Genomic DNA, 1,072,616 nt, shown 5'->3' with positions numbered 1-1,072,616 from the left:
TCCGACGACAGCATACTGCAGAATGCGTGGTCTCTTAGCACAGTGCAGAATATACGGCTTCTCAGTGTCAGCAGCGCACAAAACTTACAGCTTCTCAGTGTGCCTCTGACACGGTTGAAGAGGCAGACACGCACCAATGCACTGTTGCTCAACGACAAGCTGAACGCCGTCAAATGTTTGCAAGGACTACCTACGCAGTTTTTAAATAATGCACTTTCGACTGTGATCCAATTATTTTACATTGTATTAACGACAGGCTCATCAAAACTGACTGTGTGAATAAGGCATGCTGATTTTATGGGGCACTGAAAGGAGGAAATGGAGGGAATGTATTGCTCTAGGGCAACCATTCCCACATTGGAGGAGCTGGTCAGACGTTTAAGGATTTACTTTCTGGCGATGAGTCACAGAGCTTCCTAAACCATAGCAAACATATAGTTCATGTTTTCACATAACCTCCTTCGGAGTGGATAGAATTCTCACAGTGCCTTGGTTTTCACTGACCATCATGGTGCAGGGGCAAGTGACCTAGAAAATAAATAGCGGCTCTTTTATCTCTGTCCAGTGGTCAAGTACAATTTTTGGAAGTTAATTTTATGGGAGCTGATGAGATGGAGACTGATAGATGGTGTCAAATCTTTCACGGAATCGAACGGTTGTCTACTGAAAATCACAGTGTGTTGGAACATGAGTCTGAAACAGCTCCCGAGAACATGCCAAACGACAGCTTCCAGATGATGATCCACACAGACCACGTGCCATGCAGGCAGCACGCGCACCAGTACAATGTGCCGGCTGTCGCCAAGGTGATGGCTGTGGTCACAGACATCAGTCCCACCACCCCAGAGGCATCATCCTGCATAAGCAGACTGACTCCCTCGCCTGCATCGCCGACATTCACCGTTCCTACGTTGCTCTACCGTATCCCGTTATGTTCTGGAAAGGGCAAGAGGGATATCACTTCAGTATCCCTCAGACGAATCCGGCGACTGGGCGATTGAACCAAAAAACAAAAAGTGTTGTGTATGGATTTCTACAGGTTTCACTTGATGATCTGGGGACACTTTTTAAACGTGGAGTTGCAGTGTAGGATACTTCCGTGCCAATTTTTGGGGGACTTGTACGTGAAGATGGAGAGTGGTCATTTGAGGATAAAAGCGCTAAACCAAAGTAAGTTGCATTCAGAGAATTATGGCCGCCTGCAACTTGCCATTGTGAACGATGGCAACCCAAACATGAAAGACTTAGGACCGATGCTGATCTTCCAATAGTCGTTCATGAGCAGTTTGCAGTACCTCCACGAATACAGCCAGGGTGTGTTCTCCAACTATCGTTCATGAGCGATCTGTGGTACCTTCACGATTACACCCGGTATGAATTCTCCAATGTCTGGAAATATAAGCGACTGGACTTTTTCATCACCTTCACGTGCAACCCATCTTCGATCCAGATCAAGGAAGAACTGATGGACGGCCAGAAACCGACGAGCTGTCATAATATCACAGCATTGGGTTCTAAGGTTAAAGTTCAAAAGCTGGTGCCACTCCTCACCAAAGGACATGTTTTGGCGAGGCACAGTGCTTCTTGTATTCGACTGAGTGGCAAAAGTTGACTTACCCCACATGCACTTGCTACCAATGTTAAAAGATAAATTGTGGACAGAAGAAATCGACGAAGTGGTATCAGCAGATCTGACGAGATAATATGACTTTAAAACTTTAATTTCTCCTTTCCCAATTCATATTTTTCTAAACTGCCAGTTATTCCAGAGCGCAAATTTCTGTTCAGCACCTTCTCTATTATTTCCAGGTGTTCTTCCCACGTAGACATATCACTGAGCACGTCATCCACATAAACCGTTACTTCACTTGAGTTCCAGATCCAACATAGTACCCAATCCTGAGATAAAAACTCCTGCACTCAAGTTAAGTCCAAAAGGAAGAACATAGATATGATAACTTTAGCCTCTGGATAAAAATTCAGTCCGTTACCTAGAACTTTCTTTTAGTAAAATCTGTCAATAAGGGACACGGAGATCGATGCTTGTCAAGTATATTACTCCATGAAAGTTCTGGATCTGTTCTTTTAGTATTTAAGATCTTGTTCTTAAGGGCACGATTATTTTATAAGACTCGCATGTTTCCAGCACAAGGTGTGCTTGTCCATTAGGTTTCCCTACAGCTAATAATCGAGGACTGCTGTGTGGCGACAGCGACGGTTCTGTTACTGCCCAGTTAAGCATTTTCATTATTTGTGTCTTTACAGCCTCATGCTTTGTCCACGGAATGGGGTATTTTTAGGAACAGTAGACGCTGTGCGTATCACTTCCATATTGTATTGGTATCCCTTGATTGTCCCAGATTGTCCTGAAAATACCTCCATATGTTACTAAGTAATTTGATTAGATATGCTTCCTGTGTGATGGAATGGAGAATTGCGATTGCCATACTTTATTCTGTATGCTGGTCTTGTTTGGTTCCACATCGGTAATGTTGTCTTTACATGATTCCGGTTCATTTTTGCAGTGAGACCATACTTCGTTAATATACACTAGTTTCTTCTGTATTAACTTTATCCTGGTTCCATGGTAGTATTTCCCATGCCAGACTTCTCTCCTTAAAAGTTCCACAACGATTTCTTCGCCATTAACATTTAAAATCCACACACTACGAGAAAGATCAACTATACTTTTCCCTTCGCTAATGAATTCTACTGCAGTTATGTAGCTCGCACTTAGGCCCCTTAGTATTAGGAATGTCCAACTTGTGGCTTCATTACCTATCATTAACATAACCTGCGCCTACTATTTCACAATCTGTGATTTAACGCCAATAGAGCTTGAAATCCTGGAGTTTTGCGCGGATGAAGTTGATATACACTTTTTCTCACTGATCTTGTTATTAAATTTGCTATCTGTAACGTTGGTAATAGCTCCGGTATCAATTATTACGATAGTGGAAAATTCTTCGTTGTACGTACTCACAGCTGCTTGTACTAGATCTTCCGTTTGTTCACTGTATGTGCGTCTGTCACTGCACAATTCATCTCGAATACATAGGTCATCATTATATCGCAGCTTTTTTACACTGCCCTCACGCCGTTCTTCGATACATGCTCAAGAGCTGAACCATACCGCCTTTAGTTTGACGACTCGCCTTAGTTAAGGCTGCTCGTTTTTCACCTCCATTATTCTGACAAAATGGTTTTGTTGTGATACCCAATCCAGATAATTGTGTTGTGATCACGGTGGGTTATTAGCTGGTGACCAGTTTGGGTTGTTTCTCGGTGAACAGTTCGGATTGTTGTTTTACCTACTTCTGTTGATATTTGCTTGATTCGTCTTGGGAGGAACATTACCCATTTGTCTGTTCTGTCCCCATGCACTTCATCGCTGGTCTTGCCAGTTATGATTAGTGTTTTCCCGTGGATTTCCATTAACATTGTAGCCTTGGTTCCATCTGTTATTATTCCTCCTTATTATAATAGGAAGTGTTTTCACACTGAAGCGCCTTCGATCGGTGTTACGCCGTCGGGTCTTTGGGATGTGGGCAGACGAATGGGGCACTCTGTCTGCACCCAACAAGCTGCGGCGTGTAAAGGAGACCACGACCGTGTGGGGTTCCTCCATGCGGGCCTCTCGCAGGGATTCTGTTGTTCTCTGTAGGCTCCGCATTGGTCACTCTTATCTGACGCATGGTCATCTGCTGCGTCGAGAGGACCCCCCTCATTGTCGCTGTGGTACAACCATGACGGTGGCCCATCTGTTGTTGGAATGTCCTCTTTTAACCGCTCTCATGCGTGCATTTAATCTCCAGGATGATTTATCATCTCTTTTAGGTGACAATGTCTCTCTGGCAGATCGGGTTTTAAGTTTTATTCGCGCAAGCGGCTTTTATAGGTCCATTTAATTTTACTACATCACCCTCTTTTGTGCTGTATCTTTTACTTTGTTTTGTGTTGTAATTCGACTCCACCCTAATCTTTTAGGCTGGACGTCTTAACGTGTTGCAGAGTGGCTGGCTCATCCTATTATTTTCGTGATCAGCCAGCCACAGTCCTCTGCTGTGCAGTTTTAATTCCTTCTCCCTTTGTTTTCTTCCGTGTTGTCTTACCATTGACCATGGGGCTTTTCTTCCCCCGGAATTTTTATTTTAATGCTTCGCCTGACTGGTGTATGGTTTGACTGTGCTCTGTGTTTCTATGAAGCAAGGGACCGATGACCTTTGCAGTTTGGTCCCTTTAATCTTTAAACCAACCAACCACACTTAAGCACCAAAGAAACTGGTATACGTATGACTATTCAAATACAAATATGTAAACAGGCAGAATACGGTGCTGCGGTCGGCAATACCTCTATAAGACACCAAGTGTCTGACGCGATTGCTAGATCGGTAACTGCTGCTACAATGGCAGGTTATGAAAGTTTCAGTGAGTTTGAACGTGTCTGATAGCCGGCGCACGAGCGATGGGACACAGGATCACAGAGGTGAGATTTTCCTCTACGACCATTTCACGAATGTACCGTGAATATCACGAATCCGGTAAAATGTCAAAACTCCGACATCGCTGCCGGTGGAAAAAGATCCTGCCAGAACGGGACCAGCAACTGAAGAGAATCGTTCAACATAGGTGCAACCCTTCCGCAAATTGCTGCAAATTTCAGTGCTGGACCACCAACATATGTCATCGTGCGAATCATTCCACGAAACATCACTGATATGGACTTTCGGAGCCGAAGGCCCACTCGTGTACCCTTGATGAGTGCACAACACAAATATTTACGCCTCGTCTGGGCCCGTCAACACCGACATTGGACGGCTGATGACTGGAAACATGTTGTCTGGTCGGACGAGTCTCGTTTCAAAGTGTATCTAGCGGATGGATGTGTACGGGAATGGGGACAACGTCATGAATCATGGACCCTGCATGTCAGGAGGGGAGTGTTCAAATTGGTGGAGACTCTGTAATGGTGTGGGGCGTGTTCATTTGGAATGATACGGGTCCCCTTATACGTCTAAATACGACTCTGACAGTCGCGACACGTATGTGAGCATTTTGTCTGATCACCTGCATCCATTCTGGTCCATCGTGCATTCCGCCAGACTTGCGCAATTCCAACAGAACAATGCGACGCCCCACACGTCCAGAATTGCTACAGAATGGCTCTTCTGAGTTTAAACACTTTCGCTGGCCACCAAACTCCCCAGACACGAACATTATTGAGCATATCTGGGACACTTTGAACGGCCTATTTGGAAGAGATCTCCAACCCGTCGTCCTCTTACGGATTTACAGACAGCCCTGCAAGAGTCATGGTGTCAGTTCCCTCCAGCACCACTTCAGACATTAGTCGAGCCCATGTCACGTCATGCTGCGGCACTTCTGCGTGCTCGCGGGCCCCTGGACGATATTAGGCAGGTGTACCTGTTTCTTTGGCTCTTCAGTGTATTGTATGGGGATTTGTTGTTGTTTACAGGTCTAACGTGCGATTACCGCACCAGGACCGTTATGGACGTGGTTGCTGCTGCCATTTCTAGATGTCGCTGGTGCACCACCACTGCTGTCAGAGCTGCTCTTGGTGGCGTCATTTCAATCAAATGTAACGGGTCCAGTACTGACATGAACTGTGCACGTCATCTTCCTGCACATATATGAGTTCGTCCTTAATGTACACTGGCAACTTGGACTTAACAACTTAATCATATCTTTCGTTAGCACTGGCTCGTCCAAGTACCCAGTCTTGTTTAAATAGTGCTTAAAATATAAGGCCGGCCGGTGTAGCCGAGCGGTTCTAGGCGCTTCAGTCTGGAACCGCGTGACCGCTATGGTCGCAGCTTCGAATCGTATCTCGGGCATGGATGTGTGTGTTGTCCTTAGGTTAGTTAGGTTTAAGTAGTTCTAAGTTCTAGGGGACTGATGACCTCAGATGTTAAGTCCCATAGTGCTCAGAGCCATTTGAACCATTTAAAATATAAACGCAGGCTTCCGCGGCCGTTCTTCTTGGGTTTGAGGCGGCGTTGACAACTATGAAATTCTGACCTTTAGGCGACTGTTGCAAGGCGCCTTCCTCAGGGTGTATTGCTAACTAGTTGACAATGCGGCCTCAAACCCAGAAGAATTTTATTGAGTGCTTAAAATATTTTCTGAACTTGCCGTGTTTTGCATTGTAAGGCTCCGTATCATCTACTTCCTTTTGTAATCTTTCCTGAACTGTTCCGGACGGGTATTGATTTAGGAAAGCTTTTTCAAACTCCGCATATGCTGCGCATTTGGCGGCTGCATCCATTGTCAGTGTGCTCCCTCACCCTGTACATATGCCATGACAAACTTTATTTTATGTTTGTCATGCCACGTTTGTGGGAGGACATCTTTGAAACTTGCTTTGAAGATAATTGGGTAGGGTGACTTTTCTTCAGGTAACAATACCTGGAATTGCCTGTGTTTTAACAGGCTTTTTTAAAGAACATCATTTGTCCAAATAAATTATCAAAGGGGGGGGGGGGACTAACTGATCCGGCTTCCTCTCAACGTCGTCTTTCGTTTCAGGGTGAGTTATCATACACATTACCTTACACATGCTGTTAATAGTTCATGTACCATAATTTTTACGGCGGCTGTTTCTTGCCATAAGTCGCTGACATGTGTTTTGATTTCTAGTTCGTGTTTCACATGATTATCAGGGGTACTACACTACATTCGCATGCTATCGCCGGATTTACTTTCTGTGATTCTGTTAAAGAGACTCATTTCAATGCTTTCCTCGTATCCTCAAACATACAGAAACATCATTTGTCAGTTCCAGACGCTGTGCTTCAACACTTTTCTTGATTTTGCTTTCGTGTTCATAGCTGAAGTTTGGAAATGGTTCGTAAGTTGCTGTATTGAAGCTTTCCTAGGGGTCAGTGGAATGCACACTAAAAGGCGTCTGGCTTGGAGTTGTCCTTGAAGAAACCGATTCGTTACAGTTCGTTGTGTCACGGTGATGCCAAATGCTGCTCAAAATGCTACTGCAGATGCATTACATCCTTGTGACACTGCTCCCAGCAATCATGTACATTGGCTACATTCCTGCCAAATCTTTCTGCAGTATCGCAGAAGGAACATCCAGCTTCTTGCAGCCCTATTAACGACCTCTTTGAAACTAAGTGAGGTGTTGATAATGGGAAATTTGTCGCCTTTAATGTAGTCTTGACTAACATCAGATCACTATGTCTAGACTCAAAGATGCAGAACTCACGGTCTTCGAACGTGGTCAGGTGATTGGTGGTCATTTGTGTCTGTACGCGAGATCTCCACACTCATAAACCTCCCTAGGTCCACTGTTTCCCATGTGACAGCGAAGAGGAAATGTGAAGGGACGCGTAGAGCACAAAGTCGTACAAGCCGACCTTGTCTATTGACTGACAGAGACCGCCGACAGTTGAAGAGGGTCGTAATGCGTAATAGGCAGACACCTATCCAGACCACCGCACAGGTATTGGCCGATCAGATGGCAGGGTGTGGGTATGGCGAATGCCCGGTTAACGCCATCTGCTAGCGTGTGCAGTGCCAACAGTAAAATTCTGAGGCGGTGGTGTTACGGTGCGGTCGTGTTTTTCATGGAGGGGGCTTGCACGACTTGTTGTTTTGCGTGGCACTATCACAGCACAGGCCTACATTGATGTTTTAAGCACCTTCTTGCTTCCCACTGTTCAATTCGGGGATGGCGACTGCATCTTTCAACACGATCGAGCTCCTGTTTATAATGCACGGCCTGTGGCGGAGTGGTTACACGACAATAACATCCCCATAATGGACTGACTGCACAATCCTATTGAACACTTAGAATGTTTTGGAACGCCGACTTCTTGCCAGGCCTCACCGACCAACACCGATACCTCTCCTCAGTGCAGCACTGCGTGAAGAACGGGCTGTCATTTCCCAAGAAACCTTCCAGCGCCTGATTGAACGTATGCCTGCGAGAGTGGAAGCTGTCATCAAGGTGTATTACAGAGAGAGAGAGAGAGAGAGAGAGAGAGAGAGAGAGAGAGAGAAACAACTACAGATAATCGAAGCTTGGCGCTGGGAGTAACAACTGGCCCTCAACGTAAACAAACGTAACGTACTGCTCATAGACAGGCACAAAGATCCATTGTCGTATGGTTACATGACTGCAGAACAGCCACTGTAAATCCATAAAACATCTAGGCATATGGACACAGAGCGATTTAAAATGAAACGTCCACATAAAACTAATGGCAGACAAGGGAAATGTCAGACAGAAATTCATTCGAAGAATTCTCAGGAAATGCAGTTCTCCCTCGAAGGACTCATCTTACAAAATCCTCGTTCACCCAAAGCTTGAATACTGCTCGTCAGTTCTGGGATCCGCACCAGATTGGGTTGATAGAGGAAATAGAGATGAACTAAAGAAGAGCTGTACATTTCCTTGCGGTTTCGTTTAGTAAGCGTGAAAGCTCAAGGGATGATCAACCAACTCCAGCAACAGAGAGAGCCGTTCTGCACCACGGTACAGAGTTTGGTTAAAGTTCCGAAAGCGTACCGTCCTGAAAGAGTCAACCAGTATATTGCTTCATTCTGCGTATATCTCTCGAAAAGACAATGCACGTAAAATGAGAAATATTCAATATCACAAAAAATTTAGCACCAATCATTCTTTCCAAGAACCATTCGTGGCTGTAGCAGGAAGAGTGGGAAGTGACAGTGGGATAGAAAGTACTCTCCACCAAACACCGTATGGTGACTCGAGAAATATTCAGGGTGACCGAGAACTGCACCGACAAATTTTCAGAGGCGGTAGTGTGGACCTAAAGAAGAAAGAAATGCGTAGTGAACAGGGGCTTAAAAATGCAAAGAAATGTGTACCGTAGTGAACAGGGGCTTTAAAATGCATACCTTAAGAACTAAGAGGAGTTGTCCATCTTCGGTGCTGTGAAGCACATCCTCCTACTGAGTGCTTGTCGGTCGAGTTATGGTTCTGTAGACGTAGATGAACATGTATCCTCCTTTAGACAGGGTGATTCGGTGATGATGATAAAAACTTTCAGGGATAATAGAGAAGGCTAAATAAATTAGGTTCAGTTAAGGGACACTGGTAAGGAAACAACTGAGTCGAAAGTTATAAGTCTCGGACAGGTGAGCTGGTTTGCTTCCATTTCGTGCTTTGTCTTTAGGGCACTGAAAAATGATGAATCCAAGTTTCATCACACGTTAAATTCTTTCAAGCTTGTACACACCTTCACCCTATTTCCTACTGTCCTTGAGTTAACTTTTCCGGGACCCACCTCGATGAATTATACTGACAACGTTATGAACCGTGCCAACTGTTTTTGCCATTCGTCCGACTGGGACACGTCGCTCTTCATGAATAGTTTCATTAACGCGGGTTTTAAGCGAGGGACCTGACACTCCAAGTGGCCGGCCAGGACAATGCTCTACAGTCACTGAGGATCGAGCGTTTTTGAACCGTGCTTCCCACTTATAATAGTTTCCGCGGCAAAAAAGCGATCAATAGACGTTGTTCACCAAATGTGTGAATTTCAAGCCGACACCCCGTCGTTAAATGCAATGCTGAGGTTACCAACAGAATCCTTCAGCTGCTCTCAGCTCACCCATTGATACCAACATAAAGACATGAGAGCAGAAAACTCGTCCTACAAACTGTTTCATTTCTATATCAATTTATCTCTTTAATTATTGAATGTTCCCCGTATCTGGATGGACGGTGCTGTTTAGTGGGCGAGACGGACATGACGAGGTTTTCATTTAAGCCAATAAATTGCATTCGACTGTATGAAAATTTGAGTGCAGTATTTTTGAGTGGTTTTTTATATTCTGGCTTCGAACTGCATTGTTGTTGTAGTTGTGTAAATTATCGGTCGAAGCTGCTAGTGACCAACAGAGGTCAGTGTGTGAACTACCAGCTCTGAACATATTCCAGTACAGTGGTCGGATCTCGCAATCTATGTCAAACCAAACTTAATTCATCGTCAGAATAAACCTGATATAAACGAACAGAAACGCGACGGTAGGGCAGCAGCTGTATCACACGTACACTGGTGTCGTTACGCTCTTCGGCGAAGGTCGCACTTATGCGTTAGATATCTTATTACTATGTTACTGTAAATGGAACTTCAAGATTAATATGTTAACAGCTATCAACGTTTTTCGCTACCTATGTAGCTTTTATTGCAAAAATCGTGTACAGTCGCAGTCTCTGTAAACGCTATTATGGTTGTGGTCTGATTGTCGCTCCGTTAATAAGTTGTGTGAAAATGGCTGATACTACTGCCTGCTGCGCAATGAAACACGCGTGCGGAACGCGGTTAACAATGGTGAGAAACAGGTCACTCTTAATGTTTTTCGCAAGTTTACCGAGACAATCAGCTTTCACGTTTTCTGAGCAACCACCTGTACAATGCTAAAGCGTTTTTGTAAATTAGATGCGTGCTTTAAACTGTACTTGCACAAAAAAAGAGACAAAATTTGTAAGCAGCAACTGGAAAAAGGAAACAGCCCATTCATCACTTTCTGCAAAAACAAAGAAAACACCAAGCACTTACTTTTCAAAGGAAGTGTCGAGATAATGTAAAAGTATAGCTTAGTTCCCTTATATCAAATACAATCAGCGCATAATTTCAATTCTTCTAAAATGGTTCAAAAAATCAAATGGCTCTCAGCACTATGGGACTTAACATCTGAGGCCATCAGTCCCCTAGAAGTACTTAAACCTAACTAACCTAAGGACATCACACACATCCATGCCCGAGGCAGGATTCGAACCTGGGACCGTAGCAGTCGCACGGTCCCGGACTGAAGCGCCTAGAAGCGCTCGGTCACCACGGCCGGCAATTCTTCTAAAAAGCCACGAATTAAGTCCTGACATACCCTGAAAAAGAAGAAGAAAAAAAAACAATAAGTCGGTAGCGTAGGAGAATGGCAATCGTGTATTCTGTCCATCGCACGTTTCAATTTCAGTGTAGTCTCTTCTTTCTTTTTCATTCAGTTCGAGTACTTATGTCATTTACAAATAAAAATTCATTAAATATATACTAATTAACATATATCTAATCATCGTTTCTTGTGAAAAATGAACGGTTTCTTGTTTCCAAGAAAAATTCCAGTTTTTGTTGCAGATATAAATCCTCACTTATCGCTATTTTAAAAACGATTGTTCATAAAGATTGGTTGAATTAAGAAAACATAACAAATTAAATTTTTGAGACAAAAATGAAAATTCTTCAGTTGGACTAAGTGCATTGTTTCATACAACTCATATGGTATCATATGAGCCAAAGCGATAAGTGTCGTAGAAAGATGGAAAACAATAATTTTCACGGTATCGAGCACACCGTACATTATGCTGCATTTTTGCAGTTGCAACCATACCGCTGAAATCTGAACTCAACAGAACTGATCTGGACTAAATTTAACGGATTTGTCGCTAGAAATAAATCATTTAAGCTGCCAGACGTCCTGGAACTAATGCACGGAGCCTTGTCACACATCTTTTTCGAAGGCTGGTGGGATGAGAAGCAGCACGTCTCAAAGGAAGAGGAGAAAATGTGGCGCTCGGATGGCTTCGTGGATTCTGCTGTTGATCGCCTCGCGGTTCTCGTATGAGATGACAGTTCCAGTGCCGAAACGTATTCCTAGGATTGGGGTATGGAGGGAGTTTAGAGATTACAGGACGACTGAATGTATTTAGTGGGTTCAGTGTCCAACTACACGGTGAAACCCCTGCAACAGGCTTTTACGTCACACACAGCTCACGCAGAAAAGGAAACTTAAATTAGGAATTTTCATTACTCTTCGCTTTTAATTACAATTATATGTTAGCTAAGAACGATAGCATTTTACGTTTTCTGTCTTGTCCACTAAGAAGCGCATTGCTCGAGTTTTGCCGCATATTATTTCCTTACGGTTACGAATTAAATGATATTCGATGCTACATTGTTCTCTGCTCGTCTCTTTTTACGTCTTAACTGCAGCTGTTCACATCACAGCAGTTTAGCTGGAGCAGGTAGCTGGCCTGCGATGTCCAAGCTTAATGTGCCGGTAAAGCTGTTGTCCCGTACTATAGCTGCGGCGATGTGCGCGTAACGCACAGCATAAAACGTGTCCTCATCGTACTTGACCGTACTCGAGACAGCTACGGTTGCGCTCTACGTGAAACGAAGTCCAATGAGATTTCAGCAGACGCGAAACAATACGTATTGTTTCCTTTCTTTCAGGAGTGCTAGTTCTGCAAGGTTCGCAGGAGAGCTTCTGTTAAGTTTGGAAGGTAGGATACGAGGTACTGGCAGAAGTAAAGCTGTGAGGACTGGGCGTGAGTCGTGCTTGGGTAGCTCAGTTGGTAAGTACCTTTTAGTTGGAATTGCATCAGTGATTTACATTTTTATTACTCTTTTATGCCACCTTTGTTGTTGTAACACTGGGTTCCTAGAATTCTCATTTGTACACGTTTCCTAAATGTAATCATGCAAAAAAAAAAAGAAGTAAGCAGAAGATCCTGGGTTCGAAGCCCGGTCCGGTACACATTTTCACTCGTCGCCGCTGATCCCGCGTAGCGATGCAGCTGACAGCAGTGATCGCCTCCCCTTCCCTTTCTTCCACTCTCCACCTTCAATTTACATACAAAGAGACAAAAATGACATAAATACACAAACAACACACGCATATGATAACATGCACAACAAGCATCATGAACATTAATCAAAGGTGGAAATTTGTATATCATAATGAAAAAAAAAGTATCGATCGGTGCACGCATTTTTAACTGTCCCCGTTGACTTATATCGACGCCTGTATAAATGTATTCGTTTCATTGTCAAGAAATAGGCGTGTCAAGTTCGGATTTCTGTGATGTATTAAGGTTTATGGTCCCCCTGCGGTGTAGACATTTTAAGGTTTTAAGTCGATTCAGTCAAAAGATGCGACCAACAATGACAATAGTTTGATCCTCGAAAACACACTTTGACCTAGAATGATGAAATTTAGCAAGAAGCAAGGTCCAACACTAAAGACAGAGGGAAAAAGCTGATAATTGCTAATTTGTAATTATATAACACGTTCTTATTACCTCTCCGTCTGTCTGTTAATCTTAAAAAAAAAAAAAAAAAAAGTTCGTAGAGCACTTGCCCACGAAAGGCAAAGGTCCCGAGTTCGAGTCTCGGTCGGGCACGCAGTTTTAATCTGCCAAGAAGTTTCAGTACGTATTGTGGTGTTTACATCAGGTTTAGTCTTACGATGAACACAGTATAGCTTCATTACTGTAGGGCTTTAATTTTCAACTTCGGAGCAGTGTCAAGTTTAACGCAGACCCGCAACCTCAGGTGACGCTGGCAACCCGTATACAGATTAATTTTGCATGTGTGACAGCGCACAAAATTCATCTGCGGGCGGCAGTAAACGTTTCCGATTAAACCGGTGTAGCAGGGTGTGTCGACTATGGCAGCATTTGATGCGTCGCCACTCACGTTCCGATGCACGGACGAAGGGAATGACAAAGTTAGGAGGGGGGCGGTATGCTGTCGCCCATCACTCGACCTAGAGCTGCTATATAACAAGCTGCATCGTCCACCATGTTTCCCGCATCGTCATTTGGCGGTGTTTACCTTGTGGGTGGGTGACCCATTCACGCAACTTTTTACAGTATTTCTTATAAACTATTTAAAATATTGCATGTATGAAGTAAACGAAGCAGCAACTAATATTTATAGATATATTTGTAGTCCCCTTTTCATATATAATAGAAAAACTGAAATGTAATATCATAGATAGCTATAGAAATGTAGGCTCGGAACATGGGTGATAATTTGTAAATATTAAATATAATGAATTAAGAACTCGGTACCAATGTCTTCAAAAATGGTTGTTACGCAGCAACAACCTGTGGCGATGTATTATTTTTGCCTGTATACAGCCACTTGTAAAAGAGGTGACTATTTTTTATTTAGAGGGAGGTACTTTAAGAAATGCCGCATTTTTATTGTACAGAGGTGGAGGAAAGTGTAGTTTCACCTTACATTGAAATGAATTTTTATTAATAGTTTCAACTATCATTTGACCAATATTCTTTCAACGTACTTCATGATAGGTTTGTTGCTTGTTGAGGTGTGTTAAAAGCTTCCTACGTTGAAGGTTATGTTACTTGTATAGGTTCCCTCACAATGACCAATCCCTATAAAATTAACTGAATTATCACTCGTTCTACCGTGCCTATATAAGAAAGGGGATACACTTTTATTCAGAAGCACGACTCATGACCCGTCCTCAGAGCTTTACTTCTGCCAGTACCTCGTCTCCTACCTTCCAAACTTCACAGAAGCTCTCCTGCGAACCTTGCAGAACTAGCACTCCTGGAAGAAAGGATATTGCGGAGACATGGCTTAGCCACAGCCTAGGGAATGTTTCCAGAATGAGATTTTCACTCTGCAGCGGAGTGTGCGCTGGTATGAAACTTCCTTGCAGATTAAAACTGTCTGCCGGACTGAGACTCGAACTCGGGACCTTTGCCTTTCGCGGGCGAGTCTCGGTCCGGCACACAGTTTTAATCTGCTAGGAAGTATCGTATCAGCGCACATTCCGCTGCAGAGTGAAATCTCATTCCGGTGCTTAAGTACAGTTTTCGACTGGGAAGAAACGCAGTTGCATACAACTGGTTTCGCGTTTATAACTACTTCTATTAACGTCTATTTACAACACACAACTGACTCCCGGGTGGTTCCCAGTTGTTTCTCCGACAGTCTGTGGCTCATCTTTTTCTTCGTTCGGGGTCACTAGTGAATCTAAACATGCGAAAACCATTTTAACAATAGTTAGTGCAGTTCAGCGCTGAGCAACCACCCATATTTACGACTAATTCTTCAGTATAATTAGAAATCTCCAGTCGCATTGTGACTCGCATGTAAACAAGTACGTGGCGGACAGGTCAGCTGAGATTATAGGCGTCTTAACCCGACCGCTAACGTCAGCGGCCAGCCCCGCGTTTACTTAAGCACGGGTTCAGTGCAAAGTCCGCCACTGCCGAAGCTGTCTTCAGATAAGCTTCTGTCGCAACGGAGAGCGTCAGAGGAAGTTAAGAAACGGCGGTCTCTGACGCTTCCAGTGGCTCCCTCTCAGGTCAAGACGTCACAGTGGTAGATGTTGATACCGTACAAGGTACGTTTTCAGGTCCCATAGGTCATTCGCATCCACTGCACTACAGCGCTGACGAGGTGCGCGGTGCAACGCCATGAGTGAAGGTTTGCAGGTGTGATCCTCCAGCCGCTGAATGGTGTGTGGCAGAGCGTATGTAGCTTACATGACTCAGACTACCTAGTTCCTGATTGGAGTCTTAGTTCTTATAAGCATGAATAACTCCAATTTAACCGCCACGTTCTTTATACGAGACACACGCCATGTGATCAAAAGTCTCCGGACATCTGGCTGAAAATGACTTACAAGTTCGTGGCGCCCTCCATCGGTAATTCTGGATTTAATATAGTGTTGGCCCACACTTAGCCTTGATGACAGCTTCCGCTCTCGCAGGCATACGTTCAATCAGGTGCTGAAAGGTTTCTTGGGGAATGGCAGCCCATTCTTCACGCAGTGCTGCTATGAGGAGAGGTATCGATGTCGGTCGGTGAGGCCTGGCACGAAGTCGGCGTTCCAAAACATCCCAAGTGTTCTGTAAGGATTCAGGTCAGGACTCTGTGCAGGCCAGTCGATTACAGGGATGTTATTGTCATGTAACCACTCCGACACAGGCCGTGCGTTATGAACAGGTGCTCGATTGTGTTGAAAGATGCAGTCGCCATCCCCGAATTGATCTTCAACAGTGGGAAGCAAGAAGGTGCTTAAAACATCAATGTAGGCCTGTGCTGTGATAGTGCCACGCAAAGCGACGAGGGTTGCAAGCCCCTACAATGAAAAACACGACCACACCATAACACCACCGCCTCAGAATTTTACTGTTTGCACTACACACGCTGCCAGATGACGTTCACTGGGCATTTGCCATACCCTCACGCTGCCATCGGATCGCCACATTGTGTACCTTGATTCGTCACTGCACACAACGTTTTTCCACTGTTCAATCGTCCAGTGTTTAGGCTCCTTACATCAAGCGAAGCGTCGTTTGACATTTACCGGCGAGATGTGTGGCTTACGAGCAGCCGCTCGATCATTAAATCCAAGTTTTCTCACCTCCCACCTAACTGTCATAGTACTTGCAGTGTGGCTCAAATGGTTCAAATGGCTCTGAGCACTATGCGACTTAACTTCTAAGGTCATCAGTCGCCTATAACTTAGAACTAATTAAACCTAACTAACCTAAGGACATCACACACATCCATACCCGAGGCAGGATTCGAACCTGCGACCGTAGCGGTCACGCGGTTCCAGACTGAAGCGCCTTTAACCGCACGGCCACACCGGCCGGCCACTTGCAGTGTGTCCTGATGCAGTTTGAGATTCCTGTGTGAGGGTCTGGGTAGATGTCTGCCTATAATAACTGTCCGCGGTCTGTGTCAGTCAACAGACGAGATCGGCCTGTACGCTTTTGTGCTTTACGTGTCCCTTCACGTTTCCACTTCACCATCACATCGAAAACAGTGAACCTAGGGATGTTGAGGAGCGTTGAAATCTCGCGTACAGGCGTATGACACAAATGACAGCCAGTCACCTGACCACGTTCGAAGTCCGTGAGCGCCCCATTCTGCTCTCTCACGATGTCTAGTGACTACTGAGGTCGCTGACATGGAGTACCTGGCAGTAGGTGGCAGCACAATGCACCTAATACGGGAAACGTATGTTTTTGGGGGTGTCCGGATACTTTTGATCACATAGTGTACGTGTGGCCAAGTAATACATTTCTTGACTTGACATGGGACGCGGACTCTTGGAATTTTAGGACTACGGCTGAGTCGGAGAGTGAAGATCCTGACAAGGTGCGTCGTTGTTGCGGGTTTTCAATGCGAAGCACAAACGGCTGCAAACGGAAACAACAGTCGTTTATAGAGCTGCGACAACACTGAGGTGATGCCATAGAGACGTATACAAAGTCGCGTTACGCTACACACTAAAGAACAACTCAAGTGCATACGCTAGTTATGTGGACTCCGACCAGTAACGAGACAACTGGCCATGGCAGGCTGTGTCCTGAGCGACCACCGGCAGCGGAAATGCATGCTTCGAGTGTGGTATGGAACGACTGCTGCACATATGCTTGCATTTCAGCGGAGATGTCCGAGCAGGCTGAAGTAGTATGTTGTTGTTGTGGTCTTCAGTCCTGAGACTGGTTTGATGCAGCTCTCCATGCTACTCTATCCTGTGCAAGCTTCTTCATCTCTACCTACTGCAACCTACATCCTTCTGAATCTGCTTAGTGTATTCATCTCTTGGTCTCCCCCTACGGTTTTTACCCTCCACTCTGCCCTCCAACACTAAATTGGTGATCCCTTGATGCCTCAGAACATGTCCTTCCAACCGATCCCTTCTTCTGGTCAAGTTGTGCCACAAACTTCTCTTCTCCCCAATCCTATTCAATACTTCTTCATTAGTTATGTGATCTACCCATCTAATCTTCAGCATTCTTCTGAAGTAGTAGGTCGTTGCGTATTATCGGGTGCGTCTTGTATGTCCTTGTAGACAGCGTCTTCCGGCTTCCCTTCGCCACAGAAAAAAGTGCCAGGTGGGGTCAGTGTTAGGCTAAGGCTGCCATTCACTTGGGTTTCTATGTGGCTTGTGGTAGTAATAGAAGGCACCGTGACAAGTGTGGGCTACACCTGCAATCCTTGTTTCAGCAGGGTAACTGTTCGTGCCACAAAGCCATACTTGTGCTTCAGTGGTCTCGACCTGAGCCCGATGGGCTTGTCACAGCGTAGTTATCCGCGACTTTATTTATACAGAACAGACTAATTTTTCTGTCCGTCGACACCTTTTTTTATTTCAAAATTACCGGTTATGGGGAGTGTCACCCATCTCAAGATTGTATATCATAGTTACAGAGTAACGTGTAATAACGGAACTGTCAATTCACTAAATGACACTGAACTGATAGTGACATTACAACAAAGTAACTACGACGTGTGATCTGAAGCTAGGCAACATTGTTCGAAACCGGTAATCAAAAGCGAATTTTACAACAAAGTAACTACGACGTGTGATCTGAAGCTAGGCAACATTGTTCGAAACCGGTAATCAAAAGCGAATTTTGCAGCCCCCGTCAATAAAGCGTTTGATTTGGAACTGCAGGGGTTAGTTCATCATCATCATCATCATCATCATTTAAGACTGATTATGCCTTTCAGCGTTCAGTCTGGAGCATAGCCCCCCTTATACAGTTCCTCCATGGTCCCCTATTCAGTGCTAACTTTGGTGCCTCTTCTGATGTTAAAACTATTACTTCAAAATCATTCTTAACCGAATCCAGGTACCTTCTCCTCGGTCTGCCCCGACTCCTCCTACCCTCTACTGCTGAATCCATGAGTCTCTTGGGTAACCTTGCTTCTCCCATGCGTATAACATGACCCCACCATCTAAGCCTGTTCGCCCTGACTGCTACATTATAGAGTTCATTCCCAGTTTTTCTTTGATTTCCTCATTGTGGACACCCTCCTGCCATTGTTCCCATCTACTAGTACCTGCAATCATCCTAGCTACTTTCATATCCGTAACCTCAACCTTGTTGATAAGGCAGCCTGAATCCACCCAGCTTTCGCTCCCATACAACAAAGTTGGTCGAAAGATTGAACGGTGCACAGATAACTTAGTCTTGGTACTGACTTCCTTCTTGCAGAAGAGAGTAGATCGTAGCTGAGCGCTCACTGCATTAGCTTTGCTACACCTTGCTTCCAGTTCTTTCACTATGTTGCCATCCTGTGAGAATATGCATCCTAAGTACTTGAAACCGTCCACCTGTTCTAACTTTGTTCCTCCTATTTGGCACTCAATCCGTTTATATTTCTTTCCCACTGAAATTACTTTCGTTTTGGAGATGCTAATCTTCATACCATAGTCCTTAAATTTCTGATCTAGCTCTGAAATATTACTTTGCAAGCTTTCAATCGAATCTGCCATCACAACTAAGTCATCCGCATATGCAACACTGCTTATTTTGTGTTCACATATCTTAATCTCACCCCGCCAGTCTATTGTTTCCAACATATGATCCATAAATAATATGAACAACAGTGGAGACAGGTTGCAGCCTTGTCTTACCCCTGAAACTACTCTGAACCACGAACTCAATTTACCGTCAACTCTAACTGCTGCCTGACTATCCATGTAAAGACCTTTAATTGCTTGCAAAAGTTGGCCTCCTATTCCATAATTTTGTAGAACAGACAATAACTTCCTCCTAGGAACCCGGTCATATGCCTTTTCTGGATCTATAAAGCATAGATACAATTCCCTGTTCCACTCATAACACTTCTCCATTATTTGCCGTAAGCTAAAGATCTGGTCCTGAAAACCTCTAAGAGGCCTAAACCCACACTGATTTTCATCCAATTGGTCCTCAACTAATACTCGCTCTTTCCTTTCAACAATACCTGAGAAGATTTTACCCACAACGCTGATTAAAGATACCTCTGTAGTTGTTACAATCTTTTCTGTTTCCATGTTTAAAGATTGGTGTGATTACTGCTTTTGTCCATTCTGATGGAACCTGTCCCGACTCCCAGGCCATTTCAATTATCCTGTGTAGCCATTTAAGACCTGACATTCCACTGTATTTGATGAGTTCCGACTTAATTTCATCCACCCCAGCCGCTTTATTGCACTGCAATCTATTGACCATTTTTTCCACTTCCTCAAATGTGATCCTATTTCCATCATCATTCCTATCCCATTCTACCTAGTTATGTAGATTATATTGTCTAAGGAGGGCATTTGTTCTCGACGAGGGAGACAGTAACAAACTGTAAAACGCCTTCTCCCCCGCCCCAGAGAACCGAACACTGGAGGCGCACCTTCTTCGAATACTTTAAGACAAGGGCTACTGACGTGGTAGTGCTAAAACGGGGACAACTGGCGCTTTGTGAAACGGCTGGACTCTGCTATGAGAGGATGGCGCGCGTCAAACCACGACGGACTCGCGTCTTCCGGTGTGACGTGTCGAGCTCCGCCAGGGTCGTCACTCGCTAGCGTCAGCTGTTTGCATGGCGATAGTGGGAGCGGAGGGCCAAGGGCAGCCGTGGTGTCTGTCTGAACAAAGATCGGCTCTTCCGCTCCGTGCCGCTGCAGGAGTGTGGTGGACAGAAATGCTGCTGTTGGACTCGCATTTTATGCTCTCCAATGATGACTTATCAGTCCGCTTAAGAAGGTGTCGATAAGATAAGAAATATAAATGTTCTCCGCAGAAACGGCGAGGAAAGGAATATAGGGAAAATATTGCCGAGAGAAAGAACTCACTGTATCAGAAAATATCTATTTTGTACACCTATAAATCCTTTCTATATCTGCCACTACCATTACAATTATTATTGTCATTAGTATTCTTGTTTCATTATTGTTATCATTACTGGCAGCAGCAGCACCGAAGAAGTGCCTCTAGTATTACTATTCATTCATATTGTCTCTGTAGACAATCAACTCATTTTATTTCTATTTATCATTTAAAAACTATTGTTATTTCTTAGGAAACTATGATGTAAAAAAGGTACTGAATGTGTCAAACGACAGCACGATGTAAGGGAGGATCTGAAGGCCATAATCTGATCAGGTCGAATAAATAAATAGTTGTCCACGTTACTAGAGCACATCTCAGATGGCCGTAAATTTTAGGGGAAAAGAGTTTGGTACAATTAGGAGCCAAAACATTATGGCCACCGTACTTAGAGTGTGTTGGTCTACCTCCGGAATGCAATACAGAAGAGCTTGTCCGTGCAAGGCACATTCCTGAAAGTACGCGGCACGAGATGTCACGCAAAGGTCACGCAGTTCTCGTAAATTTAGGGACCAGCCATTTGTAGAGCGGAAGTTGGTCCCCAAAAGCGTCCTAGATAGTGAATAGGTCATTGCTTTAGCACAGCACACAAGAAACTGCAATTTAGAAAAAAAAAAATAGCCTTTGAAAAGCACACGAATGAAATTTTCAGATGTATATGTGCTACGGAATTAATCGAAGAACCTTAATAACGACGACCTCTCACAGCTCTGATAACTTCGCAGGCCGTTGTGGCCGAGCGTTTCTAGGCGCTACAGTCTGGAACCGCGCGACTGCTACGATCGCAGGTTCTGATCCTGCCTCGGGCATGGATGTGTGTGATGTCCTTAGGTTAGTTAGGTTTAATTAGTTCTAAGTCTAGGGGACTGAAGACCTCAGAAGTTAAGTCCCGTAGTGCTCAGAGCCATTTGAACCATTTCTTTAAGTTCATAATTTACATGGTGTAAAATAGAACGGTGCGCTGACGGTTATCGATCTTCTAAACCAGTAATTTCCAAAATAGTCTGTAATGACCCCTTAGGTCTACTTCAGGCTGCAAGAGGCCCATGTTAGAGGAGAAAAGATCTGTAACTATGTTTAAAGTTTGCTGGAAGTGGCTAAGTGCTCCAGCTGTAAAACACTGGATGAGTATAATCTGAGTAATTATTGCCACTCCGTTTTAAGTAAAATCCAGGTTTTCACGCATCTCAATGTTAACAACGTCATTTCTTCAGAACTATGTCCCGTACGAGGACATAATTTTGCAGGTACATTCATTGCTACATGCAGAAATTGTCTGTTAAACGTGTTGCGAATAGAGTTGGAAATAAAGAAGTACTAATAAAAGAAAGCGCCGTGCTTAATGCTGAATTTTACTGCATAAATGCAAAAGTGTAATAAGTGATATTTTTTTTCCTTTCTTCTTTTTGGGACGGTTGGGGGTGTCATTCAGGAAAACTTCAATGAAGGTTTGAAATTATGAGGTTGGTTTGAAAAGTCCTCGGAATCACCATGAGAAGTGAGCGCTAGCGCAACGAGGTGCTCACCTGATATTCATTGGACTGTCGCCTGTAAACACGTGCCACGTCAGTGCTCTTGGAAGAGAGCTGTGGCGGTCACGTGGCTCCGTTGTTGTTCCCGCGTAGTGATTTGCGAAGATGGAAAAAATTCGAGATTCGAGCAGTTATTAAGTACTTCGTAAAGAAAGATATGACAGCAAAGGACATTCATGCTGATTTCCAGAATACACTGGGGGACTCTGATCCGTCATATTCAACTGTTGCCAAGTGGACAACTTAACTTAAATTTGGTCGAGAGAGCTTAAATGATGATCCGCGCAGTGGTCACCCAAAATGTTTCACTACTACAGAAATCATTGCAAAAGTGCACAAAATGATCACGGAGGATCGCCGATTGAATGTGCGTGAAATTGCTAACGCTTGTCAGATGTCATCTCAAAGGGTATATCACATTTTAACTCAAGAATTAGAAATGAAAAAAATTATCTGCTACATGGGTGCCGCGACTCTTGACGCTGGGTCAAAAACGCACGAGAATGGACATATCGCAACAACGTTTGGCCCGTTTTAGGAGAAACGAACAAGATTTTTTTACTCCTGTTTCTGACCACAGATGAACTTGGGTGCACTACTATACCCCAGAGACAAAACAACAGTCAAAGCAGTGGAAACATGCTGATTCTCCGCCACCAAAGGAAGCAAAGACAATTCCTTCGGCTGGAAAGGTCATGGAATCAGTGTTCTGGGATGCGAAGGGGATTGTGTTTGTAGATTATATCCCCACTGGACAAACAATTAATATGCTAACCTACTGGACAAATTGAAACAAAAGATGCGCGAAAAAAGGCCAGGTTTAGCAAGGAAGAAAGTCATCTTCTATTAAGACAATGCGCGCTCGCACACACGTGACGTCGCTGTGGCAGAATTACACGAACTAAGGTACGAATTGTTGCCACACCCGCCTTATTCACCTGATATGCCTCTGTCAGACTTCCATCTCTTCCCAAAACTGAAAATTTTTCTTGGTGGACGAAGATTCACTTCAAACGAAGAATTGATAGCCGGTAGTTGACAACTACTTTGCAGGCCTTGAAGAAATTTGTTTTCGAGATGGGATCAGGGCACTGGAACATAAATGAACCAAGTGCACTAATCTACTAGGAGACGACATTGAAAAATAAAAAACGTTTCAGTGATGTAAGCACTTTATTCCTATTCCGTTCCGAGAACGTTTCAAATCATCCTTGCATGTGTAGTTTGTTGGGGTTTATATAGTCTGCGCGACGTCATCCGCACTGCCGCCAGACGTATACACAGCTTCTAAGGACGATGAGTGTCTTACTCTATTAAACCTTTAACATAAGATTATATTGCTTAAAGAATAGATTATGCGAGCCTTCTAAATTTTTAAATTCGGTGAACTAACCATATTAGACAATGAAAATAAAATTTCTGTTGAACCTGGAAGCCGCTAAACAGGCAGCCTGCATATGGGACTGTCAACCATCGACCATCGACAACGAAGAGTGAGGTCGATGATTAGGCGTTACGTGTACATGGGGGTCCACAAGAGTCGATCCTATTTAGGAAGGTCGCAGTCAAAATTCTGAATTCTTACGGAGCTGCAAGTGGAGCAACGCTATTTTCGTTCTCCTGCTCGCAACATTCAGCGACATTATTATTTTTCTGGATCCACTCCGTAAAGTAGTCCCTAGAAGCCGACCGACTTCTAGAGAGCCCTCGTTCATCTATTTGTAAACAGACTGTAGTAAGGTACCATACAAGTTAAAGTGATTCATTGTCATGTTGTTCGGGAGTACCGTAGAAACGTAAGTAAATATCTTTTTATCAAGTTTTCTTTTTGTAGGTTCTTCGGTTGCGTAGAGAGGCGCCAGTTATGACCTGAGATTGAGAGGCTGATTTCGATTGCTACGTCGCATCATATTTACCTAAACAGGTTAATTTTTATCTACAGATAACTGATACTAAACATGGCCGAATCTAAAGATAAATATCGACTATACAGTGCTGATTATTTGAAGACTGGCTACATTCCATCATTGTCAGATAATAAAGTGTTCAGTAAATACACCAACAAACCACCCTCGCTGGAGGGTCACTTAAGAAGTTGTCATCCTGACAAAACAGGCAAAAATTTGAAGTACTTTGAGGTAATTAAAAAAAATTTAAAAAGAGACCCGTGATGGCCATTATGTTCGCTTCGTTGCCCCACAGAGATAATGCTGGTTTGCGGGCGATTACCAATATCTTGCTGCTTATAGCAAATTTGCGGCTCTCTCTTTCCAGGAGATCTACCTTTTGCTGACAAACTACACTCCTGGAAATGGAAAAAAGAACACATTGACACCGGTGTGTCAGACCCACCATACTTGCTCCGGACACTGCGAGAGGGCTGTACAAGCAACGATCACACGCACGGCATAGCGGACACACCAGGAACCGCGGTGTTGGCCGTCGAATGGCGCTAGCTGCGCAGCATTTGTGCACCGCCGCCGTCAGTGTCAGCCAGTTTGCCGTGGCATACGGAGCTCCATCGCAGTCTTTAACACTGGTAGCATGCCGCGACAGCGTGGACGTGAACCGTATGTGCAGTTGACGGACTTTGAGCGAGGGCGTATAGTGGGCATGCGGGAGGCCGGGTGGACGTACCGCCGAATTGCTCAACACGTGGGGCGTGAGGTCTCCACAGTACATCGATGTTGTCGCCAGTGGTCGGCGGAAGGTGCACGTGCCCGTCGACCTGGGACCGGACCGCAGCGACGCACGGATGCACGCCAAGACCGTAGGATCCTACGCAGTGCCGTAGGGGACCGCACCGCCACTTCCCAGCAAATTAGGGACACTGTTGCTCCTGGGGTATCGGCGAGGACCATTCGCAACCGTCTCCATGAAGCTGGGCTACGGTCCCGCACACCGTTAGGCCGTCTTCCGCTCACGCCCCAACATCGTGCAGCCCGCCTCAAGTGGTGTCGCGACAGGCGTGAATGGAGGGACGAATGGAGACGTGTCGTCTTCAGCGATGAGAGTCGCTTCTGCCTTGGTGCCAATGATGGTCGTCGTGTTTGGCGCCGTGCAGGTGAGCGCCACAATCAGGACTGCATACGACCGAGGCACACAGGGCCAACACCCGGCATCATGGTGTGGGGAGCGATCTCCTACACTGGCCGTACACCACTGGTGACCGTCGAGGGGACACTGAATAGTGCACGGTACATCCAAACCGTCATCGAACCCATCGTTCTACCATTCCTAGACCGGCAAGGGAACTTGCTGTTCCAACAGGACAATGCACGTCCGCATGTATCCCGTGCCACCCAACGTGCTCTAGAAGGTGTAAGTCAACTACCCTGGCCAGCAAGATCTCCGGATCTGTCCCCCATTGAGCATGTTTGGGACTGGATGAAGCGTCGTCTCACGCGGTCTGCACGTCCAGCACGAACGCTGGTCCAACTGAGGCGCCAGGTGGAAATGGCATGGCAAGCCGTTCCACAGGACTACATCCAGCATCTCTACGATCGTCTCCATGGGAGAATAGCAGCCTGCATTGCTGCGAAAGGTGGATATACACTGTACTAGTGCCGACATTGTGCATGCTCTGTTGCCTGTGTCTATGTGCCTGTGGTTCTGTCAGTGTGATCATGTGATGTATCTGACCCCAGGAATGTGTCAATAAAGTTTCCCCTTCCTGGGACAATGAATTCACGGTGTTCTTATTTCAATTTCCAGGAGTGTATTATTCCCAACGCTACCATGTGGTCGCCTCTCGGCTGGAGTTCTACCAGTACCATAAACAGCCTGGTCAATCGTATCGTTCCTGGGTCACGGACTTGTAGGGTCTCAGCCGTCGATGCGATTTTACGTGCACCAATCAGCAGTGTAAGTATGCGGACTCCCTGACCCGGGATGTGGTGGTTCAGCTGGCTCCCGATCTTGAGGTCCGTACTGCTGCTTTGAAACTCGACAACCCCTCCTCGGAAGAGATTCTCCGCATTGCCCATTCCTTTGCTCAAGCAGCTAACGAGCGTCTTATGGCGCGACCGCAGGTGGCGGCGATTGCGGCGTCACGGCGGGTTCCGCCCTCGCGACGTCTACGTGGCCCGGCCGACAGGGGCCAGCACCGTGGGGGCTCCATGTTGTCCGACGTCTCTGTGGCATCGACGCCTTCGGTCGCCCCTCGTCGCCGGTCGCGCGGCCCACTTCCGTGTTGCCCACAGTGCTTTACTGCCCATTCGCGGGCTGATTGTCCCCACCGCTGGAAAACGTGCACGCTGTGTCGCAAGGAGGGCCACATCCGATCGGTTTGTCGTAGTCGCTCGACTCGCTCCAGTCCTGCCCCTCCTGGGCCTCAAGATACAGTCCATGCTCTGCAATCGGTCGTCCCACAGGACGACACCTCAGCGTGGAAGCTTTTCCTCACGCTTCGCATTTTCACTGAATATGTAAGTTTTCAGGTCGACACTGGGGCCACCGTCTCCCTGATTAATATGGCGACGTATACCCGGCTGGGCTCTCCTGAGTTGTCATCTCCCTCTCGCCGTTTGGTCGCCTACGGAGATGGTTCTATTCCCCTTCGTGGGCTGTTCGTCGTCCAGGCGATGTACATGCCTGTTCCCGAGCTTTTTACCCTCTTCGTCGTCGACCATCCGTCGGCATCGAATATTTTTGGCCTGAATGCGTTTCAACTGTTTGGCTTTTCAATTTCCGATGAAGTTAAGGTCGTTTCCACGGCTGTTCCCTTTCAGGGTTTGGTCGATCTGTGCTTCGCTTTTGCGTCGTTGTTTGCACCGGATCTCGGATGTGCTTCCAGCTTTCAGGTGCACATCACCCTATGGCCGGATGCACAGCCTCACTTTTTCCGGGCCCGGCTCCTTCCAGTGGCCATACGCCCAGCGGTCAAGCAGGAACTTCATCGTCTCCAGGCCAATGGCGTGCTGGAGCCTGTAACTTACAGTGCATGGGCGACACCACTCCTGGTTATACGGAAACCCAATGGGTCCCTTCGGCTCTGTGGGGACTTCGGCACTACAATCAATGCTCAGTCCCTTGTTGACACTTATCCCATTCCCCGACAGGAAGACCTTCTTGCCAAGCATGCTGGGGGAGAGTATTTTTCCAAGATCGACCTGGCGGAGGCATACCACCAGTTGCCCTTGGATGCTGAATCACAGAACATCATGGTTATCAACACGCCTTTCGGATTGTATAAGTACAAGCGCCTTCCCTTTGGTGTCTCTTCGGCGCCGGCTATTTTCCAGTGATTCCTGGAGCAGCTTACACAGCCTATCCCTGCCTGTGTGAATTATCTGGATGACATCTTGGTCACCGGACGTTCCCGCCAGGAACATTTGCAAAACCTCAGTGCCTTATTTCACGCTCTGCAGTCTGCTGGTTTACGCTGTCGGCTGGACAAATGTTGTTTTTTTCAACCGGAAGTGGAATACTTAGGCCACTAGCTTAGCAAAGATGGCATTCGCCCTTCGGGTCATAATGTTGTGGCCATTGAGGCCCTTCCTCGTCCCAAGGATTTATCTGAACTCCAGGTGTTTTCGTGCAAAGTTACTTATTACTTAAAGTTTTTGCCATAGGTTGCCTCAACCCCTCGATCACTTGCGTCGCAAAGGGGTACCTTTTGATTGGACTCCTGCCTCTGACCAGGCTTTTCTCCCTATAAAGGCGATGCTGAAGTCCACCCCTTGCCCTACTCCCTTTTCTCCGGACCGCCCCTTCGTTGTGGCGGCTGATGCGTCGGCATACGGCATTGGGGCCGTCCTTGCGCACCGGGATGCCGATGGCTCCGAACAGCCCATCGCTTATGCCTCTAAGACGTTGACCCAAGCCCAACGAAACTACTACCAGATTGAAAAGGAGGCTCTGGCGATCGTGCTCGCTGTCCAAAAATTTCATGCCTATCTCTTTGGGGAAAAGTTCACCCTGCTGACGGACCATAAACCCTTGGTTACACTTTTCGGACCCCACTCTCACCTTCCATAGCTGACGGCTCAACGTCTCCAGCACTGGGCATTGTTTTTACATAATTACTCTTACACCATCCGGTATAAGCCCACCGCCCACCATGCTAATGCGGACGCTTTGTCACGTCTCCCAGCGGACCCCGATCCTGCCTTTGACCAACAGGAGGGCCTCTGCTTTCACATTGATTCCACCCACCGGGATGCGCTGGACGGTCTGTCTCTAATGGCTGCTCACATTGCTGCGGCTACCCGCCGCGACCCTGTCTTGCAGCAGGTTCTCAACTACGTGGTCCATCTGTGGCTGTCCTACATTACTCGTCAGATGCAGTCCGATTTCAGCCCCTGGCGCCACCTGTCCCACAGGCTCTCCATGGTCGATGATGTCGTTCTGTCGGCCACAGAGATGGATGCCCATCGGGTGGTCATCCCTCTGGAATTGCGGCTTCGAGCGCCCGGTTTGTTACACTGCGGGCACTGGGGTATGTCCTGTATGAAAGTTTTGCCTTGCCGGCATGTGTATTGGCCCAGCATCGATGGCGATATTGAGCACCTGGTCTGTGATTGCACTGTCTGCGTGCGTCAGCAGGCGAGTCCCCCTCAGTCATTTGCACCCTGGCCTGTGCCTCGCCGGCCCTGGGATCGCATCCATATCAATTTTGCGGGCCCATTTTGGGGGTCCATGTGGTTACTCATCATTGATGCCTACTCCAAATACCCATATGTTGCCCGAATGGCATCCACCAACACAGAGGCTACACTCACGGCCCTGGCCCATGTTCCTCCATCGAGGGTCTGCCACACACATTGGTCTCCAATAACGGGCCCCAATTCACGGCGTCCTCCTTCCACGACTTCTGTCAAGCGAACGGTATCAAACATATCCGTAGCCCCCCTCTCCACCCTTTACCCATGGCATGGTGGAGAGGCTTGTCCGCACTTTTAAACAACAGTTGACTAAGGCGGTCGACACGTCTCCAACCACGTTGGCCCTGTTTTTGACCACCCATCGCACTACGCCAACTGACGGACACAGTCCGGCAGAGCTCCTTCGTGGGCGACAGCCATGGACCCTATTCCATTTGCTGATGCCATCCTCTCCCACCCCCACTCCTGGCCCTTGCAGCTGTATGCCCCTGGCACGGCCGTGTGAGCCCGCGAGTACGGGCACAAGGCGGGTTGGACACCCGCCACGATCGTAGCGGCCCATGAGCGGCGTGTGACATCGGTGCAGACGTCGAAAGGGTTGTAGCACTGCCATCATAACGAGCTCTGCCCACGTACCACCATGGGACTCGCGCCGCCGCCTCTTTCCGTACCCTTTCAGGTACGAACGAGTCACCATCCCTGCCCCCAGTTGCCATCTCCCCGAGGGCCTGCTGCCGGCCCTCTCCACCTCCGGGTGGATCGGCGGCTGCCTCCCCCACCCTGGACTCTGTATCGGCTGTCATGGATACCTCGGGCACCCCTTCCTCCCCACAAATAGCGATTGATGAGCCCAGCTCCTCTTCCCACTGCCGCCCACCTGGACACCGTCCGGGGCGTTTCCGCCCCTATGTGCAAGTTTCAGGGGGGAGGGATCTGGTACCGCGTGCCGTGGAGTTTGAATCCCCGCCAGACGTCATGGACGCCGAAGACCCCTAGAGGTCTCTGCACGATGGCGCCGTAAGCTGTGGCGGCGGTCGCCTCCTGGCCCGCATTTAGGGTGAGGAGGGCGCCACAGCGGAAAGCCAGTCTAACCTTGCGTACGTCTCTAGACATATCGCCTCGCCTTAGACAGTTATTTACTTTCGTGTTTTGTTTACGAGTGGACGCAGTTGTCTAGTTCGGTTTTCTTGGCTCTGTTGTTTCGTTCTTGTTGTTGTCGTAAGGTCCTTTGCTGGTCGTGTCCGTCCTCTCCCGTTGTGTTGTCGTTCCCGGGCCGCTCCGCAGGTCCCGCCGCGTTTTCCGTCACTTCCACCCCGCGACTATTCCGGTCGCCATTACAAAAGTCAAAGAAAGAAGCCTGAATTCGAGGATGTACTATGTCTCAATTGTATTTATGAATGAGAAATCAGGGTATGCCAACTCTGATATATTCATGATATGGAAGGTAGACAATAAGGTAAATTGACTCCGATACTAGATGGCTGTTCAAATGGCTCAAATGGCTCTGAGCACTATGGGAACATCTATGGTCATCAGTCCCCTAGAACTCAGAACTACTTAAATCTAACTAACCTAAGGACATCACACAACACCCTAGATAGCTGTTCCTCACACTCTGCTGATCCTGTTAATGCAACAGCTTGCTGCAGATGATGATGTAAACTTGATTTGTTTACCTCCTCATTCAACACACCATCTTCAGCCCCTTGAAAGGTGTGTTTTCAAACAACTGAAACAAGCGTTTTACAGGATAATGCCAACTGGGCAATGTCTCAGTCTGGATGTAAAGTCTCAAGAGCGCAGTTTCCGCTCTTCCTGAGTGACGTACGGAAGAAAGCGGCACTCCATCCAATACTCAATCTGGGTGTGAAGCTAGTGGGTTGTACTTTTTCAACCCAGAGAGAATTCCACAGAAGGTATTTCAAATTTCTGGCGTGGCTGCTACTGTTGAAGCAGACATGAATGATGGAGGTAAGATCGACAACAGAGATCATGCTCCGGCTCTTCTCCCACAGACAGACAACAGCAGCTTGAAGCAGATATCGAGAATGGCCCAATGCCATGGACTTCCTTTGAAGACATTACTCTGTACCTGTCTTAGATCCGTTATCATCTACGTGCAGAAAGAAAGCAGCTGATGTTCTCACAGCACACGATCGGAATGAAGAGGCAACAGCTAGATCACAGCGAATTAGGTCTAAAAGCAAGAAATCCACTGCAAGAGAATCTAGGCTTAGCGAACCAGGCAGGTCACAAAATGACAGTGGACCATAGACAGATTGCATTCAGTGTGTCATGCGCAAAAAGTGGTTGCATGAAACATGTAGAGAAGAAGAAAATGTGGGTAACAACTGTGCTAAAAAGCTCTGATTTACTGTGGAAGCAGTCATGTTATTTGCTAGTTTATTCAACCCATTTACATATTTATTTTATATTTACGCCTCTGTAATGTATTAAATTGGCTTTCCGAATTACGTATTTAGCTACAAGCCACAAAACTAGCGCTGGAGTATGCTCCCGATACAACTGCCATCTCACCACGATGCACAGGGTGAGATGCTTAAACTGCACTATTCACAAAAAAGATCAAAATACATGTAATTAGTAACGATGGCATAATACCAACTGTCCTGTACTCGGACAAGCCTCTTCAGTGAACACCAAATTAGTGTCGAATCTAAACACCCAATTTTAACTAACGTTTCGATCCTCCAAACCTGACGTGGGAAATCTCCCCCCTATCTTCTCTATAGTGGTATTCAAAGTCTATGGTCACGTATAAGAAACCTCTGGGGCAGACAGCTTTAGTAGAAGAATGAGATTTTCACTCTGCATTGGAGTGTGCGCTGATATGAAACTTCCTGGCAGATTAAAACTGTGTGCCCGACCGAGACTCGAACTCGGGACCTTTGCCTTTCGCGGGCAAGTGCTCTACCATCTGAGCTACCGAAGCACGACTCACGCCGGTACTCACAGCTTTACTGGCAGAAGTAAAGTCTTGAGTCTCAGATGGTAGAGCACTTGCCCGCGAAAGGCAAAGGCCCCGAGTTCGAGTCTCGGTCGGGCACACAGTTTTAATCTGCCAGGAAGTTTCATATCAGCTTTAGTAGAAGTTGATGCAATAGCGAAAATGGAGTAGAGTCATGCAAACAGTCTCGCGAACATAGATCGTAATTCCTGTAGCACAGCCAGTCTGAAATGAGGGGATCAATCACACGACTGAGTGGGAGCAGATTCAAAGTGATGCTGATACCTCTGACGGTTATGACAGCGTAGAAGAGGATCACGACGAGCTCACATCGAGACAAGAGAATGATCTATTTTAAGGCAGACTAGATAGTGGAGCCCAGACAAAGCAAGTTCTGGAATGCCTAGCCGACCAATTTCACGAGCAAATTCAAACGCATCCCACATAACAATAGGACTGGAAACTAACAGAACGGGGATTACCTGTTAACATTCCTGAACAAAATGGAAGAAAGGTAAGTGTAGAGGGAACTAGAGTTATTAAACATGAGGTAAAAGAAACAGAAGGAGGGGCAACACAGAGGGAGAACGAAGCAGAAGGAAGGGCAGCACACAGAGCACAAGCAGTAATCGACAAAATTAGAGAAGAAGTCGAAAAGACCCAAACACTAGCTGCGACTGCCTCAAAGAAAGCACAGGAGGCTAAACTGTTAGCAATGATAACGAACAGAGAGGCGAAGAAGGCTCACATGGAGATCGAGAAGCTAAGAGAGTAGGGCCCGTGGTGTTAAAGCAAGAAATAGGCAAAGCATCCTGTGTTCTACATCTACATCTAGACCCATACTCCGCAAGCCACCTGACGGTGTGTGGCGGAGGGTACCCTGAGTACCTCTATCGGTTCTCCCTTCTATTCCAGTCTCGTACTGTTCGTGGAAAGAAGGATTGTCGGTGTGCTTCTGTATGGGCTCTAATCTCTCTGATTTTATCCTCATGGTCTCTTCGCGAGATATACGTAGGAGGGAGCAATATACTGCTTGACTCTTCGGTGAAGGTACGTTCTCGAAACTTTAGCAAAAGCCCGTACCGAGCTACTGAGCGTCTCTCCTGCAGAGTCTCCCACTGGAGTTTATCTATCATCTCCGTAACGCTTTCGCGATTACTAAATGATCCTGTAACGAAGCGCGCTGCTCTCCGCTGGATCTTCTCTATCTCTTCTATCAACCCTATCTGGTACGTATCCCACACTGCTGAGGAGTATTCAAGCAGTGGGCGAACAAGCGTACTGTAACCTACTTCCTTTGTTTTCGGATTGCATTTCCTTAGGATTCTTCCAATGAATCTCAGTCTGTTGTTGAGAAATTGGGAATGTTTTACAAAACTACAGGACTGCATGGAACTGATGTCGCGAGACGAACGAACGACATGTGGTGCAGATAATTGCACACCACTACAGAGAACTGACGAGCACGTGAACAATGTGGCGAGTCCCGTAGTAACTGCTACGGCGTGAAGTCAAGCACCGGAACGCCAGTGGGGAACGAGAGAGCAGAGAGGACTGTGAAGAAGATGTCAGCCAATAGCACGCTGACCGACCCCTCTCCAGGACGACAACGCGACAGCAGAGGGCTCTATGTGAAGAGAACATAAGCGCCGCGTGACCCAGTTCAGAAGCTTCACGACTAGCGACCTGAATAGAAGAGTCAACTGTATTTCTACACTAGTATTAGGAAATCTATATACTGAAGAGATTTCTTATTTGCTTATCGTCCTTTGCTTGTGACACTTCTGTGTTGTTGTCAGTGTTAAGTACTGTAATTTTTTTTGTAATAAACTCATATTTGTTTGAATTGTTCGTCCAGCGATCCGAGAAGGTAGGTTTCCTACACACCCCACATTTGACTAGGCAGGGTTCAACAATAAGTGACGCCGGTATTGTGAGAACAGTATCAGCACTGGACAGCCTTTCAGGAGAGACTGTAAGTAGGCTGTTTAGGTTTTCTTATTGGTAACGCCACGTAGCGCTCTGTATGAAAATCACTGGCTGTGCTGTGTGCAGTATGTGGCTAGTTTGCATTGTTGTCTGCCATTGTAGTGTTGGGCAGCGGCAGCTGGATGTGAACAGCGCGTAGCGTTGCGCAGTTGGAGGTGAGCCGCCAGCAGTGGTGGATGTGGGGAGAGAGATGGCGGAGTTTTGTAATTTGTCATGAACTGCTATATATATATTATGACTATTAAGGTAAATACATTGTTTGTTCTCTATTAATATCTTTCATTTGCTAACTATCCCTATCAGTAGCTAGTGCCTTCCGTAGTTTGAATCTTTTATGTAGATGGCAGTAGTGGCGCTCGCTGTATTGCAGTAGTTCGAGTAACGAAGATTTTTGTGAGGTAAGTGATTTCTGAAAGGTATAGTTTAATGTTACTCAGGGCCATTCTTTTGCAGGGATCTTTGATAGTCAGATTGCGTTGCGCTAAAAAATATTGTGTGTCAGTTTAAGCACAGTCTTGTATAAATTGTTCTAAGGGGACGTTTCAAGACATCTCGTGGACGAACGGACGACACATTCTACTTCAAACACTTTGTGTCTATCAAAAAATTTCAGACTTAACAAACATTATAGGAACACCTCGCACTCAAAAGACCTCGATCTCACAATTCGACCTCTCGCAACCTTCACACTGGCCAATTGAGCGTAAATAACATTTTGTCTCTGGGCACCTCGAGAGCAGTGTCGCAGGAAGAACGTATAGGATCTCTGCAACATGCACGTAATACAAAGAATTCAGGAATGTATTTTTGATGGTCTACTGGTCGACCGAGATGAAGGACTGCAACAAACATGAAGTCATGTTTTGCACGTATCTGGCCAACTCACGATTTAAGAGTCCTGTCACATTCCTTGAGGCTCTAGTCAGATAGAACCTGTGCCATGATGATTCATGTGGGGATGGCGAAATAATCCACTTCTACCATATGTCTCGCTTCCCGAGCACGGGGTCCCGGGTTCGATTCCCGGCGGGGTCAGGGATTTTCACCTGCCTCGAGATGACTGGGTGTTTGTGTTGTCCTCATCATTTCATCATCATCCAGGACAGTGGCGAAATTGGACTGAGCAAAGGTTGGGAAATTGTACGGGCGCTGATAACCACGCAGTTGAGCGCCCCACAAACCAAACCTCATCATCATCATCTACCATATGAAGCTCCCACCACGACCCCAACAAATATTGCCGGCCGGAGTGGCCGAGCGGTTCTAGGCGCTTCAGTCTGGAAGGGCACGGGTGTGTGTGTGTTGTTCTTAGCATAAGTTAGTTGAAGTAGTGTGTAAGTCTAGAGACTGATGACCTAAGCAGTTTAGTCCCTTAGGAATACACACACATTTGAACATTTTGAACGCCCTACAAGAACGAAAGAGGACCTTTACGATCACCATCGACAGCTAGTACAGGAAGACGAGATTACACACCAGGTTGCGAGCAAAATTGAGGAAAGGATGGAGCAAATCAATCACATCAACTACCACGATAAGAAACAGCTGCGTGACATACTACATTGCAACATGACGGTATTCGCCCCGAAAGATGGGGACATTTAGAATTTACACTATTCGTTTAAAACCACAGAAAATAAATTTTTCGTTCCACCTGATTCGATGACACTGGCGTATAAGAAAAGAGTAGCACTCGAAATACAACCGATGCTCAATGACGGAGTGACTGAACAGGCTGTATCTACACTCCTCGAAATGGAAAAAAGAACACATTGACACCGGTGTGTCAGACCCACCATACTTGCTCCGGACACTGCGAGAGGGCTGTACAAGCAATGATCACACGCACGGCACAGCGGACACACCAGGAACCGCGGTGTTGGCCGTCGAATGGCGCTAGCTGCGCAGCATTTGTGCACCGCCGCCGTCAGTGTCAGCCAGTTTGCCGTGGCATACGGAGCTCCATCGCAGTCTTTAACACTGGTAGCATGCCGCGACAGCGTGGACGTGAACCGTATGTGCAGTTGACGGACTTTGAGCGAGGGCGTATAGTGGGCATGCGGGAGGCCGGGTGGACGTACCGCCGAATTGCTCAACACGTGGGGCGTGAGGTCTCCACAGTACATCGATGTTGTCGCCAGTGGTCGGCGGAAGGTGCACGTGCCCGTCGACCTGGGACCGGACCGCAGCGACGCACGGATGCACGCCAAGACCGTAGGATCCTACGCAGTGCCGTAGGGGACCGCACCGCCACTTCCCAGGAAATTAGGGACACTGTTGCTCCTGGGGTATCGGCGAGGACCATTCGCAACCGTCTCCATGAAGCTGGGCTACGGTCCCGCACACCGTTACGCCGTCTTCCGCTCACGCCCCAACATCGTGCAGCCCACCTCCAGTGGTGTCGCGACAGGCGTGAATGAAGGGACGAATGAAGACGTGTCGTCTTCAGCGATGAGAGTCGCTTCTGCCTCGGTGCCAATGATGGTCGTATGCGTGTTTGGCGCCGTGCAGGTGAGCGCCACAATCAGGACTGCATACGACCGAGGCACACAGGGCCAACACCCGGCATCATGGTGTGGGGAGCGATCTCCTACACTGGCCGTACACCACTGGTGATCGTCGAGGGGACACTGAATAGTGCACGGTACATCCAAACCGTCATCGAACCCATCGTTCTACCATTCCTAGACCGGCAAGGGAACTTGCTGTTCCAACAGGACAATGCACGTCCGCATGTATCCCGTGCCACCCAACGTGCTCTAGAAGGTGTAAGTCAACTACCCTGGCCAGCAAGATCTCCGGATCTGTCCCCCATTGAGCATGTTTGGGACTGGATGAAGCGTCGTCTCACGCGGTCTGCACGTCCAGCACGAATGCTGGTCCAACTGAGGCGCCAGGTGGAAATGGCATGGCAAGCCGTTCCACAGGACTACATCCAGCATCTCTACGATCGTCTCCATGGGAGAATAGCAGCCTGCATTGCTGCGAAAGGTGGATATACACTGTACTAGTGCCGACATTGTGCATGCTCTGTTGCCTGTGTCTATGTGCCTGTGGTTCTGTCAGTGTGATCATGTGATGTATCTGACCCCAGGAATGTGTCAATAAAGTTTCCCCTTCCTGGGACAATGAATTCACGGTGTTCTTATTTCAATTTCCAGGAGTGTACATATAACAGACCACTCTGCGTTGTCGAAAAGAAAGACGGGTCGAAACGACTTTTACTCGATCCGCGACAGATCATTACGATCGTCGCGTTAGACAGATCCCCCAGAGTTGTACAGAAATTCCTTGGGGTGTAAGTATTCTCCTCCAATGACTTCCGTTGGAATTTCTGTCAGATTCAATTGCATCCTGCATGTAGCCAGTACATGGCATTTCTCGGCCATATATATACAAGGATTTGATGCGATCCTTACTCACACACTGAAAGAGAGGATTACGTGTTACGTGGACGACATTTCAACTGATGATAGCATGTGGGGGGAATATAAGAAACTGCTCTATAAATTGCTGTCCATATTACGGGTCCATGGAGTCGCTGTCAATGAGGACAAGTTACGATTCGCCACATCGGAAGTAGAATTCTTCGGCCACGTCATCTCTGGTGAAGGCAGTCTTCCGTGTCCAGATGAAGTAGAAACTACAGCCACATTTGTGAACAGTGTTGCTGCAATGATCACATCCTTATCACTCACAAGAGTTCTGTACGGCAACTAACAGCTCCAGATCGGACATGGGGGTTTTGATCCTGGTTCACAATACCATAGCTCTCAGTAGTCGAGTTTTGACCAAAAAACTACTCAGTCACTGAATTGGAGGTTCTGGCCGTCGTCTAGGACGTTAAGATGTATAGATACTTCCTGCACAGTCAGGGGACAAGGATCTTCACTGATTATAAAGTCCTGGAATTTCTCTTGAATGCCATTTGAACAACGAATGGTTTATTAGATGGGTGTTATCTTTGCAGGAGTTCGACTTCATGATACATATGTGCCAGGAGGTACCAACATCATTCAGATGCACGGCCACGTTCACCAATAGGTCTCATAGGTAACGTTCACGATGAAAGAAAACCACTTCAGTCTCTGCTACATGCATAACGGCATTACACTATGAGTGACATTACAAGAGAACAGGATAAAGATCCAACTCTCATAAGTTTAAAAACTATGGGGAAAGACATGCAAAACGGCATTACACTATGAGTGACATTACAAGAGAACAGGATAAAGATCCAACTCTCATAAGTTTAAAAACTATGGGGAAAGACAGGAGCAATGCTGACATAATGCCCTTCTGAGAAGCGGTGTTTTGTTTTACTGCAGGATGGCAGTGGACTCATTGTGGGTGGTGTGTATCCCGAATGCTCTAAGGAGGAGGATAGTGTGGTATACACACATAGCTATGCGCATTTTGTTCCACGTAAATGCTTACCTCAAGCTGAAGACGTTGCTCTATTTTAAAAAGACGGAGAGGCGCATCATGAAGGTATTGTCCATGTGCAAGGATTGTCAAGAGGCCGAACCTTCTAACAGGATACTCAGGCTCCTCCCTATCCAATCGAAACCATCAAACTGCGACAAATCGGGGCCACAGACCTCATTGGACGCCTTCCCAGAACTAGCCGTAGATTCTACTTCATAATGGTAGTGATGGAGCTGACGTCAGTTTTACGACACTGACGCCATTACGAGAGGCAACAGAACACACAGTCTCCAAATCATTATGCAAAGATTTCCTCCCATAGGTCGGTCACGACGACAAGCCAATATCTGACAATGGCCTGCAATTCAGATCCAGGAAGTGGAAGGAAAGTTGAGGCTCCAAAAACTCAAAACAGTCTTTATATCAGCCTGTCACCCATCATCAGACTGCGCGAAACGGATCGTGCAGAAACCAGGTAGCTTATGCCAGCTCTACTGTGAGAAACAGCACACGACTTGGGATGTTTCTCTAAATGACTTCCAAGATGTGATGAAAGAGTCGCCACATTGCACGACATTGTTGCCGCCCACCATGGTGCTCAAGACCCACCATCCACTGGATAAACTGAGTGGCTTTTTCACCCAGAGTTCAATGACGCTATCCCGAGCATTGCACAGAATCTGGGACAAAATGCCAAGGATTCGGCAGCATCGGGTGGGGCGGAAAGAACTCCTGAGATCCTTACATCTTTCCAGTAAACAGACGCGGGTATGTCACAATTTTTTTCCGTCATACAGTGGTACATTACGTGTCAGAACAGTTGCTGAATGCATACGATTTGGATACGTTGCAGATTCAGAAATCTGTGGGCATTCACCACATCAGCCACCTGAAATCCTTCATTTGAGTAGCATAGTATTAAATCGTAGGAATCCATAGTATATAGAGTACAATTGTATTAACTATGTAGTTTTATGATATTTTCCTTTCAACCTCTGTTATGTATCTTATGTTAGTTTAATACTGATATACGTTTATAACTCGTATACATAGAACTTATGTGGTAGTGAGCAGTAAAATGTGGGGGCCCAGGTAATGTGTCTGCTCGTTAGAACACGCCGGGAAGGAACGTCAGTCTTGGCTATAAAGAATGGTGGAGATGAGAACACATGCTGTCCGACGTCTTCATTATGTTTACTGATGTAGTGAAGCAATTGTAAATCATCTATCATATGGAGGCGTGAACAATCTGTTCCTGTAGATAAAACTGTGTCTACTGCGAATAGAAAGTCGTAGGTTTTCATTTTGTTGTCATTTGTTGCGGACGTTATAATGAATCGTTCTCCTCTAACATTTCTTTTTTATGGAGATAACCGATACCATGTATATATGGACACTTGCATAGGTTAAAATTATCTCAGCTGTTTCACTAAAAGAATTCATATGATTTTGTATATCATGTATTATATTTCAGGCTCAAATGTATAAAAAAGAAATTAATGTGTTACAATCGATATGTACTAACAGTTAAAATTACTCTTCTTTTACAAATAATTGAAATTAAAAAATTTCTGGCATACTTAAAATTCATATTATTAATTGCGAAATCTAACGCTAATTATTAAATTTGTTTCTGGATTTATTTACGAGATAATGATATAATTTGGTAAAGATTCTTCTACTGTCAAGGAAGTTTGCAAACCCTTTTGCTTTGCAAACTCTTTGGAAATTGTGAGTACCGCAGAATGTAAGGAGTGATGGGCATTTCTCTGATGGAAGTAGACGTTTTCTAAGTTTGTCACCAAATACGTACTCATTGTTTTTTTTTAATGTGGAAAATTTAAAAAACTGTGTGATGTTGAAAGATGTGACAAAGAATAAAATTCAAGAATAATACAGACAAATCTTCATCAGTTATTTAGTCATCAAGAACCTAAGGAATCGAAATTTCAGCTGCAAGCATGTACCGCTAGAGCGAGACAATCAAGATAAGTAAAAAAGTTCTTCTTTTGTAATGTTATTCCTCTCTAAGTTTTCAAAATTTGTGCAAAGAATGACCACCTTAATGGTGATGTGTGGGACGGTAAGATTACAATGTCCACACCTGCAGTGCATTCTCTGGATGATGAATTCTGATTTGGGACAAATCAACACCGATGCCTGGTCCACATTTGGAGAGTGGAGATTTTGTTTTGTTTTGCACAGTGTGATGCCAGGAAGCACTGGCTCTTAGCACGTACAATAGGAAAGAGTTTCATTCCTATGATACATGGAAAGAGTACGCAGTATTGTCAGTGAGGAGATGCGGTCTACGAGAAGAAATTTAGACAACAATGTTTACATCTGCTTTATTTCCAGGAACAGTCCACCGTTTTGCACATCTTAAGATATTCACTAATGATATTTTTAAAATATGTTCTATACAGGTCCCCACACAGTAATATCAAACTGGAAGACAAGGTGACTACAAGGGTGAAGTCAGTTACAGGACACATTCGTTGTGTCGTCTTTACTCACATGTCGTTCTATTAGCAAGGTCATCTTTGTGTTATGTCTAATGTGTAAGTAGTAGGTAGCTGAATAATAACTGTAGTAACAATCCAAGTGGTACGAATGACATGTGAGTGAACACGTACATTTCTAATGTAGACATAGCTTAGATTAGTTATGTGGGTTAAGAGTAAGTTCTATCACTTTGTTAATTCTATTATTGCTCAGCTACCCTGTCACATAATGCGTTGTACAGCGATGCCACATCTTAACGCGTAGCTTCAGAATTTTGCAAATTCGGCGATACGAGTACCGTGCAGATTCGGCCAGACAACAGCGCGCCCAACGGCTGTGCTGGCAAAAGTGACTCACAATAATGCGGCCCGAACACAGAACAGCGGGCAGACAAAGGGATGGAGTGGCATGGCCGGCTGCTACGGGAGGATGCTAAGTTCACCGGACTTGGATACGATGTGACGTCATTATGACGTATACACGCTACATCGAAAACGATAGAAACCGTATATCGACTATTCGACTTTTGTGAACTTTCGAGAGGTTGTGACAGGGTAGCGCTGTGCTCTGCGCCATCGTTTAAATGTGTTTTGCGTTCCTTGCGTTTAAATAGTCTATTGTACTGTGTTTGTGTCCTGTGCGTTGTTTTTCGTTTGCTCGTCTCTAATTATGTGTTCAGCATTCGAGAGACTAATGAGAGAAAATCTGAAAGAGTTCAGCATCGATGACGACGGGCAGTTGCGTGGTTATTGTGAATCTCAAGCAGAAATTGATGTACTTCTGACCCAGCTGAAGTGTGTCGGTTATTCGTACTCGGTGAGAAGAAGCGCTCAGCAACCAAAATCTTTAGAAGCGTCAAGACACTAACCTTTGGTTAAGATTACATTGAGAAATCCATTTCCCCTCGTATTTCATCTCCGGTCGACGATTTTTCTTCAACAATGCCTCATATTTTTCTTTTTAAGTTGGAAATTCAATCATTCTACACACCAGTCATTACTGGACACTAAGGTACCTGTCTCTGCGGTCCGAGTGTCAAATTACTTGCAATTATGGTTGATAAAACTATCTTGGGATGGACATATAAACTACTTAGCTAACAAACTTGCACGAGTTCTCTTTCAGCTATATAAATTAAGAAAAAAAAGTCAGCAAGAGTATGCTGCTACAATCTAATATGTACTGACAAGACCAATTGTATGAAACCAAACTAAAATATTGATAATAAATAAATATTATTTTCGGCATAAGCGTTCAATACAACAATCACACAATCTAATCTGGTCGGGACATAAGAAGACTTCACTTTTTTACGAAACGTGTTGTCCGTGGTGTTTTCAAGGCCACGGTCAGGAATATTTCTATTAATATCCAGCTCTTTTACTTTTATTTTGGCGAAATACATATATGCTGCCACACTGAGCTGTTATCAGAATCGCACGTGTCAAAACAAACCACTAGCTGACGACAGTTTAGAATCTTGAACGTTCGTAAAAGTCGATAGGTGTGTTAATCGACTAAAGCGTATATACGTCATAATGACGTCACATCATATCCAGGTTGGGTGAACTTAGCATCCTCCGCTGCTACGGGGTCAGGCTGGTGGCTGCCGCCATAGGCACTCTGTAGTGGCCGTCAAACCGCGCTGGTTTCGCTCACCTTCAAAGAACGGGCGTTGCTGATCAGTGGGCAGCGACAATGGCAGCCGACTACTTCAGGCCTCAAGGCCACGTCACGTGCTGGCAAGGACTGCGTGACTCGATCACAGGCATTGGTAAATGATGCTGGGATGACGGCATTTTCTTTCTCCATTAGGAAGCATCAAACTAGCCAGGCTGTGGTCCTGCACCTCTGTGCTTTGAAAGATGTCCACACATTTTGTCTCTTTGCCCTTGGAAAGAATACTTTCAATGACAGTCGCCTAGGTAGGGTACACATGTTATGGACCCCAGTCTAATTCATAATATACACTACTGGCCATTAAAATTGCTACACCACTAAGATAACGTGCTACAGACGCGAAATTTAACCGACAGGAAGAAGATGCTGTGATATGCAAATGATCAGCTTTTCAGAGCATTCACACAAGGTTGGAGCCGGTATCGACACCTGCTGGGTGCTGACATGTGGAAAGTTTCCAACCGATTTCTCATACACAAACAGCAGATGACCGGAGTTGCCTGGTGAAACGTTGTTGTGATGCCTCGTGTAAGGAGGAGAAATGCATTCCATCTCGTTTTCGACTTTGATAAAGGCCGGATTGTAGCCCATCGCGATTGCGGTTTATCGTATCGTGACATTGCTGCTCGCGTTGGTCAAGATCCAATGACTGTTAGCAGAACATGGAATCGGTGGGTTCAGGAGGGTAATACGGAACGCCGTGCACGATACCAACGGCATCGTATCACTAGCAGTCGAGATGACAGGCATCTTATCCGCATGGCTGTAACGAATCGTGCAGACACGTCTCGATCCCTGAGTCAACAGATGGGGACGTTTGCAAGACAACAACCATCTGTACGAACAGTTCGACGACGTTTGCAGCAGCATGGACTATCAGCTTGGAGACAATGGCTGGGGTTACCCTTGATGCTGCATCAAAGGCAGGAGCGCCTGCGATGGTGTACTCAATGACGAACCTGGGTGCACGAATGGCAAAACGTCATTTTTTCGGATGAATCCAGGTTCTGTTTACAGCATCATGATGGTCGCATCCGTGTTTGGCGACATCGCGGTGAACGCACATTGGAAGCGCGTATTCATCATCGCCATACTGGCGTATCACCCGGCGTGATGGTATAGAGTGCCATTGTTTACTCGTCTCGGTCACCTCTTGTTCGTATTGACGGCACTTTGAACAGTGGACGTTACATTTCAGATATGTTACGACCCGTGGCTCTACCCTTCATTCGATCCCTGCGAAACCCTACATTTCCGCAGGATAATGCACGACCGCATGTTGCAGGTCCTGTACGGGCCTTTCTGGATACAGAAAATGTTCAACTGCTGCCCTGGCCAGCACATTCTGCAGATCTCTCACCAATTGAAAACGTCTGGTCACTGGTAGCCGAGCAAATGGCTCGTCACAATATGCCAGTTGCTACTCTTGATGAACTGTGGTATCGTGTTGAAGCTGCATGGGCAGCTGTACCTGTACACGCCATCCAAGCTCTGTTTGACTCAACGTACAGACGTATCAAGGCCATTATTACGGCCAGAGGTGGTTGTTCTGGGTGCTGATTTCTCAGGATCTATGCACCCAAATTGCGTGAAAATGTAATCACATGTCAGTTCTAGTGTAATATATTTGTCCAATGAATACCCGTTTATCATCTGCATTTCTCCTTGGTGTAGCAATTTTAATGGCCAGTAGTGTATTTGAGTTGCATGTGTGCTCTCAGCAATTCTCTGCCAGTACACACAAGTTAACTCCATATGTGCTGCTAACCTGGGCTACACTCCACACTGAGAGGACGGCGACCAGATGATAATCCTGATGTCTATGCTGAGTGCCACAGCTGAGGGACACATTTGTGCTGCTGCTACTGCTACCCATGATAGTGGTGGTCTATGATGTACCCACAGCTGGCCAGTCCTTTGCACATACTGCAACAATTAACGGAGATTATGAGCCTCACTGTGACGCCGCCCACACAAATGCATAGCCCTCTGTCTCACCACACACCCTACACTATACACCGTACACCGACCTAAGTATAGTGAGCCACACCTCGCTGTGTGATCGTGTGACAGTGACATGCACCTCTAATCTCCTTGATACACTTGACGAAAGTGACAATGTACATTAGTACTTTCGTTGTATTATTTACTGCAGACTGTACAAATCCCCTTTTATCAAGAGTACTAAAATCGATTTCAGCATACTGTGGATAACTGTAGCACAACAGGACTTGCCCATGTCTACAACAAAACTCTTGCCACAGTAATCTCTAACCAATGGTCACGATCAATACAACATGACCACTTCACATATACATTGTAAACCAGTAATTTGCTTTAGTCTGGTGCTTTTTCTCTGTATGTTTTTGATGTAACCTTCAATATCTCTACAATATTAGTTTAATAACGTCTGATTGACCTAAGTCATATGACATGTGCGACATTAGTCGGCATTACAATCACTTATGGTATTTCACTGTCACGTGCTCTATAATTGCATAAAGTCATTTGTATGTCTACAAATTAATCCTCCATGATGTGTACTATGTCATATTTTTCTCAACAAGTCGCTTAACAATAATGCATTTTGTTTACCTGCTACTTCAGTTTCCAAGATTTACTGTTCATCATGTTTGCAGTAACAAGTTCAGCTGGCAACTCATTCTTTATGCCTACCATTCCAGTGGCATGAGATAATATGTATTACATCTTTCAGTAAGCAACAGATCTTAAAGCTTATCAGAACATTTTTCGGTCGTACTTTTACTTGAAAAAGGCAGAAATTATAACTTAATTAAGCAAGAACAATTTGGATTGTATACTCATTTATGAGTAGATGTTCTGGCACCATCCTATAATACACACATATTTGCAAAATAGTAAACATACAGTTACGCCAGAATCCTAGCTGCTAACTTTCTATTAAACTGACAAAGTTTATTTTTATATTTCTAAACTTGTGTTTGTGAGTCTCAAGTCGGTATCTGAAAAACTGGTACAACTTATTTTGATGTCGAAATATGTAAATCTTGGTGCAGGACAACACATCCACATGAAAATTTAATTTTAAACGGAAATACGTGGAGCATATACTACACGATGCATAATCCAGGCTAGCCGGTACTCCAAACCATTCGTCTGTGAGAAACCAGTCTGTTTTCAATGAAATTTACGTATGCCATCAGGCAGCCAAAACAAATGACTCAGATTAAAATGTTAGCCCTGAATATAGCTTATTTTTATCTTAGTCTCGTAAATAATCACTGTACCAGAACTGTTATTGTAATTACCTGGCAAATGGACATAAAAATTAATGCATCTGATTTCCTGGTAAAGTCACAAGGTAGCACTTTGCTGAAATCTGTCACTCAGGACAGATTTCGATACTTTCACAAATACACACTGACGTTCACTGTGCCTTACAATGGATAGGAATTTTGATAGTAATTAAATTTATGACCATACCTATGTGCATGGAACGCTCTGCAACCTGCCACCGTTAAGAATAATAAAGTAACTATCAAAAATCAAATTTCCTTTGCCATAGCTGTAATGTCCAGTGCAAGACGGTATCTTACTAATTTTCACAAAAATGCTTCTCAGTAAACATCTCGCGATGTGCAATGGGAGTATGCAAATACAGTCATGAAAGTAAAAGAAAATGTGAAGCAAACCTTAACGACTGATAAACGATAATAATACTCCAAGTCTGACTGTGCTTCATTAAGCTATGACAAAAATACACCTTTTTCATGAAGTTTTCTCACCTAGACAAATTATTGCTGATGACTTTCTTGCTCACGGTTACTTTCCTTCACACTTGTTTCACCCATAAGACAAAACCATATGTTGCATTATAAAATTTCCACTGCAGTATTCTAACAATAAGAAACGACACATTTACAAATATATAGAAAAACTGGATTAGATTAATAGTTGGTTTTATACTCTCTTCAGAGGAAGTAACCTCTCGGACTAACATCTGTGATCTCAAAAACAGACTTGCAAAGAATATGGTTATATCGATACTTCAGAAGTTCAGTACATTTATCAACTTCATTGACATTTATGAACAAAACTTCTTGAAAATTCTCATGGAAAATAGGACAGCTACTTCGCAACTGTAACTGTAAGCAGTTAGTAACTATACTAGCAGGACAACCCTACGTTGGTCATTGTTGTACTAGTTAATCTACTGGTGCAAATACTGTCTATAATCAGTATTAGACCGGTTTATATTTATTCAGATTGTGTGCTTGAAAGGGCTGTCCTGTGGTTGAATGTGGAGTGTGTTCTCTGTTTCCAATCCCTGTTATACCATTCAACACGGCGCATTTCAGTGTTTTCTATTGGTCCCAAGAGGAGTCTTGATAAGAGGCGGTTTCTAGAAATTTTACTTGGAGTTGTCCCACTATTATACACTCCTGGAAATTGAAATAAGAACACCGTGAATTCATTGTCCCAGGAAGGGGAAACTTTATTGACACATTCCTGGGGTCAGATACATCACATGATCACACTGACAGAACCACAGGCACATAGACACAGGCAACAGAGCATGCACAATGTCGGCACTAGTACAGTGTATATCCACCTTTCGCAGCAATGCAGGCTGCTATTCTCCCATGGAGACGATCGTAGAGATGCTGGATGTAGTCCTGTGGAACGACTTGCCATGCCATTTCCACCTGGCGCCTCAGTTGGACCAGCATTCGTGCTGGACGTGCAGACCGCGTGAGACGACGCTTCATCCAGTCCCAAACATGCTCAATGGGGGACAGATCCGGAGATCTTGCTGGCCAGGGTAGTTGACTTACACCTTCTAGAGCACGTTGGGTGGCACGGGATACATGCGGACGTGCATTGTCCTGTTGGAACAGCAAGTTCCCTTGCCGGTCTAGGAATGGTAGAACGATGGGTTCGATGACGGTTTGGATGTACCGTGCACTATTCAGTGTCCCCTCGACGATCACCAGTGGTGTACGGCCAGTGTAGGAGATCGCTCCCCACACCATGATGCCGGGTGTTGGCCCTGTGTGCCTCGGTCGTATGCAGTCCTGATTGTGGCGCTCACCTGCACGGCGCCAAACACGCATACGACCATCATTGGCACCAAGGCAGAAGCGACTCTCATCGCTGAAGACGACACGTCTCCATTCGTCCCTCCATTCACGCCTGTCGCGACACCACTGGAGGCGGGCTGCACGTTGTTGGGGCGTGAGCGGAAGACGGCCTAACGGTGTGCGGGACCGTAGCCCAGCTTCATGGAGACGGTTGCGAATGGTCCTCGCCGATACCCCAGGAGCAACAGTGTCCCTAATTTGCTGGGAAGTGGCGGTGCGGTCCCCTACGGCACTGCGTAGGATCCTACGGTCTTGGCGTGCATCCGTGCATCGCTGCGGTCCGGTCCCAGGTCGACGGGCACGTGCACCTTCCGCCGACCACTGGCGACAACATCGATGTACTGTGGAGACCTCACGCCCCACGTGTTGAGCAATTCGGCGGTACGTCCACCCGGCCTCCCGCATGCCCACTATACGCCCTCGCTCAAAGTCCGTCAACTGCACATACGGTTCACGTCCACGCTGTCGCGGCATGCTACCAGTGTTAAAGACTGCGATGGAGCTCCGTATGCCACGGCAAACTGGCTGACACTGACGGCGGCGGTGCACAAATGCTGCGCAGCTAGCGCCATTCGACGGCCAACACCGCGGTTCCTGGTGTGTCCACTGTGCCGTGCGTGTGATCATTGCTTGTACAGCCCTCTCGCAGTGTCCGGAGCAAGTATGGTGGGTCTGACACACCGGTGTCAATGTGTTCTTTTTTCCATTTCCAGGAGTGTACTTCAGTAGGACACCTCCTGCTCAAAATTGTACAGTGAGGGGAAGGTTATGAATAGTTACAAGCCATTTATATGCTAAATTCGTCTGCCACTGGTCAGGGCTGGCAGTAGGCAGCACACTTTATTTTCATCATGCTGAAGTATCATGATGTTATTCAGTGCTGGGGAGTGTGTTTTACAAAACTACGGTGGTTGTTAGTCCAGGCTTGTTGATCGATTCTAAGAATGCGTAAGAACCGCTCAGTTGCATACAGCTCTGAGAGCGACTGTGGAAGCCACATTCAGAGGCTTTGTTCAGCTTGTACGTGTCGAGGAGCCACCCGTAAAGGCTCACTGAACTCACTTGTCAATCAAGCTAAGATCACAGTATTTAGAAGGCTGAGGGCACAAGTCTCAAGTGCTGGCTGCCACCCTACAACTTATGGTGGGAAACCATAAGTCTGGGAATGTCTGGGCTTATTGCAGTGGGGCCAGTTCCCGTCATGTCGGTTGGGTTTGTGGAAAGTCAGAAGCTTATAAACAACGCTTTGATTTGGCCATCGCCTACTGACATCAGACGGGAATTTCTAGAGCAAGCTAGCGAGGAAGGTGTGCTCTGATTGGCCCGTGGCTGTAGATATTCTGTGGCGGGTATTTATTAAACGTGGCAAGTTTTCAAGCTATTGGCGAAAAACAGTGAGATTTCCTGATTGGTGTTTGTGGCTGGAATGGCACAAACAGAAGTACTGGGAGCAGGGACAGGTGAAAATAGTGCAAAGCGGATATACCGTTGTCACAGTACCATTAATCCTGGTTCGAGTGATAGTATCACTTTCATTTATTATTCAATCAACCATTAGAGTAACTAAAACATTCGGTGGGTTGCATTGGTATTAGTGACTGAATGTGCTGTTATTTGTTAGTTCTCCACCAATTGCTTCAAACATTTTCTGCAGTCACATTTTCTAATACACATGTCACTGAGTCTTATGCTATGTCATTGCTTTCATTATAACAAATATCAATTTATTTTTACTTGTATTTTATTTGAAGTAATTTGTAGTTTCCAAAAATTCATTACTGTTATTATATGTCGATTAAGTAAAAATAGTCATCCAGTAGGATATGATAGCAGTTCCCCGACTTAGAACTCCGTGTTATGGTGAGTCTTGAGATAGCGATTCCGTTCGGCAATTAAAATTTAACATTGGTTCTTAGGGGGTATGTGACGGAGTCTGAGCAGTTCCATCATTGTGGAACGATGTCTCAGCTGCACATCACAGGATTTTGCAATGTTTCTGTAAAGTCATTGATCGTCTTGTACCACAGTGGAATAGATGTATTAACTGTTCTGGCGATTACTTTTGGAACAATAGACAGTTTACTCATATTTTTTCCATCTGTATCGCTTACATTTTGACGGTCTTGTCCCACAGTGGAAAAAAATGTATTAACAGTTATGGGATTACTTTTGGATTAATAGATAGTTTACTCACATTTTTCCCATCTGCCTCGCTTACATTTTCTGTATTTGTCTCGTTTTCATTTTACTGCTCCTTGCATAATATGAGCAGCAGACGATGGAGCAGCTGCCATGTTTGAGCATATTGCGCATGTATAAGCATTTTAAAACAAATGTATCTAGGGTTTTTCGATTATACTGCGTCATCCATCGACAACATTTAGTTGATGAATAACTGTGTGGTAGATTGCATCAGTCACTTCCATTTGTCATTAACGCTGTTCATAAAATTCGAAGCAATGGACAGAATTCTTGATTATTTCAGAAGTTATCTGAAGAAAATAACTTTTGAACGATTACTACTTCTTACTGAAGTAAGCTGGCTGTCAAACGCTTATGCTCAACAAGATCTTTCTCACTTTTTGAAATTATTTTAGAGTTTTTTGATGCTGAAGATACAGTTTCAAAAGAAACTTTAATCAAGTAGAAACCAGATGTTTCTTATTTAACAGATTTGTTTGCCAAATTTAATGAACATGACTTGCAGCTACAAGGTGATAGTCTAAATATGATAAAAAAAGAAGTCCATCATTTCTGTTTTTTGCCAGAGTTAAATTAATCGAAGCCAGACTAAAGAGAAATGAAGACATGTTCATAGGATTTGTCGATCTGGAAAAAGCGTTCGGTAATGTAAACTGGTGCAAGATGTTCGAAATTATGAGAAAAATACGGGGAAAGCTGTAGAGAGAGATAGGTAATATACACTACTGGCCATTAAAATTGCTACACCTAGAAGAAATAAAGATAATAAACGGTTATTCATTGGACAAATATATTATACTAGAACTGACATGTGATTACATTTTCACGTAATTTGGGTGCATAGATTCTGGGAAATCAGTACGCAAAACAACCACCTCTGGCCGAAATAACGGCCTTGATGCGCCTAGTCAAACAGAGCTTGGATGGCGTGTACAGGTACAGATGCCCATGCAGCTTCAACACGATACCACAGTTCATCAAGAGTAGTGACTGGCGTATTGTGATGAGCCAGTTGCTCGGCCACCGTTGACCAGACGTTTTGAATTGGTGAGGGATCTGGAGAATGCGCTGGCCAGGGCAGTAGTCGAACATTTTCTGTATCCAGAAAGGCCCGTACAGGACCTGCAACATGCGGTCGTGCATTATCCTGCGGAAATGTAGGGTTTTGCAGGGATCGAATGAAGGGTAGAGCCACGGGTCGTAACACATCTGAAATGTAACGTCCACTGTTCACAGTGCCGTCAATGCGAACAAGAGGTGACCGAGACGTGTAACCAATGACACCCCATACCATCACGCCGGGTGATATGCCAGTATGGCGAGGACGAATACGCGCTTGCAATGTGCGTTCACCGCGATGTCACCAAACACGGATGCGACGATCATGATGCTGTAAACAGAACCTGTATTCACCCGAAAAAATGACGTTTTGCCATTCGTGCACCCAGGTTCGTCGTTGAGTACACCATCGCAGGCGCTCCTGTCTGTGATGCAGCGTCAAGGGTAACCGCAGCCACAGTCTCCGAGCTGATAGTCCATGCTGCTGCAAACGTCGTCGAACTGTTCGTGCAGATGGTTGTTGTCTTGCAAACGTCCCCATCTGTTGACTCAGGGATCGAGACGTGTCTGCACGATCCGTTACAGCCATGCGGATAAGATGCCTGTCATCTCGACTGCTAGTGATACGAGGCCGTTGGGATCCAGCACGGCGTTCCGTATTACCCTCCTGAAACCACCTATTCCATATTCTGCCAACAGTCATTGGATCTCGAGCAACGCGAGCAGCAATGTCGCGATACGGTAAACGGCAATCGCAATATAACTTTATCAACGTCGGAAACGTAATGGGTTGCATTTCTCCTCCTTACACGAGGCATCACAACAACTTTTCACCAGACGACGCCGGTCAACTGCTGTTTGTGTATGAGAAATCGGTTGGAAACTTTCCTCATGTCAGCACGTTGTAGGTGTCGCCACCTGCGCCAATCTTGTGTGAATGCTCTGAAAAGCTAATCATCTGCATATCACAGAATCTTCTTCCTATCGATTAAATTTCGCGTCTGTAGCACGTCATCTTCGTGGTGTAGCAATTTTAATGGCCAGTAGTGTACAATATGTACCAGAGACAAGAAGTAATAATAAGAGTGGACGGCCAAGAACGAAATGCTCAGATTAAAACGGGTGTAAGTCAGGGATGTAGTCTTTCGCCCAAACTGTTCACTCTGTGAATCGAAGAAGCAATGACGGAAATAAAACAAAGGTACAGGAGTGGGATTAAAATTGTAGGTGAAAGGATATCAATGATAGCATTCGCTGATGACATTGCTATCCGGAGTGAAAGTGAAGAAGAACTACATGATCTGCAGAATGAACAATCTAATGAGTACAGAATATGGACTGAGAGTAAATCGAAGAAAGACGAAGGTAATGAGAAGTAGCAGAAATGAGAACAGCGAGAAACCCAACATCAGGCTTGATGGTCACGTATTAGATGAAGTTAAGGAACGGACGGAGCAAATAGGACATCAAAAGCAGACTCGCTGTGGCAAAAAAGTCATTTCTGGCCAAGAGAAGTCTACTAATATCAAATACCGGCCTTAATTTGAGGAAGAAATTTCTGAGGATGTACGTCTGGAGTACAGCATTGTATGGTAGTGAAACATGGAGTGTGGGAAAATTGGAACAGAAGAGAATCGAAGCATTTGAGATGTGGTGCTAAAGACGAATGTTGAAAATTAGGCGGACTGATAAGGTAAGGAATGAGGAGGTTCTACGCAGAATCGGAGAGGAAAGGAATATGTGGAAAACACTGATAAGGAGACGGGACAGGATGATAGGACATCTGCTAAGACATGAAGGAATGACTTCCATGGTACTAGAGGGAGCGGTAGAGGGCAAAAACTGTAGAGGAAGACAGAGATTGGAATACGTCAAGCAAATAATTGAGGACGTAGGTTGCAAGTGCTACTCTGAGATGAAGATGTTAGCACAGGAAAGGAATTCGTGGCGGGCCGCATCAAACCAGTCAGAAGACTGATGACCAACAACAAAAAATTAATGATGCCCCCTATGTGGACGGCGCGAATTTTCCCTGTTTCCCAATTTATCACAGACAATCTGTCAGGGTGGTGAGTTTAAACCTACGTCAACATGTAAATGTCTTTTACAAAGAGTTTGAAACTGTGTTTGAAGAAGTGCTGACTATCGAAATACCACAGTAGACCATCGATCCATACAGTGGTATTGAAGAAACAGACCTTATATTACAAGAAGATTTGGTAGGACTAAGTGCTGACGAAGAACTTAAGGTACAGTTCACAAAGGGATATCAGCATTCTGGCTACAGAGAGACGTACCTGTTACTTCTTGTATTACGGATTAACGCGAGAAAGTTATTGACAGCTTTTCCTTCTTAATGCCTCCTCGGATAGCGGTTTCAACGCTGTTGCCAATTTTGTTACAAAACGAGAAACATATTTGAAATCACTGACCGAGGAGGTTTATGGTGAAACCTAACTGAATTGAAGCCAAATTCTGAAAATAAAGTATCAGGCTCATCCTCCTATTTAAAATACTTACGCATTAATGTTACTAGCTTTGCATTTTGTACCGCTTAATATAATAAATACATAAAGCTTAACTTTTTTAACTTTTTCATTCTTCTCTTGCACAGTTAAATCTATCCACTGGATCAAAAACACATTTGAAGTTGATGAATTCGTAAAAACGTATATGGAAAGCATGTGGTCTAGACAATACAGAAAGAATTGGCGCAGTGTCTACGAGAGAAAAAAGTTTGGTAAACTGTTTTAAACGAAGAGAACGCTGTTTCTTTCAGTCGTTTGCGCCTACATTCAGGACAACGCAATAATGGAAAGTTGATAACTGTAACTCTATACCGTTGCGTAGTCAACTGGCAGCCTTCAGTTTCAACAATCAAAGCCCTGATATGTTTGTCACGTGATAGCCGAAGGGTCTCCTCAGTTGACGAGTCGCTGCGTACCGTATCCAGGCGTAAGGCTGTGTATAGAACTTACTTTGATTTGTAATTTAGCGACCCAGTACTTTACTGTTGCCATTTTCTTTGTTTTTGAGCAGATCATCTGAATATGACTCGAAACTGGTTATGAAACAACCTGAGGTTGAAGTTAAAGTTTCCGTAGTGCTTGAAATATTGTATACTGAAGAGCCAAAGAAACTAGCACACCTGCCTAATATCGTGTAGGGCCCCCATGAGCACGCAGAAGTTCCGCAACACGACGGGGCATCGACTCGACTAATGTCTGAAGTAGTGCTGGAGGGAAATGACACCATGAATCCTGCAGGGCTGTCCATAAATCCGTAAGAGTACATCGGGGTGATTAGCTCTTCTGAACAGCACGTTGCAAGGCATACCAGATACGCTCAAAAATGTTCATGTATGGAGAGTTTGGTGGCCAGCGGAAGTGTTTAAGCTCAGATGAGCACTCTGTAGCTGAGTGGTCAGCGTGACGGATTGCCGTCCTCTGGGCCCGGGTTCGATTCCCGGCTGGGTCGGAGATTTTCTCCGCTCAGGGACTGGGTGTTGTGTTGTGTTCATCATCATTTCATCCCCATCCGGCGTGCAGGTCGCCCAATGTGGCGCCGAATGTAATAAGACCTGCGCCAAGGCGGCCGGACCTGCCCCGCGAGGGACCTCCCGGCCAATGACGCCAAACGCTCATTTCCATTTTTCATTTCCATGGACGTATGGAATTGCTCAAGTCCGTCTGAATGTAAAATGGATACGAATGGATGCACGTGATCAGACAGTATGCTTACGTACGAGTCACCTGTCAGAATCGTATCTAGACGTATCAGCAGTCCCATATCACTCAAACAGTACACGCTGCACACCAGTACAGAGCCTCCACCAGCTTGAACAGTCCCCTGCTGACGTACAGGTATCGTGGGTTCATGAGTTTGTGTTCATACCCCTAAACGTCCATCCGCTCGATACAATTTGAAACGTGACTCGTCCGACCACGCACCATGTTTCCAGTCATCTGCAGTCCAATATCGGTGTTGGTCCAGGCGAGGTGTAAAACTTTGTGTCATGCAGTCATCAAGGGTACACGAGTGGGCCTTCGGCTCAGAAAGCCCATACCGACTTAGTTTCGTTGAATGGTTTGCACGCTGACACTTGTTGATGGCCCAGCACTGAAATCTGCAGAAATTTGCGGAAGGGTCGCACTTCTGTCACGCTGAACGATTCTCTTCAGTCGTCGTTGGTCCCGTTCTTGCAGCATCTTCTTCCAGCTGCCGCGATGTCGGAGAATTGATGTTTTACCGGATTCCTGACACTCGCGGTACACTCGTGAAATGGTCGTACGGGAAAAGTCTCCACTTAATCGCTACCTCGGGGATGGTGTCACACATCACTCGTGCACGGATTATGACACCACGTTCAAACGTTAAATCTTGATAACCTGGTATTGTAGCAGCAGTAACCGACCTAACAACAGCTCCAGACACTTGTTGTCTTACATAGGCGTTGGTGACTGCAGCGCCGTAATTTTGCCTGTTTGGATACCTCTGTATTTGAGTACGCGTGCCTATACCAGTTTCTTCGTCGCCACAGTGTACAATAGGCCATTGTAAGAACGAGAAGTAAATTATTTTAAGCAATGTGGCCGAAGATTTCTGCAGTTGTTCACAAACTTAACAACTATAAAAACTGCTAGTAGCCACAGCACGGTTGAAACGTATTTTCCAACAGCCCCTTCTTTCGAATTTTACACAGATACACACCATTTATAAATCGTTTCGTATCGTTTCGAAGCAACCACGCTCACTTTCCAAGAAAAATATTACACGTATACTTTCCGGAAGAAATATTTGTAGCTGACATCAGGACCAAATCCGACACAGACAAACTGAACCATTCACTTGAGGACATGGTTAGTGGTGCGATGGCCCCTAGAAGGACTTCAGTTGCTCTGAACGGTAAGTGTTCTTCAGGGACAGTCTTCACACTTCCTGCTGTCGATCTGTATCGGGTGGGTGGGCAGCCATTGTTCGCTCCGTCTGTGACCTGTGGACAGGGGGCGGCCGGCAGTCCTTTGTTCCCGCCGTCGTGTCTCTCAGAGATAACACACTCTACTAACATTATTGGTGATGACTCAATGCTGCACTGTGTGACACAGTGGGCGAAAAAGTGCGGCACGGGAGCCACATGCGGCCCGCGGTTCTCTGCCGTTTTTTACACTACGTATCTATTGCCAGACGACTTGTCTGATAGTTTTGTTTACGGAGCACTGCGTAGAGTTATGAATAAAAATCTGAGAAGTGCGTTAGTTAAATGAGTATTAGCGCATTCGTATAAATTAAACGATTTAAGCAGAAGACTCTACTAGCCGACATACGACAGCACCTAAAGACCTCACCCCGACATAGGGCTGCCATATCTAGCTGGAACATCTTTGGCACACTTTTTTTTTAGATAGGAGTGTACAAATGAGGTAAAAAATTCATTTCATATAATTACTTTTTATTTAGAACACAATTACATGGAACTTGTTGCGGCAGAAGCACTTGGTACACAATATTTTTCGGAAGATTTCACCATTATCAAATGGTTCAAATGGCTCTGAGCACTATGGGACACAACTTCTGAGGTCTTTAGTCCCCTAGGACTTAGAACTAGTTAAAGCTAAGGACATCACACACATCCATGCCCGAGGCAGGATTCGAACCTGCGACCGTAGCGATCTCGCGGTTCCAGACTGCAGCGCCTAGAACCGCACGGCCACTTCGGCCGGCTCACCATCATCCTTCCTTTTACGTACTTATAAAACTGCATATAGGTCAGCTTGTAGTTAAACTGACACTGTAAGAGTAATTCCACACTCCCCGGCAGCAGTCGACTTCTTTCATCAGTCCACTGGGCCGACATCATCGAAAATACTCTTTCCACAGTGGCGTTGTGTGCGGGGCTAGAAAACTCGCATAATTTTAGTATTTGGCATTTTCGGGTTCTTTAAGAAAGTAAATTAACTTTCTTCCACAAAGTGTTTAGACGTCAACTCTTAGTTTCTAAAAGGATTTTCAGATACAAATATTCCTGGAAAAAATTGTCGCTTGAAATCTTCACACCATTTATAGTTCTATTTGTAATATTGTTTTCAATCATCGCCCAATGTGGGGTTTCAGATAGCGTCATCCAATCAAATACATGACATTTATTAAAAGAAATAGCCCATTTCTCGAAGTAATCAAATGCTATGTTATAGAAAGCCATTGTCTCTTCCTCAATTTTCGAAATCAAATTAATTATTTCTTGGATAGGGTTCTCAATCTTTAATTTGCTCAAATTCATCTTGGTTTGCACGCCAATAAAACTGGCAAACATCTTTTCATTCAGACATATTTGAGGACGATTAATATATTTCTTATTTCAGTTATCAAGACTTCATTCTTCTCCACACATTTTATATATTTTCTCAAACAGAGCCAGCTTCTCTGACTTACTGTGCATACTGACAAATAATTAAACATATTTCAAATCTGGCAGCGCTTGATATGCAGGGTGCTGCACGTAAAACCGGCCCGTCGTATCCAGCGAAGATGTTCCATTGCGTGCGCACCCGTCGGTAATAATGGAATTCGAGAAACGCTGTCCATACAGTCGCGCACGAACTAGTCATCTCCTCTGATGTAACGACACTGCGCGGAACTTTGTTTTGTGTAAGGCAGGCAGCTGCAGCCACAGCCAGTGAAAGTTGTCGAAACCAGTTGAGGAAGGGCCTCGTTGTGTGAAACCGGGTTAGTGCGAGTGTGTTGTACCGTGGCACTACTCAGTTCATTGGAAAATCAAAATACAGTCTCACCACAGGTATTTAAACGGTATAGGAAGCCCGGAATCACTGGTGATGGACAAGATTGTGATTGTTTTACAATTTCAATTTGACTCAAAACAGACTTTATTATAAACTTCAATTCAGACATTTGCCTTTTTACTGGTGCAATATACAAGTCTTCACTTTGATTGGATTACATAAACGCGAATAAGAATCATATTATTTTGCGATCTAAACCAAAATCATTGATAGTAGTCACGGTGAATAATCAACCATGAACAATCGTTCTTGTTTAAACATATCTGAAGAGACTAGTAACACTAAACACTTCCAACCAAAGTTACACAGCCACATAATACCACAGCTTCATAAAAAAACAAAGAGATCTTAGAGCTTATTAAAACTGAACTACCCACATAAAGGTCCACAGTGAAATATGTTTATACTAAAAATACAAATTGGGCCAACCAAGGTGGCAAAACTTGCACACAGGAATAATAACAAGTTGCACGTTCATTAAAGATACACAAATGATTAACATAAGTGTTAAAATAAGAATGGCTAGTAATAACTCAACCAGTAAAATGACTTACAGAAACGCTAATGTTAACAAAGTGGCCACACTTAACTAACGGACATAATGACTCAGAATGATTCCCAAATTCCACTTAACTTCAGGGAACTGCGTTAAGGCCCATAGCAGTGTTTGGAAGCAATAACGCTACGGCCGGCAGGCAATACGAGAATTCACTCCCCACGGCTTGTGCACAGGGTCACATAGCAGGCGGTATACATTTATATATAATCCGACCGGCCCCACAATGAGCGACCCCGACAAGAATCCATAACCGCGCCCACGCCAGGGAACGAGCAGTCTTAACAAATGGCCTGCAGCACAGATAGATTGTAATGGAAAGAAGGTCAAATCACAGCCACACTGGATTATGTAATAAGCTCGCCCCCAAATTCTTATGGAGCAATACTCTAACATTACCCGTCTCCCAGTAAATTAGCAGGAAACTTAAGAGACCACTTCCAGTTGCCTTAAGGCACTTTCAACATTAAATAAACGTACCAAATGGTGCCGTGACAAATGATTAAAGCATTAACTCTACGGCTGCCGGGCGCGTACACAACTGCAACCAGTCCCAAAGCGGTTAATATGTCCTATAACAAGTTAAAATTTGCATGAAAACCACTTAAAACACACACTCCACGGATGATGAGAAACGAAATCAAGAACATCAGCCTCCTTAAAATAGCCAGTGTGGAACGAAGTTCAGAACCATCTCCGGCAGCTACCCGTGCCACAATAAGTTTCAACAATCTTCTTAGTTAAACACAGAATAAAAGTCATATGTAGCTTTTACGATTTACATAAACCATCTGGTTGATGGTATTGACAGCAGCCTGAGACTGTTTACCGATGATGCTGTAGTTTACAGGAAAGTAGTATCACACGAAAATTGTCAGATGTGTGTGAAATCTTATGGGACTTAAGCTTATGGGACTTAACCTTACACACTACTTAACCTAAATTATCCTAAGGACAAACACACCCACACCCATGCCCGAGGGAGGAATCGAACCTCCGCCGGGACCAGCCGCACAGAATAAATAAATGAGGATTTGCAGAAAATAAATGCGTGGTGTAATGACTGGCAGTTATCTCTCAATATTAGTCTACAGGAAAGTAGTATCACACGAAAGTTGTGAATAAATTATGAAACGTCCCCTTTGAAAAATTATACAAGACTGTGTTTAAACTGACACACAATATTTTTTTAGTGCAACGCAATCTGACTTTCAAAAATCCCTACAAAAGAATGGCCCTGACTAACATTAACCTATACGTTTCACAAATCACTTACCTCACAAAAATCTTGATTAGTCGAACTACTGCGATACAGCGAGCGCCACTACTACCAGCTGAATAAAAGATTCAAACTACGGAAGGCACTAACTAATGATAGGCATAGTTAGCAAATGAAAGATTTTAATTGAGAACGAACAATGGATTTACCTTAATAGTGTTGAAAAATCAGAATATACATAGCAGTTCATGACATCCAGTCTTACAAATTTCAAAACTCCGCCATTTCTCTCCCCACATCCACCAGTGCTGGCAGCTCACCTCCAACTGCGGCAACACTACGCGCTGTTAACATCCAGCTGCCCAACACTACAATGGCAGACAACAATGCAAACTAGCCACAGACTGCACACAGCACAGCCAGTGATTATCATACAGAGCGCTACGTGGCATTACCAATAAGAAAACCTAAACAGCCTACTTACAATCAATGAGGATTTCCAGAAAATAAATGAGTGGGGTAATGACTGGCAGTTATCTCTCAATATTAGTAAGTGTAACCCACTGCGTCAACCAAGGCGAAAAATCCCCATTAATGTACGAGTACAAAATAAATGCCCAGTCTTTGGAAGCGGTAACGTCCGTCAAGTATCTGGGTGTGACTATTCGAAATGATCTCAAATGGAATGATCAGATTACACAAGTAACGGGTAAGGCGAACTCTAGATTGCGGTTTATTGGTAGAATTCTGAAGCGATGCAGTCTTTCAACAAAGGAAATAGCTTACAATACGTTAGTTCGTCCAGTCTTGGAGTATTGTTCGTCTGTATTGGACCCTTACCACTTGGGTCTGATCCAAGAGATTAGAAGGTCCAAAGAAGAGCGGCAAGATTCGTGACTGGTTCATTGAGCCATCGCGAGAGCGTTACAAATCTCGTAAAAAGTTTGGGACCCTTACCACTTGGGTCTGATCCAAGAGATTTAGAAGGTCCAAAGAAGAGCGGCAAGATTCGTGACTGTTACATTTAGCCATCGCGAGAGCGTTACAAATCTCGTAAAAAGTTTGGGACCCTTACCACTTGGGTCTGATCCAAGAGATTGAGAAGGTCCAAAGAAGAGCGGCAAGATTCGTGACTGGTACATTTAGCCATCGCGAGAACGTTACAAATCTCGTAAAAAGTTTGAAGTGGGACACACTTGCAGATAGACGCCGCGCCAAATAGAAGGGGCTGCTCACTAAATTCCGAAATTCGATCTCCACCGAGTATGTAGAGCGTATATTATTACCACCAACTTTCAAATCACGCAATGATCACCATTCAAAGATAAGGGAAATAAGAGCTCGTGCTGAGGCGTTCAGACAGTCGTTTGTCCCTCGCGCGATCTTCGAGTGGAACAGAGGGAGGGAGGGGGGGGGGGGGCTTATGACTTTGGCGCGAGTTGTGCCCTCCGCCACACACCGCTTGGTGGCTAGCGGAGTATGTATGTAGATGTAGATGTAGAACTTGGAGCTTGCAAATTACGAGCTGGAAAGCTGTTCAGCGAGAGACGACGAACCCACCACAATTTTGCACGTCAAGGCAGCCAGTGATCGGCACCGTACATCCGACGCGACAAAAGACAAGGGCGGCGAGCACGGCGAGGCCCGTGCACCACGGTTAGGGACGCGGGCTTGTTTTCAACTCAAGTTGGCTCGTTGAACGCCGACCGGAGACTCCCTCGTCACACGTTCACCCGGAAAACCTCCGGGGGAGCAGTCAAAGATAACAGGACAGCCGAATATCGATATCATCGATGCAAGTGGAACACCCTAGCGCCACGGCTCATGTGTGATAATGCCCGATTCGTTACCCGAGCGTGATGCCACTGTTGACGCGTCAATTCGCACTGGATCTTTTGTGAAAGCAAAGAATTTGTTTCAGGAGAAATTTCCAGGACGTTCTGTGGCAGCAAAAAGCACCGTACGCGAATTGATCGACAAATGGTGCCGTACAGCATCCGTTCAAAATGCTCCCAGGAACAGACCACCACTTGATCTGCTTGCTCATCTAAATTAAAGAGGCAGGTGCAGGAGATAATACAAGAATTCCTCGTAAGTCAACCAGAAGATTGAGTCAGTAGGTTCGTCCGAGCGAGAGGAGTTGCAAATGTATTTTAACGGGACTGAAGTTAAAACCGTACCAGATCAGTGTTGTGCAAGAACTGAGGGAGCCTGACCTGCAGAAACCTGTTTGTTCGTGGCTGTTGGGAAATGTTGGCAGTGGTGTCTTGGACCCACTAAGGCTCATCATGAGTGATGAGGCGTGGTTCCACCTGTCTGGGTACATAAATTCCCAAAACAACTAGTACTGACCGATAGAAAATTCACACGCGTTCCGCCGGGTGCCATTGCATGACGAGAAGATCGGTTTTTGGCGTACCATTTCCGCCACTCGCCTTAAGGGGTCCATATCCTTTGAGACGACAGCGAACACTGACGTTGTAAGTAGGCTGTTTATGTTTTCTTATTGGTAACGCCACGTAGCGCTCTGTATGAAAAATCACTGGCTGTGCTGTGTGCAGTCTGTGGCTAGTTTGCATTGTTGTCTGCCATTGTAGTGTTGGAGAGCTGGACGTGGAGGTGAGCCGCCAGCAGTGGTGGATGTGGGGAGAGAGATGACGGAGTTTTGAAATTTGTAAGACTGGATGTCATGAACTGCTATATATATTATGACTATTAAGGTAAATACATTGTTTGTTCTCTATTAAAATCTTTCATTTGCTAACTATGCCTATCAGTAGTTAGTGCCTTCCGTAGTTTGAATCTTTTATTTAGCTGGCAGTAGTGGCGGGTACCATTATTTTTACAAGGACTGCAGTGGGTCTGCACCTCTGGTGGCCCACCAATACCGTAATCTCTACCAGGACTACAGTGGGTCTACTCTGTGATGACCTACCTACCAATATTCTTCAAAACTTCGACTGACTCTGCTGTGGGTTTGCTCTGTTGTGGCCCATTACCTGTCTGCATGTCAAGAGTCAGCACTGTCTTTCCGTTGGAAGGACAACACTACTTCTTCAAGACTGCATGGACTACTTCTGTATGCAATTTCTTTTACTAATGAGACTTTGTGAAAAAAAAACTAATTCCTATTATGATGAATGATCAGGACTATCTTTATGGACTGTGAGAAAATTTTAGCTTTTGACCAACATTGTATCAATAAGTGTGTGCATTTGATATCTTTGTTATTGTAATTATGAAAAATTTTATCAAATCATTATTGGCCACTGCCCAAAACAATTTGTAAAATTTTTTGTGGGGAGCATGGGGGCTATGTAAGTAGGCTGTTTATGTTTTCTTATTGGTAACGCCACGTAGCGCTCTGTATGAAAAATCACTGGCTGTGCTGTGTGCAGTCTGTGGCTAGTTTGCATTGTTGTCTGCCATTGTAGTGTTGGGCAGCTGGACGTGAACAGCGCGTAGCGTTGCGCAGTTGGAGGTGAGCCGCCAGCAGTGGTGGATGTGGGAAGAAAGATGACAGAGTTTTGAAATTTGTAAGACTGGATGTCATGAACTGCTATATATATTATGACATAATAAATACATTGTTTGTTCTCTATTAAAATCTTTCATTTGCTAACTATGCCTATCAGTAGTTAGTGCCTTCCGTAGTTTGAATCTTTTATTTAGCTGGCAGTAGTGGCGCTCGCTGTATTGCAGTAGCTTGAGTAACGAAGATTTTTGTGAGGTAAGTGATTTGTGAAAGGTACAGGTTAATGTTAGTCAGGGCCATTCCTTTGTAGGGATTTCTGAAAGATTGCGTTGCGCTAAAAAATATTGTGTGTCAGTTTAAGCACAGTCTTGTATAAATGTTCAAAAGGGGACGTTTCAACGTGTAATTTGGAATCCCGGAGGAGTCTTACTCAAACTTGACAGAAGAGGAGGTCGAGTTACTTCCAGCAGGATGGTGCGACATACCCACACATCAGCTGCATCACTGTCCCGTGTGCATGAGATGTTTACACCAGAGAGGACAGTCAGTAAAGCCTTGTGGCTATCTCAGTCACCAGACACGTCCTCTTATGACTTTTACTTGTGTGACTGTTAAAGGGAAGAGTATACGAAACAAATCCACACACAACTGAAGAAGACCAGGATGCACGATGTCATTAATAGCATCACAGCACAAGAACTGAAAAGGGTGTACATGCATTTCCTCAAGCATGCTCACATGTGTGCAGAAGTCGGTGGAGGATACTTTCAGCACCTAATGTGAAGGTGAGTAATCGTATTCAAGACATTACATTACAGTTCATTTTAAGTTCATTTGTTGACTTTACAGGCCATTTTTACGTGCCGTTTCATGGCTTGTACTACTCCACGGACTAAGACTGGTTGACTGCCCCGTTCGACTTATATTACCCCTGCTGTCTTGATCACATGACCAGATGTAGTAGTCATGCATTCCCACTGGCCCACTCCGATTGTCATGTGAGGAGGGGGGTTCGCTGCATTCCTATTGGCTCCCTGAGAAGCAGCAAGTATCACTTCTACTACCCTCTGTGGCAGTTTTGCGAATTAGCTTTGTCTGTCCCCGAATGTTGAGGTGAACACACACACATCTCCTAGACGTATTGACAGGGCGTTTCACAAAGGTGGTGGCTCTCGATCTTCCACCATAATCGAGTCCATCAACATGAGGTGGCAAATATGAGGTAGCCAACGAGGTGGCAAACGCGGGTTCTACTATGCCAAGACTGCTTGGTAGCTACAACAGGAAAGCACAATTAATTAGCAGGAGTACAAAATAAGAAAGTATTTATTACTTAACTGGCTGACAATTATAGAAGACGCGACTAGACTAAGCGTCTGTAGAATGACGCAAATCTTGCAGTGACGAATTAATCCCTCGTAATCTCGAATGTCGCATCCGGTGAATTTGAAGACTAACTTGGAACGGAGCTACAAAGACTTGATGGCAGCAGTGACTGAGCTGCAGGCGATGGCTGACATCGGCGCTGGCTGACAACTGAGCGCGGCTACGAACTGCAGACTGGCACAACTGCACCACACTCCTGGTGCACATGAAGTGGCCTAGCGGCGCCTCGCTGCGAGCATAAGTACTGCGACTGGCTGTGTACCCTTCGGCGCGAGGCTCAAACAGCTCTACCCAATGCTCAACAGGGAAAGCACACTGAATAGGAGGGTGTCGCGGTCCTTATACATGACACTGATTAGACCTCTGATGACGTACGCAGCTCCCGTCTGGGGATATGCAGCTCCCACACGACTGCGCCGCCTACAGATCATACAGAACAAAGTGCTACGAATCATTAGCAATGATCCACGCTACACACGCACCGTGGATCTTCACCATGAATACCGCCTTGATACCCTCAGGGAAGTATTCAAGAAACACGCCACACGACTATACAGGAACTCGAGACACTCGAACAATCCTTTCATCCTCACTCTGGGAAACTACGATCACAACCACAGGTGGAAACACAAGCGACCAAAGACACTACTAGCTAGGGCATAACCACCTATGGTAAACTAACATACGCAAACAGCGACAAACGTCGGTAAGCCCCTGCATATCAGCAACACTGACTGGCAACTACCAGCTGCTATTAGAGCCGACCAACAGGCCACAGCAGGGACACCGACGAGCTCGCCCACAGACGCACGAACAGTCTGCCAACACTCCCTCACACTGTGCCTCCGGTATATGACCTATCGGACACAAGACCGATAACAAACCTAACTGTTGCAGGTTGCAGGACGCTGAACGAGGACTCTGTACCAGCACCCAGCGCCAGCCGCCGAGCAGCACAAACGCACAACGTCAAGGTATCGACATGCATGATACCCACTACTAACAAAGCCTATCCTTGCACAACCTATCGCAGGCAGCAAGACAACCGCTACTGCTCTTGCCGCCCGACCTAACTTTCGCAGAGGTTTTTTTCCCTTGGCTCTTGCCTTGGCACTTTTTTTCCTCTGCCCTTCAAACCGCTACCCTTCGTCAGATTTCGACCAATCTATCTACAGATGAGCGCGTATTAACGGTTAATCCTAACCAGACGTACGCAAACATCGCAGTACCCACATCCTGCGACACCTCACTTTAGTGAATACTAACCCTTATGCAGAGATGGCAGTAGACCTTTTGTGTTGGCCATCATGCCGGTGTGGGCGTGGAGGGGCTCCACCTCTAATTAAAAAAAAAATGTACTCTTTGGCTAACACAGCCGTTCTTCTGTTCCGCTTATCGAGAGAATCGCATCCGGCGGATCGATCTCTCAGGCGGCGGTGTGGTCGTATGACTGACGACATCACAAAAAGGTAGACAGTTCCAGCACAGACAGCCATCTGCATGAGTTGCAAAATGCATCTGTGATAGTTTGCTGTCCCATTCTTTCATACTAAGTGTAAGACGCCCTGCTGAACCCGCAGGACAGAACAGGAAGTTTAAGTTGTGGAAAGGGGCCAAAATAAACGGCTGTCAGTTACACTCGAACATACAACCTTTTATTTGATCAAGCATTACAAGAGCCAAGAATTTATTTTTAAGGAAAACACAGCTTTTGTTTTGGAACTTAATTAGTGGCTGAATGCACTGTACAATCTCATGCCTTAAGGGCAAGACCACTTTAATTTAAAAACGGCTGAAAGCCAATAACTTAAAGCTCAACCAAAATCAGAAATTTAAAAGCTAAAGCCTTATCTTAAAACAGTTTCTTAATTAGGCTGAAGGCCCAAAGAGTCTGACACTTTAAGAGCAAACAACTTAAATTCAAAATCGGCTGAAGGCCCAACACTTAAGATCAATAACATTAATTTTTTTTAAATGCCAAAGACTTTATGTAAAATAGTTCTTAAATGAGGCTGAAGACCCGAACCATCTGACGCCTTAAGGACAAAACAACCTTAATCTAAAAATCGGCAAGAAACCATACAAATACAAACAAGAAGAACAAACAAGAAAAGGCAGTACACCCAAGGGCACTCACAAGTTCCGAGGGTCGGCCTGGAATTCAAACACTAACGCTCACTTAGGTGAGACAGGCAGTCGGCCCAACCATTGTCGTTCTGACGACAACCCAAACGACAGACAGTCAACAGACCCACTGACAAGATAACCTCCGCTTCGCCCTACCAGCGTGCAACAGGGAGTTCAATGGAACAACGTACAAGGTATTAGCGCCCACAACCAATCATACGTTGAGCTGTCAAACTACACACCGTGCTGGAAACCGACAACATGATGAGGAAAATATACTGCCTGAATTTACGTCAATGGCCAGGATAGGTAACCGGAATCTTAACTGCCACAAGGCAGAAAATTCCGCTGGTGCACTTCAGTTCAAATAACCAAGTACAGTTAAACTCCACTGTGGGGGGGGGGGGGGGGGGCTAAAATCTGACGACTTGAAAACACACGTTGTTGCTCGCGGGAATATCCCAACAGCCGACAAAGAACTCCAAACGACACCACAATGTGAACAGTCGTGACTTGCTGGTAGAGTAAGTCGAAACTCAACTGTCATGGCCAGGATCAGTGAGCCACGGTCCTTGTAGCACCACACACTCCAACACTGCATAGAGGCCCAGCCAAATTACGCGCTGCGGAGATTTCCTCACTGCTCCACGCCAATCGCCCTCCATCGGATAGTAAATGGGTGCCGCCAGCAGTTGGCGAGGGCGGGCTGTCGGTGCCTCACCGGCGCTCGGTCCCCGACTTCACTGCTGCTGCATCCCGACTTCACTGCTGGTCCGTCTCCAACTGACTGCCAGACACACGACGACCCGGAAATACAGGGTGATTCAAAAAGAATACCACAACTTTAAAAATGTGTATTTAATGAAAGAAACATAACATAACCTTCTGTTATACATCATTACAAAGAGTATTTAAAAAGGTTTTTTTTCACTCAAAAACAAGTTCAGAGATGATCAATATGGCCCCCTCCAGACACTCGAGCAATATCAACCCGATTCTCCAACTCGTTCCACACTCTCTGTAGCATATCAGGCGTAACAGTTTGGATAGCTGCTGTTATTTCTCGTTTCAAATCGTCAATGATGGCTGGGAGAGGTGGCTGAAACACCATATCCTTAACATACCCCCATAAGAAAAAATCGCAGGGGGTAAGATCAGGGCTTCTTGGAGGCCAGTGATGAAGTGCTCTGTCACGGGCTGCCTGGCAGCCGATCCATCGCCTCGGGTAGTTGACGTTCAGGTAGTTACGGACAGATAAGTGCCAATGTGGTGGCGCTCCTTCCTGCTGAAATATGAATTGTTGTGCTTCTTGTCTGAGCTGAGGGAACAGCCAATTCTCTAACATCTCCAGATACTGTAGTCCAGTTACAGTAGCACCTTCGAAGAAAAAGGGACCAAAAGCTTCATTGGCTGAAATGGCACAGAAAACGTTCACTTTAGGCGAGTCACGTTCATACTGAGTTGTTTCCCGCGGATTCTCAATGCACGCTGAACAACTGTCGTCGATTCACTTCTGCCGTACTCAATAACACAAAAAGCTTTCTGTTGAGCGGTCGCCATCTTAGCATCAACTGACGCTGACGCCTAGTCAACAGCGCCTCAAGCGAACAAATGTACAACTAAATGAAACTTTATAGCTCCCTTAATTCGCCGACAGATAGTGCTTAGCTCTGCCTTTTGTCGTTGCAGAGTTTTAAATTGCTAAAGTTGTGGTATTCTTTTTGAATCACCCTGTACTATCGGCCGCTCCAGAGATGGTACGACAGTGCACTTACCGATACGTGCTCCTGCTGCCACTTACTGGCAAGTAAGGCAGGAAGTTAGTTGTGGTGTCACCGCCAGACACCACACTTGCTAGGTGGTAGCCTTTAAATCGGCCGCGGTCCGTTAGTATACGTCGGGCCCGCGTGTCGCCACTATCAGTGATTGCAGACCGAGCGCTGCCACACGCCAGGTCTAGAGAGACTTCCTAGTACTCGCCCCAGTTGTACAGCCGACTTTGCTAGCGACGGTTCACTGACAAAATACGCTCTCATTTGCCGAGACGATAGTTAGCATAGCCTTCAGCTACGTCATTTGCTACGACCTAGCAAGGCGCCATTACCAGTTACTATTGATACTGTGAATCATGTACCGTCAAGAGCGACGTTCACCATTAATGGAGTAAAGTTAAGTATTCCACCAGCTACGTCCATTTTTTTCTAAATTCTAATTTCCTTGTCCTGTTCCAGACCTCACGCCAGCCTGCGTGAGCTAAAACGCGTGCTTTTCGGCTTCCTCTAGTAACACAGTGTTGGCTCTCCTGCCAACCACAGCATTAGTGATGCCACTAAATGGAATAAGAAAACGAGGTGGCACTACAGTTATAGAAGATGAAAAAAAATAATAATAAATGGCACGAACACGAGGCGTGCACAGCTCAAAGTGTCTTGAACGATGTATGAATGCAGGGAGTGTTGATCCAGTACTGTAAAGGAATGGAGTGAGTGCCAAAATTTTGGAGGTGATCTCAGGCGAACACACACAGAGCGTTTCCTACAAATGTAGCAATACCTGCACCAGCAGCTGAGCTTTTTTTGTCAGTGGAGCCGCTGTAGTACAATTCCAAATGATATTGCTACCTGAGTCGCACATGGGATTGATAAAATGTGAGGGTGGGGGTTGTAGAAAGGAGGGGCAGGGGGTGGTGGACTGTGGGGGTGGTTGTAGAACTGTTTGAACTCACTCTGGTGGCTGTATTGCGAACTAGGGTAGTCGGACTTCAAACTCCAAGCGAACATATACATACATGATTGGAAAAAGAGGGGCTGGGGTGGTAGAAAGTGGGGGTGTGGGCAGTTGAGTGTGGAGGATAGTCCAGCAGTCAGGTTTGCGCCAAAAATAATAATGAATAAAGCACACTAACCTAATCTTCCTCTCCAGGTGCTGGTCAGAGACTGACTATTTCCCTACCATTTCCAGGGGCAGGTGGTGTCATAGGATTGGGGGAAGGGGCAGAGGGGTGAGGGGAGTTAGGTTAGTGGAGTTAGCCAAACTGCCCTATTTTCCCACCAAAATTTCCTGCCATTTCCAGTGGTGGAGGGGGAGTGGCATCATAGGGGGTGTGGCAGGGATCAGCCGCCATTTTGAATAAATTACCTGTCCTGGAAGCCTCCTAGCCCCACTACTTTCAACTGTCTCCCATGTTTCGCTATTCAGCGAATCAAACTTCAACAGGTTTTGTTGGATTCTGTCATTTACAGTAAAGTATTGAACAACTAAAGGAAACCTTTTCAGCCTTGTGGTTCAATGCATCGATGCCTATGCCGTAAAATGAAACTTCTTCCAACTGTGTTACGCATTCGGACACAGGGTGTCATCGGTGCCTATGCCATAAAATGAAACTTCTTCCAATTCTTTTATGCATTCGGACAAAGAGTATGGTGTGAGTATATTTTAAAAAATCACTGTAGCTTTGATCCTGACTGCAGACCGCTTTGCGGCGACTTTGGATACATTGCGGTAGTCAGTTTTACGGTACAGTCAATGGAACTGAAGGACTGATGATGCTTTTGTTTGTTCTGCAGCAGCAACGGACAGTTCTTACCGGGTATCTTCTTTAGTCAGCAGTGTAGAAATACGCTTTGATGTCCATTCTACCACGAATCTGTTTGTATGATTCTGCGTAGAAATGTGATGCCTCACATCTGCCTTACCTCCATGACTTACTAAAATAAACAGCAACAAATCTCACACAATGCTTCCTGATCCGTATGTCCTTTGTTGACAAAAGAGCACTGTTTTGTGTAGCCATCCGAAAAGTAACACTATCTGTTTCCATCCTGAGGCATTTTCGTAAGCTATGATGATGTTGTTGTTGTCTTCAGTCCTGAGACTGGTTTGATGCAGCTCTCCATGCTATCCTATCCTGTGTGCCGGCGAAATCTAATGTACTGCCAATAAGTTTGAGAGAAATACATGCTCAATTCTGTGCTCACAAGAAGTGAGCCAGTACCTGAAATGGTCGGTATCAGGGAAAGGGCATAGTGTTCATTATTTTCTATAAAAACCCATTCCACCAGTAGTAGGTATCATGGCAGGCTGGGTGAAGCAGCAAGACTTTGTTGAAAGCGACTGGAGTTGTGACGGTGGGTAAGAAGGCCGGAAAAATAAGAATGGCGTAATCCTTCCCGACAACATCCAACTGCGGCAAGATAAATGTTCTCGCTGCTAACACATCCGGATGGTGTCCGCTTTGAGCATGTATGTGTACTTTTAGAAACACTGTTTCAGCCCAAGTGCCAACTATTACAGGAGATTCAGCAGGGTGTAGATGGTGTGACACACACGGCATTCAGTGAGAGCAGTGATATCCCTCCACAAGAAAAAGTAACGATGTTGCTGTGGAAAACGAAGATCAAATTAGGTGATATTTCTGTTTCGGTCGCCATATGGCTGTTGAAATATTTTAGCTGAGTCAGACGTATTCCAGAATCCCAAAACAGCTGGTAAGGGATAATGCAAACCAATTATAGCATTCAAACAGGAGAATCTGAATCTAAAAAACATTTACCAGGCTCATGAGGAACCGATATGTCGTTCAAAGATTCTGTAAAGATATGTGCAGATTTCTGGCATGTGCTGAGTGTCTGCACGCAGGTTGTTAGAACCAGACTATAGGCAGGTTTCCAGAATGAGATTTTCACTCTGCAGCGGAGTGTGCGCTGATATGAAACTTCCTGGCAGATTAAAACTGTGTGCCGGACCGAGACTTGAACTCGGGACCTTTGCCTTTCGCGGGTAAAAGTGCTCTACCAACTGAGCTACCGAAGCACGACTCATGCCCGGTACTCACAGCTTTACTTCTGCCAGTACCTCATCTCCTACCTTGCAAACTTTACAGAAGCTCTCCTGCGAACCTTGCAGAACATCATATCAGCATACACTCCGCCGTAGAGTGAAAATCTCATTCTGGAAACATCCCCCAGGCTGTGGCTAAGCCATGTCTCCGCAATATCCTTTCTTTCAGGAGTGCTAGTTCTGCAAGGTTCGCAGGAGAGCTTCTGTAAAGTTTGGAAGGTAGCAGACGAGGTACTGGCAGAAGTAAGGCTGTGAGGACGGGGCGTGCTTGGGTAGCTCAGCTGGTAGAGTACTTGCCCGCGAAAGGCGAAGATCCCGAGTTCGAGTCTCGGTCCGGCACACAGATTTAATCTGTCAGGAAGTTTTATGGGCAGGTTGTTTCAAAAGTCCTATTACAGTCTTCTATGGGTTGTAGCGGGGACTTACTAGATAAAGTTTTGAGCAGGGACTCATGTGCGGAAATAAACCGGTTGGACACAATAAAACTTTGAAGATTGGGTCTGTAATGTATCTCATTAAAAAGGGTGCGGAATGATTGTGTGGTAAAATGATTGAACTTGAATTTTCCGAAAAACAATGTTCGGAAGTGGGATACATCATAATGGCCACAGCAGAAGCACATTAAAGAACCGAAAAAATTAGAATTTCGCTTTTAAATATTGTTATAACTCCGACTCAGCCAAATACAGCTCCTTTACCAGGGTTTTTTGATATTTCTGTTCGTGTCAGGTCATCAGGGATCAGAAAATGTTCGTGATGACGGACCGGGATACGCAATGCATCCAAATGATTTGCATAACACAAAAACACTATAACCTTACAATACATTGTAAGGTTCGGGTTGTAGAAAACGCAAAGATGCTTATAAGGCTCGCTGAGGGCGTGGAAACGACGAGAGACGAAACCATTCGCTTCCCAACGTAGTAAGATAGCTGAAAGGTGAACAAATTCCGAGTATATCATTAGTGAACGGATTATAAACAAATATCACTAAATAAAATCGTAGTCGAAATTACATATCACAATTATTATTACTAAAGTTACAAGTAACAAGGAACTGTAATCTTACGTGATGCCGGTAGGAAGATGAAAAGCAAAAGTGAGTAGTGTTTTAGTGCCTCAATTACACTATAAGAAAAAGAAAAAGAAAGAAAAACGACGCATCAGAAAAGAATTATTCGAACGGCACAGAAACACGTAGATGTGATGTCCGGCGACCTTGGCGGTCAAGGTAGGGTTTGGCAAACACGAGGTATTGTCGTGCTGAAATGTTGGCCTAGGATGGCTCGCCGTGAAGGGAAACAAAACGGGGCGGTTTTTTTTTTGTTATGGTTTTAGGGCGCAAAACTGCTACGGTCATTAGCGCCCGGTCTGTGACTTAGGAAAAGCTAAAAAACCAAACTGGAAACCAGCAGCAATGGGAGCAAAACTCAAAAAAGTGGGAAAACCAAAAAACGAAGGAAAGCTTAAAAAAACACTATAGAAGGGGGGTTCTTTGTCCCCAAAAAGAGCTTCAAATGACTGACGTCATCTCACTGGCACTAATGAACTCGAGAACTCGATCGGCTGATCGCGTGTCATCTGCTAAAATGGAAGATATATCAGGCGACAGCTGTAGACGGGCGCGTATCGGAGTAAAATAGGGGCACTCGAGTAAAAGGTGTCTTACCGTCCACAGCTGAGAGCAGTGGGGACAGAGTGGGGGAGTATCGCCGCATAAAAGATGTCGATGGCTAAAAAGACAGTGCCCTATCCGGAGTGTAGTTAAACACCTCCTCCCGACGATGAGTTCGGGAGGAAGAGGTCCAAGCACAAGGAAGAGCTTTCAGATCCCGCAATTTATTATTGGGAAGTGTCGACCAATGTGCGTGCCATAAAAGAGCAAGACGACGACATAAAACACTCCGTAGATCAGCGAAGGGCACCACGCAAACAGCAGGCTGAAGAAGAGAGACTGCAGCCTTGGCCGCTATATCAGCCACCTCATTTCCACAGATACCAACGTGTCCTGGGATCCAGAGGAACGCGTCAGAGACGCCCCCCAAGTGGAGCAAGTGGAGGAAGACCTGAATCCGGTGGACCAGAGGGTGGACAGGATAGAGAGCTTGGAGACTGAGGAGAGAGCTGAGAGAGTCTGAGCAGATAACATACTCTATCCGCTGATGGCGACGGATGTATTGGACAGCCTGGAGAACAGCGTAAAGCTCCGCAGTAAAAACCGAACACTGGTCGGGAAGCAGAAATCGATTTGGGGTGTCGCCAACAATATAGGCACTCCCTACACCAAACGGGGCGCGACGTACCGCTCTGCTGTAAGGGTGTCGAGGATGACAACCACTGGGGTCCTGCTACGTAAAGAAATGGCAGAATATCAACCCTGGTTGTCAGGCCGTGTGGTGGGGACAGTCAGGCTGGCATTTCATCGCTGTCCAGGGCGTCTCTAGACACATCTTACGCCTGGAGTTCCACTGATTGGAGTAGGACTGTCTTTAGTGACGAGACGCGCTACGAAATGAGCGCCGATTACTTGCGATGACGTGACTGAGGACAGAGCGCCAGGGGTGGATCAACGCTTTATTGACTTGCTCAGTTTGTGAAACTCTTTCTCTAAAATCAATCATACATTTCTTTCTGAAATTGTAATCATTTGTTTGTCTGTATTCGTTCATCACATCTACAGATTTCTATCCCTTTCGGATAATTCCTTCGTGACGCGTAATTTTTTAGCCTGTGACAGGTCACTTTGAAATCCCAGCTTGACGGTACGCACACAGATTGGGAAGAGGCCACCGCCGTCAGTCACTATTGTAATGATGACAACGCAAACCATTCAGTCCCTGTTGTAACGATGACAACGTACACCATTCAGTACCTGTAGTAATGACGACCCGACCGACTACAACAACGGCTGCGGAAAACTGATACGTTTGCAGTGGGAAGGGGTGAGTATGGTGCTCCACGATCGCGCCACAGACTCTACTTCGGATGTCATCCATCAGGTGGAAGAGAGCCCGGCGACGAACACACGAAACATTGCCCACACTGTGGCCTTCTTAGACCACACGGGTCAGAGCTCATCGGCTCTGCCGAGTTCGTAGTGTGGAGCACGACGCTTGTATGCGACCGCCGGCCGGAGTGGCCGAGCGGTTAAAGGCACTACAGTCTGGAACCGCACGACCGCTACGGTCGCAGGTTCGAATCCTGCCTCGGGCATGGATGTGTGTGATGTCCTTAGGTTAGTTAGGTTTAAGTAGTTCTAAGTTCTAGGGGACTTATGACCACAGCAGTTGAGTCCCATAGTGCTCAGAGCCATTTGAACCATTTTTTTTGTATGTGACCCGGCCTTCAAACTCGCTGTACATCCAAACAGCAGATTCTTATCAAAACTTCATCTACTAAGTCCGCTGTACAACCGTTTAGAATCCTGTAACAGGAATGGTGAAACAGCGTGCGTATCGAAATAAGATCGACATTGACTGGTACGTTTTATTATTGACAGTGCAGTACATTTGAGTACAGGGTTATTACAAATGATTGAAGCGATTTCACAGCTCTACAATAACTTTATTATTTGAGATATTTTCACAATGCTTTGCACACACATACAAAAACTCAAAAAGTTTTTTTTTTTTTAGGCATCATTCGTTCCTTTTAATGTGTGTCAGGGCGCTGATGACCTCGATGTTGAGCGCCCATAAACCCCAACACACACACACACTTTTTTAGGCATTCACAAATGTTCGATATGTGCCCACACTCGGCGCAGCATGTCCCCATCAATGAGTTCGAAAGCATCGTTGATGCGAGCTCGCAGTTCTGGCACGTTTCTTGGTAGAGGAGGTTTAAACACTGAATCTTTCACATAACCCCACAGAAAAAAATCGCATGGGGTTAAGTCGGGAGAGCGTGGAGCCCATGACATGAATTGCTGATCATGATCTCCACCACGACCGATCCATCGGTTTTCCAATCTCCTGCTTAAGAAATGCCGAACATGATGATGGAAGTGCGGTGGAGCACCATCCTGTTGAAAGATGAAGTCGGCGCTGTCAGTCTCCAGTTGTGGCATGAGTAAATTTTCCGCGGGCTACGCGTGAAACTTGCCCGCACGCGTTCAACAGTTTCTTCGCTCACTGCAGGCCGACCCGTTGATTTCCCCTTACAGAGGCATCGAGAAGCTTTAAACTGCGCATACCATCGCCGAATGGAGTTAGCAGTTGGTGGATCTTTGTTGAACTTCGTCCTGAAGTGTCGTTGCACTGTTATGACTCACTGATGTGAGTGCATTTCAAGCACGACATAACGCTTTCTCGGCTCCTGTTGCCACTTTGTCTCACTGCGCTCTCGAGCGTTCTGACGGCAGAAACCTGAAGTGCGGCTTCAGCCGAACAAAACTTTATGAGTTTTTCTACGTATCTGTAGTGTGTCGTGACCATATGTCAATGAATGGAGCTTCAGTGAATTTATGAAATCGCTTCAATCATTTGTAATAGCCCTGTACATGACAACAGTGTCTTATGACGGATTTAACGCTAATTGGCGCCATAAGATTTATGTCGCGACGTGAGCTGTTTTAAATATCTTATTGAGGACTGTTCGTAACAAAGATATGTTTATCAGTTCTTCGCGGTATACTATGACGTTTTATACACTCCTGGAAATGGAAAAAAGAACACATTGACACCGGTGTGTCAGACCCACCATACTTGCTCCGGACACTGCGAGAGGGCTGTACAAGCAATGATCACACGCACGGCACAGCGGACACACCAGGAACCGCGGTGTTGGCCGTCGAATGGCGCTAGCTGCGCAGCATTTGTGCACCGCCGCCGTCAGTGTCAGCCAGTTTGCCGTGGCATACGGAGCTCCATCGCAGTCTTTAACACTGGTAGCATGCCGCGACAGCGTGGACGTGAACCGTATGTGCAGTTGACGGACTTTGAGCGAGCGCGTATAGTGGGCATGCGGGAGGCCGGGTGGACGTACCGCCGAATTGCTCAACACGTGGGGCGTGAGGTCTCCACAGTACATCGATGTTGTCGCCAGTGGTCGGCGGAAGGTGCACGTGCCCGTCGACCTGGGACCGGACCGCAGCGACGCACGGATGCACGCCAAGACCGTAGGATCCTACGCAGTGCCGTAGGGGACCGCACCGCCACTTCCCAGCAAATTAGGGACACTGTTGCTCCTGGGGTATCGGCAAGGACCATTCGCAACCGTCTCCATGAAGCTGGGCTACGGTCCCGCACACCGTTAGGCCGTCTTCCGCTCACGCCCCAACATCGTGCAGCCCGCCTCCAGTGGTGTCGCGACAGGCGTGAATGGAGGGACGAATGGAGACGTGTCGTCTTCAGCGATGAGAGTCGCTTCTGCCTTGGTGCCAATGATGGTCGTATGCGTGTTTGGCGCCGTGCAGGTGAGCGCCACAATCAGGACTGCATACGACCGAGGCACACAGGGCCAACACCCGGCATCATGGTGTGGGGAGCGATCTCCTACACTGGCCGTACACCACTGGAGATCGTCGAGGGGACACTGAATAGTGCACGGTACATCCAAACCGTCATCGAACCCATCGTTCTACCATTCCTAGACCGGCAAGGGAACTTGCTGTTCCAACAGGACAATGCACGTCCGCATGTATCCCGTGCCACCCAACGTGCTCTAGAAGGTGTAAGTCAACTACCCTGGCCAGCAAGATCTCCGGATCTGTCCCCCATTGAGCATGTTTGGGACTGGATGAAGCGTCGTCTCACGCGGTCTGCACGTCCAGCACGAACGCTGGTCCAACTGAGGCGCCAGGTGGAAATGGCATGGCAAGCCGTTCCACAGGACTACATCCAGCATCTCTACGATCGTCTCCATGGGAGAATAGCAGCCTGCATTGCTGCGAAAGGTGGATATACACTGTACTAGTGCCGACATTGTGCATGCTCTGTTGCCTGTGTCTATGTGCCTGTGGTTCTGTCAGTGTGATCATGTGATGTATCTGACCCCAGGAATGTGTCAATAAAGTTTCCCCTTCCTGGGACAATGAATTCACGGTGTTCTTATTTCAATTTCCAGGAGTGTATACGTCCTTTTAAAAAAAAAAAATTGCTGTGCAAGTAGTTTATTTATTCCTTCAACTCTGTTTCAGAATATCCTGTAGTCTCCGTGCACACTTTCTGCGCCACCTCTTCAGCGAGTCGTCTACGCTCGTACTTTCACGTTATCTTATCGAACGGACTAGTGTTTCTTGACCATCGTGCTCGATATCTGCTAAGAAGCGATACCGAACTCATCCGCACGTTTTCATAAATGCAGAAGAATTGCAAGCAGGCGGGACAAGGTTCAGCGAGTTCAGAGCCCCGAAACCGATCCGAGCGAGTACCGGCCTTGTCCCCTGTCTACCACAACGGCACAGGCAATTCCGTCCCCTACCCAGGCAACTCGTCAAAGGCTGTCATCTCCGACATGTGTCTGCGTAAATAAAACCTGCTTTCTTGAGCGTTTGACTCGACTATCGCAGACTCAGCATGCGACGGCCAGTAGCCTATTAGACTGCTTTTTATTATTATTATTGTTGTGAATTGGCAGGAGCCAATTCACGGAGTTTGGAGGAAGCCGAAAGGCACGCGATTAAGCTCACGCAGGCTGGCGTGAGGTCTGGAACAGGTCAGAGAAATAAGACTAGCAAAACAAGACTAACTGGTAGAATACTTAACTTTAATCCTCAATTGTAGAACATCTCTCGTTACTGTACAGGCTTCACAATATTAATTATCAAATGCTATGGCGCCTTGCTAGGTCGTAGCAAATGACGTAGCTGAAGGCTATGCTAACTATCGTCTCGGCAAATGAGAGCGTATTTGTCAGTGTAGTTTCGCTAGCAAGTCGGCTGTACAACTGGGGCGAGTGCTAGGGAGTCTCTCTAGACTAGACCTGCCGTTTGGCGGCGCTCGGTCTGCAATCACTGATAGTGGCGACACGCGGGTCCGACGTATGCTAATGGACCGCGGCCGATTTAAAGGCTACCACCTAGCAAGTGTGGTGTCTGGCGGTGACACCACATTCCTCCCCCGCAAATCGGCGGACGGTTCTGTTATAAGGCTTCCGCCCGCCGTAGGGAGGACCCCATGTTGACGTATGCGACGAGGTGGGGAGCCTAACAACAGGCGAGGCTGTGCCACCCGCAACCGGCCATTCGGTCCGAGGGGAGCTAGGAAACGCCTGAAAACCTAGTCCAGGGTGCACGCCAACATGCAGAGTATGCGCCCTAAGATAGTCAGGAGGGGCCGACGGGTCGACCTCCATCGTGTCGGGGCACCCGACTGGCGAAGACGACATCTGGTCCGGAGCGGGCAAGAGTTCCACGTCGGAGGACAACTGGTCACGGGAAGCGATCGGCGGCGCGTGACCCAGGGAGGCGCCCGGCGGTTGCAGCGACGCGTCCACTGCGGGCTGCGCCGGCGGCGGCTGCGGCGGCGGCGCGACGCCGTGGGGCAACATGGAAGGCAGCGTCGGTAACACCTGGGGATGAGGCGAGCCAGTAGATGGGTCCCCAGGGCGCTGACCGGACGGCACCGTCGCTGAAAGCAGACGGGGAGCGGCAGAACCCAGGCGACGACAGAGGCGCAGCTGATTGAGATGTCGACGTACCTCACCAGAGCCCCCAAAACCAGATACATAGCGCGGCCAAGGCAGCGAAGAATGCGCCCTGCGAGCCAACGCCGTGAACCTCGATAGTTGCGATAGTATACAACGTCGCCAGGGGCAAAAGCAGGTGTCTGCCGCTGCACAGGAACCTGATGCGGCGGATGCAGCAAAGACATCAAGGGTCGATGAGGACGACCATGAAGCAACTCAGCCGGCGAGCGACCATCTCGGGGCTGAGAGCGATACGAGGACAAAAAGAGCAATAACGCGTCCTCCCGAGAATGCGACTCTTTCAACTCCAACATCTGTGACTTGAAAGTCCGGACCAAACGTTCAGCGGCACCGTTTGACTGTGGCGAAAACGGCGCGGACGTCAGATGTTGAAGACCATTGGCCTTGCAGAAGGACTGAAATTCGGCGGACATGAATTGTGGGCCATTGTCGGAAACAATAGTCTGCGGAAGACCTTCGATGCCAAAGATAGCGGACAACGCTTGGATGGTGGCAGAACACGTCGTGGAAGACATCCGGACAACAAAAGGAAAATTACTGAAGGAATCGACAACAACCAACCATCGAGCATTCCAGAATGGACCAGGAAAATCGATGTGTAAGCGTTGCCAAGTGGAAGGGGCTTTCGGCCATGCAAAGAATTTCCGCGGTGGTGCGGATTGTTGTTCGGCAAACGCCATGCAAGAAGAGAACATATTCGTAATCGCAGCCTCGATTCCGAACCAAGTGCAGTGCTGACGAGCAAGTTGTTTCGTTGTCACTATACCCCAATGTGCTTGGTGGAGAAGCTGTAAGACAGAGGACTGTAACGAACGCGGGACCACGACCCTGGACTGATCATTATCAGAACGCAACAGCAAAACACCACGTCGTACAAAAAGTCTCTCCTTGTGAGCGAAAAATCGGCGAACCAACGGATCCTCGATCCGTGACTTTGACAAGGGCCATTGCGTAGCAACAAAACGCAAAACGGTAGCAAGGACAGGGTCAGCAGCTGTGGCTGTAGCTACACGACGAAAATCAATCGGAAACGATTCGACCACGTCATCGGTTTCCGCATCAATGAACATGCAAGCAAGTTCGGAGGAATCGAATGCTCTATCCTCAGCAACAGGTAAACGGGACAACGCATCGGCGTTTCCGTGCTTAGCAGTGCACCAATACAAGATATCGTAGCGGTACTGCGAGAGGAAAATATACCAGCGAATGAATTTCTGCGCTGTACGTGGAGGTACAGGCTTGTTCGGATGAAAAGCGATGTCAAAGGTTTGTGGTCTGTGATGATGGTAAAGTGACGACCATACAAGAAATCATGAAACTTTGTAACACCAAATACGAGAGCCAAAGCTTCTTTCTCGATCTGTGAATAATTTCTTTGCGCTGACGAGAGCAATTTGGACGCAAAGGCAATAGGGCGATCATGCGAACCATCTTTGTGCGCAAGCACAGCAGCGACCCCGAAATCCGATGCATCTACCATCAACAAAAGGGGCTTCCGGGGATCGAATGGCGTAAGGCAAGTATTGGAAAGCAACGCCGATTTCAACTGGCGAAAGGCGCGTTCGCATTCCGTCGTCCAGACGAACGGAACACCCTTACGGCGTAAGCGATGAAGCGGAGCTGAAATGGAAGAGGCATGGGGGATATATTTATGATAATAGTTGATTTTTCCCAGCACACTCTGTAGCTGCTTCAAATTCTGCGGCGAAGGCAAGTCTTGTATGGCACGGAGGTGCTCTGGACTGGGATGTATGCCTTGGGCATTGAGTACATGTCCCAGATATGACAATTCACGAGCAAAAAACACACATTTGTCCTTCCGCAAGCGAAGACCATTTTGTCGCAAGACCTGAAATAATGTTCGGAGGTTGGCTAAATGTTCTTCTTCCGTCGTTCCGGAGATCACAATATCGTCCAGTTAGTTGGCTGCAGTAGGGACCGACGCACAAACAGTTTGCAGATATTGTTGAAACAATGCAGGGGCGGATGCACACCCGAATGGCAGTCTTTTGAATCGATACAAACCAAGATGCGTGTTAACCACCAATACTCGCTGGGATTCTTCATCCACCGGTATTTGCAAGTATGCATCTGCTAGGTCCAACTTCGAAAAATATTTACCCGGGCACAGTTTGTCAAAAAGATCTTCCGGGCGGGGTAAAGGAAAAGTTGCAGTCACTAGTTGTGGATTCACTGTTGCCTTGAAGTCCACGCAAAGTCTCAATTTTCCGGAAGGTTTTTGCAAAATTACTAAGGGTGATGCCCAGAGAGAAGCCTGCACACGCTCAATTACACCTTGTGATTCTAAATCGTTTAATGTTCTTGCGAACTCATCACGCAATGCGTGGGGAGCATTGCGCGCTCTGAAAAATTTCGGTTGCGCGTTGGCTTTCAGTTCCAAATGTGCTTTATAGTTCTTAGCGCAACCAAGACTCAGTGCAAAAATGTCTGCAAATTCTTCACAGAGACAAGAAACACTGTCTGAAGGCACAGTCTGGTTCACTGATAGGACCTGATTTACGATAGACAAGTTAAACAACTGAAATAAATCCAAACCAAACAAGTTCACTGCAGAAGAAGAACGAAGGACGTAAAATGACACAAGTTTTGTTTGTCCCTTGTATGTTGCAAGAAGGATGCACTGTCCTAACACAGGGATATGCTGTCCTGAATAACTAGTGAGCTTAACATTTGCGGCACGCAACGGAGGTTTGCCCAGCTGGTTGTACGTGTCGTGATTGATTAGTGAAACTGCAGCTCCGGTATCGAGCTGGAATGGTATCACGTTTCCGTCAAAGTCCAAATCTACAAAAAGTTTATTGTCCTGCTGACGACAAGAGCGACTGTCTCGTGCAACGTGAACTGTTTCTGGGACAGAAGCACTTGCGACTTGACGGGATTTCCGTCGATGTCGACGCACACTTTGTGTGGGACGAACACAGTCACTGTTAGAGAGAGTATCACTGGGCGGAGTGGCATTTACTACATGAATTTCCATGGGCGAAGGTTCACGAGCCTGAGTATTCTTGGTTCGATTCCGGCGCGAAGCAAAGGGCCTGGAACGGTGGTGAGTGTTCGATCTAAGCTTTTTCTGGCAAACACTTTGAACATGGCCTTTTTTATTACAGAAAAAGCAAATAGCTTGGCGTGATGGGCAATTCTCACGCGAATGTCTAGTAGCACACCGCGGGCATGATTTTAGCACTGCATTTGCTTGCTTACGTGGCACCTGTGGCTGCGCGGAAGGGCGCGAGTGCTGTTTACTGTTCCGTGCAGCTCGCCCGGCGGGCCGGTTAATGTGACACACGGCTGGCGAAGCTGCAAATGATTCCTGAGCAAAGTCAAGTGTGTCCTGCCTATCCAATATGTCCATCACTTGTTGAAGGGAGGGATTGACTAGTTTCAAAATCTGTTCCTTGATACGAACATCAGAAACGTTCTGTGCAATTGCATCACGCACCATAGTATCTGAATAAGGGAGTCCACATTCACACTCAAAAGCACAATCCCTAGTAAGGCCTTGCAAAGTTGCAACCCACTCCCTATTAGTTTGACCGGCTGTACGTTTTGTACGAAGGAAACTATACCTTTTTGCAACTACATTGACTGTTTCTTTGAAATATGCATCTAAAGTAGACAAAATTTCGTCGTAGGACAGAGTTGCTACGTCGCGTCGGGGAAACAATTTCACTATCACTCGGTACGTCTGGACGCCTACGCACGCCAATAAGTGAGGCTGCTGCTCGTTACCTTGAATTCTGTAGGCGGCGAGATGAAATCCAAATTGGCGTGACCACTCCGTCCAGCTTTCCAGTTCCGCATCAAAGGGACGAAAAGGTGGTGCAACTGCGTGTTGTGGCTGCGGTAGCGGTGGAGCGGCGGCTGCCGCATGGTATTGCATTGCACGTTGACCCTGGACGAGCTGTCCAAGGGCATCCAATAAGACCTGCGTCTGCTGATTCTGCAAGCGATAAAATTCGGACAGTAAATCTGGAGATTGTGGCGAAGCCATGACACAAGTAAATTAGTGCAGCAATTGGTACAAACGCGATTTAGCTCGTCGCCAATGTTGTGAATTGGCAGGAGCCAATTCACGGAGTTTGGAGGAAGCCGAAAGGCACGCGATTAAGCTCACGCAGGCTGGCGTGAGGTCTGGAACAGGTCAGAGAAATAAGACTAGCAAAACAAGACTAACTGGTAGAATACTTAACTTTAATCCTCAATTGTAGAACATCTCTCGTTACTGTACAGGCTTCACAATATTAATTATCAAATGCTATGGCGCCTTGCTAGGTCGTAGCAAATGACGTAGCTGAAGGCTATGCTAACTATCGTCTCGGCAAATGAGAGCGTATTTGTAAGTCGGCTGTACAGCTGGGGCGAGTCCTAGGAAGTCTCTCTAGCCCTGCCGTGTGGCGGCGCTCGGTCTGCAATCACTGATCGTGGCGACACGCGGGTCCGGCGTATACTAATGGACCGCGGCCGATTTAAAAGCTACCACCTAGCAAGTGTGGTGTCTGGCGGTGACACCACAATTATTACGTGTCCTGGTGCCTTTTTGTCGCCGTGAATGTCAGAGGCAGCCCGGACACGGAGCGACTAAAGAAGGAACGGAACGGCTGGACGATCTGAATTGGCGACTGGTTGCGGACTGGCTGGCAACGCAGTACCTCGCAGCACGGTACAGCACACTACGCGGTGCAACCGCAGTTACTGCCCGCTAGCGTGCAAGAGAGGCGCCGTTGTTCGTCTTTCCGTTTCACTCACCACGCCGAGTACGCGTTCAAGCTCACAAATGAGAAACCGAAGAAAATTTTCGGTTTATCCGTACGTACAGAGAAACAACAACGGAATGCAGTTTGTAGCAGCCAAGCAGCCTCAACCTTCGACCATAAATATAATAGACTGGCCCTGACGTCATTTTCGTGGCTGCAACATCTCTGGGCTAAAGTCACGTGAATGTTGGCAAAACATGGTTGTTTCGTGTTGCGCTTATGGCTGTACTCAGCGTTTTGTCGTTGGAAATGGCATTACATTTCACGTGTAAGTGTTTCTATGATAGTGCACATGCTTTTATTGAAATCTGCTGACGTGACTTTTATATGTCTTTTACACTTGAAATAGAGTACCACGTAAATTAAAGTGTTGAAAGTGATGCCTGTAAAGTCAGACTCATATTACATTTTGGAAAGTATCTGTGATAATTCGGTTACAGAAGTAAGTATAACTGTTTCTCGTTCCTACTCATAGGTTTCCTAAGGATGAAAACCGAAGGCAGATTTCAATACAGGCCCTGAAACTGAAAAACTTTAAGCCATCTGCACATACGCGCCTTTTTGTATATACAAGTGAGATTATAATAAGGTAAGAGCACCTATAGTCGACACATGAAGAACATTTTTTTCTAACTTCTAAAACTATTAAATAAATGTAGGCTCCAAAATTATTTTCTGAAACTTCAAAGTCTCACCTTTCATCTAAAATATCATTTTTTTTAAACAGATAGTTTAAACTTTTGTAAAAATAGTACGAACTGAACCTTTGAAGTGCACCTAAAATTGATACTCTTAAATGGACCTGCTCCTAGAGTCGACAATTTTGGCACCTATAGTTGACATAATTCCCATACCCCATTTTCTTTTATAAGTGAGTAGAGCTCAAAACGCGGCGAATTCAATGTTTAAAGTTTTGACACGAGCCCACTCTTACTATTTAAAAGAATTTTAACGACATTTTACTTTAATTGATAGTTTATAGTAATTTCACCCCGCTGCCCACCAGAGGGGCGTTCGATGTATTTGTTAGATTTAATAAATGGTACTGTGAACAAACCCAGGTCAAATGTAGTTCTGACATAATTTTTCGCAAATAAAAACGTAATTTTTGTTGGAAGCGTTTGACAGTCAATTGAGAAATGTGGGTAAAATACAATACAAACATAGGATGGCAGACCGCTGATTTGAAATCCCGCCACGTTTTGCCAACAGTCACGTGGTTTACGCTGGAGCGACACCAGCCCTATAGCTTCTGCACAGCAAGGCCAGTCTACTAGTTCGTATGGTCGAAGGCCTCAACATACATTTATAGCATCACTAGCTTAGCAGCCACTACTTCGCTCGCGTAGACTGTAAGGCCTCAAGAGATGTTTTAGTTTTTATTCAATCGAATTTTTATGTTCTTCACAAATCGCAACACCTAAACTTTTCACACTAATCAAGGCCATATAAGTAAGGACTTTTCCGAAGGTACTTCTGGCCAAAACGCGATTCTGGTAGCTGTAGTCCAGTTTTTGTTAATTATGCCTCTTGCGGTCTTGTGGAGATATTTCCATAGCAGCTTTCATCTCCTAACAAATATTTCTTTATGCCTAACCGTGAAGTAAAATACCAATTTTCATAAATTTATCTGTAAATTTTTTTCAGTGTAACGAAATATTTTCTTAAAAATGTTCATCCCCTATTGCACCCCCTTAGGGTTTTAAGTTTCAGAAACACACTTTTTTTATTACTGTCCCATAAATCGAATACCAATAATCATAGATGTAGCCTGAAAAATTCATTGGTAGTTCTTTACTAATTATTTATTAAAAAAAACTTTCATCCATTATTTTCCCCATTGATGGTTGAATTTCCAAAATTGCTCGTAGTTCTAGCTTCAGAAAATCCCTTAAAAGCGACATACTTTCATAAAGCGAATGGAGTTTCGGACAGTCCCTTCTTAAACTATGCCTACAGTATCAGATCCACACCCTCTCCAAACTTAGTTTCTATCCTTAGAGGTTTGGTCTGGGCTACGATGAAACAGTGAATCAGTCTCACCCTATTTCACCCCCTTAGAGGTTCAATTACCAAAAACAACAAAACACACATTTTTCATCTCTAACCGAGAAGCCAAATACCAATTTTCAAAGATTTAACTTTAAAAATGCTTTGGCAATGAAATATTTTCATAAAACTTTTCCCTCCCTAATTCGTCGCCTTGGGGTTGAATTTCCAAAAACAGTGACATGCGCATGTTTTATTTCTAACAGAGAAGCCAAATACAAATTTCTATAGCTTTAGGTTCAAATTTTTTCTTGAAAACTTTCTTCGCCCGATTCACCCCTATAAGGGTTGAATGTCCAAAAACAGTGAAACTTCTAACTCAGATTTTCGTAGATCTGGCTTTAAAAATACTTTCATAATAAAATATTTTCATAAAATATCTCATCTCCTATTTCACCCCTTAATGATTCAATTTCCAAAAACACAGAACAGAGTTTTTTATTTGTAACTGAGAAGGAAAATACCAATGTTCATAGCTGTATCTTTAACATTACTTTAGTAGTTCTTTAATAACGATATATTTTGAAGAGAAAAAAAACTTTCACACACTACTTCACCCCCTCACGGTTAAATTTCCAAATAATGCTGAAACACTTATTTCTTTATTTCTCACCAAGAAACCAATACCTATTTTCGTGGTTCTAGCTTCAAAAGTGCCTTAATTGCGACACTTTTCAAAATAAATCTTCATCCTCTACTTCATTCCTTTAGCGTTGGAATTTCGTAAAATCCCTTCTTAAACGACGCTTACAAGTATAAGATCCACACCTTCTCCAAATTTCACGTTTCTACCCTTAGCGTTTATGGCAGGGCGATGATGAGACAGTCAGTCAGTTTGGACTTTGCCTTTTACCTATTGACATTTGTATGTATATGAACACCATTGTCTTAAAAACTCATCGGATATTTGAGTATTTTCTGTCGTTTTTCAGCCGTCTTCACTCTTCGTTAGCACCCGATAACGTAATTGTACAGAACGCGAGGGCACGTTGCCAGTCACACACAAGAACACTCCTGGTAAAATATAATTTTATGAAAATAACACCAGTAAACAAAGTAGTAGACAACACAATTCATTTAAGGTTCAAACGGTTCAAATGGCACTGAGCACTATGGGAGTTAACATCTGAGGTCATCAGTCCCCTAGAACTTAGAACTACTTAAACCTAACTAACCTAAGGACCTCACACACATCCATGCCCGAGGCAGGATTCGAACCTGCGACCGTAGCGGTAGCGCGGTTCCAGACTGAAGCGCCTAGAACCGCTCGGCCACACCGGCCGGCTTCATTAAGGAATGGAAAAAAAAGCGTTAGGTAGATCTTCTTACTGGCACACAAAAGAGGGAGAAAGTGAAACGGAACAAACAACTAGAAATTACGATAAGAGGACATTTGAATAAAATTTATATAGCCAAGATCGCACTCAGAACTTTTTTATTTTTTTTTACTGGGCGTTTTCGATACACAGACTCTCATCTTCAGCTCTTCAAAAAAAGTTTTTTTTAATTGTATGTCATGTTTCACTGTGCATTCATTTCTTATGCCATGTTAAGATTTTTGTGGAGAGTATATTGTACATTCGACACAGATTTGTCAAAAATAATATTACAACCAGGGTTTTCACAAGTAAAAATATACACAACTAAATTTACCGCATGGAATTTGGCACGTCTACAAATTTATCACTCCTTCGATGATTGTCAGTTGTTAAAAGTCGGTTTTACTGTATATTGCGGATTTTAACAACTAACAAGCATCAAAGGAGTGCTATACGCTAAGTTCTACAACATGCATTTTAGATGTGTATTTTTCTTACTTCTGGAAAACCTGGCTGTAATTTTATTTTTGACAAACCAGTGTGGAATGTGCAATATACTCCCCACAAAAATGTTGACATTGCATGAGTAATGAATGCACAATGGAACATGACGTACAACCAAAAAAGTTTTTGAAGATCTGAAGATGACAGTCTCTATGCCGAAAACGGTCAGTAAAATCTAATTTGAAGATGATCTTTCTTTAAAGTACGTACAGACCGCTCCTTCTTATTTCTTATTATGAGACACTTCGACAGATGTAGTGAACAGGGCACTAGCTATAATGAAGAATGGCTCATGGAAACATTCCTGTGGAATTATTAAAAGCTGCAGGATACAATTTGAATTAAAGAATAATGCATCTTATGAACAGTTGTTGTTATTGAAATGCCATCAGAGTGGAAAATATCATTTATATGGTTTCCATTTTGGAGATGGGGAATAGAAGAGGCCCTAAATACTACAGAGGCATTAGTGTGAACTGCACAATGAACCTCTTATGCGACAAAATTTCGTCTGAGAAAGACAGAATGTTGGCCATCATACTGTGGAAGATCAGAGTGCGTACAGAAAGAAAAGATCTTGTACAGTCAATTTTTTTTATATTACAACAGCTAATAGAAAAAAATTATAGCAGTAGGGAAGGCGTTACGCATTGCCTGTGCAGATTTAGCGAAAGCTTCTGGCACGGCACATAGAACGAAACTATAGGAAGCTATGAAACATACACTCCTGGAAATGGAAAAAAGAACACATTGACACCGGTCTGTCAGACCCACCATACTTGCTCCGGACACTGCGAGAGGGCTGTACAAGCAATGATCACACGCACGGCACAGCGGACACACCAGGAACCGCGGTGTTGGCCGTCGAATGGCGCTAGCTGCGCAGCATTTGTGCAACGCCGCCGTCAGTGTCAGCCAGTTTGCCGTGGCATACGGAGCTCCATCGCAGTCTTTAACACTGGTAGCATGCCGCGACAGCGTGGACGTGAACCGTATGTGCAGTTGACGCACTTTGAGCGAGCGCGTATAGTGGGCATGCGGGAGGCCGGGTGGACGTACCGCCGAATTGCTCAACACGTGGGGCGTGAGGTCTCCACAGTACATCGATGTCGTCGCCAGTGGTCGGCGGAAGGTGCACGTGCCCGTCGACCTGGGACCGGACCGCAGCGACGCACGGATGCACGCCAAGACCGTAGGATCCTACGCAGTGCCGTAGGGCACCGCACCGCCACTTCCCAGCAAATTAGGGACACTGTTGCTCCTGGGGTATCGGCGAGGACCATTCGCAACCGTCTCCATGAAGCTGGGCTACGGTCCCGCACACCGTTAGGCCGTCTTCCGCTCACGCCCCAACATCGTGCAGTCCGCCTCCAGTGGTGTCGCGACAGGCGTGAATGGAGGGACGAATGGAGACGTGTCGTCTTCAGCGATGAGAGTCGCTTCTGCCTTGGTGCCAATGATGGTCGTATGCGTGTTTGGCGCCGTGCAGGTGAGCGCCACAATCAGGACTGCATACGACCGAGGCACACAGGGCCAACACCCGGCATCATGGTGTGGGGAGCGATCTCCTACACTGGCCGTACACCACTGGTGATCGTCGAGGGGACACTGAATAGTGCACGGTACATCCAAACCGTCATCGAACCCATCGTTCTACCATTCCTAGACCGGCAAGGGAACTTGCTGTTCCAACAGGACAATGCACGTCCGCATGTATCCCGTGCCACCCAACGTGCTCTAGAAGGTGTAAGTCAACTACCCTGGCCAGCAAGATCTCCGGATCTGTCCCCCATTGAGCATGTTTGGGACTGGATGAAGCGTCGTCTCACGCGGTCTGCACGTCCAGCACGAACGCTGGTCCAACTGAGGCGCCAGGTGGAAATGGCATGGCAAGCAGTTCCACAGGACTACATCCAGCATCTCTACGATCGTCTCCATGGGAGAATAGCAGCCTGCATTGCTGCGAAAGGTGGATATACACTGTACTAGTGCCGACATTGTGCATGCTCTGTTGCCTGTGTCTATGTGCCTGTGGTTCTGTCAGTGTGATCATGTGATGTATCTGACCCCAGGAATGTGTCAATAAAGTTTCCCCTTCCTGGGACAATGAATTCACGGTGTTCTTATTTCAATTTCCAGGAGTGTATATTGGGTTGGTGCATAAGTTCATAGCGTTTTTCCGTGAGTTTAATAAGCACAACAAACACTCATAACAGAGACTTTAGTCATCAATAATATATTATTCTTCACTGTTTACAACAGTCTGCCAATACTGTGCGATTTTTCGATTCTGCGACTGTAGAAATCACATGGTTTTTAGGCGAAGAACTCGTCGAACCATATTCAGAGCGCATTTTCATCCGGAAAGGAAGTTCTCTGAAGGCTGTTAGATAAGAGAGTGGAAAAGGTGGAAACCTGGGGGTGTGAGACCAGGTGATTACGGTGGGTGCGGAATGAATTCCCAATCCGACTCGTGTACGTTTTTTGTCAGTGTAGCAGAAGTGGGCGGGCATGATCCTGGAGTAGCATCACTCCATACAGTCTTTCTGGTCGTTGTTTTTGGATTGAGTCCGCAAGACGTCTCAGTTGTTGACAATAAATGTCATCAGTGATGGCTGTATCATGGGGAAGCAATTCGTAGTACACCACACTGTCGTTTTCCATCAGATGCACAATATTATCTTTCGTGGATGCGAGTGGGCTCTTATACGGGGAGTTGCTACTTTGTTTGGGCTCAGCCATTCATTTCTTTTCTTTATGTTAAAACAAAGACACCATTTCTTGTCACCATTAACCGTACGAGGTAGAAATGGTCGAGTATTGTTCACGAACCGATTGACGACGAGCAAGGATAGATGTACGTACGGCCAACCGCTGATTTATGTCATTTTGGCTTAGAGGATACTGTACGCATACATACGATTTTTTAACCTCCACGATTGCATGCAAATGTCGCACGGTTGTGGAATGATCACACTCATCACATTTGCCAGTTCTCGAATATACTGAGGCTGCTCTTTGTGGATTAATGCGTTTAAACGATCTTGATCCGAAGGTCTTCCTGAACGTGGAAAGTCACTAATGTCAAAACGATCCTCCTTAAAACAACAATAATTTTCTTGCCGTGTTCTGTCCAATATCACTATTCCCATACTCGGCGCAAACTTTTCTGGCTGCCTCCGCTGCTGTCACCCCGGTGCTGAACTCAAACACAAGAATGTCGGAAATGTTCCGATTTCTCCACTTGGCATTCAATTTTCCATCGTCCACTGCTCCACTCACTGTCTCCATATAACAAAATGACTATATTAAACTCAAGTAGCAACAGTGAACTACCAATAAAAAATGACAGTCAATAAACAAACCCTTAGCAACCGTAATATCAGTATGCAAAAGAAAGACCCTACGAACTTATGCACCAACCTAATAGATGTGGATGACTATCTTTTACAGATTGTTATCGAAATGGACAGAGATTACGAGGTACAGATTAAAAGAGGGTCAAAGTTATCAGAATGTGTCAATGTCAAAAAAGGGCTGAGAGAAGGTTGCAGTATACACCAAACTTGTTCGATTTATAGGTAGAAGGTGGAAGAACAGCTGTAGAGGAATGGGAGTCATTGTTAGTGCTGTACAGGTGACTGTTCAGCATTACTGATGATCGAGTTAGTGACACCAGATTTGAAGTATGCATCAATGACAGTTAAAAGAAAAGCAAAAAATTAAATATCTAGGGTCATAATTATATGGACAAAAGTGGATTGAGTAATGCAGAAGTAAAACGCAAAATGCAACAAAGCAGAAAAGTAATAGTATATATGAATACTGTTAGCTGGGAATATTCAAATGTGTGTGAATTCCTAAGACAGCAAATTGCTTATGTCACCGGTCCCTAGACTGACACACTACTTTAACCAACTTATACTAAGAACAACACACACACCCATGCCCGAGGGAGGACTCGAACCTCCGGCGGGAGGGGCCGCTTAGTCCGTGACATGACGCCTCAAACCGCGCGGCCACTCCACGCTGCTTTTGCTGGGACAATAACATTTTTAACAACAATAAGAAAAGAGTGAGTAAGCTAGTTGGGTTGGGTTGGTTCAAATGGCTCTGAGCACTATGGGACTCAACTGCTGTGGTCATCAGTCCCCTAGAACTTAGAACTACTTAAACCTAACTAACCTAAGGACATCACACACACCCATGCCCGAGGCAGGATTTGAAACTGCGACCGCAGCAGCAGCACGGCTCCGGACTGGAGCGCCTAGAACCGCACGGCCACCGCGGCCGGCTGGGTTGGGTTGTTTGGGGGAGGAGACCAGACAGCGAGGTCATCGGTATCATCGGATTTCGGAAGGACGGGGATGGAAGTCGGCTGTGCCCTTTCAAAGGAACCATCCCGGAATTTGCCTGGAGCGATTTAGGGAAATCACGGAAAACCTAAATCAGGATGGCCGGACGCGGGATTGAACCGTCGCCCTCTCGAGTGCGAGTCCAGTGTGATAGCCACTGCTCCACCTCGATCGGTGAGTAGGCTAGTGGTTGAACCTGTTCTGTGCTATGGATCAGAACTATGGACTTTTAATGCACATCTCAAAAGAAACCTGATAGCTGTGTAAATGGATTCTTTACAGAGGAGCGTCAGAATGTCAAGAATCGAGATAAAAATAATGATGAAGTAAGAGCTAGAATGAGGAAACACGGACCAGTGATAGGCAGGAGTGAAAGAAAGTCGTTTGAGAATGTCAGATAATCGGTGACTCAAGAAAATTTTTGAATGGAAACCACCTGGCAGAAGTGAACGACGTTCTTGGAAGGACCATACAAAGACATGACGGACAACATTTGGGCAGCTTCACAGGGAAAGAATCATCGGGCAACTGAAAGGGCGAAGTGTGACGAGTGTAGTACGAGAGTTTGGCATTACTTACAATACTGTTTCACGTACATTTGAAGCGTTTTGAACTACGTCACTGCTGCCCGAAGGAGAGGAAGTGGTCGACCGCGGTCGACTACAGTAGTGGACGACAGCTACGCTTAACAGCAGCCAAGAAGGGATCCAGGTCAGACAGCGCGTGTTTAATTGCAAGAAGACAGTCTCACGCTCCAGAGTGGCGTGCCGACTACATGGGGTGGGTCATCCCCTTGTCCGACGACCAGTAGGTTGTTTTCCGATGACAGCGGCACATCGGTGGCACAGTTCATCTTCATCTACATCTACATCCATACTCCGCAAGCCACCTGACGGTGTGTGGCGGAGGGTACCTTGAGTACCTCTATCGGTTCTCCCTTCTATTCCAGTCTCGTATTGTTCGTGGAAAGAAGGATTGTCGGTATGCCTCTGCGTGGGCTCTAATCTCTCTGATTTTATCCTCATGGTCTCTTCGCGAGATATACGTAGGAGGGAGCAATATACTGCTTGACTCTTCGGTGAAGGTATGTTCTCGAAACTTTGACAAAAGCCCGTACCGAGCTACTGAGCGTCTCTCCTGCACAGTCTTCCACTGGAGTTTATTTATCATCTCCGTAACGCTTTCGCGATTACTAAATGATCCTGTAACGAAGCGCGCTGCTCTCCGTTGGATCTTCTCTATATCTTCTATCAACCCTATCTGGTACGGATCCCACACTGCTGAGCAGTATTCAAGCAGTGGGCGAACAAGCGTACTGTATCCTACTTCCTTTGATTTCGGACTGTATTTCCTCAGGATTCTTCCAATGAATCTCAGTCTGGCATCTGCTTTACCGACGATCAACATTATATGATCATTCCATTTTAAATCACTCCTAATGCGTACTCCCAGATAATTTATGGTATTAACTGCTTCCAGTTGCTGACCTGCTATTTTGTAGCTAAATGATAAAGGATCTATCTTCCTGTGTATTCGCAGCACATTACACTTGTCTACATTGAGATTCAATTGCCATTCCCTGCACCATGCGTCAATTCGCTGCAGATCCTCCTGCATTTCAGTACAATTTTCCACTGTTACAACCTCTCGATACACCACAGCATCATCTGCAAAAAGCCTCAGTGAACTTCCGATGTCATCCACCAGGTCATTTATGTATATTGTGAATAGCAACGGTCCTATGACACTCCCCTGCGGCACACCTGAAATCATTCTTACTTCGGAAGACTTCTCTCCATTGAGAATGACATGCTGCGTCCTGTTATCTAGGAACTCCTCAATCCAATCACACAATTGGTCTGATAGTCCATATGCTCTTACTTTGTTCATTAAACGACTGTGGGGAACTGTATCGAACGCCTTGCGGAAGTCAAGAAACACGGCATCTACCTGGGAACCCGTGTCTATGGCCGTCTGAGTCTCGTGGACGAATAGCGCGAGCTGGGTTTCACATGACCGTCTTTTTCGAAACCCATGCTAATTCCTACAGAGTAGATTTCTAGTCTCGAGAAAAGTCATTATACTCGAACACAATACGTGTTCCAAAATTCTACAACTGATCGACGTTAGAGATATAGGTCTATAGTTCTGCACATCTGTTCGACGTCCCTTCTTGAAAATGGGGATGACCTGTGCCTTTTTCCAATCCTTTGGAACGCTACGCTCTTCTAGAGACCTACGGTACACCGCTGCAAGAAGGGGGGCAAGTTCATTCGCGTACTCTGTGTAAAATTGAAGTGGTATCCCATCAGGTCCAGAGGCCTTTCCTCTTTTGAGCGATTTTAATTGTTTCTCTATCCCTCTGTCGTCTATTTCGATATCTACCATTTTGTCATCTGTGCGACAATCTAGAGAAGGAACTACAGTGCAATCTTCCTCTGTGAAACAACTTTGGAAAAAGACATTTAGTATTTCGGCCTTTAGTCTGTCATCCTCTGTTTCAGTACCATTTTGGTCACAGAGTGTCTGGATATTTTGTTTTGATCCACCTACCGCTTTGACATAAGACCAAAATTTCTTAGGATTTTCTGCCAAGTCAGTACATAGAACTTTACTTTCGAATTCATTGAACGCCTCTCGCATAGCCCTCCTCGCACTACATTTCGCTTCGCGTAATTTTTGTTTGTCTGCAAGGCTTTGGCTATGTTTATGTTTGCTGTGAAGTTCCCTTTGCTTCCGCAGCAGTTTTCTAACTCGGTTGTTGTACCACGGTGGCTCTTTTCCATCTCTTACGATCTTGCTTGGCACATACTCATCTAACGCATAATGTACGACGATTTTGAACTTTGTCCACTGATCCTCAACACTATCTGTACTTGAGACAAAACTTTTGTGTTGAGCCAACAGGTACTCTGAAATCTGCTTTTTGTCACTTTTTCTAAACAGAAAAATCTTCCTACCCTTTTTAATATTCCTATTTACGGCTGAAATCATCGATGCCGTAACCGCTTTATGATCGCTGATTCCCTGTTCTGCGTTAACTTTTTCAAATAGTTCGGGTCTGTTTGTCACCAGAAGGTCTAATACGTTATCGCCACGAGTCGGTTCTCTGTTTAACTGCTCAAGGTAGTTTTCAGATAAAGCACTTAAAAAAATTTCACTGGATTCTTTGTCCCTGCCACCCGTTATGAACGTTTGAGTCTCCCAGTCTATATCCGGCAAATTAAAATCTCCACCCAGAACTACAACATGGTTGGGAAATCTACTCGAAATATTTTCCAAATTATCCTTCAGGTGCTCAGCCACAACAGCTGCTGAGCCAGGGGGCCTATAGAGACATCCAATTACCACGTCTGAGCCTGCTTTAACCGTGACCTTCACCCAAATCATTTCACATTTCGGATCTCCGTCAATTTCCTTCGATACTATTGCACTTCTTATCGCTATAAACACGCCTGACGGTCACAACACCATCAGGACTGGACCAACGACGAGTGAGTCACGTGCTCTTCTCAGATGAGAGCAGATTCAGTCTGAGTAGTGACGCTGGACGTAGCCTCATATGGCGACCGGTGGGAACGCGTAATGTACCCAGGAACATTGTCGAGCACGATCATTTTGGTGGTCCAAGTGTTATGATGCGGGATGGCATAATGTTGCACGGGTGTACTGACTCACCGACCAGCGTTATTGTGGCACTCTGCTCCTCCCCCTTGTGTGCCTTTCCAGAGGTGCATTCGGTCCTGACTTCATTTTTAGAGCTCCGTGTCTAATTTGGTAAAAACGGAAGCCTTATAGGATCAATTTGTTCTCCGTCTGTCTGTCTGCCCGACTGTTAAGGCCTTGAAACTTCCTGGCAGATTAAAATTGTGTGCCGGACCGAGACTCGAACTCGGGACCTTTGCCTTTCGCGGGCAAGTGCTCTACCAACTGAGCTACCCAAGCACGACTCACGCCCCGTCCTCACAGCTTTACTTCTGCCAGTACCTCGTCTCCTACCTTGTAGAGCACTTGCCCGCGAAAGGCAAAGGTCCCGAGTTCGAGTCTCGCTCCGGCACACAGTTTTAATCTGCCAGGAAGTTTCGTATCAGCGCACACTCCACTGTAGAGTGAAAATTTCATTCTGTTAACGCCTTTTTTCTCAGGAACGGGTACCGTACAGATATTAAATTGAAACTTACGTCACATACTCAGATGTAAGGTCCTTGGCGGTATGAAAAATTTAAGATTCTAGGTGAGTGCAGTTAAAAAAACGCAGTCATTTACACTGAAGAGCCGAAGAAGCTAGTACACCTGCCTAATATCGTGTAGGGCCCCAGTGAGCACGCAAAAGTACTGCAACACGACGTGGCATCGACTCGACTAATGTCTGGAGTAGTGCTGGAGGGAAATGACACCAAGAATCCTGCAGGACTGTCCATAAATCCGTAAGAGCACGACGGGGTGATTAGCTCTTCTGAGCAGCACGTTGCAAGGCATACCAGATATACTAAAAAATGTTCATGTATGGGCAGTTTGGTGGCCAGCGGAAGTGTTTAAACTCAGAAGAGTGTTCCTGGAGCAACTCTGTAACAATTCTGGACGTGTGGAATGTCGCATTGCCCTGCTGCAATTGCCATGTCCGTCAGAATGCACAGTGGACATAAATGGGTGCACTTGATCAGACAGGATGGTTACGTACTTGTTACCTGTCAGTCGTATCTAGACCGATGAGGGGTGCCACATCACTCCAACTGCACACGCCCCATACCGTTACGGAACCTCCACCAGCTTGAACAGCCCCCTGCTGACATGAAGGGTCCGTGGATTCATGAGGTTGTCTCGAGGAACCCGTACGCGTCCATACGCTCGATACAATTTGAAACGAGACTCGTCCGACCAGCCAACAAGTTTCCAGTCATCAGCAGTCCAATGTCGGTGTTGACGGGCCCAGGCGAGGAGTAAAGCTTTGTGTCGTGCAGTCATCAAGGGTACAGGAGTGGGCCTTCGGCTCTGAAACCCCATATCGAAGATGTTTTGTTGAATGTTCCGCACGCTGATACTTGTTGATGGCCCAGCATTGAAATCTGCAGCAGTTTGCGGAAGCGTTCCAGTTCTGTGACGTTTCACGATTCTCTTCAGTCGTCCTTGCTCCCGTTCTTGCAGGCTCTTTCTCCGGCCGTAGCGGTGTCGGACATTTGATATTTTACCGGATGCCTGATAATCACGGTACACCCATGAAATGGTCATACGGGAAAATCCTGACTTCATCGCTACCTCGGAGATGCTGCGTCCCATAGCTCGTGCGCCGACTGTAACACGACGTTCAAACTCACTTAAACTTTGATAACCTGCCACTGTAGCAGCAGCAACCTATGTAACAACTGCGCCAGACACTTGTCATATACAGGCGTTCCCGACCGCAGCTCCGGATTCTGCCTGTTCGCATATCCTCTGTATTTGAATACCCATGCCTATACCAGTTTCTCTGGCGCTTCAGTATACATCGCATATTTGATACTCGCCGTCTCACTCATCAAAACGTGTAGGCACTGCCCCTTGGCCTAGATTCATGAAATCTGACAAGAAGAAAGGTTTTGCAGTACAAGTAAAAGGAAAAATTCGAAAAATTTTAATTTGCAAATTATACCACAAAAATATTGTTTTTGGCATTTGTTGTTAATCTGTCTGTCTGTCCGTGTGTTAAGACCTTTTCGCACAAAAGCGTAGAGGTATCGAGCTGAAATGTAAGTCTAGCACTAATGTCTAAGGTCCCTTGGCGTTAAAACAATTTCAGCATCTAAATGAATACAGTCAAAGGCTACGGCTATTTCTGTCACATGTTTCGAAATTCGCAAACTCGCACATCGAAACGTAGTTATAAATCTGGTAAGAAGTAATGGAAAAAAATTGAAAATTGTTAATTTTTATTATATCACATAAAAGAATTATTCTGGCGTTTGATGTCCATCTTTCTGCCTGCCCCTGTGTAGAGACAACTTTTGTTCAGAAGCGGGTAGAGGTTGTTGTTGTTGTGGTCTTCAGTCCTGAGACTGGTTTGATGCAGCTCTCCATGCTACTCTATCCTGTGCAAGCTTCTTCATCTCCCAGTACCTACTGCAACCTACATCCTTCTGAATCTGCTTAGTGTATTCATCTCTTGGTCTCCCCCTACGATTTTTACCCTCCACGCTGCCCTCCAATACTAAATTGGTGATCCCTTGATGCCTCAGAACATGCCCTACCAACCGATCCCTTCTTCTGGTCAAGTTGTGCCACAAACTTCTCTTCTCCCCAATCCTATTCAATACTTCCTCATTAGTTATGTGATCTACCCATCTAATCTTCAGCATTCTTCTGTAGCACCACATTTCGAAAGCTTCTATTCTCTTCTTGTCCAAACTATTTACCTTCCATGTTTCACTTCCATACATGGCTACACTCCATACAAATACTTTCAGAAATGACTTCCTGACACTTAAATCTATACTCGATGTTAACAAATTTCTCTTCTTCAGAAATGCTTTCCTTCCCATTGCCAGTCTACATTTTATATCCTCTCTACTTCGACCATCATCAGTTATTTTGCTCCCCAAATAGCAAAACTCCTTTACTACTTTAAGTGTCTCATTTCCTAATCTAATTCCCTCAGCATCACCCGACTTAATTTGACTACATTCCATTATCCTCGTTTTGCTTTTGTTGATGTTCATCTTATATCCTCCTTTCAAGACACTGTCCATTCCGTTCAACTGCTCTTCCAGGTCCTTTGCTGTCTCTGACAGAATTACAATGTCATCGGCAAACCTCAAGGTTTTTATTTCTTCTCCATGGATTTTAATACCTACTCCGAATTTTTCTTTTGTAGAGGTATGGAGTTGAAATTTACGTCAAATACTGTGATCTACTCTGTCTTGTCGTTGTAAATAATTGAAGCTTCTACGTCAGCATAATAAAAAAATACGCTCATATGCATCACATATTTTGACACTCGTAGACTCACTCATCAAAATCTGTAGATGAACTATCAGTATGGGCTGACTCCATTTTCATGGATGACAATGCGCGACCACGTTGAATTTCACAGGCGGAAGAGCTCTTGGAACTAGAGGATATTCGGCGAATGGACTGCCTGCTCCCCAGACGTAGGTCCCGTTGAGCAGATGTGAGATAAAGTGGGTAGGCATACAGCAGTACGGCCAAATGCAGCAGCGACCGCCCAGCAGTCGTCTCCCACGACGGTCGAGGGGTGGGACACCCTGCCGCAACGACTCCTTACCAGCATCGAGGCATCATAAATCGTGGTGACTTCAGACCAAGTATTGCCGTTGAACAAAAGTGTCGTTTATGTTCGTCTCATTGAGCATTTCCATCTGTACTATATTGTAGGAGTTCTTTCTACATATGGCAGAACTTCTCATCGAGCTATGTTACTTGACAGCGACACGTCATGTGAGAGAGGCTTTCGTCCTTAAGTTTTGCACAGCTATCTGTTGTGGGAGCAGCATATCTCTAGGGTGCACAAAACCTAATTGTGGTGCCAACAGAATGAGGAACTGCCGCAAATGATCATGCAAAACAGCTCAAAACAAGTATACTGTCGCACAATAGAAAACGTCTTATTTAAATCACGATAAAATGTGGCCCCAATAAATGTGAAACAGATGGGCACCACATCACTCACATAGATACATTTATGGGAGGAGGGATCTTTTAGCTATGAATGGAAATAAACAGACATTATAACAAATACATAGAGAACATGTACACCTCAACACCCACTGCAGACACAATAAAACCAATTGAAGAAAACTTACTGACATACACCAAACTACCTGCAGACAATATTAATGAAATAACTAGAACCCTCAAAGCAATCACATCCAAAAATTACTTCCACTTTGAAAAGAAATTTTACTTACAAGAAGAGGGGCTTCCAATGGGATACCCAGTATCAGGAACACTGGCAAAACATATTCATCAGCCACATAGACAACACAATCTTTGATACTGTCATCACAAAGAAAGGATACAAAAGTGTTTACTCGTACAGATATGTGAATGACATAATCTGTATGGTAGATGAACCAACAGAGAAAATTGATAAACTTCATACAGATATAAACAACACACGTAAAAATATTCATTTCACCATAGAAAAACAAACACAAAAGCAATTACATTACTTGGACATGCCAATAAAGAGAGACAACAATAAACATACATGTGACATCTTCAGAAAGCCAACAGCCAGAGACATAATTATACATGCTTCATCTAACCACCTACAAAATAAAAAATTAGTGGTCTTACGACACATGTTACACAGACTAAATAACATCCCGGTTAGCAAAGAGAACCATGAAAAAGAATTACAAACAATACAACTCATAGTCACTAACAAGGGTTACAACGCCCATATAGAACAAAAACCAATCAAAACATTAAAACACAGCTAAATAAAAATGAAAACAATTAGAGAACACAAACACCAAAGAACTCCACAGACACGACAGCACACAACATACAAGATAGCAAACATACAAAAGAAACAGGGATTCCACATAACTTACAGAACAAGAAACACACTCCAATCACATTTACAAACAACAGACAAACCAGGTAGATACCAAGGAACAGGTATATACCAGCTGGAGTGCCAAGAATGTAAATCAGTACATCTGGGGCTGACAAGCAAAACTAGATATGAAGAACATATAAGAAGTTCGAATTATGAAAATTGGCATTCTACCTTCGCCGAACGCCTGATGAAACATGGACACGAACCATCCAACATGAAACGTGACGTGACAATTATAAGAGTGAATAATCACAGCAAAAAAGCTCCTGACATTGCAAGAAATATATCACATACAAAGAGCTATTGCAGTGGAAACGACGGTATTCAATCACCAAACATATGTAAGCAATAACTTTCTGATCATGCCAGCCACCAAAACAATAACAAACGGAAATCCGAAATGAATAAATAATTAATAAACCTCCCTCTCCCCTTCCAACGTGAGGGCTATAAGATCTGTCTGAAACTCGACAGTGCTGCTGCCAGAACTGCAAGTCGCCACAGTGAACACGGGGTTTCGAGTTGGGACGAATGGAAAGTATGTAAGAGCGTTAAACAATCTCGTACTTTTTTCTGTCTCATTATACTTCAGCGAATGGCTCCGGGCGGGCAGCTAGAGTCGGGAAACTTCTCCCACTCAACGAAATGATTCTGAAATTGAGGAATGGACAGCCCTGCACGCACGCACAATGTGAAAGAGCGATTGCTCCCGAAAATGACAGAATGATCTAGTCAGAAGGCTGCATTCTAAGAGTTAAAACCGAGCGTTACTCCGAGGCATCGTAACGATCCTTCACACGGCTTGAGGGGAGCCGCAGCTGCCTAGGGGTCTCTTACCTGACTAAAAGGCTCCTCCAAAGAATTCCATGTTTCTTTCGACAGAAGAATGTGTGTTCTGCCAACCTGCCGGAGAGCGGGCTGGAATAACGAGATGGCCGGACTCCCTACCTGCGGACAGGGGCCTGTCTGGAGTACAAGGGTTTTACACCAGCAAGTTCCTCTTAAAAGGACTCCCATCTCACGCATTCAACATGTAAACCGCTCAGGTTTTCTAAACCTCCACCGGACTGATGACCACAGATGTTAAGTCCCATAGTGCTCAGAGCCATTTGAACCATCTAAACCTCCACCAACTACACAGGGAAGGCAGAAGGACAACAGTGAAACAGTAAACGGTGACTGGCAACGTTAAGCCAGGTCTGCAGTTAAAGAGCAGTGTAACTGAACGACTGCTCACCAGGAGAATTTCCATATCATCTTCTAAAATATGTTAGAGAGAAATTTCAGAGAAATGTAGCCACACTACATCACACCCCTACTGTGAACCGAATTGGGTGCGCATGAAGTTGTGCTAACACTCGTCAGTAGTAGAATTACAGCACAAATATTTTCAACTGGATTGGGAGCTATTTTTATTTTTATTTTGCACGCTTATTAGCTGGTGAGAGACGTGCCATAGTTGACAATTCAACCATGTGCCAAGGGGTACTTCCTAATATCCCCCTAGCACACCTATTTCGAATCCATCTCAAACTCAAATTTACAGCAATTACAGTATCACTGATTTACACTTTGTTATTCTTTACAGTGTTTTCGTTTGATGGTAGCGCCTTTAGGTACTTACATACACGTCCACACTGATGGTCTGTTATTAATTTTCACACGTACACCAAGCAATTTACAATAAATGACCTAATTCACACCTCTTACTTACGGATTCAACTCAATCATTTATAGAGATATCCCGCTATTAATATTCAGACATTATCAATGCCAGTTAACAGTGAATGACCTCATTTGCAGTTCTTACTTAACAGGTTCATCTCTATAATTTAGCATAAACCTTATCCTATTACATAATAATGTCATATAAAATACTATTTTTAACGGGAAAACATGAATAGAATGATGCAAAATAAAAATCGCGAAGTAATGTACACTGAATAGAAAGGTAATCGAATGAAAATTACAGAAATACATTTAAAAAATATAACATACCTTAACATTATTCTTCTGACACTTGTGGTACTATATATTCGTGTGTAAGTGCATGTCGATAAATACACAAAGCAAACACAGAACAAAATAAAATTCCAGTGTTGTTCTTGTTGTTGTTGTGGTCTTCAGTTCGAACACTGGTTTGATGCGGCTCTCCACGCTGCTCCATCCTGTGTAATCTTTTTCGTCTCCAAATAACCGCTGCAGCTTACATCCTTCTGAATCACTTGCTTCATTCACCTCTTGGTCTCCCTCTGCCTCTGCAATTTTCACCCCCCACACGTCCGTCCAATACCTAATTGGGGATCCCTTGATGCCTCAGAATGTGTCCTATCAAACGATCCCGTCTTCTAGTCAGGCTGTGCCGCGATTTTTTTTCTCCTCAAGTCTATTCAGTACCTCTTCATTTGTTATTCGAGCTATCCGTCTAGTCTTCGGCAGTCTTCTGTAGTACCACATTTCAAAAGACTATTCTCTTCTTGTATCAACTGTTTATCATACACGTTTCACTTCCGTACCTTGCTACACTCCAGGCAAATACTTCCAGAAAAGAATTCCTAACACTTAAAATCTATGTTCGATGTCAAAAAGTTTCTCTTCTTCAGAAAGACTTTTCTTGCCATTGCCAATTTACATTTTATACCCCCTCTGCTTCGACCATTATAAGTTATTTCGGCGCCCAGATAGCAAAACTGTTCTACTTCTTTCATTGTTTCGGTTCCTGATTCAATTCGAATATCCTTGTTTTACTTTTGTTGATGTTCTTCTTGTATCCTCCTTTCAAGGCACTGTCCATTCCGTTCAGCTTTGCCGTCGCTGACAGAATTACAATCTCATCGGCAAACCTCAAAGTTTTTGTTTCTTCTCTGTGAACTTTAATCCCTACTGCAAATTTTTCTTTTGTTTCTGTAACTGCTTGCGCAATGTGCAGATTGATAACATCGGCGATTAGCTGCAACCCAGTCTCACTCCCTTCTCAACCACTGCTTCCCTTTCACACCCTTCGCCTCTTATAATTCTCATCTAGTTTCAATACAAGTTGTAAATAGCCTTTCGCTCCCTGTATTTTACCTCAGCTGCGTTCAGAATTTCAAAGAGAGTATGCCAGTCAACGATGTCGAAAGCTTTCTATAAATCTACAAATGCAAGTAATGTAGGTTTCCCTTTCCTTAATCGATCTTCTAAGTCATAAGGTCAGTATTGCCTTGGGTGTTCCTACATTTCTCCAGAATCAAAACTGATCTTCCCTAAGGTTCGTTTCTACCAGTTTTTCCATTCTTCTGTAATGATCTTGTGTTAGTATTTTGCAAAACCATGAGTTACTAAACTGATAGTTCGCTAATATTCGTACCTGTCGACACTTCCTTTATTTGAAGTTGGAATTATTACATTCCTCTTGAAATCTGAAAATATTTCGCCTGGTTCATACATCTTGCTCACCAGATGCAAGAATTTTGTGATGGTTGGTTCTCCCAAGGCTGTTAGTACTTCTGACAGAATGTCGTCTATTCCTGGGATGTTGTTTCGACTTAGGTCTTTCAGTGCCCTGTCGAATTCTTCTCGCAGTATCGTGTCTCCCTTCTCATCTTCATCTACGTTCTTCCATTTCTACAATATTGTCTTCAAGTTCATCTTCCTTGTACAGACCCTCTTTGCATTTCTTCCTCCTTGCAGGTTTCCCTTCTTTTCTTGGGATTGGTTTTCCCTCTGAGCTCTTCATATTCATGCAGCCGCTTCTCTTTTCTCCAAAGGTCTCTTTAATTTTCTCGAAGGCAGTATCTATTTTTCCCCTAGTGAAACATGCTTCTAAGTCGTTACATTTGCCCTCTAGCGATTCCTGCTTATCCGTTTTGCACTTCCTGTCAATCTCATTTTTAGACGGTTGTATTTCCTTTTGCCTGCTTCTTTTGCTGTATTTTTATATTTTCTCCTTTTTATCAGTTAAATTCAATGCGTCGTATGTTATCGAGGGATTTTTCTTAAGCTTCGTCTTTTGGCCTATTTAGTCCTCTGCTGCCTTAGCCGTTTCATCTCTCAAAGCTACTCACTCCTCTTCTGCCGTATTCCTTTCCCCTGTTCCAGTCAAACATTACCTGAAACTGTCAAAAATCTCTTGTTCTTTCAACCCATCCGTATCCCGTCTCCTTACCTTCTTACCTTTCTGCAGATTCTTTACTTGTAATCTACAGTTCATAACCAACCAACTCTGATCAGAGTCCACAGCGTAATGCCCCTTTACTACAGGGTCCGGCATAAAAAACTCCCCGATTACAAAGTAACGTGCAGCGGACAGTAGAAGGAGCAGAGTGGTGGGGGGCGCGTCGTTAAGTAGCTGCCTACGTGCCGTTTTCAGTGTACGCCATGGCGTGGTCTGGTGAACATCGTGCCTTCGTAGTGGAAGATTTTATTCAAAATGGCGAATCGCCTATTAATACTCAACGTGCTTTTCGCGTTCGCTTTGCGCTCGGACGACGGGACCCTGTTCCTGATAAGAAAACAATTTATTCTTGGGTTGCTAACTTTCGTGAGACAGGTTCCGCATTAAAAAGGAAACCACCTGGACGACCACGGACTGCAACAGGCCCCGGAAATGTTGATGCAGTTAGAGCTTCAGTTCAACAATCTCCTCGACGATCCGCTAAAAAGCATGCGGCAGCATTACGGATATCTGATCGAAGTGTGAGAAGAATCTTGCATCGAGATCTTAAAATGCATCCTTACAAACTTGTAACTACGCAGGAACTGAGTGAACGAGACTGTGGTGTCCGTGTAAGTTTGTGCCAAGACCTTCTTCGGAACATTCGTCCCAACGATATTGTGATTTTTTCTGATGAAGCACACTTTCACCTTGCCGGAACAGTGAACAGCCAAAATTGCAGGTACTGGTGTGAACACAATCCCCAAGAACTTCATCAACGACCACTTCATAGCCCTAAAGTAACAGTATGGTGTGCTGTTTACAATTCCGGAGTGATCGGTCCTTACTTTTTCGAAGAAAATGACAGGAATTTAACCGTCAACAGTGAACGCTATTGTGCCATGCTCCGCGACTTTCTCCAACCGCAACTAAGGGAGCTTTTTGGTGAAATAGAGAACGTGTGGTTCCAGCAAGATGGTGCTACAGCCCACACAGCGCGGCAGTCACTGGCATTGGTGAAGGAAATGTTTCCTGGACATGTGATCTTGTTGCGTGGAGACATTGGCTGGCCCCCACGATCGCCGGACTTAACGCCCTGTGATTTCTTTCTTTGGGGCTATTTAAAAGCAAAAGTTTATGAAGAACGTCCACAATCTTTACGAGCCCTGAAAGAAGCAATTACACAAGAGGTTGAAGCTATTCCAGCTGAAATGACTCAAAGAGTAATGAATAACTTCAGGGAAAGACTCAATCAGTGTGTCGACAGTGCAGGAAGCCATTTAAGGGACGTTTTATTTAAAAAGTAAGACCATGAGAGTATTTTCTAAAATGGCATAATATGTACTTTTATTTAGTATAAATAAAATTGTTCTACCTTATTTGGTTTTGTTTTTATTAGCTTTCCTTAAAGGGGAGGTTTTTCTGCCGGACCTTGTATAAACAATTTTTTGTGTGCTTGTGAAAAAGGTAGATATAACTGATATACTGATTGAGGACCAAAGAGTCCACATGACTTGTTTATACTGCACAGACATCTACACAAGCAAACGACAGTGCAGGTTTCAATTTTTTTTCGAGGGCAGCTAGAAGATGCCTGGCTGTTCGATTTTCTCTTTTAGCATCGTAATCGTGTCATGAAAGCATCGTTGTCTCTACCTGTGAATAATTTCGCATACACTTAGTTTTCATTCAAAATATGTTCGAATACTTTATTACAATACCAGTCTGCATATTCATGTGTATAATCATTCTGCATTTTCTGTGGGGGAGATACAACACTTCGACGTCACACCGATCCACCATTTACCCTCCGCCACACACCGTCAGGTGGCTTGCGGAGTATGGATGTAGATGTAGATGTAGATTGGTGTGACGCTGTTACTAATTTTCAGTATCTCTTTCTCTTACCGTACAACGTGAATCAGAAGTCACTCGAAGAAAAAGTCTGAGAATTTTCCCTAATCACACCGCATAGAGAGGTTATCAGATCGCGATATGCAAATTGTCCTTACAAAAAGTCCATCGGTCCACTTCTGTAGTTGCACTGCAGACACAATTGCAACGTGCATTCTGAAACTGCTTCGGCATTCATTTAGTGAGCGGAGGTGGAAGACAACTTACTCTGTCAACTGTGACAAGACGATTGTTAAATAGAGTTGGCAGCAACGCTTTTTTAAAAAAAAAGAAAGAGAGAGCATCATCTTCCCTCCCTAGGGACTCCCTTCTGAGTTTACGAAGCATATCCGTAATATCTGTGTGCTGATAGAACCTAACTGCCCCACATGGAACTGTTTCGGTGTCTTCCTTTAATCTGATCCGGTGGGCATCCCGGACACTCGAAGAATGGAAAACGCAAGTGGTCTGCACGCAGTCTCCTCTATAGATGAGCTACACCTGCAAGTAGGCTGTTTAGGTTTTAATGTTGGTAACGCCGTGTATTAAAGTCACTGACTGCGCTGTGTGCAGTCTGTGGCTGGTTGGACTCGTTGTCGGAAGTTTTTCGCCAGTGTAGTGTTGAGTAGTTGGATGTGAACAGCGCATAGCGTTGGGCAGTTGGAGGTGAGCCGCCAGCAATGGTGGACGTGGGGAGAGAAATCCCAGAGTTTTGAGATGTCAATATGAGCGGACGATCTGGACGTGTGTCCATCAGAAAAAGGAAATCTGTTAAACTGGATGCCGCGAATTTATATACATATATTATGACTTTTGAACACTATTACGGTAAATACATTGTTTGTTCTCTGTCAAAATCTTTCATTTACTAACTATATACCTATCAGTACTTAGCGTCTTCAGTAGTTAGAATCTTTTATTTATCTGGCAGTTTTGGGGCTCGCTGTATTGCAGTAGTCCGAGTAACGAAGATTTTTGTGAGGTAAGTGATTCATGAAAAAATGGCTCTGAGCACTATGGGACTTAACTACTGTGGTCATCAGTCCCCTAGAACTTAGAACTACTTAAACCTAATTAACCTAAGGACATCACACACATCCATGCCCGAGGCAGGATTCGAACCTGGGACCGTAGCGATCACGCGGTTCCAGACTGTAGCGCCTAGAACCGCTCGGCCAAACGGCCGGCTAATTCATGAAGGGCATAGCTTATTGTTAGTCAGGGCTATTCTTTTGTAGGGATTATTAAACGTCAGATTGCGTTGCGCTAAAATATTGTGTGTCAGTTTAGAAATGATCAGAATAAATAAAGAGAAAACAGTCTCAGAACGTTCAGTTTCACTCTGGAGTTTGAAAATCAAGTAACGTAGAAGTTTTACCGGCACAGTCATTTTTTACATTCAAAGGGGAAGTTTCACACCTTCCGGAAACAGACCCAAAAATATCTAAGGTTGCCTTTCGCCTGCCCCCCTACCCGTCTTGATCTGTTCATTCCACGTCATATCGCTTTCCCGTGTTACGCCCGGATATTTAATCGCCGCAACAGTTTCAAACAGCTGTGTTAGAACTTTACGGTATTGTTTTTCCTACTCATCTGCATCAACTTATGTTTTTTCTACATTCAGGGGAATAGCAGTTCGGCCCGAGTCATCCTGTGTCCCCCTACAGACACTCAACGACGACAGTTTCCCGTACACCGCAGCGTCCTCACCAAACAGTCACACAGCGCAGCACACTATGTCCGCCACGTCATTTGTGTAAACGGAGAACAAAAGCGGTTCTATCACAATACCCTTGGGCGCTCCCGACAGTACTCTTGTCTTTGGCCGGCCGTATTGCCGAGCGGTTCTAGGCACTTCAGTTTGGAACCGCGCGACCGCTACGGTCCCAGGTTCGAATCCTGCCACGGGCATGGATGTGTGTAATGTCCTTAGGTTAGTTAGGTTTAAGTAGTTCTAAGTTCTAGAGGACTGATGAACTCAGATGTCAAGTCCCATATTGCTCAGAGCCATTTGAACCATTTGAACATTTTGCCTTTGACGAACACTCGCCGTCCAGAACGACGTACTGGGTTCAGTGACTTAAGAAATCTCCGAGCCACTCACGTATCTGGGGACCTATTCTGCATGCTCGTATCTACATTAACAGTCTGCAATGAAGCACTGTGTCACACGCCTTCTGGAAATCTAAGACTGCGGAATCTGCGTGTTGCTATTCATCCGTGGGTCGCAAGGCAAGTCGAGTTTCGCACAAACGATGCTTTATAAATCCGTGCTGAAGTTTTTCTGTATCAAGGCAATTTATTATAGTCGGATTTATAACATGCTCAAGAATGCTGCAGCAAACCAATGTTAAGGATATTGTTCTGTAATTTTGAGGGTCCATTCTTTTAGCCTTCTTATCTACGGAAGAGACCTGTGCTCTATTCTTCAATCGGCTGGAACTTTGCGCTTAGCTGAGGTCTGATGGAATCCCTGTAAAATTTTATACATAATTTGCAGATGAGCTTCCATTTTAATCACAATGTATCGTAGACCCTCGATCAAAAAAACTGAATCGGAAGAAAGATCACACCCATTTACAGGAAGGTTGTTCCACAAAACTACCGTCCTATCTCACTCGCGTCCATCTACTGTAGAACGCCAGGTGGAGTCGGAGTTTGGAACATCCAGACGGCGACTTCCGCAGTTTAGCAATCAGTTTGTAGTCTAACAAAGATAAAAGCTTACAGCGTTCTACATCTACGCTTCATGGTTACTCTGCAATTCACACTTAAGCGACTGGCAGAGGGTTCATCGAACCATTTTCATACTACTTATCTACCATTCCACTCTCGAATGGCACGTGGGAAAAAGGAACACTTAAATCTTTCCGTTCGAGCTCTGATTTCTCTTATTTTATTATGACGATCATTTCTCCCTACGTATGTGGGTGTCAACAAAATATTTTCGCATTCGGAAGAGAAAGTTGGTGGTTGAAATTTCGTAAATAGATCTCGTCGCAAAGAAAACCACCTTTGTTTCAGTGTCTGCCACCCCAACTCGAGTATCATCTCAGTGACACTCTCAACACTATTACACGATAACACGAAACGGGTTACCCTTTTTTTGCACTTTTTCGATGTCCTCCGTCAATCCTACCTGGTAAGGATCCCACACCGCGCAGCAGTATTCCAGCAGAGGACGGACAAGTGCAATGTAGGCTGTCTCTTTAGTGGCTTTGTCGCATCTTGTAAGTGTTCTGCCAACAAAGCGCAGCCTTCGTTTCGCCTTCTCCACAATATTATCTATGTGGTCTTTCCAATTTAAGTTGCTCGTAATTGTGATTCCTAGGTACTTAGTAGAATTCACAGCCCTTAGATTTGTGCGATTTATCGTATACCCAAAATTTATCGGATTTCTTTTAGTATCCATGTGGATGACCACGCACTTTACTATGTTTAGTGCCAATAGCCACTTTTCGCACCATACAAAAATTCTCTCAAGATCATTTTGTAATTGGAATTTATCGTCTGATGATTTTACTAAACGGTTAATTACAGCATCATCTACAAACAATTTAAGGGTGCTGCTGAGATTATCACCTAGACCATTAATGTAAATCAGGAACAGCAGAGGGCCCATGACACAACCTTGCGGAACGCCAGATATCACTTCTGTTCTACTCGATGATTTACCGTCTATCACTACGAACTGTGACCTCTCTGAGAGGAAATCACGAATCAAGTCACACAACTGATACGATACTCCATATGCACGCAATTTGATTAATAGTCGCTTGTGAGGAACGGTATCAAAAGCCTTCTGGAAACCTAGGAATATGGAATCGATCTGTGATCCCTTGTCGACAGCACTCATTACTTCATGGGAATAAAGAGCTAGCTGCGTTGCACAAGAACGATATTTTCTGAATCCGTTTTGTTTATGTATCAATAAGTCATTTTCTTCAAGGTGATTCATAAAGTTCGAGTACAGTATATGCTCCAAAATCCTACTGCAAATTGAGGTCAGTGATATGGGTCTGTAATTCAATGGGTTACTCCTATTTCCTTTCTTGAATATTGGTGTGACCTGTGCTACTTTCCAGTCTTTAGGAACAGACCTTTCGTCAAGTGAGCGGTTGTATATGATTGCTAAGAAAGGCGCCATTGTGTCTGCATACTCTGAAAGAAACCTGGTTGGTATACCACCTGGACCGGAAGACTTGCCTTTCTTAAGTGATTTGAGTTTTTCGCAACACCTAAGATATCTACTTTAATGTCACTCATGCTAACAGTTGTTCTGGTTTCGAATTCTGGAATATTTACTTCATCTTCTTTCTTGAAGGAATTAACTGTATTTAGTAACTCCGCTGTAGTGGCACCATCATCGGTATCATTTCCATCGCTATCGCGCAGTGACGGTATTGACTGCTTTTTGCCACTGGTATACTTTGCATACGACCAGAATCTCTTTGGGTTTTCTACCATATTTTGAGACAATGTTTCATTGTGGAAACTATTAAAAGCATCTCGCATTGACGTACGCACTAAATTTCGAGCTTCCGTGAAACTTAGCCAGTCTTGGGGATTTTGCGTTCTTCTGAATTTGGCATGCTTTTTTCGTTGCTTCTGCAACAGTGTTCTGACGTGTTATGTGTACCATGGTGGATCAGTCCAGACTCTTATTAACTTTTACGGTATTAATATACACTCCCGGAAATTGAAATAAGAACACCGTGAATTCATTGTCCCAGGAAGGGGAAACTTTATTGACACATTCCTGGGGTCAGATACATCACATGATCACACTGACAGAACCACAGGCACATAGACACAGGCAACAGAGCATGCACAATGTCGGCACTAGTACAGTGTATATCCACCTTTCGCAGCAATGCAGGCTGCTATTCTCCCATGGAGACGATCGTAGAGATGGTGGATGTAGTCCTGTGGAACGGCTTGCCATGCCATTTCCACCTGGCGCGTGAGACGACGCTTCATCCAGTCCCAAACATGCTCAATGGGGGACAGATCCGGAGATCTTGCTGGCCAGGGTAGTTGACTTACACCTTCTAGAGCACGTTGGGTGGCACGGGATACATGCGGACGTGCATTGTCCTGTTGAAACAGCAAGTTCCCTTGCCGGTCTAGGAATGGTAGAACGATGGGTTCGATGACGGTTTGGATGTACCGTGCACTACTCAGTGTCCCCTCGACGATCACCAGTGGTGTACGGCCAGTGTAGGAGATCGCTCCCCACACCATGATGCCGGGTGTTGGCCCTGTGTGCCTCGTTCGTATGCAGTCCTGATTGTGGCGCTCACCTGCACGGCGCCAAACACGCATACGACCATCATTGGCACCAAGGCAGAAGCGACTCTCATCGCTGAAGACGACACGTCTCCATTCGTCCCTCCATTCACGCCTGTCGCGACACCACTGGAGGCGGGCTGCACGATGTTGGGGCGTGAGCGGAAGACGGCCTAACGGTGTGCGGGACCGTAGCCCAGCTTCATGGAGACGGTTGCGAATGGTCCTCGCCGATACCCCAGGAGCAACAGTGTCCCTAATTTGCTGGGAAGTGGCGGTGCGGTCCCCTACGGCACTGCGTAGGATCCTACGGTCTCGGCGTGCATCCGTGCGTCGCTGCGGTCCGGTCCCAGGTCGACGGGCACGTGCACCTTCAGCCGACCACTGGCGACAACATCGATGTACTGTGGAGACCTCACGCCCCACGTGTTGAGCAATTCGGCGGTACGTCCACCCGGCCTCCCGCATGCCCACTATACGCCCTCGCTCAAAGTCCGGCAACTGCACATACGGTTCAGGTCCACGCTGTCGCGGCATGCTACCAGTGTTAAAGACTGCGATGGAGCTCCGTATGCCACGGCAAACTGGCTGACACTGACGGCGGCGGTGCACAAATGCTGCGCAGCTAGCGCCATTCGACGGCCAACACCGCGGTTCCTGGTGTGTCCGCTGTGCCGTGCGTGTGATCATTGCTTGTACAGCCCTCTCGCAGTGTCCGGAGCAAGTATGGTGGGTCTGACACACCGGTGTGTTCTTTTTTCCATTTCCAGGAGTGTATGTGCTGCTTTCGATGCTGTGTCTTTGAATTTGAGCCATATCTGGTCTACAATTACATAATTAGCATGGAAGGAATGGAGAATCTCTCTTAGGAAGACATAAAGCGAATTTTTACCTGCTGTTTTAAGTAGGTAGATATATTTTGCGTTTATTTTTAGTGGTTTTGGTTGATATGGTTTTGAGCCTCGCTACAATGACCTTGTGTTCACTAATCCCTATCTCCGTCATGACGCTTTTTCTTAGATCAGGATTATTTGTGGCTGTTCCATAAACTGCGCCAGTCCCGCCCTACGGTAAAATAAAATGTTCAAATTTGTGTGAAATCTTAACTGCTAAGGTCATCAGTCCCTAAGCTTACACACTGCTTAACCTAAATTATCCTAAGGACAAATACACACCCATGCCCGAGGGAGGACTCGAACCTCCGCCGGGACCAGCCGCACAGTCCATCACTGCAGCGCCATAGACCGCTCGGCTAATCCCGCGAGGCCCTACGGTAAAGCCTCTTGCGTGGCAGTCTCCTCGTGTTTACGAAACAACACAGTCTGTATCGCTGAGAAATATACAGGGTCATTATAAAGCCCATGAAACGTTTTAAAAAAATCGATGTAGGTAAATGGCTAAACGTAACGTAACAAATGACACACTACGTGAAAGATAAATTTTTTCAAAGTTGTTTTGAACGTGATATCGGTAAGTTAGTTTTAAACCCGCCGACATGTGGGACACTGACCATAGTTGCTGAAAAAGACGGTGACCAGGCAGAGAAAGGTTTTTGTCTGCTACAGTTTACCCTTCCCAAACAGTAGTGAATGTCCAAAGAGCTTTCAGCGTCAGGTTTCACAGGACACCAACAGTTTACATCGTTGTGAAGTGATACAATAATTCGAGAAGGATGGCTGTTTGTGCGATGCAAACGTTCCGGCCGACAGGGATGTGTCATAACAGACAGTGATCCTTGTGAGGGTCGTGATGTTGCCACGTCCCATAAAGTCTACCTGTCGAGCAGTTGGAAAATCCTTTGTAACCTGTTAAGAGAAATGTCACACAAATCGCAGCTCCCGCAAGCCGCAAGCCGCAAGCCATTACGAAAAACTACACGACGTGCAGTTTTGCACTGATATACAGAACCATCTTGAAAATGAAAAACTTCGCAAGCAATTTAATGTTCAGTGACGAAGCCAGTTTTCATGTTTTTGGAAAGGCCAAACGACAAACATGCGTACAGGGGACAGTGGATCCACATGCAACCGTCGAACACGTCCGGGAGTCCGAACAAGAAAAGGTGCTAAACAAGTCAGTCTATGTACACTACTGGCCATTAAAATTGCTACACCTAAAGGAAATGCAGATGATAAATGGGTATTCATTGGACAAATATATCATACTAGAACTGACATGTGATTACATTTTCACGTAATTTGGGTGCATAGAACCTGAGAAATCAGTACCCGAAACAACCATCTCTGGCCGTAATAACGGCCTTGATACGCCTGGGCACTAAGACAAACAGTGCTTGGATGGCGTGTACAGGTACAGCTGCCCATGCAGCTTCAACACTATACCACGGTTCATCAAGAGTAGTGACTGGCGTACTGTGACGAGCCAGTTGCTCGGCCACCAATGACCAGACGTTTTAAATTGGTGAGATATCTGGAGAATGTGCTGGCCGGGGTAGCAGTCGAACATTTTCTGTATCCAGAAAGGCCCGTACAGGACCTGCAACATGCGGTCGTGCATTATCCTGCTGAAATGTAGGGTTTCGCAGGAATCGAATGAAGGGTAGAAACACGGGTCGTAACGCTTCTGAAATGTAACGTCCACTGTTCAAAATGCTGTCAATGCGAACAAGAGGTGACCAATGGCACCCCATATCATCACGCCGGGTGACACGCCAGTATGGCGATGACGAATACACGCTTCCAATGTGCGTTCACCGCGATTGTGGCCAAACACGGATGCGACCATCATGATGCTGTAAACAGAACCTGGATTCATCCAAAAAAATGACGTTTTGCCATTCGTGCACCCAGGTTCGTCGTTCAGCACACCATCGCAGGCGCTGCTGTCTGTGATGCAGCATCAAGGGTAACCGCAGCCATGGTCTCCGAGCTGACAGTCCATGCTGCGGCAAACGTCGTCGAACTGTTCGTGCAGATGGTTGTTGTTTTGCAAACGTCCCCATCTGTTGACTCAGGGATCGAGACGTGGCTGCACGATCCGTTACAGCCATGCGGATAAGTTGCCTGTCATCTCGACTGTTAGTGATACGAGGCCGTTGGGATCCAGCACGGCGTTCCGTATTACCATCCTGAACCCACCGATTCCATATTCTGCTAACAGTCATTGGATCTCGACCAACGCGAGCAGCAATGTCGTGATACGATAAACCGCAATCGCTATAGGCTACAATCCTGCCTTTATCAAAGTCGTAAATGTGATGGTACGCATTTCTCCTCCTTACACGAGGCATCACAACAACGTTTCACCAGGCAACGCCGGTCAACTGCTGTTTGTGTATGAGAAATAGGTTGGAAACTTTCCTCATGTCAGCACGTTGTAGGTGTCACCACCGGCGCCAACCTTGTGTGAATGCTCTGAAGAGCAAATCATTTGCATATCACAGCATCTTCTTCCTGTCGGTTAAATTTCGGGTCTGTAGCACGTCATCTTCGTGGTGTAGCAATTTTAATGTCCAGTAGTGTACCTTTCTTGATCGCTGAGAGAAATGTCAAGTGTGTCACGTATCTCGACATGCTGCAGTTGTAGCTCGTGCCACAACTTAAAACGTATAGAAGGGGGTTCATCCGTCAAGAAGATGGCCGGACTCGATGCATTGAGAATTTTTCACTTGGGCTTGCATCAACGATAGTGTTTACGTTGAACGTCTACTGTAGATCCTCGAAGAGTTGCGATACCGCATCGCACAGCTTATCGTCACTCCTGCTAACTTGGGCAGAACTGGAGTACCGATTACATACGTGCAGATGTGACGAGCGGCGGACACACGGAATGTTTATAAACATCGTAAAAAAATATAGAATTGTAAAATTTGTCTTTCACATACTGTGTTATCTGTTACGTTGTTCTTAGCCATTTATCTGTGAAGATTTTTCAAAATCTTTGATCATTTTCTCATGATCCTGCATAATTCACATTTAGGAATTTGAAAATCATCAGAGGCTAGAGCAGACTGCCAACGCCGAAGTAATGTGAGATATCAAGTAACAATGATCAACTAATGCAAAAGTAGCCGCACTGTTTGGGACCACGACAAAACAGAGGCAATCAATAAGCATTAGCATTTAACACAGTGGTTTCCAGCCTTTCTTAGAGCAATACCCCGGAGTGCAACCTCGACTTTCCAACCCCCCCCCTCCCCCACCCATCTGCCATCTCTCGCCTTCCCCTCCTCCCCCTCCGCCGGCCTCCTCCACATTATGACCAACTTTAGCACCTAATTAAACTCTAGAATGAAAGACTTTTCTTGGAACACTTCTATCTTTAAAATGATGAGAGATGTGAAAGACATATAACATTAATAAGAGTATGTGTGTGTGTGTGTGTGTGTGTGTGTGTTAGATGAATGATCAAGCAATTTGCAGTGCATAGCAGGTCTACCCACAACTCCTCCTCTAACTATCCACTGTGAGGGCAGCAACTTGCTACAAAACAAACTTCCCCTGCATTACTCCTTCACATTGCGGCATGCGCTTCACCTGCACACTGCAACTCCATTTAAAATCAAACAAATTCTTATGTGAAACTTCCTGGCAGATTAAAACTGTGTGCCTGACTGAGACTCGAACTCTGTAAAGTTTGGAAGGTAGGAGACGAGGTACTGGCAGAAGTAAAGCTGTGAGGAGATGGCGTGAGTCCTGTTTGGGTAGCTCAGGTGGTAGAGCATTTGCCTGCCAAAGACAAAGACCCCGAGTTCGAATCTCGGTCCGCAAGTTTCGCAGGAGAGCTTCTGTAAAGTTTGGAAGGTAGGAGGCGAGGTACTGGCAGAAGTACAGCTGTGAGGACGAGGTGTGAGTCGTGCTTGGGTAGCTCAGTTGGTAGAACACTTGCCCGTGAAAGGCAAAGGTCCCGAGTTCGAGTCTCGGTCCGGCACGCCAGGAAGTTTCATATCTGCGTACACTCCGCTGCAGAGTGAAAAACTCATTATGTAAATTCATATGTGTGCGCTATACTTACTGTTTGTGAATCACTTGTTAGCTTGACGTCTCGCTTTTGAAGTACCACACATTGAACGACTTCAGGTTGATGATGCTTCGTGTCTAGCCAGTCTAATAATAATACGTGCAGCGTTTTGTAGTTCTGCTGCTTTGTGCTGTCACTTAATTCATTTGTCTGTCTCAAAGCGAGTAATGAAGCAAGTTACGGACGACTGTAGGTACTATCTACAACTTGAAGAAGGCATTTTCTTGAGATATTCAGCATTTGTTACGTATGCGTCTCACATTTATCATTAGCAACGCGCAGGACAAAGCACAACATATGTGTGCAGTGGGTGGACTATATGAGGAACCTGTAATCTCCACTGCATTAATGCTACTAATTGAGCAAAAGTAATTATTGATAACTTATATAGACAATACTATACTCTTACAAAACTGTGATAATAATAATAATATTTTGAAAACAATTTAATTTCTTGACTGAAACAAAATCGAATCGCTTAGTTTTTACCTCTCAGAAAAAGTTTATTTTACCCCTCAGGGGGTATTTAACCCCAGGCTTGGAACCACTGATTCATCATGATTACTTCCTTACCTGTAGAGTCATCAATAGTGAAATACCTGTACTTCACTTTAGTGTAAATATTCACTATGACGCACTGGAATGCAAGGTCGCTTAATACCAACAACTATCTACATCTACATCTACTTACATACTCCGCAATCCACCATACGGTACGTGGCGGAGGGTACCTCGTACCACAACTAGAATCTTCTCTCCCTGTTCCACTCCCAAACAGAACGAGGGAAGAATCTCTCTTATCTTATCTTTGTGGTCTTTCCGCGAAATATAAGTTGGCGGCAGTAAAATTGTACTGCAGTCAGCCTCAAATGCTGGTTCTCTAAATTTCCTCAGTAGCGATTCACGAAAAGAACGCCTCCTTTCCTCTAGAGACTCCCACCCGAGTTCCTGAAGCATTTCCGTAACACTCGCGTGATGATCAAACCTACCAGTAACAAATCGAGCAGCCCGCCTCTGAATTGCTTCTACGTCCTCCCTCAGTCCGACCTGACAGGGATCCCAAACGCTCGAGCAGTACTCAAGAATAGGTCGTATTAGTGTTTTATAAGCGGTCTCCTTCACAAATGAACCACATCTTCCCAAAATTCTACCAATGCACCTAAGACGACTATCCGCCTTCCCCTCAACTGCCATTACATGCTTGTCCCACTTCATATCGCTCTGCAATGTTACGGCCAAATATTTAATCGACGTGACTGTGTCAAGCCCTACACTACTAATGGAGTATTGAAACATTACAGGATTCTTTTTCCTATTCATCTGCATTAATTTACATTTATCTATATTTAGAGTTAGCTGCCATTCTTTACACCAATCACAAATCCTGTCCAAGTCATCTTGTCTCCTCCTAATGTCACTCAACGACACCTTCCCGTACACCACAGCACCATCAGCAAACAGCAGCACATTACTATCCACACTATCCAAAATATCATTTATGTAGATAGAAAAAAACAGCGGACCTACCACACTTCCCTGGGGCGCACCAGATGATACCCTCACCTCCGATGAACACTCACCGTCGAGGACAACGTACTGGGTTCTATTACTTAAGAAGTCTTCGAGCCACTCATATACTTGGGAACCAATGCCATATGCTTGTACCTTAGTTAGGAGTCTGCAGTGGGGCACCGAGTCAAACGCTTTCCGGAAGTCAAGGAATATGGCATCCGTCTGATACCCTTCATCCATGGTTCGCAAGATATCGTGTGAAAAAGGTCGAGTACCGTTTCGCAGGAGCGATGCTTTCTAAAGCCGTGCTGATGCATGGACAGCAACTTCTCTGTCTCAATGAAATTCATTATATTCGAACTGAGAATATGTTCGAGAATTCTGCAACAAACCGATGTTAAGGATATTGGTCTGTAATTTTGAGGATCCGTCCTTCTACCTTTCTTATATACAGGCCTCACCTGCAGTAGGGGCTAGACAAATTGCACAAAATGAGATGAAGCAGTCGAGACGTAACGACGTAAGATGAGATATAAAAGAAGGAAAGGGAAATGTAGTGATAAGAACATAGACTATACTTCTAGTTAACCGACAGAAAATAAAATCTGATTGCATTCAAAGTTTGCAAAAAGTTGTAGGTCCGGTTAACGAAGCAGAAAAATCACTAAAGTTCCTACGTACTGTCTTCCCAGGACAGCGGCAATGCTTGAATAATGATGCCCACTTTGGAATCATGTGGAACAGATTGTGCTTGATGCGAGAATCTTAATGCGGACAGAACCTCCTGAGGATGTGAAATAAGCGATAGGACGATAGAAGTAATACTGGAGTGAGACAGTTTAACCTAAGCATCATTAGTGGCCGGCCGATGTAGTCGAGCGGTTCTAGGCGCTTCATTACGGAACCGCTCTGCTGCTACGGTCGCAGGTTCGAATCCTGCCTCGGGCATGGATGCATGTGATGTCCTTAGGTTAGTTAGGTTTAAGTAGTTCTAAGTCTATGGGACTGATGACGTCAGGTGTTAAGTTTCATAGTGCTCAGAACCATCATTACTGATGGATGGTTCACCAACACTGCTACCAATATGTCGATCTGGTCATGAGGTCTTGCATTAGACTTGCAGTAGAAAGCGAAGCTTCTTCGGTAGACATAACAATACCCGAAAGAAACAAAGTAACGACATACCGGCCGGCAATGCAGAACTACACAAAATTATGTTTCGTAATAAATTTACCCCGCTACTGTGCAAGAGAACTACAATCGCATAATAGGTTTAATTAGTAAAGCGATTTCATTGAATACCACGCATGTTAAGAAAGCGAAAAAACCTGAAAACCGCTTCTGTCCCTGGGTGGGAACCGAAATGTTAGAGATAAATAGTGATAAGATTGCCTGCATTCCAAACATACGGACAGATATTGGCCCACGTGGGAGAACTTTATCACCTGCAAGGGAACAGATGAAGAAACAAAAGTTTTGCTGAAACAGACGAAAATAATACTCGGAAAATCTTGTGGCGTAAAGTGTCAAAAAACGCCTTGTTATGTGAAATCTGAAGGACTGTCAAGAAGCTTGACAGAAAAACTCCATCAGCGCTTGCTATTCAAGCCTGGATGGGGGGCTTCGACAATTGACCTATAACTCGGGGCAAACAGTTCAGTGTCACTATCCACATTTAAGAAATTCCGGTTAGTTTTCAAAGTTTTGAGAAACACACCCTCAGGGACTGATTACGTGCACTATGCTATGACATATAACTTACCAGACCAGTCACAGCTTATCTTAATACATTTATTCAATGAAACATAGCAATCACTTATCTTTCCCTACGAATGGTGAACTCAATTCATAGTCGTAATATCGAAGCCGGGGGAAGACGCTAACAACGCAAAGTCACACAGACCGACATCCTCGTCTCCACGTGCGGCTAAGATATTTGAAAGGCTTCTCGAGATACGCCTCGAATGAATCATGGTGCGCTACGATATCCTCTCAGAACAGAATTTACGTTCAGAAAGGGCAGAAGCAAGACCGATTATATCACCATTCTAACAATGGACGTAGATCCAACTTGTGCAGCAAAATAATATCTAACATATCTATTTTGTGATGTTCGAAGAGCGTAAGATATTGTGAATTTTTCACTACTTACAAAGAAACTACAAAGGGAAGAAATACATCACTGTACGGATAATACTCCTAGGGGCAGTGAAGTAACAAGGGCGCGCAGCACGTGATGCGGTAATACAAGGCGCAAACCAGAATGACGTAGTTAAGCGGCGCGCCGTGTGGTTAGCAAGCTCAGCACGACGAGAAGCAGCGGGGGCCAAAATCCCCGGGGCCCAAACCTCATGGGAGGGACCCAAGTCCCCCATGAGTTCGGATCCCCCAAGGCGCTCAGTTGGCAAATATTAAATATCTATTGTAAAAAAAAATTGTATTACGTAATAAATAAAAGAACATTACCCCAGCACCAGCCAGCATGTCTAGTTCTTGTTTCGCACTTTATTTCTTCTTACAGACCAATTGCATACAATTCTATTTCGTGCTTAATCTTGAATGCACAATATTTTCTCTAGATATCGTGCGTAAAAGCCACCTTGTAATAATACACATTCTTTAAATACAGGGTTATCACAAATGATTGAAGCGATTTCACAGCTCTACAATAACTTTATTATTTGAGATATTTTCAAAATGGTTTGCACACACGTACAAAAACTCAAAAAGTTTTTTAGGCATTCACAAATGTTCGATATGTGCCCCTTTAGTGATTCGGCAGACATCAAGCCGATAATCAAGTTCCTCCCACACTCGGCGCAGCATGTCCCCATCAATGAGTTCGAAAGCATCGTTGATGCGAGCTCGCAGTTCTGGCATGTTTCTTGGTAGAGGAGGTTTAAACACTGAATCTTTCACATAACCCCACAGAAAGAAATCGCATGGGGTTAAGTCGGGAGAGCGTGGAGGCCATGACATGAATTGCTGATCATTATCTCCACCACGACCGATCCATCGGTTTTCCAATCTCCTGTTTAAGAAATGCCGAAGATCATTATGGAAGTGCGGTGGAGCACCATCCTGTTGAAAGATGAAGTCGGCGCCGTCGGTCTCCAGTTGTGGCATGAGCCAATTTTCCGTGGGCTACGCGTGAAACTTGCCCGCACGCGTTCAACCGTTTCTGCGCTCACTGCAGGCCGACCCGATGATTTCTCCTTACAGAGGCATCCAGAAGCTTTAAACTGCGCATACCATCGCCGAATTGAGTTAGCAGTTGGTGGATCTTTGTTGAACTTCGTCCTGAAGTGTCGTTCACTGTTATGACTGACTGATGTGAGTGCATTTCAAGCACGACATACGCTTTCTCGGCCCCTGTCGCCATTTTGTCTCACTGCGCTCTCGAGCGCTCTCACGGCAGAAACCTGAAGTGCGGCTTCAGCCGAACAAAACTTTATGAGTTTTTCTACGTATCTGTAGTGTGTCGTGACCATATGTCAATGAATGGAGCTACAGTGAATTTATGAAATCGCTTCAATCATTTGTAATAGCCCTGTATTGTTGGAAATCCTACTAAAACATTTCCTCAACCAATGTATAAGGCAACAGCTGAGAAACGACGTTCTATTTTTGTAGGATTGCCAGCAACACTCAAAGATAAGGCACTTGTCATTATATCGCAAGCTGATTTTGCACGAAATGTACAGAAGATATTCTGCATTCAATACAAAATAAAATAAAATATAAATATTTGTATATAATCGTCCTGAAAGAATTGTAAAAGTGAAGAAATGAAATGATATGAAAGAAGTACATTGGTTCACTGGAAGCTCTCAAGTTACTTGATGTGACATTGTTTCTTGGTCAAAAAAGCTCAGTCTTCAGAGGTTCGTCTCATACAAATGGAGATCGAAATAACGCAAATTTTGTCGCAATTTTAGAGCTCTTGAGTCACTGCGATCCCGTTCTTGTAAAACATGTCAGCAACATCAGCGACGGACAGAAAGCTGGAAAGCGTTTACAAGTGCATTAGCCGTCAACTGGTACTGACAGTTAATTTATTTCTAGTTGCACCCATCATGTCAGGAGTGCCACCTTAGAACAGAGGGAAAATGAGACATATCAACAATTATAGTTGATGTCGCTCCCGACTGATCTCAGTGGTGAACAGACAACATTCATCCTGCGTTATATTATTTCAATAATGAAATTGATAAATATGAGATAAATGAACTGTTTTTAGAATTAGTAGATTGTAATCAGGAAATATAATTTCCTGCTGCACATTTAATTCGTTCAGCACTTGTGAAACAATCAGTTCCCGTCAGTTTATGCTTCGACAAGGTCACGACAACGGAAGTAACATGACAGGGACTTGAAAAGGAGCTCAGGCAGATTTTCTTCTGTGGAATCCTCTTGCAAAATTCTCTCTGTGTGTTTGTCATGCATAGCCTAATGTCGTAGAGTTGTCATGAAACATTTCAAAAAAACTTTTTTATATATGTATACAGGGATTTAGATTCTCTACAACCTGTTCAGCTGCAGCCCACAACGATGTAAAATTCTGAAACAGTGAGCTGGGAGTTCTTTAGCAGATCCCACGTCTGGTATTTGTTGGAGTGCTCGGGGTGACGCTTCAGGACCTACTGCAGCACTCTTGGATAAGACCGCCATTGCTTTTGAAACTCTCAAGAGTTAAATTTCCCAGCTGAAGCACGTTCTGCGGTATGGAGTGTTTTGGAACATGTGCGATCTTTCAAGTGTTTAACCATGGCATCTATGTCGATAAAGTTGTTGGTACCAATTGACTACAGAGCCAATGTCTAGAAACTCAAACTACTATCATTGATATTCGGCTAAGACACTTTCAGAGCTTATTAAATGAATTAAAATATCTTCACGAAAATTGACTCACCATTCTCACTAACTCTAAAGTTGTTGCCAGTGCAATTAATGTTGTTGTTGTTGTCTTCAGTCCTGAGACTGGTTTGATGCAGCTCTCCATGCTACTCTATCCTGTGCAAGCTTCTTCATCTCCCAGTACCTACTGCAACCTACATCCTTCTGAATCTGCTTAGTGTATTCATCTCTTGGTCTCCCCCTACGATTTTTACCCTCCATACTGCCTTCCAATAGTAAATTGGTGATCCCTTGATGCCTCAGAACATGTCCTACCAACCGATCCCTTCTTCTGCTCAAGTTGTGCCACAAACTTCTCTTCTCCCCAATCCTATTCAATACTTCCTCATTAGTTATGTGATCTACCCATCTAATCTTCAGCATTCTTCTGTAGCACCACGTTTCAAAAGCTTCTATTCTCTTCTTGTCCAAACAATTTACCTTCCATGTTTCACTTCCATACATGGCTACACTCCATACAAATACTTTCAGAAATGACTCCCTGACACTTAAATCTATACTCGATGTTAACAAATTTCTCTTCTTCAGAAACGCTTTCCTTGCCATTGCCAGTCTACATTTTATATCCTCTCTACTTCGACCATCATCAGTTATTTTGCTCCCTAAATAGCAAAACTCCTTTACTACTTTAAGTGCCTCATTTCCTAATCTAATACCCTCAGCATCACCCGACTTAATTCGACTACATTCCATTATCCTCGTTTTGCTTTTGTTGATGTTCATCTTATATCCTCCCTTCAAGACACCATCCATTCCGTTCAACTGCTCTTCCAAGTCCTTTGCTGTCTCTGACAGAATTACAATGTCATCGGCGAACCTCAAAGTTTTTATTTCTTCTCCATGGATTTTAATACCTACTCCAAATTTTTCTTTTGTTTCCTTTACTGCTTGCTCAATATACAGATTGAATAACATTGGGGAGAGGTTGCAACCCTGTCTCACTCCCTTCCCAACCGCTGCTTCCCTCTCATGCCCCTCGACTCTTATAACTGCCATCTGGTTTCTGTACAAATTGTAAATAGCCTTTCGCTCCCTGTATTTTACCCCTGCCAGCTTTAGAATTTGAAAGAGAGCATTCCAGTCAACATTGTCAAAAGCTTTCTCTACGTCTACAAATGCTAGAAACGTAGGTTTGCCTTTCCTTAATCTTTCTTCTAAGATAAGTCGTAAGGTCAGTATTGCCTCACGTGTTCCAACATTTCTACGGAATCCAAACTGATCTTCCCCGAGGTCGGCTTCTACCATTTTTTCCATTCGTCTGTAAAGAATTCGCGTTAGTATTTTGCAGCTGTGACTTATTAAACTGATTGTTCGGTAATTTTCACATCTGTCAACACCTGCTTTCTTTGGGATTGGAATGATTATATTCTTCTTGAAGTCTGAGGGTATTTCGCCTGTTTCATACATCTTGCTCACCAGATGGTAGAGTTTTGTCAGGACTGGCTCTCCCAAGGCCGTCAGTAGTTCTACTGGAATGTTGTCTACTCCGGGGGCCTTGTTTCGACTCAGGTCTTTCAGTGCTCTGTCAAACTCTTCACGCAGTATCGTATCTCCCATTTCATCTTCATCTACATCCTCTTCCATTTCCATAATATTGTCCTCAAGTACATCGCACTTGTATAGACCCTCTATATCCTCCTTCCACCTTTCTGCTTTCCCTTCTTTGCTTAGAACTGGGTTTCCATCTGAACTCTTGATGTTCATACAAGTGGTTCTCTTATCTCCAAAGGTCTCTTTAATTTTCCTGTAGGCAGTATGTATCTTACCCCTAGTGAGATAAGCCTCTACATCCTTACATTTGTCCTCTAGCCATCCCTGCTTAGCCATTCTGCACTTCCTGTCGATCTCATTTTTGAGACGTTTGTATTCCTTTTTGCCTGCTTCATTTACTGCATTTTTATATTTTCTCCTTTCATCAATTAAATTCAATATTTCTTCTGTTACCCAAGGATTTCTACTAGCCCTCGTCTTTTTACCTACTTGATCCTCTGCTTCCTTCACTACTTCATCCCTCAAAGCTACCCATTCTTCTTCTACTGTATTTCTTTCCCCCATTCCTGTCAATTGTTCCCTTATGTTCTCCCTGAAACTCTGTACAACCTCTGGTTCTTTCAGTTTATCCAGGTCCCGTCTCCTTAAATTCCCACCTTTTTGCAGTTTCTTCAGTTTTAATCCACAGGTCATAACCAATAGATTGTGGTCAGAGTCCACATCTGCCCCTGGAAATGTCTTACAATTTAAAACCTGGTTCCTAAATCTCTGTCTTACCATTATATAATCTATTTGATACCTTTTAGTATCTCCAGGGTTCTTCCATGTATACAACCTTCTATCATGATTCTTAAACCAAGTGTTAGCTATGATTAAGTTGTGCTCTGTGCAAAATTCTACCAGGCGGCTTCCTCTTTCATTTCTTAGCCCCAATCCATATTCACCTACTACGTTTCCTTCTCTCCCTTTTCCTACACTCGAATTCCAGTCACCCATGACTATTAAATTTTCATCTCCATTCACTATCTGAATAATTTCTTTTATTTCATCATACATTTCTTCAATTTCTTCGTCATCTGCAGAGCTAGTTGGCATATAAACTTATACTACTGTAGTAGGTGTGGGCTTCGTATCTATCTTGGCCACAATAATGCGTTCACTATGCTGTTTGTAGTAGCTTACCCGCATTCCTACTTTCCTATTCATTATTAAACCTACTCCTGCATTGCCCCTATTTGACTTTGTGTTTATAACCCTGCAGTCACCTGACCAGAAGTCTTGTTCCTCCTGCCACCGAACTTCACTAATTCCCACTATATCTAACTTTAACCTATCCATTTCCCTTTTTAAATTTTCTAACCTACCTGCCCGATTAAGGGATCTGACATTCCACGCTCCGATCCGTAGAACGCCAGTTTTCTTTCTCCTGATAACGACATCCTCTTGAGTAGTCCCCGCCCGGAGATCCGAATGGGGGACTATTTTACCTCCGGAATATTTTACCCAAGAAGACGCCATCATCATTTAATCATACAGTAAAGCTGCATGCCCTCGGGAAAAATTACGGCCGTAGTTTCCCCTTGCTTTCAGCCGTTCACAGTACCAGCACAGCAAGGCCGTTTTGGTTATTGTTACAAGGCCAGATCAGTCAATCATCCAGACTGTTGCCGCTGCAACTACTGAAAAGGCTGCTGCCCCTCTTCAGGAACCACACGTTTGTCTGGCCTCTCAACAGATACCCCTCCGTTGTGGTTGTACCTACGGTACAGCTATCTGTGTCGCTGAGGCACGCAAGCCTCCCCACCAACGGCAAGGACCATGGTTCATGGGGGGGATTAATATCGATCCTGAATTTCCGGAGGTGCGCTCTAAGAAGAGGACATCATTTCATTATGAAACCAGGAATGAAGTAGACAGATGTAAATTCCGAAGATTTATTCGAGATAAATGTTTTTACGTCACTACGGACAATCTAGTGTTAACTTGAAAGCCGCATAAAAGACAGTGAACATTTTAGATAAGGCACTTGGAATTTGACGGAAATACTCGAAGAATTATTTATCAGTGAATACCATAATAAAATCATAACAGATTTAGAAGCATCAATTAAATATTTGAAAACAATTTGAGAGGTGGCATGAGCCCCCTCTCATATTTCTATCTTACGATTCTCCTCTATAATTGCATGCGGTGGAAAGTTGCTATTCCTTCACGCGCGGACTTCCCACGCAGCGTCTCTCGTCACCCGGGTGGTCCGGTGACAGGCGGGCTCTGCTGATCTGGAAAGCTTTAAGCCGACGAGTGTGAGGAAGTCGAGTGAATGCTTTGCAGACACCGACATTGTCAAGAGGCACGCCCGCAGAGCTTGAAGTAGTGGATGGGCTAGAGGTTCCGTTACTTCGCAGAAACTTAGCGAAAACACTTTCTGGCGGGCTACCAGCGAGGCGTGGGAATGACTTGTGTACCCAGGCAGCTGTGGCGGGAAAATTCCCGCACTTTCTGCAAAATAGTAACTGTGATTGGCTTGCTCAGGGTATAGCTCCGTGACGTAGCAAGATCGGCGCAGAAATTGGCGCCAAGAATCTCCATTGGTGGAATGGTAGCGTTCTGGCAATGGAGTGGAATTTCCGCCGGTTTTCGAGTTGCTGATTGAAACGTTTAACCACGGCCACTGTCGTGGGGGCGGGAATGTTAAGTGTTCGGTTTTTGTACGGGTGCTCTTGTGAGTAGTCGTCTCTCCCCTTTCGGTCGAGGACGTCGAAGCAACCAGCCAACGGCTCCGGTACGGCAGATCGTGTTCTGGGAGTCAAGAAGTCGGTTTGGTAATGTATGTCCGCAGCACCGGCAGATAGGGATTTTCCTAGGTGACAATCAGAGCTCAGCAGAGTGCGCCTGTTCGTCTTTTTTTTCCTAACTTTGTTCTGTCTTGGGTAGCAGCAATTAATGGTGGGTTGGCTATGTGTTTTCTCTAAGAATTGAGTTGCTAGGAATTGGCTGCACATACCACTTCGTCATAATCCTCACAATCTAGTTTAGGGACAACTTCAATTTCACAGCGTTTGTTTAAGTATCCAATTAGAGCCAATTTGATATATTGTTAATGTTTCATGTGTTGTTGTTTATTATTTTGTGTTTAGTCTTAATAAATCATATTGTTATTTTGGACAGAACTTTCATTCTGTTAATAGATAGAGCAACCCCATCATTCCTCACTATGTTAATGAAACCTTCGTTTAATTAACTTATTTAACAAATTAAATTATTGCAGGTGCCAAACTCTCTTCTACTCCACTGGCAGGGTTGATTAGAGTCAGTTCGCGTATTTTTTTTATCCTTGTGCAACAGGAAAAGTTGGAGTTAGAAAAGGGGGGGCTTAGAGCATCATGTACATATGTAAATTCTCTAAGAATTGAGTGTTAAAAAACACTGATAGCCCCGGCACCTCGCATAAAATGGCGACCCTGCCAGGATCTTCCCTGTGAATCTCTGATAAGCAAACAGGATTCTTAGTAGGAACATTCAATTTTTTTTCTCTTTTTTTATTGATTAACACACAAGTTTTTTTTCTGGTAGTTCCGCGTTTAGTTTTTAGTAGCGGCGCATGATTACAGTTTTTGTTTTCAGTGTATATATTTTTTTGTTGTTTTGTTTTTTTTGTTCATTGTTTTTTTGTGTTTCGTTGGTGTGGTGTCCGTACCACATCGCACTTTGTCGGATTTGTGTGCGGTTTCTGTACCACTTCAAATTGTGCTTGTAATTACAGCGTTGGAACAGCGTTGTTGAAATTTTGTGTCTATGCGTAAAAATATATGAAGTAGATTAATTTTATTGTGCATCTTAGATAAATTTGTTTTTCATGAATGATAACGAGAAGTAAGGCACGACTATTATCGAGCGACGCTAAAACAAAAGAGGATAGCATAATGGATAAGGGGCAGTTTACCGACGGGAATAGGTTCGGAGATGAGATGGGCACATTTTTAGCAGGACAGGACGCCAGGGTCATTGATGAGGAAGGTGATTTGGACGCGATCTTAGAGCAGCGTTGCGGCCGTGATTATGATAGTGAGGTAGAGGATGAAACAGAGACAGTCACACAGGTCGAGACGGTAGCAGAAATTTATAATCAAACGAACGAGAGCAGACAGGGGCCAGCTCGGCCACGTCAGAGCTCTAGCGCCCAGGTGTCCAGAGTTACATCACCCATGGGTGACGAGGATCAAAATGATGACATTAACCCAATACTGAGCTTCCTACGATCAATGAAAGAAGAAGCTGACGAACAGCGTAAGAGGGAGAAGGAAGAAGCTGACGAACAGCGTAAGAAGGAGAAGGAAGAAGAGGAGAAACAACGGAAGAAGGAGAAGGAAGAAGCTGACGAACAGCGTAAGAAGGACACTGAGGCAATAATTTCGCATATAGGGGAAATTCGTGGGGAATTACTAACAATAAAGAAAGAATGTGAAGAAGCAAAACAAATGTCAATGGTAGCACAAAAAGTAGCAGGCCTAGCCAAAATGGCAGCAACAGGGGCAATGAAAATCGCAAAAGTAACTTCTAAACTCGCAGGGCGCTTGCGACGTGCGACACAAGTGCACTCAAAATCCCTAGCGGCCTTAAAGACTCAAGGTAATATTGCGGTTACGAACATCACGAAACGAATGAAAGAAGTAGAGAGTCGGATAGCAAAACTAGAGCGAAACGGGCACACGAGCACTGCGCGTTCGGATACCAATGAGGGAGTACACAGAACTGTGTCTCCGAGGAAAAGTCCGCCGTGCTCTAGCCCAGTGACAGAGTGCGGAACTAACAATGCACACGCAGAAACAGAGAGTAATAGCTCCAATAATTGCAGCCCACTTAGAAGAGTGAATGCTGAATGCCACTTCCACTGTGATACAGACGTAGCACATCACAGTTATCAGCAAAATAGATCAGGACACTCAGCAGACGTGCAAGTATCGGAAACGAGTGACAACACCAGTGCGAGGATCAGAACGGATTTTGATCACAATCACTTCCTGTCAATACTAAAATTCCAGAAATTCAAAGATAATGGAGGGTCGATGCATCCGAAGAGCTGGGTGATGCAATTTACAAATTCATTACCGTCGTCATGGCCAACCCAGGCCAAATTAGAATTCATGTGTGGACACATCGAAGGCCAGGCTGCGGAAAAGATGCGGGGCGTGGCAGCGACGTGTCGGACTTATCAGGAATTTGTTGGTGCATTCCTGCGGACCTACTGGTCAAAGGAAACGCAAGACAGGATTAAAGAGGAAATAATATTTTGTCCTGAACTGGAAGTGTCCGGGCATAGAAGCGCAACCAAATTTTTTGATGATTTACTCAAGAAGAATCAGTTTCTAGATAATCCATATAGCAACGGAGAAATCATTAAATTTTGCTTTTCCAAATTGCCTGTTAGGTATCAACAGACACTTGTCGGGAAGTGTGGATCTGACATAGAAGCATTCAAGAGTCTATTGCGCGAACTCGAAGTAGTCTTCGATAAACAAGACGCAAAGGACAGGAAGAAGGCGCAAGACAACAAATACCACGGGCCAGCAAGGGAAGACGACAACAGATCGCATAATAGCACTCGTCAGTTAGGAAACCAGGGTTACGGAAATCAAGGTTACGCTTTTCAAGGTTATGGAAACCAGAGACACGGAAACCAGAACGTCAGGGAACAGGGTCAATCTAGACAAGGAATCTGGGACAGGAGGAATAACGAACGGCAAAGCGACCGTAATTGGAGAGAACGAAATCAAGGACAACAGGAGAACCAGGAGATTGAAATTAGACCTGCTAATCCTAATGCACGTCAGAGGAGGGGGAGTCAAACAAGGGATTGGCGCTAGTCCATAGGATTCCACCACATCTCTCACACAAAGAAGTTCGTGGAAAATAGTAGCTTAAGTGGTGTACATAGTAGAATAGGCAAAGATATGAACTTTTCTTCGGGGAACAATACTCGTTGCATTAATAGATTAAGATTGTTAAAGTAATAACACGCTGCGTTTTCTCGCATAAGAATGTACTGCTGTTAATTTTTTTGTCTATGTTCGGGATCTCCTCTGTCGTTGCGATAAAAGGCACTACCTTTCCATGAGAAATGTTTTTGTCCTTTCCTATCTGGTGTCCATGTTGAGGGATAAGGATGAGTGACGAGATGTCGCACAAACGGGCGCATACAAGAACGTGCTCTTAGAAGCGTTCTGAGAAGTCGTGATACGCTCCATAGCGGCCACAGCCAGTTCGTGAGACGTTCATACCAATGCTTGCAGGCACGCGTCAGTGCACTGCAAGATTGTGGTATATTGCGAGATTTCGAGGATGAATATTGGCAGTATAGTTTTTGCAGAGCTGCGCCAGCATCGTTGTCTTGCAAGTCGGGGTGAACCTGTGAGCGTTTGACTCCAATGGTGCCCTAGGGCCTAGACGGTAGAAATGCGGGCATAAAGCCTACCATGCCAATGTGCTGGTTGGGGATTTAGCATGCTGCTTGCGACTGTCACAGATGAATAACCAGTGACTCATACTAGGATATTCGTGACATACTGTGTAGCTGGCGTGTGATGGGCGACTGAATCCTCAACAGGAACCAGACTTGGCTGGGTCAAATTACATTGCCTCTGGAAAGGTGCGCTTTCATTGCTAAGACTGCATCACATACAAAATTAAGTTCAACTATAAATTTATTGTCTTGTATAGCCATGGCTAACCCAGTCTCTGGAGTTTCAGTGAGGCGTAGTGAGAACTCGGAGGCCGTGTCGTACGGCGCGCACATCACTGTCGTCAATAGCGGCGAGCAGCGAGATATCTCAGCGTAACAGGAATTATGTAAGAGTAGTGTATTAAAAAAAAAAAATAAATAAATAAATAAATAAATAAATAAATAAATAAAATAAATAAATAAATAAATAAATAAATAAAAGGGAAAGTAAGTTATACTAGGATAAGTTAAACTGTAGGATTTAACAATAACTAGATTAATATTGTGGGGGTTTTCTACCACAAGTGTGGCGCGCGCCTGTTGGGATGCTATTTTTCAGGTCATCAAATCACAGACCCGAGATGGAGGGACGACCGGCGAGCGAAAGTAGCATAGTTGCATGTTCTTTATAGCACAGTAAAATTTAGACCTGAATAACAACATAATTTAATTAAAAGACATAGAATGTAGATCGTTGGCAAATGGTAGTTAATTCTTGAGCATGTCTACTGTCGATCTATATAATTAATAGTAATATTAGTGTGGGCCCGCACATTTAGTTGTTCATCCATTACATAGCATCAGTTATCACACACCATGTACAATACTGAGATCGGTCTCTACACAAATATCAAGATAAATTATTTCCATTTTTTGTTATGATAGCTACAGATAAATAACTATAAAATTAAAATTACAGTGTCTGAAATGACAGACCATCAATGTATCGGTATGGAAATTTATTATAACATAGAAGGTCATGGGGAAAAGTTAGGCATATGATTTTTGTAAGAATTGTGCAGAGGACTGGGATAGTGGCAACGCAGAGGCCAGCCGGAGGTCATCGGCTACCTGCAGGAGGAGAGCGTCGACGCGCTACCTGACGTGAGGGGCGCGAGGGCGTCCGGTCCTACAAGCTGACAGTCACCGGGCCGTGTACCTGAGGGATTAGGGAGGATCCTCGCCGGGCCACAAGCGAAAGTGAGGCTGGCCGTTGACACTGACACGCGACCCACACGAGGCAGCCGTTTGGAGGGATTCCCTGCGGCAGACCACGTAGTCGTGAGTACACGAAGAAGATCACATATGGTGTCATAACTGGCGTCTCATGTGCCTCAGGACAGAAAGGGACGCTATATACTCACCTGTTTGGGTTTTTACAACTCACTAGCATTGGCCGATCTGCTTACACAAAGCAGTATCGTGCCACACTAACAAATGTATGGTCTCATTTCTAACTTCTCCTCTCTATTAGAGAGCAGTTTTTAGCAATCGTCGCTCCTAGTTCGATCCTGTATGGATGACCTCACACACTTGTGGAGTCACTCCACGTGCCATCATCCCTCGTCGAACTGCAATATTGGGAAACGTAAAGTACTGCCCAGCGAGAGAAGAGACCTAGACTAGTGATGTATCCCAACAAGTAGACATCAGAGACAATTAATCGACGTGAGGAGGGCCTATCACTGTGTCTTCCTACCGTACTGCCGTGATCATATGCGTGGGTCTGACTACAATCTCAACAGCGTACTGCAGACGCTCAAGCACTCCCTATTGCTGTTGCAACAACGTAGCAACAACACCCGACGTTTAGCCATATATGATGTCAGTACTGTGTCCCCATCCCAAAAGCCGCCCTCCAATGCTCAAGACATGGAACCACGTGCATCAATGCATGTGACTCAACATACCAACCCCCTCAGAGAAACTAATGAATTTGTGAAGTGCTTCGAACATTTCTAACAATGTGATTTAGTGCCTCATTCTCAGCACGGTCGTGAACAGTGCGCAATGTGCACGCACAACTTAATGTCCCATGAACCTTGTTTTTTTTTAATTTCTTTCTCTAGTGTTGTTTTTGTAATGTATGTGATACCTTGTATGTGTTTGTTTTACACTGTAATTCTTATTACAAATTACTGTATTGTTCTCCACACCATTTTTTTTATCTTGTATTTATTGTTGAGTGTATGGAAACAGTGTGCCTGAAGTCCCCATAAACTGAAGCAGATACCACCTCTGTCATTGTGAATGGACCATCAGTTCAGGGAACATTTTGTAAAGGTTATTCTTGCTGCAGGGAGACAGAATGAATCGGAGGTCGTAATTAGATTCTGAAAGCTCACAAAGAGATTGTTAACTTAAATAGTATCATGTGTGAGTGAGTTCAGGTTAGTTTAATGATTAAAATTGTTGTAACATCTTGGGCATTTAATTGCGGAGCACTCCAACTCTGATTGTAAAGAATAAATTGCTCCATATTTGGCTCACATGCCCGGGCCATATTTAGAGAGTGAATGTCTGTGTGAATCGGTGTTTGGAAGGGGCTCCCTGGGTATGGATGTGTGATGTGTTAGTGTTCCATATTAAGAAGGTGAAGTTGGCTACATCATAAATAATCCTCCCTCTATGAGCTGCATTTTTCAGTTGCAGTTATTTTCTTTATAGAGTGCGGCATGTGCAGCCAGTTTGCGAGATTGTTCTTGGGCGATTGACTCACTACCTTGCTCCTAAGTGAGCCAACCGCTCACCAATTACAATCTAAAATGGCGTAGGGGCTATGAGAGGTGGCATGAGCCCCCTCTCATATTTCTATCTTACGATTCTCCTCTATAATTGCATGCGGTGGAAAGTTGCTATTCCTTCACGCGCGGACTTCCCACGCAGCGTCTCTCGTCACCCGGGTGGTCCGGTGACAGGCGGGCTCTGCTGATCTGGAAAGCTTTAAGCCGACGGGTGTGAGGAAGTCGAGTGAATGCTTTGCAGACACCGACATTGTCAAGAGGCACGCCCGCAGAGCTTGAAGTAGTGGATGGGCTAGAGGTTCCGTTACTTCGCAGAAACTTAGCGAAAACACTTTCTGGCGGGCTACCAGCGAGGCGTGGGAATGACTTGTGTACCCAGGCAGCTGTGGCGGGAAAATTCCCGCACTTTCTGCAAAATAGTAACTGTGATTGGCTTGCTCAGGGTATAGCTCCGTGACGTAGCAAGATCGGCGCAGAAATTGGCGCCAAGAATCTCCATTGGTGGAATGGTAGCGTTCTGGCAATGGAGTGGAATTTCCGCCGGTTTTCGAGTTGCTGATTGGAACGTTTAACCACGGCCACTGTCGTGGGGGCGGGAATGTTCAGTGTTCGGTTTTTGTACGGGTGCTCTTGTGAGTAGTCGTCTCTCGCCTTTCGGTCGAGGACGTCGAAGCAACCAGCCAACGGCTCCGGTACGGCAGATCGTGTTCTGGGAGTCAAGAAGTCGGTTTGGTAATGTATGTCCGCAGCACCGGCAGATAGGGATTTCCCTAGGTGACAATCAGAGCTCAGCAGAGTGCGCCTGTTCGTCTTTTTTTTTCCTAACTTTGTTCTGTCTTGGGTAGCAGCAATTAATGGTGGGTTGGCTATGTGTTTTCTCTAAGAATTGAGTTGCTAGGAAATGGCTGCACATACCACTTCGTCATAATCCTCACAATCTAGTTTAGGGACAACTTCAATTTCACAGCGTTTGTTTAAGTATCCAATTAGAGCCAATTTGATATATTGTTAATGTTTCATGTGTTGTTGTTGTTTATTATTTTGTGTTTAGTCTTAATAAATCATATTGTTATTTTGGACAGAACTTTCATTCTGTTAATAGATAGAGCAACCCCATCATTCCTCACTATGTTAATGAAACCTTCGTTTAATTAACTTATTTAACAAATTAAATTATTGCAGGTGCCCAACTCTCTTCTACTCCACTGGCAGGGTTGATTAGAGTCAGTTCGCGTATTTTTTTTATCCTTGTGCAACAGGAAAAGTTGGAGTTAGAAAAGGGGGGGCTTAGAGCATCATGTACATATGTAAATTCTCTAAGAATTGAGTGTTAAAAAACACTGCTAGCCCCGGCACCTCGCAAATTTATACTTCAGACTCTGACTACATTTGTTTGGACCCACTAGTCCTCTTGAATAAGATTAAACATTTCAAGTTTTTTTCCAAACGTATTTACAGCTATGTGCCTCTTTCACACTCTCCCAGTGCCCATAGCTGAATCGTAAAAGTCATTCAGGACTCTCGTTTGTGTTGAAAATTGTCTCAGACCGGCCGCGCGTCAACAATGTCTCGATGATTTGGGGACCTTGGGAACTGAATATAATATGGCAAGGCAACGAGACTTTGAAGCTGCGACGCAAACATTTCCTGAACGAAAGTCTCGCAAAGCGCCATTGACAGCGTTATAAGCAAGTGGGTTACAGTATGCTTCCTCCTGCACGACTAATTCCGTTTTACGCGCCCGTGCAGCGGTGTCTGTTTACTCAGATGTTTGGGCGCGCCGTGGAAGGAGCGGCAACAGCACTCCACAGTTCAGAGTTAATGGCGCCAGGCATTTTTTCTGTGTACGAAGAGCTAAGTGTTATTCTGATCTGTATAATACTTAACCTTTTGTTTCAAAGTGAAGTGAAAGTAAATTGAACGATTTAAAAAATAAAATAAAATGCAGCGTACATACATTTTCCCCCCATGAACCATGGACCTTGCCGTTGGTGGGGAGGCTTGCGTGCCTCAACGATACAGATACCCGTACCGTAGGTGCAACGACAACGAAGGGGTATCTGCTGAGAGGCCAGACAAACGTATGTTTCCTGAAGAGGGGCAGCAGCCTTTTCAGTAGTTGCAGGGGCAACAGTGTGGATGAGTGACTGATCTGGCCTTGTAACACTAACCAAAATGGCCTTGCTGTTCTGGTACTGCGAACGGCTGAAAGCAAGGGGAAACTACAGCCGTAATTTTTCCCTAGGGCATGCAGCTTTACTGTATGATTAAATGATGATGGCGTCCTCTTGGGTAAAATATTCCGGAGGTAAAATAGTCCACCATTCGGATCTCCGGGCGGGGACTTCTCAAGAGGACGTCGTTATCAGAAGAAAGAATACTGGCGGTCTACGGATCGGAGCGTGAAATGTCAGATCCCTTAATCGGGCAGGTAGGTTGGAAAATTTAAAAAGGGAAATGGAAAGGTTAAAGTTAGATATAGTGGGAATTAGTGAAGTTCGGTGGCAGGAGGAACAAGACTTTTGGTCAGGTGAATACAGGGTTATAAATACAAAATCAAAAAGGGGTAATGCAGGAGTAGGTTTAATAATGAATAAAAAAATAGGAGTACGGGTAAGCTACTACAAACAGCATAGTGAACGCATTATTGTGGCCAAGATAGACACGAAGCCCACGTCTACTACAGTAGTACAAGTTTATATGCCAACTAGCTCTGCAGATGACGAAGAAATTGATGAAATGAATGAGGAGATAGAAGAAATTATTCATATAGTGAAGGGAGACGAAAATTTAATAGTCATGGGTGACTGGAATTCGAGAGTAGGAAAAGGGAGAGATGGAAACATAGTAGGTGAGTATGGATTGGGGCTAAGAAATGAAAGAGGAAGCCGCCTGGTAGAATTTTGCACAGAGCATAACTTAATCATGGCTAACACTCGGTTCAAGAATCATAAAAGAAGGTTGTACACATGGAAGAACCCTGGAGATACTAATAGTATCAGATAGATTATATAATGGTAAGACAGAGATTTAGGAACCAAGTTTTAAATTGTGAGACATTTCCAGGGGCAGATGTGGACTCTGACCACAATCTATTGGTTATGAACCGTAGACTAAAACTGAAGAAACGGCAAAAAGGTGGGAATTTAAGGAGATGGGACCTGGACAAACTGACAGAACCAGAGGTGGTAGAGAGTCTCAGCGAGAGCTTTAGGGAACGATTGACAAGAATTAGGGAAAGAAATACAGTAGAAGAAGAACGGGTAGCTTTGAAGGATGAAATAGTGAAGCCAGCAGAGGAACAAGTAGGTAAAAAGACGACGGCTAATAGAAATCCTTGGGTAACAGAAGAGATACTACATTTAATTGATGAAAGAAGAAAATACATAAATACAGTGAATGAAGCAGGCAAATAGGAATACGAACGTCTCAAAAATGAGATCGACAGGAAGTGCAAAATGGCTAAGCAGGGATGGCTACAGGACAAATGTAAGGATGTAGAGGTTTATCTCACTAGGGGTAAGATAGACACTGCCTACAGCAAAATTAAGAAGACCTTTGGAGAAAGGAGAACCACTTGCATGAATATCAAGAGCTTTGATGGAAACCCAGTTCTAAGCGAAGAAGGGAAAGCAGAAAGGTGGATGGAGTATATAGAGGGTCTATACAAGGGCGATGTACTTGAGGACAATATTATGGAAATGGAAGAGGATGTAGATGAAGTTAAAATGGGAGATATGATACTGCGTAAAGAGTTTGACAGAGCACTGAAAGACCTGAGTCGAAACAAGGCCCCCGGAGTAGACAACATTCCATTAGAATGGGAGAGCCAGTCCTGACAAAACTCTACCATCTGGTGAGCAAGATGTATGAGACAGGCGAAATACTCTCAGACTTCAGGAAGAATATAATAATTCCAATCCCAGAGAAGGCGGGTGTTGACAGATGTGAAAATTACCGAACTATCAGTTTAATAAGTCACAGCTGCAAAATACTAACGCGAATTCTTTACAGACGAATGGAAAAACTGATAGAAGCCGACCTCGGGGAAGATCAGTTTGGATTCCGTAGAAATGTTGGAACACGTGAGGCAACACTGATCCTACGACTTCTCTTAGAAGAAAGATTAAGGAAAGGCAAACCTACGTTCCTAGCATTTGTAGACTTAGAGAAAGCTTTTGACAATGTTGAGTGGAATACTCTCTTTCAAATTCTGAAGGTGGCAGGGGTAAAATACAGGGAGCGAAAGGCTATTTACAATTTGTGCAGAAACCAGATGGCAGTTATAAGAGTCGAGGGACATGAAAGGGAAGCAGTGGTTGGGAAGGGAGTAAGACAGGGTTGTAGCCTCTCCCCGATGTTATTCAATCTGTATATTGAGCAAGCCGTGAAGGAAACAAAAGAAACATTCAGAGTAGGTATTAAAATCCATGGAGAAGAAATAAAAACTTTGAGGTTTGCCAATGACATTGTAATTCTGTCAGAGACAGCAAAGGACTTGGAAGAGCAGTTGAACGGAATGGACAGTGTCTTGAAAGGAGGATATAAGATGAACATCAACAAAAGAAAATGAGGATAATGGAATGGTGTCGAATTAAGTCGGTTGATGCTGAGGGAATTAGATTAGGAAATGAGACACTTAAAGTAGTAAAGGAGTTTTGCTATTTGGGGAGCAAAATAACTGATGATGATCGAAGTAGAGAGGATATAAAATGTAGAATGGCAATGGCAAGGAAAGCGTTTCTGAAGAAGAAAAATTTGTTAAGATCGAGTATACATTTAAATGTCAGGAATTCGTTTCTGGAAGTATTTGTATGAAGTGTAGCCATGTATGGAAGTGAAACTGGACGATAAATAGTTTAGACAAGAAGAGAATAGAATCTTTCGAAATGTGGTGCTACAGAAGAATGCTGAAGATTATGTGGGTAGATCACATAACTAATGAGGAGGTATTGAATTGGGGAGAAAAGGAGCTTGTGGCACAACTTGACTAGAAGAAGGGATCGGTTGGTAGGACATGTTCTGAGACATCGAGGGATCACCAATTTAGTATTGGAGGGCAGCGTGGAGGGTAAAAATCGTAGAGGGAGACCAAGAGATGAATACACTAAGCAGATTCAGAAGGATGTAGGCTGCGGTAGGTACTGGGAGATGAAGAAGCTTGCACAGGATAGAGTAGCATGGAGAGCTGCATCAAACCAGTCTCAGGACTGAAGACCACAACAACAAGACATACATTTTAAAATAATTCATTATTGAGTAACATCTGGATCCGAACTTGTCAGTTCTTCTGCCGTATTAGGTCTCCCTCTTGGCGTGTACGTCTCGGTCTTGTTATCACACCATTTTCTAGTTTAGGTGGTCTTGGGTACTTGATTACTGTCTTCATCACTACTTTTCAAACCAATATTTATTACTATTCCTTTAGCCTCCTACTCCATGAGATCGTGGTGGCACTGGTATCCTTACTCAATACGCGTACGACAGCATGGCCTACCAGTGTGTTACAAAACAGAATGCATTAAAACGGGATTTTTTACCGGGCTCATGCCTCGGGTTCTATTCGCGATAGAAAGGTAGGAACAAGTGTTGTGGGGAGCCCGTGGGCTAATGACAGTTTGTGTACCTAACAGAAGGATTTTCTGTAATTATCCTACAATACAGTGTCAAATTTTGAATAGTACACACTTCCTCCAGCTTAAGAAAAACGGAGCTAATCGTTTGGTCCTTCTTCTTCAGAAGTGCCGAAAAAGGCGTTTTTCACCATTTTTTCGCTGTCAGCAGCGGATTTCTAAATAACTAACAGCAACAAATCGCAGATATTTTAACGATATATTCTCTAGACATTATCTAGAAGCTTTCAAAAATCTTTATCCGTTATCGGATAAAATCCCAAAAACATGGTCTCTGGATACGAAAACCAAGACGGCGAAGCACAGGACATAGCTGTAATTCTTACGATATGTCCCTAAGACCTCGATCTCAAACAACCGTGGTAGTTTCCGTGATATCACTATCCATTTCCGGGATACACAAGTTCAATGTTACGCTACTTACATACGTAAAATACGGAAGTAAAATGCGGCGTGCGGCGAAAACCTAGTTTATAAAGTGACGTAGCATGGAGATATACGCTGTAAAGTGTGTCTGTTACCATCAGAAGGGTTCTGTGAATCCCTCTTTGTAGTACTGAGGCACAAGTAAAATTTTATATACTTATATGGATATGGTGTCTGTTCTTTCGGACATGTCCGAAAGAACAGACACCATATCCACATAAGTATATAGTTCTGGCAATACCAGCCATGACCTTCTTCTTCTGTGCGGATGCACACATATTACCCGAATTCTTACCAGACCTGGTAATGGTCTCTGTAATTAAAAAACTGAGTGAAGGGATCAACAAGGAGCTTCTACGGATTTCATGTGACGTCCGCACGACCAACTACAAAAAAAAGGATGGATAAAGCGTCTGCCATGTAAGCAGCAGATCCTGGGTTGGAATCCCAGTCGGAGCACACATTTTCACCTGTCCCCGTTGATATACACTCCTGGAAATGGAAAAAAGAACACATTGACACCGGTGTGTCAGACCCACCATACTTGCTCCGGACACTGCGAGAGGGCTGTACAAGCAATGATCACACGCACGGCACAGCGGACACACCAGGAACCGCGGTGTTGGCCGTCGAATGGCGCTAGCTGCGCAGCATTTGTGCACCGCCGCCGTCAGTGTCAGCCAGTTTGCCGTGGCATACGGAGCTCCATCGCAGTCTTTAACACTGGTAGCATGCCGCGACAGCGTGGACGTGAACCGTATGTGCAGCTGACGGACTTTGAGCGAGGGCGTATAGTGGGCATGCGGGAGGCCGGGTGGACGTACCGCCGAATTGCTCAAGACGTGGGGCGTGAGGTCTCCACAGTACATCGATGTTGTCGCCAGTGGTCGGCGGACGGTGCACGTGCCCGTCGACCTGCGACCGGACCGCAGCGACGCACGGATGCACGCCAAGACCGTAGGATCCTACGCAGTGCCGTAGGGGACCGCACCGCCACTTCCCAGCAAATTAGGGACACTGTTGCTCCTGGGGTATCGGCGAGGACCATTCGCAACTGTCTCCATGAAGCTGGGCTATGGTCCCGCACACCGTTCGGCCGTCTACCGCTTACGCCCCAACATCGTGCAGCCCGCCTCCAGTGGTGTCGCGACAGGCGTGAATGGAGGGGCGAATGGAGACGTGTCGTCTTCAGCGATGAGAGTCGCTTCTGCCTTGGTGCCAATGATGGTCGTATGCGTGTTTGGCGCCGTGCAGGTGAGCGCCACAATCAGGACTGCATACGACCGAGGCACACAGGGCCAACACCCGGCATCATGGTGTGGGGAGCGATCTCCTACACTGGCCGTACACCACTGGTGATCGTCGAGGGGACACTGAATAGTGCACGGTACATCCAAATCGTCATCGAACCCATCGTTCTACCATTCCTAGACCGGCAAGGGAACTTGCTGTTCCAACAGGACAATGCACGTCCGCATGTGTCCCGTGCCACCCAACGTGCTCTAGAAGGTGTAAGTCAACTACCCTGGCCAGCAAGATCTCCGGATCTGTCCCCCATTGAGCATGTTTGGGACTGGATGAAGCGTCGTCTCACGCGGTCTGCACGTCCAGCACGAACGCTGGTCCAACTGAGGCGCCAGGTGGAAATGGCATGGCAAGCCGTTCCACAGGACTACATCCAGCATCTCTACGATCGTCTCCATGGGAGAATAGCAGCCTGCATTGCTGCGAAAGGTGGATATACACTGTACTAGTGCCGACATTGTCCATGCTCTGTTGCCTGTGTCTATGTGCCTGTGGTTCTGTCAGTGTGATCATGTGATGTATCTGACCCCAGGAATGTGTCAATAAAGCTTCCCCTTCCTGGGACAATGAATTCACGGTGTTCTTATTTCAATTTCCAGGAGTGTATATCAACCCCCGTGAGCAGCTTAAAGTATTAATATATAATTCTAATTTTGTAAAAAAATTTTCTACTTAAAATTAATTTTGCGTTATTTCAAATTCCACATTAGTAAATCATCAAAAGTTTTCCGACCCATAAAGTTCCTTTCATATGAGTGACACGTTCTGCTGCAGCAAGGAAAAGCAAGGAACCAGTGTAAAACTGCTCCTGCCTGAGCACAAGAAAGACGAATATGCTCCTGTTTAAAAGACTGCCTCAAAAGTGGGCTAACAGTGCCTCATTCTGACTCCTTCAGCACCTTTAAATTTTTCCCAATAATTTTGGCATGCGAGAATATTCGTGCTATTTATGCTGAGAGAGAAGGAGACAGTAGCAGAGGGAAACGGGAGGAAAAGTAATAAATACTGGAAGACAGCAGCCAGTGATTGTGGTATAGAAAGAGCAAAGGAGACAATTGCAGTGTGAGAGAAAGTGGTGGTAGCAGTGGAATATAGTTGATAGTGACAGAGCAGTGCTAGGGAAAGAGTGAAGGAAGCAGTGCCAACGGGAGAGGAATGAAGAGACACTGAAAGTGGAAGGGGGTGAGAGCCACGGATGGTGAGAGAGTCTGCGACAACAACAACAAGAGAGAGAGGGGGGGAGTGACAGCGAGAAGAGGAAGGAATGAACGAAACAGTAGCAGTAAGAGAGCACAAGAAGACACTGACAGTGAGAAGAGACATAGTAGTAGGACAGAACGAAGAGGACAGTGTCTGTGAGACAGGAGACACGCTTAGAGAGACACAAAGGGGTAATATCAATGAGTTAGGCTAAATGAGTGAGTGTGGGAGGATGGCTGTGAGCGATTTCCAGCGATGGTCTAGAGCGCGTGAGTTGCACGCATGGGAGCTTGTGCGAATGAGAAGTGAGTTTCATGTTAAAAAGAGTGCGAATACACTCCTGGAAATTCAAATAAGAACACCGTGAATTCATTGTCCCAGGAAGGGGAAACTTTATTGACACATTCCTGGGGTCAGATACATCACATGATCACACTGACAGAGCCACAGGCACATAGACACAGGCAACAGAGCATGACAATGTCGGCACTAGTACAGTGTATATCCACCTTTCGCAGCAATGCAGGCTGCTATTCTCCCATGGAGACGATCGTAGAGATGCTGGATATAGTCCTGTGGAACGGCTTGCCATGCCATTTCCACCTGACGCCTCAGTTGGACCAGCGTTCGTGCTGGACGTGCAGACCGCGTGAGACGACGCTTCATCCAGTCCCAAACATGCTCAATGGGGGACAGATCCGGAGATCTTGCTGGCCAGGGTAGTTGACTTACACCTTCTAGAGCACGTTGGGTGGCACGGGATACATGCGGACGTGCATCGTCCTGTTCGAACGGCAAGTTCCCTTGCCGGTCTAGGAATGGTAGAACGATGGGTTCGATGACGGTTTGGATGTACCGTGCACTATTCAGTGTCCCCTCGACGATCACCAGTGGTGTACGGCCAGTGTAGGAGATCGCTCCCCACACCATGATGCCGGGTGTTGGCCCTGTGTGCCTCGGTCGTATGCAGTCCTGATTGTGGCGCTCACCTGCACGGCGCCAAACACGCATACGACCATCATTGGCACCAAGGCAGAAGCGACTCTCATCGCTTAAGACGACACGTCTCCATTCGTCCCTCCATTCACGCCTGTCGCGACACCACTGGAGGCGGGCTGCACGATGTTGGGGCGTGAGCGGAAGACGGCCTAACGGTGTGCGGGACCGTAGCCCAGCTTCATGGAGACGGTTGCGAATGGTCCTCGCCGATACCCCAGGAGCAACAGTGTCCCTAATTTGCTGGGAAGTGGCGGTGCGGTCCCCTACGGCACTGCGTAGGATCCTACGGTCTTGGCGTGCATCCGTGCGTCGCTGCGGTCCGGTCCCAGGTCGACGGGCACGTGCACCTTCCGCCGACCACTGGCGACAACATCGATGTACTGTGGAGACCTCACGCCCCACGTGTTGAGCAATTCGGCGGTACGTCCACCCGGCCTCCCGCATGCCCACTATACGCCCTCGCTCAAAGTCCGTCAACAGCACATACGGTTCACGTCCACGCTGTCGCGGCTTGCTACCAGTGTTAAAGACTGCGATGGAGCTCCGTATGCCACGGCAAACTGGCTGACACTGACGGCGGCGGTGCACAAATGCTGCGCAGCTAGCGCCATTCGACGGCCAACACCGCGGTTCCTGGTGTGTCCGCTGTGCCGTGCGTATGATCATTGCTTGTACAGCCCTCTCGCAGTGTCCGGAGCAAGTATGGTGGGTCTGACACACCGGTGTCAATGTGTTCTTTTTTCCATTTCCAGGAGTGTATGTTGGCATTCCAAAATTTTTGGGATAATATTGAAAAGTGCTGAGGAACGTAGAATGAGGCAGCTGGTACCCCATTTTTCAGTCAGAGTCTTTTAAGCAGGGGCGTATTCGCCTTTTTTGTGCTGTGACACCAACATTTTTCGCTTATATTTAACCTTTGCGCACTCATTCATAATTTATCCAGTTAGTGTGTTAGTTCTTTCAAAGCCGCAGTTGAAAATTAGAGACATAGTTTACCACTACTTTTTTCTTTGTTTTACTACATTCCAAATGATTTCGATTGAAATAGAACGTTATTCAAGGTGAACCATAAAAACTATTTCTAGTTTTCTGAAATAGTAGACGGTATGAAATAAAACATCTTTCTTAATACATCAATGTCCAGTAGTGTGCCGTTTTGAACTGGTATTGGCATGAAGGAAACTGCATATTGTAACAAGTGCTGGAAGGACGTCATTACAAAACGTGTGTGAAATTTAGAGCACGATCTTAGCAAGAGTGCTACAAGCCGTTTCCTTTCTACGAAATTATTGTAATTAAATATAACCAACATTGCAAAATATATTTGAAAATGTTATTTAAATATGTAGAAATAGCAATCTCTCTAATTATAATTGAAAATGTGTGTGGAAATCAGTAGTGTGAGTACAGAGAATGTGCTCAGAAAAAAATACGCATTCGAGGCAGGAAATTTCACTTTCAGTATCAGTTCCGTGGTTAGGAAGGCTGTCTTTCTGCACTTTCATAGAAAAACAATGTCATATATTTTAATCTTCGAAAGTAAATGAACAAAATTACAGAATATATTATGTACTTATAACAATAAATTAAATTCATTAGCTCAATGTATCCATGGTAAACTAACAGCTGATCGAAAGAATGTAAAATCAGAGTGATTGAACACTGACCTTTATATAGAAAGAGAAGCATTTGCAGGCACTGTATTATTGACAAGTAATGTTTCTGTTCATGTCCTCTACGACATAACAAAATTAGGAACAGTTACTCTGATACACTTGTATATAAACGTTCTGCTATGCGTCTGAACACTTCACAGCTTTGTTCGGGAAATCTGCTTTCTAAATACAATACAATGACACCTCACAGTCTGTATAATTTACTCGAAAGTTCACAGGCTCTGAAATACGGGATAACACTGTGTCCAGCACGCAAACAAATTAGCGCTGTTGATGATGGCTCGATGATACACATGTGTACACTATTGTGTGCTCTGATTCAGCGCATTACTCCATGAACAACTGTTAGGTCGTTCTAACACCGCCAGCATAGTATAAATTGCATTTGTGAACACATGGGACGCAGTCACACATCCTACAATTTCCCCAGTCCTGGCTCTCAGTGGCCCTCTCGAAGCTACCAGTTTTACATAGATTCTATGGTTCCCAATAACGATCAGCCATTTTCTTCCAGAATTAATGAGTTGGCATTTGTAAATATTCAGGCTGCAGATGCTTGTCCTATGGCCTTTGACGTTTCAGTCACTTTGTTAGAATGGCAGTGTGCCCTCAGAATCCCAGCAATTTCTACACGTCCCTCCAGATCCTTAAACGTCATACACTACGCCTCAATTTCCGCATATTCCTTCCCCACCGGGAACCTTTACCATGTCATCAAAGTCCCATCTCTCCTCAATCACACATAACACCATCCACAAAATTACCACAATGCTTTCCCTCTAATTTTCAGTCCCAGTACACTGCCACGCCTCTATCGACGCATCCCACCAACCTCGCACCCACACACCCTCCATATCCTCTCCCAAAGAAATTCCAAGCATGTCTTCCTCCCACTCCATGAACTCTGTGCCAATGTTTACCCATCCTACCAACTCTAAATCCACCCCATCCATTCTACGTCTTCCGGGCTCCTTTTCTCTTCCCTATCCATACTTCCCATACCCCTTCCTCCATTCCCTCCCTTTATTCCTTACTCCCTTCTCTCCTTCAAATTATAACCCGATCTACTCCTCCCTTCTTGCCTCCTAACAGACACTGCTACCACATCAACACTCTACACCAGTCCTCATTCTCCCCTGGCAGCCTACAACAACAAACTGCCTATGACCTTCCTTCCAGTTTTAGTGACAGAGGAGTGCGTCTTTTTAACATCAGTGTTTTGAATCACGTTTTAAATGTTTTTAAATTTTATTATTACTAGCGTTCTCGTTTCCTGCGCACGAGGTCCCGGGTTCGATTCCCGGCGGGGTCAGAGATTTTCCCTGCCACGAGATGACTGGGTGTTGTTGTGTTGTCTTCACCATCATCATTCATTCCCATTACGGTCAGAGGAAGGCAATGGCAAAACCACCTCCGCTAGGACCTTGCCTAGTCGGCGATGCGGGTCTCCCGCATCGTTCCCTGCGCTCCTCTGAGTATGGGACCTCATCATCATCATCATCATTACTAAAAACGAAGGAAACCATGTATCTTACACAGGGTGGCCAGAAACAGTGTGAAAAAGCTTGTAAGGGTGTTGCTGGGTACGCTGCGCTAAGAAAGAACTGTTAAGAAAAGGAACATGATTCGTTGCGCTGCTTCCAGAGTTTATTAGCATCGAAGTTAGCCAATCGGCAGCTGCGCTCGCAAATTCAGAGAAGGTGTCACCAAATGTGTCCTTCGTTTGGTTTCCTAAAGCCGAAGAAGAGAGCGATGCAAGTACTGGACATGGGGCGGTACTAAGAATTAAACACGTGCCAAAGGTTGAGCAGTCCCATGCGCTGTCATCTGCTCTATGAGATCAACTGACATTAATTGTATTTGGCGGGCCACTCGAATTTGCGCGCGCAACGGCCTGGTTGACTAACTTCAATGCTAAATAGCACGGAAACTGTGCAGCGTATTGAACCTATTCCTCAGAACAACCTACCCTGCAACAACCTTACAGCTTCTCAGACAGTTCCTGACCACCGACGGTATAAAAACTTCCATAAATATCTCCTTCAAACTTTATTTCATTCACTTGTAAATAACTCAATTAACAGGGTTGCCACAAGTTCTGGAAAGCAGGGAATTTCAAACGTATCAGAGAAATCAGGGAAATAACAGGGAAATTTGAAAAAAAAAAAACACTGGAAAAATCTCGTTTTTGTCTCAGTAGCATGAAATTGGTCGGTTCCTGAGACGTCACGATTTGTCGCTGGCTGGGGGCAGCTGAGTACGTGCGTCGCTTCCCTACTCTCAGCCTTACTGCTTCTCCCCTTCCCAACCACTACTTGCTGCTAGTCTAGCAGCTGCCGATGACAGGCAGGGAGGAATGAGGAATGGTTTATTTGGATCTGATTCTCAGAGCTCGTTGACGCAGCAGCCACGAGAGGCTGGGAGGAATGAGGAGTGGTTTGTTTGGATCTGATTCTCAGGGCTCTTTGACGCAGCAGCCAGAGACAACGGTCATGTGTGCACGGGTTGTGTCTGAGTGATTGTGTTAATGCGTGTGCGCTCTCGTTTTCTGACAAAGGCTATGGCCAAAAGTTTAGTTGTGAGAATGTGCCTGTCTGTGGCTCAGCGATCATCTTTACGGTGAGTTGCTACCTATCGACATTGATTCTCAGAGTATTTGCGAAAGTAATGTGTTGCGTGGCTGATCACCGCGGTCTCATTTCATCAACGTGGTGTCTGAGACACGTGAATAGCTGGTCACACGAGTGGACATCCATGACGGGCCCAAACCGCAGGCCATTTCTGTGGGTATCTCTAACGGATCGGGCCTGCCGTTCTGAAGCCCATACTTTACCACTAACTTGTGGGCACTGCCCGTGGGATCTAGTCTCACCGATCTGTCCGCAGGCCGGGTCTGTTTGTGTGTGGCGTAATTCGGCACATTTTCATGGTTTATCCGTGGGTCCAGCACTGTGGTGCTCCTCGGCAGGCCAGGGACCACGGGCGATGCATTTCAACAATTGCGACTGTCTCACCGCTAATACGTTGTACTGTGCAGCGTTTTATAGACATCTTATTTATTCTAGTACATTTTGGCGCTTCGAAAGTTGTTTATACAGGGTGGTCCATTGATAGTGACCGGACCAAATATCTCACGAAATAAGCATCAAACGAAAAAACTACAAAGAACGAAACTCGTCTAGCTTCAAGGGGGAAACCAGATGGTGCTATGGTTGGCCCGATAGATGGCGCTGTCATAGCTCGAACGGATATCAACTGCGTTTTTTAAAATGGGAACCCCCATTTTTATTACATATTCATGTAGTACGTAAAGAAATACGAATGTTTTAGTTGGACCCCTTTTTTCGCTTTGTGATAGATGGCGCTGTAATAGTCACAAACGTATAAGTACGTGGTAGCACGTAACATTCCTCCAATGCGGACGGTATTTGCTTCGTGATACATCACCCGTGTTAAAATGGACCGTTTACAAATTGCGGAAAACGTCGATATCGTGTTGATGTATGGCTATTGTGATCAAAATGCCCAATGGGCGTGTGCTACGTATGCTGCTAGGTATCCTGGACGACATCATCCAAGTGTCCGGACCGTTCGCCGGATAGTTACGTTATTTAAGGAAACAGAAAGTGTTCAGCCACATGTGAAACGTCAGCCACGACCTGCAACAATGATGATGCCAATGTAGGTGTTTTAGCTGCTGTAGCGTCTAACCCGCACATCAGTAGCAGACAAATTGCGCAAGAATCGGGAATCTCAAAAACGTCGGTGTTGAGAATGCTACATCAACATCGATTGCACCCATAACATATTTCTATGCACCAGGAATTGCATGGTGACGACTTTGAACGTCGTGTACAATTCTGCCACTGGGCACAAGAGAAATTACGGGACGTTGACAGATTTTTTGCACGCGTTCTATTTAGGGACGAAGCGTCATTCACCAATAGCGGTAACGTAAACCGGCATAATGTGCGCTATTGGGCAACGGAAAATCCACGATGGCTGCGACAAGTGGAACATCAGCGACCTTGGCGGGTTAATGTATGGTGCGGCATTATTGGAGGAAGGATAATTGGCCCCCATTTTATCGATGGCAATCTAAATGGTACAATGTTTGCTGATTTCCTACGTAATGTTCTACCGATGTTACTACAAGATGTTTCTTTGCATGACAGAATGGCGATGTACTTCCAACATGATGGATGTCCGGCACATAGCTCGCGTGCGTTTGAAGCGGTATTGAATAGCATATTTCATGACAGGTGGATTGGTCGTCGAAGCACCATACCATGGTCTGCACCTTCACCGGCTGTGACGTCCCCGGATTTCTTTCTGTGGGGAAAGTTGAAGGACATTAGCTATCGTGATCCACCGACAACGCCTGACAACATGCGTCAGCGCATTGTCAACGCATGTGCGAACATTACGGAAGGCGAACTACTCGCTGTTCAGAGGAATGTCGTTACACGTATTGCCAAATGCATTGAGGTTGAGGGACATCATTTTGACATTTATTGCATTAATGTGGTATTTACAGGTAATCACGCTGTAACAGTATGCATTCTCAGAAATGATAAGTTCACAAAGGTACACAACAAATGAAATAAAGACCGATAAAAATGGAGCGTTGGTGGCAGGACAAATTACAATTTCATACATGGTGTGACAAAAGATCACGTTCATTTCGTGAACAAGCGCCAATAACGGCATTGATTCCACTAAATCATATTAATTAAGGCCTTACGTTATTAGAAACAGCGATTGTTATCTCCCGTAAGATACATCATCAAACAAACAACGTTACGTAACCACTGTTCTGATTCGCATTTCTGGATTGCGTGAGAAAGAGTCAACATTAGCGAATTAGTTTCTTCCATTATGTTTCGGACGAATTCACAGTTATAACTATTACAAATAACAGTCAAGATAGACGAGACATTGTAATAAAATTGAACTTGTAAAGAGAAATGCGCAAGCGTTATTAAACATCTCAGATTTTGCTGTCCTCTGAACGCACTTTACCACTCTTATTTCCAAAGTAATTAGCCATAGCACCTTTGTTTGCTATATCTAACATATTTCTTCAGCTCTCATCCAAGTTTTTGGCCGACTCATATCATTCCGCTGTAGATTATCTTCTTGCTGATCATCATATCTATCGTGTACACAATTACGCAGAACACAGCACGATTTGGTTATTGCAGTGGCAAACTCGATTTCTTTTTACATTCATTGCTCGCTGAAAAACACATGATTTGTTCGACAATGTGTGCACAAAACCAGTTACTGAATGTTTTGTGAATGAAACTCTCACTGCAGACAAGAAAAAATGACGCATACAACGAGCGTTGGATCTGTGTGTCTCTCTCTAGCTCTAAAATGAAAAGAAATCTTAGTGTAACACTAACTTAGAGCATAGCCGCTTGAATATCGGCTTCAGCCAAGAAATGGTTCACAACAACTTTTCGATTCCATTGAACAGTATAATATATGATTTGATTTTCCGTACACACAAAAAAATGAGCGCGTATAGCTCGATCGTCACACGTCCACATAGTTATTCCCATTAATCTAAATTTACTTATATCATTCAAGCCTAAACGACATTCACAGACTTTAAAATGGCGTAATATCTAAGGTTCTTTGTGCAACTAGTATTTCTGATATCATCAATTCTGTGCCGGTCTCAATAGCTCTACTGAGTGTTTTTGGCATGGATGGCGGACTTCAATTAATCATAACAACTATATGGATATCTGGCAACAAAAATTTTTCGTGTATGTCATAAATAAAAGACAGCTGTGTGGAAATTTACATATTTAACGATTAACGAAATTCAGCTGGGATCCCCACCAGTTCGTTTAGCGAAGATGGAGCTTGTAAGTCCTTTTCTGGCGGATAACGCCTGGAATGCTGTAGCGACCAGCTTGGCGAATTCTGCCGGGACGTCATAAGACTGCTCTGTTGTCGTCGCAAGGCGTTGCGAGGGAGGACCTCACATGCACGAAAAAACAAAAGTAGTGCCGAATCGTCGAGTGAAAAACTTGTGACTAACATATCTACACTCCTGGAAATGGAAAAAAGAACACATTGACACCGGTGTGTCAGACCCACCATACTTGCTTCGGACACTGCGAGAGGGCTGTACAAGCAATGATCACACGCACGGCACAGCGGACACACCAGGAACCGCGGTGTTGGCCGTCGAATGGCGCTAGCTGCGCAGCATTTGTGCACCGCCGCCGTCAGTGTCAGCCAGTTTGCCGTGGCATACGGAGCTCCATCGCAGTCTTTAACACTGCTAGCATGCCGCGACAGCGTGGACGTGAACCGTATGTGCAGTTGACGGACTTTGAGCGAGGGCGTATAGTGGGCATGCGAGAGGGCCGGGTGGACGTACCGCCGAATTGCTCAACACGTGGGGCGTGAGGTCTCCACAGTACATCGATGTTGTCGCCAGTGGTCGGCGGAAGGTGCACGTGCCCGTCGACCTGGGACCGGACCGCAGCGACGCACGGATGCACGCCAAGACCGTAGGATCCTACGCAGTGCCGTAGGGGACCGCACCGCCGGTTCCCAGCAAATTAGGGACACTGTTGCTCCTGGGGTATCGGCGAGGACCATTCGCAACCGTCTCCATGAAGCTGAGCTACGGTCCCGCACACCGTTAGGCCGTCTTCCGCTCACGCCCCAACATCGTGCAGCCCGCCTCCAGTGGTGTCGCGACAGGCGTGAATGGAGGGACGAATGGAGACGTGTCGTCTTCAGCGATGAGAGTCGCTTCTGCCTTGGTGCCAATGATGGTCGTATGCGTGTTTGGCGCCGTGCAGGTGAGCGCCACAATCAGGACTGCATACGACCGAGGCACACAGGGCCAACACCCGGCATCATGGTGTGGGGAGCGATCTCCTACACTGGCCGTACACCACTGGTGATCGTCGAGGGGACACTGAATAGTGCACGGTACATCCAAACCGTCATCGAACCCATCGTTCTACCATTCCTAGACCGGCAAGGGAACTTGCTGTTCCAACAGGACAATGCACGTCCGCATGTATCCCGTGCCACCCAACGTGCTCTAGAAGGTGTAAGTCAACTACCCTGGCCAGCAAGATCTCCGGATCTGTCCCCCATTGAGCATGTTTGGGACTGGATGAAGCGTCGTCTCACGCGGTCTGCACGTCCAGCACGAACGCTGGTCCAACTGAGGCGCCAGGTGGAAATGGCATGGCAAGCCGTTCCACAGGACTACATCCAGCATCTCTACGATCGTCTCCATGGGAGAATAGCAGCCTGCATTGCTGCGAAATGTGGATATACACTGTACTAGTGCCGACATTGTGCATGCTCTGTTGCCTGTGTCTATGTGCCTGTGATTCTGTCAGTGTGATCATGTGATGTATCTGACCCCAGGAATGTGTCAATAAAGTTTCCCCTTCCTGGGACAATGAATTCATGGTGTTCTTATTTCAATTTCCAGGAGTGTATTATCTTCACTTAAAACTTCCGGGCTGATAGGCAATGGTCGACGTATAAAACTCTCCCCTGACGTTTCGTTTCCGACTGCGGGAGACATCTTCCGAGGTAGAGCGGCGAACTCCTAAGAGAACTCGAGGAAGCGCTGATTATACGAGGGCTAACCACAAAGTACATTACGTTTTCGTTTGTGTGCGTTAGGGGCGGGGCTAGCGCGGCCATCTTGGTGTCATGGCATTCCGCCGCTCAGTCGGCATCCTGCCATGCTAGTGAGAGGTTCGTGCTGTACTCCACTGAGTTACTGTGACAGTTTGAAATGTCAGCGTTAATTGAAAATGCCGCGAAGTGTGAAGTGCGCGCTGTAATAAGGTTTCTGACTGCAAAAAACTGTACACCGATAGAAATCTATCGGCAGCTTCGTGAAGTGTATGGGTACAACATAATCACTGAAGGTGGAGTGCGTCAATGGGTTATAAAATTTAAAAATGGCCGAACTAACGTTCTCGACGAAGAGCGAAGTGGAAGACGCAGCATAGTGACTGCCGAACTTGTCGAAAAAGTCGATGCTGCGGTCCGTGAAAACCGTAATTTCACAATAACGGAACTCTCTATGAGTTTTCCACAAATTTCACGAAGTTTGTTGCACGAAATCATTACCAAAAAGCTTGGTTACCACAAGTTTTGTGCAAGATGGATACCAAAAATCTTGACAGAGATTCACAAAAATCAGCGAATGGCTGCAGCGTTAACGTTTTTGAACGCTTACGAGAAAGATGGCGACTCATTACTCGATCGCATCGTTACTGGTGACGAAACATGGGTTAAGCATGTGAACTGCGAGACAAAATTGCAGTCAATGCAGCGGGGGCACACAAATTCCCCCCAGAAACCCAAGAAATGCATGCAGACAATGTCGGCAAGGAAGGTGATGGCGACTGTCTTTTGGGACAGAAAAGGTGTGATTTTTATGGATTTCCTGGAATGAGGCACTACAATAAACTCTGAAAGGTATTGCCAAACTCTGCACAACCTCAGAAGAGCAATACAAAACAAGCGCAGGGGAAAGTTGGGCTCAAAGATCTTGCTGATTCACGACAACGCCCGGGCCCACACGGCAAATGCCACTCGTGAAGTTCTCGAATCTTTTAAGTGGGAGTTGTTTCCTCATCCGCCGTACAGTCCCGACCTGGCACCGAGCGACTTTCACTTATTTCCAGCAATGAAGAAGTGGTTGGCTATGCAGCATTTTGATGACGACGCACAGTTTCAAGAAGAGGTAACCACGTGGTTGAAGGCGCAGGCGGCCGAATTTTACGACGAAGGAATTTCCGAGCTCGTCCATCGCTACGATAAGTGCCTTAATTTAAATGGCAACTATGTAGAAAAGTAGTATTTAAGTGTGGCTTTCATCTGTATATAATAAAAAAAATTTCCTATACTTTATTTATTTTTAATTCCAAAACGTAATGTACTTTGGGGATAGCCCTTGTATAAGCAGTGCAGAGGTCGCCACTGTCCATCACGTGGTGTCGGCTATGACAAAAATGGCTCTGAGCACTATGGGACTTAACATCTGAGGTCATCAGTCCCCTACAACTTAGATCTACTTAAACCTAACTAACCTAAGGACATCACACACATCCATGCCCGAGGCAGATTCGAACCTGCGACCGTAGCGGTCGCGCGGTTCCAGACTGTAGCGCCTAGAATCGCTCGGCCACTCCAGTCGGCGTGAAGTGCTCGATCTATCTCCTTAGTAGAATAGCAATTCTTCACGAAAGTTGGCCGCAGATATTCAGTCTCGTCTTTTAAATAAACAGATTCACACATTTTGTACGCCCTGTCTACCAAGGTTGTTGTTACACCTCTTTTATGTCTAGGGTGGTTATGCAGATAACGATCAGTATGTGTTGCCTTTCTATACACCTTATGGCCCAACGTTCCATACCGTCGTTTAATCACAGACACATCCAGAAAATTCAGTTGCCCATTACTCTCCGTCTCCATAATAAATTGTAATTTCGGATTAATGCTGTTTAGATGTGTCAGGAAGGTATCCAACTCCCCTGTTCTGTGTGTCTATACTACAAACGTGTCATCGACATAGCGATACCATCTGGCTGGTCTCTTACTGGCAATCTGCAACGCCCGTTGTTCAAAAGTCTCCGTAAACAATTTAGCCACAGCAAGACTAAGAGGACTGACCGTAGCCACCTCGTCAATCTGTTCATAAAATTCAGTATTGTATTGAAAACAGGTTGTGGTGAAACTTCCTGGCAGGTTAAAACTGTGTGCCGGACTGAGACTCGAACTCGGGACTCCCGAGTTTGAGTCTCGCTCCGGCACACAGTTTTAATCCGACAGGAAGTTTCATATCAGCGCACACTCTGCTGCAGAGTGAAAATCTCATTCTAGGTTGTGGTGAGTCAGTGTCGGAATAATGCCACAATATCGGTAGGAAAAACATCCGCTGTGCATGCGATAGTGTCGTTTACCGGAATGATTGCAAATAATGACACAATATCAAAACTGACGAGGATATCATCCGGGTCCAGGGTCATTTCCTTTAACTTGTCAATGAAATGAGCTGAATTTTTAGTATGACTATCAGTCCTATCAACTTTCCAGCAATATATATTGCAATATGATATTGACGGAGAGCGCGGAGAAAACTCTCGAAATGCCGTACACGATGAAAGGCTGATGCAGCTATACTATCGAGACTTCTGCGCGAGGGATTCAAGTCCACGTGACACACGGCAGACGCACGTGTCTTCTGAGCACCGCAGGCACAAATCGACAGACCTGCCCCTGGAGACGCCTAAGTGCAGTGCTGGAGTTCTTTGTTCACTTTGTCTGCGCCATCCACATTTCCAACACATGCACTGACAAATTTTACTTCCCAAGAGAATAAGTAGAGGACAACCACTAGAGGAAGCTCCTGTGTTGGTTAAGTTCAAGGAATGTTTACCTGGCCCATAAAAATTAAATTCTCCCGAGAAGTCAGGCCAACAAAACTGCCCGGAAGCACTGCGGGCCACGCAAATTGCAGCCACATGCTCAGCAACAGCATCCCGCTGTTCAGCAACATAGCCCGTCACTGATCTCCAGTAATGTTTGCGGGCCACAAGTGTTTATAAGGGCCACAGGACTATGCCGCTGTGAAACGACGAAAGTGAGCTGCAGCATTCCGCAAGGAACAACGTTAGCAAGATAAAGATAAACCGGCAGGTGCGTTATTTTTTAAATGAGCCAACAACTTCCGAAACTTTCACTCGTCAACTGATGCTTGATTACTGGAACGTTACGCCGTTTCAAGATCTGCTGAAGTCTAAAAGAATTTGTTGCTATTCGTGACAACAGCTAATACTGCGAATAGTTCACCAGACGGGGGTGTAAATTCAGTGAAATACAAATACTTACCTTCTTCTTTTCTTCTTTGCTGCAACAGCTGATTCTCATAGTTAATACGGAATTCTTCCTATATGCATACTTTACGCGTGATATGTACAATAATCAAGTTTACAGACGCGCCCTTTTAAATAATACTGTTTATTATCACATTACAGTGACCGACGACAAACTTGCATCCTACTTGAAAATCTGTCGGAAGACTGAGACCGCTGGCTGCAAAAATCTGCCAGTATTTACAGTAAACATTACAATGGGTTAATTGTTATAAACAGAGTTCAAGTGAGTCACAATTGAAAGATTTACATTGAGTTGGCAGTTCAGATTGCAAAATACTTCTAATTTGCAGGTACATGTTTTTAATACAAAGATCACAGTAATTTCTACGTTTTCGTAGTGAAATTCGTGATTTTCAGTTTAAGAACAACTTAATTACATCTTTCTTTACTTACAGCCACATTTAATAGAAATACGGTTAGGTTAATATTATATTGAAACATGGCGGTTGTAATGTTTGATCAATTACATTGCACCACTCATAGTTTGTGATTACATTTTTGCTAATTAAAAAAGAGCCAGATAATTTTCTTCATTCCTAAAAATGTCAGTAGTACATTTCAATATATACACCATTATAACATAGTTATTATTTCCACAATATTTCCTCAAGGTATTGTTTACCCAATTTTGGTTGTTCTGTATTATTGTCTTTTGGCATTGTTTAAATCTACAGTTGCATATATTTGTTACTAAATTCCACATATGACATCAGTGTTTAGTAAATGAATATTCTATTGTGATTTATATGTCAAACCACAATGGTGGGTTGTCAGAATTAAATGGATAACTTCCCGAAAGCTGCAACTCTGTAATTGCCCACCTACATTATTGAAAGATAATCATTGTGACTACTCGTCATTGTTTCTTGGTGCATGTCAACATTATGGTTCCGTATTTCTACCGTTTAAAAAATGTCACACAGTGATTTGTATTTTTGACAGATAATCCTGAAGATACACCAATACCTACGTGAAACCGGTAGTTACGAGAAAAAACCTCCAGACAACAATGCGGCTTTTGGAAACACCTCATCATTCTTGACTTTTTAATTCTTGTAATTTTTATGATAATTTGAACGGTTACTGAGTGTTGTCACTGTCATTCATAATGTCTCTGGGCTGTGGTTGCCCTCTACACAACGTTGTTTGTAAATATTTTACCTTTCATCATTCTGTGGAGGGTATAACAAAGAAAAAGTTTAGGGAAGGTTTGAAATTATCTGTAAGGTTTGTTGGAAGTCGTCAAGTGTTCTCACTCTGACGTGCTGGATGAATATAGTCTGGGTAATTTTCGCGCCATGAGTTATGCTCCCTCAAGATATGCACACAGTTTCGAACTTTAATACTTGCTTATTATATTAAACCTTTAACGTAAGGTTATACCTCTTAATGTTTTGATTATGACAGCATTTAAATTTTTTAAACTCTTATCATTAATTACAAGATATCACTTTTTCAAACCAACAGCTCAATTCATAGAATCAATACTAAAGAATAATCTTCACAAGGATTTAAAGTCACTTACTCTGGTACAAAAAGGTGTGCATTATTCAGGAACACACATTTTCAACGACTTGCCAGCAGCCATAAAGAGCTTAACAACCAATGAAATTCAGTTTAAGAGAAGCCTAAAGGATTTATTGGTGGCCAATTCCTTCTACTTCATTGATGAACTTCTCAGTAGAACGAACTGATTGTCTCTGTTTGATGCTATGTACTGTACAGCAAAATCATTTAGACCAGCTGTGCTGCAGACAATGCTATAAGTCCGAAATCTGGGGTTGTTTGACATGGATTTAACACCTCTTTAACTGAAATTCGACACAAACTTAACTTAGTATGTATTTGACATTAGCTCAGTAAATTACATAACATTATAGTACAGACCTGCATGAGCTGTATAAGTAATGACCCTTCAGAAGACAACTACACAGAGAGAGAAACTTCACGTATAAAAATCGGTTGAAAACCAGAGATGATCACTTATCAGTACAATGATATCGTTTGTTATTCAGATATATCATTATTGCCTTTTTTTAACAATTAATTTTTGTAATTGTTCGCATAAAACACTGTCTTTACACATTTCATAGTAACACGACAATTTCTTTATAGTTTTTGCACGCCGCACTTCACTTACCAAAAATTACATATTGGTATGGGGACGCTGTATGGCCCCTGAAATGCTAATGGCACACATTTTCAATGTTGGCATTCCACGATCGCTCCTATGCTACAGTACACTCGTCATTGTTCCACCAGTATCACAGTTATGGTACAGTCCACACTTTATCAGTTTATCAGTTTACATTCGTTTAAGTTCGTTTGTTACATTCACGTAAGGTCTTTGCTTTACAAAGGTTTACTTTATGATTATTGCTGCTCGACGACACATTTATTGCAGCTTCATCTTACTTGTTACATTTACGGCTTCAGATTTTTATTCACTTGTTTGGGACAGTATGTTGCAGTATGGATGACCTAAGAAAACCGCGACGGAGCTCATCTGTACTCGTACTACTTTCTGTTCTAGATTTTACTATGAATTATGTTAAAAATTTAAGAAATACATAGTTTACATGAAGTATGCATTCAAAACATATTGGTACAGTCTTTTCATAAATATCGTACGAAGAAACTGTCTTGCTGTACAGTTTTACAAATTTTGTGGCTTATGTTTGGCTTGAGCAGTCTTTGTTGTTTTCTTAGTATACAAATGACTTCTTTTAACAATAAAGTTTGACGTTCGTGAGAAGTCTTCTCCGTCGTGTTCAGCTGGTTCCCGACGTGGCCGCTGTTTGTAACGCCGGAAATGCATATCCTCCTATTTCCATCTATAGTACTATAAATTTGTTTTCCTTAATTTTGTTACCTGAATATATGACATTTCTGTGTCTTTACATATTGTAATTGTTTTACTATTTGTATATATATATTTATGCATTTATGTCGATGTATAACTGGTTTGTTTCGTAAATATTATTTGTATTTTTACGCTGGGTCTTGCCTAGGGAAAACTGCTATCGAACGATTACATCGATAGGTCGTGTGAAGAATCAAAGTGTGTAGGATCTTTGGTAGTGTTAACTCTGCCGCGTGGAGCGCGGGCAGGGAGAGTCTGGCTGGAGTAGTGAGTGGAGCAGGTGTGTTGGGTGACGTTCCCGCGAGTTGCCGCGCTTTCGGGGTTTGGCAGCATGTAATTGCGCTCGACTCGCGATGATAGTTTCTGACATGGTGTCGCGGACGGGAAGCATTAGCTGGCGCATATCAAGAGCCCGTTTCGTCTGGTGACCGTGTCGAGAAGAAGGCGCGCCAACATCCAGCTTCTCCAACAGCGACGGCCGACAATGAGTGACTGTCGCCACCTCCTCGATCGACGGCATCGAACCTTCAATCAACCAACAAGGAAGACTGGAAGCACGTAAAGTTTTAGAACTGTATGGCAGACCTCAGCTTTTCAAACTGTACCATTTTCATAACTATAATTACAGCAACTTATCATGAACCTTTGTTGTTCATTGTCCCAATTTCTTTGCCAAGCAGGGTCCCTTCCTTTTCCGAAATGAGCCCGAGTGTCGTCGAAATTCAAACGCCAGCATCATTTTATTTCACTGCTTTAATTTCAAAGTTCAGTTAAGGTATTCACAATATTTAGATTGCACAAGCACAAATTATGAGTGCGAGTTTTGTTACCGTATTTTAGTTACCTGTGACTGCAGCTCAGCTTGGTACGTACTAAATTTTACTATTGTTAATTGTTCAGAATCGTTTAATTCAAGTTCAAAGTTAAATCTCTTCTTTCTAAATTGCGTAGATTCAAGTAGCTTTAGAAATGATTGTTGAGGTAGTCAAAGACTAACTGTATTTTACTGAATTTCGATGTGCTTCAGAAAGAAAGCACTATTAACTTCAGTCACTAAATTAACTTTCGATTTTCCTGTTTTATTAATTCTTTTGCTAAATTAAGTCAGAGTGTAGCGAAATTTATTACTTCTGACAGACTTTCAGTTTTCACACTGCACGTGTCAACCTTCAGTTGCCATGCTTCTTGTGCTAATTATATGTGTAATAACCTTTTTTTTCAGTTACTATAGTAATTGTCCTTAGGACTGGCGACCGTAATTTCCCCCAAATCTCAAGTATCTAATTACCGCTAGTTGATTGTTAACGTAATGGCCGCACATTTACTTTCTTTATTAACTGTACCCCTTTTCCAAAATTAATTTCCACCAGTTTCATTTGCATTTTTCCTTTCATTTAGATGTAACCCTTTCCTCCCTCTTTACCGACAGGTTAACTTCGGTGACGATTGCTTTTCCAAAATTCCCATTAGGTACACGCGGTTTCATTTTTCACTGTCATTAAGGTCGATAAGTGAGGGGGAGGTTACATGTTGCGTGTTACCTTACAGCTGGCGTGGAGCACGCCCGGCTGGAACACGGCATCGAATCCAGGACCCTCAGCTGTTGTCTGCTTGGTTGCTGACGTAGTCGTCTCGTATTTCAGCGTCTCATTTACACCTTGCGGTACTCTGCTTACGCTGGATAACTCTGTCAGATGCGTGCATAAAATAGACCCAGAATACAGCTTTACATTCTGTACTAGCTCCGACGTTGAAGCTGTTGGAAAAGACGTCATGGTTATTTAGTATTGTCCAACACAGGACCAGTTCTGCAGCTTTTATTTGGCTTGGGTGTGACGGGTTCATACGTCTTGTTTGTTGACATTCTTTAATAGGTTTATCTCACAGTTCTTGCCGCGCGGGACAACCCCCCGTAGCAGGTTCGAGTCCTCCCTTGGGCATGGGTGTGTTTGTTGTCCTTAGCGTAAGTCAGTTTAAGTTAGATTAAGTAGTGTGTAAGCCTAGGGACCGATGACCTCAGCAGTTTGGTCCCATAGGAACTTACCACAAATAATAATAGAAAAGCCGGCCGCGGTGGTCTAGCGGTCCTGGCGCTGCAGTCCGGAACAGCGGGACTGCTACGGTCGCAGGTTCGAATCCTGCCCCGGGCATGGGTGTTTGTTATGTCCTTAGGTTAGTTAGGCTTAAGTAGTTCTAAGTTCTAGGGGACTTATGACCTAAGATGTTGAGTCCCATAGTGCTCAGAGCCAATAATAAAAAAAAAAAAACACCACAGTTGTTGATAGTGTTTTTGCACTTCGTGTATAAGTAAACAAACAAACGAACTGTTTATACACAATTAAGCTCTCATTTAGCGTCCGCCTACAAGTGAGCGTTCGTTTGTATTCCCTATTTGGAAAACGTTCAGCGCCGCGGCCTTGAACTGTCAACTCCGCCGCGTCTGTTATTCGCGTGGAATGTTGATTGTTGACTGCGCCAAACTCGCAACAGTTCCAAAAGCATCCACTGCGGACTTTATGCATAAACCACTGTGCACTTCACGTAATTTTACTTCACAGTAGTTTCGCACACCCTTAAGTTCGAAACGCTGGTTGTCACTGTCGTGTATTATGCTCATAGTGATGTTGCGACATCGTCTTAACTGTGTCCTAGAAAACGTTCGATATTGCACAATGTTCACTAATCACTGTTTGTGTAGTCTCAATTAGCATCCATGTAACACGGTTCTGAGCCACTAACACACTGCCTCATAAAGTTCATGTTAGTACACGCTATATGTCCCTGTATTTACAAAAAAGTTTACTTCGCAAGATTGTCACATAAGACAGTGATTAACACGTTTATGTATACAGGTCCATATATAAAACAATAACCATACAGTGTTTAGTTATTTTATGCACACCATGTCAAATAATCTGTCAGTGGATCACTGCGACCTCGTTCACAGACTCTGGCCTGGCGTTACAGTAATGTTTTACTCTCATTTGTAGATTATTTTAAGAAAATGGTACTACTTCTCGTTTGAGATTACATTTCCGCAGTCGGCAATGTATGTTGCTACACGGAAATCGAAACACGTGCCCCGATCCGTAGTTACATAAGAAGTTTATGTAAATAGAACTTCAAGAAGGAAACTGTGTATGTAGAAGACGTACACCAAACCTATTTCAGTACTTCAAGTGAGGTACAGAAGACAGTAATAGTGCATTCGTTTACTAATTTTTCATATTAAGATTATTCTGATATGTTATTACTTTAGTCATCTGTCTCTCTATTATTATTACATAAAATGCAAAATAACCCACATATATTTATTACAGAAACATAAAAGAAATCATACTAGAAACACATCTAATTACCAAAGTTGTTTGATTTTTAAGAAAATTACTCCATTTAAAGCTTATTTAGGGATGTATCTCTAAATTGTATACTATCTTCAGTTAAATATTGAGTGGTATACTACAGAAGGAGGTGCAGACTTGTCTGGATAATCAGTACATGTTATTAAAACATATCGACAACAACACATATTCTTACACAAAATAGTGTTATGTTTCAACTTACAACTACTGTTTATATGTTATCAGCATAAACACTTCGAGCACACCTCGTTAAATTCGCAAAAATCTCTTCCATTGTCTTTTGTTTGGATTTTGGCGGTCTTAGCGATTGAGGTAAAGGTGTGTAACCAGTCGAAATATAAGGTAGATTACTGTGTATTCTTTCAAATACTGTAACATAATCTGCTCATTTAGTGTCCTGGTTAGGGATGCAGGTGTTGTGTCTAGACAAGACAGCCTAGACAATGAGAGGAAGCCGAAAGGCACGCGCTTAAACTCACGCAGGCTGGCGTGAGGTCTGAAACAGGATACGTAATGAATGCTATAAAGAAAAGTACGTAGCTTCTGGAATACTTAACTTTAATCCACATTTGGAGAACATCGCTCTTGATGATACATTAATAGAATCTCAATATCACTTGAATACGGCGCCTTGCTAGGTCGTAGCAAATGTAGCTGAAGGCTATGCTAACTATCGTCTCGGCAAATGAGAGCGTAATTCTCAGTGAACCATGGCTAGCAACGTCGGCTGTACAACTGGGCTGAATGCTAGGATCTGTCTCTAGACCTGCCGTGTGGCGGCGCTCGGTCTGCCATCACTGACAGTGGCGACACGCGGGTCCGTCGTATACTAGCGGACCGCGGCCGATTTAAAAGCTACCACCTAGCAAGTGTGGTGTCTGGCGGTGACACCACAGCAGGATCTAATGTATCCATTGACCTCTGTAAATATTCGTTCGACCGAGCTGGATTCCGGATGGAAGCGTGATATTAAGATGTGTTTTATTTCTTGTTCCTTAAGGAAAGGCCTCCAACGATACCCAGTAAAGTGTGCTGCATTATCTGTGATAATGGCCTTTGGCTTACCTGCCTGAAGTATGTAGTCTTTCGAGACAGTAGAAACCGCTGTAGATGTTCTCATGGGTTACAGTTTTGCGTACTCAGAAGCTATGCCCTAGACACTAACTATAGTGAACGTGGGGACTACGGGACGTGGTTCAGTTCGACGGGACCTGTTTACATGCTTTGTCTTTTGACGAATATCGCAGATTCTCATTATCTGTTGTACTCAGCCTTTTAAATTAGGGACATCGCAATATCTTTTTATGATTGCAACACATTTTCCAATTCCTACATGCCCTAGGGTGAGGTGTGTATACCAGGTAAAGTTTCCTATACACGACTGCGGACTATACACACAACACACCTCAGAGTCCACTCTCTTTCTCTAAAATAAGACATTATTCTCTACTTTATACTTCTCCCTCAAACCACTGGTTTGATCTTGTGATATAAATTTCCTTACATCACTCGAAATAGGATCTAGGTTTCACAACTCTGCTATGTTGCGCATCCGCAAAAACTTTTATTTGTGTACTTTATCATTTACGAACAATATTTTATATTCGGAGACCTGCTCAGTGAGCTCTACGAGTTCAGATAAGCCTTTTGGAAGACGTGATAAAGTGTCGGCAATCTCGTTCTCCTTTCCTTTGATACACTTTATCTGTAATCGTTATTGCTGTAAGGCCAACGCCCATCAGGCTAACCTGTCACGCAGCAGTTTACAAATGAGCATGAAACTGATGGTCGCAGAAGATTTTAACTTGTTTATCATAAATATAAAAAGAGGAACTTTTTCAGAGCCCACACGACTGCGAAAGCTTCCAATTCAGTCACAGAATAAGATCTTTCACAACTCAAAAGTACACGACTTGCAAAACCCATTACTCTTATCTCTTTATGATCATCTTTTTCCTCGATTTGGAATCAGTATGACCCCAAACCGTACGAGGAGGCATCCATTGCTAAACAAATCGTTTGACATATTCGGATGGTACAGAATGTTTGATTTCAACAATGCCTCTTTAATAATTGTTTCAGCGTTCCGCCTACCGAACCCCAGGCACATTCTTGCGTAATAGACTCAGTATCATCACAGTTGAGAATTTGGTCTGGCACGAAACGCCAGAAGAAGAATACTAACACTTAAAAAGGACTTTAACTGTTATTTTAGTCCGTGGTTGTAGGAATCCTCAATTGCCTGCGTCTTTTATGAACCAGCCACTAATCCCAAGGGCGAAATTACATAGCCCAGGTATTTTATTTGTTCTTTGGCAAACTTCGATTTTTCTTAGTTGGCAGTCACACATGCTTCTGCTAATTTTCCGAGGACTCTCTAGTATGTCGATGTGCTCTGCCGATATTTGCGTTGCTATTAGTAAGTTGTCCACATTGTGAGTTAACGAGCATTTCTCTCTCATTTAAATATATACCCGAAAGAGTCAGCCTTCGGGAATTGTGAAACGAACCCTGTCGTCCAGGACCGTGTGCCACAGAGAGAACAGATTCGTCACGAGATGAGGAAATTCACAGGCGTCTATTGTGCTGACTGAGGCCTAGGCGCTGTAGTGTGCGAGTGAGACGACGAATGCCGGACATTTGCCACGCCGGACATTTGCCACACTTGCCCCTTCGCCAGGTAGCTTGAGTAGCGATCCCTCAGGTAAGGGACGCCCTTCCTCGTACTTCTTCTGTCCGCTTTCAAACCGCCGTCTCCACATCTTACTCGATACAACCAGTACGTAAGGGACCTTCTTCGACATCTTGGCGAAATACAGAGCTGCTTTTCCGAAATCGAAATACTTATAACTTTTGGAAAACGAAAGCAATAACGACGATTATGTCAGTATGTAATTAGTTCTGCCAAGTATAACTATAGACCCCTCTGTTTAACGGTAGCTTCCCTTCACGCTTACTGATTGCGCTAGAAACAGTCCATCGCCATGGGAGCAACAAGAAAGGAACGGTCTAAAGAGAATGCGAATGTACGCTAATCATTTCTTTTTGATTACTGCATTTGTGCCTGCTTTAATTACTACAACTACATGCCCAAAAGACAATAAGGAAAGAAGAAATGGGTACGTGATTGTTTGAAAAGAAGAACGACATACTCCATATTAATTTACGCTCTAAAATCCGATATCCCTTGCGGCGAAACAAAAAATGGCTCTGAGCACTATGGGATTTAACATCTGAGGTCTTCAGTCTCCTAGAACTTAGAACTACTTAAACCTAACTAACCTAAGGACATCACACATATCCATGCCCGAGGCAGGATTCGAATCTGCGACCGTAGCAGTCGTGCAGGTCCGGACTGAAGCGCCTAGAACAGCTCGGCCACCGCGACAGGCTGCGGCGAAACATTAGTTAGTAAAATGTAGCGGGACAATGTTCAAAACATGACTGAAAATACGTTCATTAAATAGAGATAAGAACATCTATGATTGATATGTCATGTGAAGTCAATGTACAGTTTTAAAATGTTAGAAATAAGGAAATGTAATACAGAATGCAATGCTTGTAACGTACGTTGTTGTTCTACATTGTTTAGCTCTGGTATTTACAGGGTCACAGAGAAAGCATCCTAGGTTTTGGAGGGGAAAGCCGTAAGTGTAATGACCTGCACTACAACAGAAGCAAGAAGCACAAAATAATGTAATGTGTGTTGCAGCTCACAAGCGACTTTGAAGCAGATAGTTCCTGTGACTTAGTATGGGCAGTGGTTATATTAGACAACCGGAATAAATTAATAACTGGCTCCTTTTACCTGCCCCCGGCCCCAGATGAAACAGTTGCTGAACAGTTCAAAGAAAACTTGAGTCTCATCAGAAATAGGTGCCCTACTCACACAATTATAGTTGGCAGTGACTTCAGTCTACCTTCCGTATGTTGACGAAAATACATTTTCAGACCCTATTGTAGATAGAAAACGACTTCCATAATTGTTCTAAATGCTTTTTTAAAATTATTTTGAACAATTAGTTCACAAGGTCATTCAAATTGTAAATGGTCACGAAAACACACTTGGCCTTTTAGCGACAAATAATCCTGAGCATCACGACGGAAACAGGGATTAGTGAACACACATTCGTAGCGAGGCTCAATTCCGTAACAAAGAAATTCACCAAAACTAAACGCGAAATATATCTATTTATAAAAGCAGCTAAAAATTCGGCTGACGTCTTTCTAAGAGACAGTGTCCCATCCTTCCAAACTACATAAGTGAAGACCATATGTGGCTGAAGTTCAAAGAAATAGTATCAACAGCACTCGAGATATTCATACCGCGGCGGGTGAGGACGATGAAGACGGGGGGGGGGGGGGGGGGGGAGACAAGGGACCCAACCCTTCGGAACAGGTAAAATCGTGGCAAACGTCCGGCGTGACAAATGTGCGCACACCGACACAGACGAACGTATCTCATAGGGAAACCCCGTAGAAGCCGTTTGTGGCCAGGGAGACGCAGCAGTGTTAAATATGGCGGACCTAAGATCGGCCATAAAGGGAAACATTTATGAAAAATATTTAATTCTGTAATAATTCAGGGAATGAAGCCACAGTAATTTTAATCTACCATCCTTCATAAATTTTCATGGTGATCCCAATAAAACTTCAATATTGATCATATCTATAATAGGTTAGGATTTACTGTTAAAGTAAAATTAACACATTTTGTAACAAAGACCTGAATGCTAAAATCTGAATGCACTGGTCGATCTTAACGTTAGACATTTCATATGGAAGCGCATCATTTTGTTTAAAAGATATAGCAAATTTAAACTATCAGTATTTTCAGTTAAGCATCAAATCGTCATTTCCTCCACACAAAACACACTGAATGATGACAGCGTGACACCTTACTGAATCATTAGGTAATAGAATATTTGTTGTAAGGTTTAGTGCATAATAGTTACTTTTGTTCTTTATTTATTTATCAGAAAGCTCATCGGAGAAAGGCTACTGGCCGTGACATTCCAAGCTAAGAAGGAAATTGTATTGGTTTTATGTAAAAGAATTTAACGTTTATTATGTAATGGATATTATTGTTACTTTATTTAGAACGTGAAAGTGATCAAGCTTTGATTATTTAAATGTGTTAAAATGTATAGTAATGTAGAATAAGCTGTAGCCAATCAGATGGACGGCTTCATGAAAGGGAGCAGCCCTAGTCAGTTGACCGACGATGTTTGACACACGGGAGACACGGCCGGAGACGGGCAGAGTGGCAGTCCTGGTCTAGACACCAAAGGGTACAGTGCTGGTCCAGACGCCGAGGCGAACAGTTTGGCCGGAGACACCAAAGTAGACAGTGTTGGTGGAGACGTGAAAGCGGACAGTCGGTCTTTAGGTAGCTACGAAGTGAAACGACTTAGAAAATTTCGCGTTGTGCGGTATCGTGGGACTTGGCCGCTGAGCAGTGAGCAGCCGCGCACCTGGTGTGAACTTAACTTTTCGCATAGTTAACGAGGTGGAGTATTGGACTGGTAATTCGCGATGAGATTGTGAATGATCGAACTGTGTCAAATGGATGTGTGCTCGAGTGTAGCTGTAAATAAGACCACTTTCGCTATTAGTTTTCTTTCTGAATCAACATTATTCTATCGAAATCGCAACTGTGTGGCCTACATCATTTACGGGTCGTTAATTTAGTGCCCGATATTATTATTACTGTTATTATATGTTATATTAACTGTGTATTTTGCAAACTTGCCATCAGCCACACAATTTAACCAAAAGGTTGTAAGGTCGCACTATTTTGCACCTTACTGTAATATAATAATTGTTGCAAAGACGAGTTAGATATAGGTTATTATGTTATTTATCAGGCAATCAGCCTGTTGAAATTAATATAGGTAGTATCAGACGGCATAAGGCGCGTATTAACTTTAAGATAGTCGCATGTTGCATGAAGTCGGGGTTCAGGCGATATTTTCACGGAGTTTGGCTGGAGCGGACGAGCGGCACTGCTAAAAGGCAGGGCAGAGGGTTGCGGAAGTTAATAACCGACCATTACGAGTCGGCATGCGAAAGCGTCGCACTGGGGGAGACGCGCCGCCGGAGCAGGTAGGCACCCACTGCGCGAGGCCTTTGAGGGACTGCGCCTCGTTGGCGCTGGACGTTACGCCGACGCCACTATGTCGAGATGAGCCTTCCCACGAATCTTAACGTTTTCTGGGGCTTTCGAATAAACGCGGTTCAGCTAGTGCAATGACCTTTTCCCGCGCGAGGGCGAACAGAGAGACACGATTGGTGGGTTCAATTTCGAATAGAGTTTGTAAGGGATCCGTGATCCCACGAACATAGATGCTAGTATCCGACGCCCAGGTCGATAGTAGGCAGGAGTCGATTGTCGAGCGCTGCAGTAGGCAGTGAGACTAGTGTTGAGTGCAGAGTAGAAATGGGCAAACTGAAACACGTAACTGTTTCGAAACAAATGAAACAGTACAATGTAATGTTTCGATACACTGTTTCGAAACAGTTTGTGTTTTGCAATCTAATAAACCTAGACATTTTATCATCTTGAATGTCTACTGTATAGGTATGTCCATATAAACACAAATGAGGTGCGAGAGCGCTAATCATATCGCAGAAAGTATGAAACTATCACTTAGGCGTCTTGGCAGTTTCGTATTTCATGCAGCAAATGCGCTGCTTTAGTGTCGTGTGACTTTCATACTTTTCAATTGGCTGAGGACAGCCATAGCTGAAGACAGAAGAACCACCACAAACGGAACTGGAGGTGCGAGCGAACTGCAGAAACAACGGATATGGTACTGGGATTCTCACATTCCGCTAGTATGGGAATATACCCATCCTGCTAATTCCCATGCACACAAAGGGAATCATTGTGGATAATAGGCACAGTGACTATAGACTCACAAATAATGACAAATAATTCGAATAAATAATGAAATATAACAGAAAAATTTTGTCTTTCAAGGTGTTTCGAACCGTTACTATAAATTCACCATGCTTCCTAGCCCTTCCCGTTCACCATTACACTATCAGTGATATGTCAAACAGATTGCTTGCAATTATACCTACATTAAATTTATGTATATGTATAATAACTGTCACTCTACGCCTTTTTTTTTAATTCAAAATGTTCTAGGCTTACTTGCGTTTCTTAAAATGACTACTGTACTTGAACAGAGAAACGTATGTTATATAAAATAAGTGTAATTTAACTGAATGATTTTCACATATTTATTATTTTGAATGTGAATAGTATGCGTTGTTTTATTGTTTGGTTAATGTTTATAAAGCAAATGTTACGCCATTTCGGAATAGGACAGTCATCTAGAATCGAAGCTTTATTTTCGGATATCTTAAGCTTCATGCTATTGCTTGTCAAAACGATTTCAACACTCTTGAAAGTGTTTCACGAAGTGGTATGTTGTGTTTCAGTATCTGTGCCGAGCCCGAATCTCGTCCGACACAGAGCGGAATGAAACATCACTGTTTCGATACAATCAGTCCGTTCCAAGCACAGGTGGACAGTACAGCCTTATTTTGAAACAACGATACAGTTTCTGTGTCTGGTCCGGTTATCCGAGACAGGGGCGGAATGAAACACCACTGTTTCGAAACAGTGAACCACAGCCGTTCCGAAACACTGAAACAGTTCCACGTATCGATACACTGTATCGAAACATAGAAACAGTGGCCAAGTCTAGTGCGGAGTAGTACTGGAGAGTGACGAGCGAGCAGGAGTGCTGGAGAGACGGGCAAGAATGGTGGTCGAGTCAGTTGTGAACGGTAAAATTCACCGGAATATGACGAGTGAGCACGTCCCCCTGATCGTCGCGGGGTTGACCCTCACTAATACCGATTCGCGAGTGACGTGAAACAGAAAGTGACAAGTGCCGAATTACGTGTTTCGCGTCGGCCAGCAACAACCATGGATTGCAGTGAGGATTGTTGTGAATGTTAACCATCAGCATTGCGTGTGACGAAGTACTGGAAATCAGCAATCAATAAAAAGAGATAACCGCAATTAGACGTGTAAGGCGAAGGTAGCAACTGCCTCAGAATTTGTGTATTAGTAGGAAATATATATCAGTTTGTACATCGCAACCTTTGTGGTCCTTAATAATAGACAAACTTTCAATCATTAGCTATTCCATCTCAGAACAGCAGCATTCGATTGAAATACTCCCCCAAACCACAGCAGAAAAACCGATAGCCTTTCATCCATTAAGCACACGGTCATATATCATAATAATTAACTGTTTGGCGGCTTCGATAAATTACACGAAACACAATAAGGAATTTTAATCCGGGGTGTTTCAAGTTTCAGTTTGTTCCACAACATTCTAGGTGCAGTAAGGCGCAGAATGTTTTAATTGGCTGGAAGAAGCCAGGAAATAATAGTGGGAGTGAACTGTGCTGGTCTACATTCAAATGGTTCAAATGGCTCTGAGCACTATGGGACTTAACATCTGTGGTCATCAGTCCCCTAGAACTTAGAACTACTTAAACCTAACTAACCTAAGGACATCACACACATCCATGCCCGAAGCAGGATTCGAACCTGTGACCGTAGCGGCCGCGCGGTTCCAGACTGTAGCGCCTTTAACCGCTTGGCCACCACGGCCGGCGTGCTGTTCTAGAGCCACTGAATAGACCAACTCGAAAAATAGCGTGGGGGTACTGATTTTTGCAGAGGAAAGCTTTTGGAGCTGTTATCGAAGAGAAGCGTCTTAGCTCCTGTAGCGAGCGGATGTCGTGCTTTCGACTCTGCTGTAGGAGAGTAAATTCATTTCAGTGTGCTGTGCAGAACTTTGAATAAGTCTGCCAGCTCCAACTGAAATTAGTATTCAGTTAGGGGTACTGTCATGTTTTACTGTTAGAGACAGGCTGATTCCGCTAATTACGGTTGGGAATACTGTCTCACAGGAAGCAGACAGTAGCAGAGCAATTTCCTTGAGCCACACTTTATTAAAGACGTTACTGGATTCCGCCTTTGGGCTGGTGAGTCCCGCCTTAACGAGTGCGAGACGACTGGAAAGAAAGCAGAATTAGCTTTTGAATAGGAGTTTACGAACAGGAGGCCTGTTCGTGAAAATAAATTCGTTTTGTTGCAATTGAGGCTCGCCGACGACGCAGACGCCATCGGCAGCTTGCTGACCTGTCTACGATGCTGCATTTGGTAACGTGATGCTCAGCTTCGGCATTTAATCCGATATGACGCACGCCTGTGATTACCAGAGCCCAGTTTTCCAGCCACGCTCTTATTGAGAATTTGTTAATTGCAGTAAGTTTGACTGACGTATTTTATGCCGTCTGACAAGGGGAAAGAGTTAGTTTTGGAATTTAAAGGCCATTGCCATTACTAGCTTGATTTTATCACTTATGTCATTGTTCAGTTTGATGTTAGGAAGGTTATTGTTCAATAAATGTGTTCAATGCTATCCTTGCTTGTTTAGTAGTGACAAGTTCCCCGAACAGTATTTAGTTATTAAATATTAATCAAAATTAGTGAAGGGGCAGTTTTAATTAACAGGTTGGGTCTCATAACAGGCCTTCAGCCAGAGCCAATGACCCGATCCAGTAGGCAAAGTGAACAAGTAAAAGCATTCTTGTTAAAAAAAAAAACCGACATTTGGCTGACCCGCCTAGGGTCCCTAATAATCATCATTTTGTTGAAAGAAACAACTTCCAGGGTCTAATTTAGGGCGCGTAATGCGACACGTGCGGTTCAACCCATAGGGGAATTTGAGCCAAGACATTTCGATGAACGGGAACCACATGTGAGCCCAAACATCTTCAGGATGTTAGGTCGCAACATACAGAGTGACACTGTCCAAGACTTCTGGCCTAACACTGCATATAATGCAATAATGAATACACTTGCTCTCACGTTGAACCCAAAGGGAAGCACTTCAAACTGGTAGCTTCATCCGCAAAAAATGAAATCCGCCTATTTCTTTGCTGATCCAGATAATTGGATCTCCCAGTGTGATTAATCTAAATCTATTGATGTTAATAACTGTACATTCAAGAATTTTTGGATTTCTTTCTCTTGATTCTCTGGTCTGGTATGTGCCGGTACTGTGATTGTGTTAATATTCCTGGCGTGCAGAACTAATCTGATTTTCCTCTAGCTTTTGCTACCACAGCTAGCGGACTGCTGTAAGGTGAAAGAGACGGCTCGATAATTCCTCATTCTATCGTTTCTCTTATCTCTTTAGTGCCTGACTGCTTTTTGGTCCATGGAACAGAGTATGCAGCTTGGCAAAATGTATCATATGATATCACCTCAATATGGTACATTTACCCCTTGATAACACCAGGTTTCTCCGTAAATTTATCTAAATAATTAGTCAACAACGGACTTAGCTAAGATTGCTGGCCAGTGGTCAGATAAACTGATTATTTCATCTTGGAGGAAATGGATTCAGTTCTACCAGGAATATTTTCTTCCTTCGTATTAGTATAATAGAATTCTCCATTGTATAAGTTACTGCTAATTTGCAAAACTTGTGGCCTTCCACACGCTACCCTGATACTCTGACAGTATTTGCCATCTGCCTCTTTTCATCTTTACCATTGCCAGTGAAACTCTCCTATATTTATTCCAAAATCTGTGTTCCCCATTGGAGAGGTCAATATTTGCTTTCCTCTCGCGGAAATACTCGCAACTCACTATACAGACCACCACCAATCCTTTAAGTACGAGAAAGGTGCATAATATCGCTTCCTTTCCGATTAAAACCTCCTCCTGTACCTGATGCTTAATGGTTTGTGACTGAGCGCCGATAGCACCGGTCAGCTTGCAATTTTTTACTGGCATTGTTGGTAACTTAACAGGCCTGATGTGTCCTCTTAAAGAGCTCTAGACTCATTACGTTAACCGAAGCGCCGAATCTATTATCAAGTTCACAGATGTTCCACAAATGCTTGCTTCGACCACGGCTTGTACTAATTCAGTATCTTTCTGTGGGCAAATAAAAAATAGGAGTGCGGGTAAGCTACTACAAACAGCATAGTGAACGCATTATTGTGCCCAAGATAGATACGAAGCCCACACCTATCACAGTAGTACAAGTTTATATGCCAACTAGCTCCGCAGATGACGAAGAGATTGATCAAATGTATGATGAGATAAAAGAAATTATTCAGGTAGTGAAGGGAGACGAAAATTTAATAGTCATGGGTGACTGGAATTCGAGAGTAGGGAAAGGGAGAGAAGGAAACATAGTGGGTGAATATGGATTGGGGGAGAGAAATGAAAGAGGAAGCCGCCTGGTACAATTTTGCACAGAGCATAACTTAATCATAGCCAACACTTGGTTCAAGAATCATAAAAGAAGGTTGTATACCTGGAAGACTCCTGGAGATACTGACAGGTTTCAAGTAGATTATATAATCGTAAGACAGAGATTCAGGAACCAGGTTCTAAATTGTTTCCAGGGATAGATGTGGACTCTGACCACAATCTATTGGTTATGAACTGTAGATTAAAACTGAAGAAACTGCAAAAAGGTGGGAATTTCAGGAGATGGGACCTGGATAAACGACAAAACCAGAGGTTGTAGAGAGCTTCAGGGAGAGCACAATGGAACAATTGACAGGAATGGGAGAAAGAAATACAGTAGAAGAAGAATGGGTAGCTCTGAGGGATGAAGTAGTGAAGGCAGCAGAGGATCAAGTAGGTAAAAAGACGAGGGCAAGTAGAAATCCTTGCGTAACAGAAGAAATATTGAATTTAATTGATGAAAGGAGAAAATATAAAAATGAAGCGGGCAAAAGGGAATACAAACGTCTCAAAATTGAGATCGACAGGAAGTGCAAAATGGTTAAGCAGGGATGGCTAGAGGACAAATGTAAGGATGTAGAGGCTTATCTCACTAGGGGTAAGATAGATACTGCCTACAGGAAAATTAAAGAGACCTTTGGAGAAAAGAGAACCACTTGTATAAATATCAAGAGCTCAGATGGAAATCCACTTCCAAGCAAAGAAGGGAAAGCAGAAAGGTAAAAGGAGTATATAGAGGTTCTATACAAGGGCGATGTACTTGAGGACAATATTATGGAAATGGAAGAGGATGTAGGTGAAGATGAAATGGGAGATACGATACTGCGTGAAGTGTTTGACAGAGCACTGAAAGATCTGAGCCGAAACAAGGCCCCGGGAGTAGACAACATTCCAATAGAACTACTGATGGCCTTGGGAGAGCCAGTCCTGACAAAACTCTACCATCTGGCGAGCAAGATGTATGAGACAGGCGAAATACCCTCAGACTTCAAGAAGAATGTAATAATTCCAATCCCAAAGAAAGCAGGTGTTGACAGATGTGAAAATTACCGAACTATCAGTTTAATAAGTCACAGCTGCAAAATACTAACGCGAATTCTTTACAGACGAATGGAAAAACTGGTAGAAGCCGACCTCGGTGAAGATCAGTTTGGATTCCGTAGAAATGTTGGAACACATGAGGCAATACTGACCTTACGACTTATCTTAGAAGAAAGATTAAGGAAAGGCAAACCTACGTTTCTAGCATTTGTAGACTTAGAGAAAGCTTTTAACAATGTTGACTGGAATACTCTCTTTCAAATTCTAAAGGTGGCAGACGTAAAATCAGGGAGCGAAAGGCTATTTACAATTTGTACACAAACCAGATGGCAGGTATAAGAGTCGACGGGCATGGAAGGGAAGCAGTGGTTGGGAAGGGAGTGAGACAGGGTTGTATCCTCTCCCAGGTGTTATTCAATCTGTATATTGTGCAAACAGTAAAGGAAACAAAAGAAAAATTCGGAGTAGGTATTAAAATCCATGGAGAAGAAATAAAAACTTTGAGGTTCGCCGATGACATTGTAATTCTGTCAGACAGCAAAGTACTTGGAAGAGCAGTTGAACGGAAGGGACAGTGTCTTGAAAGGAGGGTATAAGATGAACATCAACAAAAGCAAAAGGAGGGTAATGGAATGTAGTCGAATTAAGTCGGGTGATGCTGAGGGAATTAGATTAGGAAATGAGGCACTTACAGTAGTAAAGTTTTCCTATTTGGGGAGCAAAATAACTGATGATGGTCGAAGTAGAGAAGATATAAAAAGTAGACTGGCAATGGCAAGGAAAGCGTTTCTGAAGAAGAGAAATTTGTTAACATCGAGTATAGATTTAAGTGTCAGGAAGTCGTTTCTGAAAGTATTTGTATGGAGTGTAGCCATGTATGGAAGTGAATCATGGACGATAAATAGTTTGGACAAGAAGAGAATAGAAGCTTTCGAAATGTGGTGCTACAGAAGAATGCTGAAGATTAGATGGGTAGATCACACAACTAATGAGGAGGTATTGAATAGGGTTGGGGAGAAGAGAAGTTTGTGGCACAACTTGACCAGAAGAAGGGATCGGTTGGTAGGTCATGTTCTGAGGCATCAAGGGATCACCAATTTAGTATTGGAGGGCAGCGTGGAGGGTAAAAATCGTAGGGGGAGACCAAGAGATGAATACACTAAGCAGATTCAGAAGGATGTAGGTTGCAGTAGGTACTGGGAGATGAAGAAGCTTGCACAGGATAGAGTAGCATGGAGAGCTGCATCAAACCAGTCTGAGGACTGAAGACCACAACAACAACAACTGTGGGCAAAAACGAGGTTCGTTTAATAACTCTCGCTGCAATTCGATACCTTAGTTGGATCTTAACATTCGAATACTATTGCCTACGACATCGATGTTGCTGTCATTCCGTCTCACGGCCGACAACGGAGAGCTCATTGCGGCCGAATCTCGTTTGGCGATTGAGACGTTCCGGGACGGATATCGTCTGTTAGGTCTACGAGTCCCACATTCAGGTTAGTATTTTGCCATTGTGGTGCTCTAGGGCTTAGTCCTCGTGCAGGATAATGGCCAACATTATTATGTATTGGTGCTGTTCGCAGATGATACCTGATTCTGATGGCAGTGTCCGGGATAGCCACCTTGTCCAGAATTTCGAGTATTTCTCCATTTCGCCGTATTATCTTGACCTGAGTTGAATCTATACTTATGCTCACGTTTCCTATTGAAAGGTGCATAACCGTTTCCGTTCTGTGCCCTTCCGTTATTATAATTGTACTCATTGTTTTCTTCCTTTGTCATTGTTATTGTGGTTTGGCAAATGGTTGTGCTTATCACACTGACACGGAGATGGGTTACCATTCCCGTGCTCGCCGTTCTGCTTTATGTCTTCTTGTATTAGATCAGTAGACTGTAACACTGACATGGAATGTGTACACGTTATGTTCCGATAAGTTGATAAGTTTCTCTTTGATGTTTTTCATTAATCGATCCTTGAATAACCGAATCACATCGCGATTTGAGGTAGGTACATCCCGGTAGCATCTCTTATTATTTTATGTGTCTCTCGGAATATTATTGTAATGTTCCCCGTTTGCGATTATACATCTCTGAGCTATAAACTTGTTTCCTCAATCGTTCTTGAATACAAGGAGACCAAAAGTTCGATAAAATTGCTTTTTCGAATTCTTTCTATGTATTGCAAGTTTCCACAATTTGCCTTGCCCATAACGCTGCTTCGCCTTGCATACGAGAAAAGATAAATTGTATTTTCTGTCTCCTCTGTCCACACATATGGCAATATGTTCTTAAATACTCTTATGAATACTAGAGGATGAATCGATTTCTTTTCACCTGTATAAGGTTGAGACTGCCTGTGTTGCCTCTAATAATACGTTCGATAACTGTAGGCACCGCCCCCGCAACTGGCATTTGTTTTCTGCTAATCGGGCTATCTACGTTAAAAACGCAGGACCTTAAGTGCTCGCATTGCGAAACATGTTTCCTCGGAGCACATTACTGTTTGTACCTTGCCTGTTGCGACCTGTTTCTTCTCTTTCTCATACACGCAGTTAGTATTGTTATTATTCCGAGGTGGTATACTAGATTTTACTTTAATGACTGAGCAGCTTGACTCAGATGTATGACACTCCGCGTTAACAACATTGTTATTGGGAGATCACTAGTTATTCGTTGCATAGCACTTCTCGACTCAGTTCCGACATGTTCTGCAATTTATGTATTTTTAACTTCTAACCGCTTGCTAATCTCTCCTTCGGCTTTCTTTGTCTGCTCAGCCAAATGCTCTTTTACGCCTTCCTTCGTTTCGAGTTCTACTTTCTCTAAACGCTCCGTTATTTTCTGTACATCTTCTTTCACTATATTATGCACTGTTAGCAGAGTCTGCAAGCGGCTTGATAATGTATTGACTAATACAGTTAAATCTTTACATCCTTTTTTAAGCTCAGTAAATTCATCTTTTATTTTTTTTATACTCTGCACTAGTTTTTCTCACATTCATTAACTTTATCTCTCTTTGTGCTAGCACTTTAGTGACCAAAGCTTTGTCTAGTTCAGCTTGTTTCAAACCACGTATCCTATAGCGCTCTTCTAAATTTCTTAACACTTCTGCAAATGGGTCTGCAATCGGAGAACAAATTGGTGCCCTTTCAGCCTTGTCTGTTCCCAGAGTAACATTCGGTTTCGTAGGTGCTACTACGTTTGATTCCTTCATCACATTACTATCGGTAAACAACATTGCTCCTACTTAACTAGCGCCTTCCACTTCTAGTGTTGTATTAGATGCAGTGCAGGCTAACTGATTGTCTTCCTCTAAATTCCTTTGTTCAAACATGTCTTGGCTAGTTTGTGATTCTAGTTGTTTGCCTAACTTGACCATATGTAACAATATACAATTATATGTCTGATGAGTAATTGCACGCAATTTTCTTTACTCGGTAAGGTACGCTAACGCAATACGCGCATACATAAATAACTTTGCCTTCGTGTAAACTAAAAACTTATAAAAGTACGAGAACAAGTGGTACCGCCTTACCTTACATGTGAAATTCTGATTTGTATCTATCTTTTTATAGTTATCATTTCAACATTTAAGATCTTTTCTTTCTCAGGTACGGACGTATCTTACACCATTGTTTTCTTTACATACTTATTCTCGCGTGGTTTGCATGTAAGAAAAATTTACAATATAGATAATATACAATACTTATAAATACAAATACAATAATGAAATTTAGCTTTGTAATTTATTCGAGCCTTGCGTTATTGGGCGCCAATTTTAACGTGCCCATACTCTGGCTGTATTACATTTAGAGATTGTTTGAAAATGTTATTAATATGTTAGTTAAATATTGCTATTATTATTTCAGTGAAATTGTTTATACATGGCGTAATATTGCTACAGTTGGTAAAACAGTAACAACAATCTAGCAACGCCACGCAAATTCTAAGCCGTATACGATCGATACCTTACGAACACATTAAAACACGACTAAATGCACCTTGATGATTATTCGTGGAAATAAATACCCCTCTAGTTGGGCCGGCCGTTGTGGCCGAGCGGTTCTGGGCCCCTCAGTCTGGAACCGAGTGACCGCTACGGTCGCAGGTTCGAATCCTGCCTCGGGCATTGATGTTTGTGATGCACTTAGGTTAGTTAGGTTTAAGTAGTTCTAAGTTCTAGGGGACTGATGACCTCAGATGTTAAGTCCCATAGTACTCAGAGCCATTTTTTGTAGTCACCAAGATGTAGATGAAGCCTGATGTTTGAACAATGTATGTATGGGAACAGAAATGAAGATAGCAAATCGGTCTCACTCTTTGTAGATCGTTCAAAGAGAAACGAGGGAGACGTGTTCCCTTACGTTGCCGCTGACAGTTATCCTGGAGTGTCATCGGCTATTCTGCGGCGTCCGAGGACTCAACGTCGATCGTAAAAACACTTCAGTGACGTATCAGGGATTGGCCTCCACGCCGAATTAGCTTGAAAAATAGTCGAGGCCGCCACCTCCACAAAGGGCGGCAAAGTTAGTGTAACAAATTCCTGCGCAGCACGCACTGAAAGCAGAGGCTGCGCACCTCATTCCACGTCGACATATGCTCCTACCAAACCTTTAGAAGGTGAGCGAAAGATGATGTGTTTTCTTCGTGCCCACTGATGGAAAGAACGTAAGTAAAAACGACTGGTTACAGTCTGATTTTTGTTATTCAGATTCTGTAAACATAGCTGCGGCCATGCTGATGCTCTTCAGACTTTGATTAGTACAACAAAATACATAGAAATATAATTACAAATATAAGTAAAATTATGTTATAGTTGATAAGGTGGTGATGTGATTGACTATAAGACGTGAGAGGATTATGGTGTTGTGGGCTGCTGCAGACATTTCCTGCGGGATTTGGCGGCAGATGGTAGTGGAGAATATGTGGGATGAATAATAGCAAGGGTTAAGAGAGGAGATTCAGGAGGCAGGAAGCGGGTGTGATGCTACTCGCACAGAAGAAAGAGTGCCTCGGAGAGGGAGAGTTAGGGTGACGTACAGCTGAGAGGATTTCTACGATGGTTTCGAGGTCTGGGTGGAGAAAGTGGTTAAAATTACTCCAGGGAAGGATGTGAGAACAAGAAAACAGAAAGAGCCATTAGTGTACGACTATGTGATTGCACAGCAATCACTGGAAGCACTCGCGTCCATAAAATGTACAGAGCGATGTAAAGCCGAGCGCCGGTAAGGGGTTCAAAAATGGCTCTGAGCACTATGGGACTTAACTACTGAGGTCATCAGTCCCCTAGAACTTAGGACTACTTAAACCTAACTAACCTAAGGACATAACAAAAATCCATGCCCGAGGCAGGATTCGAACCTGCGACCGTAGCGGTCACGCGGTTCCAAACTGACGCGCTTAGAACCGCACGGCCACACCGGCCGGCCCGGTAAGGGGGATGGCAGACTGACAACCAGACAAGTCGCCAATCGGATTTTCGTAATTTTTTCATGTTCATAGCACGTGAGGTTCAGAACTCAAATATCAGTCACCAGAAGCCTTTCGATGCAACTTTAAAAAGCTGTCGAGCTTATCGACAAGGAATATTTCGGAGGAACTTTAATTCTCTAAAATAAGGCAATTTTTCTCAACAGGCTTCGTGTGTCAGTCGGTAACGTCGGAGAATTGTAATTGGGTAAGCCCGTAGCCCCCACCACTACCGCTCACCCTTCGTGTTCTGCCGTCTGCGCATCTACAGACCACGGTATTCAGGGCGGACTATAACTCCACTGACAGACGCTGCTAGAGAGGCGTTCTGCATCACGGTATGTTTTATTGTCAAAACTCCGAGAGTATACACTCCTCTAACAGTCAGTCAATATATTATTTCCTCCTATGCGTATCTAGCGAAAGATTCAAAAAGATAAACTTAGAGATATATGAGTGCACACGGATGTGAGCCTTGGCGCCATTAAGTTAGTAAGACTGTTCTGTATGGCGCCACTAGCTCAAGGGTAGTATCGACTATCCCTTTGCGGCCCCATGGCCAATCCAATATCTGTGAGGAAGAGTTGGTATCTGTGGGTTGTGTCCTTAGAAGATTTTTGCTTGCCGATATACATACGGGTTCGCTAGCCCGAGAGGACCCCCTGCCACGTCTTCACCGTTGTGTCCCCCCTACTCTCCATCTCTACACCCTACAACTCCTTTCCCAAGGTGGCTTCCATCAACTCCCCCTCCCGGATGATGCCCTCTCTCCCTCCATTTATCCTTCCTATCAACTCTGATCCTCACCCCCCTCCTTTCCTCCGTCCTTTCCCTGGGCTCCCTCTTCCTCCCCCCCTTCCATCCTGTGTTTTCTCCCCGCCTACCCTCTCCCTATCTCATTTCTCCCCCCCCCCCCCCGAGTCCTTTTGTCCTGCCCTCCTCTGCCTTCCCCACTCCCTGGCACGTCTGCTCAGCACCCCCGCCCCCCCTATCCTCATCTTCCATTGGCTCCTTTTCCCCCTCCCCCTTCACTTTTCCTCTCCTTCCCCCCCCCCTTTTTCCCGTCATCTGACCAGTTTCCCCCCACCTGCTCTCGGGTGTGGTATGTCCTATTTGTGCCAATTTTTTCGTGCAGTGTTTAAGTGACTGTTCAGTGTTGTGCGTCTTTCCACAGTGTTGCGAACAGAAATCATGCTGTCGCTGGGTGTGCTTTTTATATCTCTTGCGAACAGAACCCAGACTGTCGCCGTGTTTTTTAATTGTCTGTCTATTATTTTTCTGCTTCCCGTGTATTTTATTAGCATCATCCACCCTGTGTTTTATGTTTTAAGCTCCGGAATTTTCTGCCATTTTACCTTTAAGTCACCGATTTTATCCCCAACTGTTATTATTTTTTTTATTATCTTTCATCTTTTTACAACAAATTCTGTAGGCTGAAGAGCGGCGTCATAAGTTGCTACCAGCCCGCCCCCTTTAGGGGGAATCGAAACTCAATAAAGGAAAAAAAAAAACGAGAGGAAGGGGTACCAAGCACGGGGATTGGCGGTGGCTTCACGACAAGTGGCGGCCACGAGGGCCGAGCGGCAGAGGCCACGAGCTACGCAAGGAGGGCCCGCGCAGAGTAAAGATACCGGAGTACTTCACCGGGGTCAGCGTCGACTACAAGCAGCAGGCCGACATCGCGTCGGTTGGTTGGCAACACTCGTGTCGGACGACCGCTCGTGTCCTGGCTGCCCCCTTCTGCTCTGGCTTTCATCGGCGCCACTCAGTAACCGCCGTGACGCACCGTGGATCCACGGAACTGCTTGCTGATAAAGGGGAGTAACATTCTGTAATCCTCGTGGTGATTTCTTTTATTGTCTTCCTACCCTCTTTATTATTTTCTGGTTTGTACCCGACCCTCAGAGTTTTACTCGGTCGGCTCTTTGGTCGTAAATATAGCCCATGGTATTGTACTACGAGGTGCATTCAAGTTCTAAGGCCCCCGATTTTTTTTCTAATTAACTACTCACCCGAAATCGATGAAACTGGCGTTACTTCTCGACGTAATCGCCCTGCAGACGTACACATTTTTCACAACGCTGACGCCATGATTCCATGGCAGCGGCGAAGGCTTCTTTAGGAGTCTGTTTCGACCACTAGAAAATCGCTGAGGCAATAGCAGCACGGCTGGTGAATGTGTGGCCACGGAGAGTGTCTTTCATTGTTGGAAAAAGCCAAAAGTCACTAGGAGCCAGGTCAGGTGAGTAGGGAGCACGAGGAATCACTTCAAAGTTGTTATCACGAAGAAACTGTTGCGTAACGTTAGCTCGATGTGTGGGTGCGTTGTCTTGGTGAAACAGCACACGCGCAGCCCTTCCCGGACGTTTTTGTTGCAGTGCAGGAAGGAATTTGTTCTTCACAACATTTTCGTAGGATGCACCTGTTACCGTAGTGCCCTTTGGAACGCAATGGGTAAGGATTACACCCTCGCTGTCCCAGAACATGGACACCATCATTTTTTCAGCACTGGCGGTTACCCGAAATTTTTTTGGTGGCGGTGAATCTGTGTGCTGACTGGCGCTTTGTTTCTGGATTGAAAAATGGCATCCACGTCTCATCCATTGTCACAACCGACGAAAAGAAAGTCCCATTTGTGCTGTTGTTGTACGTCAACATTGCTTGGCAACATGCCAAACAGGCAGCTGTGTGGTCGTCCGTCAGCATTCGTGGCACCCACCTGGATGACACTTTTCGCATTTTCACGTCGTCATGCAGGATTGTGTGCACAGAACCCACAGAAATGCCAACTCTGGAGGCGATCTGTTCAACAGTCATTTGGCGATCCCCCAAAACAATTCTCTCCACTTTCTCAATCATGTCATCAGACCGGCTTGTGCGAGCCCGAGGTTGTTTCAGTTTGTTGTCACATGATGTTCTGCCTTCATTAAACTGTCACATCCATGAACGCACTTTCGACACATCCATAACTCCATCACCACATGTCTCCTTCAGCTGTCGATGAATTTCAATTGGTTTCACGCCACGCAAATTCAGAAAACGAATGATTGCACGCTGTTCAAGTAAGGAAAACGTCGCCATTTTAAGTATTTAAAACAGTTCTCATTCTCGCCGCTGGCGGTAAAATTCCATCTGCCGTACGGTGCTGCCATCTCTGGGACGTATTGACAATGAATGCGGCATCATTTTAAAACAATGCGCATGTTTCTATCTCTTTCCAGTCCGGAGAAAAAAAATCGGAGGCCTTAGAACTTGATGCACCTCATAGACACTAATTGTCGTTTGAAAATCTGTTCTGATATTATATTGGCTTTCCTTACTGGTTTCTACTCGATCATTAATGTTTTAATGAATCAGCTCCTGGTCGTAAATAGCAGGCCATTGTGACCGAGCGGTTCTAGGCGCTTCAGTACGGAACCGCACTGCTGCTACGGTCGCAGGTTCGAATCCTGCCTCGGGCATGGATGTGTGTGATGTCCTTAGGTTAGTTAGGTTTATGTAGTCCTAAGTCTAGGGGACTGATGACCTGAGATGTTAAGTCCAATAGTGCTTAGATCCATTTGAATTTGAACCTGGCCGTAAATACAGTCGGAACAATTGTACCAAGGCAAAGATTGCCGTTAGACAAACAGGGGTCTTGTGGTTAGGTGTTAACCGGTTCAGTTTCTTGATTGTAATTGCATTAGTTGTAATCTGAACTACCTGTTGTACTAAGCTGTGCATTGCTGTCTTTAAAAGACCAGGTCATTATTGGTGTCTTTTTGACTGGATCTTGTGTTTCTGCCGGGTAAGTTCTCTTGTAATAAGTGTTCATACATAATGTTTTAAAACGTTCCTTCAGAGCGGTCTTCATAACTGACCATCAGTTTAACTTTGAAAAATGAACAGCCAACTGTCACCGGGGCTTTAGTCAGAATAACACTGTGAGAAGGGACGGGTTGGGATCCAGCCATACCTTGGTTGCTTGGTTGCTGTTGAAATTAAGCGGTTGCTTGCTTTGAAGTAAGCCTTATCGTTGTCATAATAGATTCCTAATCTGGGTATGCATCTTAACCTCGAACCTTCTAACATACAGCTTCCGAATTAAAGGTTACGTCATCTGTTTGAGTAATTGAAACACTCTTGACATCAATGTTCGTTATAGAGTTTTCATGTTTTGCAGAAGGCCATTTAACAAGAGAAGCTGTGTCCAGCATGGTAATAACCACCGCTGTTTCAGCCGATAACGGGCGGGCTGCAGGTCCGGTCGTCTTGTAATTATTGTCATGTTGTTCTTGTTTTGATTTCTCTTGAAAAAGCTTATTCATTTCACAAATTTGTTAATTTTGTAAAAAAAATTGATTATATATTGTTAAATAAACAGGTTGTGTGAAAAGAAAGTGATATTGGTGGGTTCCTGCCTTCCACGTTTCCTTAATTCCAGTAAATACCACGTCTCAGGATTATGAGCAATTGTTCTTGCCTCAAACTGTAGGACACTGTTACTGGAAAAGGAGGAAAATGACATTGGTACACAACGTACCCTCCGCCACACACAATTAGGTGGCATGCGGAGCATAGAAGTAGATGTAGGTGAAGAAGATATAAACGACGACCATACAGTCCAGTGGTATGCCAATAAGGCTAAATCACCTCGAGCATCCAGGCAATCACCCCATCGATGTATCAGCTAGAAGACAGAGGGTACTGTTTCACCCTTCATCTATTTAGTAGCCTAGTTGTTCTTGTCACTACACGATCTTGTTAATACTTGGTTACCTGTGGTCGAAGTAGAAAAGAATGACAATGTGAATTGTATGATTTGAATATGCGCATGCTGACCCAATTGATCCGTATCTCCTCATATGTACTGTTTTATGATTTATTCATGATTTGGTAGTGTGTGTGTGTGTGTGTGTGTGTGTGTGTCTGTGTGTGTGTGTGTGTGTGTGTGTGTGTGTGTCGTCTGTATGGAGACAGATTCAAGAGACCATAGACAGTGTGTACACAATGTGATCAAAAGTACCCGGACGCCTGGCAGAAAATGACTTACAAGTTCGTGGCGCCCTTCATCGGTAATGCTGGAATTCAATATGGTGTTGGCCCACCCTTGGCCTTGATGACACCTTCCACTCTCGCAGGCATACGTTCAGTCAGGTGCTGTAAGGTTTCTTGGCGAATGGCAGCCCATTCTTCACGGAGTGGTGCACTGAGGAGAGGTATCGATGTCGATCGGTGAGGCCTGGCATGAAGTCGGCGCTCCAAAACATCCCAAAGGTGTTCTGTAGGATTCAGGTCAGGACTCTGTGCAGGCCAGTCCATTACAGGGATGTTATTATCATGTAACCACTCCACCACAGGCCGTGCATTACGAACAGATGCAATTTCCATCCCCGAATTGTTCTTCAACAGTGGCAAGCAATAAGGTGCTTAAAACATCAATGTAGGCCTGTGCTGTGATAGTGCCACGCAAAACAACAAGGGGTGCAAGCCTCCTCCATGAAAAACACGCCCACGCCATAACACAACCGCCTCCGAATCTTACTGTTGGCACTAAACACGCTGGCAGATGACGTACACCGGGCATTCGCCATACTCACACCCTGCCATCGGATCGCCACATTGTATACCGTGATTCTTCATAGAACGTTCTTCCACTGTTCAGTAGTCCAGTGTTTAGGCTCGTTTCACCATGCGAGGCGTCGTTTGGCATTCACCGGCGTGACGTGTGCCTTACGAGCAGCCGCTCGACCATGAAATCCAAGTTTTCTCACCTCCCACCCAACTGTTATAGTACTTGCAGTGGATCCTGATCCAGTTTGGAATTCCTGTGTAATGATCCGGATAGATGCCTGCCTATTACACACTATGACCCTCTTCAACTGTCAGCTGTCTCTGTCACGCAACAGACGAGATCGGCTTATACGCTTTTGTGCTGTACGTGTCCCTTCACGTTTCCACTTCACTATCACATTGGAGAAAGTGGACCTAGGGATGTTTAGGAGTGTGGAAATCTCACATACAGGCGTATGATACAAGTGACACCCAATCACCTGACCAGATTTAAAGTCCGTGAGTTGTGTGGAGCACTCCATTCTGCTCTCTCATTCTGTTCTCTAATGACTACTGAGGTCGCTGATATGGAATACCTCCCGATAGGTGGCAGCACAATGCACCTAATATGAAAAACGTATGGTTTTGGGGTGTCCGGATACTTTTGATCACATAGTGCGTAAGTAGGCTGTTTAGGTTTTTATGTTGGTAACACCACGTAGCGCTCTATATGAAAATCACTGGCTGTGCTGTGTGCAGTCTGTGGCTGGTTTGCATTGTTGTATGCTATTGTAGTGTTGGGCAGTTGGCTGTTACCAGCGCGTAGCGTTGCGCAGTTGGAGGTGAGCCGCCAGCAGTGGTGGATGTGGGGAGAGAGATGGCGGTGTTTTGAGAGCGGATGATCTGGACGTGTGTCCATCAGAGACAGTAATTTCTAAGACTGGATGCCATGAACTGCTATATATATTATGACTTTTGAACACTATTAAGCTGGCAGTAGTGGCGCTCGCTGTATTGTAGTAGTTCGAGTAACGAAGATTTTTGTGAGGTAAGTGATTTGTGGAAGGTATAGGTTAATGTTAGTCAGGGCCATTCTTTTGTAGGGATTATTGAAAGTCAGATTGCATTGCGCTAAAAATATTGTGTGTCAGTTTAGTGTTGATCAGAATAGGCAAAGTGCGAAATGTCTGAGTAGGTTTAGTTCTGCTCAGCTGTTTGAAAATCAAATAATGTTAGAGGTTTATTAGCACAGTAATTCATTAATTTTTCTCACCGAGCGAGGTGGCGCTGTGGTTAAACACTGGACTCGCATTCGGGAGGACGACGGTTCAATCCCGCGTCCGGCCATCTTGATTTAGGTTTTCCGTGATTTCCCTAAATCGCTCCAGGCAAATGGCGGGATGGTTCCTCTGAAAGGGCACGGCCGACTTCCTTCCCTAATCCGATGAGACCGATGACCATGCTGTCTGGTCTCCTTCCCCAAACAACCAACCAACCAACCATTAATTTTTCTAAGGGGATGTTTCATGTGTATGTAAGCATTGGTGTCCTTTCACCAGTCTCTTACTGCCCTAACATAAACCAAAGAAGGCGGCTATTCCAGAGTAGTGGAGAGTATGGACTATGTAGCAAGAGGATGGACCCAACACTGGGTGGGTGCCATGATGCAGGACAGTCTTCGTTGAACAGCAGTTATGGACTTGGCTTGCTATGCTCCTTCACGAGACGTGGAATGTAGCGATCTACGTCTGGTCAGCTGCAAACTAAATCAGTAACAGTGTTGCTGGGAGGGTTGGTCAAAGACAATGCGACGATATATTTCAGTCTCTAACTTTATCCTAAGAATTCGAAAATGCTCTGTGACTCCCATCTGCATAGGGAAAGATGAGCAGTCATAATCGTAAATTACATCCTATGATCGAAGCGCTAGAAATATGTAGATCCCTGTCTGGTATACTTCGTTGTATATACAGGGTGTTACAAAAAGGTATGGCCAAACTTTCAGGAAACATTCCTCACACACAAAGAAAGAAAATATGTTATGCGGGCATGTGTCTGGAAACGCTTACTTTCCATGATAGAGCTCATTTTATTACTTCTCTTCAAATCACATGGAAACGCACAGCAACAGAACGTACCACCGTGACTTCAAACACTTTGTTACAGGAAATGTTCAAAATGTCCTCCCTTAGCGAGGATACATGCATCCACCCTCCATCGCATGGAATCCCTGATGCGCTGATGCAGCCCTGGAGAATGGTGTATTGTATCACAGCCGTCCACAATACGAGCACGAAGAAGAGTCTCTACATTTGGTACCGGGGTTGCGTAGACAAAAGCTTTCAAATGCCCCCATAAATGAAAGTCAAGAGGGTTGAGGTCAGGAGAGCGTGGAGGCCATGGAATTGGTCCGCCTCTACCAATCCATCGTTCACCGAATCTGTTGTTGAGAAGCGTACGAACACTTCGACTGAAATGTGCAGGAGCTCCATCGTGCATGGACCACATGTTGTGTCGTACTTGCAAAGGCACTTGTTCTAGCAGTACAGGTAGAGTATCCCGCATGAAATCATGATAACGTGCTCCATTGAGTGTAGGAGCCCAATCGAGACATCACCAACAATGCCTGCCCAAACGTTCACAGAAAACCTGTGTTGATGACGTGATTGCACAATTGCGTGCGGATTCTCGTCAGCCCACACATGTTGATTGAGAAAATTTACAATTTGATCACGTTGGAATGAAGCCTCATCCGTAAAGAGAACATTTGCACTGAAATGAGGATTGACACATTGTTGGATGAACCATTCGCAGAAGTGTACCCTTGGAGGCCAATCAGCTGCTGATAGTGCCTGCACACGCTGTACATGGTACGGAAACAACTGGTTCTCCCGTAGCACTCTCCATACAGTGACGTGGTCGACGTTACCTTGTACAGCAGTAACTTCTCTGACGCTGACATTAGAGTTATCGTCAACTGCACGAAGAATTGCCTCGTCCATTGCAGGTGTCCTCGTCGTTCTAGGTCTTCCCCAGTCGCGAGTCATAGGCTGGAATGTTCCGTGCCCTCTAAGATGCCGATCAATTGCTTCGAAAGTATTCCTGTCGGGACACCTTCGTTCTGTAAATCTGTCTCGATACAAACGTACTGCGCCACGGCTATTGCCCCGTGCTAATCCATACATCAATTGGGCATCTGCCAACTCCGCATTTGTAAACATAGCACTGACTGCAAAACCACGTTCGTGATGAACACTAACCTGTTGATGCTATGTACTGATGTGCTTGATTCTAGTACTGTAGAGCAATGAGTCGCATGTCAACACGAGCACCGAAGTCAACATTAAAATGGTTCAAATGGCTCTGAGCACTGTGGTCATCAGTCCCCTATAACTTAGAACTACTTAAACCTAACTAACCTAAGGACATCACACAACACCCAGTCATCACGAGGCAGAGAAAATCCCTGATCCCGCCGGGAATCGAACCCGGGAAGAAGTCAACATTACCTTCCTTCATTTGGGCCAACTGGCGGTGAATCGAGGAAGTTCAGTACATACTGACGAAACTAAAATGAGCTCTAACATGGAAATTTAGCGTTTACGGACACATGTCCATATAGCACCTTTTCTTTAGTTGTGTGTGAGGAATCTTTTCTGAAAGTTTGGCCGTACCTTTTTGTAACACCCTGTATATATGGTGGTCCATTGATCGTGACTGGGCCAAATATTGCACGAAATAAGCGTCAAACGAAAAAACTAAAAAGAACGAAACTTGTCTAGCTTGAAGGGGGAAACCAGATGGCGCTGTGGTTGGCCCGCTAGATGGCGCTGCCATAGGCCAAACGGATATCAACTGCGTCTTTTAAAATAGGAACCCCCATTTTATATTACATATTCGTGTAGAACGTAAAGAAATATGAATGTTTTAGTTGGACCACTTTTTTCGCTTTTTCACTTTGATGGCGCTGTAATAGTCATAAACATTTGGCTCTCAATTTTAGACGAACATTGGTAGATTTTTTAAATTAAAATACAGAATGTAGGTGCGTTTGAACATTTTATTTCGGTTGTTCCAATGTGATACATGTACCTTTGTGAACTTATCATTTCTGAGAACGCATGCTCTTACAGCGTGATTTCCATGTAAATACCACATTAATGCAATGAATGTCAAAATGATGTCCGTCAACCTCAATGCATTTGGCAATACGTGTAACGACATTCCTCTCAACAGCGAGTATTTCGCCTTCAGTAATGTTCGCACATGCATTGACAAGGCGCTGACGCATATTGTCAGGCGTTGTCGGTGGATCACGATAGCAAATGTCCTTCAACTTTTCCCACAGAAAGAAATCCGGGGACGTCAGGTCCGGTGAACGTGCTGGCCATGGTATGGTGCTTCGACGACCAATCCACCTGTCAAGAAATATGCTATTCGATACCACTTAAACCGCACGCGAGCTATGTGCCGAACATCCATCATGTTGGAAGTACATCGCCATTCTGTCATGCAGTGAAACATCTTGAGCCGGCCGGAGTGGCCGAGCGGTTCTAGGCGCTACGGTCGCAGGTTCGAATCCTGCCTCGGGCATGGATGTGTGTGATGTCCTTAGGTTAGTTAGGTTTAAGTAGTTCTCAGTCTAGGGGACTGATGACCACAGATGTTAACTGCCATAGTGCTCAGAGCCATTAGAACCATTTGATACATTTTGTAGTAACATCGGCAGACCATTACGTAGGAAATCAGCATACATTCCACCATTTAGATTGCCATCGTTAAAAGGAGAGCCAATTATCCTTACTCCCATAATGCCGCACCATACATGAATCTGCCAAGGTCGCTGATTAAAAAAAAAAAAAAAAAAAAAAAAAAAGTGGTTCAAATGGCTCTAAGCACTATGGGACTTAACATTTGAGGTCATCAGTCCCCTAGACTTAGAACTACTTAAACCTAACTAAGGACATCACACACATCCATGCCCGAGGCAGGATTCGAACCTGCGACCGTAGCAGCAGCGCGGTTCCGGACTGAAGCGCCTAGAACCGCTCGGCCACCGCGGCCAGCTAGGTGGCTGATGTTCCACTTGTCGCAGCCATCGTGGATCTTCCGTTGTCCAATAGTGCATATTATGCCGGTTTACGTTACCGCTGTTGGTGAATGACGCTTTGTCGCTAAATAGAACACGTGCAAAAAATCTGTCATCTTCCCGTAATTTCTCTTGTGCCCAGTGGCAGAACTGTACACAACGTTCAAAGTCGTTGCCATGCAATTCCTGGTGCATAGAAATATGGTACGGGTGGAATCGATGTTTATGTAGCATTCTCAACACCGACGTTTTTGAGATTCCCGATTCTCTCGCAATTTGTCTGCTACTGATGTGCGGATTAGCCGCGACAGCAGCTAAAACACCTACTTGGGCGTCATCATTTGTTGCAGGTCGTGGTTGACGTTTCACATGTGGCTGAACACTTTCTGTTTCCTTAAATATCGTAACTATCCGACGAACGGTCTGGACACTTGGATGATGTCGTCCAGGATACCGAGCAGCATACATAGCACACGCCCGTTGGGCATTTTGATCACAAAATCCATACATCAACACGATGTCGACCGTCTCCGCAATTTGTAAACGGTCCATTTTAACACGGGTCATGTATCACGAAGCAAATATCGTCCGCACTGGCAGAATATTACGTGATACCACGTACTTATACGTTTGTGACTATTACAGCGCCATCTCTCACAAAGCGTAGAAAGTGATCCGACTAAAACATTCATATTTCTTTACGTACTACACGAATATGTAATAAAAAATGGGGGCTCCTATTTAAAAAAACGCAGTTGATATCCGTTTGACCTGTGGCAGCGCCATGTAACGGGCCAACCATAGCGCCATCTGGTTTCCCCCTTGAAGCTAGACGAGTTCCGTTCTTTGTAGTTTTTTCGTTTAACGCTTATTTTGTGAGATATTTTTCCCGGTCACTATCAATGGACCACCCCGTATATATAATCAAGAATTAACAATGAACGAATATACTGCACTGTCATCTATCTCCATTTTCAATCTAGTATATCCTATATCCTACTTGGAACGTAGTGGAGGAGTGGTTTGGTGATAATGCAGAAACTGGGAAGGATGCTGCCGTGTCATAGGTCAGTGTTGAGATTGCGGAAAAACTGTTAAAATTGCAAACATTGATCTCACTATCAACTGTGACGCTTATTACAGTACATCGACGGTGTCTTTCCCATCCCATCTGTCCACTGGTACACTCTTGATTACCACATAATGATTGACTGACATTGGTTGTTTGAGATGGAAAAAGAGTCTTGGTGCAGGACAGCACCTTCCAGCGATGGCTAGTACTGAAACAGTGATAGCGTACATGACTACAGCATGAGGAATCAATAGAGATGGAACATCGAGACATCACCGTGAAAGATGAGTATAAATGTAGAGATCGTCAGTCACCGTTGGACTGCTACATCTACATCTACATACATACTCCGCAATCCATCATACGGTGCGTGGCGGAGGGTACCTCGTACCACAACTAGCATCTTCTCTCACTGTTCCACTCCCAAACAGAATGAGGGAAAAATGACTGCCTATATGCCTCTGTACGAGCCCTAATCTCTCTTATCTTATCTTTGTGGTCTTTCCTCGAAATATAAGTTGGCGGCAGTAAAATTGTATTGCAGTCAGCCTCAAATGCTGGTTCTCTAAATTTCCTCAGTAGCGATTCACGAAAAGAACGCCTCCTTTCCTCCAGATACTCCCACCCGAGTTTATGAAGCATTTCCTTAACACTCGCGTGATGATCAAACTTACCAGTAACAAATCTAGCAGCCCGCCTCTGAATTGCTTCTATGTCCTCCCTCAATCCGACCTGATAGGGATCCCAAACGCTCGAACAGTACTCAAGAATAGGTCGTATTAGTGTTTTATAAGCGGTCTCCAGATGAACCACATCTTCCCAAAATTCTACCAATGAACCGAAGACGACTATCCGCCTTCCCCACAACTGCTCTTTGGAAACGCTCCACAATGCCAGAAAACTGTTCCAGTTCCATATGTTGTGACCGTCTTTTATTTCAGTCATCCTGTGTGTGTTGTTGGAGCAGCAGTATAATCTACACTGTGCAATGTCCAGCTTTCAGTCACAGCCATTGGATCGAAATGTGTTAATGTCCGTTTAGAATCTCACACAGTGTCAAAGTAGTGGTGGAAAAAGAAAAAGGATGGCAGTTTACAAGGCTGTAGTCATGCACTGTTTAGATGTGTTCCAGCAGCAGAGAAAACAATCTAACAACAACACAGGGGCACTCTCTTGCGACTGATAGTACGTGGAATAGGGCCTCCCTATCGTACGGGCGATGGAATTTTACGCTGGTCTGTGCAGGCGACTTCAATCATTAAGTGGATTGACACCTGTATATTTAATGGGGTCACCGCATATGCTCGATGCCAGCACGCATATGGTATTTGTTTTTGATATATATATCGGAAGAGAGTGATGCGGTAATATCTTATCGAGGTCACTGATGTTAGTGGAGTTTTTATAGTTCGTACTTTTTCTGTGGCGGATGGTACAAAATGACGATGACAGAGAGAATGATTGGGTGATTGACGTGAATGTACATTAAGGGACACAGGTATCCTTTGGACTTCAGTACCTGTACGTAATTTAGACACACCTCGCAATGCAGCAGCAAAATCCTCGTCCTTCGCCCAATTCGTGTAACTGCTTGCACTGTCTTTTTCTACTACCTTGTGTTGCAGGAGAGAGCTTTGTTTTAGCATCATACGCAGTTGGCAGAGCTACGACAACATGTTCCCATTTCCACCGAGTGGTCAAAAAAACATGGTCCTGTCGCATTAACTCAGCTCAGTCTGTTTCTCCGCGAGTTGCAGGAGGTGGTAGATACACCACTCTCCAGTTTCTGTTTCAGTTCCGACTTTTGGGACGATCACATTGACAAAGCTGCAGGGATGGCGCGGGGGTACTGAGAAACAGTACTAGATGCAGAGGGGTTGTCTAAAACCATGCTGGAGTTTTTGTAGCAGATATTTTCGAAAAAGGTGACTCGTTCGAGAAGTGAGAGAGTGCCATGAATATGTTTCACTAGTGGTTGTAATCATTAACAGACACCTCTATAGGATCCAACGTAGATATGTAATAGAATGGAAAGACTTGCCTCCAAATCGCAGACTGCATTTCAGGACTTTGTACAATTCTTACGACCTCAGTCTAGCGTTACAATTTTTTTTAAATGATTCATCGCATAGCACACCATCTACTGTATGCGATCATTCTCAATCAGCCATCATCCTCCTTCATCTACAACCCGGTGGATGTATCACAGAACCTCTGACATGGCATCAGGATAGAATGCGTCACAAATACTGTTTGTTAGTGTCAGAAATATCTAGCGGCGGCATGAGGAAGTTGCAAATATTTGCTTCATACCACGTTCAGTAGCCAAATCACATTCTAAAATAGGTGATTTTATTACGAGCTTACATCGCCGCGGACGTGCACCCAAGATTTCGGTCTGTTAATACACACCCTCTCAATCACCATCTGTATTCAATGTTGCAGTATTTGTATGAAAGACCACTTCATTTGGAACCAATACCATAACTTGATTTATAAAGCTTGTATAGTTTTTAACATGGATGTCGTTAGCGATACTTGTGCACGCCTGTAGAAACGAGACGACTTTTTATGCAGGGTGACAGTAACAAAATCGTTGCGATCGTGGTCGCTTATAATACTATTGCATCTCACTTCCTGAGACACACTGCAAGAAAAACAAATGAGGCATGTCCATCCACAGCCGATTTTCGCTCAATATTGTTTGGTACCACTAGCATTCAGTTGTTGGCGAAGTATTATACTTAGTGTGGGACGTGTGATAGATTCACAGTGATCAGCGGTTTATAAAGTAAGTGTACTGTGGTCAGTGTTCCCACATGTGCAAAGAAAATGACTATGTCCTGTCGTAAGGAAGCTATGAATTTGACTTGTAAAATGGTGATTTCAGCACATCGATAGCTGTAAGAGATATGAAAGATTTTTTTACATGGAAAATTATGTCCAGACATAAGAAGGATAGAGATATTTATATTACCACAGCCACCGCCGTCAGGAGGGGGTATTTCCGATACTTCACTGGTTGTCAAATGCCATCACATTGAGGCTGCAATCGTAATATTTAATTGTAAGTACAGTGATAAATATGTGGCTAATTTCCTAGGATTGTTTTGCCTGGAGTGCAGGGACCATGTGGCCAAGGTAGCTTGCGGCCAGGATGGTTGACATTTCTGGCTTACGGCGGGAACTGCCCGAACTGGAGAGGCTGGACCACAAGAATGCGCCTGATCTAACCGTGTCGCACTCTAGGAGGATGACTAGCGAACTAACACACGGCTGGTGATCACGTGCATTCTCTGAGGAAATTTGGGGTGATTCAATATGGACGTGTGTTTGCGCTGGACAATTATTCCCTCCCATGTAGATCGACCGGTTGACTGCTTCTACTCACTTCCTGTCTTTATTTGGTTGAGAGAACATCGGTTGTGGCGTGTGTTGTGTGCGTCTAGATGGTGAAAAGCAGGTGGGAGAGACATTTTCTGGTTCTCTAGACATCAGAAACCCTTAGTTGATTTTTCAACGTACAAGGATGATTTGGAATCTGTTCTGTCATTAACACAGGTATTCGTTAAAAATATGAGTGGAAGCACTACCAGTTTCCTCTATGTTTTTCGAGTTTTCACGTAAAGATCTCAGACGAGATAAGATTCTAATTATTTGGGGGTTTGCAGCATGTCCCACCTCGCTGCACATCGCTAAAGTTTCAGTTTCTAGAAATATAATTTCCATTCTTTATCTTCGTAATTACATTGTGCAAGCGATTGGTAGCATACTGCTATGTGATTGATACCGAAAACTATCGTGTAAATGGTATGACATTCTGGCAGACCATGAGAAAATACACATAAAATCAGTGGAAAAACAGTCTAGATCGCGATGGTACTTGCAGCAGTTTCAGTGACTGAGGTCAACTGGCGGTTCTACCCATCGTCAACTTCATATGATGGTTCTGTCTGAAGATGGCCTAAGTATAGGCCGAAACCGGTGATTTTAATAAAGTACCACCGCGATCTAGACTGCTTTTTCACTGTTTTTATAGATTCCCGAAAATGTTACCAAAATTTTTGAAAATACTTGTGTTCTTGCAATCCAAGAGTGTGGAGATGGCTGTAGAAAGCGTGGCAGCAAGCAAGCAAGCTGGTCAGGGCCGGAAACAATAACGTCTTTGTGCCAGAAGAGCCAGTCCAGCCTTTGTATACCAGTTCGGAGAGTAACCGCTGTTCATGGAGAGCAATCTGATCTCGCATGAGGCCACTGTGTGCGGTAGGCAGTCGACTCATGATCGTTGGCCACGGTGGATGACTGACCGTCCTCGCGGGAAATATATAGTCCTGTGACTGTATATACAGTGCATATGCTTATGGTTTTGTGATCTGTCTGTCTTTCCAGTATATGCAATAGTTTCTGGTGGTCGATAGCTATAAGCAGGATGCAGAAGTGATGATTTTGTACGTGCAAGATACGAATTGTGTTTACTACATCGGTATGGTGATCGTTTGTGGTGACATAGCCTGGTTGGAGATCTGTTTCACGCTAGAAAAATTCAGGCTTTTCTCGACAGTAGCAGAGTAATGTCATTGAGGAAGTGTCTTTGGCGATAGTTTCTGTATTTCATGATCTGCATACCACTTTTACAGGGTTTAACTGTCAGTGCAATATGGCTGCTGTATGTTTCTTCTTTATCTGTACAAAATAGTTTTGCTGCTGAAAGTCTGGCAATTTGTCAATCTGGAGAAAATGGCTGACAGTGCTCCCACGCCGGCAGCAGCAGCACTTGCACGGGTAAATTCAGTAAGAACAAATCAGAAAGTTCCATTCACAGGAAGTTCCATGACATCAGAGAGTCACAAGACATCCTTTTTGCGGGGCATGGGAGCCTCTATAGATGGGTTCGAACAAGATAATGTGTCTATGGAAAGTTCTGTGATGTCTGAGACTCATATGATGTCTTCTTTGTTCGAGTGTTCAGAGACAAGTCGAAGCAGACCATCCTCCTCTCGGTCGGACGGGCACGATACTGTTCCCCCACGGCCACTGTGGCTTAAGAGCATCTCCAGACCAGCAGCTGTAGGACATTGAAAATTCACCCAAAATTCCAGCCATTTGTCTCGCCTGTATGAAAGTGCTTCGAATCCTGTTTGTGTTTTTTTCACGATCTGTTGTGGCATTCGAAATGTGCCAAGAACTTTTAAATATATAATTGTTCTGATTTTCTGTCTATGCTTAGACACCAGTGTGTGTTTCGAGGAGTGAAGATAATAACGCCCCTGACTCCAGCAGCAAATATAAACTAAGCTCAGCCGAGCGAGGTGGCGCAGTGGTTAGCACACTGGACTCGCATTTGGGAGGACGACGGTTCAATCTCGCGTCCGGCCATCCTCATTTAGGTTTTCCGTGATTTCCCTAAATCGCTCCAGGCAAATGCCAGGATGGTTCCTTTGAAGGGGCACGACCGACTTCCTTCCCCATTCTTCCCTAATCCGATGAGACCGATGACCTCGCTGTTTGGTCTCTTCCCCTCAACAACCCAACCCAAACCAAAGTAAGCCCACGAAGCATTTCAGAAAAGTGATGAACACCACAGCAGCTGTAGGACTCAGAAATTTTTCTCTCTCCCTCTGGCGATGCCTTCAAATAAGCAGTTAAAACCCGAAAAGTTGTGAGTGTCTTGTTTAGAGTTACAGAGATATTTATTTAGACTTCCAAATATCGTCGTTTTGGCGCGTAAAATCAGATAGTGCAGCTGATATCGATTTCAGGACCTATTACCCACAAAAGTGCACGAAGTGTCCCTGGGGGGTTTCATAACTGTATCGCAATCTTTTTAGAGTCTGTGCTTAAGTGTTGCAGTATACACTGCAAAACTGAGGCAAGCTGTAGTGCAGAGGTCTTTTTGAAAGTGCATTTAGACACATAATCAATTGGATTTAGTAATTCCTAAAGCAGCTCGTGCTCAAAGACAAGGAAAGGATGTGGTATTTCCCACAAAAGCACGAAGTGCCTCAGGGGCAGTTTCACAACTGTGTCGCGATCTTAAAAGAGTCTGTGTTCAAGTGCAGTGGTGGTACTCTTTGGAATAAAATGTATAATTAAACCGAAAACTGTTTAAATATTCTTGCATCATCTGCAAAGCTCTCTCACTCTCGTTGTGCGGAGGTACATTTAGTTCCTCTGACATCTTCAAATTACACTCCTGGAAATGGAAAAAAGAACACATTGACACCGGTGTGTCAGACCCACCATACTTGCTCCGGACACTGCGAGAGGGCTGTACAAGCAATGATCACACGCACGGCACAGCGGACACACCAGGAACCGCGGTGTTGGCCGTCGAATGGCGCTAGCTGCGCAGCATTTGTGCACCGCCGCCGTCAGTGTCAGCCAGTTTGCCGTGGCATACGGAGCTCCATCGCAGTCTTTAACACTGGTAGCATGCCGCGACAGCGTGGACGTGAACCGTATGTGCATGCGGGAGGCCGGGTGGACGTACCGCCGAATTGCTCAACACGTGGGGCGTGAGGTCTCCACAGTACATCAATGTTGTCGCCAGTGGTCGGCGGAAGGTGCACGTGCCCGTCGACCTGGGACCGGACCGCAGCGACGCACGGATGCACGCCAAGACCGTAGGATCCTACGCAGTACCGTAGGGGACCGCACCGCCACTTCCCAGCAAATTAGGGACACTGTTGCTCCTGGGGTATCGGCGAGGACCATTCGCAACCGTCTCCATGAAGCTGGGCTACGGTCCCGCACACCGTTAGGCCGTCTTCCGCTCACGCCCCAACATCGTGCAGCCCGCCTCCAGTGGTGTCGCGACAGGCGTGAATGGAGGGACGAATGGAGACGTGTCGTCTTCAGCGATGAGAGTCGCTTCTGCCTCGGTGCCAATTATGGTCGTATGAGTGTTTGGCGCCGTGCAGGTGAGCGCCACAATCAGGACTGCATACGACCGAGGCACACAGGGCCAACACCCGGCATCATGGTGTGGGGAGCGATCTCCTACACTGGCCGTACACCACTGGTGATCGTCGAGGGGACACTGAATAGTGCACGGTACATCCAAACCGTCATCGAACCCATCGTTCTACCATTCCTAGACTGGCAAGGGAACTTGCTGTTCCAACAGGACAATGCACGTCCGCATGTATCCCGTGCCACCCAACGTGCTCTAGAAGGTGTAAGTCAACTACCCTGGCCAGCAAGATCTCCGGATCTGTCCCCCATTGAGCATGTTTGGAACTGGATGAAACGTCGTCTCACGCGGTCTGCACGTCCAGCACGAACGCTGGTCCAACTGAGGCGCCAGGTGGAAATGGCATGGCAAGCCGTTCCACAGGACTACATCCAGCATCTCTACGATCGTCTCCATGGGAGAATAGCAGCCTGCATTGCTGCGAAAGGTGGATATACACTGTACTAGTGCCGACATTGTGCATGCTCTGTTGCCTGTGTCTATGTGCCTGTGGTTCTGTCAGTGTGATCATGTGATGTATCTGACCCCAGGAATGTGTCAATAAAGTTTCCCCTTCCTGGGACAATGAATTCACGGTGTTCTTATTTCAATTTCCAGGAGTGTATATGTGTAACAATATTGCGCACATTCTTTAAATACCAGATGAACTAATTTTCGAAGCAGTTGGTGTCCAACAACAAAAGATGTCTGTGCACCAGGGATGGGAAAGAGGAAGGCTGCAGCTATTTCCAACGTGCCATCTCAGCGCGCTACAGCTCCTGCGGCTTCTGCATTGCACTGCCATGAGAACGGCATGTGGCCGCCTCCAGCAGGGTGTGGAGACTCTGGCGTGAACGTCTTGGCTACCGCACTTCAGAAGGCCGACTGGAGTTTTACTGAAGGATCTACAGTTAAGCACACACATTTATCAGTCGTCTTCTCCATACACTGCTGGCCATTAAAATTGCTACACCAAGGAGAAATGCAGATGATAAACGGGTATTCATTGGACAAATATACAGGGTGATTCAAAAAGAATACCACAACTTTAAAAATGTGTATTTAATGAAAGAAACATAATATAACCTTCTGTTATACATCATTACAACGAGTATTTAAAAAGGTTTTGTTTCACTCAAAAACAAGTTCAGAGATGTTCAATATGGCCCCCTCCCAGACACTCGAGCAATATCAACCTGATACTCCAACTCGTTCCACACTCTCTGTAGCATATCAGGCGTAACAGTTTGGATAGCTGCTGTTATTTCTCGTTTCAAATCATCGATGGTGGCTGGGAGAGGTGGCCGAAACACCATATCCTTAACATACTCCCATAAGAAAAAATTGCAGGGGGTAAGAGCAGGGCTTCTTGGAGGCCAGTGATGAAGTGCCCTGTCACGGGCTGCCTGGCGGCCGATCCATCGCCTCGGGTAGTTGATTTTCAGGTTTCATAACTAACCTTTTTCGTAGGTCTCTCCATACTGTTGATTGTGGAATTTGCAGCTCTCTGCTAGCTCTGCGAGTCGATTTTCCTGGGCTGCGAACAAATGCTTGCTGGATGCGTGCTACATTTTCGTCACTCGTTCTCGGCCGTCCAGAACTTTTCCCTTTGCACAAACACCCATTCTCTGTAAACTGTTTATACCAACGTTTAATACACACCTATCAGGAGGTTTAACACCATACTTCGTTCGAAATGCACGCTGAACAACTGTCGTCGATTCACTTCTGCCCTACTCAATAACACAAAAAGCTTCCTGTTGAGCGGTCGCCATCTTAGCATCATCTGACGCTGACGCCTAGTCAACAGCGCCTCAAGCGAACAAATGTACAACTAAATGAAACTTTATAGCTCCCTTAATTCGCCGACAGATAGTGCTTAGCTCTGCCTTTTGTCGTTGCAGAGTTTTAAATTCCTAAAGTTGTGGTATTCTTTTTGAATCAACCTGTTTTATACTAGAACTGACATGAGATTACATTTTCACGCAATTTGGGTGCATAGATTCAGGGAAATCAGTACCCAGAACAACCACCTCTGGCCGTAATAACGGCCTTGATACGCCTGGGCATTGAGTCAAACAGAGCTTGGATGGCATGTACAGGTACAGCTGCCCATGCAGCTTCAACAGGATACCACAGTTCATCAAGAGTAGTGACTGGCGTATTGTGATGAGCCAATTGCTCGGCCGCCATTGAGCAGACTTTTCAATTGGTAAGAGATCTGGAGAATGTGCTGGCCAGGGCAGCAGTCGAACATTTTCTGTATCCAGAAAGGCCCGTACAAGAACTGCAACATGCGGTCGTGCATTATCCTGCTGAAATGTAGGGTTTTTCAGGGACCGAATGAAGGGTAGAGCCACGGGTCGTAACACATCTGAAATGTAACGTCCACTGTTCAAACTGCCGTCAGTGCGAACAAGAGGTGACCGAGACGTGTAACCAATGGCACACCATACCATCACACTGGGTGACACGCCAGTATGGCGATGACGAATACACGCTTCCAATATGCGTTCACCCCGATGTCGCCAAACACGGATGCGACCATCATGATGCTGTAAATAGAACCTTGATTCATCCGAAATATTGACGTTTTGCCATTCGTGCACCCAGGTTCGTCGTTGAGTGCACCATCGCAGGCGCTCCTGTCTCTGATACAGCGTCAAGGGTAACCGCAGCCACGGTCTCCGAGCTGATAGTCCATGCTGCTGCAAACGTCGTTGAACTGTTCGTGCAGATGGTTGTTGTTTTGCAAACGTCCCCATCTGTTGACTCAGGGATCGAGACGTGGCTGCACGATCCGTTACAGCCATGCCGATAAGATGCCTGTCATCTCGGCTACTAGTGATACGAGGCTGTTGGGGCCCAGCACGGCGTTCCGTATTACCCTCCTGAACCCACCGATTCCATATTCTGCTAACAGTCATTGGATCTCGACCAACGCGAGCAGCAATACGTAGCGATACGATAAACCGCAATCGCGATAGGCTACAATCCGACCTTTATCGAAGTTGGAAACGTGATGGTACGCATTTCTCCCCCTTAGATGAGGCATCACAACAACGTTTCACCAGGCAACACTGGTGAACTGCTGTTTGTGTATAAGAAATCGGTTGGAAACTTTCCTCAGTCAGCTCGTTCTAGGTGTCGCCACCGGCGCCAACCTTATGTGAATGCTCTGAAAAGCTAATCATTTGCATATCACAGCATCTTCTTCATGTCGGTTAAATTTCGCGTCTGTAGCACGTCATCTTTGTGGTGTAGCAATTTTAATGGCCAGTAGCGTACATTCATCAATATCATTGCATTCCAAAAATTGTGCAGGTGGCTATGGACACAGTCCTCAGCTGCATGATTACTGCTAATATACACATTAAACTCCTCCTTCTTCAGCACAGAGATCGCATCCTTTGAACACATAGTAAACAATTATGTCAGTCCTCTTAGGAAGCTCAGCAGAGACTGAGAGAATTTCACAACATTTTTTCCCTGGGCCACCATCTCATATTATGTCAGGGGAGGGGAGAGGCAGGAGAGGGGGGAGGGCCAACAGCATCCTCTGGTGGTGGTGTCGCAAACTAGGTCGTTGGACTCAAATTGTTTAAATAAACCATAAAAAATGAAGACTTACGACCATCCTGTCTAGCAGCTCACATATAGTCCTTTTCCCGCTAATTTCCAGATGGGGGAGGGGAGGGGAGGTGGGAGGAGAGGGGGAGTGGGATCAGGTTAACAGAGGGTAATATATTGATCTAGTTTCCCACTAAAATTTGAACTTCCCGCCATGACGTCAGTGTGATGTTGCCACATCTATGGCCGCCATCTTGAATAAATTTGGGAACAACGCCGAGTGCGGTCGTGCTGTCTTTGTCCCACCAGTAACTTTCTGGGGAAATCAAGGTCTACAAGGCCGTTATGTATCCCATTGTTCTTGATGATTCAGAAGGCTGAAAAACACGTAAAAGGGAGACGCCGAAGCTTCTAACTTTTCAAACAAATCTACATCTACATCTACATCCATACTCCGCAAGCCACCTGACGGTGTGTGGCGGAGGGTACCTTGAGTACCTCTATCGGTTCTCCCATCTATTCCAGTCTCTTATTGTTCGACCGAGCGGGGTGGCGCAGTGGTTAGACACTGGACTCGCATTCGGGAGGACGACGGTTCAATCCCGCGTCCGGCCATCCTGATTTAGGTTTTCCGTGATTTCCCTAAATCGCTCCAGGCAAATGCCGGGATGGTTCCTCTGCAAGGGCACGGCCGACTTCCTTCCCAATCCTTCCCTAATCCGATGAGACCGATGACCACGCTGTCTGGTCTCCTTCCCCAAACCAACCAAACTTATTGTTCGTGGAAAGAAGGATTGTCGGTATGCCTCTGTGTGGGCTCTAATCTCTCTGATTTTATTCTCATGGTCTCTTCGCGAGATATACGTAGGAGGGAGCAATATACTGCTTGACTCTTCGGTGAAGGTATGTTCTCGAAACTTTGACAAAAGCCCGTACCGAGCTACAGAGCGTCTCTCCTGCAGAGTCTCCCACTGGAGTTTATCTATCATCTCCGTAACGCTTTCGCGGTTACTAAATGATCCTGTAACGAAGCGCGCTGCTCTCTGTTGGATCTTCTCTATATCCTCTATCAACCCTATCTGGTACGGATCCCACACTGCTGAGCAGTATTCAAGCAGTGGGCGAACAAGCGTACTGTAACCTACTTCCTTTGTATTCGGATTGCATTTCCTTAGGATTCTTCCAATGAATCTCAGTCTGGCATCTGCTTTACCGACGATCAACATTATATGATCATTCCATTTTAAATCACTCCTAATGCGTACTCCCAGATAATTTATGGTATTAACTGCTTCCAGTTGCTGACCTGCTATTTTGTAGCTAAATGATAAAGGATCTATCTTTCTGTGTATTCGCAGCACATTACACTTGTCTACATTGAGATTCAATTGCCATTCCCTGCACCATGCGTCAATTCGCTGCAGATCCTCCTGCATTTCAGTACAATTTTCCATTGTTACAACCTCTCGATACACCACAGCATCATCTGCAAAAAGCCTCAGTGAACTTCCGATGTCATCCACCAGGTCATTTATGTATATTGTGAATAGCAACGGTCCTATGACACTCCCCTGCGGCACACCTGAAATCACTCTTACTTCGGAAGACTTCTCTCCATTGAGAATGACATGCTGCGTCCTGTTATCTAGGAACTCCTCAATCCAATCACACAATTGGTCTGATAGTCCATATGCTCTTACTTTGTTCATTAAACGACTGTGGGGAACTGTATCGAACGCCTTGCGGAAGTCAAGAAACACGGCATCTACCTGTGAACCCGTGTCTATGGCCCTCTGAGTCTCGTGGACGAATAGCGCGAGCTGGGTTTCACATGACCGTCTTTTTCGAAACCCATGCTGATTCCTACAAGTAGATTTCTAGTCTCCAAAAAAGTCATTATACTCGAACACAATACGTGTTCCAAAATTCTACAACTGATCGACGTTAGAGATATAGTTAGTCTATAGTTCCGTACATCTGTTCGACGTCCCTTCTTGAAAACGGGGATGACCTGTGCCCTTTTCTAATCCTTTGGAACGCTACGCTCTTCTAGAGACCTACGGTACACCGCTGCAAGAAGGGGGGCAAGTTCCTTCGCGTACTCTGTGTAAAATTGAACTGGTATCCCATCAGGTCCAGAGGCCTTTCCTCTTTTGAGCGATTTTAATTGTTTCTCTATCCCTCTGTCGTCTATTTCGATATCTACCATTTTGTCATCTGTGCGACAATCTAAAGAAGGAACTACAGTGCAATCTTCCTCCGTGAAACAACTTTGGAAAAAGACATTTAGTATTTCGGCCTTTAGTCTGTCATCCTCTGTTTCAGTACCATTTTGGTCACAGAGTGTCTGGACATTTTGTTTTGATCCATCTACCGCTTTGACATAAGACCAAAATTTCTTAGGATTTTCTGCCAAGTCAGTACATAGAACTTTACTTTCGAATTCACTGAACGCCTCTCGCATAGCCCTCCTCACACTACATTTCGCTTCGCGTAATTTTTGTTTGTCTGCAAGGCTTTGGCTATGTTTATGTTTGCTGTGATGTTCCCTTTGCTTCCGCAGCAGTTTTCTAACTCGGTTGTTGTACCACGGTGGCTCTTTTCCATCTCTTACGATCTTGCTTGGCACATACTCATCTAACGCATTATGTACGACGGTTTTGAACTTTGTCCACTGATCCTCAACACTATCTGTACTTGAGACAAAACTTTTGTGTTGAGCCAACAGGTACTCTGAAATCTACTTTTTGTCACCTTTTCTAAACAGAAAAATCTTCCTACCCTTTTTAATATTTCTATTTACGGCTGAAATCATCGATGCCGTAACCGCTTTATGATCGCTGATTCCCTGTTCTGCGTTAACTTTTTCAAGAAGAATCTGGCATTCCTTGAGACACGGAGATAGTTGCAGAACAAGAAAAAATAGTGTAATTCATTGGGTCACGAACTATTCGACCGCTTCACGACATCAAAAAAACAGACGAATCCGATGGGCCAGTCTCGTAATTCGTATTTCCGAGGGCCAACTTCTTAAAGAAGCCACATAGGTTAGTTACTGTCCTTAGCAACTGTGATAAAAGTCTTATTAAGGCCAGGCGCGATTCGCTTTATTTAAAAGGACCTTAAGCGGTCGCTGTAACAATATGATTTTTTCTTAAAATTTTGTTTGTTATGATCGTTAACAGTTCGCATGCTTTACTTAGGATTGCACACAGTTTGTATTGTTTTCGTCACTCAGTTTTTCTGTTGTTAATTGCATTCTTCGTCGTCTTCCAAGTGTATGTATTGCACATAGCACTTCCGCAGCCCTTGACACATTTACAGTTGTGTATTGGGTAGTATTACCGTCCTCTTGCCATTTTGCGTGTTTTGTTCTGCGGGAGGCGCGCACATGCTCTCTCTCTCTCTCTCTCTCTCTCTCTCTCTCTCTCACACACACACACACACACACACACACACACACAGAGAGAGAGAGAGAGTGACAACAGATACGTCCACTACTATCAAAACAAATAAAACACGAACGCATCATACAACAGTAAAACAAAACACCCAGAATGGCGAGAGGACAGTAACACTTCCCAACACTGAAGTGGACATGTACTGTATGCAAATAGTTAACACATGCACATGGAAGACGAAGAAGAATGCAATAAACAAAAAAACTGTGAAAACTGTTTACAGTAATAAGTGAAGCATGCGAACTGTTAGCCATCATAAGAAACAAAATTGTAAGAGAAAGAAACCATATTGTTACAGTGGCTAATGAAAAGGCTTTAAAATAAAGCGAAACGCGCCTGGTCATAATATGGCTTATATTACAATTGTTAAAGAGAGCGGGCGACCTATACAACTTGTATATGTGCAACTGCGGAAAAAAGAGGCCAAAAAACATAGAAGACGGCATGTATTCTTAAACAAACTTTCATTGCCCACATCACAAAAAATAGACATCTGGATGGGACAAGAAGCAGACAGAAAGACGACATAAAGAATGATTCGGAAGCTTCGAATGCAGGTAACTGGGAGGAAATACGACAGGACAGAACAGTAATGGAGACTGATGAGGCAGCTCGGTTTACGGGGCCCGCGATGACGAGATGAGTAAGTACCCACTCTACAGGCTTTTACTTCAAAAATTGCGCTAAAACGTTATTTTTGCGATTTAGCCGTCGCTGGTGAGGCCCGCACCGCGGGTTGTGCTCACTGACAGTTCGGTTGGCCCGCTGGCGCGCTGGGAGGAGGGGGGCCGGCCTCGTCTGGCAGCTGGCAGCTGCGGCTCCGCTATTTCGGCTCGCGCCCTGACCTTTCCACGCCAAACTCGCAGCCAAGGCGAGTGTTTACACTGATACAATGTCTTCAGCGTAAACACTGCTCTGGCGCAATCGTTGTCTACACCCGACACAGCCGAGTTCCTTCATTCCAGGAAAGGCTTCGGTACAGTTCCGCTCTGGCGTATAGCGAACAAAATACGCGCTTAGCGAGTGTCGTACCACATTTCTTGTGGGATTCAGGAACTCCTTGCAAACGAAAGTCAACATGTCGTTCCAAACGGTGGGCTTCTCTAGTAAGTTTCAGGACTGTTTGTAACACCGAGCTAAAAATTTGATGAGTTAAGTTTTTATATCCGTAGAAATGTTGGAACAAGTGAGCCAATACTGGCCCTACGACTTATCTTAGAAGAAAGATTAAGGAAAGGCAAACCTACGTTTCTAGCATTTGTAGACTTAGAGAAAGCTTTTGACAATGTTGACTGGAATACTCTCTTTCGAATTCTGAAGGTGGCAGGGGTAAAATACAGGGAGCGAAAGGCTATTTACAATTTGTACAGAAACCAGATGGCAGTTATAAGAGTCGAGGGACACGAAAGGGAAGCAGTGGTTGGGAAGCGAGTGAGACAGGTTTGTAGCCTCTCCCCGATGTCATTCAATCTGTATATTGAGCACGCACTAAAGGAAACAAAAGAAAAATTCGCAGTAGGTATTAAAGTCCATGGAGAAGACATAAAAACTTTGAGGTTCGCCGATGACATTGTAATTCTGTCAGAAGCAGCAAAGGACTTGGAAGAGCAGTTGAACGGAAGGGACAGTGTCTTGAAAGGAGGGTATAAGATGAACATCAACAAAAACAAAACGAGGATAATGGAATGTAGCCGAATTAAGTCGGGTGATGCTGAGGGAATTAGATTAGGAAATGTGACACTTAAAGTAGTAAAGGAGTTTTGCTATTTGGAGAGCAAAATAACTGATGATGGTCGAAGTAGAGAAGATATAAAATGTAGACTGGCAATGGCAAGGAAAGCGTTTCTGAAGAAGAGAAATTTGTTAACATCGAGTAGTGATTTAAGTGTCAGGAAGTCGTTTCTCAAAGTATTTGTTTGGAGTGTAGCCATGTATGGAAGTGAAACGTGGACGATAAATAGTTTAGACAAGAAGAGAATAGAAGCTTTTGAAATGTGGTGCTACAGAAGAATGCTGAAGATTAGATGGGTAGATCACATAACTAATGAGGAGGTATTGAATAGAATTGGGGAGAAGAGGAGTTTGTGGCACAACTCGACTAGAAGAAAGGATCGGTTGGTAGGACATGTTCTGAGGCATCAAGGGATCACCAATTTAGTACTGGAGGGCAGCGTGGAGGGTAAAAATCGTAGAGGGAGACCAAGAGATGAATACACTAAGCATATTCAGAAGGATGTAGTCTGCTGTAGGTACTGGGAGATGAAGAAGCTTGTACAGGATAGAGTAACATGGAGAGCTGCATCAAACCAGTCTTAGGACTGAAGACCACAACAACAACAACAAGTTTTTATAAAGTTTGAATAGGGTGAACCGCCGTTATTAGGGGACTAAAATGAAAATCCGTGAAAATGTTAACTATGCAACACAGAGCGTATGACTGGGACCCTTGGTTACAAGAAAATATCTTGATGGTGGTCTCTGTGAATTCCAGGCGGAAGTTGGAAGAAAGTGCAAACCGCGTGTTTTCAAAGATGCAGCCATCTTGCAGGAGCATCGAATTAATACTACCTGCAAATAAAACTTCACACATAGTCTACCTTGCCCATCCCAAAAAAAATTTTCTCCAGAGGCAAAACATTCATCAAGCAAATCTCGTTTTGCTACCGCGTTTCGCTTTATTTTAAAGCCACTTCATTGGCCACTGTAACAATAAGGTTTCTTTCTCTTACAATTTTGTTTGTTATGATGGCTAACAGTTCGCCAGTCTGCGTTTTCTGTTTACCTATACAGTGTGATTGATAGCCTCCCGTGTAACTTGGTTCCTAATGAAGATGTGAACAGGACTACGCCTTTCTTTAAAAAAACACGGTAATTTTTTTATTCAGTAATCCACTTTCTCTCCTTAAGGTCTGTTCAAAAACGCATCACAGTCTGCTATCCAGGTGAATAAACATAGCATCGTTAGAAACGCTACACAAAACAGACTCTGCTGCACTAGCACACACCGAGTGTGCGCGGGGTGACGTAATTCAACTAGCTGGAATTCACGGTAAACAAACGGAAACAATTACTGTTCTGATAACTTAACATTTTCCGGAGATGAGCAGCATTTTGAGCTTCTCTTCGACAGTGTACATTGTACTCAAGCACATCTTCAACTGGAGACGTCCACTAAATGACCGTTGTGTGTTTTCCTTGTGATTACTGTCAACTACAGCAAGTGGATGACTTCTGTTACCCCGTGCACATTCGCTGTTTTCTAGTACAGGAGTGCCAAAGTCATTTCTGTGTTACATTTCTAATAAAGACATTTTTAAGAGGATCGCACACTGCGATACGTTTCTGAACGGGGCTTGAGGGGAGCAATGACCAAGACAACAAACACAATCATCAAACTAGTGAATTGTTGCAAGCGTGATCTGTGAGACGTGTTCCGAATTGTCCAAGGTTAACGAAAGAAGAAAGGATTTTCGCGTTAAAAACATTTAATAAGAGTGGTGCTACTGCAGTTGTTAATGAACGGGGAAGACACTTTGGAGCAAAACTACTGTGTGGACAAACGGTGTCGACATACGAGATAGATTTGAAGAACATGGATTTGTTATGGATGCACCAAGATCTGGCCACCCAACAACAGTCACAACAGAGGAAAATGTATTGCGGATATGTTTACCCGTGACCCAAAGTACACGAAAATCAACCAGAAGATCAGCAACTGAGATGGATTTATTACGAAGGTCAATGCAAAGAATATTACACAAAGACAGGTTTAAAATTTACATTCCACGTTTATGACATGGGTTACCTGAATATGAACCAGATCGACATCTTCAGCTTTCTGAATTGGTGCTTTACCAACAGAAACACGAACACAACCTTTTCAATAGAATTGTGTGGTATAACGAGGCCAATTTGAAGTTAAGCGGACACATTAACAGACATAACTGCACTTCCTTATATACTGACAGTCAGAACAACCACTATTTCAAACTGGTGTGAATTGTTTGGTGGCAATATCACAATTTGGCGTACTTGGACCATATTTTTTTGAAGGAACAGTAGCAGGAGATAACTATTTGAACATGCCTCAGTACTACGTGGCACAAGGACTTATGACGTGTGCTGAAAAGTTTCAAGAAATTTACTTTCAACACGACGGTGCTCCACCATATTATGCCACTGCCGTCCCCGATTATTTAAACGAAACGTTCCAAAGAATAGCGATTGGTCGAAGTTCAGATATCGACATGCCTCTACGTTCACCAGATATCGCGTCCATGGATTCTATCCTATCTACATCTACATCTACATTTATACTCCGCAAGCCACCCAACGGTGTGTGGCGGAGGGCACTTTACGTGCCACTGTCTTTACCTCCCTTTCCTGTTCCAGTCGCGTATGGTTCGCAGGAAGAACGACTGTCTGAAAGCCTCCGTGCGCGCTCTAATCTCTCTAATTTTACATTCGTGATCTCCTCGGGAGGTATAAGTAGGGGGAAGCAATATATTCGATACCTCATACAGAAACGCACCCTCTCGAAACCTGGCGAGCAAGCTACACCGCGATGTAGAGCGCCTCTCTTGCAGAGTCTGCCACTTGAGTTTGTTAAACATCTCTGTAACGCTATCACGGTTACCAAATAACCCTGTGACGAAACGCGCCGCTCTTCTTTGGATCTTCTCTATCTCCTCCGTCAATCCGATCTGGTACGGATCCCACACTGATGCGCAATACTCAAGTATAGGTCGAACGAGTGTTTTGTAAGCCACCTCCTTTGTTGATGGACTACATTTTCTAAGGACTCTCCCAATGAATCTCAACCTAGTACAATTAATTTTATATGATCATTCCACTTCAAATCGTTCCGCACGCATACTCCCAGATATTTTACAGAAGTAACTGCTACCAGTGTTTGTTCTGCTATCATATAATCATACAACAAAGGATCCTTCATTCTATGTATTCGCAATACATTACATTTGTCTATGTTAAGGGTCAGTTGCCACTCCCTGCACCAAGTGCCTATCCGCTGCAGATCTTCCTGCATTTCGCTACAATTTTCTAATGTTGCAACTTCTCTGTATATTACAGCATCATCCGCGAAAAGCCGCATGGAACTTCCGACACTATCTACTAGGTCATTTATATATATATTGTGAAAAGCAACTTTAACGTCTGTAGACGTCTCTCCATTGATAACAACATGCTGTGTTCTGTTTGCTAAGAACTCTTCAATCCAGCCACACAGCTGGTCTGATATTCCGTAGGCTCTTACTTTATCAGGCGACATTGCGGAACTGTATCGAACGCCTTCCGGAAGTCAAGGAAAATAGCATCTACCTGGGAGCCTGTATCTAATATTTTCTGGGTCTCATGAACAAATAAAGCGAGTTGGGTCTCACACGATCGCTGTTTCCGGAATCCATGTTGATTCCTACATAGTAGATTCTGGGTTTCCAAAAACGACATGATACTCGAGCAAAAAACATGTTCTAAAATTCTACAACAGATCGACGTCAGAGATATAGGTCTATAGTTTTGCGCATCTGCTCGACGACCCCTCTTGAAGACTGGGACTACCTGTGCTCTTTTCCAATCATTTGGAACCTTCCGTTCCTCTAGAGACTTGCGGTACACGGCTGTCAGAAGGGGGGCAAGTTCTTTCGCGTACTCTGTGTCGCCAGGTAGTGTTTATTCTCAAAAGCCTCAGACCATAGCAAGAGTAAAACACTACATACACGTTGCACTTTATGATTTGGACAGTGATACCACACTATGCCGTAGAGTATGTAAGAGTGCTCCAGAAAGACTTCAAAGACATAATAATGAAGACGGAAAATAGTTTAAACATAAAAAATAATTGAATATCCCAGACGTGAAAGCCTCTAAAAACCATTTTTTGTCGATTTTGAGTTTAGCACACTGCCTTATAGATTTTTTCAGCGCCGACATTATGGAATAGCTTTCAGGGTGCAAAAGCCGCTAACTGCACGTTGTCTTCGAGTGCAAAGCCCTCTTAATGTCCAACGTTTCCAAAATCCGCCAAGTTCAACAGGCATAGCGGTCACTGTGCCATGTCCGGATACAAGGAACGCCAATTGACATCAGACTTGCCAATCTAGACATCCAAAGCTAGCTTCCAGTTTGACATCAGACTTGCCAATCTAGACATCCAAAGCTAGCTTCCAGTTTGACATCATACTTGCCAATCTAGACATCCAAAGCTAGCTTCCAGTTTGACATCAGACTTGCCAATCTAGACATCCAAAGCTAGCTTCCAGTTTGACATCAGACTTGCCAATCTAGACATCCAAAGCTAGCTTCCAGTTTGTTACGATTCGAAGGGATATTTTTCCTATTCATAGTTATGTTGGCTGCGCTGTAGCGAACTCGTATGTAACAATGAAGCTTTCGCTGCCGATGCGTTGTCGAAATATACGCCGGTAGGCATAGTTCAGCTGATCAGTTGGATATTTATTGACGTACTTGCGAGTGTTTTGAAGAAAATAAGTGATTTTGTGGCTGGTTTAAATGCGGAAGATGGTACAAACGAGGTGGGAGTAATTGAAACAGTCGTAATTCTGCAAGAAGTCGAATCGATCATTGTAGTTGCTAGTGACCAGAACGAGACAGAGGCCGATGGTCCCCCCGGAAAAGCAAGAGGCGTCCTGATCAGTGAAAAGAAATGTTTCCAAAACAGAAAGGTAAGAACATGAAAAGTATTATTAAAGCAATGTTATACAATGAATACTTTGTTAACACTAATTGTTATAACATACGTGGAAGGGTTAGTGAAAGTTACTGGTAACTGGCATTTCCGGATTCAGAAAGCCAAAAAAAATCGTGTTCACGAAATGCAGGAATAAGGAAATATGTCTAACTTGTGGAGTGCCCTTCTATTACTTTGGCGCTGCAGACAGGGAGAGCATCCTGAACATAGGAAACAATTTCGGCAAAGGAAATGGCCCAACACCAGTCACAGCGGGTGAAAAACTTTCAGAAGCCGAACTCGGAGATGTCAAACAGCTTTTGGAGCTTCAGTTTCGTGAAAACCGTGCGACCAACGACGAACTTAAATTCTATACCGAGGTATTAGACAAGCAGGAAAGAACTCCTTGAGTCGTTCCTGCCGCTGCCACCATCTGTAGATGCCGGAAGAGATTTTGAGTTGATTGGTAGTATTGAGGTCGATGTCAGATAAAAGAAATTTTCAGCCAATTTCATTTTCTAGAATGTTTTGTTGCTGTTTTAGCCAAGATGCAACTTTCCATTAATTTTAGTATTTTCTAAAATTTTGTCACTGCTTTACTATCATGGAATTTGGAGGTTATTTTATTTTCTACAATATCTTGTGATGTCAAAAACGCGATGGTGGTTTTTTTTGTATTTTTTTTAAAGAAACCTAATGCTGAGCATTCATACGTATTCTCTTCTTGACGTTAAAGTAAGTCAGTTTTTCCTTGTCTGAACGACTATCACCTTTTCATTTTTATGTGCCAATTTTGTAGAATTCTAAAACTTCTCTTCGAAATATACCATTTTCGGTTCATATTCGCAACAATTAAATTCCACCTTTTTGTCATTCCTAACATATTACCGATTTTACAACCCAGTGTTTATTTCTGAATTGGGTCGATACATTTCCGAAACCCGCCAACTGCAGAAACCGGGCGCAGAAACCACTAAGTAAATATTTCATTTAAGATTTTAACAAAATGGTTCAAATGGCTCTGAGCACTATGGGACTTAACATCGGAGGTCATCAGTCACCTAGAACTTAGAACTATTTAAACCTAACTAACGTAAGGACATCACACACATCCATGCCCGAGGCAGGATTCGAACCTGAGACCGTCGCGGTCGCGCGGTTCCAGACTGAAGCGCTTAGAACCGCTCGGCTACCAGAGGCCGGCAAGATTTTAACATATGAAACTTAATCGCAGATTTCAGCCATTAATACCGTGTAATTAATTGCTTATCACAAGAATCTTTTTCTCTTGGTCACTGCTTATAACAGCGTTTACGCCACACAAACACATAATTAGATGCAAGGATCAATTCATGATTATTGAAGTAAATGTAACTAAGAATTGTCCTGTAATTTAGGTCGCAAACGGAAGTGCTAGGCTCAGAACCCATGCAATATTTTACGAGCTGATTTCCAAACAATATTTGGATTTATTCAAAGAAAACCATAAAAGTATTTAATTAAAAAAAACCAAAACTAATTTTCAAATTCGAGCACCTCGAAATTGGCGACCAACGAGGGACCATAATTTTATGTATGTTCTTTGTTTCGTGAAATGCGTACGAGATCGACCACCAAAAAGTATTGTAATCCTGAGAGAAAAGACTAGCCGGAAAATAAATATAATACTATACAAGGAATACAAGATTAATCTTCAATAGGTAATGGCGGCAGTGTAGAATTTTGTGTTGCCGAGTAATTACTGAAGTGAATGCACAGAAAATATTTTCTGGTGTTTGTAGTACTGCTTGCAGTGTTTCAGCACTGAATCATCTACTTGTGTGTCGTAGCTTCTTGTACAGAGATTTAGTGTGTTTTGTACCAAATGTGTGCTGTATTTCGACACATGGATTGGCGTAGGAAACAGAACAGCAAGCTAGCCAAGGCTCGTCTGCACCTGAAAGAGTCCAAAACACTGAAATAGATAACTTAACAGGACATACTAAAGCCTATACTCTGTAAGGAACCGGAATAATTAGTGAACTTCTGAGTTACAAAAACGTGACAAAGAACGTGATTGCTTGCAAGCAGGGCGTGAAAAAGACAACGATTGCTTACAAGCAGAATGCGAGAGAGAACATATAAGGTACGGGAAGAAAAATTATCCGAACGCGAAAAAGAACACGATTGCTTGCAAGCAGAACGTGAGATGAGCGTGACAGGAAATAAGTCGCTGAAATGGAAGAAATAAAGGCTGGATTTACAGAATTAAAAAGGGCGTGCAAAGGCTTACCAGAATTGGTACAGTTCTAGTACACGCAACTAGAAACCTTAAAAGCCGGAAACTTGCCTGTAGAGGAAAAAGTAGCATCACTAACTAAACGGTTTGATAATCTTGCAGCTGATGCAAACAAAAACATCGAACAAAAATTTGCTGTGGAAGCAAAGAACAAAGAATATGAATTCAATAAATGGTTAGACAGCAAAGATAACGAGATTACCGATCGGGTAGAAACTCAACTAAAGTGTGCGATAAGCGCATAAGAAGCGAAATACCGAGCAACAATGTGGCAACACGTGATCCGCTGATTCAGACGAGGCAGCGCACAAAAACAGCAACACGGTCCGGCAGCGAAGCGCTGCACAGTGTTTTGATACGAATCGCAGGCCATTATGCAGCAATAGGCGTATTGTTATCTGTGGTGTGACATGTGAAAATATTTATGGTAATGAGCGCAATTTTCCGTGCGCATTCGAGCAGCAATGTGCATACACATCGAATATTCCCAGTCCAATCAATAGACAACATCCATTAGTTGCTGAGGCAGCGCCTCTGTTTCCTGACTTATTGCTCGAAAAAAGCTCAATTAAACATAGACAGTTCCAAATTCCAACCTTATACCGATGAAAAAGAAATTTATTCACCTGGTTGTGTTCATTCGAGGTTTTAAAATTATGTTACCTAGTGCTTGAAGTGAGAGGCAGAAAATCAAATTTATTTTGTCTCACATTCAAGGTGAACCAGCATTACGGGCCACACACGTGGCAGAGACTTGTGATACACAAGAGACATTCGTAAAAGCAGTTCTAGCGAAATAATGGTCAATGGGTATTCAAGGGCGTTTACGTAAACAATTCTACCGCCCAGAATTATACAACTCAAAATAGGTTTCTTTATGGAAGTATTTCGAAAGGTACATAAATAAAACGCGTCACTGGGATAAATCGATCTCTAATAGACACGTCATTTGCTTATTGAAGACTGGGTTACCTCACAGTGTCAAAGAAAAGTTGATCAATGAATCAGAAAATGACCTTGAGCAATTTATGTCCGTGCTTGACGCTACTGATTTGAATCAGGAAGACATCAGGCATAGTAGTGAACATGGGAACGGTAATATATGTCTGTCAATGTATGCGAGACAAACGCAACCATTCGCCACATAGCAAAGGTAGTGGAGATGGAGGGAAGACAACAAAACGGTCATGGCGTTGAGTTATTTAACCGAAAAGAGGACCACGACGAGAGAAACCACTCAATGCTAATAATAATGCAAAATGGACGAATACTTACTAGGCCGCGAGGATATTCTGGAACCTGGAATACAAATCAGGGACCACTGTCTACTAAATCAAACACTCAAAGTAATAACGTCCATCCAATCGCACAAAGGCTACACCCGCATGCACAATAATGGCAGAGTTGTAATGAAAACGTGCGTATGGTGGAGGTAAAGGACGGAAACCTCCCCAGTCCGTCTGTTCCATCAAACTAGATTCGCCAGCTATATCCTCTCCATAAAGGGGACTTCAAACTCACAGCCAGCTCACTTGTGGACGATTGTGCGTTGTGTACATGTGCAGTAGGTGAGCCGGCCATGGTGGCCGTGCGGTTCTAGGCGCTCCAGTCCGGAGCTGCGCTGCTGCTACGGTCGCGGGTTCGAATCCTGCCTCGGGCATGGGTGTGGGTGATGTCCTTAGGTTAGTTAGGTTTAAGTAGTTCTAAGTTCTAGGGGACTGATGACCACAGCAGTTGAGTCCCATAGTGCTCAGAGCCATTTTTGCAGTAGGTGACACATCTGGTCTGGGACAAGGAGGTAGGAAGGTGCGCTGTCAGTAGGAGACAGAATGGGGAGGGATGTGCTTATTCCCTTGTGTCATCGTGATGCTACAGGAAATTTGTGGTACACGCGGGCGGGCTTAATCTGTTCAGTGGAGACTTTGGTGCCCTTGCTTTTGGACTATATCTGTCTCGTGTTCTTCTCGCCATTGAACTGGGAAGAGTTCAGAATAGGGAGGTTGTAGCAGAGTGCAGACGAGATCCACGTGAAGCACGAGAGCATAGTGCTTGTGCACGAAAACCGTGTGAGATCCACGGTGCGACACATGAGTTTGACATATCTGTTCCACATTTTCTCACAGTAGTTGTGAGAGGTGGGAAAGCTGCGACTCATCTGGCAGTTGAGAGGGGGCAAGGAAATCTGTTGGGATGCACAGAGGTTCACCGTAGACCATCTCTGCTGACGAACAACCGAGATCCATTTTGACGGCCATACGTAAGCCTAGCACAACTGGGGCAATGCTTGTGTGCAAGTATGTTTATAGCTCATTGGGGCAGCTTTTAAAGTGTGGGGCTATCTCTGAACCAAGCCATTGCTTGCCAGATGGTAACTTGTATTACGATAGTGCTACAAACTGCACAGTTCTGACAGTGCATTGCAAAGGCTGGACTCATTGACCAGAAAAGCCTCTGCCCACCATGTGTATATGTCCACCACTGTGAATATGTATCTGTAGCCTTATATGGGGGAACTAGGCCAACTAGCTCAGTGGGAACATGGCCGAACCTTCCCATTGAAGCCAGAAAATAACCAACATTTGCATGCACATGAGGTCCAATCTTGCTGCATTGGCACTGTATGAATGTGTGAGTCGAGGCACACGTATATTTCTGGGCTGAGGCCACACAAATTGATCAATAATCTGTTCGACTGTGACGTTGGCCCAGGTAGTGGGCACCATAAAAAACTACCTGTTGAAATAGAGGTGTGATGTAAGGCATTGGTTCATCCACCTGGTTAGCCGTATGGTCTAACACACTGCTTTCTGGGTGGGAAGGCATGCCAGTCCCCGACACAAATCAGCCCTGTGAATTAGTGTCGATGTCCAGTATGCCGGCCTGTCTGTGGATGGTTTTTAAGGTAGTTTTCCGTCTGCCTCGGCGAATGCGGGCTGGTTCCCCTAATCCTGCCTCAGTTACACTACGTTGGCAATTGCTGTGCAAACACTTTTTCCACATATGCTTACACTATAATTACTCTACCATTCAAACATTGGAGTTACACTCATCTGGTGTGAGACGTTCCCGTGGGGTCTACTGGCAGCCAAACCACACTATAACCTTGGGTTTGGTGTGTGGCGGTGTTGGGGTGAGTGGACTGCTGTAGCCTGTTGTGGGGTTGTGAACCACAGAGGGCTACAGCAGGGACGAAGCCTCTCCATTGTTTCTAGGTCCTCAGTTCCGTGCAATACAATACAGTACAAGGCATTGGTTTGTTCCTAATTACATTGCACTATATACTTGCTGTGCTACCAGGTACATCAAACAGTTGGAGGCATAAGCCGGTGGAGGAGTCAGAAGATCAGAAGATTGAGCACTGGCAAGGCCACTGTAGTTTAAAACTGGTGTTGGGCTGCTGATGTGACAGAAGTAGAATGTAGCAGATGTCTGTTGCAAATTGTCAGAAATATTCAAAGTGTCTGAACTGATGTGGAGAGAACTTGTCACTCATTGTTCAGACTGCTGACTTGATGGGTTCGAGGTCAGTGTAAATGGTGACAGGTTGGGGATTAACAAGGGGGCAGAAGTGTTGGACGCTCTCGTAGATTGCTAAAATCTCCCTGTCATAATTAATCCGACATGTTTGGTGAGTTTTAAGGTTTTTGAGAGAAGAAACTCAGACTTTGTCGGTGATCATTCACGTTTTTTGTGTACTGCTCTGTCAGTAGCTTATTGCTTGCCATCAATAACCAAAGCTAAGTGTGCCCCAAGAGTGGTGTGAGCAAGCACCACAGCACTGGCAAGGGTATCTTGCAAGTCGTTGAAAGTGGTTTCCATTTCCAATGTCCGCCGAGAGGGGGAGGGCACTTACCTTTTGTGTTGTGGCCTGTCAGTGCATTTGTGAAACATGTTTGTGTTTCTGTGATTTCTGGGAGATGGTGGCAACAAAAATTAACTGTGCCAATAAAATGCCGCAGTTGTTGATAATTCTGCAGGTATGGAAGAGCATGTAAAGTATCCAACTTCACACTATGACACTTTATAACTGAGGAAGATAATCATACGTTCACTGATGATGCACTTGTCATTGTCAAGTGTAATTCCCTAGTCGATTAATCTCTGTTGCACTGTCTTTAACTGCCACACATGTAACTGTGCATTTTCAGAAACTACTAGTATGTCATCAAGGTAAGCAAAACAAAACAGAAGGACCCACAGAAGCGCTCACAATTGGACTGTATTTTTAAGCCCAAAAAGCTTAACCAAAAACTCAAAACAGTCCAAACCATGTTATCAATGCAGTTTTAAGTACATCATTATTTGCCATTGGAATCTGATTATATTCTTTTAGGCAATCTAACACACCTGCTAGAAAACTTGTGAAATCCTGGACATTTGGTGTGGAGTATCTATCAAGGATTGTTCAAGTCTTCAGTGCATGCTAATTGCTGCAAGGACACCATGAGCCCTCCTTCTTGTGTACTTGGTGGAGTTGTGAGGACCAAGAGCTGTCTGAACGCCATGTAACTCCGGCCTGGAGCGTTTCTTCAGCTATGGCTTTGGTCTCGTTTAGTCATTCAGGCATAATCCGATGGACATGTGACAAAATTAGCAGACCAGGAGTGACATAAATATGGTCCACCATTGTGTGTATGGGCACACCCCAGGATTCACAGTCCACTGTGTTTTCAGTACAACTGCGTGAGAGGTGAAGTTGCAGTGTGGAGGTGACTTAAGAATCTCTACTGTTTTGCGGGCTGTTTGTAGATCGTTTTCAGCTCCTCAGCCCTTCTAACACACTGTTTTCCATACACAACATGGCAGTTCCATGCTTAGCTGTTGTATAATCCTTTTCAATGTTATGGAGTTTGGATACCAAACTGCGATGGTAGGATACCACTGGTTCCTATTGTTGTCTGACATAGAAGTACGTAAGTTGTCCATCCTGTGATTTGTGTTTGGTGTTGGATGACCGTTTACACTGGGAACAGTGTGGCCGCAAATGGAATGTATCAGGCTAGCATTCTATGAACCCACAGTCAAAATAGCATGCACAAGGAAATCTGCACCCAAAATAGGTTGAGTAATGTCTGTTTACACAACTGTTCACTTGCAGTGATCGGCACAGCCAATGTCGAACACTAAAGTCTTGTGACCCTACGTGTGTATAGCAGAATCGTTGGCTGCCATTAAGGCAGCTGTGCTGATTTGTTTGGCAACAGGGTAGCATGTGGCCAGCAGTGTGCTCACATCCAATCCCTTGTTGACTAAAAGCCCTAAGCCTGAAAAGTCTTCAGCAACAAACGCATCTCAGTGATGTAGTATAGTATATTCATGCTGAAGATGACAGTGTCAGAGTTTTATCGCAGCTGGCAGTATGGTGAGTAGTCCTATACAGCATGCGTATTGTAGGACAATGACAGGTCTTTTGCGGTAGGTGCTGTAGATGGTTGTCACGATTTGTTGTGCCTGAACCACATCATGTTTGGCATTTAGATGCAGACGTGGTTTCATGCACTTCATAGCCTTATGACTGAAATGCCTTTGAAACAAGGAAATATCTGCTCGAGGTAGCTCATAGCTGAGACTGGGGCAGAAGGCCACAGTACACATGCCTGATCTCTGCAGCTGCGGTCCATAGTTCAGTGTCTCTTAACTGTTTAGCCAGATACTTGACAGTGGCGCAGAGAGTTCAGAGGTCCTAGATTATGCTCGAATGTCATCAAGTGCAGGTAACATTACAGTGAAGCATCAATTTGTTGGACCAGTCCTGAACAGATGAGCTGTCATCAGTAGGAATGAAGGTTGTTGTGGCGGCCATCATGGCATATGAGACAAGCACAGTGTGTGCACTATCAGTGACTTGGAGTAACCTGCATAATGGCAGTTAAGGTTAACTGAACTGGTGTTAGCAACTGTTTTTGCTAGGTGTGTAGTAGGAAAGTGTCCAAAATGACACTGGCACCAATCATTCTGCACAAATGTCTCTAGATTTCAGATGGTGTCTTGTCGCCATGCCTTTCACGATGAAGGATTTGCCATGCCTCTCGTGCTGTAGTATTTGTGTGAGCATTTGATCTGTCGGTTTTGTGCAATATGAGATTAGTGCCATCTTGAGAGCATTGTAGGAGTGTAGAAGGAGGTGGGAAGGTGGAAGATAATGTCCAACACCAAAGAAGTAGCCCACTCATCAAGGTTACTGATCACTACAGGGAACTGGTTGAGGTTGTCACAGACTTGTTGCTGGAAGAAAATGTTTCCATTATTGGAAACTATACTTATGGTTTATTGGGGACAAACAGTGGGGCCCATATTTGCAAACATGATGTGAGAGGACTGCGAGAGCCAATAGGCGGAAAGTCTGAAAGTCTCAAATGTGGTATCAGTGTGGGTGGAGAGACTGGAAGCATGCCCACATCAGGTTAAATGTCACGTGACGCTACTATGTGGCTCTGTGAAACATTGTACTGTGGTTGCATTACTGTAACTGATGGCACAATTGGCACAGATGTTAATGAGGTGTTCCAAATCAAATTGGCACATGGTGTGGAATCCAGTGGTTTAAACACAGGAGATAGGCATTGCAGAACCTATCTCTTGTTTAATGTCCTGGATGGCACCATTGATGGTTTGCAGCAGGTTATTCACTGCAGTCATGGCTGTATCATATCTGTGCAAATCACAGCAGATAATCTAACCACAAAAACACATTTTATTGTTCTGGGTCACCAATTATGTAGGAATACTACCACCAACATATAAGACACATACATGAACTATTGGTATGGTAATTTTCACTTTATTATACACAGCCAACAAATCACCATCCAACCACATTAGTAAACTAACCTGAACAGGAGGCTCTAAGAACATCTTAAGAACATGAGAAGTTAAAGAAACACTGCACCTGTTACATGTCAACTGGACGATTATGTCTCTCCCACATATGCATGATACAGATATCAGTGTAGTTAGTAAGGCCTCAAAATTGGATGTTGTGTCATAATTATTACAAATACTCAGATATTACAAAACAAAATATCAAGGATGTTCATTTTAATTGAAGATGTTGAAATGTCTTGAAAATTACACATCAGATCAAAAAAAGTTATAATTCCAATTTGTTTGCCTTTGAGGGGGACATCCAACAATACCACACTCAAACCAGCACCCCATCTCACGTATGGGTGAGCAGGGAAGGGGGAACATTGAAATCTTCAATGGGAACCCCATTTTTTTAATTGCTGATTACAACTGTACAGCAAAATCTACATACATTTTTTAAGCATTTTTTTTGTTTAGAAGTGGGTACACAATCATAATTATGACATGCTACTCAATGGCTCTCGAATATCCAGTGGCAATGTGGGATCCCTCCTCCAGGCTGCAAGGGTAGGACAACAACAGTATTTCATGACTTCTAATTGGGAAACCCCCTTCACAATGTTGTATTCTCCTGACATATCAAATGGGGGCTATTCAACATGCCACCTTGGCCATGGCTCAAGGCAAAAGCTACTCTACTTTTCCAGTTAGAGTAAGTGTTCAAACTTAGTATCACCAACTTCAATACACTGGACAGAAGCGTAGCTGTGGGAATGTCATCACGGGCATTTCTGATGCAGTCGACCACGTCTTTATGGCCTGTTGGCACTTGCTGGTACATCGTATCTCTTAAATATCAAATCTGGCAACCTAGCAGGCCACCTCTGCCGATCCACTGACTGATGTAAACATGGTCTAATACCTCCCATACTTCCAGTAGCATGATGCACTGGGCAACGGTCATGCTGAAAGCACATACATTGTTGAATGTTCCGGACAACATCCTGCAGTAGTATCAGCAGTTTCTGTTCCAAAAATGTTCAATATTTGCATCCATTCAATGTGCCATTGATAAAACGTGGACCAATGAGTTTGTTCTCCATGACTCTACATCATACGCTAACTGACCAAAGATGTTGATGGTCAACTTACTGTAACCAGCGGGGATTGTCTATACTCCAGTAATGTATACCAGTTAATACTACCGTGCTTTGTGAAAGTGAACTCATCGTAAAATAGTACCTCAGCAAAGAGTGTGGGGGGTGTTTGTATTTGTTGACATGCTCATTCACAAAACACTATCCGGTTATGGAAATTGGCACCATGAAGTTCTTGATGCCGTGTTATGGATGATACTTATGATGATGTGGTATTGTGACAATACTACCTATGGACATACCGGAATCATGGTGTAATTGCTACGTGCTTTTCTGTGGGTGTATTGTAATGTTTCCAGCCATTATCTGCTATATGTCTGCACAATACGTGAACTCCGGACACAGGTACTGCCTATTATAAAACATCATAGTTTACTACACAGCCAAGGTGGCACGTTGAGTAGTTCCCTGTCAGATATGTTGGAGGAATGTAATACTGAAAATGGGGTTCCCAATTAGAAGTTATAAAAAACACTGGCCTATCCTACCGTAATGGCACAGAGGTGTGGTCCCACTTGCCATTGAATACTCAAGGGCATTGAGCAGCATGGCATAAATTATGATTATGTGCCCATTTCTGCTCCTCAGATTACAGAGCAATCTGTGGCAAAATGAAGAAAATCTTCAGACAGAATGTATGGCAATTTTGCAATAAGATAGGGGGATTCCTATTGAAGACTTCAAAGTTGCACACCACCACCCACACATGGGTCGAGTATCATTTGATGTCCCCCTCAGAGGCAAACAGTTTGGAATTATAACTGTTTTTGATCCAGTGTGTAGTTTTCGAGGTATTTCAAAGTCTTCAGTTAAAATGAATACACTGTATTAAGATTTCAATGTAAGTTAAGATTAACAATGTAGGAAAACCAGATTGCTACCTACCGTAGACACATCAGGTTGCAGACAGGCACATTTAAAAGACATACATAAAGCTTTCAGCCACAGCCTTCATTAGTAAAAGAGAGACACACCATTCATACACACCTCATCCCCACATGACCGACAATTCCATCATCTCAGGCTGGAATCCAACTATCATGTGCAACACAAGCACCAATCTGGAGGGGGCAGGGAGGGGGGAGAGATGAAAGCTGTCTGGTGGAGTGACCAGAGACTAGAGTGCCAACAGGTGCAGTGTCAGGAGGTTGTGGGGCAGGGAGGCAGGGGAGAAAAAAGGACGGGAGTGCGTAAAGAGAGACGGATGTGTTGGCAGATGGCAGCAAATAAACAGGGAGGGAGATAGGAACGGGGAGAAGATGACAGGACAGAGGTGGTGGAAACTGTTGGATGGACGGTGTGGGGACAATATCTTACTTGTAAGTTGATGTCAGGATACTTGAGGTAGTGGAGATTGTGTTGTAAGGATAACACCAGTCTGTGCAGTTCAGAGAAGCTGGTGCTGAAGGGAAGGATCCACATGGCTTGGGTAGTGAAGCAGCCATTGAAATCAAGTGTGTTATGTTCAGCCGCATGTTGTGCCACAGGGTGGTCTACTTCTCTCTTTCCCACAGTTTGACATTGGCCGTTCATCCTGGAGGGCAGCTGGTTGGTAGTCATACCAATATAAAAAGCTGTCCAATGATTGCATCAGAGCTGGTAAATGACGCCGCTGCTTTCACAGGTGGCCCAGCCCTGGATGGGATATTATAAACCTGTGACAGGGCTGGAATAGGAAGTGCTGGGTGGGTAGATTGCTCAGGTTTTGTACCTTGGTCTTCCACAGAGATATGATCATTGTGGAAAGGTTGGGAATGGACTAGGATGTTGTGGAGGTTGAGTGGGTGACAGAACACACTATACGAGGGGTGGAGAGTATCTCGGGTAGTATGTCCCTCATTTCAGGGCATTATGACAGGTAATCAGAGTCTTGGTAAAGGATGTGTTTGAGTTTCTCCAGTTCAGGGTGATACTGGATGATGAAGGGGACACTCCTTTGTGGCTGGTTCTTGGAAGTGGTGGGAAGATTGGAGGTGTGAGTGGAATTGGCATGGGAGGTCTGTTTGTGGACTAGGTCTAGGGGATAGTGCCTGTCTTTGTAGGCCTTGGGCAGACTCTCAGCATACTGAGCAAGGAAGTTTTTTGTCACTGCAGATATGTTGTCCCTGGATAACCAGGCTATAAAGGAGGGACTTTTTGGAGTGAAAGGGATGACAGCTGTTAAAATGCAGGTGGAGATGGAGCTATCTGAAAGGAGGAGATCAACATTTAGGAAGTTGGCAAGCTGGGTTGAGGAGAACAATGTGAAGTGGATGGGAGAGGTGTGGAGGCTGTGAAGTAACGAAGACAGGGTTTCTTAACCCTGAGTCCATATCATGAAGATATCATCACTGAACTGTAACTGGTGTTTGGGGAGACTAGGAAGGTCTCCTCTAGATAGCCCATAAAAAGAGTGACATAGGAAGGTGCCATGCGGGTGCCCATGAATGTGCCATGGATTTCTATATATATGCTTTCCCTTCATAGGAGAAGTAGTTCTGGGTTAGGATAAAGTTATTAAGGTGTATGAGGAATAAGGTAGTGTGTTTGGAGTCTGAAGGACGTTGGGAAAGGTGGTGTTCAATAGCAGCAAGATCAGGGGTATGAGGGATCTGGGGTATGAGGGATGTTGGTGTATAGTGAGATGGTATCAATAGTGACAAGAGAGTTCCAGGAGGTGATGGTGGAGGGTCAGTGAAGGAAGTGGTTGGTGTCTTTGGCATGGAAAGCTAGATTATAGGTTATTGACTGGAGGTGTGGTCAATAAGAGCCAAAATTCTTTCAGTGGGGGCACAATAATTAGCCTAAATGGGGCGTCCAGGATTGTTGGATTTGTGGGTTTTGGGAGCATGTAGAAGCTGGATGGATGGAAGGAAAGACCTTCTCATCCCATATGGTAAGTCTCCCCTGACCTGCAGTTCTGATGACTTTTTCAAAATCAGCCACTTTTTCTAGACCTCTCCAGTCCATTTCCTTCACCCTTCTTCCTTCCCCTTCAACCCTTCTGCATGAAGAAGGAGCCACTGGCTCTGAAAGCATGCCAAACATAACAATCTTCTGCTGCTGCTTGGTGAGTACATTTTTTTATCTATCCAATTAAATAATTTTATCAATAATTGATTGTATTCATTGTTATAAGTTGGAGGTAACCCTTTCCTGATCCCTGCAAGCACTTCTTTTCCACAATCCCTTCAACTAAAACCACCCTAATTCCTACATTGAACCCTGCCTCTTTCAGTTCATACCACCATCCAACCATGATGCCCATCCCCCCCCCCTCCCCTCCTGCCCCTCCCAGCTAATGATCCACTGGTCACCTTCCAGAATTTCTTACCTCCACTGACTCTGCACCATCACCTCCTGGATCTCTATTTGTCACTGTTGATGCCACCTCCCTATACACCAACATCTGTCACTATGCCTCCGAACATCCTTCAGACTCCCAACCCAATGCCTCATTCCTCATACAACTTACTAACTGAGCTGCTTCTCCTTTGAAGGGAAGATATATAAACAGATCCACAGCACAGCCATGGGCACCCACATGGCACCCTCCTATTCCAATCATTTTATGTGTTATCTAGAGGAGACCTTCGTAGCCTCCCAAAACACCAGACCCCTAGTCTGGTTCAGGTTCGTTGATAATACCTTTCTGGACTCAGGGCCAGGACACCTTATCTTCATTTCTTCACTACCTCAACACTTTCTCTCTCAGCTGTCATCTCTTTCACACTAAAAAATTCCTCCCATATACCCTGGCCACCAAAGGATGACATATGTGCAATGACAAAAACTCCCTTGCTCAGAATGCTAAGGGTCTCACCAAGGCCTTTACAGACAGGCATTATCCATCAGACCTAGTTTGCAATCCAATTTCCCAAGCCAATTCCCCTCACACCCACAATCTTCATGTGACTCCCAAGAACCAGCCACAAAGGTTTGTCCCTTTCATCACCCAGTACTACCTTGGACTGGAGCAACTGAACCACATCCTTTTCCAGGGCTTTGATTACCTATCATAATGTCCTGAAATGAGGGACAACCTACCCGAGATACTTCGCAGCCCTCCTAAAGTGATGTTCCAGTGCCCATCCAACCTCCACAACATCCTAGTCCATCCTTACACCACTTTCAGTCCCAATCCCTTGCTGATAGTCATACCCCTGTGGAAAATCCAGGTGCAAACCTTCCCAATCCACCCACCCAGCACTTTCTGTTCCAGTCCTGTCACAAGTTTATCCTATCCCATCAGGAGCCAAGCCACTTATGAAAGCAACCATGTCATTTACCAGCTCTGCTGCAATCATTGCATAGCATTTTATATTGGTATGACTAACAACCAGCTGTTCACCAGGATGAATGGCTACTGCCAATCTGTGGCCAAGAGCAAAGTAGACCACCCTGTTGGCACAACATGCAGCCAAACATAACAAACTTGATTTTAATGGCTGCTTCACTCTCGAAGCCATTTGGATCCTTTCCTGCACCATCAGTTTTTCTGAACTGCACATGTGGGAGTTATCCTTAAAACAATCTCAACCTATGGTAACTACTTTCCACACACCTTCCACCCAACAGTTTCTATCCCCTCTGTCCTATCATCTCCTTCCCGTTCCCATCTCCCTCCCTGTTTACTTTCTGCCCTCTGCTAATGCATCCGCCTCTCTTAACCCCCCCCCCCCCCCCCCTCGGCCTACAACCTCCTGACACTGCACTTGCTGGTATTCCAGTCCCTGCACAGTCCACCAAACGTTGTTTATCTCTCTTCCCACCTGTACACTACTATCCCTAACCCTATCCCTTCCCTGCCCCCTCCAGATTGCTGCTTGCATACTAAGTGATAGTTGCATTCTGTCCTGAGATGCTAGAATTGTCATTCATGTGTGCATGAGACGTGTTTGCTTGTATGTGTGAATGGTGTGTGTGTCTCTCTCTTTTGCTGATGAAGGCTGTGGCTGAAAGCTTAATGTAAGTGTCTTTTCTTAGATGTGCCTGTCTGCAACTTAAATGTGTCTTCTTTATGGTAAGTAGCAATCTGCATTTTTCTACATGTTGATATTCCTACCTGGAGTTTCCATTGTTTAAGTTAAAATTAATATTCATTCAAAGAGTGTGCACTTATCAATCAAGAATGATTTCAGTTCCCCTTGAATAAATTCCCTATGTTACACCTTATTGAGCTTGAAAGTTATTATACGATGTTTGGCCTTTAATGCATGGACTATGGTATGTTGTTTCTGGTTCAGTTCCTTGTCTATAGTACCAGTCTTGCTTTCTTGTATTGTAGACAAGTGTATCAGAATACCTGCTTGCTTTGTTTCACGTGTCACATCAAATGTAAGTAATTTGTAAAGATACTGAGTAAGAGCCTCTGTACCTCAATCCATTGATAATCCTGATTGCTCTTTTCTGCAGGACTGATATTCTGTTATATGTATGTCACAAGCACAGTCGCATATCTGTATCCCATAATTAATCATTGCACAAGTTGTCCCATATTAAATTGTTTTTGATGTCTGATCAAGTGATTAGGTGTAGTGAACTAGCGATTTGCAGACACATAAAACTGAGGTGGTTTATCCATTTCTGTGTCTGTTGCCTCAGTTCTGCATATATTATTGACAGAGGTTTGTTGTAAATTTGCAGGTTTAAATGGCAATAACTGAGATTTACTAATACTAATCTTCAAACCTTGATCCTGGAAATAAGTAGTTATCTGACCTAGTTCCTCAGTTAGAGTCAACATTAACTCATCATTTTCTTGTCAAAAAATAGCAGTGAGGTATCATCCACATAGCTTACCAATTGGGAGTTGAGAGGTGGTTCTTCATCACTTACGTACACTAGGAAAAGGAAAGAGACCAGAATTGATCCCTAGGATACATCTTGCATGAACTGTTTTGTATCTGTCTTGAAACTTACGACCTGATCATTGAGTTTGTATGAAATCTTTGTACACTGCTGATGATTGATTAGATATGTAGTCAGCAGTTGCACAGATACACCGCAAGTTTACTCAAGAGTAAGTCTACAGAGTCAAAGGCTTTAGTGAGGTCCAGAAAAGTGCCAGCAACACAACTTCAAATACTTTACTGAAGATGATACAGGCCTAAAGTTTGAAACATCTTCTTTGTATCCTTCTTTATGCACTAGTTTAACTGTGCTCCTCTTCAATGCATTTGGAAAAGTGGGTTCTCTGATACTACACTTAATGAGATGAGGAATTTTAAGTAATTCTGTATTCATTTTCGTAATCATGACATTACGCAAACTATCCCAACCTGCTAACCACTTACTCTTTAGGTTATTTATTATCCTGTTCACCCACTTCTTTGAATTAAAATGGCATCTCTTGAATGGGGCAGAGGTTTGCCTTACCACTCACATTTGTGGTATTAACTGTATTGACAGCTGCAGGTGTAAGATATTTACAAAAAAATTGCAGTCTTTATTAGGACCTTTAATTATGTTTTCTTCATGTCTGACATTTAAAATTTTGGTTTCTGGCATTGGGGTGACTTTGTGAAACTTATTTATTATGTTCCATGAAGTCTTGGCTATGTTTTTGGAAGTTCATTTTGTAAGGTTTTTTTTTCCATTATACTTATCCCTTATTAATCTGCAGCTTTGTTGACTTGCGCGGCACATCTAGGTACTGGACATTTCACCTCAGTTTGACCACATTTGATGGAAGTGTCAGTGTGGTGTGTTTTGCACCTTGGTTATGGGTTAGTGCGCATTGTATTTCCTTAACAAGGCAGCAAAAGTTGAAATGACTTAACATAATATCATAGAATTTGGCCCATTCGTTTTCTGACTGTTTAGTCTGGTACCAGTAGATAATTTATTTTTTAGGTCAATGATGTTATGCTCTTTCAGTTTTTTCCACAGTTTTCATGATTTTTGGGATGCTCGTGTTTACATAGTCTATTGGCTGGGATTTGTGATCAGAGTAGTGGTAAAGTATACATTCTTGCACTTAACACTGTCTTTAATATGTTTACTAAGTATATTGCAATCTACTCTGTTAGAGGTGTACTTTGTTTCTCTGGTATGTGGCATGTCAAGCAGTGACTGCTACCTGACCACAGGAGCCCACGGGTGCCAGCATCCGCCACTGCCTCTAGGGTCCAGGTCGAGACACGAGTTCAGACAGCCCAGCAATGGCTGCCTCCCATCACTGCTCTCCAGCCTGTAGTTTCTTGATCATTGCCTGGGTAGTCCTGCTAGGCTCAACTGCCATGCTCCGGCTAGCACTCGATTCGTCACTGCCTGCTACCTACCGTTTGCCTGCTGCAGATGCACTGTTCTACATTCATGTACAGTTGTTAATAGATATTTTGCAACAGATAGACTGCGTAAATCATCTGCACCTTCAGCTGAGAAATAGTTGTCCACACCTACCCACAGTAGTACTACATTACAGAGTAGAGTCTGTCGAGGAGCTTAGAGAAGGGTGGCAGCAGGCATATAGGCCAGTAGTTCTGTGTTTTCATGCAGAAGTCAGCCGCCAGTCCACAGGAAGGAATTACAAATCACTGTCAGGATGTGCACTGCAACAGTTTCCTCAGCAATGGATCATCAAGCACCTTATGTGCCCCTACATTCCTGGGCTGCAGGTGTGCAGTCTGTTGATGCACCTCAATTTCTGCAATAGTGTCTATTACAACAGCTTCGTCTCAGTCAGCCAGAAAGACTGGCAGTTGGTCCACCACTGAGCAAGTGTGGTCTTGATTGGTGTCATCTTCCAGCAGTATGAAGTTGGCTGCAAAGGTGTCAGCTTCGGTGTCCAGCTCTGAGATGAAGTCCACTCACAGTGACGTGATGTGCTGCCCCTGCCTCAGGAACCACTCTGCCATCACCTAGCTGCTGCTGTCATTGATCCTGAGCATGGTGATCTAATCATCTCATTTCAGTGTGCTGTGTCCTCAGTTTCGATTGGCATCCTGTCAGAAAGCCAGTAGTTTGTCCTAGAGGAAATCATAGTGTGTGAAACAGCCTAATGTGTTCTTTCAATACCACTTGTGTATGGTGTGCAGGAATATTGACCATCTAAATTCCTCTGTGCACACTAATTTGTTTAATCCTGTCTTCACGATCACTACAGGTGCAATACATAGGGGGCTGTAGTATATTCCCAAATTCGTCACTTACTACTAGTTCTCAAAACTTTTGCAGTTAGTTGACACCCATTTCTGAGGGTCTGCCAGGCTCTAGAATTTCTGTGATGCCTTGCCATTGATCAGAAAAACCTGTGACTATATGTGCTGGACTTCTCTGTATACAGTCAATATCCACTGTTTGTCCTATGTGGTATGGGTCCCACACATTCGAGCAATATTCTAGGATGGGGTGCACGTTGCTTTGTAGACTCACTGATGTATCTTACCAGTGAGTCAAAGACTGCCATTTACAGGGTGGAGCGTGGTAAATTGCTGATTTGCGAATGAAATACAAAACTAATGAACACTTAGTGTGGTGTCACCGCCAGACACCACACTTGCTAGGTGGTAGCTTTTTAAATTGGCCGCGGTCTGTTAGTATATGTCGGACCCGCGTGTCACCACTATCAGTGATTGCAGACCGAGCGCCGTCACACGGCAAGTCTAGAGAGACTCCCTAACACTCACCCCAGTTGTACAGCCGACTTTGCTAGAGATGGTTCACTGTCTACATACACTCTCATTTGCAGAGACGACAGTATAACATAGCTACGTCATTTGCTACGACCTAGCAAGGCGCCATATTCAGTTACTGTAAGTACTATCTTCAAGAATGTATTCTGAACAGATAATATTGTGAATCATGTACCGTCAAGAGCGACGTTCATCATTAATGGATTCAAGTTAAGTATCAAACTAATTACATCCGCTTTCTGAATTCTAATTCCTTGACATGTTCCAGACCTCACGTCAGTATAGTCCTTCCCACCTCATGCCAGCCTGCATGAGCTAAAACGCGTGCATGTCGGCCTCCACTAGTAACACCGTGTTGGCTCGTCTGCTAACACAAAACTTAGAAACTTACATTTTTATTTTTCTCATATTTGGCAATAATGGAAATTTCTAATTACATGGTTTAAACAATATATCTGGTAAACACCTGCCTTCACACTTCACACACTGCCACAGTCATTTTCTGAAATTCTCGTGCACTCTTTCAAGCATGTCTTCTGGTATTCTTGCAATATTGTTCTGAAGGTCTTCCAGGATGTTGGGACAGTTGCAATACGCCTTTGACTTCAGGTAACCCCAAGTAAAAGAATCACATGGGGCTAAGACTGGTGATCATGCAGGCCAGTTGAGATCCCCCATCCAAGAGATAAGCCTTCCAGGAAACGTTTGCCTCAAAAAGTTCATGATAATGCCTGTTATGTGTGCAGTGCCACCATCTTCTTGAAACTAGTTATCCTGTAATTGCATTGCCTCGAAAGCCGGCTGGAATGACTCTTGCAGCATAGTTAAGTAATGATCAGAATTCACAGTTACAGCACGACAGTTTTCCTGGAAAAAGTAAGGACCAATGATGCATACTTGTGATATGGTGCACCACACACTGATGCGGTCTGAGTGCAGGGGTCTCTGGTGAATTTTCCCAGGGTTCGTGTCAATCCAGTGCCACATATTCTGTTTGTTTGCGCACCCACTGAGGTGAAAATGTACCTCATTAGAACAGAACACATTTGCGTCACAAGTATGGTTGCAAGTATGTCTTCACAAGATGTTCTTCATGCTACATAATCCAATACTGACAATCACTGGAACATGCACATTTTATATGGGTGAAAATTTAGTTCATTATGAAGAATCCAGGGGAGAGAATGTCTTGAAACGCCAAGAGCAAGTGCGTGTTTCCGTGCTGAGCATTTCAGAGATTGCAGTACTGCTGCTCTAACTCATTCGACATTTGGTGGTGGTGTAACACTTCTCTCAGGTCCTCTTCATACATGTGACACATCCCCTGTTGTTCTGCATTTAGCCAATTTAAAATAGATTGCCATCCAGGAACATGTCCACATGGGGGCACTGCAAATCGCAAACCAAAAGCATGCTGCACTGCAATGACTGAGTGGAAATTCAAGAAATACACTTCAACACAAAATGAGTGCTCCTCACGTGTCCACTGCATTATCGCAATTGAACAACAATTGAATACAAACCTCCCATCACTCACTATAAACTGTGCCCTCTCTCCCCTCTATTCGACCAACAGCGCCGCCACAACATGAATTCTAAAAAAACAATTTACAGCGCTCCATCCTGTGCTTTGCCTATGATTGAGCCTATGTGATGACTCCACTCCATATCCCTACAAATTGTGGAACCTATTTATTTATATGAGCTGATTGATTCCAATTGTGACTCACAGATTGTTTGTATCCTATGACTAATTTTATTTCTTGTTTTCTGAGATGCACAGTTTTAAATTTATGAACATTTAAAACAAACTGACAACCTTTGCACCACTCTGAAATCTTATCAAGATTTGCCCAAATGTTTGTACAGCTAGATATGGTAAGAGTGTACTTCTGCTTACGAACGTGTTTCAAGTTATGTGGGCGACAGTCATCTCTGGGAATGGAACTACAGAGTTTACGTATATAAAATTTAGGCATTCAGCACAATTATACAATTTGTTTAGGACATATATATGCCTAGTAAGACTGTGCCCAATGGCAGAGTTAGAAAGCTGCTGCAAAAGAAAATAAGTACTTCATCACAGATTTAAACTGTTTTGACAAGTAAAAAATAAAAGAAGTTAAATTGTGCTATGGCTGAACACTGTTATCAGTGCTCATTAAATTTGAAAGTAAGGTTCCGTCTGTTTATTTCATGAAAAATATTGCCTGTCTCATGAACAGTCAGTCAGTAGGTCAAAGTCAGCTATGCAACCAGTGAACACTGCTGTACGAAAACTGAGGATAACAAATTAAAAGCACAATCCTGAATTTCATCTTCCAAAATTCTTTCACTGAGGAAGAATTACATCTCCTTTTCTATCACCAGAGGAATGCCTAAATGTCAGATGTTCAAATAAACTAATACCACACAACAGGGAAAAGGCTACAGCATCCAACAGGGCACCTGCGCATTCCTCTTCGGATTATTATACTAGTTACTGAGACCAGTGCAAGCAGTTATATTGTGGACAATGAGCTACAGCCTCTATATGTCATGGTCCTCTCGCTGTCAAATTCTGATACGTGCTGGGAGGTCTTTCTCCTCCTTACATGTGTGCTTGTGTTGAAATGCTAACTGTTTCTATATTCAAGCACGTAGTATGCTTCATGCCAATTTAATATTTGTGTCACACCACCGATTTTTCATTGTCCAGCAGTATAACAAAAAGTTGCCTTTTCTGGTACAGTTGTTTTGTACCTAATAATGCAGAGTTGTGCATTTTTCCCCAATTAGTACATGCTTATTGCGTCGATGATGATGTGACGAGGAACTTTGTAATACCATTTGTAGGGTACTTTAAGTCTCAATTAGAGCTAATCCTCTGCAATAAACCAAGATATCTGTCTTTGGCTCAAGATACTTTGATCCCAGGGATTAGGACCCTTTCTCTTGGCTTCCACTGTAATTGTCCCTGGTAAGTTGAAAAGGAAAACTATGTTCATAGTGTTCCAAGAACAATTTTAGAAAAGAAATTCTTCATCTACTATGTGTCCTTGGTGAAGTTCTTCCCATTGTTCATTTTGTAAGTTCTCTCCAAATAGTGTAAATGAGTCAGCATTTATAGTTCTGCTAAACTATTCATTCATTCATCACATTCCACAAATAAGGAGAACACTCATGGAAGTGAAATGAGTCGAGGTATACATTAGTGAAAGATTGAGAAGATCGTAGAAAGTAAATCTGTCTAATGTATTAACAATAAATGATGACTATATTGCTTAGTGCTATTCACACTTATGCTGTGTAAATTTAATTGAGTAAATCAATAAGAAAACTGATACTTCAACAAAAACTACTGCCTCCTCAATTCCACCATCTTTCTCTTTTTAGTTAGACCTGATCAGTGAGGATTATTTACTGCTACTTTATTTGCCATCATGATCAGCTACACCATTTATTATATTGCTCACATATATTTTGCAAAATAAGGTCACATTTAAAAATAGATTATCAGTTTCTGTCAAACTGCATCATTTTCTCACTGGATATGTTACTCTGGAGATTAAAGCAAAAGGTGCACATGAAATCAATATTTCAATCTCCACACACTATCAGTTCCCAGTTTTTCTACCTCTCTAGCGGTTTAATAATGGATCACAGTGTGACTGCTATCTTGCATGTTTACTGAAGTACAGCACTCAAAGAGCAGTTCAATGGAGTACTCATTTACTGATATGTTTGTCGCTTGTGGCTTCATTCCACTTTTTATTGTATAAGCCACCCTCCCCCCCCCTCCCCCCGCCCTCCCCCGTTTTCCTCACATACCAACTACATTAGAACATAACTAAACTTTATAATAAAAAAGAATTTTCTTTGAACACTTTCATTTCTAAAATGATGAAGGCCAAATGATATACCAGAAAATAATAAGGCAGTGAGACAATTGGTCCTGCTTATTTCTAACACTACATTGTAGAATGATGAAGCAATTCTCAGTGCATTGCGAGTGTTACATAAAACTATTTCTCTTTCCTCAGATGATGCTTGCTTTACCCACACCCTGCACCATAAATTTAAAATCAACCACATTAAAATGTATGCACTATACTTAGGCATACTGTCTAAATCACTTGATTGCTGGATTCCTTACTCCTGAACTGGCAGAAACTGGAAGACATCAGGCTGCCAAAGCTTTATGTTTGACCACTTCCAATAATAACAATGTATAAGCCCTACAGCAATCTAATACCCTTTATTTGGTTACTGTTGTGTTGCACTGTCAATTAGTTCATTTATCTATAGTGAAATGAATACTGCAGTAATTTCTGGTCTATTGAGGGAAATACCTATAACTCAGAGCAGGCATTTTCATGAGATATTTAAAGATTTGTGGTGTCTATGTCTCAATTTTACTGTCACAGATGTGTGTACCACATAAGTGTGTAGTTGGTGGACTACATGAGTAAGATGTTCATACATTCATTTCACAAACTGTAACCCCCACATAATGTGTTAATGCTATGTGGAAAAAACTGTAATAACTAATATCTAATGTAAGCAGTAGGCCTATTTCAGTCTTGTGAAATAGTGATAATACTAATGACCTTTTAAAGATAATTTGGTTTTATGATTGAAATACAGCTGAATTTTTTTTTTTTTTTTTTTTTTTTTTTTTTTGGAAAATTACAGTTTACTCCTCTGCAGTAATAACACACCAGTTGGGACCTCTTGTATAGGTGCATCTGTTCAAAGTTTGTGACTTTCAAACAATGCTCTGTTATGCATAGCACATCTATAGAAATATCTTTAGAATTTTTAGTTACCTGTAGATATATAAGAAGCTTATCTTTCTTATTTAATATTTTGATGGTAAAGTTCAAAGGTATTACAATTATTGAGCTTTGTGCTGTCCAAGCTGTAATTTTTTGTTTCTCCGCTGACTGCTGCAATAGTGTGTATAATTAATATAAATGAATTAAAGGAAGATTCACCTGAGAAAAGTAATAAATTATGAGCCAGAGTTGCTAGCCACTCCTTCAGTGGTGAAAGGTGCAGCCTCCAGACGTTGCCCCTAGCAGCCTCACCCTGCCACCTCCACTCCCTGTATGCTCCACCACACAGCGCTCTTCTCTGCCCCCCACCCATATTCCGGTACCCCTCCCCCTTCCCTGTCCCACTCCCAACAGCCACTCAGTCTTTTCGTTATACCCGCTGCAACTTGGCTTGTCATCTTTACGGTGAATAGCAATCTATCCTTTACATAACCTGGACTTCCCATTATTAGATATTTAAGCATGTAACAGTAGTTTACAGAGTAATAGAAGAATTGCTCTGCAAAAAACAGTGTATATTATATTATTAATAATTTATTTAAAAACTTGAATACACACTATTATTACTGTGGAACATTAATACCATGTATGCAAGTTATTAATATGTCTATGTTCCTCCAAGAACTGACAGAATATTCCATAAATAATTTATTTATTTGAAGACACTGCCAATACTGAGATGTACTCCTGTTCCTTGCTATGCATCATTGAAATGTCCTTTATTGTATACATACAGAGGACACAGAGTATGGAAGTAAAACAAAATCATTACACCAGCTTTTACAATTTTGTATTTTCATATTTGAAATTATTTTTTATTGACTTCAGTGGTAATATGGGCAATATATTTTGTGCTCCCTTGCAACAGATTATAATGCTAGCATGAGCTATTAAATCTTATATAGTTTTGAATGAGCTCACTTGAAAATAAATAAATGCCAGTAGACTGAAAGATTTACGTATGTTAGCAGATGTGTATGCATTCTCTCAAGTACCAAGAGGTAGAAATGAAAATTGACTTGTACATTAGAATCATGATGTAGAAGTTAAAGGACTAGTTTTGGCAGTGTAGCTAACCTGAAGACATTTTCAGCTCACTGTTATAGTTAGTGCTGACACTAAGGATTATCTTCAGGTAATATTGGAAGTAGATTAAGACACAATACCACAATATCTATTCTCATCCAGTAACCACGGACAAGAAGAAATTTATTTCAGTCACAACAGCCTTCATAGATACACAGGTTGGTGTGTACATATTACTCCACATACAAGGTTTTTGGAGTAAAGGAGACCACTCACCGAATAGCAGGAGCATACAGTTGTTGACAGGTGCTATTTTTCAGAATCAATACTTTCTCAAGCAAGAGTGTGCACTCACCCCCTGCCCCTCCCCCCCCCCCCCCCCCCACACACACACACACAAACTGCCTATGCCCCTATGTACCCCTATGTAGTGCTTGTTAGATGCACACTGTGTGCCTAGGTGGTGGTACTGTGTGTGTATGTGTGTGTGTGTGTGTGTGTACTCTGGCTTATGATTGATTCTGAAAAATAGCAGTTTGTTTCTCTTTTATGTTTGCCTGTCAAGGACCCCATGCTTCTGCTATTCAGTAAGTGATCTCCTTTACACCTAAAATTATTTGCATTCTACCAGCTCTTACTTCCGTATTCTTTCCAGGGTGCTAATGAATAGTTAAACACTTTCTTCAGTTCTCCTGTATTTTGTAGTACATCTGTCATCTTCCTCTCGTCCCTCAGTATCATGACATTGTTCTACTATATTTTATAGTGAAACAATTTCCAGAACTTTAACTGCTTCAGTTTTGTTTTCCATTCTGCTGTTCTTTTCTTTATCAGAAAATGTATTTCTTCCTCTTTTTCCTAAACTTCTTTTTTTTATTTTACCTTGCTTATCTATCATTATTCGTTGCCTCTTCTTTGCAACAAACATCTTGTTATTGATATAGTGTTATTCATAACAACCTTCAGGGTTTCAGAAGATGAATGTGCAAAAGCTACAAGACATGGAAAAATGGCTCACACCATTGGACAGAGCATCTCTCCAAGCTTCACACATAATAGATGCTGTGGTACAGTTGCACCTCTAGGGGCAAGCATGTCAGAACATGCAGGCAAATATTGTCATACTGAACTAGTTGGCACCTGCTCAGAGGCAGCACAATGGACAGTTTTCCTAAAGTGAGCCACTGTCATTGTGTCTTCCCAGGCAGTGGCAGACAGTTCAATTAATTGTACGCACATATTGATGTTTGCTGCATCACAATTGGTGCGTATGTTGAATGTCTGTAATATGGATTAAAACTTGGGGACATGCTTGATCCATTGGAATGTTTCTGTTTTGTGTATGTCTTGTAGTTCTCCTGTAATTGTTTTCTAAAACTGCAGAGGTACTCATGAATAACACTGTATTGTAGTGCTTCTTTTTAAATAATCTCTTCAAAAAGTTCTCAAGTCCTTGAACATTTGTAACAATCAAAGAAAGGTGTGCCACACGAGGCTCACACCCAGAGCCCTGAGCACATCTCATGAACCAATTCACTCACTGCCTCACTGTTAGTTCTCTCCATACCTTAGCTTGTTATAACTTTTCATTACTCTGCTAACCAGTAAAACTATATCTTAGGAATGTCACTGAGGATGTTATAAAATCAGTCTCTTAAATTCTGAGACAGAATTGCAGGTCATTAGTTACCTTCATGAGGTGACATGTGCAGAACTGCTGGTAGACACACACAGAAGTACAAGTGAGACACCCCCTAACTTTTGGAACTAATATTGTCTGTCAGTTCTGAAAGCTATACTTTTATGTGTGTGTTTATCAGCAATACTATGCATCTTGCTGCATGAAGCTAAGAACTAAGCAACAGTTCTATCTCATAATTTATTAGCTTTCTCACTTAAAATTTCCTTTGTTACAATTAAGTCAAACACTCTCCTGTATCCTTCATCATAAGGGTGTTAGTCTTTTATGTTTGTGGAGAACTTATATGGAGTTTAAAAGGAATCTGTAGAAGCCTGTGGTTGTAGAAGCTTGGAGCCAGCCTGTGAAGTGTGCTCAAATGGTATCATATTCCCCACAAAAGCTTGATCTTGGGTATCAGTCTAACACTGACACATGCACTTAACTTGACAAAATGTTCATTGCAGCATCTACTGAGGAAAAAAGTAACAATATGATACATTTTTAAAATAAATAGTTTTCTTTCTTTACTGGTGTATATATGTAAGTCTTTATTTGTTGCAGTTCAAAAATCAAAAGTGGAATATCACTCCACCTTCAGTAAAGTTTTTCTTTGGTTTAGCCATTATATTATTAGCTGGTACTGAGAAGTGTACACACCAATAAACAACAGATGCATTAATACAGGGTTATTTATAAGTACCTTTCGGGTTTCAGAAGATGACGATGGAAAAAGTACTTGACATTCAGAATAAAATGACACACATAACTCGATACAGCATCTCTCCGAGTTTCAATTCATAATACTCAGTGTAGCATACCAAATGAGGTGATACAGTGATTAGCACACCTGACTCTCATTTGGATAACAATGGTTCAAACCTGCATCCAACCATCCTCATTTAGGTGATCCATGATTTCCCTGGATTGCTTCAGGCAAATGTTGGGATGGTTCCTTTGAAAGATTGTGGCCGTTTCCTTCTCCACCCTCCCTAATCCAATCTTGTTCTCTGGCTCTAAGGACCTCATTGTCAATGGGACGTTAAACACTAATCTCCTCTTCCCAATGTTGCCTAGTGGAAGAAGGCAGCACTAGGCAGATCAAATACAGTATATAATGGAGTGTCGGCAGAGAAGGCAGAGCGTGTGCAGAAGTCACTCATTGGGAGCTGGCAGAAGTCAACAACACGCACAAGTAGGGAACTGCAGGTACCACAGTCAACTGTCTGTTGCATTACACACAAGTGTGATAACCTTAATGCCAAAATGCTTCAGCACCTGATCGAGTATGTTTCCCATTGTGACTCCTCTTCTTCAGTAGCAATGATGTTTACCTGACTTCACTCCATGTGATTTTTTTTTTTTTTATGGGGTTATTTCAAATATTGTGTGACCTTGCTGCCACTGCCATTTAATTTGGAAGAGTTTCTAAGAAGAATAATTAATGGAGAGACAGATATTGACTGTGTCATTTTGGATTGTGTATGCCAATATTTGGATTATCATATAGATATTTGCTGTGTCAGAAATGATGCTGATACTGAGCACCTTGTAATGTGTGTTAAAACTTGGAGAGATCCTCTATCCACTCACTTGTGTCTATTTTCTGTACTTCTTGCAGTTTTCACACAGTTCTTTTCTGAAACTTGGGAGGTATTTGTGAATAACCTTGTACAATTAAAGGGAGTCTAAATTTTGTGGCAGAATGTTTTATTTTTGTTGCTGCTGGTTGCGCATTCCTGCCTGTTAGGATATGACCAAAAAACAAACATTTTGCAATATAACTGGAAGTCAGCAACATCAAATATTGGGGAGAGCATTTCTTTCTTGTAAACAGTTATTGTGACCTAGCATAGCTGACATACTTTTCTGGAGAGTAATCAAACAGTTCAAAATCGAGCCAGTATTTCTCGTACAGTCTTTCAACTTGTGCCTTTGTCAGCTGCGAGAAGTACCTCCTCTCAGCCTCCACCCCACCCCCTACGGCTGCTCTGTGCCTCCACTGTGGCTTCACAAGGCCCCACAGTCCTGCTCTGCGAAGGGCGAACTCCTGGTCACGCACCAGTGTCTCCACTTTAGCCACCACGTCGTATTTCAGGAGGCACGGAGTGCAGTACAAGTAGTAGGGGATCCAGTGGTCGTCGGCCCGCTGTGAAAGGTCAGTGTCCAGGAGGTACCTGTACAGCAATAATGATGCAGCTCTAAGCAAATATTTCCTAGCAAACAAGTCATTGCAATTGTTTACGTAAACAATTTGTGCAAGATTAATTTATTCATAAGAGCTGTTTACTACAGTACCAGTGATTAGGTCATTAAATAAATAATGCTAAAATTTCTTTTTTTAAATAGAGTCATTAATGCATGTGTGAAGTGTCAAACAATTCTGACAGCTGGTAGAGCCATACTGAACTATCAAAATGGAGTCTGTGCAAGACATTCACTACAAGCAACATACTTTAACTGAATTCTTGGTTGTGTAAATAGGAACCATGGTCAACATCCACAAACATTTGCGTGCATTATGTGATAATGAGCAGTTGATAGGAGTGTTATTGGGCAATGGATGAAGAGAGTTAAAGTGTTAGGAAGTGCAGAAACTTGCACTGCTCTTAACATGGTGAATCTTGCAGATGCACCGTGTACAATCACAAAAAAAGGAGAAATTCAAGGATGCTCCCACTGCCGGCAAAGTCAGGATGACAGACTTTTGGGATGAGATGGCGTGATTCTTTTGAATGTGTTGCCAAAAGGGTCAACCATTAATTCAGAGGCACATGTGAAGACTCTGAACAAACTCGAGAACAGTTTTTGATGTGATGTGTTTGGTCTGAAAAGAATCGAAGAGAAATGCGCAAACCACTGCCAGGAAGTATTGGAATATTTTGTTGTTAATTCAGAAATGTTTCCTCGGATTTAAATTCACATCCAGTGCACATCTCGAGGCCTGCATGCCAGACTTCAGCATACAAGTGTTTTTTTCTGAAAAGAGATGTTACAGACAAAAGTATCCCCATACAGCTTTTAAATGACCAACAGGGGGTGTGGGAGGAAAGTCACATGCTGTTTGCAGGAATAAGACCAGAGTGTTTGTAGAAAGGCATTCGCTCTCTCCAATGACAGCTCTCTCCTACTGGCTTCTGGAGTCTGCCCCATCACTCATCAACTGCCGTAACCCTTCTGAATGACTGGTGGTTTGCTGAAGACTACAAGGCATGCCAAACTTTACCCCAAATTGGACAATATAGACAACTTTAACCTCTTAAATAATCCATTTCTCTTGCTGTTTCATCTGTTTGCACCCAAATTTTGACAACTCCATGGGTGCCAGACCAGAAATCTTGCTCCAGAGAGACAGTCTCACCTGTGCAAAAGTCTCAGAACCCAGGAATATGTCACCAAATTGGTTGTTGCTTCAACCACATTTCCTAGACCTGGCACTCAAATTTCCATTTGTTTGGGTGACTTAAGGATTCTCTGCATAGGACATACTTTGTAAATTATGAGAGTGTAATTCGTGCAGTAGAAACATCACTACGAGAACAGATGAGAACTTTTGTCAACATGGAATATACACTCATACTTAACACTGGTGTATGACCATAGAACACAATGGAGACTACGTAGAAAAATAGCACACATCAAACAAATGTTGAATGATACAAATTCTAAGAATATGTTCTGAGAAAAAAATTGTGGGACATAATTAATTGAGTGATCCTTGTGCTCATATTCACTGCCAAATTATCTCTTTGAGAAATCACTTACAGTTGTATCTGTATTCTGCAAGCCACATTATGGTGTGTAGCAAAGGGTATGTCTGTCATATCATTATTTCCCTCCTTACCTATTCCATTTGCAAATGGTGCATGGGAATAAGAACTGGCAGTAAACATCCGTATGAGCTTTAACTGCTCTGAAGTTCTCATCATAGGCATTTTATGTGATGTATGTCCCTGTCCAAGACTATCTGGAATGATGGCTCTCAATTTTGACGGTAAATCACTTCACGATGCACAACCCTTGTGTAGTGATCATCACTAGAGTTTGTTGAGCATCTCCATAATGCTCTTGTGCTTACTAAATGATCATGTGATCACATATACCACTCTTTGTTGGATCTTCTCTATGTATTCTGTTAAATTAACCAAGTAATGGCCCCAAGCAGACATTTATGTTAACTGATTTGAAGAAACTATATAAAAACCATAATCTGGATGACTGGATGGGGATTTGAACATGGCCCATCCAAAACATGAGTCCAGTGTTTTCTAGTTCTCAAGCTCTTAAATAGGATTATGACCTAGATTATTTACTTCATCTTTGTGCAGTAACACAGTTATTAAATGGAATCTGGTTGATGAAATAAAAACAGTACTGTCATTGACTTGATCTCACTACACTACAAGACCCAAAAGATGGTAGATACCAACTGCCAGCACAGTGCTGTATTCCTCGACTTCCTGAGGTTGTTCAATACAGTTCCGTACTGTCATCTAATGAACTAACTGTGAGTGTGTAGAATATCAGACCAGCTGTGTGATCAAAGTAGCTTTGGGCATAGCCCAAGTGAGTGTTATAGGAACATAACTTTTTACAAAATATAAGGTGTTTATTTTAACTTGAGACTACTAAATATGTCAAAAACAAAGCATCATACAAATAAAATGTTCTAGATGAAAAGTTGATATTACTAAAGAGAACACCAGTCAGTGTTACAATTGGCCACCTCCTACCCACCGCTCCTGCGTGGGCAAGGTCAATTTTGTTTTTCCAGTTTTCAAATGGGAACCCTCATTTTTATCACATATTTGAATTCTACACTAAAAAAACTTATGGCTTACTCAGACCATTGTTTCCCATCCATAGTAGATGGCACTGTAATCATAAATATCAAGTGTGCCTGTTCTTGCAATTAAGAACCAATGCATTTGACTCTACATTTCATTTACAATGTAAATGTAAACCTTTGTGAACTAACCATTGATATTTATGTTCAAAATTTACTTTAAGGTTGGAAATTTGACTGTGCAGTACAATACTGTTAGCCGTTTCAACATCTAGTTAGGAACTACATTTAGCAAGATCCAGGAATGACAACATGGATGTAATATTTTCCTGTTCCCATGGATCGGAGCGTGGAATGTCAGATCCCTTAATCGGGCAGGTAGGTTAGAAAATTTAAAAAGGGAAATGGATAGGTCAAAGGTAGATATAGTGGGAATTAGTGAAGTTCAGTGGCAGGAGGAGCAAGACTTTTGGTCAGGTGAGACAGGGTTATAAATACAAAATCAAACAGGGGTAATGCAGGAGTAGGTTTAATAATGAATAAAAAAATAGGAGTGCGGGTAAGCCACTACAAACAGCATAGTGAATGCATTATTGTGGCCAAGATAGACACAAAGCCCACGCCTGCTACAGTAGTACAATTTTATATGCCAACTAGCTCTGCAGATGATGAAGAAATTGATGAAATGTATGATGAGATAAAATAAATTATTCAGGTAGTGAAGGGAGACGAAAATTTAATAGCCATGGGTGACTGGAATTTGAGAGTAGGAAAAGGGAGAGAAGGAAACATAGTAGGTGAATATGGATTGGGGGTAAGAAATGAAAGAGGAAGCCGTCTGGTAGAATTTTGCACAGAGCATAACTTAATCATACTAACACTTGGTTCAAGAATCATAAAAGAAGGTTGTATACATGGAAGAAAGCTGGAGATACTAAAAGGTATCAGATTATATAATGGTAAGACAGAGATTTAGGAACCAGGTTTTAAATTGTAAGACATTTCCAGGGGCAGATGTGGACTCTGACCACAATCTATTGGTTATGAACTGTAGATTAAAACTGAAGAAACTGCAAAAAGGTGGGAATTTAAGAAGATGGGACATGGATAAACTGACTAAACCAGAGGTTGTACAGAGATTCAGGGAGAGCATAAGGGAACAATTGAAAGGAATGGGAGAAAGAAATACAGTAGAAGAAGAATGGGTAGCTCTGAGGGATGAAGTAGTGAAGGCAACAGAGGATCAAGTAGGTAAAAAGACGAGGGCTAGTAGAAATCCTTGGGTAACAGAAGAAATATTGAATTTAATTGATGAAAGGAGAAAATATAAAAATGCAGTAAATGAAGCAGGCAAAAAGGAATACAAACGTCTCAAAAATGAGATCGACAGGCAGTGCAAAATGGCTAAGCAGGGATGGCTAGAGGACAAATGTAAGAATGTAGAGGCTTATCTTACTAGGGGTAAGATAGATACTGCCTACAGGAAAATTAAAGAGACCTTTGGAGAAAAGATAACTACTTGTATGAATACCAAGAGCTCAGATGCAAACCCAGTTCTAAGCAAAGAAGGGAAAGCAGAAAGGTGGAAGGAGTATATAGAGGGTTTATACAAGGGCGATGTACTTGAGGACAATATTATGGAAATGGAAGAGAATGTAGATGAAGACGAAATGGGAGATACGATACTGCGTGAACAGTTTGACAGAGCACTGAAAGACCTGAGCCGAAACAAGGCCCCGGGAGTAGACAACATTCCATTAGAACTACTGACGGCCTTGGGAGAGCCAGTCCTGACAACTCTACCATTTGGTGAGCAAGATGTATGAGACAGGCAAAATACCCTCAGACTTCAAGAAGAATATAATAATTCCAATCCCAAAGAAAGCGGGTGTTGACAGATGTGAAAATTACCAAACTATCAATTTAATAAGTCACAGCTGCAAAATACTAACACGAATTCTTTACAGACAAATGGAAAAACTGGTAGAAGCCGACCTTGGGGAAGATCAGTTTGGATTCCGTAGAACTATTGGAACACGTGAGGCAATACTGACCTTACGACTTATCTTAGAAGAAAGATTAAGGAAAGGCAAACCTACGTTTCTAGCATTTGTAGACTTAGAGAAAGCTTTTGACAATGTTGACTGGAATACTCTCTTTCAAATTCTAAAGGTGGCAGGGGTAAAATACAGGGAGCGAAAGGCTATTTACAATTTGTACAGAAAGCAGATGTCAGTTATAAGAGTCGAGGGGCATGAAAGGGAAGCAGTGGTTGGGAAGGGAGTGAGACAGGGTTGTAGCCTCTCCCCAATGTTATTAAATCTGTATATTGAGCAAGCAGTGAAGAAAACAAAAGAAAAATTTGGAGTAGGTATTAAAATCCATGGAGAAGAAATAAAAACTTTTAGGTTCACCGATGACATTGTAATTCTGTCAGAGACAGCAAAGGACTTGGAAGAGCAGTTGAATAGAATGGATAGTGTCTTGAAGGAGGATACAAGATGAACATCAACAAAAGCAAAATGAGGATAATGGAATGTAGTCGAATTAAGTCGGGTGATGCTGAGGGTATTAGATTAGGAAATGAGATGCTTAAAGTAGTAAATGAGTTTTGCTATTTGGGGAGCAAAATAACTGATGATGGTCGAAGTAGAGAGGATATAAAATGTAGACTGGCAATGGCAAGGAAAGCGTTTGTGAAGAAGAGAAATTTGTTAACATCGAGTATAGGTTTAAGTACCAGGAAGTCGTTTCTGAAAGTCTTTCTATGGAGTGTAGCTATGTATGGAAGTGAAACATGGATGATAAATAGTTTGGACAAGAAGAGAATAGAAGCTTTTGAAATGTGGTGCTACAGAAGAATGCTGAAGATTAGATGCGTAGATCACATAACTAATGAGAAGATACTGAATAGAATTGGGGAGAGGAGGAGTTTGTGGCCCAGTTTGACCAGAAGAAGGGATCAGTTGGTAGGACATGTTCTGAGGCATCAAGGGATCACAAATTTAGCATTGGAGGGCAGCGTGAAGGGTAAAAATCGTAGAGGGAGACCAAGAGATGAATACACTAAGCAGATTCAGAAGGATGTAGGTTGCAGTAGGTACTGGGAGGTGAAGAAACATGCATAGGATAGGGTAGCATGGAGTGCTGCATCAAACCAGTCTCAGGACTGAAAAATGGCTCAAATGGCTCTGAGCACTATGGGACTTAACTTCTGAGGTCATCAGTCCCCTAGAACTTAGAACTACTTAAACCTAACTAACCTAAGGACAGCACACAACACCCAGTCATCACGAGGCAGAGAAAATCCCTGATCCCGCCGGGAATCGAACCTTGGAACCCAGGCGTGGGAAGTGAGAACGCTACCGCACGACCACGAGCTGCGGACTCTCAGGACTGAAGACCACCACAACAACAACAACACATGGTGATGCTTAATTTTGGTGAGTTCCCTTCTCTCTCAACATTGGCGTGCTTGATTTCAGTGAGTATCAGTGGCAGGTGTGTCTGTCATTATCACTTCATAGACATTTTACCTTATGGTTGTGGTTTGTATTCTCTCAGTTGCCACATTGCAGCCAACATGAGAGTTACAGCAGTTGTATAAGAACACACACTGAAATGAATCACTCTGATGGCAAGGTTTGAGGGTGGCCACCAACAAAGAACATTCTGATGGTTTGGAGGCTCACCAAACAGCCCTGCAGGGAACAGAAAACTATATTACAAACAGCTAGTGTATTTTCCAGAAATTTCAACGTATAACCATATTATTTGTACTGCAAAATCACATTTGCAGCTACCCAAGTAATTTCTGAACATCAGTAGCAACCATTAAAACACAAAGCTTTACATTTACATCATAAATGAAATACAGAGTTAGTATTGGTTCTTAATTGCAAAAGAAGACACACCTGATATTTGTCAATTACAGCACCGTCTGCCATGAATGAGAAACAATGGTTTGAGTAAAGTGTACATATTTTTTGACATAGAATTGAACTATGGAATAAAAATGGGGGGAGCGGGTGCTATTTGAAAACACAATGTTGACTCCATCCACACAGGAGGGGTCATTTAGCATTGGAGGGCAGCGTGAAGGGTAAAAATCGTAGAGGGAGACCAAGAGATGAATACACTAAGCAGATTCAGAAGGATGTAGGTTGCAGTAGGTACTGGGCAACTGCAGCACAGACAGCCATTCTCTTTTTTAACAGTAACTTCTCCCCTAGAACACTTTTTCTCATGCGGTGCATCATTTTCCAGGTATTTAGCTGCCTCGGGTTGAAACAAACACCCTGTATATGTAAATGGTATAGTGGATTGTCAGTTGATCCTCAACATAAAAAATGTGCATTGTGCATAAATAGGCAGAGTGACCATGATTGTATGACTACACAATTGCATAACAATTACTGGGAGCAATCACTTCCATTAAATGTTTGGGAGAATGTGTATGGAGCAGTTTAAATTTGAACAATCACATAAAACTGATCACAGGATGCCAGACTGAGAGTCATCTATAAACATGTTAGCTTACAAAACCTGGGTCCTACATGCAGCTGAAGAAAAGTAACCCAACATAGGAATTACATGCATCTAGTTTTTATACCGTTGCAAGTTTGTATGGTTGATTTGAAAACAAAAACTTTGTAGTCATATGCACGAACTGAAATTCATGCGTGGTTCCTGTCTTCATCTTATAGACTTGTGAAAATGGTTAAATATTTTTGAAACACCCTGTATAATGGACCTCTATGTATTGCTGCCATTTGAACTGAAAATTAAGATTAGATTAATTAGAGTGCACAGGGAAGTATTTAAATAACTATTCTTCTCATGATCTGTATGTGAATGGAACACGTAGAAATCATAATATTTGGTGCAATGGAAATATCTTCTGCCATAAACTCCAAAGAGATTTGCAGAGTATGGATATACGTGTAGAGTACACATGTGTGTCCTCGGAGTCTTTCGCAATGGCATACATGAATAAAATGTTCTCAGTTTTCGAGGTGCATCAGTTCGAATAAAATCTTTCAGCTTTTGAAGATTTTATTCGAATTGATGTTGCTTGGAAACTGAGAACGTTTTATTTTAGAGTACACATAGCTTTTTCTGTATGTGATTATAGCCCTAGTGCCACTTAACAACTAGTATCTCAAGAGTCTGTATTATAAAACATTTTGTACCATAATGTTATTAGAATTAAGAATCAAATAACCTTACAAATTCCTCAAATGTTGGTTCAATGCCAACAGGCTCTGGTAGTGCAGCATCTCTCATATACTGCCCTGGTTTCAGTAGTCTCATAGTTTTAGTCGAGTTTCCTCCGTGTCGGTAACGGGCTACTATTTGTCTTCCATAGCGCAGGTAGTAATGTTTTGTTCCATGCTCAGCACCAATTTGCATATTCTCAAGTTTATCACGATAAGCAGACAGAATTCTTGAGAATGGATGACGAACAACTAACAACTTTAGTGTTGTCAAGAATGCCTGTGGATAAATATTCAATTAGTTTATTTATAGTATAGTTGATGTTTATGTGAACAGAAAAAAGAAAATCAATCAAAGAATTCATATGAATAAAACAAAAAAAAAAAAAAAAACAAAAAAAAAACAAAAAACAAAAAAACAAGGTAATATTCTAGGACCATCAAGGAAGAACAGAAATATTCCAGTCAGCTAGATTATGAATATTGAGAAATTTTATGCATAATTGTATTTAACATAATCTGTAGTTTGATATGACATGCATACTGTAAACCAGTTACATCTACTCATCACTAGTGTCCATAATAATTACAGTATTGCCTTTGAGATTTTCATTGTGATGTACACTGCAAAAAGTAGTAACAAGATTCATTGAAAATAATCAGTGTTTGAAATTATAATATGGACAGATGAAGAGTCTACTCATCAAGAGAAAGTACATACACTGATGGAAAAAATAATCACAATACCATAATCTAAGTAAGGCAGACTAATGAAATTTCAGGCACACATTTGTCTAGGTAACATATGTAGTGATTAACACTGCAAGATCAAAGGTTGGCGTAAGGAAGAGATACGCAGTTGCAAATGTGAAATGCTAGTATATTAACAACAGGTGTAACCACCAGAATATTGAATGCAATCATTCCAAAATGCATGTGTTGTGTTGCACAAGTGGCAAAAATCTCAGTTTGTGGGATGGAGTTCCATTCCTGTTGCACTTGACTGGTCAATACAGGGATGGTTAATGCTGTTTGTGGATGACACAGGAGTTGTCATCCAATGATATCCCATATTTGCTCAATCAGAGACAGATCTGGTGATCAAGCAGGCCAAGGTGACATGTCAACACTCTGTAGAGAATATTGGGTTACAATAGTGGTATATGTGTGAGTGTTATCCTGTTGGAAAACACTCTCTGGAATAAAATTCATGAATGGCAGCACAACAGGTTGAATCACCAGATTGACATATAAATTTGCACTCAGAGTGTGTGGGATAACCACGAGAGAGCTCCTGCTGACATACACAATTGCACCCCTGACGATAGCTCCAGCTATAGGTCCAGTCTGTCGAACAAGCAGACAGATTGGTTGCACACCCTCAACTGGCCTCCTAATCTACATACAATCAGGACTGGCATCAAAGCAGAACCAGTTTTCATCAGAAAACATACCAGAGTTCCACCCCGCCCTCCAATGAGCTCTTGCTTGACACTGTTGAAGTCATAATAAGCAGTGGTTTGAGGTCTGTGGAATGCGTGCTACAGGGTGTCTGGGTCAGAGATGTTCTTGAAGTAACTGATTTGCCACCATTGTGCCAACTGCTGCTCGAATTGCTGACACAAATGAAGTACAATGCACCAGAGCCATATGCTGAACATGATGGTCTTCCCTCTCGATAGTGCGATGTGGGCATCCAGATCTCCATCTTCTTGTGACTGTACATTCTCGTGACCACCACTACAAGCAATCATTTACATTAGGTACACTCCTGCCAAGTCTTTCTGCTATATTGCAGACAGAAGATCTATTGTAGCTTCTTGTAGACCTATTACACAACCTCTTTCAAACTCAGTGAGGTGCTGATAATGGCGTCCTTCTCACCTTAAAGGTATTCTTGACTAACATCAACTCATCACGTCTAATCTTGAAGGTAACTACCTAATGCTCATGACTATCACAGTGCACATTTAAAGCAAGGCTCATATGTGTTCTCATAATAGTGCTTTCAGCACCACTCTTATGTGACCGGCATGAAATCTGAATAGACATCATCTGTCAGATGCATAAACACACTTACCAACATTTGTTTATGTCACACAACTCCTCCGTTGTGTTGCAACTTTTTTCCATGGCCGTATATAAGATTTGGAAGTGCATAAGCTTTCGGAGCCAGTGGGTATTCTAGGTGTGGTGGGCAAAATTCCAGACAGAATGGACCTCATTTCAGAGTATGATGTTAGGAAGTCATAATCTTGTTGAAGAAGCTGATTAATGCATTCTAGGCTTGGACAGTATTGAGTAACAAGAGATATTTTTTGCCACAATCAGTAGCACTAGGGTTGGATGTGATGGCCTGGGAAATCTGCTGCCATTTACCTCTCTCACTGTTCATTGTTTATCTGTAATGCCCACTAAAGAACTGTTTTCAGGGAAAAGAGAAAGGTTCAGCAGATGGAAGGAAGATTAGGTGCATACAATAGCAGCTGGATAATGATGTGGCACAATTGGCTGAAAATGGTGATCTGTAGCTATCTAAAGGAACTGAAGATGAATCTTACACATATAAATACAATAGTGATTCACAAAAAAGATTTTTGTACTGGCAGTGGTTTAAGTACTTGAGATGTAAGACACACAATGATATGACTTCTGAAGAAACAGTGAAAACAGGAACAACATGGCAAAAAATATATGTCTGTCAGCAATCAACACTGCTGCTTGTAGTGCACATAAAAGGAATCACTAGTAAGAAATACTTTTAATTGTATTTTTAATTTCTTATTTTGTCTCGTGGGAAGTTATTGAAGATTTTTGCTACTTTATTTCAAGATAGTGTATATTGCAGTTTATCTGGAAAATATTGCTATTACAAGTGATAAAAACTGCTGATGAACACTGTGAAGTGAGTGTAAGGATTCTGAGACCTTTTAAGAGGCTTTTGTTAGAGGTAGTGCTCTTTGAAATCAGTGTGGCAACATATTGCAGGTGAGTGTAACAGTGAAGCTGTTGTGTGTTTCATTCTGCTTGTCTTTATGCTGATTTCTTTTACACATGGATTAACTTTTGAGGAGTCTCAGGCAACCCAAACTGAAGATGTTTTCTCATTTATTAACTGTTTTATGTGGTCAGGGAATTTGGAAATGGCTGTCCAATAGAATCGCCTAATCATTGTTAAGTCAAGAAAAAGTCACAAACCAGTTAGAATTTTAATTAGAGGATACAGACATTTAACTGTTTCATTTATTATGGGCTGTATTAATAAGAATGACTGTGACTGACAATCTAAATGAAAATGTTACAATTTATGTGCCAATCTTAAGACGGCATGTTATTGACTACCTATGTCAATGGCTACTCCAGCACCATCAGGTGGAAGGCATCTTTTATGTGACTACTGTTAGTCAGAAGCACTGGTGATACCTCGCAGCAACATGAGAGGTGGCCAGGAGATGAGGTGCAGCTAGCACTGATTCCTTTGATTCCCACCTTGCCACATGGGGCAACTTCATCAGTGGGTTATCTGTATAGAGGCCATACTAACACAAGGGGTTGGACAAAAATATGGAAACACCATGGCTTGAACATAGATGCAGATTCTAGCCAAACCTGCAGGTTGTGCTGTTGTATTTGACCATTAACTGCACCTGTGTAATGCCCTCTATATGTTTCAAGTGGCAGTTGTGGTCAGAACTGTGTTCTGTGTAGCTGTGAGTGCATTATGCAAAGCTGAGACAATTTGAATGTAGTCAAATTGTTGGTGTTTGTGTAGTGGGTGCTGCCGTAACCAAGATAGTCAAAGTGTTTGGTATTTCAAGAGGCACAGCATTGAAGACTGATACCACATACAGGGAAAGCGGTGAAACATCATCCACTAAGTCAGAATGCAGATGAAAGTGTGTGTTGAGTAGTCATCACAGATGGTCTTTGAAGAGAATTGTGACAAAAATAGGAGGACAACAGCAAATGTCACTGTAGAACTGAATGTTGCACACATGAAGTCAGCACAAAAACAACACAAGGGTACTCCACAAGCAAGGAATTGCAGAGCAAGCTGGAATTCCAAAACCACTCATCAGTGATACAAATGCACATAATAGGGAAATGTGATGCTGGAGTCATAAAACCTGGACTGTGGAGCAATGGAAGAAAGTTTCCAGCTTCTGGTCAAGTTCACACCTGACAAACACCATCCCAAGTTCATGATGCAGACTGCTTACTATCAAGAGCAAGTCATGGTGGCATTGCTGTGATGATGTGGAAGCCATATTGTGGTATTCCTATGGTTACTCTGGAAGCTCATATTACTGCCAAGGATTGTGTGACCATTTGTGCTGATCAGTTCCATCCCACTGTACAATGTTTGTTCCCCAATGATGACACTGTGTTCCAAGATGAAAGGGCTCCTGTTCACACAGCTTGAATCAGCCAGGACTGGTTTTGTGAGCACAAGGATGAACTGTCACATCTCCCACCAAGTGAGGTGGCACAGTGGTTAGCACACTGGACTTGCATTCGGACAGTTCAGACCCACATCCACCCATCCCAATTCAGGTTATTTCCCTAAATCACTTCAGGCAAATGCCAGATGGTTTCTGTGAAAGGGCACAGCCAAACTCCTTCCCCACCCTTCCCTAATCCAATGGGACCGATCACCTTGCTGTTTAGTCTCCTTTCCAAAATCAACCAATAAAATCTCCCCTGGCCACTGCAGTCACTATATCTCAATGTTATAGAGCCTGCATGTTCTTCTTTAGAGAGAAGTGTGCATTATTGTTACCACCTTTATCATCATCATCAAATGAATTTACCACCATTCCTTGAAAACCATACAGGACCTGTATTTATTCAGTCCAAGACAACTGGAAGCTGTTTTTAATACCAACTGTTTTCTTACACAATTTTAGGGGTGATTATGAGTTGTGTTTTTGGAATTTCCATTGTTTTTGTCCACCCCTTGATGGTTCCTGAAAACAGACTGACCTGGTCTTGCAACATTACCTTGCTGTTTTGATACTTTGAATGGATAAAAGTAAGAGAAAACCACTGTCATTATATTTTCCAAGGGCATGCAGCTGAACTGCATGGGTTAATGATGCAGGCATCCTCTTGGTTAAAATATTATAGAGGTAGTTCCCCATTTGGATCTCCAGATTACTCAGAAGGATATCATAAGGGGAAACAATATCTTCTGTTCTACATATACGACTATGGAATGTTGGATCCTTTAATCAGGCAGGTAGGCAAGAGAATTAAAAATGAGAAATCCATAAGGTGAAGTCTGAATTGGTGGGAATTAGTGAAGTATAGTGAGTGGAAGTACAGGTCCTCTGGTCAGGTGAGTACAGGTTTAACACCTCGAAATCTAATGCTTGTAATGCAAGAGTAGATCTAATAATGAATAAGAAAATTGGAACACAAAATCCTATTAACAGCACAGTGGACACTACATTGCAGTGAAGATAAAGACAAAGCCAAGAGTCACAACAGTTGTACATGTTTACATGCCTACTAGCTCTGCAGATGATGGGGTGATTGAAAGAATAATGAAAAGAAAATTTTTCAGATAGCTGAGGGATATACAATTTTAATTCTTGTGAGGAACTGGAATTTGATAGCAAAATGAAGAAACGTAAAAATAGTAGACCATTTAAATCTCATTGTTAACACTTTGTATAACAATCATGAAAGTAGGATCAACATGTGGAAGAGAAGATACCTAGAGACATCTGAACATGTCAGATAGATTGTACGAGGGTTGGAACATTAATAGTGGCAGCTCTTTATTTACAAATTATAAAAAATAGATAAATTTTTTCAGAATTGTACTGTCCTTTGAAGTAGTCACCAGCATTGTGTATAACTTGCTTCCAGCAATGTGGAAGTTGTGCAAGCTGTGTTGAGAGTTTGAGTGGAGCGGTCTATTGCCATGTGACTCTCTGTAACAGTTTCGGAAACAAGTTGAAGTCACAAGTGCCTAAGTCCAGGCAGTGAGTTGGTTTTGCAACACTTCCCAGACAGTCGCATCGATTGAACAAATCGGTCACAATTTGGGCCCTTTGCACCTGAGCACTGTCAGCAAAATGACAGGCAGCTCCTGCAGAAAGCATGTCAGATTCTTTTTCTATGCTGGACGCAGGCTATGTTCTACAAATGGACAGCTTAGAGAAAGAAGTTACAACACTTACTGTAGGACTCACCCATCATTTTGAAGGACAATGCTTGGGCACATATGGCTCATGATGAGCAATTTGTTCAATCAGTGGAACTGGGTAGAAAGTATTGCACCACCATTACACTTGCTAGACTTAAGCCTTTGTGACTGCAACTTGTTTCCTGAATTGAAGGAATCACCTTCATGGCACTCACTTTGAAACTGTTACATAGATTCATATGGCAACAGATTACTCCATTTGAAATATTTACACATCTGGCAATGCTAAGAGTATCCTACAGTTCCCACATCAGTGGCAATGGGTTGTACACAAAGCTGTTGACTACTTTCAAGAGCAGTAAAACTCTGAAATGTGTATCTATTTGGTATAAGTTGGAAAAATAAATAGTTGCCACCAGTGAAGCTTCATCCCTTGTATAATCATATGACAGATATTTAGAAAGAAGATTTTAAACTGCAAAACATTTCCATTATCTGATTTGACTGAGACCATTATTTGTTGATTATGAACTGCAGAGTAAAACTGAAGGCAACAGCCTTGCCGCAGTGGATATATCAGTTCCTGTGAGATCACCAAAGTTAAGCACTGTTGGGCATGGTCGGCGCTTGGATGGATGACCATCCAGGCCGCCATGTGCTGTTACCATTTTGCAGGGTGCACACAGCTTCGTGATGCCAATTGAGGAGCTACTCAACTGAATAGTAGCGGCTTCGGTCAAGAATACCATCATAACGACCGGGAGAGCAGTGTGCTGACCCCACGCCCCTCCTATCCGCATCCTCCACCGAGCATGACAGCGGTCGGATGGTCCCAGTAGCCTTGCCTGATGACAGAGTGCTTTAGAGTAAAACTGAAGAAATTGCAGAAAGATAGAGCAGCAAAAAATTCAACATGGCATTTTCTATCAGGGAATAAAATTCTAGAATAAACTGCCCAAGGAGATGAAAAAAGAGTGCTAAAATATATCTGTTTGAAAAAATAGTTAAAATATTCCTCATAAGCAATGCATATTACACAATGTAGCATTACTAGGTGGGCTCAAGTGTAGTGGTTAATAATGAAAGGAGACAACTACAACACCTTGTCACGTTACAATAAATGATTACAATGTAACGATTTTACAAAAACATCATGTATGAAGATGATATTTCATGATATTAATTCTTCTCATTCTGGTGTTTTTGCATGTTGCATGTTCGTGGGTCTGAAATCAGTTTACCAAACAAACTGGAGTTAGTGCAAGGGGCACAGCACCATGTTCATGGTCCAGGAGTCAACTGTGGGTGTCTTCAGTGTGTACAGTCTTTTCATATTAATAGTTACCTTGAACAAATTGTGTGTAAATCAAAGAACACTGTGGAATAGGACCAACCAAATCAACCAGTGCAGTTGGGAGATGGAGTATGCTTTGTCAGACCACCAAGATTTAGGTTTTATGTGGTTTACTATATCATTACAGCCAGATGCCACAATGGTTCCTTCACCAAAACCATTGTCAACTACCTGCCCTATCCTCATAAAAGCATACTTTACATTAATAGCAGGAAAGTTGTTGTAGAATATAAATACTTTAGAGTTAAAGGAGACTGCTCACTAAAAAGTGCAAGTGTTGAACCATTGATACGCACTCACAAAGGAGGGAAAACTTTCAGCTTTTGGAGTTCTCCTTTGACAAGCTACACACACCTTATGCCCCTACATGGTGCTGGCTAGACTGAAAGTATACAGGGTGTTACAAAAAGGTAAGGCCAAACTTTCAGGAAACATTCCTCACACACAAAGAAAGAAAATATGTTATGTGGGCATGTGTCCGGAAACACTTACTTTCCATGTTAGAGCTCATTTTATTACTTCTCTTCAAATCACATTGATCATGGAATGGAAACACACAGCAACAGAATGTACTGGCATGACTTCAAACACTTTGTTACAGGAAATGTTCAAAATGTCCTCCATTAGCGAGGATACATGCATCCACCCTCCGTCGCATGGAATCCCTGATGCGCTGATGCAGCCCTGGAGAATCGAGTATTGTATCACAGCCGTCCACGAGCATGAAGAGTCTCTATATTTGGTACTGAGGTTGCGTAGACAAGAGCTTTCAAATGCCCCCATAAATGAAAGTCAAGAGGTTGAGGTCAGGAGAGAATGGAGGCCATGGAATTGGTCCACCTCTACCTATCCATCGGTCACCGAATCTGTTGTTGAGAAGCGTACGAACACTTCGACTGAAATGTGCAGGACCTCCATCATGCATGAATCACATGTAGTATCGTACTTGTAAAGGCACATGTTCTAGCAGCACAGGTAGAGTATCCCGTATGAAATCATGATAACGTGCTCCATTGAGCGCAGGTGGAAGAACATGGGGCCCAATCGAGACATCGGCAACAATGCCTGCCCAAATGTTCACAGAAAATCTGTGTTGACGACGTGATTGCACAATTGCTTGCGGATTTTCATCAGCCCACACATGTTGACTGTGAAAATTTACAATTTGATCATGTTGGAATGAAGCCTCATCCGTAAAGAGAACATTTACACTGAAATGAGGATTGACACTTTGTCGGATGAACCATTCGCAGAAGTGTACCCGTGGAGGCCAAGAAGCTGCTGATAGTGCCTGCACACGCTGTGCATGGTACAGAAACAACTTGTTCTCCCGTAGCACTCTCCATACAGTGACATGGTCAACGTTACCTTGTACAGCATCAACTTCTCTGACGCTGACATTAGGGTTATCGTCAACTGCACGAAGAATTGCCTCGTCCATTGCAGGTGTCCTCATCATTCTAGGTCTTCCCCAGTCACGAGTCATAGGCTGGAATGTTCCGTGCTCCCTAAGATGCCGATCAATTGCTTCGAACGTCTTCCTGTCGGGACACCTTCGTTCTGGAAATCTGTCTCAATACAAACATACCGCTCCACAGCTATTGCCCCGTGCTAATCTATACATCAAATGGGCACCTGCCAACTCCGCATTTGTAAACATTGCACTGACTGCAAAACCACGTTCATGATGAACACTAACCTGTTGATGCTACGTACTGATGTGCTTGATGCTAGTACTGTAAAGCAATGAGTCGCATGTCAACACAAGCACCGAAGTCAACATTACCTTCCTTCAATTGGGCCAACTGGTGGTGAATCGAAGAAGTACAGTACATACTGATGAAACTAAAATGAGCTCTGACATGGAAATTAAGCGTTTCCGGACACATGTCCATATAACATATTTTCATTCTTTGTATGTGAGGAATGTTTCTTGAAAGTTTGGCTGTACCTTTTTGTAACACCCTGTATGCACATGTGTGTGTGTGTGTGGTGTGTGTGTGTGTGTGTGTGTGTGTGTGTGTGTGTGTGTGTGTACTCCAGCTCATCAACAGATAACTCTGAAAGCTAGGAAGTTTTCCTTCTTTTGTGTGTGAGCATCCAATAAGCAAGTAAACATAAGTGAGGCCAAGGCCCCTGTGCACTGGGCTTATACTGGGCTGTTGTGCACATCTTAGTGCTCTCTGCATCATCTGCCCACGTTGCAAGTCAACCTCTCTAGGCCAACCACGGAGGCACTCTCATCACACGCCGTTCGATTACGTATGCTCACACAATAGGGTTATGACACCCCTTCCCCCTCGGGGAAAGCTGTTCGCTCTCAAGATGTCCACTTGTTCATCAGTAGGTGACAACTGATGGAGCAGGTGTCGCATTGTCACAGGAGAATACGATCTGAAATGGCATGGGCGTGGGCAGGCACAGTGCCAACTCCCCCATGAGAGGCTGTAAGGGGATACTGGTGTTGATCATGCTGTATCCGTGTCCCCATCCAGGCAGGCACTCGGTGATGGAGGCAGCAGAGAAGACTGCAGCAGCAACAGGGGCTGTGGAGATGGAGGCAGCTTGGCAGTGACTGCTCTGCCCGTTTAACAAGGCATGAAGGTTCTGAAAATGTTCATTTGTTGAGTAACTTGAGAACATAATATCATCCAGCTAGTCAATACACACTGGCTCAGAGGCCGTGAGTTGCTCCAAAAATCACTGGAAAATGGCAGGGGCACTAGCTATGCTGAATGGTAGATGCTGGCGTTGATGTAACTAGGAGGAGATATTCACTACAAGAAGATGTTTGGAATCATCATCCATAGGCAATTGTAAACAGATTTCTGACAAGTCTATTTAGGAAAAATATTGGCTCTTGGAAAGCCATGCTTAAGATCTCATCCAGGTGGGGTAAGGTATGGGTATCAATAATAGACTGTCAATTTATAGACACTTTAAAATCACCACAGAGCGGAAGGTTACCATTTGGTTTTCGCCAATCACCAATGGAGTAGACTATTCACTAGAAGAGATGGGCATGATAATATTCAAAGACATAAGTTGATCTAGTTCCAGTGTGACTTGCTATCGTAAAGCTACTGGAACAGGGTGGCACAAAAACAATGGGGATGTGCCATCAGTTTCATTGTGAGCCTTTCCAAAAAGAGGGAGGAATATTCCAAGCAGAGCACATCCAGTAGTTGGTGTGGAACTTGATCCGAAACCAGATGCACTTCATAAGAAGTAGTGAACGCAAAAATTTTGGAGGTGTCTAACCCAAATAAGTTTTCAGCGCTGGCACCATTCACTACTGGAAAGGAAGGACAAACAACTACTTTGTGCACTACATAAGTAGAAAACTTTCCAAATATTTGTTGTTTTTTGTTACTCACCAACCGACAAGATAAATGGGACAACACCAGTGATCCAATATCCACATAGGTATGAGAATTTAACAAAATCAGTGCTGCACCTGCATTCATTTGCACATTCAACATCTTGTCCACCACACATACTTCAATGTAGAGTTTGTTTGGAGGCTACCATCTCTTGGGAAACACTGTTCACACCCATATTCATTTCTGATGAAGGAGGCTGAGAGTTGCATACAGAAGTGATATATCTTTTTTTGTACAGTGGTTACACATTGCCTAATGCTTTGGGCATGTGGACTGCTCATGTTGAGCAAAACAATAAGGGCACATTGGGAGAGGAGCACATCGGTCACTTGTGACATTGACTGTTGCTGCCGAGCACAGTGCAGCCGCATGCAGCATGGAGACTGAGGTAGATGACTGTTTACAAAATACATATGAGTATATAAATGTAAAATGTATTCCAATCAAATTAGGAGATGCTGAGAAGATGATGAGACAGTAAGATTTGTAACTGAATTTTGTTATTTGCACAGCAAAACTACTGACAATGACAAAGCACAGTAGAGACTTGCAGTAGCAAGGAATGTTTCTGAAAAAGAGAAATTTGTTAATATCAAACAATGGAAAATTCAGGAAGGAATAATGACAGTGCCATGAAATGGATAGTTGCTACTCACCAGATAGCGGAGCTGCTGAGTCGCAGATAGGCACAACAAAAAGACTGTCAAACAAATAAGCTTTTGGCCAAAAAGGCCTGATGTATAGTGAGCAGCACCTATCCTTTTCATTAACTTGTTCACGTCAAATATTAATTTAAGTCTGAATGTATAGGGGTGTAAAAATATGTAAACAGCACAAACAACACATTATCAGACCTAACACATTGTAGGACAACCACTTTCATTCAAAGCGGCTTCCAGTTGTCCCAGAATGGAAAAATACAGGTCTTGTATGGTTTTCCAGAGAATCTTATACCATTCTTCCTGCAAAATAGAGTTAAGTTCAGGTAACAATGATGGAGATGGATAACAATCAGAAACCCATCTCTCCAAAGTAGACAACTAAGGCTGAATAATATTGAAATTGGGTGATTTTGGCAGCCATAGGAGGGAGATCCAACTATTCATCCTTGTGTTCATAAAACCATGCCTGGATGATGTAAGTTGTGCCACAGGGTCCCTGTCATCCTATAATACATCATCACCATTTGGGAACAGACAATGTACCATGGGATGGACCAGATCAGCCAAAATGGCCACATAATTCTTGGCAGTAATCCAAGCTTAAAGAGTAACCATGGAGGCTGGGGGAATACCAGGAAATGGATACCCAAATCATCATTTGACCTGTGCTGTGTTTCACCCTTGGGATGTAAACATTTGTGAAAGAAGAGTCATCTGATCAAATGTCATTTTTCCACTGCTCCATATTCCAGGTTTTGTGGCTTGGAACCACATTTTTCTGTTACGAGCATTTGCATCACTGATGAGTGGTTTTGGAATTACAGCTTGCACTGTAATTCCTTAATTGTGGAGCTCCCTTCAAGTTGCTTTTGTGCTGAAAGGTGTGCGAGTGTGGCATTCAGTTCTTTTGTGACATTTATAGCTGTAATCTATAGTTGTAATTCTGTTGTACTCCTTTTCAATAACTGTCTGCCATGACCACTCAGCACACACATTCATCCATGTTGTGACTTAGCAAATGATGTTTTTCACTTTCCCTGTATTTGATATAAGTCTTAAACACAGTGCCTATTGATGCACCAGAAACTTTGACTACCTAGGATACAGAAGCATATGGTCACCAACAATTTGACCACATTCAGATTAACTTAGCTACAATATAATGCACTCATAAAGACTCAGAACACTGTTCTGACCATGACTGACACTTTGGGTGTATTGAGGATGCTGTGAGGTGCTGTCCATAGTTGCAGTAGCTATGCCAAGGTGAAGAGACTTGCACAGGATAGACCAACATTGAGAGCTGCATCAAACCAGTCTTCAGTCTGAAGACGACAATACACTGACAACAATGATGATGACAACAGTGACATAATATACCTATCAATTCTGTGGTTAACCTTGAATGCTTTTTGCCATCTTGCATGGCGCTACAAGAAATTGGCAACGTTTTACACGAAGAAATTAATGTAAAATATTCTTTTCACAGTGGTGTCACTGTTAAGAATTCATTTGAAAAATATAATAATAATATGAGGTTAAACCATTTTCTAATGATAAGAAAATAAAGTAAACATTTAAATGTAGATATAATTCACAAAGACCTTTTCGGCATCTTCATAGTCCAACTCTGGGTAAGCTTCCCTGGCAATTTCACTTAGTTGCCTGTGACTTTTCACTATCTGCTCCTCCGAATATCCAGCCAATAAGCACAAGTGATATAACCATGTCGTGGATGCTGCTTTGTATAAGGGACACCATGATATATTGTGTTTCCTGAAAAAAAAAAAATGGCCCTACTAGAATCAGTATCTTTAAGTATCTAAGATTACATTTATGCAAATTTGGAAGTATGAACATGGTTAAACAGTTGCTACATCACAACACTTTGTATTCTATCAAAATTTTATAGTTTAGAAAATATTATTACTCAAATATGTTGTTCTTGTAAGAAATGCAAGAATGTACAAGTTGTAGAATGTAAACCTTTCAAATACTCATTATTAACATTTTGTAACCCTGTTTTTTTGTATCCAAAAATATATACTGTTACTAGGAAAACATACTAGTTAATTAAAGATTTTCAATATAAGAGTTTGTTTCTAGGATAACCTTGCAGGCTTTACTAGAAAACTAGAGAGTCATTTATGAGCATAAAAATTTGTTTCTATGACAGAACCTAATATTAATATGATTTAAACATAACCAGCTGATAGTTAAAAATTGTCATCATGCATTAATATTGTCTTTAGAAGTCCTATCTTTCACATAATTAATGATATGTAATTAGTCTGTACTGTAACATTTCATAAATTATTTGTACAAAATTTCCAATGTGCAACCTTAAAGAGGCGTTGTGAACAAGGGCAGAACCAGTCATTATTAGCTATTGATTCACAGCTAGTCTGCACTGGTCAGTCTTCGTATGTTGTGTATTCATTGTCAAAATAGTGCTGGAACATACTTAACTGCAAACTAATATAAATAACTTACACTCCACTGCGTCTTTGTAATTAGTTTTGTTCTTCAAAGAAGTTTTCTTACATTGCTTTGTGAAGAATCTGCAGCTTTCTGGCAATACTATTTTCCATCATCATCAGAAACTGTCAGACTATCACTTTCAGGTTCAGCACTGGTGTATGTGATATCCAATATACAAGGTGTACAACTTTGCTTCCGCCGTTTGCCTATAGGTGGCGACGACGGAAAGATGCGGTCGAAAGAAACAGATCGCAGACTTCAGGCAGTTAGCTTGGACCTCAGTCAACATAACCTCATTCAAACATTAGTTGATATGTGTCTGCATCATAAAGTTGTTCTTGATTGAAAAGTCAGTTTACGAGCCTAATTCTCATCATTTTCAGGAGGTGTTACTGTTTTGTTTCAGTATGAAGAAAACAGCGGCTGAGTCTCATTGAATGCTCTCAAGTACATATGGCAAGGACGCTATTAGTGAACATGTCATGAGTGGTTACAACACTTCAAGAACAGTGATTTTAACATCGTAGACTGGCATAGTGGTGGAAGAGAGAATGTTTTCGAAGATGCAGAATTGGAGACATTGCTGAGTGAAGACTCGCGTTAAACTCTATAACAATTGGCACGATTAGTGGGAGTGACACAGAAAGTCATTTCAGAATGCCTCAAGGCTATGGGCATGATTCAGAAAGAAGGAACTTGGGTCCCGTGTGAGCTGAAACCAAGAGACGTTGAACGGCATTTGTGTGTTTGTGAACAGTTGCTTCAGAGGCAAAAACAGAAGGGATTTCTGCATTACATTGTGACCAGGGACGAAAATTGGGTTCATTACAATAACCATAAATGCAAAAAAATCATGGGGATATAACAGGCATGCTTCCACGTTGATGGTCAAACCGAATATTCACGGCTCCAAGATCATACTCTGCATTTGGCGAGACCAGCTCGGTGTTGTGTACTATGAAGTGTTAAAAAATCAAGTGAAACAATCACAGGTGCTCATTATCGAATGCAATTAATGTGTTTGAACAGAGCATTAAAAGATGAACAGTCGCAATACAGCTAGAGGCACAATAGTGATTTTGCAGCATGACAGCACTCAACCCCACATTGCAAAAGAGGTCAAAATGTACTTGGAAACGTTAAAATGGGAAGTCCTACCCCACCCACTGTATTTGCCAGACATTGCTCCCTCTGTCTATCACCTGTTTAGATCAATGGCGCGTGGCTTTGCTGACCAACACTTCTGATCTCATAAAGAAGTCAAAAATGGATCATTTCAAACAATGAACAATTTTTTCGATGCAGGATTTGTACACTGCCCAAAAGATGGAAGAAAGTAGTGGCCAGCGATGGAAAATACTTTCAATGATACATGTGTAACCAGTTTGTTTCATTAAAGCCTCAAACATTGGGGAAAAAATGGCGCAAGCTAAGTTTTCCATCTTGTAGTTGTAGTAGTAGTAGTAGTAGTAGTAGTAATAGTAGCTTTATTAATCCATAGATCTCTTTTTACAAGGATATAGGACATGTCAAAAGTATGTTCAAGTTTAGACCAATTTAAAATAAGGAAATTCATATACACATATATTTAGAGACTTCTAGTTAGAGACAATTGTTAGATTTACCCCTAGTATACAACACTTTTTTTACAAATAACTTATTAAATAATGTAATATCACACTGTTCACTCATATCTCACTATCAGTCAGTGCACACACTATACACACGTTTCAGAATGAGATTTTCACTCTGCGGCAAAGTGTGCACTGATATGAAACTTCCTGGCAGAGGTCCCGACCTTTGCCTTTCGCGGGGAAGTACTCTACCATCTGAGCTACCCAACCATGACTCATGCCCCATCCCCACAGTTTTACTTCTGCCAGTACCCCGTCTCCTACTGTCCAAACTTCACAGAAGCCCTTCTGCGAACCTTGCAGAACTAGCACTCCTGGAAGAAAGGATATTGCAGAGACATGGCTTAGCCACAGTCTGGGGGATGTTTCCAGAATGAGATTTTCACTCTGCAGCAGTGTGTGCACTGATATGAAACTTCCTGGCAGATTAAAAATGTGTGTCGGGCCGAGACTCGAACTTGGTAGAGCTCTTGCCCGCGAAAGGCACACGTCCAGAGTTTTATACATGCATTGTTGAATAACACTTCACTCACCACCCACCCACCCACACACACACACACAAACACACAAACACACACACACACACACACACACACACACACACTGGCAGGAAAAAAAATTTAGTGTGAAGGTGTTATGTGGAATGACGGATGTTTTATAATCAATATTATTATTTATTTGTATAACTTTTGTTTTACCAAACTCCTACTCTGTTTTATCTAAGTAATCCTTCAATGTATAAAATGAATTGCATAACAGGTACTTTTTAGCTGCCTTTTTAAATAAGTGTATTTTTGCAATTTCTTTTATCTCTTTCGGTATTGTACAGTTTTATTCCTCGGTAGAAAATGCTGTTTTGAGTCTAGCTCTTGTTCCATGGTCATGGACAGAACTGTTTGTGCAGCAATTACCAATGTTATTTTTGATGTGTACATATGAGTGGTAAATGTATTCACACGGAGCAGTCAAAATCCCCAGTGGTTTGAATAGATCTTTACAATGAGCTCGACTACCATTTTTGGTTATGATTCTTATGGCTCTTTTCTGGAGTTTGAAAATTGTGTTCATATCTTGTGCATTTGTTCCCCCAAAAAGAATGCCATAGCTAAGAATTGAGTGTACATATGAATAGTATGTAACTAAAAGACACTGCACGTTACACACTGATGATAGGATTCTAAGGGCATAACATGCTGATGACATTCTGTTTACAAGTAACTTTGTGTGTTCACACCACTTCAACTGAGAATCAGTATTCATTCCTAGAAATTTTGCATTTGTTACATAGTCTACAGAGGCGCCATCTACATTTAATGGAACATTGAACATTGTCATTTTCCCTCTTCAAAGTGAAATTCATGGCATTAGTTTTCTTTATGTTCTTTGTCACTTTATTGTTTATTGACCAATCATATACTTCTTTGAGAGGTTTGTTTGCTTTCTCTGCAAGGAGTTCTCTTGTTTTCTCAGTGACTATAATATTGTTGTCATCAGTGCTGAGAATTTTTTCACCATGAGTAACACTACTGGATAAGTCATTGATGTATGTCAGGAATAGTATTGGTCCTAATGTTACCTTGTGGAACCCCTAATTAATGTATTTTGGTTCTGATAAGTGTTTTACTAAATGTTTTTATCTATTTGAAGTATGTGTTGTCTCTACTCTTTGTACCCTATCTGCTAGGTATGATTGAAACCGGTCATTAACTACCCGTCTTATTCCTAATGCTTCTAATTTATTTAATAGAATGTTGTGCTCAACTGTATCAAAGGCCTTAGAAAGATCCAAAAATATGCCTGTGACACACTCATCTTTGTTAAGAGCATCAAGTACAACCTTTGTGAATTCTACTATGGCTGACTCCATATTTTTCCCACTTCAGAAACGAAACTGTGATTCACTTAAAGGATTGTATTTATTCAGGTAATTCATTAATCTGTCTTTCATAATCGCTTCTATTATTTTTGAGAATGGTGACAGCAGGAAAATGGGCCAGTAATTTTCTATGTCTTCTGCATTACCTCTCTTAAGCAAAGGTACAACTCTTGCCTGTTTTAACTGTTCTGGAAATGTCCCTGGTGTGAAGGATTCATTTATTATATTTGTTAAGGGGCCTTGTATAATCTCTGTGCACTGTTTTAGCACACACACTGGTACTTCATCTAAGCCTACTGACTTTTTATTTTTTATATTTTGAACAGTTTTATTGACTTCATTCTCATATAGCAAGCCATTAATTTTATTTTATTTCAGAAAATTGAGAAGACTCATGGAAACAATCTGAAATGAGTTCATTGTGTTAGAAGTGACAATTACCCTGCATCGTTTTTGTGAAAATAAATACTCAAATGCCTGCAGTGGAAATTAGGATATATTTGTAGCTATTCTCATATTTCAGGATCTCCCTTTTTGTTTCTTCACAGCCTATGTGTTTCATTTTGAACCATCTGACTTTTCTTAAAATCTCTCAGCTAAGTATTCTTTATATACATTTAGCATTTAAAGATAGAACTGTTATGAAACTTTCCATCAGTAGTTGACCCCTAACTAATGGTTTCAGCAACTTCCCAATTATAGAAGTAGTTGTGACTAGGCAAAACCACTTTCATCTCGCCACAACTGTTAGTTCGTTGATTGCTTTGTCAGAAGACTCATCAAACTATAACACATGAAATTTTAGTTCACTTTATTACATAAATGAATAAATGATTTACTTAACTTACTTGCTACAGGATTAGTGGATAATTTACAACCACAAGGAACTAGCAGAGCATCATTTGATCACTATTTAATGAATTGTTCTCTTGAGTTAAAATGTCCTACATCAACAACACTACATGCTCATTTGAAACTTTAACTACTCTTTGGTACTAGATGATGATGTTGACTGCTGTAGCTAATGTCTTTAACTGGGCTGAGTTCTTGCATGCTGAAAACCACGTCAACCTCAGTGTGAGGGTGCTGCTATGCTGAGTGGGGAGTCTTGATCTTCAGGAGGATCTCGTGTACGTCATTGTGGGCTGCAGTGAGCCCTCACTAATGTCTGTCATATCAATTCATCTTGCCGACTTTGATGTGGCAGCACAATCTCTGTACAGTGTCACAGAAGAGTGGATCACAATGACACAGGTCTTGAAGCACCTGTTGAAGTCACTGGTGTTATGATGCACAGCACCTTTGATGCTCAGATGGTCAAGTTTGTGGTAAATCATATTTTCACGGCAGCCAGTCGTACTGCCAGGCATCAGGTTCATCATAGTCATTGCATAGTAGTCATAATATTGCTGGTGTATGTAGTGTGTTCCTAGCTCTGGACAGATATGCGATGTCTGTGACAGGACAGTAGAAGGAGGAAGGAAAGCTTATTCTATTCACACCAACTGAAAAAACCCACCAGCCGGTTGAGAGCCTCAAATACTTTACTTGCCCAAAATTCAAAATTTTACCACAAAAATTCTCATCTCTGGTTCTCAACCAATATATCATCACTCCTGACACCCTGTCCCTGCATAATCATTCTGTGCCAAAATCTTTCAAAGCCACTTCTCCTATTTTTGCAAAATTCTTGTACCATCTCTGAACAATTTCTTGAATCCTTTTACACCCTCAGCACTGGGAAAGCTATCCTAGTTAATTATACCCCAGTCTACATCTTCATCTATACACTGTAACCTACAGGGAAGTAAATGGCAGACTGGTCTAGTTATTAAGGCTTTTTCCCATTCCATTTATGTGTGGAATGTGGGAAGAATTATTGAGTGAATGTTTCTGTGCTTGCTGTAATTAATCTAACCATATCCCCACAGTCCCTATGGGAGCAATATGTAGGACACTGGTATATTCCTAGAGTCAGCATTTACAGCCAGTTCTTGAACTTTGTTCATAGACTTTCTTTGAATAGTTTCTGTCTATATTCAATAGACTGGTAGTTCAGTTCATTCAACATTTCTGTGACACTCCCTCTTGGGCTAAAAAACATGTGACTGTTTGTGCTGCCCTTCTCCATTCAATAGCCCCTGTTAGTCCCTTTTGATGTGAGTCCCACGTACATGAGCAATATTCTAGGATGAGTCCCACAAGTGATTTGTAAGCAAGCTCCTTCGTAGACTGGTTACAGTTCACTAATATTCTATCATAAACCAAAGTCTGCTTCATGCTTCACCCACAATTGAGCCTATGTGATTGCTCCATTTCAAGTCCCGACTAAGTGTTATTCCCTGGTATGAGTTTGCCAATTCCATTTGCGACTCACTGATTATTGTAGGATACTATGTTTTTTTCATTCTGTGAAGTCGACAATTTTACATTTTTTAACATTTAAAGCAAGTTGCTAATCTCTGTACCACTTTGAAATCTTTTTAAGGTCTGACTATATATTTATGCAGCTTCATTCAGACTGTGCTTCATTCTACATAACTGTAGTCATCTACAAAAAGTCTGATGTATATATTAATGTTGCATGTGAGGTCATTAATATACATCATGAACAGTAAGGGGGCAAACACACTTCCCTGGGGTACACCCGATCTGTTGATGAGTCCCCATCCGAGATAACATGCTGCACCCACCCCACCAAGAAATCCTCAATCCAGTCACAAATTTTGCCTAGTAACCCATTTTATCATGCTTTTGATAATACACATAGATGTATTACTGACTCAAATTCTTTTCAGAAATTGAGAAATACTGCATCCACCAGACTGCCTTGATTTATGGCTTTCAGGATGTCATGTGAGAAAAGTGTGAGTTGCCTTTCATGTGATCTAGGTTTTTGAAACCCATGTCAGTTGGCATGGAGGAGGTCTTTCTAGTTTGAGATGCCTTATTATGTTTGAGCACAGAATTTGTTCCAAGATTCTACAAGAAATCGATGTCAAAGATATACTTCAGTGTTGCCAATTTTTTTTATTGATTATTAACTTCAGGTCATTGATAAGCTACCTTCAGATCAATTTAAAATGTTGTTCAGTGTATGACAGTCATTACACATCATCATGTTCTTAGAGTTAACTCACCATAAAATGAAACTGCAGTTAGCTGACAGCAGTCACACAGGCACTTCCTTGTTCCTGTTATGAATATTAGAAATGGTATCTTGTTTACATCCAGTCATGGGCAATGCAACTATCATGCAGATTGACTGTACACATGTAGCAATACAGGCACTGTAATAATATTTGCTTAGTGATGTATATTGTCAATTTACATAAACAACTACGATTTTTCATTTTAGGGCAATTTAGCTCTAAGAATGTGACAATGGGTAATGACTGTCACACAATGAACAATATTTTATATTGATCTGCAGATGGCTGTCAGGAGCCAAGACCAGTAAGCAATAAAGAAAATTTGTGATCGTAACATGGGATTTTTATCCATACGTTTTAAATCAACAGACTGCATATCTCCCACTTGAACAATGTCAAAGAATAACAGTAGTTTTGTGGGTCACTTCTACTACCCTTTTGTAAATGGGAGTGACCTGTGCCTTCTTCCAACTATGGGGCATGGTTTTTTGTTCAGGGGATCTACAGTAGATTAGAGTAAACAGAGGGGTTAAGTCAGCTGCAAATTCAATATAGAATCTGACTGGTATTCCATCAGGCCCTGGTGTTCAGTTTTAATGATTTCAGTTGTTTCTCAACATCAGTAAGACTAATATCTATTTCACACATCTTTTCAGTGGTAAGAGGATTAAACTGGGGTACGCCTGTGCCAAGGTATATGAAAACATCACGTACAGCAGAATCCGAACAAAATCCAGAACAAATGAAGAGAGGAGATTAGTTATTGTCCTCATATTTGCAGTGAGGCAGCTTCTGGAGGACCACTATGAATTTGGGGAAGATCTTGTTATGCCCTTACTCAATATACACTGACGGGAAAAAAAATTGCTGCACCGAGAAGGAATTTGTTGTGACTTGGCAAGACAGCCAAGCCACTATGACCGGTAGCCGAAAGGCACGCGTTTAAGCTCACGCAGGCTGGCGTGAGGTCTGGAATAGTTAAAGGAGTTGAGTCTAGTAAAAATAATACGTAGCTGCTGGAATACTTAACTTTAATCCATAGTTGGTGTACATCGGTCTGACGGTACAGGCATCACAAGATAAATAGCACATGATAATGGTGCCTTGCTAGGTTGTAGTAAATGACGTAGCTGAAGGCTATGCTAACTATCGTCTCAGCAAATGAGAGCGTAATTTGTCAGTGAACGCTCTCTAGCAAAGTCAGCTGTACAACTGGGGTGAGTGCTAGGAAGTCTCTCTAGACCTGCCGTGTGGCGGCGCTTGGTCTGCAATCACTGATAGTGGCGACACGCGGGTCCGACGTATACTAGCGGACCGCGGCCGATTTAAAGGCTACCACCCAGCAAGTGTGGTGTCTGGCGGTGACACCACAGAATTGTACCACAAAAATGAAAGTTGGCAGTCATGTTTCTATATCTGAAAGATGCCTATCAAAATTTCACTTGATACATAAGGGTGGGGCTTTAGTACCACTGTGAGAATGAAAATCAGGTTTGTTTTAAATATATGCTGTAACAGTTGTGAGCATTAGTTACTTTTGAGTTTTGATGTGGTGAGTTGAGGTTACCTTAAAGGTGACAAAGACACCATTATCAACACTGGGTTTGAATGAGGTTGTGTAATAGGGCTACAAGCCAACGGATGTTCCTTCTGTGATACTGCAGAAAGACCTCACAGGAATGTAGCCACTGTACATGACTGCTGGCAGCAGTGTCCATGAGAATGTAGAGATGCGAGAAGACTGGGCTCTGGACAGCCATGTGGCACTACCGAGAGGTGTATAGGTCTGGTGCATTGTACTGCATCTGCAGCAGCACCTTGAGCAGCAGTTGGTACCACATTGACACAATGAATTGTTACAATTACTTCAATGACAGTTCTGAGCCAAACATCCTGTGGCATGCGTTCCACTCATCCCAAACCACTGCTACTTGCAACTTCAGCGGTGTCAAGCAAGATCTCATTGGAGGGCAGGGTGGAGATTAGTTGTGTTTTCTGATGAAAGCTGTTTCTGTTCTGGTGCCAGTGTTGGTTAGGAGGAGGCCAGGATCACACCTGTGGATATCCCATGCATCCTAACTGCCATTTTTTTCATTATTCTTGCCATTTGACCTGTTAAGGTGGCATTCATAAACAGCATTCCAGAGGGTGTTTTCCAACAGGATAACACTCACCCACATACCGCAATTGTAACCCAATATGCTCTACTGAGTATCGACATGTTGCCTCAGTCTGCTTGATCACCAGATCTGTCTCCTATCCAGCACATATGGGACATCATTGGACAACAACTCCAGCGTCATCCACGACCAACATTAACTGCCCCTGTACTGACTGACCAAGTGCAACAGGCCTGGAACCCCATCCTACAAAGCATGCATGTTTGAATGCTTGCATTCAACACTCTGGTGGTTACACCTGTTATTAATGTATCAGCATTTCATATTTATGATGGCTTATCTCACACTTACAGTAACCAGTTATCTGGCAATGGTTATCACTTACAGATGTTACCTAGACAAATGTATTCCCAGAATTTCATTACTCTACATTAATTACTTTTTGGTGCTGTGATTTTTTCTGTCAGTGTAAAGAGGCATCTGTAGAAGAAAGGTCTGGGAAGTACTAGAAAAGAAGGGAGTGGAAAAATAGACAACAATCAGAGTGGAGACAATATAATGTGGATGTCTGAGTTGTGTGAAACTGGGAAATGAAAGGACATGGTGGATCCAGCAAACAAGTGGTGTGAAACGGGGCAGTGTATGTCACCTCTCCTCTTCACTGTGGTCTTGGATGAGATAATAACTGAGGCGGCTGAAAAAAATTGAGAAGACAAGATGAAAGCAATTGTGTCTGCAGATGACTTGATGAAACAGACAGAGATTTAGGAACAGCTGGATGCTTGGAAAGAAACTGTAAGACAGACTGGAATGAAAGTGAATGTAAACAAATGTGATATCCTGGTTACAACGAGAAAGAAAGATAGACCAACTAGCTGAATAAGGATTGGAGGTGAACAAATGAAGAGAGTGAAGAGTGTCATGTACTTGGAAAGTGGGATAGAAGAAATTGGAAGAAATGAGAAACAGACCAGTGAACACAACAGACAGGTGCAAGCATTCTTGTGAAGTGTTACGAGCTGGGTTTGGAGCAAAGATGTCCCAAAGGAAGCAAAAAAGTAATGTACTGAAGTCACCATGCCCAAATACTGACCAGTGAATCTGAAACAAGGGAAATTAAGAAAAGATACATGAGCAGATTACAGGCATGTGAAATGAAGTTCCTCAGAATTAGATAGAAGTAACAAGGAGAGACAGTATGAGTAATAAAACGGTAAGAGAAACAGTGGAAGAGGAACCCTTCCAGAGCTCAATAGAAACATGAAGACGAAGATTGGCTGGGCTGTTGAAGAGAATGGAAAACGAGATGATTCCCAAGAAGATACATGGAATGGCAATGAAAAGGAAACAACCAAGGAAAAGAATGACGGATGGATGGCCAAAAAAATGGAGGATTGTGTTGAAAAAAGAGGCAAAGAATGGAATAGAGTGAACACAGGAAGAGGGTGGGGAAACAGGACTATGTGGCAACACTTATGTTCCAAGTAGACCCAGCCTGGGGCTGAAAACTGTTCAAGATGATGATGATGGACTCCTGTATTTTCCTCTGCAAAGGAACATTTGAAAACAGAGTTAAGCATTTCTACTTTCGCTTTGTTACTCTCCGTTAAGTTCCTGTCTTGGCCATGAGAGACAATACTAACTTTGGTGACACTAAGATACAACCAGAATTTCTTTAGATTTTGTGAAAGATCATTTGACAATATTCTTGTACAGTAGTCATTGATGGCTTCACACATTGCTCTCTTGATTGCCAAATGTGTTTCATTCATAATCTCTCTGTCTATAGACCTATGGTTTGTTTTATACCTATTATGCTCCAACCTGTTGATACTATTGGCCATCAGGGCACCCACTGTTTCCATCCACTCTACTCACTAATCCCTCCCTACACATCCCAGACCTTGCCTTGATTTGCATCACCTCCCACATCCCCTGAAACTCCCTCCAAGTTTTAATAAAGCAGACTAATCACAAATAAACCCCCACACCACCAATGTTGCCTTCATCTTGTCCTCTGAAAAGCTAGACTCTATAAAAGTCTGAGTCCCCTCAAACGTTTCAATGCCACCCCTGACCCTGGGTTAACAGTGTTGGGTTTGTCAAGGAATTGCTTACCCTTTCCTAGAATCATTTCTTCACCACCTACCCAACTATTCACCATAAAACTAAAGCAAGCAGATACACATGAATTAAAAAGTCAATTCTGAACCAAACATTTTCTCCAGTAACATGGTTTTAATGCCCTGGTATGAACCACAATGACAGCATGACTGTGAGTTTCCAACAGTTTTAGACACCTCCACTAAAAAGCCTTGTCACTATAATCCCAGAGCTCCATCATGGACTTCAAACTGTCATGAAAACATTGGCTGTTTCTCTAAACCTGTCATCTGAACCCATCTTTCCCTAACACTGACCATTTATGTGCTCATAAATCCAACGCCACTGGATTAGTTCTGGTTACTGCATTGTGGCTGCTTATAATGTCCCATGAAGATTCTCTGCCTTTGTTGACCAGCAAGCTCAATCAGTTTTTCATGGTTTCACATCCTATACACTAATTACTTCATGCACAGCCTTTTTTTACTAGGCAAACAATTACTACTACTGTTACCAATAGGCTCTTTACTTGTCACTGTTGATGCAATGTCCCTGTACATTATAGATGAGAGTGCTGCTTCCTTATTAATTTACATGGTAAACCACATTCTGATTCATAGTAATTTCTCTTTTAAAGACCAGATCTAAAACTAAATTTGCCTAACATCTACAGGGACAAATCAATCTCTCTACGGGCTGCTTAGAAAGAGCTATCCTACATATGCTTGTGGGCCATCTAGAGGAAATGTTTCTTTTCTTTCAACACATTACCCTTGTTGGTTCATGTTCTTTGATGACATCTTTATGAAGTGGACAAGGAACTGTGGAAAGAATAGACCGCTATTTCCTCCAGAACCACTGCACATTGTAATTAACTCTGCCTTTCTCAACATGGTGATGCTGGTCATTATTAGAAATAGTGGGAAATAGTGAAGTGTGGTGACAAGGAGAACAAGACTTCTTGTCAGGTGAGTAAAGGATTATTGATGCAGAATCAAATAGTAGTAATGCATGAGTAGGTCTAATAATCAAAAACAAATTAAGAATGCAGATAAGCTATTATGAACAGCATAGTGAACATCATCATAACCAAGAAAGAGACAAAACCATTAGTCTGTGTGTTAGTACTGGTACTAGTACTAGCAGATGAAAAGACTGAAAAAATCTGAGATAGCATTAAAAAATTGCACTGAAGAGCTAAATAAACTGGTTCAGCTGCCTAATATCATGTAGGGCCCCTGCGACCACGCAGAAGTGCCGCAACATGACGTGGTAGGGACTCGAATAATGTCTGAAGTAGTGCTGGAGGGAATTGACATCATGAATCCTGCAGAGCTGTCCATAAATCCGTTAGAGTATGAGGGGGTGGAGATCTCTTCTGAACAGCATGTTGCAAGGCATCCCAGATATGCACAATAATGTTTTTGTCTGGGGAGTCTGCTGGCCAGCGGAAGTGTTTAAACTCATAAGTAGCAATTCTGAATGTGTTGGGTGTTGCATTGTTGTGCTGGAACTGCCCAAGTCCATCAGAATGCACAATGGACATGAATGGATGCAGGATGCTTATGTGTGTGTCACCTGCCAGAGTTGTATCTAGATATATCTATGACCCCATATCACTCCAATTGCACACTCCCCACATCATTGCAGAGCCTCCACCAGCATAAACAGACGTCTTCTGACATGCAGGGCCCAAGGATTCATGAGGTTGTCTTCAAACCCGTACACGTCCACCCACTCTATACAATTTGAAATGAGACTTGTCTAACCAGGTAACATGTTTCCAGTCATCAACAATCCAATGTCAGTGTTAACAGGCCCAGGCAAGGAGTAAAGCCTTGTGTCATGCAGTCATCAAGGGTACACGAGTAGGCCTTCAGCTCCGAAAGCCCATATTGATGATGTTTTGTTGAATGGTTTGCATGCTGACACTTGTTGATGGCCCAGCATTCAAATATGCAGCAATTTGTGGAAGGGTTGCACTTCTGTCATGTTGAACAATTCTCTCCAGTCGTCATTGGTCCAGTTCTTGCAGGACTTCTTTGTGGCCGCAGCAATGTTGGAGATTTGATGTTTTACTGGATTCCTGATATTCACAGTACACTCATGAAATGGTCATATGGGAAAATCCCCATGTCACCGCTACCTCGAATATGCTGTGTCCCATCCCTCATGTACTGACTATAACACCACAATCAAACTCACTTAAAATCTTGATAACCTGGCATTGTAGCAGCTACAACCAATCTAACAACTGTGCCAGATGCTTGTTGACTTATAAAGGAGTTGCCAACTGCAGCGCTGTATACTCCCTGTTTACATGTCTCTGTATTTGAATACACATGTTTGTACCAGTTTCTTTGGTGTTTTCAGTGTATTTACTGTGTTACAAAAATTTAATTGTAATGAAAGACTGGAATTTGACAGTGAGAAAAGAAAAAAGAAAATTAGTAGAACACAGGTTGGGAGAAAGGACTGAAGGGGAAGCTACGTGGTAGTATTTAACCATAGCTAACACTCACATATACATTTACATCTTCATGATTACTCTGCAATTCACAATTGAGTGCCTGGCAGAGTGTTCATCAAACCAACTTCAACCTATTTCTCTGCTGCTTCACTGTTGGAAAGTGCAGGAAAAAACATTAATTTATGTTCAAGCTCTGATTTCTCTTATTTTATTATACTGATCATTAATGCCTATGTAGGTGAACCCTAACAAAATATTTCCACACACTGATGAGAAAGGTGGCAATTGAAATTTCCTATGAAGGTACTGCCACAATTAAAAATGCCTTTGTTTTCATGGTTGTCACCCCAATTTGCATATCATATTCACAGCACTCCTTTCCCTTATTTCTTGATAGTACAAAAGAGCTGCCTTTCTTTGAACTTTTTCAATGTTCTCTGTTGATCTATCTGATGTGGATCACACACTGCAGAGCACTATTCCAGAACAGAGTGAACAAGCAGAGTGTAAGCAGTCTCTTCAGCAGTCTTGTTGCATCTTCTACGTGTTCTGCCAATAAATCACAGTCTCTTTTTTGCTTTACCCACAACATTATCTGTGTGATCATTCCAATTGAAGTTATTCATAATTGTAATCCCTAGTATGTAGTTGAATTTACAGATTTTAGATTTGTGTTATTTATTCAGATAACTAAAATTTAGTGGATTTATTTTAATACTCATGTGGATAACTTATTATTTAGAGTCACTTCTTGCCCCATACACATATCTTGTCCAAATCATTTTGAAATTTGTTTTGATCTCTGATGACTTTAAAAGATGGTAGATGACAGTATCCTGTGCAAGTAATGTAAGAGGGCTACTCAGATTGTCTTCTAAATCATTAATGTAAATCAGGAACAGCAAAGAGCCTATAACACTTCCTTGGAAAATGCCAGCTATTACTTCTGATTTACTACATGACTTCTCATCAGTTACTATGAATGGTGACCTTTCTGATGGGAAATAATGAATCCAGTCATACAACTGAGATGATACGCTATAGCCATGAAATTTGATTCAAATAATGTATGGGAAGTTATGGTTGAAAATTACGAATTATTTAAGAACAAAGAAGACTGCTCATCAAAAGACAGAAGTGCTGCTTCGTCGATAGGATAGGCACACCAACAAAAGGTATGGAGCTTGGATACCGCTATTGATTTCAGTCCTGATCATGGACAATATCCATGGGAGAGGACAGGGTGATCACACTGCACTCTGCCCGGGACACATTTTTGGTTATTCCTGCCAACGCTCAGCTAGGCTCTGCACAGGTTTGCAGCTCATGATACAGACCAGTGAAAGTCTTGCTTAAAGACTTGGCCAGACAGAACACGGCCTGATGACATGTCTCAGGTCAAGGTGGATGGCCGGTGTTTTCAAGGCAAGGGACTCCACACAGGCAAGAGCTGGCCTCAGCAAGTGGCTGTTGCTGCATTAGCTGTTGCTGTGGAAGTGGCCAATACCTCATTAGCACCTTGCATGTGTGGCACGGTACAGAGCTGCCTCCCACCGCTGCTGCAGCACACCAGTTACATGTGCACATTATTTATGGCCTATGTCTGTGGTACACATTGATAGAATGCAAGCACTTGTAGCAGGCAACAGTGCCACTAAAATTACCAACTGCCCACAAAATGTGCCAACTTCAACAACGCGAGCGGGAGTCACTGAACAAACTAGTTCTCTGTCATCAGTTTACATGTGAAGTTCTGTGCTAGTTGTTTCTTAATTTTGTGCAAGTGTCTCTGGCATCACTGCCAATTCAAACAGAATTAGGACAACCTGTGCTCCAAACATGAAGATTTAGCTTACCATTGAAAAGTGAGATGGCTGAGCAAGGGCAAATACTAAAACTTTTTATGATCTTCAACAAGAAATAGCAGATTTTATGGCTATCAGAGGGAAACTGTTGGCTGAAATAAATGACCCCCAATTGATTTGTGATTTAGTATTTCTGGTTGACATCACAGCTCATTAAAATAACTTAAATTACAAACTCAAGAAACAAGGGCAGTTAATCCACAAATTATGCATCCATCTGAAAGCTTTTTAGAAAAAGATGAGCTTGTGGGAAATGCAGATGAGAGCTGGAAACTGTTACCACATTCCTACAGAGCCAACTCACGAAAATGTTGATTACGTTACTTATGCTGATGAGCTGAAATCATTGTTAGTGCAATTTAGCACAAGGTTTTCTGATTTCAGGAATTCAGATAGTATGTTTGCTATATTTGCTAACCCATAACATGTGATGTAGAGAAAGCCTCATAAAACTTTGAGTGGAACTTATTGAACTTCAGGAAGATTTATCTTTAAAATCTAAATTTGAAGAAGTAAACCTGGTTGAATTTTATAAAACTTATTTGACTGAAGAGAAATATCCATAGCTGAGATCATTTGCAAGAAGGAAAATTTGTCTTTTTGGAAGCACATATAGCTGTGAACCCTTGTATACCAACCTCTTCATGGGCTACCTAGAGGAGATCTATCCTAGCTTCCCAAACCCCTGGTTTGTTTCAGGTTTAATGATGACATCTTTATAATCTGGACTCAAGACCATGATATCTTATTCCCATTCCTCCACAACTTCAACACATTCTCTCCCATCCACTTCACCTGATCCTCCTCCACCCATTGTGCCACCTTCCTGGATGTCAATCTCCCTCAGTCCACATGTAGCTGACCAATCACCAACAGTACATGCACTATGACAACTGCCACCCTTTCCACACCAAAATATGCTTTCTATAGAACTTGGCCACCTGTGGTAGACACATACGCTGTGATGATAACTCCATCGCCCAGTGTGCTGACTGCCTCACAAAGGCCTTTGGAGACAGTCAACACCCTCCAGCCTTAATTCACAGACAGGTTTCCTATGTCATATCCTCACACACACCTGATCCTCACATCCTTCCCAAGAACCAACCATAAAGAAGTGCTCTCCTTGTCATTCAATACCTCTACAGACTGGAATGACTGAAGCAGGTCCTATGCCAGAGCTTTGATTATCTACCATCACGCCCTGAAATGAGGGACATCCTACCCAAGATACTTCCAATCCCTCTCAAAGTGGTGTTCCACTGCCAATCCAACCTCCACAACATCCTAATCCATTCCCCACCCCCATTCCCCTACCACAGGGATCTTACTCCCATGGAAGACACAGATGCAAGGTCTGGCCAATCCATCCATGCAGTACCACCTATTCCAGTCCCAGCACTGACTTATCATACCCCATAACAGGCTGGGACACCTGTGAAAGCAGCCATGTTATATAACAGCTCTGCTGCAACAGCTGCATAGTGTTTTACATTGGTATGACAATCAACAAGCTGTCCACAATGCAAGATCTCAAAGGCTGCTTCACAACCCATGACATCTGTATCCTCCCCACCATCACCATCTTTTCTGAGCTACACAGATGGGAGCTATCCTTCCAACACATCCTTCACTCCCATAACCTTCCTAGCCTACACCTAAGGAGGTAATTCACCCCCCACCCCCCACCCAACAGTGTGTGTGTGTGTGTGTGTGTGTGTGTGTGTGTGTGTGGGTGGGTGGGTGGGTGGGTGGGTGGGTGTGTTCCTACAACTAGAAAAAGGAAGTGTATTCCGTACTTTTTGTTTTTGTATGTACCGACAATGCAGTACTTCTGCCTTTTGGTGAGTCATCTCCTTTATTCCTAAACAATTTGATTAAAAGTTGCTTCTGAGCAACAGTATCAAATGTCTACTTGGAATCTAAAAATATTGAATCAATTTGACATCCCTTGTCAATAACACTCATTACTTCATGAGAGTAAAGAGCCAGTTGTGTTTCACAAGGATGATATTTTCTGAATCTGTGTTGGCTGTTTGACAACTAATCCTTTTCTTCAAGATAATCCATAATGTTCAAACACAATATATGTTCCAGAACCCTGTACTGAAAATTGACAGTTGTGATATGAGTCTGTAATTCAGTGGATTATGCCTATTTCCTTTCTGGGTATTGGTGTTACTTGTGCAACTTTCCAGTCTTCATGTGCACACCTTTTGATGGGCAATCAAAAATGGAGCTGTTGTATGACCATATTCTGGAAGGATCCTGTTTACAAACTACACGGGAGGCCTTGGTTTTATTAAGTTATTTAAGCTGCTTTGCTACACTGAGAATATCTACTCCTAAGTTACTCATGTTGGCAGTTGTTTTTGATTCGAATTCTGGAATATTTACTTCATTGTCTTTGGTGAAGGAATTTTGGTAAACTGTATTTATTATCTTGCTTTCGTGGCACTGTCATCAGTACCATCACTATTGTTATTGTGCAGTGAAGGTACTGAGTGTGACTTTCCATTGGTGTACTTTACATATGACCAGAATCTCTTTAGATTCTCTGCCAGATTTGGAGACAAGAGTTTCATTGTGGAAACTATTGAAAGCATCTCACATTGAAGTTTGCACTGATTTCAAGCTTCTGTAAAACTTCACCAGTGATGGGGGCTTTTGTATTCTTTTAAGTTTGGCAAGATTTTTTTGTTGCTTCTGCAACAGTGTTCTGACCTGTTTTGTGTATGGAGGGGGGGATCTCTACCATCACCATATTTGATATATGTCTCTCAATTCTGTCAATATTATTTCTTTGAATTTAAACCACATCTGGTCAATGCTTACATAGTCAGATCAGAAGGAGTGAATACTGTCTCTCAGGAAAGCATCAAGTGCATTTTTATGTGCTTATCTAAATAAATGTATATTGCATTTATTTTTGGTGGGTTTGGATGTTATGGTATTCAATCTCGCTACAGCAATTTTGTGCTCACTAATCCCTGTATCTGTCATGATGCTTCCGATTTCCTCAGGATCATTTGTTGCTAAGAGGTCAAGTATGTCTTCACAACCATTTACACTTCATGTGGAGTCATGGAACTAAATATTCCAAATAATTTTCTGAGAATGCATTCAGAACAATTTTGGACATTTTATGCCTACCAATGACTTTAAACATTTATTTTCACGAATGCATCTAGAGTAGATTGAAGTCACCACCAACTATAATTGTATGAGTGGAGTACCTATCTGAAATGAGATTCAAGTTGTCTTTGAACTGTTCAGCAACTGTATCATCTGAGGTGGAGGGGGAAGGTGTGAGGTGGGAGAGGGGTTGGGTCGATGAAAAAAAAAAATTAATTTATTCCAGTTTTCTACCCATACTATCTCACAGGAACTATCTATTTCAATTTCTACTACTGGTAGCAATAAACACTCCACCACCTACTGTATTTAACCTATCCTTTCTGAAAATGGTTAGGTTCTTTGTAAAAATTTTGGCTGAATTCATTTCCTGCTTTAGCCTGCTTTCCATACCTATAACAATTTGATGTTCAGTGTTGTGTATTAGCACTTCAAGCTCTGGTTCTTTTCCAACACAGCTATGACAGTTTACAACTACAGTGCTGATTGTTGCTAGGTTTAGTTTCCTGTGTTTGTCCTGCAACCTTTTAAATAACTGATGCCCTTCCTGTGGTTCCCTGAGACTCCCTAACCTAAAAAAAAAAAATCACCCCATCCCCTCCACACAGCCCTTGATACCTGTGTAGCTACTTCCTATATATAGTATTAGTTTAAGAATCATGGAAAGAAGGTTGTAAATGTACAAGAAATCAAGAGAAACCAGAAGTGTACAGACTGATTATATAATAGTAATGCAGATATTTTGAAACCAGATTTTAAACTGCAAAACATTTCCAAGGGCAGATAAGGATTTTCCATAATCCATCTAAAGGCTTAAACATATACAGATGACATGACAACCTCAGAGACTTCACTGTCCTCATACATATATGATTTTATGTATGTAGACTGAAGTGGTGAGTAAAAATTTGTACCAAGGCGAGGGATTGAACCTGAGTCTCCTGCATGCTAGGCCAGTGTTTTCACACAACTGTACGGATTACTCCGGCATGCCTCCCTCCTCGGTCCAAAGTAGGCTGGGACAGCAGTGAGAATTAATCAATTGAGAGGGGAGGAGCACCAGGGCAATCTGTACAGTTGTGTGAACCACTGTGCCAAGGTGTCCTAGTGCCGAAACACAACTGCCCTTTCTAGTAAGCAGGAGATTTGGGTACGATTCCCAGCCTTGGTATAAATTTTCTCTTGCCACTTCAGTCTGTATGCTTTTATATATATATATATATATATATATATATATATATATATATATATATATATATATATATATATATATATATATATATATATTAAACATCTCAATGTCTTCAGAATTGTCAGCAACACAGTATAATTTATTACATATTACTCAGAGCAACAAATTTAATTTTAACTATTTCTGTAGTTTTCAAATATCAATTTTCAAAACAAGAAAAGGCTGTTTGAACATTCTACCAGTTCTAATTAGATGATCATTGCAACAGTCCATGCTCTAGAGACATAAAATAAAGAAAGTGAACATACCACAAAAGTTATTGGCTCTGCATTGATTTCATAATTACCTGTCAATGTAGAATACACCATACTGTGGAGCAGGTGGATGTATTAATTTTGGTGGATCATCTGTGTGTTTATACAAGCCAAGATCGTGTTTATAACATACTTCCTCTATTCTTCTTATTCGCTGAATGTTCTCTATTTCTGCCTCTATCTGTAAACAGATACTGCTTGTCTTTACTATTGATGTTAAATACATTTCTTTAATGCCTAATGAGCTATTCTGTTAAGATCACTGAAGTACTCTTTGATGGTACCAGTAACTAAAAATATTTACACTAGCAAGAACAATCTACAGCAGGAACAAACTTTAAATATTTTTCTTAATGTTGCCACTTGTTCCTGTCTGTCCTTAATCTCATGCCATTTATCTCTTTCTGTTGCCTCACAGCCTTTGCTCTTCCCTTTCCTTCTTCCTTGTTGTTCTCACATTATTCACACGACACAACCCATAAATGCCACAGCAACTGGACAGTATAGTATTCATGCTTCCTAGCTATGATAAGAAATGAGAACATTCAGGGATGTGGACCAAGTTTAAATCTACATTAACAATGCAAAGCAGCTCTTAGAATCTGCATTAACAATTAATGTTACTAAAGTAAGACTTCAGCTGCGAACAGTGGTAAGGGACGGTCAATGAAAAAACAGTGTTACTGCTGGTAAAATGTGGTAAGGGATGTGATTAATTCACATTAGTTGATGGTTCCACATTACACTGAGAAATGGTAACTTTATCTCTTAATTTCAGATTCCAGCTAATGGCAGCTTTGTCTAGATGTGTGCATGTTTGCAGTGGTAAATACCCAAATCGTGGCTGCCCATAGTAGTAATGTGTATGGTGTCCATTCCAGAAAATTTCTTTTCAGGAACAATTGTTGTGAATCTGAGAGTGATATGGATAAATAAAACTCACCTGCAGATCCTGAATATGTTGCTGGATGCAAATATCTTCAAAAGTTGTTAATCAAGTAAATGTGAATATTTATATATGCACATAAACCATTTTCAGTACTGTCCTTTACCATAGTTTATGTGAATTTGCATGACAGTGTGGTGGTAGAAATGTTAAGGGCCATTCATTCTTAACACTGTTTACATGCTGTAGCAAGGTGCTAGCTAAAATTTATTTTACATCTTTAGGTTAATTTTTGAGGTTATTGTACTCTATTTTTACAAAAGTTGTTGATGCAAGTGTTAGTATTAAAAAACAGAAATGATTTGCAATGTTTAAATTTGAATTTTGAGAGGTTTCAAAATAATATTTTGTTGATTTGTCAAGCAAGTAAACAATGATAAATCAATGCTAACACATGTTTAGTGATTTTAAGAACAAAATTTTGGGTAGAGTTTACTATTTTAAAAATATGTGTGTACAGAAGGGTGTCCGTTCCCGGGGGGCAAGGGGGGTGGCATCCCCCCACCCCTCCCCAGCTCTCCAGGAAAGGAAGAAATATAGTATAAAGAAAATGATATAAAAGTGGGTATTACGGAGGTTTTTAACAGAGTCTGAACTGGAACCTTTTTATCAATACTTAGAAGTCACCATTCATCTTCCAAAATATGAAAAATAATCCGTAACACAAGGTTTAGCAGCTCCACCTCGTACAAACTATTGTGTGAGTGCTCTTGTCTTTATAGCAGATATATTTGAAAACAATGACTTATTTTAATAAAAATAACCACATTGCATGTAATTGAAATACCAGTACCTTATTTATGAGATTTTTTTGAAACTTTACTGCACAACTTTTCAAAACAACCAACTTTGTCCCTCGCCATTGTTTGTGGCTGTGGGCTTTAAATACAATAAAACATGAGGCAGGGTTGTTTGCTTATGTTTAAATTGTGATAACTCAGAACAAAGTTCTGCAAATGAAGCACTATCTCCTGAGTGGTTACAAGGCACAGAAGCCATTGTTTTCATTCAGAAGTTGTTTTGATTCTGGTTGAAAACAAACAATAATGGCTTATCATCTAAGGAGATTACAGAATTCATAAGTTCACCAAGTAGTATTAACTCTGTTAGCTATGATGATGTTTCCACTAGAATATTAAAATCTTGTGCTGGCCTGTAGGATTACCCTTAACAGTGACCTTTGGCACATTTCCTGGCTGACTTTTGCCCACTACAAAACTGGGTATAAGCAAATATCACTCCTTCCAGTCTATCCAAAAGTGAGAATGTGGCCTGTGATAGAATACTGACTGATTTAGCTGAGCAGAACTTGCTGTTTTTCAGTTTTGATTCATAAAGGATTCTCCACAGAGAAAGCACCACAATACATTACAAATTAAGTGCTGTCAGAGATATACAAGGAAAATCATAGTGTTGGTATATTTTCTGACCTTGCCAAAACTTTGAGTGGATTGCAAAATTCAACTGTACAAAACCTGATTCAGCCTGTTGTTCTATATGGCTGTGAGACATGGAGTATCCAGAAACAGGACTTCCATAAGCTCCTCATTTTTGAGAGAAAAGTGCTTCAGAAGATCTTCCATTCAGTTCTGGATGCAGACACAGGGGAATGGAGGATCAGATACAACCAAGAGCTTGGGGAACTATACCAGCAGCCCAACATAGCAGGAACTGTCAAAGCCAAATGAATGCAGTGGGCCACCCATATGGCGCAGATGGAAGATCACAGATGGCCTCGGAAGCTCCTGGATTTCACACCTACAGGAAAGAGACCCCTGGGGAGACCCAAGAAGCATCGGAGGGATGGCCTCCAGGGGGAAACTTGTAGAAGCATGCGGTCCACTGGGCCTGATCACATAGAAGAAGAAGAACCTTAATCATTATGGCACTAATGGTATCCCGTGAAGGAACAACTGTGGCTAAACAAAGACCAGGCAGACATGTACTGACAGACAAGATCATTGCAGAGGGTGGATTTGATAATTGCATTAAATTAGTAGAAGGAATCACTCTCAAGTTCCAAAGTCCTCCCAGCAGCCCAGCTGTGACAATGATTGTGTGAAAGGGGTTGAAAAGGATTGGGTACAATGGTCGAGCAGCTTTTCATAGGCCACACAGTTTTGTAGTCAATGCTAAGCAAGTGGTGTAAAGAGCAACACCACTGGACAGTGGATGACAAGAAACAAGTGATCTGGAGTGATCAATCATGCTATACTCTGGGTTTGGCAGCCACGTGGAGAAAATTACCCACCACTGTGTTTAGAGTCACCAGTGAAGTATGGAGAAGGTGGTGTCACAATATGGAAGTGTTTCTCGTGGTTATTGTGTGGTTCCTTTATTTCACTTAGAAAAACTCTAAATGATAAATAATATGACTATCCACCCATGTTCAGAACAATTGCTGCAACTGTTTATGACACTGGTAAAATTCAACACAAGCAACAACCACATGCATATGCTTGTGCTGATGGGAGGATAGCAAAATACAAATATCATCAAAACAAAGTGATACTGGTCCTTTCAGAGGAGCTAATACCCTTGATAAGAAAAGACCCTTAAATACCTCCATGTCAACCTCCTGGAACACCAAAAAATGTTGGTAAAGCAGCTTTTTGTAAGGACGCCAGTCCTCTGCATTTCTAAATTAGTCTTCAGAGCTAACAAAATAAGGTATACAAGAGATCATGCCACTTGTGGAGCAAGTAGAAGCTCTTCAACAATTTCTGCAATCCTGTATGACACAGCTACTAGTTGACATTGGTTAGATACAAAAGGCCAAAAATTTTCAAGTATCTAGTATAGATAACGTAAGAACATGAGTTACAAAATCTGTCATAGCTGAAATGGTAAACAAAATGGAAAGAGCATGTAAAATACAATAAAAATTGAATGTTGAGAAGTGCCAAAGTAATACATTAAACCCAGTTGTGAAGCCAGAACGTATCTTTGCCAGTGAATACAGAGACAAAGTAGAAGTCCAATAGGGAACAGAGAAGACTGAGCACCTAGAAGTAGTAATGAAATTTAAGGGGTGATTCTGCTAACCTGTTCACTTGAAATATCTCTGGAACTGTTTAAGATATTGCATGAAAGTGCTCACTAAATGAAGTATTGTCTTGTCTAGCTATATTGATTATAGAGACATCAACATAAATGAAACTTCCTGGCAGATTAAAACTGTGCGCCCGACCGAGACTCGAACTCAGGACCTTTGGCTTGCGGGCAAGTGCTCTACCATCTGAGCTACCAAAACACTACTCACGCCCGGTACTCACAGCTTTACTTCTGCCAGTATCTCGTCTCCTACCTTCCAAACTTTACAGAAGCTCTCCTGCGAACCTTGCAGAACTAGCACTCCTGAAAGAAAGGATATAGCGGAGACATGGCTTAGCCACAGCCTGGGGGATGTTTCCAGAATGAGATTTCCACTCTGCAGTGGAGTGTGCGCTGATATGAAACTTCCTGGCAGATTAAAACTGTGTGCCTGACCGAGACTCGAACTCGGGACGTTTGCCTAACCGAGCAAGTGCTCTGCCATCTGAGCTACCAAAACACGACTCATGCCCGGTACTCACAGCTTTACTTCTGCCAGTATCTCGTCTCCTGTTGTGTCGTAGCAAGACAGCCACGCCACTAGGAAGTAGCCGAAAGGCACGCGTACACACACGCCGGCTGGCGTGAGTTCTGGAACAGGATACTTGGTGAATGCTATAGAGAAAAATATGCAGTTCCTCGGATACTTAACTTTATTGCATCCTTGTGGTACATCGCTCTTGACTATACAAATTAGACTATCTTCAGATACGGTTAATGGCGCCTTGCTAGGTCGTAGTCATGGACTTAGCTGAAGGCTATTCTAACTGTCTCTCGGCAAATGAGAGTAAGGCTTCATCAGTGTAGTCGCTAGCAAAGTCGTCGTACAACTGGGGCGAGTGCTATTCCGCCTTTCTAGACCTTCCATGTGGTGGCGCTAGGTCTGCAAGTACTGACAGTGGCGACACGCGGGTCCGACATGTACTAATGGACCGTGGCCGATTTAAAGCTACCACCTAGCAAGTGTGGTGTCTGGCGGTGACACCACATCTCCTACCTTCCAAACTTTACAGAAGCTCTCCTGCGAACCTTGCAGAACTAGCACTCCTGAAAGAAAGGATATAGTGGAGACATGGCTTAGCCACAGCCTGGGGGATGTTTCCAGAATGAAAGTAAGGGAAAGGTCCCGAGTTCGAGTCTCGGTCGGGCACACAGTTTTAATCTGCCAGGAAGTTTCATATCAGCGCACACTCCGCTGCAGAGTGAAAATCTCATTCTATCAACATAAATGTCAGTTATTCAGATGGAACTACAGTAATTTCTGATGTTATTACAATAATCCCAAAACTGACAAATTTGACTGTACTTCATTCTCCAAAATCCAGTAAATAGTTTCATTAGATTAAGATTCATCTGTTTCTAATGTCATTCGCTGGGTGAAAATGGAACTGTGATATCTTAAACAGTTTGGGAAATGTTTGAGATGCAGAAGTCACCTGAGATGTCCTTTATAAAACATAGGGAAAAAATAACAAAACAATATGGGGAAAATGACTGACACTTTTTTGAATGTAGAATGAATGATAATATGTTAACAAAGTGTATCACCATGTATCTCTGGAAAAAGAAATTAGGAACAGCCCTGATGGGAAAAGTTAAGAGATGATTTTCAAATACACAACATCAAAGGACCAATAGCAGAAAGAAGTGTCTGCAAAAGGAAAGTGCTACAATCAGACAGATTTCAAGGATGAAGTGATCTGAGGAAATAAATACAGTGAAATGGTGCAAGAAAGTGGAAGACAAGAAAACAGTACATTAGAAGGGATTGAAACTGACCCACAGTGCCTAGCGAGGCACAGTGTAAAAAGAAAGAACAAATGTTATGTAGACACGGATGGTGTGTACCCACCAGGTGCCGGTGTGTGTCCTGCACGGGCTTCCCTCTACTGAACCACAGCAGCAGCAGGCCGCAGGTGGCAGCACTGACAGCCACACCCGTCACCAGACGCCTCACAGTCAGCCTCATCGCAGTTCCTCACCACTGTGTGAAATTCAATTAACTTGATACAGTATAACTGGATAGGGATGACAAAATAACACTGACAGTTAATGTGTATGTGGACATGAGCCAGCAATTAAGGAAAAATGTTCCAAATCTTATGGTGTACACATTAAAGAAAACTAATTGCAAGGCATGCATTTGCTGAGCTGCTCAAAAGACTATGTTCAGCACTTTGCTTACATTTGCTAGTTTCAGAAGCAAATGAATTGATACCTTAACATAAGTTACACATTTACTCTCACTTATAGCACAATTTTCTGATGCACTTCATTTCTTAGAAAGAAAATGAGTGTAACACAACACTGTACAGTGAGAATAATATGCAATGTTCACCTACAATCACCTCTTAGGCACCTCCTCAAGGAGTTAGATGTTTTCATAATGTTTATAGTACATATATTTGCTGATAAAATTTGGCATAAATAACAGTAATGACATTCACAGTTACAATCCAGAGGAGAAAATTACCATAATTACTTTGGCTGTTAGTGTCTCATGAAGGACTTCAATATGCAGACACAAAAATCTTTTTCATTTGTCCAATAATTTGCAATATCTGATAAGCAGTGAGGCAAATTTTGAATGCCTCAAATCATTAATTATACACAACTACTTAAATTCTACAGATGTATTTTAATTAAAAACTGATAAGTTGCATAGCTAAAAAGACTCTTAACAATAATGGAAATTCTTGAATGGAGCAATAAGTAAGATAAGAGAAATGCAATCACTCATCTATAGTGGATCAATGCATGGAGCACAGTAGCACAACACAGAAAACAGAATGCACATGAACAAGGAATACAGAATATAAATAACAGGCAAAATAACAAATGTGAATCTTTTAACATATATTTTATGGTACTAGACAGTTAATTCATAACTTTTAACATGTGGAGGTATTGGACAGTTTACTTAAAATTTTCAAGTCAGAAGGAACCACATATTTTACTTATGATTGTGGTTCTGCTGATCCAAATCAATTTTGTATAATACGGATTTCAATACAAATGTTGGGTCTTGTGTGCATTTTGTAATGCTTTGCACAACATTTCTGTCAAACTGCAATTTTCATATTTTTCTTGTGTAAAATTTCTAAATTGTATCAACATATCCACCCATGATGAAAATAGAAGCTAAGTTAATGTCCCACACAAAAATCATAATAAGAACATCATTAAGTAAATTTTATAATTTACCAAAGAGTATTTGTACGATACAACATATGTCAAAAAACAAAACACGAGTAAATTATAAAATTACGCCAGTCACTGAATTACTCAATTGTATTTCTTCTAATTTGCAGATGCACCATTGTATAAGCTGGTTCTATGGTAGTGTTGAATGTAAGTAGTTTATAAAAGAGCCAATTGACGTGTATGTAACGAAAATGGACATCAGTGTACTGTATAATGCAAACAATTTTTCGACATTGATAAACAAAATAAATGAATGTTAAACACTCCCTGGGTTTAGGAAACCATCTACAAAACTGGAGATAAGCAAACTAGCTTTAATTACGTACTAAATCTGTCTTTTCAGTTTTTGCACAAGTATTCCGAAAAGTGGCCTAGCCAGAACTAGTTAACTGCCTTTCAGTTTGGCTTTCATTGAGGATTTTCCACAGAGAAAGCAATGCAAGACCTCACAAATCAAGTAATAGCAGAGCTAAAATAGTATTAAGAATCAAGTTTCTGTTGTATGTGCTGTTACCTTGCCAAAGTCTTCAGTTGTGTGAATCATAAGATTCTACTGTGTGAATCATAAAATTATACTTGACAAACTAATGTGGTATGGCATAATGACATTCCTTTTGCAATGATGGTATTGTTCCTTTGTAACAGCAGTCAAGCGGGTCTCATTACCATACTGTCTGTCTGGCACTGAAATAATGTCAAAATGTAGGTGTGTAACATATGGGGTGCCAAAAGGATTGGTATTGGGCCCACTCTTATTTCTGACCTACTTAAGTGATCTACTGGTAACTTTAAAGAGCAGTTCAAAAACTGTAAGTTTTGCTGATAACAAACACACTAATCAAGGGTCCAGTCTCAGCTCTAACAGACACATGTCTGACGTCAGCTGAACAGACCTACAAATAGTTTACACTTAATAGTTCAAGTCTTACTCTCACAAAGACTTAATGCGCAGTTTCAAACAAACAATAATGACCTTTTAGCAGCAGAAGTAGACATTAATGGTGTGATGGTTGCCCGCACATTTCAAATTTGCTGCATGGCCAACTGGGTGTCAGAAACTTGGTTGTGTGGCATATGGCAGGAATGACCAGCTTCTGGGCACTGTCACACCAGCTCTGTGTGGGCAGTAGAGAGAGAGAAATTGAGCGCTAGGTAGTCAACAGGTGTGGGAGTGTGTGGGACATGAATGAATGCTGTCAACAAAGAGAGGAGGCTAAAAACTAACAGTAAAGGCAACGGTACAACTGGCGGAGTCTCATTACTGCACTGAGTGTATGCTGGAGCAAAGCAGAATGTGCAGAATGTGGGTAGCTACTGTTGTTTAAAGTGACATGGCTGACAGTGTTTGATGCAGGGAGAAACAAGGTACTGCACTGGGTCAGTGCTCTTAATTTGGGGAGGCCTATAAATGCCACTACACTTTGGATGCAGAAGCTGGTTCCAACTGTATTTGTGTCTGGGGTGTCATATATTGAAATCAGTTACCAGGCATCCACTGCCTGAAAGCACCATGAGTAGATGCTGGTAGTATTTATTTGATAGAAGCCTCTATTTTGTGATGTATGATGAATTTGTTTTCTGAATCGTGTTTGACATTATTCCATGACATTTATTCAGTGACTTTATTCTTCAATAACGCCTTTATCAGAAGTGTTCTGCTGTTTTGAGGAACATTAATATGCCATTAAGCATCCCTCATTGTGCTGACGACAGAAAAGTACTGGCTTGTTTTGCTCATTTCCACTCCCTGTCATCTGATGGAATTATTTTCTGGGATAGAGCATCTAATAAAGTAAATAAAGTGTTGAACCAATATTATGAACAGGATAGATAGCTATTCACCATATACAGAGGTGACAAGTCAAAGACAGAGCACCTGTAGTTTGTAAGGTGACAGTAAAAAAAGGAGAGGAGGGAAAGGAAAGAACAGACTCTTATTAAAGTAATGCATTAGAGATAGTAACAGAGGCAGCAGCACTAAATTGTGGGATGGAAGAAAAGCCATTAGGCAAAAATTGAACAATCAAAGTCCAGTCGTCTATGTGGTGAGTAGCAATCTATCCTTTTTATAATATTTTTGTTATTTCATCCAGCAAAGTGAGTACATAGAACAGTCTATTGTGTGTATCAGGGAAAACATTACTAAGTATTTCAATAATAGTTCTGTACATAATCATGGAACAAGAGCCGTTTTGGACTAACATTTATCAAGAAAAAACAAGCAAAAACCTCAAAACAGATTTTTAGGTTTTATTTTATTAATTTGTTCCCTGATAAAAAACAAAGCAGATCAAAAATATTACTAATTTGCATGACTAGTACCAAAAAAGTAGCCGAAACATTCTTTTTAAGTAATTCATGTTACACAGCCAAAGATTACTTAGAGAATACAGAGGAGTGGTTAATAATGGAAGGGCATAACCATCACCATGTCATATTTCGCAAAAAAATCATGTGCCAAGATCTGCAGTGCACAATAGTAATGTCTTATGGTTCTCCCAATTTCAACATGCCCCTCATTGTAGGGAGTGCCAACTCAGTATATCAGGTGGACTGAATAGAGGAAATGAAGATGGGCATGGGAAATTGTTACATTTTAATGGCCTATAAATTTAAGAACATAGACATTCATAAATTTTGCCTAGAACAGCATATGGAAGCATGTGCAACAGAATTAGATTTTCACAAAAAATCTTTCATAATATTAAGTGTATATCGAGCACCTGCAGGTAACTTTAATCTGTTTGTAAACCACCTTGAAGCTGTACTGGCCCATTTAACAACCAAAAACAAAGAAATAGTGGTTGCTGGTGATTTCAATGTAGATTTCCTTAAATACTCTCCCAATAAGAACTTATTCGAGTTAGTAACACTATCATTCAACTTAATTCCCACAGTAAAGTTCCCCACTAGGATAGCCACTTGATCACAAACAGCCATTGATAATATCTTTATAGAAAAGTCCAATGAACAAAATTATATTACAAAACCAATAGTCAATGGTCTCTCAGACCATGACATGCAGTTCCTTCTGTTAAATGTTAATACTGAACAGGATATAAAATCTGTTAAATCTGAGCTCAAGAGGGTAATCAGTAAGCCAAAAATTGATTATTTTAGGACACTCCTCAGAGACATTCACTGGACTGATGTTTACCGTGCTCATGGCATGAATGAAAAATATAACATTTTTGCTAATAAAGTGCTTACCTTATTCAAACACTGCTTTCCCCCAAAACTTACCAAGGTTAGAGCACAGTCTACAAAGAAGCCATGGATTACTCGAGGAATAGGGGTATCTTGTAAAACAAAAAGAAAACTGTATCTGTCAATCCTAAACATTTCCAATGTTGATGCTATAGCACATTATAAGAAATACTGCAAAATATTAAAGACTGTAATACGGATGTCAAAGCAAATATATTACAAGGAAAAGATAGTCATATCAGATAACAAAATAAAGACAATATGGGATATAGTGAAGGTGGAGACCGGTAGAACCAGACATGAAGAGGAACAAATAGCATTAAGAGTAAATGATACATTGGTGACAGATGTGTATAGTGTTGCAGAACTTTTTAACAAACATTTTATAACTGTTACTGAAAAGATGGGGTTGTCAGGTTCGGTAGATGCTGCTATGGATTACCTTAGACCAGACATTTCAAGTAACTTCCATAATATGAATTTGACCCTCACTACCCCAACAGAAATAATGTCCATCATAAAATCTTTAAAATCAAAAACATCTAGTGGGTATGATGAAATATCAACAAAGTTAATTAAAGAATGTAATTCTGAGCTAAGTAACATATTAAGCTATCTGTGTAACCAGTCGTTTATCAGTGGAATATTTCCTGAATGGCTGAAATATGCTGAAGTTAAGCCACTGTTTAAGAAGGGAGATAAAGAAATAGCATCAAATTTCCGTCCAATTTCACTGTTGCCAGCATTCTCAAAAATTTTCGAAAAAGTAATGTACAGTCGTCTTTATAACCATCTTATCTCAAATAACATACTGTCAAAGTCACAGTTTGGATTTCTAAAAGGTTCTGATATTGAGAAGGCTATCTACACTTACAGTGAAAATGTGCTTAATTCATTAGACAGAAAATTGCAGGCAACTGGTATATTTTGTGATCTGTCAAAGGCATTTGACTGTGTAAATCACAATATCCTTTTAAGTAAACTAGAATATTATAGCGTAACAGGAAATGCTGCAAAATGGTCCAAATCTTATATCTCTGGCAGGAAACAAAGGGTGTTATTAGGAAAGAGACATGTATCAAGCTATCAGGCATCATCCAACTGGGAACTAATTACATGTGGGGTCCCACAAGGTTCCATTTTGGGGCCCTTACTTTTTCTTGTGTATATCAATGACCTTTCATCAGTAACATTACCAGATGCCAAGTTTGTTTTGTTTGCCAATGATACAAACATTGCAATAAATAGCAAATCAAGTGTAGTCTTAGAAAGAGCAGCCAATAAAATATTTGTGGACATTAATCACTGGTTCCTAGCCAATTCTTTGTCACTAAACTTTGAAAAAACACACTACATGCAGTTCAGAACTTGTAAGAGGTGTCCCAAGAGTATATGTCTAACATACGATGACAAGAAGATAGAAGAAATGGACAGTGTTAAATTCTTGGGATTACAGCTTGATAATAAATTCAACTGGGAGGAGCACACCACAGAACTGCTGAAGCGTCTTAACAAATCTCTGTTTGCAATGCGAATTTTGTCAGACATAGGGGATATAAAAATGAAAAAGCTGGCATACTATGCTTACTTTCATTCCATAATGTCATATGGGATTATTTTTTGGGGTAATTCATCAAGCCAAGCTAAAGTTTTCTGGGCACAAAAACGTGCAGTAAGAATTATATGTGGTGTGAACTCAAGAACATCCTGCAGAAGCCTGTTTAGGGAACTAGGGATACTAACTACAGCTTCCCAATATATTTATTCCTTAATGAAATTTGTCATTAAAAATATATCACTTTTTCAAACCAACAGCTCAATTCATGGAATCAATACTAGAAATAAGAATAATCTTCACAAGGATTTAAAGTCACTTAGTCTTGTACAAAAAGGTGTGCATTATTCAGGAACACACATTTTCAATAACTTGCCAGCAGCCATAAAAAGCTTAACAACCAATGAAATTCAGTTTAAGAGAAGCCTAAAGGATTTATTGATGGCCAACTCCTTCTACTCCATTGATGAATTTCTTAGTAAAACCAACTTATTTGTATATAAGTACAACATAACTTCTGCACAATTTCAGTGCAGTAATGTGTTCACTGAAAATTTGTGAGTGTGTGTGTGTGTGTGTGTGTGTGTAAGTATAATCTAACTTCTGCACCATTTCAGTGCAGTAATGTGTTCATTGTAAATAAGTATTACAGTAGTTGTATTACATGTTTATTACCTTATAAATAAATAAAAAACTTTTTTATTTTCAATTCAGTCCATTAGTATTTGTAAAATGACTCTTAGTGTTCATTAAAAAATGACGATCATTCCACTTGGGACCTGTGGAATGGTACATTAGCTTATTTGTTTTAGTTGTAAATATTTGTCATGTATTGTCGGTTTTCTGACATGTTCCACATCCTGGAGGACCTCCTCACTACGGATCAATTGGAATGAAAGTAAATCTAATCTAATCTAATCTAATCAGTTTTCCAAATTTAAAGGAGACAGTTTTCTGAACAGACTGGAGTTAGTGCAAGGGGTATATGACAGTAGGTTCAAGGTTCCAGATTCATTAGCAGCATTGTGTGATGTGTACAGCAATTAAAAGTAAAACTGTGTTTATATCAAAGAACATTGTACAAAAAGGACCAACTGAATGAGGCAGTGCAGCTGTTAAAATAAAGACATTGGCCTCACATTCGGGAGGAAGGAGCTTGCTCTGTATGGCCATCCTGATGCAGCTTTTCCATAGTTTTCCTAAGTTATTTCAGGCAAATGCTAGGATGGTTCCTTCATTAAGACCATGGCTGACCACCTGTGCTATACTCATATAATATATATTCTGTGTTTATATATATTTTTTAATAGGGTAGATTGCTACTCACCATAAAGTTGACATGTTGAATTGCAGACAGGCACAATGGAAAGACTCTTGCATACTAACGTTTTGGCCAAAGCCTTCTTCAGAAGAGAAAGAACACACACACACACACACACACACACACACACACACACACACTAGACAGCACACTTCACACACATGACAGGTACCTCTACCACTTTCTATTCAGAAGAAAACTTTGGCTGAAAGCTTAGTATGTAATAGGCTTTCCAGTGCACCTGTCTGCAACTCAACAGCTCCACATTATGATGAATAAAAATCTATTCTTTTCATAACTGTTGATATTCTGACCTGGACTTTCCATTGTTTGTAAATTTTTCGGGCTATTTATTTTCATTGTATTATGATGTCATATCCTCATAATTGTGAGATGAACCCTGGATGAATGGATAATGAAATAAAATAAATAAATTCTATGTCAACCTCATCTTTCAAGCTTCAAAAGACTGCTAATGATCCACATTCTGTCGTAATAACTATAAATCTGCAGCTCACTCTCATCAATCCCACCTTCCCCCACAACTTTTCCTTCCCCTTCCCCCACTCCTCCCCCTGTGGTCAGAATTCTCTATTTAAATTCTGTTCTTTCCTAACAGCCACTGTCACTGTCATTTCAATCTTCACCTCTTATGACACATTGGGTTATGAACCCTCCCAGGAATGCCGTGTGCTGTCATGAGCATGTGGACAGCTGTGGAAGACCAGAAAGAAAGGATGAACCAAGAAGTAATTAATGAATATGAACATGAAATCAGATAACAGTTTCATGACCTTTTTATGAGGAACAAGCTGCTGCTGCATCCACAATTTGTGTAACAATTTTATTTAAACTTATACAAAAAAAAGTTCAGCCATAAATTAGAGCATCAAAATAATTACAGAAAGGAAAGAAATCTCATAATAATGACTCTCTAGATAAAGAGGAACTGATGAAATCTGAACACGGATTTCAGCTGCAGCCAATCTGAGAGGAATTAATAATTTGATCAATATGGTGATGGCCATTAAAAAGTTTCAAGTTTAAAATGGAGTGTCTTCTTGGTCTTGAGGTATGCATAAATACAGAAAAACCCACTGCTCCAACGGCTGAGGCTGCTCCAGGTTATAAAACACCTCAGGAAAATATGAAGCAGCCATTCTCTGGCCCAATACATAACAGGTACTGCTTGACCACCCAGCAAGTTGGCAGCAGAACTACTTTTTTCAGCTGTAGGCACAGTAGTATGAGGTGCAAGCCAGGTAACAAAGCCACTGGGCACCACCACTCCAGGGGCATTCTGTAATCTCATCTTGGGAGGACCAACATCTACCATCTTGCCCATGACTATGTCTTGTCTATAGGTATGTTTCGTCATGCTGCAGTAAAGTTTAATGGTTCGTTACTTCGGGCACAGTCTAGTAACAATGTTCAGATTCAATTGCCATTTCAGTCATTTGATGAACGTAAGTATTTCACAATACTATGGGAAAGCAACTGTGCCAGCCATGCAGTAAGGTTCACTGAAGTTTGCCCCCCCCCCCCCCCTTCTTGCCCCTTTTGGTTGCCTAAACACGGTTCTCATACTTCAGTGTTCTCTCTCTGAACTACCCTGAAGTTAAACTTGTGTAGTTATAGGTCAATGATCTTTCTACATTATGTTCTGGGAATGTTTTCATGTCAGTGGAGGCCATCCTCAGTTAAGAGTACCTTGTTCTGTACTGATTTCAGAATACATCTCTGTGTTTGTTTTCTCAATCTTTTGTTTATCAGTGTTGTGGTCTCTAGCACTTGTCTCCAATGCCCTTGTAAATAAGTGGATCCCTGCAGGTAGGGTCTTAATCCATGTCTTTTGCATGGCTTGATATAGGCTAGAATATTAATATGAGATCCTGACAGCCAATCAATATTTATCTCACTCACTAACAGGGCCAAGTTCTTTTAATTTATGCCACTCTAGATATGAGAACTGTGACAGTCAGTTTAGATGTGGTATCACACTCTTTCTTTACCATTTCTGCTTCTGATTATACTAAACATGGCTTCAAACATGCTAAACCAAACTACACCATTTTAATGACCTTTATTATTATTATTGTGAATGTTTTGTAATTTCTATGGCCTATGTTGCTCCTGGCCAGATGTGAGAGAGAACCTTAAGTCCCTAATCTGGTCAGGCTAAATAAGCAATAAATAAAAATAATATTACTGACTTTTTCACACAAAAAATCGCTTACTAAAAACAATTTACAACATACATGATTTTGAAAGAATATTCCTGCACAGCACAGTAAATGTCTGAGATCATATACTGATGTCAGTTGCCTATGTAGAATCTTTATCTGACATTGACAATACAACAATGTAAATGAATAGGCTCCATCTCATATACATAATTACAAACATTCATAATTTCTTACATATAATCATGCATTTTGAATTGTTTTAATGTATGTTAACACTGCAGAAATGTAAATAATTTTGTATGTGTGCGAGTGGAGGGGGGGGGGGGGGGGGGGGGGGGGTTAATCACCCAATTACCTGCCTATACAAATTATTTTAAAACAATTTCCAAGACATCAGCTGTACTGAGGACAGTAATCTATTAAAGGTTTTTGGGGATTTGCCTCTGGGTGAATGGCTACTTTTATCTGTCTATCTTGAAATATCAGTTTAATCAAACTGACCCAAAAATTCTTCCAATACACTGTCTTATACTCTTCATGAATTACCCATAGTTTTTTGTGTCACACTGACAATACTGGTTGACGCATACACTTCAGAAAATAAAATGGCACAGTAAATCTGTAGGCTTATAGGTTGTATGTGTGAACATAGTATGTATATGTTTGTATAGTCTAGCTTGAAAGAGGACTCATACATATGTTAGCAATGCCTGTGTGTGACTCATTGATTCTACTATTCAGTGGTCTTTTACCTTTATCCCTAACTTATTTATATTCTACCAGGACTTTCATGTACCACCACGTTTAAATAAGCACAAAATAAACATAGTGTCGTGCTGTTTACCAGATGACCAATAACCAATCACAGCAAACATTATGACTGGTCCACAAAACAGCCAAAGCTCGTAGACAATAACTTTCAAAACTGCCTAGAAATGTTATTTATAAAGAGGCACATTGCTAGAAAATTAAAGAAAGAGATGGCAGTAGCAGAAATACAAAAAGTATCATAAATGCCCATATCTATGATTTAAATGATTAATGGAAAATGTCATATAAAGATGTGAAACAAATACTAACAAAGAGATAGAGGGGCTGGCCAGTACTTACCTCAGCTCAGTACAGCCGATAGATACACATAAAACTATGTGTATCTATCGGGTGTACTGAGCTGAGGTAAGTACATATCTATGATTTAGCCTACAACATGGCAATGCACATTGCATGGCAATCAGATAATGTTAGACATGCATTTCTGCTCCTAGGAAATACTGTAGATTTGTTTGATAAGTTATTTTTTGAATATTGTTTGACAGCAGAAAAATACCTGTAATGCATTGGTTATGAGCTATTGTACTTCACTTGCAGCATTCTTATTTACTAATCTTAGGCACATAAATAATTATTTGAAACTTCAGCAAAATCTTGAAAACTTCACTTTATGTAATTACTAATGCAAACATACCATTCAGAGTCATTCTTAAGAATTAGGAATAGGGAATGGGAAAGTAATTCAGAATGAGCAACAAACAAAGTATCATAGTACATTACTGAAAGAACAGTGTTCACAATTTTGTGATCAGTATTTACAGAATAAATGTGCATGTGACTCTGCCTCTTTCCATAACAGCCAGTCTTGTGTGGCCCTGGTGAGATGGCTGTATTTTACCTCAGTGCACTTGCTACATGGCATGACAGTACAACCTGAAGTCTCATAACACACTAGTAATCATTCTACGTCATTGCCGGATCCCTTTCTGACAAATTACCACATGAATCTCCATTTCTTTAAGTGTAAATAGCTTCAGCCAGTGGCATGTAGGAGATAAGATATCCAGCGATTATACAGAGCTTTTTTCAGTCACTGAATGTTATGAAGACAACCAATTGAATCATCTCACTGTAATAATCATACATTTGAGCCAAATCATTGCATCATTGAAATATTGGTTAAACATCTTGTTGGAAAGTATGTGTATCATTTAGTATTTTGCAAAAATGCAGAGATTTTTTTCTCCAGTGACATCAAAAGGGAAAATACTTCACTTGCCTAGAAATATGAGTACATCAAAGCACTCGCTTCTGACAGACAGGGAGGTGTACTGGCCCTGGATCAGATCTGACCAGTGAATCAACAATGGGGGCCAGTGTGCTAGTCATCTTGAATGTAGTTTTTAGGCAGTTTCTCACATGTGACTAGGAGAATACCCCCATCCCACCTCAGTTACATGATTCGCAAACATTTAGGAGCATTTTCACACTTACACATGAAATGACACTGGACACAGACAAATGGTGTCAAAACTGCCAAAAGATTGTCAAATGAGAAGTTCTTTTTAGGACATAAGAGTCAGTCTAAGGCAGTATGGTCTGTAACTAAATCCAAATTAGGCACAGCAGTTAACCACCATGAAATTTAAAAAATAAAACAAAATTTTGAACCCTGTTCAAATATCTCAATGCTTTAATAAATTTCTCATAAATGCAGCAAAATCAAGTGCTTCTGGACCAAAATAGCTGATACCCTTGTGGTATATAGTAAAATCTCAACCAAAAATGTAAAATATGCTATTTTGTCCTTAAAAAACAAAAACACTGCAGGGTGGGATCAAATATTCACCAAATTAATTAAGTTTGTATGTGATAAAGTAGCACACCCTCTCTTTAATAATCAATCAATATTTGAGCAATGTTATATACATATAAATGCACCCTCTAAGGAAGGAGTTTCTTTGTTCTGTCTGATTGGAAGTTGAAGGTTGAAGTAAATAGGCCCATTAGGCTGTTTATTACAGAATATCTGGGCTGATTTCCAAGTGTATGGTTGAGCAGGAACCTAAGAGGACAGCTGAAATTGCTGCAGCTGAAATTAGCAGCAATAAAATCCACATTCTTCCTTCTCACTAATATTTGCTTGTTTACTTCTGAATGCAAAGTTCATGAAGAGACAGATAGTTCACATGTTAAACCAATTACAGGCACTTATGGCTGTTATAATTGTGCCTATCATGACATGTTTTAATTCCCCAGCTAATTTCTAGTACTGTTGCTTCTTTGTTTTCACCTTTTCTCTTCCTGTTTGTAGATTTTGATTTTATATTATAGATGTTGCTTTATAAGCAAAACAGTTAGTTTAATGAAAGAACAATGACATGTTGCACATATTGCAGTCAGCTGTAACACCTATACTGTTAATTGACAGGAATCTGTTCATATGTTATCTGCCCAAGGAGAGCACCTAAATAAATAAGCAATAGGAGCAGCCTCTCCGTCCAGACAATGTGCCGCGTACTCCGCAGGAGCTGTCAACATGTCATTTGCATAATCACTTCCTTGTGCTTCATACATAAATGCTTGGATGTTTGCATCAGCAGACCCCCCTGTACAACAATAACATTCTATGTTCATGTTAAAGATTTACTGTCTACAAAGAGCTACATTAATAAGACATAAGGTACTTTGTGTGCATGTATTCCAAATAAGAACTTTTCACTACACACTTCAAGTTTTAACACTGGTGGTCATCTCACCACTTCTGAATAAGTGACCATATAGTCAAGCATCCAGTATATACTTTCAGAAGTGTCAAAAACTATTTTAATATATGTTGTATGCGTAAAAGTCTCCAGGCAGTAACCACAGGAGTGATACCTCTGCTTCATAGACTTGTTTTCTACCAGTTTGAGTTCCAATGGGGCATGACTGTAATGGGGAAGAAGGAAGAGCATGTGGTGTGCTTACATCACGACCTGATGAAGAGGAACAGAAGAAATTGTATGTTAAATTGAAGGTACTGATAATGGGAGATGAAAGTTTGATAGTTCTAGGAGACTGGAATGCTATTACGGGGGAAGGAATGGAAAGAAGGACTATTGGATAAAATGGGAATGAAAGAGGCTTCTACAGTTTTTCCTTGAGTTTTTTCCAAAATCACAAGAGATTAAAATATAATTGGACAATACAAGGAGAGATGTCGATTCTACTGCCATGGTTAGTCAAATATTTAGAAATCAGATGCTGGACCACAAAATATACCCAGCTGTGTATATAGACTTACACCAAACTTTTACTGTGATTAACACCATGCTGAAATTCAAGAAGATGAAAGCTGATGGCTTTGTAAACTGAAAACTGGGTAACTAAATAAATTAATTAATACTGTAGAAAACACACATATTTGTGCTTTTCATATACAGATAAAAATAAAGTGTTGCTTACACGAAATGAAATACAGAAAATTTAAGACAGAATGAGACAAAGTGAAAATTCTCTGATCCAGTGACCAACAGCATAAGTAAAAATGTCAAGATTGGTTCAGTAGGAGAGTAATGGAAAGTAATAAAAAATGAAATACTTAAGGCATGGCAGGAAATCACAGGTACAGTGAAAGTGGATGAGAAGAATCAATGGATGACTCAAGAGATATGCAAGCTTACAGATGGTACAGATGAAAGGAGAAAACTAACTGCCAAGTATTTGATTGTCATGTGGAGAATATGTGTCTTGTAAAACACTTAAGGTCAAAGCATTTCATACTGTCTTCCTAACCTCCAGGTGAGTTTCACCAGATTTCCAAGTGCACTTGAGATGTGTCACTGAAGTTGCACATAGAAAAGTGTTCCAGTGATGACACTACTGATGCTATTTCCTACCATGTTGTGAAAAGTTTCATTAGTTTTAACTTAATGATGCCAATAGCATTATTCTCCAGTAGAGATAATGTCATCTGAGAGCTGGTTCAGTGCTGCACTAAAGAATTCTTATACCCTGTGAATAATCATCAATTCTGTGATATATAGTGAGTGTTCTGTGTAAACTATAAAATTTAGTTCTTGCGGCATGACACATCTCTAAACTGACCAGCTCATTTACTTCAAAAATGACAATTCTTCTGCAAACATCCATGGTTATTTGCTCAAACATTCTATAACAATATTTGTGGTTGATAATAAGAGAAGACTTAGGATGAACTGTGAAATTTGCATTCACAATCCTATAAGTAAAAATGATTCCCACACAGATTTTTCTCTTCTGTGTGGAGGTCAGAAAGGAGTTAAAGCTATAGGGATAATTACAAGAATAGTGGATGGTAATTTAGTTTGGATCACAGTGGAACATGAAGCATACCAATAGACAAAAGTGCCCAAAAAAAGATTCCTCTAGCAGAGTGAACGTGACCTGACACAAGTACAGGTGTTTCATTTCTTTCATTTATTGTTTTCCAGCTTAATATCTATTCAGTTAACTTGAATAATAGCCCATTCTGATCACCTTTTACATTTTTATTTTTTAAAAACCACGCACCTAAAGCATTTCAGCCACTGCCATCATCTGAATCTGTCAGATAAGCAGAACAAAGGAGGTAATATTTCTGTAAGTATTACAATAATATATTAAGGAATAAATGAAAACATACCACACTTAAAACCTTGATATACTGTATCTTGTCTTTCACATGTACACTTGTACCATAAACTATTGTTTGGTACAGTTGTAAATGTAAATAAAATGTCGTGGGACTAGGGCCTCCCATAGGGTAGACCGTTTGCCAGTGCAAGTCTTTCAACTTGCCAGTACTTTGGTGACTTGTGAGTTGATGGGGATGAAATGATGATGATTAAGACAACACAACACCCAGTTCCTGAGCAGAGAAAATCTCCAAACCAGCCAGAAATCAAACCCGAGCCCTTAGGATTGACATTCTGTTGCGTTGACCACTCAGCTACCAGGGGCAGATATTGTAAATGTGAACTGACAAGAAAAGGCATATCAAGATTTTAAGTGTGGTATGTTTTCATTTTATTCAATAAATGTACTATTGTAATACTTGTATCAATATTACATCTCATTTGTTCTGTTAATCTGACAAATTCTGATTACGGCTGTGGCTGAAATTCAGTAAAATGTATAACTAAAACAAAAAATAAAAATATAAAAGAGATCAAGACACCCTATTATATTTACCAGTGACAGTGATCACAGACTTGTACAATGACTTTATATAATGCACAGACTAAGAAACAGATACCAGTTCTCCGAAAGGTGACAGAAATGAGTGCACATTCTGAATGATTCCTAGGCGTCCCCATGTGCCATGACCACATATACGGCAAACTGTGAATACTAGACTAGTGACCTTGACCTTGACCCTGTGACAGCAGCCCTACTCCTGTTCTTGGTCCCTCCTCCACCCTAGGCCCTCATCCCTTATCCCTTCCATATTCTTATACCTACCCTTCATGTGAAGAAATTCAAAATGGTGTATGTATCTCAAGTGTGCTCACATTTGTCATTGTGCCCTGAAGAAACTGGATTTGAAACTCAGAAATTGCCATTTTTGTTATTCTGGATCAATCATGTTTCTCTTTCCCAAGACAGTGGAGAGGGCAACTCAAATGTCCCAATCCTCTCCGTACCATTCCCCTAACCTGCCATTCCCCCATCATAGTACCTATATGTTCATGACACATGACACCTCTCTGCACTCTACTGTGGCTGCTGCTGCCACTCTGTTGCTCACCATGTGTTGTAGGGTGAGGTTCGTCATGGTGAAGTGCACACTAAGCCCTGCGACTAGCCTCAGGAAAGAGCAGCACAAATCTATGCCCTTTAAATGTAAGTATCTTGCCATGTGTGTATTTTTTACAAACAATTTCTATGTATGTAATCAGTTTTTTTGTATTATAAGTATTATCTGACATTTTCATTGACAGATATTGATTTAACAGCATTTTCTCTTGCATTCCCATTCATAATCAGTTGGCAGTTGAATCAGTGAGTCACACAAGTATGTACCAGATGCCTACCATCACTGGAACATCTGTAAATGTAGAGCAGATGTCATCGCTCATTGTAATATCTGAAGTCACCATTGACGGTCCATTTCATCAGTCATATCCACCTTTCACTGAACCACAGTCTTCATGCAACATGATGATGCAGATGCTGCTATTCGCCACAATGTACATTCTGAATTCCAGCAGGAGAAAGTATGTTCTGTTAGCAAGGCATCAAAAAGCGAGTTCAAACCAGTGATTGTTTCTGAAAACCCACAATATTTAGGTAAGGAAGTTGCATTGTTGGTATGAGTGGGATTGTTTTGTGACAATTTAATACTAACTGCTTCAGTGTTTAATAGTGGTATTCAATTATTTGCAGTGTTATTGGATGAACATACAATATGTAGGGGTGAATCTTCCTAGAACGGTGAAAACGTTCAACACCACAGATAACTTCCAGTGTACACACTTCCAAGAACATACATTTAGGAGCCTAGTATATGGGAATTATGCTAGTCAGCATGTAGCTGATGAACACTCTGGTTCACACCCACATTTATATGGGTTCTATGAGAATGTTTTGTGGGTCTTGAGGAGATTGCATGTCAGGAGGTGCTAACAGAAGAATTCAATGGCTAATGTTTTGAGGCATGTTGTGCTTAGGTAAGCATCATGTGTGAAGCAAAATGTCACATTTGAGCACATAACTAAGAAAAATTCATACAGACAGATAGATAGATTCATAAATGTTCAGAGACAGACAAAAAGAATGATGTTGTAATTTAATTGGCATAATTTACACTGTATTGTATTGTGGGGAAAATTTTTGGTAGATAGATTTGCAAGCAGCAGAATGGTAGCAGCAACTGTCTGGAATGCAACTGTATTCACATATCTCTACATACTGATATATATTAAATAACACACTTAGACTTAAGCTTTCCACAACAGCCTTTGTCAGAAAAAGAAAGAGAAACACTTGCCATTCATACACACAAGAAAAGGCATCTCACACACATGACTGACAATTCCAGCATCTCAGGGCAAAATGCAACTATTACGTGGGATGCAAGCAGCATTCTAAAGGAGGCGGGGAAGATGAGGGGATAGTAATGTACACATGGAGAGAGAGATGAACGCTGTCTGGCAGAGCGTGCCGGGACTAGAATGCCCACAAGTGGAGCATCAGGAGGTTGTGGTGCAAGGAGGTGGGAAAAAAGGGGGTGGAAAAGGAGAGGAGCAGGGAAGGACTAGTGAGTGTGTTGGCAGAGGGCGGCAAACAAAGAGGGTAGGAGATGAGAGCAAGAAGGAGATGATAGGACAGAGAGAATGGGAAGGGTTTGGTGACAGTATATTACCATAGGTTGAGGCTGGGATAATTACAGGAGCAGAGAGAATGTGCCTTTGTCCACAGTTTGGCTGTGGCCATTCATCCAAGTTGACAGCTAGTTGGTAGTCATACCAATATACCAATATAAAATGCTGTGCAATCATTGCAGCAGAGCTGGTAGATAACATGGCTGTTTTCACAGGCAGCCCAGCTCCTGATGGGGTGGGATAAACCAATGACAGGACTGAAATAGGAAGTGCTGGGTGGGTGGATTGGGCATAGGATAAACCTGTGACAGGACTGGAATAGGAAGTGCTGAGAGGGTGGATTGGGCAGGTCTTGCATCTGGGTCTTCTATGATCCTTGTGGCAAGGGGTTGGGGTTGGCAGTGGCATATGGATGTAATAGGATAATGTGGAAGTTGGGTGGCAATGGAACACCACGTAAGGAAGGGGTGGGAAGTATCTCGGGTAGGATTCCCTTCCTTTCAGGGCACGATGATAGGTAATCAGAGGCCTGGTGAAGAATGTGCTTAAGTTGTTTCATTCTGGGGTCGGTACTGGGTGACGAAGGGGCATTCCTTTTTGGGTGGTGGGAGGATTCGGGGTGTGAGGGGGAACAGCACTGGAGATCTGTTTGTGGATTAGATCTGGGGGATAGTGCCTGCCTGTGAAGGCCATGGTGAGACCCTCAGCATACTGAGCAAGGAAGTTCTTGCTATTCCCAGGTGGCCAGGCTGCATGAGAGGTATTTTTTGGTGTGAAACAGATGACAGCTGTTGAAATGCAGGTACTGTTGGTGGCTGGTGGGTTTAACGTGGACAGAGGTACAGGTGGAGCCATCAGAGAGGAGGAGGAGGCCAACATCTAGCAAAGTGGCACTCTGGGTTGAGAAGGACCACATGAAGTAGATGGCAGAGAAGGTGTTGAGGTTGTTATGAATTGCAGTGACTACCTGGCAGAAGGCCTCTGCCAATTATCTGGCTCCTCCACCTGTAAACTCTGCCATAGTGTTCCCATCCCAGAAGTCCTACACTACTTCCCTGCTTAAAGCCTTAGGCCCTTCCCAGAACCTCTCCACTGAATCCATTTCCCTCCTCACATCTATGACACCATGCACATCCACCTTCTACATGCTCTCCAAAGGCCACAAACTCAACAATCATGGATGTCCCCTTGTGGCTACTTATTGTGGCATGACTGAAAGAATTTTGGCCCTCATTTACCAACACCTCCAACCATTTGCTTGTAATCTAGCCTCACATGTCAAAGACACCAACCACTTCCTTCGCTGACTCTCCATCATCCCCACCCTTTTACCTTCTGGATCCCTACTCATCTCTGTTGACATCACCTCCCGATACACCAACATCCCTCATGTCCACTGTTTTACTGCTGTTGAACACTACCTTTCCCAACATCCTTCAGACTCAAAACCCACTACCTCATTCTGCACACACCTTATTAACTTTATCCCGTCCCACAACAACTTCTCCTTTGAGGGGAAGGTACACAAACAAAACCGTGGCACAGCCATGGGCACCCACATAGCACCCTCATATGCCACAACTACTTCTCCTTTGAGGGGAAGGTACACAATCAAAACAGTGGCACAGCCATGGGCACCCACATAGCACCCTCATATGCCAACCTCTTTATGGGCCATCTAGAGGGGACATTCCTCGCCTCCCAAAATGCCAAACTCCTAGTCTGGTTCAGTTTTATTAATGTTCCTCCTGTATAATACATTGATGGAAAAAAATTCTCAATAGCAAGAAAGAGTTATGAAACGAAAGTTTGTAGGCATGTTTCTACAGCTGAGAGATGATGTCTATTGAAATTTTGCATCAGTTGCATTAGAGTGGAGCTAGTAATGACACTATGAGGATGAAAATCAGGGTTTCTTTAAAAACACATTGTAATGGCCATGAATGTTAGTTACCTTTGAGATTTGATGTGGTGAGTTTATGTTAGTTAAGAACGCCATTAAGGCCACAAAGACACCATTATCAATAACTCACTCAGTTTGAACGAGGTTGTGTAATAGTGTTACAAGAAGCTGGATGTTCCTTGGCAGGAATGTAGCCACCGTAAATGATTGCTTGCAGTGGTGGTCACAAGAACACTGGCTCTTGACGGCCATGTGGCACTGTCAAGAGGAAAGACCATCATCTTCAGTGTTTGGCTCTTGTGCATCGTACTACATCTGCAGCAACAGTTGGCACAACAGCGGCAAATCTGTTACTTCAAGAAAAGGTCTGTCCCGGATGACCTATAGCATCCATTTCACTGACCCCAAACTACCACCATTTGCGACTTCAGTGGTGTCAAATGAGAGCTCAATGGAGTTCCTTCTCTAAATCCTCGCACAAACGAAAAAATGGCTGACATGAAATAAGTGTCCAAGGAATAGAAAAGCAACTGAAATCACTCAACAGAGGAAAGTCCACTGGACCTGACGGGATACCAGTTCAAATCTACACAGAGTACGTGAAAGAACTTGCCCCCCTTCTAACAGCCATGTACCGCAAGTCTGTAGAGGAACGGAAGGTTCCAAATGATTGGAAAAGAGCACAGGTAGTCCCAGTCTTCAAGAAGGGTCGTCGAGCAGATGCGCAAAACTATAGACCTATATCTCTGACGTCGATCTGTTGTAGAATTTTAGAACATATTTTTTGCTCGAGTGTCATGTCGTTTTTGGAAACCCAGAATCTACTCTGTAGGAATCAACATGGATTCAGGAAACAGCGATCATGTGAGACCCAACTCGCTTTATTTGTTCATGAGACCCAGAATATATTATATACAGGCTCCCAGGTAGATGCTATTTTCCTTGACTTCTGGAAGGCGTTTGATACAGTTCAGCACTGTCGCCTGATAAACAAAGTAAGAGCCTATGGAATATCAGACCAGCTGTGTGGCTGGATTGAAGAGTTTTTAGCAAACAAAAATGGCTCTGAGCACTATGGGACTCAACATCTTAGGTCATAAGTCCCCTAGAACTTAGAACTACTTAAACCTAACTAACCTAAGGACATCACACACACCCATGCCCGGGGCAGGATTCGAACCTGCGACCGTAGCAGTCCCGCGGTTCCGGACTGCAGCGCCAGAACCGCTAGACCACCGCGGCCGGCTTTTAGCAGACAGACCACAGCATGTTGTTATCAACGGAGAGATGTCTACAGACGTTAAAGTAACCTCTGGCGTGCCACAGGAGAGTGTTATGGGACCATTGCTTTTCACAATATATATGAATGACCTAGTAGATAGTGTCGGAAGTTCATGCGGCTTTTCGCGGATGATGCTGTAGTATACAGAGAAGTTGCAGCATTAGAAAATTGTAGCAAAATGCAGGAAGATCTGCAGCGCATAGGCACTTGGTGCAGGGAGTGGCAACTGACCCTTAACATTGACAAATGTAATGTATTGCGAATACATAGAAAAAAGGATCCTTTATTGTATGATTATATGATAGCAGAACAAACACTGGTAGCAGTCACTTCTGCAAAATATCTGGGAGTATGCGTGCTGAACGATTTGAAGTGGAATGATCATATAAAATTAATTGTTGGTAAGGCAGGTAACAGGTTGAGATTCATTGGGAGAGTCCTTAGAAAACGTCCATCAACAAAGGAGGTGACTTACAAAACACTCGTTCGACCTATACTTGAGTATTGCTCATCAGTGTGGTATCCGTACCAGATCGGGTTGACGGAGGAGATAGAGAAGATCCAAAGAAGAGCGGCGCGTTTCGTCACAGGGTTATTTGGTAACCGTGATAGCGTTACGGAGATATTTAGCAAACTCAAGTGGCAGACTGCAAGAGAGGCGCTCTGCATCACGGTGTAGGTTGCTCGCCAGGTTTCGAGAGCGTGCGTTCCTGGATGAGGTATCAAATATATTGCTTCCCCCTACTTATACCTCCCGAGGAGATCACGAATGTAAAATTAGAGAGATTTGAGCACGCACGGAGGCTTTCAGACAGTCGTTCTTCTCACGAACCATACGTGACTGGAACAGAAAAGGGAGGTAATGACAGTGGCACGTAAAGTGCCCTCCGCCACACACCGTTGGGTGGCTTGCAGAGTATAAATGTAGATGTAGATGTAGAGGGCAGGGTGGAGGTCTGTGGTGTTTTCTGATGAAATCTGGTTCTGCTTTGGTGCCAGTCATGGCCGTGTGTTGATTAAGAGGGGGGGGCAGTTGAAGGTCTGCAACCAACCTGTCTGCTTGCTAGACACACTGAACCTACACCTGAAGTTATGGTCTCGGGTGCAATTTTGTATGACAGCAGGAGCACACTCGTGGTTATCCCGTGTACCCTGACTGCAAATTTGTGCATCGGTCTGGTGATTTGATCAGTTGTGCTGCCATACATGAACAGCATTCGAGGGGGTGTTTTCCAACAGGATATCGCTTGCCTACATACCACTGTTGTGACCCAACATGATCTACCAAATGTTGACATGTTGCCTTGGCCTGCTCTATCACCAGATCTGTCTCCAATCTAGCACATATCGGGCAACATTGGATGACATCTCCAGCATCATCCACAACCAGCATTAACTGTCCCTGCATTGACTGACCAAATGCGAAAGGCATGGAACACCATCCCATAAACTGACATCTGGCACCTGTACATGTACGTTTGAACGCGTGCATTCAACCAGTCATTAATGTAGCAGCATTTCACATTTGCTATGACCTTTCTTGTGCTTGCATTAACGTGGATTTTTCGACGTTGACCACTTAAATATGCTACCTAGACAAATGCATTCCTGAAATTTCATTACTGCACATTAGTTGTCTTTTCTTTCTATCACTATAGTTAATTACATTGTGTAATTCTAAACTGTGAAGAACATCTACATCAGTCATTTGTCAGAAGTTCAGACACGACAGGAATGATCAAAGAATCTACACTACGTATAAAATGTAACAGACAATTTACTGTTCACATCACTCCTCCTTCCTCCCACTAGTGCCAACAATATTTGGATCTGAAGCATACATGGCACCGGAAACGAGTTTTAACTGGAGGATTACTCAATGGTACAGGCTGTGGTAGTGGAAGACAGGATGCATTCGGTGTTCTTGTGGGACAGTATATGGTTAGCATGTCATAAAGGCTGATACCCCTCCATGAATCTCATCTGGTGTAAAGGCTGGCTTTAAAATGTCGATGAATATTGTAATGGAAGAGACACTGATTTCAGCATCGAATGTTCTGTCATGGCATGCCAAGACTGTGTTTAGGCCACTGCACAGTGGTTGGAGAGGTGTTCAAACGATGTCACGTTGATGTTTGGAAGAATGTAAGTAACAGAAAACGAATGGTTGCTGGATAGTTTTTTTTTTTTTTTTTTTTTTTTTTTTTTTTTTTTTTTTTTTTTTTTTTAAACAGCCGGATTGAACTTACAAATCTGTGAGCAAAGATGCTGCAAGAAGTGTGAGCCTTCAGTATTATTTGACCTGTTAATGAAGAATTGTCCAGTCAGTTGGTGTGTTCGTTCATACACTAATTCAGCCATTATCACACTGACATCATCTTTGAAAGATGTTTGGAGGCCTAGTAGGACAATAGGGAGGCTGTCAGTTCCAAGCTCTGTGGCATGACAACTGAACTACACCTTTAACTGTTGATGGAACCATTGGCAGTGGGGTGGTAGGCACAGGCTCAAATCTGGCTCATGCCAAGCAATGTTGAAAGTACTTTTTTGAGCTATGTCTCGAACTGCTTGCCCTATTTGCTGATGCGTGGAGAAATACTGAAGTGGGCAGTCAACTCATGGAAAATGCTCGTGGCTGCAGTTGCTGCTGTTCCATTTTTAATTAGGTAGGCTTAAGAGTAACGAGATAAACGATCAGTCACTGTCAGGCACTATTGATATCTTTCTAATGACGAGAACTGTCTGATAATGTCGATGATGACACGCTCGAATTGTTGATTTGGTGGTGTGAAAGTACCGAGTAGAGCCGTAACAAGCCAAGTTATTTTGTTGTGCCATCAAGCACTGCACTGGTGGGCAAATACGTTCAATCCTTCTCGATATTTAGCCAAACAAATATTTTTTTTCACTAATTATACAAGAGTCCTTACTCTTGAATGAGAGAAGAGAAAACTGCATACTGGCAGAAAACCGTTGTAACGAATGAGGTCGATACGTTGCAGTACGGTATAGCATTATGTTCGTTTGTGGCATTGAATTCACCTTAGCTGTAAGTCTGAGGATGTTTTGAAGAATGCCTTATGTCTGTTGTCTCCTTCCTGAGCATTGGCAACTGCTATGAAGTCAAGTTCCATCACAACGGCGTCAGTGAGAGATAGTGCATCTGCTCGTTACTTCTGCTCAACACGTCGAATATATGTAGTAAAAGGTGCAATGAGTTCAAATGCCACAAGTAAAGAGGGAATGCCTTGTCTGATTTCTGTTGGAATGCTAACACTTGTGACTTGCAGTCTGTGATAATAGTGAAATGTGTACCTCCAAGCACATGTCTAAACCTTCTGACCGATGCATAGAGCTAGCAGGCGCACGTTGACCTATTTGCTTGTGATAGTAATAACTTTTACTGAACAAAGCTAGATGGTGACAGTCATACACATTGTTATAATACACTTCCAATGGCAGTTGATGATGAATCCACTTCAACAGTGGAAAGTGCATAAGGAAGAGGATGAGCATTCACTCTGCTGGAGTATGATTTCTCTACATCAGTCCTTTGTAGTGTGTCTCCGGGTTTAGGCAAACCCTTTGGCAGCTCGTTGAGAGGTACTGCCAACAATGGATGATTGTACACAATACGACAACAGTAATTTATCAAGCCCAAGGAACGGTGAATATCAAGTATTTTAGTGGGCTGCGGAAATTGAGAAATAGCTTCCACTCAGTCTTCAGCTAGCAGGATTCCTCGTGCATTGGTAAGGTACTCAAAGAACTTTACTTCCATCGCTCCAAAGACACATTTTGAAACATTAACCAATGAGCCATGTTCTCATGGCCTAGTAAACAGTTGCTGCACGTGTGCTAAATGCTCTGCCTTGATAGACAACATTACAAGCAGGTCATCAACACAGGGGTAACAGAACTCTTAAGGCTCTAGTTCTTTCATAAGCAGGTTTTGTAAGCCCTTCTGACAGCCTCTGAGCATTACGAATTAAACTTGTACCAAAGAAAGATGGTACAACAAGACTTTGTGGCGACTGCAGGGTTATTAACTCCGAACCCTATCCCGAATCTCCAATACTTACAGCATGTGTTTGCAGGTGCAACAATCTTCAGCGTCATCAGCTGCAAGTGAGTGTACCTACAGATTCCGATACACCCTGACTATTTCCAAAAGGCTGCCATCATAACACGATTCAGAGTTCACAAATACCTCTTTGTGTCTTAGGTCTTAAAGAAAGCCGCTCAAACGTGGCAGCAGTTCGTTGATGGCCTCTTGCACTGCTCCCAATTTTGTTATATGTATCTTGACAATATTCTGGTTTCTCCCGTTCCTCAGAGGAGCATACACTTCACCTAGAACCAGTTCTAGGGTACTGCTATCGTCAGTGATGCTAAGTCACAGTTATGTCAGTCGAAAGTAATATTTCCTGGTCACATACTTAATGCAGCCAACATTAAGCCAACCACTGAATAATGGACATGGCCAAAATCTTGTCGCTTCCTGAAACGTACCATGACTTACCATGTCATTTCCTCAGGATTCTCAATTTTTATTGGAGACATCTCTCACATGCTGCCAAGCTTCAGTCTCCCCTGGCCTTATCAGCCAAGGACAAGCAGGGCAAGAGAAAAATCGACTGGTCAGCAGTAATAGCTGAGGCTTTCCACAGAGCACAGAACAGCCTGGTACAAGCCATCACACTTTTTCTCTCCCCAGCCCGGAAACTCACCTCACACTCACCACTGATGCTATCTACTCCACGGTGGGTGTGGTACATAAGCAAGTTGTTGGTGGGGAATGTCATCTATCATGATTCTTATTGAGGAAACATTCGCAGTGTCATTCTAAATTGTTGGCCTTTGACTGCGAACTTTTCGCGGTGTACACTGCTGTCAAACATTTTCGAGAAGACACCTAAGAACATCAAGTGACTATATGCACTGATGAGAAGCTGCTGGTCGACGCCATTAGAAATCCCTCCCAACATGCCAGCCCACGGCATACAGACACTTAGACCTCATAATATTAATGAAATGTGACACATTCACAGCGCAGGTAACATCATCGCTGATTATCTGTCCCAAATCTATGCAATATCCCTGCAGTACTTTATGAACTTATGGCAGCCAAGTGAGCAAATGATTCCATCATCACGGATCTTCTCAAGATGTCACTAAAAACCTGCAGATCAAAAATTACACTCTGCCCTCCACTAATATGACACTGCTCTGCAATGTTTCTCAAGGCAGGCCACCGCCCATAGTTCTGCTCACCTTGCTCTAGAAAATATGTGCCAGACAACACAATATCAAAGTGTTGGCACAGTTACTGACAGACATGTTTGTGTGGCCCAGCATCAAGTAAGACTGCCATCACTGGGCACAGAGTTGCTTGCATGCCAGTGTTTAAAAACTGCCCTACCCAACCACAACTCAGATCGTTCTTGATTCCCAAGATGAGATTTTGTCATGTCCACTCGGTCGTCATTGGATCACTCACAGATTCCAAGGGATTCTGTTACCTACTTTTAATGAGCGATATAATGTCTTGTTGGGTTGAAGTAACTTCGCTATGTGACATCACCAAATCGTTTGCACGTCCCTTTGTGGGAACCTGGATCACTCACTTTTGCAAGCCCAAGCTGGTCTCCACTGATCAGAGCTGCTGGTTCGATTCGGGTCTATTCGACACTCCGTGCCACCTCTGCGGGATTACCAATGCACGGACAACTGTGTATCACCTGCAGAACAATGGCCTCGTAGATGTGTGGCACAGGATGATGAAGGTGGCCCTGATGTGCCATCTAGCTCGTGGATCAAAATGCTGCTCTGGATTCTCCTCAGCACCTGCTGCTCAAAGAAAGCAGACTTACATGCCTCCACAGCAGAGGTGGAGTATAGGGAACAACCTGATTTTGCTGAACCTATTACTCTTGGCCATCAACAGGACCTACTGGCACTCATACACTGCTTCTGCCAGCACATTCAGAAGATGCACCTGCCACCTCTGCCTCGTCATATCACTCCCACAGGTATTCATACACAGAACTCTCTATGTGTGAATTCGTCACAGTGGGGGATGACACGATTCGGGGAGCCATACAGCTGCCATATACTGACCCGTATTGGGTACTCCTGTGCGGGCTGCAGACATTTATTTTCCTTCACGGCAAGCCCAAGACACGGTCCTAGAAGACGTTCGGGATACATCACATCCCGAGGATGACAGCTCGGTCGACACTACTGTTAAGCAAAGCGCGTGGCAGCTTCCTTCCATACCAGCAGAATGATCAATCCCCTGCTGATCTACCATCACCACCATCAAACCCAGTTTTGCCGTCCAGGTAACAACGGCTGCCCACGACGTCCACCGCAGCACCTGGCGCCTAGCCGAGTGTACAGTCTATCAATTATGACAGTCACTTGAGAAACGATCTGGCTGTGTTCGCTCATGCACCAGCTACGACACGGACAGTCAAGCGCATGTTTGTCTTCACCTCCGCACCTACTGCTGCACCCAGCGCCACACCGGAACAACTTACACAAGACGCAGCCCCCACGAGTAATGGTCTGGTCATGTCTGCTCACAAGCGAGCCACGATGTGGCCGGTGAAGCACACCTCCTGTGTCAGCCGCACATGTCAACCCACGACCCAACAACGCAAAGTTCTCCGGATCCCGGTGGATTGGGGGGGGGGGGGGGGCGGCTCTGTGGGAGTATCGATCTTGATGCAGTCTCCAGAGATCCTCTGCTACCAGAAGAGAACAGACTTTGGACTATGCGGAATAAAGCGTGCCACATCATTGCAGAGAGTTTGCAGAATCGCTGTTAAGGCGAGACAACAATGACTGCGTGAGGCACATTGCTACAACTTCAGGTGAATTCGGCATTGTTGGGATTCCTACATTCAAAGCGGTTAGTTTCTTTTCGGAGGTGCTCGTGAAGCGACATTTGATTGTACGTGTTTCACTATGGCTATTTATTAGAAACTGAAAAAGTGGAAGTGTGTGTATTTGTCTAGTTTTGTATTCTCGTTTAACACTAGAGTGCTATAACTATACCTTTGTCGATTCGACCACGACACCTAGGATTGGCCAGGAAAACGATTAAAAGCGACATAACGATATAATTACAAACCCTCTATAGTAGGAAAGTTTAAGAAAAGGTTTATAGGGTCCTTCTATTGCAATAAATCACAAAAACTCACACTGCATGACTTCATAAACAATAGGGCGTTGATACATATTTTTCATGCACTGGGAACACTATGGAATAAATACCCTAAAGAAAACTGCGTCAACTCTTACACGATCATTTGAGTGATCACGTGGCAGGAGTACTGAATCCGAACAATGGCCACACAAATAAAAGAAGAACAATACTAGATCAGTTTATATAATGAATCAAAAGTAATTTGACAATAAATGTGAAAACACAGAAAGTACGTATACATAGCGAAATAATCAAGATAGCAGACATGAAAACGAATACAACAACCGAGAAAATTGCAAAAAAATAAATCGAAATCGCCCTTGACTAAAGAATATGGCTGCATATCGCAAATGGCCTCTTGACTGCGTTAAGCAACTGTACGAAATCAGACTTCGAAGAAAAAACACACTGGGAGATAGGTGTCTCACCCGGTCAACACGAATTCCTTCGAGCTGCACGAGCGTTGCTGATGGTACGTATTGCACACAGCCCTGTGATGTTCCCCATACGTTACGCAGTTGCTCTTCGTCATTCTTCTCGGCATATAGCTGCAGTCTCTGCAAATGCGGCGTTTTTTAGGATAAGAGGGCTGGGTATCGGATGCAGTTCCTCGACCTGTGCTGTGAATTGCTGAAGGAGTAGTGGAATTCCTCTTCATTTTCTTTTAGCACCTTTCAAAGATGTTTGTAACTGCAATACGTTTCCTATTCGTTGCTTCAAGATATTGCCCTATAACATATTTCCTTTCAATGAGCCGTTCCTTCAGCAAAGCATTTGCAAACGAGAACATGAAATCCATTCTTACCCGTAGAAATTGTGCCTATAAATAACGTAGGCGTTTACTGTGGCGATATTTATCATACTGCAAAAATAACAGAGTGGCCACCGCTTGGGTTTTCTGATGACTTTCGAGCGTGGCACATGTCATCAAACGTATGAACCCAGATTTCGTCTCACAGTACTAGAGAATATGGCGTTGTTTATGGTTGTCCAGATGTATGCGCCCATGAAAGGACGCAAACGAGCTTATTCTGTTTTGGGTCGAAGGAAACTGCCGTCAGATCGCGATTGTAAATGAAGAAGGATGTATCTGTTTGCCGGTTTTCAGAATTTATATCGACTGATTCAGCCGGAAGTTTCCTGTTGTTCGACCGAATTCCAAACTAATGCATGCCAGGATAATTAAGCATCTCAGTGAACACAATAGCTTCAGCAAAAGTCAGTTTGGATTTCAGAAAGGTTTGTCAACAGAAGATGCAATATTTGCATTTACTGGCAAACTCTTGGAATCTATCAACAAAAAACTGAAAGTGATTGGCATATTTTGTGACCTAACAAAAGCATTTGACTGTGTAAATCACCAAATTCTTTTACAAAAAGCTGCACATCTCGGTATAAGTGGTGCAGCAGGGAAATGGCTCGACTCATATCTGTCAAACAGAAAACAAAAAGTTGTAGTAGATAGTCAAGATGGTGTCCCAGTATCTTCAGAATGGGGTACCATCACATGTGGAGTGCCGCAGGGCTCAGTTCTGGGCCCCCTACTTTTTATTATATTTATAAATGATCTTCCTCTCTCTACAGAATATTGTAGATTCACCATTTTCGCGGATGACACTACACTACTTATTGATAATTCGGAAGATAAGCTTGAGGTAACGGCAAATAAGGTTTTAAAGGAAACGGTGAACTGGTTCAACATTAATGGTCTTATTTTAAATTACTGTAAAACAAACTACATTCAGTTCCACAAAACATCCAAAGATGAGGAAATATTTGTAAAGGTAGGTGAACAGACAATAAACAGGGTAATTTCCTCAAAATACCTAGGCTTGCATATTGATAGCAAACTGAATTGGTACAACCACATCGTGGATCTGTGCAAAAGACTAAGTTCAGCAACATATGCATTGCGCATTGTTTCTTCTTATAGAAATATGGAAACCATGAAGTCAGCGTATTATGGTTACTTTCATACAATTATGGCATTTGGAATTATATTTTGGGGAAATCAGCAACTGGCTAAAAAAGTACTGTGTGTACAAAAAAGAGCCATAAGGATCATGTGTGGAGTCCATCCTAGAGCCACATGCAGGAATCTTTTTAAGAATCTTGAAATACTTACATCCATTGCGCAATATATATTCTCATTGATGTGCTTCATAAGGAAAGAAAAATCCATCTTTAAGCTGAATAGTGCATATCACAGTTACAATATTAGAAGGAAACATGATATCCACTATGAACAGCCAAATCTAAGTATGTTGCAGAAAGGAGTCCATTTCAGTGGCTGTAAGATTTTTAATGCCCTCCCTTCAAGAATTAAGTGTTTGATAGATGATGATCTCCTGTTTAAAAAAACCTTAAGGCAGGTCCTATTGCAAGGATCATTTTATACATTAGAAGAGTTCCTGAACTACAGTGTTTAACATCTCTTGTATTGTAAATTGCAAATGTATGCCCAAATTTGTATTTGTAATACCGAATATTTTTATTGTAAACATATATTTTGCAATATTTATTTCTTTGTAACACTTATTATTTTGTAATCTTTATCTCTCTCTAAAACGTATTTTTGTAGTGGGACCTAAGTTACTGTTCACTGTTTTTTGTTTTGTAATCTCTATCTATATCTAAAATGTATTTTTTTTGTAGTGGGACCTAAGTTACTGTTTACTGTTTTTGTTTTGTTTTATGTATTACCATAAATTCTGGCCAAAAGCTTGTAAAATTGACACGTTCCATATCCTGTGATACTGTCACAACATGGATCACCGGAACAAGAGAAAAATAAATAAATAAATAAAAAAGGAACGGACGTGAACCAGCTGTCCAACGTTCTATTTCGATTCGAGCCTCTGATAGATTGCCACAGGTGTTCCAGCCTGAGTCGTACCCTACCTCAAAAATGGCACTGCGTGAATCATGCATTTTGTTCCGCCGTCACACATCATTACGACTTTCATTCCATATGTACCAGGTTTGTTGGGAATGTACAGCTTGAATGCGACCCGACCGTGGAATCCAACTAGTTACTCGTCAGTAGTTACATAGGTACCATGTTTACAGTGCTGCTGATAGTTCTCTAGCAACATCTCACAAACCTTTCTCACTGGAGCTAGCTTATCACTGCGAGCCCGTAAGGTTCTGATGTCAAATCGAAGACAGTTTATGATACAATTGAATCTCTGAGCCCGGCCCTACTGACCGAGCGGTTCTAGGCTCTTCAGTCTGGAACTGTGCGACCGCTACGGTCGCAGATTCGAATCCTGCCTCAGGCATGGATGTGTGTGATGTCCTTAGGTTAGTTAGGTTTAAGTAGTTCTACGGGACTGATGACCTCAGATGTCAAGTCCCATAGTGCTCAGAGCCATTTGAACCATTTTGAATCCCCGAGCCCGGCGAGTTATAGCCAAAATCTGGACGCCACGTCTGCTCTCGTTGAAAAGAATGCAAGTTGGAAGACGATTCGTCTTCATGGCAGCACTGAGTATAAGCAGCCCCAAAATAGCTGTCAGCTCACTTTTGGTGGTTCCCGATGTCCAATTGATGGGTTTATACTTTGTATGCTGCTCAGCGATTTCAGCAATCGTGCAAAGCAACATTTCGTTGAGACTATCAGAAAAATAAGTGGAAACATTTTAAAATTTCACGTGTACCCGGTGGAAGCAATCGGTCCTTGGCGAATATGGACTACGTCCTTGCTGGTGTTTTATCAGGGGTTTCACGCTGACTGTTGATATACTTTCCGGGATGTGAGGTCGTGGTCCAAGAACTTTTCTGCTCCTTACGTTTCGTCCAGGACAGCGCTGGACTTCCTCAGAGGCGCTGCTCCGCTGAGTCTTGCCGGAGCAGCGCCTCTGAGGAAGTCCAGCGCAGTCCTGGACGAAACGTAAGGAGCAGAAAAGTTCTTGGACCACGACCTCACATCCCGGAAAGTATATCAACAGCCATGTCAACCGGTCGTGAAAGCATTCATTCTACAATCAGAAGTTTCACGCTGACTTTTCGTTGTCCATGCTATTCCTGTCTTAGACATTAGCTCGCACTTTAGATGGCACCAAGATGTATCGGAAGTTTCCTCCAGAGGACGACGTTGTGACTGACGACTAGGAAGCTGCTGAGAAACTGTTCTAATTTGAGCCACTCTCGTTACTTGTGTTCTGTACATGTTTCGAGCCAGTTTTTTGGGGCGAATAGTGATTGTTTTGCCTTCTTTTTGTTTTTCCCAACAGACACTTCCTTCTCTGTTTAGGCCACCATTGCGTTGAGTGTTTCTTTATCTCAGTCTGGTGCAGAGTCGATTGTGTCATCGGATACGATGACTTCTTCATCGACATTGTAGTCTTCGTTAGTATCATAAGATGATGATGTGTCGAGATCCGTAGCCATTGCATCCATAAGTCACAGTTTTGGGTAATTCGTCAGAACGTAAAAATATACACTCCTGGAAATTGAAATAAGAACACCGTGAATTCATTGTCACAGGAAGGGGAAACTTTATTGACACATTCCTGGGGTCAGATACATCACATCACCACACTGACGGAACCACAGGCACATAGACACAGGCAACAGAGCATGCACAATGTCGTCACTAGTACAGTGTATATCCACCTTTCGCAGCAATGCAGGCTGCTATTCTCCCATGGAGACGATCGTAGAGATGCTGGATGTAGTCCTGTGGAACGGCTTGCCATGCCATTTCCACCTGGCGCCTCAGTTGGACCAGCGTTCGTGCTGGACGTGCAGACCGCGTGAGACGACGCTTCATCCAGTCCCAAACATGCTCAATGGGGGACAGATCCGGAGATCTTGCTGGCCAGGGTAGTTGACTTACACCTTCTAGAGCACGTTGGGTGGCACGGGATACATGCGGACGTGCATTGTCCTGTTGGAACAGCAAGTTCCCTTGCCGGTCTAGGAATGGTAGAACGATGGGTTCGATGACGGTTTGGATGTACCGTGCACTATTCAGTGTCCCCTCGACGATCACCAGTGGTGTACGGCCAGTGTAGGAGATCGCTCCCCACACCTTGATGCCGGGTCTTGGCCCTCTGTGCCTCGGTCGTATGCAGTCCTGATTGTGGCGCTCACCTGCACGGCGCCAAACACGCATACGACCATCATTGGCACCAAGGCAGAAGCGACTCTCATCGCTGAAGACGACACGTTTCCATTCGTCCCTCCATTCACGCCTGTCGCGACACCACTGGAGGCGGGCTGCACGATGTTGGGGCGTGAGCGGAAGACGGCCTAACGGTGTGCGGGACCGTAGCCCAGCTTCATGGAGACGGTTGCGAATGGTCCTCGCCGATACCCCAGGAGCAACAGTGTCCCTAATTTGCTGGGAAGTGGCGGTGCGGTCCCCTACGGCACTGCGTAGGATCCTACGGTCTTGGCGTGCATCCGTGCGTCGCTGCGGTCCGGTCCCAGGTCGACGGGCACGTGCACCTTCCGCCGACCACTGGCGACAACATCGATGTACTGTGGAGACCTCACGCCCCACGTGTTGAGCAATTCGGCGGTACGTCCAGCCGGTCTCCCGCATGCCCACTATACGCCCTCGCTCAAAGTCCGTCAACTGCACATACGGTTCACGTCCACGCTGTCGCGGCATGCTACCAGTGTTAAAGACTGCGATGGAGCTCCGTATGCCACGGCAAACTGGCTGACACTGACGGCGGCGGTGCACAAATGCTGCGCAGCTAGCGCCATTCGACGGCCAACACCGCGGTTCCTGGTGTGTCCGCTGTGCCGTGCGTGTGATCATTGCTTGTACAGCCCTGTCGCAGTGTCCGGAGCAAGTATGGTGGGTCTGACACACCGGTGTCAATGCGTTCTTTTTTCCATTTCCAGGAGTGTATTACTATAATGTGTAAATGGTGATTGGTAGGAATTTCTGACTTACATCTGTCTGTCTTTAATTAGCGCTTGTCGAGTAGATTATGCCAGAATTTTAAAGTTTGAAGTTCGGTCAATAATTGTACGAAATATTGCGAAATATTGAAAATAAACTTTTATTGCCCATGGAAGCCATTAGACAGGTTATCTACAAGTGAGAGCAGACACCAGGTTAACTAGTAATATACATTATGTGATCAAAAGTATCCGGACACCCGGCTGAAAATGACTTACAAGCCCGTGGCGCCCTCCATTGGTAATGGTGGATTTCCGTATGGTGTTGGCTCACCCTTAGCCTCGATGACGTCTTCCACTCTCGCAGGCATACGTTCCATCGGGTGTTGGAAGGTTTCTTGAGGAATGGCAGCCCATTCTTCACGGAGTGCTGCACTGAGGAGAGGTATCAATGTCAGTCGGTGAGGCCTGGGACGAAGCGGCGCTTCAAAACATCACAAAGGTGCTCTACAGGATTCAGGTCAGGACTCGGTGCAGGGCAGTCCATTACAGGGATGTTATTTTCGTGTAACCACTGCGCTACAGGCCGTGCATTATGAACAGGTTCTCGATCGTGTCGAAAAATGCAATCGCCATCCCAGAATTGCTCGTCAACAGTGAGAAGCAAGAAGGTGCTTAAATCACCACTGTAGGCTGTGCTGTGATAGTGCCACGCAAAGCAACAAGGGGTGCAAGCCCCTCCATTAAAAACACGACCACACCATAACACCACCGCCTCAGAATTTTACTGTTGGCACTACACACGCTGGCAGATGACTTTAACCAGGCATTTACCATACCCACACCCAGCCATCGGATCGACCATATTGTGCGCCGTGATTCGTCACTCCACACAGCGTTTTTCCACTGTTCGATCGTCCAGTGTTTACGCTCCTTACACCAAGCGAGGCGTCGTTTGGCATTTACCGGCGTGATGTGAGGCTTATGAGCAGCCGCTCGACCATGAAATCCACGTCTTCTCATCTCCCACCTAACTGTCATAGTACTTGCAGTGGATCTTGATGCAGTTTGGAATTCCTATGTGATGGTCTGGATAGATGTCTGCCTATTACACATTACGGCGTCTTCAACTGTCGGCGGTCTCTGTCAGTCAACAGACGAGGTCGGCCTGTATGCTTTTGTGCTGTAAGTGACTCTTTCTGTTTCCACTTCACTATCACTTCAGAAACAGTGGTCCTAGGGATATTTAAGAGTGTGGAAATCTCGCGTACAGGCGGATGACACAAGTGGCACCCAATACCCTGACCATGTTCGAAGTTCGTGAGCTCTGTGGAGCACCCCATTCTGTCCTACCACGATGTCTAATGGCTACTGAGGTCGCTGATATGGAGTACTTGGCAGCACAATGCACCTAATATGAAAAACGTATTTTTTGGGGGGATCTCCGGATACTTTTGACTACATAGTAGCGAGTCCCAACTGCTTTCTGAAGGGCGACACAATCCTTGTGCTACCACGAAAGAAAACTCTTGCTTTGCCGTCTCGAGATTGTGTGGACGCAGATGAAGCCGTGCACACCACAATGTCGTTTACCGTTGAGTGTTTTGTCGGTGCTGAAGAAGGCAATGGACAACTGATTTCAGGAGAGCAACAGCTCGGCTGGCATGGTACAGGTGTCCATGACTATACAATTGTGTTCTAAAGTGAATCAGCCGAAGACCTCGGAAGGGGCTGTCAAACTATAACAAATCTCCAGAATGAGATTTTCACTCTGCAGCGGAGTGTGCGCTGATATGAAACTTCCTGGCAGATTAAAACTGTGTGCCCGACCGAGACTCGAACTCGGGACCTTTGCCTTTCGCGGGCAAGTGCTCTACCATCTGAGCTACCGAAGCACGACTCACGCCCGGTCCTCACAGCCTTACTTCTGCCAGTATCCCGTCTCCTACCTTCCAAACTTTACAGAAGCTCTCTTGCGAACCTTGCAGAACTAGCACTCCTGCAAGAAAGGATATTGCGGAGACATGGCTTAGCTACAGCCTGGGGGATGTTTCCAGAATGAGATTTTCACTCTGCAGCGGAGTGTGCGCTGATATGAGACTTCCTGGCAGATTAAAACTGTGTGCCCGACCGAGACTCGAACTCGGGACCTTTGCCTTTCGCGGGCAAGTGCTCTACCGAGTCTCGGTTTTATAACAAATCTGCTTCAACACTCAAGTATAGCACATCGGCAACAATGAATATCTATACGAATTCACGTCGAAGTATTACGTTAAGACGAAAGGTAATGTGGCTGTAGCCTGATAAAAGATCCATTCGTAGCATACAGGTGACTGCTAGACGTATTTCACTGTGGAAAACGAGAAGAAAGGTAAACAGAGGAATTGTAGCTTGTTAGAGTGGTCTGTTATGAGTAATCGACGGTAGTCCAATTTGAAATCAGGCGTCGTCGCGTGTTCGTCTACGTCTACATCTGCATCAACATCTACATCTACAAGGATACTCTGCTAATCACATTTAAGTGCCTGGCAGAGGGTTCATGGAACCTCCTTTTCAGCAATTCTCTATTATTCTAGTCTCACACAGCGCACGAAACAAAACGAACACCTATATTTCTCGGTGTGAGCTCTGATTTCTCTTACTTTATTGTGATGATCATTTCTCACTATGTAGGTCGGCGTCAACAAAATATTTTCGCATTCGGAGGAGAAAGTTGGTGATTGAAATTTCGTGAGAAGACTCCGCCACAACGAAAAATGCCTTCGTTTTAATGATGTCCACCCCAAATTCTGTATCATTTCAGTGACACTCTCCCCCCTATTCCGCGATAATACAAAACGTGCTGCCCTTCTTTGAGGTTTCTCGACGTACCCCATCAATCCTATCTGGTAGGGATCCCACACCGCGCAGCAGTATTCTAAAACAGGACGAGCGAGTGTAGTGTAGGCAGTAGGTCTGTTACATTTTCCAAGTGTCCTGCCAATGAAACGCAGTTTTTGCTTAGCCTTCCCCTGAACGTTTTCTAAGTGTTCCTTCCAATTTAAGTTGTTCGTAATTGTAATTTCTAGGTATTTAGTTGAATTTACGGCCTTTGATTTGACTGATTTATCGTGTAACCGAAGTTTAACGGATTCCTTTTAGACTCATGTGGATGACCACAGTTTTCGTTACTTAGGATCAATTGCCAATTTTCGCACCATACAGATATCTTTTCTAAATCGTTTCGCAATTTGTTTTGATTCTCTGGTGACTTTACTAGTCGATAAACGACAGCGTCATCTGCAAACAACCTAAGACGGCTGCCCAGTTTGTCTCGTAAATCGTTTATACAGATGAGAAACTGCAAAGGGCGTATAATGCTATCTTGGGGAACGCCAGGAATCACTTCTGACTTCCCGTCAGTTACTACGAACTGTGGCCTCTCTGACAGGAAATCACCAAAAAATGGTTCAAATGGCTCTGAGCACTATGGGACTTAACTTCTGAGGTCATCAGTCCCCTAGAACTTAGAACTACTTAAACTTAACTAACCTAAGGACATCACACACATCCATGCCCGAGGCAGGATTCGAACCTGCGACCGTAGCGGTCGCACGGCTCCAGACTGTAGCGCCTAGACGCGCTCGGCAACAGGAAATCACAAATCCAGTCGCTTAACTGAGACGATATTCCATAAGCGCGCAATTTCACAACAAGCCACTTGTGTGCTATAGTGTCAAAAGCCTTCTGTAAATCTAGAGATACGGAATCAATTTGAAACCCCTTATCAATAGCACTCAATACTTCGTGTGAGTAAAGAGCTAGTTGGTTTCACAAGAACAATGTTTTCTAAATCCATGTTGACTGGGTCAATAGAGCGTTTTCTTCGGAGTAATTCATAACGTTGAAACACAATATATGTTCCAAAATTCTGCTGCATGGCGACCTTAACGACATGGGCCTGTCATTTAGTGGGTTACTCCTACTACCTTTCTTTAATATTAGGGTGACCTGTGCAATTTTCCAGTCTTTGGGTATGGATCTTTCGTCGAGCGAACGGTTATATATGATTATTAAGTATCCAGCTATTGTATCAGCATACCCTGAAAGGAACCTAACTGGTATACAGTCTGGTCCGGAACTTGTTTCTTAAGTGACGGAGTACTGAAGTATTTTTGTAGATATCCTCGGAGTAGGTAAGCATCTACTTTTAAGTTACTCATGTTGGCAGCTGTTCTTGATTCAAAAATTCTGGAAATTATACATGCCTTATAAATCGAGGAATGGTGTTGCTTCTGAATGAAGTGGTCCTCCACACAAATAGTGCAGTATTAAAATAGACGGTGATCACTGGTGTATGTACTGACGTACCGAAAGTTGTGCCACATTGCCACCGATGTAAGCTCGTAATAATTCACTCTTCTCACCGGATTTGCAAAGTGATTCAGCTAAGGAACGTGCTACTAAGCAGATATTTACAACTCACACGTGCCGCTAACAAATAGCATTTGTAATGCATTTTATCTCGATCTCATGCACAGACAGTATAACAGAGGATCTGCGATATATCCACAGGGTTATAGGCGAGGGAGGATGTTGGGTGAGAATGATCACATACAGTACATGGTGTGCTATGTAAGGAAACACCTAAAATTGCAGCTTTATATTGAAGTCGTAAGAAATGTAAAAAAATCCTATGACCAACACGCTGGATTTTAAGATCTACAGTGTTACACTCTCTGGTAGAAATGCTGTCTGCGATTTGGAATCAAGTCTCTCCATTCAACCATACACTTGCATTGGATCCTACGGAGGTGTCTTTTAATGATTACAGCCACTGGTGAATCATATTCATGTCGCTCTCATATCTCGAAACGAGTCGCCTTTCACAAACCTATCTGCTACAGCAAAATTCGGCGTGGCTTTGGACAGTCCCCCTGCATCTTGTAACTGTTCCTCAGTCTTTGCCTCCCTCCCTGCAGCTTCGTCCATGTGATCATCCCAATTTAAGTCAGAACTAGACGCAAGTCGGAGAGCGCTACCATCTTCTGCATCCTGTGGAGAAACGGGATGAGCTGAGCCAATGTGAAAGGAGTATATTTTTACCGCTTGGTAGAAATGGGAACATGTTGTTGTAGCTCCACCAACAATGTACAATGTGTAAGGCCAGCACCAAACGAAGCTTTCTCCTGCAACATGAGGCAGTAGAAAAGACATTATGGGCAGTTATGGCGGTGTTTCTTAGTGGGAAAAATAAGAAGACTTCACATCATACTGGAACTGGAAGAAGACTGTGGATTTTATGGTGTGTTTCCAAACTACGTACAAGCACTGCCATCCAAAGGATATCTGCATCTCAGGATGCATTCATGTCTGTCACCCAACACCCAAACGTCCCTCCCCCCTTGTTATTTTTTACCATCCAGCGAAGATAAACTTCGAAGTATATGCAACCCAACTTTTAAGCTCCATACCATGCACTGTAATAGCACTTCACTACCGTCACCTGGTAGAGAACTCTTCCGGTATATCGAAAACAAGTACAATGTGTGTGTCGGCATCGATCATATGTTGTGATCCAATTAAATATACACGTGTTGATTCGTTGGAGCAGGTGGCCAGTGATCAAAGTCGTTCCCACAGACCTGTGTAAAGTTTCATTCCCTGTATTGGAAGAAGACTATATCCCACATACTTTCGCAATAGAGCTTTCTTGTTTTATAGCTCTGCAAGCAGTTTCATTCAACATTTTTTCGCTGTAACACAGCTAAGCAGAGATGACAATAGTTGTGTACAACGCCATACATTTTGTTTTCTTTTCTGCCATGACTTCAAGGTCTGTGTCAGGTGCTAAACCGACTTTAATACATTTCGATCCGTTGCCTATTACAGAATGCTGGACATGACATAGTGTATCGTAAGCTGCTCCCACAACACACATAGAATGGCAGAGAAAAGTGCTTCATTATCAATAATATTCTTAATATTAAAAAGAAAACTTCCTTATGTTCAGAAAAATTGTATTCATTTGGTCACGAACTGGCTATGGGCTTTTTATGCCATCTTCAGGTGATAACGGAATGTCGCAAACACGAAAACATGATGTGTGACTTACAGAAATTATTTGTACAGCAGATACAAAAATGTCAGAGTGTTTACATAGGAAAATATTAAATTTTAGTCACACAGAAGAAATTATATTATTTCTTATTTACACAAATTATGTTTTCCGTAGGAACAGGCTATGATTATCGATGATCCGCAGTTGTGGACTGGTGGTCATCTACATCTATCTATATACTCTGCAAGTCATCGTATGGTGCATGGCGATGCGTATATTGTACCACGACTAGTCATTTCCTTTCCTGTCCCACTCGCAAACACAGAGAGGGGAAAACGACTATCTATATGCCTGCATAAGAGCTCTATTTACTCTTATCTTCGTGGTCTTTAGGCGAAGTGTGTGAAGGCGGCAGCATAATCGCTCTGCAGTGAGCCTGAAATGCCGATTGTCTAAGTTTTCTCAATAGTGTTTCGCGAGAAGAACATCGTCTGCCCACTAAGGATTCCCGTTTGAATTCACAAAGCGTCTCCGTAATATATGTTCATCGAATCTACCGGCAACAAATCTAGCAGCACGCCTGCGAATTGCTTCGATGGCTTCCTTTAATTCGATCTGCTGGGGGCCCCAAACATTCAGAGAAGTATTCAAGAATGGCTTTCACCAATGTTTTAAATGCGGTCTCCTTTGCAGATGAGCTACACCTTCCTAAAATCCGCCCGATAAACCGAGCGGGGTGGCGCAGTGGTTCGACACTGGACTCGCATTCGGAAGGACGACGGTTCAATCCCGCGTCCGGCCATCCTGATTTAGGTTTTCCGTGATTTCCCTAAATCGCTCTAGGCAAATGCCGGGATGGTTCCTCTGAAAGGGCACGGCCGACCTCCTTCCCCATCCTTCCCTAATCCGATCAGACCGATCACCACGCTGTCTGGTCTCCTTCCCCAAACCAACCAACCGCCCGATAAACCGGAACCTACCATTCGCCTTCCCTACTACCATGCTTATATGCTCGTTGCATTTCATAACGCTTTGCAACGTTACGCCTAGATATCTAATCGACGTGCTGTATTCGAAAATTCCACGATTGCTTTTCCTTCTCATCTGCATTACCTTACTTTTTAGTACATTAGAACAAGCTGCTATTTATCACACCAACCTAGAAATTTTGTCTAAGTAATCTTGTATCCTCCTGAAGTCATTCAACGAAGACATCGTCTCGTACACTACAGCATCATCGGCGATCAGCCACAGATACCTGCTCCCGTTGTCTGTCGGATCATTTGTGGATGCGGAGAATAAGAGTGGCCATATCGCGCTATCTTGGCGCACTCCTGTCGATACACTTGCCTCTGATGAGCATTCGCCGTCGAGGAGGCACACCCTAAAAGCTACCTCGCATTTATTTTGTTTTATTGAGTTAATATACAAAAGTAGTGAAGGCAGCAGAGGATCTAGTAGGTAAAAAGACGAGGGCTAGAAGAAATTCTTGGGTAACAGAAGAAAAATTGAATTTAATTGATGAAAGGAGAAAATATAAAAATGCAGTAAATGAAGCAGGCAAAAAGGAATACAAACGTCTCAAAAATGAGATCGACAGGAAGTGCAAAATGGCTAAGCAGGGATGGCTAGAGGACAAATGTAAGGATGTAGAGGCTTCTCTCACTAGGGGTAAGATAGATACTGCCTACAGGAAAATTAGAGAGACCTTTGGAGAAAGGAGAACCACTTGTATGAATATCAAGAGCTCAGATGGAAACCCAGTTCTAAGCAAAGAACGGAAAGCAGAAAGGTGGAAGGAGTATATAGAGGGTCTATACAAGGGCGATGTACTTGAGGACAATATTATGGAAATGGAAGAGGATGTGGATGAAGATGAAATGGGAGATACGATACTGCGTGAAGAGTTTGACAGAGCACTGAAAGACCTGACTCGAAACAAGGCCCCGGGAGTAGACAACATTCCATTAGAACTACTGGCGGTCTTGGGAGAGCCAGTCCTGACAAAACTCTACCATCTGGTGAGCAAGATGTATGAGACAGGCGATATACCCTCAGACTTCAAGAAGAATATAATAATTCCAATCCCAAAGAAAGCAGGTGTCGACAGATGTGAAAATTACCGAACTATCAGTTTAATAAGTCACGAATGCAAAATACTAACGCGAATTCTTTACAGACCAATGGAAAAACCGGTAGAAACCGACCTCGGGGTTCAAATGGTTCAAATGGCTCTGAGCACTATGGGACTTAACATCTATGGTCATCAGTCCCCTAGAACTTAGAACTACTTAAACCTAGCTAACCTAAGGACAGCACACAACACCCAGCCATCACGAGGCAGAGAAAATCCCTGACCCCGCCGGGAATCGAACCCTGGAACCCGGGCGTGGGAAGCGAGAACGCTACCGCACGACCACGAGATGCGGGCCCGACCTCGGGGAAGATCAGTTTGGATTCCGTAGAAATATCGGAACACATGAGGCAATACTGACCCTACGACTTATCTTAGAAGCTAGATTAAGGAAAGGCAAACCTACGTTTCTAGCATTTGTAGACTTAGAGACAGCTTTTGACAATGTTGACTGGAATACTCTCTTTCGAATTCTAAAGGTGGCAGGGGTAAAATACAGGGAGTGAAAGGCTATTTACAATTTGTACAGAAACCAGATGGCAGTTATAAGAGTCGAGGGACATGAAAGGGGAGCAGTGGTTGGGAAGGGAGTGAGACAGGGTTGTAGCCTCTCACCGATGTTATTCAATCTGTATATTGAGCAAGCAGTAAAGGAAACAAAAGAAAAATTTGGATTAGGTATTAAAATCCATGGAGAAGAAATAAAAACATTGAGGTTCGCCGATGACATCGTAATTCTGTCAGAGACAGCAAAGGACTTGGAAGTGATGCTGAGGGAATTAGATTAGGAAATGAGACACTTAAAGTAGTAAAAGAGTTTTGCTATTTGGGGAGCAAAATAACTGATGATGGTCGAAGTAGAGAGGATATCAAATGTAGACTGGCAATGGCAAGGATAGCGTTTCTGAAGAAGAGAAATTTGTTAACATTGAGTATAGATTTAAGTGTCAGGAAGTCGTTTCTGAAAGTATTCGTATGGAGTGTAGCCATGTATGGAAGTGAAACATGGACGATAAGTAGTTTGGACAAGAAGAGAATAGAAGCTTTCGAAATGTGGTGCTACAGAAGAATGCTGAAGATTAGATTGGTAGATCATATAACTAATGAGGAGGTATTGAATAGGATTGGGGAGAAGAGGAGTTTGTGGCACAACTTGACAAAAAGGAGGGACCGGTTGGTAGGACATGTTCTGAGAGATCAAGGGATCACCAATTTAGTATTGGTGGGCAGCGTGGAGGGTAAACATCGTAGTGGGATACCAAAAGATGAATACACTAAACAGATTCAGAAGGATGTAGGTTGCAGTATGTACTGGGAGATGAAGAAGCTTGCACAGGATAGAGTAACATGGAGAGCTGCATCAAACCTGTTTCAGGACTGAAGACCACAACAACAACCGAAATATGTTGAATTTCTGCCTATCTGTTACTTGTCTGTAACCTTAGCCGCTGTCTCTAATAAGTTCTTCAAGCACTTCCCGGCTGGAATATTTGCTGTAGGTTCTGATATCCGATGCTGACAGTCTCTGCAGGTAAGCAAAAATTTGTCTCGACGTGAAGGGAGAGAGTAACACAGCAGCAGGTATACTATACCACCGAGGGGGTACCAGCATTTATGTTAATGATTTTTACTCGATTCTATTGAGCAAACCGTATCTCCCCTCCATTCACTAACTGGCATTCGAGTTACAGACTTGATGACAAAAACTTGTATATATATATATATAACTAGAGTTACAAACGGGTTGTGGACGTGAAACTAAACTGCTAGGGATAAATTAATGAGAGCCATTCAGATGGCACCGGATTTATAAAGCGTCAATAAATACAGACTAGTTCGAACTCCAATGTATTCATTTTCGTAATATGACGAGGCTAACATTATTGTGTTTCAAAGAGTGCTGGAAATCGTAAGATCGTAGATGTTTCTCTCTCTCTCTTTCTCCCCCCCCCCCCCCCCCCGCCCCTCCCTTTCCAGTGACCGGTGCTTGACATGTTCGTATCATCATAATGTAAAGATAAAGATGTAAAGTACATATTTTCTTTTAAGAACCCAATAACGGTTCTTTATAATCGTTATTTGTTTTCTTCTAGCGTTGTTGGCATTTACTGTCCCTAAAAATTACATTACGTATGTGTAATAATTACGCCTGCCAGTAGGTTGTGTGTTGTAATGCTTCAACTGCATCCACATATATACACACACACACACACACACACACACACACACACACACACACACACGCACACACACACACCATACGAGAGGGCACTTGCCGCTGTGTCAGTTATTAGGACTTCTTGCCCTTCCATTCATATGGAGGGAAGGTGATGCTTAGACGCCTCTGTCTGCCCTGTAATTAGTCTCATTTTGTCTTTGAGATCCCTGTGATAGCAATATCTAGGACACTGTAGTACATTCTCGGATTCATCTATTACTCCTTCTTCTTGAGGCTTTGTCTTCTATTTTGAAGCGACAGCCCGCTCAGTTATTTGTATAAGTTGACTGATCCTAATTGTCAGTCACTGATATTGTAATCGCATGACAGTACGTATATTTCGTTTTCTTGGAGGCCACAAATTTACGTTTCTGAACATTTAAACATAGTTGTCATACACTCCTGGAAATTGAAATAAGAACACCGTGAACTCATTGTCCCAGGAAGGGGAAACTTATTTGACACATTCCTGGGGTCAGATACATCACATGATCACACTGACAGAACCACAGGCACATAGACACAGGCAACAGAGCATGCACAATGTCGGCACTAGTACAGTGTATATCCACCTTTCGCAGCAATGCAGGCTGCTATTCTCCCATGGAGACGATCGTAGAGATGCTGGATGTAGTCCTGTGGAACGGCTTGCCATGCCATTTCCACCTGGCGCCTCAGTTGGACCAGCGTTCGTGCTGGACGTGCAGACCGCGTGAGACGACGCTTCATCCAGTCCCAAACATGCTCAATGGGGGACAGATCCGGAGATCTTGCTGGCCAGGGTAGTTGACTTACACCTTCTAGAGCACGTTGGGTGGCACGGGATACATGCGGACGTGCATTGTCCTGTTGGAACAGCAAGTTCCCTTGCCGGTCTAGGAATGGTAGAACGATGGGTTCGATGACGGTTTGGATGTACCGTGCACTATTCAGTGTCCCCTCGACGATCACCAGTGGTGTACGGCCAGTGTAGGAGATCGCTCCCCACACCATGATGCCGGGTGTTGGCCCTGTGTGCCTCGCTCGTATGCAGTCCTGATTGTGGCGCTCACCTGCACGGCGCCAAACACGCATACGACCATCATTGGCACCGAGGCAGAAGCGACTCTCATCGCTGAAGACGACACGTCTCCATTCGTCCCTCCATTCACGCCTGTCGCGACACCACTGGAGGCGGGCTGCACGATGTTGGGGCGTGAGCGGAAGACGGCCTAACGGTGTGCGGGACCGTAGCCCAGCTTCATGGAGACGGTTGCGAATGGTCCTCGCCGATACCCCAGGAGCAACAGTGTCCCTAATTTGCTGGGAAGTGGCGGTGCGGTCCCCTACGGCACTGCGTAGGATCCTACGGTCTTGGCGTGCATCCGTGCGTCGCTGCGGTCCGGTCCCAGGTCGACGGGCACGTGCACCTTCCGCCGACCACTGGCGACAACATCGATGTACTGTGGAGACCTCACGCCCCACGTGTTGAGCAATTCGGCGGTACGTCCACCCGACCTCCCGCATGCCCACTATACGCCCTCGCTCAAAGTCCGTCAACTGCACATACGGTTCACGTCCACGCTGTCGCGGCATGCTACCAGTGTTAAAGACTGCGATGGAGCTCCGTATGCCACGGCAAACTGGCTGACACTGACGGCGGCAGTGCACAAATGCTGCGCAGCTAGCGCCATTCGACGGCCAACACCGCGGTTCCTGGTGTGTCCGCTGTGCCGTGCGTGTGATCATTGCTTGTACAGCCCTGTCGCAGTGTCCGGAGCAAGTATGGTGGATCTGACACACCGGTGTCAATGTGTTCTTTTTTCCATTTCCAGGACTGTATCTGTACTATTTTGAGATCTTATCAAAATCTGACTAAATAATTATGCACCTTCTGTCAGACATTACTTGAGTATACTTTATTACTCTGCATCACCTGCAACAAGTCTGAGGCTACAACATGAAAAACAAGGGCACATCTGAGTCATATATAGGTTCTGTACTCTCCATCCAATATGCTGCGTCCTCCCTAACAAGAGACCCTCAGTCAAGTCACAGACCTCGTTTGATACTTCACAGGACCGTACTTTCATTAATAAGCTTTCCGGAAGACAAGAAACACTGCATCTTCTTGGCCACCTCGACCCACGGTTTTCAGAATGTCACGTGAAAAAATTGCGCGTTGGGTTTCATGTGGCCAATGTTTTCAAAATCCATGCTGGTTGGCGTGGAGGCTATCCTCCCGTTCTAGATACTTTGCTACGTTCGAGCTCAGAACATGTTCTAAGATTCTACAAAAGGTGGTCAAATGGTTCTGAGCACTATGGGACTTAACATCTATGGTCATCAGTCTCCTAGAAATTAGAACTAGTTAAACCTAACTAACCTAAGGACATCACACAACACCCAGTCATCACGAGGCAGAGAAAATTCCTGGCCCCGCCGGGAATCGAACCCGGGAACCCGGGCGCGGGAAGCAAGAGCGCTACGGCACGACCACTAGCTGCGGACAAAAGGTAGTCAGGTTATTAGAGATTCTCTGCAAGAGATACACTCTGTAAGAGATACGCTCTGATGGGGGACAGATCGTTATATCAAACATAATTTCCGTAACATTAAAGCCGGCCGAGGTGGCCGAGCGTTTCTAGGCGCTACAGTCTGGAGCCCCGCGACCGCTACGGTCGCAGGTTCGAATCCTGCCTCGGGCATGGATGTGTGTGATGTCCTTAGGTTAGTTAGATTTAAGTTCTATGGGACTGATGACCTCAGAAGTCAAGTCCCATAGTGCTCAGAGCCATTTGAACCATTTTTTTTCGTAACATTAAAACTTGCGTCAAGTGTTACGCTGAAGGAAAACGTTACAATGGGACCCCGAATATTGACCTGCTCTCCTGGCGCGCCCTGTGTAAAATAATGACCTGGCAGACGACGTTTCGTAGCTGCCTGGCGATGCGCTATTGTTCGACTGCGCGACTGACCACGAGCCTCTGCTGCCAGGCAGCACTGCCAAAACTCACTGCAGAGCCGTTAAAGGTAGAAGGAGCGTGTGACGTCACACAGATGAAGCTGAAGAATGCTGCAATGAAACACCCTGTCTGATTGACACTGCCGTAGAGGTCGGCGGCTGTGGTGTTGCTTCCCAATATTGGTAACAACTTGAGTGATGAGCTACGAGAACTGTATGGGGCGAATCCTGAGTCGGTTGGAAGTAGCCAATCAGAATGCGCGGATGTAATTTTCTCGGTTCGTAAATATACACTACTGGCCATTAAAACTGCTACACCAAGAAGAAATGCAGATGATAAACGGGTATTGATTGGACAAATATATTATACTAGAACTGACATGTGATTACATTTTCACGCAATTTGGGTGCATAGGTCCTGAGAAATCAGTACCCAGAACAACCACATCTGGCCGTAATAACGGCCTTGATATGCCTGGGCATTGAATCAAATAGAGCTTGAATAGCATGTAGAGGTACAGCTGCCCATGCAGTTTCAACACGATACCGCAGTTCATCAAGAGTAGTGACTGGCGTATTGTGACGAGCCACCAGTGTCACCAGTGACCAGACGTTTTCAATTGGTGAGAGATCTGGAGAATGTACTGGCCTGGGCAGTAGTCGAACATTTTCTGTATCCAGAAAGGCCAGTACAGGACCTGCAACATGCGGTCGTGCATTATCCTGCTGAAATGTAGGGTTTTGCAGGGATCGAATGAAGGGTAGAGACACGGGTCGTAACACATTTGAAATGTAACGTTCGTTGTTCAAAGTGCCGTCAATGCGAACAAGAGGTGACCGAGACGTATAACCAATGGCACACCATACCATCACGCCGGGTGATACGCCAGTATGGCACGCTTCCAATGTGCGTTCACCGCCATGTCGCCAGGATGCGACCACCATGATGCTGTAAACAGAACCTGAATTCATCCGAAAAAATGACGTTTTGCCATTCGTGCACCCAGGTTCGTCGCTGAGTACACCGTCGCAGGCACTCCTGTCTGTGATGCAGCATGAAGGGTAACCGCAGCCACGGTCTCCGAGCTGATAGTCCATGCTGCTGCAAACGTCGTCGAACTGTTCGTGCAGATGGTTGTTGTGTTGCAAACGTCACCATCTGTTGACTCAAGGATCGAGACGTGGCTGCACGATCCGTTACAGCCATGCGGATAAGATGGCTGTCATCTCGACTACTAGTGATACGAGGCCGTTGGGATCCAGCACGGCGTTCCATATTACCCTCCTGAACCCATCGATTCCATATTCCGCTAACAATCATTGGATCTCGACCAACGCGAGCAGCAATGTCGCGGTACGGTAAACCGCAATCGCGATAGGCTACAATCCCACTTTTATCAAAGTCGGAAACGTGATGGTACGCATTTCTCCTCCTTACACGAGGCATCACAACAACGTTTCACCAGGCAACGCCGGGCAACTGCCGTTCGTGTATGAGAAATCGGTTGGAAACTTTCCTCATGTCAGCACATTGTAGGTGTCGCCACTGGCGCCAACCTTGTGTGAATGTTCTGAAAAACTAACCATTTGCATATCACAGCATTTTCTTTCTGTCGGTTAAATTTCACGTCTGTAGCACGTCATCTTCGTGGTGTAGAAATTTTAATGGCCAGTAGTGTAGTTATTTAATCACATCGTCGCAATTTTCGGCAAATTCGAAAATAAGACATACAAGTTGGTTATTGCGATAACACACTTCTGTCTCGGGATATACTACACATCAATCCATTATGGCAAACGTATTTTCGTGCTGAGTATCGTTGGCTTCGTACACTCTCACAGTCCACCTAAACCTAGGCCTCGGGCGCGATAGACCAGACTGTCAGTACATCTAGATATTTGTATTCACCAAATAAATACGAAAGTCAGCAACCAACTCTAAGACTGCTAACGACCATACCAGTAAAAGTTATCGTGGCGGTCTTGGTATCGAAAACAAATATAACCAATTCATATCTGCTGCCAAAAGACATCACTAGATTCTGCGATTCTCGTTGTCTACAGTGTACTACAGCCCACTGCGTTACGAGCGACATCAAGGAACTGTCAACTCTAGCAAGCAGACATCTTAAGTGGACGTTGACAAAAGTGTGAACTGGACCGGGACTCTAACCTCGCCCTTTTCCTTTCGCTGCCAAGTGCTGGCACACTACTGGTGGTCGAATATCATTCTGAACTGCGGTTCGTCAGTGCAGAAGTTCCCTTATAAAACCCTCATTCTGTCGATTGTTGGACTTCTTTGTTGGAAAAAGGACGCCAACGATGTGGAAACAACAGGAAAGATAGCCAAGATTCAAAAGAATGCTACACGAAAAAGGCTCAATAGTCAAGAAACTCTAGTGACAGACATTTCAAGAACGACGCTACTAAACAATGTTACATCACTAAATATTCAGAGACTTGTTACCCAAAAACCATAGAAAATCTGCCTCACACAGGCTGCCATTCTAAGAGCGTACAGTCCCCAACATAAGAAATCACCAAATGAAGCAAATAAACGGGAATACAGATGCTTGCGATATGAGATAGGTAGAGAGGCCAAAATGGCTAAGGAGGATTAGGTAGAGGACAATGCAACGCTGCAGAAGCAGGGAAAAAGATAGGACACTTAGAGAGAGAGAGCCAAATGTATGAATATCAAGAACTCAGATATCAATCCTAATCAAATACAGAAAGCTGAAAGGGAGAGATTCAATGACTGCTAGCAGAATATGGAATCGTTGGGTTCAGGAGGGTAATACGGAACGCCGTGCTGGATCCCAACGGCCTCGTATCACTAGCAGTCGAGATGACAGGCATCTTATCCGCATGGCTGTCATGGATCGTACAGCCACGTCTCGATCCATGAGTCAACAGATGGGGACGTTTGCAACACAACAACCATCTGCACGAACAGTTCGACGACGTTTGCAGCAGCATGGACTATCAGCTTGGAGACCGTGGCTGCGTTTACGCTTGACGCTGCATCACAGACAGGAGCGCCTGCGATGGTGTACTCAACGACGAACCTGGGTGCACGAATGGCAAAACGTCATTTTTTCGGATGAATCCAGGTTCTGTTTACAGCATCATGATGGTCGCATCCGTGTTTGGCGACATCGCGGTGAACGCACATTGGAAGCATCTATTCGTCATCGCCATACTGGCGTATCACCCGGCGTGATGGTATGGGATGCCATTGGTTACACGTTTCGGTCACCTCTCAGCATTGACGGCACTTTGGACAGTGGACGTTACTTTTTTATGTGTTACGACCCGTGGTTCTACCCTTCATTCGATCCCTGCAAAACCCTACATTTCAGCAGGATAATGCACGACCGCATGTTGCAGGTCCTGTACGAGCCTTTCTGGATACAGAAAATGTTCGACTGCTGCCCTGGCCAGCACATTCTCCAGATCTCTCACCAGCTGAAAACGTCTGGTCAATGGTGGCCGAGCAACTGGCTCGTCACAATACGCCAGTCACTACTCTTGATGAACTGTGGTATCGTGTTGAAGCTGCATGGGCAGCTACAGCTGTACACGCCATCCAAGCTCTGTTTGACTCAATGACCAGGCGTATCAAGGCCGTTATTACGGCCAGATGTGGTTATTCTGGGTACTGATTTCTCAGGATCTATGCACCCAAATTGCGTGAAAATGTGATCAAATGTCAGTTCTAATAATATATATTTGTCCAATGAATACCCGTTTATGATCTGCATTTCTTCTTGGTGTAGCAATTTTAATGGCCAGTAGTGTAAATCAAATTGAGAACATTGTTATAGAAAGGAAAAAGGAAGTAGATGATTGTTCTCGAATCTCGAAATAAGTCATGGTTACAAATTACTGACACAAATTATTTAAAACGTAATGGAAAAACTGGTAGTTACCAACATCGGAGAAGATCAGTTTGGGTTACAGAACAATGCAGGAGTACGCGAGGCTAGACTAACCCTTCGACTTATTTTAGAAGATAAGCTGAAGAAATGAAAACGTACATACGTATTATTTGCAGATTTACAGAAGGCTTTTGACACCTTTGACTGAATGCGCTATTTGAAATTCAGATGATAGCAGGGATGAAATACAAGTAGCAAAATGTCATACAAACAGCTTGTTCTAAACCCAGACTGCTGTTATAAGAGTCTAACGACATGTAAGGGAAACAGTGATCGAGAAGGGAATGATACGGATTTGTAGTCTATCCTCATTGCTATTAAATGTATACACTGAGCAAGAAGTAACGGAAACCAAAGAAAAATTTCAGGAAGGAATTTGTCGCTGCGTAACACATCTGATGGGAGAGAAGGAACATCGTTGCCCCAGCAGGAAAGGAGGGTTTAGTATGCTCTGTACGCTTGTAACGGCAACACAAGTTATGTATATTGCGCTCAGCAATAACTAGTGTGGAAATCTTATCCTCACGGTGTATCACTGTCCTGCTACCAAGCCTCCGGTACCTCATTTCCCACAAATTAAAGGAATTAAAATTTAGGGACAAGAAAAAAGCTTGGACGTTTGCCGATGTAATCCTGTCAGACAGCAAAGAACTTGCAAGAGCAGTTGAACGGAACCGATGATGTTATGAAAACACATGAACATCAACAATGCTAAAACAATGGTAATGAAATGTAGTAGAATTACTTCGCGTAATGCTGTAAGAAATAATGATGAAATGAAAAATTGAGAGTGCCAGATGAGTTTTGCTATATGGGCAGCAAAATAATTGATACTGGCAGAAAAGAGAGGATTTAAAACGCGGACTGGCTACAGCACGAAAAGACTCTCTCAAAAAGGTGAATTAGCTAACGTCTAATGTAAATATAAATTGTAGGAACTCCTTCCCGAAGCTCTGTGTCTGGAGCGTAGTCCTCTACGCAAGTGAAATGTGAACGACAAGCACATCAGTAAATAAATTTTCGAAACGTGGTGCTATAGAAAAATTCTGAAGGTTAGGCGGGTAGATCCAGTAATTAATGAGGAGAGGACTGAACTGAAATGAGGAAAAAAGAAATTTGTGACACAGACCGACTAAAAGATGAGATCGGTTGATACAACATATCCTGAGACATCAGGAAATCGTAAGTCTGAGAAAGGGGGAAGGGTGAGGGGGGCTGGCGGGTGTATGTAGAGGGAGACGAAGGCTAGAATACAGGAAGCATGCTCAGACGGCTGTAGTTATGCACAGCTGAAGTGGCTTGCACAGATAGACCAGCATGCAGAGCTACACGACACCACTTTCGTGCGGAAGGCAACAACAACAGTACTAAAACACTAGCGCCTCGGAGACTGAAAGAGTAGTTGGTTTAAAGTGAGCGTTTAAAGAAACAGTGCTCTCGGAAAGGAAATTACAACTGCACGTTTTCGTTGAATAATTTTTACGATTTTCGTAAAGGCTGAACGACAATGCTTGGAATCGATTCATTCAACTTTTCGTGATCAGTCGTCTCCAGGAATCTGATCTGCAGAATTTCAGCTCAGTCGTGCTTCTGTAGCGATGAATTTCGCCAAGGGCAAATAAAATCGGTTGTTCTTGGAAAAAAAAAAACAGAACGCTGGGCACTACACGAGTGAAGAGGACGGTCATATTAATTATAGGAAGATAGACGCCTCCTCACACCACCTGAAATGTTCGGGGGAATGCAAAGTCCGTATGCAACATTGCAACACGAGACGAAACTTGGTTACATTCGCACGAACCAGAGATTAAGTAGCAATCAGTTGTTTTGAGCCTTCGAAGATGAACCGCAACCTACAGAAGTTGTTCGTTCGTGAAATACTTCCAAGAGAATGATCGCGTGTTTCTTTGTTTACACTGAACATGTCATCCATTGCTTTACACGATCGAAGAGTAGAGTTACAGCTGTATTGTATAGAACATTTTGTTTGCTGCAAGTCACCGATGGATTCCGGAGATGGCTCTGAGCACTATGGCACTCAACATCGGAGGTCATCAGTCCCCTAGAACTTAGAACTACTTAAACCTAACTAACCTAAAGACATCACACACATCCATGCCCGAGGCAGAATTCGAACCTGCGACCGTAGCGGTTCCAGACTGAAGCGCCTAGAACCGCTCGGCCACACCGGCCGGTGGATTCCGGAGAAACAGCCGGAAACGCTGCATCTCTTCACCGTCTCGCGGCATGTCAAATAATTGTTTCGGGGAAAGAAGCATCGAATTAACATCTCGTTGTCCGTATGTCCCTAAGCTATCACGCAACGACTTCTTTTTGTTTCCTACCGCAAACAAAAAATGCGGAGACGGTGGTTGTTATCACCTAAAGAAGCTATGGCCTTCTTTCAAAGCCACGCTTTTAGCTATCAACATTGGAGTGGAAGAAATGATTCAAAATTTGGTTGGAACGCATTTAAATGTTTTAATGGCGAATCTATTTATTTTTTCATTCATTTATTTACGTTTAATCATTTGCGTGCAGGCGATGTCGCCATGAGTAATGTACACGAGGTTTTATAAAGTATGATTCACACGTTATGAAACACACATACACTATGGTACTGCACATAGAAAAAAAGATACACTCCACAGGGAAACAAAGTACTAACAAACAGGATTATGAGTTCAAAATATCCACGGGTGTGCTGCCGGTCTATAGTGTCCAACGGGCACAATATTTCGGCGATCATACATGTCGCCATCATCAGGTGAACTGACGGACTGAGCTCCTGTGAACGTGCCGGCACGGAGATCCGTACGCTACGGCTGCTCAGGGGGAACTGGGTTCGGTCGCGGCGGCGGCCGATTTAAATACCCTCCGCCCGCGGCGCACTCCCTCCGCCGTCCGCGCCCCGCGCCACGGTCGCGCGGTAGAACAGATTGCGACGGCGTCTGAGATGACGTCGGTGTGATGGCTCTGTCCGCCGTGGTCGTCACAACTATACGTTTGCTCGATTTACTCTTGATTAACCCAATCGCTGGTTCCCAAGCCTTGCTAAGATTATAGCCACAGTCACGGTTTATGAGGTCGTCATTGGTGCGAATTTCGATGGCCTCTCTAACAACGCTGTCCCAGTATCTCGACGTCTGTACCAGAATCCTCGTGCGGTCATACTCCATGGCGTGATTTTCCGACAAACAATGTTCAGCGACCGCCGACTTGCTGGGATACATCAGTCGAGTGTGACTCTGGTGTTCACGGCATCGATCCTCGACGGTACGCATCGTCTGACCAATATACGACTTGCCACGTTGACACGGAATCTGGTACACGCCGGCCTTCCTCAAACCGAGGTCATCTTTGGCGCTCCCCACCAGTGCACGAGTTTTATTTGGAGGACAAAACACAGTTCCGACCTGATGTTTCTTCAGGCACTGCATTTATTCCATACACAGGCGCACTCTCGGGGAAAATCGCCCGCATTCTGAAGAAACACCAGGTCAGACGATGCGTACCGTCGAGGATCGATGCCGTGAACACCAGAGGCACACTCGACTGATGTATCCGAGCAAGTCGGCGGTCGCTGAACATTGTTTGTCGGAAAATCACGCCATGGAGTATGACCGCACGAGGATTCTGGTACAGACGTCGAGATACTGGGACAGCGTTGTTAGAGAGGCCATCGAAATTCGCACCAATGACGACCTCATAAACCGTGACTGCGGCTATAATCTTAGCAAGGCTTGGGAACCAGCGATTGGGTTAATCAAGAGTAAATCTAGCAAACGTATAGTTGTGATGACCACGGCGGACAGAGCCATCACACCGACGTCATCTCAGACGCCGTCGCAATCTGTTCCACCGCGCGACCGTGGCGCGGGGCGCGGACGGCGGAGGGAGCGCGCCGCGGGCGGAGGGTATTTAAATCGGCCGCGCCGAGACCGAACCCAGTTCCCCCTGAGCAGCCATAGCGTACGGATCTCCGTGCCGGCACGTTCACAGGAGCTCAGTCCGTCAGTTCACCTGATGATGGCGACATGTATGATCGCCGAAATATTGTGCCCGTTGGACACTATAGACCGGCAGCACACCCGTGGATATTTTGATTATCAAATACGCCGGGAGAAAAACAAGAATCACAGGATTATGAGTTATTTAGTAAATCAGATCAACTTTTACACAATTGTAAAATTCTGTTATAGTGCAAAACGCTTTAATTTCAGCTATTTTTGGCTCTTATTTCTGAAGATAGTAAGACATGCAGAATGTGCCCGCACAAGTAATGTGTTGAAAAGCTTTATACCTACACTTTCGTAACTGCCCTGTGGTTTTCTTTTCTTTTTTTTTAATTTTAAGTCGAGTTGTAAGTGTGACATACTGTGATAACAAACAGTTGTAATTTTTTTCTATCACGTACGAAAGGCAATTGTATATGAAAATAAACGGGTCGATCAACACCTATAATATTATGAAAAAGGTGTACACCCTACATGATATGTCACATTTGGTAACCCCAAAGATGCTCCTAGTGGCTTCCATCTGTTGATAAAAAAAAAAAAAAAATTCCAGGCTCTTAGAGAATGCAAAATCTTAGATAGCAACGAAAGAGGCATAAGAGGAATTAATCACCAGTTTTTCAGACGCGCGTAATTTTTCGGTAGAAACGTAACTTGTGAAAGCTTTCGAGCTGTATGTGTTTGTGTGGATCTCCCACATTACCTTTTAAGATACAATGAACTATTTCTATGAGAATGATGTTTTTCTTTAATTTTATCTGCAATAAGTTAGGAGGCCGGCCCGGGTGCCAGCAGGGAGTCGGACTTACCGGAGTTCGAGGCGCACGCACTCAGCTGCTTCGCCGCGGTCGCGTCACGACGCGCCGCACAACTAACTGACCACCGGTTCAGCCGGGCAGCTACCGGACGCCGCCGCGGCGCGGCAGCACCTGCTCTTTGACCTTGCCAGCGCCTCGTTTCGTTACGACTACTAATGGTCAAACGAGAAACGACGCTGGCGCACATCCCAGGAGAGGACATAATAGTCTAAACTTTTTTTTTTTACATTTACCAATACCCAAGTTCCTTTGAAGCTTTCTGGAAATAAAGGACGTGTGAAACGTTTAAAATGTAAACGAATTCCAGAAAAAAACAAGCTACACAAACACCAGCCAACTGACCGACCTACGCTGTCATCAAAGTATCCGGACACCCCCAAAAACATACGTTTCTCAGGTGCATTGAGCTGCCACCTACTGCCACGTACCCCATATCAGCGACCTTAGTAGTAAATAAACATCGTTGGAGAACAGAATGGGGCGCTCTGCGGATCTCACGGACTTCGAACGTGGTCAGTTCCTTGGGTGTCACTTGTGTCATACGTCTGTACGCGAGATTTCCACACTCCTAAACATCCCTAGGTCCACTGTTTCCGATGTGATAGTGAAGTGGAAACGTGAAGGGACACGTACAGCACAAAAGCGTACAGGCCGACCTCGTCTCTTGACTGACAGAGACCGCCAACAGTTGAAGAGGGTCGTAATGTGTGATGGGCAGACATCTATCCAGACCATCACACAGGAATTCCAAACTGCATCAGGATCCACTGCAAGTACTATGACTGTCAGTTGGGAGGTCAGAAAACTTGGATTCCATGGTAGAGCGGCTGGTCATAAGCCACACATCGCGCCTGTAAATGCCAAACGACGCCTCGCTTGGTGTAAGGCACGTAAACACTGGACGATTGAACAGTGGAGAAACGTTTGTGGAGTGACGAATCATTGTACACAATGTGGCGATTCGATGGCAGGGTGTGGGTATGGAGAATGCATGGTGAACGTCAATTGCCAGCATGTGTAGTGCCAACAGTAAAATTCGGAGGCGGTGGTGTTATGGTGTGGTCTTATTATGAGGGCTAGAGACACACATAAACAAATGTTTATACGAAAAAATTCGACATTTCGAGTTGTTGGGTAAATACGCGATCGATAGAGTTACTCTCGAAGATGTGATCCTCACCATTTCATGAACAGCACTGAGTCGTAAGGTGCGAGTGCACAGATGCTTATTGCATAGGAGGTAGACGTACTCCTGACAGTCTAGATGTGAACGCCACAATGAAATATGCTTTGTGTACCGTGATTAGCAGAGTTCAAATCTGCATCACGTCTTCAGTGGAGAGAATGGAACGTCGATCCTCGCAGATATCAATCCGTTCATCAGTGGGACAGAACTCTTCGGGAAACGGGAAGATGCTGGAAAACATCATAAAAAGCATGTGAATTAAGAAACTGTGGAACATGTGTGTGAAGCATTCGCTAGAAGCCTATGACAGTCCATTAGACGAGCTAGCTCCCCATTTGGTAGTCCACGACACTATGCACTAATGTCTCCGGTTGTATGCTCCGAACTCCAGCTTTTGCATCACATTAAGACTGTGGATCACCGTAGACAATGTGATGTTTGTTTGAAAATATACATTACATAGACAATGTATATGTTGGCGAGCTTCTCAGCGACGCGACAGTAGCACCTGAAGATGGCGGGCAGTTGTCTCGCTGAAATATTGTGCGGTTTTTACAATATTATCCGGCGTAATTCCCAGGAACCTATCAAGCACATGTTGTGATTGTTCCATTTTTGTTGTGCAATATACAGTGACAGGGCACTCTTATCATGTCATGCTGGCGAATTATTCAGTTTCACAGATGCCTCCTGGTGTCTTTTTCCAGCATGGGGGTGTCCCAAGCCACTATTGTGGGATTTACTGAGCGATGTATCAGAAGTGGGGTTCCCACTGCCTGGCCCCCTCGAATACTCGATCTGACACTGCTGGCCTCTGCTGGATTTCAGTGGAGGGGGGTTTATCGAGGACATAGTTTACAGAACAAAGGTTAGCGATCTGGTGGATTTGAGGCAACGGATCTTCGCCACAGTAGATGCCATGACACCTGTTATGCTTATGAACATGTGGCGAGAGGTGGAGTACCGTTTCGATATCTGTTCTGGCGCTAGGAACTTGCTTATTCTGTATAAGAAATATTAGTAAATAATAATAGTGATGCTGTCACTGTTTGTTGGTAATATTTACTGACAAAATGCAACCTAACGCTAGGTTGAGTACATACGGCTATCCTGTATGGCCGTTTTTTAGTACGACTTAAAAAAAGTGAGAGATTATTAATTGATCACCGATGAGTCGGTTTTCGATTGTATTCAGGAGACGTACGGATTGATTGCGCGAAGGGGTTTTCTTAACTGATCTTTTGACCCGGATTGCCTTCACGCAATCAGAATCTTCAATGAAAATACCTAAAGGACCTATTTGAATATGAAAATGGAAATTAAAGCAAATTAGTGGAATTTCGCAAGAAAAAGATTATCAGACCGGAAGTTGAACACATTAGTGGTCTCCCAAATACAATCGAGACACCGCAATAAAGAGCGAACCTGTAACAAAGCTCACATACAATTTGAACATCATTTTTGGTTAGTGAAAGAAAAGAATAAGAAGAAAATTACTGCATCGTAAAATATTAATATATTTTGAACAAATTGGCTTTAAACTTCTAGACATTGACAAATACACAATAAATACATGAGTTACATCTGATATTTCTTTTGTACATGGCGCAGTCAAATAATGGCTGCTCTGTCAGTCCGTTCCTTCTTAAAATTAAATGTCTTTGCGTACGCGTAAATACATTATATCTTTTCCCGAGTAACCGAAACGTTTGTTCGTCGTTTCACATAATTTTCACACAAAATAAAAATACAACTTGTAGCAATGCTATGTAGTACGTCTTAACATGTCGGCGACTGAAAGTACAAAGGATAATGAAGTCTCTAGAATATTTCTTAACAAAAGATAGATTGTTCTTTCTTCTGTTTCGCAGCTTCTTGCTATCAAGCGCTGCGGCAATAATTTTAAACATCTGCGCCCAGCGGGTCATAGTGTTTATTTGGAGTATTTAAACGCTGGACGCGCGTCGTGGTATAGGCGCACATTAAAAAAAAACATTTCGTCTCTTTACTCTCGCGCTGTGATGCTTAGCATCTTTACGAACTACAGCTCGTTGGCTGTCCTTTTCTTTTATGACAAATATCTCATATGCAAAGTATCTGAAATCCAATAATATTACACTGTCGAGCAACAAACGGTGCCCACACTGAACTCTACCAACATGCATAGGAATGTTTCAGCTTCTGTTTATAATTTTGGACACACAAAGTTATCGACCTTACCAGATACGAAATATAAACAAATGTTTTTGTATATCTCTAGCCTGCACATCCTGTGTTTCAATAGTGGGACAAACTTCATTTCAGTGCATTTTCTTAGTGTGGGCGACCTAAATTCAGTAACAAAGAATGCGAGGTGCCGGTGTGGAGAAGAGTTTGTACCTCTTTCATTCAGATGACTCTTGCATGAGAACGAGACATGCACTCGCCCCCCCTCCTGATCTATGAGGTTCGAATGGCTCTGAGCACTATGCGACTTAACTTCTGAAGTCATCAGTCGCCTAGAACTTAGAACTAATTAAACCTAAGTAACCTAAGGACATCACACACATTCATGCCCGAGGCAGGATTCGAACCTGCGACCGTGGCGGTAGCTCGGTTCCAGACTGTAGCGCCTAGAACCGCACGGCCACTCCGGCCGACCGTTATCTATCAGCTAATTAATTATGAGCACAACTGTAACGGAAGGAAATGATGGTGGACCCTGATAGTTAGTAAAATAAGAAGTGCACACTCACAATAATTTAACAAAAATCGTAATCTACTCAAAAAAGAGATCTTTATCGTAATAAACAACAGGAAATGGGATTCTGCCTATATCTACGAAATGATATCTAAGTTGACCAATCGTGCCTCTGCTATTGAGCTGAGGGCGCTGAACTTGCCGTTTGACAGGCTACGAAAACAACCTGCTTAGACCACCGGCCATCATGTGCCAGACAGTCACACCCAGCAGGGCACGGTCCACAAGTTTTCTCCAAATCAAGAGGACAATGCAGTCAGTCGGTGCCAGGAATCTACGTTCCGGACGCGCCGGAGCGGTAAACACATAAACTGCGGCGACACTCAGACGCCTAGCAGGTCGTTTCGCCCTGCATACAACAGGCGAAACTCGACCGACGTCAGTCATTCCGCCAGGCGCTTAAGCTTATTGTATGAACCCCTCACAATTCAGGGAATTGCAGCCTCCAACCGGAAACGCAGAGTGCCGCGTCCTCTCATGCCCACCTCGTACAGGCCACCCAGGGAAGTAAAACAACATGCTTAGGAATCGAGTGAAAAGTATTTTTTGAGCTGTCAGTACAAATACTCTCATTACAATAACCTTATTCGGCCTGTTACTACTGTGCAATGACATAGAACATTAATAAAATTGATGAAAATGAGAGGCGACATGCGAAAGAGGGCACGGAACCTCTCAACCTATTATTCTCCTTTGATTGACTGGTCCTTAACCTGTTGTTCTGTGAGGTGGATTATGACCCCCAGGGCATAATCCTTCATTTTGATTGACAGGTGCTTAACCTATTATTCCCCCACCCATTGCCTTCCCCCTCCTTCTCCCCTGTGCATCGCTGGTACACTTTCAGGCCTGAGTTACTCGAATAGCCCCCTCTCGCGCTATCAATTTCATTGACAACTTAATTAAGTTCAGCACTTAATCAACCCTCACAAGCCTCCCCTCCCCCATCCCCCTCCCCTACCTGGAAATTGTCGGCTCTATGCTGGAGAGAAAGGACTTCATGACAGGAAATTCAATTACATGGCGGAAGGTACATTGTTTATTTGTAAAAAAATTCGGTTTGCAGGGGTTGTATCTCTCTTGCTCATCATTATCTGCTGTTTGGGAAGCTGCAGGTCTTGTAAAATACATCGAAAAGAAGTAGTAAATCGATTGCTTTTTTTTTTATTCCGATCGCACAAGGAATACCATCATGAAACACCGGTCACACGTAATTACACTGTTAAAAATCGTTCGATCGCGGAGCAGACACTGTCCGTCATCCCATCTCGCCAACTGCACCGCTGCCCACCCACGCACCCCAGGGCCCGCGTCAGCTGCCGGGCCACGCCACACCGTCGACAGCCTGAGAAGTGGTGGCACGCTAGGGTCCCGCAGCTGACAGGCAGGGTCTCAACTAATCCCCGGACAGAAGCACCCGAGAAATTCCTGTCGAAACATGTGCCTCCTGCGGAATATTGATGCACGCAAGATCTCCAAAAAAATCTTCAAATGTGTGTCAAATCCTATGGGACTGAACTGCTAAGGTCATCAGTCCCTGAGCTTACGCACTACTTAACCTAAATTATCCTAAGGACAAACACAGACACCCATGCCCGAGGGAGGACTCGATCCTCCACCGGGACCAGCCGCACAGTCCACGACTGCAGCGCCCTCAGACCGCTCGGCTAATCCCGCGCGGCGCAAGATCTCTTTTCAAGGCAAATGGCTTATTGACAATTGATCCAGAAATACTTCTGAAGTTAATAAATAATTAATCTCCGGTCACGTGATCGTGATGTAGGGGACATAAGGAAGATGCAGAAGCTATGTGAAGCACACAAATTGACGATGTCACAAAAGTAGTAGCTGACAGACTCGAAAACACATTTTAAAAAAAGGATGTTGCATACAAAGAGAGAGAGAGAACTGTAGTTTGCTTCGTAGATGACATAGGAACTAGCACGACATATTTCATTCTAAACTGCCCCAGCCTTCCCGTGCACTTTTCTTGAGGTACACTTCACGTACTAATGCAGGAGTTTTTAAATCTGGTGTGCAATATCACCCATCTTGAAGATGTCACAAACGGTGCTTCAGAAGACGCACCATGGGAAATATTAATTAAATCGTTGATATAGCGTTTGATCAATTTGATTCGCACAGTTTAAAACTACTTTAAATAAAAAAAACGACACTACTCAATGGTTTGCATGAATGGACAACAGTGTCATGACTTTTTAATTATTTTGCGTAGTTTTAAACTGTGTAAATCAAATCGATCAAACGTTATATTAATATTTCCCATGACCCATCTTCAAGATGTGATATTCTGCAACAGATTTAATAACTCTTGAAGCAGTTCATGTAGTGTCCCTCATGAAAAGTGCACTGGAAGGCTGGAGCAGTTTCAGGTCCACGGTGGAATGAAATATCTCATGAAAGGTCCTAAGTCATCTACGAAGCAAACTATAGCTCTCTCTCTCTCTCTCTCTTTGTATGCAAAAATCTTTTTTTTTTTTAAAGTGTTTTCGAGTCAGTCAGCTACTACTTTTGCGACATCGTCAATTTGTGTGCATGAGATACCTACCGTGTCCGCCTTATATCCCCTACGTCACGATCACATGACCGGAAATTAATTATTTATTAACTTCAGGAGTATTTCTGGATCAGTTCTCAATCAGCCATTTGACTTGAAAGGAGATCTTGTGTGCATCAGTATTCTACAGGAGTCACTTGTTTCGACAGGGATTTCTCGGGTGCTTTGGTTCGGGGATTAGTGTGACATCCGGTCCGTCAGCCACGGGACCCTAGTGCGCCACTACTTCTCAGGCTCTCGCCTCGCTATCGCCGGTGTGGTGCGGCCCGGCAGCTGATTCGAGCCCTGCGGTGCGTGGGTGGGGAAGCCTGTACAAATGACGAGACGCACGGTGCACGCTTCGTGATCGAATGATTTCTAACAGTGTGACTGGTGTTTCGTGGTGGTATTCCTTGTATGATCGCAATTAAAAATCGCGATCGATCTAATACTTTTTTTCGATGCATTTTACAAGATCTGCATCTTCCCAAAAGGCAGAGAATGACGAGCAAGAGAGATCCAACCCCTTCAAACTGCGTTTTTTTTTAATAAATAATCAGTATACCTGCTGCTATGTAATTGAATTTTCTGTCGTGGCGGCCTTCCTCTCCAACATAGAGCCGATAGGGGAGGGGAAGAGGGGAGGGATGGGGAGGATTGGGATGTTTACCAGAGGGGGAGGGGTTAATTAATTGATCAATTTAATTAAGTAGTCAATCAAATTGATAGAGTCATATGAGCTACTCAAATAACTCGGGCCTGAATGTCTACCAGTACCAGCGAGGGGCAGGGGGAGGAGGAGAGGGACGGGTGCAGTAACAATAGGTTAAGGACCTGTCAATCAAAAGGAAGTGTTATGTCCAGGGGGTCGTAATCCACTTCATAGAACAATAGACTGACTGATGATGATGAAGTCCCATACACCGTAACAGAGCGTAGGGGACGATGTGGGAGACCCGCACCGCCGCACTAGACAAGGTCCTAGTGGAGCTGGTTTGCTGTTGCCTTCTGACGACCGTAATGGAGATGAATGATGATGATGAAGACGACACAACAACACCCAGTCATCTCGAGGCATGTGAAAATCCCTGACCCCACCGGGAGTTGAACCCGGGACCCCGTGCTCAGGAAGCGAGAACGCTACCGCGAGACCACGAGCTGTGGACGGACAATAGATTAAGGACATTTAAATCGAAGGAGAATAATAGGTTTGCCCCTGGATGTAGGCAACCCACATTAACAAATGCACTGAAACGAAGTTTGTCTCACTACTCATTTCTCCAGAAACCCTGTCATTAAAGTTTTGTCCACCAAGCACTGTCTCATGTATATTTTAACAGCTTTTAATCCCACACACAGTGAAATAAGACCAACTACTGTGAGGTGGTTGGTACGAAAGTGCTCCTACACATGGTACAGTTTGTTGGGTGAACTGGTGGTGGCGGTCAGGGAGTCGTGGTGGAGTCAGCACTGGGTACACATACCCAATTGACTGCCTGACAAGAAAAGTTGGTCAGTTGGTTGGCCAAAGCACCTACACACATCCAGTTTGTCAGTCAGCTGGTATGTGAGTAAGACCACTAAAACGGGAAGTCATTTATACTCATATGTAACCACAACAGGAGTGCTCCCAGAACTGAATCCAGTGGAATGCCCCACTCAGAAGCAGACTCATCATGTGGACTGTCTGGCATCACCCTATGCTGCTTATCTACGTCCATCCTCTGAAAGTCAACTGTGAGGTACATAGCAGATGGTACTCAGCATCGAACAACACATTATTTTTTCTAACTGTTTCAGTAGCTTAAGGAGCATGGGAAGATTGATTGATTAACTGTCTCTGTGTCTGCTGAATTTCTATAACCCTGTTCCATGGTCCTTGTGGGAGTGATGAATGCTATGCTGAAGAATATCTTTAGGTGGTCGACTCAATACTGTTCCTTCAGTAAGTAAGATTTTTCGGGATAATTTACGTGTATCTCCAACAGTCTGCCTATTCAGGTTTCTCACCATTTCCTTGATCCTCTCCCACAAGTGAAACAAACACCTCACCAATCTTGCTGACATCTGCGTACGTTCAATAACGCTTGTCATTCCTACTGGTACAGGACCACACACCTGAACAGTATACTGAGATGGGATGCTCAACTGATTTGTGAGCGCTCTCTCTTGTGGACTGACTGCATTTCGCCAGTATCTTGCCAATTAGCCGAAGTCTGCCACCTGCCTTACTTATGTCTGAGAATATGTGGTCATTTCATTTAATATGCCTACAAGTTGTTATACTCAGATATTTGTAAGAGCTGGCTGGTTCTAATTGTGAATCATTGATACTGTAGTCGTACGACACTATATTTTTTCGTTTCTTGAAGTGGATAATTTTATGTTTCTCTTCATTTAAAGCAAGCTACTGATGTTTGCACAACTTTAAAATCTGAAAATTTGATCAAATATTTCTTCATCTCATTTTTTTTGCAATACTTTATTATAAATAACTGCACCATTTACACATGGGTGGGCTTTTGCGGCCTGGATGGCTGCAGAGAATATCCTAGCCAGGTGAAGACATGCATTCACATGCATATTACTCAGCAGAGGCAAGTGCTAACCTCACCAAAGTGGCAGTGCCATCGTGTCTATGCCAGAGAAACAGGGAGGGCGAATTCGAGTGTAGCAGTGCTCACTTGTGTCCACTCCACTACGATTATCATTAGAGCACAGTGACACACCACCAGTACATCACTAAGTCTGCTCAAGCCCTAATTTACAGAACGTGACAGTCTAATTTCGAAATCTGAATGTGACGTCCACTGTCACGTTTATGTGTTACACCGGAATTCATTGTGTTAATCGCATCAAATATCGGTTTCTGAGTGTCACTTGTCTAACATCAATGGATTCTGTAAGTAGGGGGACAAACTTCGTTTTAGCACATTTTGTTAATACAGGTGGCATACATTCAAGGGCAAACCTATTGTTCTATTCCATGTCAGCTAAATCTATCGTTCTGCTAAGTGGTTTATGACCCCCTGGGGGTTGATTCATAATCGATCCTTCTGAGAAGCCCCATCCCTCCCCTTCCACCTCCCCTCACCCCTCTGGGAAATCCCGAACCCTCCCCCCCTCCCCCTCGCTGAGCAAGCACACTTTTGATGCAAAATTAATTGACTAATTAATTAAACTGATCAACTAACTACCCCTGTCCCCATTTTGGGAAATTTCTCAGGCCTTCCCTCCCCAGTCCCATCTGGCAGGAGAAAGACTCAATCAGTGCTGAAGAGGAACGATCTCATGATAAGAAATTGAAATCAATCTCAATTACATAGCAGAGGCAATATTGTTTATTTATAAAATTCAATTTGCAAGGGGTTGGATCTTTCTTTTATTTGGTGGGAAAAGCTCACATCCAACAACTACATGTTCTTATTACGTAATTACACTGTGGTGGAGACGCCTATGACCTCTATTCTTATCCTATCCCAAACCTACCCCGTACCATACCAAACAGTTCTTGGTAGACAAGGAAATATGTAGAATATTATTTAAACAATTTATAGGATACAAGGCAGTGTATGGAATATTGTTTATTTAAACAATTTGTGGGTTACAAGGTAGTGCTGGAATACTTAAACAATTTGTGTCTTTTTTTCTGATCACACAAGGAATATTGTCAACATGAAATGCTCACCCCACCTAATTACATTTACGTCACTTTCTTCTGTGAAAAAAACACTTGGGCTGCAGCTGCAGCGTAAGACCTGAAGTGCCAGGCGTTCCTTCTAGCACCTGTGTCGCCAGCAGGTCCACGAGGCACGTGCACATCGAAGCCGCTGTTGGGGCCTCGCCGCTGGATCCATGTGCTGGGCCCCCAGCACTGCAGCAGCCCTTGGACCATGCTAATCCCCCTGAATGAAACATCAGATGGCGGCATCTCTTTCATATTGATACCTGAGAAATTCCTGTCAAAACAGAAGCTCTCCCTCTTTCCTTCTCCCCCTCCCCCCCCCCCCCCCTCTCAAGTGGATGCAACCTGTTTGTGTGAAGCGACATAAGCAGACACACATAGACCAAGGTTTCGGCCCATCAACCCCTCCAACTTTCCATCCCCCTCCCCGGCCCCTCGCCACTCGTGCAGGCCTGGTGTTGGCAGTCGGTACATCACTTTGTCCTCACACTTCCACTTCTATGAGATTGTGGAGCAGATGAAGCAAAGGGATTCCAGAAGAACTAGGTAGCCCTTCCGAAAATGGTGGGCTCTGGATGTCTTGGAAATACGCTGAAACACGCTGAAGTCATTTCTTCAATTTCTGAAGAGTAGCATAATACACTTCAGAGTTGATCGTTTGACCATGGGGAAGGACATCGAACAGAATAACCCCTTCAGCGTCCCAGAAGACTGTAACCATGACTTTACCGGCTGAGGGTATGGCTTTAAACTTTCTCTTGGTAGGGGAGTGGGTGTGGCGCCACTCCATTGATTGCCGTTTTGTTTCAGGTTCGAAGTGATGAACCCATGTTTCATCGCCTGTAACAATCTTTGACAAGAAATTGTCACCCTCAGCCACATGACGAGCAAGCAATTCCGCACACATGGTTCTCCTTTGCTCTTTATGGTGTTCGGTTAGACAACGAGGGACCCACTGGGAACAAACCTTTGAATATCCCAACTGGTGAACAACTGTGACAGCACTACCAACAGAGATGTCAAGTTGAGCACTGAGATGTTTGATGGTGATCCGTCGATCATCTCGAACGAGTGTGTTCGCACGCACCGCCATTGCAGGAGTCACAGCTGTGCACGGCCGGCCCGCACGCGGGAGATCAGACAGTCTTGCTTGACCTTGCGGCGATGATGACACACGCTTTGCCCAACGACTCACCGCGCTTTTGTCCACTGCCAGATCACCGTAGACATTCTGCAAGCGCCTATGAATATCTGAGATGCCCTGGTTTTCCGCCAAAAGAAACTCGATCACTGCCCGTTGTTTGCAACGCACATTCGTTACAGACGCCATTTTAACAGCTCCGTACAGCGCTGCCACCTGTCGGAAGTCAATGAAACTATACGAGACGAAGCGGGAATGTTTGAAAATATTCCACAAGAAATTTCCGGTTTTTTCAACCAAAATTGGCCGAGAAAAAAAATGTGTTGCATTACTTATTGAACTGCCCTCGTAAGTCCACCACTCCATCTGATTTATTGAGTAATTAATTAATCCACTGCAATGCATTGAGAAGCACTAAACACGACGCATCTAAACTGTAATCCAAACCGTAGTAATAGTTGTCCTGGCCGAATACTGGAGATTGCTGAAACACACGCACATCCTGCACGCTCATGCCCCATTGTCCACACACCATGCCGCAGGCCAGACATCTCACTCCGCATCTCAGTGACGAATGGAGCGGTAGGAATTCGCATGTTATCAACACGTCCAGTGCCAACACTTGGCACAGGTCGGTATTGAATTTCTCATATTTTTACATAAAAATCGAAGAATACTAGCAACACCCTCGATCGCGAAGACTGCCCAACACATATTGAATATTAGTTCGCTATTTACCTAGCTAGAGGGCGACACAGTTGTACCCCACCTGACCGGTTCGTGAGAGTTAGCGGTGACTCACAATTTAAACCAGAAACATCAATTCAGTCTGGTCACCGACTACCTCTGCCACGGGCCCGCACGCCTAGGAACCCAGCCACGTCTTAATCAGTGTATCATCATCATCATCATCATCATCATCATCATCATCATTTAAGACTGATTATGCCTTTCAGCGTTCAGTCTACATCTACATCTACATCCATACTCCGCAAGCCACCTGACGGTGTGTCGCGGAGCATAGCCCCCCTTGTACAGTTCCTCCATGATCCCCTATTCAGTGCTAACATTGGTGCCTCTTCTGATGTTAAACCTATTACTTCAAAATCATTCTTAACCGAATCCAGGTGCCTTCTCCCCGGTCTGCCCCGACTCCTCCTACCCTCTACTGCTGAATCCATGAGTCTCTTGGGTAACCTTGCTTCTCTCATGCGTGTAACATGACCCCACCATCTAAGCCTGTTCGCCCTGACTGCTACATCTATAGAGTTCACTCCAAGTTTTTCTTTGATTTCCTCATTGTGGACACCCTCCTGCCATTGTTCCCATCTACTAGTACCTGCAATCATCCTAGCTACTTTCATATTATCAGTGTAATTATACACTCCTGGAAATTGAAATAAGAACACCGTGAACTCATTGTCCCAGGAAGGAGAAACTTTATTGACACATTCCTGGGGTCAGATACATCACATGATCACACTGACAGAACCACAGGCACATAGACACAGGCAACAGAGCATGCACAATGTCGGCACTAGTACAGTGTATATCCACCTTTCGCAGCAATGCAGGCTGCTATTCTCCCATGGTGACGATCGTAGAGATGCTGGATGTAGTCCTGTGGAACGGCTTGCCATGCCATTTCCACCTGGCGCCTCAGTTGGACCAGCGTTCGTGCTGGACGTGCAGACCGCGTGAGACGACGCTTCATCCAGTCCCAAACATGCTCAATGGGGGACAGATCCGGAGATCTTGCTGGCCAGGGTAGTTGACTTACACCTTCTAGAGCACGTTGGGTGGCACGGGATACATGCGGACGTGCATTGTCCTGTTGGAACAGCAAGTTCCCTTGCCGGTCTAGGAATGGTAGAACGATGGGTTCGATGACGGTTTGGATGTACCGTGCACTATTCAGTGTCCCCTCGACGATCACCAGTGGTGTACGGCCAGTGTAGGAGATCGCTCCCCACACCATGATGCCGGGTGTTGGCCCTGTGTGCCTCGGTCGTATGCAGTCCTGATTGTGGCGCTCACCTGCACGGCGCCAAACACGCATACGACCATCATTGGCACCAAGGCAGAAGCGACTCTGATCGCTGAAGACGACACGTCTCCATTCGTCCCTCCATTGACCCCTGTCGCGACACCACTGGAGGCGGGCTGCACGATGTTGGGGCGTGAGCGGAAGACGGCCTAACGGTGTGCGGGACCGTAGCCCAGCTTCATGGAGACGGTTGCGAATGGTCCTCGCCGATACCCCAGGAGCAACAGTGTTCCTAATTTGCTGTGAAGTGGCGGTGCGGTCCCCTACGGCACTGCGTAGGATCCTACGGTCTTGGCGTGCATCCGTGCGTCGCTGCGGTCCGGTCCCAGGTCGACGGGCACGTGCACCTTCCGCCGACCACTGGCGACAACATCGATGTACTGTGGAGACCTCACGCCCCACGTGTTGAGCAATTCGGCGGTACGTCCACCCGGCCTCCCGCATGCCCACTATACGCCCTCGCTCAAAGTCCGTCAACTGCACATACGGTTCACGTCCACGCTGTCGCGGCATGCTACCAGTGTTAAAGACTGCGATGGAGCTCCGTATGCCACGGCAAACTGGCTGACACTGACGGCGGCGGTGCACAAATGCTGCGCAGCTAGCGCCATTCGACGGCCAACACCGCGGTTCCTGGTGTGTCCGCTGTGCCGTGCGTGTGATCATTGCTTGTACAGCCCTCTCGCAGTGTCCGGAGCAAGTATGGTGGGTCTGAGACACCGGTGTCAATGTGTTCTTTTTTCCGTTTCCAGGAGTGTATTACGACAGTAGCACCAATTAGCACCAATCTGGTGACGTTTGACAACGAGCGAAGTATCGGAAATACCTCCATCTGACAGCTGTGGATCTGGAAATATCAGTTTACAACGTTGAAATAACAGTTCTGTGACCTTATGACTGTCCATAAGTTTTCCATGTGAAATCTGTCATACCCTTACGACTATTGATATACCGAAATTTGCAAATGTCCCACATCACATCCATATCACCCTTATGATCGGATACATTTATTTTCTTTGCACGTGTCGGACCATAGCCATAGTTACTTCTCCATACCATTTCCTATTCTCAATTATAGGTGTATAGCGCCCAAAAAAATTATTGTATGTCCACACTCACAAGCATTGCATCGCAGAAGTCTTTCAAGTCCCTCAGCCCCAGCTGTCTCATGCGACATGCAGACAGGATGTCGCACTAATCCCTGAACAAAGCGTAAGGTGGCGGCAGTCTTCTGATATTTGATGCCCTAGAAATTCCTCTTCAAACAAATGCTCTCCCTCTCCCTCTGTGTGTCGAGTGGTTGTTTCCTGTCACATGCTGCTGGTTGGGGGAATTCCGATCAACCCGCCCAACCCTGTCGACCAAGGCTTACCTGAATACAGAGCTGCTATTGACTAATGCTGAGGATGTGTTCCAGAAAACTGTGTTCCTGTTGGCTGATGCTGAATCAGTGAAGGTATATAAAGACAACCCTTCCACTCCCAGCCTCACATGCTGATTACCCGAAGGCTCGGAAGGCGCGAACCTCCTCAACGTCCCCCCCTCCACCTCCACCTAAATGGAACCCAACTCCCCTGGCGCAGAACCGCCAAGTACCTTGGCGTAACCTTGGTCTCTCGTCTTACGTGGAAACCCCACATAGACGAGGTCCACAGGAAGGTCTGCGCCAGAATGTCCATCATATACCCTATCCTGAACACAACCAGCTCCCTTCCCTGCCCAGTAGAAGTAAATGTATACCAGGCCCTGATCCGGCCAGTAATGGAGTATGCGTGCCCTGTCTGGGGATACGCGGCAAAGCAGCACCTGGACAAACTCCAGAGGCTGCAGAACCGCGCCCTCAGAAGGGCACTACATCTACCACTTGGATTCCCCACAGACGACCTGCACGCCGCAGCCGAAATCCCACTCCTGAGAGAGCGTTTCCAGGATCTGGCAAGGGCCTTCTATGAAGGTTCCTCCAGATCCGGAAATGCACTCATCCACTCCCTAGGTCGGTATGACATGTCCCGCGATAAGCACAAGCGCCCTATGACGATCTTCGACGATTAAGTCGAAGAGAAAATCCCAACACCCAATCCCTAATCCAGTTCCTTCCCATATAACACCAATCATCTCGCCTACCCCAGGCAAGTACCAGACACATTCACAACAATTCATCGCATATCACAGACACCAAAAATATATAGAAAAAACACACATACACGTACACAGGGGAGTAAAAGCCAAAAGGCTACAGACTCCCCCTCACACTTCCCCAAAGAGGGGAATGTATTAGATGAGAGCAGCAGCCCCCAGCCTCATTCTGCATTCATCCGCCGTTGTCTGAGGTTGACTGTCTTGTTCTCACTTGTGTTTGTCAATCGTTAGTTTGATTCACCTAACATCAAGCGATCAGGAGCATCAAGCAGCAGCGGGATATCCAGTGGTGGCACACGGCACAGACAGTTAGGGCAGCTTGGAGAATTACCTCGTAAGTACAAATTCAAATCGGTAACTGTAACCTTTTCTTCCACTGAGAATTTCTTAGTAGTGGTACGAAATACAGGGTGAGCACAAAGTGTTGCCCTGATTATAAAAATTTATAACAGAATAACCGTTTGACATAATAAGTTACATTTTATGCCCTTACATAGGTTAGTGTTACTGGTTGTGACCAATAGATGGCGCTAGTGCCCCACAACACAGTCGCGGTCTGTTAGGTCACGCTAGTTGCTGGCGAAATGGCGTCCAAGCAGGAGAAAGCGAATGTGTACTGTGGTTTCACGAAACTAAATCGCCCATCAGTGTTTAGTGTAAATTTCGGGCTTCTTAAGGATGCAGCCCTCCTGACGTTAGATCAATAAAGCGATGGTATGCAACGTTTAAAAGAAACAGGTAGCGCTGAAGATCGTCCTCGAAGTGGCAGGCCTCATGTGAGTGATGCAAATGTTGATCGTGTTCGGCAATCGTTCACCCTCGACCGTCGCCTCTCCTGGACTCCCCATCTCCGGACAATCCAAGCCAAGGCACGTTCCCGCCTCTGTCTCCTCAAGCTCCTTTCCGGCCGTACGTGGGGTCTGGACCCCTCCACAATCCTCCACACCTATAAATCCCTCATCCACCCTATCCTTTGTTACGCCCATACAGCCTAGATCTCTGCCCCCCCCCTTCCTTTTATAAATCCCTCCAAATCTTTGAACGCCATGGTCTCCGCCTTGCCTATCGCATCCGTCTCCCCTCCCCCACGCGGATCCTGTATGATCTCATCACCTTCCCCCACCTCCTCCTTTTCCTTGAAAGGATACGGATCCTGTACACCTCCCGTAAACTTGATCCTCCTCACCCGCTCGTCTCCCCGATCCTCTCCCACCCCCGCCCGCTGCCGCACCTGTATTCACACGTCCCACCCGGTCTCCATCTCTCCACCCTCCTTACCCTCTCCCAAGGTGGCTTCCGCCAGCTCCCCCTCCCTGATGATGCCCTCCTCCCCTCCATCTACCCCTCCTACCAACTTTGATCCTCCCGCCCTCTTCCTCTGCTTGCTCCTCTGGGCCCCCTCCCTCCCTTCTCTCCCTTTTCCCTCCCTCCTCCTTTTCTCCCCCCTCCTCCCCCGGGCTTCCCCTCCCCTGTCCCTCTCCTTCTGCCCCCGTCTCCTCGGCCATTGGCATCCTTTCTCTCCCCTCTCCCCTACCTCACCCCTGTTCCCCTCTTGGCAGGTCCCCGGACTCACACACGCTAAGTGGACATTCGCGCGCCGGAGATCACCGCCATCAGTGTTTCGTGTGTGCCGTCGTGTTTAGTGCTCAGTGTTCACCGTCACACTCCATCGTTCACCAGTGCCATCGTCATCTTCAGTGTTTGTGTGTCGTCTCATCAGTTAGCAGTGTGGATTATCGACGAGTGTGAACGGCTCCGTGTTTGTCTCCATGTGTGTCTCCTGTTTTATTGCCCATCGTTCTGTCACTTATGTGTCTTCTCACTGTTTTTTGCTCCTTGTATATTCTATGGCTGAAGAGCAGCATAGTGTGCTGCTGACAGCCTGCCTGTTGTACAGGAAAAAAATAACAATAAAGTAAAAAAAAAATCGGCAATCGCTTCAACGGAGTCCGCCTAAATCAACTCGTCAAGCATCACGTGAATTTCAAATACCGCAAGCAAGTGTGGTGAAGACTCTTCATGAAAGGCTTAGGTTGCATGCTGACAAAGTGCAAATCGTGCAGGCCTTGCAGCCGAACGATTTTCTGACACGTGCTGAATTTGCAACTGAGATTCTCAACAGGACTGATGGCGCTAACGATTACTTAAATCGCATATGCTTTACCGATGAATCCACCTTTCGTGTCAGTGGAATGGTAAATAGGCATAATGTCCGTATATGGGGCTCAGAGTCTCCACATGCTACTGCACAGTTACAGCGAAAAAGTGAATGTTTGGTGTGGTCTCATGCATAACAAAGTTTTTGGACCGTTTTTCTTCGCGCAAAAGTCCATTACCGCTAACATTTACTTAGACGTTTTGCAACAGTTAATTGCCCCACAGTTAGAAGGATATCAACCATGGATAATTTTCGAGCAAGATGGAGCTCTCCCCCACTGAGCTTTGATAGTGTGTGGTTTCCTGGATGAAACATTTCCGAATCGATGGATTGGAAGGAACGGTCCAACACCCTGGCCACCCCGCTCTCCAGACATTACGCCCCTTGACTTTTTTTTCTGGAGCTATATCAAGGACAGAGTCTTCGTCACACCAGTTGCTAACGTCGACGAACTGAAGGCTAGGACACAAGCTGCTGTAGGTATTGTGCCAGAACACATGTTGCGAAACACCTGGCGGGAACTGAAATATCGCCTCGACATTCTCCGAGCTACCAAGGGAGCACTCGTTGAGGTTTACTAACGTAAATGGTATTTAAAAAAATTGGTAACACTATGTAACGGCATCAAATGTAAATTATTATGTCGAACGGTTATTCTGTAATAAATTGCTATAATCAGGGCAAGACTTTGTGCTCACCCTGTACATTTCTTCTTATTGTTTCCGCGAATATCCACCAAATCTGAATGAAATGAATGCTGAAGTGCAGCAGCGGCAACAACAGCAGAGGCAGAAGCAGGAGCTACAGCAGCAGCGTTGGCAACACTGTAAGTATATATTCCATCTTTGTAACACTTGTGTGACCAGCGAGTCTGTAGATGATTTCGTGGGATCACATTTTTTTTAACTAAGAATTTTGTATTGGATACATGTCCTACTATTTCATCATATATCCAGGCTGAGAGGCAACAACAGCAGCAGCAATATCGTCATAAGTACACATTTTTTCCTTTGTATTACTGCTGTAGATGCTTTCGAGGATCAAAAATCGATAAATGTTACTTTTTCAGTAAGAATCTCGTATTAAGAACCTTTCGTCTTATCGTTCCAGCATATATCCACCGAATTATGGATGAAATGAATGCTGGGGTGCAACAGGGGCAGCAACAGTAACAGCATTGGCAGCAGCTGCAATATCATTGTAAGTAGTATACATATTTTTCATTGTATACGAAATATGTTGTGAGAAACGAGGGACCAAAAACTTTAAATGTGACTTTTTTTCACTAAAGAATTTCGCATTGTTTCAGTATATGTCATGTAGACATAGTCTCTTTCTAAAAAAATTCAACTTGTATGTAGTATGTTATTGTCGTTATAGATGATTTTGGGGATCAAAATCAATAAACGTTACTTCTTTTCTTTTCATTAAAAACTTCGTATTGTTTCAATATATATCCATTAATTTTTTTCCCAAAAATGTCATCATATACTTAAAAATGTTATGTATTCTTTGTTGTAGTTGTTTTCCTGGTAGAAGAAGATGTACAGGGAGGAGTATGTGTTGAGTATAAAGAGAAACCATCGCAGTTCTTATGAAAGCGCATATTTCTCCTCGTTAGCTTTTTTGTGGGTCTATGTTTTTATTATTAGATCGTCATGTTGAGGGGGATGTAGTGGTGCTGGGCAGCCGGCTCTTCCCCATCTCAGGCGAGGACAAAATGACACAGTCGGTCTAGGAAAAGGAGCGAGGCATTCATCAGCGTGAGGAGGTGGCAGATGACACGAGGGAGATGCCAAGAAGCCAGAGTGAAACAGGTAATACATACTCACTCTGCTTACAAATAACCCCAGTATTCTTTCCTTCCTTGCGGCAACAACAGCTGGCAATGCCTGGAACGTTCTACTTAATTGTGTTCATTATTCTTTCTCTACAGCACACCGTCCATGCAATATGTTGTGGTGTGGGTACTTGGGCAGGGAAGCCCACTTTGCCAAATCCGGGCCTGGTGAGGCGTGAATTTCTGGCAAGGACGCCGCGTGAGATGCCGCCGCCGCCACCCCCTCCACCGCCCCCACACCAGCTCCGCTCTGGCGTCCATGGGCCACCCTCCCTGTGACAGGTGGATCAGGGCTGCAGCCCCAGCAGCAAAAAGGCTGCTAGCGCTGGCCCGATACCACAGCATCTATTCCTCCTCTTCCACCACCATACCAGCCTCGCTGATCTTGCAAAGTACGGAACATACCCCTCAATGTATCACTGCAAAAAGTTTCATCACCTAGTTGTAGTTATAGCATTAGTAATAGCAACGATCCTGTGGCTAGTGGCAGTTCCCTCTTCCATCCTTTTAGTAAAAGACATCAGGTCAGTGACACCATTACTGAAGTTAGAATACTCAGTGATTGCAGACGCCTTTGAGGAGCGAACCTCGTTCACAAGGATCGAGAATACGGCAGGATGGTATCGCGACCCTGTTGAATTTTTTGGAGCCTGCTTTCCTGTCGTAAAAACGGAGCTCCTCGAGGTAGTCAATGATCTGTGATGTCCCACCATTAAGTGCAGTGCAGTGCTGTGCATCGAACTGTCACACCCTCCTCCCCCCCCCCCCCTCCCTCCCTCCAAAGATGCCTTAGGTGTTGAAGAGACAAACCTTCGTTATTTTTGGAAGGATAATGGTGTGATAACTCGGAGCACATCAATCATCAAGTGGTTTCGTGAATCGATATTCAGAGCTATACTAGCCTGGTTTTCCGAGATGGAAGTTGGGGATCAGCTACGGTACTCAGCCAAATACTACAACCGGACGTCGATCAATATATTGATGATCCGTAAATCGAGGGGTCAGCTATATCAAGCTCCCTAAGGTTATAACTGGTAAGAGGGCATGTATTAATGTCGAAAATAAATCTGATCAGGCTAATTTTACATGGTCAGCCCTGGCTTGCCAAAGAAATTACGAGACAAATCTGCAGTGTACATCTCAATATGGTAGATACCTTGACTTTCATGAGTCTTATAACTTTGATGGTGTCGAGATCCAGGCGCAGAATAGCAGAATATCAGGTCGTGTTTATGGCCTGCAGAAGAAACACAAGACAGGCGAGCAGAAGAAGCATACAGTCGTTGGCCCTCTCCATTACTCAGAATTTGCCAGTGACGCATGTAAGTATGCTCTTATTGTCCTCTTATTCTCCAATGAGAAAAATGAAGAGAAAGGAATTGTCACCAAGTGCCTGCATGTCCATCATTTTAGAAATGGTTGCAGGACTCGACTGTTCAGTAGAGAATGCCAAATTAAACACCTTTCAGCCGTCAGTTTTCAACCTTATTTTATTTGGCAACCAGTTTCAGCGTTTTACTACGCCATCTTCAGGCCCCTGACCGACATGTAGGAAGAATCTGCCTCGGTTGTGTTCAACACAGGGGCCAGCAATACTGGTATTAGTAGATATTTGCTACAGTGATCTCTTTAACTGTCACCTGCCGACCAATCATTATGTTTGACATGTCCCACCTCCTTTCCTCCAAACTGGCGACTAGTCATCGTGTTAAGCATATTTGCTTAAGGTATCTGAATTATTTTTCCTCAGACAAGTTGTTAGCAAAGCATGTAGCACACTGCACTTCCAAGGACCCAGTACATGTTATTACACCTACTGAGAAAAACAAATTCGTAAAGTTTAAAAATGCTCACTTTCAGGAGCAATGCCTGTATGTAGTGTACACTGACTCTGAATGCCTCATCGCTCTTGTGACCTTCTGTGAAGGCGACCTTACAGACTCACTTTCCTATCTTTACAGAAATACATGTATTATATGCAGCAGCGAACCACATTGTATCATCCTACAATTCAAGTCTTAACCGCTACATATCTTATGTCAGGGATAATCCTGCGATTTGGCTGCTTACTGAGCTTGAAAACCTTTCATACGAGGTTAATTAGCTTTACAGCGGCACCGTTACTGTGACCAAATCGAAGGAGAATGAAGATTTATGTATTAACATGGTTGATTGTCATATTTGTGGGCTGCCGCTAGATATAAAAGCAAAAACTCCTCATAGGGACCACTGCTATCTTACGGGGAAGTTGCGTTGTGCAGCTCACAATACATGCAATTTGAAGTACCAGCTACGAAGACACGCATCTATTTTCTTCCATAATTTAAGCGAGTATGACACTCACTTTCTTGTTGAGCAATTGGCTGATTTCACATGGGACAGATCAGGTCAGTGTCCTACCAGAGAGCGTTGAGAAATATATTCCATTGTCCATATGAATGACGCCAAGAACTACACTCCGCTACCTTGACGTGCTACGATTTATGCAGCACCACTCCAGAAACTCGGCGAAACTCTGCCTCGGGAGGATATGCGTATCACTCGAGCTGCATTTCCCGACGAGGAAAATTTTCAACTTTTTGCTAAGAAGGGAGGTTTTCTCATACGAGGATGTGGGTAGTGTGGCGAAACCAGTCTACCCGACATAACTGCATTGTCTAGCAACATTGCAGACGAAGCCATAACAGATGTAGAGTATGAGCATGCCACGAATGTCTGGTGGCGTGGAAATTCAACATATCTACCTTAGAAGAGTATGAATGGCTTTACATGGTCAAATGCTCAAGAAGACGAAGAGTAGCACTGAATTGTTGACCAATACTGACATGCTTCTTTTCTTTGAGCAAGGGATCCATGGCAGAGTTTGTGTCCATAGGCATGCCAAGGCAAATAACCCACGGATGGGTGACAAGTTCAATGCATCCCTTGATTCGAGTTGCATGATGTACGAGGGCAGTTCAATAAGTAATGCAACACATTTTTTTTCTCGGCCAATTTTGGTTGAAAAAACCGGAAATTTCTTGTGGAATATTTTCAAACATTCCCGCTTCGTCTCGTGTAGTTTCATTGACTTCCGACAGGTGGCAGCGCTGTACGGAGCTGCTAAAATGGCGTCTGTAACGGATGTGCGTTGCAAACAACGGGCAGTGATCGAGTTTCTTTGGCGGAAAACCAGGGCATCTCAGATATTCATAGGCGCTTGCAGAATGTCTACGGTGATCTGGCAGTGGACAAAAGCACGGTGAGTCGTTGGGCAAAGCGTGTGTCATCATCGCCGCAAGGTCAAGCAAGACTGTCTGATCTCCCGCGTGCGGGCCGGCCGTGCACAGCTGTGACTCCTCCAATGGTGGAGCGTGCGAACACAATCCTTCGAGATGATCGACGGATCACCATCAAACAACTCAGTGCTCAACTTGACTGTTGGTAGTGCTGTCACAATTGTTCACCAGTTGGGATATTCAAAGGTTTGTTCTCGCTGGGTCCCTCGTTGTCTAACCGAACACCATAAAAAGCAAAAGGAGAACCATCTGTGCGGAATTGCTTGCTCGTCATGTGGCTGAGGGTGACAATTTCTTGTCAAAGATTGTTACAGGCGATAAAACATGGGTTCATCACTTCGAACCTGAAACAAAACGGCAATCAATGGAGTGGCGCCACACCCACTCCCCTACCAAGAAAAAGTTTAAAGCCATACCCTCAGCCGGTAAAGTCATGGTTACAGTCTTCTGGGACGCTGAAGGGGTTATTCTGTTCGATGTCCTTCCCCATGGTCAAACGATCAACTCTGAAGTGTATTGTGCTACTCTTCAGAAATTGAAGAAACGACTTCAGCGTGTTCGCAGGCACAAAAATCTGAACGAACTTCTCCTTCTTCATGACAACGCAAGTCCTCACACAAGTCTTCGCACCCGAGAGGAGCTCACAAAACTTCAGTGGACTGTTCTTCCTCATGCACCCTACAGCCCCGATCTCGCACCGTCGGATTTCCATATGTTTGGCCCAATCCGTGGGAGGCACTACGCAGATGATGAAGAAGTTATTGATGCAGTACGTCGTTGGCTCCGACATCGACCAGTGGAATGGTACCGTGCAGGCATACAGGCCCTCATTTCAAGGTGGCGTAAGGCCGTAGCATTGAATGGAGACTACGTTGAAAAATAGTGTTGTGTAGCTAAAAGATTGGGAATAACCTGGTGTATTTCAATGCTGAATAAAACAACCCCTGTTTCAGAAAAAAAAAGTGTTGCATTACTTATTGAACTGCCCTCGTACTTGAATGTAAATAACTTATACGGGCATGCCATGCAACAGTTACTGCCGATTGGTGAGCTTCGATGGGTGCCAGAAGACCGAGAGGTGGCGTGCCACTCTCTCACTTTAAAAACACTGTCAGTCAGATTAATATTGATATTTTAGGTCATGATCTCTGTGTTCCCCAGTACTACATTTGGTATGTGTAGTTGGTGACTCTTTTACATGAGCAAATTGTGGGCAGAATGTTCTTATAGCTGCGTGTGTAACCTGTAGAGAATCTTGTAACTGAGGGGCCATAGTGGAGACGATGGAGAACAGATAGAGACATGGATTGCAGGCATAAATTCTCAGTGCAGCGACCTGACTATGCGAGTGAATCTGGGACGCAGCGCTCTGTGGATTGTGCCTGCAGAGGGACTTCTGGCTGAAGCACTCACCTCTTTCCACTTTGGGTCAGAGCAGGAGGGTGCTGGCTCCCAAAACATCTTACCTGGGCCAGGTGGCCGTCTGCCGTGAAGGCAGTGAGTTGACAGAAAGTGGGTGGAGGGAGCCATTTAAGAGAGACTGCCGTAAATTGAGTCTTTATGCAAATGGTGGGAAGGTCATAGAACTCTGTGCATTCTCATGTTAGAAGCTGGAATGATACAGACAGAGTGGCTAGTGCATGTGTTTAGTGGATGCAAGACTGTAGTTCCCTTGACATCAGGAAGTCACCTGGTTCTTTTAGCGAGTGGCAAAAAACACATATATTCCATGGGAACGCCTGTCTGGGAAGCTTAACAGAATTCTTTCGGAAATTGGAAACAGTTCACCTGGAAAGATTAGATCTTTCCGTAAATGACGGACTGCGGTTCTGTCTAGGTAGATTTTTTTTTAATAACATGGCCATGCTTGACACCTCCCTAGCCTAGACAAGAGAGATTTTGATTCTCTGACTAGCTGCTCTCAGGATATGCGAAGTGGAGGCTTGCTCCCCAGCGTGGGAACACCGGTGCTGTGTCTGGATTGGCTAACAGGCGTTTATTTCATTTTCTTCCCAAAGTGCGACTGTGGTACACTGAGAACATTAAGACTCGGTTCTGTCGCTACGCTTGGTATCTCAGTATTTTGTAGTACGTCGTAGTCATTTTATTTCAGCGTGTGTATTGTTTGTGTCATTGATTTATTTTGTTTCCTTCTCATTCTCTCATTGTGTCTTTTGTCAGTGACTTCTGGGTCACTTGTCTGATGTTACGTCGTTGCTAATAGCGTTGTGAAAGCTTTGGTGGAACATATTTGTTTATGGTGATGTCTACGACAGTTTGGGATGGGTTCTGTTTCATGGGCTTAGGCATAAATGTGCGCATTATTCGAAACAAGACCAGAGTAGATTTGTGGCGCGTGATGCGTTAGAGTAAGTGTTGTGTACATAGTTCCGCGTAGTCAGCGCGTACACAACTTTCCCACTAGAGCGCGCCCCGCTAAGCACCACAGCGCAGGCGCAGCGCTCGTCCGTCTCCGCACTACGGGATGGCGCTGCCATAAAGACGGACCAAATTCTGCTTCCGCCGATACGCGTATTAACATGTATCGCGGCCAATCAGATTGCTGCTAACGTAGAACCTTTGCTCCTCGCGGATCACACTCGCGCAGTGATACCTGAACGCTCGAGGTATTATAACGAGTGTACAGACCTCCGATTAGTCACTCTGCATCAGTCTGCATTAGTCTGTACTAGTCTATAGTCAAGTTTCAGTCTGCACCTAATAAGATTATCATATTCCTGTACATAGCCATGAAGAGAAATGTATAGACACTTTGTGAAGTATCAGAGATATGTGAGAATAAGATTAACGTGCCAAGACCAAAGGAACTTCAGGTTGTCAATTGTAAACAGCATGCAGAATCAAGTTACGTAATATCTATGATTTTTATTATTTTAATAAATGTGTGTGAAAATTAATCAAGTTCTGTTTAAAGTTGGTCACCGTCAATCTGCTACTCTAAGCGTGCAAGTGGCATTTCTATCGTCTGACCTAACGGCAGAAGATAAAACACGCCACGATAAGACCACGAGACATATTGCTGACACTCGCCTACTTCGTTAGATCGACAAGTCAAATAATCTGATGGTGTGTGTACCGAAGGTCTTACAGTACGCACACCACACTAAGAAACTTACGGAAGTAGCAAATGATCTGAATGCTTACAAGAAACAAAGCTCGTGTGTGTAGTGAGCAAGGCTACGCACTAACGTTGTGGAACACGAGCCAGCCACTGATGCAAAACAAGATAGAACGGCGGAAGAAGTTCATTTAAATCACTCTGCAAACAGGAAACAAATGTAAAATGCAAAATACTCCGATGATGAGGGTTCAGTCCACCCAGGAAGCGAAAGTGAAAATGTCGGCGACGTAGCAGGTCATGTAGGTTCTGTAAATCTGTATATACGGCAAGAGGTACAGTCAGGAAAAGCAACAGCCCGATTTCGCGGACAAAGCGTCACGGAGAAGTTGAATCGCGTGCGTGTAGTCTTGGGTACGTTACTGGAAGTGCGTAATTAGAATGGATCACTCAGTTTATGCAAGAGGCAGAGAAGAGACGACAGGAAAGGGAAGAAAAGAGACAGCAGGAAGAAAACGAGATCCTCATTAATGAAATTAGGGAAACTCAGAAGCGACAAGATAAGAAGGAAAAGAGACAGGACGATGTCATGAAAGGAATTAAGGAAATTTAAAGGATGGCCGATGAATTTATCGAAAGGGTAGGTCGGATCAGGAATGAAGTCAAGGGTGTAAAAGCAGAGGCTGAAGATATTAGGCGAAAGTCAGATGAGACGCGAGAAGTAGCGGTATAGAGTCCATACCAGAGGCTAGGACAGCCAGATTAGTAGCACGAGATGCGCGGAAAATGCCCAGATTGCGCGAGATCAGACAGCGCTGGCAAAGGTCGAAGTGAGCGCAACCAAGAAGGCTATTTCTGCTCTCAAAAAACAGGGACATAGAATAACTGAAAAGACACAGGAGGAAATGTTAGAAATCAAAGACGAGCAAACACGCCCGACTATACAGCAGAATGAGCTGGCGGATGAGACAAATATACGAACGGGTTGCTCCTGTAGAAATTCAGCCAGAAACAACAGCACGTTGCCAATAATTCGTTGGTCGCCAGGTATGCCAAAGACAAACTTTTGCAACTCAACCTTAGCCACATACTCCGCATAGACCGAAATACGGCAGGAGCGCCCGCTAAACGGGGTATGACGCTCGGCCGAGCGGCCGCAGTAGCGCACCAAGTACCGAGCCGGACCACAACTGCACGCGACTCGGACCTACGGAAACATTGTTGTATCAGTCTGATAGCACGAGATGACAGCATTCAGCGATCGGTCGGCCAACAAATCTTGGGCGCACGCACACCAGAATTTAGAGAAAGTCCAGGGGCGCAAAATTATAAACATTTCGACTTAAGACATTTTCTTTCAATTCAAAACTTTCAGGTTTACAAAAAGAATAACAATTCGTTTCACCCCAAGTCATGGATTGCTCACTGTGATACGGTACTACCCGAGTCATCGCCACTAGTACACAAACTGGAATTTGTCTGTTGGATGCTGTACTGTCTGCCATCGGGTTCCCCTAAATGGCAGGCAGCACCGCATAACAGCCACGCTATGAGGGAAACAAACCAACAGTCAAACAGGCGAAGACATCAGGTAAACACGCCGAAGATTCCAGTCGATTAATAGGAACCTTTCCTTGCAGATGTCGCCGCGACATATCCGGCCACGGATTCCTACGCCGAGTTTCTATTGGCTCCAGTTCACTATATAGGCCCGGCTGATCGAAGGCAGACCAGTCTTTGTTCGCTGCTAATGGCAACCGCTATAGCAGAGTCTCCGAGAAGATATCACCGAAGCTGCCGTACTGCACCGCCGATCGAAGTACCAGTCGACCGAGAGGAACCACATCTCCGGCTAGATCGACGGACGTCTACATCTATTGCACAGCCAGCTAATGTATTGTAGAAGACGTTACGTTCAATAAACTGTTGGAGAATATAACAGATGCCTGGAGGGTTCAATAGCAGAGCACATGCGTTACATTGCAGCAAACTGCCTCAGTCAGAGAGGCTTTCCTAACTATCTACTGGTCACAGGACACCCAAGAAAGGATTAAACAGGAGATAATGTTAGGGAAGATTACGAAGCATCGGGGTGCCGCATTCCGGCAGAGTTTTCCGAGACGCTTTCAACAGGAACCGTTACCTGGACCAACCGTATAGTGATAAGGAGATAATGCGACACTGAAATACAAATAGAAACAGGGCAACAAGAAATCAGTATCAAGGCCACAGATTTAATAATGAAAGTCAGGGAAATAATAGAAGCAGACTGAAGAAGTATGGCGGTCACTTTCACAGAAACAGAAGTAGCAACAGGAGGGAAACGCAAAGTTCTAAACGCTTCACACAGCTGGGCTGGAACTCAGGAAAAAAAGGAGGGACTGGTAGGCGAAGTCCTCAACGTGATCACCAGTAGTAGTGGAAATGAGACCATCCAACCTCTCAAACAGAAACCGCAGCAGAAGTGTGGACTTGACAGTCGGCCACTGTGGCCTCGTTGTATCATTAAATTAGTTTTAAAAATCATTTGTTTCCTGTTCATTTATGTAATCGCTTAGTGAATTGTTCTTTATCTGATCGCACTTACACTTTTTGGTCGATTTATCATTATAATTAACGGGTAACGTCTTCTCCTGTGACATCTGTCCAGCATTTGCACTTTGATAATGCACCGCAAATTTGTGACATATCCTCTCGTGTTTGACGGATATAAATTATTTAGTGCATAAGAATTTCTTGGTGGAAACCACTTGGGTTTATAATAAAACTGGTTGGTTCGACACTTGAACATTGCCATATTAGTAGCTCGTGACGCCACAACAAAGGTATGTGTTGGAACAATGTCAAAATTACATGAAACTTCCTGGCAGATTAAAACTGTGTGCCGGACCGAGACTCGAACTCGGGACATTTCCCTTTCGGAGGCAAGTGCTCAACCACCTGAGCTACCCAAGCACGACTCACGCCCCGTCCTCACAGCTGTACTTCTGCCAGTACATCGTCTCCTACCTTCCAAACTTTACAGAAGCTCTCCTGCGAACCTTGTACAACTAGCACTCCGGAAAGAAAGGATATTTCGGAGACATGGCTTTGCCACAGCCTGGGGGATGTTTCCAGAATGAGATTTTCACCCTGCAGCGGAGTGTGCGCTGATATGAATCTTCCTGGTAGATTAAAAGTGTATGCCGGACCGAGATCGAAATCGGGACCTTTGCCTTTCGCGGGCAAGTGCTCTACCAAAGCCATGTCTCCGCAATATCCGTTCTTTCAGAAGTGCTAGTTCTTCAGGGTTGGCAGGAGAGCTTCTGTAAAATTTTGAAGGTAGGAGACAAGATACTGGCAGAATTAAAGCTGTGAGGAGGGGGCGTGAGTCGTGCTTGGAAAGCTCAGTTGGTTGAGCACTTGCCCGTGAAAGGCAAAGGTCCCGAGTTCGAGTCTCAGTCCGGCACACAGCTTTAATCTGGTAGGAAGTTTCATATCAGCGCACAAATTACGTTTTTGGATCAGAAATAAGTGCACAAGTATTGGAGACAATTGTTCTCAGAATTCTTCTTGGAATGTAGTAATGGTTTGGTTTCTTCCGTTGATATTTTGTGCATATCCGGTGGGGCGTATGCACGGTCTGCCCCACCATTCGGGGACAGGAGGCGATAGTGGTGTCACAGAAGTAGATTTGTGATCCGACAGTGGAGCTGGGCGTGATAAAATCAAGCCACCTATGCCGATGGGAGTATTTTGCGAGATGAACACGGATTTTCCACGCCAGAGGCACGTTGACGATCGAGTATGTTTATTTTTCTCGCTGCGGTTCGATTAGGATTATCGCCAGTGGAGCGATGTGTTCTCGTTTGTGGTTTTCAAATGTTGTTACACTATGGACAATTGCCTATGGTGTTCACCTGCTTAACTGATCGGTAACGTACTTGCCTACCATGGGCAAGCCCGGGTTCGATTCCCGAGCGGGTTGGAGGTTTTCTCTGCCCATGCACTGGGCGTTGTGTTGTCCTTATCATCATCTCATCATTAACCGCGCGCAAGTCGCACAGCGTGGCGTCGCCTGAAGTAAGACCTGGCGGCCGAACTTCTCCAGACGGGAACTCTCGGCCAACAATGACACACGATCATTACATTTCATTTTCGCCTATGGTGCGATATTTTTCGCTGGTGGTACTTCTTTGTCTGTGGTTATCGCTTATGGATTGTCGCCAGCAGTGCGATAATGTTTGCCTTGTGGTATTTCGATTGTGGTTCGCCAGCACCAGAGGTGCGTCACCAGCAAAGCTTTGTATTACGTGGCGTGAGCATGTGGAGTGCGGGTCGCGGTAGAACGTTTGTAGATGAATAGAAATGAAAACGGAAGATACAAATCCTTCTGCACCAAAAAATGATAAAAAACTTGGTGTTTTATGTCATTCCAGCAGCAGGTGATTAATGATTTGTGTACGTCGATTTTTGAGAGTTATTGGTCAGTTACAGAGGGAAATTCGTGCCGATGTCTGATCTGTCCAGACAGCACAGACAGGGCAGTACAGATGGCGGTAATCACTATTCGACCCGCATTCTGCACCAGATATCCACATCAATGTCACCATTCAATAAGTAGCATCAGGAGAAGTATCAAAGTCTAGAGTAGTGTAAAGTAGAAAGGGTTAGAGGTAGCTAAATTTGGTAAGGGGTAGAATAAGTAGAATTAAATGTTACGTGGGGTGAGAGTGCTTGAAGTATGAATTTGCAGCCTCTACTGGCTTAGCCCGTATGGGGTGCTTGAGTGGGAAATTAACAAAACACTGACGTCCACAAAAGCAACACGGGCTTCACAACTAGAAAATGATTAGTTTATGTCTTTTAGAGGTACAATTAACTATCGACGATTGGAATTTTCTTCAAAAGAACATTAGTAGTAACATTATTTAAAAGAAAGGAAGCAGCGAGACACGGTTTTCCGTTAATAATACTGTAAAGTATAACTGTCATCAGTTCATATTTTTGTTATGAATTTCTACGAATGTGTTATTGTAAACATTCGTTGTAAAAACATGGCACTAAAATATTCGCTAAGGATTGTGCAACGTATGAGTGGCCAAGTAAGTGGTCCTGACCGTCGGGATACCAGTTACTTTGGAATAAGGCTGGACATCTCGGACATATTCTGAGTCGTGGTGGTCACCTTTGTGCTCAGACGGCAAAGACTACCAAATACACCGGTTAGTCCCTCAGCCGTTAGGGGTAAAACTCAATGGGACCCGGGGCAAGTAAGGCTAGCAACCTGCTTCCCCGGTACTTTAAATATGATGTCGGCAACAATCAGAGCACAATGCCTCGGACCTTTGGAAGTGACGGAGTCCCACCTCTAATTGACAAACCAGGGACTCCTAGAATACGACTCAGCAAACGAATGGTAACGACATGGGGAACTATTAATACCAATGGGGGCTACTCTGGGAAGAAGGTAGAGCTGGCAGAAGCTGCAAGTAAGATGGGGTTGGACGTTTTAGCTGTTAGTGACACACGGGTAAGAGGTGAGAAAGAAGAGGAAGTGGGAGAATACCACGTCTACCTGTCAGGAGTCAAAGCAGGAATAGCACAATGGGGTGTAGGGCTTTACATCAGGAAAGAAATGGAGCCCAGCGTAGTTGCAATAAGTTATGTAAACGAACGACTGATGTGGATACATTTGACAGTGTCTAGCAGGAAAATTAGGATTGTGTCAGTATATTCGCATTGTGAAGGGACAAATCAAGATAAGATGGATAGTTTTTATGAGGCACTCAGTGATTTAGTTGTTAGAGTAACGGACAAGGACAGTGTTCTGCTCATGGGTGATTTTAACGCCAGGATTGGAAATCGAACAGACGGGTATGAAAAGGTTAAGGGTAAATTTGGAGAGGATATGGAGGCCAACAGGAACGGGAAAAAACTCTTGGATTTCTGTGCCAGTATGGGCTTAGTAACCACAAACTCCTTTTTTAAACACAAGAACATTAACCGGTATACTTGGGAAGGCAGGGGAACCAGATCTGTCATTGACTATATAATAACAGATCAGGAATTCAGGAAGGCTCTGAGGGACACACGTGTATTCAGGGGATTCTTTGATGACACTTATCATTATTTAATCTGCAGTGAAATTGGGATTGTGAGGCCGAAAGTGCAGGAGGCCAGGTCCATATGTAGGAGGATAAGAGTGGAGAAACTTCAGGATAAGGAAATCAGGCACAAGTACGTAACAGTGATCTCAGAAAGGTACCGGTTAGTTGAATGTAGTCAATTACAGTTATTGGAAAAGGAATGGACAAGGTACAGGGACACAGTACTAGAAGTGGCTAAAGAATGTCTTGGAACAGTAGAATGTAAAGGTATGATGAAGCAAACAGCTTGGTGGAATGACACAGTCAAGGCAGCCTGTAAAAGGAAAAAGAAGGCGTATCAAAAATGACTACATACTAGAACTCAGGTAGACAGAGAAAGTTATGTTGAAGAAAGAAACAAAGCCAAACAGATAATTGCAGCATACAAGAAGAAATCTTGGGAAGACTTTGGAAACAGGTTGGAGACTTTGTGTCAAGCTGCTGGAAAACCATTCTGGAGTGTAATTAGCAGTCTTCGAAAGGGAGATAAGAAGGAAATTACAAGTATTTTGGACTGGTCAGGAAAACTGCTGGTGAATCCTGTTGATGCCTTGGGCAGATGGAGGGAATATTTTGAAGAGTTGCTCAATGTAGGTGAAAATACGATCAGTAATGTTTCAGATATCGATGTACAGTGGGATAGGAATGATGATGGAAATAGGATCACATTTGAGGAGGTAGAGAAAATGGTCAATAGATTGCAGTGCAATAAAGCGGCTGGAGTGGATGAAATTAAGTCGGAACTCATCAAATACAGTGGAATGTCAGGTCTTAAATGGCTACACAGGATAATTGAAATGGCGTGGGAGTCAGGACAGGTTCCATCAGACTGGACGAAAGCAGTAATCACACCAATCTTTAAACATGGAAACAGAAAAGATTGTAACAACTACAGAAGTATCTCTTTAATCAGTGTTGTGGGTAAAATCTGCTCAGGTATTGTTGAAAGGAAAGTGCGAGTATTAGTTGAGGACCAATTGGATGAAAATCAGTGTGGGTTTAGGCCTCTTAGAGGTTGTCAGGACCAGATCTTTAGCTTAACGCAAATAATGGAGAACTGTTACGAGTGGAACAGGGAATTGTACCTATGCTTTATAGATCTAGAAAGGCATATGACCGGGTTTCTAGGAGGGAGTTATTGTCTGTTCTACGAGATTATGGAATAGGAGGCAAACTTTTGCAAGCAATTAAAGGTCTTTGCATAGATAGTCAGGCAGCAGTTAGAGTTGACGGTAAATTGAGTTCATGGTTCAGAGTAGTTTCAGGGGTAAGACAAGGCTGCAACCTGTCTCCACTGCTGTTCATATTATTTATGGATCATATGTTGAGAACAATAGACTGGCTGGGTGAGATTAAGATATGTGAACACAACATAAGCAGTCTCGCATATGCAGATGACTTAGTTGTGATGGCAGATTCGATAGAAAGTTTGCAAAGTAATATTTCAGAGCTAGATCAGAAATGTAAGGACTATGGTATGAAGATTAGCATCTCCAAAACGAAAGTAATGTCAGTGGGAAAGAGATATAAACGGACTGAGTGCCAAATAGGAGGAACAAAGTTAGAACAGGTGGACGGTTTCAAGTACTTAGGATGCATATTCTCACAGGATGGCAACATAGTGAAAGAACTAGAAGCAAGGTGTAGCAAAGCTAATGCAGTGAGCGCTCAGCTACGATCTACTCTTTTCTGCAAGAAGGAAGTCAGTACCAAGTCTAAGTTATCTGTGCACCGTTCCATCTTTCGACCAACTTTGTTGTATGGGAGCGAAAGCTGGGTGAATTCAGGTTACCTTATCAAAAAGGTTGAGGTTACAGATATGAAAGTAGCTGGGATGCTTGCTGGCACTAGTAGATGGGAACAATGGCAGGAGGGTGTCCACAATGAGGAAATCAAAGAAAAACTGTGAATGAACTCTATAGATGTAGCAGACAGGGCGAACAGGCTTAGATGGTTAGGGTCATGTTACACGCATGGGAGAAGCAAGGTTACCCAAGAGAATCATGGGTTCAGCAGTAGAGGGTTAGGAGGAATCGGGGTAGACCAAGGAGGAGGTACCTGGATTCGGTTAAGAATGATTTCGAAGTAATAGGCTTAACATCAGAAGAGGCACCAATGTTAGCACTGAATAGGGGATCAAGGAGGAATTTTATAAGGGGGGCTATGCTATAGACTGAACGCTGAAAGGCATAATCAGTCTTAAATGATGATGAGGAGGAGGAGAAGGAGGATTGTGCAGAGAATTGCGGTGTCCCAAGCAGCGAGCGAGGAGCAGACGTGGCTGAGTGGAGGGAAGGCAGCCAGCAGGCAACGGAGGCTCGCCAACGACAGAATGAGACCACCCAGGGCACGGCTGTCGCCTTGATGTCACAGTAAGGCGACCACCCCACCTGACCAGAGCAGCTGATACGATGTCTCTGAGTGACCACGCCGGCAGCTGTCACCTACAGGCGACCCCCCCCCTACCCCCTGAAATGACAGGGCAGGCAGCCAGCTGATGTGAGGACACTGGGGCAGCTCAAGGGCAACAGAGGCACGTACAGAGTCCCGCTCTTCCCTTTCACTCGTGTCAATGGAGAGGGAAACCACCCGCAGGGGTGCCTCGCCTGCAACCAGAGGTAACGGAGGATCGTCCCTCACATTACACGACCACCTGGGACCACCGCTGTCTCGGGAGATCGGACCTCGATGTGACACCACTGCTGACCAGAAATAAGGGATTAGGGAGTGCCAGCCCGAGTGATTGACGTCTCCAGACACTTGCCACAACACTGACAACTGCTGTTGCAGGACTGTCTTCGACAAGAGCGACAGTTTGTCAACTGATGCCCCCAACTGTGGTCTGTCAATAGTCTAGATGCCTACTGGTTGCTGCCATAGACTGGTGACAGGTCCTGCCTCCATCACCGCTCCCACCACTGATGGTGTTAAGTAAAGGGGTAACCTTTCTCTTAGCACCAATTCCCCCACTACACCTGCCACATCCAACTGTTACACATCTATTGAGTGTAGTGCTGCGTTTATTTGTCCATCTAATGTTAAAGTTAAGTTTTGGACTCCCTAAGGATCCTTGAAAAAGGAGCAGTAGAGGACTTACAATACGTTTGTTTTTAATTTTTATTTTTATGCAGCTTTCTGTATTTATTTTATTACGTTAAATGTAATCTTATTACTCTCCTTTCTTACTGGGTTACAATGTAACTCTCATCTGAAATTAAGCCTGAAAAAAGATCGCACACAACAAATACATTAATATTCGAACCATTTTTTTAAAAATGTTTAGTTTGTCTTTGTCATTTGTGTAAAGTTTCACTATGTCACACATGTCATTTATTTTGTGTTAACACAATTTACTGTGTTGTGCTAAAAGAACCAGATTTGCTGAATGGGTGGATAGAATTTGTCACGTTATTGTCTCTGTGGAGGATTGAATCACTGTGAATGATGAATGCTTGGGCAGGGGTAGTAAAATCTCTGAGGAAGAGAATGCTGAATGCTTAATGATATTGTATTGTGATCAGGGAAACCAATCATCTCTGACCTCAGCTTTGGTGTGAGTGGATCAGTTAAATGTCTGCATGACCTTTTAACTGTTCAATCACTGTATTTATGGTCAGTGGTGCATGTCATAGACATGAGAGCCACAAGAACAATTCTGACACCTAGAAAATAACAAAATTTTTGCACACCTGCAGCATTGAGTGTGTGTGACCCCTGGTTGAATGAGGTCAAGACAGCATATAGGATTTTTTAATTTTTGTTTGGCAAAGCTGTCAGGGTCCAGTACGTTCTTTTCAGAGACCCAGTTAGACTGTCATAATTTCTTATGCTCTGTGTCACACTAACCTCTTTATTGAAGTGTGACACTTCCCATGAAGTAGTTATTGGAAAACGGGGAGGTAGTGAGAGGTGGCACACCACTCTCTCACTTTAACAACACTGTCAGTCAGGTTAATATTCATATTTTAGATCATGATCTCAGTGTTCCCCAGTACTACATTTGGTATGTGTGGTTTATGACCTTTTCACATGAGCAAATTGTGGGCAGAATGCTCTTATAATTGCATGTGTTGCCTGTAGGCAACTTGTACCTGAGAGCTGTAGTCGAGGCGACAGAGATGGATTGCAGGCCATAAATGCTGAGTGCAACAACCTCGCTGTGTGAGTGATTTTGGGAAGCAGCGCTCTGTGGATTTTACCTGCAGAGGGACCTCTAGCTGTAGCACTCCCCTCTTTCCATTTAGTGTCAGAGCAGGAGGGTGCTGACTCGCAAAACATTTTACCTTAGCCAGGTTAACACAAAATTAAAGCCAAAGGAAGAACATCAATAAAATCTACTACTGACTGTTTGTTGAGATGAAATTTTCTCTGTGAAGCAAGCTTCTCTTTCGTGTATTTTGTAACAGCTTGGCAGAATCGTTAGAAATAGTAATAATACCATTTCACGTAACTTTTTGTCAGCTGTGTTACTGAAAGATCCTGACAAAGTAATCGCCGATTCAGGCGACTAACATTATTTCTTGGTCGTACTGACACAGTTCACTTCTTACTTGCGACTTATGACAGTATAACATCGCGTAAATCGCGGAAGTAGCAAAAATCGCAGAGCATTGGTGTCGTGCGGATAGATACAAGCTGTAAATTCGTTAACTGCGATTCTCAAGTGCGACAATCACAGTGAAAAACACTGATATCGCAAAATCGTAGATTAGCCCATTCCTAGGCGGGAGGTATGAAATATAAAGGAAAAAAGAAAGAAATACGCATTCGTCTCAACTCCATGCACTCATTTAGGTTTCTCGAACTGTCTATCTGTGTCGACGATTTGTTGCCACAGGTCAGTAAGTGACTGTGGACACCAGAATGTGTAAAATTTCTAATTCTTTGTATTATTATAATCGTACTTTGAACCTATGTGGCTGTTTGGCTGCAATAATTGTACTATTATTAAAGATTCACGCCATAGGTTTTCCTCCTCTATGGCTGGAGGATGAAGATCACTGGCTGGGAGGGACTACGCAAGATCTTTGAAACCAGGCTACAACTTTCGTTCGAATAACGTCTTCGAGCATTGCAAGAAGTGAGAAATTTTGTCGTCTGCTTATATGTTATATGTAATGTGTTAAGATCTTGAGCAAGTGATAAGTCGAAAAATGGCTTCAGGACCACTGAAAAAGGTGCGGTAATCGCATTAAAAAGTTATATTGCGTGTTTAAAATGCTAATAAAATAGGAATGCATCAGGAAATCTTCATATCAATCGTATAATTATAGTTTAAGCTTAGGGGCGCACATGCGAATCACTACGTTCGAATTAGTGTTTTATTTCTTGCAGAATACAATTATAATTTCTTACAGGCAACAGGGTTGACTGGGTTGGCAGTTGCCGTAAATCCGCATCATGCCCTTAGCGTCCTTTACGGTAAGATACTTAGGGCTCTGCAGAAAATGCCTGAAGACGCCGCGTATAGAAAGTACACGCAAGAATTAGTCATGGAACGAGCACGCATCGTAAAGACAGTAAGATATTTTTTTTAATATTGTGATACACTAATGCAATTATGTCCTTTATTCTGTATTCTTCAAACTGTTTCCCTGTGTTAAATGGTATTACACGTTATCAACTTTTATTTCTTATTCATTCATCCATAGAAAAATTTCTTGTCATTTAAGTTGTTTATTCTCAAAATCTAACTTGTATCCAGATATTAATTATGAGCCGTGGCAAAATTCTATGCTTGACGTCGCCCACAAAACAAATATCACTTACATGCGAAACAGAATCTGTATGAACAAACGGCACCCTAATAAATATAAAACACAAACTTTTTCAATTTCTTATTAATTTATAATCAATTTTTACAATGATGGAAGAGACCAGCATGATGTGAAGAGAGAACATAAGTCCTCAAGCAGGAATGCTGCGTATTTGATTGGTGTTCGCTGATTAATATAATGGCATCATTATTGATACCATCACAGTCATCCAGTCTTTTTATTTCAGCTAATCTAATGCAGTTGAGATATATTAGATTCTTTCTGATGAATTTCACCATCTTCAAAGTGTAAAACAGTTTCTTCTATATAGGCAGTTTCATTCTTGAGTAAATTAGTCTATTGCTTGTTGTGATCAGCTAGTTCTGACCTTGTAGCCATGGTTAGGTGATACCTATGAAACATCCAACATACAGTATAGTTACATATACATATATTCCAAAGGGTACCTAGATGGAATGATATAGATATGTTTATTCTTCTTCTACCAATAGCATGTGGAGTAAGACTTCGTAAATGCCTGTGTGTGTGTGTGTGTGTGTGTGTGTGTGTGTGTGGATGGGGGGGGGGGGCAGGGTGTTTGTTTGTTTTTTGTGTGTGTGGACTGTCAGAAGAAAAGCTCTAGATTCTTTGCATAGTACTGTTTCTAGAAGTTTTTGTAAGTAGGCTTTTTGGGATAGTATACATTATCTTAAGGAGTCAACTGATTAACTTTTTCAACATTTTGCTCCTTGTGAGTCATATTTGTGACAATTCATTTTGCCCTCCTATGCAAACATTCAATATCCCCTGTTAGTCCTATGTGCTATGGGATCTCTCATACCATCATTAATATTTTTAGGTGGGTTCCTTAAGTGGGTTGTAGACTTTTCCCATTATCTTATGTATAAACTGAAGTCTGTCACATTGTTACCTATAATTGAGCGTATTTGATCACTCCATTTCCCATCCCAACAAATTATTACACCCAGTTATTTGTATTGGTTGACTGATTCCAGTTGTAACCTGTTGATGTTGTTGTCATATTATACTACTATTCTGTGCCGTGAAGAGCACAATTTTACATTTCTGAACATTTAGAATAAGTTGCCAAGATCTGACTGAATATTTGTGTAGTTTATCCAAACAGTACTTCATTATACGTAACTGTATTACATGCAAGAAAATCTAAGGTTACTGGTAGTAGTATTTGAAATTTGGAAGGTCATCAATGTTCAGTATTAACAGCATGGGTCCCAACACACTTCGTAATAAGTTATGTAGTGGACAACCCCCCTCCCCTTTCCTTGCATTTTTTGTATTTTATATATATGTACGTAATAAACATCAGAATTGTCATCAGAGACTTGTTCATTACTAAGCGGGCACGATATCGTGGCAGTTTTAGGTGGGGAGTGCTTAGAAATATTGTTGCATAAGATACCAGTAGAGGTCATGCCTGAACTATTACTGCCAACGACAGCAAACAATTGCGCTGTGGTCACTATCAAATGCTCTATGTATTCGAGTTTGTTTGTATTGTAGATTGCTTGGTTTCTTCTTTCTCTATTTCTATTTATTATTATTATTTTTTTCTAAATGAGTGGAGAGAGGGACTTAAATGCAACTTTGACCACAATAAAAGGAATCAGCGATCCATATGACTGTTATGACAGTTCTGCTCCCAAGGAACCACAGATTGTGGATGTAGGATAGCAGCTCTTAAAGAGGGAGGCGGAGCTTATTCTCCCGCGCCATTCTTCCCCCTTCAGACAGTGTAAGTTCTCATTTGTGTACAGTCACAGCTGACTGCCACAATATACTGCCCACATAATATCTAATATAGGTTTTCTGAATTTACCTCTCAGTTCTTTCTGATGACAAACAGTGCATAAACTGTAGCACGTCAGGCAGTACTATAGATGAATCTGTTAACCACCACCTTCATTCAGCGCTCAAGTTTGTTGAATTCACCAGCTGGTAAAGGAGTTGTCATCTTCCAACCTCATAGTCAATTGGTGAAGGAAAATTGGGGGAAAAAATCTTGCAGTCACAGATTTTATCAGAGTGGTCCTGAACAACATACTAAAAATACTGGCTGGTGGGGGCATGTGAAGGTCACTTTTTATATTTTTGTTGAATAAATCAAAATTCATGACTTGTTGCACAAATATTTCGCTGTACAAAATTAATCTACATTAAATTTCGTATTCTTTTGTGTAGTACTGATTGTATGTTGCAGGGAACAGGAAAATGAAAGATCATTAAAAATGTTTTCTGAAAAATATAATCATCATTTAACTTTACATCAGATTTTATTTCACAATCCAGATTTTAGACTTGGGCCATTATCAAGTGATAAAAGTATTATAAATCAGTAGACTTGAGTAGAACACAACTCATTGTCAAAACATGTATCTTCTGTTATACAAACCACTTTTGTCAAAGTAAATGTGACAACATTTGTGTAATTTGCTGATTTACAGGTGATTAGCATGACTCAGTTGAAATGGTTGCAGAGAACCAAATGACAGGTTTTAAACTTTGCTACACTGTGTCTAAGCAGCCACTGACAAAAACACAATGTAGCAAAGTTTAAAACTTGCGATTTGGTTAACTATTTTTCCACAACCGTATCAACTGAGTCATGCTAATTGTTTGTAAATTAGCATATTACACAAATGTTGTCAAATTTATTGTGACAAAATTGGTTTATCTAACTGAAGATACATGTTTTGATGACTTGGGTTCTACTGAAGTCTAATGATATACTTGGTAATGGCCTAAGGCTGAAATCTAGATTGTGAAATAAAATCTGTTGTACAGCCACGTGGCAGTTGTATCTTTCAGAAAGTTTCACATGACTGTGGCTCTGTACAAAAGTAAAATTATTAATTAAAAACATTGTTTTAACAGTATAAAATTAATGTTCATCCTTAAATAAAGTGGGTTAAAAGGGAATATTATATGTAACACCTCTAAGTGCAGAAGATCTGTATGAAGGTGTAAATTGTATTCCAGGGTGTGACAGGGTGAAAGGTGAGGGGGGGGGGGGGGATGCATGTAGTAGAAGTGTGAGAGAAGGTAGGTTACTGGTTTGTGTTCATGTACTTTCCTCCTTGACACGTCTGCAATCGAGCAGGTAATCCCCCACTTTATCTAGCCCACCACATCACAAGAAGCAACTACAGGGCATCTCACAAAGTTATGCTGATCTTCCACAGCATGCTTTTTGAATCACTTGTGATGCAGTTTGCAGAGATGTCCAAGGATGTTAATTTTCCACAAAATACATTAACACTACAGGAACTGCTAATAACACTAACACAAGCGCATATGGACAGAATCTATGTAAATCTGCACACTGTTCTACACTGCTAAAGGGCGAATTGGTTCTTAGTCATCTTGTATGGCAGCTTTAGTGGTCTTCCAGGAAAGGCAATTTCCCCTGTTAAGAGACTTCTAGATTTTCAAATTGGAGACAGACTGTACCTCCTCAGCATTGCCTGGCCAGTTCTTGTATGTCAGTAGATGAAATAACTTGCCTGAACTTTTACATTACTTTACTTTTTTTACTTTACATGTGGCAAGGGCCTGCTCTATGAGCCTCTTCCACTTCTGCCTGTCCAATGCGCTGTTTGTCCAGTTGCTGCTGCTGTTCATCCTCATTGTGTCCTTCCAAATGTTATCCTGCCATCTGATTCTGGGTCTCCCTCTTCTTCTCATTCCTTCTATTGTTCTGCTGAATGCCATTCTAGGTAGTCTATTCTGTCATTCTTGCTATATGGCCTGCCCAATTCAACCTTCTCTTGAGCACTTCGACGATGTTACGGTGTTTGTACAGCCCTCGTAATTCTTCATTTCTTCTTATTCTCCATTTCATGTTATTTTCGTTGTATACAGGTCCAAAAATTTTCCTTGGTACTTTTCTTTCGAATATTAAGTTTTTCTTCATCTTTCTTTCTAAATATTGTTTCACATCCGTAAAACATCACAAGTATAATGGTTGATTGATATAAGTGGATTCTGAAGTTACTGCTAAGTGATCTTTTTCTTAGAATTTTGATGAAACTAAAGTGTCTTGTTTGCTGTTGATAAACGGGCATCTATTTCTATATCTGTTCTGTTGTTATTACTAAAAATACTTCCTATGTACTTGAAGTGGTCAACAGTCTTGAAATTGAATCCATCTACAGTCAGAGGCGCATCTTTTCTGGTTTTCTTACTTATGGGCAGGTATTCTGTTTTCTTCATTAACCTGTAATCCTGTTTTCTCAGCAATTTTGTAGTAATTTTGCATCATTCTGATTAATTCTCTTTTGGAACTACTTATTAGTGCTACATCATCTGCATAGGGAAGTCTTGTAATGTTCACATCCTGTAGCTGAATCCCTTGTGGACTGATTTTGGAAACTTCTCTATCAATCTTCTCTAGGACAAGGTTAAATAAAATAGGTGAAATGGCATCCCCTTGTCTCAGTCCAGTGTACACCTTAAAATCTTCAGTTTCTCCAACTGGTGTCTATGCGACATAAAGTTTCATCGATACACATTTTAACTGATATGATTAATTTTGATGGTATTTTAAATTCCTTCATTATATGTAGGAGTGTCTGTCGGTGTAGGCTATCATAGGCCTTTTTAAAATCTACAAATAATATGTGGACATCTACATTGAATTCTCATGCCTTCTCAGTTACTTGTCTTAGGGTGAATAAGTGATCTAATGTGGATCTGTTTCTGCAGAAACCACATCGGTAGTCCCCAATCAGTTCTTCTGTTGTTGGTATCAGCCTGTTTAATAGGCAGCTTGATAAGATTTTGTAGGTGACATCCAGTAAGGCAATTCCTCTGTAGTTATCACAAACTAGTGGATCATTCTTCTTAAATATGGGGCACACAATTGCAGTTTTCCAATCTGCAGGAATGGTTTCCGTCTCCCAAATTGTTTCTATTAACGCCTGTATTTCTAATTCCAGTTGTGGACCTCAATTCTTTAATAACTCAGTGTATATCTTGTCCTTGCCACAAGCCTTGTTATTCTTTAATTTCTTTATTGCTTGCTGTATTTCATTTACTGATGGGGTAGTAAACCGTATCAGCTGTATCAATTGTATCGGATTCTTCCAATTTAAAGTAAGAGTGTGGATCATTGCAGTTGAGAAGTTGTGAAAAGTATGTCTTCCATCTGTTTTGTATGTCACTTTTGTTGGTCAATATTTTCCCATACTGATCCTTTATAAACTGTTCCCTTTTATTGAATGTACCAAAGGATATTTTTACATTTTGATACATGTGCCTTGTCCTGTGATGTTGGGAATCATCCTCTGCTTCTCTGATCATGTTGTTATAGTATTCCCTTTTCTCTTGTCTTAGGGTTATTTGCGTTTCTTGGAGTTTATAGTATCTTTCCTTCAATGTCATATTGTCCCTTTCTTTAATCCATGCATTCCTCGCATTTCTTCTTTCCAGCACTTTTTCTTGACACTTTGTGTTAAACCAAATTTTATTAGGTCGTTTTCTTTCACCTATGATTTTGGAAGCTGCTTCTTGATTACAGCCCTTCAGGTGTTTCCATCTGCTTTCGACATCCTGTGTTTCTGCATTGGTCAGTCTGTTTTGTAGGTTGCTTTTAATTTCTTTTATATCTACTTTTGCCATGTTTCTTATGTTATATCTTGTAATTTCTTCTCTATTTCTATTAACTTTCCTTTTGAGTTTCACTTTAATTTTTGATATTATTAATGTGGTCTGTGTCACAATTCGCTCCCCTAAAGGTTCTGACACCTTTAATGCTGTTTTGGAATCGTTTCTGGATAGCTACATGATCTATTTGATTGACTACCTTTCCATCTGGTGATATCCATGTTCCTAAATGAATGTGCTTATGTTGAAATTTTGTGCTGCTTATCATGAGGCCATTTGTCGTTGCAAAGTTTATAAGTCGAACCCCATTCTCTGAACTTTCCTCGTGTAAGCTAAAATTTGTGATGGTTGACTTGTAGATTTCTTCCTTTCCTACTTTGGCGTTAAAATATCCTAATGCTATTTTCACATTGTGCCTACTTAATAAGTTGTACGTTTGTTCCAGTTGGCTGTAGAATTCTTCTTTCGTGTTGTCATCCTTATCTTCTGTGGGTGTGTGTTCATTTAGAAATGTAATGTCTAACCACTGCATCTGAATTGTTATGTATGATATACGTTTATTAACATGTTTGAAATCCCTTACTGAGTCATCTGTTGATTTATGAATGTAGAAACCGGTTCCAAATTCATGGCGCTGACCGCAGTCTCCATACATTGTCCCATCTGCTATTTTCAGTGAACGTTCCCTGCCATCTTACGTCTTGGAGAGCTACCAGTTGCACTCTGTATTTTCTTAATTCGTTTGATAGTATTTGGGCAGTTCCAGGACGATACAGGCTTCTAATATTCCATGATCCAAAAGAGAAATCCTTGTAGCTTTGCCAGTTTTTGTTCCAGTAAATCCTGTCCTGTTTCCGAGGCTGGCATTGAGTATCCTGACCGTTTCATGTTTTTTTTTACACGAGTGGGTTGGTAGCCTTCTGCACAACCCCCAACCTGGAGGACCAGGAGTCTTGATTTTGGGGTACTCTAACCCTAGGAGGGTTGCCTTCACCGCGGCTGAGCGAGCCTCTCCTGCCCGTGCTAGTTTTGGTCCACCCCGGGTATTTTATTTGCCCAGTACCATCTATATCTAGACAGCATTCCCCTATCCACCACCTGGGGAGGTGCCCGATGGGGGACTAGCGAACCCCACACGGGGTTTTACATAGTGGAGCTATTTTCAGAGTATTAAATGAGTACTTTATGCAGGTGTTAAGTGATCTTTTATGTAAAATACTTTCCTGTAAACAACGGCTGAGCAGTATACTTGAAAGTTTGACATTGTCAGGGACCTATATAGTGTTGATGGGAAACGATTTGGAGCGGTAAGTGTGACACCTTGCTGCTGCCTATCAGTGGCGGCATATTGTTAGGCCATGTAACTGTGTTGCGGTCAGTTGATGGTGAATTAATGAATGCTCAAAAAGTCACTGCACTTTCTCATCATTAACTGCTTACGGGTAGCTTGCATACATCTTTTCTATTCGGGAATTTCCGGTATTGTAGAGTGGGCTGTACTGAGTGGAGCCACTTACCACACTTGCAGTATATCTTCAAAGATAGCTGTGAGTATGTCTGATGGAATGGGACCAATCACAGTCAAGTTTAGAACAGTAATCTCTTTAATGCATTGCTGACTTATGTTGAAATATGATAATCTAGAACACCTAGGCAACCTACTTCTGTTGTAGAGGGATGCAATTTAAGCCTCAGGATCTCTTCAGATGATGGAAGAGTTGAGGCTGGAGTGATGTATTGTATATCCCTCATGCTATGAAAAGTATTTCAGCCACAGATAGTGGAGACAGTGAAATACACATTATCAAATACATATTGACAGCATGTTACACTTGTGACAGGCTCTTCAGTGTTGTAAACAGTTTTCAGCTCCAGCTGTTCAGTTTTTTTATATAATCGCTCACTTAACATAAAGCAAATAACAACTCACATAATAAACAAAAAAATAACTGCTAGGTATAAACACAAGCTCGGTAAAGTTATTTTGTCTGGTCACGTTAAAGGACTGGACAGGAAGTGCGAGGAAGATATAGTCTGTCTATAAAATAAAAAGCAAGGAGCACTTGTGGTGGCAGAAGTTACCTTCTGTGGAAGAACACTACAGCAGCTTTACAAAATGTCTAGGAATTCATTCCCTCTCTAGCAGTGTAGGACAGTGCACAGAGACTTGCGAAGATTCTGTCCATATGCCTGCCTGCATTAGTATTATCAGTAACTCATATCAGCATCCCACATAATGTTACTGCATTTTGTAGAAAATAAACGTCTCGGGGCGTGTCTGCGCACTGCGACATCAGTAGTACGTAAGTCGTACAGCGGAAGGTTGGCATAACTTTGAGACATACCCTGTAGCTTCTTTTTGTGATGGGGTGCACTAGATAGTGGGGAATCGTGTGCTTGATCTTAAATTTACAAACCTCTGAATGAGGGATGTGCATGGATACTATCCCGTGACCTAACTTCCTTCTCACTTCTGCCCTACACATCTCTCCTTCATCCTGTTACACCTGTGGAATACAATCCCTTAACATAGCTCCAATGCAGTTAGGTGTGGAACACACATTTAATATTTGTTTGTAGGCCACTTAATTTAAAGATAAACATTAATTTTATACCATTCAAATAATTTGCGATTTTTCCATCAATGAGGAAATTTAATCCTAGAGAAAAAATGTATTGGACTTTTTTTATTATTATTATTTAGTTTAATTTTATATCAGGAAAGAATTCCATTAGGAGACACAGTTTGAGTTATTCGAGAAAATCATAAAAAGGGACCTTTAAATGTACGCCGCCCCCCCCTCCTTACCCCCAACACTACCAGTCAATATTTTTAATTTGTTTTTCAGGACACTCTCCTGTAGCACTGTGCAAAAAATTTGCGACTGTGCAGTTTTTTGCCTAATCAACCTTTTTGGTCTTCGCTGACTGGGCTATAACCTACATCTACATCGATACACTGCAAATCACATTTAAGTGCCTGGCAGAGGGTTCATTGAATGACGTTCAGAATTCTCTTTTATTCCAATCTTGTATAGCATGCAGAAAGAACAGACACCTATATCTTTCTGTACGGGCTCTGATTTCCCGTATTTTATCATGGCGGTTGTTTCTCCCTATGTAGGTTGGTGTCAACAAAATATTTTCGCATTCAGAGGAGAAGGTTGATTGGAATTTCGTGAGAAGATTCCTCTGCAACAAAAATGCCTTTGTTTTAATGATGTCCACTCCAAATCCTGTATCATTTCAGTGACTCTCTCTCCTCTATTTCGCAATAATAGAAAATGTGCTGCCCTTCTTTGAACTTTTTCTATGTACTCCTTCAATCCTATCTGGCAAGGACGCCGCACTGCACGCAGCAGTATTCTAAAAGAGGATGGACAAGCCTAGTGTAGGCAGTCTCCTTAGTAGGTCTGTTACATTTTCTAAGTGTCCTGCCAATAAAACGCAGTCTTTGGTTAGCCTTCCCCACAACATTTTCTGTGTGTTCCTTCCAATTTAAGTTGTTCGTAATTGTAATTCCTAGGTATTTAATTGAATTTATGGCCTTCAGATTTGACTGATTTATCGTGTAACCAAAGTTTAATGGATTCCTTTTAGCAGTCATGTGGGTGACCTCACACTTTTCGCTATGTAGGATCAAGTGCCAATTTTCACACAATAAAGATATCTTTTCTAAGTCGTTTTGCAATTTGTTTTGATCTTCTGATGACATTTAGTTGATAAACGACAGCATCATCTGCAAACAACCTAAGACAGCTGTTCAGATTGTCTCCCAAATCATTTATGTAGATAAGAAACAGCAAAGGGCCTATGACACTACCTTGGGAAATGCCAGAAATCACTTCTGTTTAGACGTCCAGCTACTCTACAGATCAGTCTGTCATCACAGCCATTGTTTTCGGGGGTGGCAGGGACAACTGTCACTTCAGTGGGGCACACCTGAAGTTACTTGTACTTCTGTTGTCACTTTCCATGAACACTCTGCACACTCACCCTATCTGGCAAACCTTAATCTGGTCGCATTTTTTGTAGCCCATATAATTATACTTTTGTTAATAATTATTGGTGTGGTACCAAGTCAAATGCTTTTTGGAAGTTGAGAAATCCTGCAGCCATCGAACTGTCTTAATCCATAGGTTTTGTATCATGAGGCAAGTGCATTATCAGTGTTTTTGGAATAAATATTGGTTGGCTTGGAGGAGGTCATTCTGTTAGGAGTACTACATTGTGTTTTATCTCTGAATGGCTTCTATGGTTTTATACCAAGTTGATGCCAATAAGGTAGGACAGAAGTTTTGTGGGTCACTTCTGCTACCCTTCTTACGGATGGGTGTGATGGTATGAAAGAACATCACTGGGCACTGTTTTTTGTTCAAGGGACCTAAGGTATGTTCTGGTTATAATGGGGACTAACTTGGGTACAAATTCTGTATAGAAGTTGACGGGGATTCCATTGGGCTGAGGAACCTTGTTTAATTTTAGCAATTCCAGCTGTTTCTCAACATCACTGACATTAATATCTAAGTCACTCCTCTTAGCAGTGGTGTAAGAAGTAAATGAGAAGTAAATTGGAGCTGTACATTTGTAGATTCCTTAGTGAAGGAGTATTTGAAAACTGAATTCAGCATTTCTGTTTTAAAAACTACTATCAGTTATGGATGTGGATCACTGATTGTGATTAATAGAGACTTCAGAAATAACTGCAAGCAGTTGGCTTTTGTGATGGTTCAGTTTTATTTTACTGTGACTAGTTGCAGGATGTCTAACAACTCATCAGATAGAACGCACTTTTAATGATTGAACTGTTGTGGGAGTCATTTATTTCCACATGACAACCCCCACAATGCTTCAATCAATCATTAAAAGGGTGTTCCATCTGAAGAGTTGTTGAGTGGCTTGAAAACACTCGTGGGACAATAAAAATTGAACCATCACAAAAGACAACAGCTTCAGTTATTTCAGAAAATCTTTTTCTACTTTTGCTTTGCTGTCCTCAGTTTCTGTGTCATCTGTGTATGTCTGGACATGAATTTTGATGCCATTGACAGCCTTTACATATGACCAGAATGTCTTTGTAAAGATCTTTTGATAAGCTTTTTCTGCTGTACTCATTGTAGGCTTCACACAGTAATTCATTACGCCCAAATGTGTTGCATGCAGTGTCTAGCCATAGCCCTAAGTTTTGTTTTACACATATTGTGAAGAAGTTACTGCTTCTTTGCTTTTATTACAGTGACTTTGTACCATGGAAGGTCCCTCCCATCCCACCATTAATTGTTCTACAAAGTTCCTACATATGCAGTGTGTGGTGAACTATTATTTTAAACTTCAAACATAGTTCTTCTACATGCTCTTTAGAGGTAATACGTAATCACAATAATCCATATAATGTTCTACTACAATAAGGAAACATGTTACATGCATGTGTCCTTTTTGTAAAGGACCAAAATATCTTGTGCATATTTTGTTTGATAAAGATTTGTAACACTACAGTACCCATTCACAGATACATACCTGTCAGCAAGTTAGCTGATGTCATAAGTAATGCACTGTTCAGTAATATCTCAATGCTAGTCTCACCTTTGGTAGGGGCAGGGTTCAAATTCCTGTCATGGCAGCCACATTTAAATTTTCTGCTGTTTACCTAAATTGCTTAAAGTGAATGACATAGTGGCCTTGGAGTCCGGCCCCGGTAGCTGAGTGGTCAGCGTGACAGAATGTCAGTCCTAAGGTCCCGGGTTCGATTCCCGGCTGGGTCGGAGATTTTCTCTGCTCAGGGACTGGGTGTTGTGTTGTCCTAAACATCATCGTTTCATCCCCATCGACACGCAGGTCGCCGAAGTAGCGTCAACTCGAAAGACCTGCACCAGGCGAACGGTCTACCCGCCGGGAGGCCCTAGCCACACGACATTTCATTTCATAGTGGCCTTGGAAAGGAACTGCAGATTTCCTTGCTCAGAGAAGTCCTAATCTTTGTTCTTTCTTCAATTGGCACATTGCCGCACTAAGTGCTAAGTGATTAACATCTTATGTATTTTACAGATTAAGGTCTCTCAACTGATATATCAGACAGGCTAGGTTGTCTATAGTTTGAGGAGTGCTTGTCTTAACTTATTACTGATTTGTCAAGATGTTTAGTAGCAACTTGATCTGTATACAGTAACCATAGAGTGCACTATTTGTGCTTTCTTATGCTAGACGGAGAATAACATTAAAATTTGCTGCATCATGAGTGACTCCCTTGTAGCGGGTGTAATCCTTTAGTAGAAAGCTGTGGAAAGTCTATTCTTCTCTTGTGCCTTCATGATCTTCTGTGGTGAATTGTAGATTGCACACAAACATTTTATGCAAAGTCATGGCGAAGCTCAAATGGTTTAGATGCACTCTCTTGGTGCCTGTGTATCATTCTGCAGTAGAGACTAGTGCCTGTGTGTGCCTTTTGTTTAAATAAACTAAGGTGTATTAAACTACTTGTTAATGTTCCACACTCCAAATCTCTTTCCCTTCTACTTGAAGTCTCCTGTTAATTGTTCATTCCCCTCTTTATCCTCACCAACTACTGTTCTTACCTCTGTGTGCCATTTTTAAAATGGTTTTCACACTCCATTTTGTCGCTTTTTCTCTCTCCTTACTGTTTCATCATGATAATCTTTTCATCAGATGCAAGGAGTTGTTAATCAACTTTTAATATTTGTAACTATGGACAAATCTGTGACTGAACGTGCATTTGTTTCCAGACACCAAATGTTCAGGACATTGAGAAGAAAATAAACTGTGGGCAGGTGGAGGAACTTATAATCCAGGCTGAGAACGAACTGACTCTAGCACGTAAGATGCTGGGGTGGAAACCGTGGGAGCCCCTGATGACAGAACCACCACCAGACCAGTGGAAATGGCCACCAACCAAGTAGTGTGGTATTCATCTTGTGTAGCAAGCACTTTAATGTTAATAAAAGGCCATAATATTTTCAACAAAATTGTGTGTGATGATTTTTGTCAACCCAAACCTGTTATTCCTTTGAGATTTCATATTTCAGGCAGTTACATAGTTTAATTCAAAATAGGCTTCTGTTTGCCTTGATGAACGTGGTACTCACAGATTTAAGTTAGAACAACAATGGATATTCCTGGTTGGAATAATACATAAAGGCCACCAGACACCTATAGCTGAGCCATGTGTGGCGTACACACACACACACGCAACAGAGTACAGTATTTGCACTAGCTTTTGAACTCTTTCTGTAGTAAGATATGCACATTCATATACACAGACACCCAAATGCACACAGCTGCAGCCACAGAGGATTGACAGTTGATTATTGATAGCAGCTGCCTGGGGAGATAGAGGTGAAGAGTGGATATGGAAGGACACATAAGGTGAGAAGAGAGTGGCAGGATAGTGTGGAGCAGGTCTTGGCTGCATATGTACATGGGGGAGGGGAATATTGGTGGCAGAAGGCAGGACACAATCTGAGAGGGATTGCAGGATATGTTGGACAGAGAATTCCCACCTGCGTAGTTTTGAAAAACTGCTGCTAGAATGGAGTGTCCAAATGACTCTCACAGTGAACCAGCTGTTTGTCATTTGTGTTGCGGTGTGCAGTGTATGTGGCAATTGGATAGTCACGTTTGCAGCCTTTCACAATTTAGCAGCGGTCATTCATGCAGTTACACAGTTGGTTACTTACCATCCCCACATAGAATGCTGGAACATAACTGCAGCATAGCTGATGCATAACATGGCAGCTCTCACCTGTAGCTCTGCCTTTTATAGGGAAGGAAATTCCTGTGACTGGACTGCTGTAAGAAGTGATGGCATGTGTGAGATAGGTCTTGCACCTGCATTGACTACAGTGGAATAACCCATGGGATACAGGATTGGAGTAGGGATGGACAAGGATTTTTCTGGAGGTTGGGTGGGGGGTGAAATAATATTGTCTTTCCAGCATTTCTTGTACTCTCACAACCCCCCCCCCCCCAAATCCCCTCCCCAGCTAATTAGTTTATTAGTTTTCCACTGCCTTACTTCCCCTTTTCCAATTTCTCTCCTGTCCACACCAATTCTTCCCCATTCAGATCATGTACTATGTCCCTCCCTCCGTAACAAGTAGAATGTGGCAGTTTGTGTTCTGATGGCTATTACAGTTCTCCACAAGGACTAATTAGACAGTAAAGGTAACTTGACAGAAGAAAAGTAGTGAGGCAAAGCAAATTCTTCACACAGGTGACCTGCCAGTTGCCTGTGCAGTACTTGTTTTTACCTGACATAGTTCTAAGAAAGTAACTAATTTTAATGCTTAAATCATTTACTCACTTACTTACTTGCTTGCTTGTATTGTTAATTTTGCCCATGAACTTTAAGAGCTGACCTTGTCATCTGAAAATTGGAATGGTAAAACAGTCCGTAACAGTCTTAAAAGTATCAATGTTAGGTGCCAGTGCGGGAACTTAATATTAGTAAATGTTACCAACGTCAACAGGTCAGTGTATCTTGTTCAGTGTCTAGCATAAAATAGGCCAAAACTTAACTAAAATGTGTAACTGGATTTCTCTGTACAAAAAGATTTATTTTACCTTCAGGGTCTACAAGAGTCTCTGTGGTCTTTTGCAGCAAAGTATTGCCCATGTAGGTCAACCGTTGTGTGTATGGAAGTAGCTTTAGTTAACCAGCATGCGAGCTGCCGTACTGATTTGCCACTTTTTGAACAAGGCTGTGAACTGACAGACTAGTGAGGTTACAAATAGGAACAATCATCTTAATATTAACCGATACCTCTGTATTTGGCTGTCAGGCTACTGCACAAATGCTGTGGAAACTCCAGTATGAACTGTTCACATAGACTGCATGTTCTTTCAACAGAAACAGTTTTAGAAGTCTGTCCAGTATATACATAAAATTTCCACATTCCTGGTTGTGAATATAGGCTCCCATGTACCCAGTGACAGCTACAAGACAGTCAATTCCAATTCTGCTTCTCTCAGTGTCACTTATCTGTAAATGTAGCCAGGAGAGAATTTTTGTGCTAATAACCATGCAGAGACAACTACGTAAAGGTTGCCTCGGAGATTATGTAAGGAAACAAACAAAAACAAAATGCATCATATATCATCTTCCCACATAGTCATATATTAAGAAAACAGGACATTAAGTAGTTAAGTAGGAAAATATTCACTGTCAACTTTTGAAAACTGTCCAGAAATAACTGCTCAGGCATCTCCAGATCTGAGATGAAGGGTGGGAAAATGCTTTTGTACAGGTTAAACCAACCTAGAATGATCCCTTATGCAGTTTAGAGGAAACAGAGAAAATCTAAATCTCTGTGTTCTGATGGATTTGTACTGCCAGCCACTCGACTGCGAAATCGTGGCAGGCAGCTCAGATACTAAAGAGTTAATGTGGGAAGTGTCATGATCTTTTGGAAAGAATGACCCTTGCATTAACTTGAAATGATTTAGGGAAACATGAGAAAACTTCAATCTGGTTGATGACCAGATTTTAAGCCTGTTCCTTCCAAGTGAGAGTCCCGTGTACATCAATATCTCCTGTGGTTTAATGTGTTGACAATCACAAGGCCACAGCACAGCCTTATGCTGCATTACTACCAGTGGCACAGCAGAGGCTCACATGTGAATCTATCACTATGCATGTTGTGGTCAGTGTGTTAACCACACCTTCCAGGCAAGAGTCTACCGCCTTTGCCATAGAATCAATTTGTTTGGTAAGGTGGGAGTATATTTAGCGGTCTATGGGACACAGGTATGGCACGATACACCCAAAAGAGATTCTCTAGACAATTGTCTGCTTGTCAGGACTTCCTCTTAAGAGCAATCTACATATCTTTGTCAGCTTGTCAACTATCTGAGGTAAATTTAAAGCTATCAGCAAGCCAAATACCACAGTAAGTTACTAAGTATCACGATGATTACTGCTAAAATATTTAACACATTGTCTGCCAGCCCCTTGGCAATCAACACGTTAAGCTTTCGCACAAAGTCCTCCCCCTGAAGGAGGAGAAAAAAACACACACGCCCGAGGGAGGACTCGAACCTCCAGCGGGAGCGGTCGCGCAATCCATGACGACAGACTGCGCGGTCATTCCGCGCAGCTGTGAAGAAAAGAGGCAGACCCATGATTCGGGATACAAACACATCACGAAAGAAAAGAGGCCAAGGAATTGCCTTTAAAGGACTATTCTGACATCTGTTGTGCAATGTGTGGGAATACATTCACCCAGTTTACATGCGTTTCCAAAACTGGATTTCGTAAGCCGATGCCCCAATTCCGCTTTTGGTTGGTCAGGTAAACACTTCAAAATCGATTCTGGAAATCTGCTTTTATAAAGCCGTTTTCCAGTTCCACGATCAATTTTCGTGCCCATGTAAACAGTTCGGAAAGTCTAGTTATTTTTATGTCTTTGCGTATCTACTGAACGGCAGCTGTCAGTCCGTAGCCAGCAGCTAGCAGGCGGTGTTGCAACAGGGGTCAGTTGGTAGCTGGCAACTGGCAGGCGGCGTGGCAACATTTAGCCACAGCTGACAACTTCAACTACTACTTGGACACTATATCGTGGCAGTCAGCCTTGACTGTAAACAAATTACGAAAACAAACAAACAAACAAACCGACTCTTATTTCTATGTAAGAAGACAAAGCATTTCACAGAACGTAAGACTTTTTTCTCAAAGGAAACAATTCTGGCAGAGGAGTTTTACCTTTTACAAGGTGGCATGTGAAAAGGTTTACGCTTGCAGCCAGTTGCCACGATACAGTGTCAGACTAATAGCAAGTAATTGCAATTGAAGTATAGGCAGGCCATATTTTTAACTGAGACGACGGAATATATTATAAAGAAAAGAAATTAGCTTTAGAGTTCATTTTAATTTTCGTAACAAAAATATCAATGCCAACAGAATTCAATCAATAATTATTTTGTAAATGATAGAAGACAGAAACAAAATTCCTACGAGTTATAGTTCAGGTACGTTACTGAGCACCTACGAAGAAAAATGCTTTCTTCTTTACTATAGGTGAGTCTGTAGGAATAATAATGGAATCCTAATGTAATGGTTGAGGGTGCTTCTGCCGACACAATTTTGAAAAGTTGGGTTCAATTCTTGACAGCTGGGGATGGATGTCTGGTTCCGCATCTAGACAGCTTCGGTACTTAGTTTTGTGGGCAGCATAGATCGAGAATCCAGATTCACACATGTATGTTGTGGCAAACGGAAGTAGTACACGTTTTGCCTTTTCAACAAGGGGGTAGTACTTCTTGTTATCCAAACGGATCCAAAAGTGCGAGTGCCGGCCGGTGTGGCCGAGCGGTTCTAGGCGCTTCAGTGTGGAACCGCGTGACCGCTACGGTCGCAGGTTCGAATCCTGCCTTGGGCATGGATGTGTGTGATGTCCTTAGGTTAGTTAGGTTTAAGTAGTTCTAAGTTCTAGGGGACTGATGACCTTAGATGTTAAGTCCCATTGTGCTCTGAGCCATTTGAACCAAAAGTGTGAGTGACCGTCAGTGTCGAAACATGATTTTGATTTCAAGGTAGTGTCTGTGGCAATTTCTATCAACAACTCATATTCATTTGATGATAGAATGTTCGGCTTTTTGGATACAATGAATGGATTGACTACCCATTCGATTTCTGCAGCTTCTTATCTTCAGCTGTTGGGAAATAATGCTCCAACATTGACATCAAGCTTCGGAGATGTTCCAGGATTTGATGAAACAAATTCTTTCCAAGCGCCAGTGTTTTGTTTTTAAAAAAACTCCTTGACAAGAGGAAAACACTCAACCAACCCCTCCTCTACACACTCTGCCCAAAAATTGATTTTCCTCTTGAATGCTCGTTTCATTTTGGCGTTGGAGTGAAATATTCATTTCGTTCATTTTGGAGAAAATATCTGACCAATAGGCAGGTATACACTGCCAATTTTCGTCAGTAATAAGGTCTGCTAATTTGTTGTTATGCTTCGAAAGGAAAGCTAAGACTTCCAATTTTAATTTGTACAACCGAGAGAGTCCATTCCCACGTGAGAGCCACCTCACTTCTGTGTGGAGAAGCAGGGAACGATGAAGGCTTCCCTTACCTTCACAGAGTATTGTGAAAAGTCTTGATTTCAATGGCCTTGATTTTATGTAGTTAATGATTTGAATGGATTCGTTGAAAACTTTCTTGAACGAAACAGACATTTGTTTCGTAGCTAAAGCATATCTGTGGAGAGCACAATGACTACTGCTGCAGTTCTTGGCGTTTTCTTTTATTTTCATTATTGCTCCAACTGTAGGATCTGTCATAGCTTTTGCTTCATCTGTGCACACATCTATGCAGTTAGACCATGAAACTTCATTAGTCCTTAAAAAATCATCCAATAGATGGAATATTTCAGCATCTCTTGTGTTGGCAGGTAGTGATCTGCACAATAAGAGATCCTCCTCAAAATGTCCAGAATATTCTTAACGGACAAAAGCCAGTAAAATTGCTAATCCTGCAACATCAGTGGATTAATCTTTCTGCAGAGAAAATGATTTGTGTTGGATGCAAGAAACAAGCGTGTCTTTCACATTATTTGACATGTCAACAATGCGTCTCTTGACAGTATAGATACAAGCTTTACTGCCTTTTCGTCTAGCATGCAAGAAACAATATCACTAACACACGGCTTTATGAGATTTTATGCAATGGTATGAGCTTTGCCTGTTTTTGCCATTCGATAACTGACCAAGAAGAAGACTTTAATGAATTAACATTAATTATTTTTGCTTGAGTTTTCATGCAATGCTGAGAAGCAGCTAGTTCAGCACTCTTCCTTTTGAAAAAATCGATGTCTTTAGCCTGGAAATCCAGGTGAGTACCTTCAAAATGACAGCGCAGTTTAACTGGAACCATTGAACTGTTCAGAAGGACTCGCACACAAATTACACACTTAGCTTTACCCTCCTTTGTCTCCATAAAGCCCATTTCTAAATAGCTTTCGTTGTACTTACGCTTCTTGGTTATTCCACTTCCACACGATATTGCAACCAATGGAGTACTTGCAGCGTTTTCATATAATAAATCCGGCTGTGGAGCTTTTTGTGATTGTTCTTCCTTTGGTCGTCCTCCCTCTTCATTCATTTCAACTGGGAACTTCCCTTGTTGTGAAGGCAATGGAGAAACTGCACCCTTCTTCTTCAATGATACTGACTTCAGCCACCGATACATGTTAGACATAATAAACTGGTCAAAGATCGACTTATGAAATAGGTAGTGCACTGAAAAAGCAAGTTTAACATGTAATGATGCCTGGGGCCGCATACGTGCCAACGAGCGCTGTGATTGGTCGACAAAGCTTGCTCCGCATATGTGTAAAAGGTTTCAGCGCATCTAGGGCCGTGAGCCGGCGCACAAATGACTCCCGTATTGTTGCGAAACAGTCGATCAGAGAAGCCGCATTCTCTGGCACTAAACTGTGTATGCGTTCTCACTCAGGAACCGCAAAGGCTGCTTGGGAATACGATCTGAACTAAGAGTACACATGTTTTTCACACGAAAAAAATAGTGATGAATTTGATTTTCACATTTTTATTCAATAATTTTACTCATTATTTTTACACGATTTGGTGAAAGGTGGCCGCTGACCCCTAGAAAGAGCCGGCGGACCCCTAAGGGGTCCCCGGACCACACGTTTGGAAGCCCTGCTGTAAACCGTGCATACACAATATTTGTAAATATGACATGTCGACTGCCGCGCACATAGCAATCGATGTTTCATGACCAGGCCTCAGTGTTACGCATGAGGCTCTGCTGTGCTACCGACTTGCACATGGCGTCACACATAGGGCTCTTCTGTGACATCATGGAAGTCAATGTGTTAACACACAAACTGGAATTAAACAGTATATACTTCAAGTCCTTGATCAATATGCACATTATTATAATGAACCAGGTACACTTGGTTGTTGCTCCAAAGTCCTTCCATCACCTTGTTTTCAGCATTTGGAGCATCTGTATCCTTCATCTAGCTATATGTTTTAGACATGGAATTGCAAGAAGGTAATGAGAATGTGGAGAGACAGGTGGTTTCCTCATATACAGGTGACTGAGTGAGTTGTCTTTCCTCTTCAGCCTTCCGCAATCTATATCCCCTCTCTCCTCCTCGGGGAAAGAACTATTAATTTTAAAGCTAGGATATGGTACGTACATTCATATATGTATTCTGACAGTACTAATACTCTTCACATGCACATGAACTCACCAGAAATCCTGCCTCATAATTTTATATTTTTCTTGGGAGAATTTTCCTTTGATACAATTGTGCTTTATTCTGTTTAGTATCTGCCCCTGTGCACTAGGGGGAGAAAAACTGTGCTTCAAATTTGTTTTCCTGCTCCAATTGTTTCTAGTGAAACATCTGGTTAGTATTTACTATATTGTACATCAAATGTAGGTACGTAATGCCAACAGGACCAGTCAGCAACAAGTAACTGTCAGTACCTTTTCAGTAGGTATTACACAAATTGTAAAATATATATACAACTGTAATTTTTCCTTCACTATTGTGGCTAGGACTTGGATCGAACAGTGGAAACTCCGATGCTGCCGGTATGTGTGCAAGTGGTGTGTTTGCTTGTGTGGATGAATGTGTGTGTTTTCCTTTTCTGACAGTCTGTGGCTGACAGCTAATGTGTAAGTGTCTTTTAGTTGTGCTTTTCTGCAAGTTCAACATGTCATATTTACAGTAAGTAAGAATATTATCTTTTCCTTACATTGTAGGAACAACATTAGTAATTTTTCAATATTAACAAGTTGACTGCCACGAGGCTGCAAGTGGTAAAGCAGAGCCATCTGGTGTGGCTGCCAGTGGCCGCACAGCAGGCAGAGAGTTAAAAAGAATATTGCTGAGTAGTTTCAGTATAAAATTACATGCAGCACAGATGATTATAGTTCATCTGAGCCCATTCTTTGTCTTCCTCTTTCTAAAAACAAGATGAACATGAGTTCAGTTTTAGTATGCCACTGAAGTAGATCAGACACATTTGTTTTCTTGTTTGCCATTAGTCGTACACTGATGTACTGATGCTTCAATCCACCATTATATGGAAGTTTACAGATACAGTGGCATGCGTAATAATAATAATATAAATACTATAGTGAAATCATTCTTCTAGATAGCATATCAGTGAATTAGTGCGAGAAAAATGATATAATATAAATAATAGGTAAAAATCAAACTTCTTCAGTGTTTCGTGAATTTTATTAAGTAATCATACCTGCAAAATAGATAGTGAGCAGTAGCAATACAATGAAAAGGATTTGTAGAAAGGCACAATGAAAAGACTGTCTGAAAGTTAGCTTTCAGCCAACAAGGCCTCTGTCAAAAACAGACAATGTAAACACTCTCTCTCTCTGGCAGCTAGAGCCAGAGCCTGGCTCCAGCTGCCAGAGACTGTGTCTGTGTGTGTCTAATTTTGACGAAGGACTTTTATTCCATCCTGGATTTTCCATTGTTAGGCAATGAATAGTGGAACTTTACTATCAAGAAGGAACCAGTATGCATACGTACCCATTAGAGGAACAGACTGTTAAAGATGGTGTGCCCAAGGTTATATTCTGGTCCAGTCTTGTTCCTGCTGTTTGTCAATGAGCTACCCCATCCCAAACATGCATAAAATTTGCATACAAATCAACACTGTGATAAAGAGGTAAGAGTGTAGGTGAATTGGAGAACAAAATCAAACCATTCGTGTCACAGCACTGATTGGTTCCCCCGAAACAGTCTTATAAATACAGAAAAGGTAGTAACTACACATTTACATAGTGCACAAAGCATACACAGTTCAGACCCGCTGTTCTGACGCTGCACTGTAGGGCACAAACATCCCCAGCTCACTTGGTGGCAGGTGCAGTCATTGTAGGCTACCCACCAGGAGAGAGAATTGCACACATTCTGTGGATGTGCAATGTATATGGTCAATCCTGGCTGTGTGCACTCAGCCGGTGCAAAACGGTTCTGTAGGCTGACCGACTGCTAGCACATCGGCTTTTTGCCCACAGGCACTTGGCTGCCCACCAGTGAGCATGCAAACTGGAACAACCTGCTTTAAGCCTTACTGTAATACTATCTGGTAAATAATTAGACAGTGTAAACAGCACTATATTTCCTGGAATACTGATCCAAGAAAATTTAAAGTGGGTCAAGCATGTAATCTTCAAAAATGAAAAAAAAAGTACCATTTGCTACTGTGTGAAAATTCTTACTGGCTGCATGACAACAAATGGTAAACCATATACACTACACATAGATGCAATCATTGTTTATGAGCTCACTTGCCAGCAGAAGTTGCTTTATTTACAATAAAAAGAATTGCAAGGACTATAGAAAACGTAACTTTTAGCGTTCATGCAAGCCACTATGTACGAATCTGCAAATCCTACCACTATATTGTTTATACCTTCTCACACTTAAATCTTTCATTACAAAATAATAGACACTGAAGACCAACTAGTGTGTCGATACGAAACAGTTCATAATTCTAACACGTGACAGAAAATGGAACTGCGTAGTGAATAAGCAAATCAAAACTGAGGCAAAATGGACCTCTACTAGCAGGGAAGAAACTTTACCAGGTACCACATTACATTACAACACAAAAAATGTAAAGTTTTTTAAATCGGCCGTAAAAATGTCTTTTAAGTTAATTGTATTACAAAGATACATTTTTACAGCCAATTTAAAATAATTTACATTTTTTGTGTTTTAATGTAATGTGATACCTGGTAAAGTTTCTTCTCTGCTAGTAGAGGTCCATTTTGCCTCAGTTTTGATTTGCTTATCCACTAAGCAGTACTATTTTCTGTCACGTGTTAGAATTATGAACTGTTTGTTTTTGATACACTAGTTGCTCTTCAGTGTCCATTATTATTGTAATACAATGTTGTTGAATATACATTAAAGTGACAAAAGTCACAGGCTACCTTATAATATCCTGTTGTACCTCATTTTGCTTGGCGCAGTGCAGCAACTCGACACGGCTAGGACTCAATAAGTTGTTGGAAGTCCACTAGAGATATATTGAGCCATTCTGCCTCTATAGCCACCCATAATTGCAAAATTGTTGCCAGTGCACAGACTGGCCTCTCGATTATGTCCCATAAATGTCTGATAGGATTCATGTCAAGTGATCTGGGTGGCCAAATCATTCACTCAAATTGTACAGAATGTTTTTCAAGAGAGTTGCCCCTTGACATGATGCATTGTCATCATTCAAAAGCCCGCCGTTGTTTGGGAACACGATGTCCATAAATTGCTGCAAATGATCTCCACGTATCCGAACATTCGAAGCACCCAGTCCATTCCGAGTACACACTGCCCACACCATTATCGAGCCTTCACCACCTTGCACAGTATCTTGTTGACTGCTCGGGTCCACGGCTTCCTAGGGTCTGCACAACACTCAAACCCTACCATCAGCTCTAACCAACTGAAAACAGGAATCCTCTGACTAGCCCATTGTTTTCCAGTCATCTAGGGTCCAACTGATACGGTCACAAGCTCAGGAGAGGTGCTGTGGTGATGTCGTGCTGTCACCAGAGGCACTCGTGTTAGTCATCTGTTACCATAGCTCATTAACAGCTAATTTTGCTGCACTGTCCTAACGGATACATTCCTCGTACATCACACATTGAGTTCTGTGATTATTTCGTGTGGTGTTGCTCGTCTGTTAGCATTCACAACTTCACGTAAATGTCGCTGCCCTCGGTCGTTAAGCGTACGCCGACAGCCACTGGGCTGTTCGTGGTAGGAGGTAATGCTTGAAATTTGGTATTCTTGGCACACTTTTGACTCCACGGATTTTGGAATATTGACTTCAGAAATGGAATGTCTCATGTGTCTAGCTCCAGCTTCCATTCTGCATTTGAAGCCTGTTTATTCCCATCATGCGGCCATAATCACTTTGAAAACCTTTCCACATACATCACACCCGAGGACAATTGACAGCTGTCAATGCACAGCCCTCTTACACTGCTACAAAAATATCATGTATATGTAACAGATATTCAATTGTAATTAAGATATCTAACCTTAGCAACGTAAGGAACAGACAGATTGCTACTCACCGTAAAGGTGACACCGAGTTGCAGACAGGCACAACGAAAAGACAAGTTATCTTTATGGCGAGTAGCAATCTATATTTTCCTTATATCATCGATATATGAACCGGGAGTTTTCACTATCTAAACTTAGTATAGTCATAAATAATGACTTGTCCAATATCTGAGAGAGTATGTGAGAGATTTACTGGAACAAATAAAATAGATACATATAAAATAAGAGCTTTTTGTTCCCAGATGCACATCCTTGATAAAATTAACTGTTTATAACATTCTAAGCCCTGAAGCAAAGAGAGATGCCATATGGTCATAAAAATGAAATGATCATATGGCATTGTCGGCCGGAAGGCCCCATTTGGGGGAGTTCGGCCTCCGTATTACAAGTCCTTTTTAGGTGACGCCACATCGGTGACTTGCAAGTCAATGATGGTGGACACACAACACCCAGTCCCCTGCCGGAATTGAACCCGGGCCCCCTGTGTAGTAGGTGGTAAAGCTACCGCTACACTATGGATGTGGACACAGAAATTATTTAACAGGACTTCATCATACATAATTTACTATGAAATACAAGTAAGAATGCTATAACGTATGACGAGTATCTATGTTTGCTAAACATAGAGTGTGCTTTATATTATATGAATACATACCACATATATAGTTTATAACTGAGTATTGCTGTTATTTCTGATTTGTTTTAAATGTTAAGTAAAACCCCTTTGCATGTGCTTTGAGAATGCACAGAGCAATCGTTCGAAATTACTCTCTCCTGGATCATTTCTTTCTTTCTTTTTTTTTTTTTTTTTTTTTATTTTCAATGAGCGCATCAATCTGCATGGCAGCTTTCACAATTTTTATTGCCATGCCCTGGAATCAGACAATCCTCCCCACCTCTCCTAAATTAGTACTCCACTGTTCACCAAAGCTATGCAACATCCTAGTCCACTCCTATGCCAGCACTCCCAATCCGCATGGATATGATACCTGTGGAAGAGACAGGTGTGAGTCCTGTCCAATTCACCCACACAGCAAATCCTACTGTAGTCCTGTTACACGTTTACCCTATCCCGTCACTGGCAGGGCCACCTGTGAAAGCAACTATGTGATATACCAGCTCTGCTGCAATTTCTGCACAGCATTTTAAGTGGGCACTAACCAACTGTCCACCAGAATGACTATCTGCCACCAAACTGTGGCCGATAGCAGAGTTGCCCATTCAGTTGCACAACGTGCTGCTCGAGCACAACATGCCCACAATACTGCTTCACAATCTGTGCCCTCTGGATCATTGCCCCAACACCAGATTCCTGAACTACATGGATGGAAGTTATCCTTACAATATATCCTTTGTTCCCATAATCCTTTTGGTCTCAGTCTCAGTTAAACCACTGCACCCACACCTTGCACCCAATAGTGTACATTTCCTCTGCCCTGCCACCCCTCTCCAACCCACTCCTCCTGATCATGCATCACGCAAACTCACCGGCTCCAATGCCCATGTGTCACATTTCTCTCCTGAACACCTGCTGCCTCCTTCCAAGCCATCACCCACCTTTCCCTCATCCTCACACGTCATGTCTTCCTCCACCCATTCCATCTGATGCACCCCTCACCCCAATCTGTCAAACTGCAGTCTTGGCAATACTTGTTCAGCTGGCACAATCCACCTGATGCACCCTTCACCCCAATCCATCTGTCGAACTGCAGTCTTGGCAATGTATGTTCAGCCGGTAGAGTGTGTGTGTGTGTGTGTGTGTGTGTGTGTGTGTGTGTGCGCGCGCGCGCGCGCGCGCGCGCGCACACTTGTCAACCACTAAACAGTTCATTTACAAAAAGGTAGTATATACCCAATAATATGACACCACTAATATCTTGCTCCGGTTTTCATCTAACCATTTTTCTCACGACATTAGAAGTCCCAAAACAAGTTAAGAAAATTTTAGCTCTTGCCATCCAACAAAATCAAAATCAGCACAGTGCCGTCATCCACAATGCTGTTTGTAGTGTGTGTGAGTGTGAATGCCACCTGTCCAATGCTTCCTATGTAAATACTAAGCTAGAAAGAACATTCTTCTTCTGCCTGCTATGGTTCCACTTGTAGTCTACCACAAACATTGCAATGTGCACAATAAAAAATATTGCACTCCCTTTCCAGATATAGAATGCAATTTTCAATTAGCAGTGCAAAAGATGAAATACTGAACAACCAGTTCATTACAGATTCACCACCTCACTTCACCTTCTTCTTCTTCTTCTTCTTCTTCTTCTTCTTCTTACACAGATTTTTATGATACAATCACCACAAGAATGCAGTAAATCTCACAATACTTCCAAATTTATTCACCAACTGCAAATTCCTTGACATGAGCTGTATTAGGTACCCAAAAGTGACACGCGAAAATTTGTGCTGATCAGGACTCAGGTCCAGATTTCCCACATACTGAGAGCAGTCACTTTAACCACTTCAGCTAACCATGCACGCTCCTCGGACCGATCGTGTTTGTTCTTTCTGACAAGCATGTAAATATGACAGTATGTTAAGTTGCAGGCAGGCATAATTAAAAGACACTTATATAAGGCTTTCAGCCACAGCCTTCATCAGCAAAAGAGAAACACACATCATTCATACACGCAAGCAAGCACACCTCATCTCCAGAGACACTGGAGTTGGCAGTCTTGTGTATGAGGTATGCTTGCTTGTGTATATGAATGGTACGCGTTTCTCTTATCCTGATAAAGGCTGTGACCAAAAGCTTTACATAAGTGTTTTAATTATGTCTGTCTGCAACTTAACATGTTATTTACGGTATGTATCAATCTGTCTTTTCCTATATTGTTGATCTTCCTACCTGGAGTTTCCATTGTTGCAATATCACAATAGTCAAGATTAGACATCGTCATCTGTATATGGCACTGTTAATATTGCAACCTCATGCCAGTGTCACTTACAGCACTACTAAACAACTATGGAATGTATATGAGACATTCTGACAATTATGTCACATTTCTGCCAACCATCAAAGTGGTTGCAATACTGATCTCATACAGTTCATGTTTTAATAACTTACCGTATTTACTTGAATCTAAGCCGCACCTGAAAAATGAGACTCGAAATTCAAGGGGGGAGAAAAGTTTTAGGCCGCACCTCCAAATTGAAACAAAGTTGGTCCATTGTAAGATGAGACACAGTTTAGGTCAAATGAATGACGATACAGCTACAGTAGTTGTTTGGTTCAAGTCGTAAGCTTAGCAATTAAGCCTTACCAGGCAGCCATTGCTATGCGTCAGGCGCTCCGTCAGTATTTATACGGGTACCCTTCCTTTTTCACGTGCTTCGTCTGGTTGTTTGAATTGATTGCTTATTTTTCTTTGATCTGATAAGTGCCGTTCTCTTTTTATAGGGGTTTATGTCACTCTAAGCTGAAAGTGCATTACTGTACTGTGTCATGCACTGTTTGTTGCATTCTGATAGTGAGTGTTTACGGCCTGTCGCCGCTCGCGGCATGGCTTGCTTTTGCGCATGCTACTGCCACTTACAATTAAAAAAGAGAGAGAAGAATCGTCTCATTAGCGTAACAATGGCAAGAGACTGCTATTTGTTGTTACTTACACTGCTGCTTTCTTTGATAATGATCAACAAGAACCAAATAATATACTGCGTATGATAGAAGTTCTGAAGGAGAGTTAAGCGGAAATTTTTCTCCGTTTGAAAATCTTTGCAGACGCCTCTTTAGTACATATCATTCTGCACAGAAATTAGAGTCATCTTAGATTTAAAAATCTAGTCAATTGCTGTGCTTCATTTCTGACTGTATCACTATTAGGCATAAAAATAATACAAATATAAACATGACATGAAATGTATATTCTTCCGCGTTTGCTGTTGTCTCACTCTAGTTTTGTAGTTTATTAGGCAGACAGGATTTAAATGAGATAGCAGCAAACACGAAACAATACATGGCAAAATGTTTATATTCGTATTATTCTTGTGGTGAAGAAAAAACTGCATGTGATTCACAGTTCATAAAGGTTCCTATTAGCAACCTTCTCTTCTCACAGGAAGGAAAAAATTCAGAACATAGAGTTGGCGGCAGAAATTAGTTGTGGCAGCACCTACCAACATTTTTCAGAACTTCCACTTACTCTGCACTCGATTCTAAGCCACAGGCGGTTTTTTGGATTACAAAAAATCGGAAAAAAGTGCGGCTTAGATTCGAGTAAATACGGTAAATGTAAGAAACTTCTGTAAGTACAAAAATTCTAGAGATCAAAACTAACAAACTCCATTTTATTTTACAATAGCATAATATTACTGTACAGTGAAGTTTTCTACATTGAAGATACTGATTATATAGGTGAGTTTTTGAAGCCCCTGGAAGCGTAGTCTGCAGGCACTTGTCTATCAGACAACTTAGGATATTCTGGGTCTCCGGGAACGACGCGCTTGCGGCTGACAAGTACTCTCCAGCCTCCTTTCCTTGTCCAATCCTGAAGCAGACCAGGAATCACACTGTATCCAGATTTATGAATGATGACAATTAAGTAATACTATGCGATGCTGACTGCCAATCAAAAGGAAATTATTAGTGACTAAAGTAGAGCACCTTGCAAATTGTACCAAACATTCTTCACATAACAGAAGTGTTCACAGGTGAACAGTTGGGTATCCAACAGGCACAATATTTTGGCAAGTGACCACATTGCCAACATCAGGCGCCATCATCTCGTTCGCACCAGATGATGCAATGTGGTCACTTGCCGAAATATTGTGCCTGTTGGACACTAACAACCGTCTGTTCACTCGTGAACTCTTTTGTCATGAAGTACACTGGGAGAAAGTGAACCACATTCTTCACATAAATTATGAGAACCAAAATATAATAAAATCCAACAGGTACTTTCACCTGCACTTCATCTGAACGTCTACTGATGAGCAAGCTACAATTAATGAAACTGTTGAAGGAAAACACATCATAGATGTCTGTTGCCCAAGAATTTTAATCTTTAAGGAAGATTAGGGTGTAATGTCTAACTGGCAATGAGTTTATTATTAACGGAGCCAACGCTCAGACTGAGGAAGGAAATTCTGCTCTACAATTCCATCACTCAGCTTTGACCAATGACGTTATACTGGATCCAAAGATGCAACACACACAAGATTTCACAATGGCGACAAACACTCATAAAAGTTCTCATGAGAAAAAGTAATCAAAAATTATAGAATTGCAGAAATTCTTAATAATAAATATAAACTAATGGGACAACCACCGGAAAATGGGCTTCTGGCTGGTAAGTTACCATAAGAACCTCAGAATCACAGTATCAGTAAAATATATGAAACAACAAACAGGAAACAAACATAGCTAAAAATTACAAAAATAATGAAATACGGAAACAACAACTAGAATTAAGCTATATAGCTTAAGTACACAGAGCAACATGAAAGAAATTAAATCCCAGAAGAAATTGCACTACACACTGTAAAAAAAGTAAAAAAATAAAAATGACACATGGAACTGAAAATTTGAATTGAGCTGTACATCTGAAGTAAGGAGAGCAGTGAGGGTCTAGGAATGAAATAAAATTCTATAAGTGCCACATAAAGAGAGTCAAATATTTGTAAAAACAAAAATTTTAAATAAGACTGCTGATCATTTCACTCGTAGCAACATAAGCTGTGCTCTTAGATTTCTGCCTGACCCCACTCTCGGAAATTGCAACAAATTCAAAATAAACAGAATAGTTTATACCAGTTTCTAAGATAACCACAGACTACATTTAGAAACAGGTCCCAGAGTCTGAAGCACTCAAGAAAATCAGTGAAGCTCAAATAATACTAGGTACCGAAAGCTATTTGAAACCTGAAACTGCTAGCAGTGACATTTTTGGGGAAAATTTAAGTGTACATCAAAAGGATAGGCAAATTGGAAATGTACGTGGTTGTCACAGTACATAAAAAACTCAAATCCACTGAGAGAGAAATTGAAGCTGCATATGAGATTTATTGGGAAAGAGTCAGTATCAGGGGTGGGCAATAAAATTGTAATTGGATCCTTTACCTCCCACCAGACTCGTTTCCTGATGTAACCCATAACAGAGAAAACCTCAGTTCACTTGTACACAAGTTTCCCAATCATACTGTAATCATTGATGGAGACTTTCATCACCCAAAAATTAATAGGGGAAATTAAAATTTTGCTAGTGATACGTGTGATAAGACACCATGTGAAACTTTACTAAATACCTTTTCTGAAAACTACCTAGAATAGGTGGTTAAGCACCCCAATCATGATGAAAATATACTGGATCCAATGGAAACAAATAGACCTGTACTCTTTGAGAATGTCCACATCAAAACTGCTATCAGTGACCATGACACAGTTGTGGCAACAATGATTACCAAAGTACAAGTAAAACAAGCAGAAAGATATATATGTTCAGTAAACTAGATAAAAAATCAGAATGAGTTATCTCAATGACCTCGAAACTTCTAGCACAGGTCAGCAGCGTGTACAGGAACTCTGGCTCAAGTTTACTAAAGTTTAAAAGAACGGTTGCCCACGCACTGGATAGTTATGTAACCAGTAAAATAGTTCATAATGGGAGGGAACATTCATGGTATACAGTCACTGTAAAGAAATGTCTAAAGAAATAACTTCCTGGCAGATTAAAACTGTGTGCCGGACCAAGACTCGAACTCGGGACCTTTGCCTTTCACGGGCAAGTGCTCTACCGACTGAGCTATCCAAGCAAGTGCTCTACCGACTGAGCTATCCAAGCAAGTGCTCTACCGACTGAGCTATCCAAGCAAGTGCTCTACCGACTGAGCTATCCAAGCAAGTGCTCTACCGACTGAGCTATCCAAGCAAGTGCTCTACCGACTGAGCTATCCAAGCAAGTGCTCTACCGACTGAGCTATCCAAGCAAGTGCTCTACCGACTGAGCTATCCAAGCAAGTGCTCTACCGACTGAGCTATCCAAGCACGACTCACGCCCCATCCTCACAGCTTTAATTCCGCCAGTACCTCGTCTCCTACCTTCCAAGCTTCTGTGAAGTCGGTAGAGAACTTGCCCGTGAAAGGCAAAGGCCCCGAGTTTGAGTCTCGGTCCGGCACACAGTTTTAATCTGCCAGGAAGTTTCGTATCAGCGCACACTCCGCTGCAGAGTGAGAATCTCATTCTGGTCTAAAGAAATAGATTACTGCATAATAGGTGTAAAACAAGGCGGAGGGTTGCAGACAGAGAGGTGGTGAATGAAACGCGCTTGGCTGTCAACAGAGCAATGTGTGATGCCTTCAATGACTACTGCAATAAGAATATTGTCAAATGACATTTCACAAAATCCAAAGAAATTCTGTTTGTATGTAAAGGCTGTTAGTGGCAGCAAAGTTAATGTCCATTTCCTAGTAAATGAGATAGGAACCAAAATTAAGAGTAGTAAAGCAAACGCTGTACCCAGTTTTCAAATGTTCCTTTACAAAGGAAACCACAGGAGAATTGCCCCAATTTAATCCTTGTACCGGGATATTGAATGTATAAAGAGAATGGCAGCAAAAATGGTCACAGGTTTGTTTAATCCATAGGAGGGTGTCAGAGATACTGAAGGAACTGAAATGGCTGACTCCGAAAAGATGAATGAAAGAAGTATTAGTGTCAGTGGGGTTGAGAAACAGCTAAAATTGCAAAAATTGAACAAATCTCCAAGCCCCAATAGAATCCTTGTCAGATTCTATACCAAATCTGCTGCTGATCTCGAACAAACAACCATGTCCAGTTCTTGGAAAAAGGCACAAGTCACACCCGTCTACAAGAAGTGTAGTAGAAGTGATCCACAAAGCTACCATCTAATATCTTGTAGCATCTAATTGTAGAATTTTAGAACATGTTCTGAGCTCAAACGTAATGAGGTATCGTGAAGCGACTCACCTCCTCAATGCCAAACAGCATGGGTTTCAAAAACATCAATCATCTGGAAGTAACTTAGGGTGTGCCCCAGGGAAGCTTTTGCAAGCCTTGCAGTTTATGTTGTATCTTAATGACATTGCAGACTATATTAATAGTAACCTCAGACTTTTTGCAGATGATGCAGTTATCTATAATGAAGTACTGCCTGAAACAAGCTGCATAAATATTTGGTCAAGTCTTGATAAGATTTCAAAGTAGTGCAAAGATTCGTAACTTGCTTTAAATGTTCAGAAATGTAAAACTGTGCGCTTCATAAAATGAAAAAACGTAGTATCCTATCACTATAATATCAGTGAGTCACTGTTTGAATTGGCCAACTCATACAAATAACTGGGTACAACACTTTTTTTTAGGGATGTGAAACGGAATGATCACATAGGTTCAGTTGTGGATAAAGCAGGTGGTAGACTTCGGATCATGGGTAGAACACTGGGAAAGTGCAATAAGCAACTAAAGAGATTGCTTACAAATCACTCATGCAATCCAGCGCAGAATATTGCTCAAGCGTGTGAATCCTATAACAGATAATACTAACAGGGGATATTGAATGTATAAAGAGAAGGGCAGCACAAATAATCACAGGTTTGTTTAATCCATGGTAGGATGTCACAGAGATACTGAAGGAACTGAAATGGCACACTCTTGAAGACACATGGAAACTATCCCAAGAAATTCTATTAACAAAGTTCCAAGAACCGTCTTTAAATGATTACTCTAGGGGTATACTACAACCTGCTACATGTCGCTCACACAGGGATTGTGAGGATAGGATTAGAGTAATTACTGCACGCACAGAGGCATTCAAACGATCATTCTCTCCAAGCACCACATGTTAATAGAACAGGAAGAAATCGCAACAACTGGCAGAATGGCATGTACCTTCTTCCGTGCACCTCACAGTGGTTTGCAGAGTATAGATGTAGACCACTTATATTCTTTGCAGTGTAAACTCATGATATTACACATGATGATGTGGCTCAAAGCTGAGAACTGGAATCCCACACTAGACCTTACCCAGGAAATTAGACTTGCACTTTCCAAAGGCAAAAATCTGTCTTTAAAGAATTTAGGGAAACCACAGAAAACCTAAATGACCTGATGGAGATTTGAACAGTCATCCCCTCAAATGTGGGTCCAGTGTCTCAGCACCAATATAATATTATGTGGCATGATTAGAACCTTCAGGGCATCTCTTACATCGAATCACATGTCCTTAGTGAATCAACATTAAAATTTGTATACTACAAGAGCCATAAATAATAATAATAATAATATGCTAATGAATATTATAAATTTAAGAAACGTCTATCCTAATAACATTGTTTTCAGCAATTTCCTCGTTACATACTTGTCAGACATAATGGTATGTAACAGAAATGTGTAGCAGCAATTCAAAAGGAATCAATGTAGAGACGAGGTAGGCCTGTCTGACATGGAACAAGATATAACAGCACAAGATTAACAGGTGATATAGAAGAAAGAAAACAGAAAGGGATGAGAATAGTGCAGATAGACTGTAGTGGAAATGAGTTATAAAAGCATAACACTGTGAGGATGAAATCCTTTTGTTCTTGGTATATTAAATGCTTAAAATTATGGAGGCAAGTACCAACTTTTGAGCCTCACCTCTGAGGACAAAGATAAACTCCAAAAGTTCACCACAAGAGCTGACCCCTCCACCCCAACGCTTTTACTACAAAAGGCAGCTATCTATATTTGCTCCAGTCTGATACAAAATAATTTATTACATGTTTTACATCTGTTTTATCTCTCCCTTTCTCTATGGCTTACGCAATGTATATGCCCTGATTGACAAATCGGCACCTGAATAATTGAGCGAGTTGTTACCTTTAAACAGTCAATGAATCATGACACAAGAAGTCAGGGTACAGTGATCCACTATGATAAACTGCATCCAGAACAAACATTATTTAAAGCAATATAATTAGTTCTTGCAATGTTGATATGTTTTCATTTCATTGATGTTTCACAAATTGGAACAAGTTCCTGGTGTAAAGCACTCTTGATCCAATTATATTAAGCTGCCAGCATTCACAATACCCTTTCCTTCTTAAATATATTCTCATATGAAACAAGCTCTGAGCAATAATCTGTTCTAGTATGTGTGTATCCCATTGAAACTTTTCACAGTTTGGATACCAGATTATCCATTGTGATGTGGTGATTCATCGGACAGCACAAGCTGGGTTGACACTGTAAACAAATCTCTGCTGCCTCTTATCAAATCCCAATTCAACAATGCATTGGCAAGGATTTCCACATTATACTTTGTGTCCTTTCTTCAGGTAATATTCTGTCACAATAATATGACCTGTTGTCTGTAATTCACATGGCGTGTTCAATACAGCTTCTTCACACTGTTGGATTAGCCTCCACACACCCACAACCCGCCTCTGGAGAGGTCTGAGCTCTGACACTTCGCCTGTAGAAAGGAGACACACTGCACCAGTACCAGTTGTCATCACTTTGATTCTAGGCAATACAAACCGAGAAGCTCTTACTTGCACATGCTACTGTGAAAGACTGGGGGTTACCTCATGTGTGTATTTCAGTAAAAATAATACAGACAGACATATACTTAGGTTACAACATGAGGAAAAATTGCAAAAATTGTGCTGAAAATGTGTGCAACATACTGGTCATGACTGTGCAAACCTTCTTAACAAAGAAATATAGAATCTCTAGAATTTTAACCAAATTGAACCAATCTTCAAATATGAACACTCTTTGAAAAAAATTAAGTTTATTCACATTTACTGTGAAGAAAGGAAATACTTTTGCAGGGGACACACCAAGACCATGATTCCTCCACAGAACTGAAGAGCACAGTAAAGTAGGGGGGGGGGGGGGGGGGGGGAGATTACCGAGACAAATTTTTTGTTATGATTCAGCTGTAGGTTTGATCAGTGTCTGATATGGATGAGTCTGGGACTTTCATAAGACATCTGGGCCAAATAGACACATTTTAAATTTTTAAGTCCTTTAATGACTTTGGAAGATGATGGAAGCCACGAACTGAAGTTCATCCAACATTGCATCTCAAGGGCACTTTTTCCATGTACACTTGCACATTTTATTTATTGAGCATGAAATCAATCTCTGAATTCTATTGTGGAGGTAATAATCCGTGCAAAAGGGATGTAATGAATGCCATAACTTTTTGTTTTCTTAAGTACGTGGCCCAAGGTCCCATTACTGCCAAGTATTACAATTTCACCTCTGGAAATGCTTGTTAATATGATAAATCTCAAACTGAATTGTGATTCAGAATCCACATGGAAGTGTAGATCCCCTTATAACTGACTTAAGTAAGTCTGTTCAAAAGTCTGAGGAAGACGACAACATGTCACCTCCGATAGGGCTATGGTTAAAAAAGCATTGCAGCTATCAAACAAACCTTTGAGTCAATGGCAGTTTTATCTTTTAACTTCAGTATAAATTAATTTTCTGTACATTTAAGGTTACATAACATAAAAAGAAGATAACTTTTCCTTGTTTAGTGGAGCAGAACATTCACATATCAATACATGGCTGCTGAGTACATAATACTCCAGAGCTTAAACTGAGAAGCAATTTACAAGTCCTGTTCAGAATAGCATATCAGTGTTATACTGTGCACTCCCCTCTTTCATTCTCTCTCCTCTTCTAAAATCCGATGGCATGCAAATGTAACTATATTGAGCAAACAAAAATTACAAACGCTGAGCAACACCATGTCAATTGATTAACATCGGTTACCAAACATTTTAACGAGCAAAGTGTAATAGGTATAGCAGCTAGAAAACTTACGTTTGCATTGTATTTGAAGTAGTACGTCGTTGCATATATGGCGAACAACGATATAAAGACTTTTCCGGTGACGTACCGTGCAATCTGCGCTCGGCGCTCTCCCTACAAATAAACAAACAATACAATGTTTTGGGAACATTCTAAATGAGGTTATCACAACTACACCATTAACACTCACAATAGTAGGCTTAAGAGCATTAAATATAACGTCCAATGGCTTTCTGTACGCCCTTCGAATAGGGTTCATTAACTCTCGTTCCAATTCGGGTACACGCCTGGGTTCGTTAGGAGACAGTATTTGATCTTGCAACCATTGTTTTCTCCATGCTCTTTCCTCATTTGTCATACCCGCTAGTCTCTCTCTTTCGCGGACCATACGGCCCGCAATGGGCATTGGCTTTACACCACCCGTGTCCGATGCCATTTTTCTTAATAACCTTTTCAAGTTAAAAAGCTACCCCAGGCAGCCGACTCCCGACTTCTTGAGTTCTTCGTGTAGGACAGGTTACCTATTACGTCGATAGTTACACCATATACACATAATGTATCGATAGCAAAATTTTATCCTAGCTGGCTAGTCGATAGTTCGACCGTGTATCGACAGTACGTCGTATCTCGAGGGATTTGGTATCCAATTTTTACCGTTTTTCGTCTTGACCCGACCAAGGTCTTGACGGTCTGGATGCATTTATAAAACACCAAAAACTGTAGCACGATTACATTTAGATCAACATAGCGAAATTCATGGCAGAGTGTACGTACGAACTGTTAGGGTATTTATCCTTTCAATTCGCTTACGGAGCGCGAGAAGATGGTTGGTTGGATTGTTGATTTGGGAGAGGGAACCAAACAGCGAGGGCATTGGTCCCATCGGATTAGGTAAGGTACAGATGTAAGTCAGCCGTGCCCTTTTCAAAGGAACCATCCCGGCATGTGCCTGAAGCGCTTTAGGGAAATCACGGAAAACCTAAATCAGGATGGCCGGACGCGTGTTTGAACTGTCGTCCTCCCGAATGCGACTCCAGTGTGCTAACCACTGCGCCACTTCGCTCGATGCTCGAGAAGCATGAATGTATAAATGTCCCCGTGTGAGCTGTAATTAGGTTCCTCGTACTCCACCCTACACTGCAGAAATCTCTATGATCCGCCCAAACTCATCTCAGTCAGTTTCCCTCCCGGTGGAACCATGACTTGTCAAGGTCAACCCCTCCAAAACCTAGGCAATAATTGCAAGACGAACCACTGCCGAACTTTCCATCTATATGACAGCCACCTTACTATTTACGACCATCCTGTCCACATAACTAATACACTTTAATCTTTTGGACTAACTCTTGAGCGGCAGCTGACATGGAAACCTCACCTATGAACCACGCAACAGAAATCTCAGAATAGAATAAAACTACTAACTGTTCAAACACCCCTCTACTATTCTCCACACCTCCAAAATCCCAATAGGACCCATCCTCTGTTATACAAATGTTGCGCAGGTATCTGCCCCACCAAAGATCTCTACATTTCTCCAAACCCTCGAATGCCATGCACTCTGTCTTGCTTACTCCATCCATTTGCCTTACCCCACCTGGATCCTCTATCTCGCCCCTCCTTGCTCACACTGAACACCTCCAAGTCGCCTGTGCTATCCACAATCTTGATTCCAATACCCTCACTGTTTCCCCTCTGATCACCATCCCTTGTATGCTGCCATGCTTTTACAAATCCATCCCACCACCCCTAAACCTACATGTACTCAATAGCCTGTCTCTACGCAACTTCAACCAACTCTCTGTCTCCCATACAATGACATTCACCCTGATATTTATCCCTCCCACCAACTTTAATTCTTCCCCATCTGTCCCACACCACATCAAGGCTCCTCTTCCCTCTCCATCCTCACGTTCTGTCTTTCCCACCTACTGTCTTCCTGCTATCCACCCTGTTGTGTATGAGTTCATAAACAATGTTAAGGAGAGGTGGGCTACAGAGTGGTGTGGTAACTGCTGTCATAGGAAAACTGGATAGGATCAGAAACAATTATCACACAAAATATCACAGTAAACAGAAGATTCACTTAGCTTGTATTTCTTAAAGCATACTAAGACTCATTACAAATAATGCAGCAAAAATCAGAGTCCAGTTATCAATGTCAACAAGAATGAGGGTCTCTGCAGTAAGCCCAAATGACAGAGCCATGACTAGGGGCATTTTTGTAGTAACGTGTAGCAAAATGGCTCTGAGAGCAAGTGAGCTGAATCGCTGCTGCCGGCATTCTTATGTTGCAGTGGCAGAGGGTGCCTCGTAGTCCAGAGATGCTGGAGGTGTGACTCAGCGGGTGCTCACTATTGGGTACACCAGATTCCATGTGTCGCTGTCAGTATCACACGAAAACTTGAATTCCGTTGCTATGACACCCACGGAGAGGTATCAATACTTGATACTGTGCACCCCAACACCTGCTTTCATCTCTATAGTTTTCTACCTATCAACCCCTATCTTTTTTACACACACCCTTAAACCCTATGGGACATAATCTCTTGTCTCAAATCCTTCTTTCCCAGTGCAGGGCCCAGAGATTTTAAGTGAAAGTGCAGTGCTTTATCTCTGAAGAATTTCACCATTCTGCAATGTACAGGGTTATTACAAATGATTGAAGCGATTTCACAGCTCTACAATAACTTTATTATTTGAGATATTTTCATAATGCTTTGCACACACATACAAAAACTCAAAAAGTTTTTTTAGGCACTCACAAATGTTCAATATGTGCCCCTTTAGTGATTCGGCAGACATCAAGCCGATAATCAAGTTCCTCCCACACTCGGCGCAGCATGTCCCCATCAATGAGTTCGAAAGCATCGTTGATGCGAGCTCGCAGTTCTGCACTTTTTTGGTAGAGGAGGTTTAAACACTGAATCTTTCACATAACCCCACAGAAAGAAATCGCATGGGGTTAGGCCGGGAGAGCGTGGAGGCCATGACATGAATTGCTGATCATGATCTCCACCACAACTGATCCATCGGTTTTCCAATCTCCTGTTTAAGAACTGCGGAACATCATGATGGAAGTGCAGTGGAGCACCATCCTGTTGAAAGATGAAGTCGGTGCTGTTGGTCTCCAGTTGTGGCATGAGCCAATTTTCCAGCATGTCCAGATACACGTGTTCAACCGTTTCTTCGCTCACTGCAGGCCGACCCTTTGATTTCCCCTTACAGAGGCATCCAGAAGCTTTAAACTGCGCATACAATCGCCGAATGGAGTTAGCAGTTGGTGGATCTTTATTGAACTTCGTCCTGAAGTGTCATTGCGCTGTTATGACTGACTGATGTGAGTGCATTTCAAGCACGAAATACGCTTTCTCGGCTCCTGTCGCCATTTTATTTCACTGCGCTCTTGAGTGCTCTGGCGGCAGAAACCTGAAGTGCGGCTTCAGCTGAACAAAACTTTATGAGTTTTTCTACGTATCTGTAGTGTGTCGTGACCATATGTCAATGAATGGAGCTACAGTGAATTTATGAAATCGCTTCAATCATTTGTAATAGCCCTGTATTTTTGAATTGTGTATATTTTAGTTTTTTAGCTATCTCACTTTTGATTTTTAATTTAAAAAGAAAATAGTCGTAATGTGTTTTTACATGGACACCAACAAAATTCATCCTATTGATTGTTTTGAAAACTGTGTAATGTTTCTTTATAACATGTCATCCCATCTTGTTGTACTTTTAAAAATGCTCTTGGTGAAGTGAGTAATATTGTATAACTAACAACCTATCACCCACTCATATGGGATGAGGAGGATGAACTGACAATAAAGGGAAAAAAATAAAGCTGTTATCGGTATAATATTGTCTTCTCAGTCTCTACACAAGCAATACATAGAGCGCAGTAGTTTATTCCTAAATTCTTTACTTACAACTGGTCTCCCAATTTTATAAGTAGGATTTTTTGGGATAATTGGCATTTATCTCGAGGCGTTTGTCAGTACAGGATTTTAACTATTTCTGTGACATTTTCTTGTGAGTCAAACAAACCTATGATCACCTGCACTACTCTTCTCTGTATGCATCAAATATTATATGTTATTAGTCATGTCATCTGTTTTACTTTTTATTGAGCCTATGTGATCATATCCCTACAAGCACATAGGTATTTACCTGAGTTGTCTGATTTCAATTGGGACTCACTGATACTGTAGTCATAGGATACTACCAATCTGAGTTTAGTGAAGTGCCAGTCTTTGCACCACTTTCAGATTTTAAGATCTGAGTGGTTATTACTATTAATATTATTGGTCAGGTTATTGATATATAACATTATCACCTAGGGTTTCAACTACCTTCTCAGGTGTGTGCCTGAAGTCACCTCTATGTCTGTGGATAACTCTGCAACAAGATAACATATTGTTTCATCCCTACCAAGAAATACTCAGTTCACTCACTACATATGTAAGTTTAGAAATATTGTACCTACTGTCCTGCCTTGATTCGTGGCTTTCAGGATGCCATGTGATAGAAGTATGGGTTAGGGTTCATGTTACTGATGTTTTGAGAATCCGTGTTTGTTAGCATGGAGGAGGTGATTCTCTTTGAGATACCCCATTTCATTTGAGCTCAAAATATGTACCAATATTCTACAACAGATGTATATGAAAGATATTGGACAGTAGTTTTGTGATTCACTTCTGCTACCTTTCATTTAGTAAGGTTTGGCATGCACTTTTTTCCAGTAACTGTGCATGGTATATAGTTCAAGTGGTCTTCAGTATATTAAAGTTAAAAGAGGGGCTAAGTCAGCTGCACTTTCTGTGTAGAATGTAATAGAGATTCCATCAGGCCCTGGAGATTTGTTCAGTTTAAGCAATTTCAGCACCTCTCAAAGCCACTGACACTAACATCTGTAAGGTGATGTTGAGCGTGTAAAGAGAAGGGCAGCACAAATGGTCACAGATTTGTTTAACCCATGGGAGAGTGTCACAGAGATACTGAAGGAACTGAACTGGAAGACTCTTGAATACAGACATAAACTATCCCGAGAAAGCCTACTAATAGAGCTTGAAGAATTGGCTTTAAATGATTACTATAGGAATATACTGCAACACCCTACATATTGCTCACATAGGGATTGTGAGGATAAGGTTAGAATAATTACAGCACACACAGAGGCATTCAAACAATCATTCTTTCTGTGAAACTTCCTGGCAGATTAAAACTGTGTGCCCGACCGAGACTCAAACTCGTGACCTTTGCCTTTCGCGGGCATGTGCTCTACCAACTAAGCTACCGAAGCACGATTCACGCCCGGTACTCACAGCTTTACTTCTGCCAGTACCTCATCTCCTACCTTCCAAACTTTACAGAAGCTCTCCTGCGAACCTTGCAGAACTAGCACTCCTGAAAGAAAGGATATTGCGGAGACATAGCCACAGCCTGGGGGATGTTTCCAGAATGAGATTTTCACTCTGCAGCGGAGTGTGCGCTGATATGAAACTTCCTGGCAGATTAAAACTGTGTGCCCGACCGAGACTCAAACTCGGGACCTTTGCCTTTTGTGGGCAAGTGTTCTAACAACTGAGCTACCAAAGCACAACTCACGCCCGGTACTCACAGCTTTACTTCTGCCAGTACCTTGTCTCCTACCTTCCAAACTTTACAGAAGCTCTCCTGCGATCTTGCAGAACTAGCACTCCTGAAACAAAGGATATTGCAGAGACATGGCTTAGCCACAGCCTGGGGGATGTTCTTTCTGTGCTTCATACATTAATGGAACAGGAAGAAAACCTAATAACTGGTACAATTGGACATACCTTCTGCCATGCACCACATAGTGGTTTGCAGAGTATAGATATAGATGCAGAAGTTTTCTCTTAAGTTTTTGCTTACATCTAGGGGTAATTTTCATGGTCAGCAGAAAGATCTAATTAGAAGTTTATGTGTACTCTTGATATTGAGTCTTGCCCTGGAAACAATCTTACATGCAGCTTCAATTTTTGCCTCAGTGCATTTGAGTTTCCTGTCTGCTGTGAGAAGAATGGTCCTTCATCTTCCATTAGTCTGTGCTTCAGATGTGAACTTAGATTTACTCTAAAAATTTCATTGCTATCCATTTTAGGTTTTAACCAACTTTCTCCTCTGGAACATCCTCCTTTAGAAGAACAACATCATCCAGCTGAAGTCTTTCTGAACCTTTCATTGGGTGATATGCTTCACAGAAGTTTCTGAGGAGGATTAGGTACTCTTTCTACCACTTGTTGCAGAAGCATTCTACCACCTTCTGTTATCACTGAAATTCCTTGGAAAAGTACTTTCTAGTTTATAGTTCTTGAGCTGTGGGTAGTGGTGTAAGCTACTCAGCTGCAAGGAAATGTGCAGGCATCAGTAGCTCAGATTCCTCTCCCCCTTGTGTAGGTGGTCTTGAATTTAGTGCTGCTTCTGTGCTGACCAGGACTGTGTCAGATCTCCTTTATCAGTGGCAATGCTTACTGCACCCGTGGCATTTGATAAGCCAAATGTGCCTCCTGGTGTAACTGATTCACTTTACCTGCTTAGTTGGTCCTGCTAATTGGTGCCTCTTCTCTCAGTTGCTGAAGCTAGCTGAAAAGCAGTTGAAATAATTCCAATAATGCAGTTCACATAGTATATAGAGCTGAATTTGAGACACTTTTAGTACCACTTTTGGTATGGTTGAAAGTTACTGTTTGTGGCCAGTACCAGTCTCACAAATTTTTGTTAAAAGCTAAAGGAAAATTACTTACTTCCCATAGTTACTGATCTTTCTATCCAGTTTTAGTGCAGTAGATCTACCCTCAATGAAATAATTAGCAATTGTTTAATGTGGCAGAAAGAACAATCAGTATAAGTCACAATATTATTCACTATGTCTGGTGGCAGAGTAACACACTGTTTTTCAGGTTGACGAGAAAACACTACAGTTAAATAAGATTGCACAGTAATCATATGTTCTGTTTAGTTAAAACTGTATATGGTGGCAATTAATCATCACAGTCCTGACAGCTTATCACAGCCAACTACATCACGCACAGATTCACAATAAGAAACATGTAGAATGTAATGGCACTGAGTTTTTAAGCTACAAATGGCAGGACATGTAATCTGAATCAAGTGCAGTACGTTTTATGAGCTGGTATCTACTGGACTGTCTGTGGCAAACTTCCCTGAACAGATCTAGATAGATTTTGCTTCTATGAGTTCTGGCTGTGGGCTGCAGGCTGGCGCTCACATGGTCTTATAAAAATTAGCATAAGAATGAACTGTTATTTCATAAACTACATAATACTCTGAAAACTGGTGAGGAACTGGTGAGGTCGAGTTTGGCTGTTTGAATGACCTGCAAGCTTTTATTAAAATCTTGCTTATAAAGATGTTACTGGTCAGAAATGTATAAAAAGATGTGAGTCAACAATCACACAAACACTTATATAAGTGCAACTCACATAGGCATGACCTGAGTCTCTGGCTGCTGAGACCACACTGTTCGCATCAGGACATGATGGCATGATGGGAGTCGCAACCAGATGATGGGGGTAAGGAGGAAGCTGGGGTGAGGAAGAGGTGGGATAGCAGGGTTGGGCCTATTTGCAACTCCTATCTCCACTATATGGTGAGCAGCAACTATCTTTTTCATAGTATTGTTACATTCCCTCCTGGATTTTCCATTGTAGAATGATTAATCACAGGAACAGAACAATTCTGATGCTTCATAATGTATTCATTGTTGTTGAGAGGGAGAAGGGAACATTTTGGAGAATATCTCCTCTCTATACACAAAAGGATGTGGAGGGAATTGATGGAGCTTCTAAGTCTATTACAAAGTTACGGAGTGGTACCCTGCAAAAAGAGACAACAATGTTTAATTGAGTGCCTAAGTTGCTGCATAGCATATAACTTGGGGGATATCCTATACTTGTTGAAATGCACAACAACCTCAATCATATCAAGTAGTGACCTTATGTAACAGGACCCAATGAACTTTTGGCAGAATGGCTAATCAAAGGTTTAACTGAGGTGAGAAATATGTTGAAGCAGGTGGGTAGTGTATTAGAAAAAACTTACCTCAATACTCATTTGTAATCCACCCACATTACCTGAATATGTAAAGGCTGGTTTTTTGTGTCTTTGAGTCCATCTTTATGTCCCCAAACTGAAGTGCTGCTTTCAGTGCCAGAGATTTTGGCACCCCATCAAGGTGTGCAAAGGAAAGCCAACCTGCAGAAGATGTGGTTTAGATGCTCATGATCCAGGCTTGTCATACACCAGACCCCCTTGTGTCAATTGCTCAGGTGCACATCCAGTCTATTCTAAGGAATGCATTATCTTTGTACAGGAATGGAAGATTCCAGAGCTTTGGGTCACCAGGTGGTTACCGCACATGGAGGCAAAATTGATTTTAGGAGCTTTTCAGGCTCAGTGTTTGCAACTTTATTCTTTAATGTAGCAAAGCTACCAGTTGCCAAAGCTGATGCCCTGACACAAATCCCCAGTCCAGATTCTAGCACATCTACCATCATACAGCAGCCAGTAGCCGCGTCTGATGCCTCGATATAAACTAACAGTGCAGATGCTAGCACATTAACCTGTGCCTGTAACTGTATCAGTCGAGGCACTGCTGCTGTCATTCACTCGGCTGATGCACCAGCTATGCATAAAAAGGAAAAGTTGGCGACTTCCGCTCCAAAAACAGAGTCTTGTCACAACATATCTATATATCCACTTCTTCACCACCCTCCCCACAGAAAGGGTGGCCACTGAGCAGCAAGAACAGACCTGAAAAGCACATAGAGTTTCAGTAGTATTTGATGGGAAAGAATTTCTGATGGACCAGGAAATACGTTTGAACAAAGCACCAAGCTCATCTGCTCATCCTCCCAACATTTTGAGCTACCATCCTTGGCTATAGGACTTAGGAAGGGTGAAACTCAATGGTTAAAATGCTTCCCATCATTCAACAGAATGAGAATGGTGCAAGACACATTTAGGGGAATTAAAACTTCTAGTAAAAGAAAAGACTATGTGCATATGCCCTCAGGAAACACACTTAAAGGCCAAAAATAGTCCTGTTACCAGGATTTAAACTTTACAGGAAGAATGACTTAAGCAGTTAATGAGCAAAGGGTGATGTAGCTGCATTCATCATCAAAACTCATCACTACTTACTCATCAACATCACCAATGACTTACAAGCTGTTGCAGTAGCATGAATACTCCATTTTCATCTTAGGGCATGCTCAGTGTACATTCCACTGAAGGAACCCCTTGATGTCACAGCACTTACTGATCCCATGCAACAATGTCTCCACCAATTCCTGTTAGTCAATTATATTAAAGCACTCGGCCCCTAGGGTTAGGTATTTGAGAGACTGCTAGAAACAGAGGACATCTGCTTCCTTAACACTGCACTCACGGATACCATTATGCAGGAAATGTCCTAGCTGTGATTACACTGCCTGAATGGAGACCACCTAAGAGGATGTTCTGCAGAGTGAATTGGCCACTATACAGCTGACTGCCCATATTCCAAAACTGTGACAGCACCAAGAGCGGGTAACTCATATCATGAATGTGACACAGCAATCTGCTGATTCCTACATTCCTACATCTTCTAGCCTTCCTAGAAGAAAAACTATCCCCTGGTGGAACAAGAAATGTCAGTTAAGTAATAACAAATAAAAATAAAATGTTTATGAACTCAAAAAAAGTCAATCCATAAGTTTAAGTAAATGCAATCCACAATACAAGAATCAGCTAAATTTTCCAAGGAACTCTTCTGCAGAATAGAAGGAGTGACCCATGAGGAAACTCTTCAGTTTTGATTTGAAAGCAAGTGGATTGCTGCTAAGATTTTTGAATCAAGTGGTAGCTTATTGAAAATGGATGCAGCAGTATGCTGCACACCTTTCTGCACAAGAGTTAAGGAAGTTCAATCCAAACGCAGATTTGATTTCTGCCAAGTATTAACTGAATGAAAGCTGCTTATTCTTGGCAAATTGGCTTATATTGTTAACAAGAAATGACAGTAAGGAATATATATATTGAGAGGCCAATGTCAAAATACCCAGACTCATGAACAGGGGTTGACAAGAGGCACATGAACTTACTCCACTTACTGCCCGAACCACCCGTTCCTGAGCCAAAAATATCCTTTTAGAATGGGAAGAGTTACCCCAAAATATAATACCATATGACATAAGCGAATGAAAATAAGCAAAGTAGACTAATTTTCATGTTGAACAACCACTCACTTCAGATACCGTTCGAATAACAGAAATGGCAGCATTAAATCTTTCAACAAGATCCTGAATGTGAGCTTTCCATGACAGTTTACTATCTATCTGAACACCTAGAAATTTGAACTGTTTGGTTTCACTAATCTCATGCCCATTCTGTGAAATTAAAACATCATGTTTTGTTGAATTGTATAATAGAAACTGTAAAAAATGAGTCTTACTGTGATTTAGCATTGGTTTATTTTCTATAAGCCATGAACTTAGGTCATGAACTGTACTATTTGAAACTAAGCCAATGTTGCACACAACAACATACTTTACTACTAAATTAGTGTCATCAGAAAACAGTAATATTTTAGAGTTACTCATAATACTAGAGGGCGTATCATTTATATAAACAAGGAACAGGAGTGGCCCCAACACTGATCCTGGGGCACCCCCCCCCCCCCACTTGACCATACCCCACTCAGACCCCACATCACAGCCATTCTCAACACTGTGAATAATGACCTTTTGCTGTCTGTTGCTAAAGTAAGAGGTGAACTAATTGTGAGCTACTCCCCATATTCCGTAATGGCCCAGCTTCTGGAGCAATATTTTGTGATCAATGCAATCAAACGTCTTAGTTAAATAAAAAAATATGCCTAGTGTTTGAAACCTTTTGTTTAACCCATCCAGTTCCTCACAGATAAAAGAAAATATAGAATTTTCATTTGTTAAATGACTTCTAATGTCAAACTGTACATTTCATAGCAAATCGTATGATATAAAATGATCAATTATTCTTATATACACAGCCTTTTCAATAACTAGCAAACACTGATGGCATAGGTCTAAAATTATATACATTATCCCTTTCTCCCTTTTTATAAAGCAGCTTTAGTATTGAGTACTTTAATCATTCAGGAAACTGATCATACCTAAAGGAAAAATTACAAATATGTCTAAATACAGGGCTATCATGTGTAGCATAGTACTTTAATATTCTGTAAGGCACTCCATCATAATCATGTGAGTCCATAGTCTTCAGTGATTTACTTATTGATGCAGTCTCACCCTTGTTTGTTCCACAGAGGAATATTTCAAACATCAATCTTGGAAAGGCATTTGCCAAGAAGGTTATATGATTCCCTGTAGAAACTAAATTTTTATTTAATCCACCAGCAATGCTCAAAAAATGATCGTTAAATACTGTACATATATCTGATTTATCAGTAACAGAAATATTTTTACCACGAACTGACTTTATATTGTCAACCTTGTGCTGTTTGCCAGACACTTCCTTCACAACTGACCATATGATTTTAATTTTATCCTGTGAATTAGCTATTCTATTTGCATACCACATACTCTTTGCCTTCCTAATAACATTTTTAAGCACCTTACAATACTGTTTGTAATGGGCTCCTGTAGCTCGATTGTGACTACTTCTTACATTTTGATATTCCTGCTTTGTCCTACATGATATCCTTGTCCCACTAGTCAGCCACCTGGGCTGCTGATTACTGCTGGTATCCCATTTAGAATGTTCTAATGGAAAGCAACTCTCAAAGAGTATGAAAATGTGTTAAGGAAAGCATTATATTTATCATCTATGTTATCAGCACTATAAACATCCTGCCACTCTTCTTCCCTGACAAGCTTTAAAAAACTCTCTATTGCCATTGGATTAACTTTCCTACATAGTTTGTAATTATATGTGACATTTGTTTGAGTACAAAAGCCTTTTAGTATTAAAATTTGTGCATCATGGTCTGAAAGGCCATTCGCCCTTTTACTTACAGAATGCCCATCTAATAATGAAGAATGAATAAAAATATTGTCTATGGTTTCCCCTGCACCCCAGATGGGAAAAAAAACAGTGTGCATCAGATCATATTAATTTAGGAGATTTACGAACATCCTTTTTTTTTGCATCATCATATACAAAATTTATACTGGAGTCACCACATATAACTAATTTCTGGTACTTCCTACTTGAGCAGAAATGCTCTGAAGTCAGAGTTAGGGGACCTATAAACAACAACAATTAGAAGTTTAGTTTAACTAAATTCATCTGCCCCTGCACAACATTCAAATATCTGTACAATGCAGTGCCATGATACATCTATGGACTCAAGTGGAGTACTGTTTTTTATGTACATAGCCACTCCCCCACCCTGCAAGGAACTCCTTCCTCCAGTTTCACAAATACTACACGTCAACTACAGATTACCTTAAGAGGCTGTGGAATACAGCTGGTTTTAAATTCTCTACAGAAAACTGTTTGTGTATTTCCATTGTTCATGTCAATCCTTTGTGTACCCAGAATTGTGAATTATTCATCTTATAACATACATAAGCTAATCATTTGATTAAAGTACACGAGACAGGTCAAAATATGGTGATGCAATTTCATTGCTATAAAACTATGGTTAATAAGATTATTTAAACATTAATGTAATTTTTTGTGAAAAGATACCTTCACATAATAAGACAATTGATAAACTACATCCAGCTCAAATATTCAGTTCACATTCATGAATTCTTCAACTGAGTAGAAACAATCCTGAAGTAGAGTATCATGCAGGTTTCTTTCCAGTGAATGTATGTTCATACTCAGAATGTTCTTGGCTTTTAGTTTGTTGTAAATTTTCATTCCCATATACTGGGGAGTTAGAGCAAATAATTTTAAACAATGAGCAGACAACATCAAATTTTCTTTATTTCTTTTATTGTATGTGTGGTCAAAGCAGTTCTCCTGGTATAATTCTAAACTGTTACATAAAAATATTTATAATATCATAGGTACATAGGGAAGGCACTGTTAATAATTTCAGATTTTTAAATAATGGGTGACATTTTCTTGGATGTACAGTGCACGTGTTTCTAATAGTTCTTTTCTGTAATTTCAGTACACACTTTAAGTTGCTCGAATTTACCCAAAAGACAATACCATACCTTATAACTGACTAGAAGTAGCTATGGTATGCAGTTTCCTTGTGTCCATATCAGTGGCATTAGCTGATATTTGCGTTGCAAATGCAAAGCTCTGGCTGAGGGGAATCACCTTGGATTTTAACCTCTGAGCAGGCATGCTTATTTTTATTACATGAGTGGGAATGTGGTGCACTTCATATACATGTAGAGAATGGCTGTCTTTATGTTACCAAGGAAAATACGTATGAGCAAAATCAAAAAGTTTAATATTGTTTTACTTAAACAATAATAAAATAAACTTATGTAATATGAGCTAAAGCATGACACAACTGTACTCCTCAAAGGGAAGAATACAGAGGCGGTGTAAAAAGCTGTGAACGTGGCTACTGATCAACTCAGCAACTGGGCAAAAATCAACAGATTAAATATCAACACCAAAAAGACAGCTTCCATGAACTTCCACACAACACAAAATGCAAATTCCTCTCAGCCATCTGTCACTATAAATAACCAGTCAATAGATACCGACACTGTTTTCAAATTCCTAGGTCTGTGGGTTCAAGATAACCTGAAATGGAATACGCATACAGGAAAGGTAAATGCCAGGATTTTCTCGCGTAACTTCGGCCGTCGTAATTTAATATATATATTATTATTGTGATTATTATTATTTGATTGTTGCCGACTTACGTGGTGGGCCTTAATAAAAATGATATTTCGTTTAAATTTTGATTTTACGATTAAATGCGTTCCTGAAGTTCTCCTTTTTAACAATATTAATTTCAAATTATTCGTTACGTTAATGAATGTTAGACTCGTTGAATCTTAAAACATGAGCATATAAGTTGTACAATGTATTAAACTTTTCATATTAATTTCCTTGGCTAGTCAGTTCACCTTAAAGCATAAGATCTTTAGTTATTAGTTACAATTGCGGCCCACACACGCGCGAGAGTTTTCTTACCTCCGTTAACCATTGTATTGTAGTCAGAGTCCTGGCTCTGGGTCTCGGCTATGGTACTGAAAATAAGAATCTTAAAGCTAAGTATTTTCTGCAACGTCGGGCGGCTGTGGAGAAAAATTATTATGCTAATAGCGGGCGAGTTTTCAGCTTCCGCTAATTTTTTTTCATAAGTTAATATCGCCACGTAATGGCGTCGTTGGCTGCATCGGCCGCTGCAATTGTTGAGCTGTAAATTACTTGAATGCAGGTTAATTCAAGGAAGGCGGACATGAAATCGGGATCACCTCTTACAAATTAAAAGTGCACAATAATATTAAATCAGTATATTATATGCTTAACTCATACAAATATGCTTACATTTGTCAGCACACGCAAGATGTCCGTCGACACACAAGAAAAACAAGAGAAGAAGTAATGAAGACGACTAAAAAATTAACAAAAGAGTGTATCTTGTCATAAATTATTTCTTTGCATTTGAAACTTGGACAGAGAAATTCTTATGTTACGGCTACATGAAAAAAAAAATCTCTTACAAATTATGAATGTCTTCTTTATAAATATTGTCTTTTCGTAATATGGCACTGGGGACGCTATATTGCCCCCCGAAATGTTTATGTCATAAAAAATGTTCATGTTTTTTGACATAAATATTTCCTCTTTCATGTCCACAGTGTCCACACGCAGATTTTTCTTTCACAGTTTACATATGTCACATCGTATATTTACACAGTAGTAATTACTGAGGTGTGTTGCACACAAGGTGTAATACAGATGAAGTTCAAGGTGTACAACCACGAGTTAGTCCGGAATATTTGAAGTCCCAGGGGTGTCAACTGTTCGCTCCCCATTTGGCGCGGCCGTAGGGAAACCTGGGGAAAACCTCGGCGGAGCGACAGACTAACTGTTTCGGTCACCTTCACTTAATTGTTTCTGGAATGTCATTGGGGTACAGGATGTGCATACAAATATTTTTGTTGCACTATGCAAAAAATGAGGTCATTAAAACATTTGACTGCGGTGTCGTTGATGGTCTACGCCGCGACGTTTGGCTCGCGACGGCGTCGGTTGGTGTGTTCGGTGCTCGGCGTTCGCGGCGGCTGCGGAGAGGTCAACGCCCGCCCGACGCCAGAGTGTGTCTTGCCGTCGCGGAACGTCAGAATCAGCTGATCGGCTGCACGGTTGGCGATGCGCTTCTGTCTCGGCCGGACGTGGCAGAGTGGGATGATATTCGCCCCCCGCTCTTGTTGGCAGGAGTCAGCTCTGCTACGCATCTCCGACGTAGTACATGAAACATACACACAACCAACGTAATATTTGTTTCCCGCTGCAGATGGCTACGCTAGTGGGAAAGAAGAATTTATTAGTGCGGCAGTTGTTGTTAAGTTTTCGCCAGTTTCCGAGTGTCAAGCTAGCACTGTCTTGCAGAATACATGACATGGATCTTCTCCTGCGAATGAAGTTTTGATGCGCCACTGTTTCCATTACACGTCAGTTTTTGTCTTGATACAATTATTTATGTTTTCGCCGCACTCGCAGGCACTGGTGAGTGTCCCAGTACGAGCTTAGCACAAACATTCGCCGTTTCTGCGGTCGCTGTCTTGCAACAGTCCACGCATCGCATTCCAGTCTCGCATTGTTGTACTCACTGAAATTACAGCCTGTCCCAAAAATATTTACTGTGGGTTCACTACACGTTAACAGTTCACATTTATAAGCAAATTCACAGTTTTTCGTGCGTAATATTGGCGTTTGGCGTCTTTACCGCTGTTGAACGTTCAATACTAGCACTTCACTGTCCGTATCACAGTTTCACCTTCACAGTTTTTCACACTGCTTAAAGTAACTGTTTCGATTAGTTCACAAACGCTAATGTATTTCATTCAGTCTGAACTGGATTTTGGCTCGTGCTGGATTTTACCAGTCTCTCGCACTAATTATCTCTTTTCATTTTCCACTTAGAGTCGTACTTGTCTTCAGATTTTTTGACTATACAATTGTATTTTCGTCTCATCTGAGGTAAGTCCCCATGTCATGTCTGCCCACTCATTGCGTACTTGCCCTCCAGAGCCAGGCTCGACTTTACAAAACTTTGCCTCTCGCATTATTGTACACATTTTATAATCTAGGCCTAGCGTGCAAGTTCCTAGATTAACGTTAGATTTGTGACTTTTGTTTACACTACAAATTCGTGCAAATCTCTGCCTTAGCAGATGGCAATATATTTTAACAGTGCTTAGCGGTAGTCGCGTTTACTGATTTGCTTTGTACCTTGTCCACAACACATGAGGTACCTTGGGTGATGTACACTCTGCACTGATATTGTTAAGTAAATTATGCTTGAGCATATTTCAAGATCGGTATAGACATAAATACATGGAACAACATATACACTATAATATTGAATTTCATAAGTTGCGTTACTACTACAGTTCAAAAATATCCATGACACACTAATGAAAAATTCTTTCATCATTACATGCTGTTGAATTTTTTTTAATATTTTTTAAAGCGTTTTTAAACATGAAATTTGTAAAATATTCTTAAATCTACGTTCATTTTTTTTCAAAATGCAATTGTTTAAAAATACTATTATTCCTTAACATCTACAAAATTGAATCGCACTAATCTTGTGTGCCTCATTGTCTTTAAATGTTACACTAAAATCTGAACATTAACTCACAAAAAAATACACTATAAACTTAACCTATCATACACAAATGTAAACGTTGCTCTACTGAGCAAACTTCTTTAAGTCTTTGTATGGATAGAGTCCTTTAACCTCTCCCGATTCTACGTCACCCAACAAATAGCTACATCCATGTGGTATGTCTATGATTTTGTAGGGCCCGGCATACACCGGTTGCCATTTTTTATTCTTTTTCGCTAACAGAGATGACTTGGGATGAGTCCTTATTAGCACCAAGTCATCTGGTTGATACACTGTTACCTTCTTTACTTTCTTGTCATGCTTCTTCTTTCGGTACTCCGCGCACCTTGTTAAGTTATTTAGTGTCTCAGCTATAATTTGTTCGTGAGGTACAACTTGTCGTGGTACAGTTGGTAATGGTGACAGCCAGCTGTCGGTTTCATTCTTCCCAAACATGACTTCTAATGGAGTATAACCGGTGGCTGAATGTGGCAATCTATTGTGGAGTTCCTCAAAAGTCGAAACGTATTCTGCCCACTTGGTGTGGCGATTCGGAATGTAAGTTCTCATGAACCTGTTCAACTCTTTAAAGGTACGCTCTACAAGACTGCTCTCCGGGTGAAATCGAGCTACAAAAATGTGTTTAACACCTTGCTCTTGTAGAAACGTTTTCCATTTGAGACCAGTAAAATAGGTGGCATTATCGGATAATATGATCTGTGGTTTGCCAACATTAACAAAATAATCTGTTCGTAATTTCTGAATGAGGGGTGTGGCCGTTGAAGTTTTTACAGGATACAATTTTAGAAATTTGGAAAAGGCATCATATACAGCAAATACATATTTCACACCACCTCTGCCAGTGGGTAGTGGCCCTAGAATGTCAACAGAAACTAGTCGTAATGGTTGGTTAGGAACAATAGGGTGCAATTCACTTACAGTGGGCAGATTTGTAGGTTTCGTCCTTTGACAAACTACACATGTCCTTACAACATTCTGAATTATTCTTTTCATATTCTTAAAATGACATTGTCTTGCAAGAAGTGCTCTACATTTTTCAATACCCACGTGTCCCCACGAAAGGTGCACGTGCCAGATTAAATCACTGATACATACTTCCGGTACACAGATACACCACCAGTCCTTGTTAACATCCTTCCGGTAATATAATACCCCATTTTGCACAGAATAATGGCTACCTATCTGATTTCCACCCGAAGCTAGGAGTTCTTGTTTGACTTTTCCCAAGGCGGGATCTTCGTCCTGTAAACTAGGCAGTCGCTTGCACGTCTGCAGGAATTTTTTTCGACAAGTAGGGTCTTTCATAACTAAAATTTTGTACTCTGTTGCCTGTTCTAGTATTGTTGTTAACTCAGGCAGACCTTGCGGCAACCGTGACAAAGCATCAGGCACTACGTTGTCACAACCTTTTATATACATTATTTGAAATTGATATTCCTGCAGAGCAAGCACCCACCTAGTCAACCTGTCGTGCATTAACTTGCATGTCAGCAAAAAACTTAAGGCCTGATGATCACAGAAAATTTTTACATTTTTTCCGTACACATAGTATCTGAACTTCTTCATGGCCCATACTACTGCTAGTGTTTCGAGTTCGGTGACTGTATATGATCGTTCACAACTTGACAACACTCGGCTTGCAAAACCGATTATTCTTACGTTCTTGTTTCCACCATCCCCATCGATTTGAAATAAACACGCGCCTAGTCCGACAGTGGAGGCGTCTGTAGCAAGGCAAAATTCCTTTGACATGTCAGGATGTGACAGTAGATTAGCATTTAGAAGGGCTTGTCGTATCTGCTCAAATGACTGCTGGCACAGTTCATTCCATATCCAGGGTGTATTCTTTCTCAACAAGTTTAACAGGGTATTATCATTTAAAAGCTGGTCAGGTATGAATCGTCTGAAAAATGACACTAGACCCAGAAATGCCTTTAACTGTTTCTTGGTTCTAGGAGGAGGGAAGTTCTCAATTGCTGCCATTTTCTTCGGATCGGGCACAATACCTGTAGGTGATATTACATGACCAAGAAATTTTATTCTCTCCCTGCCAAATTTGGATTTTGCGAGGTTTGCTGTTACGCCTACCTCAGAAAATCTTTTTAGTACGCATCTCAGCGTGTCCATATGGCTTTCCCAATAGGGAGTAGCTATTAATAAGTCATCGACATACAACGTTACTCGGTCCAACAAATCCGGTCCTAATACTTTATCGAGCGCTGCAATGAAGACACCTGCACTAACATTTAATCCAAATGGTAAAACTTTAAATTGGTAACTTCTGCCGGCAAACACAAAGGCAGTGTACTTTCTTGATGATTCAGTTAGTGGGATTTGCCAATACGACGAACGCATATCGACAGAGGTCAGGTATTTAACTCCATAAAACTTCTGTATCTGTTCATCCAGGTTTTCTGGTCGCGTTCTGACAGGTACAATTATTTTGTTAATATTGCGCGCATCAAGCACGAGACGTATACTGCCGTCCGCTTTCGCTACGGCCACGAGCGGACTGCTGTACGGGGATAGAGATGGTTCAATTATCCCCCAATCAAGCATTTTTCTTATTTCCTTCGTAACTGCCTCCTTCTTTGACCACGGGATGGTGTAGTTTGCGTGACAGAAAGTATCGTGAGGTACCACTTCGATGTCATAGATGTAGCCCTCGATAACACCGGGTTTTTCCGAAAACACATTCTCATAATCTGTAAGTAGCTGAGTCAATTCGTTTTGTTGTGCTTCAGTCAAATGTTCTGACTCCCTAACTTTCATGGCTATCAGTTTCCTTTTTTCCTCTTTATCTTCAGTAATAAATTCTTTATAATATGCTTGTCTTGTACTTAAGTCAGAATATAAATTCATTACCTGCATTCCTTCGAATCTCGACTGAAAGTTCCGGCAATATTTACCATGCACTTCCCGTGTCCTCAACAATGGCAAAATTACACGTCTGTCCTCATTCATAAGGCTTACTTCCCCGCACAAGAGGTCGATTTTTGCGTCCCTCTGGCGTAAAAATTCCATCCCCAGGATGCAAGCAACACCTAATCCCTTAACTACTAGGAACGAGCTTTTCATTGCTTCATTTCCTACCGTAAACTCGACTTGCACCTGGTGCTTTATGATATGAGATTGGGCACCTATTGCACCTGTTACACGACAATTCTTCACTGGCAATACTGGTATTCTATTATTTTGACTCAAGTACTTGTAAAAATTTGCACTCATGACATTGGTTGACGCACCGGTATCGACTATTATGTGTATTGGTGCTCCATACATATCTGCTTGCAATATAGCCTGCACAACACTTTTGTCGGTTCGGTTGCATTTCTGCGGTATGTCTACAAGTTCCTTTTCTATTTTTGTTCCTTCATTGTATCTCAGCATACAAAGTTTATGGCTGTCATCCGTGAATGTGCCCTCACTACACCATCCTGCAGCCAACAACGGAGAGCGTATTGTGGCTGTCTTTAGTTTAACGGATGAGCATTAGTGGGTTGACAGTTGTCTGTCACTTCCACTAACCTCACATTGTGGTTCTGCTTGTTGTTGTTGCTACTGTTGGGTTGGCCACCCTGCCTCCCCGATGGTGTATTTTGATATTGTGTATGGCTCTGGTTTTGCGGTGGTCGGTTGTAACTTCCTGACATGCTCTGTGATGGACCTGGGTTGGCGTTCCATTGTGGCGCTGTGTTTTGTTGCCACTGTGGTGTCGGTTCATTACAACCACGCCACTGGTTTCGGTTATTCCGCCATTGCGGATTGCCGTTACCATTATATCCATTGCTCATGCGTCCATCATGATGTCTCTTTCGATTTTGACGATTATAACCGTTGCCGTTATAACCATTGCCACTGTTTGTGCCTCGATTCTGTTGCCGGTGCTCTTCCCTATTCCCGTTACCATTTGGTACTAAGTTACTACCGTTACTGTGGCTGCTATTGTAATCGGCTTTTTGTTGATTACAGCCTGCATGGTTCCACTTGTTTTCGGTTTTCATATCTTCGATCAATAAGTCAACCGAATCCACTATTTCCATGAATTGTTCTATATCGTATTCCGGCACATTGATGAAATATCTTTTAATTTCACTGGGCAACTTCATTTTTATCAATCTGATTATGTCACGATCGGACATTGGCTCGTCCCAGTACCTGGTTTTGTTTATATACTTTTCGAAATATTTTCGTAACGTTCCCATCTTAGGATTGTACATTTCTGGACTGTACAACTCCTTTCGTAGTCTTTCTTGGACGCTATCGGACCAGAATTTTTGCAAGAATGCACCTTCAAACTGTTGCATCGTTAGACATTTTTCGGACACGTCGGTGGCCCACAGTGCCGCGTCACCTTGAATAAAGGAGACCACGAACTGTATTCTTTGTCTTTCCGTCCATGTCCTGGGAAAAACATTCCTGAAGCTCTTAATAAATACAACAGGGTGGACATTTCGCTTTTCGCTATTGAAGGGTTGGAATGTCCTGTGTTTTATTACATTGTCCTCTTTTTTGCACGTCTGATTTCTACATTCTGGGACATTCATCACTTCGTGATGTGCGCTGCACGGTATCGCATGTTGTTCGTGCTCATAATTCGCATTAGGTTGCGGTTGCGCACTCGTACCCTGCCTACCGTCAGCGTTATTATAGTAATCAGTGCGCGGAGTCGGATTCATGATCTGTCCGCCACTGTTTACATTGCTTTCCAACGCAGACAGTCTTCGCGCGACCTCCTGTTGCCAATTTGGTAACTCCACTGTCATACGGGACTTGATCTGTGTTAATTCGGCATTTAGTGCGGCAGCGCTAGTGTCAATATTTACACTCGCGGCCGCAGTCGCTTGTTCTACAGCTGTTTTTACGTAGCTTTCAATCTTTGCAGATATCTCGCGATCCTTTACTTCTAGCCATTCATTTAATTCTTTTTCTACTTTTTGAGCTTGCACTTCCAAATATGCGTCAATACTTTTCCGTGCATCTATCTCCACATTATCCACGCGGTTGGTTAAAGTCTGGACATTATCTTCAAGCCTAGCCTGCGATATCTGTAATTTTTGCATCTCGCCGGCCAAGCTTTGCACAAGATCGGGTATTTCTTTGCACGCGTCCCGCATCTCGGCAAGTTCGCTTTGTATACGGTCTAGTTTCGCTTCACTGCGCTGCTCTTGCTCACTGAGCTTTTGCGTAAATTCTTTCCCTTGGTCATGTAGCATTTGCGTTAATTTTTTCTCCTGCTCATGTAGCATCTGAGCCAGTTTTTCGTCTCTTTGTTTTTCCCTCTGTTCTAACATTCTTTCTTTTTCCCTATCTCTTTCTTCTAACCTGCGCAGAAATTCTGCAAATGGGTCTGCAATCGGTGAGCATACTGGTGTCCCGCTTAATCTAGCACTCGATTGGCCCCCGTGCCCAGGCAGTGGAGTTGTTACTCTATTCCCATTCTCCTCGCCCCCCGCTCCAGAAATTATGTTATCCGAGGCGGTGGCTTGGGATTCGTTTACGTATTGCAAATGATCCTCACTTTCCATATTAACAGAATTTTGTTCTTCTGGTACGGATGCTTTAGGTTGTCCTATCTTACCCATACTAAATTCACTTTAAGCCACTGGCAAATCTTTAACACTGATATACACACAAATAATTATCCCCTCCAAAAATAAACATATAAATACACAAAACACCGAAGGTATCTCATGTGCACATGGGTTCGATATTCCGCACAGAGCTACACAGGATGCTTGCACAATAGGCCTTACCTTACTTATTTTTCTTTCTCGCAATCCTTTTTCTTTTCTACTCTTTTTCCTCTCCAGATCTCCTCAGGGTGTGGTTTTGTTGTTGTACATGTAAAAGAATTCATACAAGCATTAATATTTTACAACAATTAGACACATACATAATTACATTCAGTACAATAGAATCATATTAATCGGGCCCCAAAGTTGCGGCGCCAATCTCGCGTAACTTCGGCCGTCGTAATTTAATATATATATTATTATTGTGATTATTATTATTTGATTGTTGCCGACTTACGTGGTGGGCCTTAATAAAAATGATATTTCGTTTAAATTTTGATTTTACGATTAAATGCGTTCCTGAAGTTCTCCTTTTTAACAATATTAATTTCAAATTATTCGTTACGTTAATGAATGTTAGACTCGTTGAATCTTAAAACATGAGCATATAAGTTGTACAATGTATTAAACTTTTCATATTAATTTCCTCGGCTAGTCAGTTCACCTTAAAGCATAAGATCTTTAGTTATTAGTTACAATTGCGGCCCACACACGCGCGAGAGTTTTCTTACCTCCGTTAACCATTGTATTGTAGTCAGAGTCCTGGCTCTGGGTCTTGGCTATGGTACTGAAAATAAGAATCTTAAAGCTAAGTATTTTCTGCAACGTCGGGCGGCTGTGGAGAAAAATTAATATTATGCTAATAGCGGGCGAGTTTTCAGCTTCCGCTAATTTTTTTTTCATAAGTTAATATCGCCACGTAATGGCGTCGTTGGCTGCATCGGCCGCTGCAATTGTTGAGCTGTAAATTACTTGAATGCAGGTTAATTCAAGGAAGGCGGACATGAAATCGGGATCACCTCTTACAAATTAAAAGTGCACAATAATATTAAATCAGTATATTATATGCTTAACTCATACAAATATGCTTACATTTGTCAGCACACGCAAGATGTCCGTCGACACACAAGAAAAACAAGAGAAGAAGTAATGAAGACGACTAAAAAATTAACAAAAGAGTGTATCTTGTCATAAATTATTTCTTTGCATTTGAAACTTGGACAGAGAAATTCTTATGTTACGGCTACATGAAAAAAAAAATCTCTTACAAATTATGAATGTCTTCTTTATAAATATTGTCTTTTCGTAATATGGCACTGGGGACGCTATAATTTGTACTGGCTGTTATGCATTGAGTGTACTGAAAACGTGTACTAGCCTGAGAACATTAACCAGTGCATACTACGCTTATATACAAGCCCACCTAAAATATGGTGTAATATTCTGGGGAAATACGCCAACTGCTCTGAGCACATTCAGAATCCAGAAGAGAGCATTGGGGATTATTAATGGGAGCAAACCCAGAGACTCCTGCAAACCCATCTTCAGAAAGTTAGAAATCCTTACACTGCCTTGCCTCTACATTCTTGAGACTCTAAAACTCTTCAGAAAACATATAGTGCCAACTGACCCCAGAGTCGTAAAAAATAATGAAATACATGAACACAACACCAGGAAAAACGCAAACCTGCATGTTATACGTACTAACACTCAACTGTGTAAAAAGGGAGTTTTCCATATGGGCCTCCAACTGTTCAACAATGTTCCCACTAGTATTAAGTCCATCGAAGACAACATAAAATTTAGCAAAGCCGTGAAGTCATATTTGTTGTGTCACTGTTTTTACTCTGTAAATGAATACTTAGATCAGTAATCTTGCTGTTTGTGCTAAATTGAAAACATTGAGCAATATAATACATTAGAATACTATAGGCTTACATTAATACATGTTAACAATGTTAAATGACATTTTCCGACATCTGCAACACTCTGTGTACCATCAGATCACATGGAATAAATAAATAAATAAAAAATTAAACAATAATGAAATAAACTTTCATTATATCACTCCATTGCCACAGACAGGGGTTACTCCACAGTAATGACCTGCTTGAAGCAACACAGTTGCATCAGGTCCTAGCCAGCCAGTTATTCAATTACTAATTACCTTGTAGACAACTGGCTGTTAATTTTGTTTTGATGCTGCTCAGTTGGACATCTGACAACACAATTTATAACTTTGTGAGCTGAAGCACTAATGAAAGAATAGGTATGGGCTTGCAATTGCAAAACAACAGTGGAATGCTGCAAAACAATTTTTTTTGCCATTGGTGCACTTATTACATAGGCATACCTGTTCGAGGGTTAAGACCTTGGTGCAGTTCCTCAACCTCATCTTAGATAAGGGGTTAACAGTACTTCTATACCACCATGATATGAAATCTTGATGTCTGAAGGCACTTCTTTTTCAAACATATTAAAATGGCTTAGTGGTAAGAAGTGGAGAGCAACTGGTCCAGATTGCTCAAATTCTATCGAACCTTCATCCGTAGATAATTTGACCGTGTTGGCATGGTGTATGGCTCAGCTGGACCTTCTTATTTAAAGATATTGGATGCTGCCCACCATGCAGGCATTAGACTGACTACAGGAGCCTGCTGAACTAGTCCCACTCCTAGCCTCTGTGCAGAGGCTGCTGAGCCATCTCTTTCCATCGAATGAGAACTCCTCATGGTGCGACATGTATACAAAGTGAGGTCCGTCTCCTTACATCCTGTTGTCACAGTTTGGGCTTTACAGTCCATATGAGAAATGCTTCCCAGTAGCCAGGCAATTAAACGTTGTTCTGTCCATGTGAAGGACTATCTTGAGAAACTTGGTGTTGAAAACATACCAATTCTTATACAGGAATGGGACAAATACCCTCCCTGAATGATTGACAGGCCCACTCTTAACTTGGACATGACAAAGTACAACAAGACCACCAGTCAACCTATTAAAATGCCTTTCAAATTTTAATAGCTTTTTATAAGAGTACGGACACACAGAGGTTTTTACCGGTGGATTAAAACTGTGGGACATAGTCAGGTATTCTGTTGTCTTCTCACATTTTATCATTCAACTCTGCCTATCAAGCCATTTCTTGGTGTACTATGCAGAGTTGCTGGTCATCAAGAAGGAACAAGAATGTGAGGCTTCTTGCTGGAGGGAAGCTTCTTATCTGCACAGACACTGTTAGTGCTCTGAAGGCTTTTCAGCAGATGTTCCCAGCTGACACAATAGTTCAGGTGGCTCATATGCTGTACTCATTCTTTCAGATACAGTGTCCATTTCATTCCTACTTGCAACAAATCTGACTAATGGATAAGAATTTGTAATGATTCCTTGATTTGATAAGGTTAAGACCATGTTGTCACCAGCCACAAGTTGTCATACTTAATAATCTGCTCACTAGCACACATACAGCAGTATTGACATTTTTACATTATATCTTATTTAAATTTTAATCAGAGGTACAGCATGACAACTTCATAGGAGCTTACTGGCCACCAGTTGGACTGCAATATCTTGCAGCTATCTCTGTCGCAGCGACACCCATAGCCGGCTGGAACACCTTGTCATCCCTCATGATGGATACAAAACAGATAAAGAATATACATAAAATCTACATCTACATATATACTCCGCTAGCCACCAAGTGGTGTGTGGTGGAGGGCACAATTCACACCAAAGTCATATTCCCCCCCTCCCCCCCTCCACCCCCCCCCCCCCCCCCCACCCCACCCTCTGTTCCACCCGCGAGTTTGCATGAGGGAAAAACGACTGTCTGAACAGCTCAGTACAAGCTCTAATTTCCCTTATCTTTGAATGTTGATCATTGTGCGATTTGAGAGTTGGTGGTAATAATATATGCTCTGCATCCTCAGAAAAGATCAGATTTCAAAATTTAGTGAGCAGCCCCGTTTAGCGCACCGTCTATCTGCAACTGTGTCCCACTTCAAACTTTCTATGACATTTGTAATGCTCTCATGATGGCTAAATGTACCAGTCATGAATCTTGCTGCTCTTCTTTGGACCTTCTAAATCTCTTGAATTAGACCCAACTGGTAAGGGGCCCAGACAGACGAACAATACTCTAAGACTGGACGAACTAACGTATTGTAGGCTATTTCCTTGTTGAAGGACTACATCGCTTCAGGATTCTACCAATAAACCAAAATCTAGAGTTTGCCTTGCCCATTACTTGTGTAATCTGATCATTCCATTTGCGATCATTTCGAATAGTCACACCCAGATACTTGACAAAGACTGGGCATTTATTTTGTGCTCGTACATTAATGGGGATTTTTGCCTTGTTGTATGCAGTAGGTTTTAAATTGTAAGACATTTCCAGGGGCAGATGTGGACTCTGATCACAATCTATTGGTTATGAACTGTAGATTAAAACTGAAGAAACTGCAAAAAGGAATTTAAGGAGATGGGACCTGGATAAACTGACTAAACTAGAGGTTGTAGAGAGTTTCAGGGAGAGCATAAGGGAACAATTGACAGGAATGGGGGAAAGAAATACAGTAGAAGAAGAATGGATAGCTTTGAGAGATGAAATAGTGAAGGCAGCAGATGATCAAGTAGGTAAAAAGACGAGGGCTAGTAGAAATCGTTGGCTAACAGAAGATATATTGAATTTAATTGATGCAAGGAGAAAATATAAAAATGCAGTAAATGATGTAGGCAAAAAGGAATACAAATGTCTCAAAAATGTGATTGACAGGAAGTGCAAAACTGCTAAGCAGGGATGGCTATAGGACAAATGTAAGGATATAGAGGCTTCTCTCACTAGGGTAAGATAGATACTGCCTACAGGAAAATTAAAGAGACCTTTGGAGAGAAGAGAACAACTTGTATGAATATCAAGAGCTCAGATGGAAACCCAGTTCCAAGCAAAGAAGGGAAAGCAGAAAGGTGGGAGTATATAGTGGGTCTATACAAGGGCGATGTACTTGAGGACAATATTATGGAAATGGAGGAGGATGTAGATGAAGATGAAATGGGAGATACGATACTGCGTGAAGAGTTTGACAGAGCACTGAAAGACCTGAGTCAAAACAAGGCCCCGGGAGTAGACAACATTCCATTAGAACTACTGATGGCGTTGGGAGAGCCAGTCATGACGAAACTCCACCATGTGGTGAGCAAGATGTTTGAGACAGGCGAAATACCCTCAGACTTCAAGAAGGATATGATAATTCCAATCCCAAAGAAAACAGGCGTTGACAGATGTGAAAATGACCGAACTATCAGTTTAATAAGTCACAGCTGCAAAATACTAACTTGAATTCTTACAGACAAATGGAAAAACTGGTAGAAGTTGACCACGGGGAAGATCAGTTTGGATTCCGTAGAAATGTTGGAGCACGTGAGGCAATACTGACCTTAACCCTTATCTTAGAAGAAAGATTAAGGAAAGGCAAACCTACATTTCTAGCATTTGTAGACTTAGAGAAAGCTTTTGACAATGTCGACTCGAATACTCTCTTTCAAATTCGAGAGGTGGCAGGGGTAAAATACAGGGACCGAAAGGCTATTTACAATTTGTACAGAAACCAGATGGCAGTTATAAGAGTTGATGGGCATGAAAGGGAAGCAGTGGTTGGGAAGGGAGTGAGACAGAGTTGTAGCCTCTCCCAGATGTTATTCAATCTGTATATTGAGCAAGCGGTAAAGGAAACAAAAGAAAAATTCAGAGTAGGTATTAAAATCCATGGAGAAGAAATAAAAACTTTGAGGTTTGCCGATGACATTGTAATTCTGTCAGAGACAGCAAAGGACTTGGAAGAGCAGTTGAACAGAATGGACAGTGTCTTGAAAGGAGGCTATAAGATGAACATCAACAAAAGCAAAATGAGGATAATAGAATGTAGTCGAATTAAGTCGGGTGATGCTGAGGGAATTAGATTAGGAAATGAGACACTTATAGTAGTAAAGGAGTATTGCTATTTGGGGAGCAAAATAACTGATGATGGTCAAAGTAGTGAGGATATAAAATGTAGACTGGCAATGGCAAGGAAAGCGTTTCTCAAGAAGAGAAATTTGTTAACATCGAGTATAGATTTAAGTGTCAGGAAGTCATTTCTGAAAGTATTTGTATGGAGTGTAGCCATGTATGGAAGTGAAACATGGACGATAAATGGTTTAGACAAGAAGAGAATAGAAGCTTTCGAAATGTGGTGCTACAGAAGAATGCTGAAGATTAGATGGGTAGATCACGTAACTAATGAGGAGGTATTGAATAGAATAGAGGAGAAGAGGAGTTTGTGGCACAACTTGACAAGAAGAAGGGACTGGTTGGTAGGGCATGTTCTGAGGCATCAAGGGATCACAAATTTAGCATTGGAGGGCAGTGTGGAGGGTAAAAATCGTAGAGGGAGACCAAGAGATGAATACACTAAGCAGATTGAGAAGGATGTAGGTTGCAGTAAGTACTGGGAGATGAAGAAGCTTGCACAGGATAGAGTAGCATGGAGAGCTGCATCAAACCAGTCTCAGGACTGAAGGCCACAACAACAACAACATATGCAGTAGGTTACGCTTACTAATATTGAGAGATAACTGCCAGTCATTACACCACACATTTATTTTCTGCAAATTCTCACTGATTTGTTCACAACTTTCGTGTGATACTACTTTCCTGTAGACTACTGCATCATCGGCAAATGGTCTAATGCCACTGTCAATACCACCAACCAGATAGTTTATAAAAAGCAGTGGACCTATTACGCTACCCTGGGGCACACCTTGAAGTTACGCTTGTTTCTGTTGATGTCACCCCGTTCAGGATGACATACTGCTCCCTGTCTGTTAGAATGCTTTCTACCCAACCACATTGGATAGACCATAAGCATGCACTTTTTGGAGCAAGCAACAGTGCAGAACTGAGTCAAACAGGTTTTGAAAGTGGAGAAATATGGCATCAACCTGGGAGCCGGTATCTAGAGTCTGTAGTATATCACGCACATAGAGGGCCAGCTGTGTCTCGCATGACTGCTGTTTCCTAAAACCATGCTGGTTTCTGCAGATGAGCTTCTCAGAGTGTAGAAAGGTCATTATGTCTGAACACAAAATATGTTCTACAACAAATTGACGTCAGTGAAATTGGCCAGTAATTATTTGAATCCGATTTTCTACCCTTTTTATAGATTTCTATGACCTGGGCCTTCTTCCAGTCCTGTGGAACTTCCCACTGTTCCAATGATGTCTGATAAATGATGGATAAGAATGGTGCTATATTTGTAGCATAGTCAAAATATTATCTTACGGGGATACCGTCTGGGCCAGATGCCTTCCTGGCATCTAAGGATCTCAACTGTTTCACAATTCCAGATACACTAAACACTATGTCAGCCATCCTTGCATTTGTTCAATAACTGAAAGGGGGAATGATGCTGCAGTCCTCTATCATAAATGAGTTTTTGAAAGCTAGGTTTAGAATTTCGGCCTTCTGTTTATCATCATCAGTTTCATTACCTATACTGTCAGTAAGAGAAGGTATTGAATTATTTGTAGTATTCATAGATTTTATGTATGACAAAAATGTTTTGGGGTTATTTTTAGAATCTTCAGATAAAATATTGCTTTCAAATTCATTAAAAGAATCTCTCATTTACCTTTTGACAGCTGCTTTCATTTTGCATAATTTCTGTTTGTCAGCGGGGCAGTGACTATGTTTAAAATGACTGTGCAAAATTCTCTGCTTTCTCAACAACTTCATAATATGTTTGTTGTACCAAAGTGGATCCTTTCCCTCCACTATATTTTTGCTAGTCACATACTTATCTAGCACATTGTGGACAATACCTTTAAATTCTGACCAAAGATGCTCAATATCTTTGTGTCCCGCAGTGAATGCTTGAAGTGAACTATGAAGATATTCATTAATGACACTTTTATTTGCTTTCCCAAACAAGAAAACTCTATGGTGTTTCTTTGGTCTTTTTGTAACGTCCACTGATATAGAAGCCACAATGACATTATGGTTGCTAATACCTTCTCCTAGATTAACTTCCTCAAAAAGATCAGGTATGTTTGTTGCCAAGATATCTAATATGTTCCCATCTTGAGATGGTTTTCTAACCAATTGCTCAAGGTTTTATGTTGAGAGCACTCCTAGAATAACTTCACATGAATCTTTGTTCTGTCCCCTGTGATAAACGTGTAATTTTCCCAGTCAATGGATGCCAGATTAAAATCAATGAAATTGCAGTAAAATTAACTATGTAATTACACAAATGTTTATGAATACTTAGCTGGTGTTACTCTGTGGAAATTTTATACTGAATGTCCCATGAATGTTTCATTTGCAAACATTACACATGATGCTATCCATCTCCTGCACAGATGAAAGAAAGAAATAGCCTTCTGCTAGGTCCTTGGGCACAAGGGAACCGAAGGGAATGAGGAATTTGACAGAGCAGTGAGAGCAGCCTGCCAGGAGAACACCACAGTTCACCTTAACATCCTCTTACAGGCTGTCATGTCATGGGTGACAAAGAGAGTGTTGATTGAGTGGGAAAGAAAGTGGCTGGAAGTGGCTGGAAACAAGCTTTGGTCAGTGAAACCAACTGTTTGACCATGGTGCATGCTCCAACAAGTGATGAACTGGTCCTCACTTGCTGTTGTATTGGACACTGTCCAATGATGTGTGTGTATCATTCATGGCATGAAAGTACACTGAAATGCAGTGTTTGCAGCATGACACTTATGGTGTATGTTCTAACATTTTATGTGTTGTATGCTGATAGAAGGGAAGCCTTTGGTCTACCTATGGGACATACCCTTGGTTTTAAGCAATGATGAAAGAACAGCAAGAAAATTTTTGACTTTTTGTGGCATCATGACTCCTGTTGAGTTTAATTGCATGATGGTTTTAATGGATTTTTTTTGGTGGCTTGATCAACCAGTCACCTTAAAGTCACCCATTGTTCTATTAATACTATTAACAATAGAATAATAGATATAATGGTGACTGCATGTAAATCTTCTTAATTACTGTGGCTGCAGTTATGCTTGTGCTTTTCATTTTAACACGAATAACTACTTATACACCAGTACTACAGTCTTTAGGAAGGTTGCTGATGATTGTGCTGTTTAGCACCCATCAATTTTAAATCCATCCACTTCCTTTGTCCAACCGCAACCATCCTAAAACCTTCCTCAGATAATGTTTGGCAGATCTTACCATCTGCTCCCAGAATCCTCCCCACCAAGGCACACATGGGACAATGAATTTCCATGTGATTGCTTCCTGGGTGATTTACTTGCTTGCCATGAAAAAGTGCCAGAGCTCCTTCAGCTCTGTGTGTGTGGGATGGGAGGTAGTAGCATTTATGCTGGGAAATCCTATTCTTCACACAAACATTTTGTAGGGCTTGAAGAAATCTGTAAGTAGTTGCACACACAAATAGAGCAATACATGTGTTCTTGCAGTAGCCACCAGAAAGATCGCGGGAGGCGTACATCAGCACGGCGTGTCATGGACGGTAGTTGCCGCAAATAGAGTCCCGTCCACCAGAGGGCACGCGAGAATTCGGCCGTGACCTCTGCCAGCGGAACAACAACAACAACTCAGGCAGCACGGGCTGTGCCCAGTCAGTTCACATCGGGCATGCCTATGAGACAGTTCCCGGTCTATGCTAAGTGAAGTGCGATGTAACGTGAACAGTGTTACTACACAATTGGCGACGAGTAGGGTCGTTCTTTCGCGTGTTGCGTCGTTGTTCCGGTTTTGCAGCTTATCCGCGGCATGGAGGATTTAGTGCGGCTTTTGGTTGAGCAGCAGACGGAGCTCATGACCACCATGAAACAAGTGCTTCCGGCGTTGTTCTCCATGCTGTCTGCTCCAGCTCCATTCCCTCCTCCCTTTCCCCCGTATGACGAGACGGCGGAGGATTGGGACGCGTATGAACATCACCTTCGGCAGCATTTCCAGGCGTTTCATGTTGCTGATGCGGAGGTATGTCGTGCTCTTCTCTTGTCTTAGATATCTCCCTCGCTGTATCAAGGTTTCCGGCAGCTAGCGCCGTTGCAGGAACCCTCGTCCTTGTCTTTTGATGCATTGTGTTCATTACGGTCTTCATATTATTGCCGCCGCACGCATGTTGTGGCAGCTATGGTCGAGTTCTATCAATGCAAGAAGCAGCCCCATCAGTCTTACCGGGCGTGGGCCGCTACCCTGCACAGTCTTAGTCGCAAGTGTCATTTTGTCACGGAGCAGTCGCGGGAGTCGTATGCCCACGTTATGGTGCACGACGTCATTGTTAGTTTGGCCCCTGATAGGGAGGTCTGGCAACGGGCACTGCAGTTAGAAGAGCCTTCCCTCGAGGAAGTCCTGTCCATTGCTCAATCGTATGAAGTCTCTCATGCCGCCGGTCAACAGTTGGAAGCGTGGTGTGACGTTGCGGCGGTTCGGGGCGGCGCGGCCGCGTCCACTGCATCCGGGGTGGACGACGTGCGAGCGGTACAATCCGGCCGTTACGGCCACTCACGCACGGTGTGTAAACAAAGTTATGGCCGCCAGCCCCTGTTACCATCCTGTGCGTCATGCTATAGACATCACGATCGGTCGGAGTGCCCCCAGCGTTGGGCTCTTTCTCGCAAATGTAATAAAAAAGGACACATTGCTAAAGTTTGCTGCTCAGCCTCGAAAGAATCAAAGGAAGTAGTTACAGAGGACATGGACGTTGACATTCAGGAAGTTTCATCGGGCCGGGCTCCCGACGCATCGGCCCACAAACTCTTTATCGAGGTGTCGGTTTGGTCGCGCCGATTACAACTGCAAGTAGATACGGGCGTGGCAGTTTCTTTATTGAATGCACACACTTACTCCGACCTTGGGTCGCCCCCATTGGCGCCAGTTTACCGGTGTCTACGCAGTTATGGTAAACAGTTCATTCCCCTACTGGGTCAATTCACTAACGACGTGACTTACAAATCAGTCACTCTGCCTATTACTTTTATTGTTGTCAGTGATGCGAGCTTCGCTAACCTTTTTGGCTTGGATGCCTTTCAAGCTTTTGGGCTTTCTATCGCTGACGCCATACAGTTGGTCTCTGAAGACGTTCCCTATCAATCATTAGAATCTTTGATCTCTGACTTTCCGGATATCTTTGAGGAGGGCCTGGGGCGTGTTTCAGACTTTGAAGCTCACTTAACGTTGAAGGCGTCAGCTAGCCCGCGTTTTCTACGCGCGAGGCAGATCCCCTTGGCTCTCCACCCTCAGGTAAAAGAAGAGCTCGACCGGCTGACAGCCCTAGGGGCCATTCTTCCCATTTCTTCTAGTGAGTGGGCTTCACCCCTCGTTATTGTCAGGAAACCATCGGGAAAATTACGTCTTTGTGGCGATTTCAAGGCCACCATCAATTCCCAATTGGTGGTGGACACCTATCCTATGCCTCGTGCTGATGACTTGTTTTCCGCCGTAGTGGGAGGCCAATATTTTTCGAAAATCGATCTTTAGAAGGCTTATCATCAGATACCTCTTGATGACGACTCCAAATGGCTGGCGGCTGTCAACACCCCATTTGGCCTTTACCAATACCAGCGGTTGGCCTTCGGAATATCCAGTGCCCCAACGATATTCCAGCGTTATCTTGAGCACATCACGTCAACAATCCCTCATTGTATTAATTACCTGGATGACATAATTGTCACGGGCCGCAGCACAAAGGAACACTTGCACAACCTTCGCACCCTCTTTCCCAAATTCAGGTCCGTGGGCTTGCGTTGCAACCTGCGTAAGTCAGCCTTCTTCGAACTGTCCATCCAGTATGTGGGCTACACAATCTCTCGGCATGGCATCCAGCCACTAGGAAATTTGGTCCAAGGTATCGTCGATCTTCCGCAGCCCGCTTCGCTGAAGGAGTTACAACCTTTTTTAGGCAAGATTGCCTATTACCACCGGTTCATTCCCGGGGCTTCCACAATCACCCGCCCCCCGTACTGTCTTCTGTGCAAGGGTGTTCCTTTTGATTGGTCACCTGCAAGCGAGCGAGCGTTCACCTCGTTGAAAGGCCTCCTCACATCAGCACCGTGATTGGCTACTTTTGACCCCCATAAGCCATTGGTTCTGGCTGCAGATGCTTCGCAGTATGGGGTGGGGGTGGTCCTGGCCCATCGCAATGCTGATGGTTCCGAGCAGCCACTGGCATTTGCATCTAAAACTCTTAGTCCCGCACAGGCCCATTACTCCCAGGTGGAAAAAGAGGCTTTGGCCATTGTCTATGCTGTTACCAAGTTTCACCCTTTCTTGTATGGCACAAAGTTTCAGTTAAGCACTGTCCATAAGCCGTTAATATCATTATTTGGCCCCGCCTCTCAGATTCCGGATAGGGCGGCCCACAGACTACAGCGCTGGGCCTTGTTCCTCTCTAAGTACCATTATGACATTCATTTTCGCCCTAGCAGACAGCATGCCAACGCAGACGCTGTTTCCCATCTTCCGGTGGGCCCGGATCCTAAGTTCGATCGAGAGGAGATTATGTGTTTTCATTTGGATGTGGCGTCCCACCAAGCGGTTGATGGCTTCCCGATCACTAGTTCTCGAGTCACCAGGAAAACGGCAGCTGACCCAGTTCTTCGGCAAGTAGTTCGCCTCATTCAGCAGGGGTGGTCATCCCGACCTCCGGGCCGGGCCTCGGACCCTCTTCGTAATTATTTTATTCTAAGAGACCGCCTCTCCATCTTGGAAGGAGTTCTCCTTCTGGCTACTGATGATACAGCTCCTCGCGTGGTTGTTCCTGCAAGTTTGCGAAGGGAAGTCCTCACGTTATTACATGAGGGGCACTGGGGTGTTTCCCATACTAAAACCTTGGCTCGCAGACATGTGTACTGGCCCGGTATTGACAGAGAAATTGAGCACTTGGTGGCCGTCTGTTCCCAGTGCACGAGCCAACAGGCATCTCCCAGGTCAGCGTTCCCTTCATGGCTGTCTGCAACCCCGGCATGGGAATGTGTTCACATCGATTTTGCAGGCCCATTTCTCAATGGCTTTTGGCTCATTGTCATTGATGCTTATTCCCGATTTCCATATGTGGTTCGCTGCTCCTCAACCACTTCAGAGGTTGTAATCCAGGCACTAGCAAAAATCTTTTCTGTGGAAGGTCTACCAGTCACCCTGGTCTCGGACAGTGGACCTCAGTTTATGTTGCAGACCTTCCAGGATTTTTGTAGGCACTTCGGTATTCGGCACGTTTGCTCTCCCCCCTTTCATCCACAATCGAATGGGGAAGCCGAGCGCATGGTGCGCACATTTAAGACACAGATGAAAAAGTATGTGCACGAATTTCCTGCGGAGGAGGCATTGACGTTTTTCCTGACGGCATACCGGACCACACCTATGGGAGAACGCAGCCCTGCAGAGCTCCTCCACAGGCGCCAACCTAGGACTCTGCTGCAGCTCCTTCAGCCCGGTCCTCGCCAGTCTTCGCAAAATGGAGTACCCGGCTTTCCACCGGGTATGTCGGTCTGGGCACGTGGGTTTGGTCACAATCCACATTGGATACCGGTGGTGGTCCTGCGCCAAAATGGCCACCGGCTCTATACCTTGCAGACGGGGGACCTGGAGGTACGTCGCCACCAAAATCAGCTACGTCCATGTTTGGGCACCCACCCTCCGACCCCTCGGGCACCGGCTTCCCCATTGCCGGCATCTGTGTTGGTTTCTCAGGGGACGCTACCACCCCTCTCTCCTGTGATTCTGCCGCACTGCGATGGCTCTCAGCCTCGGCAGCCTCCAGTAGCTCCAGCACCGGCATCGCCATCATTCGTGATGCCCCAGTGAGAGCCAGCCCCCCTCGCAGGCCCGGTTTCTCAGCAGGCTGGTTTACCTGTGGTCGTCCCTTCCCCATCATCCCCACCACTGGGTCTTGCCCCTCCCGGTGTGGACCAGGATCCAGAGTTCGACAGCCTGTCTCCCGTTCTGTCCCAGTTTCTGATGGTGGGACGACGGGGGCCTCTTCGTGTGGGTCACTTCCAGCCGTATTCGAAGGTTCCAGCTCGAGGGTTGGCAGATCCCCTCGACTCCAGCCTTCCAATGGATGTGGAGGTCATCTTTCCTGCACGATGCTCCACCTTCCGACGCAGTGGATCACCGTGGCTTCACCCCCCCCCCCCTCCCCCGAAGGAGGAGGAGTGCAGTAGCCACCAGAACGATCGCGGGAGGCGTACATCAGCACGGCGTGTCACGGATGGTAGTTGCCGCAAATAGAGTCCCGTCCACCAGAGAGCACGCGAGAATTTGGCCGAGACCTCTGCCAGCGGGACAACAACAACTCAGGCAGCACAGGCTGTGCCCAGTCAGTTCACATCGGGCATGCCTATGAGACAGTTCCTGGTCTACTCTGAAGTGCGATGGAAAACGTGAACATTCTTCATAATATGTCTTCGCCTGATGTATTGTGGGCAAGCAAAGTTGACACTTGTGATGCGAAGGATTTCATTAGTGAGGCTTATTTTACTAGTAACAGAGTGTCTGTTTGTTGAGCTATGAAAGTATAAGAAGAAGAGTACTTTTGATTCATTTTTAAAATAAGATTTTTATCCCATGGTATGCAAGCACTGGCGCTATATCCACATCTAAACTGATGGGAATAAACATGGGGACAACTTTTATTGTTCTGCTGTTGACCCCATTTGTGTCCTTGTGATCTGCTTACTGAATGAATTCGATATTCATTAAATGGAGGTTGTAATACAACAGAATAGGACAGTATGAAACAGTATGACGCAGTTTAATTTGGAGGTTGCAATGCTATCATGCAATCTTTATGTGAAGTTATATTTGTACAGAAGCTTTGATTGTATCATTTTTTGCTTACTGTATGTGAGAAAACTAGTTGACTTATGATGAAACTAAGCCAATAGCACTCAATTCTCATCAGTTTATAGAAGGACTGTACTAAAAACACAAATTAGATTAAACCAAATGTAAACACACATTGAGAACATTCTTTGTAGGAATAACATACAAAACAGCAATAATAATGGCAATAAAACTCATCGTAAAGACACCAAAATTATCGTAGAACCAAACATCATGATGTAATTGTGAAGTAATTAATAAAAATAATCAAAGTACTATTATCAATGTATATGTCCCATAATTTCATTATGGAAACTGAGATATTTCAGCATACTAATTAAATCAGAGATCTTGTCGTAGTCTGATAAGTCAAAATTTGTAACAAGTTTTATTAAGGCATACAAATTTCAATTGTAAATTAAATAAAGTACTCTTGTTTTCAGTTAGTACTGGATTAAATCAATGGAAATGTAATTCAGATGTGTTGAGCACATCATTTTAATAATTAACATACACAAAAAACTCTCTTGACGGGCCGACTGAATTCCCAAGTATGCATCACAGTGGTTGGATTATTTATTTAATGCATGGTTACATCACCCATTTGATGATAAATGACTACAAAAGTTAAGTATTCAAGATTTGTCCGGGAACCTGTGAAACATTATAAGGTATACACAATTCTAATGACCCAGGACAAACAAGAGCTATGGAAGTTAATAAATTTCTTACATATGTGAGGCAAGTAATTTGGTGTAGTGTTTAAGATACTGGGTGGTATTCAGGAGACACAGGCATCACATCTTCATCTGGCTGGCAAGGTTTAAGTTTTCTGTGGTTTCTTTAAAGTGCTGGAGGCAAATGCCGGTATGGTTCATTTTAGAAGGAAATGGTAGACTTCAGTTTTGTTTCAGTCTCTAACAGTCACATTGCCAAAAGGATGTAAAATTCCAGCCTTCCTTACTTCCCACATCACTTGCTCCCATTTCCAATTGCACTGTAAGCCACCCAGCAAACCATATTGTCCAGCCTGTCCAAGACTCACCCCTTCACCTGAAAGGTCTATGGAAGACTGGCATATTCTGCCAGGTAGTGGGGTCTTTGGATATGCAGGGTGATGCTCTGACAGAGGGAGAAGGCAAGGAGGCACCCACAAAGTGTGCAAAGACTAAATGTAAGACACTATATGTGTTGCAATTTGAGTGCTAAGAAGGGAGATTGTATATCACAATACAGTGAAGTTGGTACAGCCATCTACCCAATTGGCAGGCAGCTCCTTCCACCTACTGATAAGGAACAATCTCTTGTTAACACATTGGCCTCCAACAAATGGATCTTTGAATTCTTATCCTCACTTCCAAATACATGGATTTTGTTGCTGGTAAGAAAAATTAGTTTCAGCTGAACTCTGATTTACACAGTGACTATACAAGACACAAAAATAATTTCCGGCTAGGCTCTGGTCCCTTGCTAGGGCTCAGAGTGGAGTTATATTTTCTGTTGCAGAGATATTCAACAAGCTCCCATTTAACAGATAGTGAGAAATTGTGATTTTAGACTAGTTCAAATGAAAATAACATCATGTCTTGCTAACCATATTTTCAACGAGTTATCTGAACATTAGTTTCAGGGACTGAAAAGGTCTGTTGGCTACATGGCAAGTGGTAGTGCTTGTTGTACAGCTACATGACAAGTACTAATATACTGTAAACATGACTCATTATCTAAACATAGGCAAGTATGTAGTTTTAATTAACGGTGAAATCAAATTAATATTAAACTAGCAACAGGAAATGAACAGGAACTATTTAGTATAACTGAGAGGCACCATCTTTTTCAAAGTAGCAGATTTCTTTCTAATATGCTTGTGTAAATTTAGCTGACAATCATTCATCCATTCACTCACACACTGTGTTCCATAAATCTTGTTGCAGAGGGATGTAGAAAAAGTCAAGTTATACACTAACAGGCAAGAGCAACCACTGTTCGCGGCTTCTCTAAAGTATACTAACTACAAATCATTGATGGCACTAATCAACACAAATAATAATTATACTCATTCCCTTATGTATGCAAGGAGAAAAATGGCTACTATGAAAAAATGATTGACACTATGGTTTTCTCTGTGGCTGGAGTGAAATAGTGCACCCTTCTTATGATCTGAAGATGGCACCGAGTGTGGTGGTGCAGAGATTAGCACACTGAGCTTGCATTCGGGAGAATGACAATTCAGAACTGTTTCTGTCCATCCCAATTTAGTTTTTCTGTGGTTTCCATAATCTGCTTCAGGCAAATACAGGAAAAATCACTTTCTAGGGGCATGGCCGATTTCCTGCCCATCCTGCAAACATTCCAAGCATGTGCTCTGTCTAGCATATGGCTTCCCCTTTCTCACAGAAAACATTACCTTGTACAAAAAAGAATAATAAAAATAATGAAGAGAGTACCAACATGACCTGACAAAAAAACAATTTTCAAAGGGCTTAATATATTGCCAGCCCCCTGTATTTATATTCTAGTGACAGTTTCTTTTGTCAAAAAACCTTGATATCTTTAAAATAAATGCAGAAATCCACAGCCATGAAACAAAAACAAAGACAAGCATTCATCTGGCGAGACAAGGATTAAGCAGAAGTCACAATGGGGTGAGAAAAATGGGCAGCCTACTTTCAAAAAACTGTCCCTACGAATTATAAAGAAAACAATATCTTCAGGAAGAAAGTTAAGGATTTGCTAATGAAATACTTTTTATTCCTTCAATGAGTATCAGAAGACCAACTTGCATTAACTATTTGACCTTATCCTCTCCCATGCACAGTGCTCAACAGTGCTTGTTGTTGTTCTTGTTGTGGTCTTCAGTCCAAAGACTGGTTTGATGCAGCTCTCCATGCTACTTTATTTTGTGAAAGCCTCTTCATCTCTGGGTAACTACTGCAACCTACATCCTTCTGAATCTACTTACTGTATTCACTTCTTGGTCTCTCTGTGTGACTTTAACCCCCCACATTTCTTTTCAGTACTAAATTGGTGATCCCTTGATGCCTTAGGATGTGTCCTACTAACTGATCCCTTCTTCTAACCATTTTGTACCACAAATTTCTCTTTTCCCCAATTCTATTCAGTACCTCCTCATTAGTTACATGATCTACTCATATAATCTTTAGCATTCTTCTGTAGCACCACATATCAAACTCTTCTGTTCTCTTATTGCCCAAACTGTTTGTCATCCATGTTTCACTTCCATACATGGCTACACTCCATACAAATACTATAAGAAAGGATTTCCTGACACTTAAATCTATACTCGATGCTAACACATTTCTCTCTTTTCTTGCCATTGCCAATCTCCATTTCATATCCTCCCAAGTTCAACCATCATCAGTTATTTTACTTCCCAGACAGCAAAACTCATCTACTACTTTAAGTGTCTCATTTCCTAATCTAATCCTCCTTTCAAGCCACTGTCCATTCCATTCAACTGCTCCTCCAAGTACTTTGCCGTCTGTGACAGAATTATAACACCATCAGAGCAAACCTCAACTTTTTTATTTCTTCTTCCTGGACTTTATTTCTTAATCCAAATTTTTCTTTTGTTTCTTTTATTGCTTGCTCAATATACAGACTGAATAACATTGGTGTAGGCTACAACACTGTCTCATGCCAATCTCAACCACTGCTTCCCATTCGTGCCCCTCAACTCTTATAACTGCCATCTGGTTTCTGTACAAATTGTAAATAGCCTTTTGCTCCCTGTATTTTAGCCCTGCCACATTTAGAATTTGAAAGAGAGTATTCCAGTCAACATTGTCAAAAGTTTTCTCTAAGTCTACAAATGCTATAAACATAGGTTTATCTCTCCTTAACCTATCTTCTATGAGAAGTCATAGGGTCAGCATTGCCAAGCGTGTTCCCACATTTCTCCAGAATCCAAACGGATCTTCCCCGAGGTTGGCTTCTACCAGCTTTTCCATTCTTCTGTAAAGAATTCGAGTTAGTGTTTTGCAGCCATGACTCATTAAACTAATAGTTCAGTAATTTTCACATCTGTCAGCACCTGCTTTTTTGGAATTGGAATTACTATATTCTTCTTGAAGTTTGTGGGTATTTCACCTGTCTCATACATCTTGCTGACCAGGTGGAAGAGTTTTGTCATGGCTGGCTCTCCCAAGGCTATCAGTAGCTCTAACAGTATGTTGTCTATTCCCGGGGCCTTGTTATGACTTAAGTCTTTCTGTGCTTTGTCAAGTTCTTCATGCAGTATTGTATCTTCATTCTTAACTTCATCCACGTTCTCTTCCATTTCCATAATATTGCCCTCAAGCACATCTCCCTTGTATAGATTCTCTATACACTACTTCCACCTTTCTACTTTCCCTTCTTTTCTTAGGTCTGGTTTACTGTCTGAGCTCTTGATATTCATACAGCTGCTTCTCTTTTTCCCAAAGGCCTCTTTAATTTTCTTCTAGGCAGTATCTATCTTACATGTAGTGATATAAGCTTCTTACATCTTTACATTTTTCCTCTAGCCATTCCTGCTTAGCCATTTTGCACTTCCTGTCAATCTCATTTTTTAGACTTTTCAATTCCCTTTCACCTGCCTCATTTATTGCGTTTTTATATTTTCTCCTTTCTTCAATTAAATTCAATATCTCTTCTGTTATCCAATGATTTCTACTAGCCCTTGTCCTTTTACCTACTTTGTCCTTTGCTGTCTTCACTATTTTGTCTCTCAGAGCTACTTTTTCTTCTTCTACTGTATTCCTTTCACCTCTTTTTGTCAGTTGTTCCCTAATGCTCCCTCTGAAACTCTCTACAACCTCTGGTTCTTCAAGTTTATCCAGGCATCTCCTTAAATTCCTGCCTTTTTGCAGTTTCTTCAGTTTTAATCTGTAGTTCGTATCCAATAAACTGTGGTCAGAGTTCACATCTGCCCCTGTAAATATCTTAAAATTTAAAACCTGATTCTGAAATCTCTGTCTTACCATTATATAATCTATGTGAAACCTTACAGTGCCTGCAGGTCTCTTCCACATATGCAACCTTCTTTCATGATTCTTAAACCAAGTGTTAGCTATAATTAAATTATGCTCTGTGCAAAATTCTACTAGACGGCTTCCTCTTTTGTTCCTTTGCCCAATTCCATATTCACCTACTACTTTTCTTTTCTTCCTTTTCCTACTATTGAATTCCAGTCCCCCATGAATATTAAATTTTCATCTCCCTTAACTATCCGAATAATTTATTTTATCTCATCATACATATCCTCAATCTCCTCCTCATCTGCATAGCTAGTTGGCATATAAACTTGCACTAGTGTGGTGGGTGTGAGCTTCGTGTCTATCTTGGCTGCAGTAATGCAATCATTGCGCTGTTCATTGTAGCTTACCTGTGTTCCTATTTTGTAATTTCATTATTAAACCTACCCCTGCATTACTTCTTTTCGATTTTCTATTTATAATCTTTTATTCACCTGACCAGAAGTCCTGTCCCTCCTGCCACCGAACTTCACTAACCTACCTGCTGGATTAAGGAATCTGACATTCTACACTCGAATCCGCAGAATGCCAGTTTTGTTTCTCCTGATAACGACATCCTCCTGAGTTCTCTCCACCCAGAGATCTGATTGGGGGACTATTTAATCTGCAGAATATTTTACCCAAGATGACTCCATCATCATTTAACCATACAGTAGAGCTGTATGCCCTCAGGAAAAATTATGGCTGTTGTTGCATCTTGTTTTCATCCATTTACAGTACCAGTACAATGAGACCATTTAGTTTGTGATACAAAGCCAGATCAGTCATCCAAATTGTTGCCTCTTTAACTACTGAAAAGGCTGCTAATCACTTCAGGAACCACATGTTTGTCTGGCCCTCAACAGATACCCCTCTATTGTGGTTGCACCTACGGTACAGCTATCTGTATTACTGGGGCACGCAAGCCTCCCCACCAACAGCAAGGTCCATGGTTCCTAGTGGGGCAACAGTGCTTATATTACTTATTATACTTACTTCCTGCTTAAGGCAGAATTTCTGTTTGTCACTGTTTCATAGAGCTATCAAGAAATAATACACTTGCACACATATGCAACTTGATCTATAAATATAATACTATGTAACTATATCTTAATGTATTAAAACAGATGCTGAGGCTTCTGTCATTTCTGTTACAGTAGTCACTATTGTATTTTGCATAATGTGTGTGCTGAATTTACATGTATATTTTAATAGTCTTTTCTTCTCATCCCATCGGGTAAGACTCCCCTGACCCAAGGTCCTGGGCTACTTTTCCATAGTTCTTCCCTTTTCCTAAACCTCACCAGTCTTTTTCTTTCACACATATTCCTGACCCTTCAACCCTTGTGCCAGAAGAAAGAGCCACTGGCTCCAAAAGCTTGCAAATTTCCCTAACTTTTGTGTTTCCTCCCACTGCAATCTCATTTATGATATAGGACTGCAGCATCATTTCCCCTTTCAGTTATTGAACAAATGCAAGGATGGCTGACATAGTGCTTAGTGTATCTGGAATTGTGAAACAGTTGCGATCCTTAGACGCCAGGAAGGCATCTGGCCCAGACGGTATCCCCGTAAGATTATATGTTGACTATGCTACAAATATAGCACCATTCTTATCCATCATTTATCAGAGATCATTGGAACAGTGGAAAGTTCCACAGGACTGGAAGAAGGCCCAGGTCATAGAAATCTATAAAAAGGGTAGAAAATCGGATTCAAATAATTACTGGCCAATTTCACTGACATGGTTTTAGGAAACAGCAGTCATGCAAGACACAGCTGGCCCTCTATGTGCGTGATATACTACAGACTCTAGATACCGGCTCCCAGGTTTATGCCATATTTCTCCACTTTCAAAACCTGTTTGACTCAGTTCTGCACTGTTGCTTGCATGCTTATGGTCTATCCAATGCGGTTGGGTAGAAAGTTTTCTAACAGACAGGGAGCAGTATGTCATCCTGAACGAGGTGACATCAACAGAAACAAGCGTAACTTCAAGGTGTGCCACAGGGTAGCGTAATAGGTCCACTGCTTTTTATAAACTATCTAGTTGTTGGTATTGACAGTGGCATTAGACTGTTTGCCAATGATGCCGTAGTCTACAGGAAAGTAGTATCACACGAAAGTTGTGAACAAATCAGTGAGAATTTGCAGAAAATAATCTACTTAGATGCTTAAGATAAATGTTAGGTTATTGCTGTTATTACTAACATCTGTTTGAAGATATATTTGTATTTGTATTCTTAATTCATCATGTAAATCATGATTAAGTACATACGAGGTGCATTCAAGTTCTAAGGCCTCCGATTTTTTTTCTAATTAACTACTCACCCGAAATCGATGACACTGGCGGTACTTCTCGATGTAATCGCCCTGCAGACGTACACATTTTTCACAACGCTGATGCCATGATTCCATGGCAGCGGCGAAGGCTTCTTTAGGAGCCTGTTTTGACCACTGGAAAATCGCTGAGGCAATAGCAGCACGGCTGGTGAATGTGAGGCCACGGAGAGTGTCTTTCATTGTTGGAAAAAGCCAAAAGCCACTAGGAGCCAGGTCAGGTGAGTAGGGAGTATGAGGAATCACTTCAAAGTTGTTATCACGAAGAAACTGTTGCGTAACATTAGCTCGATGTGTGGGTGCGTTGTCTTGGTGAAACAGCACACGCGCAGCCCTTCCCGGACGTTTTTGTTGCAGTGCAGGAAGGAATTTGTTCTTCAAAACATTTTCGTAGGATGCACCTGTTACCATAGTTCCCTTTGGAACGTAATGGGTAAGGATTACGCCCTCGCTGTCCCAGAACATGGACACCATCATTTTTTCAGCGCTGGCGGTTACCCGAAATTTTTTTGGTGGCGGTGAATCTGTGTGCTTCCATTGAGCTGACTGGCGCTTTGTTTCTGGATTGAAAAATGGCATCCACGTCTCATCCATTGCCACAACCGACGAAAAGAAAGTCCCATTCGTGCTGTCATCGTGCGTCAACATTGCTTGGCAACATGCCACAAGGGCAGCCATGTGGTCATCCGTCAGCATTCGTGGCACCCACCTGGATGACACTTTTCGCATTTTCAGGTCATCATGCAGGATTGTGTGCACAGAACCCACAGAAATGCCAGCTCTGGAGGCGATCTGTTCAACAGTCATTCGGCGATCCCCCAAAACAATTCTCTCCTCTTTCTCAATCATGTCGTCAGACCGGCTTGTGCGAGTCCGAGGTTGTTTCGGTTTGTTGTCACACGATATTCTGCCTTCATTAAACTGTCGCACCCAAGAACGCACTTTTGACACATCCATAACTCCATCACCACATGTCTCCTTCAACTGTCGATGAATTTCAATTGGTTTCACACCACGCAAATTCAGAAGACGAATGATTGCACGCTGTTCAAGTAAGGAAAACATCGCCATTTGAAGTATTTAAAACAGTTCTCATTCTCGCCGCTGGCAGTAAAATTCCATCTGCTGTACGGTGCTGCCATCTCTAGGACGTATTGACAATGAATGCAGCCTCATTTTAAAACAATGCACATGTTTCTATCTCTTTCCAGTCCGGAGAAAAAAAATCGGAGGCCTTAGAACTTGAATGCACCTCGTAGTTTGTACAAACAGTATAGGATAAGACACAGACTGAGTCCTTTACCCACCAATTTCAAGATGTGGGAGGGTAGGAAAGCAGAGCAATGCATGCAAAATAAAGACACCCATCCTATACAGCAGCTCAGCATAGACTTAGTCATTTTCCTGCAAAGTTCCCTTTGTGAGAGGTGATGGGATGGGTGGTGGGAGGAGAGGGGAGGGGGTTAGGTTAGTGGAGGTAGCCCAATTGACCTATTTTCCCATCAAAATTTGAACTTCCTGCCATGACGTTCCTGTGATGATGTTACACCTATGGCCAACATCTTGGATCCACCATTTTGAACAAATTCAGCAACAATGCAGAGTGGGGTTATGTAAAAATATGTCTAACATCTGCCCCACATGTATGTAATTACACAGTGTAATATTTGTGGGTGTCAAATAAAAAACAACTACACTAATGACCTTGATGTTGACAGGACATTAAACCTTAATCTTCTTTCTTTCCTTCATGAAGATGCCCAGTGATGGTTTAATCTACTAATTCCTTATAGGATTTGGGTGTGATTGTGCTAGAGAAGAAACTATTTTTTAAATAAGACATCGGAAAAAGCCATCGCTCAGCTGCTGTTTTTATCTAATACTTGTAACAAAGCATTTGTGTAACTGTACACAGACAATTATCAGTTGCCTTTATACTGTCAAAGTAAGGCTCTATCTAACACTAACGTTAGACGTTTGCAGGATTACATTCTTGGGTCTAAATATTCTAATAAATTGTGAAAGTGATTTCTTTTACTTTTCTTTAATTATTTGGGGATTTTCAGTTCCTGCCTGCTGTCCATTGGTAATGAATTACTGAGTTCATCCTAAATTTGCACTTTTTATTAGCCACAAATACTATTAGGAAGTATATGTATCAGCTTGAAAGTTTAATAATTGATAGGTCCCTGAACATGTTTCTTAAAGATGTTTTGTTATAAACATTAGTTTGAAGCTATCTGAAAAAAAGTTTTTATTTATGTTTTAAGTCATGTGTGAAGATCTCCAGACCAAAAATTCTCCCCTTGTCTGAGTTAAGTTAACTACACATTATTTGTATTGCATTTATAATGTGCTGCTCTGCAAACAATTTTAATGGACTAGATTAGCAGTTGCATGAATTTTCCCAAAAAGTGATTGAGCTTGAAACTTATTTAAAATGATTCCCTGTTGGTGCCCTCAGCTGCTCATCCAGCATCCCCTGGTCATGTCAGATTCTGGTTACAATAATTGGTGATGATGAAAAGGGTTAACAGTGTCTTGTGGATCCAAAACTTGTGCAGCTCATAGAACAGCAACAGCAACAGCTGCTCCAGCAGCAGCAATTACAACAGCAGTTGGAACAGCAAAATAACTTGTTACCTACGAAAAATCAGCTTTTGTCAGAACACATGCAGGTGCAGGGCTGGCAACTTCTTCAGGGTGTGATCGCTTACCAGGCGGAGTCCCGCCGAACTGTGTTTTCGCTGTTTAATGACATCAAAGAAGATTGGGATACATATTTGCAGCAGCTGTAGCAGCACTTCACTTCTCAGGTTCCTAATGATGGTTTCCAGTGGTTGCTCTTCCTTGCTTAGGCTTCCCCTGAGACTGTTTCTTACTAACGAAGTTGGTTCCCCTCTCAAATCTGGTTGCACTCACATTCGAGGAGAAGTGTTCGTTGCTGTCAAACTATTATTCACAACGATTTCATGTGGCCATGTCCCATCGTGAGTCCCATCAATACCAGAAGCAACTGGGCCAGGCATATTGCTCCTGAGTGATTGATTTGCAAGGACTGAGTCAACATTGTGATTTAACTTGTGCAAATCTGTCTTGCAAAACCTCATATGCAGATTCCTTGAGTCGAGATGTACTGGTCGAACTGGCCCCTGATCCAGATGTATGCAGAGCAACCCTCAAGCTGGACAGTCGTTTGTTGAATGATATTTTGAATATCACTCACTCTTCTGAAGTCACGCAGGTAGCAAATGAACACCTTATGGCTCATCATGAGATAGCAGCATTCAACTGCTGCCAAGGGATTGGAATTCTCCTAAGCCCTTTTCCTGGCAGTAGTTTTGTGATTTGTCACTTTCAGACATGATAGTGACTTCTAACCAGCCAGTCACATCACATTGGCACAAGCAGCAATGTCTCTCTTTTTGACCTGATTGTTTCATGACGCACCAACACACAGACTGTCCAGATCGCTGGGCACACTGCACCCATTGTGAAAAGGATGGACGCTTCTGAACAGTCTGCAGCCAAGCACTGGCACAGTTGAAAGAGGTACAGTGCTTGAACTCTGGGCCATTGTTGCCCATGTCAATCCTCCAGCTACCAAATTGTTTATTGTATCCCATGACTGCAAGTCAGAACATTCATTTCCAAGTAGACAAGGGAGTGGAGGTTTACTTAGTGAACTTCCCAGCATAAGCTCATCTGTATTATCCAGCACCGACAAGTTGGTTGTACATGGTGACAACTCAGTTCTCCTCAGAGGTCAATTTGCAATTACAGCAGCATAAAGGAAGGTTACACAGCTGATAACACTGTTTGTTGTCAATAGTCACTCAGCTCGCAACATTTTCGATGCCAGTGCCTTCTTGCTGTTTGGGTTTCCTGTCACAGATGAAGTTCAGGTCATCTTTCCTTTTAGAAATTTGACAACCTTTGTGCCTCTTTTGTATCTCTGTTCAAACATGCCCGGTGGTGCACATCCAGTGTTGCGGCACATATTTCTTTATGTGCAGACTCCGTCAGGCATGTCCACTTCGGTCTCTCTATGGATGGTGGTTTAGTTCCAACTCGATTGCCTTCATAAAGGTGAGATAACTGAACCTGTCAAAACTAGCGCTTGAGCCATGCCCCTGGTGGTGGTTAAGAAACCAAATGGCTCCCTGCAGCTCGGTAGAGATTTATGGTCAACAACAAATGCCCAGGCACGCATGGAAGCCATCGCTATACCATTTCTGGAGGACTTCCTTACGAAGCTTGTCAGCAGTGGATATTTTTCTAAGATAGACCTTGCCAATGCTTATTTACAGATCCCACTGGATCACAATGCATTATGGTGATCAACACATCCTTTGGCTTATAAAAATACATACATTTGCCCTTTGAGATCTCTTCTGCTCTGCCAATCTTTCAGGGGTACCTGGAACAGTTAGCCATGCCAATTCCAGCCTGTACCAATTAACTAGGTAACTTAATAGTTACGGGAGCTATGCACTAAGCCCACATGCACAACCTCTGCCCCCCCCCCCCCCCCTTTTCCCTTTACTATGCTGTGTGATGCAAGGCTCAAATACTGACTACACAAATGTGAGTTTTTTCAGGAACTAGTAAAGTACCTCGGTCACTTGCTCAACAAAGACGGGATTCAGCCCACTGACCACAATATTGTGCCTGTTGACTCTCTCCCATGTCCCAAAAACCAACAGGAACTGCAAGCTTTCTGGGGTAAAGTGAATTATTATTTTCAGTTCCTCCCACAAACAGCACACACTATGTACCAACTCAACCAGTTACAGAAGTAGGATATTAAGTTCTGATGGTTGAGTGCCTGTGAGCGTGGTTCATCCAGCTGAAGCACATGTTATGCTCAGTGTCTTGCTTCACACCCTTTTCTCCATCATGTACCCTTTTTTTGGCTGCTGATGCTTCCACCTACACCACTGGTGCAGTGCTGGAACACCATTAATGACGGTGGTACTGAGCAGCCCATCAGCTACGCATCCAAGGCACTGACACCTGCTAAAAGGAACTACTCACAGATCAAGAAAGGGGTGATCATCTTTGCTGTTAAGAAATTCCAAATTGGTTCAAATGGCTGTAAGCACTATGGAACTTAATATCTGAGGTCAACAGTCCCCTAAGAAATTCCATGTGTACCTCCTTGGGACTATGTTTACCCTCATAACTAACCAAAAACCATTGGTAGCATACACTCAGCTTCCGCAGTGGATGGCTCAAAGGATCCAGTGTAGGGCTCTTTGCCTTAATTCTTACAATTACATAATTAAGTACCAGCCTATGGTACAACACATAAACATGGATGTGCTCTCTTGCCTATCCTCAGGATCAGACCTGGCATATGACCTATATAAGGTCTCCTGTTTTCACACTGAGATAGAATGACAACACACCTTGGATGGGTCTCCCATTACTGCTGCTGACATCACCTCGGATACATGCCACGACCCTAAATTATGCCATTTCACACACTATGTGGCTGGCCCAGTTCTATTTCAAAATCAACTTATCAAGAACTCATTGCCTGGACTTGCCTTTTTCGTCATTTTTCTATTGTCTCCAATGTTCTCTTGCTGGATGTGGAGGTGGATACACACCATGTTGTCATCCCAACTACCTCACATCCCCACATCTTGCAATTCCTCCATTGTGGGTATGTCATGGATGAAAGCCCTTATCAGGTGACATGCCTGCTGGCCAGAACTGAACAAAGATGTGGAGGCCATGGTGTGCACCTGTTACGCGTGTGCCCAACATCAAACTGCTCCACCTCAATCTTTCGCCTGTGGTCCACTCCCTGTAATCCCTGGGACTGAATTCATCCAGGCTGTGCTGGTCCCTTTCTGGGCTCTATGTGGCTCACTGTCATGGATGCTTATTCCAACTTCCCGCATATGGTTAGTGTGTAGTATCCACCACTACAATCGCCACACTCAGTGTGCTTACCCAGGTTCTCACAATTGAAGGGCTTCCCTATACCCTTATGTCTGACAATGGCCTCAGTTCACAGTGATGCAGTAATGGCCTTTGACAGTTACACAATGCCATTGGCATTAACCACCTGTTTAGCCCAACTTTTCACCCGTCCTCCAATGGAAAAGCAGAACGGATGGTGTGTATGTTAACAACAACTCACAACATTCCTGAGGACCTATGAGCCCCATCAGTCCCCATTAGAGTTTTGCATGACCGAGTAAGCGAGCACAAAATATGAGATGGGGAGAGCACACCCTAACTGGATAGGCACTAATCCTTGTGATCGAGCATAGATGCCGTGACCGAATACGTAGCACGTAACTTCAGACACATTACACGTGTCATTATCTGTGTGAGACTGCAGCCAGTATGGGCTTTGTATTTGTGGTGTGTCTCTGACTGTAATCACACAGCGCGAGGAAGCCAGTGCAGTAAGACGTAGGATTGAAACCGATGTTTACACATTGAAGAAACAGGAAGATCTAAAAATCCAAGTATGGAGTAAATTTCTGTTGGGTGTAGACGAAAACAGTACATCTATTGGGTACGTATCGTGCATAAACTGCTCCACATTATTGTGTTTCCAGTCAGGAACCACTCATTTACAAGGTGCATTCAAGTTCTAAGGCCTATGATTTTTTTTCTCCGGACTGGAAAGAGATAGAAACATGTGCATTGTTTTAAAATGAGGCCGCGTTCATTGTCAATACATCTCAGAGATGGCAGCACCGTACGGCAGATGGAATTTTACCGCCAGCAGCGAGAATGAGAACTGTTTTAAATACTTAAAATGGCGATGTTTTCCTTACTTGAACAGTGTGCAATCATTCGTCTTCTGAATTTGCATGGTGTGAAACCAATTGAAATTCATTGACAGTTGAAGGAGACATGTGGTGATGGAGTTATGGATGTGTCAAAAGTGCGTTCTTGGGTGCGACAGTTTAATGAAGGCCGAATATCATGTGACAACAAACCGAAACAACCTCGGGCTCGCACAAGCCGGTCTGACGACATGATTGAGAAAGTGGAGAGAATTGTTTTGGGGGATGGCCCAATGACTGTTGAACAGATCGCCTCCAGAGTTGGCATTTCTGTGGGTTCTGTGCACACAATCCTGCATGACGACCTGAAAATGCGAAAAGTGTCATCCAGGTGGGTGCCACGAATGCTGACGGATGACCACATGGCTACCCGTGTGGCATGTTGCCGAGGAATGTTGACGCGCAACGACAGCATGAATGGGACTTTCTTTTTGTCGGTTGTGACAATGGATGAGACGTGGATGCTATTTTTCAATCCAGAAACAAAGCGCCAGTCAGCTCAATGGAAGCACACAGATTCACCGCCACCAAAAAAATTTCGGGTAACCGCCAGTGCTGAAAAAATGATGGTGTCCATGTTCTGGGATAGCGAGGGTGTAATCCTCACCCATTACATTCCAAAGGGCACTATGGTAACAGGTGCATCCTACGAAAATGTTTTGAAGAACAAATTCCTTCCTGCACTGCAACAAAAATGTCCGGGAAGGGCTGCGCGTGTTCTGTTTCACCAAGACAACGCACCCGCACATCGAGCTAACGTTACGCAACAGTTTCTTCGTGATAACAACTTTGAAGTGATTCCTCATGCTCCCTACTCACCTGACCTGGCTCCTAGTGACTTTTGGCTTTTTCCATCAATGAAAGACACTCTCCGTGGCCTCACATTCACCAGCTGTGCTGCTATTGCCTCAGTGATTTTCCAGTGGTCAAAACAGGCTCCTAAAGAAGCCTTCGCCGCTGCCATGGAATCATGGCATCAGCATTGTGAAAAATGTGTACGTCTGCAGGGCGATTACGTCGAGAAGTAATGCCAGTTTCATCGAATTCGGGTGAGTAGTTAATTAGAAAAAAAATCGGAGGCCTTAGAACTTGAATGCACCTCATAAAGAAACACAGTTGCAGGAAACCTCACAAAGATACAGCTCCTTCAGGGATACCAGCAGTAATAAATAATAGTATTACAGCAAAGTGTGTTGCAATGTGTGCTAATGATATGAGACCTTTTAATGCTGTTTCCGGTGAAGGTTTCAGAGAACTAGGCCAAGAATTAATACATCTAGGTGCACATTATGGAGAAGTTAACGTGGCAGATGTCATACCACATCCCTCTACTATAAGTAGACATGTCAAAGAACAAGCATAATGTCTTCTGTTATCATTGTGTGTGTGTGTGTGTGTGTGTGTGTGTGTGTGTGTGTGTGTGTGTGTGTGTGTGTGTGTGTGAGTGAGTGAGTGAGTGAGAGAGAGAGAGAGAGAGAGAGAGAGAGAGAGGGAGAGAGAGAGAGGCGTTGGATTTGTACGGCACAGTGCAGTGAGCCGGGGTGAGGTGAGGTAAGACATCAGCGGTGACCAGTCATGCTCGTTTATCCGCGTGTCCGGAATCCGGACAACAGACATGGGGCGAGTACGTGACCGAGCCGAGTCGTGTGGGGCCGGACACGAGTGGCTCGGTCCCCCCCGTCAACAGGTGAGCCGTGACCGGTCAAACATTGTGCGTTGCAGCACTCTAGTCCCCATGTCCATCACAACTGCAGCCCGGTGGAGCTCCTCCATGCCTGATAGCCACATACCATACTCCACCTCCTAGCACCACAGCTCTCAGAACACCAGATTTGATGTGCTGTATTATACCCTCAGGTTCAGTTGTTTGGGTGTGTTCTTATGGAGCAATGCCTTTGAGGATTCCATCTACGGTGATGGCCACCAATGGGCAGTGCCTTATGAGAATTAATACTCTGAGGGGTTTGCAGCATCGGCACACCAATCAACTTACTCTGAGGGGCTTGCAGCATCAGCACACCAATCAACTCAGTCCTGCCCAGCCACTGGTTCACTTTCTGAAATATTGTCCAAGGTATTTCAGGTGCTACATGCCCATTTTGGGAGAGGGAAAGGGGAAGCGATCTGTTATCCTGGCCTGACTAGTTTGAAAGCCTACTAGGTCACAAGGACCTAGACGACAGCCACTAGGCAGTGTTCCTATTACCTGCAAGTGCTGCTGGCATGGGTCACACCCCACGTGACAGCTGATTGGCACCTGAGGCCAGCAGCAGGGGCCCAGACCTCCGCACTCTCGTATCATTCCTCGGATGCAGCTTTGCTTGGTTTCACATTTTGCAGCATCTAGGCTCTCAATTTGGTTTACACTGCAGACCTGTCTTTCTGTCATGTTATCTTGTTGCTTGTCCATCATGCTTGTCATCTTTGGTCGGCAACTCACTATTGACACCATTGGTTTGTCAACCAGCATCACCTGGTCACATCCGATTCTAATTACAATAGTTAGTGTCCACCTTTCTGAACCAAAGAGGGCAATGGGGTGTATAACAGCATTGTAAAAATCTTCATTTGTTACATAATCTGATATGGCTTTAGACTTGAACATTTATTTGAGGCCTTACAGGCGTCTTGAACCAGCAGAAATTGTTTCATTTTCAACTATGGGTATTTGATTACGATATTTGTGCCAACTTTCCAGGTGCTTGAACTTGTCTCTGTGAACTATGAAATGCTCTTGTACATATTTAGTTCTGCCTAACTGCATATGTTCCATTTTTTGTTTATTGATGGGTAGTCCTGTTTTACTTGCTGCTATGGTGATACTTTTATACATCTCCCTAAGATCTTATTCACTCTCACTCACTGACACTACGTCATCTGTGTAAGCAAATATCTGAACATGCAGCCTTCCATTTGTAACCCTTTACACTCTTCAACTTTGCTCTCTCTTATGATTTTCTCCAGAGTGAGATTATATAGTACACATGACAGTGCATATGCCTGTCTTAATCCAGTTCTTGTAGGGAAAGATCGTCAGTATGTTCCTGCAGTTCTTACTATCACTTTCAGTTCGCTAGTACGTACTCTAACCATTTTAATGAGCTTATTTGGGATTCAGAACTCCTTCAGGGTTTTAGAGAGGCTATCTTGATGAATACTGTCAGAAGCCCTTTGAAAATCTATGAACAATAAATGGTCTTTTCTATCTCTTTCTCAATATTTCACAAGAACTTGCCTAAAAGAAAACATTGTCAGTAGCTGAACGGTTTGGATAGAATCCAATCTGCTATTCTCGAATGATACTTTCTGCAAATGGTTTTAACTTCTCTAAAATAATTGCAGAAAGGACCTTGTATGCCACATTAAGTAGGGTGAACATTAATAAAACTGACAAGCTGCAGGGATAGATTTCTGACTGGAAATGGAGGAGGAAAGTTTCTATGAACATAGGTACAGAAATGCATCGTGCTACAATAGATGGCACTGACAAATGATAGTTCCTTTTGTGTTGCAGGCTGATTGATGGAACATACTGTAAGCAGCAGAATGGTCTAGTATTCATATCAGGAAGAAGCCTAGGTGGCGTTTGTGTATGATCAAGCAGATGGCAACAGTCGAGAGGCAGCATGGCTATACCAAAACAAGTACCCTCACAGACACCAATGACACCACATGACATTTCAAAGCCTTTTTGGATGTTTGTGTGATCATGGGTCTTTTCAGACAGATGAACATGCAGAGAGGTGGTGGTCTGTGTGTGCATCAGATTTGGAGTACCAAGTTTTTCAGGATATTGAGACAAACCCTAGCACAAGCCCCTAGCAAGGGGCCTGCCAACATGAGGTAAGCCAAAGTACAATTTTGTGTGTCCTGTGTGACATACACTGCAATCCCTGTCACTTGTAGTCTCATGGAGGCCATTTTGAATACATTTATTTTATGAGAGAGAGAGAGAGAGAGAGAGAGAGAGAGAGAGAGAGAGAGAGAGACACACACTGTGACCGTCAGAGCATTGTTACAGTATTGTGTAAAAATTTGAATTTTTGGTAATAACATTAATCAATGATTTGTCTTTATATAGTAGTATAGACCTATATACTGTATATATTAAAAATGTTTGTCTGAATGTTTATTTGAGTTCCATTTAAAATAATTAAAGTAAATCGTTTAAGAACTTTCTGAGATCTTTATTAGAAACCTTTCCTTTCTCTCTATCTCTCTCTCTCTCTCTCTCTCTCTCTCTCTCTCTCTGTCTGTATGTGTGTGTGTGTGTGTGTGTGTGTGTGTGTGTGTGTGTGTGCATGCGCACGCTCTGAATGTTTATTAGGAATTGCATAATTATTTGAAATAAATCAGTCAAGAACTATTCGAAATTTTTAGTAACTAATTTCTACTACAACTTATTTTTATATAATATTACGGATAATATGCATTATTATACTAGTTAAATTTGTTGTTCCCAGCCATGTATCTTAGTATAAACACAACATAAGATCTGTGGAAAATTTTTTGAGAAAGCACCAAATTGGTACTTGTTCACAAAATTGATTAAAATAGTTTTATACACAATCAAGCAATCCGTGTTAAGAGTGTGTTCACTGCGAAGCACAGCACACAAATCAGAAACAGAATAAACATGTATATTTATGCAAAGAAACAATGAATCATTTGGTCAACTGAAAAGCCACTAGTTTTGATTTTCACAGATGAAGTAGATTCCTGGAACTGTGTAAAAAACTGCAAAGAAAAGTAGTGCAGTGGCATTGTTCACTTTTCATACATCATTTTTCCATAACCATCTTCTGATGGCAGAACAAATAAATAATAAACAAGAAAAGATAGGAAGACTACAGTTTTACACCTTGTCAATGTTACAACCAATTACGAAAGGATTCCAAGAAAATCATTGAACGTACATCTGGATATTGAAAGCAAAGTCTATAATGGAGATTATATCTTGAGAACATATTTTCCTTGCATAATATTATGCATTAACGAGCATGTTCCATGGGGGGGTCACCCTCTCTCTCTTCTGCCAGTATTCTCCTAAGTGTTTGAAAAGATTGCAGCAAAACAAATTAAATACTTGTTACTATAAATGACATAATTTTTAAAAACCAGTTCGAGTTCCAATAGAGAAAAAGCATTGTGAATGCCATCATTGAGTTAACTCAAAAAATATGCTCCACTTTAGATAAGGGTAAGAAAGTCACGTGAATACTCTCTGATCTGAAAAAGCATTCAATTCGGTGAACCACTCCTTACTTCATGACAAATTACAGATATATGGAATCAAGGACACTGCTTTCCAATGGTTCAACAGTTACTTAACAGACAGGAAACCATAAGTAATTGAAACTTCAAGTTCAAGAAATTACTCCTCAAACTTGAAACAATTTCACAAGGGGACCCAAAAGGTTCAATATTGGGTCCCTCTCTGTTCTTTTTCTTCATAAACGTGCTACCACTTGCTACTAATGTTCATTCACTTTTACTCACTGACGATCAGTGAGTTCTAATTGAAAATGAGGTGCCTGAAAGAATTCCAGAAAGTGTGAAAAATATTTTGGAGGAACTTGAAACAAGTTCCGTCAAAATGGACTAAAACTAAATGTAACTAAAAGCAACATGATGCAGTATGAAACTGGATCATCAGAATGGAGTGAAATAAAGTAACTTGCAAAGACAGGATATTACAGAGCAAACCACATGAAGTTCTTAGGCCTAAAGCTTGATAAAAATTTTAATTGGAAGGTCCACACTGACTACTTAGCAAGTAAACTTAACTGTTTAGCATTTGCAGTGTGTATTGTCACAGCAGCCAGAACCACAGACACCAGAAAGATAATCTACCACTACTACTCTGAGTCAGTTATCAGTTATTCATTATGGTGCACTCTTCTGGGGAAATTCAGCAAATTTCATGAGACTCCCAGTATTACAAAAGAAAATTATTTGGCACGTGTGTGTGGCCAAACAATGATATCCCATCAACGACTGTTAAAACATTTAAAACTAATATCCATCCCCCCCCCTCCCCCTCCTTTACACATATGAGTTGGTGTTATGCTTGTACAAATATCAGTGTACACTATAGTCTTTCCACTTCAACCACAGACAGTATTATGAAATATAGAGTTTGGTTCACTGAAAAGATTACTCTTGATTCTTCTGGTGGAAAAGTGTTGTTATTCTAATGATGAATTAATTGAGGACACTTTCAACAAGCATATCCTGCTCATTCATACTGGAAACTGTAGTATGTATTTGTGTAGTAGTACCTCAGAAATGTATATAAGCTTTTATATCTCTCTCAAACAAATGTTTCTTCTTGTAAATCTTGACATGTCTCCAATATATCAAATCAAATGACTTGAAAATTGCATGTCCTGAGATAAATAAATCAAATTTCACTTTCTGTGAAACAGAGCAATTTTTAAACAATACTTTACAGGCACCATACGGATCATTTAAGAATTAATACATAAATTCTCAACAATCTGAAGGGACTGATATAGTGGTATTACACTTCATGGCAGTTGTAATTGACTCTCAAGGAAGAAACACAGTTCCTTTGGCTCTGCAGCGAACATAATGAACAACAGAAAGTTGTGTTGAAAGGGATGGACCCTGCTGTTTCCTTCCAAGTGATGACACAGAGAGAAAAGTAGTCATATGAAACAAATCTTTAAGTGACTGTTAGAAATTCTCAGCACTTTCCAAGACTTTTGTGGATGAGTCAACTGTGCATCACTGTATAGTTTCCCACTCAGCACACATTTCAACACTGTGACAAAATTGCCAATGCTTGTCCATTAACAGATGATGAACCGATGAACCCACCACAATTTTTAACTATGTCAGTCTTCCATATCTTTCCGCTTAATTTCCTCAAAAAGAAAATTGTGTATGCAAAGCATCCCTTATTGCTGACATTTTTTCTCCTCTGACCACAAATATTTTAAAAAGTGAAACAAATAATATTTGCTTTCAATCCCCATGGAACTGCAGTAGTGAGGAGCAAGTGTGTTATGGCTTCCACCACAACTTCCATAGCCAAAAGGAAAAAGAATATCTGGGCTTATTACAAAGGAGCAAAGATTATCTGTAAGATGGAAGAAAAAGCAGAAAATGAGAACAGAACAAATAAGAGAAACAGTGTGGATGATTAAGGTGAAAAACTCTTAAAAAGAGGAGGATTAAACGTAAGACGTTAAGGGAGATATAAGTAACAATAGGCGATGTCCGTGTTTATCTCAACTTCTCTGTGCCAGCTATCTAAATCTGAACAAAATTAAAAGACTTTGGCAATGACTGGATGTGCTCCTCATCTCCACTGTGCCCAGCCATCTGACAGTCACTTATCAGGAAGTTGTAATGAATCCAGCATTTTCAGAGGTTGCCTCAAATTATTTTCACTTTGATATTGAACAGTGCTTCATTGCCAACTTGAGCCTCCACTTTTTATTTTTGTTTGTTGTGCTACTCAGTGACATCCTTACCAGTCAACATTCTTGGTAAATGTGAGTACATCTGTCTACACAAATACTTCACAAGCCATTGCACAGTGCATAGCAGAGAATACTATCACTATAAATTTCTCCCTATCCTATTCCATTCATAAATTGAGTGATTCCCCTTTAAGTGCACTTTTTTATACTTCCACAAGTGTTACAATCCTAGGAGCACATCTTGAAATTCCTTTGGTGTCTGCTTTCACAATTACTTCTTAATAATAAAGCATTACTCACACTGGTATCTTGTATGCAGTTTCTGTTACAAATACATGGCATTTTATGATAGTAAAAATTACCATTTTTCAGAAATATAATGTAATTGGATAGATAAAAAATCTACTCACCAAATGGAAACAGGAAAATACACAAAGCAACTATCCTTTTCATAGTACAATTACATTATATGGCATTTTATGAGACTTTTCTCCACAAATTGGCCATTTGCCATTCCAGCAACATAATTCAAATATTTTTACTTTCTCTATCACTGCATATGACTACCCACAAGTATTAAGACAGTGTGATTGGCTCTGCAAAAGTTAACCAATAACATTTTAATCAGATATGGAGTCATGCACTGGTTCATATCAATAAATTCCAGTGTACAAGAGACACCGTTACCCCATTACTTGCTGGCAGACACTGCCAGCAGGAGAAGGAACTTAATGTCAAGTGTGCCTGTGCAAGTCAGTCTTCCTTGGCTTGGCAGTGTTGGCTGGCTCTGTTCTGGAGCCATAGCTTGTGCTCGGATGAATGCAGCCAGCCTGCACACCCCATCTCAGATAGTGCGATAGTTACGGTGTGGCATTTAGTTGTGACTATGCTCGGTGTGTGGCACACAGCTAATTGACAGAAGTCTACAGTTGAGCAGACCTCAAACCCTCAGGCATGAATTCCAGAGGTAAGCGAGTGGGTGCTCAGTGTGCTGTGTGGAGACTGATGAAGAGAATTTATTTTTAAGGAGCAATTACAGGAATGTTGCCAGCATAGTTGTTTCCCGTTGAAACTGGTGAGCTTCAACATGTTGAACTTGAGCTAAAGATCTAGTAATGTTGGTGGCCACACTTTGGGGAAGTGAAATTACCGAGCATTATTTGGACATGAATTCTTTTATCAAGAGTTGACTTTTAATATGCATAATGATTTACATTATTAATTTGTGGTAGCTAGTGTTAAGGCTGCAATTATTTTTGGCATTTTTTGAAATTTTTATTAGTTATCAATTGGTTGTACTTCTTTTCATGCAAACATAAATATTACTCGTGTAACTCTGCTCTATTATGTTGTAGTAAACTGGACTGTCAGTATGGCTTTTTCTAACAGAACTAGTAGAAACTGGCTGTGAATGAACAATCATTGCACAGTGTGTTTACTACAGAGACTGTTTTGAATTGTTTTCTTTCAATTTGTTGATTAGAAGGTTGTAAAAGTTTAATTGTTTTAAATTCAAATGAATGATCATCTCTTTAATTGTGCCAAATTTGCTTCACTCATACCTCTGTGATAAAATTTTATACAGCGCCGGAAAAAAATTTAGTACACCAGAAAGATGAGGTCGATTTTGATTCGGTGATGGCATATGCCATCTGGGCGATAGTAGATGTATGATAATGGTTTCAGCATCTTCCACAAACAGGTATCGTAGGGGCTTAGCTGCTAGAGTGCCATCTGTGTCTAACTTTTAATAGAGAATGTGCAGCCAGAAGGCTCAGAGAGGTGCAAATGTGTGAAGCAAGCAATGAACTGTGCCATGAACACACATTCGTGTCTCCTACTGCCAACTGAGTGACTTTGAAAGGGGTCAAACTGCGGCCTTACGAGTAGTGAGATGGTCCTTTTGGAGAATTGCCACACAAGTCGGACATGTTGCTACAACTCTCATTCACCTTTGCTGTTTCTGGAGAGGTTGCTATCCAGCGCTTGGTATGTGGAGAATGTTATTAGACCTGTTCTTTTGCTGTTCTTGCAACAGGAAGGTTATGTGTTATTCCAACAGGATAATGCTCATCCACACGCCACCTGTGAAACCTGATGTTCTCTGCAAGACATGCAGCAACTTCCCTGGGAAACATGATCTTCAGACAAGCATGCATGAGATACAGTGAGACAAGAAATGGCTTGTGCAACTCGTCAATCAATAACACTTACAGAACTATGTGAACAGGTTGAGCAGGGATGGTATACTAGTATACCACATCCCAGAACAGTATTTGCCATCTGTACAATTGACTGAATGTCAGAGGCAGTGCCTGCATTGCCGCCTGAGGAGGCTACAACACGTACCAATATGGGTGTTTCAGCATGGGTTGATAACTGGTACCTCAGCACTGCTTGTGCTTATGATCTGCAAAATAATGTAATTAGTTCATTTACTCCATAGGCACTGTTGCAACAATAAATCTGGAGTGAGCTGGAAACCTCTAAAAGGGCATACCAACTTTTTTTCAGTGAATTTTAAAGCATTCCCCCCCCCCCCCCCCCTCCTGCTCTGTGCATTGCCAACATTTCAGTGGTAGCAAGATCATGGTTGTGTGGTAGGGAGAGGTCTAGTACCAGAAAATGTAAACAAAATTTGATAATTTGAGGAAATTAAGCTAGTAGAATTCCATTGCTCAGTACTATTCCTTGTAGTTTATTACAGGTTATTTTACTGGTAAATATGGGCACCCTAGAAATGATTGCCACCTCGTATCTAAGAGAGAGAGATAGAGAGAGAGAGAGAGAGAGAGAGAGAGAGAGAGAGAAAGAAAGAAAAGAAAAAGGCAAGAGATTTATTACAATATGAACTTTGTGTTAGTGATCAGCTGATGAGGGAAGTGTGATGGAATAAACACAGAGTCTTGTGGCACGGAGACTGTCTGCTACAGCTGACTGGACAAGGTACAGGCGAAGTAGGTGTGGCTCCTAACCTGTGCACTGAATACCTCTCCACTGTGCAAGCCAAAGTTGAATTTTTACAGCCCAACAGCCTTTTCCAGAAGCAAATAATGCATATTGAATCCCAACTAAGCCACTTGGCCAGTCAGGTCCAGGATTTGTCCCAGGTTAATACTGAACCGTAGTTCTTGAAAAATTATGAGGTAAAGTGTTGCAACTTACTTCTAAGTAATTGCTTCCCTTAGCAGGAGTTGTTGGAAGATGGTCTAATTTAAGTGTAGAATGTGATAGATGGTGGATATGCAAGAATGTGGTGCTGTTTTAATAACTTCCCATCCCAATAGCTGGGATAGTTGAGGGAATAGAGATGTTGCCTGTTGAGACCAGTGGGAAAATGGTGCAGTAATTGTGATTAGCAGTTAACTTGCAGCATCCAACTGATGCCCTTCAAATTGTGCCCCTTTTTATATTCCACATGATTGCACAAGTAAATTGATTCTGAAAAACTATGTAATAGGCATAGAAATGAGCTAACTAATACATATTATTTTAGAGTTCAGGGTTACCGTGAAAGTTTTGGGCCACAATGTGGAGGGTATCGTTAAGGCTAGACTCGCACTATGTTTAGAGACTGTTAAAAATAATGCAGTTAGGAACACTTTGGATGGTATGTGCCCTGAGGATTGTTTGCAATTGGTTTTCATGGGGAAGCCTGAGAAGTTCATGGAACTTGATCAATTAGCAGAAACTGTGGAAAGACTTAAATTTAATGATGGTAAGAGGAGTACAACTGAGACTAACCATGAATTAACAGCAGCCAGTCCAGTGAATTGGGAGGTTGAAAGGCAAGAGGCAAGGTTCTTTTTATTAGGGGGATTGTTTACAATTTAATCTGCCTGTGCACATAGCTAGAGATTGTTAACGTTCAGCACTTGAACCTTAAGAGCAGTTGATGGTATTGGTAAGGCAGGTGGCCACCAAAGGGTTGAAATACGATTATGGCAGGGGGGGGGGGGGTAAGTCACAGTCTTTCCTTCATTTGTGCTATCATTATTTGGAAGTGGGTTTGTAGCCTGTTAGATTCAGGAAATAGTTGCTCCTTAATGGATTAGTACTGGTACCAAAGTCATGGAACATTCCGAAATTCCCACCCTTTCAGTCTAATAAGCCTAATAACCAACAATACTATATTGTGAATGGGAAAAATTTGCCATTGCTTGTTAAAGTGTGGGCCTATGTGAAATTTCAGAACTTGTCTTGGCCATTGGATTTTCTGGTAGATAAGGGTCTTTCCTTGTGCATTATTTTGGGCTGTGACTTTACTACAAAGTCACAATGAGTTTGGATTTTGCTAGGAAGAGCTTCCTGTTGAAATTTCATCCTGAGAAGAGTTATATATAGGCTGTTTAAGAATAATCAGGTCCACAGAATTTTTGCAGTGGAATGGGTGGGAAATAAATTTCAATTTGATAATCTGAAGTCAGGAGATGGTCAGGAGATTTTGGATTTATTGGATCAATTCCTCGATGTTTTGGCAGACCAACTGGGCATTACAAACAATATTGAGTATGATGTTCAATTAACTGATGATGTGCCAGTATGGCAGTTGTGTAACCACTTATCCCCAAGCTAGATGTAGGAGCTGAAACACATTACTAATCAGTTGTTACAGGATGGAGCCATTATGCTCTCCATGTTGCCTTATGTGACCTCTATGTTTTTGGTTTCTAAGGGAAAGGGAAGGCATACCAACCGGTTGTGGATCACTGGGTCCTAAACAAAAAGTTTGTGTTAGAACCACTTTCATCACCGTACCTCCACAACTGCTTTATGAGGTTCTCTGGAGCCCATTATTTCACAGTACCAAATTCTAATAAGGTCTCAAGTACAGTCAACCGAAAGACCTAAGCCCTTTACAGCTTTCAGAACTGATTGTAATTCCTCTGATTTCATCAGAGCCCCATTTGGTTTGGTGACATGAGCTGCAGCACTATCTGACCTATTGGCTTCCACCTTGGTAGATTTAAAATTTCAATTTATGTATAGTTAAATGGATGACACAGTCATTTATACTAGAACTTTTAGAGAACATCTTGATTATTGAAGGCAAGTATTGGAGCACCTAAGGCAGCCTGGTCTTAGTATGAAGCCTACCAAAGTTAATTTCACATCTTCTGAAATTTCCTTCCTGGGACACCGGTTTTTGTCTCAAAGTATTAAAAATGATAAGGATAGGACCAACACCATTCAAAATTATCCATCCCAAAAGACAAATGGGAAATAGCATGATTCACTGGGACAACCAGATTTTTTTTTTCTTTTCAAAAATTCATCCTTCATTTTGCATAGTTGGTGCACCATTAAATCAACTTCATAAAAAGATAAGGTTTGTTGTTTTTTTCTGATCTCGTAGTCAACAAGCATTGTTTGGCACATTAAAGGTGGCATTAAATAATATGCAAGTTCCAGCGATCCCAGATTTTAGGAAAAAATTTGTCCTTCAAACGGATGCATCCGACTTTAGTGTGGCAACGATTCTGTTTCAGGAGCCAAGCGGGGAATGTCAGCATATTGTTTGTGCATCCAGGTTCTTGTCTGTCACTGAAATGAAACATTCAGTTTACAAACTGGAGGCAGTGGCCACGTTATTTGGTTTAGAGAAATTTCACATCTATCTTGAGAAAAAGGGCTTTAAATTGGTGACTGATAATTGAGCCTTGAGCTTGCTTTTGGTGAGACCCTGAAAAACCATGAGAACAGCCCATTGGGTAGTCCACATGTTGGCATTTAAGTTTTTGGTGAGGCATGTAAAGAATGGTGACAACTGAATGGTGAACATGCTACATCAGATGTTTTAAATCGAGCAAGCAGCTGCTCAGCCTCAGGAGGCGGGCCCACATTTTTTTTTCGAGTGCTACAATTCTAATAGAAATTTCTTGCTTCCTTGAAAATTTATAAGACTTTCATGATGAGGACAAGCAGCCAGGGAGTATTAAAAGGCAAGTGAGGGAAGGAAAGTCAATTAGGAGGTACCAAACGAATAAAGGACACCTGTGCTACCACACCCATCTTCATGGAATCCCAAATATTTGTTTACCAAAGGAGCTTGTGCAGCCAGTCTTCCAACATTTCCACTGATGACTGTGTGGGGGGCATCTGATGTTGCCTACATTGAATTCTGACTTGACGAAGCTTGTAGCTCAGTGTTCAGTGTGTGTGAAGCCTAATTCAAATACCCACAGAGGTTTCTTATTTTTTAATCACAAATAGAAACCTACAGAAAAGTTATTCGTCAACTACTTGGGCCTGCTTCCCTGGACAGAAGGTGGGAACACATATAATTTTGCTGAGGTAGAAGCTTTTTAGTCACTTTGTGTGGTTATTCCATAGCAAGGAGATGACCCCTGGTATCACTTTTTTGACATCTGGAAGGCATTTTTTCTTGTTTTAGTCCATCAAAGGTGATCAGTGATAACATCCCCAAGTTTACATCTAGGGAGTAATGCAAATTTTATTTTGTCATTGGAATATCCCACATCACCACCATCCCTGTGACAAAGCAAGCTGGGATATTTTTACTTCCCCTCTTGTTTTGCCATCTTCCTCCTTAAAATTCACTTTTTCACTTTTAACTAATTAGCATTAACATTTGTGAGTATAATCAGCATTTCCATAAAAGAGAATGGTTGGCCCACAGTTTGAAAGAATATAACACCAGATCTCATTTTGTGCTTAGTTTTATGTATGTAACTGATTTTCTAATTTATTTCAACTGTTCCTAGTTAGTATCTTTTGTTATAGGGTGAAATCAGTAATTGTTTCATAACTTAAATTCTATTGTTGATGCATAAACAAATATAAATTCTGTAATAGTTATAAACGTTTGAAAGATGAAAGACTAGCATTCTTTAAGTATTTATTTGGCTCTATTCGAAAACATGCTTGCCAAGCCAGCCCTTAATTAATTCCAAAGTAATTAACAGTTTTGTCAAAAGTATTGTTTGAGTAGTGATATTTGTTAATTTCATCATTTAAACAAATAATTCGGCCTAACCCTTGTAGTAGAAGAAACTGTTAAAAGGAACGAATTTTTTTATGTATTCAGTTAATTTAATGATTTAAGTTTTAATTGTAATTTCTGTAAATGAAACTTCGAACAATGTGTAGTTTTAGCACCTATTATTGTGAGAATATATATGGGCCCAGTTTTAGGTCCTGAGACAGTCAGTCCATGGCCGAGTTTCCAATGAGTAACCTGTGTTGGTTAGAACAACAACAATGCATCAACTTAACTGTGAAATAAGTGTAACACAATTAGGCTGTGTTGGAAGAATGACAATGTCTGTTCCATACATACCTGATTATTCTGAAAGAACTGTGAATTATGTGGTTATGTTTTTACTACTCATAGATATTCAACAGTGAACTATTGTAGCTGTATGAGGCTTATCGAAAGTTAAGCAATAGTGGACTGGCCATATTAAATGTGTATATGGGGCACTGTGAAAGGTGAAAGTAAACAACTGTGAAATGCAAATGTGCACTTGTCAGCTCCCTCATTTACAGTAGACAGTACTGCACTTCCACGTCTATTTTTCCAGCCGGTACATTGACAGCAAGGACAACAAATGAAGAAAGAAATAAAGCAGGGAACGTTGTCACAATCCGTATTACCCACAACCTTCCTTTGCAAAAAGAGTGAATCACAATATAAAAATATAAAATCTACATGAATTATTTTTTGTGGGCATTCACAAACAAATTGGGACAAATCCCTGGGGTGGCTTAACTTTGCCTGCAACTATGCAGTTGATGAGGCAAATGTCTTTTTCCAAAGCTGTTTCACAGAGGAAGACTGCACTGTAGTTCCTTCTCTAAATTGTCGCTCAGATGGCAAAATGGTAGATATCGAAATAGATGACAGAGGGATAGAGAACAATTAAAATCACTCAAAAGAGGAAAGGCTGCTGGACCTGATGCGATACCAATTCAATTTTACACAGAGTATGCAAAGGAACTTGCCCCCCTTCTTGCAGCGGTGTACCGTAGGTCTCTAGAAGAGCATAGCGTTCCAAAGGATTGGAAGAGGGCACAGGTCATCCCCGTTTTCAAGAAGGGACGTCGAACAGATGTGCAGAACTATAGACCTATATCTCTAATGTCGATCAGTTGTAGAATTTTGGAACACATATTATGTTCGAGTATAATGACTTTTCTGGAAACTAGAAATCTACTCTGTAGGAATCAGCATGGGCTTCGAAAAAGACGATTGTGTGAAACACAGCTCGCACTATTTGTCCACGAGACTCAGAGGGCCATAGACTCGGGTTCCCAGGTATATGCCGTGTTTCTTGACTTCTGCAAGGCGTTCGATACTGTTCCCCACAGTCGCTTAATGAACATAGTAAGAGCATATGGACTATCAGACCAGTTGTGTGATTGGATTGAAGAGTTCCTAGATAACAGAACACAGCATGTCATTCTCAATGGAGAGAAGTCTTCTGAAGTAAGAGTGATTTCAGGTGTGCTGCAGGGGAGTGTCGTAGGACCGTTGCTATTCACAATATACACAAATAACCTTGTGGATGATATCGGAATGTCACTGAGGCTTTTTGCGGATGATGCTGTGGTATATCGAGAGGTTGTAACAATGGAAAATTGTACTGAAATGCAGGAGGATCTGCAGCAAATTGACGCATGGTGCAGGGAATGGCAATTGAATCTCAACGTAGACAAGTGTAATGTGCTGCAAATACATAGAAAAAAAGATCCCATATCATTTAGCTACAATATAGCAGGTCAGCAACTGGAAGCAGTAAATTCCATAAATTATCTGGGAGTACACATTAGGAGTGATTTAAAATGGAATGATCATATAAAGTTGATTGTCGGCAAAGCACATGCCAGACTGAGATTCATTGGAAGAATTCTAAGGAAATGCAATCCGATAACAAAGAAAGTAGGTTACAGTACGCTTGTTCGCCCACTGCTTGAATACTGCTCAGCAGTGTGGGATCTGTACCAGATAGGTTTGATAGAAGAGATAGAGAAGATCCAATGGAGAGCACCGCGCTTCATTACAGGATCATTTAGTAATCGCAAAAGCGTTACAGAGATGATAGATAAACTCCAGTGGAAGAGTATGCAGGAGAGATGCTCAGTAACTCGATACGGGCTTTTGTTGAAGTTTCGAGAACATGCCCTCACCGAGAAGTCAAGCAGTATATTGCTCCCTCCTACGTATATCTCATGAAGAGACCATGAGGACAAAATCAGAGAGATTAGAGCCCACACAGCGGCATACCGACAATCCTTCTTTCCACAAACAATACAAGACTGGAATAGAAGGGAGAACCGATAGAGGTACTCAAGGTACCCTCCGCCACACACCGTCAGGTGGCTTGCAGAGTATGGATGTAGATGTAGAAAGTAATGGTGCCATATCTGCTAAAATCAACTACAGCAAATTTATGGAAGACTGATGATTTGTTGCCTGAGAAAACGGATCCTGAGGTGATTAAGAACATCTGGTCTGAGGATCGAAAAATATTCAGCTTGCACACTGGAGAGGGACTAGGCGGTACAACTTCGGAGGACACCCAGCCTCACTGAATGATGGGGATTACCAAAAACTTCCGTACCCATGATAGGTCAGTAGAAAAGATTTCTGGGAAATAACTGCTCTGTTTTGAGGGTTTTTATAAGATTTGGGTGGCCCTTACACCAGTCAGCTTTCTGTTAAAACATATGGACATGGGATAGGAAACATCAAAAGATCTCTGGCTTTGCTCCAGTTCATATTGATAAATGCTAGTAAGCCAGAGACATTGTTGCTCCTTTACTCGCTGATGGAAATTGCAGCGTCCCAACAGGGGGTATGCAAATAGCTGGAGAAGGAACTCAATGCTAAATGTGCTTGCATAAGTTTGTCTGACTCGGTCCGTATGCTTGCTGGGTTGGTTAGCTTTCAGTTTCGGAACAATATCTTGTGCCTGGATGAATGCAACCAGTGTGTACACCCCATGCAAGATGGTCAATGGTTATGGTTAAGCAGCGTGTCATTTATTCGAGATTATTTCCAGGGTGTGGTGCAGAGCTAATCAATGCAAGTCTACAGTTGGGCAGGCCTCAAACACTCAGTTGCTAGTTTTGGAGATATGCTGACAGGTGCTCTGCATGTTGAGTGGTGACTGATGAAGAGAATTTACTTTTAACAGAGCAATTATAGGAATTTTCCCATCATAGTTGGATCCAAATGAATGTAGTGCGCTTCAGCTTGTTAAACTTGAGCTAAAGACCGATTAATGCTGGTGGCTTTACTTTGGGGAAGTGAAATAAAAGTAATGGCATCTTTTGTATAGTGTTCCTTACATTGTATTAATTATATTGTAGTAATCTTGTTTGAAATAAGCTGTAGCTGATTCAGGATACATTTCTGCAGAACCTGGTTTTTATTTTTAATTTGTTTTATTTATTTATTTATTTATTTATTGTTTTAGCATGAACTCTTCTTGTAAATATTTAGGATTTAACATGGATAATGATGTACATGGTGTGCATTGGATAGTGTTCAGGCTATAATTATTTCCAGCATGAATTTTTTTCATTTTCATTGATTAACAACTTGTTTATTTTCTTCCATGTAATTGTATCTCTGCTCTCTAATGTTGTTGTAAATTGGGTTGCCAAGTGGCTTTTCATAAGTGAACTAGAAGAAATCGGCTATGACTGAGCTATCAAGTATTGCTTGGCGTGTTTAGTTCCGAGATTGTTTTGAATTTTTTCTTTCTATTTGTGTATTTTAAAGGTTGTAAACAAATAATCATTTTAAATTTGTATGAATTATTGTTTTTTAAATTGTGACAAATTTGCCTTTTAATACCATTAGGAATAAAAGAAAATATGCGATAAAATTTTATTGGCTCGGCTCTCCTGCTTCCTGTGTTCGTAACATTACAGACACCACTGGGTTCTTTCGTTTATGTATGGTCATTTTCTTGCATACGGTCACATATAAGCTACCAGTTAGTCAATGTGCCAACAGGAAATACTGACACTTTGCAATTCTTTGTAATCAGATAGTGATGATACTTACTTTATGACAGCATCACCAGTGTTGCTGACCCTATCTGACAATCTTTTATGTGTACTAAAAATATTAGAGGTTCTATTAAGCTTCTTTGAGGATACATTCAATGATACCTTTATTTCTGTTAAACAATTCCAGTTCCATATAACATACTGTGTTTCAACAGCAAAAATTCTTTGAGCCAATTGCATATCTGAGAAGACACCATATACGACCGCACCTTATGCATCAGCCAACAATGTGGTACCATAGCAGGATAGGGGTGAGGGATGGTAAACTGTTGCAGGGAGCATGCAGGGACAACATGGAAAGGAGGGCAGCTAGGTGCAGTTCGGAAGTTAGATGAAGGGCAGTGCAGGGAGAGGGGGGAGGGGGGGGGGGTAAAGGAATAGGAGAGAAGTAAAAAGACTGGGTGCATTGGTGGAATAGAGGGCTGTTTGTGCTGGATTGGGAACAGGCATAGGGCTAGATTGGGGGAGGACAATGACTAACGAAGGCTGAGGTCAGGAGGGTTACGGGAATGTAGGATACATTGCAGTAAGAGTTCCCACCTGCACAGTTCAGAAGGGAAACATTCCACGTAGGAAAAATATACCTAAAAACAAATATGATGAATGACTTACCAAATGAAAGTGCTGGCAGGTCGACAGACACACAAACGAACACAAACATACACACAAAATTCAAGCTTTCGCAACAAACTGTTGCCTCATCAGGAAAGAGGGAAGGCGAGGGAAAGACGAAAGGATGTGGGTTTTAAGGGAGAGGGTAAGGAGTCATTCCAGTCCCGGGAGCGGAAAGACTTACCTTAGGGGGAAAAAGGGATGGGTATACACACGCACACACACACATATCCATCCACCTTTTTTTGTGGGGGTGTGAGGGTGTCATGGTATTAGAAGGTGGAAAGTTTAACATGAGGTTGAAGTGAAAATGAAAGATAGAAATATATGGGGAGAGATAAAGGTGAACTAGAAAGCAACTGGAGATCTGGTATGAAAAAAGGCGAAAAAGTGTTGGTTAAGTTGATCCTGTGGTGAACTTGGGTTGGTAGACAGCGATGTGCATAAAGGTTAGGTGGTTGTGTTGCCGCTAAATCACGTTAAAGGACGGAGAAATTCGGGAAAGTTCGAAAAAACGTATTAAAAGGAGTGGTGTTGTGGTGAAAGATTACGAAAATGGGGCTAACAATAGTCTGACAAAGAAAAAATGACGTTAAAACCTGTGGGGAGCGGCTAAAATGATCAGTGATGTGCGAAAAACGGAAGTGGAAATAAAGTGAAAGTTATTAGAACTAGCTGAAATGGTTGATTAATACGTGAAAGCAGCTGTTATTGCAGTAGAAATGGTGGATTTTATGCAGCGGTAGTGTTGAAAGCGGAAAATAAAATGTTTTCGGTTATGGTTTGGAAGTGGGTTACGTATTATTGAGCATATATAGGCGGGATATAATTGTATAGTAGATTACGGTAAAAGGGGAAGGTGAATACAAAGTGAGACTACTGGTAAAAACAGAAAGAGAAAATAAGATGACAGGAAAGATTTCGAAATGTAACAGCAACAATAACAAACGTAATTGTTGGGTTCAAATTAGTGATATGGTTATAATAGAAGGAAACATTCCACGTGGGAAAAATATACCTAAAAACAAAGATGATGAATGACTTACCAAATGGAAGTGCTGGCAGGTCGACAGACACACAAACGAACACAAACATACACACAAAATTCAAGCTTTCGCAACAAACTGTTGCCTCATCAGGAAAGAGGGAAGGCGAGGGAAAGACGAAAGAATGTGGGTTTTAAGGGAGAGGGTAAGGAGTCATTCCAGTCCCGGGAGCGGAAAGACTTACCTTAGGGGGAAAAAGGGACGGGTATACACACGCACACACACACATATCCATCCATTTGTAAAGCACAAATGTCTGCTTGTGTCTGTGTATATGCGGATGGATATGTGTGTGTGTGTGTGTGTGTGTGTGTGTGTGTGTGTGTGTGTGTGTGCGTGTGTGTGCGAGTGTATACCTGTCCTTTTTTCCCCCTAAGGTAAGTCTTTCCGCTCCCGGGATTGGAATGACTCCTTACCCTCTCCCTTAAAACCCATATCCTTTTGTCTTTCCCTCTCCTTCCCTCTTTCCTGACGAGGCAGCCATTGGTTGCGAAAGCTAGAATTTTGTGTGTATGTTTGTGTGCCTATCGACCTGCCAGATATATATATATATATATATATATATATATATATATATATATATATATATATATATATATACCTAAAAACAAAGATGATGTGACTTACCAAATGAAAGTGCTGGCAGGTCGACAGACACACAAACGAACACAAACACACACACAAAATTCTAGCTTTCGCAACCAACGGTTGCCTCATCAGGAAAGAGGGAAGGAGAGGGAAAGACGAAAGGATTTGGGTTTTAAGGGAGAGGGTAAGGAGTCATTCCAATCCCGGGAGCGGAAAGACTTACCTTAGGGGGAAAAAAGGACAGGTATATACTCGCACACACACACATATCCATCCGCATATACACAGACACAAGCAAACATTTGTAAAGGCTTGTGTTCGTTTGTGTGTCTGTCGACCTGCCAGCACTTTCATTTGGTAAGTCACATCATCTTTGTTTTTAGGTATATTTTTCCTTCGTGGAATGTTTCCTTCTATTATAACCATATATATATATATACCTGAAAACAAAGATGATGTGACTTACCAAATGAAAGTGCTGGCAGGTCGACAGACACGCAAACGAACACAAACATACACACAAAATTCAAGCTTTCGCAACAAACTGTTGCCTCATCAGGAAAGAGGGAAGGAGAGGGAAAGACGAAAGGATGTGGGTTTTAAGGGAGAGGGTAAGGAGTCATTCCAGTCCCGGGAAATATATATATGTAATAGGGAAACATTATATATATATATATATATATATATATATATATATATATATATGGTTATAATAGAAGGAAACATTCCACGAAGGAAAAATATACCTAAAAACAAAGATGATGTGACTTACCAAATGAAAGTGCTGGCAGGTCGACAGACACACAAACTAACACAAGGCAACAGTTTGTTGCGAAAGCTTGTGTGTATGTGTGTGTTAGTTTGTGTGTCTGTCGACCTGCCAGCACTTTCATTTGGTAAGTCACATCATCTTTGTTTTTAGGTATATATATATATATATATATATATATATATATATATATATATATATATATTAAATATGTCTGCTTGTGTCTGTATATGTGTTGATGGATATGTGTGTGTGTGCGAGTGTATACCCGTCCTTTTTTCCCCCTAAGGTAAGTCTTTCCGCTCCCGGGACTGGAATGACTCCTTACCCTCTCCCTTAAAACCCACATCCTTTCGTCTTTCCCTCTCCTTCCCTCTTTCCTGATGAGGCAACAGTTTGTTGCGAAAGCTTGAATTTTGTGTGTATGTTTGTGTTCTTTTGTGTGTCTGTCGACCTGCCAGCACTTTCATTTGGTAAGTCACATCATCTTTGTTTTTAGATATATTTTTCCTTCGTGGAATGTTTCCTTCTATTATAACCATATATATATATATATATATATATATATATATATATATATATATCTGCTTGTGTCTGTATATGTGTGTGTGTGTGTGTGTGTGTGTGTGTGTGTGGGCGTATACCTGTCCCTTTTTCCCCCTAAGGTAAGTCTTTCCGCTCCCGGGATTGGAATGACTCCTTACCCTCTCCCTTAAAACCCACATCCTTTCGTCTTTCCCTCGCCTTCCCTCTTTCCTGACGTAGCAACCGGGGAAAGCTCAAAATTTTGTGTGTGTGTTTGTGTGTTTTTTATTGTGCCTAGCTACCCGCGCTTTCCCGTTTGGTAAGTCTTGGAATCTTTGTTTTTAATATATATATATATATATATATATATATATATATAAAGAAAGATGATGAGACTTACCCAACAAAAGCGCTGGCAGGTCGATATATATATATATATGCTTACAGCAGGAGAAGCTGCAGTCCTCCACTAAATTCATTGCCACTATAGTGCTATTCTCACATACTCTGGTTGTTGTGTTCGGAAGTAATAAAAGAGAACATCAGTAACAATAAAAATTTGAGTTAGGGCTGGAGGCACGTTCACGCTGCCTGAAGATTATGATGAATGATTGCAATAAGTGGGAAATCCAGGTTCTGAACCCCGTCTGGCAAAAATGTTTGACACAGCAGAAGCATTACATTACTGATGTGGCAGGTTTTCACTGACTATTTCTCTTTGTCACAGAGTATTTTGACTTATTCAGTATCACATCTGGTTTTCCCTCATGATGAGATTTGCAAAATGTGATGGATGGAGAATTAATGAAAAGGTTTGTGTCAAACTATGCAATCAGACTGCCCATATTGATTGCATGATGTACTTTCTTCATAATAAATGTGAAACCTTACGCACAATAATAAGTCAGCATCTGAAGCACCGGAAGTGTTCTTGGTATTTATTTGAGAATGGTAAAAATCACAGTCTTACCTTAGATTTACAGCACAAGCTTTAGTTATGTACAACTATACATAATTTTTATACATTATACTTCTATGAAAAACAATGTAGTTTGCTTTACACATCATCCTGTGTGGAGTAGCACACATATAATACATGTCAATCTAAGAAGACTATAACAAATATTAAGTCAATATGAATAAAATATAAGTGTCGCAAGTTTGTAATTAAAAGAGATCAATTGTCAGGAAACATTACCTATAATCTTACAAAAAGATTAACTTTTATTTACAAATCTATGATTCATTCAAAGTTGCTTGGAAAAAAAAATGAATGACCTGCTTGCTGAAGATCTATTAAGATTGTCCTTGTAATACATTCAACCACCTCAAACACACACAAAATTTACACAGATACTTACGTGTATGTATAACTAATTATAAATTATGCCTCGAATAAACACATGTGATGCTGCTAAATGTAAATACTGGCAATTTTGACTGTGTAGTTCAGTATCATAAACTTAGCTTTTATTTGTTCCTCACGGATAACATTATAGTGTACGTTTGATGTACTCTGTGCAAAAAGCTAAAAGAACTTCTAAATGAAAAGGCATAGATCTTGTGCTTCTTAAATCACAATTAGTTACTTAATACTTTGTTGTCAATATCTATCCAATACATCTACATTTAAAAGATAACATTCTATTCTTTTTTTTAATAAATGAAGGCCAATTTATGTAGATGTGATGCTTGCATAAGAGAAGGGCAGTAGCGTTCTCACATTAAATCAGTTCACACTTCAACATAATGAAAGCCAATTATTGTCTCATCATAACAGCAGCTACATGTACAGACAATAATTTCAAAAAGTGTGCACAACAGCAAGTGTGCACAGACTTACTATAGTATTAAGACATTACAAATACTATATTCGTAGGGAATATCAGTAACTTTCCACTGAGAAAATAATTTTGTTCTTATCCGTGAGTGTACTTGTCTGTTTAACATTACTTCATTAACCATGCATTGGCATAATACAAAAACATACCTGCAGTAGGAACTTAACAATTTACCCAAGACTGCTTTTCTAATTATAGTAGGTCAGTACTCATAGAAAGTAATGTATGTGCCCTTAAAAATTGTGAGAAACATTTACAAAATAGCTACCCACTAGAGTAGGTGTGTGTGTGTGTGTGTGTGTGTGTGTGTGTGTGTGTGTGTGTGTGGGTGGGTGGGTGGGTGGGTGGGTGGGTGGGGTGTGCAAGTGCAAGTGCGTGAACTGACTGCAGTAACCTGGTCTTTTCTACAGTGTCTGCTAAACTTGATGGCAGAACATGATAGTTGCTGTACTCTTTTGTTTTGTTGTACTAGGTCATATGATGGGTGAGGTGGGGATCTAAAAAATACATGTGTTGGTTCCCACATGTCATGTTAGTTATTTATCAGTACCCAATATTTTTTATTTAAGAGAAGTATTTTTAAGAGGCAGAGGATGGATGGATAAGTTACTGATACCTCCACAGTTTGCTGATAGATTTAATACTGAAACACTTTAAAGGTCCTTCTTAATGCTGCAACTAAGCTACTAACAATGCTAGTCAATTTAACATATGAAGCTCAAACTATTTTTGAATGCATTGTCATCTTCAGGTAATGAGGCACAGAGTGTAATAACAAATATCTAAATTTTAGAAAATTAAATATACAATTTTAATGCACACAAAAAGAAATAATTAATTCTGTACACTTACATACATTACATACATACATACATACATATACACAAAACTAAAGTACAACATTTCCTTTTATGTTTTTAAAATAACATTGTAAACACAAAAAACAGTTTTGACTAACAATTTTTAAAATGGCTATTAGAATTAAGAAATCCTATTTAGAGGGTAAAAGTACCAAACCACATTGTTTAATGCCAATATCTAAAAAATGATAATCAACATCTTGCGACTTTAGAGTTTTGCTTGTGTTATTGATACAAAATAATCCTGTACACTGTTACAAAATAATTAGGAAATAGAAAAAGGAAAACAGGAGGAAAAATTTTAGTTATCTAGGAACATATTCAACAAGATGTCAGCTATCACAATTTAGGGATATCACCAGTGTGTAATGCAAACACAATTGTAACTGAAGGAAAAACCTATCTTCATTCACTTAACAGATGAAGTGGCAAGTAAACACAGGACATTGACTCAATGATAGTGTTTGTACAGCAAGTGCATTAATGCTAATATCACCTACAACACAAGGGGCAGCTGGCCCCTTGAACTGCAGGTGCTATTCCACTCTGGGTATTCTATTGTCACTTACAGACAAAATTTCCATTAAAATAGTATTTTAACATATTTATTCACTTAACAATCAGTCACATTCAGAGCTGAAGAAACAAACTACAGCTATTTACCAATACACAATAAAAATAAAATAAAAATGATATGCTCACCAACATTTTAACATTACATTTTTACTTGTGCGTTTTGCAAAAACTGTACTTACAAGTACTAAAATTTATTTGCCCAAACTGTCACTTCAGACCATGAATTGAACCATGAATTTGCAACACAAGAACTAAACAAATTCCAGAACAAAGTAACTGTGTCAAAATTTAAAAATAAAACATGAACTACAATGTAAAATAAAATTCAGTTAATTTACGTAAGAACAGCCACTATATAGCTAACCAACAGTATGTCTTAAATTAACAGGTGCATGTACAGGTACTGTTACATTAAATGTTGGCGTTTTCTGTGTGAAAATGTAGGAAGGAGGTAGAAATGCTTTTACTCTTACTTCAATGGAATAAATGTTTATCCACAGCAATTAAAAAAAAAGTTTGGATTTTGAAAGTGTTTTCTCTAACATGTCTAGTAACAATAAAAGAAACAACAAGATACTTCCAAGATTGCTACAGACACACATTTCAGCACACCAAAGTGATGTTTCAGGAACTGTAATAAAACCTCAGTCTTACAAGCCAAAGACATGATGAACATGTTTGAAAACAAAATGGAAGGGAGACGGGGAGACCTACAGCATTCTTATCTTGAAATAAGTTATCAGTGCTTTAACACAAATTCTCCAGTCATATAGCTCTTCAACTTTATGAGCCTTCAAACTAGTACAGAGCTTTGCCAGTCACACACTGTATGGCATTGCAGCTACTGAAATGCTGTAGCCTGCAAATTCAAAATAATCTTGAAAGTTATCTGAATGTGAATCAATACTAGTTAACGCTAGCTGTCTGCTGAAAAAAATTATTACAATCGACAATGTAATTTACTACATCTGTTTGATTTGGATTAATTATCCAGTAACATTTTAATGACATCATGCTAATTACAACATGAGTTGTTACATGCTTCATCACATGCAATTACGATATAAAATCAAAATAAAATAAAGTAGAGCTTTCTATGCATCATCAAATTTTACCAGCACTAGATGAATATCTCAAAAACTATTTATTTTAATTAATGACTGAAAGTTACATGAAACCTCAAGTACCAAAGTCAGACCCAACGAGACAATACAAAAATGTGGAACTGGAAGCGAATCAGAATTCTTTCCATGTATTATACTTTTAAAACACATGGAAATACATCATCATTTGCTAATGTTATGTTTCCTATCATGCAGCTATGAAACATAACACTAAAAACTGTGTCATTCATAATCACAACTGCTAGAAGTATATTATACTGATTAAAATTTCTGAGAGTGGTCAAAGGTACAAATATCTTGATTTTTTTTGAAGACAGTTATTATTGTGTACTAAAACAAGAGTTCGGTGGAATTAAAATTATTTTTTGCTGTGGATAATGATAAGCACAAAGTAAATAATTGCCAAACTTCTTATTAAGGCACTGTTTCAAGAATAAGAACATACTCATCTGCCTGCTATATTGACATAAATTTAAAATCTCATTCTGCTGTAACCACAGATTTTATACTTCTTATTAGATAAGAGTAGAAAATATGCTCAACTGACTGGCATTGTAGAAATACACCTCTAAAACTGTGTTAATGCGCTGTCTGTTACTTCTGTATTATGATTCGTACCACTATATTACATGTGAAAAACTGAACAGAAGAATGATGAAGATATACACAGTCACAGTATAGATTTGATTAAAACAGTGGGCATAAAGACATACAAAAATATTTTTCAGAAACATAAACAACTCAAAACACAGACTACTTACAATATTTGACATTAAATATATCCACATAAACTCAAATGTAGAAGACTAATTTTGTAAGTTACAAAATTCATCCAGTACACACATTTATATTTTAATCTCCTAAAGCAGCATACAAAGGCACTCAAGTTCTCACACTGCGAAAATTGTTCCACAGTTAAAATAAAGTATTCTCAGGTTTGCTCAAACCCACCAATTCACAAAAAGTAGTAGTATTGTAGTCTTATTAAGCTAAAGCTGAAACTACAGGTGAGTATACCAAGTAACTGAATTTGACTCCCTCATTAAAATATTTCATTTTTAAGACATTACAGAGGTTGCACAGGGAACATTATTAAGGAGGTCAAATAAACCAGAAATCCATCTCGATTTTGTAAATGGAAGCAGACAAGATGAAGGAGTTAATACAAGTACAGTCGATCCATAAAAAGAACATTGGCTGTTTGGCATGGTTTTTAAGGTCAGCTTCTAATGAAAATAGTTCAAATGTGCATGTTTTAGTTTTACGACATTTCCATGTTTTAAGTTTTTGAGTTGGCATAAGATACTTTTATTTTACAAACAGTCAATAGCAGTATGATTGTACTGAAAACACATAATGTACAATTAAACAATTTGTCAACATTCCACATTATTCGACAGTAAAACGTCAAAACTTTTTCACCCTATTTCTTATAGCATGCACATTTCCATGCTGTATAGCAGGTGAGTGCTCACCTTGGTGTGGATCCAAAAGCTTTGCTCTATGTTGCAACACTAGTGCAGTGAAGCACAAGAAAATCAGCTGATCTTGATATATAATCATCATTATTTTGTGTTGTCTCGGTGAACATACTGCACGCTTGTGTGTGTTGTTCAGACGTGTTTGTATCAGATAAGTTTACAAGTGAAGTTTACATTTCATAAGTTATAGTATTTGACAAGTATTTTCCAGTTTGATGTCCTCCCACATTGATGGACCATTTTTTTACTTATAAAGAAAGATTTAAATTTTGATTTTTCTTATGTTTTACGCATACATTACGTACCCTAGTATCAACTTTTAAATTAATGTAACAACTAAACTGAGCCGTGGGAAGTCGTAAACTAACAAGAGTACTACATCCAAAAAACAGCTTTCCATGAGTTTAGCTGACTTGACAGCAAGGGAACTACAGCTGCAATGAAAAAATTTGCTCCAGATGGACCCAAAACGCCCAAAATAAAAATAAGTATAGCAATAATGGAAATCCTACAGATACTTGTTGTTGGCAATAAGTTATACTCATATTTACTGTCAGAAATGTAGATATTATTGCCCCTAAATACACAAGGCAAATAATACTGGTGGGAACACGTAAACAGTGTAAAAAGCAAAGGAAGACAAAGAGAAAGAATAACTATTTAGCAGCACAAAAATGATATAACACTACATTTGTGATTCTCTCCAACACAAAACTAATGTCAGGTTACCTAAATTACCATAACAGAATTGATTACTGCAGGACATCTGTTGTCACAGTTCAGATGTAGGTTTTACTTGTGCCACGATGTGATTTTCATAGTGCAAGGCTCGCCAGTATTTAGGATTGGCAGGCAACACTTCAGTACTGTCGAGAAACGCAGTAAGAAGAAACAAATCTATACCTAGTTTTCTGAGCTGTTCATCCTCACATCAGGTGGGTCTCTCACATCCTGCCTCTTCTTTCTAACCTTCCAAAACACCACCCTCTGTTTTCCCTCCTAGTTTGATTTTGTCTGTCAGCAGCATCAGAAATTCACCTTCTCAGGGCAAGTACTAGTCAGTTGTACTGTTTCCTCATAACTCTACAGTTTCCTCAAACAAATTCTCCGTACAATACAATTTTAGCATGTATTGCCTAGTCTAATGCTCAAAATGACAACAAATGAGCTGTCATCCAAGTCCAGTTTCAGACCTACAACTAAGTCGTGTTGGCTGTGACAGACAGCTATTATCAACAATATTATGAAAATGATAGATTGTTACTCACCATATAGCAGAGATGCTGAGTTGCAAATAGGCACAACAAAAAGACTGTTAAGGAAAGTAAGCTTTCAGCCAAAAGGCCTTCTAAATTTGGAAAAATTGGCTGAAAGCTTATTTGTCTAACAGTCTTTTTGTTGTGCTCATCTGCGACTCAACATCTCTGCCATATGATGCATAGCAGTCTATCCTTCTCAAAATATTGTCATCATTCCATCCTGAATTTTCCACTGTTTGACAACTGTTATTAAGATGTGCACAGGATTCAGTCAATTATCAAATATTCCAGTTCTGACAAGACCTATGTAGAAGTTATCAAGAAGAATGAATATGAAATTTTGGGCTGCTCTATGAGCTTTCCACAACTGAAACATCAGAGAACATTCATTGTAACTCGGCAGCACTTTAACAACTGTAATAATAAAATGAATTCATTGTAAACAAAAAAGCTCATTCAGCACATACAGGTTTGATCATACTTTGCCCATACCATTACCCTCTCTGTTTTATGGATGTACGTATGAACTAATGTGAGCAGTTTCCACACACACACACCTGATAATAACTATCTTTCTTACACCACAAATGCTAATCAGCAGGCAGTATGTGATGGCACTGTAGTGGTTATTCCACATTCACAAGCAGGTTACGCGGAGTGGACAGATTTGGTAAAAATGGACTCTCACATAACCGTTAGGACTTATGACAAGTTAAGGGAAGTCAAAATGTGTGTACTGAATGTATAGAACACAATAATGTTGTTTTCAAGGTAAAAGAAGATACATAAATGAAATATCTATCGTACAATACAATAAAACTTCATTAACAACAAGAAATATAATTTACCATAAACTCCTTTATAATATGATGTAGATAAAAGTATTTTGAAGGTTCATGCAGAAGAAATTAATGGAATGCCATAAAATCACCTGTCAGGGATAACGTCATTGAATAAACTCCTTGAGGAGTGGTTTTTCTTCCTGATGTGAACAATGCCTTTTAACAAAAATGACACTGACACACACACACACACACACACACACACACACACACACACACACACACACAATACTACTGAAAGTAACACTTACAACAAGGTGATGCTACTAAAAAAGGCTTTCTCACTTTTCCAAAAAAGGAAAAAAGTCCTTACCCATCATTCTCTAAATCACATTCCATAACTCATACAAGAGTAAAATTCAGGACCATAGTGATGTAGAAATCATTCATTTCCCATGAATAATATAGTGGCATTTTCACAGAAAAAAGTAATTCATTGACGTCCCAGACAATGAAACTTCAAGAATGTCCAACACAATAACATTGCACAGAGTTCTGACAGTGCTTGTGAGCAAACTGGTGTTATTTCTGCAGATAAGACATCCATAAGCAGAGGCTCACTGCAATACATACCTTTATGACACTCGCTAACAGAACCTTGTTTCAAATGTGCATAAAATGCTACATTATCAACAGCATCTGCCTGTGACAGTGGTACTGATTCCTGGGAACAGTTTTACTGCTGTGTGTTAGGATATGAGTAACCTCATTTTTGTCAGAAAGATGTGGATCATCATTCTTTAATAACAGACACTGTCGTTTTTAAGGACAAGTAAATTTGCCATTGTCAAAGATAAGCAATTGCTTAGTGGACAAGTCATAGACTTAACAAGAGTAAGTAGTTTTTTATGCAAATGTTTCTTTAAACTGAACATGAATAACACTCATCTTCTGTCAGAACTTCTGCCATTCATAGCTTATGAAGTACGTAAGTCTTTAATAATCCTTTATTCTATCACAATGACTGACAGTACAATACTTCCACTTAGGGCATTAGGGAATATCACTGTCAAAGTATCACTCAATTACGTCTTTTTGGCTGAACGGGCACTCCAGACAATAAATCTATGTCTTTAGTGTCTACTCTGACATCCCAGCTACTAAGCAAGTAGAAAGGCACATTAAATGAAATATTTTTACGATATAGAATTAAAAGTGGTAGAAAATACATTCCCGTGTAGGGCACGTCAATAAATATGTGCACATGCTCTCGCAAATTTTGACACTGGTCAAGAAATTACTTGCAGTTCACATGTATTACATATCAGAATAACTATTCAAAAGAGAAGACACATTAATTCTGTACCAAAAATAAGAATCACTTTTTGACAATACTGGCTCCATTACATGAAACTGCCATTAAATGTACATCTGGCACCCACGAAAGCACCTTTCTAGTGCTCGTGGAATTTCTCTTTAGTGACAGCAGAGGTATTAGCATCTGAATCGTACCTCGAGAGACTCGTCACAGAACTGAAACGCAACCTTCAGACAGACATGCAAGACACCAGTTCCTGGCACAGCTGGCTGTACTGTAAGTGGTCACCGGATATTCTACGCATTTTCAGACCCTTAGACTCACAACCAAACACCCTCAGCTCAATCTGCACACCGCCCGGGTACTCCAGGGCGAGTCCACCACCACCGCCGTCATCATCACATCCGTCCGTCGAGCCCCACTCGCCTCCGTATGCAAAGCTCGACGGAGGTGCGCGCGTGTCTATAATACTCTTGACCAGACCGAGAATATCTGCTGCATCGAGCCGTGAACAAAAATCCGACAGTGCCACCTCGAATGATCCGCTAGATGTCTTTTGCAGCTCAGAAGCAACGACACCGTCCTGAGGTGACGGAGGCGAAGAAGGTGGCGACGTCACTTCGAGGTCCGCCCCCGAAGGTGGCGGGAATGTGTGATGCAGCGAAGGGTGATTCCTGGCATACTGCTCCCGCCGAATCTCGCCAGTCGTGACTGTCGGAAGGCGCTGGCGTCCGATTCCTCGGACTATGGACGGGCGGCCGGGATCACACGGGCCGGGTATCTGTAAAATAATTCCAGATTACTACAAATCACGCAGGTATAAAGTAAAGATGTCATTGACCTGAAGGTTGATATGAGCACTCCATCAGTTTACTAGGCACGATCCTATCAGAAGGAGTAGGCAGAAGGCTCCGTCTGACACTCAAACTGAATTACCCAGCTAATTACTCCAATGTTGACCAGAGATTGAACCCGAGACCTTCAGATCTATTAAAAAACTAGAAACCCGCCTCGATTGCGAAAAAAAGCACCTAATGTTAACCTAGGTTTCGGCGTAGATAACTACACCTTCTACGCCGTAACCTAGGTTAACACTAGGTGCTTTTTTCGCAATCAAGGTGGGTTTCTAGTTTTTTAATATATTAACCAACGATTGCTGACGTGCTGCGATGTTGAAGGTTCTTAACTTCAGATCTGTAGTCAGATGCTTTACCACTGAGCCATTGAGGGCTCAATATAACGTAAAAGCAGCAATGCTTAAAAAGTTCCTGTGCCATGCATTAATTAATATTTAATAACAATTACTATGGTGCATTAAATGCCTTATACTGTTCAATGGTACACCACACCATGAACCTCAAAATTAATTGTATTCATGACCAACTGCATCACATTTCCTCTTCCCTGCCATTGCACCATGGCATTTATCCACTACATATGCCCACTGTGTGTGTGTTTGCTCCATTCTTCGACCTTTGTACTCTATACTTTATATATAAGGTTCCTTGAAAAAATAATGCAATTTTTATTTTTGCATCATTATAGTATTGTTTTGGACCACAAATTCAAGAACAAGAAGAAAGTTGAGCAAGTGCGCTATCATAGTGCAAATGCCATGAATTGTTTCATGAAAACTCTGGGTGTCTTTTCAGTTTGCTTTACGCAACTGGCATTCAACTTTTAAGCAGTAATTTTTATTGATTGTTCAATCTTTTGGCAAGAACTCGTGATGCACTATGGTGTTAAATTTACAGAACACAGTGAGAGAAGCCACCCCATGTGACCACACTTGTCAAGCATTTCTCAGTCTCTGTGGCCCCAAATGCTTCCACCAGAATGATTGACCCTTAAATTTGACATCATATCTTTAAATCCACTTTTCATCACATCTTATGACTCATTTCAGTACTTTTGCTTCACTGTTGGCTTCATTTAGCAATTCCTGAGCAACTTGCATTTCCCACTTTTTTACTAGTTCACAATTTTGGGAAAAAGTTTGCTATCTCACATTTAATACCTAAAATGTCCTAAAAGTTAGAAGGCCCGATGCACTGACAACACCAATAGCTTCTTTGATAGTGATTCAGTGATTCTTCATAATAATTTCTTTTATATTTTCCACAATTTCATCAGCTGATTATGTGCAAGGCCATTCAGGGCACTACTAACTTTCAATATCTTTACAGCCTTCTTAAAAATATTTAAACAATTCATAAATCCTTGTTTTCTCATAGATATATTTAGAATTCTAAAACCTTGCTGCACATTATTCCATTTCATTTTTGTAAAATTTGTATGAATTCTCTTATGAATGTATATACAAAATAAATAATCACCTACACTACCCATTCCCTTATTTTACATACGGGAAAGGGAAGTGAGTTTTTGCGATTTCGTGCATTTTATTAGTATGATTTACATGTTTATTTCATTGTTCTGTTGGTAAACATGTCTGAACATGACTTTACACTTCCAGCCATATCACATATTTAGTCTGTTGTGTGGTGTACAGACAAAAGTGATAGAAAATTCAACGAATGTAATTGGATGGGTAAGAAATCTACTCACCAAGTGGCAGCAGTACACACACACATGAAAGATGGTTATAACAGTTGAAGTGGAAGGAAGAGGGGTAAAGGAAAAGGCCTGGAGAGGTCTAGGAAAAGGGGTAGATTTCGGAAAAGTCACCCAGAACCACGGGTCACAGGAGACTTACTGGATGAGATGAGAAGAAAAGATGGATTGTTGGGGACTGTATCAGAGGAGATATGAAAACCTGAGAGCTTAAAGGTGGAAGACAGGGTAATATGCAAGACAGAGACTACTGATAAAGCATTGTTTAAGAGTTAATATGAGTGAAAAGGTAAGTTCACTGTACCTATCAGAGGTGGGAGGAGAGTGGCAAAAAATAGACAGATAAGAAAATGAAAGATGTAGGAAACTAAAACACAGAGTAGAAAGAAGTAGTTATTGTGAAGGAATGCTGAGACGGAAAAAATTAACATAAATTAAGGCCAGGTGCTCGGCAAGAAGCAAGGACATGTTGAAACGCCGGTTCCCACCTGTGGAGTTCTGAGAAACTGGTGTCTGGGGGAAGAATCCAGATGACGCCTGTGGTGAAACAGGCACCGAGGTCATGATTGTCATGTTGTAGAGCATGCTCTGCAACAGGATATTGTGTGTTGCCAGTATACACCCTCTGCTTATGCCCATTCATCCTAACTGATAATTTGGTTGTAGTCATGCCGATGTGAAAGGCCAAACAGCTCGTATGTGATGCGTTGTTTCACAGGTGGCTCTCCCTTTGATCATATACTTTTTGTCAGTCATAGGGTTGTTATAGGTGGGGGTAGGAGGGTGCAAAGCGCAAGTCTTGCAGTGGGGAATGGTCACAGGGGTAGGAGCCATAGGTTAGGGAGACGGGTGCAGCAGGAGGATAGGGTCTGACATGAATATTGCTGGGATTGCGAGGACTACACAAATCTATTCTAGGTGCGGTACACAAAATCTCAGACCGAGTGGATCTCATTTCAGGGCACGATTTTAGGAAGTCACAGGCCTTGTCGAATTAGCTGATTAATACATTCCAGACCAGGATAATACTGAATGACCAGCGGTGTGCTCCGAAGTTATTTTTTGCAGAGATCAGCAGTACCAGGATTGGATGAGATGGTCCAGGAAATCTGCTTTTGAACCAAGCTGATGGGGTAATTACATCCAGTGAAAGCTGATGTGAGAATGGTGGTGTGTTGCTGTTAAGAATCTGCATCCGAACAAATACGTTTGCCTCAAATGCGAAGGCTGTATAAAATTCAATTACATAATTCTATGTGCCACCCATCAGTCTACTACAGGTGAGTGGTTATCTTTCACTTATTTCATAAAATGAAGGTAATTTCTTTGATAGTTGATAACAAATGAAGTATCTGATACAGCTAATAATGTGAACTTGCTTTTCAGGCATGTTTACCAACAGAAAAATAAAAAAAACATGCAAATTATACTAATAAACCACACAAAATCACAAAAACCCTGATACTTTTTGAATACACCTCAAAGATCGCAGCCTCACCATTGGCACACACAAAAAATGTAGTGACACAGATGAGTATTATGGCAATTAGAATAAATTAAAAACCATGCAGTGTTCCTCTTATCTCGCACAATGGGAGAGAGAGCTTTTCAGAAAAAACATTAAATTCACATAAATATTCATAACATGCTGCTGTATGACTGCATATCATATTACAACAGGTTTTGGTATTAGAGCATCAGTGTGCTCACTTTATGAACAGGGAAAATGTTGAAATTACAACAATGCATCACATCATGTTATGTAAAATCATTGTTACTAATAGGACAAATAGTTATGTTTCATAAGATCAATAAAGGGCTGGATTGAGATTTATTCCAGCCAGATACTGTTTTCAATTACCTAAAAGATCTCAAAAACTAGAGCCTTCTAAATATTTTTTCTTAGGTTATAAGAAGTCTGTAATTGTTTTACTTCACTTGCTATAGTCTTTGGTTATTAGGGCAAGTGTGAACTATTCTTACACGTGTCATAACTTTCCTTTAGACAGACTTTATTAGTTTGTCTTCCTTTGCATCAGGATGTTATGAACTTATTATGTACTTTAACATGAGGTCACATCAAATAAATTTCTCAGTGTATTGATTTTAAATCATACAGATAGGATGTGTGTATTTTTCATAAAATCTATTTGTATTTAGTTGTCCATCCATCTATTTGTCAACTTCAGAATACAAATAATATCCCTAATACATTCTCAGTTGCCTTTGATGATATGGCCAAAATATGTTAGCTCCAACCAGCTATAAACACGTTAAATATTTATTGGTTGTATTATATATTAAAATCCACACATCTGATGCTATGTTCTGCATATCTGTAAGAAAGTATATCTGTATTTTTTTGTGTCTCATCTTATTCCCTTACATTATATTGTTGTTTTTGGTATGCTATGTGGTTCATTCAAATCTTTCTTGTCTACTGTGAATGTACACTGATCAGCCACAACATTATGACCACCAACTTACTATTGATACAAAACCACCCAGGTGATAGCAACATCACATGATGAAAAATGACCTGATGAGGCACAGGCATGGTGCGTGTAACATAAGTGACATGTAGTATCAGTGAGCAGGTTGTGCACGTGTAACATGGGAAAGGTGCACCATTTCTCCGAGTTTGACCTGAGGGCAGACTGTGAAGGCCCAGAGGCTTGGCACGAGCATTTCAGAAACTGCACGACTTGTTAGGTGTTCGAGAAGGGCTGTGGTGAGTGTCTTCAACATGTGGCAAAACTGAGGTGAAACAACGTCCAGATGTCTTGGGGTTGGCAGCCACCCCTCATTGGTGATGTCGGACCTCGTAGGCTGGGCCGACTGGTAAAACAAGACAAGGAGAAAACCGAGGTGAGAGTACAAGTTTGTCTGAACTCACAGTGCACCGAACACTCCTAGCGACGGGCCTCAGCAGCTGACAATCCAGGCACGTGACAATGTTAACACCACGACTGAATCGGACATGCGACCTTTGGCACGGATGTTAGCACAGTCACAAAGCATTGCACGGTCTTATGAATTCTGGTACCTTCTTCATCGCGCTGATGGGAGGACTCGATCTGTCATCTTCCAGGGGAACAACTCCTTGACACCTTTACTGCAGGAGGGAGACAAGCTGGCGGCAGATCCATTATGCTCTGGGAAATATTCACTTGGGCATCCGTGGGTCCAGAGAGCTTGTGTAAGGCGAAGCTTGGCCAAGGAGTATCCTGCACTGGTTGCACACCCCTTCATGACAATCATGCTTCCTGATGGCATGGCATTTTTCAGTAAGATAATACACCATGTCAAAAGGCCAAGATTGTGATGGAGTGGTTCAAGGAACACAGTGACAAGTTCCAATTGATGTGAATTAGGTGACGTGTGTATGTGTGTGGGTGTGGTGCCAACTCCCTCCAGTGACCTACCAAGGCCTCATTGCTTCCATACAATGATCCATGTCAAAAGTTTAGGTGGGCAGTCACAATGTTTTGGCTGATCAGTCTTATATTGGTGAGCATAACATGGGGTTCTTATTATGTCCACATTGTTATTTTCCCATATACAACGAAGAAAACTGAGGTTACACACACCCATTAATATTTGATGATTTACTGTACAACTCTAATAGTGAAGCAGTAAGTTGTCCTGTTTTTCATCCTTAGGATGACAAAAGGAACTCTGCAGTTGTATGTTTTAACTACTTTCATGATTATGCTAGAGCTACATTTGTATTTGTTATTATTAGTTTGCTGCATAAGTTTGTAGCTTTTTTAAATAATGGAACTTCACGTAGGAACATCACTAATCTAGGAAAAGATAGAGTGCTACTTATCATAAAGATAATACAATATGTCGCAGACAGGCACAGTTAAAACACACTTACATACAAGCTTTTGGCCATAGCCTTCACTGGAAAAAGAGAAACAGGCACCATTCATTCTCATGCAAGCAAGTGCCCCTCACACACACGTGACCGCCAACTCTGGCAGCTCAGGCCAGAATGCAATAGTAACAGTACAATAGAATAATAATGTTAATAAGATGAAGGAGAAGAATTCTGGCCCAAGATGCCAGAGCTGGCAGACATGTGTGTATGAGGTGTGCTTGCTTGCGTGAATGAATGATGTGCGTTTCTCTTTTTTGACAAAGGCTGTCGCTGAAAGCTTATGTGTAAATGTCTTAATTGTGCCTAACTGTAACTTAGCATGTTATCTTTAGGTTCATAGCTTTTTTGCTTTGCGTGCTGGTATTCCAGTTGCTATCGGTTTATTTATCGATTGTCATTTGTTATTTGTAGTTCACTGTTGCTATCTGAGTTTACGTATTGTCACTTTGTCATTTGGAGACACTGGATGCTAGAAAATAAAGTACCAAATGGAGAAATCTGAAAATTTCCCACATACTCTTCTGTTTGAGTTCAGTAGAAGGGTGAAATCAGCAGAGGCAGCCAGAAACATTTGCGCCATGTACAAGAATAATGCAACTGGAAAGAGCTTGGCAAGAAAATGGTTTTCTCATTTTAAGGATGATCGTTTTGACATTAGTGACTCTCCACACTCAAGAAGAACTTTGTGGTTTGATGATCGTTTAAACACTTTAATCCACAATGGTCCACTTAAGTGTACTCAAGAACTGACAAAGATAATGAACTACGATCGTACCACCATCATGCATTACATACTTAAAGGACAGCTGTTGTGTAATGTAAACACATACTTAAGCAGTGTTGTGTATATAAGGACTTGCCGTTTAGGGAGGACAAAACTAAAGCCTTATGAAAAACAGACTATGCATTTAAAATAACAAGCGGGGATGTATATAGGCTATATTAATTTCATTGTATTATTATTAACTTCATTGTATTATTTTGTTTTGTACTTTTTTATGTATATATTGTCTGTGTCCCATTTCTTTGAAAAGTCTTACATGTACCCTTGACAACATCCATACAATATTTATTGTCAATGGATGGATAAATAAAATAAATGATAAATTAGGTAATGAATGATTAGGTACAGATAGAGTATTTTCCATTTTGCCTTTATAAATATCATCAGAAAAAATTTATGGACCTACACAGTCATTTACAGAATAAAAACATTGATCTATTAGAAATTTTTTAAATTCTATTTTAAATTTGTTATCATCTTCTAACTGCCTGATGTTGACTGGCAGTGCATTGTACAGTTTTGCACTGATATGGCTCACAGGCCTTTGTCTATTCATTCTTTTTGTTCACTGAGTATGGAGTGTTGCGCTATTACGGGTATTGTTAGTTATGACAGTCGGCATTTGTCTGAAAATCTGCAATGTGGGTCCTGAGATACAATACATATTTGTATATGTATAATGATGGTATAGTAAGTATTCTAAGCTTTTTGAATATGGGTTTGCAGTGTGTCTGTGGATGACTGTGAGTTATTATTCGGATGGCCCTCTTCTGCAACAAAAAAATTTGTTTTAGTTGTGGAACCCCAAAATATTATTCCGTATGTGGCAAGAGATTGAAAACAGCCAAAATATGCCATTCTGGCATCCTCTGAGGTACAAACATTTGCAATAATTCTGAGGGCAAAACAGGCTGAATTAAGTTTCTGTGCAAGTTTTATTGTGTGGTCATTAAAATTTAAGTTTTCATCCACATGAATCCCCAGAAATTTTGTGGATGTCACTCTGTCTAAGGCTTTGTCACCCCACACCAGATCGAGATTTACATTTTGACATCTTTTCCCAAACTGCATATAATTTGTTTTATTTACATTCAATGTCAACCTGTTTGCATTGAACCAAGAGTGGATGTAATTTAGTACTTTATCAGCAGTTGTTGGTAGCAATTGCTTTGGTGCACTTATTATCACACTAGTATCAGTTAGGATAATTGCTAATATAGGCAAACGCCAGTCCTGTAGAGACTATTTCAAAATTTTTAAATTACTGACTATGTACTCACTGTATGTACTTAAAACCATTATGTTTGTAAAAGAGAACAAGGAAAATAGTGTAAAGAACACTGACGCCCATAATTACAATACTCGAGCCAAAAGTGACTATTATAGGATACGGACTAACAAGAAAGCTGCAGACCACAGTCCATATGTAACTGGAGACAATTCTATAATAAGTTGCCAAAAAATATAAAGCAACTCCAAGGCAATCTTTCCAAGTGCAAGTAGAAAAATTTGTTAATAGAAAGATGTTTATACTCATTAAAAGAATTCTGAGCTGCAGTACTGTTAGTTTATTCTTTTACATACTGCCGTATATTAGTGGAGGTATTGTTATAATTGGCTAATTGATGTATATAATCATTATATGTATGGAGTGATATATGTGTTTATAACATTATTGCATGGAATGTACAATGTGCTACTTGATGTATATATTCATTCTTGGAATGACATGATATTGATATAATTGTACAAAAAATGACGATGTCCAAGACTGTAAAGTTAACATGGACAAATAAACATTATTATTATTATAAAGCTTACCATTCATCAGAAAGACCAGAGATTTCCCATTTACAATGAACTCCGAAATTGTTTCAATAGCAATGGTGATGCATTTTTGGACAAGATTTTAACCTGTGATGACCTATGGATGACCGATTTTGATCAAGTTTTGCAAGGATGTGCTATACATACTGAGGGGATGCACACCCGCATTTGGGAGTGTGTGCACTATCAGATAAATAACCTTCAGAAAGTATGCCAGTGGAATGTGAAGTTCAAAATGTTGATGTCACATGTATCAGTGGAAATATGAGCGACAAAAGCAACCAAGAGCTCAGTGACACCATACAATGGACACAACAGGATATCAGCAGTCTCAACCGAGCAAGTTAGCTATGTGAATTGTCTTTTAAGACAGTGAGTTTGCAACGTGACCATGGCAGATAAATAATGCTGTAGCTTGTCTGTGGTGGGACAGTGACTGCACTGATACATGACACTAAGTCTAATACGAATTAGGTGCTCATTGGTGGATAACAGTTTATGGATCACTTGATACCACTGTCATTGGTAGAACAGGAAGACTAAGATGAAATCACACTGTTTTCTTAGAAGTTTGTGGTGACGCTTGTTCAACATGTGCCAAACAATCAAGCCCACCAACAGGCATTAACAAAAATTTGGTCCTGAGATGCAGCCTCTGTAGAATATCAGCCCCCGAATAACTGACAACAATAAAAAATTCATGGTCATGTTTTAACTAAAAATTCAATCAACTGTCATTGACATGTGGGTCAAGACTGCTCAACTGCAGACACTAAAACAACTGAGACGTGAATAAGTGGATTGCATTAGAGATAGTCAACACAGTGGACTGAACAAACAACACAGACATTTTCTTTTAAATATTGGAAATTTTCAAACCCCAGAGGGGATGCACACATGTAACCACCTCCTTTTCTAATTAAAAAATGTAATGCTTCCATAAAAAATGACTCAGACAGCTGTTTCAGTTTCCTAGCAAACATTGAGGGAAGTGAAAGACCCGAGTGATGTAGTATGCTTTGCACAAGACACAGATATGAAGGGTCTGAATTTTCTGAAGCAGGGTAAGGAAACACCGCTCATGTTTCAAGATTGCACCTTGTATCTTCCCCATAACTGACTCCCAATTAAGTGTAGCCATTTTAATTGGTGGATGATAAATTATGACTCCCAAAAGCTTGTGCTGATTGACCACCAATGCCCACGAAATAACTTGCATTGACCAACATTTGCCTTTGTTGATGTGGGTACCACTTACAAGGCAAAAGGCATTCACACTAGCCGTGAGGAATGGAATCTCAGCACGAGAATGTTGTAACATCATCGTATCATCTGTGTATGTGCCCACCAAGATCGTCTCACCTAAAAGGGTCCACCTCATAAATGAGCGGTGATCCTTCAAACAAAGGTGTCAAGTGATACAACAAATGATGAAACTGAGAGTGAACTTCCTGAGGAAAACTTCTATGGATGTTAATCGGGGTTGTATCACTTGGTCACTGACAACCATGAAAGCTCTGATACTTTATTTATTTATTTATTTTATTTATTTATTTATTTAACCTGATCAGATTAGGGCCATCAGGCCCTCTCTTACATCGGACCAGTGTTCCACACATGCAGCATTTCACACATCAGAGTTACATCATGACCATAGTTTAAATGAGAAAATTAGCTTACTCTAGTGACAATATGAATAAAGAGTAGTTACTAAGATCTAATAAAGTAAATGCGGCAGTATTTTTACAACAGGTACTATACATACAGATTATGATAAAAGCAATAATAATAACAGTAAAAAAAAAATCAAATAATAATGATAAACATGAGAAAGATTGGCAATAGTAATGAAGGTTTGTGCCGATGTACATTAATATCTTGGTGTGTAAAGTAGATGTTTACTAGTATAGCGAGTTTTGGGGAAGGGAGATTTAAGGAGGGGGAAAGAGGGAAGTAATGAGGTGGAATGCATTCATGTACAGAGGAAGGCATTACTGTTGCTTAAGTAGATACGTCATTAACTGTTTTTTGAAGCCGGACATGTTTTTAAGTTCTCTAACATAACGAGGGAGGTTATTCCCGAGTCGGGTTCCTGCTACTGTCAAGGACTTGGAGAAGGTGACTCAGCGATGCAGTGGAACGGAGAGGTTTTTATTATAATGGGAACGTGTGTTTCTGTCATGTTGTTCCGACATGAGCGTTAGGGATGAGGAGAGATATGAGGGACATTGTACATTTATAAGGCAGTAGATGAGATTGAGTGTATGGAAATCTCTGCGTTTGTCTGCACGCAGCAAGGACAATTTTGCATATGCTGGTGAAATGTGATCAAAAAGTCGAACGTCACAGATATATCGGACGCAGGCATTCATGACCAGTTCTAGACGTCGGGAATTTTCCTGAGAGAGGCCTTGTACGATAATATCGCTGTAATCAATGATTGGGAGTATAAGCGTTTGTACTAATTCCTTTTTCAGATCGAAAGGGAAGAGTTTTTTTATATTTTTGTAGGACATGAAGGGATGCTGATGCTTTTTTGCGCACTGCAGTTACGTGCTCTGTCCAATTTAGATTTTCATCTATTATTGCTCCCAAACTCTTTGCTGAGGGAGAGAAGTTAATATTTGTTCCATTTAGGATAAGAGGTGGTACGGATTCCCGATGTTTTGGGATAATGAGCTTAGAGTGACCAACAAGTACCGCTTGGGTTTTAGATAGGTTTAGTTTTAGACCTATGTCCTGTGCCCATTTTGACAGTGCATCGAGGTCAGTACTGAAATTTTCAACAGCTTTCTTGAGATTGCTTGGTTTCATACTTAGATACAACTGAAGGTCATCAGCATACATATGGTATTTGCTATAGGTCAGAACCGATGACACATCATTGACATACAGAGAGAAGAGTATAGGACCTAATACTGAGCCTTGGGGAATGCCTGACACTACCTAACGCCATTGTGATTTTATATTCCCAGACAGGACACATTGCTGACGAGATGTCATGTATGAGCAAAACCATTGCACTGCACTTGGTGAGAAATTTAGACCGCTAAGTTTGGCCAGTAAGATGTCGAAATCGACAGTATCAAATTCTTTGCTGAAATCTAAGAAGCAAATGATAGTCGCTTCTTGTCTGTCCATGGAAAGTTTCAGGTCATCTGTCACCTTTATCAGAGCGGATGTTGTGCTTTGATGTTTACGGAAACCCGATTGGTATTCGTCTAGTAGGTTGTTAGTAGTTAGGTAGTTGGTGAGCTGGTCATGAACTATATATTCTAAGGCCTTTGATAGTGCAGGAAGAAGGCAGATGGGGCGGTAGTCAGAGGGTGCTGTGGCGATGTCCTTTTTAGGCAGTGGCTTAATTTGTCCCAGTTTCCAGGCCTCAGGGAAAACACTTGTGATTAATGAATCATTGAAAATGTCTGTTATAGAGGGCAGTAGTTGGTCAATAATAAGTTTTACCATCTGGATAGTGATACCATCATGTCCAGTAGATGCTGATCTAATCTGCATTATGGCTTTCTTGACAGTACTGCAACTGACGTGCTGTAGATAGAATTTTTCTTTGCTACAGTCGTTCATCCCCATGAAGTAATCAATGATTCTATGTTTTTTTTTTTTTTTTTTTTTTTTTTTTTTTTTTTTTTGCGGTTCAATTTTGGTTGTAGGTAATGTGAAGAATCGGTTTAGTTCTTCAGCTGGGACCATGGGATTTTCTGCTACTTTTATTTTGCCTAAACCGAGACTACGGAGATTTTTCCACAGGATAGCTGGTCTACATCTATTGTCAGCTAATGTACGGGCACGTCTGAGCTTAGCGTTTCTCACCACTTGACTGACTTTGTTTCGCTTCTGCTTGTATACAGCATGCTTTTCAGGTGTAGGGTGTATCTTGTATGTTCGATGTGCAGCATCTCTGAGATTCGTGAGCTGTTTTAGTTCATCAGTCAGCCAAGGTGTAGGTTGCCTTTTTACTTTTCTGGTCTTTATTGGAGCATATTTGTCATATAGTTGAGTAATTTTGTTAGTGAAATCCTGGAGTTTGTCATTTATGTCCACGAGGGGAGTAGAGGTCATCCCCCAAACTATTTCTTGTGACTCAGTTTCGAGTTCAGGCAAATTTATGCATTTGAGGTCTCGGTATGTAGACAGTTTTTGTTTCTTTTTAGGGCATTCTAGTGAATACGTCATGGAAATGATGTCCTGGGCAGACATGCCATACTCGTAAACAAATTAGAAAAGAGTCTTTGCATGTCAATAGTGAACCTGCAACAGGAAGTCATGGCTGACAGGATTGAACACCTCGTCAAAATCCATAAAAGCCAGAGCACACGGAACGGAAGTAACAGCGGTCACCAATACAACATCAAGACATTCAGCTACCAGGGTCGGAATAGAATAACCGGGAACACAAGTTTGATGGTCAGGAACAACTTTCTCCAGCAAAGCAGACAGCCAGCTATTCACTGCCCTTGCCACAGTCTTATAATCAAACTTTAATATGGTAATCAGGTAAAATTTATCAATTGCTGCCTAATAAGAACTTTTAAGAACTAACCAAATTTTATCAACCTTTAAAGAGTCAGGCACCAACATCCCTTTCAACACTTCATTCAAAGGCAATGTAAAAGTGGTACCCAACAAAGGCCAAAAAGGCACATAAGAGTCTTTTGGCAGACCATTCAGCTTCAGCAATTTGCTAGAAGGCAATCCGACAATAAGGTTCCTAACATCATCACACTGAAAAACATCTAAAATGCGGCATTATGAGTGGGAGCAAGTCTACAATCCAGAGCAAGAACAAAGGAATCTGATGTCATATCGACAGGAATGGGTACTTCATGCAGCCCAACATAGAATTGATGGAGGGCATGCAATATGGGGCCTTTTGTGCTGTCATAAAATTGCTGTCCACCAACCTGAGAAACATAATACACGCATGTCTACAGCACGTCTGATGTTAAATCAGATAGAGAAGTCAGTTCATCCATGACCAAAGCACATAGTTCGGATCGCACCCTTGACCCTTCTGTTTCAACTGCTCCTTTACACATTTGCTATCTGCAATCCATAGGGGAGCCTGATGAGTGCTATTTTAAAGGTCATATAAGAAAGGGTAGTAAAATTCTTGCATCCTCCGAGATTCCCACACTCTATTGGCACAGAATTGAATTGACATTTGTCGAAGCCTTGGCTTTGCCGTTGAATCCACCATTTCAAATTGGAGGCGTATCACACGGCTGAATGGAGAGTACGATTCTGCACTTCCAGAATCACTCCAAGCGCACCACACGCAGCACCCGTGCTGATCAAAACAATTTCAGTGACTGCAGCACAGGATTTAAAGTAATAGTCGCTGCGTAGTGGTCTGTGAAGCTTGGCAGAGATGACATTGACAGCCAAAATCCTGCCATGCATCCAAACAGATAAATAAAATCTGTAGGTCTACTGCTAGAAGTAACAGTAAAATAAGTAAATTTGACAAGAGTCAGATATTTACAGATCCAAATGTCTTGCAGTTTCAAGGAACAAAGTAAATTTTGCAATTACTGACAGAAATTAAAATTGAGAGACTGATTCTAAGGACACAACATACAGTTAAAATCGCCGGCTATCAAATTACTCTGTGGGATTTTTCATAACAAATGAATCAACTATTCCTTATAAAATGGAGAATGGTCCAAAGTGTGTCTGTAACTGGACAGTGCAGAAAGGAGAATCAAGATCAGGTGAAGAAAAGTACTTCCTATTCTTCTACCATTATCGAGACTTCAATCCCCTCGATGGGAAGACCCCCTGTAGAAAACGAGGCAGCTTTGTGGAACATTTGGGAGCCACATTAAACACAATCAAAAACCAAGGAGAGAAAAATGAGTGAACTGAACTTTTTGTAAGACTACAACATATGCGTGGGGATCATAGATAAACTACAAAGTGAGCCACAGTTCTGATTCCAGATTGAAAATGGAAATGAGCGTTTGGCGTCATTGGCCGGGAGGCCCCTCGCGGGGCAGGTCCGGCCGCCTTGGCGCAGGTCTTATTACATTCGGCGCCACATTGGGCGACCTGCACGCCGGATGGGGATGAAATGATGATGAACACAACACAACACCCAGTCCCTGAGCGGAGAAAATCTCCGACCCAGCCGGGAATCGAACCCGGGCCCGGAGGACGGCAATCCGTCACGCTGACCACTCAGCTACTGGGGCGGACGATTCCAGATTACAATTCAAAGAAAGAAATGTATAAGCTTGCATACTTTAACAACAAGAAACCTACTTAATTACGTCATCAATGTGTGTCGAGGTCCAAAGAGTCTGAAGGTACACACCTGCATCCCTGCTTCCAGGACCTTTATGCCCACTCCACCTGGACGCATCTTTTACAGTGACTATGAGGCAATACAGCATCTGTAGTAGGGGACATAGGCAGTTCTTGAATGTTGTCAAAATTATGTGACAAACAAGGAGCCTCAGGGGCACAATACATAAAATGGTATCCTTGCAATTCAGATTGACAAACAAGAGAAGGTGACTCATTAGATGTTTTCTTCAAATTCAGCCTTTGATAGAGGTTTCTTCAAATTCAGCCTTTGACCAACTTTTTCACTTCCTTTTTGTGTTTTTCCCAGCATATAAAATTATGCTGAAGACATCAAAACATGTCTTCTACAATGCTTGCTGTCTGTGTTGTGTCATTCCCAGCAAACTCTTCTACAAAATACAATTCACTTTCAAATAATACATCGAAATCCTTTAAAAATGTCTTTATATTGTCCACTGTTGTCAGCGTCGTCATGTTTGTGCTACTTCTGGAGAAAAAAAAAATCACCTTCAGCCAATAGCTATGATTTTTATTTCAATGCATTCTGAACCTTGGGAGCCCATCTTCAGGTAATTGATCTGTTTACCTCATGTTTTGAAATCAGGTTTCTACTGGTCCTGTTTACACAGACACATTTTTATATTGCAAGGTGATATATTGCATTGTAATGCGGCTAAAATCTTTATGAAATTTAGACAAAAGAGAGTGACTAACTGTTTCCAGCAGTGGTTACATGGCTTCTAGGTGCAGCATTATAAACATATTTGCATGCATGCAGACATTTTAGTTCCACAGCAAACTTGCACAAAATTTGACTTAAACTTGTCCATTGTCAACAAGCTTTTCAGAAATGTCTACACTGCATCAAAAGGAAAATTTGCTTGAAAGAAGTACAATTACAAGGCTGATCACATTTACATACGGAAGTGGAATTTTCTGTACTGGTGACAGGGTGAATAAAAGTAGAAAAAGTCTATTCCCAGCTTTTGGAACTTCCTCCAGGAGAAAATATGGGCAGCAGGTGGTAATATTAATATCATTTTGAAAAAACTGAAACCTTACTAAAATGAATAGAACAGATAAACTATTGTGTGTTGAGACTTTATTACTAATGTTAGAAAAGACTCAAAGAACAACACAAGCATTTGAAGCATAACATGCAGGCAACAATATCTACAATTCCAAGTGTAACTTCTCCAAGTGAGACAGTGGTCAACTACAATTGTTATCAATATTAGCAGGATACACTACTGCAGAGGTAATGACTGAAGATCATAACTGGAGCAAACAACCCAAGAGATCAGGGTCATGAATGAGTACAATATGAACACCTTTAAACTGACATGGATTAGGAAACCTCAGACAGAGATCCTACAGCACAGAAGTACAATACATTTTTGTAGAACATCAGGAAGTGTTTTCTAGTTAATATTATAATACATTTATTAATACAGTAACACATTTATTTAATCTAGCATTCCCCAAAGTAGTTCTGATGTCAAATTATACAGACGTGTACTTTGAGATGAAAAATTAATGATTAAAAATTAAAATTTCGTTTTTCACCAATACAAACAAGTTATACACTTTTTAGCAATAACATACGAGCATCGCAACTATTCAAATGGCAGCCACTGATCTCAACACACGTTTTACGATGGTGTGTAAGTTTTTTCCACATGCCCTACGTGCCTGTCGTACAATGAAAAAAGAAGCTAGGAGTGTACCATCCAACTCCTCCTCCAACTTTTGATGCAGTTTTGCAACCATCAACTGCACATAACCCCATATGGAAGACATCTGTAGTTATAAGGGTTGGCCATTGTACTGTATGACCACCTCTTCCTATCCCACAAGTGTGTGTGTGCTTCGGGTGCTCGTGGACACTTATATCAGAGTTAAGGAGTGCACAGAGAAAGTGAAACTACAGCATCTCACAGACAACAATGAGGAATGCAGTAACCAAAAACTGTGGCATCTCCCTTACAGAAGGTCCTGGAGGAAATAAGGTTACACTAGTCAATCTTGTACAATACCAGCTGACAAGCCGATAGAGAACTGTTGCCAGTAATCTGAGACAAGTGTATACCATTTTCTGAAGTTGCACCGATACGATGGGCACTTGGATTACATCTAGTAACAAACAATTGCCCATCATATCAGTGAACTTTTACGAGTGTGTGCCTTATTTATTTCTGACCATTAGTTCCTCATCTCTACAATTTTCACTGTATATGTATGGAACCCACTTTATATATGGGCTTTGGTTAAAGAAAAAGTAGTAAAACAGCATTAGCAAATGTAAATGGTGATCAAAAAATTTCTGTTTGGGGATGTTGCTGCAGTGTATATTCAGCATACTGCAGCTCCAAGCACCGATGTGCAGGCAAGTGATTAGTGACGCATTTTTAACTTTCTGATGTGTGTTCAGTAAGTGCACAAATGTGACGTATGACAATGTTTTTACCAAATGTCAACATCCACACAGGACTGAAGTGCTGTTATTCTTTCAACAGCTGTGAAGGACGAACACTGGTACACATCTGTCAGGGAATGAAGAAAGGGTATGAGGTAGCACATCTGTCGGAAATTACAGTTGTGGAATGATGTGTCAAGTTCTGTGCTAATCCAGATTCAACAAAGGACACCAGTTGATCTGGTAGAGATCAGAAATTATGCCAACTCAAGTGATAGCACTTTAACACCCATCCTACAGTCACGATCTCTTCCCCTGTGATTATCACACCTTTGGTCCCATAAAAAAACGTCTCGAAGGGATGACAATTCCTGTCAGACGAGAATGTATGACAGGCAGTTATGGTTTTCTTCACATAGCAGACACAGTGTTTTCCTAAATGGGTATCATAATCCTGGTCCATCGGTGAGACATTTGCCTCAACCCTCACAGTGATTCTGCCTGACTGGCATACTGATTATGGATTGTACAGCTTTTGAACACAAACTCTGTGATTGCCCCTTATAATTACTGTCTTCCGTGTACAGGTAATTTAAGTAGTAAAGGTAATAATGCCTCAAATAGTTGCTGTGGTGGGGTATTGTCATACCTGTATAAGATGCTGACAGCATTTCTGACATTCAGCCAAATTTCTATGAATTATTCTTGTCCAGCCTGATGCCACATCCGTTCCTGACCTCTTGCTAGGGGGATGACTTGTCCACTACATCCACCCAAAACATCAATATGTACTCACAATAACAGTACAACCAAAATAACTCTGTGGTTGAAATTTTGGTGAGCGTGTGCTAGAGGCCGATCGCCTAACAATTGTAGTTCACTCTCGAGTCCCGTGTGCTCCCCTTGTTGCTCATTCTGGAGGTACAGCCTCTAATAGCAAAGCCAGCTGCACGCCAGTGACATTGTCCCCAGCCACGGTAATCTGCCTACCACTAAGCTATTTTAATCAGCGTATAACTTCTCTCATCCTGCATTCACACCCTCTTCTATGCAGCTTCCCCAACCTCCAACTCTGTCTCTAGCTCCCATTCCTTCCTCGCACACTGTCATGCACTCTGCATGACTCCTGTCCGCTGCTTGTGGTCTCGCGGTAGCGTTCTCGCTTCCCGAGCACGGGGTCCCGGGTTCGATTCCCGGCGGGGTCAGGGATTTTACCTGCCTCGAGATGACTGGGTGTTTGTGTTGTCCTCATCATTTCATCATCATCCAGGAAAGTGGCGAAATTGGACTGAGCAAAGGTTGGGAAATTGTACAGGCGCTGATAACCGCGCTGTTGAGCGCCCCACAAACCAAACATCATCTGCATGACTCCATCTGCTGTCAGCCAGACCGTGCTCACCTGTGCTGCAGTCCAGTTCTGTGCAGCTGCTGCCTCTCCCTCAGAGCTGTTGGTGCTGCTTCCCTGACCCACCCTCCAACTTCCTTCTTCTCCCACTCCATCCAATACGACCCCTTCCCCACACGATTCCAACTGCCAGCACTGTGTACTCGGGCAGGACAATGTAGCAATACAATTGTACATCTGCCTGTGTGTACACATACTCGATGGCTATGAAGACTGTTTTGTTTCAATGGTAGAACTGTCCTCAGATTCATTTGAGCGCCTGCCATCTGTCGACAATCGGTGCCTCAACTACTAGACCGTTATTTCCTAAATTATTTACATTCCTCTGATGACTTGAGCACAGTGCTCTGATGAGCACAGTTCATGCATTTAATATGCAAATACAATGGTCACCAAATGCGAGAGTTGTATCACCAGAAACTTTGTGTGAAACAGTGTTATTCATTTTAAAGGTATGTCAGAAGTTAGGGCTATCACGATTTATACACAGCCGTCCCATAACCACTGTTTCACAGTCACATCTCCCAGTACAGTACTCTTTAAAACTATAACAAATCTGACACAAATCACATCAGCAAGTTGCTGCTGTGTGGACCACATCTCAAAAATGTGATACAGGCACCTGCTACGCCCATTCGGACCCGTTTCTCCTCCCATCCTCCTCCCTTCACAGCTTGCCACACTTGTAATGAGCTGTATGATGGCTCACCACTTTGGCAAGAGTCCGAGCAGCTCACCTGATTACAGCCCCAAAAACAGTAAGTTTCAGTCACTGGAAATTCTACAGCACAAGATACGGCAAATCGCTAATAATATCAAACTGCAACTACTTCAGAACATCTGACACAATTGCTACACCTAAAGTACACTGACGACCAACCGCAACTCGAATACGGCACACATCCCGTGCAGACTTACCGCAAATGGCGGAGGCAGCGAGGGCGGGCAGTAGTAGTGCGGAGGCGCGACAAGGGTGACCTCGTCACCCATCTCGTCTGTGAGGCTAATCTGCGGGTGCATCTGCCGGTGCTGCTGTCGGCTCTGCCGGTTGAGCTCCTCACGGATCGTGCCCAGCGGTGGCGCCTGCGACATCAACGGGGGCGACGGCGTCACCCGCAGGTCGAGTGCGAGTGGCACCCCGCCCGTGGACAGCCCACTCAGCCCCGCTGCCAGGCAGCTCACACTGGAGGTCGGCGACTGTGGGTACTCTGCACCACCGCAGCACTGCTGGTGTATGGGCGAACCTGCAGCACAAACGAGATAGTTTGGTTGCAGCTAGATGTGGGAGGACGTGAGTACTGTCAACTCTGTCAGTATTAACCATAACGAATGTACCGACTGCTGACGGTGCCTCTGTTTTGATAGGAGCTATCTGTTCCACACTGAGAAGTCAAAACCAAAGTGGAGAAAACGATTCGGTTGGCCCAGACATGGGTAGCACCGAGTCACAATGGGGTCACACTTTTGTGGGTGATCAGTGCCCATTGCAATAAAACTGGTCAAAGACACATGTTCATTCTGCATTGAAGAACACAATACACTGCTGTCATAAGCAACATGATCCAATGAAATTTTTCATAGAATAAAATTACATTTTACATCTGTATTAACAAACAGGATATTATCTATCTGACATTCAGATATCTGTCAATATAAAATGCAGATATAAAAATTACTTACACTTAAATATTTTTCAAAATAGCCCTGTACATTGTGTGTATATTTGTGGAACAGGGTACACAGGCTATTATTATTACTTCTTTCTTTCCTTTATCAGACGTTACGTCTGGTTAAAAATGGAAAGTGACGCAGACCTTGATCAAGCGTGACTTCCTTTTAACTGTACGGTATATGTTACATCGCAATTAGGAACTTTCGGGTAATTGAACATGTATCAATAATTACAGATTTCTGTAGTTGTATATATATATTTGGATGTAGCTGTATTGCGTTGATGTACTGGTGGATATTGTGTGGTATGACTCCTGTAGTTGATAGTATAATTGGTATAATTTCAACTTTATCCTGATGCCACATGTCCTTGACTTCCTCAGCCAGTTGGATGTATTTTTCAATTTTTTCTCCTGTTTTCTTCTGTATATTTGTTGTATTGGGTATGGATATTTCGATTAGTTGTGTCAATTTCTTCTTTTTATTGGCGAGTATGATGTCAGGTTTGTTATGTGGTGTTGTATTATCTGTTATAATGGTTCTGTTCCAGTATAATTTGTATTCATCATTCTCCAGTACATTTTGTGGTGCATATTTGTATGTGGGAAAGTGCTGTTTTATTAGTTTATGTTGTATATCAAGCTGTTGATGTATTATTTTTGCTACATTGTCATGTCTTCTGGTGTATTCTGTATTTGCTAGTATTGTACATCTGCTTGTGATGTGATCTACTGTTTCTATTTGTTGTTTGCAAAGTCTGCATTTATCTGTTGTGGTATTGGGATCTTTAATAATATGCTTGCTGTAATATCTGGTGTTTATTGTTTGATCCTGTATTGCAATCATGAATCCTTCTGTCTCACTGTATATATTGTCTTTTCTTAACCATGTGTTGGATGCGTCTTGATCGATGTGTGGGATGTATTAGATGATACGGGTGCTTGCCATGTAGTGTTTTCTTTTTTCAATTTACTTTCTTTGTATCTGTTGATGTTATGTGATCTAAAATGTTGTAGAAGTGGTTATGAAATTGCAATGGTGTAGCCGATGTATTTATATGAGTGATTGCTTTGTGTATTTTGCTAGTTTCTGCTCGTTCTATAGGGAATTTTCTTAAATTGTCTACCTGTCCATAATGTAGAAAAATATATCTAAAAACAAAGTTGATGAGACTTACCAAACAAAAGGGCTGGCAGGTCGATAGACACACAAAATTCAAGCTTCCGCAACAAACGGTTGCTTCGTCAGGAAAGAGGGAAGCAGAGGGAAAGATGAAAAGATGTGGGTTTTAAGGGAGAGGGTAAGGAGTCATTCCAATCCAGGGAGTGCAAAGACTTACCTTAGGGGGAAAAAAGGACAGGTATACACTCGCACACACACACATATCCATCCGCTCATACACAGACACAAGCAGACATTTGTAAAGGCAAAGAGTTTGGGCAGAGATGTCAGTCGAGGCGGAAGTACAGAGGCAAAGATGTTGTTGAAAGACAGGTGAAGTATGAGCGGCGGCATATTGAAATTAGAAATTAGCTGAGATTGAGGCCTGGCGGATAGCGAGAAGAGAGGATATGCTGAAGGGCAAGTTCCCATCTCCGGAGTTCTGACAGCTTGGTGTTAGTGGGAAGTATCCAGATAACCCGGACGGTGTAACACTGTGCCAAGATATACTGGCCGTGCACCAAGGCATGTTTAGCCACAGGGTGATCCTCATTACCAACAAACACTGTCTGCCTGTGTCCATTCATGCGAATGGACAGTTTGTTGCTGGTCATTCCCACATAGAAGGCTTCACAGTGTAGGCAGGTCAGTTGGTAAATCACGTGGGTGCTTTCACACGTGGCTCTGCCTTTGATCGTGTACGCCTTCCGGGTTACAGGACTGGAGTAGGTGGTGGTGGGAGGGTGCATGGGACAGGTTTTACACTGGGGGTGGTTACAAGGGTAGGAGCCAGAGGGTAGGGAAGGTGGTTTGGGGATTTCATAGGGATGAACTAAGAGGTTACGAAGGTTAGGTGGACGGCGGAGAGACACTCTTGGTGGAGTGGGGAGGATTTCATGAAGGATGGATCTCATTTCAGGGCAGGATTTGAGGAAGTCGTATCCCTGCTGGAGAGCCACATTCAGAGTCTGATCCAGTCCCGGAAAGTATCCTGTCACAAGTGGGGCACTTTTGGGGTTCTTCTGTGGGAGGTTCCGGGTTTGAGGAGATGAGGAAGTGGCTCTGGTTATTTGCTTCTGTACCAGGTCGGGAGGGTAGTTGCGGGATGCGAAAGCTGTTTTCAGGTTGTTGGTGTAATGGTTCAAGGATTCCGGACTGGAGCAGATTCGTATGCCACGAAGACCTAGGCTGTAGGGAAGGGACCGTTTGATGTGGAATGGGTGGCAGCTGTCGTAATGGAGGTACTTGTGTTGCTTGTTGGTGGGTTTGATGTGGACGGACGTGTGAAGCTGGCCATTGGACAGGTGGAGGTCAACGTCAAGGAAAGTGGCATGGGATTTAGAGTAGGACCAGGTGAATCTGATGGAACCAAAGGAGTTGAGGTTGGAGAGGAAATTCTGGAGTTCTTCTTCACTGTGAGTCCAGATCATGAAAATGTCATCAATAAATCTGTACCAAACTTTGGGTTGGCAGGCCTGGGTAACCAAGAAGGCTTCCTCTAAGCGACCCATGAATAGGTTGGCGTACGAGGGGGCCATCCTGGTGCCCATGGCTGTTCCCTTTAATTGTTGGTATGTCTGGCCTTCGAAAGTGAAGAAGTTGTGGGTCAGGATGAAGCTGGCTAAGGTAATGAGGAAAGAGGTTTTAGGTAGGGTGGCAGGTGATCGGCGTGAAAGGAAGTGCTCCATCGTAGTGAAGCCCTGGACATGCGGAATATTTGTGTATAAGGAAGTGGCATCAATGGTTACAAAGATGGTTTCCGGGGGTAACAGACTGGGTAGGGATTCCAGGCATTCGAGAAAGTGGTTGGTGTCTTTGATGAAGGATGGGAGACTGCATGTAATGGGTTGAAGGTGTTGATCTACGTAGGCAGAGATGCGTTCTGTGGGGGCTTGGTAACCAGCTACAATGGGACGGCCAGGATGATTGGGTTTGTGAACTTTAGGAAGAAGGTAGAAGGTAGGGGTGCGGGGTGTTGGTGTGGTCAGGAGGTTGATGGAGTCAGGTGAAAGGTTTTGTAGGGGGGCCTAAGGTTCTGAGGATTCCTTGAAGCTCCGCCTGGACATCAGGAATGGGATTACCTTGGCAAACATTGTAAGTAGTGTTGTCTGAAAGCTGACGCAGTCCCTCAGCCACATACTCCTGACGATCAAGTACCACAGTCGTGGAACCCTTGTCCGCCGGAAGAATGACGATGGATCGGTCAGCCTTCAGATCACGGATAGCCTGGGCTTCAGCAGTGGTGATGTTGGGAGTAGGATTAAGGTTTTTTAAGAAGGATTGAGAGGCAAGGCTGGAAGTCAGAAATTCATGGAAGGTTTGGAGATGGTGATTTTGAGGAAGAGGAGGTGGGTCCCGCTGTGACGGAGGACGGAACTGTTCCAGGCAGGGTTCAATTTGGATAGTGTCTTGAGGAGTTGGATCATTAGGAGTAGGATTAGGATCATTTTTCTTCATGGCAAAGTGATATTTCCAGCAGAGAGTACGGGTGTAGCATAGTATCTTTGCCGAGGGCTGTTTGGTTGAATCTGGGAGTGGGGCTGAAGGTGAGGTCTTTGGATAGGACAGAGGTTTCGGAATGTCCTACATGACAGCTGCCACCCATTCCACATCAAACGGTCCCTTTCCTACAGCCTAGGTCTTCGTGGCAAACGAATCTGCTCCAGTCCGGAATCCTTGAACCATTACACCAACAACCTGAAAACAGCTTTCGCATCCCGCAACTACCCTACCGACCTGGTACAGAAGCAAATAACCAGAGCCACTTCCTCATCTCCTCAAACCCGGAACCTTCCACAGAAGAACCCCAAAAGTGCCCCACTTGTGACAGGATACTTTCCGGGACTGGATCAGACTCTGAATGTGGCTCTCCAGCAGGGATACGACTTCCTCAAATCCTGCCCTGAAATGAGATCCATCCTTCATGAAATCCTCCCCACTCCACCAAGAGTGTCTCTCCGCCGTCCACCTAACCTTTGTAACCTCTTAGTTCATCCCTATGAAATCCCCAAACCACCTTCCCTACCCTCTGGCTCCTACCCTTGTAACCGCCCCCGGTGTAAAACCTGTCCCATGCACCCTCCCACCACCACCTACTCCAGTCCTGTAACCCGGAAGGCGTACACGATCAAAGGCAGAGCCACGTGTGAAAGCACCCACGTGATTTACCAACTGACCTGCCTACACTGTGAAGCCTTCTATGTGGGAATGACCAGCAACAAAATGTCCATTCACATGAATGGACACAGGCAGACAGTGTTTGTTGGTAATGAGGATCACCCTGTGGCTAAACATGCCTTGGTGCACGGCCAGTATATCTTGGCACAGTGTTACACCGTCCGGGTTATCTGGATACTTCCCACTAACACCAAGCTGTCAGAACTCCGGAGATGGGAACTTGCCCTTCAGCATATCCTCTCTTCTCGCTATCTGCCAGGCCTCAATCTCAGCTAATTTCTAATTTCAATTTGCCGCCACTCATACCTCACCTGTCTTTCAACAACATCTTTGCCTCTGTACTTCCGCCTCGACTGACATCTCTGCCCAAACTCTTTGCCTTTACAAATGTCTGCTTGTGTCTGTGTATGAGCGGATGGATATGTGTGTGTGTGCGCGAGTGTATACCTGTCCTTTTTTCCCCCTAAGGTAAGTCTTTGTGCTCCCGGGATTGGAATGACTCCTTACCCTCTCCCTTAAAACCCACATCCTTTCGTCTTTCCCTCTCCTTCCCTCTTTCCTGACGATGCAACAGTCTGTTGCGAAAGCTTGAATTTTGTGTGTATGTTTGTGTGTCTATCGACCTGCCAGCCCTTTTGTTTGGTAAGTCTCATCAACTTTGTTTTTAGATATATTTTTCCCACATGGAACGTTTCCCTCTATTATGTCCATAATGTAGGTTTTTTATGTCGATAAAACCCCTTCCTCCTTCCTTTCTGCTTAATGTGAATCTTTCTGTTGCTGAATGTATCTGATGTATTCTACATTTGTGGCATTGTGATCGTGTAAGTGTATTGAGTGCTTCTAGGTCTGTGTTACTCCATTTCACTACTCCAAATGAGTAGGTCAATATTGGTATAGCGTAAGTATTTATAGCTTTTGCCTTGTTTCTTACTGTCAATTCTGTTTTCAGTATTTTTGTCAGTCTTTGTCTATATTTTTCTTTTAGTTCTTCTTTAATATTTGTATTATCTATTCCTATTTTTTGCCTGTATCCTAGATATTTATAGGCATCTGTTTTCCATTGCTTCTATGCAGTCGCTGTGGTTATCCAATAAGTAATCTTCTTGTTTAGTGTATTTTCTCTTGACTATGTTATTTTTCTTACATTTGTCTGTTCCGAAAGCCATATTTATATCATTGCTGAATACTTCTGTTATCTTTAGTAATTGGTTGAGTTGTTGATTTGTTGCTGCCAGTAGTTTTAGATAATCCATGTATAGCAAATGTGTGATTTTGTGTGGGTATCTTCCAGTAATATTATATCCATAATTTGTATTATTTAGCATGTTGGATAGTGGGTTCAGAGCAAGGCAGAACCAGAAAGGACTTAATGAGTCTCCTTGGTATATTCCACGCTTAATCTGTATTGGCTGTGATGTGATATTTGAATTTGTTTGGATATTAAGTGTGGTTTTCCAATTTTTCGTTACTATGTTTAGGAACTGTATCAATTTAGGATCTACTTTGTATATTTCCTATATCTGTAGTAACCATGAGTGGGGTACACTATCAAAAGCTTTTTGATAATCAATGTATGTGTAGTGCAGTGACCTTTGTTTAGTTTTAGCTTGGTACGTCACCTCTGTATCTATTACCAGTTACTCTTTACATCCTCGTGCTGCTTTGCAACAGCCTTTTTGTTCTTCATTTATAATTTTGTTCTGTGTTGTATATGTCATTAATTTCTGTGTAATGACTGAAGTTAATATTTTGTATATTGTTGGTAGGCATGTTACGGGGCGAAATTTTGCCGTGTCTGCTTGATCTTTAGGTTTCAGATAAGTTATACCTTGTGTAAGTGTATCAGGGACTGTGTATGGGTCTGCAATGTAACTGTTATATAATTTAGTTAGATGTGAATGTGTTGAGGTGAACTTCTTTAGCCAGTAATTTGCTATTTTATCATTTCCAGGGGCTTTCCAATTGTGCGTAGCATTAATTGCTTGGGTGACTTCATGTTGCAAAATTATCACTTCAGGCATTTGTGGTATCATCTTGTATGTGCCTGTTTCTGCTTGTATCCACCATGCATGTCTATTATGTTGTACTGGGTTTGACCATATGTTGCTCCAGAAGTGTTCCATGTATGTCATATTTGGCAGATTGTCTATTTTAATGTGTGTGTTATCTATTGTCTGATAAAATTTCTTTTGGTTTGTGTTGAATGTTCGGTTTTGTTTCCTTCTATTTTCACTTTTTTTATATCTTCTAAGTTGTTTGGCCAACGCTTGTAATTTCTGCTTCTTTTCACCTAATTTCTCTATCACTTCTTGTTGTGAGATTTTACCTAACCTTTTTCGTTTTTTGTCTGATATTTCATTTCTTATAAATTGTGTTAGCTGTCCAATGTCTTTTCTCAGTTTTTCTATTCTGATCTGTAGCCTATGTTGCCATGCTGGTTTTGTGGGTTTCTTCTGTGTGTTGGTTGGTTCTGATCTCTGCCTAGTGTGTATATTTAGTGTAGTGAGTGCTCCTATATAAACCAGTAGTTGTAACTCTCCCATAGCTGTATTTTCATTTATTTTGTTGTGTATGATTGTGTTGATAGTTGTTATTGTTGTTTCGACTTGTGGGTCATTTGGTGGTCTATGCAAGAATGCTCTAATGTCTGTATACGTGTGTTTGTATTCTATGAATGTCAGCTGAAATTTCTCTTCTATATCTAACAAGTGTGTCACTTCGTGTTCTATTTGTGCTTGTTCTGGTGGCTGTCTTAAGATTTTGTTTTCCTCTGATTGTTTAATTGATGCGTGTTGTTCTTTGTTTGTTTGCTCTGGGATGTTTGAGTCCATTACTGTATTTTCTTCTTCTTCTGATTGCACATTATTTTGTTCCAGTATTTGTTGTACTTGTTGTTTGATGTTTTCTAATTCTGACTAGGCTATCCTGTTATTTTTTATTATTACACGGATCTGATCAGCTAGTCGTTGTTCTGTTAAAAATTTTAACTCTGGGTATCTGGTAATAAATGTTGTGTATACTTGTGATCTGTATCCAGTTTTGTTGGTTCCTAAGTTTGTTGCTTGGTAATAACAGAACATGAGGTGTCGGTTAACTTCATCTGACCATCTCATCCTCTGTCTTTGTTTTCCTTCTAGAGTGGTTGCAGGAAGCATATCCTGCAAAACACCTCTATTTGGATTTAAATCATTTTCCGTGTGGCTAGCAGTGTCTTTACCATTGTGGACGGGCATAGGGTTCAAGTGTCGTCCCCGTCCATGACAGCACTTGTCCGAGGCTTCATTAGTTCTGTCCTGAACCAACTGTTGTGACTCGCCGATCATTCAAAGTGCCGCCGCCCAATTATGCACGTCCTCTACGTGCGGCGCTGTCTGCCAGCCACGCAGCAGCTGCGCCACCTAAGCGGCCAGCCGAGCAGCGGCCCCTAGACTGAGACTCAGTGTTTAATCGAATGCCGACTTGTACACAGGTCAACTTACTCAGTGACTTATATGTGTTGTTGTCCGAAATATAAGTTAAATTTGAAGATATAAAAATTGGTGACGAGGTAGTGGATTTTTCCTTTTCATCGTTGACTCACGGGGTTCCATGGCTACTGTCGAGCAGCTCTTGCAAAATCTCCTTGAACAGCAGACGCTTCTAACGACGGCGATTTGCGATCAGCAAACGCTTCTAACAGCGGCGATTCGCAATTTCGTCGCGGCATCAAATGCGGGGCGTTTCTCGTCGTTGGCTGTACCTCCTTTTCCACCTTACGACGAGACGGCGGAAGACTGGTCTGATTATGAAAAACGTCTTCGACAGCACTTCTTGGCATTTCATGTCACGGACGAACAACCATGTAAGTCTCTGTTCTTTTCCTGGATTTCACCTCAAATGTATCGGTTGTTGTCGCAATTGGCTCCTTTGAAGGATCCTGCGTCTTTGTCCTTTGCTGAAATGTGCTCCCTTCTGACTGTCTATTTTCAAAAGCAAACGCATGTGGTAGCCTCTCGTGTTGCCTTTTATCGTTGTCACAAACAACCAAATCAGTCCTATCGCGCTTGGGCTGCTGAACTTCACGGCCTCAGTCGAAAGTGTCAATTTGTTACTAACATTCACAAAGGATCCTATGCTATTATCCGGTCGGCGCCCGACAAAGAAGTTCGGCAACGTGCCCTTCAGTTAGCGAATCCGACTCTCGATGAAGTTCTCTCCATTGCGCAGTCTTTTGAAATTTCTCGCGCCACTGGGGCGCAAATAGAGGCGTGGGGTGACGTCGGGGAAATACAACCTCTGTGCGCTGTTGACGACGCGTGCGGCGCGTCCCCGCCGGCCGACGTGGCCGCAGTACGCTCCCACGCGCAGCCGCGGCCTAGCCGTAAACAACCCACTAAGAAACTGCAGCAAAATCCCCGGCAACTTCATTCATGTCCGCGGTGTTTTACGAAACATTCCCGCGAGGATTGTCCCCAATGTTGGGCTGTGTGTCACAATTGCAAAAAGAAAGGTCATGTGTCTTCCGTTTGTAAATCCGACCGCATCCATGATGTTCATGAACATCACGCTGATTCTGATTCTGTGTTGTCTGTCAATTGCACTTCTTCCCTTTCAGGGAAGTTATTCCTCACTGTCCAAATCCTTGGTCGAGATGTTCGCATGCAAGTGGATACCGGTTCTGCTGCCACTATAATTAATTCTCAGACGTATCTTCAGCTGGGTTCTCCACTCCTGTCCCCTGTCACTCGGCAATTACGGACGTACAATAAACAGAAGATTTCTCTCTTGGGACAGTTTAATACTGAGGTATCTTACAAATCCGTCATTCACACTGTTCCCATATTTGTGGTCGACCAGAGCACCGCAGAAAATCTTTTTGGTTTCGATGCCTTTCGCGTTTTTGGGTTCTCCATAGATGACTCTGTCAATATTGTCTCTGATGCTATTCCTTATGCTCAGCTGGATTCCTTGTCGACGACATTTTCGTCCCTTTTTTCTCCTGGGTTAGGCCGTGCAAATGACTTTGAAGCTCATATCACGCTCAAACCCACTGCTCGGCCTAAGTTTTTTCGGGCTCGGCCCATTCCTGTGGCCCTTCATGATCGGGTAAAACGGGAGTTGGATCGTCTCACTGCTTCAGGGGTCTTGCTTCCTGTCACTTCCAGTGAGTGGTCCTCTCCTGTCGTTGTAGTTGCTAAGCCCAATGGTGATATTCGTCTCTGTGGCGATTTCAAAGCCACTGTAAATGCTCAATGCCTCATCGACACTTACCCTATGCCCCGTCCTGAAGAACTGTTCACAAAACTCGCTGGAGGACAGTATTTTTCTAAAATTGACCTCTCGGAAGCTTATCATCAACTTCCTCTCGACGCTGCTTCCCGGCAGTTTCTGGTCCTTAACACGCCTTTCGGCCTCTATCAATACCAACGCTTGCCATTCGGGGTTGCTAGCGCCCCTGCTCTTTTTCAGCGATTCTTGGAACAATTATTGCTCCCTGTCCCGGGGTGTATCAATTACATGGACGACATTGTTGTCACTGGCTCCACCACTGAAGAACATCTTCAAAATCTCCGCACACTTTTTAATGTCTTACAGACTGCCGGTCTTAAGTGTAATCTTTAGAAATCACAATTCTTTCAGGCATCTATCACGTACTTGGGGTTTCAACTCTCTCAGGATGGTATTCGTCCACTTCAACACACTGTTGCTGCGATCGATGCCCTTCCTCGCCCTACATCTGTTAAGGAACTGCAGGCTTTCTTGGGGAAAATAGCATACTATCACAAGTTTTTACCGTCTGCGGTGTCGGTGGCTCAGCCGTTGCATCGCCTGTTGCATAAATATGTGCCTTTTCACTGGTCCGCGTCATGTGACGCGGCTTTCCGGAAATTAAAGACTATGCTGAAACAGGCCCCGTGCCTGGCTACTTATCGACCTGGCCAACATCTTGTTCTTGCCACAGATGCCTCTCAATACGGGGTCGGGGCAGTCCTTGCGCACCGTTTTTCTGACGGTTCGGAACAACCCATCGCTTATGCCTCCAAAACGCTCACGGATGCCCAACAAAAGTATTCTCAAATTGAGAAAGAAGCTTTGGCCATCATTTATGCTCTTCATAAGTTTGGTGTTTTTCTCTATGGCTCAAAATTTCATCTTGTTACAGATCACAAACCGCTTGTTTCCTTGTTTCATCCATCAACATCACTTCCCGACAAGGCTGCACACCGCCTCCAGCGTTGGGCTCTTTACTTGTTATGTTTCAATTATGAGATTCATTTCCGGCCAACGGCTCAACATGCGAATGCTGATGCTTTGTCTCGCCTTCCCATGGGTCCTGATCAGGCATTCGATAGGGACGAACTTTTGTGTTTCCACCTGGATGTTGCCGAGCAGTGGGTTGTGGATGGGTTCCCCATCACTGGGGACAGGCTGGCGGCTGCTACGGGTTCTGACCCTACCCTCTCCCGGGTTTTACGCTGTATTCAGAAGGGTTGGCAGATCACCCGTCCGCTAAGACTTCTGATCCATTGCGGAACTACTACACTTTGCGCTACCGCCTCACGGCTAGGGATGGTGTTATCCTCCTCTCCACTGACAATGCTTCGCCGCGAGTTGTGGTACCTGCGTCTTTGTGTGCTTCGGTCTTGCGCCTCCTTCACCAGGGGCACTGGGGTGTGTCTCGCACAAAATCTCTGGCACGCCGTCATGTGTATTGGCCTGGCATCGACTCTGACATCGCGCACATGGTCGCTGCCTGCGGCCCTTGTGCGTCACAGGCCGCTGCCCCGAAGTCATCTTTGTCACCGTGGCCTTCGCCTGAGAAGCCCTGGGAGCGCATTCATGCTGACTTTGCGGGACCCTTTATAGGTACTTATTGGCTCCTCGTAATTGACGCCTATTCTAATTTTCCTTTCATTGTCCGTTGACGTCACCTACCACCGCGGCAACCACCAGTGCTCTCGCCCACATTTTTTCTTTGGAAGGCCTCCCCTCTACTCTTGTTACTGATAATGGTCCGCAATTTGCCTCTTCCGACTTTGCGGATTTTTGTGCTCGTCACGGCGTTACGCATGTCACGGCCCCGCCGTTCCATCCACAATCCAACGGTGAGGCTGAACGACTGGTCCGCACATTTAAGGCTCAGATGCGGAAACTTCTGACTTCTTCTGCTGCTGATGACGCGCTTCTCCAGTTCCTGTCGTCTTACCGTTTCACCCCCATGGGCGATCACAGCCCGGCTGAGCTCTTACATGGCCGACAGCCCCGCACGCTACTTCATCTTCTGCGGCCTCCCACCTCACGGCCGCGGGTGCCTTCACTTCGCCGGTTCACTGACGACGACCTCGTCTGGGTACAGGGATATGGCAGGCGGCCAAAATGGAGCCCGGACCGCATCTTACGACACCGTGGCAGACGCCTGTATGAAATCCAGATGGACGCAGGTGTTGCAGTGCGTCATTCGGACCAGCTTCGGCCTCGGGTGCCAGCAACGCCTGTTCCGAATGCCGCCACACCACCTTTGGCTCTACCTGATGCTCGGGATCTTGGCATCTCTCAATACTCACAACGCAGCCCTCTCACCGTCATCGCGATGCCAGCACCAGAACGGACGCCACCAGGAGATGTGCCCATGCAGGAACCGGAGGACCGTCCTCTGTCAGAGTACATCTACTCGCCTCCTCCTCCAACAGACGCCGACACATCGCCCATGTCTCCTGTCATATCAACTGGACTTGCCGCAACGGGCAGATTGGTGCAGGGGACCCCAGCAGATTCAACCCCTATGTCTCCTGTCATCTCAACCCGTTATCATCGGGGACACTTCCGTCCGTACGGGAAGCCTCCTCCTCGAGACTTTACGGCGAGTCAAACAACGCCTATGGACGTTAGCTATCTCCAGGACACCTCCATCAAGACCAGTGCAACAATTTCAAAGGGGGGAAAAGTGTTGTGACTCGCCGATTATTCAAAGTGCCGCTGCGCAATTACGCACGTCCTCTACGTGCGGCGCTGTCTGCCAGCCACGCAGTAGCTGCGCCACCTAAGCGGCCAGCCGAGCAGCGGCCGCTAGACTGAGACTCAGTGTTTAATCGAATGCCGACTTGTATACAGGTCAACTTACTCAGTGACTTATATGTGTTGTTGTCCGAAATATGTGTTAAATTTGAAGATATAAAACCAACTAATCACACTAAAAGGGGGGGTTAGCCCTATTAGTGGTTTGTTCTTTTTGTCGCAGGCCTATTCTTTTCCCGGGCCTCAACGGGGTTTATTATTACTATTACTATTATTTCATGATTTTAAACATGGCTGCAGCAGCAACTGTTAAAATTCTTCACAATAAAGGATGACAGCCAAAAACAGTTGCAGGATAAAATTTTTTATTAAAATTCTTGACCAAGGTTTCGGTACATATAAATATACCTTCATCAGAAGTAAAACTTCTAAAATTACATCATGGAATGGAGAATAATAAAAACAATTATGCCAAAGGCGTCGTCAGTAATTAAAACATCATCTCCATTTGTACAACATGTGTAATGGGCACAGGGTCAAAGCGAACAGTTTAGTACCATTACTTCGCCTATGAGCTATTGAAACACGAGTGTCTGTTCGCTTTGACCCTGTGCCCATTACACATGTTGTACAAATGGAGATGATGTTTTAATTACTGACGACGCCTTTGGCATAACTGTTTTTATTATTCTCCATTCCATGATGTAATTTTAGAAGTTTTACTTCTGATGAAGGTATATTTATATGTACTGAAACCTTGGTCAAGAATTTTAATAAAAAATTTTATCCTGCAACTGTTTTTGGCTGTCATCCTTTATTGTGAAGTATTACTATTATTATTACTATTATTATTATTGATTAATAAAACAATCTGAAGTGGTAGATTAAAAATGAGATATAAGTGAATATCTTTCCTGTTAAATGTCAATCACTGGAATAAGTTTGTAATACAATAACTCTGACATCTGGTTCTTTGCAGGGAAAAATTTCTACTACATCAGAGTATACAAGTCGTAAGTTTGACCTCATAGTGATTGGTGAGAAGAACTCTATTGAAAGCATTTATAAAACGTGGAAAGCTCAAGAAAAACATTGTAACATTTCATTTAAACACACACACACACACACACACACACACACACACACACACACAGAGAGAGAGAGAGAGAGAGAGAGAGAGAGAGAGAGAGAGAGAGACAACTTTGTAATATCCTCCCATTTAAACCAAAACTATGCCAACAAAAACATCAAAACAGAATGGATGATGTGCAGAAGTTATGTAAAGGAAGACTTTATTGGTAACAACAATTTAAAATTCATTAACATTTTAAAATATTTTCTACTTCATAAAATAGGAAGTTGGTTAGAGTATGTGGGTAACAGTGGGTTACTGGGAGACAATACACAGGAGATGTTTCTGGACAAGGAATGGAAGGTCATTTCAGTTTTTGAAGGCCTCAGGAAACCCCTGTCGTATTGGGAGACGGACTGCTTGTAACCATAGATGGATAACCATGGGTGGCTAGGGTGTCTGGAAGGAATGGGTACCAGCTGTCCAGCTGTTTGGGTTGGACAGAAGGAGTGTGGCAGCTGTTAAAAGTAGAGGTATGGATCATGGTTTGCATGTGTGATAGTGTTGGAGGCACTGATGGTGTGTACAAAGATGACAATGTCAACACCTGTGCACATAGACATGTGTGTGTGTGTGTGTGTGTGTGTGTGTGTGTGTGTGTGTGTGTGAGAGAGAGAGAGAGAGAGAGAGAGAGAGAGAGAGAGAGAGAGAGACTTGTCCAGTAGCTTATCCAACAGCCCACTTTCTTCAGTGAGAGTTGCACTAATAAATCTAACTTCACCCAGGTGTGAGAAAATGAGAAAGAGAGCAGATATTCCAATGAAACCATTTCAATGTTATCAGTGACTACGGGTGTTACAAGAAATGTTAAGAAAGGTAGGGAAAATGTTTTTGCTTAGCAAGATTGACAAGATATAAGCTGCAGAGTACTTGAGTACTCAGTTTTGAGGACAAAGATGTGGTCCACAAGTGGATCAAATTCAAAAGGATTGTTCGATACACCATACACAACTAAATGCCAAGCAAGGTTTTAAGGGCATGAAAAAATCCAGTGTTCTTTAGTAGCCATGTCGGAAAGTTGCTACAAAAGTGAAGAGAGCTTCATCATAGATTTAAGTGAAATCAAAGGCTAGCTAACAAACAAAAGCTGAACAAAGTGAAAATGAGCTTAAGGAGAGCAACATAAAATGTTCTATTAATTTGAAGGTAAAATTTTTCCAACCAACCGGATTAAAAACCCTTAGAAGTTGTGGTCTTACAACATATCAAGATGTTCATTTAAATCACCTATTTGGCTGTTCAGTGATCATAAGGACACTGAAATGGAAAATGACAAGACAGAAGGCCAAAATACCGAATATTTTTTTAAAGGGGGGGGGGGGGGGGGCACAGGTCATTCCAGTTTTTGAGATCGATGTTAGGACACATGTACATACTTATATGCCCCTATCACTGACAAAACCAACACAAACTCCAAAAACAGATGTCTCATGAAACTCAACTCGTTCTTCACATCCCAGAGATCCATAGCACTGTTGACATCAGCACCCAAGTGGGTGCAACATTACTCGATTTTTGGAAGGTGTCCGGTATAGATCCACATTGTCGTTTAGAGAGCAAACCACGAGATTAGAGAGTACCGGACAGGATTTGTGACTTTTTTGCAGAGTGAACACAAGACATTGCTCCCAATGGAGTAAAACTGACAGATATAAATGTCATTTCAGGAGTACCACAGGGACACACAGTAGATCAGTTACTGTTTGCAATATATACAAGTTATCTGTTGAATAATTTCAGAAGCTCCTTGGGCCTATTCACAGATGATGCAGTTGTCTGTAGGATGGTAACACCATCAGAAAATGGTAGCAAAGGGCAGGAAAACCTGAAGGATTGATGATCTGGACAGGGACTGGCAGTTTAGCCAAACACAGGTACATGAAACATAGTGCACAGAAAGCCACTACTGTAGGACTACACTAATGGTAACAAATCACTGGAAACAGCACCGACCATAAAATACCTAGGAGTAAGCACCTAAAGTGACCTGACGTGAAATGACCACATGAAACAAATAGTAGGAACAGCAGATGCCACACAGATTCACAGGGCAAAGCTTAAGGAAAAGTAATACATCCACAAAAGAAGTGGCTTACAAAACACTAAGACCACTTACTGTGTGCTGCATATTAGTCTGGGACCGTTCTGAGGTCGGATTAGTAAAAGACCCAGAGAAGATCGAATGAAAAGGAAGAATAGCACATTTTGTCACAGTATTTCTCAGTTGGCGATAGAAATTTCTACAAAGCATATTCTGAAAAAGAATCAGGCATACATTACTTTCTCCCGCATATATCTTGTAAAATGATCATCCATAAAATGATCTCCACAAGTGAATCCGAGATGTCAGAGCTAATACAGAGGTTTACCAACATTTTTCCTGTGTGCCATTCATGTATGGAATGGGGAAGGAGGAAACAGAGGGGATACAGATGCTTATCTAAATAAAGAAATGATAAACTGACATTACGCACAGCAGTAAGTCAACAGGTCCTAAAGGTATTTTAAAATGTCATCCATCATTTAAATGGCAGTAAACATTTGGTATAAGAATATTTTTATGATCTATTATTGTAGATCAGGTTCAGAGAATTTGTGTAAAAACTGAAAAATGTGAACTAACACTTTGATAGCCTACTAATGTTTGTATCTTTTGAAATGTGATCATCTTTTCGTAATCCTAAAGTAAATCTCTGAAAAAATTTGCAGGAAAAGACCAAGTGTGTGATGTAATGAAATTTTCTTTTGGTATTGCACTGCTCAGTACTTGTAAGGTTGTGGGAGAGCTGTTGCCTTTACTGATGACTAGGGCAACTGCAGAAATATTCTACTTCCAACCAACAGTTACTGCTCTCGTCCCAATAGATTGGTTCGGCAAGTGAAAGGTGAAACTGAACTGTTCCTTGCCATTAACAAAATGAAGTACATTAATTAGATAAAAACTGCAGTTTGCACATTTAAAGATGTTGATGAGGGAAGAGGAGAGGTCGAGAGGAAGGGGGAGGGGGGACAATGAGGGGAGACGGGTTGAAAATAGATTAATGGCAAAGTTAAGGGAAGGTGAGGATAGTAAACCAGCCTAGTGCCTGAAAAATTGGGAAAGAAGATAAGACAGTACAAGGAACACACAAACAAATTTCTTCATTGGAATACTGACTCAGAAAAGCTCAGTTGAGGTGGACGAAGGTGTGGAGGCTTACCAGGTATAGAGGCGGGGCTCTGCGTGGTCGGCGGAGATGGTGTCGCTGACCGCAGGGGGGAGCCGCCCAACATCTGCTGCATGTGGAGCGAGTGGCGCAACTGCAGCTCGTGGGCATCGCCCGCACTGCCACTGTGTCGCTGCACAGACCGAGTGATCGTCACTCCCAGAAATTCAATTTGTTCTCAACTTTCACTCTCACATTCCATTAAATAATGCCACTGCTATGAAAGTGAACTGAAAAGTATTTGGCCCAGCAAGAGGTAGCACTAACAGTGGTGAAATTTTTTGTTATGTATGTACATGTTGCACAATAACTTAGGTTAATATTTAATATTTAATATTTTACATTTGGGTTAGAAGAAACTATCAGAAAGATGGGATGTTCGTAGCTCACCAAAAGCAGAATTTTCGATCATTGCCATCACTGATAAGTATGTTTGAGAAGAACCTAATACATTTGTTTTTTCAAATGCCCGTATGATTCCTCACTGAAACTCTACATTAGATTATGTATGACCTGATAAGTATTCAAATAATGTCTGTCATTCAGATTACACTAGACTGACATAGATCGCATGCAGCCTCATGCCGTCACTCTGACTGCTGCGACTCAGTTAGGTGTTGGTTTTGCATTAGTGAATGGCTGGTGCAGAGAAGCTTATAATCTGTGGAAGTCCATCATTCATCTACATTAATATTTGGTGAAATAAATCACTGACTAAGATTTTTACTTATCGCATCACAGTGTTTTATCTATACATTACTGAACTTTCATGTGAACTCACAGCTAGACACTGTGGCACAGATATACCTGAAATTTTTTGTCACAGTTGCTGTTAGCCAAATCTGCAACTTCATTGTACAATATTCCATTATGCTGAACAACCACTTTTGTTTTCAAGCGGGAAAATACACAACTGATGCAGTAAACACTTTTTCTGAGAAAATAAGCATATCATTAGACAAGAGCCAACAAAGTTGTAGGAATCTTCTGTGACCTCACAAACGCTTTTGATTCTGTAATCCACTTAACAAGTATGGCATTGGAGACAGTGCCCTAATACAGATTCATACCTACTTATGGAATACAAAGCAAAGATTTAGCATTACTTAAAATGGTGGACATTATTATTCTGACGGCAAACAAATGTCTCGGTGTGTCCTAGAAGTCTCCGTAACAAGTGCAGTTCTAATCTTGATCTATGTGAATTGTTTATCATTAAATATCAGCTCTCCCATCAGTTCCTTTTGTAGAGGATATTTGTTTGTTAATTGAGAATCATGATACAGAACAAATTGCTGAATTAGTGATCAGGATCATCAGTGCCTTAGAAACTTGGTTTCAGCTAAATGGGTTAAATCTAAACATATCTAACACTCACATGTTGCACTCCACAACCAGTCAAAATGTGAGAAGATTAGGATTATGCACAAAACCAAAAAAATTGATTCAGTTAAAAATCTTACAATTCGGATAATTATCAGAATATGTAACTAATAAAGTGAGCAGTTTTGCAGTTGCAATCCAAAAATTATCAACTGAAACTGACGTGCACACATGAAAAGCAGTATATTCAAGTAACATTGAAGCTATTATTAGCCATGGTATTGTTTTTTGGGGAATTTTGACTAACATAGTGCTTACTTAAAGATAACAGAAAAGAATCATTTGGATTAAGTGCACTGTACACCACAAAGAACAATGTTGCCCATTATTTACAATCCTACAAATATTACCTCTCCTACCCCTATATAATAATTATATTTTTATGTGCCAACACAAATTATTTGAGGGAAATCATTTTTTTCACACTCGACACAAGAAACAAAGAAGACTTTATGCTTCCCATCCACCATCTCAAACCATACCCCCAGGCTCCTCAGTACATGGGCATGAAAATCTATTACATATTAAAAGGGAACTAGTTGAAATACATGGAGTTAGGTCTACCAAAAAGAATGCTACTCAAGGCATCTATACTGAAATGCCATTATTCAGTGGACTAATTCACACGAGACAAACTAGTATTTCGTCCTGCATATAACTTGTTACCCATCCTACAAATGGTATACAGCCGTTGACAGAAATATTATTTTAGAGTTTTTTTTTTATTATTCATTAGTGTAAATATTATTCCAATGGTAATGTAAAATTCTGATATATGTCCTGTACGCAAATCAAATGTACGTCACGAGACAAATAAACCTCAAATTTGCAACACCTGTATAATACTTTGCCAAGTGTATGCACACTCCGCAAGCCTCCCCCCCCCCCCCCCCCTCCAACTTTACACAACTGTACTGTACCCCCTCACTCAGAAAAAGAAGTCTCGGATGTAAAACATCACTAGTCACACAATGGCTGGCAGCCGTCTTACCCCATGCACCCTGAAGATGTTCAATTGTACTTTTACAATCAGGGAAACAAACAGGTGTCCTACAACAGTGTAAAATTGCAGACATAAGCGAATTTTGAACATTCTTGACAGAGCTACCTAGAACAGTACACTCGCCATGCCCGTGAGATACCGACCTGCAGCTGCTGGTACTCCTGCTGCAGGGCCTTGACATTGCCCTCCCGGCCGAAGACGTCCTGCTGTGCCTGCAGCTGGTGCTGGTGCTGGTGCTGGTGCTGGGGACTGCGGTACGGGGAGGGGCAGCCCTCACTGGCCCTCCGCACGGGGCTGTACCTCTCCTGGGGCAGGTGCAGGCTGTTCACCTCCTTGAAGCTATCCCTCACTGCAACAGTGCACCAATACCTGTCAGTGTGACAGCAGGACTCGACACACTACGAAAAGTACCCGAGAGATGACTCGCAGAATTTGAATACGGTAGTGCGATCTAAGTTGATGACAGTGTCACCTCGGCAATCTATGGAAAAATATAAATAATGACAAATCCTGTATGTCTACTCTCAAGAACTTAAAAGGGGAGAAGGGGAAAAGAGCAATGTGGCCACACTGAAATTAGTGAGACCAAATCAGCCCATAGCCCTGCTAACCCTGTGTATATGTGGGTCAGAAGTGACAGAAGAAGCATACTCCCTCCCATCCCACTATCCTCGTCAGCGTCAGTCTCCGCTCGCCCCTGTCCCACATCCAGCTCCACCCGTAACTACCTCCAACCTTCTCTCCTGGCTACCACCTTCCCCTTCCCCTCCCCCTCCCCCTTTCTCTACTCTATCTGCCCCTCGTAACCCATTGCAGCCACCCTCTGACCCTCCCTCTCACTCATCACATCCTACCTCTTGTCACCCGATGCACATGATATGACTCCCCTGTCCCAATCGAGCTGAAGTACTGGTACTGTGTGTGTGTGTGTGTGTGTGTGAATGTGTGTGTGTGTGTGTGTGTGTGTGTGTGCGCGCGCGCGTGGGTGTGCGCGCGTGTGTGTGTGCGCGTGTGTGTGTGTTTGTGTGGGCATGCGTGCAGAGGGGGATGGTGGGGCAGGGGACGGGCGAACGCGCACATGCCTCAATTAATCTTTTATGCAGTGTGGTGCATTCCTCTTTGTGCTTCAAAAAGCTGGCTTTCATGAAATTTTCTGTCTGTGTTTATGTTTGCCTTTGGATAGTAAGTAGAATTTTTTCTCGATACAATTTGGGACACACTGCTGACAATAACACAGATGCACAGAAAATGGCACAGTTCCAAATAATTGTATAATTCTGCTAACATTACGTATGTTGTAGCATTTGCGTACATTCCAAAATTAGAAACTTGAATCTGCACTTGTCAGAGCTCCATGAAAGACTGGAGTGAAGTACATTTTCCAACAGTTACACCCCTAAAGCCCACTTCTGAGACAGTTGAGCTGAGCAGTTTATACAAGCTCTAAGTTAGCTATAGTGAGGGAACAAATAAAAATAAATCTTTTGCAAGATGTTGTGCCACATGTAATTCTACATTATTCCATGAATATGTTAGAATGTACATCTATGAAGAAGAGACTGGCAATGCGAGATATATTTTGTGTCACTCCTATTCATTTCCTATAATTTCCCACTGAATGACATTTTATTTCCATACAATCTGCTATCAAGGTCATGTGAACATTAATTCTAGTAAGTCTAATACAGCTTGCTTCTCTAAAATTTCAAGTTACTATCTCCCATTTTAGTACATAGGTCATAATGATATTCATCATGTCATTTTTCTGATATATTTAATTTGGTATGAGAGCCATTCAAATTTAAGCTGGACAACCATCTTTTTGATGAAAGAAGGGGTCCTCACAGGAAACTGGTAGCAGCATGTAGTGCACGCGTGAGAGAGAGAGAGAGAGAGAGAGAGAGAGAGAGAGAGAGAGAATCACTGATATAAGTGACAACTGAAAAATGTGTGAAAGTCATACTATATACCGCAAATGAAAATGTCCAAGCGGGCTGAATACAGAAGGATTTGCAAATTTGTAGGGATTGTTGCACATCAGAACCAGCCAAAGGGTATATACTGCAAGCAGTGGTGATTACCGTAAAAGTTAATTTGGTCAGATACCTACTACGAATCAGCCATGTGGCACATGCTGCAAACAGTAGAGAGGACTGTAAAAATTAGTTTTGTCAGATACCTATGATATTTGTAGTGATACAGAAGGCCAATACACTGTCTGTGTTGCTACATGTTAGGAGTTTCACTTGTAGTGCGTGTTCATTCACCACAGATGGAGAAAAGTATTTAATGGTATTTCTAAACTGAAAACATTTTACAAGATTTTTGTGAAGTGATTTCTTCGAGACTGACAGTAATAATCTTGTGCTTTGTAACCTGATTGCACAATTACATCTAATAAGGACTTCTTGCAGCAAAGTTTTCATACTTATCTTTTTGGTGCACAGGATGCGTCACTGCTCAGTTTTGTTTAACACACAAGAACAGCAAATGTAGCATACCCCAGTAGACTGTTGATTGAGGAGTAATACACTTGTGACATGGAATGACACTGATGTATATGATGTTCTTTCTGACTGACCATACTCAACAGCATATTACAGAGTTTATCTCTGATAAACTCTATGAAACTCCCCGTGCTACTCTCAAATACCCCTCCTTGTATTTGCAGTTTATTCTTGTGTGATCGAAGTATGTCTTGGCTTTTGAAGAAGGGTGAACTGCTGAAATAAATTATGAATAAAATAATACAATGATTTTTGTAGTTTCAGTTCACACAATACTTTTTTGGCACAAATATAAACCAGAAATGGTGAGATGTAATGCGAACCTTGCGTGCTCAAATGTGGATCCAGTGTTAGGTCACTAAGACATCTTGGTTTGTTTGGCAGTACACTTGAGTTGTTGCAAAGTCACAACAAAATTTCATTGTAATTCTCCAACAAAAAAACATGGAATTTCCTTTCCATAAATTAAGTATTTACACCAATACACAAATTTCCTCCAATTATTACGATTATTATTATTATTATTATTATTATTATTATTATTATTATTTTCGATTATTCCCATTTAAAGAGAGTGTTTGAACTTGAATTCCTTTATGATGATTGTTTATGTTTTTTCTGAGCCCAAATTTTCTTCATGTGTTCACTGTGTTGTTTCTTTCGCTCCGCTGTCCATTTGCATCTTGGTCTCTTCTGTGTTGTGATGTCCAATTTATGTTTCTTGATGGTGTTCCCGAATTCAGTTCTATTTTCTGCATCGTTTACTGTTATGTGTGCTTGTCTGAGGTTCTCTTCAACTTCTTTTATCCATTTTGTTTTTCCCCTGCCTGAGTTGATGACTTTAAGAATTCGCTTTGAATTTCTGTTTTCATTCATCCTGAGGATATGTCTGTAGAACTGCATTCTTCTTTTCCTTATTGTATCCGTAATCATGTCTATGTATTTATATAATTCTTATGTTGGTCTCTTCTTCCAGATTCCTTGCTCTTGTATCGGGCCAAAAATTTTCCTGAGAATTTTTCTTTCTCGTTTCTCTATTTCTTTGATTTTAGTTTGCCCACTTACTTGTGTTGTTTCAGATGCATACAGTGCCTCCAGAAGTACGACAGTGTTGAAGTGCCTCAATTTTGCGTTAATGGATATGCACTTTTTGTTATAATAGTTACACATGAGTTTATATGCTTTCTGTAGTTTTTTTATTCTTTCCTCATTGATCTTTAGGTTGATCCCTGATGGCTGGATGATTTCTCCCAGGTACTTAAAATGTGGTACTTGTACGATTTTCCCATGGGTTGTCACAATAGGCAATTTGTCTTGTGGCACTCTTTCTATGTACTGGGTTTTCTCATATGAAATTTGCAGGCCAGTTCTTTGTGCAATTTCGTGTACTTCTCTATGGTGTTAGTGGCTTCTTTTCTATTATTTGTGAAGATTGCAAGGTCATCTGCAAAAGCTTAACACTTCACATTGAATCTATTATCTTTTCTAATGCCAATTTGGATTCCTTTGACTTCTTTTTCCCATATCCTGATAATTTTTTCAAGAATAATATTAAAGAGTAATGGTGAAAGTCCATCACCCTGTCACACCCCAGTTTGGATTTCAAATGGTTCACAGATATCCCCCATAAATTTGACCTTGGAGACTGTGTCAGTTAATGTTTGACGAATGATTGCTCTTGTCTTTCTGTCAATGCTGAATTCTTCCAGCGTGTTGCAGAGCGCTACTCTGTCTATTGAGTCGTAGACCTTTTTAAAAACTACAAAAGTGACCACTGTGTTTCGGGTGTTTCTCATCTGGAGAATCATTTTCAGATTCCAGATCTGTTCTATGCAGGATCGTCCCTTGCGAAAACCAGCCTGGTATTCTCCTATTTATGGGTCAGCTTGTTCTTCTAATCTATTCATGAGAACTTTCGACAGGCTTTTATATATGACTGGCACGAGTGAGATACCCCTGTAATTATTTGGTTCACATTTGTCCCCTTTTTTGTGGAGTGGATGGATGAGTGCGCATTTCCATTCAGAAGGGATCTGTTCTCTTTCCCAAATGTTTAATATTATTTTGTGGATTTTTCCTGTTAATCTTTCATCATTTAACTTCCATAGTTCTGCAATAATTCCATCTTCTCCTGGGGCTCTATTGTTTTTCAGTGCCTTGATAATTTCTGCTATTTCGTTAATGGTTGGTGGTTTAGCATCGGGATTTGGTGTAGATGCCTGGTAGTGAATATCCTCTGTAGGTCTTTCGCAGTTGAGAAGTTTGTTGAAATAGTCTGCGAGGATTTGGCAGTTATTCTTCATGTTAGTTTCTAGTGAACCATCCGGTTTCTTGAAGCAAAGATTGGGTGGCTGGTATCCTGCAATATGTTCTTTAAACGTCTTATAAAAATTCCTGGTGTTGTTCTTCTTAAAGTCTTGTTCTATCTCATCTAGTTACCATTTGTCATAATTTCTTTTTTCCCTCCGAATTGTTTTCGATGTTTGTTTTCGGATTACTAGAAATTGTTGCCATTTTTCTGATGTTTTGTGACTATTGAAGTTTTTCCAGGCATTGGTCCTTTCTTCTATTGCTTGGTCACATATTATATTCCACCACCTGTGTTTTCTCCTTCTCTGGGGTTGACCCAATTTCATCGCGGATTTGAGGACGTCCACAAGTTCTGTCCCGTTTGTGGTGTTTGTCCGACTGATTTCCTGTAAGATGTTTTCCTTGTTGAGTTTTATGCATTCGAGGTCTGGTCTCAGCACTTTGTTTAGTTTTGGCTTTTTTCTATTAGGTTGTAATCTGGTCTTTATCTGTAGAAAATGGTGGTCTGATTCAAAAAAATCCTCTTCTTGTTTTCACATTCAGAATTTCTGTTGTGTTACTCTTGGAGATGGCCACATGGTGTATCTGGAATTCACCCAACATTGTGTTGGGCAACTTCCAAGTATATAGTTTCTTGTTGGGTTTTTTAAATTGTGTTGACATAATTACAAGGCCTAAATTTTCACAAAGGTTTATCAATCTTTCCCCATTCTTGTTAGTTCTCTTGTGAGCTGTATGGATTCCGGTGATTTTTCTGTATTTTTTCTCTTTGCCTAATTGTGCGTTTAAGTCGCCTAACAAGATTATTACATGGTGTTTGGCAATTTTGTTTGTCGTCTCTTCAATGTCATTCCAGAAGTCATCCACTTTCTGGGGGTTCTTCTTGTTACAGTTATTTGTGGGTGCGTGTGCGTTGATCAACGTATATGCTTTGTTGGCCGATTTGACGGAGAGCGTTGATATACGTTCTGAGGCAAACTGGAAGTCAATGACAGAGTCGCTGATAGATTTGTGCACTACAAATGCTGTACCAAACTGTTTGAATCCTTTCTCATTAGTTTTAACTGCTGGTTTTCCTTTGTAGATCCTGTAGTTGTCTGTGTCAAAATGGTTTTCGTCCGTAAATCGTGTTTCCTGGACTTCAAGGATTTTGATCTTGAATTTTTGCAGCACGTCTGTAAGTTATTTGATCTTGCCCAGTTTGAAGAGAGTATTAGTATTAAGTGCACCGATGAAGTGTCTTTGTTTTGTGTGTAATAATCTGGATGTCGTCTGGTTCTAAACCTTAGGCGCAACATGATGCTCCTGGTCCCCCGGAATCTGATGACCAGGTAAACCCAGTCTTGCGACTGTTGCCCGGGGTAGTGGATTCATTCCTTGTGTTATCATCATGTTTGGTTTTCAAGTTGAAAACTAACTTGGTGGTGGTCCTTCCGAGGAAAGATCACGAGGAATATGACTTGATTGTTGAGATCAAGAAGGTTGGTGCAGCCGCACCATCTAGGCGAACAGACGCTGACCCCTAACCACTGGATACCAGGCAGACGTTAGTGGATTTCGGTTGATAGTTTTGGTCCACCCCGGGTATTTTATTTCCCCGGTACCCTCCATATCTGGAGAGCATTCCCCTATCCGCCACCTGGGGAGGCGCCCAATGGGAGACTATTATTATTATTATTATTATTATTATTATTATTATTATTATTATTATTATTATTATTTCTTTCTTTTCTCAGACGTTACGTCTGGTCAAAAATAGAAAGTGAGTGGACCTTGATCAAGCGTGACTTCCTTTTAACTGTACAGTATATGTTATATTGCATTTAGGAACTTTGGGGTAATTGAACATGTATCAATAATTACAGATTCCTGTAGTTGTATATATAAGTTTGGATGTAGCTGTATTGCGTTGATGTACTGGTGGATGTTGTCTGGTATGACAATAGTATAGTTGATAGTATAATTGGTATAATTTCAACTTTATCCTGATGCCACATGTCCTTGACTTTCTCAGCCAGTTGGAAGTATTATTCAATTTTTTCTCCTGTTTTCTTCTGTATATTTGTTGTATTGGGTATGGGTATTTCGATTAGTTGTGTTAATTTCTTCTTTTTATTGGCAATTATGATGTCAGGTTTGTTATGTGGTGTTGTTTCATCTGTTATAATGGTTCTGTTCCAGTATAATTTGTATTCATCATTCTCCAGTACATTTTGTGGTGCATACTTGTATGTGGGAACGTGCTGTTTTATTAGTTTATGTTGTATGGCAAGCTGTTGATGTATTATTTTTGCTACATTGTCATGTCTTCTGGTGTATTCTGTATTTGCTAGTATTGTACATCTGCTTGTGATGTGATCTACTGTTTCTATTTGTTGTTTGCAAAGTCTGCATTTATCTGTTGTGGTATTGGGATCTTTAATAATATGCTTGCTGTAATATCCGGTGTTTATTGTTTGATCCTGTATTGCAATCATGAATCCTTCCATCTCACTGTATATATTGCCTTTTCTTAGCCATGTGTTGGATGCGTCTTGATCGATGTGTGGCTGTATTAGATGATACGGGTGCTTGCCATGTAGTGTTTTCTTTTTCCAATTCACTTTCTTCGTATCTGTTGATGTTATGTGATCTAAAGGGTTGTAGAAGTGGTTATGAAATTGCAATGGTGTAGCCGATGTATTTATATGAGTGATTGCTTTGAGTATTTTGCTAGTTTCTGCTCGTTCTATAAAGAATTTTCTTAAATTGTCTACCTGTCCATAATGTAGGGTTCATATTAATGATATGAATATAATAGAGGAAAACATTCCACATGAGAAAAATATATCTAAAAACAAAAATGATGTGACTTACCAAATGAAAGCGCTGGCAGGTTGATAGACACACAAACAAACACAAACATACACACAAAATTCAAGCTTTCACAACCAACAGTCACTTCATCAGGAAAGATGGAAGGAGAGGGAAAGACGAAAGGATGTGGGTTTTAAGGGAGAGGGTAAGGAGTCATTCCAATCCCAGGAGCGGAAAGACTTACCTTAGGGGGAAAAAGGACAGGTATACACTCGCACGCACGCACGCGCGCGCACACACACACACAGACACACACACACACACACACACACACACACACACACACACACACACACACACACACACACACACACACACCTATCAAAACATGTCTGCTTGTGTCTGTGTATGTGCGGATAGAAATGTGTGTGTGCGAGTGTATACCTGTCCTTGTTTCCCCCTAAGGTAAGTCTTTCCGCTCCCGGGATTGGAATGACTCCTTACCCTCTCCCTTAAAACCCACATCCTTTCGTCTTTCCCTCTCCTTCCCTCTTTCCTGACGAAGCAACCGTTTGTTGCGAAAGCTTGAATTTTGTATCTATGTTTGTGTTTGTTTGTGTGTCTATCGACCTGCCAGCCCTTTTGTTTGGTAAGTCTCATCAACTTTGTTTTTTGATATATTTTTCCCACATGGAACGTTTCCCTCTATTATGTCCATAATGTCGGTTTTTTATGTCGATAAAATCCATTCCTCCTTCCTTTCTGCTTAATGTGAATCTTTCTGTTGCTGAATGTATGTGATGTATTCTACATTTGTGGCACTGTGCTCGTGTAAGTGTATTGAGTGCTTCTAGGTCTGTGTTACTCCATTTCACTACTCCAAATGAGTAGTTCAATATTGGTATAGCGTAAGTATTTATAGCTTTTGCCTTGTTTCTTGCTGTCAATTCTGTTTTCAGTATTTTTGTCAGTCTTTGTCTATATTTTTCTTTTAGTTCTTCTTTAATATTTGTATTATCTATTCCTATTTTTTGCCTGTATCCTAGATATTTATAGGCATCTGTTTTCCATTGCTTCTATGCAGTCGCTGAGGTTATCCAATAAGTAATCTTCTTGTTTAGTGTATTTTCCCTTGACTATGTTATTTTTCTTACATTTGTCTGTTCCGAAAGCCATATTTATATCATTGCTGAATACTTCTGTTATCTTTAGTAATAGGTTGAGTTGTTGATTTGTTGCTGCCAGTAGTTTTAGATAATCCATGTATAGCAAATGTGTGATTTTGTGTGGGAATGTTCCAGTGATATTATATCCATAATTTGTATTATTTAGCATGTTGGATAGTGGGTTCAGAGCAAGACAGAACCAGAAAGGACTTAATGTGTCTCCTTGGTATATTCCACGCTTAATCTGTATTGGCTGTGATGTGATATAATGTGTCTCCTTGGTATATTCCATGCTTAATCTGTATTGGCTGTGATGTGATATTATCTGAATTTGTTTGGATATTAAGTGTGGTTTTCCAGTTTTTCATTAGTATGTTTAGGAACTGTATCAATTTAGGATCTACTTTGTATATTTCCAATATCTGTAGTAACCATGAGTGGGGTACACTATCAAAAGCTTTTTGGTAATCAATGTATGTGTAGTGCAGTGACCTTTGTTTAGTTTTAGCTTGATACGTCACCTCTGAATCTATTACCAGTTGCTCTTTACATCCTCGTGCTCCTTTGCAACAGCCTTTTTGTTCTTCATTTATAATTTTGTTCTGTGTTGTATGTGTCATTAATTTCTGTGTAATGACTGAAGTTAATATTTTGTATATTGTTGGTAGGCATGTTACGGGGCGAAATTTTGCTGGCTTTGCTGTGTCTGCTTGGTCTTTAGGTTTCAGATAAGTTATTCCTTGTGTAAGTGTATCAGGGACTGTGTATGGGTCTGCAATGTAACTGTTAAATAATTTATATACCTAAAAACAAAGATGATGTGACTTACCAACTGAAAGTGCTGGCAGGTCGACAGACACACAAACGAACACAAACATACACACAAAATTCAAGCTTTCGCAACAAACTGTTGCCTCATCAGGAAAGAGGGAAGGAGAGGGAAAGATGAAAGGATGTGGGTTTTAAGGGAGAGGGTAAGGAGTCATTCCAGTCCCGGGAGCGGAAAGTCTTACCTTAGGGGGAAAAAAGGATGGGTATACACTCGCGCACACACACACACACACACATATCCATCCACACATATACAGACACATATTTTTCCTTCGTGGAATGTTTCCTTCTATTATAACCATATTGTTAAATAATTTAGTTAGATGTGAATGTGTTGAGGTGAACTTCTTTAGCCAGAAATTTGCTATTTTATCTTTTACACGGGCTTTCCAATTGTGCGTAGAATTAATTGCTTGGGTGACTTCATGTTGCAAAATTATCACTTCAGGCATTTGTGGTATCATCTTGTATGTGTCTGTTTCCGCTTGTATCCAACCGTGCATGTCCATAATGTTGTACCGGGTTTGACCATATGTTGCTCCAGAAGTGTTCCATGTATGTTATGTTTGGCAGATTGTCTATTTTAATGTGTGTGTTATCTATTGTCTGGTAAAACTTCTTTTGGTTTGTGTTGAATGTTTGGTTTTGTTTCCTTCCATTTTCACTTTTTTTGTATCTTCTAAGTCATTTGGCCAATGCTTGTAATTTCTGCTTCTTTTCATCTAATTGCTCTATCGCTTCTTGCTGTGAGATTTTACCTAACCTTTTTCGTTTTTTGTCTGATATTTCATTTCTTATAAATTGTGTTAGCTGTCCGATGTCCTTTCTCAGTTTTTCTATTCTGACTGTAGCCTGTGTTGCCATGCTGGTTTTGTGGGTTTCTTCTGTGTGTTGGTTGGTTCTGATCTCTGCCTAGTGTGCATATTTAGTGTAGTGAGTGCTCCTATATAAACCAGTAGTTGTAACTCTTCCATAGTTGTATTTTCATTTATTTTGTTGTGTATGATTGTGTTGATAGTTGTTGTTGTTGTTTCAATTTGTGGGTTATTTGGTGGTCTATGCAAGAATGGTCTAATGTCCGTATTTGTGTCTTTGTATTCTATATATGTCAACTGAAATTTTTCTTCTATATCTAACATGTGTGTCACTTCATGTTCTATTTGTGCTTGTTCTGGTGGCTGTCTTAAGATTTTGTTTTCCTCTGATTGTTTAATTGATGCGTGTTGTTCTTTGTTTGTTTGCTCTGGGATGTTTGAGTCCATTACTGTATTTTCTTCTTCTTCTGATTGCACATTATTTTGTTCCAGTATTTGTTGTACTTGTTGTTTGATGTTTTCTAATTCTGACTGGGGTATCCTGTTATTTTTTATTATTACATGGATTTGATCAGCTAGTCGTTATTCTGTTAAAAATTTTAACTCTGGGTATCTAGTAATAAATGTTGTGTATACTTGTGATCTGTATCCAGTTGTGTTGGTTCCTAAGTTTGTTGCATGAGGTGTCGGTTAACTTCATCTGACCGTCTCATCCTCTGTCTTTGTTTTCCTTCTAGAGTGGTTGCAGGAAGCATATCCTGCAAAACACCTCTATTTGGATTTAAATCATTTTCCATGTGGCTAGCAGTGGCGTTACCATTGTGGATGGGCATAGGGTTCAAGCGTTATTATTATTATTATTATTATTATTATTATATAGCCTGCCCTTCCTTATGTATAATATAAACATATCTCTGGTTTAGAGGTTCAGTGTTTCAGAAACAATATGTCACTTGCTGTGTTCCAGCAAGAACCAGGGTAGATTTGTCTTCAATCTGAATACTGTTTTGATAAAAGCTCTCCACACTAGTGTATCCCAAGCAAGCTTCTTCGTCTCCATCTTTCTATTGCAGCCTAGATCCATTCCAACTTACTTACTATATTCAAGTCTTTGGCTCCATCTACAATTTTTACCATCCACACTTCCCTCCATTACCAAATTGATGATTCCTCAATGCCTCAGGATGTGTCCTAGCAACCAATCCCTTCTTTCAGTCAGCCTGTGACGTAAATTTCTTTTCTTTCCAATACCAGTCTGTACCTCTTCATTGTTTATAACATTCTACCATCTGATCTTAAGCATTCTTCTGTAGCAACACACTGGAGAAGCTGCTATTTTTTTCTTCTCTGAACTGTTCATTGTTCAAATTTCACTTATGAACAAGGTTACACTTGATATAAATACCTTTAGAAAATACTTCCTCAAACTTATATTTGATGTCAATAAATTCCTCTTTCTCTAAAATGACTATATTATGGCAATAACAGACTGTTACTCACCATATGGAAGAGATGCCAAATCACAGACAGGCCTGGTGAGGGGTATGGGATGCTGGGTGGTTAGAAAGGATTCCACTAAATGGCCCATGAATAGGCTGTCATAGGATGAGGTCATGTGGATGCCCATTGTCATACCATGGACTTCTTTGTGTATGATGTCTTCAAAGGTGAACAGACTGCTGAACATGTGTGCTTTCCCACATTCACAGTCTCTCCCCACTGACACTGGACTGTGATGTGAGGGTAAGGAGGAGGCAGGGGCAGGGAGGGGAGTGACAGCAGGAAATGGGGGGGGGGGGGGGGGCAGTAAAGTGCTGCTTGTGATAGCATGAAGGAATGTGGTGGGGACAGGGTGGGGCAGTTAGGTGCAGCTGGGGGACTAGATGGGGGGAGGGGGGTTGGGGCAGAAAAGGAGACAAGTAGAGAAGGGGAATAAGACCATGGGTGCATTGATGGAATAGACGACTGTGTATGCTGGAGTGGGAGAATGGAAGGGGTTGGTCGGTGAAGGACGGGGACTAATGAGGTCTGAGGCCAGTGGGTTACAAAAATGTAGGGTGTATTGCAGGGAGTGTTCCCACCTGCAAAAATCAGAAAAGGTGGTGTTGATAGAAAGAATACAGATGGCACAAGCCATCACTGAAGTGAAAAATGTTGTATTGGACAACTGGGTGGTCCAGGCTTCTCAGTCACAGTTCATCAACGGCCATTTGTGTGGACAGACAGCTTGTTGGTTGTCATCCCCACATATAATGCAGCACAGTGGTTGCAGTTTAGCTTGTAGGTCACATGACTGGTTTCCTAGGTAGCCCTGCCTTTAATGGGATAGGTGATGATAGTATTTGACCTGGAGTAAAGGATGTATGGGACAGGTCTTGCATCCACATCTATTACAGGGATATGAGCCATGAGGTAAGGTGTGGGAGCAGGTGTGGAGTAGGGATGGACGAGAATATTGTGTAGGTTCGAGGGGGGGGGGGGGGGGGGAGCGGCGGTACATTACTATTGGAGGGGTGGGAAGGACAGCAGGTAGGATATTTCTCATTTCAGGGCATGACCAGAGGTAGTGAAAACCTTGGCGGAAAATATTATTCAGTGGCTCCAGTCCTGAGTGGTACTGTGTCATGAGGGGAATGCACCTTTGCCGCCAAACAGTGGGACTTTGGGAGATAGTAGGTGACTGGAGAGATAAGGCATGGGAGATCTGTTTCTGTACAAGGTCGGAAGGGTAATTTTGGTCTGTGAAGGCCTCAGTGAGACCCTCGGTAAATTTTGAGAGGGACTTCTGCAACGGCCACAGGTGGCTAGGTTGTACAGAATGGACTTATCGGTACGCAATGGGTTGCAGTCGTCGAGGTGGAAGTATTGCTGGTGGCTGGAATGTTTGATATGGATGGAAGGACTGATGTAGTCATCTCTGAGGTGGAGGTCAACATTGAAGAAAGTGGTTTGTTGGATTGAGGAAGACTAGGTGTTGAGATTGTGGATTCAGATCAGTCCAGATCATTAAGATGTTATCAGTGTGTCTGAACCTGGTGAGGGGTATGGGATGCTGGGTGGTTAGGAAGGATTCCACTAAATGGCCCATGAATAGGCTGGCATAGGATGAGATCATGTGGATGCCCATTGTCATACCATGGACTTCTTTGTATATGATGTCTTCAAAGGTGAACCAATTGTGTCTGATGATACAGTTGGTCATGATGATCAGGAAGGAGGTTTTAGGTTTGTAATCTGTCAGGTATTGGAAAGGTAGTGTTCAATACCAGCAAAGGCCATGGGCATTACAGCTGTTTAATGTAAGAGGAGGCAGTATCAACAGTGACAAGCAGTACATCTTCAGCATATCAATAATCACTTTAAAGTCACCTCATGTCTCAAAATAATGTCTTACTTCATACTAAAACTGTTCAATGGAAACAGTGTTGGGCTTCCCTAGAATTTCAACTCAAGACTGTGCCCATCACAGTCAGTAATAAGAACTAATCCATGTGTGTATCCCACATACTTGGGACACACCAAGTCATTTTACAACACAATCAATGTGTGTCATTTTTGACTATAATGTTCTTTAGACAATGTCTATCAGTCACCTTTCCCTTTATCACCATAATGAGGCCCTCTTGTGGCATCTGAATGGCTCCTTAGGAGCTGTACTCCACTTCTCACATTATGCCAGCAGTCATGCTGAATTGTACAGCAGCCTCCTAGAGTACTAGAGTTCACTTCTCTGTGTTTTTCATGTCCTGTCCGATACCTTTCTTTCAGCATTTTCAAAATTGGTCAGTTTTAGGATCACCAGTTAGTATTCACTTAAATTATGTGACCTGTTGACATGAGAATTTTGCTTTTCCTCTTGTTTATAATGTCTGAGCTCTGGTATATTTAATCCACTCACAACTGTACCATATGTACCATTCTGCAGTGCCTGAAAATTATCTAAATCTGTAAAATATCACTGGTTTGATGCCTTCCACTCACCCAGCCATATTAGCAGTAATACAAAAGCTGTTAGTTATAACTGCTACACCACATATTAAATGAGAGCTGAAGACTTATTATGTATTCCACTAAAATAATTGATGAAGCAACAGGTAGCTCTTGTCTCACAACAAACAGCTGATTTAAAACACAAATAGTAATGAGGTAGTGAGAGAGAGTTTCACTTGGGAAGTATCTATCATATATTGTGCACCACACACATACACCAAACAATGGAAAATCCAGGATGGAATAATGTCAATAATCCTGGTCTCAGCAGCCAGAGATAATGTGTGTGAGTTGATTTGCATCTGTGCATCAGTGTGTGTGTGTGTGTGTGTGTGTGTGTGTGTGTGTGTGTGTGTGTGTGTTTGTGTGTGTGTGTTTTGCCTAATTCAGAAGAAGGTCTTTTGGCCAAAAGTTTACTTGTTTAGCAGTCTCTCTGTGATGCCTGTCTGCAACTCAACATCTCTGCTACATGGCGATTGACATGCATTTACTGCATCTTAAAAAATATCACCACACCTTGATTTCAAGTAATTTTACCATAAAGCACTTCAATCCCAAATACATTTGCTAATACACAGGAGTCTCACCTCTAAGAATTATTTTGTATTGCTGGTATCAAGCTCAAAACTAATTACATATTAAGAAAATATTAAAACACTCTTCTGTTAAGTAAAACTTATGTGTAACTTGAATATATGAGAGAGAGAGACACTGGAAATAAAGTGTTACAGTACCTGGTCGATTATTTGCCTCCTGAACTGTGGCGAGGCCAGAAAGTTTCTTGTGGCGAGGGAACCTGCTGGCGGGTGGTGGTGGTGGTAAGACTGGGTACTTGCGGCGCATGCGCGCCTCTACTTCAGACACTACTTCTGGGCTAATTTCTGCGCGCATGCATAACACCAAACAAGCAGCCCACACAATAAGGAAAAAAGAACAAAATGAAAACCAAAATTAATAATGTGAGGAACAGAATATAAGGTACTGAAATTAGTACAGGAACAAATTAAAGAAGCAGTCTAAAACAAAAATATGTAATGACAGAAAACTGATTGAATAACTAAACACAAATCTATCTCCATGCAACAAAATGCATTTGTGTGAAAATATAACAGGTAAATAGGAAAAATAAATAAGTAAACAGTGATTACAATTAGAATTACTATTCAACATAAACACAAAGTTAAGTTTTATGCAGCATTCCAAGTGCAGTAACATTCATTGTGAAACTTTGTGCCAATACTGTTTAAAATGTGAACTTTATCTTACAATACTATAGCACTTTGTTTTTGTATAAAATGCACTCTGTAATATCTAAGGATAGTTGGAATGTAACTCTAATAATGGCATAAACTATTCGCTGATTTCTACTTACAATTAGGATAGGCAGGGACCAAAAAAAATTAAGCTACTGGACATTTCCCAGAGGTTTGTATAATTCTTTCCAGCCCCCATCCCTCTTCTTGTATTTTTTATTCTTTTTCCTAAACATTTTTCCTCATTATTTTCTTGCCACAATTCTGCTAGATGATTATGATATCTTTTACCATTCTTTTATGAGTTTTAGTGTCCTTCCCTTTTTTTTCTTTCTATGTTGACTACCCCCCCCCCTCACCTCCCCCCCCCCCCCTCTCTCTCTCTCTCTCTCTCTCTCTCTCTCTCTCTCTCTCTCTCTCTCTGTGTGTGTGTGTGTGTGTGTGTGTGTGTGTGTGAGAGAGAGAGAGAGAGAGAGAGAGAGAGAAAGAGAGAGGGGGGAGGGGGGGGGGGGCATGCGCACATGCTTCATAACGAGTCTCTTCCCTCATCTAAAATTGGATGACTGTCAGTCCCTGCCTTAGCTGTTTTATAACATCTCAGTTTATCAACTCAAATTCAATAATGTAACAAAGCTGACTGACTTAGTAAACTCAGTTGCTAGTAATGCATTGCACAAGCACAGTACTAGTATTTATGAACTTAAAAACAACAACAATCCATTTAAAGAAGGATGGGACTGTCACTTTCACCTCCTTCCATCTCTCCTTCACCAGTGTTTTGAGTATCTTTTCCCCTGTTCTGTTACCTACAAAGACTGCTGAAAATTGTGACCAGCACACACCGATCTAGTACTGACCTGAACCATGCAAAATGTAACGACAACTAGTAATGGGACGATATGGCTGATCGTGACACACAGTTCCCACTTTTAAAGAAAAGGGTATCTGCAGTCGATTGTACCCTTCGAGCCAGAAGCCCATGTGTGTTCCCTTATACACCATATACCTGTATTGACAATACGCCAAATACTACTCGCTCTGCTGTCTTTCCAGCAAAAGTGGACATACGTATCATCAGTCAGTGATATGTCCAGTCAGATGAAAGCAGAAGTATCAGTGCTCATAGATTGTCCATCTCTCCATCATAAAGACACAGGACCTCAGATTAACACAGAAAATGACCTCACATCAAACTTATCTCAGGAATCTGGCTTGTATAAATGTTAATCCAAGATCAACAATGCAATGAAAAGGATAGTTGCTATTCACCATATAGCGGAGATGCTGAGTTGCAGAAAGACACAACAAAAAGACCATCAGAAAGTCAGCTTTTGGCCGACAAGGCCTTTGTCAAACAACATATACACGCAAACATTCACGAAAAATGCAACTCACACACATGGCCAGACTGGCTCCAGCTGCCAGAGACTGTGGTCACGTATGTATGATTGTATTTGCATGAGTGTATGTATGTTGTCTATTTTTGACAAAGGCCTTGTCAGTCGAAAGTTAACTTTCGGACTTTTCTTTGTTGTGCCTTTCTGTGACTCTGCATCTTCGCTATATAGTGAGTAGCAACTATCCTTTTCATTGTACTGTTATATTGCATAATGGATTTTCCACTGTTTAATACCAGATTACACTGCCATGAAGTGGGTTCACCTGCGACTGGTGAAAATTCCTGGATCAAAGTCAGGTTCACATGTAATTTACAATTTAGTGACATTACAAAATTACACTTTTTCTTTGTATCAATAGAAACTGAAATAATAAAGGAGTTAGTACTAACACGTAAATATGACTAAGCCACTCCCACACTGCTATAGCTCAAAATATTTTTTTTCAATCTATAGGGTTAGGTTAAAAGGAAATTATCAGCTATGTTATGCGTACTGAGTACAGATAATAACTGATCACATAACAATTCACGGACTCAACTTGTAATTTATCTGATTAGTTTACAGGCATTTTATAAAAAAATTTGAAACATTTGCAAAGAACAACTAAATAGCTTGATTTTGATCATAGCCAATAATGACTGAACATCTCTTGGCTCAAGTAGCAGTAACTACACCATTCGTATTAAATTTTTAAGTTACGAACATGTGCTTCAAAGGCTACAGCAACTGCAGGCACATTTGTGAACAAAACATAAGCAAGCAGGAGTACACCACACACGCGCGCGCGTACACACACACACACACACACACACACACACACACACACACAAAAGTGCGCGCGCGCGCACATGGTACTGGCAGGATGCACAATGCAGTTCAACAGGTGGGGTAGGTCGGGATGGGGCTCGAGTCAGGTGGGGTTGGTAAAATGAAAGAGAGGCAGGAGGTAGGAAGAGGGGTTGGGGTGGGTGGTTAGCAGCTTGGAAGGAGACAGACAGTTTGTCAACTAGGAATGCCGGAGGGAGGGGAGGCAGATGCATGGGCTAGACATTTGGTGCACAGGTGTCAGAGCTGGTGAGAAGTGGCACAACTGGAAAGGGGGTGGAGGATAGAGGAAGGGGAAGCTGCTAGGTAGAGGGTGCAGGGACAATGGGTTACTGTAAACGGGGAACAGGGAGGATGTGTTGCAAAGATAATTCCCATCTGTGTGTGAATGGAAGGATCCAGATAGTCCTGGCTGAGAAGCAGCCACTGAACTTGAGCACGTTGGGCTCAGCTGAATGTTGTGCACAGTCATATGTTGTGTTACTGGGTGGTCAACTTTGTTCTCGACAATAGTTTGATGGTGGCCATTCATCCTGCTGGCCAGCTCGTTGGTTATGACACTGACATGAAAAGCTGTGCAGTGTTTGCAGCAGAGATGGTACACAACATGGCTGCTTTCACAGATGGTTCAACCTCTGACAAGGTAGGAAAAATCTGTGCCAACACTGGATAGGAAGTGCAGCGTGGGTGGACCGAGCAGGCCTTGCACCTGAGCCTTCCGCAGGGGTGGGAAGGATCTCGGGAAAATACTCTCCCAATCTCAACCAGAAAGAGGCCTGTTGTGCTTTGTGTCTCCAGTCAACTACAACCTTCCACACACCCACTGACCGGAGCGTTCTTCTTGTGACTCAGTACCACCAAGGCCTGGAGTAACAGTCACATTCTGTGCCAGTGTTTCAGTTACCTCTCATCGTGCCTTGAAATGAGGAATATCCTACATCCCCATCCTCCCTACTCCTCCTACAGTGGTATTCCTCTGTCCTCTGAAACAACACAATATCCTCGTCCATCCCTATTCCGACACTTTTCCCAGTCCCTCATCTCACGGCTCCTTTTTCTTTTGAATCGTCCTTCTGACACATTTGATGTGGCCCACCATGAATTCTCCTGTGCCAACTTCTTCATTTCAGAGTACCACTTGCATCCTATGTCCTCAATCATTTGCTGAATATATTCCAATCTCTGTCTTCCCTACTGTTTTTACCCTCCATAGTTCCTTCTAGTACCTACAAAGTTACTCCATGATGCCTTAACACATGTCCTACCATCTGGTACAGTCTTCTAGTCAGTGTATCTTCCTTTCTTCACCAATTCTGCAGAGTACCTCCTTATTCCTTATCTTATCTGTCCACCTGATTTTCAACATTCTTCTGTAGCATCATACCTCAAACACATTGATTCTCTTCTGCTTCATTTTTCCCACTGTCAACAATTCACTGCTAAAGAATGTTCTCCAATCACACATTCTTAAAAATTTCTTCCTTAAATTTCATAACAGATGTCTTCTCTTGGACAGGAATGCTCTCTTGGCCTGTGCTAGCCTGCTTTTTATGTCCTCCTTGCTTTGTCCATCATGGGTTACTTTGCTTCCAAGGTGACAGAATTACTTAACTTTGTCTAATTTGTGACCACCAACCCGGATGTTAAGTTCCTCGCTATCCTTATTACTTTTGTCTTCTTCCGGTTTACTCTCACTCCATTTTCTGTACTCATTAGACTATTCGTTCCATTCAGTAGATCATGTAATTCTTTTTCACTTTCACTGAGGATAACAATGTCATCAGCAAATCTTCTCATTCATATCTTTTCTTCTTGAATTTCAATCTCACTCTTGAACCTTTCTTTTATTTCCATCATTTCTTCTTTGAGGTATAGACTGAACATCAGAAGTGAAAGACTACATCCCTTCTTACACCCTTTTTAATCCAGGAACTTCTTTCTTGGTTTTAAATCTTGTTTTTTTCCCTCTTGGTTCTTGTACATATTGTATTCACCCATCTTTTACTGTAGTTTATTCTTATTTTTCTCAGAATTTTGAAATCTTGCACTATTTCACATATTCGAATGCTTTTTCTAGATCAACAAATCCTATTAACATATCTTCATTTTTCTTCAGTCTTGCTTCTATTATCAAGTGCAATGTCAGAACTGCCCCTAGTATCTTTACCTTCCCTAAAGCCAAACTCGTCATCATCTAACAAATCCTCAGTTTTATTTTCTATATTATTCTTGTCATCAGCTTGGTTGTCTGAGATGTTATGCTGACTGTGGGATAGCTTTTGGGTCTATCTGCCGTTGCTATCTTCTGAATTGGACAGATATTTTTCTGAAAGTCAGATGGTATGTCACTAGCCTCACAGATTCTACACACCATCTTGAAAAGTTGTTTGGTTGTTTTCCTCAATGATTTTAGAAATTCTGATGGAATATTATCTACCCCTCCTGCTATATTCGATGTCAAATCGTCTGGAGTTCTTTCAAATTCTGACTGTAGAATGGATCCCCGAGTCTTCCTTATCAATTCCTGTTTCTTCTTCCATCATGTCCTCCCCTCATATAGGCCTTCAACGTACTCTTTCCACCTATCTGCTCATTCTTCTGTATTTAACAGTGGAAACCCCATTGCAGTCTTAATGTTACCACACTGGCGTTTAATTTCACCAAAAATTATTTTGATTTTTCTATATGCTAAGTTGATCCTTCTGACAATCACTTCTTTTTTGATTTCTTCACATTTTTCCTGCAGCCATTTCTCCTTGGCTGCCCTGTACTGCCCATTTATTTCATTCCTAAGTGATTTATACTGCTGAATTCCTGCCATTCTCAAAATATTTTTGTACTTCCTCCTTTTGTCAATCAACTGAAATATTTCTTCTGTTACCCACAGTTTCTTTGGAGTTATGTTCATTGTACATAGGTCTGATTGTGGAATATATGTGTGTGCAATTTTAAGGGATGTCTAGTCCTCTTCAACTGAACTGCCAACCATGGTATTCCTCATTGAACATCTACACCGTAGTGAAATTCACGCATGTCTCCTTCCTCAGTTCTTCAGTATCCCATTTTCTTCCACACTGATTCTGCATGAGTCTCCTTAACTTCCGTCTACTCTTCATCATTACTAAATTATGATCTCTGTCTGTATCTGCTCCAGGCTATGCCTTACAATCCAATATCTGATTTCAGAATCTCTGTCTAAACATGGTCTAATCCAGCTGGAATCTTCTCATGTTTCTGGGCTTCTTCCCAGTATAACTCCATTGTGGTTCTTGAAAAGAGTTTTTCATGTTACAATCTGAAATTTTTTGCAGAATTCCATAAGACTTTGTCCTCCGTCACTCCTAATGACTAACCCATATTCTCCCCTAACCCTTTCTACTATTCCTTCCCCCACATCTGCATTCCAACCCATCATGATTATAAGATTTTCATCTATATTTATAAACTGTATTACCCACTCAGTATCCTCATACACTTTATTTACCTCTTCTTATTTTGCTTGAAACATCAGCTTGCATACCAGAACTATTGTTGTCAACACTGGTTTGTTGTTGAATCTGATGAGAACAAACCTATCACTGAACGGTCCACAGTAGCTCACTCTCTACTCTACTTTCCTACTCATAACAAATCCTATTACCATCATACCATTTTCTGATGCTGTTGTTATCATCCTATATCTGTCTGACAAGAAATGCTCATGTTCTTCCCAGTTCACTTCACTAACCACCACTGACTTTACATTTCCTTTTTCAGAGTTCCTAACTTTCCTACCACATCCAGAATTCTGACATTCCATGCTCCAACTTGTACAATGTTATCCTAAAGTTGGTTATTGCAACTTTTTCTCATGGACACCTCCTCCTTGGGTGTCCCCTCCTGGAGATTTGAATGAGAGATTAATCCAGAATCTTTTGCCAGTGGGAAACTCATCAAGACATTTTTTCAATTATAGGCCACATGTCCTGTGGATACACATTATGTGCCTTTAATGCAATGGTTTCCACTGCCTTCTGAATCCTCATTCCATTTATCATTGCTGATTCTTCAGCCTTTTCAGGATAGTTTCCCGCCCCAAGGACAAGAGTGTGTCTTGAACTTCTGTTCGCTCCTCTGATCTCTTTCACGAGATTGTCAGCAGAGTAGCAGAGTGAGGGTGTCTTCCAGTGTTGGAAGTCTTTGGCCACCATTCTGAGTCAAAATTTAAGCAGTGGTTGGGTTCTAACACAGGTCTGAGGACGTTCTGATTACTAGTCAAAGACACTACCTCTAGGCCACAGGTTCTATTCCTGCAATAGAATTAGATGGAAGAAGAGTCCCACACAACCTCTCACAGCCAGCTGCTACAGCCCTGTTACAGACATCTCCCATCCCATCAGAGACACAGATATCTGCGAAAGCATCAACATGATTTATTCACTAAATCTGCAACACTGTGTTCCGCTCTATGAGGACACGAGAACAAACAAGCTGTCTTTCTGCAAGAAGGGCCATCATCAAAATGTGGCTGAGAGGCAGCTGGACCAACCAGTTGCTGAACGTGCTGCCCAACATAATGTACTTCACTTCAAAGCCTCCTTCACAGCCTGTGCCATATGGATCCTTCCTACCAACATAGGCATTTCTGAACTGGGCAAGTGGGAACTCTCCCTAAAACATATGCTTCAGTTTTGTGATCCATCTGGCTCAGACCTCAGCTAGTCCTTGTTGTGCACCCCCTTCCCTGCTCCAATTTTGATGCTACATATGCCTTCTATTCCACCAGCACACCTATTAACCTTGTCTCCCCTCTCCCCTCCCCATCCACCCGCACAGCCTCCATCTCTGCACCTAGCAGCCCTATCTTGTGCCCAACATGTCCCTGCTTGCTCTCACAGCAACAATATATCTTCCCCCACCCCTACCCTCCCATCACTCCCCTCCCCCTTATCAATTCACCCTCACGTCAGACACAGACGTAGGTGCAGACTGCAGTCGGGCCCATGCAGCCTCACACAAAACCTGTGTGTGTGTGTGTGTGATTGTGTGTGTGTGTGTGTTTTTCTGCTTCTGAAAAAGGACTACTTCATCCAAAAGCTAAAGTTTTAACAGTGTTTTCATTGTGTGTGTCTGCAACTCAATGTCTGCTCCATGTTGTTCGTAGCTATCTATCCTTTTCATTTGTTGTTACTCCACCATGGATATCGAAATAAACTGGATTTCTCATGCAGTTGGAGATTTCTTCAGACTATCAAAAGTGTTAATTTCAGATACATATTTTCTGATTTTTGCTGCCTCAGGAAACAATTCTGATAGAAACTTTTGGTATAACCCTCGTATACATTTTTTCCTTTAGTTCCTGCTGTGTAGTCTGAACAAGACAGCCTGGGCAAAAGCACCACAGGCACAAAGATGCGAGCTGGTGCCAGTGCCATAAAGACTTGTCACTTGCACAGCTTCCACCAGTGAAACAGGTGGCACTGAGGATGAAGATATCAACAGTGGCTCAGCCAATTGCTGGCCGAGTACTATCAGCCAATGACGAGACGACAACAGACAGAAGCCTACTCGAAAGATAGAAGAGCACTCTCTCACCCACTTGGTTACAGATCATTGTCCACAGCTGACTTAGACAGGGAATGTCACTTAGTGAACTCGTAGAAGTGAACAGACAGTAGTTGTAAATTGCATTTACTATGCACTGTGAAGTCTACCTACAATTATTTGCACTTAGCCAGTGAGGTCCTTTTTTTGTGTTATATTACGTATAGTGTTGCAGACTTCAATATTCAACTAGCCACAAAGATAAGTAAACCTTTTTAACTCATTTATGTGACTTTGTTACTAATTTGATGGAGTGTTGCAGAGCCTTCACTCTCCTACTTGTTACCTGACCCTTTGGTCATAACTGTGTAATAGAGGCAGGGAGAAATTTTAGTGGTGTACAGCACCAGAAGCCATTTCACAAACTCACAAAGTCTGTCTACTCTAACAACTGTGGCAACTCAGCCTCCACAGCAGTAACAATGAGGTCTTTACAAAACTGGCGATGAGGGTTTACAAAAGTTCCTCTTTATCTGTGAGAATTTTCATATGATAAAAGTAATTATTTTCACATTTATAAATCTCAAGATTTGATGTTTGTTTTCTCTGTTCACAGGCCTATTGAGAACTCTGCCCTCCATCAAGATTACTGCTTGGCAAGACTGTGTTCTCTCTTCAGTATCTAGGTGACATCCTGCAGAGCTGACATATGTGTTACTAACAAATAAACAAATGGGAGACCATAGCCTAACAGAAAGTACTTAACATCAGAAGTAATAAAGGATTCTGGCTAACCCCCCCCCCCCCCCCCCCCACTCCCACCCCCAATTCCCTCAATGGTGCAGGTACAAGACTGTTACAAAAACGCTAATATAGAAAGTGTTTATTGTTCTGACTAAAAATAAGTTGATTTTTCAGTTTTTGGAAGATGAGAAATAGCAACCATGCTAATAAAATGTGTTTTTCATCTTTTATTACGTTAATTCTGTTTAAACAAAAGACAATATCCACAAGTAGACTGTATTTCTAAGCATACAAGGTCTTACAAAAATCGTGGTATAACAGTAGGAATTGTATATATATTGCTACTCACCACACAGAGAAAATGTTCAGTGACAGACAGGAATACTTAAAAGTAGACAGCTAGAAAATATCAGCTTTTGGACGAAGTCTTTCTTTTCCCAAGTGATACTTTAAATGTGTCTGTCCACTCAGTGCCCCCTCTACATGGTGAATGCCAATCTACACAATTCATATTGTTATTCTATTCAAAATTGTCAGTTATTTTGAAAACATGGTGTGATTGCTAAGCATCTGACAAAAACAACACTAGCATGTTAACATACACACATAACTGGAGTGAAATAAATATTATGAATTACATATCACTGCTATCAACTAAAAGCAGGATTTGGAACAATAAAAGCATGTCTTGCTATTGAAATACAGTACAGCCGTGTAGCCAAGTCTGAAAACAAGCTAACAGCAATCAGTACCACAAGACTCGTAATCTGCGTGATTAGTGTTAGTTATCAAAGAACTAATTCTTCTGTATGATTCTGGCATAGGACAATCACAGAAAGTAATACACATTCAGTGACAGTTGGTGACTCATTAACATAACAAAAATCTCTTAAGCAAGCTTTTCCTGTGTAATCGTGATATAAAAAGCACCAACTGTGGAAGAAGGAAAACATCCCTCATAAAATTTATTACAGTCACAAAAAGGTAATGGTGCCACAGAAATGAAATAGCCAGTTCACCTAAAATAGCACCAATGCAAATTTCGGCTTGATTAAAATCAGTTGGTGAACCATAGTCTACAATAAAAATTTTAACAGCTGTACTCAACTATTACAAATGGCTGATTGGACACCCAATGGAATGGTATGGTAAGCTTGTACTCTGAAATGCGGCTTGGAGTCAATCACCATCATGTGTGTAAGTGCCCATCTACCCGCTTTTGTGCGCACACACACACACACACACACACACACACACACACACACCACACGCATCTCACTCACTGGTATTGTGTATTGGGGTATTGACTCATAAGGAATCTCATAACTCCATCTATCTTACATATGATAATGGCGGTACCTTACTTTCTTTTCTCTCTCTGTAAACACAACAGTAAATTTCTGCCACACAACTACTCTACAACTAGTCATGCTTCGAAGTGCTTGTCTTTAAGAATACAAATACACAACACACACATACTCAGGCAGAATTAACTTCTGTTTGCACACAGTTGCTGCCTGCCCCAGTAGTTGTAGAATGTGCTACCTCAATTCAATTTGTACCACAGGAGTGTATCTCTGACACTAGTGGACAAATATGCACTCTGGTTCCCAAAATTTTAGACAGTTTCATATCACACATTTTTCAGCAAAATTACAGCAAAACAAAAATGATAAATGTCGGTGCATGCTACTAAAGTGCAGAGCACAGTGTCAATTTACAATAGTAAATCAAATGGGCAACACAGTCCAAACAAAGAACAGCCACCAACTCTCAGCTGCTGGTACACGATACTGACCTGGAGGGCGCTCCGTGACTGTAGGGAGGCCAGTACGGCGCGTGCGCATCTTGCGCTGCGCCTCCTGCACCTCCTCGGAGCTCGCCATGGCCAGCGTGTGCCGCTTCGCCTTGCCGCGCCACTCCATGTACCTGTGGGCATCGCTGCACCTCAGCACACTAGCAGCTGCCTCCAGCTCGTGCTGCTGCCCGGCCGACCAGCTTCACGGGGACAGACAAGGTTTACACAGTTGGCAGGTGGTACAAGTGCAGTGCAGTGCAGTGCATAACTGAGCTTTGCTTTGCTGTCCTCAGTAAACTGTGTGCAGTGCATAAACAACTTAGACAACTAAACAGAGCAATAATGCAAGCCACATTACACGAGACGGACAGTGCTCGACATCAGATATACGTACGCATCTACGTGCAGCTATGTTAATGTGTGTGTAAAACGTGTATCGGTAATTAACTACACTGCTGAGAATCAAAATATACATGTAAGGATTGTCAAATTCCACTTAATATCACTCACTGTATCAAAATATCTCGTACAAAATTAATTCTTTGAGCATGTATAATAAACAGAAAAATTTTGCAATATATGTGATGTACAAACAAGCACTAATCCCTTCAAACAATTAGAAAATAAGAAGGAAGCCAACAGAAAAATTGCACAATAAGCAATGCAAACAACCTGTGGCAAGCGGAAGTGCTCGGTATTTGGCAGTACACGTTCACGACACTCGTGCAGAACCGCAGTAATGTCTGCTGCACCTGGCACTCCTTGAATGAAACTGGTGTCAAAATCCGACAATGCCTGCATATAAAGCTAGTGCTCAGGCCTTGCAATGGTTTGAAATCTTGTCAAGGTCTGACTGGATATTTCTGAGGTCCCCTCTGTCCCAAATTATGTTCTGGCAGTGGAAAAATGTGTCATTATCTCAGTTAGTGTATTGTGTTCTGCCTGTCGAGAAATTCTCAGTCAGATCAGAAATAAAGCTATGTATCTCATGAAAACAAATCATCAGAAATAAAGCTATGTATCCCATGAGAACAAATCATTTTTATTTTCTATTATAATAGTCCTAAGTCACCGTATATTATAACAAAAATTGATTGACATAATATTAATGTGCCTACACAGCACATTACAGGAATCACTTTTCTGAGAGCTATGAATAAGTTGCAGGCATAACCTCCTAAATGTTTCTTAACTCTTGGATTATTTAGAATCATTAATAACTGACACACACTACCAACTTTGCAGTTACAGATAAAGATATCAAAACAAAGCATTAATTACAAAAAATAGGATAGATGGAACATAACATAAAAATAAATACATCAGTACATTTTGTAATGAGTGGTGGTTTTAAAGGGAATGACAGTCAACGTTTATGACATGAAAATAAACAAAATTCTTCATCGGCAGCAAAGGCAAATATTTTCAAAAATATGTAAACATTTTTAATCTGGTGTGTTTAAGATTTGTGGAATTAATAAATGCTTCACTAGAATTAAACTAAAGTTACAGCATATTCAAACCACTCATATTAACATGAGATACATTAACTGTAACATAATGAAGCTTGTAGAGGAAATGAACTTTTTAAACCAATCATTTGTTTAACAAATTATTTCTTATTACATAAAAAATGAACTAAACATTTATCAGTTTCCCATTACAGCAAAATAAAGGGAGCTCCTTTTCAAAATTCTTTGTTTTTGTGATTCAATCTTTTTTGAAAATTACTTAGTACTGCTCATACAGTGTCCTTTTTATCAAGAGACACAACAACCAGTCACATCCATTATTGCAAACTTAAACAATGATCAAAATTTGAGTTGATGACAGGGCCTTCATTGCCATATTCTCCATGTGACTCAACTGCTGTTAATAAGGAGTTAAAATGAAAGCATTTACGTCACACTTGTTTAAAATTTCAAAGTAAGTTTGACTACAGAGAAGTGTCTGCATTTGACACTGGGAACTTTCTTCTCCTTCCATAGCCACTGTCTGTAGATGCTTTCACAGATTCAGATCCAAACCCGATTATCTGGGTGGTGGCAGTTGGTATGGGAAACTAGCACAGTGCCTATTACAGAGAAGACAACTTATGAATGAAAAATTAGGAATAAAGAGGATGCTCTGGAGTCACGTATCTCAAAATACACTGGTTATGCTCATCCAACAGAAGTTAGCAAAGCAATGCTTAAGGACAAAAATATGTACCGAAATTCTTCAGTGCACAGAACAGACATCCCCCTACGATCAGCCCACATTTACACTTCTCATCTTTCACTAGATTGTCTAAGGTGAATATTAGGAATGCTTCTTTGGAAAGGATGCAGCTGGTATCTCGCTCCACCCGTGCAGTTCCCTCTCATAACACTGACCTCAATAGGACATTCGACCTTAATATTCCTCTACCCTCTATCCTGATGAGGGGGCAGCTGAAAATTTGAGAAGCTTTGTAGCTCATCCACACTCCAACCTAAATTAATGGAGATTTGTGTTTCATGGAGTAATGACTCCGATGCAAGAGAATAAACGTGCACCAACGGGGTAGAGGGTTTGGGAGTTGTACTCCAAAGTGTCAGGGTGTTCTGAACACAGGCAGCGACCACAGGTCAGAATGCTGCTCAGAGCACCAGAAGGAGGCACCAGACCCACTACCGAAACATGTGGTGTCAGCCTGACTAGAAACCAAAAAAATATATTGCTGAGAAAACATCAGATGTCAGATGCCTTCATTTTCTTATTTGTTAACTTCAATGGCAAGTGAGTAAAGCAGATAACTCAGCCACATAAAACTGTATTAGGGAACACTTTGGCAAAAATTAAGTTCAAATAATTCTGAGTTTTCCATGTTTTCATCTTTCAATTATGTTTTTAATGTAAGGAAACCAACAAAATTTCGCAAGAGACTTCACAAAGCTAATGTGTCAGATCTTTGTCATGCTTGTTTCACATTTAGTATGGGATACTTGCATCACAAATACGGTATTTAATCACATGCCATATTTTCTACTAATGTGTCAGAGCCGTGTCCTGCTTGTTTCACATTTAGTAGGGGATACTTGGAAATATGGAATATTCGCAAATATTCGCATTATATGGGCCATTCACAAATATTTGCATCACAAACATGGCATTTAATCACATGCCAATTTTCTAACCGATATACCTGATAATGGAATGTAGTCGAATTAAGTCTGGTGATGCTGAGGGAATTAGATTAGGAAATGAGACACTTAAAGTAGTAAATTAGTTTTGCTGTTTGGGGAGCAAAATAACTGATGATGGTCAAAGTAGAGAGGATATCAAATGTAGACTGGTAATGGCAAGGAAAGCGTTTCTAAAGAAGAGAAATTTGTTAACATCGAGTATTGATTTAAGTGTCAAGAAGTCATTTCTGAAAGTATTTGTATGGAGCGTAGCCATGTATGGAAGTGAAACATGGACGATAACTAGTTTGGACAAGAAGAGAATAGAAGCTTTCAAAATGTGGTGCTACAGAAGAATGCTGAAGATTAGATGGGTAGATCATATAACTAATGAGGAGGTATTGAACAGGATTGGGGAGAAGAGAAGTTTGTGGCACAACTTAACTAGAAGAAGGGATCGGTTGGTAGGACATGTTCTGCGGCATCAAGGGATCACCAATTTAGTATTGGAGGGCAGCGTGGAGGGTGAAAATCGTAGAGGGAGACCAAGAGATGAATACACTAAGCAGATTCAGAAGGATGTAGGTTGCAGTAGGTACTGGGAGATGAAGCAGCTTGCACAAGATAGAGTAGCATGGAGAGCTGCATCAAACCAGTCTCAGGACTGAAGACCACAACAACAACAACAACAACATACTTGATTCTTTGGTGAGAGCCTAATATTCATTTCTATCAACTCTTCAGGCAGTTGCAAGCACTGTAATGAATACCTCACACTCAGTGCATTCAGAACAGTCCAGTGATCCAGGAATAATTTCAGAAGTACGTTACTTGACTTGCAAGTGATCAAAATTTTGAGCATTTACTGTTACATCCACACATTTTTAGTTGTTCCATACTAAACTTTGTATGCACTGTCAATGTATAAACCTTTCAGGTTTCCACAAATGCTTGTATTCTTAGCACTGAAAATATGAGCAAAGCTCGGGAGATGAAAAACAAGCACGCACACACACACACACACACACACACACACACACACACACACACACACGGAGGGAGGGACATAGTAATTCACAGTGTACCCGACAACAACAATAACAACAACTGACCTCGCCACATCATGTGCGTCAGGCAGGTCCTCAGTGGGAAGACTGTCCGACATATGGATGCCCTCCGGGCTGCCATTAGCAGCAGCAATGGGCTGTGAACGCTGGGAGAGAGTAGGACTTCCTGGCTGCAGCTGAAACAGAAATGTATTATGGAGTTGCAAAATTTAAAAGGCAGATGGCATAACTTGAACGTTACTTCCTATTACACATTAATTATCAAGCAGCACAGTTTTTATGTAAAGCATCAGCAAATATTAACACCATTCTGGAATGAACAAAATGTGTCAGATCCACTGTCCCAGCTCCTTCCCTCAAAGTCAGTGCCCATGGAAGGCATTGAAATAAACCATTATGGGTTAACTGAAGGGCTAACCTCAAGTTGCATTGAGTCTGCTGGAAACTGAAACAAAAGATGTCATCTTCATAAATTCTGATGACAGAAATATATAAAATTAGTACAATTTGACAAGAGCACTCAAAATTGCATATTTACTGCCAGAAAATTTCTTGGCATGTGTGATATTATAATGACTTTAAAACAATATTCTTAGCACTGAAAAGTTGAACAAAGCTCAGGTGAGTAAGCAGATTTATGAACATGGCAGCTAGGGCAAAAATTTAAGCACGTGTGGGAAAAAAAAAAAAGAGAGGGGAACTGAATGTGCTAAAATGTCTGCACAATAGTTCAACACTAATGTGAAAGTGCACAAAAGTGAAGCGCTATAGCAGCAAGGAAAAAGTTCAAAATCGAAAACACTGTGAAAGTAACTTAAGTTTTCAGCACAAAAACTTCTTTCGAGTACTTTCTACCACAGGGTCTGGGTCTGTAGTATGCAGTTCTCACAAACCGTATAAAAAGAAAAGGGACTGTGTGAACAAGGGAGGACAAGAACATTTATTGGTGCAATAAACAAGAAATCAAGCACAAATGTGGTCAATGCAAATTCGCTGACCGAAAGTTGTGCTGAAGTGTTTAGTACAACAATATAAAATGATTCCCAAACTATGAACTGAAACAGTGGTAAACTTTTTGTGCTTTCAGACAGCCATAGTCGTGAACTTGCAAATAAACTAAAACGAAAAAAGACTAATATGAATTCATGTGGAATAGTGAAACCAGAAGATGACTGCATCTGCAGAGTTGAAAAATCTACACAAAAAAAGACTTTGTTGTGCTTCTGGAAGGCTCAAATGACATCTACAAAAATGAAATGGTAAGTGTTACATGTGATCTTGAACAGTGTCTGAAAAAACTCACATGTACAAATGTCGTAATCGTGAATATTCCACAACACCATGATCTTCCGAGACAGTTGTGTGTTCAAACAACATAATATTTATTTTCTAGGTCATTTTTAGTTTGACTTTCAAGCAGAATAGTGGTACCATAAGCAAAAAGAGTAAATTTACACTCTGTGTCTGTACAAAGCGGGAGATCGTTGATGAAGATAAGAAAAAACCAAGGTACCAAAATGGACCCTTGAGGCACTCCACACTTTAATGTGCCCCAATCAGATGAGAAAGCACTGTCATCAGCACCATTAATTATCGCCTTCTGTTTTCTGTTTTGTACATATGATTCAATCCACCTACCAATGCTACCTCTCAAGCCATAAGAATTAGCCTTCTGCAAGTGAATGTTGTGGTCTACACAGTCAAAGGCCTCTGACAAGTCACAGAAGATTCCAATAGATGACATTTTATTATTTACTGACTCTAAAATTTCATTTGTGAGAGAAAAATAGCCTGCTCAGTTGATCTACCTTTCTGGAAACCAAACTGGTTTTTGTTGAGTATGCTGTGGATGTTAAACGTTAGTTTCTCCAACACTTTTGAGAAATTACTTAGTAGTGATTCTAGATGATAGTTAGATAAATTGGTTTTGCCACCCTTCTTGAAAAGTGGTTTCACAATTGCAAGCTTTAATCTCTCTGGGACAGCACCTTGCTGCATAGACTCCTTACAAATGTGACACAGGACTTGACATATGTGGTCACTACAATGCTTTAGAATTTTAAATGAAATGTTGTCAAAACCTGTGGAATTTTTATTTTTTTAAGGCCTTGATGGTGTTTTTAACTTCAGTAATAGTGACAGGGGCCATACAAATTGAGTCATATGTGTAGGGATTAGCTCTTTGTAATAAACGCATAGCAGCATTTAAGCAGTTAAGAAGTGATTGTTTAATATGTTGGATACTGTTACAGGATTCTGAATAATCTCATCATTCCATCTTAACTCTACAGTATTAACATTCTTGTTACTCTTGCCACACTCTCTCTTTACAACATTCCAAACTGTTTTTATTTTGTTCTTGTATTTATAAATTTCAGACTTAATATACAAGCTCCTGGATTTGTTTATCACCCTTTTTAAAATTTTACAATATAGTCATGGCAATTTGTTTGTGGATGGGTGGGGCAGGGCAGGGGGGAAGGGGAGGAGAGGGGGGAGGGAGGGAAGGAGAAGATGGGAGAGGGAGGGAAGGAGAAGATGGGAGAGGGAGGGAGGAGATGGGAGAGGGAGTGTGTGTGTGTGTGTGTGTGTGTGTGTGTGTGTGTGTGTGTTTTGCTGAGAAATGGGTTGTGTAGCTCTCTACAGACAGGAAACAGGCAGAATATACTAGTGCCCGCATTTTAAAATGTATCAGTAAACATGACCTACTGCTAAAATGTAGCTGAAGACAGGTGCTTCATTAAGTTGGAGATATGGGTTTTCCAATTCAGGTTGTGTTCAACCTGTAGTCTCAAGAAATGGAACAGCTTCTACTTTTTGGATTGCATGGTTTGAACAGGTTACATTTACAGTAATATTATATAACTGTGTCCTTGCATACTTGAAGAAATAACATATGGAATTAATGACATATGAAAACTATGACAATATTTTATGATTACTAAATGTTCTACAAAGAAAGAACTGTATAACAAATGCAAAGCCTATATTTCATAACCAGGGTGCTGACTGTTTCACCCAAAGATTTCCCTCAGATGTTCAGGGTTTTCCAGGTTGAAATTCCATATTTCCTTGAATTAGATTTGTTATGTATGACAACAAGTATTCTTCCTTTTCCTTTTCATGACTGCAAATAATTTTCTTTGTGTTGCCACGTCACTTAGTAATAATTATTCCAAGTTCAGCTACGAATGAAAATGAGATGAACACAAAACAGTTGGGTTTTTTGTTGCTGTAAAACACATTGCTAAATTTCATACCAGTAGGCTTGATCAAAAGCAGGTACTGCAGAAATGCTCCATGAGCTCAAATGGCCATCCCTAGAGGAAAGATGATGTTCTTTTTGTGAAACACTATTAAGGAGGTTCAGAGAACCAGCATTTGCAACAGACTGCAGAACAATCCTACCGCCACCAACATATATTCCATGTAAAGACAGCAAAGACAGGTTAAGAGAAATATGGGCTAATATGAAAGCATACAGACAAACATCTTTCCCTCACACCATATGTGAATGGAGTAGGAAAGGGAATAACTACGAGTAGTACAAAGTAGGCCCATAGCCTTACTCTCTGCCATGCACTGCATGGCGGCTTATGGACTCTGCATGTATATGTAATGTTCAATCACTGTTGCTGCTGATAAATTTAAAATGTGTCATTAGAAACTTGTTTCAGTTGAGAAAACTCATATTTCAAATGCAGTCCACATTATTTTAACAATGAGGTTCTTTAAATTCAGTCTGGAGTCAATACAAAAGAATTCGCATAATGCCATGTTATTCATAATTCTGTAATCACAAATAGGGACTTGTATTCTGAGGTATTCATAATACCTTTATGTACTGCTAAATGAATTGATAAAACTCATCTTTAATGTTCTCTAACCAGACCATAAAAATAATAGCTCCTGTATTTCAGCAAACTTTTAACAAAATAAATAAAATTTCGCACTCTGAAAACTCTGAGCAGACACAAACCACACCACATTTCTTCCTTGGTGACCGGTCTATCACTATAACTGTTACAGAAAACAGTAAATGTATCATACATTGCCTGATCATAAGAATTATTATAGTAATGTAATTTCACATGTAGAGTTCTCTAATGTTTTATACTCTTTTCTGTGAAATTATATGCAGAAATTAATCACCAAATTTCTAATTTTCTATCAATTCAAAACTTTGATTTTTTCCTTTGATTTCTTCAGCTCCTTTCTGGTCATTTTGATATGTTTTTCCTCTTTTACTTTGAGTAGTATCCTACTCTTCTTTCCCCTTGCCTCCTGCACCACAATAGACTGTGTTTGATGATGACACACTTTGTCTCTAATGTGTATTTCTAACACTGAGAAGAAGGGATTTCTTAGGGCTACATTCATTATCCAACACTGTTGCATGACACTATCACAGACTTAACAATGTGAGACAGTTGACTCATCTTTCATATTCTCAGACAGATAGTCGGGGTTCACAGAGAAACCTCACTGACTATTATCATTTTCATAGGGGAGAGAGCCCACCCCTACAAACATGAAGTATAACATTTTTTCTCCCAGAAAATCAAGCTAGAAAGTCCAACTCATGTTGAGACCATTCAACAATACCTGCAATATGTTGCCCTCTACAAATTAGATTTTGCACTGTTAGGACCATTGAAGGGATTACCTGCTTCCAAATCCAGCAACTCTGGGGGAGGGGGATTACGGCTCACCATAAAGATGATACATTCAGTTGCAAACAGGTACAACAAAAAGACAGTTACACATCAAGCTTTCGGCCAAATCCTTCACGAAAAAACCACGCACTCATTCACACAAATGCACACACCTCGCCCACCCCTGGCCACTATCTCTGACCGCTCAGGTGAGACTGAAATTCAGAAGTGTCTAATGGGAACAACAATCCATAGTGGGCCAGTAAGGGGATGGGAATAGCAGAGTACAGGTGGGGAAAGAGAAAACAGTGCTACCTGGCAGAGCATGCAGGGCTTGAGGTGGCAGACAAGGCTACCTGGTGGAGCTCAGGGAGGTTGCGGGAAAGGAAAAGAGGGAAAAGATTGGTGGGTGCATTGACAGAGAGCAGTGCACAATGAGTGAGTGGACTTGTGTTGGGAGGAGGTGATAGGAGAGAAGGGGTAGAAACTGTTGGGTAAAGTGTTTGACGACAGTAAGTTACTGTAGGTTAAGGCCAGGATGATTTTGGGAGAAGAATAGCTTCCATCTGTGCAGTTCAGAAAAGCTTGTGGTGGAGGGAAGGATCCAGTTGGCCTGGGGTGTGAAGCAGCAATTCAAATCAAGCATTTTATGTTCCGCTGCATGTTGTGCAACAGGGTGGTCCACTTTGCTATTGGCCACAGTTTGAGGGTGGCCACTGATCAGTTGGAAAGGTGATTGGTAGTCATACCAACATGAAAAGCTGAGCAATGGTTGCAACACGGATTGTGCCTGCTTTCACAGATGCCTGGTCTCTGATGGGGTACGATATACCTGAGACAGGACTGGAATAGAAAGTACTGGGTGGGTGGATTGGGCAGGTCTCACAACTGGATCTTCTACGGGGATATGATCCCTGTGGCAAGCAGTTGGGATTGGGAGTGACTTAGGGATGGACTATGGTGATGTGGAGGTTGGATGGGCAATGGAGCACCACTTTAGGAGGGGTGGGAAAGATCTTGCACAGGAAGTTCCTCACATTAAGACATGATGATAGATAATCAAAGCTCTGATGAAGATTTGTGGTTCAGTTGTTCCAGTCTGGGATGGTGAGCAGGGTTCTTCTTTGTAGCTGGTTCTTGGGGATAGCGGGACTATTTGGTGTGTGTGTGGAGATATGGTAGAGGAAATATGTTGTGGACTAGGTCTGGGTGATAGTGTGTGTCTGTGAGGGCCTTTGTTAAAATCACAGCATGCCGGGTAAGGGAGCTGTTGTCACTGCAGATACAGTGTCCCTGGGTGGCCAGGCTATATGGGAGAGAGTACTTTGGTGTGGAAGAGACGAGAAGTGTTGAAATGCGCCAGCCGGGGTGGCCGAGCGGTTCTAGGCGCTACAGTCTGGAACCGCACGACCGCTACGGTCACAGGTTCGAATCCTGCCTCAGGGATGGATGTGTGTGATGTCCTTAGGTTAGTTATGTTTAAGTAGTTCTAAGTTCTAGGGGACTGGTGACCTCATAAGTTCAGTCCCATAGTGCTCAGAGCCATTTGAACCTTTTTTTTTTTTGTTGTTGAAATGCAGGTTGTTGTATTTGATGTGCACAAAGGCATGGATGGAGCCCTCACAGAGGAGGAGGTCAACATCTAGGAAGAGGCATGATGGGCTGATAAGAAACAAGTGAAGTGGATGGGAGAGAAAATGTTGAGGTTGTCAAAGAATGAGGATAGAGCACCTGGCCCTGAATCCAGATCATGAAGATATCATCAATGAATGTGAACCACATCAGGTATTTGGGGTTTTGGGAGACTAGGAAGGTTTCTTACAGATGGCCCATAAAGAAGCTGGTATAGAAGAGTGCCGTGCATATGTCCATGGATGTGCCACAAATTTGTTTATATACCCTCCCTTCAAAGGAGTAGTAGTTGTGTGTTAGAAATATAGTTAGCAAGGTGTTATGATGAATGTGGTAGTAGGTTTAGAGTCGGAAAGATGGTACGAGAAGTAGTGTTCAATAGTGACAAGACCATGGTGCAAGAGGGATGCTGGTGCCCAGGGAAGATGCAACATCAGGGACAAGTAGGGATTCAGGAAGTAAAGGGGTGGGAACAGTGAACACTCGGTGAAGGAAGTGGTTGGTATCTTTGATGCAGGAGGCTAGATTCTGGGCAATAGTTTGGAAATGTTGGTCAATGAAGGCCAAAATTCTTCCTGCAGGAGCATAATAAATAGCTACAATGGGGTGTCCAGGACCGTTGAGTTTGTGGATTTTGGGGAGAATGCAGAAGGTGGGTGTGTTGGGTGTGATAAGGATGAGAATGGAAAAAGATTCAAACAAGAGACTCTGACAAGGGCCTAACGCTTTAAGCAGGGATTGGAGGTTATAATGGACTTCTGGAATGGACCACTGTCACTGAGTTTATAGGTGGAGGAGTTAGACAATTGGCAAAGGCCTTCTGCCAGGTAGTCACTGAGATTCATGACAAAAGTAGTGGAACCTTTGCCAGCAGGTTGGATCATTAGGTCAGGATCTGTTCTGAGGCTATGTATTGCTGCCGTGTCTTCTGCTGAAAGGTTGGTGTATTTAGGAAGAGACCTAGGGAAGAATGGTGATGCCAAGTTGGAGGAAGGAAATTCCTCGAAGGTAAATGGGGGCTGATTAGGTGGAAGGGTGGGAGGATCATGGTTGGATGTTAGTTTCAACTGGGAGAGGCAGGGTTCAATGTTAGGATTTGGTTGCAGGTGTTGGTGGCAAAGAAGTGTTCCCACTACAGTGATCAGAAGGAGTGTAGGTTTTTGACAATTTCAACATGGTTAAATTTTTTTGGCTGTATGTCTGAAGGTGAGGCTGTGAGGCCTTTGAGTAGAACTGAAACTTCTGTGGAGCTGAAGGATTTTGTGGAAAGGGTAATAACAGTGTTGGGGGATTGTTTTGGCTCTGGATTTAGTGGTGTTTTGGAAGAGAGCTTTGGCAGATGTGGCAAGCTGAAAAGATGTGCTAGGTAGGATCTGAGTGCTGTTGAGCGTTGGTGAGGAGGAACACTGTGGGTAGGTCAGAAGCTGGATAGTCATGCACCAAGATGGCAGCAGGATGTCAGTAGATTGGATAACGTATGTAGGTGGTGTGTTGAGTGCTCTTCCAGATGCTGGAATGCAAGGGATCCAATTTCAGAGACATGATGTATGTAGTAGTAATTGCACACTTAAAGTATCTTGTGGAGGGAGCAGAGGTGGTCCTGGGATGTATGAGCCATGGAGATGTGTTTTTGCAGTGCCAGATTTGTAAGCGTGTCAGGGACTGACAGAAACTGAAAAGGTGAAGGTAATTGTGAAAGGAGGGTTGGGATCCACAGAAAGGAGCATTTATGTTGGGCTGCTTGGGAGGATTCCATAGTATAGGCAACATATAAGGAACAGAGATATAGGACTCCGTTTTAGCAATTCCTAAAATCATCCGGTCCTCAACTTATGGTAACCTACTGTCTCTGTAACATCCACCCAAACATTTTTGCCCCTTCTGTCCTATCATCTACTCCCAACTCATGTCCCCTAACCTCACTGTGCACTGCTCCCTGCCAATGTGCCAATGCCACCACTCATCTCCCCCCCACCCCCCACCCCTTTTTATTTTCCCCACAGCCTCACGATTTTGCCACTTTTAGTCCCTGCACACATCACCAGGCAGCACTGTTTCCTCTTTCCCCACCCGCACCCTACTACACTTCCCTCTTCCCCACTCCACTACAGATTGTTGCTTCAGTTTGACATGTTTCATGTTCAGTCTAACCTGAGCAGCCAGAGATAGCGGCCACATGTTGCGAGGTCTGCTCGCTTGTGTGAATGATTTCCTTTGGCTGAAAGCTTAATGTGTATCAGTCTTTTTGTTGTGCCTGTCTGCAACTCAATGTGTCATTATTATGGTGAATACCAACCTGTCCTTTCCATAGTTATTGTTAGTAGCAGAATTTTCTAACTACCCACTGGTAATGGTCATGTGTATATTTCCTTTACAAAATTTATAAAGTATTACCTACCATATACATTATGTCACATGTATATGAAAACCTAATGACAGTGTTTTTAAAACCCCCACTGCCTACCGCCCAACACGACAGCTGGAACACCCACCGAGGCCAAGCTGACTACCACTGTGTTATAATAACATAATCTCCACATTCTTTCTCCTGGTGCTATCCCAGATCTTCACAGGTTTGGCATTGTGGCAAGTTAATGCAGGTATGGGAATGTTTGTGGAACACCCACCGAGGCCAAGCTGACTACCACTGTGTTATAATAACATAATCTCCACATTCTTTCTCCTGGTGCTATCCCAGATCTTCACTGGTTTGGCATTTTGGCAAGTTAATGCAGGTATGGGAATGTTTGTGGCAGAGGGTGTCCACGTGCCCCTCTTATTGCTACCACTGACCCCCCCACCCCTGTGGTAATTTGTGCATCTTCCAATATGAAACATGTGACTTTTTGAAACGTCTGCAATTCACGTAACTGAGGCAGGATGTGCATACCAGCTGGTACTCATCTAGTCAGATGTGGCAAACTGCCTAAAAATCACATACTGGTTCATCGGCACAATGCCCGTCACTGTTAATCCGCTGGGTATTTTTGATACAGGGCAGGCCTCTCTGAATCCTGACAGCCACCTCTGGACATTCTGGCCCGAGATGCTGGAGGTGGCAGTCGTGTGTGCATTGTGTATGCTTGCTTGTGTGTATGAATGGTGTGTGCGGCTATCTGGGTGGGCATTAAAATAATACATGGCTGCTATTAATTCTACTGTAGGATTTTTCAGTCTGGATGACAAAACTATTGACATTAAAGAGAGATAGATAGATAAAACAATGGAAACTCCAGATAGGAATAGCAACAATGTAGGAAGAGATAGTTTGCTACTTACCATAAACAAGACACCTTAAGCTGCAGACAGGCACAATTAAAAGACACTTACATAGAGCCTTTGGCAACAGCCTTCATCAGCAAAAGAGAAAAATACACAGCATTCATACACACAAGTAAACATACCTCATGCACACATGACCACCGCCTCCAGCATCTTAGGCCAGAACATGGTGTGTGACTGCTTGTATATATGAATAATGTGTATTTTTCTCTTTTCCTGATGAAGGCTGTGGCCAAAAGCTCTATGTGAGTATCTTTCAATTGTCTGCATGTTAGTATGTATTCTTTAAGGTAAGTAGCAATCCATTTTTTCCTACATTGTAGATAGATACACAGATAGGTAGGTAGAGATAGAGAGATGGGGGGAGAGAGAGAGAGGGAGAGAGAGAGAGAGAGAGAGAGAGACTAAGTCACAAGAATGAAGCAGAAACAACTCTGGGAGAGCTGACCACACTTACAAGCTGGAGGTGCTCCTGACTGCCTGGTTGGCTCCACACGCCTTCCATCTGACGACTGAAAAACATCTGCAGGTTCGCTCCCCCATCCGATGCTCGTCGACCGAAACCGCCAACTGCCAAAATCACAAATTTACCTGAGTAAAAGAATTGCTGCTGACAAAGTTGGTGACTCATCTATAATTAACTGTCACTAATTGACTGTCACTAGTAAACTGTTTCAACTGGGATAGCTGCAAGTAACTGTTTTCTGCACATCCCATAACATATGAACTACAGAGATATATCTCACATATTAATTTATCAGAAATGTATGCATTAAACTAGGACTGCCATCCTGAACTGTTCCAAATTACCTACACCTTCCACCTCTGAACAAAAGAAATTCTTAAAAAAAGAGCTGAAGCAAAATGTGTACAAATTTTTTATGCAGGTATAACAACACTTTGATGAGTAATTTAACTCAGAATCAGCTACACCTGGCAATTGGGCATGGACGGTGACAGTTGAGGTGGACGTAGCAACCACACACGTGTGTTGCTTCAGACTTCAATTCGATCGCATAACATGCACCTGACATGCCCTTTTTTGACTAGAAAGTGAGTGGCTGCAGTTTAACTGAAACCAGGTGGTGTCTGGGGCTAGAGATAAATCTTTACTCTACTAAACTGCTTCGACTCACCTATTTTGCATTTCCACAATAAATTTCAGGAAGAAACATGTGGCTGCTACTTGCAAATATATAGAGAGGCTTCACTGACACTACTGGACCTATTTCCTTTTGAGCACATAATTATGATGAAAGTTTGTGACAAATTACAATTATAAAAGTGTTGCAAATTGGAACGCTGAGCTTCACATTTTGGTGGCATTAAACTTACCATCAGTACTGGCATTTCCTAATCTCCTTATAAAGGGAGCCCATTTTTAATGCCCACTTTTACTGTGGAACTCCAGATTTGATCTACAGTATATTTTACATGGAAAATTCTGCAAATGGATTATTTTCAACAAAAATGACAATTACTTCAAATATTTTAACCAAAAAGTAATTTCAAAATTAACTCAAATTTAAAATAACATGATAAAATGGCACTATTAAATTTAAACTGTAATGACTTGAAGAATTACTGGTTCTTATTAGGAAAACTTAATATTAGGCTTTACAGATGAAAGTTGGATTCTCATGACTGGTTTGGCATTTAGTCTGTGGCAATATTTATTTTTTGTCAACAGACAAGCTGAGAACCCTGTTAAGAACATATATGCAGTTGCAAACAGTAAAAGTACAAACATGGTCTTTTGCAACAATTTAAGATATTTATTTTTAAACTGCCCCAGAATTCAGCTAACAGTATTACTTACAATCTTTTCGAGTCCTTTATCACATGCCAATCCAATAAAAGTTTAATATCCTTGCTGACATGGTCAAACACTGACAAAAAGGGGCTTTTAATCCACAACTCATTTTGATATTTAATCTGCTTTTCATTTGTAAAATATGGTTTAGAAACTTCATTCAAACTTTTCAGGTACTGAATAACTTCTTCAGCAAAGGTATCCTTTATTCCAACCCCCTCTTCTTCCAACCTGCCACTTATTATTGGGAAGCAATCAGAGCAGTAGGAGGCATATAAACTTTCCAAAATTCTATTTTCTTCTGGAAAGCAGGAATTTTTCCATCAGTAGCAAATACATTTCCTCATTTTCTTCATTTCATTGTCAAATTAAGTTCATCCATCTGCATAAAAACAAAATTCAAAAGGGAATTGGAAGCATTTAATTTTTATCAAACACCCAGTCATTCAATTTGAAACTGTGATCTGAAAAGAAAGAATCCACATTGTCCCTCAGCTCTAAAATATGGGTTCTTATCTTTCTTCAAGAGAATCACCTGACCTCAGTATGTAAAAGAGGAATTTTATATGTACTTGCCATGCCCCATACAATATTTCTTTCATGTCGAGTTTGCCGTTTGCAGAATTGTCATCTGTTCTCTGATAAATACAGCCTTCTCCACTGGAAGTGTTGTCTTTGTAATGACTATCCAAATTAGTAATTGGAAGCAGGAATTAATTGTTAATTTCATATGGATTTTAATTTTTATTTATTTATTTTTTACCTGCATTCTTCCATGTTGTCAGTAACTACATGCAAGTTTCATGGAATCCTTGTGTGATGTCCCAGGAATTGGTAAAAACATTGGTCCCAGTAGCCCTCTCACAACTTACACCTCCAGCCAGAGTACAAAAGCTTGTGCTGGTGCTTCCAGTGTCAGTTCTGCCATACAGCATAATGTTAAAAAACAATGACATTCTGTAAGTATCCTTTTTTTCCTTCTTCTCACAATAAGCAATAAAGCTCCAGTTGGTGGCATGCCATGAGCTTGCCAGTAACCCTGCTTCTACATCCCACTCACTCAACTCAGAAACGCATTTAGTACAAAGCCCGTAGAATCTGTGGGCTGCGTATCTGAAAGTGGCCAAGCACAATAAACACTGTAGGCTGCTGTGTGCCACAAGAGAGACACAGTTTGATGAACTTAATTTGATATTTTGATCCAAATGAGTAAATGTATTTGGTACTGATGAAAAAAATTCCTGCTTTCCAGGTAAAAATAGAATTTTGGACAAATTTTATGTGCTCCTACTAGTCTGATTGTTTCCCAACAATAAATTGCCTTTCAACTCTTCCCCCTCCTACTTCTGAGTTTTTTAATTGTCTTCGATAAATTAGATTTCTCCTGCAGTGTTACTTACATTTTAAATTCACTGTCTGCATGAGTACACACTTTTTACCACCGACATTATGATGTTGTGATACTTTAATTTCAGTGTTTCGCACTGCAAGCTGCAGCTTTCATTTTAAATGATGCACGCATGTTTCAGGAAATGGCTCATTTAGATTTGTTGTCAGAGAGTTTAGTTGACTTTCGTAACTATCAAGATTATTTCACACAAAATGGAGTGTAATGAAGATACAGGAATGACTGTTTATCAATAATATGCCATTGTTACTACTTATGCAACAAAATCTTTTGATTGATTATTTCCGTTGGACTTTCTAAGGTATCACGAACTAAGTTACGTTCCATAGCAGTCACTATGACTGTTCTTATCAAAATTGAGATTGTAATAAATGAAAAACTTAAATCTGTCTACTCGCATTTTGATAGTATTTTTTGTTGTGCCAAAATAGATTTCAAATTCACATCTTCTTCAAAAATGTTTCAGTTCTTAGGTAAGGACCTTCAAAGATTAATCAACATGCCTGGAAGATGTATCTTTGCGAGATGGAATGTATTCTTGCTGGTGTCAGTTAAAGCAGTTTTCACATATAAAAAATGTTAAGGTGTTAAAATAATTGGAAACATACACTTCAATCAGATGTTCCCAAATAAGAAGTAAATTTGGAGCTATGCTAAAGCCTGTTTACACAACCAAATCCAACTACTCAAGGAACAAAACAGTTGGCTCAAAATCAATGGCTAAATTACACAATCAGTTTCTTGTATTCCAAAACGGCAGTTTTAAATCTATAATTATATAAGGTACGACTTAAGTAAAGTCCAATACTCCACAGAATGAAATATTTGTTCTTGGACAAAGTAGTACATAAAGTCCATTCTGTGCAGTTCACATTTTTTTTTTTTTTTTTTTTTTTTGGGGGGGGGGGGGGGGGGTGTTTGTGAAAGCACATACTTTCATTCCAGAAATTAAGAGTTACAATTGATTGTGAAAGGTCTCAAATACAATAACTTTAAGAGTGGTGGGAGGGATCTTGGGTAGGATGTCCCTCATTTCAAAGCATCTGAACCACATCCTTGTCAGGACTTTGATTAGACCCCTGACAAAGGTTATGGTTCAAATATTTCAGTCCGAGCTGGTATTGGGTGACAAAGAGGACACTCCTTTGTACCCAACTGTTGGGGACAGTGGGAGGACTGGGGGTCTGTTGGGATGTGGCACAGGAAATGTTTGTGGACTAGATCTGGGAGATAGTGGCTGCCTGTGAAAGTTTTGATTGCTTGGTTGGTTGGGGAGAGGGGACTAAACAGCGAGTTCATCAGTCCAATCGGATGAGGCAATGATGGGTAAGGAAGTCAGCCGTGCCCTTTCAAAGGAACCATCCCGGCATTTGCCTGAAGTGACTTAAGGAAATCAGAATGGCTGGGCACGTGTATGACCCGTCGTTCTCCCAAATGTGAGTCCAATGTACTAATCACTGCGCCACCTCACTCTGTGTGAAGGTCTTTGTAAAAACTTCAGCATACTGGTTGAGGGAGCAGACTCCAAACTCACTACCTCATTCCTCGTTCCCCTTACTACCTTTATCCTAACACATAGCTACTTCTCCTTCGATGAGCAGTTATACAAACAAATCCGTGGCACCATCACGGACTCTCTGCATGACACCCTCCTATGCCAACCTCTTTATGGGCCATCTAGAGAAAACCTTCCAAGCCTCCAAAACCCTGGGTCTGATTCCGGTTCACTGAAGATATCTTCAAGATCTGGGCTCAGGGCCAGGACACCATATCCCCATTTCTTCATGTCCTCAACACCTTCTCTCTTACCATTTCTCTCAGTTCTTCTCAAGCCAGCATGCCACCTTTTTGGATGATGACTTCCTCCCTCTGAGGGTTCCATCCACACCTCTGTCCACATTGAAACCACCAACCACCAATACTACTTGCATTTCAACAGTTTCCATCCCTTTCATACTAAAATATTCCTCTCCTACATTTTAGTCACTCCCGGTTGGTGTATATGTAATGACAAGAATTCCCCTGCCCAGTATGCTGAAGGTCTCACAAAGGTCTTCACAGGCAGACACTATCCCCAGTCCTAGCCGGCAAAGAGATTTCCCGTGCCACATCCACACACTCACCAAATTGTCCCACTATCACAACAGACATCTAGGAAGGCGTCCCCACTTCATTATCAGTTACCATCCCTGAGTGGAGCAACTGAACCATAACCTTCGTCAAGGCTTTGGTTATCTATCATGATGCCCCGAAGTGAGGAATATCCTACACAAAATCCTTCCACTCCTCCTAAAGAGAGGTTCCATCACCTACCCAACCTCAACAACATCCTACTCCATTCCAATGCCACTCCCAATCACAACCCCTGCCACAGGCGTCATATCCCTGTGGAAGACCCAGCTGAAAGACCTGGCCAACCCACCCATACAGTACTCCTTATTCCAGTTCTGTCACAATCTCATACTACCCCATCAGAGCCAGGTCACCAGTGAAAGCAGCCATATCACATATCATCTCTGCTACAATAATTGCACAACTTTTTATATTGGTATGACTACCAACCAGCCATCTACCAGAATCAATGGTCACCACCACCACATTTTGGCCAAGAACAAAGTGGCAAATCCTGTGGAACGACATGCAGCTTAATGTAACATGCTTAATTTCAATAGCTGCTTCATAACCCGGGCCATCTGGATCCTCCCCTCTACCATCCTATTTTTCTGAACTACGCAGACTGGCATTTTTGTTACAACATGTTCCCTGCTCCCAAAATTATCCTGGTCTCATCGTACAGTAACCTACTGTCCCCTGACCTCCACCCAACAGATTCTGCCCCCTCTATTGTATCACCTCCTCCCAATTCATGTCCTTCCACCCTCATTGAAAGCCACTCTCCGCCAATGCGCCCACTGATCTTTTTCCCCTTCTCTGCTCCTCTCCTTTTCTGCTCCCAATTCCCTACCCTCCCACGTTTCTCCCTCCCTCACACCTTCCTGACACTGCATCTGGCAGCCTCATTCTGCTGCCACTAATCACTGTACGCACTCCCAGTCAGTGTTCTCATCTTCTGTCATCTGTGTCTTGCTAACCCTGCCCCTTCTTTGCCCCCTCCAGACTGCTGCTTTAATTTGACACATAAGCTGCAGTCTGCTCTTAGCAACCAAAGATACTGGCCATGTGTGCAAGATTGCAAGATGGGTGCTTACTTGTGTGAAAATGTATGTGTGTTCTCTTTTCTGAAGAAGGCTTTGGCCAAAGGCTCATGTTTAACAGTCTTTTTGTGTGCCTCTCTGCAACTCAATGTTTCATCTTTATTGTGAGTTCCAGTCTGTCCTTTTCATAATATTGGGAGTAACACTGATATAGAGATATAAATGAAAGTCTTTCCAAAAACTAAAAATTGCCATTATTTTCAGAATATACCTTGTATGTAGAAAACTTTATCAATGACTGATTACCTGTTTAAACCATCTCTCATATGTCAAGTAAAATATTTATTGCATTTGATCACAGAGGGAATTTGAACAATTGCAATCAGCTCCACAGCACACTTTAACAACTACCAATAGTCTCACATATCAAATATACAAAATTAGTGCAGTATAAAAATAAATGTAAGTTTTTATAAAATTAACAAACTGGCCGTACAATTAACTCACAAATTAAATCCATCTGGTAAAGTCAGGAAGTCTGGAATCCTAAAATCACTTGCCAGATGGTAAAAATATGTTACTATTAGGTTTTCAAATGACATTACACTTTCTACACCCACATCTACATACAAACTCCACAAGCCATCATATGGTGCATGGTGGAAGGTGCTTTGTACCACTGTTAGTCATTCACTTTCATGTTCCACTCGCAAATGGAGTGACGGAGAAACAACTGTCTATGTCTCTTTATAAACCCTGATGCCCATTCACTCTGTAATTAGGATTTATTAACTTTAGTAACCAATATCACTGTGATGACTTCACAATCACTGATCCTTTCCTCTACATTGACACTGTTGATAGGGTTAGGCCTGTTTGTAGCTACAAGGTCTAAAATATTATTTTCCACCATAGGAAATGAATAAAAGCAGTCCACCAAAATAACTAGTACCTGATGAGATGCTGATTACTGAAATACACCAGCTGACATGAAAGATGGAATTGGGAGTAGCTGATGTACAGCCGTCTGTTCTTAGCAATGAAATTTTCAGAAAAATGTCATGTATATCGATTACATGAGTTTATTGCTGGACTGTACAAAGGTTCTTTTAACCAAAGAAAGATGTTGGAATACTGATACCTGGAAGAAACACCCCCACACTGTAAGAACTACAAATACACAAAGTAAAAATTAATAGAAACATCACTGAGTGTTGAATTTTTTAATGCCACCACCAGCTGAAATCATGCATTCCTCTGCTACCTTTTTTTTGGTGTGTATTTTGTGAAATTTGAGAACTATTCATCACAGGAATGCTAATTCCCTGCCGAGTTGTAATATTTGTCCTCGATTAATTAGTAATTTATAGTTTATTCATAACTACCAAGGATTTTGTCAAGAATTATCATCTCTATGTATGGAACTTTGTTTCGAGCTTTACTATGCAGAGAAAGAATACAAGCTAGTTGAACAGTTAGTATGAAACATTAACAGTGTATTTCTATTTTTCTGCATGATATTTTGATAAGCAACTCAGTCATCTTCTTCAGATGTTGCGAGTAGTGTCGTAATGCGTACTCACTGCTTGTACTATAGCCAGACTGCTCGGATTCCTTGTAGCAAGAATATAAAATAACACAACTCACAGAACCTCAAGAAGATAAATGGGTCAGATGTCAAAATAATGTCCATAAAAACAGAAATGACAACTCGACTGTTCAGTCAATAACACACCATTATCAACTTCCTGAGTGTGCAAAAACGTTGCACATATATTTACAAACATACTGTCTGTTTCTTCTTCCAGTAGATGGATCTTTAATAGTTTCAGAAACAGAGTTGTGAGTTATGGTGTTATACTTTAAGCCTATTTATTGAAGCATGTGAAATCTGTCAAAATGAAACATTAGAATTTATCTGGTTATTGAAAAATCTGTCCATTTTCTATAGCCTGTTATGTAGGATAGGTACAGTGCTGTGGGTGCTAATTGTGCTGTACATATGATGAGGTTTCCAGCTTGATCTAAATCAAAGTACTTTCTAATAATTTAGAACCAACAGTAGAAATAAAAGAAAAGTTGAGGAGAGGCATTAAAAGCCACAGGGAAAGTGAAGAATGAATTAAATGAACCGTCTAATGGGCATAAAATGTGGGTTGGAGGTACACTAAAGAAAGGAAAGTAATGAGGAGTAACTGAAATGTATGTTTGGAACACAGCATTGTGTGGAAGGGAATCACGGACTATGGGAAATCTGGAAAAGAAGATAATCAAAGTGTTTGAGATGTGCTGCCCCAGCAGGTTATTGAAAATTAGGTAGACTGGTGAAGATAAGGAATAAGGAGCATCACCTCAGACTTGGCAAGGGAAGGAATGTACAGATAACACTGACAAAAAGAAGGGATTGGACAATAGGGCATGTTTTAAGACACCGGGGAATAACTTACGTGGTTCTATTCAGACCTGTAGAGGGTAAAAACTGTAGTGGAAGACAGAGCTTGGAATATACACAACAAATAATTCAGGATGTCAGGTGCAGTTGCTACCACGAGAAAAAGAGGATTACACAGGAGGTGAAGTTGTGGCAAGCCAGAAGGGTGATGACCACAAAACAAATCAAAGTCTCAGGCAGTAATTTATCTCCATAATAATGTATGTCCAACAAGCATTAACATGAGCAACCTTAATAAAGACTTGAAACACCCACAACAAGTAGTTGCAAGCACAGCTAAGAATAAAGAAGTTTAACAAGATGTGAGAAGCGACAGTACACTCACTGGCCCCCATGACAGTGGGAGGCTTCAGCAGGTGCTGGTCCTTGATGCTGAAGTTCTGCGGCGGCTGGTGCTGCACGAGCGGAATGTTCAGTGGCAGGTTCGTGTTGGGCAGGATGTTGAGCTGCTGCACGGCACCACCTGCACCTGCGTCCAGTCCGATGTAGTGCGCCTCCAGCACCTGCAAAGATGTGTACCGCACACTGTCACACAAATCTCTGGCCGAGAATCACGTCTCCGAAACTTCTTTTGAGGCATTCTCGGATACAGAAATATGTCACGTGCGACGTAATACATCACATGTGATATTACAGCAATAATATTCAGAACTCTACAATATAGCAGTTGTTGTGGCTATAGCCTCATGTGATACTGGTACAATAAATAACGACTAACTTTACACATCTTTATCACAGAAATAGTCACACATAAATCAGTGAATCCTGTTACATATTGGCCACCAAAAATTTTCTTCCACTTTGTACAGTTATGAATACACAAAAATAAGTGAAACTTTTAAATTACAGTGCCTTAAAGCAGAAACAGCAACAGTCATTAGTCTTTCAACTGGTTTCACGCTGCCCTCCATTTCATTATGGGTAACTGAATCTTCTTATTTCTCAATACCTACCACACCGAATAAGTTTGATAATCTGTATTACGTATTCTACTGACTGACCCTACTGTTTCTCTGTTCCTTCTATTTTCAGCACCAAGTTAACTCTTTCTGCATGCCTGAGAGTACGTCATCTTACTAATCTTCCTTTTCATGTGGAAAATGTTTGATTTCTTTCTTAAAGTACCTTTTTTGCCTATCACATTTTTAATTAATTTCTTTCTGTATCTTATGATTTCAAGTATCTCTGGATCATTCTTCTTCTGTTTTGTTCCAGCTCATCTTTCATTTACTTACAATGCTGTACTCCAGAAAATCCATTTTAGAAATATCTACTACTATGGCACTGGTCACTTTTGGCAGATCCCTTTCGTTGCCTTCATCTCTGCTAGGCTTCTCATAAAGCCTTTCCCACTTTGCTAATCTCTTTATATTGTGATATCTGTTGGCAAAATTCTTCCACACGTTACACAATTCCTACTCTAGTGACACCACCAGATGCATTGATGCAAGCAAACTGTCAGTGAGTGTCATTATGTCTATGTCTGGCAAGTGCACTTACAATGAAGGGATGCAGTATCTCCAGCTGACTTCTCACCTGAGGCTAATTTAAACCTAAGCAACCACAAGCTCGCTCTCATTCTACATTTATGGACTCTGCCAGAAAATGAATTCTTCTGCATGTTATTCTACACAGCAAATTACAAGCAATAAATATTACAAAATAAGTGTAAGTTAGTAAACTGATTAATTCTAGAAAATTATTATTTTCATTGTAGAAGTTTCATTTTCTAACCTGCTCGTGAGCTGTATCTCCTGGCCCAACTGTATGTCTCCTTGCAGTTAGGTACCGATCCACTCCAGAACCACTTCTTGGTTGCCGTGAGGTTTCCTCCGATTCAGATTCCATAGGCATGTCAACATCTCCAAACTGTAAACAAAAAAAATTAATCTCTTCCCTCTGTATAATGGTTGACAACATTTTCCTTGTCTGAGAGGTCCAGTTTGCAACCAAGTACTGACTAGAATTACAAATGAACATGTAAGAAAACATTTTCAATAAACTGATATACTGAAGTATACAATTGGGTGGGGTGGGGGGGTGGGGGAAGAAGAAGAAGAAGAAGAAGAAAAAGAGGCAGTAGCTGCTAATCTTAAGATGCTGTAAGTGTGTAGTGCTAACCAGGAAATAGTAGAAAAGTGCTTACTATGCATACAACAATGACAATAATCAATTATTGACAATATAATGTAATTGAATAGATAAAAAAAAAGCTAGAGTTTTGTGTGTATGTTTGTGTTTATTTGTGTGTCTATCGACCTGCCAGCGCTTTTGTTGGGTAAGTCTCATCATCTTTCTTTTTAAATATATTTTTCCCACGTGGAATGTTTCCCTCTATTATATTCATATCATTAATTACATTACTATGCATACATATAGTCTCAACAAAGATTTGGTGTGATGTTCTTGGGTAATTCTCCAGCTGCCCTTAGCACTTTTAGAATCCAGAACAGAGCCATGAGGATCACTGAAAGAAGCAAAATTATACACTCTTACAAATCTATTTTTAGAAAGCTGTCTCACTTATATATTCTTGAGACTTTTAAAAAAATCATAGTGCTATCTGAATGCAGACTACATGAAAACTGGAATTCTCAAACATTAAACATTACACCACAATAAATTCAAACCAGCATATGTTACATGCCAATACAGAACTTTGTAAAAAAGAAGTAGTCCACAAGGGCCTTTAGCTGTTCAATAATTTCCCCACAAGTACAAAAACTATTGAAAACAATACACAGTTTGTAAATCCATGAAGTCTTATTTCGCGTGTCAATGTTTTTATTCTATAGAAGAATATCTAGAACAGTAAATGTGTCATTTATTACTAAGTGATGTATTCCTCTACTATAGCGAGTTGGGAACATCTGTCATGCACTGGAACACATCACGTGGTTTGTCACCTCCAAATTCTGAGCCAACTGGTGTTATACCCCAACAACTCTCGAAAACTTGTCCTCTATGTATCATCAAAACTTTCAGAGACGTGGAGGGATAGGGGTGGGAGTGGGAAGGAATTAGTAGAGGGAAAGGAGGGATTTGAGGAAGGTGAGACGGAAAATTTAAAAAAATAACAAATCTGACAAAGTAATTAAAGTTCCTTCATAATTTTGGCCCTGTAATGCACTGCCCCTAATAAAAATATGGATTGACCTACCCCTAGCACATTTCAGAAGAAGAAGAATACAAGACAAAATTAGCCCACATCTCGTGGTTGTGCGGTAGCGTTCTCGCTTCCCACGCCCGGGTTCCCGGGTTCGATTCCCGGCGGGGTCAGGGATTTTCTCTGCCTCGTGATGGCTGGGTGTTGTGTGATGTCCTTAGGTTAGTTAGGTTTAAGTAGTTCTAAGTTCTAGGGGACTGATGACCATAGATGTTAAGTCCCATAGTGCTCAGAGCCATTTGAACCATTTGAACAAGACAAAATTACTCGGAAAGTATTGCTGCTGCTCACATAAATCACATAACTTTTTCTTAAGAGTTTAACTGGTATGGTAAAATAAGAACTCCTGACATTCACCTGCTTGTGGCAGGGAGGGGGGTTGGGGTGGGAAGAGCAATATATGGATATAAACACCATTATATTCAAGTGGCTAAAGGGAGACTCTCGGAATAAGGAGTAAACACTCTATTACAGATCCCTATGGATATTCTTAGTATTTTCACCACGCTTGTGAATGATCTTTAAACAAAATGTTTTGGACACAGTCCTCCATTCAGATCTCCAGGGAGGATTATCTTGAGCAATGTACCAAGGAACCAAAACTAATTGATCTAGACACTAGGATATGCATCGGACACCACAATGACACAAAATGGAAAAATACACAATGTCAACAAAGAAATGGAAAGAAAGAAGATCAAGACTGTGGGCATGGGTGAGATGAGACAGCCTGGCTCTAAGTGACACTGATGAGCACAGAGTTTACTACATGGGGACATCTGGCAGAGAATTTCATTGCAGAGTGTGTGTGATATTAGATAAATTAGTGGAACAATGTGTTACTAATTTTGTACCAGTGTCAGACATAGTAGTGTATTCAAGTAAATCCTACATCAGCGCAGGTAAGTACTGTGCAAATATATGGCTGTTCAAAAAGCAGGAACAGATTTCAAACATTTATTGCTTTCAAACTACAAAAGATAGAAACACAATTCCAACATTCCTGGAAAGAGAAAAGTTCAAATATTTGTGCATTCAATGTGAGCACCACGTGTTGCACGACAAATATAAAAATGCTGGCTCATTTCCTGTCACACATGAAGCAGCTAGTCTCTCATTGAAGTCACAACTTCAACAATGTGATGTAGCAGACTTTCAAGTGTGTCAGGCATAGAGGAGATAAAAATGTGGTCTTTTATGTAAACCCACAGATAAAAGTCACAAGGCGTGAGGTCTTGAGACCCAGGAGCCCGGCCACCAGTGATGAATTCTGCTTCTCCTCTTCGAATCCAATCCTGGAATGGTGTCATTCATGTACTGTCATATGTGCTTTGAGAATCTGTGTCATGTAACACATGGTGCTCAAATTAAATGCATAAAAATTTGAACTTTTCTCTTTCCTGTAACATTGCAATTGTCTTCCTAACTTTTGTAGTTTGGAAGCAATAAATGTTTGAAATATGTTCCTTAATTTTGAATAGCCCTGTATGTGCCCCTCTTTCAGCATAGTGACAGAGACATAGAAGGATTCTATTCTCAGACTTCAGATGTCATAAACATTACCAGAAGAAGACATGTTGATAATAGGAGGAGATTTTAATTCCAAAGTAAGGAAATGCTGTCTAGGCAACAAATTAGGTCCTCATGGGCTTGGTGAAAGAAATGAGCCTTTGCTGTGGAATATGGACCTGTAACACCTAATATATTTTTTAACTCCCACCAAGGAAACTGTGCACCTAGAAATCACCAAAAGGTAGTCCTGCTAACAATCTGAAATTAGCTTGACTGCATCATAGTAAATGAAAGATAAAGGAACAATGTATCCTCCACCTGAGATACACTTGGAATCATAATCTTTTGCTCAGAGTTTTCAGAATAAAATTAGAAAGAATCACAAATGAAATGATATTAAAATATAATAAAAGTGAAAGAACCTCTATTAAAAACTGAGGTGAAAGTCAAACTGAACGAAAATCGTATAGGACTATCTCATGATATAAGAGTAGAAGAAACGATTACAGATTTTTGTGAACGAGTCCAAATCATAAAAAAAGAAATGTTAAAGCCTTAAACATGGGAACAAAAGTCAGTGATGATTGACAAAATATTGCAACTAATAGATTAAAGAAGACGCTGTAAAGCAAACCCAGGAGAATATAAAATGCCGGACAAAATTGTTAAGGCAAAAATCAAAGCAGCAAAAGAAGAACAATTGAAACAAAAATATTCAGAGACTGAAACTTTTCAAAGTGAATATAACAACTTCAACATTTATAAGAAAATAAAAGAACTGACTGGGAACTTCCAAGCAAGGTCTTCATCTATATTAATAGATAATGATGGCAATCTGAACATAAAAAATGAAAGAACACGTGCTTGGAAGAATTACATGGGCTAGGCCAGATCCATCATTAGAAAAACAGGACCAGATATCATAGTAGAAGAAGTAAGATCAGCAATAACGACAATGATAGATAAGAAAACAGGAGGACCAAATGGGATGCATTCTGAATTCTATGAATTCCTTGATGAAGAACAACAGAATGATTGAAAAAGTATTCAATAAAATTAAACATTGGGAAGTGCGGACTGGAATATCAACAATTATGACAAGAATAGATTGCTTCTCATCATGAAGATGAAATGTTTGAGTTGCAGACAGGCACAACAGAAAGACTGTTATACACTATGCTTTCAGGCAAAGGCTTCTTCATAAAATAAAGGAAAACACATACACACATTCACACAAGCAGGCACATCTCCCATCCCGCATCCAGCCATCCTGATTTAGGTTTTCTGTGATTTCCCTAAATCGTTCTAGGCAAATGCCGTGATGGTTCCTTTGAAAGTGCATGGCCACCTTCCTTCCCCATCCTTCCCTCACTGTTTGTTCTCTTCCCGCAAACAACCCAACCCCACATCTCCCAGACAAATAAAATTTATAGTTCTGGTATCATTTCTAAAAAATGGCTTCAATCAAAGTTTGTAAGCTTGCCAAAAATGACAAGGCCCTAGAGAAATGTAGCGATTTCCAAACAATAAGTTTGATGAGCCATCTCATGAAAATATTTCTAAAAATCTACCAAGTCTGTGAAGAACAATTGGCATCTACACTGTTTAGCTTCAGAAATGCTATCAGTACTCGAGAGGCTCTGTTCTGCATTCAAATCTTCTTTCAGATGTTTAGAGACATGAGCTGAGATGTCTAAACCTGTTTCATTGATTGTGAAAAGGCCTTAGACAGAGTACAACATCACAAGATGGCCAAAGTGTTAAAAATAATAGGAAGAATTATAAGAACTCTGGAGCATAACATTAAAGATATGCCCAGGAGTGCGACAGGATTGTATTTTGTCACCACTAATAATTGAGCTTTGTTCAGAAAATATCTTCAAGGAAGCCTTGAATATGTTGAGGAAGGAATTGCCTTGATTGGAGAGAAGCTGAACAATATCCACTATGATGATATTGTAATATCTGTGCACAGCTTAAATGTTTTTCAACATCTCACATCCAGAGTCAATGAAAAAAGCGAGCCTTATAGCCTATAAATTAATGTTAAGTAAAACAATGGTCATCATCAAGAAAGACATACCAAACTGTCTTCTGAACATTAACGGTAAATGTATTGAACAAGTATGCAAGTAGCCGTATCTGGGAACTGACAATAACAACCAATGGAATCAGTCGCAAGAAATTAAAATCGGTAATGAGAAAGCTAGAGCTGTATCTTGTAAAATGACTAATGAGTTAAACAACCATCACCTCTAAACTGAAACAGAATTAAGATCTCTACTTTGCAACATATTTCCCATCCTTTTCTATGGAGCTGAGACCTGCCCTTTCATCAAGACAACAGATAATTGTCTTGAGATATTTGAGATGTGGCTCTACAGGACAATGCTAAGAGTGTCATTGACAGACAAAATTATTAATGACAACATTCTCTGCATAAGGAAAAAGAAGAAGAAGTTGACACATATCATGAACAAGTAATGGAAACAGGCAGAAATTGCTCCAGATCTTTCTTCAAGGAAAGATACCTGGCAAACGAGGACGCGAAAAAAGTGGAACATCTCGGCTCATGAACTGAAGGACCAAGACTTCACACAGGAGTTACAAACTTTTTAGAATAAGTAAAAGTGACAGCTATAATGGTTACCAACAAATGAGAACTGGATAGACATTAGAAGCAGAAGATGTAAATTGGAAATGTACAGCTATGACTTAACAAACTCATGCAAAGAAGTATGAAACACAATACACCCACAACTTACAGAAGGAAACCCAAGTTAATGACACCCGAAATGGCACAAGCATAAATTTCTATAATGCATTTGCTATTATAGTACGGAAGCATAGGTGAAAAAGGACTACACACATATTTAGCTCAGAGAAATTACTTTTTTTAAGTGACATACTTACACGCAGCAGATAAGCACTGGTTTTAGGAAACAAAGTTAAGGAAGCAATTTCTTTGACAAATAAAAACAAACAGCAGATGACAGTCTGAAGATCTGCAAAATATGCAAGCTACAGATTCCAATGAAGTATGGTGAAGATGGAAAACGAGTACTCTACGACTGTGGAAGGAATGAGTGAGCCTTCAAGAGTAGTAGGAAGGGGGAACATAAAGATAAAAACAGAAAAATATGTCAAGGCCATTATCAAAATGGTGTTTCGAATAAGGCTCATCTTCGTGTTCATTTTGCACCTTCTCCTCTTGTAATCCATCTGTGGACTGTTACAATTCACTAAGACTTACTAGTTGCCATGACAAAGATTTTTCTCTTAGTTTCTTGTAACTGTCAGATGTTCCAGTCACTTTTCAATGGGCAACAGACAAATTGCATGTATTCTGTATTGCTTATTTCACTGACTTGCCAAATTAATATTTTTTCTTCATGAAAATGCCATATAAGCATTCAGTGACTTGGAAACAGCAAGGCATTTGTCCACAACAAAAGTAAGCATTAACAGATCATTAAGATCTTAAAGATAAATAAGAGCACAGATTGTTTCCATTCCTTCCTAAGAGTCACATTTCAGCAACTAACAATTGTCCACATTTCGAAATTACAACAAACAATACATATGCACATGTACTTTGACATTCCCTTTATGGCTCATTTGTTTATTCGCTAACATTTTATGGCTTATTTAAGACGCAAACCTTCTCCAGCGACTCAGGGTCTTCCAGCAAGAAGACGGCAGGGATGGTTGGCATGGATACGAGGGGAGACCCAGCACCCTGCTCCGTCTCTCCGTCACCCACAGGGCTACGGTCTACCACACCTGCAATATCGAGCATGCAATATGGAGTCAGAAGAAGCTTTAATATAACATGTTGAGCATGGAAGGAAGCACAGTAAAGAGAGCAGATTGAGGACAAATATGAGCACAAGGTGTTTCTTAAGTTCTTTTAAAATCCTCTGCTGCCACTCACCTGTTGTTATGCTCGCTTTCCTCTGAATTACTGGTAGACTTCCCGTACTGGAACTTATCAGTCTACGCTTCTCCAGTTTGTCAACCAGCAAATTGTAGATGGCACTGATGTGGTCAAAGCCATGATTTCGCACAGACTGCACAAAAACAGCATAGTTCCATTTCGGTGGAAGATTTGTGCTACAAGTTTAAATTTAATGTACAAAAAATATATAATGTGATTCTTAAACAACAACAGTCCACTATTTGACTTCTCCAACCACAATTTGATTTGAACTTGAAAATGTTCAACTGTAAAAATGCACGAGACATTCACTACTAATGGAACACAAAATTATACAGCAGTTTCTAAAGGAACACAAAATTATATGATAATTTTCCTACTTTTACAGTAACTATTTTCAAAATAATAATGTGAGATTTAATAAAATTCATCCTGTGTTCACAACTAGGTGAAATATTCTTAGCCTCGCACCAAAATGGTATTGATACCAATGATTGCTGTTGTTGCTATTGATGATGATGATGATGATGATGATGATACATACTTTTCAATAATACAATTTGAACACAACGTTGATGTGTGGAATAGTTTTGTTTCGACTTGTTTCTTTTGTTCAAATGGCTAAGCTGAAATATAGTGTCTTTTTAATATTATTTGGTTTTAACTATTTACTGTCAATAGTAACTCGTCCAAAGTTGATTAAGATTTACAAGGAAAGTACCCAAGAAAAGGGATCCAGTATTTACACATGACATTATGAAACTAGGAGAGCAGTGTGGGAGATTTGTAGGAGGGCAAGTGAAATTGGATACTTATAATAATCATGTGGTGTGTTCAAGCTTAAAGCAAGCAAAACGAAAATAGTGGAAATGGCAATCAAAAGGGAAGGAACAACCTCCAACACCCTTTTAGATGAAATTATATTGAAATTGATTTCCAGCTTTAAATACGTGGGAAGAATCATATTCAACAATAATACTGTAAAACAGAAATACCCAACAGAGTATAAAATGCTTCACATATCCACACCAAAGTCAGATACCTACTATGGGATAATAAAATACTCAACAAAGGTAAATTATCAAATTTCAGACTTACTTTTCACCAGATATGACCTGTGCAGTGGAAACATATATCCTCTGAGGTAAGGACAACTGAAAACTCCAAGCTATGAAATGAAATTCCTTACAACTATGAAACAAGAGACTAAAAAGTTCAAAAAATGAAATCAATGAGGATGAAACTACCATAAAAATACCCATCATTAATACAAGAAAGTGCAGAGGTGTGGTCACTTGATGAGAATGGAGAAATGTAAAATAGGTACAAAAAACTTTGATGCAGAAGTACCAGGGGAAAAAATCAGTGGCAGGGCCCTCCTCCTACAAATCTCCCACACTCCTCTCCTAGTTTCATAATGTCATGTGCAAAAAGGTCTACTATCCTGGGTGTGGTGCCAAATGCTCACCATTTCTTCCTGTAACTGTACAATTGGCAAATGATGATGATGATGATGATGATGATGATGGTGGTGGTGGTGGTGGTGGTGGTGGTGGTGGTGATGACGATGACTATGATGAAAAAGAAGATGATGGATATGGTCCACTAAACTAAAACATGGCTGTACTTCCTTTGAAGCTGCTCCACATGTAGAATATCCTCATCCTGCAACCACGTGAAAAAATATCAAGAAGGTGCACAGTACAGTAAACAAGTGGCATACAAGAGTATGATACAGCTGATGCTATAGGACATGATATCAAAAGAAACAACACAGTACAATACATGGATCATGTAATTATGATAAACACCTGTCCAAGAGAGATGCCATATTGGTTGTATGTGGACCAAAAGGAAATATAAAAGCAATGTCTGCACCATTTTAAAAACAATCAATCCACTACTATGAACAAATGTGGGTTTGTCACTTCAAGTCACATCATAAATCTAATGCTAATTAAAGCAATTAGTGAAAACTGGTTTTTTCTGATAAAAGAAAAACCTGGCAAAATGTTTATGGACACCATTTTATAGGAAGAAAAGGCTCAGTTTCCTCATATGCACGAATAGCACACCTGCACAATCATATCCTTGTCGAGGCCTGGCAGTTTCAACATGTGCTCCATGACCAGATTATTCAGAGGCTCGGGGCTCTCAAGTAGATCCTCTGGCTGATCCAGGTCTGAAATTATTTTCTGCAAGCTGGGCTGAATTTCCCCCTGGAACAAATAAATAAATAGAGAGAAATTCAGATGCAGCAAGAACACGTATCTTATTTAACTAAATACAACATACATAAAGTAACATACCTGAGTCATCCACTTGTGATTCAGAATTTGTTTTATGCTGAGCCTCTTCTCTGGGTCGACAACCAGCATATGGCGGATGAGGTGTTCACATTCTACACAAAATGAAATATCACTTTAACACAACAGATTTTCTAGTGGTTATCAATAACACAATCAAATTTATTCATTAATCTCAGCCTTCAAGTTTGGTATAAATCACCTATTTATCAGTCCTCCAAATGTGCATTAAAATGTTGTCAGCTACAAGAAATAAGTTAGTTTGCATCCATAAAAAGCAACAAGATAAATGTGACAAACTATCATCTATCGCCATGGTGATGGAAGTGGAAATGAAAGTAGAGAAAAACCACTGCAGTAATTGTTGGACTAGAACAACTATAATCAGTCCAATACCACATAGAAAGGAACCAATGATGGATTTCTAGAGTTCAGACAATTGAGCAATGTCTCGGGAAGGAGATAAGGCACACAGAAAAATAACAAAGGCTAAGGAAAAAGGTGAACAGATGCTAGGGAAAAGAAATACTCTACATAAAATGAGAGAGAAGCAAAATGAAAAGCGCCATCAGCAGTAACAACTGACATTCATATTCATGTATGACACAGTCTAGCTTTAAGCACTCAATAGAATAAAGATGGAACCAAAACCATGGAAGAGATTAGAAAATTTAGATGACATTCGATATGAGCAAATAAATAAAAAATAAATATATATGGAATTTCAATTGGAGATACACAATCTGATAGAAACATAGGAAGCAAATTCATATAGAGAACAAGAGAATACTGTAGAAGAGAAATTACAATACAAAAGAAATAAGAGAACAGCAATAGATAGCAGTGTACATGTAGCTGATTCAGTTTTCATCCCTAGTGCTCAGAAATCATGGATGTATGCAAAGTGGTCACAGCGCACATACTAAAAGATTGGAGACAAGCTGCAGCAGTGCAGTGGAGGGTCAGCAAGTGAAGGGCAAATAACAGATAACTGAAAGATCAACAAATAATGAATTGCAAGAGCAAGCAGGAGTGCCTATATTCTGTTTTTTTTTTTTTTTTTTTTTTACTGAAATATCAGTTTTCATTCAATTTAAAACACCATCTTATCCAATAATCTGTAAGTGGCCACTGTGCAATTAAACCACCACACACACACACACACACAAATTGTATGTACATAGCACATACACCAACCCATTCCATGTAATGTTGATAGAAATTGTGCAAATGAGTTATAGGACTTATAATTAACCAACTATCTAAATTATGACAATTATGCAATAGCCTACTAGCGACACAAATAACTGAATCTGGAGATAATGTTCCTTACTTTTTCTGAGAGAGAGAGAGAGAGAGAGAGAGAGAGAGAGAGAGAGAGAGAGAGAGAGAAGCTACATCTATGACTAATTATTTTTCCACACGACTTTGCTTCTATAATATACAATAAAAAGTAAAACAAAACCATGAAGGATGTTGCAACAGCACCAATATACTGGGTGTCCCTCCTATGAGTCAGCAGGCCCATTTTCTCTGATGTTTTGGTAGATATTTACACTTTCATTTTTGCAATGTGTAGGTGCATTCAGACCAAACTGCTCATCATATTTTTTGAACACCACCCAGTGTTGACTGAATGTGTTGGTTTGGGTTCCTTTACACACAAAATTATTCTTAAAATAGAATTTTATGTGCCTATTGAATAAAGAGGCTCCATATTAGTCCAGTGTGATACCCGGTTAATCAATATGTATTAGCTGTGACAGTAAAACACAAAGAATAACAAGTGCTCCTCCGGTGACAGAGCAGCACTGCCGCACGGTGGCATCAGTCAGTGTGGGCCGGGGTGATGCTACCACTGTTGGTGTACCGGTTATTCTTCACGTTTTATTGTTCCTGTTAACACATATCGATTAACAGAATATCACACTGGACTAATTTGTAATTTGGGGCTGCTCTATCAAACAGGCACATAAGATTCTTTTTTAAAAGTAATTTTGTATGCAATGGGAAATAAATGAATTCTTTCTGTTGACTCTGAGAATAGTATGAATGATGCTGAAAGCACTATTTGTCTGGGTATTATTGGTTTCTTTTTTAAAAAAAGTACTTATTTCTTAAAAGCTTATTAAAGAGACATTCATGTTCAAATGCAGTGGGCATTTCTAGTAATGAACATGAAATAAAATTAAAACTCTCATAACACAATTGTTAGGTCACATAGGTTGGCACAGTCAACACTGTCTTCCGATTTGTGCTGCCAAGTACGGACCAGAACAATGGGTCAGTGGGTCAAGAAAATGTAAGCAAATTATAGATAGCATTTATTCTTACATTTTTATATTTAGAAAAAAATTATAATTATTTGTTTTCTACCATTTTTCCTGGTTAATGGTAGCCCAGGAATATTTTTTTTGTAGAGTATATCTTTTGTAACGGTCGTTTGTCATTCATCATATAGCTGTGGAATTCTTTGCAACTAACGTTTTTATAATTATGTTGTAGTTGCAAAAGAGTCCACAGACAAACTGTACCTGTCTCTTGTCGACTGACTCTGCATTAGGGAGAAAAATGTTTCCACATTTGCTTCATGGGATGGAATGCCGAACAAAAACTGTGCAATTTTTCATAGTTCCAAATGATGAGAAGAATGTATGCATTTTTCAAATACATGGTCCACTTTTTGTGAGACTGAAGATTAATGAAATCATTGTTATGTTCATGTTCTTGAGTCACCAACTTCTTCAGAAAGCAGAATTCACTGAAGCATTTCACATCATCTACATCTACACCTCTATCTGAAAGATATTTAATGGTTGGTTCCATGTCCTTCCATTCAGCAATTTTTAAGAGGTAACCACACTAAACAGGTCAACTCTTGCTTGGAGGGCAATCACTTTTGGAGATAATCTGTACATCTTCCGTAGAGCCCAACTACAACTACTACTGTGAATTTGTCACATTTAGCATCCCGTCAATTTTTACATTTCTCTGCCAACAGAGCTTTCACTTTTATGCTCAAGAATGGATTGCCCCCACAATTGGTGAGCACATTATTAATAGACAATACAGCTCCAAGGAATTCAATGTGTGAATTAGTTTCTTTCTCAAGATCAGCTCTGCACAAGCAAAACATGCCAAGAAGTGTTTGTAGATGGAATAGACAGATCTTGCTAAAATCTTTTTCAAGTAACTTTGTAATGATTATAGATGTGTTATGATGAGAGAGAAAGTATGACTTCAGAGCAGGGAACACACGAATAAGTCTGTTTACCCCCAGATGCTTTGCTATGAGATAACAATTTCTTGCGGATATTTAACATCAACAAATTCGGAAAATGCTTGAAGTTCAGTATTCTGGAGCACATAGTTTCAGAAGTATTGAAACAGTTTATATTTTGAATACCAATCTTCCATGTGTCTGCAGCATAATGAATGTATAATTATTTAGGATGTGATCTTGACACTTGACCTCAATCAAAAGTCCCCAGTTTAAGTTTTTAAAAAGGAATATTTTCCCCTTCTGGAACCCAACACAGTCCTCCAGACATTGTGTTACATTTATCTTCTATGAAAGTTGCGCATTTATCAAGGTGATCCTTATTCTGAGGAACACTCTTTAAAAATAAAGGAAGTATCTGCAGAGTCTTTAAATTGTTAATCTAGCTCAATTAATTCTGATTGCAAACCACCAATTTTTCCAAGCTAGATATTAAAAACTGATTGAGACTTTAAAAATAACCTACAGTTACGGTATTGCTATCAATAGAAATACCATAGTCATTATCTCCCAAACTCGTGATAACACTTTCAAAAGAATGAGGACTGAGCACTGAGTATATTATTGCTTCTGGTTTTGTTCTTGCAATCAAAATTTTTACCATGCTCGAAGGATTGTATCAAACTGGTTGTCCAGTCTGTCACTTTATAGCTGTTATGATGATTCATAATGAATCACAAGAGTACATTCAGTGAGACACACTTTGTCTCCTTTTTTACTGCTCATTTTCATGAAAAATTGAGTTCATTTTGATGATGATGCTTCTTCTTGGTAACTCTTTTTGTGGTTTTCAGATTCTAAATGTGTTTGTAAATCTCACCCTCATTTATTTCCCACAGATACATACTTAGTGGACTTATTAACTATACACTCGCACTCGAACTCATCCCTGCAACGTCTACAACAAGGAGCCTTTTATTACATAAGTATAATAAACCTTCACTTCCATTTAGGCATATTTGTTATTAATTTAAAAACTATTCAAACCACAATCAAACAACAATTCAGAACATCTGCATGCAACTTTACAAAACCTTACATCAGGGGATGCAGGTAGAGCACGGAAAAACAGACTGCAGATCATTGCTGGGAGAGGAGTGTTGCAGGGGAAAGCATTTGCACCATTTTGCTCAGCAATGACATTACAGGCTCATTCCCCACTTCTTAACGATCACCTACTGTGGCACCAATTACACACACTAGTTACAAGGTTTCAAAAAAGTGCATTGTAGAAACATTCACATTCAAATACAGTACTTATTTGTAGTAATAAATACAAAATTAAATTAAGCATATCACTAATGTCAGCAGTGTCCAGCTACAGCAAAAACCTGACGGCACTTAATAATTGTAACACTAGAGCCAGGGGCCATAATGCTGCACACAGACTTTAACAATTGCTTATTGCACGATTCAGTTTTGCCAATGTTGGATGCTATGCTGAAAATTTGTTGCACAATTTATCTTTGAATTAATATGAATCAAAATTCCGGACATTTTATCAAATTTTAAAATTGGCTCTGGGCACAAATTACAGGGTAAAGGACACATACGGAAAAATTCAGCCATACAGCAGCCTAACCTTTCTGTATGAAAGATAATATTCTGTGAAGACATCCAGAGGTTTCTTGCAAGCAAGAGTAAACACGTTACTGGGAAACGTCAAAATCTTGTAAGAAAAGATACATACCTGCACTCATAAAAAATGGAATCCGAAATTTGCCAGAGATAACCCTTGTACGGAGAGACTGCAGTGTGCGGCCATCAAATGGGAGGGCTCCACAGACCAGCACGTACAGGACAACCCCGAGGCTCTGCAGCAGAACGCACAGTAAGTCAACAGGACAAAATCTTCAACAGTTAACATGATAATGGAAAAAAGCAAAGCATGGCCTAAGTAGACATATCACTATCTTACTGCAATCACGTTAACCTGCAAGGAATAAGTACTTTAAGTATACCTATAGAACTCTTGGGAACATCATACATACAGCCAACCCCCAGATATGGGGACATTGTGATGTCAGTGCAGAAAATATACAAAGTAATTAAGTAGTCTGAATGAATGAATGTGTGAATAATGTTATTGGAACAAGTAATTCTCCTCTCTGCAGTCATCACAAAAACAACACTTTCTGAAATTCACTAACTGTAGTAAGTTAGTACAATGTCTGCAGTTTAGTGGATACAGACAGTTAGTTCTCCAGAGATCCAACATAGCTTAAGTTTGGAGACAAGCTGGTTTTCTCTCCAACAGCAATGATCATTATACTGCATGTCACAGTAATAAATATAACATACAATTGACACATCACTTAAATTAAACTTCTAGAGCTCTGCTAATAGTCTGGATGCAGAACACTTGTGTCAAAGTAGTTCTCTTATTATTTTGCGGTGATCATTTCGTGTGGTGTATTTGGGAGGAAGTAGTATGTTCCCCAACTCTTGCTGCAATCAATGTGGGCTTCCAGAATTCCAACATAAAACTTCTATATGATGCACAGCACTTCTCTTGCAGTGTCTGCCAATGGACTTTGTTGAACATTGCTATCACACCAACTAAACAAGCTCTCTCTCTCTCTCTCTCTCTCTCTCTCTCTCTCTCTCTCTCTCTCTCTCTCCCCCCCCCCTCCCCCCCCGCCTTCGGAGAGCTATGGCAAAAAAATGCCACCCTTCTGTGTGCCACAACAACAGGCATTACAGCAAATGCATGTAGATGTAAGTCTTCTCTCCACAGAAGCATGTCAGCACTTGATATGCCCATCAGATGTCCCACTTGTAGAACTTTTCAGTACCCTTTACGCATGTTAGCAAGTTATGAATCATATTTGCTTGCCATCAGAGCCCAAAAACAAGTTACTTTGATGAAATCTTCTAGGGCTGTGTTGTGGTGTCGTGCTGTCAAAATGTTTAGTCAAATTTACTACTCACCATCTTAAGGCGAAGTGTTGGGTTTGCATCCAGTTTGTACGTTTATAGCTGCTGGACCACAGACTGCTCCGTTGGGTGTGCAATGAGTGGCCAATTCCGTGCTTCTGGAAGAGGTGTCACAGGCAGTGAGGGTTGAAGGTTAGGGTGGGGTAGGGGGTGGGGAGACAACAGTGGCACGGAAAGGGGGGGAGGTCTGGATGCTCAGTCTCAATGCCGCATATCTGTTTTATGCCATAATGCTCCTGACCTTATTTTTGCTAACACCAATTCTCTTGCAGGGCTCCACTGGAAACTGCTGTCCCAATTGGTAAGATTGTCATGTACTCTTACTTCAGTGCCTCTTTGATTTTTTATTTAATCGTACGGCTAGAGCCCCCAGCCGGGCAGGCCATTCGCCGGGTGCCGGTCTTCAATTTGACACCACTTCAGTGACCTGCAGTTGGTGAGGATGATAGGATGATGATGAGGACAGCACAACACCCAGTCCCTGGTCGGAGAAAATTCCCAGACCCAGCCGGGAACGGAGCCCGGACCCAGAGGATTGAGAATCCGTCACACTGACCGTTCAGCTACTGGGGGCGGGCACCTCTTTGAAGACAGAACCCCAGACATCATTGGCGCAGTACAATACGTCACTTTAGTCTGTTAAGAAACAAACACAGGCCTTCATTTTCTCAACAGACTTCCTCGAAAAGAATGTCGCCTTCCCTCCACGGATTCCCATTTGAGTTACTGAATCATCTGTGTAATACTTGTGTGTTAATCAAGCCTACTGGAAACAAATCTAGAAACTTCCTCTGAATTTGGTTTATTATCTTCCTTTAAGTCGACCTAGTACGGATCACAAACAATCGAACAGTACTCAAGAATGAGTTGCACTAGTGTCCTATGTGCAGTCACTTTTACAGATGAACCACATTTCCCGACTCTTGCCAGAAAGTACAGTCTCAGAGTTTTAACAGTCAACCTGTCCATGACGCAGTCTGCCTCTCTTGCAGAGTGTGCAAATGAAATTTCTTGAAGATCCTCGTAGCCCTACTGCACTGACTTACAGTAATTATCCAGTAACAGAATATCTCACTCTTTGTTATATCTCCTCTGTTAATACTACCAGTATGGTCTCAGACCCACAAGCAATAAACACGAATCAGTGGAAGGAGTACACCACTCCTTTAGTGGATGAATTATGTTTCCTTAAGATTCTTCCAATGAATCTCAGCCTGGAATCTGCTCTTCCTATACTTAGTTCCGTGTGGATGAGGGAAAAGGTGTGGGAGAGGGGAAGACCGAAAGGGAAAAAATCATAATTTGTCAGATAGTTAGGCAAAGGGAAAACTGGAGGATTTCAAGCATCATTTGTTGTGCACAGATCTGCACCCTCTACCCTCGCTCATTCATACATTTGCAGAAATTTGTGTATGGACAATGTTTTCAGTCTGATGAAGAGGTATCCACCGACAGGTATTTTTACATGTTTCAGAATATATTTTGCGAATGGAATCTGCTCGTTGGAGAAACATGTATAAAGAGGAATTACCTAAAAGGGGGCTGTAATGGACAGTAGCTGTATTTTTTACCAAAGACGAAAGTTTTTCTCTAGCAGCGAGTGATCGTTTCATATTGCCCCAGTAAATACAAAATATGTCATGTTCAATCAAATAAAAAGATAATAAATCTGTCAGGTAATAGCAGCGGTAAGCACAAATGAAAGGTAGTACACTGCAAAGCGAAAGAAACTGGCACACCTGCCTGATATAGTATACGGGCCCCGCGAGCGCACAGAAGTGCCAGAACGTGACGTGGCATCGACTCGACTAATGTCTGAAATAGTGCTGGAGTAAACTAACACCACGGATACTGCAGGGCTGCCCACAAATCCGTAAGAGTACGAGGGGATGGACATCTCTTTCGAACAGCACGTTGCAGGGCATCCCAGATATGATCAATAATGTTCATGTCTGGGGAGTTTGGTGGCCAGCAAAAGTGTTTAAACTCAGAGGAGTGTTCCTGGAGCCACTCTGTAGCAATTCTGGAGGTGTGGGGTGTCGCATTATCCTGCTGGAATTGTCCGTCTGAATGGATGCAGGTGATCAGACAGGATGCTTCCAAACGTGTCATCTGACAGAGTCGTAAGTAGACATATAAGGGATCCCATATCACTCGAACTGCACGCGTCCCACTCCATTACAGAGCCTCCACCAGCTTGAACAGTCCCCTGCTGACATCCAGGGTCCATGGATTCATGAGGTTGCCTCCATACCCGTACAAGTCCGTCTGCTCGATACAATTTGAAACGAGACTCGTCCGGCCATGTTGATGGCCAACACTGAAATGTGAAGCAATTAGCGGAAGGATCGCACTTGAGTCACGTTGAACGATTCTCTTCAGTCGTCGTTGATCCCATTCTTGCAGGATCTTTTTCCAGCTTCAGTGATGTCGTAGATTTGATGTTTTCAAAATGGCTCTGAGCACTATGGGACTTAACATCTGTGGTCATCAGTCCCCTAGAACTTAGAACTACTTAAACCTAACTAACCTAAGGACATCACACACATCATTGCCCGAGGCAGGATTCGAACCTGCGACCGTAGCGGTCACGCGGTTCCAGACTGAAGCGCGAGAAGAAATAAGTCTCTTCTAGACAGGAGTGATAGTCAGCAGGGACCTCAGTACTGTGGCGTGAGGGACCAGGTTGTGAGCACAAGCAATCTGTCGACATCTGCTACCAACAACAAGAACGTACTTACCCATATGTCAGTCTTGGGTCCGTCATATTTGCGGCCCTCGAAGAGCTCGGGGGCAGCGTAAGGGGGGCTGCCGCACCACGTGGACAACAGCTGGCCGGGCTGGTAGTGGTTGCTGAAGCCGAAGTCTGAAAGCAGACCACGAGTCAGTGTCACAGGCGAGAGCTGCGCGCGCTCACACCTCGGCCAGAGCAAAGCGGAGCGCGGGCTCATAATGCCGCCACCAATCAGTCCCACCGGACACCGAGAATAAGCACTGCAACTCTAGCACAAAGTCCACTCGCTGTATCGTACTGTCGACTGGAGGTCACCGAGACAAGCGCAATAGCTGTTGACTACGAGGCGCTCTAGGGTACTTCTTACTTGGTATTAGATGAGCACAATGAAAGAAGAATTAGAACAAGTGAAAAATGAGTGGCCTAGCCATATTCTAGTCAGCTTAACAATGAAGAGAAATTGACAGCAGTATATAATATTCTGAGCCGCACCTTGTCCCAAATGGACAGGTGCCGATGTCCTGCAAGTTTCTGACTTATATTCTGGGAGCTTTCCTAATTTTTAAGGTTCCGGACCTCAATCGGTAAAAATGGATCACTTTGTTGTATGTGTGTGTGTGTGTGTGTGTGTGTGTGTGTGTGTGTGTTCAACTGAAGGTCTATGGGCCCTTGGCGGTATAATAAACGTTAGCTTCCAAGTCGGTGCAATCAAAAGATACGGCCATTTACTTGATACTCACTAACTCACTCATCAAAACTTACAGGGTACTCCCCGTTGACGTAGAATCATGAAATTTGGCTAGATGCAAGATTTCACTGTACAATGTACAAGTACAGGGAAAAAAATCAGAAAATTTCGAATTTATAATTATATCACACGAAAAAATAATTGCCATTTGTTAAATCACTGTGTCTGTCCATCCGGTTGTTAAGTACCCTTTTTTCTCTGAAACGGGTACACGAACAAAGCTAAAATTTAAGTCAGATACTGATGTCCATAGCCCTTCGGTAATGAAAAAATGTTAAGCTTCTAACTGAGTGCAATCAAAAGAAACTGTCATTTATGTCACGTATTTTGATGTTCACAAATTCAGTCATTAAAACCTATAGGGTACTTCCCCTTGATGTGGAATCATGAAATTTGGTAAGAAGAAACGTTCCACGGTACAATTTTTGAATGAAAAAAAAAAAATCAGAAAATTTTTGCTTTCTAATCATATGAAACGAAAAAAATATTTATTTTGTGATTTGTTATACGACTTCAAACTTGAAATTTAAACTTTCTCGAAATTCTTTGGATTCCTGGGACCGATATCATGCCAGTGTAAATGGCAATAATCAAAACAGTCAAAATCCTCGACTTCCGGAATGGATGAACTGTCTGTACACATAATTAAGTTTGTACGGAACCCTGAGTGCACGAATGCTGCTCGCACCATACCACTTTTTTTCTTTTAAATATTGAGTTTATGCAATGGGGCACGTGGAGCGCTCGGGTTAGGGCAAGGGGCACTTTTCATGAAGGCCAGCCATTATTCTTTGTGGTGATTGTGTTGTTGGTGCGTGTGAAGGTAAACGAGACGGTGAGTCAGCATTAAGTTTGTTACATGGTTATAAATGAAATACTGGGCAACTGAACAGTAAGATTTTATTCAAGGGTTTTACATTACAACAATCGAAACGAGGCAATGAAAACAATATACAAAAGTCATGAAAGAGAATCGTTCCCCAGCAGCTAATTGATGCAAAGTGCGAAGACACAACGGCGACTCTACTAGGTCTCGAGGCACTGCCCTCTCCTAGTTGTTGTCACAGCCACACGCGGTGTCAGAGACAGAGCACTTAAACTACAGCGAGGCGACGCAAATCACGGGACACCTGCTATTGTGGCGTCGGAGCTCCTTTCGCCCGGCGCAGTGCCGCAGCTCCCCGTGACATGGGCCCAGCGAGTCCCTGGAAGCCCCCTGCAGAAATACTGACCTACGCTGCCTGTACAGCCGCCCGTAATTGCGAATGTGTTACCGGCGCAGGCCGTTGTTTACGAACTGACGTCTCCATTATGTCCTATAAATGGTAGGTGGGATTCATATCGGGCGATGTGGGTGGCCAAACCGTTCGCTCGAATTGTCCAGAATGTTCTTCAAACCAATCGCGAACGACTGTGTCCCGGTTACATGGCATCGTTGCGTGAGAACATAAATTCCACGAATGGCTACAAATGGCCTCCAAGTAGCCGAACGTAACCATTTCCACTCAGTGATCGGTGCAGCTGGACCAGAGGGCCCAGTCCATTCCACATAAACACAGCCCACACCATTATGGAGCCACCACCAGCTTCCACTGTGCCCTGTTGACAACCTGGTCCCACGGTTTTGTGCGGGTCTGCGAAACACCGTGCTACCATCAGCTCTTACCAATTGAATCTGACCAGGACACAGTTTTCGAGTCGTCAAGGAACCAACCGGCATGGTTACCATCTCAGGAGTGGCACTGCAGCCGTCGTCGTGCTGTTAGCAAAAGCATTCGCGCCGGTCGTCTGCTGCCTTATTCCGTTAGCACCAAATTTCGCCGCACTATTCGAAAGCATACGTTCGTCGTACGCCCCACACTGGTGTTAGCACAGACAAGTCAACTCAAACGCCGCTACTCTCATTCGTTAACTGAAGGCCGTCGGCCACTGCGTTGTCCGCGGTGTGAGAAAATGCCTGAAATTTGGTATTCTCGGCACACTCTTGACACTATCGATCTCGGAATATTGAATTGCTGACGATTTCCGAAATGCGATGTCCCGTGCGTCTAGCTCCAACAACGATTCCGTGTTCAAAGTCTGTTAATTGCGTCGTGCGGCCGCAGTCACATCGGAACCTTTTCACATGAATCACTCGATTACAAATGACAGTTTCGCCAACCCATACAATGTCTAGGCGACACTACCGCCTTCTGTATATCTGCATATAACTATCCCATGACTTTTGTCACCTCAGTGTAGATAAAGTATGGTAACTCAAAAATCTAATAACGCCTCAACACTGTTATATGTGCGGATGCACCACACATCTACCAGCAACGCGTGAATGGCTACCTTATTCGTTTTTCTTTACTATCGCTTCATTTCTTATGTACTGCATCTTATGAATTGTTCCCCTATTGATTTTTGTTTTGCTAGCAACTCTTTGAAGGTAATACTGATGAGAACTGCAGAACACGTAAATATCTATTACCTGCACTTATTAATATCTACGAAATGTACTGATATAATAAACCAAGCTATGAGAAAAGCGCGTAATACGCATTTAATCTGGGAAGATATGTTAAACGCGACTAGTGTGTGGTGGAGAAAGCAAATGAGGTATCGTATTACAAAAGGCTCAAATGGCTCTGAGCACTATGGGACTCAACTGCTGAGGTCATTAGTCCCCTAGAACTTAGAACTAGTTAAACCTAACTAACCTAAGGACGTCACAAACATCCATGCCCGACGCAGGATTCGAACCTGCGACTGTAGCGGTCTTGCGGTTCCAGACTGCAGCGCCTTTAACCGCACGGCCACTGCGGCCGGCATTACAAAAGGGTTTACCTGTTAGAGAGGAGTAGTAGTGTACAAAGAAGAACAATGGATGGTTAACACGACATAAAGAACAGATGAGAATGTTTAGAGGTGGCAGCAGCGCGAAGCTGCTGACTGCCAAGAAAATATACCCGATACGGCCATAATAAGACATAACGCATTCATATAATTTTACGTTATATTTGTGACTTGGTGCCCTTCCACTTCCCTGAATAATCCGTTAGCCACAGGAAGGTAAGTCACACGCTCAGTTGATCTCTGATTTGTAGAAACTTCATTCTATATGTATTTGTAACTGGAGTGTTTTTAGTTTTTATTCTGACACGGAAAGAAGCAGCCAACTGATAATAATTTCAGTTGTAAGGAGGATACCACAGAACTGCTGAAGCAGCCAAACCAATCTATTTGCAGTACAGATTTTGTCTGACGTAAGTACTTTAATATAAAAATAAAAAGGTAGCATATTTTGATTACTTTCATTCCAGAATATCATATAGGACTATTTTTTTGGGGGTAATTCATCAAGCGAAACTGAAATTTTCCACGTGCTAAAACTTGTAATGCAATTTAACTGGTATTTCAGAGACCTGTTCAAGGAATTGCGGTACTAACTACCGTTTCCTAATACAATTATTCTTTCCTGGAATTTGTCATAGCGTAAACACCTCTTTTTCAAACCAACAGCTCCGTTCACAGAATCAATACTAGAAACAAGAATAATCTTCATAAATATTTGATGTCGCTTATTTTGGTTTTAAAAGACGTCTATTGTTCAGAAGCACCATTTTCAATAGCTTACCACAAGCCACAAATGTTTAGTTGCTATAAAGTTCAGTTTCAGAGGAGCCTTAATGTTTTACTGGTGGGCAACTACTGCTACTCCATTGACAAATTTCTTAGTAGAATCAGTTGATGTACACATTATTAATAATACCAAATAACACAAGTGTTGTGTAAAACCTGATTTCTGCACATCTGCAGTACAGTGTTGTTTGCAACATAAATAAGTGTTACAAACTAATATTTTTCTTTCATGGTCCATGGCTATAACAGCCTAAAAATTATCATATTCACCTTAATGTGTTGCACAATTACACGTTCGAGACGAATTTGTTATTTGCTGTGAAATAAAATTATATTTCAGATTTTTTGTGGTTTTCTGTAACATGTATTATGATCATTTTAACTTAGGATCTGTAGAAGGAACCTGAGTAGACATATTTTTCTTGAAAATATGTTTTATATACGAAGTGTGTTCAAAAAGTAAGGTGACTTTATATTTTTATGAAAAATATTTACTCATTCATCAATTTTGATGTTGTCCCCTTCAAAGAAATACTCCACAGATACAATATACTTGTTCCAACGCTTCTTCCAATCCTCGAAGCACTTCTCATAAGAACTTTTTGGTACAGCCTTGAGTACTTACAGTGAGGCAGTTTTTATTTCCCCACTCGTTGAAAACCTTCGTCCTTTGATAGGGCTCTTCAGTTTTGGAAACAGGAAAAGTCGCAGGGGGGCCAAATCCGGTGAATTTGGTGGCTAAGGCGTGATTTTCGTGTTTTGTTTTTGAGCAAAAAAAATCTCTCACAAGCAACGATGAATGAGCAAGTGCGTTGTCGTGATGCAAAAGCCATGAATTGTTTTTCCACAATTCCGGACGTTTTTGCGTATTGCTTCTAGCAAACGGCGCATAATGTCGAGGTAATACTCCTTATTGACCGTACGACCTCGAGGCAAAAATTCATGATGCACAAGGCCACGGTAATTGACTTTTCTCAGTCTTTGCTCTCTGGGATGCTTCCATTGGGACGGTTAGGCTTTGGTTTCGACGTCATAACCGTAAGCCCATGTTTGGTCACTAGTTATGACCCTTTTGAGCAAATCAGGATCATTACCGACGGCATTCAAGAGCTCCTGAGCGATGCTCATGCGAAGGTTCTTCTGATCATAATTGAGAAGTTTGTTCCAAAACTTCGCGGACACATGTCTCATCTGAAAAACATCCGAAAAAATTGTATGACACGATCCCCCTGATACGTAACATCCTCAGCAACTTCTCTTACGTTAATTCGACGATTTTCCAAAACAATTTTCTTCACAGCTTCGACGTTATCATCTGTTGTTGATGTGCTCGGGCGTCCAGAGCGAGGTTCGTCATTGGCATCTTGACGGCCATCTTGAAAGAGCTTGTACCACTTGCAACTTTTTTTTTATTACTTAGAGCGGACTCACAGTATGCCACTGTCAACATTTCAAGTGTTTTGGAGCACGTGATTCCTTTTTTCACACAAAAATTGATGCAAATTCTTTGCTCCATTTTTTATAATAATAATACAAAATCGCCGAGCACACTAAAACACGTCTAACCTTTCTATCTGTGAAAAACAAATGAAGTACGGTATATACTTGAAACTGTAAACATACATGTGTACCACCATAACAAAAAATGATCGATAATCGAATGTACGTTGCAATTTTAAAAGTCACCTTACTTTTTGAACAGCTCTCGTAGTCTCGTTTTATGGCACTTTGTACATCGTTGAGGACCTCCTCTCTATGTATCCACATACGTAATCTAATGTTGACAGAGTTGAACATCTTTAAACACTCCGGTAGGTTAGTATACTTACGGTCATTAATTCGACACGCAGCTTTAACCCCAGTCCACCCCAGCTTCGTGACTCGTAAGCTCATACACAGTTCATTCAGCTGTTTGAGCAGATTAGTGCAGAGTTGAGGTTTTCACTCTGCAGCGGAGTGTGCGCTGATACGAAACTTCGTGGCAGATTTAAACTGTGTGCCCGACCGAGACTCGAACTCGGGACCTTTGCCTTTCGCGGACAAGTGCTCTGGAAAGTAGGAGACGAGGTACGGGCAGAAGTAAAGCTGTGAGGACGGGTCGTGAGTCGTGCTCGGGTAGCTCAGTTGGCAGAGCACTTGCCCGCGAAAGGCAAAGGTCCCGAGTTCGAGTCTCGGTCCGGCACGCAGTTTTAATCTGCCAGGAAGTTTCATAATCCAGAGTTGTCATCACGACGATTACACACAGGAGGTGACATTACACGAGTTGATCCTATCTTCAGTCAACTGTACAATGGCTCGCGTTACACAAGCAAACTCACGAGCAGCCGACACAGAGGACCACGTACTAATCTATGGCGAGGCACAGGAGGGTGGACCAGAGCCGGATGTAACGCGAGCACCCCGCAGCGGGTGGAGCTGTTCCTCGCCGACTGACCTGCCAGCTTGATGTCGCAGTTGTGGTCGAGCAGCAGGTTCTCGGCCTTGAGGTCGCGGTGCACGACCCGCCGCCGGTGGCAGTAGCTGACGGCGGCCACGATCTGCGCGAAGACGCGCCGCGCCTCCTTCTCCGTCATCCTGCCGTTCGCCACCAGGTGATCTGCAACGCGGCACACTGTCACAGCACACCGGCAACAATATGCCAAGCATTATGCGGGAACATTTATTGTTTCCAAACTACAAAAGATAGAAACGAGTTCAAATTTTCATGCAGGTAATGTGAGCACCATGTGTTACACGACAAATATCAAAACCGCGGCTCATTTCCTGCCACAACGAAGCAGCTATTCTATGATTATTGAATTCACAGGCTCAAAAATGCGATGTCGCAGACTTACAAGTGTGTCAGGCGCAGAGGGGATACAACGCGGCTTTTTTGCGTAGCCCCACAGTTAAAAGTCACAAGGTGTGAGGTCTGGAGACCTGGGAGGAGCAGAAGACGAACTTCAACGCCTATAGGTCAACAGACCTCACACTTTGTGACTTTTGTCTGTGAGGTTACGTAAAACAGCCTCTGTGCCTGACACTGTTGAAAGTCTGCGTGTCGCGCGGGATTAGCCGTGCGGTCTTAGGCGCTGCAGTCAAGGACTGGGCGGCTGGTCCCGGCGGAGGTTCGAGTCCTCCCTCGTGTGTGTGTGTGTGTTTGTCCTTAGGATAATTTAGGTTAAGTAGTATGTAAGCTTAGGGACTGATGACCTTAGCAGTTAAGTCGCATAAGATTTCACACATATTTGAACATTTTTGGAAGTCTGCGACATCGCATTTTTGAACTTGTGAATTCGGTAACGACAGACCAGCTACTTCGTATGTGGCAGGAAATGACCCACCGTTTTGATATTTTATCGTGTAAGACATGGTGCTGACAGTGAATGCATAAAAATTTGAACTCTTCTCGTTCTGGGAACGTTGGAATTGTGTTTCTATCTTTCGTAGTTTGGAAGCAAATCAATGTTGGAAATGTGTTCCTTCTTTTTCAATAGCACTGTTTTTACTTTTGGAGCTCCAACGGAGAAATGGAAAGAAGAAACGGACCGAGGGCGAGAGGGCGCGCGAGGGTTGCAGAGGGCGAAAAAGGGAAAGGGAAAGGGGGGAGCGAGGGAGGGAGGGAGGGAGGGAGAAAATGGTTCAAATGGCTCTGAGCACTATGGGACTTAACATCTGAATCATCAGTTCCCTAGAATTTAGAACTACTTAAACCTAACTAACCTAAAGACAGCACACACATCCATGCCCGAGGCAGGATTCGAACCTGCGACCGTAGCGGTCGCGCGGTTCCAGACTGTAGAGCCTAGAACCGCTCGGCCACTCCGGCCGGCAGAGAGAGAGAGAGAGAGAGAGAGAGAGAGAGAGAGAGAGAGAGAGAGAGAGAGACGGCGAAAGGGAGTGAAAATGAGTTATGTAGTCCCAAATGCGATCATTCGGAGCCAAAAACAAAGGAAAAATTGAAATGAATCATGCAACAGCCAGAGCCTTCACATCCAATGGTAAAAATTCAAAGGCTGTTGAGTAGCCTGAAAAAGTTACGAAATCAAATCCGCAGGAAAGTCTGGTAAAGCCTGTCAATGATTGTGAAACAGGGTACGAGAGTGTTGGGTTCTTTGTAGTAATGATAATTTCAATACATTAGCTAGTAACAGGTAGTATCAAAGATGATATTGGTAATACGAAAAGATGTGCTTTGCACGTACTATTGAAATGGTGATTCTCTTTAAGTTATCAAAGAAATCGACTGTCAAACAATTTGACGAGATGTTTATCAGTCCTTTGAGATACAATGGTTTGAGCTCTAGAGCATGGCTTGGAACTCATAACATCTGATACACCAAGAATTACAATTTTAATATGTTGCACACAAAAGAAAAACTAACCGACGAAGAGAGTTGAACACTGTGTGCTGGAAATTCTCCGTTGTGGAGCCACGGGCACAAAGAATTTGGGGAACAGCCCAGTATTCGCTTAAGCGAGCGTGGAGAACGACCCGAAAGTCATACTAGGACTGGCCGTCGTTAACCGGCGGCATGGGTTCCGCCCTATACCGGCGCATCTTGTTATTTTCAAAGCGAATCGCTTAGTGTTGCATTCATGGTAATAAACGAAAAATCTGTAAAATGTGTTTTTCGTACATCACGAAACAAAATTAATACACCAACAAAATGTCGAATACTAGACTGGGTTAGCAGATCAACGCACCGCCAATACGAGCTGGCTGGATCGGAGCCAGTGTGAGAGAACTGCCCAAAGCCAGTATTGGGCAAATCACCTGAAAAAACAGAACAGGAAGAAGGGACACCATGCGCTGCTGTGTAGCCTGTAGTCTTCAATCCAAAGGCTGATTTGACTCTACTCCAGTGCATCCTGTGCAAGTCTCTTTACCTCTGCAAAACTACTGAGGCCCACATCCAGCTGCAGCGGCTTACCGTAGTCATCTCTTGCTCACCTTTCCCCCCCCCCCCCCACACACACACACATACACTTATCTCTGTTATCACAATGGCGATTTATTCGTGCGCCAGGATGCATCACGTCAACCCGTATCTCCTTTTAGCCAAGTTCTGTCACAAATTTAACTTAGCCATGATCCGATTCCGTACCACCTCGAAAAGCTATCCGGTGTAACCATAGAATCTTCCGTATTCTTCTGTAGCAGCATATCTCCATAGCTTCTACTCACTTCTTGTTCAAAATGTTTATCGTCGACGTTTGATTTCAGTACAAAGCTACACTCCAGACAAACACCTCCAGGAAATATTCCATATTACTTAAATGTTGTATACGTGGAAGAAGCCTCGACATACTGACAGGTTTCAGATAGATTATATAATGGTAAGACAGAGATTTAGGAACCAGGTTTTAAATTGTAAGACATTTCCAGGGGCAGATGTGGACTCTGACTACAATCTATTGGTTATGAACTGTAGATTAAAACTAAAGAAACTGCAAAAAGGTGGGAATTTAAGGAGATGGGACCTGGATAAAGTGACAGAACCAGAGGTGGTAGAGAGTCTCAGCGAGAGCTTTAGGGAACGATTGACAAGAATGAGGAAAAGAAATACAGTACAAGAAGAATGGGTAGCTTTGAGGGATGAAATAGTGAAGGCAGCAGAGGACCAAGTAGGTAAAAAGACGACGGCTAATAGAAATCCTTGAGTAACAGAAGAGATACTACATTTAATTGATGAAAGAAGAAAATATAAAAATGCAGTGAATGAAACAGGCAAATAGGAATACAAACGTCTCAAAAATGAGATCGACAGGAAGTGCAAAATGGCTAAGCAGGGATGGCTAGAGGACAAATGTAAGGATGTAGAGGCTTATCTCACTAGGGGTAAGATAGATACTGCCTACACGAAAATTAAAGAGACCTTTGGAGAAAAGAGAACCACTTGTATGAATATCAAGAGCTCTGATGGAAACCCAGTTCTAAGCAAAGAAGGGAAAGCAGAATGGTGGAAGGAGTATATAAGCGGTCTACATAAGGGCAATGTTCTTGAGGACAAAATTATGGAAATGGAAGAAAATGTAGATGAAGATGAAATGGGAGATTTGATACTGCGTGAAGAGTTTGACAGAGCACTGAAAGACCTGAGTCGAAACAAGGCCCCCGGAGTAGACAACATTCCATTAGAACTACTGACGGCCTTGGGAGAGCCAGTCCTGACAAAACTCTACCATCTGTCGAGCAAGATGTATGAGATAGGCGAAATACCCTCAGACTTCAAGAAGGATATAATAATTCAAATCCCAACAAAAGCAGTTGTTGACAGATGTGAAAGTTACCGAACAATTAGTTTAATAACTCACGGATGCAAAATACTAACGCGAATTCTTTACAGACGAATGGAAAAACTGGTAGAAGCCGATCTCGGGGAAGATCAGTTTGGATTCCGTAGAAATGTTGGAACACTCGAGGCAATACTGACCCTACGACTTATCTTAGAAGAAAGATTAAGGAAAGGAAAACCTACGTTTCTAGCATTTGTAGACTTAGAGAAAGCTTTTGACAATGTTGACTGGAATACTCTCTTTCAAATTCTGAAGATGGCAGGGGTAAAATACAGGGAGCGAAAGGCTATTTACAATTTGTACAGAAACCAGATGGCAGTTATAAGGCTCGAGGGGCATGAAAGGGAAGCAGTGGTTGGGAAGGGAGTGAGACAGGGTTGTAGCCTATTCCCGATGTTATTCAATCTGTATATTGAGCAAGCAATAAAGGAAACAAAAGAAAAATTTGGATCAGGAATTAAAATCCATGGAGAAGAAATTAAAACTTTGAGGTTCGCCGATGACATAGTAATTCTGTCACAGACAGCAAAGGACCTGGAAGAGCAGCTGAACGGAATGGACAGTGTCTTCAAAGGAGGATATAAGATGAACATCAACAAAAGCAAAACGAAGATAATGGTATGTAGTCGAATTAAGTCGAGTGATGCTGAGGGTATTAGATTAGAAAATGAGACGCTTAAAGTAGTAAATGAGTTTTGCTATTTGGGGAGCAAAATAACTGATGTTGGTCGAAGCAGAGAGGATATAAAATGTAGACTGGCAATGGCAAGGAAGGCGTTTCTGAAGAAGAAAAATTTGTTAACATCGAGTATAGATTTAGATGTCAGGAAGTCTTTTCTGAAGATATTTCTGTGGAGTGTAGACATGTATGGAAGTGAAACGTGGACAATAAATCGTTTAGACAAAAGGAGAATAGAAGCTTTTGAAGTGTGGTGCTACAGAAGGATGCTGAAGATTAGATGGGTAGATCATATAAATAATGAGGAGGTATTGAATATAACTGGGGAGAAGAGAAATTTATGGCACAACTTGACTAGAAGAAGGGATCGGTTTGTAGGACATATCCTGACGCATCAAGGGATCACCAATTTAGTTGGCTCTGAGCACTATGGGACTTAACATCTGAGGTCATCAGTCCCCTAGAACTTAGAACTACTTAAACCTAACTAACCTAAGGACATCACACACATCCATGCCCGAGGCGCGATTCGAACCTGCGACCGTAGCGGTCGCGCACCAATTTAGTATTGGAGGGCAGCGTGAAGGGTAAAAATCGTAGAGGGAGACCAAGAGATGAATACACTAAACAGATTCAGAAGGATGTAGGCTGCAGTAAGTACTGGGAGATGAAGAAGCTTGCACAGGATAGAGTAGCATGGAGAGCTGCATCAAACCAGTCCCTGGACTGAAGACCACAACAACACTTAAATGTATAGTCGATGTTAACAAATTTATCTTTTGATGACTGGGTGTTGTGTGATGCCCTTAGGTTAGTTAGGTTTAAGTAGTTGTAAGTTCTAGGGGACTGATGACCATAGATGTTAAGTCCCATAGTGCTCAGAGTCATTTGAACCATTTTTTTTTAATTTCTCTTTTACAGAAGCGCATTTCTTGTTATTGCCTAATCTGCATTTTATATCCTCTCTACTTCTGTCATCGACAGTAATATTTCTGCTCAAATTGTAAAAGATGTCAACTAGTTTTACTGTCGCATTGCTTAATCTAATTCTCCTATCGAATTCACATTGTTTTGCTTTCGTTGTTATTCATCTTACAACCTCTTTTCAAGACACTATCTATTCTGTTTAATTGATCTTCCAAGTGCTCGGGAGATTATAACAGATTAGGAAATATTTCGAAAAAGGTTTTGTTTCGATAATCGCTTTACAGTATTAATCTTACAGCTGATACTGTTATTTATTCCAAACAGTGAAAATTTCACGCTCTTCGAGTATATTCAGTGGCAACCTTCGGGAGTATAATGACTGATATGTAACTGTTGATCTGAGTTCTACTTTATTCAGTATTTATTTATTTCTTTCTTCTCAAATGAGGACAAAAACTTCTTTTATTATAAACTATGTCAGAATATTGGCTACATAAAAAAATCTGCTCGTTTGGACTGTTTAAAATTTAGGACAGGCGATACATTTTACATTATGGACACTTGACTTACAAACTAGTCTTTCTTTAAGCAGTATTTGATGTCGAAACCGACTTTCAACGCGGCAGAGTATTCGCGTTCTCTTCTTAGTGAAAGAGTAAGCAATCATTGTGTCCGGACGCTATTCCTCTCAAACTCAATATGACGAATTTCTTTTTCTCTGTCCAGCGTCACCTTCTACATTACTCGTCCACTTACCAGTTCATTTCTTATGGGAGTTAAAGGTACCCTTCCCTTTATATTAGGTTGGTGCCTAGGTTCGTAGCGCTTTTGATTCGCATGTTGGTATTCCGTTTGCTATGGGTTTATTTCTCTATTGTCATTTTTTATTTCTAGTTCACTGTTGCTACTTCAATTTAGATATTGCCATTTTATTATTTGGAGATAGTTAGTCGAGCTATGGACACTAGAAAATGGGGTGTCAAGTGGAGAAATCGCAACTTTTCCGACATATTCTGTTTGCGTTCAGGAGAGGGGTTACAGCAGCGCAGGCAGCCAGAAACATCTGCACCGTGTATGACGATAAAGCCACTGAACAGAGCACGGCAAGAAAGGGGTTTTCTCGTTCAAGGACGATCGTTTTGACATTAGTGACTCCCCACGTTGACGAAGACCTTAAGGGTTTGACGTACACTACTGGCCATTAAAATTGCTACACCAAGAAGAAATGCAGATGATAAACGGGTATTCATTGGACAAATACATTATACTAGAACTGACATGTGATTACATTTTCACGCAATTTGGATGCATAGATCCTGAGAAATCAATACCCAGAACAACCACCTCGTAATAATGGCCTTGATACGCCTGGGCATTGAGTCAAACGGAGCCTGAATGGCGTGTACAGATACAGCTGCCCATGCAGCTTCAACAAGATACCACAGCTCATCAAGGGTAGTGACTGGTGTACTGTGACGAGCCAGTTGCTCGGCCACCATTGACCAGACATTTTCAATTGGTGAGAGATCTGGAGAATGTGCTGGCCAGGGCAGCAGTCGAACATTTTCTGTATCCAGAAAGGCCCGTACAGGACCTGCAACATGCGGTCGTGCATTATCCTGCTGAAATGTAGGGTTTCGCAGGGATCGAATGAAGGGTAGAGCCACGGGTCGTAACACATCTGAAATGTAACGTCCACTGTTCAAAGTACCGTCAATGCGAACTAGAGGTGACTGAGACGTGTAACCAATGGCACCCCATACTATCGCGCCGGGTGTTACGCCAGTATGGCGATGACGAATACACGCTTCCAATGTGCGTTCACCGCGATGTCGCCAAACATGGATGCGACCATCATGATGCTGTAAACAGAACCTGGATTCAACCGAAAAAATAACGTTTTGCCATTCGTGCACCCAGGTTCGTCGTTGAGTACGCCATCGCAGGCACTCCTGTCTGTGATGCAGCGTCAAGGGCAACCGCAGCCATGGTCTCCGAGCTGATAGTCCATGCTGCTGCAAACGTCGTCGAACTGTTCGTGCAGATGGCTGTTGTCTTGCAAACGTCCCCGTTGACTCAGGGATCGAGACGTGGCCGCACGATCTGTTACAGCCATGCGGATAAGATGCCTGTCATCTCGACTGCTAGTGATACGAGGCCGTTGGGATCCAGCACGGCGTTCCGTATTACCCTCCTAAACCCACCGATTCCATATTCTGCCAACAGTCATTGGATCTCGACCAACGTGAGCAGCAATGTCGCGATACGATAAACCGCATTCGCGATAGGCTACAATCCGACCTTTATCAAAGTCGGAAACGTGATGGTACACATTTCTCCTCCTTACACGAGGCATCACAACAACGTTTCACCAGGTAACGCTGGTCAACTGCTGTTTGTATATGAGAAACCGGTTGGAAACTTTCCTTATGTCAGCACGTTGTTGGTGTCGCCACCGGTGCCAAACTTGTGAGAATGCTCTGAAAAGCTAATCATTTGCATATCACAGCATCTTCTTCGTGTCGGTTAATTTTCGCGTCTGTAGCACGTCATCTTCGTGGTGTAGCAATTTTAATGGCCAGTAGTGTAGATCTTTTACACGCAATAATCCACAATGATCCACTTACATGTTCTCCAGAACATGCAAATGTGATGAACTGTTTTCATATCACCACCGAGCGACATTTGCATGCAATGGAGAAGGTTAAAAATCGGGTCTATGAGTACCGTATGCTACGAGATAAAATCACAAACATGAGCGGGTGACCGTATGTGCACCTCAGCTTGCTCGTCATTAATTGGCTAGTGAACAACACCGACCATTCCCATCCTGATTCGTTACTGGTGCTGAGAAATGGCATCTTTCTCCTTACACAAGGAAAAGAAAGAAATAGCCGAGCCCAAACAAATCAGCAACTTCCGTGCCGCGCAGCTCCCCGAGTCGGAGGTTCGAGTCCTCCCTCGGGCATGGGTGTGTATTGTCCTTATCGTAAGTTAGTTTAAGTGGTGTGTAAGCTTATGGACCGATGACCTCAGCAGTTTGGCCCCATAGGATCTCAAAAGAAAAACAAAACAAACAAACAAAAATCCACTTTCCCCACAGAGAGCTGCGGGGGTTCACACAAGATACCGTGGAACAGTGACGGTGTGGTGTATTACGAACTGCTCCCCCGAAGTGTAACCCTCACTGCCGATAGTTATTGTCAACAAGTGAGGCGTCTTGCAGACACAATCCAAGAACAACGACCAGGAAGAGTGCGTGAAATGATACACAACGTGATCAAATGTATCCGGACGCCCCCCAAAACATACGTTTTTCATATTACGCGCAGTATGCTGCCACCTACTGACAAGTACTCCATATCAGCGACCTCACCAGTCATTAGACATCGCGAGAGAGCAGAATGGAGGGCTCCGCGGAACTCACCGACTTCCGACGTGGTCAGGTGATTGGGTGTCACTTGTGTCATACGTCTGTGCGCGAGATTTTCTCACTCCTAAACATCCCTGGGTCCGCTGTTTCCGATGTGATAGTGGAGTGGAAACGTGAAGGGACACGTACAGCACAAAAGCGTACAGGCGGACCTCGTCTGTTGACTTAGAGAGACCGCCGGCAGTTGAAGAGGGTCGTAATGTGTGATGGGCAGACATCTATCCAGACCATCACACAGGAATTCCAAACTACATCAGGATCCACTGCAAGTACTATGATTGTCAGTTGGGAGGTCAGAAAACTTGGATTCCATGGTAGAGCGGCTGCTCATAAGCCACACATCACGCTGGTAAATGCCAAACGACGCCTCGCTTGGCGTAAGGAGCGTAAACATTGAACGATTGAACAGTGGAAAAACGTTGTGTGGAGTGACGAATCACGGTACACAATGTGGCAATTCGGTGGCAGGGTGTGGGTATGGCGAATGCCCGGTGAACGCCATCTGCCAGCGCGAGTATTGTCAATAGTAAAATTCGGAGGTGTTAGTATGATTCTGTCGTCGTGTTTTTCATGGAGGGGGTTTGCAACCCATGTTGTTTTGCGTGGCACTATCACAGCACAGGCCTACATTGACGTTTTAAGCAACTTCTTGCTTACCACTCTTGAAGAACAATTCGGGGATGGCAGTTGCAACTTTCAACACGAGTGAGCACCTGTTCATAATGCACGGCCTGTAGCGGAGTGGTTACACGACAATAACATCACTGTAATGGACTGGGCTGCACATAGTCCTGATCTGAATTCTATAGAACGCCTTTGTGATGTTTTGGAACTCCGATTTCGTGCCAGGCCTCACTGACCGACATCGATACCTCCGCTCAGTGCAGCAGTCCGTGAAGGATGGGCTGCCATTCCCCGAGAAACCTTCCAGCACCTGACTGAACGTATGCCTGCGAGAGTGAAAACAGTCATCAAGGCTAAGAGTGGGCTAACACCGTACTGAATTGCAGCATTATCGATGGAGGGCGCCACGAACTTTTTCAGCTAGGTGTCCGGATACTTTTGATGAGGTAGTGTACTACTCGATGATAAAGCTCTTCTGCATTCTGCTAGCGTGACAAAAAACACTGTTCATGGTTGAGAAGTCATTCCGCACCCATCTTATTCACCTGATCTTGCGCCCTCAGATTTTCACCTTCCTCTCTCTGTTGAACAACCTTTAAGGAACTTCACTTTCGGATGAAAATGTGCTCCTGACGTGGCTCGACAAATTCTTCGCCTCCAACCACATGATTCATACAGTAGTGGAATCGAAGAGTTACTCCGGCGTAAGCAGATAGTTGCAAACAGCGAAGGAGAATATACACTCCTGGAAATTGAAATAAGAACACCGTGAATTCATTGTCCCAGGAAGGGGAAACTTTATTGACACATTCCTGGGGTCAGATACATCACATGATCACACTGACAGAACCACAGGCACATAGACACAGGCAACAGAGCATGCACAATGTCGGCACTAGTACAGTGTATATCCACCTTTCGCAGCAATGCAGGCTGCTATTCTCCCATGGAGACGATCGTAGAGATGCTGGATGTAGTCCTGTGGAACGGCTTGCCATGCCATTTCCACCTGGCGCCTCAGTTGGACCAGCGTTCGTGCTGGACGTGCAGACCGCGTGAGACGACGCTTCATCCAGTCCCAAACATGCTCAATGGGGGACAGATCCGGAGATCTTGCTGGCCAGGGTAGTTGACTTACACCTTCTAGAGCACGTTGGGTGGCACGGGATACATGCGAACGTGCATTGTCCTGTTGGAACAGCAAGTTCCCTTGCCGGTCTAGGAATGGTAGAACGATGGGTTCGATGACGGTTTGGATGTACCGTGCACTATTCAGTGTCCCCTCGACGATCACCAGTGGTGTACGGCCAGTGTAGGAGATCGCTCCCCACACCATGATGCCGGGTGTTGGCCCTGTGTGCCTCGGTCGTATGCAGTCCTGATTGTGGCGCTCACCTGCACGGCGCCAAACACGCATACGACCATCATTGGCACCAAGGCAGAAGCGACTCTCATCGCTGAAGACGACACGTCTCCATTCGTCCCTCCATTCACGCCTGTCGCGACACCACTGGAGGCGGGCTGCACGATGTTGGGGCGTGAGCGGAAGACGGCCTAACGGTGTGCGGGACCGTAGCCCAGCTTCATGGAGACGGTTGCGAATGGTCCTCGCCGATACCCCAGGAGCAACAGTGTCCCTAATTTGCTGGGAAGTGGCGGTGCGGTCCCCTACGGCACTGCGTAGGATCCTACGGTCTTGGCGTGCATCCGTGCGTCGCTGCGGCCCGGTCCCAGGTCGACGGGCACGTGCACCTTCCGCCGACCACTGGCGACAACATCGATGTACTGTGGAGACCTCACGCCCCACGTGTTGAGCAATTCGGCGGTACGTCCACCCGGCCTCCCGCATGCCTACTATACGCCCTCGCTCAAAGTCCGTCAACTGCACATACGGTTCACGTCCACGCTGTCGCGGCATGCTACCAGTGTTAAAGACTGCGATGGAGCTCCGTATGCCACGGCAAACTGGCTGACACTGACGGCGGCGGTGCACAAATGCTGCGCAGCTAGCGCCATTCGACGGCCAACACTGCGGTTCCTGGTGTGTCCGCTGTGCCGTGCGTGTGATCATTGCTTGTACAGCCCTCTCGCAGTGTCCGGAGCAAGTATGGTGGGTCTGACACACCGGTGTCAATGTGTTTTTTTTCCATTTCCAGGAGTGTATTACTGATGACTGTGTGTGTGTGTGTGTGTGTGTGTGTGTGTGTGTGTGTGTTGTGTGTATTAGACACATCACAGCGGAGACATGTCTAGAGTTCGAGCGCCTATGCGGGCATTTTCGGTTGACGGCTTACTGTTGTCAGGCCCGACAGGTTTTAGGCGCAAGCGACACAGGTTGGCGCAAGCGACCGAAGTTGCCGCTTGTCCTACTTCAGCACCCGAGCACGTTAGGCTTTGCAACTTAGTGTACGCTGCCAGCCCGCGTTCCACGCGTCGCCCTCACATTTGGTGGCAATACAGCGCTCATCTCTGCACAGAGTAGCGAATTCTTTCAGACGCCTCCGGATCGCCTCTTAAATTTTGACAAGACTGCAAAATTCACTGCTACAGTTCTCACACCGTATCGACGAGAGTAAATGCTCAGAGCACTATGGGACTTAACATCTGTGGTCCTCAGTCCCCTAGAACTTAGAACTACGTAAACCTAACTAACATAAGGACATCACACACATCCATGCCCGAGGGAGGATTCGAACCTGCGACCGTAGCGGTCGGGCGGTCCCAGACTGTAGCGCCTAGAACCGCTCGGCCACCGCGGCCGGCTCGACGAGACTGCTGAACATTTGACTCTCGACACGACCCCAGACAGAAATATCCAGAGGACTGAGAATATTCCATCTCTGAGGACGTGCCGGACCTTCTCGTCAGGGACCACACCCGCTCCTCAGATATATCATCTCACATGGCAGCAAGAAGTGGCTCTGGTCCACAGTGCGCATACTATGTTGCTCGAGGTAAGGCACGGTGACATTTGAGCTCAATTACACGGCTTGCTAAAGGAGTTTTTCTGTAGCGCTTACTTTAAACGAAATGAGCCGAAGGAAAGGCAACCAACGTCTGAGGAGAAAGGGAGGGGAAGGGGTGCGAATGCAGAATGCTCTGTCGCACGTGTGGGAACAAGCGCTCAAGGAACATGTGACCGTGTCTCGGTAGTGGTGCGACTCGTCTGACCGCACGCCGTGGTCACTGCGCCTCCCTCCGGTCGGTGTTCGGCTGCCCTCCGGAGCTGGTGAGGGGGCGGCAGAGGTCGCCGTGCAGCCGCCGCCCTCGGGTCCCCCAGCCCGCCCTGCTTCTCCGCCACTTGCACATTCCACTCCCTCGGCGGGCAGTCGCGCCACCGTTGAGCTCTCCTACTTTTAGTAAAACATGTGGCTTGGTGCTCAGTCACACGAGTGAAGCGATTGCTCCACACCTCGTTCACTGTCCGGCGAAGGTCTGCTGTGGCCGCTCCAACCACAAATCCGCCGACAATGTAGTCGATTCAGTGTCTATTTTCCACTGGCGATAAAAGAAAAGCCGGCAGGTATACTCGTACTTCGAGGGACGGAAAGAGAGGGACAGGGACAGGGAGAAAGAGATGGAGAAGGAGAAGCAGAGGGGGGAGAGAAGGGGGGGGGGAGGTTACGAGTGATCGTGTAATGTGTCATTTCAGAAATGGTTCAAATGGCTCTGAGCACTATGGGACTTAACACCTGAGGTCATCAGTCCCCTAGACCTAACTAACCTAAGGACATCACACCCACCCATGCCCGGGGCAAGATTCGAACCTGCGACCGTAGCAGTCGCGCGGTTCCGGACTGTAGCGCCTAGAACCGCTCGGCCGCCGCGGCCGGCTGTGTCATTTCGCACTATCGCAAGTGTTTCTGATGACGATGTGTCAAACAGGGAAATGTCATCAACTTTGTTCAGTTTAACGCCGCACGGAGGACACTGAGGTGCCAAAAGGCACGGGATACGACCTAATATCGTGTCGGACCTCCTCCTGCCCAGCTCACTGCAGCAACTCGACCCGGCATGGACTCAACAAGTGGTTGGAAGTCCTCTGCAGAAATACTGAGCCCCATGCTTCCTACACAGTCGTCCACAATTGCAAAAGTGTTGGCAGTGCAGGTTGTTGTGCACGATCTGACCTCTCGATTACCTCCCATAAATGTTCGATGGGCTTTATGTCGGGCCACCTGGGTGGCCAAATCGTTCGCTCGAACTGTCCACAATATTCTTCAAATCAACCGCGAACAACTGTGGCTCGGTGACACGGCCCACTGTCATCCATAAATATTCCGTCGTTGCTTTCGAACATGGCTTCAAATGCCCAGAATGAGATTTCAACTCTGCAGCGGAGTGTGCGCTGATACGAAACTTTCTGGCAGATTAACCAGGACCGGTCGTGAGTCGTGCTTCGGTAGCTCAGATGGCAGAGCACTTGCCCGCCAAAGGCAAAGCTCCCGAGTTGGAGTCTTAAAGGGAACTTGCTGTTCCAACAGGACAATGCACGTCCGCATGTATCCCGTGCCACCCAACGTGCTCTAGAAGGTGTAAGTCAACTACCCTGGCCAGCAAGATCTCCGGATCTGTCCCCCATTGAGCATGTTTGGGACTGGATGAAGCGTCGTCTCACGCGGTCTGCACGTCCAGCACGAACGCTGGTCCAACTGAGGCGCCAGGTGGAAATGGCATGGCAAGCCGTTCCACAGGACTACATCCAGCATCTCTACGATCGTCTCCATGGGAGAATAGCAGCCTGCATTACTGCGAAAGGTGGATATACACTGTACTAGTGCCGAAATTGTGCATGCTCTGTTGCCGGTGTCTATGTGCCTGTGGTTCTGTCAGTGTGATCATGTGTTGTATCTGACCCCAGGAATGTGTCAATAAAGTTTCCCCTTCCTGGGACAATGAATTCACGGTGTTCTTATTTCAATTTCCAGGAGTGTATATATATATACACGCGCGCGCGGAGGCGCGAGCGAACGGTCGGACGGACGCATGCACGCACGAGGTAATGAAAATTTGACAACAGTATTGCAATTAAAAGCGTCCTTTTCTTATTTTTGTTTTATCTTCCGACAGTGCTTGCAGTAGTAGGTTTGGCAGTGTTTTCTTTAAAATCTTGTATTTCTCATGTTGTCGAAATTCTGCTACTGGATACAGACAGTGATGTAATAAGAATGCCTCAGTGTTTTTCTAAATGCTGAGAACGATGAAATAACTTTTATCTTATGCAGACGACTTTTGTAAATTTTTATCACACTGTTCGCCATGGAAGTACAAGGCAATGTGCTCACTGATTTGACATGGGACTTCTCTTTTTGGCTTCTAACATGTTCGTCGAAGGCGATGTTTTAATTCGTGTGTACTTCAGAGAGAAGAACATGGCTATCACATGGAGAACGGAGTATTTACAGGGTTATTATAAATTATGGACGCATTTTCAAAACTGCGTAGTGATTCAAGTACAAATCCAAAATGAAGAAGCCTTATAGCAATGAAAAGATGAAGTTTCAAAGTTTTTTTCGTATTCAATTTAATAATTTGTCATTACATAACGGTGTCAATGGGCGGAGTTCCATCCTGTTGGAAAATGAAGTCCTGGGAATCTTCCATAACTTGAGGTAAGAGCCATTGTTGCAGTATGTCCAGGTACATGATTCCCGTCACAATTCTTTCCACAAAGAAAAATGGTCCATAAACCTTTGTACGGGATACGGCACAGAACACGTTGACCTTCGGTGAGTCTCCTTCGTGTGGCAATGGGGAATGTTGATTTCCCCACATGCGGATATTGTGTCTGTTGACTTTGCGACTAGGGTGGAACGTCGCTTCATCGCTAAAAATAAGATGCTGTAGAAATGCGGCATCCTCCATCTCTGCTAACACATAACCACAAAATGCGAGACGCTCTCTGGGGTTGAGAGCCTGCACAAGTTGTAATCGGTACGCCTTGTACAGCAAACGCCGTCTCGGAACTTTCCATACAGTTGGTTGGGGTATTCCAAATTCTCGACTGGTTCTATTGGTAGACTTACTGGGACTGTGAGCAAAACTTTCTTGAATCCGCCGGACATCATCCTCTGACATACGTGGTCGGCCTGTGCTGTTTCCTTTGCAGTTTAAACCAACAGTTAATTCCAGAATGAGATTTCCACTCTGCAGCGGAGTATGCGCTGATATGAAAGTTCCTGGCAGATTAAAACTGTGTGCCGGACCGATACTCGAGAGCTTCTGTAAAGTTTGGAAGGTAGGAGACGATGTACTTGCAGAAGTAGAGCTGTGAGGACGGGGCGTGAGTCGTGCTTGGGTAGCTCAGTGGTAGAGCGCTTGCCCGCGAAAGGCAAAGGTCCCGAGTTCGGCACACAGTTTTAATCTGCCAGGAAGTTTTAACAGTTAATTCTTTTGCGAGTTGGTGGTTGATTTCCGAATTTGGTACGAAATACCCGCTTCACTGCAATTTGCGACACACTTTTCGCGAACTGAAGAACGCAGAAAACCTTGTAGTCCACAGTCGCCATCTCACAACTGACAGGGAAACAGAATGAAGGATCTGTTGCCGCGCGAACTCTACTGGTCGCTTCTGAAACCATCACCGCCCGCCAAAAGCTTTAAAACTTCCTATTTTCGTTGGTGTGAAGCTTGTTCATTTTGGATCTGTGATTGTATACAGACGAATTTTTGAGAATTGGTCCATCATTTAGAATAACGCTGTATTTCAACGGAGCTGACGTAGCGTCTTTTCTCACGTTAATGTTTTTAAATGAACTGTACGGTTTACACGCCAGATGGAGCCGGCAACTGCCGCTTGAGAGCGCTGAGGTCGGCAGCCGCGGTGAGGACGGCATTTACGTCCAGTGCGAGGACGGCTTCAGCCACTGCCGTGCCGCCACAGGAGTGGAGCTGCGGTCACTGCCTCTGGGGACAGCGAAGCTGTGCCGCTGGTTCGGTCAACATCTGTCGACTGCCAAATGTTCAGTCGGAACGAACGGCGCACTGCGATTTTGCTGCATGGCAACGCTCGTGCCCACAGTGCAAGGAAATTCCAGGTTCTATTGAGAGCTTTCAAATGGGAGTAGTTTGAGAATCCTACTTCTACGTACGATTTGATTGCCACGTCTCCCCAAACGTGAAAGAACGCAGATTAAAACTGTGCCGGATAGCTCCCGAGGTATACAGGGTGATTCAAAAAGAATACCACAACTTTAAAAATGTGTATTTAATGAAAGAAACATAATATAACTTTCTGTTATACATCATTACAAAGAGTATTTAAAAAGGTTTTTTTTTTCACTCAAAAACAAGTTCAGAGATGTTCAATATGGCCCCCTCCAGACACTCGAGCAATATCAACCCGATACTCCAACTCGTTCCACACTCTCTGTAGCATATCAGGCGTAACAGTTTGGATAGCTGCTGTTATTTCTCGTTTCAAATCATCAATGGTGGCTGGGAGAGGTGGCCGAACACCATATCCTTAACATACCCCCATAAGAAAAAATCGCAGGGGGTAAGATCAGGGCTTCTTGGAGGCCAGTGATGAAGTGCTCTGTCACGGGCTGCCTGGCGGCCGATCCAACGCGTCGGGTAGTTGACGTTCAGGTTTCATAACTAACCTTTTTCGTAGGACTCTCCATACAGTTGATTGTGGAATTTGCAGCTCTCTGCTAGCTCTGCGAGTCGATTTTCCTGGGCTGCAAACAAATGCTTGCTGGATGCGTGCTACATTTTCATCACTCGTTCTCGGCCGTCCAGAACTTTTCCCTTTGCACAAACACCCATTCTCTGTAAACTGTTTATACCAACGTTTAATACACCTCCTATCAGGAGGTTTAACACCGTACTTCGTTCGAAATGCACGCTGAACAACTGTCGTCGATTCACTTCTGCCGTACTCAATAACACAAAAAGCTTTCTGTTGAGCGGTCGCCATCTTAGCATCAACTGACGCTGACGCCTAGTCAACAGCGCCTCAAGCGAACAAATGTACAACTAAATGAAACTTTATAGCTCCCTTAATTCGCCGACAGATAGTGCTTAGCTCTGCCTTTTGTCGTTGCAGAGTTTTAAATTCCTAAAGTTGTGGTATTCTTTTTGAATCACCCTGTATACTACCGGCACCCACGACCAGTCCTCACAGCCCAGAGTACAGTCCTCCAGGCTGCGTCTAAACCATTTCTTCGGGACATCCTTTCTTCCGAGATTGCCAGTCCCGCAAGACAGGGAAAGCTGAGAGGGCGCATCGCGACTGGCGCTCGGGCAGCCCAGTAGCTAGAACACTTGCCGCAGAAAGGCAAAGCTCGCAGGTTCGAGTGCCGGCCCACCCTACAGTTTTAATCTGCCTGGGAGTTTCAGACCGTCGCATATTCCGCTGCAGAGTAGAATTTCACCTTAGCACGAGAAGAAATGTCTGTCGTCAGAGATTCGAGAAGCCGTCCAATTGCGGTTCAAGACTACTCACGCCAGAGTCCTGCGACCGCTGTGATGAGAGTGTGACGGTCGCGGAAGTAGTGGCGAACGCTTGCCACCTCGACATGTACAGGGTTATTACAAATGATTGAAGCGATTTCACAGCTCTACAATAACTTTATTATTTGAGATATTTTCACAATGCTTTGCACACACATACAAAAACTCAAAAAGTTTTTTTAGGCATTCACAAATGTTCGATATGTGCCCCTTTAGTGATTCGGCAGACGTCAAGCCGATTATCAACTTCCTCCCACACTCGGCGCAGCATGTCCCCATCAATGAGTTCGAAAGCATCGTTGATGTGAACTCGCAGTTCTGGCACGTTTCTTGGTAGAGGAGGTTTAAACACTGAATCTTTCACATAACCCCACAGAAAGAAATCGCATGGGGTTAAGCCGGGAGAGCGTGGAGACCATGACATGAATTGCTGATCATGATCACCACGACCAATCCTTCGGTTTTCCAATCTCCTGTTTAAGAAATGCCGAACATCATGATGGAAGTGCGGTGGAGCACCATCCTGTTGAAAGATGAAGTCGGCGCTGTCGGTCTCCAGTTCTGGCATGAGCCAATTTTCGGCGGGCTACGCGTGAAACTTGCCCGCACGCTCACTGCAGACCGATCCGTTGATTTCCCCTTACAGAGGCATCCAGAAGCTTTAAACTGCGCATACTATCGCCGAATGGAGTTAGCAGTTGGTGGATCTTTGTTGAACTTCGTCCTGAAGTGTCGTTGCACTGTTATGACTGACTGATGTGAGTGCATTTCAAGCACGACATACGCTTTCTCGGCTCCTGTCGCCATTTTGTCTCGCTGCGCTCTCGAGCTCTCCGACGGCAGAAACCTGTAGTGCGGCTTCAGCCGAACGAAACTTTATGAGTTTTTCTGCGTATCTGTAGTGTGTCTTGACCATATGTCAATGAATGGAGCTACAGTGAATTTATGAGTTCGCTTCAATCATTTGTAATAGCCCTGTACAAACAAAAAATCACTACTACTGTCACCGCTACACGAATAGCAACAGCCGTCGCAGAAAATTCTGAGCTCGGCTTCATAAGTGTGCAATACAGACAATTCATTAAGAGAAGTCATTCCTCAAACATTATGTATCACCTCGAAGGGAACGATCTATTGATACGTAATCAGCATGGTTTCAGAAAACATCGTTCTTGTGCAACGCAGCTAGCTCTTTATTCGCACGAAGTAATGGCCGCTATCGACAGGGGATCTCAAGTTGATTCCGTATTTCTAGATTTCCGGAAACCTTTTGACACCGTTCCCGTTCCTCACAAGCGACTTCTAATCAAGCTGCGGGCCTATGGGGTATCGTCTCAGTTGTGCGACTGGATTCGTGATTTCCTGCCAGGAAGGTCGCAGTTCGTAGTAATAGACGGCAAATCATCGATAAAACTGAAGTGATATCAGGTGTTCCCCCAGGGAAGCGTCCTGGGACCACTGCTGTTCCTGATCTATATAAATGACCTGGGTGACTATCTGAGCAGTTCTCTTAGGTTGTTCGCAGATGATGCTGTAATTTACCGTCAAGTAAGGTCATCCGACGACATCTACATCTACATTTATACTCCGCAAGCCACCCAACGGTGTGTGGCGGAGGGTACTTTACGTGCCACTGTCATTACCTCCCTTTCCTGTTCCAGTCGCGTATGGTTCGCGGGAAGAACGACTGTCTGAAGGCCTCTGTGAGCGCTCTAATCTCTCTAATTTTACTTTCGTGATCTCCTCGGGAGGTGTAAGTAGGGGGAAGCAATATATTCGATACCTCATCCAGAAAAGCACCCTCTCGAAACCTGGACAGCAAGCTACACCGCGATGCAGAGCGCCTCTCTTGCAGAGTCTGCCACTTGAGTTTGTTAAACATCTCCGTAACGCTATCACGGTTACCAAATAACCCTGTGACGAAACGCGCCGCTCTTCTTTGGATCTTCTCTATCTCCTCCGTCAACCCGATCTGGTACGGATCCCACACTGACGAGCAATACTCAAGTATAGGTCGAACGAGTGTTTTGTAAGCCACCTCCTTCGTTGATGGACTACATTTTCTAAGGACTCTCCCAATGAATCTCAACATGGTACCCGCCTTACCAACAATTAATTTTATATGATCATTCCACTTCAAATCGTTCCGCACGCATACTCCCAGATATTTTACAGAAGTAACTGCTCCAGTGTTTGTTCCGCTATCATATAATCATACAATAAAGGATCCTTCTTTCTATGTATTCGCAATACATTACATTTGTCTATGTTAAGGGTCAGTTGCCACTCCCTGCACCAAGTGCCTATCCGCTGCAGATCTTCCTGCATTTCGCTACAATTTTCTAATGCTGCAACTTCTCTGTATACTACAGCATCATCCGCGAAAAGCCGCATGGAACTTCCGACACTATCTACTAGGTCATTTACATATATTGTGAAAAGCAATGGTCCCATAACACTCCCCTGTGGCACACCAGAGGTTACTTTAACGTCTGTAGACGTCTCTCCGTTGATAATAACATGCTGTGTTCTGTTTGCTAAAAACTCTTCAATCCAGCCACACAACTGGTCTGATATTCCGTAGGCTCTTACTTTGTTTATCAGGCGACAGTGCGGAGCTGTATCGAACGCCTTCCGGAAGTCAAGAAAAATACCATCTACCTGGGAGCCTGTATCTAATATTTTCTGGGTCTCATGAACAAATAATGCGAGTTGGGTCTCACACGATCGCTGTTTCCGGAATCCATGTTGATTCCTACATAGTAGATTCTGAGTTTCCAAAAACGACATGATATTCGAGCAAAAAACATGTTCTAAAATTCTACAACAGATCGACGTCAGGGATATAGGTCTATAGTTTTGTGCATCTGCTCGACGACCCTTCTTGAAGACTGGGACTACCTGTGCTCTTTTCCAATCATTTGGAACCTTCCGTTCCTCTAGAGACTTGCGGTACACGGCTGTTAGAAGGGGGGCAAGTTCTTTCGCGTACTCTGTGTAGAATCGAATTGGTATCCCGTCAGGTCCAGTGGACTTTCCTCTGTTGAGTGATTCCAGTTGGTTTTCTATTCCTTGGACACTTATTTCGATGTCAGCCATTTTTTCGTTTGTGCGAGGATTTAGAGAAGGAACTGCAGTGCGGTCTTCCTCTGTGAAACAGCTTTGGAAAAAGGTGTTTAGTATTTCAGCTTTACGCTTGTCATCCTCTGTTTCAATGCCATCATCATCCCGGAGTGTCTGGATATGCTGTTTCGAGCCACTTACTGATTTAACGTAAGACCAGAACTTCCTAGGATTTTCTGTCAAGTCGGTACATAGAATTTTACTTTCGAATTCACTGAACGCTTCACGCATAGCCCTCCTTACGCTAACTTTGACATCGTTTAGCTTCTGTTTGTCTGAGAGGTTTTGGCTGCGTTTAAACTTGCAGTGAAGCTCTCTTTGCTTTCGCAGTAGTTTCCTAACTTTGTTGTTGTACCACGGTGGGTTTTTCCCGTCCCTCACAGTTTTACTCGGCACGTACCTGTCTAAAACGCATTTTTCGATTGCCTTGAACTTTTTCCATAAACATTCAACATTGTCAGTGTCAGTGTCAGTGTCAGAACAGAAGTTTTCGTTCTGATCTGTTAGGTAGTCTGAAATCTGCCTTCTATTACTCTTGCTAAACAGATAAACCTTCCGCCCTTTTTTTTTATATTCCTATTAACTTCCATATTCAGGGATGCTGCAACGGCCTTATGATCACTGATTCCCTGTTCTGCATTTACAGAGTCGAAAAGTTCGGGTCTGTTTGTTACCAGTAGGTCCAAGATGTTATCTCCACGAGTCGGTTCTCTGTTTAATTGCTCGAGGTAATTTTCGGATAGTGCACTCAGTATAATGTCACTCGATGCTCTGTCCCTACCACCCGTCCTAAACATCTGAGTGTCCCAGTCTATATCTGGTAAATTGAAATCTCCACCTAAGACTATAACATGCTGAGAAAATTTATGTGAAATGTATTCCAAATTTTCTCTCAGTTGTTCTGCCACTAATGCTGCTGAGTCGGGGGGTCGGTAAAAGGAGCCAATTATTAACCTAGCTCGGTTGTTGAGTGTAACCTCCACCCATAATAATTCACAGGAACTATCCACTTCTACTTCACTACAGGATAAACTACTACTAACAGCGACGAACACTCCACCACTGGTTGCATGCAATCTATCCTTTCTAAACACCGTCTGTACCTTTGTAAAAATTTCGGCAGAATTTATCTCTGGCTTCAGCCAGCTTTCTGTACCTATAACGATCTCAGCTTCAGTGCTTTCTATCAGCGCTTGAAGTTCCGGTACTTTACCAACGCAGCTTCGACAGTTTACAATTACAATACCGATTGCTGCTTGGTCCCCGCATGTTCTGACTTTGCCCCGCACCCGTTGAGGCTGTTGCCCTTTCTGTACTTGCCCGAGGCCATCTAACCTAAAAAACCGCCCAGCCCACGCCACACAACTTCTGCTACCCGTGTAGCCGATTGTTGCGTGTAGTGGACTCCTGACCTGACCAGTATCAGTCGCAAAGCGATTTAGAAAAGATTGCTGTATGGTGTGGCAGGTGGTAGTTGACGCTAAATAAAGAAAAGTGTGAGGTGATCCACATGAGTTCCAATAGAAATTCGTTGGAATTCGATTACTCGATAAATAGTACACTTCTCAAGGCTGTCAAGTCAACTAAGTACCTGGGTGTAAAAATTACGAACAACTTCAGTTGGAAAGACCACATAGATAATATTGTGGGGAAGGCGAGCCAAAGGTTGCGTTTCATTGGCAGGACACTTAGAAGATGCAACAAGCCCACTAAAGAGACAGCTTACACTACACTCGTTCGTCCTCTGTTAGAATATTGCTGCGCGGTGTGGGATCCTTACCAGATGGGATTGACGGAGGACATCGAATGGGTGCAAAAAAGGGCAGCTCGTTTTGTATTATCACGTAATAGGGGAGAGAGTGTGGCAAATATGATACGCGAGTTGGGATGGAAGTCATTAAAGCAAAGACGTTTTTCGTGCGGCGAGATCTATTTACGAAATTTCAGTCACCAACTTTCTCTTCCGAATGCGAAAATATTTTGTTGAGCCCAACCTACATAGGTAGGAATGATCATCAAAATAAAATAAGAGAAATCAGATCTCGAACAGAAAGGTTTAGGTGTTCGTTTTTCCCGCGCGCTGTTCGGGAGTGGAATGGTAGAGAGATAGTATGATTGTGGTTCGATGAACCCCTGCCGAGCACTTAAATGTGAATTGCAGAGTAATCATGTAGATGTAGATGGTATACATCAAGAGGTCTTTCAAGACAGAACGAAATTCAGAAGGATAACTGAGTAACAACAATCAATTTCCTAATCAGTCCGTCCGAAAAGCTATGGGGTGGACAGGAGAACAGAAGAATAGACAAATGGAACAGATGAAGAGATACTGGGAGGAAAATGAGTTCAATGAATCAAAGAATGGAAGTAAAGATTCCGAAATACAGACATACTCTTTATGCGGGTATTGAGAGTAAGCGGTGACGAAACGTCATTGCGACGGAATGCCAAGGACGCTCTGTGACGTTCGCGGGCGGCTGCGCCACGTAGCCGCCTGACAGCCGGAGAAATACGTGGGCAGACTCTAGCAGCGCGGCGAGCAGGGGGGGGGGGGGGCTCCGGCTGTGGCGGGATGCGAACGGGAACCCCCGCGAGGAGCCACCACACGGTTGTCCGGCCGGCATTTATTTTGACATGAAAGTCTGTACCTTAACCTACTTTTCTACATAATTTCCGTCAATATTGAAGCACTTGTCATAACGTTGTACCAGTTTTTGAATACCCTCCTCATAGAAGTCTGCCGCCTGACTTGTTAACCACTGCATCACCACTGTTTTGACTTCGTCATCGTCTTGAAGACGCTGACCGCCCAGGTGTTTCTTCAAGTCCAGCAACAGATGGTAGTCACTGGGCGCAAGGTCGGGGCTGTACGGAGGATGATCTAGAGCTTCCCATCCAAAAGATGTAGATGTGACGAGATCTTTGGTCTGATTCACCACATGCGGACGGTCATTGTCTTGCAGCAAAACGATGCCCTTGCTCAACTTCCAAGGACTGTTGCTTTGATTCTGGTGTGACGTAGGCCACCCATGTTTCATCGCCTGTAACAATTTGGCTTAAGAAATCATCACCGTTGTTGTGGTACCGCTCAAGGAAAGTCAATGCACTGTCTAAGCGTTTCGTTTTGTGCACATCCGTCAACATTTTCGGTACCCAACGGTGCGCACAATTTTCGGTAATTCAAATGCTCGGTTACAATGCCGTACAAAACACTACGAGAAACATTAGCAAAGTCAGCCCGCAAGGAGGAAATCGTAAAGCGTCTGTTTTCTCTCACCTTATTGTCCACTTCCTGCACCAAACGTTCATTAACGACCGAAGGACGCCCAATCCGTTGTTCATCGTGCACATTTGTGCGGCCATCTTTAAATGCTCTCACCCACTTTCTTACCATTCCACCGCTCATAATGTTTTCTCCGTAAACGGCACAAATCTCACGATGAATATCGATCGCTTTTAGCACTAAGAAATCTTATAACAGCCTGTACTTCAGATTCGGCGGGACTCACGATTATCGAGACAACTTAAACACTCAGTACACAACATAAACAACGACAGTACACAACATAAACAACGACGAATCAGACTGTAATGGCGTCAGTGCGTAGATTAAGGTACAGGCTTTCACGTAAAAATAAAATTATTGAGATATCTTAGAACGTTTTTTTTTAATTTCAAAACGGTACTTACTTAAAAAAACACGCCTCGTATAATGGTGGAAAGTAGACATGGAATTACAAATTACATTAGTACGTGATCGATCCATTTTATAGGACAACACTCAAAATTTTTTATAAGGAGTGAATCCTTACAAAAAGTGCTACCATAGAGGTATTCGAGGAATTAGGCGATGGCTTTGAAGAGACTCGCAAAAAATCAAAGAAAAAAATTATAAGTCTGTAACTGTAGTGAATATCTGTGTATGTACAGTTTCTGGCCACATCGCGCTAAGTAACGTTCTAAATCAATACGAAATTTTTCTTTCTCTGGTACAAACGCAACATATAATGGTTGTGTAACAGTATCATTGTATTTTTGTATTCAAACAAAACAAACTATCGTAACAGCTGTCAATCACCGCTTACAAATGATTCTGAAAACCACAGCAAAGAAATACAGCATCCCACTACAATAGAAATACTCAAAGAAGATGAAACATTTAAGAAATGAACATTACTTAAAACGAAAAAAAGGGGAATCAGACCCAGTTGAACTTGGACTAATTAGTGCCTTGATCCAAAGGCGAGATCGGCATACATTGTTTTTCAATGGGATAATTCCATCCTTAGACGGTTTTGATGACAACGAGTTAGTGGAATTCCAGCTAACAGTGTTACAAATCTCTTCTGAAATAAAAAAAACGCAAAAAAGCATCAGTAAATTCAAGTGTAGAACCTTTTGTTAGACGTCCCATGGAAACCACTCAGCACATGACAGCCGGCACCCTACAGTTCAGTTACCAGGACTTCACAGGGAAATTTTGCACATCCCGCGCTGTCTCAGATCACTCCGCAACCTTATTACGTGACTCACTCAATTTCTAAATTAAATATTACAATTTTTCTTACACGTTGTGACCGTACAAGCTGTGTGGGCGAGGGCAGTTTCCCGACGCAGAGCACGTGGCTGGTGGTTACTACGGGGCTGTCGCGAGCGGCTAGCGTCTACGCGGCCTTGGAAAAACCCGAGCGCTTGCCAGGGGCGCGTATGGCCGTGTCTGCGCGGTTGGAGAAATTTATACTCCAGAGAAAAGTTGATAAAAACAAAACTAAGAGTGACACGGAGGTGCGAGTTGGCACTCACGAACAGAAAAATATGTAGAGCTAAATTATCTAGACGTGCCACAAAAATATACAACAGTTTAAACGTTATTGTTGTCTTCAAACTTGTAAATTTATGGAAGTTCAAAAGCTAATATCTCGGCAATGCTTTGGCTGATTAATATGAACAAAGTGTCTACGGATGCCGCTAGTAGAGCTGCATCGAGTGATCATATCCGATTTACCATAGTGTTTACCATTTTTGAATGAGAGGTCGGAATATGGGATTCGACAGAGAGAAACTGTTTTTGGTAATACATAAATTTAAAGAGACGAAACAGGCGCAGCATTCTAAAGTTTAAAGAGGTAGATGAGTAATTAAGTATGTATTTTTATTTGTTTATTTGTGTTTAGTTTCAAAAATCCGGGAAAAACGAAATCACGCCACAAGAACATTTCTGAAAAAACGGTGGAAGATACAAAAAATTGGACTTTAAATTGTTCTTGCCCGGAAAATTTCCATTTTCCAATGTATCATATATGTTCTTGTGTTTAGTTTTAGAATATTCGTAATTTCTGTCAAACATTGTTTCGAGTTATGCAGTCGTTTCGTGGGTGGATAGGGCGGCCACGTTTGACGACAGGGGAGTGGGTTCTGAGCGACGCCAAGAGCCGCACGTGCCGCGCGTCTGGTGGTGGTAGTAGTGGGTTGGTAGTCACGTTCCAAAGCGGTCAAGTCGAGCGCAACACAGTGGATTAGGACAGCGGACAAGAGTGTATTCTGTGAATTGTGAACAGAATGTCGAGTGCCGTGATCGCGACATATGAATTTTATAGTGAAGTGTTATAGCATCAGTTGTTAAAGGCTGCCCTTACGTAAAAGCACCTCCGACTGCATTTTAATTGTTTAGTGAATATACTGAAAAAAAAATAAACTGCTTGTTCAAACTATAAATCAACGTGAGTCACTCAATACTTTAAATTTCACCGCAATGCCTCCCTGCATTGTTTTTTTATATCTTATTTCAGCTTAAAAATTGAGTTTACGACAGGTGTGAGCTGGCACCCTATGACGAAAACACTGAGGCCAGCCAAATCTCTGGGCCGGCCAATTAAGCTGAGTGTAACGAATATATATATTTTCGTACCAGAGCACGTGGGGGCTCGGTCCAAACTATTCAAACTTCAATGTGAAGTGCCCAGTACCGTCTAACGCCGTTTTACTTTTGAGATTGTCTACTGCAGTATTATACCTTAAAATATACGTATTTGTTTCTCAGAAATATTTCAAATACGTAACTTCATTAAAGCTGTTTGAATCACGAATAAAAATTACAATAAAATTTACAATGTTTCATTTTTTTCCCACTCGTCTGAATCTGAGAGCCATATGTCTAAAGGTTGGATACAATCTCTAAAAAATGTGTTATGGTTTTGGATTGGATCCTTTATTATTACACGTAGATCGTCAAAAGCTTGAATGCTCATAGTAAACAGTAGATAACCATAGTAAACCATAATTTCTCAGGCCCTGAAAAAGTATAAAAAATGTGCCAACACAGAGTATTCTCATGTTGATTGCATCGTATTTCTTCTTCTTTTCTTCAGGTATCTACAAAAGACCAGCCGCGCTAGTGATATATCACGATCCATTTGTTTAGTTCTAGGTGGCCCCTTAGGGACGCCGGGCTTGCTGCTGTCGCTTCAGGCTGTCGGGTAGTCGGCATAAGCTAGCGCCAGTTTACACGGCGCCGGACAAGTGTGAAACCATACTTTACAGTTACACTTCCAGCTTGTTACGTCCCCTTCACACCGTAGAAGGGAACGAGCATTCCCAAAGAATTCGCAAGTGTCCACTACCATACCTGAATCAGCGTTCACACAGGAAGGGACAATAGAGAACACCGGATACAGAGCACAGCGGAATGCTGTGATGTTGTTCCCGTGGCGCTAATAATCGCCACAATGGCTTCACCCGATACAACACTAATTACATCCACGATCCAAAACTGCAATATTCCTGCAGGATTAATTCTGACGAAGCAAGGAAAATGGTACAGGAGTAGACGATTGTATCCCTAGGTGTTTTGATTTTCACGCAAGTATGAAGTACTTGGATGCAGTGTGCTGAACACTGAACTGCAGTTCCGTCCAGCCTTCCTTAGTATTATATTACTATATTGCAACGCCTGTGTTATTCTGATTACGATGCAAAGTTCCTTTGCTGATAACATATGGAAGTTTGGATTTGGGCGTGAGTCTTGCACGGGTGCCGGCCGCGGTGGCCGTGCGGTTCTAGGCGCTCTGTCCGGAACCGCGTGATTGCTACGGTCGCAGGTTCGAATCCTGCCTCGGGCATGGATGTGTGTGATGTCCTTAGGTTAGTTAGGTTTAAGTAGTTCTAAGTTCTAGGGGACTGATGACCACAGATGTTAAGTCCCATAGTGCTCAGAGCCATGTGAACCATTTGAATCTTGCACGGGTAGCCAAACGGTAAGGCGACCGCTCGCGATAAGCGGGAGATCCGGGTTCGAGTCTCGGTCGCGCACAAACTGTCATGTCATCATTGCACTCTACAGCTGCTCGTTGTCATTACTCGCAATTGCGAAAACGTTTAATGTATTCCTTAGTATTATCTCAAAACTTTACGAACATCTAGGATGGCGCTTTTCGCTGGTTTATAATTACAGCAGAGGGACAAATTTAAAAGCAGAACACTAATACCAGACGAGCAACGTTACCTGCTCACTATCGTTTTTAGCAACTACAGGTATCTACGTTAACAAGGTTTCGCATTTGAACAGCTGAGGTATCTCTGAGAGTTCCTTATGTCCGCAGTGACCGACGTGAAGCACTTCTTGAACTTTTATTAAAATAGATTTAAAGAAGGTAATATCGATAAGGAATGATTAACGAAATGGGAGCGTATTTACGACTTATCACATAGGTTACTTCACAAAATCTTCTTTAGAGTTTGTTAGGATGGTGTGATCCCGGGTAAACTATTTTTATTTATGATCAAAAGTCCCTAACTTAGCAGTGATACATCACCCATGTAATCAGAGATACCAAGAACGAAAGGTACGAAAATGATCAGGTCTCTGGTGTTGTTTTCTTTTGTTTTAACCAGAACAGTATATTCATATTCGCGCTTGTCTAATTTCAAGGAAATTTATTGCGCTGTTCCTTTCTAATAAAAAGAAACAAAGATCCTATAGTTATTTACTACGTTCCCGACTGATCGAAGCATCTAAGGCAGTGGTTCCCAATCTTTCTGAGACCATTACACCTGAGTGCACTCTGATATTAGCTGTCAGCCCCCACCCCCGTCCCATCCGGCCACCATCATCCAGACTTCAGAATGAAAAAGTATTTTCTTTTAACACTTTCATTTTTAAAACGCATCAAGATAAATAATATTCAGTTTCTGTGCGTGTTTTGTTAAATTACGAACTAACGAGTCAATGACAAAAAATGGTTCAAATGGCTCTGAGCACTATGCGACTTAACTTCTGAGGTCATCAGTCCCCTAGAACTTAGAACTACTTAAACCTAACTAACCTAAGGACATCACACACATCCATGCCCGAGGCAGGATTCGAACCTGCGACCGTAGCGGTCACGCGGTTCCAGACTGAAGCGCCTTTAACCGCACGGCCACACCGGCCGGCAGTCAATGACAATTCGTGCTGCTTATTCCTAACAACTTTCTTCTATAGAATGCTCAGGCAAGTGTCAGTGCATCGCGATTACCGCCTAAAACTACTTCACGAAAAATGAAAGTTTATTGCCCACAGTGAGGGTACACAATTATGGTAGACAGTTGTTACAAAACATGCTTCATCTGCTCCATTCTTGTTCCTAGCCACATTTCCTCCATCCACACCCTGCACACACGTTTAAAATCAACCGTATTAAAATGCCTGCGCTATAGCTAGACCTACAGTTTGTAAGTCACTTGACTGTTGGCACCTTACTGCGTAACTGGCAGAAATTGGAAGTGTGGTCTTGCCAATGCTTTCTGCCTAATCAGTGCCACTATTAATAATAAATAATAATAACAATAATAACGGTGATACAGCGTAGGACCAACAGCAGTGTAGTATCCATTACATAGTTACTGTTCAGCTGGTACTTTACTACGACGAATTGTATAATGAAGGGGGGAGAGAGAGAGAGAGAGAGAGAGAGTGAGAGAGAGAGAGAGAGAGAGAGAGAGAGAGAAATGATCGTGTACCATCAATAGCCGAGAGCACCCATCCGTGGAAGTTCCGCCGCCGTGTTGCAAGTATTATTTCAGATAATGACGCCACATTGGGCGACTTGCGTGTCGTTGATGAAGAGGACAACAGAACACCCAGTCCGAGAGCGGAGAAAATCTCCAACCCGGCCGGGAATCTAACCCGTGCATAACCACTCAGCTAAGCATGCGGACAACAATCAAACAAAACCAGAATAACAGAACAATTTCTGGTATTCATAATTTTAAACAATATTGTCGGAGAACAGCGATCTTATTCCGATAAAATTATTTAAAATCAGTCTTCATCACAGCCGAGGTTAAGAAGTTAGACTACCTTTAAATAATTTCTGGTATATTTGCGAGAACAACCTACAACTTGAAGACGGCATTTTCACGCTATATTTCAGCATATGTGATACATACGGTTCAATTTTACTGTCATATATACCTGTACGTGTTACAAAGTACGAAGGAATTATGTGGTGGCTTGGCTATGTGAGAAACTCGTTCGTACATGTGTTTCACAAGCTCAATCTCCACAACATTGTATCACGCGTTAATGTTAATATTATAAAGAAATATAATTATTGGTAACTTATGCAGTCAGTACGAAACAGTGATGACAGTAATGAAATTTGAAAAGAACTTAGTTTCGTGAGCGGAGCACAAGTGAGTACTTTGTCAGAAAATTACGTTCTCATGCATCAGGGGAGAAATACCGTCAGGCTGGGAACGACTGACCTAATGAACTTATCGTCCTTCGCACGTCCCCTGTCGGACCCCTGAGTTCTTCGTCCGGCAATTTTCTGTCATCTGAGTTTCTTTTCCTTCGCCATCTGCGCTGGACACCTCACGAGCAGTTACGACGTGCGTACTCTACTACGACCGATACTATAGGGTGTTTCAAAAAGGACTTTACAAATTTAAAAATTCATATAAATTTATTGAAAGAAGATTTAGACTTGGGGTTTAGTATTATTTTGTAGGGAAAGAAATCAAGTTTTTCAAACCTTTAACTAAAGATGTTGTATGTGGTTATCCGTTGGTTATCCTGCACACATCCCACCTGAAGTCAATTTCTACCCAAACTCGCTGTAGCATTGCAGGTGTGACTTGCTCAGTGGCGGCGTAAATTCTTGCTCGAAGTTCTTGTAGAGAAGCCGGCACAGGAGGTACAAACACGATGTCCTTTATGAAGCCCCATTAAAAAAAAAATAGAGTAGTGTCAGGTCTGGGGAATGTGGGGCCCATGCAACTGGCATCACGGCCAACCCATTGACCTAGAAAGCGGTCACTGAGAAAATCCCGGACCTCGGCCAGGTAGTGGGGTGGTGCTCCATCTTACATGAAGTAAACATTTCGTTCTTGGTCATCCTCATCGATCTGTCGTATCAAAAACTGTTGTAACGTATCCAGGTATACTATCCCGTAGATGGTTCTCTAACGGGAAAAAAGGGACCGTACAGTTTGTTCTGGCTAAATGCACAATAAAAAAGTTCAGTTTATGGCTATCAGAAACATGTTGTACTGTTTGATGTGGACTGTCACTGCCCCAAATCCTACAGTTGTGTGTATTAACGTTGCCACTTAAGTTTAAAGTCGATTCAAGAAATGTTCATCCTCATGTAATCGATTTAACATATCCGCACAGAAGTTCTTGCGAGCAATTTTATCAATGTCTTTTATTGCTTGCACTATCTTCAATCTGTACGGTTTCAAATGCAAACGGTTTCTTAACACACGCCAAACAATCGTATGTGGGATTTGCAGATCGCGACTTGCACGCCGGGTCGATTTCGTAAGGCTGTTGACAAAACGTTGTCTCAGTCGCTCAACGACGTCACCAGATGTGCTTTGACGACTTGATGATTTCTCATGTCTTACCGAGCACCCTGTTTTAGGCCTACTAAGAGGATCTTCAGCGCACCTGGTGCGGAAATTACGCTGAACTGCTGTCACCGATTTCGATTCTTCAAGCCAGAACAACACACAGCTAGGACGTTCTGGTCCAGTGAAGGCAGACATCTTTAACGCAACTGCTGCTAGCGCTCCTTACGGTGCGATTCGGCACTAGCAAACTACGCGAGGCACAACTTGATGTATTTCTCTACAAAATGACACTATAATCACCTCTGTAGGTACTATGAATAAATTTGATTTGATCCATTGTAAATGGTTTTTGAAAGCCTGCGACTGTAGATATAATAGGTTTGTTTATAAATAAATAAATCTTCTGCTACCAGTCACGATTTTTTCTTTATTTTACTATTCGCACGACGCGTTTCAAGAAATAATTCCCATTTTCAAGTGCGTTTTTTATGTGTGTTAAGCCATTTCTTTTGATGTTGTCAGTGTGTGTGAGTCTGCTTCATTTTGTTGACTTTTACTGTAATACATAAGAAACGCGATTTTTAGTTGGGTATCAATTCTTTCTGTGAGGTTAGTTCTCAAACTTTAGCCACTAACCTCACAGAAAGAATTGATACCCAACTAAAAATCGCGTTTCTTATGTATTACAGTAAAAGTCAACAAAATGAAGCAGACAACACATACTGACAACATCAAAAGAAATGGCTTAACACACATAAAAAACGCACTTGAAAATGGGAATTATTTCTCGAAACGCGTCGTGCGAATAGTAAAATAAAGAAAAAATCGTGACTGGTAGCAGAAGATTTATTTATTTATAAACAAACTTATTATTTATTTATAAACAAACCTATTATTTATTTATAAACAAACCTATGGATAAATTTATATGAATTTTCAAAGTTACAGAGACCTTTTGGAAACACTCTGTATGTTATTTCCAGACCATTCCGTCGCTCACGCGATTCGAGTCAACGGCGAATGTCCACTGGCGAAACAGCAAACAGGCGCTCTCTTCTGTGCTGCTAGCGGCGAATCGGGAACGTGTTGTAACGTTCGCTGAAAGTGCGACAAGCAGTTGGTTCGCTCGGAGTAAGCCAGGCTACGGACGCGTACAAAATGCGGTCGTGTGCGACACGGCGGCTGAGGGGAGGCGGGCGCGCCCTGCGGCAGCTGCGGCCCCGCCCCGCCTTGGCCCAAATCGCCGGCGGCCGGGGTGCGACCTACTTGCCGCTGCGCGCCGAGGCCGCGGCCAGCCGCCTGCTCGATACTCTACCACACACACAGGCGTGTGCCGCCTTCAAACGTCGCTGCACCAAATGTCGTGTCAGGAGCGCGGTGTTGTGCTGTGGACCAGTAGACAGCACGTAGCGTTCGCATAAAATGTTCGTGGTGTTGACACTCCGTCAGACAGGAGTTAAAACTTGAGCTTTCGAACATCACCTCCATCTTCTTCGTCAGGAGATCACGGTCAACCGGGAGACAAGTCTGCTTCCTTTACAGTTCAAACTTGTCATCGGCCCGAGCGAGGTGGCACACTGGACTCGCATTCGGGAGGACGACGCTTCAAACCCGCGTCCGGCCATCCTGATTTAGGGTGGTTGGTTTAAAAGAGGGGGGGGAGGGGGAAGGGACCAAACTACGAGGTCATCGGTCCCTTATTCCTATTCTAACAATGCCGCAAGTGTGAGAATAAAACGGACGAGACATATAACACAAAACGGAAAGAAAGGAAAAACCACAAGAACGAAGGAAAGCCAACGAACACTAAAAGGAACAAAGGAGGACAGGAAAACAACAGAGAGACGCTAGAAACAGAAGAGAATAAAACAAGAAAGCAGATTGCAACGGCTGTCCGAACACGAGAATAATAAGGGGAAGCCAGCCAATCTGCAACACATTAAAACCTCCACCCTGAAAGCACTACGGTGGAGGACACAGAGGGCAAAGGACATACACTACAACTTGGATCAAATGATAAAACCCACTCTCACGAATAAAACGTAAAAATAAATTAGTCAATGGCGTTGTCAGATAAAATGAGAGGGAACGAGTCCAGTAACCCAAGTGGGACGGTGCACCAGAATATGGGCCACTGTCAACCGGGTCAGATTCAGAGACGACCATCTCCAGAAGCGGTTTCCGCGCAGCCTGTTTGGCCGGCCTGTCGGCAAGTTTGTTGCCTGGGATGCCGATGTGACCTGGGATCCACACAAACACCACTGAACGAAGGGACCGGTCCAGGGCATAGATGGACTCCTGGATGGACGCCACAAAAGAAAGGCGAGGGTAGCACTGGTCGATAGCTTATAGGCTGCTCAAGGAGTCAGTACACAGAAGAAACGATTCCTCGGGGCATGATCGGATACACTGAAGTGCACGTGATATGACCATGAGCTCTGCAGTGAGTACACTGCAGCCATCGGGCAAGGAATGTTGTTCAATATGGCCTCTGTGGACAAAGGCAAAGCCAACATTACCACCAGCCATCGAGTCGTCGGTGTAAACCGCTTCAGAGCCCTGGAACACTTCAAGACTCGAGAGGAAGTGACAGCGGAGAGCTGCAGGGTTAACGGAGTCCTTACGGCCACGCGAAAGGTCTAGCCGAAGCTTCGGCCCACAGCTACACCACGAAGATGCACTTGAATGGACCTCGAGGAGAGGTTGTGAAGGGAAGGACTCCAGACAGGAGCGATCGCACGCGAACCGCAATCGTTAGACCTGACCTGGGCGGCCTATGCGGGAGGCGAATCGCCGTGATTGGAAAAAGAATACGGTAATTAAGATGTTCAGGAGAACTATGAATGTGTGTAACGTAACTGGCGAGCAGTTGTGCAAGTCTTATCTTCAGTGGAGGGACTCCAGCCTCCACCAGTGCGCTTGTCACCGGACTCGTCCTAAAAGCTCCTGTCGCTAGTCGAACTCCGCAATCGTGCAATCGAGCCAAACGCAATGCTGAGGGCGCCGCCGACCCATAAATCACGCGATTGAACAAGGGCTCTGTAGAGATGCAGCACCCTGGAGCGATCTGCACTCCAGTTAGTGTTGCTCAGGCAGCGGAGGGGAGGGCATTGATGTGCTGCCAACACTTCCATTTAAGCTGATGAAGATGAGGAATCCAAGTCACATGAGCGTCGAAAACCAGAGCTAAGAATCGATATTTCTCCACTACAGAGAGTGGATCGTCGTTAAGGTAAAGTTCTGGTTCCGTATGAACGGTACGACGCCGACGGAAATGCATCAAACACTTCTTCATGGCGGAAAAGTGGAAGCCATGGGCTAGAGCCCATGACAGCGCCTTGTGGATGGCTCCCTGTAGGAGACGTTCAGCTACACCAGTACTGGAGCAGCAGTACGAAATGCAGAAGTCGTCTGCATACAGAGAAGGTGAGATGGAGGGCCCAACAGCTGCTGCTAGACGTTAACGGCCACTACAGATAGAGAGACACTCAATACAGAGCCCTGCAGGACTCCATTCTCCTGGATATGGATGGAACTATGGGAGGCACCAACTGGGACACGGAATGTATGGAGCTACAGGAAGTTTTGGATAAAAATCGAGAGCGGGCCCTGGAAACCCCACTAATACAATTTGGCAAGTGTATGACGTCGCTAGGTCGTCTCGTATCCTTTATGTAAGTGAAAAAGACGGCAACAAGGTGCTGGCGTCTGGAAAAGGCTGTTTGGATGGCAGTCTCGAGGTACACGAGATTATCAGTGGTAGAACGACCCTGGCAGAAGCCACCCTGACATGGAGCCAGTAGGCCACGTGACTCCAGGACCCAACCCAATCCAAGCTCTCCCGAAATTCCAATGGAAAGACGCCATCCCACCAGATCCGGCTGAAGATGACGAGGATAGTCGCTTGTAGTCATATGTTTATTCATCTGGCTGTGGATCCAATCAGCCCCACGAGCTGTGTCGGGGCAATGTGCAAGGGCGCTGAGGAGCTCCCACTCTGTAAATGGGGCGTTATACGATTCGCTGTGGCGTGTAGTGAATGAGAGGACTTTCCCTTCCAGCCACCCTTTGATAGTGCGAAAGGCTGGGGGTAATTCTCTGACGCAGCAAAGTGATCGGCAATCGCCATTAATGGTAACACCTGTTGGGGTCTGGTAACCGAAAAGACGTTTGATCTTTGACCAGACTTGGGAAGGTGACATATGGCACCCAATGGTCGAGACGCATCTCTCCCAACACTCCTGCTTTCGTTGTTTGATAACTTGGCGAACGCGGGCACGGAGCCGTTTAGAGTCAATGAGGTGCTCCAGGGAAGCGTGCCACTTATGCCGCTGTAGAGCTTCGCCGACGATCCTTAATTGCTTCAGCGACTTCCGGCGACCACCACGGGACTGCCTTACGCCAAGGGCACCCTAAAGAGCGAGGGATCACGTTTTCTGCCGCAGAAACAACTGTAGTCACCTGCTCAACCAACACATCGATGTTACCGTGTGGGGGAGATTCAATGCTGACAGCAGAGGTGAAAGTTTCTCAATCCGCCTTGTTTAAAACCCATCTGGCAGACTTCTGTGGGCCTGACGCCGGGACAGTGACAGGAAGATGGGGAAGTGGTCACTACCACGCACGTCGTCATGTGCTCTCCAGTGGATAGATGGGAGAAGCCCTGGGCTGCAAATTGATAAATCAATGGCCCAGTAACTACCATGAGCCACAGTGAAATGAGTGGCAGCTTCAGTATTTAAGAGGCAGAGGTCGAACTGGGACAGTAAAGTTTCTACATCAGTACCTCAGCCAATAAGCACAGTGCCACCTAACAAGGGATTATGGTCGTTAAAATCTCCCAAAAGGAGGAAAGGTTTAGAGAGTTGATAAATCAGTGCAGCTAATACATTCAGGGGCACTGCACCATCTGGAGGAAGATATACACTGCAGATAGTTATTTCCTGTGTCGTCCTTATTCTGACAGCCACAGCTTCAAACGCTATCTCCACCTGACACTCTATTATAGTCGCTACGGTTCCTGTAATATCCCTTATAGCCGCAGAGGGCAGGGGTCCGCATTGCCGGGAACCAGGTTTCCTGGAGGGCAATGCAGATAGCAGGTGTAAAGCTTAATAGTTAACGTAGCTCGGTCAGGCGGTGGAAAAAACCTCCGCAATTCCACTGGAGGATGACATCATCGGGCATGGAACATTCAATGAGGCAGTTTACACCTCAGAGTCACCTGCTGCCACTGACTTATTGCCTGAGCAGTCTATATCCATTGTATCTGAGGGTCTGGCGAGATCTAGGTCCTCAGTGGACGCCAGAATCTCCACCCCATCCTCATACGCAGAGCTCGTAGGTAGCTGTGCTGTGGGTGCCACTGCAATTTCCATGGTCTTAGGGGACTGCTTTTTGGATTTCTCTTGCTGCTCCTTGGTTTTCCCTGGCTAGGAGGACTTAACTGGCTCAGTCTCTGGGACTGAGGTAGAGCGAGAAGCCCTATGACCAGTTGCTTTTGAGATCTTCAGCTACTGGAGGGTGTCATCTTTCCCACTAGCAGAAATCTGGGAAGGGAGTGACTCAGAAAAGGGACCCCTTCCTAGCGAGAGAAGCCGAAGAAGACTTACGCTCCTCCTGCTTATAAGTGGGGACGGATGTCCCCGATGGTTAGCGATGTGTTGCTCCCAAAGTAGGTGGTGCAGGAGCAAAAGGGAAATGCTCCCGCCATCAAGGGGCCAGGTGTAGTCTTCCGGCTCTGAGAGGTGACTGGGGTTGGCGGAGCTGATGGTGCCAGAACTGTTCTAGCAGCGGCATGAGACGATGTCACACATACAGTATCCAGGTGTTCAAATTTTCTCTGAGCCTCAGTGTAGGTCAGTCGTCCCACGGTCTTGTACTCCATGATTTTCCTTTCTTTCTAGAGAATCCTACAGTCTGGCGAGCAAGGCGAATGGTGCTCTTCGCAGTTGACACAGATGGGAGGCGGGGCACATGGAATAATAGGATATGATGGGCGTCCGCAATCCCGACATGTGACGCTGGAAGTACAGCAGAAAGACATATGGCCGAACGTCCAGCACTTAAAGCACAGCATTGAGTGAGGGATATAGGGCTTTACATCACAGCGGTAGACCATCACCTTGACCTTCTCGGGCAATGTATCACTCCCGAAGGCCAAGATGAAGGCACTGGTGGCAACCCGATTATCCCTCGGTCCATTGTGGACACGCTGGACGAAATGTACACCTCGCTACAGTAAATCAGCGTGCAGCTCATCATCAGACTGCAAAGGAAGGTACCTGTGAAATATGATACCCTGGACCATATTTAAACTCTCATAGGGCGTGATGGTTACAGAAATATCTCCCAGCTTGTCACAAGCGAGTACCGTCCGTGACTGGGCAGAGGATGCTATTTCGATCAAGACTGACCTAGATTTCATTTTGGACAACCCCTCCACCTCCCCAAACTTGTCCTCTAAATGCTCAAGAAAAAACTGACGCTTCATCTTCATGAAAGATCCCCCATCAGCTCTCCAACATACAAGGTACCGGGGCGAATAGGATCTGCTGCCACCCTTCGCCTGACGTTTCTCCCATGGTGTGGCCAGGGAGGCGAACTATTTGGGGTCGTACTTCTGTGCGTTAAATTGAGCTCATGAACGCTTAGTGAGTGGTGGTGTTTCACCACCAGCAAGAGATGATGGACTATGCTTCATCACGTATCTGCCCTGATGTCACCTACTCTGACCAGGGGCCCTCCCGACGGGCGCCACCCAGCCGCAGCAAAGGCCACCAAGCAGGATGGCCATTGCCAGGAGTCCCGATGCCCCAAGGGGATAGGCATTTACCCCTTGGCATATGTGGGGAGTTAACGGCGCAAGCATCAGCAGAGCGATACCTGCGTGGTCAGGGGGCTACAACCAACATGGTACCACAAGGGCCTGGCTACCATGCTAGGTACGAGGTGCAAACAAGTCCATGGTCATCGTCGACACAGAAAACGACACTGCAGAGTGCAAGGTGGAAAACATACCCAAGAAGGTGTCCCCGCCCAAGTGATGGAGAATGAGTGGGACTGAAATGCGACAAGGAGACAGTGGGCTAAAGACCTCAATGCACGATGGACAAAATGCACCATGTAAGGCGCCCTTCTCCAGTTGGTCGCTCTTCAGGAAAATTTTGAAGAATGGAGGTCAAACACTACAGGGGACCATTACATAAAGGCCGAAACGTGTCAAACTCCTTTTAGTCGCCTCTTGCTACAGGCAGGAATACCTCAGCCCTATTCTTACCCCCGGACCCGCAGGGGAGCCTTATTTATGTTTTCCGTGATTTCCCCAAATCGCTCGAGGCAAATGCCAGGATGGTTCCTTTCAAAGGGCACGGCCGACTTTCTTACCAATCCTTCCCTAATCCGATGGGACCGATGACCTCACTGTTTGTTCCCCTCCCCCAATTAAACCAACCATGTCATTGACTATTGGCCAGGTGACGTCCCTTACAAATCTAAATTATATGGAGGGTGACGTCACCTGCGGGAAGAGGGGGGTGTATTTGCAGGAAAATGGTAATGACACAGTATTACCCCCTCCCCCAGCGGGGCGGAAGGAAAACGGAGGCCATCCACAACGTCACCCTTCCACTTAAGAGATACAATTTTTGATTGTCTTTGAAGACACTACGTCTCAAATGGTCTTCTTCAGGCACCACTCAGATTATAATGCCGCCTCCGTTAAAAGTGTTACTAACCATGAGAATCTCTACCGCTTGTTTCACTTCGCAATCCCATTAAGTCCAAGTGCGGCGGAGGACCTTCGTTTTCCCGAAGCTGATCTTGTGCCCGTCTGTAAGGCTGTGTTGCGCTATTGCTAATTTCTCGAGATTTCTGTACTCGATTTGGCATCTATGTTCTGTGCAGCTCTCTGATACAGTGTGCATAGCGCGCCCTAAGTTATTTTTACCACATTCACATTGCACACTATGGACACCGTGCACTCTCAAATCCAAGTGGTTTTTCAATGGACGCAACAATCCGCAGTTTTGTTTCACGGTGTGACTACGGTCTAATTACATACTTACGGGGTACGCGGCAGCTACCGGTCGTGGACATTCTCGGCAGAGTGGTACCCCTAGCAAGAGGCTTTAAAACGTGGTAAGGCGGCCAGCAAGCTAAACCATCAGAGTCCGATCTCACCTAGGTCTTCGTTTCTTACTTTACAGTACCAGGAGACATGGGGTACGCGTCTGTAGCCCTTAATTCTGCAGTTATTCTCTGATAGCATGTATCGATTATTCACGAGGCAACCGATGTCCACTATCGGTAGACAATGACGCACCACCACTTCGCCAATTTCCTGCATTTGTGAATGCTAATCCCGCCCTGCAATGACGTCCTACCGAAAATAGAAATTAAAATTATATTGCTGTTTGTGTATAGCAATCTGTCACTAATCAGATTTAGGTTTCTTTATTCAAAAATTACCGCTGCCAGTACCGAATTTATACAGTTCCGGAGCAGACGGCTTTCACTCTTCCGTCAGAACACACAAGCGTCGATTTACTGGTGAGTTGCCCTAGGTAATCACTAATACACAACGACAAACGTAAAGATCGTTGCGGTACACACCTGTCTTGGAATGAAACATAAGTCAAATGTCTCAAGCCTTTGTTTTCACAGTTTTCCTCCAACAGATCATGTTGGTAATGTTGGTCGTGTTTTCACTCATTCGTTTGCTTTACTAAACACTTTAGTTTGGTCACAAAATAAATTTCCAGTGCGCACACATGTTTTGACTCATAACATACCAAAACACAATGTTTACAAAGAACACAGGTGCCAAGGAAGCTGTGAAACGATGCATTTCTGTTGGAGCTACCGTATCGAAATAAGTAATTCTAAATGCGCAAAATGCGGTAATAAGGAAGCTCATATTTTAAAATCCACAATTACATACAACACTGCATTACAGGAAGTCATTAAGTAATGCCACCGAGTATGCGGCGCACAGTCATAGAGGTATATTAACTCCGTGCAGTAGACTTTGCCGCACAAAGAAAAATGGCTCTGAGCACTATGGGACTTATCTTCTGAGGTCATCAGTCCCCTAGACTAAGTACTTCTTAAACCTAACAAACCTAAGGACATCACACACATCCATGCCTGACGCAAGATTCGAACCTGCGACCGTAGCGGTCACGCGGTTCCAGACTGAAGAGCCTAGAACCGCACCGCCACCACGGCAGGCTGCACAAAGAAAATATAACGTTATTATATTCCCAACAATTTCAGTGCAGCCCTCTGAAGTAAATTTGTCGCGAATCACGCAAATTGCAGGAACGAACATCAACTCCCCAAAAGTGTTGCAAAAACGGTTGTATACAAAGTGCAGACGGTCGAAGCATTGCAGCCAAATGATCACCCACTGCCGTATGTAGCCACGTGTTCCATGCTGGTCACCATCGATGCTGACAATGACTACCCGAAAAAGTGACCGTTTTCAGCTGAAGCAAAATCCCATATTTCTGGACACGTGAATCGCTCTAATATCAGGATTTTTAGGCTCTGAAAACCCATACGAGACATAAGAACATACCCGTGATAGGCCGAACAATAATGTTTGGTATGGGCTAATGCACGACACTGTCATAGGCCCATTTTTCTTTGCAGAGAAAACCGTATCGGGAGTGTTTATGTGGACACGATGCAACAGTTCCTGCTAGTACTGATCGCCATCACTTTCCAGCACGATGCTGCACCCGCACACCGGAGACTGAACGTGCAGAATGTTTCCTGAGAGGTGGGCGGGTCGTGACGGTCCCACCGCACGGTGCCCGTGGTCTCGCGATGTCACGCCGGTACATTTTCTTCTGTGAGGTTATTTCGAAGGTCACGAGTAGCTACCCTTCGTACACGTATCGATGAAGAAGCAATAGACTCACTTTACACGATTACTGGCAGCGGTGACAGGACAATGTACGGTCGCAAGAAGACTGGGTTCCAGACGGTCACGGGGCACTGCCGGGAGGGAACACCATCGTGATCTGTGTATGGCTCTCGCGCATCGTCTTGAATATGCAGCAGCAACTGCAGCAGGAGTTGGCACCACAGTGAACAAGAAACTGTTACATATCGGTTACTTCAAGGACAGCTCCGAGAAAAATGCCCTGCAGCGTGCGTTCTACTCACCCCTGGCCATCGCCACTTGAGACTTCAGTGGCATCCAGCAAGAGCTCACTGGAGGGTGGGTGGATATCTTCTGTCTTTTCTGGTAAAAGCTGGTTGTGCCTCTTTGCCAGTGACGGCCGTCTGTTGATCTGGAGGGAGCCAGATGGGGGTCTGCAACCAACCTGTGTGCGTGCTACACACACTGGACCTATAGCTGGACAATTTGTTCGTCAATCTGGTGATTCGATCTGATCCGCTGCCATTCACGAACAGCATTGCACGGGGTCTTTCCCAACAGGGTAACGTTCGCCCACATACCGCTGTTGTAACCCAAACCGCTCAACAGAGGATCGACACGTTGCCTTGGGCTGCTGGATCACCAGATCTGCCTCCAGTCGAGCACATATTAGACATCATCGGACGACAACTCAAGCGCCATTCACAAACAGCATTAACCGTCCCTGTATTGCCCGACGAAATGGAAACTCACTGAAGTACGACTGAACCGACCAGCAGCGGCATGCACTCTGACTGTAGGAAATGAAGCCTAAGTTGACTGCCAGGTAGTATTAAGATGTCACTGTTAAAGTATATGATTAATATGAACAATACAGAAACCTGGCTCGGACATACACCTTTCTTCTCAAAGTAAAAAAAACTAGTAAAACTGGCGAAGGTAAACTAGAAGTACACTAGAAACGGGATAAACACTACCAATCCATGGACGCGATCTGAGAGTAACGAACTAGCCACAAGTGTGAGTCTGCACTTACTTCTTTTGCCAGTATGGTCCTACCCGGCGTGGAAGGGATCAGTGGCTCATTCATCAATCACAACCAGCTAATTATTTATTTGCAACAACAGCAATGTAGACTAGAATAACCCTCTTTAAATTCTCACGTTAACAGAGATGAAGTACAAAGAACTAATGGTCGTAAGGTCATCTACAAGTGGTTTGAGAAGAGGGTTAGACAGGGTTGTAGCTTATGCCCAATCATATTCGACCTCTAAACTGACCAAGCACTAAAGGAAACCAAAGAAAAATGTGGATAATGAATTCAAGATCACATAGAAGAAATGAAAGGTTTCGATGGCATCGTAATTATGCAAGTGACAGCAAAGTATTTGTAAGAGCATTTGAACAGAATGAATAGTACCTTGAAAGGAGTTTGCAAGATGTACCTCTTGAAAAGTTGAACATATTTACCCCACACACACACACACAAATTGTCTCCAAATTTGCAATAGAATGCCCCAAGTTTCGATAAAATTTAGTAACAATGTTACATGAATATTATAAAAAGTGCAACTAGGTATACATACACTGATCAGCAAGAACATTACGACCACCGACTTACTATCGATATAAAGCCGTAAAGGCGATAGCAGCGTCACCTGTCGAGGAATGGCTGCTGGTCAGACACACGCACGGTGCATGTACACTACTGGACATTAAAACTGCTACAAAGAGGAGAAATGCAGATGATAAACGGGTATTCATTTGACAAATATATTATACTAGAACTGACATGTGATTACATTTTCACGCAATTTGGGTGCATGGATCCTGAGAAATCAGTACCCAGAACAACCACCTCTGGCCGTAATAACGGCCTTGATACGCCTGGGCATTGAGTCAAACGGAGCTTGGATGGTGTGTACAGGTACGGCTGCCCATGCAGCTTCAACACGATACCACAGTTCATCAAGAGTAGTGACTGGCGTATTGTGACGAGCGAGTTACTCGTCCACCAGTGGCGAAACGTTTTCAGTTGGTCAGGGATCTGGACAATGTGCTGGCCATGGCAGCAGTCGAACATTTTCTGTATCCAGAAAGGCCCGTACAGGACCTGCAACATGCGGTCGTGCATTATCCTGCTGAAATGTAGGGTTTCGCAGGGATCGAATGTAGGGTAGAGCCACGGGTCGGAACACATCTGAAATGTAACGTCCACTGTTCAAAGTGCAGTCAATGCGAACGAGAGGTGACCGAGGTGTGTAACCAATGACACACCAAACCATCACGCCGGGTTATACGCCAGTATGGCGATGACGAATACACGCTTCCAATGTGCGTTCACCGCGATGTCGCCAAACACGGATGGGACGGATGCGAGCATCATGATGCTGTAAACAGAACCCGGATTGATCCGAAAAAATGACGTTTTGCAATTCGTGCACTCTGGTTCGTCGTTGAGTACACCATCGAAGGTCTCCTGTCTGTGATGCAGCGTCAAGGGTAACCGCAGCCATGGTCTCCGAGCTGATAGTCAATGCTGCTGCAAACTTCGTCGAACTCATCGTGCAGATGGTTGTTGTCTTGCAAACGTCCCCATCTGTTGACTCAGGGATCGAGACGTGGCTACACGATCCGTTACAGCCATGCGGATAAGATGTCTGTCATCTCGAATGCTAGTGATACGAGGCCGTTGGGATCCAGCACGGCGTTCCGTATTACCCTCCTGAACCCACCGATTCCATATTCTGCTAACAGTCATTGGATCTCGACCAACGCGAGCAGCAACGTCGCGATACGATAAACCACATTCGCGATAGGCTAGAATCCGACCTTTATCAAAGTAGGAAACGTGATGGTACGCATTTCTCCTCCTTACACGAGGCATGACAACAACGTTTCACCAGGCAACGCCGGTCAACTGCTGTTTGTGTATGAGAAATCGGTTGGAAACTTTCCTCATGTCAGCACGTTGTAGGAGTGCCACCGGCGCCAACCTTTCGTGAATGCTCTGAAAAGCTAATAATTTGCATATCACAGCATCTTCTTTCTGTCTGGTAAATTTCGCGTCTGTAGCACGTCATCTTCGTGGTGTAGCAATTTTAATGGCCAGTAGTGTAGTATCCGTGAGCATTCTACAGAATGGGAAAAACGCACGACGTATCTGAGTTTGACCGAGGGTAGATTGTGATGGCCCAGGAGCTCGGCGCGAGCATTTGAGAAACTGAACGACTTGTCGGGTTTTGGAGGAGTGCAGTGGTGAGTGTCTTCAACACGTGGCTAAAGCAAGGTGGAACCGCGCCTAAACATCGTGGGGTTGGTTGGTTGGTTGGTTGGTTTGGGGAAGGAGACCAGACAGCATGGTCATCGGTCTCATCGGATTAGGGAAGGATTGGGAAGGAAGTCGGCCGTGCCCTTTCAGAGGAACCATCCCGGCATTTGCCTAGAGTGATTTAGGGAAATCACGGAAAACCTAAATCAGGACGGCCGGACGCGGGATTGAACCGTCGTCCTCCCGAATGCGAGTCCAGTGTCTAACCACTGCGCCACCCCGCTCGGGCGTGGGGTTGGGCGGCCAACCCTCATTGCAGATGTTGGACGTCGTACCGTGGCGAAACTAAAATCAGACTTTAATGCCAGGCAGAGTACAAGTGTGTCTGAATGCACAGTGCACCGAACACTCCTAACGATGGGTCGCCGCAACCGACGACCCATGCGTGTGCCAATGTTAACACCGCGGCATCGGCGACTACGACTGAAATGGGCAAGTGACCATAGGCACTAGACGTTGGCACAGTGGCATAGCGTCACATGGTCTGATGAATTCTAATACTTCCTTCGTCATGCCGATGGGAGGGGGCGCATTCGTCGTCTTCCAGGACAACAGCTCCCCGACACCTGTACTGCGGGACGGAGACAAGCTGCCGGCGGCTCCATTATTCTCTGGTGATCATCCACCTGGACATCCACGGGTTCAGTGGAACTCAGGCAAGGCACTGTGACGGCCAGGATGTGTCGTACAGTGCTGTAGACCACGTACGCCCCTTCATGACGACCACGTTTCCCCAGGGCATTGGCGTTTTTCAACAAGATAATGCGCCATGTCACAAGGCCAGGAGTGTGATGGAGTCGTTTGAGGAACACAGTGACGAGTTCCAGTTGATGTGCTGGCCACCCAACTCGCCAGATCTGAACCTGATCGAACACAAGTAGGATGTGATTCAACTTGGCGTCAGAGCTGACCGCCCCTCTCCCCGATATGTACGCGAATTAGGTGACTTGTGTGCGCAGATGTGGTGCCAACTCCCTCCAGCGACCTACCGAGGCCTCATTCCTTCCACGCTACGACGCATCGCCGCTGTTATTTGTGCCAATGGTGGGCATACCGGCTGTTAGGTAGGCGGTCGTAATGTTCTGGCTGATCAGAGTAAATGCTGTCTATCTTTATGTGGAGAGTCTCTAAACTGACAATAAATCAGTATGTATAACTGCAAAGTGTTACTCTCAAATGCTGAAATATTGCTGGATTACAATACAATGTATGTGGAGGGTTACCCAAGACTATCGGAAATATACAACAATTAGAATACGACAAAGACTATTCACTTTCAGGGCGTTATCAGTAATCGTATATACAGTAAAAGAATGATGTATCGACAACTTGCTACATTCTGATAAACTATAACGGCGTAGCAGCATGAAACTGCCACGTGCAGTTTCTCATTTTATATTTCACTATGAAGTCACCATGAAAAATTACAGACCAAGATGAGGAAGATGAAGAACACGATGATGTTGAAGCCAATGGAACAGTGTATAATTTTGTTTCTGGAGAGGGTCTGCCTTAAGCAAACCACAATTTTTATGTCCCAGACATGCTTAACTGAACTTTCTTCATCATCAGTGGGTTTTTCATAATCTCTCTATAAAACAGGAAAAATGGTTTTTACTGCCTGTACGCATACAAATTTCAGTTTTTAAAACAGTATTTACGTATTTGAAAAACAAAGTTGTGTCATCTGCAATTTAGCTTAATGTAAAACATTTATTTCAAAATTTTACGACTGGGAATATTATGATTATGGCTACCATTAACTAATTCTACGTGGAAAACTGTGTGTGTGCGTGTGTGTGTGTGTGTGTGTGTGTGTGTGTGTGTGTGTGTGGTAAGTTCTATGTGACCAAACTGCTGAGGTCATTGGTCCCTAGCCTTACACACTAACTTAAACTAACTTACGCTAAGGACAACACCCCCCCCCCAACAAATACACACACACACACACACACACACACACACACACACACAAGAGAGGAAAAGGGGGTGGGTTTTTCATGTTAATGGGTTGGTGTTGTCAGATAGCTTTTTGAGGGCAGAGAACAGAATTCCACTGGAGAGAACTCTGTGTCTTCATTTCTTGTTTCCTTTCAATTATGGTTTATTTGTGTTTGATAGTTTTTTCAGTTATTAGTTTTTGTGAGGGGATGCTGCTGTTGCATTCCATAATTTTCAAGTCAGTGTTGATGTTGGTTGGGCTGTGTTTCATGTCCATAAGGTGTTCAGCAAATGTAGAACGACAGCTGTTACTATGTAATGCTCTTCTGTGTTCTGTGTACCTGGTCTTAAAGTTTCTCGTTGTCTGTCCTATATAAACTGATTTGCAACTCTTGCACGGCAGTTGCTAAACACCAGATGTGTTGTTTCTTTCTGAGCCTGTATTGGTTACCCTTGGTTCTCTCTGTACTGAGTTGGCCATCCTATAGGCTATTTTTTAGCCCTCCGCCGCGCACACACGCACACACACAGTTTTCCACATAGAATTAGTTAATGGTAGCCAGAATCATATTATTCCTCCTCGTAAAATTTCGAAATAAGTACGTGTTTTACATTAAGTGAAGTTCCACATGACAAACTTCAGAAACAAAACAACTGCGTTAAATAACGTGAAAGTCCAGGAAATCCACAGCGTGTGGTAACAAGGTATATATACGGAACTCTTTCGGTTTTTTTCAAATATACAAATACTGTCTTAAAAGCTCAGTTTTTATTTGTGTACAAGTAGTAGAAAGCATTTTTCCTGTTTTATAGAAAGATAGTAAAAAACCCACTGATGACACTGAAACGGCAGGGAAACATGCCTGAGAAATAAATATAAAAATTCTGTTTTTCTCGAGGCGGACCCTCTTCAAAAAACAAATTTACCTGTAAGAAAATAAGGAGAGAAGAGCGTGAACCTCACGACGATTAAAACAAACAATGAATGTATGAGCATAGAAAACGGAGATATTAAGAGACGAAGGAGCAGAGTATGATTATGATGATAATGACGTCACTCAAACAGACAAAGATATCCGGGGAAAACTTTGTACGTTCGTTATACAGGCTGTAAGTCTAACCAAGGATGCAATAATGGCGGGGATAGAGAATTTGAAAGATTAGCTTGTTCACTGAGACCACTATCCTTAAAAAAAAAAACTACATAATCTGATTAGTATTCATCAAACGATATAGACAAGTGTGAAAAATATTACGTATCATGATGTACATAAGGAAGCCAATGCAGTAGTAGCAAAATGCCCAAACAGTGCGAAATTAAACAAAAAAATTATTAAACGAATGTTACCAAAAAAATGTTCAAATGTGTGTGAAATAATCTGGGACTTAACTGCTAAGGTCATCAGTCCCTAAGCTTACACACTACTTACCCTAAATTATCCTAAGGACAACCACACACACCCATGCCCGAGGGAGGAATCGAACCTCCGCCGGGATCAGCCGCATAGTCCATGACTGTAGCGAATGTTACAGGGCGACTTGGCAGAAACATTTTAGACATTCAGAATAATTAAAATAGCAATCGAACTTCACAATTCGTCTACTACGACGACGATCGCAACGAATTAGTCGAACGATTGCAACTGCTCACATCAACCACTGCGAAGAGTACAATGCTTTGGAGTGAACTGATTTCAATAATTTCAGAACTATGGGATATATGTACTACAGGATCAGTATAGAGAAGTTAATTCCATTTGCAGCTGCTCCTAGAACGGTTTTTATTGAGCAACGTCTCGCCGCACTGCCAGTAAACACAGCGAACAGCGCACGCTCAGGACAGCCGCCCTGCGATTTTCGGCAGAAGGCACCATCTCGTGTTTGCAAATGATTGATCATGCGTGATTTCCGCGACTGCGCATTCTTCGTGCGCGTGTTCTAGAAGCGGGGCGTCGATGTACGAATACCGTCAGTCGTACCTCGCCACCAGCAAGGTTGAACCACCTGAGGATGTCGCACAGTTGCTCCGAGGAAATATTGTGGAATTTGTACAACGTTATCCGGCGGCAAACCCGTAAAGACTATTTACAACATATCCGCCGGGAAAGCTTGAAGAGTCACAAGATAGAAAATGTCACATGCCTAATCCATGAAGAGGAGGAGGAGGAGAAACTACACTACTGGCCATTAAAATTGCTACACCACGAGGATGACGTGCTACCCACGCGAAATTTAACCGACAGGAAGAAGATGCTGTGATATGCAAATGATTAGCTTTTCAGAGCATTCACGAAGGGTTGGCGCCGGTTGCTGACGTGCTGACATGAGCAAAGTTTCCAATCGATTGCTCATACACAAACACCAGTTGACCGGCGTTGCCTGGTGAAACGTTGTTGTCATGCCTCGTGTAAGGAGGAGAAATGCGTACCATCACGTTTCCGACTTTGATAAAGGTCGGATTGTAGCCTATCGCGATTGCGGTTTATCGTATCGCGACATTATTGCTCGCGTTGGTCGAGATCCAATGATTGTTAGCAGAATATGGAATCGGTGGGTTCAGGAGGGTAATACGGAACGCCGAGCTGGATCCCAACGGCATCGTATCACTAGCAGTCGAGATGAGAAGCATGTCATCCGCATGGCTGTAACGGATCGTGCAGCCACGTCTCGATCCCTGAGTCAACGGATGGGGACGTCTGCAAGACAACAACCATCTGCACGAATAGTTCGACGACGTTTGCAGCAGCAGGGACTATCAGCTCGGAGACCATGGCTGCGGTTACCCTTGACGCTGCATCACAGACAGGAGCGCCTGCGATGGTGTACTCAACGACGAACCAGGGTACACGAATGGCAAAAAGTCATTTTTTCGGATGAATCCAGTTTCTGTTTACAGCATCATGATGGTCGCATCCGTGTTTGGCGACATCGCGGTAAACGCACATCGGAAGCGTGTATTCGTCATCGCCATACTGGCGTATCACCCGGCATGATGGTATGGGGTGCCATTGGTTAAACGTCTCGGTCACCTCTTGTTCGCACTGACGGCACTTTGAACAGTGGACGTTACATTTCAGATGTGTTACGACCCGCGGCTCTACCCTTCATTCGTGCTGCCCTGCGCACCACAATCTCCAGATCTCTCACCAATTGGAAACGTCTGGTCAATGGTGGCCGAGCAACTGACTCGTCACAATACGCCAGTCATTACTCTTGATGAGCTGTGGTATCGCGTTGAAGCTGCACGGGCAGCTGCACCTGTACACCCCATCCAAGCTCTGTTTGACTCAAGGCCCAGGCGTATCAAGGCCGTTATTACGACCAGAGGTGGTTGTTCTGGGTACTGATTTCTCAGGATCTATGCACCCAAATTGCGTGAAAATGTAATCACTTGCCAGTTCTGGTATAATACATTCGTCCAATGAATACCCGTTTATCATCTGCATTTCTTCTTGGTGTAGCAATTTTAATGGCCAGAAGTGTATAAAGCTGGCGGCGCCCCGCTGTGCAGAAAAGCTGTCGCCGATTCGCGCTGAGCACGTCGCCGCTGAAATCTCGTCGGTATCACACTGATTCAACATGTGAACTACTCTGTTTCTCCACACGAGGTAAGCCGCTGCTATCTTTGTTGCATATTCCACTTTCATAATTGTCGCAACGCCCTTGCTACGTTACTATCTAGGTGATTAGCTCCTGAAACGCAACAGATATTGTGCGTGCGTGTGTGTGGTGATGCCCCCCCCCCTCCCCTTTATACTTTTGCGAAACGTTTTTGTGCCAATATTGCGTTATAACACTGCACTCGTGTTTTCAAGTACTGTCGAGTGCCATTACAAAACTACAGGGTTCCATTTTAAAAATCACACTTGTCTGAATATTTGTATTGTTCAAAGAGTTAATAGGATTAAACATACAATAAAGTTATGTTCCACTCCGAGTACAGTCATTTGGTGAACACCCTTATTGAACATCTTGAATCTTTCAACATGAGAGAGAGAGAGACTCACCGAAGATCTCGCCGCCGCTAGCGTACTCGGTCACGAGGTAGATCATCTTCTCCGTCTCCATCACCTGGTACAGTCTTATGATGTGCGGGTGCCGCAGCTTCCTCATTATCTGGATCTCGCGGAAAATCTTCTTCAGATTCTCCTCGTCCAGTTTCGTCTTGTCGATTATTTTAATCGCAACCTGTAACAAGAAGGCAGAGCTGTAACAGGCTGCGACGCTGGGGACTGCTGGCTGGGCAAAACTGCTCTCGGCCAGTCCCGACTACACGGGCTGGACACTGAATCCTGTCCGACACACCGCCAGGGTTGGTGTTACATAGTGACTGACAGCCGTGGAGAGGAAAAAAGAGGGAGAAGAAGTCTGTTCGCCGCTACGCACTTTTAAGGGGCTCCGGAAAGGCTCAAAATCATGAAAAGTTCAATTTTTACTTTTTTGCGTTTTCTGAATCTGCAGACTATTACCTTTTAATAGATATATAATTTATTCAATTCTGAAGACTACAACTATTTTTAAATATTTTTTGAAATGTGTTCTACATGGGCGTGACCCACTGTGGCGCTGTTAAACTGCTGTCAAATAGTGTTATTATTAACGTCCGTGTTCATCAGGTACATTTTAGTGATGTGAGATAAAGTATGTGTTGTGGCTAACCTGTGATGGTTCAATATATATCGCTGGTGTGATTGTCGATTGTTTCGTGTTTATTTACTCTGTCGTTATCTCGAGAACATTCGTAATTAATTCTGTTTCTTGAGTCTCTGTTTTGTTAAAGTATAATAATGAGTAAATGTAAAGTTATTAGAAATCCTCTGAAGGCTTTTAAGATGGCAACATTATAAGGTGCAAGGTATTTAGAAATATGGGAATGAAGAAAGGTTCTAACATGGTACGAGCCATGCTTGCTTTACACAAGGAACGCCTTCGGGCTGCAGACAGGGCTGTAAAGAGTCTAGAAATACAAGCAAGAGTAAACAGGAGGAGGAACAAGAGGAAGCTGGAGGAGGAGTTTGCAGAGGATGAAGATAATCCATCCTATGGACCTGGAATGCACTAAAAAGTTAATCCAATCTTTGTCGCTCGATTCCCAAAACTTTTATTTTCTCATACTAATTACATGTTTTCTAAGGATCTTCCAAACATATTTGTTTCAAACTTTCAGTAAATGTTACACAGTACCTTCTGCATAATTTAACACAGCCTTTTTCCAAAAAACTGTATATTTTTGAATATATAAATAAAAAATTGCAAAAAAATGTTGTGAATTTTCATTACAATTGAAAAAAATCATCTTTAATAACTGAACTAAAATTTTGTAAAATCCCTGTGTTAAGTTGTAGCCCATATTCCAATAAATAATCTGTAAAAAGTTCAACTTCCTACCTCAAATACTTTGTGAGGAAAGATGTAATTTATAAGCGTTATTTTAACATTTCAAGTATAGGGCGTTCTGGAGCCCCTTAAGCACAGTACGCGACCGGTGGCGACAGATGTGCAGTTGCGTTCTCCGTTACGGCCCAATACTGAGCTCGATTTTGCAGCATCGTAACAGCCTTAGCAATGTGGTTTCAAAATGGCTCTGAGCACTATGGGACTTAACTGTTGAGGTGATCAGTCCCCTAGAACTTAGAACTACTTAAACCTAACTAACCTAAGGACATCACACACATCCATGCCCGAGGCAGGATTCGAACCTGCGACCGTAGCGGTCGCGCGGTTCCAGACTGTACCGCCTAGAAGCGCTCGGCCACTCCGGCCGGCTCTTAGCAATGTCCTAAGCAAGATTACAGTTACACTAGCTTCACATATTCCATAAAAAACGTACCTAACTGAGGATCAAGGCATATAAGAACAAATCTCAACTATTCTTATTATTACGTCTCTCCTCCTCGTCCTCCTCCTTCTTCTTCTTCTTCTTCTTCTTTCTTCAACTAGAAGGCATTTGCCTGTTACGCCCTCTTGTTCAGTGACTCTGTTGTCTGTGGTTAGGTTTCTGTTTTATCCCCCCGCCTTTTCCTTGGCCTAGCTACTGATCTTTTCCCCATTATTCTATCATTCATTACGATTTTGGACATTCTATTTTAATCCATTCTTATGCTATCTCTCCATTCATTTCTACATTCCCTGATTTATTTATTTGATTTTTAGGTCTCATACTCTTGCAACATTGTTGTGGTCCTTACTACATCAGATACTCGATAGCCAACTACTCTTCTTAAAGACCTCATTTCACAGCTTACATTCTTCGTTCAATTTCAGCTGCTATTGTCCAAGTCTCACTGTCATAATGTACGGGTGGTACTTCTGTTCGTTTGTAGAACTTTATTTGGATTAGTTTCCTTAACTTTTTATTCAGTGGTCAGCATACGTTCCCACCGATAAAAAGAATATTTAGATTTTTTTCATTACGTCTTTTCGTTTCTGAAGGTGATGGTATTTCTCACGAAGTTTAATTCATTCGCGCTCTCTATTTACTGGTCATTTATTAAAATACTAGTTCGGACCGGACTCTGGACTTTAAAATCCAAGGCTTTTGTTTTCTTTCGGCTCTAAATCGTTAATGTATGGCTCTTGTCAAGCTAATTTAAAAATGGCTTTTTGAAGAGTGCCCTCTGTCAGGTGTAAAAACTTGCTCATTAGGAAAGAGTGTTATTAGATAATTTCGTTGGTTAAATCTGTGGGTATGAGATTTATTTCTTTTAGCCTTTGCTGAACGTGTTGACATAGATATTAAAAAGCATCGGAGACAAATTGCATCCTTGTCATAAGCTTAAATTTGTTGGTGCTGCAACACTCTCTTTTCCAGAATTAGCATTACTACATCTGTTGGATTACTTTAATTAAGTAATGTGTTATGCCTCTCATATCTAGCAATTCCCACGGCATTCTCTCATCTACACTGTCAAAGGCTTTCACATTGTCAATAAATAGCAGATGTGCTTATCTGTTAACTTCTGAATGCTATTCGATTATCTCTCTGATGACAAATCTGTTGTCACAACAGGACATGCCCAACCTGAACCCAGTTTGTTCAACCAACGCGATATTTTCTCAAATTACTCGTAGTATTTGTGTTATTACCTTGAAAAATATTTTATATTAAGTGTTGAGTAAATAAATGTTCAACAATTGTTACAGACCCCACCTGTCATCTATAGCTGACTGCTAGCCTCCGGCTGCGATTCTAAGGTTACTATCTACTCAATGGGTATCACATACTACTGCAGTTCATTTCTTCGTGTCTGTCTGTTTTTCTACCATTTCTCAGTGACACTATTAGTGTGCTGCTCCATTTTCAAAAACAAGCAAATCAAAGATTTTTTTCAGTACTAGGCTAAGAACTTCAAAAGTATGCATAAGATTATAAGGGCAAATACTGCCAAAGTCGTATCTTCTTCACGGAATGAGGACGTATGCAAACAGGCGACAGCGCATCGTTGTAGCGCTGCCAAAAACCTACCAGTAGACTGTTTAGACGCCAGATGTCAGACATGTAACATTAACAGGTGACAGTCGCGAAGTTTAAAAAGGGACTATATCACTGAAGGTTTCATCGATATCTGTGATTGACAACTAATTAATCTTTATACAAAAGCTTCCATAAAAGCTTAATATAGTATCACACTTTCGTATCTCCCTCTCTCTTGTCTGTAAGCTGTCTTTGGAGTATTGTACCTGCTAAGAGATCAATTATAATTACTGATTGACTCCCCTTAATCCATATAACGTTGCGTAAAATAACATTTGTAAGGGAAAAAAATCAGGGATTATTAAATACTAACTGATTTCGTAATGAGTAGTACGTGTAATGGAGGAATTTCAGTATAATTGCCCTGTTCACAATATTTAAAAAAATTCCTTCCTACTTGGAGCAGAAATTAATTTATTTTTAAAATTATTAACTCTCTTACAGTTAGTCATTGGTGAAGTATCTCATCTAGAAGTGACAGCTATACACACATACAGTTTCAACGGACGTACATAGAAGCGAAATAAACTAATATTTTTTCATCAAAATTTACTTTGACCAACGGACGAAAGCGTGATCAGCCGGACTATTCTACGGAATCCTTATAGCTAACTCTACAAACAAGCTGGCGGAACATCAGCTCAGCATAAGAGGTGACCAAAGACCTTTTTCTTCACGCTCTCTTTCCTTTGAGACCCAATAACGTCCGATCAAGAAGTTGTGAAATGTGTTGAAATATGCTACACACATTAGATGCTTTGCTTGCTTGGTTAACTGGAGATATTTTCCTGTTAACTTCAACACAATAAGTTGGCAGGTGTTGTCACAGCAATTACTGTCAAAACATATTTATCTTAATCACTTTACACAATTTGTGGCACGGCCTTGGGACCACAAGCTATTATTTTAATATTCATTATTCTAACTTCTGCTTAAGGATTCGCAAATAACTTACACTGGATAGGTCGTGAGACCCCATTCGTGCTCTATCCGGTATGTGCCCGATAAACAACTAGCTGTCCGTCACGTTGTTGTGAGTCGCACAGCTGTGTAAAGTACTTGGAAACCAAACAGCGGCGGCGTTGTCGTAATTTGCTCTATCTTCCGCAGCCGATAATGAGTAATACTCTCTTTTGTGAAACACAATGTAACAAAATAATCCCCCCACGCCCAAATGTTTGCTCTTAGAGCGCTGCACAACGACCGCCTTTTAAATTTTTACAAAAAAAAAAATGGGGAAGATTTTTTTCTACTCTGATGATGCGACCTCAATACATGAGTTTGCACTCTCCGACAGCTACCTAAGATGGCGACAAATCGCTGTCCAAGCACTTTTTTTGTTTGGCAACTGTGAACAAAGAGAAGTAATTAGTCGATAAGTCACGTGAATACCGGGTGTGACAGACTAATCCCATGTTTCTCCCAGTCAGGTAAACAATGATTTGAGGTTTTTTTTTCAAATTTAATCGATTTCTTGGAGGAAAACAAACCGCTGTAAGCCGTTCAGCATTGTCTGTTCATGGGTCCTCTATGCAATTGGATCTTCTAAAGAAACTGGCACAACATGTACGTTATATCGCAGCCATTGCTTTCTTCGAAGTCCTTCGCGAATGATGCACCAGTTCTGCAACTTTCGGTTCGCCTTGGAACGTTACTTGCTGCTTGTTTCCTGATCGTGCGGATACATCGAGTATGTGCAGCTGCAGAACCAATGTGATATGGCCGCTGTCTCTGGTCGCATATTACACGCGTTTTCACCGTTGTAGAGAGTATTATCACGGAAACAAAGACGACTAGGGCAATGAACTGAACAGATATTGACCGTGATACTCTGTAATGAATCACCAGAGATCACGGATTATGCTCTGAAACAAAACGTTCTGAGCAACTAGATGGTAACGGGATGGTCCACCTTTGGAACGCAATACAACGGCTATTCCACGTGGCATGGCATGGATCCGACAAGCCCCTTAAATTACAGGTCGGTGGTTTGTGCTGACAGATCTGGTGATAAGTACCGGCCCAGGTGTGTGCGATTGGGATCCGATTGCGCGAATTCCGCGGCCAAGACTTCGATCCAAATCCACTGTCATGCTCCTCAAACCAGTGAAGCACTATCCTGGCTGTGACACGAACTGTTATCCCGCTGGAACATGCAATCGCCGTCGCGGAAATCATCAATGCATGAAACGATGCAGGTGATCCGCAGTAATATTCACGTACTTCGCAGAGATCACGGTGCCTTCGATTACTACCACAGGTCCCGTGCAAGCGCAGGAGAATGTCCTCCCACAGCATAGTACAGGGTGTTTCAAAAAGGACTTTACAACTTTGAAAAATCATATACATTAATTTATAGTATCTACAGAGGTAATTGTAGAGTCGATTTGTTGGTAAATACATCAAGTTCCGTCTCGCGTAGTTCGCTAGTGCCAAATCTCACCGTAAGGAGCGCTAGCGGCATTTGCGTTAGAGATGGCTGCATTCACTGGACCCGAGCGTGATAGCTGTGTGTTTTGGTTTGAAGAATAGAAATCGGCGACAACAGTTCAGCGTAATTTCCGTACCAAGTACGCTAAAGATCCTTCTAGTAGGCTTGGTTCGAATGGCTCTGAGCACTATGGGACTTAACTTCTGAGGTCATCAGTCCCCTAGAACTTAGAACTACTTAAACCTAACTAACCTAAGGACATCACACACATCCATGCCCGAGGCAGGATTCGAACCTGCGACCGTAGCGGTGTCGCGGTTGCAGACTGTTGCGCCTAGAACCGCACGGCCACTCCGGCCGGCTTCTAGTAGGCCAACAATTTTTGTGCACTGAGCAAGAACAAAGTGTACAGCCCCTTTTTTCCGTGAGAGAACCATCAAAGGGATGCACCTGGATACGTTACAACAATTTTTGATACCACAGATCGATGAGGATGACCAAGGACGAAATGTTTACTTCATGCAAGATGGAGCACCACTGCAATACCTGGCTGACGGTCGGGACTTTCTCAGTGACCGCTTTCCAGGTCAATGGATTGGCCGTGATGCGCCAGTCGCATGGCCCCACATTCCCCAGACCTGACATTGCTCGATATTTTTTTATGGGGATTCATAAAGGATATCGTGTTTGTACCTCCTGTGCCGGCTTCTCTAGCTGAACTTCGAGCAGGAATTTACGCCGCCGCTGAGCAAGTTACACCTGCAATGCTACAGCGAGTTTGGGTAGAAATTGACTTCAGATGGGATGTGTGCAGGATGACCAACGGAAGCCGCATACAACATCTTTTAGTTTCAGGTAAAAAAAACCTGATTTGTTTCCCTACAAAATAATACTAAGCCTCGAGCTCTATATCTTCTTTCAATATATGAATTTTCGAAGTTGTAAAGTCCTGTTTGAAACACCCTGTAACTGCTGCCACCAGCCTGGGTACGTAGCGCGCTGCACTTTCCGAGCACCCATTCGCGTGGATGACGACGTACCTCCGGAAAGGACCATCGACCTGGTTGGCACCTGTAACAAGTGTTTCGTTCGACGAGGCGACACTTATCCACAGCCCAATCTCGAGGAGCCCCTGTCCACCGTAGTGTAATTGTAAATGTCGTAGAGTCAATTTGGGAACACGTACCTAGTTGTTCGACAACGGGCGCTGAACAGTGTGTTCCGAAACACTGGTGTCTGCACCAGCACTTTACTCTGTCGCCAGATGTGTCACAGATCACCGACTACTCCGCTTTACAGAGCGAACAAGCTCCCTCGTTCTGTGACGAGGTGTGGACGTCCGCCATCTGGTCGCCTACTCTCGGTATCGCAGTCCTCCAGTGGCTCGCCAACAGCCGACCAGCTTCGCCCTTTTCCGGGACGTTCGCTCCCAGTGAACGGGGCGTAGCAACCTGCTCCTCAGCAGTGTCGCTTAGGTCAGTGGATTTCCCCATATGCGGACTGCTTTTTCGCTAGAACGGTTCCCCATTCGTCTCTGCTCCGCTCAGTAATTCTCTCCTTACTGCGGCACGCGCTCGCAACGCCACCACGCGACGCTCAGTCTCGTCAACAGTAACAGTCCCGTCACATGAGCTCGTGATGTGCCGGACGCTACACCTCCTCTTCCGCTTACGTCTTCTCAATAAAATCGACATCTTAACTTCTGCTCGGAAGGAAATCTTGAATCCAAATCCACAGCTGCTCTAGTACTAGCTGAGCTCGGATTTTCTTTACTGGGTGACGGTTTCAGAGGTGTCTAACAAGGGAACCTCCCCATCGCACCCCCTTCAGATTTAGTTATAAGTCGGCACAGTGGATATGCCTTGAAAAACTGGACACAGATCAATCGAGACAACAGGAAGAAGTTGTGTGGAACTACGAAAAAAATAAGCAAAATATACAAACTGAGTAGTCCATGCGCAAGATAGGCAACATCAAGGGTAGTGTGAGCTCAGGAGCGCCGTGGTCCCGTGGTTAGCGTGAGCAGCTGCGGAACTAGAGGTCCTTGGTTCAAGTCTTCCTTCGAGTGGAAAGTTTACTTTCTTTACTTTTGCAAAGTTATGATCTGTCCGTTCCTTCATTGACGTCTCTGTTCACTGTAATAAGTTTAGTGTCTGTGTTTTGCGACCGGACCGCAAAACCATGCGATTAGTAGACGAAGGGACGTGCCTCTGCAATGGGAACCGAAAACATTTGATCGCAAGGTTATAGGTCAACCGATTCCTCCACAGGAAAACACGTCTGATATATTCTATACGACACTGGTGACGGCATGTGCGTCACATGACAGGAATATGTTGTCGACCCACCTAACTTGTACACTTGGCAAATGGGTAAAAAGATTCTTCTACCTTGCCCGATTTAGGTTCTCTTGTGGATGTGATAATCACACCCAAAAAAGTGATGAAAACATAAGAGTTTGTCACATAAACTGCAATATATGAATGCAACAGTTTCACAGTCGCACAGTTTTCCCTGTACTCCGTCAAAACATATGTTTTTAACGTTTTCAAATTTTTCCGCGTGTAGACCGTCAAATCCTGCGTATGCAAACATGAACATGTCTTGGAATTTTGGAGAGCGAAATTGATTATGTGTGAGTGCCTGAGCTTTGATAATTGTTTGAAAATACAAAATTAAACTTTTCACTCGAGGAAAGACTTGAACCAAGGACCTCTCGTTACGCAGCTGCTCACGCTAACCACGGGACCACGGCGCTCCTGAGCTCACACTATCCTTGACATTGAATATCTTGCGCATGGACTACTTAGTTTGTATATTCTGCTTATTTTTTTTCATAGTTCCACACAACTTCTTCCTGTTTTCTCGATTGATCTGCGTTCAGTTTTTCAAGGCCTATCCACTGTGCCGACTTATAACTAAATCTGAGGGGGGTGCGATGGGGAGGTTCCCTTGTAAGGTCTTTCCGCGCGCCAGCAGTCACTCCACGACGTTGGGGTCCGCCGCTTACAGCCTTGTGCATTTCGTGAAGGGAAAGACGTCTGCTGTGTTTCACAAGATCGGTGCCCGCGGAATCCGTGTCGATTCCCACTGGAGAGGCCGCCACAACACATGCAGAGCACGTATCGTCGGCAGTAATCTCTGCGACGGCGCCGGATAACGATTTCGAGTGCGGCGGCCTGCCGCAGAGACCAGGGCGTGCGTAAGAATCCACGACAGCTCCGAGACTCCCCTAAGTAGGTCGACCCTAGTGGTATCGATTCCGCGGCGTGTACGGCCAAACGGACTCTTGCAGCTGCAAGCGCTTTCCAGCTTCCGTCAATGTCGGTTTCGCATTTTGTGCATTACAGTGTAATTGTAAACTATAGCTGAGTACCCGGCCTTGCCCAGATATGTATTAATTCCGATATTCTACTGTATTAGTCCGTATTCTCCCTCACACACTATCCACTTCCCATTGCTCTTCTCTCTGTGTTATCTGTTCCTCTCCCTTCTCTCTGTCCATCTCTTCATCTTCCCTTTCTGTCCATTTCCCCTCTCCGTTCATCTACTCCTTCCTCTCTCTGTGTCCATCTCCTACCCCCCCCCCCCCCCCCCTGTAAAGGGTTGGTGGTTCTTACTCCAACAGTACTTCTTTCCAGATGATAGTAGTATCTGCATCAACTTTGGTTGAAATCAATCCGGGTGTTTGGGAGGACCTTTCTACCCGCGGCATCGCACGCATGTGACATTTCATACATATTTAAAATACTTCACTCATACTCTAACACATATTTTACATGCATAGCTAGTGAAATTCGGCCTGCAGTTTCATTCTGACGTAGCTCAATGTTTATCACATCATACCTCCTGAAATGTGTGTCGTACAATGACACAATTTCGCAGATACATCCCGTTGTATATGTGGATACTCCCTGCAAAACATACAATAGAGTTAGCAGAGCCGGCCTCGGTGGCAGAGCGGTTCTAGGCGCTTCAGTCCGGAACCGAGCGACCGCTACGGTCGCACGTTCGAATCCTGCCTCGGGTGTGGATGTGTGTGATGTCCTTAGGTTAGTTAAGTTTAAGTAGTTTTAAGTTCTAGGGACTGATGAGCTCAGATGTTAAGTCCCATAGTGCTCAGAGCCATCTGAACCATTCTAAGGAACAGCCCTGCAGCGTTCCCTTCACGACGGTCGCATTCCTCGTTCCACTTCCACCGCTTTGGAAATCCCGACTTCGGCTTCTTTGCGATCCGTGGCAAGTCGCCAGACCGCGCTGCTACCCCGCTCGGTCCACTGTCAGACAAAATGGCTTCCTGGACTAACGTTTGCAGTTGCCTAAGAAACCATGATTACACCCTGGCGTGCACCTCGTCGTCCTAAACAAAGTGATGTCCACAGATGTCCTTTTTCAGGGCTCCAAAAATATGGAAATCACATGGGATGAGATCGGCGCCTTATGGTGGATGTGTAAGGACTTCCCAGCGAAACTTCTGCAGCGTAGTCGAAACAGCCTTAGCAAAATGGAGGCAGGCATTTTGTTGGACACACTCTGAGGCGTCAAGGAATTGCCAATCTGTTATTGGAGGGAAATGTGGGGGTGAAAACTGTAGACGGAGCCGACAAGATGAGTACAGTAAGCAGGTTAAAAATAAATGTAGGTTGCAGTAGTTATCCACACAGAGAGGCTTGCACAGGGCAGACTGGCATGCTGGGCTGCATCGAAACAGTCTCTGGACCGAAGTCAACAACACCGGGACCTTATGGACTGCTTTGTGCTCTTGCATTCTCCCCATAGTTCCAAGATCTCAAGGTCTGTGATCTGACAGCAATTTACTGAAGCAATACGAAGCAATCCTCAAAAGCTCTACAAGTGAACATTGAAGATTGGAAGATTTTCGAGTAATGTTAACTAAAAAACAATTTACGTGAACAGCGTAGTCGCAGGATAAGAGCGCCTAGTACAGAAGTTTTGTAAATGTGGAGGCGCTCGTTCTAATCTCACTAGGAGCAAATATTTTTTTGTATTTATTATATATACACCCCTAGTGTATTCCGTAATTAGATAAAAATGAACGGTGAACGAGAAAACAAATCAACGCATCGCAAAAGGGACCATAAAACCAGTGAACTAGTTTCCAAAGACGAACGAGTTAGCCCACCTCTAGAGAACAGGGCATCGAGAGCCAGCACAGGTCCCTCGGCTGTGAGCACGCAAACCTGCCCTTCTGCTGTAATGTTATTACGTTACGTGCAGCAGCACTAGACTACACGGGCACACGGACCACAGAAACTGCGTGTGCCGACGATGCCGCACGAGATGCAGCCACAAGTTCGCCACCACAGCCGGCAGTGCGGCGCCTGTGCGGTAGCGGTAAATGCTAGAGAAGAAGGTCCAGGCTTGTGAAGCCTCGGCGGGAAATCTCGCTCCACGTCACGAGATTAATCAACAGAAGAGGCGGAGTACGATCGGTCAAACATGTACCCGCAGCTCGGCTACTCCTTTGTGTAATTTCACAGATACACGTGTTTATTAATTTCCAACGCACGTCCATCAACCCAAGCTTAGTACTAAATGACCAGATTCTCTTAGTCGCCACTTGTAACTGCAGGTACTAATCATAATCCCATCCAGGTCATGTAGTAAATTACTCCTCTTACTCACATTTCTTTCACATTTCGGTTACTATAATCTACCTCGTCGAGTTTAAAAAAATTATTTTGTATAATCACAGCTGCTTCACTCAACTGCCGAATGTCACTGTCATCTCTTATCTGCTTGTAATTCTGACCTGTTAAAGACAAGATTATTTTGTTCAGCCACAACTTTGGAATATGTCATCGAAGTTTACTGTTCAATTAAATTCTTCTATGTACAACAGTTTCGCTCTGTTTGCAGCTCATTAGTTAACGTGTCACATGCGATCTGAAGTTTTCCCGGCGTATTTGAACAGTTCTAGGGTATCCAACCGGGTAGCGTCGTAATTTCTCCACAATATTTCGGCAGACGTACACGCTGCCATCTTCAGGTGGTTGCTGACGAATGCTGTGCTCACCCCTTGGCGGACACAACCAGCAATATCTCCACAAATAACTGCGACAGACAGCTCCGTCAGCAATATTGCCCGGCCATATAACAATACTGCCGTCCACTGCAGCATTGTTGACGGTAACTCTACAACGGCCACAATTTACCGCAAAGTATGGCCCAAGCAAGAGCACCTTAAACGACTGGAAGAGAAGCACAGGAAGAGAGTGAGGTGTGAAAATAAAGAGTACACAGTTGGCACGCACGACTTTGCACTGAAATTCTGACGGCAATGGCAACAGCCACACTTTTTTTAAACAAAAAGTTCGAGCTAAGGAGAAGAACAACACTGTGACGGGCAAGGAGGAGACGGGGAGACGGGGAGACCGACACCGACAGTGAGTGGGAGATGGACGAGAAGAAGCAAAGCCCAACGGGGGGCAGATTCTGCCTGGTAGCTACAGCTGGGCCGAAACGAGGACGCGAGCCTGGAGTGCCGCAGTGGCGGGAGCTAACAGGTCGCGTACCACGTCTGGGTACGTGAACCCCCCCCCCCCCCCCCCCAGCTACAAGCAACAGCGTCGGGCGACGTGCCTTGGTGTTTTGCCTGAGAGTGATAAACTCCTGCTACAATATGGCTACCAGAGACGACCAGCTGTTTGTGTAAAATGGTGTCCATAAACAGTGGAGAGTAAGACAACAAAATTAGCTGGACTTAGGAAAGCAAGGCGATGAAGCAGTGCTGTCCACGAAATTTACAACGAAAGAAATATTCATGGAGAACTGCATGGAGAATTGACATCAACTACGGAAAAAAATTCTTCGAATAGACGCAGATGTTCAGAGATACGTTCGACTATCTTGCCAACTAATTAAAGACGTGTGTCTTATGTGATCAAGAGCTTTCAACTATATGTAGCAGAATGACTAATATAAATATAGAAAAATGAGCAGCTTTGGCAGTGAGATATTTGTGTTGTAACGGCAGCGTCTGTGGCTTGGAATTTGAGTCATCTGAGGTCCTGAGTTTGATCCTAGACACTTCTTTTACCCTGCTACAGTCTGTGTACTACGTTTCATCTATACTCTTTACACTGTATATCTGAGAACATTTTTAAAGTCTTCCTAAACTGCTTGACCTTTAAGTGTTTACACACCTAACCCAGTATATCACACACATTACATTCCTAACAAATCACATTGAACAACCACGAAATTTTACTGATATTTGATTGTTGGGAATGCAATTTATTAGCAGTTAATTTGAATGCGAAGTGTTTATATTAATATAAACGGTCTGCGTAAAAAAAGCACTAAAAATTTTTGAAAACAAAAGCTCAAACGTTTTGTGAAACGGTTTATCTAAAAGTATGAAACAATATAGATTAGAGAAACATTTGATGCACCCCTTTTACTGTACATGATTTCAAGCATCATTCAAATGTTTCTCTCATCTATTTCATTTCTTTTAAACGAATCATTTCACAAAATATTCGACCGATTTGTTTCATTTTTTAATTTTCAAGTTTTATTCAGAAAGCATGAGCTTATTGAAGCCGCATTTGCCTTCTTAGCGTCTTCTGTTATCGAAATGTCCTAAATTTAATATTTGATTGCAAGGAAGCCCTTTTCACAGTTAAATGTCACATCAGTGGATCATTTTATGTGAAAAATAGCCAGGCGTTGAAGAGATGAACTTTGTAGCGCTTCGTTTACATAGTTAGCTGCAGCTGTTTGTGCAGTAATTAAGTTTTCCTTAATTACTGACTGCTTTCAAGGTTATATATATATATATATATATACATAAATTTTTTTTTTCGGAGCTAGATCTCACACCGGCTACTTTGGTACCCCATTTACCCATTGTGTAATTTATAGTGTGTCTTGTTTTCGCTGTGCTCGAATATTTGAGTAAAACGTTTGGAGCATTAATCGTAAGACAAAATACGTTCTCTTTGGGCGCTGTCATTTGCAAAACACCTCGGTTAGATATCTTGAACCGTTTAAGAAATACGACGATTTTTTCCACTACATGATTCGCGGCGCAGTATGAGCGCCCTGTGCGCGGCCCCTCCGCCACACATACGATCCAAAAACTCAAGAATTAACTGTTCTCAATTTTTTTAAAAAGAGTTTTGGTGTCTTCGTTACATTTCACACGCATGGCCCAAAATGAACTACGCAGTACATTTCTACGTCTGCAAACTTTCAAAAATTACGTGAAGTCATTTAGTTAGATTCATGTAGCACAGTAACTATGACAAATAACGTAAAGAAATTTAGTCCTTCATTGAGCGAATGTATCAATTTGTAAAAAAAGAAAGAACGAATTTTTTTCACCGAATAGTTTTCTTAAAACCGGGTGGATGGAAAATATTTCACAGTCGCCGTCGCGTCCGCTCCACTGCTTTGCCGAGAAGATACGCACGCGCTGTCGTTCTCATTGTCGAGCGTCCTGCCGCGCCGAGATTCAAACACGTTTGAATCGCCAGTTGTAGCAGGCGACAGGCAGCGCCACGGACGTCGCCCACGTAGGACCGACCACACCTGCGGTGGTCTTTCGTTGTCTGAAGCTCTCGGTCGCTTCTGTCGCTTACGTAGTGCGCGGCCTTACTGACAAGGGAACCTCCCCATCGCACCCCCCTCAGATTTAGTTATAAGTTGGCCAGTGGATAGGCCTTGAACAACTGAACACAGATCAATCGAGAAAACAGGAAGAAGTTGTGTGGAACTATGAAAAAATAAGCAAAATATACAAACTGAGTAGTCCATGTGCAAGATAGGTAACATCAAGGATAGTGTGAAGTCTGGAGCGCAGTGGTCCCGTGGTTAGCGTGAGCAGCTGCCAAACGAGAGGTCCTTGGTTCAATTCCTCCCTCGAGTGAAAAGTTTAATTTTTTATTTTCAGACAATTATTGTCTGTCCGTTTACTTTCTTTATTTTCGCGGACTATATTTGCTGGATTCATATTGCCCACGGAATACATCTCACGTATTTAATGCACTCTCGTCCAAAGTAGCGAACAGTCAACTGCCAGCCATGTAGCCTCGTTAGCAGGAATACTCTCTTCCGTGCGCTGTAGTCGACTGCGTCGTGTGTTTCGATGTTTGTTTAGGTGTAGCGGACAGATAATTATTGTCTGAAAATAAAAAATTAAACTGTTCACCCGAACGAAGACTTGAACCAAGGCCCTCTCGCTTCGCAGCTGCTCACGCTAACCACGGGACCACGGCGGTCCTGAGCTCACACTACCCTTGATGTTGCCTATCTTGCGCATGGACTACTCAGTTTGTATATTTTGCTTATTTTTTTCATAGTTCCACACATCTTCCTGTTTTCTGGATTGATCTGTGTTCAGTTTTTCAAGGCCTATCCACTGTGCCAACTTATAACTAAATCTGAGGGGGGTGCGATGGGGAGGTTCCCTTGTGAGTATGAGGCAGCTGGCCTGTGTAGTGCTCCTCCGATCGCTTTCCTGTACCGTGCTAACAACTTCTGCTCAGAGTTCTGGGCACCACCTGAAATATGCAGTACCATTTTCCGTACCCCCAATATTGTTCCTTACGTAAGCATCTGTCATTTTAACTTAACCTCTTCTCGCCGGACAAGACTCCCCAGTTCCGGTTGCAGATGCCATGCGAGCCAACACTGCCTTCTGTAATGCCTGGTGGTACCCTCCTGCCAGTTCTTCTGAATTCTACAGTTTTTAAAAGCCAGTAGCTGCAATTACAACCGTTAGAGAGCATCTTTATCAAGTTAGCACATTCCCCAAAACTTCTACTAAAAGCGCGTGACAACCGTTTTCTTGTGTTAGACAACAGCGAATGTAAATAAAAGTTATTTTCTTGATCTCTGTGCAGTTACAGAATTGTTATTCACACTAATAAAACGTTAGTGCACCTTGCTTCTGTAGTATACAGATGTCCGTATGGCACCTGTGAGTCCCGTCGGTAAGTTAATTTACACCTTACAGGTAAACTGAAGGGGATCACTGCTGTCAGCTGCAGTGAGACATTAAGCGGAATCAGCGGTGACGAGCGAAAATGTGTACAGGACCACGATTCTAACCCGGGCTCTCCTCCTCATTAGGCAGGTGCGATAACCACTGCGCCATCCGGAACACAGAGTCATCGCAACTGCACGGACCATCTCGGCACGCCTCACGTGCGATCCACCCCCGCAACCAAGCGCCGTTCCCTACTCAGAAATTCCCGCAGCAGGTCAGACGTATTCGTGCAGTCGCAATGAAGAACGTGGATCCATTGTCCAGCTAGGCTTACCAGTCACATGAATGCGAGGCATCCGTCAGAAAGAACAGACACCACTGATTCATACACTTTACACCTTTTATGGATCACTTCCATGGTGTCTCGAGACTCATTTGACGCAGAAACGCCGAGTGCGTAATATCCGTCGACATCGTGTAATGTTGTTGCATTAATTTATTCTGAAAGCGGTGCTGATATTCAAGACCATAAAAGTGGGTTAAAAGCTGTGAGCTATCTAAGGAAGTTAACCTTGCATTACTGCGCAACTGTTTCACCAAGTATCCAGTCTAGCTTACCAAATTCCCAACCAGACTAACATTAATTATAATCTTTTAGTACTCATCTTACGATAACCGGTATATATACATATATATATATATATATATATATATGTATATATATATATATATAAGACAATTTAAATAAAAAGAAATAAATCAGTTTATATTTGGACATTTATTTTAACATTGATCATTGTTCCGTTAAAATTTCAGCATATCAAACTTGATTCATAACTAAACTGGTGCCTTATTTAGGAGTGTGTAAATGTGAGTTTGTAATCTTACGGAACACATCAAATAGGGAGCCGAGATTGGGAGACTACATACAACACTGCATTCATAAAATAACACACGAAGAACGTTAAAACATATGCAAGAGGAAATTAACCACAACCAACCGATTCAATTTTCACGCAAAGAAGTTACGTTCGTAGCGCAATCCTGTCCGTCATTAAATTACCACACACTGGTATACTAAATTCATACTAACTCTCTGTGAAATCTTCCCGAAAAGAATAGCTGAGGGCTACTTTGATGCTTACACCACATGCTTCACGTGGTCAACTTGGTTTACACAAGAGTGTAACTCCACAATAATTTTGATAGTTAAAATAAATTACATCGAAACGCAATTTACAAAAGAAAAACCTCGAACTGGTTACTATCGTCTTACTATTAACCTGATGGGTCAAACAATTGTATAAGCACGAGGTGCTGGTCTCACAAAGTACACCCCACGTGGGTTGAACATAAAGAAAAGTTGCTGTATTGAAAAATATTGTCAAGATGAGACGTTATAATCTCACGCACATTCGCATTTAATATTGATGATCTTAGTTAGAGTTACGGATCCTCAACACGTGGTTCCACTTTACTCACAAAGTAGTGACTAAGCAACTACTGGAAGATATTCTGAACTTCACACGAGAATTACACTGCGCTGCAATTTAAGATAACATTAGATATTTTAGAGCTAAACCTGAAATAAAGGTGATTAAATTTTCAGTTAGGCTGAACTTAAGAAATCCATTGTCCTACGGACTTAGCAGACACGCGCTTAGCCGGAGATCTTACCACTTCAGACGCTCGCCGCGGACAGACTGCCGTGGGTCCCTCCTGAGGGGTGGCTCACGAATACAAACGGAAGTGACCAGAGATTCAGCTTCCTATACCAACATGACAAGGGACGGACAGGACCATACTGAGAATAGAAACCTCTCTGCTTTTAGAAAGCGTAGCTACCTGTTCCGACGTTGGTCCTACTGTTCTCTAGCAGACAGGCTTGTCTGCTACCATCAAGCATGCAACTAGAAATACATTTGCTCATTCATCCTCTCACACAGAAGGGAAGGGGGATGACAGTATCTTATCATATACAGTATATAAAAGAAAGCGGATGTAGGTTCCGTATGAGACTATGTGACATGAATTACATATAAACTGTGACAGATCGTTCTTGTTTATGTGTAAAAGTAACACGTTCCACTGCTTAGTCTCCTCCCAGATAGTCAGAAACACCACAGTAAATTTAGAAGAGGAATTTATGCCGTGGAATTTATGCCGTAAATGACAACAGATTAAAGAAATTAACATGAAAGGAATAAAACAGAGACCTTTCAATCATTCCTTTCCTTTTACTGGAACAATTGCCAGGTAATTGCGCGTTCTCGGCTGTATCAAGTGAAGACGACGAAGCAGACAATTTACTGGGTGCAACTTCTCTAATAAATCGATTCGACATTGTCTTTGCTTCATATCTTGAGCCTGGTAAATGAAATAAACACGATGGTAAAAGTTCAGCTGGTAGGGACTTCAGCTTTGAAACTGATACTGTACATGTACCGCCTACGTCTGGAATTAGGAGGGGAGCCAAAAAAACTTTGAGACGTGGTCGACGCTGGAAGGTGGAAGAGGTTCACACCACACACAGCCAGAATATGATCAGGAAGAAGATAAGGGACGTTAGGCATCAGTGCTTGCAAATGTCAGGAATTAACTGCTGTCTTCACTTCCGTTTCGACTGGTGTTGCCCACTAAATCTACATCTACATACATACTCCGCAATCTACCATACGGTGCGTGGCGGAGGGTACCTCGTACCACAACTAGCATCTTCTCTCCCTGTTCCACTCCCAAACAGAAGGAAGGAAAAATGACTGCCTATATGCCTATGTAAGAGCCCTAATCTCTCTTATCTTATCTGTGTGGTCTTTCCGCGAAATGTAAGTTGGCGCCAGTAAAATTGTATTGCAGGCAGCCTCAAATGCTGGTTCTCTAAATTTCCTCAGTAGCGATTCACGAAAAGAATGCCTCCTTTCCTCTAGACACTCCCACCCGAGTTCCTGAAGCATTTCCGCAACACTCGCGTGATCATCAAATCTAGCAGCCCGCCTCTGAATTGCTTCAATGTCATCCCTCAGTCCGACCTGGTAGGGACCCCAAACGCTCGAGCAGTACTCAAGAATAGGTCGTATTAGCGTTTTATAAGCGGTCTCCTTTACAGATGAACCACATTTTCCCAAAATTCTACCAATGAACCGAAGACGACTATCCGCCTTCCCCACAACTGCCATTACATGCATGTCCCACTACATATCGCTCTGCAATGTTAAGGCCAAATATTTAACCGACGTGACTACGTCAAGCGCTACACTACTAATGGAGTATTCAAACATTACGGGATTCTTTTTCCTATTCATTTGCATTAATTTACATTTCTCTATATTTAGAGTTAGCTGCCACTCTTTACACCAATCACAAATCCTGTCCAAGTTTGCAAGAGTTTTTTTTTACGTTTATAAATCCTACAATAGATGCCATTACATGTTTACTAGACAAATAAAAAAACATCTAAATCTGAAATCCTGCAGTCTGTCCTCAGTTAGCAAAATCATCCCGTATCAAAAAAATGGCTCTTAGCACTATGGGACTTAACATCTGAGGTCATCAGCCCCCTAGAACTTAGAACTACTTAAACCTAACTAACCTAAGGACATCACACACATCCATGCCCGAGGCAGGATTCGAACCTGCGACCGTAGCAGCAGCGCGGTTCCGGACTGAAGCGCCCAGAACAGCTCGGCCACAGCGGCCGGCCGTAAGGAAGCGCGCCACCTTCTCGACACAGAGGCGGCAGCAGCCCACCAGATGTCACCCCGCCTTCGAGTGAGCAGAGGACTTACTTGCACCCGCAAATGCGGACCTGGGACTGGCAAAAATCGAATGGCGGATGAGTAATCGCTCCTCTAGCCAAGCGGTCGGCCGCTTCGTTCGCTGAAATACCCACACGACTTAGGAACCAGAGTCAGACAACCGAGCGGGCAGTATGTCTGATTTCAGCGAGCGGATTACGAATAGCTGAGACCACAGGGCGGTAAGAGTAATGTCGGTCAGTTGCCTGGAGACTGTTAAAAACGGCCAGGAGAGGCACTTTTAATGCAGTGGAGTGCTCTACAAACGGCCATCAGCTCCGCTGTAAAAGAACTGCAGGTCTCTGGCAACGAATGGTGTACCCGACCGGCAAGGGGCCTAAAACCATATCGCTACTCACCTACAGTTTTAGATCCGTCCAAATCTTATTATTAACTGGTATCCTAAATAAATTAGTACGTTACGAGCCCCCCCACCGACTACCTATACTGAGGGCGCGGTAACTTGGCTCCCTGCCCTCAAACAGTGACTGTTAAAAGAGCCACCCGCAGTGATGCCAGGGGCATGGCGGTATAGTTATGGACCAAGCGCTGTTCTCTTACCTGTGTGAGCGGATGATTGACTGATTAATATCAGTAATTGTACTTATCTTTAAATGCATTATACAACATGACACACGAAATCGAAAGTTTTCTAAAAGTTTTCAATGTGATTTTTCTTCTACTCATTGTGTTGTATTTAAACAGCCTTAATTCAATTTCGTATTCCTCGCTACAAATACGTGTGCATTTCAAGATGATCCGTGTTACTTGTGCGTCACCCATTTATGCCACAGCAGCTGATCGGTACGTGGTACGCGCCGCCCCTGAGTTATCAGCACTGGAAGGTAAACAATAAAACATTCCCCTTCTGACACGCTTTCATCGCCGCAGTGCCTGCGCAACTTACCTTTTACTTACATCACGCCCGAATTTACCATCGTCAATTAAAATTAAGCATATTTTACAATATTATTGTGCCTGTAAGTACTTTTGTTTGCCACTAAGCAGCAAAACTATACTCTTAAGAAACTGTTAAGGTTAGTTGACATTTTTGGACTCGACTGTTAGTTGTTAGATGGCTATCATCGTGAAGTCGCGGGCCGCAGTTCGATGACCATTGGGCTGTGCCGACCTGTTGCAGCTACGCATTTCTGCATTCGTTCTGTGTGTCGTCCGCCACGCCTACCTGGTAAGGACTCGCCGCGCTACAGCAGTACTCTGAAGCCAGTCGCAGAAAAGGCACTAGCGCGACCAGTTCTACAAATGCAACATACTTTCACACGACCATTCCAATAATTTCCCGTCTTCCATTCGCCTCCCCTGACACTGGTTTTGCATGTTAGTCCCATTTCGTCTTCTTCTTCTTTCGCTACTGTCTTTACCCGCATTGTGCGCAGGGTCGGCAGGGTTAAGTACGGATTTGGCATGGTTAATGTTTAAGGGGTGGCCGGATGCCCCTCCTGCCGCCACCCCGTATCCCCCGGGATGGAATTAGTGAACCCAAGCTGTCTGCGTCTAGTGTAAATCGTGAAACAGTGCGGATGTGTTTCAAATGTCTGTGAGTCGCGTAACTGAGGCGGGGCGTGGGGATCAGCCCGGCATTCACCTAATAGGATGTGGAAAACCGCTTAAAAACCACATCCAGGCTGGCCGGCACAGCGGCCGTCGTCGTTATTCCGCCAGGCGGATTCGATCCGGGGCTGGTGCGCCTACCCGAGTCCAGGAAGCAGCGCGTCAGCGCTCTCGCTATCCTGGCGGGCGTGTTAGTCCCATTTCGTATCGCTTTTAAAGACTTATATGATGTGGCACGCTCGAATCGTTCATCACTAATTTTGTAATTGTATATGCTTGTTGTCTACCTCAAAGCCACTGCCTCGCATTTATGCAAATCTGAAGAGAACTGCGATTCATTAGAGCGCAAGCGACTTTGGTCGCAAACTATTCTGCATTTCGCTTCGTTCGTCGAACGACTATCTACATCTACATGGAATCTCTGCAAAACACACTTACGTCCCTGGCAGGATGTTCATCGAACCACTTTCACAATAATTCTCTATTATTCCAGTCTCGAACAGCGCGCGGAAAAAACGAACACTTGTATCTTCTCGTGAGAGCTCTGATTTCCCTTGTTTTGTAATGATGATCGTTTCTCCATACGTAGCTCGGCGTCAACAAAATATTTTCGCACTTTGAGGAGAAAGAGGGTGATTAGAATTTCGTGAGAACGCAAAGAAAAACGCCTTTGTTTTAAAGGTATCTACCCCAAATCCTGTATCATCTCAGTGACACTCTCTCTCCTGTTTCTCGATAAGATAAAACGTGCTTCTCTTCTTTGAACTGTGTCGACGTACTCCGTTAATCCTATCTGGTAAGTATCCCACACCGCTCAGCAGAGCTCCAAAATAGGACGGACAAGCGCACTGTAGCCAGTGTCTTTAGTAGATTCTAAGTGTCCCTCCCAAAAAAACCCAGTATTTGCTTTGCTTTCCCCATAACGTTTTCTGTGTGTTCTTTCCAACTGAAGTTGATCGTAAATGTAATTCCTGTGTATTTTGAATGTACGGCCTTTAGGTTTGACTGCCTTATCGTGTAATCGACGTTTAACGGATCCCTTTTAGAACTCATGTGGATAACCCCACACTTTTCGTTATTTAGGGTCAATTACCAATTTTCGCACCATACAGATACGTTTTCTCAATCGTTTTAGAATTTGTTTTGATCTTGTGATGACTTTACTATTCGATAAACGACAAAATCATCTGCAAACAGCCTACGACGACTGCTCAGATTGTCTGCTACGTCGTTCATACAGATAAGGAACAGCAGAGGGCCTATAACATTACCTCGTTTTACTCTATGGATCAACTACTACGAACCATGATCTGTCTATTGATTAGAAAAAAATGGTTCAAATGGTTCTGAGCACTATGGGACTTAACTTTTGAGGTCATCTGTCCCCTAGAACTTAGAACTACTTAAACCTAACTAACCAAAGGACATCACACACATCCATGCCCGAGGCAGGATTCGAACCTGCGACCGTAGCGGCGCTACAGTCTGGAACCGCGCGACCGCTACGGTCGCATATTCGAATCCTGCCTCCGGCCTGGATGTGTGTGATGTCCTTAGGTTAGTTAGGTTTAATTAGTTCTAAGCGACTGGTGACCTAAGAAGTTAAGTCGCATAGTGCTCGGAGCCATTTGAACCATTTTTTTCCTGTGAGTAAAGAGCTAGTTGTGATTCACAAAAACGATGTTCTCTAAATCTGCGTTGACTGTGTGTCAATAGACGTGTTTCCTTCGAGGTAATGCATAATGTTGCAACGCAATACATGTTTCAGAACCTGCTACATATCGACGTCAATGACATAGGCCTGTAATTTAGTGGATTACTCCTAGTACCTTTCTTGAATACTGGTGTGACCTGTGCAAGTTTCCAGTCTTTGGGTATGGATCTTTCACGAGCGAACGGCTGTATATGATTGTCAAGAATGGAGCTAATGCATCATCATACTCTGAAAGGAACCAAATTGGTATACAGTCTGGACCGGAAGATTTGTTTTGTTAAGTGATGTAAGTTGCTTCACTACAATGAGGATATCTACTTTTACGCTACTCATGTTGGCAGTTGTTCTTTCTTCGAATACTGGAATATTTACTTCGTCTTCTTTGGTGAAGGAATTTCGGAAGGCTGAGTTCTGCTTTGGCGGCTCTGTCGTCGATAGTATTTCCATTGCTATCGCGCAAGATGGGAGTGATTGTGTCTTGCCGGTAGCATACTTTACATACGACCAGAATCTCTTTGGATTTTCTGTCATGTTTTGACAAAGTATCCTTGTGGAAACTATTATAAGCATCTCGCATTGAAATCCGCGTTGAATTTAAAGCTTCTGTATAAGATCGCCAATTTTGGAGACTTTGCCTTTGTTTAAATTTGCCATGCTTTACTCGTTGTTCCTGTAACTGTGTTTTGGCCCGTTTTGTGTACCATGGGGGATCAGCTCCGTCGTTTGTTAATTTATCTGGTATAAATCTCTAAATTGCTGTCGATATTGTTTCTTTGAATTGTAACCACCTATGGTCTACACTTACACTGTTAATTTGGAAGGAATGGAGATTGTATCTCAGGAAGGCGTCAAGTGAATTTTTATCTGCTTTTGTGAATAGGTATAGTTCTCGTTTATTTTTCGAGGATCAAGGGGGTTACAATATTCAATCCCGCTATACCACCCCTGTGCTCACTAATCCGTGTATCCGTTTTGATGGTCGTTATTAACTCACGATTATTTGTTGTTTTCAAAACCGTTTACTATTCTCCTCTACATATCATCATCAGCACAGTAATCAAAGCGACGGCACATATGACCCAGGGTAGCCCTGAGCTATGTCCAAATGTGGACACACCCTGTGTTACATCCGAAACGGTGTCTAAGAGGATGATCGCCAGCGCGCTGCGTCTTTGATAGGGTTTGAAGGTGGACCCGCCAGCGAGAGGACTGGAACGAGTGTATGGAAGCCATCCCCAAGACACGCACCGAGACAGACATTCAGAAAATAGAGCAAATGCACTGCTTCTGTACAATATACGGTTGTAAGTGGCTGGGTGCATTCGAGTACGGTGCTATACTATTCCGTCCGACTGATGGACTGTTTTATAATACAAAGGACTGTCTCCCTCCAGCCAACGGGCATCTACCACACAAAATAGCGGAATTGGGATGTTTATGTGCCGTCATAGTGGATCTTTACGAGTATAGGAGGAGGTGTGATAGGCGCAGCAGGATATTATTATTACTGGAGAATCTAGACAAACTAATATAACAAATTATTGGTAATCCATCGAACATGTTATGCTCTTCAGCAGGACGAATTTAAATGTGCTTATATTTCCTACAAAACCGTTTTGTGAATGGTGTTTCGCTATTTGTACGGCTGTAGCACTGTCGAAAATAATGCACAACTTGTTGCAATCGAGACTTCGCGATTGGTAAAATGCATGCGAAGTCTCTATGTATATGTGTGTAGAGCCGTCGGCGGTGGACGGTTGCGGTTCGAATGCATAACTTGCCAACTATTAGACTATAAATTACGTTGCTGGGGAGATACACTGTGTAGGCAGGGAGAAAGGTCCAAATGGCTCTGAGCACTATGGGACTTAACATCTTTGGTCATCAGTCCCCTAGAACTTAGAACCACTTAAACCTAACTAACCTAAGGACATCACACAACACCCAGTTATCACGAGGCAGAGAAAATCCCTGACCCCGCCGGGAATCGAACCCGGGAACCCGAGCGGGGGAAGCGAGAACTCTACCGCACGACCACGAGCTGCGGTCAGGGAGAAAGGAAACTCGTACGGTCCAGGATGCTAAGTGCAGTCGACGCACAGTCAACTAACGAGTAACTTATGACTAAGGTAAAAAAATCACCCGAAATGTACAGTTTGTAGAGGTTCTGACAGGGTTGTGGAAGGTATAAACAGAAGTAGCGAAGCTCACCTGGCAAGCAAGAAGAGCATACATTAATTGGACAAATATCCAAGGAGCAACAGAAATCAAATCTGTCCACATGTCAACTCCTTGTTGCAGATCCTTAGACAATAGAGCGGAAGTCAAATGAACATGTAGAACCGTTCCCAGACAGAGATTCCATCAAGTGCACCACTACTTGAGTCTGAAGACAACCTCTCTGATGTGGCGTAGCAGTACACGGATTTGGTTCCAATCTGCACCACTCGTTGAACGACATCTAGGTACGAAGCGGGTGTTACTATACTTTTGATAATCGTGCTATCCAAAATGCACGCATGTAGATCATCGGGAAGACGGGGATTCTTAAGACTTTTTTAGTACGCTGGTGTATAGGATACGCAAATATGCTCGTATAAAATCAAACAATGCATTGGTATGTCAGCAATACGACCCATACATATGAAAAACGTATCAAAAAATATGGAAAAGTGGCATAAAATCGGTAAAAATTGTGAAAAACCTGGTATAATCATGAAAAATTGATGGGAAATACGTAAAATTGAGAGAAATACGTAAAATCGCGAAAACCTAGCAAAATTACGGAAATTGATTGAGAATACATAAAATCAGAGAAAAAGTACCATGAAGTGTGGTGACCTGAGGTGGGCTGGGGATACCCTGAAGGTCAAGACCGAGAAAAACATAAAAAATATGCTCTGTCTGGATACAGTTTCAATCCGCCCCCTCCCCCAGCAAACTACATGGTTTTTCGTAATACATACTTCAATAAAGGCGTTATAAGTATTACACAGAAGCGCCATATTAAAAAGTAGGTGAAACGTATGCGTCCCAATCCAGGACAGTGTTCTCATACATGCAGTTGAACATAGATATTACCGAATTAGGGTTGGTTCTCGCAGGCAATGCCATTCCGTAAGTATTAAGAAGATGACAGTGTGTGTAACAGACTTAAGCACTCCCTAGCGTGTTCTGTAGGAGAGAGGACTGATGCAACATATTTCTGCCCCAATAGTGTGAGGAGGGGGTACTGTATACATGTGGTGTTGAGACGGAATTCCTGTATTATCAACAAATGAGCAGAGCTACCTAACATCAGACCATGACTTCTGTGTGCAAGAGGAAGGCTTCCAGGGCAGTAGTGATGTTAATGTAAACAGCAGTAAGAGTGTTACATCCCCTTTGGTCACTGACTGAGGTGTTCACTCTCGCACGAAGTCGCTGTTTATTTGCGTGCATTTTCATGCAGCAGGCCGTGGCTGGTAACTCAATGCATCGACTAGCAAAAACATTCGTGTCGTTTCCCATCGCTCTATTTCCTAGTGAGGCACGGCCGCATCTGTCAAAACAGCTGCTGCTACTAATAAGAACGACTGACGCGGGAAATGTCACTGAGGGTACGTACATTTATAACTTAAAAAGACGTATAAAATCCGTCAGTTTCCTAAGAGACGGAAGTCTGCCGCTTCGCTGCAGTTGGTTTATGAGCAGTTCAAGCGACGGATATACACCGACGAAATCTTCTTAAGGAGCAACAGGTCAGCCACTTCCTAGGCCAGCAGAGTAGTGTAGAAGGAAGTACCAGCGAGTATCTACTTTGATTTTATACGAGGACATCTGCGTATCCTATACACCAGCCTATTACTGCTTGCTCAATATACAGATTGAATAACATCGGGGAGAGGCTACATCCCTGTCTCACTCCCTTCCCAACCACTGCTTCCCTTTCATGCCCCTCGACTCTTATAACTGCCATTTGGTTTCTGTACAAATTGTAGATAGCCTTTCGCTCCCTATATTTTACCCCTGCCACCTTCAGAATTTGAAAGAGAGTATTCCAGTCAACATTGTCAAAAGCTTTCTCTAAGTCTACAAATGCTACAAACGTAGGTTTGCCTTTCCTTAATCTATCTTCCATGATACGTCATAGGATCAGTATTGCCTCACGTGTTCCAACATTTCTACGGAATCCGAACTGATCTTCCCCGAGGTCGGCTTCTACCAGTTTTTCCATTCGTCTGTAAAGAATTTGTGTCAGTATTTTGCAGCCATGACTTATTAAACTGATAGTTCGGTAATTTTCACACCTGTCAAAGGCTGCTTTCTTTGGGATTGGAATTATTATATTCTTTTTGAAGTCTGGGGGTATTTCGCCTGTGTCGTACATCTTGCTCACCAGATGGTAGAGTTCTATCAGGATTGGCTCTCTCAAGGCTGTCAGTAGTTTCAATGGAATGTTGTCTACTCCCGCGGCCTTGTTTCGACTCAGGTCTTTCAGTGCTCTGCGCCATCTATTATGAGCTGCTAAAGCCTGGTGAAACCGTTAAAACTGATAGTACCAACAGAAAATGTGCGATTTAAATCTAGCATTAAGTGAAAAACGACCGGAATATGGAAAAAGGCGACACAAAGTCATATTGCTCTATTATAACGGCTCATCACACATAGCAAAATGGGTCAGGAAAAGTATCGAGACGTTCAGTTGGGAAATACCGGGGCATGCGGCTTATTATCCAGACCCGGCGCCGTGCGACTGTCATCTATTTGCATCACTGGGACACAGTCTCGCTGAACAATGCTTCAGTCCGTATGAAAATGTACGAAAATGGCTCGCTGAGTGGTTCGCTTCAAAAGAAGAACTGTTTTTTTGGCGTGGCATTCACAGCCTAGCAGAGAGGTGGGAGAAATGTATCAATAGCATTGAAGATTATTCTGAATAAAACATTGTTTAAGAGTTTCAAAAAACAGACATACAGTTATTGCAACCAAATTCCGGTTTCATACTTCTACACCTGATGGAAGCAAGGCAACATCGTGCTATTCTACTAAACTGGAAGGCAACAATTATGCACGTATGCAGAAGTAAGGAGGCAGTGCTCGCTCATTTCGTTTGTGAATATATTCAGAAACGCAGCAGGAAGCTTTGGACTCACAGAATGGTTAGTTCATTGTTGCTGATAGGAACGTGCGTGACACTGTTTATAGATGTAAGAGAAGATTAAATGATGTAAGAGAAGATTAAAAGATAAATTCTTTATTTTCGAATGACTGTAAAGTCGTGTGATGAATCAACAGTAGAACAACAAGGGTATTGCCAAATGTGCATCTTTTGCACATATCTGGGTAGCAGATGCAGTCTTAATTGATACGCATTAGCAATACAGGAACGGCCACACAACACTGTGTAAAATAGTAAGAAAAGTTTATGAAGCTGTGTGAGAAGGCTTGCAACAAGAGAGCTTACGGTAATTCACAGAATAATTGGGGCTGAAAAATGCCGGGGGATTTGAAAAGGAAGCTATGTGATCCGCACAATGAGATGCCATCAACCCACGGAGGACGGCCACTCAATATAACAAGAAATATTTTCGCTAATTACTTTATAGACAATCCTGGAAAAGAACCATGCAAGGTAAATGTACCTAAACCCGGTCGGTAACAACCGTAGTGAACACTGACCCAATTTATTTCCGGACGTGAAAGACGATTTACAATTTGTATCGCTATTAAAATGTGGGCAATTATATATTTTGTGGCTGCAATACAATACAGCATTAGCAATAGTGAACCGGATGAGGTAACAGAATTTATTTGAAATTGTTATTGTTAACTGAAGATTTGTTCATTCAGAGACAGGGAGCAAAGTATTTGCTGCTTGCGCTATTTCAGCTCTCAAAAGGCCACATTAGCGCAAAAATCCCACTTTTAGAACACAAACAGAAAACTACTACTGTGATTTTTATCTATATCATTTCTCTCCTCAACATCCTCACAAAACGTTACGCACCATTGAAACCGTGCGGCTCTGTTCTTAACCCTACCACGATAACCCCATTTTTACCGAGCGAGGTGGCGCAGTGGGTAACACACTGGACTCGTATTCGGGAGGACGACGGTTCAATCCCGCATCCGGCCATCCAGATTTAGGTTTTCCGTGATTTCCCTAAATCGCTCCAGGCAAATGCCGGGATGGTTCCTCTGAAAGGGCACGGCTGACTTCTTTCCCTAATCCGACGAGACCGATGACCTCGCTGTTTGGTCTCTTCCCACAAACAAGCCAGCGACACCCCTTGCAGGAGGTGTCCCATATTTCGGCCGCAGCGCCCAGTCAACGACGGCGGCCGCTGGGGGTGTTGGGGGCGGTCAGCGGCCAGCGAGCGCCGGACGCTTCTGCCGCCGCCGCCGCCGCGTCAGCACAGTGGCGTGCGCGGCTCCATTGTTTCGCGTGCAGTGCTGAGACGCGCGAGGGAACGACGCGGCCAGCTCGTGACAACAAATCGTCCGTGTGCGTCGAGCCTGAAGCCGTCGGCACACGGACCGTGCTGTCGAACGTTAACGTTGAGTGTGCCGAGTTCAACGTGCTGCTGAACGGTCAGGAACGATGCGACTTGTGCATACGGTACATCGGCCCCCAACGTGGTATATGCGATCGCAACGCACTCCAGCGGCAGTTGAGGGATGTTTCTAGTTCGTAAATCGCATTGTTTACTCAACGGGCGCACGTAAAATTCCCACGTTAGCTCTATTAAAATGCACATTTCCTCCGTCGTCCACGAAAAGGAAAGTACCATGTCCAATCAGTAAGGACACAGGCTTATAAAAGTTCCATTACAAACAGTACAGAGGCCAATCAGTTCTCTGACCGAACACGCTGAACTACCGTGCCGGCTCCTAAACCAACAGGCAAACATGGTATGTTACCCCTTGCAGAAAACCTTATCGTAGATATGTTACTAATTAAAAGTTAATTATAACAAATTTAACCAAGAATAATGCGTTTCAGGTGGATATTCAGTGTGTCGCTGCCTTCAAATAGCCTACTCTCATAATACGGAAGTTACAATAATTCTTTTGCCATGCATATGATGTTTCTCATTATTTTATTGGAACGAATCACACAGTCAACAACGGTTTTTCCAATGATTCTTAATTTTCTGGTACTCAGAAATGGCATATACACATATAAGCTTGAAATGAATGCCAATATGGCGCCTCACAACTCTGTACTGAAAATGGTTCAAATGGATCTGAGCACTATGGGACTTAACTTCTGAGGTCATCAGTCCCCTAGAACTTAGAACTACTTAAACCTAACTAAGCTAAGGACAGCACACAACACCCAGTCAACACGAGGCAGAGAAAATCCCTGACCCCGCCGGGAATCGAACCCGGGAACCCGGGCGTGTCTGTACTGAAGGGAGACGGCGTGCGTCTGACGTAGGTGGCGTTGTGCGATCTCATTGGTCAACGCTCAGACGCACATGCCAGATATTGCTCTGCACGTTCGGAAAGACTCCCGACCGTGCTATTCCACGCTGTGACGTCAGAAACTCGGCACGCTCAACGCTCGGATGCACGGTCCGTGTGCCGACGGCTTTACGCAGACCTGCTGCGGGACGTGCGGAAGCGTATGAGAGTCTTGTGGAACAGTAAGTGGCGCCTATCGTACCATCAAGGAGGAAGGCATTACGGAGCTGCGTTACCACTCACCTCAGCACGAGCGTGTACTCCCGTGGTGTGTACCGCAGAAGGTTTCTAGTTACCGTGTCCCGCCTCTGCTCTAACACCGTGGACGGCTCCGGCTACACCTCCATCTACATCTACATTCATACTCCGCAAGCCACCTGACGGTGTGTGGCGGAAGGGTACCTCGAGTACCTCTATCGGTTCTCCCTTCTATTCCAGTCTCGTATTGTTCGTGGAAAGAAGGATTGTCGGTATTTTCTGTGTGGGCTCTAATCTCTCTGATTTTATCCTCACGGTCTCTTCGCGAGATATACGTAGGAGGAAGCAATATACTGCTGGACTCTTCGGTGAAGGTATGTTCTCGAAACTTTGACAAAAGCCCGTACCGAGCTACTGAGCGTCTCTCCTGCAGAGTCTTCCACTGGAGTTTATCTATCATCTCCGTAACGCTTTCGCGATTACTAAATGACCCTGTAACGAAGCGCGCTGCTCTCCGTCGGATCTTCTCTATCTCTTCTATCAACCCTATCTGGTACGGATCCCACACTGCCGAGCAGTATTCAAGCAGTGGGCGAACAAGCGTACTGCAACCTACTTCCTTTGTTTTCGGATTGCATTTCCTTAGGATTGTTCCAATGAATCTCAGTCTGGATCTGCTTTACCGACGATCAACTTTATATGATCATTCCATTTTAAATCACTCCTAATGCGTACTCCCAGATAATTTATGGAATTAACTGCTTCCAGTTGCTGACCTGCTATTTTGTAGCTAAATGATAAGGGATCTATCTTTCTATGTATTCGCAGCACATTACACTTGTCTACATTGAGATTCAATTGCCATTCCCTGCACCATGCGTCAATTCGCTGCAGATCATCCTGCATTTCAGTACAATTTTCCATTGTTACAACCTCTCGATACACCACAGCATCATCTGCAAAAAAGCCTCAGTGAACTTCCGATGTCATCCACAAGGTCATTTATGTATATTGTGAATAGCAACGGTCCTATGACACTCCCCTGCGGCACACCTGAAATCACTCTTGCTTCGGAAGACTTTTCTCCATTGAGAATGACATGCTGCGTTCTGTTATCTAGGAAGTCTTCAATCCAATCACACAACTGGTCTGATAGTCTATATGCTCCTACTTTGTTCATTAAACGACTGTGGGGAACATCTATCGGCTATAACCGACTGATTCGCCCCTACGTGAGTGCGGTGCGTACGAAGACATCGACCGCATCATTTTCGGCTGCCCACTGCGATGCCGTGCGACAACCAAATTGCTTCAGTGCTTGCTGCTTTGTGAATAACGACTTCCTACTCGCGGGAAGTCACTAAGTCAAGAATGTATCACTGTGTTGAGATACGTACAGTGTGTATCACAAAGAATCATGCGATTTAAAAATAATCATAGCCATTACTCCAGATTTACATGGTTCCCGCTAGATAGCAGCAGTGTGAGTCCCTTCAGTTCCAGTAAAAATGGTGTCGGGACAACGGAAAGCGTTTTGTGTTCTACGTTTTAGTAGTAGTAGTAGTAGTAGTAGCAGCTTTATTCATCCGTAGATATCTTTTTACGAGGATATAGGACATGTGAAAGTATTTACAAATTAGATCAATTTAAAATAAGCTAATTCGTATACACATATATTTACAGACTTCTAGTTAGAGACAATCATTAGATTTACTCCTGGTATACGAAACTTCTTTTACAAATAACTTATTAAATAATGTAATGCCACATTGTTCACTCGTATCTCACTATCAATCACTGCACACACTAAACACACATTGTTTCATAACACTTCACTCACACTACACACACACACACACACACACACACACACACACACAGGTGATCTCTGGGCCATTTTCTGTGCCGCAGCTTCCCATTTCCTATCCTGAAAAACTGAGTCAGCATCCCTCCATAATGAGTGAGATGTTGAGCTCAGAAAGAGGAAGAGGTGTTAGTATTGTGCTATGCATAGCTTGGGGGTAAGTACTTCTAGAAAAAAAAGAAGGAAAAAACATAAAGTGAAGGTGTTATGTTGAATGTTGGATATTTTATAATCATTAGTATTATTATTTATTTGTATAACATTCTTTATCAAACCCCTACTCTGTTTTAGCTAAGTAATCCTTCAATGTATAACATGTATTGCATAACAGGTACTTTTTAGCTGCCTTTTTAAATAACCGTATTTTGGCAATTTCTTTAATCTCTTTTGGTAATTTATTGCACAGTTTTATTCCTTGGTGGGAAATGCTGTTTTGAGTTTTATGTTTCTTTTTTCTTGGTAAATGTAAGTTGAGTCTATCTCTTGTTGCATGGTTATGGGCAGAGCTGTTTGTGCAGTAATTACTAATGTTATTTTTGATGTGTAAACTGACTGGTAAATGTATTCACATGGAGCAGTTAAAAGCCCCAGTGTTCTGAACAGATGTTTACAATGAGGTCGACTAGTATTTTTGGTTATTATTCTTACGGCTCTTTTCTGGAGTTTGAAAACTGTGTTCATATTTTGTGCATTTGTTCCCCAAAAAAGAATTCCGTAGCTAAGAACTGAGTGTACCTATGTATAATATGTAACTAAAAGACACTGCATGTTTCGCGCTGTGCGGTTCAGTAGTAAGTGTTCAGCGTGACTTTCGTACTAGGTATGATGTGCATCCTGCTACAGCACAGAGCGTTAGACGATGGCATGAACAAGTCCGAGAAACAGATTATTTGTGTAACGGCAAATTGTAGGGCAGTCCCCGAGTGTCTGACACAGACTTCGAACGCATCCGCCATAGTTTCGAAAGAAGTCCGCAGAAATTCGTTCGGCGTGATCGACAGCTCAACATGCTCCCGATGTCCGTCTGGCGTATGTTGCATCAACGTTTACACACAAAACCGTACAAATTCAGCTACTGCAAGCTCTTCGTGAAGGTGACAAACAACAATCTGTGGAGTTCTGTAATTTTCTTCTTGGCAAATGGAGGATGACTACAGGTAGAACTCTCCTTTTTTCTGACACGAACGATAAATCTGTGAAAAAGTTTTCATTCAAAGCTGAAGGGTTTGTTCTGTCGTTCACATCCTAACATATATCAATTACTGGCAGCCACCAGTGGGGTAAAAACCGCTTACGTGAAAGATGAATAGCACGAATTCGAAAAACATTACACGAAGTAACGAAACATTGGACAAGCAGAAATTGTTACAATACAGAATGACACAATTTAAACAAGGTGAAGTAAGTATACTACAGTATATCAGAGCCGCAATACACAAATATTTGTCATAGAAGAAAACAGAAAATGATGGCGTCCAAGGATACGTGGCACACAAATTTGCCTACCACGTCGTCGTGCATTTCGTGTGCAGTCCTCAGTATGGTTAGGTGAGAAGAAAAATATGCGATACGCAACTGTGATACCTCAACATTCAATGACGTTTGCAACTCTGGTATCTGGTAGATAGTACGTGTCCTCAACTAGTCAGTACCGCAAATAGGACTACTGGCCAAAAAATTAAAAGCCGTTAATGCCGCAGAGCAATGCGTCTAACCCCAACGATGAGCCCAGCTGGGCGAGGAAGTGAGCCCAGGGAAACCATACACAACTGAGGTCAGCACGTAGAGGCAGCGGACTGCGGGGGTGCCGACTGCTACGTTCCAGCCGCCGTTGCAGCTACTCCCACACACTGAGGGCGTGTGATGTAGCCGATCGGTCGAGGTCCGGCACGTTGCTCGCGGGTTCCTCAAACCAGGAACGTACGGCTGCAGCTCTCCTAACGCAGCTGTTGTCATTTCGGAAGACGGAAGTGTCCGTAGCACAGTTATCACGAACGCGTACGGCAAAAGGCAACACTCGGTCTGCGAGAATGTTGAAATATAAACATGCTGGTTCGAGTTCATCGTAACCCCAGTCACAGGGCCCAGACCTTGGTACAGAAAACAAGCAGTAAACACAGACAGGTCTGATCTGCAGCCCAAATACACTGCAGCTGAAAGGCCGTCGGTGCATTCTGTGCCTGGCATCACTGGAAAGCAGGCAAGATCGAGACCCGTCGGAAGACACCAAACGCCTTCAGTCAGCTACTGTGTCCAACTGTAGTGTTGTCTGGCTCACTGAAGTCGTCCAGCGTCATATGCCGCTGTGAGCAGTCGCCGTTGGTCAGGTACCCCACATCAAATGTCCATTTGCATGCAGTTTTCATCGCAATGTGCGCTGGGGATACGGTTCAGATGGGACTTGACTTACTGATAGCAGTAATGAGTGTCGAATTTGACACCGACTGGCACTGACGAGGTGTGACACTTGTCTCCGTTCCCGGTCGGTTAGCGTCTTTCTGTGAACACTGTTCTTACAAAGTAACGCATGCCGGCGCGTAGTACAGCGTTCCTTGAAGACACGCCGGACAGACCACCCTGATACACCAAACAGGCCGGCTCAGTTGGCGGAGTGGCCTCGGACACGTCTCGCTGCCACTATAATAGGCGAGTGAACGACGTACGGTGATACAGCGTGACAATTATTGTCAAAAAAAGGTAAATTAGTTACAATCTACGGCATGCACACACTTCATTCAACATGTGAACGTCACTACTGATACCGGATTTAGGTTATGACATGTTCGATATGCCTGCCATCATTGGCGACGGTGTGGCGCAGACGAGTGGCGAAATTCTGCATGACCCGCTGAAGTGGCGGAATTTCGGAATGTCGATGCTGTCCATGACCTCCTGAATGGCTGTTTCAGGTATAGCAATGGTTTTAAAATTATTTCTGTACACCGTGTCCTCATTATAGCTGGTCAAAAACTGGTTCAAATATCTCTGAGCACTATGGGACTTAACTTCTGAGGTCATCAGTCCCCTAGAACTTAGAACTACTTAAACTAATCTAAGGACATCACACACATCCATGCACGAGGCAGGATTCGAACCAGCGTCCGTGGCAGTCGCGCGGTTCCAGACTGTGGCGCCTAGAACAGCTCGGCCACTCCGGCCGGCCGCATGGGTTCAGATCCGGATAATATTGTGGCCAATCGACGCCCATGCCAGTGGCCTCTGGGTACTCCACAGTGCTCCTCCAGAACACCAAATACTCTCATGCTTCGATGGGGTCTTGAATGAACCACATCTTGTCGAAATCGGAATCACTCTGGATAATGGAGATGAAATCATATTCCGAAACCTTGACGTACCGTTCGGTAGCCACCGCGCCAACGCCGGCCGGTGTGGCCGTGCGGTTCTAGGCGCTACAGTCTGGAGCCGTGCGACCGCTACGGTCGCAGGCTCGAATCCTGTCTCGGGCATGGATGTGTGTGATGTCCTTCGGTTAGTTAGGTTTAAGTAGTTCTAAGTTGTAGGGGACTGATGGCCTCAGATGTTAAGTCCCATAGCGCTCAGAGCCATTTGAATCATTTTTGATCACCGCGCCAACGAGGAATATCGCACCGATTACTCCGTGGCTGGACACTGCACGCGACACAGCCACCCGTTGAGGGTGGAGAGACTTCTCGATAGCGAAATGCTGATTCTCAGTCCCCCAAATGCGCCAGTTTTGCTTACTGACGAACGCATCCAAATGAAAATGGGTTCAGTCGCTAAACCAAACCGTGCATGCGCATACTAATTTCCATCACGCCCCGCGACAAACCGTGCAGTTTAAACGTCCTAAGGCAAACTGTTCAGTAGTTATGAGGATTTTATTTCATATATTTCAAGAATTGTCACCCTGGATGAGCGCCTGGTACAACTCCTACAACGGGTGCAGCGCTATGAAGCGACCACTTTGGTCTTTTAAAGCGGCGGCTAATACTTGGTTCAGTCATGATTGGAACACGGACATAATAAGTATGGAAATGCAGGAGAAAGAAACCGGAAGCCGCAGTATCTAGATGCACATACTACCAACGGAGAGCAGACCTCTCTGAAGTACTGATTAAGAGTCGGACACGCCATATATGAGGGTGAGTCAAATGAAAACCTTAAATATTTTTTTAAATATTACTTATTGTGCAGAAGTGGTACAAAGCTGTATCACATTTCAAAATAATCTCCCCCACACTCAATCCAAGTCCTCCAGAGCTTACAAAGTGCATAAATTCCTTTAGAAAAAAATTCTGTTGGTAATCCGCACAACCACTCATGCACCGCGTGGCGTACCTCTTCATCAGAACGGAACTTGTTTCCTCCCATTGCATCTTTGAGTGGTCCAAACATGTGGAAATCACATGGGGGTAAGGTCTGGTGAGTATGGTGGATGAGGAAGACACTCAAAATGCAGTCTGTGATTGTAGCAACTGTTGTACGGGCAGTGTGGGGCCTTGAATTGTCATGTTGCAAAAGGACACCTGCTGACAGCAATCCACGTCGTTTTGATTTGATTGCAGCCCGAGCCCGCAGATGATTTTTTAGGAGATCTGGTGACAGTGTTCCCCCTAGGCATGTAATGCTCCAAAATGACGCCTTTTTCGTCCCAAAAGAGAGTCAGCATAACCTTCCCTGCTGATGGTTCTATTGGAAACTTCTTTGGTTTTGGTCATGAGGAATGGCGCCATTGCTTGCTCGCTCTCTTCGTTTCCAGTTGGTGGGAGTGAACCCAGATTTCGTCCCCAGTAACGATTCTTGCAAGGAAGCCATCACCTTCTCGTTCAAAGCGCCGAAGTAGTTCTTCACAAGCATCAACACGACGTTCTCTCATTTCAGGAGTCAGCTGCCGTGGCACCCATCTTGCAGACACTTTGTGAAACTGGAGCACATCATGCACAATGTGGTGTGCTGACCCACGACTAATCTGTAAACATGCTGCAATGCCATTCAGTGTCACTCGGCGGTTTTCCTCCACTATGGCTTCAACTGCTGCAACGTTCTGTGGAGTCACAACTCGTTGTGCCTGACCTGGACGAGGAGCATCTTCCACTGAAGTCACACCATTCGCGAACATCCTACTCCATTCGTAGACTTGCTGCTGTGACAAACATGCATCACCGCACTGAACCTTCATTCGTTCGATGAATTTCAAAAGGTTTCACACCTTCACTACGCAAAAACCGAATAACAGAACGCTGTTCTTCCCTGGTGCAAGTCGCAAGTGGGGCGGCTATCTTTACACTGATAATGCGACGGTATGTGTGCATCTGCACTATGCTGCCACCTACAGGCCAATCTTCACGCTGCTTGTAGCACGCTTACCAGCTTACAGGATTACGGAGCGAAATTTCGATTTGTTATTACAAATTTAAGGTTTTCATTTGACTCACCCTCGTAATTACGCACGTGTGAAATGCAGCGAATGTTAAATACTGACAGGGCCCGTTGTTGTGTCTACAGAAGGGATGTTTTATGCAACGATTAAACGAAAAGGCGAGGAAAAAATGGAAATGTTGCACCGAAGTATGTGGACGGAGGACGCCCGGCGAGCGCCACTACTGGCTGTCCACCAGCCGCTGCCGCACTCTTCCTGCGAGTTACGGGCAAGCAGCTCCTTCCACGGTAGACAGCCCTCGGCGCCGCGGTCGCAGAAGGGCTCGCACGTGGAACCCGCCCTCGAAAGGAAACGGAGGTGTTCAGAGCGTAGCGAGCCGCCACTAGTGGCGGAGCACCAGCTCGGCCTTCCCCGTCCAGCGGCCTCCACCAGCGCGGCTGCACGGCGGCTAGAGGGCGACGGCAGAAGCGTCAGGGGCTGGCTGGTGGGCAGCGCCACCTCGCTTCGGTTAAGGGGGGTTTTGGCAAAATTGGTCAAAATTGATAAAAAAAATTTGCCACCAGATCGGATGATGATTTGGACCTACCATTGCACAAACTTTGTAGTGACGATAAGATGGATGACGTTGACCCTTTCGTAGAAACTAGTGTTAGGCCTACGAGCAAGAATGGAACTTTTAGGGACAACGACTCTGTTTGCATGCTTTGAGGAGAGTTTGGGAAAAACAGGGAGCTGTGGCTTCGATGTGTGATTTGCAGTGGATGTGTCCATTCTGAGTGTAGTGCCTGTGACACAGCTGAAAACTATATTTTCGACTACTGCCATTGAAACAGGGGATAAATGTGTTCAGAGACATGTTGACACCATAATACAATAATTTTGTTTTACCAGTAAAAGGATTTTCCGTCTTTAGAAACTTTAATAAGTTGTAAAATTTATGTTATTAAATTCTGAATTTCTAATTTCTTAATTTGATTTTTTTACAGAGTTTTTGTCATTTTATGTGCTATGCAGTATCGTATTACGCCACCACTAGGGGTAATACCGTGCAACATAACACTTTTGTAAAAGAGCTGTAGGAACGCAAATCGATTTAATATAGCAAATATGAAGCCATAAACGTGTGGGGCATTGATTTATTGCCCAAAAAAGGTATTCAGCATTTCAATTGAGTTCGAAAAATAGGAAATATTTGAAAAATGGCTTACGTGCACGGTATTTCCCCGCTCTCCCCTAATTGGAACTGCAAACGATATAAAAGCTGTCTTGTTTCAATCACTGCGCAGCGCCACGCCCACTTTTGTAGACGACACACTTCTTGTTTGCGATGTTTTTTTACTTCCTGTTGTTGTACAAGCATCGGAAGAGTGCAGAATGCTGTGGACTCATTTACGTCGTGTTATCTTTGCCTTCCGCTAGCTATCTTTGGCAGCTGTTATTGTCTGACGTGCACAAAATATAATCATTTCAGTTCCGCTGTTAGTATGAGAATTACGACTGTGTTCAAGCTTTTTTTGTATCATTTACGGATTAAAATGCCAAGGTATAGTGGTAAAGTGTTTAAGAAAGTGGCTAAAGCTCGCCATTTACGTGTGAATAAACAGTTTCTACAAGTGAGTCAACATAATTCAGCGGAAGATAATTGTGAAGCTAAGACGACGACAGCTGTCAAACTGACATTCAATTCAAAACATCAACTGTTAAGAATTGGGTGTACGGAGCCAACATAAGATTCTGCTATGGGATGAGATGTGTTGGTGTTGGAAGGGAAGGTAGTAATGTTTTGTGCAATAATGAATATGCCATCTCCGTCTGCCTCGTACTTAACAAATGTTCAAATGTGTGTGACTTCCTAAGGGACCACACTGCAGAGGTCATCGGTCCCTAGACTTACACACTACTTAAACTAACTTATGGTAAGAACAACACACACACCCATGCCCGAGGGAGGACTCGAAGCTCCAGCGGGAGGGGGCGCGCAGTCCGTGACATGGCGCCTCAAACCGCACGGCCACTCCGCGCGGCCGTACTTAACATATTCAGAACGCCTTGGAAACAGGATGCAATAGCAGTTTGCCAGCAGCAGTGAAAGAGGCAGTTTTATTTAACAAAGACATTCAGAAATAAATAAATGACCCTTTGCCTTCTACAGATCTGTGTGTTTCATGTGATAGCACAAGGATGAAAAGTGACCACGCGTCCCTACACGGTGTTTCATCAGTTTTAAGTGTTGACACACGAAAAGCTTTGGATTTGCCAGTGATGTCCAAATATTGTTCTATTTGTGCACAGCGGAAGGCGTTAGACAGTAAGGAAGAAGAGAGACAATGCCAAAAGAAAAGAAAAAAAAACACACACACAAAATAATTTGCAGCAAGAATTACGATAGTTCTAGTGGTGGCATGGAGCCAGCAGGAATGAAATTAATATTTCATCGGAGCGAAATGAGGAACAGAGTTAGATATGTGAAATATCTTGGTGATGGTGATTCTAGTGCTTTCAAATCTGTTGTAGAAAGCAAGCCATATAGAAATGGATGCAACATTGAAAAGCTAGAGTGTATGGGGCACATTCAGAAGAGGATGGGTGGAAGACTTCTGAAACTGAAACGAGAACAAAAAAATGTAAAACTCAAAGGTGGAAAGCCACTGGGTGGACCACAACGCTTGACTGACAAAGAGGTCCACAATTTGCTAATATATTATGACGAAGCAATAAGGCAAAACACTGGAGATTTGAAAACACTACAGAAGCCAGTGTGGGCAATATTTTTTCACAAGTTGTCAACTGATGAGAAGCCAGTACATGAATTTTGAGATATATCCTGGTGCAAATATAAGCAGGCAAAAGCAGAAAACAAAACATATTCACATAAACACAGTCTGCCTGAAACAATCTTAAACAACATAAAGCCAACATTCCAGTTTCTAGCTCATCCAGATTTGTTAAACAAAAGTACCCATGGTGGAACACAAAACCCGAATGAGAGCTTCAACAGTCTCATTTGGAAGAGATGCCCAAAAACAACATTTAACTCATTTACTGATGTTAAAATTGCCACATATGATGCATGTCTGGTGTTTAATGATGGTATCATTGGAATAATAAGGACCCTTACTGGAATAGAATTTGTTGCTGGTTGCTTCACCGACAAGCTATTGAAGAACATCGATAATGTGTGTGTTGCACGTTCTGAACTTTCTGTGAAGGATATAGCCAAAAGGGCAGGCCAGAAACATCAGATTAAAAGCAAAGAGGTAGATGAAGAGCAAGAAGGCCAAATGTATGGTTACGGTCAACATTAAGGTACTAGTTTATGGTTTAAATCCTTATAAAATCTTTGGTGTGCATTTCCCGGAACTTTCATTTTTCAGTGTATAAGGAACATTCTCCCCTGAATCACCGGAGATAGAAAAGTGAAATTTTCTGCAGACTTTGTTCATAATATAACACAACTTCCTGTGGTACTAATTTTTTCTAAGTGGATTTATCTCAAAATTATTTACTTTTCTCTGAAACTGAAACTGCTTTGTTTCACACGCATAATTTTTTAAAATAAATTGTAAGAGCTCTAAAACTGATACTAAAAAACTGTTCCACACGTTTGCTTATCTGATTACTAAGAATTACCTACCAGAATATGAAAGTTGTAAGTAAAGTAATTTTTGTGAAAGTGTTCCTTGTGTGATTGCATGTGTTGCGAAAATTTCCAACAATGCCATGACCAAATTTTTTATTAGAAAAATTTGAAAAATTCCGGAATGTAGCGTGTGTGTGTGTGTGTGTGTGTGTGTGTGTGTGTGTGTGTGCTGGGGCTTACGGGCGCTCAACGTCGAGATCACATTAAAAGAAACGAATGTGGACATAACACAATTACCTCACGTGTAAAATTTGGTTCTATTTTATTTTAATATTTATTTTGTTTTTTATTTTATGGCCTTCATTGGACCACTCTAGTCAAAAATACAAAGTTGTAAACAAGTTGTTACACAGGGATACAATTTGGTTCAACAATAACTTAATATGATATTTATGTAATATAATTATTAGAGTCTATTCTTATATGAAAGGTGTTTTGCTCTTCTGTCTGCCCAATATTTCTTCATTCTTTCAGATATTTTCTTTCTTTCTTCATCTGAGACCACTCTTCCTGTACTCCTTTTATTGATTTTCATTTGTAGTCTGGTTTGCAGGTCCGGTAGTATTCTGGTTTTCTCTGTCTTGTTTTTTAGATCATCTACTGTAATTTGGAGTTCTTTTATAACTTCCTTAATTTCTGTGATCCATTTAATGTCACTCTTGCTATTCCACAATTTTTGTATTTTTTTTTTACTAATTCTGTTTTCTGGAGTTCTCAACAGATGTCCAAAGAATGAGATGCGTTTCTTCCTGATTGTGCTCATGACTGGTTCTATTTTCTTATATACTGTTTCATTTGATGCTATTCTCCAATGTCCATTTATTTTATACTGTTTACTTATACATGTCCTAATTATTCTTCTTTCTAATTATAGTATTCTGTCAATTTCTGCTGTTTTAGTTGTTTTGAAGATAGTTTCAGCTGCATACGTTATGTCTGGTTGGTAACTGTTTTATAGTGTTTTAATTTTTCATCTATAGATAGGCTTTTTTTGTTGTGTGTAGTTTTGGTAATGTAATTTGCGTAGTTCAGTTTTTTTATTCTATTCTGCCATGATGGCTTCTCATTTAGATTGTATGTTATTATTTCGCCTAAATATTTAAATTTATCAACAATTCTGATTTCCTGTTCTCTTATTGTAATTTTGTTTGCAAGTGGTGGATCAGTTAGCATAATCTCCGTTTTTTCAAATGATATTCTAATGCCTACTTTCTCTGCTATTTCTTGTAGTGATTTCACTTGTTGCCTGGCTTCCTGAACGGTGTTGGCTAGGAGAGCAAGATCATCAGCGAATCCCAAGCAGTTTAAGCTAATATCATCTTTTGCACTTCCAATTCTTATCATCTTTGGATTATCCTTGTACCATTCTCTCATTATGTATTCCAGTGCACAGTTCAACAGTAACGGTGATAGGCAGTCACCTTGTCTTAAATCTGTTTTTAAGAGGAATGGTTCCGAAATTTCTCCTCTAAACTTCACTTTTGATATGGAGTTGGTTAGAGTGAGTTGTATTATTTTAATTAGTTTTGGATGGAGTCCTAGATTTCTTAAAATTTTTAATACTGAAGGTCGGTGGAGACTGTCATATGCCTTCTTAAAATCTACAAATGTTATTGCCAGAGGTTTGTTCCGTTTCTTGTAGTATGTCATAATCAATTTTAAACTAATTATCTGCTCTGCACAGCTTCTCCATGGTCTGAAACCTCCCTGATATTCCCCTAACTCCTGTTCTAATTGCTCCTGGATTCTTTCATATAGGATCTTGGATAGAATTTTGTATCTGCAATCTAGGAGAGAGATTCCTCTGTAGTTGTCTGGATTGCTCTTATCTCCCTTTTTGTGTAGTGGGTGGATGATAGCTGTGGTCCAATGTTCGGGAAATTGTTCTGTTACCCAAATTTTTGTTAGAGCCATGTGTAAGGAGGTCTTGACTGTGTCACTTGCATATTTCCACATTTCAACAAAAATCTGATCCCCTCCACATGCCTTATATTTTTTTTTTTTTGTTCTTTAAGAATTTTTTCTGCTTCTTGTAAAGTTGGAGGGTCTAGTTTGTTAGGTTTGGTTTTTATTGGGGTATTTATGTTGATTTGTAAGGGTTCTTTGGGTTCCTCACAATTTAAAAGTTTGTTAACGCTTTTGCCATGATTTCTGCATTTTCCTTGTTACTGTGTGTCATTCTTCCATCTCCATCTTTCAGTATTAGTGTAGGGGCCTCATATTGTTGTTGTTGTTTCCCAAAGATTTTATAGTAGTTCCTGGAGTTGGTTTTATGATAATTACCTTCTATAAAGTTTATAATATCTTTATGAAATCCTCTCCTTATTCTTCTAATATTTTGTGTGAATTTTTTTCTTTCATTTTTTAGGTTGATGGCATTTTCTTCAGTTTTATGTGTTTGAAACTTTAACCATGCTTGGTGTCTATCTTGATGGAATTTGTCACATTCTGATGTCCACCATGCATGTTTCCTTCGTGGTTTCAAGGGAGCTAGATTCTCTGCTTCTTTTTTAAGACTACGCACTAGTTGTTCTAGATCATCTGTTAATTTGATGGTTTGTGTTATTTGTTGGTACTTTTTATTTTTAATTAGCTGATGTGGGTCAAACCTTATTATTTTATTAGTTTTTACGGTCCTCTTCTTTAACGGAGCGAATTTGATTTTAATTTTAACCATATAATGGTCTGAGCCTGTGTCTACTCCTCTCAGTACTTTAACATTGTGGATCTCCTTATGAAAATGTTTGTCCATACAGACATGGTCTAGCTGCCACTCGCCCTTCCTCCAGTCTGGATGTTTCCATGTTTTAAGTTTACTTGGCTTCCTCTTAAAGTATGTTGATTTAGATATAAGGTTGTGTTCTCTGCAGAGTTCTACAAGTCTTTGACCGTTTTTGTTCGTAAATTTATGCGGACTCCATTTTCCAATTATATCTTTATATTTCCTTTCTTTTCCCAACCGAGCATTGAAATTCCCCAATAAGATTTTTACATTCTTTTTATTTACTCTGTTCACAGTTTGTTCTAGAAGGTCCCAAAATTTCTCTCTCTCTTCCTTTGTTTTTGTTGGGGCATGAGCATTTATTATTGTATAGGTTTTATTCATTGTTTTAAAGGTTAGAGTCGCAATTCTTGGTGATACTGCTTGGAAATCCGTTACTGAATCTATTATTTTTACGTTTACTAAAAACCCTGTTCCAAACTAGGGACATTGTTTCATTGCCCTCGGTCCTGGTTTCCCATTATAAATTCTGTATCCTTGTGATTCGAATGGGTCCTCTGTGGTGTTTCTCATTTCTTGGATCCCTGTTATTAAAATTTTTTGTTTTTTAGTTCATCTATGAGCTCCTTGAGTTTTCCGGTCTGAAGTAGTGAGTTTATGTTGTGCGTTGCTATATAATTTATTTGTTCATGTTTAATCTTCTTTTTGTGTTTTAGTGTGCATTTGGATGGTTGCAAACGCTCCGATTCGTTGCTGTCTTCTAGTTGACTACCCACCGAATCCGATGTAGCCTTTTCCTGCCTTTTTGAGCAGGACGGTGGAATTTTTTTCCTAAAAGACCTTTCCATTTTTGACTTTCGAAGGTTGTCAACCTTAGCTGGAGCAAGCTCCGATTTACAACTACGGTTGTTAACCGCAGAGGGTGTGTTTGGTCCGGGAGAGCTATTTTATTTCTCTCAAGTCCGCCGGTAAACCGGTGAGGACTTCCCTATCCGCTACCTGGGACGCGCCACGTAGGAGTATCACCTCTCCTCCTACTATGAGAGCATAGTAGGTTCTATTATCTTTCAAACACCAAAAACTGTGTTAGATTAAGTGAACACGTCCAATTTCTCCTGCGTCCCCCCCTTAAGGCTGTCTCATTAATGCAAATGTATGTCTCCCTTGTTTCCAACACTTATTTTCTAAATATGTGAGTTTCTCCCTATGAATCAGTTGTAGACAACGATGATGTTTTGTTCATTTTTATGTTTGCAACACATTAAAATTTACTCACTGTGTTTTGCAATGACTACCGCTAGGATCTGTATGACCCAAATCAAAATTTCTTTTTGTTTCTTGATTGCAACATTCATGTAAACAGAATGATGACTCTTATGTTGGATAGCTGTAGTGCATGTTTTTGTGTGTGTTAGGTCACCAAACTCAACAAATACACCGTGTGCCAATTACCTGCTGTCTATACGACCAGTGACTCAGTGAAACAAGATATCCTGGTATAGTCGAAATTGGAAATTTGTGGTAAGTTCCCATGGGACCAAACTGCTGAAGTCATCGGTCCCTAGGCTTACACACTAACTTAAACTAACTCACGCTAAGGACAACACACACACACACACATGCCCGAGGGAGGACTCGAACCTCCGACGGGGGGAGCCGCGCGAACCGTGGCAAGGTGACCAAGACCACGATGCGGTACACACTACAACAGAGGGGGGGGGGGGGGGGGGCGCAACTCGCCGCTCCGCGCCCACTAAGTCCTCCACTACGTCCACAGCACAACACTTCCGCTGCGCTGTTTTAGTGTCAGCAGCATATACGTTATTCCTGCTTTATGCTTTTCTTTCACAAGTTCCGCTAGTGCATCAGAGAAACGTAATTCTTTGTGTGGCTCGTTTCTGCATGCGTTACTGACATGTGGAGCTCCTTGTTGTGGCGTTGCAAGACAGCCACGCCACTCGGAAGTAGCCGAAATGCACGCGTTAACTCATGCCGGCTTGCGTGAGGTCTGAAACAGGATACCTTATGAATGCTATAAAGAAAAGTACGTAGCTTCTTTAATACCTAACTTTAATTCATCCTTGTGGTACATCGCTCTTGATAATACAAGTGAGACTCTCTCCAGATATGGTTAATGGCGCCTTGCTAGGTCGTAGCCATGGACTTAGCTGAAGGCTATTCTAACTGTCTCTCGGCAAATGGCAGAAAGGCTTCGTCAGTGTAGTCGCTAGCAAAGTCGTCGTACAACTGGGCGAGTGCTAGTCCGTCTCTCTAGACCTGCCGTGTGGTGGCGCTCGGTCTGCGATCACTGACAGTGGCGACACGCGGGTCCGACATGTACTAATGGACCGCGGCCGATTTAAAGCTACCACCTAGCAAGTGTGGTGTCTGGCGGTGACACCACACTCCTCACAGTATGTGAAGGTATTTGGTGGTAGTTATTTTTTCATGTTCGGTAATGACCGGGCCCCTCTCTACAATCCTACCGTCCGACAAAGCTAACTGAAGGCCGCGCGGGATTAGTCGAGCTGTCTGGGGCGCAGCGGTCGTGGACTGTGCGGCTGGTCCCGGCGGAGGTTCGAGTCCTCCCTCGGGCATGGGTGTGTGTGTTTGTGCTTAGGATATTTTAGGTTAAGTAGTGTGTAAGCTTAAGGACTGATGACCTTAGCAGTTAAGTCCCATAAGATTTCGCACACATTTGAACATTTCTGCCGACTGAAGACCTGGTCGGGGCGGAAGCTCCGCTCACACGCAGGAGTCTGGTGCGGGACGAGTCCGTAGCGCAGTGCAGCTCTGTGACAGCCACACACCAGCGGCATGTACAGCACAAGAATGAAACACCGACTGGTCCTTCTACTTGACAACACGCATCTGTCTGTAAACTGAAGAGCGAGCTGTACTTAAGGTACCGGAAGTGGCACCTCACGGGAGAACGTCACGACAGTCTTGGTTTCCTGTCTTGCTGTGCGGTCATTTACGTACACTCTGTCCGTGTCCCTTTCTTCCCCCGGTTATACGAGTTAGTAATTCCAGCATTCCGTACGGTGATTACGTATTTAGTCCAAAATAACGCTCTCTGGACGTGTCTGCGCACTGCCCTGTCACTGACGCAATGGTGCAGAAGGTGTGCTGCCGAAGGGTCGCTCTCACCTCGTGCTGCTCCCTGAGAAACTGCCCACTCTTCTTCTGGTGCTTGCTTCGCGTCTTCTCATTCGCACGTCGCAGCTCGTCTATTCAGACACTTTTTAAAACCATTCATCGCGCGGAAACACGTTTCTCTCTCTTTTCCCTTGCCAGCCATGACGTCAATGCTTGAAAACCTGTCAACTTTCCACAAAGTTAGTATCTCTCGCATAGTTCATATTGTCACAGAAATTTTTGACACTTATCTATATCTTCTACGGCGTACTTATTGCATTCACTTACTTTTCTTCTCTAGGATAGGTATTTGAATCACACTCAGCTCAATATCGCGTCGCGTCCATCGTAATTTTCTCGTCCTCGACCTAACTCATTACTTGCCCATTCCGACACCATTTCCGTAAATTTAATGACGTGGTCATCAAGAAATGGCGGCAGCCCCGTAAGTTATTTCCGACCAACGCTTTGCATTACAGAGTTATCAACTCACTGATTTACTGCTTTTTATAGACTCGCAGTCTCGTATTTACCGAGTGTACAACTACGAAACTGAAATTTGGTTGCAATAATTACACGCCTCTTGTTTGAAACTCATAAACAATATTTTATTCAAAATAATGTACATTGCTATTTATACATTTCTCCTACCTCTTCGGCAGGCTATGAATCCCACGCAAAAAAAGGTAAGTTCTTCATTTGAAGCGAACCAGTCAGCGAGCAGCGAGCCATTTTCGTACATTCTCATACGAATTGAAGCGTTGTTCAGCGAGATCGTGTCCCAGAGATGCAAATGGATGATAATCGGACGAAACCAAGTTTGGGGAATAAGCCGCATGCCCTAGTATTTCCCAACTGAACGCCTCGATCGTTTCCCTGACCCATTTTGCTGTGGGATGGGGCATTATGGTGGAGTAATACGACTTTGTGTTGCCTTTTTCCCTATTTCGGTCGTTTTTCACATAATGCTCTATTTAAATCCATCATTTGGTGCTTGTTTCGTGTCTTCTCATTCGAACTACATCCATTTTTCGTCACCTGCCACTATTCGATGGGGAAACGACTTTCTTTTTTATCTCGCGTGCAGCATTTCACAAGTGGTCTTTCGATTTGCTTGCTGTCTTTCATTCAGTGCATGCGGAACCCACTTTCCCACTTTCTGCACCTTCCCCATCGCTTTCAGACAAAGAGAAACGGCTCTCTGCGGCACATTCAATCGTCCCGCGAGTTCCTGTTCGAGTGTGAGTATCACGTTCACCAATGGCGCCTGCAGTTCGTTGTCTTCTAACGTTTTCAGTGGTGCCCGCGCTCGTCGTTTCTCACAGCAGAATCACCAAAAAATGTTCAAATGTGTGTGAAATCTTATGGAACTTAACTGTCAAGGTCATCAGTCCCTAAGCTTACACACTACTTAACCCAAATTATCCTAAGGAAAAACACACACACACCCATGACCGAGGGAGGACTCGAACCTCCGCCGGGACCAGCCGCACAGTGCATGACTGCAGCGCCTTAGACCGCTCGGCTAATCCCGCGCGGTCAGAATCACCAATTTTGAATTTTTTAAACTACTCGAAACACTGTGTTTTTCCACGAGCATGAGCCGAAAGCTTCGACAAGCATTTGATGTGATTCTGCAGCAGTTTTCTTCAGATGGAAATGTCGTGTGGCTAGGGCCTCCCGTCGGGTAGACCGTTCGCCTGGTGCAGGTCTTCCGAGTTGACGCCACTTCGGCGACTTGCGTGTCGATGGGGATGATTAGGACAACACAATACCCAGTCCCTGAGCGGAGAAAATTTCCGACCCAGCCGGGAATCGAACCCGGGCCCTTAGGATTGACAGTCTGTCACGCTGACCACTCAGCTACCGGGGCTGGACTTCTTCAGATGATAACAGAAAAACAATACTGTTCGCGAATAGTAGATCGTAGACACAATACTCGACATGTTTACGGGTTTGAAACAGATACCGATGTATGTAACTTAAAGTTACTGTGTATTAACATTCGTCGTCAGCCGTTAGAGGAAGCACACGCCGCTGCAGACGCGATCTCACGGGCCCTACACTGACAGCTAGCACCACCTAGAGCGAAATTCCGGTTTGATACTTCTGTACCTGCTATACCCCTAATCATCATCATTTCATCCCCATCGACGCGCAAGTCGCCGAAGTGGCGTCAAATCGAAGGACTTGCACCCGGCGAACGGTCTACCCTACGGGAGGCCCTAGTCACACGACATTTACATTTTTTTACCTGGTGTACCGCAGGTCGTTAGACAGCCAAGTAGCACCGTTTTACAACTGATTGTATGAGGGCCCCTCCTCAGAAAGTTATGTATTCTGTTTTTTTTTTCCTCCGCCACGTATGCGAAGCAGCCTATGCGACAACTATGCTGCCACAATCGTGTACCTCGCGTAGGGAGCGACATTAGGGCGCGTACACACGCATAAATGGTTCAAATGGCTCTGAGCACTATGGGACTTAACATCTGAGGTCATCAGTCCCCTAGAACTTACAACTACTTAAACCTAACTAACCTGAGGACATCACACACATCCATGCCCGAGGCCGGATTCGAACCTGCGACCGTAGCGGTCGCGCGGTTCCAGACTGAAGCGCTTTAACCGCTTGGCCACACCGGCCGGCCCACACGCATAAGACTGACCTTTTTTCCCTCGGGAAAACTGGTAATAATACTGGTACTATGTACCCTCCACCATCCACTGTTCAGTCGCTTGCGCAGTATAATATGTAGATTCAGTAAGCAGACAGTAGCAGTTATTCGACTTGCCTTCGTAATTGGCGCAAACGATTTCCACGTTTCCTCAGGAAGTACTGCGTTGCGGGGAGTGCTACTTTCGGTCTCGGTCAACAATTGCAAAACCGAGAGGGCATTCGCCGCCCCCGGCTCTCGCCGCCGTCCGCGTCCTGCGTTTCAAAATTCCGCAGCGCGGCGACAGGCTGCGCGTGACGTCACGCGGCGGTATCGGCGTTGCGCGGCAGATAGCGTGACGTCAGCGCCGTCCCGCATCTGACGTCAGCGCGGGGGGTTCGCGCCGGCTCCCGGGGGAGTCCCATTCAATCGGGGAGACGGCTCGCCGGCGCAGGCGGCTGCGGCCGCGAGAGCGTACGACGACTCAGAGACCCATTCCAACACCAATGTGATGCGGGTTTCCCGCTTCTTTACAGGATGAATCACTTCGTGTACTATAACATTTAAATGCTGCACTACAATCATTCGTTTACTCTTTAAAAAAAGGGGGAAAACAGACTCGACATTCTGAGTTACTAATAAATATTCACGCAGGTATTCCGATACGAGTTTTGGAACACGTACAGTAGGTTATTTGAAACTTCTCGAGAAAATTTAAGCTGTGTGCCGGACAGTGGCTCGAAACTGCGACCTTACGCCTATCGCGGGCATGAGCTCTACCGGCTGATCCATCCAAACACGACTCGCGAACTACCCTCGCAGCTTTACTTCCGTCAGTACGTTCTCTACAACCTTCTAAAATTCACAAAGTTCTCCAGAATACCTTATAGTGGCCTGACAAGACAGCCAGTCCACAGTGACGGGTAACCGAAGGCACGCGTACACACACGCCGACTGGCGTGAAGTCTGGAACAAGATACGTAATGAATGCTAATAAGAAAAGTACGTAGCTTCTATAATACTTAACTTTACTTCATCCTTGTGGCACATCGCTCTTGATAATACAAATAAGACTCTTTCCAGATATGGTTAATGGCGCCTTGCTAGGTCGTAGCCATGGACTTAGCTGAAGGCTATTCTAACTGTCTCTCGGCAAATGAGAGAAAGGCTTCGTCAGTGTAGTCGCTAGCAAAGTCGTCGTACAACTGGGGCGAGTGCTAGTCCGTCTTTCTAGACCTGCCATGTGGTGGCGCTAGGTCTGCGATTACTGGCAGTGGCGACACGCGGGTCCAACATGTACTAATGGACCGCGGCCGATTTAAAGCTACCACCTAGCAAGTGTGGTGTCTGGCGGTGACACCACAGACCTAGTGCCACTAGAAAATATGGTAATTCCGAGAAAAAAACTTAGCCACAGCCAAGTGGATCTTTCCCACGTATTTTTAATCTGCCTGGAAGTTTTAAATCAGCACACACTCCGCTGGATTCGTTCTGGACTCTTGTTATTTGGCGCTATGGTTGCAGGTTCGAATCCTGCCTCGGGCATGGGTGTCTGTGATGTCCTTAGGTTAGTTAGGTTTAAGTAGTTCTAAGTTCTAGAGGACTGATGACCTCAGATGTTAAGTCCCATAGTACTCAGAACCATTTGAACCCTGTTATTTGGCTTTTAAAGACACCTGCGGATAAATTTTTGTCTTAACGTGGATCAGGCAATCTGCCAAAAGTGTTCAGGTGTATAGCATTTCGAGGTCGATGGTTGTGCGAGGATGAATTGTAGTGTCAGTAGCCTCATGTAAGGCACCCTGAGTATTTGAAGTGATCTCACATTTACTTACAAAGAAAGCTACAGAAAACTGAAAACAAGTCATACACAGTTTCAAACTAAGAGATGCAACGAACATGTGAAGGTCAAAAGGGTTCAAATGGGTCTGACCACTATGGGGCTTAACAGCTGAGGTCATCAGTCCCCTAGAACTTAGAACTACTTAAACCTAACTGACCTAAGGATATCACACACATCCATGCCCGAGGCAAGATTCGAACCTGCGACCGTAGCGGTCGCGCAGCTCCAGACTGTACCGCCTAGAATCGCTCGGCCACTATATTTATAACTACGAAAACCTAACCAAACTAAGGACATCAGACACATCCATGCGCGAGTCAGGATTCCAACCTGCGACCGTAGCAGCAGCGCGGTTCCGGACTGAAGCGCCAGGAAGCGCTCGGTCACAGCGGCCGGCCCATCAAGCCATCAATGAGTTTTGTTATTTGAGTATGAAAATAGCTGACGTTCAGCGACGTGGAGAGGATATCAAATGCGGAGTGGCCATCGCAAGATACGTGATTCTCAAAACAAAACAAAATGTTCTGAGTAAAGTGCGAAAAATTGAACCTCAAACGAAACAGGGACTCATTAATTAGTTCCTGTCTTGTGGGTAAGCGACTGTAGGCAAGGAAAATTCTGTCTGAAGTGTCTTACTTTTTTTCCCTTTAATTTATTGGTTTTCGGGTCGTCGCCATACAACCATCTCAACATTAGAAAGACGATTAGACATAGGGTTACGAGAATTCAGAGGAATCATTACGGGCAAGCCGTACCCTGGTACGAAGTCTTAGGCATGTGATGTGACTCCATGCACGCGATTTTCGTTTCTGTTACGACATACGAAGGTAAGGACAACACAACACACAGTCCCCGAGTGGAGAAAATCTCCGACCGCTCGGGAATCGAACTCGGGCCTCTTCGGTTAGGAGTCCGACGCACTGATGGTGCAGCAGCTACCGAGGTGGACAAGCGTGTTACTTGCAACATCGTCAAAAGAGCCACCACGCGTATCAGATCAGGATCTACTGGACATGTCTTCAGCACGTCCGGTAGTTAAATTGAGAAGTTTCTCGTGTGTATATTAACTACTCGACACACAATTATATTGCACGGAGTGAATATTGGTTATATTTTCCTTGTTTTTGTGACCCATGAGTGCTTCATTTGTCCTGGCTTACCACTGTGCCAGGTACTGAAGTCCTTCAGTTCATTGATCGCTTTCAGCGAGTTAGGTATAACTTCCGCTCTCAAGTTTAATTATTGTACTCACGATTCAGATACTGGGGGAGTGTTTAGGTTGAACTTGTATCTGTGTATAGTACCGAGCATCACGTGAGCTCGGGTAGAGCATTCCCAGTAGGAAACTGGATAACACTCCGTGCTTTGACCACAGAAGGTACAGCGGCTGCAAACATCACAGGTGGATGGCGCGACGGGCGCATGTCTGTGTTCCGGAACGCCTTTTCCTCGGGCTGCAGCCGGGGTACTCGCCCGGTAGCGGCCATGACGCCGCGCCACCTGGCCGCACACGTATGCAGCGACGTGCACGCTGCCCGCCCGAGGTCGCAGATCAGCCTGGCACGCGAGCGCAGCGGGCTGAGAGATCGCGCAGCTGTTCCCAAAGTTGCAATTCTGACAGAACTTATTAGTCGAGCTCCACAACGTGTTGTGCCCCGGGACTACACAACTACAGGATCGGTTGCTGACCTTCCGAGGTCTGGTCGACCGAGAACCTCAGCAGACAGGGTGGAAGCTGTAAGGCAGTCTTTTCTGCCAAGTCCGAAGAAATCGGTGCGCAGGGCCTCACGTGAATTACAGATTCCAAAGAGCTCTCTTCATGACATTTTACACAAAACGTTTATTGTTTCGTGCATACAAAGTGCAAAATCGTTCAGGCCTTGTTGCCCAATGCGGTACACGTAGATCCGACTTTGCGGTCGAAATGCTATCACGTACTGAGGACGATGATGGTTATCTCAGACGAATTGCCTTTTCCGACGAAGCGACCTTTTTTGTCAGTGGAGTAGTGTATCGCCATAATGTGCGCATTTGGGGTTCACAACCCCCTGGCGAGGGCATGGAGTGCACTAGAGGCAGTCCAAAGGTGAATTTTTGGTGCACGCTATTGCACGACCGAATTATCGGGCCATTCTTCTTCACTGAGGCTACCATCACATCTGCAGTGTATCTAGACATGTTGCAACTGTATGCTGTTCCTCAGCTGCTTCAGTATGACCCCGATGTCATGTTTCAGCAAGACGGTGCACCGCCTCATTGGGGTTTGGACGTCCGTGCCTATCTCGATATGACCTTTCCTGGGCGATGGATTGGTCGTGATGGGCCAACTGTTTGGCCTCCACGCTCTCCTGACATAATCCCATTAGACTTCTTTTTTATGGGGTTATCTCAAGGACGAGGTGTACCGAACACGTGTACCAGATGTTGAAACCCTGCGGCAACGGCTAACCACAGTCGTTGAATCGATCGCTCCAGTGATGTTGGCTAATGTGCGGACGGAAATTGAATATCGCCTAGATGTGCTACGTGCTGACAAGGGTGCTCATGTGGAAGTTTACTGATGTGTGAAAAAACTTTGATAGTTTGTAAACAATTTGACACCAGTTCCATATTTGTATCTTACTTCTAGTCTTAGTTATCAATGTATGTAATCAGGGAAAGACTTTTCGGACACCCTGTACAGACTATTTGTAGCGTACACATTCTAGTACAGGGGTCAGACGTCGGAATCTTTATACTGCAGTTACACAGCTGCGGGGCTTTAATTGTTGACTTTGCAGCAGCGACGAAGTTAAATTAAAACCTGAGCCGCGGGTGAAAGCTAGGCTGCCGACTGATTTATTAGTGTGGCAGGGCAGGAAATGAATCCAGGTCCGCCAGTATACGTTTCCGACTCGATCAGTGGAGCAGTGCGTCTCGCCCGCCAGACACCGCCGAGGAAACCTTTCCGCGGTCGACATCGCCACGGAAGATACGAGGCCGCGCTGAAGAGTAATGCCTCCAATTTTTTACGTCGAAACTCTTACAACTCTTTAGATGAAGGAATCTTTGTTAACACTCTACATCTCTATTTTTCGTCTCTTCATATTTATATCTCAACATAATCACCCCGGCGACGAACACATTTCTCAGAACGAGAGACCAGTCTGCTGATGCCGCCACCGTAGAATGACTTTGTTGACGGACCCACACCATCATTTGTAATTGCACCGCTTCATCACTATCACAGTGAAGTCTTGGAATGTGTTCTTAAAGCTTTGTAAACAGATGACAACTGGATGGCGCCCAGTCGGGACAGAATGGAGGACGACTGAAGGCAGTGAAGCCAATGCGTCGGACTGCTGCAGATGTCGCAGCGATTGTGGGTGGTCTGGCACTGTCATAGTGAAGGAGACGGTGCTCCATGTGTTGACTAGCTCTTTCAATTCGCGCTTTCATTTACCTGAGCGTCTGTCACGCACTGACATAGTTACACTGCCGACCGCCACGTAACACGCTACAATTCGGAGCCTAGTAGCGGCAGAGGGTTGTTATTTGCGTTAGCGAAGCGGGAATGTGCCTTGCCGCAGTGGCTATACCGGTTCCCATGAGATCACCGAAGTTAACCGCTGTTGGGCGTGGTCGGTACTTGGATGGGTGACCATCCAGGCCGCCATGCGCTGTTGCCATTTTGGGGGGGGGAGGGGAACTCAGCCTCGTGATGCCAACTGAGGAGCTTCTCGACCGAATAGTAGCAGCTTCGGTCAAGAAAACCATCATAACGACCGGGAGAGCGGGGTGCTGACCACACGCCCCTCCTATCCGCTTTCTCCACCGAGGATGACGCGGCGGTCGGATGGTTCCGGTAGGCCACTCGTTGCCTGAAGACGGAGTGAAGCGGGAATGTCGACCGAGTAATTGACATCTAATGCCTCAACCGCGAAATAAAAAGTTCGGAGACATTACTTTTCAGTATGCCCTCGCCCTCGTACGTGGCGCGGAAAAAAGAAACGTTTCATCGTTAACGACAAAATGAATGGCCTGACGCCGGCAGGAAACTGGACGAAAAGCGATGAAAGCAATCTTTTATGAAATATTTTAAGGTCCTAAACGAATCCGTATCATCAAAGGTAACAGTTGTAAGAATACTTTAGAAGGCAAAAAGTAATGTAAATGCCGTACGGGAAGAGACGTAAAAAAACTACGTAGTTAACGCTACAGTGAATTCCGCTGACACACTTTGCAAGATCCCCTCGCTTCTAAACTTATACTGTTATTACTCAGCTTAGCCGCGAGTCCGTAGAGGGTGGTACATGTGGCGTAAAGTACAACTGGTCAGCATTTCCACCCGGAATGTGCGAGTGTAAGTCGGAACTTGCTTGATCCGCCTTGGTGGGTCGTGTCCTCGGGTTTCCTCTATCCTGTGCCCGATGCAGCTCTCGTAAATATCTAAATGTCGTCCCGTGCAGATTCTTGATTGGCACATTGGATGTCCCTGTCGGTGGAAGCTAATTATCTGAAATTGCTGTCGATCAACTTCGGGGTATCTATGTACTCGAAATTAACATTCAGAATGCCGTAATATCATTTTCTTTCCTATTACATCAGTAATGAAATACTCTTGTCACAAACTACTCGCAACCGAGAGCATGGCTACCACCGAACAAGACAGGACGAGCTCTTAACGCCGACTGCCGACTTTGGCGCGCAGTCCGTATCTCTTACTAGTTTCGTCACAGTTCGGGGATTTCCGATCAAGTTCGTACTTACTAAGATATGCATTTGTTAATGAACGGGTGTGAATTTTAACGAGGCAAACTTATGATAAATAGCTTTAAACATCCAGAGGCTCCTCCTAGTATTCACGTTGTCATAAATTACTTTAATTATTAAATATAAATAAACAAAATCGGTGACTTTGGCGCCGAGATGGCGGTACTTCCCGTCATGTGTATTTCCCCGGCTGACGCTTGTTGCTACGGTCCAGCGCCGAGACCCACCCCACTACGCGCGACATATGGTCGCTTCGTCACCTAGCCAGCCGGCGTGGGAATTGTTCTCCGATTCATGGCCGGCTACGGACTACAGCACTTCCTAACTATCGTGAATACATCCATGAGAGACAATAATTTATTAAAACTGGTAAAAGTGTCTTTCTCACGTAAGCGGCACCTTACAACTTCCAGAAGTCAGATACGAGGACGGCGGCCAAGTGTGACCGCCGCGCCGCGCCGCGCCGCGCCGCGCCGCCCTCTTCGGCCGGGTCCGCTGCCGTCGTCAGCCGAGTGAGGGAGCCCGGCCGCGGCCCGCGCTGTTGTTTACGCTCGAAACACGTGGACTCGGCCGCACGCAGGCTCAACGCCTGCCCGCCTCGATCAAGTGGTCGCTCCCTTATTGATCGGGGCTGGGTGCCCGTTTGCTTCCGAGCTAAGGCTAATGCTTCGGTACACGAATAGCGCGCTGCTCTAACGAGGCGGTCTTTTTATAGCGCCATACACATTTATGAACACTGTCGAGGACCCGACTATTCTATAAATGGGCACCGCCTCCGTTTGACGTAGTTCGAAGTGGCTTCCGCTTTCGCTCCTGGTCGTCCTCCAGGGCGCGGAATTCCCTCTCGGACGCCAGCTTTAACGCTGGTCTTCGCCCAGGAAGTGCTCCTCAGACATTGCGTCTCGGACGACATCGAGGTGCTGCTCTTCCTCTACAATTTTCACATTTTTCGCAACACACTCCAAAAATGATAAAATAAAAGTATTGGTTAAAAACAGCCTTGGTTGCAATTTTAGTTTTTTTTTGTTTTTCAGCTACGCGTTTCGCCTTATTTAGGCATCTTCAGGTTATCTTCATTTCGTATTTCTTAGAAGCACTGGTTTTCTGTATGCCACATATGGATTGGAAGAATTTCGATAAAATAAAAGCTGAAAAACTCAATGTTGTTTACCGACACCACTTCACGAATGTCGTTCGCAACGTAGTTCCTACTTTCGACTGGAAAAAATGACACACACACACACACACACACACACACACACACACACACACACTGAAGCGCTAAAGAACCTGGTATAGGCATGCGTATTCAAATACAGAGTTATGAAAACAGGCAGAATACCTCGATGTCGTCGGCAACGTGTCTGGCGCAGTTGTTAGATAGGTTACTGCTGCTACAACGGCAAGTTATCAAGACTTAACTTCGCTTGAACGTGCGCACGAGCGTTGGGACACAGCATCTCCGAGTCATCGATGAAGTGGGGATTTTCCCGTACGACCATTTCACGAGTGTATCGTAAATATCAGGAAATAGGTAAAACATCAAATCTCCGAGATCGCTGCGACCGGAAAAAGATACAAAAAACGGGACCAATGGCGACTGAAGAGAATCGTTCAACGTGCCTGAAGCACCATCCCTCCGCAAATTGCTGCAGATTTCAGTACTGGGCTATCAACAACTGTAAGTACAACCAATTTACTAGTGCTGGAGGTGTAACATACCAGTTTGCCGTACCTTACTAACACATGTGAATCTGCGTAACTCCAGTCAATCAGAACTGGAGCTGATAGACTTGGACACGATCACATTTCTTGCCGCTGTAATTTCACCAGCCACAAAGCTGCACCTCGAACACTGAAGCCAGCGACGTAAATCACCACCACACACGGTTTAGAAATATCGTACAGACTCATTATACGATATATGAGGGGGGAGTATTCATTGCAAATGACAAAAATATTGTCTCTATAGAGGTCGAATTTGAGTGCGACGTTGAAGTTATGTGGTCGAATACAACAGGTCTCGCTGAGACGAAGTTAATTCTTGAATGTTTTTACGGGACACCCGATAGCGCTGTGGCAGTTCTAGAGTGATTCAAAAGAAGTCTACGGCCAGTAGCGCGTAAATACTATAGATCAAATGATCAAATGTGTGTGAAATCTTACGGGACTTAACTGCTAAGGTCATCAGTCCCTAAGCTTACACAGTACTTAACCTAAATTATCCAAAGGACAATCACACACACCCATGACCGAGGGAGGACTCGATCCTCCGCCGGGACCAGCCGCACAGTCCATGACTGCAGCGCCCTTAGACCGCTCGGCTAATCCCGCGCGGCTACTACGGATCATGCGATACTAGGTGGAGGCGACTTTCTCCTACGAGTATAGATTTGGACGTCTATGTTTTCATTGCAGGGGGTACAGACAGACAGTCTTCCGAAATTCTTTTGAACACGTTTTCTGAAAACAGTCTTGAGCAGATACTTCGGCAGCACTCGTGCAATGAGAGTTTTTAGATATTGTAGCTACAAGCAGGACGGCTTCATAATGCAGACAGGTGTTAGTGATCATGATACCGTGGCGACTATGGTTACGAAAGTCAATAAATCAGTCAAGAAGGCTAGGAGAGCGTGTCGACCAGAAAGAACAGATATGGAATTTTAGCATCTCACTTACACTATGAACTCATACCATTTAGTTCCAGAATTATGCACGTAGAGGAATTAAGAGCAAACTTTAAACAGATTGTACATTGTGCTCTGGATGTGATTGAAGCGATTTCACAGCTCTACAACAACTTTATTATTTGAGATATTTTCACAATGCTTTGCACACACATACAAAAACTCAAAAAGTTTTCTTAGGCATTCACAAATGTTCGATATGTGCCCCTTTAGTGATTCGGCAGACATCAAGCCGATAATCAAGTTCCTCCCACACTCGGCGCAGCATGTCCCCATCAATGAGCTCGAAAGCATCGTTGATGCGAGCTCGCAGTTCTGGCACGTTTCTAGGTAGAGGAGGTTTAAACACTGAATCTTTCACATAACCCCACAGCAAGAAATCGCATGGGGTTAAGTCGGGAGAGCGTGGAGGCCATGACATGAATTGCTGATCATGATCTCCACCACGACCGATCCATCGGTTTTCCAATCTCCTGTTTAAGAAATGCGGAACATCATGATGGAAGTGCGGTGGAGCACCATCCTGTTGAAAGATGAAGTCGGCGCTGTCGGTCTCCAGTTGTGGCATGAGCCAATTTTCCAGCATGTCCAGATACACGTGTCCTGTAACGTTTTTTTCGCAGAAGCAAAAGGGGCCGTAAACTTTAAACCTTGAGATTGCACAAAACACATTAACTTTTGGTGAATTGCGAATTTGCTGCACGAATGTGTGAGGATTCTCTACCGCCCAGATTCACACATTGTGTCTGTTCACTTCACCATTAACAAAAAATGTTGCTTCATCACTGAAAACAAGTTTCGCACTGAACGCATCCTCTTCCATGAGCTGTTGCAACCGCGCCGAAAATTCAAAGCGTTTGACTTTGTCATCGGGTGTCAGGGCTTGTAGCAATCGTAAACGGTAAGGCTTCTGCTTTAGCCTTTTCCGTAAGATTTTCCAAACCGTCGGCTGTGGTACGTTTAGCTCCCTGCTTGCTTTATTCGTCGACTTCCGCGGGCTACGCGTGAAACTTGCCCGCACGCTCACTGCAGACCGATCCGTTGATTTCCCCTTACAGAGGCATCCAGAAGCTTTAAACTGCGCATACCATCGCCGAATGGAGTTAGCAGTTGGTGGATCTTTGTTGAGCTTCGTCCTGAAGTGTCGTTGCACTGTTATGACTGACTGATGCGAGTGCATTTCAAGCACGACATACGGTTTCTCGGCTCCTGTCGCCATTTTGTCTCACTGCGCTCTCGAGCGCTCTGGTGGCAGAAACCTGAAGTGCGGCTTCAGCCGAACAAAACTTTATGAGTTTTTCTACGTATCTGTAGTGTGTCGTGACCATATGTCAATCAATGAATGGAGCTACAGTGAATTTATGAAATCGCTTCAGTCATTTGCAATACCCCTGTATGTCCCTAGTAAGTGGGTTAAGGACGGAAAAGACTCAAAGTAGTTTAACAATAAAATTCGGAAAATGCAAAAAGCAAATGCTTTTGCACTCTCGGTTCACACGAGACAGTGCAAATGAAGAGAGGCAAACTTTAGCAGAGACTCGTGCGACTGCGAAAACGCTGATGCGCGAAGCGTACAACAGCCATCAGCGTCACACCTTAGCAGATCTGGCAGAGAACCCGAGAAAATTCTGGTCTTACGTAAAGTCGCTAAGCGGGTCTAAGACTTCCGGCCACTCACTCGTTGCCCAGTCTGGTGCGTCAGTTGAAGATAGCAAAACGGAAGCCGAAGCGTTTAAGAAATTATTCGTGCAGGAGGACTGTGCAAACATACCGTTGTCCGACCATCGCACAGACTCTCATGTGGACGACATAGTAATGAGCGTCCCTACCGCAAGGAAACAACTGAAAGAGACAAGTAAGTCACCAGGTCCGGATGGAACCCCAATACGGTTTTAGGAAGAGTACTCGAAAGCACTGGCCCTGTACTTAGCTTGCATTTATCGCGAATCTTTCGCCCAGTGCAATGTCCCAAGTGACTGGAAAAAAGCACGGGTGACTTCTGCCTATAAGAAGGGCGAAAGAACGGATGCGCGAAAGTGCAGTCCTATATCCGTAACACTGGTTTGTTGCAGAATTTTCGAACATATTCCCAGTCCAAATATAGTAAATTTCCTGTAGACAGGAAAGCTTCCGTCCACGAATCAACACGGTTTTAGAAAGCAACACTCGTACGAAACTCAGCTTGTCCTTCTGGTATAGATTTCAGTTGGCCCACTTCGTGTTATACAGTGATGTGCACGCAGCATAGCTTAACGAATAGTACGCGAATACATTGACCGCGCCGCGACAAACGCGCTCCTCGTGTTATCGGTACGTCGGACGAAGCTGTGCGCTGGCGCGCTGCGCAGACATGTGGACCCCACGAGTGGTGCCAATAATCGCCAGGTGGCAACAGCGTAGTTTTCATTCAGTCACTATTATAAATTATACGCTGAAACGTTCCTCGTAAATCTGTGGTGTCACCGCCAGACACCACACTTGCTAGGTGGTAGCTTTTAAATCGGCCGCGGTCCGCTAGTATACGACGGACCCGCCTGTCGCCACTGTCAGTAATTGCAGACCGAGCGCCGCCACACGGCAGGTCTAGAGAGACGTACTAGCACTCGCCCCAGTTGTACAGCCGACGTTGCTAGCCATGGTTCACTGACAACTACGCTCTCATTTGCCGAGACGATAGTTAGCATAGCCTTCAGCTACATTTGCTACGACCTAGCAAGGCGCCATTACCAATTGATATTGTGATTATAAAGCCTGTACAGTAGCGAGAGATGTTCTACAAATGTGGATTAAAGTTAAGTATTCCAGAAGGTACGTACTTTTTTTTATAGCATTCATTACGTATCCTGTTTCAGACCTTACGCCAGCCTGCGTGAGCTTAGCGTGCATTTCGGTCTCGTCAAACAAAACAGTGTTGGCACTTCTGCCGACACTTCAAAATCAGTAAAAACTGTATCAAATTCGTACAGTAGTTCCTGGGATTAATCCTAAAACACGGAAAGAAGCGAGCAGTAGAGCTGGATTTATGTATCTAGACAAGAGAAATGATTCAATACTTCTAAACTAACATTTCTATTTGTTAATGAATATGAAATTTAGATCAAAAGGTTCGAACCGGCAGCTTTATGAACACCAGAATTTCGCGTTACGCACTAACCTACCGACGACTACGTTAATACATCAGAAACGCTGTGTACTAACAGCGCTCGGAGACGATCTAATCTTCAAATGCGATTCTTCTCGAGTTTGTTGGGGAATTCCGACTCACTCGTTCAGAAAATTACTGGACGGGGTCTGAGCTCCAAACACTGTTAAGTACGGAGGAAACGCGATGCTGTGAGTACGGAGGAACTGGGCCGCCTTCGTCGCTACCGGCCGCCTGCGAGCTGTGCCAGTCCTGGCGTCAGGTCAGATTCTCGCTCCCTGTCTTTCGCCGGCAACTGGAGGAGAAGCGGTCGCGTGAACTTGCTGGTCACCAGGCTTTTAACGAACTCGCCGTATTAAATTTGAATCTGGTGATGCCAGAGAGGAAAAAACTATGTGCCGGAACCGCTTTTCCCTCTCCATTTTCCTCATCCGTAATGACACGAACTCAAGACCGCACAGCACAAGCACTCGTCACAGTCAGCCACACGACACAGACACAAGGCTGACACTTTGTGACAACGTGGAGGGGGCGGCAGCGGTAGGCCGCCTCCACTAGAACCTTACCTAGAACAACAACGCAGAGTCCCCACTTCTGCTCACCTGCGCTCATTCCTTACTATCGCACTAATTTGAAGGGGACCAGGCTGTAACGTCCAGTGCGTAAGGTCTCCTAGCGACAGACTCGAGCGAGTTTGGAGTTTGCCAAGCACAGCAAGCTGCCGATTACCTAGCTTAATGCCGACCCGAGACTGCACGAAGCAGTAGTTAAAGAATAATCCACCGGAAACTGATCCCGTATTTAGAAAACAAGTTACATGGCGCACTTGTAAACTCGCTGCATTACTTACACTGATAACTTGTTTACAAGATCACGCTTAGAGGGCACTATTTCGCATTACTTGCTTTCGGTTCAGTATCGGAAAAACAACTCTGCAATCTTTTTCTGTTTCTGACGGCTCTCGACCTTCCACCATAATCGAGTCCATCAAACGCGGAAACGCGGGTTCTACTATGCCAAGACTGCTTGGTAGCTACAATAGGAAAACACAATTAATTAGCAGGAGTACAAAATAAGAAAGTATTTATTACTTAACTGGCTGACAATTATAGAAGACGCGACTAGACTAAGCGTCTGTAGGATGACGTAATTTACACGTCACAAATCTTGCAGCGACGAGTTAATCTCTCGTAATCTCGAATGTCGAATCCGGTGAATATGAAGACTAACTTGGAACGGAGCTACAAAGACTTGATGACAGCCGGCCGCGGTGGTCTAGCGGTTCTGGCGCTGCAGTCCGGAACCGCGGGACTGCTACGGTCGCAGGTTAGAATCCTGCCTCGGGCATGGGTGTGTGTGTTGTCCTTAGGATAGTTAGGTTTAAGTAGTTCTAAGTTCTAGGGGACTTATGACCACAGCAGTTGAGTCCCATAGTGCTCAGAGCCATTTGAACCATTTGACTTGATGGCAGCAGTGACTGAGCTGCAGGCGATGGCTGACATCGGCGCTGCCTGACCACGGAGCGCGGCTACGAGCTGTAGACTGGCACAACCGCACTACATTCCTGCTGCACATGAAAAGTGGCCTAGCGGCGAACGTAAGTACTGAAACGTGCTGGGTACTCTTTGGCTAACACAGCCGTTCTTCTGTTCCGTTTATCGAGAGAATCATAGCCGGCGGATCGATCTGTCAGGCGGCGGTGTGATCGTAAGACTGACGACATCACAGTTTCTGTTTTTCGTTCACTTTTTCCTAGTGAACGTTCTCATTTTTTCGGAGAGCCAAAAAAAATCAATATAGTCAAGCGAATTTTTCTGCATACTCTAGACACAGATCTACGCGTTTCAGTGCCTTAGTGTTTGCCTCGTGTTCGCACTCTACCTTTACTGAACGGTTCATTTACTACAGCGGCTTCTGTTATTTGCTCAAAACCCGCTTCACAGTTACTGCTACTTAACCGCCCGTTGACGTTTAAGTCAACGACGTCTTCACAATCAACAATTTACAGTTGGAACGAAAATGTACACTATAATTATAGCATAATACTTCATGCTCGGTTTATTACTTCTTTTAAGAAATCGCGGAACAATGCGGGGATAATCCGCAGCGGGTTCTGCACCAAGCCGACTGCCCTACACACGTCACAATCAGCTTTCGGGCAGTGTGTTCACACAGTCACTTCCCCAACATCTCTCGACCGTTCCACTCTCGAGTAGCTCGTGGTAAAGACGAGCAGCTAAATCATTCCGCGCGAGCTCTCATCTCTCTACTTTACTGCCATGGTCGTGGTGCTGGTGGGTCAGCGAGCCCAGAACCAGTCTCCGCCCCTGGAGGTAGCGGGTTCAGAGCCCGAGTTTTTTTTTCTCGATCCAGGTCCTCTAATCACCCTGCTAGGAAGTGAGTAGTTCCGTGGATCTTTCCTGGAGGTAAAAACCGGCCGGCTCGCCCCCCCCCCCCCCCCCCCCCTCACCCAGCGCCGCAGGGTACGTTCTCGGATTCGGAGGAGACAGTTGATGGCTGTAACTTCTGAAAACATCTCGCCATACCGAAGCACGCCTTTGCTTTCATTACTTCCACCCGAACTCGCTTATAACATCCGTAACTCTGTTTCGCGAAAATACAAAACTGCCTGCTATTCTTTAAACTTTTTCGATTTCTTCCGTCAATAGGTTCTGCTAAGGATCTCACACCGTCCACGCAGTACTTAGGAAGAGGGCGGACAATCGTAATGCAGCCAGTGTCTTTAGCAGAGTTGTTGCAGCTTCCAAGAGTTCTACTAACACAGCGCAGTCTTTGGTTCGCCTGACAGGGAACCAGATAATTATCCAGAAGTTAGATTAGATAAACACGCTAATCTAAGTGTATTACTAATTGCACGTGATAAATGAAAAATGTAAGAATGTCAAGATAACGTCGAATTAGCACTTCATCAGCTAAACGAAACATCTACATAATACCACCTGAAAAATTTCATTACATGAAACGAAAATTACGTTCTTTCAATTAACAACCTAGTAATTGAGTAGGTGTTGTGTTTTAATTATCTACCTATGACACGAGTTATAATTATGATACGGTGGAAAAAGAGAAAAAATTTCCAGCAATGTGAGGAACAACAATAAACAGAACAAACATGAAAAGGTATAAATATTACAATTCAGTCGTCAAGGAAAAACCTCGAAAGGTGTAAATATTACATTTCAGCCGTCAAGGAATGAAGAAAGCTGAACCTCTTTATCACGAGGTACACTTTACGACCAAGAAACGACCCACCACGAAGAAATTACCCGAATGGGGCGGAAATCGGAAGATGTGATGTACATGTATATACAAACACAAAATGACTGCAGTTTCAGAAAATGTGGATGATTTACTCAAGAGAAGAGCTTCGCAAACTGAGTAAGTCAATACGCACTGGTCCACCTCTGGCTCTAATACAAGCAGTTATTCGGCTTGGCACTGATTGATAGACTTGTTGAATATCTCCCTGGGGGGGTAGCGTGAGAAATTCAGTCCAATTGGCACGTTAGGTCGTCAAAATCTCGCGACGATTAGAGGACCATGCCCGTAATGCTCCAAACGTTCTCAGCTGGGCAGAGATCCTGCAACCTCACTGGCCAAGGCAGGGTTTTCCGAGCACGGAGACAAGCAGTAGCAACTCTCGCCGTGTGCGGGCGGACATTATCTTGTTGAAATGTAAGCTTGCCAGGAAGGGCAACAAAAAGTTCTGCTGCTATGAAAAGTAGTGGCACCCTAGACCGTCACGCCTGGTTGTGAGGCTGTACGGCGGGTGACTGACAGGTTGGTATTCCAGCGTTGCCCGGAGCGTCTCCAGACACGACTTCGGCCTGGAATCTCATTGACCGCAGTAGAGTTGTCTTCAGTGATAAGCCCCGCTTCGAGCTGACCACGATGACCAGCGAAGTCGTATCTGGAGACCTCCAGACAGGAGTGGAGTGCCAACCTAACTGTCGCCAGTCATGCGGCCCGATAAACAGAATCGATGTTGTGCGGTGCCATATCTTTTCATAGCGGCACTTCTTTCGGCCAGCAAGGTTCACGGATCTCTCTCCATTTGACAACGTTCGGAGCATTATGGACACGGCGTTCCAACGATCTCGGGATTTTGACGATCTAACGCGCCAACTGGAAAGAATTTGGCACGTTATCCCTCATAAGAGCAAACAACAGCTCTGCCAATCAATGCTAAGCCGAATAATCGCTTGCATAAGGGCAAGAGATGGAGCAGAGCGTTATTGATTTGCTCAGTTTATGAAGCTCCTTCGCTTGAATAAAACATCCAGTATTTCTGACATTGTAATCATTGGTTTGTCTGCAAATGTACATCACATCTACCGATTTCTGTCCCACTGAGCTAATTCTTCATGGTGCGTCGTTTTTTCTTTTTTTTTTACCACACGCAGGCACATATGTAAACTAGAGCAGCAGATATGATAGTACGTACGTACGGATGTAGTAGTCTGTCAGCCACCTTCACAGTACTGTCAGCGCACGCCTACTTACCTGAAATGAGGAAACAATACATTAACACCTTCTCCCGAACTGCAGCCGGGAACTTGCTTTGAGGGAAGAAATTAAGTGATCTGTAGTCATACTGCATGGTCAGGGTGACAACTGGAGACACAGGGCAGACGGCGCCATCGGCTGACTCAGATGAGGCGAGGTAGGTTAGGACGGGGTGGGGTGGGGAAACACGTACAACTGAAGCTTCTATTAACTGCAGAACTGTTTGGATACACGTTGTTCCACATTAAGCGTGCGTAGATAATGTACGACGGGCAGCACGTAGCAGTATCACTGCATCGACCATTCACCTAAAGCGCAACATATGTCATTTAACGTTCGTTGGGTCGACGATAGTGGGACTTAGCGCTATCCTCTCGCCTACTACAGACTTAACTTGACGCCACGTGGAATGAAAATTTCAACGGTCCAAGAGAGTCGCTCAAGAATCTAATAAATGAAATGAAATTTAGTACAGAATTAATGGCCGGGAGACCATGTCTGAGATTCCCCTGACACGTACGAGTCTTCGTACCATATGCAACTTCAGCCGCTGATCATTTCATCTCGTATTCATCAGAAAGACGCGAAGTCTCAGGAGCGTCAGACAGAGAAACTTGCACCAGGTCGCCGGAAAAACCCAGACGGGTGAGCGTCGGCCAATGATGCCCGACCATCAGTTCTTCTTCTTCACCACTTCCGCGATTTGCATGTATAATGAAGATGACATGAAATGAAGAGGACTACACACACACACACACACCTCCAACCCGGCCAGGGATCGATCCCGCGACCCGTGATCTAGGGGCAGCAACGCTAAGCACTTTCTTTTCTGTCCGTTTCTTAATCGTCTTTCTTCATCGGTGAGAGTGATCCTGTGCGGAGTCGAATGAGGTCTCTCAAAGAGAGAATTTCACTCAGAATGCGCTGAGTTATCGCGCTCGCACGAGCAGCTAGCACTCGAGAAAATACACTGCTCTGGTGTAACATTCTGCATTGATGTATTAAAACTGCACTACATCTCCAAACTTCGTATGTGAAGGATGTTATATATACTGTAATATATACTGTACTTTTATTCAAACCATGTAAAGTATGCCGCCACACTCTAGAAGTAAATAAATAAATAAAGGAAATAATTTAAAAAAAATATCATTTGTAAAAGTGTCTTCCGGCGTTACCACATGTACCAATTTTTCAAGTTGTGTTTAATTTGAATTCAGTTTAGGTTACTGAGATATCAACTACTTCTTGAGTAATAGACAACATTAATTAATTGACACCAGTCTCACTAGTAATTTCATTTATTACAGCGAACGGTTTCAACTAGCTCCTAGCCATCAAGGGGTTCTATAACAAGTTATGCTTACTGTGGAAATCATCGTTTTCACTCCCGGTTAACAACAAGTTTAACAAAACATACAAGTATGTGTCACCCAGTGTGGATTTGGTTAGTCTCCCCAACTGGCGGATATGATGGGTACAGGCCAAATAAAATATCTCGGGCCGACCAAAACTAGCAGCTGCTTTCTTGTAGTACGATGTCGGCTTATCAGAAGCTACAGGAAGAGAACCCTGAAAGTAAATTACACTGTCCTCCAAGCGTTCACGGTTGTGTAGCGGACCACTTTTCCACTCACACAAAAAATAAAATGCTAAAAAACCCAATGATACTCTTTAGAAAAATTGCAACTTTGGACGGCGAACAAGCGATAAAAAAACGAACGTGACATTTCGATGTAACAATGTGCAAAGTGTATCTACAAAAGTGAATGTATTGACAAATTCAGAGTGGACATTACTGTACCGTACTTTCCGGAACCAAGTGTTTCAAAGAGAAGAAGAGCTTTGCGTCTTTGTATTGGAGTATCGAAAACTGTAAGGGCCAAAGCAGGAGTTTCCAATATCATAGATAAAATAGGGAATAAAAGAAACACAAATTAAGAATTCATTAGTGAACATATTGTGAAGGTTGAAATGACACAATTTGCAGCGAAGTTTTGATTATTATACTATGTGCATCCACGAATCGTGCAAAAGGCCAGGAGAAAGGTGCTTTCTGGACAACTCTCCGAGAGACTATAGACAAAATCTCAGGAAGGAAGAAAGTGATTATTGAGGGAGACTTGAAAGCAAGCGTAGGAATCAAGGAATCATGTACTATTGAGGGGAAAATACAGAGAAGCAGTATATAATGACCATGGACTGCCTGAAATTCGCGAAATTTCATCTAAGAATTACCAACTCTTTTTGAATATAAAGACATTAACAAACAGCCTGTACTTGGCAGCAAGAACGATTTACAAACGATTATACAGTCATTACACACAAAAGTAGTTTCACGGTGGCTGATTAAGAGCTTCCAGAGGGGGTCAAGATTATATCAGACCACTATTTGATGTAAATAAAGTGTTATCACCGTGGATAATACTGAGAGAAAATAACATTAGTGCTATAAAAATAAACTACAGTGAAGAGCATGAAAATGAGCATTGTATCAACCGCTTACAGGACAAAAGTACGAGTATAAGAACGTTATTTCCTGCCGGAATGGGGAGGATACTGGATGAATCGTTTGAAGGAGGTACAGAAGAAATGTACGTATACAGAAAGACCTATTTCAAAAGTGTAGCAGCAGACGTGCTCGACGTATACCGTCATCAGGTGGTATAAATCTGGAGCTTTGGAAATACACTGCCGGGAAAAAATTAGCAGCCCCTCTTAGAGATTTCGAATTCACTCACGACGTATTGCTGCAACAGTGCACATGGAGCACATTAAATGATTACGTGGGAAGCCTTCACGGCCGGCACCGACTCTGGCATCCAGTCGATCGTACATATGGCGAATTCTGTCCTCAGATACATTAGTCCACACCTGCTCGACCTGTTCACGTAGTTCTGTAAGAGTTGTTGGCTAACGAGTCGCACGAATCACTTTTCGTCCCATCGTATCCCACACGTCCGCAGCTCGTGGTCTTGCGGCAGCGTTCTCGCTTCCCGCGCACCGGGTCCCGAGTTCAGTTCCCGACGGGATCAGGGATTTTTCCTGCCTCGAGGTGACTGGGTGGGTCGTGTCGCCTTCATCATCATCATCATCATTCATCCGCATTACGGTCGGAGGAAGGCAATGGCAAACCATCTACACTAGGACCTTGCCTAGTACGTCGGTGTGGATCTCCTGCATCGTCTCATACGCTCCTCGGAGTAAGGGACATCTTCATATCCCACACATATTAGATTGTAGGTAAGTCCGGAGATCGTGTTGGCCACGAAAATTACTGCACGCCTTGCAGAGCACGTTAAGTTGCAAGGGCAGTGCATGTGCTAGCATTATCCTGTTGGAACAACCCATCACCTTTATGTTGTGAGACCGACAAAAGATCAGGTCCAACAACGGTCTGCACGTACCGAGTGCTAGTCAGCGTCCCCTCCATAGAGACCAAAGTCGTAGCTTACCGTACCACAGACCATATGGCCTGGCGTGGGACCAATGTGTGTTGGTCAAATGCACTCTACGAGACAGCGCTCAGCGACGTCGTACGTGCAAACGACCAGTCACTTGCGTGCAGGCAGAATCTGCTTTCATTGCTGAAGACCACGGCACGCCGTTCCATCTTCCAAGTAATCCTCTGACGGCACCAGCGGAGCCTTGCACCTCGACGCAGTGGCGTGAGAGGAAGGCGGCCTAGAGGTGGGCGTGCCCGTAGTCCCACTGCTAACAACGGTTTCGCAGCAGTTCGTGTTGCCCGACACGTCTGGGCTCACCAGCCCTCCTCCCTGTGCTGTGGCAGCTGAGCGCTCTGCCACCGCTGCCCTGACAACACGACGGGACGGTCCTGGCGGGCGGCTGTGCTGCGTGGACGTCCAGAACCTCGTCCACCGCTGTGACAACGTTCACGTGACCAGTGATACCAGATCGTTGCACAACTAACGCAGCACATCCAACTTGCGTGGCAATTCTCCGAAGGAGCCATCCCGCCACTCAATGGTAGCTACGCTGTTGGCGGACGACGTTGAAAGCCATATCAGTGCATCTACTATCCCCTAAGTGGCATATGCCGTCATCGGATCAAAATCGATGTCGTCTTCCCAGGTGTACTACTCTTTTGTTTTGCGACAGAATATGATGGTAACAGTTGCGAAATTAATGACAGGATTATTCAACGAAACATTACATGGAGACGTAATACCTAGAGAAATGAAGGTAGGTTACAGAAAGTAAAGGTACAGTTCCGCTTTCTGACCCTATACCGACCAATCTGGGTCGACCGACCGCCGTGTTACCGTCTGCCAATCGTCTCACTGGATGCGGTGCGGAGGGTGATGTAGACAGCACAGAACTCTTCCGCCCGTTGTAGGGCGTCTCAACCTAGGAAGTAATCGGTCGAGTACTTGCCGTGTTGGTCTGGCTGAGCGCACCGCGTAGCAGGCCTCCCGACAAAAAAAAAACGTTCCTCACATCACCGTGAATCGAACCCAGGTGCCCCGCAGAGCAGTCAGCCGCGCTCACCACTTATTTACGGAGTCGGACGGAGCTAGGCTATATATGATGGCTGGGTGTTGCGTGCTGTCCTTAGGTTAGTTAGGTTTCACTAGTTCTAAGTTCTAGGGAACTGATGACCATCGATGTTAAGTCCCATAGTGCTCAGAGCCATTTGAGCCATTTTTTTAAGAAAGGAGGCGGCAAAATTTGTTGGAACTATCACGAATTTATGTTACAGACCTATAATGCAAATTTCAAGGAAAATAGCACAATAATAAAATAATAATAATTATGATAGCACAGTAATAAAATAATAATTATGCTACTAACAATTATAATAAAAGACAGAATGGGAAATAATTTTAGGACCCACGAAAAGCAGCTGGTAAGTCATGTTTTCACATCACGACAGGTTTGCAAAAAATACAGAGAAAAATGATAAAGTATCAGATTAGTTTTCATAGATTTAGAAAATGCACATGTAAGGCCATTCCGAGGGAACTGCTCTGCGAAGTACCGAGCGAGGTGGCGCAGTGGTTAGCACACTGGACTCGCATTCGGGAGGACGACGGTTCAATCCCGTCTCCAGCCATCCTGATTTAGGTTTTCCGTGATTTCCCTAAATCGTTTCAGGCAAATGCCGGGATGATTCCTTTCAAAGGGCACGGCCGATTTCCTTCCCCATCTTTCCCTAACCCGAGCTAGCGCTCCGTCTCTAATGACCTCGTTGTCGACGGGACGTTAAACAACACTAACCTAACCCCAACCCTGCTCTGCGAAGTGTAACAGCTGGTCTCGTACGGCCGGCGCCTGCGACTCGACTACCGTGCACGACAGTCGTGTACGGCGAGTGGCCAACCTCTTCGCCTGCTGGCAAACAGTCCGGTGTACGCGGACGGGCAGGGTTGTTTTCCAGCGAGTCTGGCCGCAGGTGTCGTTAAATTACAGTATCGTTCCGCGACGCCCGTACTCTGACCTGTGACATCCACCAGCGTACAAACCGCCGCCTCTGCACCACGTCGTGGGACGTCATTTCAGACGTCGCCTCAGAGGTCTAACTTCGCGGCACTTCGTCTAACAACCAATCGAGGACATTTCATACACAGTGACGGGCAGTACGCTGTAACCAATCAACGCAACAAACATGCACCGTTTTGTTATTCGTATCGAATCCAGAGAGCACTGTTCTGTTTGTTCAAATGCTGAATAAACTCTTGTTCTGCTTACTTGGGTTTCCGTATCCTGTAGTGTGCAAGTTCACCACTAGGACACTTCGTAACATATGGCAGGCACAGAGAACTGCATAATTAAAGTAATACAAGATATGTCTAAACATAATGAACGCCAAATAAGCAACTGTTAATATACTATCAGAGAAATTTAGAACAAGCAAAGGCCTTTTACAACGCTGGCCCGCGTCGGCACTGCTATGAAGTATGTATTTCACACACTACCTGTATCTACCTTACGGCCGGAACAACTCTACGTTGTAACACATCAATATGGGCAACGTACGCTTACTGTTCGCCCTCGGTAAGTCGACCGTTCGCGTGATGGTTGTCGCGAACGGCAGGAGGCGTGCCTTGCCTCACATTACGACAATCCTTACACCATACATGATACATATCGCATATGACGTGTTGATACCAACATCTCGGTCAGGTGACTGGTGGTGGCATCCATTTCCAGACGACTTCTGGAATACGGGCGAGCTTATCTTTATCTCATTTCTATTTTTAGCAAATGTTTCTGTATTGCAATGGTGAAATCTATTGCAGGTTCTGGCCGCACCGAAGATATGTGAAAGCTGGTAATATGTCGTTCGTAAGCAAATTTTTTCAAACTTCGGATGTATATTGGTCCTCGGATATAAAACTCTATGAATGACGATGATTTAGAGACAATTGCTCTCGAGGTATTCACTGAACAACTGCCAATACAATGTTTCATCCGTCCACGTATACAAACGACAACACTCGCATTAGTGTTGTGAATTCCGGAGAAATTATGTTAACCATGCTACTACAAGTGCAATACTAAAACAAGTCGTTCAATTGTAAAATCAGTGATCGATGATAGGGGAGGGTGTGTCACTGAAATGATACAAGATTTGGGATGGACATCATGAAAACAAAGGCGTTTTTCGTTGCGGCGGGGTCTTCTCAAGAAATTTCAATCACCAACTTTCTCCTCCGAGTGTGAAAATATTTTGTTGGCGCCGACCTACATAGGGAGAAACCATCAGCATAATAAAATAAAGGAAATCGGAGCTCGCACGGAAAGATATAGGTGTTCGTTTTGTCCGCGCGGTGTTAGAGAGCGGAATGATTGAGGAGTATAGTGAAGGTGGTTCGATGACCCCTCTGCCAGGCACTTAAATGTATGTAATTTGCAGAGTATCCATGTAGGTGTTGATTTAAGTTACAAATGAGACGAACTGTCAGTTCCACTTGACACAGCGCGTAGCGACAGAAACCCGATTGTGGGCACTACGCTGGGTGACCCGGCTGTCGGTTTGACGGCGCGCTGTGACGGCACTGGGGGAAACCCCCACACCAGGGCCGGCCAGGATCTTGGCTCGGCCACCGTGCCCGGGCCCGCGAGCCAAAGAGCCCGGCTAGGGCGCCTCCCCCACCGCCACGCAACGCTGTCTGGCCGTGAGGAGAGAGACGAGAGATCACTGCGAACACGCCGCACTTAAACGCCAGTACTGTATATTACTTGCTTTTATGTTTCACATTTCTCTACAACACAAATCACAAAACAGATTTTCCGTATTATTTATTTTTGACGAGTCGAAGAGATAATTTTTGCTTGGTACAAACTTTCGGCATACGGACAGACGTAGACACATTAACAGAGTTTCAAGTTGTCACGTAATAGCGACGTATTTAGTTTCATTATCGAAGAGAGATCGGTGACACACACATGTTAATCGAAATATTGAAGCACTTTAGCAACCTCATACAGAGGCATGGAAATTCTACCTGCAGAAAAAAATGTAGATATAAATGGTGACCAACTGAAACCCTCAGCTGCCAACAGGTGTTGTTGATATACCTCTATGTGGACAGCTGAAAATGTGTGCCCCGACCGGGACTCGAACCCGGGATCTCCTGCTTACATGGCAGACGCTCTATCCATCTGAACCACCGAGGACACAGATGAATAGCGCGACTGCAGGTACAAATGTCTATAAGGTACATTATGTATCTAGATTGTGGACAGTTGGGAATGTGAGTCTCACGGGAAGCGTGCAAGGGATAAGTCCCTGCAGTCGCGCTATTCATCTGTGTCCTCGGTGGCTCAGATGGATAGAGCGTCTGCCATGTAAGCAGGAGATCCCGGGTTCGAGTCCGGGTCGGGGCACACATTTTCAGCTGTACACATCGAGGTATATCAACAACACCTGTCGGCAGCTGACGGTTTCGGTTAGTCATCATTTATTCCAGGGAGAAGCTGCACGGTCATCAACAGTATTCTGTTCTTTCGAGAACAGTTACTGTCATATAAATGTAGACATCTTGGGCAGTTTCAACGTAAAAAGATTTGTCGTTAAAATGGAATTACCTTGCAGGTCAATGAGTTACATTGACAAGTTCACAGGACCGCTTTCAAGCGAAACGGCGAACGGTCTCGAAAAGAGCTTGAAAACAGATGCTTGATTAACAGTGTCCTCAAAACCTCGTAATTCTTTCACGGTCACAACGAATTCTTCGAACCTCGCGTTTTCTTCAACGCCAGTGAGGTTAGGCGACTAGAGTGTCTTTGTCAGAATGTGTCCCTTGTACAACACCATTTTCTTTTCAAACGCAACCACATTAAATGAGAAAGAAGTTACAGGGGACAGGCAAAATAATGTGAACACCTGTATTTACTTGGGAATGACTTATTAATAAGGCCTCTGAATGCAAATACGAGCCGGCCGCGGTGGCCGAGCGGTTCTAGGCGCTATAGTCCGGAACCGCACTGCTGCTACGGTCGCAGGTTCGAATCCTGCCTCGGGCATGGATGTGTGTGATGTCCTTAGGTTAGTTAGGTTTAAGTAGTTCTAAGTTCTAGGTGACTGATGACCTCAGATGTTAAGTCCCATAGTGCTCAGAGCCATTAGAAACATTTTGCAAATACGAAGTGTGCACTATTCGTAAAAAACCTGCACTGATGCCCAATCCGTATGGAACACGGAAGGTCCAGCGCGACATGTGCCGTACCTGCGTTGTTGACCGTCAGACACAACCATCTCATTACTACCACTGTCCACATTATTTTGCCTATGCCCTGTTCCTTGCAATGACTACAGAGATCAGTGTGCAGTCGAGTCTACTTAAAACAAGAAGTCTGGAATCCATTCCGGATGTTCTAATTTTCGTTCCTGCACTCCTTCTTCCTTCACAAATTCAACAGCAGCGAGTTTTAAATCGAAAAATCGTCCCAGGCATGCCCCTTGCCTTAACCAACGTACTCTGCTCTAACATGCGGAGTTCCTGTACTCTTCGTTGAGTTGTATTGAAAACTGGTGCAAACGCGGACGGAATAATGGGTCCGAAAATTTAGAACAAAGTGCCTCTCGATGTGCAGAAGAATGAATCCCGTCTGTCGATCATTGCAATTTTTTGCTCTTTCATTGTCAACGAAATCGTTAAATTTTTTTCTGCACGGTACTGTAACGTGAGAAACCGCATCCCTCTCTTCTGTCGTTCCCATTCACCTCGGAGGATTGTGGAGGTCACTAGACTGCCTCTTTTTGTTGAAACAGCCACTGGACCTGTGAACGTCCCCCATACCACGAACAAATAGCGAAGGGTAAACAGCGGTGACACCGCGGTCTGCCGAACTCAGAGCCCTGCAGGCCGAACATGCCTCGCCGGAAAGCTGAACGAACTCCCGCGCCGTTGCGGCTGCTTCCGGGGCGGTAACGAGCAGAGCGGGTGACAGGCCGGGCGTCGGCCCGCGGTAAGTCGCCGCCGGCCCTGTGCTCTGCACTCGCACACACAGGCAGACCGCCTTCCAGGAACGCGTTACGGCCGGCGCTTCTCTGGAAACAGACCGCCTTATCGCCGCCGACCCGCAAAAACCAGAGCGGCGCTCCACGCACTGCCGTCCCGGCTCGCGCAGACCGCCTCGCGTAGCGGGCTGCTCCTCACCTTCTGGTACCACTCCCAGTTCCCTTCTGCCGTTGTGCCATCAGCCAAAGTGGAGTCGGAGCAACGAGTTTGGCACAAGTAACGAGGCACGTCGATCACAACGACCGCGCCAAACAGCGACGAATCCGAAAACACCAATCACGTAAAACACAACTCGCACTTTCCTCGCGTGACGTACTGCAAGGAGTCGACCTAGGCAACCACGTACATGCGGCATTTCCGAAAGACACTTCACACAGTACCGCACCTATGCTTATTATCGGAAGGCGAAATACACTGAAGAGCCAAAGAAGCTGGTACAAATGGCTCTGAGCACTATGCGACTTAACTTCTGAGGTCATCAGTCGCCTAGAACTTATAACTACTTAAACCTAAGGACATCACACACATCCATGCCCGAGGCAGGATTCGAACCTGCGACCGTAGCGGTCACTCGGTTCCAGACTGCAGCGCCTAGAACCGCTCGGCCACAACGGCCGGCCAAGCTTGTACACCTAGTACCGTGTAGGGCCCCCCGCGAACGCGCAGAAGGGCCGTAAAACGACGTGGCATGGACTCGACTAATATCAGAAGTAGTGCTGGAGGGAATTCACGCCATTATTCCTGCAGCGCTGTCCATAAATCGGGGTGGAGATCTCTTCTGAACAGCACGTTCCGGGGAATCCAAGATATACTCAATAATGTTCATCTATGGGGAGTTTGGTGGCCAGCGGAATTGTTTAAACGCAGAACAGTGTTCCTGGAGGCACTCTGTACCAATTCTGGACGTGTGGGGTGTCACATTGTCCTGCTGGAATTGGCCAAGTCCGTAGGAATGCACAATGGGCACGAGTGGAAGCAGGTGATCCGACAGGATCTTTACGTACTTATCACCTCTGAGAGTCGTATCTAGACGTATCAGGGGTCCCATATCACTCCAACCGCACACGCCCCACACCACTGCAAAGCCTTATCCAGCTCAAACAGTCCCCTGCTGACATGCAGAGTCCATGGATTGCGAAATTGTCTCCATACCCGTACACGTCCATCCGCTCGATACAATTTGAAATGAGACTTGTCCGGACAGACAGGGGTTTACGAACGACTATATGTCAGTCCCAATTGACATAAGAGAAGACAGCTAAAAACAGGTACGTGGAGAAAAAGCTAAAAAAGACACCATACAGAAACGGAGGTGCAAGACTAAAAATTAAATGGCCTTCGCCACACTGCTTTGGCGGATAAACAGTAAGACGCAGTCAACACCCAGCGCGTCATTTGCTACAACGGCCGATAACAGAGACGGCAAACCCAAGCGGGAACGTAAACGGTTAATCTGGTACCGTGCGACGCGGAATTTGAATCCCTGCCAGACGTCATGGACGTCGAAGACCCCTAGAGGTCCCTGCACCATCGCGCCGTCAGCTGTGGCGGCGCGCGCCTCCTGGCCCGCATTTAGTGTGAGGACGCCACAGTGGAACACGTGGTTGCAGCGGCCAACAACGGCGCCCCCGATTGAGTACTTAAGCGCCTGCCTCTAGCTCAGCCAGGCAGTCCAACATTGCGTACGTCTCTGGACATATCGCCTCGCCTTACACAGCGTATTTACTTTCGTGATTTGTTTACGAGTGTACGTGGTTTTCTTGACTCTGTCGTCTCGTTCTTGTTGTTGTCGTAAGGTCCTTCGTTGGTCGTGTCCGTCCTCTCCGTTGTGTTGTTGTTGTTCGCTGGCCGCTCCGCGGGTCCCGTCGCGTTTTCTGCCACTTCAACCCCACGACTGTTCCGGTCGCCGTTACAACAGTTAGAAAAAGGGCATTCCATCAGGAAGTGGCGGACAGTTAAAATTTGGGCGCAATGTGTACAAACTGGTGGCGTAGCGCCACTTGTGAAATGACGATACCTAAAAAGGCAGCCGAGTTAAAATGACCTCCTTCCGGCGGGAGAGCCGAGAGGAGGTCTTCCAAGGTGCTGGAAGAGGCTTACTTAATAAGCCGGAGCTAATTCCCGTAAAGGGAGGACCATTGCCGATGCCACAGGGACACCACCTCCTGACAGACGGCAACACAGAGATCATCGGAGGGAATATGAGTACTCGCTGGCTCAGGTACGACGGCTGCAGCCTTGGCACCAGCGTCAGCAGCCTCGTTTCCTGGCAAACCGACATGACCAGGAACCCACGTAAACACCACAGTGGCTCCACCAAGAGCGAGCAAGTGACAGTTTTCCTGGACCCGTAGCACTAACGGATGGGCGGTGTACAGCGCACATAGACTTTGAAAGGCGCTGAGCAGACGACACAATTGAGAAGCCTGTGTCGCCGGATGTACTCCGTGGCCTGATACAGGGCGAAGAGCTCGGCTGTAAATACTGAGCAGTGTGCGGGAAGCCGGTATCGAAAAACACACGTGCGCCAGTGACGCACACCCGACCACACGGTCACGCACACCCGACCACACGGTCAGTCCAAGAGCCATCAATGTACACACAAGTCCTATCGTGAAGTTCCATGAGAAGGTCGTGAAACTGATGGCGATGGAGCGAGGCTCGAGTAGTGTCCATAGGAAGCGAATGAAGGCCAAGGTTAACATGGGCCGCTTCACGAAGTCAACGTGGTGAAGGGTTCACACCCACCACGAAAGGTGCAGGTAGTGTGGGGTTAAGCCACCGTTGTAAGTGCCGAAAGCGGGCTCCAGGAGGTAGCAGAGAAGAGGGACGCGCCCCATACTGACGATCAAAGGAGTCATCAAAGGAGGCAAACGATGGGTGGCCACGCATGGCAGACAAACGGCATGCATACCTGCTGAGGAGAAAGTCACGGCCGTAGGTCAGTGGTAGTTCAGCAGCCTCATCAAACAGATTCTCAACCGGGCTAGTGTAAAAGATGCCAGTGGACAAACGGATGCCACGATGGTGGATGGAGACGGCGTAAGAGGGATGGACGTGCAGACACATAAACAAAGCACCTATAGTCCGATTTTCGAACGGACAAGGGACGGGTACAAACGGAGGAGGGAGGTTCCAACGGCACCCCAGGAAGTACCATTGAGGACACGTAGGACATCAAGGGACCTCGTACAACAGGCTGCCAGGTAAGACACATGGGAGGACCAAGAGCGTTTCCTATCGAGAATGAGCCCCAGGAATTTCGTAGTTTCAACGAACGGAAGGGCAACAGGCCCAAGATGTAAAGATGGTGGCAGAAGCCATTTGCGCCGCCAGAAATTCATACAGACGGTTTTGTCATTGGAAAAGCGAAAGCCATTGTCGATGCTCCAGGAGTAAAGACGATCAAGACGCCGCTAAGACAGGTCCGTGAAGAATTTCAATAGACGGCAAAATCGTCAACGAAAAGGGAGCCGGAGATGCCCAGAGGGAGACAGGTCATTACAGGGTTAATGGCAATAGCAAGGAGGAGGATGCTCCGGATGGAACCCTCACGCACACCGTTTTCCCGGATAAAGGTGTCCGACAAGGCAGAACCCGCACGCACCTCGAAAACTCGGTCTTTTAAAAATTCGTGAAGGATAAAGGGATGGCGGCCACGGAAGCCCCACGTGTAAGGAGTACGGAGGATACCAGTTCTCCAGCAGGTGTTGTTGGCCTTCTCCAAATCGAAAAACACGGCCACAGTCTGGGATTTCCGCAGAAAACCATTGATGACATGGATGGACAAAGTTCTGGGTGGAGATTTTAATTTGCCGGATATAGACTGGGAGACTCAGACGTTCATAACGGGTGGCAGGGACAAAGAATCCAGTGAAATTTTTTTAAGTGCTTTATCTGAAAACTACCTTGAGCAGTTAAACAGAGAACCGACTCGTGGCGATAACATATTAGACCTTCTGGTGACAAACAGACCCGAACTATTTGAAAAAGTTAACGCAGAACAGGGAATCAGTGATCATAAAGCGGTTACGGCATCGATGATTTCAGCCGTAAATAGGAATATTAAAAAGGGTAGGAAGATTTTTCTGTTTAGAAAAAGTGACAAAAAGCAGATTTCAGAGTACCTGTTGGCTCAACACAAAAGTTTTGTCTCAAGTACTGATAGTGTTGAGGATCAGTGGACAAAGTTCAAAACCATCGTACAATATGCGTTAGATGAGTATGTGCCAAGCAAGATCGTAAGAGATGGAAAAGAGCCACCGTGGTTCAACAACCGAGTTAGAAAACTGCTGCGGAAGCAAAGGGAACTTCACAGCAAACATAAACAAAGCCAAAGCCTTGCAGACAAACAAAAATTACGCGAAGCGAAATGTAGTGTGAAGAGAGCTAAGCGAGAGGCGTTCAATGAATTCGAAAGTAAAGTTCTATGTACTGACTTGGCAGAAAATCCTAAGAAATTTTTGTCTTATGTCAAAGCGGTAGGTGGATCAAAACAAAATGTCCAGACACTCTGTGACCAAAATGGTACTGAAACAGAGGATGACAGACTAAAGGCCGAAATACTAAATGTCTTTTTCCAAAGTTGTTTCACAGAGGAAGATTGCACTGTAGTTCCTTCTCTAGATTGTCGCACAGATGACAAAATGGTAGATATCGAAATAGACGACAGAGGGATAGAGAAACAATTAAAATCGCTCAAAAGAGGAAAGGCCTCTGGACCTGATGGGATACCAGTTCAATTTTACACCGAGTACGCGAAGGAACTTGCCCCCCTTCTTGCAGCGGTGTACCGTAGGTCTCTAGAAGAGCGTAGCGTTCCAAAGGATTGGAAAAGGGCACAGGTCATCCCCGTTTTCAAGAAGGGACGTCGAACAGATGTGCAGAACTATAGACCTATATCTCTAACGTCGATCAGTTGTAGAATTTTGGAACACGTATTGTGTTCGAGTATAATGACTTTTCTGGAGACTAGAAATCTACTCTGTAGGAATCAGCATGGGTTTCGAAAAAGACGGTCATGTGAAACCCAGCTCGCGCTATTCGTCCACGAGACTCAGAGGGCCATAGACACGGGTTCACAGGTAGATGCCGTGTTTCTTGACTTCCGCAAGGCGTTCGATACAGTTCCCCACAGTCGTTTATTGAACAAAGTAAGAGCATATGGACTATCAGACCAATTGTGTGATTGGATTGAGGAGTTCCTAGATAACAGGACGCAGCATGTTATTCTCAATGGAGAGAAGTCTTCCGAAGTAAGAGTAATTTCAGGTGTGCCGCAGGGGAGTGTCATAGGACCGTTGCTATTCACAATATACATAAATGACCTGGTGGATGACATCGGAAGTTCACTGAGGCTTTTTGCAGATGATGCTGTGGTGTATCGAGAGGTTGTAACAATGGAAAATTGTACTGAAATGCAGGAGGATCTGCAGCGAATTGACGCATGGTGCAGGGAATGGCAACTGAATCTCAATGTAGACAAGTGTAATGTGCTGCGAATACACAGAAAGATAGATCCTTTATCATTTAGCTACAAAATAGCAGGTCAGCAACTGGAAGCAGTTAATACCATAAATTATCTGGGAGTACGCATTAGGAGTGATTTAAAATGGAATGATCATATAATGTTGATTCTCGGTAAAGCAGATGCCACACTGAGATTCATTGGAAGAATCCTAAGGAAATGCAATCCGAAAACAAAGGAAGTAGGTTACAGTACGCTTGTTCGCCCACTGCTTGAATACTGCTCAGCAGTGTGGGATCCGTACCAGATAGGGTTGATACAAGACATAGAGAAGATCCAACGGAGAGCAGCGCGCTTCGTTACAGGATCATTTAGTAATCGCGAAAGCGTTACGGAGATGATAGATAAACTCCAGTGGAAGACTCTGAAAGAGAGACGCTCAGTAGCTCGGTACGGGCTTTTGTCAAAGTTTCGAGAACATACCTTCACCGAAGAGTCAAGCAGTATATTGCTCCCTCCTACGTATATCTCGCGAAGAGACCATGAGGATAAAATCAGAGAGATTAGAGCCCACACAGAGGCATACCGACAATCCTTCTTTCCACGAACAATACGAGACTGGAATAGAAGGGAGAACCGATAGAGGTACTGAAGGTACCCTCCGCCACACACCGTCAGGTGGCTTGTGGAGTATGGATGTAGATGTAGATGTAGATGTAACGAGATAGTCAACTACAGAACGCTGTGCATTCGTAAGTAAATTGCGAGACCCGAGCCACCACACCAGCTGGGCATGAATCATACGTTCCATCACCCTGCAAACGCAGCTGGTCAGAGAGATGGGGCGGTAGCAAGAAGGAAGGTTTTTGTCCTTACCAGGCTTAGGTATGGGTATGTGCTCTCTGCCCTGATGCGATTGTACGTGTGAAGTAGAAAGTGCTTGCCCGCAAGCGAAAGATGCTGCAATATCTGAATGTGGATGGCATCTGGCCCTGGGGCGGAGGATCGGGATGAACTGAGAGTATGATCTAGCTCCCTCATAGTACAGGCGGCATTGTAGTACTCACGATTCTAAGAAGAGAAGGGTATCGCCCGGGCTTCCTCCGCTCGTTTCCGATGGAGGAAGGCAGGGTGAATAGTGGGAAGAGCTCGAAACTTCCGCAAAATGCCGGCCAATGGAGTTGGAGATAGCAATAGGGTCCACGATAGCATCGTCTGCTACTGTCAGGCCGGAAATTGGCGAATGGATCTTGGTCCCAGAGAGCCTTCGAAAGGTGTCCCACAGGACAGAGGAAGGGCTGGAACTGTTGAAAGAATTAGTGAATGAAAGCTAGCTAGTAGCTTTTTTGCTATCCTGAAGAACGTCTGTTTATAATGAATGCAGTTTGCCAGCGTAGGGTGGCGGTTAAAAACGCGAATAGCACGTCTCCGTGCGCGAATTGCGTCGCGGCACGCCTCAGTCCACCGAGGGACTGGGACACGGCCTGGCAAAGAGGAAGTGCGAGGAATAGAACGTTCTGCAGCAGTAAGGATAACGTTTGTGAGATATTCCACACGCTCATCAGAACTGGGGAAATCTTGTTCTTCGAAGGCCACCAGGGAGGAGTAAAGCCGCTAGTCAGCCTTAGTAAGCTGCCATTTGGGTGTGCACGTAGGTGGGGCAGGAGTCAGTAAACGGATAGCGCATGGGACATGGTCGCTCGAGTAGGCATCAGAAAGAACGGAGCACTCAAGATGATGGGCAAGCTGTGCAGTGCACAAGGATACGTCCAAATGGGAATAGGTCTGCAAGGAGTCAGATAGAAAAACTGGTGTTCCAGTGTTAAGGCAGAAGATGTTGAGTTGATTAAGATCAGTCAAGAAGGCACCTCTCTGACAGGTTCTGAGAGAACACCAAAGGGGATGATGCACATTAAATTCACCAAATAGCAGAAATGGGGAGGTAGCTGTCCAATAAGCTGAACGAAGTCTGCCCTGGTGACATCGAATGACGGAGGGACATAAATGGTATAGAGGGAAAAAGTCAGGTAGAGAAGGAAAAGGCGAACTGCAACAGCTTGAAGATGGGTAGTCAGGGAGATGGGTTGACTGTGATTGTCATCCCGTATGAGCAGCATGCCGCCCCCAAGAGATGGAATGTCCATCTCACGGGGAAGGTCAAAACGAATCGGTACGAAATGTGAAAGCTCAAAGCATTCGTGAGGGTGCAATTTCATTTCCTGAGGGCAGAGTACAAGGGGACGCTGCGATGCTAAAAGCAGCCGTAAATCATCTTTGTGGCACCAAAGGCCACGAACGTTCCATTGGAGGAGAGATGATGAGGAAGATATGTAGGGGTGTCACCTCTGCGGCTGCCGAGTGACAGCCTGTGAAGAGTCGCTACTACAGGGCACAGAAGCAGGAGGATCCTGCTCCATGTGGTCCACAGAAGCATCAGCTTGATTGTGCTGTCGGTCTGTGGAGTCCAAGGCTGAAAAACGGTTGTTGGTGCGCACCGGCGACACGGAGGTCGGCCGGGCTATGGTAGCAATTGGCGACACCGTCGAAGAAGATCTCAGAGTTGGCGAAGGAGAAGACCGTTTGCTTTTGGTGGAATTCTTCGAGTCTTTCCGGTTAGAGTAAGACTCAGCAGTTGTTTGGTAGGAAGGATGTAGGAAGTCTTCACGGGAGTATTCCTTCTGTCCTTTCCCGCCTACCGGTTGGCTGATGGCTTCGCCCCTTGAGGCGCGAGTTTGATACATGAGTGGACCTTCAGCTCCTAAAGCCCATATCGATGACGTTTCGTGGAATGTTTCGCACGCTGATACTTGTTGATGGCACAGCATTGAAGTCTGCAGCAATTTGCGGAAGGGTTGCACTTCTGTCACGTGAACGATTCTCTTCAGTTTCTTCCCGTTCTTGCTATCTTTTTCCGGCCGCAGCGATGTCGGAGATATGATGTTGTACCGGGTTCCTGATGTTCATGGAATACACGTGAAATGGTCGTACGGGAAAATCCCCACTTCATCGCTACCGCGGAGATGCTGTGTCCCGTGGATCGTGTCCCTACTACAACACCACGTTCAAACTCGTTAAATCTTGATAACCTGTAATTGTAGCAGCAGTAACCTATCTAACAACTGCGCCAGACTCTTTTTGTCTTATATATGCTTTCTCGACCAAGAGCCGTATTCTGCCTGTTTACATGTCTCTGTATTTGAATGCGCATGCCTATACCAGTTTCTTTGGGATTCCAGTGTATATTAACATATAATACAGTCAATTTATGGCAAATACTTTAATAAAGACTGGCATTAACATGAAAGCCCAGGAACAAAATAATATGAAGTTATTGTATTTGCAATGAACTCCAGTTATTTTTATGACCATGAACTCTACATTTTTTTTTAAAACAGCACGAACAAAGCTTCAAATGAACTGCTGACTTATTTCTGATCTTACATAAACGTGATGTGCCATATTAATAAAGAGATTCTGTTTATTTCAGCTAAAGGTAGTATTTATAAAAATATTGATTATTTTAACAGTAGAGAACTTGGATATTTAGACATATAGTATAGGATTTATTCTGTATGGAATATGCACGTTGACATCAATGTAGTTAGAATGTAAGGAGAGGGGCAGAGAGGGTCATTGCGGGGTGGAGCGGGCGGGGAAGGGGGAGGGAGAGTATGCTCGGTTGACTGATTACCTATTTTACACTATTAAGTCTTCGAAATTCTGAATGAAAAATTTATTTCTCAATTCAGTTTGATCACTGAGTAGCTAGTCAGGTCCCGTATTTATGTTGATTTGCACAATTCGCATGGCGAAAAGAAGCAAGCAAAATTGTAAAACATGCAGATCAGTTAGGTGCTTAAACCGCAACCATGAAAGGCGAAAACAGGATTGCGGTGACAAGCGATATCATTATTGTTTAAAGTTTCTCTTTCGCAGGTCATTTCGCTAATGACCTGCGAAAATGCGCCTGTCGACTCGGATCTGCTGAATCTCCAGTCACTAATGTGTCGGTAGCATTACCGGTGGACACCTGGATGCTTCTGGCCAGATAGCGTATGCACATTATACTAGATTACACATTAATTAAGCTACGCGATCTGCTCGAAGAGGTCTCATGATTAAACTGGCGGTCAACTGGACGAGGAGCGGCTCTAATTCTCCCACTGAGGGCGGCGGCAGAAGACGTGACCTGGAGTCATGTGATCTCATGGTAACGGAGTCGTTTAGTAACAGCAGAGGCTGCGACGTCTAGCCACGGCGGCTGGGGCACTCCGTGGTGTGATGTTTGCTTTAATAAAGACACTACAATTACTCCTATACTATCCCAACAGTAGTTCCAGTTGTTTAAACATTAAATATAGTTTATCACCAGTGTGTGCGAGCAGATGCTACTTACGTGTTTAGAAAAGTTCCTGCATGGATGACCTTGAAATGCAGCCAAAACCTGCGCCTAGATGTAAACTGTTGTGCATAGCAGGGTTGCAACACTAGTCGACCGTAGTAATGTACAGGTAGACGTAGAGGGGACTGACGACAAGTACCGCAATGATTTGTGTGCAGCAGGAGACTCCACTTGTTTCCTCACTCCGTAAAAGTACCTACAAGTAAGAATCTGGAGCAGGCTAAAATATGGATGTCTGGCTGAGAGGAATGCAATTCATCAACGAAAGAACTTAACTTCTACAAGATACTAATCTATGACTGGTACAGCGGACGGATCTAACGTATTGTGTTTGAGGAGGTTCATTACTGTTCGATTACGCTACTGATGTCTGGTGCTACGTTTATAATACCTGGAAGTAGCCATTCGGACCGAAATATTAATGAAATGTAGTTGATCGTCATAATCTACACAAAAAAACACGTCTTTCAGTCGACTGCAGCATCCCATGCGCGAAAGATTACAGTTACTACGGAGATTTACTAACAATAATCTTCAGGTTCCACCAAGCACAGTTCTCTTCACATATGGATTACGAATGTGATAATCTCATTGTTCTGTGTAACAGAATCAAGCATTGCTAAGCTCCATATACTTTTCACAACGCATATATGTAGAACACAGAGTTGTTTAAGTTTTTCAAGCAGATATGCATATTGACAGGTGCAATAGTTAAAAGTATACGCGCGCTCTAATAAAACAACTATGTCTTCACTGCACTCCCTTTGAGCTTACTCTACATGGAGTTTCTTATCCCTGAAGTATGTTCAAAAATGTTCAAATGTGAAACTTCCTTGCAGATTAAAACTGTGTGCCCGACCGAGACTCGAACTCGGGACCTTTGCCTGGCAGAAGTAAAGCTGTGAGGACCGGGCGTGAGTCGTGCTTCGGCAGCCCAGATGGTAGAGCACTTGCCCGCGAAAGGCAAAGGTCCCGAGTTCGAGTCTCGGTCGGGCACACAGTTTTAATCTGCCAGGAAGTTTCATATCAGCACGCACTCCGCTGCAGAGTGAAAATCTCATTCTGGATGTTCAAATGTGTGTGAAATCTTATGGGACTTAACTACTAAGGTCGTCAGTCCCTAAGCTTACACACTACTTAACTTAAATTATCCTAAGGACTAACACACACACACCCATGCCCGAGGGAGGACGCTAACCTCCGCCGGCACCAGCCGCACAGTACATGACTCCACCGCCTTAGACCGCTCGGCTAATCGCACGCGGCCCTAAAGTATGTGGTCAAAATGTGTGTATAGCTCTATAACGGTAGAGATAATATGTTGCGTTGTTACTAAAATGTACCACTACTGCCGATTAAAAAGTCATTTATAATGTCAGTATGTAAGACTGGCGGCATCTATCTACATACAGCACGAGTGCCTCCCTGTTGCGGACTCACGAGTGCAGAGAAAAGTTTATCTCGTTGTTGGATGAGTGAGCGATAATCGCGGGCAAAGGGCTCCATCCACTGTGCCCAATGGAAGACTATGATGGCTTTCTTTCGTAGGTGCTTTAGGATACAAAACTGCTAAGGTTATAAGAGCTCGTACCATAATGTAAGAAGAAACAAGTACTAAATAAAAACTTGAGGGGGAAGGGGCAAAAACCCAATCAAGTAACTTTAAAACAGGTGCAGCTAAGGGCAAGGACGTCCCTAGGGAAAATTTCTCAAAACATCGATAAAATGGCGGATGTCCCCGTGGGGTGGATCAAATTTGCTTCGCCATGTCACTGTGGCGAATAAAAAGTAAAACGCGATCGACAGAACGCGTGTCATCCGCTGAAACATCTGACAAGGTAGACGCCAAGCGTAGACATAAAAGCAAACAGCTAAAAAAGTGGGCACCGGATCAGAAAACGGCACACCGTCAAGGGCTGAGAGCAGTAAGCACAGAGTGCGGCTGGGTCATCGCGGTCACTAAGGCGACAGTGTCCCACACGCAGCCCTCCTCGCGTTCGCGACTTGAGGGCCGAGAGGAAGTCGACCAAGCTGTTGGGAGAGGTTTAATGTGCCGGAGTCTGCTCCCCTGCAGAGAAGACCATCGGGCACTCCAGAGTCATACTACACGCCGCCAGAGAGCGACACGATCATCATCCGAGGGAACACAATGACCGGCAGGCCGAGGGAGGAGAACTGCAGCCTTTGTAGCTGCATCGGCAGACTCGTTTCCTGGCGCACCGACGTGGTCAGGAACGCACAGGAACACCACTTTGGCTCCCCCTCACCCCCCCCCCCCCACACACACACACACAGTAAGCGGGTGGAGGCGTTCCTGGATCCGTTGTATTCAAGGGTGGACTGAGTACAGCGCGCCGAGACTCTGAAGATCACTGAGCCTGAGCAGGTGACAATTTGGAAGCCCCTGTCGCCGGATGTACTGGGTGGCCTGACAAAGGGTGTAGCGTTCCGCTGTAAAAACCGAGCACTTGACAAGAAGCCGATATTGAACAGGATTATCGCCAAGTACAAAGGCACACCCAACACCTTGGTCGGTCTTGACAAAGATATTCTCCTTGCCTCCGCCGCTCGTTTCTGGTGGAGGAAGGGAGGATGTTAGTGGATGGAACTAGAAATGTCTGCAAAATTCGGCCCAGAGTATTGTAGGTATCAAGAGGGTCTACAGTGACATTGTTTGCTATGGTCAGACCAGGATCTGGGGAGTGAACCGCGGTTCCTGAAAGCTGATAGAGATTACTCCAAAGACGACGTAAACAGAAGAAGGCGTAAAACAGCCAAACGAGCTTTGAAAAGAAATCCAACTAGCTTTTTTGCTATGCGAAAAAGTACGGTACAATGCGCACATAGTTGTTTATAACTGATGCAGTTCGACATAGTGGGATGGCGTTTGAAAACGCGGACAGCCCATCTCCGCGAGCGGATTGCGTCGCGGCATGCCTTAAGTCAACCAGGGGATGGGGACATGTCGCGGAAAAGAAGAGTTGCAAGCTATGGAACATTGCGCTGCAGTAAGAATAGCGTTTGTAAGGCATTCTACCTAGTCAGCAATGCAGGGGAAACGGTGTTCATCGAAACTCACCAGTGAGTAGTAGAGCTGCCAGTCAGCTTTGGTTGGACACACAAACAGGACAGCCGTTAGCAAAAGAATGACACAGGGGAAATGGTCACTCGAGTGTCTGTCGGAGAGAATGGGCTACTCGAGACGCCGAGCAAGCTGAGCGGTACAGATCGAAAGATCCAAGTCGGAAAAGGATCAAGAGAGCCTCTCGGACAGGGTCATGGAGAGCTCCAAATGGGATGGTGGGCACTGAAGCTGCCAAGCAGCAAAACGGGAGGAGGAAACTGAGTAATACGTTGCCAAATGTCTGCCCTGATGACAGCAGAAGACGAGGGTGATCAGACGTTGCAAAGAGAGAGGGTGAAACCGGGAAGGGAAAGCTTGAAGCTGGGTGTGAAAGGAAACAATGTGACTACAGACATTGTCTCGATGAGCAACATGATTCCCGGCCTCAGGGGAAGATCAAAACGGTCTGAGGTGAAGTGTGGAAGCTGAAAGCGATCGTGAGGGCGTAATTTTATTTCCTGGAGGCAGAAAACAGTATACAGTATGATCTAAAGATTCAATGATCTAAAGATTCAACCCGGTTGGATCTGATGCCCCAAATGTTCCATTCGACAATAACCATATCTGATGGGTCAAATAAGGGGGCAGTCACCGCAGTGGCCACCAAGTGCCACAATTCGAACGTGCACAACAACCAGGTTCGGAGGCTGGAGGATCCAGGTCCATTAGTTCGACAGAGGTGTCGGTACTCGCCTTTGGTTGGCCAGCAGATTGGTTGTTGGCGGTGCGTCCCGGTGAAACGGAGATCGGCCGGGTGAGGGTGTGACACCATTGAAGAAGGACATCGAGATGGAGAAGGGGAAGACCGTTTGCCTTTGGCTGCTTAGAATACTGGAGTTTGTCAGATGCAGACCCAGATTCTGGCTGGCTAGAGGTGTGCAGAAGTTCATCACGGGAGTACTCCTTTTTGTATTTCCTTGCTTCTGATTGTGAGGAATGTGATTATACTAGCGTAAGTGAAGGTTTGTTGGTATGGTGAGCACCCGTAACAGGTGTGAGCTTGGAGCTGGACGATTTCACAGCGGTGGCACTAAATCGGAAGTCGCAAGTCTGTGTAGCCATATCCTTCATAGTTCGAAGTGTAGTGAGAACTGTACTATAAATTCCAGAGGGCAGTGTACAAGGTTTGTGGCTAGCCCACATTTTAACATCTTCCAAGCAATGTGATTAGCAAACTTTTTTTTTTCACCCGGATCTGCTGAATGGCTCTCTCATTGAGGTAGATTGGACAGTCAAGCGAGGAAGCAGCACGTTCACGCTTGCAGTTGATACAGTGTTGGGTTCAAAAATGGTTCAAATGGCTCTGAGCACTATGGGACTTAACATCTGTGGTCATCAGTCCCCTAGAACTTAGAACTACTTAAACCTAAGTAACCTAAGGACGTCACACACATCCGTGCCCGAGGCAGGATTCGAACCTGCGACCGTAGCAGTCGCGCGGTTCCGGACTGAGCGACTAGAACCGCTAGACAGTGTTGGGAAGGAGGTGGACACACCCTCATGAGCGTCTCTACCACAGATTACGCATTTGGCTGCATTTTCACAAAATTCACGGGTGTGGTTGTAGCGCTGACATTTATAGCAACATGTGGGATTTGGGATATATGGTCTGACAGTAACAGATTCGCAGCCATCCTTAATGTTTGATGGAAGTAGCACACGGTCAAATGTGAGCAATGAAGTGCGAGTTGGCACTAATACTTTATCAACCATTTTCATGAAGCAGTGGACTGCAGTCACTCCCTAGTCAGTGAGATAGGCTGATATTTCAGCCTCAGTCATGCCATCAAGCCACCGTGTGTAGGCCTATATGACACTACAAGAAGAATTCAGAGTGCAGTGGGCCTCTTCTTTAAAAATGGTTCAAATGGCTCTGCGCACTATGGGACTTAACTTCTGAGGTGATCAGTCTCCTAGAACTTAGAACTACTTAAACCAAACTAACCTAAGGACAGCACACACATCCATGCCCGAGGCAGGATTCGAACCTGCGACCGTAGCGATCGCGCGGTTCCAGATTGTAGCGCCTAGAACCGCCCTCTTCTTTAGCAGGACAGCTGTGGAGAACTATTGCATTAAACAGTTTCGGTGCTTGGAAATCACTATCCGTCTCCAAAAGCAAGTTCCCATTATGCAACTGAGAGCAGGACTTCACAGGACCAGCAATAGTATCTACATCCTTCTGAATAACAAATGGATTAACTGTACTGTAATTGTGACCATCTTCCGTGTGTGATACCACGAAGTATCTGGTTGCAGCCTGGAGAGGCGTCGACTCTCTCATCTCCATCCATTTACGTTTCTGAGATGAGGAATTCATCGTAGAGAAATCGCCCATGATTTCCAGTGTCTCCAATGGCGCGCTCCTTCCTGCTGTAGCAACCCTCGGTGGGGGCTCACCTGCCTTAGGTGATTGGACCATGCTTCAGGTCGCACCTCCCGAACTCGAGACAGAGGGACCAATCGGCAAAAAGGAAGGTACCAGCTCAGGCAATCACCCCTCCCTGAGCCTGACCTTCGCCAGGTGTTCGTATGAGACCTAACTGTCGACCCGGGGCTGGGAATTAGGCGTTAACCAGTCACTTTTTACGCGATAAACTCGTGTGCCATCCTTCAGGATCGCATAGCGAGGAAGAAGAACAGTCGGAAAAACAGAGACCTCAAAGGCCAAAGCGGAGGAAGGGTAAGGAAAGGAGGGACAGGAAAGAAAGTGGATGGGTAGGATCGAACCCATGCTCAGTTTTAGCAAAACCTTCGGTTTCCCGAAGAAGGCATACGACTTGGTCCCCAAGGGAATGGAAAAGATTAGCAGGAGGAGACACATGCAGCACGGTAAGGGAAGTAGCGCTGCAAAAGCAGGGGTCCCGTGGCAACCGAGAACGCACTCACCAACGAGTAGATGGAGGGGGGGCTATGGTGACGTGTGAAGTTGCTGCACTTTGTGACTGTGACCGGCCTGTCCACTCTCTCTCCAGCAGCAGGAGTGTGCGGAGTGTGCTTTGGACATTGGCTGGCCTGGACTCTGGCCAGCGTAATAAAACCTTTCTCCCCCCCACATAAAGGACTCGCTAAACAGTGCGTACTTGCTCCCCCATTCCTGTTTCAGTGGTAACAGCAATGTAAAGTGTTTGTCATGATTGTGGATAAGTTCCTAAATCCCACCGCTATTCAGAAGCCCCCAGGAACTTCGGGGTATCAATCTGATATTCACATCTAAGTGCCAGGTTAGTACACATCTGATCGATGTTAAGTATTAATTTCCAAGAAATACGAGGGCTGTCTGAAAAGTTCTCGGCCTCGCCCAAAGATAGCAGCACTACTGGTGCGATGTTTCCCCCTCACGCTCGTACACGTGTTAGCAGGCGTAACGTAAAATTACAAGTCATTCCTGGCAGCTATTGACTGTTGGCAGTCGTTTGAAGTAGGTGTGGCGCTCGTGGTGTTCAAAATGGAAAAAAATCTAGTATCATGCAGTGATCAAATTCTTCGTAAAAAAAGGTTTAACACTGACCGAAATTCATTTGCTGTTGTAATTGTATATAGAGGCTCTGCAGCTTCAATTTACACAGTGAAGAAATGGGCGGCCGAGTTTAAACGTGGTCGTGAAAGCATCCAAGATTAATCACGCATAGGATGTCCAAAACATGCAAACACTCCGGAAATCACCGACAAAGCCCATGACGTGATTTAGGAAGATCACCGTATAAAGGTGCGTGAGATGATAATGCTCTAGGGATATCAAAGAAACGTGTTGATAACATCTTGCATCAGGAAGAACATGAGAAAGCTTTGATCAAAATGAGTGCCGCGAGTGCTCACTGTGGATCACAAATGCATTCGTACGACTCTTTACGGAAAGTGCTTGGTATAAACAGAAGTGATGCTCCCAACAGTATCTTGGCTATGGGCAAATTCAAGGATTTGCACTACGAAGTGCTGGAACATTCACCCTATTCCCCAGATTTGATTCCCTCGGACTTCCATCTATTCTCCAACCTGAAGAAATTTCACACTGTCACTGATTTTCATTCAATCAAAATGCAGCTCCAGTTGTAAAAAGGGTACTTTGGAGCACTTCCGAAGAAACTGCAGACGGGGGATAATGGCACTGGAACATCGCTAGATGAAACGCATTGAAAAATAAAACTTCTCTGAAAGCATAAATCGTCGTTTTATCTATCGGGCCGAGAACTTTCCAGACTATCTCATAGAAGCCTGTCAATTTGTTTTAAAGAGTATTTCGTTTTAAAGAGTATTTCGTTTTAAAGAGTATTTCGTTTTAAAGAGTATTTCGTTTTAAAGAGTATTTCGTTTTAAAGAGTATTTCGTTTTAAAGAGTATTTCGTTTTAAAGAGTATTTCGTTTTAAAGAGTGTTTCGTTTTAAAGAGTGTTTCGTTTTAAAGAGTGTTTCGTTTTAAAGAGTGTTTCGTTTTAAAGAGTGTTTCGTTTTAAAGAGTGTTTCGTTTTAAAGAGTGTTTCGTTTTAAAGAGTGTTTCGTTTTAAAGAGTAATTCGTTTAAAAGAGTAATTCGTTTAAAAGAGTAATTCGTTTAAAAGAGTAATTCGTTTTAAAGAGTAATTTGTTTTAAAGAGTATTTCGTTTTAAAGAGTATTTCGTTTTAAAGAGTATTTCGTTTTAAAGAGTATTTCGTTTTAAAGAGTATTTCGTTTAAAAGAGTATTTCGTTTAAAAGAGTAATTCGTTTAAAAGAGTAATTCGTTTAAAAGAGTAATTCGTTTAAAAGAGTAATTCGTTTAAAAGAGTAATTTGCTTAACAGTGTAATTTGTTTAAAAGTGTAATGTGTATTAAACATTTAAGCCACATATTTTCAGTCTCAAAAAGTGCGTATTTTTGAAAGTCTACAAAACTGTAACAAAACTATGTATGCCGAATGCAAAAGATGGTGGTCACATATTGCAAAAATGGCACTGGACACAATACTCTGCTGCAAACTGCAAAGAACGAAACTGTGTGAAAGGACGAGGCACGTGGCAGGGAAGAGTGTGGAGTCTATCTTACGGTTATTGATGAACATTCCGATACTGTGTACTGTACACAAGTGAGGAGTCAAGATTCATGGTAAGTACGAATAAGACTACCCGATATGGTGCGAGTAATACCACGGGCGTGCTGAGTTTTTTGATTGGTGGGGGAAAATCTTTAGTGACAATTAATTGTGGCGGGTAGTTAATAGAAGTAACAAGGCCAAGGGAGTGACGTGTGGAGAACAATGGACCCTTGTCTCAGGTGGACACTTATCTGCGATCTCGAAGATAACGAGGTTACCTTGACGTTAGATGATCCCCCTGTCACCGAGCAGTGAATATTCGTTACTCGTATAGAAAACTGGTCACTCATTTACTTTGGCAATACCTCAACCTAGTATTGGGTAAATCTTGTGCAATTTTTTCCGATTTCAATGAAACACGCTTTCTAATGAAAATTATTTTCCTCGTAAGTGAACATGTTAGGTTCGTGCATAAGTTGGTTTTTTGTTTTATATGTTAGTATTCCGGTTCATTTATCGATTGTCATTTTTCATTTATAGTTCACCGTTGCTATTTGAGTTAACATATCGTCATTTTGTGATTCTGAGATAGTAGATGGAGCTGTGGCCACTACAAAATGGAATTCGAAGTGGAGAAATCGGAACATTTCCGCCAAATTCTTCGGTGTGAGTTCAATAGAGAGGTGGCAGCAGCGAAGCCAGCCAGAAACATTTGCACAGTGTGTGAGTAATGCCAGTGGTCACAGCGCGGCAAAAAATGAGTTTCTCGTTTTAAAGAGGATCTTTTTCACATTAGTGTCCCTCCACATTCAGAAAAATCTTCGGAATTCCACCATCGTGTGACATTTGCATGCAGTGGGGAAGGTTGAAAAATCGGTGTATGAGTACCGCATGTTCTGTGTCAAAATCACAAAAATAAGCCGGTGGCCGTATGTGCATCTCTGCTTGGCTGGTGAACAACACCGGCCATTCCTATCTTGTATCGTTACTGGTGACGAGAAATAGTGTCTTTATGCTAACACAAAGCAATGAAAGTAATCATTGAGCCCAAACAAAGCAGCAACTCTTAGTACAATGACCTGTGCGTATTTATAAATAATTATGTTATGCATCTGGTGGAACAACGATGGTGTGGTGTATTTCTTCCCCGAGGCGTAACCATCACTGCTGACAGTTACTGCCAACAACTGAGACGTCTTGCAGACGCAGTCTGAGAACAACGACCAGGAGGGCTGCGTGAAGTGGTGCTACTCCATGGTAACGCCAATCCGTATTCTGCTAGACTGACAACAAACAATATATAGGAGGTGGGTTGGGAAGTCATTCCACACCCACCTTATTCACCTGATCTTGCACCCTCACCTTTTCCGCTCTCTAGTGAACAACCTTCAAGGAACTTCCTTTCCTAATAAAAACGCGCTCCGAACATGTCTCGGCGAGTTCTTCGCCTCAAAAATACCTGATTTCTACAGTCGTGGGATTTAAAAGTTACCCCAGTGTTGTGAATAGTGAAGGAGAATATATTATCCATGATTAAAATCTCTGTTATGTGTATCCGTTGTTTTATTAAACATATGGAAAAACGTTAGGAACTTGTGCATACAATCAATGCTATAGACGGATCTTTTGAATCATTAGATTGTGAAACGCCATCAACTATCAACATGTTATGGTTTGCAATTATTAGTAACATTAGCGTTAGTTCTAAGCGCTGTAAGTAGGTGGCCTTCCAGAGGCATTCGGAAAACCAGCAGGATGAAATTCTAGCTATCGTGTGCCAGTATGATCGACTAAATGCTGAGCTACTTTATTTTTCGTATTTTTGTTTGTGGTCTTCGGGTATAATGAACTCAGCCAGCTTTCGATAGATGACATGCTACAAACTACAGTGAGCAACACTTATTACATTAAGTGACAGACATACTCAACCCACCCACACACGTATACACCCTTGACTCGCATCAAAGTTTGATGCTATACATAAGTGCACCACTGTTGCAAACAATCGAGCGGTGGACTCGCGAATTTAGCGCGCACAAGCAATCCGCTCAGACATACCACCTCATTAGTTACGTGATCTACTCGCCTGATCTTCAGGATTCTTTTGTAGTACCATTTTTCAAAAGCATCCATTCTCTTCTTATCTGAACTGTCTAATGTCTATGTTTCACTTCAATACTTTGCCAGTCAGTGTACATTTTACACCCTTTTTCCTTCGGCCAGTAATTCTGCTGCCCAAATAGCAAAACTCGTCTACTAATTTAGGCGATTCGTTTCCTAATCTAATTCTCTCAGCATCACCTGATGTATTTCGTCCAGATGCCATGATGCTTGCTTTGCTTTTGTTGATTTTTTTCCCTTACATTGTCCTTTCAAGACACTGTCCATTCCGTTCAAGTGCTCTTCCAAGTCATTTGCTGCCTCTCACACGATTACAATGTCATCCTCACACCTAGTTTTTATTCCTCTACATTTTTCTTTGGTTTCCTTAGTTGCTTGCTCAGTGTCCATACTGAATAACATCTGGCATAGGTTACAACACTGTCCCACTCCCTTCTCACCCACTGCTTCCCCTTCATGCGCCTTAACTTTTGTAACTGCCGTCTTGTTTCTCTGAAAGTTGTAAATAACTTTTCGCCCCCCATCTACATTCAGAATTTCGAAGAGTGAATTCTAGACAACATTGCCAAAAGCTTTTGCTAAGTCTACAAATGCTACAAACGTCGGTTTGCATTTTCTTAACCTATCTTCTAAGAGAAGTCGTAGCGCCAGTATTACCTCGCGTGTGCCGACATTCCTCCAGTATCCAAAACTGATCTTCCCCGAGTTTTTCCTCTTCCTACAAAGAATTCGAGTTAGTATTTTGCAACCAAGACTTACTGAACTGATAGATCACTAATATTCACACCTGTCAGCACTTGCCCTCTTTGGAAATAGAATTATGACATTCTTCTTCAAGTCTGAGGGTGTTTCGCCTTTCTCATTCATCTTGCACACCAGGTGGAATAGTTTTGTCGTAGCTGGAAGATTAGAGGTTAGATTAGATTCAGTTTTCGTTCCATAAACCAAAAAATGAGTTGATTCCCATGGGTGAGGAATATTCAGAAAGAGTGATATAAAAAAATAGAACATCTGAATTAATACTCACTTCCCTGATCGTTTGTCAGACCATTCTCAAAATATGTGAATACATTACAGTAGATTGGAAATGCCACTATTTACAGAATTAATATAGGAGACGAGGCACAGGCGGAACTGAAGCTGTGAGGACGCGTCGTGGGTAGCTCAGCATGTTCCGTCAGAGAGCCGGTTGGCCTCTGTAATAAAAAACTGAGTGGAAGGATCAACCACCGAACTTGAACAGGATGTCTTGCGACGTCCGCAACGACCAAGCACAACGATCAAAAACGAACAAAATGAAAAAAAGTCGCTAGAGCACTTGCTCGCGAAACGCAAAAGTCCCGAGTTCGAGTCTCGGTCCAGCAAATAGTTTTAATCTGCCAGGAAGTTTCAATTAATACACAGTCAGAATAAAACAGAGTTATGCACTTTTAATAACTTTATCGCATACAAAATACCTACTCTTGACTGTTGTGACCAAATGCTGTCAAAACTGAAATCTAACAGAAATTTTTACTTAAGCTGGTCTAACAGTCCCTGCTAAGATATTTATCAATAGAGTAGAAGGAATTGCCTATCAAAAGGTCTTTCAAACTATGTTTAAACTGTGCTTTATCCGAAACTAAGTTTTTAATAGTTGCTGGCTATTTATTGAAAATGTGTGTTCGTGAATATTGGATCCCTTTTTGGACTAAGGTAAATGATTTCAGGTATTTATCTAGGTTGTTCACATTCGTAGTATTGATACTATGTACTGATAACTGGTTGGAAATAGTGTCATTATTTGCAACAAATTTCATTAAGGAATAAATATACTGAGAAACAGTGCTTAGAATGCCTAGTTTCTTGAACAGGTTTCTACACGATGTTGTTGAATATACATCACAAATGAGTCTTATTGTACGCTTTTGTACTCTAAAAACTTTTGCTCTGTTTGACAAGTTACCCTGAATATGATCCCATATGACAGAATGGAATAAAAGTGAGCAAAGTATGCAGTTTTTTTTATATTTATACCTCCTACATCTGACATCATTCGCATTGCAAATACAGACTTGTTCAGGAGCTTCAGCAATTCTGTGGTGTGTCATTTCCTACTCAGTTTATTATAGACTTGTAATCCCACAAATTTAACACTGTCAACCTCATTGATCTGCACATCATATGTTATACACATGCTGGAAGGAAATCTGTTAAAGGTTCTGAACTGCATACAGTGGCTCTTTCCAAAATTTAATGAAAGTGGTTCAAATGGCTCTGAGCACTATGGGACTTAACTACTGTGGTCATCAGTCCCCTAGAACTTAGAACTACTTAAACCTAACTAACCTAAGGACATCACACAATACCCAGTCATCACGAGGCAGAGAAAATCCCTGACCTCGCCGGGAATCGAACCCGGGAATCCGTGCGCGGGAAGCGAGAACGCTACCGCACGACCACGAGCTGCGGACTTAATGAAAGTGAATTCACTTTAAACCATTTATCAATGTCAGTGAAAATTTGATTAGCAACCATTTCTAAATCTGTACTTGACTTGCTATTTATTGCAACGTTTGTATCATCTGCAAACAAAACTGACTTAGCATCTGGCAATGTAACAGACAAGAGGTCATTAGTGTACACAAGAAAAAGAAACGAACCATACATGGAACCTTGAGGAAAACCAAATGCAATAAATGAAGACTGACTGCTTACTTGCCAGTAGCCTCTAATTCGTTATCTGATGGATTAGGTACTTCTCTCTGTGCGTGTAATTAGCTTTCTCTCTGTGGTAACCGTTAAGGAACCCAGACGATGGCTCTTTGAAGGACATCAGTAGGTCTGACGGAATGGCGTCAACTCCGCAGGCCTTGTTTCTGCTTCGAATGGGATGGTGAACGTATTACTTGGCTCTTCCAGATGTTATCTGAACGTTTGTGTGTGTCTTTTCCCGCCTCAGCTGAGTCTGATTACACCGTTCTGTACGGATTTCAGTCTTTGTTTTGTGCCAGTATGGTCAAAGTTAACTACTCCGAAAACTTTTGCTACACTTTCCACATCAGACCCGTGAACGATAGCGTTAATTTTTCGATTAGTTGCGCTGCCTGATACACCGTGGTTGGTACCATCGCCGACTGGAGTGGGAGGCTCCCACTTGACGCATTATTCCCTCCCAGTAAGTACTCCAGCACGTGAAGTGTGGGGCTAGCTGCACGCATAACATAACCTAAACTCAACCCCCCCCCCCCCCCCAGGTGCGATCTCTGAGCCTGTAGTCCAGCACCTCCACACAAGTTGAGAGACAGTCTTGTACAACGCCGTTAAACGCAAGAAGACGTGGATCGAACTGTGGAGGCGTTGGCAGGTTCCCTTATTTCTTAACTAATGTAATACATAGCCACCGATCTCTACTCTAACTGATAAATTGATGGCAAAGCACATGATGCAGTCCCTTCTGTGGCTAGACAGAGCGGACCAGCATAATTCCAGGCCACATGTCCAGCAAACTGCGACAAAGAGTTTTTGATCAGAAAAGGCATTTCTACGGTACCCACATCCGAGACCAGACAACGTTTCAGTTTTTCGTCTACTCTGCTGCCACATCTACATCTACATCTACATCTACATTTATACTCCGCAAGCCACCCAACGGTGTGTGGCGGAGGGCACTTTACGTGCCACTGTCATTACCTCCCTTTCCTGTTCCAGTCGCGTATGGTTCGCGGGAAGAACGACTGTCTGAAAGCCTCTGTGCGCGCTCTAATCTCTCTAATTTTACATTCGTGATCTCCTCGGGAGGTATAAGTAGGGGGAAGCAATATATTCGATACCTCATACAGAAACGCACCCTCTCGAAACCTGGCGAGCAAGCTACACCGCGATGCAGAGCGCCTCTCTTGCAGAGTCTGCCACTTGAGTTTGTTAAACATCTCCGTAACGCTATCACGGTTACCAAATAACCCTGTGACGAAACGCGCCGCTCTTCTTTGGATCTTCTCTATCTCCTCCGTCAACCCGATCTGGTGCGGATCCCACACTGATGAGCAATACTCAAGTATAGGTCGAACGAGTGTTTTGTAAGCCACCTCCTTTGTTGATGGACTACATTTTCTAAGGTCTCTCCCAATGAATGTCAACCTGGTACCCGCCTTACCAACAATTAATTTTATACGATCATTCCACTTCAAATCGTTCCGCACGCATACTCCCAGATATTTTACAGAAGTAACTGCTACCAGTGTTTGTTCCGCTATCATATAATCATACAATAAAGGATCCTTCTTTCTATGTATTCTCAATACATTACATTTGTCTATGTTAAGGGTCAGTTGTCACTCCCTGCACCAAGTGCCTATCCGCTGCAGATCTTCCTGCATTTCGCTACAATTTTCTAATGCTGCAACTTCTCTGTATACTACAGCATCATCCGCGAAAAGCCGCATGGAACTTCCGACACTATCTACTAGGTGATTTATATATATTGTGAAAAGCAATGGTCCCATAACACTCCCCTGTGGCACGCCAGAGGTTACTTTAACGTCTGTAGACGTCTCTCCATTGATAACAACATGCTGTGTTCTGTTTGCTAAAAACTCTTCAATCCAGCCACACAGCTGGTCTCATATTCCGTAGGCTCTTACTTTGTTTATCAGGCGACAGTGTGGAACTGTATCGAACGCCTTCCGGAAGTCAAGGAAAATAGCATTTACCTGGGAGCCTGTATCTAATATTTTCTGGGTCTCATGAACAAATAAAGCGAGTTGGGTCTCACACGATCGCTGTTTCCGGAATCCATGTTGATTCCTACATAGTAGATTCTGGGTTTCCAAAAACGACATGATACTCGAGGAAAAAACATGTTCTAAAATTCTACAACAGATCGACGTCAGAGATATAGGTCTATAGTTTTGCGCATCTGCTCGTCGATCCTTCTTGAAGACTGGGACTACCTGTGCTCTTTTCCAATCATTAGGAACCTTCCGTTCCTCTAGAGACTTGCGGTACACGGCTGTTAGAAGGGGGGCAAGTTCTTTCGCGACCTTAGGCGACACTGCTATAAAAATTAAACCGTGACAGTGAAAGCTTTAGAGGCAATTTCGAGTACATGTCAAATAACGCTTTTCATCAGCTCTCCCGGGTGTAACAGCGAAGAAGTGTATCACGTTGGGATGGGAGTATATTGAAGGTAACAGAAGTTCCAATTCGTAAACTTCTCAAATAAAGCTTTTGGAAAAGTGAGTGCCAGTCTTTATTGAACATCTCTCGCAGGTTACACATTCGCAGCACGAGCACGGAGACGTCGTTTCCCTGAGTCCGTAGTAGCTGTTTAGTGTAAATAGACCTTCTCAGAGTAGGCACTTCAAATAACGGAGTCTTTAACAACCATTGTTCCGCGGTAATCGCGATGTCTCCGATAAAAGCCGCGCGAAGTTTCGCGCAAGCCACACAAACACACGCGACAAAAACAACACGTGACGGCTTGACGCAGATTTACGTAATCCCGGAACTTTGGCTTTCCGCCCGAAACACCGCGCAGCGCTTCTTTTAATGCCTTCAAAACGAATGAATACGGGGCAGCAAGCAGAAGTACGCCACTGTAGGGGATTCTCATTGTCGAAATATTTTGGTCATGTGATGGCATTTACGGAATATTCCGTCGGTACTTGGAGCAATACAGACATATTAAAACCTCACCTACACAGTACTGGTGTTCCTCAATGACATTCACTTCAGATTTTAGACAAGGTTAAATAGTTGTTGTATCCCACCACAATGAAATCTGAAATAAATATTGTCATGTAGAAGAAGGTGTAATTAGATGAATGACGAATACTAACATGACTTAACGAAGGTGTATTCAGCATTTGCACATACAAGAGCGCGGAGCGAACTGCCTCCGTCCACAACACATGCGGTATATACAGGGTGTTTCAAAAATGACCGGTATATTTGAAACGGCAATAAAAGCTAAACGAGCAGCGATAGAAATACACCGTTTGTTGCAATATGCTTGGGACAACAGTACATTTTCTGGCGGACAAACTTTCGAAATTACAGTAGTTACAATTTTCAACAACAGATGGCGCTGCAAGTGATGTGAAAGATATAGAAGACAACGCAGTCTGTGGGTGCGCCATTCTGTACGTCGTCTTTCTGCTGTAAGCGTGTGCTGTTCACAACGTGCAAGTGTGCTGTAGACAACATGGTTTATTCCTTAGAACAGAGGATTTTTCTGGTGTTGGAATTCCACCGCCTAGAACACAGTGTTGTTGCAACAAGACGAAGTTTTCAACGGAGGTTTAATGTAACCAATGGACCGAAAAGCGATACAATAAAGGATCTGTTTGAAAAATTTCAACGGACTGGGAACGTGACGGACGAACGTGCTGGAAAGGGTAGGGCGACCGCGTACGGCAACCACAGAGGGCAACACGCAGCTAGTGCAGCAGGTGATCCGACAGCGGCCTCGGGTTTCCGTTCGCCGTGTTGTAGCTGCGGTCCAAATGACGCCAACGTCCACGTATCGTCTCATGCGCCAGAGTTTACACCTCTATCCATACAAAATTCAAACGCGGCAACCCCTCAGCGCCGCTACCATTGCTGCACGAGAGACATTCGCTAACGATATAGTGCACAGGATTGATGACGGCGATATGCATGTGGGCAGCATTTGGTTTACTGACGAAGCTTATTTTTACCTGGACGGCTTCGTCAATAAACAGAACTGGCGCATATGGGGAACCGAAAAGCCCCATGTTGCAGTCCCATCGTCCCTGCATCCTCAAAAAGTACTGGTCTGGGCCGCCATTTCTTCCAAAGGAATCATTGGCCCATTTTTCAGATCCGAAACGATTACTGCATCACGCTATCTGGACATTCTTCGTGAATTTGTGGCGGTACAAACTGCCTTAGACGACACTGTGAACACCTCGTGGTTTATGCAAGATGGTGCCCGGCCACATCGCACGGCCGACGTCTTTAATTTCCTGAATGAATATTTCGATGATCGTGTGATTGCTTTGGGCTATCCGAAACATACAGGAGGCGGCGTGGATTGGCCTCCCTATTCGCCAGACATGAACCCCTGTGACTTCTTTCTGTGGGGACACTTGAAAGACCAGGTGTACCGCCAGAATCCAGAAACAATTGAACAGCTGAAGCAGTACATCTCATCTGCATGTGAAGCCATGCCGCCAGACACGTTGTCAAAGGTTTCGGCAAATTTCATTCAGAGACTACGCCATATTATTGCTACGCATGGTGGATATGTGGAAAATATCGTACTATAGAGTTTCCCAGACCGCAGCGCCATCTGTTGTTGAAAATTGTAACTACTGTAATTTCGAAAGTTTGTCTGCCTGAAAATGTACTGTTGTCCCAAGCATATTGCAACGAACGGTGTATTTCTATCGCTGCTCGTTTAGTTTTTATTGCCGTTTCAAATACACCGGTCATTTTTGAAACACGCTGTACAAAGTCACAGAACATTCCACTGCAAAGATTCTTGACATTTGTGGATACTTCTAGAATATACTCGAACCGAATATAGAAATTAAGATTTTATAGTTCAGGTGAGTTTTGAACATTTTAGTATCATGTCCACTACACCACGGTGCTACTCAGCTTCTTCTGCGACATTGCTCCCTCCTTAAGAGAACAGTGTCTCGGTGTTACGTCCTCCTAGTCCAAGAACGGGTCATCGATCCTGCATACTCCGACTCCTGATCACTGATTCTCGCCCTGGCGGTGACCTTCTTAGAACTTCCTTTGCCGCTAAGCTCTTCGCCACCTTTCCGCTTGTTGCCTGTCGCTGGAGCTTCGAGTGGTCATAATCTTTTGGCTCATCAGTGCATTTCAAACGTTTCTGACGTGCGCAATGCTATTTTGCGACTTCTCGATGTAATCCCCATATGTTAAACTGTACTACAAACCCGGAAATAGTGCGTAACGATATTGACCGCGTAGCGTCAGCTTAAAGCTGCAGCCCAGAGGGGTTCGCCCAGGATCCCGCCACTCCAGCGCTTCGGTGACAACAGACTGGGACGGTATCCGAGAGACGCGCAGCTCTGGCTCGAGGCAGGCACGCCACGTGCAGAGGGATGGCCGTTGTGCCTGCACAGGATACACACACCTGCCAAGAGGATTGTCTGCAGGTTCGTGTCTTCACTGAAGACTCTGTACGCCGATCCGCAAATAGAACCGTTACCTCTACTTTCTGAACCTGTGTTGTGTCTAAAACTACGTTGGTACTGGTGCATTTGACGCGGAGATATGCACCCGGTACAAGCCGCGGAGGAATGTATCTCGGCACATGTACACTGAAGAGCCAAAGAAACCGGTACACCTGCCTAATGCCGTGCAGGGCAGCCGCGCGCATGCGGAACTGCGGCAACACGACGTGGCATGGACTCAACTAACGTCTGAAGTAGTGCTGGACGGACTTGACACCATGAATCCTGCAGGGCTGTCCATAAATCCGTTAGAGTACAAGGGGCTGGAGATCTCTTCTGAACAGCATGTTGCAAGGCATCCCAGATAAACTCAATAATGTTCATGTCTGGGGAAGTCCGTCGGAATGCATAATGGATATGAATGGATCAAGGTGATCAGACAGGATACTTAGGAGCTTGTCAGCTGTCACAGTTGTATCTACACATATCGGGGGTCCCATATCACTGCAACTGCACACGTCCCACACCATTACCGAGCCTCCACTAGCTTGAACAGTCTCCTGCTCACATGCAGGGCCCATGGATTCATGAGGTTGTCTGCATACCCGTATACGTCCATTCCCTCGATACAATTTGAAACGAGACTCGTCCGACCAGGCAACATGTTTCCAGTCATCAGCCCTCCAGTGCCGGTGTTGACGGGCCCAGGCGAGGTGTAAAGCTTTGTGTAGTGCAGTCATCAAGGGTACATTAGTGGGCCTTCGGCTCCGAAAGCCCATATCGAAGATGTTTCGTTGAATGCTTCACACGCTGACACTTGTTCATGGTCCAGCACTGAAATCTGCAGCAATCTGCGGAAGGGTTGCACTTTTCTCACGTTGAACGATTCTCTTCAGTCGTCGTTGGTCCCATTCTTGCAGGATCCTTTTTCGACCGCAGCAATGTCGGAGATTGCATGTATTACCGGATTCCTGAAATTCAAGGTACACCCGTGAAATAGACGTACGGGTAAATCCCTACTTGATCGCTACCTTGGAGACGCTGTGTCGCATCGCTCGTGCGCCGACTATGACACCACGTTCAAATTCACTTAAATCTTGATAACCTGCCATTGTAGCAGCAGTAAGCGATCTAACAACTGCGCCAGACACTTGTCTTATATAGGTGTTGGCGACCGCAGAGCCGTATTCTGCCTGTTTGCATATCTCTGTATTTGAAAACGCACGCCTATACGAGATGCATTCAAGTTCTAAGGCCTCTGATTTTTTTTTTTTTCTCCGGACTGGAAAGAGATAGAAACATGCGCATTGTTTTAAAATGAGGCCGCGTTCATTGTCAATATGTCCCAGAGATGGCAGCACCGTACGGCAGATGGAATTTTACCGCCAGCGGCGAGAATGAGAACTGTTTTAAATACTTAAAATTGCGACGTTTTCCTTACTTGAACAGGGTCCAATCATTCGTTTTCTGAATTTGCGTGGTGTGAAACCAATTGAAATTCATCGACAGTTGGAGACATGTGGTGATGGAGTTATGGATGTGTCGAAAGTGCGTTCGTGGGTGCGACAGTTTAATGAAGGCAGAACCATCGTGTGACAACAAACCGAAACAACCTCGGGCCCGCACAAGCCGGTCTGACGACATGATCGAGAAAGTGGAGAGAATTGTTTTGGGGGATCGCCGAATGACTGATGAACAGATCGCCTCCAGAGTTGGCATTTATTTGGGTTCTGTGCACACAATCCTGCATGACGACCTGATAATGCGAAAAGTGTCATCCAGGTGGGTGCCACGAATGCTGACGGACGACCACATGGCTGCCCGTGTGGCATGTTGTTAAGCAATGTTGACGCGCAACGACAGCACGAATGGGACTTTCTTTTCGTCGGTTGTGACAATGGATGAGACGTGGATGCCATTTTTCAATCCAGAAACAAAGCGCCAGTCAGCTCAATGGAAATACACAGATTCACCGCCACCAAAAAAATTTCGGGTAACCGCCAGTGCTGAAAAAATTATGGTGTCCATGTTCTGGGACAGCGATAGCGTAATCCTTACCCATTGCGTTCCAAAGGGCACTACGGTAACAGGTGCATCCTACGAAAATGTTTTGAAGAACAAATTCCTTCCTGCACTGCAACAAAAACGTCCGGGAAGGGCTGCGCGTGTGCTGTTTCACCAAGACAACGCACCCGCACATCGAGCTAACGTTACGCAACAGTTTCTTCGTGATAACTTTGAAGTGATTCCTCATGCTCCCTACTCACCTGACCTGGCTCCTAGAGACTTTTGGCTTTTTCCAACAATGAAAGACACTCTCCGTGGCCGCACATTCACCAGCCGTGCTGCTATTGCCTCAGCGATTTTCCAGTGGTCAAAACAGACTCCTAAAGAAGCCTTCGCCGCTGCCATGGAATCATGGCGTCAGCGTTGTGAAAAATGTGTACGTCTGCAGGGCGATTACGTCGAGAAGTGACGCCAGTTTCATCGATTTCGGGTGAGTAGTTAATTAGAAAAAAAAATCGGAGGCCTTAGAACTTGAATGCACCTCGTACCAGTTTCTCTGATGCTTCGGTGTACATGTCGACTTAGTCCAGGGACACGTACCCGCAGAAGCTTGCAACGTGAGCGGTCTCACTGGCGTGATGTGTAGCCAGCCAGTTTCACGGATCATGGCGTCGGGAGCAGAACTTTTATTTCACCGCGCTATCGCTGTGAATGTAATTGTAAGAAGCGCGAATAATCGGACAAAGGAACGCAGGTGGTGGGTGCGTTACTCAGTAAACGGTGCAGTCGTGGAGGTTACAGTAGAGTGACAAGTGGCCTAAATGTTCAAAATATACAATGTTTCAAAAATTTTGTTCGTACGTGTATGATCGATTTTGAAGTATCACTAAATATGACAGCTCAATACTACACATTACAGGATACAAATATTCTCAAGCTGTAACTCTTCCCGGACAACTTATCGTTATATTACGGATTTTTGCTACTGGAGATCCGAACATCTCCTTGATGTACATACATGCGAATTCAAAATCCAAAAACAGCGAAATAATACCAAAAGTGGTGGTTTGTTATACCCTTCGGCAAGAGCAGCGATTAGTACGCATACCACTTGGATACGACCAGCTTTTCTCTACGCGATCATGATGTCTTCAGGGAGAAACTGAGATCTCGGAGTGTGAATTTTACTGTCCAATTCTCTATCCGAAACGCCGAATGGGAGTTGGTGAACTGCATCGAGTTCGGCTACGCAGTTTTCAAATTAGGGGAATGTAGAATCCCATAACGGACGCCTTTCGCGAATTCTTTAATTAATTTAACGGTATCAGTTTTCTTCGACACCGTGCTCACAAGGCCCTACAACCGATGGCCTGCACCCGAGATGCAACACCGCGAGTCTGCCTGCGCATGCGCAGAAGAAAATGTTGCACGGATTTGCACCGCGTTTTTGATGAGTGAACGGATACAGGTATACGTGCCAGAACAGAGAGTTTCTCGGAATTTTAGCGTCGATGGATGACACAGGATCGCGTCGCAGGAACTTGCCGCTTCTGCCATACCTCATCGTCTACGTGTACCGGACGCAAGGTTACGCGACATATGCCACAGACAGTGTGAACGTAGTTCAAGGTAACTGTGGCTTCGTCCACTGCTGTGCACAGCACATTCGAACGCCCCCCCCCCCCTCTAGGGGGGGGGGGCGCGAAATATTAAGCACTGCAATACGTAGTACACTCCTGGAAATTGAAATAAGAACACCGTGAATTCATTGTCCCAGGAAGGGGAAACTTTATTGACACATTCCTGGGGTCAGATACATCACATGATCACACTGACAGAACCACAGGCACATAGACACAGGCAACAGAGCATGCACAATGTCGGCACTAGTACAGTGTATATCCACCTTTCGCAGCAATGCAGGCTGCTATTCTCCCATGGAGACGATCGTAGAGATGCTGGATGTAGTCCTGTGGAACGGCTTGCCACGCCATTTCCACCTGGCGCCTCAGTTGGACCAGCGTTCGTGCTGGACGTGCAGACCGCGTGAGACGACGCTTCATCCAGTCCCAAACATGCTCAATGGGGGACAGATCTGGAGATCTTGCTGGCCAGGGTAGTTGACTTACACCTTCTAGAGCACGTTGGGTGGCACGGGATACATGCGGACGTGCATTGTCCTGTTGGAACAGCAAGTTCCCTTGCCGGTCTAGGAATGGTAGAACGATGGGTTCGATGACGGTTTGGATGTACCGTGCACTATTCAGTGTCCCCTCGACGATCACCAGTGGTGTACGGCCAGTATAGGAGATCGCTCCCCACACCATGATGCCGGGTGTTGGCCCTGTGTGCCTCGGTCGTATGCAGTCCTGATTGTGGCGCTCACCTGCACGGCGCCAAACACGCATACGACCATCATTGGCACCAAGGCAGAAGCGACTCTCATCGCTGAAGACGACACGTCTCCATTCGTCCCTCCATTCACGCCTGTAGCGACACCACTGGAGGCGGGCTGCACGATGTTGGGGCGTGAGAGGAAGACGGCCCAACGGTGTGCGGGACCGTAGCCCAGCTTCATGGAGACGGTTGCGAATGGTCCTCGCTGATACCTCAGGAGCAACAGTGTCCCTAATTTGCTGGGAAGTGGCGGTGCGGTCCCCTACGGCACTGCGTAGGACCCTACGGTCTTGGCGTGCATCCGTGCATCGGTGCGGTCCGGTCCCAGGTCGACGGGCACGTGCACCTTCCGCCGACCACTGGCGACAACATCGATGTACTGTGGAGACCTCACGCCCCACGTGTTGAGCAATTCGGCGGTACGTCCATCCGGCCTCCCGCATGCCCACTATACGCCCTCGCTCAAAGTCCGTCAACTGCACATACGGTTCACGTCCACGCTGTCGCGGCATGCTACCAGTGTTAAAGACTGCGATGGAGCTCCGTATGCCACGGCAAACTGGCTGACACTGACGGCGGCGGTGCACAAATGCTGCGCAGCTAGCGCCATTCGACGGCCAACACCGCGGTTCCTGGTGTGTCCGCTGTGCCGTGCGTGTGATCATTGCTTGTACAGCCCTCTCGCAGTGTCCGGAGCAAGTATGGTGGGTCTGACACACCGGTGTCAATGTGTTCTTTTTTCCATTTCCAGGAGTGTATTAATGTTCCGCAACAAGATATGTTTCGTAGTTCACTGTGGACTGGGTTTTCGCTTTCTAGGCCATCCTCAGGCAACTTAACGCTCAACACGTAGTGCACACACCACTGAGAATTTATAGGTGCACAGATATGTTGCACTTTCCGGTGATACGGGGTGGCTGGCCGCGGTGGCCGAGCGGTTCTAGGCGCTTCAGTCCGGAACCGCGCGACTGCTACGGTCGCAGGTTCGAATCCTGCCTCAGGCATGGAAGTGTGTGATGTCCTTAGGTTAGTTAGATTTAAGTAGTTCTAAGTTCTACTGGACTGATGAACTCAGATGTTAAGTCCCATAGTGGTAAGAGCCATTTTTTTGATACGGGATGATTTTGCTAACTGGGGACAGACTGCAGGAAATCATCCCTGGGAGGATAAGGAGCAAGAAAGGTCACACGGACAAACGGCCAGGAAACGCGTTCTAACGGAGGTACACCCACTTGAAGGCGCAGATGAAAGATGTTTGACTGTGGGTTTCAGTCAATACATCAGGGACGTAGAAATCTTGTTGCAGCTCCTCATTCGAGAGGCGGCCAGGAATAATACCCGCCCACGCACTGGGGCTGAACCTCCACGGGCGGTTCGCTACGGCCGTACCGAGGGTTATTGTCTGTGGGCCACAGGTGCCTGTCGTCAAGGTTGACGACACCGCCCCTCTAAAAAGTAGCCTCATCCGTCAGCAGGTGACCTGCTCGACGAACTGGGTTGGTTTGTGGGATTGAATGAACCAGACTGCTACGGTCATCGGTCCCTTTTTCCAAAACTTCAAACACCCACACAGAATAAAAACGAAGAATGGAGACTACAACAGACGACACAGGACAAGAGAGACACACACAGAGACCATACAAAAGGAATTAAATTCACACAGAGTGTGACAAATGTTGGCCGACCACAGAGACAAAAAAGGAAAAGCCAACCACCTAGAAACACACGAAAACAAAAATAACCCAGTCTAAAGTTGTAGGCCAAAGGCCAAACTCAAAACAAAGAAAATGACAAACACTCAGATTAAGTGCTAAAAGCCCCTTGCCAGAATAAAAGGCGAAACTAAGCCTGCCATGGCAGTGTCATTTGTTAAAAGGGCACAGAGCGCATAAGGCAACTGAAACGTCTGCCCGAGCACAGCTAAAAGCGGACAGGCGAACAAAATATGGACCACTGTCAAAGCGGATCCGCAGCGACATAGAGGAGGGTCCTCACGGCGCAATAAGTGGCTGTGCGTCATTCGGGTACGCCCAATGCGCAGCCTGCAGAGGACAACAGACTCCTAGCGAGAGACCCGCAAGGAGGGACGCAACGCTCCGGTAGCCTCCTTGATGGCCCGAAGTTTGTTTGGTGAAGACTGGGTACGCCATTCTTCACCCCAGGTGCGAAGTACATTCTGCCGCAAAACTGCCCTGAGGTCACTCTCCGAAAGTCCAATCGATAAGGCTGGTGCACCGACAGCCTGTTTGGCCAGCAAGTCAACACGTTCATTGCACGGGACGCCGACATGACCAGGGGTCCACACAAAGATCACAGAGCAGCCGCAACGGGCAAGACTATGGAGGGACTCCTGGACAGCCATCACCAGACGAGAGCGAGGGAAACACTGGTCGATAGCTCGTAAACCTCTCAGGGAGTCGCTACAGATGACGAAGGCCTCATCTGAGCAGGAGAGAATATACTCTAGGGCACGAGAGATGGCGACCAGCTCAGCAGTGGGGACACAAGCGTGGCCACGTAGGCAAATCCATAGGTAACTGGACCTGCATGCTTTTAAGTGATACGGGCAGCGGTAGCTGTCGTGGAGTACGTCACACGGAGTCACCGGCTTACCGTGAGCTGACTATATACACTCCTGGAAATTGAAATAAGAACACCGTGAATTCATTGTCCCAGGAAGGGGAAACTTTATTGACACATTCCTGGGGTCAGATACATCACATGATCACACTGACAGAACCACAGGCACATAGACACAGGCAACAGAGCATGCACAATGTCGGCACTACTACAGTGTATATCCACCTTTCGCAGCAATGCAGGCTGCTATTCTCCCATGGAGACGATCGTAGAGATGCTGGATGTAGTCCTGTGGAACGGCTTGCCATGCCATTTCCACCTGGCGCCTCAGTTGGACCAGCGTTCGTGCTGGACGTGCAGACCGCGTGAGACGACGCTTCATCCAGTCCCAAACATGCTCAATGGGGGACAGATCCGGAGATCTTGCTGGCCAGGGTAGTTGACTTACACCTTCTAGAGCACGTTGGGTGGCACGGGATACATGCGGACGTGCATTGTCCTGTTGGAACAGCAAGTTCCCTTGCCGGTCTAGGAATGGTAGAACGATGGGTTCGATGACGGTTTGGATGTACCGTGCACTATTCAGTGTCCCCTCGACGATCACCAGTGGTGTACGGCCAGTATAGGAGATCGCTCCCCACACCATGATGCCGGGTGTTGGCCCTGTGTGCCTCGGTCGTATGCAGTCCTGATTGTGGCGCTCACCTGCACGGCGCCAAACACGCATACGACCATCATTGGCACCAAGGCAGAAGCGACTCTCATCGCTGAAGACGACACGTCTCCATTCGTCCCTCCATTCACGCCTGTCGCGACACCACTGGAGGCGGGCTGCACGATGTTGGGGCGTGAGAGGAAGACGGCCCAACGGTGTGCGGGACCGTAGCCCAGCTTCATGGAGACGGTTGCGAATGGTCCTCGCCGATACCCCAGGAGCAACAGTGTCCCTAATTTGCTGGGAAGTGGCGGTGCGGTCCCCTACGGCACTGCGTAGGATCCTACGGTCTTGGCGTGCATCCGTGCGTCGCTGCGGTCCGGTCCCAGGTCGACGGGCACGTGCACCTTCCGCCGACCACTGGCGACAACATCGATGTACTGTGGAGACCTCACGCCCCACGTGTTGAGCAATTCGGCGGTACGTCCACCCGGCCTCCCGCATGCCCACTATACGCCCTCGCTCAAAATCCGTCAACTGCACATACGGTTCACGTCCACGCTGTCGCGGCATGCTACCAGTGTTAAAGACTGCGATGGAGCTCCGTATGCCACGGCAAACTGGCTGACACTGACGGCGGCGGTGCACAAATGCTGCGCAGCTAGCGGCATTCGATGGCCAACACCGCGGTTCCTGGTGTGTCCGCTGTGCCGTGCGTGTGATCATTGCTTGTACAGCCCTCTCGCAGTGTCCGGAGCAAGTATGGTGGGTGTGACGCACCGGTGTCAATGTGTTCTTTTTTCCATTTCCAGGAGTGTATGATTAGGGGCCGGCCGCGGTGGTCTAGCGGTTCTGGCGCTGCAGTCCGGAACCGCGGGACTGCTACGGTCGCAAGTTCGAATCCTGCCTCGGGCGTGGGTGTATGTGATGTCCTTAGGTTAGTTAGGTTTAAGTAGTTCTAAGTTCTAGGGGACTTATGACCTAAGATGTTGAGTCCCATAGTGCTCAGAGCCATTTGAACCATTTTTTATGATTAGGACGACTGGTACTTAGAATTTTACATTAGTAAGAACTAATGTACCATCGCCGTTTTTACAATTGTCGGCACAGATCCATTTGTCAAAAATGAAAGATAGCCCTAGAATTAGGGTTTGTCACGTAAACAGAAAATAGTTCATGGATCTTGCAGAGCTCACAACCGACTGAGTGTAACTGGCGAGCGCAGTTACTCTGAAACCAGGGCAGGTGGCGCTCGTGCCGAGAAACATGTGCCAATTGGCGTACAAAGGCAACGTGTAAATTATCAGTATTAATGACGTCCTTAGGTAAAGTGACAATAAAAAAGAAGGAAATTAACACTCCCGTTATAACAGTATGGGAGCATCGGTACAAATAATGTAGTTATACATCAAAAAAGCAGGTGGCGCTTCAGCCGAGGAACTTACGCCCAGTGGCATATACAGCCAAAATAAACAAAATTACATTACTATATTAGTGAAGCTCACAAACGGTATATATGTCAGAACTTCAAAATTGACAATAATGGCTCTTGTCAAGAAAGAATTACGGACACTGGTACACCATCCTGTCAAAACACATTCACAGGAGAAACCAAACAAGGGCCGATGTAGTAGCAACATACATCGTAAGAAAACCACCATTAATGTTATACCATAAACAGTATAGGTTTAAAGCCTTCGAAAAATTGTCTACAAGCAAGGTTCAACTGGTCGTTCAGTATGTTTCCGTCCTTGAGGTCAAGATGTTTGAAAATTTGTAACTCTTCCCGTAGGTAAAGAATTTCTTTATCCATTGCAACTGGTCGGCTGGTTATAATTTCACTACACTGCCTTTACTAAGACTTGGCCAAGATCATGATACGAGTTTTCCCACACTGTCGCCCTATTAAAAAAAAAAGAAGACACACATATTCCTACACCAGATGGTACAGGTGAAAACTAGAATAAAAGTTCCTGTAACTGCAGATTTAGAAACAAATGCCTGTTGAGATGCCCTCTGTCCACCGAGTAGATATCGAAACTGAAGGCAGCGCTCTATGTGGTTACCACGCATTCCTACGCATCCCACAATCCTCCTTCGCAGGAAGGCGTGGTGAACAGGCAGGTCACTGTAGCGGGTATCTCGACGCAAAGCTACGCGAGGAGACGCCGCACGATTCGCAGAAAGTGGGGACGTGCCCCGTCGCGTACAAACCACAGTCGCTATCTCTCTGCAAGCGTAACGTTCTCGATAGCGTAACTCATCGCGTACAAATCGGTGACACTCAGCAGCTGTTTGGTACAGTGTATGGCCCTATGAGGCTGTCGCCAACAGTTCCTGCACATACATTACGACTGAAGCGATTTTGGTGTCACACCTCTGTGACGCTCCAGGATATGGATCTGCCCACATGTGTGTATTATATTAGTTTACTAAGCGATCTGTCAGTAAATAAAATGCAGGCTGTGAACTACGGATCTTCAACTTCCCGTAATTCAACTAGCATTGATTTCCAGACATATCATCGTAGGGAATTTTCTTCTAGTTCTGAACAATATTTCCTCCTTAAGGATTGTATGACATTTTTTAACAGCCTCTGTAACATTCCATACACATAAATTTATTTTTCTGTACTCCGTTTACTTTCAACTAAAGTGTGTTATATTGCTCAAAGGTCATTTAAAACAAAAACAGTGTCCATAATAAACTTAGGCGTAGCTTTTACACACACACACACACACACACACACACACACACACACACACACACACACACACACACACAAGTCGGTACACATTTGCATTTGTTACTGCCAATGCTAACGCCCCTGTACCTCTCGCAATGTACTGTTGCATAGGAAGTTAGAACGTTAAACTATTATGACTCTACGATACTATCTATTATGATATTATGCCAACAGTACCGTATGATGCACAACGTGTATAATTGTAAAGACGCAGTTCACTGGAATCGTACTGTGGCTATCGAGGAGTGCATACCTCTGCCTGCTCTTTGGTTCGACTCGCAGACAGTAACCCGCTGACCAGCTGCGCACTCCGCAGTACTTTGAGCGCCTTCTCTGAGAACGTTGTAAGCTGACTGCTAATGCAACACGAAGGATAGTAGTGTCTGGTACATTTCTGCTACTGATGTTGCAACTTATATTACCATTTGCTAATAGCTAACACTGTATAAATGCAATGTATTTGAGTATTTCGTCATGTGCACTGAAACAGTCTGTTACAGTACTTTACGTTTCGGACTTTTTCTCCAGAGACGAATTAGACGTTCTATATTTGTTTACGCTATTGATTTTATATCGGTTGTTAAGCTGTTGTAAATATTTCATGTATGTGACATATTATTGCAGTTTCCTGTAAACAGGCAAACCAGTCAGCGATATGCTGACAGTTCAGGTTATAAACCTTTTCACGTGTCCTTTGGACTGGCTCATAGGATACCTGCTGATGTTGAGCAATAAACAAATTTTCATCAATATTTAGGACCTTGGGACACAATCTTTTTAACATAGATATTAGGTCTGGGCCATAAGACAAAACCTGTCGACTGCTCCCTTACCAGACGTTAGTTGGCGTCAGCCATCGCCCCAGTTTGGATAATCCAACGCCATGACTCTATTTCCGAAGTGTTCATCAAGAAAGCGAGACATTTGTTCTGTGCAACATGGTCGGGTCCAATTTTGCTTGAACCATGCGGTACCTGGTCGATCCTCGAACGGTTGCTGTTTGACAAAATGGCAACTTAACGTTCTTGACGTTCAATAGTTATCGCTTCCCGCGTGATAAAACACAAGCGATAGAATTCAGTCGTTTCGCATCACAGAAATGGAGGATTTCTGGAACCCCACTGCCAGTTTCAGGAATCAAACTTGGTCCCGTGGCTGGCTACTGTAACTTAGTAGCTCAAAGCAGCGAAAGAGAAAATGGTTCAAATGGCTCTGAGCACTATGGGACTTAACATCGGAGGTCATCAGTCACCTAGAACTTAGAACTACTTAAACCTAACTAACATAAGGCCATCACACACATCCATGCCCGAAGCAGGGCTCGAATGTTCGACCGTAGCAGTCGCGCGGCTCCGGACTGAAGCGCCTAGCACCGCTCGGCCACCGCGGCCGGCCAGCGAAAGTGACTACGAAATATGTTTCCTCAGAAAGGCGTGGCGCCTTGTTATATTAATTACATTACTGTGAGCAGGAGAAAGAGAGCGACAGTACCGACGGAACGAGCCCCAGGAAGTTGACGTGGAGTAGCTCAAGGTGGAACACGATACCGAGAACACGCCACAAACAAGCAGCAGAACGAATACTGTACCCCAGTGTCAATATACACAAACGCGCTGTTAGCCAGAAATTTCTGCGGGGCTACGAATGTGAAGAGATACGAATTGCGTGAAAACATTCAGCTTTTTCGCCACAAACTGCAGTTCGAGAACAGTAAAAAAGAAAAATTGCTACAAGGCGACAGCGTCCACTAGGACGCCGTCTCTGTTCATCGTAAATGCGACAGCGCTGCCACTTTGGTCGAACCCCGTTTCACTTAGCAGAACAATATCTGCAGGCGTCAGGGAGTTTCCGTAATTACTAAGTGGTTTTGACCGATGTCGCATTCGTAGCTCTGACGGCCGTCGGCCTGAGAAATCTCCATTTGTTCACTACCTTGGTGTATGAGGGTGTGTGACGACATTAGCTCGGTGGCATGACACTCTCGTAATATCGGCCACCGTGCCACAGCGCAAGGGGTCGCTGCACGGTGTCACTGAGTCAGACAAGGTAAGAAGGCACTGTGTGTCGCGATGAAGCATAGTGCGTTGTGTCGAGAGTTGCGGAACCTGTACAGAAAACTGGAATAGAGATCAAAATAAACATCATTTCCACCCTTTTTATTGCTCATGAAAACCACACATTGCATGTTGTACCACCACACAGCGATACCTTCAGAGGTGGTGGTCCACATTGCCGTACACACCGGTACCTCTAATGCCCAGTAGCACGTCCTTTTGCATTGATGCATGCCTGTATTCGTCGTGGCATAGTATCCACAAGCTCATCAAGGCACTGTTGCTCCAGACTGTCCCGCACCTCAACGGCGATTCGACGTTAATCCCTCAGAGTGGTTGGTGGTTCACGTCGTACATAAACAGCTCTTTTCAATCTATCCCAGTCATATTAGATAGGGTTCACGTCTGGAGAAATTGCTGGCCACTCTAATAGAGCGATGTCGTTATCCATGAAGGAAGTCATTCACAAGATTTGCACGATGGGGGAGCGAATTGTTTTCCATGAAGACGGATGACTCGCCAATAGCTGCCGACATTGATGCACTATCGGTCGGAGGATGGCATTCACGTATCGTACGTCGACCCCACATAATGCCACCCCGAAACAGCAGGGAACCTCCACCTTGCTGCACAGTGTGTCTAAAGCGTTCAGCCTAACCGGGTTGCCTCCAAACACGTCTCTGACGATTGTGTGGTTGAAGGCACATGCGACACTCATCGGTGAAGGGAACGTGGTGCCAATCCTGAGAGGTCCATTTGGCATGTTGTTGGGCCCATCTATATGGCGCAACATGGTGTCGTGGTTGCAAAGATGGACCTCGCCATGGACGTGGGGAGTGAAGTTGCGCATCATGCAGGCTATTGCGCACAGTTTGAGTCGTAACACGACATCCTGTGACTGGAGGAAAAGCATTATTCAACATGGTGGCGTTGCTGTCAGGTTTCCTCCGCGCCATAATCCGCAGGTAGCGGCCATCCACTGCAGTAGTAGCCCTTGGGTGGTCTGAGCGAGGCAAGTCATCGACAGTTTCTGTATCTTCTCCATGTACGAACAAAACCGCTTTGGTTCACTCCCAAACGCCTGGACACTTCCCTTGTTGAGAGCTCTTCCTGGCACTAAGTAACAATGCGGACGCGATGGAACCGCGGTACTGACCGTCTAGGCATGGTTGAACTACAGACAACACGAGCCGCGTACCTCCTTCCTGGTGGAATGACCGGAATTGATCGGCTGTCGGACCCCGCCCGTCTAATAGGCGCTGCTCATGCATGGTTGTTTACATCTTTGGGCAGGTTTAGTGACTTCTCTGAACAGTCAAAGGGCCTGTATCTCTGATACAATATCCACAGTCAATGTCTATCTTCAGGAGTTCTGGGAACCTGGGTGATGCAAAACTTTTTTTGATGTTTGTGGAAAGAATGGTTGTGGGGAGTAAGAACCACACGCTTACCTATCAAAGGGCAGAGGTTAGGGGGAAAAAGAAGTGTATGCCACGGCGGGTCAATAGGCGTGTTTTATTCCTGCTGTATTTGAGGATGGGAGAATTAGTGACTTACGGCAAACTCTACATACAATTTCAAACCTTTACGAAACTCTTTCTTCCCGACAGCCCCCAAAAAGCGATGAAAGGAAAAAAGTTTATCGCTTTTGTACATTTTCGATGTTCATTCAGAAAAGCTGCCACATGAATGACTTAATTTATTTCTTCTTTACTACTAACTCTACGCGCAACACATTTTTGGGACAGTATCCACATATTACACTGATTATACCAGCGAAATTAAATCATTGTGCGACACATAGTTCAGCAGATATGACGCCATAAGCACTGAGATGCTTGAAAAACTCCCGCCTCATGCAAGGCGTTTAAACTTACTATCGTACTTTGTTTTTTGCTAACTCTATTCGTAATACATTTCGCAGGCAGCAGCCACCACACACATACCTGATGTGCCTGCAAAATTATATCATTGTACAGCGCAGAGTTCAGGAGATACAACGTCGTAAACACTGAGCTGCGTGAAAATGAAACTGCGGGGCGATATTCGTTAGTGATATGGGGAAATGTGTACACAGTTACGTGTGATATATGTTAAATATGTGTGAAATAGACGTCGGGTGAGGTTGGGGCTCCGCTGTGAACATCTCGCGCAACATGCAAGCCACACATAGTCAGGGAGTCTGCAAATGTGTTAAGAGGACCACACCCTGCCTATCTAACCCATGTTAATTTAGGCAAGTATTTGACCCATTTCTGAAAAAAAATATTTGATGCAGGACCTTAATATTTTTACTGTATGTTACATGATGCTAATAGAATCAACTGTACTAAAATCTACTTATCCATTTTATAGTTTTTAAGAAATAATATTGTTTTAATAAATTTAAAAAAGTAAGTTTTTCTGCAGAAAATATTTTTGTGAACTTCCTAATGGGAGAATATTAATGAATGTAGTACCAGAGGTGGCTTCTTATGTTATGCAAGAGTCTCTGAAAATTTCATTCATTTATCTATGATAGTTTCTGATATAATGAGCATATGTACTGAAAATTTTAGTACGCGGGAAATTGACTTTAAAGAAGAAACTGTTGAAATTTGTTGCTTACAGGAGAGTAAAACTGTCCTGCTGAATACGATGGCCTTTCTTTGGCCTCTAGCGGGTCTTCCAGCTTCTTTTTCACCTTCCTGGATGTTTGTCTTGCTTTCTTCGGCATATTAGATGCAGACCTGTCTGAATCAGCTATCCTCATTTTATCGCAATGTTGCAGCCAAGTGATCATATTTTCACCAGGATTAATTGCCAGCTTTTTCAGACCCAACACTTTATGAAACTACCACAATTGAATGTAATAAAAGCATCATGAACTCCGAGTTTCATTGTATGCATGCCTACAAGTACAGTTTTAGGAAGGCGGTTCCATAATATGCTGTTGAAACATTCATTTGGGTTCTGTGTCTGCCCATGCAGACATTTCCTTATGTCAGGAGGAGCCAAGTCTCTGAAAATAGGTGTAATTGCTGTAATAACAGCAGCAGGAAGAGAATGCTGGTGAGAATAAGATTCTCCAGTTGTCTGAGCCCTATTGCATTTGCACCACGAATTTTCTCGTGATGGACACAATCCATGACATGGCTTATCATCAGTGGAGGACTTATGGAAGAATATGGCCCAAACATCTCTCTTCACTGCCTCCAGATTTTCTTTAATGATCCTAATTGCCTGCCCATAGTATACCTGCAAGTTTTCTATTTCAGTTTTAGTTAACCGACCCTGTCCGGTCAACAATTTTTCAGTTTTAGTTAACCGACCCTGTCCGGTCAACAATTTTTCATCTTTAATTTTTTTCCTCTCATATCAACAGTTAGATTTCTCAGCCTTGTTCCCAAACGTTTTTGAACATGGCCTACACACTCTATTTTGTTAATAATGACATCTCCATATGGCTTATAGTTGACAGTGGGTGACAGAAAAGTGGGCGTGGCACATAAACACACGTGGTAGGAAAATGCTCTTTAAACGTTCGAAAAAAATTTTTTTTCAGAGTACTTAAATAAAACCTTAATCTATGGAAAAATGATGAAAACCGAAAATCGATTTTTTTCGACCTGAACCACGGTGTGGTCCCCTTAATAATTCATGTCAGTATAAACAATAATTCCTAGGCCTGCTTCGCTTTCCCTCGGTCTGTGCGATGCCCGTTGTATGTTCTAATTTTTAAATGAGTGGAGAGAGACTAACTCTGAGCCACCCTGGGTCTGAACACGACTGTGACGACACCGGGAGGGGGAGTGTGCGTCAGTCGGGCTTTCGCAGCCAAACCGCTCCTCACCTCTCAGCCGGTCTCCATTTCCCGCTTGCGTCCGCTCGCGCTCGAGTGCCACGTTACGGTGTTCGCAATATATCACTGTGACAAGTTCTGAGCGTAGTGTGCATGAGTAAACCACAGGATACTCTAATAGTGATGTTTCACTTTTTTATAAAAATCGAATTAATAAGCTTTCTTTGTTTTTTATTTTTCTGTGAGAGTTTCACCTCGTTCTCCTTGCTAAAATTTAGCGACAAGCAAGGAATATTTTGAGAACCTACTGAATTGTTCTGATCTAGAAGCACCAATTACTAGTTCCAGCAACAGTCACAACTATGAGGGAATTGCAGAACCCACATATAAGGAGGTGGTAGAGTGTGTCAAACGCCTAAAAGTGGTAAAGCTACTGGCAGCGACAGCATCCCAGCTGAGATACTAAAATATGGAGGAGAAACACTGCACAGACGTTTATCTCATCTTATACAATAATCTGGAAAACAGACAATATTCCAACGGAGTGGAGAGATCATTAATAGTTCCTATACATAAAAAAGGCGACAGGGAAGATCTCAGAAACTATAGAGGAATATCATTAGTCAATACAGGTTATACGATTTTATCTTGTTTATTGCTATGCCGCTTAAAACCATACGCAGAATATATAATTGGGGACTATCAAAATGGCTTCCGCAAAAACAGATCCACCACTGATAACATATTTGCAATCAAATCAATAAATGAAAAAGTTTGGGAATATAAACAAAAAATACATTATCTGTTCATCGATTTCATGAAAGCTTGTGACTCCATCCACAACAAAGCTAGTGGAATGTAATGGCTGAATTTGGCTTCCCAATTAAACTGTAAATCTCTGCAAAGTATGCATGGATGAAAATACAAGCAGGGTTTTACTAAATGGATTAAAGTCTGACGATTTTAAAAATAAAACTGGATTAAGACAAGGAGATGCTTTGTCCCCCCTCTCTTCAATATAGCTTTAGAAAGAGTTGTGAGGAAACTCAAAGTGGTACCTGTTGGGATCCTCCAAGAAAGCAAAATTAACGTGTTAGCACACGCAGATGACATAGTGCTCATTGGAAAATAGTGAAATAGAGATTAGGCAATTATTTGTGGAGCTTGGAACAGAAGCATCAAGACTTGGTCTGAAAGTAAATGACGAGAAAACGAAATACATGATAGTTCGAAGATGGAGAGATTAATGGGATAACCAATCACACCTAGTAGTTGGTGAACACAAATTCAAGCGTGTTGAACAGTTCAAATTTCCGAGATCAGTGACAGATGAACAAAATAAGAGACAGGTAGAAATAAAAGCGAGACTGCAAAATGCTAACCGAGCCAGTTAGGCAATACAAGATCTCTTAGGGTCCAAACTGATGACTATAAAAACTAAAATAAGGTTACATAATACAATCATCAGACCAGAATGAGATTTTCACTCTGCAGCGGAGTGTGCGCTGATATGAAACTTCCTGGCAGATTAAAACTGTGTGCCGGACCGAGACTCGAACTCGGGACCTTTGCCAAGTGCTCTACCAACTGAGCTACACCAGCACGACTCACGCCCTGTCCTCACAGCTTAGAGCACTTGCCCGTGAAAGGCAAAGGTCCCCAGTTCGAGTCTCGGTCCGGCACACAGTTTTAATCTGCCAGGAAGTTTCATCATCAGACCAGTTCTAATCTATGGGGCAGAAACATGGAGCCTAACGAAAACAGAACACCACCATTTACAAGTGTCTGAGAATAATGTTTACAGAAAAATCTTTGGTATATTATGACAACGAGTAACAATGCTGGAAGAGAAGACACAACATAGAAATGCACGAGGTATGACATCAACCAACGATAGTAAACATAACAAATGCTAGGAGATTGCAATGGGCTGGACATCTGATGAGAATGAAAGAAGAGCACATTGTGTTAAGAATATTCAGGGAGAAGCCATATGGCAAAAGACCAAGGGGGAGACCCAAGAGTTCATGGCGCAATGAAATTGATTGCATATGCGAAATATTGGGAATAAATAAGTGGCAAGAGGCAGCACAAGACAGGAGTATCTGGAGGAAACATGTGAGATCGGCACGGGAGCTTCAAGTCCCTTAGAAGCCTACTACTACTACTACATTTCGTTCGTGTTTCTTCTGAAAACTTTTGAAACAAAATTGCATCCAGAGGAAAAAAGAAAATAAATCTCAACGCACGTCCTCAATGGGCTACGTTGTGTGCAGTTTGCTTCTCATCCTGCTGTGTGGATTCTTCAATCCCTCTCTGCTCAGCATCGCGTCTCATTCGGCCCTTGTTTGTACACTGTCGACTTCAATTTCAGCATCCCGACAACTTTTCCTTCGCTATATTCACTGCTTTTTCTTCTCGACGTGAATACATGTAATTACGTCAACAGCAAGCCGTCACGGCTCGTCGCGAAAGTATGTTCCTGGATGACTTTTACTGTTTCCTGGTCACTTTTACCGCTCCCACGGCGAGGTGAGAAAACGCGCACAACTTCAAACTGGAACGCGACCAATTACCTCCCGCTAAGGTCGCGTATGTGCTTCGCTTTGCCGAGGCGTGCATGGAGCTGAGCGAAGCTATCGATCACTAGCGGCCAGAAGACAGGCACAGAATAGTCGAACCTTAAGGCGATTCACACTTGACAGAATGGGACGGTATGTCAAACCTTTTCACAATGCGTCTCAAATGTGCAGCATTCATAGTGGCCGTCAACCGACGAAAAGGGGTAGAAAGAGACGGCAGCGACGAGATTTCTCGATCGGAAAGTTATGACGTTCACGTTGGGAAGATTGGTGGATGTAGTGTCCTCTGCAAACACACGAAGGTAACATTTTTCCACAGCGCTAACATGGTAACAGAGTGTTTTTACCAACGACTTTATGTTTCCTTAATGTTCTTTAACGACTTGGATATTTTTACCATACAATGTTCTTCCACATGAGAGATCAACTTTCCCTCAAACAAACAATGATTTGCATTTTACAATACCCGGACAAGGATAAACCGTACACTGCAGCGACATCACGAGAAATAGAATTACTAATGTTTACTTAATAAATTTTTATAGCAGTGAAAAATAAGTTCAACTGCGGGAGAAAAATACAACTATCTTTCAACCTAATTTGTATTTGCAAAAGGATCTTATAGAAGGCCCGCTTTGATTTCGTCCGTACGTTGAGCATTTTGGTGCTCAGTTCTCGTAGATTAATTTTCTAAAGCAGTACGACGGAATTCTCAAACACCTCGGAAAGAAATCGCCTTTCGAGATTTCCCAGTGACGTTAGTCCAAAACCTTCGTGATGTGTTAACACAGCTTTCCATACCTGAGCATGAAGTGTGAAATTCTACTATTCATAAAGCTGCTGCTTCAAATAAAATGTTTTACACATATTTAAATTCCATATTTGTTAACAAGTCGAAGTGTTAATTATGAAATACACAATCATATTCTTTAAATAAAAATATATTTTAAATACTAATTTCATGAAAATAATAGCATTCACAACGATTAGAAAATTTGCGTGATAATGCAGAGCGCGAAATGAAGAAAACAGAAATATTTTATTTATGGAGACTCCACAGTACTGGTTGTCCATTGTACCTTCAATGAATGCTAATTCGCCTACCGCAGACGACGGACGACATGGAACCCCAAATCATGACACCCCCACCACCGTGTTTAACTTCGTGTTGCAGATGCTTCGATTGAAATTCTTCACGTGGTTTTCTCCAAGTCATAGGTTTTCCGTTTGAGGAGAACATCTGCACTTGACATTCATCGACAAAAGTTACTTCGTCCCACCAACTGACACTTTTATTTTCGTGCTGCTTCGCCAAGTCCAGTATTTGCTTTCTATTCCTCTCACTTATCATAGGCTTCTTCCTGCTTACTGGACCATTATACCCCTCTCTCGTCTGACAATTCGTCGGACTCTTTCAGGGTGCGCGTCCTTCCCACATTCCTGCACTGCAGCAGCAATTTGGATTTGTTTTAATTTTTCTTATTACTCCGGTTTCGTCTCTTCTACTCAGCTTCTTTGGTCGGCCTGTTTTTGGTTTATCTTAAATTCGATCTTCTTTGTTGAATCTTCGTATAATGTCACCCACAGTTCTGTTACTCATTTGTAACAATGCGGCAATCTGTCTTTCGGAACGTCCTTTAGCATGATGCAAAATAACAAGTTGTCTCTTTTCAAATGACGTTTTGTTTGCTTTCCGCCCCATCGTACTGTGCACCATGCGTGTTACCAACACGGAAACGCAGCACAGGATGAGCCTGCTCGGTCTACAGTTAGCACCACCGCCGCCTATACGACATGTGCCCGACTAATAAAGTGACTGCATGTTGTGGTGTCTTATAATGCAAATATACATTACACGTAGTTAATTGTATTATTAAAGAGACCTTTGGAGAAAAGAGAACCGCTTGCATGAATATCAAGAGCTCTGATGGAAACCCAGTTCTAAGCAAAGAAGGGAAAGCAGAAAGGTGGAAGGAGTATATAGAGGGTCTACCTATACAGGGGCGATGTTCTTGAGGACAATATCATGGAAATGGAAGACGATGTAGATGAAGATGAAATGGGAAATATGATACTGCGTGAAGTGTTTGACAGAGCACTGAAAGACCTAAGTCGAAACAAGGCCCCGGGAGTAGACAACATTCCATTAGAACTACTGACAGCCTTGGGAGAGCCAGTCATGACAAAACTCTACCATCTGGTGAGCAAGATATATGAGACAGGCGAAATTCCCTCAGACTTCAAAAAGAATATAATAATTCTAATGCCAAAGAAAGCAGGTGTTGACAGATGTGAAAATTACCGAACTGTCAGTTTAATAAGTCACAGCTGCAAAATACTAACGCGAATTCTTTACAGACGAATGAAAAAAAACTGGTAGAAGCCGACCTCTGGGAAGATCAGTTTGGATTCCGTAGAAATGTTGGAACACGTGAGGCAATACTGACCCTACGACTTACCTTAGAAGAAAGATTAAGGAAAGGCAAACCCACGTTTCTAGCATTTGTAGACTTAGAGAAAACTTTTGACAATGTTGACTGGAATACTCTCGTTCTGATTCTAAAAGTGGCAGGGGTAAAATACAGGGAGCGAAAGGCTATTTACGATTTGTACAGAAACCAGATGGCAGTTATAAGAGTTGATGGGCATGAAAGGGAAGCAGTGGTCGGGAAGGGAGTGAGACAGGGTTGTAGCCTCTCCCCGATGTTATTCAATCTGTATATTGAGCAAGCAGTAACGGAAACAAAAGAAAAGTTCGGAGTAGGTATTAAAATCCATGGAGAAGAAATAAAATCTTTGAGGTTCGCCGATGACATTGTAATTCTGTCAGAACCACAAAGGACTTACAAGAGCAGTTGAACGGAATGAACAGTGTCTTCAAAGGAGGGAATAAAATGAACATCAACAAAAGCAAAACAAGGATAATGGGGTGTAGTCGAATTAAGTCGAGTGATGCTCAGGGAATTAGATTAGGAAATGAGACACTTAAAGTAGTAAAGGGGTATTGCTATTTGGGGAGCAAAATAACAGATGATGGTCGAAGTAGTGAGGATATAAAATGTAGACTGGCAATGGGAAGGAAAGCGTTTCTGAAGAAGAGAAATTTGTTAACATCGAATATTGATTTAAGTGTTACGAAGTCGTTTCTGAATTTATTTGTATGGAGTGTAGCCATGTATGGAAGTGAAACATAGACGATAAGTAGTTTGGACAAGAAGAGAATAGAAGCTTTCGAAATGTGGTGCTACAGAAGAATGCTGAAGATTAGATGGGTAGATCACATAACTAATGAGGAGGTATTGAATAGAATTGGGGAGAAGTAGAGTTTATGGCACAACCTGACTAGAAGAAGGGCTCGGTTGGTAGGACATGTTCTGAGGCATCAAGGGATCACCAATTTAGTACTGGAGGGCAGCGTGGAGGGTAAAAATCGTAGAGGGAGACCAAGAGATGAATACACTAAGCAGATTCAGAAGGATGTAGGTTGCAGTAGGTACTGGGAGATGAAGAAGCTTGCACAGGATAGAGTAGCATGGAGAGCTGCATCAAACCAGTGTCAGAACTGAAGACCACAACAACAACACTTCTATTATACAGCCACCTGCTTGTGGCACACTGTCAGACAATATTCACACTACAGAATGGACCGGCACTTGCTTCTCGTGGGCCTCGAAGAGAACAATGAGGGTGGTCCAGTACTTTTGTCATGCACTGTATGTTAAATTTCCGTGTGATATCCGCGGACCACGTATTGCTCATGCTATTCAGTCTCCTACCTTTTACGCTCCCAACACCTGTTCATGTTCTCAGTTGTAGTCTCCCTGTGCCCGTCAGTCACGAGCACAATAATTATCTGTTAGCTGCAAAGAGGGCGGAAACTATGCCTCGATTACTGTAACTCTCCAAAATGATCACCGATCTTTATTTTCGACACTATTTTTGGTAAGACTACATGCCAAAATACTCACTCGTTTCAAACACCTTCAGTTCGACGAGGTGGAAGAATCATTTCCAGAAAGGCCACTGTAACGATTATTAATGACACACGTCGCTAAGTAGAGAGCGGCCGAACGAATCCATGTCGCGAAGAAATATTCCACAGAGAAGACTGCCCGTGTTAAAGAAACAACGGCGATGACTTTCTTCAGCGCAGGCAGCGGCATATACGAGGTTACGTCAATTATTATCCGAAAGTAGTTATAAAATTTTACTGTAATCAAATAGGAAACTTACAAGAACATCATTTTAAGACATAGTCTCCTTGCGTTTCAACGCACTTGGCCCATCATTGTAATAGCTTCCTGATGCCCTCATAAAAGAAGGTTCTCGGTTGAGCTGCGAGCCAGGAATGCACCGCTTCTTTCACTGCTTCGTCCGAGGCAAATCCACGGTCCCTTAATGCCTCTTTGAGTGGACCAAACAAGTGATAGTCAGAAGGGGGCAAGATCGGGGCTATATGGAGGATGATCCAGTACTTCAAATTTGAGTTTCTGGAGCGTTTCAACAGTGTGGGCAGCAGTATGCGGACGAGCATTGCCGTGCAACAACACAACACCTTTTGACAGCAATCCTCGGCGTTTGCTTTTAACTGCAGGCTTTAGCCTGGCAGTAAGCATCTCACTGTAACATACACTGTTTATTGTTGTTAACCTTTTCCCCATAATGTTCCAGAACTCGACCTTGTGCGTCCCAAAAAACCGTAAGCATCAGTTTTCCTGCGGACGGTTGGGTCTTGAACTTTTTACTGCACGGCGAATTTGGATGTTTCCATTCCATACTTTGTCGTTTACTCTCCGGCTCGTAATGATGGATCCATGTTTCGTCACCAGTAATGATTCTGTCTAAGACGTTGTCCCCTTCATTGCCATTGCGATCCAAATGTTTTTTTGCAGATGTCCAAGCGAGTTTGTTTATGCAACTGTGTGTTGTTTTGGGGCCCATCTTGCACAAGCTTTATGAAACTCACGTCTGTTGTGGATGATTTCGTAGGCAGAACCGTGACTAATTTGCAGTCGATGTGCCACTTCGTCAATAGTTAGTCGTCTGTCTAAGAGAATCATTTCACGTGAACGCTCAATGGTTTCTTCATTTGTGGTGGTAAACGGTCGTCCGGCTCCTAAATCGTGCGGAACACTTGTGCGACCACTTCGGAATTTTTCAATCCATTCGTAGACACTCCGTCGTGGCAAAATACTGTTCCGGTACTGTACCGAAAGCCTTCGATGAATTTCGGCCCCTGATACGCCTTCCGACCACAAAAAACGGGTCACTGAACGTTGCTCTTCTTTGGTGGAAATAGACAGCGGAGTAGCCATGTTTAACAGCACGGCGGCGATAACGAAACTAACCTAGCAGTCTGAAAATTGCAATGATATAACAGCAAATAAAGAAAGCATGCGTCATCAACGTAAAACGATAGTACTACCAAAATGAATAAAAATATAACTAAATTGCGGAAAATAATTGGCTTACCCTGGTAGATACGGCTTTTCCTGTCAGATCACTTTTTTTGCTTTCCATATTCAGGAAGAGAGTAAGAAGGAAAGAGGTACATGCTCTTGCCGTTGGTAATCACGCTCCTATCTTTCCTTCGCGGCAGACACGATGAACGTAGCTATACTGTTGCAGAGACATCTACGTCTACATCTACATGGATACTCTGCAAATCACATTTAAGTGGCTGGCAGAGGGTTCATAGAACGACCTTCACAATTCTCTATTATTCCAAACTCGTGTTGGGCGCGGAAAGAAGGAATAGCTGTATCTTTCCATACGAGCTCTGATTTCCGTTATTTTATCATAGTGATCGTTTCTCCCTATGTAGGTCGGCGTCAGCAAAATATTTTCGTATTCGGAAGAGAGAGTTGGTGACGGCAATTTCGTGAGAAGATACCTCCGCAACGAAAAACGCCCTTGTTTTAATGATGTCCACCCAAATCCTGTATCATTTCAGTGGCACAGTCTCCCCTATTTCGCGATAGTACAAAACGTGCTGCCCTTCTTCAAACTTTTTCGATGTACTCCGACAATCCTATCTGGTAAGGATACCATGTCGCACAGCAGTATTCTAAAAGAGGACGGACAAGCGTAGTGTAGTCAGTCTCCTTAGTAGATCTGTTACAGTTTCTAAGTGTCCTGCCGATAAAACGTAGTCATTGGTTAGCCTTCCCCACAACATTTACTGTGTGTTCCTTCCGATACAACATTTTTGTGTGTTCCTTCCAATTTAAGTTTTTTGTAATTGTAATTCCTAAGTATTTAGTTGAATTTACGGCCTTAAGAATTGACTGATTTATCGTGTAACAAAAGTTTAACGTATTCCTTTTAGCAGTCATGTGGATGACGTCACGCTTTCCGTTATTAGGGTCAACTGCCAATTTTCGCACCAGACAGACATATTTTCTAAATCGGTATGGAGCCACGCACTCGAAATACACTCAATCGCAAAAGTATTCGAACAGTGGGAAGTTTCACAATGAGTACTCGAGAAACACTGACTATGAAACCCAAACATATTTATTAGCAATATATATGCGTAACAACATTAATTACAAAAGAATTATTGTATTATGTCGTTTCCGAAACATAAATAACAGAAAAATTAACAACAAAAATGTAACATCCTGCACACCCTGCTGCTACAAAAGTATTCGGGCACTGTCCAATAAATGTTCCTAAGTTGTACGACGAAAATGTCAATACCTTGTGGGTCCACCTTTCATTTTCATTACCTCCTCCAATCTACTAGGCATACTTTCCACGAGTTTTTTCGTGAAATCTGGGTCTATGTTAGCCCATTCTTGACGCAGTTTCTCTTTCAAGGTCTGCTTCGTATAGATGTCCGCGCAGAGGGTCCGTTTCAATTTATCCCACAAATGTTCGATTGGGTTAAGATCTGGTGATTGGGGAAGGGGGTGCAACATTTTCGGGCAATTGAAGAGAAAGCACATTTGTACAATATGCGCGGTATGGTGGGTATCATTATGCTGATAAAAATGAAAGTTGTTCGCAATACCTAGATGTCGTGCACTCTGCTTCAAATGTCCTCGCAGTACATTCAAATACGCTTCCTTGTTCATCGTATCATCAATGAACACTAAATCACCCAGCCCATTGCCGGACATGCATCCCCACACCACGATGCTCCCACCTCCAAACTTTACTGTCGGTTTGAGGTTCCTGGGATTCAGCTCTTCATTGGTTTTTCGCCACACGTTTGCCTTTCCGTCGCTTTGCCATAATGTAAATTTACATTCGTCGCAAAATATCACCCGATTCCACCAAGCCTGATTGTATTCGGTGTGTTCCCTCGCAAACTGCATACGTTTCTTCTGGTTCACTGGATTTATGAATGGCTTTCGCCGTGCCGCTCGACCACGGTACTGCGATCGTCGTCGTACTCTCCGCACGGTTTCGGGATGAACTTTTATACCGAGGTCTCCCTCCACCCCACTTGCAATTCGTGTGGCAGATATTTTCGGATTCTGTTGTACCTTTCACACAATCACACGTTCATCTCTCTGTGAAAATGTCCGTGGCCGTCCTGTACTGCAACGGAATTCCAATCGGTCTTCATTCTCGAACCGTTTAATAATGTCGTGAAGTGCACTTTTCTTCATGTTCACTACTGCGGCAATTTCCCTGCAGGTTTTCCCCTTCGCGTGATGATAAACGACAAGTTGCCTTTGCTCGAACGTAGAACACTTCCCCCTGCGTCCTATCGTCGACCTGCACACGCTCGCGGTACGTGTTTACTAATCATCGCTATCGTCTCGCGGAAATGCCGGACACACTGCAGTCGCTTCACCCTCTGTGCGTCTCGGAATGAACTATTCTCTCACGTCGTCCGCCTTTGTGCGAATACTTTTGTTGCACCTTCCCATGCCGTTTTCAGGAAATATTACGTAACAGACACATGTCCAACAACAATTCTTCGTATTTGACGCGTGAGTCCCAAATACATTACAAAGTGCAATTTCTGTATTTGTTCATGCGGCAAACTGCAAAATTGAGCGCCGTTACGTGCTGTCCGAATACTTTTGCGACTGAGTGTATTGCCAGCTGATTTTCTCACTAGAAGTATGGTTTTATACTTGGCTAGCCGCGTAAGATTATTTAATGTCTGTGCGACTTTCTTCTGCTGGCGGCCGCTGTTTCCCGGCCTCTCGTGCGCGCGCGCTCCGGTCGCACGCCGGCATGTTGGCAGCAGTGCGCGCACCTGGAACTGGAGGCCAGCGGCGCGGTCTGAGGCCGACCGCCGCTGGAGCGGATCGCGGCCCAGGTGCGCCGCGCCGCGCCGAGCCGTCTGGAGCCGGCTGGAGTCTGCAACACCTGGCCGCTGGAGCGACAGGTGTCTGCTGCCCAGCTGCCGCCTGGCCTTTGTTCCGCTCGGCTGCCGCTGCCGCTGCGTCCACCCTGCCATCTCTCCTCGCTGTGCGCTTCCGACATCGCCTTAGCGCCGTCGACTTAAACGCTGGGTCTGATTTTCGCTTTGAAACTGTTACATCGGACACCACAATAGGCCGCTGTCTCGGTCAAACTAAACACCAGCGAACGTTTCGTCGTCGCCCTTCTCTTCCGTCCGAAGACTGGTCCGCCGCAGCTCTGCCCCCTAAACGGCTCGTCACCTCTACGGAACTCTGCAACTCCAATGCCCAGCATTCTCCTGTAACACCGCATTTCAAAAGTGTCTATTCACTTGACGTGTGAATCTTTATCGTCCACGTTTAAGTTCCGCACAAGACTAGACGGCAGACACGTACCTTCAGGCAAGACTTTCTAATACCGAAATTATATTCGATGTTAACAATTTATTTTTCTTCAGAAACCGTATGTCCGCGCGGACGACACTGGTGTCTGCCGTAATGGGACAATCCCGCGCAAAAGACGAAATGATCAAGTAATGGCGAGGCATCCTATGAAATAAAGTGGCGCCTCGCTTACGGGTAGTGAACGAGCACTGGCGCTCACGAATGCAGTTGTGTACAGTGGGCTGACGCAAGCAGTTAACAGACGATCAGCTGATCCCCAACGTGACGTGTTGCACGCACACAGCCTCGTAGGGGCGGCGCCGTGTGGCCACACGATGCGCTACTTTATCCCGCCCGTCTGTCACAACCGTCAAGTAGACTGTTCCTAACGACGTACGCTTCTTCCTAACGTTAAAATTAAATAACACGGAAACAAATGTCGATAGTACAATGTAGCAAACGACGTGTTTCTTGTCAAAGTCGTACCAGTTTTGTAGAGAAATAGTTGTTACAACAGCTGCTAACAGATGGCGCTGCATAGCACTCATGAAAAATGGCTCAGAGCACTATGGGACTTAACATCTCAGGTCATCAGTCCCCTACAACTTACAACTACTTAAACCTAACTAACCTAAGGACATAACAGAAATCCATGTCCGAGGCAGGAATCGAACCTGCGACCGTAGGAGTCGCGCGGTTCCAGACTGAAGCGCCTATAACCGCTCGGCCACACCGGCCGGCAGCACTCTTAAACAAAACTCATACTCTGCATGCAGTTTTCGCAGTCTTGTAACAAACTTTGCAAAATGTCCGCCGGTCTCAGTGGAGATGTGACGCACACGAACAGCGAAATTCGCCGTCACATATTGCAATGCGTGCTCAGTTTCGTTCAATGCACCACGCGGCAATGAGTCGGATCTGGCAAACTTGGAAGCAAGTCCGCGCTTGCGCCGCGCAATTACTCTTCCCCACGTGTTCATAAAGAAAGCGAAACACTTGTTCGATCCGATCTGGTGGAAGCCAGTTTCGCTTGAACCACACGAACCTGGTCGATCACTCATTGCTCGATGTCTGCTGAGAAAGTGTTCCAAAATTGCCGCGCGGTCTACGTCGTCTTGTCACGGTCCACGCGGCTTCCCCCCGTCGGGGGTTCGAGTCCTCCTTCGGGCATGTGTGTGTGTGTGTGTGTGTGTGTGTGTGTGTGTGTGTGTGTGTGTGTGTGTGTGTGTGTGTCGACCTTAGCGTAAGTTAGTTTCAGTTAGATTAAGTAGTGTGTAAGGTTAGGGACCGATGACCTCAGCAGTTTAGTCTCATTATGTCCTTATCACTAATTTCCAATTTTTCCAAAATTCCAAGATAACATTCACACGTTATCGATTCTCGTACGGAAGAAGGTCCGATAACGCCTCTTTCCCATAAGGTAGCCAAAACAGTAGCTTCGGTAGAGCGCAGTGGTTTCGCTTGGCGGAACAGGGGTTCTTGGAACAGCAAAATCGGCAGTTTTGTTTATTCACGATCCCTTCGGAAGCAAGTGTGCTTCCTCCTTGGAACAGGTGCAGACAACTCAAATTCATCATTGTCACTCATTGCGAAAACCCGTTTCGCACAATGAGCCGTATCTCGCACACCGAGCGCGGCTATGACCTCCTGACTGACTTTGCATTTCATGTGGAAACTCGAGTAATCTCTTTCTCTTTCAGTCTTACATGAAGGCCAGAATCCTTCAGACCAGTCTCTGTTAAACTTCGGTCACACGATAAATCAGTCAAATCTACAGGCCCTAAATTCAACTAAATACCTAGGAATTACAATTACGGACACCTTAAACTGGAAAGATTACAAAGAAAATATTGTGGGGTAGGCGAAGCAAAGACTGCGATTTATTGGCGGAAACACTTAGGAGATGCAATAGATCTACTGGTGGGACTGGCAACACAACGATTGTCCGCCCTGTTTTGGATCACTGCTCGGCAGTGTGAGATCCTTACCAGACAGGACTACCGGAGTACATCGAGAAAATTGAAAGAAGAGAAGCGCGTTTTGTATTATCGAGAAATATGGGAAAGAGTGTAACGGACACGATAGGGGATTTGGGGCGGACACCATTATTAAAACAAAGTCGTTTTTCGTTGGGGCGGAATCTTCTCGCGAAATTTCAATCACCAACTTTCTCCTCCGAATGCGAAAATATTTTGCTGACGCCGACCTAGATAGGGAGAAACTATCATCATAACAAAATAAGGGAAATCACAGCTCGCACGGAAAGATATAGATGTTCGTTTTTTTTCCGCACGCTGTTCAACAATGCAATAATAGAGAAATATTGTGAAGGTGGATCACTTCACTTTTATTTGTAGAGCATCCATGTAGATACAGATGCCAGAAGTCTTCCGACGGACTTCCTAGGATGCTGTTGAATGAGTCCAGAAATTAAGGCGACATCTTCAGGGGTAACTATATACAGCTTGGGACCACAGCCAGGCTGCCTGCCCGTTCCAGTTCGTTAAGGAACTTGAGAATGCTTTTCGCATCGGGTCCTTTTGAAACATTAAATTGTGTTAAAAAATTGTTCCCTGTTACCGTAATACTGTCTTCTAATCTGTGTTATTCTACTACTGGAACCAGACGTTGTTCTGTGGAGCACATAATGACGTCAACCTCTTCAAATGGCTCTAATCACTATGGGACTTAACATTTGATGTCATCAGTCCCCTAGACTTAGAACTAATTAAACCTAACTAACCCAAGGACATCACACACATCCATGCCCGAGGCAGGATTTGAAACTGCGACCGTAGCGGTCGCGCGGTTGCAGAGTGAAGGACCTAGAAAAAATGGTTGAAATGGCTCTGAGCAGTATGGGACTTAACATCTATGGTCTTCAGTCCCCTAGAACTTAGAACTACTTAAACCTAACTAACCTAAGGACAGCACACAACACCCAGCCATCACGAGGCAGAGAAAATCCCTGACCCCACCGGGAATCGAGCCCGGGCGTGGGAAGCGAGAACGCTACCGCACGACCACGAGAACCGCTCGGCCACAACGGCCGGCTATTTGTAGCAGGGAATATGTATTGAAATTAAGACTTTTCTAATGGCCACTTTCATTCGACTTTCCTGGCCAGCGAAAATGTCTTGAACGATAAACTTTTTTCCTTTCATCATTATTTGTGTGTTGCCAGGAGGAGGAGGAGGAGGAGGAGGAGGAAGAGGTGGTGCGGGAGTGAGGGATGGGGAGTTGGACAGGGAAGGCCAGCGATAAAAAGTTTTGTGAAGGGTTGAAATTATGCGTAAAGTTCACTGCAAGCCCCTAAGTTCTCTCATTCCTAAATAATGGACTAATAAAGTCAGAATATTAGCGCGCCGTCAGCTAGGCTGCGAGTTTCTAACTGTAATATTAGTCTTTTTGCGCTAAGCTTTTAAAGTAAAATTATGGCTCTTAATGAGTAAGTTATACAGCATTTTAAATGTTTAAACTGGGTCGATTATTACGCGAAAGACTGAAAATGGAATTTTTGCTGCCTGTACGTTGCCACTGGTACCGGGTTGCGGGCTCAGGGACAGGCATTTTGCGTAATACAATACAGAGGGCGGCGGCAGGGACAAATCTCCGGAGACAGTACACGGGTGGCTGTTACGCGATGTGAGGTGAAATGGAAGGAGCACACTCAGGTCTGTGGTAAGAAAATGACGCGGCGGAGCTTTAGGATTTGGTGCGAAGGACTGTGGCAAAATGGCGTCGTAATATGTCGGTACGAGCCACACCGGAGGTACCTTATTTTGGAGTGTTTGCCATCAACGCGGCGTTTTTCTGAAGAAACTCATAGGGTGACATACGAAGTAGAGTAGTTCATGTACCGTATTTTCGCATAGCGATCGATGAGAATGAGACAGCGCGCCTAGGCAGATGCACAGTCAGCTTTGCCTGGCTCGCCACGCCTATGGAGCAAGGTTTTCCGAACTTCCATTTTTGTTGCGAACGTGTAGTTCGAGAAGCTGTGTAGCAAACTACACTGCGAGGCCGTGAAATTCGTGTGTGGGGGGAGAAGCGACGGGCCGTCGGGCTGCGCGTCGCCGACACACGAAAGGGGGGCGTGGCGTCGCGGTCCGCGTAGCGGAAAATCCGGAAAAGCGGCGCGGAAAACACGAGCAGGCGGCGGCCACCGCTGCTGAAAAAAATTACTTTTCCGTTTTCCTCGCTGTAAAAAAATCTGTATGCAAATGAGTGAAAGCTAAGTCAACTCTTGGGGTCAGTTTTTCAGTAGCGGTTCTCCTTTACCTTTAAAACATTTCAACCATTTGTTTCGGATTTGCGTGCCTTTTTCCTTTTTTTTTTTTCAGGATATAATTCTTCCCATTCGAATTCGAGGAAGCTAACTGAGTCCTAAAATTGATTTTTCCATAACTTAGATTTTGACATTACAGCCTGATGATGAACTGGCTGTTTTTTTTTTTTTGTTGTGTTCAAATGTGTGTGAAATCTTATGGGACTTAACTGCTAAGGTCATCAGTCCATAAGCTTACACACTACTTAACCTAAATTGTCCTAAGGACAAACACACACACCCATGTCCGAGGGAGGACTCGAACCTCCGCCGAGATCAGCCTTAGACCGCTCGGCTAATCCCGCGCGGCGGCTGTTGTTTTAGTATTGGTCATAGGTATTATGCTAACTGGAAATTCAGTAACCCATCACTTATAATTTGAAGGATACTGCAGCTAAAAATGAGGTCGTCGGCAACTTTACTTTTGGTTCACTTTAGGTGACACAGAAAAGCTGAAAAAGGAAGTTGAGGGTGTGTTAGATGACGATCAGTTTGGCTTCAGGAAAGGTAAAGGCACCAGAGAGGCCGTTGATAATGGAAGCAAGACTAAAGAAAAATCAAGACATGTCCGTGGGATTTGTCGAACTGGAAAAAGCGTTCGACAATGTAAAATGTAGCAAGATGTTCGAAATTCTGAGAAATATAGGGGTAAGGTATACGGAGAGACGGGTCATATACAATTTGAACAAGAGCCAAGAGGGAATAATAAGAGTGGACGACCAAGAAAGTTCTAGGATTAAAAAGGGTATGAAACGGGGATGTAGTATTTCGCCTCTACTGTTCAATCTGTACATCGAAGAAGCAATGACGGAAATAAAATAAAGGTTCAGGAGAGAAATTAAATTTCAAGGTGAAAGGATATCAATGATACGATTCCTTGATGACATTGCTATACTGAATGAAAGTGAAGAAGAATTACATGATCTGCTGAATGCAATAAACAATCTAATGAGTACAGAATATGGATTGAGAGTAAATCGAGGAAAGACGAAAGTAATGAGGAGCAGAAGAAATGAGAACAGCGAGAAACTTAACGTCACGACTGATGGTCACGAAGTAGATGAAGTTAAGGAATACTGCTACCTAGACAGCAAGGAGGATATCAAAAGCAGACTAGCATTGGGAAAAAGGACATAGCCTGATAAGAGAAGTCGACTAGTATCAAACATAGGCCTGAATTTGAGAAGAAATTTCTGAGAATGTACGTCTGGAGCACAGCATTGTATGATAGTGAAACATGCACTGTAGAAAAACCGGAACAGAAGAGAATCGAAGCGTTTGAGACGAGTATTGAAAACTATGTGGACTGTTAAGGTAAGGAATGAGGAAGTTCTGCGCAGAATCGGAGAGGAAAGGAATATGTCGAAAACACTGATAAGGAGAAGGGACAGGACGTTAAGACATCTGTCAAAACATCAGTGAATGACTTCCATGGTACTAGAGGGAGCTGTAGAGGGCAAAAACTGTAGAGGAAGACAGAGATTGGAATACATCCAGGAGATAATCGAGGACGTAGGTTGCAGTTGTTACTCTGTGATGAAGAGGTTGGCACAGGAGAGGAATTCGTGACGGGCCGCATCAAACCTGTCAGAAGACTGATGACTCAAAAAAAAAAAAAAAAAAAAAAAAATACATTTTGCATAAGAAATGTAGCTAACATACCAGAATCAGCGTCGCGCGCAACTATCCAACAGCTCAGTAGGCCTATTGTTCTTAGCTTAGCAGTTCATGCACGCACATAGACATTTCTCAAAATCAGTTATTGGCATTTATTATTGTACCTACTGGTGGAAGAAATTGATGAAGGGAAAGACCTGCTCTAACCATTACAAAGTGGAAAGGCTGAAACACATGCCGTCCTTAGCACGAGACGTCACAAAGGTTTCCCTACGCTCGTCAATCGTAATTTATTAAACGGCGGCTCAAGATCTGTAAGTTCTTCCAATTAAATAGTGCCCAGTTGAATTATGTCCTAGATCTGGTCACAGAAGTTGTCTCGCTGCAATCCGCAACGAGGAATGGTACAGGCCGAACAAGACAGCCCCCCCTCTCTAGCACGCAGCCCCACGCACAGAGGTCAACAGAGAACGGAGCTTGAAAGCGCTTAGTTTCAGTTTGTGGCCTGAGGTGAAGCAGTCGACATCATCGAGTACGACTAGACTGTTATTCAAGTCTGAGATGGAAATATACTTTTGCAAATGTTGAACACTGTGCTTCGAGAGAACAGTTTGTTAATTACTGCATCAACTGATGCTTTAACAGTTAATAACACTAGTAAATTATCAGGCGTGCCTATGACAAAGGATTGTATCACGTTAAGTAAATATTTTTAATAATTCCGATGAGACATCTCCCAGAGCAATCAAAGACCCCAACATTGCGGCCAGACGATTGTAGTTACCTCTGGTCATAACAGAAGACAAAATACTTTCAAGATTATATTAGTTCATTTAACATTTGTTTTATTGTGGATCAATGGAAACAACTTACGACGAATCAAAATTTCTTACCCTAACAGGGTGTGGAGAACCAGCTTCCGTACTGTTACAAAAATTCAAATTTGGTGCCGACAAAGATGTTTCAACATTAGTGGTTGGGGATGCGAAACACGATGACTGACAACTCTTGAGGTAGTGTTTCACGATTTTTCAGATCGGGAAAACATGTCCAGTGACATTTTCGCTTCTTTGACCAAGTCTGGTCTCAGTTTATTTAATAGCTCTCTGCACTAATCCTCGTCTCTCCTTCCAAGCACTGCACTTCGCGTTTTGATCTTTTGCACACAGGACTGGCAACATCAACAACACAATCCTTGATTTCCAACCCCCCCCCCCTTCAATAACAACACCAGGTACTGCACTTCCTCAGATACTCTATACAAGTGCCAAACAGTTTGTCAGCTTCACCTTTAAAGTCTCTTTCTCCTGGTTGCGTTACTTCTGCTCTTTTAAGAACAGGTCTAGCATTAGAAGAAATGCACTTATGTTGTTTTCTCTTAGTAACAGTGTGTTGCATGACATGTACAGACAAGAAATACATAAGTAATTAAATGATTAATTAAATATCTCTGTTTAAATATTATACAGGGTGATTCAAAAAGAATACCACAACTTTAAAAATGTGTATTTAATGAAAGAAACATAATATAACCTTCTGTTATACATCATTACAAAGGGTATTTAAAAAGGTTTTTTTTTCACTCAAAAACAAGTTCAGAGATGTTCAATATGGCCCCCTCCAGACACTCGAGCAATATCAACCCGATACTCCAACTCGTTCCACACTCTGTAGCATATCGGGCGTAACAGTTTGGATAGCTGCTGTTATTTCTCGTTTCAAATCATCAATGGTGGCTGGGAGAGGTGGCCGAAACACCATATCCTTAACATACCCCCATAAGAAAAAATCGCAGGGGGTAAGATCAGGGCTTCTTGGAGGCCAGTGATGAAGTGCTCTGTCACAGGCTGCCTGGTGGCCGATCCATCGCCTCGGGTAGTTGACGTTCAGGTTTCATAACTAACCTATTTCGTAGGACTCTCCATACAGTTGACCGTGGAATTTGCAGCTCTCTGCTAGCTCTGCTAGTCGATTTTCCTGGGCTGCGAACAAATGCTTGCTGGATGCGTGCTACATTTTCATCACTCGTTCTCGGCCGTCCAGAACTTTTCCCTTTGCACAAACACCCATTCTCTGTAAACTGTTTATACCAACGTTTAATACACCACCTATCAGGAGCTTTAACACCATACTTCGTTCGAAATGCACGCTGAACAACTGTCGTCGATTCACTTCTGCCGTACTCAATAACACAAAAAGCTTTCTGTTGAGCAGTCACCATCTTAGCATCAACTGACGCTCACGCCTAGTCAACAGCGCCTCAAGCGAACAAATGTACAACTAAATGAAACTTTATAGCTCCCTTAATTCGCCGACAGATAGTGCTTGGTTCTGCCTTTTGTCGTTGCAGAGTTTTAAATTCCTAAAGTTGTGGTATTCTTTTTGAATCACCCTGTACTTCCAATCTGCGACTCGTGTAAAGGACTTCATGTAAAAACTGAAGATCCCCTTAAAAATTATCTGTAAGTACTAGTATCTTTGCAGAGAGGAGATGTGCCCCGCTAGCATACGGTGCTACATAACATACTTTAAAGAACATTATACGAGAATAGAAAGTGAGCGAATGCTTAAATAATGAGCAAGATTCCTACAACTAAGAAATGGTTCAAATGGCTCTGAGCACTATGGGACTCAACATCTTAAGTCATAAGTCCCCTAGAACTTAGAACTACTTAAACCTAACTAACCTAAGGACATCACACACACCCATGCCCGAGGCAGGATTCGAACCTGCGACCGTAGCAGTCCCGCGGTTCCGGACTGCAGCGCCAGAACCGCACGGCCACCGCGGCCGGCAACTAAGAAATTAGTACGCTGAAGTAATACATTTTTACCTTAGCATTATTGTTTTGAAAATAACGTATTACATCAGACTGTGCCACTTATATTCAGTATGACAATAGTATGAAATGAGCTAGTCGATCAGTGACATCCAGTTGCTTCCAGGTTGCTCAATGGCTGATGAGAGAAGTAGTACAGGGGAACACGAAAGCGAATGTAAGTGACCCCCCTTCAGGTTCCTTTATTCCACGTCGGAAAGAGCTCAGCTGGCTGTGGATGAACCATAAGCATACTTCACTTAAAGGACTGCTGAAAAATTGAATCAACACTTCGGGGCCGCGCGGCGTAGCCGCGCAGTCCCAGGCACCTTGCCACGGTTCGCGCGGATTCCACGTCGGAAGTTCGAGTCCTCCCTCGGGCATGGGTGTGTATACTCTCCTTAGCGTAAGTTAGTTTATGTTAAAAATTGTGTAAGCCTAGGGACCGATTACCTCAGCAATTTGGTCCCATAAAAAAAATTTAGAAAAATCTTTTAAGGTTTCCAAATAGCGTGATGAGGCGTTCAACTACTGGAAATAGAGATAACCCGCGGGTTTTCGCGTGGCACACTAAATTAATATACTCAGTACCAACGTAATCGAAAAATTCTTCAAGCCTTTCTGTGTAGAGTATATAGTAGAGTACGAGAGAATCACAATGACAGTTCCGACTCACAGCTCAAACTGACTGCACGCAACTGTGTAAAACGTGTAGGGCAGCGTATCCCTTCAGTGTTTTCAAGTAGTACCGTCTTTAATTTGGCATCCCTCACGTTTCCCTCGTCTTTTTAAACTATTAAAGTTGGTGTTCGTATTGTCTCCACAAAATACCAAACATTTATTTCTGTTTTCGAGATTAAACATTTCAATAGTATTCATACAAAGTGTTGAGAAATTTCATCAGATGTTTCATTAGGCAGGGCCATCACCTTCAGAAGTTTGGACTGAGTTTTTTGACTAATATCGAAAAACTGGAAAACAAACAGAAATATTTTAGCAGCATAATGATTGCTGGCATCAGTATATTTCCCGTAGAAAGAAGGCTTTTTTATGTTCTCAATGTTTCCCTTTAAACTCTGGGAACAGCTCCTTTCAGTAAGCCTGATACTTTAGTTCTTGACTAAACTTTTTTGCAATGGAAGAATCATCAAATATAACGCTGTTAAACTTATTAGTACAATCACTGCAGATAAAGGTTCGGCGGTTTTACCGTGTGGTAGGATAGTGTAAGCTCAACTGCTCGAATTTTCCTATGTTCACTTGACTGAGGTATTAAAAAATAATTTTCTGGAGTTTTACTACGGCTAGGTGCGCCACATCTGTTAATGTGTTTCTCTGACTCGATGTGACCAAGTATGTGAGAACGCCCACCATGACTGATACTAATAAAACAGTTAAGATCCCTAACACCCTGCTTCGTAATCGAATCGACCTTTCTTGATAAAGTTCCACTCATTCCAGTAACTGTTACTGAACTTGCAGACACGTTTCGGCGTCGCATTTTGCAACTCCATGGCAACAATACGAATAACAGGATACGCCACCGGCGCAGTTAGTCTGACGTAACATCATCAACAGCTACACAATCCTGACAATGAAAGTGGTTAGCAGCCCGTCAATCTGACAGTTCTGACAGCTCTCCACAACCCTCAACGCGTGGAACTGCTAATAAAAACACAACTCTTCGCCAGCCACAGGACCGCTAAAAATGAATTATTGTTTCAGTGCATCAATATTAACACTGTGATTATTGTGGGGCAAATGGAGGTTAGAGAAATAAGCTAAAACTATTAACTGATCGTGTAGTATTCCGTTTAGTAGAGTGAAAGCTCTAAAAGCTTATAGAATTTCTTGAAACGCATTTAAAGCTGAATTCCGGGGCTTTCGAGCGTCCCGAAACAATTTTCCGGGACATCGAAAAGGAAAATACCGGTTTTCCGGGACGCTTGTTCACCCTATCGACTGAAAGTACCGCTACACGGGCCATAAAAATTGAATATTGCCGATTATGTTTCCGGCAAGACACAGCTGGGCCAGAAATGTTTACAAGGGAGCACAATATTGCCACAAAAAGTTAGAAAGAACAAGCGAAAAGTATATTGTTCTTTTCAACTACGCAGATTGGTTCAGAAAATTTAACTATCGAACTAATGCTAAATACATTTATGTTCCAAAATGTCTGAACATGATTTCGAATGACTCGTACAAGAAATTGGTCCGAGAACTGGTAAACCCGATATAAATAAGAGACAAGGCATACCAATTGCAACCCGACTGGCGACTACCTTGCGTTCTCAGCTGGTGGTGATTCGTACAGAAGTTCAATCTACCTGTTTAAGACTCATTGTCCAGGAATAAGCTTTGTGGTACCAGAAGTATGAAATGATTTGGTAAAAAGTGGGAAAGAGTTCATTTTTTAAAATAAAAATCTCGATTGCAAAGTTGATGATATTAAGAATAATTACGTGTTCCGCGCTTTTAAGGCATCGTCAGATTACTGGGGATAATAGGACAAAAATTTTATATAACAAAACAGTACACAGAATGAGGCATGATTCTATGCTGTGCAGCGAAGCGTACAAGGAACATTAATATATGCACACAGTCGGGCGGTCTTGGCCGCGTTGCCATGATTCGCGTGGCTCCCCCCGTCGGAGGTTCCAGTCCTCCCTCGGGCGTGAGCGTTTGTATTGTTCTTAGAGTAAGTTATTTTAAGTCAGATTAAGTAGTGTGTAAGCCGAGGGACCGATGACCTCAGGAGTTTGGTCAGATAGGAACTTGCCACAAATTTCCAATATGCATACCTTCACGCAAAAGTATATTAGAACAAGATTCGTTTGTCCACTGCCGCTGAAGAGCACAAATAAGAACGAGGCGCGTCTGGATATAGCATCCGGTCGTCAGATGTGTTATCAAACACGTAAAGGACGTAAACGGTAAGTAAAAGTAGAAAGTAAAATTAACCAAGATTAATTGTGGACGTTGCGAAAAGTGAGACTCTAAAATAGGTGAAATACCAAACCAGGCAGGTACCTTGCGTGCTCTGAAGCAACACGACGTATCTGGCACAGAACCACGCGTGCGACATGTGGACGCGGAGCAGGTCCGCGCAGCACAGGAGTACAAAGTCTACATTAACTGCACTGCCTAATGTCAACATTTTGAAACTTGTTAAATAATATGCGGCACCATATTTCAGAGAGAACAGATCACCTTGCAGTTACAAAACTGTAAAGAAGTAACGGAAACTTGCCAATAACTGTCACAAATACATGGAAAATGTGATAGTTCAAGATGAATCAGTGCCACGTTCAACAAAACGCGTAATAGCAAAATAAATACAGCAACATTCGTAAAATAATTTTCAAATACATTAAGGGAGTCTGTGGACATTGCCAAATGAACAACTTCCGCGAAGTATGTGTCACAAATGCCGGAGGGCTCTGCAGTAACACACTAACCTATAAATTGCAATAGTTTCTAAAAGGATGCAAGAGACCCTTAAATAAAACAATACAGAAACAAAAAACAGTAGCCAGAGTAATGAATATCCTCTACGCATGCATGTTGTTTGTGACATCAATAAATAAATAAATAAAGCTGTTGTAAAAAAATTTTGATCTGCATGAAAATCCAAGAAGTAAAAGAATTTGTGCAAAGACAAAAACACACATTAGCATAGAAAACAGAATGTACAAAATCTATGCACGGCAAATCTAGAAGTAAGCAATATAACGGCAGGCACTCAATAATTGGTATCATTACAGAGTAAAATGGTTGGTTTTTACCCCCTACGTTTACTTCCCGTTTGGGTCCCTTGCGCCATATGACTGCCGGATGCTATATCCAGACGCTTTTTATTCTTATTTTGTTCCCCTCAGCTGCAGTGGACGGATGAAGCTAAATCTAGTATATTTTGACGTGAGTTTAGGCATAAATTAGTGTCCCTTGCACGCCTGGCTGCACAACTTAGAACCATGCCTCATTCTATTTACCGTACTGTCATGTAAATGGCTCTGAGCACTATGGGACTTAACTTCTGAGGTCATTAGTCCCCTAGAACTTAGAACTAGTTAAACCTAACTAACCTAAGGACATCACACACACCCATGCCCGAGGCAGGATTCGAACCTGCGACCGTAGAGGTCTCGCGGCTCCAGACTGTAGCGCCTAGAACCGCGGTGATATAAATCTTTTGTTGTATCCTCGCCAGATAGTCTGATGGCGCCATATACGGCGAAACCCGTAACTGTTATTAATAAATACATTTTTGCAACCGAGACTGTTTTATTCAAAAAATATTAGTAACCGATTGCGCTGTATCAGAGAGCGAAAATCGACTGGAACCAAAGATTTAATTAAGAGAGGCTTGAAATAAGAAAAATTGTTATTATTATTTTATTTTTGTTCACCAGCGCACATCACGGTTTACATGATCTATTCCTGCTTCAGGTACGTCTCGAGATAGTATACAACTCATAGAATCAAATGCAAATCTCGTAGATGAAGAGCCAGCTGCGCTTCCACTCTCCGTATGCACCTTCTTTGTCTCGCATTGGGCACAGGTTCGAAGACTGTATCCTTCCTCACGAGTGATTCAGAGTTCCTCGGTAACGCTTCGCCAATAGGTTTTCTTTTTCCGCAGACTGCGAGCCTTGTCCACATTCATTTAGACGTCCCTTGGCTCTGGTCGGAGATGAATCGCATTTATAAAATTCATAGTCCTCTCTTTTGTCCACTTCTCCTTTGCAGCGCACGATAAAGTCACAGCAAACAACTGCGAAAAATGTGGCTGTATGTTCGAGCGGAAACTTTCGGTCGGAGGAGAAACGCTGTTATTGTTCTCGGCGAGACACGTGCCCGCAGCGCTGTCGGCCAGAGAAGCTGTGAACAGAGGTGAGGGCTAGAGGGAACGGTACACAAACACATTGCCCTACAATGAGAAATACCCCCCACCGTCGGCGGCGTGGCTCAGCAGCAGGCCGGCAGCTACCTGCAACACGAGCCAAGCCGCAAAGACGCGGCGCGTGCAGACAGCCGCACCTCGTCTCAGGCGCGCCGCCAAACGCGCCGCCTGTGCATCGCTACACTTCTCTGCCACCTGCAGGTCACCGACACAAGTGTCTCCACACAGGTCACACGCTACGAACCCTGTGCTGTCAGGGGAGCAACACCTGACTTTTCACCGCAGAATTAACCATTAAATACTTTCGAACAGACCGCAGTCTTACCCACGTCTCCGTGATTGTTTTGGCGAAGACACTTTAAATAACTTCTCTATGTTCCAAGTGCCTCATTACACTACTGGCCATTAAAATTGCTACACCACAAATATGACGTGCTACATACGAGAAATTTAACCGACAGGAAGAAGATGCTGTGATATGCAAATGAATAGCTTGTCAGAGCATTCAGACAAGTTTGGGGCCGGTGGCGCCGGTAGGCACACCTACAACGAGCTGACATGAGGAAAGTCTCCAACCGATTTCTCATACACAAACAGCAGTTGACCGGTGTTGCCTGGTGAAACGTCGTTGTGATGCCTCGTGTGAGGAGGAAAAATGCGTACCATCACGTTTCCGACTTTGATAAAGGTCGGATTGTAGCCTATCGCGATTGCGGTTTATCGTATCGCGTACCGCATGTTGCAGGTCCTGTACGGGCCTTTCTGGATACAGAAAATGCTTGACTGCTCCCCTGGCCAGCACATTCGCCACACCTCTCACCAATTGAAAACGTCTGGTCAATGGTGGCCGAGCAAACTGCAGTCACTACTCTTGATGAGCTATGGTATCGTGTTAAAGCTGCATGGACATCTGTACCTGTACACGCCATCCAAGCTCTGTTTGACTCAGTGCCCAGGCGTATCAAGGCCGTTATTACGGCCAGAGGTGGTTGTTCTGGGCACTGATTTCTCAGGATCTATGCACCCAAATTGCGTGCAAATGTAATCACATGTCAGTTCTAGTATAATATATGTGTCCAATGAATACCCGTTTATCATCTGCATTTTTTCTTGGTGTAGCAATTTTAATGGCCAGTAGCGTATATTTCTTTATACACTCCTGGAAAAGGAAAAAAGAACACATTGACACCGGTGTGTCAGACCCACCATACTTGCTCCGGACACTGCGAGAGGGCTGTACAAGCAATGATCACACGCACGGCACAGCGGACACACCAGGAACCGCGGTGTTGACCGTCGAATGGCGCTAGCTGCGCAGCATTTGTGCACCGCCGCCGTCAGTGTCAGCCAGTTTGCCGTGGCATACGGAGCTCCATCGCAGTCTTTAACACTGGTAGCATGCCGCGACAGCGTGGACGTGAACCGTATGTGCAGTTGACGGACTTTGAGCGAGGGCGTATAGTGGGCATGCGGGAGGCCGGGTGGACGTACCGCCGAACTGCTCAACACGTGGGGCGTGAGGTCTCCACAGTACATCGATGTTGTCGCCAGTGGTCGGCGGAAGGTTCACGTGCCCGTCGACCTGGGACCGGACCGCAGCGACGCACGGATGCACGCCAAGACCGTAGGATCCTACGCAGTGCCGTAGGGGACCGCACCGCCACTTCCCAGCAAATTAGGGACACTGTTGCTCCTCGGGTATCGGCGAGGACCATTCGCAACCGTCTCCATGAAGCTGGGCTACGGTCCCGCACACCGTTAGGCCGTCTTCCGCTCACGCCCCAACATAGTGCAGTCCGCCTCCAGTGGTGTCGCGACAGGCGTGAATGGAGGGACGAATGGAGACGTGTCGTCTTCAGCGATGAGAGTCGCTTCTGCCTTGGTGCCAATGATGGTCGTATGCGTGTTTGGCGCCGTGCAGGTGAGCGCCACAATCAGGACTGCATACGACCGAGGCACACAGGGCCAACACCCGGCATCATGGTGTGGGGAGCGATCTCCTACACTGGCCGTACACCACTGGTGATCGTCGAGGGGACACTGAATAGTGCACGGTACATCCAAACCGTCATCGAACCCATCGTTCTACCATTCTTAGACCGGCAAGGGAACTTTCTGTTCCAACAGGACAATGCACGTCCGCATGTATCCCGTGCCACCCAACGTGCTCTAGAAGGTGTAAGTCAACTACCCTGGCCAGCAAGATCTCCGGATCTGTCCCCCATTGAGCATGTTTGGGACTGGATGAAGCGTCGTCTCACGCGGTCTGCACGTCCAGCACGAACGCTGGTCCAACTGAGGCGCCAGGTGGAAATGGCATGGCAAGCCGTTCCACAGGACTACATCCAGCATCTCTACGATCGTCTCCATGGGAGAATAGCAGCCTGCATTGCTGCGAAAGGTGGATATACACTGTACTAGTGCCGACATTGTGCATGCTCTGTTGCCTGTGTCTATGTGCCTGTGGTTCTGTCAGTGTGATCATGTGATGTATCTGACCCCAGGAATGTGTCAATAAAGTTTCCCCTTCCTGGGACAATGAATTCACGGTGTTCCTATTTCAATTTCCAGGAGTGTATGTCTGCACGAAGCTTTCTACTGCATAAACCACATCTGAAATGGCAACTACTCGTCGAAACCTGTAATGTGAGTATTTTTTATATATGCAAGCGAACACGATGTAATACATTATTACATGAAATTCATCGTCTTTCTCACCCCTCCCGTTGTATCTTTCAGTGCTCCGGTAATTTTCTACCAATCATATTTCTTTTCCTTCGCCATTTGCGGTGTGGATATTTTGCATTCCACAAATACTAACGGTATCTATATTCTATTACAAGCAACATTACATTGTGTTCAGAGCAGTCCACCGCACAAGCAACAGCAGACTGACGTTTTCTGCACTGGTAGCGGGCAAGCAAGGGGGATGTGCACTTCCTCTGACGGTTCGCTAAACGATCTACAACCGGCGAAGAGTAGCGAATGCGAACCGGACACCGCTGGCTCCAGTTCACTTGCGGTCGCCCGCCTAAAACACGTCAGGGGGGGGGGGGGGGGGCTTCTGGTTCGGTTGTGTTGGCCGCGTGTGGAGCACGCCTTTTTCGCGCACTCCACCTCAGTAGTGTCAGGGAGGCGGCGGTACGCGGCAGGGCGTGCTGTGCGCTCCGAGAGAAGCAGACTGTAACGAGGTGAGCCAACACACAGAGCGGAGTCTGCTTTCGGCGAACAGAGGACGCCTACATCTCTTCTCAGCACCCTGCCACGTGGCAGCTCGGTGCGACACGTGCCACGCGACGCTACGTAACAGGCACAGCCCTCACTTCCGTTACTCGTCTCCTCTCTCCGTCCCCCTCTCTGCCAACCCAGCGGCATACTGACAGTTCAGGACACTAAGTATCCACGTGGCGGAGATCGCGAAAATTACACCGACAACAGTTCGCGAAGATGCATCCGTCGTCGTCGCTGCAGGCTTCATTCCGAAGAACAGTCGGGCGTAGCTTCCTAGAATCTAGACCACTCTATCCTTCTAAGTTCCTTCATCATCTCTTGTATAAATACCATTACCTACATCATTTAAATTTTTCTAATGTAGTCAAACTACGAACTCGGAACAGAAGACTATGCAAAGAAATAACGCGACAATTCGCGCAAGATAGCCAAAAGTATGCTTTGCAGGTCGCCTACAAGAAGACAAAGACACTGAATAACCACTGGGCACTGCGTAACACCAGAAGCCACCGTGCACAACGTGGACAAACTTAAATACCTAAGAACATACACTATGTGATCAAAAGTATACGGACACCCCCAAAAACATACGTTTTTCATATTACGTGCTTTGCGGTCCCACCTACTGCCAGGTACCCCATATCAGCGACCTCAGTAGTCATTAGACACCGTGAGAGAGCAGAATCGGGTGCTCCGCCAAACTCACGGACTTCGAACGTGGTCAGGTGATTGGGTGTCATTTGATCACACGTCTGTATGCGAGATTTCCACACTCCTAAACACCTCTAGGTCCACTGTTTCCATTGTGATAGTGAAGTGGAAACGTGAAGGGACACGTACAGCACAAAAGCGTACAGGCCGATCTCGTCCGTTCAGTGACACAGACAGCCGATAGTTGAAGAGGGTCGTAATGTGTAATATGCAGACATCTACCCAGACCATCACACAGGAATTCCAAACTGCATCAGGATCCACTGCAAGTACTATGACAAAAAATGATTCAAATGGCTCAGAGCAGTATGGGACTCAACTTCCGAGGTGATTAGTCCCCTACAATTTAGAACTAGTTAAACCTAACTAACCTAAGGACATCACACACATCCATGCCCGAGGCAGGATTCGAACCTGCGAACGTAGCGGTCTCGCGGTTCCAGACTGCAGCGCCTAGAACCGCACGGCCACTTCGGCCGTCGGTACTATAACAGTTAGGCTGGAGGTGAGAAAACTTGGATTTCATGGTCGAGCGGCTGCTCATAAGCCACACTTCAGGCCAGCAACTGCAAAACGACGCCTCGCTTTATGTAAGGAGCGTAAACATTGGGTGACTAAATAGTGGGAAAACGTTGTGTGGAGTGACGAATTTCGGAACACGATGTGGTGACCCGATAGCAGAGTGTGGGTATGGCGAATGGTCAGTGATCATCATCTGCCCGCGTATGTAGTGCCAACAGTAAAATTCGGAGGCGGTGGTGTTATGGTGTGCTCATGTTTTTCGTGGAGGCCTATCACATTGATGTTTGAAGCACCTTCTTGCTTCCCACTGTCGGAGAGCAATTCGGGGATGGCATCTTTGTACACGATCGAGCATCTGTTCATAATGCATGGCCTGTGCCGGAGTGGTTACACGACAATAACATCCCTGTAATGGACTGGCCTGCACATGTCCTGACCTCAATCCTATAGACCATCTTTGGGATGTTTTGGAACACCTACTTCGTGCCAGGCCTCAGCGACTGACATCGATACCTCTCCTGAGTGCAGCACTCCGAGAAGAATGGGCTGCCATTCTCCATGAAACCCTCCAGCACCTGACTGAACGACTGCCTGCGAGAGTGGAAGCTGTCATCAAGGCTAAGGGTGGGCCAACACCATATTGAATTCCAGCATTACCGATGGAGGGCGCTACGAACTTGTAAGTCACATTCAGCCAGGTGTCCGAATACTTTTGATCACATACTCTACGTACCAGGAAGAAACATGAGCAACGAGAGAATAATAGAAAGAGGAAAGAAAGAAGATGAGGGTGGCCTTCTGCAAGACCACGTGCGGAGCCGAAGTACGAGGACAATCTCACGAGCAAAATCAGACTGAAGGGAGCACGATTTATGAATGAATATGTACAGAACGATTAGATGTGTTTGGGAAACAAGAAGGAAGCCTGGAAAAAAAGAGGAACCACATCGGTTACTGAAGACAGGCGTGACTCGTCAGAATTTGCTCCCAAGATAAAAGGAAAGGAAAACTGAAGAAGTACTACATACCAACCACTACCCCAGAAGTCTATATATGAAAACCAACAATATCATGGCCCAGTGAAGCTTTTGGAAAAAAATTAGAGATTACTGGAACAGCTAACACCGTGCTACAAAACTTACGAATGGACAAAACGAATTTACGCCGAACGCCGGTTTCTCACTGTGTGACAGGCTGCCTGGCCCCGCGCCGTCCTACTTAGCTAACGTTTAAGCTCTAGCTCTCTTGTTGATTACACTTTTAACTCATCCGGTTTTGGTTGTGTAGAATGTTATACATTACACCTGTGGCTGTGTAACACGGCACTTTACACAGTTCCACTGTCAGCGACACTTTGCGTCCACCAACCCTCCGTTTGTAAACGCGGTGTGGTAACGGCGTACCACGCCACGGCCCATTTAGTGCCTATTACAATTTTATCGTGCTTCTATACTATGTAAGGATACCAACCATGGGTATAGATTCTAACTGTCTCTTTTATTAACTTCAACGAGATACGTGTGCTGTTTGTTATATGGTTATTAGATAATGCGTATCTACGATAACTTATCACAATGCTCCTACTCGTAAGTGTGCACACTTTCTTCACATTACTATGATGATGACCAAAACGATCCAAACCGGTCATTGAACAAAACAAACACTTGCTATCGCAGACTGTTTTGGTTTACAGGTATTGTCAAACGTTTGATCGCTGTTATCTGCAAGGTATTCGTGTCACCTCTCATCAATCCCAGAGAGCGATACAGAAAAAAGGATAGCTTGGCACCAGTGAAGCGTACAAGGGAAGACCACGCTGGAGATCGCTGAAGGAGAATGAGAGAGATAAGAAAAAGAATAAAAGAGTTCCGAGAGAAGAAGAATAGATCGCCAACTGGTTCTATAGAGGCCGTAACGAAAGAAGAAAAGTTGGTCTCCGTCAAACAATTTTTAGCTCCCCTTCTGTCGACGACGCAAATACTTCCCCCCATTACATGATGCCTCGCGATATGTCCCCTTCCCTTAGTCAAGATGGCCAGGTGTATTAAGCTGTTTTCTTCCCCGATTCGATACAGTTTATCTTCATTTACTATGCGATCCACTCGTTTACTGTACTCTTCAGTCTTCACTTTCACCGTCATCAGTTATTTTGATTTCGAAGTGGTAAGACATGGCTACTACTTTTAGTGCCTAGTTTCCTAATCTTGTTCCTCCAGTAACGACCCGTTTTATTCGACTACATTCTATTACTCTTTTACCTTTCCTACAGACGCTATACCGCTAAGTGACGTTCGAACTCCTTTCGTGTCTCAGAAATACAGCGTCATCGCCAAAGCTTCAAAGTTTTATTTCTTCTCAGTGAAAGTGAACTCATATTTGATGTGTCTCCTCTGTATCCATAAGAGCTTGCTTTTTGTACATGCTGATTAACATGGAAGGTAGTAAACAACCACATTTCGGTCTCTTCTCAGTTAATGCCTTCGTTTCTCGTCCTTTGACTCCTGCAAGTGCACTTTGATTTCTGTACGAGCAGTAGATAACACTCATCTCTCTGTAACTTTGCTTCTGACAACGGCGAATTTCTAACAGTGATCTAAATAGGCGGTACAACAAAAAGTATGTTCTGCTGCGTTCTTCGTAATGATCTGCAGAGTTTCGATGGAGATGCAAACGTACTTCCTCCAATCATAAAAACAAAACACTTCTGAAGTCCTATTAGACAGTTTTCGATTATGCCCACAATGACCAGTGTGGTTCTTAAATATAATCACCGAGGCTAGGGCACACCGATTTCGACAAGTTTCAACCAATCTGTGTGTTTGGGGCGGGGGAAGGAAAGGAGTTGGCCTACAAGTAACGAGTAACAAAGGTTTCTGCGTTACGGCTCCTGTATCAATAACAACAATAATACTAGTTCTTTAATTTATGATCTTGTTTACATTACAAGAATAATAACTAACGCGGTGTCAAATTGAAGAGTGCAGTCACCGTTTATCAGAATGTCGCTTACACCCAAACGTCCAGATCTCAGACTCTCAGACACTCAGATCGATAGCAAACGTTGTGTGTCGACAGAGTAAACGCCGATTTGGTTCGTGATGTGTGCTGTCGTCCAGGAGAGCATGCGTAAACGGTAATTAAAAGTAAATCAGAACGACGGAGCATAGGGAGACCGTATCTGTGAGCTGCAGATGCGAAGATCTGTGGTAGCTGCGTTGATAAAGGACTCGAGTTCGAAACCCACTAGGGGCGATTTTTTTTAACAGTTTACGTGTGAACTTGTTACATGCAGAACATTTTCTTGACATATGAAAGGACTTTTCGGAGTTGGTAGCGGTGTTCTTTTGGCAGTCTGCTTTGGCTTCGTTAGTTCAAAGTAGCAAACCTACAGAGTACTTTGGTATAGATAACACCACACCTATCTATAGAAATGCACGCTATCGGTTTGCTACTTTCAACTAACGAAGCCATAGCAGACTGCCACGAGAACACCGCTACAAACTCCGAAAACTCCTTTCATATGTCAAGAAAATGTTCTGCATGTAACAAGTTCACACGTAAACTGTTAAAAAAAATCGCCCGTAGTGGGTTCCGAGCTCGGGACCTTTATCAACTCACCTACGACAGATCTTCGCATTTGCAGCTCACAGATATGGTCTCCCTATACTCCGTCGTTCTGGTGTTACTTTTAATTACCGTTTGCGCATGCTCTCCTGGACGACAGCACACAGCACGAACTAAATCGGCGTTTTGTTTGATACTCTGTCGACACACAACGTTTGGTACCGATCCAAGTGTCTGACGTCTGGAGGTTTGGGTGTTGGCGCTACGACTGTAGACAGAAGAGGTCTTGTAGACAGCAGGTACGCCGGCGTGCACATGAGGCGGCCAGGGAAGTCAGCGCGAAGTGGACGGCTCGTGCCTCCAGCCGTCCTCACACGGGACGAGAGAGCGGGCGAGACGAGCGCCTGCTCAGCGGGTGGACTGCGCAGCGCTACCACGGCAGCCGTTCGGCTTTATCTGGCTCCCCCCCCCTCCCCCCCCCCCCACACACACACACACTTCGTTTACCAAAGTGGATGGCCGTCAAAGTGCCACATCAGCTCTATTAAAACGCATATTTGGCCCCTTGTCCATATGTAACTCATCTTGTTTTGTCTGTAGTACACACAAACAGAAACTTCAATGTCTATGAACACCTTACAAGGCAAAAAAGAAAATTGCATGTAGAATGAGTAAGGACATAGGCTTAAGAAAGGTGACAAAATCGGACAAACTTACTCATATTTACATAACATCAATGATTGCAGAAAAAATTCCATTTATTGAACAGCGAAGTCCGAAAACATTTTAGAAATCACGAAGATTAAAAAAAAAAGTGGATACTGCAAGAGGCGAACCCTCGCTGTTTCATGACTCAATTCCTGTGGCAACTACGAAACGCTGAATTACTAACAAAAAATGGCCTTTTGTTTCTTGTACGATCTTGCCAAGGCTTTGATCGCCGATATTTTACTAACTGACATTATAACAAATTCTACGAAGAAGGGCACAGTTCTGTTGACTCTCCCTCGTACCACTGCCTCAAGACGTCGACGTCAGCTGCGGTCGTCGCCTCCCGCTGGCTGGAATGCTCTCTACAGCCTATCAGTCCGCGAGTGTCTTAAATGCAGCGAGTCTTGCGCCACTAAAATTTCTTTTAAAATTCTGGTCTTTAAACTAAGCTTTCTGCAAAACACAATGTATTTCTTTCTCGAGTCACCCGAACATGTTTCGACCCCTATGCCCCATATTCTGTAGGTCTCGATTTATTTTTGTAAAAAAAATATTATGCAAATTTTACGGTTGTTTTTCTATTTCAGGCCTAAACACTATAAAATGGGTATTTTTTACTTTTATTTCGACTAATCGGCCGAAATTACATTACTTGTGAAAATGGTGTACAGGTCTGCTTGTTTTTATGCCTTTTTATCGTCGGAAGTCGTCTGCAACCTAGTCGTAAGGGATTCGTTTTTATTTTTTATTTTTTTAAACACTGTCGCCCTGCAGAAGGGTGAGTTTAAAAATCCCAAATTTAATTCACAAGCACAGGCCGTACAACATCTCAGCAGGGGTTGCGTGTCCCCTCTTCCCCCCTCCCTTCCCCCCCCCCTCTCTCTCTCTCTCTCTCTCTCTCTCTCTCTCTCTCTCTCTCTCTCTCAGTGTGTGTCCGCCCCTGGTAGTTGAGTGGTCAGCGCAACGGAATGACATACCTAACGGCCCGGGCTCGATTCCCGGCTGGGTCGGAGATTTTCTCCGCTCAAGGACTGGGTGTCGTTTTGTCCTGATCATCATCCTTTCATCCCCATCGACACGCAAGTTGCCGAAGTGGTGTGAAATCGAAAGACTTGCACAAGGCGAACGGTCTACCCGACGGGAGGCCCTAGCTACACGGCACTTCCATTTTCTCTCTCTGAGAATGAACGTATACCGGTCCCATGGAGAGTCTCGATTAATCCTGTGAAGAGTCTCGAAATGCAAAACCAGTTACAAGAATAAATCCGTCTCGTAAGTCCTGACGATAATACATCCACCGTTTATCAGCAAATACGTATATCTCGAGAACAATGAAAGTAGCAAGGAAGATTTCTCACGAAGACTCGGCGAGCTGATGGGCATCGGGGTACGATATCCTTTAATCCCCAGTTTCTATGCAGGCGTGTCGCATACTACACGGATTAAGCTCTAATGTTATCAGCTCGGGCAGAAATTTCGGAGCTTTGAAGAACGCTTTACGTGTGTACCGTAGGTTCAAGAAAAGTCGCCGACTAGAAACAAACTCCTTCCAAACAGTCCTTGACAGTTATGCCGGTTGTCTGCGATGAAATCCCTGATGTTTGAGGATCTGTGTAAGGGTCGACTGACACTAAACGTTACGGAACGAAATCTCTAAACAGTACACAATGTATCTGAAATTCCGACATTCGCATAGGCCGTCAAAGGAACGGAACGCAGAAGTCAAGAATCCTCAGGAAGAAATTTTCGGCGTCGACATAGGCGGGCACTGAGCCGCTAAGACCGCCAGTTTACTCATGTTGCAGCAGCGATTTCTTTGACTCGTGTATTCTTAAACACTGTGTTACTGTTGCTTTGACTTTGTGACGTACTGTGAACGTTGCGTGAGGATTTGAATGCATTTCCCAGGGAAAAAAAAGCCAAATATCTGAAACCCAGGCATCATTAAAATTTTACAATAATGTCCGCAAATAAGAATATAAATGGAAGAAACTATCTTCATTAACACATCTGTTCTTAACAGTGAATGGGTTACCTCTATAGAAAGAGCAAAATACGATTTTTTACACGTTATTGCTACCGTGAAAGAAGCTGAAACACAGATCATAAAAATAAAAAGGTCTTGTAAATATTGTACTACGTCTTTACATGTATGTATTTTGTACAGCAAACAAATGTTAACGTTTTTGGAATGTTCCGAAACTTTTCCTATTCTTCCACTTCCCTGAAGCGTAAAAAGTTATATTGCAGACCTTTGTGAAGTGGGACTTCTGCTTTGTCCATTAATAAATTCCGCTATCATAATTAGTTCTTTAATTCTTTTAGTATATTCCGACTTCATATCTCATAATCTCATCTCTTACATCCGTACTGAGCAAAGAGAAGAGACGGTTTGACACTCCGTCTGGAGTGCATCGACTTCCGTGTGAACACAACTTCATTTGACGGTAACGTTCACGAACATACTACAAGATACATACAATGACGAGCCAAAGAAACTGGTACACCTGCCCAATATCGTGTAGGGCCCCCGCAAGCAAGCAGAAGTATCGCAACACCACGTGGCATTGACTCGACTATTGTCTGCAGTAGTGCTGGAAGGAACTGACACCATGAATCCTGCAAAGCTGTTCATAAATCCGTAAAAGTACAAGGAGGTGGAGATCTCTTCTGAACAACGTGTTGCAAGGCATCCCAGATATGCTCAATAATGTTCATGTCTGGGGAGTGTGGGTGGAGCGGAAATGTTTAAGCTCAGAAGAGTGTTCCTGAATCCACTCTGTAGCAAATCTGGACGTGTTGGGTGTCGCATTGTCCTGCTGGAATTGCCCAAGTTCGTCGGAAAGCACAATGGACAGGAATGGACGCAGGTGATCAGACAGGATGCTTACGTACGTGTCACCTGTCAGAGTCGTATCTAGACGTATCAGGGGTCCCATATCACCCCATGTGCACACGCCCCACATACAGGGCCTCACCAGCTTGAAAATTCCCCTGCTGACATGCACGATCCAAGGATTCATGAGGTTGTGTCCGTACCTGTACACGTCCATCCACCGATACAATTTGAAAGGAGACTCGCCCGACCAGGCAACATGTTTCCAGTCATCAACAGTCCAATGTCATGTTGACGGGCCAAGGAGAAGTAGTAAAGGTGTCTTGCAGTCAGCACGGATATACGAGAGGGCCTTCAGCTTTGAAAGTCCACATCGATGGTGGTTCGTCGAATGGTTCGCATGTTGACACTTACTGATGGCCCAGCACTGAAATCTGCAGTAATTTTCGGAAGTGTTGCACTTCTGTCGCGTTGAACGATTCTCTTGAGTCGTCATTGGTCCCGTACTCACACGCTCTTACTGCGGCCGCAGCGATGTCGCAGATCTGATGTTTTACCGGATTCCTGATACTCGCGGTACACTCGTGAAATGGTCGTACGGGGAAAGTCTCCACTTAATCGCTACCTCGGAGATGCTGTGTCCCATCACTCGTGCGCCGATTATGACGCCACGTTCAAACTCACTTAAATCATGATAATCTGCCATTGTAGCAGCAGTAGCCGATCTAACAACTGCACTCGTTGTCTTATATAGGCGTTTCCGATCGCAGCGCCGTATTCTGCCTGTTTAGATGCCCCTGCCTGTATTTGAACGCACATACCTATACCAGTTTCTTTGTCGCTTCAGTGTATATCACACAAAAGTGCACTAGTGCGGGTTTTCTGTTAGTTTCTGTGTACTTGCATATTTATTAATACGTTGTTAAAATATTTTACGTGCATAAAACTGCACATTCATATAGAATTGTAATTAACATAATATTTGACGAGAGAAACGAGCTTTGAGAGGTAAACAGCAGGCCGCTATGTGAAGCGGTGAGTGAGTAGTCTGGAGAGAAATGGACAGGCGGATTATCGCCGCATGTGAGCGCGGGCACGGCCTGTCCACAGCAGCAGCTTCCGTCCGCTTCCTCGGTGTACAACACGCGCTGTTTTCGATGCGTATCGCGTACTTTTATTCTGAGTCACCAGGCTTCTGACCGGTATGATGCCACCCGCCACGAATTCCTGTCGTGTGCCAACCTTCTCATCTCAGAGTGGCACATGAAACCTACGTCCTCAATCATTCGCTGGGTGTATTCCAATCTCTGTCTTCCTCTATTTACCCATTACAGCTCCCTCTAGTACCGTGGAAGTCATTCCCTGACGTCGTAACAGCTGCCCATCATTCTGTCGCTTCTTCTTCTCAGTATTTCACACATGTTCCTTTTTTCGCAGATTCTGCGAAGAATTTCTTTACCCCTTACCTTATCGGTCCACCCAATTTTCAACATTTTTCTGCAGCACCACATGTTAAATGCTTCGATTCTGGATTCCCCACGGTCTATGTTTCAGTACGAAACAATGTTGTGCTCCAAACGTACATTCTCAGATATTTCTTCTTCAAACTGAAGCCCACGTCTGATCGCGTCGCAAAGTAAGTTGAGAGTTAGGGTGAGCACACAGTGGAGTAATGTGTTTATCGCGTGGACTGTTTTGGATGCACAGCGAGTAACGTCAAACACAAATGCACTGAGAAACTTCTCCCCGTAAACTGATATCTAAGGACGCTCCAACTTTCGAAAAGTGGTGAGAGGCTTTTTGATGTGCATCGCCGACTATGGGTGCTTCAATCGAGGAAGAGACTTCACGTAACGCACACTCTATAAAGGGCCTTTAGAACAGGGTAATTAAGCCTGGAATTCTGAGTAAGGACTGCACTCATATGGTTCACAGTGAGCCCACGAGAATGACGACGCGCCATTTCTCACAGCTAACGTACGTGTTTCTCCATCGGGCATCAAGACAGTCTGCAAGCACTCCTATAGTACGTGTATTTGAAAATAACTCCTGTAGTTAGCGAAAGTTTTCTGCTCGAGTTAAATTTACTAGTTCTCAGCCTTGTTACCGATCTCACTTTGAATCAAACTTCAAGCAATTTTAAAACGTTAAACAAAAATTAATTTTTTTTCATTAAATGCTGTTTTATAGCGGAATATCAAATATTTGCAAATACTCTCTCTTTGACATTGCTTCCATTCTTTCAGCTTTTACGTGTGCCATACGTTCGTCTGCAGTGATCCAAATTAATCCATTCTTCGAGTTTTAATATGACTATGTTCCTGCAAGCAACGACGGAATATTTCGCAAATGTTAGTACATAATATATTTTTGTCTTCGCCATCTCGAGTTGATTCGAAACCAGCTTAATCATTATTTTTAATTATGATCTTCAGCTTTCTTAGCACAGTAAAACAAATGGCTCTGAGCACTATGGGACTCAACATCTTAGGTCATAAGTCCCCTAGAACTTAGAACTACTTAAACCTAACCAACCTAAGGACATCACAGACACCCATGCCCGAGGCAGGATTCGAACCTGCGACCGTAGCAGTCCCGCGGTTCCGGACTGCAGCGCCAGAACCGCTAGACCACCGCGGCCGGCTCTTAGCACAGTAAAACGTGCGAGGTATTTGCTACGGATTGATTTCGAGGGACTTAGCGTTGACCACGGGCCTCCCGTCTGCAGTGATAACAGACCGGCCACGGCGGCTACAAACGCGTGTGTGTGTATGGTGAAGCTGTCACCCTGGCGCATTAGTCGCTGGCCTGGAACCGGCGGCTGGAGCGCGCGCCCTCTAGGCGACCGCGGCTGGTGCGACTCGCGGCACAGCCGGCGGGCGCCTGTGCGAGTCTCGGTCAACGCGCCTGCCGCCACTATCTCGCCACCTTGTTAAGCCGGCCATATCGCCGTCACAAGGTCCTGATAAGCAGTTCCGTCTCCAACGGGCGCGTTTACCCCGGCCATATTTTACGGCTATGTAGGGCCGCTACACTGTTGCCGTCAACGGTGCCGCAATACGTGGCAATACTCCTGATGGAACAGCCTGTCGTAGGTAGCTGACGTTCTGCCGACGTGTTGCTGGTATTGTCCGCCCAAGGCGGAGATTATTTCGTACGGACGGGTGATACCTACAAACATACAACTGTCCATGTCTATAAATGCTTCCTCTCCCCCACGCCCGCAGCGCTCCAATCCCAAGCCACATGGTACGTAAATTCGCTTCAGTTCGAACTCTGATGCGCACACCTAAAGGCACAGGATTTGTTAGTTGTCTACAGCAATACAGAAATGGACAAACGATATAACCATGAGTTCCATAAATCTAATACGTACAGGTGGGATGGAACAGCAGGAAAAATATATTCATTATGTGATCAAAACTATCCGGACACACCCAAAAACCTCCGTTTTTCATATAAGATGCGTTGTGTTGCTACCTACTGCCAGGTACTCAATATCAGCGACCTCAGTAGTCATTAGACAACGTGAGAGAGCAGAATGGAGCGTTCCGCGAAACTCACGGACTTCGAACGTGGTCCGGTTTGTCACTTGGGTCATACGTCTGTACGCGAGATTTCCACACTCCTGAACACCCCTAGGTGCACTGTTTCCGATGTGATAAAGAAGTGGAGACGTGGAGGGGCACGTACAGCACAAAGGCGTACAGGCCGACCTCGTCTCTTGACTCACAGAGATCACCGACAGTTGAAGAGGGTACTAATGTGTAATAGGCAGACATCTAACCAGACCAACACACAGGAATTGCGAACTGCGTCAGGATCCACTGCAAGTACTATGACAGTTAGGCGGGAGGTGAGAAAATTTGGATTTCATGGTCGAGAGGCTGCTCATAAGCCACACATCACGCCGGTAAATACCAAACGACGCCTCTCTTGGTGTAAGGAGCGTAAGCATTCGACGATTGAACAGTGGAAAAACGTTGTGTGGACTGACGAATTACGGTACACAATGTGGTGATCCAGTGGCAGGATGCGATTATGGCGAATGCCCGGTGAACGTCATCTGCCAGCGTGTGTAGTGCATACAGTAAAATTCGGAGGCGGTGGTGTTACGGTGTGGTCGTGTTTTCCGTGGAGGGGGCCTGTATCCGTTGTTATTTTGCGTGGCACTAACAGAGCAAAGGCCCCCATTGATTTCTGAAGCACCTTCTTGCTTTTCACTGTTGAACAGCAATTCGGGGATGGCATCTTTCAACACGATCGACCACCTGTTCATAATGCACGGCCCGTGGCGGAGTGGCTACACGGCAATAACATCCCTGTAATGGACAGGCCTGCACAGAGTCCTGACCAGAATCCTATAGAACACCTTTGGGATGTTTTGGAACACCGACTTCGTGCCAGGCCTCACCGACCGACATCGTTACCGCTTCTTAGTGCAGCACTCCGTGAAGAATGGGCTGCCATTCCCCAAGAAACCTTCCAGCACCTGATTGATGAACGTATGCCTGCGAAAGTGGAAGCTGTCATCAAGGCTAAGGGTGGGCAAATACCATATTGGATTGCAGCATTGCCGATGGTGGGCGCCACGAACTTTTAAGTCATTTTCAGCCAGGTGTCCGGATACCTTTGATCACATAGTGTAGAAACAGTGGAAACTGAAAAAGGGAATTGTCGCTACTACCATCCAACTACAAAATCTGCAATGGTGAGGCAAATTTTATTCTACATGGGTTCTTAAGACATCTAAACTTTTTGAAGATTCATCTCGTGCGTTCCATGGGCAATATTTTCTGTCACAGAATTTGTATACATTAATTTTCAAGTCCCATAACGCTGGTCGTAGATGTATCGCATTTAATAAATCAATAGTTCTCCCACCGTAGTAACGACGCATAATAAAATATTAACATGTCATTGCTTTTTTCAAATTACTTTGCCGAATTCCTTGATTCATTCCACCAAAGCGTTGTATGTCACCGGTACCAAGAGGCATGATGATGATGATGATGATGATGATGATGATGATGATGATGATGATGACGGCGATGATGATGACGACGATGATGATGATGATGTGTTTAAAGGGACTAAACTACTAGGCCAAAGAGTATAAACGGGCGTGTCAGTTGTTGTAACAGTGTAGGTAAAAGAAAACAGAGGTAACTCAGGCAGCATCTTGCAGAAGAGAGTCCACAGTCACAACAAGGTGACAGAGGAAGAAAGTAACCTGCGGCCGCTTGGTGGGTACCCGCCACAGGGGGAGACCCTTGCCACCACAACCACCCCTAACACTGGGAGTGCAAGAGTAAAATCCCTCATGAAATGCAACACTTTGGTAGTGGCTATCACGTCATTCGCAAGCATCTGAGGCAGTGAGCTCGGCAAGCTGAGAGCGTGCCACAGATCGGCCAGCAGCAGCAGTGAGGAGGATCCACCTGACGCAGAAGGAACTCATCTATGAGGCTCGCGTGGTCGATGCGTAGTCGGCACCACACAACGGCATCTTTCCGAGAGTCCTGGAGAGATTTATGCTACACCCCAGTGGACCATTTAATTACTCTCAACTTTGTTTTGTCGTAATAACCTGCCACTCCAGTTCCTAGAGCCTCAAAATGTTGCGTCGAAGTTGTAATCTTTAAGTCTGTGCCCGGTATTCCGACACCAAGCTGACTTCCTGTAGTTGCGTCTTTAACTAGACGGTCAGCGGGTTTATTTCCTGAAATGCCTACGTGGCTCGGTGTCCAGATGAAGGTCACTCTTTCCAGAGCTCTAGGGGGTAGTCAGTAGGTCCTGGATGTTGACGACCAACGTTTTTTGGGATAGTACAGGTTTATGCCTTTTAAGCAACTCAGGGAATCGTTACCGATCAGAAAATTCGTTGAGGCTTGGGATTTGACGTACTGCAAAGCGTGAGATGGCAACCAACTCTGAATGTATACACTGCAGACACTGGAAAGAGAGTGCTTCTCGTGTCTCTTTGCATGTCAAAAAGCTTAACCAACATTGTTGTTGACTTTCTAGCCATCTGTGTAGATGCATATCGAATTAGAATAATCGTGGAGGATTGAAAGAAACAGATTTCAGAGCAGAATAGGATCAGCATCCTTCTTGAGCCCACAAAAAGAGATCCATCCGTAAGACAGGGCAGGATACAGCCCAAGGGGGGGGGGGGCGTCGAGAGGGAGCTCTAGGAACACACACTAATCGAAGCTGTTGGAGGGCCTTCAGTAGACTATCGAGTCGGATCCCAGCTGGTCATCCCAGTTTTGGGCGATGTGCGAACAATCTGAACTGCTGGTTGTGAACAGAGTTGAGTGACACAGGCGTGCAGGCATCTCACAAACTGAGACTGTGTAACTTGCCAGAACCTGCTGTCGTCCGCCCCACAGCAGTAGGAGGCTGTCAACAGGGCTCGTACGGAAGGCCCACGTTGCCAACTGTAGGCCAGTGTGGTGAACAGGGTCCAGCGAGCTCAGTACGGATGGTGCTGTTGATCCAAAGGCAGCACATCCATAGTCCTTTGTAAAATCTCAAAAGAACTGTGCGGTCCGCGCCCCATGAGGTGCGACTAAAAAAACGGAGAGCATTCAGCTTCCTCACGAAAGGTGCGTTTAGCCGGCGGACATGCGGCAGCCAAATTAGCTTGTGGTCAAATAAAAGACCTAAGAATTTGGAAAGTTTCAATGAGTTCAAGTAACTGGTCAGCAAGATAAATTTCTGGGTGCGGGTGCACAGTTCAGAGTCGACAAAAATGCATAACTAGTGATTTTGCAGGAGAAAATTGATAGCCACGATTTAGTGCCCAGTCACGGACAGCGCCCTGAAGTTGGCGCTCAGCAATACGCGATTATACAGAGGAATAGAACAGGCAAAATCATGTATGTACAGTGACAGAGATTGTGGGGCCCAGGGCATTTACGATACCACTGATGTCGACAGCAAACAGCGTTAGGCTCAGAACTGATCTTCGAGGGACTCCAGTTTCCTGCACATATTGCTTGCTGAGAGTTGAACCAATCCAGACCCGAAATAATCGGAGAGATAGAAATTGTGGATAAAAAGGGATAAACTGCGCTGGAAACCCCACTCAAGCAGTGCAGACAGAATGTGATGCCGCAAGGTGGTACTGTACGTCTTCTGTAGGTTAAAGAACACAGCAATCAGATGTTGGCAATGAGCTAAAGCAATGCGCACTGCGGATTTCAAATGAACTGGGTGATCTGTGGTGGACCGGAAAGCCCGAAAGTCGCTTTGCAACCATGATATATGCCCTCCAGCTTCAATGCACCAACAAAGACGGTGGCTGACCATTAGTTTGAATAGCTTACATGGCCCATTCGTCAGAGAGATTGGCCGGTACTTAGTTAAAATATGTGGTCTTTCCCCGGTTTCAGGACAGAAATAATATCACCTTCCCGTTATCGAGAGGGAAAAGCCCGAGGATATGTTTCATGCTGTTGGGACGAAGATGTTTCAGCATTTGGTTGTGCATTTTGTGGGATCCACAGGCCGTATCTGGACACTCGGTCGGAACGCTGCTAAGCTCGCATTCACTAAAATGAAGATTATATGACAGATAGCCGTGTGCGTGGAAAGATAGCGGGCGGTGCTCAATGCGATTTTTCCGGGTCAGGAAATGAGCACTGTAATTACTGCAAGCGGACACTTCAACGAAGTGAGACACAAAACATTCGGCAAGTGCCACGGGATCAGAGCAGATGTTACCACTGACAGATGCCAGGAACCGCCGTGGGTGGTGGATGGCTGCAAATGCGGCGGAGTTTAGCCCATACTGGCGACGACGGTGTGTGCGATCGCATAGTTGAGACACATTGCTCCCAACACTCCTGCTTCCTTTCTTCATTAAAAACCGCGCTTCCTTCCATGACTATGGATGACTGGCGCTTGTGCCGTTGAAGCGCCCTGCGGCGCTCCCCCACAGCTGTGGCCTACATCTTCAGGCCACCAAGGCACCGGCAGTGGTCGGGATGAGCCGGAGGAGTAGAGTATCGCTGCTGCTGCAGCGTCAGTAATAGTTTCAACAGTATCCTGTACCAAACTGTTGATATCCGTCACACGACTGGCTGCAAAAGTAGCTGCTGAGGAGAAAGCAGGCCAGTCAGCTTTCCGAAGCGACCAACGTGGAGCATTTTCTATATGCCTGTCAGTGAAGAGGGAGAGAACTATAGCAAAATGGTCGCTATCATAGAGACCGCCACGGACGCGCCACTGAGTCAAGGGTAAGATACCTGGGCTGCAAACTGCGAAATCAATAGCTGAAAGCGTTCCGTGGGCCACACCGAAATGGATTGCAGCTCCAGTGTTGAATAGGTAGCGCTCAATTCCGAAAGGAGGTGTTCTAGTCCTCGGCCTCTGTGAGAGAGAGGCCCCACAAAGGACTATGGGCATTAAAGTTCCCTAATAGGGGGAAGGGGGCAGGGAGCCGTGCCACTAACTCGAGCAGCTCGTGATAATGGAAAGGTCCGTCTGCGGGTAGATGAACATTACATATTGTCATCCGAACTGAAAGGTAGCCACTAACGGCCACAGACTGTAGAGCAGTGGTAAAGGACACCTCCTCACTGAAAATACGAGGGTGAGTCAAATGAAAACCTTAAATTTGTAATAACAAAGCAAAATTTCGTGCCGTTATCCTGTAAGTTGGTAAGGTGGCAGCATAGTGCAGATGCACACATACCGTCGCAGTATCAGTATTAAGATGGCCGCCCCACTTGCGACTTGCACCAGGGAAGAACAGCGTTCTGTTATTCGGTTTTTGCGTAGTGAAGGTGTGAAACCTATTGAAATTCATCGACAAATGAAGGTTCAGTACGGTGATGCATGTTTGTCACAGCAGCAAGTCTACGAAAGGAGTAGCAAGTTCGCAAATGGTGTGACTTCAGTGGAAGATGCTCCTCGTCCAGGTCAGGCACAACGAGTTGTGACTCCACAGAACATTGCAGCAGTTGAAGCCGTAGTGAAGGAAAACCGCCGAATGATACTGAATGACATTGTAGCATGTTTACAGATTAGTCGTGGGTCAGCACACCACATTGTGCATGATGTGCTCCAGTTTCAGTTTTTGCATGATGGATGCCACGGCAGCTGACTCCTGAAATGAAAGAACGACGTTTTGATGCTTGTGCAGAACTACTTCGGCGCTTTGAACGAGAAGATGATGGCTTCCTTGCAAGAATCGTTAGTGGGGACGAAACCTAGGTTCACTTCCACCAACCGGAAACGAAAAGAGCGAGCAAGGAATGGGCCATTCCTCATCACCAAAACCAAAGCAGTTTCGAACATAACCATCAGCAGGGAAGGTTATGATGACTCTTTTGGGTCGAAAAAGGCGTCATTTTGGAGCATTACATGCCTAGAGGGACCACTGTCACCAGTGCATCATACACAGATCTCCTAAAAAATCATCTGCAGCCTGCAATCAAATCAAAGCGACGTGGATTGCTGTCAGCAGGTGTCCTTTTGCAACATGACAATGCAAGGCCCCACACTGCCCGTACAACATTGGCAACAATGACAGACCTGCATTTTGAGTGTCTTCCTCATCCACCATACTCACCAGTCCTTGCCCCAAGTGATTTCCATATGTTTGGACCACTCGAAGACACAATGGGAGGAAAGAAGTTCCGTTCTGATGAAAAGGTAAGCTACGCGGTGCATGATTGGTTACACGGACCACCAAAAGAATTTTTTCTAAAGGAATTTATGCACTTTGTAAGCGGTGGAGGACTTGCATTAAGCGTGGGGGAGATTATGTTGAAAAGTGATGCAGCTTTGTACCACTTCTGCACAATAAATAATATTTAAAAAAATATTTAAGGTTTTCATTTTACTCACCGTCGTATCAGGACGCTCTCTCGACATTAACGCGATTGGTACAGTTGGGGTGGTAGATTTTCTGAGCAGGGACGTGTGTTGCCGAAAACCGTGTTTCCTGAAACGCTATGCCAACTACCGAGTAAGTAGCCATTAAATGATGCGGAGTTCTGTCAAATGGCGACAGTAGCTGTTACAATTCAACTGAATGAGCGTCGGAGTCAGGTCTGAGAAAGTGGCGAATGGGAAAGATTGGTGTGATTACTTAGCTACCACGTCGTGGTCCACCTGACTGCGTGATCCGTCATCTGTGTGCATAGGATCGACAGCTGCACGGCTGGGGAGCACAACATCCGAAGCCTCAGACAGTAGCTTATCTTTCTGCTTATCATTGTTATCCTTCTGAGACCTCGATTACTGCGAAGATTTCCCAATTTTATCTTCTGGGAGAGAAGCGGAGCGTACGGCCCACAGCCTATGGCTGCTGGTCCTTGTCTTTAGAGAGGGGCACCCTGACAGGTATCCTCATTTCTGACGCCAGAGGACAACTAGGCATCTCTGGCCGTACCGACGGCGTGGGAGCCACCGGTGCTACAGCTGTAGGAGATGAGGCGGCTGACGTTCCCTTCCCCAATAGTAGGGCAGGCCGTGGAATAGGACCAGGGCCAAGAGGTGTAGTGCGAGACCTTGTCGTCGTGTGAGGCGTGGATTGTGACAGGACAGCCCCAAAATTGGAGACCATATTAGTCGGATGAAGTCTTACAAGCTATTGCCTTGCATCTTGGTACGACAGGCGGGTACACGTTTTATTCTCTTCAATTTCCTTCTCCCTTTTGAACACTGTGGGTGCGGTTCCAGACAGTTGCCGCATTGACGGGGTTGGTCACAACGACTGCCCTCAAGGGACGCCCGTCCGCATGCTCTACGTATAGCTTCATTCTGAACAGTGTCAGGACGTGTGTCTGAACCCTTGCCACCTAAAACATCTGATCGGAGCAGGAAAGTAAGGCCCAACATCACACCTATACACCATGACCTTAACCTTCTCAGGTAAAACGTTGCCATCGAAGGCTAGAATAAAAGCTCCGGTGTCAACCCTATTATCCTCGGGTCCGTCCTGGATGCGGCGAAACAAAATGGACTCCTCGCTGCGGCAGGTTAGTATGCAGCTCTTCCTCAGTTTGTAGCATTAGATCCTGTTACCTTGAATTCTATTGAGCTTGTTATGAGGAGAAACGGTGACTGGCATATCTCATAACTCGACAGAGGCCTGAAGTGCCCTGAAGTGCCCAGACCGATCTTCAATATTTTCAACGAAAAACATTGGCTTCGTTGTAGCGAAAGAGCCGCCTTCAGTGCGGGAACGAACCATGAACTCGCCAAACTGTCCACTTCCATTTCTTCCTTGCTGGCTCTCGTCTTGATGTATGCTTTTACCGTAACTTGACTACACAGTATTTAATATTAAACTAGTGTTTTTAGCACTTCATTATATTTTTATCGTGTCATTGAATCATACGTTTCACAAAGGTGCATTATGAGGCTAATAAATGATAATTCACTAAGCAATGGGAACAGTCGCATACATTAAATATCTGAGAATATGCGTGTACGGAGAGACCTCAGTTCGAATGGCTACTTAACAACTAATCGTTGGAATGGTAGGTGCCAGACTATGATTCGTTGGAAGAATCACTAGCAAGTGTACTCCGTTCACGAAGGAGGTAGTTCACAAACACCTCCCGAGTAATACCTGAATATTCCTCATGGGTGTGGCATATTTACCAGATACGTTTGATAGGTGAAATAAAAGGGATTTGTTCTTCCTGCGAACCAATCGCAACCCAAACTGGGAAGGAAGAATGCGACAGTGACACTCGAAGTGCCCTCCGCCACATACCGTAAGGTGGCTAGCGGAGTATAGATGGAGATTCAGAACACGTCCGCTGCATTTCCGGATCATAAGATTTTTAACTGTGGCACGCGCAAGTAATGTGTTTCCTAGATTAATAGCCACCTCACACTGGGCCACTGTCTTAACCGTTTCACCTAGACCTACCTAGGCCGACGTAGTAACACACAAGTACAGTCGCTTGCACGCGACCACATCGAACATTGGTGAACAGCAAGTTACAACAATACTCTAGTGCTCACCGCGTTATTGTGCAACAACCATAGATCAGCTTTCTTCGCCCGTCTCCGATGCTGCTTACCTGAAAAGAGAAAGCATGTCATTACGATTCCGACACTAGACCGCACTCACGGGGGTTTAAACCAAGGGCATGGCCAGTATTTTGGCAAAGAATGGGTTCTTAAATAGGGTCATGTATTTCATTTAATTCCGAAAACAATTTTTTTTTAATTTTATGCACATTTTTTGTTTTCTGGAAGTCTTCATTCAAATAGTATTTGGTATATAAAATTAAGCAACAAAAGCTTTCCTTAACCCTCGCAATACCAAGGGAAGGGGGAGGGCATGAAAATATTGCTACCCTGTGATGTAGTTCACATTTTAAAATTATGAAAAAATATTTATTGTTGTTAATGATTTCGTACACCAGATTCCGAAATTGTATAAAATTTTTCAGTAAAACATAACCTAAAAATTTAAATCGTAGAGTGAATGTGACTTTTCGCAACAAATGTCACATTAATATTTTCATGTTCAAGACCCTTCTTACACATTAACATGCCTTTCAAAATCCCGTTGTGAATAGGAGTTGAAGACAATTAACGAAATCTGCATTTTTTTTGTGGTGGTCATGAAGTACCTTTCCCCTCTGTATACACATTTCGGAAAATTCGATGGTATTACTAATGCGGTGCTAAAAGATATTTTCAGGTTCTGTACTGAGCATCTATTTAAAAAAGTTGTTCGAAATAAAAGTTAACACTAATTAATTTTTTTTTTTTGGAGGTGGACATGAATTCTGCTGCTCCCCGCTCCCCCCTCCCCTCCGCTCGGTAGTACGCATTATGGAAATTTGTTGGTATTGTTAGGGTTATAAAGATATAACATACATTCTCACAAATGCACAATTAAATTTTTATATGACAATACGATAACTTCACTCCGTTGCTTGCCAAACGAATTGAAATTCAAATATAATGTATAGCCACTTCACTAACAAAACACAGTTCAGTCTTCCACTACAAGATTCGCTGTCGCACAGCAGAGGTATTTTAACGTTGAGTTGAATAGTTTATAGAGTTAAATGGGTTCAAATCTCTTTTGACAATAGTTACCTTTCTCCTACAACAAGCTTATATTTCAAAATTACGACTTACCTTCAATCAAGTCTGAATTCCTACAGTACAACAAAGCGTCCCATACTCCTAAATTCAATCTCAAATTTAATTAAAGTATCTCTCATTTCATTAACATCTTCCATTTCCTTAAGTGATGAACTATTTTAAAAAAAAATTATTGGAACAGTCAACTTCAACCCACAGCAACCGAATTTATTTATAAAACAAAACGGAGTATACAAATACTACGAGCTACAGTTCTGGGATCTTAACACAGAGTCACGCATTGATTTCAACTGGACTTCCAATGTATGAATTTGTATTGTACTCTGAACTCGAAAAACAATTTATTTGTGAATATCGCTTTGTAAACACAATTACTGGATTACTACTTTCGGCGGAGTTAGGGCAGCCATAAGCTATGCATAATTTTGTAAATGTTGGTAGTTCTTCGGTGCTACTTACAAAGTCTACATTATTTGTAGATGTCAGCAAAATACGATCGACTGCTTCAAGTACGAAACCAATGTTCTCCATTGTCATAGTCAATCATCTTTATTCTCTTCAGATGTTATATATAACCTAAGCCTCGAGCTAAATCGTTAGCATGTTACAGGAAGGTAATATTGTGGTCTATGTCACCCCTCAGTATCAATAAAAGATCCTTATGTTGCATATGTCGTAGGTCTTATGATGATGATGATGATGATGATGATGATGATGATAATAATAATAACACTTATGATGCAGGGAAATATATGTCATTCATAAAACCACGAGTACATCACATAAATTTCGAATATTAAATATGTAATTAAGTACTTTTCTGTTCATCTGACTGATGTAGGATTTCAAAGGAAGGTATCACTACTGTTATATAACGCAGTTGGCTGATATGCGTAACTTCTGATAACTTCCCGCATAAATAGTCTTGCTATGTGTTCTCACAAATGGTTCCTAATGGTTATAAAGCAACTGTAATATAACTCATACAATGATGGTACGTTAATGTAAAGATGGAGGGGAAAAATAAAGGTGTATTTTATATGTACTTTTATACTGATGGATATTTGTAGTACAAAAATGTTTTACATACGAATTGTGTTTTATATTAATGTCCTACGTTACGTAGGGGCTTGTTTTACAACTTCCTCTAACGTAATTTTTACTTGTCGTCCTTCAATTGCAGCGAAACCGGCCAATAAGATTAAATCCTACTTCATAATTCTGTAAATGTCCATTGTGTAACTTTCCCCTACAATTAATTCTAGTACATGTGTTGTATGGCATGAACTTGTTAATGTATGTAATATGTCACCCTCACGTCACATATTGTCCAATTTTTATCTGATAGTGTAAGTTTCCATTCATGGTAATTTACAGTATGATGTTTTATATACCGCTTGTGTACGCTTTGCCTTCATAATTTTTGTGGCGTATACTACTTTGATGTTATATTTCTTCCATTGATTCCAATGTTAAGCAAAAAAGTGAGAGTGTAACGTCAGGTGCAGTTGAAGTCAGGCAGTGCAGACCGCCATCTTGTGGCACCTCCGTTACATTCCAAATCCAATCGACAGTAACTCTCTCGAAAACCAATAGGCTTTACACCGTGAAGTGATAAGAGCACTATGGGACTTAACTTCTAACGTCATCAGTCCCCTAGACCTTAGAACTACTTAAACCTAACTAACCTAAGCACATCACACACATTCATGCCCGAGGCAGGATTCGAACCTGCGACCGTAGCGGTCGCGCAGTTCGAGACTGTAGCGCCTAGAACCGCTCGGCCACCCCGGCCGGCGAATCCAGGGAGTGCCGCAGTGCACAGAGCTATCCTGGTAGGTGGAGAATTTGAAAAACCTGGCTGCTCTACATCAATTAAAAATAAAATGCATCACAACAAAAGACGCAATTCTGATACTGCAGGTTTTTCATTTAATTGTGCTTGTTTGGTTATTTGACAGTGCATGAACGACGCATGCACGTTTTAAGATTATAGTGTGCATGGGATTCGTAGTTTCAGTTATTACAACAGCAGAAATAGATTTTGGACGAAAAGGGAGGACGGGGGGTGGGGGGGGGGGGGGGGGATTGCAGGGCACAGGCGGCTCTGATGGTTTCAAGCAACTCGCTGAAAAAAAATCTTTTAGAAACGAACTACAGAACGTGGTGTCATCACATGCCCTTTGCGCTCTCTATAAACCTTGCCATATGGGCCACTGATGATAAAATGATGAGGAACTTTTTTTGAAGAAATGAAACATCGCCACTTGGGTAATATTTTTGTTGACCAAAGCTATTTCTTGTCGACACAGGCAAATCCAAGTGTAATTTTATCCACTGATTTTTATTTAATGTTTTTGTAATGATGTTTGCCGCTCCCCCCCTCTTGTGCAGTACTGAAATACTGTAACCCGAAAGTCCTACCAGCCTCCGAGTAAGGACTCCAGTGCTAAAATTAAGCTGCTGCAGCAACGTAATTAGGCACCTACAGTGGTATGTGCATACTTTCAACTTACCATAATGCTAGTGGACGAATCAAAATACGTTTTGCTCTTCTTTCAAGTTACAAACGAATCCATAATTAGAAACTACCACAACAGCACACAGCACAAAAACCAGAAACAGCAGCACTCACATTAAATTCATCAGCTAATAAGAACTGAACTGATAACAAGACGACAACGGAGTTCTAGTGAGACCAAAAACGTACATGAGTTGGTCTTGGCTAAAACAGGGATTGGAGATAGCCGATAGTGCAATCGATATATCGAATGTTTACATCAATCAATGACTTTGTTGGCTACCGTTAGTGAGTAAAAATGTTCAAATGTGTGTGAATTTCTAAGGGACCAAACTGCTTACGTCGTCGGTCCTAGTGTGACACTCTACTTTAACTTATATGTTAACAACAAACACACACACACACACACACACACACACACACACACACACACACACACACACACACACGCCCGAGGGAGGACTCGAACGTGTGGTGAGAGGGGCCGTGCAGTCCGCGACATGGCTAGTCGATATCCCTTTCGTCGTACGACTGAAAATCAAACGCTCTTTCACTTTCACCATAGGGCAATTAGGTCGTGTGTAATTTCATTTAGGTGACAGGAGGCGTCCGGACCCCTTCGGATACGTCCTTGCTTGCACTACCACAGTCATACGTCGTTCTAAGAACGTCCCGGTCAACCAGGCAGCTTCCATTCAGAGACTGTCTTTCGCCGGAGATGATGCTGCATCCTCAACAAGTGCGCATACCAGTTTAAAGATTTTTTATTTCTTTACAGATTCTAGCTGTTATTTCATAATTATTTTCTTTTTCTCAATTTTTTGGAATCTGGCGCTCTTTCGAAAATATCAATTTTCACAGCTATCAGTCTTCTTTTGAATTAAGTTTTTAGAACCCATAATTCTGGTCCATAACTGTTCTTGCAAATCTTCTTGTCCCACCAAAAAGAATTGACACGCCCTAATACTTTTTTGCTGTATTAGCCAATTCACTTTTGTGGAGCTACCCCCTTGATATTTAAAATTTTCTACCTGTCTGAAAACTGCTCCGTTATTTGTCTATACGTCAAATCTAGTGTCACTATTCACAACAAGGTACTCTGTTTTTCCTCTTTTTTACAGTTACCGGAAGATCCCATTTACCGTATTCCTGATATAAATGTCGTGCCATAAACTCAAGATCAGATTCATCTTGTGCTTGAATGGCTACGTTATTAATAATGATTCCTATCCTTCGCAGTTATTCATCCACTTTTTTGCGAGGATGGGAAAAAAAAAAAAAATTAGACAAGCACTATGGGTGAAGCGTGACAATTAACATCTATGGTCATCAGTCCCCTAGAACTTAGAACTAGTTAAACCTAACTAACCTAAGGACAGCACACAACACCCAGTCATCACGAGGCAGAGAAAATCCCTGGCCCCGCCGGGAATCGAACCCGGGCGTGGGAAGCGAGAAAGCTACCGCACGACCACGAGCTGCGGACTTTAGTTGAACTAATCAAAGCATTACAGACTGGTTCCACTGAGGAGAATAACTCAACCGGTACATAAAATTACAGCCGACAACTCATAGATTCCTCCCCCCCGCCCCACAATTCGGATGTTCTGATCACTAGGGGTAACTAAGAACTGGTGCACCTTTCACGGCAGAAGAATTTTGCAGGTGTGCCATATCCTGCTGGAACAGTACACTGATGATTAGACAGCGTAGAGATAGCAAACGGCGAGGATTATTAACGGCTACGTTTTACTCCGTGCTACGAACAGTCCCGGACACTTTCCACGGTCGGTTTACGGGGCCCACCGAGGTCCGACGGCGTTCGTCAAACCAAGGACGTATGCGTGCAGAGGCCAACGAACAGGGCTGTCGTCACCCTGGAAGACGCTAGTGTCCACAGCATCGCAATATGCAGCTGTAAAAGAAAAGACAATACTCGATCAGCGTAAACGGTGAAGTAATGTGGCACTGTGAGCAACAGCCTATTTCGAAATGACCGCCGTACACCGCTTTCTTCGCAATGTTCGCTCGGGGACTATTTGAAGTGTAGCCGCATTCTGTGACAGCAGTGATTACCGCAGTCACTGACGAGGCGTGACGTCGGCCGCCTCCCTCCCTGTCGTCTTCTACAACCAGGCTGCTTAGCCCGTCGCAAAAGGCTGCGCGCTACGGAACTACTGCGCAGTCAGCAAATCGAGCCACTTCTTTCGTGCCGACGAGCACTCCAAACGCGACAGCACTCGCCTGCCACTGTGCCGCGTCTCCAGGCGCCGCCTCCACACGTGCGGCTCTACTGACAAGGGAACCTCCCCGTCGCACCCCCGTCAGATTTAGTTATAAGTTGGCACAGTGGATAGGCCTTGAGAAACTGGACACAGATCAATAGAGAAAACAGGAACAAGTTGTGTGGAACTATGAACAAAAAATAAGCAAAATATAGAATCTGAGTAGTCTATGCGTAAGATATGCAACATCAAGGATAATGTGAGCGCAGGGGCGCCGTGGTCCTGTGGTTAGAGTGAGCAGCTGCGGAACGAGAGGTGCTTGGTTCAAGTCTTCCCTCGTGTGAAAAGTTTACTTTCTTTATTTTCGCAAAGTTATGATCTGTCCGTTCGTTCATTGACGTTTCTGTGCACTGTAATAAGTTTAGTGTCTGTGTTTTGCGACCGCACAGCAAAACCGTGCGATTAGTAGACGAAAGGACGTGCCTCTCCAATGGCAACTGAAAATATTTGATCGCAAGGTCGTAGGTCAACCGATTCCTCCACAGGAAAACACGTCTGATATATTCTATACGACACTGGTGACGGCATGTGCGTCACATGACAGGAATATGTTGTCGACCAACCTAACTCGTACACTTGCCGAATGGGTAAAAAGATTCTACCTTTCCCGGTTTAGGTTTTCTTGCGGACGTGATAATCACTCCCAAAAAAGTGATGAAAACATAATAGTTTGTCACATAAACTGCAACTAATGAATGCAACAGTTTCACAGTCGCACAGTTTTCTCTGTGCTCTGTCAAAACATATGTTTTTAACGTTTTCAAATTTTTCGGCGTGTAGACCGTCAAACGCTGCATATGTCCAAGCAAATGTGAACATGTCCTGGAATTTTGGAGGGCGAAATTGATTATGTGTGAGTGCCTGAACTTTGATAATTGTCTGAAAATAAAAAAATAAACTTTACACTCGAGGGGAGACTTGAACCAAGGACTTCTCGCTCCGCAGCTGCTGACGCTAACCACGGGACCACGGCGCTCCTGAGCTTACGCTGTCCTTGATGTTGCATATCTTGCACATGGACAACTCAGTTTGTATATTTTGCTCATTTTTTTCATAGTTCCACACAACTTCTTCCTGTTTTCTCGATTGATCTGTGTTCAGTGTTTCAAGGCCTATTCACTGTGCCAACTGTGGTGTCACCGCCAAACACCACACTTGCTAGGTGGTAGCTTTTAAATCGGCCGCGGTCCGCTAGTATACGACGGACCCGCGTGTCGCCACTGTCAGTGATGGCAGACCGAGCGCCGCCACACGGCAGGTCTAGTCTAGAGAGACTCGCTAGCACTCGCCCCAGTTGTACAGCCGACGTTAATAGCGATGCTACATTTACAACTACGCTCTCATTTGCCGAGACGATAGCATAGCCTTCAGCTACGTCATTTGCTACGACCTAGCAAGGCGCCATAGCATTTGATAAATATTATTGTGAAGCCAGTTGTACAGTACGAGATATGTTCAATTATGGATTAAAGTTAAGTATTCTTCCAGTTACTCTTGTTTTGCTAGTCTTATTTCTCTGACCTGTTGCAGACCTCACGCCCGTCTGCGTGAGCTTTAACGCGTGCCTTTCGGCCTCCTCTAGCTACAAGGTGTTGGCTCTTCTGCCAACACTTCACCAACATAACTAAATCTGAGGCGTTTGCGATGGGAAGCGCCGGCTTGCGCTACTGGCGGTGCACCCTGTTGATAGGGACACCTTTATTCTGTTTGGTGGAGACCATTTCTGCTGGAAACCTGAAGTGAGGGCGGAGAGCTGGCCACACACCGGTCACGTTCCGATGCCGTACAGAAATCGACTGGGGGCGGCGCGCACGCACCCGCACGCGCAGCGCTGGCACGTGCGTGCGGCCGGCGACGCGCCAGCGGCAGCTGACGGCGTGTCCCGCACGCCCTGCTGAACGCGGCGGCCCACTCTAGCGCTGGACGCGACACCTGCCCGAAACTTCGACGCGCTGCCTCGGGTCCGCACTAGCAAAGTCAGCGGTACTCAACTGTCTGGAATGCAAAGCCATCGACAATCTTTATCTCTCGTTTAAATCGCAGAACGAGGAGTCACAGTGGCCGAAAATGCAGAAGGCGAAGACGAAGGCATCAGAGACCGCGCTCTGTACTAAAGTCAACGACCTCCACAGAGGCTGGAGCCGAAAGGGATCTTCCCGAGCACCACAAATACTTTACGTGCCATACGTAATGTAAAACTTATTTTACAGCACATGGAGCATGGTGGTGCTTATTCGGCAACTACGTACTAATTTGGACTTTTCCGAGTTCAACTTTCATTATTATTTTTAATTACCACAAGCGAGCTTTTTCACGGCACAGCACAGCATTATCTTTCTCGCAGTCGGTTTCACCAGTAAACTCGTAAATCCTTGTTTAAAAATACGTACGTCAGAATGCGTTGTTGAGTATCGTTTAACAAATTTGAAGTTCGTCGGTTAAAAGCTTTTCAACATTTTTCGTAACAACTTTTCCGCTTTATGTTCAAATGTGTGTGAAATCTTATGGGACTTCACTACTAAGGTCGTCAGTCCCTAAGCTTACACACTACTTAACCTAAATTATCCTAAGGACAAACACACCTACCCATGCCCGAGGGAGGACTCGAACCTCCGCCGGGACCAGCCGCACAGTCCATGACTACAGCGGCCTCAGACCGCTCGGATAATCCCGCGCGGCCTTTACACCTTATATATTAGTACAGATTACTACTATCGTTTTCGACTTCCGAGGCGATTTTCCAATGATATCTGAACACTACCGAAAAACAAAGTACCATGGAATTGCTTGTAACACACATTAATAGCAAACATCGCCAAGTTAAGCATAGTAAAATAAATAATGTTGTTATACAACTCGATCACGATTTAAGAGAAAGGGATATATAACATGAAGTTTCATGTATAGTTGTGTAACACCACGCAGACGGACTGGTGAGATAAGGGTACTGAAATAGGGGATGAGTGAGAAGTTACAGAAGGGTCTTTGGTGTTCAGAGAAGGTTGACGGGGGAAGAAGGAAATAAGTACAACGCCAACGCCTACGCCTACGGGCTTCTCACACTGGACACAATGGTTCTCGCCCCATCACCGCAGTCGGCCAACGTCGGGCCAGGCCTGTAGCTGCGAAGGTGGCCGCTCGACGCCCCGGTGGCGTCCAACTGAAAGACTGTGCCACACGGCATCGTCATTACTTACAGCCACTACAAAGCAGGAGGACACTGTTCGAGCGGACCACATCTCAGGCGACACTGCTCTGCACCGACAGCTCCCGGTGCGGCCCATTCTCAAGTGCGCCTACAGCAACAAACGTCGTCCTTGTCTCGTCAATAAAGCTGTCAGTTCCACCAACAACTGCACACCGATCAGCCAGAACATTCTGACCACCTACGAATAACAGCGACGACGTGACGTGGCATGGAAGCAATGAATCCTCGGTAGGTCACTGGAGGGAGTTGGCACCACATCTGCATTCCCTAAATTCTGGGGGTGGGGGGGGGGGGGGCTGATGAGCTCTGACCCCACGCTCAATCACATCCCAGATATGTTCGATCGGTTTCAGATCTGCCGACTTAGAGGGCCAGCACATCAATTTGCACCCGCCACCGTGTTTCTTGAACCACTCCATCACACTCCAGGCCTTGTGACATGGCGCATTATCTTGTTGAAAAACGCCACTGCCGTCAGGAAAAATGATCGTCTGCAACCAGGGTACTCCTGCCTGTCATGCTGCCCAGCGCGAGTTCCACTGGACCCGTGAACGCTCTCGTGATGTACCTCAGAGCATAATGAGACCACCGCCAGCTTCTCTCCATGCGGCAGGGCAGGTCTCAAGGAGCTATTCCCCTTGAAGACCACGGATTCGCGCCCTCTCGTCGCAATCATGAAGCAGGTTTCGGGATTCATCAGACCACGCCACGCTATGCCACTGCGCCAACATCGTCACATGCCCACGTCACTCGTACAATGGCACAATCGTGGGTCGTGGCTGCGGATGTCCATCATTGGCAGTGTTCAGTGCACCGTGTGTTCCGACACACTTGTACTCTGCCCAGCATTAAACTATGATGTTAGTTTCGCCACAGTTCGCCGCCTGTTCTGTTTCACCAGTTTGCCAGCCTGCAACGTCCGACATCGGAAGACACTCACCACAGCACGCCTCGAACACCCGACAAGTCGTGCAGTTTCTCAAATGCTTGCGCCGAGCCTCCGGGCCATCAGACAAACTCGGACAGATTGCTCGCCTTCCGCCTTCTCCACACGGACAGCACGCTCACTAATACGACATGTAAGGTGCGTGTGTCTGACTAGGAGTCATTCCTTACCAAGTGACGTTGCTATTCGTGGACGGCTTCATATCGAATGTAGGTCGGTGGTCATAATGTTCTGGCTGATCTGTGTAACATAACTGTCCTTTATACCTACGCATAACAAGAAGATGAACGTTAACGACCGTGCTATGCAAAAATACGCACGACATGAGGGTTTTTTTTCTTCTTTTTTTTAACATAAAGATGACAATGTCTGGAAATCTGTTCCTATAGATGTACAGGGTTATTACAAATGATTGAAGCGATTTCACAGCTCTACAATAACTTTATTATTTGACATATTTTCACAATGCTTTGCACACACATAAAAAAACTCAAAAAGTTTTTTTAGGCATTCACAAATGTTCGATATGTGCCCCTTTAGTGATTCGGCAGACATCAAGCCGATTTTCAAGTTCCTCTCACACTCGGCGCAGCATGTCCCCATCAATGAGTTCGAAAGCATTGTTGATACGAGCTCGCAGTTCTGGCACGTTTCTTGGTAGAGGAGGTTTAAACACTGAATCTTTCACATCACTATGCGTGAAACTTGCCCGCACGCGTTCAACCGTTTCTTCGCTCACTGCAGGCCGACCCGTTGATTTCCCCTTACAGAGGCATCCAGAAGCTGTAAACTGCGCATACCATCGCCGAATGGAGTTAGCAGTTGGTGGATCTTTGTTGAACTTCGTCCTGAAGTGTCGTTGCACTGTTATGGCTGACTGATGTGAGTGCATTTCAAGCACGACATACGCTTTCTCGGCTCCTGTCGCCATTTTGTCTCACTGCGCTCTCGAGCGCTCTGACGGCAGAAACCTGAAGTGCGGCTTCAGTCGAACAAAACTTCATGAGTTTTTCTACGTATCTGTAGTGTGCCGTGACCATACGTCAATGAATGGAGCTACAGTGAATTTATGAAATCGCTTCAGTCATTTGTAATAGCCCTGTACTTGACAATGGGCCGAGTTGGAAAGTAATACAAGTAATACTGCAAAATAAGGTAATTCGAAACACAGCCCCCTGGAATAATCTACTCCTTCAAATTTATCGAGGTTATAGCACCCATCCAGAAGAACATGATAAGTACAATGCTTTAAAAGCGAAATAAAATACACAAATACACGGCATTTAAAAGATTAACAAACACACATGAGAACGACTCGCAGAGAGTAATAACGCCACTCCCCTATTTAAGCACTGCTTATGCACGTATCTCACGACTCTCTGTTGCTCTCAGGAGGATGTACATAACATCGATGGGGTTAAAAGGCCCAACTACGACGTCATCAGTTCCTCTATTCTACGTACTTCCAGCCAGGAAGGGTCTTCAGAGAGGAGGGACACAGAAGACAAATCCTGATGAATCCGATTATAACCGAGAATCAATAAAACCGAAATACGAAAGCATGTGGATGTGAGAGAGGGGTAAGAGGGTGAAGGTGACTCAGGGGGACCAGAGAATATGTATCGCACAGTTTGGCAACAGTTGCTGGCGTCTGATCTGAACTGGAGGGTCCCCAGCCTGAAAGAGCCTGTTCAAAGGAGTGGTCACAAAAGCAGCTGTCGCAAGTCCGACCGTACTACGGTATATCGGGTGCAGTATCTGTAATGCTGAAGGTAATGCCTAGCTGTACACCAGACTCCCGTAACCGACACGGAAGCGCATCCAAGCTTCGTAAGGAAGCAAAGTGCAGAGTGGTCCGAGCCCCAGCTGGTGTTGATCAGGCAGTGAAAAGTATTAACGTGTGATCAGCATGTACACTTAACTTGGTGAAGATGGGCAAGCCACATGAACTGGGTATCGACCACCGGTCCCACAAAGGATAAGACTCCTTCACACCGAGCACTTGGTTTTGGTTGTGGATGGACACTGTGACAGTAAAAAAAGTACGTGATGCATGTGTTGTAGGCTGAAAACTGGAAGCATTGGATGAGTGTGTGTATGGGGTTCGCCGTCCGGTGTGGCCGAGCGGTTCTAAGCGCTTCAATCTGGAACCGTGTGACCGCTACGGTCACAGGTTCGAATCCTGCCTCGGTATGGATGTGTGTGATGTCCTTAGGTTAGTTAGGTTTAAGTAGTTAAAGTTCTAGGGGACTGATGACCTCAGAAGTTAAGTCCCATAGTGCTCAGAGCCATTTCGACAATCTGATCTACGTTGATGAGAAATACTGCATACCACAAATTGAATGTATCATTGTAGTAAATAAATTGTAATATGTATATACTTTTTATAAGAAGTGAAAGTAAAACAAAACATGTATTTTATAGTTCGTAACTGCTACTGTGCATCGGACTTCCCATCCTTCAAATACCTGACACATAACAAAGATCGTGAATGACACACAGACAACACTTATGTAATATTCTACAATATTTATTACTTACCACATGAACAAGTTTTCGACTGCTAGGCCATTATCAGTTACAAAGATAAGTATGTCGTTTTGCTGGATCATATATTTTAAACTAGTACACCTACAGAGTATTACCATTTCTACAGATGTTACTGTTAGAATTAGGAATAGAACAACAGGAATTATCACAATGTAAATGCGATGTTAGAGTATTTAACGAAGATAATATATGTGGCACATTAAGTAATGAACTACAGACAAATTAAAAAAGTTGAACATAGAAGAAAATGCTTGAAAATTTAACTTTGCTGACGCATTCCTAGTCTGTTGCTGAACAAAATAATCTCTGTTTACTTATAACCATTATTTAAAGATAGTTCATATTCCTTGCTTTGTGGATGTGACGTAATACCTCATGTTTCGCTGTGCACACATGACCACCTTTAAGCAGGTGGTCTGCAAAAGGAGAGTCTTCTTTTCTGAGTTTCCTGTTTCTGTGGTGTTTCTTCAAGCGGTTATACATTGTTCTGCCAGGCTTACCTACATAGAATCTGCCACAGGTACAAGTAATTTTATATATTCCACTCTCTTCCAAAGCTGGAGTGCTGTCTTTACCACTGGGCAAAAAGTGTCCAACATCGTTGTGTACATAAAATGATGTTTTTACATTCGTGGACTTAAGCTTCTGGCTACATCCAGTGAGACTTTTCCTAGGTATGGAATTCTGCATCATTTATTCCGTTCTTGAGGTAGTGGGTCAAGGACACGGTAAAGAAGAAAGTACACCTGTTGGTTCCGGTTTTTGTGCACTGTGGAGTCAACTAAGGTAGGAGGATAGCTATTGTCTGATGCTATTTGTTTGACTGCGTTTAATTCCAGTTGGAAGTTGTCTTCACTCATGGGGATGGATACTAGGCCATGTATCATTGAATGAAAGGCATATTTATCGGTCACCGGGTGTTGTGAATTAACCAGTGTTAGTATTGTGTTGGCAGAAGAGCCAACATCGGGTTGCTAGAGGAGGCCGAAATGCACGCGTTAAGCTCACGCAGGCTGGCGTGAGGTCTGGAACATTACAATGTAATTAATATAGCAAATAAAGTACGTAGTTGATGTAATACTTAACTTTATTCCATAATTGGTGAACATCGGTCTGACGGTACAGGCTTTATAAGATAAGCAGCAAAAGATAAATGGCGCCTTGCTAGGTCGTATCAATTGACGTAGCTGAAGGCTATGCTAACTATCGTCTCGGCAAATGAGAGCGTAGTTGTCAGTGTAGCATCGCTAGCAAAGTCGTCTATACAACTGGGGCGAGTGCTAGGACGTCTCTCTAGACCTGCCGTGTGGCGGCGCTCGGTCTGCAATCACTGACAGTGGCGACACGCGGGTCCGTCGTATACTAGCGGATCGCGGCCGATTTAAAGGCTACCACCTAGCAAGTGTGGTGTCTGGCGGTTACACCACAGTTAGCATATACAGTGGCGGTCAAAATAATAGAGCCATCTGGCAAAGGTTTGGAATAAAGTGCACATTTATTACTAGACATGTTTGAACTATGATGGAAACCATTACAACCGAGTCACATTGTACTATAGTCAGTTATATCGATAACACAACACAAAATAATCAGTAATAATCAATAATATTCAAAAGAATACCAGACCACAGGGTCAAAAAAATAGAGCCAATTGAAACAAATATATTGTACTTGATCTCAGTCTTATGAAACGTACAGGAACAGTCTTTTTTGCATAGGACTGCATTAGTACTTCGTGGGGTAACCCTTATTTTTGAGGATTGCCCTGCACCTCTTACCCATAGAGTCTACTAAACGCCTGCATTCGTCACTACTGATCGCATACCAGGCTCTCTGGATTTCTTCCCACAGTTTTTCTGAAGATGTAGCTTTTGAGCGGTCAATTCTCTTGTCTAAGATCTCCCATAAGTTCTCAATGGGTGATGCGTCAGGGGACTGAGGTGGCCACTCTAATACTTCGATATTGTGCTCTTGAACAAACTGCCTTATGATCCTTGCAGTATGCTTTGGATCGTTATCGTGCTGAAATTTCCATTTCAGCGGCATTTCCTCTTCAGCATAAGGCAGCATCACATTTGCCAAGATGTCTTTGTACATTTCTGCGTTCATTATGCCGTTGATACGGTGTATTGGACCAATGCCGTACCACGAAAAACATCCCCATACCATAACACTTCCGCCACCGTATTTCACAGTTTTTAAAGTGTACTTGGGATTAAATTCCTGGTTTGGTGGGCGGCGCACATAGACTTTTCCGTCTGAGGCAAACCTATTAAACTTGGATTCATCAGACCAAAGGATGTTCCTCCACCAAGTATTAGGTTTTTGTTCATTTCTCCGGGCAAAGGCTAACCTTTTCCGAACATTAGCTTGTGAAACATGTGGCTTCTTTCTTGCAATGCGCCCATTCAATTTTGCAGATCTCAGTCGTCTTTGAATCGTTGAGGTTGATGGTTGAACATCATGTTCGTCGCTAAACAAAATGGCTTTCAGTCGTGGTGTTGACAAAAATGGGTCTTTCTTCACTTCCCTAGTGATGAGTCTGTCTACGCGAGGAGTAGTTACACGAGGTCGCCCCCTGTTCTCCACCTGCGGCTTTGTTTGTTTTGACCGTCTCATGGCGTTCTGGACTCGTTTTCGCGAAACGTGCAAGACATTGGCTATTTTATTCATGGACATCCCACTTTTGAACATCCGGAACATTACTATACGCTCATCTTCACTGGTATGCTTTGCTCTGCCCATCTAGACGAATGTAAACAAAACCACACGTCAATTTACATACAAAACAACTGCATAAAAATCAATTTAAAGGCACATGTGTAAAGCGGCTCTATTATTTTGACCCATAAGATTCTTACCTTTATGCCTCTTGTCACACGTCTAGCTCAAACGCTTCCTTTCGGACGACTAAAGATAGCAGCAACGTCTTCCCTGATGTTGTCTACAAGGGACTGACAACACGGCACTCGTGGCGATTTCGCGTACTAATAGATATCCTAGTTCTTAATCTCGTCAATAGAGGTGGCTCTATTATTTCGACCGCCACTGTATGTGGTGGCCAGTTTCCTATAAATCTTGAGAAAGTATGAATACGGTCACTGGTGTCTATGGTTAGATCTAAATAATTTATGCAGCTTGCGAATAGGGGGGGGGGGGGTGTCTACATGTCTTTTGTTCACGAAGTCAACTGAATTAAGAATGCCATGACGAGGTTTGAACTTGGTTTTGATCTTGATCACGTCATTTAACTCTCTGGCTAATTTGTAACATGGAGCTGAGAAGGAAGACACCGCAGGACAGATTGTGATATTTTCACTATGGAGTTTAGGAAGACCATAAAGTCTGTGAGCTACGGGAAAGAAAGTGTTGGTGAGAAAGTAGGCAACAGACTCTAATATTATACTTTTACACAGTTTGATAACATTTTTAATTTTATCGACATAGGATTGTGTAATGTCTTTCTGTATCAGTTGAAGTTGGTGGCATTTCGGAAATCTTCCACTGGGTTAACATAGTCACATTTTTTCATTAAGTCAACAGCATTTCCTTTGTCTGATCGGATTGCTATTACATTATTGTCATTCATTTTCTTCTTGAAACTGTTTAATATTGCTTGTTCTTCAGCTGGTTGAGTACTGGAGACTAGGGTAGATATTTCCAGTTCATGGGCTACGAGATGTTTAGTGGAGATGTCCTTATCTAATGTGCTCTCTAGGTTTATCTTTTATTATTTCCAGTTGCTTTCGGAGACTTTTTGTGGTGAAGCATCCTTTAAGCTTGAACGGGTGTACTTTCCTGTTTTCCCTGTCCCTGAACCACCGCCTCAAGAACGAAACAAATGGAGCACAATTCCATACTAAGGAAAAGTCTCCCTGGGTGTAGCCAGAAGCATCATTCCACGAACGTAGAAACATCATTTTATGTGCACAACGTTATTGGACACTTTTTGCCCAGTGGTAAAGACAGAACACCAGCTTTGGAAAAGATTGGAATATATAAAATTACTTGTACCTGTGACAAATTCTATATAGGTCACTTTGGCAGGGCAATATGTAACCGCTTGAAAGAACATCGCAGAAATTGGAAAGCTAAACAAGAAGGTTCTCCTTTTGCAGACACTTAAAGGAGGTCATACGTACAAAACGAAACATGAAGTATTAGATCACATTCATAAACGAAAGAATGTGTACTATCTTGAAATAACGGAAATTAGTAAATAGGTGTCCCTCTACCCAAAGTTAGCACTGACTGACCACACACAGTTCCCTTACTCGTGACCCCACCCAGACCATGATGTAAACTACCCCTCTTACTGATAAGCCGCATTTCCTTTATTTCAGTTACTATAATTTCTCTCGTTGTTTTAAAAAGTTTTACTTTGTATAATCAGAACTACTTCAGTCACTTGGTTAATGTCAATATTTTATCTTATCTGTTTGTAATTTAGGATCTGTTAAAGACAAGATTATTTTGTTCACCCACACCTTAGGAAACTTGAAAAGTTGTCGCCATCTTGGCGAATGTCAGTTCTACGTCAAAAAATGCCTCCCTTTTATATCAGTGCACTAGGTCTAATGTTTTGGCAGATATCAGATCCAACCCGTGAACTACAGAATGTCTGGAAAATACACATCCACAGACTAAAGAGAATCTATAAAAACAGTCGAATTTCTCAGACATAACTTCTTCAAGGGACTAAAAAAACATTTACCGCCAAGGAAATCCTTTAGAAGTGCAACTAAGTGGCAGTCAGAGAGCGTCATATCTGATCGACACAAAGGATGCACCGAGAGCTCAAAAATTAGACCCTTTGCCATTTGCGAAAGCAACTACGAGGGCAACTTCACTGTCGACGTAACAAATGTTGTCTTTTTACTTCTTGATTCAGGCCTTCTAGTTTTTTGTGGTTTTCAGGCTGATTTCTGTTTTGATGCAGTTCTCCACGCTAACATATACTGTGTGTGTCTCCCTCTGCAATCTCCCTCCCCTCTCCTAAAAACCTACACACACACACACACACACACACACACACACACACACACACACACACACAGTCCATTTGTGGCTTATAAATTTCTTTATTCCCCAATTCGTACCTCTTCATTAGTTACTCGATCTGTCCATGTAATTGTCCTGTAGCACATTCCAAAAGCTCCTCTTCGTGTCTGAACTGTTCATCGCACATGTTACACTTCTGTACAATGCTACACTGCACATAAAGACCTTCTAACAGTTCATTTTATATGCGATGTCAGTAAATGTCTCTTCTTTAGCAACGCTGTTTTGCTGTTGGGAGGGGCAGTTTATGCCCGCCTCAATTCTGCCGCCACCTGTTAAGTCCCAAATAGGAAAACTCGTCACCGGCAATTATTTTTACCAACGATCTCTCTCATCCTATTCTGACGATCGCTACGAAAAATATGCGGCGGTGAGAGTATATTGGTCTTCAAAAACAGGTCAAACAGGGTTTCGCGACAACTACTTCGTCTTTCTTTCAATGACTCCCAAGTTTCTGCTACACTCTGGTATGGGCCATACGGAGCTCGCAGCGTCTCTCCGAATTTGTCCGATGTCTCGTTGTCACGGCTACTCGATAAGGACTCAAAACACTGAAACAATGCTCCGGAATTTGTCGCACTAGCTCCTTGCACGCGACTTCCTTTGCGGATGCACTGATGTAAGGCTAAGTGTCCGATTCACCTTCCCTATTACCGATTTTGCGCAATCGCCCCACTAACATCGCGACATAGTGTCACCTCTAAATACTTGCACCGTGTAACGTCCTGGAATTGTTCACCACTGAATCTATAATAGAAAATCGCATTCTTCTTCTTCTTCTTCTTCTTCTTCGTTATAGGTATAGTGTTCCATAAACGCACATATAAAGAGAGCAGAAATTCATTACAAATTTTGTGCATTCCATTGCGATCGTGCGACAACAATACTTTCTCGTAGAGATCAGCATCGCCTTTGTACAGTATTGCAGTGCTGATGATGACGTGCGATAAACCGCCGCGTCTATAGGAAACAGAGATCCTGTTACGCTTCCTTGCGCCACTCCTGATGTTAGTTTGATTTGTGCAGAACTCATTGCCGTCCAGTAGGACGTACTACGTTCTACCAGTGAAACGTTCATCGAGCCAACCATAAATCTGGAGAGACACACTGTATGATCATGTCTGTATTAGAAGTCGAGAATGTGGCTTAAGGAAATCTAGGGAGGCAGAATGTGTATCTGTTCATCCGTTTCCAATCGTACATCTGTCGTGTGTGAGGAAGGCCGGCTGTGGATTTTTTCCAACCAAGTCCTGACGGAGAGAAACAATTTTACGGCGGCAGAAGACTGCAGTGCGGCGGCCGCCTTGCGGCCTAGGTCGCGCAGGAAGTGGAGCGGCGAGATAACTACGCCCCGGCCACTTCCCTGACTCCTACGGGGCTCCTTGTTCCTCGTCCACTCCACACGCTCGCCGCTCGCGCCTGCTCCGTACCACCGCACTTCATCCTACTGCACGTAGCCTCAGATGGGCAGACAGCCGCAGACGTACAGGTAACTTCCAGCGTGCCCCTGGGAAGTGTGCTGCGCTCCCTGATGTTCGTGTCGTATATTACGCTTGCAGATGAAACAATATCTCTTCAAAAAACATGACCCAGCCGTGGAGGATTCCCAGAGCACGGAATGAAAAGTACCACAAAGAAAGCGAACATCGAAGCACTATACGGTAAAGAAGGTATGACCCGAAATTGGGGTTCGAATTAAGAAAACGGTTTCTTAAACGCTTCGGGTAGAGTGTTTTCTTGGTACTAAACCAGACAGTGAAAGACAAACTGAAACATTCGAGATTTGTGTTTGGAGGAGAATGGGGAACGTAAAACGGGTGGATAAAATGAAGAACAGTGGAGAACTGGAAACGGTTAAGAAAAGGAAAGTGAACAGGGTGGAATATACCTCTATACTGCGAGGAAAAGGAATTGCAGCAACGGCCACTGAAGATACAGTGAAGCAAGTGGCTACTAAAGGGTACGGATGTGTTACTTTTCGAGGGAATAGATTTAGCTGGGCTTGATTAAGTGGCCGTGATGAGCAAAGTCATGTTGTATCCTAGACGTCTGCATTGCTGACAGTACCGACTTGCTCCGCCTCTGACTGATTCTCCAGACTACCCCATTTCGCTCATACACTAAACGTAAGCTTACGCCAACATCGGACTCTTATTTGTCACCCCTCATACAAATTAGAAAAAAAAAGAAAACACTTCGACATTTATGCTTTGGGCAATCCCGTCTGATGCGCGGTTTTAGAGCCATCAGCGTAAAACATGTTAGCAGCCTGATACGAGCATACGCCGAGAAGTCACGGGGCAACTGAGACTTCAAACGGATCGGTTCTAATTCGTGGACTTGGTACTAACGAAAAGAGGGGCGGAGAGGGAGGGATGAAGCGTGTGCGGAAAAGCACGGGTAGCTCATTCTGAGCTTCTGGCGGAGAGCGACGGCTGGCGTCAAGGGTTCGATGGCCCTCGTATGCAAAACGAATATATTTGATGATCAGGATATTGTCGGATGGCGATTGCACAGGACAACAAGAACTGGCACCACGAGAACTGAAGACGGAGAGCCATAAACGTGGCAACCATAGACGTTACTGCGAAATGGATTCGCATTCCGCGAATCTGCACTGAAGTCAGCTGTTTGCGACACATGACACCGACATCCCGATTATCGCGAACTGTCGCCTTAACCATTTGGCCTAGCCGAGCACGCCAACAGCACTGATCCAAATTTCCACATGTCATCGGGTCCACAGCCGTTCTTGATTCCTACACAGGGACACTTAAAGTGGTTAAGGCGTCCGCTTGCAACAAGCGGGTAATCCGGATTCGAGTTCTCGTCCAGCACAAATCGTCATGTGTCGCTAACAGCCGAGTCAAACCAGATTCGTGAAATGCAAATCCATTTCATAATACCTACAATAGATGCAATCGTCAGAACAATGTGTGTTCCTTTAGACATGCATGCATGCATGCAAGGACGTGAAGATACAGGCCTTGTAAACATTGACACTGTAACCATCCATGATGTAACCATCGTGGTATTGGGCCAGAGCCCGACAGATACGGAAAGAGTTGTGCAGTCCGCATTCCAAACGGTGGCGGCAAGAAAGCAGAGTGTATTAAGTTTCCATGCAGCTAGCCATTATTCGACAAATATGGGACAGCCAAATCAGATTTTTGTCAAGAGGTGCCTCAAAAACAGGGTCTGTGCAACAACCTCCAAGCCCTGGGTATCCACGCAGAGTTCTGGATGAGGATGGACCGTTGTACGACGGCTGGAATGTATTCAAATGGTTCAAATGGCTCTAAGCATCACGGAACGTAACATCTGAAGTCATCAGTCCCCTAAACTTAGAACTACTTAAGCCTAACTAACCTAAGGACATTACACACATCCATGCCCGAGGCAGGATTCGAGCCTGCGACCGTAACAGTCCCGCGGTTCCGTGCTGAAGCGCCTTGAACCGCTGGGACGGCAGGAATGTTTTACAAACGCTTTTGCAGAAGAGAACTGGAAACCATGTGAAGGCGTTCAAGGTCTGTCGGATGGTGCCTTGAATTTGGTGTTCACCCAGTGCTACAGAGTGAGAGCTGTATCAATGGAACGTAGCAAAGGGGTGACCAGTGGTTGGCAGATGTCACTAGCCCACTGATGGTGGTGATTAAGAAGTGAGACATGAAGCCCGGTGGTGCGCCATTCTCTTGGACTCACTGAGAGTGAATGTAGCACCCAGTGGAATAAAAACTGACGAATAAAAACGTGTTGGGATCATCGAAATATCCAGTGTCCCAGTTATAGAGGGTAACTAAACTTCGATGGCGTCAGAGTGCAGTAAGGTGTTGGCATTTAGAAAAATGCCTGTCGGATTGCCGTTTCCAACCCCAGGTGGTCGCTTATGCACCGTCTCTCCCGGCAACCACACTGATAGGGCGACAAAAGAGAGTGCGATGCGAGAACCAAGCATAATCGGCGCGCTGGTGAAGTTTATCCGCCGGCAACTGTTGATGGGTTTTTGCCCAACTTAAGGGTAAAAAGCATGATAAAGGGAGACACCATCGAGCGAAACACCGTTCAAGACCCTGAGGTGACGGCGCCTTTGTATAGCATTCATATGTTAGATCATCTGACTGTGAATGGAATCGGGGCGTGGAGTCATACCATGAGGCGTGGCAAGACGCTCGACCACTTTCCCATTAGTGAAACATTCATAATATAATGCGGCATGGTGAGGAGTGAAAGAGAGGTGCATGTCACTAACTCATTCGGGAGGCATCCGCATAAGAAGAGGGCGCCAACGCCGTCACAAAGTGGGTCGCAAAGGTTCAGCAAGACCTGGCACGTCAGTACAAAGACCAACCTGCAGGAAGATACCCAATGTAGTTGTGGAAGTTTGGCGGCCCAGAAGACTAAGGATCTTGACCCACAGCTGGTATGGAGAAGCATACGTTCGCATGGAGAAGACGTAGCTCTCCCAGCATTACTTCTTACTGTACTTACTTAGACAGTGAGCTTTAGCACAAAGTTGCTTAAAAAATGAGAGCGTTGGTCTGTGAAGGATATAGGTTGAAATGTTGCAGGGGTGTTCGGCAATCCTGAACTGCTACGGGCCAGCGATTGAGGAGACTTGTAGAAGGGGGAATAGCAGTTCCAGCGGTGTGGGTGATCACGTCAGAGACACCTTGCACTAAATCGTCGTTGCAGTGTGACAGAGAGGGGGCAAATGTAATAGCTACGGCATACATCTGTCAGTTGGCTACAGATGCAATCAATGCGGTAACTGGTCCATCAGGCAGCTGCAAGAAAGCAACACTCTCACCAGAAAGTGGCCACTCACAAAAATCATGTAGCGACCAATTTAGCGAACGCAGAAGACTGGGAGAAGTGATCATCAAATCGATAGCTGAAAATGTGCCATGGACGGCACTGAAGTTGAGGAGACACAGACTATGGTCGGTAGGAAGCTGGTCAATCAGCAGGCCTCTACCAAACGAAGCTGTACTCCCCAACAGGGAGCAGTGCGCACTAAAGTCCCCCGAGTAATAGAAAACGGACGAAAACTATTTCAATTAAGGTGGGGTCAACTCAGTGTAAGTAAGTGGCGTGTCTGGAGGTAAATAAACTTTACAAATGGTGATCGCTGGAGTCATATGCACTCGCACTGCTCTTGCTTTCAATGCAGTATGAAGGAGAAACTGGACAATGAAGACATCTGTGCGAACCAATGTAGAGACCCCTGCAGATACCCTCCTGGAGCTAGTTCCGACAGATTCCAAGCTAACCACAGAGCATGAGGAATAGCCGTCAGTGAAGAGAGTTTCTTATAGAGCAACGCAAGCTGCAGAAGAGGAGGAAGTGTTGCAGTTCTGGTAGGTGACAGTAATATTCATTACAGTTCCATCCAATAATCACGCTATGGGTGACGGCGACATGAGGACCGGTCAGACCCCACCATCACTGCCTGCCACCGTGGGCATGGGAGTGAATGAATGAGCAGTGATTCAGAATCTGTGAAAGGAGAAGTGTCGCCTCTGGGTCCACTGGAGTAGCCTTGTCCCGTTTCTTCTTGTCGTCTTCCTCCTCCTCCTCAACTTCTGGTGGCTGAGATTCTTGCGAAGGCCTATCCGTGGTTGGTGTGTGGACAGATGAAGAGAAGGCAGCTACCAGACTCAGAGCTCATGGCAGACTCCTCCAGACACATGATGCTTTCAGGCCATTGGTCTGTGAGTTTGCAATGGCAGCGGTCCTGAAAGGGAGCCTGATCACCAGCGGACACCAGTTGAAAAAGCTGCTCTTTTGGCCAGATGCAGGAAGCTGTGTCCTGGAGATGGTGTTCCGGGAACCACAAGAAAGGAGGACAGTGAGATACCTGGTTTGGAAAAAGATGAGGTTGAGGGGGGGGGGGGGGGGGGAAGAGGGTGATGGCTGTGTCTTTTGCATAATTGGTCATAACATCAACAAGATTTAAATTTTTTCACACCTCAGTCTATGACACGCGGTCAATAGATTTATATTCTTCTCTCTTGTTTTCTTGCTTAAAGATGGGAAAATCGGTGAACTTTGAGGATGGTGTTGTGTACAACTGACACACTAAGGCAGTCGTCTCGAAGGACTGCATTCACGGAGTGGTCGCAGGTTGCGCACTTCGGGTCCCTGGTGCAGTGGGACGAAGTTCACGTCACACCTGCACACCGTAACCTTTTTCTTTTTCAGCATTCCCTTCAAACGCTAACAGTAGACGCCTGTATCTGATTACACTTGGGAGTTTTTCGTGCGCGCTGCACAAAATGTACGTCTCGCCATTCAAGATTAGCCTGCAGCTGCTCGTCAGTCTGGAGTGTAAGGTTTGTGTGGAAGATGACTTCTTGGACCACATTCAAAGTCTTATGCGGGGCAACGGCCTCCATCTGCTCCACTACATACCGTAATACGTACTGCTTCCAGTCGTCTGGCATGTCTATTCTTCCCATAGGGCAGCCAGGGTAGGGAAGGCAGTAGTGCTGTAAGTGTCGGCACCTGTTTGATGACTCGTCTGTATTAGAACGGCTACTGTTTTGCTTTAATCCCACACGTGTGAGAGAAACGTCGGCGCCGATGCCACGCACTGCGACCAGCAGCTCTGGCCACGGGCACCACCCAGCCGCAGCACAGGCCATCTGGCAGCTGGGGCATCAGCGGTGTGTCAGGAGGCTCAACCGAAAGGATACATAACGACCCCACCACGTCGCATTGCCTTCAGCGTTGGATTTCCTGAGCAACTGCTGTGTGCAGAGGATTTTAACTTGCATGCGGTAGATGCTATTTAGAGTTAGAGGCATTCTTCCCCAGTCGATCTACACTACAAAAAAAAATTTTGAGAACGAAGACAAGAGAATAGAAAAATGAAAGTATATAATAATACATTGCGATTATATATTTGTAAATAGTTAGATAATGTAACTGTACTAACAGAAAAAACTACACATATCATAACAGAATATGTATAATTAACTATTTTTTTAAAGCCACAGACCATTAATGACGCCTAGTATGAATAAGCAAAATATGTTTAGTTAGAAATAAAATACACATTCAACTTCAAAAGGAACATGTGGTTTAATTTTCAAGATGAAGACAACTGAAGCAGCAACTGGGACACAAAGACTGCAAGTATTAACAATATCGTAATTCTTCATGCTTCCCCGGCGATCTGCTGACATCTCGGATATTCGGGAATCCAGCCGGATGTTCGCGTCATTCTCGCACGACATTTCAACAGCGTGCCCCGCTCTCTTCTTCAGATGCTACCTGAGACTGGTCCTTGGGTCGATCGAGTCCAGTATTTATGCCTGGAAGAAGCTGGGCGTTCCCTAATAGGTCCGCACAGAGTCGAGTGTTCCGTCTGTGGTCCGTGCCCGCCAGACTCGGCTTCAATGGACCCCTCCAGTCGCGGATATTCCGACTGCCGTCCGCGCCCGTTTTGGCCGTCTTCAACGGTTGTGGTCGTCATCTGAGACACTGGGTACTCTGTCTCATGACTGTCACTATGATTTCCACTTCTGTTTCGTGCTGGGCGCTCCATAATCGGTCCGCGCCGCGTCGTGTGTTCCGTCTGCGGTCCGCGCCCGGCGACCAGAGAGGGCCAATGTAGCCGCTGCTGTGCAGTTACTTTCGATATAGCACCCATTAGGCTTGGACCGCTCACTGTTTATATTGTTCTGTTTTTCACAGCTCAGTACATCTTCTTCCTGTTTTCGTGCCAGATCTGTGTTCAATTTTTGAATGTCTATCCACTAGGCTACCTTAACACTAAATCTGAGGGGGGTGCGATGGGAAGTTTCCCTTGTAAGCTGAGTGGCGGCTCTGATATTGTCAGCACCGAAGAGATTTTTCTATAATTATTAATAAAATGACTCTTTAGCATGAGACTTTCACTCTGCAGCGGAGTGTGCGCTGATACGAAACTTCCTGGCAGATTAAAACTGTGTGCCGGACCGAGACTCGAACTCGGGACCTTTCCCTTTCGCGGGCAAGTGCTCTGCCGACTGAGTTACCCTAGCACGACTCACGACCCGTCGTCACAGCTTTAAATTCGCCAGTACCTCGTCTCCTACCTTCCAAACTTCACGAAAGCTCTTCTGCATACGTCGCAGAACTAGGAGTCGTGGAAGAAAGGATATTGCAGAGACTTGGCTCAGCCACAGCCTGGGCGATGTTTGGAAGGTGGAAACGAGGCAGGGCCAGCATAAGCCCAAGTGCCGCCCCATGCCATGCGAGCTACTAAATTATCGCCTCCCCCCCCCCCCCCCCCCCCCGTTCGTGTTTTTTTTTTTTTTTTTTTTTTTACAAGAGGGATATGGAATTTTATTTAAACTAATCTGTAGAAATGTCAGCAATCAATCGCAATTTTCAAAATTACGTCGAAACCCAACTTATGCCAGGCTTGTTAGCAATGTCTTTATCCCTTGTAATTACTCGCAGCGTATTTACCCATTCGGAATACTTCTACCCATTATAGGTGTTGGACATGTTTGACTGTAGTAATGTTCAACCATTTTTTTCCATAATGCGGGAAGAAAAAAACACTCGGAAACTGCCACTGAAGGGCTCAGTAAAATCTCCTCAGGCCTAACAGGTAACCGTAGTATCGAACATTGCATTCGAATTTCCAAATTAGATTTCGTCTTCTGCAAAATTAGTTGCGAGTAAACCGCACGGCGCGTAACAGGCTGGCAGCGCTCCGCTCATAACAATACTGCCGTGTATGCCAGACTGCTTCCCCCTCTCTGTTCCTCCTGGGTAAACACGACGTGGCTGCCACAGTGGCGAGGAAGAAGTTAGTCCTCCCCCCTCCCATTGTTGAACAGGGGCGGCGGGCAGGTAGTCGAGGCGCCATGCCACAGTTCCCGAAGCCGCTCCCTCCGAGGTTTGGTTTCGAATCCCCTCTTGGGCATGAATGTTGAGTTTGTCTTAAAAAAAAAGGGGGGGTGGGCGGCCGATTTGCCTCCCGTCGGAAAGTACCGCCCCGTGCGGCCGCACAATTCGCACGTGCCTTGCGCCGGCCCTGAAACGAGGTACTGGCGGAATTAAAGCTGTGAGGAGGGTCGTGAGTCGTGCTTAGATAGCTCAGTTCGTAGAGCACTTGCCCACGAAAGGCAAAGGTCCCGAGGTCGAGTCCCGGTTGGGCACACAGTTTTGATCTGCCAGGAAGTTTCATATCAGCGCACACTCCGCTGCAGAGTGAAAATCTCATTCTGGAAACATCCCCCAGGCTGTGGCTAAGCCATGTCTCCGCGCTATCCTTTCTTTCAGGAGTGCTAGTTCTGCAAGGTTCGCAGGAGAGCTTCTGTAAAGTTTGGAAGGTAGGAGACGAGGTACTGGGAGAAGTTAAGCTGTGAGGACGGGGCGTGAGTCGTGCTTCGGTAGCTCAGATGGTAGAGCACTTTCCCGCGAAAGGCAAAGGTCCCGAGTTCGAGTCTCGGTCCGGCATACAGTTTGAATCTGGCAGGAAGTTTCAAAAGGTCTCTCTCTCCCAACTTTTCATCTTTCTGTCATCACTCAGCAACAGTTTCAAATGAGCATCTTCCACCTTCTTATTTAAAATTAATACTTCAACTGAGACTAAAACAAAGTACATTAACCCTTTCGTGAGCCGTGGGAAACATTCTTCCAACTACAATGAGCTCGCTCCTTGTCCCGTGGGATTCACAGTTCCCACCTCTGTACGGTGCTACCACCTAGTGAACAGTACAGGGTACTACTTCCAATCGGAAGTTCCCGCCGTTTTTGCTGTACCTTCGCGCAGAGGCATTGTATAGTTGAGTGTTGCTCTGTAGAGGAGCCTTTCGGTGCTGTTTGCGTGACATTTACTGATTTTTTTCCTCAAAGCTATAGTATAAGGTAAATACTTTTGATTTACCCAAATTTATGAAGGAAAACGCAAAACTGGAACGAAGAGAATTCCAGTTTGAAACAGAAGGAGCCATTTCTGCAGTAAAATGGATGCATAACCGTCAAGTCACTTTCCTGCCCTCAATTCATGACCGATGAGAAACAGCCACAGTGAAAAGGAAAAACAAGGATGGTACTAGCACAGAGATTTCTTGTCCTGAAGTTGTGGTGGAATACAACAAAATAATGGGTGGTGTCGGTAAGTTTGATCAACTACCAGAAAGGTATGCTATTGGCAGAGTTGTGTAAAATGGTGGCACAGAATATTTTATTTCCTGGTGGACGTTGCTGCAGTGAACAGTTTTATCCTGTGGAAAATAAGTAAAAGAGAAAGTGGACTGCATGATCAGCTCACATACAGGATCCATCTAGCCAGACAATGTTCGCTGGCTTCTCATCCCAAAAAACGCGTGGACAAAAACCTGTCTTTCTGGCAAAAAGGGGTAAAGTACCTGAAGATTTTCGTCATGTCGCTGTAGCGGAGCATCAACCCATTTTAGGAGAAACCTACTGGACGTGCCGTCATTGTAGTACCAAAGCTGCGGAAAAGAGCACTCGCTGTGTTTGTACATATTGTCAAATACCACCTTACATAGAGCCATGTTTCAGAAAATTTCATGGCAAGTAATTGTTAACAATCATTGTAACAAGATAAGTAAATTTATCAAATAAATATGACACATATTGAATAAGTTGTTTTTGTTATTTAACTCCAAAGAAGGGCAGTGGGAGGAATACTTCCCACCTTGTTGTGTGACCTCACTTTCACAGTTGGAGCAAATTTGATATTCTGTATGATAAATATACCTATCTGTTAACTAAAATTGGTTCAAATGGCTCTGAGCACTATGGGAGTTAACATCTATGGTCATCAGTCCCCTAGAACTTAGAACTACTTAAACCTAACTAACCTAAGGACATCACACAACACCCAGTCATCACGAGGCAGAGAAAATCCCTGACCCCGCCGGGAATCGAACCCGGGAACCCTGGCGTGGGAAGCGAGAACGCTACCGGACGACCTCGAGCTGCGGCCTATCTGTTAACTACTATCTGCTCTCCATTCATTAAAAAGAACTGCTCAATAATTTTGCCCACGAAAGGGTTAATGGACCGTCTGAGTGCCTCGAGAGTAATCTCCTGTCAGCAGCAGTGTTATGGAATCTTTTTCTTATGCGATTTGTATCCCCAAGACAAGTGATAAAAGAAAGTGATCCTTTAAATCGAATGTGCGACGGGTACTTTCAAGGCAAACAGCCTGCGGTGGCAACGGGAGGTTTAGTGGATGCCTATAATAAGCGACGGGCGTTTCAATAACTTACGTCGTTCGACGAGACTCGGCTACGGAACCCATTTCGAATATTAGCCCTACGATTGCACACAGCAGCGCGGGGAAACTGCAGAGCCACCTGTCGGTTCGCGCTGAACGACCGAGCTGCGTTTCTTACGGCGTGGCGGACGTCAGCCAAGGGGCGGGGCAGGGCAGCGCGCTGGCTGCGCGGCCGCGGGCAAGGACGAGCGCAAGGCCGAGCAGCGCCGCGCAGCGCAGCGCAGCGCCTGCCAACCGCACACCACACCACACCACACCACACCACACCACGCCACGCCGAGCCCCCTCCCCCCCCCTATACAGCCGGCCGACAGTCGGCGCTGCACTCACCGCTCCCCGCACCGCGCCACACCCGCTTTTCACGCAGCTCCCTTGTCTTTGTAGGCCGTCAACTCCTATTCGACAATGTTTTGGTCATGACACATTCCACGGCATTCGAGGTCCGTTCGATGTTTTCAAAATGGTTCAAATGGCTCTGAGCACTATGGGACTCAACTTCTGAGGTCATTACTCCCTAGAACTTAGAACTACTTAAACCTAACTAACCTACGGACATCACACACATCCATGCCCGAGGCAGGATTCGAACCTGCGACCGTAGCGGTCGCGCGGTTCCAGACTGAAGCGCCTAGAACCGCTCGGTCACAACGGCCGGCTTCCCCTAATCCATCCACATTAATGGTCGGTGATCGGAGGCGACTAAATTGAACTTACGTGCGGGTAGATTAACCATCAAGGCAGTGAAAAAAAAAAAAGGTTCTAAAACTCCTACTAGGATGTAGCACTATTACCGGGAGCACAAAATGGCCAGTGGAAATGTCTGTTTTCTGCTCCTCATTCGGATTGTCTGGAGCGACCGTATATAAATTAATCCTCACTTACCGGTCCTTTGTCATCAAACGAGTTTACTTTTCCCATACGGAAAGCCTACAAGGTATTCCAAAGTACGTTCGTGGCTGACTGCGTCGAATTATCTACATCTACGTCCACATCTATACTCTGGAGGGCCCCTTATGTTGAGACCGTACTGCCAGTACTACTGCCACTCCCCACTGCCCCCCTTCTTCCCACTCCTGTTCCACTCGCAGGAAGAACGGTTGCCGGTAAACTTCCGTGTGCGCTCGAATCTCTCTGATTTGACCTTCGTGCCCTTCTCGCGAGATATACGTAGGGGGAAGCAGCATATTGGTTGATTCTTCTAGGAATGTACGACGCTCTCGGAACTTTTAGCAGCAAACCAAACCGTGGTGCGGAACGCTTCTCTTGCAGCGTCTGCCATCGGAGTTGACCGAGCATCTCCGTGTCACTTTCGTGCTTACTAAATGAAACCGTAACGAAACGTGCTGCTCTTCTCCATTTCCTCTACTAGGCACGGGCCTCATACTGACGACCAATATTCAAGCATTCGTCAAACGAGTATTTTGTAAGCGGCCTCGGTTCCTCCTCATGGACTATACAGGGTTATTACAAATGACAAGCGATTTCACAGCTCTACAATAACTTTATTATTTGAGATATTTTCACAATGCTTTGCACAAACATACAAATACTCAAAAAGTTTTTTTAGGCATTCACAATGTTCGATATGTGCCCCTTTAGTGATTCGGCAGACATCAAGCCGATAATCAAGTTCCTCCCACACTCGGCGCAGCATGTCCCCATCAATGAGCTCGAAAGCATCGTTAATGCGAGCTCGCAGTTCTGGCACGTTTCTTGGTAGAGGAGGTTTAAACACTGAATCTTTCACATAACCCCACAGAAAGAAATTGCATGGGGTTAAGTCGAGAGAGTGTGGAGGGCATGACATGGGCTGCTGATCATGTTCTCCACCACGACCGATCCATCGGTTTTCCAATCTCCTGTTTAAGAAATGCCGAACATCATGATGGAAGTGCGATGGAGCAACATCCTGTTGAAAGATGAAGTCGGCGCTGTCGGTCTCCAGTTGTGGCATGAGCCAATTTTCCGCGGGCTACGCGTGAAACTTGCCCGCACGCGTTCAACCGTTTCTTCGCTCACTGCAGGCCGACCCGTTGATTTCCCCTTACAGAGGCATCCAGAAGCTGTAAACTGCGCATACCATCGCCGAATGGAGTTAGCAGTTGGTGGATATTTGTTGAACTTCGTCCTGAAGTGTCGTTGCACTGTTATGACTGACCATTAGGCGGATTTACATTTGTTAGTATGATATTTGTGTGTGTGTGTGTGTGTGTGTGTGTGTGTGTGTGTGTTGAGTTACTAGTTTTTGGAGGAAGTTGTGCCACTGTCTCCACTGGTCAGAGGTTCCTTTCACTTTCGTAACACAGCACATGTGTGCTGTCACATTTTGTAAACACCATATTTGTTTACAAAATAGGACAGTATACATGTGTTGTGTTACGAAAGTGAAAGGAACCTCTGACCAGTGGAGACAGTGGCACAACTTCCTCCAAAAACTAGTAACTCAACACACACACACACACACACACACACACACACACACACACACACACACACACAAATATCATACTAACAAATGTAAATCCGCCTAATGGTGGAGGTTTAAACCTTTGAAACGCGTAGTGGAGATAAACAAACAGTGATTGGTAACACTGAACTTGTTGTTTCATTTAATGTCAATAAAAGTCACGGTAATGCCTAACCTAAAATGTTCGCATTTAAAGATAAAACATGTTATAAAATTCTACAGCTGATAGATGTCATAGATACAGGCCTATAGTTGAAAGCGGGAATGACCGGTGCTTTTTTCAATCGTCAGGAACACTTCGCTTCTCTAAAAAGAGGACAAGTTCTTTCGCATACTTCGTGCAGAATCGAATTGGTATCCCGTCAGTTCCAGCGGCCTTCCCTCTGTGGAGTGGTGTCAGTTTCCCTTCTACCTTACTGTCACCTACCATGCTTAGGCAGTTTCGTGTTCTCTTCAGCGCGTGTTTCAGATTAGTGAGCAAAGAGTTTTCAGGATTAACCAACCTCAACGAATTTGGCTTACCTGTCTTGAAAACTGAGTGGGCAGTTTGATAAGACATTACCCGTTATTGTAACTGAACTGTGTTGTTATGTGGAGGTTATGGATGACAGTAGTCTTAATTTTTCCCGAGGGCATGCAGCTTGACTGTATGGTTAAATGATGATGGCGTCCTCTTGGATAAAATATTCCGGAGGTAAAATAGTCCCCCATTCGGATCTCCGGGCGGAGACTACTCAGGAGGACGTCGTTATCAGGAGAAAGAAAACTGGCGTTCTACGGATCGGAGCGTGGAATGTCAGATCCCTTAATCGGGCAGGTAGGTTAGAAAGTTTAAAAAGGGAAATGGATAGGTTAAAGTTAGATATAGTGGGAATTAGTGAAGTTCGGTGGCAGGAGGAACAAGACTTCTGGTCAGGTGACTACAGGGTTATAAACACAAAGTCAAATAGGGGTGATGCAGGAGTAGGTTTAATAATGAATAAAAAAATAGGAGTGCGGGTAAGCTACTACAAACAGCATAGTGAACGTATTATTGTGGCCAAGATAGACACGAAGCCAACGTGTACTACAGTAGTACACGTTTATATGGCAACTAGTTCTGCAGATGAGGAAGAAATTGAAGAAATGTATGATCAGATAAAAGAAATTTTCAGATAGTGAAAGGAGACGAAAATTTAATAGTCACGGGTGACTGGAATTCGATAATAGGAAAAAGGGAGAGAAGGGAACGTAGTAGGTGAATATGGATTGGGGGTAAGATATGAAAAAGGAAGCCGCCTGGTAGAAATTTGTACAGAGCATAACTCAATCATAGCTAACACTTGGTTCATAAATAGTTTGGACAAGAAGAGAAGAGAAGCTTTCGAAATGGGGTTCTACAGAAGAATGCTGAAGATTAGATGGGTAGATCACATAACTAATGAGGAGGTACTGAACAGAATTGGGGAGAAGAGGAGTTTGTGGCACAACTTAACTAGAAGAAGGGACTTGTTGGTAGGACATGTTCTGAGGCATCAAGGGATCACCAATTTAGTATTGGAGGGCAGCGTGGAGGGTAAAAGTCGTAGAGGGAGACCAAGAGATGAATATACTAAACAGATACAGAAGGATGTAGGTTGCAGTAGGTACTGGGAGATGAAGAAGCTTGCACAGGATAGAGTAGCATGGAGAGCTGCATCAAACCAGTCTCAGGACTGAAAACCACGACAACAACAACAACAACAACATGGGTGACAGTTGTTAAGGGCCACTCCTTGGCGTGTATGAGCTGTTAGCGGTCGACATACTCCAGTGGAGTGGTCGGAACTCGAAGTCTTTATGAAATTAGTTGGATTGCTGCTGGGTTCCTGACAGTTGAATTTGGACTAGTGACTGGTTTAATAACCGTGTTTCTCGGATCAAAGCTAGACTGGAGGCGCTTATTCGCACTGATTTTCCGCGTGTAGCAGAGCAGAGAAATTACGCTGTTCCGTGGATAACCGTTTCCTATAAAGTCTGCAGAAAGCGCGCCGCGCGTTATCGATAGTGCACGCGGTCAGTCCGCGGCAGAGGGTGCGAATGCCAGCGACATCGCGGAAGCCACGGGGCACGGACACAACTTCACACCGGACTGTCAGCGGCGTTGACAAATACCTGAAATCTAACTCGGTTCCGCCTCCCCATAGAACCCCAATCAGATTAGACTGCTTGCAGAAATTGCGGCTCATCTACGCTCTCCGTTAACAGTAGGTCTCGGGAAAAAAGAGAAAAACTGTGCCCCGTAGTTGGAAGAAAACGTAGCTAACACCAGTCTACAAGAAAGGTACAGAGAGTTATACAGTACCGTCCGGTATTCTTCACATCCATCTTCTGTGGAATTTTAGAACATATTCTAATCTGACACGTAACAAGATACATGAGACAGAATGACCGCCTGCACGCCACGCAGCGCGGATTCCGAAAACGTCCGTCATGTCAAACCTAATTCGGGGTCGTGAAAAACGAGATTCTGAAAGCCGTTGATCGAGGCAGTAGGCAGACGCAGTATTACTCGATTTCCGAAAAGCATTTCAGTCAGTAACTCAACTTAAACCTACAGAGGAGTCTTTTAGGCAAACAAACCAATTTTGAGGGTGGTTTGAGTATCTCTCCATGAGGGGACGCTGCGTCTTATGTCGGATGGAGATGCATTAACAGTTTTAGAGCCAACTTCAGGTGTGCCCAGCGATCGTATACTGGTAACCTAACAGACTAGTAATAACCTGATATCCATGGTGGGTGATGTGTTACTCTGTGATAAACCACTGCACAAAAAAAGCTTCAGAAATATTGAGTTAGTTCCCGATAAAGTTTTCAAAGTGATGCAAAGATTGGTAACTTTCTTGAACTGTACAGAACTATAAATTTATGCAGCTGACAAAACGGAAAAGGTGTCATCCTATGACTACGATAATAATGAGCAACAAGTGGGAACAGAAAAGTACAAATACCTGGCTGTAACAATTTCTAAGGGTGTGAAATGAAACGGTGACATAGACTCAATGGTAGGTAAAATAGGTGGGAGACTTGGGCTCTTTGGAAGCAGAGTGGGAAAACACAGTCTAGAAAGGAGATTGTTTACGAAACACTCGTGCGATGTATGCTAGAATATTTGAGAGGGATATGCTCTCCATACCAAATAGCAAAACAGAGGACATGAACTTCTACATCTACATACATACTCCGCAATCCACCATACGGTGCGTGGCGGAGGGTACCTCGTACCACAACTAGCATCTTCTCTTCCTGTTCCACTCCCAAACAGAACGAGGGAAAAATGACTGCCTATATGCCTCTGTACGAGCCCTAATCTCTCTTATCGTATCTTTGTGGTCTTTCCGCGAAATGTAAGTTGGCGGCAGTAAAATTGTACTGCAGTCAGCCTCAAATGCTGGTTCTCTAAATTTCCTCATTAGCGATTCACGAAAAGAACGCCTCATTTCCTCCAGAGACTCCCACCCGAGTTCCTGAAGCATTTCCTTAACACTCGCGTGAGGATCTAACCTACCAGTAACAATCTTACTGGGAGAAGAGGTTTGTTTGACCCACGGAGACCGACAGGAAGATGCTGAAGGAGATAAACGTAGGCGCAAACTATCCCCGGGATGCCTTCATACGAAGTTCCAAGAACCAGCTTTAAATGACTAATCTCGGAATATAGTGCAGCTCTGTCTGTATCGCGCCCTTAGGAACCGCAACGACAAGAGCAGTTTAATAACAGGCGTTTGAAGAGTTATTCTCCGCGCGCTCCACACGTGAATGGAACGAGAAGAAGCCCTAATAATTGGTACAATGGCAGTACTCTTTGGCAAGCACTTGACAGTGTTGTCCCGAGTGTAGATGTAGGCGTAGATGTACTGGCGATTCGACGCATTGTACTTTAAGTTACGCCGTTACGAAAATGGTAGCAGACCGTCCAACTAGAAGCTTGACGCGGAGTTACGGCGCTGCCACAAGAGCGCCAACTGTGAAGCGTCGAGTCTGTCAGTTTGCGATCCGGCAGTGCAGAACCTCGCGAGACGAACGGGCGCACCGGCAGCGGACAATGGGAGGCGCGTCGCACAAAGCCGTGACCTTTGGCCAAAGTTCATCAAGATGCTGCGGCCGCAATCGATACGGGCCATCTGCGTCTCTTTCCTGGACGTCGGCGTCGGCGTCGGCCGCAGGGGTGGCTCACGTCACGCGGCGCGCAAGTGCTGCCGCGGCCCGGCGCGTGCTGCAACCACGGCCCAGTGTTGTCGTCTTCAGCCCGAAGGGTAGCCCCGCTAGCCCCTCCTATGCAAGCCTCCTCACCTCTGTAGTACCAGCCGGCCGCGATGGCCGAGCGGTTCTACGCACTACAGTCTGGAACCGCGCGACCGCTACGGTCGTAGGTTCGAATCCTGCCTCGGGCATGGGTGTGTGTGATGTCCTTAGGTTAGTTTCGTTTAAGCAGCTCTAGATTCTAGTGGACTGATGACATCAAATGTTAAGTCCCATAGTGCTCAGAGCCATTTGAACCATTATTTCTGTAGTACCGCTGCAACCTGTATCCGCTTACTGTATCCATCTCTTTGTCTCCCTTCACAATACTCCCCCCCCCCCCCACACACACACACACAGACATTTCCCTCAAATACCAAATTAACAATTCCTTGGTGCCTCCGAATGACATCTTCCTTTAGTCAAGTTGTGTCACGTATATCTTTTCTCCCCAGTTCTACAGTTCTACTCAGTACCTCCTCATTAGCTATTCGATCTGCGGCATTCTTCTGCATCATCACATTTCAAATACTATTGTTCTATTCTCGTCTACTCTTCCAAGCCTCTGCTCTATCTGACGGAATTACAGTGTTATCTGTAAACCTTAAGGTTCTGACTCCTTCTCCCTGAACTTCGACTCCCCTTGCTGAGTGCTCAGTGTGTAGACCGATTGACTTCGGGGACAGGCTACAGCACCGTCTCAGTCTCTTCTCAACAGCAGCTGTTTCCCTTTCCTGTCCTTCAATTCTTAAGACTGCAGTCTGGTTTCCGTACAAGTTGCAGATAATCTTTCGCTCTCTGTTAGGATTGCCAGGTGTGTCGCTTTAGGCGGACATGTCGACTTTTTACGATCGCGTCCGCTCAAACGCATACAAGTCCTGCGTTTCCCACTTTTGTTATGCTTTTAAGAGATGAAGCAGAGAACGCACAACTAAGGCACATTGCCAGCTGATGACGTAAGTACCAGGAATGAGTCTATGGAGGCATAAGAAGACCTACCATAAAGATATGTAGATATACAAACCACTACTATTCTACAGAAGAAAGTAAAGTAGGATGACAGTAAATTCTTTGATCAGCGGAAAAATTTCACGAAATTCACAAAATAAAAACGGACGACTCTGCATTTCAAAAGTTTTTGGTGCACGAAAAGTGGACAGCTTACTTGAAATCACAGCATAATGAAGAATTTTATTTGGAATCACTGACACTGAAAATATTACACGACACAATGCCAACGTCGTAGTGCTGTCCCTCATAAACGCCCAACGGACAAAGTAACGCAATAAATGGAAAACGGACACACTCACAGAGCTGATAACGTTGTTGATGTTCTTGTTGTTGTTGTGCAATTGTAAATTATCCCGTCAACACCTCCATCAACCGATAGAAAAGAAGTAAAGTTTTTTTTTTCCTTTTAAAGTGGACCCACAAATACTTAGCTATAGATTATTTCATTTCTTTGTAAGTCTAATTGAAATGACTGAAGTTATTCAATACCTTTCCGTTTTCCGTCCCACAAGAAAAATAATTTTTTAATGAGAACTATGATTCTCTTAGGAGGAAGACTACAAGATCCAGCACTTAGTTCCTACCGTAACTGCCAAATTATAAAGGTTTTAACCGATTTTTTTGGTTTAACAACGTTTAAGGTTAAACGCGCAGAAAACTGACTAACTGATTTTTAATAAACGATTCAAAATAGGCTACTTATTACTGCGGCATCAGCATTTTCTCTATTAACGGCTTCCCAACCTTAACTCGACTGTCGTTCGTCAAGGTGCTATGAGGTCAAGGCGGACCTTTCTGCGAAATGGAAGCAGAGACAGCGGACATTCTATTGGACAGATCCGGATGAAGCAAGGAATAGTTCCAGGAGGAATAACTTCACGATACTAGTTGTTTAATTTTATTGGGAATTAGCGTCATTTAATGTCGGAGGAAGGAGATGTCCGAAGCAATGATATCGTATTTTCCTCAAATTTTCTTCGTTCATTACTGTAACCACTGGAAATGAAACTGCATATGTGGTTTTTTTTCCAAGCTCTTACAGTCTACAAATAGTGGCGTGCTAAAATTATAAAAACTGATGCATTTCGTTCACTGCTTTTTTTACGTTAATTAATCTCGGTGGCTCATGAAGTTTCGGATGGTCGCAATAAGGAAAAGTTAAAAAGGAAGCTGGAACATAAAATAAATTTTGAGAACGAGCTTACAAAAAAAATTTCCTGCTACATGCGCAAAGTTGAGACTCGACGCCGTGGCTGATGGGAGCGACAGAAAGGCATTTCCTATTTACAGGCGCTCCCATCAGCCAACACGCAGAGTTTCATCTTTGTTTGCGCGATTAATATGTTTCATGGAGAAAATTTGAAATACGAGGCATTTCCGGAAAGTAAGGTCGGATTAGGCACGAAATGGAAACCGCTTTGAAAATCAGAGGCAACTTTTTGCACAGGTGTGTTGGGCAGTGTCTTTAGTGTGCCTGTCGATCGCTTCACGCCGCTCTTTTCAGTTCAGAACGCAGAGTGATCACGTAGAAATGCCTAAAACAACAGTCTCTCCCGCCAAGTACACTACTGACCATTAAAATTGCTACACCCCGAAAATGACGTGCTACAGACGAGAAATTTAACCGGGAGGAAGAAGATGCTGTGATATGCAAATGATTAGCTTTTCAGATCATTCACACAAGGCTGGCGCCGGTGGAGACACCTACAACGTGCTGACATGACGAAAGTTTCCAACCGATTTCTCATACACAAACAGCACTTGACCGGCGTTGCGTGGTGAAACGTTGTTGTGATGCCTCGTGTAAGGAGGAGAAGCGCGTACCATCACGTTTCCGACGTTGATAAAGGTCGGATTGTAGCCTACCGCGATTGCGGTTTAGCGTATCGCGACATTGCTGCTCGCGTTGGTCGAGATAGAATGACTGTTAGCAGAATATGGAATCGGTGGGTTCAGGAGGGTAATACGGAACGCCGTGCTGGATCCCAACGGCCTCGTATCACTAGCAGTCGAGATGACAGGCATCTTATCCGCATGGCGGTAACGGATCGTGCAGCCACGCCTCAATCCCTGAGTCAACAGATGGGGACGTTTGCAAGACGACAACCATCTGCACGAACAGTTCGACGACGTTTGCAGCAGCATGGACTATCAGCTCGGAGACCGTGGATGCGGTTGCCCTTGACGCTGCATCAAAGACAGGAGCGCCTGCGATTGTGTACTCAACGACGAACCTGGATGCACGAATGGCAAAACGTCATTTTCTCGGATGAATTCAGGTTCTGTTTACAGCATCAGGATAGTCGCATCCGTGTTTGGCGACATCGCGGTGAACGCATATTGAAAGCGTGTATTCGTCATTGCCATATCGGCGTATCACCCGGCGTGATGGTATGAGGTGTCATTGGTTACACGTCTTGGTCACCTCTTGTTCGCATTGACAGCACTTTGAACAGTGGACGTTACATTTCAGATGTGTGTGTGTGTGTTGGGGTTTATGGGCGCTCAACATCGAGGTCATCAGCGCCCTGACACACATTAAAAGGAACGAATGTGGAGAGACCTAATAAAACTGAAAAACACATTCAAAGAAAGCAGGAAAAGAGAGAAATTACTACATAAGAAAGTAAAAGCTAAGGGAAGGGAAAACATAGCAACATTTCAGATGTGTTACGACCCGTGGCTCTACCCTTCATTCGATCCCTGCGAAACCCTACATTTCAGCAGGATAATGCACGACCGCATGTTGCAGGTCCTGTACGGGCCTTTCTGGATACAGAAAATGTTCGACTGCTGCCCTGGCCAGCACATTCTCCAGATCTCTTACCAACTGAAAACGTCTGGTCAATGGTGGCCGAGCAACTGGCTCGTCACAATACATCAGCCATTACTCTTGATGAACTGTGGTATCGTGTTGAAGCTGCATGGGCAGCTGTACCAGTACATGCCATCCAAGCTCTGTTTCACTCAATGCCCAGGCATATCAAGGCCCTTATTACGGCCAGAGGTGGTTGTTCTGGCTACTCATTTCTCAGGATCTATGCACCCAAATTGCGTGAAAATGTAATCACATGTCAGTTTTAGTACAATATATTTGTCCAATGAATACCCGTTTAGCATCTGCATTTCTTCTTGGTGTAGCAATTTTAATGGCCAGTAGTGTATGTGGATCTGGTGAGAGATTTCGACTGAAGCTGTGCAGCCCACATAACATAAATGTCATGCGTTGCTTTCTTCAAGACAAGTTTCAGCCGCACTCTGCAGGGGCAATGAAGACGCCCCCGCAGCGTTTTCGATGGGACGTGTTTGATCACCCAAAATACAGCCCTTAATTAGCCCCTTCCATTATTCATCTCTGCTCAAATGAACCGCTGACAACGAATACAAGATTTTGGAACAAACAACGAAAGGCAGACCACCGTAGAGAATTGGTGGAAACCAATTCTCTGACGAGGGTACTGGACAGCTCATACAAATGTCTAAGTCGGAGCGGCGACTATTTATAGAGGTACAATATGTGATCAAAAGTATCCGGACACCTCCCAAAACAGACATTTTCCTTATTAGGTGCATTGTGCTGCCACCTACTGGCAGGTGCTCCATATCAGCGACCTCAGTAATCGTTAGAAATTGTGAGAACAGGGCGCTCCGGGGAATTCACGGACTTCGAACGTGGTCAGGTGATTGGATGTCACTTGCGTCATACGTCTGTACGCGATAATTCCACACCCCTAAACATCCCTAGGTGCAGTGTTTCTGATGTGATAGTGAAGTGGAAACATGAAGGGATACGTAGAGTACAAAAGCGTTCAGGCCGACCTCGACTGTTGACTGACAAGAGACCGCCGACAGTTTGAAGAGGGTCGTAATGTGTAATAGGCAGACATCTAGCCACACCAAAACACACGGGAATTCCAAACTGCATCAGGATCCACTGCAAGTACTATGACAGCTAGGCGGGAGGTGGAAAACTTGGATTTCATGGTCGAGCGGCTGCTCATAAGCCACACATCACGCCGGTAAACGCCAAACGACGCCTCGCTTGGACGACTGAACAGTAGAAAAACGTTGTGTGGAGTGACGAATCACGGTAGACAATGTAGCGATCTGATGGCAGGGTGTGGGTATGGCGAATGCCCGGTAGGCGTCATCTGCGAGCGTGTGTAGTGCCAACAGTAAAATTTGGAGGCGGTGGTGTTATGGTGTGGTCGTGTTTTTCATGGAGGGGCTTGCACCCCTTGCTGTTTTGCGTGGCACTATCACAACAGAGGCCTACTTTGATGTTTTAAGCACCCTCTTGCTTCCCACTGTTGAAGAGCAACTGGCGGATGGCGATTGCATCTTTCAACAGGATCGAGCACCTGTTCATAATGCACGGCCTGTGGCGGAGTGGTTACATGACAATAACATACCTGGAAATCGACTGGCCTGCACAGAGTCCTGACGTGAATCCTACAGGACACCTTTGGGATGTTTTGGACCTCCGACTACGTGGCAGGCCTCGCCGACCGACCTCGATACCTTTCCTGAGTGCACTCTCCGTGAAGAATGGGCTACCATTCCACAAGAAACCTTGAAGCACCTGATTGAACGTATGCCTGCGAGAGTGGAAGCTGTCATCAAGGCTAAGGGTGGGCCAACACCATATTGAATTCCAGCATTACCGATGGCGGGCGCCACGAACTTTTAAGTCATTTTCAGCCACGTGTCCGGATAGTTTTCATCACATAGTGTAGCTGGAAGGCGTGGCTAACTGTTGCGGATAAAAAAAATTTGATTTTTCCCTGTGGTTTTCATTTCGCGACCTATCGGACTTTACTTTCTGAACAGCCCTCGTATGTTTCTTGTTTGCCGATGGAACTGTGCACGGCCGGCCGCGGTGGTCTAGCGGTTCTGGCGCTGCAGTCGGGAACCGCGGGATTGCTACGGTCGCAGGTTCGAATCCTGCCTTGGGCATGGGTGTGTGTGATGTCCTTAGGTTAGTTAGGTTTAAGTAGTTCTAAGTTCTAGAGGACTTATGACCTCAAATGTTGAGTCCCAAAGTGCTCAGAGCCATTTTTGAACTGTGCACAATTTTCAGACTGAGGCCGTTATCGGATTACTTATCGTAATGTTCTCCTGTCTTTATTTTCTTGGGGAGTTTTGTAGAAAAATTGATAATAAAAAGAGGTAGGACCTGTAGTCCACAGAACATACGCTATGGCCGCTATTTTTTATTTCTAATAGTAGATGAAAGGGATACACGAGCTCTTGGTCACCAAGTATGTAAATACTAATGTACCGCTACGCTACCCTGCGTGCAATGCAGAGTACAATGTATACGCCGGCCGGGGTGGCCGAGCTGTTGTAGGCGCTACAGTCTGGAACCGCGCGACCGCTACGGTCGCAGGTTCGAATCCTGCCTCGGGCATGGATGTGTGTAATGTCCTTAGGTTAGTTAGGTTTAAGTAATTCTAAGTTCTAGGGGACTGATGACCTCAGAAGTTAAGTAAATCCCATAGTGCTCAGAGCCATTTGAACCATTTTTTTTAGAATGTATACGCAAGAAGCAGTTTTTCTCACGTGTTTTATGTAAGGATTTAATGAAGAAATGTTAAGATCGTGAACTATATAACGTGTGCATTCTAGTCGAACATTTATCCGCATCACTTGTTAGCAGTTTTTGAACGTCTCCTACGTCGTTTCGTTTGTTAAAACTCACTGGCATCACTGAACATTAAATTGGACTTGTTATCCAGTAGTTATAGAGCCTTAGACTACTCGCTAGTTACTTCAATTACAGCCTCACATCGGAAGAGCCGAAAGCCACGGCCTACGTGCTGCTTCTGCGCCGGGACATCACTATAAGAAACCAGGTTGGGACTTTTGTGTTCTGTCTTGATGCTACAAAGTAGAGCTATGGCTCGTCACATGCTGTGCATTTGCAGTACAAATGTGCAGAGGCGCATGTAATCTTCAGCAATACAGAGGAGTGAATATGCTGATTGCGCCGAACAATGACTATTCCTTCCACCCGGTTGCAAAGGTCAATTAGTTTCCAAACAATGAGCGCTCACCTCAGTAGCTACCCCCTGTCAGCATTGTTCCGCCGTACGAATCGGCTGTCGTTGTCACACACGAAATGAGGGCCATGAGAAACTAGTACCAGAAAAGGAGTTCAGGATGAAAAATATCAATCAGTATATAGCTCGGAATCTATGAACCGAAAATCGCAACTTTATCAGAAAACACAACTAGCCACAGTCTCTATCGGGAATTTCAGGCGGAAATTATAATCTCAAGTAATATGTTCAAGTGAGAAGGATGGCGTATCTTATGCTCACAGTTACTGTAGTGGATCGTTTTTGGATTGTGGTGGGTGTCCAGTTTAGCTGTCTAGGAATTAGTACTACTGCTTTCTGGTGTTTCTATGCGAGTAGGCCTCTGATTCTGTTATAAAGAGTGCTTTACGAATGTGGAGTACGTGTGTTCCCATTTCTCGCTGCTTTGGGGAAGTGGTCGTTAACCTGCAGGCCGTATTTCTCAGACAAATGCATTCAGCAAGTAACAGGTGAACCCAAAAACGTCGGTTTCCATTAATAGCTTCTTGATAGTGCAGTTTTCCAGCTCAGTAACAAAAATACAGAGTTAGTAGTATTTTAAGAAGTGCTTAATTTTAACTGACCATGAATATGGCTGCGAGCTACGAGTACGCAGAGTTGGCCGCTTAGTCAGCCAAGAGGAGTAAGCAGTGTGGCCACTATGGGGTTAAAGTGGGGGGGGGGGGGGGGCGAGGAAGTGAATGTCTTATTGTTTGTCTTCCAATGACGAGGAAGTAACACGGATTCATGGATGTGCATTACACCGACAGTATTCTTCAAATGCGGCACTTATTTGTGGCAAAATGGTTCAAATGGCTCTGAGCACTATGAGACTTAACATCTGAGGTCATCAGTCCCCTAGAACTTAGAACTACTAAAACCTAACTAACCTAAGGACATCACACACATCCATGCCCGAGGCAGGATTTGAAACTGCGACCGTAGCGGTCGCGGCTCCAGACTTGAAGGGCCTAGAACCGCTCGGCCACAACGGCCGGCTGTTTGTAGCAGGGAATATGTATCGAAATTAAGACTTTAGTAATGCAACGCGATGAGAATATGAAAAATGACATTCAAAACTTTTAGGACGCATTTGTGATCGTGTCTCATACTGTGTGACGCATTTAAATATAGGAACAATTATTGTTATTACTCAATTAAGCATCTGCTTGTAGAGGCAACACAACAAAACTTCGTCGGGCGATTGCAGTGTCAGAACTTTGGGGTTCGCTGATGATGGCGGCAACCTGAAACAGAGAACAGTCGACAACAAGTGTTCCGAATGGTGGAAAGGTCAGTACTGGCGGCTGCTGGGCGGCGGCCAACTTATTGGGCTCCCATATCACACACGGTGGGGCAGGGCAACTTGCTTAGTTAAAAATGTAATGCAGATATATATTTAACTCCTTGAATAACATCAAGTACAAAATTAAAAGTTTGGTTTATAGGGTTTTAAAGATATCGGGCAGATAGCATCCATCGTTCTCAATTCACTGCGTCAATCGAACTCGGAAGTTACGTTCAACACTTTCCAGTAAACCTACGAATATGGTGGCGACAGCTTGACGAATGTTGTTGTTGTTCATGTGAGCCAGTATCCTTGGGCGGTCGTTGAAAACAAGTGATTTTAGACAGACCAATAAAAGATAGTTGCAGCGCCTGTGCTGATCAGTGCAGATCGCCCCTCACGGAGATGAGACATCCTGGGAAGTGTTGCCGCAGAACACTCACATACGGACCGTGTACGCTGTGGCACCGTCCTGACGGAACCGTCCATCTCACACATGCATCTCGATGGGTGCTGGCAGAAAAACTCCTGGACATAACTGCCCGTTTGCTTTCTTCTAAAAAGGATGTTCCAGTTATTCCAACACGCGATGGAACACACCAAACAGTTGCACGTTGTAAATGTGAGGGATGCTGATGAAGTTGTCTGGGAGCTCCTGGCTTCAATAGTCCATGTGTCCATGTTACGCATATTTACAGATCCCGAAAGATGGGAATGAGCCCCGTCACTGAAGAAAACAAGGGTGTCGGAAGGCATGCCAAGAAACGCCTCACATGCATTTTGTCGAGCCACAATATGGCGTGGATTAAGTTTTCCTGCATCACAGTCAGTATGTAGGGATGAAATATTAGTTCTTCCCAATGGATTCGCCTCAAAGAACAAGCAGACAACCCAAAAGCAGCTGCATGTTTACGACCAGAGCACTGAGGGAATTGCAAAAAATAATGTCAGTGTTTTTTCAGTGTCCTTGCTGTTAGTGGAAGACCACTTTTCTTTCCCTCTTCGCGTCGCCAGTTTCTCTGAAGTTGTTTGCCCACGAAACAATCGACTGCCGACCAGAAACCCCTTCAGACGGCGCAATACTGAAACGGGTACGGAATGCAAGTTGCGTGGCGAGGATTCAGAGACCTTTAGAAAGCTATGCCTCGACAGCGAACGCGCGCTCCGCCTTCGCCTTCGTCCACATCGCGATGGCAACCAAACCGAGCAGAGGTACCTACAACATAACGTCTCGTCATGTCCAATGCACCTACCGTCACCCTCCTCGGAGCAGGGCGTCAAATTCAAATAGGCAAGTTGCTCTGACCCGCCCTGTTATAATTTATGTAAGTTACCAATTAATAACCAGATCGGTATGCACGCGGCTCGAGGTGCCTGCTCACAGTGTCATTACTGGCCCCGGAGCAAAAACGTTTGACGACCACTGCTTTACAGGTTCACGGCATCCACTTGCAGAAGTTCTGCATGTTTGCCAAACATATACTGAATGACAGTCTTTGGAAATTAACTGGCATTTGCTTCCTTTGTCGAATTTATGTTTGTTTCTCAACGTCACCACAAATCACGCAGAATATGTAAGAGAACGATTCTCTCTTCAACTTATACATTCGTGTAACTTGTATGGTTGTGCCCATACTAATTGCCACGTTCTTTTAGAGTCAGATATAGCTCACTCACATGCATTCGGCGCATTTTAATGACAAAAGTCGCAATGCTGTTCTCGTCTCCAAGCACAGGGACGCCGTGGCATCCATCCTCACGATAAAACTGATTCTATCTTCCCTGATCCCGCCATAAACTGACGAAGCGGTTCGCGGTGCCACTGTGACTGTAGCCTAAGCAGGAATCAACTATTTGGGTGTTCGAGGATGAACAGTAACCAACAAAATCTGATCCCCTCTACGGTACCTTCCCATGAAAATCAGAATTACTTTCTTTGGTTACAATGGGCACGTCGCGACCAATTCTTCAGTGGATCCAAGAACTGTTAATTCTAAATTGTCCACAATAATTTCTCAGTCACACGTCATCGATGCAATCGCGTAAGAAAACTGAAAAGGTCGCACGTTTCTTCGCCGAGACAATGGCAACTATGACAGAGACGCCATACAATTCAGAATGAACTTCCAATCAATCTCATTCATACTATTCTGTTCGCTCCCTTGTATCAAACCAAAAACGCGTACACTATCGTTTCCGTTGCTTCAAGAAGGTGCCAAATCTTTCCTAAATAATGTTTTTGAGGTTCCCAAATCGCAATGGAACAAACTTTTCTTTTTCAAAATTGGTTCCAACGCAAGGCAAACATTCTGAGAGGTAATAAAACGAATTTTTACAAGAGAATCGGTGTTCTTAATGCTTTTCGTAATGTGACTACTGACCGTAGCCTACACCACTTTGACCTGACCTGTCCTATCCTATCTTATCCTGTCCTGGCCACTGGGCTGCCGGATACCAAAGCATAACCTGGAGCTCTGATAAGGCACAACACAGTTTGTGCTCGCTAAGTTAATCGCGAAAATAGCGAGAGCAGATAAGCGCCAGATATCGAACAATCGCCTTAACGGCTCAAGCATGCAATTTGCCGAGAGAATAATTACACAGAAAAATGGATAAGAAATCTGAGGACCTGTTAGATGACGATCGGTTTCGCTTTCTGAAAGGTAGCAGCAAGCGGCTGCTCTGACATTGCACTTCATAATGGAAGCAAGATTTACGAAAAATCAAGACACGTTCATAGGACTTGAGGATTTGGAAAAAGCGTTCGCCAATGTAAAATGCTGCAAGATGTTCTGAACTCTAAGGAAAATAGGAGTGGGCTATAGAGAAAGGTGCGTAATATACAGGGTGTACATACAGTCCGGCAACACTTTCAATTATTTATTGCACAACAACTAAACATTGTACAGATGTCATACATATTGCATTTTGAAGAGCCATTGCTACAACATGTCCAAATAGGAATATCCCGTGACAGTGCTCTCGGCGATGAAGAATGGCCCGTGCGGTTTTAGACGTGACAAGGCACAAAAAACATTTACCCTTGGGGAATCACGCTCAAGTTCAATGCATTCGTGTGGACGCTTTTGTACCCCAGATTCGACAATTATACCTGTTCACTTTTCCAATAGTGTGAAAAGTGGCTTCGTCGCTAAAAATTAAGCGATCAACAATGCCATCCCCATCCTCATTCAATTTTTGCAACTGCGAACAAAAGTCAAAACGCTTGTCTTTGTCGTCGTCATTGAGCTCCTGCGCTAGCTCCTATTTGAATGGTTTCACATACAGATTCTGTCGCAGGACTTTCTATACTGTCCTTGGTGTCATTTCGAGTTCACGGGATGCACGACGAACGGATTTCTTTGGACTCCTTCCAAAAGTCTCTCGTACGCGCTCCACATTCACTTCACTAACACTGGGACGTCCGCTTCTTTTTTCCGGGAACAAGCAACACGTCGTAACGAATTTGTTGTGCCAGTGGTAAACGGCCTTCCTTGCTGGTGGATTCTTACCGTACTTGGTCCTATACATCCTTTGAACAGCTGTAGCACACTTGTTTTTGTCGAACTCCAACACGCAGAAAACTCGCTCCGCACCTGAACTCGCCATGTTTGCGACTAGCGCTGACTATCGGCAAATTACCAAACTACGCTGTGGCGGTATACACGAAAAAAAAAAAAAAAACTTTCAGGGTTTCTCCTCAAAATGACATATGTATGATATCTATATAATTTTTGGTTCTTGTGCAATAAATAATTGAAAGTGTTCTCGGACTTTATGTACACCCTGTACAATTTGTATAAGAACCAAGGCGGAACAATAGGGATAGAAGACCAACAATGAAGTGTTCGGATTAAAAAGGGTGTAAGACAGGGATGCAATCTTTCATCCTTACTGTTCAATCGAGAAATGTCATCAAAGATGAGATTCGCTGTGATTGCTATCCTCAGTGGAGGCGAGGAAGAGCTGCAGAACTGTCGAATGGAATCAGCACACCGCTGAACATACTTTTTAATTTGGGAGTAAACGGGAGGAAAGTAATGAGAAGCAGCAGAAACAAGACTAGGGATAAACTTAACATCGCCGGCCGTTGTGGCCGAGCGGTTCTAGGCGCTACAGTCTGGAACCGCGCGACCGCTACGGTCGCAGGTTCAAATCCTGCGTCGGGCATGAATGTGTGTGATTTCCTTAGGTTAGTTAGGTTTAAGAAGTTCTAAGTTCTAGGGGACTGATGACCTAAGCAGTTAAGTTCCATTGTGCTCAGAGCCATTTGAACCAAACTTAACATCCAAACTGGTGGCCACGGACTAGACTAGACGAATTTAAGGAACTCACTACCTTCAAAGCCAATTAAACAGATGGCGGACGAAGCAAAGAGAACATGAAAATCAGAATAGCACAAGTGAGGAGCATTTTCCTAGCCAAAGCCTTAGGTCTTAATTTAACAAAGACATCGCGTGGTCTTCGGGGCCTAATCGCGAAATTTAGTTTATTTAGCCGTAGCTCGCACTAATCGTTTCTGAGGCAGTGTAGTAGGAAAGCACAGGAGGAACCGCAAAACATCGCCCTATTACTATATGTTCAAGGGGTCACCGAACATGTCGGTAAAACTCTTCGGCGAGCAGGTATCGTGTCGACTTTTCGAAACAAAAAGAGAATTAAAGATGTTCTTGTCTGAACGAAGGATGCAGTTGACGAACTAAATGGTGCTGCAGTTCACGAAATCGGTTGCGAGTGTGGTCTAGTGTACGCAGGCGGGAATGGAAGGTCGATCAAGACACGCATATGTGAAAATGAAAGATATAATACAGGGTGTTTATAAATCAACATCGGGGTTTTAGCGCTTTATAATATTTATTACATTAAACTTACAGTTATAAATGATATGTCAAATGAAAGAGCAACTCAAACAGTATTACCAAGAACCTTATAAACGTTCAATGTGAGCACCATTTGTCAAACGGCACACGTCACGCCTATAGCCAAGTTCTTCCCAAACGCAAGGGTCCCAATGACAGGGCCTGTTTTGCATGGCCTCCACGTTCACGCGACCTAACGCCATGCGATTTTTTTCCTTTGGGGCTTCATCAAGGATCGTGTGTACGTGCCTCCGCTACCAGCAGACCTCCCTGAATTAAGAAACCAGACTGAAGCAGCTGTTGCTACAATCATTGAAGACACACTTATCAACGTTTGGAAAGAACTCGGCTATAGACTTAAGTGTGCCGTATGACAAATGGTGCTCACAATGAACATTTATAGGGTTCTTGGTAAAACTGTTTGAGTTGCTCTTTCATTTGACATATCATTTATAACAGTAAGTTTAATACAATAAATATTATAAAGCGTTAAAAGCCCGATATTCATTTATAAACACCCTGTGTATCCGACAACGACAACATAACCAAATCAACGGTGGCAGAAACACCAGGACGAGTGCGATGGATAATTTTACACATTGACAATGCGCTCGCATACCCAGAAGAATTTTATGGACGTATATACATAGTTTTTTTTAAAATTCTTTATTTCATAACATAATAATAATTATACAAGATTGACCCACCACCTTATATACATAGTTTATAAATATAGGGCGAGCAGAATGAAATTGACCTCGGAAAATATTTATATTATCGTTTCCTCTTGTTCGAAATCTTTTCGGATAGTTGCGGATTTTATTCTCTAGACAGCACGTTTCCCGCCATTTGGCAATAAGTTTTGCATTGTAGGCTTCGCTGGAGGTTTTGCAGAAACAATTTCAGTCTTGCACAAATTAATAAGCACACACGTTTTTCACAAATTGTGGTTCGCATTAACACTCGGCAATGAGCACGCACTGGTTCATCGTGAGCACGATTTTTTGTTGCATCCAACCAGCCAGTAAACACGTCAGCTCGTCTTGCTCACTCAGACGAAGTGACATCCTGCCAGGTACTCTGGACAGGGCGTGCGTAGGACGCACATGCGCTGACATGTAAAAGCGACCGATTGGTGCATCGAAATCACGGTTTCAAGCATTTTGTGCGGTCGGCAGGTCTCCTGTTCACTGACAAGACTCATTTCCATGTCAGTCTTATAAATATTTTCCGATCCAGTTATATATTTCCGAGAGTATAATTTCGGATTCGTAGCTCGTAAGTGTACTTGGAATTACTGTGTTTACGCATCTGTGCTATTTGCTCCACTTCAGCATCAGCTCGTGACTTGTAGGCGACGAATGATCCATGTACGGTTCGCAAGTAATTAAGAGAATTTCCTTTTTCTTTCAGTTCAATAAAAACTAACCAGTGCAAAGGTTAGCACGTTCTCTCGCAGAACAGTCTAGCATTCCGTCCGAACTTGCATGTGTAGTGTAGTTCGGTACACCCGACGAGCATGTAAACGCGTATCAATGCGAAGAATCTGACGACGTGTGCCTCGAAATTCATAATAGCAACTGAAGTTGGAAATAATTAATCATACCATAAGACGTCTTCATTCATCCAGCTCTAAATTTTGCTACACAATCTAAGATAACATCCTGGAAAAATATTTATTTATGTCCATCCTTTTGGGAGGAGGTCTTTGGGACGACGGCCGTTTACTATTGTGACAAAATAAAACACCTACAGCCGTCCTTATGGTTTTATTTTATTGCAACCAGTTTCAGTGCTTCAAAGGCTGTAGATGAGGAACTGATTGATATGATCCCTATATACATCGCATCAGTTGCCAGCATTAATGGATACGCAGGTAATGTGTCACCACTGACCATCAACTGCCAACTCAAAATGAAACCCGTAAGGACGGTTGTACGTGTTTTATTTTGTCACAATCCTGAAAAAAAAATGTCGCATTTCGTTTAGTTTCTGCGTCGAGTCTCCTAGCTCGATTAATCGTGTACAAATTATTGATGCAGTGATAGATGACACTCAGACATGTAAGATCACTGGGGAAAATGCTAGTCGCCCCCTTATAAAAGGAACGTGTTCACTTAGGATCGCTGTGTATGGGGTATGAGCGAGCAACACACGTGCAACCCTGTGCGCTCATAAGCCGCGTGCAAAGTTTGCCCGCCCCTGTTCTACAGTGTTTAGCTCTAGTATTTACAGCGTCACAGAGAAAGCACCCTAGGTTTTGGAGGGAAAAGCCGTAATTGTAATGATCTGCACTACAACAGAAACAAGAAGCACAACTTAACGAAAAATAATGTAATGTGTGTACCAGCTCACAAGCGACATTGAAGCAGATAGTTCCTGTGACTTAGTATGGGCAGACGTTACATTCGACAACCGGAATAAATTAATAACTGGCTCCTTTTACCGACCCCCGGTCTCAGATGAAACAATTGCTGAACAGTTCAAAGAAAACTTGAGTCTCATCACAAATAGGTCCCCTACTCATACAATTATAGTTGGCAGTGACTTCAGTCTACCTTCCGTATGTTGACAAAAATAGATTTTCAGACACTATTGTAGATAGAAAACAACTTCCGTAATTGTTCTAAATGCATTTTTTAAAATTATTTTGAACAATTAGTTCACGAGGCCATTCAAATTGTAAATGGTTACGAAAACACACTTGACCTCTTAGTCACGAATAATCCTGAGCATCACGACGGGTACACACAGTGGTAGCGAGGCTCAATTCCGTGACAAAGAAATTCACAAAAACCAAACGCGAAATATATCTATTTATAAAAGCAACTAAAAATTCGATTGCCGTCTTTCTAAGAGAGAGTCTCCAATCCTTCCAAACTATGTAAGTGAAGACCATATGTGGCTTAAGTTCAAAGAGATAGTATCAACAGCACTCGGGAGGTGAATAACCAAATAAATTAATATCAGACGGAACTGATCCCCCATGGTACACAAAACACGACAGAAAGGTGCTGCAGGAGCACCGAAAAAGGGAGGTATAATTTAGAGGAATACAAAATGTCCAAGATTGGCGAAGTTTTACTGAGGCTCGAAATTTGGTGCGGATTTCAGTGCGAGATGCATTTAATAGTTCCCACGACGATACTCTCTCTAGAAATGTGGCGGAAAATCCAAAGAGATTCTGGTTCTATGTTAAGTAAACCAGTGGGAAGGCTCAGTAAGTGATGAGGAGGAGGGGGAGCAAGGGGCCCAGCCCTTCGGAGCAGGTAAAATCGTGGCAAATGTCCGGCGTGGCAAAATGTCCGCACACCGAACTAAACGGGGGGGGGGGGGGGGGGGGGGTGCGAACTGTTCCAGAAGGCCAACCATATGGCATCCACTGGAAGGATATGCTTGTAATCGATTATTTAGTAAGGGTATCGACAGTGGTTCCTTTTAAAACGTGACCACACGCAGCTGACTTAAACCATGATACGGATGTTTTGTGTGTGTGTGTGTGTGTGTGTGTGTGTCATTCGGCTGTATGGCAGTACGGCATTACCGCAGCGCTAGGTGACACCTCGGCAGAGCCGGCCAGCGGTCGGTTACGGGAGGCAGTGTGTGTGGAGGCGGCCCGGTGTTTACCGTTTGTTTACCGGGTCGGCTGGCAACAGGCCCGCTGACGTGACGCCGCCGATACAATCTCGGCCTGCGCGGGCCCACGCGCCACTGCCGACGGCTGGCAGCAGCTATCACTCACACGGTGGGCGCCGCGGAGGGAGAAGCCCGAGGGTGCGCACCGCTGGAATCGTGGGGCGGAAATGAGAGATATCTCACAACCCCCTGAATGTACACTCTGATGTCACTGTAGACGTTGTTAAGGCATCGCGTATTCCACGCATTTACGTACGAAACACAAATGGTGTACAGTTCACATATACGTTGTATGGATATACTCTAATTGATGATGCCGATTACTTTGTGGACGAAAGTGTTGTGCCACGGCACTTTCACTGAATTACACATACGTGTTGTGTTTAATTAAAGGTAGGTAGGTAGGTGGTTAGTGTTTAACGTCCCGTCGACAACGGGGTCATTAGAGACGGAGCGTAAGCTCGGGTTAGGGAAGGATCGGGAAGGAAATCGGCCGTGCCCTTTCACAGGAACCATCCCGGCATTTGCCTGATACGATTTAGGGAAATCACGGAAAACTTAAATCAGGATGGTTGGAGACGGGATTGAACCGTCGTTGTCCCGAATGCGAGTCCAGTGTGCTAACCACTGCGCCACCTCGCTCGGTGTTTAATTAAACAGGAGGGACTTACACAGACTGACATCTTCAACTTTTGTAGTCCTGTCTTCCTCAGTTGCGTGTAATATTACGGTATATTGATAAGTTTTACTTATAGACCGTCTGAGACACATAAACTAACACACAGAGTTGCAAACATCCTTAAAGAGACAGGGCTTCAAAATAGCATATAAGCCTCGGCAAACCCTCCAATCACACCTAAGCCAGCCAGCTACCAAGAGGGACAAATTCCAACAATCAGGAATATACAAACTTGAATGTCAAAGTTGTGATGCAGTATACATAGGCATGACATGCAGGAATTTTGAAACACGATACAAAGAATATATCAGATGTTGGAAGTATGAAACAAACCAGTCCACATTTGCAGAACATTTAAAACACCATCACCATCATCTTACAAACATAGAAGAAGAAATAAAATAATGAGAATAATCAACCATGACAAACATCTTAAACAAACACAAGAAAACTTCCACATCCAGAAAGCCATAGCAGAAAACAAACATGTGATAAATGAAGAAACGCACATCAGCACGGGCTCCCTATTACACTTAATAAAGGAAATGATAAGATAAAACAGAAAAAACTCTCCCCCCTTCACCTTCTGGACACACACACACACACACACACACACACACACACACACACACACACACAAATGCATACACGATCAGATCACAGATACTTCAATAATTACACTCGCCGGCCGCGGTGGTCTAGCGGTTCTAGGCGCTCAGTCCGGAACCGCGCGACTGCTACGGTCGCAGGTTCGAATCCTGCCTCGGGCATGGATGTGTGAGATGTCCTTAGGTTAGTTAGGTTTAAGTAGTTCTAAGTTCTAGGGGACTGATGACCACAGATGTTAAGTCCCATAGTGCTCAGAGCCAATTACACTCGAAAGTTTGGCAATAACATTCGATATTTGGCAAGACATTTGACAGTCAGCAACAAAAACCAAAACATTGCATTGAAACAAGCGTTCAGTTCATAGTGCTGTGGAATTACGGAAAAACCCGCAAATTGCGAACAACACCAAAAATGCAACAGGAGCGTAATATGTAAGAAATTGTCCACGCAATCTGTAAGTACAGTTCAAAACATTACTACTTAATAGGAAATACCACCACCAGAACTGTTTATAACCTATAGGTACAGTGACAAAAATGTAAATTAAATAGGAAACATATGTACGTATTCCAGGCCACTGATGATGCCTTGCAGAAAATAAAGGCGAAACACGTATGGCACTAAAATTGTGTTTTATTCACTTGCTATCTGACGCTCCATAAGTAAAAATTATCAATATACCGTAATATTACACAGAGTGTTTTGTTCTTGTGGTGTTGCACATTCACTGCCCCCGAATATGACAGTCATTTCCTCCCACTTTCTCCTTTTCAGATATTTATCGGCATATTCTTCGGCTGACAGGTCGCACAAAGCTGACCTCTCCCTCATTTTTATGATAAATTATCTGCGTATCGCAGTCCGTTACGACGGAAATATCCTTTTGCAGAAGTGCGACAGCAAACGATGAAACCGACGGCAGGCTGGCGCGCGCGCGCCTTCCCGCCCCAGACGAGCGCGGCCGCCGCGGCAGGTCGCAGGGCACAGCACTGGCTGCCAGCGATGGCCGAGTGCGTACGGGCGGCAAATGGCAGCCGACGAAGCGCTTGGCCTCCGTTGCGGTTCGGATTGCAGCGGCTAACATCACACTATTGGTAACGGGTTCACTTGGGGACCCTTCTAGCGTGGACGTCGGGTCGAGTCTTCCTCGGTTCAGTAGCGATCTGCTTTGTGTGTTGAACGGGTGTGTATTTATAGTGTTTAGAAGTGTGGACTGACAGAGTTCTATCAGAACGGAGATGTTTATGGCTCTCTACGAACTGCGACTATAAAAAGAAATTGAAAACATTGGACTCTCGGACGGAAATAAGCGAGCTGTTACAAAATAAGATGTACGATTAGAAAAAGAAAGCGGGATCTTTACTGAAGTCTTTCCGCCTTGTGCTCACCTTAATACATTCTTCTACACTTTGAACAAACTTCAGCTACAGACTCGCGTACGAGTGATTTCGAAATACTAAAGATGTACATTAAGCGAACACGTACCCGCGAGGATAGCCGAGAGCGCTACCGCGCTGCTTCCTGGACTCGCGTAGGCACGCCGGCCCCGGATCGAGTCCGCCCGGCGGATTAACGACGACGGCCGATGGTGCCGGCCAGCCTGGATGTGGTTTTTAGGCGGTTTTCCCCATCCTACTAGGTCAATACCGGGCTGGTCCTCACGACTCGCAGACATTTGAAACACATTGACACTATTTCACGATTTACACTTGACCCAGACAGCTGGGGTACACTAATTCCATCCCGGGGGGATTGGGGTGGCGGCAGGAAGGGCATCCGGCCACCACTTCCATTCACCATGCCAAATCCGTACTTAACCCTGCCGACCCTGCACAGAATGCGGGATAAAGGCAGTAGTAAAAGAAGAAGAAATTTTCTGCTGCAGGTACACCTCTTCTAACGCACCTGTCATCTTTGCAAATTTTATGCCCTACATAATTCAATAACAATTCGAAGTTTGCAACTTCCGCTCTGAAAGAATTATGAACTACCCCAAATGTTCAAGGCCAGAGAATTTTGTCGCATCACGCTGCTTCCTGCCTTTTAAAACAAGAGGTCGTGCAACAGCGTAGTTTCTTCTCCTTCTTTTTCTGATGAGCGTATTTTTCCAGCGAAATAAAAGCTCCACATGTGACGGCTGCCAAATACTCTTAGTCCATCACAATATCTCCCGCTGAAAATGTATTTAAAACGCTACTTTATAACAGTAACACGATGGGAGCAATATCGACAAGCTATCGGAGCCAACTCCGATTCCGCATCGGCCAATTCATTGGCCCTAACACCTCGATTTCGCCAGGATAAGAGGCCGAACGCCAATGCGTTGCCGACCAACGGTCGGCTAAATCCACTGTCTGTATTATGTTAAGTTCCAGAGTACAGAGTAAGAGATCTATGGTTCGATCTCCAGCTAAGTGCTGAGAAGGGTAGAGCCACCGGTCGTAACACATCTGAAATGTAACGTCCACTGTTCAAAGTGCCGTCAATGCGAACAAGAGGTGACGGAGACGTGTAACCAATGGCACCTCATACCATCAGGCCGGGTGATACGCCGATATGGCGATGACGAATACACGCTTCCAATGTGCGTTAACCGCGACGTCGCCAAACACGGATGCGACCATCATGATGCTGTAAACAGAACCTGAATTCATCCGAAAAAATGACGTTTTGCCATTCGTGCACCCAGGTTCGTCGTTGAGTACACCGTCACAGGCGCTCCTGTCTGTGATGCAGCGTCAAGGGTAACCGCAGCCACGGTCTCCGAGCTGGTAGTCCATGCTGCTGCAAACGTCGTCGAACTGTTCGTGCAGATGGTTGTTGTCTTGCAAACGTCCCCATCTATTGACTCAGGGATCGAAACGTGGCTGCACGATCCTTTACAGCCATGCGGATAAGATGCCTGTCATCTCGACTGCAAGTGATGCGAGGCAGTTGGGATCCAGCACGGCGTTCCGTATTACCTTCCTGAACTCACCGATTCCATATTCTGCTAACAGTCATTGGATCTCGACCAACGCGAGCAGCAATGTCGCGATACGCTAAACCGCAATCGCGGTAGGCTACAATCCGACCTTTATCAAAGTCGGAAACGTGATGGTACGCATTTCTGCTCCTTACACGAGGCATCACTACAGCGTTTCACCAGGCAACGCCGGTCAACTCCTTACTGTGTATGAGAAATCGGTTGGAAAGGTTACTCATGTCAGCACGTTGTAGGTGTCGCCACCGGCGCCAACCTTGTGTGAATGCTCTGAAAAGCTAATCATTTGCATATCACAGTACCTTCTTCCTGTCGGTTAAATTTCGCGTCTGTTGCCTGGCATCTTCATGGTGTAGCAATTTTAATGGCCAGTAGTGCAGTAACCTACCGACTACGGGCCAATCACACCATGCCACGCCACGCCACTGCGGGCTCTCCGGCGGCTGTCTACTCCTGCGCGACCGGACTAGTTAAAAGCGGACGCCCCGCCATGGAAGGCAGCGCAAGTCGTGTTGCAGTCGTGAAAATGTTGAGACTCACCGCTTGAAATACAGACTTGAAGCGACAGTGTTGTACGATTGTGATAGCTACTCAGTGTACAGTTCCGTCCGACAGTGTTTGTATTTATATCGTGTGTGAACTTCAGTTGAGAGATGAAACTTGATTTTCTACTCACGCCTCCAGTCTTCGTTGTTCCGCATCTTCGGGATACAAAAGTTATTTTAGAAACCGGTTATTCTGAGCGGTTTTGACAGTCAGGTTAAACTGGCGTTCGACAAACCAATGTAGGCGAAAACCTGTTGTTTTAGCGATAACCACCATCCGTAGCGGAGGACATGTTGGGCGGATGCGTTCTTCTGCCTGACGGACAAGTTGCGGAATTCCAGTACATGGACAGGTCTGCCCGCAGTGTTCCAGTCCGTCTGTGCTATCGTGTGATCGCAGATGAAGTAAAATCACTGTGTCTCGCGTTGCAGGTGGCCTCCCGTTCAGGATAAGGAACAGCATTGTCCCCCTGGCATGGGTGGCATTGCTGCACGGCACGCTGGTGGTGAGGTTTGTTAGCGGACTGGCTGGAAGAATACGGGGAAATGTGTCTGCTGCTGGTTCTGCTATAATTTCACACTGTCTTCCCTGTTTCACTTCCTCTTGTTGCTGCTCAGCTCGGCTATAGGAAAGGTTGTTTAAAGAGCGCCGTTTGAAGTATCTACGTGAAGCTTCGGCGCGGATTGTTCCTTCCTTTCGTCCGTCCCCCGTGGCCCCATCGTCCGTAGAATTGCTGATGTATTTCAACACAGTACAAAAGTTCTACACAGAGGGAACTGGTTCTAGTACATGAGTTAACGCAAAACACAGTTCGGGTAACAAAAGTAGAACTATCATTAACCCGAATGTTGGTTTGAACACCACGGTAGCGGGCGGTGTACCGCTGCCATTCTCCGTCCTCTGAACTGACTGACCCAGCCTGTTTTAAGGGAGGTGGGGGAACGGGGGAGTAGACCTACAGTTTAACCTGGATTCAGAAACACGCTGCAGCTCTGCATTTTTGACATCAGCAAGCATTGCCGGAGGTGAAAGAAGTGGAAGGTGGCAGACGCTCTGGCAGTTTTTGTATGCCCATGTCATACCAGCTCGCCGCCATGCTGTTTAGAAAGTTATGAACCTCTTCTTTCACCTCGTCGTCGGAGCTGAATCGCTTTCCGGCCAAATGTTCTTTTAACCTAGGGAACAGGTGGTAGTCACTGGGCGCCAAGTCAGGAGTTTTGCCGAGCGATGTGTGAGCGAGTGTTGTCACGGAGAATATGTACGCCGCTGCTCAACATTCCTCTTCTCCGGTTCTGAATTGCCCGTCTGAGTTTTTTCAGAGTCTCGCAGTACCTGTCAGCGTCTACTGTGGTCCCAGCGGTTCAGCTCCGACGACGAGGTGAAAGAAGAGGTTCATAGCTTTCTGAACAGCATGGCGGCGAGCTGGTATCACATGGGCATACAAAAACTGCCACAGCGTCTACAGAAATGCATCGACAGAAATGGTGATTATGTCGAAAAATAGCTAAATGTTCAAGCTGTAAACTGATGTAAACCATTGTAGAAATAAACACGTCTACGTACTTATAAAAAATAGGAGACCTTACTTTTGGGATTACCCTCGTACACAAATCTAATTTCGTTCTAGATGGCTGCAGGTCATCAATGGTGTCTGTTCTTTTGGACATGCCCGAAAGAACTGACACCGTATCCATGTAAGTATATATATTCTTCTGCCATGTGGTTGTAGCCGTTTTCTGTCGGCATTATTACAGTAGCAGTGATCGCTTTTCCTATTCTCTATAACAACGCTGTTTCTCAAACTTATGCAAATTTTATGAATAAACATTGTCCCAGTTTTTAGAAAAGAATTTTTTTTTTTTTTTAAAGTGGCACTGTTGCTTTTGTGACGGCTCCCAAACCCAAGTTCCTCGGCGGTACTTTTGGGGCAGCCACCACAAATTGTATAAAGCGTGGTTAGTGATCAGGATGTAGCTATGTCTGTTGGCCGAAAAATAATTAATGACAATAATTGCGCCAGCTAGAATGAAGAGATAACTTATCTTTATTTCTGACGAAACGTGCGCCAGCAATACAAGTCCAAGTAATATCCAAGAGCAATCCGTGTACCGAGCCTAGTCGAATACAATAGCAAACATCACACTGCAATGGCTCCGCTATGAACTCCACGAAAGGCTAGCAGTAGACAATCGACAATAGACTGACGCAGACGCAGACACACATTAGGGAGGGTTGTACCCTCTGCGGTGGGCGAAGTTCTAGCACAGCTGGGACGCTTCTCCTTCTTACATGAAGATTGGTGTGGGATGTCATGACGGTTAGATGTTTGCTGGACTTTTGTGCTGGTTTTTTAAGGGTGGAAGGATAGTTAGAGCGATAGTGGAAGAAATTGGAAAACGAATGGCCCAATTGACTGGCCAGCGGTTTTTTTTTTTTTTTTAATGAAAGAAGACAGGACAGGAGAAGGGACAGTAGAAGTGTGTGGAAGACGAATGACCCATTGGCTAGCCGAGATTATAACTAAGTGATAGAGTAAAGGATAGGAGGAGGAACAGCATAAGTTGAGAGAAACCGAAAGGCCATTTTCCTGGCCTCTTCTTCTTCTTGGCGGCATCTTTTGATGGTGGTGGCAGACAGTCTTGAGGTGGTGAAGTGGGGTGGGAAGAAAGAGAAAGAAGTCTGAGAGTGACAGATGAAGAAGTGAAGAAGGAGAGCCTGTCATGATTAGGCCGGTAGTTGGGAGGGTGTGGGGCTGATGAGGGTGGCATTCTGTTGGAGGGTGGATGACATGACTAGGGGAGATGAATCGATGATATGAGAGATAGTAGTCTACATGAATTGAGGTTGCTAGTGTGTGCGAGGTCATGGGGGGCGGAATAGAAGGTCAGGCCACCGAGTGGTGGCTAGACGATGGACACGGGTGCCCAAGGAAAGGATTAAGGGATTAGGAGAGTGACGGGTTTGTTGGTAAAAGGAATTGGCTGCGGAGAGGATGCGGGTACGAAGGAGCGGCACCTCGGCCAGGATGAGAAGCTCTTGGGTTGGGAAGTCGAAAGGGAGGTGGAGGGCACGCCGGAGAGCCCGGTTCTGGACGGTTTGGGGTCGGCGGAGGTGGGTGGGGGCAGCATTGCCCCACACCACCACCGCGTATTCAAGGATGGGGCGAACAAGGGAGGTGTACAATCCAACAGCAAGGTGTGAGGGGAGTGAAGAGGTTGGATTGATGAGAGGGTAGAGCAGGCATAGCCGCCCCATTGCTTTACGACGCACGTCATCGATGTAACAATAAACTGTCCAGCGCTCCTACTAATATGCAAAAGGCAGAGGGCGCTGCGGACCCGAGTTCAGCCATGGCGCGACCTCTTCCGTCGGCGGTAGCGCCCTGAGACGCCGACGGCCGCGACGGGAACTGTGGCCAGCGATGTCACGGTCTGGGCGGGCGTGCGCGAGTTGGTTGGTTGGTTGGTTGGTTGGTTGGTTGGGTCCGTGGATAAAACAGTTGCTGCGGCTAATTGATATTCTTTTACTCGGTCATCAGTAAAAAAATAAAAAAAACGCATTTTATAACTGAAAGTAACGCAAATACAAAAAATACCGGTAATTCGGAACTATAATAACGGTATAGGTTTTTCGCATCCCTAGTTACCTTAGGGCCATACAGCTTGTTCTCGCATACCTGGAGATGGAGAGATCTATAATTTAACTCTCGACCTGTAAGTGGCGTGCAACTATAAGAAGGTGGATGGGTGATGCATTCTGCGGGGAGAGGGACGGCGAATACGTCGCCAACACTATCTGTGTGTGTGTCCCACGCCACACGCATACCACGGTAAATGGCAGCGCTGGGGTACGGGTAACCGCCACAGAGGGGCGATGTTCCGGATCCCGCCAACCCCCTCCGCCGAGCAACCGATATGCTCGCAAAACTATCACCTGTCCTTTCTCAGTCGCGTTCGCGTTACGCCGCCCACAATGAACACTGCGCTGCCGAAGTCCTCTCACCGCTTCCTAGACTATACGGAAATCGCCGCGCTCCGAGACGCGCACGCCGTAGACAGGCGGGGCAGGATGTCGATATTGGCTGCAGCCTCCCGCGGGGCAGCACGCTTTCGTACTCGCTGTCGCGCCACGTCCGGAGTGACCCCATTAGTCCCGGGTCACGGACAGTTCACACGGAATGAAGTGCCAACGGAAGCGTGAATCAGTCGTTCGCGCGAAGCCGGCCGTGAACGAGCTCCTTATCGAAAGTTGTGCTGTGGCGAGTCCGAACTCGCTGCTGTTTTGGCACAATGAATCGATTGGTGGAACCCCAAGAAAAACGGAAGAAAAGACGACAGTCGGTCAGGAAGTGGATACTTCAAAGAAAATCGGACGCATTTAATTTAGTTGACATCGAGCTAAGAAATCATTACCTTAAAGATTTCGAAAGCTTATTACGAATCTCTCAAGCTCAGTTTGACTACCTACCGTAACGTATTTCGCCACTGATTTCAAAATCAGATATGGACGTAAGACAAGCAGTAAAACCAAATATTAAACTTCGAGTGACTTTGAAAGGAGTCTAATGCGGTATACTTATATCTAGCACCCGAATATTGAAATGATACTAATGTAAACTAAAATGAAACTATTATATTATAAATGATTTATGTGTCTGATGGGCTCTATAAAGTGGAGCGCTGACTGCACGACCGTAGAGCCAAAGATCCTGCTTCTGGTCTCAGACTGTAGTGTTGGAGTGAGAGAGTGCTTGGCGCACGGCAGTGGGTATCTATCTGTGAGCGGAAGAGGATGTAGAGGCAGTTTTGTTCACATGGCTCTGAGCACTATGCTACTTAACTTCTGAGGCCATCAGTCGCCTAGAACTTAGAACTAATTAAACCTAACTAACCTAACGACATCACACACATCCATGCCCGAGGCAGGATTCGAACCTGCGACCGTAGCGGTCACGCAGTTTCAGACTGAAGCGCCTACAACCGTACGGCCACACCGGCCGACCAGACGCAGTTTTGTAGTGTGCTCTGTGAAGCCACCATGTGTTGGATTATAATGTAGGAATCACGAGTACGGTACATGTATTATTGGAAACATAAATGTGGAAGCAGAAGTCTTCTCGCAAGTAAGGTAAAGAAGTTAAATTTTTATGACTTTCGTATTGCCAGCGCGTTAGTGTAAATGAGTTGGCTGATAAATGGTAACACTGGGTTCTATTTTCTCCTATTTTCTCTATATAAACAGATTTGATGTAGAGGCTAGTTAGATATTTCCCTTTTGTAATTTTTCTAAGATTTGTTAACACAGGTATACGTAACTTGATGCTTTGTCTCTATGCTTTTTTACTGAGATAAATAATACTTGTTGTATAAATGTCACTGTTCGTCACTCAGTTAGTAAAAAGGATGTAATTTTTCTGAGTGATGTGATTTCAACTGTCAGATGTTTAGGGAAGCCCAACTTCGAATACAATTTCACTACAGCTGAATTTTTCTTAAATGTTTTCGTTTATCAGCCAAAAGAATTTCATGCATATTTCAAAGCATTACAACCAGCACTGCACACAGCTGAGCTTGTAGCTAGTATATTTTATTCTTCTTATGAGAGACCAAAATACACTCCCGGAAATGGAAAAAAGAACACATTGACACCGGTGTGTCAGACCCACCATACTTGCTCCGGACACTGCGAGAGGGCTGTACAAGCAATGATCACACGCACGGCACAGCGGACACACCAGGAACCGCGGTGTTGGCCGTCGAATGGCGCTAGCTGCGCAGCATTTGTGCACCGCCGCCGTCAGTGTCAGCCAGTTTGCCGTGGCATACGGAGCTCCATCGCAGTCTTTAACACTGGTAGCATGCCGCGACAGCGTGGACGTGAACCGTATGTGCAGTTGACGGACTTTGAGCGAGGGCGTGTAGTGGGCATGCGGGAGGCCGGGTGGACGTACCGCCGAATTGCTCAACACGTGGGGCGTGAGGTCTCCACAGTACATCGATGTTGTCGTCAGTGGTCGGCGGAAGGTGCACGTGCCCGTCGACCTGGGGCCGGACCGCAGCGACGCACGGATGCACGCCAAGACCGTAGGATCCTACGCAGTGCCGTAGGGGACCGCACCGCCACTTCCCAGCAAATTAGGGACGCTGTTGCTCCTGGGGTATCGGCGAGGACCATTCGCAACCGTCTCCATGCAGCTGGGCTACGGTCCCGCACACTGTTAGGCCGTCTTCCGCTCACGCCCCAACATCGTGCAGCCCGCCTCCAGTGGTGTCGCGACAGGCGTGAATGGAGGGACGAATGGAGACGTGTCGTCTTCAGCGATGAGAGTCGCTTCTGCCTTGGTGCCAATGATGGTCGTATGCGTGTTTGGCGCCGTGCAGGTGAGCGCCACAATCAGGACTGCATACGACCGAGGCACACAGGGCCAACACCCGGCATCATGGTGTGGGGAGCGATCTCCTACACTGGCCGTACACCACTGGTGATCGTCGAGGGGACACTGAATAGTGCACGGTACATCCAAACCGTCAACGAACCCACCATTCTACCATTCCTAGACTGGCAAGGGAACTTGCTGTTCCAACAGGACAATGCACGTCCGCATGTATCCCGTGCCACCCAACGTGCTCTAGAAGGTGTAAGTCAACTACCCTGGCCAGCAAGATCTCCGGATCTGTCCCCCATTGAGCATGTTTGGGACTGGATGAAGCGTCGTCTCACGCGGTCTGCACGTCCAGCACGAACGCTGGTCCAACTGAGGCGCCAGGTGGAAATGGCATGGCAAGCCGTTCCACAGGACTACATCCAGCATCTCTACGATCGTCTCCATGGGAGAATAGCAGCCTGCATTGCTGCGAAAGGTGGATATACACTGTTCTAGTGCCGACATTGTGCATGCTCTGTTGCCTGTGTCTATGTGCCTGTGGTTCTGTCAGTGTGATCATGTGATGTATCTGACCCCAGGAATGTGTCAATAAAGTTTCCCCTTCCTGGGACAATGAATTCACGGTGTTCTTATTTCAATTTCCAGGAGTGTATATTGCTATCCACCTATGCTGCTTTCGAGGTAAGACAATTCTATTTATTTGTTATGTGCACGGGGACCAAAGTCATCAGTTTTCAACAGGGCCAGAGGATTCAGTACCTAAGAGGCTGAATGTATTTTGTAGTAACTGTATTTCTTTATTGGTGCTGGGAGTTGCATTGCCGAATCAGTTCGTATAAAGTTTTGCTAACAATAACACAGGGTAAGCACACCACTCGCAATTATAGCACGCTACACGGCAAGTCCAGTTTCGTATGCATTCCCAGTTCAGGCATTCATTCAACGTATTACAAAGAAATTTTTAAAGAATGTTACAATTTTAAGCTATTTAGCCACAGGAGGCTCTTTTAAAAGTTTGAATATCTATTCCGTGTTAAAAAAATACAATTAGAAAATCTATACCTGAAACCAGCGAAGAGGTCCATAAGGCACTTACCGAATTAATACACATAATTATAATAATATATAATTGGATATATTTCTATCATTTGATTTGAATTTTCAACATAGTAATGTATTCTGCGTCTAAGCATTTAAAGGACAGAAAGAAATAACAACATTAAAATGGTCGTTCAGCGTAATATTATTGATCATTAAAAATGTTACCAGTAATTACAAGTAAATTAATCATTTGTTCAATAGAAAATGAGATCGATCTATAAATTTATAAATATTCATTTGAGAACTACTTTATTATTTCCAACTGGTAGTGTTGATTGCTGGAGAGAGTTGGGGGTGGGCACATTGCCTGTTATTTGCAGCGTAATTTCTTCTTGAAGCCTCACGGCAGTTGGAGGCCCAGCACTGCGTAGCAATGACGCAACATACGTGCTGAAATAGTCGTGGAAGACTTCTTGGTTAACCACTGCAGCACGATTTGAAAAGAGTTGTAATTTGTCAGTAGCACATGAAAGAAAATCGATTTGTGGGTGAAGCAAAACTTTTTTCTGATTTCTGATGGTGAAGGCTGCGGTGGAGTTGAAGATAATTTTCTTTTTGGTACTGCTCTGTGATGTACTTGGCGTGGTTTCTTCGTTATTGTCAACAGCACTTAATTCTACTGAGGGGGACTGAATTCTTCACTAGTGATTGTTCATTTGAGTTTGTTGTTGACACCTGCAATCCAAACATTAATTTCCTTACAGGCACCAGCAAATTCAGACTAATGGAAAAATGCAGAGTATTGGTTTAGAGAGCGATGGAACTGTCCAGGCTGAGCGGGAGCTGTGGACCCCATTACTGCAATTTCAAAAATAGTTTCAGTATTGTATTACTTTAGCTGATTCTGATTACTGTTTCCTATATGTTGATGTAGGGGCTAATGGAAGAAGTTCTGATGGAGCTATATTTAAAAATAACTCATTGTACAACGCTTTTGAGGCAAATTTCCTTGTAATGCCAACTGATTTCTTTACGGTAAGGGATGATACGTTTCCCCCGAAAACGTGTCTAATGAAACCTTAAAGTCGGCATAACATGTCTCGACAAGGAAGAATCCACAACATCGAGCCTCAAGGGCTCGAAGAGCAGCAGAAAATACTTTCTGCATACTTGTGAGTAAATTCACAGTATTTGAGAAACCAGTATCTTTAAAAATGCACTCGGTGGACAAAGTACACGAGCCTGCTGTGTAAGTTGCACGACTGGCTGCGGAAAACGAATCCGGCCTACATTTCACGAGGCAATTGACTTCGAGGATGAGAACCATCGTATTTTCCCTGCATCGTGGCGTAAAGAAGAAATTGCTGATATACAGACCTATCTGCAGACTACCCATAGACATCCACGTCAACACACACAACAAATTCGGTATAATTACCGTGATTACTTTAATAATAAAGATAATGTGCCTTGGCAAAGTATATTACTCAGTGACGTTCTAAACAAAGAACTGTACAGCACGTCCGTGTCGTCATTGCTCACCCTTGATTTGTACAAGGTCAACTTTAGCTTGCACACGTTACAAAGTAAATGCTTTGCTACATACACTGAAGAGCCAAAGAAGCTGATACACCTGTCTAATATTGCGCAGGGTCCCCGCGAGTAGGCAGAAGTGCCGCAACACGACGTGGCATGGACTCGACTAATGACTGCATTAGTGCTGGAGAGAACTGACACCATGAATCATGCAGGGCTGTCCATAAATCAGTAACAGTACCATGGGGGGTGGAGATCTCTTCTGAACAGCACGTTGCAAGCATCCCAGATATGCTCAATAATGTTCATGTGTGGGGGTAGAGGGTTTCGTATCCAGACGAAGTGTTTAAACTCGGAAGAGTGTTCGAGGAGCCACTCTGGACGTGTGGGGTGTCGCATTGTCCTGCTGGAATTGCCCTAGTCTGTCGGAATGCACAGTGGACATGCGCGAATGCAGGTGAGAATGCTTACGTACATGTCGCCTGTCAGAGTCGTATCTAGACGTATCAGGGGTACTATATCACTTCTACTGTACACGCCCCACACCATTACAGACCCTCCAGCAGCTTGAACAGTCCCCTGCTGACATGCAAGGTCCATGGATTCATGAGGCTGTCTCCATACCTCTACACGTCCATCCCTCGATACAATCTGAAACGAGACTCGTCCGACCAGGAAACATGTTTCCAGTCATCAACAGTCCAATGACGGTGTTGTCATCAAGGACACATGAGTTGGCCTTCGCCCTCCGAAAGCCCATACCGATCATGTTTCCTTGAATGGTTCGCACGCTGACGCTTGTTGATGACCCAGCATTGAAATCTGCAGCAATTTGCGGAAGGGTTGCATTTCTGTCACGCTGAACGATTCTCTTCACTCGTCGTTGGCCCCGTTCTTGCAGGATCTTTTTCCGACGGCGGCGATGTCGGAGATTTGATGTTTTAGCGAATTCTTCATATTCAAGGTCCACTCGCGTTATGGTCGTACGCAGAAATCCCCACTTCATCGCTGCCTCGGATATGCTGTGTCCCATCGCTCGTGCGCCTACTATAACACCACGTTAAAACTCACTTAAACCTTGATAACCTGCCACTGTAGCAGGCGTAACCGATCTAACAACTACGCCAGACACTTGTCTTATATACGCGCTGCCGACTGCAGCGCCATATTCTGACTATTTATATATCTCTGTATTTGAATATGCATGCTTATTCTAGTTTCTTTGGCGCTTCAGTGTATATTTTATCATATGAATGCAGCGTTTATAATGGTAAATGTTGGCGCGTTAAAGAAAGTGGTACAGTTTTTCTAATATTCCTACTATTTTGCAGAATTATTATAAAAATTGTTGGAATAATGTAAATGTAAGAAACAATTTTGAAAATATATGAAGTTTTAAAAATGGAGGGGTAAAATTTTTTATTTCAGTTGCCCGATTTGATAGGGTCGGTCGTTTCTGAACGACTGGGAAAATGAAAAAATTCATTTCTCATACAAGGAGATTTTTGGTTTATAAACGTCGTTAGTGGCAGCTCCAGACCGTCCACTTTTGGTTGACGATACGAACTACTCATGCTAAACTCATTTCCCTGCTTCGGACTTTGTCTCTTTTAATTTGTATTGTATTTGTTACCGATTTTATGCTTTGTAAATGGTACTGAAGGCGGACCACGAGTGTGGATTCCCACGCTTCTTTAGTAAATATGGTCAGTTCCTGTTGTAAAAATTGTGGCAATTCAGTGTTTCTAGTTCGAGCATCTCCAAACTTTTACTAGTTGCGATAATGACTGAAGCAGAAGAAATGGATTGAAATTTGTGCCGTGGTAGTTCTTGTATAAATGTTAACCGTAGTACTGTGGTAGTGTATTGGTTAGCATATCTGCCTGGCAAGCAAGAAGGCCCAGGATCGAGTCCTGGACGCGGCACAAATTTTAATCCATTTCTTCTGCTTCAGTCATTATTGCAGGTAAAGAAGAGACTTAAATATCTCAGGGAAAAATATATGTTCACTTGTAGCTCTAACTTTCTAATAGCCTTTGTACGTGAAGCGTTCGTAAAACAGAAGTGGCTGGTTCCTTACACTATACATTCCTTTCACGCTGTCGTTCATCTTCAGTATCACTGTGCTACATCAGTGAAAGCATTTCTTGCGCACAGGGCCGAAGGGAAGGGGCATTGTGCAGGCGTGTTCCAGCGGGCGCGAAACACACTGTTGCAGAACACTCCTCGTTCTGTTTCTAATTATACTACTCTTAACAATGACTATGTCTACCTGGTAGCCCATTTCACGCTTTAGGTGCCTGGCTACCTCACAGTTCATGGCACCTTTCATGCGCAGAAGTCGAAGTGTTCCGTTGTCCGCACGTAATGACGATGAACCGCGTCGCTGCCAACCAATGACGGGAGGGTTTCACTATCATCGAACATCTCCGCCCATTTGTTGCCGCCATTCAATTGCGTGGCGCCATCACGTCGTCCTGGTTGTAGGAGACTTGCTTTTTCGGCGGTAAATGTCTTCGTACACGCTGCCGAGATTGTGAAGTGAAGGTCTTCTAGGCATGTCGTGGTCTTAGTAGACACAGATTTGATAATTGCAGTCTGTGTTAGCGCTCAGATTTTGTTTGTACTGGGGCTTCCCAGACTGCCTGCTTTGTTGCAAGTACGGTTTCTGTACATAGATGGTATGCAACTAACCGCCTTTTCAGTACGATCGGTTCGGATGTGTCCAGGTTTGGAGCATTTGTAGCACAGTACCGCGTCTCGCCTACAGCGCTTAACTGGCTGTCCTAGGCCATGGCAAGTGTAGCATTTCTGCACCCTTATGAAGTTGTTTTTTCTTAGTGGTTCGAGATCGATGTATACCCGTTCTCTTTGCATAAGGACATACCATATTCGAGGGCTAACCTCAATAATGTTGTTCACCGCACGCTTGTTTTTCGGTCTTGTTTTAAACTTCACTTCACTTATTCGTCAAACATTTCTCTGGTGGCATCCTCACGGTCTACAGGAAAGTAGTATCACACGAAAGCTGTGAACAAATCAATGAGGATTTGCATAAAATAAATGCGAGGTGTAATGACTAGCAGTTATCTCTCAATATTAGTACGAGTAACCTACTGCGTGTAATAAGGCGAAAATCCCCATTAATGTACGAGTACAAAATAAATGCCCAGTCATTGGAAGCGGTAACGTCCGTCAAGTATCTGGGTGTGGCTATTCGAAATGATCTCAAATAGAATGATCAAATTACGCAAGTAACGGGTAAGGCGAACTCTAGATTGTGCTTTATTGGTAGAATCCTAAAGCGATGCAGTCCTTCAACAAAGGAAATAGCTTACAATACGTTAGTTCGTCCAGTCTTTGAGTATTGTTCGTCTGTATGCAGCCCTTACCAGTTGGGTCTGATTCAAGAAATTGAGAAGGTCCAAAGAAGAGTTGCAAGATTCGTGTATGGTACATTTAGCCATCGCGAGAGCGTTACAAATCTCATAGAAAGTAGTTTGAAGTGGGACACATTTGCAGATACACGGCGTTCTAAACAGGAGGGGCTGCTCACTAAATTCTGAAATCCGATCTTCACCAAGGACGTAGAGCATATATTATTAGTACCAACTTTCAAATCGCGCAATGATCACCATTCACAGATAAGGGAAATAAGAGTTCGTACTGAGGCGTTCAGACAGTAGTTTTTCCCTCGCGCGATCCGCGAGTTTAACAGGGAGGGGGAGGGGGGAGGGATATGATTTTGGCGCGAACTGTGACCTCCGCCACACACCGCTTGGTGGCTACCGGAGTATATATGCAGATGTAGAGGTTAATCTCGTACAGTCCCTACCTTCTTGTATTTGGCCATTAGTGGTCTGTTCTTTCGGGTCTCTTCGCATTTGACGTCCTTCAGCTGCCATTATTTCTCTACGATTTTCATGGCATCCGTCCCGTCTTCGTCTCGATGATCACTGCGTTTGTTGTTCTGATCCCCTCTATTTTGATTTTATCGTGACGTGGATTAATCTTTTTAGTCAATGTATCTCGTATCGCCCTCGTATCCTGATGCTTGTTGGCTTAAAAAACAGAGCAATTGTTTGTCTTCACTTTGCTGAGTTGGGGTGATGGCGGTAAGCACCGAGGGCAGTTTCGGGCAAGTTCCGGAGTTTGGGTGTGCAGCCGGAGTGAATATCAGCGGGGGTCCGCCACCAGCCGTTCCGTGTGTTCCCGGATCGCCAGCTGCCGAAGCCCGCACTATTCGTTGCAACGCGCAAAACGTGTGCGCGACGACCCGAGGGGAAGGCCGTCTCCAGTCGCAGCACTGGACGCCTCGTGTGAGCGCGCGACAGCCAAGGCGGGCCGGGCCGCACACTCTGAGGAGGGGAGGGGAGGGGAGCATACGCACTGCGTCGTTTCCAGGAACTGGGCGGTACTGGAGATTTCTAGGGCAGTCTGTCCGAGGCTAAGCGCTTCTGCTCCCTGCTCTGTGTGGCCAATCGAGTATTAGTAACGCCTTAATGGAAACACTTTATATTAGGCGAGACTTGGACGTAATGGTGGTTTGCAAGTGACACGGCGTAAGCGCTACCGTGAATTTCAGATATGAATATGTATGTCCCCGAGGCTGATGAAGCGAACGCCCCACACGTCGTGCAATGAATCGGCCAGGTCACACCAGCTCGGGGTTAGTGTGTGTGTGTGTGTGTGTGTGTGTGTGTGTGTGTGTGTGTGTGTGTTAGAGAGAGAGAGAGAGAGAGAGAGAGAGAGAGAGAGAGAGAGTCTGTCTTTATAAGTGTTTGTCAATATGTGTCTTTTTGGCTGCATTAACTGACGTGAGCTCTTGTATGAAACTTTAACCGGAAACATAAAAAATACATGTAAAGCAACAACTATGTTGTAATCTGTTTAATGTCTTCATGTTCTTGAATTCAGTGCTCTTCTTATGAATGCAAGAACGACTGCAAGGACTCGATCAGCATGAAACTTACTGCTCCAGCGGAGAGCTCGTTGTTCAACGTAACCAACATTTTCGTGTAACAATAGTTGGTGCTGATGTACACGGACAATTTCGGCTGTAGCACAACATTGTTTATAGTTATACGCCTCTACTTACGTTCTCTATGAGTTCTGATCGTGTCATTCAAGTTTCCGCTTTCGGTTTCCCAGCAATACTAACATTTTCGGCTACCGAGGATGAGCACTTCTTCGCGAGGCATTGACACGTCTCCTCAGGAATAGCAAACCAGTTTTCAGTCGAAGCAAAGGAGGAGGTAAAAATATCTAGATTCAGATAACTAGTTTCAGCAAAATGGACCAAGTTTTAATTGCCTGCAATTGATTAAAACGTCGATGTAAATGCTTCGACAACTTTCCTTGGCCGTGAGAAAATCAGTTTTGAAATCAGTACTCTTCAGATTATATGTAACTGATTACGTAACAACAGCTTTCTGTCCAATTTCTATTTTGGCAGTTTTGCATCGGTTTTCGCTTTTGTACGTTTTTAGTATATCTGTCCTCATGTCAACACACTTCGCCAATAGCAGTTCTTTCCTGTCGCCGGATCGATGCAGCTGTTTCAGGACCTCAAGCTCGGCCCGTGCACCTTAAACATAACATTTTGTTCCCGTCGTGTAAGGAAGGTTTGTGTTAGACCTTCGCTGGAATGATTTTGTACGCACGTCAAAAAGAAAACGAGTGTAACTCTTTGTACAGGGGGGAGCATCGAACAGAAGATGACTGTGTGTGTGTGTGTCCCAAAAGCTGTCTGCAATGCCAGCATAGTGTCAGCACATAAAATTGTAATAATCGGTTTGAGTCGTCCAATGCCTCTCGTGGGAAGAACCATCTATCTGTGACCAGAAGACAACAGGTGTATGGGTCCAAAGGCGCCAAGGAACCAATTCCATCTGGCCGCGTGGGGTACTCGCGCTGTCTACGGCGACTTGTCACGGTCCACCAGTCTGCCCCCGTCGGATATTCGAGTCCTCCCTCGCGCATGGGTGTGTGTATTGTCCTTAGCGAAAGTTAGTTTAAGTTAAAGTAAGTAGTGTGTAAGCCTAGGGACCGATGATCACAGCATGTTGGTTCCATAGGAACTTACCACCACCACCACCACCATCTGTTAATGAAGACACACAGGTATATAACAGCAGCGTAGGTTTCATACATATATGTATATGGTGGTACATACAGATGGAGTCGTGTGTCACCAGGCATCAGAGACAGCCCAGCTGTCGCACGGCCGCTTACCTGAAACGAGAAAACAATACGTTAATAGCTTCTCTTGAACTGTGGTCGAGGAGTTGCTTTGTGGTAGGAAATAAAAGCCTGTAGTTATACCGTATGGTGACCGTGAAAACGGGAGACACAGGGACAGACTAGCTCAACTGAGCTGGCGTCGGGTAACTGAAGCGCAGACCAGACACTCGATTCGACACCACTGACTAACCAGTCACACATGACCTCACATTTGCTACGTTAACATAAGGCACAAATTCTGCGAGGTGGAAAGCGAATTTCGGAAGACGTTTCTCGCTGCCTTGTTTACGTGCTGTTACGGACTGAAGCAGTTTTGCTACACCGGTCAAATATCGGCTTTCCGGTCGTCGTCTACACGTACATCTCTGACCCGCAAGGTGGAGGAGTTAACTCCGTCTACCAGCGTCACCTCCCCCTTTTCCTGTTCCAGTCGCAAAATAATTCGCGGAAAGAACGACGAGTGCTGCTAAGCCTCCGCGTGGGCTCGAATATCTCTGATTTTATCTTCGCGGTCTTTCCGCGCGGTACACGTCGGAAGAATAAATACATTGGTTGAGTCTTCCAGGAGCGTACGCTCTGTGTGGCGGAGAGTACTTCTGCTAACGCTATCATCTCTCCCCTTTGCCGTTCCACTCGCGAAAAAACGCATGGGGAGAACGGTTGGTGGAAAATCACTCCACGAGGTCTAACAGCTAAGCTATTCTCGTCATGGTCATTTCGCGAGACGTATGTGAGAGAAGGCAATGCGTTTCCTGACTAACTTGGAGCGTCCGGTCTAGCAATTTTAACCGTGTCTGAGCAAGTCAGAGGTGGGTAGGTGGGACGGCAGCGGCGGTGTTGGGGGGGGGGGGGAGGGGGGAGGTTGGTGCTTGAGTGGGGAGAACGTTCCCTTACGGGCCCTTGCTGTGAGCACAGCCGTCGGCACACGGACCGTGCATCCGAACGTTGAGCGTACCGAGTTTCTGACGTCATAGCGTGGAATAGCACGTTCGGGAGTCTTTCCGAACGTGCAGAGCAGTATCTGGCATGTCAGATATTCTGAGCGTGCGTCTGAGCCTTGACCAATGAGATGGCACAACGCCACCTACGTCACACGCACGCCGTCTCCCTTCAGTACAGAGTTGTGAGGCGCCATATTGGCATTCATTTCAAGCCTATATGTATATATGCCGTTTCTGAGCACCAGCAAATTGAGAATCACTGGGAAACCCGTTGTTAATCGTGTGATTTGTACCAATAAAGTAATGAGAAAGATCATTTTCGTGGCAAATGAATTATTGTAACTTGCGTGTTATGAGAGTAGGCTATTTGAAGGCAGCGACACACTGAAGATCCATCCAAAACGTATTGTTCTTGGTACAGTTTGTTATAATTAAATTTCAATTAGTAACATAATTATCTACAATTAACGTTTTGAGCAAGGAGTAATACAATATGATTAAATACAACCAACTTCTTGTTGGTTTAGCGTAATGAGTAGCGTCTCTGTCTACTCATGAGTTTTTGTTGGGGCGGTTGTTCGCGTCTTAACACTTCAAATTTTTTTCCCCCCAACATTCGCGTTTTTATTAGGTTCTGATACTTAATTATTATTAGTTTAATATAAGTATATGCTATAATGTATTTGTTGTTGTTGTTGTGGTCTTCAGTCCTGAGACTGGTTTGATGCAGCTCTCCATGTTACCCTATCCTGTGCAACCTTCTTCATCTCCCAGTACTTACTGCAACATACATCCTTCTGAATCTGCTTAGTGTATTCATCTCTTGGTCTCCCTCTACGATTTTTACCCTCCACGCTGCCCTCCAATACTAAATTGGTGATCCCTTGATGCCTCAGAATACGTCCTACCAACCGATCCCTTCTTCTAGTCAAGTTGTGCCACAAACTCCTCTTCTCCCCAATTCTATTCAATACCTCCTCATTAGTTATGTGATCTACCCATCTAATCTTTAGCATTCTTCTGTAGCACCACATTTCGAAAGCTTCTATTCTCTTCTTGTCTAAGCTATTTATCCATACAAATACTTTCAGAAACGACTTCCTAAGACTTAAATCTGTACTCGATGTTAACAAATTTCTCTTCTTCAGAAACGCTTTCCTTGCCATTGCCAGTCTACATTTTATATCCTCTCTACTTCGACCATCATCAGTTATTTTGCTCCCCAAATAGCAAAACTCCTTTACTATTTTAAGTGTCTCATTTCCTAATCTAATTCCCTCAGCATCACCCGACTTAATTCGACTACATTCCATTATCCTTGTTTTTCTTTTGTTGATGTTCATCTTATATCCTCCCTTCAAGACACCATCCATTCCGTTCAACTGCTCTTCCAAGTTCTTTGCTGTCTCTGATAGAATTACAATGTCATCGACGAACCTCAAAGTTTTTATTTCTTCTCCATGGATTTTAATATCTACTCCGAATTTTTCGTTTGTTTCCTTTACTGCTTGCTCAATATACAGATTGAATAACATCGGGGAGAGGCTACAACGCTGTTTCACTCCCTTCCCAACCGCTGCTTCCCTTTCGTGCCCCTCGACTCTTGTAACTGCCATCTGGTTTCTGTACAAATTGTAAATAGCCTTTCGCTCCCTGTATTTTACCCCTGCCACCTTTAGAATTTGAAAGAGAGTATTCCAGTCAACATTGTCAAAAGCTTTCTCTAAGTCTAGAAATGTTAGGAACGTAGGTTTGCCTTTTTTTAATGTAGCTTCTAAGATACGTCGTAGGGTCAGTATTGCCTCACGTGTTCCAATATAATATTTGATGCTATGTAAATAAAAGTTCATCTTTGTTTGAGGGGTGACTTTGTTCGATTGGCTTAATCTACAGGACAGCTTACGCTACTTGTTTAAAGATATTTTGCTCCTTTTGTAATTCACTGCTACTGGGTAGGAATAGTGATCAAGTAAGACTAATTTTGGGGTTTTACTAAAATGTGGGAATGATGAAATAATGTTTATGTTATGCGGAGAAGTATTCCAAATTTGTACCGCACTGTTTGTAATGGAACTTTTACAAGCCTGTGTCCTTATTGATTGGACGCGGTACTTTCCTTTTCGTGGACGATGGAGGAAATGTGCGCTTTAATAGAGCTAACGTGGGAATTTTACGCGCGCCCGGTGAGTAAACAGTGTGATTTACGAACTACAAACATCCTTCAAACTGCCGCTGGAGTGCGTTGCGATCGCGTATACCACGTTGGTGCCCACGTACCGTATGCACAAGTCGCATCGTTCCTGAGCGTTCAGCAGCACGTTGAACTCGGCACGCTCAACGTCAACGTTCGACAGCACGGTCCGTGTGCCGACGGCTTTCGGAACTGCCAGCTCGCCCTGTGTCGGGTGCGCGTCTGTCTGCAGCTGCAGCGTTCAGGCCGGCGCGGCGCGGCGCGGCGCGGCGGCGACGTCCTGGCATTGGACCAGCGGGCAGTGGGTGGGTGCGGCAAGTCGGTCAAGGCGGCGCGCCGCCCGCCAGCCACGCACCGCACGGCCGCTCCTCCACACTCCTCGCGGCAGCACACTCTGACCGACAACTCTCCTCACCCACATGTCGCCGTTGTTGTGGTCTTCAGTCCAAGGACTGGTTCGATGCAGCTCCCCGTGCTACTCTATCCTGTGCGAGCCTCATCATCTCTGGGTAACTACTGCAACCCACATCACTCTGAGTCTGCTTATTCGTCTCCCACTAAGATTTTTATCCCACACACTTCCCTCCAGTACTAAATTCGTGATCCCTTGATATCTCAGAATCTGTTCTACCAACGATCCCTTCTTCTAATCAGGTTGTGCCACAAATTTCTTTTTACCCAATTCTGTTCAGTACTTCCTCATTAGTTTACATGGTTGACCCATCTAACCTTCAGCATTCTTCAGTAGCTTCAAAAGCATCTATCCTCTTCCGGTCTAAAATGATTATCGTGCATGTTTCACGTCCATACACAGCTACACTCTAAACAAATACTTTCGCCGTCCGGAGTGGCCGAGCGGTTCTAGGCACTACAGTCTGGAACCGCGCGACCGCTACGGTCGCAGGTTCGAATCCTGCCTCGGGCGTGGATGTGTGTGATGTCCTTAGGTTAGTTAGGTTTAAGTAGTTCTAAGTTCTAGGGGACTGATGACCTCAGCAGTTAAGTCCCATAGTGCTCAGAGCCATTTGAACAAATACTTTCACAAACCACTTCCTAACAAATATCTATTCGATGTTAACAAATTTATCTTCTTCAGAAATGCTTTTCTTGCCATTGCTAGTCTACATTTCATATCCTCCCTACTTCGGTCATCATCACTTATTCTGCTGCCCAAACACCAAAACTCATCTAGTTCTTCACTGTCTAGTTCCCTAATCTAATTCCAGCAGCATCACCTGATATAATTCCACTAAATTCCGTTATCATTGTTTCGTTTTTGTTGATGTTCATCATATATCCTCCTTTCAAGACACTGTCCATTCCGTTCAACTGCTCTTCCCAAGTCCTTTGCTGTCTCTGACAGAACTACGATGTCATCGCCAAACCTCAAGCTTTTTATTTCTTCTTCCTGGACTTTAATTCCTCCTCCAAATAATTCGTATCCTTCACTGGTTGTTCAATATACAGATGGAATAACATCGGGGATAGGCTACAACCCTGTCTCACTCCCTTCCCAACCACTGCTTGCCTTTCATGACCAACGACTCTTACAACTGCCATCTGGTTTCTGTACTAATTGTAAATAACCTTCCGCTTCCTGCGTTTTGCCCCTGTCACCTTTAGAATTGAAGAGAGAGTATTCCAGTCAACACTGGCAAAAGCCTTCTGTAAGTCTACAAATGTTACAAACGTAGGTTTACCTTTCCTTAATCTATCTTCTATGAGAAGTCGTAGAGTCAGTACTGCCTCGCGTGAACCTACATTTCTCCGAAATCCAAACTCCGAGGTCGGCTTCTATCAGTTTTTCCGTTCTTTTTGAAAAAATTCGTGTTAGTATTTTGCACACCAGTCAGAACCTGATTTCTTTAGAATAAGAATTACTATATTACTACTTGAAGTCTGCCGGTATTTCACCCGTCTCATACATCTTGCTCACCAGATGGACCAGTTTACTCATGGCTTGCTCTCCCAGGGCTATCGGTAGCTCTAACGGAATGCTGTCTACTTCCGGGGCCTTGTTTCGACTGAAGTCTTTCACTGCTCTGTCAAATTCTTCTCGCAGTATCGTATCTCCCTTTCATCTTCATCTACATCCTCTTACATTTCCATAATATTGTCCTCAAGTACATCGCCTTTGTATACACTCTCTATATACACCTGCCACCATTCAGCTTTTCCTTGTTACGACTGGTTTTACACCTGAGCTCTTGATATTCATACAGCTCCTTCTCTTTTACACAAAGGCCTCTTTATTTTTCCTGTAAACGGTTTGATCAAATATGGTCCTAAATCATTACACTTGTTCTCTAACCATTCCTGCTTGGCCATTTTGCACTTCCTGTCACTCTCATTTTTAGACGTTTGTACTCCCTTTCGCCTGCTTCAGTTGCTGTATTTTTAAATTTTCTCCATTCACATACTATATTGAATATCTTCTGTGTTATCCAAAGGCATCTACAAGGCCTTGTCCATTTACGTATTTGATCCTCAGCTGTCTTCACCACTTCATCTCTTAAAGCTACCAATTCGTCTTCTACTGCGTTCCTTTTCCTTGTTCTAGTCACATCCGTTGCCGAATGCTCCCTCTGAAACTTTCAACAACCTCTGGTTCTTTCAGCTTAATTGAAGTCCCATATCTTTAATTTCCTACCACTCCGCAAAATCTTCAGCTTTGATCTACAGTTCATGAACAATACATTGTGGTCGTAGTCGACGTCTGCCCCTGGAAGTATCTTAGTGTTTAAAATTTGGTTCCAAAATCTCAGCCTTACCATTGTATAATCATCCGGTATCTCCAGCTCTCTTCCACGTACACACCCTTGTTTCACGATTCTTAAACCAACTGTTAGGAATGATTAAATTATACGCTGTGCAAAATTCTGCCAGGCGGCTTCATCTGTGTTTCTTTCCCCCCAGTCCATATTTCTCGAAACGCAGTCCCGCATCGCTATTAAATTTTTGTCTCCCTTAAACATTTGAATAATTTCTTTTATCTCCTTACATTGTTTTAATATTTTCATCATCTGCGGAACTATTTGGCATGTAAACTTGTACTACTGTGGTGGCTGTGGGCTTCGTGTCTATCTTAGCTAGAATAATGCGGTCACTATGCTGTTCATATTAGCTTACCCGTATTCCTATTTTCTTATTCGTTATTAAACCTACTCTTCCATTACTCGTATTTGATTCTGCATTTATAACCCTGCACTCACCTGACCAAAAGTCTTGTTCCTCCTGCCACCGAACTTCACTAATTCCTACTATATCTAACTTCAACCTATCCATTTCCCTTTTTAAATTTTCCAACCTACCTGCCCGATTAAGGGATCTGACATTCCACGCTTCGATCCGTAGAACGCCAGTTTTCTTTCTCCTGATAACGATGTCCTCTTGAGTAGTTCCCGTCCGCATATACGAATGGGGGACTACTTTACTACCGAATATTTTACCGAAGAAGACGCCATCATCATTTAATCGTACAGTACAGCTGCATGCCTTCGGTAAAAATTAGGGCTGTAATTTCCCCTTGCTTTCAGCCGTTCGCAATACCAGCACAGCAAGACCGTTTGGTTAACGTTACAAGGCCAGATCAGTCTGTCATCCAGACTGTTGTCCCAGCATCTACTGAAGGCTGCTGCCCCTCTTCAGGAACCACACGTTTGTCTGGCCTCTCAACAGATACTCCTCCGTTGTGGTTGCACCTATGGTACGGGGCTATTTGTATCGCTGAGGAGCGCAAGCCTCCCCACCGATGGCGAGGAGCATGGTTCTTGATGTATTAGGCAGGAATCATCTACGCATACTTTATTATGAATGGCAATATCAAAAAAGCAAAAGGGTTGCTAATGTTCTGCAAAATTACGTTTATTTGGTCACCACCAGACCCTAGGCTTCCGGCCATAGTGGCCGAGCGGTTCTAGGCGCTACAGTCTGGAACCGCGCGACCGCTACGGTCGCAGGTTCGAATCCTGATTCGGGCATGGATGTGTGTGATGTCCTTAGGATAGTTAGGTTTAATTAGTTCTAAATTCTAGGGGACTGATGACCTCAGCAGTTAAGTCCCATAGTGCTCAGAGCCATGTGAACCCTCGGCTTCTTAAGTCATCGTCGAACGAAGATAGCCCAAAAAGCCGAATAGTGGTTCCTGACGAAATAAATACAATTTTGCAGAACATTAGGAATCGTTTTGCTTTTTTAATATTGCCATTCATAATAAAGTGTGCGTAGATGTCAAACAGAGCATTCGGCTTGAATGTCTGCAACGGATAACAGACTGACACTTTCCGTTAACAATGGGCTACGCATGAGACGTGTGATGAGCTGACTCCAGCTACACACTGAAGAAATGAAAACTTGAAATATCTGCCGAAACACCTGACGACTCTTGGAAACTGTTTCTGAAGACTTGCGCTGGCCCCATAGGCGCCGCAATTGATTCCACATTGTAGTTCCAAATTGGAACTGAAATCTAAAAGCGAGTACACCTCATATCCACACTAAGTTCATTCACTGCCCAATAAAATCTTACAATGCCACAAATGTACCGTTCCCTAAAGTCTGTCAAATATCTAAAAGGGAACTGAATCAGTACTATAAAAACAACGATTTCATTAGACCACAGCGCTATCAGCCGTGAACCAACACGGATTACTTTAGCTGATGGGCACACACTGCGAATCGTATTACGCCTACCAGTTGCTTTCTTTCTTTCTTTCTTTCTTTCTTTCTTTCGCGGATACCGTAGTCCTGCAGCGATCGCAGGGTCGGCGTGGTTACAACGGATTTGGCAATGTCAGTGTTAGGGATGGCCGGATGCCCTTCCTGCCGCCACTGAATGCACACGAGCCGTTTATTATCTTCAGCTTGCGGCATCATTTCATCATTCGTTTCAGCAGCAGGGGCCTGCAAGTGAAATACAGGAGCCTCGCACACTACGGCGGTGAAGCTGCGAATCCGTCGCGAATAACTGCGCGTGGTGAAGGAGCCATCTTGCAGATAGCCTTGAAGCAGCTGCGTTGCGGCAGAACTGGGCAGCGATCACGGTGTTCGAATTCCCAGCAACAGCTGCCGCCAGCCTGCCGTGGGTGCAGGCTGTTTGGATGTAGAAGCGTGTACTGGACAGGCGAGAAAATGATCTCGTGCAGCGACTGCATACTACGATTAAGGCGAGAGTGCTCGGTTACAAGGACGTGAAAGGTTTTGTGATGGTTTTGCTGCGAAACTGGAACAGGATAGAAATGGCATAAGAAGATGGCTGTCACTGTTAAACTACACTGGAGCTCCAAAGAAACTGGTACAGGCATGCGTATCCAAATACAGAGATATTTAAACAGGCAGGATACGGCGTTACGGTCGGCAAGGCCTACATGAGACAACAAATGTCTGGTGCAGTTGTTAGATCGGTTTCTGCTGCTACAATGGCAGGTTATCAGGATTTAAGTGAGTCTGAATGTGGTGTTATAATCGGGGCAGCGACGAATTGGTTATTTTCCCGTAAGATCATTTCACGAGTGTACCGCGAATATTAGGAATCCGGTAAAACATCAAATCTCCGACATCGCTGCCGCCGGGAAAAGATCCTGCATGAACGGGACCAGCGTGACAGAAGTCCAACCCTTCCGCAAACTGCTGCAGATTTTTTATGCTGGGCCATCAACCAGTGTCCGCGTGCGAACCATCAGGAGCCGAAGGCCCACTCGTGTACGCTTGCTGACTGCACGACACAAAGCTTTACGCCTCGCCTGGGCCCGGCAACGCCGACGTTGGACTGATTACATGTTGCCTGGTCGGACGAGTCACGTTTCAAATTTTATCCAGTGGATGGACGTGTACGGGTAAGGAGACAACCACATGGATCCATGGACGCCGCATGTCAGCAAGGGACTGTTCAAGCTGGTGAAGGTTCTGTAATGGTGTGGGGCACGTGCAGTTGGACTGATATGGAACCCCCGATATGTTTAGATTTGACTTTGACTGGTGCTACATACGTAAGCATCCTGTCTGATCACCTGCATCCATTCATGTCCAGTGTGCATTTTGTCAGACTTGGGAAATTCCAGCAGGACAATGCGACATCCCACACGTCCAGAATTGCTACAGAGTTGCTCCAGGAACACTCTTTTGAGATTAAACACTTCCGCTCTCCATCAAACCCTGCAGACATGAACATTATTGAGTGTATGTAGCATGCCTTGAAACGTGCTTTTCAGAAGATATCTCCGCCCCCTCGTACTCTTGCAGATTTGTGGACAGCCCTGCAGGATTTATGGTGTCACGTGATTGCAGTACTACTTCAGACATTAGTCGAGTCCATGCCACGTCGTGGCTCTGAGCACTATGGGACTTAACATCTGAGGTCATCAGTCCCCTAGAACTTAGAACTACTTAAACCTAACTAACCTAAACACATCACACTCATCCATGCCCGAAGCAGGATTCGAACCTGCGACCGTAGAGGTCGCGCGGTTCCAGACTGTAGCGCCTAGAACCGCTAGGCCACCCCGGCCGGCGCCACGTCGTGTTTCGGCAATTCTGCGTGCTCTCTACATGACATTAGGCATGGTACCAGTTTCTTTGGCTCTTCAGTGTATTTTGTGTTTGTGTTCTATTGGTAGCAGTGATTTCAAATGTGGCGATTCAAGACTTGAAATAGCCCCAGCAGTAAATGCTTCGTTCTGAAATATTCAGTCAATGGTAATGGTTTAAATAACATATTCAGTCTTTTTTAGTCATTTAGTATAATAAGACCATATTTAAACGACCACAAAATAAATAATTATACAAATTTCCACAGTAGCATTCATTCATTACATGACTTGTCATGTTCGCCAATAAATTGATTCACTGTTCGCTAAGATTGTTACTGGCGAGATTTAAATACATTACCATGTTACCCAGCACCTTCTACGAAATTATCAGCGAAAACACTTCCTCTAGTGTTCAGCGAACTTCCTCTTTGAGTTTATAGAGCCAATATCAGCATAATTGTCTGTGGAGGTATAATCGTCTGAAACGGTAGTAGCTGTGGAGAAGACAACAACATTTCATGATGCTAATTATAAAGTTCACGTTAACACCGACAGGTCTACAAGTATCCTCCGTTTATTTGTTATTGTTCCAAATGCATTTTCTACGTAACTCCGATCACGAGTTAAGATCTGTTTCTTCTAGGAGAGGAACATCTCAAGAAAAATTATAGAGAAAATGCTTCATTAGCCAAAAAAGTGAATGGGACAGTGGATTCTGTAGCTCCTGATAGAGGATGTGCTCTTGGTAGGGCTGATAGGTCACTTTCTAGCAGCTTAGAGTTGTCGAAGGTAATGCTATCCGATTCTCTACCATGAGGTCTTGCTTTCTTCTACCGATGTCCATACTGGTTGCCTTCCAATCTATTGGTAGTCCACATCAAACCTCCCTGATTTGGGAATGTAATTAAAAAAACCAACTACGTGAAGGGATACTTGCAGTTTGCTACAACATGCGAACAAACTGAAAAAGTTTTGTTTGGATTTTTTCTAAGCTATTACTTTTGTTTTGTTTCAGGTGTTCAAAAATAGTTCAAATGGCTCTGAGCACTATGGGACTCAACATCTAGGTCATAAGTCCCCTAGAACGTAGAACTACTTAAACCTAACTAACCTAAGGACACCACACACACCCATGCCCGAGGCAGGATTCGAACCTGCGACCGTAGCAGTCCCGCGGTTCCGGACTGCAGCGCCAGAACCGCTAGACCACCGCGGCCGGCGTTTCAGGTGTTAAGCAATTACCAGATATGACTACACCTCAAGAGAAGAGCCGAATGCCTGGTTCGGTAGGCGGAAACGAAATTCGCCACTGGTGTCCAGCACTCGCATCTGGGGTCTGGAACACTCCCACAGTTTTCGGGAACATATCAGAGACAGCGGAAACGTCAATGTGAGGTGTGCGCTTAAGAAAGACAGCGTAGTTGGACCATTATTCTTCAAGGAGCAAATAGCAGCAGCAGCTGTTTATCTGGGCACGCTGCAGTAATATGCAGTCCCTCTGCTTCTTCACCTCGAGCCAAATGTTATCTTCCATGAGGACGATGCACCGCCGCACCGGAGTCTGCTGCATGCTCGTCATTTTCCTGGATCACGAGGTGCCGAGTTCGATTCCCGGCCGAGTTGGGGATTTTCTCCGTCCGGGGACTGGGTGTTTGTGTTGCCCTCATCATAGCATCATCATTCGTGGAAGCGGCTACATTGGACTGTGTAAAGAGTGCGGCACTGTACGGGCGATGATGACCGCGCAGTTGAGCGCCGAACAAACCAGACATCATCCTCGTGTCTTCCTCGACCGAGCATTTAGACAGCGACGGGTATGAGGTAGGACGAGACGGAGCGACCGATTGGCCACAGCCATCTCCGGATACAATCCCTCTGGTTTTCTTTCTGTAGGCTTATCTGAAAGATTTTGTGTATGTCTCGCCTGTGCGAGATCTCCGCAAAAGGATGCAATAGTCTCAATCACGCGATACGTGCTTTTAAGCGCGTAGGTTGAGACAGAGTATCCTCTAGACATTATACGGCATACGAAAGGAGCCAATGTGAGATCGTTTAATTTTTTTTGCACGAATTCTTGTTAGACACTTTACACGGTGTCGCAAACGGGTAGTATCTATGCCTCACAGCTTTTGAGAGCTGCGCGCAGCCGCGACTGCACGCCGAGTCTGGGGTCTGCGAAGCCAGGCAGCGGCCGGGCAAGCCCCACATGTGTGGCCGCAGGGCGCCCGCCGCTTCACACCTCGCTAAGTGCCAGGCGGTGTGCTCACAGTGCTTCCCTGGCCGGCGCGCCGCCTCGCCCCACCAGAGATGGCCACCCCGCTCTGCCCAAGGCACCGGCAGCTGTGTCTGCTGTCACGGCGTCGGCTCGAGAACATTTGTCACTTCTTTCAAGCCTCGTACACTTTACGCTGCCTCCATACTCGCTGCTAATCGTGATACGCATTGTATACAAGACTTGCAATCGGGCCCCTTTTCAGCTTGGCACCCCGAGCGACCGCCACAATTTGCCATACGTCCTGTACAGAAACCTTAAACTTAGGCGGTGCTAGCGCCTCGCTCCACGAAATGGTGAAAAATGTTGTCCCTAGCTCCTCCTCCCGCTGTGTCCATCTCCTCCCGCCCCTCTCGACTACCCATGTACTCCTCCACATCCCACTTTCCACCTTATCCTTCCATCATTTCTGATCATCACCCGATTTGTCACGCCCAACCCCAATGGGAGTTTGGTGGTTTTTACCCTCATGGTATTTCTTTCCAGCCGGCCAGTGTGGCCGAGCGGTTCTAGGCGCTTCAGTCTGGAACCGCGCGACCACTACGGTCGCAGGTTCGAATCCTGCCTCGAGCATGGATGTGCGTGATGTCCTTAGGTTAGGTAGGTTTAAGTAGTTCTAAGTTCTAGAGGACTGATGACCTCAGAAGTTAAGTCCCATAGTGCTCAGAGCCATTAGAACCATTTCTTTCTACATAATAAGTAAAATCTACCCCAAGTTCGGCTGAGATCGATCCAAGACCTTAGGATAAAGTGTTGAACGTATGTGTACCTGAGAAATATTACACACACAATCTCACGGGACAAAAAATTTGTAGCCCCAAGAGAAATCATCAGCAGCTTCATCTAACACCGTGTGATTCCTCTCCTTGCTGTATTCGGTTAGGCAGTGAGTCTACGAGGTTGTGCAAGTACGTCGCATCGAATTCAGCCACTCGCAGAGGATTTGATGACGCAATTTCACCACACTGCGGGGATGCTACCGATGCCGCTTTACTCGCTTTTCCGACATGTCCAGTAGGTTTCCTCATAAAAAGGTTCTCTTTCTCCGCACACTGTGGAAGCAAACCTTGCGTACCGTGTGATTTAACCGAAAGGAGTACTGACAATAGAATGTGTTTTGATGCAATCTTCTCTGGACATATCTTTCTTTCTCTGAATGATATAATAGCGTATCTAAGCTTTTTGTTAAAATTTTTTGCCAGACGATTAAAATAAAAATCGTAGGTTGCACTAGCGAGGGCATTTGCGGGAAATCGCGTTAAAAATGCAAGAGATGACAAACTTCCTTGAAAAATTTCTTTGTATAATTTTAGATTTGTTTTTCATGCCCACGAGTCAATCAACAGAGGAACTTTGTTCAGCACGTAACGCTTCTTCACATGTCACAAAATTTTTATATAAAGTTTTAAGTTTCCCAGATTTTGATGAAGGAATGACGACATACTTTTATTTTTACACGTACTCATCCACCAAATTTTCTTTTGGCTTTGCTTTCGGTCCTTTTATGAGACGATAAATACGTACAACTTATTGAGAATTATTTCGGTTCATTTGCTTTGTAAGTAATGTAAAAACTGAAAATAGAAAAGTACAAAAATTTCCCCACGACCCTGGTATTTCCGTTCCGTACTCTTTCCGCTGCGCCAGCCGCTGTCTGAGAAAGTACCGTGAATTACGTGGCCCATGCCGTGCCCGACACGACACGCCCCAAATTCGTTATTTTCTGCTAAAAGCTCTGCCCTCTGGAGCGTCCACTCCTGTCACATTCACTTCTGGCCAAGTCCTGTATAGAGCATAAATCTGGACGAAATCTGTTGCGATGAGCAGGCGCGGTCCCCATGTAAGTTCTTGCCTTTGAATAAAAAAAAAAAATAATAATAATCAATTTCTCGGTAAAAACAGTTGTACTTAGCACTTTCTTTGGCCTACCTCTTCAATTATCAGCACAATATGGCAAAATTCGTGGATCCCGACCTCGCGCGAGATTAGGAACACGGAGAGCAATACTGACGCAACGACTCATCTTTAAGACGCACAGGAAAAAAGTCAGATCGACGTTTGTAACATTTGTAGATTTCCGGACTGTTGACCATAACAACCTACCTGAAATTTTGAAGTTACCAGGAATAACTTTTGACAGTGTCGAATGGACTACATTCTTTGATATTGAGAAGGTAGCAGGGTTAAAACAATATAAGGAACGAAAGCTGTCTACAACTTGTTCAGAAACTACACTGCAATCATAAAAGTCAAATGAGGATTCGTACACTGAGGAAGCAATAAAAGAAAAGTAATGTGAAATTTGGAAAGGGAATTCAGGTTCGAAGGGAAAAAATATAAGCTTTTAAGGTTCGCGATCACATTATGACCGTGTGAGATATGGAAAAGGTAAGTTGAACTGAATGCGTAGTGTCTCGAAAAGATACTATCCGACGAACATCAAAAAAGGTAAAAGAAAGTACTGGGGCGCAGCAGAATTAAATGTGATGCTGAGGATGTAGATTAGAAAATGAGACAATACGCGTAGGAGACGGGTTTAGGCATTCGCGCAGTGAAGCAATTGGCGATGACGTAAGAGGATATAGAAGGGGACTTGAAACAGTTAGTTCGCCATTATAACGGCAGCATAAGTATTTTCACTGGATGCTGCACGCCGCTTCAAAGTGACACAGACACGCGACAACGGCGGGAACGTTCTGCCCAGCGCCCAGTTCGCCGCTTCCTGGTCACGGAGCTGCGACTGCTGGGGGGGGGGGGGGGGGGGGGGGGCTTCCTCGACTGGCCGCACTTCGCTCGACGTCGATGGGCTTCCTTCCCGATCAGCGTCACCCTCGTCTGTGCAGCCTCGGTCAAATTTTTAGCAGCAGAATTTCAGGGTGAATGAGCGTACAATTTACACCTTTCCCCGGTGGACTCGCACCGTCCCGTGTACTTCGCAACTGCGGGCTGCGTGGTTTAACGTGGGACGACACGTCCAATTCCCTTTCTCAAGTCCGTCGTAAAACTAAGACTGGCAAAAAACAAGGAAACTTTCCTGAAAGAGAAAAATTTTAACCTCTAATATGAACTTAATTCTTACAAATCGTTAAAGTTATTTGTCTGAAGTAAAGCATTATACGGAACTGAAATGTGGGCTATAAACAGTAAATGCGAAAGTAGAATAGACGCTTCATAGGGTGGTAGTACTAGTAGTAGTAGTAGAAAAAGAAGAAGAAGAAGAAGAAGAAGAAGAATGCTGATTGAAGCTAATAAGGAAGTACTGAGGTGGACTGGGGAAAGAAGATAGCACCTACATCTACAACTACATCCGCATACAGTGATGTGTCAAAATCCTACCGGCACCTGCTTCATAGCGTATTGGCACACAACATGGCAGTGTTTCTGCGCGGCGTGCGTCTGACAAGTTATTCGTAGGGTGCGGACGTACGATGTGCCAGATTTCTACGCACACGTCTCCCAATTCCCGTAAATTAAGGGCCGGTAGTTTGCGGGAGCGACGCTGCCACCCGATAGCATCACAGACGCGTTCCATCGGTTTCAGACGAGGCGAATCTGGTGGCCACCGTCAGTTCACTATCGTGGTCCTCAAACCATTCCGGAACAGTTCCGGCCTTCGACAACGGACAAATGGTTCAAATGGCTCTGAGCACTATGTGACTTAACTTCTGAGGTCATCAGTCCCCTAGAACTTAGAACTACTTAAACCTAACTAACCTAAGGACATCACACATATCCATGCCCGAGGCAGGATTCGAACCTACGACCGTAGCGGTCACGCGGTTCCAAACTGAAGCGCTTAGAACCGCACGGTCACACCGGCCGGCTGGACAACGGACAGTTAGCCGGAAGATGTCACTGCCGTAACGGAAGATAAGCGTGAGGGATGAACGTGGTCCTTAGCCGTCATGTCAGTATCTTCCGTTCTATGGAAGGCCACCGAATGCCCCCACAGCATAACACTGCCTCCACCCACCTGCGTCAGACACGCGGTGCATGTTTCGAGCAGCCGCTCGCCTCGGTGATGGGAAATCCCGACACGGCCACAGATCTGGTATAACGAGAAACTTCACTCATCCGAGTAAGAGATGCGTTTCCATTCGTGCACGCTCAAGTCTAGATGATGTCGTAATTGACGATCTCGTTTAATCAACATGGAAACACGCGCTCAACAGCGCGAACTCGACGGCGTGCCCCGAAGCACCTGCCGCTGCGCCAGCAGTGTACTCTGTCGTCGGAAGTGCCACTGGTCGTCGTCTGTCCTGGTTCACAGAGTGGCCGAGCAACCACCTCCACGTTCTGTGACCACCTGTGCGGGTCCAGCAACCTGTCGCCCACTCGTCATTCCACCGTCATTCAGCCGTTTCCCATCTATCATCCCGAGAGCAGCACGCGAACAGTCCACCAACTTGGCAGTATCGCAGATGCAGACAACTTCGTAAGTAGGTCAAACGCACCTCTAATGTTTTAGTTATGTGAGTACAAATACTTTTATTTCCTCATGTAAAAGGTTTTTAATACATTTTTAAAAAATCTTCCAATTATTTTAGACAGTTATCATATCAATGGGTGTCTCAGGGTTGTTATTCCTTCTGGTTTCATTGTTATACTGACGGTCACGTGAAGATGTGGCTTTTACTGCCATGAAACCGGCTGTGAACTAAAAATAAAGGATTAGATGCGCCCTAATAATTTGCCATTTGACACAGTCGCTACTGTCAGTGACTTTGCCCACTTGTAGGCCGTATCGTCGCTAGAATGATCCCCCATTCGTCTGTGCCGAGCTTACATATTTTTCTGATCTTTTCCACCAGGAAGCACTGAATCTCGCACTGGGCAGTGGTCATACTGCTCCGCTCACCAGTGTACCTACAGCGCCCTCTGTCTCTGATCTACATCAAATCACACCACACCACATGCTCAAGCTGTACTCAGTCGTGCCAGCTGCCAAATCTGTGGTGTGTGCGCTCTCTCTCTCTCTCTCTCTCTCTCTCTCTCTCTCTCTCTCTCTCTCTGTCTCTCTCTCTCTCTCTCTCTCTGTGTGTGTGTGTGTGTGTGTGTGTGTGTGTGTGTGTGTGTGTGTGTGTGTCATGGTATGGAGATCAGTAGATGTGATGTACACGTACAGACAAAAAAATTATTACAATCTGAGAAAAATTACATGGTTCATTTAAAAGATAAGGCTTCATCAATAGAGAAACTCAATAACGCGTTGGTCCGTCTTTGGGTCTTATCCAAGCACTTATTCGGTTTGAGATTGATGGCTAAAGCTGTTGGATTTCCTCTTGACGGATATCATCCCAAACTCTGCCAGAATGGCGAGTTAGACCGTCAAAATCCCCAGCAGCTTGGCGGACCTTCCCCAAAATGCTCCAAACGTTCTCAGTTGCGGAGAGACCCAGCAACCTTGCTGGTCAAAGTACATTTTGGCACGCACGAAGACAAGCAGTAGAAACTTTCGCCGTGTCCAGGCGAGCACTATCTTAGTGAAATGCAAACGCAGGATGGCTTGCCATGAAGGGCAATAAAACTGGGCACAGTGATACTCATTTTTGCCACGTACCAAATAACGAGCTACAAGTCTTGTTTTCGTGTCACTTATCAGATCGATGTCTGGTTTCAGCCGACTGCCGTTTCAGATTGCGACAATACCTTATTGTACACTATGTGATCAAAAGTATCCGGACACCTGGCTGAAAGTGACTTACAAGTTCGTGGCGCCCTCCATCGGTAATGCTGGAATTCAATATGGTGTTGGCCTACCCTTATTCTTGATGACAGGTTCCACTCTCGTAGGCATACGTTCAATGAGGTGTTCGTAGGTTTCTTGGGGAATGGCAGCCCATTCTTCACGGAGTGCTGCACTGAGGAGAGAGGTCGGTGAGACCTGACACGAAGTCGGCGCTATATAGCATTCAGGTCAGAACTCTGTGCAGGCCAGTCCATTGCAGTAATGTATAGTCGTGTAACCACTCCGCCACAGGCCGTGCATTATGAGCAGGTGCTCGATCGTGTTGAAAGATGCAATCGCCATCCCCGAATTGGTCTTCAACAGTGGGAAGTAAGAAGGTGCTCAAAACATCGATGTAGGCCTGTGCTATGAGAGTTCCACGCAAAACAACAAGGGGTGCAAGCCCCCTTCATGAAAAACACGAACACACCATAACACCCACCACCGCCTCCGAATTTTACTGTTGGCTCTACACACACTGGCAGATAATGTTCACCGGGCATCTTGTACCGTGATTCGTCACTCCACACAACGTGTTTCCACTGTTCAATCGTTCAATGTTTAAGCTCCTTACACCAAGCGAGGCATCGTTTGGCATTTACCGAGGTGATGCGTGGCTTATGAACTCAAAGTTTTCTCTCCTCCTGCCTAACTGTCATAGTGCTTGCAGTGGATCCTGATGCAGTTTGGAAGTCCTGTGTGACTAGATAAATGTCTGCCTATTACGCAATACGACCCTCTTCAACTTGTCGTCCGTCTCTGTCAGTCAACAGACGAGGTCGGCCTGTACGCTTTTGTGCTGTACGTGTCCCTTCACGTTTACACTGCACTTTCACATCCGAAACAGTGGACCTAGGGATGTTTAGGAGTGTGGAAATCTCGCATACAGACGTGTGACACAAATGACACCCAATCACCTGACCACGTTCGAAGTCCGCCAGTTCCGCGGAGGGCCCCATTCTGCTCTCCGCCGATGTCTCACAACTACTGAGGTCGCTGATATGGAGTACCTGGCGGTAGGTGGCAGCACAATCCACCTAATATGAAAAACGTGTGTTTTTGGGGGTGTCCGAATATTTTTGATCACACGGTGTACATCGCACGCGAAGGCTGGAAAAAATGTGGCGGCCGCCCGACGATTCACCCCCTTCTCTCTCATATGTATCTCAATTGCCGCATCTATGGAAGATCACCACCTGAGAACGGTTCGATCAATTCCTTTTTTTTTTTAATCCGTTACTGTCAGGACAAGGCTTGTATGAAAGAAAGTTTTTAGAAAATGCAACGGAAAAGACTGAAAATGGAATCAGTTGTGAAAGATCACTTGAGAACAGCTCGACGGTTTTGGTTGAGTTTTTGTGTTCCGAATTGTGGATTGTAGCGGTAGTTTTAATATTAAAAAGGAAAAGAAAAATTGTATTCAGTTTGACAGTTCTGCGGTCACATTTTTTCATAACAAAAAAAATTGTTGACAGTTATACATATAAATACATACGTTATATATAAAGAGGAAATGTTGCTACGAAAATCTCAAAAAGTTATTGTCAGACTGGGACAAATTATTAAACGACACTGATGAACGGTCGGAAGAACACGAGTAGATATTTTTAATAATATATGTTGTATCCTGCGTAGTTGTCAAAGTGGGGTGTCTAGGAAACCTGCTTCTCGGATCGCTAGACAACAATTCAAGCAAATCGTATTTAACAGTTTTATTACGAAATGAATGACTGACAATACTGAACTTTGAGAAATACATACATGTGTCGCAAGCAAAGTGCGACATGCAATATTATCAATGTCCTTCAGTATAACGATTCCAAAGTCAAGTGAAGTAATACGATGGATGCTTCTATCCGGGTCGCTGGTCTCGGCGCTCCTGTAGAACTGGGCCGCGACCAATCGGGAGCGCCGCTCGTGTCCTCTTCGCACAGAGGCCGCCGCCGCCGCCGCGTTGTCGTCCTGGACAGGGGTCGGTCGGCGTGCAATTGGCTGACGTCGTCTTCACAGCCCTGTTCCAATGTTTCCCACTGGCTTGCCGGCGCTTGACTTTACGCCATTACAATATATACATGTATATGCAATATAAAAAGGGGGAAGAATTGTTACCAAAAATGTTGGAAAGTTCTTGACCGATCCACATCCAATTTTTACACGATACTCTGAAGAACATTCGGACGGACAAAGGCAGGATAAGGGGGCACTTTAACGGATTTTACACGATATTGTGATGAGCATTCAAACGGAAATGCACGTAGAGAGTGGACAGGGAGAGATGGAGAGGGAGAGGAGGTTATGCACAGAGAGATGTGGGCGGGGGGGGGCGAGGGGGAGGAGGCGATGTATGGAGAGAGACAGGGGGCAAGGGATTTATGATGTACCGCGTGATCAAAAAGTCAGTATAAATTTGAAAACTTAATAAACCACGGAATAATGTAGACAGAGAGGTAAAAATTGACACACATTCTTGGAATGACATGGGGTTTTATTAGAACCAAAAAAGAAGCAACGTTTACAAAATGTCCGACAGATGGCGCGTCGTTTGGTGATGATCGTGTGCTCAGCCGCCACTTTCGTCATGCTTGGCCTCCCAGGTCCCCAGACCTCAGTCCGTGCGATTATTGGCTTTGGGGTTACCTGAAGTCGCAAGTGTATCGTGATCGACCGGCATCTCTAGGGATGCTGAAAGACAACATCCGACGCTAATGCCTCACCATAAGCCCGGACATGCTTTACAGTGCTGTTCACAACATTATTCCTCGACTACAGCTATTGTTGAGGAATGATGGTGGACATATTGAGCATTTCCTGTAAAGAACATCATCTTTGCTTTGTCTTACTTTGTTATGGTAATTATTGCTATTCTGATCAGATGAAGCGCCATCTGTCGGACGTTTTTTGCACTTTTACCTTTTTTTTTTGTTCTAATAAAACCCCATGTCATTCCAAGCACGTGTGTCAGTTTGTACCTCTCTATCTACATTATTCCGTGATTTATTCAGTTTTAAAATTTATACTGACTTTTTGATCACCCGGTATATACACTTCACATATACATTTGGCAACCGCTAAGCACTGCCAGGGTATAACTCATGTGCGGACCGCAACGCACGTCGAAAAGCTGTGCCTGCGTATGAGGCGTTTTCAACAATATGCGGAGTGCTGAGAGCGGCGAGGGCGGAGAAGCAGCTGCCTGAAATGGCGGACGGCGCCGCCCCCTTTGTCGTGTCGCGGGCACCTGCCGGCGGGGCTGCGCGGTCGGTTCTCGTAACACAGTGCAGGCGCAGGCAGCAGCCGGCCGACGCTCAAAACGCTGTTTACTAACAGCAAACGGAGCCGTTGCCTGTTCATCATCTAACGGTTCTTCTCGTTAGATTTACATGTCGCTTATGTCGTACACGTAATATTCGCTGACCTTCGCTATGGCGAAAGTTCCTCGAGAGCGCTCTGCAGAAAAAAAGTGTATGGCATTAAACATTCTGATATACAGCACTGCTGACTGTGTGTACAGCGCGCTTTATGTAATTTTAAACGAGCAGTACAGCCGCTCGAAGACCAACTTATCTGCCTGAAACTGGTAAAGGCGCTATTTTTACTCAATACCTACCCTGAAGCGCCAAAGAAGCTGCTATAGGCATCCGTATTTAAATAGAGAGATATTGCAACAGGCAGAATACGGTGCTACGGTCGGTAACGCGTGAGTAAGACGAGTGTCTGGTGCAGTAGTTAGATCGATTACTGCTGCTACAATGTCAAGGTATCAACATTTAAGTGAGTTTGAACGTGCTGTTATAATCGGCGCACGAGCTATGGGACACAGCATCTCCGAGGTAGCGATGAAGTGGGGATTTTCCCGTACGACCATTTCACGAGTGTACCGTGAATATCAGCAATCTGGTGAAACATCAAATCTCCGACATCGCTGCCGCCGGAAAAAGACCCTGCATGAACGGGACCAACGTGACGGAAGTGCAACACTTCCAAAAATTGCTGCAGATATCAATGGTGGCCCACCAACAAGTGTCAGCGTGCGAACCATCTGGAGCCGAAGGCCCACTCGTGTACGCTTGATAATTGTACGACACAGAGCTATATGCCTCGCCTGGGCCCGTCAACGCCGACATTGGACTGTTGGTGGCTGGAAACATATTGCCTGGCCACACGAGTCTCGTTTCAAATTGTATCGAGCGGATGGACGTATACGCGTATGGAGACAACGTCATGAATCCATGGACGCTGAATGTCAGCAGGTGACTGTTCAGGCTGGTGGAGGCTCTGTAATGGTGTGAGGCGTGTGCAGTTGGAGTGATATGGGACGTCTAGATACGACTCTGACAGGTGACACGTACGTAAGCATCCTCACCTCCATTCATTCATGTCCATTGTGCATTGCGACCGACTTGGGCAATTCCAGCAAGATAATGCGATACGTCACACGTCCAGAATTGCTGCAGAGTGGCTCCACCAACTTTCTTCTGAGTTTAAACATTTCCGCTGGCCACCAAAGACTCCAGACACGAACATTATTGAGCATACCTGGATGCCTTATAACGTGCTGTTCAGAAGAGATCTCCACCCCCTGGTACTCTTACTGATCTATGGACAGCCGTGCATGATTCATGGTGTCAGTTTCCTCCAGAACTCCTTCAGACATTCGTCGAGTCCATGCCACGTCGTGCTGCGGCACTCCTGCGTGCTCGCGGGGGCCCTACACGACATTAGGCACGTGTACCAGTTTCTTTGGGTCTCCAGTGCAGGATTATTAACGGTTCCCGGCCACAGTCTTCCCTTTATTGTAAAATTCAACCCGTATTTTCATGCACCTACCGTCCCACTTTGTCAATTTTCGACAAAACAGCCACAAAGTGAAACTTTACAAACTGTAAAGCATGGACAGTTCGGATGTCTTCGTTGGACGTCATTACTGCATCTGGCTACTGCACATACTGCACCGTTCACATAAATACTCCGCTAGGCCTCTTGTGGTGCCCCCCCCCCTCCCCCGTCATACCGAGCGAGGCGATACAGTGGTTATTAGCACACGGACTCGCATTCGCGAGGACGACGGTACAAAACCGAGTCCGGCCATCGTGGTTTACGTTTTCCGTGATTTCCCTAAATCGCTTCAGGCAAATGCCGGGATGATTCTTTTGAAAGTGCACGGCAGATTTCCTTGGCCATCCTTCCCTAATCCGAGCTTTTGTTCCGTCTCTAATGACCCAGCTGTCGGGGAGCCGTTAAACACTATTCTCCTGCTACTGCTACTGCTCCTGCTCCCCCCCCCCCCCCCCCCCCACGCACCTGTTCCAGTCGCGGGAAGAACAATTGCCGGTAAGCTTCCGTGTGCTCTCGAATCTCTCTTATTTGGCCTTTATGTCCTTCTTCCGACATATACGTAGGAGGAAGCAATATACTGATTGATTCTTCCAGGAATGTATGACGCTCTCGGAACTTTCAACAGCAAACCACACCATGGTACGGAACGCCTCTCTTGCAGTGTCTGCCACCGGAGTTGACTGAGCACCTGCGTGACGCTTTCGTGCGTACTAAATGAAGCTGTAACGAGACGTGCTGTGTCAGTGCTGTGTCAGTCCTGTCTGGTACGGATCCCATACTAATGAGCAATACTCAAGAATCGGTCGAACGAGTGTTTGAGTGTTTTGTAAGCAGGCTCCTTTGTGTGTGAATTACACGTCTTCGGGATTCTTCCAATGAATCTCAGTCCAGCACCCGCCTGTCCTGCCACAAGTTTTGTGTGGCCTTCCATTTTACATCGCTCCGACGTACGTTGTGATCTTCACTCCGAAGACCGCTCTTTGACACAGCCCTCCACGTTAATCTATGCTGTGCAAGTCTCTTCCTCCCCAGCAACTACTGCAACCTGCGTTCATTTGAACCCACTAACTTTATTCGTCCCATTGTCTCCCTCTACAATTGTTACCCCCTCCCTCCACACACAGTTCCCTCAATAACAATTTGACAATTGCTTGCTGTCTCAGTGTTTCTCCTAGGAGCCGACCTCTCGTTTTAGTAAAATTGTGGCATAAATTTATTTTTCCCCAATTCGATTCAGTACCTTCTCATCAATTACTAGATGTTCATCTTCAGCCAACTGCAGGTGGTCGCACATGTCGGTACTACTGATGTGGCTCGGTTTGGATCGCATTCTCTCCGATTACGGGCGGCTACTTAAAGCGGTGAAGACCGCCAACATGACTTGCGAGGTGATGGGAGAGCCGACCTTCTGTAGCGTCGTCGCCACCGGACACTCGGTACAGAGCGGAGAAGGTGGTCTGAATCAGATGCTCTGGCGTTTCTGCGGCGGATTTCTCGACTTACGCCACAGGGTGGTGGGGATTTGGGGTTCTGTTAAATAGGTCGGGGTTCCACAACACACGGGAGGCTGCTACACGAGTAACGAGGGCTGTGTCGACTGGACAGCAAGGTATTTTATGTTGAATGCTTTCGGGAAAGTACAGAAAGAGCGTCAAGCAAGGGCAACTACAGGACGAGGGAAAAACTACCAACAATCTATATTGCACATGTAAAATGTTGTACCTGCGTTGGGAAAGAACCAGAGCCCCGAGAGCCAATACACAGCACTGAAATTCAAATGGTTATAGCTGCGGAAAAAAATTGTTCAAATGGCTCTGAGCACTATGGGACTTAACTACTGAGGTCATCAGTCCCCCAAGAACTTAGAACTACTTAAACCTAACTAACCTAAGGACATCACACACATGCATGCCCGAAGCAGGATTCGAACCTGCGACCGCAGCGGTCTGCGGTTTCAGACTGTAGCACCTAGAACCGCTCGACCACTCCGGCCGGCAGCTGCGGAAACCTGACTTAAGCTTAGCTGAAATTTTTAAAAAGGGCCTAACGGTTTTCAGAAAGATGGATCAAATACAGTTGGTGGCGGTGTGTTTGTTGCTGTTACAAGTAGTTTATGTTGAAGCAAAATTCGAATTAGGTAGCTCCTGTGAGTTGGTATGGATACAGGTTATACTTGACAACCAGAATGAATTAATAATTACTTCCTCTTACCCCCCGTACCCCTCCACCCCCCCCCCCCCCACCCGGACTCGGATGATTCAGCTGCTAAACAAAACTTGACTACCATATCCAAATAGGTACCCACTCATACAATTTAAGTTGGTGATAACTTCAGTCTATCCTCGATATGTTAGTGAAAATACATGCTTAAAGACGATGATAAGCATAAAACATGGATAAAAATCATACTAAACGCCATTTTAGAAAATTATTTTAAGCAGCTAGTTCAGCAGCCCATTCGAAGTGTAAATGTATGCAAAACATACCTGACCTCTTAGCAACAAATAATCCTGCGCAATAGGGAGAACATCATGAAGATAGCCATTCTAGCAAAACCGAATACCCTAACGGCCAAATCCACCAAAAACAGAAACAAGATACATCTATTTGAGGAGGACATAAAAATTCGCTTGACACCAAACTGACTATGTAGCGTAGACGAGATGTGGCTTAAATCCAAAGAAACTGTGTCGACGGCAAATTGAGATATACACTCTATGACAGTAAAAACAACGCACCACGAAGGAATTATCTGAATGGGGCGAAAATCGGTAGATGTTGTCTACAAATACAGACAAACAAATTATTCTAATTTCAGAAAAATTTGATGACTTACTAAAGAGAAGGAGCTTCACAAACTCAGCAAGTCAATAACGCATTGCTCCACATCTGACCCTCATGAAAGCAGTTTTCGGCTTAGCACTGGTCGATACAGCTGCTGGATGACGACCTGAGGGATGTCGTGTCGAATCCTCTCCAACTGGCGCGTTAAGTAGTCAGAACCCCGAGATGGCTGGAAGGCTCTGCCCATAATACTGCAGACGTTCTCTGTTGGTGGGAAATCCAGCGACTTTGCTGGCCACGGCAGAGGTTGGCAAACACCAAGACAAGCAGCGGAAACTCGCGCCGTGTCCAGGTGAGTATTATCTTATTGAAATGTAAGCCCAGGATGCCGGTGCGTGAAGGGCACAGAATATCGTCGGCGTATCGGTATGCCGTAAGGACGGCGCGGATGACAATTAAATGGGACCTGCTATGAAATCAAATCACTACTGGTTGTAGAGCCGTATGGCAGGCGACACCGCTGTAGATGTGGTCATCGGAGTTCAGTTCGAAGCGTGTCTCATCACTGAAGACAATTCTACTCCAGTCAATGTGATTCCAGGTCGAAGACAAGTCTGGAGACGCCTCGGACAGCGATGCGACTCCAACCTGACATGCTGAAGGTGGACCGACACTTTATTGATCTGTTCAGTTTGTGAAGCTTTTGAATAAGTCATGCAATTTTTCTGAAACTGTAATCAATTATTTGTGTGTACATGCACATCACACCTACCGATATTCGTCCCATTCAGATAATTCCTTCCTGGTGCGTCGTTTCCTTAGAGAGTATACGAGGGTAGCAAACAAATTGTCACAACACTGTTGTGGAAGCAACAAAAATGCAAGGCGAATTTGAAAGAACACAAATCCCAAGAGCGGCGATGTTTCACTGAAGCTCGAAGCTTAGCGCAAACTTCAATGCTAGATGCTTTTAATCGATTCCAGAATGACATACTGTCTCTAAATCTGACAGAAAATCTGAAGAGAATCTGATCGTATGTAGAGTACACCAGAGACAAGACACTTCACTGCACGCTAGAAATTGTAATGTTACTGATGACAGTGCCACTAAAACAGAGTTACCGAACATCGTTTTCCGAAATTCTGTCACCAAAGAAAACGAAGTAAATGTCCACGAGTTCGGATGAAGAAGCTGACAAAATGAGCAAATCAGAAATATCCTCGATGTAGCGAAGTAACCTACATCCTTAATAAAAGCACGTATTGGGGACCAAAAAGTACACGAATGAGGTCCGTTTCAGAGTATGCTAATACAACTGCAACCCACCTAGCAGTCATAAACAACGGCTTGCCTGACGAAAGATCCGTATGAAAAATATGTAAAGTTGAAGAGATCACACCAATACTCAAGAAAGAAAACAGGAGTAATGCAATGAATTAGAGACCCACACAACTGGCGTCGGTTTGCAGTACGATTTTGGAACATATGCTCTGTTCGAGCATTATCAAATACGTCGAAGAAAACAGTGTATTGACACATAGTCAACATGGATTCAGAAACTATTCTTGTGAAACATAGCTAGCTCTTTATTAACACGAAGTAATAAGTGCTATCAACATGGCATCTCAAATTATTCCATATTTTTAGATTAACAAAAGGCTTTTGATACCGTTTGTCACAAGAGACTTCTAATGAAACTGCTTGCCTATGGAGTATCACTTCAGTTGTGCGACTGGGTTTCGTGATTTCCAGTCAGAGGGTTGACAGTACGTAGTAATCGAGGAAAATCATCGAGTAAAACAAAGTGAAATCTGGCGTTCACCGAGGAAGTGTTACAGCCCCTTTTCTGTTCCAACTATTGGGGGAGAATCTGAGCAGCCGCGTTAGACTGACTGTAGATGACGCTGTCATTTACCGTCTCGTAATGTCATCAGAAAATGAAACAAACTGCAAAATCACTACGACACGATATCTCTATGCTGCGAAAAGTAAATTTCGGTTATGTGATAAATCACACTAATTCAAAGGCTGTCAGTTCACCTAAATACGTAGGAATAACAATTACGAAAACCTATATTTGAACGATCCCGTAGAGAATGTTGTAGGGAGGGCAAACCAAAGGTTGCATTTTGTTGGCAGAACAATCAGGAGATGCAACAGATCTGCTAAAGAGGCTGCCTGCACTACGCTTTTCCGTCCACTGCTAGGGTATTGCTGGGCAATATGGCATCCTTATCCGACAAAACTGACGGACGGCATCGGAAACGTCCAAAGAAGGGCACCTCGTTTTGTATTATCGCGATATAGGGGAGAGAATATTATGGATAATAGACGAAAAGGAAGGCAATCATTGAAACAAAGGCGATTTTCGGCGAGATTTTTTCACGATATTTCAATCACCTACTTTCTCCTCTGAAAGGGAAAATATTTTATTGTTGCCAACGTACATGAGAACAAATGGTGATCGTAATAAAATAGGATGAATCATAGCTCGTGCAGAAAGATCTGGGTGTTCATTTTTTGCAACCGCTGTTATGAGAGTGAAACGGCGGAGAAATAGTCTGAAGGAGATTTGAAGAACGCCCTGCCGGGCACTTACGTAAGAACTGCAAAGAAGTTATGTACACGTAGATTCTTCAGTAGCACCACGTTTCAAAATATTCGATTTTCTTATTGTCTGAAGTGGTTACTGTCTACGCTTCGGTTCCACACAAGGCTACATTCCCGCAAAAACATTCAGAAAAAGACTTCCTGATAGTTAAATTTATATTGGATGCTAAGAATTTTCACTTTTTCATAAATGATTTCGTTGCTATAGGCAGTCTCCATTTTGTATCTTCTCTATTTTGAGCATCATCAGTTATTCTGCTGCCTAAATACCAGAACTCATCAAATACAGTTTTTATGTCTTCTCCCTGAATTTTAAATCCTTTCACAAGTCGTTTGTTGTTCTTTTTTTTCACAGCTTGCTCAGTGTACAGATGGAGTGACACTGGGGACAGGCTGCGACCCTGTATCACCGCACTGTCAACCACTGCCTCTTCATGTCCCTCACCTCATAACTGGCGTCTGGCTGCTGCACAAATTTTGAATAACCGACCGCACCTCGTGTTCTATCCCTGTAATTTTCAGGATTTCGAAGAGTGTTTTCCGGTCAACATTTCTCTAAATCTACAAGTGCCATAAACATTCTACGCTATAAGACAAGTTGTAGGTTCAGCACTACCTCGCGCGTTGCTCCACTTCTCCAGAAACCGACCTTTATCTTCCCGGAGGTTGGCTTCGACCAGATTTTCCATTATTGTCAGCATTGCGCGACAATGACTTACGCCTAGATACTGAGTGGATGTAACTGGCGCTTGTGATTTTCCTAAACCCGTGTAATAATACAATAATAGGTATTTGTGATGGAGATATTTTGTTCTGATGCATTTATTGCGATATGTGACGTGGCGGAACGGTCGAAGTTGGAGTTTTAAAAGTCCTCATCAATTACTTGAAGGGCCTCTGCATGCTGTGACCCCTTCAGTGCGGTGTGTAATTAGCACAAGACCAATTACTGGATCGTTTCCTTTTCTCACCAACGAATAACTCCTGACAGGGCTGTGAACAATACTGCAACCTTTGTTTTTTCGGGGAACTAATAACTTATGAGAAGACCTGTGTTATGCAGCTCGTTAGAATGAAATTACAATGAAATTAACACCATTAGCTGCTTACAGGCGTGACATACGTCAACGGGGACAGATGAAAATGTGTGCCCCGACCGCGACTCGAACCCCGGATCTCCTGCTTACATGGCAGACGCTCTATCCATCTGAGCCACCGAGAACACAGAGGATAGCGCGACTGCAGGGATTTATCTCTGGCACGCCTCCCGCGAAACCCACATTCTCAACGTATTGTCCCGCACTACATTCGTAGTGTCCCCGCCCATTATACTCACTACTCACGACGCGTTGCCGATTCCCGTAAGAGTTCGGACATGTCTGAAAGAACAGATACCTGAAAGAACAGATACCATTGTGCTGTCACCGCCAGACACCACACTTGCTAGGTGGTAGCTTTTAAATCGGCCGCGGTCCGCTAGTATACGACGGACCCGCGTGTCGCCACTGTCAGTGATGGCAGACCGAGCGCCGCCACACGGCAGGTATAGAGAGACTTTCTAGCACTCGCCCCAGTTGTACAACCGACTTTGCAAGGAACGGTTCACTGACAACTACGCTCTCATTTTCGAGACGATGGTTAGCATAGCCTTCAGCTACTTTTGCTACGACCTAGCAAGGCGCCGTATTCAATTGATATTGAGATTCTATTAATGTATCATCAAGAGCGATGTTCTACAAATGTGGATTAAAGTTAAGTATTCCAGAAGCTACGTACTTTTCTTTATAGCATTCATTACGTATCCTGTTTCAGACCTCACGCCAGCCTGCGTGAGTTTAAGCGCGTGCCTTTCGGCTTCCTCTCATTGTGTCTAGGCTGTCTTGTCTAGACACAACAACCACCTTAGTGTGTGTATATATATATATATATATATATATATATATATAGTTAAGGTTCACCGGCCACTCGACCATCTTCTTCTCCTGTGCGAATGCACAAACAGTGCCCGAACTCTTACGGGAATCGGCAACGCGCCGCGAGTAATGAGTATTGTTAAGCAGTAAACATCGTTGTAATACTTAGGTGTGTTTTTTGTGCAAACATACACGTTTTTAAACGGAACAATGCCTATTGACATTAACGAACAGAAGTACGGCAAATAAGGATGTCAGCGGTGTTTGTTGCAGGATTCTAGTGGGAGTTGTTTGCAAGGTATCGTATTTTGAAAAGTTTGCGCACCGACACTTGTTTGTACCATTCAACCTGCATGGTTGCTATCCATTCTGTCACAGCACTTACCGTTTTCGCAATATTTGCGGTACAAGTTTTAGGTGATATTTTACATCACTAAATCTGATTGTCTTGCCAGGGTACTTTCCCTGCGCCATCATAAAACGTTCTGAACACGTCTCTAACCGCTCTCACATGCATTGCACGTCCAATACGTGCAGTTTCCTAATGCTGTAGAGACAGTTTCCTCGAGATTGTACACAAGTTTCTTCCTCTCGGTTAGAAAGTTATGCGGTGTGCAAGCGGCTGGTACTATTGCAGCAACTTTTTTTTGGAACAGAGGAAAATCCTGAAGCGGCTGGCAAGAATACCGAAGGTCCTTTCCACTAGTCTTCTTCCTCGTGACAACCTGTAAGTGATCGCCTTTCATCCCTTAGTCATTCCCTTCAAAGGATACGGCTTCATAATGTTATAGTTTGAGCAAAAGCATCGTATGCGAACCCAACCATTGGAGTTGTTACAGTTGTGTTCCCAAGTTTTCTGCCCTCAGGAACGTTAGAACGTTGAGAAAATATTCCCCTAGATTCCTTCTTGAAAACGCTCCAGCATCAAATACGTCTATTAGTTCCTATATGCACGTACATGAATTTGCAGTTAGCACGTACCAGTACAAACAAAATAATGCTGTTGAAAGATATGTAACGGAAAAAGTGAAAACTAGCATGTCGACATTTGATGCTGATAGCTTTTCCACCCATCGTCCTATGGTATCATATGCGTTCCGCTTTTTCTCGAAATCATTTGCTATTTGCTTTCATTCTTATCTGCTTGTGGATACTAGTAAATAAACTTATGCGTGTCTAATATAATACGTAACTAATGGTTTCATTTCTATATTTACAGCATCAGATAGACGCTCAAGGGTCACAAGACAGGTGTGAGGACACAATGTTGAATAAAAACGTTTCTCAATGTCTTCCGATTCTTCTTAGTTTATGTTTGTACTTCGGATGCCACAAGTTTTGAAATGCTTCATCTGTTCCATGCATTTCCATCAGTTTAGTACTTTGTGGAACACATCTATAATTTTTCAACTGATAAAAAATTAAAATAGTTGTTAATGGCAATACAGTGTACTAAACAATTATTTACCTTCAGATATTCCCTCTTCAGTGTTTTATAAATGGGATTACACGTTTCTGGTATTATTTTTGTCAATGTGCACCGCGGTATTCGAGTCCTATACTGTAAACTAGAGGAGTTTTCTCGCGTTGCAAGAAAACGGAGCGTTGCGGTAAGTCTGTCTTTTGCGGATACAGCATTTCTGATGTCAGAATTCTGCTTTGTAAGATGAGGTGTCACTTTCCTGAGCACGTACTGAAATCTACTCTCGTCCATTCGCCAGTAATCTTCATACGACTTTACGTCCTCGACTTGCAGTTCCCGTAAAAAAATTTGTAGGACGCTTTTATTATCCCGCCGAGCAACTCACGGCTTCGGCTAAGTATGTCTGCTTTCCCTCCGCTCCTTTTCCAAATGTAAACACAATGCAACAGCAGCACACGGAACTGCAGGGCATCGTGACAAGTCGTCCTCCGCCATTCCGAAGGAACTTGGACGAAAAATCTGATGATAGTGCAACACTCGTGTCCAAGAAATAGCATTGTTTGTCAAAGAAATTTGATAGCGTAATACCGGCCCTACTGCAGTACCTGCACAAGAGTTGCGCGCATCGCTCCTCGAGCAGATGTACTTTCCCTTTCAGTGGGCTGTGCCAGAGGCGAGCACGTGCACCGGCGCTGACGGCCGCGAGAGTGACGTCACGGGACGTGACGACCTTGGGCAGGCGGGCAGGCGCGCGCCGCGCCGCACTGCGCATGCGCGCCAATGCCACCGGCTCCCCCCCCCCCCCCCCCTCTAAACCAGACAGCCATCCGGTCGTCGTTTCCGCGTCCGGGTCCACAGACGGACCCGCGGCTGCGCTACGCCTCCTGCCACAGCTGACCGCGCCAGTCTCTCACGGAATACGGGTGGGACCGCGCTGCACTGAGACCTACCGTAGCAGACCTCTTCCCCGAACACGGACCGCGTCAACGTCTGCATATGCTGTTCACAGCATGGCGGAGCGCGCGTCACCTTGTCGGTCCGAAGTGATATCAGGACTTCCCCAAGGAACTATTGCAGGACCTCTGCTGTTCCTAACCTATAGAAAGTCTTAGGAGGCATTCTCAGCAGCCATCTTAGAGCCTAGTGAAGTATTCAGATGATCTAAACGAATAACAAAATTATGTAGGAATATATATGCTTCGTGTGACAAGTGGCAATTGACCATCAACAATAAAAAGCGACAAAAATGGTTCAAATGGCTCTGAGCACTATAGGACTTAACTTCTGAGGTCATCAGTCCCCTAGAACTTAGAACTACTTAAACCTAACCAACCGAAGGACATCACACACACACCCACGCCCGAGGCAGGACTCGCGAACCTGCGACCGCAGCGGTCCCGCGGCTCCAGACTGCAGCGCCCATAACCGCACGGCCACCCCGTCCGGCTAAAAAGCGACAGTTCGTTCACCTGAGTACTGAAAAAGTGCAGTAAAATTCTGTTACACTACAAGACCCACAAAATTACAGACCAATATCCCTAACACTGGCTGGCAGCAGCAGCCTTGAAAACATCCTCAGTTCTAATATGACAAATTTTTTCAGACAGAGAGGATTATGTCCACGAATCAGCATGGTTTTAGAAAGCATCGCTTGAGCGAAACTCAGCCTGTCCTTTTCTTACATAATATATTGCGAATTATACATGATGGGGAACAGGCACATTCCATATGTCTGAGATTTTTGGAAAGCGTTAGACACGGGCGCTAAAGAAGGTCCGAGCATATAGAATAATTCACAGATATGTCAGTGGCTCGCAGACGTCTTACATAATAGGACCCAGTGTGTTGTCCTCGACGGCGAGTTTTAATCAGAGACACGAGTATCGTCGGGAGTGCGATAGGAGGGCTGTCATTCTCTGCATACGAAGACACAAACGATTTGGCCGACAGGGTGGCCAGCCATCTGCGATTGTTTGCTGATGACGCTGTGGTGAGGTGTCCAAGCAGAGCGACTGTAGGAGGATACAAGGTGACGCAGACAAAATTTCGACTTGGTGTGACGAATGGCACCTAGCTCTAAATGTTGAATGATGTCAGTTAACACGATTGAGTAAGAAAAACAAACCTGTATTGACCGAATGCATCATTAGTAGTGCCTTGCTTGACATAGTCACGTATTTCAAATATCTGCGCGGACCGTTGCAAAGCGATACGGAATGCAACGAGCATGTGTGGATTGTGGTACATCTACATCTACGTGATCACTCTGCTATTCACAATGAAGTGCCTGGCAGAGGGTTCAATGAACCCACCTTCAAGCTGTCTCTCCACCGTTCCAGTCTCGAACGGCACGCGGGAAAAACGAGCACTTAAATTTTGCCGTGAGAGCCCTGATTTCTCTTAATGTATCGTGATGATCACTTCTCCCTATGAAAGTGGGTGCCAACAGTATGTTTTCGCAATCGGAGGAGAAAACTGGTGATAAAAATTTCATGAGAAGATCCCGTCGCAACAAAAAACGCCTTTGTTTTAATGATTGCCACTCCAATTCACGTATCATGCCTGTGACATTATCTCCCCTATTTCGCGATGATACAAAATGAGCTGCCCTTCTTTCTACTTTTTCGATGTCATCCGTCAGTCCCACCTGATGCGGATCCCACACCGCACAGCAGTACTCCAGGATAGGGCGGACAAGCGTGGTGTAAGCAGTCTCTTTGGTAGACGTATTGCACCTCCTAAGTGTTCTGCCAATGAATCGCAGTCTTTGGTTTGCTCTATCCACAATATTATGTATGTGATCGTTTCAGTTTAGGATATTTGTAATTGTAATCTCTAAGTACTTAGTTAAATCTACAGCCTTCAGATTTGTGTGACTTATCGCTTAATCGAAATTTAGCTGATTTCTTTTAGTACACATGTGAATAACTTCACACTTTTCCTTATTCAGGGTCAATTGCCACTTTTCGCATCATACAGATATCTTATCTAAATCATTTTGCAAGTCGTTTTGATCATCTGATGACTTTACAAGACGGTAAATGACAGCATCATCTGCAAACAATCTAAGACGGCTATTCAGATTGTCTCCTATGTCGTTAACATAGATCAGGAACAATAGAGAGCCTGTAACACTTCCTTGGGGAACGCCGGATATTACTTTTGTTATACTCGATAACTTTCCGTCTATTACTACGAACTGTGGCCTTTCTGACAGGAAGTCACGAATCCAGTCGCACAACTGAGGCGAAACTCCGTAGGCACGCAGTTTGCTTACAAGACGCTTGTGAGGAACGCTGTCGAAAGCCTTCTGGAAATCTAAAAATATGGAATCAATTTGACATCCCCTGTCGATAGCACTTATTTACTTCATGAGTATAAAGAGCTAGTTGGGTTTCACAAGAACGATATTTTCTGAAACCGTACTGACTATATGTCAATAAATTTTTTTCTTCGAGGCACTTCATAATGTTCGAATACAGTATATGTTCGAAAACCCTACTGCAAATCGATGTTAGACGTAGGAAAGCCGACTGGTCGACTTCGGTTTGTTGGGAAAATTCTAGAAAAGTGTGGGTGATCCGTGAAGGAGACCACATAGGACGCCAGTAGGACCTATTCTTGAGTACTGCTCGAGCGTTTGGGATCAGTACCATGTCAGATTAACGGAAGACACAGAAACTAACCAGACGTGTGTTGCTAGATTTGTTGCCGACAGTTCTGATTAGCACACAGGTGTTATGGAGATGCTTCGGGAACTCTAATGGGAATCACTGGAAAGAAGGCGACGTTCTTTTCGACCAACACTACTGAGAAAATTTACAAGCGCAGCATTTGAAGCAGACTGCAGGACGATTCTACGGGCTCCAAACACACATTGCTCGCAAGGGCCACGAAGATAACATACTACAAATTAGGGCTCATACGGAGGCATACAGACAGTCGTTTTCCCCTCGTTCTTTCCGCGAGTTGAATAGGGAAGGAAATGACTAGTACGTGCACGGGGTACCCTCCGCCACACACCGTACGCTGGATTACGGAGTATCTATGCAGATGTACAAATACCTTGGGAGGGATTACAATTACGAACAGTTTAAATTCGAACCATCACACAGAAAATGTTATTGGCAAAACAGCTGAAGATGCAACGAATCTGCTAGAGAGAGTCCCTACACCACGCTTGTCCGTTCTCATCTGAAGTACTACTGCGCGGTATGGGATACTTGCCTGATAGGATTGACGGAGGGTAAGTTCAGAGGAGGGCGCATCGTTTAATACTACCGCGAAATAGGGGAAATCGTGCCACGCCTACGATTATAATGGGGTGCAATCATTAAAATAAAGGCCTTTTAGTTGCAACGACGTCATTTCAACCAGCAACTTCCTCCGCCGAATGCGGAAATATTTTCCTGACACTCACCTACATAGGGGCAGTAAAATAAGAGAATCCAGAGATCGCACTACAGAATACAAGGGTTAATGTTCTCCGCATGCTTCTCGAGAGCGGAACGATCGAGAAATAGTCTGAAGGTGGTTCTATGAACGATGAGCCAAACTGTGAACTGTGCGGTAGTCGTGTAGAAGTACATGTTCTGTCCTATTCCATTGCTGTACTGACACTAACAAAAATGACTGCCTATACAGTTTTTTTTTGGTGATGATGTTACAACCTCTCACGGATGATGGACAGGGATGAATGAATCAGTTCAATGTGTAGGATCCCGGTCCTGAACCGAACGAGTCGGATCTTATGAGGGAAAATCGTTGTGATACCTCTGACCGTGGAATACACGTAGTCGTACTGTAGTCGCTAAGACTGTGGGGTAGGCAGCTTTCAGAGGTGGCAGTGTGGACCAAAAGAAGAAAAAAAATCCAGTAAGTACGGGCTCTAAAATGCATACGTTATGCTGAAACCGAAGATCCTGCAATAGAAGAGATGTGTTTCACAGTATACAAGACGAACAAATGCTCATAGCTCTTAAGGTGCACTTTAGAGTCCACGTTTACTGGACACTTTTCTTACTTTAGTCCCTACTACCACCTCTCAAAATATGGAAAGCAAAAAGGTTGTAGCAGAAGGGATGCATTGTCAGAGATATCAAAACTATTCTCGTTTATAATTTCAGCTGAGTCGTTTCTGCACCAGGTCCCTTACTTCACAGTGATATATTTACACTTGTTTGCAACGTCATCAAAGAACCAGACAACAGGAACCTCCATAGGCGCCCTGACCGCTCTCACGTCAGTGTCGCGATCCGTACGCGAGACACACTTTGGTGGCAGCATTATGCTCGCACAGTCAACTTAGCATACACGCTCTATATATTTGCCCACAATGGTTTCGCGTGAACTGTCCCCTCGTTCTTCTAAGGGCTCCCATTCAAGTTTTCGGAACATCTCTGTTGCACTTTGGTACGAGCCGCAACGACCTGCTGCGCGTCCCTGAATTCGAACACGTCTGCTGTCTCGCCTACTTAGTAAGACTTCCAAACTATGGAACAGTACTCGACAATTGCTCTTTCCGGTTGAATACGTTTCACGCAGACCTTTCAGGTCTCGAAATACTCGAAACTGATGAAAACGCGTCATCGTCACAAATGAGATGAGAACTCTCAAAATAGCTATCGAGTCACGGTTTCTCAGCAGGTAAGTAATTCAGTTAGGTCATAAAAATAAATAAATAAATCCTGCCACTGACGACTTGAGCAATGCTTAAGGTGGAAGAAAACAAATTTTATAGGAAAAATGAAGTCTAAAAAGGACTTTTCTGTTGTATGGAGGTGAGAATTTTCCATTTTGAATTTTTTCTCATTCTAAGAGAACAAAATATCGAATACTTCTACACGATAAACAGCCCTCTTGTTAAGAAATTATTACAAACGAAGACACGAGCCTGGCTCCAAGTAAGTAGAATGTTTTCCGCGTCCTGCATAGAAGACGCCTTCGTACACTTAGGGTTCAGCAAAGAACCTTTGCCGTCGGTAGCGATCTGCCGGCTTCTTGAATTTTATGTGTGATTTCATCCCTTACTGCAGGACACTGATAACGAAGACAGTCTTTGATACACTTCAGTGTATCTCTGCCTACCATCGACCCCCCTCCACAAAGACATCACTGAAGACACTTTTCGTTTACATCAGCGCAAACCTAAGTGAAAATGCAGAAATAGATCTTCTCTTGTAATAGTACAGGAGTGAGTGTAGAAGAAAAAGATTCCGTGAAAGAGGAAGTGAAAGAAGTTTGTTCTTCACTACAATATTAAAAATTAATACTGATTCCATAGCAGGTCTCGATTTGTTAAGACCAATATCCGCTTGATGTACAACATTTTCACCACATTAGAAGCAACGTGTCGTTCGCAATACAAACCATCCGTCACATCTCCGTTGTAGCTCATTTTTTTCCCGTAAAAACTCACACACGTCGTTTTCTAGAAAAGGCCTGATACAGTCGATCTACGAACTCAGTAAAACAGACACTGTATTCTCGACGGCCTCGGAAACCTGTTGCTGTTTCAGTGTATACTATCGCAAGAAACTGTGGCGTTAATTGCATTTTTGTTCTTGTCAGAGCAGTTTATTTTCCCGTAACTAGTTTCGTGTTTAGGCGCATCTCCAGTCGGCAACATGCATTTATTGCGAGTATTTAACATACTGCCTCGATACGGCATAGAGCATCAAATTTGCACTCCACGCTATTTTTACACTATGCCTTCGAGAGAAAAATAAAATTCTGCGCAAGTCGCATATAGTGCTGTCTGACGACTGGACTACGTGCGAAACCAGTTACGGAAACTTAAACTTACCAACGCGCAGTCTTCGGTGGCTGGTGGCTCGCTAGTCGCTACACAGTAACTGCACTCCCTCGCATTTGTTGGCCCATTTCTCTTCCTCGCTGTGCTGCCCTTGGAAATGTCTGTTCAACAGTGCCGATGTTGACGGTAACCGCTGAGCGTCTTGTTTCGAAAAAGAACTTTGTCCATTCACTCGATGTGTTGCTGTCGACGGCGATCCACGGCGATATGGGCAGGTGTACTGGCGCAGGGCACCTCGTGTACTGCTTCACCGAATGCACTGCGAGAAGCTGGTACAGCGAAGGCGGCCCGGGCAGAGCAATTCTGCATTTTAAGGGTTGTTGCGTTGCTCTGTGCCTACGATTTGATGGCTGCATATTACAGGCTTCTTCAATCCTGTGCGGGTATTTTCACGGAAATAAAGCGAACGGCAGCAGCAGACCGGGTCTGCCATATTTTAAGTACTACTATGTAACGCGTCACCAGAGACCAGACAAAACACTCAGAAAACATCCCGGAATCTTATTTTTTTATGTATTTGCTGGTACCATTTTCAAATGAAATGGCACCTAGCTACTAAGACATGTCGTATCTTCACAATATGAAACTGTACATGTAGAGTAGATCGGGGGGAGATGCCTAAAGCTGGCATTTCCGCCGGCTCTCAACAGATCGCGACACAAACCTGCACGGCAATCGCTAGCTGTACTATGGGGCGAACGCAGCTCCGTGTATCGCTGCGGTAATGGTTTCTCCGCTTTGGAAGCAACAAATACAAGGTAAGAGCTAAAACTGACGCCTTCTTAATGAAAAATGGCTCTGAGCACTATGGGACTTAACTTCTGAGGTCATCAGTCCCTTAGAACTTAGAACTACTTAAACCTAACTAACCTAAGGACATCACACACACCCATGCCCGAGGCAGGATTCGAACCTGCGACCGTAGCGGTCGCGCGGTTCCAGACTGAAGCGCCTAGAAGCGCTCGGTCACTCTGGCCGGCGCCTTCTTAATAGTGCACAGCTATTTTCAAGAGCGTACGAGCGTCTGAATAATGTAGTAGAGCCAAATGCTGCACATGCTGAGCGTAGAAGATACTTTGTAGGTTACGTACCCATCCGCCGTTGCCACACAACGGTCACGTGAGTCACAGTAAGTGGTACCTCACCCCGGTACTCGGGAGACACGCCACTGTTTTCTCGGGGTAAGACGCCGAATCGTACCCCTCAGGTACACAGACTTTCTTTTCGTACGAAATGCCTCGAACGTATGTTAGAACATCAAACAGGGGTCAGTGGTCTGAAGAATCCCTACAAATGGCTATGGAACATGTAAGGACTGGTGGAATGAATTATTTAAAGCTTCCCAAGAATATGGGATCCCATATAGAACTCTGAAATGACGTCTGGTGAAGAAAGATGAAAGGAAGCATGGCATGGCCCAAGAAAGTAAGCAGTATTCTATTAATTATAATGTTTTCTTTGATTATGGAGCAAAATGAGGATAATTTCTAACTGAAATATTAATTCACCTAAAATTAATGATTAAATTACACTTTTTTAATTCCTCAAACTTTTCTCAGTGATGAATAACTATCACATTATAATTATTGTTACTATTTATAGGTAGCCTTGGTTAAGAGAATGAAAAACAATTGCTCACTTACATAAGACAGTCGCAAATGTGTGGTCTACCACCAACTGGAGAAACTCTCCGTAGGCTGGTATTCCTGGCAGGTTAAGACTGGTTACAGTCCTTTCTGATACGCAGCCCACAGCTAGCTATGAAGAAGCTACAAGCTCTCTCTCCTGATAGGGCTATGGGAATGAATAGAGAAGCTAATGCAGCATGTTTTTCTTTAGTTCTGGATCTTAACAGCAAATTCTTTCCTGGATAAGCCTGGCCGCCGTACAATATGGACGAAACTGGGTTCCAGATGATCCTAGGCCTTCTTTGCATCAAGCAACTTCCCAAGAAAAAGGGGAAACCATAACGGTAATCACTTCATTCTTCCACCTTGCATTTTAAAAGGTAAAACAAAGAAGTCTGAATGGAGGATGGACTTCCGAATGGTTCGATTGTATTTATAAATGAGAGATCAGGGTATGTCAACTCTGATATATTCATGAGTTGGATGAAAGACCACTTTATTCCCAGAAAGCAACAAGGAAAAGTAGTTCTGCTTCTCGATTGGCACACTTCACATTCTACTGATCCAGATATGCTTGATCTTACAACAGAAAATGATGTGACCATGATTTGTTTACCTCCGCATTCAACACACTACCTTCAGCCTCTTGACAGGCGTGTCTTCAAATCACTGAAATAAGGGACAGGACAATGCGAAACTGGACATTGTGTCATCCCGGAAGTAAAGTCTCAAGAGCACAGTTCCCAGTCTTCCCCAGCGAAGCCTGGAAGAAAGCTGCAGTTCCATCCAATGCTCAGTCTGGATTTGAAGCTTGTGGCTTGTACCCACACAACCCGGAAATGATTCCAGAGGAGGCATTTCAAATTTCTGATCTGGTTGCTATTGGTGTGGCAGACAAGAATGAAGGATGGAACACCGACTGTAGAGGATGTGCTCAGGTTGTTCTCCCTCAGAAAGACTTGAAGCACAAGTTCATAATGAGCCGATGCCAGGAACATCGTTCGAAGAAAAAACTCCTATGCCTATATTGGACCCATTACCATCTAAGCGCAGAAACAAAACCGCTGAAGTTCTTCAAATGGTTCAAATGGCTCTGAGCACTATGGGACTTAACATCTGAGGTCATCCGTCCCCTAGACTTAAACCTAAGGACATCACACACATCCTTGCCCGAGGCAGGATTCCAACCTGGGACAGTTGAAGCAGCGCGGTTGCGGACGGCCTAGAACCGCTCGGCCACAGCGGCCGGCTCTGAAGTTCTCACAGAAGGGAGTCGAAAAGAAGCAGCAAGAGCTAGGTCACAGCAAATTAAAAGTAAAAAATCAACTCCAGTTTGGTTTAGCATACCAAGTAAATCAGCAAATGACAGTGATTATTGTGCTGAGTGTACCAAGAATTACTATAATAAAAATGGATTGGATTCAGTGTGTTATTTGCAATAAATGGTTGCATGAAACCTGGACAGAGGAAAAGAACATGTGCAATAACTGTGCAAATGAATTCTGATTTCATTTTGATGCTTTCTTATCATTTGCTTATTCTTAAATGTATTTATGTACTTGTTTTGTATTCTATTCCATAAACCTTGCATGTCAACAGGGGGCTGTTCAAGCTGCTGGAGGCTCTGTAATAGTGTGGGGCGTGTGCAGTTGCAGTGATATGGGACCCGTGATACGTCTAGATACGCCTCTGATACGTAACACCTACATAGGCATCCTGTCTGATCTCCTGCATCCATAGATGGCCACTGTACATTTTGTCGAACTTGGGAAATTCCAGCAGGACAATGCAGTGCGACACCCCACACGTCCAGAATTGCTACAGAGTGGCTCCAGGAGCACTCTTCTGAGTTTAAAAACTTCAAAAAACAAAAACAAAAAGGTTCAACTGGCTCTGAGCACTAAGGCACTTAAGATCTGAGGTCATCACTCCCCTAGAACTTAGAACTACTTTAACCTAAGGACATCACACATAACCATGCCCGAGGCAGGATTCGAACCTGCGACCGTAGTGGTCGCGCGGTTCCAGACTGAAGCGCCTGTAACCGCTCGGACACACTGGCCGGCTTAAACAATTCCACTGGCCACCAAACTCCCCACACATGAACATTATTGAGCATATCTGGGATCCCCTGCAACACGCTGTTCAGAAAAGATCTCCGCCCCCTCGTACTGTGATGGATTTATGGACAGCGCTGCAGGATTCGTGGTGTCAGTTCCCTCCAGCACTACTGCAGACACTGGTCGAGTCCGTGTCACTTGGTTTTGCGGCACTTCTGCGTGTTCGCGGGGGACCTACACATTATTACGCAGGTGTACCAGTTTCTTCGGCTCTTCACTGTTTTAATATCACTGTCTGCATCTGTGTCAGCGTCTGAATCTGTTTCTGTGTCTGTGTCATTCCAAGTATGCTGTGCCTGTGTTTGTGTGTTTGCTCTTATTTGTGTATGTGTTCGTTCCTGTTTGTATTATCCGTGTAACGTACGTGGCAGCTTTCTCTCAGTATGCTCCAACTGTTCCGGCTGCAGGACAATTTGCCCTATGTTACGGTACTCAGTTCGCGGCCGGACGTGTGTGGGTCTGTCACGGTGTAGTTTGGCGTGTGCAGCAGGCGGCAGACGAGCAGCGTCCCACACTGGTAAACACGCGGCGGCGGCGGCCGGCCGGCCGCGCACTTCGACCGAGCCTCCTCCATCGATTACCTTCCGCTGTCAGCAACGCCGCTGTGGCAAACACACCGCTACTCTGTTTCGCGCACACGCATAATTTTCTATAGGACATGCTCCCAAAGTTGATCACTGTCTTCGGGCACACTGCCGAGAGTTGACACTTTTGAGTACCGGTATCTCAACTTACCCATTACATTCGTCGTCAATACAAGCCAGTGTAAATTTGTGACCAAATTATACCCTGAGGAACCACGATAACGCAACTGAAAGTTACGCTGTGTTATCACTCACAAATGGCACAGCAGCGCTTCAATAAGAGAAGCAGCAGCTATGAAATACCGGCAGCGCCCACTACTGCCCAAAATCAGAACTACTTGGCAGGCGTTGGCAGTTCGCAATGGTTTTTGATTCATTAAAAACAGACCAGCACTGAGAGGATGATGATGATGATGATGATGATGATGAGGATGATGATGATGATGATGGATGTGGGGCGCCCAACAGCTTCGTCATCAGTGGCGTTACAGCGTATCAGCATGCCATTCGTTTGGGGGACGACGCCGACGACGAAGGCTATCCCCCACAGGCGGAGTCGCTTATACGGCATGAAAGTTCGCCTAGCAATCACAAAAAATACCAAACCTGGTCACGATGCACTAAACTGTGACACTGAAAACCGTTACGCCACCCATCCACAGCACGCGCCTCTCCCCTACACCCCTGCCCCACAGTTCTCAAAGTTTCACAACACGTGTTCGTGCGAGAACAGAAAGAAAGTTCGTAGTCTGGGTGCGGAGTAGGCTGTTGCTGAGAAGATGGAGCAGAGCCGTTACGGGCAGAACGTCATGCGCGCTCCGATAGCTTCGTAGTCTTTCTCACATCATTTTCCAGGAGCTATTCATTAACGAATTTTATTTTTACGATTGGATAGCTTTATATGCTATCTTCATTTGTAGATTTTAAGAAGGCATATGACTGTCTCCACAGACCTTCAGTATTAAAAATTTTAAGAAATCTAGGACTCCATCCAAAATTAATTAAAATAATACAACTCACTCTAACCAACACCAAATCAAAAGTGAAGTTCAGAGGAGAAATTTCGGAACCATTCGTCATAAAAACAGGCTTAAGACAAGGTGACTGCCTGTCACCATTACTTTTCAACTGTGCACTGGAATACATAATGAGAGAATGGTATAAGGACAATCCAAAGATGATAAGAATTGGAAGTGCAAAAGATGATATTAGTTTGAACTGCTTGGGATTCGCTGATGACCTTGCTCTCCTAGCCAACACCGTTCAAGAAGCCAGGCAACAAGTGAAATCACTACAAGAAATAGCAGAGAAAGTAGGCCTTAGAATATCATTTGAAAAAACGGACATTATGCTAACTGATCTACAATAGGAGAACAGGAAATCAAAATTGTTGATAAATTTAAATATTTAGGCGAAATAATAACATACAATCTAAATGAGAAGCCATCATGACAAAATAGAATAAAAAAACTGAACTATGCAAATTACATTACCAAAACTACATACAACAAAAAAAGCCTATCTATAGATGAAAAATTAAAACACTATAAAACAGTTACACAACCAGAAATAACGTATGCAGCTGAAACTATCTTCAAAACAACTAAAACAGCAGAAATTGACAGAATACTAAAAATAGAAAGAAGAATAATTAGGACATGTATAAATAAACAGTATAAAATAAATGGACATTGGAGAATAGCATCAAATGAAACAGTATATAAGAAAATAGAACCAGTCATGAGCACGATCAGCAAGAAACGCATCTCATTCTTAGGACATCTGATGAGAACTCCAGAAAACAGAATTAGTAAAAAAAAAATAATACAAAAATTGTGGAATAGCAAGAGCGACATTAAATGGATCACAGAAATTAAGGACGATATAAAAGAACTTCAAATTACAGTAGATGACCTAAAAAACAAGACAGAGAAAAACAGAATACTGCAAGACCTGCAAACCAGACTACAAATGAAAATCAATAAAAGGAGTACAGGAAGAGTTGTCTCAGATGAAGAAAGAAAGAAAATATCTGAAAGAATGAAGAAATATTGGGCAGACAGAAGAGCAAAACACCTTTCATATAAGAATAGCCTCTAATAATTATATTACCTAAATATATTAAGTTATTGCCGCGCCAAATTGTATCCATTTGTAACAACTTGTTTAGAACTTTGTATTTTTGACTACAGTGGTCCAATGAAGGCCATAAAATAAATAATAATAATAATGCTAGCTTCATGTTGAAGTGCCCAACACCTCGGTAATGGTCATACTTATAGCGACATTCCCGTTTAAGGAAGACGGCATTCGGAAAACTTCGCAACGAAAAATATGGATCGTTATGATTTTACGTTTAGTGAATATTACACCAAAATGTAAATGGGAATGAAATTTCACTAAGGTGCTGAAGTTTTCTTTAGACTTGGAAGGAGGTCTCTGTCTCCAGTCTCCAGAAATTGGAATTTATGTACTACGTTCACTTCCGACCGCACCCATAGGAGACTAAAATATTCATGATATACCTCATATCTCCTAAACCATTCGAACTATCGAAGCCACATTTTCGTACACGGTAGCACGCAACAAGGAGAGTATTTTGCCACGTGGTTAACATGCAGAACTTACGTATTATGTTGATACAGTCGAAGCTACAGTATTTATTTAATTTTTTTTCAATCCAATACTGTTTTCTTTGGCAGTCATTGATAGTGAAAGGCGAATTTCTTAGTACGAAAGTAAACGTGAAGTTTCTTCTCTTGTATTACGACAAACCGACATGATAAGGTTTCCCGTTAGAATTGACCTTTCTTCTCGCTTATTGCTTGTTTAACAAGAGACAGTTACAAGATTCTGGCGCAATAGCTATTGCAAGGTGAGTTTGTACAATTTATGCAGTGTTTTAACAAAAAAAAGCAAAATTAAACCTGTCAACAAAAGAAATGTAGCCGTTTCTCATAATTGAGGATGTTTCATCAATCAAGAAATGGTTAACAATCCATACAAAAATAAATCGCCAGTTCTGTTGCAAGTTCAAAGGAATCCTGCAACCGCGTGTATCTTTAATAATGAACAGCTGGGACTGAAACTTACCAACGGATTTTTTGTAGGTCCCCGTTATATTTGACACATTAAAAAGTTCAGCAGTAGCGTGCCATCTTTCTGTTCCTATCCCTGTACAGAGTGAGGTAGTGATCCTTCTTACCACAAATTTCTTTCAATTCATCATTGGTATTGACTTTGGCCAACAGTGGGCAAGGTTCCACAAATCAATGTGTTCAAGGCGTCAACGTTACAAAAGAGTTTTATTGGTTCAGTTGTAATCTGTAGCAAAAATGCTGCGTTGTTCTGTTAAAAATAACAAATTTGGTACCTGTATATCTCTGGATAACAAGGTTAGAAAAATATGGTAGTCATTGTTTTATGAACCGCTTGAGACCATCACATCAATAGACATCACTTCTGTATCAATGGCGACTGGAGCAGAAAGATGGTGAGCTATTGCCTGCGAATTATTTTCTTATTTCTCAGATGAAGTACAGGGAAAAAAGTCCTTTAGTAGGTCTCCATTCCATTCGCTCTCTATTAAAAATACGATGGATTACGGGATTCTGCCAAAATTGCAACAGAACTATTGAGTTCCTTTTGTCTGAATTGTTTATCTTTCATTAGCTGGAGAAGAATCATCAGGTATCAGCAACGTTTACGTCTCTCTTGTTGACAGGTTTAATTCAGCTTATTTTGACAAAACACTGTATAATTTATATAAATTCGCCTTGCAGAAGCTACTGCGACGTAATTCTGAGGCAGTCACGTTAACTGAGCAACAAGGCACCAGAGGTCAATAGCTTACGGAAAACCTCATTGTTTCGGTTTGCAGTGTATTGGAGGTCTTCAGTGCCCATAACTGAAATCTCATGAGACGACTGTGGTTGAAGTAACTAACCACAAGTACAGTTTTGTTTCACTGTCTGAACACAGGCGTAATACTTAGTAGCAGGGACTCAAAAGGAAAACTAATGAGAAAATTTGTATGTCGAGTTATTTGGACTGATAATATGTAATTAAAAGAGAGAATGGGATGCAGCCGCACTTCACTGAAAACACATCAAATCAATGTATAATTTGTTAACATACTTAATAACAATGTACTGGGTTGGTGCACAAGTTCGTAGCGTATTGCTGCAAGTTTAATAAAAACAACAGATACATATAACAGAGACTTTAGTCATCACTAATGTATTCTCCTTCATTGTTCACAACAGTGTGCCAACACTGGGGTAACTTTTCGATTCCGTGACTGTAGAAATCACGTGGTTTTGAGGCGAAGAACCTGCCATGCCACGTTCGGAGCGCATTTTCATGCGGAAAGGAAGTTCTTTGAAGTCTGTTCGATAGAGAGCGAAAAAGGTGATAATGTGAGGGCGCGACATCAGGTGAATAAGATGGGTGAGGAATGACTTCCCAGACCCAACACGTGCGTAGTTCTTTTTGACAGCCTAGTGGAAATACCGTGACGATGCATGACATTCTTCCCCCTCTGTTGGGATTTGATTTTTGCCACGATCGCCTCATTTCTACAAACACCAAAAGAAATAAAAAAGTAAAAAAGTGGAGACGTTGAGGTTGTCGTCTTAACGCGGTTCTCCGCCACCCTCGGACTCAGGGATTCCTTCTTCCACGTCATCTATCCACAGTTTTCGTGGTCTTCCTCTCTGTCTTCTTCCGGCTGGTCTCGATTCATTATTTTTTTATTGTTCTTCCAGTATCCATCCTGAGGGCATGTCCAAGCCAGGCTATTCTTCTAGTTTATATAATTTTTATGATGTCATCTCCTTGTATGAGGCGGTCCAGCCCAGCATTCGTCATAGATCTCCAGAAACCATTATTATCCTGAGCTGCCCCACGGATCAGGTTACAACTGGCCTGATCATGACGCTATATCCTGTATTGTTACTGGCGACACGAAATGGTGTCTTCAAGCTGACATAAGGAAAAGAAAGGGACGGCTGAGCTCCGGCACAATACGGAGTGGACTACGTGAGTACGCCGCACCGTCCACGACGCAGCGCAGCACGGTGTGGCTAAATAGTTCGTTTATTACCCGCAAAAGCAGTAATTTCAAACGTTAGGGAAGCACGATCAATTACTTATGGATCCTTCCGTTACTTCTTGGTAGAACAATTATACAGGGTTATTACAAATGATTGAAGCGATTTCACAGCTCTACAATAACTTTCTTATTTGAGATATTTTCACAATGCTTTGCACACACGTACAAAAACTCAAAAAGTTTTTTTAGGCATTCACAAATGTTCGATATGTGCCCCTTTAGTGATTCGGCAGACATCAAGCCGATAATCAAGTTCCTCCAACACTCGGCGCAGCATGTCCCCATCAATGAGTTCGAAAGCATCGTTGATGCGAGCTCACAGTTCTGGCACGTTTCTTGGTAGAGGAGGTTTAAACACTGAATCTTTCACATAACCCCATCACTTCATCACTGAAAACAAGTTTCGCACTGAACGCATCCTCTTCCATGAGCTGTTGCAACCGCGCCGAAAATTCAAAGCGTTTGACTTTGTCATCGGATGTCAGGGCTTGTAGCAATTGTAAACGGTAAGGCTTCTGCTTTAGCCTTTTCCGTAAGATTTTCCAAACCGTCGGCTGTGGTACGTTTAGCTCCCTGCTTGCTTTATTCGTCGACTTCCGCGGGCTACGGGTGAAACTTGCCCGCACGCGTTCAAACGTTTCTTCGCTCACTGCAGGCATACCCGTTGATTTCCTCTTACAGAGGCATCCAGAAGCTTTAAACTGCGCATACCATCGCCGAATGGAGTTAGCAGTTGGTGGATCTTTGTTGAACTTCGTCCTGAAGTGTCGTCGCACTGTTATGACTGACTGATGTGAGTGCATTTCAAGCACGACATACGCTTTCTCGGCTCCTGTCGCTATTTTGTCTCACTGTGCTCTCGAGCGCTCTGGCGGCAGAAACCTGAAGTGCGGCTTCAGCCGAACAAAACTTTATGAGTTTTTCTAAGTATCTGTAGTGTGTCGTGACCATATGTCAATGAATGGAGCTACAGTGAATTTATGAAATCGCTTCAATCATTTGTAATAGCCCTGTATATTTATAGTTCAATAGCAAGTCACTGTTTTTCGTTTATTTCAAACTAGTTTTCGACTTACAGGGCCATCTTCAGGAAACAACTGATTATGATGTTAAAGGAACACTAGTTTATAACAAGCAAACATTACGAGCAAAGATAAAATCCACTTGGATAGGGTGTTGTACATCAAACTTGTTTCTTAAAGTTGAAATTACACTTTACACAATCGACAGTGTTAAGTACAATAAATAATTAAACTACACAATATTACAGGTTAAATGGCTATAATGCTGAAGTTTAAGAGGTCGTCAAATTAGTTGAGAGCTGTCTAACTGAGCACTAGTAACTTATGTTGTGCAACAAACACGTTTTACATTGTAAATTATGTTTTTATGCAATGGGCAATACTAAACACAGAACATGGTTAAAACTCGCTATATTTAAAGTATTACAAGTTATATTATTGAAGTTTGTGGGTACGCAAGGTAACGATTGAGAAATTTTATCGTATTTTGATTTTGTTTTGGATTCCGGACCACTGTGCGACTACGCGTTTTTCAGATTAAAAAATACTGGTACACGTGAAAGAAGTTACGTATAAAAATCCTAGGACTGACCACCACTCTACCATTGACCCAGCACGGTTTTATTAGGTCGCTCAGATGAACACATCACTTGTTGTTACAAACTATATACAGGGTGAGTCATGAGGAAAAGTGCATGCTTTGAGACGCGATAGTATTAGTGATTCTGAACAAAAAACTTGCCCTATGACGAATGGTTTCCGGGATAGAACACGTTTAATATAACTTTTGTACGTTTTTCTTTAATAACTCGAAAACCGCACACGCCAACGAATACGTGTCTCAGTACACAAACTAAATTAAATTTGCTACCAAAAAAGTCTTATCTATTTTTTGTCTAGGACTAACAGTTTGCGCGGAGAGATCGCGGGAATATTGGAAATCTCTCTGGACGCACGTGTGCTGTAGATTAGGTACTTCTCGATGCCAGTTTGAGGCAGTTTTCCGACTTGATAGACTACAAGCGTCCTGTGTAAAAATTTTCATCTAAACTTCCTCTATATTACTACGGCACGTTGTAAACAATGACAATGAATAATACAGAAAATACATAGAAATGTAAATTAAAAGTGTTCTATCTCAGCAACCATTCGGAATAGCGCATATGTCCAAGTGCTGCGCGGTGTAGCAGCGTGGTCTAGGGCGTCTTGTCACGGTACGCGCGCCTTCCCCAGTCGGAGGTTCGAGTCCTCCCTCGGGCATCGGTGTGTATCGTCCTTCGTGTAAGTTAGTTTAAGTTGGGTTAATTAGTGTGTAAGCTTAGGGACCTATGACCTCAGCAGTTTGGTCCCATAAGCCCTTACCACAAATTTCCAAATTTTTCCACAGCACGTTTTTTGTTCAGAATGTAATGCTATCATCCATCAAAACACATACCTTTCCTCCTGACTCACCGTATATATGCTACAGCGTTTCTGACGTAGCCCATCATTCGAACACCGTAGAAACTGGCTCAATACACTGTACTGTGTCACATAATTACAGTATCGTTATTGGTGGTCAACTTGTGGAGAGTTTCCGTTTGAAATTGATTTTTGATTGGTAGTCGGTTTCTGAAACAGCATCCTGCAATCACTGACACGCTTATTTCAGGAACATAATAAAACTGTGGCGGCTCGGCGGTAAACTGCTGGTCAATCCAAGAATTTTTTAATGTCACTTATCGCTTCTTTCACGTGTGCCAATGTCTGTTGATGTGAAAACAACACAGTCGAATCGTGGTTGGGAATCCACGATTAAGTGTAAGTCCCCTGGCAACTGGCTGGGAGAGTCAGTTCACAGGTCGGAAAAAGGCATCGCCATACCACCGCCAACAGAATCGTGCCTAGTAAACCGGTGTGGTGTCCGAAACATCTTCTCACTGACGACTGCTGCACTTTTACAAACAAAATAGTGATCTGAGACGTGCTCACAGTTTACAGGCCACGGTGACTATTCATATGTAGAAGAATCTGTTCACAGAAGGAAGTTCAGTCAAACGACGCATTCACGAGCACGCTTATGCCAATACACAGATCAGCCAGAACATTATGACCAGCTACCCAATTCCCGGTACGTCCACCTGTGGCACAGGTAACATCGGCGACGCATCGTGGCAAAGAAGCAACAAGGCCTTGATAGGCCACTGCAGGGAGTTGGCACCACACCCTGCACACACAAGTCACCTAATTCGCGTGAAATCTGGAAGGCGGCCGATGATCTCTGACGCCATGTTCAGTCACAAGCCAGATGTGTCCGACCGGGTCCGGATCTGGCGGTTTGCGGGGCCAGAACAGCAACTGGAACTCGCCACTGTGTTCCTCGAACCACTCCATCACACTCCCGGCCTCGTGATATGGCGCATTATCCTACTGAAAAATGCCACTGCCGTCGGAAAACATGATCGTCATGAACGGGTGGTACGTAGTCTGCAACCAGTGTACGATACTGCTTGGCCGTCATGGTGCCTTGCACGAGCTCCACTTTACTCATGGATGCCGACGTGAATGCCCCCACAGCATAATGGAGCCGCCGCCAGATTGTCCCCATCCCGCAGTACAGGTGTCAAGGAGCTCTTCGCCTGGAAGACGACGGATTCGTGACCTCCCATCGGCATACTGTAGAAGGTGGTGCTAAGTTCCTATGGGACTAAACTTCTCAGGTCATCGGTCCCTAGCTAGGCTTACACAGTACTTAATCTAACGTACGCTAAGGACAACACACACACACACACACCCATGCCCGACAGACAACTCGAAACTCCGACGGGCGGAGCCGCGCGAACCGTGGCAAGGCGTCCCTAGACGGCGCGGCTGCACAGCGTGGCATACTGAAGATGTCGGGGTTCGACAGACCGCGCGACGCTCTGCCACCGCGCCAATAACCAGTGCCGATGGTCACGTGCCCATTTCAGTCGTAGTCGCCGATGTCGCGGTATTAACATTGGCACACAAATGGGTCGTCAGCGGCAGAAACGCGTCGTCTGGAGCGTTCGTTGCACTCTGTGTTCAGACACACTTGTGTTCTGCCCAGCATTAAAGTGTGACGTCAGTTCCGCCACTGTCCGCCGCCTGTCCCGCTTTCACGCCCGCTCAGCCCATGGCTTCTGACATATGTAATGAGGGGTGGCTGCGCAACCCGACATCGTCTGGAGGTGGTTTCACCTTGGTCTCGCCACGTGTTGAAGACAGTTACCACGGCATTCCTCGAACGTCCGAAAGGTAGTGCGGTTGCCGAAATGCCAGTGACGAGCCTCCGGGCTATCACAATCTGCCCCAGGTCGAACACGGATAGATCGCACGTTCCCCATCCTGCGCACGCACAGCACGCTCAGTGCTACTACACTACTGGCCATTAAAATTGCTACACCACGAAGTTGACGTGCTACAGACGCGAAATTTAACCAACACGAAGAAGATACTGTGATATGCAAATGATTAGCTTTTCACAGCATTCACACAAGGTTGGCGCCGGTGGCGACACCTACAACATACTGACATGAGGAAAGTTTCCAACAGATTTCTCATAGACAAACAGCAGTTCACCGGCGTTGCCTGGTGAAACGTTGTTGTGATGCCTCGTGTAAGGAGGAGAAATGCGTACCATCACGTTTCCGACTTTGATAAAGGCTGGATTGTCGGCTATCGCGATTGCGCTTTATCGATCCGTGAGTCAACAGATGGGAACGTTTGCAATACAAGAACAATCTGTACGAACGGTTCTACGACGTTTGCAGCAGCATGGACTATCATCTCGGAGACCGCGGCTGTGGTTACGCCTTGACGCTGCATCACAGACAGGAGCGCCTGCGACAAACCTGGGTGCACGAATGGCAAAACGTCATTTTTCCGGAAGAATACAGGTTTTGTTTACAGCATCATGATGGTCGCATCCGTGTTTGGCGACATCGCAGTGATCGCACATTGGAAGCGTGTATTCGTCATCGCCATACTGGCGTATCACCCGGCGTGATGGTATGGGGTGCCATTGGTAAGACGTCTCGGTCACCTCTAGTTCGCATTGACGGCACTTTGAACAGTGGGCGTTACATTTCAGATGTGTTACGACCAGTGGCTCTATCCTTCATTCGATCCCTGCGAAACCATACATTTCAGCAGGATAATGCACGACCGCATGTTGCTGGTCCTGTACGGGCCTTTTTGGATACAGAAAATGTTCGACTGCTGCCCTGGCCAGCACATTCCCCAGATCTCTCACCAATTGAAAAGGTGTGGTCCTTGGTGGCCGAGCAAACTGGCTCGTCACAATACGCCAGTCACTACTCTTGATGAACTGTGGTATAGTGTCGAAGCTGCATTGGCAGCTGTACCTGTGCACGCCATTCAAGCTCTATTTGACTCAATGCCCAGGCGTATTAAGGCCCTTATTACGGCCAGGGGTGGTTGTTCTGGGTACTGATTTCTCAGGATCTATGCAGCCAAATTGCGTGAAAATGTAATCACATGTCAGTTCTAGTATAATATATTTGTCCAATGAATACTCGTTTATGATCTGCATTTCTTCTCGGTGTAGCAATTTTGATGGCCAGTAGTGAACATTCACCACGCGTGTGTCTGACTAGGAGTCATTCCTTGCCAGGTGACGCTGTTATCGCCTGCAAGGTCTACGATCGATAGTTAGTCTGTGGTGGTAATGTTCTGGCTAATCAGTGTAACTTCCAAGGTAAACAATACAGTATGTATGTGTAACGACTACATCAGCGACGATAACAGGTAGTACTTTGTAACGGGTGCGTATGTGTACAATACGAGACAGACGCAGTGCAGAACACGGTCGTTGCTGTGAGTCGGTAGGTTACTGTGACGGGGGTAGTGTGTTGTGGTGTGCTGTGGTGTGGTGTGGGGGGAGGGGCGCACCGCCGCAACTCGCGACAGACGCCCGCGGGCGGGCGGACGAGTTCCGGCGCAGTTTAGCGGCTGATTTGCGCTCGGGGGACACGAAATACCGGGGGTCACGTCCGCGGCGCGGCGCGGCGCGCCGCCGGTCGATCGGCGGGCACCGCGTCTGGCTGGCGGTCTGCGAGCCGGCCGCTGCCCGCGCGGGACGCTCCGCTCCAAGTGAAGCGCGACAAAGCTGCGGTGGGGATTCAGAGAGAGAGAGAGAGAGAGAGAGAGAGAGAGAGAGAGAGTGGGGGCGGCGAGAGTGGGGGGGGGGGAGCGGCTGTGAGGGAGGAAATAACAAGTAAAGAAAAGATGTTATGTGGACATGTGTCCGGAAACGCTTAATTTCCAGGTTAGAGCTCATTTTAGTTTCGTCGGTATGTACTGTACTTCCTCGATTCACCGCCAGTTGGCCCAATTGAAGGATGTGGCCAGCGGAAGTGTTTAAACTCAGAACAGTGTTCCTGGAGTCACTCCGTAGCAATTCTGGACGTCTGGGATGTCCTGCTGGAATTGCCCAAGCCTGTGGAAATGCACAATGAACATGAATGTACGCAGGTGACCAGACAGGACGCATACGTACTAGTCACCTGTCACAATCGTATCTAGACATATCAGGGGTCCCATATCAGTAACTGCACACGCCCCACACCATCACAGAGCCTCCACCAGCTTGAACAGTCCCCTGCTGACACGCAGAGTCCATCGATTCATGCGAATGTCTCCATACACATTCACGTCCATCCGTCCGATACGCTTTGAAACGAGACCAGGCAACATGTTTCCAGTCATCAACAGTCCCATGTCCATATTGCCGAGCCCAGGAGAATCGTGAAGCTTTCTGTCGTGCAGTCAGCAAGGGTACACGAGTGGGCCTTGGCTCCGTTGAATAGTTCGCACGCTGACACTTGCTGATGCCGCAGCACTGAAATCTGCAGTAATTTCGGAAGTGTTGCACTTGTGTCGCGTGAACGATTCTCTTGAGTCGTCATTGGTCCCGTACTTACAGGATCTTTTTCCGGCCGCTGCGATGTCGGAGATTTGATGTTTTACCGGATTCCTGATATCCACGGTACACCCATGAAATGGTCATACGAGAAAATCCCCACTTCATCGCTAACTCGGATATGCTGCGTCCCATCGCTCGTGCGCCTACTATAATACCACATTCAAACTCACTTAAATCCTGATAGCCGGACAGTGTGGCCGAGCGGTTCTAGGCGCTTCAGTGCGGAACCGCGCGACTGCTACGGTCGCAGGTTCCAATCCTGCCTCGGGCATGGCTGTGTGTGATGTCCTTAGATTAGTTACGTTTAAGTAGTTCTACGTTCTAGGGGACTGATGGCCTCAGGTGTTAAGTCCCATAGTGCTCAGAGTCATTTGAACCATTTTTAAATCCTGTTAACCTGCCATTGTAGCAGCAGTAACCGATCTAATAACTGCGCCAGACACTTGTTGGCTATGTATGCGTTGCTGACCCCAGCGCCGTACTCTCCCTGTTTACATGTCTTTGTATTTGAATAGGTATGCCTATACCAGTTTCTTTGGTGCTTCAGTGTATATGTTTCATCACACCGTCATCACTAACACTGTGGACACCTGTGGCACGTTATGAAGTGAGGATGACGACGAACTGTGCGCCGTGTACCCCACTAGAGCCGGACACCGGCACCGTGCCTGGCTTGTGCACGCCCATGAGAGACACGGAACGTGTTCCACAAACGTGATTTTCGGTCGCACTTGTCGGCCGTATCTTTCGACATTAAACATATTACGCATATTTAAAAATTTAGTTTGCCATTTCTGTCGACTTATTAAACCCGGCCTAACGCAATTTATTTTTTAACGAACGCGGGTGAACGTCTGGGCTAAAAATGTTTATTACATATTCTGATTCTTGGTTTCAATATGATACGTACAAAGAATGATATTCTTTCTCATTACGCCGCACATTTGCTCCCTTGTCACATGCTAGCCATGCTGATGGGTCCGTGATACACAGAGTGGCGAACTGCTAGGGAATGAAGCAGTGACGCGCACAGCAATTATGTGCATGTTCGACAAATTGAACGAAATCACTCCTGAACCAAGACCGGTCTTATTTATGCATAACATCGAATATTACAGAATGTACGTCTGTTAAATTAAATAAAGACCGAAAATGGTTTAGGAAATATGAAGGTGATACAGAAATATAGTTGCAGTAACTTACAAGCGAACCGGCCACTTTTCCGTTGGCATTCCACATCTCAATCCACTACACTGCAGCTGACCCGTCCCACAAATCAGGTTGTCACTTTGATTCAACAGCTGATGTGTCATTTTACATTTCGTTACAGTAACTCGTATCAAAGACACGTGTTTTCGACAAATCTTCAATGCGCCACTGCCTTGAAACCATATGCTTTCATAGCACAGAACTCATGATAGCTAAAAGCATCAAATACAAATCATTAACCACCGATATGTCGTTGTTCATCACTTTCTTATAATAATTCGGAGCAAAAAAAACTACGCGTTTTCGAGAGATCCTCAATAGGCAGTGCTTTGAAACGGCATATTTTCATAGAACATGCATCAGAATCACCAAAACGTGCATCTTTTCCAAGCGACGTAACCCAACAATATGTCGGCGTTTCCCAATTTCTGTTTTTGACGCAGAAACCTATCTTGCATCACGCCGGCACCTGCCACTTCGCGCCGCCAAAACAGACGTTCTGACTCTGCCTCTCAGACATCGCAGCACTCCGCACTGTCAAATTTCAACTACTGACGTCACAAAACTCGTTCAGCTTGTCTACATGTTTCAAAAGCTTTCACGGGGCAGTTAAAAGTTCTTTTTCGTAATTTAAAATAAATTTCAGAATTTAGCATTACAATTAATCTCTTCTCGTTACTTCGCATCTGCAGTATACGTATGTTCAGTTGTAGTGCATTCATCTTTGCAAGACAAGAACCAATTTTGGAAAGGCACAAAAATTGTTTAAAAGAACAAAATTCGCAAAATAACTCAACTGGCAGCAACATTACGTTTTCCTACTTTAAATCCATAATCCATTTATAATTTGAAATAAGTAATTACCTGATTAAGACCTAGAAAAAAAATTGCTTTCGTTATTTCTGACTCCTCCTCCGCTTTGTGCTCATGGACATATTCTGTTCCAATACACGGAAATTTTAATAATACAACAAATATATATGCATTTAATATAATTGAATTGTGATGTACATTAAACAGCCAGGCTCTTGGAATTGCAAATATCGGTTATCTTTGTCCAGAACGTAATTATACCGACATGTCTGATATACAGGGTGAGTCACCTAACGTTACCGCTGGATATATTTCGTAAACCACATCAAATACTGACGAACCGATTCCACAGACAGAACGTGAGGAGAGGGGCTAGTCTAATTGTTTAATACAAAACATACAAAAATGCACGGAAGTATGTTTTTTAACACAAACCTACGTTTTTTTAAATGGTAGTTTTGTTAGCACATCTGAACATATAAACAAATACGTAATCAGTGCCGTTTGTTGCACTGTAAAATGTTAATTACATCCGGAGATATTGTAACCTAAAGTTGACGCTTGAAACCTCCGACGTTCAGTTGTGTGTTGTAACAAACACGGGCCACGGTCGGCGAGCAGCATCTGCAGGGACATGTTTACGATGACGACCGTGTTTACGAGTGTGGCTGTAGTGCACTGTTGTGGTTTGGTCTAGCTGTCGCAGTGTCCGCATGTAGCGCTTGCTGCTATTGTTATTCTGCATTCGTCTCCGCACGCAGACCAACTGTAGTACACCGTGTTACCAGACCTCTGTGATAGTGTAGTGTTGTAGGAACTGTGACCATGGAGTATTCGAACTCTGAAAAGGCGGAGATGATACTCATCTATGGCGAGTGTCGACGAAATGCAGCTGAAGCCTGCAGGGTGTATGCAGAACGGTACCCGGACAGAGAGCATCCAACGTGCCGCACATTGCAAAACATCTACCGCCAACTGTATGCAACAGGTATGGTCGTAGCACGCAAACGGGTCCGTAACAGGCCCGTCGCAGGAGAAGCGGGTGCAGTTGGTGTGTTAGCTGCTGTTGCCATGAACCCACACATGAGTACACGGGACATTGCGAGAGCCGGTGGACTGAGTCAAAGTAGTGTCATGCGCATACTGCATCGTCACCGCTTTCACCCGTTTCATGTGTCGCTACATCAGCAATTACATGGTGATGACTTTAATCATCTAGCGCAATTCTGTCAATGGGCATTAACAGAGAATGCGTTGCAGTTCTACCTGTTTACCGATGAAGCGGGTTTCACAAACCACGGGGCAGTGAATCTACGGAACATGCATTCCTGGTCCGTGGACAATCCTCGCTGGCTCAGACAGGTAGGGCGACAGCGACCGTGGACTGTAAATGTATGGTGCGGAATCATTGGCGACCACCTCATTGGTCCTCACTTCATTGCCGGGGCCCAAACAGCTGCAACATACATCGCGTTTCTACAGAATGATCTGCCAACGTTGCTCGAAAATGTCCCACTGGAAACGCGTCGATTTATGTGGTATCAGCATGATGGTGCACCTGCACATTCCGCAATTAACACTAGGCTGACCCTTGACAGGATGTTCGACGGGCGTTTCATAGGACGTGGAGGACGCATAAATTGGCCAGCCCGTTCTCCTGATCTTACACCACTGGACTTCTTTCTGTGGGGTACGTTAAAGGAGAATGTGTACCGTGATGTGCCTACAACCCCAGAGGATATGAAACAACGTATTGTGGCAGCCTGCGGCGACATTACACCAGATGTACTCCGGCGTGTACGACATTCATTACGCCAGAGATTGCAATTGTGTGCAGCAAATGATGGCTACCACATTGAACATCTATTGGCCTGACATGTCGGGACACACTCTATTCCACTCCGTAATTGAAAACGGAAACCACGTGTGTACGTGTACCTCACCCCCCCCCCCCCCCCCATGGTAATGTACATGTGCGTCAGTGAAAAAGACCAATAAAAAGGTGTTAGCATGTGGACGTAATGTGCTGTTCCAGTCTCTTCTGTACCTAAGGTCCTTGACCGTTCCCTTTGGATCCCTACGTAATTCGGTGCTCTCCGATAGACACGATCGAACAGCGGAGGAGTGGTACTCAAGCGTCAACTTTAGGTTACAATATCTCCGGATGTAATTAACATTTTACAATGCAACAAACGGCACTGATTACGTATTTGATTATATGTTCAGATGTGCTAACAAAACTAACGTGGTTCCATTTAAAAAAACGTAGGTATGTGTTAAAAACATACTTCCGTGCATTTTTGTATGTTTTGTATTAAACAATTAGACTAGCCCCTCTCCTCACGTTCGGTCTGTGGAATCGGTTTGTGAGTATTTGATGTGGTTTACGAAATATATCCAGCGGTAACGTTAGGTGACCCACCCTGTATACAAATACAAAGTAAAGAAACAGTAGCATGTATAACGAAGAGCACACACAAGAAAAGCAATGTGCAGTTTCCATTTGGTCCGACTTTTGCTGCGAGTACACGTTATTCTTGAGAAATTTATATGTTTAGCATTTCTATATATCAACAAAAGACTGGACATAAACAGTTTGTCGCTTGGTCTACTGCTGTGACACGCGTTTGGCTCCGCAATGGTACCAAAAAGGTAATTACGTACTTCTCTACCTGAAGGTGCTGGTGAGAATCAGCGAAACGTGTAATGCCATAGTAAGTAAGTCACTGGCACACAAAACCATTGTGTTTTATTACATTATCAGCCCCACTGTTGGTAATGGCGTCCTTTATGGACGAAATAATTATCGACAACCCGAGAAGGCATCAGTCTTCTTCGTGATATGCCAACTGTCAAACAGCAAGTCGAGAGATTGATTATTCGACGGAGAAAAAGGTGGAACGAATGTCTTATTTCCCATATACACCTGATTTATCACCTAACGACTCTTCTTTGTACCGTTGTGTCAAACAAAAAAAAGTATGGATACAGAGTTCGATCGCCTCAAGAAGTCGTTGACTCGCCCTAAACCGCGTTTCTGAGGTGCCAAAGTCAGATTTGAATATATTGTCCCTGAAGCGTTTCGAACTCATGCACCAGTGTACGAGTTTAAAGGGAATGTTTTGAGTAACTGCAAAACTGTTTGTGCTACAAACGTTTTTCTTTCACCATTTTCGCAAGAAAGTTAAATGAGCGGCTACTGTACGACGCATGACTCTGAAACTATGGTGAGTCAATCTCGATTTGCCTATCTGCTGTCGATTCGACTTTCAGGCGATCGTGTATCATTTCCAGACATTGTGTTGGGACACCAAAAACCGCGCCGCTCATCCGTGACTAACGCGGCTGTCACTCGGAAGTTTACACTGCTGCACTTGATGCACATCCAGACGTAATCCAAAACGGAGAGAAGACAACTGCAGCGGCGCGTAGTTTTGCAGCCGTTGACGATGCGGCGCGCACGCGCTGTGGAGCCGTTAACGCGGAGTACAGCCTCCCCCTTGGCGCGGCCTTGACCGGCTTGCAGCACGAGGTCGTGTGTGTGTGTGTGTGTGTGTGTGTGTGTGTGCGCGTGCGCTCGTAACCTCGTAACGGTGCGAGCTCTCGCTTTCCACCCGCGTGGCGGGCGTCCCGGTACTGGCCGCGCATCCAGGCGTTTGCGTGACGTCATTGTCGTCACCCTGACCGACACCCCCGGGATAACAAGGCCGCCCAGCAGTGTTAGTGACGTCACACTAAGCGGCCCATAGCCGACGCAGCAGTCCACGGACACCTCCGTACAGACGCGCCTGATGCTAACGATCTTCTGTCCGTCATACAGAAAGGAGCGAACTATAATTCGAACCAAAGACCAAATTATATATATTCTTGTAAACGGCATAAAGGTTCATAACGAAATACCGATTACATATACGGGCAGGAATAGGTTCTAGAACTCCTCTGAAAAGTGTTTATCTTCAGTTCCAGAATGAACATAAAATTGTCAGGTTTTCTAAATAGAAACGCACTTTGTTAGTAACAGGCAGCAATAATGAGACTTGCAGTTGGTGATTTCTACGTGGAAAAGGAAATAAGCTGTAGAGAGATTGAAAATGCTAAGTAAAGAGAGCCTCAGCCTTTTGCTCACATTCTTACATGTAATGCACTCGGTTGTTTTTCATTTCCTTACCTTTCCTAACATTTTTAATATTGTTTCAAGAAGTGTATCTTCAATAGCAGAGTGAACTTCAAATTGTCAGGCTTTTCTTAAAGGAAAGAGCAGTCCCTTAGTATCACAGTGCAAGACAGAATCTTGTGTTCAGTGATGTCTATGTTAAAAGGAGAATATTTGATATCTATCTTTTGTTTCCATTCTTTATTACTGGGGATACACTTGTAAAAATTCTTGAAAAGAGCTGTCACCATGAACATATGAGTAAATTCACAATAGTCATGAGTTTTATGATATAAAGCGAACTCTTGTTACCTTATTGTAAACGAAAGTTGTGAGGGTTTTGCTATGTATGACAGTGTTTAAGATAATTTACTTTCAGTGTAATAGCTTGAAAATGTTAAGTCCTGCTGTCAGTTGGTATTTGTCACCACCTGTATGCGAGTTTTAAAGCTAAATAGTGTTCTGACAATTATAAAATAGTGGCAAAGTTCCTCGATCGATTAAACTTATTCCCGCCCTTATATGTAATCGGTATTTCGTTATGAACCTTTATGCTGTTTACACGAATATATATAATTTGGTCTTTGGTTCGAATTATAGTTCGCTCTTTTCTGTATGACGGACAGAAGATCGTTAGCATCAGGCGCGTCTGTACGGAGGTGTCCGTGGACTGCTGCGTCGGCTATGGGCCGCTTAGTGTGACGTCACTAACACTGCTGGACGGCCTTGTTATCCCGGGGGTGTCGCCCTGACCAACAACGACTCAAAGGAAGGCCTCGGCGCTTGTTGGTGACGTCACGTCAGCTAGGCACCGTGAACGCCAGGTCTGTTGCAGGCAGAAACGCCTGGGCGTGCTTATCACTATAATTCTCTTATTTTTGGACAAACTGTTTGGTATTGTTTTGGATTCTGCAGTTTTATTTACATGAAAGACTTTCTTACTATCGTAAAGCTACAAATGAAGATCATAGTTCTGTATTACTGAATCCTGTCGAAACAAACGTAGATCAGTATGGGAACATGCTTTGCCCCATTCCAAGCTTCGGAAATTTTACATTCAAGAAACCATATTTACTTGATCCATTTTGCTATCGAAACTTACCCCAACCCCCTTACAATGAACTCGTTTCTTTTATTTATTTATTTTCGTTTGAGATCGTCACTGGAAATGTGGACTAATTTACATGTGTAAATGTCCAACTGTTGCCAGTCATTAGATTACAGTCGTTTTCAACGAAAGGAATTCTAAACAGGAAACAAAATAGCTTCATACATGGAAAATACTGCTGAGCTTAAACTTTTTTCAACACGCACATTAGAAAAGATAAATATTCCCCTCTTGCAACTCAAAGGAGAAACTTTATACGATAAAAAAAATTTATTTGATAATACAAGTATCTCTCTTTTGCCTCTTCTTCTCTCCCCCACCCACTCCCCCAACGTGTACAATCACAAGATATTTTATTAACATTCAGTGCTCCTCACCCCACAGTCAACCAAGATACTTAAAGAAGAGCACCAATATGTTCACAGTTTCTTGTAAAAGGAACCCAGTAGAAACGTAACTTCCTCAGATTTACAAATAAGGTAAAGAAGCACGAATTCTGTTGCTGCTGGACCATGAAGTTGTTTTTGTACGTCAATCCATAAAACAGGTCGAAATTTAAGTTCAGGAGTACACTATTTGTTAAGAAGTGTAATGAATTGCACAATTAATTGATTGCAGAAATCTGTCAGAACAATGTGTGTTGGTCAACTACGGCCAATAGTTTCACATTTTCCTGTGTCAGAGAGGGAGACACCACCAGTATGAGTATGCCTGCAACAGACCTGGCGTTCGCCGTGCCTAGCTGACGTGACGTCACCAGCAAGCGCCGAGGCCTTCCTTCGAGTCGGTGTCGCCCTGATTCGCGGTGGCCGAGTACACACCGGCAGGGCTCGTGTGTGCTCGCAAGGGTCCGGTGACACCCGACGCACATCCCGAGTTACAACATGCTTCCGCAGTAAAAAAAAATGGAAATGTCGTGTGGCTAGGGCCTCCCGTCGGGTAGACCTGTCACCTGGTGCAAGTCTTTTGAGTTGACCCCGCTTCAGCGACTTGCGTGTCGATGAGGATGAGATGAGAACAACGCATCGTTCTGTATCTCGATGTTTCCGAGGCGTAATAACTGAGCCGAATGAAGACGACCGGAAGATATACCGAAGCCATAAGTTTATGTGTCTGTACTTCCGATATTTTAGGGATGAACGGATTGGTCTGTCTATTTTTCCTACCCTGAGTGAATCTTATACCGACAGTCGGCAGAACACAGTGCAACGATTTACACTGACGAGTGAGAACACTGAGGCCACCAACTTAGCAGTGTGTTCTGCGCTGCACGGATACGACCAGTGGTCAGTCGGTGCGTCTCCACAGGTAGGGGTGTGATGCCCGTGGGGCCGTGCTGGCCCCAGCTTATGCGTCGGTTTCCCGCGGTTATTGCGGTTGTGCTGCGGTTCTTCCTCTTTCTACGTGTGCATCGATATTCACACCTTGTACTATCTTTGGTCTGGTGCTTAAGTTTCCGGCTAGCCGGTGTGCGGCAGCCAGGAAATCTCCGCGCGGCGCAGTCGGCCGGGCCCGCTGGCGGTCTCAACGCAGTGTAGGAGTGTGTGGGAGCTGTTACGATTGCTACGATGTTCGTGTCTCACCGACCCAGGACATCAGAGTTGAGTGGTGATTCAATTACCGAAGCCAGTCAGTTCACACTGTGCCGTTGGTCTTCATCGTTGGCTATTGGACGTATTACCGTGAGCAACAGCGAGTGTTCGAGTCGGTGAAAGTTTGGCCACCATGCGGTGGAGTTTGACTGTATGTTGGTTATTTGAAGTCCAAGTGCATCAGCGGAATTTTCTGCCTTGTGGTCGTTACTTGTCCTGGCCGCTGGCGTAAAATTCAGGCAGTCTCCTTTCCTCACCCTGTTGTCACTCTCCAACACGTGTGTGTAGTTTTGACAGCTTATGCGTACTTGGTTGTGGGCGGCCACGCATTTTACGTTTTGGCTTTGGAGCCCCCTGTGTACTGGTCGGGTGGAAAGCAAGTCGTCTTGTAGGTGGGTCCCTTGCTGTCTCTTGGTTGTGTTGCCGGCGGATCGGATGTAGTTGGGCCGACTACCTGTCTCCCCTAAGCGAACGTCAATATTTCAAGTGCAGACCGACCCCCCGGAAACTTCTGAGCGGCGCTGGCTGTACTGACTTTTCTTATTGGTGTTTGATTGTGTATTTTAATGGTTCATAGCCGATGGCTTGAATTTGTATGCTTTTAGTTGGGTTTTAAATAACGGGCCTTCAGCTGCTTTAAAATTGAAAGTTCCTTACTTGTCAAGCTTGCATTGTTTGGGCCTTAAGCCTCATTTATATAATTATTTAAGGATAAAACCTTGGGCTTTCTGCATTGTAAAAATGTATTGTAGTTGTGTTTTGAATCCTGGGCCTTCAGCCGTTTTAAAAGTAAAATTCCTTATTGTTAAGTCTTAGTTTGTTTGGCCCTTCAGCCTCCTTTTTTAAAATTATTTAAGGATAAAGCTTTGGGCCTTCTGCCTTTGAAAATTTATTGTAGTTGTGCTTTTAAATCATGGGCCTTCAGCCGTTTTAAAATTAAAATTCCTTACTTGTCATGTCTTAGATCGTTTGGGCCTTAAGCCTCATTTGAAATATTATTTGAGGATAAAACCTTGCGCTTTCTGCATTTTGAAAATTTATTGGAGACGCGTTTTAAATCATCGTCCTTCAGCCGTTTTAAAAATTAAAGAGGTTGTGCCCTTTAGCCATAAGATTGTGTGACATATTCGGTCGATAGTTAAACTCAGAAATTTGCGCTGTAATGTTTGGGCAACTAAATAAAGTTATATGTGTTCGAGTGTAATTGACAGCCGCTCATTTTTGGCCCCTTTCCAGAATTCCAACTAGCTGTTCTGTCCTGCAGATTTAACTAGGCGTTTCACCCGTTGCCGACGAATTTCCCGGAAATCACGGTTAGGGTGTTTTGTGAGCGCGGTGCTGGCGGCCGGTAGCAGTCCAAATGTATTCCAACGTGTGCAGATCAACCGAATTTGGAGGCAGAGAAGTGCCCGTAAGTTACTCATCAAGCTCCTAGGACAATTGTAGCACGGCTCTCGGCTGGAAGATGCCACTGCCGTCGGGGAAAACGCCAAACGACAAAGAATACAACAGGTGAGCTGCAATAATGTTCAGATAGCCCATAGCCGTTACGGTGCCTTCGATTAATGCCACACGTCCGACGGAAGCCGAGGTGAATGTACCATCCTATGGCATAATAGTGCCCCTACCGGCGTGCGTCCGTGGCCCAGTACACGTTTTGAGGTGACGTTCACCTCGACAGCGGCGTATCCGGACACGTCCAGTGACCAGGTGCAACAAGGAATGCGTCTCATCCGACGAGCCGACACGTTTCCATTGACCCGCGGTCCAATCTCGACGCCCCCGTCTCCACTGCAACCGTAACACAGGACATCGTTGGGTTAACACGGGAACACGCAGGGATCCTCTGCAGCGGAACCCCGTGTCGAACAGTGTGCGCTGAACGGGGACCCACGAAACACTAATGCCTGCACCAGCGGTGTATTCTGGCGCCGTATGTGCCATAAAGCGCCACCCATCCTCCTCCAAAACGTCGGCTAGCGTCAAGACTCCAAGCTCTGTGAAGTAGTGTGGTGTGGTGTAGACGTGCGACAACTTGTTACGAACTCGCTGATCCACCGTCCTTCAACCTTCGTGACAGAACCACGCCAACAGCCCGACCAGCTTCGTCGCTCCCGAGATGCTCGTTCCCAGTGCCGGTCCATAAGAATCTGTCCATCGCTAATGCCGCCTCCGTCAGTCCGTTTCCTCGTGAGCGGCCAGCCCGGTCGTCGCCAGAATCACTCCGCACTCGCCTCCGCTCCGCTTACATACCTGCCTCGCCTCGCCTTAAAAAACTCCCCGCAACGTTACCAGGTGGCACAAAGTCTCGCTCTGCGCACGGCTAGGAAAGTATAGAGCCATGCGAGTACGACAGACTTCCGTAGCGCAGAATACGCTGCTCCACGTAAACATGTTCGTTAGGCATGCCAAGCACTCTGCTAAGTGACTTCTCGAGTATTAAGATCGGCTACAACACCTACATTATGTATGTAATACTACAGCTCCCCCCCCCCCCCCCCCCAAAAAAAAAAAAATCAACCAATCAAGCCAAACTAGACAACATAGCGGAGGGAAGATTTTTCTGCTGCTAGCGAAGAAGCAGGGGGAGTTAGGGGGTTCGCTGACAGCCCGACAACCATCGGAACACGAGCGAACGGTATCGAATGTGAACCGAATGCAGTCGGTTGCAGGAGAGCGGACGCAACGCCGCCCAGCAGCGGCTGCCGGCTGCGACAGCCGGCGCACAACTCAGCTGCCGGTGGCGCCAGATGCGCCGCGTGCTGCGAGCGGAGCTTCGGCCCACCGGCCGAGCCTCGCCGTACACCGCGACTGCACACACACAGTGGAAACTCCACTGTTCGGTCCAACTTACGACGTCCTACCTGCGAGGCAGCTCTGGAGTAGAGTCATATGTGACGCGCCAACTCCAAGTTCCTTTTTTTGTGTGTGAGTCTGTGTGTGGGGGGGGGGGGGGAGGGGGGGCGGTCTTTGTCAGGCGACTAGCTTCATATGACCCGACATTACTCCGACCTTTACCTCTCACGGGACTTGCACCCTACGTCTGAAATATTTGCCTGATTTATTATAACCGGTGTCTTCCAACCTTCTACACTACTGACCATTAAAATTGCTACACCAAGAAGATGACGAGCTACACAAGCGAAATTTAACCGACAGGAAGAAGATGCTGTGATATGCAAATGATTAGCTTTCCAGAGCATTCACACATGGTTGACGCCGGTAACGACACCTACAACGTGCTGCCATGAGGAAAGTTTCCAACCGATTTCTCATACACAAACAGCAGTTGACCGGCGTTGCCTGGTGAAACGTTGTTGTGATGCCTCGTGTAAGGAGGAGAAGTGTGTATCATCACGTTTCCGACTTCGATAAAGGTCGCATTGTAGCCTATCGCGATTGCGGTTTATCGTATCGCGACATTTCTGCTCGCGTTGGTCGAGATCCAATGAACGTTAGCAGAATATGGAATCGGTGGGTTCAGGAGGGTAATACGGAACGCCGTGCTGGATCCCAACGGCCTCGTATCACTAGCAGTCGAGATGACAGGCATCTTCTCCGCAAGGCTGTAACGGATCGTGCAGCCACGTCTCGATCCCTGAGTCAATAGATGGGGAAGTTAGCAAGACAACAACCATCAGCACGAACAGTTCGACGACGTTTGCAGCAGCATGGACTGTCAGCTCGCAGACCATGGCTGCGATTACCCTTGACGCTGCATCACAGACAGGAGCGCCTGCGATGGTGTACTCGACGACGAACCTGGGTGCACGAATGGCAAAACGTCATTTTTTCGGATGAATCGAGGTTCTGTTTACAGCATCAATATGGTCGCATCCGTGTTTGGCGACATCGCGGTGAACGCACATTGGAAGCATGTATTCGTCATCGCCATACTGACGTATCCCCCGGTGTGATAGTATGGAGTGCCATCGGCTACAAGTCTCCGTCACTTCTTGTTCGCATTGACGGCACTTTGAACAGTGGACGTTACATTTCAGATGTGTTACGCCACATGGTTCTTCATTCAATTCCTGCGAAACCCTACATTTCAGCAGGATAATGCACGACCACATGCTGCAGGTCCTGTACGGGCCTTTCTGAATACAGAAAATGTTCCACTGCTGCACTGGCCAGCACATTCTCCACATATCTCACCAACTGAAAACGTCTGGTCAATGTTGGCCGAGCAAGTGGCTCGTCACAATACGCCAGTCACTGCTCTTGGTGAACTGTGGTATCGTGTTGAAGCTGCATTGCGAACTGTACCTGTACACGCCATTCGAGCTCTATTTGACTCAATGCCCAGGCGTATCAAGGCCGTTATTACGGTCAGGGGTGGTTTTTCTGGGTTCTGATTTCTCAGGATCCATCCACCGAAATTGCGTGAAAATGTAATCACATGTCAGTTCTAGTATAATATATAATTGTCCAGTGAAAACCCGTTTACCATTTGCATTTCTTCCTACTGTAGCAATTTTAATGTTTCTCATATGACGCTCTGCTCGCCAATTCTGAGAAGAGTCTCCTCATTCCGTACGTTATCAGTGGACCTAACTCTGAGCATCTTTGTATATGGTGACATCTCAAATGCTTCCATTCTCTTCACATGTCCCCGTAGTTCACGATTCGTTTCCTACAATGCTGTGCACCGGAAATAAATACCTTTCCCTGTGCTAGTCTGCTCCTTATCTCACCCTCCATCATTTGGTATTTGGCTTCCAAGGCTGCGTCTACTTCGTCGTCCTCGATTTTGATGTGAACTTCATCCACAGTGCTCAATAAACTCTTCATTTTGTGACCTATCCTTCATGATATACGAAAGTCATCAACGAACCTTACCGTCGATATCCTTTCCACCTTAATTTTAATTTCACTCACGAACTTATCTTTTATTTCCGTCATTGCTTCTTCGATGTGGAGAGCGAACAGCTGGAAAGAAAGGCTGGACGTCTCGTCTAACACGCTTTTTAATCCGAAAAGTTGGTTGTTCGTGTTCAACTCTCATTTCTCCCTCTGTATGTTACCCGTCCTTTCCTATAGATTATTCCAAATTTTCTTAGAACAACAAACATTTTCCAACATCTCATCTTGTGGAACAAGTGGACAGAACACCTTCATTTGTCTCAACTCTGTCTTCCAGTACCGTGCGCAACGTCAGCAGTACCTCACTGGCGCTCTTCTCTTTCGAAAAGCCAAATCGATCGTCATTTATGAGGTGTTTATTTTTCTTTTCCATTGTGCAGAAGCCGGCCGATGTGGCCGAGCGGTTCTAGGCGCTTCAGTCTGGAACCGCGCGACCGCTACGGTCGCAGATTCGAATCCTGCCTCGCGCATGGATGCGTGTGATGTCCATAGGTTGGTTAGGTTTAACTAGTTCTAAGTTCTAGGGGACTGGTGACCTCAAGAGTTTAAGTCCCATAGTGCTCAGAGCCATTTGAACCATTCTGCAGTAAGGGTAGGAGTAACTTGTACACGTGGCCGTATTGCCACACTGACAAGGGAACCTCCCCATAGCACCCCCCTCAGATTTAGTTACAAGTTGCCACAGTGGATAGGCCTCGAAAAACTGAACACAGATCAATTGAGAAAACAGGAAGAAGTTATGTGGAACTGTGAAAAAACAAGGAAAATATACAAACTGAGTAGTCCATGGGTCACATAGACAACATGATGGACTATGTGAGCTCAGGAGCGTCGTGGTCCCATTAGGGTGAGCAGCTGCGGAACGAGACGTCCTTGGTTCAAGTCTTCCATCGAGTGAAAATTTTACTTTCTTTATTTTTGCATAGTTATTATCTGTCTGTTCGTTCATTGACGTCTCTGTTCACTGTAATAAGTTTAGTGTCTGTGTTCTGCAAGCGCACCGCAAAACCGTGCGATTAGTAGACGGAAGGACGTGCCTCTCCAATGGGAACCGAAAACATTTGATCGCAAGGTCATAGGTCAACCGATTCCTCCACAGGAAAACACATCTGATATATTCTATACGAAACTGGTGACGGCATGTGCGTCACATGACAGGAATATGTTGTCGACTCACCTAGCTTGTACACTTGGCGAATGGGTGAAAAGATTCTTCTACCATGCCCGATTTAGATTTTCTTGTGGATGTGATAATCACTCCAACAAAAGTGATGAAACCATAAGAGTTTGTCACATACATTGAAAATAAGAAATTAAAATTTTCTCTCCATGGGAGATTCGAACCCAGGACCTATCGTTCCACACCTGCTCACGTTACCACGAGACCACAGCGCTCTTGCGCTTCCAGTCTCCTTGATGTTGCACATCCTCCCACGAACTACTCAGTTTGTATATTTTGCTTATTTTTTTCACAGTTCCACACAACTTCTTCCTGTTTTCTCAATTGATCTGTGTACAGTTTTTCAAGGCCTATCCACTGTGCCAACTTATAACTAAATCTGAGGGGGGTGCGATGGGGAGGTTCCCTTGTGAGCGAAAGGCTCGTGACACGTGGAGCAGAAGGGCGCCGACATACTCGCGCCCGTCAACGGCGCCAGACGCCCGCGGCAGTTTGCCAATGGTCCCTCGCTGGAAAGGAGGCCCGGTGTGTCGGTGACGCGGACCGGGCAGGCGCTAGGCCGGCTTGTCGCCTCGGGAAGAGCCGGCCAGCTCGCGTCCCTGCGCGACTGCAGAGAGCAGCGAGGCGGCCGTCTGGAGGCGCGGAGGTCAGCCGGGGCCCCGGCCGCCTTATTGGCTCGATGAGGCGGAATTGGGACTGCAAATTGCCGGCCGCGGCGCGGAGTGCCGGGCTCCCGCTCCACTCTACTGTACTGTACTGTACTGCACTGCACGCGGCCGAGCGGCGTTCGCACCCGCACGAACCACTCTGCCCTACTCCAGCTGACTGTCGCGGGCGAGGCAAAAATCACAGCGTGTACAACTCTCCCTCGCCTTATTCTCCTGGCCCCTGACGCAACTGTCGCCCACTCTTCTTAGCGTACACCTCCTCCAAAACTACCCGAAGCCTTTAGCTACAACTATGAGCGGCCGTCGAAAAGCTTCTAGCCCGAGATAGACACCTCCTTTTATGATGACCCTTTGTGGGTATGCAAGTCAAATTTCGCGGCTCCAGCTTCGTTAGTATTGCAGCTAGGATGCGTTCTATACCGCAGTGTAAGCAAAATGGCGAACATCGAGAGAAGGAATATCTCCATTTGAAGGGAATGACGCTCAAGGAAATTGTGAACGATATGCGGAATACACTTAACGACAGTACTACGTCTTATGCAACAGTGACGAACTGGGTGTCCGACTTCAAACGTGGAAGAACGAGTGTGGAAGATGCGCCAAGGACCGGAAGGCTTGTCGCCGTTGCCACTGATGAAACAGTGACTGCACTTACCAGAATGAGATTTTCACTCTGTAGCGGAGTGTGTGCTGATATGAAACTTCCTGGCAGATTAAAACTGTGTGCCGGAACGAGACCCGAACTCGGGACCCTTGCCTTTCGCGGGCACGTGTTCTACCATCTGAGCTACCCAAGCACGACTCACGACCCGTCCTGACAGCTTCAATTCTGCCAGTACCTCGTCCCCTACATTCCAAACTTTACAGAAGCTCTCCTGCGAACCTGCAGAACTAGCACTCCTGAAAGAAAGGATATTGCGGAGACATGGCTTAGCCACAGCCTCGGGGTTGTTTCTAGAATGAAATTTTCACTGTGCAGCGGAGTGTGCGCTGATACGAAACTTCCTGGCATATCTGCAAGGTTCGCAGGAGAGCTACTGTAAAGTTTGGAAAGTAGGAGACGAGGTACTGGCAGAAGTAAAGCTGTGAGGACGGGGCGTGAGTCGTGTTTGGGTAACTCAGTTGGTACAGTACCTGCCAGCGAAAGGCAAAGGTCCCGAGTTCGAGTCTCGGTCCGGCACACAGTTTAGATCTGCCAGGAAGTTTCAGTGACTGCAATTCACGATACGATTTTGATGCATCGTCGAGAAACGTTGCAGCACATTGAAACCATATTTGGAATCTCTCATGGGCTTGCTTATGACACTGCTGTGGATATTTTGGGAATGCGGAAAGTACCAGGAAAGCATCATCTCAGTGGGTCCATAAAGATTTCAATGCAGATCAGAGAAGGGAGCGGGACCGGTGTTGTGAAAAAATCGTCCGCCAGTTTGAAGCGGATGAAGACGGCTTTCTTGCAAGGTGTGTGACAATGGGCGAAACGTGGATTCACCACTTTGCACCTGAGACAAAACAACAGTCACAACAATGGAAACATCCTTCATCCCCTGCCCCAAAAAAAATTCCAGGTGCAAAAATCAGCCGGTAAGGTGATGACATCCGTCTTCTGGGATGCAGAAGGGGTCATAGTGAGGGATTACTTTTAAAAAGGGCGTAACTATCAATGCATCATACTACTCCACCCTACTGCGCCGTTTGAAAGAAGAGATTTAAAAAAAAGCGCGGAAAATTGGCGCGCGCAGTTCTTTTGAATCAGGACAACGCACTGCCGCACAAAGCCCTCGCAACGCTGGAAACTGCGTGACTGCGGGTTCGAATTGTTACATCGTCGGCCATATTCTCCAGATTTGGCTCTATCAGACATTTTGCTTTTCCCAAACAAAAAAACAAACAAAAAATACCTAAAAGGACGACGATTTGACAATGATGGTGCAGTGATTGATGCTGCGAACGCTTGGTTGGACTCAGTGTACAGGAGTATTATATAGAAAAATAAATTGGTATTAAGAATTTTCTTTCATTCTTTATTTGTTAGGCTAGAAACTTTTCGACCCCCCCCATCCCCACCACACGCACGTAGCCTTTATTCCGTGGATTCCCATTTCATCCCCCAGAGCATTTCTTTACGGTTGGTTTATCCACAATACATGCTGTTGAACTTCGAGTTTGTTCCTTTACTGTATACAGTATTGGATTCGAACCTGCGGCTCGTCTCGGCGGAGGTTCGAGTCCTCCCTCGAGCATTGGTTTGTGTGTTTGTCCTTAGGATAATTTACGTTAAGTAGTGTGTAACCTTAGGGACTGATGACCTTAGCAGTTAAGTCCCGTAAGATTTCACACACATTTGAACATTTGGATTCAAACCAGTGGTCCGCGACAGTTAAAAAAAATGGTCCCCGAAAGATTTAAACTTTCAAACTTTCATTCCTTATACTAGCAGTTCCCGACCTTTAAACCGTGTCAATATGAAAACACATTTTAATCAAAACCTTTAACATATTCGTTAAACTCAAAAGCAACATGCATTAACTCTGCTATTTGTAGGAAACCCATCATTTGCGTAGAAAATTAAATTCTGCTGCATCAGTGTGACATTTGAGCATGCATATTCTGTACTAGTTTGGTAATGCTGGAGTAAATTATTGTTAAAAGCTAAACGCGTATTATCACTTACTTTCAGTCGAGTACTCGACTTTGTTTTAATTATCAGCAAATCGGAAAATTCTTGTTTGGATAAATAAGATGTGGAGAAAAGAGTAAAATAGCGCACGCCAATTTTTCGAATTTTAGTATATTGAAATTGCTTTTTTTACACTAAAACTGCTCGAGAGAATCAGAGTTAAATACGTCCTTAGAATTTCAATCACTTTGTACTTGAATGAGCTCTTTTTGGATTTCTTCTGCATCTTCTCCTGCATTAGTGCTAACAGCATTGCGAATAAGTTTTTTTTGTCAAGTTTAGCTTCTGTTTTGTTATATTCTGGGATGCAATGACAATTCACCAGCCAGCACTTGCCAACGACTCTTGATGTCTTCGTCATACCTTTTATCATCGAACGTTCGTGATATCTCGAATGTAGAGTATTTTCGCCAACTGCATCTATCCATACCTGAAGTTTACAGACAAAGGCACCAAGTTTATTTTCAAAGAGAAGTACATTTGCAAAGCCTTCTAAATGTCTGTTTCGAGAAACTTACAACTGCAAGTTCAACCTGTTTAAATGTTAAGAAAACATCCACAAGATAAGCGAAATGTATGTGAGATGACAGATCAGAAAACTGGTCTAGTCAGTCTTTCATTTTTTTTTTTTCTCACCTAGAAGTAATTCAACCTGTCCTCTACGTCCGTGTAACGCACTGATACTCAACCAGTTGTCTACGGACGACCAGCTAAAGAATGATCCCCGAAAGATTTAAAATTTTAAACTGTAATTCGTTGTACGATTACGGCCCGCAGCCTCTGCTCGTAGCACCTTAGCACCTCTGACATGTCCACGTCCGTGCTAGTTGGGGAATGCGAATCACAGTCGGATACAAAACACTCATTGGTACATGTTAACACTGTCTGCAAAATGAGTCGAAATAGAGTTAGTGGTAAAGAAGTAATAAATTAAAACGTCGTGCTTCATTCATCAGTTTCACTGCATCAGCAGAGAAAATGTAGTACGCAGTAAACTTCTTTCCTTTCTTCATTTTGTGGGGGCTGCCAGCGAAAAAAAGTTGCGTAAATTTTTAAAATTGTGTGTACATATGAAGTTTGTTTCAAGTCAGTAATTGCTCCCATTGTCAAATAATGTATGAATATAGTTTGCAAATTCACGACTCGTGCAATACACCACTTTTTCACCGGCACCGCAGTCCCTCTGGTAGGTACGTGGTACTTACCCCCTAAGGGATTCCCTCCCCCCCCACCCCACCGCCACCCTCCAGTAAGTGATCGGTTGAAATCGGTCCGGTGGTTTACTAGGATATTAATATGTATTGATGGATCGATGGGGTTAAAGAGACCAAACCTCGACATCAGTCCCTTAATCCTTTGTGTGTCATACTGAGAATAGTCCCCAGAGAGGAAGACACAAAAGACAAATCCCAATGAACTCGACTGTATTTGAGAACCAAGGAAACCAAGAGATAAAAGCAAGTAGAGTGAGGGAGAGGTAAAATGGTGAAGGTGGGAGAATTACCCCACTCAGAAAGCAGCTGGAGACGTTATTCGACTGGAGACACACCCGTTGCATCTGACTGGTGGTTCAACACCAACCATCACCACAAGACAACTAGCTACATGAGCAAAGTAAACTCTCAGGAGTGAGAACAGTGACGCCGAGTCTGTGAGTCACCGACATCTGTAAAATAACAAGGGAGAATTAAAAAGGTGTGGAGAGGAGAACCCAAACCGGACCACTGACCATGTCCCCTCGGGTCGGAAGAGGCAAAGGGGGCACCCCTCTAATCCCTCAAGTGGCCAATGAGGATAATGTGCCCTACGCCACAGAGAGTACTAGAAACCACTTTCACTGGTAAAATATAAAACAGTCACTCCAGCGTCATCCACTGGTACAGAGGTAGAGTGCCTGCAAGTTTAGGGTTTTGTCGCAAGGTGGTCAAATTAGGTCAGTCCAGTAGAAAGTGAGTTATTGTGACACGGGCTTCAGACTGGCAATGGAGTGGATGCTCACACTGGAGGGTGTGGCTGTGGGTCAGCCAAGTGTGGCCAATGTGAAGCCGACAGGGGACAGCAGATTCCCTGTGAGAAACACGAAGGGAAGATTGACACATGGTTGTCGTCTCCTTTCATAGTTTATTTGGAGAACCCAGGCACACCAATCTGCATTCCAAGCTTAGAGCCGACCGAAGGTCCACTTCCATATCCCCCGTCTCCAAAGTCGACATCCTGGCAGCCAACTTGCCTAGTATCCCAGCATGACCAGGGGTCCATACAAAGATGACTAACCGTCCTCCGTGGTGGAGGTCATACAGAAGATCTTGGACAGTCACAACCAATGGGTGTCGAGGGCATCATCACTGGTCGACAGCCTGAAGACTATTCAAGAAGTCACCGCCGATTACGAATGAGTCGTCAGTGCAAGAACGAACGTGGCTGAGGCCTTAAGCAACGGCCACCAATTCTGCGGTGAATACACTGCAGCCTCTCGCCAGAGAGCATAGTTCACCGCATCTTGCATGTGTGTAGGCAAAACTAGTTCGTTGACTACAGGGCTGTCAGTGCATAGCATATCTGAGTCCAGAAATGTTTCAAGGACGTCCAGGAACACGTGGCGAAAAACCACAGGCTCTACTGATCTTTAGATCCAGAGGAGGGGTCGGGTCAGATGCGAGGACGTGGTACACACCACGGGGACGCTTGCGATTTCTCACTGAAAAAGAGGTGACACAGAGTTCAGAACAGAGACTGTGTGCAAACTCCAGACTTTGGTTTCTGTTGTGAGAGGTAGCTCTCCCTACCAGGAAAAGGGACACTATAGTTTGGATCAGCACGGGACCAGAGGGTATGGGTTGCATAACAGTTTATTGGCATCTGATCTCCAAGGTAGGGCCAGAAGCCTACATAAGTAGTCTGTTCTCAGGGTTGGTCCGAAAGGCACTTGTCGAAAGTCAGTAGTTGTAGAAGGCCGGAAGGTGAGAAAAGGAGTGTCCAAAACACAAACCAGATCCAAGCACAATCGGCACCAATACCAATCAATGAAACGTGGAGAGGAAAAAAAAAAGAAGAAAGATTGAGTTGCAACAGAGAAAGGGAAGCAGTGCTGCAAGGGCTGGGGCACCACGGTGGCCCAGAATGTAGTCACAAAAGAGATGAAGAGATGTGAGCTGCTTTGGGATGGGGGTGGCACAGTTTGTCAGTGCCTGATAATGAGGAATGAATGAAGAGTGTAGCATTAGCGTTTGCATTACTAAACATCTTGTTTGCAAAAGAGTATTGTTCTGTAAGGATAAACTGAATGAGGTAGCACTGTTTTGAACAGAGTGGCCTTGTGGCCCGGAGGGTGGGAGCTTCAATCTTCATCCGCTATGTTAATGTTCTTCCGTAGTTACCCTAAATGCCAGGATGGTTCTTACAATAAGGCCACGGCCGACTCCATGCCCCACCTTCGTCAAACTAGACCTGTAAGTATATGAACGCCGCTGTATATGAACTTCGGTATTTGTTTGTTAGTACCGTGACATCTGCAGGATCCTTGTAAAAGCGATCCATTGTTGATCAAAACAACAACAACAACAACAACAACAACAACAACAACTCCTGTAAGGATCTCTCGCATTATTCTCTCTCACCTGACCTTTTATTGGGAGAGTAAATGCAGACCTCCCGGATGCAGACAAAAGCGAACACTCCCACAGTCGACAGTGCAGGCAAAATTATGCCTGTAACTCGTAAGGGAAACGTTAGACCCCACACTCGGCCGAGCGAATCGGCTGACGTTTGGCACGTGGCATGTGTACCGCCTAAAATGTCATCTCCATAGTCTCTTTTTTGAGAAAGGTACCTCGAAGTTGGTGACGCGCAACCGACTCAGAACTTGCGGGGTCGACAAAAGATTGAAAACTGAGTGATTTTTATCATCATATGCGGGGGGGTCGCCATCGCTTATTTTCTCTGGGAAGCGCCGCTGGCTGAAGCACCACGGCAACTGGCTGGTCAGCAGAGGGTGGGCCACTTGCTCCATTCCTACACATCACCGTGTAGTTTTTTCATACGTATTTTTCTGATTATCGAATTTGGTGGGAATAGCAGGGTTAATGAGGTAAATAAATTGGTACGTAATAGTAACAAGGCAGGTATGTAAATGTATCAAACGAGTTGAATTGGTGAAGAATTAAAACTTTGGTAGTTTCACAATCACTCATTCCGTTACATTCCTTCATACGATAAGATGGATATCGCGAAAACATCATACCATATAAACATTCGAAGCAAAATATTCGCGGCACCAAAAACATCTAATGAATACACAATCTTGGATCAACTCCTCCACAAGATTCGACGGAAAGCACACTTGGTCCACGCTTAAAAATATTTATTTTTCGAGTAACAATTCTAATGTGTACGCGGATGCACTAAAAGCCGATCGTAAATAATGCTATGTATCCTTACTGTGTCGGCGCGGTTCTACGATTCCGACTGGGTTGCCGCAAGCCAATTACCGTTATCAAGTCTCGGAACAAGCTATGCGTCGTCCCTCGCGGCGAGTTCACGGCAGTGCTCCCCGCAGTTGGTTTTTCTAGCAGCGCTGGGAATCGGACGCGGCTGGCCAGGCGAGCGTCCTACCACAGGCCGACGCTACTGGGCCGAAAACGGGCTTCACTTCAGTGCAGTACAGACGCTCAGGAAACTCCGAAAGTCGGTTCTCTCGAGAATTTTTGAGACTTCTAAACTTCACGTACCATAAACATGACAAATTACGAATATCCTACTGCTGCATGGTCTCAAGAAAATTCGTCACAGTGTTCGTGTAACTTACAGACAATCGCAACCCCGGACGTTTAGTCCATATATCAATATCTTGAAGCGGTGGGGAGGGGGAGAGGTTTTTTTTTGTGGTTTTAGGGCGCACAACTTCAATGGTCATTAGCGCCCTGACTACTCTAAGAATGCACCGCGAGGCACAAGTGGACAACAACAACTAAAAGGGAAAACACGATAAAAGACAGACTGACAGGCATAGGATTAAAAAACAACATCATCAAATGTCCTTAGCGAGGTTTGTCAAATTGATAAAACAAAGAACACGAGCAGCTGCTCGTGGGTCATCCGCTAAAATGGCATCGAAAGTATTAGGCAGGTTAAGATCCAGGCGCAGTGTGTTAAGATCTGGACAGGACATTAAAATGTGTCTAACCGTCAGCAAGTGCCCACATGGGCAGAACGGCGCCGGCGCAGCCGTCAGCAGATGGCGATGGCTGAACCGGCAGTGTCCAATTCTTAACCGGGCTAAAACGACCTCCTCCCGCCGAGAAGGGCGTGAGGAGGACGTCCAAGCCACGGGAAGAGGTTTTAAGGCCCGAAGCTTGTTGTCGGTAAGTGCAGCCCAATCGGCATGCCACAGCGACACAATGCGCCGACAAATGACCCTGCTAAAATCGGCCGAAGGGACACAACAAGAAGCTGTCCGAGGCTGGAGGACCGCAGCCTTGGCCGCGGCATCTGCAGCTTCGTTCCCAGGGATACCGACATGGCCAGGAACCCACATAAAGCTAACCGGAGAACCGACGTCCACCAGCTGCTGAAGAGAGCGTTGGATCCGGTGTACGAAAGGGTGAACCGGGTACGGATCACTGAGGCTCTGGATGGCGCTCAGGGAATCTGAGCAGATGACATAAGCAGAATGTCGGTGGCGGCAGATGTAAAGAACAGCCTGGTAGAGGGCAAAGAGCTCAGCTGTGAAGACCGAACAATGGCCATGGAGCCGGTATTTGAAACTTTGTGCCCCGACAATAAAGGAACACCCGACCCCGTCATTGGTCTTAGAGCCATCTGTATAAATGAAAGTCATGTTGATGAACTTCGAACGAAGTTCCACAAAACGGGAGTGATAGACCGAACCGGGGGTGACCTCTTTTGGGAGCGAGCTGAGGTCAAGGTGAACGCGGACCTGAGCCTGGAGCCAAGGTGGCGTGCGGCTCTCGCCCACTCGAAAGGTTGCAGGGAGTGAAAAATTAAGGTGTTGAAGGAGGCGACGAAAGCGAACTCCAGGGGGTAGCAGGGCAGAGACATACAACCCGTATTGACGGTCAAGAGAGTCGTCAAAAAAGGAACGATAAGACGGATGGTCGGGCATTGACAGTAGCCGACAGGCATACCGACAAAGCAGTATATCGCGCCGGTAGGTGAGTGGCAATTCGCCAGCGTCAGCATGAAGACTCTCTACGGGACTGGTATAAAATGCTCCGATCGCAAGTCGTAAACCCCGATGTTGTATGGAGTTGAGGCGGCGTAAGATGGATGGCCGTGCAGAGGAGTATACGAAGCTCCCATAATCCAGCTTGGAGCGGACGATCGACCGATATAGACGAAGTAGGACGGCTCGATCCGCTCCCCACGACATACCACTGAGAACACGGAGGACATTTAAAGAACGGGTACAACGGGCGGCCAAATATGACACATGTGGAGACCAGCTAAGTTTCCTGTCAAAGGTAAGGCCTAAAAATTTGGTTGTCTCCACGATTGGGAGAGCAACGGGACCGAGTCGTAAGGACGGTGGGAGAAACTCTTTGTAGCGTCAGAAGTTAATACAGACCGTCTTCTCGGCAGAAAAACGGAAGCCATTGGCGACACTCCAGGAGTAAAGACGGTCAAGAGAACGCTGAAGACAGCGCTCCAGGACACGTGTACACTGCGCGCTGCAATAGATGGTAAAATCGTCCACAAAAAGGGAGCCTGATACATCAGCTGGGAGGCAATCCATTATTGGATTGATCGCGATGGCGAAGAGAGCGACGCTCAAAACTGAGCCCTGTGGCACCCCATTCTCCTGGCGAAAGGTGTCGGACAGGACAGAACCCACACGTACCCTGAACTGTCGATCCATTAAAAAGGAACGAATAAAAAGAGGGAGGCGACCGCGAAGGCCCCATGTATGCATGGTGCGGAGAATGCCCGCCCTCCAACAGGTGTCGTAAGCCTTCTCCAAATCAAAGAACACAGCCGCGGTCGGGCGCTTCCGCAAGAAGTTATTCATAATGAAGGTCGACAAGGTAACCAGATGGTCAACAGCAGAGCGGCGCCTACGAAATCCACATTGTACATTGGTAAGTAGGCGTCGAGACTCGAGCAGCCAAACCAATCGAGAGTTAACCATTCGCTCCATCACTTTACAGACACAGCTGGTAAGCGAGATAGGTCGATAACTGGAAGGCAAGTGCTTGTCCTTCCCCGGCTTAGGAATCGGGACAACAATAGACTCGCGCCAGCATGCGGGAACATGTCCCTCAATCCAGATGCGATTGTATGTACGAAGAAGAAAACCTTTACCCGCAGGAGAAAGGTTCTTCAGCATCTGAATATGAATAGAATCAGGCCCTGGAGCGGAGGACCGTGATCGGCCAAGTGCGGTTTCGAGTTCCCGCATGGTGAATGGGGCATTATAACTTTCACAATTCGAGGAGCGGAAGTCAGGTGGCCTAGCCTCCTCTGCCTGTTTGCGGGGGAGGAAGGCAGGGTGGTAATGAGCGGAGCTCGAAACCTCTGCGAAAAAGCGGCCGAAGGCATTGGAGACAGCCTCAGGGGCCACAAGGACTTCATTCGCGACCTTCAAGCCAGAAACTGGGGAGTGGACCTTAGTGCCAGATAGCCGGCGCAGGCTACCCCAGACAACAGAAGAAGGAGTAAAACTGTTGAAGGTGCTTGTGAAAGCAGCCCAGCTGGCTTTCTTGCTTTCTTTAATAATACGACGACACTGAGCACGTAATCGTTTATAATTAACACAATTCGCCACTGTAGGGTGGCGTTTAAAGGTGCGTAAGGCACGTCGACGAGCACGTAAAGCGTCTCTACATGCTGCGGTCCACCAGGGGACCGGTACGCGACGTGGAGAAGAAGTAGGGTGAGGGATGGAATATTCAGCAGCAGCGAGAATGACTTCCGTGAGGTGTGCGACCTGACGATCGCAGCTTGTGAAGGTTTGATCCTGAAAGGTCGCCCTGGAAGAGAAGAGCCCCCAGTCTGCCTTGGAGATGGTCCAACTAGAGGAGCACGGAGAGGGAGTATGCTGCAGGAGATGGATAACACACGGGAAGTGGTCGCTCGAATATGTATCAGAAAGTGCATACCACTCAAACCGGCGTGCAAGTTGGGGAGTACATATAGAGAGGTCTAAATGGGAATAGGTGTGAGATGTGTCCGAAAGAAAAGTAGGGGCGCCAGTATTGAGGCAGACAAGATTGAGCTGGTTGAAAAGGTCTGCTAACAAGGAGCCCCTCGGGCAGGATGCTGGAGAGCCCCAAAGGGGATGGTGGGCATTGAAGTCTCCAGTTAACAAAAATGGTGCAGGTAGCTGAGCAATAAGTTGCATCATGTCTGCCCTGGTAACGGCAGATGACGATGGAGTGTAAACGGTACAAAAGGAAAACGTAAAAGTGGGGAGAGTAATGCGGATGGCAACTGCCTGCAGGCCGGTGTGCAACGTGATGGGATCGTAGTAAATATCATCCCGGACCAGCAACATAACCCCTCCATGAGCTGGGATACCTACCACAGTGGTGTAGTGTGCCACGGCAATTTGATCGCATGGGCGTAGCTTCGTTTCCTGGAGGGCTACGACGAGCGGACGATGCAAGCGGAGCAGCAACTTCAAGTCCTCTCGGTTGGAGCGAATGCTGCGAATATTCCAGTGAATAAGTGCCATCGTAAGAAAAGGAAGGTGAGAGAAGGGGTCACCTCGAAGGCCGCTTAGGGCCTGGCATCGAGCGAGCACTGCCGCCGCTAGCAGTAGGCGGACAGTCATCGTCCATGGGGTCTATAGGATCATCGGCCATCTCGGGAGGATGGCCGGGAGGGGGAGCTTCCTCCGCCGGTGAACGGCCAGATGTACGGCTACCAGCGGTGCGGCCAGGCGAAACGGATGACGGCCTGGGGCGGCAACCGCTGGGTGGCGCAGGAGAAGAAATGCGCCGTGGCGGAGAAGGAGAACTGTGCTTCCTATGCGCCTTTTTGGAAGGACGTTTGGTGGAATTACCGGTCGAAGGCTGAGAGGTCGAGGGACGGAGGAAGTCTGCACGGGATGGTTCCTTCTTGAAGGCCCGTGCATCTGACTTCGGGGTCTTCGACTTAGCAGAAGCTGAGGAAGGGGCTGGTGTCTGTGGGGTGATGGGAGGAAGAGGAGACGTCGACCGCGCGATCTTAGCACTGGCCGAACGGACGACCGTGGTGCTGAAGGTCAGATCGCATGTCTGGGTTGCTACCTCCCGGGTAGTCCGAGGAGAGGCGAGGACAGTACTGTATTTCCCCGCTGGGAGCAGCGTGGGCTTCCTACTAGCCAATAGCTTGCGAGCAGCGGAGGTGGACACTTTCTCTTTGACCCGAATTTCTTGGATACAGAGTTCTTCCTTATAGACAGGACAGTCGCGGGAGGATGCGGCATGGTCACCCTGACAGTTCACACAACGAGGAGACGGAGGTGGACAGTCACCCTCATGGGCATCCCTGCCACAAGTGACACATTTAGCCGCATTGGAACAAGACTGTCGAGTGTGATTGAAACGCTGACACTGGTAGCAGCGCGTAGCTATCGAAGGTCAAGAAAAGTGTCCGGGTCGGTACAAGGTCATTGTTGACCTTTTTCATGACCCGATGGACAGCCGTCACGCCCTGCTCAGCGAGGAAAGATTGAAGCTCCTCGTCAGTCAATCCGTCGAGGGAGCTAGTATAGACTACACCACGAGACGAATTCAAAGTTCGGTGGGCCTCCACCCGGACAGGAACGTGTACAGGAGGGTGGCCCGAAGCAGTTTTGTGCCTGAAAGACACTCTCAGTTTCTAGTAATAAGGTGCCGTTACGCAACCTGGTACAAGATTTGACAGATCCGGCTATGGCATCTACGCCCTTCTGAATAACGAAAGGGTTGACAGAGGAAAAATCCTTTCCGTCCTCAGATCGAGAAACTACGAGGAACTGTGGGGCAGGGGGTAGTACTTTTGTCACTGTTGGCTGGTCACGTTTCCATTTTTGGGTCGAAGTCGAGAGAGATGGAGTAGAATCCATTGCGGAGGAATCCCCCATGATTGCCAGCGTCTCCGATGGCGCGCTCCATCCTTGTGGGGACCCTCTCAGAGGGCACTCCCGCCTTAGGTGAATGTTTACACCTAAGGTCACACCTCCCGAGAAACAGACGGAGGGACCAATCGGCATGGTCAGAAGGTATCAGCTCAGGCAATCACCCCTCCCCGGGCCTGGCCTTTACCAGGGGGTACGCGCCTTACATGTCTACCCAGGGCGGGGACTTACGCGTTACCCTGTCACCGGCTACGCGTGCGAACGCGTGGGTCGGCCTTCAGGCACGCACAGGGAGGAAGGAAGAAGAGGAAAAAGAAGAGAGAGAGGGAGAAAGAGGACAGACTGTCTCAAACGCCAAGGCGGAGACCAGAGAAGGCAAGGAGAAGAAGGCAATGAGAAGGCAAGGAGAAGAAGGCAATGAGAAGGCAAGGAGAAGAAGGCAATGAGAAGGCAAGGAGAAAAAGGCAATGAGAAGGCAAGGAGAAAAAGGCAATGAGAAGGCAAGGAGAAGTCAAGGGAAAGAGTAAGGAAGACAGTGAGGTGGAGAAGAGCAAAGAAAGGAACCAACAAAAGGAAGGAAGAAACGAGAAGTGAAAAACCAGAAAGACCACAATTATAGGTCGTGGAACCGTCCGTCTCCGGACGCAGGCGCTAACTACCCCCGTGAGGGGGATGGACTCCTTTTAGTCGCCTCTTACGACAGGCAGGAATACCTCGGGCCTATTCTAATCCCCGGACCCGCAGGGGGAGAGGGGGAGAGGAGGTGTCTTAGCTATACTTGTAAAAATGCAGTTCCCTGTTCGCCCACGTGCTAGCATAAACTGAACGTTTAACGGGAAAACCCAATTATTAACAGATCAGTGTACTCGCTTAAGTTTGGTCGTGTAATGATGATTCGTGCGATCTGTATCGTACTGAAAATAACAGTACTACGGCTGTGCCATACGGACAGCAACAGGAGCGTTGCACAGCGGCGTTAAGGCGTCTCCCCGACGTCAACGTCGAACGCGCTGAACGCTCAGAACCAATGCGGCTTGTGGTTGGCTCATAGCTAGCATGTCAGGTACAGTGAACGTGCAGTTGAACGTTGACCAATGAGATGGCAGAACGGTACCTACGTCACGTGCACGGGATCTCCCTTCGGCGCAGAGTTGTGAGGCGCCATATTGGCTTCCAGTTGAAGCGTGTATGTATATATGCCGTTTCTGAGCACCAGAAGCCTGGGGAAGCCTCGAAAAGGTTCCGTTAATTGTAGGATCAGTTGTAATAAAGTGACAAGCAACGTGATATTCGTGGTAAGAGAATTATTGTAACTTGCGTATTATGAGAGTCGGCCATTTGAAATCAACAGCACGTTGAGGATGCATTAAAAACGCATTGCTCGTGGTACAGTTTATTATAGTTAAATTTCAATTAGTAATATAGCTACAATTACAGCTTTCAGGACATGGGAACAAATTAGATGTCATCTAGCAGTTCTCGTTCTCGCAGTAGCTCAATAAATAGCATCACAATTTCATAGCGTAAACATAGGAGCGTCAGTGGTTTGCGTCCCCCTTCACCCAGTAATTGTTTTCTTCAGATCTTCGCTTCTTCGATAGTTTCTGATACTTTCTTATTGGTTTAATATAGGTATATACTGTAATATTCGATGTCATGTAAGTATAAGGGCGCTATTGTTGAGGGGTGAGTTTGTTCGATTGGCTTAATCTACAGGACACCTTGCGCTACTTGCAGTAAGATAGTTTGCCCCTTTTTATTAAGTTTTGTAATTCACATGTAGAGATTCTGCTACTGCGTCGAAATAGTGATCAAGTAAGAATGACCTTAGGGTTTTACTTAAAAGTGAGAGTGATGAAATAATATTTATTTTAGTGGAGAACTATTGTAAACATGTATCGCACTATTTGTAACAGGACTTACATAAACCAATGTCACCATCGAACTGGGACACTCAATGTGTCCGTGCTTCGCTACGCCTGCAGACTGCGGCGCGCTGTTGCCGAATGTGCAATCACTCAAACATTCGACCCGACGGGAAAGCAATCGTGGGTAACCACTGTTCACGTCGCGGAAACGTTTCCACTTCAACGTGGTCTGTTCCACCGAGTGCCAATGGCGGAAAATCGTTGTCTCCCTGCTTGTCACGCGAAGAAGCGGGGAAGGAAGCGAGTGAGCTGCTTTTTTTCGTCTGGTAGGTTCAAAGTAAGCTACAGGAAAATATACAAGTACATAAGAACCTTAAGAATGGAACCCCAAGAAAGAAGCGCTCGGATAAAAAAGGGAGTAAACAAAGTGTACGGTCTCTCCCCCTGCTATTCAACCTGAACTTCGAGAAAGCAGTGACATGAAGGTTCGCCAGTGGGATTAAAATCTAGGGGGAAAGCATGCCAATGATAATATTCGGCGATAAAATAGCAGTCAGTGAAACTCACAAATATTTACAGAACCTGCTGATGGAATGATAAGTGCACTGGGAGGAAACGGAAGGAAGACGAAAGGCACGAGAAGTAGCAGAAATGACGTTAGCGACAAAGTTGACACCAAGAATGACGTACACGTAATACGTATACGAAGTTAAGAAATACTGCAAAGAAAATAACACGTGACTGACGACGCGAGGGCATACAAAGTACACTAGGCACAGGCAAATGAGGAATTCTCTGTTATACGAATTCCACTCGTACCAAACATCGCCATTACTTTGAGGAAGAAATTCCTGACAATGTACGTCTCGAGTACAGCATTGTATGGTAGTGAAGCACAGATTGTGGGAAAACCGAAAACTAAGAGACTCGAAGGCTTGGTACAGAAAGCTGCTGAAAACTATGTCGACCGATAAGAATCGAGGTGGTCCTTCGCAAAATAGGCGACGACAGAAATATGTGTTAGAGGATGATATACGACGCATTCCATGGCACTACAGTGTACAAATTGGAGGAAAAGGACAAGTACCGGAGAACTTCGGGTGTAAGGTCTACTCTGACATGAAGAGCTTTGCACGGGACAGCAAGTCGTGGCGGGCCGCATTACGCGAGCCAGGAGGCGGACGACTCAAAACTGAACAAATAAACGGTTCAGGCAGAGCTGCTTCTTTTCTCCTCCACGCCTCTGGGCCCGCCCGTCGAAAAACTTCTCCCGTACTAGCGGACAGAGCTCGCGAAGAAAACTTGGCGTAGTCACGTATGTTGTCGCGCGGTCAACGGAACAAGTGTTTTCTAAGGCACTCCTTTTGCGGCTGAATTACACTTCCTTAATATTCTTGAATGAATATGAGCCCAGATTCTCGGTTACTCGTGGCTACTACACGGTTGTTTACGTTTACGGTGATCTGTCGTAAACTGTGGAATCCATCAGCAACGAGTCTCTACGCCCAACAAATTTCATCTTTTTTACTGCCAATCGTCGCTGCTCTGCGAGTCTTCCTGCATTTCGCTCCTGTCTTCTGGCGTTGCAACCTACCTATGGACAGCCGCATCGTCTTCTCCAGACTCGCGATGCTCGGGAAGTTATTCAACAGATCATTAACACAGGATGGAGCAAATAAAAGTGGCCCGAAAAACAGAGTTCCAGGGTACAAAGAAGCACAGCGGAGGAAAGAAAATGCAGTACAAACCTGACTATAGCAGATCATGAAAGTGACCAACATGCATCTCTCGGCACTTTTGGGCCCTGGTCAGCAAGCTGCCGAAGAGGGGTCGAAGCTAGACTGCTGCGATCTCATCCGAAATGGTCTGCTGCGGTTCTTAGAGACTACGAGGGTTGCTGCGATGTACCTCAGACTTGAGGGCTCCCCACACTGACAGACCAGGTGACCCGGGTGGCCAGCTAGGGCCGCGACGACACTGACCTCCGCTAACAACTGTGTCAGGCGCGAAGATTGTGTAAATCTGGCGCAAGGTTCGGCTGGCTGTATGGACAGTTGCTCCATTCTGTTCAAAGTAACTGTAGGTCTTTTCCTCTTCCGTTAATGGTATCACTCTTTCCGGCCACTTTTACTTGTCCCATACTGTATATACTGTAAACAACAACCGCATTTGTCGATTTCATTCCGTTAAGAAAAACATATCTGCCACGAAGTTTTAATTTCCTTGTGTCGTCGGCCTGGTTTGATACAGCCTGGCATGACGGCCTCTCCTGTGGCAATCTCTTAATCTGACAGCAGAACCTGTACGCAACGTCCCCAAGTATTTGTTTGATATATTGCAAGCCCTGCTTTTCTCTACAATTTTTACCTTCTACAGCTCGCTCTATTACCATGCAAGTTATTTGGTGATAACACATGCCCTATCATCCTGTCCCTTCTCATCAATATTTCCCATACATTCCTTTCCTCGCCGATTCTGCGGAGTACCTCCTCATTTCTTACCTTACCAGTCCACTTAATTGTCAACAGTCTTCTATCGCACCACACCTCAAACGCTTCGATTTTCTTCTTTCCCGGTATTCGCACAGTGCACGGTTTGTTTCCACATGTATATTCACAGAAATTTCCTCCTTAAATGCTCTATCCGATCACTAACCCCGTCCGGTACTCGACAATCTGGTATTTTGTTCATTGCACGACAGTGATTAACTGTCTTCGGAAAGTCAAGATACATGCCATCGATTCTACCTTGCGTAATACTACGTCCCAGAACATATGACAATCGTTGTTTCACAATATTCTGAGTCGAACATTTTTTGCACAACTGTAGAATTTTCCCGTCTTTCTGTGTTTTTGTTCCATTTTCTTGCCACAGAATAGGACGAATGCAGTCACCTGGAGCGGCAGCGTGCCTTGCGTAGCAGCTACATTGGCCCTATGGCGTACAGAGCAGCGCCTACGACAAGTAACAGGTAGCACGAGGCCCACGAGAAACACAGGCTGCGGCGCATACGTCACGAGGGCCGGCCTCAGTTCGCTCCCTCGCGCGCTCAGCTCAGCAGGCACAATGCGTTTCTAAGCCTGTTAACTTGTAACTGGGTGTTTAAGTACTAACGAGGATTGCATCTTCTGCTGAAATCTGCTGTTATAGAGTCTTACTGATTACTAGTACTGCAACAAAATACAGAACTTTGCAGCATGCTGTAAGTCAAGATCTGTGCTCGACTTATATGGGATAACAGCTTGTTTATAGCATTTGTTCTTCGTAGAAGAAGTGGTGCCTCATGGAACCGATAATCATTTTGGCATCGTTCTGATTTTACTGTGCCCAGTAGAGCAATAACAAATTATTAGTACCCCTCTGGACTTCTGAACGCTGTAGGACTAATAAACACTAAGACAACACAAGAGCAGATTCCAGTAAAAGAAGCAATTCTCGTTTATTCGTTAACATCCACTTACGAGTTAAGAACTGTAGAAACGTAGTTTGTCTGCTGAGCTGAGCGTGGGGGCGGGCTCACGCCTACCTTCGTGACGTAAGCGCCGCGGCCTGTCTTTCTCGTGGGCCTCGGAGGTAGCAGGTGTGACGTCACGAAGCCATTGCTGCGCCAGGGAGGATCCAGCTGAAATCTTCCAACCCCAAAGGCTATCGGCTGTGGGATCCACGCCGCGACGATTTATTAGATGAGAAATTTTGTGAAGATCCAAATGCACTACAGTTGTTTACCAGTACCCAAAAAATGGCTCTGAGAACTATGCGACTTAACTTCAGAGGTCATCAGTCGCCCAGAACATAGAACTACTTAAACCTAACTAACCTAAGGACATCACACACATCCATGCCCGAGGCAGGATTCGAACCTGCGACCGGAGGGGTAGCTCGGCTCCAAACTGTAGCGGCTAGAACCGCACGGCCACTCCGGCCGGCTTACCAGTACCCATATCTCCCTCTTAACATGGTGGTGATAAGTTCCTATGGGACCAAGCTGCTGAGGTCATCGGTCCCTAGGGTTACACACTACTTAACCTAACTTAAACTAACTTACGCTGAGGACAACACACACACACATGCCCGAAGTAGAACCCGAACCTTCGACGGGGGGCCTCTTGTGAACCGTGGCAAGGCGCCTCCGAGCGCGCAGCTACCCCGCGCGGTTCTAAACATGCTAGAAAATTTTCGTCTTGTACTTTTTTTCCTACGTTCAACGACCAGAATCACTCATTTCACTACATATGTCTACAGCACTTTTATAGGCAGTAAATATTTGATAGTGAGCAACTTTAAGAGAATGTCTCTATAGAGCAAGTTTGGTCACCAATAGACAAATGAGCTTTACCATGCGACAGTTTCGCACGTATTCAGCTCCGAAAAGAAACTGAAGATAACAAGTTTGTTAAAAATGAGATGTGAGTTCTATGCAGACTTTTGTGTAGAAGACCTGACATTTTCTGCAGAAGCGCGCAATGAACAAGCGTTTATTAGTCTTTTACAACACGTGCATGAGCCTGCAAGTAAAAACAAAACCTGCCGGAAAGATTTGTAGTTTGTAAATGGCTGTGCCAAATGTAAAGCACTTTTTTCAGTGGTGGCGAGTTCACGGCAAGCAGGATGTACAGTGACATTAACACGTACCACTCAGGCTGTGCCGAGGCGCCTTATAGCCACCACGCGATTTAGTGTTTCGTACTGTAGTTGAAGGATACCAGTTGTTACAAACTCTTACACGTGATGTCTGATGAGAGTTCGTTAGTTAGCAGAGCAAGTCGTAGAAGCGTGCCTGAACAGCTTCTAGGAGCGACAGTTGATAATACTCGATTTTCTGATCGTGAGACGTGCACCTGGGGTCAAAATGTGAAGAAATCGCTTCGAAACACGCCACACTTTCGCTCGACACTCAGGTTTCCGCGTGGTGGCGGTGTTTGAGGCGTTCCTCTGTCCACGCCTCGGAGCCACCGTGCCGCGACCAGAATCCACAGCACTGCTGTTCGGCGACGAGGTGAATTACGCGACGTACTATTCTCCGGATTTAATTCGAAAAGATTATTGGCGCGGTGGGATTAATTCTCTACACTGCTACTGAAATAAAAGAGACGTATAAGTAAGGGTGTCATCCTTGCTTTGAGCCCTGAGATAGGTTTAAAGATTTCACCACTCCGAAGTCAGTTATTAAATGCCATGTAGCGATCCAACTACTTTAAAAAACGATCGGAGATGCGACCTCTGGACCGGTACACGTATGCTATTAACAGCCCAATAAAGGAAATTGACATCGACTAACTGTAGTCGAGTCCGTCTGACTCGAGTCCACCACCTACGGCTAACTAATGGCTCCATGCCCTGCTTTGAGGTCTCTGTTTCACAGAATAAATCCACGCTCACTGAAGCTCAACTCTCAGCACAATTCGATACCCGCGCACAGGGAGCGTGCGACTCATTGCTCTGTAGGATCCCTAGACCGAAACAGTATTGTCGTTGACCACAAAAAAAAGTGGTTCAAATGGCTCTGAGCGCTATGGGACTCAGCTGCTGTGGTCATAAGTCCCCTACAACTTAGAACTACTTAAGGGGCTCCGGAACGCCCTATACTTACAATGTTAAAATAACGATTATAAATTACATCTTTCCTCACAAAGTATTTGAGGTAGGAAGTTGAACTTTTTACAGATTATTTATTGGAATATGGGCTACAACTTAACACAGGTATTTTACAAAATTTTAGTTCAGTTATTAAAGATGATTTTTTTCAACTTTAATGAAAATTCACAACATTTTTTTTGCAATTTTTTATTTATACATTCAAAAATATACAGTTTTTTGGAAAAAGGCTGTGTTAAATTATGCAGAAGGTACTGTGTAACATTTACTGAAAGTTTGAAACAAATATGTTTGGAAGATCCTTAGAACACATGTAATTAGTATGAGAAAATAAAAGTTTTGGGAATCGAGCGACAAAGATTGGATTAACTTTTTAGTGCATTCCAGGTCCATAGGATGGATTATCTTCATCCTCTGCAAACTCCTCCTCCAGCTTCCTCTTGTTCCTCATCTTCTTTACTCTTGCTTGTATTTCTAGACTCTTTACAGCCCTGTCTGCAGCCCGAAGGCGTTCCTTGTCTAAAGCAAGCATCGCTCGTACCATGTTAGAACCTATCTTCATTCCCATATTTCTAAATACCTTGCACCTTACAATGTTGCCATCATTGACAGTCGCAACAGCATCACACACACCAAAGTGAAGTGTTTCTATTCCAACAAATACAGTCTTGGGGATTCTCGACCATATAACACTATTTGCACTTTCATTGGGGTTTTGAGTTTTTCCGTGAATACACTTTTTCAACAGTTCAGGTGCTGCTAAGTCTCTGAAAATAGGTTAGCCACAACACATACTTTATCTCACATCACTAAAATGTACCTGATGAACACGGACGTTAATAATAACACCATTTGACAGCAGTTTAACAGCGTCACAGTGGGTCACGCCCATGTAGAACACATTTCAAAAAAAAATTTAAAAATAGTTGTAGTCTTCGGAATTGAATAAATTATATATCTATTAAAAGGTAATAGTCTGCAGATTCAGAAAACGCAAAAAAGTAAAAATTGAACTTTTCATGATTTTGAGCCTTTCCGGAGGCCCTTCAATCTAACTAGCCTAAGGACATCACACACATCCATGCCGGAGGCAGGATTCGAACCTGCGACCGTAGCGGTCGTCCGGTTCCAGACTGTAGCACCTTTAACCGCTCGGCCACTCCGGCCGGCTCGTTGACCACAAGGATCCCTAACTTCAGACATCCGAAACGGTAACAATTTAAAACTTGTTGTCATTCAGAATCAGTAGCAGAACTGTTCATTTTCCTCGTCCTGCTTACACCGATTCTATAAGGTGCTGCCTCCGGACAAGACTTTAAGAATTCTCTGCAACGGATGTCGGAAACGCCGGCCGTCACGAGGAAAGTACTCTGCCCGTTAAGCTAGCCACGTCGACACCGGCCACAACCCATTTAAGAGGATTAGGGAAAGAGCGGCCCATATGCTTCAGGCTGCAGAAAAACGCCCTCACGCTGCCGTTACAGCCGACAGTGGTCCAGGTGTCTGCGATAGCGAACAGAGCAAGGACACCCGGGCAGCCAGCAAACCACATGTTACAGGGTTGTTTGTTTTCTGATACCACGTAACACAAAAGCAGTGTTTTTTACCTCACACAAGGCTCGAAAATCAAGCAAGCAAGGGCCCTGAAGATAAGTTGTGTTAACAGTAATGTTACGCAAGGGTGTTTATAGTTTTTATCATTCCTTTTCTAAGCTCTTGCACAGAGCAATGTGTGAAATGCACGACATATGCCGCTTTTTCCGTTAGCACCAAAATTTCGTACTGGAAACCGGATGTGTCCGAGAGAACAGACAGCGCGCATTACAAGCACAGTCCCCCTCCTTCCCGCTCCTCCAACGACACCGTGTTACGCGGCCAGCGCTTCTGCCGCTATGGCCACTCTGGCCTCACGCCACTTGGCCCCCAACTTTCTGTGCGCAACTGGGAGACCACCGGCAACATTCTTCTGCACTTACTTTCATTTCCGCGGAGTAGTTCATACGTATCTTAGTTTATGTATCTCGTCCTTAACTTTTGCAGAGCTGTGTACATGTAATGTAACATATGCGCAGTAACTGTTTAGGTACAAGAGAGGGCAGCTTAGCTAAATCAGTAAAACAAACAAACAAACTTCGTAACTGACACAATCTAACTCGGTAATGGGTAGAAACCAACTCCGAAATAAGCAAATCGTAGCTCGAAATAGTGCATAATATAAAACTATTTTCTCCTGTCCTAGTATCACCACTAAGAACATAAAAAACATACAGCACGACATCCATCCACCACTTGTCTGCGCCCGAATAGAATGCTCATTAAAGATGTATTTCTTGTCCGAAATCACCTGCTTTCTACTACGAGCATGCAGCGTCGCCGTTTCATTCAGTCGAATCCAGACAGGTGGGGCAGTCGATCCTGCGAAATTTAAGACGGGAAGAAATGAGCCTTTTTATCCCTTGCATTGAAAATCCTACCTTCACAACTGAATGTTTATCTTTTTCCCCCGACGTCCGCCGTGCTCGAAGAGACAACGTGTAGCTGTTGGCCGTAGCGGAGGCAGCTTACAGTTTAAATATCTTCAACATTTCGCGGCCCTGTCAGCAACTGTGTAAATATTAATTTTATAATTAACAGCCTCAGTTGAGTTCCAGTACAGCACTAGTGGCTGCCGCATCGCGGTCGCGAAGTGAGGCCGAGGCAGTTCCAGCTAAGTTTTATAGTCTGACGATGATTTATGCATTTGTAGTTTTAGCTTGACGATGTCCACCATGGACAAACGCTAGTTACTGTTATTCTCAAGAAGGTTGGGTTATTCCGACTGAAACCTAGGTAAATTCTAGGTAAACGGTGCAACTGAGGCTGTTAATTATTAAAATTAAAATTAATCTTACAGTTTCCTCGTGCGCAGACACGTACAACGATGCGAATAACACAAAAATGTTAACATCAGGTGCAAAGTGATGGAAGAACTCAGTACGCCGCTAAGCAAACCGAAATGGAAGTAGCTTGGCCGCCTGACTTGAAGTAGTCACGTCAAACTATAGCGCGTTTTACCTCGCTGTACAAGCGTATGCCGGAAAGCAGTGGAAAATAGGAAGCAACGTTATCATGATAAATGCTCCACCGAAAACACGCTTAAATAGGCAGCCTCGGAGAACTTTGACTAGGGCGAGATGTGGATTCACCAACTGTGAATAAACGCCGACAAAGTTGGAGTTTGAGAGAAATACTGTCGAAGAAAAGTGCCGATTCTATTTGAGCGTGTGACAGTGACCTACTTGAAAGATTAACGAAGCGTACACAATAGTTTGTTCTCTCTCTCTCTCTCTCCCCCCCCCCCCTCCCCTCCCCTATGTGCTGCTGACTTCAGTCCGTGTCGTCATACTGCAAATGGACCGAGAACGCGAGTCTGCTGAAGACAACGTTTCGTTTCGGGAACAGGTGAGTTCCTGCAGAGCCGAGGGCGTCGCGGTCTCCCGCTATTCGGGACGGACAAGCATCGCCTCTCGTTATTTGCTGACGTTTTTGCTGTCAACATGAGTAACGTAGAAGTAGGTATCCTCGGAGTAGTGAGGCAACTTAAATCAATAAAAGCAAGTCTTTTGGTCCACACTATACACCAATTAGGTTGCTTTTAGAGTATGCTGATTTTTAATTTAATCGTATGGCTAGGGTCCCCCGTCGGGCAGACCGTTCGCCGGTTGCTTGTCTTTCAATTTGACGCCACCTCGGCGACCTGCAGTCAATGAGGATGATGATCATGACAGAACAACACCAAGTCCGTGGGCGGAGAAAATTTCCCGACACAGCCGGGAATCGAACCCGGGCCCAGAGGATTGACAATCCGTAACGCTGACCATTTTTTTTTAAATCTCATATTGTTCGTTTTCGTTCGTTGTATCTGCTCGGGGCGGACGTCGCAAGACACCCGTTTCAGTTCGTCGTTGATCCATTAACTCAGTTTTTTTTTTTTTTTTTTTTTCTTCTTACAGAGGGCTGCCAACCCTCTGGCCGAACACGCTGAGTTACCGTGCCGGCTAACCATTCAGCTACCAGGGGCGGACAGTATACTGCTGCCTTAGCTCCATACTTAACAATCATGCACAACCGTTCGTTCTGTGAAAGATCCGTACCCAAACACTGGAAAGTTGTACAGGTCACACCAATATTCAAGAAAGCTTGTAGAAGTAATCCACTAAATTACAGGCCTATATCATTAACGTCGAAATGCAGCAGTATTCTGGAACATGTATTCTGTTCGAACATCATGAGTTACCTCGAAGAAAACGGTCTACTGACACACACAGTCAACATGGATTTAGTAAACATCGTTGGTGTGAAATACAATTAGCTCTTTACTCACATGAAGTGTTGAGTGCTATTGACAAGCGATTTCAAATTGATTCCGTATTTCTGGAGGCTTTTGACACTGTACCACACAAGCGTAGTGTAGTGAAATTGCGTGCTTATGGAATATCGTCTCACTTATGTGAGTGGATTTGTGATTTCCTGTCACAGTTCGTAGTAACTGACGGAAAGTCATAGAGTAAAACAGAAGTGATTTCTTGCGTTCCCCAAGGTAGTTTTATAGGCTCTTTGCTGTTCCTTATCTATATAAACGATTTGGGAGACAATCTGAGCAGGCGTCTTAGGTTGTTTGCAGATGACGCTCGCATTTATCGACTAGTAAAATCATCAGAAGAGCAAAACAAATTGCAAAACGATTTAGAAATATATCTGTATGGTGCAAAAATTGGCAATTGACCTTAAATAACGAAAAGTGTGAAGTCATCCACATGAGTGCTAAAAGGAATCCGTTGAACATCGGTTACACGATAAATCAGTCATATCTAAAGGCTGTAATTTCAATTAAATGCCTACGAATTACAATTACGAACAACTTAAACTGGAAGGAACACACAGAACATTTTCTTGGGGAAGGCTAATCGAAGACTGCGTTTTATTGGCAGGACACTTAGAAAATGTAACAGACCTACTAACGAGACTGCCTACACTACGCTTGTCCGTCCCCTTTTAGAATACTGCTGCGCGGTGTGGGATCCTTACCAGATTGGATTGACGGAGTACATCGAAAAAGTTCAAAGAAGGGCATCACGTTTTGTATTATCAGGACATAGAGGAGAGGGTGTCACTGAAATAGTACAAGATTTGGGATGGACATCATGAAAACAAAGGATTTTTTCTTTGCGACGGAATCTTCTCTCGAAAGTCCAATCACCAACTCTCCTCTGCGAATGCGAAAATATATTGTTGACACTGACCTTCATAGGGGGAGACGATCAACACGATAAAATAAGGGAAATAAGAGCTCGTACGGAAGGATATAGCTGTTCGTTCTTTCCGCGCGCTATACGAGATTGGAATAACAGAGAATTGTGAAGGTGGTTCTATGAACCCTCTGTCAGACACTTAAGTGTGATTTGCAGAGTATCCATGTAGATGCAGATGATGACATGGAATAGGGAGCTGCGTCGTTTAGTACGAACAAATAGATGTCTCTGCATGCGTAGCGGCAATATTCAAGATGAATTTGGTAGCCAAGCGTTGATATAGTTTCACGAGTTTTCCAGCACTGATTATTTCACGGAACTAGTCGTTGCCACTAGAGCACGGTCTGTCGTAAAAGTATCAGTGATGCATTTGATTCGAAGCGTCTTTTGTTGTGCATGAGACAGAGAACGCCTGCGAAACAATTCATACGCCCAGTTTGCGGATGGAAATTACACACGTACATCATATGGAGCTTTGGGACACGAAATGTATTCAAATCGTGTAAAACATGCGGCCGCGTGCGATGTTTTACAATAAATATAAACTTGTGGAGCCTGACACGTGTCGTGAAGACGGTAAACAATCTCCGGACTGCTTTGCGGGAAAAGATAAAGAAGCGACACAACAAACTACGGGTCTGTTTCTCGTTGTCTCCAGTACGCAACTACAACATTCGTGTTCCACCTTTATTCACTCAGCAGTGTAGGTTACACGTTATAATTAGCTGAACGGAACAGTACGACGAGGCAGCGGCAGCTATGATCCTTCTCACTGCCATTATATCGCCAGGAAAACTGCACGGAACGCCATGACAGAACGGAACAGAAGAGAAAACTGAATCTAACCTAATCTGTTCAGATTTTGTCCCGGACTCATAACAGCTGAGTTAAACTGTAGGTGCCCATAAACTACGTATGCTAACGAAACCAAATGAAACAGTATTGCGTTCTACGAGAGGCCGTTGCTCCGGTGTAAGGTTCTTTAGCAAATATACCTGACATACGACACTGAAAGAAATCAATCCGCACTCCGAGCTAGGTACGAGGTTTGTGTAAGCTGCACGAAGGAGATTCTCCGGCGATTGGTATGGGAATTTTAAGAACTGCACTGCAAAATACACGGCTGTACTGTTATCTTTATCGAGGACAATGGATGTTACTCCAACATCGGATCATCTTCGGGTCTCGTGTACCAGAAGGTGATAACTAGATAACGGTGTCCAATTTTAATACGTAACCATTATGTGTATATCCATTGCATGTAGAGCAGCATTCACTATTAGAAGAAGATACTAAACAAAAAGCAACTCACCTACGTACTGTCATAGTTGCATGCCATTACCATTATTATCTGTCTATGAGGGACATGTATGTGCTGACAATATCAAAGACGATTACTTCCACCTTCGTCTCACACTTCGATGTTAATAATGCTCCACTGCTCGACTAATGATAGCAATACTGGCATCTCTCATATGTTGACAGCCTGACTAAATCGATGGTCATTATATCTTGAGCGGGGTGGACATAACCGTATCTGAACTGTTACTCGGAGACAGTTAATAATGGTAATGGATTTTAGTGATCAAATTCACTGATCAGATTGCTATCCTCAGAGGAACTGAAGCAGAATTAAAGGACCAGGTAAATGGACTGAATACACTAAGGAGCACAGAATTTAGTCTGAAACTAAACGTAAGAAAGATGAAAGTAATGTGGTGTAGCAGAGATGAGATTAAAGATACAGTTAACATCGAAACGAACTAAACCAAGTTCTTGTTGTTGTCTTCAGTCCAAACACTTGTTTGATGCAGTTCTCCATGCTACTCTACCTTGTGCAAGATTCTTCATCTCCCAGTATCTACTGCAACCTACATCCTTCTGAATCTGCTTATTCATCTCCCTCTACGATTTTCACCCTCCACGCTGCCCTCCAATGCTAAATTTGTGATCCCTTGATGCCTCAGAACATGTCCTACCAACCGGTCCCTTCTTCTTGTCAAGTTGTGCCACAAATTTCTCTTCTCCCCAATTCTATTCAATACCTCCTCGTTAGTTATGCGATCTACCCATCTAATCTTCAGCATTCTTCTGTAGCACCACATTTCGAAAGCTTCTATTCCCTTCTTGTCCAAAATATTTATCGTCCACGTTTCACTTCCATACATGGCTACGCTCCATACAAATACTTTCAGAAACGACTTCCTGACACTTAAATCTATACTCGATGTTAACAAATTTCTCTTCTTCAGAAACGCTTTCCTTGTCATTGCCAGTCTACATTTTATATCCTCTCTACTTCGACCATCATCAGTTATTTTGCTCCCCAAATAGCAAAACTCCTTTACTACTTTAAGTGTCTCATTTCCTAATATAATTCCCTCAGCATCGCCCGACTTTTTCGACTACATTCCATTATCATGGTTTTGCATTTCTTGATGTTCTTATATCCTCCTTTCAAGACACTGTCCATTCCGTTCAGCTGCTCTTCCAGGTCCTTTGCTGTCTCTGACAGAATTACAATGTCATCGGCGAACCTCAAAGTTTTTTATTTCTTCTCCATGGATTTTAATTCCTACTCCGAATCTTTCTTTTGTTTCCAAGTTAAAGAACTCAAGAAAAATGACCCATCATGGACGAAGTAAGGATGGCGTAAAAATCAGACTGGTACAGGAAGACAGGGCATTCGTGGACAAAAAAAAAATCTGGTCGTACGTAACATCGGCCTTGATTTGAGGAAGAATTTTATTAAAATGTACGTTCGGAACGAAGCACTGAACAGGACCAATCGTGGACTGTGGGAAAATCGGGAAAGGAGAGACTTGAAGCATTTAAGAATCGGCCAGCAAAGGAACACGTGAGTGACAAGGACGGAGGACAGAGTGACACGACAACTGTTAAGACACCGGGGAACTCCACGGTACTAGAGGGAGCTGTAGAGGGTAAAAACTGCAGGGGATGACAGAGATTGGAATACATTAAATGGAGGAGGTGGCTGCAGGCGCCACTCTGGAATGAAGAGAGGGCGCCGCACAGGAATCGTGGCGAGACGCGTCAAACAAGTCTTATGACTAATGACCCGAAAGGAAACCGACTTTGACCAATCTGCAGGCCCGATGCCTGGTAGCGAGAATCTCGGAAAAACCGAAGCTGGTCGGCCGTTCGCGTGCCACCGTCGTGAGCGTCTGCAGACAGTGGTTGAAGGACGGCGAACCCACGAGTAGGCGACAAGGTGCGGATGCCCGCGCCCGTCTGTAAAGCTCTATAGGCGGCGACCTGTGGCACACCTGACTACAGAGTACAACGCCGGCGGAGGCACGAGTGTTTCGCAGCGCACCCTACAGTGCACATAGTTGAAAACGGGGCTCAACGAAACGGTCAATTATGATAGCGGTGGGCACTGGACTGGACCGTGGATAAGTGGAAACATGTCGGTCAGACCGTCTGAATCACGTGGACACGCTATCCTCCAGACGAACTGCTGTCGGAAACTTGCATCGCGCCACAGACCCGGGCGGGAGGGTGGAGAATTATGCTGTGAGGGACGTTCGCCTGAGGTGTAAATTATTGATCTGTTCCATACGCCTGTAATCCGGATCTGCCACACTGAGCTTCACCGTTACAACCGAGAGATGCCATTTTCTTTGACTTCCGGAAGGCGTTCGATACAGTTCCGCACTGTCGCCTGATAAACAAAGTAAGAGCCTACGGAATATCAGACCAGGTATGTGGCTGGATTGAAGAGTTTTTAGCAAACAAAACACAGCATGTTGTTCGCAATGGAGAGACGTCTACAGACGTTAAAGTAACCTCTGGCGTGCCACAGGGGAGTGTTATGGGACCACTGCTTTTCACAATTTATATATAAATGACCTAGTAGATAGTGTCGGAAGTTCCATGCGGCTTTTCGCGGATGATGCTGTAGTATACGGAGAAGATGCAGCATTAGAAAATTGCAGCGAAATGCAGGAAGATCTGCAGCGGATAGGCACTAGGTGCAGGGAGTGGCAACTGACCCTTAACATAGACAAATGTAATGTATTGCGAACACATAGAAAGAAGGATCCTTTATTGTATGATTTTATGATTGCGGAACAAACACTGGTAGCAGTTACTTCTGTAAAATATCTGGGAGTATGCGTAAGGAACTATTTGAAGTGGAATGATCATATAAAATTAATTGTTGGTAAGGCGGATGCCAGGTTGAGATTCATTGGGTTTAGTCCTTAGAAAATGTAGTCCATCAACAAAGGAGGTGGCTTACAAAACACTCGTTCAACCTATACTTGAGTATTGCTCATCAGTGTGGGATCCCTACCAGGTCGAGTTGACGGAGGAGATAGAGAAGATCCAAAGAAGAGCGGCGCGTTTCGTCACAGGGTTATTTGGTAAGCGTGATAGCGTTACGGAGATGTTTAGCAAACTCAAGTGGCAGACTCTGCTAGAGAGGCGATCTGCATCGCGGTGTAGCTTGCTGTCCAGGTTTCGAGAGGGTGCGTTTCTGGATCAGGTATCGAATACATTGCTTCCCCCTACTTATACCTCCCGAGGAGATCACGAATGTAAAATTAGAGAGATTGAGCGCGCACGGAGGCTTTCCGGCAGGCGTTCTTCCCGCGAACCATACGCGACTGGAACAGGAAAGGGAGGTAATGCAGTGGCACGTAAAGTGCTCTCCGCCACCGATGGGTGGTTTGCGGAATATAAATGTAGATGTAGTTGTTCGTCCAAACTTTTGGCGTTTAAATCATCTCGTAACGTCTGACACTTAGGTTCTAACTCTGAGGACGATACGCCCACAAGTGTGAATCCCTCGTAATACGGCGAAACTGAATGACGAAATAAAGGCTGCAATATTTTTTTCCTAGTCATTCGTTTACTTTGTTCATGATGCTCGTCACGTCTGCGATGGCGATATCCTAGTTTTTCGGGGTAAATTTCCATTACATTATACAACCAACCCGTCGCTGAATTGAGAGTTTTATGGATTTTAGTTACTACAACGTTAATCGCCTAATTTTCTGGACCCAAAGACTTAGAGACTTGTGACGTAGCTGCCGTTACGAACTCGCTTCACCCCTGTCCCAGCACTCGCCTGTAAGCCTTGTGTCTATAGAATGGAGAGATATTTCCATATTCTCTCTCAAGTGATATAAATGAATTTCGGCAAACTTGTGGCCTCTTACTGTCTTTAGTCACAAATCGTTCAATTTGTTGCCTTCAGAGTACTTCCGCCCGAACTGTAGAGTGCAAGTACAAATTTAACATTGAATCAAGCAACAGACCTGAGGAGACAATATACTGAGCATAATTAAAAAAAAGGGTCGTATCAGCAGTAGCTCCGTGGCGATCGAAGTTACTCTGAGTTCCTGTTCTTGAGAGTGAAGCCTGCTGAGCACACTCGAAAAGCGGCCCCACTCACGCCTGGCTGTGACGACGCGCTCGCACGTTCGTTAGTCCCGCAGGCTGGTCCATTCGCTTCCTCCAGAGCTGGCCCTGGCGACCGCCATATCCGACATTTGGTGTCGGGATTTTCCCGTCTGTATCAATCTTCGTGGAAGCAGGGCGATATGTACTGATGAGCTCGCTCTCTGAACTATCGGAACGTAATCTACGCCCAGGTATCATGCGGATCCATCATGCATCATCTGGCGATAAACTCTGGTTTCTGCGATATGATATTATCGAAAACGATGATCAGACTGCAGACTTGTTTCTGGGCACACAATTACGGGCTAGTGCTTGTGCTATGACAGAGAATGCAGTAGAGTGTGTGTGTGTGAGTATGTGTGTGTGTGGGGGGGGGGGGGGGCGCCTTCGCGGTTCTGCGCTGCCAACCGAAGTACACGGTTTTGCCTCTGTAGGTACAATCCGTTTCAATCAGAAGATGTGGCTCACTGTACACAAGGCATATGTCAGCATATCAGCGGGACAATTAAGACTAAAATAATTTCTAATGAACACTTCGGAAAGAAACAGCAGACACTAAACACGAAATCTTATTTAGACCAGTTCGCACTACAAGGTGTGACAGCATAGTAAATATAACGAGTCAAACTATCTCGCAGTCGTTTTGGCAAACTAAACAGTTTTTAAAACTAAAATCCCCACTCGTAGTCTCCTCTGCACTCTAATGGTTAGCGACGCACAAATGACGGGCTCGAGTCCGAGTGACTACCACAGGATAAAGCCGAACTGGTTTGACTCCATGCATTGAGGTCAAGTGTGCGTTCGGCTGAATAAAATGAACAGCGAAAGCAACGGGCAAGCAGCCCGAGTGGCGTCAAACAGAATAGCTGGTAAGCACCTTGTCTTGGACTCGGGTCCGAGAATTGCCTCGGTGCAGCTCACCTCTCAATAACTACTGCAACCTACATCCATTTCAATCCGCTTACTGTATTTATTCCCTGGTCTCCGTCTACAATACTTACCCCACCACACCTCCATCCACTACCAAACCGCGTGCTGCTCGATACCCGCAACACGTGTCCAGCGACCTATTCTCTTGTTGTAGTCAACGTGTGCCATTCACTTATTTTCTCCCCAATTTTATTCAGTACTGTCTCATTAGTTATCCAATACACCCATTTAATCGTCAGCATCATCCTCTAGCACCACATATGGAAAACCTCTATTCTATTCTTGTTTGAACTACATGGTATGTCTACAAAGTTCTGTGAATGGTATCAGACAGCAAACAAAACAAAAGATACAAACAAATGTCTTTTATTGTCCTTCAAAATAGTCGCCACCCACTACAACACCCTTTTGACAAAGTTTGTACAGCTTCTGGAAACTATCAGCAAAGGCCTCCTGTGGAATCGATCGCAGAACGGCTGTCACACGAACTTTGATGTCATTCACGTCCGCCTTCAAGCGGGGAAGTCCGCAGGAGCCATATCAGGGGAGTACAGAGGCAAAACAGTTGCCATCATCTGCACAGGGATCGTGCAGTGTGCAGGGGCATCGTCATGGAGCAGCATCCGTTTTCCAGTCCTGTGCAACTCTGGCCGAACCCGCCGGATACGATGTAGCAGTCGGTTCAAAACGGACTGGTAAAATGCAGCATTAATGGTTTGACCTGGACGAACAAATTCCTTGGGAATGATGCCGTTGTTGTCGAAGGAGCCGATCAGCAGTGTTCTCACTTTGGATTTTTGCAGACGACTTTTTTTGGTCGCGGGGAAATCGGTGAACAGCACGACAGCGATTGCCTTTTTGATTTCGGATCGAACTGGTAGCACCAGGTCTCATATCTCCCGCGCCGATGGTGTTGAGAAGCAATGGATGCTGGTCACACATGAAATCACCAGCAGTTTCCACCCGTTTTGCTTTCTGCTTGTGTGGCAGTTACCCGAATCACCGTGGACGATGGTGTGCACTGTGTCCTTGCTAATGCCCAATTCCTCCGCAGTCACTGTGAGAGTCCGTCGCCGATCTTGTGCCAGCATCTGTCGCACTTTATCCATCTTTTCTGGGGTTCTTCTTGTCGATGGCCGACCTGAACGTGGCTCATCCTCAGTTGAAGCGTTTAAACCATTCGTAAAAACATTTTCTGCTCACGGCTTCCCTCCCGTACATCCGCACCAACATTCCACGTGTCTCCGTTGTAGTCTTCCCCAATTCGTAGCAGAACTTGATGTTTACGCATTGCTCCACTGCGCTGTGACACTTTCTCTCGCACTGACTTTGTTCAACTGGTCGCAGTCTGTTTAGGAGCCAGTCAGTTGCAGTGCATGCCATGTATCGATTCTCCTCAAGTCTGTGAATACGCATGGGCATGCACGCACACATGTGCCAAGTTGCCGTTCAGATATGACACCATCCACCGAACTTTTTACACACGCCACGTATTCATCGCCCACGTTTCACTTGCGTACAAAGCTACACTACACACAAATTTATAGTCGACGTTAACAAATTTCTGTTTTCAGGACGTGATTTTCTTGCTACTGCCTGTCAGCACTTTATAACCTCTCCGCTTCGGCCATCGTCAGTTGTTTTGGTGTCCATCAAAATAACTCATATCCTGTATTTAGTGTTTCATTTTCTAACGTAATTCCCCGAGCATGACCTCATTTAATTCCACTACATTCCATTACACATATTTTGCTTTTGTAGAGCTTCATGTAATAACGTCTATTCAAAACGCTATGCATTCCGCTGAACTGATATTGCAAGTCTTTCGTCTTCTCTGGGAGAATAACAATGTCGTCGGTAAACCAGAAAGTTTTAACTTATTCTCCCTAAACTGTATTCCCCTCTCCACGTTTCTCCTCGTTTTCCTTCCCAGCTTTCTCAGCGTTCTTCCTGTCTTTCACTTACGCCACAGTCCCGCAGCGATCGACGGGTCAGCGTGGTTACAACGGACTCGGCAGTGTTAGTGTTACGGGTGGCCCGATGCCCTTCCTGCCGCCACCCCGTACCCCCAGGACGGAATCAGTGTACCCCAACTGTCTGCATCTAGTGTAAATCGTGAAATAGTGCGGACTTGTTTCAAATGTCTGCGACGCGTGTAACTGAAGCGGAACGCGGGGACCAGCCCGGTATTCACCTAGCGCGATGTGGAAAACCGCCTAAAAACCACATCCAGGCTGGCCGGCACACCGGCCCTCGTCCGTTAATCCGCCGGGCGCCCACCCGAGTCCAGGAAGCAGCGCGTTAGCGCGCTCGGCTACCCTGGCGGGTTCCCAGCTTTCTCAGCGTACAGACTGAATAATATCGAGGACACTCCCCACCCTGTCTCAGTCAGCCCTCAACTACTCCTTCCTTTCAACCCTGGCAGCCGTACGACATATATGTACCAGCGCTAGTTTATGGCAGTGAGACGTGGAGTTTGAATGCGGAAATCATTCTAGAAGAAAGGAAAACCAATTTCGCTAAGTTAGGAATTACGATAAGAGACTGCAACGGAAACGCACGGGTCAGCGAACAGACTGGAGTGGAAGACGTAGCTACAGACTGGAGTGGAAGACGTAGCTCTGATTGTGCGGTACGGCTGCGGACGCGGGACTGATGGACGGTGCACTCTGCTGGGTCCCAGGGCGTAACCCTGGCCCTAGAGGGAGCCCAGCAGACGACACGACGGCAGCGAGGTGCACTACTCGTGTACGGCGTAAAGCCTTCGGCACACGGACCGTGCATCCGAACGCCGAGTGTGCCGAGTTTCTGACGTCAGAGCGTGGAACAATACGTTCGGGAGTCTTTGCGGACTTGCAGAGCAGTATCTACCACGTCAGATATTCTGGACGTGCGTTTGGACGTTGATCAATGAGATGGCAGAACGACACCTACGTCTCACGCACGCCCTCTCCCTTAGGTGTAAAGTTGTCAGGCGCCATATTGGCTCCCGTTGAAACCCGTAAATATAATATGCCGTTTCTGAGCTCCGTCGTTAATTGTATGATTCTATGTAATAATCTGACGAGAAGCGACATATTCGTGGTAGAAGAATTATTGTAACTTGCGTATTATGAGAGCATGCCGTTTGAATGCAACGGCGTGTTGAGGATCCACTAAAAACTCATTGTTCTTGGTACAGTTTGTTATAATTAAGTTTCAATTAGTAATATAGTTACAACTAAGGCTTTCAGGATATGGTAATACGCCTAGAAATGGTAACGCATCATTGGTGGTCGCGTTAGTGCAGCGAGTAGCGTCACAGATTCGCAGTGGAAAATTTGATTCCTTGGTGGTTCACGCTCCACTACGGGCAAAAATCTCTTTTTTTCCTGACCTTCCCGTTTTTACTAGCTTCTGAAACTTTCTTATTAATTTACTATAAGTGTATACTACAATATTCGAAGTTAGGTAAATATAAGTGGGCTCTTTTTGAGGAGCGAGTTTGCTCGATTGGCTTAATGTACAGGACACCTTGCACTAATCGCAGAAAGATATTTTGGCCTTTTTTTCAAGTTTGTAATTCACACGTAGGGTTTCTGCCACCGAGTACAAACAGTGATCAAGTAAGAATGACCTTAGGGTTTCACTAAAGAGTGAGAACGATGAAATAATTTTTATCCTATGTGCAGAACTTGGGTTGGGTTGTTTGGGGGAAGAGACCAAACTGCGAGGTCATCGGTCTCATCGGATTAGGGAAGGACGGGGAAGGAAGTCGGCCGTGCCCTTTCAAAGGAACCATCCCGGCATTTGCCCGGAGCGATTTAGGGAAATCACGGAAAACCTAAATCAGAATGGCTGGACGCGGGACTGAACCGTCATCTTCCCGAATGCGAGTCCAGTGTGCTAATCACTGCGCCACGTCGCTCGGTATATGTGCAGAACTATCGTAAATTTGAATCGCACTATTTGTAATGGAACTTTTATAAGCCGATGCCCTTACTGACTGGACATGGCACTTCCCTTTCTGTCTTTTAATATTTTCACGAATGTTGAAGTTTTTATTTATGTATCTACAGACACACGAACTACACTAGCATGTGGACAAGGGGCAAAATTGCGTTTTAATCGAGCTAATATTGGTATTTTGCGGCCGTATATTCCGTAAAACGGTGTGATTCGCGAGCCAATTAGAGCGGAAAACTGCCATTGCGGAGCGCCACGATCGCGCATACGACGTTGGGCGCCACGCAACGCACGCACCGCCTCTCAGCGTTCAGCGGCACGCCGAACTCGGTACGCTCAACGTTGACGTTCGACAGCACGGTCTGCGTGTTGACGGTTTTAAGGCCGCTGAGTCAGGAATAGTCTAGCGACTGGTTTCAAAAAAAGTGTTCAGTTACGATTCGCTCGCACAACTTTTAGAAACATCTATATCCTATGATGTTTCTGGATTGCAGCCGGATCATGTTGACTTCTTGACACAATACTTGGCAACCTTCCAGTCATCTTCAGGTGAGAGTCCGCCACTGGATACTGCTACTTAACGGTGTCGGCTTTACAGTAAAAACTGTCTCCGCGCGAAGTTTTGCTATAAAGCCGACACCGAACTAGCACTCTCCAGTGGCGGACGCTCACCTGAAGGTGACTGAACGGTTATCAGCCGAAGTATTGCGGCAAGAAATCAACATGCCATCCCGAAACCTCATAGAGCAAACCCCGGCGCCATTCGACCCCGCCCGTGCCTCTGCGTTTCGTTATTCAGACAGACACGCTCCGTCAGTGGTCACGCCATGTCACACGGATGTCAACCCGGTTAACAAATGGTTCAAATGGCTCTGAGCACTTTAGGACTTAAGATCTGATGTCATAAGTCCCCTAGAACTTAGAACTACTTAAACCTGACTAACCTAAGGACATCACACACATCCATGCCCGAGGCAGGACTCGAACCTGCGACGGTAGCAGTCGCGCGTTTCCGGACGGAAGCGCTCAGAACCGCTCGGCCACAGCGGCCGGCCTACCCTGCTTAACGTCTCCGACTTTGGCATCTCCCAAAGGCGTTGTCGATTGCTTCACGACAACAGAAACCGGTACATAAAATGCAGGGCCTTCCAAAAACATTCGTGCGGAATCTCCTGCGTTGGAATTTGTGGTACATTTCACCTCACGCATCGAAACCAAAAGTTAACGTTGATGCCAGTTGTAACACACCGGTTCATGAGGCTGCCGATAGAGAGCTTTTAAGAGGTCCATGACTAAGGAATTTATTGCTAGCGCACTCGAGCAGATGTAATTTCGATGGACTGCTCACGCGCTGCCTGCGATATGTAAGCTACAACAGAATCGCAGACCGTGTCGGCAGCAGTAGTGGTAGTAGCTCGCAGTCGGGCAGTTGGGTCAGGTCGCTCTTAGAGAGCACTTGTGTCCTGTATGGAATTACCAAGGCCGGTCGTGGAGAACGATGGCGTTGCCTGCGCGTTGAGTATAAGGTAATAGCAAAATTTATTATTATTATTATTATTATTATTATTTCTTGCCGCGCGCATATGTAACTTGCAACAACTCATTTTGTACTACTGTTATATCAAAGTCACATGCAAATATTTTTCAATAATAATCTTCCTTATAAAGATAACTTTTGACAATCATTCGTCTGAATTTAAAGTTTTTACTAATTTCTCCTATCCACAGTCATGCCAATTATCGTAAATAACATCAGTTGTTTCTCATATATAACAAAATCTAGTGGCCAGCATTGCACTGGGCTGTGCCAGAAAAATTTCTTATGGGAGCAGATATACACGCGTTATCCGGCGACATAACTGAGGTAAGAATTTTCAGTTTATTGAGAAGACTTTCCAGGGCCATGATGCAGCATTGCTGACGTCCAAATTTACCAGTTTCGATTCACAGTTAATTATTGAAAGGTTATATTTGAGTTACATTTTTATTGAGAGGTTAGTCACCATTTTTTACTGCGAGGTTATGGAATGAAACTGTTGGGAGGTTACACGTGCGGAATCTCCTGCGTGGGAATTTCTGGTACACTTAGACTCGCGCAAAAGTTAACCTTGCTGCCAGTTGTAACACGCCGGTTCATGAGGTTGCCGGTAGAGAGCTCGCTCGCTTGTTCGTTACCAAATGTGTGTCCAGTACAGGTGGCGACGACACAGCAACAAAAAGGCGTTTCGCGATCTCCGTTTCGGCAGAAGCAATTCAGTTACATCCGCCCGGCGCGTTCTTCGTCGAGAAGAGAGCACTGCACCTCCTACAGCTCAAAGCATTCGACTATGGCACCGGCAGTTTCGAGATGCTACTCGTTTACGCGAGGGAAAATCCGCAGGCTGCCCCCCTGTGCTCGTTCAAGACGCGGGCCGCATTCAAGAGTCCTGTACTCAGTTCAAAAATGGTTCAAATGGCTCTGAGCACTATGGGACTAACTGCTGTGGTCATCAGTCCCCTAGAACTTAGAACTACTTAAACCTAACTAACCTAAGGACATCACACAACACCCAGTCATCACGAGGCAGAGAGACCCCGCCGGGAATCGAACCCGGGGACCCGGGCGTGGGAAGCGAGAAGGCTACCGCACGACCACCAGCTGCGGACTCCTGTACTCAGTCCACGGAGGTCTGCCCCTGGTGCCATCGGTCAAGAACGCCACTGGGAGATGGAGCGGTGGGACGGGGGGGGGGGGGGGGGGCGTGTTCCTGCGACGCTCGTGTTTCAAACCACACAACATTCAACAGCAACGAGCCCTTCACGTGGCATGCACGCTTTTGGCATTTCGGGAGAGAATGTCTGGTTCGATGATTTCATCGATATCGCAGCATGAATTTAGACATTTATACTGCATATTATACCATTTTTTGGCCTCACTACATATACTGCAATAATTCGCATCGCAGTACCTTTTACTGACGTATTGTTCATATGAACTACGCCCAAGTGCACAGCACGAGTAACTTCGCGTTTTCTGTCAGTACGTAAAAGTCGCAGTGAGCTCAAACGCCCCAAGGCGGTTCGGTAGAAGTCACTATAGTTCATGGCAGTAAATTCAAATAAAAAGGAGTCATAGTATCGTTAACTGATGCTGCCCCACATATGATGAAGGCCGGGAACGCAATCAAAATATTTTATCGTAACCCAGAGTACGTTACATGTTTAGTCCATGCGCTACATCGTGTGGCTAAAAACAGTACCTGGTAAACATGACAATGTCAATACGCTGATTACCTCCACAAACGAGGTAAATACACGCACAAAACACAAAGGTATGCTAACTCTAGCACTATTAATTCAATCACATACATGCTATCTCTCTATCCTATTCTTGAAAGCATCTGTCCGTGTTACAGATACGAGGCGTGTATTTTAAGTAAGTACCGTTCTGAAATTTAAAAAAAAGACGTGCTAAGATATCTCGATAATTTTATTTTTACATAAAAGTCTGTACCTTAATCTACTTTTCTACGTAATTTCCGTCAATATTGAGGCACTTGTCATAACGTTGTACCAGTTTTTGAATAACCTCCTCATAGAAATCTGCGGCCTGACTTGTTAACCACTGCATAACCACTGTTTTGACTTCGTCATCATCTTGAAGACGCTGACCGCCCAGGTGTTTCTTCAAGTGCAGGAACAGATGTTAGTCACTGGGCGCAAGGTCGGGGCTGTACGGAGGATGATCTACAGTTTCCCATCGAAAGGATGTGACGAGATCTCTGGTCTGATTCGCCACATGCGGACGGGCATTGTCTTGCAGCAAAACGATGCCCTTGCTCAACTTTCAAGGACTGTTGCTTTGATTCTGGTGTGACGTAGGCCACCCATGTTTCATCGCCCGTAAAAATTTGGCTTAAGAAATCATCACCGTTGTTGTGGTGCCGCTCAAGGAAAGTCAATGCACTGTCTAAAAGTTTGCTTTTTGCTCATCCGTAAACATCTTCGCAAACCAACTTGCGCACAATTTTCGGTAATTCAAGTGCTCGGTCACAATGCCATACAAAACATTAAGAGAAACATTAGGAAAGTCATCCCGCAAGGAGGAAATCGTAAAGCGTCTGTTTTCTCTCACCTTATTGTCCACTTCCTGCACCAAACTTTCATCAACGATCGAAGGACGCCCACTCCATTGTTCGTTATGCACATTTGTGCGGCCATCTTTAAATGCTCTCACCCACTTTCTTACCATCCCATCACTCATAATGTTTTCTCCGTAAACTGCACAGATCTCACGATGAACATCGATCGCTTTTAGGCCTTTAGCACTAAGAAATCTTATAACAGCCCGTACTTCACAGACGGCGGGACTCACGATTATTGGAGGCATCTTAAAACACTCGGTACACAACGTAAACAAGGAAGAATCAGACTGTAATGGCGTCAGTGTGTAGATTAAGGTACAGGCTTTCATGTAAAAATGAAATTATTGCGATATCTTAGCACCACTTTTTTTAATTTCAAAACGGTACTTACTTAATAATACGCCTCGTATATTCCCACATTTAGCTTTCCCATCACAATCTACACTCCTGGAAATTGAAATAAGAACACCGTGAATTCATTGTCCCAGGAAGGGGAAACTTTATTGACACATTCCTGGGGTCAGATACATCACATGATCACACTGACAGAACCACAGGCACATAGACACAGGCAACAGAGCATGCACAATGTCGGCACTAGTACAGTGTATATCCACCTTTCGCAGCAATGCAGGCTGCTATTCTCCCATGGAGACGATCGTAGAGATGCTGGATGTAGTCCTGTGGAACGGCTTGCCATGCCATTTCCACCTGGCGCCTCAGTTGCACCAGCGTTCGTGCTGGACGTGCAGACCGCGTGAGACGACGCTTCATCCAGTCCCAAACATGCTCAATGGGGGACAGATCCGGAGATCTTGCTGGCCAGGGTAGTTGACTTACACCTTCTAGAGCATGTTGGGTGGCACGGGATACATGTGGACGTGCATTGTCCTGTTGGAACAGCAAGTTCCCTTGCCGGTCTAGGAATGGTAGAACGATGGGTTCGATGACGGTTTGGATGTACCGTGCACTATTCAGTGTCCCCTCGACGATCACCAGTGGTGTACGGCCAGTGTAGGAGATCGCTCCCCACACCATGATGCCGGGTGTTGGCCCTGTGTGCCTCGGTCGTATGCAGTCCTGATTGTGGTGCTCACCTGCACGGCGCCAAACACGCATACGACCATCATTGGCACCGAGGCAGAAGCGACTCTCATCGCTGAAGACGACACGTCTCCATTCGTCCCTCCATTCACGCCTGTCGCGACACCACTGGAGGCGGGCTGCACGATGTTGGGGCGTGAGCGGAAGACGGCCTAACGGTGTGCGGGACCGTAGCCCAGCTTCATGGAGACGGTTGCGAATGGTCCTCGCCGATACCCCAGGAGCAACAGTGTCCCTAATTTGCTGGGAAGTGGCGGTGCGGTCCCCTACGGCACTGCGTAGGATCCTACGGTCTTGGCGTGCATCCGTGCGTCGCTGCGGTCCGGTCCCAGGTCGACGGGCACGTGCACCTTCCGCCGACCACTGGCGACAACATCGATGTACTGTGGAGACCTTACGCCCCACGTGCTGAGCAATTCGGCGGTACGTCCACCCGGCCTCCCGCATGCCCACTATACGCCCTCGCTCAAAGTCCGTCAACTGCACATACTGTTCACGTCCACGCTGTCGCGGCTGCGATGGAGCTCCGTATGCCACGGCAAATCGGCTGACACTGACGGCGGCGGTGCACAAATGCTGCGCAGCTAGCGCCAGTCGACGGCCAACACCGCGGTTCCTGGTGTGTCCGCTGTGCCGTGCGTGTGATCATTGCTTGTACAGCCCTCTCGCAGTGTCCGGAGCAAGTATGGTGGGTCTGACACACCGGTGTCAATGTGTTCTTTTTTCCATTTCCAGGAGTGTATTTTAACCAGATGGGGTACCTCGATAAATGCTGCCACTTCTTACTATGACAATTGTGGTGGAGTTCAGTCGGTAAGAGACCGTAAACTCATTGAAGTTAAGATCCTTTTGGTTCATTCTATTGATAAACCTAATTGTTTTCTTTTCCTGGTTTGGGTCGTACACGCTTTCGAAGCCACTTATGCCGCTTGTGGAAGTGGCACTCAAGGAAACGGATTTCAGGGTACACGTGAGTTACATAAAAAAAGGTTCTGCGCACTTGCCTGAGGCAATAATGAACTTGGAACCCACGGGTAGCGGCTCGAATCACTGACAGTCACTGAAGAGGCTGAAAAATGTTTGCAATCATCCTATGGAGAGATAGGTGCTGCAGCAAACGACGAGATGAACAAAGTTATCGGATCAAATCCTGATTTTGAGTTTATGGATTTCACAAATATTTTCTGGCGATTATGTAAAAGCATTTCAATCTGATCTGACTTTGCCCGGAATTTCTTCACGTAAGTATCCAAATGTCACTAACGGAGAAATGTCACTTCCTATACACAAAAAATAACAAGAGTAGAATTTTGTTAATTCATTCTGGGCGTGGAGATGGAACATAACAACTCCCTCTCGCGTTTAGTGTTCACTCAAAAGGCTTAGGTGGGAAAGTGAACCGCTACGACGCAAGAGTACAGCACATACTCTCCACAGTTTAGTTTATCTTCTGCCGTGCTCTGAGAAAAAAATAATAAATAAAAAATAAAATAAAATCTGTCAGTTGACCTTTGCAGAAAATAGGGTTACAGGAATCAGCAATATATATTGCGACTTCTGTATTTATAATGTCTGTATTTTGTTATGGCTTATCTTAGAAGATAGATAAAGGACAGGCAAATCTCGTTTCTAGCATTTGTAGACTTGGAGAAAGCTTTTCGTCCGCAGCTCGTGGTCGTGCGGTAGCGTTCTCGCTTCCCACGCCCGGGTTCCCGGGTTCGATTCCCGGCGGGGTCAGGGATTTTCTCTGCCTCGTGATGACTGGGTGTTGTGTGATGTCCTTAGGTTAGTTAGGTTTAAGTAGTTCTAAGTTCTAGGGGACTGATGACCATAGATGTTAAGTCCCATAGTGCTCAGAGCCATTTTTTTGAGAAAGCTTTTGAAAATGTTGACTGGCAGACTCTGTTTCAAATTCTGAAGGTGGCAGGGGTAAAATATAGGGAGCGAAAGGCTATTTACAATTCGTGCAGAAACCAGAAGGCAGTTATAAGAGTCGAAGGGCATGAAAGGGAAGCAGTGCTTCGGAAGGGAGTGAGACAGGGTTGTAGCCTCTCCCCAATGTTATTCAATCTGTATATTAAGCAAGCAGTGAAGGAAACAAAAGAAAAATTCGGAGTAGGAATTAAAATCCATGGAGAAGAAATTAAAACTCTGAGGTTTGCCGATGACATTGTAATTCTGTCAGAGACAGCAAACGACTTGGAAGAGCAGTTGAACGGAATGGACAGTGTCTTTAAAGGAGGATATAAGATGAACATCAACAAAAGCAAAACGAGAATAATGGAATGTAGTCGAATTAAGTCGGGTGATGTTGAGGGTATTAGATTAGGAAATGAGACACTTAAAGTAGTAAAGGAGTTTTGCTATTTGGGGAGCAAAATAACTGATGATGGTCGAAGTAGAGAGGATATAAAATGTAGACTGGCAATGGCAAGGAAAGCGTTTCTGAAGAAGAGAAATTTACTAACATCGAGTATAGATTTAAGTGTCAGGAAGTAGTTTCTGAAAGTATTTGTATGGAGTGTAGCCATGTATGGAAGTGAAACATGGACGGTAAATAGTTTGGACAAGAAGAGAATAGAAGCATTCGAAATGTGGTGCTACAGAAGAATGCTGAAGATTAGATGGGTAGATCACGTAACTAATGAGGTGGTATTGAATAGAATTGGGGAGGAGTACGTGGCACAACTTGACAAAAAGGAGGGACCGGTTAGTAGGAAATGTTCTGAGGCATCAAGGGATCACCAATTTAATATTGGAGGGCAGCGTGACGGGTAAAAATCGTAGAGGGAGTCCAAGAGATGAATACACTAAGCAGATTCAGAAGGATGTAGGTTGCAGCTGGTACTGGGACATGAAGAAGCTTGCACAGGATACAGTAGCATGGAGAGCTGCATCACACCAGTTTATGGACTGGAGACCACAACAACAACATTTTGTTATGCAACTCCTGGCGATCCACAGCTGCATTAAATGTTGCGAAACTGATTCAAAAATTGCCAAATAACTTAGACGCCAGCTGTAGTATGTATTAATGTGACACACGAAAATTAGCGCCGGACCGGAAGTCGAAGCCAGTCTGCTCGCGATAAGCGGAAAATCGGGGCCCGACTCCCGGCCTGGCGAAATTTTCATGTGTCACAAATGGTACAGTTGACGTCAATATTATTTCGCAATTTTCGAATCAGTTTGGTAACATTTTGCTACAGCTCGGACAAGCCGCTGCTCTTGACACTGAGGTGGCTCGCATCTCTGACAGCTCCACTGGCCTCGTCGTTTTTCACGCGGTGGTTCGTGGGAGGGTCCGAGCAAGTGGCTCGCCTTCCGGCACCTCTGCGTGAACTGCGACGCCTCGTTGCAACAGCAACTCCAGATGTTCTCGCTACAATACGCGGCGAGCTTGGCTGTCGGCTGAATGTTAGTCGTGTGTCTGGATGAGACCGTACTCTACATTCGTGCAAGGCACGTGAAAAGTCCGATCCCAAAAGTAACAGTAAAAGCCACCCAGTGGTTGCATGGAAGTAAAAGACATGTTGTTGTTGTTGTGGTCTTCAGTCCTGAGACTGGTTTGATGCAGCTCTCCATGCTACTCTATCCTGTGCTAGCTTCTTCATCTCCCAGTACCTACTGCAACCTACATCCTTCTGAATCTGCTTAGTGTATTCATCTCTTGGTCTCCCCCTACGATTTTTACCCTCCATGCTGCCCTCCAATACTAAATTGGTGATCCCTTGATGCCTCAGAACATGTCCTACCAACCGATCCCTTCTTCTACTCAAGTTGTGCCACAAACTTCTCTTCTCCCCAATCCTATTCTATACTTTCTCATTAGTTATGTGATCTACCCATCTAATCTTCAGCATTCTTCTGTAGCACCACATTTCGAAAGCTTCTATTCTCCTCTTGTCCAAACTATTTACCGTCCATGTTTCACTTCCATACATGGCTACACTCCATACAAATACTTTCAGTAAAAGACATAGGGCTGAGAAATTACGTACTCCTTTCGAAAACAATAACATTATACTCCTATGCGTAAGTTAAAATTCACCCCCAGCTTGTATCTCCATTCAGCTTAGGTTCTTAAGATACAAAATTGTAAAATCGGGCACATCTCGTCCAAAGACTACTCAAATGGCAAGTATAGGATAAGAAATTAGTAATTACATCATTGAATTTTGTTGAACAATACATAAGTAGCTGAATTCGTAAGATATAACATTTGTAAAAAATTTCTTCTTGGAGAATATGATGTCGGAAAAGGAGAAACACTAGACGCCAAAACAGCAGGTAATACATACGTACTACTGGACCCGGCAATGCTTTACAACTGCTAAATATGTTTGGCCGTCGGATATAGGTCCTAATGTCCTCCTTCCCCCTTTAACACTGTCCTCTCCTCCACTCCCTCTCATCCCCTCTCCACGTCCATTCCCCTCCCCCTTATGTGTTCAAATCCTCTTCCCGCCTCTCTCTGATCTTGAACCGTGTTATTGAAATTTTGGTAAAAACAGAACTGCTAACATTCCTTTTATACGTTCGGGACGATTGATTATTGTCGGAAAGAGGTGACATCGAATTTTCAATTATGTTAGGGGGAAAAAATCGAAGTTCACAATGGGTAAATATTGTTTACCTTTCGTCATTTCTAAAGCAGGGTTGTTCAAAAATAAAAATGTAAGCGTTTCAGTATGAAGTATACAGTACTTAGCTGCTAAACTTTGTTGGCGGCAAAGATATGTCGTCCGACACTCCCCAGAAAATACTCTCTCGAAATTTCTAGTCTCCGTGATACACAACGCCTCTCTTGTAACGTATGCCACTGGAGTTCGTTGGGCATCTCTGTAATGCTCTCGCGCCGCTCAAACGACCCCTTCACGAAATGCACCGCTCTTCGTTGAATCTTCTCTATCTTTTCTATCAGTCCTACCCGGTAGGAGTTGCAGACTGATGAACAACACTCAAGAATCGGTCGAACAAGCGCCTTGTAAGCCAGTACCTTCGTGAATGAGTTAAATTTCCTTGAGATTCTTCCTATGATTCCAGTCTGGCATCTGCTTTCCCTATTGTTTTATTTAGTCACTCCACTTAAGGTCACTCTGGATAGTTATTCCTGGACAATTTACTGTGATACTGTTCCAGCAATTTGTCGTCAATAGTGGTGTTGTGCAGCAGTAGATTTCTTTTCCACTGTATGCGCAATAAGCTACAGTTATTTACGTTCAGGGCCAAATGCTGGAGCCTGCAGCATTCATCATTACTCTGTAGGCCAGTGAAAATCTATAATATCTGCAGGCACTGCTACTTTTTTACAGGCAACTTCATCATCTGCGAAGTCTTAAAGAGCTTCCGACGGTTTCTATTGGATTGTAAACAGTAAAGGTCCTACCACGCTTCCTTGGGGCACCCCGACGAGAATCATCAGGTGGATTAGGAACCACTGGTCTGGACCATAGAGCAGGGGCAGTCAACCTTTTTTCACCTACCGCCCATTTATGGCTGTTAGTAGCGACATTTTCTAAACGCCCACCGGTTCCACAGTAATAGTGATATATAAAATACAGAAGTAACTTCATAAAATTTAGAGAGCAGAGTTAAAGTAAGTGAAAGCATATAATATTATTTACTTTCCATATACGTTATGGCAAAATTTTTAGAAAAACCTAATGAAAATGATTTTAAAACCTCGCCCGACTTCCGCCTACCAAGAAAGCTGAACGGCAACAGGCGGCCGGTAATGGGCCAGGTTGACCACCACTTGTCTAGAGGATACAATTATCCCACAGAGGATGCCGAAATGCTGCTGATGACTATTCTGATGAATAACGGCCTCCCCGCCTGGGTTCAGACAAGGCAGAAAAAGTACAGGGCAAGGACCTATTTCGAAGTGGCTGTCTAGTCCTGTCTCTCACCAGCTTAATGACGACCCACGAAAACTTCACGTACAAACTGGTGTAACATATGGAATCAGTTGTTCCACAGCACTTCATTGAACAGCACTTCATTCACTTCCTCCGATAAAAGACCGATCAAGTACCTCTGAAAATCAAATATCTCGAATACATTTTAACTGCTAAATTTTACTTATGTCAATCATCCGGTCCCATCAGACGCAACTTATCTCCGGCCAAAAACAGTATTGTTCTTGTCAAAATAACAAAACTAATTATCGCTTCTCGTCAAACCGGCCATAGACAGTTTTACGTGCAACATCGTCTCTGAAGCACTGGGTTCTCTCTTTTGCTCAGAGACCTTTATCGTTTGGGCTGCACGAAGCTAATTCACCTGGAAAGAAGTACGGTTCTGTATTTGCCGCCTGGTCTTTGCAGATGATTTAGCAGTTTCAATTAGATTGTAGCCAAAGTCAGACACCAATTCTCACATGTACAATCTATCGAAAGATTCCCACATCATCTCCATAGTTGGGTAACTCAATGCGGAAGCTCTAGTACCTAAATTCATGTAACCATGAAAAAAATCTAGCAACATTTAAACACGAATTAAAAAAATCTCTTGAATTATCTGAAGCAAGTAATATAAAAAATTAAAATCACAGAACACAAAACCTTTATACTAGAAAAGTGAAACTAAGTCTGACTCATATGCACCACAAATTTTGATCATCGCCGAGTGTTTAAAAAGGCAAAAACAGAAATCCTATGGCAAACTTTCGACCCACTCTGCACGGAGGGAAACTGTGATCTGGCATAATAATCTCTGACATCAGCAGCAAACGTGTACTGAAAATTTAAGGCCATATTTTGAAAGTTAATAATTCAAGGTAATTCTCAGTATTTCCCTCTCGTTGAAAGTCAAGAACAATTGACTATTTGAAATCGAAAGAAACCTTAGAAAAATAGATATCATAGAGTAAATTAAATACTTCGAACTGAAAAAAGGCAATCACGTGTTTTATCAGAAACAAGTAACAGAGCTAGCAAACGTGGGACAAAGATGTAGAAAATAGTTCTAAGGGAAGCACGAACTGTCACTAGTCTAGCGTCTTGAGCCATTTCCTAACCTCTCGCTGTGTAGAACGTTTTACCGCGCAGCGTCTAGGAAACGCGCGCCCGCACGAGGCAACATGCAGAAAGTGCCCGCTCTCGCCGCCAGATGTCACGGCCGGCAGCTCGTCGATTCAGACTCGCGGCAATATGAAAACAGTGCCATATAAAAAGTGCAGATAAGCGCTTAGCATTCGCTTCTGTCTATATCACAAAGTTAACAGTTCGCTCTATACGACAAATACCCGTAATTTTACGAGTCTGTGATGATAAATCTGATACAAACACAAACTCCAAACATCAAACTGTAAAATTCTTATAGGTAAGTTTTCCTAATGTCTGGAATCAAAGATTAATAGAAACAATCGTTTTCGTTACAAAACATAGCACCGACATCAAATCTCAAAACATGTTGTTGTTGACATGGAAAGTCGCAGCGAGACACAGGATTCTGCTTAAGTCAACTGGTTAATGCGTCTTTCATAATGCACACTGCTCAACGAACAAATATATAACAACGCCAGGAAATGAGGTTACACATTTAACAATTATTCCAGTGTCAGCTGGCGTTCCTTCGCCACACTTCCGTAGCAAATACGACAATCTCCTAAACGCGTTATAACAGGAAACAGGTTGTTGTCAGAAAGCTGGTTTGGTACAGCTCTCTACGCTACTCTATCCTGTGCAAGCCTCTTTACAAACAACTATCATACACTTCGGAATATCGGGGGAGGTTACGACGAATGGTAGGTACCCACGCTCAAGTATACCTCAACAGTATTGTAACATCAGCTCTGACAAGGGGGTGAAGCTGACTCCTGCACGTGGTGCCCCTGCATAGGTACTGGACTAGATTCTCCAGTACTGAACTGAACGTCAGCATTCCAAAAGCATTGCATTATAGGTTTCACTATGAATGGAAACCAAAGGTCTTTATCAAGACCTCACCTTGTGATCGTATCAATCAACATAGAAGGATTGTCTGTTGCCAAAGAAGAACTCCTGCAACATATTGCCAAGGAACCTAGGTGTGATATTTTATGTATACAAGAAACCCATCGAGATGACACCATGAGAAGACCAAAAATCCTTGGGATGAAACTGGCAGTTGAGCGACCCCATAGACAATATGGCAGTGCTATCTTTGTGAGGAACGATATAGCTGTTCTCTCTACCTCACTTACAGAATTCAACAATATTGAAATACTGTCTGTAGAACTGAATGGTTGTATTGTGTCGTCAATTTACAAACCCCCAGGAGCAGATTTCCAATTTTCACCTACAGACAACTACACCAATCAACAAGCTCACTTTATTGTTGGAGATTTCAATAGTCATAGCAGTGTTTGGGGTTATGTTGAGGACGACAGTAATGGTGAAGCAGTTTTGACTTGGGCTGATACCAACCATCTTAATCTTGTCCATGATAATAAACTCCCACCATCTTTTAACAGTGGGCGTTGGAAACGTGGGTATAACCCCGACTTAATTTTTGTTAGCGAGAACATAGCTCACCAATGCAGAAAAACTGTTCTAAATCCGATACCAAATACTCAACACCGCCCCATAGGCTGCCAAGTGTTTGCAGCCATTACTCCTAGAATCACATCATTCCGAAGGCGATACAATTTCAAGAAAGCAGACTGGCAGAAGTTTGCTGACCTCCTTGACTCAGAAGTTTCACGCATAGAACCCTCGGTTTCCAACTATGATGAGTTTGTAGAAGCCGTGAAAAGATGCTCAAGACTCTCAACTCCCAGAGGCTGTCGAGTTAACTACATACCTGGCTTGACAGAAGAATCCGTGAAGCATCTACATAACTATATCCAACTTTTCAATGATAATCCTTACAGCATTGAAACCTTAACTGCTGGCCAAAATTTATCCTCAGCCTTAGCCAAATCCAAAAAAGAACGATGGATAGAGTTACTCGAGAACCTTGATATGTCTAAAAGCAGTCAGAAAGCCTGGCAGTTGCTGCGACGCCTGAACAACGACCCTGTCCACAATCATGGCCATGCAAACATTGCACCAGATCAAATTGCTCATCATCTAGTTCAGAATGGAAGGGTCAATTGTTCTAAAGATAGAACAAAACTCAAAAGAGAACCTGAACGTGAAAACAACCATCTATCAAATGACTTCATCTTACAAGAACTCAGAACCGCAATTCAGAAATGCAAAAATGGTAAAGCGCCTGGTCTAGACGACCTAATGATTGAGCAAATTAAACATTTTGGTCCCATCACGGAAAGATGGCTTCTGCAATTCTATAATGGTTGTCTGAAGCGGAAACAGATCCCTGCCATCTGGAGGAAAACTAAAGTTATTCCCTTACTAAAACCTGGAAAGGGTGCAGCTGATCCCAAGAACTACCGACCGATTTCGCTCCTTTGCCATTTGTATAAAATCTATGAAAGAATGTTGCTAAATAGACTCACTCCCATTGTTGAAAAACAACTCATACCTCAACAAGCAGGTTTCCGACCTGGAAAGAATTGTACAGCACAAGTCCTTAATCTGACTGAACATATTGAAGAGGGATATGAAAAAGGATACATTTCCGGGGCTGTCTTCGTGGATCTCACAGCAGCATATGACACCATTCAACATCGACAATTATTGCACAAAGTCTACTACATCACTAGAGACATTAATTTCACCAGAACTGTGCAGACACTTTTGGAAAACCGGCGATTCTATGTGGAGTTCCAAGGAAGAAAGAGTAGATGGAGAAGTCAAAGGAATGGCTTGCCTCAGGGTAGTGTCCTTTCCCCCATATTGTTCAACATATTTACAAATGACCAGCCTCAACCTTCTCTTACAAAGAGTTTCATCTATGCAGATGATCTTGCCTTAGTCACACAAGCCAGAGATTTTGACACAGTAGAAAACCAGCTTACTGTTGCTCTCAAGGACCTATCTGAGTACTACAGAGTCAATAACTTAAGACCGAACCCTGCTAAAACTCAAGTTTGTGCTTTCCACCTACGCAATCGAGAGGCCTATAGAAAACTTACAGTGGTTTGGGAAGATCAAGAGCTTGAACATTGTTTCTACCCCAAATATCTGGGTGTCACCTTAGATCGAACGTTGACCTACAGAAAACACTGCACTAACACTAAGCAGAAAGTTGCTGCTCGTAACAACATCCTGCGGAAGCTCACTGGCAGCGTTTGGGGTGCAGATCCCAAACTACTAAGAACATCAGCCTTGGCCTTGTGCTATTCCGCAGCTGAATACGCATGTCCTGTATGGTACAAGTCATCTCATGCAAAGCAGGTTGATGTGGCCCTGAACGAAACCTGCAGGACAGTAACGGGATGCCTCAAAGCTACACCTATTGATAAACTCCATAAACTAGCAGGTATTGCTCCTCCAGACATAAGGCGTGAAGTCGCAGCCAAACTTGAGAGACATAAAGCAGATCATAACACCGATCACCTGCTACATGGATACCAGCCACCAATTAGTAGACTCAAATCTAGGAGGAGCTTCATGAGAACTACTACACCCCTCACCGGTCGGACTGGAGCAGCCAGACTATCTCAGTGGACAGCAAAATCTGACAGTAATGATTGGATGACTCCTTCTGAGACCCTTCCTCCTGGTGGAAATCAAGTCTGGACAGTGTGGAAGTCTCTAAATCGGCTCAGGAGTGGCGTCGGACGAACTAAGGACAATCTGTTTAAATGGGGCTTCATGAAGGAATCTTCCACCTTGTGTGACTGCGGAGAAGAACAGACAACCAAACATTTAATTAACTGTCCTAGATGTCCTGTATCATGTTCCACACAAGAGCTTGTTGATGTTTCAGACAATGCTGCTGCCGTTGCACAATTTTGGGCTAATACCGTTTAGTTTGTTCTTTTATGATTTGACCTGATTTGTTATATTGTATATATTGTAAATATTGTTGTAATGTTTTTGACTCGAAATAATAATAATAGCTCTGACAAAATAATGATAAAGAGAATTTAATGGCAGCTGATGAAGGAAAGAGCAAAGAGTGCACACCCAGCAGTTGTCACCTGTCTTCTTAAACGCTGCAATAAGCGCGAAACGGTAGTCAAACCAGCATGCGAAGAAGAGCAACATGCAGAGGACGCTTTTTCATTTGATCAGTACAACTGAGGCCCGGCGGTTGTCTAAAGACGTCCAGGCGAAGCTACATCGGCTCCGTGAAGCACAATCAACTCTCTGTATGAAGTATCTCGTGAACAGACCATTACATAACGCACTGATTACATGTATCTTTGACTCAGTGCTGTATGGCAGATAAGGCAACAGACATTGTGGCGTAAAATGTTAAAGAGTTCGAAAAGGAGGAAGGAAATATGCAACTCTAATCACAACGTCAATGATAATGAGTAAAGTTATAAGTTAGAAACACAATTCGACCACATATACAACGTAAACGTTTTAAATAAAGTCGTCAGACCCGTTTTCGGGTTTGAAATATTCTCCATGGATCGCTCCTACGGGAGTTATTTATTTATGTATTTATTTATGTATTTGTGATTATCTAACAGTAAAATAACACGAGGCCTTTTTTTTTCATTAAAAATTTAAAATTTTTTGGAAACGCGTTGCCATGTGCGGAACTTGCGTTAATCAAGTAGAAGGGGCTCCCTTGCATTTCTTGTAGTCTCTGTACGACATTATGAGCGTAATATACACAACAATACTTGTTAGAGATTTGTCTATTAACACAGTTTTCCTGAATTTACCTTGCAGTCTTAACTTCCATAACGCGAAAAAGCATTAACATATTGTGTGAACATACATCGGGTTAGCCTCAGATAAATTTGTTACCACAACCTTTATTTCGATTTCATTAGCTTTGGCTTCACCAACCCTCAACCTCCGGCGACGCTACACTGCAGCCTGTCAACAAAGAATGTTTCGGGGTAGGAAGACACTATTATTTTATTTGTCAATTTAGAATGTAAAATAAATTATTTATCTCAAAACATCGGTGCGCTTCATGGCAGGGTCTCAAAACTGAAGACGGTTTTTTCAACGCCGATACTGGGTGCTGTAACTTTGAAATATAATATTTAAACCTTACTTGTGGTTATTGCAGTATATAAGAAATAGTCCTTGCAGTTGTATTGCAGTTACGAGTTTTCTAGCGTCAATAAACAATAATAAATTGATCAATCTGATCGAATTTCTGCGGTTCATCAATGGCTTAAAACAAATATAACTGTTTTGATTTTTAATCTGAAGTGAGGTAATGAACACAATGGTTATCACAATTTAGTTCGATACCGACAGATAAATGACCTTTGCGATTATAACAGATAGCATCATACAAAACATTCCCACACACATTTGACAACTGTCAGTTACAAATTTACATCATATAATTTAAATTACGGAAATTTATAACGGTTTCTGGCGTACGCTCACGTTACGCCCCGTATAGTTTGTATACTGCACGTAGGTCTGATCACGAGTAGTACACTAGAGATCGCGCTTGTTGGAACGGCGTGTATTCCGTGGATGCTACGGCAACAGCCTGGCGCCCATCCTCTTATCGCTGCTTGACACATTCCAAGGTTATTGCTGATAACCTGTGGAACCACTTACGACAATTTTCCAATACGTAACGCAAATCGACCAGTGTCTGACATCGCTGTTATCTTCAGTCTATCAGAAATTAAATCTCTCGCTTTGTCTGCAATGACGAAGGAACCAATTTAGGCGGCACATTTAAAAAAAAGGATTGAACTTAAAAACTATTTACTGTTAATGATATAGACGAAAGGAAAGTGCTGTCTGCTTATTTATAGGAAATAAACTATTAGTTTACAAGTGTATCCTGGTCACAGTTTTGTATTTTTCTGATAACGTATGTCGAACATTAGTTCATATCAAATTAACACAAATGTTTGCTTTAGCAATGTCAAGAGAAAATTTCGAAAACGGCACATGCGTACATTTTCCACAGCGATAGACAAACAAATACGATTTTAAGAATCGATGGGAAGCAGGTTTTGTGGTTGGTATGTGGTTTACATTTGTGTACATTATGGAAATCCTTACATACCACTAGTTTCAGCTTTACTATCTCGAAATTAAACTCCAAGATTGTCTCAAATGTTCCATAATTTTTGTACCAAAATAAAATCATGCCTGTTGTAAACAAACATGACACACACAGCTGTTCGAAACTGATGTTATGGAGTTGCGCTATTAACTGAACGTTGAGTACTTTCTTTTCATAAGAAGACTTTATCTGAACCAGAATCAATCATCCACGACAGCTAAAAAGGCACTTTCTTCTGCTTACATTCTTACCAAAGAAACACCAAAGCCATATTTTTGTCAACAAACGGACGTTTAAGGCGTTACATTAGTGTGTGACTGTGTCCCAGTCTAGTAGTCTTTATAACTACGCTCTACCTGCCTAATTCTAAACATTGTGATAAGTCTTTATCAATGACAGGTCCGTTGTGATAACTTGGCCAGCACAACGTCCTGCTACACAGCAAGAAATACTGTATACGCACAAGGGTAATTTCAACATTAAACTCTGTAAATTAATACCTATTTACATGCAATATATACTATATGACACTTCGTTGTCGATTGCGTGGCTCAAATAAGATTTATAATATGTGAAACAGTGGTTACTGCAGAAATGTGCTTGACTCACCTTCGTTTTCGTCACAACATGTGTCGCCAGTTTCACAACGGCAAAGTTTCCTTTCCCAATTGTTCGTTCTAGTTCGTAATATCCCACACGCACTAATCTGTCCACACTACAATTTGGTGTGCTCGAAGGAGCACCCAGACTCCGCACAGATTCCATTTTCACTTTTTCTCCATCTGTAGTCGACTGTTAACTGACGGCAGCTTTCAGGGACTGCCGTACCGCAGCGCTAGTCGGCAACGTGCGCTAACAACTGACTAGCGCGCCGCGATAAATTCCGACGTCACTCGTTTCTTCAATGGAGCGGTTACGCGGCAACGTCTGCGCGGGAGTTGCGAATGTAGGCAGGAGTGGCACATTCACTGAATGGGAATGAAACACAGAACGTCATTAACAGTACCCAAGCACCGAAATCACAAGGTCTCAAACGACGTAAGTCTTAATGTTAATTTAGTACTTAGCCTAAATATGGCATGCAATTTTATTTCGCATAACAAATGTACCGACGTGTATGTTATAATAATCATTCCTCTTAGCGTCAATGAATACATGTTAAATAGAGCCATTTTCTTGATTTTTCTTAATTTTTTTTATAAACGATACGAATATGCCTACTTTGCAAGACCTTGTGATGTATTTGTATATTTATAATAAAGGACTGTAAACATAATGATTGTGCAGTGTCTCGCTACACTTTGGCTTGCCTCCAGTGGTAAGCGTATGCACTACCAAAACAATTTTCGAATAAGGTAGCTGACTGTACTCAGCTAAGACTGGTTCAGCTGCGTTTTGGAATTCATTCCTAGATTACACATCAGTAGATAGAAATGAACATTTTTTAATGATTTGCTACGTATAACACACAAAAATCAGGAAACTGAACTTTATGTCTACCGCATTTAAGTGCTTTGTCTGGAACTCTCCAGTTAAAATGCAGCTCTGTACTCCTATATCATGTGATGTCATCCGTCATGCATACTCTAATAAAAACGGAATTTTACAGTGTTCTTGTCTAACATGGAGTATTTTTACATGCCTTTGTTTTCTCGAAATACGTAAAGGCTCAGTACAAGAGATTCGCTTGGACTTGGTCCTCATGCGCGGTGATTTACGCAGCTATTTAAAGTTGTTAAACAAAGTTAAGTAAATGGAAGAGGCAGTGTGGGATAGAATGCGCTGAGTGTGTGCGCCTGGGGGCCTTATTCATCATGTTGTACATGCCGTTAAGGAAACAGTGTGTAATCATCTGCGAATTATGGCGCACTTGCGAGCAAACGGTACTTGCCGTATGGACTTTGAAGCCATATTTCAATCTTCCCAGCGACTGGTAGAGAAGGTTTAAAAGACAAGCCTCAATTATGGTGTTGTGATGAGGCTCACAATTTGCAGAATTTCCACGAGAACTGATTCGACTGGAGGGACTGAACCAGAGACTTCGAGGATTGTGTGCAAGTTGGACTGCGACTTTCGGGACTTGGGCCACAGAACTGACAACTTTGGGGTCCCCCTAAATGCGTCAGCTGTTCACTAAACATCAGAAGCTGGTGCCTTCTGTGTGGGACACACACATTCTTTTACTCTTTTTTTTTCGATTGCTAAGTCTCATTTTTCTCAGGAACGCGTAGAGGTATTACGTTGAAATTTATGTAACATACTAACGTCTACTGCCCCATTGCGGTGTAAATTTAAACTTTTAAGTCAATGCAGTCAAAAGGTAAGGCCATTTAAGTAACATATTTTGATTCGCGTAAAGTCACTCATCAAAATCTACAGATGAACTACCTGTATCTTTATGTATATCGGACCTGGTGATCTATCGCTAAGGGCGTGCCTGGAAACTGAGAGGTCTCAGGATTGAATCTCTGTCGGACCACGGATTTTTCAATCTTCGTTTTAACCTAGCCGTAGTGTTTCAAAGACGGGAGAAGTCGCCTGAAGTTCGGATTCCATGTTAAACTGGAAGTCCTCTTTCCGCGCTTGGATAACTGGGGTGGGATAGGGGCACGTAAGTTGCCGAAGTAGTGTCGGATAGAAAGACTGGCACCAGGCCATTGAGCTACGGGAAATTATTGTTATTGTCTATACAAATACTTAAGCTCGTACGGAACCCTAGAGCGCTAATCATACTCGCATTTCTCCTGTTTTTTTTTCTTTTTTTCTTCCAGTTCAGTGGTTCATGGTGTGGGTTCCTGTAGTCATGTCCTAGTTCATGAACCACGGGCAACGTATGAGTGGCCAAGTAAGTGGTCCCGACAGTCGGGAGACCAGTTACTTTGGAATAAGGCTGGGCATCTCGGACATATTCTGAGTCGTGGTCACCTTTGTGCTCATACGGCAAAGACTACCAAATCCACCGGTTAGTCCCTCAGCCGTTAGGGGTAAAACCCAATGGGACTCGGGGCAAGTAAGGCTAGCAACCTGCTTCCCTGGTACTCTAAATATGATGCTGGCATTAATCAGAGCAAAATGCCTCGGACCTTTGGAGGTGACGGAGTCCCACCTCTAACTGACAAACCAGGGACTCCTAAGATACGACTTGGCAAACAAATGGTAATGAGATGGGGAGCTATTAATATCAATGGGGGCTACTCTGGGAAGAAGGTAGAGCTGGCAGAGGCTGCAAGTAAGATGGGGCTGGACGTTTTAGCTGTTAGTGACACTCGGGTAAGGGGTGAGAAAGAAGAGGAAGTGGGAGAATACAAGTTCTACCTGTCAGGCGTCAAAGCAGGAATAGCACAATGGGGTGTAGGGCTTTACATCAGGAAAGAAATGGAACCCAGCGTAGTTGCAATAAGGTATGTAAACGAACGACTGATGTGGATAGATTTGACAGTGTCTAGCAAGAAAATTAGGATTGTGTCAGTATATTCGCATTGTGAAGGGACAGATAAAGATAAGATGGATAGTTTTTATGAGGCACTCAGTGATGTAGTTGTTAGAGTAAAGGACAAGGACAGTGTTCTGCTCATGGGTGATTTTAACGCCAGGATTGGAAATCGAACAGAAGGGTATGAAAAGGTTATGGGTAAACTTGGAGAGGATATGGAGGCCAACAGGAACGGGAAACAACTCTTGGATTTCTGTGCCAGTATGGGCTTAGTAATCACAAACTCCTTTTTTAAACATAAGAACATTCACCAGTATACTTGGGAAGGCAGGGGAACCAGATCTGTCATTGACTATATAATAACAGATCAGGAATTCAGGAAGGCTGTGAGGGAGACACGTGTATTCAGGGGATTCTTTGATGACACTGATCATTATTTAATCTGCAGTGAAATTGGGATTGTGAGGCCGAAAGTGCAGGAGGTCAGGTCCATATGTAGGAGGATAAGAGTGGAGAAACTTCAGGATAAGGAAATCAGGCACAAGTACATAACAGCGATCTCAGAAAGGTACCAGTTAGTTGAATGTAGTCAATTACAGTCATTGGAAAAGGAATGGACAAGGTACAGGGACACAGTACTAGAAGTGGCTAAAGAATGTCTTGGAACAGTAGTGTGTAAAAGTAGGATGAAGCAAACAGCTTGGTGGAATGATACAGTCAAGGCAGCCTGTAAAAGGAAAAAGAAGGCGTATCAAAAATGGCTACATACCAGAACCCAGGTAGACACAGAAAGTTACGTTGAAGAAAGAAACAAAGCCAAACAGATAATTGCAGCATCCAAGAAGAAATCATGGGAAGACTTTGGAAACAGGTTGGAGACTATGGGTCAAGCTGCTGGAAAACCATTCTGGAGTGTAACTAGCAGTCTTCGAAATGGAGGTAAGAAGGAAATGACAAGTATTTTGGATAGGTCAGGAAAACTGCTGGTGAATCCTGTGCATGCCTTGGGCAGATGGAGGGAATATTTTGAAGAGTTGCTCAATGTAGGTGAAAATGCGATCAGTAATGTTTCAGATTTCGAGGTAAAATGGGATAGGAATGATGATGGAAATAGGATCACATTTGAGGAAGTGGAAAAAATGGTCAATAGATTGCAGTGCAATAAAGCGGCTGGGGTGGATGAAATTAAGTCGGAACTCATCAAATACAGTGGAATGTCAGGTCTTAAATGGCTACACAGGATAATTGAAATGGCCTGGGAGTCGGGACAGGTTCCATCAGACTGGACAAAAGCAGTAATCACACCAATCTTTAAACATGGAAACAGAAAAGATTGTAACAACTACAGAGGTATCTCTTTAATCAGCGTTGTGGGTAAAATCTTCGCAGGTATTGTTGGAAGGAAAGTGCGAGTATTAGTTGAGGACCAATTGGATGAAAATCAGTGTGGGTTTAGGCCTCTTAGAGGTTGTCAGGACCAGATCTTTAGCTTACGGCAAATAATGGAGAAGTGTTATGAGTGGAACAGGGAATTGTATCTATGCTTTATAGATCTAGAAAAGGCATATGACCGGATTCCTAGGAGGAAGTTATTGTCTGTTCTACAAGATTATGGAATAGGAGGCAAACTTTTGCAAGCAATTAAAGGTCTTTACATGGATAGTCAGGCAGCAGTTAGAGTTGACGGTAAATTGAGTTCATGGTTCAGAGTAGTTTCAGGGGTAAGACAAGGCTGCAACCTGTCTCCACTGTTGTTCATATTATTTATGGATCATATGTTGAAAACAATAGACTGGCTGGGTGAGATTAAGATATGTGAACACAAAATAAGCAGTCTCGCATACGCGGATGACTTAGTTGTGATGGCAGATTCGATTGAAAGTTTGCAAAGTAATATTTCAGAGCTAGATCAGAAATGTAAGGACTATGATATGAAAATTAGCATCTCCAAAACGAAAGTAATGTCAGTGGGAAAGAAATATAAACGGATTGAGTGCCAAATAGGAGGAACAAAGTTAGAACAGGTGGACGGTTTCAAGTAATTAGGATGCATATTCTCACAGGATGGCAACATAGTGAAAGAACTGGAAGCGAGGTGTAGAAAAGCTAATGCAGTGAGCGCTCAGCTACGATCTACTCTCTTCTGCAAGAAGGAAGTCGGTACCAAGACTAAGTTATCTGTGCACCGTTCAATCTTTCGACCAACTTTGTTGTATGGGAGCGAAAGCTGGGTGGATTCAGGTTACCTTATCAACAAGGTTGAGGTTACGGATATGAAAGTAGCTAGGATGATTGCAGGTACTAGTAGATGGGAACAACGGCAGGAGGGTGTCCACAATAAGGAAATCAAAGAAAAACTGGGAATGAACTCTATAGATGTAGCAGTCAGGGCGAACAGGCTTAGATGGTGGGGTCATGTTACACGCATGGGAGAAGTGCAAGGTTACCCAAGAGACTCATGGATTCAGCAGTAGAGGGTAGGAGGAGTCGGGGCAGACCGAGGAGAAGGTACCTGGATTCGGTTAAGAATGATTTTGAAGTAATAGGTTTAACATCAGAAGAGGCACCAATGTTAGCACTGAATAGGGGATCATGGAGGAACTGTATAAGGGGGGCTATGCTCCAGACTGAACGCTAAAAGGCATAATCAGTCTTAAATGATGATGATGATGATGATCTTCCAGTTCAGATAACGATAGCTGTAGGGCGCACGAAAGTCATAATAGCTAACTGTCGATGCATTCGCAAAAAAGTGCCGGAGTCTGAAAAGCAGTGGAGCTCACATACTAACAGGCATGGAATGCTGGTTAAAACACAAAATTGATAGCAGTGAGATTTTTGGGGGAAATCCAAGTGCAAATCATATGGAAAGGGTTGGCTAATGGTAAATGCAGTAGACAAGAGACTCAGCTCCCGCGAGATGAAAACTGAAACTGCGTGCGAGACTCAGCGTCTTGAGAGGCCACAGAACGGATCCTTCTATCGACTGGCAGGATCGCCACCGGATGTATCCGAAAAGCTTTCCAGAGATCCCAAGTTCACTGGCAAGTAAGATCCCCTCTAATTCTGTTGTTAGCGGAGGAGGCTATTATCATCCAACAATCAGTGGATGATTGGACTGTAAACGGCAAAGAGCCGAATCTTGTATCTGTCAGGAGAGTTAAAAACCATCGAATTTCTTTTTGTACATAAGTTATTTGCATTCAAAAAATTGAGGCGGTATTCCGACACCACAGAATTATGCTGCTTACTTCACCACTACAAAAATAATAAGACAGATTAGAAAATAAATAATTTATTAAGAAAGTTATAAGTGCCAGTTTTTGTTCCAAGTGCCATTAATACAGCGGCACTACTTTTTATCTGCGTCAATTAAAGAACCGAAATACAGCAGTAATATTTTAATTAGTAGAACTGTAGTCAACAAAACCATTTCTCATGAATGATAAATTAACTTTGTGTTAAAAAACCTTGAGTGTTGACTTCTGTTTCTTACACAAATCCATTCTAGGAGTTCCAGATATTGCGAAGTTTACTGTAAAACTCCTCGTGCTGTTGAAGAAGAAATGGCAACATCACCAACAGGTCTTCCTGTTTCTCAACTGAAAAACAGGACTGGTCTTTCAGATGAAGTACGGCATGGCATACATCTAACAACGTCTCACCTCTTTTTTATGCATTGCCATTTTTCCATTTTTCTGTTTCAGAGTGAGAGTTTTTAATAGCTATTTGAGACGGATGACTATGAGACGCTTTGATCACGCTGCGTTTGTAGATCTGCGTCTGCACTGAGGACAATGTTTAAGCAGTATCTTTAAAATCAAAGAAGTCAGCTGCATGATTTGATTTTATACATAACTAGCGAACCCAGCGATGCTTCACAATTGCTAAATACGTGCGGGAACTGCAGTTACGTCCTAAACTTCTCCCTCTTTCTCTCAGCCCATCTCCTCCTCTTTCTCTGTCAGTTTCCTTCCTCCCTCCCCTCTGTCCTCTTACCCCACCCTCTGCCATTGAGTGTTGTTTATTCGTTTTGCAAACGAAACCTTGATTGGGAACTGAAGTTGATTAAAGTGAATGGGAAATTCGGTTATAATCATTGGTATACAGAGTATGAGAGACACCTCTCCAACTCCTTGATCTGTGAGCCTAGTAGCTACAATGACAGTATTTCGCATTGTTTTAATCTGTAAACGGGTCGGGTTACAAAGTTTCGAACGATTCAGATTCCGCAGTACTCACAGCAATCTAATCGTTAGCCGATAAGCCTTAAACACAAATTTCCTATACTGCTGCTAGGAAGGAAGAAGTCGAAACAACATATTGTTCTGTGTGAAATTTCTTCTTGAAAACAGAATATAATTACACACACCAAAAAAAGGTCTGCTCCCAGAACCCCTGAAGACAGACGTTGACTGTGGACATTGTATCACAGACACAGTTGGGGACTGATGACCATAGATGTTAAGTCCCATAGTGCTCAGAGCCAGCCACAGACACAGCCCCTTTGACTGTTCAGAGATGTCGCTAAACCCGCCCAAAGATGTAAACAACCACGCATGAGCAGCGCTTATTAGACGGAGGGGTCCGACAGCCGATCAGTTCCAGTAATTCCGCCGGCAGGAGGTACACGCCTCGTGTTGTCTGTACTTCAGCCATGCCTAGACGGTCAATACCGTAGTTCGATCGCGTCTGCATTGTTACTTTGTGCCAGGAATGACTCTCAACAAGGGAAGTGTCCAGGCGTCTCGGAGTGAACCAAAACGATGTTGTTCGGACATGGAGGATACAGAGAGAAACGAACTGTCGATGACATGCCTCGCTCAGACCGCCCAAGAGCTACTACTGCAGTGGATGACCGCTATCTACGGATTATGCCTCGGAGGAACCCTGACAGCAGCGCCACCATGTTGAACAATGCTTTTGGTGCAGCCACAGGACCGTGTTACGACTCAAACTGTGCGCAATAGGCTGCATGATGCGCAACTCACTCCCGACGTTCATGGCGAGGTCCATCTTTGCAACCACGACACAATGCAGTGCGGTACAGATGGGCCCAACAACAACAACAACGGACCGCTCAGGATTGGCATCACGTTCTCTTCACCGATGAATGTCGCATATGCCTTCAACCAGACAGTCGTCGGAGACGTGTTGGAGGCAACCCGGTCGGGCTGAACGCCTTAGACACATTGTGCAGCGTGTGCTGCAAGGTGGAGGTTTCCTGATGTTTTGGGGTGGCATTATGTGGGGCCGACATACGCCACTGGTGGTCATGGAAGGCGGCGTAACGGCTGTAAGATACGTGAATGTCATCCTCCGACCGATAGTGCAACCATATCGGCAGCATATTGGCAAGGCATTCGTCTTCATCGACGACAGTTCGCGCCCCCACCGTGCACATCTTGTGAATGACTTCCTTCAGGATAACGATATCGTTCGAGTAGAAAAATGGCTCTGAGCACTATGGGACTTAACATCTATGGTCATCAGTCCCCTAGAACTTAGAACTACTTAAACCTAACTAACCTAAGGACAGCACACAACACCCAGTCATCACGAGGCAGAGAAAATCCCTGACCCCGCCGGGAATCGAACCCGGGAACCCGGGCGTGGGAAACGAGAACGCTACCGCACGACCACGAGCTGCGGACGTTCGAGTAGAGTGGCCAGCTTGTTCTCCAGACACGAGCCCTATCCAATATGACTGGGATAGACGACAGAAGCCGCCAATCACTATGAGGGATCTACGCCGAATCGCCGTTGAGAAGTGGGACAGTCTGGATCAATAGTGTGGCTTGGTGAACTTGTGGATAGTACGCCACGACGGATATAGGCGTGCATCAATGCAAGAGGACGTGCTGCTGGGTATTAGAGGTACCGGTGTGTACATCAATCTTGACCACTGCCTCTGAAGGTCTCGCTGTATAGTGGTACAACATGCAATGTGAGGTTTTCATGAACAATAAAAAGGGCGGAAATGATATTTATGTTGATCTCTGTTCCAATTTTATGTACAGGTTCCGGCACTCTCGGAACCGAGGTGATGTAAAACTTTTTTTGATGTGTGTATATGGGAGAAATGCTTTACATACCCTAATATCGAGAAAGATACCGAAACCGCTCAATTCCGCAGTACAGCATTTTCTTTCTCGTAGTCGCGTTTATCACACAAACCCATAAATTATCGTTAAAAAGTACTAATCGATATGATTGTTAACAATATTTCCCCATTCCACATTAGTATCCAAAATTAAAGCAACAAACCGGTATTTCACCGTCCTGATTGTAACCCACGATGTAGTAAAAAATCTGATGTAAATTGGTCAAGAACTTTTCTATATGATTGCTAACAATACTAACCCCATTCTACACTAGAATCCAAAATTAAAGCAACAAACCGGTATTTCACCGTCCTGATTGTAACTCACGATGTAGTAAACCGGTATTTCACCGTCCTGATTGTAACCCACGATGTAGTAAAAAATCTGATGTAAATTGGTCAAGAACTTTTCTATATGATTGCTAACAATACTAACCCCATTCTACACTAGTATCCAAAATTAAAGCAACAAACCGGTATTTCACCGTCCTGATTGTAACTCACGATGTATTAAAAAATCTGATGTAAATTGGTCAAGAAATTTTCGATATGGTTGCTAACAATATTTCCACATTCTACACTAGTATCCAAAATTAAAGCAACAAACCGGTATTTCGCCGTCCTGAGTGTAACTCACGATGTAGTCATACAAACTGTGAACAGATGTCCATATGATCGTGTTCTTCACGGAAGATGGCATTCCGATCAACGCACAACCACGCCGGCGATGACGTGTGTCCCCTGTCAAACGGGGCAGTGTCTGTTGGGTGGTCCCACATGCACAATCATTGTGTACACAGTCACACGTGGTGCAGTATGGTGCAGAGAAGACGCCTGCCGGACTCTCCTGCACTAGAGGGCCATAGGAAGAATGAAAGCTAGACAGTCGCAAACTGATGTGGCCTAATGGCTTGATGTGAATCGTTCTGTTGTTTCTCGTATGCGGCGACAGTTTATAGAGACCGAAACTGTATCCCGAAGACCAGGGCAGTGCCGCCCACGTGACATCGGAAAGATATAACCGTTGTTTGGCTGTAAGGGTGCGACAGTACTGCACGGCAACTGCCGTCTGACCTCGCAGCATCCACTGGACGCTTTGTATCGAGGCACACGGTGTGCAAAAGGCTTCGTCAAAGTAACTTTTGTTGTCGCAGACCTGTTGCCTGTTTACCTCTGACTCGTTTTTATTAAAGGGAATGTCTAGAGTAGATTCGTCAACATGCTACCTGAATGGGCGAACAAAGGGCAAACGTACTTTTCCCAGATGAGACACAATTTGGTCTGGAGAGTGATTCCCGACCGATTCGCATCTGGAGGGATGGAACATGGTTTTGGGATCCAGACATTCTGGAAAGAGTCCGATATCGAGAAGGACCCCTAATGGTGTGGGCAGGCATTACACTGACCACTCGATCACCTCTTCGTGAAACTGTGCGGGTGAACTGGCCATGTTTAACTGCTGTCAGGCATCGTGACGAGATCTTGGGGCATCATATTCGGTTGTTGCGAGGTGCTGTGGACCCCGACTTCGTACTGATGCACGATAATGCTCGACCTCACAGAGCATGTGTGGTTGATATTTTCTTGGAAACTGAAAATACTGCATGCAGGGCGTGGCCTGCCCCCTCTCCCGATCTGAATCCCATAGAGAATGTCCGGGATGCACTGGGGAGACCGGCTGCAACACGGCAGCACCCACCAACCACTCTCCGAGACGTGCGAGCGGCTCTGCACGAAGAATGGGCGTTGTTGCGTCAACATGAAGTTGGTGACATCATTTACATCATCCCCTGTCGTCGTCATGCCTGTATTGCTGCCAGACGTGGACACGTACTGAGCACACTGACCGGTTGTCGATTTGTGTGTGCAAATCCGTTAAGTTGGATGAAACGAGGAACATTTTTGTCTAACGTTATGCATGTTGCAATTGTTGGTGTTCTGCATTCTTTATATTTTTTCTACTTTACTATCACCTATTTGTAATATTTCGTGGCAAAATAAACGCAATCATGAAAATTTCCGGCTGTTGCTTTACTTTCGGACGCCAGAGTACACTACTGGCCATTAAAATTGCTGCACCACGAAGGTGACGTGCTACAGACACGAAATTTTACCGACAGGAAGAAGATGCTGTGATATGCAAATGATTAGCTTTTCAGAGCATTCACACAAGGTTGGCGCCGGAGGCGACACCTACAACGTGCTAACATCAGGAAAGTTTCCAACCGATTTCTCATACACAAACACCAGTTGACCGGCGTTACCTGGTGAAACGTTGTTGTAATGCCTCGTGTAAGAAGGAGAAATGCGTACCATCACGTTTCCGACTTTGATAAAGGTCGGATTGTAGCCTATCGCAATTGCGGTTTATCGTATCGCGACATTGCTGCTCGCGTCGGTCGAGATCCAATGACTGTTAGCAGAATATGCAATCGGTGGGTTCAGGAGGGTAATACGGAACGCCGTGCTGGATCCCAACGGCCTCGTATCACTAGCAGTCGAGATGACAGGCATCTTATCCGCATGGCTGTAGCGGATCGTACAGCCACGTCTCGATCCCTTAGTCAACAAATGGGGACGTTTGCAAGACAACAACCATCTGCACGAACAGTTCGAAGACGTTTGCAGCAGCATTGACTATCAGCTCGGAGACCATGGCTGCGGTTACCCTTGACGCTGCATCACAGACAGGAGCGCCTGCGATGGTGTACTCAACGACGAACCTGGGTGCACGAATGGCAAAGCGTCATTTTTTCGTATGAATCCAGGTACTGTTTACAGCATCATGATGGTCGCATCCGTGTTTGGCGACATTGCGGTAACGCACATTGGAAGCGTGTATTCGTCATCGCCATACTGGCGTGTATCACCCGGCGTGATGGTATGGGGTGCCATTGGTTACACGTCTCGGTCACCTCTTGTTCGCATTGACGGCACTTTGAACAGTGGACGTTACATTTCAGATGTGTTACGACCCGTGGCTCTACCCTTCATTCGACCCCTGCGAAACCCTACATTTCAGCAGGATAATGCACGACCGCATGTTGGAGGTCCTGTGCGGGCGTTTGTGGATACAGAAAATGTCCGCCCGAGTGTTCATCAGAGTATCGTATAAAATTTGAAGTAAAACGGTCAAGTAGTGTTCGAGATTTTCGGTAACAACGTTAAATACCGACTTGTCCTTATATAGTAGGCGAGTATAGATGGATATGAGGTCGTGATTGTAGAAGTCAGTGTTAAAATCTGAACTCATCGACCTATTTACAGCGCAGAAACACTAGAATCTGCTTCGGTCTAAGCTGAGGCACAATATATAATATTAAATCGACAAATCTATAGAGTTGGTGTCTGCCAAACGCAATATGACATCGTGTGTCTCCTTAGCGGCGTGGTCAGAGCGTCTCACTGCCGTGCAGCGAGCCCGGGTTCGAGCACAGGTAGTGTCGGAGATTTGCTCCACTCAGGGACTGGTTGTTGTGTTGTCGTCACCTCCTTTCCATCATCATCGACGTCCAATGTGGCGTCAACTGGGAAGACTTGAAAGTCGGTGGCCGAATTTCTACGGGTGGGGACTCCCACCTATCAATGAAATACGATCATTTCATAATTGTAGCGCAAGCAATGCGAACTACATGGGCCAAACGGGTAAGTCTTTTATCTTAAAGTACAGTGAACATATGGACAGTTTTCTGGTAAACAGTTTCGAGAAATCAGCCCTAGCCGTGCATATTCATGAAACTGGCCACCCTGTCTCGGGAATCGACGAGGATCTCGCAATTCTGCTTGTAAGATAAAGGCAAGGAACTGGATCTACTAGAACAATTGAGAATCATTACAGACAGCGCGAGAAATCATGATATAGTATGATTAATTCGTTTCGAAGCACTATATTTTTGAAAGTATTATGTGTACAAATATGGTTGATGCATGAATAGAAACATAATATCAGCAAGTTTGGATTTTGCACTCCACAGACATTCTATGATGTTCTATGAGTGCGCCTCTGTTCACACGGTGCATTTACAAGCGCCGTTCATAAGACATCGCAGTGGCACTGATGCATTCACTGAGCCGTCTAAGTGTGTTCGGTTCGTACCTATACCCACATCACCCAGATCAACTTCCCTGTACCTTGAAGTATCGCTCCTCGCGAATCGATCTTTAGCACCTGAGTACGACCTTCATGATTGGCGAACCCTGCGACAGTGTGACTTGTAGCTGTTGCTCCTAGTGGAAAGAATGTCCCATTAAGTTCAACTGTACGCTGCAAAAAGTCAATTTGTACTTGATGTTTGGCAAGAAAGTCGATTCCTAGAATCAAATGGTTCAAATGGCTCTGAGAACTATGGGACTTAACTTCTTACGTCATCAGTCCCCTAGAACTTAGAACTACTTAAACCTAACTAACCTAAAGACATCACGCACATCGATGCCGGAGGCAGGATTCGAACCTGCGATCGTAGCGGTCGCGCGGTTCCAGACTGTAGCGCCTAGAACCGCTCGGCCACCTCGGCCGGCAATTCCTAGAATCGCACAATACCCCTACCAACACGCGGCAATACTTCAACATGCTCTAGAAAACACTTATTTACTACGTTAAAACTGAATAGCGTTGTCTTCAGTTACTTCACGTCATTGTCACCTACTCCACGTGATGTATTCCGTGGCGACCTCAGTCCTTTTGTGCCCAAGAGATCTGGACTGACCACTGACACTCGAGCCCATGTGTCCACCAGAAGTTTGTGTCCCGTACCACTTACTTTGCCTAGGAAGCAGCACTCCGTCTCTGCATACGTTTCTGCAGTCACGTGTTCTACTGGGAATGCCGTCCGACGGATGAGGCACCTCTGTTCCCGTTTAACGACCGGTGAACATTGTTCGGCCCGTGCTTTCTTCCGACAATCACGCGCTTTATGCCCCCCCCCCCACATTCATAACATTCGGGCTGATGACATCGTTTCCTGATGTGGCAGATGGGCCCAGAACTTGTAAGTAGGCTGTTTATATTTTCTTATTGGCAACGTTACGTAGCGCTCTGTATGAAAATCACTGGCTGTGCTGTGTGTTGTCTGTGGCTAGTTTGCATTGTTGTCTGCCATTGTAGTGTTGGGCAGCGGTAGCTGGATGTGAACAGCGCGTAGCGTTGCGCAGTTGGAGGTGAGCCGCCAGCAGTGGTGGATGTGGGGAGAGAGATGGCGGAGTTTTGAAATTTGTAATACTGGATGGCATGAACTGCTATATATATTATGACTATTAAGGTAAATACATTGTTTGTTCTCTATTAAAATCTTTCATTTGCTAACTATCCCTATCAGTAGTTAGTGACTTCCGTAGTTTGAATCTTTTATTTAGCTGGCAGTAGCGGCGCTCGCTGTATTGCAGTAGTTCGAGTAACGAAGATTTTGGTGAGGTAAGTGATTTGTGAAAGGTACAGGTTAATGTTAGTTAGGGCCATTCCTTTGTAGGGATTTCTGAAAGTCAGATTGCGTTGCGCTAAAATTATTGTGTGTCAGTTTAAGCACAGTCGTGTATAATTGTTCAAAGGGGACGTTTCAAACTAAGACACCTCACTTCGGAAGAAGAAACGCTGGGATCACTCCGTCTTCGTGTAGCAACGTCGATCTCCTCCAGTAGCGTAGCAATCAGTCACTTGGGTTCTCCACTGTGACTCTCCGTGACGTATCAGAAGAAATACCTGTCAGAAACACATCCAGAGCCCTTTTCTCTGCCTCACGCAGAATCACTTTATCGGCCTCCACGGTCTGCGTTTGCGACTTCAGTCTCCCGATCCGGTCACAGAAGGATTCCACCTATTCGCCGTGTTCTGTGATAGCCCATTGAGTTTTCCCTAAAGAAGCTCGTGCTGTTCTGCTTCCGGCAGCGCTGTATTAGGCAGTTCATCAAATGTGAGACCTGAGTTTCTCCTGCCGTATACAACTTTCAAATAACTTCCGGGAATTCAGCCAGGTAACACTTTTGGCGACTGCCGATATTTCGGTGGGAGAACACCCCGCCATTTTCAAGGCAAACTGCAACGGACAGGCGATGTGCATGCAAATTTAAAACCTGCAATGCAATACCACCGTTGTTTTAAATAAACAGGATTATGTACAAAAGATGCAACGTTTACTACCTGATTCAGCGTATCGCAGAATCGATGCTGACCCCACAAAAAGTGTTGAGAGAAAGCCCAACAGCCTCTTGAAGAAAAGTGGTCTGTCGCAGTACACTATTAAGAGTCTTAACACCTATAGTGCTGTTCCCCCTAGGTTATATGACCTTCCGAAGGTTCACATGGAAGGGGTTCCTTTCCGTCCTATAGTGAGTAACATCGGTGCTCCGACATACCGTGTAGCCAAGCATCTTGCTTCTCTGTTGAGTCTACAAGTAGGTCGGTGTGAACATCATATCTACATCTACATCTACATCTACATTTATACTCCGCAAGCCACCCAACGGTGTGTGGCGGAGGGCACTTTACGTGTCACTGTCATTACCTCCCTTTCCTGTTCCAGTCGCGTATGGTACGCGGGAAGAACGACTGCCGGAAAGCCTCCGTGCGCGCTCGAATCTCTCTAATGTTACATTCGTGATCTCCTGATAAGTAGGGGGAAGCAATATATTCGATACCTCATTCAGAAACGCACCCTCTCGATACCTGGACAGCAAGCTACACCGCGATGCAGAGCGCCTCTCTTGCAGAGTCTGCCACTTGAGTTTGCTAAACATCTCCGTAACGCTATCACGCTTACCAAATAACCCTGTAACGAAACGCGCCGATCTTCTCTATCTCCTCCGTCAACCCGACCTGGTACGGATCCCACACTGATGAGCAATACTCAAGTATAGGTCGGACGAGTGTTTTGTAAGCCACCTCCTTTGTTGATGGACTACATTTTCTAAAGACTCTCCCAATGAATCTCAACCTGGTACCCGCCTTACCAACAATTAATTTTATATGATCATTCCACTTCAAAAAATCGTTCCGCACGCGTACTCCCAGATATTTTACACAAGTAACTTCTACCAGTGTTTGTTCCGCTGTCATATAATCATACAATAAAGGATCCTTCTTTCTATATATTCGCAATACAATGCATTTGTCTATGTTAAGGGTCAGTTGCCACTCCCTGTACCAAGTGCCTATCCGCTGCAGATCTTCCTGCGTTTCGCTATAATTTTCTAATGCTTCAGCTTCTCTGTATACTACAGCATCACCCGCGAAAAGCCGCATGGAACTTCCGATACTATCTACTAAATCAGAAACTCAGCTGATTTTTTACGTCTTTTGGAGGGACTGCGGTTGAATGACTTTTATATTTTAGTGAGTTTCGATGTGGTCTCTCTCTTCACTCATGTTCCTCTGTCTGATTCGTTGCGGTTAATTGAGTCTAGGTTTGGTGCTGAATTAACTAATCTCTTTCGGCATGTGTTGACATCCATATACTTTTTATTCAATGACCAGTATTACGAGCAGACAGATTGGGTTGCGATGGGCAGCCCATTGTCTCCTGTAATCGCAAATTTGTTTATGGAAGACTTCGAGGAACGTGCATTGGAGTCGGTGCCTTTGAAACCCGCCTGTTTCTTTAGATATGTTGACGATACCTTTGTTGTTTGGCCTCATGGTAGGGAGAATTTGAATGCCTTTCTAGAACATCTGAACTCTGTCCAACCGAACATTCGTTTTACGATGGGGGTGGAAGAGGATGGTTGCTTTCCCTTTCTTGACGTGTTGGTTAGGAGGAAGAATGATGGATCATTGGGACATGCAGTGTACAGGAAACGTACTCACACCGACCTGTACTTACAGGCTAATAGTTGTCACCACGCGGCTAATCGTGAAGGGGTACTTCGTACCTTGGTACACATGGCACATGTCGTTTCTGACGCTGAGACTTTTCCAGCTGAGCTGTCCCATCTTGAAGTTACATTTCGTCAAAATGGTTATAGTGATAGACAGATTGAACGTGCGTTGCGCTATCGACCAACTGTACATCGGGTGATTGAGTATAATTCTGAGTCGACACCTACGTCTACTGCCTTTTTGCCTTACTTAGAAAGCACTTCCAACAAGATCGGTCGTATTTTACGGAAATACGATGTGAAATGTGTTGTCCGACCTCCATCTAAAAGTAGAACGCTTTTGAGTTCTGTTAAGGATTATCTTGGTCTGCGTAAGGCGGGTGTATATCGCATTCCTTGTAGCTGCGGCATGGTACATGTTGGCCAAACTATCAGGACCGTGGAGGACCGATGTACTGAGCATAAACGGCACACACGATTACAGCAGCCAAATAAATCTGCCATTGCCGAACATTGCTTAGATACTGGTAACCCATGTTATATAATAACACCGAGATATTGGCATGCACATCCAGCTATTGGGACAGTGTTATTGAGGCGGCAGTTGAGATTAAATTAGCGAGCAACCTCGTTAACAGGAATGGAGGTTTTTGTTTAAACTCTGTTTGGAGTCCGGCTCTCTACCTTGTCACCTGCGAGTTCGTAGTCTCACTATCGATAGCTCTGACTTTGGTCATCTTTGGTGGCACTAGTGTTCAGCGTATGTGTTATCTTTCCTGGATCAGTCCGAGAACCATGGTTTTAAATTTGCATGCATGTCGCCTGTCTGTAGCAGTTTGCCTTGCAAATTACGGGTTGTTCTCCCGCCGAAGTATCGGAGGTCGCTGAAAGTGTTACCTGGCTGAATTCCCGGAAGTTATTTGAAATTTCATCAAATGTTTGCGCTTTACTGAGAGTCTCGTGGTACATAAGGTACGTTTGATATTGCCACATTCAAGGATGTTTCTTCCGATCATTTTCCCAATTTTCCGGCAGCCATTACGACACTAATAAAAACAAAAAAATGGTTCTGAGCACTATGGGACTTAACTTCTGAGGTCATCAGTCCCCTAGAACTTAGAACTACTTAAACCTAACTAACCGAAAGATATCACACACATGCATGCCCGAGGCAGGATTCGAACCTGCGTCTGTAGCAGCCGCGCGGTTCCAGACTGTAGCGGCTAGAACCGCTCGGCTAATAAAAACAGATACATCCACGGTTGCTTCCCCGGAAATGGCCCTATGAGGTTAGCTACTGCAGGATCTATGGAATGAGTTGGTTCACTCAACACGGTTTTATTTTCCCCTGTATGAAGGATTTCTTGTCCACAAACGGCTGCGAATTGCTCTATTCTCCTACGCAATGCTTCATTGCCTTGTCCCGGTTGCGTTGCAGTTTGTAACGACGCGGATATCTGCTCCTTCAAAGCTTCAACTGTTTCATTCAGAGTCGCTACTCGTGTGACTGGCATTTGCGTAAACTCCGTCTGCCCTTATACCAGAAAGGAAGGAAAGTGCACACACAATAGTCCAAAAGAAGGAATTAATCTATACATAACCTTTACGCCATATCATAGCCGGACAAGATTCTCTGCAATGGTGTGTTTAGTGCCGGCCGGAGTGGCCGAGCGGTTCTAGCCGCTACAGTCTGGAGCCGAGCGACCGCTCCGGTCGCAGGTTCGAATCCTGCCTCGGGCATGGATGTGTGTGATGTCCTTAGGTTAGTTAGGTTTTATTAGTTCTAAGTTCTAGGCGACTGATGACCTCAGAAGTTAAGTCGCATAGTGCTCAGAGCCATTTGAACCATTTTTTCTCCGATATAGTTTTCATTTCATGTTTACATTTGCAGAGAGCTCCATTGCATTACTTCTGTGTTTGTCTGCGTGATGCGGCTTTCCGGAAGATACACGGGCTGTGTACACATTTGGCTGTTATTGTGACGCTACCAATACCCACGGACAACATTGCCGTCCCATTTTAGTCTATTTTGTCAGTTTACGATGATGTGTATGTACATATTAAGAAGACACAGCTGGAACGGAAGCAGCCACGTTAATTTATTTTTATTGCTCTTTTTTAAGTCTTATATTGGTCGCTTTCAAAGGTTCTTGTACTTTACCTCTGACGATGAACGTCTGAACTTCGAAACGCGTAGATTCTAGTATTTTTTCCACTATAAATAGGTGCTTGAGCCGACATTTTAACATTAATATTTCATTGGAATTACGTGGCATGGCTTCACAGCTTTCGATTACGAAACTTCTGAGGGAAGCATTGCGTGTTCAGAAGTGTAAAATTGTACGTTATCTCAAATCATAAAATGTAGTTACCCAATGAGTACAATATCATCGACCACAGGTGGAATTAGTCAATTAGCTGGGTGTAACAATTTGAAGGGCTATGAAATGGAATGATCACACAGACTCAACCGTAAGTGAAAAATTGGTAGAAAATGGGGAAAATGCAGCCAGTCTACAAAATAGATTGCTTGCAAACCACTAGTGTGACTCATATTAGAATACTGCTCAAGTATGTGGGACCCGTACCAAATGCGACTAACAGGGAACATCGAACGTATAACGAGAACGGTAGCGTGAATTGTCATAAGTTTGTTTGACCAGTGGGAGGGACTATTGCGCAGAAAGACGTACGTGGCTCTACTTGTTACGTCTTCATTAGGCTTAAAGCGGAATCGAAACATGTCAGCGATAAACCTCAAATTATAAAAAAGAAAAAAGATGGAAAGAGAAAAGTTCGCACGTTGAGATTGTAAGAGAGGCAACACAAGATCGGAATGCAGTGTGTGAATTATGCTCGCTGCGACTCGTTTCATGACGGGGGAGCTTCGGCCGAGGTGATACCACGAAATGTGAGAAAATGAGTTACAATAAATACATAAATGTCAGCTTCCAGCGTCAGGTTTTCGACGTCATTAAGAAGCCGGTTTACACGAACAGCTTTCTGATCAAGATCAACTGTTCGTTGTAGCTGCGCGTAAGCGCTTGCATGTGAACCACGTCACAGATGTGTATGGCGTCAGTGCTGAGTGTGGCGTCCTAAAAACGGCGGGCGCCGTCCGCTCACGTCCTCAGCCCTGATATAGTACTGGATTTTTGCTTTTGTGTCTTCTGCATCTACATCTACATCTACACACCTGAAGGTGTGTGGCGGAGGGTACCCTGAGTACCGCTATCGGTTCTCCCTTCTATTCCAGTCTCGTGTTGTTCGTGGAAAGAAGGATTGTCGGTATGCTTCTGTGTGGGCTCTAATCTCTCTGATTTTATCCTCGTTGTCTCTTCGCGAGATATACGTAGGAGGGAGCAATATACAGCTTGACTCTTCGGTGAAGGTATGTTCTCGAAACTTCAACAAAAGCCCGTACCGAGCTACTGAGCGTCTCTCCTGCAGAGTCTTCCACTGGAGTTTATCTATCATCTCCGTAACGCTTTCGCAATTACTAAATGATCCTGTAACGAAGCGCGCTGCTCTCCGTCGGATCTTCTCTATCTCTTCTATAAACCCTATCTGGTACGGATCCCACACCGGTGAGCAGTATTCAAGCAGTGGGCGAACAAGCGTACTGTATCCTACTTCCTTTGATTTCGGACTGCATTTCCTTAGGATTCTTCCAATGAATCTCTGTCTGGCATCTGCTTTACCGACGATTAATTTTATATGGTCATTCCATTTTAAATCACTCCTAATGCCTACTCCCAGCTACTTTATGGAATTAACTGCTTCCAGTTGCTGACCTGCTATTTTGTAGCTAAACGATAAAAGATCTATCTTTCTATGTATTCGCAGCACATTACACTTGTCTACATTGAGATTCAATTGCCATTCCCTGCACCATGCGTCAATTCGCTGCAGATCCTCCTGCATTTCAGTACAATTTTCCATTGTTACAACCTCTCGATACACCACAGCATCATCTGCAAAAAGCCTCAGTGAACTTCCGATGTCATCCACAAGGTCATTTATGTATATTGTGAGTAGCAACGGTCCTATGACAGTCCCCTGCGGCACACCAGAAATCACTCTTACTTCGGAAGACTTCTCTCCATTGAGAATGACGTGCTGCGTTCTGTTATCTAGGAACTCTTCAATCCAATCACACAATTGGTCTGACAGTCCATATGCTCTTACTTTGTTCATTAAACGACTGTGGGGAACCGTATCAAACGCCTTGCGGGAGTCAAGAAACACGGCATCTACCTTTGAAAACGTGTCTATGGCCCTCTGAGCCTCGTGGACGAATAGCGTGAGCTGGGTTTCACACGACCGTCTTTTTCGAAACCCATGCTGATTTCTACAGAGTAGATTTCGAGTCTCCAGAAAAGTCATTATACTCGAACATAATATGTGTTCCAAAATTCTACAACTGATCGACGTTAGAGATATAGGTCTATAGTTCTGCACATCTGTTCGACATCCCTTCTTGAAAACGGGGATGACATGTGCCCTTTTCCAATCCTTTGGAACGCTACGCTCTTCTAGAGACCTACGGTACACCGCTGCAAGAAGGGGGGCAAGTTCCTTCGCGTACTCTGTGTAAAATCGAACTGGTATCCCATCAGGTCCAGCGGCCTTTCCTCTTTTGAGCGATTTTAATTGTTTCTCTATCCCTCTGTCGTCTATTTCGATATATACCATTTTGTCATCTGTGCGACAATCTAGAGAAGGAACTACAGTGCAGTCTTCCTTTGTAAAACAGCTTTGGAAAAAGACATTTAGTATTTCGGCCTTTAGTCTGTCATCCTCTGTTTCAGAACCATTTTGGTCACAGAGTGTCTGGACATTTTGTTTTGATCCACCTACCGCTTTGACATAAGACCAAAATTTCTTAGGATTTTCTGCCAAGTCAGTACATAGAACTTTACTTTCGAATTCACTGAACGCCTCTCGCATAGCCCTTCTCACACTACATTTCGCTTTGCGTAATTTTTGTTTGTCTGCAAGGCTTTGGCTATGTTTATGTTTGCTGTGAAGTTCCCTTTGCTTCCGCAGCAGTTTTTTTAAGTCTGTTGTTGTACCACAGTGCTCTTTTCCATCTCTTACGATCTTGCTTGGCATATACTCATCTAACGCATATTGTTCGATGGTTTTGAACTTTGTCCACTGATCCTCAACACTATCTGTACTTGAGAGAAAACTTTTGTGTTGAGCCGTCAGGTACTCTCTAATCTGCTTTTTGTCACTTTTGCTAAACAGAAAAATCTTCCTACCTTTTTTAATATTTCTATTTGCGGCTGAAATCATCGATGCAGTAACCGCTTTATGATCGCTGATTCCCTGTTCTGCGTTTAACTTTTTCAAATAGTTCGGGGCTGTATGTCACCATAAGGTCTAATATGTTATCGCCACGAGCCGGTTCTCTGTTTAACTGCTCAAGGTAGTTTTCAGATAAAGCACTTAAAAAAATTTCACTGGATTCTTTGTCCCTGCCACCCGCTATGAACGTCTGAGTCTCCCAGTCTATATCTGGTAAATTAAAATATCCACCCAGAACTATAGCATGGTGGGGGAATCTACTCGAAATATTTTCCAAATTATCCTTCAGGTGCTCAGCCACAACAGCTGCTGAGCCAGGGGGCCTATAGAGATATCCAATGACCATGTCTGAGCCTGCTTTAACCGTGACCTTCACCCAAATCATTTCACATTTCGGATCTCCGTCAATTTCCTTCGATACTATTGCACTTCTTATCGCTATAAACACGCCTCCACCTTCACTGTCCAGGCTGTCTCTGCGGTATACATTCCAATCTGAGTTTAGGATTTCATTACTGTTTACGTCTGGTTTCAGCCAACCTTCTGTCCCTAGTACTATCTTAATCTCTATGCAAGATGGTAGGGTATTTTGGGATGTACTCTGAAGCATCTGAACGACCTGAATTATTTACCAAAAGTACGTCACGCACTTAATAAAGTTTCTGAATTGCGTAAAATGACAGAAATATTGTCAAACATGTTTGCATTAGTGACTTCAAAAAAATCGTTCATGGGTGGCTCACCAGTCGCATTGGTAAATTTCATTGATAATTCTATCTACATCTACATACATACTCTGCAAGCCAATGTATGATGAGGGGCGGAGAGCACGCTATACCATTACTAGTCACTCCCTTTCCTATTCTATCCGCAAACAGGAGGAGGCAAAAACGGTTGTCTATATGCCTCCCAATGAGCCCTAATTTCTCGGTTCTTTTCCTCGTGTTCCGTACTTGAAATGTACGATGGCGGCGGTAGAATCGTTCTGCAGTCAGCTTCAAATGCTGCTTCTCTAAATTTTCTCAATAGTGTCTCTCGGAAAGAAAGGCGCCTTCCCTCCAGGGATTCCCATTTGAGTTCCAGAAGAATTTCCGTAACACTTGCGTGGTGTCCGCTGGTAACAAATCTAGCAGCCCGCCTCCGAACTGATTCGATGTCTTCCTTTAATATGACCTGGTACAGATACCAAACACTCGAGCAGTACTCAAGGATATGTCGCAATAGCGTCCTAAACGCCGTCTCCTTTACATATGAACCACACTTTACTGGAATTCTCTGAATAAACCAGTCGACCATTCACCTTCCTTGGCACAATCTTCAGATGCTCTTTCCGTTTCGCCTCGCTTTGCAGTGTCACGCCCAGATATTTAAACGATGTGGCTGTGTCATTCAGGATACTACTAGTGATACACCCGAACGTCACAGGTTTATTTTCCCACTCATCCGCATTAACTTACTTTTTGCTATATTCAGAGCTAGCTGCCATTCACCACACCAACTATAAATTTTGTCTAAGTCATCTTGTATCCCCCTTACAGCCGCCAAATTCGACACCTTTCCGTAGACTACAGCATCATCAGCGAACAACAGCAGTTTGCTGGCCAACCTGTCTACCTTATCACTTATGTCCGTAGAAAACAGTAGCGGCCCCATCACACTACTCTGGGGCAATCCTGCCGATACCCTTGTCTCTGCTGAACACTCGCCATCGAGGACAACATACTCTGTTCTATTACTTAAGAAGTCTTCGAACCACTTACATACCTGCGAACCAATTCCATATGCTTGTATCTTCGATAACAGTCTACAGTGGGGCACAATGTAAAATGCTGTTTGGAAATCTAGAAATATGGAACCTGCCTGTTGTCCTTCATTCATATTTCGCAATATGTCATCTGAGGAAAGGGAAAGATGAGTTTCGAAAGAGTGATGCTTTCTAAAACTGTGCTGATTCGTGGACAGAAACATTCGATCTGAAGAAAATTTATTGTACTCGAACTGAGAATGCGTTTAAGGATTCTGCAGTAAACCGATGTTAGGGATACTGGTTCGTAAATTTGCGGGGACGTTCTTTTACCGTTCTAAATAAAGTAATTCCTTGAGCTATTTGCAGTCGCTTGGGAGTTTGCGATGACCAACAGATTGTGATAAATGCAAGGTAATTGAGGGCCCAGTGTCATAGAGTGGTCTTTTTAAGACCAAATTAGGATTCTCTCTGGACCTTTGTGATTTATTTGTTTTAATGCTTTCAGTTGTTTCTCTATATCACTCGGTATGGAATATTAGCAGTTTGTAACATTCTCTCCGTACATAGTTCAAATTAAACATTTGCTTATCCATTGTAATTGACGTATTAGTCATGTGTAGTTGTCAAACGTAAGTTTTACTTTAAGTACTATTCCACAAAAGTTCAAAAACGCAAAATAAAATCAATTGCTACTTTTATGTCCCTGTTACTTGTTTTCGTCAACGTACGGCTGCACTGATAAAAGTCCGAAGTTTGATAGGCGCGCCGTAGTGTAAGATGCAACGGATTGGTTACATCAAGTATTGTAATGTTATTTGTCATACACAAACACACACACACAATCCTCAGATCAGTGCCAAAAACATTATTGTCAACTCTAAACCCCCCATTCGGATCTCCGGGCGGGGACTACTCAGGACGTCGTTATCAGGAGAAAGTAAACTGGCGTTCAAGGGACGCGAGCGTGGACGGTCAGATCCCTTAATCGGGCAGGTAGCTTAGAAAATTTAAAAAGGGAAATGGATAGGTTAAAGTTAGATATAGTGGGAATTAGTGAAGTTCGGTGGCAGGAGGAACAAGACTTTTGGTCTGGTGAATACAAAATCAAATAGGGGTAATGCAGGAGTAGGTTTATTAATGAATAAAAAAATAGGAGTGCGGGTAAGCTACTACAAACAGCATAGTGAACGCATTATTGTAGCCACGATAGACACCAATCCCATGCCTACTACAGTAGTACAAGTTTATATGCCAACTAGCTCTGCAGATGACGAAGAAATTGAAGAAATGTATGACGAGATAAAAGAAATTATTCAGGTAGTGAAGGGAGACGAAAATTTAATAGTCATGGGTGACTGGAATTCGAGAGTAGGAAAAGGGAGAGAAGGAAACATAGTAGATGAATATGGAATGGGGGAAAGAAGTGAAAGAGGAAGCCGCCTGGTAGAATTTTGTGCAGAGCATAACTTAATCGTAGCTAACACTTCGTTCAAGAATCATGAAAGAAGGTTGTATACATGGAAGAACCCTGGAGATAGTAAAAGGTATCAAATTGATTATATAATGGTAAGACAGAGATTTAGGAACCAGGTTTTAAATTGTAAGACATTTCCAGGGGCAGATGTGGACTCTGACCACAATCTATTGGTTATGACCTGTAGATTAAAACTGAAGAAACTGCAAAAAGGTAGGCATTTAAGGAGATGGGACCTGGATAAACTGACTACACCAGAGGTTGTACAGAGTTTCAGGGAGAGCATAAGGGGACAATTGACAGGAATGGGGGAAAGAAATACAGTAGAAGAAGAATGGGTAGCTTTGAGGGATGAAGTAGTGAAGGCAGCAGAGGATCAAGTAGGTAAAAAGACGAGGGCTAGTAGAAATCCTTGGGTAACAGAAGAAATATTGAAGTCAATTGATGAAAGGAGAAAATATAAAAACGCAGTAAATGAAGCAGGCAAAAAGGAATACAAACGTCTCAAAAATGAGATCGACAGGAAGTGCAAAATGGCTTAGCAGGGACGGCTAGAGGACAAATGTAAGGATGTAGAGGCTTATCTCGCTAGGGGTAAGATAGATACTGCCTACACGAAAATTAAAGAGATCTTTGGAGAGAAGAGAACCACTTGTATGAATATCAAGAGCTCAGATGGCAACCCAGTTCTAAGCAACGAAGGGAAGGCAGAAAGGTGGAAGGAGTATATAGAGGGTCTATAAAAGGGCAATGTACTTGATGACAATATTATGGAAATGGAAGAGGATGTAGATGAAGATGAAATGGGAGATAAGATACTGCGTGAAGAGTTTGACAGAGCACTGAAAGACCTGAGTCGAAACAAGGCCCCGGGAGTAGACAACATTCCACTGGAATTAGTGACGGCCTTGGGAGAGCCAGTCTTGACAAAACTCTACCATCTGGTGAGCAAGATATATGAGACAGGCGAAGTACCGTCAGACTTCAAGAAGAATATAATAATTCCAATCCCAAAGAAAGCAGGTGTTGACAGATGTGAAAATTACCAAACTATCAGTTTAATAAGTCACAGATGCAAACTACTAACGCGAATTCTTTACAGACGAATGGAAAAACTGGTAGAAGCCGACCTTGGGGAAGATCAGCTTGGATTCCGTAGAAATGTTGGAACACGTGAGGCAATACTAACCCTATGACTTATCTCAGAAAATAGATTAAGGATAGGTAAACCTACGTTTCTAGCATTTGTAGACTTAGAGAAAGGTTTTTACAATGTTGACTAGGATACCCTCTTTCAAATTCTAAAGTTGGCAGGGGTAAAATACATGAAGCGAAAGGCTATTTACGATTTGTTCAGAAACCAGATGGCAATTATAAGAGTCGAGGGGCATGAAAGGGAAGCAGTGGTTGGGAAGGGAGTAAGACAGGGTTGTAGCCTCTCCCCGACGTTATTCAATCTGTATATTGAGCAAGCAGTAAAGGAAACAAAAGAAAAGTTCGGAGTAGGTATTAAAATCCATGGAGAATAAATAAAAACTTTGAGGTTCGCCGATGACATTGTAATTCTGTCAGAGACAGGAAAGGACTTGGAAGAGCAGTTGAACGGAATGGACAGTGTCTTTAAAGGAGGATATAAGATGAACATCAACAAAAGCAAAACGAGGATAATGGAATGTAATCGAATTAAGTCGTGTGATGTTGAGGGTATTAGATTAGAAAATGAGACACTGAAAGAAGTAAAAGAGTTTTGCTATTTGGGGAGCAAAATAACTGATGTTGGTCGAAGCAGAGAGGATATAAAATGTAGACTGGCAATGGCAAGGAAAGCGTTTCTGAAGAAGAGAAATTTGTTAACATCGAGTATAGATTTAAGTGTCAGGAAGTCGTTTCTGAAAGTATTTGTATGGAGTGTAGCCATATATGGAAGTGAAACGTGGACAATAAATAGTTTGGACAAGAGAAAATAGAAGCTTTCGAAATGTGGTGCTACAGAAGAATGTTGAATATTAGGTGGGTAGATCACGTAACTAATGAGGAGGTATTGAATAGGATTCGCGAGAAGAGGAGTTTGTGGCACAACTTGACTAGAAGAAGGGACCGGTTGGTAGGACGTGTTCTGAGGCATCAAGGGATTACACATTTAGCATTGGAGGGCAGCGTGGAGGGTAAAAATCATAGAGGGAGACCAAGAGATGAATAAACTAAGCAGATTCAGAATTATGTAGTTTGCAGTAAGTACTGGGAGATGAAGAATCTTGCACAGGATAGAGTAGCATGGAGAGCTGCATCAAACCGGTCTCAGGATTGAAGACCACCACAACAACAACAACAACAACTAAAATAAGTGCTCTAATACTATTTGCTCGCCTCAGTTGTACAAATAACACACGGCTCAATCGTTACAAATAACATAATAAACTAACAGTTGACAGCTGATGTTAGGCCTAAGACATCGTGAAACTAACCTGACCAGCCTTGTAACTGCAGACAATACTTGTTACCTAAAATGCTTAGCAAAGCAGGCAAGCACACAAAATATAGGCAGTCTGATATAGTGTGCTCCGTAAACACGAAAAGTGGTGTTTTGTCTTATACATGCACGAGTGGCACTCGGTGTCATTCATGCGACAAGCTTCAAGATGATGTGGTTGGAACGTCGAAGATGGTTGTCTAATAAAAGAATATCCAAATGACGGCTGCTGATACAGTATTATTACATTTCATCGACCAGCCGCTGCCCTGTCCTTCTGAGTCCAAGATGGAGCTAATTTAGTTATTACTTTTATTACAAACTGGCAGTTCCCACCACATGTTGCTGTGGCTCAGTGTGGTTAAATAGAAAGTAAAGAAAAGAGAAAGCACACGTTTCTAATATCTATGGGAACTGTATATGTATCCTTATCTCCTTCTCCTACGTGTGTCTGTCCATCTCCTCCTCTCCCCCTCTCTACATTTATCTCCTTCTGCCCCTCTATATCCCCCTCTGTTTCCCCCTTTGACTGTCCATCACCTCCTCCTCCTCTTTTGTCCATGTCTTTCTCCTCTCTCACTCCCTGCCTTCTCTCTCTGTCCATCTTTGTTTCCTCCCTCCTCTCTCTCACTCTTCTCCAAACGCCTCTCTCTGTCTCTGGACAAAGAGAAGTGGAAGAAAGATGAACAAAGAAAGGGGTAGAGAGAGGGGGATAGAGAGGTGGCAGAATGAGATAGATGGAGAGAGAGACGGAGGAAGAGGTGTACAGAGACAGGTGGGAGAAGGAGACTAGGACATGTGTCCAATTCCCACATCTCCTCGCCTCCGTCTCACATCCATCTTTTCCTCCCCCTATCTCTCCAGCCCCTCCTGCCCCCTCTTTCTGGCCGTCTCCTTTCCGCTTTCTATGTCCATTTCCTCCTACTTCCTTGTCCATCTCCTCTTCCTCCCTCCCTTTCATGTTATTTCATATTACATACAATAAAAATATGCAGCTTCTGTACATCCGAATACTCATTATAGTATTGTGTGAAAATTTCAAGTAAATCGGTCAAGAACTTTTCGATATTTTTGGTAACAATGTTTTCCATATATATATATATATATATATATATATATATATATATATATATATATATCAAAAAATAGGTGCATAAAAACATGCACATTGTATGTAATGTTGCGTGAAAATTTCGCAACAATAGCTGAAGAAATTTCGGAGGTTTAAGATTCTGAACAAACGAACTTGAACATTTTTTTATAGATTTCCCCTATAATTGTCGCATATGCATACACTATATGTGGTGCTCTAGTAGGTATAAAAAACACATGCCTAAATGAATACAACGTTGTACGAAATTTCAAAATAATTTCTAAATAACTTTAGGACATACAAGATTTTGAACAAGGAAACAATTACTTTTTATTTTTTATAGATGTAAATGTTTGCTGGTTCAAAATATGAAATCTCCAAAAGTTTTTTTTTCAGCGAGTGCTCTGAATTTTTGATATAACATTGCATCGTTAGCAGAAAATCTACGGAAGTTCCTCAGCGATTCCTTTGATATTCTGACACAACGTTGCATTCGAATATGCGCATTTTTATATACCAACTGGAGCACCATATGGTATATAACAATATAATATATAACATATTACATTTTCATTTATTACATGTACCATATGGCTCCCCATTAGGTATATAAAACCACAACGCATATTGGGAAACAATGTTATGTCAAAATTGCAAAGGAGTCAGTGAAGAACAATTAAGATTTTGAACAAAAGAAAATGATAATTTTTAACAACGTATCGCCATTATATTTTTATCCCATACAACATACAAATATGTGCATATTCCATTGCCACGCTGTGTTAAAATTTCCACACAATTAGTGAAAAACTTTCTGAGATTTACGATTTTGAACAAAGAAACATTTACATTTTTATTTACGTATATGAGTCAGCCCTACTAGAGGTTATGTTCTCTAACGACTTTCTATGAAAGTTGCAATATTTTCGCATCGGTGACTATCGTGGCAAGACTATCTAAATCTGCATCTACATGTATACTCTGCAAATCACATTTGAGTGCCCGGCAGAGGGTTCATCGAATCGCCTTCACAATTCTCTATTATTCCAGTCTCATATAGCGCGCGGAAAGAACGAACACCTATATCTTTCCGTACGATCTCTGATTTCCCTTATTTTATCGTGGTGATCGTTTCTCCCTATGTAGGTCTGTGTCAACACAATATTTTCGCATTCGGAGGAGAAAGCTGATGATTGGAATTTCCTGAGAAGATTCCTCCGCAACGAAAAACTCCTTTGTTTTGATGATGTCCATTCCAAATCCTGCATCATTTCAGTGACACTCTCTCCCCTATTTCGCGATAATACAAACCGTGCTGCCTTCCTTTGAACTTTTACAGTGTACTCCGTCAATACTATTTGGTAAGGATCCCACACCACTCAGCAGTGTTCCAAAAGCGTAACGTATGCAGTCTCTTTAGTAGATCCGTTACTTTTCCTAAGCGTCGTGCCAATAAAACACAGTCTTTGGTTAGTCTTCCCCACAACATTTTCTACGTGTTCCTACCAATTTAAGTTGTCGGTAATTGTAATTCCTAGGTATTTAACTGAATTTACAGCCTTTAGATTTGACTGATTTATCGTGTAATCGAAGTCTAACGGATTCCTTTAAACACTCATGTGGATGACCTCACAGTTTTCGTTATTTCGGGTCAATTGCCAATTTTCGCACCATACATATATATTTTCTAAATCGTTTTGTTTAGAGACTGTATTTGCTGTAATCAACTATTAAATAACATCAACATCTAATAAAAATATGTGATGTGAAGACACACACACACACACACACACACACACACACACACACACACACACACATAACATAGTCAAAAGACAAAACTGAGCAAACAGTATATTAGGAAGTGAAGAAGAAGATGTTTTAACGATTCTGTTGCGACGTAGCACTTGAAAGTTCACATTTTTCGTAATACACAACGATAGTTTCTCTTATGCCTAGACAGACACCGTATCATAACCAAAAACGCTGAGTTGAGACATCTCCAAAGAAGATGCTGTAAGATCATTGTTATTTGTTTACTCTGACAGCCAAATGCTGGATGTAGGTATAGTTACAGATCTCTACGAAAATTCGAACAAAGTCGGATTGTATTATTATCTGAGATTTTTAAGATATCACACACTTTGCAAGATCATTAGATCTGTAGTACTTATTAAAAGACACACATCTCGCCTATTGACACCACTTAAATAAATTGTAGGTTAGTAGGAGACTTTAGATCCATCTTTGTACCGTGCATTAAATTTATGCAAGTACATAAAAACGGGCTACAAAAACACACACATAAGCACTACTGCAGATCTAAATTTCATATTAAAATGCACCATTAATTAAGGATGTTACTCCCACATCTAAAACTCGCCTCTGAAACCCCTAAGTTCTATATTCCCCCATGCTTTGCAAACAAACGGACCTTCAAGTTAAATATTTCTGATTTCTGCACCTGAACTGTCTATATAACTCACCAAAATGTACACAGTTTATTGGCAAAATTACATTCATTTAGAGCATTACTGCGGACGTAACTGATGCCTAAAGTACCCCAATAAATAGCAAGTAGACATTCACAACGTTAAAAAAAAAAAGCAGTGCATGGTACATCTTTGAATGCATTTAGCATAGAAATATGATCAGACAGAGTACCGTTAGCAGTGTACAAAATAGTGTCATCTTCCGCTGCTGCACAATGGAAACCTTTATTTTTTCTATATTCATTCTTTTTCCGTTTGGGCCATCTAAGCATAACATGCCAATTTCAATGCTTCTTCCTTTCTCCCTCTTTCTCCATCCTCCTGTATTGTTTCATTTTCTTACTCTGTAGACCATTTTGTCTCTGTCTTCTTCTCCCTCCTGCTTTGTAATCCTTCCATTTTTAATACTTCCTTCTTAAAAGTATCTCTTCCTGTTGCACTTTTTCACTTACGTTGTTTCTTTCCCAATCTTTCTTAAAATTCTTGAATCCAGGCTATTGTTGACTTCTTGTCCCAAAGATATTTAAAAATATGTTTTGTTCATTGTGTATAAATGTCTAAAAATAGCAGTCGCCTCTTCCGTAGGGATTCAGTTATGTTTTGTATGTTGCGAAATACTTCTTCGTTACTTCTTAATTTCCAAACCTCTGTATTTCTTAGCGGGACCAAGATTTTTCCGAATGATTCTTCTTTCTAGGACTTCAAGTCTGTGTAATTTGTAATTCAGTACTAAACAATCACTTTCATTAAGACATTCTGGTTTTGCTACTGTGTTTTACTGCTGTATTTTCAAATTTTTAGACAGAGACCTTTACTTGTAAATGTTCCTGGTTATACCGTACGCACTTTCCATTTATCGTTCACTTTCTTCCACAGCGAATTTTTCTAAGTTATTTTCTTGGATCATATCTACCAAATATTTAAATTTATTAATCCTCTTTATTGTTGTTGTGGTCTTCAGTCCAGAGACTGGTTTGACGCAAGTCGCCGTGCTACCCTATCCTGTGCAAGCCTCTTTATCTCCGAGTAACTACTGCAACCTACATCCTTCTCAGTCTCCGTAGAGTGTTCTACTCTTGGTCTCCCTCTACGATTTTTACCCTCCACGCTTCCCGCCAACACTAAATTGGTGATCCCTTGATGCTTCAGGACGTGTCCTACCAACCGATCCCTTGTTTTAGTCAGGTTGTGCTAAAAAGTCCTCTTCTCCCCAATTCTATTCAGTACCTCCTCATCAGTTTCGTGATCTACCCATGTAATCTTCAGCATTCTGCTGTAGCACCACATTTCGAAAGCTTCTACTCTCTTCCTGTCTAAACTATTCATCGTTCATATTTCACTTCCATACATGGCTACAGTCCACGCAAATACTTTTTGAAAAGACTTCCTGACGTTTAGATCTCTACTCGACGTTAAAAAATTTCTCTTCTCCAGAAACTCTTTTCTTGCATTGCAAGCCTACATTTTATATCCTCTTTACTTCGATCATCATCAGCTATTTTGCTCCCCAAATAGTAAAACTCAGCAACTACTTTAAGTGTCACACTTCCTAATCTAATTCCCTCGGAAAAACCTGATTTAATTCGACTACATTCCATTATTCTCGTTTTGTTTTGTTGATGTTCATCTTATCTTTCCAGACTCTGTCCATTCCGTTCAACTGCTCTTCCAGGTCCTTTGCTCTCTCTGACAGAATTACAATATCCTCGGCAAACCTCAAAATTTTTATTTTTTCTCCATGGATTTTAATTCCTACTCTAGATTTTTCTTTTGTGGCCATTACTGCTTGCTCAATATGCAGACTGAATAACATCGGAGATAGGCTACAACCCTGTCTCACTCCAGTCTCAACTACTGCTTCCCTTCCACGCCACTCGACTCTTATAACTGCAGTCTGATTTCTGTACAAACTGTAAATAGACTGCCACCTCCATAATTTGAAAGAAAGTATTCCAGTCAACATTGTCAAAAGCTTTATCTAAGTCTACACATTCTAGAAATGTAGGTTTGCCTTTCCTTATTCTATCTTCTAAGATAAGTCGTAGGGTCAGTATTGCCTCGCGTGTTCCAATATTTCTACGGAATCCAAACTGATATTCCCCGAGGTTAGCTTCTACCAGTTTTTCCCTTCGTACGTATAGAATTCGTGTTAGTATTTTGCAGCTATGATTTATTAAACTGATAGTTCGATAATTTTCACACCTGTCGACACCTGCTTTCTTTGGGACTGGAATTATTATATTCTTCTTGAAGTCTGAGGGTATTTCGCCTGCCTCATACATCTTGCTCACCAGGTGGTAGTGTTGGGACTTAGGTCTTCCAGTGCTCTGTCAAATTCTTCACTCAGTATCATATCTCCCATTTCATTTTCATCTACATGCTCTTCTATTTCTAAAATATTTCCCTGAAGTACATCGCCCTTGTATGGACCCTCTATATACTGCTTCCGCCTTTCTGCTTCCCCTTCATTGCTTAGGACTGGTTTTCCATCCGAGCCCTTGATATTCACTCAGGTGGTTCTCTTTTCTGCAAAGGTCTCTAATTTTCCTGTAGGCATTATTTATCTTACCCCTAGTGATATGCGCCTATACATCCTTTTATTTGTACCCCACCCACCCTTTGCTTAGCCATTTTGCACTTCCTGTCGACCTTATTTGAGACATTTGTATTCCTTTTCGCCTGCTTCGTTTACTGCATTTTTATATTTCTTCCTTTCATAAATTAATTTCAATATCTCTTCAGTTACCCAAGGATTTCTACTAGCCCTCGTGTTTTTACCTTCTTGATCCTTTACTGCCTTCACTCTTTCAACTCTCAAAGCGTCCCATTCCTCTTCTACTGTATTTCTTTCTCCTGTATTTGTCAATCATTCCTTAATGCTCTCTCTGAAACTCTCTACAACCTCTGGTTCTTTGAGTTTATTCAGGTCCCATGTCCTTAAATTCCTACCTTTTTGCAGTTTCTTCAGTTTTAATCTGCAGTTCATAACCAATAAACTGTAGTCAGAGTTCGCACCTGCCCTTGGAAATGTCTTGCAATTTGAAACCAAGTTCCTAAATCTCTGTCTTACCATTATTTAATCTATTTGAAATCTTCCAGTGTTTCCATGCCTCTTCCACGTATACAGCCTTCTTTCATGATTTCTAAATCAATTGTTAGCTATGATTAAGTTATGCTGTGCGCAAGATTCCACCAGGCGGATTCCTCTTTCATTCCTTACCCTCAGCCCATATTCACCTACTACTTTCGTCTCCCTTAACTATCTGAATAATTTCTTTTATCGCATCATACATTTCTTCAATCTCTTCATCATCTGCGGAGCTAGTTGGCAAATAAACTTGTACTACTGTAGTAGGAGTTGGCTTCATGTCTATCGTGGCTATAATAATGCGTTCACTACGGTGTTCGTAGTAGCTTATCCGCGCTCCTACTTTTTATTGAGTATTAAACCTACTCCTGCATTACCCCTATTTAATTTTGTATTTATGACCTTGTATTCACCTGACCAGAAATCCTGTTCCTCCTGCCACCGAACTTCGCTAATTCCCACTTTATATAACTTTAACCTATCCATTTTCCTTTTTTAAATTTTCTAACCTACATGCCCGATTAAGGGATCTGACATTCCACGCTCCGATCCGTAGAACGCCACTTTTCTTTTTCCTGATAACGACGTCCTCCTGAGTAGTCCCCACTCGGAGATCCGAATGGGGGACTATTTTATCTCCAGAATACTTTACCCAAGAGGATGCCACCATCATTTAACAATACAGTAAAGCTGCAAGCCATCGGGAAAAATTACGGCTGTAGTTTCGCCTTGCTTTCAGCCGTTCGCAGTACCAGCACAGCGAGGCCGTTTTGATTAATGTTACAAGGCCAGATCAGTCAATAATCCAGACTGTTGCGCCTGCAACTACTGAAAAGGCTGCTGCCCCTCTTCAGGAACCACACGTTTGTCTGGCCTCTCAACAGATACCCCTCCGTTGTGGTTGCATCTATGGTACAGGGCTATTTGTAACGCTGAGGCACGCAAGCCTCCCCACCAACGGCAAGGTCCACGGTTCATGGGGGGGAGGGGGGGGGGAGGAGGTAACCCTCCTTATCTGTCCAATATCTGTTGCTAGGATTTCTGAAGCATTTTTTATGTTTGCAATAAATTTTCGTTTTTTCCTACGGATATTATCAAACTTGCTTTGTTGGCTATTTGTTCTAAGAGAATGATTTATATTTCTGCATTTGTTAGGTTTTCAGAACGATAGCAAAAACATCTGCATATGCTAGACGGTGAATTTCTATTCGTTTGTTCTCAGTCCTCATTTGGCGTTAGCTTATGTTCTTCTAATTTTTGCTTCCACTCTCTTACTATTTTCTCTGAGACGCAGTTGAAGACGAGTGAAGACAGGCCGTCACCTTGCCTTACACCTGTTTTTGTTTTGAATGCCTTTCATATTTCACCCCGAAACTTTACTTTTGATATGGTGTATGTGAGCGTTTCACGAAAAAAATTTGTTAGTTTACATTTAATGACAAATTCTCGGATCACTTTATCTAGAGTTTTCATATCAACTAATCAAAGGTCTTGTTAAAATCTATAAATGTTACAATTCTATTTTTAGAGTTTGTAGGTCTGTGACAGATTACCGACTTTAGGTTGAAAGTCTATTCTCAGCAAGAACTGCCCTTTCTAAATCCACTCTTCTCCCAAATGACCATCAAGTGTTGCTTCTACCTTATTTAGTAATATCGTTGAAAATATTTTTAACCCACTGGCAACAATGACACATCTCTGTAGATATTTATATCATGCTTACAACCTTCCTAATGCAAAGGATGGATAAGAGCCACTTTCCAGTCTTCCGGAACGTGATCGGATGGTTAGTTACAGTTTTCGGTTGACACCAGTTGAGTTCAGCTGTAATACAGTTTACTCCACTGGTTTTGTTGTTTTTCAGGTTATTTATTGCTGCTTTGATTTCTTCACCTGTAGGTGATGGATCTACTTCTGTGTTTTCATGACGGTCCGGAAATTCCGTCTTGCAATTAGGCTCTTTACAGTTCGATAGTTGTTCAAAGAACTTTCTTAGTATTTCTCAGTTCTGGGTATTGCTTAGGCCTATTTTACCATTTTCATCTCAGAGTCAAATATTTGGAGCTTGGTAGCCCTTTAGATCATCTTTAAGCATCCGATAGAAATTCCGGGTGTTATTTTTAACAAAGCTAATTTGTATGTCAAAAAGTTGTGACTTCTCAAAAGATCATTTAGCACCCTTTATTATTCTTGCTGTTTCTTTCCCTTGCTTTTTAAATTCATCGAGGTGTTCTGTCTTCCAAGAACATTTTCATTCTTTCCACTGTTTTGTTATTTCTGCATCTGCTGTTTCGCAGGCTTCATTCCACCAGACGTTATTTTTGATTTTTGTTGATCCAAATACATCCTTCGCTGTCTTGTTGATTTCTTTGGATAATTCTTCCCATTTCCCTGATTTAGTTATTTAAATTTCTTCTTGAAAATGTTTCATTGCCTCTTTTGTGATGTTGACCCTATCTGTGTTATATTTAATCAATTTTTGATTTCTCTTTTGGTTTTCATTAGGGAGAAGTTTCAGTTTAATTTTAGTCAGTCATGATCAGGGTCGACTTCCTTGTTTCTAGTTACTTTTACTTCCATGATTTTTTCAATAATGCATTGAGAAATAACTACGCGACCTAACTGAAACTCCCCTAGTATTACGTTTGAAGATATCCAAGTTTTTGCTTTTCTTGTCAGTTTTTTTTCTTTTTTGAAGGAATTGAATTTTCTCATTTTGAGAGAACTGAAGGGGGATCTGTTTAATTGTTAAAAATTATTCAACAGCCAAGATTGCATAAAATATTTTTTATTTAAGACAACCTGTATCTACCGACTATGCTGCCATCTTCAGGTCTTAAAATATTTTGTTGTAAAATATATGCTTTTACGCTGACCTCACGCAAAAAAGATATTAAGTGGATAAAAATAGCGCATTATAATAGGTTTGTCATCTGTAAAATATTTAAAAGCATAAATGATCTTGTGCAACAGGTTATGCCTATATACGTATTGCTCACAGTTGCTTGCTTGTTGCCTCATAAAACACGTTAGGCAATAGCACAATTGTTTACATATGCTGGACATATTCTAAACAATGCGAATCCACTTTAAATGGCGTGTAAGGTAGAACTAAGTTGCCATTTAAAGTGGACTCCCATTGTTTAGAGTATGTCCAGCATATGTAAACAGTTCTGCTATTGCCTAACGTGTTTGTATGACGCAACAAGCAACTGTGAGCAATATGTATATGGGCATAACCTGTTGGACAAGATGATTAATGCTTTTACATATTTTACAGATAACAGCCCTTTTATAATGTGCTATTTTTATCCACTTAACATCTTGTGCGCGAGGTCAGCGTAAAATGAATATATTCTACAATTTTAAGACCTGAAGATGACAGCTTAGTCTTTAGAAACCGGTTGTATATTTTATGCGATCTTGGTTGTTGAATGGTTTTTGAAGGAAGTTGACATTAACTTCAGTTGATATGTTTTGCAAAGGTTAATTAGTCTTGTGCGATTTTTGTTCGTTCTTTTATGGGCTGTACATTATGCTACCATTTTTTCAAAAGTTTACCCCCTCCCCTACTAGTGCGTTAAAATAAGAAGTATTACAATATTTGATTCTGGAATTTTTGATACAATATTTCGTCATCCAAAAGTTCCCAGAATGGTGGTGGTGAGTTCCTATGGGACCAAACTGCTGAGGTCATCGGTTCCTAATCTTACACACTCTTAGTCTAACCTGCGCTAAGGACAACACACACATCCACGCCGGCGGGAGGACTCGAACCTCCGACGGGGGAGCCACGCGAACCGTGATAAGGCGCGCTAAACCATGTGGGTACCCCGCGCAGCTTCCCAGAATGCTTCTACTACACTCGGATTTTTCTTATTGTCATCGTTAATTGGAGCGTGGCAGTTAACAAAGGTACACTGCTTATTTTTGCATTTCATTCTGAGGGGAGAGAGTCTTTCTGAACTGGGTTAAAATTCTGTAACGTTATCTACTAAAATTTTATAAATACAGGAGATGGTACCAAGTATTGGGATGTCTTTCATAATTTTTATTGCTGGTTTACCCCTAAAAATTCTGTGGTTTTTGGTTTCTGTAACATTTTCGTCCAAAAATCATGTTTCTTGTACTGCTAAATTTGTATTGCATGCTTACCTAAGACAATTTGAAATTCTTTCTGTTTACCAATTTTTAGTAATGACCTTGAGTTTGGAAGGATCCCAGCGATGTTCCGTCTCATCCTTACCGCAGATGTTGGGTCTCCCCAGAACTCTACGCCCTGATGCGTTGCATAAAGCAATGGCGGATTCCTCTTTCGAGTTGCCACCTGGGACAGTAGTTACTTTTAGCGGACTTTGCGTTCTGCAATTGAAATTGTATATTGTACACGTTAGGAAAGAAATTGCATGATAAAATCGAGTTGTTAGTCCGGAATGATTATTTTTCATGGTTTCCTCCAATAGGTTCTTCTTCTCGTTCTGCCGTGGGGAGCTGGGATTCCGCCTCCGCCTTTGAGACCGTTGAGCGCGATTCACCTGCAGCCCTAGGCAGGCACCCTCTCACAGGGGGCTACCACCCGGAACCGGATGGACACAGGTTTTTTAACGAGTTTGTGACTGCTCCCCCTCCTCGTTCCTCTCCACTTGCGAGATGAGGCCCCGGACTTGGGACCGGCAATTGCATATTATCATTTCTTTTATTTATTTCGTATGGCATCAAGGTCACATTACTTAGATTGAACAGCAATGGTGTTAATGTTAATGCTGTATACATAGAGCACAAATAAAATAAATTACATTCATTCCCGATTAGGA

The 1,072,616-nt window shown here is 43.7% G+C and overlaps 4 protein-coding genes and 1 non-coding gene across 6 annotated transcripts; 1 reads left to right on the top strand and 4 right to left on the bottom strand.

The window, feature by feature from the left end:
- Nucleotides 1–239,916: 239,916 nt before the first annotated feature.
- On the bottom strand, nucleotides 239,917–344,499 carry LOC126100530 (carbohydrate sulfotransferase 8-like). 2 transcript variants are annotated; one of them, XM_049911144.1, is made up of 6 exons: nucleotides 344,446–344,499; nucleotides 288,370–288,501; nucleotides 282,511–282,659; nucleotides 261,741–261,912; nucleotides 248,592–248,863; nucleotides 239,917–240,758 (listed from the first exon to the last, which is right to left on the bottom strand). In XM_049911144.1, the coding sequence occupies exons 2-6, from the start codon at nucleotides 288,484–288,486 to the stop codon at nucleotides 240,419–240,421; spliced, it is 1,050 nt and encodes a 349-aa protein (XP_049767101.1). In that variant the 5' UTR covers nucleotides 288,487–288,501; nucleotides 344,446–344,499; the 3' UTR covers nucleotides 239,917–240,418. The 2 variants fall into 2 exon arrangements, with proteins under 2 accessions (XP_049767101.1, XP_049767102.1); XM_049911145.1 differs by having other exon boundaries at nucleotides 240,599–240,758; nucleotides 248,597–248,863.
- A 36,950-nt stretch (nucleotides 344,500–381,449) lies between these two features.
- Nucleotides 381,450–394,811, top strand: LOC126100400 (NADH dehydrogenase [ubiquinone] 1 alpha subcomplex subunit 5). The gene is made up of 3 exons (XM_049910996.1): nucleotides 381,450–381,609; nucleotides 381,790–381,951; nucleotides 394,572–394,811. The coding sequence occupies exons 1-3, from the start codon at nucleotides 381,586–381,588 to the stop codon at nucleotides 394,743–394,745; spliced, it is 360 nt and encodes a 119-aa protein (XP_049766953.1). The 5' UTR covers nucleotides 381,450–381,585; the 3' UTR covers nucleotides 394,746–394,811.
- A 15,381-nt stretch (nucleotides 394,812–410,192) lies between these two features.
- LOC126100982 (uncharacterized) lies at nucleotides 410,193–418,235 on the bottom strand. Its single transcript, XM_049911647.1, has 3 exons — nucleotides 417,879–418,235; nucleotides 417,701–417,802; nucleotides 410,193–410,413 (listed from the first exon to the last, which is right to left on the bottom strand). The coding sequence occupies exons 1-3, from the start codon at nucleotides 418,122–418,124 to the stop codon at nucleotides 410,273–410,275; spliced, it is 489 nt and encodes a 162-aa protein (XP_049767604.1). The 5' UTR covers nucleotides 418,125–418,235; the 3' UTR covers nucleotides 410,193–410,272.
- A 73,811-nt stretch (nucleotides 418,236–492,046) lies between these two features.
- Nucleotides 492,047–1,033,561, bottom strand: LOC126100252 (serine/threonine-protein kinase SIK3-like). Its single transcript, XM_049910836.1, has 19 exons — nucleotides 1,033,393–1,033,561; nucleotides 666,647–666,827; nucleotides 615,558–615,719; nucleotides 608,759–608,883; nucleotides 604,771–604,894; nucleotides 599,804–599,895; nucleotides 599,570–599,713; nucleotides 597,492–597,627; nucleotides 597,219–597,340; nucleotides 590,614–590,748; nucleotides 589,205–589,382; nucleotides 580,509–580,621; nucleotides 570,528–570,658; nucleotides 566,270–566,469; nucleotides 555,461–555,607; nucleotides 540,455–540,660; nucleotides 537,920–538,058; nucleotides 520,499–520,824; nucleotides 492,047–501,145 (listed from the first exon to the last, which is right to left on the bottom strand). The coding sequence occupies exons 1-19, from the start codon at nucleotides 1,033,546–1,033,548 to the stop codon at nucleotides 500,594–500,596; spliced, it is 3,369 nt and encodes a 1,122-aa protein (XP_049766793.1). The 5' UTR covers nucleotides 1,033,549–1,033,561; the 3' UTR covers nucleotides 492,047–500,593.
- Trnat-ugu (transfer RNA threonine (anticodon UGU)) lies at nucleotides 741,125–741,198 on the bottom strand. The gene has a single exon. It is a non-coding gene; the product is annotated as a tRNA-Thr (tRNA).
- Nucleotides 1,033,562–1,072,616: the final 39,055 nt, after the last annotated feature.

Source organism: Schistocerca cancellata, chromosome 9, assembly GCF_023864275.1.
Source record: "Schistocerca cancellata isolate TAMUIC-IGC-003103 chromosome 9, iqSchCanc2.1, whole genome shotgun sequence".
Classification (NCBI taxonomy): domain Eukaryota; kingdom Metazoa; phylum Arthropoda; class Insecta; order Orthoptera; family Acrididae; genus Schistocerca; species Schistocerca cancellata.
Note: the sequence above shows the minus strand (reverse complement) of the source record. Positions and strands in the feature narration are given on the sequence as shown.

Excerpts from the sequence above, each read along its gene's own strand:
- LOC126100530 (XM_049911144.1), bottom strand. The coding sequence starts at position 288,486 with ATGAGGCTGACTGTGAGGCGTCTGGTGACGGGTGTGGCTGTCAGTGCT. Across the intron at positions 282,660-288,369 it reads AGGACACACACCGGCACCTG|ATAGAGGCAGAAATAGAGAA; the intron begins GTGGGTACACAC and ends ATCTGTTTACAG. Across the intron at positions 261,913-282,510 it reads GGTGTATTCTACATTGACAG|GAAACACAATATATCATGGT; the intron begins GTAATTATGAAA and ends TTTTTTTTTCAG.
- LOC126100400 (XM_049910996.1), top strand. The coding sequence starts at position 381,586 with ATGGCTTCAGGACCACTGAAAAAG. Across the intron at positions 381,610-381,789 it reads CTTCAGGACCACTGAAAAAG|GCAACAGGGTTGACTGGGTT; the intron begins GTGCGGTAATCG and ends AATTTCTTACAG. Across the intron at positions 381,952-394,571 it reads GAGCACGCATCGTAAAGACA|ACACCAAATGTTCAGGACAT; the intron begins GTAAGATATTTT and ends ATTTGTTTCCAG.
- LOC126100982 (XM_049911647.1), bottom strand. The coding sequence starts at position 418,124 with ATGGCATCGGACACGGGTGGTGTAAAGCCAATGCCCATTGCGGGCCGT. Across the intron at positions 417,803-417,878 it reads ATGCTCTTAAGCCTACTATT|GGAGAGCGCCGAGCGCAGAT; the intron begins GTGAGTGTTAAT and ends GTTTATTTGTAG. Across the intron at positions 410,414-417,700 it reads ACTTCAAATACAATGCAAAC|GATTGGACAAGGAAAGGAGG; the intron begins GTAAGTTTTCTA and ends GGTCTGCTTCAG.
- LOC126100252 (XM_049910836.1), bottom strand. The coding sequence starts at position 1,033,548 with ATGGAATCTGTGCGGAGTCTGGGTGCTCCTTCGAGCACACCAAATTGT. Across the intron at positions 604,895-608,758 it reads GACCCAAGACTGACATATGG|AGCCTCGGGGTTGTCCTGTA; the intron begins GTAAGTACGTTC and ends GTTCTGCTGCAG. Across the intron at positions 540,661-555,460 it reads GGAGGCAAATAATCGACCAG|TGAGGGATAGCTTCAAGGAG; the intron begins GTACTGTAACAC and ends GCACTGTTGCAG.